The 1,153,433-nt window shown below is 42.8% G+C and overlaps 8 protein-coding genes, 6 long non-coding RNA genes and 3 pseudogenes across 22 annotated transcripts; 7 read left to right on the top strand and 10 right to left on the bottom strand.

Moving 5' to 3' along the window:
• Nucleotides 1–166,910: 166,910 nt before the first annotated feature.
• LOC109460722 (uncharacterized) lies at nucleotides 166,911–171,921 on the bottom strand. The gene is made up of 3 exons (XR_002139554.3): nucleotides 171,415–171,921; nucleotides 170,671–170,795; nucleotides 166,911–167,370 (listed from the first exon to the last, which is right to left on the bottom strand). It is a non-coding gene; the product is annotated as an uncharacterized LOC109460722 (long non-coding RNA).
• Nucleotides 171,922–172,842: 921 nt separating this feature from the next.
• On the bottom strand, nucleotides 172,843–179,227 carry LOC141569223 (uncharacterized). The gene is made up of 3 exons (XR_012492708.2): nucleotides 177,614–179,227; nucleotides 176,687–176,843; nucleotides 172,843–173,135 (listed from the first exon to the last, which is right to left on the bottom strand). It is a non-coding gene; the product is annotated as an uncharacterized LOC141569223 (long non-coding RNA).
• Nucleotides 179,228–219,109: 39,882 nt separating this feature from the next.
• Nucleotides 219,110–263,461, bottom strand: MN1 (MN1 proto-oncogene, transcriptional regulator). Its single transcript, XM_019756393.3, has 2 exons — nucleotides 259,556–263,461; nucleotides 219,110–219,509 (listed from the first exon to the last, which is right to left on the bottom strand). Exons 1-2 carry the CDS (start codon nucleotides 263,316–263,318, stop codon nucleotides 219,328–219,330), a joined length of 3,945 nt encoding a protein of 1,314 aa, XP_019611952.3. The 5' UTR covers nucleotides 263,319–263,461; the 3' UTR covers nucleotides 219,110–219,327.
• A 41,968-nt stretch (nucleotides 263,462–305,429) lies between these two features.
• On the bottom strand, nucleotides 305,430–368,809 carry PITPNB (phosphatidylinositol transfer protein beta). 2 transcript variants are annotated; one of them, XM_019756396.3, is made up of 12 exons: nucleotides 368,707–368,809; nucleotides 363,325–363,355; nucleotides 360,392–360,537; nucleotides 348,564–348,655; nucleotides 347,787–347,794; nucleotides 347,206–347,280; nucleotides 345,511–345,594; nucleotides 325,103–325,180; nucleotides 313,975–314,085; nucleotides 312,131–312,253; nucleotides 308,645–308,730; nucleotides 305,430–307,445 (listed from the first exon to the last, which is right to left on the bottom strand). In XM_019756396.3, exons 1-11 carry the CDS (start codon nucleotides 368,724–368,726, stop codon nucleotides 308,683–308,685), a joined length of 816 nt encoding a protein of 271 aa, XP_019611955.1. In that variant the 5' UTR covers nucleotides 368,727–368,809; the 3' UTR covers nucleotides 305,430–307,445; nucleotides 308,645–308,682. The 2 variants fall into 2 exon arrangements, with proteins under 2 accessions (XP_019611955.1, XP_019611954.1); XM_019756395.3 differs by lacking the exon at nucleotides 308,645–308,730.
• Nucleotides 368,810–369,021: 212 nt separating this feature from the next.
• On the top strand, nucleotides 369,022–377,406 carry LOC141569203 (uncharacterized). Its single transcript, XR_012492667.2, has 3 exons — nucleotides 369,022–369,427; nucleotides 371,536–371,946; nucleotides 376,178–377,406. It is a non-coding gene; the product is annotated as an uncharacterized LOC141569203 (long non-coding RNA).
• A 13,350-nt stretch (nucleotides 377,407–390,756) lies between these two features.
• LOC141569215 (uncharacterized) lies at nucleotides 390,757–398,648 on the bottom strand. The gene is made up of 3 exons (XR_012492690.2): nucleotides 398,407–398,648; nucleotides 396,701–396,917; nucleotides 390,757–392,935 (listed from the first exon to the last, which is right to left on the bottom strand). It is a non-coding gene; the product is annotated as an uncharacterized LOC141569215 (long non-coding RNA).
• Nucleotides 398,649–402,523: 3,875 nt separating this feature from the next.
• TTC28 (tetratricopeptide repeat domain 28) lies at nucleotides 402,524–1,013,626 on the bottom strand. 3 transcript variants are annotated; one of them, XM_074321572.2, is made up of 23 exons: nucleotides 1,013,420–1,013,626; nucleotides 980,490–980,768; nucleotides 707,230–707,377; nucleotides 695,970–696,242; nucleotides 694,949–695,079; nucleotides 577,334–577,841; nucleotides 517,795–519,136; nucleotides 516,020–516,543; nucleotides 512,347–512,456; nucleotides 510,471–510,600; nucleotides 508,417–508,635; nucleotides 506,261–506,426; nucleotides 449,819–449,959; nucleotides 435,175–435,319; nucleotides 423,663–423,842; nucleotides 420,842–421,565; nucleotides 418,280–418,404; nucleotides 415,636–415,867; nucleotides 414,888–414,964; nucleotides 413,369–413,392; nucleotides 412,459–412,588; nucleotides 409,136–409,243; nucleotides 402,524–407,914 (listed from the first exon to the last, which is right to left on the bottom strand). In XM_074321572.2, exons 1-23 carry the CDS (start codon nucleotides 1,013,513–1,013,515, stop codon nucleotides 406,284–406,286), a joined length of 7,443 nt encoding a protein of 2,480 aa, XP_074177673.2. In that variant the 5' UTR covers nucleotides 1,013,516–1,013,626; the 3' UTR covers nucleotides 402,524–406,283. The 3 variants fall into 3 exon arrangements, with proteins under 3 accessions (XP_074177673.2, XP_074177674.2, XP_074177675.2); XM_074321573.2 differs by lacking the exon at nucleotides 413,369–413,392; XM_074321574.2 differs by lacking the exons at nucleotides 980,490–980,768; nucleotides 1,013,420–1,013,626 and adding an exon at nucleotides 820,938–821,729.
• LOC141569230 (uncharacterized) lies at nucleotides 541,730–550,422 on the top strand. The gene is made up of 3 exons (XR_012492716.2): nucleotides 541,730–541,823; nucleotides 546,147–546,281; nucleotides 547,168–550,422. It is a non-coding gene; the product is annotated as an uncharacterized LOC141569230 (long non-coding RNA).
• LOC109460724 (ubiquitin-conjugating enzyme E2 variant 1-like) lies at nucleotides 594,748–595,365 on the top strand. Its single transcript, XM_088801131.1, has 2 exons — nucleotides 594,748–594,917; nucleotides 595,104–595,365. The coding sequence occupies exons 1-2, from the start codon at nucleotides 594,874–594,876 to the stop codon at nucleotides 595,363–595,365; spliced, it is 306 nt and encodes a 101-aa protein (XP_088657257.1). The 5' UTR covers nucleotides 594,748–594,873.
• On the top strand, nucleotides 747,866–748,883 carry LOC109438958 (small ribosomal subunit protein eS25 pseudogene; annotated as a pseudogene).
• Nucleotides 839,005–840,178, bottom strand: LOC109453387 (translation machinery-associated protein 16 pseudogene; annotated as a pseudogene).
• Nucleotides 1,013,627–1,018,141: 4,515 nt separating the features above from the next.
• CHEK2 (checkpoint kinase 2) lies at nucleotides 1,018,142–1,056,399 on the bottom strand. Of its 3 annotated transcripts, none has more exons than XM_019743097.3 (15): nucleotides 1,056,265–1,056,399; nucleotides 1,053,724–1,054,099; nucleotides 1,042,700–1,042,824; nucleotides 1,042,434–1,042,581; nucleotides 1,039,918–1,040,008; nucleotides 1,036,065–1,036,173; nucleotides 1,034,145–1,034,198; nucleotides 1,030,401–1,030,462; nucleotides 1,028,717–1,028,816; nucleotides 1,026,522–1,026,608; nucleotides 1,025,594–1,025,757; nucleotides 1,025,269–1,025,384; nucleotides 1,023,937–1,024,022; nucleotides 1,019,762–1,019,842; nucleotides 1,018,142–1,018,995 (listed from the first exon to the last, which is right to left on the bottom strand). In XM_019743097.3, the coding sequence occupies exons 2-15, from the start codon at nucleotides 1,054,091–1,054,093 to the stop codon at nucleotides 1,018,906–1,018,908; spliced, it is 1,683 nt and encodes a 560-aa protein (XP_019598656.3). In that variant the 5' UTR covers nucleotides 1,054,094–1,054,099; nucleotides 1,056,265–1,056,399; the 3' UTR covers nucleotides 1,018,142–1,018,905. The 3 variants fall into 3 exon arrangements, with proteins under 3 accessions (XP_019598656.3, XP_074177147.2, XP_019598658.3); XM_074321046.2 differs by lacking the exon at nucleotides 1,056,265–1,056,399 and adding an exon at nucleotides 1,056,034–1,056,049; XM_019743099.3 differs by having other exon boundaries at nucleotides 1,018,771–1,018,995; nucleotides 1,039,918–1,039,981.
• A 104-nt stretch (nucleotides 1,056,400–1,056,503) lies between these two features.
• Nucleotides 1,056,504–1,063,189, top strand: HSCB (HscB mitochondrial iron-sulfur cluster cochaperone). Of its 2 annotated transcripts, XM_019743100.3 has the most exons (6): nucleotides 1,056,504–1,056,825; nucleotides 1,057,916–1,058,012; nucleotides 1,058,325–1,058,414; nucleotides 1,059,117–1,059,261; nucleotides 1,059,542–1,059,589; nucleotides 1,063,061–1,063,189. In XM_019743100.3, exons 1-6 carry the CDS (start codon nucleotides 1,056,590–1,056,592, stop codon nucleotides 1,063,150–1,063,152), a joined length of 708 nt encoding a protein of 235 aa, XP_019598659.2. In that variant the 5' UTR covers nucleotides 1,056,504–1,056,589; the 3' UTR covers nucleotides 1,063,153–1,063,189. The 2 variants fall into 2 exon arrangements, with proteins under 2 accessions (XP_019598659.2, XP_019598661.1); XM_019743102.2 differs by lacking the exons at nucleotides 1,056,504–1,056,825; nucleotides 1,057,916–1,058,012 and having other exon boundaries at nucleotides 1,058,325–1,058,419.
• A 3,021-nt stretch (nucleotides 1,063,190–1,066,210) lies between these two features.
• Nucleotides 1,066,211–1,066,750, bottom strand: LOC109453415 (GTP-binding protein Rheb pseudogene; annotated as a pseudogene).
• Nucleotides 1,066,751–1,078,858: 12,108 nt separating this feature from the next.
• Nucleotides 1,078,859–1,089,840, top strand: CCDC117 (coiled-coil domain containing 117). Its single transcript, XM_019743084.3, has 5 exons — nucleotides 1,078,859–1,079,183; nucleotides 1,079,869–1,079,919; nucleotides 1,084,402–1,084,626; nucleotides 1,085,097–1,085,234; nucleotides 1,086,914–1,089,840. The coding sequence occupies exons 1-5, from the start codon at nucleotides 1,079,002–1,079,004 to the stop codon at nucleotides 1,087,149–1,087,151; spliced, it is 834 nt and encodes a 277-aa protein (XP_019598643.1). The 5' UTR covers nucleotides 1,078,859–1,079,001; the 3' UTR covers nucleotides 1,087,152–1,089,840.
• A 2,704-nt stretch (nucleotides 1,089,841–1,092,544) lies between these two features.
• On the bottom strand, nucleotides 1,092,545–1,097,283 carry XBP1 (X-box binding protein 1). Its single transcript, XM_019743083.3, is given in 6 exon segments — nucleotides 1,092,545–1,093,667; nucleotides 1,093,978–1,094,085; nucleotides 1,094,088–1,094,123; nucleotides 1,094,906–1,095,034; nucleotides 1,095,820–1,095,916; nucleotides 1,096,990–1,097,283. Coding segments are annotated over 6 exon segments (1,173 nt in total). The 5' UTR covers nucleotides 1,097,238–1,097,283; the 3' UTR covers nucleotides 1,092,545–1,093,112.
• LOC148757318 (uncharacterized) lies at nucleotides 1,097,245–1,101,405 on the top strand. Of its 3 annotated transcripts, XR_016022384.1 has the most exons (3): nucleotides 1,097,245–1,097,524; nucleotides 1,097,674–1,097,857; nucleotides 1,100,503–1,101,405. It is a non-coding gene; the product is annotated as an uncharacterized LOC148757318 (long non-coding RNA). The 3 variants fall into 3 exon arrangements; XR_016022383.1 differs by having other exon boundaries at nucleotides 1,097,674–1,101,405; XR_016022385.1 differs by having other exon boundaries at nucleotides 1,097,398–1,097,598; nucleotides 1,097,674–1,101,405.
• The last annotated feature ends 52,028 nt before the right edge of the window (nucleotides 1,101,406–1,153,433 follow it).

Below are 1,153,433 nucleotides of genomic sequence, written 5' to 3'. Positions count from 1 at the left end.
GGGCAGGGCCCGTGTTGATGACTGTTGAATCCTCAGCACACTGGGCAAGGGTAGGCATGGGGTGGGAGGGAATGAATGAATGAACAGCGGGAGGGAGGGCAGAAGGAAGGGATAAAGACAAAAGCACAAGTCTCTTTACAGCACAGCTCCAGACACAGAGTGTTCAGATTGGGAAACAGAAGCCTAGCCTCAAGCCCTTCACTCTGTAGGTACAAAGCCCAGAGAGAGACTGTGACTTCTCCAGGGTCACACAGCAGAGTGCGGCTGAACAGACCCCAGCAGAGAGTCCCTCCCCCCAACACCCCCAGCCTGTTTCCAGCTCCCTGGCACCCACCTCTGTCCACCTCTCCACTCACCCTCTGGCCAATCCCAAAATCCCAATACAGTGCTTCTTCCTGTCTGGAGAAGACCGCACCCCCAAGCCAGGTGCACCCCGCAGGTGTCTCCTTCTCCAAAGAGGCTGGGCTCTTTTGGAAAATATCCTGGGGCCTGCGGGCCGGAAGGAGTGAGGTGACTCAGGGCCAGGTGGGGGGAAGTTCAGGGAGGAGGCTGGGGGTGCCCGGAGGGGGAGTGCTGTGTGAGTCAGGAAAACAAGCTTCTCTCTGAATACTATGAAGAATCTCTTGGCCTGAGCTCAAGTATGCAGGACACGAATGTTACTTTCCTGTAACTGAACCTGCAGGATCAAAGCTGCACTAGCCAGGTTCTGCTCCCGCCTGCCACTTAGCTCCCATCTGCCACTTAGCTCCCATTGCAAGGTGACGGTGGCACTTAGCCTCCGCTTTGCTTCTCTTCTAACTACCCCACCCACCTGGGTTGCCCACTGTGGAGTTGGAGGGGGTTTGATCACCAGTTCTTTCCAGTCTATTGTTTATATCTCAGGTTCTGACTTGAGAAGTGATCTTTCCCCAAAAAATATCATTTCTTCTTCCAGGTGATAAAGAAAGAATGCCTCCCACCCTGGTGGGAGGAGGGAAAGGGGTCAGAGGAATGCCAAAGCTTTGGTTCTCATTTTAAAGCCACGTGCCCTTCCAGACTGTAGTGTGGGTGACCCAGAAGCACCCTGAGACAAGAACTGCAGTGCAAGGGTGTAAAGGATGGGGAGGGAAGCAAGAGAGGGGAAGCCTCATTACCAAGCAAGAGCTGGTTACAGGGCAGGCACTGGGGCTCCATCCTGCTGGGCACTCTGGGAGCCATGTCAAACATGCCTGGCTGTGTCCACCCAAGGAGGAAGGGAGCTCAGACATTTACCCTCCAACTCCCATAGAGTCTGCCATTGGCCAAGGGGTTCTCCCCAGATATATTGGCTCCTTTGCACTTCGCTGGGGAGGGACTGGCTTCCAGAAGCCGTGGGGTGGGCCTGCATGGGGCTGGTGAGAGCTACAGGGTAATGGGTAGGCACCAATAGTGCTGTTACCTCAACATGACTAATAGTAACAGCCAGGCCTGTCCATAGAGCGTCATCATTGACACGGGAGTCTCCTGGAATCTCCTAACATCACCTGCAGACATCAGTACTACCCTCATATTACAAACGAGGAAGCTGAGGCATTTTCCAGGAAAGAGCCTCATGGCTAAGAAGCCAAAAGGGGCTATAAATCCAGGTCTTCGGCCTCTAAACCCAAGAAAACCTGCTCCAGAGTTAGCCCAGGCCCTGGGTTCAAATCCTGATGAGCCTCTTCCTGGCGTCAGGATGCTGAGCTCACTTCCCTTTTGCCTCAGTTTCATCATCTGCAAAGTGGGGACAAGATCAGCCTCCCTTGCAAAGCTGATGTGAAGATCCCACGAGATCATGGGTGCAAAAGGGTTGTAGACAGGGCCCAGCACACAGTAGGTGCTGTGCTTAATAATCATTTCCCTCCAGGTCCCTTCTTGGAGGGATGGCCTCCGTTTGGGAGGCTGGGGCTGAGTCCAGGACCCCGGCGGACCCTGCCTGGGCTGTCCCAATACTCGAAGCTCCCCACGTGGACCCCCGCCTCTGCCTATCCCTCGGGATTGTGACTGTGGCCCACTGGCCTGTCCGCCTCCCTCAGCTCCATCACCACTCACCTGTTCGGGCCCCACATATTTCTTCTATCAGCAGACGTTCAGACAACTCCTCTCCAGGATAAGCTCTGAGACCAGCTCCAGCCAAGAGAAACTCCAACGTCAGCAGAATGAACAGACCCACGCAGTGAATCCATGCCTGGTAAAAGTATAGATAAGTAATGGGGGGAAGGACCCTACAAGGTCAGACAATTAAGTTTGCGAACTTGCTGCAATGATATTGCTAACCTCTCTTGATATCAGAAGGATTATTCATTATGAATTTGTACCAACTGGGCAAACAGTTAACCAAATTTACTATTTGGAAGTGCTGAAAAGGCTGCATGAAAAAGTTACACGACCTGAACTTTTCACCAACAATTCATGGCTCTTGCCTCACGACAATGCACCAGCTCACACGGCACTGTCTGTGAGGGAGTTTTTAGCCAGTAAACAAATAACTATATTGGAACACCCTCCCTACTCACCCGGTCTGGTCCCCAATGACTTCTTTCTTTATCTGAAGATAAGGAAATATTGAAAGGAAGACATTTTGATGACATTCAGGACATCAAGGGTAATACGACGACAGCTCTGATGGCCATTCCAGGAAAAGAGTTCCAAAATTGCTCTGAAGGGTAGACTAGGTGCTGGCATCAGTGCATAGCTTCCCAAGGGGAGTACTTTGAAGGTGACCGTAGTGATATTCAGCAATGAGGTATATAGCACTTTTTCTAGAATCAGTTCACAAACTTAATTGACAGGCCTCATATTTCGAGATGCGCCCACTCGGTTCCCAGGCTCGCTGGTAGGGCTTCTGGAGCGATTCATTTATTATCAGATTGTGGGGACAGAGCTATCTGCCTCACGTTGAAAGGTGCTGGCTCAGGTAGTAAATGGCCATCAACTGTGATTGGATGGCCATCAGCTGTGGCTAGTTGGCCGTCAGCTGTAACCAGTGAGCCATTGGCCACTAATATAACTGCTGTGGCTACGCTAGCAGTGGATGGGGGCTGGCAAGATGGTGGCGGCTGAGCTAGCAAGCGCGGATTGCAGCTAGCAGTGGGGTTGGTTGGTTGGCAGAAAAGCGAACAGCGGGTTGCGGATCATGTGGCTCCTGCTCCCTGTGTCTCCAATCCAGCCGCCAGCGAGACTGTAGTGGTATGACTCCCCTATCTATGGCTCCGTGGGTGTTCCTTTTTGGCCTCACCATGTCCTGCGTTCTTATGTGGGGAGTGGGACCAGAGACCCTGCCTGATGCATGACACAGATTCTCAGAGGGATCCACCTGCCTGGCTGTGCCCTCTTTTGCCCCTGCAGGGGTGAAGCCAGGTTGAAGGCTTTTCTGCAGACCAGTGGAGGATGGAGTATGGAGTGATCCTCAAGTTGGAAAGTGGCTCCAGCAAAGAAAAACACATTTGAGAGGTCACTCCAAAAAACATGTCCACAGAATAGGAGCGTTCAAAATAATGTTAGCTGTTTTTCTTGCTTGTGTTGGGTTGTTTTGCTTTGCTTAGGCTTTGTGTAGCTTCATCGAAGAGTCCATAGGGAAAGGCAGAGTAGATTCCTCCATTTGTGGAACTTTGGGTGGATTTTCCCAGGATGGACTCACCTGAGCCATTGCTGGATGCCAAGTGGCGGCCAGGGTACTCCTGGGGGGCTCGATGGCTTGCTGATTTATGAGGTGTGACTGTGATGGGACATTTGCCATGTGCCCGGAACTATACCAAGGAGGGCAGGCAGGAGGCCAGGAGCCTGGGGTGGGCCTCCATCGCCTGGAGCGATGGAGGAAGAAGAGAGCAGAAAAACAGTAAACTGAGGCTCAGGGAGGTCAAGTTACCCAATTCTAAGCTTTTTCCCTCCCCTTCCTTTTTTTTTTTCTGTTCATTTTTACCTATTTATTTATTTAAATTGTGGTAGTTGATATACTATCACAGTTCCTATTTCAAAAGATACGAAAGTATACACATTGGTAAGTCTCCCTCCCGACTATACAACTCTGTTAGTATATTTAAAATCATTGAACTGTGCACTTTCAATGTGCATGTGAGTTATATCTCAATAAAGCTGCTGAAAAATAGAGAAATTAACCCTCCTAGCGCCCTATATTGGTGCCACTCTGTAAAGAAAATTGATGAACACACAATGGGATTTATAGATGATGTAATACAGATTGTACACCTGAAATCTATGTAATTTTACTAACAATTGTCACCCCAATAAATTTAATAAAAAAAAAAAGACATTGCTGAAATGCAAGCAATAATCTCTTTCTCTCTCTCATTTAACAAGCACCTACTATGTGTCAAGCACACAAACATCCTGTTTCTAACCTGTAGACCATTTAGTGAGCAGTGATTATTAGGTGTACTTTCCAGGTGAGAAGGGATGCTGAGGGTCTTAAGAGGTCCACCCAAAGTCCCCCACCATGCAGGTGACCAGGCCATCTCACAGAGACCCCCTGGCCCCCTCCTTATACAACTGCTGAACCTCCCTGTCCGCCAGCACTATGGGTCCCCTCCTGGAAAAAAGGGACAGGTACCAGGGTCCACAGAGACATGGGCCTGATTCCCCTAGCCCTGCCTCCTACCCCCAACTTTGTCTTATCTCCTCTCTCTCCCCATAACTTGCTTCCTCCTTTTTCCTTCTGCTTGCCTTCCTCTGGTCTTGCCTCTTCCTGGAGCCTCTCCCAAGTTTGTTTGTTTGTTTGTTTGTTTGTTTGCTTGCTTGGTTAATAACAGTGTTTTTTAACCTTTAAAAAAACAGCTTTGTTGATGACTGAAAACATTTGAAAAATGGGAGAACAGGGGCAGATCTCCTATCCAGAAGAATTCCAAATAATTTATGTAGCTACTCTGCCTTTGAGGAGGGGGAGCATAAATCCCCATTCCTTCAATGCGGGGCATGCTGAGTGACTTGTTTTCAAAGAGTACAGTTTGCAAAGGGGGGAGAGGGAAGCAGTCTTACAGTAAGGAAGAGAAACCTGGCCGTGTTGCTTTAGCCAGGTGACCAAAGTTAACATCACCAGTGATAAGCCCCATATTGCATTTTGAGAGTGACGCTTCACTTCTGTAGACCTCCCATGACCCTAAATCTACGCAGCTAAAAAAAAAAAAAAAAAAAAAAAAAAAATCAGACAAATCCATATTAAGGGACATTCTACAAAACACCTGACCAAGAATCTTCAAAATTGTCAAGGTCATCAAAAATAGGGCAAGTCTGAGATGTTGTAACAGCTCAGAGGAGCCTAAGGAGCAATGATGCCTAAATGTCATGTGGTGTCTGGATGAGATCCTGGAACAGGAGAAAAAAGGACATTGGGGAAACCTAATGAAATTTGAAAAAAGTCTGGACTTTAGTTAAGAAGGATGCATCAATATTGGCTCATTAATTGTGACAAATGTACCATATTAATGTAAGATGTTCACAACTGGGGGATCTGGGTGGAGGCTCTGCAGAAACTCTCTGCATTGTCTTTGCAACTTCTCTGTAAATCTAAAACTAGTCTAAAAATAAAAATCCATTTAAATGTGACAAAAAGCTTTATTGAGATAGAAGTCACAAACCATTTACCCTGCAGAATTCAATCGTTGTTGTTTTTTTTTAGTACATTCCCAGATCTGTGCAACCATCACCACAGTCAATTTTAGAACGCTTTCATCACCCCTGGGAGGAAACTCCGTACCCCGTAGCTATCAACGCTCCTAGCCTCCCATCACCACCCTCAGCCCCTGACAACCACTAATTTACTTTGTGTCTCTAGATTTCTCTATTCTGGACATTTCATATCAATAGAGTCATACAATATGTGGCCTTGTGTGACTGGCTTCTATCACTTAGCGTGATGTTTTCCGGTCCGATGTGGCCGAGTGTGTCAGTGCTTCCTTTTTATGACTGAATAATATTCTACTGTAGAGACAGACCACATTTGGTTTATCCATTTTTCCATTGATGGGCCTGTGGGTGGCTTCCACCTTTTGGCTATTGTGAGTAATGCTACTATGAACGTTTGGGTATAAGTTTTTGTGTGGCTGCGTGTTTCCATTCTTCTTGGGTAGATACCACGGAGTGGCATTGCTGGCTATGCCAGGTACAATCATTTGAGTCACTGCTGGACTATTTTCCAAAGCAGCTGCACCTTTTTTTTCATTCCCACTCTCTGCCAGGTTTCAAAGGTACCATTTCTTGAGCCGCTGGCTCACACACATTCTCTCATTGAATTCTCACCACCATTGATAGAGTTAGGTGGGCAAGACTATCACCCCATCTTCCAGATGAGGAAACTGAGGCTCAGATTGGTAAAGCTGCTTGCCCAGGTCTCTCAGACTGTGTCCCTGGATTCCAACCATCTGCCTAGCCTTGAACCATACTGCCAGGGAGCTGATGTTCTAGAGGCCGAGGGGACTAATGGAGACTGTGGTAACTCTGGCACCAAGGGGACCCTCCCCCACTCCTGACAGGTGATGCTGGAAGAGCATTTACCCTGGGGCTCAGTTGGCTGAGTGAGAAGGCCCTCAGGGGCTGTAACAGGAGAGGCCCAGTCTTGGGGCTCTGCTGGGGCAGGAGGAAAAGCACAAAGGGTCCTTTGTCCTGCCCATTGTTTGACTGCAGCCAGCCTTGCTGCGCCCCTCGGACCAGCAAGGGGCATGCTGGGTCTGCAGAGCAGCTGGGCTGTCTCAAGTTCTATTGGGGGCCCTCTGGGATGGGCCAAAGGATTCATTTGTGTGTGGTGGGGGGGGGGGATATTGAGGGCTTAATAAATACTCCTTGTATGGGACACCCTCCCCCTGATTTTTTCACTTGTTTTTGTCCTTGATTGTAAAGTCACCAGGCACATGCCAAAAAGGAATGAAAACAGCCCCAAGGATGTGTGTACTCCCTCTCCCATCCTGAGCACACAGCCAGGTCCATACCTCTTGTGTATCTTTCCAGGTAGTTTTCTTTGTTTCTTTGTGAAATTGTATGCATGTGTACGTGTGCCTTTTTCATACACTAATGGCCGCTTTCAATATCCACTCCTTTCTTATACCGCACAGCATGCTGGGAGGACATACCACATGAGCCAAGGGCAACCTCTTTCTTCTTCTCAGTAACTGTGGGGTAATTCATCTATAGAAGCGGCATCCTTTTTGGGATTCATCTCTGCTGAAGTCTTCTCAGTCTCTGCTATAGTGGTAACACTGAAATATGTGTCTTGCACACACGTGTTTGCACACGAGTGTGCGAATGTGCTGTGAGTCCGTTCTTATGGATGGCAACGTTGGGTCACGTGAGCTGTGCTGTTGTTTTGCTTTTCCATGGGGGGTGACCCCAGTGCACTCTCCCCAGCAAGGGTTAGGACAGCCTGGGTGCCCAGAATCCCACCTGCACAGAATGTCATCAGCCCTTTCATTTTTCTTTACTTTTTACCAAAGTGAAGTGTACATACCCAAGAGCGTGCCCTTCATTATAGTCCAGTTCAATGGATTTCACGTAGTCAACACTCCGTGTAGCCAGCACCCAGCGCAAGACCCAGAACGTTCTCAGCCTTGGAAGGTTGCTTATCGCACCTCTCCCAACATCACCCTGATCTGTGGTCTGTGCTTTGTAGTCATTAAAATTCCTCTTCCCTTTCCATCCTGCCTCACCTGCATTGGCGGTGCCAGTGCCACCCGAAGCCTACACCAGAAAACTTAAAAACTGAAACTGTTTTTTTGCTTTGTTGTTTTGTTTTTAGGAACAATAAATTGGCCAGAATAAAGATCATCAAACTACACCCCAGGGGCCAAATCCAGTTTGCAGTGCTTTTTTGTATGACCCACAGACTAAAAATTATAAACATGGTTAACCATTTTTAAATGGTTGTACAAAGCTAAAAGAAGAATTCCTGGCACGTAAACATCTTTTCAACTATCAATTTCAGCGTCCATAAATAAAGTTTTATTGGAACATAGACGTGCCCTTCAGGTATATATTGTCACTGACTGGTTTCTTGTTACAACTGCAGAGTCAAGTAGTTGCTACAGAGACCCTGCGGCTGACACCCCCCCAAAATATTTACTTCCTGGCCCTTTGCAGAAAATGTTTGCCAGTCCATACCTAAAAACCACCACTCATCAGGTAGAGAAGGGACCTGGACACTGTCCCATTCAGGGGTCAGAGCTGCAATGGGACTCCACCAAGTCGTCTGTCTCCAGGGCTCAAGGTGGGGCTGTGGCAGGAGCCCAGCTAGAAGATGCTGTAGCCTGGACCTGGGCAAGGCGACAAGGATGAAGAAGAGAGAATGAACTTGAAGAAGGCATGAGATCGCATCGTCACCATGAGCGTCGGATAAGATGTGCAGGCAGAAGGAGGGGACAGGAGAGGAACCGAGGTGGGGCACTTATGAGCTTCTATCACCCCGGGAGTAATGTCATCCTGTGCGTGGTGCCTTTAACCAAGGGATAGCAAAGGGAGAGGAAACGATATTGTTGGTTGCAGGGGGTGACAGGTGAGAGAGGAGAAGACCCTGCATGATGAGCAGAGGGGTGGCCATCTGTGCTTGGCACCAAAGGGGAAGCACCCAGGAAATTTCAGGATCCCTTTGCCCAATTGTCCATGGAATTGAACGGTGAGGTGTCTGTGTGGGATTACTGTTGAGCAAGCACTGCCAATGGATGTTTCCAGAGGTTTCTGCATGAGTTCTTCTGTCTTCGGGGTGGAGACAGTGCACAGAGGCTCCTGATTCAAGCCTGCAGGAGAAACCTCGTTGCACCGTTCTGCAATCCTGAGCCGTTCTCTTCATGCCTCTCAGCCTTAGTTTTCCGATATGTGAAATGGGACCACAATCCTGACCTCTTCAAACTGCTAAGAAGATTAAAGGAGACGTTGTGTGTGAGGTGCCAGCCTGCAGGAGCCACAGCCCAAGGGCCAGTCCCCTCATGGGCCCCCCAAAAGTCTCCTAGACGGGCAGTCAGAAGGCTTATGACTTTGTTGATTTGGAGTCCCCCCCCCCCCAAAGGGTAATTCTGCAAGAACAGAGGAGGCATCCCAGGGTTTGGGAGATGCCGGTGATGACTCTGAGTGATGCCACCTCGAACACTTATTGTCATAAAGGAAGTTATTCAAACACAATCAATTAGGCACCCATATTAGCATATTTTTCATTGTAATACAGCCGGAAAGAGGAGATTCTAGAGACTGTTTATTGCTGTTCTGAGCTAATATTTGTTAAAGTGATTAATATGTTGTTCAAATATCTGTGACAGGCGTGGCAGGCATTATTTATCTTCACCAGCAGAAATCTGGAAGGGTGAGGGGTGGGAGTCACTCAGAGAGGGGCCCCAGGGAGGGGCCTCGGGGGCCGCTGGGGACAGGTTTCTGCTCAGGCCTGGCACCTCCTATTATCCCCTGTGTCCTCCACCATCAACTTCCCCCTCTACTGACCACCCCCATCAGCATCAAGGGCATCTCCCATCTCAACAAATGAAGACCCCTGGACCCCTTCTCCCCAGCTGCTCCCTTGAACATGCCCCTCCTACAGCTATTCTGCCAGTTTCTCCTTCCCTCCAAAGCCAAACTCTTTAAAAGAACACTACCTCCTTGGCTCACCTTCCAGTCCCTGCTATTTCAATTTTATTATGAAATATTAAACGTATATATGGAAACTTCTAGAACAGCACCCTCCAGCATGACTTTCTACAATAATGGAAATGTTCTATATCAGTGTTGTCCAATACAGGAGCTACTAATGAAATGTGGCTATTGAGCACTTGAAGTGTGGCTAGTGTGGCTGAGGAACCAAACTTAATTTTATTGACTTTTTTATTTACATTCAAATTTAAGTAACCATATACGACTAGTGGCTACTTCACTGAACCACTCAGTGCTAGAGAATAATACGATAAACATACCCACCACCCCTCACACGTCAACATTTTGTCATATCTGCTTTCAATGTCTTAAGCTATTAAATGTTATGGCTCTGTTCCCCTTTTTCTTCTGCGGAGTTAATCACTGTCTTGAAGTGTTTTAATGCTTTTACTATATATGGATGGATTCACATGCAATAGATAGCAATATTTTTCATATTTTAATACTTTACATGCAGAGTAACCTATTCTATGCATCATTCTGTGACTCATTTTTTTTTTCCCCCTCAGTCTTGTTTTCCCAATTGACATAGCACTGGTTTGTTTTCACCACTGTGTGAGCATACTTCCCTTATTTCTCATCCTTCTATTAAGGAACATTTGTTACTAATAACACGGTGGTGGATGTCTTGGAACGTATATTTCCCTTTGGACAACAGGCTAATGTTTCTAGAGGATATTCACCGAGCAGCAATAGTTAGGTCAGGTTCCATAGCTTTAACTTTACTAGATGGTCCTAGTTTGCCCTTCAACGTGGGTGTGCAAACTGAAACTCCCACCAGCAGCAGAGGACAGGCCCTGCTTCCCCACAGGTCCATTGATGCTTGTTATTCTCAAGTTTTTAAATTTCTGTCAAGCAGATGAGTGGTATCTTGTGGTTGTTTCCATTTGTGTTTCCTGATTACTAATGAGGTTAAACATCATTCACGACTATCAGCCACTTGGGTTTTCTTTCTTGAGAACTGTTCGGTAATGCCCCTTGCCTATTTTTCTACTGGGTGCTTAGTGTCGTTCTTATTGATTTGCAAGAGCTCTTTACATATGATGGATTCAATCTGCTTTCAATTATATCTGTTCAGGTATCTTTTCCTAATTTTTGTCTTCTTTTTTAACTTTGATTCAAAACAAGTTTTTAATTTCAAGGTAGTCCAAATTTATCAATCTTTTTCTTTAGGGTTTATGTTTTTTGTGTTCTAATTAAATCTTCCCTTTCCCCAACATTATAGACATCCTATATTTCTATCTAGAATTTGTTTTTCCTTTTTGTACTTAGATCTTTAATGTTTCTTGAATTTATTTGTTTAAGTATATGTGTCCTGTGTAGTTTGGAATCTAATGTAATATTATTTATATTATATGTCTATGCTGCATAACAATGTTATACACAAAGTTGATTTATTATCTCACAGTTTCTGTGGGTCAGGCGTCTGGGCACAGCTCTTAGATGGAGCCTCTGCTTAACGTGTCCCAGTGCTGCGATCTAGGTGTTAGCTGGGGCTGTGTTCTCATCAGAGGCTTGACTGGGGAAGGATCCACATTTGAGCTCCAAGGTGGTTGACAGAATTGATTTCCTTGAATCTGTAAGATTCATGGAAACTTGTGTCTTCAAAGCCAGAAATTGGGGAAACAGGGAGAGAAAGAGAGAGAGAGAGAGAGAGAGAGAGAGAGAAAGAGAGAGAGAGAGAGAGAGAGACAGCAAGGTGGTGTTTTATATAATGTAAGGTACTCAAGGTAGTGACATCCCATCCCCTTTGTCATATTCTATCGGATAGAAGCAAGTCACTGGTCCCATCCACACTCAAGGGAAGGAGACTACACAAAGGCCTGACCATCACGGGGGCCACCTCAGGCTGTTTTCCATATTGTGCATATGGGTCATCATTGTCCAGTATTCTTTTTTTTTTAACACTTTATATTTTAAAGTAGTTTAGGTTCATAGCAAAACTTCAAGGAAAGTACAGAGATTTACCATATACCCCCTGCCCCCACACATACGTAGCCTCCCCCATTATCAACATCCTCCCCCCGCCAAAGTAGGACATTTTTTTACAATGCATGAAATGACATTGACACATCATTATTCACCAAAATCTACAGTTTACCTTAGGGTTCAACCTTGGTGTTAAATGTGCTATTTGTTTGGATGAATGTCTAATGACATGTATCCATCATCGTGTTATCATGTAGAGTACTTTCACTGCCCTAAAAATCCTCTGCTCTGCCTGTTCATCCTGCCCTCCTCCAATTCTCCTGGCAACCACTGATTTTTTTTACTGATTCCATAGTTTTGACTTTTCCAGAATGTCATAAAGTTGGAATCATATAGTATGTAGCCTTTTCAGATTGGCTCCTTTCACTTAGTAATAACATTTACAGTTCCTCCATGTCTTTTCATGGTTTGATAGCTCATTTCTTTTTAGTGCTGAATAATCTTTACCAGCATTCATTTGTAGATGGTCCACCCCTTCTCTGCTGACTGGTAATGCCTCCTCTGTCATGTATGAAGTTTTCGTAGGCACGGAAGTCTGTCTCTGGGCTCTTTTGTTATTGTTGCTTTTCTAGAGGTCTTCCTGTTCCTCCCATCCCTCTGAATATGTTCAACTTTGGGGTCTCCAATGCCTTTCATGTTGCTGAATTCCATCAGGTCTTCCCAGACTTCAGCACACGAGACTCCTCGGAGGTATTGGGTCCCATGGACCTCTGCTTCCCTCTTGAATCGTTCTCCCCAGGCTTGAAGGCCCTCATCATGGATCTCCTATGCTAGGTGTCCCTCCTACCTGACATGGGGGTCCTGGAGTTGCTCACTCTTATGCTCACGGTCTAAGCCATCTCCTCTGCTCGTGGGACTAAATCCCATCTTTAGGTTGAGGTGCTCCATCTCCATCCCAGGATGAAGCCCCTTGGAGTTCCAGCTGGTAGCCTGTTAAACTCTAGCTGGAAGATTCCTGGCCATCTCATACTCAACACATCCACAGAGAATTGGGGTTTGATGTCTCCCCTGGCCACGAAAGGCCCCCATCCTCATCTTCTTCCAGCAAGAGATGGATCCTCCACCCCCTCTCACTATCTCTTCATCCTGTTGAAATCCATCATGGGTGTGACCACCTCCCTTCATCTCCTCAGCTCCCGCCCTGTGCAAGCAACTGTGACCTCTCCCTTGAGTTTCTCCAGTACCCTCCCAACTTCCACTCCTGCCCTCTACAGTCCATTTTCCACACGACGGTCAGAGTAATATTTTCAAAAACATAAATCATTTCACATCATCCCCCCACTTAAAATCCTTTCCATGGCTTCCCACTGCTCTTGGAATAGGATCCAGATTCCGCAACGTGCCCTCAATCAATAGTGGGCTGTCACCTCCTCTCCAACCCCATCCATCACCACCCGCCCCCCACTCCCTTCCCCCCTCATTGGACTGTGGAGATGATCTGATTATTTCTCTAAGGGGGAGACTTTGGGGGTGGTCCAAGTAGTCTGGGGGGAAAGGTGCCAAATTTCCCCTCTGAGTGGCAGGGCCTGGGCAGGGCCACGAGCCCCAAGGAGGTCAGGTTAAACAGCGCTATTTACTTTAGCCCTCTCCAAAGTGTATTTTGGTGGCGGGAGAGAGTTATGAATAAGCTCTTAATTCCAGGGAGGGCGTGGGTCAGCTCTCCGACAGTGGCGTTTATTGACATTTGTGTCTGAGGCCTTGCCCAGCACCCGACTCTGAGGGGCCTGTGTGTGCGTGGGGCTGGTGGCCCCAGCTCACCTGGACAGGGGCCGGGCCTACTCGCTGACTTTCTCCACATTAACACCGGGACATCAGTTTTTCCACTGGCACTGCTAGGAGTCTGGGGGTTGCACATCTGGGAGCGCTGTCCTGAGCTGGGAGGGACCCAGATCCCGCACCTGGGAGAACCCAGAAGCCAGATGCCACCCATGGAACTAGGTGGGCAGGAGGTCAACCAGTTGTTTGAAGATCTGTCACTTGATCCGTCTGTTTGTTTATGTTTTCACTAAGCTGAGGGAATCCTTGGGACCCAGGAGGGAGCCGGCTGGGCTCAAAGGCCCACTTGCTTTGTGGCTTGAGGCCAGTCAGGTTCCCCTGTTGGGCCTCAGTTTCCCCATCTGTCTTATTGCCCTCTGTTCTGTAGACAGAGATGAAAGCACAGCTGATGGCACCCTACGGCCTCACAGAGGATAGGGGCATTTCTGAAGAGGTACAGTTGAGAACACTTGCCCAAATGGAAATCAAAAGTTCAGAGAGGGCAATTGATATAGCATTCTCGGAAGGATGCAACTACAGAGTTGGAGAACAGATCAGTCGTTGCCTGGGAACAGGGACAGGGTAGGCTCTGGGCCCAACCATACAGACCCTTGGAGATGGGACCTGTAGTGGACACAGTTTGAAAGAGGGAGCTGGAAGGTTTAGATACAGCCTTTACCAACCTTTGCTTATCCTCAAGCAAAACTATGCCAGCCAGACTGAAACTCAAGCCCAGTGCCCAGGGTCAGCCCCTTGGGCATGTCTACTCTCTGAGAGGTGTCTTGGCTGACACAAACGGGCCACCCACAGCAGAACAGTGGGGGACCGATCACCCTGCTTTGGGGTCCTGGGAAGCTGGCCAGGGGCAGCTTTAGCACTGACGGGCCCACCACATTTCACATTGGCCCAGGAGCCACCTTGATGGAGGGCAAGGGCCAGGACAAAGAGGTATCTAAATAAATAAATGAGCCAGTCCGCACACGGGGGTGGGGGCTGCCAGGAGGCTGTACAGGCAGGAGAGGCCGTGTGAAGAGAGAGGACTGGCCGAGGATCCTGGCGTCCTCGGATCACCTGGCGTCCTTTCACCAATCTGCTGCCACTGGCTAGGGGCTAAGACTGAGGACACCCTTAGCTGGGCCTTGGTTTTGGACTCAGAAAGCTCTGGAGGACCCTGTGTTCGTGTCTTGTGGCTGCCATACAAATCACCACAAAATGGGTGGCTCGCAATAACACACATTTATTCTCTCACAGTTCCAGAGGCCGGAACTCTGAAAGCAAGGTGTCCGCAGGGCAGCACTCCCTGCAAAGGCTCCAGGGAGGATGCTTCCTGCCTCTTCCAGCTTCCAGTGGCTCCCGGTATTCCTTGGCTTGTGGCTGCCTCCCTCCTGTCTCTGCCTGTCTTCCCATGGCTTTTCCTCTTCTCAACCTGTTTCTTCTCATGGCCCTTTTAGAAGGACACCTGTCACTGGATTTAGGGACCACCCTGTGAATGCACCTTTCTGGGGCTTCTTTACCCACTACAGACAGACCCTTTGCAACAATCACACTGAGACAGGGAGAGATCATGATGCTTTCCTGCTTCAACCCCGAGGCCTCCCCACCCTGACCTGACCTCCATTTTGTCCTGTCCCAGGGCCTTTGCACACGCTGTTCCCTCAGCCTGGGCTACTCCTTCCACTTGTCACTGATTCCTTCCTCATCTCCTCTAAGCTCAGATGCAACAGCCTCAGGGGTGTTCCTCCGAGCTCCATGTTGGATCAAACACTCGCTTCAAGTCCTTTAATACCCACAACCCCTCCCTTGTAGAAATCATCGTGGTCTGAAGTTCAGCGTCATGTGTGGGACCCTTTGATTTGTGTCGGGCAGGCAGGACCGACATCTCCATCAGGTACAGGCGGGATGGTACCCAAGCCCCAACAACCTTTAGAGGCCCATAAACATGTTCTCATTTCTTTTAAAGTCAGAAGAAAAATAGGAATATAATCCAGCCTGGAAAATAATGCTGTCATAAAATCCAGTTTTTTATGCTTAGTCAAAGGACTAGGGTCCACGAACGTCACCCCGCAGCTCTGTGAGCAAGGACCATGCTCCCAGCATCTGGCACAGCTCGTGCACATAGTAGGCACTCATTACATGTCTACAACTAAAGAGAGGAGGGAATGTGGGAAGGTCCTGGCACATCAGAGCGGACGGGCTCCAAAACCTGGATTCAGATCATATTTTCTTCCTCACTTGCACTTGGCCTTGAGCAAATCACCTCTCTTATCTGGGCCTGTTTCTCCATCGATGAAATGAAAACAATCACACTCACCCTCTTGATTTATCTCATGCATCCCTTATGCACAAGAGAGACATACAGTTGTGTCAGAGCCTGGTGTGGTGGTTGGATCGTGAGTGGGCATCATCATGGGTATTTACCAAGTGCTGACCACGCACCAGGCACCGTGCCTGGCTGTCATCACGTCGGCTCAGTGATCCTGTGACACAGGTGCTCTGTTTGTCCCCATTTTACAGATGAGAGACTATGGTTCAGAGAGGGAAAGGGTCCGTGGGCAGTCACTCAGCTAGATGGTAATCTCTCATCCGGACACAGGTCATGCAGCCAGCAAGTGGTCACTGAGTCAGAGAGGGGCCACAAGCAGACTCAGCCGGTGAGTGGTGAGCTGGAATTCAGAGGAGGTCCCGTCTCAGCGCAGAGGACTCGCTCCGATACCAGCACAGAGAGCTAGACAGGCTTCCCGGGAGCCTGCTTGTGGTAGGTCCCCCGGAACCATGAGTGTCGAGGCCCCACTGCTGAGGGGAAGTAGATGGAAAGAAAATGGATATACTCATCCTCCTCAAAAACATCCATTTTGAAATAAGTGCCTACATCTTGCTTTTTGCTACAAACAAGGGTAACGTGAGGCCCTCAGAAAAAACTGTGGAAACTTGTAGTTGGCTTTGGAGAAAGGAAATGGGGAAAACAGCTCTCAAGCAAAAAGGCAGCAGGGAGAAGGTATAGCAGCGTGCAGAAGGTGTGGGGAGGGAGAGGAGGCGAGGTTGTGCTCTCCCCAGATGGCTCCCAAAGCCCTGATTTGTTTTCTGCATTGAGCTGGCCACACAGGAGGGGTGGTGGCAGCAAGGAAACCATGCAGCACAGTGGTGGGCACCCATGCATGGGTCCCACCAACCCAGGCTCATCCCAGCTCTGCTCCTCACTTGCTGTGTGGCCTTAGGCAAACCACCACTTTCCTCTCTGAGCCTTGGTTTCGTCATGTGTGCAATAAGGTCAGTATTAGACCTCCCTTCCTGGTCACTGGGAAGAAGGAATCAGGGCCTAGATGGACATATGCTCAGCCAGAGGCTCGGCGTATGCTTAGAGGTCAGTAAGAGGCAGATAGTTTATCTATTTTAATGAAAAAGCAAAGCTCTTTCCCAACTGCTACCCAGGTCTGAAGACAATGAGATATCCTGGCCTATGATGGAGATGGACGTCTCGGAAGGGGCTCAGGAGGGTAATGTAAGAGTTTATGAAGAGGATTTCAAGTGCTATGAAGAAAATACAGAGGGAGATGGGAGTGACTAGGGCAGTGAGGACAGGAGGCGCCTTAGCTGAGGTGGCCAGGAAGGGCTTGAATTGAGATCTGAGTGACAAGAAGGAGCCAGTCCGAGGGCAATGCGATCAAGCCGAGGAAACAGCTGGGTCAAAGGCCCCGAGGTGAGGAAGTGCTCAGTGTTTCCAAGAAGCAGAAGGAAGGTCCGTGTGGCTGCAGCAGAATGGATGGGGCATGGCTGGGGAGGGCTGAGGTCAGAGAGCTACCCAGCGGCCAGGTCAGGAGGGATTCTTAGGTTGGGGTAGGATGGATTCTGTTCCAAGTACAAGGGGGGGATTGGAGAGATTAGCAGGTGTGAAATCTGCTTGAAAAGCTCTTTGATCCTAAGGAGAAGAGTTGGGAAGGCACCAGAGTGGAATCTGGGAGACCAGGGAGAAGGCTGATGTCATCATGCTGGTGACAAATGAAGATGTCTTGGACATGGGGAAAAGGGCAGCTTCTGGAGACACGATGGAGGGACCTTTGACAGGAAGTGCTGGTGGGCAGTGTTCCAGCTGCCCATTGTGTGTAACAAACCACTAACACCTCAGTGGCTTAAAACAGCCATCCTTTTATCGCTCATGATTCTAGGGATTAGAAGTTCAGACGATCTCAGTGGGGATGGCTTGTCTCTGCCCCACACAGTGATAGAGGGGCCCATTCATATGGCTGCATTCAGCTGGGGGCTGGGCTGGGCTGAAAGTCCCAGAAGGCTCCACCCATGTGCCTGAGGCTTTGGGGCTGGCTGTTGGCTGGGTATCTCAGTCCCCACTAGGTGGCTTGTCTCTCCAGCAGGATAGCTGGGCTTCCTTCCATCATGGCTCAGGACAGCACAAAAGTGAACGTGGAAGCTGCTGCCATGTTCTATTGGCTAAAGTGAGTCAAAGGGCTGAGACCAGCATCCAGGGAAAAGACACTACCTACTAATGGGAGGAGTATTATGCATGGGCCAGCAGGGATGGAACTCACGACAGCCATATTTGCCAGCAACTAACACAGATGGGACATGCGTGGACAGGAGGAGGACTCAGGACAACTCCAGGGGTTTGGTTGAGCCACTGGGCAGATGGTGGTACCATGAACAGAGAAGAGGAAGACTGAGGGACAAACAGGTGAATGGTGGGAAGAGAATCAGGAGTTCGGCCTGGGCTCTGCTGATGCTGAGCTGGCCACCTGGGCATCTGCCAGAACAATAGGGGCTGCATGTGGAAGGGGAGGGTACTCCTTCTTTTTGCTCCTCCAATGTGCAATGATGCTGAGAGTTAGGTATGATTAGCTCCATTTTACAGATGAAAGAGTCTGAGGCTCAGAGAGGTGAAGTGTTTTACCTACAGTCACCCAGCAATTTCGTCTCAGAGTTGGGATTCACACCTTGGTTGAGACACGGGAATCTTCTCCCTCTTGCTTTCCATGGACCCAAGGGGCTGGTTGGGGGAATGCTGCCTTTCTATTACAGATAAAAACGTGACTGGTATTTGTTCAGGGATCACCATGCACCAGGCATTGCTAAGATGTCATCCCAACAACCAACCCTGTAGAGAAGGTGCCATTATTGTCTGGATTTTACAAAGGAATGTACTGGGGCTCAGAGAGGAACAGTGACTGGCCCAAGGTCACCCAGCAGTCATGCTTCAGAGATAGGACCAGAATCCAGGCCTTCCTGACCCCAAAGCCCAGCTTTTAAACATTCACCTTGACCTTCCACCATCTTAGACATACCATGCTCTCATTTGGGGCTCATAAGATGGCAACCCCAAGCACCTTTATCCAAGCATCTATATCAGAGGCTGGCAAATTTCAGCCTGCTGCTGTTTATGAAAATAAAGTTTTATTGGAAATCAGAGCCACACTCATTTTATGATATATATTTTCTGTGACTGATTGCATGCTCCGGTGGCAGAGTTGGGTAGTACAGAGACGGCAAAACCTAAAATGTTTACTATCTGGCCCTTTACAGAAAAAGTTGGCTGAGCCCTGATCTAGGATAAAAATGATCTGATCCGAGCTGCTCTTTATGGAAATGAGGAGACTGACGCCCAAAGAAGGGGACCCCCCCTTTGCTGAGGCCACACCGTGGCAGAGCAGAGAAAAGAACAGTGCTAGTGGAGCCCTGAAGAAACAGTAGGCTGGGAGGTGGGATCGAGGACAGATACGCCCTAATGGGAAGGCAAGGGAAGCTGAGAAAGTCTCCTTGCCTGCTGAAGAAACTTCTCGCCTGGTTGGGGAAGGGAAAAGCCAAGAGATCGTGGCTGCTCTGACTTTTTGATCCATCCCCTTCCAAGGCTTCGGCATGTTCTAGAAAATGTAGCCTCTGACCTTCTAAGTCACCAGGCCCCTCCGGTCCTCATGGGAGCCCCATTTGCAATGACTCAGAATATAATGTAAAGTCGGTGAGAAACCCAATCTGGGGCTATCAGGTGGGCAGCCCAGCCAAGTGCCTCTTTCTTCCCCAGATGGGCTGGATCCCTTCCCCTCTCACCACAGCGCATTCCTAGCACCAGTTGGATCCTCCTAGCTGAAAATAAAAATCCTTCAAACATTGCAGGGGTTCCGAAGACTTTTTTTTTTAAGTCACCCCCCAAACAGCGGCTTTTCAAGCCACACACAGACTGAATCAAGCTCCATTTGTTTCCAGAAGGCCGAGGGGCAGCGGTTTGGAAAAAAAGAACCTTCTCTGAAACTCACAGGGAGGCGAAGGCGGGGTCAGAGGGCACATTCCGATTGCTAAGATGCATTGACAAGCGCCCAGGCCCCCCTCAACCCTGCCAGGAGTTCTGGGGAAGGGGAGGGGGCTGCAGCAGGGGCCGGGCCTCCAAAGCAGCCGGTCTCAGAAATGCTCCCCTGAGTTGGCCACAAAGAGTGGAAGGGGGAAACCTCCTCCCTTGCTGGGCCCCCACCTCCTGCAGATTTGCCAAAAAAGAATCCCAGGTCTCTGGAAGGAACAGAGCAGGAAGGTTGAGCCAAGAGATGGGTTTTTTATTTTTTATTTTATTTTGTTTTGTTTTTCTTCTTGGCTGGTTTGGTTAGTTGAGTTTTGCCCTGAAATTGGAAACGGGGGTGAGGGGAAAGCAATGAACAATAGGGGAAAGCTGGGAGTTTTTCTTGACCATTTGTAAGAGGGGAGCAAGCAAGGACTGGGGGCCCTGCTATGAGTCTGGGCTTGGCTGCTGAAGTCTGGGTCATGTTGGACACCTGTCCGCATTCTCTGAGCCTCAGTTTCCGTGGCTTCAACTGGGTCCTGCCCCCTGAGCTTGGACAATCTACTAAGATGGTGACAAAGGGTGAGAAGCACCTGTGTGGTAGTGACACACAGAGCAGATACTGCAAAATGCAGAAGGTGGAGGTGGGCACAGGTGGGCAGTGAGACGAGGCAGCAGTGGGGGCAGGGAGAGACCCTGACATGGGAGCTGGTCATGGTCAACCCTGAGCCATGAACTGGCACCAACAGAAAGAAAGTCAGAGACAGAGAGAGAGAGCATTTTGTTGAAATCCCCTTTCCAGAGGGGAAACTGAGGCTGGGGCACACAGGGCAAGTCAGTGAATGAACTCCTGGCCTCACCTAACTCCCAGCAAGTAGTTTTTTCTACTCATCTTCTCTCGTAGGCACTTGGACCAAATGTCTTGGTCCATCCCTTCAAAAGTGGGTCAGCCTCCTCCTTGTGCTGTAGAAAGCAGGGATGGGGGATGTCCATACAAGTTAAGAAATGAGGAAAGAAAGCTTGCCTTTCTCCCCAAAGAGGCTGAGAACTCACAGCCCATGTGTTTTGACTTCAGCGGGGGCGATGGAATGTGTGGGAAACATGGCAGAAGATGATGACCCATGATGCAAATTAAACTCAGGGGGTGTGACTGTGGGATCACTCGGGCTGGGGAACCAGCAAAGCTTCAGGTCCACGTCCCCCATAGGCAGCAAGTCCCCATACGTAATTCCTGGGTGTGCAGAGAGAAAAGTGCACAGGAGGCTGGGGAATGAATCTGAGAGCTACGTCCTGTGTCCTGGGCTATCTACCCACGTTGGGTGACTTCATCGTCCTCAGAAGTACCTCCGGGTGGACACCAAGAGTTTTCAGTTTTGCAGATGGTGGCGGTGGTGGTGGGGGGTGGGTGGGGCGGGGGGCAGGTGGTGCATTGTGTCTGGCCTCTCAGCCTTCCAGACCCAGGTTCTCAGACATGCCGTCTGAGATGGAGGCCACCTTGGTTTCCCCGTCAGCCTGTCCCATGAATCTACCAATACTGCCAACCTCCCAGGGCAGCACTGAGCTCGCAAAAGCCATGACAGTCTTCTCTGCCTTCTCTTCTCTGCGTTGGGAGACACCTGCGTCCACGCCCCCTCCTGCCTTCTGCCTCATGTAAAACCAGGTGACCCAAGATTTCCTCTAGCGATTAGATGTTCTGAACTCACACCTCTACTGACAAATACTCGGGAACTGCGTTTGCATACTTGGGGAGAAATAGTACAGCAGCTCCTCCAGGGACTTAAAACCCCACAGGACCAATGAGCCATCTTATTTTTCCTCCAGCAAAACTCTCAGGACTAGACATGATGAAAAGGCCCCATAGGAGGTGAGCCCGGCCAGTCTTTCCTTCCATCTTGTCATAGCACGTGTCTGACCCCTGTTCCCTACACAGGGCCTGGACCTGGCCTGGCTCGCTAGACAGTGGTGGCCCGCCAGTGCTTATAGGGGAAGGTTGTACTGCCCCTCTCTCAGGTCCTTAAACTCGCTGCCCCTCCTCCACACACACAACAAACGTGTTCCTGATCAAACCAACCCCTCTGCCTACTGGACCAATGTCACCACCTCAGTTCTTACGTGTGTGTTCCCCCTCCTACCCTGAAGCTCCTCCCATCAGGAATTGGTGCTTTCCAGGTATTCTGTATTGCTTCTTCCTCTGCAAGTCCAACCACGGGCTCTTTCTGGGCCCCTGTCAGTGGGGACAATCACAGTTCCACACATTGGGCTAGTGGGAGGGCTCCATGGCTGAAAAGTGGACCCTACTCCTGGGTACCTCTGGGGATCAGTAATGTATAAAGGGCCCCTGGGAGATTCTGATGATGGCAGAGCTCCAGGGGGAGTGTGGAGGTAGCACCCTGAAAATCAGCTTCACCTATACATGCAAATGAGAGGCAAAGCCCACTGCAGCCTGGTCCACAGCCTTCATAGTTTGCAAGATGCTTTCCCTTCATGAAAGCTCCCTGGCTCTTCTGAGCAGTCTCGCAAGGTGGGGAGGGCAGAGATTCTTATCCCTGTTCACCAGATGAGGATCCTGAGGTCAGAGAGGACCAAGACTAAGCCAGGAACGGGATGGGCAGGAGACAGAGGCAACTGGTAGAAGACCTGACTGAGAGGCCAGGCAGCAAGTCTGGATTCCCCTACAGATTAGCTGCGTGACCTTCAGCCAGTGGCTTAACCTTTCTTTGCCTCAGTTTCCTCATCTCTCAAATGGGAACACTAAAAATTTCTACCTCCTAGGGCTAGTGTAAGGATTAAATGAGTTGATAAACATGAAACACTTAGGACAGGCCCTGGCACGTGGCAAGCAGGAGAATTGTTGCCTTTGTTGGCTCTTGCTATCACCATCACCATCATCACCATCATCATCATCCCAGCCCTGAAGCCAACCAGCAATGGGATCTCAAAGTCCCCTTTCCCCACTGGCACAATGATCCTTGATGGTCTCTAATACTCTGTGTGTCCAAAATTTCTGCTTCCACACTCAAAGCACAGGCCAGAAAGAGGGAAGAAACTGGGATTCACAGAATCCCATAGAAGGCCACCTTCTCTTTTCTGGGTCTCAGTTTCCCCATCCATCAGGTGAGAAGGTAGACAAGGAATGCCCTGAGAAGCACAAAGCCCAGCCTCTGTACTGCAACCTCCCCAGGGACCCAGACACTTTGTGGAGCTCTAGGGGAAACTGAGTCACCAGCCTCAACTACCCTTCAGTGGCATCCCAGGCCCAAGGCCAGCCAGGGTGTGAAGGGTTAACTCCACACAGACCAGGTAAAGGGAACCCTGTGTGCTGTGTCCTGACCCCAGTTTCAACAGCCAGAGCCCTGAAGAGAAGAGACCCCGTGTTTGCGTTGGCAGCTGGGCCAGACGGTGGGAGAAACTGATGCTCGGCGGGGCCTGGAAAAGTCGGTTCATCCTGCAGCCGGGCCAGGCCAGCCTCGCTGGGGTCCCTGCTCCGCCACCCGCCACCCCATTACCTAAGCCCCACACAGGACATGACCGCATGGCCCAGGAGTGAGGGGCAGCAGGCAACTCAGACAGGGCAGCCATTCACGGAGCCACCCCCAGCCCAGCTGAGACACAGCCTTAAGTGGAGCCTGCAGCAAGGACGCCTCTCCCTCAGTTATTCATTCGGAGGCCATGGGTGCCAGGCACGAAGGATACTTGATGGGGGTGGGGGGGCATGGATGGTGGGCAGGACAAACCTGGCAGGTGCCCCACAGAGCCCACAGCCCAGAAGGAAATGTGCTGTAATGGAGGGTATGAGGCCCAGAGTGAATCAGGATCAAGAAGAAACACATCCCTCACCCGAGCCCATGGAAAGAGGGTTTCAGGGAAGTCTTCTGGGAGAGCATAAGGCTTATCCCATTTAGGAGCCTGTCCAACTTTGGGCAGGATCACAGAAGTCAAAAAGGGACATTTGAGCTGGCTCCTGGAGGGACAGAGAGAAGTTGGCCCATCAGACAAAGAAGGTACTCCAGATGGAGGGAACTTCGAGAGCAAAGGCTTGGCCCTGTGAGGACGTTGGGTGGCTCGAGCAGACCATGTGATGTGTTTGAGTGGGGGCGGGGGTGGCGGGGAGACGTGTCCCCTGCAGTGAAAGCCACAGCTCCCTTTCAGGCCAGGCGGTGGGGCCCTGTGACCTTAGCAGCAGACTCAGAGTCAGGCCTCCTGGGGAGTGAACCTCAGCTCCACCCCTTGTGGTCTGTGGGACCTCAGGCAAGCCAGTTTGCCTTGCCTCAGTTTCCACATATGTAAGATGGGCACAAACCAATGGGTTGCAGATATGATGGACTGCTCTTGACTCACAGAGGCCTTCATGGATGCATTCCCCTTTCTCTTGTGAAATTCTAGTCTCCCAGAGGCACTGAGGGTGGGTTAGGAGCCCCGACTCTGGCTCTGCTCCTGGGAACCACTCCCCCTGCCTCTCGAGCCCTCGGTCTCTCTTCATCTCTGAGATGCATTGTCTCCTCACCCCTTATTGCTCTCATTGTGCTCATGATGGCTCCCTGGGGTGGGAAACCGGAAGGTGCTTTGCCAATAGACGCATTTCTGCTGTTCCCAGGGCCCCAACTGGAGCTCTGGGTAGAGACTGGCTTGGGTTCCAGTCCTTATGGCAAGTTGCTTCGCCTCAGTTCTGTGCCTCCATTATCTCACCTGTAAAACCCAGGCTCTCACAGCATCTGCCTCAGCGGGTTGTGGTATGGATAACATGAACTATACTAGAGCCACCACAGGGCTCCTGAGCCCCCAGACCACTGGATCCCCAGAGGTGTCATTCACAGTCTGCGTTTCTGACAAGTTCCCAGATAGATGATACTGATGTTACCGGTCACGCTTTGAGAACTGGTCTAGTGCGTGCAAAAGGCTGAACAGAATGCCTCATATATGGTACATTTCTCTCAAGAGTATAGCTCTGGGCATGGTATTAAAGGAATAACAATAGTAATAATATTCCTCTTCTCATTCGAACTTCTGGCCATGCAGACCCCGGAATTTGATTCAAACCTGTGTGCGCAGTGCTTTACCAGCCCCCAGTTCCCATCTGTTGCTAGCAACGGCAGTCCCTGGCCTCCCCAGGGTTCACCCCAACTGGCCAGCTAGCACGCCCAGTTCTGACCTCACAGGCAAGAAAGAAGAAAACAATTGGCTGCTGGAGAGATGTGAGCTGCTCTCAGGTCCCACCCCCTAACCCCGGCTCCCCATACCCCCATCCTTACCCACAACCCCCTACTCACCCAAAGACCTCTGAGACGAAATCTGAGCTCTCCTTGTCCTGACCAGGGTGGGACTGTCTTTCGGGCCATCTCCTGTGCCCAGTGAGGCTCAGAGACCCTTCCTCGGAACTATCCCTCGAGCTCACTCCTTTCCCTAGAACACGTACTGACCAGTAAGGAAATTCAGACATTCATACTCCACTCTGGGGCAAAGGTCAGCTTGCTGGGGCTGCATATGGCATTCTGGGCCCCACGTAACAAACACAGGAGGCTTAGGGCCAAACAAGGAAGGGAAATGCATAAAAAGAACAGAGTGCAAGGTATTAGGGAGTAGTGGAGACTACGGTAAACTATAGAGCGTTACAGGCCCTGCCTGTAAGAGCCTATATGGGTCCAACCGGCCATGCAGAAATGTGGAGCCGGAGTACCCATTCTACTGAGTTCTTGGAGAGAAGATAGAAATGTAGATTTTCTTTTTTTTTTTTTAAGTAAGAGTTGCTGACGTTCCAAACTCTACCAGGGACAAATGAAAAAAATCTGAGGACCGGATTTGACCAGTAAGGTTGTAGTTGGTGACCCTATTCCAGGCTAGTGTGTTCTGCAGCCTAGGAATCTCCCAATATGGTCCCTGATAAAAGGGTTCCCTGGTCAATACTGCTGAGCAACAGGCATTCTTAATCCCCTCCAGGAGTCCCAGTGTACATTAGCATATTAAAGGCTCTGAAAAGGTCTGCAGGAAAGAGACTTGATTAACTTTGTAAAGCCATCTGTAAAGGGCATAAGTGCCCCCCACAGAACTTGTCTTGAGTCATAGCCCTTCATAAAGCTGTGACCCCTGCAATGTGCTCACCATTTCACAGGTTCATGGACCCCTTGAGGTCCATCTAAACCCTGAGTTAGGAACTTTCTTCTTTCATCTCCTGATCCCACAATAGTTATGGAGGCTGTGTGGCACTGACATGGTGTGAGCTCCGAGAACCCAATGGTGACATGACGGGCATGTGTCCCTGCCCTGCCTGATGGAGCCCACACCTAATGGCCCCTTTGTCTCTCCTCCCACCGGCAACTCCAGCCTTTCCATCACACGACATCAATGCACATATAAAACCTTTGTCAGCCAAAGGCAGGGGCTGATGGGAAAGACCTGGGGTCTAGCCCACTGCTGTTGTGAATGTGAGGTGAGACATCCAATCAACATTTAGTCAACAGACATTAACTGAGCACCTACTATGTCCAGGCACTGCGCTTAGTGTTGGGGACATAGTTGTGAATAAGAGAGACCCCAAGACCTGGCCCTTGCCATTATAAGGCCTGCAGAGCAGAGAAGGAGATAGAATAAAACAGTGAACACTCAATGGCGTTTATAGATGATGTAATACAGAATTGTACACCTGAAATCTATGTAACTTTACTAACAGTTGTCACCCCAATAAATTAAAAAAAAAAAAAAAGGAGGTGGAGAGAATAATGAGAAAAAACCAAAATGATATATTTTTTTTAAAAAAACGTTTTTAAGTTTCATGAAGGACATAAGAGACTGAAATAGAAAATGTAATGAGCTGGGAAACCTACTTTTGATGGGGTAGTCAAAGAAGCTCTCTCTAAGGAGGTGGCATTTCTACTGAGACGTAAAGGGCAGGAAGAAAATAATCATGAAAAAGGTTTCCAAGTGGAGGACGCTGCGCGGGCAAAGGCCCTGAGGCAGGGAAGAGTAATGATCACAGAGGAGAATGGCAGATGAGCTTGGAGATGTCAGAAGGGCTCACATCATGCAGTAGCTGTGTGCTGTATGTATCAGTCAGCTAATGCTGCCTAACCAACAACCCCCCAACTTGAGGGTGCTTAAGAACGACCATTTATTATTGTAGCTCACACTTCTGGGGGCCAGCTGGGGGGTAGGGGTGCTCTGCTCTACACTGTGCTTGGCTTCATGTGTCCCTCACCCTCCTCCTGGGACAAGAGGACCCACCTGGACATGTTCTCCTTTTAACAATAGCAGAAGCACCAGAGAATAAGTGAGAGCTACAAGGCTTCTTGGGACCCAGACTTGGCATGGACACACTGTTACTTCTGCTTTGTTTGACTGCCCAAAGCAACACACCTGGCCGCCTTCAGGGGCAGCAAATGACAACCCACCAACATTGGGAGAGCACAGCAAGAGAAAGACAAAGAGGAAGGGGGTGGGTTGGCAGAGGATGGTGACCATGAGACGGAAATAGCTAGATGAATTCCAGAGCCACTTAGAGGCAGAATCAAAAGGAATGTTGCCGATGGATTGGATGCCCGGGGTAAGGGAAAAGGTAGACTCAAATACCAAATTTCTCTGAGAGCCGTGGGATGGATGGGTAAGAAGGTGGGAGGTGGGAGAGACTAGGCATGGGGGCTCATCCCAGCCTGCTCTGGCCCGTTTCCTCATCAGCATCATGAGAGGTGAGGGGAGCCCCCCACCACCACCCTCAACTAGCCCAGGCCCCTCTTCACCCCCACCCCAGCCAGAGCCCAAGCTTCCTGCACCTGTGTACAGTAAAGACCAGATGACGACCCTTCTTTGATATACAACCCCCATAGCTCACAGCCAGCCTGCCACCGGGATGATGTGTTGTTACCATCCATCACCCACCTGACAGGCACCCAGCACCAGACTTCGGCAGCTGCCCTTCACTGGGACACTTCATTATAAAGGCCTGAAAATTTTCCCCACTGGCCTGGGAAATAAAGGCTTTGTTTACCAACAGCAAGTTGGGAGGTTCCCGGGGGAGAGTGGATACATCAGAGTGCCTGGCCAAGGCTATACGAATCCTGTGGCCCGATGGCAGGGGGTGGGGACATGGCTTTCGGGGAGCTGTCACCTCAATCCCCACTGTTACCCGCAGCCCTGCTCTCTGCTTCTTCACGGGAATACTGAGCCTCAAAGCTCTATGTCATCTTCTTGTCCGCAATGCGCTTGGATTTGCTGAAAGTGAACTCTATCACAGCAGACGCTCTGGGCCCTTCTGGGTTTGCTAGCCCCTCCGAACACTCACTGGGGCTCAGGGATGGCAGGGCTGCAACTGGGGCCGCAGCACATGAAAGAAACCACTCACCGTCACTGCTCCCAAGGATCTTGGTTCGTCCAGCCCAGTGTGTCTCCAAGTGTGGTCCCTGGACCAGCAGAAGAAGCCTCATCCCGGAGCTGGTGAGACATGTACATTCCTGGGCTCCCTCCCTGACCTAACGAGCCGGCAATTGATTGCTGGAGGTAGACCCAGTGATCTGTTTTTTAACAAGCTCTCCAGGGGACTCGACTCATTCAAGTTTGAGAGCCACTGATTCATTCACTCCCAGCCTCCACTTTTTTGCCTCCAGGCCATCAAGGCACTAGAGGAAGGGGTTTGGCTTGCCCCAGGTGACCCCAAAAGCAGGGGCAGCAAGGAACTGGATGCAGGTTTCCACATTCCCCAGGTCCCTCTCTACAACCCCAGGCTGATGGTTGAGTCTTTCCAGGCCTCCATTTTCCCTTCTGTGAAATGGAGTTAAGAATGCTGACCTTGGTGGTCAGGGTCAAATAAGGAAAGTCCCTAGTGCCCAAACGATGCTCAATGTACGTGGGCCCTTCCCTGGGTCTCCCCACATTGGGAGTGTGGCCACCCCCTCCCATATGCACAAGAGAGCCCTCCCCAGCGTTCCTGGGACCCACCTGTTGCAGGAAGGTGGTCAGTCATTGCCGGTGCCTAGTTCCAGGCCAGGGCAAAACCTGGGCCAGGCCAGGTGGTGCCTGAAAGATTCCCAAGCATGGGTCCCTTCTTCCCATCATCCTCTAGTCTCATTCCTGGACTGCAGAAAGAGGACTCTCAGAAGTGCAGAGACCAGCAATGAGAAGGCAGCCTGGGCACATCCCAGGCGTCTCTGAGAGACAGTCTCTGGAGCCCTGGCGTTCTTGCCGGGCATGCTAGCACTTCAGACATGCACGGCCATCACACGCTTATGTTCACGGTCGCCATCTCTTTGGCTCCTCACCCAGACTTGAGGTGAAGGTCAGGATCCCGCAGCCCACTGGTGCCACAGCCAGGACTCGCATCTGTTTGGCTCCCTGACTTCTGGGGCTCTTTCTGCCAAAGAGTCAGGGTAGAGAGGATTGGTTCTCCTCAGGGAGAAGGAAGGTGCTCCTGGCGCTGTCAGACTCTGGGACCGGTGCTGCAGGACGAGGGATCCAGGTAAAGGCTTTACTGGATCTTTGTCAAGTGATAGGTCCAAGAACCCTCCTCTTCCAGATCTAAGCTCAGGACGCGGGGAGACCGTGGTCAGGGTGGGTCAGTGAGGGCTTTGCAGGCCATCCAGCGTGGTGCCCAGACTTCTGTGGATGGCCTAGCCACTGGGGACCCTTAAGAGGGTGACTCTCCCCCTGGGACTCGGTTTCACCAATTGTACAATCAGAAGATTGGACAAAGTAATCCTGAGCCCTGAGACTCTGAGTCCTTTTGTAGGATGGCAACAAGCCACCACCCATGTACAGAGTCCAGGCACACAGCAGGTGCCTGCTAAGTGCAGAAGCGCTCAGGGAGTGACTGCCCCAAGCCACAGAGTGGAGCCGGGTCAAAACCCAGGCCTCCCGACCCCCAGCTCCGTAAGCCCCTTTCTCTGTCCTCCTCCCCACTGCTGCCTCCTGCCTGAAGTGCCATCTGCATCATGCTTTGGGTCCCCCTCACCAGGGAACTTCCTCTTTAGCAGCAATTGGCTTATTGAGCATGGAATGGTCATCAGCCGGGGATAAAGTGGCTGACCTTTCACCCACTGCAGGATCTCAATGATCCATGCTCTTGGTCTGTCCCTGCTCCCCATTCCCAGGCTTGGGAAAGACCCAGCCTTCCCCGAAGCCCCTTGAGTGGGGGGTCAGAGGGACCAACTTTCTGCTGACAACCCCACTCTAGCAAACCTTATTTACATAGTAACTGTCTCCTCCAAACCCGACTGGGGATACCCAACCCACCCGCTGGATGGAAAATGGGGATGCAGGCTGGTGGCGGGCACAGTGGATGGTGAGCTTCACCAATCTTTGCCGGAAGGGAGTGAGAAGGAAGGCAGAGAGGGAGGAGGTGATCTTGGGATTTGATCCTTGGGATGGCCACACCGCCTTTTATCCATTAGGACTCTTGCTATGAGCATTACAGAAAATCAACTTCAAATGGGCCTTTAATATAGATGATGTAATACAGAATTGTACACCTGAAATCTATGTAATTTTACTAACAATTGTCACCCCAATAAATTTTTTTTTAATTAAATTTATTGGGGTGACAATTGTTAGTAAAATTACATTGATTTCAGGTGTACAATTCTGTATTACACCCCAATAAATTTAATAAAATAAAATTAAAAAAAAAAAAAAGAGACAAACGCTCATTACACTCCCACTTGGGAAACTCCCAAGCTGTTCCTCAGGGAAGGCCCTCCCCTTCCTGTTGGCCGCTTCAAGCTCTGGCATCCCGCAGGGACCCGTCCCAGCCTCACATTTCCCACTTATTTGGAGTACACTAACCAACCTTCATTGCCAGAGCCCAGGCCCCACCCAGAAGGGCTGGGGCTATTTGCACAGCAGCACTAGCTGCTGACACAGCCCCCCACACACACACACACACATAGACACACGTCCTCCCTGTTGCCACCACCTTTTTCCAGAGGACTGTGGGGCCTGTCATGCCCCAAGGGAAGGAGGTGGTTTGTGGATAAGGGACAGAAGAGGCTCACCAGCCCACAGCGGTTTCACACCTTTCAGTCACTCCATAGCCCCACACAGTGACAAGCAGAAAAACTGAGTCACAGAGCTCTGACAGATAGCCAGCAAGATTGGTGCGGAAATCTGCCAGGCGTGGAGTCGTGGCCTCCTGACCTCCAGTCTGCCATCCACACCCCACTGGCTCTGTGTTTCTGAGCAAGTCCCTTCGTTCCTCTGAGCAGTGAGGTCTGGGTCAGCAACATGAGAATCACGATGATCCCCCCGTTGGGCTGGTCCAAACCAGACCATAATGGGGTGGCCAACCATGATGGAGTCCAACCCTCATCATGGATGTGGGTCACTTATCACATTTCAGGAACGCAGCACATTAGGGGCCCGTGCTTCTCTCTGCTCTTCTTTCAAAGAACATTTTAACGAGTTATTCCAGTGTCTCAGTTTGCGTTCCCTCAGAAGCACACCCTGAGATGAGTGGTTCCTTGGTATGTGTCATTGTTGGGTAGTGGAAGAACGAATGAAGGAAGAAGGCAGCCATAAAGGATGCATTAGCAAAGGCAGTTACATCCATGGGCAACTGGGGCTCCAGCCCACTGAGGAACACTGGGAAATTCTGCAGAACACACATCTCCTGAGAAGGGTGGGAGCTGAGGTATTGATATACCAACTCTCATCTGTCAGTGGTTGAGGGTTTCCTGGGAAGGTTAATTCCCAGCCCCTTTCTACCTGCCCTTCAAGAGGACTGAGCAAGGCCCCCTGGCCAGATAAACCTTCAGACAAAGAGCTTTGCATGCTGGTCATTGGATAGTGCCAAGGGGATATGAGCGGGCCCCAACAATACATGTCATATAACTCCTTCCTTCTCCACATGGAGAAACACTTTATCTTCTTGAAGACCCAGCTCAGTGTGTAACTTCTCTGTGAAACCTTCTCCAAATCCCCCAAGGAAGACTGGAATGTACCTTCTTGCAACAACTTTATCTCGTCTCTATCCTGAGCATGACGTTTGCTCCTTTGCCAGACATTTCTTCAGAGGCAGCTGGGTGCCAGGCACTGCTGGGGCCTCTGGTCACACTGCACGGTAACCCTTCTTGACTTGGCTGTGGGCACTGGACTATGAGTTCTCTGCAGATGTGAGTTGTGTCAGATTTAGGTCTGCAACCCCAGTGCCTCGCACATAGGAGACAGTCAGTGTTGGCTGATTAAAACTTCAAGGTAAAAGTAGATCTGATGGCATGTGAAAAAGACGTGGCTTACTACAAAACCTGCTGAAATAAAAGTTCTGAAGAAATGGTAGTTAGTGTGTGGGGACCAGCTGCATGCGTCCCTGTGGGATGCCTCAGCACCCGCCTCGCCCCAGGCGTTCCAAAACGGCAGAGTCTGCATTCCCTTGGGAGCCCCCAGCACAGGAGCCATCTAAAATTAGACCTACCCCTGCTGGTGCTTAAAAATAGAAGGACTTTGCATTCCAAGATGCCAACAGGTGCTAAGCAACAGTTCATGGACAAAAATAAATCGGTGGCACACTTAAAATTAGATGAACCCTCTCATTTCAAACTGCTGTCAGCATCAGGCAAGTGGCCTTCAGGAAAAGGTTGAGAGGACGAAGTCCAAACTCCTCAGAGTCTAAACTCAGGACTCAAAGGGAATCTGCAGTACAGTCGGCCCTCCGTATCCACGGGTCCCGTATCCACGGGTTCCACATCCGTGGATTCAACCAACTGCAGATCAAAAATATTTAAGAACAAAAATGTTACTATGTAGCAGCTGATGTGTCCTAAGCAGTTAGGCCTACAATGGCTGCATCTGTACTGAACATGTACACACTTTTTTTCTTGTCATTTTCCCTAAACAATGTTCTACAACTATTTACACAACATTTACATTGTATTAGGTATTGTAAGTAATCTAGAGACGATGTAAAGTATAGGCGAGGATGTTTGTAGGTTATATGCAAATACTACACCATTATATATAAGGGACTTGAGCATCCAAGGATCTTGGTATCTGCGAGGGGTCCTGGAACCACGTCCCCCGCAGATACCGAGGGACGACCGGACTGACATTCTGCTTGGTGCCAGGCCCGGTGCTGACAGCCTGGCTTGAATTACGCAGCTGGATGTGCACAATGGTGCTGGCAGCATGGCACTACCTTTATTATTATATCACCTTGCACATGATACCACAGAGCTTCATTCCAGAGATGTGTCCACAGGTACCCAGCTGACAGAAGGCGGAGCAGGGTCTGAGCCTCTGCTGCTCGCTCGCTGCTCCCAGTTGGGTTTAGAGAGCCAGTCCACTCTCACCCATTTCTGGTAGGAACCCATTCACAACTTCTACCTCCCTAAGTGGCCTTTATTTGAGGGATATGACCTGCCGCTGGCCACACTGATTGGGCAAAGTGACAGGCATCAACCATAGGCTGAGCTGCTCATTGGTTGGCCAGGGACTTAGGGGGTCTGGCTAGAAAAGATGAACTGGGCCACTCAGATGACTCCTAGGGGAATGTACAGTAAGCAAGTCTCCTAAAAGAAAAGGATGGGGCAGACGCTGAGAGAGAGAGAGAGAGAGAGAGAGAGAGAGAGAGAGAGAGAGAGAGAGAGAGAGGCAGCAGCAGAGACAGACAAGGTCGCATAAGGACTTCACGTGATGTTAGAGAGCAATTGGATCTAACACAGTGCATTCTGAACTCATCCCGAGGAGTTTCACCCCCTTTAAAAGATGAATTGAAGAGGTCACCAAGGGACCTCAGAAAGACATAAAGACAGTGTCTGGGGTCCCAAGGTCTTCCAGTCCAGTGTGCACACATGCATGTGGGGGCCCACTCACGTGTGTGTGTGTGTGTGTGTGTGTGTGTGTGTGTGTGTGTGGCTATGTGGGGGGCTTGTGCACGCATATGAGTGAGCATAGGTGTGGGTGGGCGTGGATGTGGGTGCCACACCCGAGGAAAGCGATGATGGGGGATTCAGAGCAGGTGGCCCTCAATGCAGCTGCAAAGAGTGCCCCACCTCTCTGGGAACCTCTCCACATTTCTCCCGCTTTCCAACAACAGCCCCACTAGTACTCAGCTGGAAATTGTTGTTGACACTGAGACAGAAAGGGCCTTTCACTGCCTAGACCTCTGTGGCCTGGTGGCTCTTCCCAGAGCCAACACAAGGAGTCCGTCAGTGCTCCGGGAGGAGCAGGCTCGGCTTGGCAGAAAGTTCCCCAAAGTGTCCATTTTAAGTCTGACTCAGTGGAACACCATTGGTCTCCCCCCTATAAAAGCCTAAAAGAGCACGTGAGTCCTACTTTGAGTTTCTGGTCAGGGTTAGGTAAGGCTCTGCCCTCACCAGCTACTGACCTGCTCTCTGTGTGCTACTGACCAAAGAACCAGGCTTTGGAAGCAACCCCAGGAGCCTCCAAGCCAGGATTTCCCACGGAATGTCCCTGAGCAAGCTCAACCCTCATGGACCTCAGTTTTTCATCAGTAATGCGAGAGCAATAACGAATGGTTCCTGCTTCATAGGTCATTCCAAGGAAACCGACACGTAAAGCCATTGCACAGTAATAGTCAGTTTCTTTGAGCACCTTGCATGATGACCTAAAATAAACTTCGTACGAGGGATCAGGAATACTGCTTTCCACTTTTTTACCCAGCCGCTGATACGCTCATGACTCTAAGCAAATCCCTTGTCCTCTCCAGGCCATAATCGGTCTCAGTTCTATCATACAAGTGTAACCCTAATTCATTCCTTCATTCTTACTATGTATTGGATCCTGTGATCACCATGGTAGGTGCAGATATCAATGAGACAAAAAGGATTGCTGAGTCATCTGGGAAGGCTTCCTGGAAGAAGAGGCATCCAGGCCAACTCCTTTCTGTCTTTCTTGGGAGATTGCAAGACTGAGGGGCATGTCTAAAGAGAAAAGGAGTCCACCTCCAGGGCTCTCCTAATTGACTCACTACGTACAGGGCACACAAGTGCACACACATTAGCACAGGCATGTATAGCCATGCAGGACACACACCCACCCGCAGACAGAGTTCGACAGGCCCAGAGACAACATCTCAGGAAAAGGATTGATTTGAGAGAAAACAGGAAACAACTCCAAATGTTCAAGCCTCCCTCAGCAGCGCCATTCTTTTTCTACACTTCATGAAAATGAGATGGGACAGCGGAGGGCGGGGAGGTGTGTAATGCTCCGGCTATTTCCTGACGTCCTCCCTAGTGCCCCAGAGGCCTGGACCGAGTGTAGTTATCTCCTCCCTGGCTGGGAGGGGGCTAGTCCGGAGCCAAAAAACACCAAGATAGGGGAAAGAAGCTGAAGAACTATACAAACAAGGCAGGCTCATGGCTTTAGGCCAACAGGAACCCAGCCAACAGCCCTCCCCAGCCCCCCTCCCAACCCAAAGGCTGGCTCATCCCCCTGCTATTGGCCAGAGAGGTGATAGGGGTCCAACTTCGCAATCTGAGCCCTGCTTGAGTAAGGTTGGCAGTTGGTGTGTGAATCTGAGAAGTAGGAGATGGATGCCTCTCTCTCTGTCTCTCTGTCTCTCTGTCTCTCTGTCTCTCTCTCTGTCTGTCTCTCTGTCTCTCTGTCTCTCTGTCTCTCTCTCTCTCTCTCTCTCTCTCTCTCTCTCTCTCTCTCTCTTTTCTCCCTATGTCCTTGGGTCTCTCCAGCTCCACCATGCAGGGGTCTCTGAATACACTTTGATTCCTGTGTCTTATCATCTGTCATTACCTCTATCTCTGTCTCACTTCCCTGTCCCTTTATCTCTCTGTGTGTGTATGTGTCTCTATCGCCCCCATGTCTATCTCTGCCTGCCATGTACTCCTTTTACAGTCCCCCAAAGTCAATTCATATGCCAAAGGCACTGACAAGTCCTACAGGGAAGAAACTCACTAACTGTTATTAAATCCAATGTTTCTCAAACAATTTGATGGTAGCACCTTTGTTCTTTCTTTGGTGGTACACATTGCAGGGGTGACACCCCTGCCTGGCACTCATAGAATCACAGAATGGCAGCACCCTGTGTAAATTGTAAGACATTGGAATCTCTTTCTGTCCCAAACAAACAAGGGGAAACTGGCAAGATAGCTGAAAAATCAAACCAGACATAAAACTTGCTATGAAACAAAAATTAAAATGAGACACCCTGTTCTGTCTATCACATTACAAAAATGAAAAGATCAATAATATTCTTCATTGACAAGGACAGAGCAAATAAGCACCCTCAAAAACTGTTGAGGGGAGTAGAAACCAGTATTATTTATTTGGTGGGTCACTTGGCAATATCTATGGAAATGTTAAATGCTCATGCCCACTAACCCAGCGATGATAGGCCAGAAATCATGTGCGCAAAGATATATTAGGATTCACGAGGATATGATAGCACTAGTTACATGCCATTGCTTGTGATAGTGAAAACTTGCAAAAATAATGCAAAAAAAACAAACAAACTTGGAAATAATTTTAAAAATTATTTAGAGGGGACTGGTCAAATCAGTCAAGGGGGAGCCATACTGTGAATAGTATGCAGATATTTTTAAAAAATGAGTCAGATCGACATGTCAAGATATGGAAAGGTGTCCATGAAATAAAGCCACATAATGAATTAGTTGGGATAGGTCAGGCTATGCTGCAATAACAAATATGCCCCAGAACTTCACTGGCTTAATACAGAAAAGGTTTATTTCTTGCTCACACAAAACTGATGGGAGTTTTGTCACTCTCCAGGGTAGCTGTCTTCCATGTGGTGACTCAGAGATCCAGTCTGAGCCCACTCTGTGGTTCTACTCTCTTGATACTGGTCTCGTGACCATTCCAGCAGGGGGCGGGGGGGAGGCGGCATAAAGAACTCACACCTGCTCTTGCGTGCATTGCTGGTTGGCTGGAGGTCACACGCTTTGCCTAATTACAAGGAAACTGGGGAAGGGAGGAGTTTGTATATGTCAGGTGAGCAATAAATGACTCTGCCAAATAAGGTGATTACATATAAAGCACAATCTCATTTATGTGAAAAAGTTAAACCCTGCTGGGGAGTGTGTGTTATACATGCAAAAGCTCAAGATTTGGAAGGACATATCAAGGTTTCGAACAAATTGATCTTTTAGGAGAGGAATAGCATTGGAAGTAATGGGCTGGGGTCTGATGGTCCCAATTTTACTCCATATTCATTCATATTGATTGAATTTTTGTGAGCAGCTGTGTTTGTTAGAAGTAAAAATTGGGTAGAAATGGGGAGAAATGGTCTCTTTCAGCAGATCAACCACCTTAGTTCATTGATAATCAATCAATGAATTTCAGCTACTATTCAGCTCATCTATTATTTTTCCTGTTTTCCTAATGGCTCAAGAAAGGTGTTCTCTGTATTGTGTAAAAGAGGGCTTGGTACCCATCTGAAGTCCCCTGGGAGACCTGGCCAGGGTGGGGTTGGTAGAGGGATGGCTAAGTCTGGGTATATTCCATGAGCTCAACATTTCCGAGAATCACAGAACCAGAACACCATCCTGCAAGAGACTTTTCAACACAAACAAATCAAAAAGGTCAAGCAGTCAATTAGATTTGGAAATTACTGCCTGCCATGTCCCCCTCTTACAGTCCCCCAAAATCAACTAATATGCTAAAGGCACTGACAAGATCTACAGGAAAGAAACACATTGGGGTGGGAGATGAGGGTAAGGGGGATCGAATATATGGTGATGGAAGGAGAACTGACTCTGGGTGATGAACACACAATGGGATTTATAGATGATGTAATACAGAATTGTACACCTGAAATCTATGTAATTTTACTAACAATTGTCACCCCAATAAATTTAATAAAATAAAATTTAAAAAAAAATGTTATTAATCCGGTATTTCTCAAACAATTTGATTGTGGCATCTTCATTCTCTTTAACATGTCAACCATTGGGGAGGGGGCGGGGGGTGCCCTTGACTAATAGACTCACAGAATGACAGCACCCTATGTAGGTTTTGTAACCAACTCCCCTTAGAGACAAGGGGGTTTTCTCCACGCCAGGCATTGAGCTAAATATTTAAATACATTTTCTCATCTTATCCCCACAAGGTAAATGTAAGGATCATCCCCACTTTATATATGAAAAAAAAATGAAGTCTCAGAGAGGCTTCACTTGCTGTGGTGAATATTTTTAGCTTCCTAGCATCCATTCACCTCTTCTCCAGCCAACAGCATCACTATTCTCAGCCATGTGGAGTAGGTGGGTCCTGATTGGCTCATGTTAGTTGCCCCTCCCATCCTCTCAGACATAATGATAGGTTCTAGAAGATGCTCATAACCCAATCAGAGCCAATAAAACAGGACACGTTCACAGGAGCTCTTCCTAGTCTCTGGAGTTGAAAAAGGTGAGGAAGTTACATCTTGGACCCTCAGCACTGTCTTGCCACCACAATGTGCACCAGTTAAGTGGTATGAATGATGCCAAAATGGCAGAAGTCTGAAGAGGCAGAGAAAGGAAGCCCTGGTATCCTTATTTGAGCACCTGGATCAATCCATTCCTGAAGCTTATGCCAATGACTGCAGCCAATATATTCTTACTCCTCTTCCTACCCCCATTTTTGTTGTTGTTGTTTATTTTTCTTTTGATTTGTTTTGCTTGGACTTCTTAGAGGCTGGGTTTCTCATCAAGGCTTAAGCCCAGATCTGCCACATGTCACTGCGCATGCTCTTAAACGCATATAAGGTGTCCTGTCCTGGACAATGGAGTCAGAAGGGACCTTAGATATTATTTGATCCAAACCCTTTCATTCTACAAATGAGGAAAATGAGACCAGGAAAGTCAAGTAACTCTCCTGAGGTCACACAGTAAGCCATCTCAGAGTTTTCATTGCAGCTACATACCCCAAATCTTTCCACAAATCCCCCATTTGTATTTACCTGCCCTTGGTCCCTTGTTGGCTCTGAGGCCCTGGAGATGTCAGCATCATTTGTGATTTGAAGCAGATGATGACAAAAGCCCACCCTGGTACCCTTGGCTGTGAACTCTGTCCTGAGTCGTTTGTTGCCAATAACAGTTCAAGTGCTGACACTCGAGAATGACTTAGTTCCTTTTTTATTTCATTTAGTGTAGATTCTAATGACATCATCCTCACTCCCTCACCTTACAATGGAGTTTATCCAGTGGGAGAAAAAGCCAGAGTTACAGCTGACCTCCTGCAGGAAATGTACCCCACAACCCAACTGTGCCACCCCTCGGGGTCTCCAAGCCTCAGTTTCCTCCCCTATAAAATGGCAACAGCAATAGCACCTGCCCCCTAGGGTGTTGTTAGAAGTCAGTGAAATTTCACATGAGAAAGCCGAGTCTGTGGTAGTGCAAACGCCATTGGTGTAAATGCTAACTAGCGCTGTCCTCCTTTTCACGGGATGTGGTCCAGCCTGGTGGTGTAATAAGAGTTTGGGGCTGACATTTAGGAGACGTTGGTATGGGCCCTGTATTCCTCAGGACCCTAGAAAAGTTCCCACCTCTCTGAGCCTCAGTTTTCCCAAGCACAAAGTGAAACCAAGACTCTCCAAGGGCCATCCGACCCTAACAGCTGGATGGTCAGCTAGAGGAACAGTATTTAACGGGATGGCTGTTTCAGTCCCTGCACACCTGCTGGGAGACAGATCTGCCCCGGGTCCCCTCCTTCTACTAGCTCACCAGCCCTAGTGAGGTGGGCACTTTCCCCTCAAGTTGCAGAGGAGGAAAATGAGACCAAAAAGGCCAAGGAAAAGCTCACGTTGGCAGTGCAACCCCAAATTTCCTGGACACATTCCTAAGAGGCAAACCGGACTCTACTCCAAGTTGCATCACGCTCCTCAGGATGTGTTCCATGGTCCCTTGGAATGGGAGCCCCATTTTACTGAGGGGGCAGAGCAAACCCCAAGTTCGGGGATCTTGATTGACTTGCCCGAAGTTACTCAGCCACAGGTGAAGAAAGCAGAGAGCCTGGGATGGCTGACTGCCAAGAAAGGATTCTTTCCACCAAACCACAATTCTTTTGGAATGAAAAAGTCCTTCTCAGCTCTCTACAAACAGCAAAGGCATCAGAGATGCTTTTAGGGGCAAGGAAAACTTTGCTCAGTGATTTTTGAGATCAGAAGGTAAGGAGTACTTGACTCTGAAATCCAGTCTTTCTTGAGCTTTGATAACCAACCACTGGTGACCTTGGCCCTCGGATGGTTCTTGGAGAAGAAATGAAAAATTGTGAGTGCGGTGGCCAAGAACATATCCAGTTTCTGCCTCCCAATTGCTGCTGTGTGGCCTTGGGCTAGTCACTTCACCTCTCTGAACCTCAGTGTTTTCATGGGTACCATGAGATAATAATGGGTTGTGACGATTGAAGTTACTAGGCAGGTATGGGAGTGAGTTTGGTCCAGAAAAACAGAGAATTAAGTCCTCAGTGTGTTGTTAAGTAGGAAAATAATATTACAGGACATTGTGGTGTGATCGTGTTTGTGGAAGGAATGGCAGCTTCACCTCCCATGCCCTTCTCCTCCGCCCTTATGGCAGATTGCATCAGTTTGCAGATTGCCCTTATTGCAGATTTGTGGTGAGCCCCAAATCTCACCCTCCCAGTATCTATGCTCTTAGCCATGTGTCCTCACACTGCCCTCCCTCTCTGATTTTGGGCTTGACCGTGTGACTTGCTTTAGCCAATGAGATGTTAGCAAGCATGATGCAAGTGGAAGCTCGAAACACATTTGTGCTTTCACTTGAGATCTCTTGCTCTTCTGTGATTGCCAGAAGAACATACTCCAGGTGGCCTGCTGGAAGATGAGTGACAAGGGGGCAGAGCCAAGTTGTCCTCAGCCAATGTCATCCCTGATCCACCCACAGCTGGCCAAGCCCTGGATAGGTGAGCTAGCCCAGCTAGTAGCCGAAGAACTGTCCGACAAACCCAATCTAAATAACTAACCTGTAGGCTCTTGAGTGAGATAAATGCTGTTTGCTTTACACCACTATGTTTTGGGATGGTTTGTTACATAGCATTATGTGTTGACAAATGACTGATACACCACTCACCCCATTCTGTTACTCTTACGAGATAGATAGATGATAGATAGATAGATAGATAGATAGATAGATAGATAATGTAGATATAGATATATATATATAGAGAGAGAGAGAGAGAGAGATACCGTGTTTCCCGAAAATAAGAATGGGTCTTATATTAAGTTTTGTTCCAAAAGACGCATTAGGGCTTATGTTCATGCTAGGGCTGATTTTCCGGTTAGGTCTTATTTTCGGGGAAACACGGTAGCTATGTAAGTGCACAGTGGAAAGTTGGCGAACTTAGTTACCTGACCTCGTGTATATCTTGACGTACTTCCTTTCCATTCCCACCTTCACCCTATTCAAGCCACCATCTCTCTCTCCTGGAAACTGCTTCTTCCAAGTTTTCCCCAACAGGTTCTGGGCCCCTCCAATCCATCCTCCTCACATATCAACAACCTTGCAGGGCTCCGTGGCCATGCAATGACCTCTCCAAGTCTCAAGTGTGTGAAGTGGAAATACTTAAGGGTAAAGTTTAAGATACGTAACCACTGGTACCAAGTGGACACCAAGAAGTTAAAAGCCAGTCAAACATGGCAGCCCTACAACCCTGGTGTCAGGATGTCAGCCTCAGATAACTGTGTGAGGATTAAATAAGAACACAGGCCCTGCCCACTGGGAAGAGGTAACAACTAAACAATTCAGAGCTGGAAGGAACTCTGAGATCGGAGTCCAGTCTCCTCATTTTACAGCCAGGGAAACAGGCACTGAGAGGGAAAGCAACTTGCCCAGAGTCACACAGTGACCAGGAACCTGAGAGGGGGATGAGGGACGTCAGCGGGAGGAGGCAGGGAGATGGAGGATCTCGTCACTGCTGCATCCCAGCACCCAGCCCACAGCTCGGGACCAGGGAGAACCCAAGATGGATGGTGCCGCTGTGGAGTTATGAATGATGTAGACGATTCCAAGCTTAAACTCTGGCTTGGCCACAGGCTAGCTGGGCTAAGGTGACAACTTTCTGTGTTTGCTCATTTGTGAACTGGGGCTGAAAGGACTCAGCACATAGCAGGCACGCAGTAAATATTAGCTATTGTCTTCAGTCAGCTCTTTTCATTCTGTTAATTAAAGAAACAATGTGGGTGGAAACACAAAGACTCCTTTGGAAGAATCTTCAAGGAAGGTGTCTGCAAGGAGGCCTCCAGGGTCCCCCTCTCCCTGAGGGCGTCCAGGGTGGGAAATCCCCCTTCCTATACTCCACCAAGCCCTAATAGTCTGTTTTGCAAATTTTCTAGCTCAAAATGTTCACTCTACAGGATGAACTCCAGCTAGATGTGGACAAAAGAGACTTGGGAGTGGTAGTTTGACCCCAATAGAAGGAAAACGAGAAATGGGGGTGAAGATCCACCCTCTCTGGGCCTCCAGTGGGCAATGCAGAGCAGGCCCAGGGTCTCGCCCCAGAGTGGAGAAGAGGGCAGATTTTAAACCAGCCCCTGGTGCCCAAGACACCTGAGTTTGAATTCTGCCTCAGCCACTTCTAAGTGACCACAAGCAAATCACTGCCTTTCCTTGAGCCTCAGTTTCCCCATCATGTGAGGGGTGTGGCTGCTGGGTCATAATGAAGGCTAGGAGAGAAAACAAGTGTGAGGAACTTGTTCTCAGTGTGAGTGTGCGTGCATGAGCGTGCACACCATGTGCAGAGAGCTGGGTCAGAGTGAATACCGGCAGAGGCGTGAGTGCCACAGCCAGGCCAGAGTGAGACCAGCAAAGTGCCCAGGGCACACGCTTTAAGGAGGCATCTAGTCCCAGTCCTGGTTGGGGGTCCTTGCTTCCATCACCCCATCACCCCCTGGATTACCAGGTAGGGAAACTGAGCCAGAGCCTCTGCAGCCTACCCACTACCTGCCAGCATACAGACCCCTCCATCTCCGGCAGCCAGCCTTGGGCAGCCTTCCAGGCAGGAAGGAGTTAACTGGAGGCCCTTCCAAAGCAAACAGGGCCCAGAGCCTCAGCCAGCCCTGAACTCAAAACACATGGGGAGACTGCCCCTCCTCCTCCCTCCCTGCCCCCACCCGCAGCCCCGTTGTGAGGCTCCTCTCCTCCTGCCCCTTCACCCCTGCCCCTGACCATCACATCCCAGGGATTCTGCCCCCTCTGTCTCTCCCTCCATCTTTGTCATCCTCAATCTAGTCCCACTGAGGGTGGAAGCACCTGGGCCACAAACTGACCTGCTCTCCATGCCTCCTGGACATTGTCCACCTCCCCCGGCCCAAGCCCCCACCCGCCATGGGAGCTCTGCCCCGCGGACTCCCCCTCCATCACTCTGCTGCAGGAGCATCCTGCTCTGTTGACATCTCTGCAGCCTCCACGGACTCTGAGGGTGGAGGGGTCCTTCAAATGCACACATTCACCCACCCACTTAACCCCACCCCCAGGGAGATCTGCAGCAGAGGCTGGGCTGACAGTAGCAGGATCGGGGTCTGCACCTCCTCTGTGGGAGACTGCAAGCTCTCTGTGGGACTGCAGTCTTCCCGGAAAGTGAAATTGCAGCTGCCCGAACTTCCTCCCTGCAACAGTGAGGATGGAGCAAGATCTGCGGTGCGAGCACTCTTTGTACACTGCAGGAGGGGCCCACGGGGGTCTCAGCATCGTGGGATCTCTACCTTTGGGCTCTCTTGCTCAGATGACATTTTCTAAGAGGAAGGGGACTCTGGCTCTTAGACTCCCTGCCCCTGGAAAACAAGAGCAGGCTGGGACTGATTAGGGAGGTTTTAGTAACAGTAATCATACGACTGTTTATTGATTCACACTTGCACCACAGTCCCTGCACGAAGCCTTCCCTATGCATGATTTCTTTTGATCTACATGACAACTCTGAAAACTGGGTAATACTTTCCCCATTTTAGTGATGAGAAAACAGAGGCTCAGAGACATGGAAAAATGTGCCCACTTGTGTTTTGCTTTCAAAAAAGAGGACTGAAAAATTCATTCATCAGTTGCTGAAAACAAACAAACAAAATCCCTTTACCAGGGTGAGAGAAGCTCCTGGTCTGCATGAGAGAAGGGGCAACCTGTGGGTCACTGCAGACAGCTGTCCCAGGTAATGTGAGGGGCCAGAGTCATTCATTTCCTTATTCAAAAAGGTGTTTTTAAAATGATCTGTGCCTGTGATGCTTTACACTGACTGTGCACAAGGCAGCATGTCACCGCTTCAGCCACCTGCAAGGTCCATCCCACCTTCCCATTTTACAGATGAGGAAACTGAGGCCTAGATCAGGGAAGGGACTTGCTTGAGGTCACAAGGCAGTTAACTGGATCCAGAAGGAGCCCTCTGTTTCCTCATTCCCATGCTGGAATCCCATGGTTGAGCAGAGGCTGTCAACGTCTGCACCAATGCATCTTGAGCAAGCCTCAGAGTCCCCAAGGAGGGCTTGCTACAGCACAGATTGCTGACCCCACCCTCAGTTTCTGGTTTAGAAGGTCTGGATGGACCTGAGAATTTACATTTCTAACAAGTCCCCAGGGGATGCTGCTGCTGCTGGCCCAGGGACCCCACTAGGAGAGTGAGTGACTATAATGATGGCCCATCAGGCATTTTGAGAAGTTCAAAAGGAGATATTTGGGGTAGGGATGGCAGTACCCCAAAAATCACTCAACATAGCCAATCGCAAATGGGTCCTCCCGTTTTGCAGCTGGGAAAACTAAGGTCTTGAGTGGAACCATGGCAGACCCAAAGTGACATTGTCGGGGCTATGACTAGATCCCCTAGGCAGGGCTGGCTACATCATTTGCTGCTCCCAGTGCAAAATGAAAGTGCGGGACCCCTTGTTTCAAAATATATTAATAATTTCAAGACAGCAACAGCAGAACAAATAGCAAAGTGTGGGGCTCTTTTGAGCAAGGGGTCCTGTGCAATGGCAGAGGTCTCAAGCCATAAATCCTGCCCTGTCCCCAGGTCTGTTGGCACCTAGACTTAGTCCCCAGTTGACAGCCCTGAGACATAAGGAGGGTCACATGGACAACCCCCAGCTGCTTTCTTGGGGAGCAGTTTGCCTGATCTGTCCTCCAGGTGAAAAGACTGAGGCTACCACCTGGCCTGGATTTCAGTTTGTTTTCTTGAAGTGGGAAGCCAGCCCCTCACAGAAATCCAACCCCTGAAGAATTTGGCGTGACCCAGCCCAGGTCCTAGGGGCCTCCACCGGGTTCCCTGCCTGCCCCTTCCACCCTCCCCCAGTCTGCATCCTATACGTGAGCATTTCAGAAAGCTTATGAGCCAGGGGAAAGGGCCAAATGCGCAAAAAGGGGAGAAAATTATTTTAAAAGTCATGGACCAAGGAGATGTAGCCCTGAGGAGTCGTTGAAGAATGAAGCAAATTTTGTGGAAAGAACTGAGGGTTGAGAGATGCTGACAATGGTCTGGCACCAATTAAAGCCAGTCCGGTGGGGAAGGAGGAAGGGATCGAACTGCCATCAGGCCTCCTCCCCTCGCAGGACACAATTTTGTGGCCCACACTCAGGTAACAGACAGAATGTCCCAGGCCACGGTGGTGGGGCCATCCGTGAAACCACACGCCACCACAGATTTCCAGAGAGAATGCAAGGAGCCATCACCTTCTTCCCAGTGACTTTGAAGGGACAGGGAAGAAAGCCAGCTGCAGGACAAGCTGTCTCGTAGGATCTCATTTGTGTCACCAGGCCATGCGTGCGTGTGTCTGACATGTATGTGCTTATGACAACAGTCTTTTGACCACGATTATGTGGGGAAGGGGTGGGAGAGACGGTGATTCTTGTTTGGGGCACTAAACCCTCCTCACTGTATGAATTTTTCTAACAACACACACATTTTGGATGTTTATGTTAACATTTTAAGATATTGTCCATTAACTGATGGATAGATAAACAGAATGTGGTGTGTCCATACAATGCCATAAAAAAGGAATGAAGTCCTGATACGTGCTTCAATATGGATGAATCTTGAAATGTTATGCTGAGTAAAAGAAGCCAGAACAAAAATGCCTTCTGTTATATGATTCCACTTACATGAAATAACCAGAATAGGCAAATCCATAGAGACAGAAAGCAGATGGGTGGTGGCCAGGGGCTGGAGGGAGGAGTTTAATTTCCAGACTGTTTCATGGGTACGGGATTTACATTAAAGGGTGATAAAAATGTTTTGGAACTAGATAGAGCTGATGGTTGCACCACACTGCGAATGTATTAAATGCCATTGAAGAGGTCACTTTAAAATGGTTCATTTTATGTTATATAAATGTCACTTTAATAAAAAATAATTCAACATGAAAGTGGATCCTTGGCCCACAACTTGGGGAGCCGGCTTGGTGATATCTGCTGAAGGTGGACACACAGCTGCCCTGTGGCCAGCAACCCTGCCCCTGGGCAGACACACCGCAGAAAGCTGCGATGGGTACCTGAAACCCACAGGAGGACGCTGGCAGTGAGCTCTTCATACTAACCCCAAACTGGAAACTACCGACTAAGAGGAAGAGTGGAAACGTAGACTATGGACGATTCAGAGGATGGAAAACTCCCCAGCAAGGCAACAGGACAAATTACCGATACCCACAACAACGTGAATGAATCTCGCAGATGCAGTGTGAGCAAAAGTAGCCAGATACACAGGACCCACACGCCTTGACTCCGTTCAGGTGAAGGTCAAGAATAGGAAACATTAGAAGTCAGGATAGAGGTTACACTGGGTGGAGGGGGTAGTGACAAGAAGGGAGAGTATGTCTCCTGGATGGAGGGTTTCTGAGTGTCCCCTGAGAGCCAGGCAAGACTCGGTGGGTACTGCATTCTCACATGTTCTTTTAGACCCATTTCATAGATGAGAATGCAGGGCTTCAGAGAGGTGATGTCTTGTGCTCGAGGTCAAGCAAGGAGCTAAGTGGCAGGTTGAGGGTTGGATGCAGTTCTGCTTGGTTCCTGGGCCTGTGTCCCTAAGTATAGGGTGAGGACATAATCAAAGACTTACAACAGCCTCCAGATGGGACTTGGACCCTGGGCCCTTCTGAAATCTAAGCCCCATGCTTTTAACCCTACCCTCTGAGCTAAGGTGTATAAAATACTTAGCACAAAGCAGGAATTCAATCCATGTTGGTTATTATTACCAACAATAATCATGGTAGGACTTGTCCAGCAGGAGGTGTAGGACAGAAAAGAGCACGGCCTCCCTGGAAAGCAGACTCCGATGGTGGAGTCAGCAGTGAGATGCAGATAGAGGCCCATTATTTGGGAGCCTCCACACACCAGAGCCAAAACACCTGGGGCCTGTCTTCCCAGAGCCCCCAGGCCCTGGCCCTTCTTCTTGACCAACCGGACCAACCAGCATGGTCCACTCCAGGTCTGGGTCAGAAGGAGCTGGAACATGTGTTTAGAGGGCCCTGAATGGGGGCTGGGACTAGCACAGAATGTTCTGAGCTACTCCCCTATGAAATGTGCATTGAAAATACATCCAGATCGATCAGAGGCTGGAGGTCAGGCTCCAGGGACAATGAGTATTCCCTGCACACCCAAACGTCCCTAGCAATTTCTCAAATGAAAATTGAGAATGCCTTCATTACCTCTCCTGGGACGGACAGGAACAGGCTGCTCAGTGCCCCCCTGCCAAGGCCGGTTTCTCACACTGGCGAAGACAAGCCCAGGCTTGGCAGAGCTGGAAATTGCCTCAGTTACATCTACTCCAATGCCCCCATTTTATATATGGGGAAACTGAGGCTGGGGGGAATGGACTTACCCGACATCAAAGAATGAGAGTTAGAGGCAGAGCCAGGATCCAAACCCATGTTCCTTGACTCCCAGGCCAGGTTGTCTCGTGGCTAACGTATCCGTCATGCTACCTGAAGGGTCTCTGAATCACTCATACATTTCATAAATATTTATTGAGTACCTACTATACACCAGTCTACAAAGAAACCAGGAAAACAGCAATGAGCAAGCTCAGGCATGGTCCCTACCCTCAGGGAGCTCATCATCCAGAATGACAGAGTTTCCAGCTGGCTGTCCTTAGAAATTCAGTCATCCAGACACTTTATAGACATGTACTGGGCCCTTCCTGCTTGCCAGGCACGTTCTCAAGACTGGGAATGCAAAGATGCAGAAAGTGTAGCTCAGAGTCCTGGAAAATCCAGCCAGTTAATACTGTGTGTACATAAATAATGACAAATTGAAGAACATGAGTGATGGATGTTAAAATAGAGACCACGCCATGGAGACTGAGAAGGTTAACAAAGCCTCTTGGAAAATGTGGGCTTTGATGTGGGTCTTGAGACCATGAAGATCCGGGTAGGAAGGTGATATAGGGGAGAAGGTATTCTAAGTGGGAGAACTGGTAATGAGCCAACGGGCAGAGGTGGGACTAGAAGCATTCTGCTAACCAAATAGCAAATGGCCTCCCTGAATGGAACAATAGATAGAAGCTGGGATAGTAGCTTAGAATTGTGTTTTAGAAGGAGTTCAAAGCCGGATGAGAAGGTGATTCTTTACTCTGTGGTACCAGGGGAGAATGGCTGAAAATATGGATTTCTCACCCCTACTCCAGAGCTAGCAAGTCAAAATGCTCGGGGCCTGTCTAACAGTTCCTTAAAAGATAAAACATGGAGTTACCATATAATGTAGCAATTCCGCTCTTAGGTATGCATGTACCCAAAAGTACTGAAAGTCCCTGTACACCAATGTTCATACCGTGTTTCCCCGAAAATAAGACCGGATCTTATATTAAGTTTTGCTCCAAAAGATGCATTAGGGCTTATGTTCAGGAGATGTCCTCCTGAAAACTCATGCTGGGGCTTATTTTCCGGTTAGGTCTTCTTTTCGGGGAAACACGGTAGCAGCTCTATTTATAATAGTCAGTAACTGGAAACAGCACATGTTTATCCATGCATGAATAGATAAACAAAATGTGTTATGTCCGTACGATGGAATATTATTCAGCCATGAAAAAGAATGAAGCACTGATACGTGCTACAATATAGATAAACCTTGAAAATATGATGTCTAGTGAAAGACCAGATTGCATGATTCCATTTCTATGAAATGTCCAAAATAGGCCAACCTATAGAGACAGAGAGTAGATTAGTTATTTGCCAGGGGCTGGGGTGGAAGTGGGGATTTGGGGTGATGGCTAAAGGGAGCAGGGTTTCTTTTGGGGGTAAATTAAAATGTTCTAAAATGTATTGTGATGACGTGAATACATTGAATGCTATTGAACTGTACACTTTATAAGGGTGAATCGTATGGTGTGTGAATTATGTCTCAATAAAGCTGTGACAGGAAATGCCTGGAACTTGGAACCTGGACATCTGCATTTTAACAATTACCCCAGGAGACTCTTTGTTGGCTAAACTTGAAAACACGAGTACAGATAATGGGGCACCACGGAGGAACACACAATATAACAAGTGTTTCCAGAAGGTGGATCTGGCAAAAGGAAGAAAAACCAAAAAAGCATCTCAGAACAACCCCAATGCCAGCTCAGGGGAAACTGACCTCTGTTTTCACAAAGTTTCTCTTAGGCCAACTCTTGGGAAAACGGCGAGAAGTCTATTAAATTAATCCACATTTTTCTCCCAGTTTGTTCGTGGCCCACCTTGATCATTTAAGCTCCTTTTGGGGGATCCCTTAGATCCTTTGCTCTCCCATAAAAGCCCCCACTTCCAACATTCTTCCTACAAGCACAAGGGAAGCCCTTCCTTGCTAACACAGCCACGGGGACAAGAAAGCCCACAGTCACCCTTGCTGGATGGGGCGTCATGTCAACCTCACCCAGAGGGTCGAATTCCAACCATCCTCTTCTGACTGAATCCACTGGTCTTGGGGTCTTCCAAATGTGACATAGTTGGTTCGCCAGCTAAAGCCACACCGCATTCTGGCTGATCTCCTCACTCCCTACCCCTGAATACTGAGTCCTTGCTTCTTCTTTCGTTGGGGCTGGGTTGGCAGGAGCACACCTCAGGACCCCGGAGTATCTCCTGACTTTGCAGGGCAAAGCCAGCTTGGAGCCAGCCTGAGCACCCCACTTCCTGAGCCTGCCCTGCTTCCACGTGACCATCAATGTTAGGGCCTCTCTACAAAGGAGAGATGGTGGTCCCCATCTCTGCAGGTCATGAAATCCTCGTATGGCCCCATTGCATCATTTCCCGGAAATCGGCCTTCCTGAGTTGTTCCGGAATCTGTTTGCAGGAGGGGTCGCATTTCTGAACACATCCTTACACAGGCACAGAACCGTACAATCTGCAACTAGCTAATAACTTCATCTCTCTTGGCCTCAGTTTTCCTCACCTGTACAATGGGAGCAATAATAGTACCTTCTTCACAAAACACTTAGTGTGCCATGACCAGGCACTGTTCTAAGTACTGAGAAGACAGCCGTGAACAACGTAGAGGAAATGGATCCCTGCCTTCTGGAGCTGACACTCTAGCAGAGGGGGCAAACAAAATGAATGATAAATAGGTAAATATTGGAGTTTGGCAGGAACAGAGCATGAAGAGGGTTGTGATGTTGCGTTTCTTCATCTAAGTGCTGGTTACAGCTGTGTATTTGGTTTGCCAAAGTGCACTCAGCTCCACTTAAGGTGCAGGCAGTTTTCTAAATGCACGTTACAATTACACTCCAATACAATTTTTCGTGTGTTTGTTTGTTTTAATATATTAGAAGTTAGGAAGTCATAGGTGCCAGGGTGGGTGGAGCAGGCTGCGATGTTAGATAGGAGGAATGGTGGTTGGTCTCAAGGGTAAGGTGACATTTGAGCAGAATTGAAGCAGGTGGTTACCTGGGGGTAGAGCATTCCAGACCGAGGGGAGGGCTGGTGCAAAAGCCAGCAGGCAGAAGGCAGCTGGTGGAAGCTATTGATTTATTATTGATAGTGTGGTTTCTTCGTTTCCCTCTTTGCTCTTCACACCCACATCGTGAGGGAGCAGAAAGATAGGCCCTATTTTATAAAGAGGAAAGTGAGGCCCAAAGAGGAGAGCACCTTCTGTAATATCAACAGCAACTTATTGGAAGATGTGGGGTTTGGGAGTGGGGCTTCTTACTCCATTCCTTCCAGTGGGTGAGGTGGGCAGGGGCAACTTGTTGTACCCCCTGAATCTCAGGGCACAGCAGAGGAGAGTACCCCTCTTGACACCTGCCCCAGGTGGACCTCCCAGAGTTTCCAGCGAGAATGTCCCCCTCCCGCCCCCACAGACCCTCACTCCCACCCCCACGCTGCGCACAGGGGATCCACCCATGATCTCACAGATGCTCTTGCCAAAGCAGCTGAAATCATTCAGGTCTTGGCTCCCGCTTGCTGGGGAGGCTGGGGGTGGGGGTGGCGCTGGGGAAGGGGATGGGAAGAAACAAAGCCTTCCTCCTTAAAGACAGTTTGTTCTCTCAGCACTGTTGAAACTGAGAGGCTTTCATGCACCAGGCTCCGAAAGGAAAGAGGGGAGACAGCACAGAGGCAGAAACATTACTCAGGGACATCTGCATCCCAGGAAGGAGGGCCTGTGCCTACTAGGCTCCACGTGCTCTGTGGGCGACTTTGCCACTCTGAGCCTCAGTTTCCTCATCTACAAAATGGGCATGACCATAGTTCCTTCCTCGCGGGATGATTGGGACAATTAGTGAGATAACTCAGGCACTCAGCACAGTGCCAGGAACCAGCACGTACTCAGTATGTGCAAATTATAGTGTTTTTTCACGTTATGCGTATTTACGTATGTTGCAGGGCCACGGTGAGGTTACGATGATCAGCTCCCTTTTCAAATCAGGAGTTAAGTCCCAGAGGGTTAAATAACCTGTGCAAAGTCTCAGGACCATGGAACCAGCTACATGATTTGGGGGGGGGGGTGGAAGGGGCTCAGGGGGGCTGGTGCAAAATGAAATGCAGGGCCCCATGTTCGAAAATTATCATGAATTGCAATATGGCAACCGTAGAGCATTAAATCTAGCATAAGGCCCTTCCGCACACGACGCCTCTTATGGCTACACAGGTATCATACTCAGGAAGACAGCCCTGCACGGCCAGAGTGAGCAAAACCAGAATTCGCATCCAGGTCTCCCTGACTGCAAAGCCAGTGTTCATTTTATTTCTAAACACCACAATGGCCTAGAACTTGACCCTGCCAGTCCAGCAGTGATTGAGCTGGAATACAGTGGCCCCGACAAATATCTTCCATTACCTCAAAGAGAAAACACATATGCGCACGTTCGGGTGAGGGGTATCCAGTGACTGGCGAGATTCAGACCCAGCCCTGCCCACAGGTTGCCAGCAGGCGCACTCACCTCCCCTTCCCCAAGGGAAGCTCTCCCAAGGCCCAGAGCAAAAGCTGTCTCCTTCTGAAAGCTGTCCCTGAGGGCACGTCTGCTCTCCCTCGCATTCCTTCAACTGATGAAAAGATATTTGTCGAGCACCGGATGTGTGGCAGTCTCTCTGTGTCCTAGACCCTGCGAGAGGTGAGCAGGCACAGAACTTAGAGACTTGCTGTTAATAGAATGGAACAACTGTCATCTAGGTAAAAAGCGAGACCCAGAAAAACAGACTGGAAGGAAGTAGTTCAGCACGTAAAGGGCTTGTCTTTGGGTGGTGGAAGTGGGGAAAGTTTCTCGGGGAGGTAGAAAAAAAAAAGACCCTTGGTCAGGGCTGCTGAACCTGGCACAGAGACCTCAGGATTGACGGGTTTCAGCGTTAGTCTGCGGGCATGTGTCGAGTTAGAATACATTTTTAGATAGCGGTTTCTGTATTTTTTCTAAATTTTCTATAATGACTTAGCTGTGTAAGTAAGGGAACCATGCACTTTATTTAAGTGATATTTTCAGGCATGCACTGTGAATAACTGATGGGGAGGAGGGGAGCCTATGTGTGCCTGACGCCCAAATTTAAGTGCCACCTTGCTTCTCTTTGCCCAGTTTCCCTAGCTGAAGATAAGAGGACGGGCTGAGATGGTCTTTAAGATCCTTCCATCCTGAGATTTGGAGCATTTCAATGGGCTGCAGAGCAGGGAAAACGGGGGGTACTTTTTGGACATTAGCTGAGTCAAATCCCTCAGTCACAGACACCTACTCCACACCTACTATGTGCCAATCCTGAGGGCTCTGTGAATCACAAGCCCCTGTGACATCGGCAGCTTAGCGGGGAAACGGAAAACACATGATCCCAAATGACCGTTTACATAAGTCCAAGGTTACAATGTACTGCAAGGGAGAAATACAGAGCGTTCTAAAATATAAAGCACACAGTCTAATGCAGAGGTCAGGTGGGGCTGCCTGGTGAACGCAGCACTTAAGGGTTAATAACAGCCAGCAGGGGGAAGGGAGAAGGGAAGGGGGCACGAGGACCCAGAGTCAGGGGTGGTCATGGCTATGGGAGGAAAGTCCAGGGTTCTGGAGCAGAGAGGGCCAAGGTGTGGAGGTGAAGGGTGAGGCTGCAGACCCCAGAGGGGCTTGTCCATGCGGGGACTTGCGAGCCATGGGTGGAGTCTGCATTTATCACAAGGGCACTGGGGAACCATGGACAGTTCTCACCCCAGGAGGAGCATGGCCAGCTCTTAGGAAGACCAGAGCCCTCTGCCCCCAAGAGGCAGCTCCCATGGGTCCTTTTCGGCCACACTTGACTAGGGATGAGATCTGGCCCAGGTGTCAGGAGCAGGGGCCCCACAGGTGAGAGATCTGAGGTCCAAGCATCCTAAACACTCCCAGCTGCCACCAGAAGGTTCTGCCTTTACTAAAAAGTCACCCCAGGCAAGCTCAGAAGCCAGCACTGTAGAACATACTCTACTCCACGGTCCAAGCTAAGTCCCATCTCAGACCTTCCACCCTGCGTGGGCTCAGCATAGAACATCCCAGCACACAGCCGGCGCATAGTAGGTGTTTCCCGATCAGTCACGATTCACTAAGTAGTTACCACGTTCCCAGCGTGGTGCTGAGACTTTCTGATCATTGACATAGGTCACGTCCCATGAATCCTTGAGAAAGCCACCTGGCATCCCCTTTGTTTTAGACAGGAACACACTGGTACATGGAGATGTTTACGTTCCAGACCAAGGTCTCCACGCGCTGGAGCTGGGCCCCACAGCACATGTCCATCACAAGCTCCTCTCTTCCTAACTCCTCCCCCCACCCACTTCTTCTTTACATACACAGGCATCCAACCGTCCCTCCTCTTTCCAGAGGCCATTTGCATACATTCTCTCACGGGTGGCAGAACAGGGTCACAGCTGAGATCAGACTTAAAGTCCCTGCAAGTGAGCTGTGGTGTGGGTGACCTAAGATGTCGTGACTGGTGGGTGGCATGTCACACCTACTCAGGTGACGCTCATCATGATAACTGGACTCTCGTGTCTCCACTAAGTCAAGAGGGCTCCATGGCATGTCTTCCGCTGAACAGATGGGCCCAGGGAGGCCCAGAAAGGCTACGATCAAGTCAGAAGACTCACAACAGGGTCAGAGCTGGGTCTTTCCTCCCCTTCCCCGGGGACCCTGAATCACCCCCTGAGCTGGCCCATCTTTTGCTTGTTCCATACAAGTATCCAGAGAGCAGGGACTGTATCTATCTTGCTCACTGTTTTAGCATCCATGTCTGGTATAGAGCAAACTATCCATAAGCATTAGATGAACGAATGAATGAGTGAGTGAATGAATGAATGAATGAGCCATCATGGTGGACAGGCTCTGGGGTGACCCCTCCACGATCGTGGTCTCCTGATGTTTATGCTCTTGTATAGTCCCCTACTGTGGAGAGTGAGCGGGACCTGGGACTTGCCTCTAACCCCTAAAATATGGCAAAGGTGATACGAATGTACGGGATTACCTATGTAAAATTATAGTACCCACCTTGCTGGAGTCTCTTGCTCACTGATTGGCTCTGAAGAAGCAAGCTGCCATGGCGTAGGCTCCCCATGTAGGGAGGCCCAAATGTCAGGGGAATACAGGCAGTTTCCAAGAGTGAAAGGTGGTGTCTGACCATCAGCCAGCACACACACACACACACACACACACGTGAAGTCCTCAGTCCTACAACCACAGGAAGTGAATTCTGCCAAGAGCTTGAGTGATCCTGGAAGCAGATCCCTTCCCAGCCCAGCCTCAAATGGGACCACAGCCAGAGGCTGACACTTTGATGGCTGCCTTCTGAGACCCTAAGCAGAAGATACAACTAAGCCAGGCCTGGACTCCTAACTGTGAGAGAATAAATGTGTATTTTAAGCCACAATGAATCGTCATTTGTTACTCAGCAGTACACAACGAATATATAGTGATCAATATGTAATACACAGCTCCCAACTTGGCTCATTCACAAACCAATCCTCCTTCCATCATTTCATCAAGGAATATTAAGACAAAAATTCAGAAAATGCGTTGGGGCTGGGAATAGAGGGAACGAGGGAGCTCTTCAAACTGTCCCCGGGAGCTGAGATACAACTGAACACAAGGATACATTCTTCCTAGAGCTCGCATGGCAATCAGATCTAACGTAATTATCCTAAGAGACTTCATGAAAGGGAAGCATTTGAACTTGAGGTTGTCTCAAGTAACGAATGCGGCCGCACTCAGCTACCCTGTGAACCAAGTTTCCTGTGACTACAACGTTTCCATATGGGCTCTCTAAACGTCACAGTGTCCCAGGAGTCAACCCCTGGAGTGGAGGAGTCATGAACTCTTTAGGCACCAAAGCACAGACCGCGACAACCAGCCCATTCGTTCTAATAGCCCATTTATTTGCAGATAATCCGGTTTAAGAGATGGAGGCAAGGTGAACACGATTGAGAGTGACTTGATAGGTGTGGAGGCAGGTGCTAGGTACTTGGGGGTTCTTTGGATTGATTTTTAGACTTTCATTTGTTTGACATTTTCCCTAGTGAAAGTTAAATCAGAGGGGAAGCAGGGCAGCCCCGTGGTTAGGGCCACACCTATCAGGGTTAGTGAAGTCCTGGCTCGTCTAGGATGAAGTGACTCAGGCTCACCTGTAAGCCTCTGTGTGCTTTGGTTTTTTCAGCTGTTGAAGCAAGACGTGCCGCCACCCCCTCTAAGCTCTAAGCCTCGTTTTCCTCATCTGTAACATGTAACCAACTGAGTGGTCCGCCCAGGGTTAGTGCTCAACAACCAGGGTAAGACGCTCCATTTTCAAGCCTCTCCAGGGAGCTCAGAGCAGGGCTGGGGTTCCACAATCATGATCTCAATGCGTTTTTAGCTCCATTTTACAGATGAGACCATTGAGGCCAAAGAGCAGCTGTGTCTTGCCCAGAGTCCTACAGCGGCTGTGTCTTGCCCAGAGTCCCACAGCTGAGCCAGGATTTGAATCACGTCCCCTTGCTTCAGAGTCTTTTCTCTTCATTGGTACACGAAGGACTGGCTACTTAATTTGCAGAGCCCAGGGGCAAATGAAAATGTAAAGTCCCCGTTCATAAATTGTGAATTTCAAATCAGTGACAGCAAAACATTAAACTACGCACAGGGAGGGCCCTGTGTGACTGTATAGACCGCATGCCCATGAAGCTGGCCCTGGACACAGGTGATGTTAGCTTTTGTTATTCATATTTCATATTCATGTACACCTGGAATCTTCAAATCAGAGAACGATGGAACAACAGAATTTTGGAGTTTCAAGGATCCTTGGTGATCACAGAATTACAGAACAGTATTCGTGTCCTCAATTCCTTGCTAGATTAGGACACAGAAGATCAGAGAAAATAAAAAATAGCTTGGCAAATGCAGTGTTGGAGCAGGAAAATGTCATTGACTTGACCCATTTTACAGATTTGGAAATTGAGCCCCTGAGAACAGTAGTGGCTTTCCTGGTATCCAAGACCCTGGGGGCCCCCTTCGCCCATGAGGACCATTCTCTGAGCCCCAGGCTCTTCCTATTCATCTGACCATCCTCCCCCATTCCTCCTGCCTCTGCCCTCCTCCCCCAGGAAGATTCTACACTTTCCATTGTGCTCTATGCAGGCCCCTCTTTTCCCAAACCATCTGCATCTCTTAGCTTGGTGCCCCAGGAGAATGTTACCAGCATTGCCTAACTCACATTATTGCTGCTTTTAAAAGAAAGAAAAAGGGGAGAGGAGATGGAGGCAAACATTGCCATTCTAAAGAGGCCATCGTCAGCCTGTTATGAGTGAGGAGTTTGTTTTTTGTTAATATTTTTTCTGCATGGCATGCTGCAAATAAGAACATTGAGAGAGCAAATTGGTGGCGTATTTATTGCTGTTGGTTCTTCAGCAGCAGTAAGCCAGCAATAACGGAGAAGCCGCTTGAAACGCAAGCTCAATTCCGCCTGGTTAAAGAGAGCAGGGCTCCGCTCGGGGCTGCATTTTGTCAAGTAGACGCAGATCGCAACCCCAGAAGGCCCCAGCTAATAGCATAATAGGATTGAGCCTTCTGCATGCTCCCCATTTCCCTGTGGGATCCTCGGGACAGGGGCCCAGCTCCAAGCTCTGGGTCCTCACCAGGCATCTAGCACAGGCCCAGCGAGGGCTGGCACCTCCCCATGCCCAGCCAAGCCATGCTCTCAGCACTGCATGATGCTGCTGGGTACCTGACTGGGGCTGCTGTGTGAGGCTCTGAAGGCTCAGAGAGGGACTATTACTTGCTCAGAGCCCCACAGCGGGGAAGAGGCTGAATCGGGATTTGAATCAAGTCCCCTTGCCTCCAGAATCTTTTCTCTTAATTGCTACACCCAGGACCGGCTACCGAATTTGCAAGGCCCCGCGCAAAATGAGAATGGAGGGTCCCTTGTAAGTAATGCACCAGGAGGATAGGGGTGCCCCTTAAGCAGAGGGTGGGACAGACAAGATACTAAAGGGGCCATCAAGATACTAAGGGGGGCACCCAGCACTGACTGTTCCTGGCTGGGTGATCTTGGGCAACTGACTTAACCTCTCCACCCGCACCTCTATTTCTTCATGTATAAAATGAGTATCATAATGATACCTCCCTTGTAGGATTATTATGAGAATTAAACAGAATTAATACACGGGAAGCCCTGTTCCATAGTAAGAACTAAACAAGGGATGGGTTTTATTGTGGCTGGGAAGAAAATCACGGGTGTGAAATCTACAGCCCAGACTGCACGTTCCGTGAACTGGGACACATTGCTGCAGCCCTCGCTTCTTTATCGGCCCAGGAATGGGGTGGTCGCTCATGCCTACGTCACGAGGGGCTGTGGCGGTTACCCAGGGTAGGGAATGTTAAGGAATTTTGAAAGCAGCTCTGTACAGATGCTCTCATCGTGGCCCGGTTTGGGGCCTCTTGGGAAATCGCGTAGTAGGCTGCTGGCGAGAGTATGGGCTGTTACAGTTTGCAAAACAATTTGGCCATGTGTCATCAAGTGGGAAGGTGCACCTACCCTCTGACCCGGCAATTCCACTCCTAGGAATACACCCAAGGATTCTGGACGATGTGTTCCAGGAGAGGCGTGCACACATGCTCATAGCAATACTGGGCCAGAGAGCGCCAAACACCAAATTCATAGAAAAAGAGGTCAAATTTGTGGTTCTCAGAGTCAGGGGGTGGGGGAAAAGACAACTGGAGAAAGATGGTCGAATGATACAAACTTCCAGTTGCAAGGTAAGTACCAGGCGTGTAAGGTACAGCATAACGACTACAGGAAAGTTGTTAAGAGAGTAAGTAGATCCTAAGAGTTTCTCATTGCAAGGAGAAATTGTTTTCTTTTCTTTTTATTGCATCTACATGAGATAATGGATGTTAACGAAACATACTGTGGTAACCATTTCACAATATATGTACGTCAAACCATCATGCCAGGCACCCTTCAGCTTATACAATAATGTATGTCAATTATTTGTCAATAAAACTGGGGAAAAATTAAAATTTACAACTTTTTTTTTAAAAAGAGAGCTCCAGGTAGGAAACCACCCCAAACCACCCCAACACTCATGGACAGGAGAACAGATGAATCACCTGTGGGATAGTCAAGAGATGGACTACACACCGCACTGAAAATACATGAATCGCTCTACTAGGCAAAACCACCACAGAGTTTCTTTGGGGCGACAGCACAATTCTGTACCCCGACTGTTATGATTGCACAAAATTCCGTAGAACCACACACCAGAGGGGAGGAAAATAAAATAATGCATTAAAAACCTCCTCTCCTTAGTTAATAGCATCATACTGTCCATTTCCTGGGTTTGATCATTGTTCTGATTTTTTGGGAGGGAAAAGTACACGAAAACGCTCTGTATTTTTTTTTTCAGCGTCTTGTGAGTGTTCACCTATTTCAAAATAAAAACTTAAAAATGATACATTAATTCAGCACAGCACAGGCAACAGCATGAGGGGCTCGCAACAACAGAATAAGAAAAGCAGGAAGAAAGCACGCAGGGCAATTCCATTTACATTGAGCTAAAAAAGAAAAAAACAGACAGGCAACCCCTGCAAGATGCTATTTAGGAATCTTACACATGTCGTATGTCACTAGCAAAGAGTCAAACCTGAACTCAGAAGAGGAGTTCACCTGGGCAGCAGTGAGGTGAACAGGAAGGGGACCCCAGGGCTTGGCGGCCTGAGTAACATCCCATGGCTCAAGATCAGTGGTGAGGACGCTGTTGTTTGTTTTCTTTTTCTTTATATATTCTGCTGACATTATTCATTTTAATTCATTTATATAAAATATCTCTGGAACAATCAGTTATTCCAAAGAGTTTAGTCTTTGGAGTCAGAAAGGCCTGGAGTAAGCGCTAGCTTTGCCTCTCAGGTTACGTGACCTTGGTGAAGTCACCACACCTGCTGGAGTTTCCTGACATCCCAGTGTTCTGGGGAAGGTGAAACCCGATACGTGTATGATGGTTTTGTTCACTCTTGGCTCACAGGATGCACCAAATGGCCACTTGCATACCCCCAGCACCCCCAGTTCAGTTCTAAATCCCCAGCCTCAGAATCTTCCATGTAAAGCCTAGTGGGCAGGAAGACAGGTATCCTGGGGTGCCTTCCTCTTGGAAATTCCCTCCCAGAGCCTTTGGATGTCTGGGCCCCCCTTTTCTACAGGGCCTCTGGGAAGGCCTGTAGTGGCCACTTGACCCAGTGGCATAGCCCTGTGAGGGTACCACCCATGTCTCTGAAGTTTTATGCTATACGAGGAGATGTGTCTGCTCTCTCAGCATCACACTCCCCCAGCATGTTTCCCCCACCAAGAAGGAGGAGCACCCCGAGTTGCTTAGATTTGGAGCAGAGGCTGGGCCAGGTTTGCTAATGGGCAGGGTCCCTGGAACACTCCTCCATTCCCCTTCCTTGTGGAAGGGCAGGGCCTCATCCTGCCTGGAGACAGACAGATGGCCTTGCTTTCCCTCTCTTCTCTGATTTACCCGCATGGATACAGGGTTTGTTGGCTTTCGCTCCTGTGTCTTCCTGCTCCACAGTAAGCTAGAGCGAGGCAAGCTTCAGCGTTCGACTTGGTCAGGCAACGAGCCCTTTAGACCTCATGCTCAAATCCTGTACCCCAGCCCAGCTGGATGGAGCAAACCTCACTAACAACCATATGAAGTTCCCCTTCCCATCCCCCTCTTCCCAGTCCTATCGCCCTTGAAACCCTTGTCATACGTATTGTTGTATACAATTTAATTCTACTTCTCAGGACAGATTAGGTTCTTTGTTGAGTTAAAGCCCAAACACCAAGTAAGGCAAGTGTGACCGCTATTCACCTGCTCTTACCACATGGTGAGAGGCTCGGTTATGAAACATGACTTCCAGACACCTCAGTCTTTTTCCCTGGCTTCTAGCTCTCTAAATATGTGTGACTAGAAAATATAAATATATGTAAATATAATTCTGTGGTCGTTTGTGTTCAAGATTTAGAATTTCCTCCTAGAGGGAAAAGGCAGGAAGGGAATGGCTTGTAAGCACAGGCTGTGCTTCATTAAGAAGTGTGTTTGGGGTGGCGATCACTTTTCTCTAACCTAGACAAGCCGGCTGGAAGCTGACCTCAGTACATCCTGAAATTTCATCAACTCCTTTTCTCCCCCAAAGAGCCTCTCCCGACCCCTCCCCCACCAAAACAGAGCCCCTTCCTTTCTGTCTCCCCAAGGACCTCCAGGGGTCACAGGGCCTGCGTGAAATACGCTCCTCCACTCTGAGCAGTCGGGGCCGGGCTTCCAGACGGCTTTAGTTGCCTGGCAGTCCGCCCGCCCGCACGTGAGGGGGCCCCAGCTCGTGAACAACGGGGCTGAGGGCTGGGGCTGAGCCACCGCCTGAACTGACAGAAAGGAATCCTTGCCCTCCTTCAGCTACATTCTGCAGCACTCTGCATCGTTAACAAAACTGGGTTGGAATACTAATAAACAGACTCTCAGTAATAAAGCTGCAAAGCCTCCTCGCTGTGTTTGAGTTGTGTTGAGCAAAGCTGGAACTCACGGCGGCTATTTATTGGATGTTTATTCGATGCTGACATTTTATAAACATTAGGGTATTCGATCCTCACAACTATCCTATAAGGGGTGTGGAGGGGCTGGTTGTCCTCCCCATTTTACAGATGAGGAAACTGTGGTTCTGAGGAGGTGGGAACCCACATGGTAAAAGCTTGTGCTGTACCTGGAGCCACAGCTTTCACTGTCATCTGAACATTCAGCATAGCTTGGAGAGGTCAAAATGAGGTTTGTTCCTGGAGTTAGCGCAACAAGAAGGCTCTCCCTCAGCTGGAGCCCTTGGTGGGTACCCTGGGGCCCCCACATGCCCTCCCGGCCCCCAGTGTTCTCATAAAATTGCAAGATTCCCAGTCAAGCTCCATCCCAGGAGAGCGCTGGTAGGTAGACAACCATCGCCTGCCAGATGCCCAACCCTTGTAATATCCGAATGCTTGAAAATGGCTCACAGACTCTCCCTGCCACAGACTCCACCATCCCTGCCTTGGAGACCAGCAGGCGACCCCCCAGTGCCTGGCTTTGTGCAGAAATTCAGGGTTGCTGTGTTGGCTTCAGGTCTGGGAGGGCCCGAGGGCTGTCCTGCAGGAGGCACAAGCTTCTGGTGCTCTCGACTTAACCTCTTGCCCAGAGTCAGCCAGACCCGGAGGATGGAGGGGGGAGTGGGGGTGGGGAGGGGGGCTGGGATGGGGGTGGAGGGCCCGTTCAGCCTGAGCGGAGAAGCCCCCTTCAGCTGGCGGAACATCAAAACCCACACAAAACGCTTCCATGTGGTGCCAGCCCTCGGCCTGTGCCCTTCACGTCGGATTAATCCCCGGGCTGCTCGGACAGACATGTCCTCACAACTCTGCTTTCATGTTTGCCCACAATTTCAATGTCATCACACAAAATCAAGGCTAATTGTGAACAGATCTCCCCCATCCCCACCCCCTGCCCGGCCTCCCCTCCCCCCTCTGCCTTCCCTGTCCACATCTGGATCCCACAACCTCTCCCGGGGGCCCAGGAGACCTGCTCAGGCTGTGAACCCTTCGAATCTAACTTGATCTCCCTTCCCTTCTCCAACCTCCTAAATATATATATATATATATATATATATATATATGTATGTATATATGTTCTTTTCTTTCCTTTGCCGTTGACTTTATCATTGCCAAGTCTACCCTATGAATGCTTCACCTTTCTGGACCCTCGCTAAGTAAATAGTGACGCTACAGCAAAGTCAAGGGAAAACCATCCTCTACTCAACTGGTCCAATCTCTCTCCCTCTGCCTGCCAGTCACATCCCACTCTCCCAACTCGCCATATTTCAAGGGTGCTGCGGCCCATCACAGTGCATTCACATACTCACCCCACCCTCACCCCTCCGCATGTCCAGACTGTTCGTGACACGTCACCCACAACAAAGGGGAAATGGTCCAGCTTAATAGGCTCCCGGGACTGAGAGAAGAGATTCAGTGCAGGAGCAATGGAGGTATTTGCTATCCTCGGAGAATTCCAGAAGTGTCTTTGGTGTTTGCTGGTGACTTGTTTGGGAGAGAGAAGAGGTTTCTCTAGGGAGAATCTCCAGGTTCTGAGAGCATCTCAGAGGTGGAGATAGGTGTCCCTAGGTACCCAGGGCTCCATGAAGGAAAACATGCTTGGGGACAGAAAGGTGGAGTAGGAGGGTTTCTGGGTACTGATTAATTCAGCTGTGACGTCCCCAGAGCATTCCAAAAAGGGGGTCCTTGGGTTGTTGTGACTTTCATCCTCTCTCCTCAAAAGACCAGTGTTCCAGAATCTGAAGGGAGCATAGAGACCACCTAACTGCCAACATGCAGAGGAGAGAGCTGAGGCCCAGAGAGAAGAGAAGGGCTCACCCAAGGTTCAGGAGAAGGGGGGTCTGTCAGGCCCAGGAGGGTCTCTGCCTGACATTGCTTGTTGGAAAAGATGGTGACAAGCACCACCATCAAAAAGATGGTGGCGGCCTGCGCTGGGTGCTGGGGTGTCCGAGAGAAGGCAGCCCTGTCCTGAGCAAGTGCGAGAAGAGACACAGAAGAATCTGATTTGGGATCTGTGCTTCGCAAACACCACCGGTGATGGAACCGGTGGCCCAGGGCTGGGTCAGCAGGCACAGGCAACACACACGCTAAGACTGAGTGGAAGAGCAGGGCAGATGCTTCCCATACAAGTACTTGCCATGTGGCCGTGAGCAACAACCTAACCTCTCGGGAAGGAGTGGTTTCCACGCCCACGCCCACAGTCCTAGTCCCGTCATGTGGGTGTTTGCCGTGTGCCAGGCAGTAAACTCCTAGCGCTTGCTTCACTCGAATTAACCCAGGCGGCCGTAGTGTAATCCTGGCTGAGCATATTCCCGTTTCCCAGGTGCAAATTCTGGGCCCCGGATGTACATAAGGACACACAAGAAGTCAGGACCCAGTTAAAACTCCAAAGTGATTAGGGAAAGGAATAAAAGATGCTGTGAATTATTTACTGAACCAATGAATGAATAAACAAGAGGATGAATGAGTGAATGAATGAATGAGTGAGTGAATACACGAATGAATAAATGAATGAATGAACATTTGCCCTTCTCCCAGGCTCGAGGAACAAGGGCAAATTTTTATGTATTTCGCTTTTTCCTCTTTGAGGTGGAGTGCGCTGCTGGAAATGTACCCCCACTTCATTTCCAAGAAGCACAGAAGGGACTTTAAACACACACTCCCCTATCGCCTGCGTCTGCCAAGAATGAGGCAGAAGCTGCTCGGACAAATGAAATTCTGACAAAGCATGTCACAGGCTTGAAGCATCTGTCACTGAGGGGGAGAGACGCACATTTGAATGCGGGCGAAGTGCTGCAAGCTTTCGAATGACAGTTGTGCAGTCCCACGGACTTTCCCTCTGACCTTCCGCCGGCACCAAAGGGCTCTCTCCTGTAAACATCCCCCAAATAGTTTATCTTAATAAAAGCACCTGTAATGGAGACAGAGTTAATTTAAAAATGGTTTCCTGGGCCGTTTGTCTTGTCGGCCAATTGCTGGACGATGGCTAAAGTACTGGCAGTGAGTGGTGGGGACCTATAGACTTTGGACACATGCCCACGAGACAGGGCAGCATGATTCTGTTTAAAGAACCTCTGAGAGGTCTAAGTGGATGATTTCAGTCGGCATTGGACTTGACCTCAGACACGCTCAAGGGCCAAGCTCCCACTCTCCAACCTCTTTTTCTTGGAGTTCAAGAGCAGAGGGTGGGTGATGAGATGACCACTTTACAGGTGAAGAAACCGAGGTACAGAAGGAGGAAATGAGGAGGCCGTGGCCACCTAGCAAGTTGTCAAGAGGGCCAGAAACTGTTGCCTGTCCTGAGCACACATGCAATCCCCAAGGCTCCCAACACCCAGTTCGTAGAGAGGAGGGGCTTTGGAGATGAAAGACCTAAGTTCAACTCCTGTATTATCTGCTGGATCATTTGGAAGATGTTGCTTAACTGTTCAGAGTCTCAACAAAAAGAGTAGTAGTACTTCACAGGAAGACGCTGAGAGTCAGATGGCTTTGCACGGGGATAGAAAGGCCTCATGCAGTGCCCACCAGAGGAGGCCTCGCCAAGTATAAATTCTCTCCCCTGAGTCCTAATCCAGCACCTTTTCACCCAAGCTCTTCTGCCTTCCCGTTTTTGTCCAGGCCTGAGCAACCCTGCTGCCCAGCCCTGGACCTTGCATATGCGGCAAACAAGGAAAGCATTAGGCGCGCTGGCAATTGTCTGCATGGCCGGTGTTTATGTTTGCAATAAAAGCAAGCAGGTGCTGGCAATTTAACTAATCAGGTAGCATCCTGGCCCCAGACGCCTGCCTGCCGTCACTCCTCCTGTGGGCTAATCTCTGCTTGGCTTTCCCTGAGTCTGCAATTAGCCGGGTCCCCCTGTCCTGCACATTGCTCATGTTACTGCCACGGGATGGACAAATGGACAGACAGACAGTCCCGTGGTGGTCCAAGACCAACAGGTGGGGCTGACCCACACCATGAAAACAGGTCTCTTTGTTTCTCTGGAACCATCTTTTGGGGTTGAGTCTGCTGCTAAAGAGATGGGATCTGTCTGGAGTTTCCACAGGGCAAGATGAGCAACTTCTAGAAGTTGTACAGTCCCAAGACCCTCAGAAAAAACCCAGCCTGAGTAAGGCTACATCTCCAGAATTCAACTTGAGCGACTTGGCCTATGGAATCTGTTAGAATGCTCCCCAAATGCACAGCCTCTAGCACATTACCAGGCATATAGTCCAGGGACAAAAGTTCATGAGTCCTGCTTGCCTTCATACCCTCCGTGTGACCCCAGACACTCCCCATCAGCCAGCTTGGGCCTCAGTTTCCTTATCTGTCAAATGGGTGGACTAGGCTAGAGCAGGATTTCCAAACCTCGGGACTGTTGACATTTGGAGCCGGATTATTTTTTTGTGGCAGGAGCCGTCCTGTGTGTTATAGAGTGTTGAGTGGCTCCTCTGGCCTCTACCCTCCTCCCCCCACCTGTCACTGCTGCACCCTCCAGTTATAACAACCAAAACTGTCTCCAGACATTGTCAAATGTCCCCTGGGGCGAGGGGGCGACATCCCCCAGTTGAGACCACTGGAACAGAGCCAGTCTGTTCTCCCTGTTAGCTGCATATCAGAAGTCCTGAGACTTGGAGAAAGCAATGATGCTTTGCTTCCTATCTTTCTGAGGTACAACTGTTCAGGGTCGGCCCTGGGCACCAGGGCTGTATTTTTTTTTCAGTTCCCTGTGATTCTAATGATTAGATAAAGTGGAGACCCACTGAGGCTAAAAGATCACGAGGACCCCCTCACCTTTCTGGGCAGAGACCTCCTTGTGGAAGCTCAGCCAAGCCTTTCACAGCCCCCGAGAGTCCAGCGCCACCCCCTGTTTATGCTGCAGGCCTCTCAGGACTGCCCAGAGTTGCCCCCATCTCCCCCATGCTTTATGTTTCTTAGCAGACATGATTTAACCAATTCCGGGTTGACCAGAATCCAATAAAAGGCAGGCCCTACAACACTTTCACAGCTAATTGGTTTGACTGGTACACTGTAAATGTGTGAAATGACTTTAGTCAGGGACAGTGGAGGCCTCGTTAACCCTCTCATGGGACTTGGGGTTTGTGTGGCTCTTACAGGGCCTGTCCCGCCCCTGCGGGCACTCCAATCCCCAGAGCTCTCTGCTCCTCTCCCAGCATAGGTACCCCGAGACCAGGGCCCCCCGGCCACCCCGGACTCTAATGTTGTCCTCCTGAGATAAAGTCCCACAGGCTTTCCTGACCCTGCCCTGCCCTCCTCCCTGTCTCCCTTCCTCCCTGTCTCTCCTCCCCGCATCCCCACCTCCCTCCCTTCCCCCTCCCTCCTCGTCCACTCTAGCGTCCAGGCCATTCCTCGGACAGCCAACTTCTTTCCCTTCTTGTAACCCTCTCCCATGACGCTCCCTCGCCTTAGAACTCCATCCCCAGTTTCTCTGACAGCTTAATGTTTCTCTGTCCCTCAGAACCCAGCTCAAACACCCCTGCTTCAGGGAAGCTGTCCCAGTCACCCCACACTCTTAGCACAAGCAATCTCCTTCAAAGGATTGGTCACCATCTGTCATTAGGGAAGTTCCTCTGGGTAGTTATCTGTCTCTCTCGGAACTCAACTGGAGGCCCCCGGAGGGTAAGCCCAGGTCTGCCCAGTCACTGTGCCAGGCCCGGAGCAGAGAGCCAGAGTGACCCAGCCTTGTGCTCGGGTCAGATGAGCCCTCAGTGGGTGCCAGGGAGCACAGTGGCTCCAAGCCCAGTTCCAGGGCTCACAAGTGCGGGTCCCAACCTGACTGCTTCCTGCAAACAATGCCTAGCAATGGTGGATTCACTCGAAGAGCTGTAAGACTTCCATTCTGGGGGATGCCAGGTGACCATTAAAACCAGAAGGCCAGTGCGGGATGCCGCTGACACAGGCTTGTTTCCATCGAAGGACCCTGAAGACAGTTTGAATAGTGAATTATAAGCAGTTGTCCTTCTCAAAATTTAGCTTGTATTTTCTATAAAAGGAATGCAGACACATAGGTTTTAAAAATCCAGTGGCACTAAATGGCTTTTTAGCCAAAACCATGATGCCCCCACACACACCTGTTGTTTCCCCATATGCTCCCCGGAGGCAGCTACTTTCAGTGTTTTTAGCTGTCTCTTAACTCTGTATTTCTGAGTACTGTGTCTGTTACACGTTTTGCTGTTTCAATTTTAACTATATAAAAATATTATATATACTTTTTGTTGTTGTTTTTTAAGGACAGGCTTTAAAGGACAGACACTGTGTTTGAAGCCCCACTCTAATGCTTCCTCGCTGTGGGGTCCCGGGCTGATTTCTTGACCTCTCTGAGCATCAGTGTCCTCAGCTGGAGAATGGGGTTAAGACTACTTATCTTCACATCAGTTCTGGGGTCTTCAATGGGATAATCCTGTGACTCTGGCCCTCCAGGATAGATCTCAGCCCTCATCTGTATTCTCATCTCAGATCCCAGACAAGCCATGGGCCCTGCTTCCAGAACTCACCCCTTAGACCTAGAGGCTTGGTGTCTGGCAGGTAGGAGGCCTGAAATCCACTTGACAAATGTCTGCCTTTGACCTCGCCCTGAGCCTGCCCAGTCCCGGCTCAGTGGGCCCTTCCTCCAGGAAGATGCTCGTGATCCTCCAGCCTCAGACCTCCTTCATCCTCCACAGCTTCGAGGACCCTCCAGCTAGGATATCAACTATCTTTGTCAGGTGCGAGGTCTCCCACCTGGATCTAGTTTCTCCCCAGCATCGTGAACCCTTAAGTACAGAGGCCTCTGCTATGCCCTCTCACTCCAGTCTCCACGACAGAGCAAGCACATAATAGGGCGGCAGCCAGTGTGTGTGCCAACTAAGGAGGAAAGTCCCATGTGGGATCTATGTGGGGCCAAATGCCTCTTCTGATATAGCCTGTCAGAACTCTGGCCACTTCTTTTTTCTGTGCCTGCGTTCCCTCCTCCTGCCCGCCAAGTTTTTATTGAGCACCTACTATGTGTCCGGCACTGTCTTAGGGGCTGAGGACAAAGCAGTTATTTATTCATTCACCCAGACACAAACATTTATTAAGCACCTACTGTGTGCCAGGCAGTGTAGTTGCAATGGTTGCAATGCAGACATGCTTCCTGCCATCTCAAATCGGCATTCTATCATGTCTATGAAAGACGCCCATGTGCTAGTATTGGGCACAGAGTGGGAGTTCAAGGTACAGTTGCTGAATTGAATAGAAAGATCTTATTTCTACCTGGTGCAAATTATATTCAAATGGACTGCGGGATGGTCATGAGTTTTTATTAAGCTCCCACTGGTGCATGCCCCCATGCTTGGATCTGGACATGCGTGATCTCAGTCCATCCTCAGAATAGCTCCATGAAATAGGCTCCAGCCTCCCCATTCTACAAGGAGGAAACTGCGACTCAAAGAAACTGGATTATCCAAGGGAACTCGGGTAGAAATGAGACACAAAGTCAAGTCGCTCTGAGCCTAGGGTCCTCACTGCACATCAGTTGTGAATCGGTTCTTTCTTTCAATTTTAATTTCTATATTGGGAAGTTGCTATCATCTTCCTGGCTGCCCAGTGCAGTGAACCTCCCGGGTGTTTGGGCAAACTCTTGGGTAACTAGAACTGTGGGGTTTCACCAGAAAAGGGGGGGTCAGAGAAAATGACAAGGCAGCACCTAGGTCTTCCCACAATTAGAGGGAAGACCTATGTGTGACAGAGGTGCAGATAAATGGAACAGACTGGTCTCTGTGCAAGGGAGTACCCTACCACGGAGATATCCATGCACCTGTCAGGATGCCAAAGTAAAATTCCAGCATTATGAATTGAGCTACATAACAGAAACAACTAAATTTATTCGTGATAATAAATTATAATGATTATATAACACCTAGCCAAGAAGGTATTATTATTTACACACAGGGAAACTGAGGCTCAGAGAGGCTAAGTGACATAGCAAGTAGTCTAGCCTTAAGTCCTTCCTGTCTAGCTCTAAAACCATCCTCTAAAGATTCTGCAGGACATGAGCTGTGAAGTCTCTAATCCCCTTTAGTGTTGGTGATTATCCACTCACTTCCGGGCAAGGGAAGGGAGACTCAAATTCAAGGTGGGTTGACTGGAAGACATCTAAGAGGTCTTCCTGACTGGGTCACAGGCCTTTGCAGAACCATGGCAGGGACTGGAAATCGTAGGCCCCAAGGGGCCACAAAACACAGAATAAGATCAGTTCAAATCAGGCTCTGAATGTTCCTCCTGCCGCTAGCTGGGTTCCTGGGGAGGGGTGCATTGACTGGCGCTCCCGCCAGGGAGAGGCCTCTGGGGGCACTGGCCTCCCTGTTCAGCTGGCCTAACATTTTCTATTTAAATGCAAATTTTGACTTTTCACTTGGCAGCTAGCAAAAGTTTTTTGCACTGGAATGAGGGTCACGATAATAATTTATCCACAGGCCTTTTTCTAACAATTATTATTTGTTCAAGGGAGAGGGTGGAGGCCCTGGCAGCTGGGGGAAGGGGTTTGGTGCCGGCAGGCAGACGGGGTGGTTGGCAGGTGTTGGGGACAGAGGCCCAAGCCCTTTCCCTGGGGCAGGAGGCTCAATGTGTTTAAGTAGAGGCTTCCTACCCTGGGGACCCTAGTCCTGCAGTCGTGTGGAAGGGGAACGAGTGTTTCCTCAGCCCTGAACCCTCTGCTGAAGCCTGAGAAGGCCTGAAGACAAGGCTTTGTCTCAAGGAGCTCCAATCTGATGATGAGGACAGAAAAGGAAATAAGCCATTGCAATGCTGAGTGCCACATGCTCAGTGCTGAAGTGGGGGCCAGACGAGACTCCTGAGCCAGCTGGAAGGTGTTGGAAGGCTTTCCGGAAAAGGTGACAGCTGTTCATGGTCTTAAAAATGAGGAAGGTTCAGCCAGGCCACTCTCATATTCTACTGGCAAGAGTATCCATCAGCATCCTCTATGGGGGAAAATGGGGGGGGGGGGGCTAGAATCTATCAATATAATAAATTGACACTTTCAGACCTAGAAATTAATGCTATAGAGTTTCTCCCATACACGCAGATACATATGTAAGGTTATTCAAAGAAGCATTTATATCATGGCAAAAAAAACTGGGAATAATCTAAATACCCATTAATAAGAGACTAGATAAATAAATGATGGGGCATCCACACCATGGAATACTATGCAGCTGTAAAAAAGGAACAAGAAAGCACTTTATTTTTACTAAGATAGAAGATCTCTAAGTTACGATTAGTGAATAAAGATGGATTCAGTCTGGTAGAATGTGTGTAAGAGGCAGCAGGTGGATAATCGCTTTGAGTATTTGCTACATTTGCATAAAATGTCTCTGAAAGGACTCATGCAAATTGGACACAGGGTTTGTGGCGAGGAGGGGCGTCGGAGGCTGGAGGACAGGAGTGGGAGGGAGCTTTTCAGTACATGCCTTTTTGTACCTTGATGAATTTTAATCCATCGGAATGTGTTACTGATCCAAAACCTGTATTAAAAAATAACTCACAGGGCAGACCAGGCTGCCAGGAAGATAGCAAATGCAATGGCTGTGCTCACTCTCTGGGGTGACAGAGAACCTGCATGGCCCAGATGGTGGCTGGGGAGGGCAGGAGTGAGGCAGGAGACGGTGGCCTGGCTCACTGGGGTGAGCGCTGGTCAGCCATGCTATGGGGTCAATCCTTGTCCTAAAGACAACGGGGACCACGGGAGGATTCTACACACAAAAAGAGACAGCAACTTTGCCATTTGGAAAGATTACTCTGAAGAAAGGCTTTGGAGAGGGCGGGAAGAAGCAGGGAGGCCAGCATGGAAGCTGCTGTAAAATACACACTCATTGCATTTAAATCCTCACCATACCCATTTTATAGATGAGAAAATTGAGGCAAGAGAAGGTCAGAAAGTTGCCGAGGTCACATAGCCTGCCAGTCACATAGCATCACGCCAGGAATAGAAAGCAGTCTACCTGACATCACAGCCCTTGATCTTGCCCTCGCCCAAGATCCCCTGGGATAGAACATTTTGCTGGGAGGCAGCAGTGACCTTGGCCCCAGACATTTCTCTGTGGGTTCCTGCGCAGCCCACTTGTCCTCTCTGATTTCCCCTGTCTTCATATCTGGATGGCAGAAAACTATGCCTTCTTGTCTGATGCTATTGCATTGTTGTGACCAGTAAATGACCACTGGCATGGAAAGGGCTTTGTAAACTGTAAAGTGCTATACCCCAGGGCCAGCCTCCACCCCTTTGAGTGTACTCTTCAGTGATTTCAGAACAAGAACAACTTTGGGGAGGAAGTGTCACATCCACCCTGAATCAGTGGCTTCTCCCCAGCCCTCAATCAGACCTTCCCTGCAGCTTCAGGATGACACAGCTCTGGATGACCTAGCCAGGCCCCTACCTGGTCCAGCAGAGACGGAGGCCAGCATCTTGAGTCTTTGTTCAGGTTCCCAGGAAAGCGGCACCTGAGACAAGAACTTGAAGGTAGGTGGTTTATTGGGAGGGGGTCCCAGGAAAGAGCCACAGGAGAATGGAAAGGTCAGGAAAGAGGGTGGTGTTGGGGATTACTACGTGGGCATCTGGGGCTCCACCCTGCTGGGGAGCTTCCGAGGAACCACATAAAATATGCTTCAGGCCTCCTTCCAAAGCCTGAGAGGCTGGGACACATCCATGATCCCATTCCCTCCTGATGGCATCCCACAAGGCCAGCAAATGAGGGACCAATGCTGGGGCTCAGGTGAGGAGCTGGCATCGTGCCTAGAACTGTCCATACAGCTGTCCTGAGATCAGAGGTGTCACACACCAAGGCATGTGACACAAGGCACAGAAAGCACCTCCTTCACTGGGCGAGGCCTCCTCCTGTTACAACCTTCCCTTTCATGCCCCATGGCACCCCCAACCTGTTCTCCAAGTTCCCTGGACTCAACGGAAAGGCAAGGACAACCAGAAGAAATCACCCCAATGAAAGCAAAGCGCAAAGTGATGCCAGAAAGAACTATTCTCAGAATGGAAAGGCCATGAGCCAAAAGGTGAACTCTCCCCAACAAGGGGGTGGCAGCTGGGGCGAGCCAATCAGGGTGGGCTCTGGCCCTTCACTGCCAGCTTTCAGAGTGGGCTACTCATGTGTGTCTCCTTGTACTTCTCCCTTCTGGGCACACGCAGGACAGGCACCCATCCTTGGAACCCATTCAGGCAAATCCACCTTTTTACCAAACGCCGCCCCTTCTCTTACCTCCTATCACCCACGTGGTTCAAATAAGCAGCAACACCAGTCACCTTAGTTCACACTCCTGCTTCTAGATTCCTAGGATGAGAGATCAGATCCATGACTGCCATCTTCAAACACCAGAAGCATCTACTGGGTCTCATGTGATTTAGCCCCTGCCCGTCTGTGACCCACATCCCATTCCTACCTCATTTGCCACACCCCAGCCATATAGGTCTCCTTTCTGTGCTTGAAACAGGCCTCCATATTTCCCACCTTGTGGCTTTTGTGCTTGTATTTCCCTCCACCTGGAATTATCTTCCTTCAGGGCTTCTCACTACTACCACTTTTTCACCCCTTGGGTGACCTTTTGTATCAGTTAGCTACTGCTGCATAACAAAACATCTCAAAAACTTCATGGCTTAAAACAGTAGGCATTTGTTTAGTTCACAAGTCTGTTGGTTGGGTGGGCAGTCTACTGATCTGGGCTGATCAAGTGATCTCTGCATTTGAGCTGATCAAATGGTCAATGTATTTGAAGTCAGCTGGCAGAGTAGCTAGATTCTGTCTGGCCTAGGCTGACCTTGACTAGGATGGATTGTGTCTGTTCCATGCAGGAGAGCCTGGACTTATTCTCAAGGTGGTGGCAGGGTTCCAAGACAGCAAGCAGAAATGTGCAAGGTCCCTGGAAGCTTCAGGTTGGAGCTGGCCTTATATCACTTACACCATATCCTATTGGCCAAAGCAAGTCACGTGGTCAAGTCCAGATTGGAGGAGTAGAAAGTAGATTGGCTTCTTGATGAAGTGAACTGCAAAGGCGTGTTGCAAAGGGTAGTGGCCACAGGGAGGAGTCAAGGGCTGGGCACATTATTGCCATCAACCAACCTCACCTTCCTTCACCACTCTATCTAGAGAAACATCCCCATGGAGTGTCACTTCACCTTGTGGTTTCCCTTGCTACACTTATTCCAATGTGTTATCTTGTTTATTTAGTTGTTAACTTCTTCTTGTCAGTGTCCCCCATGGGAATGTAAGCTCCTTGGGACCAAGACCCAGGGACAAGCACAGTGCCTGGGACACAGAGTAGAGATTGAGAAGACACTGCCCTGACCCATTTCCACCACCACAAACACTGCTCCCATCCTGGAATGAACAAAATAAACCAGATCCCCACAAGGGGGAGAGTGGGGACTATATCAGTCTGGACATTTCCTCTGAAAAACAGGTATACAAAGCTCAGCCCAGCCTGGACCACTCTGCCGGACCTCAGAACCCCCCAACCCCCACCCTCTGAGAGTATACCAAACCCTCCCCACATTCCTGGGGGCCACTCTGAGGAGGCTGTATCTTGCCTCATAATTGCATCTGAATGCAAATAACTCTGCCAATGTGAATATATTAAAATCCGCGTTGTCAGCAATCACGACAGAGGGGAGGGGAGGGGCGAGGAGGGCGCCGTGTGGAACCTGAAACACAAATAACTGTCTGGATTATCTATCACTCCATTCCCAGGAGGCTGGGGGGTGGGCACCTCATTGTGTACTGGGAAGTTTTCCTGCTTAGCTACTCCCCAAAAAGCACACCATTAGGGCTGAACTCATCCTAGCTGTGGAGCTGAGGCCCCAGGAGAAGGCAGAGGATCCAAGACAGGGGAGGCGGTGTCTTTCAAAAGGGATCGTCTGCAAGCGGGGGGAACAGATGTGGGAGGCAGTGGATAAAAGAGAGCAGGACACCTAACCCCAGTGGTCCATGATGTGGGGAGTGTTCACTCACCAACTCACTTATTCATTGTTTCCTCCACCCAGCATTCACTCAAACTTATCGCTGTGCTAAGTCCTTTCTGGAAAACATATCTGGGGCTCTGTGCAGGGCCAAAAATCAAGCCCACCTTCCTGAGGTCTGCGAAGCCCTCTACCACCTGACACCTGCTTCCCTTGCCTCACCAGTGCCCCCACCTGTCCCTTGACAACACAGCACTTTATTCAGGCCTTAACTACGGTTGCCTCCTCTAGGGAGTCCTCCCTGATTGACTCTTCAACAAGGGCATCACCTCCAACCGCTTACCCTGCTCCATATTTATTCATAGTCTCTAACATCATCATTTATATTAATTTACTTTTTCTTACCTCAGTCTCCCCATTCAAAACGTCAATCCCATGCTCATCTTTCTCACAGCTGGGTCCCAAACATTTGCACATTAGCTAGCACATTGACAATAAAGGTTTGTTGAGTGACTGAATGAGTGATTAGGAAGAGAGGTAACTGTTACTCATCATTGCTGCCCTGCTTACATTGGATTTAAGAAGGGAGGGGATTCTTAAATTGGGGAGTCTTCATGGGGGGTGTCAGTGGACACAAAAGTCAGAATGAGGTTCAAGGACTGCCTTACTACAGGCCTGGTGGCCATGTGTGACTCCATTTATGTATCCGGGGACACTGTGAGAGCCAGATGCGCAAAGTCCGTGTCCTCAGGAGCTCACAGGGCAGCATGAGAGGCACATGGTGATCAAGCTAACAAATATGCGATACAGTATAAAGTGGTGAGAGGTGAATAAGGGGAAAAACAAAGTTGGGGAAGGAGTTAGGTAGTGATGGGGAGAAGGGACTGTGTCAGGGAAGACCTCTTGGAGGGGGTGAAGTTAAGGCAAAAACCTGCATGGAGAGAGGTCCAGCCCTTGGAGAACCTGGGGGAAGGGTATCCAGGCAGAGGGAACAGCCACTGCAAAGGGAACAACCGTTGGCATATATAAGGGACAGCAAAAGTTCTGGGATGGTGAGATTAGAATGAATACGGAAGGGGCAGGCAGGAGATGCTGTAACAGGAGCTGGGGCATGAGAGCTTCAGGATAAGAGCCACTGGAGACGCTGAGCAGACGCGGGGAAGATCCAACAAACAGATGCAGGGTGTCCCTCTGCTCTGTGAAGAGAAAAGGGCCCAGAGAAAAAGCAAGGAGCCCAGGGAAAGGGCTACTGCAGGTGCCAGATAAGAAGGGTGACGAAGGAGGTGTGAGCTCTGGATGTTTGAAAGGCAGAGTTGTCAGGACTTGCCAAGGACTGGGTGTGGGGTGGAGGGGAGGAGAGGATTCCAGGCTGCCTCCTGGGTGTGGGGCATGAGGTGCTGGAGGCAAAATGACGCTAACAGGTGTGTCATTGGGAAACAAAACAGGCCAGGCAAGTACAGACCCAGTGATCACTTCAGGTAAGTTGGTTGACTTGGCAGGCAGGTATGGGTCCCCCAAATCCATACTGTCCACCTCTACGTCTACCATAAGATCCTAGCTAAATTGTCATCCAGCTTCCACTTACAGCCTTACGATGGTGGGGAGCTCACCACCCAGCCAGGGAGCGGGTTTCATTGTCATAAACACATTCTTTAAATGAAACTCCTCTGCTTTTCTGAGCTCTCTCTCCACCCCACCCCAGCACAGCACCCCTCTTGGATTTCTAGAATCCATGAAAGAAAACATGGAAAAGAAAAGAGGGAGGGAGGGAAAGGGGTTGGGCCAGAAATTTGGCTTGCAGACCTCACTTTGTCTTCTGTCCTGGCCAGCTTGGGCTGTCATCGCAAAATACCACAGAATGGGTGGTTTAAACAACAGAATTTTATTTTTCTCCCAGTTCGGGAGGCTGGACGTCCTGGAGGAGGGTGCCAGCATTGTTAAGTTCTGATGAGGGCTCTCTTCCTGGCTTGCAAACAGCCACCTGTCACTGTGTCCACGGTGGAGGTGGAGTTGAGGGGGAAGTGCTTACTGGGATCTCTTCTTTTAAGGGCACTAATGCCACCAGGCTACAGGCCCACCCTCATCACCCCCTAAAGGCCCCAAATACCATCACCTTGGAGGTTAGGGCTTCCACAGAGGAATTTAGGGGCGACCCAGACATTCTGTCTGTAGCATGCTCCCAGCAGCTCCTTTATAGTAGTGTCACCATCCCCATGTGACCGCCAAGGAGACTGTGACTGAAAGAGGTGAACGGACTTGCCCAAAACCGCCCCCAGGAAGTGAATGGCAGAGACAAGACTGGAACCCAGGTCTGGACCCCACCTTTAGCAGAACCTCATGATTCCACCCAGCCTCTGGGGAGGTCACGTGGTCCAGCTTCTTGCAGCCCAATAGGCATGACAATGCCAAAATGCAGCCCATTGGTGTGAAGATGGGGCCAGATGGTTCTCAGGGTCCTCTGCCTTGGGGGCACCTAGAGCAAAGGATTAGGGGCATACAGTCTCCTGGTACTCAGTGGGGCCCACACTGACCTTTTGTGACACCTGGTTCCATTGGGGTGGAATCCTTGCTTTGTTGATCTCTGTCTGGGTTGGACGCTCCCTGTCTGGGGACACGGTCTCCCTTGTGCATGCCTGAGCCAGCACTAAGTACAGCCACTTGGCACACAGTAGGTGCTTATGAAATGGTGCTTTGGTGCATGTAGGACTCAAATGGTCAAGTCAGAATTGGCACCTCTTCCCTCCTCCTGGTAAAGAGAAAAGATCAGTGAGCCTTTTAAAAATAATAACAATAATAATAATAAAAATCAATCAATCAATCCCAGTGTTTCCATTGCACAGGCCAAGAAACCCAGGCGGGCGCTCCAAGTTGCGCTGGGACAGGGCGACCACGTCAGCCCCAGTGTGAGCCACTGATAAGAGGGGCTCGGGCGGGGAATCCAGACAGCTTGTCTATCAGCCTATTAAACACCATTCTTACAAGTTTTTTTTTCCCTCCCCCCTTTTCATTAATACGCAGGGTGAATAGAACATTGAATAAAAATCAGCCTTTTCTGCACAATTGCGGGATTGAAAGGTAACTGTCAACAGAAGGATTTGGGTGACAAAGGGAACTGTTTCAGCGCTTAGCAAATGATTTTCGGCTTGTCATTTCAATGGGCTGTGTTTTTCAGAGATTGTGGGGTGGGTTTTTCTTTTTCTTTTCTTTCTTTCTTTTCTTTTCCTTTCTTTTTTTTCTTTTTTGAATAGCATTTATTGCCGTGCTTTAAAAAAAAAAAAATGTGTGTTGTCTCTTTGCAGCCGCCCTTCCTTCACAGATGCTGTGTTCCCCCCTCCCAGGTCTCCTGGATGCAGTTTTCTCCAAAAATAAAAAATACGATAAAATAAGACATACAACCGATCAAGGAGGCCAAGGAGAGGAGGTGTTTTGTGAGGAGAAGATAACTGTGAGATGGGGAACAGAGGGCAAGGGGTCCGGGTGGAAAGAGGAGGGTACAGCCAAGGGGCTTAAATGCTGACCCGGGGCTCAGCCCTGCCGGTGCTGGCCTCAAACCTCACAGCTGGCCGCCTTTCTCTCTGCAGGTGGAAATCAGGGACTCGCCCTTAGCAGGAGGGAACGAGATCTCCTCCCTCCCTCTGAGGACTCAGTGTCCACCAGCCCTTCACTGGCCAGACCCCACTCTCCTACTCAGGGCAGCTTACGAGGGCTCTAGGTCTGTCCAGAGGGTGTACCACTCGGTGTGGTCCCATGGCTGTCCAGCAAAGTTCTGTTGTGACAGCGTATTTCTTGTAGACACTTTGAAGCCAGCTCTCCATACGGGCAACAATATACAGTGATGGGACATATCGCATCAGTTAGAACATCAAAACAGCACCTTCCACATCACCAGGTAAAAGTCCTTTTTCAAGAGCTTCTTTTTCCTCTCTCTTCTCAGAAAAACGTGATCAGGAGTCAGGGGGAAGCCTGAAGGATGCCATTGCAGCTGCTCAAGTCCATTTCAATCCCGGGGCCTCAGTTTCTTTCATCTGTGAAGTGAGCCAGTTGAACCCAATCGTGGTTCAAAATGGTTTGGTTTTGTTTTTTTTAAACCACAGATCAGGAGATCATTAGCCATTAAAACCACATGTGATATCACCACTCACGTTTCAGAATGACTAAAATAAAAAAACAGTGACAACACCAAACGCTGGTAAAGATGAAGGAGACACTGGATTGCTCGTACATTGCCGATGGGAATGTAAAATGGGGAAACAGGTGAGCAGTTTCTTCAAAAAGTAAGCACTCTGCCAGACAACCCAGTAATTGCACTCCAAGGCGATTTATCCCAATTTATCCTCTTCGTTTTTCCCAGAGGAATGAAGACTATGTTCACACAAAAACTTGGGCATGGATGTCGACAGCAGCTTTATTCCTAATAGCCCAACTCTGGAAACAATCCAGATGTCCTTCCACAGGTGAATGGATCAACAAACTGGCCCATCCATACCTGGAATACTACACGGCAATAATAAGGCACGAACTATGGATACATGCAACCTGGATGAAACGCCGGAGAATGACGTGGAGTCAAAAAAGCAAATCCCAAAAAGTTGCATGCTGTCTGATTTCATTTATACTCCATTGTTAAAATGATACCATGCTAGACATGGAGAACAGAGGAGTGGTTGCCAGGGGGATAAGGAAGGGGTGGGGATGGGATGGAAGTGGGTGTGGCCATGACAAGGTAACACTGTGAGGATGGAGGTGCTCTGCATCTTGCCTGTGAGGTACTCTAGTTTTTGCAGGATGTCACCTGTGGGGAAAGCCTGATAGGGAGTGCTGGGGCCTGGGTGGGAGGAGGCAGCAATTTAAAAGAGAGTGGCCAGAGGAGGCAGCGAAGGTTGTGGAAAATCGGGAAGGAGATGAGGAAGATGGCCATGCAGATATCCTGATAAAGAACAGTCTGGACAGAGGGAACGGCAAATATACGGTCTGAGACAGAGGGCTCAGGAGAGGGCGGGGACCGGCGAGGAGGAGGCCACTGTGCTAGGCTGGAATGTGGGATGGAAGATGAGGGTCCCAGGAAGCGTGTCAGCCTTGAGCCTGGGTGAGACATAGTCTTTCAGGGTGGACAGCAGACAATGCCGTGAGCCTACTCATGTGTCAGGACCCGCCCGGGCGGCTAGAGCAGAAGGTAAGCTGTTGTTGGGAGTCAAGGATGGAGGTCTGGGGGCCTCGAGGAGGCTGCTCCAGTAACCCAGGCAAAGGACTACGGGGGGCTCTGCTGGGGCCGTCATGGGGCCCTAACTCGGCCTTTCCTTCCTCTGCCCCTCTCTATCTATACTCACTCCAGCGGCCACACCATTCCCTGGGTTTCCTTAAACTCTGCTCTCCCGCTGTGAGGAGACTGATGTCTCATCAGACCTTTTCGCTCAGTACTGGGCACAGAGTGAGCACCCGATACATGTCACTGCTTGTTCAGTGTTGTACCCGTGAACTTGGTAAGAGGGCATGAAGAGAGACTGCAGTCCCAGAAGGCTCAGGAGTTAGAGAGACCTGGGTTCTAATCCCAGCTCCACCACACCTGCATGTGGAATCCCGGCCAGGTGACTTCTCTTCTCTGGGCCTCGGTTTCCCTACCTGTGAAATGAGAAGAGTCACTCGGGTCATACCCTCCACCCAGAGCTCAGCTTTGACTCCTCCTTGGAGACAACCTGACTCAATGCACCTATTCTTCAATGTCTTCCCAAGTAGGCCCCCCCAAAAGGCACACAGCACCCCGTTCCTCGCCCTCCATCGGCACACCCCGGCACAGCTCAGAGACCCTGCAGCCAAGGCTCTGACATGAGTGGGGTCTCGTGCGTCTCCTCTGTGCGATGGGCACCCCACCCCAGGCCCACGGGTGTCTTTGGTGATTCCTAGCAATGATGAACATCAAGGGCCTGATACTGGGCCTAGGATGGCAAAGCATGGAATAAGGACAAGGCCACGTGGAGACAGGGATTGGAGTGTCGCAACCACATCCAGGAAGCTCGCGGAGCCACCAGAAGTTAGAAGAGGCAAGGCAGTGTCCTCCCCGAGATCCTTGGAAGGAAGTGCGCATGGTCCCACTGACTCCTCCATGTTGGACTTCCAGCCTCCAGAACTGTGAGACAATACATTTCCATTGCTGTAAGCCACCAAGTGCATGGTCATTTATTACAGCAACAACAGGAAACTACTACAGAATTCCTTCTTTTACTATTGTCGTATCACTCTGATTATGAATTACAGCTGCCTGCACATCTGTCGTCTCCTATAGATTGGGAATTCCTGACATACAAGGACCAGGTTTCGAGGACCTGCCGACAAGTGGGGTCCCCTAACCATCCTGCATTAGAGAAGTCAGTCCCTCCTGGCTCAGGCTGGAAGAGACATCAGAAGCATCAGGAATAATCTCCTTAATTCAGATGTGGAGACTGGCAGAGCCTTGCCCAGCTGCCACTGGCAAGACTTGAACCCAGAGCTGTGGGCCCCATCAGGATTCTTCTAAGGCTGCTGTAGCTTCTGCCAAGAATACCTGCAGCCCCCAGAAAACATGGAACCCTTTCAGCCATCCGTTCAGGACCTGCCTGGGTAAAGAGTAAGAAGCGGGGAGGGGGAAGGATACGTAAGGATCTCTACGGGCTTCTGGTTTATTTAGTCAACTCTTTGAGAGAGGTTGCATTTCATTGGTATTAGAGAATCGAGTGCTATGATTCATGGGCCTCAGGAAGAATTAGCTCAGTGCCGTACACGTATTGAGGGGTGGGTTAGAATTATAGGCTGATGGACAGCATTTGCCTGTGGGTATCTGGGGGGAAGTGAACTCCTTATGCCAGCCTCTCCCCACCCCAATCCCCACACACATCCTCTTCCAGGTGGAGCCTCTGATGCTCAACTCTGGTCTCCATACTGGATGGAAGACATCTATAGCCCATTGCCTCCTGCCGCCTCCTGGCAGGCTTAGTCTGAGGCCTCCAACATGGTCCAAGTGTCCAGTCATGATGACGAATGGACAGATCCCAGATGAGGTTGCCCTAGGAACATCCCTGGGGTCCCCTCTGTTCCCTAGGACATCACTCATAATAAGTAAGAATGATAATTTCCTGGTACATGCTTGATTAACACTGGATGGATGATGGATGATGGATGGATGGATGGATGGATGGATGGATGGATGGATGGATGGATGGATGGATGAATTCTTTTAGAGTCAAACAAACCCAGATGCAAATTCTTATTTCTACACTAACTTATATATGTGACTTATTCAAGTCACTTCCTGTCTCTTAGTCTCAGTTTCCTCAGCTATAAAACAGGGCTGATGATGCTTAGCTTGCTGTGAATACTAACAAAATCATGGATATAAAGGGTCAAATCTTCATCACTCTCTTCTCGGAGTCTCTGGGAGGTGGCACATCGAGCACACAGTAGGTTCTCAGGAAGCCTTAGGGGGTACCTGACTGTAGGCCCCAGCTCCCCTGGCTCTCTTTGGGGTTCTGAACGCCCTTTCCTCATTGGAATCAGGGAATCTCTGATGTCGACTCAGGCTGGGCATGGGCCCTGCTCACCGGAGGGCCCAGGCAGATACCCACCCCCAGGCTTGTCCGCCTCAGGAATGCACAGGCCTGGAGGGGACACAGCACACACCTCCCAGCTGATGTCCCCACACGTGGGACCTGAGGAGGAAGTAGAAGCAGCAGCCTTTCCTTCCACCTCCCACCCCCGGTCCAAGTACTGTACCTCCCTAAGGGACCAGACACAAGTCCCCAGCCACTCCACAGACCAGTGCAGGGTATATTTGGGCATCTGGGGGATTCTCCAAGTGACCTCCAAAACCACTCTGCTGTGTCAAACTCAGGAAATGGTGCCGGCTGTGGAGTCAGGCAGCTCCCGCACTGGCTTGATCCACTCCGTGCTAGCACCTCAGCTGTGGCATGGGGGGGAGTGAGGAGCAACACGATCCTCAGGGAGCAGATACGCCGCTCCAAAAGATCATGGAAACTCTACTATGTCAAAGAGATGTGAGCCATGAAGAGCAGGCTGCTGTGCGAGAATAGAAATTCACAACCCGTCCGCCAGGCCACAGCCCCCTTGGTGGCCACATTGTTTTCCAGGGCTGGATATGCCCTGAACCATGCCTGGCTGAGACCCCTCCAGCGATCAGAGTGTGAGCGGCCGGGGACATGTGAATGAGCCTGGCGGAGGAAAAGAAAGGCATGGAACCATTGTTCTCCGCTCTTCACCTGCTCTTACCAAGTTATCGGGGGCTCTGCTAGAGAGCTGAAGCTTCCCCATTCCGAATGCTACAAAGGTTGCCCTTTAATGGTCCCAGCTCCACCTACCCAATCCTTCCTTCCAGAACAAAGCAGCAAAGAACTTTCTTGTCTCCACAGATGCATCCTCTAACCGGGGCCCCAGGAAAGGGCCCTCAGAATAATTGAATAATCCCAGACGAGTATGAACAGTTAGTGAAGGAGGCGTACGGAGGAGGAACCCAAGGTGAAATTTATTTCTGTCAACTGGTGGTCTATTTCCCTGATACTATTTCCTTGTATACAGATAAGGAGTTATCTTAAATGACCATGTCTTTTTCAATTTGTACTTAACAGTCAATCCCATTTTCCTTATATGATACTATCTCAGCTGGATGAAAAATGCATTCAATAATCCCTAAGGATCTTCATATATCAATATCAAATGGTCTGAAATTGACCTGTTATAAAATCCAGTCCTTCAAGCCAGCAAGAGACGAAATCAAAAAGAAGCAAATTTTAGCCCTCACAGTGTTTTGTGTAAGCTGAATGCGCCAGCACAGACGCTCATGTTTTCCAGGGCCTTAATGAGAACAAATACTCAACATCCATTGAAAACAAAAAAATTACCTGAAAGATGTAACTGGATTATTGGTACATCAGCCTAATAAATGGGGCTTCTCAGACAAACAGTCCCGGCAGGAATACTAAGGAACAGAGGGAGGGTTAACAAGATCCACCCAACAAAAGTTTTTAAGAATGTGAGATTTATGTCCCAACCTGCAGAATGTCTTGGAGTTCCAGAAAGAAGAGCGTGGGCTCCGGAGAAAAGGCTCAGACACACATCTCACGAAATTGTTTCTGTGTCTTGATCAGCTCTCAGCAGTGACTATGTGATAGGCATTCTTCCAAAGTTCCTCTGATGGCTAAATAAAATGAGTTCAGTCATCTGCTCTTAAGAAGTTATCAAGAGCTCTACTAGGGAGAACAATATTCATCCTGGATACCACAGTCTCCAGAGTCACCCCATTAATAATTACAATGGAAGAAATTTCTAAATTCTATTTTATTGAATTGTTAGAATAACCCTCTGGCATTGAAGAAATTGATGCTCAGGGCAGTAAAGGGACTTGCCCAAGGCCACAAACCTAGGGACAATAATGGGGTTCAAACCCAGACTCTCCTAACCCAGAGATAATACCCTTAACCGCTGCATATTGCACCCCAGTAAATGCTTAATTAATATTTGCTAGTTAGAAGAGGGGAGGAAATGATAAGAGAAGTAGGATGATAACACAAATTATGCCATAAACAGTCTGGGCTCTGGGGTCAGAGAGAGGAAGGTAAGGTCCCCATGATTGGAGCAATCAGTGCAGGCTTCCTGGAAGAGGTGGGTTAACCAGTGCCCAAAAGGCGATAGGAGCTGGAATTAGTTCTGTTTGACAGCCTTACGCTCAAGCCCTTGCTACCCGTTAGGCAAAATGTGGGATCCATGGGGAGCCAGAATGAAGAAGACACAGGTCCTATCATCAGGGAGACCCAGATAAGGAATCACGTCACCACAGAGAAGGACCAACCTCTTAGATGGTCCCTCTATAGAAAGGTGGGGGTGGGGGAAGAGAATCCAACAGGTCAAATCTGAATTCCAGTGTCACCACCCTTGAGCCGGCGACCTTGGGCACTTGACTTCACCTCTCCAAACCTCACATGTTGGTAACTGGAAAAGTGGGGCAATAGGACCAACCTTGGGTGATGATGACGAGCCCACAAATCGTGTAGGAGAAATACCCAGCACACAGTAGCTGTTCACGAGACATTGGCCCCTTTTCCATCCTATATAGAATGTCAGCTCTGCGAAGTGAGGATGGCGTGTTTTGTTCACTGCTGGGTTCCCAAATGCCGGACACAATCAGTGCTCAGTGAATATTTGTCTAATGGATGGACAGATAGATAGAGAGCGACTCAAGCTCTGGCTATCACCCGGGGGGCTGATGTCCTGGAGCATCCATCCCCTCCCAGGGAAAATGTCATCTTGTACTTTCCACTAGGGAATCAGAACCCAGGAGTCATTTTCTGGGAAGTCATTTTCTGCCCAGCCTCAGACCTTCTCCCAGCTCCTTCCAGCTGTTTCACCATAAAGGGGCCAGGACACCATAAATCCCCAAGGAGATCTCCAAAGTGAATGAGTGTATGTGTGAGTGTATCTTGCCAACATTAACTCCAAGAAATGAAAAGAACTGCCAGATAGCAAATCGAAACACATCTCTAGCCAATGCTGAAGGAATTAATGAGCCAAACTCCCATCAGGGGCATGGGGGTGGGGGCAGTGAAAGCAGTGAGGGTTGCCCCCAAAACTTTATTCAACACATAAGCCCTGAGTATAAGCCCTGAGTATATATATTCAACACATAAGCCTGCCTTTAGCATCGCTGTGGTGAGCAGTTTGTGAGCATTTACTTACCCAGTCATCACAGCAACCCACCTTGGCAAAGATTGCTCTTCCTTACTTCCCATAAGGGGGAACTGAGGCACAGGGGCTTAAGGAGCCTTCTGAGGAGGCACAAATATAAGATGCTTGAGCTTTTATAGAGTCTGCCATCCAGCAGCATGAATATTGGCTACAAGTCCGCAAATGTATTGATGTGCTATGGTGTATTCATATATTCATCGTGAATGCTTTGCTGGATGTGCATGTGAAGATGCCAGAGCAGAAGCTAGGAAGACTTCCTGGAGGAGATAGCATCTAAGGTCTAAGTCTTATCAGTAGCAATAACCACATTTACTGGACGTTTCCCAGGAAACAGGTAAAGTGGTAATACTTCACCTGCCAAAGAATAATGATCTGGTCCAAAGAATGGTCTCTTGTGAACCCTTTAACCTCTAAGCAGAGCAGCCTCCAAAGGCTTCCCGTCAGAATCAGAATACAAACCAACTCTGCTGTAGCCCAGGTATGGTCAGTTCCCTATCTCATGCTCTCTGCCCGTCACCCACTCCACTCCAGTCACACTGGCCTTTTGCTCATGCTTTGAACACTCCTAACTCTTGCCTGACCCAGGACCTTTATACATGCAATGTTCTCCCTGCCTGGAATGGCAATCCTCTGCTTTTCATGTAACCAGCCTCTTCTCATCTTTGGATCTCAAACCCAAAGTTTTATCTTCAGAGAGGTCTTCCCTGACCGGGCTAGCCCGCCAGTGTAAAGTAGCTGCCGCCTCATTTGCCATTTAAATCCCTTGTTTATTCCCTTAGAGACACTTCAAATGTACAGGTATTTTACTCATTTGTCTCTTGGCTTGTTTGACCTGTCTCTCCCTCTGGGATGTGGATTCCATGGGGGCAAGGATTAAAACGCCTGTCTCAGTCACGGCTGTATCCATTGTCATGTAATAGATGCTCAATACGACATCAAAAGAATGAATGAATGAACGAACCAATGACTTCCAGACTTGAAAGACTGATATTGGGCAGAGAAATTAAACATCAGGCATTTCTTGTGTGGATCTGAGAGACTGAGCCAAAAAAAAAAAAATGAGGGTGTTACATACAGGATCATTATAAGTGTGACCTGTCCTATGAAAGAGGGACTTAGAGATGGCTTCTCAGAAATATAGTCCAGCTGGGCTCTGGAGCATGACCAGGAATGTGCTGGGCTAAGAAAACAGCATGCACAGAGTCTTTCCTCCACACTCCGTGTTTTTCAGAGTGGCCTCAGAAAAACCTGCATCAGTATTTCTGGGAAGAGGTAGACAGGTATAAAAATACAGACATCCGGGCTGCCTTCCCCAGCCAGCTGAATCAGAATCTCTAGGGCCATTGCCTGGGTATCTGTATTCTCACCAGCTTTCCTAGGTGGTTCTGAGCACATCCAACTTGAGGAATGCATCATTTCCCAAAGTCAGCCAGAAATTCGGAGCCAAACTGAGCCAAGAAGCAAACCCTCCCTCCCTCAGGTCAGTAATTCCCCACTTCCTGAAAAGACCCTGACAACTCTTCCCTGTTTGGGTCTAATGGGCTTGAGCTGCTCCTGGGTCTCCATGCTGTACCCTAGGAACTTGCTAGATCAGGGAGGAAGATCTGTAAACATCACTCATCCTGTTTGGTGGTGGAAGAGCTTTTCTTTCTTAAAGAGGAAAAAAAAATCCCTGGTGATTGACTGCGTTTTTGCATCTTCCAGCCATTTGTTGCCATGTAATATAGACATTTGCCTGTCAACAAAAACGCCCGTCAGTTTTACAAACACACTTATTCCACTGGCTTCGTCAGTGGGGGATAGTGTTTTGACTGGCTTCATTTGTTGAGTGTCTATGCACTGCTCTGCCATGACCAGCTACAATACAGACTCAGGCTGCCCGAAATAGTCTCTTCCCAGAAGATATCCATCCCTTCAGACCAGCAGAATCTGCCCAGTGTAGCTACTGGGTCCATGAGAAACAGATAGGGGAGAAAGAATGTGGTGCTGGAATGAGACTGAATCTCTAAGCCTTGGACAACCCCTTATCTTTTTGGAGCCTCAGTTTCTTCCTCTGTAGAATGGAAATCAGCCTCAAACGCTTGTTGTGGAGATTCAATGAGATCATATCTGTAAAGAAGTAGTATTGCGTGATAGCCAGCCTCCAAGATGGCCCCAAATATTCCTTGGCGTCTGCTGTTCACATCTTTGTGTAGAGTCCTCCCATACTGACTCAGAGCCAGCCTGTGTGAACAATGGACATGATGCTGTGTGACTTCTGAGACGAGGTCATAAAAGCCACTATAGCTTCCATCTTGTTCTCTTGGATCGCTTGTTCTAGAGGAAGCCGGCTGCCATGTTGTCAGGATGCTCAAACAGCCCTGAAGGTAGCCCAATGCAGACACCCAGAGGAATGGAGGCTCCTGACCAAAAGCCAGCCATGAGCGAGCCACCTAGGAATTAGATCGTGCCGTCCTCATCAAGACTTCAGGTGACTACAACCCCAGACATCTGACTACAACAGCAAAATAAGTCCTGAAGCAGAACCACCAGACCCAGCTACTCCCAAATCCCTGATCTATAGAAACTGTGAAAGATAATAAATGATTATTGCTGTCTTAAGCTACTAAATCTGATGATTTGTATCAGATTCAGACACAAATCTGATGATTTGTATCAGATGACTCACTAAATCTGGTGATTTGTTACACAGCAATAGATAACTGATACAGATAGTAACTGGCATATATATATATATATATATATATATATATATATATATATATATATATATATATATATATATAGAGAGAGAGAGAGAGAGAGAGAGAGAGAGAGAGAGAGAGAGAGAGAAGCATTGCCAACATTTGTTGTTATTCTGCTCAGTGATTTACATACATGTGTCACTCCATCCTCACCCCACAACTGTGAAGCAGATACCAGTATGAGCCTTGTTTTATAGTTGAGGGTCAGAGAGGTAAAGCAACTTGCCCAAGGTCACACAGCCTGAAAGTGGCAGAGCCAGGATTTGAACCCAGGCCTATCTGGCAACAGAGTCAAATTCTTAATCCCTACATCATACTACATTACAAATGTCAACATGATATATTGTTATTATCACTAGTATTGACTTTTGAAAGGGTCTTTTCCCCAATGGGAGAACTAAGGGAAGAAGCAAATTGTTTGGAGCTCCCCAATCCTCCATGGCAAATGGGACCAACCTCACACTCCCCTGCCCTCAGGACATAAAGTCATGTGGCCTCAGGTGACCATTTACGAGGCACAGAGATGGGTGGGGATTCCCAGCTCAGCCCAGTAGGGACAGACCTGCCTGCTGCCAGCAAGGCCTGCCTGCCAGGGCTGCAGGGGTTAAAGAGAACCTCTCAGCTGCAAGAAAATCTCTCCAACGGTGTTAGAGCAAGGGAAAAAGGCAAAATGATTGTAAATTCCGCCAGGGGAATTCTGCCATGAATCCGGCTCACCTTTCGCGGACCCCCCCGCCGCCCCCCGCCCCGCCTGAGAGGATAACTGACCTTTGGAGGGAAATAATGAAAAGAAGAAATTCCTTGGAGAAAATAATGTGTCCGGGCCTCAGTAATGAGATCGGCTCCTTTTATGTTGCCATGGTGACAGCAGTCATTTTATAATACAAAATACATGAATGGGTGCGAACAGGCGCAGCCTCCCCAACCGAGGGGAGCCACGGGGCGGTGGGGAAAGGGTTAGCCTCTTGCAGGCTGTGGTTTGGGGGTCGGGCAAAAGGCTGGGGTCAGGGGCCGCCGTGCCTCATTTCCCTGGAGAAGCAGGCCTGGCTCTGGGGGTCATCTCAGGCTGGGGCCTGGGGACTCAAGAGTGGAGCTGGGGACCTAATGGATGACATCAGCCTCCAGGATTGTTGGGAGTGGGGGGTAGCCAAGGCTCCGGCAGGTTAATAATATTGACAACAAGCCCCACTTTTCTGTAGGTGTGTGTAACCTGGGACAGAGTTCACCTGTCCCTGCCCCTAGGGAGCTCTATTTTATAGATTGAGAAACTGAGGCTCAGAGAGGTGAAGCAACTTGTTGGAGGTGACAGAAAAACAGGGATTCCAGCCCAGGTCCGACTGGGACCACAGGTTGGGCTTAAGATGATGGACTCTGTGTCTCAACGGGGAGGGGCCACAGGGGAACTTTCCCAGGTGTTGGGAACATGCTCTTTGGGGATGGACGTGTATATATGTAGACTTGCATTGACCTACTCACTTAAATTTTGTGTACTTGGTAGTTTGTAAGTTAAACTTTTATTTTTTAAACGTGTGTGTGTGTGTGGGGGGGTGCCTGTGTGTGTCTAACACAACATGAAGATAAAGTGTGAGGTCTCCAGTGTCAGCTAGACCAAAACCCAGACTCCACCCCTAGCTACAGCACGTTGTGTGACCTTGGCAGGTGGCTTGCTCCTCTGGGGGCCTGGTCCTTGGCTGTAAGGTGTAACGCACTGGACAGACTTAGCTCACTGCCTGGGATACAGGAAATGCCGAAAAATGCTATAAAGTGTCATCACTCTCTCCTGATGTGTTTTCAGTATTATCACAATAATGAGCATGACAAGAAAAGCAGGTAGGGTCAGAAAACTTCCAGAAAAAGAACCAGATAAAAGGAGAAAAGGGGAAAGAAGAAGAAGGAAAGGAATGCAAGAAGGGGAACAAAGAAAGAGTTTAGTGAGAGAAGAGGCAGTGGACAAAAGAAAGAGGCTGCAGTCAAGGCAGCTGGGAAGGGGGTTCAGAGCTGGGAGTCAGGGAGACCTCTTCACTCTTGCGCTATGTGGCCTTGGGAAAAGCACTGTCCCTCTCTTACCCATGGCTTTCTTTTCTGTAAAAGGATTAGCCAAAGGCCAAGGGAGCACATAGTAGGTACACAGGCTGCTGATGGAAGAGGGAGGAAGAAGAGAAAGGGCCAGGAGGCCGCCCCTCCTTGGAGTGTAAATTTAGTCCTTACTCCCACCTGGCAGGAGCTGCCACCCTCTGTCTATACCTTGCCCTTGAAAGCCAGCTCGGAGCTCTGCCACCATCCATGGGAACCAGAAGCCAATTCCAGCAGAGACCCTTGAAGGAAAATGCACTGACAGCCCTTAAAATAACAGCCCCGGTCAGCTTTTTATAGGCCTGCCTGAGCCTGAACAAGTGGCACAGGGACGAGTTACAGGAATTTTTATCAGAAAAGAGAAATTAGGAAAGGCAAGCACAGTGTCTACAGAGAACCTGAGGTCTGTTCCAGAGGGAAGGCCTGGAAAAACATCACACATCACCCAGCAGGCTGGCCTGTAGCCCGAGACAAGCTGTGGGTCAGCCCGCCCTGGGCTCTGACCTGGCAGCTCGCCCTCTGATTCTGGGCTACTTCGGGCGTGTCTTTTTGTCTCACTGAAAAATGAACTTAACATCCAAGGCCACTAACGCCAGCCAAGAACTTCCTGGGCCAGCCCCACTGAGCACCACACATCTGTTACTTCTTTTAAGCCTCATGCCGTGTGGCGGTTGTCCCATTTTACAGATAAGAAAACTGAGGTTTGGAGAGATCACGCAATGTGCCCAAGGTTACCCAGCTGGTGAAAGACTTGACTAGGATTTGAACTCACTTCTGACTCACTTGGGAGCCTGTATTCCTGGCGCTGTGATCTACTGCCTCCTTGAGAGAAGAAGGCCATATACAGCTACATCAGTACATGGCACTGTGGTGCTGTCTTTACGTTTGTTCCCAAACCTCTGAAATCCCAAAACTGGATTGGAGAGCCTGGCATGAAACAGCAAAGGCCAGAGTCTGGGGAGAGGCGAGTGTTATACTGAGGACGTTAGTATTTGGGGCCAACTGGAAGTTTCTTCGGAGACATTCCATCTTACTGGTCAGTAATCCCTGAGAAAAATGTCTTGGGGCAAAAAGGAAATGTCAGAACAGGCCTGCTAGCAAGAAGACTGAACAGTTTTTTCACTCCTGTGTGCTATTACATGCTGCCGCTGAAGGAGCTGGTTAAGTTAAATATAAAATGTTATCCAACCAAGATTTTTAGGACCTGGTTTCTGAGTCCAGTTTTGTCATTGGCTCACAGCCTGGTCACAAGCCTCAGTTTTCCCAGCTGCAAAGTGAAAACTAAGAGATCTTTGAGATTCCTTTCAATTCTAAGTGTCAACAGTCCCTATAATTCTCTCGTGAGATCAAGCTGGCCATGCTGTCCCCAATGCACAGATGTGGAAACTGAGGCTCAGAAAAGGCAGAGGGTCAGCTCCAAGTCCCACAGTGGCTTCAAGGTGACATCAGACTCAGGTATCCCACTTAGAACACGAAACTTAGCCCCACTGGCCTGCTGCCCCTGCATAATGAGAGCCCAGTGACTTTGCAGGGCAATGGGTCCCTTTCGAGGGCCTGGCTCTTCTCGGCCTGGTGTCGCCATGTAATGGACACATATGAGGGCAATCTAGCATCACCACCCTCCCAAACCTCTGCGTCTCTGAGATATCCCTAGGTGTCAAGCATGTCTGGCTGGCTGGTGGGAGCCGCAGCAAACATCTGGGGGAGGGAAGGAAGAAAGCTGTTGCTCCCAGGGTCCAGGAGACAGAGTCCTGGCCCTGCTCCTGACAGCCAGGTGAGCACTTTGGTTCTGGATCTCAGAATGTGTGTACAAATTAGTGTGTGTGCACATGTGTGAACACATGTGTAAACACATGTGTACACATGTGTGCATTAATCTGTGTGTCCATTGTGCTTGTGTGTGTGCATGTGTTGTTCCTGTGTGTGTGTACATATGGGCATGTGTGTATTGTGTGTGAATATGATGTGTCTGTGTGTACATGTGTGTGCATGCATGTAGGTATGTATACATGTGTTTGTGGTATGCATGTATTGTGTTCATGTGAGTTTGTGTGTGTACACATTGGTGTGCGAGTATGTCTAGATATGCCTGAAGGTGATACAATGGTGAAGACTGAGCTCAAATTCCCATTCCACCACTCCCTGGCTGTGTGACCTTAGGCCAATTGCTACACCTCTCTGAGCCTCGGTTTTCTTCATCTGAGATCATGTGCAGCTGACGATAGCACCTACCTCATTTAGCTCCCAAGGCTTTGCTGAGATAACTCCTGAAGACCAATTAACACTGTCCCACAGCAAAAGCTGCATAACTGGCCACAATTCTTCTTATTTTCCTGTCCGCTGCATGTCTGGATGCTGTGAAGATCCAGCCATGAGGGCCCGCCGGGTTGTTCATGGGTCTGCCTGCCGCCCCCTGTAAATTCAGGAATTGCCTGCCGCAGGAATGCCATATTTCTATCATCTCCCAGACAGTGTCAGCCCTTTCAGAGCTGTTTCCCTTTGGCTTGCAGCCAGGTTTAAGAGTTTTACGAAAATTCCCAAGACCTTTTGCTGTCTCGACTTGAGAAGACTAGGCTGTTGGGGCTGGGGGGGAAATGAGAGGCTACTGAAGGCAGGAAGCAAGCTACATTCCTGGGACCAAGGAGGTACGGCTGGCGGGAGGCTCAGAAGGGCCGGGACATTCTTCTCCAAGTTAAAAATATGCAGCACGTCAGCTGCAGCACAGGCCTCTGTGACCTAAATCTATTCCAGAAAGCAGGAAGGTATGGCACCTCTATATTTCAGGCTGGGAAGCAAAGGAGGTTGGGCGACCCCCAAATTGAAGGCCCCCCAACTGGCCTGTGCTCACCATATCATCACCCCAGGCAGCAGCGTCCCTCTTATTGGGTCCATGTGGCCTCATTTTCTGAAGCACAACACCCAGATCTGGAGTTTGAATCCCAGCTCCATCCCTTACTTGCTGTGTATCCTCTGAAGAGTTGCTTTACCTCTCTGAGCCTCAGTTCCCTCAACTTTAAAATGGGAACAAGAAGGCACACTTGACATGATGCCTCTGATGATTAACTGAGATGGGATCTGAGAAGTTCTCCTTGTTCTCACTGAGGGGGCTTTGCCTCCTCTGATACATATAGTTGTTTGACAGGTGGGGGGGGAGATCCCCAAGGCCTGGCAGTCAGGAGGTCTAGTTGTGCTTGCTGGGTGGCCTTGGGCAAATCAATGAACTTCTCTGTGCCTACTCTCATGAAATAAGACAGTTGAGCTGGATGAGTCCCAATGTAAGTTTTAAACACCCCAATGGCCAAGAGATGGTGGCAGGTGACACACCGGCAAAAACCTTTTTTTTTTGGTAATTCTCAAATATTTATTTTAGTATGTACTAAATATAATATATCACTTCTAATCTGGGAAGTCATCAATATTGTTGCTAAGGCTGAGGCTAAGATCTTTTACAAGTGAGTTAATGTAAAGTTGATTTGAACAATGACCATGGCTAAATAATGGGGCAAAAATGGTAAGATGGTCCAGGAAGGATCAAGGCTGGGGAAATAGTCCCTGATATTCTGTGAAGGAGCTCAGTTCAAATCCTGGCTTCTCCTTTTCCTAGCTTTGAAATTAGAAACAACTTATGGCATCTCTGAGCCTCAGTTTGCTCCTCGGTGAAATGGGGTGATAAAATGCCCCTCTCCCTCCTAGGCTGTGGGGAAAGATTTAATGAGAATAAGGCTTATAAAGTGTTTGGTATGACAGCTGGCATATAATCGACACCCAGTATAAGGACCATTATTGCAAAACTCAAATCATAGTCAAATAACTAAGAGCAGCATTCCATATTAATTGTATTATTATCATTTTCCAGACATCCTTCCAAGCACTTTACATGAATATAGTGGTGGTCATTTATGAAATGCCTACTGTGTGGTGGGCCCTTTACATGTTTTATCTTATTTAACTCTCACAACAGCTCTAGGGTTCATCCTTTCAACAGATATTTATCGAGCACTTGATTCCAGGCACAGAGGATGCAAAGATGGGTGAAGCCCTGCATTGAGGCTCATGCTGTTCCATATCCACATGTTAGAGCAGAGAGGCTCAGAGAAGAGACAGAGCTCTAGGACAAGGCAGGGCCAGGATGTGAACCTGAGCGTGTCTGAATCCAGCACTCAGGCTTTCCTCATAGCCATGTAGAATGAAGGTGTCCCCACGCTGCAGGCAGCTGTAAGGGAGATTAGAGACCCATCCATGTAAACGCAGGGGCCGGAGCCATAGTGACGATCATCCTTGATGCTCTCGCCGTTGTCCCCACGGGAGGACATGGCTGTCCAAGAGGCTGAGACAGCCCCAACTGCCTGTTTTCATCAAACGGAGTTCCTGTTCACCCCCTGCCCATGTGAGGGGCATCCCCGTGGGATAGAAGGACTCGCTCAGGTTGAACTTGATAGAAGTGTTGGGGCTCCAACTCCTTCCGAAGAGTACCAGGCCCTGATTCTGTCCATGATGATTCCAGATCCTGCCATTCAAAGGGAGTCAGTCTGTCACTTACAGAGCGCCTGGAGCTGGATTGAACAAGATGGAGCTGGGTATGGGGAAGGACAAGAGAAGGCAACTACTGGAGGTGGGACTCTGTGAGGGCTCCTGCAACTGGGCAATGGACTTGGCTTTCCTAAGTTGGCTGTCACTTTTTAGCTGTTTGACTTTGACCATGAGACCTGAGCCTTGATTTTCTCATCTGTAAAATGGGGATAATTTTAGCAACCTTGCAGAGTTCCGTGTGTGTGAGACTGCACATGTATGCACATCACAGGCAGCAACATCTTGCCTATTCCTTAAGGCAGCTCAGCTCTGGAATGGGCTAAGCTGTGTGACTCAATCGCTCCTCCTCCAAGAAGCCTTCCTTGACTTCTTCCTGCTGTGCTGATTTCTCCTGCCTTGAATCTACTGGAAGGCCTGGGTTAGAATCCCATTCTATGCCAGTGTCACATCCTCATGGAGTGGTAGCCTGTAGTGGTGCCGAGTCCCCCTGCTTGTTTTACAGATGAGGAACCTGAGGTCCAAGGGTAAAAAGCAGAGCCAGTGTGGCTCTCTCGTCTCCATCACTCTGCTCCTCCTGGCTCTGCCTTCCCAGACTTCAAAGAGCAACACACTGTGTGTGTGAGCCTTGGTTTGCATTGTGTGTGTGCCTGAGCATCACAGGCCTGTGTGCTACCATGAGTGCGTGTGCCCAAGTGGGTGGCATATGGGTATGTCCCAGAGTGGCTCACACATGTGTGTCTGAATGTGTACCTTTCACATGTGTGTGCAGGGCGTGTCACACGGGCGAAGGTGGAAGACTTTGAGCAACTTCTGATAAGGTTCTAGGCTTATGGCTCCCAGGTGGTTCCCAACACACAGAGAAGAAAATCTGAACTTCACAGGATGGCACAGGAGCCTGGATGGGCTGCCTCGACCCCCTCAGGGGCCTCGTCTCCACCTATTCTATCTTACCATCTCTCCACGCCTCACGACTTTTGCCCTTGAGGTTCCCTCTTCTGGAACATTCTGCCCCCCAGATCTTCCCAGGACTGGCTCCTTCTCATTCTTCTTGATTTCATGATGGCCTTGCTGGGGGTGGGGGAGGGAGGTGTCTCCTGATCCCGTTCCCCAGGTAATGAAGTCCCATCTCCCTCCACAAATACCAGACCACCCCCCGGCACCCGCACTTATTTCCACCACAGTCCTCCCCCAATTGAGTGGTTTTTCTCTGTGTGGGGTGTTTGGGGCTCACTGAGGCGTTTGCTTCTCCCATTAAACTACATGTTCCTGGAGGATGTGGTCCTCATGTACCTTCCTCCGAAGTTGGAAATGGCTACGTGGTACACCATGCTCAAATACACTCATTGGGCTGAACTGGATTGAGGGTGGGGTGTGTGTGTGTGTGTGTGTGTGTGTGTGTGTGTGTGTGTGTGTGTGTTTAGGGCAGGCATGCCTGCTCATGGGCTAGTGTGAGTACATCTGTGTCTGAATACATGTGTGTTCACGTCATATGTGCCTGAGAGAGTGAGCATGTGTATCAGGGGAAGAAGGCCCGGAATTAAATCCACTGGTGAGAGTCCGGGGGGGGCTGCCCCGTGTAGGTTCCCTGGTTCTGTCACTGTATGCAGAACCCCAGGTGCAGGGGAAATAATCAGCCCATCATTGTTGACCCCTGAATGTTTTGGTACACCGTCTCATTTCACCTTCCCTGCTCCACATGAGGTGAATCCCACTAGTCACCCCATCTTAGAGCCAAGAACCCAGGACTCACCAGGAGAAGCTATTCAGGGGCCCCACAGTGAGCAAGCAGGAGTCGGGATCCAAACCTGGGCCCCTGGGTCCTACTGCCCAGCCAGAACCTTCCAAGGAGACCAGGGGACAAACAGAACGCGAACGCGACAGGAGGAAGAGAATCCCTCCTGTTCAGCCCTCGTGCCAGCACTTGGCGGCCCATCCTCACGCGTGACAACAGCCAGAACATAGAGAAGGGAGCAACAGCTGGTCCCTACCCCAATCCAGATGTTGGAGAGACAGTCTCCCAAAATACTCTAATTGTGAAGTCAGAAACCCTGCCGGTGTCAACAAAACATGCTGCTCATGTCTCCACCGAGTCCACCTGACCCTAAGAGCGCTCGGGCCCCCAGCCCTGTTTTCAAGTCCCTCTTAGCAGACTCTCTGCTAAAAGCCTCTGGGACCAGCTGCTCTACACAGAGGACAGGGACCAGAGCTGCTCTAAGGGAGGGGCAAGCTTTGATAGGCCAAGGAGACTGGTGAGGTGATTTTAAATCTTGCCTGTTCAGGCTCCTTCCTCGACAGCCCCTAACTCTGCTTGTCTTCATGAAAGAATTTTCTAGCTCCCGACCTGCATCCTGGTCAGCCTGACTCTCGTTCATCCTGTTGCACCGAAGAGTTTGTTCTTAGGTGAAGGAAGAAATGTTGCTGCAAATAAAAGGAAAAAAAAAAAGAGAAAGAAAAAGAATTCTCTAACATCACTGGTTTGACCTAACCCACATCTTGGACAGGAAACAAAGGTACAGAGAAGGGATGTGATCCAACTGACGCTAAACAGTACATTTTTAGTCAAGTGGGTGGTGGTCGGGACCCCCGCTCCTAACCCAGGGCTCCTTGTAACTCTCTCTGTCCCCCTGAGAGTGAAGTGAGGCCATACGGGGTCCCACCCACAGGGTCCAGAAGGGAGAGGGACTTTAGGAGGACAAGAGCCCCTGGACACCAGCCCCACTTCAGGCACAGGGTCAGGTGAGAAGATGGAGAGAAATGACAGGGAGGTTGAAGGAGACTCAGGGAATAAGGGCCCATCAGTCACCACGGATATGCAGCCATCTGCCAGGAATTAGAGAGGAACCCACCAGGGTACAAATGTTGGAACAGGCACAGTGGGCTCTTCCCCGGATGCAGAGCAGGTCCAGACACTCTGGGGCCTAGTATCTCCATGGGGAGGACTATGGCTGTAGCCAATGGGGCAGGATTTGAACCCAGATGCCTGGCTGCAAAGCCTGGTTGTTTACTCCACCCTACACAGCCAGGAAAAAGGGCCCCTGGCGGGAGCTAAATGAGAAAGCTCAGAATCATGTGGGCTTGGGGTATTTGTAAACATCCATGTCGATGGGTTTCTACCCAAGGGGTTGCCCAGACAGAAGACAGGAGCAGCTGCTATGTCCAGAGCGTGGAAAGGACCAAAAGTTGCTGGGCTCAGAGTGGGGCACAGATCCAGGGTTGCCCCAGCAACCCCTGACAGAAGCCTCATAAACAGGACGGGCCCAGGAGGAGGCAGGCGGGAAGGGCCCCTCCTAGCCCGAGGATAGGGGGCTGCCTGGCAGAACCCTACAGGTTTGAGGGACCAGAAGCCAGGGTGATGCTAGGAGCCAGGCAGCCTGCATACAAACAGGCTCCGAGCCATCAGGCTTGGAGCAATTCTGCGGGAAGGGATCCTGGCCACCGTCCAGCCCCTACTCAAGGACGCCCAGAGCTGAAAGGGACCTTAAAGTCCCCTGATCCAACCCCCGCACTGATGCCAGGAGCCACGTCAATGAGTTGTCTAGGATCTGCTTGCATGCTTCCAGTGACAGGGAGCTCATTCCCCATTTGAGGTACAGACAAATCAGTGTAATATTGAGCTTAATCAGCCCTTACTCATTCATCCACCCCTTGGACCACACTCTGAACAAAGGCTGAAAAATGCCCAGGTCCCATTTATAAATTTTTTATTCTTATGGTTTTATTGAAAAATATAAATTCCATGAGAATTATCTGGTTGTTTTTATCACTACATCCCTAGTTCCTAACACAGTGCCTGATACATAGTTGACCCTCAAATGATTGAATAAATGAAGGAATGAAGGAATGAAAGAGACTGGGGTAAACATACCCCCCTAGGTATTTAAACCAAAGTTCCCAGGCTGGGCTGGTTCGGGAAAGAGTGTTTATGCAGAGTAGCCAATGGCAGTCGGAGAAGAGATGCCTGGGTGTTGAGTCCTACATAAAATAATGACAAAAGCAAGGTCAGAAGTCAGGATAACAGGAACAAGTAGAGTCAAGGAGAACTGAGTGCCTGGTCCAGGAGAAAGGCTGGGAGTAAAGTGAGAAGTGATGGTCTCATCATAATGTCCCATAGAGTTTCACAAAGCCAGAGTGAAAAGCCTACAGGGTGGGCAAGAAAGACCCTTCGTGGGTCAGATCAGAAACGGTAATATCCCTCAGAAGAACACAGTCCTTCATAGCACCCTTGCAAGGGCAGATACAAACCCAATTTGCAGATGGAAACTTACTGAGACTAGGAAGTAGCAGAGGCAGAACTAGAACATGGGTCTTCTCACTCCACAGCCACTTTCCCCCCCTACATGCCTATACAGAGGATGCAGAAGAGGCTGGAAGATGTCTGGCTCTTTGGGGAAAAATCCCTGGGAGCTGTTGAGTAGGTAGGTTGACTCCAGAATGTGAAGGGGGAAGAGTTTGGACTTGCTCCTGTGAAAGTGGGACACCACTGGACAGGCCTTAAAGACGTAGCAAAGAGCACTGGAGAAAGGCAGTGGCCTGTGGGCAGCTCCTCAGGTCCTTGCTGTGTGACCTCAGACCAGTGAGCCACCTTCCCTGAAGCCCCGTTTCCTCATCTGTGACATGGCAATAATCAGAATAGCTGCCATTGAGGATGTGCTGAGATGTTTGTAGGGCACGGCCCTTTGCACACAGTAAGTGCTCAATAAATTTTGGCTACTCTATCAAATCTTGAAAAGAGGCATCTCTCCTGCCTCTCATCACCCAGCTGGGCTCTCCACCGGGAGCCTCACCCCCACCCCGCCCGCCATGGGGCGCAAGCTTGCCATTGAGGATGAGGCTGCTTGGAGCCACACCCTGCAATTGTCAAGCCAGTGCCAGGAGGGCAAAGTGAGCCAAATCACTCTGTCCATAACACCCACAACTGCTCATCAGTTTTCCTCTCAGAGACATATTTTTCCCAGCTCCCTTCCAACGACCTGTCCTGCTACCATTTCCTCAGTATGAGGGGAGGAGCTGATAATTTACTAATTTTTTATGTGTCCATACCTAGGACCGGAGAAGGATGGAAGGCTCTAGAAGTCCTGGCTTATTCTCAGAATTGATCCAGCTACCCATCTACTCATTTATCCATCCATCCACCCATCCATCCACCCACCTATTCATCCATTCTTCCATTCATCTATCCATCCATCCACCCACCCATTTATCTACCCATCCTCCCATAAAGTCACCTTTCTAGCCTCCCACCTACCCACCTGTCGCTCATTCTTTCACCGACCCTCCAATCCATCTATGTTCCATTCACCCACACATTCACCCTCCCATCCATCCAGCCATCTTTCTAGCCACCCACCCATCCACCTAACCTCCTCCCATCCCTCCTTTCCTTCAATCAGTGTTCACTGAATATCTCCTCCGCATACTTCACTACTGGGGAACCCTGGGCTGAACACGATAGCCCAGTGTCTACCCTCATGGAGTTTACAGTCTGGTAGATATCAATCAAATCATCAACTGTCTCCGTGTGTGTCACCCTCTAACACTTTGCCCACTTTGCAGCCAGAGAGAGCCTTGGAAAATCCAATCCTTGACCCCCACTAGACTGGGGAGAAAATACCGTCTCAATCATCACTGCTGGAAATGGGAAGTGTTACAGCCTCTTAGAAAAACGATTGTGCTACATCCCTGAAAATGTAAAATCTACCTTAGGGCCCAGCAAACTCCCCTCCTGGGAGTCTCTCCCACAGAAACAAACGCATAACATTTAAGGCTGTGTGCTCGAGAATGTTCCCTGCAGCATCATTTGAAGTGGCAAAAACTCAGAAAGGGGAAACCAAAGCAGTGCCCTGAATCGGGGAATGGCGAAGGCATGAGTTGCCTCCATGCCAGGGAATACTACACAGCCCTCGACCAGAGGGAGGAGAGCTACGCCAAGGGGCTCAAGAGATCACCAGGAGACATTTGGAGCGAGAAAAGCAAGGTGGAGAAAAGTGCGTGCGGGATGAGCTCGTGACTATAAAAGAAAATCAATCCCAAAACTTCACATATGTGTTTGTGTGTGTGTGGTTATGATGATTTGAACAGGGGGACAGGTATGACAATCATGGGAGACTTGAGACTAGCTTGTTGCCTTGGGAGACCTGGTTGGGAGGGTGGTCTGAGGTGGGAGGAGGGGTGGAGGAAACCAAGAAAAAAGGAAGAAAGGAAGTCAAATGGTCAGCACTAAAGAAACACATGGGTGACATGACATTGACACAAGCATACGAAATTACGTAAGTGGGTGGTGTATAATGGAATGAAACCAAAAACTTAAAAAAAAAAAAAAAAAAAAAACTGAAGAGAAAGACAGCTCTGATCTGACCATGGCCCCTCTGTCCCATTCCTCCCCCTTTCTTTGATCTCCCAGCCTCACTTCCTGCACGGCTGCCCCTCCTCTCCTGCCACCCAGGACAGGTTGGTGGTTTCCTGACCAAGCTCAGGACTGTACACATGCTGTCTCCTCTGCCCGTGATGCCCTTTCTTGCTGATATGTCACATTGTAGACTCTTTTTGAGGATCCCCAAAATCTCAAGCTTCAAGACCAGGCACGAGCTGACACCATGATGACCTCTTGTTCACCAAGCATGGGATGGGCTTTGCGAGCTGATTCACAGGCTTGGTTCTCCCACGGCCCTGGGGTGACTCCACCCAGCTCGGCTGCACATTACTCGTCCCACGTGCAATCACCTGCCTCCACAGCTGGCTCCCCCGCTAACCTCTCAGCTGCATTTGATTCATTCCACTGTACAGAGGAGGAAACTGAGGCTCAGAGTGGCAGGAAACGACATCCCATATCACCTAGCTAGTGAGGGAGGATTTGAATCCAAGACACTGAGCCTTAGAGCCGGGCTCCTTACTCCCCATTCTAGGCTGCTCCTTGGAGAAGGAGGCTCAGACGGGAGTGTGGGGCAGGTAAAGCCGTGTGAGGGTCAGTCTCCCCCATCTCAGACATGTGCTCTGGAGTGAGGGTCCAGGAGTTGCAGCAGCTGCCACGGCCTGCTGCCCCAGCATGCTTTCTAGCCAAGGGAGGCCATCACCGCTCACCTAATATTTACCTGCCTCATTAAACACCCTCTTCCCGGTCCCCTCTCTGCCTCCCATGCTGAAAAAGTGCAAACATCATGTCATTTGGGCCAGGTACATAAATCACCCGGGTTTGGCCGACGCACTACTGTGTCCACGTCACCCCTGGCTGAGGCGGAGGCCGGGCCCTGCCAGGTTTTAATCAGATGCTCCCGTTGTTGGGTTCTTCCTGGCTGTTTACACCAGAAGTTTCCTGAGAGCTTGGGGACAGGGGTTGCCTCAACAAGGCCTTATCACTCAGAGCCTCCGCATGGCAGTCCCCGGAGACCTCCCAGTAGGTGAGTCTCCCCCAGCCCGGGGCGGGGGGGGGGGGGGGGCGGGGGGGGGGTCTGAGTCCACACAGCAACCTAATTAACTTGCCTTGAGGGTTAGGACCCTTATAAGTCTTACCATATTCTTAGCATCCAGCCCAGGGCTGGCTGACATACTAGGAATAGCACATAGAATATTTCATAAAGGTTTATAGGGAGAGGGGGAAGGAGAGAGGGAGGGAGGAAGGGAGGAACCAAGGAAAAAGGACAGATCTTGAACTCTCACATTTTTAAATAGGGGAGACCGCAGCCCGGAGAAGGAACAAGATTTGCCCAGGATCGCACAGCAAGACATCAGCCACGTCACTGATATCAGAGTGTCTGGCCACCGCTCGCCCAGCTTTTGTGCACACACCACGAAGGCCTGCACTGGCTTTGACCTGGGTGCTGGCAGCCACGTCTGGAGCTGGGGAAGGCACCGTGGCAGACAGCTGGCCAGAGGCTTCCCAACTCTCCCTCCCGCGCGCTACGTAGTCCCAGGAGGAAAGCGGTTGGGAATCAGCCTTCTTGTCACAGACAATTGAATTCCGACCAATTTAACTGTCAGGATGGTATTCACAGACCCAAATCCTGGAGCTTATGATTCTATGGTCAAAATACACCCTGGATGCCTTCCCCCTATGAATTATGGGCCAATGTCTCAGGCAAGAGGCTGCCACTGACCCACTTCCCTCTCGTCACAGATCAGGAGGTTGCAGGCAGTGGCCAAGGGGGTTTTTAACTCACTGTGGAAGGATTCCTGTCCATCAGCTGCAGGAGAACTGGACACAGGTGACATCTGCCCTGCCCCTGTCCATGGGGCCCTGGCAACCTGGACAAATGTGCCTGCGAGGGCTCAGGACCCAGCGTCCGTGTCCCACAGATGGCCAAGGCCCAGAGTCCAGTGGCGTCTAGACCCAATACAAGGAGTCATGAGTTGGGGGATAGCTGGGGCCTGTCAGGAAAATGGAGGCTGCCCAGCACCCCTAGCATTTCCTCCAGATTTGGTGGCATTAAGGGGGCTTGTCGTGGGGCAAGTCACATGTGATGGTGGAGATAAAGCCTCCATTTGTTTCTGTATCTGCCTATTCATCACGTCATGCATTCCCTTGTTGATTCATCCATTCATTCGGCTTGTCACTCATTCATTCATTCACTCAGTCATCTCCTCATGCCCCATGGGAGGCAGCTAAGGCTCAGACACTGGAGTCCAGCAGGTATCAGGTTCAGCTCCTGGCTGCTGGGCAACCTCAAGCCCACCACTTCACCTGTGCTGCCTTGCCTTGCTTATCTGTAAAATGGGACAATAAGAGTCCCTATCTCATGGAGTTGGTGGGGGCATTTAATGACATGGTAAAAATATTTTGTTTAGCACAGGACCCAGCATGAAGAAACCGGTATCAGTCATTACTGTTTTCATTTGTCCTGTAATTCAGTGATGTGACAAAAGCCCTGTCCTGAGGGTAAGGGGTTCAAGACATCAACTTGCTGAGCTCCCTCAGACAATTCATTTGCTAATCTCTTATTAAAGGGTATGACTGGGTGAGTAATTACTACGTACCAGGCACTGGAGATTAGGAGAAACAGGCAAATAAACAGGCACCTACATATAGGAGTGCATAGAAGGGTGGGTGTATTCATGGAGGACCTCCTTGAGGAGATGACTCCTAAGCTGGGTTTTGAAGAATTAATAGGAGTTTTCCAGAGAGAGGTATGTAAGAGTATTCAAAGCAGTGGGAACAGCTCAGTTAAAACACTGCAGGCCTGAAAGACCTACTGGACTCAGGGAATTATAAATAGGAGTTCTAGATAGCTGGAGGGTGGGGTGCATACAACTGCTCAGACCTGATCAGGAAAGGCATGAACAACAAAGGTGAGCAGCATCAGCTCCATCCAGAATCATGGCTCTTGACAACCCAACCACTTGTTCCAAGAGTCACCTTTTCCTAAGCTGTACTATGGGCCTGGGTCTTTATTAATATTGCCTCCCTTAACTGTACAGCCCCTCTGAGAGCTGGCTCTCATGTCACCCTTTGGACAGATGGGAAAACTGAGGCCCAGAGAGTTAAGTATCTACTCAAAGTCACTCAGCTAGGAAGGAAAAGAGTCAGGATTTGAACTCAGGTCTCTGTGCTTTCTCATCAGTCCTTCTCTACACCTGCAGGCCTGGGTGAGGGGCATTGTGTGTGGCACGAAAATGTACATGTACATGAGCGTGTACGGATTAGAGGGGCCGGTGTGTGTGTGTAAATACTATATGCATGACCATCCATGAGTGTGGGGGGAGCGTGTCTGCTATGAAGACACACACGTATGAAGGTACAAGTGTACTTGGGTGTATGTGGGCATGTGTGTGTATATGTGGGCTTGACATGGCATATGCACATGTGTGCACAAGTGCGTGGGTGCACTGTAGCTGGGTGTAAGCCTGAACACATGTGTGTGTGACTGTGCGTTCCTTCACATGTATGTATGCATGTGGGCAAGCCTGTAGTGTGTACACATGCCTGTGCAAGCATGAACACGTGCTATGTAGGGTACATGCACATGTGTTCCCAGACGGTGTTGGTCTCCCCGTGTATGCATCTCCTGCCAGCCTGGGCATATTCAGCCCAATCCACAGAGGCCAAAAAAAGGGACCACCCTTTTCTCTCAATGCCCCTCAAGCAATTGGCCCAACTCCATCAATACTAGGGTCGGGAGATTCTCAGGTCGTGATTTTCTTATAAAAAAAAAACAACAGCCTCATAAATCAGATGAAGCTGCGGTCATCACAGCCTCAGGATTACACGCGCACAGTGGCTTGTTTCAGCATAAATCACACGCCTCTGATTTGGGACAGGTTGGGTGAGGCCGTGTTATGTAAGTGCAGTCTAAACTGGTCCCTCTTGTCACAGTATGTGTCAGGCCTGGGGCAGGAGTCCCGCTTGGCAGGTCCCTAGAGGCAGATGCTGGAAGGCTAGTGAAGAAGGGGGCAACAGGCAACCGCAAGGCTAAGGAAGGTAGAGCCCATGTTCCCGTCCCATCTTTCTGCTCCCTGCTGTGCATCTTGGGCAGGTCTGTTGGCCTCCCTGGGCTTTCATCTCTTTATTCTATAAAGTGAGACCAATATTCTGGGGCGATTGGTCTCACTTTACTGGGATGTCACGGGATTAGATGAGATAATGCAGCGCGGGTCTGGCTCCATGCCGGGCTCAGGTAAGAGCATAGCCCCTTTTCCTTGCTCCTGGAAGGAGCTGTTCTTGGTGCTAGTAGCTCAAATCTGGAGGGAAAGCCCCACCTTGAAGAGGGGTCCCACCTGGACAGCTCACTTTCTCTGGACTGATGCTGTCTCCCTGGAACCCACAGGTCCCTCAAAGAAGGAAAGGGAGAAACGCCACCATTTGGACAGCCTGCTCAGCTTTGGGCCAACATTGCCCAGGGTTGCAAAGTGTTAGTCATGTCGGCCAGTCCCCTGCCTCCGTCTCAACTCCTGGAGGATCTTGCACAGTGTAGGGTGATATGTATGCAGCACCAGGATCTCAGGTCCTCCTCTTCAGCTCCCTAAACCTCAGTTTTCCTGATCTGTAAAATGGGGATCATGAAAATACTGCCTCCTAGGGCTGCTATCTGGATTCAATAAGATAATCCATGAAAAGCACTGGGCATGAGACCTGCCACATGCACAGTGTTCAGAAAATGTCTGGCTGCCATTATTATTATTATTATTATTATTATTATTATTATTATTATTATATCTGTCTTTCGTGGATGTAATTCCATTTACTCTTCCTTTGAATTAATTGCCAATCTTTCCCAACCTTTTCCCTTCTTCCTTCTGCCCCCTCTTCTGTCCCCATCTTATCGGTGGCTTGTAGCTTCTGGCACCCCAATGGCAAGAGACTGGGTCTGGGGACAAATGCTGACTGAGGTAACTTGGAGGCATTGGCCAGAGTGGCATTCAAACTCTCAGACCTCAAGCTGCACCTGGAGTGGGGTCCCACAAAAGGAAGGATAGTTCCTTCTGAATCAACCAAACCACACCAACCACGAAGGGAAACTGGGAGCCGGAATTCTCAGGCCGTGGAGGAACCATGAGGGCAAGCTCTAGAGGCCAATCCACGTTCCAATTCCAGCCTACCCTCTCTGAAACCGTTTCCTCATCTATAGCATGGGGCTAGTGCACTTCAGTCACACCACTGATTGTGAGTCATCCTGCACGTTTGTGCCCATCGGAGCGGGACTGTCAGCTCACCATTTGACACACACACCCCTCCTCCCAAGTCCAGAGGGCCTCAAATGTCAACTGGGAGATTTGGACAGCGTCTCCCAGTGAGCTCAGGTGATCAGGGAGACATGTGAACAGAGCGGAAGGCAGAATGCTTTGGTTTTACCTGGTATTCGCACCACACCACCCACGGTGCCCTGCAAATTAATTTTTTTTTAAATGCAGTAATTTTTTCCCTACCACCCAATCTCCCTGACTTGCAGCCTCTCTGTGTTAAACATTGCACTTTGGTCAAGGTGAGCATGTAAAAGGCACCTGGGGACTTGTAACTCCGTGGCGCCTCTCTGGTTCTTAATATAGACCAGAAATCTGAGAAAGTCAAGGCAGCCATGGCTGACCCTCCCCTTTTCTTTGAGAAGTCCTGAGTATCAAGCACCGTACCCTCTGCTTCCTCCCGGACTGGGACCACCAAGAGCTCCAGCTCTCAGCATCCCAGCTCTCACCTGCCATAGGTCACCTGCTCACCTTCTTCTTAACACAGAGCCCCCCCGTCTCCCCTTTTCAGTGTCTATCTTTTCCTTTGGCTTTGTACCTACAGCCTCATGGACATTTTGCAAATAATTCTGCTTCTTTTCCTCAAACTTTCTCAATCGGGTCTGCCAAGACGTGACTCAGTTTCCCTCTCCTCCTCTTCCTCTCCTCTCACCCCTTGATCGAATATCTCCCTTCCTCTCTTCCCCTTTCCCAGATTCCTGGCCACAGATTCCCAGCCAGCTCTCCCCAAATCCAAGGCCTGTCCCATCCTGGATAGCCCTGGGTTCAAATCCCACCTCCTGGTCTTCCCAACTATAGGCATAAGGCAAATTGCTTTACCTCTCTGGGCTTCTTTATAATAGAAGTCTCTATTTCACCAGATTATTGAGAGAATTTCATGAGAAAGTGCACATAAAGAACCTAGTGCTCTGCCTGTGCATAGTAGGCCTGCAATACATGGCTGCTGGTTCTCCTGCTATTATTAACTGTTACTCTTACCTTCCAGCAAGAAAGAGATGGGAAGTGTGATCTAGGAAATGGAACAGCGTGGGTAAAAGACCCTGACAAATGATGTAAAATGGCTCACATGGTGGATTTGGGGCAGAGATCATCCAGGCCCCTCAGAACTTATAAGAAGGTCTATACCCTCAGATTCAAAGTCCTCAATGTGGTGGGAAAAGATTGGTTTCCCCCGGGAACCAAAGCAGCATCCCCGTAAATCATACCCAGTTAAATGGAGCCAGCAGAGTCAAGAATTCTTTCCCCAGCCTCCCAATTTCCACCAAGTGGCCTCCCAGGCCCCCCTCCTCAAAATAGTGCTCCGACTGCCAGGGCCTGGGAATGGGGAGGCCCAGCCAGCTCTGGAATGCAGGCTGTGGGGACCTGAGATCGCTCTGGAGTTGAATGTCTGCTCCTCCTCACCTCCTGCCTCATGCATAAGGACCAGAAGTCTCAGGCAGAGCTGCCCAGAGAGACTTACTGTCCTGTTCCCAGCAACCAGTCCTTGGTGGGTCCTGTTTCTCTCCTGCTCAAGAACTTCCCATGGCTGCCTATTGCCCATCAGCAACAATCCAACTCCTCATGTTGACATGCAAGGCCCTTCACAGTGGGTCTCCACCAGCTTTTTTACTTCACTTCCTCAAGCCTCCCCCCTCTCACCACCCACAAATCCCCTACTTTAGCCACACTAGATTGTCCAGACTTCCCTCCAGACCATCTTCACCTGCTGTTCCCTCTGCTTGGAATCCCACTTGTTTCCTCCTTCCCTCTGGAGAACTCCTATTAATCCTTCAAGACCCACATCGAATGGTGCCTTCTCAGTGAAACTGACCTGCAGTCAGCCTCCTTCCTCTGCGCCGACCCCTGGTTCCTACAACTCTGGACCTACGTCATCGCCCATGGAGACCCAGGCTGTCACATCTAAAAGGGCCCTTAGGAGTAATACAGTCCTAGGCCTAGTTCTCTTTTGTAACAGAATCTTTTGTTCAAACACAATTTTTTAATGGAATTCCAAAGTATAAAGTGGGTAAACGTAGGCTCCAGTTGAAGTGGATGAGACCACATTAGTTGGCACTCTGAGTTGTAAGTGACAGAAGCTCAACTCATGATTGCTGAGGCGAAAAGAAAGAACGTAGAGACTCATAGAACTGAAAAGTCTAAGACATCAGGTATGGCTGAATTCAGGAGTTGAAAAATGACATTGGGGTCTGTTTTTGTATTTTGATTCTACTTTCCTTTGCATTGGCTTCATTCTTAGGTAAGTTCTTCCCAAATCATGACCAAGTTAGAACCCAAAGCTCTAGTCTCCCATCCGCCTGGCTCAGCCACATCACAGGAAAGAAAGAGACTCAGTCTATATAGTCCAGCAGTGGTGCTAGAAAAAAAGGTTCATTGGCTCTGATTGGCCAGACTTGAGTCATGTGATTGCTGCAAACCAATCATTGTAGCCAGGGCAATATGTTGATCTCATTGGTCCATCGTGAATCAAAACCACCCTCTGGAGCCAGGGGGTGGGTTAACCCCTCCCGAACTACATGAGCTGATGACAATGAGGGAAGAGAGAGTCTCCAAGGTAAAATCAGGTTGCCAGCACCCAGTAAAAGAATCTGGACATGCTCCCCAAAAGTGATGTCCACGCCACTGAAATCTCATCCTGTACCTGCCTTTCTTTTAGCCCCCAAGACATTTTCTGAAACCGTGACCTGGTTTAAAAACCACGCATCTAGTCACATTTTATAGAAGAAACAATGAAGGCTCAGAGAGGAAACGTGGCTCCCCCAAAGTCACACAGCACGCTACATCATTATATTCCCAAGTCCTTGAAAGTGCCTATGCCTCCTTGATGTGTCTCCTCCCGGCTCGGTCTGCAGCATCTCCATTACCAGGTTTGGCTGAAAGGACTTGTCAGTTTTCGGCTTGCTTGTCTAACTAAATTAATGTTTTACATTTCTCCTCCAGTTTGCAAACTTTTAAAAAATTAATCCCATCATTTCAACAAGTGTAACAACTAAATTATCATCTTTACATGATTAAGGAGCCTGCCGCGTCTTCTCTTGGCAAACACTGCATGCACATAATTTTACTAAATGTAATAAACCAACCATAGAACTATTAATTTTGCCATGGTATTCATAACAATTAGAAACGCATGAACCTTAAAATGATAAAAACTGAATGGAATACTCAAATCACAGGAAATCCCCAATCCTCCCTCTGCAGGCTGAAGACGATGTCATGAGATGCAGATTAGGGTCAAGAGACAGAAATTAGATGTCATTTGCCTCTTAACTCCATTGCAGTACACCCAGAATGAGACAGACCAGGGTGGGAGCACATGGCTAACTCTATATAAGGTTTCTCAAAACCTAGACATCTATGAGGAACAGGATATCAGGAAAAATTCCCTGCCTTTTCAGAGTTTTAATCGCCTCTATGAGTGTGCACTCCTGGAATAGCAAACACATGGCAAAGGTACTAACTATCCCCTCACTTCTTACACCCATGGCAGGCATTATTAATTGATCACAGCACCCTTTCCTGCCTGTGTCCAGACAGACTGGTTATCTCAAAACAGCCCTCCAAGGCAGGCATTACCAATCAATCACAAGATGATCTTACTTACCATTCCAAATACAGTCCAGTCTTGCTAGTTTACAGGGAGAGAAACTAGGCTGCAGAGAGGGAAATGACTTGCTCAAAATCAAATAGAGATTCAGGGCAGAGTCGAAGGTAAAAGCTGGGATGCTGTGGCTTTATTACTACAGGCCAGGAAACTGAGCCCTTACCAATAGACTGCTCATCTCTCAACTTCCTAAAGAAAGAGAAAGCCTTCTCTGCAGACCCCTAGCAGATCAAATACCCCACCATCCCCAATCCTTTTCCTCCTCCCACCATTTTATCAAACTTATACTAGCCCTTTTGTTTTCTGCATTATTGGGGAAATTTCCTAGAGAATAGTTTAGCAGTTTGTATCATATGCCTTAAACATCAAATATCCTCTTGCTCAGAATTCCTAGAAATATCCCAAGAACTTAAAAGAACAAATGCCCCAAAAGCATGTTCATCGTGATATTGTTTTAAATGGAATAAATTGAAAATAACCTAACAATTCAAACTTTTACTTTAAAAACATTTGCAAATGAAATATTAATGCAAAAGATGGTCACAGTATGTTTTTCGTGAGAAATGCAACTTTTCAAACAGTATATGGAGTTTAGTGTCATTCTGTGTGAAATAAACACTGACAGACATACATACCCAGGGTTGCCACACACAGTTACCCAGGCTGTGCACTGGACAACTACAGTCACTCAAAGTACGTTATGAATGGTGCCCACCAGAATTGGGCAGTGCAACATCCGGCAAATAGCTTAAAAACTATGAAAGGTTATTTACCAAAATAATAATAGCAGCTACTAGGGAGGGTGATATTTTTTTCCTTGTCTTGATTTTCTAGTATTTCTATAATGAACATGGTTCACTTATATAAAACATATAAAATAGCCTTTCAAAGCACTTTCCTTCTTGTAATCCACTCATTACATATCCTGGCTTACTTTGGGGTGTTGCGTGTGTGTGTATGTGTATTTTACAATATTGAATAAGCATTCATGGAGAACCTATAGGACCAGGCATTGTGCTAGGGTTGCAGTCTCAGTCTTCATGAGTTTCAAATCGAATGAGAGGGATAGATATCTAGCAAGTGCCATGCAAGTTACTGTGGACCAGAGCTGTGAGGGAGGGGCCCTGGTGTGCAGTGGGGGGAGGCTCCACGAAAGCATCCTGGGGGGCGTTCTGTGAGGTGTATTACAGGGCAGCCTTGCCTGTCCAATACACCAAGCGTCTACAAACAGATACTGTGCCTTGTCAACATTCTTGACCACATAACTGAGATGCTCAGACATTCTCCAAAAGGCAGGGGCCAGCCAGCTTCTAACATGGACCTGCAGGTAGGACACTGAGCCACGGTCTCGGGGACACTGTCTACCTGGGACACTCAGAGTTTAATACCTCAGAGCGTTGAATCCAACAGACCTGGGTTTGAATCCAGACAACTGAACCTCGGTTTCCTCATCTGTGAAATGGGCAGAATTGTGGGTTTCTAACTCCTGAGGATCAAACGAAATAAAACTGGCAATGTGCAATGCCAGGCTTGGAGGAAATTTGCAATCAATGGTAGCGTCTATTATTTATTGCTACTATTATTATGTCTGGACCTCGGCTGATGGAAGGGCCAGACAATAGCCCCGCCCAGCCCTTCTGGACAGAAATGGAACAGAATCAGAAAGAAAGTGCTTTTCCAACCCGGCAACCTCCCGTTACCCCTAGTCATGGACAGCAGGGCTGGCCCAGAGGGCTGGGGCAGCTGCTGGCAGAAGAAGTGACCTAGATATTTGCAAGGTTCACCTCCTTTTCCTCTCGTTTTTTTTTTACCCATCCAGTCTCCAAGTGTTCATCCCCAGACATTGTTCCCCATAGATGGCAGCTCATTTCCTCTAAGGAAATTGCAGTCTGTGCATCTGTGACCCCCACCCTTCAAGTAAAATTGAGGTGATCTGAACAGGTCTGAGAATTGGCATTTCCCTACTTGGCCCCAAATGCTTCCTTGTCGGCCAAGAACCTTCAGTTTCTTCCTCAGAATGTATTGCAAGCTCATTCCTGGAGGAGAGGAGCTAGACTCAGAGTTGGGAGTCCTGGCTTTCAACCCTGGCTCTGCTGTATGATCCTGGGCAAGTGCCTGCCCCCCCCCCCATGTCCCTGGCTTCAGTGTCCCACCTATAAAGGCAGGATTGGGCTTGATGTCTCTACAGGTCCTTCCTTCTCTCAGTGTGACTTTTTGGTACTGCACTGGTTTTGGCTTCAGACAACTTCAGTGTTGGATGAACCCTCGTCCCAGGCTGGGGCAGTTTCCTTCTCAAGGCTTTATGCCTCTACACAAGTTATTATACCCTCCAAAGGATGCATTTCCCCTTAAAAATTCCCTTCCCTGCTCCCCAAACAAGAATCAAACTTTCTTTGCCTGAGAGTCTTCCTTTAACAGCCATACTTTCACAGTTCCCAGATGGCGAGCCCCATTTTTACCCCAGTCCTGAAGGTCATTTCCACACACCTCGGCCCCATGACACCCCTGGGCTGGATCTCCAGACCCCTGGGACCCCCCACGTGCCTGGGCAAGTCCCCAGTGCTTGAGACCACCTCTCCTGAGGATTTGATTCACCTGGCTGGAGTCATCCAGTCATCATGCACCCAGCCCTGGCCATGGGCTAATGTGCGTGCTGGGTGTCGCAGACTCAAAAATGGATAACGCCCAAGCCTATCTCCAAGGAGCTCACAGCCTGGGGCAGGAAGACTGGAAAGCAGATCATTTCAATGTTTGTGGTTTTCCAGGTAGAAAGGTCAGTGCGTGCAAGTTGAGGTACTAGAGAGAGAAGAGAGTACTTGGGAAATTAAAGGGGATTCGGTAGTGAAGGTGGGACTTGGACAGGTGAGGGGTGGGACTGGAGAAGTGGGCGGGGCTGGTGAGTGGGCGGGGCTGGAGAAGTGGGGCGGAGCTAGTGGTGGGCAGGGTCCAGAGCCCATATATCTTAGAAACTAGCAGAAGGATGTTAAACAGGGAGTGACGTGCGTTTTGGAGAGGTGACTCTGGCTTCTGTGTGGAAGATAGACTGTGGGGACAAGAATGGTCTGGGAAAGGCCACTGCCGTCACCAGAGAGAAGATGACGGCCTCAATGGGTAGCGTCAGTGTGGGTGTGGAAAGGCAGATGGATCCAAGAGAGATTTGGAAGGTAAATTCTCAAGGTCTTGGAGATGGTTGTGTCTGGGGATTAGGGGGGAGAGGAGTCTAGGGGGGCTCCGGGAAAGATAGAGATGACCCTGCTCTTCGTGAGACAAGTGGCCCGATGAGAAGAAGGGGGATGGGGAGGGGATGGAGGGTTCAGTTTGGAATGTGTTGAGTTCAAGACATTCATTGTGCTCAGTGAAACATACAGCAGATACCCCAGAACAAAAATAAACCCACTGACAATCATGCTGGTCGGATGACTCAGTAATGAAGGCCCACACGATGGATACATGCAGCAGAAAAGGGGTCATGAGGTATGAAGTGCTGATTCTGAAAGCCAGCGTAGAAATCCGGAAGATGGGCCCCCGCGGCCCCACTTAACCAGAGACCTCTGCTAACCGGAAGGCCCCATTCCAGGCACACTGGCCTGAGCACCAGCAGACCTGGGCCGGTGTTGGGCTCTGCCACTGGTTGATTGTGTCACCTTGGGTGAATCATTTTAGATCTCTGAGCTCGTGGGGTTGCTACGAGGGTCAGAAATAAGACAGTGAGAGACAGAGGCAAGCGGGTTAGGGAGGGAGGAAAAAAATCTTTCCCGGTGGGATAATGGGAAATACTGGGCAAATTATGCTGAGTATTGTTATCAGTGTTCTCAGTCGTGCCCCAGATGCCAGGTGAGTGCCCACCCAGCCAGTGCTGCAGCCCAGCAGCCCCTGGTGCCCTGCTTTCCTGGCCTCACTCCAGAAAGAACCTGCTCGGCCTCCCTGATTACCATCCCCAGGGATGTCCGAGTCTCCATTTCTGAGGAAAATCAATGCGAACCATGTAGTCAAAACATTGTCGGCAGGCGTCACGCCAGCCAGGAGTGAACATTACTGGGGACTCAATCGTGCCCCTTATCTAGCAGTTTGTTCTCAAAAGTGAGCTCTACCCTTGCTGCGAACCCAATAAGTCTTTCAGTTTGACTCGAAACTCCACATTTTTCCTCTTTAGAAAAATGTCACCGACATTCCTCTGTTTCATTATTCTTGGTTGCTGGAGCTCTGGCCAGAGGGAAATTGCTAACAGAGGGAAGCTGCCTGCACCCACCACGGCAGCCACATCAGGCCCCAGCTGGCCATGGGTCCTGGCTGTTGAGCCAGCCTGTGCTGGACGCAGGCTTTATTCACCTTGATCGTGAGCTCTGCGGGGCTGACACGACCCCAACTCATCGGCTGCAGACCCCGGAATCTGCTCCATTCCCATTGGAGGCCCAGCCAGAGCCTGGTCCAGATCTGTCTGCCTTTCTGCCTTTGGGCCAGCTGGACGTCAGCTGCCCCTCTGCCCGGCGCTGACCATGTCTCACGAAGTCTCTGTGTCTCTCTCCTGGTGTCTCTCTATCTCTGCCTTTTATGTCTCGCTCTCTCTCTCCCTCTCCCTCTCTCTCTGTCTCACCCTTTGTACTTTCCTGTCTTTTTCTATCTCTACCTCTTTTTCCATTCATCTCTCCATGTATGTAATCAACAAACATGTATTGAGCACCTACTATGTGCCAGACACTTTCCAGGAGCTAAGGATACAACAGTGAGTGAGACAAGGTCCGTGGGCTTCTGAGACAGACAGTAAATAAAAAGAAGCAAATAGACATATGCAGGAGATTACTTTTTCCAAAGATGGCCACAGCAATATCTCCAATGTGCTCAAGAGGTGAGCCTTTGTCCCCTTCTCCTTAAACGTGACAGGACTTTGTGACGGCCTTACCCACAGAGTACAGCTGAAGTGCTATTGTGGTTCTTCCAAGGCTGGATCATCACAGTATCATGTATCCCCACCGAGGCCTCTGGGAAAGTTGTTCTTGGAGCCCAGCCTCCATACTGTGAGGAAGCCCAAGCAGCTCGTGGGGAGACCCACGTGGAGGGAAAGAGAAGTTCCCAGACAACAACCAACTTGGCAGCTGTGGGAATGAACTATCTTGGAAATGAATCTTCCAATCCCCAATCAGAGCCCAGAGGAGCCATCCCTGCCCAGCCCTCCCCAAACAACAGATTCACGAGCCAAATGAATGATTGTTGCTGTTTTAAGCAGCGAATTATAGGGTCATTTGATACACAGCAACAGATAATGAGAACAGCATACGAAATAATGAGGGGAGTGATGAGTGCTAGACAGAAAAACCGAGCCAGGTGAGGGGATAACAGGAGTTGAAGTGAGCAGCAGGTGGAGGTGAGTAGGGCCGAGTAGGTTCCAACCCAGCCCTGCCTGATCCCAGTGCCCAAGACGTGTTCACCAAACCCATGGACATGCTGGAAACGTGTCTTAAAGAAAGAAGAGCCTCAGAAGAGGAGCCAGTCTCACTGGCCAGAATGAGAATTCCAACCACAAGGCCTCTGAGCCTCTGCTTGCATACTTCCAGTGATGGGGAGATTGCTCCCTAGCCAGGCAGCCCCACTGGAACAGCCCTGACTATGAGAACCAGCTTCCTTCTGATGAGGGAGGCTTGCCCCCCTGCACTGCCTTCCGGGGGCCATGTGGACACGTGACAGGGACACATGTCACCCTGACCACCTCTAGCTCCTCCTGTATCCGTGGTGGTCCTTAGAGAAAGACACCAGTCTGATGACTGGGACACTGAGACGTATTCAGAAAGGGATGGAGTCACAGGCAAGGAAGACATCTGTCATCATACAAGGGTGGGAATAATGGAGGACGTGGCAGAGTGTATGCAGAACAGGACTTCTGAGCCTAAATCGCCAAGCCCCTGAAATTGTAGCAAAATCATCCCCACATATTCAACAAGCTTTTTGCAGAAAACAGTCCTCCAAGAGGGTCCTGACCTCGACCCCAACCCACTCCAAAAGGTGATTGACTCTTGAAATAAAAACACAGGTTTGGAGCCATGAAAACCTGAGTTTGAGTCCTTTCTAAGTGCTTCTTACTTACTGTGTGACCTTGGGCAAGTCGCTGTCCCTCTCTGAGCCCCAAAGTCAAATCACAAGGGGTGTATTTGTGGCCTCCAGCAGCTTTTCCAAACTTCCCTGGTTTGTGCGCCTCCACATGATTCCAGTCCTATCCACTCTTTCTCTCTGCGATGATTTACTTACTATATTTCTCTAAATTGACCTCCTTCATTTACTGAAATAAACTTATTTTTAAAAGAAACTTTTTATCACCATCTTGAATAGAAACCAGCGTTATATGGCATAAATAAAAAAGAACTAAAAAAATGAAGGGAAAAAAACAGTGCTGCTAACTTAGAGAAGAACAACTTTGCCCTCTGTGCTCCCACCCCCCACCCCAAGACTTTACAAAGGGGGAACAGCAGGCCTTAGAGAGAAGTGTTAAAGACACATTAGCACCCAACTGAGACTTTCTCCCTGGTGTTACCAGGAGGTTGAAGGAGTCAGTTTCTCACTGCCTGATTTGGGCTGTTTAACGTCTTTTGTGCCAATAGCAGCGGCTCTTCTGGTCCCAGGCAGGGGGTCCAGCCTTTGAGAAGTCCTGAAGATCTGAGCTACAGAGACCAAGGCAGGGAGGATATGACCTAACAGGTCCCAGCAATGGCTTTTGGCCCAGGCCCCCCACTGAACAGTGAGGGCAGGGACAGGAGGTCCCCAAACTGCAGAAAGTAAGAAAAGGAAGCCTCTGAACTGGCTTCTTGGGGACAGTGGGAATGTGTCACCTGTGGACTACCGTAGGCCTCACAGACACAGGACACCTGCCAGCAAGGTTGTAGCCCAGGCCCATAAAAGAACATGGGGGCAGCAGAGGCCTTGGGGAGAAGCACTCCTGGGGGCTCAGGGGGTTGTTCCATTCTTTGCAAGGGGAACTTAGAGGACGCTCCTCCTACAGATACACACACACCCTGGGCGTTGGTGTTTCCAGCGCCTTTGTTAATAAGTTGTATGTCCCCAAGCTAGTGGCCTCAACGCTTGGAGCCGCAGTTTCCCCCCTGTGCTTCAGTTTTCCCTCTGTACAGAACCGACGTATCCATCAGGCATGGTAGCCACAGAGCCTAGGATCCATGACAGTTTTATGGGCTTTGAGAATATTTTCATTTCTTTTAAAATCAGAAAAAAAGAACTTTTTGAAGACAAAGTTTTAAGATATAAAATTAATACTTTCATGTTTATACCAGCAGAATCATCAAATATAATTTCTCATATTTTAATGGAGAAAGGAGCCCACAAAAAGCCATAATGTGGCCTGTATACAGTGGGGATGATGAAAGTACCTGCGTGGAAATCCTTTGGCCCAAGATCTGGCCCCTGGCATGTGTCTAGCAATAGCTTTTCTTGCTGTTCTTGTCAGTGTTGTTCTTAGAGGAACAAGAGCACTGATTTAGAAGGCAGGACATGGAAACTCTCTGTGACCTTTGGAAGCTGTCCCCTGGCTGGCCTCAGTTTCCCCAGCTGTACAGTGAGAGTCCTGGAGTCAGGACCCTCTTCTGGCTCTTTTTTTGCCTTTCTGTCTAGGGAAGCAAGAAGCCCCACCTTCCCCGGGGAGGCTAGTCCAGCCGGCAGCAGGACAGCTCACTCTTCAGATTCCCCGTCAGGTAAATAGTACAGGTTCAGACAATAACTGTGGCTTCTCTTTTTTCGTTTATTTTTTTTTAATTCCCGGATGTTTGATCTGGCCCAGGCCCAGCTCCCGGTGTGTTCACCTGGCCGTCTCTGATTCCCACTCTCGGCACCAGAGTTTCCGGTAGGCATTGGTAGAATTTCTCCCAGAAGGCTGCTGGGCACCGTCTGGGCCAGGGAAGGCTCCCGATGGAGCCGGAGTTTGCAAGGCATAATCATAGCTACTGCTTCTTGAGTGCCTGCTCTGGGCCTGATGCTGTTCCAGGCCTTGGGACTCGGCTAAAAAGATAAGAGGTCTCTTTAGGGACTTTCCTCCACTCACAGTGCACAGGGTAAGGTAGCTACAGAATAAATAAGTGCCTGAGGGTAGGGATGTAATGGGAGGGGAGCTGGGGAAAGCACGGGGAGGAGGCAACGAAACCCGTAAGAAGGCAAGTTTAGAAGAGTCAGCGAAAGTCCCCCTTAAACATAAGTGATGTCTAAGCTGAGCCCTGGCAAATGGATAGGTGTCGATTAAGAAGAGCGGGAAGGGAAGGACATCCTAGGCAGGTGGAACACAATATGCAAAGATCAAGAAGCCTTCCAGCCCAATGGGGAAAGTCACCCTTATTTTCCAGGTGAGGAAACTGAGGCTCAGAGAGGCCATATAGCGTGTAATAGCAGAGGCAGCACTTAAACCCAGGACGGCCTGGCTCCAGGGTCCATCCATAACAAGGCTATGTGCTTCCCCTCCTGCCAACAACCTCCCTCCCTCGCTGGCTTCCCTGGAGGGAAAGATCAGAACTCAGATCACCCACTGGGAATGACTTTACCATCTCCAAAGAGGCTGTTACCTCTGTGTAAAAGGAATTGCCAGGGCCTCAAATTCTACTATCAGAGCTGTGATGGATCGCCTATAAAATGTGACTCCCCCCACCACAGGGATATAGGGCCCAGTGCTCTCCTCAGAGTGAACCCAGGTGGGGAAACTGAGACTCAGGCAGCTGAAGCACTTTGCCCAGGGTCAGCCAGTGCCAGGGACAGAGACATGCAGCTCCCAAGGCTGAGCCCCTGAGCTCCAGTCCTATCTGTGGGCGGGACACCCCCTCCCCAGCCCCTCAGCTCAGGCCCCAGCCCCCTCCAGCCCCTTCCCCCAGGACAATGAGGCCTTTCACAACCAGACAAAGGGAAAAAGTTTTAAAGGCGAGAATTATGTTTCCACCATGGTGAAGGGGGTGGGGCGGGGAGACGGAGGTGGGGGTGCGTTGGGGAGGAGCTGCCGACACTGCAGAAACAGACCGATGTGTATTTATTCATGTCTGACACAACACAATTTGATTTTCCACATAAAAGATCAAATAATATTTCAGTTACAGTTAATTACACACCCCAAAAGCACATCAAAAGGACGGTCTTCATCCGACCAGCCTGGCTTCGCTGCACTGCGTGCGCCCCGATTTCACGCCCAGCTTCTCGGCGTCTGTGGCCCAGGAGCTCTGAGGCTCGTGCCCAGATGGGCCTTTGAGGCTGAGCCAGGGGGCCAAGGTGCCTCCTCTGCCCTCAGACCCCTTGCTGGGCTCCCAGGATGGTCCCATTCCCAACCGATGTGTTGTCTCCCCACCAAAATAGTAGCCCTGATAGAGGTGTCTCACTAGGGCCCACTCTCCTCCTGAGGAGAAACCACTACACCAGCAGGCAGGGAAGAGGGCAGAGTGAGCACCATTATCCCCATTTGTTAGATGAGGAAACTGAGGCCCAGAGGGGTGACGTGATTTGCCCAACTCACACAGCCTGGAAGTCGTTGAGCATAGAATTTAATGGATCTGGAAGGTTCCAAAGAACCTGCACTTTCTGATCTATCAATACCTTATTGATCAAGAGTCCTGGGTCATTTTTATGTTGTGTGAGGTGAAGGCCTACAAATCGCGTGTGAGACTGATTCTGTGTTGTGTTTGTTGAATGAGTAAGTGATTGGATAAAGGAGAAAGAAGGAGAAAGTGAATGTGAAAGGGAGGGAGGGAGGAAGGAATTTGGAAATTGGCTCCACCTTAATCATAGCAGAGCACCCTTTTCTCACAGGAGTTCTGCTGACTGACAAGCTACAATGCAAATAACTTTGGAGACACAGGAGCAGGGACGAAGTGGAGGGACACCTCTGAAGTGTGGCCCTGGGTGATCATCAGCCTTCTCAGAGTCTTAGGTCACCCTGTAATGCTTCTTAGAGGATTCTCAAGTGAGAGACAAAGTGCTGAGAAAACTGTGGAAAGACTGAATGTGAGAATCACAGACTCTTAGAATATTCAGGTAATAAATTCATAGAACCTGAAGGTAATGGAATCTTAAAATCATCAACTCAAAAAGTTCAAGAGCAAGAAAAGACTCCTCATTGGTGCCCTTTCCAGTGCCATCATGAGGCCCAGAGAGGGTGTGTGCTCTGCCCAAGATTACACAGCAGATAGGTTGGGATTTCAGTGCCATGGGGGCAGTCTGGGGTGGTGGTCAGTGTGCCCTGCCTCCCAGGTTTGGACATAGCTGGTAGTGTGTCTCTCATTCCCCCACTGGCACTTTGTGTGGTGGGAGGAGGGAGAGAAGTTAGTGTGGGTTAGACTCAGAGTTTGTCAAAGGTAGGGTCACCATACACACACACACACACACACACACCTGTGTCACCGTGCACCGTGCCAGAAACCCCCCAGCAGAGCCATCTTTGAAGTACCTGGTAAGGGTCTGTCAATGGCTGCTCTGTGGTAAGAGCTTGCTGAGAGCAGTGCCCTGGAAGAACAGGGTGCAGAGATGAGGGCTGGGACCCCAAGAAAAGGGAGACCTAGATGTGCTCAGATGGCAGTTGTGCCAGAAGGAGGGAAGACCCCAAATGCAGCTCCCTCTTCTCTATCCCCAGACCCTGAAACAGCCCTGGGCCTGGAGCTGGAGGCTGTGTTTAATCAAGGGGTCATCACGCACTGGCGGGGTCACACAGGGTCAGCCACTTCCCCTCTCTGAGCCTCCACTTCCCTTCTGTGGGCACAGGACTGTGGGAGGTTCAGAGGAAGCAGCTTCGCTGGTGAAGGTTCCCAGCTGTGGGCATTGAGGGGAAATCGGGGCTGCAGAACAACTGGCAGGGGCCTGGCAGGGGGCAGGGGGCATAGGGAGGGCAGGAACTATTCTGGGCCCCTCTCCCCCCACACCCATGCACCTCAAGGCTCAGACGGCAAACGACCATCCTGTTTGCCAGGCAAAGATGTTTCCTGTGCAGCCAGCCTGAACCCACCAAGTGCCACCGCAAACCCTTCCCATCAGCCTCCGCTCCTTGGCCACTTTAAGACAGAACCTCGCACACTCCACCTGGCTCCCACTGCACCCCTCAACCGCCCCATCCCACCAGCCTCAGTTGCCTATTAACCAAACAAGGGTCAAAGCACCCAGATGTCACAAGACTGAGATGGTCAATAAAATAGATCTACCGTGTGAGGCCTGGCACATAGTAGGTTTCTGATGCAAATTTTTGACAAGACTATAAGATATTTCTCACAGTTTCTGGCATACAAGATCCCTAAACAAAAGGGAGGAATAGAGCAATGGTGAATAAGGATTGCCCCTTTGTCAGTATTTATGCTCCTCGCACTCAGCACCCTGTCCTGCACTCAGTGGGTGCCTTAGACATGTGTGCTGACCGTCTCCCTTATCACCATTTGTTTGCTTCCTCGAGGGCAGGGCTGTGTTTTATTTACCTCTGTGCTTTGTATACAGTCTGTGCTTCACAAATATTTATTAGATGGATGGATGGATGGATGGATGGATGGATGGATGGATGGATGGATGGATGGGAGAGTGGATGGATGGATAGCTGGAAACAAGAATGGATGAATAAGTGAATGGATGAGTGGACAAACAAAAAGAGAGAAACCAAGAGTGAAAAAATACTCTTTTGCTCTAGGACTCAGGAGTCCTAGACTCAAGTTTGCCACCTCAACTGAATCCATTGTGTAGGCTTGGTCAGTGGGGTCACCCTCTCTGAGCCTGTTTCTGCATTTGTCAAATAAGCATCGTGACTCTACTCTGCCAGCTCCCTCAAGGCCTAGCAGAGTCCTCATGAGGCTAGTGGACATCACCTCCTGTACTGTGAAGTGCTCTGCCCTGGTCAGGTGGTGGCCAGTCCTGAGTCTCTTGGAGAGGCATACGGAATAGATGAGGCCTGGGATGGGGCAGCCTGGCAGGTGATAGAGGTGTGGAGGGCTTTCCCTCTAATAAAACGTTATGGCCTCTGAGAGTAGGCAGAGAGCTGCCAGCGGCAACTCACTGGAATTTATGGCTGGCCTCCTCCCTCCTGGCCCTCTCTTCCTCGACCCAACCCTCACCAAAGCTGGGGGCCATAGGCTTGGCCATGGAGACCTGAGCCCCTCCATGGGGCGAGGTGGGAAGGGCTGAATTAGGAGAAGCTAGAAGAAAATTTCATTGTTAAAGGTGGGGTGGAAGCGAGCTGAAAGACCTGGATATGAGAAGCATTTGCTTAGCAAGGTTGTGCAACACCCTGAGTCACACTTTGCATGAGATGACAAAATTGCCTGTTACCGAAGGTCCCCTTGAGGAAAATGGGAATGTGGCCATAGCAGCCGCAGTCGCCTCTTTCTGTCCCTGAGCAGACCTGTTCGCTCTCACCACAGGGCTTTTGCACATGCTGTTTCCTCTTCCAGGTGCACCTTCTCCCCAAACTATGATTTGTAGACTTAACCAGGAATGCATATGTGGATTTGGCATGTGTAGACATTCGTACATGCTGCATACATGAATGAGTGTGTTCCTGGTTCACATGTACCTGACACACATGTGGGTATGTGAAGAGCGTGGGCAAGGTCTTCCCAGAAGAACCAGGGAACTATTGTGGGGAAACATGCACGTGCTGCCAGCTCTGGGTGTGGCCACATGTGGCTGTAAGAAGAGGTGGAGCTATTTCTGGAGGTTTATGGGTCCTATTTGTGGCCTATTCGTGCATTACCCCATGAACTTGACGTGGTGGGTACTTGTATTAACCTCATTTCGTAGAGGCAGAAACTGAGGCACCCAGGAACTCGCTGGAGAATTTGAAACCTGACCCAAGAGGGGCTGTAAAAATCTGGGAAGTACAGGGAGATTAACTGGCTGGCATACTCAGGGGGCACCTAGAGCAAGCACAGCATAGGGTGGGGGGAGGAGAGGGACCCTGTGGACCATGTGACAGTGGGGAGAGATGGAGGGGGCCAGGGAACAGGGTAAGAGGAGAGCCAGAGACTAAGAGCACCTGGGAGGGCTGGCAGGCAGGGCTGTGGGGTGCCCCTGCCCCTGGGCTGGGATGGGAACCGTGGCTTCCGACCCATTCGACTTCCAAAGGCTGCATTTTGGTGGCACGGCGGCTGGGGTGGTCAGCCCGGCTCTGGCTGATTTATGGGTGCTCCCCGCTTGCCGCGCGCTGGCAACCAGCCACCCCCGCCAGATCTATTATTGATGAACTTTCCGAGCTCCACTAATTAACTGTGCGCACACAGGGCAGCGCTGCAGCAGTGACAGCTGAAATACAGGCCTGGCCTCCCCAGCCAATGTCAAAGCCGCCACACCCCCGATAGGTCCGAGGGGAGAGACTGGATAGGGGACCACCTGGCAGCATCTCAGCTGTCTCAGTCCCAGCCCCCCGAAGTGGGACAGAAACTGAAGCACCTAGGACCCGCAGCAACTGCTGTGTAACCGCAGGACAGCCTCTCACTCTCTCTGAGCCTCTGGCACAGATCACCTAGAATATTGCAGCAGGGGACTGGACTGAACGATGACTCCTCTGCCAACCTTGGGAGGCAGCAGGTGGCATGATCTTCCCAAGGCTGGTCCCTCAATGGGGCCTGGGTTCCAGTCCCTGCTTTGCCACTTCCTGGCTATGTGGCCAGGAGCAGAAATTTGACCAACCCCCAGAACCTCCCTTTTTTCATGTGGAAAATTCTAATAAATTCTGGCTGGTAGAACTGAAGTAAGCATTCACACTGCTCCCTGGACTGTGCACAAGGTGCTGTACAGAGTAGGTGTATTGTGGGGAGGAGGGAACCCCTGAGCAGGGACCTTCTGGGCCCCCTTCCTGGTATCATCTATGATTTGTGGGGGGCCCACCACCTTCTGTTCTCCTTCTTCAGGGTTGAGCCCAAGCCGGGTGGGCACCCAGAAGAGGGCATTCAATCTTAGAGCACCTGGTGTTATTATACATTGACAGCAGATGCCATCACAGTCATAACCCGGAGAGAGGTTCCCTCCAGAAGAAAAGCAACGATGAGAGGTGGGGGGACCTCGATATAAGTTGGGGAGTCGAGAAAGGATTTCAGGAGACAGCTGAAGTAGGGGCTGGAAGCATCAGGCAAAAAGTGGTGGGCGGAAAGTTCCAGGCAGAGGAAACAGCTAGAGCAGAAAGGTAGGAAGGAGGTGGGCAGGTTTGGAAGACGAGGAGACGTACATGTGACCATGATCGGGGCCAGTGAGGGGGAGGAAGCCAGATGGGGTTGGGATTTGAACCCAGGGCTGGGACATGAGGAAAGGGGCCCACAGCTGCTCTCAGGAGCCCCTGTCTGACCCCTGGCCAGAATGGCTCAGTAGCTCTCCCCTCCTTCCTCCTGGCTCCCCTCCTCAGCTTGGCTTCTGTGAACTTCGTCTATCCTCTCTCCTTTCCCCAACCTCTCTTAGGTTCCTGAGTCATGAGGGAGACAGACACTCCTGGGTGGCAGGGCCCGATCCCAAATCTGTCCTCATTTTGCAAATGAGGAAACCAAGGCTCAGAGAGGGCAAGCAACGTATCCAAGGACACACAGCTGAAACCACCCCATGAGCACCTACTCTGGGTAGGTGCAAGGCAGGAGTACTCCCCTTCCCCCACTGGTGGACCTTCTCCTGAGCATCTCACCTAATGGCCACTGGGGGGTGGGGTAGGCTTTCATTTCTCAGACAAGGTACCAGGCTCAGAGGAGCCCAGAGAATTGGACTCAGAACTGGTTTGAGAGGAAAGAGGGAGCTGAATTTCAGTTTGTTTTTAATTTTTTAAATTGTCTTAAGAGGTTCCCTTTTTCTTATATCTTACTCAATTTATACAATGTTTATTTTGTTTGTTATGGATTTTTTTTCCTCTTTGCGTCTTGCGCCCCACCACCAAAAAAAGACTGGGTTATGTGTGTAGCTATGGTTTGTGTCTTTTTACAACTGTTTTCCGATTTTTCCTTTGGGGTAAATAAACTCCGGATTTGAAGTGAAATGGAAGTGAAGCAAAGAGACAGAAAGAGAGGGGACAAGGAAAGAGAGAAGCAGAGAGACAGAGAGTGAGAGAGATAGAGGCAAAGACCAAGAGAGACGGAGAGACTGGCAGAGCCGTGGAGGGCAGAGAGGTGCAGGCAGAGGGCCAGCGGTGGGAGGGAGCCCTGGACAGCTGAGCGTACGGACAGGGAAGAAGCCGTTTTTCATCCCTGAGAGCAAAGAAGCCAGGGCCTGGCGGCCCCACCAGGGCGCCGAAGACCTAAGTGGCCATTGTTTAGAGAGGCCCAGTGGAATCCTGGGCTTTGGAGGACACCTCTGGATTTTAGCATAAAATTCTCCTGCCTCCACCCTCCCTAGAGCTATGGAAAGAGACAGAGGAAAACGGAGCCCAGGATCAGAGCAGGATTTCCCTCTCAGATGCTTCCTCCAGCCCCTCACAATCACAGGCCTCCATCGGAGGCCAGGGGGCTTGGAAAAAGCGTTCCCCAAGTTCCTGGGTGCTAGGAATTACCACATTGTTGGTCCTGCTGGGGTCAGGGATGCAGGCCTCTTCAGATCAGGGCGAGATTCTTCAGGAAAAGACAGAGAAGCAACAGGCCAGTGACAAGACCAGCCTCTGTGGGACTAGGGGACTGCAAAGTGGGGGCTCAGAAATGCTGTGTGATCCTCGATAAGTCACCTCCTGTCTCTGGGCTTCCCTTGTGTTCCCTAAGCCCTCTGTGAGCCAGGGAGAGCCTTTCAAATGAAAGGGGTATTATTATTTCTGGAAGTAACATGGTTGTTGTTTGAAAAGAAGACTTTTAAAAGCACAGTGGTTAAGGTCATACGTTTGGTGTCACGCAGACCTGGTTTCAAGTCCTGACTCTGCCACTTCCCACGTGTGTGACCTTGGGCAAGTGCCTCTTTTTGAGCCTTAGTTTCACATCCGTAGAATGGGTAGCCACCATGGGTTCCTTCAGAGAGTTAATAAGTTAGGGCGTGTGTGACAGCTAGTACACAAATAAGTAGAGAGCATGCACTCTGTCGGGCTGCCATGCTCCTTTCCCTCTGCCCTTCTGAAAAGCAGGCACATCTGGTCTCCTGCCAATGACAGCCGCCCCAGGGCTCCCTGCTTCCCTTCCTCCCTCCCAAAAACACCTGTGTAGACCCCCTTTCCGGCCTCATGGAATGAAAATGATGTAAAGAGGCCCACACTTCTCTAGTGCAGACAAAGACAAAAAAATTAAAATTCCAAAGTGTCCCAGGAGGCGGCTGGAAGCTCAGGAAAGACTGCAGCCAAGACCCCTCTCCTTGGGCGTGAGGGCTGGTCCTCTGGGATCCCAGTTGAACTGCACAGCTGCTCGAGGGCCAGGCAGCCATGCCCAGCTCCATATCCCCATTTGCCAGAAAAGAAAACTGAGGCACCAAGAGCAGAAGACAATGGCCCTCAGTCCGGCCCCCTGGACCCCAGTCGCCTCCTGGAGTGTGATGCAAGAATGCCGAGGGATAACAAGGAGTGATCAGGCAGGACTGGAACAGTGTTTAGCTCCTTCTGGACTGGAAAGTTCTGGGCAGGAAAACAGAGGCCACAGAGTGGGCTGGAGGCTGCTCACAGACAGCGAGACAAACGCCATTGAACGTCACGGCGACACAAGCGCTCGTGGTTGTCTTCCAACTCTCATGATTACGGCACCAAAAGCCTCACCTGGGTACTGCTGTGTCTTAAACATCGAACAGAAAGGGAGCGGACGTGGGTCCAGGAGCCCAGAGCAAGCCACCACAGCCAACTAGACTATAAAGATACATGCATTTCTAATTCAATCGTTATTTTTCATTTATGGCAAGTTTTCTGTTTAAAATAGTTTCCTATTGAAATGAAAAGGGAATCTGTTAAAAACACATATTAAGTAAGAAACCATGCAGATGAGGTGAGGATAGGGCAACCTACGAAGAAGGGATGGCAGTGGGTTTTTCCCCCAGACCAATAGGCTGGTAGCTTTCAGGCCTCACCTTCATCCAAGAGGATGCCCCACCCATGCTCATTCACCAGCCACAGGCTAACATTCAGCAGGTACCCACTCTGCACCCAGTACTGGGCTGCCAGCTTGTCATGCTCTACAATCAAGCAGACATGGCCCAGCGCTCTGGAGCTTTTAGTCTAGCGTGGAAACCGATACACGAGAAAATCAAAAGACAGTGGTAGGTTTGGGGGGGATACAGATTAGAGAGTGGATGGGAAGGCCGCCCAGAGGAGGTACTGTATTAAGCATGGTTGAGAGCAGAGGGGATAGCGGGTACAAAGGCCCTGAGGCAGGAAAAGACCACCCCCTCAGAAGAATTCAAGGGGCAGGGGGAGGGGCAGTGGTCAATGAAGCAGGCAGGCCCCAGTCCACTCAGGATCTTCGTGGTCCTGGAGAGGATTGGGGTTTTGTTCTGCACACAGTGGGGAGCCACTGCATTGTTTTTAATTTGTTTTGTTTTTTAATCGGGAGAGTGACTTGCTCCAATTTGAGTTTTAAGGAGACCCTCGTGGCCCGTGCTTGGACCATGGACCGAAGGGGCCACAGTGAAGGAAGGAAGGTCAAGAAGGGAGCGTCTGTGACTGGGGTGGGCAACAGGGTGCAGGAAAACGGTCCGATCTGAGAGGAGGAGCGGGAGCTGGGTGATTTGTGTATACATTTAAGATATTTATGAAGCACCAACTGTGTGCCAAGCACTCAGCTGGGCACGAGGAAGACATCCGTGAATGACACTGACAAGGAATCCTGTCCTCCTGGGGCTGACTGCCCAGGAGATGCACATGTCACATGCTATGTCCAAATCTGTGAGTTCACACGCATGTATGCACACACACACACACACACACACACACACACACACCTGCACAGGCCCCCGCTCACACTAGTGGATGTGCCCCCGGCACCCACGTGGATACCCCTGGCCCCACTCAGCTTTGCACACACAGATTCATCGGCTTAGCTGACAAAAATAACCTCAGTGATTACACTTCGTGGGGCTGACGTTGCCAGGGAATAATTGAGATTCCCCTCGCTCCAGCATTACCTGGTGATTCATTGAGAACGCACTTCACCCTCACCTCGGCCCCACCGAACGCTGCGAGCACTAAGAATACTTTCCTTTATTGTTGCGAATGACATTTGAATTCATTTTCCTACCTATTATGTGCGGAGACGGCAGAGACTGAGTGGTGATTACCTGCTCGCCATTATGAAACGTGACAGAAATACGACATGGCTCCCTGCTGTCGGAAAGCCTCTGGGGCCACCCGGACCCCACCGGTCTCCTGGACAAGAGGCAGGAGCATCGTTCTGTAAGCCAGGACCTCGCCTGGTCACTGAATTGCCATGTGACTTTGCGCAACTCACTTTGTTGCCCGGGGCCTCAGTTTCCTCATTTGCTAAATGAGGGTGAAAGGGACAAGCTGAATGACTTTTGAAGGACCTTTCCAGTTCTCCTGCATGTGATTTGGGGCTCAGCCGAGGAAGCTGGTTTCCTCCTAGGCCTACTTTTTCCAGGGAGTGAAGGTCGTCTTGTCAAAGTGTGAAAAAGTGAGCCCTTTCCTGTGAGACTCACCATTCATTCATTCATTCATTTAGCAAGTGGGGTTCTGGTCTACCATCTGCCAACCCTGTTCCAGGAACTGGGGAGAGGGTGGTGAGTAAGACAAACTTTCCTGCATGATGGAGCTTACTTTACAGTGACAATATTTCAGCAACAAATACAGACAGTCCCCAATTTACGATGCTTCGACTCATGATTTTTCAGCTTTACGATAGTGCGAAAGCGATATGCATTCAGCAGAAACTGTAGTTCAAATGTTGAATTTTGATCTCTTCCCGGACTAGCGATATGCAGTACAATACTGTCTCATGATGCTGGACAGTGACAATAAGATGATTTTGTCCTTTGATAGGCTAATATAAGTGTTCTGGGTACATTTAAGGTCGGCTAGGCTAAGGCTACATAATGACCAGTAAGTTGAGTATATTAAATGCACTCTGATACGATATTTTCAATTTAAGATGCATTTATCAGGATGTAACCCCATTGTAAGTCAAGGAGCATGTGTAGTTGTGAATGAATGAATGAATCTGGAATGGAAATGGAGGTTGGAATGTGTTAGTAGAGAATGGACATCAAATCCTGAGAGTGAGCAGCAGATGCAAAGGCCCTGAGACAGGAAAAGGTTGCCCCTTGGAAGGACAGAAGAGGGAAGTAGAGGTGAGGAGTGGAAAGTGGGGGAGAAGTAGGCAAGAGGGAGAAGGAAGAAAGCCTGGGCTGAGCCCTCAGAAGCCCAGGGCTGAGCTCAGTATATAAGACAAAAACAAGAAGAGCTCACAAAGGAACCTGAAAAGAAATGAGAGGAAAGCAGGGCCCCAGACAGAGCGCAAGACCCTGGTGGGGAAGGGAGGGGTCAGCAGGAAAGGAGGGCCCTGGCTTGGCAGTGGGGCCAGAGCTCTGTCTTGCCTCTGTCGTGGCCTCCCCTTCATCTGCCCCCATGCGTATTTGCAAAGCAAATCTCTCAATGGATTCCCCACTTGCCCAGCTCGGCTGTGGCCTCCAAGCCTCAGAACCATCACGTCCTGGGCCAGACAACGCACAGACATTGTCTTAAATCATCGTTATCATCTTCCCATGCCGCTGATGTTTCTTGGGCACCTACTGTGTGCACTTTGCATGCCTCCTATCATGTGCCTTGCCAATAATAGCAGGTGGTAGGAGTGTGACAACCTTTTTCCAGGTCAGCTAGCTGTCAGTGGGGGGAGAGATTGGAGCCTCAACCTCTGGCTTTAGAACCCAGAATCACCACCACCGTGCTATGCTACAGGAGCCAGGAGGCATTTGGTGAAGTGAAAATCCCAGTGCACACCTGGGGGTCTTACCACTAACACCCCTGACTGCAGACCTGGGGACTATCTACATTTGGCTTCCCAGGCCTAGGTCCCCACCCCTTTGGGTCAGCCCCACCCTCTCTCTCTGGACCCGGAGCAGAGTGGTCCCACTGGGGCTGATTCCTGCCTTCTCACCCACCCTACAGCCACGGTGGAACCCCAATGCCAGCCACCCTGCACGATCCCCAGTTCTTGACATTCAAAGGAGCCCGAAGAACCCCTTCACAGCTGTTCCCGATTATAGCTACTTAAATGGCACATTAACCATAGACTCAGAAGTGAGGAGCCCTGCTCTGCTCACTCTCCACTTAACAATAACTGTGTCACTTGACCTGAATATTTTAGCCTCTCCCTTGGCCTCCTGCACCCCTAACCGTGGAGGCTGCTGGAAGGCCCCGCTTAGTCACTCGTTGTGGCACTGGCCCTTGCTCCAGCCCCAACCTTCCAAAGAAAAGCCCTCTATCACTCATCCATGCCAACAAGCCTTCCATTAACAGCTGTCCTTAGAGGTAAACATAGCATCCGGTGCATGACACGCAGGGAAAGTGCACATTCCATGTCATGGCTCATGGGGTTATGCATGATGGGGTCTCTGAGGATGCCACTGCCCCCTACACACTGTCCCAGCCTGGTCCAACATCCCTTCCACCCTAGAAGAAGCAGTGATCTGCTTCCCTGCTAGGCCTTTGCCCACGCTGGTCCCTGTGCCTGGACCACCCTTCCTCCCCTCCCTGCCTCTTCACCTGGCCACCCCGTCCCATAACCCCAGCACTCATCACTCCGCCTGCTAATCCAGTCCTCCTGTCCCTCCCCAATTACTCCATGAATTTTTCGGGTGCAGCGAGTGTGCCCCGTTCAACTACCCTTCATTATAATAATAGCGATATAACAGTAATCATTGTATCTGTGAGGCACTGAGCACCTACTATGTGACTGAGCACGTTAAGATTGCTCCTGCTGTAGAGAGGAAGATACCAAGAATCAGAGAAGGAAAGCCACTGGTGGCCCACATGATGGGGGATGCCAACCCTTTGTTGTCACCAGGAAAATGAAGCTGCCACCTGCTTCCAACCCCATCCTATTCAAACCCTGGGAGGCGAGGGTGGGTATCGTGCCAAGGGCCACACGCAGTCCCTTTGTAGGTCCCCACCTTGGCCCCAGACTCAGGGGTAGGTAGGGCCCAGTGATGGTTCCACCATCCCCCACAAGCCTGGTGCTTACATCATTACACCCCAGAGAAGGAATTTACTGTCTTAATCCTGAAATAGCAGGGAAGGCATTCCAGCCAGACAGGTCAGCTGCACAGCCCTGGAGAGCTGCTTCCCACTTTTACAGAAATAAAATAAATACCCCAAGAGTGCCCTCCTTCCAGATGGGAAAGCCCCGGCCTCAGGGCTTCAGGGTAGCAGGGCTATCACGTGGACCTCGGGCCTGCCCCCATCCCACCGAGTGATTCACTGTGGAGGGCACTGTCGTGGAGGGAGGCCCACGGGGTCTCTGCTCCCGCTCCCCACAAGAGAACGCAGGATATGGTGAGGCCAAAAAGGAACACCCACGGAGCCATAGGTAGGGGAGTCATACCACTATATTCTCGCTGGCGGCACTATACTCTCATTGGAGGCTGGATCCACACTGTCCGCAAACCGCCATCCACACTTGCCAGCCCAGCCGCCATCTTCTTGCTAGCCCCCATTCTTTCTCTCTTTCCTCCCTCTGCTAGTGTAGCTACAGCAGTTATATTAGTGGCCAATGGCTCACTGGTTACAGCTGACGGCAAACTAGCCACAGCTGATGGCCATGCAATCACAGTTGATGGCCATTTACTACCTGAGCCAGGCACCTGTCTATGTGAGGCCGAGAGCCTGGAAACTACTTTCTGGGGCTCTGCCCCCACAGGCACCCACCTGGAACAAGATGGGAACACCCCTTGTTTCGGAGGCGGGGTGGCCTTGACCTTTCAAGCTAGGAATTTTCTCCCTCGGGACAAAGCTGTGTACCCTACACCAAATAGGGACCCCTTTCTGGGCCTCCCGTTTTCCTCACCATCAAATGCAGGGCTTATTTTTCCACTGGGCTCCCCTGAGCATTAAGTTCTGTAAAAAGTGGGGAAACTGAGGCTCAGAGAGGGAAGGAACCGGTCTACCCAGCAAGGCCGGGGCAGAGCTCAGACCAACTCTGAATCTCAGACAGAGGAGCCTGCGTTCCCACTGGTAGTTTTCCAGCTGTCCTCTGCGGAACCGTTAGGGTTCCATGAGGACCCCCAAGCACCCCTGTGGGGTACGGATGGGAGAAAGCAGGGCAGGGGTATCAGGCCCCCACCTCTCCGCAGCCAGGGTAGCACTTCTCATCTGTCTCATCTCTGGAGTTCTCGAAGATTTTGCTTGAACCAACAGTGCCACAGCTAAAATGTAAAAATGAGAAAAACATTGGCATCTACAGGACCAAACCTGGCAGAGTGGAAGGAGAAAAGAGGGGGTGTAAGGATATGAGTGCTTCTTCAAAGAAACTCAGTCGGGTAACATCTTCTCCAAGGCTGGTGTTTTAATGCATTAAGGATGAATTTCCTGGTTCCTAGAGAGAAACTGGGAGTAGTTCTTTTTCTCTGTCATATGGGCATCACCCCAGGAACACAGGCTCCCCACACCTAACACTATGGAAACTTAACAAGCAAGTTTGGGTGCTGCCTCCTGCCCCGACCCTGGGTGGCATGGCAGGTGGGGAGGAAGGAGGCCCAAAGCTGAAAGGGAAGGGTCAAAGACTCCCCGTTAAACCCTCACGGGTAGGGGTGGGCACCATCTTGAACACACTTGCTAATTCCGGGCCCCATAGTAGGCCCAGGATTCCAGAACTGCTGGAGATGCTAGGATGGGTAAGCAGGTGTCCTGCCTACAGGCTGTTTCCGGGAGTGCCCGGCAGCTTCTCCTCTCTGGGGTCACTTGGGCACATCTGTGGTTCTTCCTGAGGGCAGCCTGGCATTCTCGGGCCTGACCACATGCACAGACGTGACCTTCAGAGTTCCTCCAGCTTATCTCTCCAACCCCAAGTCATGGTCTTCATCATTCCCACAGGGCACTTGGGCCTCAGTTCTTACAGTAGCACTGTAATAAATATGTCGCCCTCTGTGAGCAAGGACACACAGGCTCATTCAGGGTCAGCCTGGAGACTTGCCATGAGGCCACGGTGTGGGCGAGGTGTGGGTGGAGAGGTTTCCTAGGGGCCCATCCTGTAGAAACGGGCTGCTTTCTAACATCAAGGATCATACAAACGGCCTTGGAGGATTTCATCCAAGGGGCCTATAATGGCACCTAGACGTCGTCTAGTTAAACATGAGTTTGATGACACCACTGATTTTTTTTCTCCTTAGTGCATTCAAATCCCAAGACAGGAGGAAAATGTACAGAAAAAGAAAAGAATACAAAATGCAATGATAGGAATTTTTGCCATTTTTAGTGTGTCTGATGTAGCTGATTTTACCCACAAATAGAAAAAGCCTCCTTCACGTGGGCCAGGGGCAGGGGGTGCTACCTTCTCTCTCTCAGTCCCTCAGCCACAAACCCTCCCCACCTCCTCTCCCCTTTATGCCCTGATATCTGAAATTTCTTTAATCAACATTGTTTGTTTGGTTGTTTGTTTGTTTGTTTGTAAAGCACTCTCAGCCCTTATCCCGTTTAACCCCACCCCACCCCCCGAGTATCAGGGATCTTTGCCCGCACCCCATCCTTTGGAGAAGCAGGGGTGGGTGCAGATGGCGGCCGTGCAGCCCGGGCCACCCCCATCCACTTGGATCCTGGATGCTCCATCCAGACTGGGGTGGCCAGGAGTGGCCAGGCTTCTTGGTGCTCAGAGTCCAGGATTTCCACAGTGAAACATGAGAAGATCTCCATCTTTGTCATGGATTAAAATTCCAGATTTGACATCTTGGTCATGGAGCTTTGAACTGTCTGTCAGAGCACAAACCCAGAGCTGGACAGCATGGACCTGTGTGCGGCTCCTGGGGCTTGAAACCACATGTTCTCAGGAGCTGTGATCTGAGAGTTCTGGAAGACGTGAGCTCCTCAAATTAGTAGGACTTTGAACTTACGCCGTAGAGACCTTCTCACCAGGTTGGAGGGCGGCATCATCACCATCCCACATGTATTTCACAGTTTCACAAAGAAATCACTGAACATGCTTCCAGCTGGGCTGAATGAGGTGCCTGGGGAAGGAGGCTGCAGCTGGACTCTCAGAAGCCCAGGGAAGTCTTACACTAACGGCAGCCAAGGGAGACAGCTGGCTGCTCAGCCTTGGGTAAACCTCACATCAACCCCATGTGGAAAGGAGGACCATCCCCATTCTACCAATGAGAAAACAGAGGCCCAGAGATTTGAAGCAATTCACCCGAGGCCACTGTATGAGTTTCCTGTTGCCGCTGTAACAAATCATCACACATTTAGTGCCTGAAAACAACACGAATGTATTACAGTTCTGGAGGTCAGAACTCCCAAATGAGTCTGATGGGGCTATAATTAAGGTGTCGGCAGGGCTGCGCTCCTTCTGGAAGCTCTAGGGAGAAACCGGTTTCCTTGCCTTTTCTGGCTTCTGAAGGTCTCCTGCACTCCCTGGGTTGTGGCCCCATTCCTCCGTCCCCAAAGCACAGAACTCTGACCTCCGCCTCCGCCATGACTTCTCCTTCTCTGACTTCCTCTCCTAAGGACCCTCGTGTTTACACTGCCCTCACCCCCAGAAAATCCAGGATACTCTCCCGATCTTAAGATCCTAACTTCAAAGTCTTCTTTTGCCATGGAAGGAAACATATCGGTTTCCAAGAATTAGGTTGTGGACATCTCGGGGAGGTGCTGTAAGGAGACATTCTGCCCACCACAACCACACAGGAAGAAAGTGCCCAAACCAGTTTGAACCAAGTCTGACTGGCTCTAAAGTTTGTTTCCACTGCTCCCAGACTCCCTCAAGGCCCTTAAAAATGGTCATAGTGTTGCCAGATAAAATATAGAAAAATCCCTTTTTAATATAAGTGTGTCCCAAATATTGCATGGGATATGCTTATACTAAATTCTATTCATTGTGTATCTGAAATTAAATTTTTTTTAATTAAATTTATTGGGGTGACAATTGTTAGTAAAATTACATAGATTTCAGGTGTACAATTCTGTATTACATCATCTATAAATCCCATTGTGTGTTCATCACCCAGAGTCAGTTCTCCTTCCATCACCAGATGAGGGTAAGGGGGATCGAATATATGGTGAAATTAAAATTTAACTGCGAGTCCTGTGTTTTTATTTGCTATATCTGCCAACCCTGAAAGCCCAAACCTATCTCAAGGAGAAAAAGAAACACCTATATGCAAAGATCTGGGTCCAAGTTGTAGATTCAGCCAGGAGTCAACAGGGATTTCTTCATTTCGCCTCCCTGGGCCTCAGTTTGTCCACCTGTAAAATGGAGCTGTCATGGTAAACCTACCCCCACCCCAACTCCCCAAGCAAATGCCCTTGATAGCACAAAGGAGAAAGTGTTTGCACACTGCATAATTCTGTGCCCATCAGAGGATCCTGCTTTACCACCAGCCTCCACACCCCCTTCCCAATCCACAGGGCAGGGACTGAAGAGGTTATTCCCAGGGCCCAGTCCAGATGGGGTTTAAACTTTAGTCAGACAGGAGCTAATTTCCCTAGCTCATTATCCCAAACCAAATTAGGAGCAGCCCAGGCTGCACCACTCGTGGCTTAATTGGGGCTCACAGACGCCCCCACCCCGTGACTTCTTTCTTTCCCACTCCCCTGTCCCCAGCCTGGCTGTGCCTTGAGGGAGCCAGAGGCTGCCCAGGCCCTGCCACCTGGGCCCATGCAGACGCCCCAGTGTAATCAATTAGAGCCAGGCCAGGCTGGGTTCTTAATGGGGCGCCGCTGGGCAGCTGGGCCCAGCATCGATCCTGGCCCCTGGTGACCCCCAGAGAGGCGAGGCAGCCAAGATGGCCATGCAGATGGCAGTCTCCAGGGCCCTGGGCCCCACCCCCACCCAGGGCTGCCCGCTGGTGGATGGATGGAGTCCGGTGAGATAGAGGCCTGTGCACCCGGTGGGCCCCACATGAGCCTGGAGGCTGGACTTTGTGTTTGGTCCCCAAAAAGAGGCAGAAATATTCAGAAAATACTGCCCTACTGGGGTCCAAGTTCCCCCCAATTAGAGCATCTTTCATCTTTCCAAACCGCCCAGAGGCCCCCTCTGGTCTCTATTCTGACCAGGTCCGGCCCCCCAGGGGCAGCCACTCCAGAGACTCTGAATGCAGCTGGGCAGAGGAGGGGCCACGAGCTTTCTTTGAAGAATGTTCTCCTGGGGCTTCCCCAGGCTCCTTTCCCCATCACAAAGGTTGGTCAGGCTAGGAGGGGGGACAGGAAGGGGGCTGGCGGGAAGCCACAGGAGTCCCATCTGGGGACATGAGGAGGCCAGGGTGGGGCCAGAATCTCCACTCTACCTTGTGTGCGGTCTGATCCCCCCCCTCCAACCCAGGCCTCCCCAGGAAGCAGGGATGGAAGCTTTGGAACTGAAGAGGGTGGATGGTGGGAGTGAGGTGTGGAGACTGACAGGGGCCTCCTGCCTGTGTGGGGGTGGGGGTATAAGGCTACGTGTGCCGCTGTGTGGGGTTCAGGGGTATATTGCCCGCAGGTGGGCATATCTCTGGGTCTGGATTCTTCTGACTCCCTCATGTGGAGCATGCAGCAGTGTGAAGAACTGTGCAGAATGGGTGTGGAGTAGAATCTGTGTTTCTGAGCTCGTGGGAGTGGGTCTGCTAGGATGTGTGTGCATGTGTGTGAAAGAATGTGAATGAGAAAGAGTGTGTGAGTGTGTGAGTATGCAAAGTGTGTGTTACCATGTATGAGATTGTGTGTTTCTGTGTGTGTGTGTGGGGGGGAGGTGGCACTTTTTTCTCCGAGTGAACATGTGTTTCTAAGAAAGGACCTCAGGATTTTGATTCCCGCCTTGGAGACCAGGCCCAAGAGGACCCACCCCGGGCAGGTCTCAAGCTCAGCTACCTATGGTGGGAGGCTCCCTGCCCCAGGCCTGGTAAAATACAAATTTGGAAAAACGAAGTGATATACAAAGAATAAAACAAAAATCACCTATAGTGACACCACCTAGAACTCTGCCTGAGCATGAACCCTCACCACCTGTCTCCTTGTGTCCTCACAGTCCTGGGGGGCAGTTACTGACAAGAGCCCATTTTACAGATGAGCAGAGTGAGTCTGGGAGAAGCCAGGGTTCAGGGCTGAACTGCCAAGTAGAGATGCCGGGACTGGACTAAAACCAGGTCTTGAGGAGAACGCTGCCTTGCAGACAGGAAAGAACTTAGGTTCTCTGAGGGGCTGGTACATTTTGGGGCTGAATTTTATATGTCGGGTGCCCAATGCTAGAATCAAATCGAACCCAACCTGAAGACTCCAGCAGGCTTTAAGTCTCACACCTGCTACCAACTGGCTGTGACCTCGGGCAAGTTTGTCCCCTCTCTGGCCCCAGTTTCCCTGTCAGCACCCCTACCACTAACAGCTTAGATCCCAGAGAGGGTCCATCCCACTCTCCCTCCTGATACAGCATTCACCCCTACCCCCAATATCCAATGAGAGATCTGCCCAGTTTCTGCTTACACTCCTCACCAGATGGGGGGCCTCATTCTCTCCCTAAGCAGCAGGGTGCACTTTTGGCCAGTTGAGCCACACAGGAGAGGCACATGGACTAGGAAGCCAGACTTCTTGGGTTCAAGATTTGCCTCTCATACCAGCTATGTTTAACCTAGCAGTGCCTCAGTTTTCCCATCTGTAAAATGGGGGTGTCTACCGCACAGGACTTTTGGTGATTACAGGAGCACTATTCTGCCCTAATAGCTGCCATTAACACTGTTTGAGCTGCTGTTCATCCTTCCTGCTCTCCCCCCTGAATAAATGAAGTTTGGGAACCAGGGAAGGGTGGGGTGGAGAGGAATAATACCTAGTACAGAATCAATGCCATCAAAGTATTCATTATTATTCATCATTATTATTATTATCACTCATAGAATGAAACGTTCCCCTTTGTTGAGATGCATCCGCCTCCTTGTCACTTCTACCCATTAGTCTTCTGGCAGGAATTATCTCACCCACTTTACGGATGATGTAACTGAGGCCCAGAGAGAGGAAGACACTTGTGGAGGTCACCCCACGGCCTCCTGAGCAGAGAGGCTGTCGCCATCCTGAGAGCAGATCCTACACCGTGTCAGCCCCTCCGCGTCTGTCTGAAGCAAAGCCCAGGTGGGCTGGGATAACAGAGAGAGAGAGGTGGGGCCAAAGCCCCCCTGGGCCCTGCCAAGGCCGTAGTGTTGGGTGAATGGGCTGCAGTCCAGCCACCGGGTGCTGGCTGGCTAATTGCCGACGCACGGCCGCTGCCCTGGACCGTGACACAGGCCCCTGACAGATGTGATTTATGAGGGCCCTCGGCAAAGCGGAACCCACTCAATTGCCTATTACCTCACTTAGCAGACACCTTGTCACCGCCCGAGAGCCGGGTGTTAAAAATATAAACCAGGCTGCCGGCAGGCCCTGAGCTCGCGGGCCCTCCACCTGCTCTGAGCCAGATAACAGCCCCCTAGCTGGCTGGCCTGCTGATCTCCAGATTAGTGATGTAGATGTCATCAGGCCTTAGAGTCTGGGCTGGGGACCAGGACAACCAGAGCAGGGACAAGTCCCCAACATTCAGACCAGTCTGTCATCAGTGCCCACTGCAGAGATTGGGACAACTGAGGCCCAGTGAGCTGGAGCTGCTTGTCTGTGGCAAAGGGAAGCCACGAACTAAATCTCAAGCAGGAAGACAGCAGCTTCGATTAGAACATGGGATCTGAGGGACAATCTCTGAGAACTCACAGAGGAAGCAATGAAACCAAGATGTGAAAGAGCAGGAGGAGGAAGAATTAGCTAGACGGGAGGGAGTTTTAGGTGGAAGGGACAGCACATGCAAAGGCTTAGGGGCGGGGAAAAAATGGCAAGACTCAAAAAAATGAAATAGGACTGAAGCAAAGAAAAAGGGAGGCCGGAGGCGTGGCAAGAGAAGGGCAGCCTTTTCCAAGATTTCCTACCATGGGAAGGAAAAGCCAGGGAGAGATTCAGTCATGTGGGTCCTTCATTCATTCATCTGTTTGGTTATTCAATAGTTACTAATGACTACTTTGTGTCAGGCTTGGGGTGGGCGCTGGGGAGACAGAGACAAACAAAGGAATGACATGAGATGGGTGAGGGAAGACCAGGGGTCATGGGGAAGGCATCAGGGAAGACTGCCTGGAGGAGGCAATCTAGAAAATGCCTCCTCGTGCCTCTCCAGCTGAGCGTACATCTCAAGGAGAATATCAGTCCCAAAGTTTTCCTTGCTGTCAGGGTCAAGGAAAGTCCAGAATTCTCCAGTGAGCTGGATATCCATTCATTCATTCATTCGTTCATTCATTAATTCACTCATTCATTCCACCCAGCATCCACTCCGACAGGCAACTCAGACCCAGCCCTGCCCTCTGAGGCCCCCACTGTTTCTGCAAAGGAGACAGAAGTGTGAATAAACAAGTGCAAATCAGTGTCAAGGGTAGCAGAAGGTAGACACCCAGTGCTAGCTGGCAGCAGAATCAGCTGGGAGCTTTGTAAAAAACAGGCTTCCAGGCCCTACCTCAAGCCACTGACTGCCTCTCAGGGTCAGTCAGAGAAGGGAATCCGTATCCTAAAACCCCTGGGAGGTTGGATGTGGCTCCGCCTGGCACCCACTTGCGGACTGTCCTTTCAGAATCTGGCTATGCCAGGAGCGTTGAGCTCCTAAGGGACTGGCTGAATCCGGTGGCAGCCAGGGACAGACTCCTGCTGACTTCAGGTCTTATTTTAGCCTCTGGTGTGTCCCCGGGAGGCCCCGGGGAATTTGCATGTGTATTTTCAGTACGGATGGGGGGTCAAGCTGGCCCTGGCTAGCCCTGTCACGGAGAACCCAGGTGCTAAATCTAATCCCACCCACCACCCACCCCAGAGAATCTGGAACCACTGGGCTCTGGACTGGAGGTATAGGGGCCCGTGTGAGCTGTGGTCAGACCTGTCATCTGGTGGCTCAGAATAGCTTGAGACTCTCTCTGGTCACAAAAGAATGGCGATGCTAAGGCTATTGTCTCATTTCACAGATGCAGAAACTGAGGCTTGGGGAAGTCAGGGTCATAGCCTGACTCTGTCCCAAGTCTTCGTGACTATGAACTAGATTTTTGCTAGAAAGCAGCCTCAGTGCCTAATCCACGCCATACCAAGATGATGATTAATTTCGTTAGTAATAGCCAACACGTACCTAGAACAAGAACATTTGTTCTCAGCATGGAAGTATATTACCATTAATTCATTCTCATCTTCATGAGCACCTACAAAGCAGGAGCTCATGGTACCCCATTTGATAGATGGAGTAGAGCTGCCACACCCCTTGGGAGATGGGCAGAGGGTACATGGACACGCAAGTCCCTAGTAGCCTTTTCCTACCCAGACCACCTCTCCAGAGCCGCCCTCCCCCGCCGCCAGCCCTAATGCCTGCTGTAGTGCCCCCCACCCCAAGCCAGGATAGCAATATGCACGTCCCCCGGGGGCTTGGTTCCTACCTGCTGAGTGGAAGCAGGCAGTCTAGGGTTGACAGACAAATCCAAAAGCGTGGGTTCGAATCTCAGCCCTGCCTTGGCCTGGCTATGGAGCCTTCGAAAGGCCAATAGCCTTTCTGAGCCCCAGTTTTCCCTTCTGAGAGGTGGGAGCACTTCTCCCTGACGATGTGGAAGGTCAGGAGAGAAGGAATACACTGCCCTGCCTGCAGGTGAGGAAGGTGAGGCCCAGGAGAGCTGGAAGTAGCCCAAACCCCCCCTTACCCCACCCACTGAGCAGGGATGAAGTGGGCCCTTGTAAACCATCGGCCACTGTGAGAATGACAATCAAAGGGGAGCCGAGAAGCAGTGAGGGGACCGCTGGCAGAGCCGAGTGGCAGTAGGCACAGGCCCCTCTGACTCCTGGGCTGGCCATTCTCAACAACAGAAGTGGGGGAAACACAGGCGCTGGAGTTTAATCCAGGCTCCTGCTGACCAGCTGGGTGACCCTGGGCCAATTACTAAACCTTTCCAAACTCTTTTCTCCTCCTCAGAATCTGGACACTCACAGCAGCGTTGTCATGAGAACCCAATGAGGCAGGAGATGTAGAGCCGCGTGTTTACAGGTGAGGCACTGGAAACTCGGGGAAGGTGAGAGGACTTGCTGGGAGCGCTGGCCCCGCAGAGGCGTCCTGCTGCCTCGACCAGCTCCAGCTCGCAGGAGCTCACGGGACTGAGGAGGGAGAGGGCACTACACCTGGTGGGGGAGGTGGGGATCAGGGAATAGTCCCCAGAAGACTGGGCGTTGGAAATTGCAGGATTGACATTTGCAGGAATGTCCCAGAGTGGAGGGACCAGCCTAGGCAAGAAGTCGGATAGCACGGAGCACGCGTGGAAAATAGCAAACTATTTGGATGGCTAGAACTAAGGATGCATGAAGGTCTGCAGATAGGTGTGTGAAAGGTGGCTTTTCATCATGCGTGTGTGCGTGTGTGCGTGTGTGTGTGTGTGTGTGTGTGTGTGTTTTCTCTGCCACAGATCCCCCATTAACGCTCTGGTATTTGTTTGCTCAGTTCCAGCTCTCCCCACCCCCCTGCTGCCTCACTGCCCCCATTTGCCAGTCCGCTCCCTCTCCCTCTCTTGGGGGCCCCATGGGTCACTGAAACCGAAACAAGCCCCTGCTCTGATGGTTAAACCAGATGCCCAGGCCCCATCCTGCCTGGACCCCATCCCGGGTCAAAATGAGCAATGGAGCTGCTAGGGAGGCCCCACCCGCCGCATCAGACCGTGGGGGGCCCAGGGTCCCCAGGGGGACAGAGCCAGACAAGGGGAAACCCAATCCCTGACACATGGAGATCATTTGCAGGAGGAACAAAATCCGTGACTGGCTCCAAATGGACAAACAGGGGAGGAAGGGAGGCTGGTCAGGGAGCGCTGGGGGCCAATGAGAGAGGGGGCTGAGGCAAAATCTGGGCCGGGCCCAGATGGGGTTCTGAGGCTGGCTCAGCCACTGCTACCCTGGGAAGCCAGGGCAAGGCTCTCCCTACCTCTGGGCCTCCGGGTCCACCTCTGGAATATGGTGAGGACTGAAAGAGACAATTCTGAGCAAGTATCTGACCCTGTGCTCAGCACACAGTCAGCCCTCAGCAAATGAAGTTGATGCATAGATGAGGAAACTGAGGCCCAGGGAGGTATGCGACCTGCCAAAGGACACACAGTGAGTCAGCATTAGCACGGCTGCAACGTCTCAAAGGCTCTGGGAAAATTATACATCCACAGGGATGGCTGGCCATCATTTGCCAAATTGGGTACACCGTGACTTTCACTCCCCAAAGGTGACTTCCCCTTCCTCCCATTTCACTGGGGGCATGAGCACCCCCAACATGGCTCCCACCCATTTTGTTTTGTTTTGTTTTGAACAGCTGTGTTGCAATATAAGTCACATACTACACAATGCATCCACTTAACGTGTAAATTCTGTGGGGTTTTGGTATGTTATATGATTAATTTTTTAAATGGTGGTAAAATATACATAACATGAAGTTTGCCATTTTAAACATTTAACGTGGACACCTCAGTGGCAATAAGTACATTTGTAAGGTCATAGTGTCGTGCAACCATCACTGCTGCCTCTTTCCAGTGCTTTTTCATCACCCCAAACAGAAATTCTGCACCAAGAAGCAATGACACCCCATGCTTCCCTGCCCCCAGCCCCTGGTAACCTCTGATCTCCTTTCTGTCTTTATGAATTTGCCTATTCTAGATACTTCATATAAATGGAGCCGTACAATAATTGTCCTTTGGGGCCTGGCTGCTTTCACATAATGTTTTCAAGGTTCATCCATGATGTAGCATGCATCAGTATGTCATTCCTTTTTATGGCTGGGTAATATTCCATGGTATGAATAGACCGCGTTTCATTTATCCATTCGTCTGTGATGGGCGCTTGTGCTGTTTCCAGCATTTGGCTGTTGTGACTAGTACGGCTATGAACACGGATGTACAAGTGTCTTTTCGAGTTTCTATTTACAATTCCTTGGGATATGTACTTGGGAGTGGAATTGCTGAGGCGTAGGGTAACTTTGTGTTTAGCTTTTTGAGGAACCACCCAACTGCAGCTGCAGAGTATCTACAGCTCCCTGGCTTGGAGCTCATTCTGTGTGAAGGTGTAGGGACTGGGCCCAGTGCTGGTCACCTCTCACCTGGACCTTCCCAGGAGACCCCTTGCTCCCCACATGCTTCTGCCTCCGTTCCTCAAACCTGGGGAGATTATCTCCAACCCTTGGAATCATGCATGCATGGTTCCCCATTACTCTCAGGACAAAATCTTCCTGCATGGTGACCTCCATGGAGCCCTCCTTGCCCCCCATCTCCCCGAGATTCCACCGCTGCCTCTGCTCTCCCCCCATAGCACGTATCTCGTGTGCCAGGCTTTTTACTGACACATCTGTTCCCTTACTTGGCAGACGGAGCTCCTGAAGAGTAGAAACTGTGTCTAGTTTATGTCTCTGTGGGGTCGTGAACATAGTAGGTACTCAATAAACACATGTATTTCATAGGTGAAGAAACTGGAGCTCCGAGAAGGGAATTAACTTGTCTGAAGACACAGAGATGGGAAGCAAGGCTCGCCTGAAACAGGTCTGTTTAATTCAAATGCCTAACACATAATTGGTGTTCAGAACATATTAGTGCCAATTTCCTTCCTGCCCCTTACCCTGGGAAGTCTAAATGCCCCTGGGTTCCCCCAAGCCCTACCTTTAATTTGCTGTGTGACCTCGAACAAGACTGTTGCCCTCTCTGGGCCTCATTTCCCATCTGTGATCTGGAGGCTAGAATTCAAGGTTTTTTCTGACACCTCCACCCCCACTCTGAGCAGATTCCTAGCAGCTCAGCTGGACCCCTTGCCTGGCCCCTCCTGCCCACAGGTAATTAGAGGAAAGCAGTGGGGGTGGAGGGCAGAGGGAAGCCCCAGCAGGCAGCTCCTTCCTCTGAGAGGGGCCCCTCAATGCTGCCTGCCCAGCCCCTGCTGCGGGAACAAAAGGCCTTGTGGACCTTCAAAGCAAGGCACCGGGCGGGAGGCCAGCGTGGGCGGCCGCAGAGATGGCCACGGGGCTCGTGGCAGGGATGACCGGCGACTGGAAGCTGTCCCCATCCATCAGTCAGCGGTGACAGCTCCCAGGGCCCTGCAGCCCCCCGCAGCCAGGCCAGCTGACCGTCCGGCTGCAGCGGACTGTCCCTCCCCCACTGGTGGCTCCAGACTGGTGACCTGAATAATGGAGCCACCTTGAGCGTCCAGCAGCAGTAACAGACACACCTCTGATCCATGCCTCTCGCACTCTTCTGCCAAGCTTACCTTCTGGGCCATGTCCCCGGCCAGCGGCCTCCAGTGCGGAGAGAGAGCTGTGACACATGTCACTCTCATTCTAATGGCAGTGGAACCTAGAGACGGGTGGGCAGGGGCCTAGGAGCCCAGGAGATATGGGAACTTGCTTTGCCTGCTGCCAACCCTCTATGTGATTCTGGTCAAGTCTTGGTTGCTCTCTGGGCCTCCGTTTCCCCTTATGTGAAATGAAGATGTCATCTCTGAACTCTGACATGTGAATTTTGTGGTGTTCAAGTGTCTAGGGAGACACACGTGAAGACAGTGGTGACATCAGTCGGGGAGACATGGTTTCAAATCCCCCCTCTACTTGCCCTTGACGGGTGACCCTGGGCAAGTTACTTAGTGCCTCTGAGCCACCACCTCCTCCTCATGTAGGAAATGAAGACCAACCCCACCCCCCACTTCAAGAGATCATTGTGACGAGGAAATGAGATCATATCTGTGAGGCACTCAGCCCAGGGCCTGGCAGGCTCTACTGAAGCGTGACTCAGTGAGAATCTACTATATGCCACTGCCGTGCTAAGCACTTAGGAGATGAACAGGACCAAGGACCTGCCGCGATGGAGCTCACAGACTTTAAACCATCACTCAAGTGACTGGTTAACGATACTTGTAGTGAATACTGGGCAGGGAAAACAGTAAAGGGCCCCAGAAGTGTTCTGAGAGGCAGCATTGGAGATGAGACTGGAATTGCATTCTGAGCAGAGGGAACAGCGGGTGTGAAAGCTCAGAGTTAGGACCAAGCCAGGGGTGTCTGAGGAATATGACTCTGAGGCCACTCAGGATGGAAACGAATGATGCGGGCAGGCGGACCACGCAGGGCAGGGCAGTGGTTAAGCTCAGAGTGTCTGGGTTTGCATTCAGCTGGGTGGCCTTGGGGAAGCTGCTTAGCCTCTCTGGTTTCTGTCGCATGGGATCAACGCTGGGATCTGCCTCATACCATATAAGGATGGGCTTGGATGTGCTGGCAACAGCCCTGGGTGAAGTAAGCCCTTGGGATCCGGGAGGTTGTTTGTTTTTTGTTTTTTTTAATCATCTTCATCCTCATCATCGTGCGGTAAATGTTTGCGCAGTTTGACAGATATTATTGGCTTTCTGTCGCCAGGTGCGTTTCTTCTAGGAAACATTAGAGGCCACGGGTGTCTGTCGACTGGTACAAGAAAGTTCCTCCAGCTTGGGTGGTAAGAGGAAAAAAAAATTGGAAACAACCTAAATGTCCATCACCAGAAGGCTGACTCAATGCGTAGTGACATATTCATACCGCGGAATAGTCTATCGCAGTGACAGTGTGGCAACTGGAGCGTCATGTATCAACAAGGATCAGTCTCAAATGAGGACGGTGAGCCAAGAAAGCAATCACGGGCGATGCATATGGGACGCTTGCATGTATAGAAAATCGTAGCACGTGCCAAGCCATGCCGTGTACTATTTGGAGACGCACATAGGTACTGGGAGTGAAGACCAGGCATGGGCGTGAGAGGAATCGCTTCAGGACAGCGGTTCTGCCTGGGGATCGGGCCGCCCGATGCTCTGTCCGCCTCCTCTGCTTTGTTTGGATCATCAGCTGACGTATTATCTATGTGAACCTGTCTTGTTTGTCATTGGTCCTCCTTCTACCAGAAGGTAAACTCTGTGAGGTCAGGGATCATGGCCTGATTAGTTCTGTGCTGTATCCCCTGTGCATAGAACAGTGCCTGGGACATGAACTCGCAATAAATACGAGGTCAGACAATGAAGTTCGCGAACTCTTAGAAAAAGTGCTACATACCTCATCGCTGAATATCACTACAGTCACCTTCCAAGTCCTCCCCTTAGGAAGCTATGCAGTGACGCCAGCACCTAGTCCACCCTTCAAAGCAATTTTGGAACTCTTTTCCTGGAATGGTCTTCAGAGCTGTCGTTGTATTACCCTTGATGTCCTGAATGTCATCAAAATGCCTTCCTTTCAGTATTTCCTTTATCTTCGGGTAAAGAAAGAAGTCATTGGGGGTCAGATCAGGTGAGGAGGGAGGATGTTCCAATACGGTTATTTGTTTACTGGCTAAAAACTCCCTCACAGACAGTGCCATGTGAGCTGGTGCATTGTCGTGATGCAAGAGCCATGAATTGTTGGTGAAAAGTTCAGGTCGTCTAACTTTTTTACGCAGCCTTTTCAGCACTTCCAAATAGTAAACTTGGTTAACTGTCTGTCCAGTTGGTACAAATTTATAATGAATAATCCCTCTGATAAAAGATTAGCCATAGCGTTGCAACAAGTTCGTGAACTTAATTGTCAGATCTCGTATGTCTTGAATGGAAGGAGGGAAGACAGGGAGGGAGGGAAGAAAAGATGCGTGAGAGGGAGCAAATAAGCATTTCATAGAGAAACACAATGAAACACCACAGACCCCAGATGAAATCAGAAGAGCAGCCTGAGAGAATGGAGAAGGCCACCCCCTCTATCACCTCTGCTCCTGAGGACCTGCTGCCCATCCCATGGCTCCAGGGCTCCCACGTACCCAACACGGTCCCTAGAGCTGGGAGGGGGGAGCCTGTGTTGCAAGAGCAGCACTCCTTCCTGGCTGGTTGAGAAATAAGATAGGACACGGGCTCCATGTGGGCCATGGCGACTCCACCCACCTGATACAAGAGCTTTTTCATCTCTGAGTCAGAGTAGCCCAAGAAATACAAACTCGGTGACAGCGGGCCCAGAACAATTATGTCCTTTCCCGTGGTGAGCTCTCCCATGCCGCATGCTCCCCGGATGACCTGACGTCAAGGTGCCCTTCTCTGCTTACACCTGCCACGCCAGACACCCTCTGCCCCCATGACCAGGCTTTGTGAACTCTACCCCACAAATTCCAGGTGCCAACCCCTTCTCTCGTAGACACTGCATAAGCCTCCTTGCTCATCTGCCTATGGCCATTCTGACCCCTCCAAACCTCCTCACAGCCGACGGGGCCCCTCTCCTGGCCCTGCCTCCACGGCCCCCGCGGCCCTCAGGACACATTCCGTGCCACAGCCAGAGGCCCCGCCTCCTGCTCCCCAGTGTCATCTCCCACAGTCTCCCACTCACACTCTGCTCCGGCCAGTTCCTCAAGTGCCCGCTTCACTCTCTCCACTCTGGTCTTTTGCACATGCTGTTCCGTCCACTTCTTCTTACCTTCCCTACTCCTTTCAACTCCCAGTCATCAACCCTAGATAGCTCCACCTTGTCCTTCAGTAACTTAGCTTATATACTCTACCACCACCACCACCACCAGGAAGCCTTCCTGGACTTCCCAGGCTGGGTCAGGTGCCTCCTCAGGGTCTCAGGGAATCCTGGGCTTCCTGAAACAAAGGCTATTGCACACATGAGCTGCAGGAGTGCAGGAACCATGTTCTGTTCATGGCTGGACCCTGGGTAGGCACTGGTTAAAGACCTGTTGAATGAATGAATGAATGAATGAATGAATGAATGAATGAATGAACGAATGAATCACACCTGGATAAGTCCCAGGATCCTTTGCAAAGTTTAGACATGGGTACTCAAAGCTATCTGAACCCACGGCCTCCCCGAGGTCTGCGCGGCCCTCAGCCCAGCCTTGCAGGGAATAAACACATAGGGAGTTTATGGCCTGTTCTGAGCACCTGTCCAACCCCACCTGTAATTCCCCCGACAATTAAAGTGAGTGTGATATAGCTGATAATGTTAAACTACTCTCAGCCTGATTTTCCTAAAGGAAGAAGGTGGGACCCTAAATCTCAATGGGCATGAAATACAGCCAGTGGTGGGTGAAAGCCAAACTGCTGGGAGTAACCAGGGAGGAGGGCTGGCCCATAAATTGCCCCAAGCTGCTGCCCCAGAGGGCTAAGCCCAGAGGAAGCTTCCTGAGCGGACCCTACCTGGCCAGGTTGATCAGGAAAGGAAAGGAGAAGTGCGAGGGATGTGAGTGGCCTGAGGGGCTAAGCCTGGGGACCTCCCCCAGCAGCCGGGAACAGCTGTCCAAATGGGCCTGGACGTGGAGGTCGGGAGGAATTACTAGCCCTTCTAAGCCTTCAACGCACCTTAATCATGTACATTAATTAATCCCTACAACAGTCCCAGGAGGAAAGTACGTTCATCGTGCTTCTGGTCTCAAATGGGCAACCTAGGCTTAGGAGGGTAGATGACGTGCCTGATGTCACACAACTAATTAGGGCCCTGGAGAGGCGGGCTGAGGCCAGGCATGAGGATTTCAGCACTACATGGAGGGGATGTTTAAATAATATCTTTTCCTTTTCCATCCCTTTATATCCTTACAACTACCTGTCTTCGGCAGCTCCCACGCCTGCCAGTTCCCCTTCACGGCAAAGGGGGTACAGAGCTCCTGAGGTCTCAGCGAAGAGGTAAGGAACAGCCAGCATCGAGTCAGGTTTCTCATGCCAGCATTTTATTTCCATTGTGTTTACTTTGGAAGACACCTTCTGTTGGTGGCCACTGATATTGGCTCCCATTATTTTCAGCCGTACAAAGCTTCCTTTTAAAAATGTATTCGTGTGTTTAAAGAGAGTCACCTGAAAGAAAATTATTAAGTAAATAATAGCAGTGGCACTGAGTTATGCTCCAAATCCACAGCATCTACTTCCTAACCTGCCACATGTGTTGTCCTCTCCTCCTTGGGTTGAAGTCTAGAGGGCAGGAATTTTTGCTTGTATAGTTCATGGATTTATACCAAGTGGCTTAGGAAAGTGCTTAGCACATAGTAGGTCCTCAAAAAGTACTTATTAAATGGAGCTGGTGGCGATATAAGACTGGGGAATTGAAAACTTGTGGAGCTAGCCCCAAGTAGTCCTTTCTCTGTGATTCTAGAATCCTACAATCCCGACATTCTATTGTCCAAGACTCATTGATCCCTGATTCCGGAGTTCTAGGGTGTTAGGTTCTAGGATTCTTGACTCTGTGGTTCTCTGATGCCATTGTCCTCTGTTCCTAAGGTGGTCTGTGGCCCAGATGTGATATGCTGCTCCAAGATTCTAAGAATGTGACTGTATGGTGTGACTTTAGGAGGCATCCAGGACCAAGACTGAAGAAGCAGGTCTTCTGATGCTGAGAGAGGGAGAGGAAAGGAGGGAAAGAGTCGGGCAGGAGATGGAGAGGGAGACGGGGAGGGGGAAGGAGAGGGACACAAGGATGGAGGAAACGGAGAGAGACAGAGAAAGACAGAGCGTGGGAGGTGGGAAGACAGAGAAGAAACTGAAGGGAAAGGAAAGAGAGAAGGGAGTAAGGGGAAGAGAAAGGAGAGAGAATGGTGAAGAGATCCAGAGAAAGAAAGAGGCCCCCACATCCACACACAGCCTGGCCCATCATGAGCCCTTCCCTCCCTGGCCTTCACCAGGGTGAGGGGACAGGCTGCCCTTATGCCCACCCTTACCCTGCTGGCTATGGGTCACCTGGGCAACAGCACCTCCCTCTCCTTCAGCGGGCATAGTATGATGTGACTGAACCCTCTAGACATAAAGTTGCTGAGAGAAGAGGAGGTAGAAGGTCTAGAAGCTTGATGGATGGATGGAAGGATAGATGGCAGATGAGTGGGTGGATAGATGGATGGACAAGGGTGGATGGGTAACTGAGTTGGTGGATGGATGGATGGATGGATGGATGGATGGATGGATGGATGGATGGAAGGGAAGGAGATAGGGAAGATAGTAATGAATGACTACACGGCAAACAACCCATTCTAGTAAAGGATGCCTCTATCCTTCCAAATCATTCCACCATCTTCCACCCTCTTCATCCTAATCCTGTCCCATACAAGTCCCTACAACTTAATGTCAAGATAATGGCTACAAGGAAAAAACCATATGGAGATAAGAACAAAGCTTCAAATCCTGGCGAGACCTGCCAGACAAGAAGAAACCAGCCTCAAGAACGTAAAGGTGAATGAACAGCTTACGCAATGGCCTGAAGTGGGAACCTCGCTGAACTTGTCATGTTTAAGCAGCAGAAGTGAGCGCAATGGGGCTGAGGCCTTGTGACTAGGAGAGGAGCACAGTCTGCATTTGCTCTTAAAAGCCACCGGTTTTGCACAGAGAACACGACCATTTACACTTTTCCAGGATCACCATTGCTCCTGGTGGAGAAGAAGATGGTGGGAGTGAGAGAAAGAGCAGAAGGTGGTTTGGATGCATTTGGTGGTAGAATTATCATGTCATGGAGAAGGGTGGCATGTGGAGAGTGAGTCAATGGGAGGAGGCAAAGGTAACTCCCAGGTTCCTGCATTTAGGTTTTGAGATCATGGTGGGAACATATATTGAACCGAGGAAGACTGGTTGAGATTTTAGGTGAGGAGATCAAGAGTTCTTCTATTTATTCATTCATACAAAAATAGGTATGCAGTACCTACTATGTGCCTGGCACTGTGTTGGACTCACAAAGAATGTACCAACTCCCCCACCTCCCGGCCTCCTAGCACAGCATGTACCCGACTCGGTTCCCCAGAAGCTCACCAAATCCCCTGGGAGTGACAGGACCAAGTGTCCGGTGGTGTCAGGTTCTTCCCCCTTTCTCCCCTGAGACCAGCTGGCTCCCAGGGAGCAGGCGGCCTCCTCAAGTGGCCATGTGCCCCTGAGTACTAATCCCCTTCCCTCCTCCTCCTGGCTAGGCACACCCAGGGCTTGCACAAGGGTGGCTTGTGTCACTCCCAGGGTCCATGCCCTCACAGCACAGAGAACAGCTACCAGCTGGCTCTCACTGACTGTGTGACCTTGGGCAGGCCATATTCCACAAATTATCACCCTGGAAAGTGTCATCATTCGACCACCCCTTGCACGGCAACCTCTGTGTGCCAGGCTCTGCGGGGACAAAAAGGCCCCTCAGAGACCCTTGCCACCACCCCATACTCCCTTTTGCAGCAACAGATAAATCAACAAAGATTTCTAGAGCAAGGGCTTAGGGGAAACTCAAAAGAAGACAGTTAATGACAGGTCACAGACATCTCCCATCCATTTCATCTTCACACTACCCTCAAGGACAACCAGGGAAGGAACTAAAAGCCCATTGGATAGGTGGGGAAATTGAGGTCCACGGAGCCAAAGGGTCTTGAGCAGGTTGCAGAGAGACTCTGAGGTCATACAGGCCTCAAACCCGCATCTTATGACTTCTTGCTAAGTGCTCCTGTCCTGGCACCAGCTTCGTCACTGAAAGGGAGGCAAGTCGCCAGGTGGCCCAGAGGCTCTTGGATAGAAAGAAACAATTAAGAAATGATTGTGTTCATGGGGAGTCTGAGGGGGACCTAAGGGTCTCTTGTCCCCTCTGATGCCCCCTCCTGATTCATTCCAATTCTATCCTTTCCATAAAGGTTCTGAGAGGTCCCCAGATCCCACACAGGAGCCAGGGTTGGAAAGATAAATCAGCCAGGGTTACACAAGGCTTTGCATGTTGCTAAATTTAAAATTGCAATGTGAACCTGGGGACAGAATGAAAACACTTGGGGAAAGAACGGGGCCAAATAAAGAGCTTCAGGCATCTCCCCAGGCCCTCTGAGTACAGCAGAGGGAGGCAGTTCCCAGGTGGGGCAGAGAGAGGCTCCAGAAGCCAGCCTTGCAGATAGCAGGAGAGTTACCAGCCCGCCCAAAGGGTTTTGCCAGCCCACACTGGTCATGTGAACCACTCTCTGGTTCCCGCCTAGGAGGCATTGTTCCTGCTCCCAGGATAGAGGAGGCAGGGAGGAAGGTAGAGAGAGAGAGTGAGAGACAGAGAGACAGAGAGACCCTATATAGCAGCCTTTGAGGCAAATACCAGTACTTCCTGCAGAAGGAGCAACTTATATTTCCTTACAACAAACCCTATACACAAATGAAGGTATTAATAAGTTAATGAACACTGATATGAAATGTTCAGAGCAAACACAAATCCACACATAACAAGTGTCTCTTGTCTACTGGGTTTGACTTTCTCATCACAAATCACATTTCACACGCAAGGTACACAGGTACGGGCATGGCCATGTATGCCTGCGTGTGTGTACAGACACTTACCTATGTGACATGTGATGAACACAACATATGTCCCCGCTCATGTAAGATTCTGAACCCAACTTGATGTATATACACACACATACTCCATCGTCATATCTGACTCATCGAGCTTACTATGGACCAAATACCATTCTCCATAGTTATATACGTGTTACTCATTGGATTCTCACAACAAGGTGAAGGACTATTATCATCCCCATTTGACAGATGGAACAGCTGAGGCTTGGAGAGGTTACGTGACTTCCTTGAAGTTTGGCAACTAGCAGAGTTGGGATTTGAACCCAAGCAGGCTGGCAGCAGAATCCACGTTCTTTACCACCATGGACACATAAGGGCTCTTGCACATACATTAACACATATGCACTGAAGCATGTTTTTCGTGCTCCTGGGATGAACACACATGCAAACACACAATGCAACCGACTACGTGAGAACCGGAGGGAGAAAGACCCCGGGGTGTGTGGACCACAGAGCTTTTGCACTACGTTCACTCCTCCAGGAACCTGGAGGAGGAGAGAAATTTAGAGGTGTAGTAAGAAGTGGGGTCAGGGATGAGGGGATGGTGGGGATCACAAGGTCAGGGACAAAACACAGGATCCAACATGTGTGTCCCTCTCCCACCCCCAAGGCACCCCAACTTCTTGCCTACCAAGCCCCAGGCCCACTCCGCTGAGACAGCAAGGCCCAGCCCTGGGCCCTTTGCTCTGCCAGAGTGCTGCCCCCGTCCCACTAACACGCTGCATGGGGTCTGGTGGCTACTCTTAGGGCAAGGATGTGGCTCCGTCCTCCCTTGTGTGGAGGGACATGGCGGGGGATGAAGCATGAGCAAAGTCCTCTGGGAGGTAAGCACGCAGCAAGCACAGGCTCTGGCCTCCATTTGGGCATCTGGGCCCTCCTCTAGAAATGGAAATCGAAAACCTGGGCCGCTAGGTGCTTATGAGGCTGACATGAGAAAACCAGGCCCAGGCTTGACCAGGGCTGGGTTCTCAGTTATGCTATTAATATTCATATTTTCATCATCACCATATACATTGGCTTGTGTTGCTGTTCTCTGACCAGTGGAAGAAGGGGAGAACTCAAGGGGTCCAGCCCTTGGAAGTCCTACCACTGGGAGGAAACCAGTGCAGAGAGAGAAAGGGACAGGGCAGAGCTGGCGTCGACTCCAGCAGCCCCACGGACGGGGTACGCCGGGCAGACTCACCTGCTCATAGTATGCAATCTCTTCCCTGCCCAGGGTCTTCAGCAGCAGAATGAACACAGGAGCCAGAGCTGGGGCTGCTACATGCCAGGCAACAACCACACGCTGCTGGGAGGGTCCCATTTCCCAAATGGGGAAACAGGGGCACCAGCTTCAAAGTCACCTGCCCAGGAGGCCAGAGCTAAGTAAATGATGAGGCCGGGACTCAAGCCAGTTCTGGCAAGTCTAAGATCCCCTACTCGAGCCAGCCCCGAGGCCTGTCCCTTCATCGCCTGCTTCCCCCAGGGTCTAAACTCCAGACAGTGGTATTTTCTTCCTGTTGCCCAGATGGTGTCTGTCTCTTTGTCTTGAGGGTTTTTCTCCCTTCCCTTTTCTTTTCCCTTGCTTTCTTTATTTTCCCCAATTCGAAGAATGAAGGAGTAACTCCCTGGATGGCAAGTGAAAACAAAAGGGGCTGCTGTCAGAAAGCCCTGTGGCAGACGAGCCACCCAGAGCTGGGGGATATGGAAATGAGCTGGTGTGTATGCAAATGAGGCTCCTGGGTGATTTGCATGGAGCAGGCCTGGGAGGAGCCAAGGTGGAGCAGGTGGGAGAGGCTGCTGGGAATTCTCTGCCAGTCCCAGGTGCCTGGCTCCTCCAGGCCAGCCTCCCCTCCTGGAGGCCTCCCGGAATGCTCCAGCCTCTGTAGCATGTGATACCTGGACAGCTGTTGAGGTTTAATCATTCCTATTTATGTAAATAAAATTAATCTTCTATTTGTTACCTCATGGTGCAGACACGTGTCTGGTTGGACTTTGTATCAAATTTGGAGGGTAAGTTTGGGATGACTTAACAAGGTATTCCTATGGGACAACTAAGTAAGAGAGACTACATAGTGAGGTGCCATGATGGAAAGTATTAGAGAGGTGTCCCCTCCTAGCCCTGGGCCGAGTCCCAAGCACAGGCTTTGATGTGCTTCAGGCAATGCTGTGGTTCAGGGTGAAGGGTGAGGTTATCACAGCAGCAAAGACTCTCCCCAGCAGTGCCAGGGTGGGATGGACGGGGGTGGGTAGAAGGAAGGTTGGAACAGAAGGATGGGTGGATGAGTGGAAGGAGAAAAGGAGAAAAAGAGGAAAGGAGGGAGAGGGAGGGGAGAAGAGAGAGACACAAGGGGAAAGGAGGGAAGGAAGGAAGGAGTATGAATGGATAGATGGGAGATGGATGGATGGATGGATGGATGGATGGATGGATGGATGGATGATATGATGAAAGGATGGTTGGGTAGAAGGAAAGAAGAAAGAAAAGAAAAAGAGTAAGAAGGAAGGGGAATGGAAGGTATATTAGTCAGCTGAGGCCACCATGACAAAAGACCGTCTAGATTGGATGGCTCGAACAACAGAAATTTATTTTCTCACAGTTCTGGAAGCTAGAAGTCTAAGATCAATGTTCTGGCTGATTCCGTTTCTGCTGAGGCCTCTCTTCCACAGTGAGATGGTCGCCTTCTCACTGTGTCCTCACGTGGCCTTTCCTCTGTGTGGGCATAGGGAGAGAGAAACAGAGCTCTCTGGGGTCTCTTCTTCTAAGGACACCAAGCCTACTGGGTCAGGGCCCCACCCTGATGACTTCATTTAACCTGAATTACCTCCTCAGAAGCCTCATCTCCAACTATGACCGCACTGGAGATTAGGGCTGCAATGTATGAATGTGGGGGAGACACACACATTCAGTCCATAGGTAGATGAGTGGGCGACGGAGATGCCTGACATCCTTTCCTTATTCCTCCATTCATTGCACAAGCCTTTCTGAAACCCCTCACTGAGGGCCAGTCTGGGTGCCGGGGACAAGGAGGGAGGCAGAGTAACTGAGCTCCCCATCAGCAGAGGGACCAGCCGAGAAGGGCCTGGCTTCGGGGTCAGACACTCTGCCTGCAGGTCCAGGCTGTGCCCTTTCCTGGCTGAGCTCCTCAGGCAGTGACACCCTGCCATACACGGCGTTTGAACAAAAGCATATATTAGGGAGCTACCACCTCGGGAAGGTTATGCTTCCTCTCCATGTCTGGCTGCCGTTGACCTGCTGTGTGGCCCTGGATGCACAGGGTTTCCATTTCCTCCTCTATAGAAGAGAGGCTGGACCATGTCTGGGTCCTTCCAGCTACCCAGATTTTTCTTCTTCCTGCCACGCTCCCTTTACCTCTGGAGAACTTACTAGAAAATCTAGAAATTTTATTAGCCCACTGCATGATTTAGCCTAGCATCATGGCCACCCTCACTGAGAAAACAGCTATTTAATTTTAATGCTCCACCTTCCAGTGAAAGCCAAAGGGTCCTTGCAGTAGGTTTAGCAGGTCCTGAAAGAACTTTCTCCCCCACACCTCCAGTGAGTACCCCTGAGCTCATGGCTGCCATATTTGATAACTGCTGCCAGTAATGGAGGCTAGATTTGGTATTCACTGTCAGCTGGGATGTAACCATGGAACTAGTGACCTAGGTCTGGCACCCACACATGCCACACGGCCCCCGTGACTGACAGCCACTGGCATTTAAGTGATCCCCAGGTGCCACCCACAGTTACCCTCTCAAGGTAGAGGAAGGTAGGAACTGGTTCTTAGAGAGTGTTCCCTGGAGAGCCCATTTTAAAGCTTTGGAAACTGAGGCCTCAAGGAGTTCAAAAACATTTCACCTCCACCCCATTTTGATTGAACTCCTTGTCTATGTCAGGGCCCTGGGGATCCGTGAAACTGGAACACAGGACGCTTCTTATTTCCAAGGTCACATATGGAGGGAGTTGGGAAAGTCCAGGCTGTCTTAGCCTCCAGCCAGAAAGAACAGGGTTTATGGGTGGCCAGAATCCCGCTGTTCCACCCCCTCCCATATCCCAGTTGTGAATGGACACGGTCACATCTCCACATTTCTTCCTACGTCTTTGCTTTTGCCCATCGTCCTTGCCATCAATCCCCCTGCCAGCCATGCGATGGCGGAGCCATCTCCTCACAATGGACGTACCCGGCGGAGACAGTTACACTTCTGGGTATAATTATTACCAGGCCATCTCCACTAGGCCCTTTGAATGGATTTCCTGGTAATTTAAGGTCCTTCTTTGTACTCCATCAATAAATAAAGTTCTCAGGCCCACGTTTCGATGCAAGCATTCCTGAGCATCTGGAAGGCGAAAAAAATATCTCATTGCTAAACTGTAACGTCTTGTCGAATAGGATTCTATGACTTACGGTTCTCTCCTCTTCACTGCACTTGAATATTAAATGTTGTATTAATAGCTCACTCTTAATTATCCATGAGTAATGTACTACGGCTTAGAAATTAATGAAGGGAAGGACCCAACCGAGAATATTTCCCACTCCTCTGGGTGCCGCAGGGCTGATGGGAGGAGAGAGATTTGCATACGATTTGCATGAGATGCTGTGGGTTTGGTGGCCCTGGCTGGGAGGTGGAAGGAAGTCATGTGCGCTCAAATGTAGAGGTCTGTTGTGAACCCAGCCACTTTTCAGCACTTTCCAAAGAGAGAACTCACTTCTCTCTCTCATTCCTACCACCCAGCTTTGGCCCATGCTGATTCCCTGCCAGGAATGCCTGACCCACCTACCTCTATAAGTAGGAAAAAAAACTATCACAATAGGAACTACTGGACAATTTAACACTCAACCACATACACAAATGTATTTACACTCCTAACACGCATGTACAGATACAAGTGTCCACGAGCATATTCACACACACATTCACTGTTTTCAGAAACACATATTTCACAAAACAATCTGGCAGTTCCTTAGACAGTTAAACCTAGAGTTACCTATGACCCAGCAATTCCTCTCCTAGGGATATACCCAGGAGGAATGAAAACATGAGCGTACAAAAATGTACGTGAATGTTGATAGCAGCCTTATTCATAATAGTCAAAATGTGGACAGGATCCAAACGTCCATCAACTAATGAATGGTAAACAAAATGCGATATATTCATACAATTGAATAGTATTCAACTATAAAAAGGAATGATGTACTACAACTTGGATGAATCTTGAAAACATGCTGAGTGAAAGAAGCCGGTCACAAAAGATCAAATATTGTATGATTCCATTTATATGAAACATCCAGAATAGGCAAATCTGTAGAGACAGAAAGCAGATTAGTGGTTGCCAGGGGCCAAAGGGATGAAGGAATTGCGGGGGGGTGAGAGCTAAGGGTCCAGGGTTTCTTTTTGAGGTGATGAAAATGTTCTGAAATTCATTGGGGTAAAGGTTACAGAATTCTTGACTAGACTAAAAACCACTGACTTGCATACTTCATACGGGTGAATTGTATTATGTGTGAATTACATCTCAATAAAGAAGTTCCCCAAAAAGCATCCACATATTTACACACTGTCCCATCTAAGACTTGCATATGCTGTTCCCACTGACAGGAACACCTATCCCCTTCCTCTAACCAATGGCAGGCGTCCCCCTAGGGTCTGAGAAGCAGCGTCTAAGGTGGGGCATGTGGGGTCTGCAGAGGCCTGTCCTAGGGTAGCTGCACCCCTAATGGGCTGTGTGACTCTGAGTGTCTGCAAAGTCTATGCACGTGGGGCAGGTATAAGCGGTGGGGGCGGCGGGGGATGCTGAAGGGGTCCTGACCTGACCTGAGTGCTCAGTGAGTTCTGCTCATCAAGCCCCCTCCCGCCATGACACAGAGTTCAGAAGGCCATTGAGAGGCTGAGCAAAGCTGGATATGGCCAGCCTGGCTGGCTCTGGCTGATGCCCCAGAACAAGAGATGACGGGCCTTACAAGGCAAGCAGGCCCTAGGCCAGGCCAAGGAAGGGATTTGCTGTTCCCATCTCCATGCAGTGGGGGCAGGCGGTCCCCCACCACTGGGGGGGGGGGTTGGCTTGTGGCTGAATTGATGGGCCCACCCATTGTGCACTCCCTCAGGAAGGGATGCCAGAGGAGTGGGGGTGGGGGAGGGTCCCTCCAGGGCCTGGAACCTGGAGGGTGGACTTGCAGGGCCTTGCCACACCTCCAGCCACAGCCCCACAGCAGCCAGTGACCTTTTAGAGTGTAAATCTGGTCATGTCCCTCCCCTGCTGAAAACCCTCTGCTCACCTCTCACCAGGGCCCAGCTCTCTGACCCCATCTCCTCCCACTCCTTCACTGGCTCACTCCAAGCCTGTCTGCAGGCTTTTGCCCTTGCCCGTCCCTCTGGCCTTCTCCCCACTCCTCCCATCCCTTAGAGCTCAGCCCAGAGGTCACCTGCCAGAGAGACCTTCCCTGCCTCCACTCTGTCCTCCTCTCCCCATGCTCCAGCCACAAACTGCACCTGTTTGATCATGTGTCTGCTGAGCAGGAGTCTACAGCTTCCCTGGTGGAACAGAAGCTTCAGGAGAGCGGGGTCCAAGTCTGTCTGGTCCAGCACTGATTCCCCAGGGCCGAGCACAGTGCCTGGCATGTGGATGGCACCCACTAATAATGTTCTCATTAATACGCAAGGAAGATGACCTGGGTCCCAACCCCGGGTCTGCCTCTGATTTGCTAGGAGACCTTGAACAGACCACACCTCCTCTCTAGATGATGTGTTGACACGTTTTGAAGCAAAGGATTCTCCTTTTTGATCAGCATTGTAGGTCCCTCCTCCCAATATCTCAAGCAGCTAGACACAAAGCTATTGGGCTCAGAGTGGGAGTCTGAGCCCCTTTCTATACAAAACAGTGGGGTTCCTCAGACCCCAGAGACCAGGTGATCTAAGATCCCCACACTGTGTTTTGTCCACATAGACTGTTACTGACATGAGGTAAAACTAGCAGGTTACCAGATTGTCCGTCCAGTATGATGCCAACTACATAAAGAGAAACACAGAGGGCAAAAATCCTGGGAGGAAATATACCCAAATGTCAACCTGGATTGTTCTGAAGGTGGAAATATGGGGTCAGGGAAAGGGGTTATGATACTTTTATATCATTTTTCAAATTTTCCACAATGAATACTTCTTTGTTCATCAGAGTGAAAAGGTTATTTTTAAAAATACTCTAAAAATTAACCAAGAATGTAGAGCTAGATAACTTATCAGGGTTCTTCCAGGTCTGAAGAATGCAGCAAGAAACTTGAGCAAACGAGGGCAGGAGGACCCTGGTCTTTTTCCAAACAAAGGAAGAAAGAAATGTGAACGGGGAAATTTCAGAATATAGCAGGCTGGTAGGGGAGACACCAACACCTGCTCCTTTATGGCTCCTCATTTGAGGTCTTCAGACCTACCCCCTTCATCTTGGCCACAGGCTCTGGTTTCATTCATTCATTCATTCATTCATTCATTCATTCATTCATTCATTTATTGACTCCTTCCCTAACTTAACTCACATTCATTGAGCTCCTCTCGACCTTAATGTCATCATCTGTGAAATGAGGACAGTTCTAGTACCCATCTTTAAGGTTCATTGTGAGAACTAAAGGACACGCCAGATGGATGCACTTAATAAGGTACCTGGCACAGAAGAAACTCAGATGTGTTAATATGAAGAAAACTCATAGTCCCACCATCAGGGACAAACCCAGACAACATTGTGGGTTAGTTCTATCCAGATATTGTTCTCTGCACAGATTTGGAGAGAGAGAGAGAGAGAGAGAGAGAGAGAGAGAGAGAGAGAGAGAGAGAGAGAAATTTACAAGAATTGGGATCATATTATAATTTTATTTTGTAATATGATTTTTTTTAATTTAACAGCCTGAACATTTTAATGTTAGTAAATTCTCTTCTAAAACCTGAATTTTCATTGCTGAACTTATTTCAGCATATAGCCATACCTTAATTCATTCAAGCAATATTAGGTAAAATTAATTAACAATAAGCACAATAAACAAACAGCAACATAAGTAACAATGGTTTCTTTAGCATTGGTCATTTAGTTTGTTTCCATTTGTTCACTATAAACAATGCTGAAAAGGATATCCTTGGTAATATATCTTTGTCCAAAAGGAACATATGCTTTGGATTTTCACAGGAATTAATCCCCCAAACTGAGAAACTTCCCTGAGTGTTGTTGCTCCCACGCTAAGCTTCTAGAAAAAGACAGTAACAATTTGGGAGCATTTTTAAAGTGTTTGATCCACTCATTGAATCTCCACAATAACCCTGTGAAGTGGGTACTATTACCCCCAGTTTCCAGATAAGGAAACTGAGGCCCATAAAATTATAATAGCACCTTGCACTTAGAAAGCCTTTTCTTCTTTTAGTTACTTCAATGGATATATAAAATTTTAGCAAACTACCCTCCTTCTGGATATATGTGAGGAGACCTATTCACCCATAGCATCACCAACATTGGCTATTAGGATTTGTATCAGTATTTCTGTATAACAAACCAATACAAAATTTGATGGCTTCAAAAAATAAGTATTTGTTATTGCTCACGCGTCTACAGGTCAGTTAGGCGGTACTTCTGGACTCATCCAGACTTGCTTATCTTTGTTTGGCTTTATTGATCTTGACGGGGCCCTCTCATACGTCTGGAGCTTGGCTCTGCTCCATGTGGTAGCTCATCTTCCAACAGGCTCATCTGAGTTTGTTCACCTGATGGCAGCAGGGTTCCAAGAGAGAAAATGGAAGCTGCAAGGCCTCTTAAGCCCTCCATTTGAAATTGACACAGCATCACATCACGTCTCCCACATTCTATTGGCCAAAACAAGTCACATGACTGAACTCTGATTCAAGGGTGGGAAATAGAGTCTATCTCTTGATGGGAAGATCTGCAAAGCTACATTGCAGAGTATAGATACGGGGAGGGCCAGAGACTTGAGAACAATTTTACAATTTCTCATATATTTTTTAATTTTTTGAATTAAATCTTTTGAAAAATTTATCAATTTCATAACTTTCAAAAAAACACGTTTTAATATATATTTTTTGATCACCTACTGCAGTGATCACTCTTTTTTCCTTTCGTCTGTTTATTGACCATTCGTCAATTGACTCCTTGCACCCCAAAATTAGTCTTCAGATCCACCTTGGCCCACTGTCCCCTAGGATGTCTGGCTCCTGGTTCATGCCCCTTCTGGAAGCCGGCTGTCATCTTCACACATCAACTCCCCTTTCCCATAATGAATTGCCCAGGAGCCCTCAGGAGAGGGAGCCATGCCCGCCCACTGCCCACACTCCCCCCCTGGGCAAGCCCGGTGATGACACCATCCATCACTGCCACACTCAGTGGCTGGGCGCCCCAGGCCCAGCCAAGGAGGGGAGGAAACGCTGCCCACAGCTCAGTGGAGCTCTTAATGATTACGTCAAGTGGCAAGCCATTTATTAGTCTCCTTAGCGGCCAAAATAAATAAGGCCTGAGAAACCAGCAAGCACATTGGGGGGCTGTGGTTTCATTTTTTTATGACTGTTGCAAGCCTCAGACACTGAAGGGGATGTGGGTGGGAGTGGGCAAGACTTGTGGGGGTGGAGGGTGCAGACAGGAGTTCTGGGCTTTAAGCCTGTCTCTGCCAAGAGACTGTGCACGGAGAGCTTGCGTGGCCTGTCCAAGGTCACACAACTCCTAGACCAGGTCCTCCCACAGGACAATGTTGCCTCTTCCTTTACATTTGTGTTAATAGCTCCTGTGTTTTACATAAACTGCCTCAGAGCTTTCTTTGGAGTTTGGTAAGTAGAAATTAGATATGAGCAGACTCAGGTGGGGGAAAATATAGGGTGCTCTGAAATTGGAAATATGTCTGGGTTCTAGTACCCAGCATTTTCTTCTCCAGAGCCTCAGTTTTGTCATCTGTGAAATGGGCATGGTCAGAGTCAGCTGTATGGACCTGTGATCTCTGCAGTTGCGCAGAGCCCCAAACTCGGAAGGGCTCCCCACCAGCTCTAAGTGCTTTGTTGTTGCCATCTTGAAATCTTAACCATTTTATCTTTGAACCTGTAAGTGAAGTCCAGTAGGACAATGGGGAAGACATGTGCGCAGATGCAATATGCAGAAAAAAGGGAAAAGCTTTATATTCTATTTTACCACCTTTACTGGCACCTTTTTCTTGCTTTATGAACAAGGAGCCCTGCTTGTTCAAAATTTTTATTTTCCACTGCGCCCTAAAAATTACGTAGCCAACCTCGGGCATACTGATCCCTCCATGACCTACCTTGGCAATTAAGAGGCTCCCTGGAGTGGCTCCCTGCTCCAGTCAAGAGTTCCATCTCCCCTTTCTTTCCATGGGCTCCTCACCCATTGGAACCCCAGGGTGTTATCCAGGACAACACCCCCTTCTCCTGCCACATTCAGAGAGGCACCCAGTCCTTCCCAGGTGCTGCCTTCTCTTCCCTGCCTCTGCTCTGGCCCTGTTCCCCGTTATTGCTCCCCTGGATTGCCTCCTCCCTAACCTTCTGGCTTCTCGACTCTCCTGCCCCCACCCACTTGCATCACAGTAGCAAGTCCATCCGCATGACTCTTTCTACTTCTGTGGTTCCTCAAGCTTCCAAACTGGACCACAACCTCCACTCTGGGCTCTAGACATTCCCTACCAACCACAGTTCCCAAGCTCCACATGTCTTTTATTCCCCACACCCACCATCTTTAAGAGCTCATGTTTATTGAGCACCTACTGTGTACGAAGCCTCATGCTCAGCATTTTACATGGATTACTCATTGTCATCTTCGCACCAATTCCATGATTTAAGCACCGTGAATCTCTTCAACCTATAGGTGAGGAAACGGAGGCACAGAGCAGTTCACTCACTTGCTCAAGGTTACACAAAAGTGGCAGAGCCAGGATTTGACCCCACGGACCAGCTGCAGCACCCACACCCTTAACCATGATAGGCCTTCTCTTCCGTACCTTTGCACAAGCCAGGACTTCCTCCAGGAATGTCCTTCCTGAAGGACTTAACCCACCCTTGGCAAATTCCAAAAATATTTGCCAAGTTAATGAGTGAATGAGTGAGTGAGTGAATGATTTCGGTTTTGCTTGCTGTGTGGCTTTGGGTAAGTCACTTCCCTTCTCTGGGCTCCTCTTGTATCCAAACGGAGTGAACTCAGACACACTCACTGAACAAAGTGAAGTCCCGGACTTACTGGGATTGGCTGCAGCTGCTGAGACAGAGCAAGACAGAGGTAGCTGCTCCCTGGGGCCAGTGTTATATCTGGGCCATGACTAAGCATGCTCAGCCCTGCCCCATCTGTCTGTCCACCGTTGGCGGGGGGTGGGGGGGGGGACTATGTTTCTCAGCTCCAGCCCACAGGACGCCTCCTCCCAAAGGGCAGAGCTGGGTGGCTCATGCTGCCTACTTCTCCTCCATTCAACTGTCCCATCCCAGGACTGCAGCCCCTCCAGAGCTCACACCCTTCCTTCCTGGGCAGGAAGAGCGAGGAGAAGCCCTGAGCTGATCCCAGCTCACCCTTGGCTATGACCTTGAAAAAATCCTTTGTGCGGCCAGCAAGCCGATCTCCATTTTCCCACTAATCCCACTAACCGGTGTAAGGTTCTGGGCTGGCTGTGTGCTTATTATCTCCTTAAGCTTACCCCACAGCCATATGTTATGTGTACTCACGTTAGATCCATTTCACAGACAGAGAAACTGAGACAGAGAGCTGAGACCAGCTCCGAGGCTTGAGAACAGCCTGAGGTCACACAGCCCCGAGGCTTGAACCACTGGGCTCTCCTACCCACCTTGTGCTGGCACTGGGGGGCAGCAGTGACCAAGGGCAAAGCCAGTGCCCACCCTCACAAGGCTGCCATGACCAAGTGCACACATGCCAGTGACCCCTGTCTGTCCTCCTTGCCAAGGCAAAAGGCACAGTTTGGGTTCCAGCTGCTTGCAGATTGAGACAAACAGGCGCTCATGGTCCTTGCCACCACCCTCTGCAAGTACCTGACTTCATCCACCTTCAAGGTCAAGCTGTGTGAACTTAGGCAAGTTGCTTTACCTCTCTGGGCTGCCCTTTTCTCATTCATCAGTATGCTTTGCGGATGCAATTAACTGTGTGACTTATTTGTCTGGAGCCTCAAAATGATCCATAGAAATGGGCAAATGAGTCCCATTTTCCAGATATAGAAACTGAGGTTCAGAGAAAGGGAAGTTTCTCGCCAAGGTCAGGAAGTGCATGAAGGGCACAACAGAGGATATGGGTGTCCACAGGGCATAGGTGCTTCCTGCCCAGAGCTAAGGCTGGGGCCATCCAGAAGGGAGGAACAGTAACCCTTTCCTGGCCGTGCTGCTCCCTCCCCTGGTCCTCCCCCTCCCCCTTCCTGAGGGCCTCCAAACAAAGCTGCCTTTATCCAGACTATAGCCGCATTCCTCAGTGACACATGAGGACAAAGCCGGGGGCCACCGGCAGCGACAGGAAAGCCCTACCGCCCCAAACCAGTTTACAGCCTTCCCACGCCCCACCCCCACCCTTGGGGCCTCCCCAGGGCCTCCAGCCCAGCACAGGGGTAGCGCTGGGAGGAAGCCTGTCTACCCTGACTCTCCTGCCCCCATTGGAGCTGGGCTGTTTGTCCCGGTGAGGAGGCAGTTTCCTTCAGCTGGGGCCTAGGGCCCTACACACGAGGGGCCTTGAACAAGTCTCCCCCTCTCTGGCCTCTGTTTTCTTGTCTGCAAAATGGGGATGGATGTCTGGGGATGGGGGAGCTCAGTGAGATCATTCCCATCTTCACACCGGGAAGGTGACTATTGTTGTTACTATTACTGGTTTCCCATCTCCAGCCATTTCTTAGCTGTTTTCAGTTCCTTAGGGTGCCACTCTCTCGGAGCTTTGTATCTGGAAGGCTTGTTCCTTCTCTCTGGAAGGCTTCCACCCCTCAAGTCCTCTCCTGGTTAACTCCTGCAGATGTTTCCTTAAGCATCCCCTCCTCCAGGCAGCCTGCCCTGACAGCCACCACCCTGGGCTGATTTAGGGACCTTCTGTGTGCAGTGCTCCCAACTTCCTGAATTATCACCACCTGCTGAACTGCTGTCACCCCCAACAGGCTCAGAGACCTTAAAGGGCAAAACCATAGCTGTTTTGTTCCCTGCTGTGGCCCCAGAGCCTGGCACAGACCTGACCTAGCTTGGCCAGCTCTTGTGGGATAGGAGGGTGTGTGTGTGTATGGATGAATAGATGGATATTGGATGGATGGATGGATGGATGGATGGATGGATGGATGGATGGATGAATGATGGAGTAGCACGTGAGTATGTGGGGCCTTGTTTCCTGGCCTGCTAGACTCAGAAAGGAAGGAAGAAAGTAAAGTGTTAAGATGAAGCCCCTGGAAGGGGAGGGAAGGGCAGGGCCAGCTCTCTTTCCAGACTACCAGAGGGTCGGGGGGGTCTCTGAAGCCAGAGCTGGCCCCCTAATCCCACCCCATACCCATTTCTGCCTCACCAGTGGCAGAAGCTGAGGCTGCAGGGTTCCCACGAAAATAAGAAGTGCAAGACCCCCTCTCTCTCCTCACCCTGGACCCAGCTCTTCCAGGACAATGAGCCATGTTCTGACAGCAAGAGATCTGCACAATTTTGTATCCAGACATTGCTAATCACCCACTCATCTCATTTCTATTTCAGTTCCTTCCTGGAGCACCTACTGTGTAGCAGGCACGATAGGAAGCACACAAAAGGGAAAAGTGAGGCCAGTGTCCCCAGGAACTCACAACCTGGACACAAAGCATGAGAAGAGCCTTTGAGGTGATCTGGCCAGACCAGAGAGGAACAGATATTTGCCCAAGGTCACACAGCAGGAGACAGCAAAATGAGACTCAGAACCGGGGGTTCTAGACTCCTGGCCTGTTGCTCCCTTCTCTACAACATATGTCCAGGTGGGAAGGGAAGCCAGGTGACAGAGACCAAGAAAGATGGGGATGGAAGGGGTGGAGAGAGAAAGGAAGAGGTTATGAGCACCTACTGTGTGCCAGGCATTTCTCTCTCATCCAGGATGTTGGGAACCCTTGCAGCCACCCTTCGAGGCTGGCTTTATCACCCCCATTTAGTAGACAAGGAAGCTGAGGCACAGGGTGGTGGGGGGGGGTGAGGGATGGGACTGAATTCAAGCCCGGTTTTTTAACAACAGAAGGTTCCCCAGATTCATTCATATAGACAGAGAGACAAACGTGCTGAAACTACAAGCCCTGGCTCATGGTAGGTGCTTAATAAACAGTGGTTAAAGGAAGGGAGGGAGGGAGGAGTCCAGGAGGGCGAGATGGCTGCCCAGGAGCCACTCACAGTTTAAAGGTAGAGGAAAGTATCTTCACACAGGACAAACACCCAGATAAAGCTAGGGCTGCCTCAATACGGGAAGCAGGGGGTGCCCACAGTGACCACATTGCCACCTTCCAGTGTGAGCACCTCCGCCTGGGCCACCACGCCTGGCCAGCCTGGCCTTGGAATCAAGGTTCCCCACAGTTGGAACCTGCCGCCCCAGTCCCAGGGCAACTTTCAGCCTGGCTCCAGCTTGGAGGGGCGGCTCCAGGGAGGCCGGTGGCCTTTCAGCTGGACATAAAGGCTGTGTCTAAAAACAAACAAACGACTTCCGGGGCAGAGGGCAGAGAAGTGGTTCCAGCAGGGTGTTTGGGCAGTACGTCGGCCATTCAATCAGACCCGCTGGGCTGTGAGGGGGACAGCAGAGAATCAATCATGGGCCGTGTGTGTTTGCAAAAGGACGTGTGTGGCTGTGACAGCAGTGAGAGCCCCAGGGGAGGCCCCTTGGGGACACGTGTCCACCACCTGGACTCCCATACCCCCTGAGTCCCTGGAGGGGCTCCAATACAGATTCCCAGGCCCCAGTTCAGAGCCCCGCAGCCAAATTGCCAGAGTTGGGACCCAGGAGTCTATAGTGTCTTTGAGAGTCTCCTAAACACTTCGGGTGTGCAGCCAGGATTGGGAACCCCCGTGCACAGCCCACCTTAGCCCCAAGTAAGTTCCTGAGAGTGGAACGTGAGGAGTGAGGAGCTTGGCGCTTTGCAATCAGAAGATCTGGCTGTGTGTGTGTTCCTGTAATATTCTGCTGTAACCGAGAAGGCACTGCCCAGCTACAAACTCAATCTACCAGGCTCTCTATTCTCTCTCTCTCTCTCTCTCTCTCTCTCTCTCTCTCTCTCTCTCTCTCTCAACCCCCACCCCGAATCTGCCTCTAACACTAAGTAGGTGCTCAATAAATATTGTGAAATGAATGAATGAAATATGTCTCCATTTTGCTCTTTATCACAATTTCTGTCTTTCCATCTCTTCTGGGTCTTTTGTCATCTGTCTCTGTCTCTTCTCTCTCTTTCTCTCCACCTCTCTCTCTGCCTCAAGCATAGCACCTGGCACTGAGTTGGTGCTCGATAAATACGTATTGAATGGATGAAAGTTTCTCTGTGTGGTGCTCTTTCTCTGCTTTCTCTCTTGCCCCTTTGTCTGTCTGTCCCCATTTTCTCTCTCCCTTCCATTCTTCTTCTCTGTGTGTCTAGCTGCCCTCGGTCCACCTGCCCTAGCTGGAACTACCCACTCTCCAGCCAGGGCTGGGCTGCTTTACAGGTTCAGAAAGGAATATCAGAGCTGCTGGAGAAAGTCCCATGCCTGGGGCTCTCACTCAGAAGCCTCAAGCATATTGCCTGCACCTCGGGCTTCCCTCTTGCAACCTGTGGCTGCTCTCTTTATTCCAAGCAATTCGTCCTACCTGCACCCAGCCATCGCAGTCCTCTTTTGCAGCCCTGGCCCCTGCCTGTGTCCAGCACCTGCAAAAAGAAAAACAGGGAAGAATGTATTGGCCCAGAGTCACCCAGAAGACCTATGGCAGCCCTCAGGACCTGGGTCATAGGGTATTTTATCTCCCAAAGGGCGGCTTAGAACCCCAGACTCCCAAAGAGATAGAGGGTGCCCTTTTTGCCCAAGTCTGCACCACCCCCCATTTACAGATGAGGACCCTGAGTCCCAGAGAGATGAGGTGACATACCTGGGATCACACGAGGACCACAATTCAGATCTCCTAATACAACTCTGATGTTCCAGATGGCACAGGGGGTTTTGCAGTGATAAGTTAAGAGCAGTTGGTTAAACAAGAGTTAAGTCCTTAAATACGCTGGCCTCACATTGTATATGAACTTAACTTCACTTAGTTCAATGTGGTTAAGGTCAACTTGACTAAACACATGTGCCCACCCCCACCCCAAGGGAGAGATTGTAGGACAGGGGATTCCCTACACCCCTGGTTTTGAAGGGTGCCTGCCCCGAGCCAAGACCTCTCCCCTGGTCCCACATGTGCCTGGGTGTGAGCACCTGGCTGCTCTGGGTCCCTGTGAGAATCACAAAGTGTGACCCCTAAACACAAGCCTCTACTTCTCCTGGAGTCTGACAGGAGACACAGTGATCTGTCCCAATGTGGGAGGAAACACTGGCTGTGCTGGATTTATTGCGAGATGGCAGTGGACTCCAACGTGATGGCTTCCCAACGAATTTTCAAGGGTGTTTTGACTATAGTATATGATTTTCCCTTACACACCTGTCCTCCACATAAGATGCAATCTCATTGGCTTTCCAGCAGTTAGGGGGGAAAGAAAAAAAAAGATCTGGTATTGTTTAATCTCTCCCAAGGTATAACCTACATGCATAAAAAATGCACACATCATAAGTCCACAGCTCAGTGAAAGCGCACCAAGTGAACATACCCATTTACCCAGCCCCCAGAAGTACCTCTGTGTCCATTCCTAGTCACTATCCCCCAAGGGTCACCACTATCCTGACTTACCTCACCATAGATTGCTTTCACCTATTTCTGTACTATTTGCATAAATGGAATCATATAGAATGCCCTCTGCTGGACTGAGCTTCTTTCACTCAGGATAGTATCAGATTCACCCATGTTGTGTGTTGCAATAGTTCATTCATTCTCCTTGCTGTGCTTTTGTGATTCTACTACAACGTATCCATTTTACTCTTGATGATGTATCAGTTAGCTGTTGCTGGGGAACAAAACTCCCCAAAGCTTAGTGCCTAAAAACAATAGCCATTCATTTAGCATGTACTTCTGTGGGTACATTTGGACTGGATTTTGCTGGGTGGTTCTTCTGGGCTGCTCTGGGCCGATCTCAGCAGGGCTCGCTCATGTGCCTACATCTGTGGCTGCAGCTGCTGGGTCTACGATGACCTCAGCTAGGAAAGCTGTTCGCTGTTCCACCCATCTCTCATCCTCTAGTTGGCCCGCCTGGGTGTGTCACATGGTGACCGCAGAGTTCCAAGAAACAAGGAGAAGCGTGCAAGGCCTCTTGAACCTGAGCTTGAAACCAGAATACATCGCTGCTGCCACATTCTACTACTCAGAGAAAATCACAAGACCAGCCCAGATTCAAGGGGAGAAGAAATACTCTGTCTCTTAATGGGATGGGCTACAAAGAATTGTGGCTGTATTTCCAATCCACCAAGACAGGCTTTTGGTAGTTTCCAGTTTTCAGCCAAGATGACTAATCCTGCTGAGACCATTCTAGTGCATTTCTTCCAATGACTACAGGACTCATTTCTAGTGGGGATGTTTCTAGGAGTAGAGTTGCTGGGTTACAGAGAAAGCGTTTATTCAGCCTGCATAGGCCCCTAGGGCCTAAGTCCTCATCAGGATGAACAGAAGCTGCTATGAGATTTGGTCTCCAAAGGAAATTCCCCAAAGGGACATGTGCATATTCTGAAGCCCCTCCTACCTCCAGTCCAGCCCCTTCTTCACGCAAGAACCACCTTCACTCTCTGGTACTGGGTTGAATAATGTCCCCCTAAAGTTCATGTCCATCCAGAACCGCTGAATGTAACTGTTTGGAAATAGGGTCTTTGCAGATGTAATCAAGTGAAGATGACGTCATACCAGGTAGAATGGACCCTTACTTGGAGATCGATGTTTTCAAAAGAGAAGGGAGAAGGTGTTGATACAGACATGGAAACACACTCAGGGAAGACGGCCTTGTGATGTAATGATAGAGGCAGAGATTGGAGTGGTGTGTCTGTCTCCAAGCCGAGGAACGCCAAGGATTGCTGGCAACCAACAGAAGCTGGAGGAAGCAAAGAAGGATTCTCGTCTCGAGTGTCCAGATGGGGCATAGCCCTGCGGACACCTTGATTTCAGACTTCCGGCCTCCAGAACTGTGCGAGAATAAACTTCTGTTGTTTTATGCCTCCAAATTTGTGGTCCTTAGTTACAGCAGCCCTGGGAAACCAATATACCCTCCTACCATTGCCTTCCTGCTCTGTCTTCTGGTCCAGAGTGAGAGCAAAGGACAAGTTCCCCTTTGTCCCTCATACTTGACCTTTTCATGCTGTTCGGTCCCCAGGGTCACACACATGTAAGCACGTTACTCGGAAGATTTATCCCAAAGCACGCACAGGACACGGGCCCCGCTCAAACACTTGTCGCTGGTTTGCAGTGATTTACTCACAGATTACCCTCTGATGGAGGGGGCCCCAGTCCACGAGCCTCTCTCATATATCAAAAAGGAAATCCTGAAGACATCCCTATAAACGCAGCAGGGAGGAGAACCTGCCGAAGACGCCATAAAGTTACACGATGGGCTGGAGTCAGATGGGCCATCTGCTTTGCTCCCAATCCAGATGTGCTCAGCGCCTGACTGCTGCGACGTGGCTTATTTCTGAGGCTCTATACACACCCCAGATGCCCTTCTCCCATCTTCTCTCTGCAGCATCGGCAGCAGGGCAGCCCAGGGGCAGCTCATTGGGGCATAGAGTGGCTCTGAATGGTAGAGCAGCCATGTTCCAAGGCTGGCCATGCCACTGCTGTGCCCTGAGGCCTCTGAGTTTCAGGCACCGTGTCTATAAAAGGAGAGCGTTCTCCAGCTCACAGAGTTGAGGGGAGACTTGAATGAGCTAGTGTCCTGCTTGATTCAATACATCCATGGTAATCTCTCCTCCCACTCCCTCCTGCTAGATGCCATTATCAGGACTCCTGGTTGCAAGGGACAGAAACCCAACTCATAGTCACTTAAGAAACAAGCAAACAAGAGCAATCATTTGTTTTCTCACATGCCTGAGAAATTCTGTACCTGCAACTTCAGGTATGGCTGGATCCAGGGTCTTGACAAGAAGCTAGCTGCCTGTCTCTCTCAAGCCAACATTCCTCTTGATTGATGCAATTCTCGGGCAGGCTAGAAGAGCTCTCCAGCGGGCCCTGGAGTGGCATGAGAAAAATCTGATTAACAACAAGGATAGCAGGAGGTGGAAACAAATGCCCAGACTCAAGTAGCAGGGTACTTGTAAGATATTAGCCTCTGCTTTTTTCACCCTCACCAATCTTTGCATCCTCTCAAAAGAGAATTTGCTTATCTACAGACCCATGCCTCCTGCTTACTAGGCAAATTTCCCACTTCCCTCCATTGGGTACTGTCCTATCGCCCAGACCCTCCTTCTGCCCCCAGCCCAGAAACTGCCACCCTTTCTTCCAGGATGACAACAACCACCTTTGACTGAATAGTCTTCTACATTGTCTGCTGGATCTAAATTTTATGCCCTGGATCCTTCAAGACCTATAATATTGAGGCTCAAAAGCCAGATTCTAGTGACTTAGAACAGACTTTTGGGATCCACAAACCACATATGACTCTTTTTTTATTCTTCTTTTGTTGTTATAACCATCTCTGAGGCAGGAAGTACAGAGGACCCTGTAGCTGCCTGAAATGGAGGGTGGATGGGGGCCGGGGGGGGCGGGGCTCATTGGTTAATGTATTGAAGTTTTATCCTGACACCCTCAAACCCTTAGAGCACAGTTCCCACACAGAGCTGGGACTCACCCTGAGCCAATCTGTATGCCTTCGAGGGAGGAGACTCCACCCCATCTCATCTGTTTTGCAGACACCTGAAATGCCTCCTCCTCCAGGATGCCCTCCTTGATTCATTCAAATGAGAATAGTTCCTCTATTTCCTTTCTTCTCCATGCTTTAGGCAACCTGGCTTTGCAAGTTAATATTATAGCATATGATAATATGCTATATGAGAAATGAGCACATCTCACCTCTTCTTAAAGATCATGAGCTTCTTGCCAGCAATGGCCTGTTTTATTCTCCACTGTGTCTCTGAAGCCTGGCATATAGTAGCTGCCCTGTTTCCGTAAGTCAAAAGGGGTCACTTCCTTCTTTACCCCAGAGCCACTGAGTGAAAGTGAAAGCCCCAGGCGGCAATTTAAGGAAGGACTTGGAACCATCAGAACCATGCAGAGAGGCAATGGCCTGCCTTGTTAGATGGTGAGCTCCCCGTCACTGGAGGCAAACAAACAAAGGCAGCTTGGCAGAGACACTTGAGAGAGGAGTCAAGTATCAGATGGGCAGTCAGTCATCTAGAACCTGTGTACCAAGAAAATTGAACAGCATCTATTTTTTGCTCATCATTTTATCTTCAATGTTTAGCACAACTCATGGCTCATAAGATACTTAAAATACTTTTGGCAAGCATCCAGATTCCTTTCCATGCTTCCTGTGGTTCTGCTGATCTGACTCTCCCCTCTCTCTCCAAAACCATCTCCTCCCACTCCCCACTTCCCTCCAGCCACCCTGGCTTCCTTTCTTTTCCTACCTCAGGGCCTTTGCTCATGCTGTACTCCCTACCAGAAATGCCCTTCCTGCAAATCCTGGCACAGCCAGCCTTCAAATCTCAGGACAAGTGTTGCGTTCCCTTCTCAAGGAAACTTTCCCTAACTGCCTAATTAAAGAACTCTCCCACCTCCATCCCTCTCTCCACCATTATCCTGCTTTCTCTTTCTTTATTGCCCTCGTCACTATCTGAAATAATCCTATTTGTTTATTCTCTGTCTTTCCTACTAGAATGGAAGCTCCCCAGGGACAGGGACCTTGTCCACCTTGCTGGCTACTTACTAAATCTCCGCATTTAGCCCAGTGTCTGGTACATAGCACATGCTCAATAAGTATTTGCAGAATAAACTGTGTGTGTTAGGATAACATTAGCTGCTATAACAGTTCAGTGCTTTAACACAATCGTTTTGTTCTCTTCCTCTGACGGCCACATGACGTTCTCAATCAGTAGGCAGCCATTCAAGGACCCAGGCTCCTTCCATTTGTGACTCATCCCTCCTCTAGGATCTGAGTCTCCTGCATTCAACTGGTAGATGGAGAAAGAGAGAATGGGGAGGATTTGGGGGGTGGGGTGTTATGGGCCAGGCCTAAGTGCGGTGTATGATACTTCTGCTCACATTCCATTAGCCGGAACTCAGCCACATGGGCACACAGAAGTACGAAGAAGGCTGGAAATGTGGTCTATTTGTGTGCCTTGGAAGAACAGGTAGTGGGTTTAGTGAACAGCTCACCAGTCTCTGCCACAAGAGTGAATGAATGAATATACGAATGAATGAAATAGTCTTTCACATACCTTCCAGTTCAAAATCCCTTATAAAATTCCAAGTCCTGCTGGTTCAGGAAATCTGATACCAATCGCTGCCAGTCCTGTTTCATCCACACTGCTGCAACGACAGAAGGCGAGGGCTCCAGGCTGAAATGTGCATCTTAAGGAACAGACAGACAGACAGACAGAGCTTCTGAAGCCTGCTGACCTCAGGTCAAAGCAGCCCCGGAGGTCCTTACTTGCCTGAGAAGTGCTGCATGGAGCAGCTCTCACTCTTACAGAGCAAGGGAGAATTGAATCCATTTGCTCCAGATGACCTCATACTGGGCTCCACCTGGGATATGGCAAGCTTGGGAGAACGGGGGTGAGGGGCATCCTGGGATCACTCCAGGGCCTCCAGTGGAGTATAGCTCCACAGGCATCAGGAAGCATTAGTTGAATGCTTTTACCTGTGCTTCTTACTTTCCCCTGGGGTTAGTACAGGGAAGTGCTGCCAGGGCACATAGTAAGCACTAAATAAAATGCAGTCATTCCATGCGTTAGTTCATCCACCTAACAACGATTGCACGTCCCTGCCCTTCGCTGGGTTTTGGGAACGTGGCAACAAACAGGAAAGACAAAGCAATGTGGAGAGCGAGAAGAGACATCAGCCTTGCCTTCAGGGAGCGTCCAGTCAGGAGGGAGACCAACATTACCCAGGAATGGCACCAACAGAAGAAAAACTGCCAAAGGGGTATGTGCTACATAGAAGATGCTGGAGTCACCAGAGAGAGCTCTGGGGACTTGACGTGGCCTGTGGAGGGGAAGGAGCAGGAAGATACCCTCTGCCTCCCCCTCTCTGATATATCTCACACACACCCTCGGTCTGCCCTGGGGTGCACGTGCAGTCCTCACTGGATGGATCCTTCTTCCTGGTTGGTGCCCAGAACAGGTGTGAAGGTGGGACTTCCAGTCTATTCTAGCAGCCAAGTCCGGTCCTCCCCACCGCATCCCCCAAAGCTGCTTTAGCAGGAGCCCTGGAATGGGGGACCCACTGAATTGGGAGGACTCAACCCCAGGAGAGGCTCAGTGTCTGCAGGTTATTGGATGGAGTGGAAAGCAAGGCTGGACTCGATGCTTCCTGGATCTGGATCCCAAGATGAAGTCGCCCAGACCCACCCGAGAAAGTGTCCTATGGCCCCCAGTTTGCTCTCGCTGTGCCCCCCACTAGCTGAGTCTCTTCCAAGTGCAGCGTTGTGCACATCCCAAGTGGCTGCCTCCGTTGCCAGGGCCTTGGGTCCTCCCAAAGGACCCAAATGCTGGAACCCAGTGTCCCTCAAGCCCCTCTCTCTCTACAGTTGCTGATACGCTAAGGAGTCTTCTGCACAGTTGGGTAAAAATTACATTGCCCTTGATTTTGTACAGGTGTTAACAGAATAACTGACGAGCAGGACCCCAGACGTGCTGACCTGAGGGCTAAGGAGGGCGGGTCTCTTAAACCTGGTATTTTCAAGACCAAGAAGGGAACCCCATGGAGCAGGCCAAAAGTCAAATCTTTTACCTCCATCAGCTGCTTATTAGACAGAAAGTCAGCCGACTCTATATTCAACTATTAAAGGAAAGAGCTTACTAAGTGGACACGTATAAAATTCTGGAAAGAGATTATCAACGACTTTGCCTAAACACAGTCTACTCAGTGATTTAATAATATAGTTTAGTGCTCTGGGAATAAAATCCTCACTTCTTCATAACATATGCACTTATTGCTCAATTTTCACACATTTGAATTTCATATCATGCACGCAAATCGGTAACTCATGAAACTGGGGGGGTTGGGGGAAGCAGTGCCCTCAGCACACGGCCTCCCCAGAGTTTGCACCGAGACTGCCCGCGGCCCAGGGACCCAGCACATCTGTGAGGAGCCAGGAGTGGGGTCAGGGCCTGGCCAGGAAAGCACCCCCAGAGAGAAGGGCACCAGATATGAAGGCCCGAAGTCCACTCCCAGGAACAAAGGCCGGCCAGCCTCTCCCTCCAGTCTGCATCAGCCTCAGGAGCAGGTGCCCCTCCTGAGGGGCCCTCAGAGAAATGGGGGAAGGGGACGCCAGGTGGAGTGTGGCAGGAACCTGTGCGTCTTCCTCAGGGGCCAAGGGCACCCAGGACGTGGAAATTAAAAAGGAGAAGGGGAGGCCCAGCATATTAACCTCCTTAATCTTTCATTTCTGACACAGATTGTGGTCCCTCATTTCAAAGAATTTCAAGCTAATGTCTGGAGGGCAGAAAAATCTATTTTCCAATACACGCTGCAGTTTTCTCACCAACCGACTGCCCTTCCTGGTACAATCAGCAGAGCATTGATTTTCTCTCTCTCTCTCTCTCTCTCTCTCTCTCTCTCGCTCTCTCTCTCTCTCTCTCTCTCTCTCTCTCTCTCTCTCTCTCAATACTATAGCATCATCCAAAAATCTATCAATACAAACAACATCTTTGAAGAAAATTCTAGCAGTACCAAGCTGCTTCTTCATTAACCCCAAAGCTGCTGGCCTGAGACCGTGGGGCCACTTCCAGGAGACACAACCCTGGGGATACATTTGTGTCCCTTCTTGGAATGTTAGTCTCTCTCAGGATGTGTGGATGCTGGACTCTTTAGTGTCCCCGGGTTAGAACCCTTTCGCACTGGAACCATATCCAGCAATTTAAATGTAAATTAATGTACATTAGAAAAAAAATTTAAAGTTTAGTTTCTCAGTCAAACAAGCCCACATTTCAAGTGCTCAGTAAACCACATGTGGCTCATGGCTACCACCTTGGATAGTGAAGGTCTAGAATATTACATCATTGAAGAAAGTTCTGTTTTCGAACAGGGTGCGACACACTTTTTCTGTAAAGACTCAGGTATTTTTCACTTTGTGGACCCTATAGGCTCTGTGATAGTGACTCCACTTCTGCACTTACAGTAGAAAAGCAGCCATGGACGTGATGTAAACAAATGGGTGTGGACATGTTTCAATAAAACTTTATTAACAAAAGCAGACAGTTGGCCAGATTAGGCCCCCAAGTCATAGTTTGCCAAGTCCTATTTTACAAGTTTCTTCAGAAGGTTAGAAATGTTTAGAATACTAGAAAGGGGTGTGTGTATAGGAGCTGCCAGGGCTGGAAATATTGCATCTCATGATTGTGGTTATATAGGTGGTGATCTAGGTGTAACAAAATATTTGTGCACTTTAATGTATAAAAATTGTCTCTCAATTAAAAACATTTGAGAATACGAGACTGTCTTAGGGATACAGAATGCCTGGGAATGTCAGACTCCTGTAGGATTCCTGAGTACAGTCATACCCTACCAAGGTGGGGCTTCAGACACCTCCAAGCAGGGTAGGTGCTGGGTGGGCCTCTCACCTACACCCCCGTCCCCTCAGACCTGAGGGTTCTGGGGACTAAGAAGTTTAACAGCAATAGCAACCACAAAGTCAAGTCTGTCTGTTTCTGGTTTTTAGAAATATGAGAATCCTTGAGACAAGTGGACAGAGGCAAGGCTTAGAGCCAGAACACTTAGAGGGAGGTACGGGAAGAGGTGGGAGGTGGGGGGTATGAAACTGAGCATGGAGGTCTCGGGGACCCCGATTCCCACTTTGACCAGGGTGGCTCTCATCATCTATATTGAGCACATTGGCTTTCTTAGTAAGAATTTACTTGTGGAAAACTTCCGCTCCTTTTCAAGAGTCTGCAAACTCTTACCTTTTCTTCTTCGAGTCAGAGTATTTTATCCCCAAACAAGCAGCAGAGTAGAGAGCTACAAGTGCAGGCCCTGGAGCCAGAAGGCAGGGATCGAATCCCACTCCAGCTGTGTGACTTTGGAGAAGTCACTTCCCGTCTCTGTGCCTCAGTTTCTTCTCTGTAAAGTGAAATTAATGAGAGGACCTGCTGTTAGGTTGTGATGAGAATAACATGCATTCATGCTTGAACAACACTTTGAACCATGCTAAGCAGCTCATGTTTGTTTAAGAGAAAGGACTTTGGGGGGCTGTTTAGGACCACCCCCTTCATTCATTTCTTCAGCAATCTTTACTGATGGAGACGCCAGGCCTTGGGAAGGGGGGCAGCCTGACTAAGTCTCAACAAATTCCCCTCTTTCTTTACCTCCAGGTGCCACCCATTTCTCACCTTCCAGCTGCCCAACCTCTAGGTCCCTGAAGCCAGTCCCAGCAAAGATCAGTGACTCATCAGGACACTCAGGCCTCCGTCCAGGAACTGGCTCTGCTCCAGGAGCTACTGGTGTTTGATGTTCCTAAGCGCTGGGGCAAAGAGAGGCCACTCTGTCCCAGACCTGGACCTGGCTGCCCTCGGCATTCCATTGCACACAGCCAGACTCCCTCTCCTAGAGGCTGGATCCTGCTCCCTACGTCCCCCACAGTTAGAGGAGATCCCACTCTGGGCACACAAGTGGCTCTGTCTCTGCAGACATTCATCTGCCCATCCATCCTGGTGGCCTCTTGACCCTGAGAATCCCTCACCTTCCATCAGTCGCTCACTTGACAACCATTTATAGGACATCTACTATGTGTCCATCTGGATCCCACAGGGAAGAGGAGAAACACAATCTGCCCTCATGGAGTTTATATCTAGTTAGGCAACCAGGCAATAAACAAGTAAAGAACATCTCACCTGAAGATGACTTCAAAGGAGAAAATAACTGGGCAGATCAGGAGTGGATGTGGACGGGGAGGCTTCCTGGAGGAGGTGACAATTACACAGAAACCCAGTGGAGAGGAAGGAGTCAGTCACGTGCAGATCGGGGCGAGGGGCATTCCAGGCTGAGGGGAAGGCCTGTGAGACCAGTCAGAGTCCAAGAGCCCTCAGCACACCTCTTTCCTGCCTACTCAGTTGAAACCCTGCTTTGATCTGAAATCATGGCACTACTTTCATTGACAGAACCTGCGGATTACCGTCTAGGGCTGCAGCTGCAGGGTCTGTGTTTAAATCCTGCTTCAATCCCCTTTCAGCTGAACAACCTCAGGTCAGGCCCTTCCTGGGCCTCAGTTTCCTCATTGGAGAACAGAGAGGCTGGTGCATCTGCCAGGGGCTTACAGTGAGGGTCAGAGCAAGGGTTTAAAGGGCTTAGCATGGCCCCTGTCACGTAGTGAGTGCTCAGCCAACATTAGGCAAGACAGAAAATCCGGCACCCCTGACGCCAGACAAGGCCTAATTATAGATGCCCAGAGGTCTCTTTTCAGCCCCTTGTGACTCTGGACAGGGCCAAGGAAGCTTGGGTCACTACAAAAGCAAGGTCCTTCTTGTGGTCACATGGTCTGTGCCCGCAGGCCGGCTCACCCCCGTCCACTCGAGCTCTGCAGGACCTGGCCAACAAGAGGCAGCGCAAGGCAGCAGATGGGACAAGGGCCAAGGAGTCAGGCTGGCCTGACCAATGAGAAGCCGCAGAGGAGTGCCTCAGTTTCCCGGTCTGCTACATGTAGATGTCAATGGGACTTGCCTCCCAGGGCTCTGCGAGGATGCAGAGAAGTGTCCAGTACCTAGCCGAGGCTCCGTTTAACCTTCACAGTCCACAACGACACACACACACGTGAAAACAGTTGTCATTTAGATCAATTTTCCTTTGAGGTTTTCCTTTCTTTTATTCCACAAATATCCGCTGAGTCTCTTAGTGTGTCCGGCTCAGTGTCAAGGGCGGGGTATACAAAAATGTCCGCGGCAGCCACCCAAGGACTTACAGAGCCGAGGAAGAGGGTCAATGAGGTTGCAGGGGCCATGTTTAACCAGCTCAAAGAACAAACTAGAGGTTCCAGAAAGAACAACTGTTCTTCTCCGTTCTTCCTCTGGTTTGTTTAATTGAGCGTCCTAGGAGCCAGGTCTTGTCCAGCAGGCCTTGGTGTCTGAAATCTGCTGGGGGAGGTGGAGGGTCCCTTTCCCCAACCCTAAATGAGGGATCCTCTGCCGTGATCCTGACCTCCCAAGATGACTGTGTTCACCTCAAGATCTGAGTTCATGTCCTGGGTTGGCCCTTGCTATGCTGTGATAACTTGGGCAAAGCATGCCCATCGTAGCCATGCCTCAGTTTCCTCACCTGTGACACAGATGATGGTAATAATAAAAACGCTCTGTTGGGACTGTTTGGAGGGTTAAACGTGATCACAAGGGCGATCTGTGTCTAGGCGCCAACAGGAATCATTGCTCTCATTACTATCGTCTGGGGGGTGATGTTTCCAGCACCTCTGTCACCCTGGTACAAGAAAGGGAGAGGCATCCCTACAAACCCCCAGCTCCAACCCACTAGATAACTTTTGGCAAGACTCTCCCACTCTCAAGCCATTTCTGGGTCACCCTTTGGAAATGAGGGTGCTAGGTTAAGTCAAGGTGACCACCAAGGATTCTTGCCTTCTTTCCATATAACAGAGTTGTTGCTGGTAAATGGCTGATCAGGCAGGGACTGCATTTCCCAGTACCCCTTGCATCTAAGTGGAAGTCATATGACTAGTTTTGGCCAATAGACTATGAGAGGGAGTGACCGATCACTTTAGGGCTGCTGTGGTTAACAAGTGGTACGTCTCCCCATCCTTTCTTTCCAAATCTGCCAGCTGAATGGGGTGGACTCCAAGCCATATGTGGAAGAGCCACAAGGTAGAAGGAGCTTGGGTGCCTGAATCACTTCCTGGAGGAGGGCCACCCCACGGGGAATGCCAGCAGTGGGCGGTGACGTTAGTGAGAAATCAACTTTTCCTGTGCTAAACCACAGAACCATCCATTTTATCTGTAATCACAACCGTCATTGCCTGAACTATTACATATACATTATATACTGTATTTTGCCAAATTTGTGAGGGAAAAATAAGGATGCACATTATACATGGGTCGTACTAAAAAATTAAAATGAAAGATCTTTTCCCCGAGTTTGGGCCTAAAACGTGGGTGCGCATTATACACGAGAAAATATGGTACCTATTTTTCCAGGTGTATATACATACATTATCTCCTTTAACATTCAACCAACTTCTAATAGCAATAATACAAGTTACTAATTTTTTGAGCATTTAATTTGTGCCAAGCGCCGGGCTAAGTCCTTGGCACATATTTTCTTCCTATCTTATTAACCACAATTCCATAATATGGGCTCCTAGAGTTATTTTTATTCCCATATTATAGATGAAGAAAATGAGACTCAAAAGCATTCAGAAGCCTGCCCAGAATCACCAGCTAATAAGTGGAAGTGGCTAGATTAGAACCCGGCATTCACATTCTTCACTGCTGCGTTCCATGAACCCCCAAACCCAATGAAGTAGATATCACTAGCCCTGATGGACAGGTGAAGACACTGAGATTCACAGAGGTCCATAACTTGGCCATCGTCACAGAACTGTGGCCGTGACTGGCTTAGTACCCAGAGCTGTCTGGCCTTACCCACTCTGGGTTGCCCTCTCCAGCGAGCATTAAAACCCTGACCCTGTATCTGTTTAGTGTTACAGTGCCATGGATGAAGGCAAACTTGGCATCCATAGCCTGTTATGATGCTAAATAAATTTTTTTCTTGGCAGCCTTGGCACTTATTAAACACCTGGGAGGCTGTTAGTGCCTCATGCTGTCCAGAGCGCTCTTAATTACTGTCTAATCAATATATCTTTCACTGTAGAAAAAAATAAGACAGGAGAGAAGGGGAAGTGTTCATCCATGCAACTTTTGGGTCCTTCCTTGTGTATTTCCCTTCAGCTGTCACATTCCCTGGGTGTTAGTCAGGGAAGCAGGTAAAGAAATGAAGATGGAGGGAGCTTTTAAAGAAGCTTTGCTTCCCCACCCCCACCTCCACCCCGAGATATCCCATTTTGTGAACTACATCCAGAGATAAACTGGAATGAGTGAATGGAGAAGATGGATATATAAAGATGCTGGTCATAATATTACTGGTTATTGCAAAAGGATTGGAAACATCTGAGATGCCCACTGACAGGGCATGGGTTAAATAAATTGTGGTGTATCCATGCAAGGGAATACTATGCAGCCATTACCAAAAAAATGACCTGGAACCCTTTGGGCTAATACGGAACAATATACAGAAAAAGCAGGATATAGAACAATATAGCCTATATTGTTCCCATTTGTGTAAAAATAAAAGGACATTTATTATCATGGCCAGTTTTTATCAAGGGCTTAATATACTTTATTTTAGGCAATCACATTTCATTGTTTCACTCAACCCTTGTAAGAATCCTATGATGTAAGAACTGCTATCATCCTTAATTTATAGATGAAGAAATAAGGCTCAGAGAAGTGCAGTAATGAGAGCCCCAGGGTCACATCTTTAGTGAGTGGCAGGGTGAGTCTTCAAACCGAGGACGTCTGGAAGCCACTGCTAACCTTTAAGCTACACTGCCTTCCCCAGACAAACAAGCATAATGACTGACAAGAGACGTCCATTTCTTCGAAATGGGGACGAGTGGGAGGTACAGGTTTTCAGAACATTACCAGGAACTAAGAGGATCCAGTTTTAACAGCCATATGGGGACAGGAGGCAAAGCCTTGAACCTTCCAAAGATGGAGTATTGACTGGAGACTCCAACCTAAAACTAGGATCCCCGAAGGGTAATATCTCAAAGGAAGAATGAAGGAGGGAAAAATTATATGCATAATGTGTAGGCAGAGGGCAGCAACAAGGAATTTTGTCTGTCTTGACTTAGACTCGGAGTGGAGAAAAAATTTTCCCTTAAGAATTTGTAACTATAGACCTACAATCACACCAATTTAGAGTTTAGACTTGTACTCCCTGAACGAAAGGGAACCTCCACATTAAGAACAGGGATGATGATATCATGGCAACCCAGGTGGAAGCAAATGCTAAACCTCCCTGGAAGGTACAAGACACACTTTCCATCACAGCACCCAGGATTCCCACAGATACGGCATACCAAAGATGAGCGTGCAATCCCAAATTATAAAACGTATGAGAAAGCAAACCATCACAAAAATGCCTGGAAAGACACAGGAGGAACTGATAGCAGTGGTTGCAACCTTTGAAGAATAGTAATGGAAGGATGGAATGGGGTAAGACAGTGGTTTTTTCCTTAATACGCATCTAAGGCTGGGTGAGCTTCTTAGAGTAATGACTTTATACTGCTTTCTTCTTTCCATTTTAAAATAGATATTTGAGTTGAAAACAAAGAAAGGAAGGAGGCAGGACGGAGATGGGGAAAATGGGAGAGAGAAATTCTAGTTTTTACAGCCCAAGTCCCCACCTTTAAGACTGCTCCCTGCTTCCACCCACGCCAGCTATGGCTGTGGCCACTGGGCCAGGTGATGCTTCTGAGGAAAGAGTTGGAATCCTTCCCATGTGTCAAGGATGTTTTCATAGGCAGTGATCAGCCACTTTATCTAAATCCATAGTTTAGGTCCATGCACCCAAACTGCCTCCAGCAAAGGGAGGCCCTACTTTATTCCTCTGCTGGCCTCAACCCATCACCAATGTCCTTGTTTCTACCTCTTAAATATTCCTGATGGCCCGCCATCATTCTGTATCCCCAACCCCTCTCTCTGTCCAGAACACATCTCAGGGCTTGCTCAGAACACAGTGCTCCCGGCTCTTCTGCTGACCCCTCCAGCCCATCTTCTGGCCAGCAGCCGGAGTCATCGTCCCGAAATGCAAATAAGATTAGTCTCTTGTTTGAAATGTTCCAACAGTGTCCCTCTCTCTCAGAATAAATTACAAGTTTCCGGTGACCTGGTCCCCGCTGGCCAGTCCCACGTCATCACCCACTGTGTCCCTCCTGACTCTACCTCCCACTTCTGCTCGCTTGGCTCCATTCATACTGGCCTCTTGTCAGACCTATGAACACACCAGCTCAGACCACATGCAGAGAGACACATCCACTGCCTGGTCACTTTTCCCTACACAGGGAAACTTCTTTTCAATCTCCAGATTCAACCTAAATGCCGTTGCCACTGAGGGGGTGTGGGGAAGGGGGCCTCCCTACATCTGCCTATAGCAGGTACTGTGGGTACCTGTGGTAGGTAGAATAATGGCCCCCAAAGATACCCACATCCTAATCCCAGAACCTGTGACGAGTGACCTTACCTATAAATATGTGACCTTACCTGGCAATAGACGCTTTGCAGATGCGATTAAGGACCTTGAGATGAGATTACCCTGGATTACCTAGGTGAGTCCAATGTCATCACATGAATCCTTTTAAGAGAGAGGTGGGATGGTCAGAGCCAAAAGAGGCAATGTGGTGACAGATGGAGGATGGGGCCACAAGCCAAAGAGTAGCTAGGCTTCTGAAAGCTAGAAAATGCAAGGAAATGGATTCTTCCCCTGAAGCCTCCAGAAGGAATCATTTCTGCTGTTAGAAACAAGAAAGCAAGACCCAAATGGAGTCACTTATGCTAAGTCCTATGTCACCAAACCAAGATGTAATTATAGTTTTGGCTCCAAAATGGAATCTTAAACCAGTCAATCAGGAATTACCTGATCAACACTAGTTAGGCCATCTGCTTGATAAACCCCTGACATCCCCCAAAAGAAACTATCCTTGCAATCACCGGTCCCCTTTCGCCTAGTATAACTTCCTTGTTCCCGCTCCCTTCTGCCTGTGAAATCTCTTGCCTTCTACAGCTCTTCAGAGCTCCTTTCTATCTGCTCAATTAGATGCTCTCTGATTCATAATTGCTGAGTAAAGCCATTAAGATCTTTAAAAATCTGCTAAGTTGAATTTTGTTTTTTAACACTGCCAATGCCTTAATCTTAGAACTTCAGACCTCCAGAACTGTCAGGGAATAAATGTGTGCTGTTTCAAGCCACTCTGTTTGTGGTCATTTACAGTAGCAACAAGGGGGCACACTCCTGAGAGGCGTATTCAACAGTCTCCCGAGGTCCGTCCCCAGGCTGGAATTCCAGTTGCCCACCATCAGAAACAATTCATATACTCTGTATGAGCTGCCTTCCCCTCCCTGTCCCACCATCTCATCCCTCTTCAGGTGCTTTCTAGAATCATCTCTCAAACAAATCACTTGCTCAAACCAAACCGAGTCCCCTCCTGCCCTATTTTCTCTCTCACCACCCTCTCCTCTGCCCTCTCGGCCCCTATCACAACTGTAACTCCGTGTCAGCCCCAGGGAGGCAGGGCTGTATACATCCCATTTACCACGTGTCTCTGGAGCCTGGCACAGGGCTTGGTGTGCTGGGCACGCTGGATAAATGTTTGTTGAGCGGCTGACTGGATAAATCAGCTTTTTAGAGAAAGAGCATCTTCCTGAAGGTACAAGGCACTCGCACTGCCAACAGCTTTCTAACTAGTCCTTGGGGGCTGTTTTAATGGAGCCCAGGTTCCTGCTACAATTAGCGGGCTCTGTTTGCTTGCAAATAATGGAGGTGCCAAACACATCCAGAGTGTTTGTTCTCCTAAATAGATTTCATGTGCCCCTTGCAAGCAGCACCTATATGTACAGATCAGGCTTCATGACCTCAAAGGCAACCAGGCAGGATCACCCCAACTTCTGATGAGGGCCCTCAGAAAGAGGCTGATTCTGCCACTGGTTCACCGTGCACTCTTGGGGAAGTCTTACAGAGGCCGCAAGTGGTTTCTCACCTCCATGCCCCCCTGCACCTGGAATTCCTTTTGTGCCTCTGGGAAACAATGGTATTTCTTTACAGACTCACCTTGAGCAGGACCTCTCTAGGTCTTCCTTATTTTCCTTTTCTTGGACAACCCACCTGAGCCCCAATGTCCAGCTCTTCTGACACTTACAGAATCGGTGTCTTGGCCCCCATCCTGGAGCAGAAACCGTACCCATTCTTCTCCATTCCCCAATGCCTGGCACACAGTAGGTGCCCAATGCTTGCTGACATGTACAGTTTCCCCTTCTTAGCTGTAAGCCGGAGAGGCCTGAAGGCTCACCCCACACCCCTGTCCCACGGTGGGTGCCAATTCCAGCAGCTGGCCACAGCTGGAATCTAATCTTGAAAGTCCAAAGCGAAGTGCTGGGAAGAGTCCTAGAAGTCTCTAGAAGGAGAGAAAGGAGACAGGAAGAAAGAGCCAAAAGGCTGTTGACTCCTCCGTCGGATTTCTCCTCTCAGCCACACTCCTTGGCCTGCCCTTCAGGGCTTTTCAGGGCTTTCTGCTTGCCCATCCTCCCTCATCTCCTGCCATATCCCAACGTTCCCTCCTCATCCCAGCCTCATCAAACCGGCCATCAGTTCCTCTTCCTCCTCTGCACCTTTGCTGATGCTGGTCCCTCTGCCTGGAACACCATTCCCCTCTTTCTGTCCCTAGAAAACTCATGCTCAGCTAATACCCAGCTAAAATGTCCACTTCTCCAGGAAGTGCCTCTGTTTTCGGTCTGTCTCTGATCCCGGTCTGTCATTCTGGGTTCATCCCCATTGGACAGAGAGGTCCTCCAGGGTAGGGATTGTGTCTTATACCCTCACAGTCTGCCCGCACCCGGTACCGGCAGTCTGTTGGTACCACATGCCTTCAATTCCTGAGCCTCAGTTTCCTGAACTGGAGAATGGGATCACCATGCCAACCGCCCAGCAATGTGAGGAGGAGGAAGTGATCGAAGCACATGAAACTCCACATGGATGCCCAGGGCAGGAGAAGTGCCTGGCCACCGCTCCTAGTAGCCTGGAAGGCCAAAGAATTGACAACCCCCACCTGAAGGGGGCTGAGCATGTTACCTGTGGGCCTCAGTCCCCTGCTGGGAAAACAAGGCAGCAAGTAGAAGTACAGACCATGGTCGTTTATTCCTCAAACCCACCTTCCTCTCCTGTCATTCCCCTGACCCTGCGGAGTGGTCCCTGCCAGGTTAACATTCGCTGACCTCATACCACACCCATCAAGACACCGAAAGAGGAGCTTGTCCCCCGCCAGGGGCCAGCTGTCCTCAGAAGTCACGAGGCTCCACTCAGGTGAAAGCTGAGCCTGGGAGTGGCTGAGGCTCCCGCTCCCTGCCCTTGGCCCAACCCAGACTGAGACAGACTAAGGCAAGGCCACCCAGTTTCCAAGGGCCTCCTGGTGCCAGGAGCTTCCAGATATCATCCCAAATCCCCACACGTTCAGCGTCCTCACTCTACAGATGGGGAACCCGAGGCTGAGTAGCCAAGCTTTCACAGCCAGTAAGTGGGGGAGTCAGGATTTGAACCCGTGGTTGTAGGATACCGTGACCCTCCTGGCTTCCTAACCTAGGTCAGTTTCTGTTGTTGGTGTTTTTAGCTTGGGGACACCCTCTCCCCGCAAGTTCAGACCATTTGCAGTGAGGAGGACTTTGAGAAACAACATATAAGGATGTGTGTTCTCACTCAAGGCCCCTGAGTATCATCTCCATCGAGGGTCCAAGGGATCCTCCTCTAAGGAACCCCGCTGAGCCGCCTGCATACCTCATGGCCTGGACCGAGGGGAAACATCCCAGAAGTTGAGGTCCTGTTGGCCCCACCACTGCCTCAGGAGATCAGGAGAAGGCCAAAATCCACCCCCCCACCCAGTGACCTGCGTGTACTGAGTGCCTACTGTGGTCGCTGCCCAGGGGGTACGTTCTGTCACTTCCTTACATGCGCCCTTTGTGGTCCCACCTCACAACCTTGACGCTCACAGGTCCTGCCTCATCATTTCAGCAAATGTATGAGCCCCTATTGCATCTCTTCTGTCCTCAGGGACAGAGCAAGTCACGCACGCACCCAGTCTCTGCCCTGTTATCACGCGGAGGAGTCAGACAGTACCCAGGGAAGCAAAGACTGCATGGGGCCTGGGAGAAATAACCTGAGCATCATGTAGAGAGAACAGCACAGGGGGCGGCGGTGGAGTGGGGGTACGGGGGCCTCCTGGTGGTGGAGTGGGGGTACGGGGGCCTCCTGGAGGATGAGGCCCCTGAGCTGAGAGCTGAGAGATGAGAAGGAGCCTCCGTGCAAAAGGCTGGGGGAAGAGCGTGGATTAGGGGAATGGAGCGAGAGAGGGATTTGCCCAGCCCCTGCCAGAGAGTGGGGCTCCGGCAGGGTCAGTCTCGCTGTCTGCCTGACCTGCCACCATGCGGCGTCATCCTGCAGCAGCTGGTCTCATGTGGCAGAGACCTTTACAGTTTACAAGACATGTCCTTACTCACGACCCTCTTGGCTCCTCATATCCACCCTGAGTTGCACAGACAAGGAAACTGAGGCTGAGAGACAGGAGTGTCATCCAAGATCACACAGCAAGGTGTCCCCCTCCTAGCCCAAGCCCCTGCCCCTCTCCACGTTCCCCAGAAGGCAGTGGCTGGAGAACGCCTGCCTGCACCCCCTCCCAAGCCCACCAGCCTCCGGGGAGGGGAGGCGGCTCTGCACCAACCCATATATAACCCACTCCATGTGCCTTCTCTGCATTAATAAATGGGGAACCAAGGGGTCATAAATCCTGGGGCTGCCAATGTGCCCAGGACCAGCTCTTTCTCTGGCCACGCACTAGTACTTTTTACAACCCATTAATTAGTCCCTCTAATAAAGTTTGACAAAATGATAACTTACCCATGAAAAGTGTTGTAATAAATACATTTTCCCTAACTTTCAACCATTCGAGCATGGCCGCCTCATAAACCCTCCACCAAGGTTCACTGCCTTATTGTCTCTCTCTATTTCTCTATCACCATGGAAGTTCAGGGCCTGGGGCCTTACGGACTCAGGATAGGCCTCAGGATAGGCCTGGGCCTAACTCCTGGTACCCAGCACCTCCAGGGAGACGGGTGGCCCTTCCCCTGCTCACAGACCTGCAATGGCTCCCACCATCCAGGACAGCAGTTCCCATCTTCCTGAGTCCTGCTTTACCCACGTGGCGCCTGAGGGAAGTGTCTGGATGTTATGTTTCCTTCAAATCAAGTTACTTAAATACATTTATTTTGCATGGAAACTTATATCATCATTACAGACAACTGGAAAAGCAGCATACCCAGCCCTGAAAGGGAAATAAAAATAAACACGAGGGGAAAAATGCATATCACTCAATCTCAGGACCACTGATGCTACTGTTTGCCTATTGCTCTGAGCTGGACGCCTGCCTTCTCTCTCTCTCTTTCTTGCAAAAGGTGGTCAGGCGGGGCTAGAGAGGAGTTAAAGACACCCCAGCATCGAGGGGAGAATTTCTCCTTGATGTAGACGGAGGGTTTGAAAGTAGATTTCGAGAAGAACCATCTTCTTCCTTAAAGGGTCTCTGTGGTTGAACACCACAGCCCTGTTGGCTGCCCAAGAGGGTTCTGTTCAGCAGCTGGGGTGGCACCCAGGTGGGCCTGGAGTTGGGAGCGGGTGGCCCCATCTGGAAGCCCAGGTGCGTCACCAGCCCACTGTGTTTCAGATCAGTAACACGAGACAAGGCTCTTCACATTTCACAGAAAGCTGAGAGAACCACCGTTGTTCGGAAGGCAGAGTAAGAACTCCAAGAATTGGCGTGTGGGGAGCAGACTGGACTAGTATCAAGTTCCCTCTCACCACCCCCCACCAAGATCATTCTGCCTCCCCCCCCACTCCGTGTAAGGAGGTTTAGAACAGCTTGATATCAAATCAGACTGACCCTGACCTGCCGGGGTTTCCAGATTCGAGGCCCAGGATCTCTTAAGCCTTCACTCTCTCTGCACACCATTCCTGGTGGGGAGACCAGGTCACCTCCTGACGGTCCACATCAGGGATTCCTGCATTTGTCACCTCGTGTCACCTCACTGACGATTTGGGCACAGCGTTATTATTCTCCGTCTGTTCCAGCACCTGAGTCCGCACAGAGGAGGGGATGAGTCAGTATTGCCTGCATGACTGACTGAGTGAGAACTGGGATGTCTGACGACTAGTGGTCCTCATTTCACAGACGAGCAAAGCAAGGCCCGAGAGGAAAACTGCCGAGACCAAGACCCCAGGGAATCTGGAGCAGAGCTGGAACCCGGAATGTTGCCCCAACCCCTGCACAAAGCTCCTTCTTCTTCAGCCACACAAACCACCAGGGACATTTTGGCTCCAATCACTGCCCACATCTCAGGACTCAGCTCCCTGGAGCCCAACTGGACAGGCAGGGGTTTCCTACTTCCGTGCGAACCTCAGAAATTTGCAAATCCATCCAACCAACACCGCTCACTGTTACACCACAACTGCTGACACAGGGAGCCCGGCCTCAAGCCCAGGCCCCTGCCCTTCACAATGGTGACCATGCTGACAGAGGGTACCCTGCCCATGCCTCCTCCAAGTGCTTCAAGAGTCACTGTCTATTTACCACAACCGAGCCTCTCAATAATCCTCCCAGGATGGGATGACTATGACCATTTAGCAGGTAGACAAACTGAGGTTCCAAGAGTTGAAGGCACTGGGCTCAGCCCTAAACGCCCTGGTCCTTACCAGGGTGAAGGGTAATCATCAGGGTTGGCCCTGTTCCCAGGCTGTGGCATGTGAGGCGTGACGTCTCTGCCACCCAGTGCCTAAAATACCCACACTAGTCTCACCCATTTGGTATAAAGCAATGGATTGCCCGTAGGCCTCTGCAAAGTAGAAGCAAAGGGAGTCTAGTACAGTAGAAAGAGCATTGGATTAGGAGTTTAAAAACCCGAGTTCTAGTGGTGGTTGCGCTCTCAACTATGACTTTGGCTGAGTCCAACCCCGCCCCCACCCTGGCTCCACTGTTCCAGGAAGAGAGGCAAAGGAGGGGCTGGGACTAGAGCATGGTTTCCCATGGTGAGGGCATGTATCCTGAGAGATGATTTAAGGAGGATTCGTGGACCCATCTTCAAGAATTATCTAACGAAAGCATCGGTCTCCTTTCTGATCACTTTCCTGATTACTAACTAGAAGACAGTCTGGGATTGGAGGTGTCTTTAATGGTGCCCCTTTGGCAATCTCCCTTTTTAACAAAGAACAAACAGGCCACAGGCTCAGAGCAGCACCTGGCTGGATTCTCACAAAATCACTCTGCTCTGTTTGCATCGCATTTGGGTTTAAGACCATTGTCTATTTAGGGCAAGTGAAACGAACTTGCCGTTTACGATAGTATAAAATGTCCTTTTCAGGGATAGTCCTTTAACTTCAAAGAAGGAGTTGATATAAAGAACAGCATTGAATAAATGTGAGCATTAGGGGAAGTGAAATTGGGGAAACTTGCAAAGCGGAAGGTGAATGGTAGATGGGGGAAGGGCCCCACCGAGGGGCTCTCTTGGGGCACATGGGGGCTGCTGGCTCCACGGTGGTTCACAAGTACCCCTCACTTCACAGTTTACAAAAGCCCTTTCCAAGCACCACCTGAGTTGGTGCATTTTACACCTAGTGACCCCACTTACAGGGCGTCACCCACAGCCGTGTCCTATAAGCATCACAGCTGCTGATTTCAGGTTGTGATGGACATGTTACCGGCATCAAGGAACTGCGCCCTCTGTGTGGCCTGAGAGGAGGACATGACATGAGCCCATTTGCCAGAGGAGGAAACTGAGGCTCAGAGAGGCTGAGGGTCTTCCCCAGTCATAGAACCGTGTATGTGTCTCCTATGGCTGCTGTGACACAAAGTTGGTGACGTAAAACAGCAGAAACTCATCCTCTCACGGTTCTAGGAGCCAGAAGTCTAAAATCAAGCTGTCAGTCGCAGCTCTACAAAAGAAACTGTTCTTGCGTCTCCCAACTTCCGGTGGCTCCGGGTGTTTCACGGCTTGTGGCTGCATCACTCCAATCTCTGCTTCTGTCTTCATGTGGCCTTCCTTCTATATCACCTGTCCTTCTTCTAAGGACACTGTCATTGAATTGAGGGCCCCCCCTCATCCAGGTTGACCTCATCTCGAGATTCTTCACTAAATTTCACCTGCAAAGACTTTTTCCAAATAGTCACATTCACAGGTTCTGGGACATCTTTTGTGGGGACCACCGTTCAACCCACTACAAGCAGGACCAGGACTGATGCTGAGAACGCAGCCTCCTGGTTCTCTCCACTCTACACACACGCACACACCAAAGCCCACCACGCCTGCCCATGCCACCGTGGGCTGCCAGGACCATCACCCTCACGCCAGGGACAGTGAGCACCGGGGGCAGTGGAGCCTGGCCCTCGGGGCCACCCTGGCCCTGCACAGGCCATGCTCCCATTTCATTAGGACAGAAGACTGAACTCTGCCAATGAGACCAGCGTCCACCCACCCACCTGTCTGGGGACCCATCTCTTTGAGGAAATTTATGGCCATAATTTAGCTTGTGAATTATGGCTGCTGGCACCTGAGCTGTGAGAATTGCCCAGGCACATTAAACCCACCCGCTAACGCCCCTTGATTCCAGAGACACCCTTATAGAGACTGTAAAACAGGGGGTGGCAGAGAATGGTGGCCGCATGGGAGCCATGGAGCCCCGGGGACTACAGTGGCATCCAGAGCTGGGGGCAGAGGATTGGGTTCTTGCCCAAAGGCTGGCTGGCTGGGTGAGCTGTGGTGGGTCCCCTGCCCATCCTGGGTGCCAGAGGCTGGTGATTCCAAGTGTAGTACATAGAACAGCAGCATCTAGGAGAGGGTGAGAAATACAGACGCTTGGGGCCCCACACGGAAAGCAGACCTGTGGGATGTGTGGACATGGTCGTGTTTCAGAAGCACTGGCCAAAAGCACAGGTCAGAGCAGAAGCCCTGCACACCTGTGAATCCAGACCTCCCCACACCCACACACATGTTCACACATGTTCACAGCCCCTGCCACACTCACAACCACACACGTGTCTCTGTCCCACCCCCACGGAGACATACCATACTCAACTCCCCACCCAGGTGCACACGCACCCCACTTTACACATGTGCGGAAACATGCACTCTGGCTGCCCACACACAACACACACTCATGCACGTACCTGTGCACAGCCTGTGCCCACGCCCCAGTGTACCCCTGACGGGGGCACCTCAGGCAGCTGAGAAAGACAGTTGGAGGCTCCTCTCACATGCATTCATCCATTCAGCTAGGGTTTAATTGTCGATGACCTGGGATCGGATGTGTACCAGGTGCCCGTGTGTGGAAGATGGATGAATGAGGAAGGGGAGATGAGGATGGAGGAGGCCTTGGCCTCAGCTCAGGGTCACGATATGGTCTGATTGACACAATAACAGACAGATACCCACAATGATGGGGGATGGGTGGGGAAAAGGCGGACAGAGAGACTGTCCAGAAAAGGAGACCTGAGCTGGAGCTCAGCAAATGAGTAGGAATGTCCTTGTCAGACAAAGTGAGGAAGGGCATTCCTGGCAGAGGAAACAGCAGAAGCAAGGGCTGGAGGCATAAATCGATGGCCCAAGGCAGGCAAGGGCGTAGGGTGGATGCTGAGCCCTCATGGAAGTCAAAGCTCCTAAATAGAACCGGAGCCCTCGTGTCCTCTGCCCGCACCCCAGCCAGCCCACCTCCACCTCTCCCTGGGACCCCAGAGGCAGCCTCCTTGCCGAGCTTTTTGCTGGACTCCAGTCTCACTCCCTCTAGACCCACTCACCTCCCTCGCAACCACAGGAATCTTTCTAACATGTAAATGTGATCATATCACGCTTTGCAGAAGCTCTGCCTTGGCTCCCTCACGCTAACGACCAAACTTTCCAGGCCCCTCAAGAGCTGGCTGACTCTTATAAACAGTTGCCTCTGCTATATACTGTTTCCACCTTCCCCAGAACGTGCCTCCTTTTCTTTAAAGGTGCTGTTCCTGCTGCCAGAGAGGTCCCTTCTCAGCCCTTTTCTCTATCTGTCGAACTCCTACTCATCTTGCAAAACCCCATCCTGCCAGAGGACACCTCATCCAGGATGCCTCCCTGACCTTTCAGCCAGAGATTCTCAGGAAGGGAGCAATATTAATAATTAAGCTTCAGAGTCAGGTCTTCAGTGGTTTCTCAGCAATTCAGGCTCTAGGACAAGACAGAGCAAGAATGAGCTGCAACGTTCAGACACATGCACATGGCAACCCCAAAACTTTATGCGCTTTTATTTCTTCTTCTTCTTTTTCTTTTCACTTAGAGTTTCATGTGTCCGAGGTTAAGAAGCTCAAAACGCTTTCTGCGATAACCTTTCTTAGTGCCATTAAGACAGCCAAACTGATTTCCTTGTTTTTACTTCCTCAGACCTAAGCTTTTAAAAAGTTTAGGACCAAAGAAACCCTATTTCACAAAGAAGGTACATACACAAAACCCACTGCCCTGAGGTCTTGCGTAGATTAAGGAGAGAGATGAATAATGGCAACAACAATAATGGTAACAATAGGCAACAGGCTTCCTGAAGCGATGATGTGGACAAGGCTTCTGACCCCAAGACAGGAGGCTCAAATCCACATAAAACAGCCTCAAACCAGCGAAGCAGGAGGCCATGAGCTGAACTGGGGTGTGGGGAGATTCCAGAGGCTGCTGGAAGGGGCTGTGGCAACCCAGGAAGACTTCCTGGAGGAGAGCAGTCTCTCCTCCCCCTGCTTCTGTGAACTCTATTCCCTCCCCGGACAACAGACAGGACTTCTGTCTGCGTGGCGAGGGCCTGGGTTTGGGTTTGCAGGCTCCTACTCCACATAAATCACCCTCTGCAGCTATATTCTGTCTCCTGAGCTTAATCGAGGTGAAGACGCACTCAAAAGTGAAGTTCCAAATTAGGTTGTTTGGAATTCCTACCCAGTGCAATTAACGGATCGCAAACACTGTTAATTATGTTTCCCGTGGCCAGTGTACACAGAAGCTGATCGATCCGCTCGACACTGCCAATTATGGAGGCACTGCCGCACGAGTCTCCCAGGGGTGACGCAGGGAGGTGACGGGGCTTTGGGTGCCAGTAGCGGGGGGTGGGGGTTGGTTCTGGGGATATCCCACTGGACAGGGCTTTGCACAGACCCATGTGCCCGCCCTTGGGATGTGACACCAGCAGGCTCAAGCCAGATGGAGCTGGACACTCAGACCCAGAGACCAGGAAGCCACAAGACCATTTCACTTGGGAGGGAGCAAGTGGGCCTGATACGTGTGTGTGCTATTGTATGAGCTTTATAATGTGAGGGCTTGGTGTGTGTGTGTGTGTGTGTGTGTGTGTGTGTGTGTGTGCGCAGAAGACATGACTGCAAGTGTAAATGTCTGCAGGGGCATGGCGACAGGGTGGATATTTGCAGGTGTGAGTGTATATGTTTGTATCTGAGAGCTAAATGTTATTGTGAGTGTGGGTGCATGGAGGTGTGGGCCAAGATGAGTGTAGGAATGTGTGCAAAAGTAAAAGTGTGTGTGTGAGTGTGTGGCAGTGAGAAACTGAGCGTGTCGATGTGCTCAACGCTGAGGGAGTGTGTTTATCAGTGGGATGGATGGGGCCAAGTGCAAGGGCACATGTGTATAGCTGAGGGCATGAGTGTGAACAAAGGGGGCATGTGGCTAGATCGTGTGTGTGATGGGCGTAGGTGGGAGGGTGAATGGTGCTGTGAGTGGGTACTCGTAGGAGCGAGTGTTCATGAAGAGCGTCCTATGTGACGATGTAGAGGTGCATGGCCCACTATTCTTAGGCAGAGATTTTCCCTGCCCCTCCCTGCAGAAGGATCACACTTCTGTGACATCCCTCACGGCCATGGGACTCACTCTGGACAATAAAATGTGAAATACCACACGTCATTTTTGAGTGGAGCTCCAAGCACCAGTGCATGGTCCTCTGTCTCCTTTTCCTCTGCTATGACCACAAGAAGAGAGAGCTTGCATCATCAGCCAGGCAGGAGGGAAGATGGGATGGAGCAGAGCCCCAGCCCAGCCGTGATGGAGACAGAGTATGAGCAGGAAACAAACAAGTCCTTAACGCTACACAGTTCTAAGGTTGGGGCCTGTTTGTCGCTGCAGCATAACCCAGCCCACGCTGACTGATACAGAGACTGTGTGTCTGTGTGAGTGAGGGGATGTGGGAGTGTACGGACGTGAGTGAGCGAGATACTGTACGTATGAGTGAAACCTCTACTGCCATGTTGTGTGAGTATTTGGGGATGTTTGTTACTGAGGCATAACTCAGCCCACACTGACTGATACAGGGACTGTGTGTCCTTGGGAGTGAGGGGAGAGTATATGTGTGAGTGAAAGCATGCATGTGAGTGTGTCAGGACATCTGTGGATGAGTAAAGTTCTGAGTGACGAAAGGAGGGAGGTCTGAGGGAGATGTTAGGGGACTCTGAGGGATCGCCTTCCTGCACCTTGCACCTGCTCTGTATGCAGGGCCCCACGTGAGTCATCATGGTCAGCTCCCTCGCGCTGCCCACACCGAATGCTAGTAGCACCTGCACTCCTTCCTCTTGACAACCAAGACTTCCCTCAAATCTCTCAGCGACCCCCTCCCACTGCCTCATCCCATTGCCCTCTCTTTACTGCCTGCCACTATTATCTCTATCTGGACTGTGCACCTGCCTCCTTGTCCAACTGTACCCCAACCCCATGTGCTCCCCATGGCCCTGTTTCCCTCCTTCTCATGGCTAACTTACCCTCAGCCTCCTGTCACTATCAGCTCTCCTGCCCACTGGCCTCCACTCAAACCTGACAGAGAGCTTATGTTTCCTCTCCCCTCAGGCCCTTTGCATATGCTGTTCCCTCCTCCCAGAATGCTTGTCCCTTATGTCTTCCCCTAATTCAGATCTCAGATGCCACTTCCCCAGGGAAGCCCTCCCTGATACACTCTCATCACTCCACATGTCTCTCTTTTGAAGCACTGTGTGTTTACTCCATGAACATTGTCTCTCCCAGGAGTCTGTGAGTTCCTGGTTGGGAGTAGGGAGTAGGAAGGGCTGGGATCTGTTCTCATTCACCACTGTGTGCCTAATACTGGCACTGTGCCTGGCACTCAGTAGGCATTCAATAAATGTTTGTGAATGAGTTAGTGAGGAAGCCTCTCCATCTTTTCTGCACGACTCAGTGGCAGGCAGGTGCTCCGTCCCCCAGGGTGACTAGCAATGAATGAGCCCCTCCGTCCAATGCTAAACAGAAGCGACCATCTGTGCTAATCTCCTCCATGGGGACAGGCGGCCAGCGTGAATTCCTCATGGGCAGCTTTACATAGCAGAGAAGGACACTCAGGTCTCTCTCCAGGGCCGGTTCAATGCAGCCAACCTTTCCAAAGTCCCTGCGATGGGCCAGGCTCTCTGCAGGGCACCAGGAGACAATGGCTAGGACTCCTCCAGCCTCACCCTCAAGGAGACAGAGGGCTCTAATGGAGGAGAGGGCCTGCAGGACCCAGGCAAAGAGCAGGGCAGTGTGGCCGTAGCCAGCAGGGCAGGCGTGAAGAAGATGGCATCACTCTAACTAGACCTAGAAAGACAGGATGGATTATAACACAGGCCAGTGGGAACAGAGAGGGGTGGGTGGGGAGAGTTCTCTAGGTGGAGGGTACAGCATGAGCAAGAACTGGGAGGCAAGAAACTCTGACTTACTTGAATTGAAGTTGCATCAGTGCAGAGACCATATCTATTATTCACCATGAGAATCTCCAGAGCTGAGCACTTAGTAGATGCTCAATAAAGATGATTCTCCCTTAGGGTTCATTCTTCCACCTTCAATCTGTGGAGTTTGAGAAAGACTTATCCTATTCCCCAGCTCGTTTAAGGGCACGTGACATAGGCTTGGCCAATCAAAGCACTCCATCCCCTGGTCTTGTTTTGATTGATTCATCAACAAGCATGTGACCCAAGTGCAAACAATGACAATGAGCTGTGGAACTTGTGCAGGAGCTATTGGAAAAGAGAGGTTTTGTTGCTGTTTTTCTTTCTTTCTTTCTTTTTCTCTTTCTTTCTTTCTTTCTTTCTTTCTTTCTTTCTTTCTTTCCTTTTTCTGCTACAGTTCTGATTAGAAACATATAGTTCTGGAGTTGTCCAGGGTCCCATAGAGTTTGCCTGAAAGAGGAAAGCGTCCAGAAGAAACCAAGTCCTGATGATATTTTTTTAAGCACCTGGATCCAGCCATGCCTGAAGGCACTGCTAAACGTTTTGGTGCCCGACACACAGTAGATGCTATACAAATGGTAGCTGTTATTAGCAGCCTAGTCTGGCTCATAGAGGGATCTTGGCAATATTAGTTCCTTCCTTCCTTCTTTCCTTCCTTCCTTCCTTCCTTCCTCCCTCCCTCCCTCCCTCTCTCCCTCCCTCCCTTCCTTCCTTTCTTCCTTAACTGCCATATCCCTGAAAACATTTTAGTGTTATTGCCATCCCTCTTTCTGCCTGTTTGTTACAAATGCTTCAAAATAGTTTGTGAGGCCCCATTCAGGGCACAAGCAAGATGTGTTAAAGGTGGAATGTATCTTGGAACATTTTGCCATCAAGCTGTTCTCCCCCACCACCACCCCCCGAACACACTCAGGGAACAAGACAGATGCCAAGAATAATGAGGCCGAGAATCGCCATGATCTCTGCCTGGCAAATTCACAACTGCCAGTCATTCAGGCCCTGGGACAGCCACAAAGGGGGTGAGGAGCCCCAGGAGTATTCAGGTGCTGGGCACCTTTCCATGAAGCCAATAATGGGGGATGGGGTTCGAGAGCTGAGGACAGCCTCCAATCAGCAAGGGTGGTCAGGCTGTGAGCGCACTTAATGCCTGTCGGATGCTAGGCCTGTGTGGGGGATATAGTGGCGAATAACACACACAGGCCCTGCCTTCGTTCAGTGCTGGCAGAGACAAGACAAGAAACTCAGTAGTAGGCAGTTCCAACTCAGTGGGAATAGTGATGGGGAGAGGGAGTCTGGGGGAGCCAGGGTGAGGGGATGGTTCTGACCTGGCTCGATATGGGAGGGAGCAGAAAAGGCTTCCTTGGGGTTTGTCTGTGGATTGAGTTGAGCCTTAACAGATGAGGAGAAATTTTGTGTCGGGGGTGGAGGGAAGTTCCATGCAAAGGAACAAAGTATTGAAGCACCCCGAAGCATGGGGTGGGTTGGGATTGGGAGGCTCTATGTGCAGCAGGGGCCTTACAGACCATGCTAATGGGTTCTGGCTTTGGATTAAGGCACTGGGGAGTCACAGGAAGGCTTTGAGCAAAGGAATGGCCTAATTCGATTTGAGTTTAAGAAAAGCCTCTCTAGCCACAGTAGGACAATATAGAAGGAGAAATCCTAGAGGCTGTTAGAATTGTTCTTGTGAGTAATGCTGTGGCCAGGACTGATGCAAGAGATTTCAGGAGAAGACTCAGCAGCCTTTGGAGTAAATCAGGGGCAGGGTGAAGAAGGAAATCCAGGGAAAAGATTTCAAGTTCAAGGCCTTGCCTCCTGTGGCCAGGATGTCGTGTCCTCCTCTGAAAATATGGCTTAATAACATAGGCATGCACCACATACCATTTCGCTCAACGATGGACCACAGATACGATGATGGTCCCACAGAATTATAGCTGAAAAACTCCCATCGCTTAGGCCACTGTAGCTGTCATAACATCGTAGGGCAACGTATTACTCACATGTCTGTGGTGTAAACAAACTTACTGTGCGGCCAGTCGTATAAAAGTATAACACGTACAATACAGCATACTTAATAATGATAATACATGACTGTGTTGCTGGTTTACATATTTACTATACTATACTTTTGATCATTATTTTAGAATGTACTCTTTCTACTTATAAAAAAAACTCTTTGCGGTAAAATAGTATGCTGCGTGCCACTATCAGGAGTCTCATGTATCTTGTGTTTACCGCATCTTTTAATTATATCATTGTCTCTTGTGCTTGATTTGATCTCGTGTTGTTTTATAAATGTAGTGCAGCCGAAGTGTAGAGTGTTTATAGAGTCTACAGCAGTGGACAGCTGTGTCCTGGGCCTTCACATTCACTCCCCACTCACTCACTGACTCACCCAGAGCAACTTCCGGTCTTGTAAGCTCCATTCATGGTACGTGCCCTATCCAGGCGTACCATTTTTTATCTTTTATACCGTATTTTTACTGTCCCTTTTCTATGTTTAGATATGTCTAAATGCACCAATACTTACCACTGTGTGATAATAACCTGCAGTATTCGGTACAGTAATATACTGTACAAGCTTGTAGCCCAGGAGCAATCGGCTATCCTATGCAGCCTAGGTGTACGGTAGGCTAGACTATCTCGGTTTGTGGAAGCGAACTCTACAATGTTCACACAACGACAAAATCACCCATGATGCGTTTCTCAACACATATCCCCTTCATTAAGCAGCTCGTGACTGTACCTGGCCAGCCAAACTCAGAGGACGGGCATGAAAAGCAAATCAGATGACGGTTGGGAAAGTGCCTTGAAAAAATATAAAGCAGAAGTAGGCAAACTTTCTCTGTAAAAGGCCCAGACAGTTAATATTTTAGGCTTTGAGAACCATAAAGTCTCTGTGACTTCGCACAAAAGCAGCCACAGACAATACATAGATGACAATAAGGGCATGGCTGTGATCCAATAAAGCTTTATTTAGTGGCCTGTGCAGTTTGCCAATTCCTGGTTTAAAATGAGGTGCAGATACCAAACCTTCCTTCTCATCACTCCTGACATATCCTCTTTCTTAGCTCTTCCTACTTAAAGAAAGCGCTTCCCACTTTCTTTATCTAAATAGCCCAGAGGGAAAAAAAATGTTCTTCCCCCCAGGGCACCCATTTTATAGATGAGGAAATCTAACACACACACAAAAAGAGAAAGACTTGCACTTAGTAGGTGTTTTTAAAACTACTTATTAGATAAATGAATGGGCCATGAAGATCCAATCCATGGTTAGCACTTGTGCCGAAAATTGCCAATCCCATAACCATGGCAGACATTACTAATCAATTCCAGCATGCTTTTCAATGGAGCATGGATTTGGTTTCTATATTCTCATTGGAGGCAGCCACCTCCAATCAATATCAACACATAAGAAGTGGGATTTAGTTCAACCTACCTGTTTTGTAGATGAGGAAATGGAAGCAAAGGGAGATCCCATGAGGAATCTATGTGGACCAGCTGGTGGCTGCTTCACCGGCCTCTCCAGAAGCTCCAAAGAAGCCCTCATCCAGCTGGGCAGGCAGGGAGTGCCAGGGAGGAGCACAGCTGGGAGGCTGGCATGGGCTCATCGCAGCACTTCCCTGCCCGTCCATGCCGCGCTCGCCACTGTGGCGACATCCCTTCTGTTCTCTGCCCGCCTGCTCCCCACAGCTGCTCTTTTGAAAGCCCTGCATGGGAAGCTGTTGATGCGTCTCTCTGTTCCCTTTTCAGACCATTGTCCTCTCATTGGCGCCAGCCGTGTTCTTCTCTTGGCCGCTTAATTAACAGTATTATTAATGCCGAGAGGAAAGAATCACACAGATCCTTTCTCATAGCAACTCACACTCGGGAGTACAAGCTGCAAGCAGACAGGAAGCAGGGGCTGGTGCCAGAAGATGCCCTTCTCCCCGCCTCCGGGGCCCTTCACTTGCCAGTGCCCAGCTGGACCAATTGGCCCCATCTCCCCGGGCAGCCATTGAGGGCCGGAGAGGGAAGAGTCAGGGAGGAGATGGCTTGCAGCAAACCTGTCTGGAGCTACCCATGCCTGGTTGATAAACCTGCTCTGAGTAATGGGTCAAGTTAAACCTTTGGGGAGAGACATTAGAGCCCCAGCCCTAGGATGGGCTCAGATCCCAACAGTCATGTCCTTACCACCTCCACGCAGAGAAGAAGCAGAAGTAAATGGACAACATGCCCAAAAGCTGTGTGACCTTGAGCCAACTCATCACTGTCTCTGGGCTTAATTTATTCTGTGTAAAAAGTGCTTACAATACACGAGGTCCTGGGCTTTGCCCCCGGTGCCGTATCTCACCTATTCCCTGTTCTGGTAATCTGCTACACAAAGATCACCCCAAAACTTCATTCCTTAAAACAACAACAATCATTTAGTTTGCTTATGAATCTATTTTTGTGAGACTCAGCAGGAATGGTTTACCTCTTCTCTACACAGCATCGGCGCAGGCAGATCAACCATGAAGGGAAGGATCAACTTCCAAATTAGTTCATTCATATGTCTGGCAGTTTGCTCCAGGTTGTGGGCGGGGAGCTAACTGTGGCTGTACATTGTGGGTCTCCATGCCTCTTCATAGGATGCTTGGGTTTCCTCCCCACATGGTGACTGGGTTCCCAGAGTGGGCATCCCAGGGGAACCAGACACACGCACATGGCATTTTTATGACCTAGCCTCAGAAGTCATACCATCACCTTCACTATGCTCTATTGGCTGAGGCCATCACAAATGCCTACCCAGGTTTGAGGGGGAGGGCACGTCGATTCCACCTCTTGATGTGAGAGAAATGAGGTTCTACAAGGGAGTGAGGGAGGGAAAACATATTTGTGACCGTCTTTGGAAAATAGAAGTTGTCACATTGTTCAGAACAAGGTACGAGTAGGTACGATTTTTATTCCCATTTCACAAATTAGGAAAACGAGGTTCAGAGAAGTTAAGTCATTTGCCCAAAGTCACACAGCTAAGTGGCTGAGCTCTGAGGATAATGAAGTCTAACTTCAAAACTTAGGATTCTCATTTTTTCTTTTTAGCTGCTAAACATTTCTTTCTAATAAAATCTTCCGGGGAAGATCTGTGAAAGAGGGGGGGGAAATAGTGAGGGAGAGCAGGGGTCACATTTGGTGTTTAGAAGGAGCACGCTGGCTGTGGTGTAGACATGGATTAGGGTGCGGAGGGGGGGCTGGCCTAGAGAGAGTTCAGTCACGCTCAGCCCTTGGTGCTCAGTGGAGGTGAGGAAACAACACCTGGGACTTCAGTTAGGGGTTGGAGCATATGATCAGTTCTGGCTGGGGCCACTGTCCCTGTCACTAGGAAACTCCCAACAAGACAGTCCCCAGGGACAAAGGAGCATGAGACGTGAGGAAGAGACGATGAGTCATCACAGCCCCACTCGGGCGGGCGTCAGCCTGAGGCCTCTCCTGTCTGCCTGAACGTCACTTCCCAGGATGCCTGAGGTATTCCTTACATGGTGGCTTTGACATGAACATGTTTTAACTATAAAAAGAGGGGCTTAAAAATAGCCACCTTGTCATGAGTGTAGGGAAGAAAGGCACCCTTTTCCCACCCACAGGAGTGAGGTGGAAAAGCACCTTCACTTCTCAGGGCTATGCCCATCAACAACCGACCTCTCTTCATACACTTTCCCCCCACCCCCACCCCCCGAGCCCAATCTCGGCAACTTCTTGGAGATTTACTGGTGTCTGTGCTGGAAAGTCTTTCTGCTGCTTTAGGCAAATTATCTCTGTGATCAGTGACATCTAACGAGCTTCGTTCTCCTCCCAAATCTCGGGGAGGCTGAGGAAAAATGCCTGCAACATTCAGGGACCCAGCTGGTGATTCAGGGAAGCCTGCAGAGGTCTTGCTCATAGCTTGGCACTGGACACGGGTGCACCTCAGTCATATCCTTTCCCTCTCCCTTCCTTGCTGGGTGATCTTGAGCGAATGATTTGGCCTCTCTCGGCCTCAGTTTCCACAGCTGTGAAATGGGGCCCATAACACAGGAAGGGGAGTGGGCACCTGGAAAGCTGGAGCTGGAACCCTCTGTGTCCACCATACAGGTCTAGCAAGTGCCCACTTCCCATCAAGGCACTCGGCAGAACATGGCCCATGGGGACAGCCAGAGTGCCTTCAAGATGCTTGATTAATGTTCCATTTAGTGCAATAAACAATACAATTACTCAACTCCTGCAAACTCCACTCTGAGTAGGACGGGCAGGCCGGGTGGGCAGGCAGGACAGCCCTTCTGAGTCAGCCCTGCTATTAATTACAGGCACTTAAGCACAGCTCTAGAAACCTACGTCACACCTTCTTCACTGCGGAAAGGGTGGGTGTCGGGACCAGACAAAGATGGTGTCTCTTGGTCCTTTATTGTGGCATCCAGCAAAGTAGGCACAGCCAGAGATGGCTCAAGGAAGACACTCTCTCCCTTCCTCCCCCTTGTCACCACTTGTTCTCCTTGTCACAATAAATCTACCTGACAAAATAATGACATAACCTCAGTGGTATCCAATGCCAAGCGTTTATTGCTCCCATATCTAGAATGGTTGGTTAGGTGGCTCTGCTAGGCTTGGCTGGGTTCACCGTCATGCCCGGGGCTCAGCTGGCTGTTGGCAGATCAAGGCTGGCCTCCTCAACTCAGTTCTGTTCTACGTGCCTCTCATCCTCCAGCAAGCTGGCCCAGGCTTAATCTCACAGCAGCTGAACAGGGGTCCAAGAAAGAGTAGAACCTGCAAACCCTCTTTAGAGCTCAGCTTAGAACTGGCATAGTGCCATTCCCACCACATTCTATTGGCTAACACAAATCATGTGACCACGCCTGGCTTCCAACGATGGGAAATTGACTCCACCTGTCCATGGAAGGCGCTGTAAAGCCACATTGTAAAGAGGCTTAGCTAGAGAAAGAGGCAGGGAGGAACAATTGAGGTCTTTCTCAGTCAGTCTATGCCACCAACGCTACAGTATAGAATTTAGAGCACCAGCTTTGAAATAGCACAACATTCTGGCTCTGCCATTTTCTAGCCATGGAACGTTTGGTAAGCTGTCAACCTCTGTAAGCCTCTATTTCCTCATCTGCAAACTGGGGATAAAAATGGTATCTACATCACAGGGCCATCGTGAGAACTAAAAGAGACAATGTATTTGAAGTGATTACCACACTGTAGCATAGGTGCTCGATATATCTTTGTTCTTTGTTCACCACCATCAGCGCCTCCGTCACAGACCAATACAATAACAAGGGGGTTGAAAACTTGCCCTGAGTTTGAATTCTGGGTCTGCCGTTTGCCAGCTGTGTGACCTGGAGTGAGTCCCTTGATGCTTCTGCCCCTCCATTTCCTTATCTGTAAAATGGGGATATTAATAAACACTATTGCCGAGGGCATTGTAGGAGGCAATAAAATAATTCCTACAAGAGACTTAGCTCAGTGGTTGGATGACACAGCATTGAGTTCTCAGGAAACGGGGTTGATTGTGATTATTAATATCTGTAAATAGAAATATTAATACCCATCTCAGAGAGCAGCTCTGAGGAACAATGAGGGTAATGAACCATGGAGGTGCCTTGGAAGCCAGGAAACGCTGGCATTTATGAACACTGTTTTACTCATATGAGATAGAAATACAGGTGCAATTAGCTTAAGTAAAACAGGAGATCTTCTTGGCTCTTGTCACCAAAAATTCTGTGAGGAGAACAGGTGTGAGGCAGGCCTCCAGCATGCCAACCTCCCCTGGATATTTCTTTTGTCTTCATCGGCTTCTCTCTTTACTGGTCACCTTCTTCCTCTCAGACCAGGCCCTCCACAGAGCGGGGGACACAGTCATAGACACTTCAGGGCTCACCTCTATGAAAGAAAGGAGCTGCCTTCATATCCAGCCCAAGAGCAAAAATCCCAGGGAAGGACTCTGATTGGCCCAGTGTGGGTCACATGCCCATCTTTAGACCAGTCACTGCAGTCAGAAAGGATATTATGGGATATTATGACTGACAGCCCCCACCAGAAGTACATGTTGAGAAGAGGAAGAACAAATGCCTGGAAGGAAAGAGAAGTTGGAAAAAACCAAGAAGTCTGCTTTGGTTCTGCTCGATACTCTTTAGGTCTGCTTGCCCCATTTGACAGATAGAAGTGCTTATGTCTCAGCGACATTGAGGGACTCACTCAGGTCACTCAGCAGGAAAAGAAAACGTCATTTCTGACACTATGTGTCTCCTGGAGAGAAGAGTGTCTCGTGCCCTGGGCAGCCCTGTTCAGCACTTCACCCAACCTGGCCAAATTCCCCTACCACTTGGTCCCTGTCCATGTGTCCCTGCCACACTCACGGGATGAGCTGTGTCATTTGATTACTCACTTCTGGACTGGTTGCCATAGCCCAGTGCTGCCCGTCCATTCCACTGAGTCTTGGAATTGTCAAACATCTCGGAAGCAATCACCCACATATTTTAGGTCTGGCCAAGGCAGCCTGCCTTTGTCCAGCATCATTTGCTGGATATTCCAAAAGAAATTGGATCCATATGAGCCAAATTCCTCCAACACTCATCTCACATGGGCCAGGGTTTGGCACAAAAGGGCTGAGGGCTGTGGAAAGGCTTCTCCTTCCCTGGGGAACAGAGTACAGCCACCAAGGCCAAGGGGATGACGAGCCCCCAGACAAAAGTGCAGCCGGCGCCTACAAAGTCTAAACCCATAGGGTCAGGGCAGGACAAAGGCTGGGGACAAGAGAAACCTACTATCTCTGTGTCCTGCATCTGGGGGAAGGTTAAGGCACAGCCTCTTCCATCTGCTGCCTGGAAACAGGCGGCATGGAATCCAGAGCTCAGTGCTCAGGAGTCAGGCCAGCCCGGGACGCCATTCCCACTCTGCCATTCTTTAGCTAGATGGCCACAGGCAATCTGAAAAATGGGAATGAAAATGTTGTCCATCCCATAGGATGGTGGTTTCATAATAACAATGAGATGAGGAACATGAAACCAAATGTTAGTCGATAGTATTATTTATGCTGCTATTACCACCATAGCATCACCACCACCATCAACATCATTACCATCATCATTAGGCAAAGCCTAGTTGTTAGGCCAGCACTGATGTCTTCATCCCCAAAGCCACTGTTTCCCTCCAGGTAACTGTCATCTTTAACCAGGAACACGGGTAGAATCTCTTAACTCCCTACCTGCCTCTAGTCTCACTCCCTCCAAACCCCTGCTCCTGCTCAAAGCCCTTCCATGACTCCCATCACCCACAGAATAAATCCCAAGCCCGTTCATATGGCACTAGGGCCATTTGCCTAAGACTCCTTCCCACTTTGTCACCCACATCTTACCGTTCCACTCACATCAAATGATTCCCCTCTCTCCCAAATATGCTACACTCCCCAGTGCCTCCAGGACTATGCACCAGCTATTCCCTCTACCCAGAATGTTCCTCCCTGTTCCCTGTCAAACCCCCAGTGACCCTCCTGGGCTCAGCTCGAATGGCTCCCTCTTGACAAAACTGCCACTAAATTCTAGCAGACAGCGATGCCTGCAGAAAGCTCTGGGCTTCTTTGTTAAAAAGGGAGATGAGCAGGAGCTGGAGAGAGGTGTTAAAGACATATTAGCATCAACAGGAGTTTTTCCCTGATGTCATGAGAGGACTTGGAAGGAAGAGTTGTCTCACTAGGGAATTCAAAATTATTTTATCTCATGTCCCACAGACAGGATTGAGCCCCACCATTCAAGACACTGGCAGGTATGACGTGCCGGGTTGGGGTGGGTGGTTTATGCAGGAATCTACCTCTGACACCATCTTCTCTGAGCAGGGCCAGCCCTACACATTTAGGGGGTTCGCCTTTTTTATGGCTGAAGTGACATCATGTATCTTTCTCTGAAGCTGGCATTCCTAGTTCAAATCCCAACTCCACCCTTTCCCGTCTATTTGAAGGTCTTCGTTTCCTTGACTATACAATGGTTGGTTGTACTAAAGGACCTCAGAGAACCCTTCCTGTCCTACGCAAGGAGACAGCAGCCTGTAAATCTGGCAGACCGGTATTCTGTCTGGCAGAGCCGCCCACCCTTAAAGTGAGAACAGGAGCTACCCTGCAATTTTGCTGGAAGCTTCCACTCTGCTCCCTGTGAGCCTGCTGTGAGCCTCTGAGGGGATAATACCCTTCCTCTCACTCAAGGCTCTTGTGAAGACTGAATGGTGTTTTCTGAACACGGAGCCTGTCGCAAGGGAAACCTCTACAAACACTAGCTGTGCGTGACTCGTGGCTCTTACCCATTTCAATCCAAGAGTCCAGTTGCTTCAGGCAGGACAGGGCGTTGAAGGGGGATCCCAGGGAGGCTACTAGCCTGGAGGGGCCACACCCAATGCCCACCAGCTCTTCTGATGCTCTTTTAAAGCTGTAGCCTGCATCACAGAGCACTTGGCTGAAACCGCAAAAAAAAAAAAAATTTCAGAGAAAATGCAAATGACGCAGGAAAATGAGCTGCAGATGGTGTCTGACTCCCAAAGAGTGCCACCCTGGCCCCCTCCTGGGTCCTACGTCAGCATCTCTCATGTCCCTCCAACCCAGCTGACCTACTGTGTCCCTTAAAGTGTCCCAGAGAAGCCAGCCAAGTGGGGAGGGCCCAGCCACCTTCCTGAGCAGAGGAAAGGAGAGAGGGAGCAGAGCTGCCTGTCCCTTGCTGGTTGACCCACAGCTGCTTCAAACCAATTCAGCTGCACACTACCAGGGTGTCAGGCCCTGCTCTGGGGACACCATGAGGATTTAATCTGATCCCTCTGCCCCAGGAGGGAAGCAGAGTCTCGAAAACTACAGTGCCTTAGGGGACAACTCTAAGTGAGGTTTGCCCACTTCACTGGCTCACCTCCTGCCACCCTTTCTTCTCTCCTTCCGCTCTAGTCACGCTGGCCTCCTCGCTGTTCTTTGCACACATCAAGATTTTCCTGCCTCGGGGCCTTTGCAGCGGCCAGATTCTCTCTCTGAAGTCACTTTCAAATTTCACCTCTTCAAAAGAACTTCTCTGATCACCCAATGCATTTCGTAACTCCAGACCATTATTCTCTCTTACAGCGCTCAGTTCGTGTCCTTCAAAACTGTTTCCACAACTAGTAACAATGTATTGATTTGTGTTTACTTGTTAGTTGGTGAAACCAGGTTAGTTTACTCATCAGTGTTTCTCCGGGACCTAGCACTGTGCCTGGAACATAGGAGTACTCAAATATTTGTGGAATGGGGAAACGGGATGTTCCTTGAAGGTCTGAAGAAACAAAGGAAAAGCTGCTTCAGCAGGGTTCTAAAGGGTTAATAGGAGTTCCCTAGAGGTAATGGAGGCAGAAAGAACTGGGAAAGGGGAGCATGCAGGCCTGTGGTTCAGGGCCCACAGGTGAGCTTCAAATGATCTGGGCTTAAACCCAGTTCCCCCATTCGCAATGACTTTGGGGGAGTCACTTAAGCTCTCTGAGCTCAGTTTCCTCATCTCTAAGATGACAGAGTTGGATACGGATTTGGTGAGAAGATGCACACGCTTGGCAGAGTGCTGGATAAAAAAAAAACAGCTGCTATTTTCATGCAGGGACTGGGCTGAGGAGCTCCTAGACCCAGGTCTTGGAAAGGAGGGAGAGAGGGACGGAGGGAAGACTAGAGAGAAGGAAAGGAAGAAAAAAGGGAAGAAAAGAAGGGAAGGAGGAAGGGAAAGAAGGAAGAAGGGAGGGAGGGAGGAACGGAGGGAGGGAAGGAGGATGGGAGGGAAAGAGAGAGAAACACTGACATATCTAGGCCATGAGGCAGGGCTGTCAAGAACTCCTTTAGCTCCATGCAGAAAGCCAAGTTCCAAGGAGAAATCTTGGCTGGAGGCCTGGCCCAAGAATTGAGTGAGGTGGGGGATGGGATTTGGAGTCACATGACCTCTGAATATCTCCTCTGGGGCTTCTGACTCAAATCTCCCTCTTTGCCTCCATCTCTTCTCCTCAAGGGTCTAGGCTTTGCCAGTTTTTCCCTGAAACCCTTTCTAGCTGCTACGCCTTTGGCCAAGCCGTCTTCTTCCTGGGACGTCCTTTCTCTAGCTAGTGAAACTCTCAGCAAATTCACAGCCTGTTTCCGATGACACCTCAGTGAAAAGCTGTCACTTATGTCCTACCCTCTTGCCACTTATCTAGGGATGATCAGAGTTGTGGCCTCTGGTCTCAGGGTCTGGAAGTTTCTAGACAATGTCTCTAGGCTTGGAATAGAGGGCCCTGCCTACCAGACTGGAATTTCCTCCAAGACTGGAATCAGGTTAGTCTTGCCTGGCACATAGTAAATAGTCAGCTAGGATTTGTTGAATGAATGAATCAATGAATGAATGATCCAGTGTTTGAACTGCAGGAGGCAGAGAATGATTGGCATCTGAAAACTCAACCCCACTTCTGTTCCTAACCAGCACCCCATCCCCATGAAGCAAATCTGATGACCTCCAATCCAATTATGAGGAAACTGAGGCCCAGGGAGGTCCTACCCTACCCTATGACCTCATCAGGGATCCCGCCCATGTCTGGGCCTCAGTTTCCCCACCCGTAAGGGAAGTGGTGCCCCTGGAACAGGACCAGCTTCGTGAGTATGTGACTTGTACAATCCCCAGGATCCCACACTCACGAGGGCCCCATACGTGGTTTAATGTTTTGCTGTCCTCGTCTCAAAATTCTTCACAGTTTTATCCTTCAACTTGCATTTTGCAGGTGAAGCCCCGTGGGACAATGGAGGCAGGTGAGATATGTGCAGTGTGTGTGTCTACTGCTGTTTCTCGATGGCTGCGTCCTAGGTCGCTTTCGTGATGCCCTGTGAGCACAGAACTCCGGTTGACCCACTGTGCACGGGAGGTCAGCGAGATGCAAATCGAGTATGAGAGAAACAGTTTGCATCTAAGACTGAGTAAGTGGGGGTGCTGCCAGCCCCAAGAGGCACTCCTTTCCACCTAAACTTACTTCGAACACAAAAATAAAGCTTTCTGTGAAACCCAGACAACCAAGGAACCCTATGGGAACCCTTCTGATTGCTGTTTCCTGATGTTGAAATGACAACATAGAAGGAAAGAAAAGTTGGAGCAAGTCATAATTCCTCTTCCTTTCAGGAAGTGGAAGGTCGAGTGTTGGTTAGAATGTGAATGTATCAAAAAGTGAAATAAAAACAGTTAAATTCGTTTTGAGCAGCATTTCCAGTGTTCTGGCTAAAACGAAATACATACACATGTACGAACTATAAACACAAATCGTATAATTTCGATGACATGGCACACAAATGAAATGCTCTTATATTTGTACTTAAAACTGCCATTGCACAATATGCAGATGAGTGGCGAAATTCATGTTAATAATTTAAAAGTTTGATTTTCTTCACTTAGAGCCATGTTAAGTTGCAAATAAAAAAACACCATAAGTCGAGGGAGAGACCACAGAAGGAGAAAAGTATTTTATTTTAGTGCCTCGTTTCATGCCTTTTTTCCTGTATTTTGAACAAGGGACCCACATTTCATTTTGCGCGGGGCCACATGCATTATGTAGCTGGCCTGCCCAGCCGGCATGACCGCCACCACCCCCCCTCTGCAAGGGGTCAACAGTCAGCAGACAGGGCAGCTGGAGGGAAAGGGGATTCTTTCCACCTGAGGTTCCCCGCCTGGCTAAGAGTCAGAATTCCAGACCCCACATCAGGAGGATCAGGTCAGAAGACCTGGGCTTCTGGGGTTTTTTTTTAACTGTCTGCCTCCCCTGCCCCAAGTGGTATAGCTGCTCATTGAAGGGGAAAATCCCTGTCCCAAACCCCAGAGAGAAAAGCCACTTTGTTTCAGCAATTGAGCTGCTACAAGTGCCTTCCACATCCAACAGATCAGTAATTCAGTCCTTCTAGAAGCCCTCTAAAGGGCTCATTGAGCCCATTTGACAGCCAAGGAAATTGAGGCCCCAGAAGCAACCTGGCCTGCCTAAGGTCACACAGCCGGCAGCAGGTCCTACAGGATTCAAACCCAGGCTCATCCAACACTCCGACATCCCACACAGCATTCCTCCAGCCCCAGGTAGAGCCGGGCTCTGGAGACTGCAGGTGACACAGGCCCTACCTTCCCCACTCCGCGTGTCAGCTGCAAGACACTGCATGGCCCAGGCCTGTTCCCTCGCCTTCAAGCTGGTCAAGTGGACCACAGCGTCCACTTCAGAAGCCCATCACTATCCCATCCCCACCTCCACCTTTAACACAATGCTGGGGAAAGATTCTAAGAAAGCATGAATGTTAGGGGTGGGTAATCCTGGCTTCCTCATCTATAAACAAGGTTTAATGACACCACAAACCCTTGGGTACATGTAGAGGCAGGTGTAGACATCACCCCACACAACCCAGTGTGAGCCTCACTGGGCCCTTTGAGCCTGAAGCACTGTCTGGCACATAGTAGATGCTCAGTAAATATTTGATGAGTGAGTGAATGAATTCTAGCAGTAAACGATCATACTCTGTTATGTTCAATCCTGAAATCCAAAAAGCCTCTAAAAACAGATGGTTCTCAAATTTGTGTGCCTAGAGGTCTTTATCCCTTCTGATGAGAGTGGTTTGCATATTTGATTGCAGCCCCCTGGGTGTGTCACTGAGCACATGGTATAAGCTCTAACTTCCCCAACTTTCTAAGTTCTCCCAAATTCCAGATTTGGAAACACAGTTGGCCATAGGGGGTTCCATGCAAAATGATGGCTTTGAGATCTATATTAACAATATTCAACCCCGTACATCATGAACATAACAGTTACAGGCAATAACCAGCCACTGTGGACTCTTACCATCCCCTAATCACTTCATCTCACAGATGGGTAAATCGAGGCTCCCAGAAGCAAGGTCCTCAGGGGCACACAGGGTTTGTGTGGCAGGGGCAGGATTTGAACCTGGTCCCTGGGTGGCTCCAGCATTGTCAACTATTGTCAGTCACTCTGCCCTACACTCTTCCCCTCCCCCTTGCCTGGCCTTGGCGCCTCAATGAGCCCTTTGTCCTCTGAGGAGCTCAGAACTCCTGAGGGTTCCTCCTTGGTACAAAGGCTGGAGGAGTGGGGGCTGCTTGGAGCGGCTGGAGGGGGCTTCAGAGGCACCAAGAAGAATGTATTCTTGTGGGTGAGATTCCCGTGGGGCCCAGCTCCTCCAACCCATGGGGAGGGGCTGTAATGAAGGGGACAAAGGCTGCAGCCACAGTGCACAGTGGCATTGATCCAGGCGGTCCCCACGGCTCCCCAACCCCCACTCCAGCTCCCATCCCACCGGCCAGACAGGCAGGGCTCCCGCCCCAGAAGGAGTGGCTGGAGAAACAGGAGTTCCCACCTGCCACCATCTCACCTCCTGCTAGAGGGCGGGGGCTGCCAGAAGCCCTGTTCTGGCCCAGCCCACAGCCTGTATGTGCTGGAAGCAAGGGGGAGGCAGGAAAACCAAGAACCTCTTCCTCCCAGACTTTCTTCCCTGTCTCCTCAGCCAACAACAGCCAAAACGACGGGAAAAGATTTGGCTGGCCCCTGCCTGGGCAGGGAACAGAGCATTTATCCAGCAATTATTGTATTCAAGGCACAGAACAGGGAGAGCCAGAAATACCTGACCCCTTGAAACGGAAAGACCCAAATTGGTCCGGTGCTCTGCCACTGGCCAGCTGTGTGGCCTCAGGTAAGTGGCTGTGCCTCTCTGAGTCTCATCTGTATACCCCACTGGGGGCTGGCCCAGCCTGGTCCTGTACTGAACATGACTGATTCCTCATGACCTCAGGAGGGGGAGCTACCACCAGCTGCCCAGGTGATCTTGACCAAGTGGTTTCACCTCCCTGTGTCTCAGTTTCCCTCTCTGGAAAATGGGGCACATAATAGAGCCTGTCTCCTATGCTGTTAATATAACTCATCAGCATGTAAATGATGTATTACAGAATTGTACGCTTGAAACCTATGTAACTTTACTAACCATTGTCACTCCCCAATAAAATTTATATATATATATATATATATATATATATATATATATATATATATATATATATATATAACTTTTCAGTGTAAGGCCCTTGCACATAGCATACATCACACAAGTGTTTCCTTCATTTGCACAGGGAGAAACTGAGGTACATAATGGTTCATTTTAACACCAACAACAGCTGACATGTACTGAATGTTTGCTCAGAGCAGCCCCTGCCCAAAGCTCTCTTACTGCATTGAATCCTTACATGAATCCTCTATGTGGTGGGTGCTAAAATTGGTCCCATTTTGCAGAGGAGGAAACTGAGGCTTGGAGAGCAGCCACCGAGGCAGTGAGCAGGATTTAGAGCTAATGAGCTATCTGCCACCCAGCCTCTACCTCCTCCCTATCACCACCTACATCATAGAATGAGGCTAACATCTATACCTGGCCAACAAAAGGGATTCTGCCAGACTCGGGTTCCAGTTCCTCCTGGGTCCCCACTCTCCCTAGAAAAACCAGGTGACCATAGGGCTTTGCTGGGAGAGGTGAGGCTATCCCTGTTTGCTCAAATCCTTACCATAGGTACAAATAGACGGTGACCCCTGCCAGCCCATAAGCTCAGAGCTCTGTGCTTCCTGAATGTGCACCCAGCCAGTCACTCACCTCTGGGTGAACTTAGTCCACTGACTACATGTCCCTGGTCCCCAGTTTCCTCACCTATCTACTAGGAGGGACTCTGAGGCCCTGAGCATTAAATGTGCAGGGGAAGTGCCTAGCCAGCACTTGGTGTCCACTAGGTGATGAATGACCCTTGGCTGCACAGCTTCTGATAACTGGCAAGGGTGTCCCTCCAACCCCCGGTGGAATTCACCATTTTCAACTTTCCCCTTTCCATCTTTCTCTCAGGGAAGTCTTGCTTTGGGAGTTACCTGCAGTAAGGGCTGATATAAGCCCATTTTTCAGATGGGAAATCTAAGGCCCAGAGAGAAGACCGTTGGCCAGTTAATGGGGAATTTGGCACTGGCTCCCTCACACCATCTGTTCACACCCCACCGCATGCCCCGTCCTGCTGGGCCAGGGCTCTCTGATAACTGCAGAGCAGCAGGTAGAGGTTTGGATGGAGAGTCAGGCAGGCCAGGGTTTGAATTCCAGAAAGTGTGGGGAAGTCTCTGGGCATGTGCTCAATGAATGGCCGTTGGTACCAGCAGCAGCTGCATTATTCACAATCCCCTCCCCATCCCAGCAATCCAGACATTGAACCGGAAACCCCAAACCATTGGTAGGCTGTGTGATTCCATTTCTATGACATTCAAGATGCAAGAACAGGCCAAACTAATCAATGGTGCAGACGTCCGATAGATTGTTGCTTTAGACTAGAAAAGGGCAGGAGGGAACTTTCTGGGAGTTTGTCCTGTTGTATAATTTTGGTATAGGTTTGGGTTACACATATGTAGGCATTGGTGAAAACACACCAAATTGTACACTTTAGATCTGTGCATTTATTGTATAAAAATTACACCTTAATTTTCAAAATGTGAGAAAGGGGGAGGGGGAATGCTGGGTTAAATAAACAAACAAAAAATTCCTTCCAAGATGTAAAATGGTGCAGCTGCTGTGGAAAGAGTTTGGCAGTTCCTCAAAAAGTTAAACACATAGTTGCCATGCGACCAGGTAATTCCACTCCCAGGTATATGCCCAAGAGAATTGAAAATGTATGTTCACACAAAAACTGGTGTGTTCATAGCAGTATTACGTATAATTGTCAAGAGGTGAAAACAACTCAAATTTCCATCAACTGCTAAATGGATAAACAAAATGTGGTATATTCATACAATGGAATCATATTTAGCCAGAAAAAGGAATGAACCTTGAAAGCATTATGCTAAGTAAAAGTCACCCGACACAAAGACCACATATTGTATGATTCCATTTCCATGAAATATCCAGAATAGGCAAAGCCATAGAGACAAAAAGTCAACAAGTGGTTGCCAACGACTGGAAGAAGAGGGTAATTGGGATTGACTGAAAAGGGTACCAGGTTTCTTTCTTGGGTAATAAGAATGTTCTAGAACTGGATAGCTATGATGATTGCACAACATTGTGAATATAATAAAAGCCATTCAGTTATATACATTCAACTCATTAAAATGATGAATTTTGTGGTATCTAAATTGTATCTCAATAAAAAAAAATTCTTCCAAGGTTCCTGGGCCAGTTCATCAGGTTATGTTATAATTGCAGAATTAGGGTCGTAAGCCCAACCTATCACACTGTGTTATAATTGCAGAATTTGGTTCTCACCCCCAATCACTTCCACGTCGTCTCAGCCCAGTCTGGAGGCGAAAGCTTGGCACCCGCACACCCTCTAGCTCCACTACGACTCAATTTAGGTGCCCCACGTGGGGTCCTGCCTGTGATCTCCCTGTCAGTTAGGGAATTCCGTGTTTCACTCTGGTCTTGGGATCCTTTTCTAATCTTTTAAATAAGAAAGTCAGGTGAGGCATCCTTCTCTGCACCTTTTCCCAGCTCTCAAAAGGCAGAGGGTCCACCAGACACCACTTCCATTCTCTCCCATGAGACAGCCCCTTAGCCCTCTGGAATTGTCAGTGCTCGGGGATGAGGCCATTCCGAAGTGTACGCTGGGATGTCTGGCTAAGATAGGGTTTCTCTGTCAACGCAGAAAGGCCAACCTGCGTGATGTGCCAGCCTGCTGCTAGAGCCCTGCCCTGCCCCCCCAGTGCCAACATGCACTCCAATGTGACGTCCCCCAAGTCACACGGTCCTTTTAGTTCTCAGCCCTTTGAGACTTGAATCCATTCACTCACTCATCCATTCATTTCACACCAAACCTGAAGTCTCCCCAACGCTCACACCCGCTGCCCATCATTCTTTCACTTTTCTTCCCTTCCTTGAGCACTGAACGCGATCATACACCACTGTCACTCTGAGCAGACCTTTAAAGGTTAAAGAGATTTTTAAGCGCTTCCAAATTAAAGTGAATGTAGAGGCCTCGTCTTTAAAACTTTATATTCTGACAAATATGCCATTGCATACATAAAGAAAACTTGCAAAGCTGAACGGAAGAAATGCAACAAATTCTGCCCAATTAGGGTCAATTTACGTGCTGGGATGAGGAGGATGAACTCTTATTCATCCTTCAAAAGTCCACCTGGACGTGACCTGCTGGAGGAAGCTTCACATCTGAGGTTCATGAATCTCTCAGAGTGATATTCATCCCGCCTACCATGGATTACTGGGCATATTCCCCTCACTTTTAACTGTCCATTTATTGTCTATCTTTTGCCTCCATTCCCCCCTTTGAGGACTAAGGTTCTGCAATGGCTTCAAGCCTGAGGATGTAGGTGCCAGAGTGAAACTGCTGCCCAAACGATGGCCCATGGGACAGCCAGACTTTTTACTGAGCCTGAAACAGGGCCGGTGCTCACAGCAACCTCAAGCTAGATGTTATTTGCCCCATTTTAGAGACAAGAAAATGGAGACTGGGTTGAAACCCCTTGCGCACGGCCCATGGCTAGAAACAGAGGAAGTGGCATCCAACCCAGTACAAACAGGCTCCAAATGCCACCCGCTGTGCCATGCTCTGGTCATGGCATGATGCTAACAATTTATTCATATGGAGCCCTCCTATGTGCAGTGTCCACACATTCTGCCTCCAATAACAACTTCACAAGTTAGACTCATTTCATAGATGAGGAAAAGGAGAAACGGAGAAGCCACATAACTTGCAGGAGGTTACAAAGCTTACTGATCCCTGAAAATGAACTCTAAGACCCCAAAAATAACCACACAGCATAGTCACCTGGTCTCCCCTTGCCCCCAACCTCCTGCACTAATCAGATACCAGTGGTTCTCAGTCCCAGGTGGCATCATGCCTCCCAGGGGACACTGAGCAATATTTAGAGACATTTTTGGTTGTCACAAGGGAAAGAGCGAGGACAAGAGGTGCTACTGGCATCTAGTGGGTAGAGGCCAGGGAAGCTGCTCAACAACGTACAATGCATAGGACAGCGCACCCTCCTTACCGCAAAGAATTCTCCAGCCCAAATGTCAAGAGTGCTAAATGGAGAAATTCTGAGATGACCCACCTTAGACCATCAGCACACCCAGGCATACGCACACATGTGCATGCACAAACACACACACACACACACACACACTACAGCATCCAGACCTACACTCCCATACTCCGTGGAATTTGAAGAGATCTATGGAAAAAGGGGCGGGGGTGGGGGGAAAAATAAAGCAAGCCCCGCCCACAAATGTACCACAGGCACCATTAACGTCATATTTATTGTTATTTAGCTGCTCAGGAAAACATATACAGGTATATACAATATGCATGAATACAGAAGACTGCACTTTACATATTTTTTTAAAAAAGAAAGAAAAAAAATAACACTCAATTTCATGAGCTATTGTCACAGTCTTCCAACCAAGCATTTCAGAAATGAATTTCTTTTAAGAGTCAAAAAAGATTACAGGATTGCCTAACACACAGCAGAGTTAAGTTTTCATATTTTACATGTGCAATAACGTTTTCATTTTCTTTGCCGAAGAGTTTGCTATGCGGTACTGATTACCAGTGTTTGGAGTCTCATGGGCTGGGTGTGTTTTTAATTTGCTTTTATTCTTTCCATTAAACCAAATTTAATGAAATAACATCCTTTTGCTTAAGGCTATTTTTAAAGCTGTTCCATTCTGGGGTCGTGGGGAGCAAGAAAGTTTTCAACTTCAGGGGTTTCCGAGGTTGCTAGGACCATGAGCTGATGGCCAAGTGCTGACGGACTCAACGCAGGGAACGTCAAAGACAGAAGTCAAGAAGCTTGGCTCCCCAGCCTTAAGCAATTAAGGAGAAATCATTCCTGTTTAAAAAAATAAAATGATGAAGCTCTCAAACAGCTGTACATTGTGGAAGCAGAGGGGACGTAGAGTTTTGCTCAGACTATGGCAGATTCTCCGGCAGCCCAGCCCGTGACGGGGACCATCTCTCCCCTTTTCTCTCCTTTGGTGGCAGAACTCAGGAACTGAGTCAGTTCACACCTCCTCGCTGACAAATTCACACCACCTTCTTTGGCCTGCCCCTCTGTGGGCCGAAGTCGGCTCCTGCTCAGATTGCCCATGCAAGAACCTCGGACCATCCAGACTCAGACCCAAGCCAGAAGGGCTGGCCGAAGGAAAGAAGGAGGGGGGTATGGAAAGAGCGAGATTTTTCTGGACGCTCTTCTCCCTTGGCTGAAAAGTTCTTTGAAATAAACAATGTGGGTGTTGTATGGTGAGCTCAAAGCCTTCAGGTCACTTGCTAAAAAAAGCCAGGTCTACAAACGCTGGGGACCTGGAGGGGAAGGAGGTGAGGTTCCAAATGGGGAATTTAGGAAGACACGGTCGTTAACAAAAACTGAAATAAAATCATGGGTCGCCGATTTGGGTGAAGTGATATCAGTCACTTCCTGTCTGACCCACCCTGGAATCTCAGTGGCCCCTACCTTCCCCGTAAGTCATTCAAGCCCTTTGTAGGCATCACACCCAAAGGGACCTGATCCTGCCAACCCTGGGCCTCTGATGACCTCCGCTCTGAAAGGAGCAGGTAACAGGCCTCGCGGGGGTCAGGAGCCCTCTCACCCAGCCACCTCTCATCTCTTCTCAAAGGAGAAGTTATCCCTTCATGAGATACACGGGATGTGGCTCTAATTTTTCAATAGGGTGAGATTAAATCCAAAGGGGGGGGAAATTCCGGGGTTAAAAAGACAAGGCCCAGGTATTCCCTTTCCCCGCTGGCCCTTAGAAAGTCTGCAAAACCCAGCAAAGAAATACACCCAGGCTCATAGAGGGGGGGTTGGCAAGCTGAGCCTGAGGGCTCCCTCACTAAATGAGCCCAGGGATTGGGGGGGTTGCCCAGGTTGGAGGTGGTAAAATAAATGAGTAGGGATCCATTGGGAGACGTGGGGGAGATACACACAGGCCCTTCCTTCTTCCCCAGGATGCCTGGCTGGAAACAGCTGTCGGGAAAGGTCAAGGGCTAAGAATTGATCTGCCCCCAATTCCAGCACCCAAGACCCAGCCAGCCTGGCTGGAGCAGAACAGGATCCTGGGGCCCCCAGCCCCAGAGACTCTGCAAGCTGGAAGGCCACCATCCCCCATGCAGACCAGTGCTGCTCAGCATAGCGTGAAAATTCAGAGCTGGGGCATCTGTGGAGAGGCCCAGAAAAGGAGAGAAAACACCACTGTCAAACATTCTGACTCCTTCCCACAGAGCAGGCTGGCCACGTCATCACCTCCATTGCAGAGAGGGGCAGCTTCCAGCAGAAGAGAGAATGGAGCTGAAGGCTGAGCGTGTGTTTGTAAGAACGAAAATCTATTTTCTTAGGGAACAGACAAAACAAAATCCCAGGCGGAATACCTAAGGGGGGCATTCATTGTTTGGCTTCTGCCTGACTGATGACAGTTGGGTGTCAATATATAATATTGTGATGACAATTTGACTTTCACCCGGCAATATTCCAGAACTACTCTTCTCCAGGATTTCCATTTTAATAAGCAGTGAACAAAGCAAAAAGGAAAAAAAAGGGGGGGGGGAGGCGGAGGGGGGAGGCGCAGGGGGGGGGAGGAACAAGAATAAAAGAGAATAAAAAAGGAAAGCAACTCTTGTCTTATTATGAAATAACAATACTTGGACATACAGCAGCATGGAAATAAAACAAGGAAAGAGGTCATCTAAAAAACGTATGCCAAGATGACAGAAAAATGGGAATTATCTAGCAGGAAAAAGGCTTAAGCAAAAGTCTGCTAACTGCAGAAGGGTTAACACTGGTAACATACTGTGGCAGACAGAGTTTCTCTTTTAAAAAATTTTTTTGAGGTTTTTTTTTTTCCCTTTAAATTAACCCTTTCCGGTCCATATGCCACTACGCAGGTACCAACCTAGAAAAAAAATTCATCCAATCAGCAATAGTGGCCCTTTCAAATTATGGGGGTGGGAGTGTGGTGGGGGTAGGGATAGGGGAGGGGGAAAGGGAGAGAGAGGGGGTAGGGAAGGGCCTGGTGGGGGGGGGGCATTTCTTGTCAATTCAAGTTAGGGCAGCCACGAATGTCCCAAATCTGTTGGAAATATCAGAGTGCAGGGACCGCCAGGTGGGCACGGAGGCTCGGGCCTTGGCATCACCCACGTCGTCTGTGCAGTGGACAGACAGGCACTGCAAGTGGCTGCCAGGCTGGGCTGCCGAGGCCTTGTTCGCAGGGAGGTCATGGGCTGTGGAGAAAGAAGGAAGAGAGGGTGTTAGCACTATGCTCTCAGCTCTGTGGGAAGCCCTAATGGGGGGCAGGGTGGGAGAGGCTTGGGAAGAAACACAGTTTCCATGACCCTCTTTCATGCCTACAGTCTGAGGATATCAAGAGATGCTTAGTTTGAATCACCCTGTTGTTGCCTCTGGCTTGGCTGTGAGACCTCAGCCAAAGGAAGGCCCCCTGCTGGGTCACAGTTTTACACCCTTGGGAAAAAGGAGAGTTGGGCAGAATAAACTCCTCAGGGTTTGCCCATCCCTGATGAACAAGAGTTCCCAAAAGATTAACTAGCCCTGAACTAAGGTGAGAAGGCTTCCTGGAGGAGGGGCATCTAAACTGGGCATTGAAGGACGTGTAGGAGTTCACCAGATGCAATGAAAGGGTGGTGGAGACAATTGTCCAGGTCCAGAACACAGCCTATTCTCTTGTCATCCTCCAGAAAGATATTTGCTAAGTGCCTACTATGTGCTGGAAACTTCCTTAAACATTGCCAAACTTCTCAGAGCTGTAAAGACTAAAAGTCTGGACTCCCCCAACCAGACCAATGCCCTTTGCCCATCCCAAGTGCTGCATGAAGGGACTTGAGACTACACCCTCAATGAAAATCCCCTCAATTTCCTTCTCACTCAGTCACACAGCACCAGAAACACCATGGATCATAGTGATGTCTGGATTAGACCCACTTGCAGGGAAAGGAAGTTTGACAACCATCCACACCTGAGTATGAATTAGGCTCAACGAGAGCAAAAGTCGGGAGTTCTCAGGCAGGGAAGGAATGGAGCAATCATTTCAAAGGACTGCTAATTTACTGTTGCTAAATGACCAATGGTTCTGTTCTGAGACCTACTATATATTGATGAATATTCTCATTATTCCCATTTTATAGAGCCTGGCTCTCGGAGAGGAGAGGTGGCTTACCCAAGGTCACACAGCCAGGAAGGCACAGAGTTGGGTTTGAAGATGGGCTGATGGTGAATTACTGAGTCAGTAGAAGTGAGAAAAGCTGGAGTTGGGGGTGGGAGCCCAGCTCAGGCTAACAGAGCACACCCAGATACTGAACTCCATAACCAACCCGCCCTCTCAGCACACTGTGCAGGCCCAGCCAGGGCACTGAGCCAGGCAGGAGTCACCCCGCCCATCCTCTGGGATTAAGGAGGCCTCCCCCAGGAGCTGAGCCACAGCCTGCTGAGATTAGCTTCCCAGAGGGACGGGCTCAAGCAGCCAGGACCAGGCTGTGACTAACTGGGGTTGGGGCCCCCACCCTGGAGCCCCAGAGACACCCAGCTTTAAGGCCTGCACGCTGGGAGGAGCTGGGCTGGGAAGGAAGATTCTCTCCTTTGCTCTTTCCTTCATTCATTCAATGAAGGATCCTTTATTGAGTCCCTACCATGGGCCAGGTGTGGTGCTAGCCCTTTGGGTCCAGCAAAAAAACAAGGCGGACGCTTTCTTCATCCTCCTCCTGGAGCTGATGGAGAGGCCAGGAGAAGCGTTGTAACAGCCATTCTGAGTCACAGACTGGGGCTTAAATCCCAGGCCCACCACTCTGTGGCCAGGGAGCTGCCACTTTTCCTCTCTGAGCCTCAGTTCTTCATTGGTAAAGTGGGGGTGATGTCCTCTCCCTTGGGACCTTGTCATGGCCTGGCATACAGTGAGATTCCCAGCCAGGGCTCCTGGGACTGTATTAGTATCTGGGGAGGTCAGGAGGGAAAGGGTCCTTGCAGCCATCTAGAAGCCCCTAAGACTCGTTCCCCTCTTTGGGAATGGCCAGATGGCCATGTCCCTGCCCAGGGAATTGGAGTCTTTTCCCCATTTCCCAGGAGAAGCTGAGGTTGTGAGCCTGAGGTTTCGAAGCTGGTTAATAATGGTAGAGCCGAGATGCTACTAACACCATGCCCAGGATTCCTCGGGAGAAGGTACCTCAGAAGCGAGCAGCATCGATTCAGGATCCCCTAGCACACAGGAGGCCCTAGATTCTAGCAATGCGAACGCACAACCCCCGCAGCGCTGCTCCTGAGCCCACGCTTGCTTTGCTCCCCGTGACATGTCACTGCGTAGTGCCCCCAAAAGGAATTGTGTTCCAAGCATTGCAAGACCTGGATTGGGGAAGGAGAGGTAGCATCTTCCAGAGAGAGAAATTCTGAAAGGTGTTCCCTACTTCACTGTAGACACGTCATCTCTAGGAGCGAACACAGCAATGCATATGCCCATTTTACAGAATGAAACCAAGGCCCCTTGCCGATGTTTGCACAGTTAAAGAAAGACCCAGGCCCGAGCTCCTGCCACCTGGGTCTCTTGCTCTGTGACTGCAGCACAGGAGGCTGCAGTAGTGTCACCATTTCCTGAGCTGCAAGGAGGCTGGGGACGCTTTTGGGAGCTGGATTTGCTGAGTGATGCTTCCAGACTGACGGAAATGGCCGAATTTCCTAAAGATGCTTTATTCCCAAGTTACAGACAACACATAAACGTGCCGTACGCTGATACCAGAGACAGCTGCTCTTCTTACATAGGGTGGATTTAATAAGCACACAGCTCAACACTTCTGTGTATTATCGAATTCCACCCCCCAGCAAGTCCAGCAGCTGGGTGACCCTTCTCCCCACTTTAGCTGGGGTCCTTGGGGCTCAAAGAGGTGAAGGGCTTGCCTGACGACACAGAGCAGGGGCGCAGGACTCCCCAGTCTCTGCCTGGGACAAGCAAGAGTCTGGTATCCACGGGGAACATTTTTAAGAGAGAATATTATTCTTCAGTTCTTGACAATCCAAGCATGACCAAACTCATCCTCCCACCGGATTCATTCCAGCTGGGGGGACCCAACACGCCCCAGGACCGCGGCTCCCCCAGGCTGCCGAGTGGCTGCTGATAAATCAGCAGCCGGAAGCCGCCTCAAGTCAGGGCCTGCCCCAGCTCCAGAGAGGCCCTCAATCCCTGCTCCTATGGCGGCCGGCGTGCCAGCCCTCCCACACCAGGACCCAGAAATAAAACCGCCCCCTCATCAAGCTGCCAGGATTGGGGGGAGACCCTGGAGTCACTCAGCACTGGCACTGGCAGACACCTGGAAACCTAATGGGTGCTGTCATGTTTTCCACTTGTTAGCTGCAGGCCTCCCCTCTCAGACTGTGGCTGCGTGGGGGAGGGGCAGGCTTGGTCTGTTCCATGTAGCACTCTGCACACAGCAGGTGCTCAGCTGGGGCGTGTGCACTGACCGGGAAGTGACCCTCATCCCTGTTTGACAGATGGGAAGACTGAGGCCACAAGTGACAGGGAGCTGCCCAGGGGCCTCCTGGGGCCAGGTCACCAGCTCTGAGACCAGCATCCTCCTTTTAGCCCAGCATTCCTAGCAGGGTCAGGCTGAGGTGGACTCCCGGGCCCCTCACACCTGGGCTGCTGGCCCCTAGATGGAGGACCTCAGTTTCCTCATCTGTAACTTGGGGGTGGTGATTCCTGGCAGGCTTGACGCAGAGCAACTTGGGGAGACCACCGAAGAGAAAGAGCAAATGGCGCCGTGCATGTGATGGGGGGTCGGTCCCAGAAGGAGGGAGGCAGGTATCATGGACTCAAAATGTATCCTCTCGAGTGTGCATCGCCCATGCAGGCAGCACAGGGGCTTCTGGTTCACAGACCATATGGTGTGCCTGCCCCGCGATGACTGGGGGCAGTTTTTAAGGACAGCCTCCCATTGGTCAAAAGGGACCACCTCAGTCGCCACGAAGGGGGCAGGGCCTGGAGCTGGGATGCCCTACTCTTCCTGCCCCCAAAGGTCCTTCCTGTACTTTCTTCATGTGCACAAGTCTTTGCTGACCCATCCAGCCCCTTCCCAACACCCCGTCCCTGGACACCACAGCACTTGACTAGGTCATTATGTCCACCGACTTTGTATCACGCTGTGGAGGGACCAGCGGCCTCCGGTTCTCCCCGCTGTGATCCTGAGACCCACGTCAAATTTTGTCTTCTGCCCTTCTCCACCCGCAACGGAGACAGTAAATTCCATGGAAGGGAGGAGAGAACCTCGAGCCGGTGCCAAAACACCAAGCACATGAATAATAAATGTCATCCTACTTCTCTTAAGGTTCCGCAATGACAGCGCCTACCATCTGTGGAGCACGAGACTTTGCTCACATCACCTGGGCTCCGGCACTTCCGCCCAGGAAAATGGGGGAAATAATAGGACAGGCCATCATGGAGGCAGTTAGGAGGATTAAGTGAAATGATCCATGGAAAGGGCTTAGCACGCCGCCCCGCACAAAGCGAGCTCCCAGCAATGCGTCAAGTCCGGCCCTGTGCTGTTGTTGACCAGCCTGCAGGCCAGAGTGAGGGCCCACAGGGCCGGCTCCATGACCCTTTCACTGGCCATGACAAGGGTGAAGGGAGAAGGGAAAGACGGCGCACTTTTTACCTGGAGACAGAAATCTCATCGTTAATTTCACTTCTGGAGGTGCCGCCCACGGAGGGGGCCAAGTTTGTTGTTGTTGTTGTTGTTGTTTTGTTTTGTTTTGTTTTTTAAAGGCCTTGTCATCACCTTGCTCTGTATTCAATGTTCCTGGGACTGGGTTCCAATCTGGGTGAACCACATGTTCAGGTGTGGTGAGCTCGGTGGGGGCAGCTGCCACCCCTCACAGCTGGTACACGGAGCCACCACTCTGTCCTTGAACCCTCAGAAAGGGGACTTCTGCCTGGCCTGGCCTCCTCCTGGGAGGAGGTAGTGGGAGTCAATGGTGGGTTCCAGCTAGCGCCCAGATCAAGGGCTCCCTGGGTGCTAATCCTGGGGAGGGTGTGGCCTGGGCAACATGTTAACCTGGGCTATAAAATGGGAACCTACTTCACAGGCCGCTAGGAGGATTAAGCAAGAATGTATCACATCATGAGCCCCCTGAAAAGGTTAGCTGCTCTTAGGATTATTACGTGTACTATTCTTTAACAGCTTGGAACTTGGGAAGCACCAGAGCTAGCATTGCCATGTGCCAGCTCTGCGCCACGGGACAGTTTCTTCGTCTCCGTGAGTGCTGGTGTGTGCCCCATGCGCTGCCCTTCATGGCCGGGGGCCCAGGGTGCAATCCCAGACAGAGCAGGCAAATTAGAATTCTGTGTGTATTTTTAACTCCAAGCTTATGTAAGGAGCAGTGTGGGCCCCAGAACACAATAGCGAATGACTCTCACCCCACTCACCCTCACCGGATTCCGACAAAGGGAAATGTATTTTGGTTTTTCCTTTATTTGGACCTGACTGGTGGAAATGCTGGTGTCTGTGACAGCTGCCACTCAGTTGCGGGGCTGAGCCACTGGGCTTGGAAGCAGAGGCAGGCCTGGGAGCCACAGGCTGGACCACGTCCACTCGGCACCCCTGTCCTTCAGCCCAGGAGTCCATGAGGTCACCCAAACACATCCATGTCCCCCAGACTCTCATAGCTCCTCTTCCCCATCTCCAAGAAAGTCTAGGCATTGCACCCTGGCTAGCTCAGAGCGTTGAATGTCACTCATCACTCTCCCCCATGCCCCAGAGTCCAGGCACCAGGGAGGGAAGAGGTTGTCTCCAAAATCCACCCACTTCTCTCCTGTCCCATATCCCCAGCCTGGTCCGGACCCCCCACTGTCTCCTGCCTGCAACAGTGGCCTTGGTATTCTCTCTGCTTCCACACCGGCCCCCAAGCCCTTTTCCCCTGTGAGCCAGGTGAGCTTCCTGAAGCACCAACCACAGCAGGCCTCCTCTCCTACTAAACCTTCCACGGCTCCCCAATGCTCCCAGCATAAAGTCCCCACTTGGCATGACCTGGTCTGCTTCCCTCTTAGGCCTCCAGCCTCATCTGTCAGTGCCCCAGCTCTACCATCCCTCATGGAAGCCCTGATCCTTCCCACCTTCACGCTTCTGCTCCTGAGGTTTCCTCTGCCTACAACATCCTCCCCTCCTCATCCCTGCTGACTCCTACCATCCTACCTGGCTGTCGAGGTTTCTCCAACGCCCCTACTCTGAGATATATACGTGTCCCCCTACTCCCTGCTCACAGATGGCACCCCCACCCCCAGCCACAATAATGGTAATGAGACCGGCAGCTACCACCTAGCTGGCTGCAGGAAAGTGCTGACACCTCACCCTGGCAGAGGGTAGTGCTGAGTTCCGGACCCCTCAGCCACAGGCTGCCAAAGATGGAAAATATCATGGGGGGACTTTGGAGTCAGATGACCGAAGTCTGTATGTCAGTCCTTAGCACTTTTCCCAGCAGGTTGACCTTGGACAAGTCACTTTCCCTCTCTGAGCCTCAGCTTCTTTGTCCACAAAATGGGGTAAGGATAACACCCAGCTCCTTGCCGAGTCACCTCAGGTTCCACTGTGCCTGGGAATGGGCACCAGCTATTAGCACAGGAGAAAGCAAAGTCACAAGGCTTTTTCATACAGCGCTGAGGCCCATCCCTAAGAACCCACTGCTGGAAATGTGGGGGACCCTATCCCAGCACCCACACACAATCAAATGCTTCTGCAGGGTCCCACAACCCCAAGGAGGACCCTACCCAGCTGCCTATCCACATTTGATCCCCAGGCCATGTGCCCTCCTCTTGAGAGGTAGATGGGATCTGGGGACTCACTGACTCGGGGCTCAGGGGCAGGAACGGAAAATCTAAGCCAGACGTTGGATCACACAAAGAGGGTCTACGCAGCCACCAACCAAGCAGGAAAACGGCAAACCCAAACCCCCTCTCCGTTCCTCCCCCATGTTCATCAGCTTTGGTGGAGCCCCAACTCTGCATTCAGAAGCCTAGATACAACCTCCATCTGAATCTCAACTCTGCCCTTCACCAGCACCGTGACCTTGGCCAAGCACAATTTGCTAAGCCTCAGTTTTCCCATCTGTAGAAAGGGTTAGCTAATCCCTCCTAGGAAGGTCAGAGGGGCCTGGCCTAGAGACCCTGAGGGCAGACATGCCCACGTGGCTCCCAGCTGTCTCTCTGGTCCCTGGCACATAGTGGGCACATGGTAAGGATTTGTTATATATTTTAATGAATGACTCACATTTTCATCCCAGCTCTTCTGTTAGCTATGTAACCCTCTCTCTGGGCCTATTTGGTCCTCTCTAAAATGACTGGGGATGGGTGTATATAAAACCCCCCTGACTCCTTCTGTCCCTTTGGGGCAATCAGATTTTACATGCAATGTCGGCAGGAGGTTGGGGCCCTCCCAAAGCAAGGGAAACGAAGATCCCTTAACCTAAGTGCCAGGAACCAACACCCAAACCCCAAGAATCTGGGACCAAGGGTTGGCAGCCCAAGTAACAGTCTTCCTGGGCATCTCACAGGAGCCAGGGGACTGGCCACTCCTCCACCCAGCCTTCTGCCTGCATCCCCCACCCCTTCTCTGCCCTCCCATCAACTTCTGGCACTGGTGTCACTGTGACAAGTAAGAAACAGAAAAAGGAAGCTGACCATATCGCTACACCTGTCTGCTCCGGGTTTGTCACAGTGAACACTAACCAGGTTCCCTACAGGCCAGGCCTCATTTGATTTCATAGGATCACCCCAACACCCAGGGAGAGTGGGCCCAACACTCCAGTCCATTTTACAGGGGAGTAAACTGAGGTTCAGGGAGAGGATGTCACTGGTCCATGGTCATGCAATTGACCAGTGGCAGAGCCAGCGTCACTCCCAGGTCTGTCTGATGCCACAGTGTGTGGTTTTATCAAAGTCACATGAAAAAGGAAAATGTTACGAGCCAAAGTAGCAGGTCCTACCTCTCCCCGTTCTCTCCATCCATCTCTCTTGTCCCCCCACCCCCACCCTTTCCTTTCTCAATCAACCGCTTTCTCTCGTACTCTCTTTCTCAATCTCTCTCTGTGTCTCATCCTCTCTCTTCCTCTCCTTCCCACTCTTTCTCTGAGATGGATACTCTCACTTTTGGGAAAGGGCCCTGATGAGAACGACCCAAGGGACACAGCAGCCAAGAACAAAACCCAGGCCCAGTCAACGCTTTCTCCATGGATGCTGCCTGAGAGTTTCTAAATCAGCCCCATCCGATGAGGGAGAGGGACAATACATGGCACTCATGGAGGCTCCTGAGGAGCAGGGAGGGCCCCCCATCAGCAATCGGGAGGGGCCTCATGAGAACCCACCTTCTCGGGCCCGTCAGGGTGAAGAAGGGGCCTCCTGCCGGCCACTGGGGTGGCTCAGTCTGTGAGAGGCTCAGCCAAGCCCCTGGAAGCCTTGGAAAATTAATTGGAGTTGACTTGGCTGAGGGCAGCTGTCATTTAGATTGAGAACTGGCTGAAGGCTCCACTGAGGCGAAGCAGCAAGGGCATCTTTAGAACCAGGCTGCAGAGAGCTGGGGGCGGGACCGGGAAGGCAGTGGGGGGGCTGAATTCTGGGCCATTCCCAGCCCTGAAGGAAGAGGCAGGTGGGGTGGTGTATGAGGGCTAGAGTCAACAGGATGGACAGGGCAGGCCCCTCACCCTGGGCTAAGCACCTCAGATTGGGCTCCTTCTGCTGGTGTCTCCAGCCATGCAGCCAGTGACCTGTGACAGATGCAGCCCTGTACACCCCCTGGGCCACTCCTCCTGGTCTGCGTGCTGCCAAGAAACAACAGGCTGGGCAGGCTTCGGGCTGAGCCTCGGCCTGCACCTTCCTTCTGATAGCGTCCACAGTGGTGCAGGGAGAGCGCTTGTGCAGGAAAAACACTACACAGCGAGTCTGGAGTGCCAGGTTTCAGCCTTAGCTCTGGGGACATTAACTTCTCCAAACCTCAGTGTTCTCATCCATGAAATGGGGGTGGAGATAGTATAATTCTCATAGGGCCATTGGGACAGTCCAGTGATAATGTAAGCAAAGTGCTTAGCATACTACCAGGCACCAAGGATGCTTCGAGAAATAGTAGCTGCTATTAGTATTGCTAGTATGATTCTTTTATGTGAGATTCTCTCTACCCTGTCTCTAGCATAGCCCCTCTCACTGTTTTCTTGCCTTCTCACCCACAACTCACCTCCATTGCATTGGACCCAATGCTGGATGACCCTGGAAAGGATATGTCCCTCTCTGAGCCCCAGCATCCTCACCAGTACACCACGGACAACCTACCACGTGGGCTGACATCTCACTGAACTCCCAGCACTCTGCCAGGCATGCGGTAAGCCACTCAACAATTATTTTTATATAATAAGACGAATATACACACATTTCTGTAGAATTAGAACTTCGTTGCTTTCAGCCCAATGGAAGAAAGACCAGATTCAGTGACAAATCTGAATTTCAAAAAAAAAAAAAATAAGTTTTCAAAGTGCCAATGCGCTTGGGGACATCTGCCCTGCTCACCCCTCCATAGCGTTGTGATCTTCTCATGTGGGGTCAGCAGGGGTGCAAGTGGCCTGCTCTCCCAGGCAATTTCCCATAGTGCTACTGTGTCCCCAAGGAAGGGCATTGCATGGGGGTTGATCATGGGACAGTCATGCACTTTGAAGACAGAAGCTCGGATTCAAATTCCATCCCTGTCACCGACAGGCTGCATGACCTGGGATCAGCTATTTTGACTCCCTGAGTCTCCATTTCCTCACCTGAAAAATGAGTTTGGTTATTCTTTCCTTGCAGAGAGGGCAATGAAATGCCTGGTACCCAGGTGACAGTATCCTGTAACCATAATCATTTCCCCAAACCTGGGCCTGGGACAGCCTCTGGATGGTGATAACAGCATCCGCGGGCTGAAGCATTGCCTCCAAATGTGTGTCCCCAGCCGTGTGCTGGGCGCTGGGCTCAGAGAGGTGATCCCAAGATAGAGCTTCCAGCCAGGTGGAGAGATGTTCTGGTAAATACATAACTGCAGAACACAACATCATTGGCTGCCCTGTGTCATGGCACCCAGAGGATAAGTGGGGATCCAGGAAGACTTTGCAGAGGAGGGGACATGCTAGGGGCGCTTAGGGATGAGTACAAAGCTTTGCAGTGACAGGGGCATTCCAAACCCTAGAATAACTGTTTCAGAAGAGCAAGAGGCCAGCCCAGGGACCCTGATTTGGAGCCTGAGAGAGCACAGAGGGGGAGGAAGTTGCAAAGCTCAAATGGAGTCAGTCATGGAGGACTGGAGGCCCCAGAAAGGCATTTGGCTTTGTTCCTGCGAGCAAAGGGGAGCCAAAAAAGGCTTCTGAGCAGAGGAGGTGCTTTGAGAATCTGTCAGAATTGGTAAGTGGCTTGCACCTTATCCATTCCAGCCGTGGAGCAGGACACATGACTTAGAAACACACTCCCTCACTGGGCACAAGGTCCCTGTGCTCTCCAACTCTAAGCAAGTGAGAGGATTGAAGTCCCACCCCCATGGGAACAGTACTCTGAGCTCTGGTCTAGCTGGACCAGCCATTCCTCCCCAGCAGTTTCTGAGTCAGATGCCTATACCACAGGTCCCCAAGAAACCCAGCTCAGGTCCGAATCCCAGCCCTGTGAGCTGGTAGCCCCTGTAAGGGACGCCACCTCTCTGTGCCGTCACATCCCTGCCTCACCCCACCCCCATCCCTGCACAGTGGATGCGACCATCAGGTCCTGTGCATTTACATCAATGAGTCCTCTCTGGGGCTACAGGTGGGGAAACTGAGGCACACAGAGGAACAGAGATGCATCCAAGTCATCCAATGGTGAGCAGAAGGATTGAGGGTGCATCGCTTGATCTCTCTGCATCTCAGTTTCCCCATATGTGAAATAAGACTGTACACCTACTGAGCAGAGCTGCTGGGAATATGACATATGATGGTATTAACAATAAAAGACAACAATTAGAGTTAACACGTGTTCATTCTTTTAAACTCACTAATTCCTCGCCATAACCTGGGAGGAAAGCTTTTATTTTCTTAGCCCCATTTCACAGATGAAGGACCTGCCAGGGTCAGCAAACGATTGCCCAAGGGTCAAATCTGGACCACCGCCTATTTCTATAAAGTTTTATTGGAACACAGCGAGCTCATAGGCTTACATTTGGTCTATGGCTGTTTTCACGCTACCGTGGCAAAGCAGTCATTGTAACAGAGATTAGATAACACAGAGACCTAAAGTATTTACTATCCAGACCTTTACAGAGAAAGTTTGCCTACACCTGAGGCTTAGAAAGGGGACGTCTTGTCTAAGTTCACACAGTAAGAAAGAACAGGCGGGAATCCAGTAGGCACTCAACATACACTCCCAAGAAATGTGTTTATGTGTAAACAACACTGCTGATCTGAGAAGCCTAGCACAGTGAGCCTTAGGGAATTGGTAATGTCTCCCCCTCCCCCGCCCCCGCCATCCCATTCACTGTGGCCTTGGTCTTCCTGCCCCAACTGCAGCAGAGACCTCCTGCCTTTCTACTTCAAAATCATTAAAACACTGGTTGGGGGTAAGGGGGTTGTTGTTTAAATAAAAAATATTCCAGAATGTGTCCACAAATGCAGCAAAAGAGGAGAAAGGTAGACTCTCCAAGGCACAGCGAGTTGGCCACGTCAGGCCAGAAGAGATGGGTGCCCCTCAGAACTCACTTCTGCACGGCCTCGGTCGGCCTTGACTCAAAACAGAGAAGGGCAGAGTGATGGGCAAAGTGGAAGGTGACAGGCCGTGCAAGCGAGGCCTGACTAGACAGAGCATCTACTCTGGAGCCTTCTCACTGGCCGATTTCATTTATTCCCTCAACAGCCCTATGAGGGCCAAATCACACAGTCAGAAGGTGGAGAGGCAGGATTCACAGACCCAGGTCTGTGTGAGTCCAGAGCCTGTGTGAGTCTTCTAACCACCCCCATGGAGTCTGCCTGAACTGGGGAACAGAGACAGAGAGACCGGGGGTGGGGGCAGTAAAAGCTAGTCTGGGCTTGCAACAAACAGTGGTCACTCCCATCAAAACCACAGGGGACAAAGCCCCAGGGCTGCCTGGTGGTTGGTACACCCATCCTCAGCTCCCACCTCCCAAGGGTTCTGGCAGGTCCAGCCTTGTGTTTGTGGGGAGAGAGAGGTGTTCTTGCTACAAACAACCACCAATTTGCTTTCCCTCCAGCTTGGGTCCCTCCCCACCCCACCCCGCCCCACTCCAGGAAACTAAGGTCCAGCTTTGCCAGAAGCTGGCTGTGTGACTTCAGGTGCATTACTTACTTGCCCTCTCTGGGTTGTCATCCCTTTTGTAAGCCACAAGAGTCCCAGATGCCAAGCCTGTGACTCTGACCTAAAGAGGTTACCTGAGTAGGTGTTCCCCACCCCAAATTACGCTGTAGATGGATGGGAAACGTTAGCTGTTCTGTACCTTGAAGGTAGGAGAGGGGATTAGCTCAGCCCTAAGTGTTCCTGCTGGGCCTGCAACACCCAGAGTACATCTCTCAGGTTGACCTATGAAGGTGGGTGCAGGCCACCACATTCCTTCTAAGCAGGGAGTGTGGGAAGAAGCAGGCATAGGGGTGGGGGTGTAGGTGACTAAGTCAACCCTGGCCTCACCTTCTGTCAACGTTTCCCTGGGACACGAGACAAGACCCATTTCGCAACATCCACACCCCACCTCTTAGAAGGATTTTCTGGATTTGGCCTGTCTCAGGTCTGGAGAAGCAGGGTGAAGACCCAGCGCTTCTCTCCCCATGGCAGAGATCACAGCCCCTTACCCCTTCTGAGGAAGGCAGAACTGGACTGTAGGAAGACTGGACTGGCCAGGGAAACTGTACATTGGGGAAACTGAGGCCAGAGAACGGCAAGTTGTGGGGAGAAGTGTCAGAGGATTCGGGCCTGGCGGCCCAAGCCAGCACTCCGTCCTCGCCGCATTCAGAAGTTTAACAGCGGAGTTTGCCGTACACTGTCACCAAGTGATAGCACTACTACCCCTGCCAGCTCTTCCCCGTTCCTGGACCAGTCCTGTCACTTCTTCCTTCACCTAACTGATTCTTCCATATCTTCCTTCCTCAAGTAGCTCTCTCCAAGCCCCTCAGTACTGTAACACCCGGTACTAACCCCAATTTCTCATAATTCTCCTGCACTTTGCCACAGCCTCTAAAACGTGAGTTCAGTGAAATCAGGAACGAACCCTAAGGAATCACAAAAAGAAGGAAGACTCGAACTATATCACCTGCGCCTCCAGACCAACCTGAATAGGAGGAGTTTTCACGACTTCATTCGGAGGGTTCTCATTGCCCCTCCCCAAACTGTACTGAGAGGAACCATACCCTCTCACAGACTATCCAGAAATGGAGGAATCACATCCACTTACTCTCCAGAACCCCAACCCAACCCATCAATTTTGTTCACAGTGTTGAGGTTCGAATTCTTCCAGTTTATTTGAGATCCTGCCAGTATGTGAAGAAGCCACACGATGCAGATGTCTTCAATGGACAGAAAAACTCAGAGGGTCAGCTGACTAATGCCAGCAATTGCCCGGATGATGACCTTCGGAGGCTCTTCCCCCAGCCAACACGCCCAGCCAGCCCACCATTCCTGTCTAGTGACCCCAAGCGTGGACCCACCAGGATAAAATCGGAGATAGGTTTTAAGTGGACACCGTGCTTGGCAATCAGTTAAATTACCTTCCAAGGCTCTGACACCAACTCTCTTTTTTCTTCTTTTCCAGGGAAGGGACCCACGCCCCAGACTCCGTTCTACACATTTCATGTCTACCGCTATATTGGGTCCTCATGCTAACTTTCAGAGGGAGAAACTATCTATTCTTCTTCTTTTTTTTCTTTAAGTGTTTGCCATTGCATTTTTGTCTAGCTGGTGGCATGTACACACTTTATTCCTTTTTGAAGGCTGCAGAAACAGGTTCAGAGAGGTAGGGTGATTTGCCCAACTCCACATAGCTAGGGAGCGATCAAGGCAGGATGGAGGCAAGTCAGTTTCCAAAAGCTCTTCTGCTTTTGCTGCACACCACACGGAGAAGGAAGGAGAGGGATCAGGACGAATGAAGAGAGAAGGAGGGAAGGAAAGAATGAAAACTAAGTCCCACTCTCCGAAAGGCTGTCACCCTGCCTCCCCTCTCAGCCCACCCACTTTGCATCTGGAAACACCTGCCTGTTTCCTGGGGTGCCACAGGATGACAAGAAGCTGGCATACATGAGGTCATCTAACAGGGCATCTGATCCAGGCAAAGCCTTACTCACTGCAGGGTCTGAGCCCTGGGGACCAGGCCCCCAGGAAGGCGAGCAGTGCAGAAGGGAAAAGCATTTATTGGCCTGTGCAGAGCTCACCCACCTGAGCAGAGGTGGTTTCCAGCTGCCTGGGGCAGCTCAGCAGAGAGCTTTGCCTCTTGTCTGTTGCTAAGCAACAGGCTGTCACCCAACAACCCACCCAGAGTTCATGGCATGCTTGGGATATAACAAGTTGATGATTTGGGGGGCCCTGTAAACTCAGGGGCTCTGTGAATCTAGAACTGAGCTGCCCAATATGGCAGCCACTAGTCACATGTGGCTTTTCTAATTTAAATTTAAAATGAAATAAAATTTTAAAATCAATTTGTCATTCACAACGAACCACATTTCAAGTGTTTAACAACCGTCTGTAGCTAGTGGTTACTACACTGCACAGGGTTGATACAGGACATCATCACACAAAGTTCTACTAGACAGCGCTGGTCTAGAATTATAATCTATAAAGGCTCTCCCCATCTGCCAGGACTACTATCCTTTTTCAAATCAGAAGTTTCCATAAACTGAGGTAAATTTGGGGCTGGAGGAGCCGCAAGGGTTATCTTTTCTAGGATTGTCAACCACCTGGGACTCCAAACATATTTCCTCTTGAGCCAGCAGACATTGCTTATCAACTGCCACACTCCCAACCGTGGAAGCCAGACACAGCCTCAGAGTCTTTCTCAACACTATGCTCCAGGCAGCCAGAACTAATCAATCCAGATTAGCACTTGACATTGAATCTGTAAATCTGACTTAGTCCAATCACAGAGAGAAAGAACCTGAGGCCCAGTGAAATAAAGTGACTTGCCCAAGACCTGACGATGGGGCCAGGGCAGGCCAGGATTAAAACTCACATTGCCTGCCTCCTGTTCTCCCATTGCACCTCCCCCATTAAAGCTCTGGAAAGTCCAAGTTCACAATGCTCAGAAAGAAGCCTGGAAATGCAGTGGCTGAAGACAAAGAAAAACGATAATAATAATACCAGTAATAATAACAATGATGCCAGTTTATTGAAGACTTGCTACCGTGTTTCCTCAAAAATAAGACCTATAGGGACAATCAGCTCTAATGCGTCTTTTGGAGCAAAAATTAATATAAGACCCGGTATTATATTATATTATATCGTATGATATAATATTATATAAGACCCGGTCTTATAGTATAATAAGACCGGGTCTTATATTAATTTTTGCTCCAAAAGACGCATTAGAGCTGACTGTCCGATTAAGTCTTGTTTTGGGGGAAACACAGTATGTGGCTGGCCCTAAGCCTCAGCTTTCACTAATCCCTTCCTTTACTCTCATGACAATCTATAATGTGCACATTATTATCCCCATTTTCCAGATAATTAGTAAAGGGAGATGTGAAGACCCAAGGGGATCCGGCCGAGGTCACATAGTCACTAAGTGGCAATCATAATCTGATATTGATAGCACTGCATCCGGAGCACTCAGCACTAAGCACTCAGGATTCACAGTGCTCGCCCCATCACCCCAGCCCCCAGGAACACAATTCCTAGCCTCATCTTACAAGACCCTCCCTCAAGTCCTCTCTGGCCAGCACAGCGGCCGAATCCCATGCGGCAGTGAAAATGTTGGTTGGGTATAACCTGGATTTCAGAACCACTAAAAGGAGGATGAGGAGACAGTCGCACCACCCACCGCCCTGTGCGCAGTCAGAGTCAGAGACTCCAGTAGACATACAGGGATTTGAAGGGCAGCCACTTCCAGGTGGAGAAACTGAGGCTCGGGCAAGAGAGAATTCTGGCTCCCAGGCCTGTGAGCTTTCCAACACATGAATAGTCAGAAGGGACCCTGGTGCCCTCCCAGACAGGCCCTGAGCCAGGCAGGGAACCACATCGGCTCATACAGCTGGGAAAAGGCAGACATGGGACCTTAGACAAGGAACTTTCCCGCTCTGGCCTCAGTTTCCCTGCAATGGGGGTAAATCGGGCCTGCCTTGACGAAGAACACATTCCAACCATGTAAAGATGCTGCGTAAACAGCAAAAAGGGACGATTATCATCGTCACCCGAACTTCACCGTACAAACCTGTTTTTTACTTTTAAATTTACCAATAAAAGATATTTCAAGTCCAGAAAATAATCATAGAAGTTTGTTCCATTTACTGAGCAGTTTCTCTGTGCTGAGCACTGTTCTAAGCACTTTCCGTGTATTAACTCAAGGGCTGGCAAACTACAGCCCACCACCTGATTTTGGGGCGTGGGGGGTTTTTATGCAGCTTGTGAGCTAAAAAAATGTTTTTTTACATTTTTATGGTTGAAAAAATTAAAAGAATATTTCATGACAAATGAAAATTATATGAAATCCAAATGCCAGAGTCCATCAATAAAGTTTCGTCAAACACAGCCACACCTATCATGTGTACATTTTCCATGACAAGGGCAGGGTTAGGTAAAGGTGGCAGAGGCTTAACCACCTGTAAATCCCAAAATATTTACCATCTGATCCTTTACAGAAAGTTTGTTGACTCCAGCATTAATTCATTGAATAATCAGTTATCCCCATTTTACAGATGAGAAAAACTGAGGCTCAGAGAAAGGAGGTGATTTGGCTAAAGTCTCACAGCTAGGAAGTGGTATTGCTGGGATTTTCAACAATTGGGAGAAAACAGTAAACCTTGGATTCCATTTCTGGAGGTCCACTGTTGGGATATCCCAGAGAGATTGTGGGACGAGACATGTGTCAGGCCCCCTACTAGAAAAACCAAGCCCCGTACGACTAGCTGAGTTTCCTCAGATATAAAATAAGGACAGCAGAGGGGAGCTGTGTGTGTCCTCTTGCCTGGCCCTCCCCAGCACTCCCTGCCTTGGGGAGAAGTCACTGCTGTGGGTTTAAGTCCTGGTGACAGGGACATCACAGGGCAGCTCATACCCAGATGCCCACCCAGCCCAGCGAGCACCAACTCAGCCCATTCTTACCCCACTGGTTTGCCACCTCTCGGTAGAGAAATTGCCCAAGACTAATTGCAAGTAATATTTAATTTTATCAGGGATAATTACATGAAATTAATTCGGCTTCTACCTGGAAGCACTTTACTACCGTTGGCTTTCGGAGGGAGCTGGGGTGAAAATCAAGGCACACAGGAACACCTGGGAGGTGGGGCGAGTGGAGCGGGCACTGAGATTTGCACTGAACAGTCAACAGGTGTTACAACGTGATCAAGTAATGATAACAGCTAGCACTTAAGTGAGCATCGACTGTATGCCTGGGTGAAATGCTCCATGGCATGACATCACTTACCTTCCGACAACCTTGTAGGTGGGCATGGTAGATCACCGCCACCACCTCGCCCCCCCCCCTCCATTGACAGAAGAGGCCACTGGGTCCCAAAGGATCAAGGGCAGACATCCGTGTGCCATTAAAAAACGAACCAGGCTCTGGTTGAAGCCCTGCTTGGCCACTTCATAGCTGTATGATCTTGGACAAGCCAGCTCACTTCTCGGGCCTCAGTTTCCTCATCTGTCAAAGAGTAAACTGCCCCAGTGGTTCTGAGGAGTCAGTAAGATAGTGCATGCTTAGCATAGTGTTTGGCACTCGGCCGTGCTCACTGGATGCTGCTATTACTGTATCCTCAGCATCACCATCACCACCATCACCACCATCATCACCGTCCAACAATGCTACTTGCAAGCTGGAGCCTCCTGCCTCCACTGGGCACAGTTTGAGGCTGGGGTGGGGAAGGAGCTAAAGAACTGGGGGAAGGCCGAGCTTTCTAAGCCTCCCTAAGGAGGCCCCACACACAGAACCTCTGAGCCAAGAAGTACAAATGAGGCCCCAAACAGGCCGGGAAACCCAGGCCATCCCTCCCCAGGCTCCAGCTTGCCCCCTACCCGGCCCTCCAGGAGCCCCATTTTGGGGCACAATCTCCCCTGAGGCACCAAGAAGAAAAAGGGGCCCCTCTCCCACAGCTGCTGTCGTTGTCAGCCTCCCAAGGCCCAAGGGGGGTCTGGAGCCGCTCTGAAAGGCCGCCGGGCGCCGGGGGTTCATTCAGCTGTTTTCGGGTGGCTCCAGTGAGTTCATTTTACCAAGGCAGAATATTAAACAGCTCCTAGGGAAACAGATGCTGGGCTTTGGTTTCTGAGGGAGGGAGGAAGGGAGGCCACAAGCTGGCATGGGGAGAATTCAAGTTCTGCTTCAGGTGGCTCCAAGGACGTTTCCAAACTCAGCTTGGTCTGAGTTGTTGTCACGGTGACAGGTGACCAGTGACCAAGTATATGGCATCATCATGTGGGAGCCCAGACTGGCACCCTGAATGCCTCATTTCACTTAGTCCTCACAGACATCCTGTATGGTAGGAAGTCTACTATACCCATTTTAGAGATGAGAAAACTGAGGTGTACAGTAGCGACATGACTTCGCTCAAGGCCACACAACAAAAGAAGGCATCAAGATGCAAAGCCGGGTCCCACAACAACTTGGTCCTTTCATCTACATGACTATCTCTCACCACCCCCAAGGTGCCCTCTCCAGGGTAGACACAGAGCAAACGGACCCCTGAATAGACATGGAGCTGCCACGTGCTATGCCTCCTGCATGCTCAGATTTCAGAGAAACGATACCACTTTCTATTATTCTAATAAGAATCCATGACCTCTGAGCAGCTTTCTTGGAGGCTGCAAAACACATCTGGGTGTATTGCTTCCTCTAAGCTTCAATGCCAGCAGGGTGGGTCCCAAAGCCACTGCCCAGCGAAGGGCAAAGCCAGGAAGGAGAGCCTTCTCTGCCCACCGCCCTGTAGACGCCACATCCAGACTCATCCCATTGCCAACCGAGGAAGCTAGCCTTCACTCCCTACCATCAGAGCACAGAGAGGTGAGGTGACCTGCCAGAGCCACACAGCCCAGATTCCAAGGTCAACAGCTCCCAGCTCTCATTGGTTCCCACTGGAAACCCTCACACTCCTGGCTCTCTGTGGAGGCGCTCCTCGTAACATCGGGTTTCTTCCCTTTAGGACTTAGTTGGTGCCTACATTTCTTTTTCTCCAAGATTAGGAATAAATAGTAATAGTAAAAGTTAGTATATATTGATGCTTAACAGGTGTGAGTCACGAATCATAAGGGTTTACGTGTATCAACAGGTGTAGTCTCCCCCCCATAGAACCCACGCGGTTGACTCTGCCATTATCCGCTCTTTACAGATGAGGAAACTGAGGTGCAGAGAGAACATCTGTGATCACTACATATGGGCCCTGTGTGCTGGGGGCAGCTCAGCCAGGTGCTGACCTAAGCCACTGCTATACCAGGCCCCCTGTCACCCTGACAAATCCCGGCCACCTGCACCTTCTCTTGAGCCCCATTTCACAGACCATCCATCTCGCTATTGCCCTTAGGTAACTATAGGAGTTGAAGGACACCCAGTGAACAGGAGCTCTGTACGTCTTCTCCAGTCTCCAGGGACTGCTGGTATCTCCATGCTGAGGGGCAGCCTGAACCAGTGGGCAGAATGATGGGGGACAGATCTGGCTTTCCCACCCGCCAGCCACACCCACAGGCACAACCTTTCCCTCCTGGTACCTCACTTACCTCATCTGTGAAATGGGTCAACAGAAGCAGCTGCTTCACAGGGGTGTGAGGGTACCAGAGTGAGTCATACCTGCCTCTCAAACTGGTCCCCCTGCCCCTTCAAAGACTGCAGAGTGGTGTAAGGAGCCAAAACTCCATTCTTAAATCAGGCCTCTCCTCTTATTGGGGGGGGGGAGGAGGGGGCTCTGGTACACAGGAATCAAGGGTTCAGAACAAGGAGCCCTGGGCCCCAACCCTACCCCCGCCTGTGATAAGCTGGGAGACTCAACACATCACCACACCTCCTGGGCCTTGGTTTCCTATCTGTACAAAGGATGTCTCCTGGGACGCTGATGAGATTAAAGCAGTGAAAGTGGCCTGGCCTGCCCCACCAACCTTGTCCAAATGAGTGGCATCTGGAGCCCAGTCCCAGCACCCCCTAAGTGCTCCGCACATGCTGAGGGACCACAAATGCAACTTGACCTTCTTCTAAGGGATGCTGCTGTGACTGCCCCACCCTACCTCACCTAAAACCCTGAAAAAGGAGTCCCAGTGACAAAATCCCAATTCTAATGAAGAGAGTAGGAAGAAGCGCCCAGAACCCACAGGCAGGAGCTGGGCCCCAAAGGGTTAAGCTCGGCTCTGATTTCTCTTGAATGGCAAAGACAGCAGCTGAGGCTGCCCCCATGCTCCCTGCTGCCTGAAGCCTGACCCCTGACATTTCCACTCCCAGCCGCACTTGCATTTAAAAAAGGGAAGGAAAAAATGTAACCATCCACACAAACAGGTTGGGTAGAAGTGGCAGGGTGGTGACGCTGACGAGGAAGGAGGGGAGGCTGCACATTTCCTTTAGCAGAGTTCAGTTCACCCTCCCCAAAATCATTTTTTTAAAAGAAAGACCTAGAAGGGAGGCAGAGGGGGACCAGGAGAATGAAAAGGTGGCAGACAAGTTCTCCAGAATCACTGGGCACCACTAGATTTTCTGATTAATTAACTCTGAAAGGGGCCTCTCTTGCAGGCCTTCCTGGGGGGGAGGTTCTGGCTGGTGGTGCCACCCCCCCCATTTGCAGAGAGGGGCAGCCTCTCTGGGGGGGATTCATCTCGAGGTCCCACAAGGAGACCAATCCCCTCTCCAAGCCTCACGGTAGTTAAAGCCAAGGATGATAAAGAATTTATCAAATGAGATTTACACAGGGAAACCCTAATTAAGAGGTTAGTCTCCAGTTTAATTGCCTGCTAACCTAGGCAGGCCTGCCCAGGCAGATGGATTTTCAGTCTGACCTCATTAAAAATAATAATAACCAAATAGAATACAGAGTAAAATCCCAAGTCCACACAAGGTGGCTAACAAGTGGCGGGGGCCAGGGGCACGGGGGTGTGAAGGACTGGGCCTGCTCTGCATGGGTTTGAATCCTTTCATGCCCCTGGGCTGGCCTCGGACCCCTGGCCTGGGACCCCTGAGCTTGTGGTCCTTCCCTCACCCGCTCTCTCCTCTCTTGAAATCTGGTGGTTCTGGGCTCCCCGCTCCTTAAGGCCTTCCCCCACCCCAGCCCCTGCTCCCCTTGAAGCTGGCATGCCAGAATATAAATTGGAAGCATGCATGCCCCCCACCCCACTCTAGGCAGACGCCACATACCAGACAAAATGACTGCAGGCCTGGTCATGGGGGTTAAGAATGGTTTTTGTTTTTGGCCGGGAATGTGGAGGGGCCCAAAGGAACTGGCCTGGACAATTGTTTCAGGAATGAAAGGGAGAGAAGGAAAAAGAGGAGGGGGTGATGGCTGGAGAGAAGGAGACCGAGCAAACACCTGGGGAACCACAGCGGGAGATATTTTTCTGTCCCCCAGGGACTAGCATGCAAAGAGTGGATGCACCGGGTTCTTAAAATTCAAGGGGGATGAGGACATACCCCAGTCTGGGCAGAGATAGGATTTTGCTCCCTGTGTACTCTTCTCACCACCCCACCTTTGTTTGATTAAAATTATAATTAATGCTGGAGGTGGAGAATCAGAAGAGATTTCTTTCCAAAAGCAAAATCTAGAAGAAATCTCCAGCCAACGGGCTTGCACACCATCGCATGGACTTGGGGTGAAACAGAAGGGAAATCCTACAGGGTCTGTCTTTTCTGTCCCAAGCCAGTGACCCAGACCCGTGACAAAGTAGTAGGTAGTAGTTATCGGGGCTGCCTACCAGCCAGGAACAGTTTTTAAGGGATACACATGGTTTGTTTCTTAACTGCCCATGGAGAACATGTCACCATCTCTATACAAAGTAGAAGGAGAGAATAATATTTTTAATATGTTATGAGCATTGTTGCCATGATTTTTAGAAACGTTACCTAACACTAGCAAGGGACTGTTTTTCCACACCGTATATATAAAAAGAGAATCGGAGAAGTGGCACTATGGGGCCAGGGGATTGAAAATTCTAAGGGGCTCCAGAAAACACATGATTTTTTTTTTTCAATCTCAAATCCATTTTCTCAATGACTTCAGTTTCAAAACATCTAGTCATCTGGGGAATTTCTGCCAAACACAGGGGCCACCATCTCTACCCTCCACACCCAAGCTCATCCTCCAAACTCTGCAGGCCGATTTCTCACTGCCCATTGGGCAATGAGGGACCCTACAAAGGGGCACCTGCTCCCCCACTTTCTGCAGCATACCACCTCTTCCCCTTGTAGGATCCCGATTCCTCCTGCCCAAGGGGTAGAAAATATCTGTATTTATGTCAAGGTTTAGCGACCTCTAGGATGTGCCAGACACGGGGGCTGAGTGCTTTTCATTTTCTCCCGTAATCTTCACCATGACCCTGTTTGACCGAAAAAAAAACAGAAGAGGAAACTGAGGCCCAGGACAGTAAAGAGACCAGTCCAGGGGGAGGCAGAGCTGTTATGACTGAGGCCTTGACTTCCTGCGCTGTCTTCCTCCCGGAGGTCTGGGATGTAATAGCCAGCTCTGGTGGCCTGCGGTTGGGTGACTAGCAGAGGACAGTCGAGCATCCTCGTATAGCCACCATGGTGAGGCGGGCCCTGATGTCTGCAACAAGCCTCGGGAGGGACAGTGGCTGTGCCTAGGGTCACTAGGTCTTGGGCAAGCACAACCCACAGAACGGAGGGGCTGGCAGGAACCAGTGTTGGGAATGGAGAAAGGAGGCAAGTGGAACTAGAAAACTCCGATCCCGAGGGCCGCCTCCCTTCCCTACTCACCCCTGCAGACATGGGGGCTGGGACCCTGGACCTTGACCCACCCCCATCCCTGCCCCTCTAAAGGAAACACCTATCTCCCCTGCTAAGTCTCAGGAGTATCAGGGTGCCATGCCATCTCTGGACAGGGCACTTACCCCTCAACCCTGGGACCAAGTAGGGATGCACCCCTGCAGTTGGCAAAGCCCATTTCTTTGTTCATTTAATCATCGGGCACCTACTGTGGCCGAGCCAGTGCCAGGTACTGGGGATAGCTGCCACGTTGTTTTCATTCTCATCTCCACTCATACGTCACAACCACCTGGTCAAAGGGCCCACCCCAGACCCTCTCTCCCTACACTGGCCAATTTCCCGGGGAACATTAATGCAACTGTCCCTTTTATCCACACATTGATGGGGGTAATTCCCTCCGCCAACAGGCATGGTGTCTGTTTCGTTCACAATGATGGTTCTGGCATGTGCTGCAGGGCACACCAAAAGAAGGGGACAGATACTCCCTGCTCACAGGGTCCTAGGAGAGACCAGGATTGACCCATTTGACAGGCAGGCAGATCGAGGCTCAGAGAGGTTGCATGGCCTTGTCCCAATCACACCAAGCCATCTCCTGGGCCCCAAGGCCTGGGCCTCTGGCCGCTGTCCCTTCACTGGTGGAGAACAGATGGTGAAGATTTGAATAGTCAATGACATGGCTGGCAATTGCTGGGAGGGGGCGAGACCGTGAGTCAGTTTTTACTTCGAGCATCTGTTGAGAAATCAGCGTCCCTTCTGGTCCTTAGTGGTTCTGAGCACAGGCTCCCAAGTCAGATAGGCCCAGGTATGAATCCACACTCTGCCTCCAAGCTGGGCAACCTTAAGCAGGTCCCTTGGCCTCTCTGAACCTCAGTTTTCTCATTTATGAAAACGAGGCTTGGCGTGATTGGCCCTCGGTGACTGCAGCCTGTTATGAGTCCTTTGTGACTCAGAGAATCAAGGAGGAAAGGAAAAGAAAAGCTTCCAGAAGGTGGACGCCAGCCCGGGTCACCCAGGGCTCAGCCCCTCTGTGCCTCCTCAGGCTGGCCCCAGCAGGGCCTGTACCTTCCTGCCCGGGTGACCTCTGTCAGGCCCAGAGAACAATGCCTGGGAAAAGAAGGAAGCAGAGTCTCCCTGGTCCGGGACATAAATCGTGGCCTGCCCAGATAGGGGAGGGAACGGACATTCCCCACGCCCCCCACCTGTGGCAGGCTGAGCCCCCCTTGGGGCCTGAACACCTTGTCCTGGGAAAGGGAGGACACCCCCTGCCCTAACCTGTGGCCCAGGCGCCGCCAAACTATTGGAAGGGAGTTTCTGCTTCCTCAGAAGGGCACGAAGGAAGAGGAGGAAACAGACGTTTTCTCGGGTACTTGGGGCTCAGATACAACCCACATTAACTGCACATCTACTGTGTGCCATCGGGACGGTCTCTCCCCCCACACTGCCCATCCCCATTCCTGGAACATGCCAGCTCAGTCCTGCCTCGGGGATCCTGCACTTGCTATCCACTCTTCTGGAACACCCTTCCTGTAGAGCTTGACAGGGCTGGATCCGGGGGTGTGGGAACCTATTGTTAAATATCCAGGAATTCTGCAAGTTGATTGACAGCTGACATTACACTGGGAGCTTGATATGGGCCATGAAGGGAGTATTTACACCATGGGAATCGGCAATGCTTCAAGCATCTGTCTCCCCTCCTCCCCCAGAGGGAGGTTGTTGATCAGTTAGTTACCAGCGCACCACTGGCCAGCTCCTCCCGTTCTTCAGGTCTCGGCTTACTGTCACCACTTCACAGAGGCCTCCCTAGTGGCCCAGTCTAGAAACTCTCATATACCACCCCCTCCCACCCCAGCCTTCTTCTAATTTCCTGTTCCTGGCCTTGCTCACTCTGTGACATGCTTCTTTGTTGTTTGTCTGGCTGGCTGTCCCCTCCCCTAGAATGTAAACTCCATGAGGGCAGGGGCTTTTTTCTATCTGATTCCCCACTGCATCCCAGCACTTAGAACAGTGCTGCATCAGGGTAAGGGCTTGGTACGCATTTGTTGAATGAATAAATATTCTAGGCGCTTTGAATTCAGACTTTGCTACCATGTTTTCAGTATTATTTTAAATCTAATCTCAATCCCTCACTGAAGTTTGGTGTTTTTCAACCTCGGCACTTTTGACGTTTGGGCTGGATAATTCTTTGTTGGGGAAGAAGGCGGTGGATACGGCCCTGTGCATTGTGGGAGTTTGGCAGCATCCCTGGCCTCTACCCTTTACATGCCAGTAGCAGCCTCCCTCTTTTGCAGTTGTGACAAGCAAAAACACCTCCAGACACTGCCAAGTGTTCCCTTGGGGTGAGGACCATATCACCCCAGGGTAAGAACCACGGCTAGGGCCCTCAAGGATGTGTGTTACTCTCCCCGGTTTGCAGCAGAGGATACTGAGGCTAAGAGAGGTGCCATGACTTATCCAAGGGCCTCCCATGGGATCAGAGAATGACACCCCTCCAGCTGATTCCAAAGCATTTGCTCTCACTAACCCATCCTGCTGCTCGCTGCCCCCAGGGCTTGGGCTCATCAACCCCTCTAGCAACCCTCTGAGCAGGGCACAGGGATTACACTTGTGTTACAGGTGAGGAAACCCAGGCTCAGAGAGGTGAACCACATGCCCAAGGTCACATAGCACACAAGTAACACAGCTGGGATTCGAACCCAGGCCTGCCTGACTGTTAGACCCTCCCACCTCACCTGGAGCTCAGTCACTCTTGCTATCACTCTCCCTGTTCAGCCCACGCCTGCCAGATTCCGGAAGACCCACCTGAGGTACCAGACACAGGGGGTTAATTTTTCTCTTGCCAGCTCCCAGATTGTTTATGGTCGGCACAGGCTCCTGGCAAAGTGCTCAAAGGCCAAGATCGACTCATCTCATGAATTCCTTTAACAAAAAGACTGACCATTACTCACACATATCTAGGAACTGTTCCTTCAGTGCACAGGGAGAGCCGTCAGGGGGAAGATAAATACCGAAATATCATGGCACTGTCATCCTGCCACCAGCCACCTGTGCCTGACCATGGCTGGCTGCACGGGGGTGGGACCAGCTCACTGAGGTCCGCAGGAGGTCTGACTGCTCCAAACAAGGAAAGGGTCCAACAGCGAGGCCTGAGATTGCTGCTGCAGGAGTGGTGGGTTCCAGCCCAGCCCTGCCCTGTGACACGGCAAGTCCCCAGTGCCAGGCACCTCATGCACAGCCTGGTGTGGTTCCCCTCCAGCCTGTACCACTCGATAGTCGAGGACAAGCCACCTAGCCTCTCTGGGATTCGTTTCATCACCCCCACGATGGAACAAACAATAACAGCAGGGCCATCTTGCACTTTGAACAATCATATGACACTGCCTATGAAACATCTGACATACAGTAGGTGGTCAGAAGGCCGCCTTAATAAGGTGGTCAGGGAAAGCTGGAGCTGTCACAGCACTTGCTCTGTGTCAGGCAGTCTTTTGAGTAGCTCCTCGTGTATATGCTAACTCACTGAATCCTCCCACCCCGATGAGGTAGGAACTATTATTGTTGTCTTTCATGGAAGAGGAAATGGAGGCACAACAAGGTTAAGGAACCTGCCCAAGGTCACACAGCTAGGAAGTGGAGTTGCTAGGGTTGGAACACAGGTGGTCTAGCCCCAGAGCCCGTGCTCTTAACCAATCATATGGTCATCCTATTTAGTCCTCTTTAGCTAAAAGCATCCTACTTAGTCCTCACGATACTTCTATGAGGTAAAAAAAAAAAAATTTTTTTTCCTCTTTTCAATTTTATTGAGGAAACCAAGCTGGGGCACAGAAGTGGCTACAGTCACGCAGCTCAGAAAAGTCAAAGGGCCAGGCCTGAAACCCGACCATTTGTCTGGCAGGATCCGGTACTACTGCCGTTTCCCCAAGGTCAAGAATGGTCTCCTTTACAATGTCCACCTCCGTAAGAGGAAGGGGAGCAAGGGCTGCCGTTGTCAGGAATGTGTGTCGTGGTGCTTTCTGCAAAAGGTTTGCGAACTTCTGGTTTAAGAAGACCCTGGCCCCAGTTTGCACAAGGCTAAGCCAAACAAATTCAGATCCTAGCTCCCAGATAAGGGGGTCAAGCAGCAGTAAGGGAAGGCCAAGGTCAGCTACATAGTCCAGTCCTTATTCTGCAGCTGCACTGTGTCATCTTGGCTGAGTCGATTGCCTTCACTGGGCCTTGGATCGCTAAGCTGGAAAATGTTATGGAGATAGGGCACAAAAATGGGAGTTCTTTCCCATTCTAAAACTTGACCTAAACTTTCACCTTCGTGCTACTTCAATAGTGAGAACTATACACATGTGTCATCTACGGCAACACAACAGCTTCGACTGCTGTCACGTCTGGACATCTAAACTGCCAACGCAGGTCTAACCCATATCTCCACAGACACATACCCAGGCAGCAAAAACTGGGTCAGCAGACACTGGCCCATGGCAGCCAGTGCAATAAACTCTCAAAGACTTTCCACAACGAGGCTGCCGCAAGCTTCTACTGGAATGCATGAAGTCGGTCTTCTAAGAAGTTCGGAATTTCCATTCCTCTCAAAATGGCCACATAGGCCCTGGCGGAGAGCAGGCCCACAGGAACCGCCTCTTCAGAGGGTGCCTGGAAGCTGAAAGCATCCTCTTTCACAGCTGTCATGTAATGGAAAGCAGGGACTGGCCAGGGGTCTCCCCTGAAGTAATGAAGAAGCCGGGGAGAAAGAGACATACCTAGAGGATGGTGGGAAATTCCCTGGGACAAGTGAGGTGAGCCTCCTGCTCAGGGAAGGTGAGGGGGTGGGGGCACGAAGCACAAAGAGCTGAAACTTCAAGACCAGTTTCTCTCTTTGTGGAAACCATCAAATACCCCCAAATTCACCCCAGGAAGAAAGGAAGAAAAAAACACAATGTGGGCAAACCCAGCCCCTCTCCCGGTCCTTAGCCTTAATGAGGACATTGAAGTGACAGAACCCCCATTCCCATCCTGCGCACCATCTAACTTCAAAAATCTTGGGCACAAAGTAGGGAGGGAAGGGACACCAGATTTTGCAGGCTAAAAAACAGATCAATTTTACTCTAAAGTTTCAAATGAAACATGCTCCTGTTTGGGAAAAGAATTTCATTAGGAGGAAAATATAATATAAAAATACCCATTTAGAAAGAATGTGCTATTAATTCTTAGCACTCTATGCAGAAGAGAAAATTGCATTTTTATCTAAATGGTTTTTCTGCATAAGCCATTTACAATATTCTTTGCCTCTCTATAATCGGCCCTGCTACCATTAGTACTGGGGCGACCAGGCTAAGGGCTGAAATCGCCCTCAAACACATTTAATACATAACCCCAGAAAACCGATTCCAACAGGGACCTCAGCAAACAGGCCCGGCATGCCTTTTGTAAGAAAGAAAGAAATATTGCTGAGGGAGGTGAGGGTGGGGGGTTTGGGAGTGGTCTGCTGATGGGGGAGGAAGGAACAAGATGGTTTAAGTTAAAAGCAAATGTTCTGGATCCCTTTAGCCATCTGTGAAATTGCAACCAATTTTGGGGTGCGCAATTGCAACCATTTGACTACCTACATGTGCATAGATGTGTGTACTGGTACCACACACCACACACACACACATACACACACACACACACACTCACGGGTTTCCATCAAACAAGCAAACAAGAAAGGATGAAATTCAGGATATGAAAACAAAGTATTTTTAAACATGAAAGCAAATATCACCAAGATAGTAATACTGCTATTTTCCCATTAAACTAGTTTCTCTCAATTTGAAAAGCGAGAGTATTCTAAACAATACTGCCAAACTGCCGGGAGTTGGGGTGTTGCGGTCTCTGAGCTTCTTAACAATGGAAAAATCCCCTCCGTAGAGAAGCAAAATCACAGGTGAGGATGGGGCCAGGCGGCTTTGCCACGTCCTGCCACGTCCCACCAAACATGTCCTCCCATGTGACAGCACTCTCGTGGATGCCCAGTCCTCTCAAACTTCAAAATGCAACACTTTCTCTTTTTTCCAAAAAGTTAAAAAAAAAAAAAAAAAAAAAAAAAAAAAAAAAAAAAGTCTTCCAGCTCTTTTCTCTCTTGGATTCCCAGAATAACTACTTACTTAATACCAAATGTCGAGGAGCTAAATTAATTCATTTAGGAAATGCAGGGGCTATGATGGGCACTGAGAGTGGGGGCCCCTGTGATTTCGCTGCCAGGAGACAGAACGCCTCAGGCTGTTCTCTTCCGCAACTACACAGTCCCTGAATTTTTCCTTTCAAACAAGGAGTCTAGAAATGTCGTAATTATAGCAGATACAGGTAACAGGTGTGCCCCTCGGTCCCTCCCAACCCTGCCGCCACCATCTTCCAGACAAGCTTCTGGAAGATTTAGTGGTCTAGTCTGGGGTGTCGTAATTACCGGAAATGACTCTGGTTTTAAGGGTTAGATAAAGACCCGCTCCAAATATAAGGCCAGACACCAGTGTCCATTAGATTTTAACGGGCCCACATAAAAAAAAAGAAATTGTATCCTCATCTCTCCCAATGCCTGTTTCCTCGGAGCCTGAAGTTCATTGCAGGCTGGCTCCGTGCCGAAAATATTCACAGAGTGAGTCCGGCCCTCACTCTGCAAAGGCAAGGCCTCAGTGGAAAATGTGTGCGAGGAATTAAGCAAATAGGGGTGCGGGTGCTCAGGAAACCATTTGCTCCAAAACTATTATGGCCAAAACCTGTCTTTAGAAAATAATAATAATAAAAGTGGAATTTTAGCCCATCATCTAGAAGCAGCAAAACAGGAAGGCTGTGTGGGGAGCCCAGGGAAGAAGAGGGGAGCACCCAGAGACACCCCCCCACCCCACCCACTGAAACGCCTGCACCATCAAAATGACACAGGCTCCACTTTTGAGATTGAGTGTTCCGAAAAGCCAAAACCGCTACGGGCTGTTTTGCTTTGTGTTTCGTTACCCCAGCTTTAGAGACGTATGCATACTTTTTCTTCCTTCTTTGGAAGTCAAACCATGCGTTTCTCTAAAAGTTACACACACACATACCCCCAGCACCACCATTTGTCAAGCAGCAGCATGGAAGGTGCTCCAACGTGGTTTAAGATTCCAAACTCTTCTCCGTGTCAGCGCTCAGCTCCCAGTCAATTAAGAATTAATGCACAGAAACTTTCCGGGACCAAGACACCAGAAGGAAGTCCATGTTCTCTGGCTCTCTCGAAGGCTCTGGGAGGCTGGATTTGTTGGACCATTGGGCTTTTTCTCCCCGCTCCCTGACAAGTGATGGTTGAAGGGCCACTCGCCCTCTCTTCCTGGGGAGGAGGTGGGACCCAAGACTGAGGGCCTTTATTCACTGGTGGGCAAGTGGGCCCATTAGTGTGTATACTCACCCTCATTACACACACACACACACACACACACACACACACACACACACAATTCCAATCCCAGCAAAATGCTTCACACACACTGAGCACAAAATAAATGCTTATTAACTAAACTGACCCAAAAGAGTGAAATGTACAAGTAAATTAATCATGCCTCTCCCTGAGGCCTAACGGGATTACAAATTCGGCAAAAACTGACCACATGAGATCAATAAGCTTCTACTTAAAACTGAATGGGGCCAAAACTTGGTATGAGCTTCTTCTTGGGGGGAGGGGGGAACAAAACCTTTATTTTTGCATTTCTTATTCCGACTTCTCCAGCCTGTGTGTGCATGTGTGTGTGCATGGGTGGGTGGGTGCGTGTGTGCATGCTTGCACTTGAGCCGAAACCGGCAGAAGGCATCCAGAGCTTTATGCCCAGACAATTTAGAAATAGTCACGGCATAAGGATCGTGAAATTGCTCCTGTTTAAAAAAGCCAAATTTTGGTCCACAGCCTCGCTCCCCTCAAATACTAAACAAGGACCAAAAGTCACATTGCAAGGGATGAAAATGGTCAATTTGTTTTGAGCCAATTAGGCCTCACTACAAAAGCATTAAGGGCTGCTGATGGCTGGACCGTGGGTCCCCTGAAGGGGAGGAAAAAGGAGACGCTAATTTCTCTAGCTCCTTTCCACACTTGGCTTATTTCGAGTCAGGGAAATCTTCCTCTTGCTGAATTCGTCACTTACTTTCGTTCTCTTTTTGCCTACCATTCAGGAAAAAAAAAAAAAAAAGGAAAAATATACATATTGTGTGGGAGGGCATTGCTTGCGTTTCAAGGCAGTGGGACCTGCCTGCGAGGTCTGTGAAAGGCAAGATTATCCCTGAAGAGGCTCAGTGCTGGGAGAAAAGCCTTGGTGGTCACTTTATGGGATCACCAGGGGAAAGGTCACTCCTTTTTCCCACCCCACCACCCCTCTTTTATGGAAAAATCTGGGCACATCTGTGAAACTCAATGCATCTGTAGCAGGCCTCATGGGGCCGTCTCTTCTTCAGGAGAAGTTAGCCACAGGCACGTTACTAGGGCTCAACCCACCCAGGGCCCATCTGGGTCTTCATCCCCCCTGCCCCGTGCGTCTGCCTCGGCCACTAACTAAACAGAAACGGGCCCTGATTGCTAACAGACCCACATGCGGTTAGGAGTCCCAGGCTGGGTCCTCCACATCGATTTCCCCCAAAACAGCTGCAGTCATGTGGAAGCCCCAGGCCCAGCAGGGAGAACTCGGCCAAGAACTTTCTGTCCTTTACGATGGCTGACACCAGCCCCCAAGCAATTCACTCACTCCCAGCCTCACCCAGGAGGTACTATATAAATGACTTCCATATTTATAAATGCTTTTCCACTCCTAAACCCCAAGTGTCGGTAAATAACATTTCGATTCAGATGGATGCACTTCTTCCCCCCTCTACTACTGCCCCCACCCTGAGAAAATAATCCACACCTCAATCCCCATCCAGTCTTCCTAACTGGGGGTGTTTCTGGCTCATAAGAAAGGAGGCCCGAGTATCTGCATCAGGACACGGGCCCTATCATTTTCAAGGACTTCGGAAACTGCCCACGTGGACAGGACAGACCCACGTACTCCTCAGCGAATTCTCAGCCAACCCTTGCTTTCTGTGGAAGGCTCAGCTTTGGGGATTTCAAAGCCGGCTATGTGTTCTGCGGCCTCCCCCACCCCCTCTCCCATCATAAGATGGTCTCTCAGAAGTATTTTATTCCTGGTGGTCGTTGCCAATCACTCGACAATGCTTGTGTTCCGAGATCCAAGGGCATCTGAAAACACTGCTTCATGGTAACTGAAAAGGGTCATATCTTTTTGACATTTCACCTTGCCCTGGATGACTACATGAACAGGGAGCAGGGTGTGTGTGTGCATGTGTGTGCAAGTGTGTTTGTGGAGGGGTTCACTCATTAACTGTCACTCATTAACTGTTCACTCATTAACATTCCAGAAGCTCCCACCTACGTCCAGGAACACCACACTAGGGCCCTCCACTTGGGGCAGACAACTTCCCGGGACACACCACGCAAAGCCAGCTGCGTCAGAAGGGCCTGCGACCAAGTAGCTCCAGAGACATTTTTGCCCTGAGCTGTAAGATCAAATGAAATCTTTGTGCCCCAACACTCTTTCAATTATTATCAGCAATGAGAAGGAAAAAAACGAATGTTAAACTCTCAGAACTGAACACATCTCCGGGCCACGTAGTTCTCACAAGACAGGCTACTGGAAGAGGGAGCAGGGGAAAAAGACCGTGAAACGCCTCAGCACCAGTTAGTCCACGTTTCCTCCAAAGGCACAAGCGCCGTCTATTTCTGAGCAGCCGCAGAGATCGTTTTTGAGACACGCAGCATAAATGCAAGACCTGGTCCCTCCCCACCAGTGTCTTCAAAGCACTCGACTTTCCAAAGGCCATCCTCAACAATGAACCCCAAATTTGCCTTTGACACAGGGTCTCCCTGCTTCCGCAAACCAATGCCCAACATACCTCATTTCACCCAAACCAAACACCAAGTCAGACTACAACCCCAAAAACCAGAGACAGCTCCAACGATCGCATCCCAGGGTCAGACATTTCATAAGGAGTCCAAGACCTTCCACAGAGGGATCGAAGGTGGAAAGGAAGATGGACACTTTGAGTCACACGGCAGATCCTACCAGCTCTAGGGGAAGTGGGGCAAGCTGATGTCACTGGACCCCTAAGCTTTAAAGATCAGAACTTAAAAATCTGCTTTCCCCCAACAATGTGAGTTTGTGTTGGGATGTTTACTGAGACTTTTCCCCCTCTTTTGGACAAATCTATTCCATGAATGATTCTCCTTCTGAGACATACGGAAAGAGCCAATTTGTTATCGTGAACGCGCTCAGACCTCCAAACTGTTAAATTCAATTGTCTTTATGTTTAAAGGGCATTTGGGTCCATACGGTGATGTATAATGTTGTGAAAGGATACGCACACAATCGCTATAAAGTTCTCTCTCTGTATCCGGCTTCTCAAGGAAGTGGTGATTATGAAAAACTACCAGCTTTCTCAGTCAAAGGGGAGAAAGAGAATTTGGGACCTGTGGCTACGACGGACCCCCATTAAGTAGGTGCCAGTGGTGCCAATCCGACATGGCCTTGTAGGGCCAAAATTTGAAGCTATCAGGCACAAGTTAGAAAGAGCCCCTTGGAAATCTGTGGCAATTTCTCTGCCACTTCCACCCCATGTCCTTTCTGGGCAAACACCATGTTGGGAGCAGACCCTCCACTTGCTTCCCAAACCTCAGAGGCCACTGATTAAAATGCAGGCCAGCAAACAAAGCGGGCCTGAGATGATTACACCCTGTGAGAACGATGTCTCTCAAACGTCCCTCCTCACTCAAATAAATTAAACTTAACTCTGCTTTTCAGTCTCGGTTACAAAATAAGTTTGGAGCTCGAGACCCCTGAAGTGCACACACACACACAGGTGTCTTCTCACTCACACCCTAAAATAACTGATTCCTGGGGGTGAAGCCGTGTGTTTGGATGCATGCTGTAGCATTGTCCGAAGATGGAAGGAAATGATCAGGGCCACCTCTGCGCTGGACTACCCACTGAACAAAAGGTGCCAGCGCCCCAGAACCCTCTCTGCCTTCAGGTCCTGAGTGGTACAGAGTTTGGGACCGTCAGCTGCGCTGTTGTGCATAAGAACACAGAGGGTCCCTAAAGACAAGGCTGTGACTAATTCGAAAGCCCAGCGTCATCTCCGCCACGTCGCTGGTACCAAAAGATTACAATAAAGGAGAGGAATTTCCATAAGTGAGAAGAAGGGTCCGCTTCCCACAGCTGGGAGGGAGAATGGGGGAGTGGAGGGGTGGGCACTGATTCAAAGATTCCTCTCTGGCTAAAGAGTGGTGTTAGCTGAACTCAGCCAGCAAGATACCTCCACGTATGCCCTCGCACAAAACCCGCGAGGGGCGACCTGTGCGTTTGCTACCGAAATCCAGCAGACCAGAGTCACCTACAGCCCAGGAGGCCCGGGAGGCCAAGATTTCATAATTACGATCTTCAAATTCCTCACTCTATTTTTAGGATTTGCGCTCACTCAGTCCTCTACAGAATCAGAACCTGCCAGCTAAGGCCATTGAGAGCTTCTTTCTCTACTGGCCTTCAGAAAGTAGATTAAGGGTAAACTGGAAAAGTAGCTGGGTGATTTGAAGAAAATACAATACACGTGGCCATACATATGCATATGTGCGTACACTGGGGTGGAGCAGGGGAGAGAGAAGAGGACTCCTTCACAGGGCCCCGCTTTCCTCCGTGGGCAACAGACCCAGACCCGACACCCACCACTGACGCCCTCTTTCAAGCCGGCCCCTCAGACCACGTCGTTTGGCTCCAGTGTGTGCGAGAAGGCGAAGAAACTTGAAAAAATTTCCCCCCAAATGTCTCTTCTCAATCACGCACTCATGTATATATCAACATCTCAGCCACTAGCAATCAAAACCCACACTCAAATCTGTCCACCCAAGACGTGCCTAAAAATAGACATCGTCCTAAAACAAACACATCGGCCAGGCAACTCAAATCCTGACTTAAGTCAAGATGGAGCGAGGCTCTTCCAACCCCTCCAGACTGAAGACTTGGGTGGAACAAGCAGGGGGGGCAGTGAGGAATGGCTACAAGGTACACCCACTGGCTACCGGGGGGCCCAATAAACGCAGGTCCCCTCTGGCATGAGAGGGTTTGGCGTTTTTATGTTGCAACGTGTTGGGGAGGACTGCTTGCCCCTCACACACTCCCGGAACATTCGATCCTATTACATAAAGCGATAGCCTTTTAATCTCTAAAATTAACCAGAGGTAAATACAGTATTCCTTACTAGGACTATTTATCTTCCAAATGCTTTTGGCAAAGGAGATCACTCACTCCCACGGCAAAGACCACTACCGATGTTATTGTCACTCAAGTGGAGAGAAAGGTGATTTTGCTAAAATCTTCCAGCATGGAGTGAGTTGAGAAGCCCCAGTGAAATTCCAAGGCTATATATCCAAGTTTGCCCTTCCACCGTGCGGAGAATTTCCCTCCTCTAATTTCACCTGGTCCTCCCAGAATGTTTATTAAAGATGTAGATTTTATATCAGCAGGGAGTATCAAGTAACTTCTTGGAGAGGGCAGCCCTATTTTCAGGACCTATTAAGATTCTTTGTGGAAATTTAAATACCTCTGCCAGGCAAACAAAATCATATCAGGAACCATAGAATTTCATTGCTAGAAAGAGAAATTAGATTAACCAACCCTCACTCCTTTCCTAGAAACCTCAATAAAATAGAAGTACATTTCAACAGTCTCTTACTTCCGGTCTGAAGGGGCCTCACAAGACATCTAAATGAATTTACATTAAAGAAAGCTATCCTTGAGGAAAGCCCTTCAATCTACCCAAATTGTGTGTGTGTGTGTATATATATATATATATGAATAGTTAAGTATATATTACATATTAGAAGGCAGTGGCTATTTGAAATCAAAACAGCCAGAAAAATCCAATGGCAAAAACCATGACAAGTTCAACACCGATAAGCTTCAGCCCTTTACAACATCCTTGTTCTTTATTAATATTTAGTAGAAATGTGTAATTGCAGATGTGTGCTAGGTTGGGGTTTTATGTCGGGAGGCGGGCAAAGAAGACAGGTTTATTACAGCCATGAAATATTAAACAAGCACCAAGAACAGTAGTAGAATGTCCCAGACTAGCCAGGGAGCAGGCAGCCCCTAATGTCAGCTGCACAAAGGGGGCTCCTGTTTACGTTACCCCTGATTAACACCTGCGAAGTTTTGGGTTACATCTTCCGGAGGCTGCAAAAGTCACATGAAGGCATGCAACCCTTTCTGGATGATTTCACAGGGAAATGGGAATGCAAGGCTCTTTGCCTTCTCCCAAACAAGTTTGAGTGAGCCTTAAAATTCTCTCCACTGTGCGGGGCGTGGGGGAAATGACTCAGAAAAACAGCACTAGAACACCCCCACCTCCCCTAAGCCTGCCCCATGTCTAAGGAAAATCAGTGTTCAAATCCTGCCTGCCTTGGATTTCTCAGCACTGCTTACTGTGTTCCCACTGGAACACTGAGGGAAGCATGAAATTCCAAAAATTTCTCCCGCATCACTGTAAAAATGTCATACTTCCAAAAAGGGCTGGGTTGCATGCAAAGCGAATACAGAGACCTCTCCCAGTTCAGTGTATGTGAAAGAGCATTTCTAGACTTCTCTCCATTTTAAGATAGAAAGCAACCAACAGAATGGAAGTTGGACAAGGATAAACTTGTAACAGAACATGGTTAATTCAAGTTTTGAAAATCATACGGAAGGGACAGGAGGGAGGGAAACATAACTTCTTCAGACTTCATAGCCTGCATCTACAATCTATCATTACTTCTCCTTCTCAATCTGTTTTGAAATTCCTTCACAGCCACACACCTATTACAAAAATAGGTGAATGATTTTGCTAACTAATTTCAAATTCATGTAATCCTCACTGATTTAATAGATGTCCGACTAGGCCCAAACTCAGGCTGTATTTTTTTTTTTCCCTTTGCACAATCTCACCCTTCCCCCCCCCTCCCCCCCCCGCCAACTTTGTGCAAACAGAACCTCATGATGAGATGTAGAGTTTCATTATATAAAAGTTGTTTGGTGGGTTGATTAAGAAGTCAGGGAAAGCATAATTTGGAGAGGTTCACTTTCCTGGCAAAAAATTATAATCACATGTCATTCTGGCCTAGACTTTTCTAGAACTGCAACTTGCTAGTCGAGTTCCCTCCTCTCCAAAGGACATCTAAACCCCATAAGACAATCTGGGCACGTCCCAGTGGCTACACGGCTTGTGCAGTTCTGAAGACTTATTCGTTCTCTCCAATCCGAGCACGAATCATTTTGTTAAATACCGACTAGTATTTTGTCATCGGAGCGAAGAATTTCAGAAACGGTGTTAATATTTAATCACATTAGTACTGGCGTGTTTTACGGCATGAGAAAATAAAATATCATTACAAAAATGGGCTTTGCCTGAAAGGGAGGGTGGGGGGGGGTGAAAGAAAGTGCTTGCTGGGGCTGGAACCTACAGAAGGTATTATTCAAAGCCGCTGAACACCACTGCTTCTTGGCTGATGGGACCACATAGGCATACGATTGGGGAAAAGCTAAACGTTTTAGTTTAATTTTTCTTTTTTTTTTTTTTTTACTCTATTTCGAAGAGGCACACTTCACTCTGATTTTCAGCCAGGGGACTCAGGGGCCTGTTGAAGGCTCTGTGTACCTATTTATACAACATGTGCAGATGGAACTGTAGGGTGTTATCATAATGAAAAGTTTAATCATCCTTATTTACTACCAATAAGGGAGCAGCAAAGGGATGTAGATACCTTATAAAGCCTTAACTAGCAGCGCCAAGGCTGCAGAAGCTGTGAGTGGCCTCAATTCAGGGCTTTATCTAGGAAACTGTCCTTCCCATATCACAGAGTGGAAAACAAAAGAGGTCAAGTGGGTGTCCCTGCTGATGCCTCTAAGGCGGCCAGCCCCCAGCCTGTCCCCAAAGGGAGTCTCTGTCCTCCCGTGTGCAGGGGAGGGCTGTGTTGAGCCTATAGGGGAAATCCACCCTAAAGTGACTAGCATCACAATATTTCCCAAAAAAATTTTCCCTCCTCTGATGATGATAATGAAACAAGCAAAACAAAACATTTCTTTAATGACATTTCTTCATTCACAGCCTGCATCTTTTCATTTATTTTTTTCTGTAAAGGAATATAGTTGCATCGACTGGGGAGTGAGTGGTGCAATACCTTAAAAAAAACAAAACAACAACAACAACAAAAAAAAAAACCTCATCAAAACCACCCAATACCTCTTCACTTAAGGTCCTTCAAAAGACTAGTCTGCAAAGCGCTACTGGTTTCTTTATTAATTCTCTAAATCGGGTTTTCTTTTTTAACTTTTCTCACCCCATTTTGGCCAATATGTTCTTAATTACTGGGGGGGATGGGAGATGGCGGAGGAGAAGGGGCAGCCAGGCCAAGCCAGGTAGAAGTGACAGGGGCTGGGATTTGTGCTAACCAGCTATCGATTGGTGGCGATCGAGATGTTGTGTACAAGAAAATAAAAGAGAAGGGGGGCCTGAGCAAGCAGGATGCTGTGTCCAACTCCATTTTTAAAAGGAGGGGAGAGAAGAAGCAGAGGGTCCCAAACTAACCAATTTATGGCCTTGCCTGGGAGAAGCCTGGAGAATGCTGATGCTGGCCCCAGCGTCTGCTGTGCATGCTAAACACCCAGCTTCAAATGAGAGAGCGGCGTCCCGGGCTGGGCAGTCGGCGAACAAAGAGAAAAGCAGCGAGGCTGCATTCATGAATTAGAAAACCTAAGCGGGAAAGCTACCCGGGACAGGCGCCCTGAAAGCCCCGAGTTCTGAGCCACCCACCTCTGGCTGCACTTCCCCTCCCCTTTTGGCCCCATCCCACTCTCCTAAAACCCACCCTCACCTTAAACCCAGGGTCAAGGGGTGGCAGGATGTGGGGAGAACTAGGAAACCGAAGGCAGAGGAAAGGAACTCTAAGAGAGAGTGAGAATCAAGGGATGCATTTTTTTACCGACAGAGTTAAATCGTCAGCCACTGGCTTCATGATAATAGTCAACCTGGTAAAACCAAGGGGATTCAACTAAGGTTTAAAAGAAAAAGATAGGAATGGGAGGAGAGATGATGTTACCTAATTTTAAGAAGCCATTATCCATGGGTGAAAAAAGCCCCATTAAAATAAAATGGGTTGCAGCCCAGTCTTCCTTAGGTTAAAAAACTGTTATTACTTTAACTGCAATGGCGGGTCATTGACTAACTCTTACCCCACCCACCTTAAAAGCCTCCAGGCCTGGTGGAGAGGAAGTGCTTAGAATGCAAAGGAGAGCTGGGACTGGACATCTGTCACCAAAGCCGGAGAGATATTGACGAACGCAGGTCCTTTGTGCCTTAAGAATATATCCCCATAACCCCATACACAAATGATACCCTGGTTGAGCCGGCTGGCCTCTGCCAAACAGACCCCACTTCCACCCAAGCCCCCACCAAATGTCAAGGAGTTGCACACCTATAAGGCTGCCTGCCTCCTTCAACCCCTACAGGTCTCCAGTTTTTCAATGAAACTCTAATAGTTAAGAAGAGACCAAACAGCTACTCTTGAGGAACAAATGTCACGTTAGGCGTTGCCTCTCAGTGATGCTGGGAACTTTTTTTTCCTAAAGATGCTGGCACACTGCAGGGGGCTGGAGCTGAAGGCTAGCTGACTAGGTGGGGAGGCATTAACACAACTTCCCAGGTGTCCTGCCAGGAAGGGTGGCCTGTAACTCCTAAGAAGTGGCCCCAGCCTGAATGTTGAGGGTGATGAGGGGTCTTAGTGTGAAAGGATAGTCACGACTTGTCTTCTGAGCCTCCAGCAACTCACCTAAAACTTGAGGGGAGGAGACTCTACAACAGTCCTCAAAGGGTTTCCATCTAAGTTCTTAGCATTCTGTGGAACTAGAATATACCTGGCAGCATCTAAGGAGGGAGAGGGGGTCGGCTCACAGAGCCCTTGGTCTAACCAGAGGAAGGGTATATCCAGCTCTGAGTTGGGCATTAAGAAGACCCTGTGCTCTCCTAACCGCAAAGGACCCTCTCCCCCTTTCACGGAACCTTCAAGGCGGGAGAACTAAGGCCTGCAATGGGGGCGGGGCAGGTCTCTGGGAGGTGAGAAGGGAACCGAACAGCGCATATACCTTCTTTGCTGTTGGGGTTCTGGGGTTTGGCCTTCTCCCAGGGCGCCAGCGTCTTGTCGTCGTCGGCGCCGTCCACCAAGGTCTTGTCAGCCGGCATGTACCAGGTGGCGCTGTGCTCTGCCATCAGCGAGTCCAGGTCGATGGTGCTCATGGCGCTTTTGACAGCCTCTGAGCAGCAGCTGCCCAGCTCGCTGTCTCCATTCTGCGCGCCTGAGGCCCCCACGGCACACTCACCCTTCTTGCCCGCCTTGAGCCCCAGGGGCTGGTCCTCAGAGATGCTGAACTGCTGCCTCTGCAGCTGGATCTGTGCCTGGAGGATCTCCAGGGGGTGGATCTCATCGGGTGGTGGTGCACCGCTGCTGCTCGTCGGGGTCCGGACCTGCTCCAGGCCAGGTGTGCCAGGATGGCCAGTGCCCCCGCCGCCGCCATAGCTGTCAGGGGTCGAGGTAGAGGTAGACATGATGCCCAGGCCCAGCGGGGGCGGGGGTGCCTTCGGTCCGTGTTCTCCTGCGCCCACCCCCCTGGGGGGGAGTTTGGGCGAGCCTGTTACCAGGGGGCTCCTACTCGCTTTGGCCAGAGCCGGGGGGTTGTCGGAGCTGGATGACACCTCGTCCTCGTTCGCGTAGCTCGTGCTCACCTCATCTGAGGCGAACTCGCCCACGTGCGGGGAACTACTGTCCGATTTGGCCCCACCGTCCAGGGAAGCCATGAGGTCCGGCTGGTCCCCCAGGAGCAATTCGGCCCCCTTCCCCCACGATGGCGACGTGAGCGCTTTCTCGTGAGGCGTCGGAGCCCCGCGCGCCTCGCTGGTAGAGGTTCCCCCGACGGCTGCGCCCGGTGCCTGCTGCTGCCCTGGGCTCACCCCGGGCGCGCCCCCGCTGTCCGGCGCTGCAGAGTACTTGTCGAAGAAGGTCCCGGGGCTCACATGACCACTGTCCCTTTTTCTTCGACCCCGGCCCCGGCCGCCGCCCCCGGGGACCGGCTTGCCGTCGTTCCCCGACGTTGATTCCAGGGTATAGTTGGGGGAGAGGCTGGTGCTGTCCCCCTGGGCGGGTGGGTTGGGCGGCCCCGAGGCTTTGGAGCCGCTGCTACTGGTCCCCGACGGAACTCCGGGCCCTGGGGCCCCAGGAGCAGTCCCTCCGGGAAAGTAATCCGAGCCCGGGTTGCCGGCCACGGTCGCGCCGTCGGTCTCGTTCTGGCTCAGTTTCCTCTTGCCCTCGGGCGGGTTCTTCTTGTTGAAGGTCACGTTGAGGTTGGGGGCCCCGAGACTGGCAATCATGTTCTGGCAGGCGGTGGAGAGCGCAGCCAGGCAGCTCTGGCCGAACAGGTTGTCCTTGGAGCTTGGCTTGTTGAAGGAGCCCAGCGAAAGCGCGCCCAGCTTACTGGCCGAAGTGCGCTGGCTGGGCTGGAAATCAGGTTGCGGCGGGTACGCGCCCCCGCCACCGCTGCCGGTGCTGCCGCCGCCCCCGCCCGCACTTGGGGGCGAGTTCACGCCTGGGCCGCTGTGCGGCGTGGCCTGTCGGTTCGCCGCACCGAACGGGAAGCTAGGCTGGCCCCCGAGTGCCGGCGCCGTGAAATCCGGCGGCGGGGGCCGGCGCTCTGAGGGAGCGCTAGGCAGTCCTACCCCAGCCCCCGGCGACTGCAGTTGACCTAGGCCCGCCAGGCTGCCCCCGAACTGCAGGCCCGGGGAGGGCAGCGCGGGCACGTGGCCCTCTCCGGGCATCCTCAGCGGCTCCTGCAGAGGGCCCCGGAACAGCACCCCCGAGCCACCCGGCGGAGGGGGCGGCGCCAGCCCGGGGTCGTGCGGGCCGCAGTCAGCAGGCAGGCCCGAGCCGCCCATCCTGCGGGGCAGCAGGTCACCCGGCGGCGGGTGCGGACCTGGGAACCACGCGCTCTCCTGCGCCAAGTGCGGCGCCTGCTGCTCGAAGGTGCCCAGGCGCCCCGCGCCCACGCCGCTGCTTTCGCGCTCAAAGTTCGGCTGGGCCAAGCCTCCCACCGGGCCGCCGTGAACCAGGCTGCCCTGGCCCACGTCCCCGGGATGGCCTAGCTGGGCCAGGTTGGGTTGGCGCAGCCGCTGCTGCTGATTCCGCGACGCCATCTGCTTAATCATGAGGGCCGCGTTCTGGCGCTGCTGCTGCTGCTGTTGGTGCTGCTGCTGTTGCTGCTGCTGCTGTTGCTGCTGCTGCTGCTGCAGGGACTGGTGGTCCGGGGCCGGATGCTGCAGGGGTGGCCCCGAGGGGAAGCTGTCCGGCACCGGCGGCGTGAATTCGCCGGGTAGGCCGGAGTAGGCAGAGGGCGAGAGGTGGTTGTCCAGAGCGCCGTTGTGCATGCTGCCGTTCCACGAAGCGCAGCGGTCCACTCCCGCGCTGCCGGGGAAGTCAAAGCGCGGCCTCTTGGCCACATTCATGTAGGGGGGTGCGTCGAAATGCTGCAGCCGCTGGTTGGGCGCCTGCTGCGGAGGGGGGTGCTGCATGTTGAACACCGGCTCGGAATAAGGGTGCATGCTCCGGTTCTCCAGCCGGTGGATGGGGTATTCGAACTGAGCGTGTTGGCTGGGCAACATGGGGCCCCCGTCCTGCAGGCCGCCGCTGGGCGTGCCCGCCTCGCCCTGCTGGGGCCGCGGGAGCGCAGGCGGGCACGAATTTTGTCGGACCAGAAGCCCGGGCGGCGGTGGCTGCTGCTGGGGCTGGGGCTGCTGGGGCTGCGGCGGCTGCGGGGGCTGCTGCTGAGGGGGCGGTGGGGCCTGCTGGGGAGGCTGCATTAACGGGTGCCTGGAGCCTACCCCGGGCTCCAAGCCCACGGGCATCTTGCGGGCCCCTCCGAACCTTTCGAAGAACACACCGTGCGGCTGCGGCGGCTGCTGCTGCTGTTGCTGCTGCTGCTGTTGCTGCTGGGCGTGCATTTTAGACAAGCCCACCATGCCCGCAGCTCTGGGCAGCGCTGAGGCGCCCGGGAAAGAGGCGCCGGGAACCTGGCGACCTGCCGCATAATGAGGCAGCTGCCCCTCAGAATCGGAGGGCGAAAACATGTCGAAATGTCCCGAGGGCGCCTCACCCGGGTAATTGTATTCCAGCGAGTCGACGGCTCCTTGGTTCGCCACCCTCCGGGGCTCCAGACTGTGGGAATCGGAGCCGCTGGAGGCGGGCAGGCCGTGGAAGGAGGCGGCTCGGTTAGGGCTCTGGTCCAGCGGCAAGCATGGGGCAGGCACGGCGTGGCCCGAGGCGCCCGAACTGTGAAAGTCCGGGAGGTTTCCCGGTCGCTGCGGGCCGAAGCTCTCCGGCCCCTGGCTCTCCGCCATGTGATCATAACCCTCGGCGAAGGGCGGCTGACTGCCCAGGCCGCCGCCAGCGCCGCCGTAGCCGAGCAGGCGACCCCCGTGCAGGCACGAGGCCCCTGGGTCTGGGCCGCCGAAGTTGCCCCCGAAGTGGGGGTGATGTTGGTGGGGGTGGTGGCCTCCGGGGTGGCCGTGGTGCGGCTGCTGGCCTCCAAAGAATCCGTGCACCGGCTGCGCCTGCAGCCCCCCCGCGTGCAACTCCGAGTGGCCGCGCGCGTGGAAGCCGTAAGGCTCCATGTTCATGCCCAAGATCGGGGGCTCGCCCAGAGCGCTCATGGCAGGGTCCACGGAGCCAGGAGGTCCCCCCGCGTGGAAAGCAGGGGCCTTAAAGTGGGTGTTCATGCTTAGTCCGGCCTCGTTAAAGTTCCTCTCGCCCTGGCCAGCGTTCCTGCTGTTGATCTGGGGCTCGAATTGGTCCAGCCCAAACATACTTGGCGGGGGGCACGAAGATCAATAGGGCATGACAGCCTGTTCTCCGCGGCGCGCCTCCGGCCAGCTACTCGTTCCGGCCCTGGGTCCGGCGCTCCGCGACGGTCAGCACCGCGGGGGCGCAGCGCGCACTGCCACCTCGCCTGGCCTGTGGAAGCTGGGGGCTATCAGCTCCTCTTCCCAAGCTCTGGGTCTGCCCCACGCGGGCCTCTCACATCTTGTGGCGCCGCGGGGCCTCCTGGAGCGGTGTTGGGGGGCCCATGCCCCGGGCGGTTGGCACAGCCGCGGATGGGTATGAAGGGAGGGGACGGAGCTGCAGGCAAGTGGAGACAAAAAGTTAAGTGGGGGGAAGGAGGCGGGAAGAAGGGAGGGAGAGCAGAGCAATCACCTTCTTAAGTCCGATCGGGTTGGGTGGGGAGCCCCAGGACGCCGCCCGAAGCTTCCTTGAGTCCGTGGAGGAGCTGCTAGCGGGCTGGGCAGGGAGACCCTTCAAAGCCGTGGTTGGCGCCCGGGCATGGACAGAGCGGTCCCTCCCCCCTCCCCCCCTGAGTCCCCGCGCTCCGCAGCCCGAGCCTCCGCCAAACGCGATCCGCTCGCACGGTCCCCGTAAGCCCCGAGCAAGCGGCTATGGTTTCTTCAGCGGGTCGCAGGACTGGAGGATCCTCTCGGCATCACCGGTGCTGGCTCCCGAGCCGAGGGCGCAGCGGGACTGGGGAGGTGGCAGATGCCGGGGGTTGGAGCCGAGGTTTGGAGGAAGGCAAGGCTCCCCTGCTCCGCGGCCGGTGCGCTGCACCCCGGCGCACCGCACCCCCACGCGCCGCTTCTCCGCCACGTCCGCCGGCTGCCGCTTCTGTCCTCCGCTGTTCAGTCTCTGAGTTCGCTGGGGTCTCGGCCCCCGGATCCAGGCGCTGACAGGCAACGAGACGAGCGGTTCGGTCGCTCCAAGGCTCGGGTTCCCTGCCTCAGCGCGGAGGTGCTTCGCGAGTCCCCCTTGGACCCTGGGAGGGGGGCGTACGCGGGTTGGGGGGCCAAGCTGGGCGAGCAGGCTAAGGCGTTCCGGCTGAGCACTCGGAGCCCGTAATGGGGGGGCGGGGGCAGCTCTGGGGGGGTCCGCGCAACCCTCTCCTGGCTGGTGGGGGGGCTCTGCGTGGGGCGTTCCGAGGGTCTCAGCTCCCCTCTCTGTGTCTGCTTCTCGCCCAGCGCCGGGAGAAGCAGCAACAAGTTTTGCATTTCAGCAATCAATTTCAGCCATTACATTTGCACCAATCAGCGCAGCCTGAGCTCCGGGTCCGGGGCGGGGCTCGCTCTTAAGGTGGTCCTGGGTGCTGGCTGCTGAGGCCCCCGCCACGAACCCGCACTTCGCCAAGTCCCGGGTCCTTCGTGCGGGTCTCGCCTCCGAGTCCGGCGACAGTGCGCTGGGGGGAGCGCCCTGGCCTCCCGACGCACAGGGCTGGAGAAGGCGCAGGAAGAGAATGGCGGGAGCCTGGCTTTGTTCACCCCCCTTCCCACTCACACAGTTACCAACTCCCCACCCCCAACTGAAGCGAGACCTGCGGGTTGGGCAGGGGGCGGGGAGGTGGGCTGTAAGCGGTGCGGGGCGCTCAGACAATGGGGTCGTCTGGCAAAGCTCCCGGACATGCCACGGAAAGTCGCTAAGTGTCGTCCGCGCTTCAGTCCTAGGGCGAATCCTCGTCTTTCCACCGCTGTCTGCTTACTAGTGGCGCCCAAGTTAGCGGGCCTTCGGATTTTCCTGGAGGTGAAAGCAGGCGAGGAACCCCAAAGTTAGGGTTCTCCTCGAGAGACCGGGACGCTTGCTCGCTCCTCCCTCACTAGGGCGCGCACAATTGTTCCCTAACCGCAGTGCCTGGGGTTCCCAGTTCTCTGTCGTCGGCTTACGCCCGGAGGATCCGTAACCGGTCGGTCACTTTATGGGGGGCACATCGACTGAGCCCAGCGCCAGAGCGACGAAGCAGCTCGGAGCCGAGGGAAGACCCGCGCGAAGCGGACGCACTGGACGACCTCAGCACCCTACGCCGTCCGGGCGCCCCGGCCAAGGCCCAGGCCCTCTCTGAGTGCGAGGTTGGCCTCCTTAAGAGATCAATTAAACTGAAGAGGCCAAGGAACGGAATTGGGTTGTGATACTAAAATCAATAGGAGTAATTTAATATCTGCCCCGCTCTTTATGAAATATTTATTCCAATAATCTTAGTTAAAATGTTTAGATCTTCCTGATCCCCACTGAGGCTGAAATCTATCTTGCAATTAGAAGTTGGGAGTTAGAGGTGATTGGAGAGTCGAGGAGGTGTTTATTCTGTATGCCTGCGTTTGTGTATTTTCCTCCCTAAAGTGTGTGTCGGGAAGGAAGGGGGAGAGGGCCTTTAATTTTCCTTGCCATAAAATAGCAAGAGGCAATTTTGCTAACTGACCAACATTCTTAGGAGAAAGGGAGGAAAAAAAAAAAAAAAGAACTTTCTTTGAAGTGCCCCTGATATCGCTATTAAATCTAAATAAAATTAAGCATGGTGTATAAAAATGCCTTTTCCCCCCACAAAAGAAAGTGTTTATCGCCCAAGTCTGTCTAGCGTTTGCTAAATTACGCATGAAATCTGAAATGAAATAAACGTTATAATAAAACCAACCCTTGAGCCCTTTTTATTTAAAAACCTCAGATTAAGCACTCCACCAACGCGGGAGGGAGTTAAAAAGTTACCACGTAGGGCAGGCGGATTCATTGCTCCCCAGAGCGGCTGCTGGGAAGACAGATGCTGGCTTTTCCTAAATGCTGGGGAAAAGGGCTCAACTTAGGGTGAAAGGACACAGGAAACAGGGTCTCAAGGGACACCCAAAGAAAATGAGCCCCCCAAAAAGAATAAAAACAAACAATAAAAGCCTATAATTTTAAAACGGAGCTGAAGCAAGCTTAGATCGAAGGCTCTTCGTGGGACCTCCTGTTGTGAATGTCGACAGATATTTTTTTCTTTTTGAAATTAAAAATGAAAATTACCCCCACCAAAAATGGGGTCCATAAATAAGCATCGGGAAGAAGTATTTGTACAGGGTGGTGGAGTTTTAAAAGGATTTTTCTGCAGGATCAGGTTGTTGGTCTGTGATTAAATATTGATTTTGTGTAATTAGTTTTCATGTGAACTATCCTCTTGCTGATAGCTTAGAGGTTTCAGAACTAGAAAAGAAATGGAATTGGACATGGAAATTATTACTTAGCAAAGTGACAGGGAAGTGAGAGCTGGAGAAAAGACTGAGGCTTGGCTGATTTAGGCACAAAGAAATAAAGGGCCTGGGTAGGCCTCCAGTGTCACCTCCTCCCCCTCCCAGGACCCCAGGCCAGAACCTGGGAGACACTGAGCCTCTTGGGCTGGACAGGGACCAGTAGGGGGAATTGTTGCCAGGAGGAGGACCCCTGTGTTAGCAAAGGCGTGTGCAACACCCATGACACCTGGTCACATACCTGGTCAAGAGAGCTCAGTTCTGGGTGATGAATGTCTCAAGGGCCGTCTGTGAGAGGAGTCTTAGGTCCCCTTGTGTGTCTGGAGGGAACAGAGAAAGTTGGGACATGTCTGGAGCCCTGGGTGGGCCAGGGCAATGGGAAGAATGGACCACAGACCTGCAATCTAGGGAGACCCCAGTTGGATGTACTCTAGGCTGAGGCATGACTTCACATGGGGCTGGGTGGGGGTCCCCTGAACACCTGGGCAGGTTTCCTGTGGAATAATTCTGTGCGCTCTAAGGAGGGGTGTGTGGGAGTATTTTTCTGGGGCTGTTTCCAAGAGTTCGTCTACAAGGTGTGTGTGTGTGTCTGAAAGGAGAGTGTGTTTCTGTTCAGGCTGTGTGTCTGGGTCACCTTTTCTTAACACCACAAATGCGGATGTGTGGCATGTGCCTGCATTTGTGTCTGCGTCTGTGTGGGGGTGGCAGGGCATCTGCGTGTGTTTGTGTACATGCCTGTGTGTGCATGTGTTCCTGTGTCTCTGTGAGTGTCGCTGAGGGAGGTGTACTGTCTGTCCCCCAACCTGGTGCTTCTCTGTGTGTATGCTCTGTGTTTGTACCTGTGTGGGCAGCTGCCTCACATCTTGTGTGCAAGTCTCTTGTTCACATGTGCCTATTTTTGCTATGAGTATGAGAGCGTGTGCCACTGCCCGTGCCCATCTGTGCCCGTGGACGTGCCGGTGTGTGCTCCTCCATGGTGTGGGCGCCCCTGCGTGTGCCTGCGTGTGCACTCCGCCTGCAAGGGCCCACAGTTTCTTTGGAACAGACACATTGCCCCCTAGCGCTCAGATGCATTCAAAGTCCCCGCCCGCTGGGTCAGAGCCGGGAGCAGCAGGAGCCCCAGGGGTTTTCTCCTTCCTCTTCCCCTTCCTTCAGCTTGCGCCTTGAGGGGCTCTGAGGGTGTTGGCACCCGTCAGAGGGGGCCTCCTGGGCAGGGTAAGGGAGACACAGCTGAACTGGATCTCCAGAGCTGAAGAGGGATGCTCCGAGCTGGTGACAAGAAGGGAGCTGCCTGGAATGGCCCCCAGTGAGCTTCCTGGAACTCTCCTGGTCTGGGGCAGAGCCTGGCATACCTGAACCAGCCCAGGAGCTCCAGCCCAAAAGGGGACCCCCACTAGTGAACCTCCACTCAACTGAAACACCAAACAACTGACCCTCACACTCTTTACTCAGCAGACACACAGCCTTCAGCTGGCCCATCAGGTTCCCAACACCAACGCAGGCGCACACACACCCATCATGGGCGTGTCCACATACTGTCTCCCCAGTATTGAAGGCTCCCTCTGTGTCAGGCTGGGTGCTTTATATCCAGGGTCCCATTTCATCCTCACAGCAACCCCATAAGGTCAGGACTCTGAACCCATTTTACAGATGAGGACGTGGAAACTCAGACCTTCCCAATGTCAAAGCATGACAGAGCTGAGACGCCAAACCAATCCACCTGACACTGACACCTGACTCTGAAGCGCGGCCTGTTCTACCTGAATATTACAGTTCAGATAAAGCCCTTAGCACAATGCAGGGAATATAGTAAGGGCCAAGAAATGCTAGCTACCTTCAGCACTACTGACGTTACTATCATTATTAATAGTAATGTGATTATGATTAGTATTATTCTCTGTGTGTCCCTCTATCACACAAGCGTGAGAAACTAGCACACACACACTTACATCCTCAGCCTTCTCCCCCCCCCCCCATGTATTTTAGAGCTTGAACACTCACAAGAATCACAGTAGACCAAGTCTCTTTTGCAGACAGAGTCCCCTAGGAGGCCTGGAGGGGAACCTGCTTCCCCCAATGCCTGGGGGAGAGGGTCCGCAGAACGACACCCCCTCATGAATCAGTGGTGGAAAGGATATGAACTCTGGCATTACATACCCAGATTCAAATCTTGTCTTCACCACTTAAGATCTGGCGTGACTTTGGATAAAATCCAAGGATGACTCTCAGGTGGTCACTTCCACCTCTCCCACCCCACACTGTGCTGGTGTACATGGATCCAAGCCTGGCATCTGTCCAGGGAGTACCCAGGGCTGAAAACTTGGGGGAAGAACCAGCTATGGCTGGGACAGAAGACAGTAGCCGGCTGGAGGTTGGAAGGGATGAGACCCTCATGTAGCCACCTGCTGCTGGTTGCTAAGCAACAGCTTCCCCTCCCTCTCTCTATGCATGATGCCTGATATCTTTTGGGGTCTCTCCTCCATCTGTCTATTGAATAAATACATATTGAGTACCTACTGTGTGCCAGGGCTTAGGCTGGGAACTCAGAAGAAAAGTGGAAGATCCAATCCCAGCCCTCAATCTGGAAAATGTAGTATTCTATCCAAAAAGGACTGCATCACACACGGTAGGGATAAATAACTGTGCTGGGAGATATACTCGGGAAGGGTTCCCAGAGGTGGGTTTTGTAGGTAGAATAGGAGTTTAACAACCAGAACAGGGGCAAAGAAGTTCCTAAGCAGATGAATCAAATTAGATATGGGAAGATTCTAGCAGCAGTTTATTTAGAGTAGGAGGGGGAAGGGACAGGGTCCGAAGCTCAAAAAGTAAGCAGGACCCAGAGCAGAAGGACCACTAAGGCAGATGGGAAAGTTTGGAAATGGGAAGCCATGAAAGGGTTTTACACAAAGCCAAGTGACCTAGTCAGAGGTGGGTTTTAACAAGGCCTTGGAGACGTGAGGGTCTCCCCTTTCTTTGCCTTTCAAAGTGGCCCTACAAGCCTTCTTCACTGGTTTCTCTGGAAACAGGTCTTGGGAGAGGGAAAGTCCTGAGTGTGTCCTCAAGCAGCCAGCACACAGCAAAGGAGTGCCCGCTGGCTCTCCCACCTCTGGGCTATTTGCACAAACAAGGATCCCCTCCTGCCTCAGTGACTACAGATGCTACTCCCTGTTGGGCAAGACCTCTCACCTGTCCCTCAGCTGGGGAAGGCGAAGGGGCGATTACAAGAGAGCTAGATGTCTCGTGTTCTAAGCCCAGTTCTGCATGCCCTGACTGCATACCGCGGGCAAGACCTAGACTGAAGCTCCAGTTTCTGGATCTATAACAACACTTGTCTTTAAGGCTATCGGGGAGGCTACAAATGTAGCAAAGCACCCAGCCCACATTACATGATGATAGTATATTACTACCCTGTGAGGTAAGTTTTCTTATTTTTCCCATTTTCTAAAGGAGGAAACCGAGGCACCAAAAGGTGAAGGAGTTTACCTAAGGTCATCCCGTAAGTGAGAGTCATAGCTGGTCTCACAGCAGGCCTGGCTTCACCCCACCATCGGCCCATACCCCAGCCCACAATCTATGCTGCTTGGGCCTCAGTCTGAGCCCAGGGCTGGTTGGGAAGGGCCGTGGGTAGAGCCTGAGAAACTCCCCCTCCTCTGCCCGTAGAGACTCCCAGTCTGGGAAGGGACCCTCTCCTTCGCCACTCCTCCCTTCACCTACCTGCTTCCCAGAGGCCTCCAGGGCATGACCGCAGAGTTTCACTATGCAGGAGATGCTGAATTCCCGCTGAATGATATGTGGAAAAAGAAGTAGCTGTTTCCCAACTCACCTGACTGTCCAGGGTTACCTGCACAGGAAAATGGCTTTGACCAACATATGGCATTTCAGCTTCCCAGGGACCTAGACACTCAGAGGCCAGGACCCTGAAACTCGCTTCCAGCATCAAGTTCTCCTTGATGACCCAACCTTCCCTTGGGCACGTTCCTTTCTCAGGAGTAGCTCAGAGCCAGCACCAACATACTGGGACCTGGGGAATGAGAAACGGGACCACTGCTTCAAATATGAATAGCAACATTGATAAGACCGGCCCCTTGGCTGAGTGCAAAAGCTCCCCTAGACTTCACTGGATGGTGGTCGGTGCCCCCATTATCCCTGGGAACTTGCTTGTGACCACATAGCTGGTACACAGTAGGGCCCCATCTGAAACTCAGGTCTGTAGGATCTTAAAGCTATTCAGCCAACCTCTCCATCTACAAGGATTTCTCTTCCCTAGATGGCATCCAGCTATGAGCTTCTATTTTCCATTCTCTAAGACAAGTGCGCTGAACCCAGTCCCCAGTCCCAAAATAACTCAAACCAGCCCCACGGCTGGAACTGAGGCCCGGGCCACTCCATGGCCCGGTCTCGCTTCTCCTTGAGAAAAAGTTCCCATTTGGCAAACAACAACAACAGCAACAAAAAACAGGCATCACACATAAAGTGTCATGCGTCACACAATTAGTCAGAAAATGCGAACATTGGGCAGGGTTCATAACTATTCAACAAGCCTATTTAGCATGATCCGGGCCCCCACCCCCACCTCTTCGTTTTCTCTCCCAGTAGCAATCAGCAATGCGGGCTCATTACCACTGAGAGTCTAGCTGGAAAACCAGTCTTATAAATGGAAGTAAACGAGCATGTATGATGGGAAAACTCTGGACTAGTCAACCATTAGCCAAAGCCTCTCAAATCTATCCTCCATTGTTCCCCCATCCGCACCCCTCTCCTGCTGGGGAAGGCTGCTGCAGGGGGGTGTCACCATTGGGGTTAGGAGTGGGGACCAGAGAACTGCCCCAAAGCAAGTAAGTGGAAGGTCACCTGAGACTTGGCCTCACGGTGCCCCGGGCCGAGGACTTGTCTCCCAGGAAGGAACCTCACGTGCAGCTGGCACCTGAAGCCACTCTCTGTGTGTCATAAGCAGCAACAGCTAGGGAGGTTGCCGGGTAGGACCCTGTCTGCTCGGAGCTGTCTTGTCTGTCTTCACTGTCCACCACAGAGGTTTGGGCTAGTGTGGCTCAGGGTGTCACATCGATCTGAGATCTGTGACACTGAACAGGTCATTCCCCTCTCTGCCTCAGTTTCCTCATCGATAAAAGCAGTTTCTAGCAGTGCAAGGTCAAAGAGCTTTCGTGAGGATGGAATAAAATGATGTGAGTTAAATGTCACTGTCTCGCACTGCCCACAGGAGGTAAATGGAGGGGTTGTGAGGAAACTGAGGCTTCCTCTATAGGGCTTCCTTAAAGTGTGAGCTGGTGTAGGAAATGGGGGCGGGTGGGGGACTCTGGCAACTCACCATAAGAAGGAAGTGGTCTCCAGTAGTGAGTACCCACTGTGTGCTGGCCTCCATGCTGAACCCTTTCCAGAGATTAATTGTAATTCTCACAGCAACCCTACAATGGTATTATACATGTGCCCATTTTACAGAAGGGAACTGAGAGGATGGCACACTCCTTTAGGAAGGAGCTTGAGGAGAGTTCATCTGAAATAAGAGCCTGCGCCTGTTGTCCTAAGGGCCCAGGCAGGAAATAAACAGAGCTCCCCAGGGAAGGCTCAGTGGGAGCCCCCACCCCACTTCTACCACTCAGGCTGTGAAATGGAACCAGGGGCTGGTGGGCTTTGAATGCCCTTCCCACCCCAATGAGGACATAGAGCCCAGATAGAGCAAGTACTGTGCTTATTCAGCTCCTTGGAACAGTTCACAAATAATCACTGTTTGGCCTGTGACGGTAAGAATGTTGTTTTCCGTGTAACAGGGAGGCTAGTATAGCCTTGAGGTAAATAGGGTCAGCCTCAAGCTTGGCTGCTCCTAGTCACTTTACCTCTCTGGGCCTCAGTTTCCCCATCTGCCAAATGGGAAGAATAATAATAGGGCTGTGAGGGGGGTGAGCCGGGCACAGAGCACTTAGCACATAGTTAACACTCAATAAACAGCAGTGCTACTACATTGAGCAAGGCCCCTGCTGGGCGGGCCTGGCTCCCATAGGGCGGTCCTGAGAATTGATGAGGTGCCTGTATCACACGTTTGCTCCCTCTCAGACCCTGGCTGTGCGGTCCGAAGCTCCCAGCTTACATCCAGAGGCCTGGCAACGCCAACATACTGCCAGCTCTGAGGAGGGGCAGCACACAGGCGTCCCAACCCAGGGTTCTCTGGGCCAGGCCCCAGCTGTGCAGGGCTCACCCTCCCCAGCTGAGGCCCAGCCGCCTGACATTTGCCACTGGGCCACCTGGTGAGCTCAGGGCAGGCTCCAGGCGCCAGCTGCCCCCACCTCTGGCTCTGATGAGCTCATCTGGGTTTGGTAACTTCCAAAGCAGCCAGGAATGTTTGCTCAAATGTTCCAGGAGCAGGGAGCAGAAAGAGCAAAACGGTGCCCTCCACCCCCCCTTTCGCATGCAAAAAGCAATCTGCTATAACTCAGACAGGCTGGCTTCACCAGGCTGAGGAGATGGATGTGGCGTTTTGGAATCTATATCACCCAAAAGGAAAATGCCTCTTAAATCACAGGGCGCTGGGAGAGAGCAGCGACAGGAGGTGCAGGAACCTGATGGTGCTTCCAAGGCAGGGCCGTAAGGGAGGGACCGCCCCCAGGCACTGGACTTCCTCTTGCCATCAATGTCACGGCTACCCTTCTTTGGGGGAGGTCCCAGGTGGAGGGAGGGAGACCTGGACGCTAACTGGGAGTGTGTGATGTGTGCACACACACATACAACTCACATGCACCCAAATCCTGTCCACCCCTACGTCCTGTTGAAATCTTTCCTGCCCCAGGACCCCGCACTCCCCACCTGGACAGCAGCCAGGATCTAAATGTGATCAAATCAGGTTACACATGTTCCTCCCACCCACCCCCATCATTAAAACATGTCAGTGCATCCCATCGTTTGGGAACAAAGATAAATTCCTCACCACTCTCTGCAAGGCCCTGCGTGCCTGGCCCTGGGGACCTCACTATGCCCACCCCAGGCTCCCCAGCCCAGCACACAGGCCCTCATCCCGCCCTTCTTGCCTTGTCGCTTCACAGGACTAGGCAGGCACTGTGCCCGTGGCTGGAGGGTTTCTATCTGCCTGGGTTTCCTTGGCCCAGGCATAGCCATCCCTCAGCTCAGCTGTCACAGTCTTAGGGACGGACATCCTTCCCAGCCACTCTTACCAGATAAGCCAACTTCAGTTAAGCTCCCTTAGCCTGAGGGCTGGACAGTGTGACATTCACTTGTATTATCTCGTGGGATCCTTTAATGAACTCTGTCCATCCCACCCGATAGTGAGCACCAGGTGAGCAAGGGCTCTGCAGTTTCTGGGTCCCTGCTCTTTGCTGGCACCACGTTGGTGCTCGATATACATTTGCTAAATGAATGAATGAATGGATGAATGAATGAATGAAGACATTGTGCCAGCCAGAGAATGTGGCGAGCTTGAGGTCCAGAGCAGCATTTCTAAGACCTATTAGATCAAGCCCAACAGTTTTGCCGATGAGCAAGGGCCCTTGTAGTCCAATCTCCCCTGTTCAGTTTTCCTCTGTTGTCTCATTGTTACTTGCCCTTCTGGGCCCAATAAACTCCTATTCATCCTGCAAGGCCCCACTTAGTGCTTTTCAAACTGCAGATTGTGACCAATTATTAATATGTTAAAAAACCGTTTAGCGAGTGTGGGCTATACATACAATGGAATATTAGTCAGCCATTAAAGAAATGAAATTCTGACACATGCTACAACATAGATGCTCCTTAAAAACATTATGCTAAGCGAGATAAGCTAGACACAAAAGGACAAACATAGTATGATTCTACTTGCATGAGGAACCTAGAACAGGCAAAGTTGTAGACAGAAAGTAGGATAAAGATTGCCAGGGGCTTGTGGGAAGGGGCAATGGGGTGTTATTGTTTCACAGATTTCATTTTGGGATGGTAGGAAAGTTCTGGAAATGGACAGTGGTGATAGTTGCACAACCTTGTGAATATACCTAACACCACTGAGCTGTCCACTTCAAAATGATTAAAATGGTAAATTTTACCATATATATATATATAACCACAATAAAAAAACAAAACAAAAAACAAAACAAAACAACCCTTAAGCTATCCAAGTAAGTATACAAGTAAGAATTATCTGGTGAAACTTTCATTTCTTTTGTGTACTTGTTAGTGTGTGTAAAATACATTTCTGACTTTGGGTCAAGGTCAACTAACTTTGAAAAACACAGCACTCAGGGGTCACGGATCTTCCAAAGCCTGCTCTGCCCTCGGGCAGAACGACGTCCTCCCCCCTCTCTGTTCCCAGGCCCTTTTGTGCCAACTCTCAGCACTCAGCAAGCTTCTCCTTGTGGTCTAACCTCATGTGTATCTGTTGATCTCCAGAATTACACCACAAGCTCATCAGGGCCCAGGACTCTGTCTTATTCATCTCCATGCCCTCAAGATGCCAAGCTTGATACCTGGCACATAGTAGGTACTCAGTATTTTTTTAGAAATGATCAAGACGTAGGTGAGTCCAGCAGTCCCAGATTTGCAGTCACCCTGATTTCAAGTCCCAGCTCTACCACTGATGTGCTGTGTGAGCTCAGGCAAGTCACTTCACCTTTCTGGGCCTCCATTTCCCTATACTACTACTAATAATAATATTAACCACAGTAATTTATTGAGCACTTGCAATATGCTCGGCTAAGTGCTTTATAAACATTGACTCATTCATTCAACAAATGTGTGAGCACCTACTATGTGCAGCCTTGGAGATTTTAACCTTTTAAGGTTAGCAGAACAAGGGTCCTGGATCTTTATGGATTTTTATCTCATCAAATCCTCCCCATATCCATCGTACAGACAAGAAGACTGAGGCCAGAAAGTTCTGTCTGACTATGAGCCTGGCCTCTTTGCTGCCCCCCAATGCTTTAGGGGGGGTCATGCATTGGCAGCACCCAGGGCTTGAGAGGAGTCAAGTGTTTCTTCATCCCACAAAAGTTTCACAAGCCCTACTGTGCGCCAGGCCAGCCCCACCCTGGCTGGAGAGATAAACAAGAACAGTCGCTGAATGCCTTCCTGAGGGAAGCTCTGGGCCTACAGAAGCAAAGAGGAAAGACCGTGGAGGACCAAGGGTATCAGGGCAGGCTCCCTGAAGGGAGTGACACCCAAGCAGAGTATTGCAGGAGAAGCAGGGAAGGGCATTCCAGGCAGTGGAACCGCAGCCAAGAGGGAAGAGCCCCAGATGGTTCCCAGTATCCTGTTTGGAGGCCTGGGTGGGAAAGCTGATTCTCACTCTAGTTGTCACAAAGGAAGGTCATGTGTCTGTCCTAGGTGCACTGGCTGGCAGGAAGCCTGGAAGAGGTAGAGGAGAGGCCAGTGGAGAGATGGAGGCAGCACAGAGGAGGCAGGGGGAATTCAGTGATGCTGGAGGGGAACCAGGAAAAACAAGCTCCGCCTGGCCCCAGGCAACTCAGACTCTGCATTCAAGATACTCACTGTCTGAATGAAAGAGCATACCTGTGACTTCTTCCCCTTGAGAGGGCCAGACACAGTCCTATCTATACATCGAGACCCCCCCTGAGCAACACACGGGGTAACTTCCCAGACTCCATGCTAACTGGGTTCTAATGAGCCCCTGCAGTTGGGAAAACTGAGTCTAAGAGACAGGAGGACACAAGGTTAGGACTCTGATAAAAGACAGTTCACTTCAACAGACTTTAATTGAGCACCTACTATGTGATGGACAGAAGGAATGTGATGAGTTAAGACAGATGTGGTCCCAGCCTTCAGGGGGAGGAAGATGGGTGTTCATGCGACAGTGACAGGAACAACATAGGATTACAGACAGATCAAGGTCCTGAAGGCTCAGAACCAGAAGAAGACAATAAGAGTCTGACTGAAATTGGAGGACAGGGTGAACAAATAGGAGTTAAGTAGGTTTAAAAAAAAAAAAATAGAGAAACGGTGCTCCAGGCAGAGGGAATGGCATATACAAAGGTCCTGAGGCAGGAAGCAGTGTGGAAAGTTCAAGAAATAAAGAAGGCCAGAGAGGCCAGAGGTGCTGACAGGGGACTTACCTCCAGGACTGGGATCAAAAGAAGCCACTCAATATTTAGGGGCAGTGATAGTCATTGATTCTTTCAACAAATCAATATGCATTTAGCATCTATTGTGAGCCCCTCTTTGTATAGCTCTAGGCTCTGGAGACACAACACTGAATAAAATTGACAAGGCCCCACCCCTCACTGAACTGACCCCCTGAAGATCAGATTGGTAATATGTAAACCTTTCTTTCCCTCCCTCCTTCCTTCTTTCCTTCCTTCCCTCCTTCCTTCCTCCCTCCCTTCCTTTTTTCTTATCCTAAGCCACTCTTTCCCACCAGTCAGAATGCTCATCCTTATGTCATGTCTCCAGCTGTAGAAACCTCATCTTTAAGCAGCTGAAGGAGGATGGGTAGTGACCCCAAGGACTTCCATAACAGAGTAGCACAAACTGGGTGACTTACAGCAACAGAACTTTATACTCTCACAGTTCTGGAGGCCAGCAGTCCAACATGAAAGTGTTGGCAGGACTCTGTTCTCTCTAAAGGCTCTTGGGAAGAATCCGTCCTTGTCTCTTCCAGCTGCTGATGGCTCCCAGCAATCCTTGGCATTCCTGGGCTTGTAGACACAGCACTCCAATCTCTGCCTCCATCTTCCCGTGGCGTTCTCCTGTGTGTCTCTCTATTCAAATGTCCCTCCCCTTATAAGGACACCAGTCATATGGGATGTAATCCAGTATGAGCACATTTAAACTTGATTATATCTGCAAAGACCCTATTTCCAAACCAGGTCATACTCACAGGGTCTGGGTGGAATTTGGGGGGTACACTATTCAACTCAGTACACTCTGGTTCTTTTAAATCAGCTAGAATATTTTCCAGAGACATCAGCTTTTCCAAGATACACTGGATAAAACCCACAGATAAAAATATTATGCAATTTTGTCCAAATTCAGCATATGCTGTTCAATTAGGTGTTAAAATATATTTTATCAAGTAATATCACCAAGCATTTAATTCCAGTTACAAGTCAATCTGTATTTCATCTCACACAACATTTAATAGGTTCTACCTCCAATTAACAAAAAAGTAAAAACATAAGCTAGCTGCAAGCTCCATAGATTTGAGCAGCATACACATTTAGCTTTCACTCAAGACAGAGGAAAAGTTTGATCACAATTCATCTCACTATGGGATACATTTCCCCAAATAGTTAATAATTATTTTATAAAAATAATGAGAGTTATTTTATAATTATAATTTTATACTATTATAATAAATACTTTTATTAAAATGCACAATCTATTTCTGTTGGTTTGATCCACCATATGCCAATGGTAATTGTTATGATAACAGTTAGAAAGCCAGACAAAAATACAGTAACCCTTAAAGCTTTAAGGGTTTTTAAAAAGTCTGTGGGCAATAGTTTGACCTGGAGAGAGTGAGGGCTGGGTCTGGATGGTGGTGACAATAATATTTCTATAGCATGTGGCATGGGCTAAAATAACTCCTGAGACCCCACTCATCTTTCTGGATCCTTCTCAGGCTCTGGCCAGGATATGGCACAGTGAGGAAGATGTAGTTTAGAGTCGAACAGACTTTGGAAGAACACCCAGCAAGTCAGAAACAATTCCCTACCTGGACTAGAACTGGATTTTCTGACCCCTGATTGTGAAATTCTGCAGACCCAGAAAAACAGAAGCCTCTCCCACCAGCCCTCAGCAGTCGAAATGTCAGCATAATTTCTCCAACCCAAGACAACTACCCAAGAAGTACTTGAAGTCTTGCAGAACCTAATTTTGCCCCCGAGGCCACCAGAGCAGTGTTGTTCATCCTGTACTCACTATCCAGTGGAGAAAGCTGGAGTTTGAACACTGAGAAAGAGCTGTGCTCTCTTTGCACATCTCACAGCAGACGGGGCTCCGTGGCACCTTGGACATTCAAAGAAACACGCATCCCCCAGGCACAGACATGTGGGTGTCCCCTGGCAGTTTACAGCATGTGTGAGGGCAGCTGACGAGCATGGTTCAACCTGCCTCACAGAAATACGTTTCAGTAACAATAGGCCCTTCCACTTGGTCTGATATGTTCCCCCCCAGACTTCTCTGGGGTCCTCATTGCTAAGGCAAGTTTCAGACAGAACCCCACTCTCACCCTGAGCTTGGGTCATTGGGGAACTATGCGGAGAGCTTGACATTAGCACTCAGTGGGCAATGGGAAACGCCTTTCCCAGGCCACTGCAGGGGGTTACATAGAAAGCAGGCCTGGGCTGTGAGGTGACCACGTGACAGCCCCTATGCACCCAGAAGGCCCAGCACCCTCCCAGAGCCTCTACTTACTCATCTGTGAAATAGAGCAGTTGAAATCCTATCCCTACAGAGTCCCAGGGAAACTCAGGTGTGTTTTTTTTAATGGAGGTGAAATTCATATAACGCAAAATTAACCTTTTAAAGTAAACAATTCAGTAGCAATTAGTACATTCACAATGTTGTACAACGACTACCTCTATCTACTTCCAAACCTTTTCATCACCTGAAATGGAAACCCATTCCGTTTAAGCAGTCACTCCCCATTCCTTTTCCTGCTAGCCCCTGTCAACCACCAATCTGCATCCTGTCCCTCTGGATTTGCCTATTCTGGATATTTCATATAAATGGAATCATACAATCTATGCGATTTTATGCCAGGCTTCTTTCACTTAACGTAATGATTTTGAGGTTCATGCACATTGTAGTCAATATGCATCATTTCTTTTCATGGCTGAATAATATTCCGTGGTGTGGACAGACCCCATTTTTGATGGACGCTTGGGTTATTTCTATAACACCTTTTGGTGATCACGAATGGTGTTGCTGCAAGCATAGGTGTACATAGCATCGTTTCTTTCTGAAGCAGCCTACTATGTGCCAGGTATGATGCGGGCCCGGGAAAGCTACTCCCTTGAGCCTTGGGCTTGTGCCGCACAGAATGAGATGAGGTATGTGAATTATAAAGCGATTGCCTAATGGACAGCTCCTCTTTTTGTTCTACAGCTCCTGGCACATAGTAGGAGCTCAATAAATGTTAGTTGAATGAATGAATGAATGAATGAATGAATGAACAAACCAATGTCTTTGTCTTACTCAATACAGGATCCCCGGTGCCTAGAGCAGGGGCCTCGTGTACTCAGCATGCACTTGCCGAATGATTGGACATAAAACACAACGTCTCATCCTGCAGAGGAGCACAGAGCTTATGCTCAGATCCAAGTTCAAATCCCAGCTGTGCCATTCATATGTTGGGTGACCTTGACCATGTCCCTCACCCGCTCCCCATCTAGAAAGCAGGGATGGAGCTCGTGCCCCTCCCCAGGCTGTTGTGATGGATCACCAAGCCTGGTTGTTGGCCCCTGCAGGGTTAAGGCCCTTCCTGCCCAACAAAAGACCCAATTTAATCCAGCCGCTGGCACCACTGCCACGGCTGAGGCACAATGCAACAGGTTTGTGGCCAGTGTTTGCTGATCAGGTTTCGTGTAATATCCCCGCCAGGCTGCCCCACCTCAGCAGACAAAGACCTCTTTGTTGCAAATATATTTTTTAAATCCCTAAAGATATTAGCAAGGCAGGGGAGCTCACACTGTTAAATGGTTCAGAAATTGTTTAAGGAATATGTTTCAAATTTGGAGGTGGTCATGTCAATGAAATCTTCCCTCTGCTTCCTGATCAGGAATAAGATTAGCTCAGAACAGACTTGGGCCTTGGAACTGGGCTGGGCAGTCTCTAAGGTGAAATAATCCTAACAGCCTTTGTAACAACCATGCCAGCTGTGATTTATGGAGCCCTAAGCAGGTACCGGCCCTCCAATGCTCATTACTTCCAATCCTCAACATTTAGAGAGAATAAGACTAGTATTCCCATTCTACAGATAGGAAGACTGAGGTTGAGGGAAACATGGGGCTAAATGACAGGGCCAGGCTTCCGCTGGATCTACAGGAACTCCTAAACTGCTTCCTGTGTACCCTCTTCGTGCTGTAGATGGTCACATTTCCACCTCTGAGCTTTACCCCAGTGGTCACCCAGGAGGACCACCAATGGCCACTCAGCTCCATACACATGCTATTCCTTCAAGTTCGCATGTGAGCACTTCCCCAAGAACCTCTCCTACCAATTAGTCTCACCTCCTCTGAAGCACCTCCTTTGATCCCAGGCCATGCCTGCTCTTAAATTTTTAACAAATGACAGTGACAGTTCTTCAGGGCTGTGTAGTGGCCTAAAGCGTGCAGACACTTCCATACTCCTCAGAAGCAGGAGAGCACTGTGGCAAAGAACTTGGACTCGAATCAGAAATACCAGTTATACCTTGATTTTCACACGCTGTGTGCCAAGGGCAAGTTAAAAGTTAATTCAGATTTCTCAATAAGTTAAACTCAGAATTCCCGTAGGACCCAGCAATTCCACTCCCAGGTACATGCCCAAGAGAACTGAAAACGGGTGTTCCAACAAAACCTCAGACGTGAATGTTTGTAGCGGTGTTATTCATAATAGCCAAAAAGGTGAAAACAACCCCCTATCCATCAATGGATAAATGAATAAACAAAGTGTGGTGTATTCATACGATGGAATATTATTCAGCAATTATAAAATATGAAATACTGATATAAACTACAATATGAATGAACCTTGTAAACTTGCTAAGTGAAAAAGCCTGACACAAAGGACCATATATTCTATGAGTCCGTTTATATGAAATGTCCAGAAAAGACAAAACCATGAGACAGAAAGCAGACTAGTGGTTGCCGGGTGCTCGGAGGAAAGAGGGAAGGGCAGTGATTGGTAGTGGGTACATTTTGAAACTAGACGAAGGTAGTGATTGTACAACATTGTGAATGTATTAAATGTCACAGAATTATACACTTTAAAATAATTTAAGTGGTGGGGGCTGGGGGTGAGGGAAACAGAGGGAGGTTGGTAACGGGGTACAAACTGTCAGCTATAAGATGAATAAGGCCTGAGGATCTAATGAACGTGGTAACTGTAGTTGATAACACTGTATTGTGTAATTGACATGTGCTGAGAGGAGAACTTACATGTTCTCACCAAATATATATATATGTAATACTATATATTATATATTATATGCTATATGCTAAATGCTATATACTATATATTATATATTACATATGGTGAATTTCGCTATGTGAATTTTACCACAATAAAAATTTAATGTAATCGCCCTGTGCCTCAGTTTCCCCTATGTTCACACAGCTATTTTAAGAACCCAACAAGATGACACATTTAAAGAGCTTGACACCAGGCGAACAGCAGCAGCTCTTTTTATTTTAATCCTCAAAACCACTGTTCAGCCTCTTTGCCAAGCATCAGAGGTGAAGAGACTTGGCCAGTCACACAATTAGGCTGTGGCAGACCTTGAACCCGCTCTGCCTGGACCTCAGCGGTGGCCACCCTCGTCGTGGTTACCTCCTCAGAGAGCAAGGACATCCCAGAAAAGAGGATGTTCAAATTAAAAGTTGCTGCCAGCTCCCTGCCCTTTGCTGGGCGCGTTGGCAGGACCTTGCCTCTGCCAGCCACCAAATGATCTTTCTAGCACAAAACCAAACCATGGCTTGAGACCTGGCTCCCAGTCTGGTCCTTGCTTTGGACTCTTCTCATCAGATCAGGACCCTGTGCATCGAGAGCAGCGGAAAAGACGCTCAATGTTTATTTATCTGAGAGCTTACTCTGGGTCTCTATCAGTCGGGGTCCAGCAGGAGCTCAGAGTGTGGGAAGGTGACCAGGAGTCTAACAGAAGACCATTCACAGGAGCAGAGGCCAGGGACCAACTCTGTGAAACAGGTGACAGGCCCACAGAGGAAATGTGTGCATCAAGCACTACACACACACACACACACACACACACACACACACACACACACACACACGCTGGCCAGGGAGTCTCAGGAGACAGCACGTCGAGACCTGTCCTATTCTCCTAAAACTGACCAAGATCTTTTCACTCAAACTGTGATCAGTAGCTGATGTGAACGCTGGCTGTAATTGGAACCTCAGCCACAGTAAGCTTTGGGCCAGTCCCTTCTCTTCTAGGGGGCCTCAGTGTCACCCTCTTTACAAAAGGAGATGCATTTGAGTGACATGGAAAGCCCTCTCCAGCTTCCACACCATTGCAATGCTGTCCCCTCTGCCTGGAATTCTCTCGCCATCCCTCTCCCTGCCCCCCAACGATGGCTCTCCCTCACCTGTCACAGCTCACCTGAATGTCACCTCCTAGTGGAAGCCCCGATATTACATACCTCAGTGCTCTCTCAGGGGGTCATGACATTCACACGCTCCCCCCGTGGCTTGTGAGGGTGAAAGACATGTCTGCCTTGGTCGCGGCTGCTTGGTCCCAGGATGAGTGTGTGGGCAGCCTGGTACTTAATAAGTACGTGTAGACGTCTGTAAACATTTATTGACTTTCAACAGTGCACCAGCTCTTAGGCTGGCACAACTTAAACCTGTAGATCCCTTCATAAGTTAAACATACAGTCACCCACGTGACTCAGCAATTCCACTCCTAGGTATGTACCCAAAGGAATTGAAAACAGGTGTTCCAACAAAAGCCTGTATACAACTATTCACAGAAGCATTATTCACAGCCACCAAAAGGTGGAAACAACCCAACGTCCATCAACAAATGAATGGATACACAAAATGTGGTACATCCATGGAATGGAATATTATTCAGCCATAAAAAGAAATGAAGCACTGACACATGCTACAACATGGATGAGCCTTGAAACCATTACGTTAGGTAAAATAAGGCAGGCACAAAAAGGTCACATATTGTATAATTCCTTTTATATGAAATGTCCAGAATACGCAAATCCAGAGAGACAGATGGTAGATTAGTGGCCGCCAGGAGCTGGGGACGTGGGAGATGGGGAGTGACTGCTAATGGGGGCAGGGTTTCCTTTTGGTATGAAAATGTTCTGGAACTAGTTAGAGATGATGGTTGCACAACACTGTGAATATACTAAATGCCACTGATTTTACTGTAGTTGGGCTAAAACGATCATTTTGTGTGTTCAATGTATTTTACCACAATAAAAAAAGAAATTCAGGTAAGAGGTAGCATGGGGGAAAGGAAAGAGCATCAGAAGACAGGTCCCTGCTGAGCTCAGCCCAACATGCTGTGCGCCCTTGGGCAGGTCAGTGCACCCCTCTGAGCGTCTTTGTTCTACACTCTGTATCAGGCCTATTGCCCTTGGCCCTGCAGACCTCTTGGAGCTCAGGGCACGCTCATGCTGGAGACCATGTTGTTTAAAGAAATACTATGATGACAAGGAGAGCAGATAGGAGCAGAACCCTTGGGCTCCACGCAGACAGCTGACATCCTCTCCTTGGTCGAGCTTGCCTCCTTTCCCCGGAAGGCCCCACCTTACATTGTTCTCACAAAATCCCTGGAAAGAGGGCAGGGAGTGCAACCTGCCAATGCATCTGGCCTGGCTGGCTTCCCAGAACACACCCCATGGGTACAAATGTGAAGGACCGAGGGGAGCCTTCAGATGCCTGCCGATGCTGGTAAGTGCCCTCCTAGCTCCTTGGCAATCTGGCTTGGCAGGTAGGGGCAAGGAGCAGCAGCAGCCACACCAGCCTCAGGGCTGCCTGCTGGCTCTGCATGCTCCTTCTCACCTCCAGGCCTTTGCACATGCTCTTTCCTCTGCCTGGAATACAGTGGGATTTCCTCTTCCACTGTATTAGTTTCCTGTTGCTGCTGTAATAAATTACCACGCAGTTAATGGCTAAAAACAACACACATTTATTAGTTTACAATTCTGAAGCTTAGAAGTCTTTGCAGTTCGGGAGGGGAGGGTCTCACTGGGCTAAAGTAAAGGTGTTTCTTTCTGGAGACTCGAGGAGAGAATCCGTTTTCTTGCCTCTTTCAGTTTCGAGAGGCTGCCACCTTCTTTGGCTCATTGGCCTTCTTCCTCCATCTTCAAAGTCAGCAACTGCCTCTCTCCTACAATTCTTTCATAGTCCTACCTCCCTCTGCACAGAGTCAGGAAAGGTTCTCTCTGCTTTGAAGGGCTCATACGATTACATTGCCCCCTGCCCCAGATAATCCCGGATAATCCCTCATCTCAAGATTGCTAACCTTAATCATGTCTGCAAAGACCCTTGCGCCATGCAAGGAAGCAGATTCACAGGTCCTAGGGATTAAGATCTGGACATCTTTGGGGGGTATTAGTCTATCTGCCACGAACATTTCCTTTTACCCTTGACAAACCCCCACTCATTCAGTGATTCGATGTGTATATTTTTGGGTGCCTACAATGTCCCAGATACTATACTGGAGACACAGCAGTGACAAGGACAAAGGCAGCCTCTGCTATCATGGAGCTCTCAGACCAGCAGGTCTCAGTGTAGATAGATAATCACTGCCTCCAAGAAGCCCTCCCTGACTGTCCAAGGGTCTCCATTGGGCTCTCCTGGTCCCTTGTGCCACCTCCATCAGTACCATTGTCTAGTAAACTCACTGGCCCATCTCCCCAGCTAGATTCCTTCAGGACAAGAAATATGTCTCATTCATCTCCATATACCAGGGCCCCTATCTAGCACAGAGTGAATACTCAGGATGGATGCATCGATCGAATGGGTGAACTTGGGTTCCATTCCAGCTCCACTGCTTTCTGGTTGTGTGACCTTGGACTATTCCTCTCCTTCTCTGAGCCCAGTTTCATGGGCTCTAAAGTGGGTATCTACGGTAGCACCTGGCTTTGGAGTTCTTGTAAGAATTAAACCGGACGAGGTGCATACTGCACATAGTAGGTGTTCAGTTGAATGGCAGTTCCTTTCTTGCTTTGGCCTGTTTTGTGGAGGCAGAATTTGAGTTAAGTGACACTTTGGGGTTGAGCCCAGGCCTCAGATTTCTCCATCAAAGACGCAAGTTATTGGGGCATTCATCCGGGCTCAATTATTCAAGCAGCACAGTGTGGCTACAGGTGCCACCCTCCTAAATATAACTCCCTCCTCGCAAAAACACCAAATGCCACCTTTGGCAGACTGTTTAGAAGCCTCACAGTTCAGTCTTGTCTTGATATTCACCAGAAAAGCCACACGAAATGAGAATGCATCTATCTGCACACAGTAGGTGCTTCCCTCCAGCATCACGTGGTGGTGGAATTCTGGACTTTGGAGTCAGGTTGAACTGGACTCAAATTACTGCTCTCTAGCAATCAATAAGTTGGCCTTGGAAAACTTCTCTGAACTTGAGTTTTGCTCTTGCGAGGGAGAAATAAGGGACAGAAGCACCTGGCAGGTAGTGAGGACCAGATCATTGTGAAAAATGCCACCACTGTTGAGGAACCAGCCAGGAGACAGAGCCCCTGGAAATTACACAAGCTCAGCCTCTGATTTCCCGTAACTCAGCGACTCCTACTCGCCCTCATAACTTTGGAAAATATTCTCTTAGCATTTGCAATTCTTGATCTGGGCCCAGCACTGAAATTATTGCAGACTCTTTTTTTTTTCCTTCTTTTCCTTTTTTGACAGCTTGAGCAAAAGGAGCTGTTTTTGAATTTCAAGAGGGGAAAAACACACACGCACACGCACACACCCCAAACAGCATCATTTTGCAGGACAAAATGTCCCCTGTACTCCAGAGCGGGCGGCCCCTGCCCCACTCCGGCTGGCCTCACAAACACTTAGTGTCCCTGCAGGTTATGTAAGCGTGGTTTGGGCCTGCGAGGTTGGATGTGGCCTTGGGTTTTAAAAGAAGGCAGAGGAGTTTGGGTGAAGAGCTGTTTGGCTCAAAATAAATCCAGGAACTCAATGCAGGAAGAAAAAAAAAAAACCCAAGACTCTCATGGAGGAAATATTTAGATGTATAGTTTGGAGCATCGAGAACTCAGAAAACTCGAGCTAGGGTTTGGTCAGCGTGGCTCTCTCAGCCCTGTCACGCATGTGAGTGAGCCTGAGAGGCCAGGGAATGTGAGCGGACGTGGGGGTTGGGCGGGCGGGGGTGTGTGCATAAAGTGACCTCCAGTTGGATAAAGGGTAACATGCAGATTGCATCCCTCCTGGAAGGAAAACACCAATTCTTAGTATTTTCAAAACTGTTTGTGCTTTTGTTCACTGAGTTTCCATCCCTTCGGTGGAGGCCCCAGATTTATGGATTCCTATTGGCCAGTGGGGCCAAGGCAAGCAAACAAGATCTTCGATCCAGGGACAAGAAAACACGAGACGTGGGGCACCCACTCATCCTGATTTTCCCGAGACCTTCCCAGTTTTAAAACTGACAGCTTCACATTCAAGGAAAACCTCTCAGTCCAGGGCAGATGGGGACAGTTGGTCACCCGATGAGAGAGTTATAGAACTTCTCCCAAGTGCCCTTTGCCGTGCTAAGGCTTTATGTAAATATTGTCACACTTCATCCCCCTGGTGACCTTTTCAGGTAGATCATGCCCATTTTACAGACCAGGTCAAGGAGACTCAGAGCAAGATGTCACGCAGCAGGGGAACGGAAGATCCTCGTGAACTCTTATTGGAATTAATTTCTGGGCCCCACCCCAGAGAATTCAACTCAGTAGTTGGGGGACCTGTGTTTATCACACACGCTCCTGGTGGTTCCATGAGCAAGCGATTTCCGTGTGTAAAACCCAACCAGCTCTGTTGGGATGACACGGACAGGCATTGAAGCCGAGGGAACAGCATGAGGAAAGGCACAGAATTGTGGACACTGTGAGTGGGAAGCTGAATAGAACACCTTTGAGGAATCAAAAGGAAGAAGGGGCTGCTGACAGCCCACATCTGGAAGGGCTTGAACACCAGGCTAATGAATTTAGACTTTATCCTGAAGGCACTGGGCAGCCACGTGAGAGTTTAAACAGTAGTAGCAAAGTCAAATTTATACTTTGGAAAGACGATTCCTGCCCCTGTGCAGAAGTTATGTTGGAAGGCGGCATGACCGGAGGCAACAGGACAATTAGGAGGAAAGTGCAAGAACCCCTGCTCAAACAGGCTGGTACAAAAATAGAAATTCATTGACTCATGTAATTGACATTAGCTTCAGGCACGGCTGCATCCAGGTACTCAATTTAGAAACCAGTCTAACTGCATGCCTGGGCTGTGTTCTGGCAACTTTTCAGACAGATCCTCTCTCTGTGATGGTAAAATAGCCCCACGAAGCCTAAGGCTTGCCTTCTGTGGTTTAACAACCACACCAGAAACAGAATGCCTGTTACACTGTACTTTCAGCCAAAGTCCTAGTGCTGCCACTTGCTGGCTTTGAGAGGCCCATCTCTCAGTCAATCAGAATGGTACCTCGTTGGCCAAGTCAACACCAAGGCCCACACCTGGAGTTAGGGAGTGGGATGAGCCCCACCCCAAATCCACAGTGTGTGATGGGAAGGGGATTGGTCCCCAAAGGAAAATCTAGATTCTGTTTTTAGGAGCCGTGATCATGGATCAGGAAGGGGAGGGAGTGAACTAATCCACTGGATTACCCCATTTACCTGAAGTGGAAACAGAGAGGTGAAGTGACTGGTAGAAGGTCACACAGCAACCCAAGGGCAGTCAGGTCTCCAGACTTCCTTCAGACAACCACTAAGGCCAACAGTTCACAGTGTGGTCCCTGCAGGATGGGATTTGTACACACTCCTTGGAAACAGCCCAGAGGAGCCGCCCATGGATTCACAGAAATTTAAGAAGTGACTCTAGAAGCTGGCCTCTTGCAAGCCCCATGTCAAAAGCCAATAATAATTCTGCAGGTAAATATTAAAAGGGGGGAAGCCTCAAGCAATCTCTGGTCAGGAGTCAGGATTGAACATGGCCTGGAAGCCCCCAGAACAAATCAGTACATGTGTGAGACATGAAGAAAGGGCTGCAAGTTGATAAAGCTGAGGTCCCGTGAAGCATGCGATAAAACAATGAACTGTCACTCAGGCACTGTTTAGTCCAACGCACAGAGCTATGGCTGCCTGGAGAGGGATCCTTGCAGCATGAGCAGGTGAGCAAACAGCCCCAAGTGCCTCCCTCATAGCACAGCATGTGATGTGAAGTCACTGTCCTTTATCTCCGTCTTCTCCCCTGGGCTGTAAGCTCCAGGCAGGTGGGGACTGTCGCCTGTGTCCTCAGCACCTAACATGGTCCCGGCACACTGTGAGGCCCAACAAATTGTTTTCAAATCAATGGATCACTGCCCCAATTGTCTTGCATACTTCCAGGCACAAGAGGCTCACTACCACTCAAGCTGGTCTGTCCCTTCGCCGAACAGCCCTGCTAGAAATGCCATCCTCAACAACGCCCTCCAAAATGGCAAAACTACAGAGCAAGACCCAGGGATCTTCTGCTGTGGAATTCATCCTCAGGAGAGAAATTAAAAGAAGCGAAAACAAATTATCTGTATGCAGATGTTCATTCCACTGTTGCCTACCGTGGTGAAAATCTCGGAGCAACACGCACTCCTCTTGTGGGTAAAGATGGTACATGTGTGTGCGTGTCTGTGTGAATGTGTGTGCTTTAGCTACTCCTGAGACACCACTGCAATGGATAATTTAGCAACTATTAAAAATGTGCACCCTGTGAAGCCTGTGGAAAAGTGGGGCATTGCGCTCTAGCAGAAGGTGAGGAGAAGCAGCATACACCCTACGCCTGCAGCCACATAAGCCAGCCACATAAGCTCAGTGTACGTGGACAACACAGAGTGGGAACGTGAAAGGCAGGAAATATCTGTGGGGCCAGAGTGGCAGCACTACAGGTTGTTTTTAAAGTTTCGTTATCATTTTATCCCCTCATCCTATAGGGACTATTATTCCCACTTTAGAAATGAGGAAACTGAGGCCCAGGGGGGTGAAGCCATTTGCACATGGCGGCTGCTGGCTCCGAGCTGGTACACACAGCCAGCCCCTGCTTTGCGTGAGCCTGTTTGCCATTCTCTGCCTGGGACTGCAATTTCCACAGCCCTCTTGAGAGCTAAAGACAAAACTCTTGCCTCAGGGGTCTTTTCGCCTCACTAACCATTCCCGTGTCCTCACTAAGACTTGGTGTCAAGTGCCCCATCGCAGACCAAGAGGGAGCAATGGTTGGAAAGGCCTCCGTGACAGACAAGAATTGCCTGGAAAACACCCGTGCTTCCACAGTCTGACTTTTGCTCAAATCCTGGGAACAAAGGCCCCTGTACCCACGGGGGCCACACTGCCAAGCAAGCAAACAGAATGACATGTCAGAGCTGCCCGGCGTGGCCATCTGCTCTTTAGCACACAATTAAATCTGACCCAGCAATTATGACTTCGCAGAGCATCCCCAGGTTCCACGGAGAATTCTAGAGTGTCACATGCTGGGTAAAGGGCCCTTCTTTTAAGAGGAATGGAAGAAACATGTCTGTGGACAGAGCTGGCTTTGGAGGCCATGAACTGATCTTATTTACTCTTCCTGAGAACTTAGTTTTGAGTTTTTCTCCCTGTTCCACAGATGAAGAACCTGAAACAATATGCAGGCTGCGTCGCTGAACTTATAAGAGCCAGAGCTGGACTTTGAAGATTGGTTTCATCTGGCCTAAAATATGCCCCTTTTCTCTAGCTCAGGCTAGATGGCCGAAACAAACGCAGCTCACTTCCCTCACCCATCCCAGCCCCAAATTCTTTGCCTTTAAGACACTCCTTTAGCACTTTTTGTTTTTTTAGACACAAGCTCCCTCCTCAGACAGTCACTCAACAAACATTTATTGAGTATTGACTGTATGCCAGAATATGGACGCAAAGGATGGGAAAGTGTCATGAGCAAAAAAGGACACAGCCCCTGCCCCCACAGAGCTTACGTATAAGGAGAAAGGCAATATTTAACAATCATGTGAAGTTATACAGTCGGAACAATGGCAAGGAGGGGTACACAGTGCCATGAGAATGTGGGGGTCATGGAAAGCTTCCCTGAGGAAATGCCAGACGGGCTAAGAGCTGAAGGTGGGGGAGGTAACAAAAAAAAAAAGGAGGGAAGAGTATTCCAGGCAGCAGAAATAGCATGTGCAAAGGCCCTGTGGTGAGATCCAAAGGGTCAGAATGAGGGTATTTTTCAATCATTTTACAACTGAACGAAAATGAAAACTCAGATGTTGGAAGTTCCCAAAGTTGGCAGTCGATGGAGGACGGGGTTGGGGGCATTATTCTGTGCTTTCGTTCTATGTGAAGCACTTTAAATATGTTATTTCTAAGAGTCCTCTCAGCAATCTATGACACAGGAAACTTTATTATCCCCATTGTACAGATGAGAAAAGTGAGGCTCAGACAAGGTGTAAGACCCATCCAAAGCCTCAGAGCCGGGAAGTGACAGAGCTGGGATCTGAATCCAGGTGGGCTTGGTTCCAAGCCCAAGCTGTTTCCATAGTATCAGTGTCGCAACAACTTCTAAATGTCAGTCAGAGCTGACACAGACCTTGCCCTAGCAACCTCTAGCTGCAGAACTGGGCATTCTGACCAGATAGCCTGGAAGTGTAGGAACAGTGAAATACCTACTCAGTGTCAGGCATCGAGATGAAAACTTAAATATGCTATCTTTTCAAATTACCTCTGCCCGTGTACCCACCAAAAACCACTTCACCAAGTTTTGCATCCCCTACTCACCAGCATGTGAATCACCCTTAAAACCTCAGTTTTCCCAGCCATAAAATGGGCATGAAATCAGCATCCATTTCATAGAGCTGTTATGAGGATAAAACTGTAAAGTTCTTGGCAACAGTGCCTGGCAGAGTAAGCACTCCATAAACAGTAGTGATTCTTCTACTTTTCCTCTTATCACCATATTTCACCAAATCTAAGACACCATCAGTTGTAAACCACATTCCAATTTTAGAAATATTAAAATGCAAGAAGAAAAAAAAGGACTTCTTCGAATTGATGGAATATGGCATTATTCCCATTTTCCATATTGGGGCAGGGTTATAATTTGTCTGTTTTTTTCCCTATGTTCCCTGCTTCTTGCTCTGGGACAGGGTCCTCACCAGGTCACCCTGATGTCAGCTTCAGGCAGATTTTGCTGTTAATGCCACACTGCAAAAGGAGACTCAGCCCTTTTCAAGCCATGGATCAACTTATTTTACTGCCGTGTCAAAGAGAAGCAGAAATCTGGAGCAATTATGCTGATGGGGCCCCCACCCACCAAACACCCTCCTCCTAGCCTCCGCCAAGATGACTCAGTCCAAATTATCCCCCTAATTGTCTCAACCTGTGTGGACTCCCAGCTGGGGCCCTCCTTCCCCCAAACCCGCATGACTGGATCCTTGAGGGCTGCAGACAGGCAGAGAAATCCCCTCTCTCTGAAGTGGAATGTGGACTTCTAAGCCCTTCCACTACTTCTCATAAACACGCTTTCCACTTTCCATGTTCTTCTGCATGCATGCCTGGTTGTCGATGGTCTTTATGAAAGTTCCTGCTTGGAACGGTCGTCTCCCTTTGGGCATTCCTGTTCCTCCACCCCTTACACTTGTTGACCTGCCTGAGTGAGGAAGGGGGAGTATTGACTTTAAAGTCCCTTGAGGAGAGTAACTATCTTGCATTGACATCTGGATGCCGCCCAGCAGAGCTCATGGCACAGAGAAGCTATTCAGGACAAGTGGGTTGAATAAAGAGAAGGGGAAAAAAAAAATGAACCAAAGAAAACCTTTAGTCATGGAAAAAAAAAAAAAAAGAGGCCTCCGAAAAAGGGGGTGGTACAGCGGAATCAGACTTAGCAAGGACAAGCAGACAGAACAGCAAAACAACAGACACAATAGCAAAAACAAGCAGATGTGATGATGTTCCGTGCAAATCAAGGGATGGACAGAATCTCACAGGGAGAGCGGAGAAGGCACTAGGGGGTAGATTTTCATATTCAGGATTCAGTAAAGGATCTTTTTGTTGGCCAAAAAGTACTCCTAGTATGTTGGTTTTATGAACACAGAAGTGCCATGAATTTAAGACCAACTGAGGAGGCAGATTGTAGCTCATAGGACCCAGGTTTAGGCTGTGCCACTCCAAGCCGGGAGACACTGGGTGCCTGACCTACTTATTTTTGATTGGCAGGTACACAGAATGAATTGATCCCTTCAAGGACACTCATCTATGAGTAGCTCAATGTCATCACAGGTCTAGACAGACCCTCACTCCCCATCTATTCCCCTCCCTGCTGCCATAGACATGGGTCATCACGTATTTAACGTAGTTTCCTCTTTCCAGAACACCTGCCACCCTTCATGTACATATGTATGTACCTGGGAACAACAAATAACTAGCTTCAGTAGGTGGTTTTTAAATGAACAATACTAATATCATCCTCTGTGGCTCATTGGCAATGTTCTCCTCTCTGTCAGTATTAATTTTCCAGATTCATCCTTGCTAGTAAATATAGAGGTAGCTCACTCTTTTTAACTACTGTATAATATTCCATTTTATGAACAACCTTTATTTCACCTGTCCATTTCCCCATGAATGAACATGCAAGTTACTTCTAACATTGCCTTACTAGACACCTCATTTTCCTTCTAGAAAAATTAGGTGCCACCAATGACTTCCAAGTTTCCACTAGGTAGTTGCCTAAAAATGCAGACCTCACCCCCCAGGAAATTCACAGCCCAAGTGGAAAGGCGTGATTTGTACATACAGAAAAGGAATTTCACTACATGGCTGAATTGGGTGCCAGATATATGTCTTAATTCCTGTCTCTCTTGTTGGCCTGTAAACCCTTCTCACCCTGAGGACAGTTTGCACAGTGCCTGGCACTCCTGGAAGAGTGAGTGAGGCCGGTGAGTGGTGTGACGCAGGAGGGAGGGGGAATGGGGTGTAGCTCTGCTGATTCCATCGGCGGGGGGCCCCTGCCTGATCCGTCCAGAGCAGCCCAGGCTGGGCAGTTTCCTGCCCCAGACCAACAGGACGTATCTCACGTCACACAGCGGGAATTCTCTCACCGTTATTTATGTTGGCTGCAAAAACCAGGAAATCGCCACTGAATATATAGCCTAACGTCTCGGGATTCAATCCTGTTAGCACGCATCTCGTTCCCCAGTATTCCCCGGTGATCCAGACTCCGGGGCCCGCCCAGTGGTGGATCCGAGTTTATTGTTACAAGGAAAGAGAAAGAAACCCGAGACACGTTGAGGAAGCTCAGAATGAGATCTACGGCCTGGTGGAAACACTGCCATATGCTTAATTGTGCTCCAATTACACAGAATGCTCTAGAATCGCCGCTCTGGGGTGCAGAGACACTAATGGCCATTATTGCATTTGGACAGCCCTGTTTAGTTATGTTGTGATCTTTGCAACTACCGTGTGGTTCAGTGAGAGCTGCCAGCCTGTTCCTACACGGGAGAAATGCTGGTGTTACTCATTTGCAAATGCTCACTGAGCACCTGGTTCCAGGCACTGAGGATATGGCAAAAATGGCTCTCAGAGAACTTCTAGTTCAGTAGGGAAAGACCACACACACACATGCACACACACACGCGCGCGCACACACAATGCGGTAATGATAACTGCTGTGAAGGGTACAGAGCTATGACAGATGGGGGAGGACTCATTTTATATAAGGTGGTGTCATGCGGGGCGGCCTGCGGGGTCTCTGCTCCCGCTCCCCACACAAGAACGCAGGATATGGTGAGGCCAAAAAGGAACACCCACGGAGCCATAGGTAGGGGAGTCATACCACTATATTCTCTCTGGCGGCACTATACTCTCACTGGAGGCTGGATCCACACTGTCAGCAAACCGCCATCCACACTTGCCAGCCCAGCCGCCATCTTCTTGCTAGCCCCCATTCTTTCTCTCTCTGCTAGCGTAGCCCCAGCAGTTATATTAGTGGCCAATGGCTCACTGGTTACAGCTGACAGCCAACTAGCCACAGCTGATGGCCATCCCATCACAGTTGATGGCCATTTACTACCTGAGCCAGCACCTTTCCACGTGAGGCTGAGAGCCTGGAAACTACTTTCTGGGTCTCTGCCCCCACAGGTGGTATCTCGGTGAGGCAAGGGAGAGAGCTGTGAGAGCTGTGAGGGGCTCTAGTGAAAGAGTGTTCTAGGCAGGAGCAGCCAGTGCAAATGCCCTGAGGCGACTTACCTGGTGTGTTACAGAAGCGGCCAATAGGAGGCCAGTGTGGCTGGAGTGAAGTGAGGGAGAACAGGATTGGGAGGAGGTGGGAGCAGAGAGGGGGGCATAGTAAGGGATCTGCCCTTCACTTTGAGTTACACAGGGGGGTCTTGAAGCAGAAGAGGGATATGACCTGTTTGATACTAAACAGAAGCCTTCTGGCTCCTCAGTGGGAGGGGAAAGGAGCAGTTAGGAAGCTCTTAAGAATCTAAGGAGAGAGGATGACGGCCAGGCTGGTTCAGGGTCATTGTGATGGACATGGTGAGAAGGGTTGAATTCTGGACAGACTTTGAAGGTAGAGCCAATAGGATCCAATGTGGGGTGTGACGGGACCATTTGCCTCAGTCATGGGGTGGAAGAATTGAATCACGTCCCCTGCTCCACTGGGCCCCAGTCTCTACTGCAGTCTGTCACTGGGGCTTTAGTTTATCCTCTTGGACAAGCACGGTGACTGTCCCTCCATCCAGGGGGTTCAAGCCAGTAGGTTGGATCCCTTGTTAAGGGGATCTCTAGGTTTCTCCTCGCGTGCGCCCCCCGCCCCAACAGGATGCCACAGGATGATCACACACAGGGTGTGGGACCAGAAGGGTTTTCAGACCGATAAAGCCCATTCAAATAAGCCTTTATGTGTGCACCCACGTTAAAGCCACAATCCAAAGAGGAGAGTCTTTCCATCTTTATAGTACGGATGAGGAAACGAAACTCGGACGTGGCGCGGTCTGCTGCTCAAGGCAACAGGGCAACTTGGAGTAAAGCTGGGGTTGCATTCAAGTGACGGGAGACAGCCATCACCGGGCTGAGCCCTGCCCGGGGTGGGGAGTGAAGAAGGATCATGGTCCTGGGGCCAGACACTGGTTCCCACTCCTTTCCTGTTTCCTGGCCTCCCTGGCTCCCCCGCCCCACCTGACCTGGAGACCTCCCACTTGAGTCCATCTTTGTGCACAGCTGTGGTCGTACGGGGAGCTGCACACTTTAAACATTTGAGCCCAACTAAGAGATGTCGGGTTTGCGAATCGGGTCCCAGGCATCTGGACTCTTGTTCCTTCTGCTTGCAGAAGTGACAATTCAGGAAGAGAGAGTAACTCCGTGTTAGAACGTTCAGGGTTCCAGTCCATTCCAGTTTAGAATTTCATAGATCTAATGTGTTTCCCGAAAATAAGACCTAGCCGGACAATCAGCTCTAATGCGTCTTTTGGAGCAAAAATTAATATAAGACCCGCCTTATTTTACCATAAGACCGGGTCTATAATATAACATAACATAACATAACATAACATAACATAACATAACATAACATAACATAACATAACATAATATAATAATATAATACCAGGTCTTTATAATATAATATAATACGATATAATATAACATAACATAATGTAATGTAATATAATATAATACCAGATCTTATATTAATTTTTGTTCCAAAAGACACATTAGAGCTGATTGTCTGGCTAGGGCTTATTTTCGGGGAAACACGGTTAAGTCCTTATTTGTTCCATCTTGGAGCTCTCAAGGTTTTCATTCCCTTAAAAAATATCCTAGATCTAATTCCTGCCCTACTAGAATTTCCTTGACTAATTTCTAATCGAGTCCACCCCAGAACTTTGGAAAAGTACGTGGGAAACAGGTCTGGGTCACTTTCCCTCCCATGAATATTTGCTTGTATCTAATTATTCCTTCAGTCAGTCTTTTCAGAGTGTCAACTGTAGGCCAGGCACAGAGCTGGGAACTGAGACTGTGAAAGTGAACTGGGCCGAGCCCTTCCCTGGAGGAGCTCATGCTCGGAAACAAACATTCTACATAAGTAAATGATGACGGTATTCCTTGTATGCACTAAATTCATGCAAAATGTTCTACGCGACCACTGTGTGCCAGGCACATGAGTGAGAGAGCATGGGCCCTGAGGGCTTCCTGCTATCGTTCCCAAGTTCAACTGCTCCCCAGAATCACCCATGAAAATGGAGCAAATGCAGAACCTTAGGCCTGAGTCCTCAGAGGTTCTTCTTCTGGGGTCTAGAGTAGGACCCAGGTGGGGTGACCGACCGTCCCCATCTGCCCAGACCTGAGGGGTTCCCCAGGACGCAGGGCTTCCAGTGCTAACACCAGGACAGTCCTGAGCAAGCAGGGATGGGTGGTCTCCTTTGGTTGAGGAGTCTGCATTTTAAAAACGCTCCCCAGGTAATTGAAATGCAGGTGGCCCACAGGGTCACATGGGTCCCGAGGCCCTGTCTTCCCTGAGTTAGGTGAGGACACATGGCCAAGCTGTGAAACCCAGATGTAGAGGAGGTGGGGAGTTGGCAAGGGCAAAGTCGGCCAGAGGTGGGTAATCCAGGCAGGGGGGCAGTCAAGATTCCTGGGAATGAGTGAAAATACTAGTGGGGTCTGAACTCCCAAATCTACTGGCCCCAGATCCCTTTCAGAGCATACCCAGCATGGCGGGCAAGTGTGGGGAGAAGTGAAAATGAAAACAGATTGACTAGCTCAATGGGATGGAGATGGCTGACCAAATCCATACTGCCAGGCCAAATTTCCCGGCAGCCCCCAGCTGGGCACAGCTGAGCTACGGCTTCCGTGAGCTGCAAGATATTTGGAATCGAGGCTCAACCTTGGAGAAGTATTAATGAAAATGTCACAGGCACTAAAGTCAAAGCAGATGTGAAGCCGGCTACACGGGCAGACATGGCTGATAAGAAACAGCCCAGGAGAGAACAGAATCTCTTGAGATTAGGTCAAGGGCAGACCGAAAAAAAAAAAAAAAAAAAATGACATCCCGGGGTCCCCCATGGCAACTTGGAGGAACGCTGTCGCTCCCGCAGAACAAGCTGACATTTTTGTGCTGCTGCGTTATATATTGACACCCCGACGGGGCAGCGTTTGGAGGCCTCCACATCAGCAAATAAATATTACGTCTCCATCTTCAGCTAAGCAGAGCTGTGGTGCTTTCCTATTACTTCATGTGGATTAACCATCTGGAAGTTGAATCAAGCCACGGAGTAAAGAATGGGATCCAATTTTGCATTCACCAAAATAAGCCGTACTAGTCTCAATTTATGGCAGATGGTAATGCAGTCTCAGCGGGCCAAAGAATCTCTCTGCAAAAGAATAAAGTTTATGCCAATTACTGTAATAGGAACCAGCACAACAACTGTGTGGGGTTGACTAAGATCGCAGATATGGCTGCACAGCTCATAAACTGTGGGGGGCCAGGGGAACGATGGGGACCCAGTTAATTCATTAAGATAACGCGAGAGAAATGAGGAGCAGAGTTAGTCATAAAACAGAAATATCTCCTTGCGAAGGATGGGAGGGGATCAAAGCGGCGGTGTGTCTCTTACTGGGAGTGAAGGCTCGGCTTGTACTGCAGGCAGGGTCAGGGGAACGGTTCGCAGGGAGTGCGTAAGGGAGACTCCCTGGATGCTCTATGGGGAAGGTGTGGGAGGAGACGGGTTACGTTTCTGTGCTCCATTCATTCAAAACAGATCTGTGGAGAGTGGACTACTCTGTGGCAGGCCGTGGGCAGGCCCTGAGCCTGCAGTGTCCAGTGGCACTAGCATTCCTGGTAGCTGCCCTTATGACAGCTGCCCTTATGACAGCGCCCAGGGAGGATGCTCACCAGTTGGGAGGTCAGGGGAGGGGGAGGTGTCTTCGAGGACATGGTCCTTGGGCTGAGGTAGAAGGTCCAACAGGGGAGGGAAAAGGGCTCCGGGCCTAGAGGACACTATAGACTTTGGTCTCAGAGAATCTGGAACAAGGTGAGTGTGGCTGCAGCAGGAGGTGAACAGTTAGGATGGAGAGGGTAGCCCAGCCAATGCACAGGGCCTCTCGGGCACAGCAAGGTTTGTCTCTGTCCTGAAAGCAAAGATGGAATGACCTGAGGCACCTTCCTTTGGGAGAGAGGCCTTTGGCTGAGGAAAGCTCTGCCTCTTTTCAGCTGAGGGCAGCTTCTTGACCTACGTGCATCTGCTTCCTCCAAGATAGGGAGGTGTGCTAACTCCCAGCTTCCCGGACAAGGTCAGGGTGGAACTGTGAGCTAGATAGAGCAGAGGAGACTTGGGTGGAGGCGGGATTTGCTTTCTCCCCTAGGAATCGTCCTGCCAGGCCCTCCTGGCCAGTCCCTCTTCAGAAACGCATCCACACGACTTGCCCATCCCTCCTCAAAACCTTCTGTGCCGATAGGACTGGGGGGTGGAGGAGGCAGTTGGTTTGGGCCACCTCAGGCTATAAAACAAGGTTGCCTGTTTCCTATACAGTGTCAGTTCAGCCTTTTAATTTGTTTTTAAATTAAAGCTGCTGGCTTAAAGAATGCTGACATTTGGGGCTAAAAATAGGGTGGCCAATGTGTCTCAGTGTGCCCAGGACTGTCCTGGTTTTAACATCCAAAGTTCAGCCTCCTAGGAAACCCTTCCATCCTGGGCGAACTGGGATGGCCGGTCCCCCTAACTGGTTAGTAGGACAACCAGGGGCAAATCCAGTGCTGGAGATTTTCCTGCATTACTTATACGTTTCTTGTCCCACGGCCGCATTCCGTGTTGGTGTAATTACACATTCTCCACAGGCAGGGCACAGAGGCTCAGAGGGGCCGAGGCTTCCTAGCTGGCCATTGCTCAGTAAGTGGACGTGGCAGGCTTGGAATGCAGGCAGGCGTTGGATGCCAAAAGCCCCCATGTTCAGCGTGGCCTCTCAGAGACAGCGGCAGCGACCATTAGTAAAAACCAATGGCAGCGATCATGGTTGCCAAGCTCCACATTCTCTGGGTAGACTGACAAGGAAGGGAACGAAGCTCTTTGCAGGCAACAGTAATCGCACTGTTCCTCGCCTGCCCAGACAACCCTTCCCTACACACACAAAGGCTTGGGCAAACACAGGGGCAGCCATCTCACCCCGGGGGGCCAGAGCCAGGGCTTCGCCAGGCAGGCCATCCTGAGTCCCTGATGGAGCTCCCCACCCCCATCCCCACCGCACCCCAGGATCCTGTGCAGCACACAGACAGCCTGAGGGTGCAGAGGACCAGCAAGGCGGACGGGTGAATTCCAGGGCAAGTGGGAGTAGGCCCTGCTTGAGGCCTGGCGTTCGCATGTGCGGGGAGCTCGCCAGCCGGAATGCAGGCGCTGACCTCAATAGCACAAGTGGAAAATCTGAGCCTGTCGGGTTGGAAGGGGCTGGGAGAATTCCTGAAATCCCACCCCCACCCCCACCCCAGACGGCTTTCTGGCACACGCCTAGGAAGAGTGAGCTCATGGTCCACCAGATGCTGAAAGGAAAAATCTTATCCCCAGTGATAGGAGGTACTGCCGGGTATTCGTGTGTGGGGGAAGTGTTCTCGAGGCCTTGTGCGTTATGAAAATAGTTTTAAATAAGATTCTCTCGTACAGGGAGACACTGAAGACAGTTCTGGGGGGTGGGGGGGGGAAGCTACCCACAATCCCGCCACAACCGCAGTCGCTCCCCTCCAGATGTTCACGGTCCTTTGATTTCTCACCTCGATGTAGCCGACACTGTTTGTTTCCCCACACATTTCAGAATTATCACTAAATCTTCCCCCCCCCCCCACAAGTCCCCTGAGGTGACGTACATGGGAGGGTCGGATACCGGGGAACCATACACCCTCGAATTTCACAGCGCCATCACAAAACTCAAGTATGAGCGGTGGGGAGAGGTGAAGGCGTTATGCCACGAAGCCCTGCCTACAAGAGGTTGCCTCAGTGGGAGAGAAAATACAACATGGGTGTTTCCTGACACCAAGGCTGAGAGAAACTCAACACTGTCTAGGAAGCCATGTTTTCTTGGCTCTGAGCTCTGGGAAGAGTCAGTCATGGAAGTTTGCTCGCAAGTGGTGTTTAAGAACATATAGGGCGTCCTCAATAGAGTTTTATCATTATGGCCGCACCTCGCATGGACCCTTACTTAGTAGGAGCCACAGGCATGCAATTTTGTGGTTCTGAAAGACAGGGAGGTGGGATGAACAGCGGTTATACACAAGTCTGCAGGGCTAGTAACCCTGGCTCCCCCACGTTTGGTAACATGACCTAGCAACATTATACTTCGCTGGGCCTCAGTTTCCTCATCTGATGGCATTACCTACTTCATCGGGTGGTTGTGGAGATAAGGGGCCATTTATTTATGTGTCGTGCTTAGAACAGTGCCTGACACATAGTGCTATTACGTGTTGGCTATTTTTTGGGAGAAAGAATTTAGAGATTGGCTAACTATGGCCCATGGGCCAAATCCAGCTCACTATGGTACCTGTTTGTGTAAATCAAGTTTTATGGGAACACGACCATTTGTTTACATAACGTCCATGGCTGCTTTCATGCTACAAAGGCAGAACTGGGTAGTTGCAACACTGACTGTACAGCCCACAAAATCCAAAACATTTACTCTATGGCCCTTTACAGAAAGAGTTTGCTGACTTCTGCTCTAAATGAACGAACGGCCTGTGTGACTCTATGAGTGGCCGTTCTGGGCCTGGTTCTGAGCCTTCCTCCAGCCTCCCGGCGGGGGGGGAGGAAGTCTCTCGTTCCGCACAGTGCCTCCTGGGGAATGATTTTTCGACTGATGGGGACAGAAGCACTCACAGCACCTCTCAGTAGGCTCGGTTGTTTCAGAGCTTCCCGGGCCATGGGAAAGTGGAGGTGGCTCTGACAGAACATGCCATCAGTATTCTAAGCTGCGGGGAGCCAGCATGCAATGGGATGCCCAGAGGCGAAGCTTTTGTTTAGCACATACATTAATAAACACCATAAGCCACTCCTCCGTTCCACTTCATGAACCTCCTTCAGTCTGGAGTGCAAGGCAATTCTGCTGTGGACTGATTAGCAGGTGCTGTCAGGATATGTAAGCGATCAACGAGGCGGAGGCATGTCACGGAGCTTTACTGCTTCTCAGAATTCAAGGAGTCAACAGATTCAACCCAAGGTCGAGTGTCACTGACTCAGGGAAACTCTGGGCTGATTTTCTAGGCAAAGGCCTGATCTCACCTCACCCCACTGGGAGCCACAAAGCCAAGCTCGGGCCAACATGTTTGCGATGGTATCTAGACAGCCAAATTTCAATCGTGGAAAATGTATAGGACATCACGAGCTTTTCCATGAGGACAGTGTTTAGCTTAACAGCCACTGATGGTATTTCTGGACAACAGACGTCCAGTGAAATAAATATGCCCATTGAGGAGTTTTTTGCTAGCCCGCATTGCCTGCATTGTGTTTCCTAGAGCAACAGCTTTTGTTAGCCCATCATCACTGTACCTCCAACTTTCGGTTGGTGTTTGTTGGGAATCTGATGGCAAACGAGCAACCGTCTTCCTCTGCTTAGAGCCCTTTCGATGGACAACATCCGGGCTATGGGCAGCAGAGATCAGCTCAGTCCGTCCGATGGCCTGATGCTCTGACGGCCACGATGTGGATGAACGTCATCGGCTGCACTTTAGACAGCAGAATGAGGCGCTCACTAGTCATCAGGTTTCGGCTGCACTCGTCTTCTGGGCCTCAGAGAGCTGAGCGGGTGTTCAAGCAGGGGTGCAGCACGTTCAGGGGTGTTCTGCGAAGTCACCTCTGGCAGTGCCTCATTCAGGCTGTCCATGCTCTAGACCAGGGCTTGCCAAACTACGACTAGTGCAGCCAAACCTGGCCCACTGTTTTATCAGAATAGGCACCCTTACATGTTTACGTTTCACCTATGGCTGTGTCTGCATTACAAGAGCAGAGCGGCGACAGCCCACACGGCCTGTAAAGCCTGAAATATTTACTGTGTATCCTTTTACAATAGCAAGTTTGTGGACCCCTACCCTAGATGACAGCTCATCAGAGCATGGCTTGGACCAGGACAAAGAGCAAGATTTCATAGGTGTTTGGGGACACTTTTAAGACTCAGTGAGCAACTAGGATTTCTGGCTTGCGTAGCACAGCCAGTGATGCAATTAATTGTCGGTAGAATGGTGCATTTGGGGGAAGGAGAAAAGAAGAGTGCATTTTTAGACTTCTTTTGAGGAGCCTACCAAAGCTCTGGGTGGGTGTCTGGAAAGTCAGGAGGAAACGCAGACCTGGAGCTCCCTCCTCTGTCCTCTCGTCGTACTTTGTGCTGTTGGCGACAGAACTACTACCTCCTGTTCCAGCTGGTTGGCAGGCTTTCATTCTGCGGGCAGAAAGTAGGTCTTACTGATTTCTTGGTTATACTCCCCTCCCCTCTAATTCGACTCAAAAAGGGGCCTTGCACAAGGTAGGCAGGTAACTGTTGTGGGCAAAAGGCCCAGTTTCCAAGTTTCCATCAGGAGAGGTGGCTTTGGGGTACAACTGTGACTTCTGCCCATGAAGCATTCCCAAGCTAACTTGGAATGTAACACATAAGACACCTAACACATGACAGTATCTATTAACCAAGGTAGCATGGAGTCTGTAAGAGCCAAACAAAGGGCTTGGACTGCTGCAGACACCACTCCAGGCGAAGGCAGGCAGCGTGGAGAGCAGCACTGGGCTTGGAAGAACGGATAGAAATCTGATTACTTGGAGAGAAGGCAGTCTTCTCAATGGTCTTCCAGCAAGAGTGGGAATTCTTAGCTCTTTCCCTATCCTTTGAAAACAGGACACAGAGAACTCACGCCATAGAAAGACAGCGGGTGGGCTTTTTTTTTTTAAAGGATCCCTATGTGATTCTAAGGTGCAGCCAGGATTGAGAACCTTTGGTTTACAAGAGCTGAAGTTTTCCAAAACCAGTAGCCCTAGTGTAACAGAACCCTCCAGAGATGGGAACGCAGAAGACGCAGTGTGGGGACGACGATAAGAGCCTGGCTAGAATGGAGGAGGCTTTCTTCTTTTTCATCCAGGGACAAATTTTAATTCTTGATTTAACTCAATGGAAGAGAAATGCATGAGAAAAGTCATGACGCAGTGGTTCTACATGGAACCCCGTCTGGGGAACACAAGAGATCGTGAGGGAGTGGGGGAAGCAAACAATTAGTTCTGAATTTCTTTTAAACAATAAGATGCCTTGCAAGGTGGCACTTCAGAAGGGATGAACGTCAAGATGTCAGGTGTCCCAAACTGCTGAGCACCGCTCTAAATGCTTAGCATGGCCTTGGAACTTTTGAGAGGCAGCTTTAGAATATCTGCAGTTCCTACTTTTCCTAATCCAATCAGGTCGAAGAACTGGTTTTGAAGGGACCTGCTGTTACTTAATATTTCCAAATCAGAAAACATAACCCCAACTGACACTTGCAGGGTTCCTCGGAAGCACTCCCTGTCAGCAGTAGCTGTTCCAAGCTCAGCGGGGCCAATCCTTAACCTGTCCCCTAGCACTTTCCCTCCCTCCAATCATGTGAAGTCCCAAACTCTAAAACTGCTGGTGAGGGTAACTTGAGAAAACCGAGTTGCATTTATTGAACTCCATCTCATAATATTCAGTGACATCAGGTCTGAAGGGCTAAGCAGTCACAAGATTCTCCTTCAAACGTCTAAGAACAGGGAATTCCATACTGACCCCTTGTCAGCTCAGCTGCTGAGAGATGTACAAAACAACTGTTAATAAACGTCTTGTATCTCCTCGGAGACAAGATCTGAGAAGGAGGTTGGGCTGCGGAACATAACAGCTTAGCAAGTTGAGGAGAGGATAGAGAGGTGAGCTTTTTAGAAAGCCAGGTGTTAGGTCCAAAGTGACTGTATATCAAACAGGAGGCAGTTTGGGAAGTGAATGGAATAGGAGGGAGAAATCGCACTGCAGAGCCACTGCAGAGTGAAGTACCACATGCTAGAGGATACAATGTCTCAACTGAGCGGAACACTCTACAGCTGGGCATTATGGCCTCCACTGACAGACAAGGAGGCCAAGATCCAGTGAATGGCCAGGAGGGGTGCGTCTGACCCCAGGCCCATCTGCTTCAGCTCCGTTGGGCTCTTCAGGTGCCTTTGGGCTGGACTTGGGCTTTCTCATGTGTACAACGTAAATGGTGTCAGACCTCTCTCTCAACCAACTCTTCACTGTTCAATGACCATCACACGGAACTGTAATTCACCTGTTCCCATGTGTGTCTCCCACACTGGGCTGTGCGCTGCTTGTGTTCATTTTGGTACCTCAGTGAGACCCAGGTGCTGGGCGTGGTAAACGCTCAGATTGCTGAATGCATGAACGCCAGACTGCCAGTGTGAATACAAACCTTATGTCTGAAGTAAAACACAGAAAATTACCCCAGGAAACAAACAAAGGAGCACCCCGGAAATTACATATTCTATATTAATTACATCCATATAGCTGGCCACCTCTCCGATGATTGAGCAACCCTAGAATGTAAGCTGCAACCATGAGAAAATAGTAGTTACACATCAAAAAGCAGCAGGTTGGAAATGACAGTCCTAAGAGACAAAAGGTAAAACAAAGCCCCAAACTAAAAAGCCACGATCTTCAAACAATCAGAATCCAATGGCAAAGTCCTTACTGAGTGCTTTTAAAAATACTACAGGTTTTCCGTATTTTTCCTTTAAAAATATTTTGTAAAAACTTCAGAGACTCATAAATAACCCTTCTTTAGTTTACTGCTTAGCTTTTAAAGACAGATAACTATTTAAGAAACCAAATGCAACAACTTAATGTGGCATAGGCACATTTCAAGAACAGGAGTTTGCAATAAAAAAATAAAAAGAAACACAAAAAAACATTTTTTCTTTATTTTTCCCAGAGTGGTAGTGCTGCAAATTAGAGAATTCTTGAAAAAACAGCAGAGAAGCGGTCTGCAGTATTCTGAAGCAGACGTGGCATCAGGGAAACCACCACTCAAGCACACAAGTGGCATTTTGTGATCAAATTTATTTTTTGTTTAAATTTCATTTACTTTGTTTTACTGTAATTTACACAAGAGACTGCCAAGTAAACTAGATATTTTACATTCACCACACATTCCCTCAAATCTCCACAGTTGTTAGAAAAACATTAAAATCCATGCGCCGGGATCTCATTTCCATGCGCGCCCAAGCTCCCAATGATGCTACAGATGCCAGCGAGAGTTACGTTCATTAAAAGGAGAGAGCTAGGCTCTTTATTCCACAAAATTAGCAATAATCTTCCTCACATCAAACACTTTGCAAACAATGATTATGTGTTGACAAAACCTATCTCACAACAGTGGCCAGAGAGTAAACATGAGTCTTGATCCTGAGTGCACGGAGGACGTATGTGATGTGGGGTTTGAGGATAATGGGGTATCACAATGCAGAAGCCATTCTTGTCTGAGTCACCACAATCACGTTGGTGGGGACACACGACATGTGGGAAAAAGAGAAGGAGGGGGGCAGGACTGTCAGCAAATCAGATTCCTAACGTGATGTGACTACAGGGGCTGGCGTGTTGTAGGAGGGACGAGAGGTTAAAGAAGACAGTTTGGACCTGAAGGCTTCAACAGTATCATTCTATTCAAGCTTCCAGGACTGACAGGAGAAAAACTGGATGCGGACACAGAAAGCTGATGAAAATCTTACCTAGCTAATTTATTTTTGCTCCTTTCTTTAAAAAACAAAGGCGGCAGCAGCTTCTAACTAGCATTTCCATGATGCTTACTCAGGGTCTGTCCCAATGATACCCTACTTTGACAGAACAGCCAAACAGGTGGGGTGCACTGGTTCCTCAGCAGGGCCTTCTAACCGTGTGCGGGCAACCCTCATGCCTCTTGGCTTCTTCCTATTTCAAAGTCAGCATCTCCCCCTTAATGTGTGTTTCAGCAGAAAAAGAGCAAAACGTCATCACTATCTAGAGTCTAACGTGTAAGCTGTGAGGAATCTAGATCATTTGCATAGTCTCCAAGCTGTAATTTCAGAAAACAGTCATTTCAAAAACAAGACTCCGTGGAAGCACCGTACTTCCAATTTTTCTAAACAGCTTACAATGCTATTAATTTCTTCATCAATTTCTTTGTTTGCCTCACAGGAGCCTGAAAATTGTATAGTGTTTATTATACATCACAAACCATCATCTCGTTTTTGCTATGTCAGATGTAGAAAAATATTTGAAATTTAAAAATACAAAAAAATCCAATAAAAATCAGAAATTCGTTTAAAAAGGATTTTGTCCCTCAAGGCAAACAAGTAAAAACTGGCCTATAACTTTACTCCTTACTCATAGATATTGTCCAATTTGGCTGTAAGATAATGACAGTACAGAAATAAATCATTATATATACATTCAGGGTTTGTGTTCCAGATTCATTGAATAGCAAAAGATTTTGAAGATATTTTTCTATGGGAGTCTGCTGTTTATGGGACTAAAATAAAAATTTGTAAGAGACTGATTTAAAAGAACAGAAAAGTAATAAAAGGCTATATATATGTGTATACACACATACACATACATACACACACACACACACACGCAGCACATATATATTGGTCCACAACTTGACATTTATGAAACATACCACCTAGTATTACAATGCAGTCAATTTGTCCATTAATGGTATTACTCTAATTATTAAAATCTGCTCCAAGTCTATATATTGAAAATATTTTCTTTTGCATTCTTGCTGAAGATAGGTACAGTACTTTGGAGAAATTGTACTAATCCCTTCAGTATGTTTTTATGTACATATATACACGAGTGTGTGTATTTTGATCTGTAGCTCTACATGCGTTTTATATACAGCTACAGACATACACACACAAACATATATACACATGTGGTTGAGAACCTGTGCATGTCAGTACATAATCATAAGCACACATCTGGGAAACGCCAACATCCAAGATAATGGTCAGAGTCTTCTTCATTCATCACTGGCTGCACTTGTTCCCCTCACTTGACCTTGACTACGTAACTGTAAAGAAAGTGAAAAAAGTGCAGCGTGTTAAAACACAGACATGAAAAAAAAAAAAAAAATATTAAGACAGTAGCTTGTCATACACATTCTCCAGAAAAAAAAACCCTCAGCGCATCAAAGCTTTTGGCAGAAAATGGACTCCAACTACTACATTTAAAAAAGTTAATTTCTTGAAGATTTTGGTTTTACTAACGACATACATTTTGTTTCATTATGGGAAAACACATTAAAAACGAAAGAAGTCACAGAAACTTAGAACTTTTAGTAACTTAAATGTTTTTAAAAAATGAACACTGAATATACAGAAGGGGCTTTGGGGGAATCCTGGCAGAGTTCATTCAATCTTATTTGGTACAAATACTTCTCTTCACGACTGAACACATCATGGCTCCCATGTACCATAATTAAAGAGCAGGTAGAGCAAGGAAGGGAGCAGCAAAGAACCACAGTGGACTCAGAAGAGTGTTCTGTCTGGTGCCTTTCCTCAATAAACATCGTAGTTCAGTGTAACAAATGACGACAGCGTACTGTCAATTTTTGTTTACTCACACTGTTTCAGTATGTGGGGTAGGTTTTGAGGTTCTTTTATCCCCTCTAGGAAAATCTCTAAGTTGAGCAAATAAATTTGTGTTAGAGAAATAAGACCATAGAAATACTTTATATTGTAAATAAAAACCAAAGTGTACTTACACATATTAAAGCTAACTGTAAAGATAATTGAAGATTCAACATGAAGGAAGACTTTGAGGTGTTCAGAAAAAAATTCAACTAAAATGAACTACTGAGGTTGGCCTTTATGGTATGGGATAAAGGATTTTTGACTTAAAATGCTTTTACGTATTTCCTTACTAACCACAAATGGTCCTACTGAGAAATAGGTCAATTAACTGGCTATCGATGAAAAAATCAGCTGCCTCCTAGGACAATGTTACACGATGAGTAAGTGCATTCGGCAACTGGTTTCTCACCTGGTGACACTAAGAACTAGTTGGGGGCTACTCAATTCAACCTATTCCACAGATAAACTTTTTGCGGAATAGTAACTCAAGGGTTCACTGTCAATTTCTAAAATGTATAGCTCTTAAATTCTAAAAATTAAACCGCATTTAACACTTTGTCTCTGCTCAGCAAGTTAACTACCCATTACCAAAAAGGTATTGGTTTTTAAACATTCTTTTACCCAGTTCTTCACTTACACAGTTTGATATTGTCTCTGACCCTACAGGGGACTCATCTAGACATCAGCAGCCGACGTGCCTCGGACGGAACCCTTCTTACGCATCTAAATGTAAAATAAAATCATGAGCTGCTGAAATCAGACTCTGTATTGGGTTAGTAAGCAAGGGGGAAAAAAAAATCTAGAAGAGTTGTGAAGTGACAGCTGCCTACTTATAACCATATCCATGTAGAGAATGAAGTTCTGAGGCCCCTCTATTAACCTTGATCTAAAGAAAATCTTGCAAAAGGATTTTCTTACACAGCCCCCAAAATGTCTCTATTCCTGAATCTAGGAAACAAAAGCCTGCAGACTACTGATGTGAAATTATCAAAGATAGCCAAGGGTAAATGAACTGTTCACCAGTATGATGTGAGCAAATGCTCTGATGGTCTGGTTCATATTTTCATAGTCTCTAGACTAGACAGGAGGCCATGAGGTATGGCCACCTATGCTGCTTCTGAGACCAGGGTCTCTCAGAGGAGTTCTTTATGGGAAGCTTATTGAAGAGAGGGAAGTGAAAGGATTAACAAGCGAGCACAGGAACAATGTATGAGAAACCACAAAGGACAGGAGATTCATCTGAAAGGAGCATTCATAACAGCCTACAATTAAAAAAACTCAATGAGAAAATTAAGGAAAAGAATGGACAGAAAAGGAACAAATACAATAAACACATTTCTAAAACTCAACCTTTCTCCCCTACCCCTCACAGAAATGCCCGTTGAGAACAAACGCGAAAGGTTTGCCCAAAGTATTCCTTCAGTTGCCCAGCCTAAACCCAGTATCCCTCTGCAGGATTACAGGCAGGGGCATTCATTCCTCTCATGCCTAACCTCGCAAGATGCTATTCCTTCTCTCCAGGGCCAAAACCCATTTGAAAGAAATCCAATTCTTAAAATATCTGACAAATTAAGAAGAGAATTACAATGTATCAAGTTCTATCATCAGGTGTCAGGGAAACGGGACCTTAAGAAAAGGGGAAATTCCTCCTTGGTGAAGAGGACTGGAAAATGTTAAGCCACCTCAGGTGGGCGGTTTGGCCCGCAGGCATGACGCTGCCCAGATTCTGAAGCTGCTGCTCAAACCCGCCCTTAGGACTCGGAGCAGTGGAGTAACCGCACTCCCCAGTGACCTCGAGCAAAATAACTGAAATGGCACTTTATGTTAAGATGATTAGCACTTAATGCTGAAATTCGCCTTAAAATGTTTTTGAAATATGTAACAAAGAAACTGTCAGGTACCCTCAACCCTGAACCAATGAGATCCCTACCAACTTCTTAGGGGAATTAGTTTGAGTCATGTGGGTACAATAATGATGCTATCTTCTAATAACTGGGCTTCTGTGGAACTACTTGTCTTTCTTACATCCTCTTTTCAAGTGCAATTGCCAGCTCACAAATGACTGACTAGCATAGAAAAGGAGCTGAGCCTGTAGGCCCACTGCCACAGGTGGGAGGGAAGGTGTCTCCTCCTCATCAGGGCTCCCACTGTGTCGACACTGGGGCTGTTCTGTGTTCAGGTATCCGGAGACTGAGAGCTTGTGAGGGAGGCAGGAGCACCCAGCCCTGGGGGAAGACGTCTCAGCTAAGTTCTGCCTAAGGGGTCCAGAGGTGGGCAGGGCTCAGAGCCCAAATCAGGGAGGGCTCCACCTATCACCTGTCAATAGTGACCACTGTTCCACACGTTGTGGACAGCCCTTCAACATGAGAATCAAAACCCAAAAAGCTTCCTTCATGAGAGCTCAAACCAAGAAGTCCGTTTTCTGTTTTATGTTGGTAAATCCTTTTGTGAAGATGCCCAGGCTGTCCCGTAGGAGCTTTGTGAGAATGAGTGTAAGCATGCTGCTTTCTTTTTAATGTTCAGCGGACATCAGCTGTTCAAAAGCGCTTGGAGACAGAGCTAGCAGGTATCTCTGGAGCCTGGAGCACTTGAAGGGAGCGAAATCAGGCAAGGCAGGGGAAAGGGATTCAACCCGGGTGGCGGTGAGGGGTGCTGCTTACAAAAGGGGGATCTGCCTCTGGAGTAAGGGAAGGCAGAAGTGGGAGAGCCATGGAAAGGAAGATAGGGAAGTACCTATGACTCACCCTTGCCTATGTACATGTTTTGCCTGGGGCCAGCTGAAAACAAGTGGGTGAGGAGAGAGCCTTCCATGCTTGCCATTCTATCACCCCATTCCCAAAATGGAGAACTCAAAAGTCATACTAGTAGTATGAGAAATTGAGGTCAATGAGAGCTTCCATTAGCTGGCCTACAAACCAAACCCCAATTTATATTGTTTTCTCTATGGGAAAATATGTCCCAATTTTCAAAAAATCAACTTAAAAACTTTTGGAACAAAACCCATTCACAAGTTGGAGACCGCTTAAAGTTTACTTTATGTATAAGATAAGGTTAAAACATTTTATTGCCTTATAAAGAAACTATGTCCTAGTCCTCTCAGAAGGTTTGTATAAAGCTAATTAGAAGCAGATCTGCCATAATCACCAAAAGTAAGCAATTTTAAACACAGATTCTTTACGATGCTCTGTGCCAGACAAATAGATTTCTTTCTGTGCCAAAGAACCTGATTTGCTGCCACTCTCCTGTGATTAAATGGAGTTCCTGCCTCACACACAGGCGTTTGTCAAACACTCTCGCCTGCAGGGCTTCCAACACTGGGACTGCTGGCAGGACGTGAGATGACTGCATGGAAACCACTAGCCTACCCTGCACATTCCTCGGGCTCATTGCCCCCGTGGGGCCTGACTTTCAACTGAAAAGAAGTGGAGCCCAGAGCAAAAGCAAAACCAGACACGTGCAAGAGGAAATTGGGGAAGAATCTGTCCCCGGGAGAAATAGGGTGCTCACGCACTAAAGGGCCTGCTCACTAGTGGTGGGGTGAAGCTGGGGAGGGCTTTAATTTTGAAACATGCTATGCTGACCTCCAGCCCAAGGGTCACCTGAATTTCTGGCTAAAGCTTATGAAGAAACAGCCTTCACTGCTAGCTGCAGCAGAGGAAGAGGCTTTTCTGGAATCAGTGACAATACCATGCATTTTATCTTCTCTACAGAAGAGGGAACTAGGACTTCCTGTGCTAACATTAACAACCTACTATGGTAACAACATGAGCCAAAGGCAACTTGGTCTGATCAAGTGGATATCTAAATGAACTGTGCACCAGGTACCATCACAGAGAACTAATGCATAAAAATGAATACAAAACCACTGGCCATCTTACAGGTAACAAATTCTAAATCAAGAAACCTGCAGACTACTTTCATGAAAAGATGCTCCACACAAGAGAAATCCAGAACATGTAAAGAGATATTAGTGTCTGAAAAACTCGATTTTGATAAGCATATAAAGATTAAGGAATGGCTTCTAGTAATACTCTCTTTAATTCTAAGTCTATACTTACTAAGCACATATACAGACAGTACTAGAAAGGGGAAATTAGAGTTTCCACAGGACAGGAAGTCTTACTGTTTCTAGTTCTTTCTGAGTTTCATCTTCCATTCGCCTAATGTCTTCCATTGACAGATCAATCCACTTGTCAATCCAACAAAAAAGCTGGCGATGAAAGTTTGTAAATATCCTTTTTTCTTGCTGTTAAAACAAAGAAGAAAAGTAGTAATAAGATGGTAAAACTCTAAGATTAATGACATATTAACTTTCTTTGTCCCAGTTAACCCATGAAATCTACATACACTTGGTTTGAAAAGACCACTGTATCAATTAGTGGAAATCTTAATTCCACACTATTATCTTTTTATAAAACAAAGATTTCCCTGTGAACTGTGAAACAGTATCTCCTTGAAAGGCAGCATGATTTAGTAGAAACTGAAAAAAAGTGTGGTTTATACATTCTGACCCTACATAAACTCCTGCTGGACCTGATTTATTTTTACCTTTTTCTAAATGAGAATGACCACAGGTCAACTTAATTTCTTCGTCTATAAAACTATACATTATCATTCTTAACTTCTTTGCAATTCATAGGAATGCTGAGGTAGAATACAATAACGTACTGAAAGAGAGTCCTGGGTTCTTTGGAATAAGTATGTTTTATTAGGTTGGTGCAAAAGCAATTGCAGTTTTTGCAATTATTTTTAACCTTTTAAACCACAATTTCTTTTGCACCAACCTAATATTAAGAATTATTACATACGCTCCATTAATTTTTCTACTTTAACGTTACTGACTACATACAAACACATATATAAAACCATATATGTAATTAGTGATTTTAACTGCTGGATTATTTAAGTTTTACTAAACTTTCCCAAGAAGAGAGAAAAGTGCACTGAACAGGGAGTACTTTAGTACTCTGGACAATCTTCAACTTTTACTTTTTTTTCCATGAACAAAAGGGATTTCATCAATTACATGTGTGACTTCTATTTATCAGAACTGGATTGTTAATCTATTATTATGATTCAAGAGGAAGGAAGGAAGCCAGTATTTACAGAGTGCCTACTGTGGGCCAACTGTAAGCAGGCCCAAGAATAATCAGTCTCCAGCACTTTAAGATCTTAAACAAAAAAAATGTTAGAGCAGTTCCAGTTTAAAAGTAGAAAAGTTATGGTGAAACTCAGCCGTAACTAGTTGTGGGTTCAAATACAACAAGGGTTTCTTTATAATGATAATGGAATAAATATTAACCCTACAGGAGAGGAAATACCAAAGAAACTTGCCATATTCATTACTTGTTTACAACCAGGTGTTTTTATACAATTGCAATCCTCCCCTCTTTCTAGATCAATTGCCCCTGTCACTTTCACTTTAATAAAGAAGACATGAAAAGGAGGGAATTAGAATTTGGATCCTCAGATTACGTCACCCTAGGTTCAGAGTGTAACTATACCCAGCGAGGCCCCTAAAACAGACATGGCACAAGAAAGTGCAAAGTACACAAGGTGTACACCAGGAGGGATCTGTGTGGAGCGGGTGAGGGGACTCCGCGAGCTGGGATGAAGGAGTCCCTCAGCAGGGGAGGCCTGGCCTCTCTCTCCAGCCAATGCCGGATACCAGGCCCCCTTTGCAGACATACTGTATGTGAAAAGGGCTCTATACAGAAGAGTTGGGCAAACCGTCAGGAAAGCACTTTGAACAAAATATTGTTATGCTCTTCCCTAAAGAAAATCCCTTAAAAACTATGCTGACATCTGTCTTTGCTGTTTCGAGGGAGAAAAAGGTCAGAGGATTTACACAGCGACAATAACTTTTAACCTCATAATGAAAAAAAAGTGGTAACGGAAAATATTCCATTAATAGCTACCTTAAACATTAATCTAAATTTAAGTCACTGTCTTTTGAACAAGCTTTACCTTCTGAATGAAGTTTTCTACTTTGCTTTGCAGTCCCCACCACTTGAACTTGATTGTCACCAGCTTATAGGCACACATCTGAGGACAGTCAGGGTTGTTTCCCAGCTCTTTCTACACGAGGAACATTGAAAAGGAGAAAGCGTGACTTCAACATTTGTTTTGAATAAAACTGACTGTTGAGTAACGACATCACAGGCATACACGAAGAATATTACAATCTCCTATGTGTTTAATTCAGGTATTTGGAAATTCAGAATCATTTTAGCAAAAAGCAGCAGTATTCCCGGGCTGCAAACCCTTCCACAGATGAAGTTACTTCCTGACTCTACAGCTTAATAGGTACATTGCTCTGTATCAAATTACACTGTTCAGATTTCATATGAAATACCAAATTCTATTCACATCCTATCAATAGTGAGCCTTTAACACGTAAGGCTTCTCATAAAGCCATTACCACACTCCTGCCGTGGACGTGGGGAGACACAATAAAAGCCAATGAGGAAGTTAGTTGTCTGCACGTCCTCCAACACCAGCAGGTGGAGTGGCCCTGTGCGTTAACTGAGTTATGTTCACTAGAAGGGGGACGCAATAAGGGACGCAGCAGCAAACGTGATCAACAGCAAGCCTTCGAAGGCAAATCTCAAACATCCGGACTTTAATACCCACAGATGATCACACCTCACAGTTTAAATGATGCAGTCAGGGAATCCAATCGAGAGTTGTTATGGTGAAAAAAGGAAAATACTTTTAAAAAAAAAAAAAACAAGGGAGAGAGGTAGGGGGACCATCTGGATAAAAAGAGACTAAAGAGACAAAATAAATAAATAAATAAAAATAACGCCTGTATTTTTACTTTTAGAAGGAAAAAAAAAAAAAGCAGTAAGAATTTGGATCCTCAGATGTCACCCTAGGTTCAGAGTATAGAAATACACTGAATTTTTAGGTTCAGCCAAAAAAATTTTAAATATGCGTTGGTGTGGAGAGAGGGAGAAAGGGACGGAGGAAAAGGAGAAAGGAGAACAAATACTGCAGTGTTAATAACTGTTGCATCTAGGTGGAGGTGTTCACTGTTTTTTCATGTTACTGGCCATTTCTGTGAAACAGGCTTCTAGCGCAGTAAGTTCAAAATACTAGCAAGCTTATTTGGGAGGAAGGGGTGAGTAGGGGGTGAACCAGGAGTTTGTAGCACATGGTTCCTCCAAGGTGGTGTGGACGAGAGAACGACACACTCCTGAGCGGACCAGGAGAGCCTGGGGTGGGCTCACAGCAGTGAGCAAAAGCAGACACAGTGCTGCCTCTGGAGCACAGTCTAGCCCAGAAGGCAGGGACTTAGCAGAGAATCACAGACAGCAGAGGCGACGGCACGCGTGGTCTAGGGAAAGGGCCACTCTATAATGCTGGGGTACTTAAAAGACGAAAGCTCTGTCTCAAGACTGTCGTGAGGACTAAATAAATAAGGCAGTGTATGCTCCGACCTTGGTGGAACTCTAGGGCTTAATACCTATTAGTTCTCTTTCTCCCTTATTCTTTCATAGAGTTGTATTTACCACTTGGAATTTGCCACAAAAACAAGAAAAAAATTTAAAGTTTCTCAAAGAGTAGAAAAGTCATAAGCAACACAATGGGACCCTTTTTATAAAAACTAAATTACTGAGTGAAGAGATAAAGCAGCCTTTTACAAGGGTTCTCCCCTTCTTTACCATTGTTCTCAGCTTCACACACTGCTCAAGACACTACAATGCCAGCATCAGTCACACTGTGTGCCACTGTCACCTCTTGTCAGCGTCAACTCATTCACACATCCCACTTTCAATAAGTTCGTTGTGTGTGAGCAAATATTCTTTCCATTCAGCCACATACATATACATTCAAAAAATGATGAATTTCTAAGTCGTATTCTAAAACCTCAAGATTATTCTTCATTTATGGAATCACAGCACCAGACCACACTTTTCCCCCCAAACTCTCAATAATGTTCCAGTTTCAAGTGAATGCTAAGGATAAGATATATGAAAAATTCCATTTTGGTATTATGAATAGAACTAACTCAATGTTCTGTGGAGTCCTGAATGACTGATCAACTTTTCTCGGAAAATCTCCTCTGCAATAACAGTTCTTCTTCTGAATAATGACCTGGTACGTGGGTTAAATCAATGATGTAACACCACAAGCATTTAAATAAAAATATTATATACAGCAAACCGTCTTTTTGCAGGTGAGTTCTATGTCAACAGGAGAACTTGGCTAGCTGAGCTCTATTTTTCCATGACTTCCCTGCCATAAAACAGAGCACCCATGTGAAAACGTAGCACGCATGTGTATGTATACACACAGACACACCTCCTCCCCCCACACCCAAACTTTATGAGTAAGTTTAATTCAGCAAATGTTAAGTGGGTGCCATTTAAACCTAATCTGTGCTACGGTAGGTGTTGTCAGAGGACACAAAAGTGGCTGGCAGAGGAGTGAAATTATGTATAAAAGTAATGATAAAACCACTACTCTTGGCGCCAATAATCTATCAGAAAGGACACCCTTCAGTAGTGGTTGCTGTGGCCCTGGGTAAAAGTCACCAATTTGCAACTGTCCCTCCCCTTCCCTGACCTGCAGGCCCCAGGCACGTAAACTGGGCTCCAGCATGTGGAATAGTTAGCTTCTGAATGCCCAGCCTTACTGAAATAATGACAAAACTGATCTTTCAGACATCATTTTCAATAAGCAATGAGCCAGTGAGTGTTGAGATACTCTCTAATCCAGTGTCACTGAAAACCTTCATATGAAACAAAATTTCGGTAAATGTAGAATACGGCACTCAAGATTTATGAGGTACACCTGCCAAACAGTTCCCATTATGCCAAGTAACTGCCTATGTTAGGTGGGAAGAATCCTTCACTTCTCTGGGCCTCGCTTCTCTGTCAGTAAAAGAAAGGCTGGGCTCTGTCAGAGGTTTTCATCCTCCACTATGAGACAAGAAAAGCAGGGGTAAGTGAACTTAGTTAGCTCCTTGGGGTTGGCCCAGGGCTACAGGTAGTAAGCACAAGATCTTGACATCCAGTGGCTTGTCTGAAATGTCCTATAATTTTGCACTTTATTCCATACTATTCCTGGGCTTAACAACCCCCCACCCCCCCGCCCACCCACTCAGGCTGAATTTCCTCTGGCTGAGAACTACTGATTAGCCCTAAGAAACCTTCCAGAGGGAACATTCCAAAGTCCTCATTATGGGCTGCTGAGAGCTTCGCTCTGAAACTCCAATATCGTTAGACACCTTGTGCTAAATGAAAACCTTGGGTGTTTCCAGTAGAACACTGACTCTTCAGAATTATCCCACCATTTTATAAAAACAGCAAGATGAAGCATGGTTCTAATTAAAGAGTAAGCTAAATTTAATACAAGTATGCCTATACCAAAGTTGGGCTCCAAGAACAGAGTGCACACAAGTGACTTCAACAATTAATTTTGTTTCTCACTTTCTATTGACTCTGGCAGGCTGTTCAAATCAATTACGGTAATACTAGTAATTTATAAAGTAACAGTGGCCTATAAAATTTAGTTTAAAAACCTGTAAGTGATAGGACAAAAAAAGAACCAGTTCTCTACGCTATCCTCCCCAGCTCTAAAATGGATAGTCAGTCTCAATCTGCTTTTTTGTTTTTCATCCAACTACAAGCAATTATTAAAAAAGAAAAAAGTTCAGGGACGAATATGTAAGCCAATTAAGAAACAAACAAACGAACACACAGCCTGCTGCCTTTATTTCTTGGCCTAATTCCCCATAGTATCAATCCCTCACACAGTTGAGGTACAGAGAAGGTGATTTACAGAAACATCATCTCCAATATTCCTCAGGAGACAGCTGAGAACACAGAAGCTACATATTTTTCTTCAATTATTATTATGAATATATATGTGATATCTGAGGTCTCATCCAATTCTAAAAATGACTTAAGCAATTCACCTCTTAGTTTGAACTAGTCTTAAAACTAGTGATTAAATTAAGGAAATGGCCTTAAAAGTCTCCATACATATAACAACAAAATAGAAAACAGTGAAATTGCCTAGGTGAAGTGAAAGCTAAAAGAATTATTTTGGCACCATCTTTCTGGGGTGGAATCTGACACTATGTAATTAAAAAGTCTTAAAGCTGTTCATATCCTATGTATACCATATATACCCTTTAACCTGGTAATTCTGCTTTCAGAAATGTATCAGGTAAGAAAATAACAACACTGTAGATACATTTATAACAGCACAAAAACTGGCCTTACAAAACTCAACACCCATTAAAGGACAAAGGCCTCATAGGCCTTCCAAATGATGGGCTATTATGCATACAGCCATTAAAAACCATCTTTTCAAAAAACGATCAGCAATGTAATAAAGAAATGCATAATATGACTATAAATAGTTATCTATGTATGGTAGAAACACATTTGTAACAAAATAAACTTGAATCAGGAATCTAATAGTAATTACAATAGTGAGGCTACAATTGATTTTCATTCTTTTCTGTGCAAATACTTTATTTTCAAAACTCAATTAATGTAACTTTATAATCAGAAGAAAATTAATGCACTTAAAAAATAAACTCTAAAAAAGTTCTTGCCATCAGCTGAGTATTTAAGACAAAGGTTTATGATGCCCCAAATTATCTGGGTACTATTTCAAACCTTCATTCTTTGAGTATAAACAATCTAAACGTTTTCCTGCCTTTTTTCTTTTTGATATTTAATAAATGAAAGCTAAACAAAATCAGCTAAAAACTGAACTAAAATCTTTAATATATAACTTTAGTCCAGTCTGTATTTAATTTTTCCTAATCTTAAACTTCTAAAGCAAAAATGAGGTATATATGCAGAGTAAAATATAATCAACTCTCAGAGTTACAGAAATAGTCTTTGTGAAAAAAAAGTGTAACTTTTAAAATGTGAAAAATCTCAATGGAACAAATACTTGGGACCTCCCCACCTCACATTCAGGGCCATGTTCTGGGATCCACAGAACCCAAAGGAGTTCCAGCTTGTCTGCCCAACCCTTAGAAACCTCACTGCTGGGGCAGGGCAACGCTTCCTCTTTGGTCTTAAACATTATAAATGTTTTCTCATTATTTTCATCAGTTGAAAAAATAACCCCAAAGCAAAGAAAGCCAAAACCTAATTCAGGTCAGTCACACATAATTCCAGTCTAGCCCAAACCTAACATTTCCTAACCGATGGCAAAATAGGATAACACTCCTATTAATCTACAAGTAAATAATTATTTTGCTGATGAATATGAGTTTTATATAGATTAAAGCATAAAAATGTAAAATAATAATTGAAAATAAAAGGCAAAAAATGCTTGGTTACCAAAAGACAAGTACAATCAGAAGTTCTACAAAATGGAAATCATGGGCTAACAGAAGAACCCAAAAATTATGACTCATCTTTACATAATTTAAATTTCATTTGTAATATAGAGCTAGCACCAGCTACTTGTGAAATGTTTCCAAAATTGTATTTAAATAGTTTGTGTATTCACTGAATTCCTTACATTTCACGTTTCTAACTATAAATGAAACCCCCAAACTCAAATCATGTTTTTAATTTAACGACGCATATTAGGTTACTCTGAGGTATGTGGATGAGGCCTAAGGGGGAGTAATGTATACTGAAGCCACATAACATAACTAAACAAAACGCAGCGTGTTTAACTGGAATGGTGAGCAATCAGCCCATGTTATCCACAAGAACTAGTTTCTTGTATCTGTGACAAACAAGTATATACAAATGTAAGAGAATTAAAAAAAGAAAACTCAAAGGCATTCTGGAAACTCATTTTCTAAAAATATAGTTCTCTTACAGTCTCACGGTACATGTCAACTCTACATACATCTTTTCCTATTTAAAGTGTGTTGGGATGAAGATGGAATAGATATGTGCTACATTCAACCAAAGGTAATACTTTGCAAAGACACAGCAGTTTCTATCAGGCTCACACTCCCTGCATAGCTTAATTTTTCAATTTTAGGCAGTCTGAATGCTCAATTTCAGCTGTTGATTTTGTAATGTCAGTTTCCAACCCAGATTTCACTAAGAAAGTTAAAAATAAATGCACTGCTGGGGCTGTTGCCAGTGCATGCATCAGTAAATATCAACACAAGATTACAGAATATATGTGAAATATGTGTTCTGAAATTTCAAGCAAAACCTGATTCCGCAACTCACAGCCATTTCCTCAACTTTGTTTAGAATTTGGTGGCCATTTAGACAGACCTATGTTGGACATATTATTCTCTGTAAGTATATGGCAAGTCCAACATTTGAATTTTATTTAGCTTAAGATAATAACTGGAATCCAGCAAATACTAAGTAAGTATTGTTAGGCACTGTCACATATCAAGCTAAGTCAGACACCGAGCCTATGGATGAAAATTCAGTGAGTAATGGGGGACAGACATCGAAGGTCCGGGAAAGCAGACAGAGTGAAAACATAAACCACCACCCTGACATAAGACACACCAAGTGCCATAAGAAGGTCACCAACAAAGGACTCCAGTAGGGTTCAGAGGTGGGAGATCCCTATCTGGCTGGGCAAACGGGAAATGTTAAATTGAAGAAGTAAATGTGAGATGAAGTTCAAAAGATTAAACTAATTGTAGGTTAAACTAATTTCACAAAAATAAGCAAAACGAAATTAAGACAGGAAAGCTCTACTGCTTGTGAGGATAATCAGTCAAATTTTCCATGTCTCCAAACTTAGTATTTTTGTAGCTCACACCCATTTTACTAATAAGAACTATGACATGTGCTTCATGCTTGTGTCCAATTACTCTAGGGGTGACACCGCAAGTTCACTCTTCAAATGAAGCTCAGGAAGAAAATTTTATGTCCCTGATAGTGTCAGTAAGATGCTTACCAGCGGCCCAGCCTGCCAAATCAATTCTCCAACCTGAGTAAGACACTTCATTCGTCCAGGCCTGAGTAACTTTCCGCTCTGCCTGAGGACAGAGGCATTCAGCATTCAAGACAAGTCTAGAACTAATCTGTACTGCTCCTGGAGCACTTAGCTTCTTGAAGACATGCAACAGCTGTTTTTGGTGTCCTCTGTAGGAGTTTCATAATTAATATATGTTAAGTGGTAAATACATATTTTTAAAAACTGAATTAAAAACCTAGTTGCCAAACCAGGTACTCAAAAACAAAACAAAACAAACAAAAAAACCAGCCATGTTTTAAGGTCTGCTTTATTATAGATAATCCACAATGTGGTTTAATCAGAAACTAATTATTAAGCCTCATTATACCACCCACTCTGGGGTTTCAAATGTAGGTTACAGGGAGGAACAGCTTTTAAAATGCCTTCACATCCTTCCTGGGACTCACGGCCATGTCTAGAGGAAGACGGACGACAGCCCCCTCAGTCTTTCTCCCTGGGCTGCTATCAGTAAAGGAAGCGCTCATTAGCCTCTTGAAGACTCTCTGGGCCACTTTCCTGCCAGTCTCCATCTCCAAGAGATCTCCGCGTCTAGGTTTCAACTTCTCCCTCATCTCCCACTTCCATCCTACCAATCCCCAACCAACAGAACCTTGCGGTATCTTCACTTTTGACCATTGACAACCAAGGCTACCACCTTCTTTTCACAGATGGGAGGTAGGAAGAGAAAGGAATCTTGGAAGCGTGGCAGGAAACACATTAGCATCCCTAAAATCCACAAAGACTGCCCTCCACTGGCTTGGAGGATCCAGAATGGCATTTCTGGCAATTCTAAAATGAGTCTAAGGCATGACTGAGCAGGTAAATGGTTTGACAAACTGTTTTGAAAAGTTCAGCTCCAACTGCCAGAGCTTTCTGCTCAGACTGGAGTTAACTAATGTAGAAGACAAACAGGATGACATGCCTTCATGATTAGAAAGAGTGGGTGGGTGGGTAGATTAGATAGATGTAAAAGCCACCATGATTTCTGGATCAACTTCTTTCTTTGACCTGATTCCCTTACACCCCAACATTCAGACACTGGCTCAGTCTTCTGAGACATGTCAAGCACTGTAAGGGCCAGATGCTTTGGCAAAGCCTCTTACAAAGACCTACACAGGCCTAATTTTTAACTATTGTATAGATGCAGACACAGAAGCTTAAGTCTTCATGAGGCGTCTGGATTAAATGAAGAAGGAAATGAGGCCCTGCCATAGGTTAAAAATGACACCATAATCTTCAAAGGTGGTGTTTCAATTTGTTAAAATGACAACTATTCACCGGATCAGAGGAGGCAAACTGGAAAGCTAAAGGAATCCACATGTAAATTGTTTTTCATAAACCATCAAAACAGGTAGTCATACCAACGTCACAACACACACAAAGCCCCCCAAACACAAACGAACCAAAACACGCACAAGTGTACACACACGTGGATCTGCAGTGTCACAGAAAAGCAAAGCATTTACATCCACAGAACCACACAATGCTGCCTTGAAGAAAAAAATCTTTTATCAGGTTATAAATCACTCTCTTATTACTATGCAGTCACTTAATCAAGTGTTGAACCCTAAATAAACAAGAGTTATGTAATTCATGTGTTCAGATTTTTAAAATTCTTTTTTCAGAGGGAAAATGAATACACAACTAAGGCCTGCATTTTTGAGTTTGTAGTTTTTTAAAAATAAAAAGTACACATCATACCATAAAAAAAAAAGTTCTGTATTCTTAACCAACGGCAAAAATATAAAAATCTACTCCCTGGCAACCCCGTGGTCCCCTGCTCATGAAGGCTCTCTGAACTGTGTGTTCTCTGCCTTATAACCAACCCGAGCTAAGCACTCATTAAACACACACAACCACAGGAGGTAAGGACAGGAGAACCAGGATATGTTCGACAACCCCCAGATACTAGAACCAAAGAAGCCCTGGAGACTAGACAGAGAAAAGGAATAGCTGTGTCACAACTGGGGTATCATGTATATCGATCTCATCAACCCCAAGAGATGAAGGCTTTCTATTTTCAAGGACAAAAGCCTGGTGACAATACAAGAGCTACCATTTATTGTGCACTTCCTCTGTGCTGGGAATGTAACATTCATTCTTTACTTCACTGTGTCCTTACAATAACCTTCCGAGGTAGTTACTACTATCATTCCCATTTTAGAGATGTGGAAACCAAGGCTCAGAGTTAGGATTAAGTTATTTAAGTCACAGCTTGTGAGATTCATGATGGGCTTTTAATGGATCTCCCTTAACATCGTCACCTACAGATTCCCTGACCATATGACTGGGATTAGCAGGAATTATCAAATTCTGGCAAGTAACATGAATAGAGAGAGCCACACAACTGCCACGACGCGACATAGCATAAAAGGTAAACATTAGTGATCTGGAGTCACTGGTTTAAGTGTGAAATTCTGCTACATCTCCACACCTTACACGTCTCTGACTAGCACTGAATCAGGTGCTACAGAAATGGCAGGCATCACACACACACACACACACACACACTGAGGGAAAAGACTACTATACTGTAGCCTGAAAAAAATGTAAAGTTTACATTATTTCTAAAAACTAGACCTATTCACGATTTTAAATAATCACTGATAATAAAAGACAAAGCAATGTTAGTTAAAAAGGTAAAAATCATAACTATAAACTGAACAAAACTATATTCCAAGTTCCTAAAAAGGTTAGAAATCAGATAAAAGTCAGTGTCAAACTACTTTTGCTACAGCCAACATCTGAGCCCAAACATAATACCCCACCACGTAATGTGGCATTGCCTTTTCAAGCTTATACTTGAAAAACTGGTAATTTGAAGAAAATTCAGCATTTATTCACCTCCAAGCCTCACCCTCAACCCCTCTATTCCCTGTAAAAGTATTGTCAGCCAGAAAGTTAGTACTTAACAGATACTATCCTTCTAAAAGGATAGCCTTTTAGAAGATATGGGGACCTCATAGTTGCCACTTGTCTGCTGCCCTAGCATGGCACTCCCTTTTAGAAGGCCAGTGTCAAATCTCAAAGGAGAAAGGCTTCTCCCTTGACTCAGGGCAGGCTCTAAAGTCCACAGCTAGAAATCTGGATGAGGGTGGGACATTTAAAAAAATCCATTAGAGTACATTGAGATCATGCATACTGAATTTGTTCCTTGATTTGTAAGTGACATATATCATTTTCTGGGTATTAAGTTAAAAGTCTCTAGTCATGGCCATTAAACTGGGAGAATCTTGAACTGACTTTTACCCTGAGAACAAATGTGAAAATAAGATAATTATGAATCATTTCCTTACAGAAGTCAAACTCATTTTTCATTTTAATTGATGTGCAAGACAGTCCACAAAACTGTGTGACACCCACGAAGAACTCTGCGATGGGTTACTTGTGGGACTACAATCGTAATCCTTTATCTGTAGGCAACAACTAGCACCTAGACAGCAGTTATCGATGACCTGTGACTGGCTTCAGCACAGATTGGTAACCAAGTAAAATCCTGTTGGTGGAAAATCTGCTCCGGGCAGGTTTAGTTTTCTGTGCTTCTCTTCTCCTGTCAAATTAGCTGTAACAACTTGCCATCAACACATTAAGCCTTCTTTAAGGGTCTGTCATTTGGTTTAGTACATGTCTTTAAAATGCATTACATTTCTACAGCAACTGAAAATGATTACCTTGACATTGCTTTGCTTACTTCCCTCAATAAAGTAAGGATGTGCTCTTTATTAGAAACCAACTACTTGCCATCGAAATTGTTCTCTCGTGCCCTGCTTTCCAAAGTATGACTATTAAAAGGCCAACAACGTAAGTTTGGGTGAAGGGAACTTGTTCAGTTTTTACTAAGACAAAGTTTAAACTATAAACCTACATTTAACGTGGATTCTTGTACTGCTTCAAGTCTCAAAAAGAGAACATTACAATCCCCAAAGACTAAATCACTTGTCTCCTGTAAGAATGATCAGAATAGCATTACGCTGAGAGTGACAGTCTGGCGATGTTCTGTTTGCTAATGCAGCACAGACGTGCTGGCCAACTGCAACTGGCTGTAAGTCCTTATCGCAAATAAAACTGTTTTTGTGCCATTTCTATTTTTCATTTAAACGTTACCAGCTCAAGACCTGTCAAGTGTTCTGTTGCCAAGCCTCTGCTTGTCAGAAAGGTCAGCATCCAGTACCTTCCAGTTGGGTCCCAAAGGGCCTCTCTTGGTCTTGACTGACTGGAACAAGGCTGGGTCTTCATCAGCTTTGTAGTCCTGCAAAGCAAAACAGAGTCAGAGCCAGCGAAGAAAACCAGAGAAAATTCTTTAACCTTGCCAGAACAGCTCTTTGCAGCTACTAGAACACATGACAGAAACCGATTAGGCTTACTGTGCTTTTGCACAGAACCAGGAAAATGCTTCTATGTGATGTTAGATTTTCAGTTTGGTTCTCTTTGCTTTAAAGTTTCTTTAAGGCAAAACAACTACATGATAAAACGTAGTAAGTCTTGATTAGCAGTCCACTTGTTACTGGGTAGCTATCTCCAAGAACACATCTTCCAACATTTTTCAACAGTTCCAGCATTTTCATTATGTATAATCACATTCAAGAAGTAAAACATACCCATTCCAGTTCTGACAATACCCATAAATGACAACACGATTCTAACGCCCACTAGAGCCACTACCATGACCAGGAACACAGGTCACAGCTACCGATGCTGCAGCATCCCCCGTCTCTTACACGGAGGGGTCATTGGTGGACGAGTCACCTAGGAAGTCGGCTCCTCCAAGCCCTTGTCCACCAAGAGTCGTGAGGTACACAAGCCTTGGCTTCCTCATGGAAGGGGGACTGCATTCATGGCAGCCCCTCACTGTCAAAGGAGGTGAGGGATGGGTTATGGCTCCATCTGGGACCACCTCAGTCATACATCACGTCACAGGGGAACCACCCTCAAATTCAGGTTTTATGCAAGGTTCTAATATGTGTAAATCCTATTTCCCTTAATAAACTCTTCCTGCTAGAATGGAGAAAATGAGTAGGCTAAATCTTTTTAAACCTGTCTGCTTTACAAAAGTTCTTTTGTCATTACATATACATACAATCTACAGAAAGAAATAAAAATTACCTTTGAAGAGCTAAAGTTCAGTTTTTTAAAAAAAAGGAAGGAGTTGTAATAGTAACAGTGAACAGAGGTCAGTTGAAAATACTACAAAGGGAGAGCCCTTTCACTCTCGAGCAGAATTTCTGAACCACGGGTCCTTCATAGCATCTGTGGAGGAACCACATACTTTGGAGAAAATGGCCAGACAAGTCAAATATGAAAAATTATTGTTCTAGAGATCAGGGCAGCGCAAGCATTACCACACGCCATGGTATAATACGAACTTTTACCACTCAATGAAAACATGTTGAGAAGCAGTCAATTAAGACTCAACAGTTACTCAGTAAACGCACATGACATGATGATAATTCCTAAAGAAAAAGTTATAAAGTGTGAAGAAGAAAAAATGTGAGGTTCAGGTAGAAAACAAAACTGGAGATAATTGGGTAAATATGGGACCCTGAACGCGAAGCCTGTCTAAATAAAGGTTGTCTCCTTAGATGCTATAAAAAAGCCCAACAATGGGCTAAAATTCTTACACAAGCAAACTCAGCAGGTCTCATCGGGTCTTGCTGCTTTAAATATGCAACGCGGTGTAGCCATAAGCATTAGGTCAGTCAGCATTACCCAGGAACGACAAACTGGGATGAGCCGATGTAAGGATGGACAACTGGGGTTACATCATGTGTCTGGGCACATCGGCAGAAGGTTCAATTACTGTTAGCTAACATGAATTCTTGAAACTCCTATTTAGAACCACACCTTAAAAATTAACCACTTCACTGCTGATTGAGAAAAGAACCAACTGCACAAGGTGGTGGTCTTAAGACCTGGACCCACAGTGAGAAATCAGCTATTGTGCTAACATCAATAATCATGGAACTCCATAAAACATTTTCTTCTACGTCAGAAACTTGAAATTAAAACCCAGAGACAAGCTCACTTTTCTCTAAAATTGAATATATTTAACATCATACCAAATAATCACTTTTGACCTCATCTCCCTCAATCAAGGTCTATTTATTTAACAGCCACCACATATTAGGCAGTACACAGGATGCTAAGAGGTAGTCCAAGGGGTAAGGAGACCCAACACACGGTTCTGGCTCCTAGGAAGTCACAGTCCAGCTGGGAAAAAGACAGGGAAACAAAGAAAAGGTAACTGAAACCCCAGAAAGTACACGTTAACTGCCAATAGAGGAGAATGGAGAGAATTTAAGAGTCAGAATTGAAACCAACTGACACCAGCCAAGGCATGTATTTTTAAAATGAGTTTTGACACTATGTTTAAAAGTAGAAAAATCTTATTGCTAAGGTACATTGTGTTAACATTATTTATGATTAAATTTAATTATCTATACAATGCCCAGAGGCCAGTGTTTCAGCCTATTTGAGGGAAAATATTTTTTTTTTTCACTAACTGGGATGTGACTTCACTGTGGGCATATGATACTCAATTTCCTCCCCCACCCCCCAACCCCAAAATCTGAGATGTTACGGAGCCTGGCATGAGTTGAATAGTAAGTACCACATTTCCTGAATCCAAGAGTTAGAGGATGCGCCATTATTTTCTGTACATTAAGAAGGAAAACATTTAGACAATAAAACATGCTATAACTGGATGACAAATCCTGATTTTTTAATATATTAAAATAGGGGAAAACGGGTGGAGTGGGGTGGGTAGAGAATGAAATAAGAGACTGTAGAACTACCTCTGTGGATTCTAAACTTGCCTGCTCCAAGAGAAAAAGCAAAATCCACAAAACAAAGCGTACACAAATATCAGTAGAGCTAAGAGGGGGAAAAAAACCACTGATAGAATACAATAAGGGTAGTGTATAAACCGACAAATAATTTAAGAATAGCAAGTTTGGTCAGCATAAATTATATTCATGTGGGGATAAATTAATTAAGGGGTGACTTCTTCCAGGAGATGGGCCTAAGCATGACTATAGCATCAGTGACAGTGAAAATGTGAGGGGGTGGACTACATGGACCTCTCTGACAATACCCCTCAAGACCCCTTCTCCTTCCTAACCCTACTTCCAGACCAGGGTGACAACTTCAGAGACTGTCAATATCTGTTTGACATAGAATAATTAACTGAAGAACATGGAATAACACTCTAACACTGCCTTGTTCTGGACCTAAATAATACCAGGGGTGCCCAAAAAATGTATACAAGTGAACACGTTGGTCAACGTTGCTCAAGCAGTAGTTTGCTGTAATCAGAAGTGTCTGGACGCTGATTGTAAACACTTTGAGCACCTCTTATAATTGCAGAAGTCAACCGTGACTTGTATTCATCTTTTCTTATTGGTATATAGTGGGTATTACAATTTTAATACAGTTTTCCTTTCTTAAAATGTATATCCATTTTTTTGGCACCCCCTGTATATTGTTCCACAAAATGTGTTTCTGAGCCTTCACTACTAGTGCTAGCTGTTCACTGGATGCTTTTCTGAACTATAGATTCACAGAATTATACAGGTGAATTACACCGTGAAGGTCATCCAAGCCGCCTCATTTTACAGATGTGGAAGCCACAGTCCAAGAAGAAGGTGGTATGGTTCACCTAGGACTTCAACACAAGGCTTCTTAGTCTCTGTCCTGGGCTCATTCTGGGACACTATACGGAGGGGGGCAGAAGGGTGTCCACAAATGACAGATAAGCAAAACACCAAGATGCAGCAACACCAGATACCAAAGCGGATTTTCCTACAAAGAATGAGTGTGTGCATATAAAATATAATATACATCTCCAAAGCTAAGTCCTCCCTCTCGGCTTTTTTCTCTTGAATATAAAGCAGCAAACATCATATACTGAAAATGCAACAAGACCCAATTATTAACAATAGCACCTTACCCTTGACAGATGAGGATAATGCATCCTGTCAAAACCTAGGAATTTTTGTGTTTTTACGTTAGTTTGCAAACGTAAATGTTTTATCAGTTGAATTAAGTAGCAAGATATTAAAAAGCAGGAAGCAGGTGGAGTTTTAACAACCTCAGTTTTGTACCTCTGTACCAAACATTTAATTTGTTGAACAGTATCTTCTTTGCTATGATTTTATTGTTGGGCACCTAGTTTGGTCTTTCTGTATTTGAAAACTGGCCGATTTATATCCGTATCACAATGAACAAATATATTCCTTCATGTATGACAGTTTCAGCATACAGAATGCAACCTCAGCTACCAATTATAGCTGCAAATGAGCAATAGTGTGGAATGAGACAGCCTGCTGGCTTTGTTAGTATTCTGTCTCCTTTGGGATCCCATGGGGAAAAGGGAGGCTCTGATGAAGAGAAGCCCTTGGCTCATGGTTTATTGTGCTTGCCACCAGCTGCAGACTTCTCATCTCATTAGTTCTTTTAGAATACTGTGGGTGAAGACAGCTGTAGCCTACTTGAGTCTTCAGCTCCTGGGTATTCTGAAGGCTGAATTTGCTATGCACTTTCTGTAATCCTTGGGAAAGAAAGCAAATTCACGAGGCCAAGGAAATGTATTTGTAAAGCGAGTTTCAAAATCATGTTTAAAAGTAGAAAAATCTTATTGCTAAGGTGTATTGTGTTGAGAATCTTTTATGATCAAATTTTAATTCCCTGAATAATGCCCAGAGGCCTGGTCAGGATAAGGGCTTAGTAAAACCATCATTATCAAGTTAGGTCCCTCAGATACTGCTTGCTCTACCAATACAAGTGCCTGAACAACAGAAAAACAGTGGTATCAGCATAAGGTAGATTCGGAATAGTATCAACACAACTCTATTTAATTGAAAACTCTTATTTAAATAAAAAAGGAGGCAAATGAAAGTCAAGACACCCTTTGGAGAACACATAAAATATAATACGGTAAATAAATGGATTACTGAGTCTCCACGCTGGAGTCACAGAATACATTCATTCAATTCTTATAAATACCTGTTTTCTGTCACTGGAATATAAAAGTTGTGCTGCCTCTTGGGTGTGCATCTGTTACTTACTACAGCTCTCAACAGAAACCAGATTCATTTTGAAGACAAAGAATATTAGTTTCATGAATCTTTTAGCATAGTGGCTATCCCCCAAAATACAAGTGCAAAATCTGTGCTGAGCCAACCTAAATGTCCTTGAGCCCACATTTAACTCATGATTATGAACGGGAAAGAGAATAAGAGGTGGGAGGTAGGCTTGTAGGAGTTTTCTTGACAGCTTGTGGAAATACCGAGATGAACTCCAGACACCAGAAATTGCTTAAAGAACATGCATGGGTTCCCACCGGTGAGGCTAAATGTAAACTAAGGAAAAGTGTGCTCAAATACAAGTATTAACAACAACTTCACAACTGCTTATAAAAAAGCACCCCCCAACAAATAACAATTCTACAGGGTAAACATAAAAACTTGAGATATTGGGATCCTGCAGCCTGCTGCAAAATGCATTCCTTTAGCATAACATGATTAATTAGGTGTCTATTCAAATAGCTCAAAGATAATCACTAAGTTTAAAATGCACAGGTACTGCTGCTCAACTTGGCAAAGCTTATTTCCTCTGATCACATCCTAAAAGTAAAGACCAGGATGGCAGGAAAAGCTGAATTAAATATGAGCGTAAACATCAAACATCACTGATTAGCTCTGCCCTGTATTTTTCAGAATTGTGGCACTTGGAAAACAAGGAGTTTATGGATCCTATCACCACTGACCCTAATGCACAACTAACTGAAGCTGACAAAATTCAAGCCAGACTACAAAAGGGAAGCCCATTAATAAAAAAAAAAAGTCTGCATGAAATTCTGCAGTGGCAAGTAACAATGTGTAAAGAAAAATCACATTTACTAACTTGTTTACAAAACTCATTTCAACAGTTATTTTCAAATAAGCAGTTTTCTTTTCTATTTTTAATTACATCTCCCCAAAGACTCCTCACCCTTTCAGGTTCCCACAGAGTACCATTAATATAGTATAAGTAAATCTCATTAATTCAGGTCCTACCACCTTGGAATTCATAATAATTCGGACAGGGGGCTGGACTGAAGTTTATCTTTGCATGATCTATGAAAAAAGGATTTGCTACACAAATTAATAGAGTAACAAGATCTCAGGAGAGCTGTTTAAACAGTTCAGAAGTGTTTTAGAGCAATTCAGAAGGATTCATTTGCATATAATTATTATGCTAATTACAAATCATTCTTATCTATTCATTAAAGCAGATTCCCAAAGGACCACTAATTGTCAATAACTTGTTGGCGGAGTTTCTGCTACTGAATGTACCTCAGAGGAACAAAACTGCATTACAAAATATTCTCTAATTCAGCCCTCTCGTTAATCCTGACTGGCTTTCTACCAATGAATCCTAAAAGCTGAATTTTTAAACAACTGCATTGAGAACTGAGAAATATAATCAAACCTACACACCCAAACAGAACACTTTTTTGTAATCTTTCTAATCTCATAGAGACCCTGCATAGAGACCTGGGGTTGGGGCTGTGGATGGGGTGAGAATGGTGGGCAGAGAAGGGGGGCAAAGGCTGTCAACAGAGCTCTATGCTAAAAGGTGGTCAGGGCCTAGAGCACTGCTAGGCTAGCGTACAACTAGGCCAATTGTCTCTTCCATTCTTTCTCATCTTACCCATATCACAGCCAGAGACCTCCAACAATGTCATGTTTATGAAGGCAGACCCTAAAAGCCTTTGGAAGATTACAAATTAAGACAGAAAGAGAAAGAAATCAGATTTCAGCTATGAAAAGAGGTTTCAACCAAAAGGCCCACTTGACCGACTCCATATTCTACAACCCAGCAGGAAAACCTAAATAATTGTGCTCCAGATGAGATGGGCAGGTGAAGCAAAGAGGAGAAAGTCCTTGGGGGTGGAAAGGGGATTCCTGGATAGCCCAGGGCTGCTGGGCTACCCTCAGGGTAGGTGGGCTACTGATTTGGGTAAGCCTGTGTTTCATGCACAAATACTCAATATAATTATTACTGTAACATATTTACTATTACTGTATGTTTATATATTTATTATAGCATTTAAAAATGAAGACATTTTAAACTCTTGACACCAATGAAATGTTTTAACATATTCACAAGTCAATTTTGCTAAAAGTGCTTGTTAAACATCATATATTTTAAAATTAAGTCATATATGCCTGAAATGTAGTAACATGTTTAAGGAAGTTTCAGCACAAAATGCATTTATTTCTTTAAATGACAGTAGAGCCTAGAATATATTATATCAAATTCCTTAAACTAAAATTGGGGGGCAAGTTCTATTTAAAATTCGCAGGTTGAGCCCTCTCCAGTAAAATGTCCATGTTGGTTCATGATCTGCCTGCCCTTCAGATAAAGAAGCTCCTAAGTCCCAGGACCCCATTTAACCCATAGCATGAATTCAATAAACACTAAATAGGAAATAATTGCGAAAAAAATTGAAACTTTTTTTTTAAACAACAAGAGCAAAATTTGATAAGCGGCATCATTCTTGCTATTTTTGGAGAACTTACTTATGTGCCAGGCACACGCGTTCTCCCAGGTAACCCTACTCCTATCAGCACTGGGACGGGGAAGGGAAATCATCTGCCCAAGTCCACTGCTGCTGAGCAGCAGAGCGGGACTGAGATGCAGCTCTGTACGACACCCAGGCCAACCACTGTGCTTGACTGCAAACATGTGGTGTAATTTACACTTTATCACTGATAAGACTTTAGTACCCGAAGGGATCTCAGCCTAGAGAACCTTCCCTAAGAAAGAGTTTAGATTGCTGAAAAGGGGATTATTACAAGAAATGAACTTTAAACTCTACTTGGAGTTCATTTCTTTAAAGATATCTGCCACTAGCTGCTAAACACGAAACGAAACAAAACAAAACAAACATTTTCTAACTTACCAGAGAATATTTTTCCTCAGTCAGGAACTGGAGCAGTTCTACTAAACATCCTATCACTTCCATCACCCTTCCTACTTTTTCACTTTTAAAAGATGGAACAGATTAGAAATAAACATTAATAGTGGACTCTAGAGAAAAGAATTTTGTGCAAAATATGCTTGTAAAGGCAGATTTTTAAGAGAAATTTAAAAATACTTGCTAAGATTTAAGCAAACATGAGTTAAGCAATATGTTATTTTCCCACCAGAGGGCACTGCCATCCAATTATGTCTTCAAACGTAGGGGACATGCTCTACATCCCCTACTGGATGCAAATGTTTTAAGTGTTCTGAAATTACTTGACCATGTAAATCAGCAGAAGAAAGCGGGAAACATTTTTACATTTCTTTTAATAAGAACCATGCTAACATTTATTTATATCTTCTTTGAGGATGAGGGGAAAAAAACCTCTATTACTACAAAAAGGATCTTGAGAATGGTTTGTTTCACAGCATAGCAAAGGTGAGATGAGCCAAGCATCTGACAAGTGGAAATTTCTTCAGCAAAAGCAAAATCACTGCTACCTCAAAACCTGTATTTGAGTTATTCTGTTTTGTTCCTGAGTTCAAGGAGGCTATTGTTACAACTTAGTGCTGGGTCACAATTCTCACCGCTGTTTTGTACCCACTTCGATAAAGAGCTTTTGAGGCTCTCAGACATACACCAGGGACAAGCTACAAACTTGTAAGATAGAAATGAATGTCTAGATTCATTTGAATGGCAAAGGGAAGAGGTACACTACTAGAGTGAGTGTCTGCTCACACCAAAGAGAACAAGTGAAGAAGCATTTGGCAACCACAGGCTCTCCTCTGACTTGCTGGGTCTCAGCCACAGACTTCTAACAAAACAAAAGCTCTTTTCAAGGCTAAAGAACTGGGTAGCCACTGCATAGAGCTCTGAGAAGCAGAAAGCCCTTCATAAGAAGAGGCAACAGTTGGAACAAAAGTAACATGGAAAATGCAGCAGCTTTTTGAAAGCTGTTGAGCGAGAACAATCGAGAGCCACGGTCAGTGCCGACCATTTCAAGCTGTCATCTACCAAAGGTTAATTCAAAAGATCTACTAGGTTGACCCATTAAAAGAAGGTTATTTCTGTAGTTCAAAAGCTGACAAATATTAGCAATTTCACATGGTCTGATCCGATTTTTAACTTTTTCCAGCCAAATTTCATCGTGTTTTTAATTAAAGAGAAAAAAATTTAATCTTATAAAGATGATTTGAAAAGCATATGATTTTTACATTTCTTTAAAATTATGAAGTTTTTTCTAAAGGCAGTGCAGTAAAGCATATGTTGCCAAGACTATCTACTCAAATGTATAACATCTGGGCACTGTCTCACAGAATGTCTGATCAAAAGAAATGATAGGCCTGAATCCTTCCTCGAGCACAGAAAACAAGCACTGCTTAAGGTGTGACCAAAACTTACAGGCCTAAATAAATTAAACCAAGTTTCATCAGCTTTCCAAAGCTGACATTTAGGAAAAAGTATCTTTAAAAAGGGCAATAATTTTAAAACAATACACACTCGTGGTTTAAGTGGTTTAAAATAATTAAAAAGTGTCAGATTGTTCAACACTCAACTGATGGACTGGCAGTTCAAAGTGAAAACAGATAAATGGACAGAAAAGCTGTGTGTTCGTTTTCAAAGGCAAACAGAATTTCAGAAAATCAGGTACTACTTAGCGTATTTCTGCTCTCAACGAAAACGGGACATTGTTCTGCCTACCAAAACATACTCACCAAACAAATGGATCATAACCAAAGAACAATGCAACGCTAGAGAGAACAAGAAAAAAGCACGAACTTTAATTCATTTTCTTTGACATTACAATCCTTACAAAGATGATCATGGGACTTCTACAACAGGCTTAGATGAGCCCAACAACCCCATTATTGTCTTTTAAATTAAATGAGCAGGGGCTCTTCATTTAATTACCCACAAAACTCCAAACCTCCCAGCTCTAGTTAGCCCTTAAATCCAGACTTTGCCTGCAGTCTGGAGCCCAGCACTGGTCTTTATCAGCTGTGAGAAAAAAAGCCCTTTGGTGGAAGGGCACGCAACACTGACACAAGCAACAGCTGGAACGAAGGAAACTCCAAAGTCATTTAGAAATACTTTAATGTGTGCATTGGTTAAGAATCTTGCACTCTCTTCAGACAATTATTCCTTTATCTGGAAAAAAGATTTACCGTACTGCTACAGAGCGAATACCAAGTTCCAATAAACGTTTGCTAAATGAACATAGGAGAAAATGTAGGAGTGGTGTTCGCTATAATACCGACACCAACAGACATCTAGGGCTCCAATCCTTCTATTCTAATTGCACATGTGCAAATTTCAAAATATGCCAGAGTTCAGCAGTTATGGGAGGAGGTAACCAAGGTCACTGATGAAAACTGCTATTTCAGGGGACTGGGGAAGATGGACGAAGAGCAGGCAGTTGCTTGTTTGTTTTAAATAAAATAAGAATGCTCTTAATCAACATATTACAAAGGAAGGAACATCACATAGTAAGAAGATAGTCTAGAAAGATAAAGTCCTGTTTTTGAGTCCTGGCTCCCCTTCCACTGGTTATGTGGCTCAGAGAAAGTTACAGCACTTCCCTGGGCTCAAACTCCTGAGTAAAAATGTTTTGGACCATGACCTTCAACTGAGATTTCTGCTGCCAAAAACCTATAGAAAGGTGCCCATTCTACAACCTTCATCATCAGTAGTGTAGTGGAGCACACCTCAAGTGTGACCATGCAGAGGTGTCACCTGGAGAGCTGGGCAGACAGCCCTGAGCACCCACCTCCAGGGGCTAAGGAAGAATTGACACTTCTAACAAGCTCCCTGTGGGCCCACACTGCTTGAATGGAAAGGAGCTCCAGCCTTTTTGCCGGAATCCTAGCCACCATGCTCCCCAGAGGGCTGCAAGGGCCCTACCTAAAGAGAATATCTTAACTTCCAAGGAGTGTTCAGATAACGGGACCAGGGGGTAGAGCCGTCCCACAACAGGGATGCACACTTGTACAGACCCTGCCTCATGGCCATGGTGGGGGTGTTCCTCAAAGGAAACCAAGAGGGGGAGAGGCTGAGTGAGCTGTACTGAATGGAGGTGATGCGAGGTACTGGTAGGAGGATCAGATTTATCAGGAGCCCGTCCTCTCACTCAGAGTGCCTGTGTCTGCTGGGGCATCAAGAAAAGAACTGTGGTTAGTAAGTGGAGCCTTATTCTGCTCCAGGAGCTCTTGCTGAAAAAGCTGCGCAGCAGAAGCGTTCTGCGAAAAGAGAGGCACAGAGCAGCTCAGAGTCCAGCAGTGCCAACAGCCCAAGGACCACAGCCCAGAGAGAGAAGTCTGCCTATGAGACGCAGGCATCAGGGCTGCAGGGTGGCTGTAGGGCTCTAAGCCCACAGTGGGACACACTCCATCCCCACCACTCTCTGGGGTGGGGGGCATGTGCAAATGGGAAGATGGACCAGGAAAAAAGGAGGGAGACTTGGGGTAAACATGACATGGCGATTACACTCATGGGCAGGTAAGAGCGGGGAATGTGGCAGTAACAACTGGACAGAGGGGGTTAAAGGACAAAAGCGGTTATGAATGAAATCTGGGCTTCATCTAAAGAGCACCAGCTCCCTGGGTCCTCCACACTGAAAGGGCCCCTCAAGCTCTGCTGGAAAGTCCCCATGGAGGAACCCATCAATCAGAGCACGACAGGCCCTGCACATCCTTTCTGTGACACAGGACAAGGCACACGAGTTTCTAGCTTGTGTCTCTTCCTTTAAGGAATACCATCTTCAGTGAAACACTACTGTAATTACAAAACTGGGCAACTCTTGGTTTCAAAATGCCTCATTTGGGAAAAACCTCTCATTAATCCAACATGCTGAAGCATGAGGGAAAAAAATTCATTCCCTCTTTAAACTTGCTGCATTTTAATATGGAATAGATCTATACTTTTAAACTAAATCTGCCAATTTAATACTTTCATATCATTAATATTTGCTTATTACTGATACTTAAAAAACAAATGGCTATTAAGCTGTATCAATTTTATATCTGTGAGCCTTAAAAATTTGAATTAAATATTTCTACTAAAATACACTTGGAAACTATAGTCATATAGCATGTGTTACAAAGGAAGCATATACTATAGAGGAAGGCTGATACAACCCTTTCTGGTTACACATAAATACCTAAAAATGTGGTTCCAATTTCTTTCTTGTAAAAAAAAAAAAAAAAAAAAGCTCATTTTCTTTCAAATGACTTCCAAAAACGAAGGGTCTCTCTGATGTTAATCGTGTGTACACTTCAGCTTACACTTTAAAGAGTCTTCCTCTCCTGGGAATGGACTTTTGTATACAAATCATGGAAAGCTACTTAGACAAAGTGCTGGAGATGATTAAAAGGGACCAAATTCAAATTCATACCTTAAAAAAAAGAAGAAGCAGATGTCAACTGACTCGTTTGTGTATATTTTGGAAATAAGTTGAGATATGCATGTGCATTTCATCAGGACATTTAAAGAATTCTCAACTTTTTAACATGGTTATGTATCAATGACAACTTTAGAAATTAAAAAAAAAACTTTAAAATTTATATTCTGGTGTTTTATTCTCGATACCTTGACTACCATTACAATTCAGCAGATCTAACTACAACACTTTTTAATCTGACAGAAAGATTTTGCTCATTTAGAAATGACGGAATTTTTAGAATCGAATACACATCATACATACTTCACCATGGAGAATTAATAAAGAAGGAACTAAGTAGCATTTTGTTCATTCAATATTTGAATGATAAAAACTTCAATTCCTCCAAATTTTTTTTTTAACAAGGAAATAATCTGCAAATTCTCTTTCATCTTCCAAACTGCTACTGAAAAGCTCACTCTGTTTTAGGCTCAGTACTGAGCATCTTGCTAGGTCCTGGCAATACAGAGATGATCAGTACAGGTCAGGCCCACCAGGGCTACCCAAGTTACTGAGGTAGCCTTTTTAGGAGTGATACCTGGGTTAGCTTTTTAAATGGGGGAGAGGGTGGGAGCAAGGGGGTATGTTTGCAGCTAACAGAGTGCTTGGTGGCTGCATGAACGCCAAGCAGAAGGAGCCTTCCTTTCTAGAGGATATAACATCTTAACACTTAACTACAACACCCCCGAAACAGGAAATCTGTCCTGCATGGTGGCCAAAAGAAATTGCATGGGGACATTTATGCAGAAATCCCAAACTGCTCTGCTTGTTTCATTAGGCAATGGTGTATCTTCTAGAAAATTACATAGACTAGTGGCTATACTAACAGTCCCAAACAGCTTTTCCATAAGTCGTCAACAAAAAAATCAAGTAACTCAATATATTTAAATATATATGATTCCTGTAGCAAATTACTCTGTAACCCTGCCTGTGTCATATGACAGATTTTTATAATAAATCCTGTTCCTAGAGCTATTGTGACAATGTTTCCCTTCAATTATGTAAATATGTCAAAGCATTCACCCAAGTATGGAGTTACACTGTGGGTCTAATCACACCCCTTCTATGCATGGTGAAATACAGTTCATAAGCACAACCAGAAACAGCAAACTCTACAAGAATGGTTTACAAGCTGTCTGACACTACTGTGTTTCCCTGAAAATAAGACCTAGCTGGACAATCAGCTCCAATGCACCTTTTGGAGCAAAAATTAATATAAGACCCGGTTTTATATTATAGCAAAATTACAGTATACATAGTATAATATATATAATGTATACCTTATATACATTATATATATTATATATAGTATAACATAGTATATATAGTATAAAAAAAGATGCATTAGAGCTGACTGTCCAGGTAGGTCTTATTTTGGGGGGGAAACGGTAGCAACCTAGCAGAGTTAAACCCTAAAAGCAATCAACAGTCACTCTGAATTAACGTTTAGGGCTGTTTTCAATCACCTGCAGTGACTGAACACCCCCACCAGGTGGAGTCAAGATCCAATCTTTACTTCCAACTTCTTGGTTTCTTGAATTCCCAACTACCTACTTCACCTTTGTCCTGATTCAGGAGGAGACTTGGCTACTTATCCTCTCAAAGTTACTAATTAACTGTTTTTATTTCTTTAAAAGCAAGTAATATGAAGGAAAGAAATTCATTAATTTAAGAAGTTTTTAGAAAAATTAGTTCGTACAAGAAAAACCGGAGTTCATGAAAAACAATGAAAATCAATGAGTTAAATCAGATTGAGACTAAAACCTCTGGGCGTCTCACACAGCCCGAACTTTGAGAGCTCACCACACCTTCAGAACATCTTCCTACTGAAATCCCCCCTTGTGGGCCCATTCATAGTTACAAAGTTCCCAATTCTGGTGTCACTTTAATCCTTGAAAAGCATGTTTTACGTACTAGTGACTGATGGTATGGCAAACATGCCCTAATATGACCCCCACCATGAGTCACAATCTTGTAATCGCCTCCTGAGTACAGGGGGAACCTATGACTAGCTTCCAACCAACACACGATGGCAAAGGTGATAGCTCTCATTCCTTTGATTAGATTAGATTACATGGCCACTAAATTTGTGGTGATTTGTCATGCAGCAATAGAAAACTGACACACGTAGTGAGAGGAGGGTAGCCCCTCAATCCACTGCACACATCTGTTGGATCTCGACTCTTCCACCCCATGCCCCAGCCATCTAGCTCCCCTCCTTCATAAAGGAATCACTACTACCACCGTCTCTCAGTCTTCTTGGCTATCTACACATAAGTAAATGCGGACAGAAATCCTTTTGCTCCCTTTTACAACAGTACAGATAGAAGCAAATCATACACATTCTTCTGTATCTTTTTCTCCCCACGTTACCTTGGAAAGGATTCCCTATCAGTACAAATAGAGTTCACTCCCTTTTCATGACTGTACTGAACTCCATCATGTGTTTAATCAGTTCCACACTGATGAAGAAACATTCAGACTTCAGACTGTTTCCAATCTTACGTTAATACATTTGTCACTTCATACTGAATAGGATCATTCCTAGGGGTGGAATTTTGCTGGGTCCAAGGGCACGCACATTTATAATTCTGCTACACAAATTGTATCGATTTATACTCCCTCAGGCAATACAGGTGAGTGCCTGTTTCCTCGCCCCTTGCCACCCGATATTACCAAATTGACGGCTAATTGATTTCACACAAATTCTTGACTCACATAGGTTAGTTTCATCATTATCCTCAAGCTCATCATTCAACCAATATTTATAAAGTGCCCACTCTGTGAAAAGGGGATGGTTTCCTGAACATAGAAAATAAGACACATCAATGAAATGAACAAGAGCTGAAATTCAGCAGAGGGGAAAACTGTTTCCAACAGGGGTCCTGGGGGACGCTGAATCTGACCTAGATCCTGCAGGACACAGGTTTTGCAGAAAGAGGAGTCCCAGAAGGGAGGCCAGAACAAGCAGTGTGCCAGGATAGGCAAGCCCAGGACATGGTCGGTGGCAGACCAGTTTGAGGCAGCTCAGAGAGTGACAGAGCGGGGCCTCTCCTTCAAGGGATCAAGTCAGTGGAAAGGACACTGGATTGAGTCAGAATTTCCACTTCTGGCATTAGCTAAAAGATCTTGAGAAAAACTAGTTTATCTGGGTTTCAGTTTCCTCACTTGTAAAACAGAGTTTAGCCCTGAAACCAAATTTTCTGCAGCTGCAGAACTGTGCGTTCAAAAAGTAAATCTTACGGTGAAGACTAATCTCAGACAAGCAGAACTATGCTGGCGAGGGGGACCCAGGGAACTCCTCAGCCCCATGTTTTAGTCACTCCATCCTGATCAACTGAGTGGGCTCCAAGAATCTCAGGATTACGCAAAGCACTGTCTGAAAGCAACCAGGTCTAGGAAGCCAAGATTCCTTTCAACTCTAAAAACTATTCCAGCTTCTCCCTCAGTGCTGGAAAATGCACAAGTACCGTGTTTCCCCGAAAATAAGACCTAGCCAGACAATCAGCTGTAATGCGTCTTTTGGAGCAAAAATTAATACAAGACCCTTATTTATAGTAAAATAAGACCGGGTGTTACATTACATTACATTACATTATATTATATTACATATTAGACCTGGTCTTATAGTAAAATAAAGACCAGGTTTTGTATTAATTTTTCCTCCAAAAGACACATCAGAGCTGATTATGCAACTAGATCTTATTTTGGGGGAAACACGGTACCTTCACGTCTGTTTGCCTACAATTCACTCACTGATTTAACACACATTCACGAGTACCTACTACATCTCGGGCGCTATCTAGGAGCTGGGGGAGACAATGGTTAACAGTACAAAGATCCTTCCCTCTGAGGTTCAATTTCTATTTGGAAGGGAGAGAGAAAAACAAATTTATAATATGTCAGAGAATGAGGGTAAGAAGGAAAAGTGAAATGAGAATGGGGTAAGCTTCCCCCCCATCAAAATTCTGCTCACCCTCATGTTACGACTCTTCCCTTCAGTCTTTTCAGATCTTCATCCTCATATGTAGTGTGGTTTTTTTCCTCTGAAATCCTACAGCTCTGAATCATGCCTAAGCCTCTGCCATTTGTTAACTATTTCACTGTATTGGGCTTGTTTCACCCAGACTGTAAACCTCTTGAGGGTAGTGCTAGACCAACCCTGGACAGCTACAGGGGGCTACGCGCAGCACAGACTAAGCAGCTACGGGATACCTGCTGACCACTATGACAACACTGCCACTTTAGAATTGGGACTACATTCTTAAAGCTTCCTTTTCCCAAAACCCTGGAGTAGGATTTTCAAAGAACATAAAAGAGTGGAATCAAATGAACAAACTAATTTAACAGAAAATCAAATTGGATCTGGTAAAAAGCAGGGATGGCCACGTGGTCCAGGTGTTTGCAGGAGAAGCTAATCCTAAGACAAACACTAACCATTAACTAGTCAAGGCCAAGTAGACGAGGTGGAACCGGAAGGGAGTGTCAGGGCACTGTGTGTGCCAGCAGAGTGAGTAGATGAGGATGTGCAGAAGAAAAGGACGGACCCAGAGCAGAGTCCCTGGCCCACGAGGTCTCCTGCCCACCTCCCTGCTGGAATAGGTGCCAGGCCCTACCACCACTCACCCCTTCCACATGCCCACCTCTGCCTTCACACACCCCCAGGCAGCGCAACGCTCCGCTCCTCACCACCAGGCTTAAAAACTGTCAAGGGCACCAGAGCCTCCCACCACAAAGAGTTCCCCTTTCCCCTTTCATAGCAAAAAATGTGCATGTTGGGGTTCCTTTTTTACTGACAAAAGGTCTGAGAATTCCTACATGACATCAGTTGTACTTTTAGTGTCCACAACTGAGAAAACACATAAACAAAAAGCTACTGTGACACTAATATTCACAGTAGCACTATTCACATTAGCCAAAAGACGGAAACAACCCAAATGTTCATCAATAGATGAAATGATAAATAAAACATGGTATATCCATACACTGGAGTATTATCCAGACAGAAAAAAAAGGAATGAAGTAATGACACACACAACAATGTGGATGAACCTTAAAGACACGCTAAAGTAAAAGAAGCCAGACAGAGAATGGCAGATATTGTTATGATTCCATTTATATGAAATATCCAGAATAGGTAAATCCAGAGGGAAAAAAAACAGATTAATAACAAAGACTGGGAGGAAGTAGCAGGAGGGGGTGACTGTTAATGGGTCCAGGGTATCCGTTTGGGATGATGAAAATGTTCTAGAACTAGACGGTGGTGATGGTTGTACAACACTGTGAAAGTACTAAATGCCACTGAATTGTAAATTTTAAAATGACTGAAATGGTAGATTCGATTTTATGTTATGTGTATTTTATCACAATAAAAAAGTACTATAAATCAATAAAAAAATTATCTTACTAATCTCTAAAAATATAACTTGGAAAACAGGAGCTACGAACACTGACAAACAAAACCACACATACATATTTGAACATTATCCCTAAACAATGCTAGGTGTGAGCATAGATTCTCAGAATTCCTACACAACTGTAGCTAATAATGACAATAATGGTGAATATTTATTAAACTAGGCACTGCTCTAAATACTCACATTTAATGCTGTGAGATAATTAGCCCCATTTTACACAAGGGAAAACAGGCACAGAAAGGGTAAGTAACCAGTCCACGAATGAAGAGCCAGCAGGTGGCAGAACCTCGGAATTTGAATCTGAAGACAATCTGTTGAGAATGTATGTTCTAAGTCACAGCTCCATGGCCTCACAATGCATACCCTCCTCCTTTGGGCCTAGTCCATTCTCTCTTTCACTATCTTTCTTCCCCAAACATCATGCCACTCAGAGAACCACCTGCTCAGCCTTTGCATGTGCAATACTCCACCTGGAGCACCTATCTCAAGTGCTGCTGTCATGCATCTGAGGTCAGCGTTGCCTTCGCTCCTCTTGAAGGTTATGCTGGGATGGAAGGAAGGGGGAAAGGGACCTCCAGGGTTCTTCATAATCCGCCTTACCTGTTCTTACAACTTGCATCGGTGCCTGCAAACACTGACTGAGAGCCCATTTTAGCCTCAGAACAAGAACAAAAAACTACTCAGCAAAACCAAAGGTGCCTTGTCTGCTGGAGAACATGGAACGCAAACCTATGAGCCACAAGACTGGACCACTTTGTTGGGCCAGCCCAACTTTTTCAACCACTGACGATGTAATGTGAATGGCTTCCCCGGAACACCCAACCCCGGTATACCATACTGCTGCTTGTTATTATCTTGTGACCCGCTGCTCCAGGCATGTAAGCTACCCTGACCTAGCCATTAATTGACTCACTCATTACTCACTCCCAGGGATTTTTCTTCCTACCACCATTCTTGCACATACAGTAAATCATGGCTGGAAAAGATACCAAGTGAAATCAAAGGGCAATACAGACATTTGCATATTGTTTTTAAAACAGTTCATTTCACTTCTGAGGACTAAAAAAGTCCTAGGGTGGACGGGTGGTTCAGTTGGTTAGAGCATGAGCTCTGGGCAACAGGGCTGCCAGGTCGATTCCCACATGGGCCAGTGAGCTGCACCCTCCACAACTAGAAGGAAGTCAATGAGCTGCCGCTTAGCTCCCGGTAGCCAGATGGCTCAGCTGGTTGGTGCACAGGCTCTCAACTACAAGGTTGCCGGTTCGACTCCTCGACTCCCCGACTCCCGCAAGGGATGGCGGGCTGTGTCCCCTGCAACTAAGATTGAACACGGCACCTTGAGCTGAGCTGCCGCTGAGCTCCCGGATGGCTCAGTTGGTTGGAGCGCGTCCTCTCAACCACAAGGTTGCCGGTTCGACTCCCTCAAGAGATGGTGGGCTGCGCCCCCTGCAACTAACAACGGCAACTGGACCTGGAGCTGAGCTGCGCCCTCCACAACTAAGACTGAAAGGACAACAACTTGAAGCTGAACGGCACCCTTCACAACTAAGATTGAAAGGACAACAACTTGACTTGGAAAAATGTCCTGGAAGTACACACTGTTCCCCAATAAAGTCCTGTTCCCCTTCCCCTATAAAATCTTAAAAAAAACAAAAACAAACAAAAAGCTCCTATATAATTTCAAAGGCAGAAATATCCCTAAAATTGAAATAACTTCAAATCATAGCACAACTAAAATTTCAAAACTTCTATAACAGGGTCACTCCTCAGTGCTCACACCTCTCATCAGGGAGGGGCCCCAGCAGGACAGGCGCCAGCCTAACAAAGGGTCACTACTGCAGTCCCAACCCCAGTGATTTCTGAGAAAAGGTCGGGGGCCTTTGTTTTAGGTTTACATTTAAATTTCAACAGCAAAGTAACACATTTAGTATCTGGGTTATTTCTGTTCAGCTTACCACAATGCTCAAGTTCAGGGAAGAAACACCGAAAATGAAATGGAAAGGTTATGAAACGAAATGCTAACTGAACACGCTGTGTGTTACCAGGACAAAGGGAGGGGTGCCATGCTTACTCCAAAGCTTTAGCTCTCTAGACTAGCAGGAAGAGGGTCACTGGCTCTCTTACCATGCAAAAGGTCCACAGCTGGGCCCTGCAAAACCAAAACAGCACCCAGCATACTGTAAGAACTGAGTTAATATTTATAATATTTACCAACTGTAGCAAAGTAATACAAGGGTCTTAATTTACTCAAACTAGAAAGCTACACAACCTTTAAATTGAGATGTTCTGCCATCAACCATTTTCCACAAATGACAACTTTAGGCCAACCTGAGTTACTAAAAATTTGTATGTAAATTTTTGCTTTCTTAACCACACTTTAAAAATATAAGAGACCCACGTTACTTAAAGAAGCTCAAGGGACAATTTTTTTGTAAAATACTGTTTTTTCCCCCAAGGAAAACAAACCTCTAAAACCTCTATACATCTCCGGTACACTGAGATTTCTTAAAGGGATCACTTTGTGCAAAGGTGAAAACCACACAAAAAGTGAATCATCTTGTCTTCTATTCTCTGGTCTTTGCTGCACAGACCCAGACCCAGACCCAAGCTCCAGGCTCATTTAAGTGTAGAAATGTAGGCCATACAAGAAAGAAAGAAAATAATTTTTAGATGTAAGAGGCAACAGGTTAAAATGGCATGGAACAGTACGTGGTACTTACTGCTGGTTCAACTTGACTTCGATCTGCAATATCTATGTGGACAATTTCAACCGTTTTCCATGTGTTCGGATCTAAACCGTGTACCTGTAAGTGACAGAGAAACAAAACAAAGTAAACTGTAGACTATTCTTGCTAGGCAAAACTATTACACTTACATAAATATAATGTTTACCTTGAGTTTGTCAGAGTACATTATGAGGAATAAAAAATCCAAATTGCTATTTCATTAAATTAGTTGTCTAAAGCCTAGAACGATCTAGAAATCTTTTGTTACCCCCTGAAGCCCTAAATAACAAGGGGATAGGTGGGGGTGAGGATGCTGCCAAATTAACAGAAATCTGTCACCATTACTTTCTGGTAGTCCTTAGAGATGACTTATTTAACATCATGTATTTGACCCATGTTTAACCCAAATGATACATGACAAAGTCCTTGTAACCTCCAAATTCCAGACAAACATAGAGTGACATTGTAATTAGATTTCAAGAAGCTGCACTGCATGGTCTTAAACATCTCCTGAATCTGATTATCCTAAAGCTATTCAGTTTCAGTACAATGTCAACTCCTCTATACTTCATGTTGTTCAATCATTTATTTCTGAAACTCCATCTATGAACCAATTAAGAATTGTTTAAAAACTGCCAGTTATACCCATTTGAAGCTGAAAACAGTAGATTAAATCATACACAGACTAAAGGATACTAAATCATCTCAATTACTTTAAACTTTAGAGTTACTATGGAAAAACAACATGAAATAGCAAACGATCACCTGGAAGAAAAACTCAAGTCAAAATACTATAAATTATAATACGAAAGTTCTACTAATTGGCACCAATAACATAAAAGCATAGTAAAAACAGAATCGACCACAATTACCATTAACTTACTCTCCCTATTTAACAGTGTGTCATAAGGTTGGAACAGTAGTTCTCAAATGTACACCAGAAAGACTGCTGGGCCCCATCCCCAGAGGTTCTAATTCAGTAGGTATGGGATGGGGCCTGAGAATTTGCATTTCTAACAAGTTCACAGACGTGGCTGCTGGTCCAAGGACCGTATTTCTGAGAACCACTGGGCCAAGGGCATCAACCTATATACTAGATGCCCTCCCAAGTTCCCTGACAAGCTTACCAAAAGTTAATGAATACAATGAGTCCTGATTTTCTTGCAATTTATTTTAGGGATAAATGTGCACCAACTTGTAAATCAGGAGCCTGTCAACATTTTTGTAAATTATTCAAAGTACCACTCTTTCCTGCCTTTTGGCCACTTCTCTGACATCAACCCATATCCCAACTAAGTGGAATAGAGGTGAAAATTAAAGCAACCAGTTTTGCTATGGAGAGCAGCTCTGGCAAATACACAGAGATGAAAAGATGAAAGAAATCTAAAATTTAATGACTAAAATTGGTTTGGGGAATTTTGTTAATCTGTGCTGTCCCTGTCCCAGAGAAAGAGTGGCTGATTTAAAAAAAAAAGCAACCTCACCAAAGTCTGCACACCAAGGCAAGAGGACTAACTGGGAAAGCCCATTTGCTTCTGGTTGGTCGCCTGCTTCTCTGCAATCTGACACACCGTGGGGTGGCCAGGTGCTAGTCTAATGCAGGTGGCATCACTTTGGTGATGACAAAATGGACTACGGTATTCTCATTTCCAGGCGCTTCTGCACTGAGAGCCCAGAGGTGAAACTTACATTTTCTAATGTTCCCAAGTCTGGTTTGTGCCATGTTTCAATTTTAATGAAGAAATCATCTTTCATATATTCATTCTGCAGAAAACACAACAGCAAAATGACAGTGATCTTTCACCGGTTCTTTAGGGTTCATGTCTGCAGGAACCTTCCCCAGCATAAGCATCCATGTTTTGACTCTACAAACCTGATCCTCAGGTGACATAGAATCATTAGCTACCTATTTTTATAGACTTGTCAAGCAGCCCAAATGCTGCCTGCTTTTAAATAATTTACACAACCCTACTTGTCATGCAGTATACAGGGCCAATATTAAAGAAGCTGTGAGGTTTGGTGAGAAATCTGACATTCAAAGGAAGTAGCAGAAGCAAAATTAAGTCAACAGGGAGATTTTGAGACAGGCTAGAACGAGCGATTAACACTGGGAACATGAGGTGGGAGTGTGGGCTGCTGGAAAGAGCAGAGAAGGAGCCATGCAGCAGCGGTCAGTTTTAATAAAAAAGCAAGGAACACCCGAAAATAATTACTATGTAAAGCACAGTTTAAAGACGAAGAGTATGTGACACAAAAAGTGTTTTACTCACCGTTACAACTGAGATGCAATGGACAGGTAGGCAATAAAAGGGGGGGAAATTTCAGAATATTAATTGAAGTCAAAACAATCTGTCACAATATTTAATATCACAAAGATTAAACTACCTGAAAACAGAACATTAGTTTGTTTGCAAAAGAATTTTTACACAAGTCATACTGTAAGATACGTTAAGATTATGGACTCAGTAGTCTAATTTTAAAATAATGGCAAAAGGAATAATGTCACAAAAGCAAAAACATCACTTATAATTTAACAAACAGAAAACTGTTTCCAAAGTCTGCCACATTCCTCTACTATGTTGAAACTATCCCAGAAGACACTCCTGAGTGTGGATGGCCTTTCTTTAAGGCATACCTTAGAGATATTGCAGGTTCAGTTCCACACCACCCTAATAAAGCGAATATCACAATAAAGCGAGTCGTAATCTTTGCAGGTGGAGGGTCTTGCCTTCAATTTGTAAAAAACGCAGTATGAAGTGCAATAAAGCTAAGCGCAGGAAAATGAGATGTGCCTGTATTCCTTTCATTTGCTCACCCCTACCACCTGTGCAGTCAGCAAGACGTCCACAGGACTGTCATCTGGAAATGAACCCATGCCCCTCACAAAAGTGCCGGGGGAAGAACCCAATACAGCCTCTCCTGTGCTGCACGTGCGTACAGTGACTTCCCGAGAACCCACCGCAGGCCCTGCATGGTGTCACCCTTGTCAGGCACAGGGAGGCCCTCCCCTCATTCAGGGGGGGCTGGCTGCTGGGAACGAGGCTTACTTGTTCTACAGTAGGGGTACGCATTCCAGGCTTTCTCGTGAAACACCAAGGAGCCCTCGGGAGCAATCATCCTCACAAATGCAGGAACTTTGCTGTGAGGAGAGAAAGATTGGATATATTTTCAATAGCACCCCCACGTGTTGGCTGGCATCTATCAGACTGCTGCAAAGAGCACTGCGGCCAAAGGTGACTATGTTCTAAGTTCATGAACTCATGTCCAAGGCTGTTAGCAACAGTTTTTTCATTCCCAAAGTGATCAAGTGGAAAATGAATGTAATGCGAAAACAAAAAAAAATGATTAAAAATATGTTTAACCATATACAGCATTTTAAAAAAAAACACAGAAGCAATTCTTTGTTATGGGCCCCAGATCTGCTTCCCTAATATGAAATCTAAGACTTAACTGAAGCTATTCAACCTGCACATAATACAACAGTGTCATGTATAATAGACTACACTACACTGTTTCTTAATGCAAAAAAAAAAAAAAGAAGCCTCAGTATAAGGGAGTATCCCTATATAAAAGTCTTTTAACATATTTTACAAAATAAACCTAAAGAAAAATGACAAAGTGAAGGACTCATATAGAAATGCGATATCAAAACATATTCAAGTATAAAACGTTAAGTTTGGAAGATGAATGTCACTTGCTGCTTAAGTATGGTCAGAGAAGGGTTAAATATATAATTAATACCTGATGAGCTTGTGCAAATTCTAAGATAATCAGGAAAGATCCCAATAGATAAAATGGGCAAAAGATACCACAGACACATTACAAATAGAAAACAATCAGTTAACGAACAAATGGATAAATCAGTTTCACCAGTCTTCAAAGAAATGCAAATGAAATGACCATTTTTGATGACTGTTTCATTATGTAAAAGTAGTTTTACATGCCCAGGATTTTCACATATTGGATTCAAATTCCCACATCACCACTTGGAAGATGTGTGACCCTGGGCATATTACTTGGCTCTCTGAACTCCTCATGTGTTGAATGGAGTTCACATTACCTACCTACTCTGCAGGCTTATTGAGGGTTCAACCAGATAGTATCTGTAATGTGTTTAGCACATTGCACAGTTCAATAAATGGTAGTTACTGCTTTTTAATTATAAGCTGACATAGAGCTGGATACTTTCACGTCTTTCTTCATTTAAATCGCCTAGTAACACTGTGAGGTAAGCATTATTATTTCATATAATCAGCATTTAAGTGACTCAATAACTGTATGCCAAAACTGTTTAACTACAAGCCTTAATATACATTTTTCCCATATCAGAGCTGCTTCTCTGAGAACTTTCAAGCACAACTTAATTTCCTGAAGTAAGAGAAAGAACAAACTAAGGAAAATTGGGACCTAGAACGGACTTCTGCCCTCGTAAGACTTAGCAGTTGACCAGAGACAAGATGTAAGGAACCCCACACCAGCCAGAGAGCTATGAGGTTACAGAAGTAGTGTGGACAGCCCTCTGGTTGTCTCTTCAGAATGTAAGAGCAGGTATATGATTTGGAGCTTCCACTATTGTGGCAAATTAAATCACTGAAAAACAAAAACTGAAGTACGACTAGTATTACATATGGCAGTACAAGCGCAATTCCAAAGGCATAAAGAGTTTCACATGTGCCTTTACATCCTTAAAAGGTAGTAATGAAGGAGGACTAATTCTTGTGAGCACTCACTCATTCTTTGTAAATGTCAGGGAGATTCATGCAAAAGGGTGTTATCAGAAAAATGAAACCAGCATAACTGAAAATACCATAACATTGGAAGCTAAACAATATCGAGCAATCCAAATTATTTCTTCCATTGCTTAAGAACTAGAACCAAACTCCCTTTAAATGTGGGAGAGATCAAATCAAGGTAGAATGTGATACACGTGGATAATTTGTTTCAAAATACAAGCTACAAAATCACCCATCAATGTTTTAGTTGGTCAACTTAGAAAAAGCTAAGAGAAAAATAGCTGTGTATTAGCTCAGAAACATATTTTAACATTATCCTATTTATTCCTAGGGTGCCCAAAATTCTAAAAACATTAATATTTATCAAAAGTTCTAAAATTTGCTGACCCAAACAGAAGGAAATTGGTAGTCACTAAAGGCCACCAAGAGCCAAATCTATAAGAAAGCTTTAATATGTCTCTGTCTTGCTCTTAAACTGCCTTATTACATCTAATTTCCAGGATGTTTTCCCCACTATGTGAATCCCAACACTTCCTTTTATGTTTTGACTTATTTAAGAACCAAATCTTTGAACCAGTTTTGTTTCCAATTTATTGGCTTTTTGCATTCAACATGGGAACATTATTAACAAAGGCATCTGTCCTCAATGAATCGAAGCAATTGACGAAACTTGGGGAAAATGCATAAATGGAGTAAATAAAACTAAACTTCAATCCTATTTTACAGAAGAGGCATTTTCTCTAATGGCAACTTTAATATATTCCTAACAAGGCAGTTCAAGTGTGCCACATATATATATATATATATATATATATATATATATATATATATATATATATATATATATATATATTTTTTTTTTTTTTTTTACATACATATATATGAGCATATACACACACACACTATTTTTCCACCTCGGTGTCACTTAGGAAGACCCTTTAGTATCTGTTTTGGAAACTTAGAGTCTCAGAAAAGGGACAAATATTAAATGAACAAAATCGAGCTAGGCCTTCAAAAACAAACAAGGACATTCCTCTTCTTGTTCTCTCAAACTATTGTTTTTTCCCCCTTCTTCCGCCTCCTCCCCCCACTCCGGTTCAAGCCATTGTCTCTCAGTCTAGTTGTGTAGGACACAGCTCCCTGGCCCATGCTGGAATTATGAGCCTTGTTGAGGCAGTTGGTCACGGGGGTGTCAAGTCGGCCTCGCAAAGCAGCTCCTGGCAGGTCTCGCCAGCTGCCGGTCGCTCACGACGGCTGCCCGCCACTCATGGCAGCACACAGCACCTCACGCTGGCTGCTGGCCACTCCCGGCGGCACACTGTAGCCAACAGCAGCAGTCAGCAGGCCGCGGCAGTACACAGTAGCCCGCAGCAGCCCACGTCGACCTCCAGCTGCTCATGGCAGCCGAGCTCCGGGAAGAGCTGTTGTTCACAATCTTAGCTGTAGAGGGCGCAGCTCACTGGCCCATGTGGGACTCGAACTGGTGCTTCAACCACCTGAGCCACCCGGCCGGCCCTTTCTCTCAAACTATTCATGAAATGTTCTCTAATGGTAAACCAACACATGACAGTGCGCACCTCAAGATAAACATACCTAGATTTCAGCTGTTTAAGAGTTAGCCATAGCATAATACCCAAGAGCACAAAGGCTCTTTGCCAATACAGAGCCTTTCCCCCACCTGAAGGTTATTTAAGAATATTTAATCAAGGGAAAATTCAATCAAAGTGTTTTATCAATTGTGTTGAAAGGAGACAGTATGAAAATCTAACCTCAATACTGTTGAATGGTTGTGAACCTGTCTGTTTTGTGGTAAGGTAACTTTGTCACAGTGATACAGGAAAACAAACGGCTTATATGGCTTAAAAGATACATACCCTGCTTCCCCGAAAATAAGACCTAGCTGGACAATCAGCTCTAATGCGTCTTTTGGAGCAAAAATTAATATAAGACCCGGTATTGTATTACATTATACTCTACTACATTATATTATACCCGGTCTTACAGTAAAATAAGACCAGGTCTTACATTAATTTTTGCTCCAAAAGACACATTGGGCTGATTGTCCAGCTAGGTCTTATTTTCGGGGAAACACGGTAATAAAAGACCATAATGTACACTGAACTTCTCCTATATAGAAGTATTCCTTTAAAAAAAAAAAAAAATTATGTTCCTAAGATAAATAATACCTTGGTAAATGATTTCAAACTGTACTTTTCCCATGAAATTTTTGTATCTATTTATAAACAAGTGAGTTAAACTGTCCAAAGTTCCACTTTTCCATCCTTCTCCATAGTACTGTGGATAAATATCAAAATGCAGAAAAACAGAGAAGAAATTGAAGATCAAATAAATCTGCCATAAGTAAAGCAAGTAAACTTTCATTTTATAATCAACTGAAATAGACCTTAAATCTAACTGGGCACCTCATTCATTCATTCATTCATTCAAGTACTTATCGCGTGCCCAATGTACCAGGGGATGTGTAAATAAGTGTGCAAACAATCTCTACCCAGAGCTCACCTTCCAGCGAGGGATGCAGAAAACAGACTGGAAAACAACAAAAGGCAAAGAATGACCTGTCCTGAAAGGCATGGAGTTAAGGAACAGGGCCCTGGCAGTGAGTACCTGGGGCAAAGGTGCTCAGGAAGGCCACCCTGAGGAAGTGACATTACAGTCGTGACCTGAGGATAAGGAGGGCCAACCACATGCAGAGATGGGGCAAAGGTCCTAAAAGAGCAAAAGACTTCACCTGCTTGGGCCACTCTGAGGCCTCCAGCGTAGCTAGACCATAGTGAACCAGGAACAGAGACACAAGCTGAGGATGGTGAGGTGGGCAGGGGGCACACAGATCCAGGGCTCATCTTACAGGCCAAAACTTGTATTTTATTCATTGTATAGTGGGAAGTTACTGAGGGCTTTAAGAAGGGGGATGACACAGCCTGATTTAAGATCATTCTGGCTTTGTGTGGAAAATTAATGGGAGTGGGCAAGGATAGATGGTGGCAAAAATTAACTCAAAATGTATTCAAGATCTAAACATGGATTCAAGATCTAAACATAAGAGCTAAAACTATAAAATTCTTAGAAGAAATGCAGATGTAAATCTTTGTGACCTTGGATTGGGCAATGAAGATATGATGTGAAAAGCATAAATAACAAAAGAAAAAAAATAGGTACATTGGACTTCATCAAAATTATAAACTTTTTAAGTTTCAAACAACACTACCAAGAAAGTGAAATGACAGCTCACAGAATGTGCAAAAAAATTTGCAAATCATGTATCTCATAGGAACCAGATCTAGCATATATAAAGAACTCTTACAACAAAAAGATAACCCAATTAAAATCAGGTAAAAGATTGGAACAGACATTTCTCAAAAGATCTATAAATCACCCATAAGCATGTGAAAAGATGTTCAATACCATTAATCAGCAGGGAAATGTAAATCAAAACCACAGTAAGATACCACTTCATGCCTCTTAGGATGGCTACTACAAATAAATGAATAAACAAACAAATAAACACCTGAAGAAAACAAGTACTGGCAAGGATGTAAAGCCTTCATACCCTGTTGGTGAGCGAGTGAAATGGTGCAGTCACTTTGGAAAACAGTCTGGCAGTTCTTCAAATATGAGCTAGCATATGCCCCAGCAATTCTGACTGTAGGTACTACATACAGAGGGTGACAAAAAAATGTATAAACATTTTAAGAAAGGAAAACTGTATTAGAATTGTAATACCCAATATATACTGATAACAAATGATGAACACAAGTCACATCTGACTTCTGCAATGACAAGAGGTGCTCAAAGTGGTTACCATCAGCATCCAGACACTTCTGATTATGGCGAACTACTGCTTGAGCAACGCTGACCAAAGTGTCCACTAGTATCGCTGCACATGCCATTTCAATGTCTTCCCAAAGTACCACCAGTGTAGCTGGTTTTCTACGGTACACCACAACCTTTAAGGTCCCCCACAGGGAGAAGTCAAGGGGTGTCAAGTCAGGAGAATGTGGGGGAAACTCAACTGCACCTATTCGTCTTATCCATTGTCCTGGCAAATTCTCATCGAGGTTAAGCTCTCACATCTCGGTGGAAGTGCAACGACAACCGTGCTTCCGCCATTTTCTTTGACCTGTCCTGCCTGTCGCATGGTGACGCTAGCATTCAATTGATTAACGCCATCTTTTGAGTAAACATCATACTACACATTGCTACGGTAATTCAATTCAACTTCTAAAAGTAACATATAGATAGTATCTCTTAAAATGTGTATACACTTTTTTGGCACCCCCTGGCATATAAAACCAAGAGAAATGAAAACATACACACAGAAACTTGTACAAAAATGTTCATAGCAACACTATAATAACCATAAGAATGGATGGCAAGAGATCAGTGTGTAGGCAACTGGAGATGTTCAGGAAAGAGATAATGGTAACTTGCTTTAATGTAACGGCTATGGAGATGGAAGAAAGAAGAAATGGAAAGATAAGGGGGAAATTATGATTTAAAATTCCGATTTGTGGGGGAAAAAATAAAACCACCAGATACAAATCGTCGAACATCCAGGAGATATAATAGTATGCAAAATTTTGGAAAATTATAACAAAAAGAAAAAAGTATTTTTCACATGACAAAAAGGAGAATATCAATGAGAAATTCAGTTGACCATTGAACAATGCAGGGGGTTGAGGGCACTGACCCCCCCCCCCAGTCAAGAATTCACATATAAATGGACTCCCCAACACTTAACTATAGTCATCCCTCAGTATCCACAGGGAATTGGTTCCAGGACCCTGGAGATACCAAAATCCATGGTGCTCAACTCCCTAATATAAAATGCCATAAATAGTGCATACAGTAGGCCCTCTACATCCGCAGAATCCCAACGGAGAATAGAAAGTACTATTTTCCATCTGAGGTCAGTTAAATCCATGGATGCAAAATCTGGGGATACGGAGGGCTGACTGTGTATTTACTGAAAAAAATCCACATATAAGTGGACCTGTGCAGTTCAAACCCATGTTATGTTGTTCAAGGGTCACTGTATACCATAAAGAGGAAACAGTGTATTTTAGTAATATAGCTGATATTCTTCTAGAATGGGATCATTCTTGATTTAGAAAACTTTCAACTGAGCAAAAGTTAAGATTCAGAACTACATATATACAAAGAAAAAATTATGTATTGATGGCTAATTCTCAATTCAAGAATAAATTACTATATTAGGCAATTTATTAATTTCTTACTTTAATTTAGAGATGCTCTGAATGTAAATCATTTATAATCTTTGCATTCTCAGGTGATTTAAACTTCTCATTTCTAAATGTGAACATAACTATTTCCTGGCAGATGATTCTTTTTGCTTATAAAAATGAGCTATTAACTTGAACCACATGAAACTTTAAAATGATTTTCAATAAAACCTCTGCTGTTTTCACCTTTGGGGAACAAGACCATTCTAGAGTTGGCAAAGCTTTATGAATTCTAGATCACCCAGGGCTGACTGAAGATGGGAAAGGCATAATTACTTATGAGGAATAAAAAGAGTAAACCTTATTTTCCCCAAGAAGGGAGAGAAAGCAAACAACAAAACGTCTAGTCAGCGTGTTCCTATGATGTCTCAGGAGAGCTCCAAGTTTTTCTCTGAAATACCATCTCAAAGGTTGCCACACATTTCCTTGCCTCGCTTACAAATTCTTTGCCCAATAAATTCTCTCCTCCCTCCCCACCATCCGCCATTAAGTGCATGTTAAACAACTTAAGGAAATATACTCAAACTTTATGGTAAATTGGGTACAAGACAAATATGTACACATATGGCAATACACGACTAGGGCAAAATGACTAGAGTCACAACTAGTGAGGGAGTTTAGGGAAGAATGTAAGTAGTCAAGGAATGCCTGTGCACAAGACAGATCTGAGCTGTGCTCAGGAAGCGGAGCAAGTTATGAGGGACCCAAAATCAGAAGAAAAGAGCCTAAGGGGCTGAACAGGTCACTTCTGGAAGACAACGAAGAGACTTACTTAGAGGCAAAGGTTTTTACTCTATACAGTTATTACAACTGGGGATACGTGGATAATCATGAATACCTTGCTGAGTTTAACCTTATTTTGGAAGAAAACTTGAGACTTTAAAGACTTATAAGAAAATGGGACATGATGAAACAGAATTTCTCTATAAACTCCTTTGCAGTTCACTTCAGGAAATGGAAAATATTCTAACCCTCCCACCGGGCTCAGCAGTAGAGCAAAGTGATAAAGAGGGCAAGTTCTGGAGTCACGACGCCTGCCTGGGTTCACAGCCCACCTCTGCTACCAAACAGCAGTGACACAGGGGCTACTTACTTCAACTTTTCTGGACCTTAGTTTCCTCACTAGAAAAGGTTGCCATGGCGAATGAATGAGCTCCCACCTAGAACACTTAGTGACCAGCACACCCTAAAACACGCAAGTACTAGACTCTATGCTTAGAATTACCATGGGTGACTCCTCACTAGTGCAAGTGATTAAAAGATATGTATGGAAACAATCTCATCCCCTAAGAATATTATCTGAAATTGAAAGAAACCAGACATTTGAAATGTTCCTTGAGATGGTTACTAAATTTTAGATTTTTTAATACCCTGCCAAGATTGTTCTTCAATCTCCTGGTTGAGATTAAGTGTGTATCTTACCAACAAGTGTTTCTGCTGAAATGGGAAGGCATCCTGGCCAGGGAATCCAGAGACCTTGATTACAGTGGGTAAAGCGGAGCCCAGAACTCCCAGTATCTCAAATGTAAAAGGAGGTGTTGGTGGTCTTAGCCAATCACCTTAGCCATCCAAGTTCACCAAATCTGCAACTCCACTGACGCCATACAGTGCACAGAGCACTACAGATTACCCAGTCGAATTAAGTACAAGAAAAGGAAACATATTACTGGACACGTATTTAGCTTCCTTAGTCAGAGAGCTCTAAAACTCTCTAGGATTATGGGTATGTCTTCAGCATGCTGTACTGATGTCCTTGCAGGATACTGAAGGCTGCAATGCCAGCACTGTGACGTCACAGCCGTCTTTCCTATAGTACAGTGAAGGTCTCAGAAATTACTACTAAATGATTCTTTGCCCTTCCATAATATAGTTATCCTGTGGCTACCTGCCTTCAGTATGACACTGATGATTCTGAGTGTGGAAATCCGATGGCCCTTGCCCCATGAGCATTCCCCCCCCCCCCGCCCCAGACTACAGGGTCCCTGTTTTATCTTTATTAACAGACAAGTTTTCAGCTGTTTTTCATTACTGCCAGAGTGGCTATTATCTGCCATACTGCCTGAGATACATTACTGTCCCCTTCTTTCCTTTTTTCCTTTCCTACCTCATGCCTCTCCATGCTTCTATCCACCAAGCTGCCATCTTTGTGTAACTAGGCAAGTCTCCTACCGGCATCAATAGCCCTCATCATCCAGTTAGACCCCCTCCCTCCCTTTGCAGGGGAAACCTGTGTTCATCGGCTTCAGTGCTTGGTGTCAGGCACTTGGGACTGTCTACTACTTGTGACCAAAAGAGCACGGGATTAGAAATCAGAGAATGCATGTCTCCGTCACCACTCTACCAGTTATTAGCTGTGTGAGTTTGGGTAAATATGTACTTTAGTGTCTTCTTACATACAATGTATATATTGCCTATTTCTCAAGACTGCAATGAGGTATAAATGAATACATAAAAGGGTGAAACCAAACAGTACCATGGAATGATTTCAGCTCCTTCTAGGAATGAAGAAGCTGTTCCTGAAGGCTGGTGTGCTGGGAGGCTAGCCTCCAGAGAGCAAAGCTTTTCCTTTCTTTAATCCATTAAAAACCTGAGAGGATTTCCTCTTCTCATCTCCAAATACACTCCCACAACAATATCTCTTGCACTAACTATATTTACAAGGCTCTCTTCATCTTAAGAGATTAATTATTTATGGCTGGAGTTTCACCTAAATCAAATGTTTCAAAAATAATATTTCTCATTTTTTTTCTCATTAAACAAAAACACAGAAAAGAAAATTTTAAATCACCCAAATCCCACCACCAAGGGAAAAACAATAGCATTTTAATGACTCTGTCTCTAGGCTTTTTTTCTGATCAATTTTTTTTTAAAACATGTAACATATTACATATTTATGTGCATATTTAGCAACTGGTCTTTTCCATGTATTGATATATCAAACATTTCCCCAATATCCCAACTCTTAGTTTTCAAATGAACGATATTTTGAATCTATTTCAAATTTATTCACATAAGGACATCACAGACCATCAAAAAATTTTATATATCTAACTTTTGGGTTTATTTTTATCCCCCAGAGTTGCATGTTTACAATAAAGAAAGTTTTATGTATTGGTAAAGTTCAATTAATGAAAAAATGCTAGTAAAAGAACTCCAAGTATACATAAGTCAATACTATAAATATTATATAGATTATAGCACTAGAATTCCAAAATTTTCTCTCAATTGACACATCTTTAAGATATACTCACAGGGATGTAAAGTACAGCACAGGGACTATAGTCAATAATACTGTTGATAACCATGTATGGTGCCAGGTAGGTACTATACTTAGTCATCACTTCATAAGTTATACTAATGTTTAACCACTATGCTGTATACCTAAACTAACATAATATTGAATATAAAAAAAAAATTTTAAAGATATACTTAGGGTGCAAATTAATAGAAACCATGAACAAGACAGTCTCTATGGAAAACGGATTGATCAATTTTTGCCTTCATTCAAACCTGCATCAGAAACAAAGAAATGCTATGTTCTAAGAGAAAATGACAATAAAATTTAAGGTTCTATAAAATGATAACCTACTTAATATTCATGTGTCCCTATAAACCAAGCAATAGCCTTAAGTTGAGAAAATATGAGAAATACTGATCACAGCTCATCTGTAACTTTAAGGAGCTGTACAAAAAACATAGTGTTATTCATTTTAATATGAAGAGAATAAAGGCAAGAGAATAACAAAGACTCCCTCCTACCTTTAATAAACTGGGGAGACTACTGACAAAACAGACTGTTAAAAACCATTACTGGTCTTTCGTCCTTGGATAAATATTGGTATGTAATTTCTGTTTTAAAATATTTATGCCAAAGATAGAGATTAGACTGCCAAACTCAGAAGAATGTGCAAAAGAACTTCTACAAACCAAAGAGATAAAAACAATGAATAATGGATTTGAAGTCAAGTCATATAAGAAATTCAAATGGTCAATTAGTATGAAAAGACACTCAACCTCACTAATAAAGAAATTCAAATTTAGACAAGAGACTATTTTCTGCGTATCAAGTCAGCAAAAATTAAAAAGACAGAAAAAGGGAAAATGAACACTATCAAACTCTTGGAGGGCAAGCTGGCAATAATATCAAAATTTAAAATGAGTATGTCTTTTTAGCAATCTTACTTTTATAAATTTCTCCTAGAGAAACAGTAACCTAAAACATAAAGATTTATGTACAACCATGTTCACAGAAATATTATTTGTAAGACAAAAGCTCGGAAACAAAAAATACCTAAGTCAATTTATCATTTAGAGAATGAATAAGTAAACTTATGCTATGTCCATACTAAGAAATTTTACCCAGCCTTAAAAAGAATGACATTACATTAAATAATAACATGGAAGGATGTTCATGATATATTGTTGCATGAAAAACAAAGTAAATTATAGAACCTTATTTATGGTATGATCCCATTTGTCGTAGAAAACAAACCAAAAAAATCATAGAAGTGATATCTCTCTGTTTTCAAAAAAATTTATTTGAATATGTTATAGAAGAATGAACTCTAAACTGTTTCTAGTGTTCTTCGGGGTTATGGATATGTGATGGCAAGTGGTGGGGACTAAGTTTTTATTTTATTTTCTCTGTTGTTTGAATTTTTTATAAGTGGATATATTACTTTTACAATTTAAAAATGACTAATAAAGGGGGGTTCTCTCAAAAAAGTAAAATGTAACATATTGTCACACTGAAATTTAAAAAGTACATCAGCATACGTACTAGTAAGTTAGGTAGTTACACTGCTTAATAAGTAAGCTGGGTAGTTGAAGCCTAATTACTTAATATAATGACTAAACATCAAATGTGGATACACTGCTTACCTCTTTAGGTGATAAATTTTGTGTGTATACTGTCCCTTTTCTCCATCCTTCTCGTAAGGTTCATTCTTTAAGACTTCAATTCCTTCTCCACCACCAGTCTCATTCTTACTAGCTTCTGCAACAGAGTAAAGCTGCCCAACCTGATACTGAAATTTCAAAGAGTACAGAATTTCAATAAGTCACAGTAACTGTGGAAACATCTTGTGCTAAAATCTTACTATTGATGGTATAGAAAAGCACATCCGAATCATTCAGCACATGTGTTCTACATGAAAACATGACTCAAATTAGAAATTAATATTTAGAAAGACAGGTGATCACAGAGCTTCAAGAAACTATATTTTACAAGGTTTCCATTATTCAAGAAAATGCTAATTACAAACACTCTGGTGCTTTAATATGTAATATCCACTGATGAAGACAACTTCTTTACACTTAGTCCAACTTTTCTGAATAATATAATTTGTATTATATCTCATAAATTTTACAAAATTCTGAGGAAGATATGGCATGTATATAATTATCACTGTCAATTAAGAAAGCTGAGCAACTGAAATACCATTCTCAAGAATAAAAAGGAGGTGTTTAAAGTGTAATAATAAAAACTTGAAAATACAAAGAACCATTACAGTCCAACTTTTAGTAGACCTCTGGGGTTTTTTCCCCCATGGTTTATATGACACAAACCCAATTTGGCCCTTGTCCTTCTAAACATAAATAGTATTGGGTATACAGCATCAGAAGTGTGAATTATAAAGTTTTTCAGTAAACAAACTCTTTTTAAAGTATTATAAATATACAAGTATTACCATAAAAGGCAAGAAATTGCTGACAGTGGTTTCTATTTCATTTTAAAACAAACCAGAATTCTCAGTGGTCCACACCTGTGAGTGGGTGGTACTGTTCTGTGACAACCTGGAGTTGTTAACCATTCCAACAAATGATAAAAAGCAACGTTCTTATGTTCTAATATGTTCCTAGTGACTCAACCAGGGCACTATCTCCAATCTCTTCAAATCTGGCTAAATGTCTTCCTCCTGATGAAGACAGCCAGAAGAAATGTTTTGTTTTGTTTTTTTTCTTTTTTATAAGCATATTTTCAAAGAAAAGCTACTTCTAAAAACTAATAATTCAAAACCAACATTTTATTTGAGGGACAAAAAACAGGGGTAAGTTCTGTAAATATTCATATCTAACAGGAATATTATGCTATCTTGCAGGTTAATTTTAACACACATTCTCTTCCCCCTCCCCCTCGAAGAGTTTAGGAAGCTGGAACCAAACACATTTCTTAAATGAATCAAAAATAAGTTTCTGTAGGGATTTCAGACTGCAGAGAGGGTTGTGTTTCTTCTTTTGGTTTTCGTGATACAACATCAGTGTTGTCCAGTAATGCTACAATCAATCCTTAAGTCTTTCAAAATGTACTTTCAACACTGTCATTATTTTAAAAATAGGATTAAAATGTCTCTAAGTCAAAAGGTATACCTGATCTTGGCCAGGAAAAGAGTAACAAAAATTTACACAGAAACAACTAAACAACAGTATCCAAAAAAATGTTCTTAATGGACTGATACTTTGTGGTATGTTACCCTGCTTTCATTGTCATTTTAAAGAATGACCTAAAGACAGGAAGTGTGTTTATTAAGTCTGAATATAACAAAGAGCTGGGATTATTCTGGGTGACAATACCAAGATTCAGAAAGATTTCAACAAGTTGCTCCAACTAGCTAAAACCAAAAGAAAAAAATTAACAAAAACAAATGTCAATTTCCACATTTAAGTTCAAACAATCAATTGTACGAGAATAGGAGTGCCTGGTTTGTCTTGAGTGTTTTAATACAGTGAAACCTCAGGCACTACTGAGATATATACAGTTGTGTTCAAATCTACATTAAACAGTGCCAGATAGCTACTCGTTTCTCTAGTTCTTGTATTTTTTTTTTTTTTCTGTCTTCTGTCAGCTGTCACTTCTTAGGTTATCAGTTTGTTTTGTCCCACTTCCAACTCACTGCTTATAATCTACTGTCAGCTCTAAGAAAACCAGATAACTGAGCAAGTACAAACTGCATGCAAGTTTCAGAAGGACCCAGAGGGCTTTCGTGTTTTGCTACACATATCTTGATTTCTTAGACATCTCCTCTGCTTTCATCCTCATTCTTGGCTACACTACAGATAGCTACAACTGCAGAACATGCAACTTCTGAATTGGTGGTGTATTTCTGTATCACGTGCAGATCAAGGGAGACAATCTCTCACAGTTATGTGCTGGTCAGACCACGTCTGGAATACCGTTTTCAGTTAAGACCATTAACTACAACACATGCAGTAGTAAGACCAGCTGGTGAGGAAGTCTAGAGGTCACGTTTTATTAGGCCAAATGAATGTGCTGGGAATGTTTAACTTTGTAACCTCATGCAGAGACGATGGAACAAAAGTGATTGGAGGAGAGAAGTGCCAAAATAAAACCTGAAGGGTTACCATATGCAAGACTGAACAGGCCTATTTCCCACTGCTAAAGTTGAAAGAATCTAAACAATAGCCAAATATTATAGGAAAGCAGATTTTGGTTTAAACACAAGTGTTTAAAATATCCAACAGGAAAATAGGCTGCTTCTCTAAGCAGCAAGTTAACCTTAAAGTGCTTAGGCTGTAGCTGGAACCTCCTTTCCTTGAATATCGTAGACAGAATTTCTGCACTAGACAGGAGGTTAAACTGCATTCTTTAGACCCTTCCAAAACAAAGCAGTGTAACAGACATTCATTTACAATTATCTGTAATCATTTGTGTAACAACCTGTAACACACCTTAATTCATTTTGTCACATAAGCTAAAATGTAAAGGTAAACGAATACAACAAAAACATGACTTGAGATTAACGTATCAAAATGAACCATTTCAATAAAATAATACGGAAGCAAACATGACTTACCTCTTGAACAGAACAGGGCAACACCACACGGCTAAAAAGACAAAAGGTAAAAGAACGTATGTTACATATGAAATAGTTGGCTTTAACACACAGATCTCTATGTTTAAAAGAGCTTCTACTTTAAATCCAATGATAACTTGGAACAAGGATGTCATTTACAGAAGAGGGTTTTTTGCAATGCCTACAGCTCTAAATAAGGGTTTTTTAACTGGGGAAATAAAACTACCATTCCAGGCTCTCAACTATCACTGGCATTTAGCGTCCTCATTTTACCAAGACCCCAAACACGCACTTGTGGAGATGCTTGTAAGAAGTAAAGAACAAGAGAAAACTCACCGCTGAAAATTACAGGGTATAAAATGTATTATTTGTATGTCTGGTCAGGTTGCTCTCATGAAATTTTTAGTATGGTTTCACTCTCCATCTATACACTATGCATTTGTTTTTATGGCATTTTGCATGCAATGCATGTCTTGAATCTCATGAATGAATGCCTCCGAAAATCGATCCCCACTACCCAACTATTACTCAATTTTATTAAGAGAAAAACAAGTAAACGGTCCTTTGGACTTTATAAGGAAAAATATTACTATGGAAAATACCTTGCATCTTATCAATATAACCCAGGGTAGGTTCAATATAAGGTTGACATGTATTTGATTCTGTCCAACAGAGTTTGTCACTGGACATACATAAGGACCTACATGGAAGCTACTATTCCTGAAGATGAATTCTTCAAAAAAGAGTATTATGGTGAATTATTTTATATCACAATATTGCACTTCACATCCAGATTTTTATAGGGAAATACCTTCACTTATTTCTACCAGAAACTCTGAAAACCATCCCTGAATATCAATTGTCTCATGAGCTGGTGTCCAATATATGAAAAATTTTTGATTTGCATTTTATAGAAAATTCCCAATAGTTTTCCTCATTCCAATTTCTCTTCAGCTGCACTTGCCACCTACTTCTCCCTATTCTCCACAAATATGTATGCCTGACTCCGCACTACCTTAATCTCCAACATGTATTATATAAAACACGTCTCCTATAATGACCTCCCCCTTGACTATTTATTAGAGGTCACTCATCACTGTTTTGTCTTTCTGATGTAGTCATCTAAAGACAACGAACATTCTCAAACTCACGATGGTTACTAATTTCTATTTTCATCAAGAATAAACTTGTTATACGAAGTCCTTCCAAACCTACTCTAAGTTTTAGATGTCTCCTCTGGGTACACGCTAACTTGCTCACTGCCTCAGTAACAGAAAAACTGAGGAGAAGGGAGTGGGATGGTCAGGCGGAAGGAAAATTAGGATATAGTATAGGTTGGGAGCATATTTTGGAAGACATAGGAAGATATGGACAACAAAAGGTTGGGAGAGTATTTGCAGAGACTGCAATATAATGGTCAGAAACCTATTAAATGTATCAGGCAACAAGGAATCCTGGGAGGTTGTTCCAAAAAGTAAGAGACATAACTACGGCTAACATGAAGAAGTAATCTGCAGGTGGTTAAAAATGTTGAGAAGTAGGAGTACTGGGAAAAGCCATCTTTTGGGGAGATGGGCAAGGGTTCACAAAGGTTTGAACCAAGATGAAGGGCTGCAGAGGAAATGGAAAGAAGGAATACAGACAGAAGAGCTAAAGACAACCCTCAAGTTTCACAAAACCAAAGAATCTGCTGAGTAATTTCAGCAACTACTCACTAGCAGGAAGATACCTATTTTTATATAGTAACACTTCCAGGGAAACTTACTTCACAAAATGCAAGTGACTGATTAAGATATTCTGAATGAGTGATGAGTCACGTAACTTCTTCAAGATTTGCTTAATAAAAAGTAAAAGAGAAGGAACCGACAGGTTTTTATTTTCTATGACTAGTCTAAAAGCAGTACAGGTATCCCCTCATTTTGAAAGTACACCACTCTGCTTTTGCGAAAGACCTACATTAGTACCTGTTTTTGCTAACCAAAAGAAGTAACAGAGGATTTTTTCGGTTTCACGAAAAAAAGTGTTCAGCATTTGTTTTGCAGGAGCTGTCTTAGAGAGAGGCAGCTCGCAACTGCTAGCAGCAAGAGTGGCCCCCAAGCTCCTTCCCCAGGAACCACACTCAGGATCTCAGCATCAAGCTGCCAGAGCTTTGAACTGTGTCTGTGAGCATCTCTGCTTTACCTCGATTTTTTTTGTGTGCATCTGTTAGCAAGATGTGTCCCAAGATATCAAAAAGTGTAAGAGAGTTCATAAGGGTATTACACTTAGCATAAAACTGGATGCAATTAAGCGTATTTGGTATGATTTTGTAGGTTATTTTTTGGTGGTCTGGGAATGCTCAATAATTTTTCATATACAGCTAACCCCTGAACAACAAAGGTTTGAACTGCACAGGTCCAGTCATATGCAGATTTATTTTCAATAAATACCTGTTTAAATCTGTGGTTGGGAGTCTGAAGATGCAAAGGGCAGACTATATGCATTATCTGTGCCCTTTTATATAGGGGACCCAAGCATTGGCAGATTTTTGGTATCTGTGGGGGTCCTGGAGCCAATCCCCCGCGGGTACCAAGGCACAACTAAGTTTTTGAGAAGTCACAATTTATATTCAGATTTTTAACTGTGGCGGTGGGGTCAGTACCCCCAACTCCTCCACCCCCACCCCATACTGTTGCAAGGGTCAACTGTAAATTAATGGTAACTGCTTCTTTGCTTTACGTCATTTCGCCTAGTGAAAGGTTCATTGGAACACTCCACTTTTGGATAATGGGGAAACCTAAACAGGTATACCTTGTATTATTTTGCTTCGCAGATATTGTGTTGTTTACAAATTGAAGTTTTGTGACAACCTTGTGTTGAACAAGTCTAGTGGCACCATTTTTCTAATACGCTGAGATGATGGTTAGCATTTTTTAGCAATAAAGTATTTTTTAATTAACATATGCACATTTTTAAAGACATAATGCTATTGCACATTTAACAGACTACGTACAGTATAGTGTAAAAATAACTTTTCTATGCACCGGGAAACCAAAAATTCGTGTGACTGGCTTTACTGCAATATTCACTGTATTGCGGTGTGTGGAACCAAACCCGCAGTATGTGAGATATGCCTGTATTTGAAAACTTTCAAACTTTTCTACAAATCTTCATGAAAATATTTTCCAAATGGAACTGGCCACTAGTTCTTTAAAACCAGGACTTCATGCTAATGGCAACTTCATCTATTGCTTAAATAACAACTTGAAGGGAAAGCCCCACCCTGAAAAGTAATTTCTGACCTTTTAATTCACGTCAAAAATAGATGGCGTTTTTAAAGACAACAAACATTTGCCGAAGTATTTTAAGTTTACCAACATCTTCACCTAGGAATGACGTATTCACTGCTCCTGACCAAAAACAATTTAAAAAAAGCTGACTTCCGAGTAAGAATATTTTTTTCATTCAACACTGTGTACTTACAGTATGTGAGACTACATGGTGGGCTGGGAACTCCTCACATAACTATCAACAGACTACTAAACATTTAATTCACTAAATACTAAACACTTAACTTTAGGAGGGAGGAAATAACTCTAATAAAAGGAAAAACGACTAGATCTGCGATCTAAAATCAGTTCTGCAAATCACTTGCTATGTGACTTGCGCCAAGTCAATTTCCTTCTGTCTTATTTCCTCTATTTATCTCAATATCTGCCACCTACCCACAGTACAAAGATGTCACAGTAATAAATGAGATAACGCTTGCATGATACACTGTATAAACAACTTGGAAGAAACGTTTTATGTAAACCCAAAGTTCAATACTATAAATAAGCTTTAACTGAAAATGTGTCCTTTCTCAGGATACCTGTCACTGACTATAGTTATAATTTTTCATTAGTTTAACAAATATTTACTGAGCACTTACTATGTGCCAGGGACTATTTTAAGAGCTGGGGCTATGGGAGTGAGCAAAAAAACACAAATTCATGGAGCTTACGTGTAGTAAGAGACGACATCTAGTAAATTAGAAAATATAATAGTCGTATTGCATGATAGATGGTGATCATTGCTATGGAGAATAAAGCAGGGAAGGCAGATACCAAAAGGTGGGGGCTGCAATTAGGTCTTCAGAGAAGAATTCCCTAAGAAGGTGATATATAAGAAATAACATGAAGGAGGTGAGTTAGTGAGATGATGGAAGAGCACTTCAGACAGCAGAAAGGCACTGAACTGAAGGAACTTTTTCTCCTAGAGTAGCCGAGGAATAGCAAGCAAGCGTGTGAGCTTGGAATGGGCCAAGGAAGGGTAGTAAATGAGATCAGAGGCAAAAAGAACACAGTGTAAGACCTCCCAGTATGTTGGAAAGGCTCTGGCTTTTATTCTCAGCTGAGATAGGGAATCTTTTCAAGGTTTTAGGCAGAGAAGCGAGAGGAGTCGCTTCCTTTTTAAAAGAAATCTGAGAACACTAAAAATAAGGTGCCTGGAGATAACTAAATTAATCCAAAAATTTTACTTAGGGATTTAAAAAGAAAGGAGCATTTGAAACACGAAAGAACAGGCCATACTTGAAATCCCTAGTCGCCCAAGGAATGAAGACGAAACGAACCAGCTGTGACAAATGAACAATCACTGCCAACCAGATTTCCTGTGATATTCACAGTCCTTAGAGGATAGGAAATACCAGAACTTTTCAACAAAATCACGTTGCCAGTCTATTGCACCTGGAAACCCTTCTATTTGACACACGTGTTAACACCTCGCCTCAACCCCGTCAAATAGGTGGAGCCCAGAGTGTACCCCCACCTTAAAATGGAAACTGAGACTCAAGAGCAGAGAGGCGGCTCTGCTGTCAAGTCGACTGAGCCGCCCCGTGGAGCGCAGGTATCCGGACTCCCGGGGCTCCTGCAAGAACTTCAGGGCGCCGACGTCCCACCTCCAATTCACACATCAGGGCTACCTTCACCCGACAAGCCCATCTCCCGCGGGTTACAGGCAGGCTCCACCCCCAGACGACAAATCACAGTCAGACCTACAGCGTCTTCCCCACCCTCGGTCTCACCGGCGGGGCTGGGGATGGGGGGGTTGGGGAGAAGGCGGGTCCCAGCGGAAACTCCCGGCCGCGCCTTCCCGAGCCATGCGCTCCGGCCGGGATACAGCCGCCTCCGCCCCGGGGGAGACGGCAGCAGTGTTACCACAGCAACGCCTGGAGGGGGCTCTGGGGACGCGCCGTGGAGAGGCCTCGAGTGGGCCGGGGGCGCAGGCCGAGGGGAGGGGTCGCGCGCAAGAAGACGCCAGCCCGAGGCTCGCTCCTTCTCAGGAATATTCCAACATTTCTCAGTCAATGAACCTCCCACCATGGCTGTCCTGGAACCTCGTTAGCGCCACAGACCCACTCACAATTCCTTAATCAGCACCATCTTCCCGGAACCCCCACACAGCTGCTGCCGCTACCACCGCCGCCGCTACCGCCGCTCACGGCGCCTGCGCGGCCCCGCCTCCCTGCCCACCGACCCACCTCAGCGCCTGCGCGTCCACACCCTTCCGCTGAGACCAGTCGTGTCAGCGCGCGAGAGGGGCTAGCTCCGCCCCAGTTCCGCGCCCCACCCTGGGCGCACGAGACCTCTACTGCGGTTGCGCGGCGGGGCCGGAAGGCGTGCGGCTTCTACTGCGACTGCGCAAGCCCGGCGCGTGGTCTCTTGTCTCCTCCCAAAAGCTCCTCCCCCCAGTCAAATTCCCTCCGGGCATCTGAGCAGCCTAGGCTTTCTGGTGAGTGTTGCAGTCAGTTCCTGGGAAGCCGCTTTCTGGTGACCAGCACTAAACTCTCACTGCTTTTGAAAGGAGGCCCGCTTTCTTGACGGACACCTCACTTTGAAAGTCCACGTTAGGGACTTCTGATGGGTTCCGGAGGCCGACGTCGCCAGGTTCTGTTCCTCTTAGTGACCTCGACAGATTCCGCGGGAAGAAGTGAGTGCACTTGGCTTACGTGCAGGTTCCAGAAGCCTCGTGAGTGCGGCGTCTGACCGTTACTCACCTTGCTGGGGCGATACTCGGTCCCCAACGCCCACACTCACCCCTGCCCGAGAATCCAGAACCCACAGTTACTGTGACTAGACGGGAGGTACGTCTAACCCTCAGACTGAGCCCCCATTGGGGAAAGAGGAGCGCTCTCTTAGGACCCAGGACAGGGACCTGTTCTGGGGTGGCCTGAGCGCAGTCACACTGAATGCCCCGCAGGACCCTCCCACCCACGTCCGGGCTCCAGCCTGGAAGCCAAAAGGTGAACCTTAGAATGAGCAGTAGCCCAGGGTTCACTCGCTGACTGTGCCAGGCACAGTTCTGGGCCCTGGGGAAACATCTGGAAACAAAGTAGGCACAGTGCTTGTCCTCACTTGGAAAGGAGAGAATTGGGCATAACAGCTAAGTGCTGTCTATGAATAAAATAAAATTACGGGGGAGGCAGAGTCATCAAGGGAAGGACTCTCAGGAGGATACTTTTGAGCCTAACATTGTAAATAGCCCAGCCTGTGAAGATAGGGAGTGGCATTCCTTGGAGGAAGACAGACCCTGAGGCTGGAATAAGTTTAGAGTATTTGAGGAGCAGGTAGTGGACAGGGGTGGCGAGCACATCTTTAAGTGAAGGTGGGAGGGAAATGAGCTGGAACTAAGCAGATCACTAGGCCGTAGTAAAGAGTTTGAATTGTGTTCTAAGAACCATGGGAAGCCGTTGAGTGGTTAGTAAAAGAATAAAAATGTTGGGGAGGCCGGATGGCTCAGGTGGTTAGAGTGCGAGCTCTTAACAAGGTTGTGGGGCCAGTGAGCTAGACATGGGCCACAACTAGACTGAAGGACAACGACTTGGAGCTGATGGGCCCTGGAGAAACACACTGTTCCCCAATATTCCCCAATAAAATTTAAAAAAAGATTAGAGAAATGACACATTTGAATACTATATCTCTCTATATTAGAGTTAGGAGATGTTATTTAACGTCCAAGGAGGTAATATTAATTGCCAAACTTAAAAGTAGTCATTTTATGTCCTAGTTTCTCCCCAAATATGCAGGCTAAACATATAAATAGCTTTAAAAACGTGGATGGATTTGTGGTTGACATGCTTTATCAAATATTAAGAAAAATGAGGACATTGCAGAGCATTTCTGTAGCTTTTGAAGGCTCTCCGTAAGTGTTCATTAATTCCATGTTCTGCATTGCACTGTTGCTGCTTATAGTACTCAAATATTTATTTTTGGTGTGCTGCATGGAACATAACTCTGAACTAGTATACAGTGTGGTCATTGTTTCCCTTTTCTATCTAAAACTATTGAAAATCACAAGGATAGATTAAGAAAGTAACCAGTTTAGATGTATTTATTGAGGGAAAGAAAACATACTAATTCAAAATGAGGTTTGTAGAAAACATGAAATCTGTGTAGCTAAATAATTGTACGTTACATCTGCTTACAAGAGGAAAAAGGCAGAATGAGGGAATATTGAAGAGAGTAGAAAATAAGAAAGACATGAACCATCACCCCAAAATGAGAAAGGACCGACATATTAAGAAAAAGACAATTGCACATGAAAAAAATAAACTACAGAAATGGAATGTGTGGCATTTTCTTGTTTTAAAAGTAATATTTTGAATCCTGTGCGTTTTTACAAATACAGACGTAAGATGGGCTATAATTTATCACTACTTTGTAGAAAAGGTCCAACCTCTTTTTAAGCCTATGTCTCTTGTTCTCTGTTGTAACTTTCAACCCTCAATAAAGATAACCTTTGCACACAAAATGTCCAGTTGAATTTAATTCTACAAGCCTCATGTAGCCAACCACCAGTCGCATTACTTGTATAGAGTTCTGGAGCAGAGCTCATTGAAGTAAGAATGATGGTAGATTTTACTGAGGCAAACTGACAGATTTCTGAACATGAGCAGTATTTGGAACACTTATTTTACACCTAGTTGATAAAGGACAACTCTGGGCAAATAAATTTGAAAAGTCCTTTAAATATTATAGTTGAATTTGCCCCTCCCCTCTTTTTTCGTAAACAGATGTTCTTAACACGAGATCCAAAACCTTTTGGTTGGTGCACTGGGGAATTTGTGAACCACTGAATTACATACATAATTTTATGTCTACAAGGTCTGACAAATTCGCAAACTTGTTGCAACGATGTTGCTAACCTCTTTTGCTATCAGAGGGATTATTCATTATGAATTTGTACCAACAGGACAAACAGTTAACCAAGTTTACTATTTGGAAGTGCTGAAAAGGCTGCGTGAAAAAGTTAGACGACCTGAACTTTTCGCCAACAATTCATGGCTCTTGCATCACGACATTGCACCAGCTCACATGGCACTGTCTGTGAGGGAGTTTTTAGCCAGTAAACAAATAACTGTATTGGAACACCCTCCCTACTCACCTGATCTGGCCCCCAATGACTTCCTGAAGATAAAGGAAATGTTGAAAGGAAGACATTTTAATGATATTCAGGATATCAAGAGTAATACAACAGCTGTGATGGCCCTTCCAGAAAAAGAGTTCCAAAATTGCTTTGAAGGGTGGACTAGGCACTGGCGTCAGTGCATAGCTTCCCAAGGGGAGTCCTTCGAAGGTGACCGTAGTGATATTCAGCAATGAGGTATGTAGCACTTTCTAGGATGAGTTCGCGAACTTAATGGTCTGACCTCATGTACATTTTTCTGGGGTGAGGTCTACAGCTTTCATTTGCCTTGCTCACTCTGCACTTTGCCATCCTATTCATCTCCCTATTTGAGAATTACTCTGATTGAGACTATTTCTATGAAAACTAGAAATATTCCCAAGAATGATTTAATTTTGTCAAACATTAGAGCATCGATCATAGTACTGTACCGACATGGGAGAGACAGGATTGGGTTTTGCAGTAGAAAGCCCATGGCCTGAATCCTGGCTCTGTCGCTTGCTGGCTGTGTACCTTGAATAAATTATTTAATCTCTCAGAGACACAATTTATTCATCTATAAAAAGAAACTACTAAATCTACAACATATTTGTTGTGAGGAATAAAAGATACGAAGCATATAAAGCCCCTATGTTACACATTACTTGATATGTAATAGGTGTTCAATGAATGGCAATCATTTAAAAGCTTACAGCTTTCAGAGAGCAGGATAGTAATTTAAATCAAGGTATAATTAAGTTTCTTCCCATCCTCCCTTCATCCCTAGAGGTAGCTACTATCATTAATCACTCTTCATCCTAATGCATGAATCAGAATGCATATATGTGTACATGCATTCATGTATGTACCCATATATGACTATAATAATTTACCCTTTCACCTACAGTGCATAATATAGATTGCACTTCTTCTGTATTGTCACCAACATTTTTGCTATTGTCAGAATTGTTCATTTTTCCCCCTTTATTAGTTTTAAAATGCTGTCGCACATACTCTTCATTTCCCTGCAGAGTAAGGGTCTTTTCATGTTTACTGGCCTTGTTCTTTGCTCATTTTCCGATTGGTTTTGTTTTTTTCTTTTTGATTTGTAGAAGACACATAGCCACTTCGGATTTGAATTTTATGTTGACTGTGCACTTTATCTGTTTCCATCTATGGACTGTGTCACTCTGTTTACAGGAGGGTTTCTCAGCCTCTGCAGTGCTGACATTGTGGGTCAGATAATTCTTCATCGAGGAGACTGTCCTGTGCGTTGTAGGATGTCACACAGCATCCCCGGCCTCTATCCACCAGGTGCCAGTAGCACCCCTCTAGCCTTGACAATCAAAAATGTTTCCAGACATTGTCCCGTGGGGGGTAAAGCTGCCTCCCCCGTTGAGAACCATTAGTTTATAGTGATTCTGTTATGCAGTTATTCATTTTATTAAATGTATTGGGGTGACAATGGTTAGTAAAATTATATAGGTTTCCAGTGTACACTTCTATAATATATCATCTATATATCACATTGTGTATTCACTATTCACCACTCCTTCCATCACCACATATTTGATCCCCTTTTCCCTCTTCTATCACCACCTCCTCCCCACTTACCCTCCAGTAACCACAGAACTGTTGTTTGTGTCTCTGGGTTCATCCCACTAACATTTTTTGAGTTTTTGTTACACGCCAGGCCGTAAATGTTTCACATAACCTATTGCTAACCCTAACCCATTTATTCATCACAGCACACATAAAGTAGGTACCATTATTATCCCTATTTTATAAAGGAGATATGTTGTTTATGTCTTATGTGCAGAAGATGTTCATCAACTTTACTGAGTTATAGTTTACATACAATTTGTACATTGTAAATTGTATGTCAATTAAGTGACAATTTTGTCAAATATATACTTCTGGTAATCCTTACCACAGTCAAGATACATGACAGTTTGATCCCTTTTTAAAGGTTTCTTTGTGCCCCTTTCCTGTCAGCCCCAGGCATGCTGGGAACCATGTCCTGCAACTGTGAATTAGGCTTGCCTCTCGTAGAATTTCATATCATTAAATCACATAGCATGTACTCTTAAATATCTGGCTTCTTTCACTCAGCATAATGTTTTTAAGATTCATCAGTGTTGTGTGTAGTTCGGTCCTTTTCATTGTTGAGTGATATTCCTTTGTTATGGACATGTCAGATTTTGTTTATTCATTTACTTGTTAGTGGATGCTTGAGTTCTTCCCAGTGTTTGGCCATTGTAAGTACAGCAGCTTTGAATATTTGTGCCGTCTTTCTGTAGGTATAGATTTTCATTTCTCTTGGGAAAATTTCTCTTGGATTATAAGGAAAGTATATGCTTAACTCCAGGAGAACCTGCCAAATTTGTAAAGTAGTTTTGCCATTTTACACGCCCACCGACAGTGCATGCGAGTCCAGTCACTCCACATCTCCATCATCGTGGATTTGTTGTGGTTCCTCATTGTAGTTTCATTTGGATTCCTCTGAAGACTCATGATGTGAGCACTTTTTCATGTGCTTATTTGTCATTTGTACATCTTTTGTGAAGGGTCTGTTCAAATCTTCTGCCCATTTTTAAATTGGTTTGTCTTTTTATTGTCACAAGAGCTCTTTATGTTCTAGATATATCCTTTCTCAGATGTATGTGTTGCAGATAGTGTCTCCTAGTCAGTGACTTGCCTTTTCATTTTCTTGATGGTATATTTCAAACAGCAGAAATTTTAAATTCTGAAGACGTCCGTTACCAACTTTTTTTCTTTTATGATTGATTCATGCTTTTTGTGTCCTACCTAAGAAATCTTTGCCTACCCCAAAGTCACAAAGATTTTATTTTACTATGTTTTCTTCTAGAAGTTTTAAAATTTTACCTTTACTTTTAGGTCTGTCATCCATTTCAAATGTTTTTCTTCCCTCTTTTATTGTGATAAAATACACATAACAAAATTTAGCATAATAACCATTTTTAAATATACGGTTCAGCAGTATTAAATACATTCATAATGTTGTGCATCCATTTCCACAGTGCTTTTCATCTTGTAAAACTGAAACTCTGTACCCATTAAGCAGTAACTCTCCTTTCTCCCCTCTTCCCAGCCCCTGGCAATCACCATTCTACATAGAAAAAGTCTCTTATGATTTTGACTACTCTAAGTATTATATAAGTGCAATCATTTAATATTTGTTTTTTTGTGACTGGCTTATTTCACGTACCATAATGTACTCACGGTTCATGTTGAAGTGTGTGTTAGAATTTCCTTTCATTTTAAGGTTAAATAATATTCCATTGTATGTACGAAGTATGATTAAACAATACAGTGAATGTTTAAATAAAAATGTATTACAGTAAAAGACACATTGCCATCAATCCCCCTCAAAATACTCCCCCTTGATTTAAACACTCTTATCCCATCTTTCTTGCCACTTTCTGAAGCAGTTCTGGAAGTCCTCTTTTGTGAGTGTCTTTAGTTGTGTTGTCATGGCTGCCTCGATGTCCTGAATCGATTCAAAACGTTGACCTTTCATGGTCATTTTGACTTTGGGGAAGAGCCAGAAGTCGGAAGAGCACATAAGGTGAATAAGGTGGATGAGGACACACCGTAATTTGACAGAAATTGCCATATACAAGAAGCAATGTATCTCACCCAGGGAGAGGAAGAAACAATGACATCAGCAAGTCCTGTCCCCTGGAGGGTTAAAAACTTCTGATTGGGAGGGACTTCCTCAGGGAACTCATCCTCTGAGTTGCCCACACTTCCCTCTCATGTGTGCACTTTTGCTTCAGTAAACTCCCTGTGCTTTCCTCCGTCTGTCTCGCCCTTGAATTCTTTCTTGAGCGGAGAGAAGACCCTGGTCACTGCTGCTCTGGGTTGAGTCCTCTCTAGGGCGTCCCCGGGAGCATCCTGCGACACAGTTACGTACGTGTTATACCTCATGTTGTCACTCAAGTGCGTGAGGCTCTGTTCACTTTTTAAAATATATCTTTGTCTCTAAATATTGTCGAATTTCTATTGATGTAGCTTCAAGTTTCATATATCCTTCTATTCTCTTCAAATTGCAGTTAGTCCACCCAGTGAAGTTTTTTTATTTCAGATATTGTAATTTTCAAATTGAAAATGTCCAATTATTTCTTTTGTGTAGTTTCTATATCTCTGTTGAGTTTATCTTTTCATTCCTTACAAGCATATTTTATGTCCTTGAACATAGTTTTAATAGCCGCTTTAAATTCCTTGTATGTAAATTTAAACATCTGTAGTTCTCTCAGGGTCAGTTCCCATTGAATGTCTGAGTATGGTTTACATTTTCTTGTTTCTATTTATATGGAGTACATTTGGATTGTGTCCTAGTGAGTGTGAATGATATATTGTAAATACTTTGGATTCTGTTATGTTCCTCCTAAGTGTGTTGATTTTTTTTTTCTTTTTTAAAAATCAGGTCATCAGATTTGCTGAATTGGAACTGGAAACTTTTTATCTTCCCGACAGTGGGCAGCAGCTGAAAGATTTGTTTGATTTTTTAAGCCTTATGTGGGCTACTTGGAATCTGCTCTTTACATGTGTACTCAACGGGTTAACCAGAAATTGGTGCAGTGTTTATATAAACAGTTTGGAGATACTCCTTGCTCTCTCCTCTGTAGTATTTTCCTCCTCACCAGCTGCTGCATTTGTCCTGAAATCTTTTCTTCGGAGACAAAGTAAGACTAGATTTTCTGAGTTTTAGCCTCTTGGCTTGGCCTGGAATAGGCTTCCCCAAAGTAGAAAATGGAAAACAACCCAGTGCCCAGTCCTCTATCACAGAATCTTACTGGTTTTGATTGTTTTCCAGTGCTTTTAGGTCATTGTTTTTAACATTTTGTCTAGATTTTATAGATGTTATATGTGGAATTTATTCCAATACGAGTTACTTGGCCATATGAGAAGAACAATCTCTGGGCTCTTTTTAATCCATGACTTTGATAGACACTCATCTGAGGAGAGCAGTTCTGCACGGGCCCTCATGAGTTCCTATTTTAAGACATGAATTACAGGCTAAGTAACGTTAGCCATGACTTTACCCCAGGCTTTTGCTATTAGGTTTGGAAGTAAGAACCCTTAACTAGAATTAGTGAGATCAGGTGGAGGAATTCTTCCAAACTGTGTGTAATGAGTGCAGTGCAAACTTACAGGGCCAGTAGTTTCAACAAGTCTTTGTTTCATATTCATGTGGAGCCCAATAAGGGGAAAGGCCCATTTCATATGGTCAATAAATGTTAAGTCATGATAAACAGCTTCAGTCCTTCTAAATGACTCAAAAATAATATATAATTTAAAGTAGTGATGGATTTGGGTGGGCCCAAGGAAAGGAAAATTGCCTACAATATTAGGAAGTTCAAGACGCATAACCATCTGTGACTTGGTAGAGGGGGGCGTAACATAAAGATGTATGATGCCATTTGTAAAACTAATTTCTCTTTTCATTTAATTTCTTGTTGCCTAAGAAAATGTAGCTAGTAATTAAGATACCATTTTGGTGTTGCTTATAAATGCTGTTGCCTTCATTAAATTCCACACTTGTGAAAAGGAGCTATTAAGAGACAGCCTAAGGTAACACTTCTGAATAGCTAACTTTGTTAAAAATACGTTTCCAAATTTCTTGCAATAAAATGTAATTGCATTTTGTTTTCACTTGCTAGACTCTTCTCACATATTATCTATTAGAGATGAGACTTGGTGCTAGAGGGAACATTCTGTTAAACTGGAGTTGTACGGTGACTTTTGAGTTCTCCCTTCCTTGCCATTCATAATAACATTTTCTGGTTTCTCTACTTTTCCTTACAATTCACTTCTCCTAAGGTTAAGCAGTGGCAGGAGAGAGATTCCAAAACATGTGCTATTTTGAAACTGACACATTTAAAAATCTTTGTCATTAAATTAAAATGCTTAAGAAACAATAATAATACCTTGTTTTAGTATTGCAACACTAGAGTACCTTGATGGCACACCTATAAAGTTAAAAACAAAACAAAACAGGCTATGGGAAGAGGAAAAGAAAGGGGGGAAAACAATATAATCTTTGATTGTTGATAGCACAAAATCATAGCCAATAAAAACATGATCTACCTCATAAAATTTGACACAGAGGACAATTGTTGGTGTTGTGTGTATGAACAGTGAACTTCTTATATGACAGGCATGTCTTTATAGTTTCATGTGTTATTTCTGTGAAATATACAAATGTACACTTGAACAAATAGAAATATATCCTATGTTCTTGACAAAGATGTTTCAATATCACAAAGATGTCATTTTCTCCCCATGTTAAAAAATAAACTCAATGCTAGTAAAAATACCAACAAGTTTTTTTTTTCCAACAGACAGAAATGATTAACTTTATATGGCAAAATAAACAAGCAAGAATAGTCAGGAAATTCCTGAAAAAGAGGAGCAATGAGCAGAGTATGACTATTCTACCAATTATTGAAACATATTATAAAGCCTCTACAATTAAAAGAGTGGTGTGGTAACACTATAGACAAATCAGTAGAACAAAATAAAAACTCCAAAAATAGACCCACATACTTATGGATATTTGGTATGTGGATATCACCATCTCAAATCATTGGGAAAAGGGTGGACTTTTTAATAAGCAGTGTTGAGATCATTGGATAGCACTTTGGAAAAAAAAATTGGATCTAAACCTCATACTGCACACCAAAATAAATTCAAATAATTCAGGGATATAATGTAGAAAGTGAAACTATACTAACCAAGGATGTGAAGGACCTATACACTGAAAACTATAAGGCATTTGTAAAAGAAATTGAAGAAGACACAAAGAAATGGAAAGACATTTTGTGTTCGTGGATTGGAAGAATCAACATAGTTAAAATGGCCCTATTACCCAAAACAATATACAGATTTAATGCAATCCCCATCAAAATCCCAATGGCATTTTTTAAAGAAATAAAACAAAAAAAATCATCAGATTTGTATGGAACCACAAAAGACCCTGAATAGCCAAAGCAATCCTAAGAAAAAAGGACAATGCTGGAGGTATTACACTCCCTAACTTCAGCTTGTACTACAGGGCTACAATAATCAAAATAGCATGGTATTGGCAGAAAAACAGTCACACAGACCAATGGAAAATAATTGAAAACCCAGAAATAAACCCCCATAAATATGGACAGATCATTTTCAACAAAGGTGCCAAAAATATACAATGGAGAAAAGACAGCCTCTCCAATAAATGGTGTTGGGAGAATTGGAAAGCCACGTGCAAAAGAATGAAACATCTAGCCTAGGTGCTATCTGTCACCACGTACCAAGATTAACTCAAAATGGATCAAAGACCTAAATATGAGACCTGAAACAATAAATTGCATAGAATAATACATAACTAAACTTATGGACCTTGGGTTCAGGATTTTATGAATTTGAGCTCAAAAGCAAGGGAAGTAAAAGCTAGCATAAATGAATGGGACTGTATCAAACTAAAAAGCTTCTGCACAGCAAAAAAAACCATCAGCAAAATAAAGAGGCAACCAACCAGTGGGAGAAGATTTTTGCAAACAACACCTCCGATAAGGGGCTAATATCCAAAATATATAAGGAAATCATACAGCTCAGTAACAGCAAAACAATTAAATGGGCAGAGGACCTGAATAGACATTTTTCCAAAGAGGACATACAGATGGCCAATAGATATATGAAAAGATGTTCAATGTCACTAATCATCAGGAAATGCATATAAAAACCATAAGAAGATATCACCTCACAATGCTTAGAATGGCTATCATCAACAAGACAAATAATAAGTGTTGGAGAGGCTGTGGAGAAAAAGGAACCCTCATACACTGTTGGTGGGAATGCAGACTGGTGCAGCCGCTATGGAAGGCAGTGTGGAGGTTCCTCAAAAAATGTAGAATTACCATGTGACCCCACAATCCCTCTGCTGGGTATCTACCCCAAAAATCTGAAAACATTTATCTGTAAAGATATATGTGCTCCAATGTTCATTGCAGCTTTATTTACAGTGGCCAAGACATGGAAACAACCATAGTGTCCTACGATAGATGATTGGATAAAGAAGATGTGATACATATACACAATGGAATACTATTTTGCCATAAGAAAAGATGCGACAAGATGGATGCACCTTGAGATTATTATACTAAGAAAAATAAGTCAGACAGAAAAAGTCGAGAACCATATATTTCACTGATATGTGGGATATAAAACTGAAAGCAGCAAAGGAACAAGACAAACAAGTAAAGAAACAAAAACTCATAGACACAGACAATAGTTTGGTGGTTACCAGACGGTCAGGGCAGAGGGGGTGGTAGATGAGGGTAAGCGGGGTCAAATATATGGTGACAGAAGGAGAACTGACTCTGGGTGGTGAACACACAATGTGATGTATAGATGATGTATTACAGAATTGTACACTCGAAACCTATGTAATTTTATGAACCATTTTCACCCCAATAAATTTTAATTAAAAAAATTATCCTGAAGAATAAAACATATCTGCTTTAAAAAAATGAAGCTATACAAAAGCTAGAAGAACAACACATTGATGAATTTCTTTATAACCTGGTAGTGTCAAAAGCCTTTTTAACTCCAACTTGATCTAACTATTAAAAGATTGATAACTGTGACTACATAAAAATTAAAGAGCATTTAAGTACCAAAAATATAATAAGTAAAAGTAGCAAACTGAAAAACAGTATTTACAAACTATGTCACAAGGGGCTAATCTCATTAATAACAGGTGCTGTCAGAAATTGAAAAGAAAGATCAGAGACCGCAAAGAAGATTGGGCAGAAACTTGAAGTCAAATGGTGTTTGAATATATTTAAAGATGCTCACCCCCCCTCACAATCAGCTCAAATTAAAACAACACTATGATGTGATGCAATTAGTACTACTCAGCAACAAAGAACAAACTGTTGATACAGGTATTGTGCTGAGTTAAAGATGCCAGACACAAAGGCTACATACTGTGATTCTATTTTTATGACATTCTGGACAAGGCAAAATGGTAGCGACAGAAATCAGATCAGTGGTGGTCAAAATGTCTATTCAGATCCTTTACTCATTTTTTTATTGGATTACTTGTTTTTCTGCTATTGAGTTACATGAGTTCTTTATATATTTTAGATAATAACCCTTTATCAGATATATATGGTTTGCGAATGTTTTCTCCCATTCCATATGTTCCCTTTTCATTCTGCTGATTCCTTCTGCTACACAGCTTTTTAGTTTGATATAGTCCCAATTGTTTGTTTCTTATTTCTTGTGCTTTACATGTCATATCCAAAAAAATTTGTGTCAAGACCCATGTCAAGATGCTTACCATCTGTTTTCTTCTAGGAGTTTCATGGTTTCAGGTCTTACATTTAAGTCTATAATCCATTTTGAGTTACTTTTTATGAATGGTGTAAGATAGTGGTCTAGTTTCATTCTTTTACAATTTCCCCAGCACCATTTATTGAAGAGACAACCTTTACTCTGTTGAATATCCCTGGCTCCCTGGTCAAATATTAGTTGACTGTATATACATGGGTTTATTTTTGGGCTTTCACTAACATCCATTGGTCTATGTGTCTATTTTTATGTCAGTACTGTACTTTTTTATTATTATAGCTTTATAATATAGATTGAAATCAGGAAGTGTGATGCTTCTTGCTTTGTTTTTTCTCAGGATTTCTGTGGCTATTTGGAGTCTTTTGTGGTTCCACATAATTTTTACGATTGTTTTTTTCTACTTCTGTAAAAAATTGCCTTTGGAATCCTGATAGCGATTGAATTGAATCTATAGATGGCTTTGGGTAGTAGGAGTATTATAGCAATATTAATTTTTCCAATCCATGAACACAATGTCTTTCCATTTATTTGTATCAGTTTGTGACTTGAGTCCAGTTAAAAAGGCCTTTCCCAATCTCTAAAGTTATTAAATACGTTTGCCATAGTTCCTTCTAGCATCTTTATAGTAGTGGTTTTTTCATTTTTGACATTTACTCTTTGATTTACGAGGTCTGACAATTTTGTTTGTGAACTCATCCTAGAACAAGCACTACATACCTCATTGCTGAATATCACTATGGTCACCTTCAAGGTACTCCCCTTGGGAAGCTATGCACTGACGCCAGCGCCTAGTCCACCCTTCAAAGCAATTTTGGAACTCTTTTCCTGGAATGGCCATCAGAGCTGTCGTTGTATTACCCTTGATGTCCTGAATGTCATCCAAATGTCTTCCTTTCAATATTTCCTTTATCTTCGGGTAAAGAAAGAGGTCATTGGGGGCCAGATCAGGTGAGTAGGGAGGGTGTTCCAATACAGTTATTTGTTTACGGGCTAAAAACTCCCTCACAGACAGTGCCGTGTGAGCTGGTGCATTGTCGTGATGCAAGAGCCTTGAATTGTTGGTGAAAAGTTCAGGTCATCTAACTTTTTCATTCAGCCTTTTCAGTACTTCCAAATAATAAACTTGGTTAACTGTCCAGTTGGTACAAATTCATCATGAATAATCCCTCTGATGTCAAAAAAGGTTAGCACCATCGTTGCAACAAGTTCGTGAACTTAATTGTTAGACCTTGCACACATTCTTATTAGGTGCATGTGGCTCATTGTTAATGAATTTTTAAGGATTTAAATTACTCAAGTTACGTTCTCCAGTGCAAAATGAATAAATTAGAAGTCAACAACAAATTATATTCTTTAACCACAATAAAATTAGAAATCAATAGAAAGAAACCTGGGGAATCCCTGAATACTTGTATATGAAACAATACATTTCTAAATAATTCATGAGTCAAAGAAGAAACAACAAGAGATAGTATAAAATTATCATATAGATTCAATTCAGTCTCTATCAAAATCCCAACCGGCTTCTTCACTGAAATTGACAAGTTGATCTAGAATTCATATGAAAATTCAGAGGACCTAGAATAGCCAAAATAATCTTGAAAAAGAACAGTGTTGGGGGACTCACATATCCTGATTTCAAAACTTACTACAAAGCTAGAACAATCAAAGCAGTGTGTTACTGGCAAAAGGATAAGCATATAGACCAATGGAATATAGTTGAGAGTTTGGCTATAAACTCATACATTTATGGTCAATTGGTTTTCAACAAGACCAAGGCAAGGATGCAGGAGAATGAATTTGGACTTCCTGTTACATACAAAAATTAACTAAAAATGGGTTTAAGTTCTAAATATTAGCTAACACTATGGAACTCTCAGAAGAAAACATAGGCATAAAATCATTGACCTTGAGTGAAGCAAGGGTTTCTTAGATATGATACCACAAGCAACAAAAGAAAAAATGCATTGAACTTCATCTAAATTAAAACTACTGTGCTTCAAAAGACACCATCAAGAAAGTAAAAGATAACCTGCAGAGCAGGGGAAACTATTTGTAAATTGTATATTTGATAAGGGGTTTGTATCCAGCAGATATAAAGTACTCCTACGATTCAATAATAAAAAAAAACAAATAAAAGGGGGGCAAAGGATCTCAATAGGCATTTCTCCAAGGGATATACAAATGGCCAATAAGCTTATGAACAGATGCTCCATATCATAGCCACCAGGGGAATGCAAATCAAAACCACAATACCGCTCTACACCCACTAGCATGGCTAGAATAAAAAAGACAGACAACAAGTGGTGGTGAGGATGTGGAAAAATCAGAAACCTCATACACTGCCGGTGGGCATGTAAAACGGTGCAACTGAATGCTCAAGGGTGACTGTCTCCAGATCTCCAGAGGTCCCCCTGGGTAGCTCTCTCTTCTCTGGTATTCTGTCCTGCAAATTAGTCACCTTATTCTTCTCACACTCTCAGCTACATCTCCTCAAATTGAGGTGTCCACCAAACCCCACTAGGTTTCCCTCCCTGTACCTCGTCCTGGAAACTGTATCAAGGTAGTAAGCTAGGGCAGCTAGAGGCTCACTTCATCTGTTTCTCATCTCTCAGGGGCACTGATCTTTGTTGCTTAATGTCTAGTGTCTTGAAAACTATTGTTTCATGTATTTTGTCTGTTTTCTGGTTTCATGCATGATGAAAAGCCAGTCTTTCCAACATGGGGTGGTGGAACAATTGGATATTCACACACAAATGAGAGAGGGGGGAGAAGTAGAAAAAAGAACAAAGAACTTAGAACTTACACTCTTACTTAGCACCACACACTACTACAATTGATTCCAAGTGAATCGTTTGTAGGCCTAAACGTAAGTGCTAAAACTGTAAAACTCCTGGAAGAAAGCATTGGAGAAAGTCTTTTTGACTTTCAATTAGACAGTGATTCTTAGATATGACCCCAGAGCACAATTCATAAGAGTAATAATTGGAGTTCATACCTAGCAGCGTCACTCTCACGTATATATATACTCAAAAGAAAGAAAGGGCCCAAACAGATACTTGTGCACCAATATTCAGAGCAGCATTACTCACAATAGCCAAAAGGTAGAAATAACCTTAGTGTCCATAACAGATGAATGGATAAACAAAATGTGATGTATATATACATACAATAGACTATTATTCATCCTGAAAAAGGAGAGAAATTCTGATACATGCTACAACATAGATGAAACTTGAAAGCATGCTAAGTGAAATAAGCCAGACACATAAGGACTAATATTATATGATTCCACTAATTTAAGGTACCTAGAAGAGCAAATTTATAGCCACAGAAAGTAGAATAAAGGTTAGCAGGGGTCAGGGTAGGGGGACGGAGAGTTACTGTGTCATGGTGCATTCATTTCCTAGAGTTGCCATAACAAAGTACCACCAACTGAATGGCTTAACAAACAGAAATTTACTGTCTCACGGTTCTGGAGGTTGGATGTCTGAAATCAAGGTGTCAGCAAGGGCTAGGCTCCCTCTGAAACCTGCAGGGAAACCCTCCCTTGCCTCTTCGTGGTAGTGTGCTGGCAATCTTGGTGTTCACTGACTTGTGGATGCAGCATTCCAATCCCTCATCTTCACATGGTATTTCCCCTGTGTCTCTTCCTGTCATCTTCCCTCTGTGCATGTGTTTGTGTCCAAATTTCCGTTTTGAGGATACCAGGCATATTGGATTAGATCCCACTTTAATGACTTCATCTTAACCACCTTACCCCTGTAAAAACCCTATTTCCAAATGAGGTCACAATTTGAGGTACTGGGGGTTAGCACTTCAATATCTCTTTCTTGAGGGACACAATTCAATCCATAACAAATGGGTACAGAATTTCTCTTTGGAATGATGAAAAAATTCTGGAAATGCATAGAAGTGATGGTTACACAACATCGTGCATGTACGTAATGCCTCTGAATTATACACTTGAAAATGATTAAAATGGTAAATTTTGTTTTATGTTTTATCACAATAGAAAATGTTTGGAATAATATTCAGGAAATGTTAAAAGTAGTTTTATCTAAGTGGTGGTGGCATTTTGGGTGAGTTTTCCTTTCTTCTCTGTAATTTTATGTATTATTGGCAAATAGAAAATGTACCTATTTTTACAGAGTTAAATCAATCCTAAGAGAGCATATATGACATCTAGTTTGATACTAAGAAGCTCAGTGAAACTTTTCAGACTCTAAAATGTTTTTGGTTTTCCTATGTAAGGAGTCTGGATATTTGTAATTCAGAACTTAGAATGTTTAAAAATACCTTCTTCAAATGAGCAAGTTTACTGTTAGATGTTAAAAGGGGTGCCAATTCTATGGGCCATTTTACTGTGTTAAAAGCATAACCTAGAAATAATTTCAAATTTAGATTCTCATAAACTTTAGGGAGCTTGGAAGGGAAATGCCAATTTCTATCATTTAGTCATGATAAATTCAACCTTTGGAACCACTACGTGGTGCTGGATTGTGCTAGAAGAGTGTTACAGAAAAATATAATAGTTTTTCCTTGTCAATTTTCAGACATAATTACAGTATCAGAGATGGATAAAATTTGATAAAATTAGTTGATAAAATAGGATTAAGGTAACATTGCTTTTAGTTATGTTTTATCTTTCTACTTACTCATTTACAAACATAATTTGATTCACAAAAAGGAGTAAATTATTATTTCAAAAGGCAATGTTATCTCTTTTTCATGATCAATTGAGGAAAAATTGTCAATGTAAGTAAGATTTCTGCTTCATGTGAACTTTAGAGCCGGTCAGTGAATCCAGAGTGCTTCTCAAGTTAAGATATTTATCCTGGATGTTTCCTTAAGTTATGCTGAATGTGCTTGTTAACAAATTATTCTATGATATAATGCTCTGAAAGAGGGATTGTAAGCTTATTTGGAAAACAATAAAAGCAGGAAATATTTGTTATCTGTTAATCGTATTCTAATCCTTATGAATTAAAATTTTTACTTTCGTGATATTTTAATGTTCAGTGAAATTTTCAGAAAACGGAAAGTGGAGATACTGTTCATTGTCATTTTGACCTTTAAACAAACTTTTTAATACAAGATTAGCACGATATTAGAGCTGTGGTAATTGGATGTCTTTCAGGGTGATAAACCATGAAAGTTTATGAGTCACATTAACAGAAAGTGCCCTCTCAGTTCCACCATTTCCTTTCGTCAGTTCATTCTACAATGAACATAAAATCCTCTGCCTGGAGTTCAGAGCACAGCAAGGGAGAGAGGGAACAGCCAGAACAGAAAATCCAGAAATAATAAGTGGGAAATAAGTGTAACCTTTTGGTCCTCAAGCTCATGACAAAAGTTCGCTGCTGGGACTGGCAGGCCTTGGCTGTGGGGAGACTTCCTCTCTGTGGCTTAGTAACTATGTGGTTGCAAGGATTCAGGGACTCCCCAGATTGGTTTTCTGGAAATCAGCCCAAAACCTTCTAAGTTGTTAAAAATAAATTAACAAAGGAAAGAGTAAGCAAGCTCTGGCCCTTGATGTGGGAGAATACACCTGATCATGCCTCGGTGCCTGGGGTGGTTGGTGGAGCTTCCAGATGGGGCCGGGTGTGGGCCACAGGCCAAGTCTCTGAGCACAGAGGGCGTATGCCACTTGTCGCTGGTGTGGACTGAGTTTCTCAGAAGAGCGCCATGCTATGCCTGCTGTTCTCGTACCATCTCCACTCATAGGAGCCCTTGGGAGAAGGCTCTGGGAGGAGCTGTGTGAATCAGTGATCACGGACCCCAATCTGATAAAACCCTCTAGTGCAGGGGTGTCCAAACTTTTTTCAACGTTTTTCACCAAGGGCCATATGCGGTAAAATACACAAACAGCCGGGCCACTCACTTGAGGTGAAACACGTATTGCCTCACCTGGTTTATTTAAGTAAACGAAATATAGTTTTGGAATTTGCTGAGGGCCAATTAACAATGGATTGCGGGCCGCACGCAGTTGGCCCGCGGGCCGCAGTTTGGACACCCCTGATCTAGTGTAAGTAACTAATTTTATTCCTTTGCCCTCTTCGTTACTTGACTCTTATTTTTGTTTTTATGGGTTTTCTTGTGTACTTTTATGTAGAACTTCTCAAAACCTTTTTGAAAGCTGAAGAGCATATACATATGTATATGTATTTCTGCATGTATTATAGTGACAAGAATATCCAACTTAATATACATATAAAAACATGTTTGTCTTGATTTATAGAAAGCATTATGCAAATCTTGTTGCATGTGGGTTTTCTTTCAAAAGAATTCTTTGATTACGGATTTTCAAAGAAAAAAGCCATTGTTTGCAATTTATTCTTCAAAAAGAAGTTGCTAAATGCCAGATGTTCTTTTGTGGTCAGGAAGATGTATCAAAAACACATCCTTCTGTAGAAACCGCAACATCCTTCTGAGAATTCTAGAAGTTTGAAAAGTCCCATATGCATATGTGTCAGGATCTGGGTAGGAAAGGGGTACAGAGGGCTGGGAATTGGGGTGATCTCAGAAAGCAATCTGGTATCTACTCAACTAGTTGTGAAGTCATTGGCATTTTTAGAACCCTGTACATACAAGCACTTTTATTTTCTGTAAAAGATTAATATTGTTAACCTCAAAATTTAAAAAGCCAAAGTGAACAGCAATAAGCATTTATTTGATATCAAAAAGAATTGTAATCTGGGCACATAGATTTAGACAGAAACCCAAATTATGTCCCAATTATGGGGTGAATACGAGGGGTTTTTATGAGAAAGGGAAGGGAAATAATTACATGAACAGACGGAAGGAATTTCTATAATTGCTAATAAGCTATTTCTTAGCTGTACATGGTGGTGCTAAGTCTAAAGAATGTCCTACAACTACATGGAAAATAGCCTATATATTATTACTCATCAATGATGATTGATAATGGCCATCCCACTGAGTCTTTCAAGCTGCATTAAAGTTTTATCAGTTATTCAAATCTGGGTGAATTATCAATTTGATCAGGTTCCAGATGAAATTGATAGCTTTTGCTATGCTGTCAAAATCAGCCAAAGGTTTTGGAAATTATTTGTTACTGCAGTAAAAGTTTATCTGATATTATCTGCATAGAACTTCCTTATGAGTACGTTTTTCAGAAACCCTGTGGTGTGCTAAAATAAAACTATTTTAGCAATGTTTTTAACTACTTTAGATGAAATTTCTTCAACTTAGACTAGTAGTAACATTTTTCAGTAAAAAAGGTTTCAGACATAAAGAAAGGTAAAGCGAATAACAAAAAGAAAACCCATGTCTACCATCTATCCTAAGGAAAAAAATATTTTAAATACAATTGAAACTGCTGGTATATTCCTCCCAGGTTGTATTCTCTCCTCCATGACCGCCCTGTACATTTGCTGTTATAATGCCCATGCGTATCTGTAACAGATCATTTTTACTCATCAATGTTGATTAGACTTCCTCATGTTGCTATGTGGAGCTCTAGCTCATTATTTTTCCATAGCCATGCATCTCATCCTTCCCTTCTTGGTGGGTATTTCAGTTGATTTGAATGTTTTGCTGTCGTAATACCATATGCACATTCCAATAGGTCTCTTCTTGTACACATGTATGAGTTTCTCTAGAATATGTACTTATGAGTTAAATTGTTGAGTCATAAGGTATAAACATCTTTCATGGTTGTTATCAAATTACTTCCCAATATGTTTACACAGTTCACAGGCCAGTTGTGTTGTAGAATGTCTTCCAATTTGAGTTTGTCTGATGTTTCCTCATGATTAGATTCCGGTTGTGCATCTTTGGCAGGAATATCACAGAAGTGATGCTGTGATCTTGGTGTATCCAATAAGGACCTTCCTTATAAAATGGCACATGATTCCAATTTGTCCCATTTCTGATGGTGTTTATTTTGGTCACTTTGTTAAAATGATGTCTGCCAGGCTTCTCTATGTTACGTTACTGTTTTTCTCTTTGTAATTGGTAAATATTTTGTAGAGGTACTTTGAAAGAATGTAAATATCCCATTCTCCATATCTACTTCCAGCCATGATGGGGATGGGAATAGTTCATGTTCCCAACAGCCAGAGTGGAGAAACCTCATAATAATTCAAGACATTGGATAGATTCTCAGAATACAGTCAACCTCAGTGGTAGAGCTGAATTCGCCTTGGAGTACAGGCTGCTCTGGTCTTAACCTAACAAAACTTCAAAGCAAGCCCTGAAAGGATCAAACTTTTGAAGTAACCATGTCCAAGAAAAAGTGCAAAAATATTTAATGGAATACCCTCCCCCTAAAAATCCAGTACCCTACAATGTAAAAGTTACGATGTCTAGTATCTAATCAATAATTACCAGGGATGCAAAGTAGGAATATATAACCTCTAATGAGGAGAAAACTCTTTCAGAACTGACAAGAAATGGCACAGATAATAGAGTTAAAGACACAAGGACTTTAAAACAGCAATTACAGGGCCGGCCCGGTGGCTCAGGCGGTTAGAGTTCCATGCTCCTAACTCCGAAGGCTGCTGGTTCGATTCCCACATGGGCCAGTGGGCTCTCAACCACAAGGTTGCCGGTTCAATTCCTCGAGTCCCGCAAGGGATGGTGGGCTGTGCCCCCTGCAACTAGCAATGGCAACTGGACGTGGAGCTGAGCTACGCCCTCCACAACTAAGACTGAAAGGACAACAACTTGAAGCTGAACGGCGCCCTCCACAACTAAGATTGAAAGGACAACAACTTGACTTGGAAAACAAAAAAAAGGCCTGGAAGTACACACTGTTCCCCAATAAAGTCCTGTTCCCCTTCCCCAATTAAACAAACAAACAAACAAAAAACCCAGCAATTACAAGTATACTTAGTATATTCCAGAAGATAAGGAGACCGTGAGTGTGACAAGTAACATGGAAAACATGGAAAATCTTTTAAAAACAAACAAACAAAAACACCCAAGTATGATTTCTACAGATGGACAGTATCTTGCTCCTTACCCAACTTTCAATCTATTCATTTTTAAATATTGGTGTGGACTCAAGATTTCCTATTTTATTCAATGCCTTGTAATTTGCTACTAGCATTATTCAAATTACACCTGATCTGGCCAGGCGGAGCTCCTTTAAGTTGTTATCTGTGTACTTTTGACAGGTCCCAAACATTCTTTGTGCCTTTTTCAACTTTCCGATATACAAAATATCATCTCCACTCACAGGAATTATCCATTCCCCAGCCCCGGAATCATCCATTTTCCAGGGAGTCCTGGTTCCTTTAAATGGAGAATAGTATTTAGAAGCCAAGATCTGAGTGTTAGTTCTATTGGGGTTTTGCTGCCGCCAGGCCCTGCCAGTCGGAGGTAGGGGATATATCTACATGTCTATCAATCAGTTGATCTATAAATCAGTAGACATAAGCCATGAGTTTACATCAACACCTCCAGTTCCAATCCAACACCATAGAGGGTTCATTCTACTCTTCTGTATCTGTAAGTCCTTTCCCAGCAGTGAGAAGCCTGATTCTCATGATCTGTAATATATTTGTGTGTTTGTGCAATCCCACTGTATGTAACTTACCTTCATTTCCAGGGCCACCCGCCCCGCCCCTCCCCCGCTCAGGCCCCAGCTCCCCACACGGACGTCATCCCCGCTTTCCCCTGGTGGACAGCCTCCCCCAGCCTGTGCTCTGACATCCTGCGCTTTCTTCCCCAGCCCTGGAGGATGCCGTCCTCACCCTGCTCAGTCGTCTCCCAGGGCGGCTGTGCTCCTCCCCCTACCTGTTGGGAGGGCTCAGAGCCCCTGAATGTTTGGGGAGGGAAAGAGGAGGGAGAGAGCTTAAGATGCTTTTTGATACGTAGAAGTTAATTTCCTTTCTGGTTTATGGCGTTTTGGGTCTTATTTAAGAAATCTTCTCTTTGAAATTATAAAAATATTCTATGAAGCTTATAAGAGTTGTTTTCACATTTAAGGCTTTAATTCACCTGGGCTTGATTTTTGTGTACGGTTAGCAGTAGGGACCCGTTTTTTTGTTTGTTTGTTTGTTTGTTTTTTCCTGAAATGAGTGTTTCTTATGCAGTGGATTCCAGCAGTGTTATTAAATAGTTCATATTTTGATCTATGAACTATTACTGATCTATGAATTATCTATGAAACTGATCTGCGGTTTCACTTCTATAATATGAAGTTTCCATATACGTGTGGGTCTAAGTCTGAGATTTGTCTTTCATTAGTCAGGTTGTCTCTTTCTGTGCTAATAATTACCACACTATTTTATTTACCATGACTTAATTCATCCAGGGTCCAGACAGGAAAACAAACCTCTTTAAGTATTTCAGGTAAGAATGGATTCAGTCTGGTGAACTGGGTATTTACAAAACAGTGGCAGGAATAGAGGAACAGAGGTGCAGGAGGTGACTGGCTGCTACCGCTCAGGTTTGCCACTAACTTGCAGGGCATCCGGAAGGTACAGAAACCACCAAAAGTCTCTGGAAACAATCAGTTGTCACCCGTCCTTAAGCAACGCCTGAAGGAGGCTGCACAATCTCAGTCTGCTAAAGTCCACCATGCATTTGCCCATCCTTGATAATGGAGCAAAAACATACCTCCGTTTCTCCTCTGCCTCCAAATTGTATACGAGTGCCTTTCATTGAGAATCTAACCAGAAACCTGCCGGCAGCGTCCGTGGAAATGTAGCCCCCGGACATCCAGCCCTGTGATTTAGAGGAGAGAAGGAAGGGGTATCAGGGTATGACGTGCCTGCAGCCATTCTGGCACAGATTTTTATGAAGTAGAGTCATTATTTGGCAGAAAAATCCTCTCCTTCCCTGCACAAACACACCCCTCGCTGATACTCTCATGGCTGTTCTGAGTCCTTTGCATTGCCATTCGAACTTTAAGATGATCTTGTTAAGTGTTATGAAAAACTCGGGATTTTAATTGGACTTAAACTTAAAACTTAAAAATTGGAATTTCATAGTAATTCTGGGATCATTAACCCTTTATGGCATTCAGGCTTTCTGTCCGTTAATATGATTCTTCTTTTGTTTTAATGTCTTTTAATAACAGTTTAAGACCTACATGAGGTGCTGTGTCTCCTTCACCGTATTTAGTAATTCAACAACCCTCATTGAAAAATATGTGTTAGTCACTATGCTCGTGGTGAGGATATAATTGTGAAAAAAAGAAAAATATGTATCTTCACGAACCTCAGAGAGCAAACGAATTATTATTTAATATTCTACCATGTAATAATAAGAACTATGAAAAGAACTAAAGCTGAAATAAAGGGTATAGAACATGATTGCAAGAGTGCTTGTTAAAATTGTCAGGGCAGGCCTCTGAGGGGTGACATTAGAGCAGAAAGCTGAAGGGGCTGAGTGAGCACACCATGTGGCTAGCAGAGAAAGCAGCGTGTGCCAAGGCTCTGGGGCAGGAGCATGTTGTTCACATCCACGACGCAGCAAGAAGGCCTCTGGCCGGAGTGGAGTGAGCAGGGAGGAAAAGGGTAGGGCCAGGTCGCAGAGCATTAGAAGGCATTAGGAGGCTTTGGCTTTGAAGGCTTCAGAGCAAACAGATAAGGTGAGCTGATGTATGTTTTAATACTTGCTGTGGCTGCCATGTGGAGAACAGACTGAAGGGAAGAAGGGTGGGAGCTGGAGAGACCAGCGAGTCGTCCAGGCGAGCGATGACAGGGGCCAGTCAGCGGGTGGCAGAGATGATAGAGTCAGAAGGTTTGCGGCAGATTGTATGTGGTGCATACGAGAAAGAACGAAGTTGAGCAAGGTTGCATTGTTTTTTCCTGAACAGCTGGATGGAGTGGCCGTTTCACTAAGACGTAGAAGACCAGAGAGAACAAGACTGGGGAGAAAAATCAGGTTGAGCATTTTTTTTTAACTTTATACATATTGATACACAGCACACACACAGAAAAATACACAAATTGTAATTGTACAACGTGGTGAATTTTTGCCAAGTGAACTCATCCAGATAAGCAGGTATCAGTCTCCCACCACAAGAGTAAACAGTACCCTAACTTTTACACTGTAGATTTGTTTTGCTAGTTTTTGAACTTTATATAAATGGAAACATGTGGTACATACTCTGTTCTGTCTGGCTTTAGTTAAACATTTCATTTGAGATAGTCGTCCAGGTTCTTACATGTGGTTGCCATATAGTAGCTTTCCCCCGTATGAATACACTACTGTTAATTTATTCATTCTATAGTTGATAGTCCAATTTATCAAATATTTCCTTTATAGTTATTATGTTTCATATCCTGTTTAAGAAACATTTGCCTACCTTAAGGGTATAGTCTCTTGCGTTTTCTTCTAAATATTTTTCCTAGATTTACTGCCTTTTAGTTTTACCTTGTATGTCGAGATGTACAATCCACCGAGTTGATTTTTGTATGTGGTATGATGTAGAAGTCAAGATTAACTTTTAAAAATGTGTGTATCAGATTGACCCAGCTCCATGTACTAAAAAGTCCGTTCTTTCTCCACTGTACTGCAGTAACATCTTTGTCAGAAATCAGGCATGGAGTCTGTTTCTGGACTTTGTATTGTGTTCCCTTTATTTGTCTATCCTTGTACCAAACCCACTCTGTCTTAATTATTAGAGCTTTATAATAGAGCTTCATTTCTGGCAGTGGAACTTCTCCAGCTTTGTTCTTTTTCTAGATGACCTTGGATATTAGTCTTGGCCCCTTTTTGCATTTCCCTATAAAATTTAGAATCAGCTTGTTAATTTCTACCTACCCCCCGCCCCAACTCCTGGGGCTTTTTATACACCTTCCACACGTAAAATACACACATGTTAAAGGTACAATTTGCTGATGTTGGACAAATGTATACACTCCAGTGAAGTCACAGAACAGTTTCGTCAACATGGAAAGTTCCGTCGTGCCCTTTCCCCGTCAATCCCCCTTTCTTCCCAGAGGCAGCCACTCTTGATTTCTATCGTCAAAAATTGATTTTGACTATTCTAGGACTTCATATAAATGAAATCATAAAGTATCACTGTTTTGTGTGTGACTTCTTTTGCTCGAAACAGTGTTTCTGAGAGTCACTCAGGTTGTGCATCTGTTCATTTCTTATTGTTGAGTAGTCGTCCATTGCATGACGAGACCGAAGCTCGATGATCTGTGCCCCTGCTGAGAGCCATTCGGGTTTTTCTCAGTTTGGGGCTACTATGAATAAAGCAACTATAAACATTCTTGCATGAGTCTCTGTGGGCACCTGTTTTTGTTTCTCCTGGGCGAATACTGAGACATAGAAGGCAGGTGTATGTTAAGTTCTACGAGAAGCTGCCGAACATTTTTCCACAGTGTTTAGCATTTTTACACTCCCGCTAACGAGGTATCAGAGTTCTTGTTGTTCTGTGTACTCACCACATTTGGTCTGGTCAGTCTTTTTAATTTGACCACTCTACAGGTGGCAAGTGTTTTTTCATTGCGATTTTCATTTGCATTCCCCGATGACTAATAAATAATTCTGAGCACATTTTCATGTGCTTTATTGATCTTTGTATATCATCCTTTGTGAAGTTTCTGTTCAAATCATTTATTTTATTGTTTGATGTTTTATTATTGGGTTGCAGGTGTTTTAGATATGTATTAGAGATACAGGTCTTTTGTCAGGAAAAGATACCATGAAAGAGTATCACGAATGTGCTCTTCCAGGCTGTGCTCGCCTTTTCATTTCTTGGTGATGTCTTTTGAAGAGCAGACAGTTTTAATTTTGATAGATTCCAATTTATTAACTTTTTCTTTTATGGTTAGTGTTTTTTGTGTCTTAAGAACTCTTTGCGTGACTCAAGGTCAAAGAGATAGTCTCTTATATATGAGCTTTATAATTGCAGCTTTTATGTCTAGGTTCATGATCCATCTTGAATTAATTTTTGAGTATGGTTTGAGGGTTTTTTTCCTAAATGATATGTAGTTGTTTTAGTACCATCTATTGAAACTATTGTCTTTCACCCACTGAATTCCCTTGCACCTTTTATTGAAAATCAGTTGACCATCTATGTCTCGGCTCTTTTCTCTCCATCTATTTCTAGATGCTATCCACTGATCTACTTGTTTACACACCCAACCACTTAGTCTTATGGTAGCTTTAAAGTAAGTCATGAGCTCAACTTATTTTTTCCCTGCCAGTATTTTGGTTGCAATTGTGTTAACTCTGTAAATAAATTTGGGGAGAATTAACATCTTAACAAATTGAATATTCCATCCATGAACACAGCCTCTCTCTCCACTTATGTCTTTAATTTTTTCTCAGCAGTGTTTTATAATTTTCAATGTAGAAGTCTTACTTAATTTTCTTTAATTTATTCTAAGTATTTTTCATCAACTTTATCGAGGTATAATCTACACGTTATGAACTGCACCCATTTTAACTATACAGCTCAGTGTTTTAATCAATTATGTTTATTGACATAATGGTAGACAGAATTGATCTTAATTTTGTTGCTAGTATATAGAAATGCAATTGTATTTCTATAGTATATAGTCTATAGAAATACAATTGTATATAGAAATACATTTGGTTGTGATATCTCTTTATCTTGATGAGTACCTAACCTCTATTTTTCTTTACAATATTGGCTTAAGAGACCACACCAGTCCACTATATATATAAATAAATTAAAATTATATTAAAGATTCAGATCCTAGGTCACACTAACCATATTTCGGTTGCCCAATAGCCACACATGCCGAGTGGGTACTATACTGGACAACACAGATGTCCGTCACCGCAGGAACCTGTATTGAAAAGCACTGTGTGGAGTGATGGGTGGCCCCACTTTCTGGATTTGCTTCATTGTTTGCTCATGGTGTTGTGTAACTCGTTCTAATAATCTCTGTGTTTAAAGTAAGCTGAACGTTATATGCACATATGAAAGGCTTAATTGAATGCAGATGAAACTTTTACTTCAAGACGACCTCATACGTGATGCTGTATTATTTGTACTACATTGCAAAGACCTAAGAATTGACCACTAAATTTTGCAACATGGATGCAGCTGTTGAGTGTGTGGGGGGGGGCGGAGGGGTTGGGGGGGCAAAAACTTGATAGATCAGTCGGAAGCTTTGTTCTGAAAGAAGAGCAGAGAAATGGGGTGTTCGCTGGATGGGGATCTGGGGCTAACTTGAGAGATTACAGCATAGTTATGTGCTAATAAGAACAACTTGAGAGGAAAAACCTGACAATGAAGGAGAGAAAGGGGAGAATTATCGACCTGCTCGCCTTCAGTAGGCACGTGAGAGTGGCTCTGGCAAGTGGAGGTGTTGGCTGTGGAGGGGGCGCAGGCAGTCCCACCCACAATGCGAGGAGAGCAGGCCAAGCCTAAGAAGGAACATGGGATTTCTCTTCTGACTGAGTCCATAGAGGGCCTTTCGCTGTATGGGCTCAGACTTCCATACTTCGTGTGTTCTGCTAGTTCCCGTATCTCATATGTATATATCTTACTCCCTTGCTGACATTTCTGTCTTCGTTTGCCTGACCCCTCGGCCGTTCTCCCTGCCCCACTTCTAACTTGCTCCTATTATTATACCACAGTCTCACACATCCACAATCAAGGCCATTAAATCCAAAGGGAAAAAAAAAGTCCCCTTTAAGTTACCTCAAGTGGCAGGTACCTGAACGTGGAACTGTCGAATGGCCTGAGACTTGGCCACTTCAGAGACTTTCTCGAGGGGCCTCTGCATTTGCTCTTTCCACCTTGCTCTACGGCTGGCTTCCTCTGCTCGCTCATGGTTTTGCACCTGCAGGTGGCCACCTGGCCCCACTGATCTGTTTCCATCATTTCCTTTTGACTCTCACTTCAGCGGCAGAGATTCCTGGATTGAATTCATGAGAAAACGAACGTGATTGCAGGGCTTTCCTTAAAGGTCTGACCCCTCACAGGATTGGTTGCCCTGCGCTGGCCTAGTCAGCTGCAGCCGGGAGAGGGGTCCTGCCCCATGAACACAACTGCCTGAGTGCGCTGTCCCATCCCTCAGGGCTGGGCCAGGCGTGGTGAGGAGGGTGGGGGTGGGGCGCACAGTGATTGGCATTTCCATTCTTCAAGCCGTTTGAACTGTGTGATACAGGTGAGAGTGGCATCTAAGTAAGGGAAGTGGACTAGCTTTATTTTATGGATTTTTTAAACACCTATTTTAACTTTCTGCTTATTTATTTTTTATTGGTTACATTCTATTTATCACAACAAACCCTCAGCAAGTTATTTGTGGAATGAGTGACTCTTGAAATAAATAAGAACTGCCTCTTTTTCCAGTTTTTGGTTCAAAAAGAAAATGACTATACTTCAGAAATCTCTCTATATGGGGAGGAAAAATCAGATTTTTGGTAAAATGCTGCCAGGCAGATTAGAATTCACATTCATTTACCTGCCCCAATTAACTAATAGGGTTCACCCTGAGTTCTGCTGCTGGGATTTCAAGTTATCTTAGAATTGTACAACTTTTTATGTAATATAAATATATTGAGAATATTTATATCTTTAAGTATATTATTGTTCCCTGAAGCTCAAATGCACAATTGCTACAAATTTAATATCTTTTGGAGAGTGCATGTAAATTCATTTGCGAGGCAAAACGGTTCCTTAATGCCAACGGGTCCTTTAATGTATCTGGATCCAGATGTTTTGGCCTCATTTGCTGGAGTGGGTGCAGCCTCAACCTTCAGTCCCCTGCTGTTTGCCAGTATTTAGTATTAGGAGCCGTCAGCGTCAGCGTGCATGCTCATTGGGGAAGTTGAAAAAAGGCTTTACCCTGAGAAAGGTACCAAGCGCAGTTCCTGTCCAGAAATTCTGAGGTTAAAAACAACAAAACCAAGTACCTATACATAAAGCATTAGAATATTGTGGGGACAGAGCCCCAGAAAGCAGTTTCCAGGCTCTCGGCCTCACATGGAAAGGTGCTGGCTCAGGTAGTAAATGGCCATCAACTGTGATTGGATGGCCATCAGCTGTGGCTAGTTGGCCGTCAGCTGTAACCAGTGAGCCATTGGCCACTAATATAACTGCTGTGGCTACGCTAGCAAAAAAGTGGGGGCTGGCAGGAGGATGATGGCTGAGCTAGCAAGAGCGGATTGCAGAGAGGCAGATGCCGCCAGCGAGAATATAGTGATATGACTCCCCTATCTATGGCTCCGTGGTTGTTCCTTTTTGGCTTCACCATGTCCTGCGTTCTTATTTGGGGAGCGGGACCAGAGACCCCGCTGGACGCCCCGCACGACAAATGGCGCAGCGAGCAGGGTCTCCCGCACGACAAATATTAATATTCAAAAGCAGCTGCAGTAGCTAAGAGCAGTCCTGCTCGTACTTGCCTTTTGTATCAGCTGTCAATCGAGGTCCTCAAGCACACAACCAAATCTTCATTAACGGCCATTCTCCTCCCAGGGAAGCATCTGACAAAACATGCATTCCCCAATTGGATATGCAAATTCTTGAGCAATCACAGAGAACATAAATTGTATTTCCTAAGGTAATAGGGACCACACGCGCATGCTCACAAATCCTTGCATAGCTCTGTGTTAACCTTGTGTCCTTAGATTTGCTCTATAGATTGTTGTACTAAAGACAATTTCTACTTTCACAGTCATAGCAGGGTATAATTCTTACATTGTTTCTTTTCTTTTCCATTTAAATATACATTTATTTTGAAGAAATAAAATATTTCTTTAAATATTAATAATTCGTTTAGGTAGCTCTTATGTAGTTTCTTAAGGAATGGTGGAACTGCTTGGAATTTCCTTTACATTGATATGTGTAAACCATAGAATTCAGCCACTCTGCTTCCCAGGGTAGTAATGTTCCATAGCTTAATGCTTATTAGTTTTCCATATGTGGCAGTATTTATAGCTGCCCCTGAGAATACCATGTGTGTTCATCAGCAAGGACTAATGCTCCAGTAACTAACTGTCGTACGGGAGACCCTGCTCGCTGCGCCATTTGTCATGCGCAGAGGCCTGCTCGCCGCGCCATTTTTCAGGCGGGGCGGCCTGCGGGGTCTGTGCTCCCGCTCCCCACACAAGAACGCAGGATATGGTGAGGCTGAAAAGTGACACCCACGGAGCCATAGGTAGGGGAGCCATACCACCACGGTTTCACTGGAGGCTGGGCCCACCGGACGTGCGACCTGCCGTCCGCCTTTCCGCCAACCGACCGACCGAAGACTCTCCTCCACTCTCTCGACTCTGTTCCTCTCCTCTCTTCCGCTCTCCTCAGCTCTGCTCGGCTCTGCTCGGCTCCTCGGCAGTCCTCGGCTCTCCTCCGTAGCCGCAGCAGTTATACCAGCGGCCAATCGGCTAACCGGCCACAGCCGACAGCCAATCAGCCACACCCGAGCCAGCACCTTTCCACGTGAGGCCGAGGGCCTGTAAACTACTCTATGGGGCTCTGTCCCCACACTAACACATCGATCCACTTTTAGTCTGTATTTTCCTAGTTTTAAAAATGCAGGGACTTTATGGCCAATATTTTATTTAGGATTTTTATGTCTAGGTTCATAAATGAAATGGGCCTATTGTTTTGTTTTCTTATACTATCTATTTATTGATCTTAGAATTAAGAAAAGCATCATGGAATTATTTGAATATCTTCTCTTATTCTTAACAAATTGGAAAAGATAGAGATTAGCTGGCCCTATAAGTTTGGTGAAATACCTTTAAAACCACCTGGGCCTGTAATTTTTGAGAGTTGGACAAACAGTAAGGAGTGGTGATTACCATTTTAGTTTTATGGGCTTTGGTTTCTTTAAGTTTTCTTTCTTGCACCAGAACTTTGAATAATCTTTTTCCTAAAAGTTAATCAAATTTATTATTGGACAGTTGCCAGTGATACTCTTCATTCATTTTCTTTTTGTAACCCCCACAGCCGCTCTGCATGTCTCAGTCCCCCCATCCCTCACAACCCAGCGTCTGTCTGGATGGGCTGCAGTAACTAATGAGCCGCCATCACAGTGACTAAATACACTGGGCAGCTGGGAACACAGGGGAACACGCGTGTCCGTCTCCCGGCCACCAACATCCCCCTACCCCAATGACTTTGCCACACACACTGCAAGCGAAACATTGGGTCCAGATCCGACCCTTAGCTGCAGGGCCAGGACTCAGGAAAGCCCAGGGCGCCGAGGCACCGCTTGTGCTGTGTGAGATGGTGAGATGGGCAGGGACACGCCCTGGGAGCGTGGGCGCCAGCCTGAAGCCTCTCTGTGTGGTGGGGAACCTGGGGTGCCCCACAGCGACACGCAGGTCAGGGACGGGGGACGGGAGTCAGGGCTGGGGAGCTGCCTTCTCTCCAGGCCATTCATTCTTCAGTTCATTATCAAATAGTTTCTATATGTGACGAAGTAGAATTGGATGTAGTGAGGTCACTCATAAATTGCTTCCTATCCTAAAGCCATCGCTTCCCTCCCTGACAATGGCAGCACTCTCCTGCATTTGAGGTCCATCATTCCCTGCATTTCTGGATACCTCAACTATGTTTGTCTGCCTAAACCTTGTCAGGTATTAGTTTGCATTTTCACATAAACGGGCATAAAGTTGTTCATGTATTTTCTTATTTTCAAATTTCTGCTGCATCTTTAGCTATGCCCACTTTTCCTTTCCTTTTCTTTCCCTCCTCCCCACATGAATGATCAACCTTCTCAGAAATGAGCGTATTTTGTCTTTTTGACAAACTGTGCCCTTCTTGATCTTCTATATTGTCTTTTTTTGTGAGATTCTGACAGTTCTTATTCCCTTTCTTCTTTCTCTCTGGGTTTGCTATTTTGCTGACTTCTTGGATTGGTCGCCTAGCTCAGTGGTTGTTATTTTTTCCTAATGCGTACCCGTACATCATAGCACTGGACGCTTAGGACAGGCAAGCCTTGGTCGGGGCTGTGCAGTTACATATTTTGAACATTACCCTCGAATATAAACATTGAAGACTATACATTTTTCTTTTAAAGTGCCACTTTAACCACATTCCATTTTTATGAAATTTTAAATTAACTTTATTCTTAAGCTATTTTGTATATATATATATATATATATATATATATATATATATATATATCCTGAAAATAGCACATAAGCAGAAATGGTAACAATGATACTGATTCCTCACTATTTGCTGAGACTTACTATGTAGCTTGTACATGGTCTGTTTTCATAGAATAATCCATGTGTGCTTGTGAAGAATGTAGATTCACTATAAGAGGTCAGGTTCTCTCCAACTCCATTTTGTAAGCTAAATTTGTTTAAACCTACCATATGGTTTCTAAATTCTTGTCTGCTTCATCTATGAATTACTGAGACTAGAGGGTAGAATCTCTTATTATGACAGTGCAGTTTTCTGAACTTATAGTTCTGATTTTTACTTTATGAATTTTGAAGCTATATGGTTAGTTGCATACAAATTTAGAATTTTGCCTTTCTGCTAAGTATTTTTTTAAACATTAGGCTATGAGTCTTGTTTGTTTTTATCAGTGCTTTTTACTTTAATGTCTATCTTGCTAATCCCTTTGCTGTCAACCATTCGGGGCTTTATGCCTTGGTTTTTTTTTTCCCCCCCAGAGTATACAGTTTTTTAAAGAGCACATGGCATATTGCCATCATCTGTCGATCTCCTTTTTAAGTTTAGTTCACTTACATATATGATTACTAGTAATTTTTCTTTCTTTCACCGTATTTTTGTCCTGTTTATAAAATGGTTTTTGTTGTTCCCTCCTTTTTCTATTCCTTTAGATCAATTAAGTTGTAAAAAATGTACTTATTTCTCATCCTCTCATTAGTTGGGAAATACAACCCTCTATTTTTATTTTTGTGTGTGATTATGCATATTTAACTTATTTTAAAAGTAATCTACTCTTTCTTCTCTTCTCAAACAACTTACAACACTTTAACTTCCTTGCTTTGCATATTACTGTTTAGTATTTTAATTTGTTATTGCTCCATAAATGAGACATTACTCTTTCAATACAATCAGTATTGTTCCAGTTTATTCACATTTACCTGGTTCTTTGTCCACTCTTCCTTCATGCCTCTCAGACTGTTACACGTAGGATTGCTTTTCTTCTTTATGAAATACTTTCCTTGGAAGTATTTAGATACAGGACTCTGGTAATGAGCTGTTTTGCTTGTTTGTTTTGGTCTAAATATTTGTACAACTGTAGAATTTTCTGGTCCTCCAACTATGATCACAGAAGATCAGATGTGTTTAGTCATCTAAACAGCCCCCCACTAAGAGGGCCTCGTGCCTTGCCTGGAGGAGCCAGGGTGCAGGTCGGCTCTGCGGTATGTTCCCTCGGGCTCTCCTCCTGGCGAATGGGAGGTTCCAGTGTATTTATAAGGATAAAACTCTAGACAGAGATACGCGCTCATTAATACACATGGCCACTCTGTACTGCCAAGAAAGCTAGAAAGTATGGACTGTGCACAGAAAGAGATGCAGATACAGCACTTAAAACCGAGGGAACTCATGCTTTAATAGACACTGAAATCACAAAGGAAGGCCAAGTGCCTTAGCAGTCTCAATAAAAATATGAAGTTCTTTTTACATGATAAATTTCATAATATAAAAAGTTTAATGCCATCTGGAAACTGTGTAATTTACAAAAAAAGTCCACATAGGCCAAAGATGGCTAACACTGCATACGAGGGGCATGAGTGCCAAGTGGGGAAGGGGTCTGAGGAAGGGAGAGGTGACCGCACGTGTCCTTACATGGAACACCTTTGACGGATCTGGCACAAACAAGGCCCTAGTTCACAAAGCACATGTACAATCATTTTAGATAAAACAACAAAATATGTGATGAAAATTATACAGTTTTCACTTTCTGCCTACATACTAAAAGCAAACCAGATTATTGCGTGGCGTTTTTTCCAACCTGAACAGAAACTAACAGTGACAGTTCTTGTGGGAGACAGCGAGACAGGCAGGCACCGTACTGCAGACTGGCTACAATGACCACCTGCTGAGAGTCACCGGACAGACAAGGTCAGGGGTAAGGGCGGTGTGTGCGGCCCCTGGTCTCCTGCTGAGACCCAGCAAGTATCCGTGTGGACCATGGATTGTTTCAAATGGGATGGAGGTGAGAAGTTTTTTCATTTTACTACATACGAATGTGGATTAAAATGGAAATTTTAGTAACTCCTTCTGTCTTGGTATTTTGACTTCGTTTGAATCAGCCAAGTAGTTGAGCACACTAGTGAGAATTAAGGTAGAGCCCATTGCTCCCTTGCTCTGTGGTCATAGCAAGGTTTCCAGGAGAGGGAGATTTTATTGCTGGTGTTCAGTGTCCTTGCGTCTGGAGGAGAGTATGGGCAGGGGCGTGCCAGTTTCCTGAGCTGAGAAAGAATTATATCCAATGATATCTGTACATGGAGAAAAAAAAAATTTTGTAAATTTTACCCACATGCATGAACTCCTTCCAAAGTGGGCAAAGACCCACATCCTGCGGAGGCATCACTTGCTTCTGCCCACAGGGCTCAGGGTGCCATGCACGCCCGTCAATTTTGTCCACAACCTGATACTCACTTTCCCTAGATTGTAGAAACAGCACATTATTCTAATTGTTTTCTGGTATCGATACCAGGAGTCAGCAAACTTTCTTACACGGCCAGGTATCCGATATTTTAGGCTTAGTGGACAAAGAGGCAAAATCAAGAACATTATGTAGGTACTTATATAACTATTTAAAAATGTAAAATCCATTCCTCGCTCATGGCTGTAAAAAACCAGGCCTCTGACCAGTATGCCTGTGGGTTGCAGTTTGCCAACCCCTATCTGTACAAAGAAATCTGTGAATTATACACTCTCACGTAATTTTTAAGTGCATACTTTTTTCAGCGTAGCCTGAAAAAGTCACCTTGATTTTACATCCATTTCACTCGTAGAAAAACACCAAGACTGACAGTGAACATAAAGAAGTAGTGACTCTACAATGATTTTTAGTTTGGTCCTATGATTTCATCATCTTTGCTTTCCTTCATTGAAACTTATATCTAGGACAAAATTTAAAAATCACATATACCATTTGGCTTTTCAACATGAAACCTAAAACAACGATGTACGTAGGACTGAAACCAGGTGAGGATCCACGAGTCCTCCTGGCTGGCTTGGTAACCCCGGGAAGTGGTCTGGGTGGTGGAGGGTGTGCCCTAGAGGGGGCACCTGGGCAGCACCTCATCCTCACGGATGGAGCAGACCCCAGGCCTTTCCTCCAGGGCTCCTTGGCACTTGGGAAAGAGGCTGAGATTTGCTGAGAAAGGAACAGCCCCACTATCAACAGATGGATTCAGAAATTTCCTTTGAGGTTTAGTTTTTGTTGTTGAGGAGCTGATTTTGCTATCTAATGCACAGTGCTATAAACTTGGCTTTCATTTGCTACACTAGTACTTTTCTGACCATTCATTGTTTTCCCTGCTGACATAAAGACGACCTCTTACTTGCTGGCTTCTTTACATTTTTCTTCCAGTGTTGGAATCAGGGTTAGAATGAGACCACCTTATTGTTTGCTTTCATCCACCTGGCCGTTGGCGTTAAATGCAGAAACCTCTGACGTAGCTCAGAAGAATAACAAATTGAATATCATCCTTTCCTCTTTTCAGAGTACAGCGAGGAATAGGGCAAGTGGTCAGTGTATGTTTATAAGGTGAGACCCCACCCAGGGTTAAAACACTACCTGGGGGTCTGGTGTTGGCGTCTGTCCTGCCAGCGGCTGGGTGGCTGCCCACCTTCATGTGACACACATACACCCTCACAGTGAGGATGGTGGGACTGTAATTTTAGCATTACCTAACATTCTCCAACTAAACTTAGTACTAATATGGTTTTCAGCATTTCATTTCTTTATTCAAATAAGTTAATGGTCACCCCTCCACAGACTCTTTATTCTTTTGGCTCCTCCGAGCTGGCAACACTTTTAGGGCTGTCTGTGTCCATATTTCAGCAGTCATCTGGATGTCAATCCAGCAAAAGCCCCCACTTCTCAGGCTGTGGACAGTAAAGCCTTCTGTGTGTTCTTGTCCTGCAGACGCAGAGCAAGGGGCGCTGGTCACGACTGAGATGAGGGGTCATCGCATCTCACAGGCGTGGGGAGCTGGGTTGTGGGAACCTGGCAGCAGAGTGAGATAGAAGTGGTTCTAGAGGCCTGGAGATGGGAACGGAGAATAGAATTCAGCAGCTGGTAAAGGGAATAGGAGCTGGAAGGCTAGATTCTGGTTAAATCTACTTAGGCGGGGATTTTTTTGTTTGTTTTTTTTTTGCATATAAGGACTAATTTCAATCTTTCCCCCCAAAACTTTGATAATTACTTATTGACGACTATTCAAAATTTGACACTTTAAAAAACTTGTTGAGCTTTTAAAAATAATAGCTATAAATGCAAAGTACTATTGATAATAAAACCAAGTTGTTTATCCACGTACAAAAAAGGTCAGTAATGTTTTAAAAGCACAAAGTTGCATTTTAAATCACAATTGCATAGTTCTGAAATGCCTGGATAAGAGTTACATAAAATTTTTAAGAAAATTCAAGTTTGGTTGACAGTGGGGCCCCAAGGACATTTGTAGAGCTCGATGAAGCCGGTTTCAGATTGGAAGCGCTGTTTCCATGTGAATTATTGCATCGTTACTGTGACGTTACAATATCATGAGACCAAAATTGCTACAATTTAATTACAAATCATTGGCATTTTAAAAACCATAATTCTGTTTTTGGCTAATATAACACTTTCATGTAGAATTCAAGTTAGAGAGATTTTATATATCCCACCCCCAACCAGCACCTGAAAGCCTTATAAAAGCTCTATTTGTATTTCTGTGTATAAAAGGTACTGCATATATACCTCTTAGCAAAATATGTGTTCCCTTTCCTCTCCCCACCCCAGAACCATGACCATTTTTGTACAAAAATCCTGTTGAAGAATCAAGAAGAGAAGCAGGGAGTTCAAAGGTAAACATTTGGTGAAGTGTGTAGAAAATTCCATGAGCCTCCTGTACCAACCCCCACAGAAGTCCTGGCTTTTGGTGAATCTGGCCCGGAGTCCCAGAGAAGCCACCATCCGTGTGTGTGGTGGCCTCTGGGCGTGGCTGCCCCTGGCCCGGAGAGCGCGCCCATGGCGAGGTGGCTGGTGGCTTCGTGGCGCTCAGGCCGAGTGAATGAATGCCCAGACCCTCCCTGCGGCTGCTGCTCTGAGTCAGTGCGGATAAAAGATGCTTTAGCATTTAGAGGAAGGAAAAAATCTTCCTGGGGACAGGAACTTGTAGCCGTTTCCAGAAGGAAGTCTCAAAGGGCGAGTGGGAGCCGCCGCAGGGGGGCTGGCGGGCAGCGGCAGCGCGCTCACCGCCGTGCTCTCGCTGTGCCAGTGCCCGTTGGGGGGCGCCTTCGGGGGCACTTCTCCGCGGTGTTGCAAAGACAGCTCCTTAAGTTCAAGCTTGTCTGTTCCTTCCTCCTTCTTATTGTGCCGAGGTGACAAATTTAATAGACTGAGGACATCTCTTTTGGAAGTCATCGTTCCAGGGGCCCCCCGGAATATTTTCATCGGTCCTGTGGGGTGCTGGGGGGCACTCTGCCAGAACATCTTCAGGTTGTGGACGGCCTGCACCTTCTCGTCGATGGCCGCCATCTTCAGTTTGTCTATGTCGGGAGCGTCCGCGGGACTCGAGCAGGCGGAGCCGGCCGAGGAGTAGGACAGCGCGGGGGACGGCGCGCTGCCAGCAGGGGACTGATGGCCTGAGCTCGGGGACATGTTCCTCGGGGATTTGGAAATGTGGGCGCTGTAAGGAGAGCTGGGATACTTCAGTTTAAAGAGAGGCTGGTCGGTCAGGGAGGTCTGGGAGTCGGAGCCGGGGGACGGCCGGCCGCTGTGCTGGCCCGGGCTGTCTTTGATGGACGCCTCCGAGGTGGTGGGGCTGCTGTACCCCGAGCTCACCTTGGGCAGGGACGAGCTTCTGGCCGGCGGCTTTGGTTTAACAGTAACGGGTGACGACTGACTCTTCTGATGGGAGAGGGCAGGCCTGCTGAATGCGCTCGTCTCTGAGGCTCTGAACACGGCGGCGCTGCTGGGCACGGAAATGCCGTCCTCTGGGTTGTTGCTCTTGCTGGTCGGGCCGCCGCCCCTCTGAAGACGCTCTACCGCGATGAGATGACTTTGTGTCTCCTCTAGAATCTTCTGGGCCAACTCTTGTGGATCAAGCTTTGGGTTGCTTTCTTCTTGGGATTTCACGGTGCTATCTGTTTCTGTGCTAGACTGGTCTGATTCTCCCGTATCTGAACTGGCTAGTTTTCCAACTTTTTGGAAGGGTGAGTTTGGGCTGGGGATCAGAGTCATTTTAACTGGAGAATTTGGAGTGCTTATGCTCCCCTTGCAGCTTGCGGAAACTTTCCCACCCCCAGGTGCCCCTCCTCGGGGCTGTTTGTGATCTGGTGAGAAGCACGTCTTTCTGTTTTCTTGGTAGGCTGACAGAGGCTCAGTGCTGATGATGGAAAACCCTTCATATTCCTCCTCATCTTTGCTGCCTGCAGGGCGGGTCTGGGGGGACAGCTGGCTCCGAGGCAGGGTGGATCGCTGCGGGTAAGCATTCTTGGACCGGTCATAGTCCTGCCGTCCTCGGGCCCCCCCACCTTCTGACCCACCCTCGGGCTTGGAGACAAAACTCATTGAGGAGGCGATGGAGCTCAGACTGTACACGGAGATGGCATCTGAGGCGATGCTGTCCGCACCCGTGGGAGAGAAGGGAGGGTGCTGGTAGCCCAAGGGCAGGGCGTTGGAGACAGACTGGGCGGAGGCCAGGGACTCCAGGGAGGACGAGCTGTCCAGGCTGAGGCGTTTGGGCAGCTCAGTGGAATCTAAGACAAAACATACGCGCCCAGAGGGCAGTTAGAATTCTACATAGTTTTGATTTTTCTTTCAAAATCACAAGCATATTTATATGCATATAAGCTAGCAAAGAATTATATAAGTGTGACTCCTATGCAACTTGAATTCATCTTATAACCTGAAAAACCCCTAGGAGATCTGAGAGGCCTGCACGCTGCAGACCCCCACCACCGTGCCCATCTGGACTCTGCTCCCCGTCTCATGGGACCCCCATCGGCCTCCTGCTCTGACCGGGTCGGTGGGCAGCCTGTGATGTCCCCTGTCCTAGACCCACACCCACCGTCCCTCCAGCGGCAGCCCCATTAGTCTACATCCCAGCAGCCTCCTCAGAAGTTTACACCCACGCCCCGCCTCCCCTCCCACCCTCTTACCCCACTCCACTCAGGCTCTTGGCCTCCCCAGCTCTTGTCAAGGTCACCGTGTGCCCAGGCTGCCACCTCGGTGTTCACTGCTCAGTTCTGCACACGAGCACACCCTGCCCTCACTGAACGCTCCTTCCAGGGCCCCTCATCTGTGTGATCTCTGGGTCCCGCCCGCAGTGCCCCTCGGACGCCTATGCAGTCAGGTCTCCACAGCGGCCTCTCCCTGAACTCCATACTCAGAGACGCAGCTGCCTGGATAGGTGTCTAAATGATACTTCAAAACTGAACGTGTCCAAGGCCCTCCTGCCACTTTCAAGGTCACAGCCAAAGGCAGCGTCATTGTGGCAGCTGGTCCAAAACACACAGCATCGCCTTTGACCCTCTCCTGTCTGACCCACGTTCTTCAGCACATCTTGTTGTCCTGCCTTCAGACCACGGCTACCACCGAGCCAGCATTTAGTGCGCAGCCTGCATGGCCCTTGGAGAAGGTCAGTCAGGCAGGTGTGCGCTCGGGGCCTGAAAACCGCCTCCCAGTCCCAGGCGCAATCCCAGGGATCTGGGCTCCTCTCTGGTTCCTTCCGCGCTGCGCCCACCCTCGCGCTTTCTAGTCCCTTCCCCCGCTTGTTTTATTAGCATTTGGCAACCCCTCATCCATACACTGCGCGGATTTTAATTGTAACTTCCAGGAGAGTAGGCAGTTTTGTTTACTGCTCTTGAACAGCCCCTAACACACATACAAAACCGTTTCTTCACTTTCCCCCCATAACGTTCGTGCTGGCGTCCGCCCCCGGGGGGCGCAGGGCGAGCGGGGCGGGGCGGAGCACGTACCGAACAGGGCGAGCAGGGACTGGAGCGCGAAGTGCATAGTTCTCCGATTGGCTTGTTTCCCGGTTTTCAGGATTACTTCCTCCTGACCAACTTCACAGAGATCAAAACCTAGAGGAACAGAATATATAAACATCTGCTTCCTTAGGGAAGATTCTAGATCCTGAAAAGATGAGAGCTGTAGGGCTCTGTGTACAGTGCCATGGGAACCCCCGCAGGCCCCTCAGCAAATGGGGCTCCCTCACCCGTAACTCCGGGCCCTCGGGGCTTCCCGTTTGCCGTGTGCAGACCTCCCGGCCTGGCTCCCCTCTGTGCCTTCACAGAGCACTGGCTGCTTTCCCGCCCAGAACTGCATTCGTGAGAGGGGCAGGTCGGTGTTAGGAAGGCTCGTTAACCTTTTTTTTCCTCCATTCCTTCGCAGAACAGCCCACTAAGGAGACTGCCCAGGACAAACACTGGCCACTGCCTTGGGCACTGAGTCCAGTATTGAAAGCTGGCGCACGGACGGTGGAAGCTTCTTCTCAAGGGCAAGGACCATGTCTCCAAAATGCTCAGGGTCTGTCACCAAGGGCTTTGAGCTCTGCGACGGTGGAGAATCGGCTACCTTGGCTGAACTGCCCTGCAGGGCCTCCACTCTGCCAAAGCCCAGGGGGGCTGCTCCCTGAGTCTTAGGGTTCTGCTGAGACCTGGAGCAGGCACAGCACAGGGCATGAGCCTCCTGAGCAGGAGGCTGACTAACGAGCTGTTGCCACAACACTTCCACTTAGCAGACATTGCAGAGGCAGCCAGTACACCTCCTCAGGAAGCACTCAGGAAGAAGAAGCCAAACAGACTCGGTGTCCACAGTAAGGCACCAGCAAGCAAGAATTTGGAGCCCGAGAGCCTTCAGCCCTGAGAACGTTCACTCAGCCTCCTCAGCGGATCACTGAGCTCGGCTGAGACGGTGCAAACAATTGGTGCCGAAGGAAGATCCCAAGGGCACAGGCCCTGTGATCTCACAACGTTCCAACGACAGGGCTGCCGGTGCTCAGCGTGCTGTGCGTTTCATGACGCAGCGTTTTTACCAAAGGAGAAATCTGGGTCTGTATTTTTATTCCTACTCGAGGATTCTGATATTGGTGTGACACTGGCATTCCTGGGGGAATTAGGTTCACTCAAGGAGCCACTCAGCATTCTGCTTGCTGTGGGACGTTTTCCTCTCTGAACTCAAAAATAAACAGTCCCTGGAAGCAACAGGAAGGTCTCAGAGAACTCGGCATTAAAAACAAATTAATAATATAAATGCAATATTTTAGTTGGAAACCTCTTTTACCAAAATGATTTGAATTGGTTGCTCCAAGAGAATCGAGTCCTGTGATTAACCGACCGTCCTGTGATGGGCTGTGATGGCGAATGATTAATGTGGAGGGCGTCTCTCTGAGCCTTGGAGCCCTCGGAGGGAGGGAGCCACGTAGGTTATGAGTGTGTGCACACTGACTCACGCCTTACATATCAGTGGGATTTGGGAAGTACGGAGAAGTAGAGGAACATCAATGAAGATCACCCACAATCCCAGCACCAGAGAGCCAGTGATACCCCTGGCAAAGGGGCATCAAAACCGTCCAGTTCATAGGGGAGGAGGGCTGGCTCCCCCATCCCCACCCCCACCCACGGGAAGCTTAGGCCCTGCATGAGGACGAGCTTTTCCTTTATGAAAGAAGGTCTTGACTTCATCTTACCTCACCTGTGTCCTGGTCACTGTCCCAAGCCCAGCCTTAGCCTGTGACAGAAGTGAGAAGACACCCATCCTGGGCGTGGACCTGGCCCTTCTCACTCTTGCTCCATTTGCTACTGACGACCCTGTTTCCCTGAAAATAAGCCCTGGCCGGACAGTCAGCTCTAATGCATCTTGTGGAGCAAAACTTAATATGGGACGCGGTATTCTATTATATTATTTAAGACCGAGTCTTATATTAATTTTTGCTCCAAAAGACACATTTTTGCTGATTGTCCGGCTAGGTCTTATTTTCGGGGAAACACGGTACATTTCATTAAATATAAATGTACTATGTTTAAACCAAGAAGATTGTTGAAGTCAACAGAAAATAAGCAAATAGTACAAATCATAAAGGGCATCATCAAAATGTCCACTCACGGGATTTGGGGCCCCAGTGGGTGGGGGGCATTGTGGGTTTCCCCTTTTACTTGAAGTCAAATGGAGCCAGCCCTAAACTGAGGTGGGCTGGGAAAGGCCATGTACAGAGTGGGTTAGAAAAGACGGCCCAATACTGACTGTCCTGGCCTTATAGGCAGAAGAAACTTCCCTTTTGAAGGACTTGCTGCCCTGCCAGGTCTGGTGGCCGGTCCCTATAATAGTGATTCAGGCTGTGTCATCCTCCAAAGACTCCCTGCTCCCTCAGGTTAAAAACCAAAGGCCATTCCCTGGCCTGGAGACCCACCGTCCCCTGTACCAGCTCATCGGCCTCAAACTTGGCCTCTTTCTGCCTGGTTCTTCCATCCTGCAAACATCCACAGGCTCTCTGGGCCTGCCCCCCCACCCGCACTCCTCCAGCCAGCCAGTCACTAGGACCCCGACGCTGTTTTCTGCCACAGTGCACCCTCATCTTCTAAGGTGCTCCCCTTAGGTTAGGTAATTACTGTCTGTCTGTCTTCCCCATGAGAACAAACCCTAAGAGGACAGGGCTTTCTGTCCTTTGCCTAGAACACTGCCTGGCACACGACAGGTGTTTGCAAAAGAGCTACGATGTGAATGGCACACGGGCTCTTAAGTGGAGCAGGAGAGCAGCTTACAGTCTCTTGTGGTTTAGCAACAGATGCACCTGTTCTAAGCAGCGGTTCCATCAGGGCTGCTTTGCCGCGTTAGTGTTGAAAAGGAAGAGTCCTGAATCGGACAGGGCTCTGGATGTGCCGTTCTAGGTCCCCATGGTCAAATCAAAGGTCATTTCAATTGTATTTTTTTCCTGCCAGTTTCCAGTAGCCAGTGAAAAAGAACATTAAAACCATTATTTTGTGACTATTTTCTTTAGTTTTTAATCACGGCCTGACTCCCAACAATACTGGAATCTATCAGATTCCTAGTAAGATGACTACAAATGAGACAGACGAAATGATAACATCGGGGAAATGGGACAAACCTGGGGGGCCATTTGGGAATTGTACTAAAGCACTAGAATCTTTGAGTTAACTACCGAGTAATAAAATATCTAAGAAAACACAAAAACCCCTAAGAATTGACCAACTTTACCCAACAGAAAATAGGAGAAAAATCGATTTTTTTTTAAAAAACAAAACTAAAATGAGTTAAGTCAAGAATGGTCTGTCCTTACCTAGAGCTGCCAGGAATTCATGACATCCTGGGAGCCGCCACAGCTGGACGCTGATGGAGACCTGAATGGGCGCCGACGCAAAGTCCTGCTCCTTCTCACAGGCCTGCAGCTGGACCAGGACCTGGTGGAGCTGAGAAGGGGGAACAGCGTGAGCTCTCACTCCCCCAGCTTTCCTTCCCCTCCGTCCCGCGTAGGATTTGTCCCCAAGTTATTCTTGGGTCACCTGTTCCTGTCATCACTAATGCCCTTGCATGTGTGTCACATCTGAAGTTCTCTTTATGGTGCCTTCACACCTGTTGTCCTCTCTGTGGGAAGCTCAAGGGCAGTTAGGTGTTCAAGGTCGTGGGCCACCCACAGACAGGGTTTCTGCTCCGAGTCTTCCTCACACACACTCGCTGCAGGGTTACTGAGCGCAAGACGGGGCTCGGGGATGAGATGAGGGTGGGTTATGGACCTGGTCGTCTCCCTCTCTTTATTTAACTAAAATCATCTTTATGACCTTGAGGTAAATGCTGACGAGGAGTCCAAGGTTACATCCTAGAACCTCAGCACTGCAAGAACCCACTCAAGTGCCTGTGGTGTCTCAGATTTCCTGAGTCTGTGAACACTACGCAGGGGTCTCGTGGGCTCACACAGTATCGCTTCTGCCCCTGCTGTTCTGATGGAACTTGAAAGGTCAAATCAAGAACACAAGAAGGGTGGAGCAGGAAAAGGGGAGCCAGAGCAGAGGAGGGGGGCAGACGGCCGGAGCCAGTGGCACTGGTCACCCCAGCCCGAGCGTGTGTTGGCGTGTGCGTGTGGCTCCGAGACAGCACAGCACGTGCTTACCGAGCTGAGTGCCAAGGGGAGCTTGGGGTGGGTGGGGTGAGGGGCTCACCTGACGACAGTTGCTACTTAAAGTAGTACTCACCATTCCAACCATATTTTTAACAGCCTTCGGCCAGCAGATTATAAGAAAAAGAAAGAAAAAGAGAGAGAAAGAAGAGAGTTTAGACTCAAGCACAGGTTGTTATGCAACACGAGCTGATCACTGCTTTAGGAAGCGCCACACCAGGCCCGCGGCTCTGACCGGGACGGGAGGGGAGAGGAGCGAGAGTCAGCAGGGACACACAGGAAAATGAACAGCCACGCGTGCTCGGGGTCGAGGGGCTCAGGGTCAGGGGCAGCCAGGCCCTGCCCTTCTTCGCCAGGAGCAGAGCAGGGCAGGCCAGACTCAGGTGGGGAAGCGCACAGTGGGCACGTATAGGCCACTCTGTAAACCAAAGTCCAAGGTTCGGGAGTGACTCAGCAAGTGTCCACCAGCCACCAGCTGCTGGAGGCAGCCCAGGACGCTTCCCTGGGGCTGGGCCGGAGGACAGCAAGGCCCTGTGCTGCCACCAAAAGCAAGAAATTAAGCAACTGGCTTTGTGGATTCTCAGTCTTGCCTGGCAAATGTAACTCTAGCTTTTTCTTTCTGTAGCGCACAGACTTCTAGCTCTGCTGAGTTCAGGATGCTTTAATGTGCGACGTTCCAGAAGTGCCTACCCAATTCTATTTAAAAGCAGAGGGAACACACTTATTACAAAATGAGTAGGAACTCAACCAAGCGTCCAGACGGAGCTGTGCTCCAAATCCGGGCTGGGCACAACCCCAGGTACGTGGAGGCTCTAGGCCCCGTTCAGATTTTCAGAGGTTAAGCCTAGATGGAGGAGCTGAGTTCCACATAGAAATATTTCTGCTTAAAATGGTATCTGCTGATAAATATATAATAATGTGTATTATTTTTTCGAAATTATTACACTCCAAGATGACCAAAGAAAACTGCTCTGCTCTGCAGGGGCTGCTGCCCCTCCAGAAGCCCTCCCACACGTGGCTGTCCCCCGGGGAAGACACAAGCTCTGAGGCCAGGCTGGGAGGGGCCTCCATGGTGCTGAGAATCCTCCAAATACCTGAATGAGATCTACATTTTCTTCAAGTATTTTAAAAATCCTGCTAAGCGGTATCTTGACATAGAGCTGTTTGAGTTCACTGCTGTGCCTCAGTGGCTGTTTTGTTTCAGGTGGGGTTCATACTTTGATCTGAGAATAAGTATTGGAGCACCTATTGCCCTGGCTTAGGGAAGGGGCTGTAACACTTGTCAGTCAGCAGGAAAAACTGGTGGGTGGGGATGACAAGATGTGGGAGACCACTGAATGGAGAGCTCCGGAAATGCCTTGAGACCCACAAGTGTCCCCTGAAGGCCCCAAAGCTCTTGGGACTCAGCGCCCCTCCATGTCTAGCACGTGCTGGGGAGGGCTGTTCTCTAACCCAGCTTTCGCTTTTTCCCTCTAATCACAAAGGCTGAAAAAAGCCTTGCGGTGGCATTCCTTGCACATTCCTAGGGCCAAACCAGTCTCTCTCCAAGTCGGCACAGCCCTCAGGCCTGGGCTCAGCCGTCCTGGCTAACTCACCCGGCTGATGAGCTGCTCGCCCGTCTCGGAGGCAGTGATGAGCTTGCAGAGGGCTTGGAGGGCAGGGTTGGGCAGACCTACACCAAGAAGGAGACGGGTGTTATCCAGGGGGGCTTTTGCACCCACCGTCCTGCTGCTTCCCCAGGGGAAAGAGTCCAAAACACTCAGCATTGGTGGCATTTCAGAAGCTCAGGACAGCCAGATGTGTGCGTCCAGGTGTGACTTAGCACAGGAGAGAATGGTCTCAGGAAGGCCGGAGGAGGCAGGGCAGGGGCCAGTGCGGACTCGGCGGCAGTCCTCCCGGCACCGGGTCACATTCCCAGGACCCCGTCTCAGTCGCTCAGGCAGCATCTCGCCTCTGAGTGAAACCCCAAGGGTTGCCCTGAGCAGCTGCACCCCGCTTCAGCCTGGGGTTGGCCGCATGGCTCTGTCTGATCTGAAGCTGCCGATTAAATGCTAACGGCAGCTGCGGTTCACCTCGCATTACCTCCTGTCGCCCCAGGAACAGGCAGAGCCAGGGCAGTGCCCTACTTGGCAGAGGACGCCTTGCCATTACCGGTGGAAAGACCAGGTCAAGAGCACTCCTTTCCTGCAGAGCGGGAGAAGTCTGGCTGGGACTGCCAGTTCTCAGGAAGCTCCTTCTAGCTCCGAGACCCAGCATCCTCACAGTGCAGGGGCCACAGCCACCAGCCCTGCTGGCCCTGCTGTCAGCCAGTCCCTTGGTGGCCCGGCCCTCCTTGACACTCACCCAGCAGGGACTGGATGGTACTGCTGCACTGCTGCAGCCGGTCGCCGGGGTCGGAGGTTGGGAAGAAGACAGCTGCCGGCAGGCCGCTAGCTGGGGGGTCCAGCCGGAAGCCCACGGCGGTGAGGAGGGCCTGCCACCCGGGGATGCCGCCCACTTTGTTCTCCACGCTCTGCTGGGACGTATACATGGCGTTGCGCTGCCCGTTCTGAATGCGCTGCAGGGACTTCTCCACCTGGAAGGGCAAAGCAGAGTGAGGTGCTGCTCTGCTCAGGGGCCAGCCACATTTCTCTCCAAGTTGCTTTCGGGGAACACAAAGCCCCATGTGTGAAGCCAGTGCAAGGCTGACTGCTGCCAGTCAGCTCCTGGGCACTCGGGCCCGACGACCATGACACTGCAGCAGTGGCCTGGCTTCTTGCAAGGGAGGGAGAAAAGGGAGACGTTACAGTCAGAGCCAGCAAAGGCTGGCGTGACTTGGAAGAATTCTGTCCCTTCTCTAACCCACCTCCTCCCGCTCCAGGGTCTCCTCCACAGACACTGAAGTGATTGGTGTGAAAACCAATCTCAGGTCAGGGGCCCGCCCCAAACCATATCATGGTTCCCTATCACTAGGATAAACCCCGAGGCCTTCAACACCCCCGTTCACGGCGCGACACACCTCACACACCAAGCAGTGCCCGTCATGGGCCTTGGCTGGCAATGCCCTTCCGTCCCTCTGACTCATCCTTAATCCTGCAGCACTGGCCTCCGGAACCTGTGTGTCCCATCGCAATCGAGTGTCCCCCCTGCCTTCCCGGCCTAAATCAGTGCCTGGCACACAGGGGCAGAATTCATCCAAGTAAGTACGTTAACTCTCCGCTCCCTGGGAACACTCGACAGCACTTCCAACAGCCTCGGGCCTTCTCCTGGCAGTTTCTCTCTCTAGGGAACCTCAGTCCATCTGGAGATACTGTTTGCCCTGAGACACATGTGCCATCACTGGAGATGCAGAAGAGCCATTCAAAGATGTCACCTGAGACTCTTCCTATAGTAAAATCCTGCTGCTGGGGGCTGACATCGCAGGCAGGAAGAAATGTGTCCTCAGGCAGGACAGACAACCCGCCAACTGGCTTTCCGTCGGGCTAGAAGGGCCTTGGAGACACTGCACACAGGGGCAAGGGGAACCCGGGATAATTAGGAGGTAAGGGCTGGTGAACTTGACCCATGGCCCCTGTGGTCACCCCAGAAGATGAAGCCCAGAAAGAAGAGAAAACCCTTAGATGTGCCTGAGGGGCCTCCAGGCCCACTGGGGGAGAGCTGAGAGGCCTGGCTCTTGCTGCACAGCCTGGCCTGAGAGGGGCAAGCCAAACAGGCAGAAAGGGCAGTTGTTTTCTAAGAAAAGCAGTCAGGGCAACACGGGGGTGACAGGTCCTTGAGCAGGGCCCTAGCACCAAGTAACCAGGGCTCTGTGCGGGCTCCAGACACAGGGTAAAATCACTGAGACAGTCTCCCCAGATTCTCAAAGCACGCAGGCCCCTCTACCTTGTAGCAGGCAGCTGGGATACCCCAAGTCTGGCCTGAGAGCTGTCAGAGGTTTTCAGGTTCCAGCATTATTACGTGTTCACACACTGACTTCTGTCAGGCCTGACAAACTCCTCAGGCTGACCCTAAGTTTAAGGAACATACATGACTGCTCCATCACCAGGTGTGTGCAGATAGCTACCACCCCAGGCCCATGGAGCAATGAGTTTGCCCGGCCAAGGGGACAGGCCCCCCTGGAACGCAGCCCCCAGACTTGGAACTCTTGCTCAAAGCCCCCAGCCCGCTCCCAGGCCGGGTCAGCCTCCTGAGCTCCATCAGCCTGGCATGTGCCCCTCTCCAGAAGGTGGCCGCAGGGCAGCTGTTAGCATCGCGTTTGGAAACAGCTTAGATGTGGCACAGGCTGTCCAGCCATGCTGCGTGGACCCCAGGCTGGGGCTGGGCTGCTGTTCCTGGCACAGAACTCCAAGGAGGCAAAGAATTCTAAGTCATGTGAAGCTGCCTTCCAGGTTGTCAAGGTGTAAAGTGGCGCACGTTTTACGTCTCGGTTTCTTGGTTTGATTTACAACTTTTAAATGTGTAGACAATGGCATGGGGCCCCCATTTGTATAAAGGTCTGGGCTGGCCAAGGTCAGGGTCAGGCTTGGACTCTTCTTCCAACTGAGTTTAGAGGAAGGCCAATGTCATCTGATTATAAAATACCATCTCTCAGCTACTGGAACCCTACTGTGTGCCAGCCACTTACCTATTCTCTAATCCTCACGATAACCTTGAAAAGTTCAAGTTTTATCCCCGCTCCCAGATAAGGAAATGGAGGCTCAGAGAGCCAAGGTCACCTGCCCAAGGCCACATGGCCCAGCAATGGCTGTGGGCCCTTGCTCCAGGTCACTCCTCGGCTGCCGCCCCCAGGGTCTTGGCAAGGAGGGCTGCAGCCATCTGTGTGACATCTCACATCATGCCCACTGCTTGGACCGACTGGCTTGACCCACAGACGCCTGGGGACAACATGCCCTCCACCTGCTCATGTCCCCTGGTGCCATGGAAACCCTTTCAGCCTCCCCCTCCTTGTGCATTTCCAGCGGCTTCTGCTCCATGAGAAGCCTGGGGGCGGAGCTCCCGGGCCCCTTACCAGGTGCAGCAGCACACGCAGGGCGTCCCGGGCTCGCTCCGGGTGCTGGAGGATCTCCGTGAGGGCCTGGCCGATGAGCGAGGAGGGGCTGTTCAGCTTAACATCACCGCCAATGAGCATGAACCCTGCGGAGAGCACAGAGGGGCACCTCAGAGCCCGCCCCCGCCGGTCTCTACAGCTCACCCATGCCTCACAGTTACCCGTCAGAAAGAGGGACCTGCCCACCCCAGCTGCTCTAGGCGCTGGGCTGGGGCCTAACTCTGGCGCCTTTCTGTCCCCTCCCTTTAAGAATCGACACTGTTGATTTGCTCAGTAGGTGCGGAGTGCTGCTTTGCAGTGACAGGTGCTTTCTGCTGCACCGTGAGTGAAGGCAGGAACAGGCTGACCCAGGGCTGTCCTGGGCAGTCCAGGGCCCCTCCCTGGCTTGACTACCATCCTGAGGAATGACCTGCTTTGTCTTCCCTGAAATCCATCTGTGTCTGGTACATGCCCGGGGACAGAGGGGCAGGTGTGCCTGCCACAGGGGGCGAAGGTCTGGGAGGGAAAGGAGCGTGTTCCCTGTGACAGCCAGTCACAGGGATGGGGTGAGGAACTCTGCCCCTCAGCTCCATGCGATGACCTGCGTCCTCCTTGGGGCCACTGGACAAGAGGGCAGGAGGAGGTACTCCCTCTAGTTGTAAGAACAAGCAAGCAGCCAGGCCGGGGAGGGCCACATGTCCACCTGGACCCCAGCCCTCTGCCCTCCACGCTGCTTCCGTAAGCAGGGCCTGGGGAGGCACAGACGCAGCGGTCTCTTCAAGCCGCCAAGCAACGTTAGGACCAACCTGCCCCCACACAGCTGAGGGAAAAGGTTTTCTAAAAGAATGAATGAGGCAATGCTGCTTTGAAGGGTAACAGGGCAGCACCACTAAATATCATTTTCCCCAGAACAAAGTTGTGACTTGAAACTGTCACTAAAACTAAACAAGGACAAAAATACCACATCCCTAAGTGCACTGGGAAGACATGGAGGGGGTCCTGCTTGGGGGGTAGGGGACCTGTCGGGAATAAATGGCCACGTCCAGGGACCGGTTTCCACACACCCTGCAGCACTTCCTGTGGGACGATGCAGGGCCCAGAGCCCCTTCTGATCGCCGGAGTGGGTATAAAACAGACACTGCACGCTGAGAACAGCTATGGAAACCACCAGCATCGCCTCTGATCTCTGTATCTCCTGGCAGGTGAGGCAGTTTAGCAACTTAGGCCCAAACCCTCAGGCCTGCTGGCCACCCTCCACCTGGCAGGACTGGACGGCCCTGAGGTGAGGGCCTCCGAAGAGTAGGCCTGCTGGACCAATGGAATGTTTCTCTTCAGCCACGTGAAGAAACAGGATGGATTCTACTTTGCTTTTTGGATACAAAAATACTGCAGCTGTGTTGTGTTTGTGAAGTAAACAAATGTTTCCATATCTAACAACACGCAGGCCCCCATGGGCTCCTCGCTTGCAGCCGACTGGGCCCGGGAGCACCAGGGCTCCACCTCAGGGCTTATCCAACTCTGGAAAGTGACGCCAACAATCTCAGCACACATCAACTGGATTGATTCTGACAGGAAGAGTAAGGTGAAAGCCATTGTGTTTCCAACTTGTAAATACATCCATGGAGGGTACATTTGTTTGCCGTTAAAACAATAAAATGTAAATGTTTGAAAATAAGATTTTTGTTGTTCCTGTTTCTCAAGGTTTAAGACACTGCTTTATGGGTCGTACCATCGTCATCGCGTTACTGCATCGGTGGAGCTCCCTGGGAGGTGTGGGGGCCAATTCTGAGACCTTCACGGACTGAAGGTCACGGGACGTGTCAGCAAAACCACCCCAGCGGGGTGAAGACAATGGCCCAGGGTTGGGTTTGGAGTCTGTGGGTCACAGCCTGTCAGAGAGGGTCTCCTACATGGCAGGGTCCACAGGTCATCACGTGGAGCTGAGAGGCAGAGTTCCTCACCCCGCTCTGTGACCAGCTGTCACAGGGAACACTCTCCCTCCACTCCCAGACCCCAGCCCCTGTAGCAGGCCCACTCAGAATGCAGTTCCTCACGCAACACAAGACACTCGACCCACTTGTCACAGGTCGTCTCAAATGTGAACAGGGAGGCATCGTCAGCACCACTACCACGCTGCCGCTAAGGACACTGAGCTTCAGAAAGGGTAAGTAACCTGCCTCAGGTCACACAGCCTGGTCATGGAGCTAGATCAAACCCAAGCCTTCCAGATGCCAAGTCTAGGGGTCTTCTACCGCACCGCTTTCTCCAGTCACGGGACTTATACCAGGGGCCATAAAATGGGTCATCCAGTAAACACTAACCTCGGGAGTTTTACATTCACACTCTGATGGCAAAGTGTTCTAATGCTGCTCCCTGGTCCAAAGACTATCTGAATATGGGGAGGCAGTAAAAGGCTGACTTGGCAGAGAACCAAAGCCTCAGCGAACGAGGTGCTCTCCCGGAATCTTCCCGTGCTGCCTCTTCCAGGGCCGCCCTCTCTGCCCCCCATGCACCCGGGGCACAGCCGGGGGCCCACGCGCCTACCTGCCCAGTTGCAGGGGTGCGAGAAGGCCTTGCTGCTCTGCACCACCTTCATGGCCTCCCCCAGGGCGGCGCTGGCCTTTAGGCCGTTCAGCAGGGACGAGTAGAAGGCATGGAGAAACATCTTGGAAGCAGCCACGGGCACAGGCCACAGAGACACGAGGACGCACTGTGCACCAGCAGCCAGGAAGGCCCGCGTCAGCGCGATCACCCCGTCGGCCGTGACCTTGCTGTTGGACTCCTGCGAGGAGCCGAGGACCACCAGCTTCACGGGGAGCCGCAGGTCCAGGATGTCGGCCGCCGTGAGCAGCAGCTCCTGCAGGGGCGGGCAGTCCGAGATGCTCTCCCCATCACTGGTGTCGTCCTGCACCCGCAGGGACTCGGGGATGGTGTAGGGGTGGCCGAAGGAGCTCTTGCTGCTGCTGGCAGGGTTGCCGTCCGCACTCGGTGTGAGGACCAAGGCCGACAGTTTCCAAGAGATGTGGGTAGCAAAGTGGACGCACTCGGCCTGGGTCAGGGCACTCATGACCCGCTCTTTGGTGGCCACACTGCCCACCAGGGGCTGGCAGCCCAGCAGCTCCGACACCATGTAGGCTTCCTCCTCAGCGGATGGCATCGGCCCCCACAGCCACCTGTCCATTACCGCTGACGGGAGCTTGGGGTTGCCAACGACAGCCGCCATGGACGTGGAGCTGGAGTAGGTGGGCGGGGTCTTCCTCAGGTGAGACTAGGAGGAAGAAACGACAGGCACATCGCCGTCAGACTGGCCAGGCTGCCCGGCAGTGGTCGGCTGAGCCACGGGCTTCTCCAGAGCACAGAGGCAGCCAGCTCTCCAGGCAGGGCTGGCTCTACCCTGGCTTCTCCTCTGCTCCCAATAACCTTGTTCACACTCATTTCAACACCATTCTGACACACGTGCATGTCTTACTGAGATTCACACCTTCTATGACAAGCTACTGAAAATAATTGGGGAGGGATGGTAGGAAGGCCCCTTCCCGTTTGTTAACCCCCGGGAGCACTGGGGAGTGGCACTGATGGGACAGAATGTACAGGAGGTGAGGGTCTGCAGTGCCCGCCTGCCCACCGTCTCCCACCCCCCGTGTGCCCCTAAGGGAGGGGAAACCCACGCCTGGTGAGTCAGGGCTTCGAGGGGTGGCTTTGCTTAAAATGTGTAAAAACCAAGTCACCCTCAGGGGAGACAGGGCCAAATTAAATTCTTTAGAGGCACAACCTACTGAAAAGATTATAATTCCCTTCTGCTTTACGTGCTACAACATAAAAACATCACTGATTATAAAATCAGCATAAAGAAGTCTAACAAATTTCTGATTTCCCCCACGATACCTTTTGATGCTTTTTGGGGAAACATCAAGTATTAAATTAATTCAAAATAACTTTTTGGTGCCTCCTCTTGGTGATGCCTTAAAGTCTGGGCAAGAGAAACGGCTGGTGGGGCTGTCGGCAAACGGGCCTGTCGCAGCCCCTGGGGAAGGTGGCAAACAGCCAGCTCAGTGTCGTCGCCAACACGAAGCTCTCTTAACACGGGTGGTCTCTGGCCCTCAGGTGCTGCTGGCGGCAAGCACGGTGAGCCAGCCCCTGGGCGGGACAGTGTCCAACCAGGCCACCTGGGATTCAGTCAGCCAAGGACATGAGAAAAACTTGGAGAAAACAATTTCTTTCACTTTGAACTGACTCTGTCCTACGACAAAGGTACAATTCAGCAACAAAAATAGTCAAAACTAAGATCCTCAAAATCCCAAGAGGCAGAAAATGACCTGCTTTGAACCATGCCAATGACCAAGGTCATCAGAGGCCAAGGCAGGTCCTGTTGCCCCCCCCCCCACGCCCCACACCCAGGGCCTGGGGTCTGGATTCTGAACCCGATGACACCTTCTCCCACTGGGAGGAGGCTGCCTGACCGTCTGAGGGGCTCTGACAGCGGCTGGCCGCTGGAGGGCATTGTCCAGTCTGAACTGGAGCAGTTCAGGTCCTCACGGTAAAGGGTCCTGCAGCTGGGACAGGTGGGAATGCTGTACGTGCAGGGCCAGGTGGGTGGGGAGCATCGGGGCCGTGAAGGGCCACAGGAAGCCAGGCTTCCGGGTCTCTGAGCGAGTTTGAAGAAGGGGAAGGGGATTCAGGGTTGGCTCAAATGGCTCTCTAATCCCGTGGGCAGGACCCAGGGTGGCTGTGGGGTGAGAACCATGAATGCATGGCCCACTGTCACCCTCTTGAATTTTCCAGATGTTTCTTCCCATCCTGTTTTTGCTGAATGAGACCCAAGTCCTTGCCTGTCCTTTAAAAGCCGCCATATTTGTTTTTAGTTCCTTTGTTGGCCTGTGGGATTCTTTTCCACTTGACACTAATCTTATTTGTCTGCCGTCCCTGCCTGTGGCCCCTCCGCTGGGCAGACTGGGCTCCCGGTCAGCAGTCAGCAGGAGGGTGGGGTGTGTGTGGTGCTGGCTGGGCCTCCCTCAGCGCCTCACCGGGGGCCTGCGTGGCAGTGGGCAACCAGCTCCTCAGATACTTGGCCTGGCCTCACGCCCGACACAGAGCCTTCTAGGTCACAACCATGACGTCACAGCAAAGGAAGTTAGAGAGAAATGACCCAACTTGTGGCTTCCTGAGGTAGCAAAGAGCTGTGAGGGGTCAGGAGAGCGGTGCCCCTGCCTCCAGACACCTCTAAAGTCATCCTACCCAGCTGCAAGCCACACAATTAACAGTCTGAAGAGACCACATCCTATCGCTTCAGAGCCCTCCTGGCCAGAGACCGTGCCCGGAGGACCGGAGAACGCGACAGCCACCGGCCGCCCTCCGCGAGCCTTACCTTGGACTGCAGGCCGAGGGCGCGGATGGAGGGGACGGCGATGAGGGCGAAGCGCTCGTACAGGTACTCGTTGGAGGAGCTTCCCTTCAGGAGGGCGAAAGGGATGAGGTACAGCTCCCCCTCCAGGACCAGGACGAGCTGCCGGTGCCGGCCCACGGGGCCGCTGGAGTGCATCAGGCCCTGCGGAGCAAGCATGGGGCTCACACGGGGCCCGCAGGATGGGCTCGCGCACGCCAGGCCCACCCTGAAGACGCCTAGCAGGACCAGGCACATCCGAGGGGTCCAGGGGGAGTGTGGGCGATGGGCTGGGTGCCTCCCACGGGAGCATCAGCACGTGGGGGCTTCCACTGGCCTCTCAGGCCTGAGGAGGTTAGAGGACTGAGTCCTCAGGTCCACGGGGCAGCGTGGGAGCCCAGCCCACGAGTCACGGAGGGGATGTCCCACCAAGGCAAGGACTGGCCCCAGTAGATCCAGATGTTCCTACAGGAGGCAGGGAATGAACACAAATGGCAGTTACCCCAGAAAGACCAGTGTGGGTCGTGGTGTACCCCAAAGGACCAAGGGTGGGGGTGCTGCACTGGCACAGGGACCCTAAGAGCAGTGTAGGAATGACTCCTCTCAAACAGGCAATGAGAACTCAACCGGAGCGGGACGTGTTGTCCATTTCAGTGGACAAGTGGCTAGAAAACCAGAGTGTGGACAGAAGGTTTGGGAACTAGGATGACAAGCCCTGGAGGAGAGGGACCTTTCGTGACCTCCGGGCCTCTGTGCTCCTCTGAGGAGTGGACGGCCCTTGGCTCTGCAGTGCTGTCCCCACTCGCTCCCCTGGGGCTGTCAGGGGATCATTCCTAAAGGTCCAGCATGAGGATGTGTGGGGGGGTGCATGCCGACCCACAAGAGACAGACACCCCCACATTCCCATTCTCTACAGACGCATTTCTTTCCAAAAGAATTGCTGATGGAGACCAGGGCTGTGTGAATCTTGGTAAAATAAGGAACGATTGGGAAGAGTGGGCTGGGCAGACTCAGCGTGAATAGAGATGAAGCAGAAGCTGCTGCCCGTGCTCAGGGAGGTGCCCCCGAGTAGGCCTGGGAGGCCCTGGGTCTGCGGGAGTCACAGCCAGGCTCCCCTCCCCCGGACCTCTGTCTGCCAGGCAAGCAGAGCGCCCACCAGGCTGCCTCCGTGCTCCGGAGGAGCGAATGTGCACGCCTAACGCGGCCGACGCACTGCTGTGGGCGCTCGCTGAGGGTGGCAGAAGGCACTCAGCTAACCCAAAGTGACACGTGCCTGGCAGGACATTCAGTTTACACAAACCCCCTGTGGCTTTGTTCTTTCTTTTTTTTAAAAAAAAAATAATTCTGGAGGCATCTAAACACAGCAGAAATAAAAATTATTAAGCCAAATTGCTTCTTGCTTGCTTTAAGAACTATATTTTCCAGGAAGAGATAAAACAATCCCTGTAGGACCCAGGAAGAAAGAAGTGGGGTGTGTCACAGCGCCCCCAATCCCGTCCGTGATGAGCGTCTGGGTTGGCACAGGGAGGTGGGAAGGATGGGAGCCTCCAGCTCTGCTCCACACCACCTGTCAGCTCCTGGGACTGGTGTCCCCACCAGGAGCCACACCGAACCCTCTGCCTGGTTTGGCAGGTGGAGTCGGCTCTGGGAGGCCACTCTGGGGGGCCACGACACCCAGTGTCCCCAGGGGAGCCAGAAGCGGGGTTGGAGTGGAGTGACCTTGGTGATGGGTCAGCAAGTGTGACAGTGACAACCGCTCACTGCTCAATGAGAGCCTTACTGCCCTACTGTGCTCAGTGTGGGGGTGCAGGCCACCTGCCACGTGCAACACCAGACCCCTCCCCGGCTGAGGTAGGGTTGCCAGGTGCTGTTGGACAAGATGCCAGCCCCACCCCTGCAGGTCCTCCCTGGACTCCCGCTACCAGGGCCCAAAGCCCAGTTAGTCTGTCAGGTGTCATCCGGCGGCCACGGACTTCACTGGAACACGTACTCTCAGACAAGCCCCCGTCAGGACAGCCCCACACATGTGCCTCAGTACTGGGTAAGGTCAGAGGTGACCGCAGGGGACAGAGCTGTGTATGGTAATTCAGGCACAAGACAGCACGCCCAGAGAAGGGGCAAGGAGACCTGCCACGACTTGCTGAAGGCTAAGCTAATGGCGACAAGAGGGCGAAGTCTCTGAAATTCTAGTCTGGGAGAGTGGGGCACTTCTCTGAACTGTGTGTCCCAATTCATAGATCTGGGTGCTCCTGGGAGAGGCCCTCGTGGCTGGTACTCAGCTGGCACGCGCGTACAGCCCTGGGCAAGGGCTCTGAATGAGAGCCCTGTCCGGGCAGTGTGGCAGGAGGCAGGAGACAGCAGCATCGGCTTGTGGGCAGACAGGTTGCACGGCAGAATGACAGCGCCAGTTAAAAGGCAGTGGGAAAACTGATTGAACATGTTGGGAAAGGGGCCCTGGAAACTGTCTCTGAATTCTGCCTCCAGGATATACGAGCACTGCCCTTGTACGGGAAGATTAGCTATAATCCAATGTGAACTTGAAAGTAGAAAATAAAGTGATGTCTCTATCCAAATTCATATCATCTGTTAGATGAAAAAGGAGGGACAACTCAAGGAAACGCTGCTCTGCGCCTCCGTCTGTCAGTCTAGAAGGGTATTTGCCGGCTTTGTAATTCCTGGGTTTGCAAGATAAAAGGGCTCAGCAACTAAGAGTCAAACAAGTTCCAGCAAAGACTTGGACTTTCTGACCTCTGAAGTTTCTAGAAATGGATCTTTTGAGGTAGAACAAGACAAAAAGGCCAAGTGCCCCTTCACTGTCACCAAAGGGCTGGGACTCTTCGCATCACAGTGCCTGCCGACAAAGAACGCTGGAGAGCTAGCTGTGGGCCAAGACCGGGATGGAAAGGGGCGAGACAAGTGCCCAGCAGGCGAGCATGGCGATGAGCAGACAGGCGCAGCTGAGGTCCAGCCTCTGCAGAGGGAGAGGGCTGGTCCTTTACATGGGGCGGGAAGTGGGCGCCATCGGGGTGGCTCTGGGTGGCTGTGACCAGTTTACAGCCTCAGCTACTGACACCGTGAACACCTGCCCTGTAATACACTGGATTCCTGCAGCCAATTCTCCTGTCAAGCGAGTGGGCGCTGAGCTTTCTCAATAGAGGGCTGAGGGGCTGCAGGGGGAAGGGAATCTCCTGCCAGCAGCCTAGGTTGGTGATGTGTGTGTGTGAGGACATCCAGGGGAGCCCAGAACCTGGTCCTTCTGTGACCTTACAGTCTTCACCTGCCAGTAATAACCACCCGACAGCTCTGTCTACGTGGAAACCAGGCCCAAGCACCCACGCAACCTGTGCACTCAGCAGGCCTCCTGTCCCCGCCGGCGCCCAGACTCCACTGCACACCCTCGCTCGTCGCCAGCTCTGCCACCTGCACTCGGAGGGTGGCCTGTGGCTTGCCCAGCATCTTTAGACCGGCTCCAGCAGGGCCAAACCAGCAAACATCTCTGCCATCCAGTGGGCTGAACCACGAACCACACCTTCTCCAGGGTTTGTCCTTCCCCGGGTACACTCCCTCAGCCTGAGAGAACCACAGACTTTCTTATATCTGCTAGCAAGTCTCTTACCACGTGGAGTAAGTCTTTATATTAAACTTCTCTGGGTGGTTTCTGTCTCCTGACTGGACCCAGACTCTCTGTCTAGCTGCGCTGGTCCAGTGACCAGAAAGGGAAGGTGCATTCTGGGGAGAGGCCTTTGCCATGGGGTCTGGGTCCATCTGCTGTCTTCCAGGTCTCCGCTCTGGGTGACCTGGAATTGCTAGATCACGGGGTGCGCGACAGGGTTTGGGGTGGTCCTGAGTACCTCGACAAGACGCTCTACTCCCTGAGCCTCAGCTTCCAACCCACAGGCCAGTGCTCATGCCCATGACATCACTGGCCTGTGGGGCAAAGCCAACAGCAGCAGGGTACGGGCCACCAGGCCTGGCACCCAGCGGGCACTCAGGACATACTGGTCAAATGTGAATTCACAACTGTCTTCAGGCGCTTGAAATAAGGCCCTATTATTTATACTGTTCTTTCCTCTGGGTGACAATCGTGTTTCCAGAACAACTCATTCCCTCTTTCTCTGGCGTTTACAAACAATCGGGTGGCTAAGACATGGAAATGGCCTCCCCGGAGCATCCAGCTCCAAATTTTAACTCAGGGACTGGAAGAGACCAATGTCACCACTATCCTTCTTGTCTTCACTTACCATCATCATCCGCAGCCATTCTTGAAGAGTCCAAGACACCTGACACCTGTGAAATCTACTACCAAGCATTTGCCCTGAAGTCAAATGTCTGAGTCTGTGGTTTTCCCAGGCAGCCCCCAAGGTCCCAAATGTTTGCATGGGTGGTGAACTCTGAGTCAGTGGGGATCTCATATATAGTCATGGTGACTAGGGGTCCTTCCCTGTTTAGAAAGCTTAAGAACTACATGCTCCACACACATCACCTGCATTCAAAAGATTAGCCTGCAACCTCCACACGTGGGGAGTTTTGTTTTCACAAGACGACACAGGAGGCCTCTCAGAATATCACAGCATCACAGGTCAGAAGAACAAACATCCCTGATCATGATGGGGGAGGGAAAGAAAACTCCTGGGCCCGTGAGCTTTCGGGTAGATTAGATTTGGAATGAATCTTTGTCTATAACAAAGATTCAAGAAGCAAAGAACTTCTGGGACTCTGGACATGCTAGAACCATGTATAGGGTGTAAGGATTTTTTTCCGGACTCACATTTTTAATTGAGTGAGTTGATGAAATAGAACCTTTTAAGGTAGAAGAACTTTTTCTGTGATACTTTTGAGGAATCTTGGCATCATGGATGGATGGATACAGTTTCTGCAAATATCACATACACTATTCCCCCTTTGGTGGATACATTCCAAGACATCCAGTAGACGCCTGAAACCATGGGTAGTACGAAGCCCTATATACAAGTGTACTATGTTTTTTCCTATATATACATTCCTATGATAAAGTTTAATTTATAAATTAGGCACAGTAAGGGATTAACAACAATAATAAAATAGAACAATTATGATGGATTTGGGGCCATGATTAAGTAAAATAAAGGTCACTTGAACACAAGCACTGCAATACTTCGACAACTGACCTGATAACTGAGACGGCTACTAAGCGACAAGCGGGCAGGGCGTGTACACAGCGTGGACACACTGCACAAAGGGAAGCTTCCCACCCTGAGAGGGGCAGTGAGAGACTGCATCACACTCCTCAGAACGGCACACAATTTAAAACTTATGAATTGTTTGTTTCTGGAATTTTTCGTTTAATATTTTTGGACCATGGTTGACAGCGGGTAATTAAAACCACAGAAAGCGAGACCACAGATAAGGGGGTATTAATGACCTGTTGGAAATAATCGTCAAACCATGACTAAAATCTACCAAGATGTAGTCATCTACCAAGAAATCTACCAAGACTGTAGACACTGTATTCCAACCAGAAATGCAAAAGTAAAAATTCAACCCACTCAACTGTATTCTTTGGCCACCAAACCACTAGTTTTCCTGAAGAATCTAAGAAGCGGAGGAGTGAGGCATCTGAGTGTTGAAAAACATCACCAATGGCCAGCAAGAGCCAGAGGGGCCTGCCTCCCCCCAGGGCCTCCCCCCAGGGACCACCTTGAGTCAAATGAGCCAAAGGCCGGCTCAGGCAGCAGGAACGCTTGTGCAGTGGGGCCGCTCTGTCTTGGCTGACCTCGTCCAAATGAGCCCACGCACCCTCAGTGGCAGGGGTGCCTCCCTTACCCAGCACCTGCCAGGGTAAGGCTGAGAATGCCCCTGCTGCACATCAGCCTGAACACAGCCAGAACCCAGGTGACTGTCACCCAACAGCACTGACCCAGGTGAGAACCACTTCCCTCATGGGAACTCGCTGATTCGTCTGGGTGTTCTTATCACCGGTTTCGGTGGTACAGACAGCTTGCAAGGAATTGCCTCCATTTTTCCTTCTCTTAATCAGTTTTAGAAATGTTTGCTGTCCTTGGGTAACATTTGTCCTCGTTTGAATATTACTACAGATGTCTCAATCAGAAATCAATTAGACAGCCTGGCGGTGTGGCTGCTGGCCCCAAGCATGCCAGTCCCGAGGGCCTCAACCTCCATGCCACACTGTGGAGTCCAGGTCTGATTGTTTCTATGGACAAATATTCCCCAACTCTCTCCAAATCCTCCAATCTATTGAGAAAACAGGCACCTGGTCAGTCTCGTCTCCCAGGGCATCTATTCTAGGGTAAGCTGGTCTCTTACACTACCTGACTTTGCAAAAGTCCCTTTCCCGAGAACAGTAATTACAGTCACGACCCAGCCAAAGCCTAGCTCTCCTCATGGCTGAGCCCTGGGCAGAGCCAGACCCCTGCCTTGCGTTCTTAGATGAGAGGTCTGGGGCAAAATCCCAGAGCTCTAGTGTTTAGGAAGGCAGTCAACCAAACTACCCAACATAAACTGCAAGTGTTAGTCGTTCCTGGGTTCCTGAAACAGGTACCTCCACTTAAACAGGTAGCCTCATTAATCCGAGCAGAGGTGGGTGAGCAGTACTTTTCTTTCCGATCAAAGTCATACACTCTTGCTACCTATCCTCTAACCTTGGTTTTTAAGACTGTAGACATAGGAAACAGGGAACTGAAATAAGTGGAAATAAAGAAAAGGATAACAGAGACTAGAAGTCCAAACTCCAAGGATCCTGAAAGTCCTCAAATTTGGACCTTTAAGGAGTGATTTGACCAAATCCTAGGGAATCTCCTATTCTAAAGCTGGTTCCTTGATTATAGCAGCTTCTGGCCTTGGATGGAGCCCGTCTGCGAATTGAGGAGCAGCTTTACCTGCAGCAGCCCTGCGGCAGCTCATCACAGCGGACGTGACCCCTAGAACACGGCTATGGGCGTGTGGTTCTGAGTGTGCCCACTGTGAGGACAGCGGCTGACCTTCCACACAGCAGGAAGTCCAAGCTCAGGGCCGTGCGTCACTCTCCGTCACTCTAATTAAAAACGAGCGCCATGCACACAAACAGGGTCCCAGTCTCTTTCACACTGAACAGTTGCAACTTTCCTTTGGTGACGTTTTCTCCTTTGGGTATCAGACAGGATTTGACTTAATGTTTGATGATGGTTCACGTGCAGATGTAACTGGACCCTTTTCAAAGAGAACTGGACATGCTCACGGCATCCTGACAGCAAAGCACAGTGTGGTTCCCGGCAAGAGCCACGGCGACATTTCCCTTAAGCCACATTAAGTCAAATGCTGGTGCCAGCCTACAGGGAAATATTCCTCTGTTTCACTTTCTATACTGTCTGACCTAGTCCCTTAGCAACAGGACTGCGGCTAAACAAAGGCAGCTGTTCAAATAATTACAAGCCCCATGTGAGGAGGCTAATCGTTTTAGTCTTGAAGTGTCAGTGATTCATAATCTTGGACTTTCGGTTTTGATTTGTATTTTCATTGTAAATGTGGGGCAGGATCTGGCTGTCTGGCAGCTGCCAGTGCTGAGGAGGCTGACGGTGTCGTGTTGCCCTCTAGTGGCCTCCAGAGCAGGCGGATGTGCCCGCCATGGGAGGGAAGCAGGAAGATGGCCCAGGCCCCCTTGTCCATCAGGGTGGGCAGCCCTGCTGAGGGGCTACTGGACCTCTCTGAGCTGCATGAGGCCCACGGGCCTCTGGTCCTGGCCCGCCCCACACCTGGGCAGTCTGTGAGCATCAGACAGGGGACCACCGACCGCGCCTCAGCCTTCTCCTCTGTCCAGCGTGCCCGCACATGTCAACAACAACAACTTGACTTGGAAAAAAGGCCTGGAAGTACACACTGTTCCCCAATAAAGCCCTGTTCCCCTGGCCCAATAAGATCTTTGAAAAAAACAATTCTTGAATGACTGGATGAAACTGGGAATGGGGGTGTCTCCTGATTAGAGTCCCACTTTTCAGCTAAGTGTTTCTGAAACACAATGGGTTGCTTCAGTCGCCGAGGAGAAGCTCTTGCTCTGATCATTTACCTCAATGGCCTTTGAAAGTTTACCGTGTCTCATTTGAGGTAGCCAAACGCCTTCACTGTGTTCAAACACCGAGTCACAAGAGAGCATGGTTGTAAACATTGGGACATAAGGATATGCTTTCGAACAAAATGCCTCACTTCCAGATTATGTGCACCCCAAAGGTGAGCGCGGGGCTGCGTCACATCCATTCACAGTTAGCGCCTTCCGGGCACCGTCACACGTGTCTGGGGCAGGGCCTTTTCTCGTCTTTAGTTAACTTTATAAAGATGGTTGTGATCATTGTTCTAATTCGCTGAGGCCTTGACTCCATAAATCTTCCCTTTCCTAGTGCCTCTGGAGGAACACAGATGTCCAGACACGAGCTACCTTCAATTCCACTGGCAGTTTTATTCTTTAAGTCACAGGAGAAAGTTCTGAGAGAGAAAAACTGTCTAAAAAACACCGTGCAGATTTTATAAACTCCTAGGATCCCTTTGAGGACGCGTTGTGGCGCTGTATCAGCCTTTCTCCAGGGCGGAAACACTAGGACGGAGGGAGGGATCGTCTCTACCCACCCCCCAGTTTCCTCTGTGCTGCCACCTAAAGGATTTCTGCCTTGAGTACAGAGGCCCTTCCCAGTCAATGTGGCAGCATCAGCCAGTGAAACAACACCCAGGTGTGTGTCCCCTGCAGGCATGTTGGTGGGACTTGTGATCCTATCCTGAAATATGCCAGAAACCTGGCACCGTGCTGCTTGGCAGGGTCGGAGGGCTCACCAGATTCAAAGCTGCTCTACAGCAGACTCAGTTCCTTCCTTCTGCTTCATAACCTCTCAGAAAGCTTCCCAGGACCACACAAGAGGGGTCACAGGAAACCCATTGGCCTGATTTCTGCCTTAGGTCTTCCGTTTTCAATGTCAGACTAAACCCCAAAAAACAAATGCAGCTTTGGACTACATGTCATTCCATAAACTTTACTGAGTGCCAACACATACCAGGCCCTGTGCCAGCTGCTAGGGACAGAGACAAGGGACCATCTCTGCCTCCAGGGAGTGTGAGGTGGGCAGCGAGGGAGAGGACGCGAGGCATGCCAAGAGCTGAGTCCTGAGCCCAGTGAAGTATCGGGTGCGATGAAAGACACCGGGTACGTATGGGGCCCAGCGGGAGGGACGGCAGGGGATGAAGGCTGCAGGGCCTGGTGAGAAGAGGGCAGGAAGGCTTCTGAGAGGAGGAGACACTTGAGCTGGGCCAGGGAAAGGAGAGGAGCCCTCCAGCTGCAGTGGACCGGAGCCTCCACACACACTGGGGTCACCCGGGTAGCGGCCAGCAGTCTCAGCCCGTCTCCATCTTTGTCCTCTGCCCCCTGCCCCTCCCCCCAACCCTTCCAAGTCAACATCCACAGAGCAAATAATCTGGGACCAGAATACACAAGGGGAAATGAAAGGGACTCAGAAGGCCCCAGGGAGTGAAATAAGGGAGGGTCCAAAGAGCCTTGAGAGGAGCTGGAGGATCAGGGCGTGAGCAGGGGACTGGCAGGACGTCAGCAAAGCGGTGGCACAGACAAGCTGAAGAAGCAGCCTAAGGGCTGGGTGTGTATTTCTCCCCGAGGTCTGGCACGCAAACCAGGGTAAGGGCCGCTGGCATCTGAGACGCTGAGTGCTCTCCGCAGTCTCGTCCCCTCAGTAAAAGGACACTGAGGGGACAATAATCCTAGGAAGGGAAGGATGGCTACATGTGTCGCAGGGAAGGAGAGGACAGGTCTGGGCAGCCGTGCTGATGAGACAGGAGACTCTGGACAGGGAAGGAGGGCTTGGCGCTCAGAGGCAGGTGTGGGCACACGGCGCCCTCGCCCGGCGCACGCCCGCTGCTGCCCCTGCCCTGCATGCTTTTCACACTCACCTCATGCCATCCCGGCTCTAACCTGACGAGCTCAGTGGTATCATCCTCACTTTCTAGTGAGGACAGAGGGACTCAAGGAGGGGAAGCAGCTTGGCCAAGGTCACCAGCCAGGAAAGGGCAGTGCCAGATATGAGTCCAGCCTGCCGGCTCCCAAGGGCTCTGTGCCCACCCCCACCCCCACCCCCGTGAGGGAAGTCCAAAGGGCACCGGCGGGCAGAGCAGTCCCTAAATAATATCAGGTAACTTGAGACACATCCTTGGCTGGCCGAGCAGGGCATGTGCAGACATTTCTGGGGACAAGTCCTCACTGTCAAGGTGTGGTTTCCTGAGGATGTGCGTAACCTCTGTCAGCTGGCTGGAGAGGAAGGCACTGCGGCTGTGGGGTCACTCCAACATCTGTGAGACAACTCGCCTCCCAGGCTGCAGACAGCCGCTGGGGGCACACGCAGGCCCACAGATGGCTTGCTGCCCCCGCTCTGCCCCCCGAGAGCCGGCCCCCAGGAGCACAGCCTCCACTTGCGCCAGGTGCCCTGTGCTTTCCCAGGGTCTGTTGTGCGCTGACTGCTTGTGTCCCCCCAAATCCATGTGTTGAAGCCCTGCCCCGCAGTGTGGTGGTATTTGGAAGTGGGGCCTTCAGGAAATAATTTGGTTTAGAAGAGGTAATGAGGGCAGGACCTCCATGATGAGATCAGTGCACTTCTAAGAAGAGGAAGGAACCAGGGTTCGCCCTGTTCTCTCTGCCATGTGAGGACACAGTGAGAAGGCGGCTGCCTGCAAGCCAGGAGGAGGGCCCTCACCAACACACTGCGCACGCGGGCACCCGGTCTGGGACTTGCAGCCTCCAGAACTGTGATCAGTGTCTGCCTTGTAAGCCGTCCCATCTGCGGCGTTCTGTCACAGCAGCCAGAGCTGACGAACACACCTGATGGGCTCACCACTCAGACACCAGACCCTGAGCCCTGCAGCCTCCCCACCCAGTTGGAGTGAATGGATTGAAACGTGATGTGCAAAGACCAGGGCCACAGAAATCTGCCAGCAGCCACTCTCGACCGTCTCAGGAAATCACAAGTGCAAGGGTATCTTTGATGTTGGACTCTGATGATGGCAGAGGCCGAGGGATCTGTTCTCACCAGAAAGCACAGCCCTACTCGAAGGAGCTCAGGCCAGACCCCCAAATGAGAGGTGGGGCAGTGGGAAGCACCCCAGCGGGGTCCAACAGAGCCCCCTGGCGTCTACTTGGGCGGTTCCTACTGACAGCTGCTGGGATGTACTCTGCACCTCCCTGCACCTCCCAGCGTGTGAAGGAGCTGGGAAGGCAGCCTTTCATTATGTGCCTGAGGTAAGCGAGGCTGAATGTACCCGGCTAGTAAGGACTTAAATCCGGGTCTGCCAACCTGAAGCTTGGGGTCTTGTCCACTAACCAGCAGCCAACTTTCAAACGCTGACTGAGAAGCTGGACAGAGAGAGAAGAGTCGTGTGCTGGAAACCTGGGCATAGGCACTGAGCAGTCAATGCTGCATTCTGACGCCAAGAAGCTACACGGCTCCGGGGCGGGGCGGGGGGGGTGGCGGGGGGCACTTACCCCTTCCATGGGCGCTATGAGCAGGTCATACAGAGCGCGAAGCGGGGGCCTGGCGAATGAGCTCTGCCTCCTGGGAAGAGAGGAGGTCCCATCCTTGGTAGGTGACATGGTGCTGCTGACCAAGCTCGTCATACTCTGGCAGCTCCTGGGGAGAGAAGGGCAGGGAGTGACCAGGGCGCAGGCAGGGAGGCCGGGACTCCCACTCACCCTCAGCCCTCCAGGTCCTGGCACAGGCAGGTGGAAGCTGCCCAGCAGGGCCCGGCCCAGGCCCTCCCGCCCCACCCGCCAAGCCCCTCACCCTGGCTTCGCCCCTTCTCCTCCCTTTCAGGTAATTTTCACAGAACAGTGAGCACTGACAGAAACTGCAGGGTAAACCAGCTGCACACAACAGCTTACATTTCTATGGAGTTTCCTGCATAATCAAAAGTCCCAAAGTGCTGTTCAAAGGATTTAATTACATCTCTGTGTGGCCCGATTGTGCGCAGGCAAACGTGAGGACCATTAGAATCAGCAGCAGCCACCCAGCTGACGGGGAGAACAGTGCCCCAAGGCCAATTAATCTGTGGGGGGGGGGCGGGGGGGGATGGACAAAACAGGAGCGTGTTGGCCCCAAGCTCAGCCTCAGGTCAGTCACTGGGCAGCCACCTGACCCAGCATGGCACCAGGCCCTGAGGCCTCAGCCCCGACTGGTGGGAGCCGCTGACCGGGCAGCACCAGCAGAGTGGTCAGCTCAAGGGTGGCTGCAGGGCTTTGTTTTGCTTTTTAATTTATGTTCCAATGTTTGCAGGGTACGTTTTATTAGTATGGATGGTATTTTCAATCCCAAGGACCCCAAGTTTCACATTCCCAACACAGGATGAGAATATTCATCGATTCATTTGTTCATTATTTTAGAAAATGCTTCCTGGCACCAGCGACCTGCGAGGCACTGTCTTAGGCCCTGGGGACCTGCAGAGGACATACCACACAGGTGACAAGATGAGGCAACAGGAGGGGAAACAAACCCGTTTCCAATGCAGGGGCCAGGCTGCCCCCGAGCAGCTCTCTGAACCTGCCTTGTGGTTTGGCAGTTGTGGCCTTAGCGGAGATTCTGGTGACATTCTCTGCACGTTACTGGATAGCCAGTGTTCTCCTGTCCTTGATTGAGACACTGCACTGTGCACAGTTTGGGGGTTTCTGCTGGTGCCCAAAGACCCTTAAAAACAAGGACCGGGTCTTACACCAGCTACACCGCAGAGCTTTGGCGAGTAGAGGCTGGTAGAGGCAGCTCCTTGGTTGTTACCTAAGAAAAACCAGAAGGCGGCTTTTCTTCCTGGGCCAGGCCAGGATCCAAAACCATCAGATGACATGATCTGAAAGATTCGTTTGTGTTTTCCAGGTTTGACTTCAACCACCTGGCCTTCCCTGACTCTCCCTGGTGTTCTTAGCAATGTCCCACGTGACCTAAATCTAAAGTCATGACAAGCCAGGCTGTGAGCCCCACAGCCCCTGACCCTGCTCACTGGCAGGGAGGAAAGAGCCAAGGGCTTGGGGGGCCTGGGAGATGCTCACGTCTGCTCCTCCACCTCGTTCACTCAGGAAACGTAATTGCAAGTGACGGGGGCCACACCGTGTCATTGCCATCAGAGACAGTGAAGCACAGATCACCCTGGAGTGACACCCAGAGGCTCACTTGATTCCACAGAACACGGTGCAAAGAGCAGTGCTGCCCTGAGGAGCACACCAGACTGCTCTCCAGAGGGGACATTGGCGTGGCACACAGTGTCTCACGCACGGCTCTGTGTCCCTATGCTTGCATTCTCGGCAGATGGATCACAGCCTAGAGACCCATCACTGCTACTGGGACAGCACGATTGGGCAGCAGTGCCTGACCCCAGGCACCTCTAGTTTCATTCCCTAGGATTGTGGGCTCGTCACCCCACTCGAGGCACCTGAGTCTGATTAACCCAGCCGCAGACATCCAGGGGGAGTGACGTGTCTACAGACACCACCGTGGTGGCAGGTCCCCATGGTGACTGGTGGGGGCTCCACAATCCCCAAGGCTCTGAACTAATGAGCTGCCGTTGGAAAAAGAGACCCCATGCCCACGGCACCCCCACCTCAGATCCTCTTTGGGTTCAAGGAAACGGTAGAATCCAAGTTGTGTAGGGAAGGCACAAGGCACCCCTTCCAGATGACCCAACGCAGGCTTCTTACTCCAAAATTAGAACCACATGCACGGTCTGTCTAACTCCTTCCTGGTGAGGGTGTTCCAGGGCACAGGACGTCAGGCTGGCAGCACTCTGGAGGCCTGGGCAGGGCACCCTGCTTGCATTGTGAGCTGCTGAACCATGGTTTTTCGAAGCAGCATGGCCAGGAAGTGCCCGGGAAGGGCAATTCAAAAGAGAAAAATGTCTGGAGGGAGGTGGGGAGGTGAGCGGTGGACAGACCTGATGGGTGCGCTTCATGGAGCAAATCGCTTACCCTCTGGACGTGGCTTTTCTGCCTCTGCAAAAAGGGGCAACGCAGCCCACAGGCGAGGAGTATTAGGATTGGGGACGATGACTGCAAAGCATCCAGAACCCCAAAGAAAGGTGGCGGGAGTCTTAGCTGGTGGGGGAGTGAGTGAGACAGAGGCCTGGGCGGGCGAGCAGAGAGGGGTTGGGGACCTGAGTGCACACGTGGATGGCAGTGGTATCTTTTTATTGAACCTCACGAAGTGCCAGAGACTGAAAGGGCTCAGCAACACTAACCCACAGAGCGGCCGGACTACGTGCCCGTGCTGAGCCGGGAGGAAAGGGGCCTGCTCAGCAGAGGTGGAAGGGGCATGAAGGCACAGACCCTGACAAGCTGCTGCTCAGGCAGAGCCGGGGAGGGCGTCCTGGAGAGACCGTCTGGGGTGGGCGCAAGGGATGAGCTGGAGTTGTCCCGCCTGTGGACAGAAGGTCACCCCAAGCCAAGGCAACCACATACGGACGGGCATAGAGATTGGGGCGCCTGGGGCAAAGAGTGTGGGGGCAAGTGGACAGAGGGTCAAGGCTGCAGGCTGGAAAGGTAACTGGGCCAGGTGGGCTGGGGGCTCTGGGTTATGCTGTGAGGAGGAGACGAGGCTGGTCCAGCGCCTTTAACACTAGGCTGGACAGCAGCTCCTCCTTCCAGGCCAGTTCCTTCCCAGGGATGATCAGAGGAAGGCTGCCTGCGGCCCGCACCCTCCCCTGAGAGCTCTCCTGTGGGTCTCCAGGGCTGTGCAGAGCAGCCGCCATCGCATCATGTGACACCCACCCTCACCCCTCTGCTCTGAGCTTCTCTTCAGGGGCAGGCACGTACCCCAAGAGATGCCCTTTTCAAATAAAAACAAAGGCCCAGCAAATACTCAGCTGGTGGTTAAAAACACCACCACCAACCAACCGGAAACAATAATTTGTGGTCAAAGACCTTCCCTCCCCGAGCTGGAGGCATGTGTTGCAAGCACCCCGGAGCCCCAGGCAGCGCCTCCCAGGCCCGCCTCTCCACTGCTGCCCCCACCTCTTCTGCAGCAGTTCTTCCGGCAGGAACTGCCTCCCAGTTTCTCCACACTGGCAGCCCTTGCACCTTCCTCTGCCTTGACAGCAGAAGCATGTGCTGTCCCCACGGGAGAGCTGTCCCAGGACAACAGACCCAGGGGCAGAGAACTGGAGGGCAGGAAACCCAGGCCAAGTGCAACTGAGGGTCCCTGGACGCCAGAGGCCTCCTGAGGTGCAGGTGTAGGGAGGGTCTCTGGCTCAGACAGGAAGACAGGACGGGCCCCCCCGAACTGGCACTGGTCACGGTGGCCGGCTGGCGGCATCCTCGCCTCCGCAAGTATCAGGTGCCACGGTCACCTGTGCAGACTGCAGTCACAGAGCTGCCTTTCGTGTGGTTTCTGTTTTGACTAAAACCTTGACAGTGACTGACTACAGCTGTTGTGCTGGGGTATGTCTGCCTAGAGATCGGCCCAAAGATAGATTCAATAATTTAAAACAGCCAGGCAGTCAGCTGCTTAGCCCTGAGCCTGGGAATGTTTACGGCCGATGCAGAGGACGGCCAGGCTGCCTCCAGCACCCGCTGGCTGTGTGACTCTGGCAAGGCCTGTTCCTTTTCTAGTCCCCTCTTTTCCTGGTTTGTAAAAGGAAGGGGCGGAATTAAAGTCCTTGTAGGTCTCTTCTAGCTTTAAGAAATTAAAAATTTATCAACCTAGGAAACTATCAAAACAGTGGTGGGTTTTTAACCCCTCTGCTGACTGACAGGACACTGCCACAGCCCCCACAGCCCGAAGCCCCGCAGCCATCCCTGGGCCCACACCGTGTGTTGCAGTGTGAGTGCGGCTTTCCAGGGCCGTAATCTGCCCAGAAGAGTTGGCACTGCTGCTCACGCCCCCGTGGTCAGATCTCAGAGTCACAGCTGAGTGGTAGCGGGTCCGCTGGGCTCTGAGCCTCTGGCTGGCAGTGGGTGACAGGTGTGCACAGGTGTGCGGGATGACCTGCTCCCTGCTGTCCTTGCAAGCGCATCTGGCTCCTTCCTGGCACTGTCGTGATGGCCTAATGCATCCATCACACTGTGGAAGTACAGCTACAGGGTGGGGTGGGGTCCTCAGTGGTGGGACCTCTGTTACTGCACTGCTTTGATTTCTGTGGGGCCTTTCAACCTAGCTGGCTTCCCTCTGCCCTCAGCTCTCTGGTCCTAACAACCATGTTTTCCATTTCTTTCTTACGATGGGTGCTTGGACAAGAGGAAACGCTTCCCAAGTGATAGGGGCGTGAGACCCAGGAGGGGCTGCACTACCCACTTAGGCACCTGCCAGGACTGCCACGTCCACAGCACCCTCTTGGGGCCCTATGCAGTGGGGTTGCTCCTCCTTTACAGATAAGGAACCGACTTGCACAGAGCTGCAGGCAGGGCAGGGCTCAGGCCTCCCATTTGGCAGGGGAAGGGTTTTCACTGCACCCTCCCTGCGTTCAGGACACACTGAGCAACCTGCCGACCTGCGCCCATCTCCCCCACCCCTCCGTGTTGGGTTTGTAAGGATGGAGCTCACCGCAGCTCGGAGCCTCTGTCTAGACTCCAGAAGAACAGTCAGGGAAGGGGGGCCGGGCTCCGGATTCACAGCGGCACTACCACAAAGCTCCAGCAGGTGGCACTGGCTCGCTTTCCTCCATGCCTGTCCATGTACTGCCAGGGAGCCTGCCGGGCGAACTGACAGCCGAGCTCTGGGCCGAGAGCATTTTCCCACACCACACTGTCTTTATAAGCTCATTCCTCAGATGATGTTTATTAAATCTACTTCTGGAGAAATATTCGTTTTCTCCACAGCATGGCATCTGTGTGGTGATGGGAACAGGAGAGGGAGCGAGCATGTGTCTAGGGAGAGGGAGGCCAGCAGGCAGGGGGAAGCTGCCTGGTCCCTGCACGTACAGAATGCAGGGCTCCGAGATGATATGTGAAGCGCAACCGAGGAGGGCAGAGCATTGGGGTGTAGTTTATGTCTCTGGAATGATGACAAACACCAGGCGGCCTGGGCAGTACTCACTGCTCATGAATCTCCTTTCGGGATGAAGCGATCCATTCCCCAGGCAGGGGGATTTACAGCTGGGGTGGGGCTGCAGAAGGCCCTGTGTGCTGAGCCTCACTCCGGCTCACGGGCACGTTGCAGCCTCACACGCTGCCCTGTCGGGGGTGGGTATGTGCCTGCGAGGTGTGAACAAGCAGCGTGGCAAGTCTCATCCACTCTGCAGTGCTCTGGGCACAGGCTGGCTGCTCTGGCGTCCCAGCAGGGCTCTGCCTAAGAGGGGAGTGAGGTCACATAGACTGCAAAGCGTGGCGAGCCCCCCATCCCAACACACACACACACTGGGTTCTTGGCTTTCACATTCAAAGATGGAGAGCTCCATGAGCAGGCATAAAGGGGAGCAGGGGCTTGACTCCCCCTTAGGTGAGACTAATGAAGGGGGCTCCCCAAGCCTGCGGGATCCAGAGATAGTCAAAGTGGCTCAGCCGTCTCTGCAGCCGGGAAGGAGGAACCAGCAATTAGAACTTGGTACAACGGGGCAGAATCGAGAGGGAGCAGAGCTCGCGTGGACAGGCCGCCTGCAGCTTCCCCCAGGGACCGACTGATATACTGTGACTGTGACTCACTGGTCTGGGCAGAGGCAGCAGCCCCGGCAGAGCGCAGGGGAGCACCCATTTGGAAAGATGCCATTTCATGAAAACGCAAAGGGGCACCCTGACTGATGTAGGAACTAGCTTTGCTAGGGCTCTGCTCCTCATGGCGCCAAGCAGAAGTGACGGTCACTCACTGACTCACTCAGGCAATGCGTGCTCGCCGAGGGCCTCCCAGGGGCGGGCCCAGGGTGACTGCAGGGGGCCAGTCAATAGGGAGACGGGGTCTTGTCCTCCTGGGGCTTATGATCTCGTGAGGACCAAGTAAGGCCTGTGAGCTGCTGTGAGTGTGCATGTACGTGATCTTAAAGCTGGAATGCAGGCAGGAGGGCCGAGGCCACCATGGGTATCTTCTCCTTTCCCAGCTCTGTTCTATGTCCTGTCTTCCGGATCTCAATCCCCCCCAGGCACACGGGGCCTTCTTGTCTGACTGTCTGGACACCGGGCCATGGAGGAAGCGGAGCCAGGAACACTCACCTCTGAGGGCACATCTGGCCATGACATATTTCGGACCAACGGGAAGATGGGACAGAGGGAACTACCCAATATGGGACATCCTGTGCAATGGGCCAGATGTGGTCTGTGACGTGGGGGCATCACTGAGATCTTCACCACCAGGTAACCAGCCCCCTCCACTGTTCAGAGATGAGTAAATGGGGACTCAGGTTAAGCATCTCGCCTCAGGCTGAGATGTCAGGGGAGGGGTCCTGCTCCTATAAGCAGGTCTCCGGTCTCTGGGGAGCCCAAGGCCTACAGTTGTCACGACCTCGGGCCCTGAACCCTCATCTGGAGTGTGTCCTCTCCCCCAGGATGGCAGACACTACACAGGGCACCAGTTTCCAGGGCCATCTGCCAGCATGAGCACGGCATTGCCCCTGGTCAGGGCTGTGCAGGGGGTGGGGAGGAGGGAGGCTGCTTCCCAGTGGTGACGAGCTCATTCTAGGTGTGCCTGTCTTCTCTCAGCCGCGCGTTTCCTCCGCTGCTCGGGCACAGGGCTCCTCACCTTCTCAGGATGTCTTTATCACACATTTTCACTTTCCAATGGGCAGTTCAGGTGGCTTGTGGTCTGTGCTCGCAGCGCAGGAGTGAGCCAGGCTGCCTTTCCAGGCCGGGGGAGTTCTTCCCCTGCTCCCGCTCCACTGCTCTCAGTGGGGGCTTCCTGTCTCGCAGGAGGATTGCTCTTGGGAGGGCCCCTGGCGCACAGTGAGCAGAGTTCCTGCTCCACGGGGATCTGCCGCCTTTAAAACCATTGGTTCCTTCCTCCCTGCCCTCAGCCCTGGCAAAGATGCTCCAAAACCCTCTCTGGGGCTCTGGATTCTGAGCTGCATCTTCTGAGGGATAAGAGTTGACCTCAGATTTGAACAAGTACCTGGGTTTCAAGGCGCCATTGGAAAAATTAATTGGCAAATCCATTCTATTCAAGTAGCCAGAGCTGCCGCAATTCAGTTTGAGAAAAGGACCCTGATACCGGTAGTTCAGCGACGCTCCACCATGAACACGTCACATAAAGGGTTGCCTCCTCTGGGAGACGAAGGCTGTCAAACGCTGCGTTTTAAGCAATATGCTGTCAGCACTTCTGCCTGTTCACCTCCTTAATTACCACGTGCCTGCTCACTAGGCCTGGCTCTCTCCTCTGGAGCAGGGTGGGCTCAGGCGGGGCCGCTCTTAAGACCAGGGACGAGTCTGGGCTGCAGGTGGCTTCTCTCCCCGGGCCCTTGGGCTCTTCCAGGCATGCTGGGTCCTCGGCAGGTTCACAGCCTAGGTCAAGGGTCGTGGCACACCCCTCCACCGAGAGGGTCTGGCTCACCCTCCCACAGGAGCCACAGCCTCTGCACACTCAGGGTGCTCTGCCGTGGCCGGCTGCTTTCTGGGACATGCATGAGGCTCCACAGCCCAGCCTGGAGATGGTCACCTTGGAAAAACCTGATACCCAGGCCAGCCTTGCACAGCCTTTACCTGCTGACCCCACTCAGGGGTCAGGACAGTCGGCCTGAGCCAGGAAGTCAGCGGTGGCTGGAGAGAAGAAAAGATGACCCTGTGTGTGGTAGTCTGTACCTCCTTAAACCAGGCATGGCACAAGGCACCTTGGGGGACACAGGGAGGAATCAGATGCAGTCAGGCCTTGGGCGAGGACGCAGCCTGGGAGGTGAGAGGACATGGATACATGGAACTAAAACGCAAGGCGATAAGCGGTGGCTCCTTATCTGACACATGAAGTGTCAGAGAATTTTAGGGAAGGACAAAACTAGTCCTAGTCAGGGCGATCCACGGTGGACTCGGGAAAGAGTCTGTGCGAGAGGCCACCTCAGGGGAAAGCCCTCTGGCCATGTCGCGTGCCCAAGCCAAAGCCCCGAGGTGAGAGAGGGCAGGTCCAGAGCCCCTTTAGGTTAGGCCAGAGGGTAAGGGGAGAACGGAACGGGAGGTGGGAAGGATGGCGGGGCCAGGCCGTGAGGACTCAAATGCTACGCTCCGCCACCTGAACTCAGCTCCACTGGGAGCCCAGGGGACACTGAGCAAGAGAGAGTGAGCAGAGCAGAACTGCACTCCAGCCAGAGGGAGGAGGCGAAGATGGCACCCTGCTGGCCAGGGGGGTGGTAAGGAGAGCCTCGAGGGGGGCGGGGGGCCCAGCTGTGCACGGGGAGGGGGTGGCGTAACCCCAGGGAGCATCTGCATCTTGTGAGCTTGCTCCTGGGGTCACATCCAATGGCGATTTCTGGAGAAGAGCGAGTCTGAAGGAACGGTTCTGGCAACAGGAACAGACTGCAGGATGGAAACTAGGAATGTTACAGGCTCGACGGGCTTTGGGGCGTGGGATCATTGGGGCATAACGGCTGTGGGGAACAGCGGGAGCAGCACTCCTTCAACGTTACTTGTCCCATGAAGCACCTGGGGCCTTGCTTGGAATGCAGACTATGAGGCAGTAGGTCAGGGTCAGGGCCAGAGCGGACGGACCACTGGGCTGACCGCTCTGCTTTGGCTGCTGGGAAAACTCGGAATCCAGTCTGTGCCCTTCTCCAGCAGTGCTAACACCACCGGTTTTGTACGGAAACTTCTCTCCTTCTCTTCTACCTTTATTTTCTCTCTATCTTGATTTTTCATCCGTTTATTTTTTTGTATGATTTGGCAGCATTTGTATGTTTTGGTAAACTGTCTTAAGTTCTGGAACAAGAACGTGAACAAATAAACAAGTGGTAAAGAAAACATTATTTATAAATTAAATTTGCCTAAAGATACATTGGCAAGCTTGATCACTTAGAGGCAACCTGTGGGGAATCCTATTACATTCTGCATAAACTTGTCACTACCTGATGGGCCTGATTTTAAAGTGACTTCTGATACAGTTCTTAATTTCACACCTCACCTCATTTGTATTTGTGCTGCCTGGGGAGAAGCACAGATGGGGGAGAGCACGTGTGCCGGCACACGCAGGGTGTGCTGAGCGGGTGGGTGTGTCTGGGCAGCATACAGGGACAGGCGGGGCCTGAGGAGGACACAGGCTCCTGCCTGAAGCCCGGTGGCTGGACCCACCTAGGGAGCAGCTGTTGGCAGGGACGGCCCCTGCCCTGAATCGCCACTGTGAGGGCTGGCCCAGGTCAGGGTTGGAGAAAACACTCTGCCTCCTTGTTGGGCCAGCAGAACAGACAGAACGCTGGCCTCGAGCCACAGAGCCACCAACGGAGAGCAGAGGACAGGGCTGGCAGGACACCAGCCAGAATGGAGTGTGGAACCTCCAGACTCAAGGCCAGGGCTATGGCTGTGACTGCTACCCAGTCAGACCCTCAGCCTGCATTTACGCAAAGGCTTTCTGGTATCTGGAGGCCAGGGAGAGACCGTATGAGGAGGAAGAATCAAGCTACTCCATCGGGTTGTGGGGTAAAAATTTGATTCACACAGTGGTTGATTCACCCCCCAAAAAGGGGCCTTTGGTGCCATAGAAACCTCAGAAGCAGGTGGGGAGAGAAAGAAGCTACTTACTACCCAGCAGGGTCTGTCTACGCATCATCGCGTTTACTGCCTTCTCATAGCAACTCTATCAGCAGGCATCATTGCTCCCATTTTCCAGATGAAACAATGAAAGGCTCAAGGTCACCCACTAATAAAAGCTAGAGCCAGGTTTCAAATCCACGTCTGTCTGGCCCCAGAGCCCAAGGTTTCTCCCCTCCACTCTGTGCCTCACCCCAGAAAAATGCCTAGACTTAACACAGGGACACAGCACACCGTCTGCACAGGGCCTCCCGGCTTACGGTGGACTTTGGCAGCATTGCTGTAGCCGCTTCAGGGCAGCACTGGAGGCAGGCACGATATGGATGCTTATAAAGAACCATAACCACGGGTCCACGCAGACACACGCACACACATGAGAGAGGGACACAGTGGCTTGCACAGGTTCCAGCTTCCTAACAAGGCTGACCCTGCGGGGACAGTTGTATTTCTGTCCCTAGACTCCTATGCAGTGCACACATCCCCTCCTACCTCCACTGCAGGCCAGGCTTTTGCTCACGGATTTGGAGGCTAGGGTGGGCTCCTCCCTCCCCACTGTGAAGGGCCGACTCTGGTGTTGAAGTCACAGGGGGTAGAATGGGGGGGCAAGCACTGCTATCACCCCTCCATGTGTCCCCCTGCAGGGGCTTTCGTGCATCCCCTGACACAGGCAGCCAGCTCTGGCTCCCCGGCCCCCTAGTTCTTCCACTGGCTACATACCCCATACCTTCTACTGCTGAGGTCTTCTTCCCAGGAGGCAGCCTCCTGGGTGGGGAACCAGCAAGTGGCTGAGCCCGTGTGACCTACCCGCTGGGACAGGCACACGTCTGTCTGTATCACATCAGATGTGGGCATGCAGACCCCACCATGGCGAGCAAGCTCTTGCCTGGCCCCTCTCTTTAGTCTCTTTTCTTCCTGCACCAGTCACAGGAGGCTGGTTCCACGGGATGGTGATGCTTCCCTCCTCTTCTTGCAGGACCCCCAATCTTTGTGATTGATTCTCTTGGAGGACCTCCGACCAGGCTGAGGGGGCTCACTTGCTGATCCCCCCGCCCTAGTCTCCTTTTGGAGGAGGGGGTGTGGCTGAGGTGCTAGTGCCAGTAGGAGGTCGCAGAGACCTGAGGGAGGGCTCTGGCCTGTTGTGGCACTGCCCCTTAGAACCGGGAGACTTAATACTCATCGTCCTCTGTTTCAGCTCTAGCCAATAATCTCTGGGCAACAGGAAAGCCCCAACAGGAAGTCAGAACATTGCTCTGGGATACTGGTCCCAATTGATCCTTGATGGACGCACTTTCAATGCCAAAGTGCGGTCCTGGGACCTAGAATTCAGGTGCAGTTGAAAGCCTGTCCCATTCTTCTTCCCCTTTTCTGCAGCAAATGTGATCTGCTAACTGCCCCCAGGTGCGCGCGCATGCACACACACACACACACACACACACACACACACACACACCCTTCTAGCCCTCAGCATCACTTCCAAAGCCTTCTGAAGGACAAGAGGCACAGGCCTTTCTGGGGGCTGCTGCTCTGCCTGTGGGGCCCACCCAGGGTCAGGGCGCTAAACAAGAAAAGGATCGTTGTTCTTCTTCACTAATGGGACCTGCCCTGGGCTCGACATGCAAATGTATTTTCTGCCCAACTACACAGGGAAAAGAAAAACAGTGGTTGTAGAGACTCAAAAACAAAGGCAGAACAAAGACCGAGTCCTGCAGGGGCGAGAGAGAAATCTCTAAAGCCAAGGCTCACTTGCTTGCATCAACTGTGGCAGCCTCCTCGCCAAACCAGTCCAGCAAACCGCCCGGAACAAAAGGGCAGAGGAACCCATGAATCACCGAGCTGGAGAGCCCCGCAAAGGGGAGCTGGTGCTGCTCCAGCACACAAGGCCCTGTGCACATGGCTGCTTCCACTTCCCCTCCCTGGGCTCCAGGGGATGAGCGCTTTGCCAGCCCCAGTCAATAGCAGGCGTCTGCAGAAAAGCCACTGCTTAGCTGTTGCATTCAGTGACAAAACTGCACTTCGGAGCCGAGATTCGTGGACATGGAAGGGGCAGAGAAAGAGGCCTGGGACCCCACACTTGGCAGGCCTTGAGGTGGGGAGGCACAGGCAGGCAGGGCAGCTGAGAGGCACGACCTACACCCCAGCTTTGGCATCGCAGCTGGGTAGGTCCCCACCTTCCCCGGCCTGTGTGTGCCCCTCACCTGTGACACGTGAGGCTGGACTGCAAGTTCACAAGGGCCCGCGCCGTTCTGACTGACAAGGATGCCTCTGCTTTCATGGGTCCCCAGTAGCTCTGCTCCCCTTGGATGGAGGCCAGAGTCCCACTCTTCCTGGGCTTTCTAGGAAGTGGCAGAGAGCACATAGCATGAACCTGTCCTGGGCCGTACTGCCTGCTGCACTGAAGCTGAAAGAACGCAGGCTATTTCCCCTCATTTAATTTGCCCTCAGAAACCTCTAGAAGGTCAGGATTGGAGAGTCTGCAGAGACAACCTCCAACCCCTTTCACTTTCCTGAGGGCAGGCCTGAGGCCCTGCTGAGGGAGCCGGGTGTAGAGCAGCCAGGCAGTGAGGTCTGGTGGCTCCCCACCAGCCTCGGGGCTGGCCCAGTCCTCCGCCTGGCTGCAGGCAGAGCTGATATTGTTTAAACGAACCAATGGATTAATGCAGAGGATTGTGCTCAGAGGACCTACCTCAGAGCTGCTTGGAAGGACAAATGTTTTCCCAAAAGAAGCAACTCCGTGATCCAAAATTCACACCACCTCCCATCCAGGGATGAAAGCTAGGACCCCAGGAGCACCTGGTTTGACCCTTTCTTGCCATGGCCCAGAGGAGGGGCTCCTGACTGTTGGCGCACCTGTGACTGGGTCAGCACGGGCACCTCATGGCCCGCCTTCGGCACTCTCGTGTAAAGGACATGAGGCAGGATTGGAAGGGGAAGGGCAGGTGAGGCCACGACCCATGGTGGCCCACGCCTGCAGCACAGGTACATACAAACTGCATCCCTTCCCAAGTTTATCCACTCACATTATCTTAGTAATTCAAGTTTAGCACTGTCCTTCCTACTTGACGCAAAACGTACAAAGGCACCCTGGGTACGGTGCCTTCTATGCATTAGGAAGCCTGCCAGTGTGTTCTTTAGATCTTAGCGCCTTCAATTTCCACATTGAGGGAACCCTGCAAAGTAGGAAGCCTGTCCCTATTTCAGCGACGAGGAAACTGAGGCTGACCATGGTGAAACTAGCTTGCCCGGTGACCCACAGCTGGCACGTGGCAAGGCTGGAACCTGAGCCTCGAGCTCTCTGCACTCTAGTTCCCAACCACGAATCCCATCCCCTGGAAGAGTCGAGAATCCCTTGCCTCATGGGCCCAGAAGCTGGCAGAGGAGGATGTGAGTCTAGGCCCACTCCCGTGCTTCCTCACACGGGGTCACGTCCCTACCTGACGGACACCTTCAAAGGGGTTAAGGAAGAAGGAGGCACTGGGGGTGAACCAGCTTCAGGTTCTGGCCTCCTTTCAACCAAGCCGCCAGTTCCTACACCCCTGGCCCTTGGATCCCGTCCCGTTCAGCTCACCCCTGGGAAAGTAAACACACGTTTGTCACCCTGACAGCACAATAATGAAACACAATGAGGAAACTAGGGCCCGGAGTAGGAAGAGACCGGGCACACAATGCTCCGTGCAGCAGGGCCGCCAGGCAGAGGCTGCCCGAATGCCCCCAGGGCTCCATCACTGCCCTCCTGTGTCCCAGGCTCAAGCTGCTGCCCTCGCAAGTCAGACCCACAGGTTACAGCAAGGACCTGAGCGCATCCAGGATGTCTTTCTGGAAAGGTCTCCCCGAATGTTGACCTTTGTTGTTGCCAGGCAGCCAAATGACAGTGGGACAGGTACCCTTCAACTCACCCACCTGACCCTGTTTTTCTGGATGCAGCGCAGCTGTCACCCCTGATTCAAAGATGCAGGGGTGTGCTGGTGGGCAATTTCAACCTCGACTCATCGCACAGCCACTATGTGGTTAAGTCAAGGGGAGACGGGCCATCCGGGCAGACAGGAAGGCCTGGGGCTGGAGGAGTGGTCCCCCCAGCAATGCCGGCATCCCCACGCTCTCTGGCCTCCCTCAGCCTCAGGCCAGGGAGGTCGACACAGGCACCCAATCCTGAGTTAGGGGCAGAAGCTGGCAGAGCAGTATGTGTGTGGAGCCACTCCATCCGCCGGCCTTGTGTTTGGGAAATCAGCTCTGACGCGATGTGAGGAAGTGGCCAGCGGGCCCCTGCGCCTCCCACCCCAGCCAAACGCAGATCGTCACAGCAAGTCTGCCCTGTTGTCTCACCTGCCCCAGAGGTGCTGCTGTGACACTAAGGCCCTGAGGAGCATGTGGCCGTGGTAATGTCACGCTCACTCCTACAAATGCACGACAGAGACCAGAGCCCGACCAGCTGGAGGGAGCATCAGCCGAAGGCACGGGATCCGTGCTCAGGGCACCCTGCCCGCATGGGCTTCGAGCCAGGCCCGCGTACCTGTTAAAGAGGTTGTTCCGGCGAACCATCCGCAGGAAGCCCGTGGGGTCAGTCACCGAGTTGAGCTTGTTGTTCATCTCTTCAAACTGCTGGTCCATGATGTCTCCGGCTTCACTCTCTGTCTCGCTGCTGGCGCAGGCCCTGTGGGAAAAATGCAGAGAAAGCCAATCAGAGAGGAAGAGCTGCACTATGCATGTCTGCTGCGCGGTTCTGGGCCAATCCCCCGCCCAACAAACCCTGGTAGTCAGCGCCTCCCTGAGGCCAGGTCACGCGCATCCCCCTCAGCTTCCCTACGGCCTTCTTCCTGCTTTTGTCCAGCACCTCTCAAGATGCGCTCTGTTTGGCGGTTTCCGGCTGTGGTGCCCACTGGGCTGGGGACGCTACAGAAAGGAGCTGTGCCGGAGCCAGTACTGCACTCCCTGCGTCTAGCGTGGGCCTGGCACATAGTAGGTGCTCAGCAACTGTTTGCTGAGGGAACAGCATCCCTGGCTGTGCCTGTGGTGGGCTGGCTGGGCACTCTTCCCAGAGGACAGCTCAGGTGAGTGTGGCTGTGTGGCAGCCTTCCCAGCAGGAGTTCCAGTCCATTCCACCCCAGAAATACTAACTAAGCACCGCCACTGTGCTGGGCACCCTGCTCGGCCTGGGGGACACACCGCCCCAAAAGGCACTTTCCAGATGAGGAGACAGACACGTACACCAGTAGCTGAGATGCCAGGCAGGGCAAGCACTGTTTGAAACATGGGCTTGAGAAACGCTGCTGATTGGAGCCCATTTTCCAAGCTCAGCATCGGGATGTTATAATATTTGAATTAATAAATTCAGATTTCCCTACGACAGGCTGTAATAGAACATCTCACAATGGGTTTTAAATAAACAGAAGTCCCCAGGAGTGCCCTGTTCATCAGTATTATTAAAACGACAAAGGCTTATTAAACATAAGGGCTGTGCACTGTGGCCCTATGAGACCGAGCGAGATGGCACAGGCGCAGAGGGCTCCCAGGGAGCGCTGCCATCTGCAGCCGCGCAGTCCCATCGCCTCAGTACATCACAGTCCCCTAAGGTCAGCAAACGCAGGTCTCTGCGTTGAGCCCCCGCTTCCTTTGGCATGATTCCATTCAGACTTTGGGGAAATGCCGATGACATCTAGTCCACAGGTAACTCTCAGCCTACATGACAACTTTGTTTCAAGTTTCCTGCTGACTAAGGACTCGTGTGGAAGAGTAGAGAACCCCAGGGCACTGGAGGCAGAAGACAGAGTCACACACGCAAGCCTCACCTGCTAGAGAAGTGGGATCTGGAAAGGGACGGAATTTCTCCTGTCTCCCACAGGGAAGACGCTCCCGCATCCGAGATTTGGGTTTAAGGTGAATAAGACCTGCTTCAAACAGCCAGGCTGGTGAGCCTGTGACATCAGGATTACACGACAGGGAAGAGTAATGAGACCCTTACTGGGTTATTCACAGAGCAGAATGAGACACAGCATGGGGAGCTGCCTAGTAACCCTGAATGCTGTCGGCGAACATCAACCCTGGTGTGATGGTATCTTTTTTTTGTCAGCTTGAGTGTTGGGCTGGACATTTGGTCAAACATTATTCTGGGTGTGTCTGTGGGGGTGTTTCTGGATGAGATTAACCTGTGAGGAAAGCACATTGCCCTCCCCAGTGTGGGTGGGCCTCCTCCAATCCCCTGAGGGTCTGAATGGAACACAAAGGTGGAGCGGGAGAGGAGTCCCTCTCTGTGCCTGTCTAGGAGCTGGGACATTGGTCTTCTCCTGCCATCAGACTTGCACTCGGGCTGCGACTTACACCATTGGCTCTCCTAGGTCTCCAGCTCCCCGACTGCATGTCTTCTCAGCCTCCTTAGCGATGTGGGCCAATTCCCTACAACAAATCCTTTTGTATGCGTTGTGTACGGATCCTATTGGTTCTGTTTTTCTGGAGAACCCAGACTAACATGCCTGGTAATCAGGCACCAGACTTCCAACTCAGCCATGTTCCTTGCAAAGGCCCACTCACAAGCAAAGGTTCCCAAAAGCTGAAGCTCTAGAGAAGTGTCGAGCGTGGAACAGTCTTCAGGGACAGCACAGAGGTCTGATTTCCGGGCCAGCTGCTTGTATTTGCCTCAGAACCACGCTGAGGGCTGGTAAAGGCCATTAGCCGCTATGCTTCCCCACCCACGCAATCTGGAAACGGCCCTTCAAACTCAGCACAGCGCCTGGCACGCAGTAGATACGGAATGAGAAACTGCGGAATGAATGAATGACTTACGCTGGAGAACATTTTATAATGTGCAAAGTATTTTGCCACAGATTTAATTCTATCTGTACGTCAACCCTATGAGGTAACTCTCATCATGTCCATTTCTGAGGAGACTGAGGTTCCGAGAAGCCGAGGAACTTGGCCCAGGAGCACTGGGAGGTAGAGCCAGGACTGGAATGAGCTCGGGTACTGGCACTGATTCCCCACCCCCACGTCCCCCTTTAAGGCTCTAAGCTTCTCACGCATTCCATATCTCTCTCTGCTGGGGTTTGACTAGGGGAGGGGCGGGGGTGAATTGAGGAAGCAAGAGAAACCAAGAAAGTTCTGAGCACCTAAACAAATCACCATGGCTTCTATCGTGCTGGAGAACAGGAATGAAGTTTTATTCCTCTCACCACTCCGTAGGCGTCAACTGAACAGCTGAGCAGCTTGAGACTTGAAATGCTCTCTGGGGAGCTGAGGGCCCTTCACAGAGACCCTGGTAAATATCACTCAACAAGCTCCTCTGTCCAGGGACACATTTATCATCTGAATGCGACTGCGTGCATGGAGCTGAGAAATCTGCTTGTCATTCAGCGCTTTGCAAAGGGGAGAAGAATTGGCTGAAATTGGTATCGGCCTCCATTATCTTGCAGTTCCACTCTTGCTGTCAGCCGCAGACTGAGCCTTCAGAATCTCATGCTTAATGGGATTGTTTCCTATTTCCTGACCCTTCAAAGTATTAATACTGAAGGAAAAAACAAACAGGCGATGTCACAGATAAGGGAATCTCCCATTTACAAAACAAACCTCATCTATATAACTTATAGCAGGGGCCCCCAGGGTGCCCTGCCACCTGTGGTCCTCACTTCACGACTCCCCCCACTCAGATTCTCTGAAAGACTTTCTAGAGATGGCACGTCACCTAGTCTGCTCACCACAGGCCCAGCTTCCATCCACTCCCGTTTAACAAATGTACTGAGTGGGACCTACGTGCCAGAAGTGCAGAGGCTAAGCAGAAGAGAGTCCCAGCACATCTGTCTTCGGGCACTTACTGGCTAAGGTGGATGAAGGAGCCCAGGGAGGGCATCACCTCTAACCAAATAGGGAGGACGTACAAGCTTGTCTGCAATAACTGCATCCGAGAGGTATTTTGAAGGTACCACTTTCACAGGTGGCGGTGGTGGCGGCGGGGTGTGTGTGCTTCCAGGCAGATAGAATGGTATGAGCAAAGGTGTGGAGAAAAGATAGTGTGAGGGCTATTTGGGGCCAAGAGAATAGCCCAGTTGAGCTGGAGCAGAGAGAACGAGTGGGAGAGAATGAAGAGATAATGGTGGAGGGCCTTGAACTTGGAAGGCAGTTGAGAGCTGTCAGCCCCGAGCTCTGAATAGAGGGCAGCAGAACCAGAGTGCTCGTTGGGAGATAGTCAAGTGGCCCGCAGTGGAGAAAGCCAATTACACAGGGAGGAAGGAGAACAGTTACACGGCTGTTACCAGCTCCTTCTCAGAAGCCTCCCTGAAGGCTCAGGCTCAAGCTTCATGAAGCCTTAGAGGCTCCTCACACGTACTGGACGCCCCATTCTCAGGAGTTACTGTTGTGTTACACATTGATGTGTCTGGGTCTCAACGTGCCTGGTGAGGAAAGTTTTTCATAAGCCGTTGGGCGCTGAGATCTAGACAACTGGCTCCTTCTTCTGCCCTCAGCTCCCATCCCCTATCTGCCCCACAAAGAGACTAGCCTGGCTGTAATCCCACCTTCCTGATTCTTCCCTGGTTTTTGGCATCTATTGATACCAACCATGGTTCTGGCTTGTCCTGTGGTTGGGCCAGCTATCCCCTTAGCCTAGATGTGTGACACAGGGTAGCAAGGCTGAGAGTGGAAAAGTGGGAACTGACAGGAGAAATATTACCCCACGAGTAACTTAATTGCCTGGGAAACTCATTGAAGGGAGAGGGTAAAAGACAACTAGCAGTTAAAATATGGCAGAAGGGCAACTGGTAACACACGCAGAAACTGAAAGTAGAAGTTTGTCATATGTGGAAGAGGAATAGGTTCAGTTCAGATACGCTGAACATGCAGACAGTACATAGAATTGGAAATGCCAAGTATGCAGATGTTGATTCTATTATTTAGACACTTCTCCTTCCACAAGGCCTAGAAATTATTAGAAATCCAGGTGTGGTGCTCGTGAGAGAGGTCAGAGAGGTCAGGACCAACTATTTGATGTCTCATACATTTGTTCACTCAACAAATGTTACGAAGTATTTGTCATAAATATCCTGCTACACCAGGTTCTGGTTGCAGGTAAGGTGGAGTAAGCACATTCCACCCCATCTTTCCCAATGAATATAGCTATAAACCTGGATGGACTGCATGGAGAAGCATTTTGAGGAATGTAAAAAGTAAATAATATCAGGCAGATTAGGGAAGAAGACCAGAATTCAAAGGGCCACCAAATCAATAGTGAACTTCACATTTTTCGTCCCTCCAGAATCCCTCACAGGTCTCTATGCAAACCCAAAATGCAGAGGTGGGCATCGGTGCAGAGAGCTCCAGAAGGGGATAAAGAAAATCCCCCATTTTTCTTATTCTCTTTTCTTGTTCTCACATGTTGCAGGCAGGCAGGCCACAAACAACCTTGTGTTGTTAGTCTCAATGACAGCGGTTGCAACAAGGGCCTGAAAGAGTCTACAACTCTGAGGGAAAGGAACCTTTCGGTCTAATCAGAGCAGATGTGGTCCCAAGAGGATGGGGCCATCGCCTTTGCTCTTTCTCTTCCTCCCGCTCCCTTAGCCCATGATGCGAGAGTTGTCATGGGAAGGGTACAGCAGAGGGAGGTAAACAATGCCTCAACTTTCTGGCAGGAGGACCTCAAAGAAAAGCCCTGGGGAATCGATACCTACTGGAGAGATCACAGAGAGGGGGGAGCTCAGACAAGGGATGATTTCAAGTTGCTCAGGACTTCCTGGATTCACCCCCAGCTGTACAGACATAGATCTGACCCCAAAGCCTTTGAGGACTTGAGGACTGTGTAGAACCTGAGAGGCCACTGGGTAGTGCCCCTGTGGGACAGACTTGAGAAGCCCAGCAAAGACCTGAAAAACTCAACTTACGTTGAAAGCTGGTCAGAACTTGTGACCTGAACCCTAAGCAAGTGAACTGCCTGCTAAAACAAAAATATCAGCATTTTCCACTGTGGTCAAACAAGGCCCAGCGTTTCACAACATAATATTCAAAATGTCCAGGGTATAACCTCAAATTACTCAGCATTTGAAGAACCAGGAAAAATCTCAACTCGCATGGGAAAAGGCAATCATCACATGCCTTTTAGAATTATGCTAAGATGACACAGATGTTGGAATTATCTGACAAAGACCTTAAAACAGCTATTTTAAAATGTTACAAGTAAGGCTATAAAGACTCTTTGAAAGGATGGCCAGCTAGAAGGTCTCAGCAAAGAAAAAGATATCAAGAAGAAGCAAATGGAAAATTTGGAACTAAAAAATATAACTGAAATAAAAAATTCACATATGGGCTGAATAGCTGAATGGAAATAACAAAAGAAAATCAATGTACTTGAAGACAGAAGAGCAACAGAGCTTATCCAATCTGATTAACAGAGAGAAAAAATATTCTTTTGTAAATGAACAAATCTGAGGGACCTATATCTCAGTACCAAAAGGTCTAACATTCATGTCTTCAGAGCCCACAAACGAGAGGAAAAAGAGTGTAGAACACACACACACACACACACACACACACACACAACTTAAGGGATAATGGACAAAAACTTCCTGAATTGGGTGTTTGACATAAACCTACAGATCAAGAAGCTGAGTGAACCACAAACAGTATAAACCCAAGGAAATCCATGACCAGACACATCATACTCAAACTGCAGAAAACCAAAGACAAAGAAAAACATCTTGAAAGCAACCAGAGAAAAAAGATGCATTATGCATAGAGAAAATAACAATTCAAATGACTGAAAATTTCGCATCAGAAACCGTGGATGCCAGAAAAAAACGAAAAACATTTTAAAAATGTTGAACAAAAAGAATCAACCCAGAATTCTATATGCAGTGAAAATATCCTTCAGAAATGATGGTGAAATAAAGACATTATCAGATGAAAGAAAACTGGCAGAGTCTCAAATAGCTCCCAATTATCCCTGCCTCCTACTCAAGCCTTGTACAATCAGTCCTCTCCCTCAGCATGGGCAGGAACTGTGACCAACAGAATCTGGCAAAGGGAATGGATGTCACGTCTGTGATTGTGTTATATAAGATTGTAACCTCTGGATTACTAGCAGACTCTCTCTACTGCTTTCTTGGCTTGCATGCCTGGATGGAGCAAGCAGCCATGTTGGAGAGGCTTTCATGGCAAGTAATGCAGGGCAGTCTTTGGCCAACAGCCAGCAAGAAACTAAGGCTCTCGGTCCAACAGGATAAGTCCCGCCAATAATCACGTGAACTTGGAAGTGGATTCTTCTCCAGTTGAGCATTCAGATAAAACCTCAACTTGAATTTCAGCTTCAAGAGAGAGTCTGAAGCAGAGTACTTAGCTAAGCCATGCCAGGATTCTTGACCCACAGAAATGGTGGGATAATAAGTTTGTGTTGTTTTAAGCCACTAAGTTTGTGGTAAGTTGTTATTCAGCAATAGATAACTAATATAAAACTAAAATAATTCATTGCCAGCTGAACTACTCTAAAATAATTGCTAAAGGAAGTTATTCAGACAGAAGGGAAATGATACTGGAAGGAAACTAGGAATATTAAATGCCTGCGTAAATATAATAAACTATTCTTCACCTAACATTGTCTGAGGGAGTTTTAATGTATAGATGTAGTATACAAGGTAAATGCAAAATGGGGGTGGGGGGGGCATAAGTTCCCATATGGTGGTAACATTTCTACATTTCACTTGAACTAGTAATCAATAGTAAGTAGACTGAAGACTGTGAAAAGTAGTTATATTACAATCTCTATAGCAACCATTAAAAGTTATAAAAAGAGATATAGTCAAAGATGGTAAGAGACAAATTAAAATGGATTTAAAAAAAAAATTGTTTTTCAACTAACCCAAAAGAAAGCAGGAAAGGGGGAAACAGAGGAATGAAAAACAGAAACAAACATTGACATGCATACATAAGCCCACACATATCAATAATTATATTAAATGTAAAAGGTCTAAATGTAGAGATTAACACAATGGAATTTTTAAAAATGACCCAATTAAATGTTTCTACAAGAAACTCATTTCAAATATAATGATATAGATAGGTTAAAAGTAAAAGGACACAAAAAGTTATACCATGCAAACACTATTAAAAACAAAGCTGGAATGGTTACATTAATATCAATGTAGACTTTGAAGCAATGAAAATTATCAGGGATTAAAGAGGGACATTACACAATGATAAAAGGACCAATTCTCCAAGAACATAAAATGATCCTAAATGTGTATTCACCTATCAATAGGGCTTCAAAATACACAAAGCAAAAACTGAGAGAACCGAAAGGAGAAATGGATAAATTCACAGAGACTTCAACATTCGTTTCCCAGTAATTGACAGAATTGGTAGATAGAAAATCAACAAAGATATGGAAGAACTGAACAAAACCATCATCCAACTGGATATAACTGACATTCCACCCAACAATAGCAGAACATATTCTTATCAAATGTACACAGAATATTGCTGAAGACAGACCATCCCTGGGTCGCAAATCAAACCTTAACAAATTTAAAATAATTGAAATAATGTAAAATATTTTCTGCCCACCACGCAATTAGCTTTGAAAGTAAAACAAGAAAGATAACAGGAAAATCTCTAAACACTTGGAAACTAAACAACAAATTTCTAAATAACTACCAAAGAAGAAGCTTCAGGGAAATTAGAAAAATATCTTGAACTGAACAAAACTGAAAATACATCAAATTTGTGGAATGTAGATAAAGCCTTAGAGATAAATTGATAGCATTAAATACTTATATTAGAAAAGAAGAAAGATCTGATACAAATAATCTAAGCTTCCACTTTAAAAAACTAGGAAAAAAAGAGCAAAATAAACCAAAGCAAGCAGAGGAAACAAAATAATAGAGCAAAAATCAATAAAATTGAAAAGAGCAAACAATAACTTTTTTAAAAAAATCGATGAAACAAAAAGTTTCCCTGGGGAAAAAAAAAGTCAATAAAACTGATAAGTCTCTGGCCAGGCAGACCAAGAATAAAAGCGATAAGACAAAAATGATCAATATCAGGGATGAAAGAGGAAATATAACTACTGATCCCACAGAAATTAAGAGCATAATAAGGGAATACTACAAAAACTCTACACATATTGGTTCAGCAACTTAGATACAATGGACCAATTACTAACATACCCAAACTACTAAAACTCATTTAAAATGAAATGGATAACCTGAATAGTCCTATAACTACTAAAGAATTACATTCATAGTTAAAAACCATCCAAAACAGAACTCTCTGGTTTCAATGGTAAATTCTACCAAACATTTAGAGAAGAAATTGTGCTAACTCTACAGAATCTCTTCCAGGAACTGGAACAAAAAACACTTTTTCAACTCATTTTATGAGGCTTATATTACCCTGACACCAAAAGCAGACAAAGATAACGGGGGGAAAACCCTGCAGAGCAGTATTCCACAGATCAACTGAAAATAGATATAAAAATCATCCACAATATATTACTAAATAGAATTCAGCAACATATAAAAAGAATTATACACCACAGTCAAAGGGAATGATTGGGTTATTCTGGATGTAAAGGTTTTTTTCAGTATTTTAAAAATCAGTATAATCCATCATGTTAAGACAAAGAAAAAGGTACCTTTTCATATACATTGATGCAAAAAGCAGTTGACAAAATGCAACACCAATTAACGATAAAAACTTGCAAACTAGGAATAAAAGAGAACTCCATCAATCTGATAAAGAGCAGCTGTAAATCTGCAGCTAACATCTTACTTAATGATGACAGACTATACGTTCACCTTGGGTACAAAATGCTGACAAAAGAAATAAAAGATCTAAAATAAACAGAGAGGCATACCACGTTCATGGATTTTTAAGATTCAACAAAGATAGCATTTTTTCCCCAAATTGATCTATTTGTTTAACATAATTCCAATCAAAATCTCAAGAAATTTTTGTAGCTTAGAGAAGCTGATTCTAAAATTTATTTGAAAAGGCAAACAAACTAGAGCAGGTAAAACAACTTTGAAGAACTAGAATAAAGTTAGAGGAATGACACTGCCAGATTTTAAGACTTACTATTAAGCTACAGAAACAAAGCGTGGTATTGGTAAAAGAATAGACATATAGATCAATGGAGTGGAGTCCAAAAATAGACCCATCCGAAAATGGCCTATTAACTTCTGACAAAGGTGCAAAGACAATTTAATAGAGGAAGGATAGTCTTTTCGATAAATCGCTTAGGAACAATTGGACATCCATAGGCAAAATAATAATAATAATAACAATAATAATAATAATAAATAACAATAACAACAACAACTTTATAATTAACTCAAAATGAGTCACAGATCCTAATATAAAAATGTAACACTATTAGACATTTAGAAGAAAACATAGGAGAACTTTTTTGTGATTGGGGTGACAGATTTCTTAGACATTTCACTAAAAGCATTATCCATAAAGAAATAATTGATAAAATTGATATAAAAATTAAAAACTTTTGCTCTGTGAAAGACACTGCTAAGAAAAAAAGCTATAGATTGAGAGAAATATTTGCAAACCACATGTCAAAGGACTTGTATCCAGAATACACAAAGAACTTTCAAACTCAACAATAAGAAAACATACAACTGAATTTTTAAAATGAGCATAAGATAAGACTTGAACAGTCATTTCACCAAAGAGAATATAACGATGGCAAATAGACAAATGAAAAACATGTTCAACGTCATTAGCCATTATAAGAAATGCAATTAAAACCAGGACAAAATATCGTGGCACATCTATCTGAATGGCTCAAATTTTAAAATGCTGACAATAACAGGTGCTGATGAGACAGACCAACTGGAATTCTCATACGCTGCTGGTAGAGATGCAAAATAGTACAGTCATTCGGGAAACAACTTTGCAGTTTCTTATAAAGTGAAATATATATTCACCATATGACCCAGTAATTCCACTCCTGAAAAAAAATGAATTTATGTACAATATTTACCCTCAATAAATGGAAACTTATGTTACATAAAACCTATCAAGGGTTTATAACAGTTCTAGTCACAATTGCCCCCAACTGAAAGCAACCCAATGGTCCTTCAGTGAGTGAATGAATACGCAAACTGTGGTACATTCACACAATGGAATACTCAGTAATAAAGAGGGATGAACTATTGATACAGTCGACAACTTGGAATACTCAAAACCTTTAAATTGAGTGAAAGAGTTCAATGTTAAAAGGTTCTGTACTGTACGATTCCATTTATATGATTCATCAGAAAGACTGTAGTGACAGAGAACGGATCAGCGGTTGCCAAGGGCTAGGGGTAGAGGGAAGGTCCGAGTATGACTATTAAAAGGTGGAGTTATGTGGGGTGATGGGACTATTCTATACCCTGATCATAGTGATCACACAAATCCATACGTGTGTGTGTTAAAATTCACAGAACTGTATAACAAAAGAATAAATTTTACTGGGCGTCAGTTATCCATTTATTGCCTCTGTGCTCCAAATTCATCCTTCATTGCCTGTTCTCAGATAATGGATCATGGCCTTTTAAATATTTTTCCTTTGCCAGCTGGCAGAGTTTTGAGCTTTGTGAATAGAGGACACTGAAGCGACCCACAGGACGAGGGGGTTTTGCCCTCCTGGTTCTGCTGTGCTTGTTCAGCAGACTCCTGCGGCATGGGCAGCTTCTCCCGCCCCCAGCACCTGGCTGCTGCTGCAGGGGGAGCTTCTCCAGGTTCCAGCTCCTGCAGTGCACACAGCTTCCCCAGACGCTGTTCCTGCAGCTTGGGTGGTTTCTCCACAACCCCGCTTTTGTCGTGCACGACAGCCAGAACATCCAGAGGCCACCAGCTTCCCCTGGGTAGCACCCTGGGTAGTTCCGTAGTACAGTGATACACCTCTCTGTGAATACCTTTCCACAGCACCCTACAGAGCATACTTCCAGCAAATTCTGAGGGTGGATTTCCAGCAAGTTCCACCAGTGAGGCACCATAGCAACTGAGCAGCCACGGAGTGAGCCACGGCAGTGCCTTCTCCAAGAAGGCCAGGATCTCAGCCCTCGGTGGGGGCGGGGGCCTTGTTCCTTGGGCACTCACTCTTCAGGGGTGGTGACTGCTCCTAATATCTGCTATTCCTGTCTGAATACTTTACCAGCCAATCCTTTTTTACTCTAATCTCTGTTACAGTAAGAATTCTTTACATTAAACTATCCCTTCAAATTGCTGTGTGGTTTCTTGTTCCTGCTTTGACCCTGACTGATACATACGGTATGTTAGTTAAAAAATAAAATAAAATAAAATAATTCCTGCTATTAACACATCCTGAGAGGGATTCAGAAAAGTAAGATAAACTTGGGTGCCTCTCATTCAGACATCTGGCCATCAGGCTGACCAACTCTCAAAAACGTTCACTGTGTCACCAGTGTGTGCCAGGCCCTTAGCCAGGGCTGGGATTACTCCAAATGAAGACAGTCTGCCCTTGAGAAGCTCAGAGAAAATGCTAGATGGGTGTACTAATCCCTGCGAGACACACACACACACACACACACACACACACAAAACTATTACATAGTGTGTGTGTGTGTGTGTGTGTGTGTGTGTGTGTAGACAGAGAGAGAGAGAGAGAGAGAGAGAGAGAGAGAGACTCAATGTGAGAATATGAATGAATAAACAGCCAGTGGTTGTGCAGAAAGGGCCTCTGGAGCACTTGGATTCAGGGCCTGATTTTGGCCCCTCTTCAGATGGCCATGATCTGAAATAGAAGGAAGAGCTGAGAAGAGTTGGCTTTGCAGACAAAACTAGCCGTCACAATTCGGTAGTCACAGTTCAGCAACGGGGAGACCAGGAGACCTTGAGGGAGGAGAGGGAGGTGAGCAGAGGGCCAAGGCAGGAGGAGTGGAGAAGGCCGGCACCCCTGACCCCTCAGGACCCCAAACGCCTCTCTTTTCTTCCCAGTCTGCTCACATTCCAGTCCTGTTGACCCAGCTTTGGGCCCGTGGCCTGCCTATCTGTCCTGCCCTCTGGGCATGACAATGACACTCCAGCTCCCTTTCCCTGTGGCTCTTGAGGCCTAAGGATTCTGGCTCGAACTGGCTTCCCTGGCCCTTTCTCATCCTGGACCCTGGAGGGAGGCAGAGGTGTCTGTTCTTGTTCCAGGCCCCTCACTTGGCGCTTGCCCACCAGCACGAGTCCTGGCGGGACCCCGCTCCAGCCCCGGCATGGGGTTGACTGGAAGGCTGAGGTTTAGATCATCTCAGTCACGGAGAACAATGAAGACAAAAGGTTAAAGTCAGTCATGCTGGCCGAGGTGCAGGATGGCGGCACGGGTCCTGGTGAGGGGCTGGGAGGGGGGCTGGAGAGTCCAGCAGGTGGGCAGCAGCTTCATGGCGCCCACCTGCCCTGCCAGCATCTGCTCCTGAGACCCTGGGAGAAGTCCAGCCCCTCCCTGCCTGCTCTGGGAAATATAAATCATGCCATCACCAGAGGCAGGCTCCAAAATGCTGTTCACGTGCAGCTTTCCCCAGAGAGATGGAAATGGCCCATGAATCAAGCGCCACGGAGCTGTGCCAGAGCGCATTCCACTCTCAGGGACGGGGCTGGGCAAGAGGCTCCAGAAAGGATTTTTATTTGCAAGCATGTCCTCCTGATCTCTCCAAGTGCACACTCTATGTCATCCTCTGACAGTTGCAACTGAAGCTCCACACAGGCACACTTGAATTTATGTCTCAACATCCCCTTGCTAACTCATTCTTTCTTCTAGTCTATTCCCTCACCCTCATCTCTAGGCTTCTTTTGCACGGCTAACCAGTTACTTGCCAAAGACCAACCACGTGCAGCCATGAAGCTAGAAACCATCGGTGAGAAGCCCCCATCTTCAATGCCAGTGCCCAGGGCAGTAGGGTAGCTCCTATACCACCAGCCCCATGCCTCATGGAAATCAGATCAAGGGCAGGAAAATACCCCTTCTTTCAAAGCAAAGACCTTCATACAATTAATAAAATTTGAGGAAGCAAGAGTTAGTTCATTTGCTGCCACTGCATTATAATCAGTTTGGGCGTCCGGGCAATGAGACGCCAGGTGTGACAGTGCCAGGACCCTGTGTTGCAGGATTCCAGAGCTAAGCAGCAGAGAATGTCTTGGAGGTATGAAAAGATGCACAGATGACAAGTACCATGGGCATTTACTGGGCTTTGCATGGCTGACAGCTGAAAAGGCCTACTTGTTTTAGAAGCCATTTATTAGAGTAAAAGTCCCAGAAACTCAAGACATGCGACTTTGGGAACTGAAAATTTCTGAGACCTTTGAAATTTTCCCCTGTGAATTACTTGTTAGTCCTTGTCTGGTTTTTTCACAGTGATTATAAGTTAACCTTTAAGATGAAAAGAGAGTGGGACTTACTTTTAGGGACAGCAAGGAAAGGGGGACCTGGAGAATAAGCATCCTACTCCATGGGTTGTCTCACAAAGGAGAAGATCCCAAGAAACTGAGATACCGGTGTGAGGCTTTACAGCGGGAAAACAGGCTATGTCTTCAGGATGGGAGAAGGAGGTGGTGTTGCAGACAGATTTGGGGCATCTGCTCTGATCCTAAAGATCCTACTTCTAGAAATTGCCTCCCCGATTGACAGGGTAACAGGGGCAAAGTCTCAGTGTCAAGTTTATACCCGATGACCCCACCCCCCTGCTGACTGGACCAGAGATGGACATCTGCCCTAAGTGGGGACAATCAGATTCCCTTCCTCCAAATGTGTGCACTGGAATTCCGGGAGAGCTGAGTGGGATTTCCTGTGCCTACCTCTGGAGGCCTGTGTGAGCACAGAACTGTGCAGGGTGGCCATTTTCCCGCCTGGGACTAGGAGCAAGGAGCATTTTGTATCTGCAACTGCAAACTGGAGGTTTGCAGTAGCAGGTGAAAAATGAAGTGACTGGGCAGTGATGAGAACCAGACTGCCCTGTGCAGTCCAGGGGCTCCCCACAACTTTACTATTCTAAGCTTGCCCTTAGATTTCATGGGACGCCTCATCCCCATAACCTTATCATAAATCGCCCTTTTTAAAACAAATTTTGTTTTTTGGGGGGAATACTGGGGGACAGTGTGTTTCTCCAGGGCCCATCAGCTCCAAGTCGTTGTCCTTCATATAGTTGTGGAGGGCGCAGCTCAGCTCCAAGACCAGTCGCCATTTTCAATCTTTAGTTGCAGGGGGCACTGCCCACCATCCCATATGGGAATCGAACCAGCAACCCTGTTGTTCAGAAATCACGCTCTAACCAACTGAGCCATCCGGCTGCCCCCCTCCCACCCCCCACCCTTTGGTTTAAGAAAACTTTTGAGAGGATTGTTGGGGGGGAGGGGCGGGGAGAGGAAGAGGAGGGTTGAGAGTTGTCCTGAGAGACCTGTGTGGCCTTCCTGCACAGAGCCGGTGCCGCAGCTGCCCAAGTTGCTCTGGCGTCATTCAAACTTGTGGGGGCACATAGTAGGCCAGCAAGAGTCAGTGGTAGGAAGAGTGTGAACTACGCTCTAGAAAAAGATGTGCTAGAATCACCCATGAGCACAAGGTGAAGGCTATTTTCAGAAAACCCTTTGCAGTGAGGCCACTCATACCGTACTCCAGACTTCACAACAGGAGGGAATGCGGTACACAAGCACAGATTCTGAAGTCAAATCCACTGGTTCAAATCCACTCTGGCAGGGCGGCCCTTTCAGCACCCACTGTCCACACTGCCCAGAGTGTATTACAGTTTCTTATCAGAAAGTCCAAGTTACTCTCATTCACTTATCTCTCTAGAAATGTTTATATTTGGATGAAACTAGATTTAATTCCTTGCCCGTGTATCACTCTAGTAATTGTTTTAATTGCTTTTCTCTGTATCACCTCAAGACTGTAATCCATACTATTACCCAACAGTTATTATTTATAGAACAAACCTTCTATTGGTCTGAAGACAAATGATTATATTTACCTGCCAGGAATCTACACACACACACACACACACACACACACACACACACACACACACACACACAGCTCTGATCTGTGCTATGGTTGTTAAACTGATACTAAAAGTCCTCTTCTGAAATGCCTTCTAAAGATGTTTGAATTTCTTTTTAAAAAGCCTCCAGCCTTTGGAATCCGTAACAAGTGCAATTTTAGCTCAGAAGCATTTTGGGAATGTTCTGCTTATCTCCTGGCCTGAAATTATCTAGTCTGTACTTAAGTGTTAAGAGGAGGCACGAGGGGTTTTTTCCCTGGCTTTTCTTCCTTCAGTAAACACAGTGATCAAACAAATGAGCTTTCACTTCCACCAGTTCAAAAGCCGGTGCGCATGACGACAGAAAGACTGTAATCGACTGGAAGACCCCATTACTTGGTCTCAAAGATTTTTGAAATCTTAGCTGAGAAAGTGTTGGCAATGGATTGCTCCCCTAATGATATGACTCTGAAACCCTCTCTGCCATCAATTTGGCTTCGTCACATCAATAAAGCTCAACTCAACCCACATGGACAGTGTGTGTTTGTAGTGGAAAGAGCCAAAGCCCTGCAGTCTGAGAGCCCTAGGTTTGAATCCCATCCTTCCTGCAGAGATCACTACCTTTGTCACCTAGCGCAAGCAAACCTCTCTTCTTTGTAGGTGAACTAGGGATAATTACAGGCTTGAGGAAAGGATGGAAGCACAGCACGTAGGGGAACCTGGTAGGCACTCAGTGCAGCCTCCTTTTCCAAATCTGTGAACATATGTGTGTGTTGTCTGAGACGGAGACACACACTCACACACCCAGATACGTACCTTGAGGAGAGAAAGTCATCTCAACTACCCGGGATTGCTTTGAGCACCAAACAAGAACACAGGGGAGCCCCTTGTAAAAGGCAGACTGTACAGATGAAAGTTATCATTGTGTTGTTATCATAAACACGCATGGGAATTTTTAGCCATACCAATATTGAACAGCAATGTGTGCTTTCCTTGGTGAAAAGGCCAAAAGCTAGGAAAAAACAGTGTGGTGACAATCTTGTGTACTTTCTTTTAACTCTAGGAGTAAAATAGACTTGTAAATATTTAAATGGGTTCAAAAGGTAGCCAAGTGAAACAGCAAGTCCGTCTGTCCTCCCCCCAAGTGAACACTGCTCCCATTGTGGGAATGGAGAAGCCGGTGTGACAGCTGTGTGAGGATGTGTGTGGTGTGTCTTCATATATGTGTGTGTATAGAAACAGAATGTCAGAATGAGACCTTCTTCATTGAGGTGCCATTACGATAAACGTCAGCTGCTAAAGGGACGGACACGCTGCCTCAGCTCCCCATTTGCAGATGAACGCAGGAAATGGTTTTGAGATCCTGTCGCAGGACTGTGTCCCCAGCCAGATCAGGGATCAGAGAGGTCCCACAGAGGAGGGAGTGAGACGACTGGTGAAGAGAATTCTTTGGAGAGAGCTACTACCCGCATAGAGTGTGTCCCCATTGTGGGGACAGAGCCAGGAGTGCAGTTTCCAGGCTCTCAGCTTCACATGGAAAGTTGCTGGCTCGGGTAGTAAACGGCCATAAACTGTGATTGGATGGCCATCAGCTGTGGCTAGTTGGCCATCAGCTATAACCAGTGAGCCATTGGCCACTGATATAACTGCCGTGGCTAACCTAGCAAGTGCGGATTGCAGCTAGCAAGTGAGGTTGGTTGGCAGAGAAGCAGATGGCAGGTTGCGGATTGTGTGGCTTCTGCTTCCTGTGTCTCCAACCCAGCCGCCAGTGGAAATATAGTGGTATGACTCCCCTATCTATGGCTCCGTGGGTGTTCCTTTTTGGCCTCACCATATCCTGCATTCTTATGTGGGGAGCGGGAGTAGAGACCCCGCATGACACCCATCTTTTGGGCAAGGAGTGAAGGGCCTCAAGAGTGAAAGGTCTCTCCTGCCTCAAGCCTGGTGGGACATGTTTTCATGGGGGTATCACTCAGAGGAATGTGCACCCCGAAGTTGGGAGACAGACTGGGAACACTGGAGCCCGAGCCTTGCTGAGTGGGGTCTCACCATCCCATCCTTGCCCTGGCTCGGCTGGGGAGGGACCAGCCTGCAATGCTAGAGCTTGCCAGGGTCAGAGATGCAAGAGTGTTTCCAGAGACCACATGCTATGGTCCATAAAGAGGGGAGAGCTGGCATGACTCATCTCAGGTTCTTTTCAATAAGGCCCCCTACAGAGGCCAAAGGAGATGTACCACCAGATGCCAAAGGCTGAGAAGTTGTCTCAATGGAGCCTGCAGAAATCCGGATCTTGCAAGCTGCAGGGCACCTCCAAAGTGCCTCCAAACGGCTCACAAAAAGCAAGATTCCACTTTAACCGTGTGCCAGACCCAAAGTCCCCAAAGTCACCTAGCCAAACACGAACGATCCTGTCTCTTTACCTGCCCTCCCTTTACCCCTTGCGATGGCAGTGAGTGAACGGCGGAGGAGGGAACAGGTAGACCTGCCCCTCGCCCAAAGCAGGCCCAGGTGAGTGTAATGCTCTCTAGCCTGCAATGCTGGAGACGGCAATGCTTGGCCATAATGGGACACACCCTGGCTGCTGCACAGGACCACATTCAGCTCAGTGGGAAGAGGAATTTAAGTGGCCTTGTAACTTATTAACAAGAGAATACTCTGGGCTGTCTTCTCTTCTGGTCCAGGGAACCAAATTGCCCTTAGGCATGGAGGAGGGATGGCATCTTACTTTACTCCTGGATTCTCTCTTAGAGTCAGGCTTTTGCTCAAAATTGAGGGGAGAACTGCCCTGCTCCTTCCCACTCCCCCAAAATGGGGCCCTGCACTCAGAGCCACCATCCTGTGCAACAGGACTCCAGGGCAGGCAGCCACACGTGCCTATGTGGGAGACGTTTTCCTGCTTGGGAAATCCACAAATGGCCAGGCTCCTGGGACTCTGAGAAGAGACAGTGAGAGAGCTGACGTGTTAAAAACACAGTCCCGAATAGAGTGTACTCGTTTACCCAGATATTCTAGAGGGACTGCAAAGTGCTAGGTGCTAGGAGAGAGCCCACCAAGTGTAAGGGTCGGTGGCCTCAGGCGCTTCCAGCCTGGGAGGGGCGCAGAAATGCAGACACAGGAGACTCGACCACAAGTCAGGAGCTGTAACTGTCTGATACAAAAGGACACGGTGCTGTGAGGCAGGAGAGGCAACTCGTAGTCAAGGAAGACCTTTTCTGTCCTCAGAGGCAGTGGCAATTGAGACGAGTGGAGGAATGAGCTAAGTGGGGATGACAGAGTAGGGTATTTTGGCAGAGGAAACAGCTAATGCAAAAGGATAGAGGTGGCATTAAAATAAAATACATAAATATTGTCAGACTAATCTTCCTAAAACCAGCTCCCTGATGAGGCATTAACTGCATGAATGCTGCAGATGCTGCCCCACCGTGTTTCCCGGAAAACGAGGCTGGGTCTTATACCGTATTTCCCCGAAAGTAAGACTGGGTCTTATACCGTATTTCCCCGAAAGTAAGACTGGGTCTTATACCGTATTTCCCTGAACATAAGACTGAGTCTTACATTAATTTTCACTCCAAAAGACGCATTAGGGTGTATTTTCACAGGATGTTCTAGTTTTTCATGTACAACAATCTACAATTATTCAAATACAGTCATGTCATCTTCTTCTGGAACATCGTCATAACGTACTAAATGCGTCCGTCTGGTTGACGATCTTAACTGGGGCTTATTTTCAGGGTAGGTCTTATTTTTGGGGAAACACGGCAGAAGAAAGAGTGCAGAAGGATGTTGAAGACCGCTGTCAGCTACAGCAGGCCACCGTGCTAGTCTTGTCCCCCACCGCCGCCTGAGACAAGCCCGCTCCATCCAAACCTGGGCGCTCTCCGTTTCAGGACCAGGCCTGCAGTGGCTGACCTGCCAGCTCTGCTTTGGCCACGCCCTCGCCCTGGACTCCTCCCCTACATCAACCTGACCTGCCTCTCCCTCAAAACCAGCTCAGATGTCTTATTGTCTCCAAAGCCTCCCCTGAACACCTCCGTCCAAAATGGAGTTACCTCCAGGTGGGTAACTCCTGAGCTCCAGACATAAGAGGCCTTGCAGCCGGCTCCTCTGAAACCCTCGCTGGATGGACAAGTGTGGAGGCAGGGGCCCTTTCTCACACGTCTCTGGTCCTCACAAGGCCCAGCACAGGGCAGAGCTCAGCACAGGCTGGGTGGCTGCACCAAGGGCCTGTGTGGCTCATCACAGAGCTGGGAGACGTGTCTGCACCAGCACTGCCCCAGTACAGCTGTGAAAACCCTACCAGCAGGTTAGCCTCAGTCCCTTTCCAGGAGAACCAAATCAGTCACTGGGAAAACAAAACATGCACCTGGAAGTTACAATGCCTTCACAGCAACTGTAAAACGCTTCTTCCACTTTCTTCCCGGGATCTTTAAATTTCTTTCTGTGAGGTGATCAGAGAAAGGGGGAGTTGTTATAGGATTTTTTTTAAAGCAGGGCTAGGTTTCGGGGTTCCATTTCTGGAGCACTGGAGGAGGCTGTGCCCTTGGAGGCTGGTCCCAAATTCATGGCACTTTCTAGGACAGGCCTTGACTATTCCTTTCCCCACCCTAGTTGGGGACTATCCAAGGGCTCACAGGCACCCTGCGTCACTGCATCATGGGGCATGTGAGTGTGTCTGCATGTCCGCAAGTGGTGAGAGTGGGCATTTGGGAGGGTGGGTGTATCTACACTATATGTACGATGTGTACATACACTGAGTGTATGTACAGTGTATGCACGAGATGGGTGTGTGTGAGGTTTGCATATTGTGTGAGGTGTGTGTGCACATGTTCTTGTGTGAGATGCACATGCCACACGAGAGCTGCGTGAGCGGTGTCTGTGAGGGGTACGGGGTATGAGGGTAAGTGAGGATGTGTGCAGACAAAGCATTCTGTCAGGTGAGTAGCTCTGAGCCCTTCCCCGAGGCAGCTGAAATAAGTACCCGTGCTCATCGGCAGGCCCCCACCCAATCCCAAATCCAAAGTGCAGCAGCGCTGAGACATGTCATTAATGACAGCAGAAGCCAATAACCGAGTGCCAGGCCCCTCTGCCATGAATCCTTGCAGCACAGCCAGCAGGGAGGTCTCACCACTGTTGTTACAGATGTTCAGAGGGAGACTCAGCAGTTCAGGTACTTGTCCCAGGCCCCACTGGGACCAAGCGGCAGAACGGTGCCTGGGGCCAGCTGGGCTGGAATCCAGGCCTGTGCCTTCCCATGCCACCATTCTAGCCTCTAAGGGCTCCGAAGCTGCCTCATCCAGGGACACATTTGCTAAAGGCAATCAGGGACTGAGAAGCCCAAAGTTCACAGAAGTGGTTCCATTACCTCAGCCCTCTTAGCAGCAGCAGCAGCTCCCAGACACTACGCATGCTTTTTAATTTCATCTGATTCTATGTTCTTGTGTAAAACACAGGCTCTTATAACTGAAAATGGTCTTCACAGATCACCATGAGGTCCATTTCCTCTGGCCGCTAAGAGCCAAGAAGGTTCCTGGGAGGAACATTTGCATATGCAATGTACATGCTACATATCATTTAAGAGCATTTATACAGGGCGGGGTTTGTGCAGCATGAAGGGAGTGTGGAGGATGGGCAGACCTTTTACAAAAGGGAGACCTGCCTGAGTCTGTGTTTAAAGATTTTTGTTTCCTACAAATGTACAAACACAAGTCATATTAAAAAGCCAAATGACCCCTTTAACAAATGCAAAAGAAATGAGGGTTTAAGATAATGAGATTATTATAGCAAAGCTCCTACTGTGTCTGCCTGTAATGGGAGGCCTGCAGCTACACCTCCGTGAAACGCTGTGAGAATGCCCCTCAGGGTTGTGATAAATGCACCCAGCCCTGATATGTCATAAGGAAAATGCATATTTTAATACAGTGTGATCCCCTTAACGAGGAAAACTGGAGGGGCTGTGTGGTAGTTTTATTTATAATCCTCTAAGTCTCGGTAAATTGCACACATTTGAAGTTTCTATACAAATATCGTCACCAAGAGCTATCGAACTGAGTCTATTTGGTCTGGATAAGGAGACCACTTATAAACAGAGCAAGTCAAGGTGTGACTAAATGCTAGGCAAAGGCGTGAGGAGGGAGTTATTTTTCATGTGGGCAGAGTTCTAAAAGCTTGAGTTGACGTCTAAAAGTACTCCCTCGTCTCTCCATCGTTTTGTAAGGTCACTTAATTAAAACGGAAAAACAAGAGTGGGGGGGGGGAATGTGACTCCTATGGTTCTGTGAGGAATCATGGAAAGTCTTTGATTTCCCCTATCTCTGTGCTATTTTTTGAATAATCATATTTGTTACTTTTTAAATTGAACTTTGGGTGAAAACAGTTCCCTGTTCACTTGCAGTCTTTGTTTCCAGAGAAGATACCCCAAAACACTGGTTTTCTGAAACAAGTCAAAGTAACATAGGATTTTCCTTTGTTAATATTGAAGTCTTCTACCTCTGGGGGAAGAAACCTGTTCTCTCTCTCTCTCTCTCTCTCTCTCTCTGTAAAGCATATTTCTTTCTCCCTCTAATTGGATTTTCTAAAAGGATCTGTTTCCCCTGTTCTATTCCAGATGCTGGCGATACGGCACCGTACAAAAGCCGCTGGCTGATGTCGTTCTTGTCTTTTTCTGCCACATTAACCCGGTAGGGGGTTTAACAGCTCGAGATTTTGAAAAGCTGTTGTCAAGTCATGAAAGCCCCCAAATGCAACTTAAATGGTTATTAGCTAGTGGGAAACATCCCCTGAATTCTAACACTTCCATTTAAATAACAATAATAAAGAAAATAATAACAATAAGAGTAAACTCCATGCCTCTGCAGCCTTGATTATACGTTACCGCCTAGAGTCCACACAGTCCACAGCTAATTTACACAGGGCCTGGGGGTGAGCGCGCAGCTTTTAGCTTGGTGGGCACTTTTGATTTTCCAGCCAGCCAGCAGGGGTCGCCCGAGTCATCCAGCCGCTGAATCTAAGCTTCCATTCCATCCTTGATAATTCCTTTAAACAATCCAAGGCATAGACAAAAGAGCCAAGGGGGTTCCTTGCTCTATTAAAAGCCCTGAAACACATGTATTTGCCAAATGGAAAGGTACAGAATTAATTGAAAAAGAGATGGATTTTGTATTCCTCAGCTCCCTTGGGGGTTTTATAATTAATAAATATTTGTAAAGCCTTTGATAAGTATGAAGTGCCATATATGTGCTAAACAAAACAAGCTTTTGCAGGCATCAGCATGCATTCTACTGGTGGTACATTTCATACTAGATCAAAAGACGTGAAAGTTAAGAGTAAAAGATAATAGTGTCATATAGTGACCCTTTATCATGTGACAGGCATTTCCCCTATATTTTTGCTTTTGTCACAATGATCCATCACGGTAGGTATTATTATTATTATTATTATTATTATTATTATTATTATTCCTATTTCATAGGTTTTTGTTAAAAGCTCCTAAGAGCTCTGTGAGATTTGGTCACTTGCCCCAGGAAGGCCAGCCAGTAAGTACAAGAGCCCAGATTTAAACTGGGCTTTACATTCAACTTTTCCCAACTCCCAAACTGTTCTTTCTACAGCCCTATTATATAGTCAGCAAAACAAAATGTATGAGTTCCTTATACTAAGAATTCCCTAAAGGAAACACTACCGCCGGAAAAAAAAAAGATCAGGCATTTTCAAGAATAATTAATGAAGTACAAATTATGTAAGTAATACCAAAAAAAATTCAGTTGGCTATAGGGCTTCTAAGATAACGTCTCAAGTGTTTTTATTTCCTTATGTATATTCAATACTCTATAAAATGTCTACAGATGTGAAAATTATAGTAAATATGTTCTGCAGGTCTTAATTGCTAAACGATTACAAAGTAACTAAACAAGAGGAGGCAGGTTGCCCTGTGGCTTTATTCATTTCGTTCTGGAGAGCAGTGAAACCCTCAAGTCTTCTCCTACACAACAGGTTCCTATGGTTACGCGAGACGTAAATATATGTCCTGTGCAATGGGAAGTCAGGCGCTGTGTGTGCAGCAGACCCCCAGAGGGAGAGCACTCATGTAGCTGGTGCTCCACAGACAGCTAAATATTTGTTTCTAGGTTTACAACTGGGTAGGAGCAGGAATAAAAGCTGTGGGTGCTAGAGAGACTGTCTACATTGCTCCGTGCATGTATCGGCATGCTGCTCACAAAGAAATGCACAGAATGAACTGGCTTCTGCTGTTTAAGGCTTGAAAACCGGGCCCTCGTGAGGCATGTGAGGCAGGGGCTTTATGCATCGTGCCTGTGGATCAGAACGGCCTGTCTTCTCCCACTGGGCATCTGCATAGAACCTACATGGACCCCAATTATTCTGCTGGTGATCTGCTCTTCTTCTTCTTCTTTTTTTTTTTTTTTAAGAAGCACAACTCCATAGTGGCTGCTGAGAAACCAAATAAGAAGTTTCCATTCAAGATAGGCTGGGGTTCAGAAGGGCTACCTCAGAACCCAGGATTTACTATGTATGTCATGAGAAGTGACAAGCTGTCGTAATCTGCATCACTACGATTCAGGATAGACTATTGGGAAATCCAAATTCAGAGAGCAAAGGTAGTAAAAACTTCCATGTCTCCAGAACTATTTTTTAGTGCATACAATGTCCAGTGACGTTAAATGGAGAAATGCTGCTGCCCATTTAGTGGAATCCCGAAAACCCTGAGCTATAGTGTCTCCTCTTAACTCTGAAGTGTTTCACAGATGACCTGCCCTCGACTGTACATATTCCGAGGCTCTGAAATCCAGCTACGTAGCTACTGGGGCAGCTACCTTTCTTTCCACCTTTGTAATGATTAGAGAAAAGAAAAGGAAGGCCAGGCTAAGAATCCCTAGGGAGGAACGAAGCAAACTTTTCTAAAGAGACAGTTTTTACCCAAAGAAAGTGCTCAGTGGTATCATTTGGGGAAAAAGTAATGTCTGCTGATGGGACATTTTTGCTTTTAAGGCTTTTAGAATACACTAAACAATTATTCATTTAACTATAAATGCATTCTGATGTCTGTTAGCCAAACAAAGTCTTAAACAAACCCCTAGTACATTTACCCAGTCAAACGGGATGATCTGGGTTAGGGAAATAGCATAGGGACCCCTTTAGGGGACAAAGGAACACATGTACTGGGTATCTGGCCCTCCCTGAAAGAAAGTAAAGAGGCTGCTATCCTTAGCTGTCTTCCAAGACCCAGAAATGTGGTGAAGGCAGGAATGGAGAGGGAATGAGCAGATGGACCAAAGGCAAGACTCTGGTGATCCCAGGTCAGTCAGTCCCACGTGCAGCGGACCCCTTGCCAAAATGAGGCCTCCTAATAAATAGCTGGGATTTATTTGAAGACATGAAAATATCAGGCTGCACGGTGCCAAAGGTCCCTCCAGAGTTTTAGGCCATCTCAGCTGGCTGCTCTCGGCATCAAACACATCACAAAACCAATAGTTCCGGGCTAAAATATAGGGTTCCAAATGTGTCATTTGGATTTCGTTTTAAAATCAGTGTTTGAGCCTGCCTTTGGCCCAGATAAAAGAAAGAGGAGGTCAGGACCAAACCAAGGATGAGATAAGGTTGTTGCAAAGGACATAGCAGAGAGGGAATGGTGACAGCTTCCAAACCCTCCACTCGCCATCTTGTCCCCTTTACGTCATGTGATAATCCTGAGGAGCAGCCAGCACCCCACTGTGGGCTCCCCTCCAGCACATATCTGCTGCCATCACCAATCCCCAGCTCATGTCACTCTATACTCTTGGAATGTTCCACCCTCTCTTTAGACAACCCACATCTCTCCCCACCAGTAAACTCTGCTTAATATTTACCTCTTCTATGAAGGCAGTCTCTCTGACTAAGCCCAATTGGCTTTGAATATCCAGATCCTTTCAACTAACTTTTAGCATTTGAGGGTTTGATTACATAAAACCTAAGATCACTTCCAGCTCTAAAATGTTATCCAGAGCTTAACAGAATAGCTGAAAAAGCACCCACTGTAGAGTAAGGGTCCCTGTCTTTGAGTCCAATGTGTTTCTGGAGCAACAGCCCAAAGCAGCCCTGGGCTGGGCTCACTCCATTGCATCTGTGTGTTTGAACAGGCTCTGCAAGCTGGCAGTGGGTAAAAGCAACAGTAACTCAATGTGTTTCTTAGACAGTGTTGAGTGAAAAACAAACAGGTAATGTGTCTTCTTTCATTCATTCATCAGACATTTGCTGAGCTCCTTCCATGTAGAGACAAAATAGGGAGTAATACAGGAACAGTCTCTGCCCTACTGGAACTGCCAGTCAGGGGACGGGCACACAAGTAATTACAGACATTAATCCTGGGTAACAACTGGGCAGAGGGACACTCAAAGCTACATTCTGAGCCCTCCGGAAGCTATAGAATCCGTAGTGGAAGAGAGAAGATAGATATATGCAAAGCAACTCTACATGTGTGAGACAAAAGGGGGTGGGATGGAATGGGCGGCTAATGGTCTTTGGTAAACAGGAAAGAGAGGCATGGTGTTGCTGAGTTCAAGGTAAGCCCCTTGAAAGACACCACGGATTTAGAGGAGTGGAAAGAAAAGGAAAGACTAGACCTCTGCTGAATGTTGCCACAGATCAAGGGCTGTACTAGGAACTTCCTGCATACTTCCTAGTTGTTTGTTTTTCGTTGTGTTTTTTTTAATTTCCTTTTTTTTATTTTTTATTTTATTGGGAAATAGTGTGGGGGTTTTTCCCAGGATGCATCAGCTCCAAGTCAAGTTGTTGTCTTTCAATCTAGCTGTGGAGGGTGCAACTCAGCTCCAAGTCCAGTCACCATTTTCGGTCTTAGTTGCAGGGGGTGCAGCCCACCATCCCATGTGGGAATCGAACCGGCAACCTTGGTATTAAGTGCTCACGCTCTCACCAATTGAGCCATCTGGCTGTTCCAGACACTTCCTAGTTTTAAGACTCACAACTTGATGAGATAGAGATCATAATGCTCATTTTGTAGATGTGAAAAGTGAGTCTAAAGAATATCAAACTCACCTAAAATGGCACAGTCAGTAACTGGTGAAGCCAAGATGTGTCTAAGACAGTGCTTTTCCATCCACCCATCTACCCTCCCTCCCTCTCTCCCCATTATCATCGTTTGCCCCCACAAGGCGTGTCTATCCAAGATCCACTGTCACTCGTCCCGTGATTCCTAGATCCCATTCACATTCCTTCCCCCATTGGCAACTGTTCTAATGTGTTTATTGTGTATCGTTATGCCTGGATTTCTCCCCCCAAATCTAGATACAGATATTTTATTCACGTAAGTGATATTGTATTACATACTTCATCCTATTTCTTATTTTTCCATGATATTTTTAATATTCATATGTCCATGCTGCAATTCTACATTTTCCCAAAACTTTACTATGAAAAAATTAAACCCATAGAAAAGATGAAAGAATTTTATAGTGAATACCCAAATACTGCCTAGATTCTATCATTAACATTTTAGTAAAATTCATCTATCACATATGCAACTATTTTTCTCTCTTTCCATTCATAAATTCATTTTGTAATTTGGGATGTAATTCAAAGTAAATTTATAGACTTTAATAAAAGTTCCTTTAAATACTTCAGAAAGCATTTTATTAGCTAGAGTATGATATTTGTTTATAGTTTTTAATGTAAAATTTATGTATAGTAAAAAAATAAAAATAATTATATAAAATGAACTGCACAAAACTTAATGTACATTCAGTGAGTTTGGACAAAGCCATGCACTTGCGTTCACAAATCCTATCAAGACATAGAACCTTGCTTTCACTCCAGAGAGTTCCTTCATGATCCTTCCTGGTCAAGCTTTGCCCTCACCACCCCAGAGGCAACTGCTGTTCTGATTTTTTTCCACCCAAGGTTCAAAAAGCCTTTTTATAACTTCATATAAATGGAATCATATAGTAACTGCTCTTCTGTGTAAGGCTCCTTTGGCTCAGCAAAGTATTTTTGAGATTCATACGTGCTGTTGTTTGTAATAACCGTCACTATTTATTCCTGAGTGCCATTCCACTCATGACTGTAGCACAGTTTGCTTAATCCTTCTCATGTTGACAGACACCTGAACTAGTTCTAATTGAGGATATTATGAATTAAGCTGCTAATAACGTTTATGTAGAATTCTTATTGTAAACATGTATTTTCATTTCTCTTGGGTAAGTACTTAGGAGTGAAACTTCTGGCCCACAAGGTAGGTATGATTAATTTCATAAAAACTGTTAGAACTTTTTCCCAGAGTCATTATATAGTTACGGTTACTCCAATAACACATGAGTGTTCATTTTGCTCTTTATCCTCACCATCATGTATGTTGTCAGTCTTTTAAATGTCATGCATTCTGGTGGGAATGTAGTGATATCTTCTTGTGGTTTAAACTACATTTCCTTGATGACTAGTGATGTTAAACTTTTTTTGATGTGCACACTGCAATTTACATAACTTTTTTTATAAACTGTATGTTCAAATCTTTCTCCATTTTGTTTTCTATTTTATTACTGCATTGTAGGAGTTCTTTACATATTATGGGTACCAGTCTTTTGTCAGATATCTGATTTGTAGCTTGATTATTCATTTTCTTCATGATGTCTTTTGAGGACATTAAGTTTTAAATTGCGATGAGGTGTAACTTTGAATTTGTTTCCTTTATGGCTACTGTTTTCTATGACCTATCTACCTCTAAGTCAGGAAGAAACTCTTCTATGGTTTCCTCTAAAAGCTTTATCGTTTTAGCTATTATGTTTAAGTCTATAATCCATCTTGAATTGATTTTTGTGTTTGGTATGAGGTAAGGGTTGAGGTTCCTTTTTTCCCATAGAGACACCTAGTTATTCCAACAACATTAGTTGAAAAGACTTTCCTTTCCCCCATTGGATTGCTTTGGTTTTCGTTGAAAACTCAAATGACCACGTTAAGTGTGGGTCTATTTCTGGGCTCTCTGTTCTGCCCCATTGATCTGGTCAATTCCTAGGAACCACACTATCTTGATTCCTATAGCTTTAGAGTAAGTCTTGGAGTCATGTAGTGTAAGTTGTCCAACTGTGTTTTTCTTTTTCAATATTGCTTTGGATATCGTAGGTCAAGGATCAGCAAACTTGTTCTTTAGGGCCAGATGGCCATATGGTGTCTGTCATAACTACTCAACACCACCATTGGAGCATGAAAGTAGCTATAGACTGTATGTAAACAAATGGGTGTGGCTGTGTTCCAATAAAAGTTTATTTACGAAACTGCAGCTGGTCCACAGTCCCGGGTTTCAGGACTTCTGTTCTAGGTCCTTTGCATTTCCATATACATTTTAGAACAGCTTATCAGTTTGGGATTATGACTGATAAGGAGTTGAACCAATAAATAATTTGGAAAGAGTTGACATCTTAACAATACTGAGTCTTCCAATATGTTTAAATAGTAAAGTAGATTGACTGATTTGGGAATGTTAAACCAGCCTCGCATTCCTGGGAAAAACCCTATGTGGTCACTCCATATTCAATTTGCTAATATTTTGTGAAATATTTGCACCCATGTTCATGATGGATAGTCATCTGTAATCTTCGTTTTTTTCTAATTTCATTGTCAGGTTTTGGTATGAGGATGATTTTGGCGTCACAGAACAAGTAGGAAAGTGTTTCTTCCTCTTCTATTTTCTGAAAGACTATAAATAAATGGTGGGCTTTTTTTTTTTTTTTAACTATTTGCTAGAATTCATCATTGAAACTACTCAGGCTTTGAGTTTCTTGTTGTTATTGTTAAAGGTTTTTTAATGATTTAAATTTCTCTGATAGACATAGGGCCGTTCATAGTTTGTTTCATTTGGTGTTGTTTTGGTAAAATGCATTTTTCAAGAAATTTTCCATTTCATCTTCGTTGCCAAATTAATTGGTATGAAGTCGGTTATAATAGTCTCTTATCCTTTTAAGGTCCATAAGATCTGGAGCAATAATGCTTCTTCCAGCTCTTACATTCACAATTCATGTTTTATCTCTTTTTTTCTTAGCCAGTCTCACTAGGGGTTTTACCAACTGTTTGCTCTTTTCAAAGAAGTAATTTTTAGCTTTGTGACTCTTTCTATATTGTTGTTCTGTCTTCTCTTTCACTGACTCTGCTTTCATCCATCTTGTTTGCTTCTTTCTACTTCACTTCGGGCTTACTGTGCTCTTCTTTTTCTAGCTTCTTTAGGTGTAAACTTAGGCCGTTGATTTCACATCTTTCCTTTTCTAACATAAACATTTAAAACTATAAATTTCCCTCTATGTCTTTTGAGCTACAGATCATAAATTTTGATATGTTGATTTTCATTATTGTTTATCAGAAATAGTTTTAAATTTCCTTTTCTTCTTTCATCTACAGGTTACTTAGAAGTGTGTTTAATTTCCAACTATCGGAGGTCAGAACACATACGCTTTCGTAGTTCAATCATTTGTAATTTACTGAGATTTATTTTATGGTCTAGCTTGTTGAATGTACTGTGGGCACTTGAAAAGGGAATGTATTTGTCAGTTTGGAAATATAGTGTTCTCTAAAGAGAATGAGGATAAGGTGGTTAATGGCGTTTTTTATCATCTATGTTTTACTGGCTTTTATTTTTTTTGCAATTGGTCTATCAAATTCCAATTGTTCTACAATATAGATGGTGTTAAAATCACCAAATGTAACTGCAGATATGTGTATTTCTCCCTTTCAGTCTATTAAATTTTGCTTCATGTAATTTAAAACTTTGTCATTAGGTCAAAATACATTTATGGTTTTTATGCATTTTGGGTGAATTGATCCTTTTATCATTAAGAAATATCCCTCTTGAAATTTATATCATTACAGGCCTATCTCAAGAAACAAGAAAAATCCTAGATAAATAACCTCATGTTACAGCTTAAAGAACTAGAAAAAGAAGAACAAATGAAACTCAAAGTCAGCAGAAGGAAGGAAATACTAAAAATCAGAGCAGAACTAAATGAAATAGAGAACAAAAAGGCAATAGAAAAAAATTAAGCTGGTTCTTTGAAAAGATTAATAAAATCGACAAACCCTTGGCTAGACTCACTAAGATAAAAATAGAAAAGACACAAATACACTAAATCAGAAATGAAAGAGGGGACGGTATCACGGATGCCATAGAAATACAAAGGATCATCCAAGAATACTATATGCCACCAAGTTCAGTAACCTAGAAGAAATGGACAAGTTCTTAGAAACATATAGCCTTCCTAGTAGGCTCAATCACGAAGAATTGGAAAATCTAAATAGACCGATCACCAGTACGGAACTTGAATCAGTCATCCGAGACCTTCCCAAAAGCAAAAGTCTGGGACCAGACGCCTTCACTAGTGAATTCTACCAAACCTTCAAAGAGGATCTAATACCTGTCCTACTTAAACTCTTCCAAATAATTGAAGAAGAGACAGTACTCCCTAACTCATTTTATGAGGCCAACATTACCTTGATACCAAAACCTGGTAGGGATAACACAAAAAGAGAAAATTACAGGCTAATACCTCTGATGAATACAGATGCAAAAATCCTAAACAAAATTCTAGCAAATCAAATGCAACAATGCATTAAAAATGCATACATCACGACCAAGTGGGGTTCATCCCAGGGGCACAAGGATGGTTCAACACACGCAAATTGATCAATGTGATACATCACATAAACAAAATAAAGGACAAAAATTGTATGATTATATCAATAGATGCAGAAAAAGCGTTTATCAAGATACAACATCCATTTATGATTAAAACACTTAATAAAATGGGCATAGAAGGAAAATACCTCAACATAATAAAGACCACTTATGACAAACCCTCAGCTAATGTCATAATTAACGGTGAAAAACTGAAGCCCTTTGCTCTACGTTCAGGAACAAAACAGGGCTGTCTCCTAGCACCTCTGCTTTTCAACATAATGTTGGAAGTCCTCGGCAGAGCAATCAGGCAAGAGAAAGCAATAAAAGGCATCCAAATTGGGAATGAAGAAGTTAAATTGTCACTTTTTGTAGATGACATGATGCTATATATAACAGACTCCACCAAAAAGCTATTAGAAACAATCAACGAATACAGTAAAGTTGCTGGCTACAAAATCAACGTACAAAAGTCCATTGCATTCCTATATACTAACAATGAAATCTTAGCAAAAGAAAAAACAAAAGAAACAAACAAACAAAAATTCCTTTTGCAATTGCAACAAAAAGAATAAAACACCGAGGAATAAACTTAACCAAGGATGTGAAAGACCTATATACTAAAAACTATATGACATTTTTAAGAGAAATTGAAGAAGACACAATGAAATGGAAAGACATTCCATGTTCATGGATTGGAAGAATCAACATAGTTAAAATGGCCATATTACCCAAAGCAATATACAGATTTAATGCAATCCCCATCAATGGCATTTTTAAAGAAATAGAACAAAAAATCATCAGATTTGTATGGAACCACAAAAGATCCTGACTAGCCAAAGCAATCCTAAGAAAAAAGAACAATGCTAGAGGTATCACACTCCCTGACTTCAGTTTGTACTACAGGGCAACAATAATCAAAACAGTCTGATATTGGATGAAAAACAGACACTGGAATAGAATTGGGAGTCCAGAAATAAACCCACATAAATATGAACAATTTTTGACAAAGAAGCAAAAAACATACAATGGAGAAAAAATAGCTTCAATAAAGGTGCTACCGTGTTTCCCTGAAAATAAGACCTAGCCAGACCATCAGCTCTAATGCATCTTTTGGAGCAAAAATTAATATAAGACCCGGTTTTATTTTACTATAATATAAGACCGGGTCTTATATAATTAATATAATATAAGACTGGGTTTTATTTTACTATAATATAAGACCGGGTCTTATTTTACTATAAGACTGGGTGTTATATAATTAATATAATATAAAACCGGGTCTTAATTAATTTATGGTAGGAGAATTGGGAAGCCATGTGCAAAAGAATGAAACTAGACTGCTGACACTATGTACCAAAATTAACTCAAAATGGATCGAAGACCTAAACATAATACCTGAAACAATAAACTGCATAGAAAAAAACATAGGTACTAAACTTATGGACCTTGGGTTCAAAGAGCATTTTATGAATTTGACTCCAAAGGCAAGGGAAGTAAAAGCTAAAATAAATGATGGGACTATATCAAACTAAAAAGCTTCTGCATAGCAAAAGAAACCATCAGCAAAATAAACAGGCAACCAACCGAATGGGAAAAGATTTTTGCAAACAACTCCTCCAATAAGGGTCTAATATCCAAAATATACAAGGAATTCATACAACTCAGCAACAAAAAAAACAAACAATCTAATTAAAAAATGGGCAGAGAACCTGAAAAGACATTTCTCCAAAGAAGATATAAAAATGGCCAATAGACATATGAAAAAATGTTCAACATCACTAATCATCAGAGAAATGCAAATTAAAACCACAATGAGATATCACCTCACCCCAGTCAGAATGGCTATCATCAACAAGACAAATAGTAACAAGTGTTGGAGAGGCTGTGGAGAAAAAGGAACCGTCATACATTGGTGGGAATGCAGACTGGTGCAGCTGCTATGGAAGGCAGTGTGGAGGTTCCTCAAAGAATTACGAATAGAATTACCAAATGACCCAGCAATCCCTCTCCTGGGTATCTACCCAAAATATCTGAAAACATTTATCCATAAAGACTTATGTGCTCCAATGTTCAGTGCAGCTTTATTTATGGTGGCCAAGACATGGAAACAACCAAAGTGTTCTTCAATAGATGAATGGATAAAGAAGTTTTGGTATATATACGCAATGGAATACTATTCTGCCATAAGAAAAGATGAAATACCATTTCCGACAACATGGATAGATCTTGAGATTATAATGCTATGCGAAATAAGTCAGACAAAAAAAGTAGAGAACCATATGATTTCACTGATATGTGAATATTGAAAACTGAAAACAACAAAAGAACAAGACAAACAAATGCAGAAAGAAAAACTCATAGACACAGACAATAGTTTAGTGGTTACCAGAAGATAAGGGGGGTAGGGGGTGATAGATGAGGGTAAAGGGGATCAAATATATGGTGATGGAAAGAGAACTGACTCTGGGTGGTAAACACACAACGTGATACATAGATGATGTATTACAGAATTGTACACCTGAAATCTATGTAACTTTACTAAGAATTGTCACCCCAATAAACTTTAATTAAAAACAAATAAACAAACAAAATCAAAGAAATATCTCTCTTTATCTGTGGTAATACCCTGTCCTGAAGTCTGTTTTATCTGACTGAAGTCACTCTAGCTTCTTTACGCTTACTGTTTACATGGAATATCTTTTTCCATGCATTTATTTTCAGTCTATTTATAAATAGCAAGTATTCTGGTTCTGCCGTAAAAAAAAAAAAAAAATTTAAAAAATCCAGTTTTACAATGTCCTTTAATTGGTGTATTTAATTCCTTAATATTTAATAAACGTACTAATATGCTGGATTTAAGTCTATCATTTTATTATTTTGTTTGTTACCTGTGGGTTTTTTCTCCCCTCTTCTTTTTTTCCTATCCCCTTTTGGATTATTTGAATGTTTTTTAGAATTCCATTTTAATCTATAGTGGCGTTTTAGCTGTCCATCATTCTATTTTTTAAAGTGGTTGTCCCAGGGAGTACAAACATACATCCTTAACTTTTCAAAGTATCATTTCAGGTAAAAAAGTAGAAATCTTGCAAACAGTTGGTCCACTTAACACCACCTCTAACTTTTATTGTAAAGTTGTGATAAGAATTGCAGGTATATTCATTATAAACATCACTGGACAATCCAATATTTTTTGTTTTATATAGTCTTATGTACCTTGAAAAGTAAGGTAAAACTAGTCTTTTGTTTTGACTCATTAATTTTTCCAATGCTGATTTCTTTGTTTCTTTCTGAAGATCCAAGTTTCCACCCAGTATTTCCCTTCAACCTGAAGAACCTCTTTAAGCACTTCTCATAGTGTACGTCTTTGCTGATCAACACCTTCAACTTTTTTTTTAAATTTGAAAACATCTTTATTTTTGCCTTCATTCTTGAAAGATTCTTTTGCTGTTCATAGAATTCTGGATTGACACTTTTTTCTTTCAACATTTAAAAGACGTCATTCCAATGTCTTCTGTCCTCAACCTTCCTGAGGAGAAATCCATATCACTTGAATCTCTAGTCTGTAAATGTGCTGATTTGTTCTAACTGCTTTCAGAATTTTCTCTATCTTATTTTTTAAAATTTGGCTACGATGTGCCAAGGTATGGCTTCTTCTTTGTTTGGGGTTCTCTGAGATTCTTGAATTTTTAGATGTGTGTCTGTCACTAAATTTGGAGATATTTTGACTATTTTTTCTTTAAATATTTTTCTAACTCATTCTCTCTCTCTCCTTTTTTTCTTGAACTCTAAATTACATGCATGTTAGATCTTTTGATATTGTCCTACAGATCTGTGAGGCTCTATTCTTTCTCCCCAATCTTTTTTTATCTCCCTTTTCTTAAGATTAGATACTTGATCTATCTTCAAGTTTACTATTTCCTTTGGCAATTCTATTCTGTTAAACCCATCTAGTGATTTTTTAAAAAGTTTTATTTTATTATTATTTTAAAAATATTTATTAAATAAATTTATTGGGATGATGTTGGTTAGTAAAATTATACAGATTTCAAGTGTACATTTTTATAATACATCATCTATATATTGGATTGTGTGCTCACCCCCCAGAAGTAAAAGAGGGTAAAAGGTGTCAATTATATGGTGATGAAAGAAGAACTGAATTTTCAGTTTTAGATATTGTACTTTTTAGTTTTAGAATTTCCATTTTTGTCTTTTTTTAAATTTAATGTTTTTTATTGGGGAATGTTGGGAAACAGTGTGTTTCTCCAGGGCCCATCAGCTCCAAGTCACTGTCCTTCAATCTAGTTGTGGAGGGCGCAGCTCAGCTCCAAGTCCAGTCACCATTTTCAATCTTTAGTTGCAGGGGGTGCAGCCCACCATCCCATGTGGGAATTGAACTGGCAACCTTGTTGTTGAGAGCTTGTGCTCTAACCCACTGAGCCGTCTGGCTGCCCCCATTTGTGTCTTTTTTAAAGTTTCTAGTTCTCTGCTGAATATTTTATATATTATTATATATATTTGAAATATACTTCATAATATGTTTTATGTATTTTATATATTTGTATATTATTCTGTCTTACATTTTCATTCATTGTGAGCACAGTTCATTGAACATAGTTATAAATGCTTTGAAATTCTTCTCTGCTAATTTCAACATCTGAGTTATCTTTAGGTTGGTGTCAATTGACTGTCTTTTCTCTTAAAATTGAGTCACATTTTCCTGGTTCTTTCTATGTCAAATAATTTTTCAATGTATCCCGACATTGTGAAAGTTATGATGAGAATTCTGTTACATTCCTCTAAAGAGAATTGATTTTTTTTTTTTTTTTTGGTAAAGCAGGCAATTAACTTGATTGGGTTCAAATGGAAAATTCTGTCTCTTGAGTGGCAATTTGAATCTCAGTTCAGTTCTTCTATCTTTAGCTAGAACTGTCCCATGCATTTGCACTTCAGGGATCAGAGATTTAGACAGAGTTTATACACAAAATTTGGGTCTTCCCTCTCTCTGGGTCTTATCATCCCAGCATACACATGCCCACCCTCCTGTTCAACCCTCCCCCCCACGCCCTCCCCCCACACACACTTTCCAGGGGTTGTGGTAACCCTTAACACTGTCATCTGGTTCTTTAGACCAGAAAGGCTGTAGTTTCTAATGGAGTTTTAAAAGTCAAGTGTGGCTGCTGACGGTGGTGTGACCTTAGGTTAAAAGCCATAAAAATGTGAAACACACTCTATGCCATTGCTTTCGTCCATATTTTGACACCCCTCCAGAATCTGTTTGCTTCTGCTCATTCTCTAGTACCTCCACGTAGCTGGTCTTCCCCCCCCCCCCTTAAGATTTTAGATATTTGTGGGAAGAATGTCCTGGAATGAGCTTATTTCGCCATACGGGTAGTAGAATCACTGCACTATCTGCATAATAAGGCTGCATAATGTGCCATGGTACGTTTCAGCCACGTTACCTCTCCTGTCTCCCAGGGATGGACGCTCAGGTTGACTCCAGCTCCCCACTGACACAAACAACATAGTCCAGTGTCCTTTCTACCACACGTCTCTGTGGTGGGAGAGCATCTGGATGGAGACATCGTGCCAAGCGAAGGCAAAGAGGAGGCATGTGCGGAGATGGAGAGAAGGCTGTGGGGAGGCGGAAGAGGAGTTGAACTGGGGACCATGCCGAAATGAGTCACTGCAGGCCTCATCAGGGAACAGCAGGAGAGCTGTGGTTTGGGAGGGCGCCTGTGCCTACAGAGAGTTTGCTGCCCCAGATTGCAGAGAGACTGGGGTCCAGGATTCTGGTGTGGTATCTTATTTTCAGCCCAGATTTGACAGGATATGAACCAGGAGAAGCATGTTGGCAGGGCTGGGGATGGATGTGAAAGAACTGACGTGGCCTTATTACTTCCTCTGTGGATGAGGGAGGGGTGCGATATTGATGGTCACTTTAAATTGAATCTGCAGGGCTGTGCCTCCAAAGACTAGAGATGAAAGAGTGGAAGGAATGTACTAGAACGCCATGTCTGTGGGTTTGGTGTCTTGGGAGGTTGGTGGTATCACTGACACACAAATCAGAGCAAAGGATGACTTCAGGCTTGGATGGAGTCTCTAAATAACCTCCTGGCTTCTCTAGCTTCAAACCTCTCTGATTCTATGTTTCCCAGTGTGGTTTTATGATCATGTTATTTATGTTCTAAGGCTAATTTGTGTAACTTCTATGCCTTCAACTTGATGGTAACATCCTGAAAGCAGGAAACAAGCTTTTACTTTTTTAATATTCAATGGTATTTTTAACGGAGTTCAGCACTTGAATTTTTCCATCTTTTAATAACTGCTAGTAATCAAGACCCATATGTATTTGCTGGATCTTTCAATAAATAAAATATCAGTATTGTGGCTATAATAACCATTTCTGCTGTGATCACCCAATGTGGGGATGCAGCACTGCTTGGCAGAAATAGGCACAGATCTGGATCTGAATTCAAGTTCTACCACTTTCAAACTGTATAACCGCTGGCAGTTTACTGCATCTTTCCATCCTTCAGTTTCCTCAAAATTGGCTAATACAGAAGGTGCCCCCCCCAAAAAAAAATGTATACACATTTTAAGAAAGGAAAAAACTATTAAAATTGTAATACTCAATATATACCGATAACAAAAGACGAATAAAAGCACATTTGACTTCTGCAATGACAAGAGGTGCTCAAAGCGGTTCCCATCAGCGTCCAGACACTTCTGATTACGGCGAACTACTGCTTGAGCAAAGCTGACCACAGTGTCCACTTGTATCCATGTTTTTGGCATCCCCTGTACAATCTACCTCACAAAGTTGTGTGGCATTAAGTAGCATACATAAATCACCCAGCAGGATGCCTAGACCAGAGAATGGCTCAGACATTAGTTTCACTGAGAGGTTTTTCTTAGGATTGGTCTTTAACAACCCTTCACAGTAGCCCTTCTCCCAATATTTTATTGAAAATGAGAGACAAAAGTATTTCTAAAATCAGAACAGATTCCATTACAACTCAAAATCTACAGTGATGGAGAATCCCCTTAAAATCAGGCTGGGAGTCTGGACAGAAGTATGACACAAAGGGAATCTGTGGGCATCTCTAGTCTAATTTCTGGCACTGATTAGCAGTACGCCACATGGAAGGCACTTTGTCTTCACGTCGGTTTTATGAACTGTAACGTGGCGATAATAATACCTGCTCTTATCTATTTTCTAGATTGTCAGAAGGGTAAAATGAGACATGGAATAAAAAGATTTTACTACTATAACATATCATGTAATTAAATTAATATTTTATTGTTAAAGAGGCCTAATTACAGCCCTCCCCCAAATAACGTCATCATTTCAATGTCAGCCTTCTGTTTAGGACTGAGGTGGCAACGCAGTTTTACCATAGCCATTACTGAACACTATCTGCTCTCAAGAAGCAAAGCAACGGACACATCAAGAGTAAAGGGGTGAGATTTTCTCTGGAAAGCAAAAATAAAGATGTAAATAGTGAATGAAGAGGAGACGCACAGAGGAGAGCTATCAGTACATCAAAGCATCATTTTGATTCATTATGCATAGAAATGTGTGGTTTTTCCCTGTCACAGCCAGAAACCAACCATGCCTCTGGTATTCCAGCCAGGCCACCCCACTTGCACAGTGTCTTGGCAGCAGCGCCGAACCCTCATTAGACCAACTGGGACAGACGCTTACCACGCTCGGGTATTTCCTTTCAGTGATTATGGACACACGCTCTCTTCCCAAAGTGGCATATGGGAAGTCATTATACTTCCCACCAAGATGAGATTCTTCCAAAGAAGGAAGTGCAAACCCATGGATGCCGAAGAAAGTACTGGTTACTCTGCCACAGTGCACAATCTACGCGCTTAGCCCTCAATTTTTTCTCTCCACCAACTTAATGTACGCTCCGAAGCTACGGAGGGTTTTTAACCTAAGCAAGCGAACATTCCTTCCAGACTGTTCTGCCATAAAAACATTATTATTCTTCATAAAATGACCGGGCCAGTGGGGTCAGGCATGCTAACTGTGATCATTTTTCACTTAAAGAAACACTCTATAAGGCCAAAATAATTTAAGAAAACATGTTTTCCATGGTTAAACTGAGGGCCAGTGAGCTCTTTTGACAGTTCAGTTGCAGTATTTAAAGACAGCTAAAGAGTCACAGCACAGTCTTATCTGTCCTTCAGAAAAAGGAGACCATCCCTTGCTACCGTTTTCTTTCTTTTTCCTGACACCGTGACAAAAGTATTTGATTTTGATTCTAAGAGAAAATAAGGTAAAATGAGAGGTTGATAGCATTTCAGATTTAAGCCACTGAGTCAGGACCTGGCTATGTCAGATGGGTTTGAGAGAAGGGATTTCATTTTGGACTCCACACAGCCAAAACCTTTCCTGTCCTCCTGCACATTTATCCCGGACAGGTAATTTTCTGCCAACACCATCAAATACGTTACTAGGAAATGTACAGATTTTATACTTGGCTTGCTCTTACAGCATTTGCTGGACCAAATCAGAATATTACTTTTTTCGTTTCCTCTAGAACTAGAAAGTGAGCCTTCCCTCTTCAAGCAGAACATTCCCTGCTTGAAGACAGACGTTCAACATGACTTTTAACTGTCCAATGGGTTTTTTAATTGGTTCTGTCTCCCCCCCCCAAAGAAAATAACAGACCATGTAGAATATTTAACCCAAGAGCCTCTCAGAGAACACGGCAAAACGATCTTGAGTTCCCACTGGACAATTTGGACCACGTGTCTTCCTCAAATGCAAACCTCCTGCCCCTTGCTACAGGGCAATGCCCCCTCTACGGCCACGCACAGCGTCTGGCCCCTTTGTACCTCTCCACCCTGTTTCCAGGGGTGTCTGGGCCACAGTTCTCCCTGTACTTTATATTTCCTGCATCTCCCTAAGTGTGACAGCTGTCCCTCCCACGCCCTAGCTTGTGCTGCGCCCTCCACCTGGATTTCATGCTGCCCTGTTGGCATGGCAAAAATCCATTGCACCTCTGGTGCAGGTCGAGCAGCACCTCTTCCAGGAAGCCTCTCCTGATTGAGCCCTCACCAAGGCACAAGTGGCCCCTCTGACCTCTGTGTGCCTCTCCCACTTCTCTCATAATGACCGACAGTGGCAACTATATGAAGACTTCTGATGGTGCCCAGCTCTATCCTACTGCTTTTCAGGCATTATTTTATTGTTACAAAAACTCCATAACATTACACTGCTTGCCAAAGGTAAGTGGTAGAGTCCAGATTGGGTATATGTGTTCATCGTTTTTCTCCTGTTAGCCTAAGAGCTCCGTATGGCAGGAAATATACTGGTTTCATCTCTTCAACCCCAATATCCCACAGAGCGCTAGGCACGCAGTACGCATTTGACAAATGTTTGCTGACTGAATGAATGAGTGAATGACTGAATGAACGTATCTTTGTCTCAATAATTAGGTTTCTCACAACTTAGACTGTAATATCTCTCATAATATGAAATACTGAAAATCCCAACTATAAGAAAATAAAATATTTGGACATTTTGGGGGCAGGTAAACCCGGTGCCCATCATAAGATGAAGGCTAGACCTTTGTGAAACTTACACCTATGCTTCTGAGTGTTTCTGTTTATGACCCCGAGACCTGCTGGTCTGTGAGCTCCTCAAGGACAGGAAATGCGTCTTTTCTCTGGATTCGTGGGCCCAGCACAGGGACTGATGGGGATTCTCAGCAAATAGTTGCTGAATGAATAAATGAATAAAAGAATGAGTAGATAAAAGATTTCAAACTCTATTTGGACACAAGGCTAACTTGCTTGGAAAAACGCTTCTAAAATTGTCTACACTGTATTCATTCCAAACACTTCACAGCTGTTCTTTTAACTAGAGTTATATCACACTAAGCAGCGTCTTATTTATTTCTTCCTGACTTATATTTAGCTCACCTGAAAGCTTAGGGTTACACAAAAAATAATTCAGAACTTCATTATTACAGTTCAAATTCCATTCTGCAAATACTGTGACAAACCCCAGGCAACACACCCATGTCTCAAACATAGGAAAAGCTCCATTATAATCAAAGATTTTGCATGAGCCTTGACAAATCTAACAAGAGCTTATCCACAGAAAATACCTGCCTCTTAAGACAGACAAATGGCTTGATGGAAAGAGCAGTAGGTTGGAACCTGGAAGCTCAGGTTCAAGGCCTGACTTTATTCTTTAGCTGTGTGATCTTGGATAAGCAAGTCTTTGAGGCTCAATTTCCTTGTCTCAAAAAGAGGGATCCGGATAGTTTCCTGCCTACCTCAAAGGGCTATTGTAAAGAGTAACTGAGGCGCTGTATGTGCAGATGCCCGGTAGACGTTCTAGGAAGCACTACATATGGAGTAGGTGGTATTATTACTCTTAGGGCTGATACCTCATTCCATCCTGGGCTCCCATACACTTACTTCTGTTCTCTTCTCTTTTCTTCTCCCCCGGCAAAGGGTTTAAATCTCTGAAGTCTTTATTTCTTTAAAGTTTCTTCTCTCTTTCAAATGAAGTCAAATATATAACAGATCCAAGTCTGTTTCAAGGTTCCGTTAAAATCACCAAAGTAATTATTTAGAGACAGTTCAGGGAATTGTATGTAAGATTAAACGATCACTTTAATGTTTGAATGGAAAATAGGTAAATTCTCAAGGACTGCTGAATTATGTCTTTCATGATATGGCTTGATCTGAACTATTTTCATTTCAAGAACTATCGAGGGTAATGAGGAATTTAGTTTTTGAAAATAGTCTTCAAGCCAAAGAATTTTTATTTCTCAATGAGAAACCATTCTCCTTGCTCTCAAATTCACTACTGTCAGATTGCTTAAATGATGTGTTAGACTATAGTGTGACAGAATGTTTCTCTATTTTTTCATCTTGTATATTTTTCTGCATTTTACTTTCCTCCATTTTACTGCTAAGGCCAGTGGAGAATACCCAGTACATGGAGATTCAGTGGAAGTTTCCAGAAGGGGGAGGAGAAAAGTCTACTAAAATCTCCAGAGGGACAGCAAAAGTCTGGAAAGGCTGTGAATGAGTCATTTTCTGTCTGTCTGGTCTTTTCCTCATCCTCAGACAAAATCATTTGAAAAGGCAATTCTCGAGCCCCAGGAGGCGTGTTGGCACTCTTTGTTTTTGAGAAGCCCTTTCTAAAACCCACCTCTGAATTCCAGTTCCACCATTTAACTAGCTGTCAACCTTGACAATTCATTAAATGGCTCTGAGTTTCAGCTTTCTGCTATGTAAAATGGGGACCACAATCACCACCTCAGAGACTATCACACACGTCTAGTGAGTGTGTACACCTGTTCTGACACATGGAAAGTGGCCAACAGAGGCCGTTTCTCTCTTCCTTGTCCAAAAGTAAGCAATCTGGGAGGTTTTAATAGAGAATCAGAGTTAAAACATGAGCATTAGCTTGGCAGCACAGCACCCAGCAAAGCGCCTTACACATCTTAGTTTATTATGTAGTAGTGTAAGAGACGACATCAAAGTTGTAGCCATCTAGCGAGAAATCTACTACGGGAAGCTGAAATGCCTCATATTTTACAGACTCTGGATCCTCTTGCCTGTTTGACTCATTTTCAAAGATAAGTTAGACAAATATCTTTTTCCTCCTTGTAACTTTCTTCCAACTATAATTCTCTCTCTCTTTTAAACTTAGCCATTTCCAACATTCAAAAACACCATAATCCAAAGTCCTTACTCACTATAAACTATGCTGAGTTTTTATCTCTAGGGCTTAAAGCTCAAAGTAAGAGGAAGCAGACAAGAAAAAACTACAATAAAGCATTAGCTTACACGTACGCTTGATTGAAAGTTTGTTCTCTCTCTCTTCCCTTGTTCTTTTTCATGTCAGTGTGATGTTAACCCCGTTTGCCTCATTCTGTATCCAGCTGTAGAAAAGTCTTCTTCATGGACATAGCCAGACCAACTCTAGCACTGATCAGAAACTTTCCTAGCTTCAGCTTTAATTGTGAACAGACTGTTTATATGGGGGGGGGGGGGGGAAGCTAGGCCCATTTCATTAAGTCATTCAATGACTATGCCCAGATACTGTCCTGATAAGTCAGACAGACCCAATCCTCACCCTTCAGGGACCCCTAGTTCAGAGGGACAGACAAACGCTACAAAACAAACTCTACGCAATAAACAACACTGTGATTAGGGACGGCCAAGAAGGAAACACACAAGGTGCTGAAATAAAACAAAAGGATGGAAATCCACAGTAGCAAAATTACTCGGACTTAACAAACTCCTTTTTAAAAACAATCGCAAACAGAGTTCCTAAGTTCTCTATAGGGATATGGCATCCAGAGCATCCTTAAGAAACAAGTCCCAAACAAAGAAGACATGGTTTGCAGTGGGTAACGGAAGGAAAGGAAATCAACGCTGTGTATCACTCAGACTTTCCATTTAATCTTCACAACCAAGGCCCCAACCTTGAGATGACAATCAATATGTGACACGTACAGTTTCAACCTCATCAATTTAAATTAGTAAATGGATACAGTAACTTACAGTAAGAGCTGAAGGTTATCTCATGGCTATAGCCTTTCATGGACAGGGGACATCAAGCCAGCTTCCGGTTTTACGAGGAAACCTCCACTGTTGCTTGACCCACCTGTGAGACTGGAGTTGAGGACACAGAAAACTAACTGGAGCCCAGATCAGCAACACGCGTAAGGGGCGCCGTGGTGCTGAGGCAGGGGACGGGAATGAGTGTGGGGCTGCTATGGGCAGACTCCTGAGACGGGGAGGTACTCAGTCCTTCCGAAAAGAAAAGCGGGAAGCTTTTATGAGGGCTGCCCAGAAATGAAGTGTTAGCGCCTGATGTCTCTAATTAGCAGGGAGCTGAGCAGCACACACAAGAATAAAGCAAAAGACAAGTTTATGATGATAACTTTGTCTCCATCAGACAATATGCTTTTGAAGTGACAGATCCTTAAATCAATTCCACCTCTCCTTGCTCGTTATCAGTGACTCCTCACTGCATTAGCATAAGTCTATCAAAAGCCAGGAAAGAACATCTCATTACTTTTTGAAGCTTTAACGAGTTTAATGTGTTACTGGGAACCAGAAGAGTTTCATGTGCTGGCGCAGGGGTCAAGTTTTATCATGTGGATGTTAGTTAAAGGTCTGCATTAACTACCTCATCTGGGTAAGTCCACCTCTTGGAGCTTCCAGGATAATACTGTGCTTTCATGATACTTCACAGGGGTGGAAGTGGGAAGAAAAAGGCTAGAGCAACAACTAGGAAACACGTTTTCACTGTGTCATGCTCTGCTTCACTGATGACACACAGACTATACATTTATGGCGCTATATGGACTGTGTGTTCAGATGGTACCTCCCAGCCCCCAGCAGTTTGTTCTTTCGCCTTTTCAATAATCCACTCATCCAGTGAACATTCACTGAGGGCCTCTTCCACACAACGCACTGTGAAGAGCTGGTCATGGAGAGGTAAGACATGACTACGTGGCACTCAGGGACATCGTCATTGGGACTGAGCTGAAGTGTATGATTAATGATCGTTAACCCACAAGTATATCAGAGTTCTGTGCACTGTGTGCCCAGACGTTTCCAAGTCTTGGCTGGGAGGGAGAAAACAGGGGAAAGCATGGGTGGGTCAGCTCCACAGCAGGTATTCTCCACTTCGCCCAGTCGCCTTAAGACCATCTCCATCTCAGCTTCTTCCCACCTGTGTAAGCAATTCCTGCCTTCAATGTGTGCTTAAGACTCCAAGGAAAAGCAATGCATCCCCCCCCCATCACGTGGGATAGAAAGCCAGGGGACCCCACACTGGCAGAAGAAAGCAAATGCAAATTCATGGGGATGTGCTTGGTGGAGAGGTGGCAGGGGAAAAATGTGGCCCCTACTGGAACAGAGGGCTGACACCAGGAGGCAGAGCAGGACAGGCTGTATAAACAAGGGGCCGATGCCCATCTCCAGACACCTCCCCAGCCACCCCCATTCGCTGTGTGGGGGAGCACTCAGCAAACTGCTTTGGCAGCAGCCAGTCAGCGGCACTGAAGCAGGGAGGGGTCCAGGGGGAAGGCCAGGCTGTCAGGTGGGCGTGTTCTTGTAAGAGCCTGGCCCAGAGGAGCAGAGCAGAAAGGGTGAGAGAAGAAGGAGGGAGCACATGGGTAAGATCAAGGAGACTTTCGTGACTGAGTAGATAAACAGCAATCAAGGAAAGAGAAATTTAAGGGCAAATGACTCAAAGCCCTCAAACCACGGAACCTGGGTAGAAAAGATGGAGGCTTCAAAATAAATGGGAAAAACTGAAGAAACGTGCGCCAGGTTGGGGAGCTGCCTGCCAAAGGGCATGATTTGGGATGTGCTGGGCGGGCAGTGAATTCCAGGGAAGCGCCTCCAGGGGGAAGGCCCGGCCTCCAGCGAGTCATGGGCCTGGTGCAGACCTGTGCCTTGAGAAAGATCACACGTTCAGGAGAGAATGCAATGACAAGTGTGAGCGGGGGGCAATGCCATGGTTTCGGAGTAAGAAAAAGATGGGAACCGTCAACGGCGGCAGAGGAGTGCTTGCGAGCTCACCCACACCTGGGGGAGGGGAAAGAATAGGGAGAAAAACGGTCCATCACCAGATGCTGAAGGGGACTGCAGAAGGAGCCCGGGCGCAGGTCACCCTGCTCTCCCCCAGGTCTCCACGGGTGGGGGAGTGGGAGACTGTCCTACTGTTTAGCACATATTCACTCAGGGGAGAGATGGACTCCCCACCCTACTGATGCTCGTCTCGATAGGCGACTTGCTTTGGCCAGTGGAACATGAGAGGTGGAGAGGTGAGCAGGGCTTCACATGTGCCTGATTGTTTTGCTTGGTCTCTTGCGATCCTGATTTCCGCTATGAGAAGAGTCTTTGTCTCGTTACCGCCAGTCACAGAAAGGTGTGACCCAGGGCCTGAGCTGCACAGGCAGCCAAAAGTGGAATCCAAAGGGGCCTGCAGACCCAGGGGAAGAATACACGTTTGTGGTTACAAGTCTCCAAAACGGAGGTGCTACGTGGCATTACTGGAGGAAAACCCAGCTAGTAGAACAGTGTGGGTTGTGGGGCGGACAGTAAAATGTGCTCCTTTCAGGAGGGCACTCCTTCTGAGCCTCCCTACCACTGTGCTCAAATCAGAAAAGGACAAATGGGATGAAAAACAATGCCTGTTTCAGCCAGTTCAAAGAGGAACTTGGTGGCTATCCTGGGCTCATTTTTCCAAAGCAAGGGAAGTCTAGAGTTATACATTAAATGTCTTACATATTGATTGTTAGATAAAGCTGCAGAGAATCAATCAAAATAAAAGGCCAGACAATTTCACTGGAGCACAGGGCAGGATATACAAAGTCAGGGATGTTGAATTTTGATTAGTTCAAAGAATTTTGACAAAATTGGTTACGGCAACAGCCAGCCAACAGTTGATACAGAACTGAGAGCAAAGGGCTGAAGGTCTATATTGGCCAGTGGATTTGCCCCACCCATTCTCCCTTTGACCCGTGTTCTAATAGGAATGCCATTCCAAGTTTTGGGACCATGGGACAAGAGATAGAAGAAGAAATGTCTGGTGCCCACTAGTGCCCTCCCAGGTCTTCATGGCATCTACCAAACTGGCCCCTGCCCTGTGGCCCAGGTGCAGACGTGTCAGCCCCTGGTGCAGGGAGGCCCAGGCCATGCTCAGTTCTAGGCCCACACTTGCGGAATGATAGGCACCAATGGTTTTCCCGCATCACTGGGGCCTGCTGTTTGTCTGAAGGCGATTCTACCATTCACCAGCTTATCCCTGCCACGTATAAGTGGGAAAACTCGTATCTAGCAATTTCAAGAATTCTGCTTTTAAAGAAGTTCATGAGCAATACAAAAGGGGATTCAATTGAGGCTATTTCGGAGGTCACACAAGACGATCAACTCTATTTATCCTTCTGGCTAAGCTGCTGACGTACACTAAGCAGCTTGCTGAAGCCTTCTGAGCTCATTTCGCACTCAGCCTTTTGGAAGGAATCCAAATTCGGAATCCGGGGCATAAGACCAGCGATACAGTGTGTTTGTCCCACTCATTTCTGCAGCTGTGTCTCTTCAGCGCCCTAATCCCTAAGCTGGCATCATCTCTTTCGTTTTTTCCCCCTCAAACAGCTATTGCTGAGCCTGAGTGAGTCGCCTCATAGATAAGGCTGACCTTGTGGAACCCGGTCATGTCTCAAGAGGACCGTACACAAGAGGCTCAGCCAGGCAAGCCCACCCCATCAGAAAGGGTGCCAGACTTCAGGTCTTGCAAGAAAGAGGTGAGCGTCAGGAGGCAGCTGCGCACCTGTGACGTAGGAGATGACAATTCCTGTAGCCACAGGCTGAGCATCGTCCTAGTGAGACCATCAGTCAGTACCTGAGGCCTTGGGCACTTTCCTTCTTCCAGACCGCTGCCCGGTGAGGAACTCCTCGCCTAGAATGACTTTCTCCCCTCCCTTGAAGGCCCAGATCGAAGGTCACTTCCCTGGAAGCCTCTTGAACCACTGACTGGCCCCCAAGTAGGGGGCACCGCCTTCTTTGTTCAGAACCTTTTAAATAACATTTCGCACATGGTGGCTTAATAATTGACATATTTGTTGACTGTTTCGTACTGTGAGCTACTGTAAGGCCAATAATTTCAGCTATTATTTATGCGTATATCTCCAGGCTCCACACCAGCTCTGGTACAGACTGACTCCATGCTTGTAAAATATTTTCAAAATGGTACTACCCTAACTTAGAATGAAATTGGGAAACTTTGGTTTAAGGAACAAAATAAATGCCCCCACATAGTATATCTACTTTTACTATACAGAATTCTGGAAAGGATTTGAAAAAAGAAAAAAATATTTGATTTGTAAAATTAAACCTTACTAGTTTGGATTAATTGAGAGGTCAGCCTTGATTAGGAAAAAGCCAGAATTAGAAAATACTGCAAAGACAGTCTGAAATTTTCAAAGACCTGCTATAACTGAAAACAAGCCAATGATGTAACAATGACCAGTGTTTAGGTACTTACTCAGAAGAACAGATACAAATAATTTAAATCAGTCTCTCAGTTGTCCCTTTACATCAATCAAATATGTCCTTGTTGCAATCTTGTTCTTGCAATTCATTTGTTTAAAAAAACACAAAACAAACAAAAGGAAAACCCTGCTTTCTTTCCTTCTTTTTTGGGGGGCTGGTGGAATTTCTTTAGCATTGGATTAAACATAATCTTTGGTTCATGACACCCTTTCATCATTGATCCATGCATGGCTCGCTTTCACTTATTTATTAATTTTTAATAATGTAGTAAACGCTCACACCACCACCACCCAAAACACAAGCTGGAGAATAATGTATCAAATTATTTGTTAACATCCCTGGAGCCCACCCACTGCCTTCCCAGCCCGAGGCAAGTCCCACCCCAAAGCCCGTGGCCATCACTCCCTGCCTGTCCTTTCTATATAAGTTTTACTGCATCTAGCTGTATCCCTAAAAACATATTTTTATTTTAGCTATTTTAACTGTTAAAAAGTTATCATGCTGTAGGTAGTATTTTGGGACCTCCTCTCTTCACTTAATATTATTTTTCTAAGATTTAGCTTCATCTTTGGGTTTACCATGGCTCTTCGGTTTTTGACCACGGCCTAATATTCCATTTTTGGATTATATCACCATATACTCATCCACTCTCTCACTGGTGGCATGTAGGTATTTCCAGGATTTTGCTATTGTTTACAGTGCAGCTCTGGACATTCTTGCTCGTGTACAAGAACCTCTTGTGGATAGAACACCTAAGGTGTGAATCTGAATCAAAGGGTTTGTGAATAGCTTTAGAAGGTGATGCTAAACTGTCTTCTGATGTGGTTAGTCAATTTACCTCCCCCTGGCTACAAACAAGACATCTTGTGGACCCACAGCTCCTCTAACAGTTGGCATTGTCAGACTTGAGAACAATAGCAATTTGTTATCTGTTTAGAGCCAACTGGAGTCGTCCACGTTTATGAACTGGTGCGATCGAAATTACTCAGTATTTTGAAATAAGAAAATGCATTTGATTATAAAAATAACTTTCACTATAGAAAATTTAGAAATGTAGAAAAGTACCGAAAGGAAAAAACGTAATAGCGATAGTTTATTAAGGCTTAATAGTCATTTACACTGAAGGAATATTTACCTCCATTTTAAGGGCAGTCTATAATTGCAATTTATTTAAAACCCCTTGGGAGCACTCCTTCCAGCTCTGACGCACTATTGAACACAGCCTGACTAGGGTTCTAACTAGTCAGCTCAGCACCCCCAAAGTGCCACTGCACTGTCCCAGGTGCCTGGGAAGCAGCAAGACTCTGGCTACATATCAGAATTAAAACCTAAAGATGTGTTTTGAAATTCATAACATCTCCCTTATGGGAGGTTCGTGTTCTACACAGCGGTTTTAATCGACGCCTCTTTTGATCTGGGAGGAAGGGACGGGAAGTTCTTATTAAACACTTAATAAAAGCAGTTCTTTTATTTTAAATCCATTTTCAGAAACTCCTTTGTAGCACTGTACTTCCTTTCAGCAGTAACACGCCATTAAGGAGAGCAAAACCGGTCTGCAGAATAACAAGGACACCATGGCCAGGCTGTGGATAATTGAATGACGGTGTTCCCCAAGGCACAGGACTCCGTTTCTGGGGACACAGTACATTTTACATCCACTAGAAAAAGAGAAGCAGTAAACCAGCCCTGCATGAACAGTCTGCTCACAGCACATCTTCCGGTGACTAAATTTCAAATGTAATGACATCTCACGATGGGCCAGGCACCGTGTTAGACTAAGAATCCAGGGAGGAGAGGGCATAGCACCTGTTTTCCACGGCATCACCATCTGCTTAGGGAGACATACAAACTAGGTGACTATGAAACAAAGGAGAATGAAGTAAGTGCTACTGTTCGCCAGCCTCCAGAGGGGAGCAAAAATCTGATTTGGACACGCAGGAATCTGGCTGGTCCCGATGGGAACAGTGTGAGATCTGACCAGGGCTCTACAGCGTAATGAGACTGTCTACAGTGAAAGAGGACAATTCCAGCAGAAGGGAGAAGTACTTCATTCATTCAGTCAGTCAGTTGTTCTCTCAAACACTCATTAAGTATCCGCTACGTCACAGGACTGCCCCGGGGACTGGGTGTGCGAGGGGAACAAAACCAACTGTGAAGCTGCTGAAAGGCTTTTCTGACGAGTGGCTTTAAGCAGGAATCTGAAGCATGAGAAGGAACCACCATACCAAGAACGGGGCGCAGAACTTTGCAGTGAAGGAAGGACATGGGCAAAACTTTAAGGTGGGAAAGCCCTGGTAGCTCCTAGGCAGGGAACGCAGGCTGGGGCGGGGGGAGGAGGGCACAGGGAGACGCCACACTGAAGAAGGATTAGAGGTGCCATTCAAGCCGCGGACCGAGGCTGGATCACATGTGCTGAGAAGGCGAGCGAGCGTAAGGAATGTGAGCTGGAGTCTAAAGACCATCACGACCTTTGAAGGGATTAAGTGTGTCTGGGGGCTTTGTGATGAGAGGGAGAACACAGAAACACAGTCCCAACTACATCTATGGAAGGTCACTCTGGCTGGCGGGACTGGAAGGCTGGGAGAGGGAGAGGGAACAGGGCGGTCAGAGCGGAGGGGTAGCAGCAGTGCAGGGTACAGATGACCGGACCGCCACTGTGCTAGTGGCAGTGGAGGCACAGATGGATGGATTCAAACGTGCCTTTTGTACTTTGTGATTGTGGTAAAAAGCACACCTCCAATACTGTTTTCCACAGTGGCTACAGCATTTTACATTCCCACCAACAACAGTGCACAAGAGTTATAATTTCTCCACATGCTTACCAATGCTTGCTATTTTCTGGGTTTTTGATACTGGCTCTCCTAACAGGTGTGAGGTGGTTTTTATTTGCATTTCCCTGATGATTAGTGATGTTGAGCATCTTCTCAGGTGCTTATTGGCCAGTTGTGTATCTTCTTCGGAGAAATGTCTGTTCAATTTGAATCGGATTATTTTTGTTGTTATTAGATTGCAATTCTTTATATATACATATTAACCTCTTACCAAACGTATGGTTTGAAAATATTTTCTCCCATTTCATAGGCTGCCTTTTCACTGTTTTGTTTCCTTTGCTGTGCAGAAGTCTTTAAATTTTATGTAGTCCCACTTGTCTAATTTTGCTTTTGTTACCTTTGCTTCTGGTGTCATATCCAAGAAAACATTACCAAATACAATGTAATAAAGCTTTCCCTAGAAGTTTTATAGTTTCAGGTCTTACATTTAGGTTTTTAATTCATTTCACGTTAACTTTTACATATGCTAGAAGGCAAGGGTCCAGCTTCATTCTTTTGCATGTGAATATCCAGTTTTCCCAACACCATTTGTTGAAGAGACTATCCCTTCCCCAATACGTAGCTTTGCCACTCTTATCAAAGACCATTTGACCATCTACGTAAGGGTTTATTTCTGAGATCTCTATTCTAGTCAATTAGTCAATGTGTCTGGGTTTATGCCAATACCTCTCTGTGGCTTAGTGATATGTTTTGAAATCAGGAAGTGTGTGGCCTCTAGCTTTGTTTTGCTTTCTCAAGATTGTTTTGGCTCCCTGGGACCCTCTGAGTTTCCACATTAATTTTAGGATTTTTTTCTATTTTTTGCAAAATATACCATCAGGATTTTGGTAGGAATTACATCAAATCTGCAGATTGCTTTGGGTAGTATAGATATTTTAACAATATTACTCTTCCAATCCATGAGCATGGAATGTCTTTACATTTATTTGTACCTTCTTTAATTGCTTTCAGCAATGTTTTGCAGTTTTCAGTGTACGAGTCTTTTGCCTCTTTGGTTCAATTTATTCTTAAGTATCTTTTTTTTTTTTTTTTTTTTTTTTATGCCATTGTAAATGGCACTCGTTTTTGTGTGTAGATTTGGTATCCTGCAACTTTGTTGAATTTGTTAATTAGTTCTAACAGGGTGTGTATGTGTGTGTGTGTAATCTTTAGGATTTTGTACATATGTCATTGTGAATAGATACAATTATACTTTTTTCTTTGCTATTCGGATGCCTTGTATTTCATTTTTCTTGTCTAACTGCTCTGTTTGAGACTCCCAGTGCTGTGCTGAAATGGCAAGAGAGGGCACCCTTGCCTCGTTCCTGATCTTAGAGGGAAAGCTTTCAGTTTCCACCATTGAATATGTTGGCTGGGTGCTTTTCACATATTTCCTTTATTACGTTGAGGTAATTTCCTTCTTTCCTAGTTTGTTGAGTGTTTTCTATCATGAAAGGGAGTTAATAGTGTCAAATGCTTTTTCTGTGTCTATTGAGATGATTGTGGAGTTTTTGTCTTTCATTCTGTTAATGTGGTGTATCACACTGACTGACTTGGAGGAGAAATGGGGAAACTCAAGAGGTGGGCTTCAGATACTTTAGACTAGCGATGCCTGGAAATACTCAGGCAGAGGTGTTCGGTGGGCGGCGGTACCCACAGATCCAGAGGTTAGAGACGCCTGAGATAGAGGGAAGAAGTCACAGGGTACATTTGGGAACAGAGAGGAAGGTGTGGGGACTAGAACATGGCAGTCACCAAAATCAAGAATGAAATATAAACCCAGAATGCCTTCCTAGAGCTAGATCATGGTGCCAGGCTCTGAAACATGGATTTTATTCTCTGTAAACTGAAATTACAGAAAGGTTTCTTTTCTTTTCCCTTTTGAATGACAGAGTTGTTTATTCATGGCTATTTCTGACTTAAAAAGTAATATATGTCCATTGCGAAAAACTGAAAATAAGGAGAAATACAAAGAACAAAACACCAAGCATCTATTATTCCACCATCGACCTCTCGTTACCACTCAACACTATGGTGTATTTCCTTCCAAGGATTTTTTTCCTACTTTTCATACCCATTTTTTGTATATATTATAAAATTTAAATTATACTATATACAATAGTTCTATATTGTATTTTTCACTTAATATTTCACTTAATATTGTCATAAACAACTGCTTATGTTATTAAAAATTCTCTGTCAAAGTAATTTTAATTGCAACATAATGTTATATTGGATAGATGTGAAATAATTTGACATTCAATTATTGTGGACATTTAGGTTGTTTTTATATTTTTCTATAATAATAGACCTATTATAAATATTCTTATGTATACACCTTTGTTCCAGTTCTAAAGTGAAAATTTGGATGTCAAAGGGCATGAACATTTTACAGATTTTTGGTAGCACTGGCAAATTATTTTTAGAAAGGCTAAACCAATTTATATCACTAGGTATGAGACTACTCGTTTACTGCATCCTTACCGCCACTGAGCGTGATGGCTTTACAAATATTTACGAATTTTATAGATGAAAAATAACTTATCTGCACTGAGATTTTCTTACTATTTTTATGAAACTGAGGCAGAAACTGGAGTCTCACAAAAACTCCATTCTAATAAATTCAAATCATGCCACGAAAGTGTTCAATTTTAATATCACAAGAACCTGAATTGAAGCTGACGAAATGTGAACACATTTCTAAAAGACCCGTCCAAAGCGGCAGGAAGGACCTTATTTCTCACGCTCCAAAGGCGATCAGAGCTCCTGAGAGCAGCCCAAACAGGTCATGCTGAGCATCAGGCCACGGGACACCCTAGAGAAGCCTAAGGACACGGCCTAACTTGTTAACCTTCTGTACAGGGCACAGGAGAGAGACTAACGTGGGGATGTAAGCAAGCTAACGGTCCTTCCTCCCCTCGCCACTGATGGAGAGCTGCACCCAAAAGCCATTGTTTTCCAATTCAAAAGGCACCTGGACGTATAAGTGTTTAACCTCCTGTATCATGTAAAAGGATAACTTAGTTTGTACCTAAGAGAGGGGTGATGGAAAGAGTCAAAGTATAACCTTCTTCCTTCTTAGAATGAATTCTAATCTAGTTCCATGAAAATTGGGACCAAGTGGAATCTGGATTTTCACACAGGCTGCGCCCTATTAATGCTTGGTTTGGACTGAGGTGACCTGGGTATGCCACCAAGTTGCTGTACGGGAGATGGCACACAGAAACCACCTGGCGGGTGGCACACACCCGGGTCCCTTCATGATCTCATCTCAGTTCAAGCTCTGGCCTTACAAGTTTGAAAATAGGGTGGTTTCACGCACTCAGAGGCTTTGCCTCTTGGCAGCCCACTTTCACTAACCAAGCTCGCGGAGTTGTACAAATCAGCATGTCAGTTAATTATGCACATTCTCTATCTGCAAGTACATTTACATGAGAAACCAAGTGACAATCAGAAAGTCTCACAAGAAGCATGAGACCTGAACAGGGAAGGCAGGGGGATAACCTGTGAGGTCTTCTCCACTGAAGGTGACCGAAGGCCTTGGTGTACATGCTTGGGGTGGCCTCCATTTAGTTTCTTTCTCGTCCTCCTTCCGAGCTCAGCTCAAACGTCCCTTCCTCATGGAAGCCTCCATAACTCCTTGGTATAGGTTTCCCACCCCCACTTATACATTTTCATTACCTCCTGCATTTTCATTTAAGTACTTACGACAATTTTAATGAAAAGATTTGATATGCGCTGTTGTTTATTACCTTTCTGTTCCCCGAGAGCTGGAGCCATGCCTGCCTTACTACTCACTCCAATCTTGAGTGCGCACGGCACATAGTAGGCACTCAGGTATTTATGGGAGGCAGGCAGGATGAGAGAGCACGACAGCTGCAAGACCACCATGAGAACAGGCTTCCAATGGGGCTGTGAGTCCCTTAGCCAAGATTCTCTCTCCCTTTGACACTGTCAGAAATGGGCACTGCCCCCCAAGTCTGCCCTGCTGACTTTGCTTTTGTGTGTGTTTCTGCTGCTGGCCAGCTATTCCCCTCTAATACTTGCTGTGGATATGCAATACCTTTGGTCAGGTGACAGTTTAATTAGACTGGCTTAAGAGCCTTTCTGTCGCTGAAGCAGCTTTGCATACCCCTGGCCTAACCTATTTTATGGCCAATTAAATCTCAGGGAGTCGCCTCTTCCTTCCTTGCGATTTCCACACAGTCGAGCCCCTGTAATCACCGCAACACCACCCAGGGCTAAGGATGGGGTTGCTCCAGGATACGCAGCAGTCAGAGAAGAAAACAGACAACAGTGTGTGCACGTGGCTGATGCCTGCTCAGACATCATACAAGCAGAAGCTAGAGACGACATTCTTACATGCCTCAGCTATTTTCTCCGAGTATGATATTAATTTTGCTAATTAAAAACAAAACAAGCACTGGCCTGGGAGTCTGGGTGAGATCTAGATTGTTTTGATCCCGGCTCTGACACTAATTCAGCTGTCAGCAAGTTCGAGGCAGTGCTGGCTTCTGCTGAATGAAGGCGTTGGACAAGATGACCACTATAGCCCCTTCCAGTCTTGACATTACATTATCCAAAGACTATTTTTCATCTAAGAACTTGTCCCCGACTTCATAAGCACTTCAAAGATAAATCCAGCTGCTGGCAATGACCACCACACACTCAGGCGTCTGGAATAAGCATCTCAAAAGAAATCACAGAGATGTCTTAGGATTTTCATGATTACAAATGAAAGCACTCAGGAGACAAGCAGACATTCTTGGGACCTGACACCAGCTAACACAGCAGATTCTCTGACACACAGACTTTCTCAACACTTGTTAATCACAGGATGGAAAATCTGGCCACGAGCCGCTCTAAGGCACCCTATTCTTTGGATGTTCCCCAGAAGCAGGGTGCCTGTGGAAGCTATTTCCCACATGTAAAGTAGTCAAGCATGACCAAATGTTTCCATAAGCACATAACATTTACAGTCTTTGCAAAAAGCCCTTCTCTTCTTTACCCTTGATATTGGGAGCTCAACTTCCTCCATCTCAGCCCCCCAACACCCAGATCCATGCACAGACCCTGTCACGGGTGCTAAATTACTCTCTGAAACAAGCGTTCAGCTATTGTATAAACTCATTATGAATCTGTTTAAAACCAAACCTCATCTCAGTTTTAATTAACTGGTATGTTAAATTCAAAGTCATATTTATGTTTAAACATTCTACAAACCCTCCTTAGAAAATGGGCATCTCTGATGAGCCCCTTCCCTGTCTGAAAGGAAAGTACCAAAAAGGATAAGCGTAGCTCACTAAGGGGTTTGCACTCCAGAGACACATATGTCTTTCGCTACAGCAACTGTGAACAGACTAAGCACAAAAGTGTGAATTCCGTAAGATCTCCAATAGCATACTTACAAAAGAAAAAACAAAGCAAACAAACAACCCCGAGACGGTCTCTGTAGACGGGATTGGGAACGTTCTACTACTTGCCTCGAGTAGTAAGACTCCACCCCCAGGGCCTCGCGTACGCTGGCAATGTGTTGCTCTAGGGCCGAGCTGGTGGCTGTTGGAAGTGTTGCACTGCTGCCAGCCTGGAAGTCACTGCAGTTTTCCACTGTGTTATCACCCAGGTAGTGTTCATGAAACTTCAGAATTCCTAAAATAAGACAGGGATAGCCAACATTATCCATGATTGGGCTTGGGGGAAGGACAGATGGAAGACAGGTAACAGCAATGCTGATGCCATGTGACCTCTCTGACCAGCATGTCATCCTCCAAACCGTATGAAGAAATTCTGAAATCCAAGGTCTCAAGAGGGTTTTCAGAAGTTTGGTCAGTACCCCTTTTAGATCACACCTTTTTAGATCACAACTTTTTAGATCACACCTTTTTAGATTTTGCACCATTAGGTTTGGTACTTGACACCAGGAAATTCAAGATAGGGCCTTTGCTTCTGACGATATATTCACAAGCTCCTAGAATGCTGACTACTTCATTGGTATTTCAAAACAGGTGCTTCTCAGAAGCACCAACTGGGGAAAGTTTTCTTTCAGGAATAGTGCGTGAGCATGCTAGGGTACCGTCTCCCCACAAACGACATCCTGCACAAAAATATAACCAGCCAAGTGGAAACTGTGTTACTCAAAGACCTTTCATTTCACAAAAGCAAATCGAAATAAATATGTAGTACAAAGGCCAGATAAAAACACTTTAGATCATTTTTAAATAAGACTAACTGGTCAACGGTCATTGATGGATTAAAGAAGCAAAAAATGATGGCTACATGAAACTGAGGGAATCCATAGTGGTTTTCTGGTAATAAATATAGGACATATTCTCAAATGGTAATGAGGTGTGTCAGTGCTGGAAAATGCTGGTCCTTTCTGATTGGATTAGAGCTCCCGTGAAAGCTTCAGAGTCTCGTTAAGAGCAAAGGGAACAGAAAGCGAAACAATAGCAGCCTCATTATACACGGCTCATTATTACAGGGATTTGGAGATACCACCTGTCAAATCATGTCCCCAAAACGTAACAACCACAGACTGAAAGAGCCTGATACTTCCATCGTCGACCATGTCCTCCTGGGCATTAGTGCCCCTCTGGGGAATGGGATTCATTACATTATGGCTGAAACTCGCCACGTCACCACGAGGATCACAGCTTAAAACCTTTAGTATAAAAAGGTCAGAGTAAAAATGTTCCCTATGGAAAGCCCATAAAAAAACACACATGTAATTAAGGGGAAAAGATGATAAAAAATAATGCTGAGGCACAGAATAAACAGGCACGAGTGCTCAGAACCCAAGAAGCATCTGAGAGTTGTCATCCAGCCATCATTTTTTTTAATCAAAGGGATGGAAACATAATCAAGAAAATCTTGTCAATTCTCCTGGCAGTTGAACTTTTTGAAATTGGCTTACAGATATTCAAGAAGCTCATTCTTCAAGATTCCCAATTATAAGATCCACTTCCCCAGTCAATAAACTCTAATTGGATCTGGTGTGTCTCCAACATGGCAAAACCATCAGCATTTTATTATGCAAAAAAATATGGCCCTAACAGCTAATTAGTGGATCGGTATTTAGTGAAACTGTTACAGCCTAAACATTTAATGCTGATTTTAATCAAAAGGGATTTTTACTTCTGAAATAGATTTACAATGGAACTGGTTAAAATAGGTTCTGCTAAACTCAGAAATTTCAAGCGCGAGACTTCATTTATATACTGTGAGAGGACTTGCCATTATCATTTTAGTCTCTTGTACTTTACCATGACAAAGGGTCACAGTGATTAAATCCTATCCAGAAAGCACTTGTTAGGACTTGCAGCCATCGCTTTATTAGCTAATGAACACACCTGCCTAAAAATGGGGCTGCCGGTGAAATTAATCCTGCTCTGAGTCTTCCATGATAAATGCTTCCACATTCGCTGGCGAGGAGCAGCGATTTCTAGGGGGAATGAGAAAGCTGGGCTGGCTTATTAACTGAATGCCCCCCCATGGAATATCGAGGTGGCTGAGAGTTTGCTGAAAGCAGCCGTCAGCTCCTTAGTCTGATCTATGGTCATGCTCCTTTCACCTCTATTCATCAGACAGTCACGGTAGAGTGTGTAATTGCCCTGTTCCCACGTAAGTAAAGAGACCTTACCTGCCCCAGGAGCAAGCAGCCAGCTGTACAGGTAGCCTGCAGCCAGGGAATAGTAAAGCACCAGTCCCCTCTGGCCGTTGACCATCTCTAAGATCTGATCGATGGTGACCGGGGAGTAGGGGTCAGAGTCCTGCTGTCCTGTTTGTCTTTCTACCAGAAGATCTGCAAATGCCCTTGTCCGTCCTCTTTCTGCCACAGCCAGGGCTTCATCGTGATGGCCTAGGAGACAAGAGGGACAGGCTGAGGACTCCGTGGGGAGAGGGCCGTCAGGGGCAGAAAGCCTGGGCAGCAATCTCACTGCCCCTGCACTCCAGTGTGTGGCAGAGTCTCAGTCACACTGTTTCAAATCCAACCCCGGCCTCAGATGATGGGTGCAGTGTCCACTCTTACAAAAGCGCACATTTTCGGATTCCACGCCACCCTCAGCCACGGGGCCTTCCCCTGTCTGGCAGCCACCCCACAAAACAGCCGATCTTCCACATCCCAAGTTGTTCTGACCCCCTTCACTTGCCTCTTGAACCCGATGCCTTGTTCTCTGGCTGTTCTCTCACTTCCCTGCTCAACTTTGGTTCCGCTTTGACACTGGCAGAGGAACCGTCTTTCTATCTCTATTCAATGCAGCCCTTCTAAGCATCACATTGTCTAGCCCCACTTCCTCACATGCCCCCCCCCCCAAATTATACCCGTGCCTTTACACATGCTGGCCTCTCTGAGGTCTCTAGTTCTTTGAAATTGCTTGTCTTTGAAGCTTTTCCTTAGTCTTCAATCCAACTTCTAATCCCACCTCCTCTAAGAAACTAGTCTGTAATCTAGTTTAAAAGATAATGCACACTTATGAGAGCACAAAAAATATAAAGCAGCATACTTTCAAGTGAGGATTGTCTACAAATTCTGAAGGAGGATTCGCTTGTGTCATAAACACAAATGTGGAAGAGTTGCTAGAACCAGGGTCCAAAGAGAGATCAGGCAGAGGCAGGAGACCAGATACTGTGGCTCTGACAGCATTTCAAGGAGGCCTCACTTCTTGCAGTTCAAGTGTCAGTAGACAGTGGGGATTTACATGTGTGTATGTAAATGTCTTCTTTTACTCTATTAAGTTTTTAACTGGAACAGCAGGGATGATTTCTGTGAACACTGGCAAATCAGCCCCAAAGTGTTAGACAGACTTAACACTGTGATTATAATAGATAATACATTGTAATCACAGGCAATGAGCACATTTAACAGACGCATTTTTCCAGGGGAAGTCTGAGTGTCCATACACATACAGCAAAGGACAGGCTATTGAAAAAGCCTCAACATCCAATTTCAAAGACATTGTTAGTTCCAATCAATACCTCTTCTTGGGGAAAATGGTCGGTAGAGATGGACAGGTCTGAGAAGAGGCAAAAGACAGGGAAGAGGGTGTTTGCATCAGTAAGGCCCCGGTGAGGGAAGATGCATGCTGCCCCAGTGCCACGCAGCTCCCAGGCCTGGCAGAATTACTGCTGACTCTGTCACCGTCTAGAGGGCAGACCCAGATATTAAAAACACTTATTGGATAGCAACTAACAGATGCGTGGGAGAGGAAACAGGGGAGGGGCCAGATGTCTTCTCAGGTTCACCCCCCCAAGAGCTAATCAATGGTGCAGGGAACCTGGGGGGAGCACCTGGTTCAAGTGACCCTGTCTCCAGGACACCTTCCCCGGCCCCTAGGGCCGCCTGCCAAGCCGCTTTGTTTCCACAGCACCTGAGTTTCTTCTCCCTTAGCACTGGTCACACCATCCTGGCCTCACTGACTTCTGTCTCTCTACAGGCTAAGAGTTTCTTGAGGTCAGAAACCAGGCCTTCTTGACTTTAATCCCAGGGCTGGTACACAGCACATAGTAGGTGCTCTACAAATATATACTGAATAAATGAACAAATGTTCAATGGCTGGATTGTGGGTGTGGCCACACAGTCTATGGTAATAAATCCCATTTCATCACAGCAATCCCTAAACGACTTACACACACACACACACACACACTCACACACTCACACACTCACACGGCGCGAACCCCAGCTGCTCTCACCTAGGCTGACGAGCACGCGCTGCAAGGCCTGGTAGGATGACGTCTGCAGGTCAAAGAGGGAGAGTTTGTAGTCTGTGCTGAGCTGTGCCTCGTGTCGGATTGTTTCAAACAAGGCCGATGCCCTATAGAGCTGCAAGTTGGGGACAAAGAATGTTATCCATTCTCCAGAAACCACTGTCGAGCTGTTCACTGACTAAAGACAACTTTTGCTCATATCTTGGTGCACAACCTAAAAACAATGTTTTAAAGGTTTCAAAGGATGAACCGTTATTTCCAGGTAGGTCCTAGCGGAAAGGCAGCAGATCATACCATGTAAACTACAGTTTACGTAATCAATTTTTGACAGATAAAGGGATCTAAAAGACAAGGGTTATAGCCTTATAGTCTGAAAGTTGCAAAACAAACAAACAAACAAATAAACAAACAAAAAACAACTATTAATCCAACCAAGTGCTGATTTTGAATTAAAAAAACAAAAGGCCTTGCCTCCTGTCATCAAGAAACTGTAATTCAGCACTGCTACGCCTCAAGTGCCAAAGGATTGGAGTGAGAACAGGTGAGGAGCAGGCAGGCTAGAAATGGATGAGGCCGGGGGGGAAATGAGACGAAGGCAGCCGCACTCTCAGGAGGGCGATAGTTTTTTATAGGCACTTCAGACAAATCAAATCCTGCCTTCTGCAACAGCACCCCAGGGTCAGCCTTTGCGGGACAAGCTCCCCTGGCCACGCCCACCACAGGGACACCTGCGGAACCAGACAATCACAATCCTAAGAAGACACTGTCCCGCTGCTCTAGCGGCTTCTCTATCAGTGAGACCACAGGACTTTCCTCTGCTATTTATCTACTGGAAACACAGTATCAAATGTTAAGTTCATGCAAATTTAAAAAATAGAATTCTGAGACTAAAAGACAGACTAAGAAAGAGGAATGTATTCCCAACTCTGACACTAATTTGCTGTGTGACTTTTGGTTAAGATTCAGAGCCTCAGTTTCTTCTCTATAAAGAGGACAGTTGTCATTCTACGTCACAGAGTTATTTCAGGATTAAGTTCAGTGAGTGAAAGTACCTGTAGGTCATATATCAATACAAGTTTTAATTTTTAAAACCAGAAAATTAGAGAATTCTTTACATTGCTTTTAATAGCTTAAGAAGTACAGTGAAACCCCATAACATCCCAGGATGCGATGGCAAAAATGCCGTCACGTCATGTCTTCAATTCCTGTGGGAGCCTTGATTCCCTTATCCTTTGCCCCCTCTGCCCAGCCCAGTGCCTTCTGCAGTGATTACTCACACATTGCCCAAGCGGTTAAGGGTGTCATTTTAGAGATGCCATGGCACCCCTTCTTCAACCTGCCAGAGGGACCCATAACTCTAGGGATCTTCCCAATCTCCAGAGCCAGCTTTCTCTTCAACTAGTTACACATATGGAGAAACATGAACTCTGTGTGTGTGTGTGTGTGTGTGTGTGTGTGTGTGTGAGCGAGAGAGAGAGAGAGAGAGAGAGAGAGAGAGAGAGAAAAGAGAGAGAGAAGAATCTATTGATATAACTAGAAACCTACAAAGATATTAAATCCAATAATTATGAATTCTTGGATTACTTACTTCTGTCCTAAAATATATGTATGCAATTTCATATTAAGGTTTAATGAGGAACAGCAGCACATAATACAAGAATTCCAAGGAAATTATTGAGAAATCTATCACGCAACTGAGTAAGAATCTTTATTATGGTTCAACACTTCTGGGCCGCTTCAGGCTAGAAATCCTGTACATTCACCCAAGCGCAGAGGTCAGCACCTGTTGGCCAATGTCATCACTACGAGGACAGCAATCCTGAGGTGCCCCAGGCTTCTGGAAAGAAAACCCACTGCTCACCTGGTGCTGCGCCTCCTCCAGGTTCCCACTGGCCCAAAGGGAGAGGCCAAGACCATGGCGAATTTTGGCTTCATCCTCTCTTCGGCCCAGTTGCTCAGCTAATCTTAACCCTGAAATCAGATGGAGAGATTTTAAGGACACATAGAAGGTAGATAATGCCACTTGCCAAGGAGTCATGGATGGTAATTCTGTCTCCAGTGTATATAAAAAATGCTCACATCGCTGGATAAAGTGCAGGGCCAGAGTAGAATCAGTCAAGGCAGAGTAAGTATGCTCTTCAAACTCTGTGTCAGTGACGGCCTTCCCAGGACACCCCCAGATGCCCCAGCAAGAGCTAAGAGCTCAGGCGACGGCCGTCAGCAGGAGACAGGTTTGCATGACAGGCACACACCCTGGAACCTAACCTGCCACCCTCCCAGAGGTGAAATCCCTAGCTTTGCGAGTGAGAACTCCAGGCCTACAAAGTGATCTAACCCAATTCTTTGGCTGGCAAAAGCTTTTCTTGACAGTTCCTTAGCCGAGCACAGAAGCCAAGCTGATACTTTTTCCAATTGCACATGCACGGTATCCAACCCATGCTGGTGGGAGACATAGCTAATGTCCTCCTGGATGCAGAATGCTCACACTGGCTGACCCTGCCTTCTGGTACTGATGCTACTGACGCATGTCACGTCCAATCCGTTTTTCCTGTAAGCTGAGACCACGACGTGCCTCAGCAGGGTTGCAGAACAAGTCCTGAAAGCCTTCAATGAGACTGACCTCATTCTAATGGCTTCCAGGTAGACACCTGCAGTTTGCGTCACTTACCTACAGTAAGTGCCTGGCTTTCAGGACACCAGCAACCTCCGGGGCTTTGTGCGAGCCAAACAGGAGGGCGACATTTATTGTATTGGCCACTAAGCAGTTCTCAGCATCATTCTGCCCTCATTATCCGGCTCTCTGTACACAGGAGTTAGCTTGTGCAGGAGACGGCACAAGGCCCCCACACTACAAGTGCGCACACAAAGGTAGGACTTCCTTTTTCCATTCTAATTATGGGTGGATGGGAGCCTGCTGGGCTCATGCAATTTCAGACGTTTGAAAAAGAACTAAGTCAGTTGGTAGACTAATAAAAGTGATACTCAGGTTCAAGCTCATAAAATATTACGCATTTCAAAATGCACATAACTCAGAAAACTTCAAAATAGCATTATAGGCTTAAATCATGTCACTGGGTAACAAAAAGAATACTTGCAAGTGATTCGCATTTTGAAATACCTCACAGAATCGAGACACAAATGAAAGAGGATGGTTCTTAGGGGAAAACAAGGATACTGGTTGTTTTAACCTTCAACAAGCTAACCCTATGCATTGTTCACTGCAGCTATCCCTGCCAAGTCTGGGTCTATGAGTTAGAAGTCAAAATCATTGAGGTGGCCCCCCTTGAAAGTATATTCTGTGTGAGCGGGGACTTCACTTTGCTACCTGCTGGGTCTCCAGCATGCAGGACACTCCGTGGACCACAGTCAGAGGTTCAACAATGAAGAGCTAAAAGCCCTACCCGCCCCCTCCCCGCCTCCAGCCCCAGGACAGACATGGTATCTGCCCTGCCCCAGTTTCTCTCTGCTGCTGCCTCTTAGGAGCCTATCCGCTCTCCTGGAGCCTGGTCTGCTAGGAGCTAGTTGTATAACTCCAGGTAAATCACTAAATTACGCCATGCTCCCTTTCTGCATTTGCAAAAGAATGAAAAAGCTGGATGCGACTAGTGGTTTTAACTAGAGGCAGCTACACAAATCACCTGGAGAGCTTGTTCAAAAGACTCAGACCCCCATGAGATTCTACTGCACTGGAGTGGAGTGAGGTTGCTCCATAGCTCCCTCTGAAAACCAGGAGACGGAGCTCACTGAGGTGGTTCCCACTGAACTGCTCCCACGTGGCAAGAAGGTACAGGCCCAACTCAGAGCCCTAGAGGGGCCATCCAGGTGTCCAGCTCCTTTGACAACTCCTGAGAGGTATCTGGTTTGGCACACAGGGCACATTAGGCTCTCTAGTGGGGCTCACCCACAAAACAGACACCGTGGAGATGTCACAGTATGAATTTAGATCTCTGCGAGACTTAAAACTACAAGAAACAATAAAAATGAAATTGAGTTTCCCATAAATATAGAATTATGTTACGTCTCAGGCAAAGCAGCTGCTTTATGGAAACAATATTTCAGGAAGTACAAAAGAACACAGCTGAAAGTTTGTCAGATGCTGGGTCTGAATTTAATAGTTTTCACAAATTCAACTGAAAATCGTCCCCAGTCTGTTGGAATTTGACCACAGTCAAGTTTCAGGAAACCAAAAGCTAACTCTCATATTTAATGCATTGAGGCAAGCTCCCATTGAACGGAAGCCAAATAAGGTCTGGGAAGGGGCTCCCACCCTCCCAGTGACCTCTCAGCCTGCAGGCCAGAGCAATCCCTGGTCTGTGCAAAGGAACACGGAGAACCATCAGCCAGCCCCTGGCCCATTCTCCACTTTGCTTCCTGCTTCCCTCTCTCTGGCTTCCCAGCTCAGGAAGAATAGGGGATAGGACTGCCCCAACCCTGCTCTGTTCTTGGGAGGTGAGGAGCAACTTCACATGGGGTCTTGTGGTTCCTGGGTCAGAAAACCTGGGCTGAGCCCCACTCTGCCATTCATTGACCACGTGGTCAGGATCAAATCATCGTACTCTCTGAGCCTCAGGTCACTTACTGCAAAAGGGAATAAAAACCTCTCAAGGTTACTGTGAGAATTAAATCCAATGAAATAAACTATATATGCAAAAACCCTTGGAAACGATAAATGAGAGTTTTTACTTGAAATCAACAACCGTTTCCTTTTACTAGTGAGCCAAGAACATCATACCTGCCGTTTTCCCCTCCAGGATGGGAAGACGCGATGTGTCTGTGTGAGGGGAAGCGCTTTCCAGAGGAGAAGTGAAAAGAGGTGGAGGGTAAACACACGACTTCCAAGGAATGGGTGTGCTTAGGTAACTGCATGGAACCTGACAGCTGGGGGAGAGGGGAAGGAGGGGAGGGGGGGAGGACAGACAGGGGAATGGTTAGGAGCCCCTGCCACTTGCTGGGCCTGCCTGGAACGAGGCTCCTGTGGCACCAGCCCAAGCATTGAAGGTGACAAGCGCTGGGAAGGAAGCCTAGTCAACTGCTTGAGTGACCCTCAGACTGATGCTTCAGGATCAGACCTCGGCTGCCACAGCAAGATTGACTTCTATAAAGTTCTGATACAATTTGGGAATTTTCTAGAGGGACCACAGGGCTTGGAACAGATGGGCATTTTCCTCTGATTCCGACCCTTAAATTTTACACAATTAGATCTTACTTGATTTGCCCTGAGTGAGAAGGTGTTGTTCACTCAGTGGAGGGCTCTGAAAAGCAAGGAGGGTATCCCCTCCTTGGGCAGCTGGCTAGCAAAGTAAGACAGGCTGCGTGATGCATTCTGGACACGAGAACGCCTCTGTACTATGAAGGAACACTCAGGATGGGGTACCCTGGTTTGGGGGTGGAACTGGCCAAGTAGCCTCTGAGATCCTCGCTCCAGACAGAGGTGGCCACTGTGCATGCGCCAGACTGTGCGTGCTTCCTTCTGAGTCGACTCTGAACTCCGTCTCAGAGCAGAGCCAGAGACCACGCCGGGCCTTTGTGCTTACCTTCCTGTAAGTACATGACCGCCTGGGAATAGTTCTGCAAGGCATGATGGGTCCGTCCAAGGCTACTGTACGACACTGTCTTGGCCACCAGGTCGTTCATCTGGGCAGCAATGCTCAAGTGCTGCTCCTGATAGACCACCGCCCTCTCGAAGGTACCCAGGGATTCATATGTCAGGCCCAGGTTCCCGTAGGCGCGGCCCTGGCACGTGGGGTTGTTGGTTTCCTCTGCAATCTGCAGATCAAGCTGGTGGTACTGCAGGGCTGTGTCATATTCCCCCATCTGCTGGTACACGCCCCCCAGGCCACAGGCCGCGTCGCTTTCCAGAGCTCGGTCTTTCATCTCTCTGGCGATGTTCAGCTGGCGTTCCAGGCAGGAAATGGCTTGTTCGTAATTCCCTAATTGGCTGTGCAGACTTCCCAGCTCTCCGTAGGCCTGGGCTTTATTAGAAGCTTCCCCGAGCTCATGGGCCACGACCAGCCTCTTTTCAAAGCACACAAGGGCTTGCTGCAAGCTCCCCATTGCCCTGTGGGATGTAGACAGAACAGCAATGATATTATTTTGTGCAGGTGCAGACATGCTAAAGCCCCTGAGAAAATGAAAAGCATTTGTCACTGTCACTTACTATAGAAGCTCTTAACTCCTCTTCTAGCTAAAATCTATCATGTGCCCTTAGAGTGAGATGCAGGGGAATTTCATAATCTGGAAAGTAATTCAAAAGTCATCCCTTAGTGACCTTCCCAAGAGCTTGAGATTCAATGGGATATACACCCCAGAGGAAACATAAAATATATTAATAGGCACAATGATAGCAAGTGAACTGTTTGGTTCTTCGGGCCTCCCAATTTCCACTACCGCTTAGACTATGTTTTTGAAATCACTTTACAATGGCTATAAATCTTTCACCCCGAGCCCCTCAGAGCGCTCTGTGGGTGATGATTTAGTTTGACCCTTGCTCTTGCTCCACTCCAGGAGCCCTAATCCCCTGCTTATCTGGAGAGGCCATATATTCTGCAGACACAGACACCTTCTTGGGTTCCCCACACTCAGAAGGAAAGCATCACCTTGGCCAACAGTGTGTCTTTCTGTGCGGCTAAGAGATGACATGATAAGAGTGGGGAGAGCATGGATTTTGGCGGCACCCCAAACCAGTTGTGTGGGGCACATGAATTCCTTTCCCTGAGCCTCAGTTTCTGGATGAGAATAAATCCCACAGCCCATAGCAGAGTAATGAATGTAGAGTAATACAGGATTGCTATAAATATTAAGCGAGATATCTACGCAAGGCACCTAGCATGATGATATGTTTATTCACTCCTGCCAGGTGGCTTTCCCTAAAAGCAACAAAACAGGGACCAAGTAATTGGTGGGTACAGATGATGTATTAAAAAACACATTCATGTAATGTGGGAGACATTCAGAAAAGATCAGTTAAATGGAATCATCATTCATCTTTCCCATTCTTATTGTCTATCTCTTTTATCCTGCTTATCATGATGTAGTCAAAAAGTCAGTGCAGTTAGAGTCAGAGAGCACTGGGTTTGACTCTCAGCTGTCCCTTTGCAGCTGTGTAATCTTGGAGGTTAACCTAACCTCTCTGGGCCTTAGTTTCTTCCTCTAGAACATAAGGGCAATACTATGTTCCGGCAAATCCACAGAATCATTGGAAGAACCATCGGAGCTATGCATGAAAATGCTTTGTAGTTAGCAAACAGCCAGGTAGACATTAAGTTGCCATTGCCATCACAACTGCTCTGGGTGCCTCTGTCCTTCTTACCTGTGTCCATTTCCTAGGCCCCGGTAAGCCTTGGCCTGGTCTTGCATGCGATTCAGACTCTGGGCCACGGACAAATATTGTTCATAGTACTTGATGGCTTCCTCGTAATCACCCAGGGCCTCGTAGCAGTCGCCCAGGTTGCCGTAGGCCCGGCCCCTGTCGAGCACAGACTCGTTTCCACTCAGCTGCTGCAGCATGGCCAACTGCTGCTCGAAGTAGCCGATGGCTTCTTCCATCACATTCATGTTCATCTTTGTGATCCCCATGTTGCCATAGACCTGGGCTTCCAGGCTCGGATCCTTCAGCTTCTGCCCTAGATCCAGCTGCTCTTCATAGCACTTGAATGCCATTGTGTATTTCCCTAGGGCCATGTAGACAGCGGCCAGGTGCCCGTGGGCTCTGCACTCCCCCGGCAAGTCGCTCAGCTCCTGATACACCTCCAGTTCCTGCGTGTGATAACCCAAGGCCTTGTCGTATTTCTGGATCATTCGGTATGCAGTACCCAGGGCCGCATATGCACTGGCCTCCAGTCTCCTATCCTTTACATGGTGAGCTAAGCCCAGCTGCTGCTCATAGAATTTTATTGCACCATTTATATCTTTTTTACAGATGAATATATCGCCCAGGTTCCCTAGGGCTCGAAATTTAGCCTGGGAATTATTCAGGGACTGGGCTAGGGACAGCAGGTACTTTTGACACTCCTCAGCTTTGCTGAAGTTCAGCAGAGCCTTGAACGCCAGGCCCAAGTTGCAGTAGGCTTTGGCTTGGCTCAGTTTGTCGTGAAGGTCTTTGGCCAGTGCCAGATCCTGCTCATAGCACTTCACGGCCTCCTGGTAGTTGCCAAGGCAGTAGTGGGCATAGCCGAGGTTGTGGCAGACTTTGCCTTCCCCTTCCATGTCTTGAAGGTCAGGAGAGAGCCGGAGGTACTGCTCGTAATAGGGGGCAGCTTGAACGTACTCCCCCCGAGAGCAGTGGAAGTTGCCCAGGTTGCTGAGGGCCCGGGCTTCACTCTGGATATCACGCAGCTCGCGGGCGATGTTCAGGTGGTTCTGGTAGTGCTGCAGGGCCCGGTCGTGGGCCCCCAGGGCCTGGTAGGCCACAGCGAGGTTCCCGTGGGTGGACGCCTGCGAGGCGCGGTCGTTGACTTCCATGGAGATCTGCAGCTCCTGCCGGTGGTACTTGACCGCCTGGTCGTACATGCCCAGAGCGTTGTAGGCATTGCCCATATTCCCATAGGCACGGCCCTGGGCAGCGTAGTCGCTCAGCTCCTGGGCGATGCACAGGTGGGTCTTGTGGAGTTTCAGTGCAGTATGATAATCCCCTTTCATCTGGTGTATGATTCCTGAGAAAGAGAATAAAAGAACAGAAAAGGGTTGGAATAACTGATGAGCAATTTGGAAAAAAATGTAATTTGCAACTCAATTTATACTCAAATACACTCCAGATGAATTAAGGAGTTTAAAATAACAGAAGGTAGAATTAAATATTTACGGTATTAGCTCTCCAGAGGGGGGATAGCTTTCTATGCTTCGAAGCAACAACAACAAAAAGACACTGACAGATTTGATTACAAAAATAAGATGTCTTGTGCAACAAATATATACCTAAAATTAAAAGGCAAACACAATACTGGAAAATATCTGAAACATATGAAAAAAATTCAATAGCTATTGCTTATAAAGACAAACTCAGTTTGATTTAAAAAGATATCAAGACCCCAATTTACTAAAATAGGCAAAGAACAGTAAGTGTGAGCAGACAGCTCAGATCCAAGAACATCCACAAAGTAACCAGAGGGGAAAATGCTCATTTCTTTTGAAAATCAAAGAAATGCAAAATAAAGCAACTCTGAAGTACCATTTCACTTTTACTAAATTAGCAAACAGAAAATTTAAACAACATCCTATACTGGTGAGGGTGCCCGGAGATTGGGAAACACACCAACTGCTGGACCTAAACTGGATCAGCCTCGGGAGAAGCAGCAAGCCAAGAACCACAAACCCAGTGTGGCTCAGACCCTGCCAGGGGAATGCGGTATTCAAAGGAAATCATTCGACAAACGCAAAAGCTGTACGCATAACCACCTTCACGGCAGCACTACAGATTAGTGGAAAAGCAGAATCGGCTTAAATAGCAAACACTGGGGGACACAGATCAATTCAATAGAGGACTATGCAGTCCTTTAAAAAATAATTATGAAGTCTATGCAGAAAAATGGGACAAAAAGTTCTTAAAATAATGTTAGGGGCAGAAAAAAATGCTGCATGCTCCCTGTGACTAGGAAAAAAAATGTGTGCACATAGACAAGACCTTGAGGGGATTATGCAAAAACAAAAAAAGAAGTTGCCTTGTTAGTTGATGGGAGCTGAATGATCTTTGTTCCAAAATTTCTTGTAATTCTGCTATACAGCTTTTCCTGTAAACATAACAGCACTTGAAACAATCCCCATAAACTATGCTCTAGCTGCTAAGCTATTGTTTTCACAGCGAGATACAACATAAATATGAAGTAGTTCCAAATGACGGATGTCATAAACGTAACTTGGAAGGTGCCTGTAAGGTGAGCGTGGGTCATCCCAGTTGGGGCTGGGTGAGAGGCACTGGAGAAAGTGGAGGGAATCTGATATGCAAACGGGTTTCTCATCGCCCTTGGTTTTGAACACACTTTTCCATGCATCAGTGTGGGAGTTTTGTCGTGGTGACCCAAGCCTGCAGAAGTACAAAAACTCAAAAACACCACGATGGGTTCTTGTTAAAATGTCTGAACTGAAAATAGAGTCATTGAGAAAGAAAGCTATCAAAATTCAGCCTCAACAATTTGCTTATCTCTATGATTACCTTTCATCCATCCATCCATCCATCCATCCATCCATCCATCCATCCATCCATCCACTTAAACACAGACCACCAACATGAACTGAGTATTGTACACTAAACCTTACAGTGGGCAGCAGAGGTAAAGGAAGAAATGAAGACAGGAGTCTGTCCTCAGAAAGCACACGGGGCCATAAGGGAGAGAGTCAGTACACATGATAAATGCTGACGTGGTGGGGACAGAAGAGCATGGCAGGGCCACTCCTCTGGTCCCCACTTCCCCCCCTGCTTGCCTCCCCTGTCCCCCCCCCCCCCCCGCTGTAGAGCTCAGCCCTGCCACAGGAGTCAGGCCTATCGCTGGGCCCAGCCAGCTCCTTGACATTAAATGGATTTAGGGGACTGGATAAATCATTTAGTCTCTCGGAGCTTTTTTTAGTTCATCTATAAAATGAGGAAAATAATCACGATACCAACTTTGGAGGGTGGTAGTAAGGATGAAATGAGATAATATGTGCATGTGCATTGTAAACTGTAGAGTGAAATTCAAATATTAGTTACTGAAATTACTACATGCTTCCAGGAAAGGGCATTCTGGAGATGGTAGAGATTAATAAACTATGTCTATTCTTCTGTGTATGTTCCCATATGAATAAAATATTTCATAATTTAAAAATAACTAAGAAATCATGGTACTCTATGTAATGCAATAACATGATACTATTAAAAATGGTAAAGCAGAAGGATATATGTAAACATGGGAAAAGTTACAATATATTAATGGGATATATGGTCACAGAACATTTTAGTTAAAACATTAATAGGATATGTGTATATACTCATATGTTTACATTTACACATACACATACAGCATATATTTATTTAAATGTTAACAATAGTAATCTTTGGGTGGTGGTTTTTTTTTCTTTTTGCTTATCTGTATTTTAAGTGTTCTTTCTATAATGAATGCATAACCCTTGGTTTAAAAATTACTGAAAGTATTTTTGAAACTCTAATCTAATAAGTGGAGTAATATGCCTAGGGATTGGGTTACGGTCGCTCCACTGGGTTGGAGATGTCACTCGCATCCCAGCTGGAAGGGTCAGAGTTTTTCAGAACCTGTCTCAAGACCAGAAACTCTTAAGCTGCCCAAGAGGTAATACCTTAGCATCACCTGGAACCCTTTCAGTGGTGAAAAGCTATTAGGTTGGGGCAAAAGTAATTGCGGTTTAAAAGGTTAAAAACAACTGCAAAAACCACAATTACTTTTGCACCAACCTAATATTAGTGACAGAAACATTTCAGTTCTAAAGCCCTGCATTTGTCCTTTACCCTTACATTGTTTTTCTCAAAAGAGAAAACATTTACGATTTCAAGTTTCCAGGTATCCTTAGCGAAAGTGAATCACTCCCTCTCTCCTCAGTTTCTGCATTTCTGAAATGAGAGTTGAAATATCTGCCCAGCCATGAGTCCACAGCTATGGAGAGAGCCAGAGCTGGGGAAGGCAGCTGCAGTGCCCACACCTCCCCCGAAGCACTTTCTCTTCCTGTGATGTCTTTGCATTGATTTTCTTTCCCCCACAGCTTTTGGATTTCATTGCAATGATTTTTAAGCCAATACAATCACTAGCTGGTCGCTAAGATGATGTTGAGAGGAAGCAAGCAGCATGAGACCTTCAGAAAAGGCGATCAGAGGAAACTCGGGTTTTCTGCCTGCTCGCTACCACCAGACACAGGTCTCCTTGCCGGCCTTCCACCCTCCCCACTGGTACCCCATCCCACAGGAAGCTGGTTAAGCATCTAGAAGGCACACTATCATGGAAAAGGGACAGAACTTTAAGTCAGAAGTGCTGTGTTACAAGCCTGGCTCCCACCTCATTCAGCTGAGTATCTCTGAGACAGTCACTTGATGTCTCTGAGCCTTTTCTTCTTTTTAATTGAAAACTTTTTGGTGGCTTTTTTTTTTTCTTTCTTATTAATAATGTCAGGTTATAATCATCTCGAAGAAATGGTATAAGAAACATAATAGTGTATTCAATAAGTTTTGTAAACTATAGCATGCTGTCTAAACGTGGCGTGAGCAGTATTTAGAGAGAGAAACGCAAAGGAACTCCATGTCTCTTACTCTCTGGCCTGACGAGTCTGGCCTAGTTAGCAGGGAGCAGTTGGGAAGGTAATGGCTGCCCAGGGTTCAATGATTTGTGCAAGAAACTGCCTGCTGATCATGGCAAAACGATCTGATCCCCAGCCAGCTTGCCCGTGCACTCTCTTTTCTCCTTCCCTTCCTTCTTGTCCGACACTTCTCAGGGTTTAGAAAGAATCACAGCAAGAGTCTCAAAACAAAGACTTCTGGTCACAGGCAAAGGTAAGTGGAGGTAGACCTGGCTGAGTGGGAATTTTTTCATCTGCCCTGTGTCTCTCCTGTCCCGGCCGCTGCCAGCCCGGAGAATTCTGAACGGAACATTACACACTCTTGGCAGCCTTCCTCTTTGTTGAGGCAACATAAAAGCGGCCCTGTGAGCTGCCAGCAGAGTGACTGCACACGCTGAGGAGATAATCTGTGCGTCCTCCTTCGCTTTGGAGACCGCAGCTTGATTTCCAGGGCCGTCACTCAGATGAAGACTTACAGAGGGCCTGTCAGCAGGGGTGCGCTAGGTGACAACGTGCTGCTGGGAGGGGAATTAAATGAAGATTAGTGGGGCAGAAGATCTCACAAAGCCCAGTTCTCACAGGGTGTGAGGAGAAAGAATGTGTGGTTATAGATTTAGCCATCGGCACAGTAGGGCTCCATCTCTGCGTCAGGAGTGGTCACTGCCACGAGAATAACACCTACTTCACAGAGCTGTCGTGAAGGCCAATGAAATCCTGCTTCCGAGAGCCTCGCTAGCACAACTGCGGGGACATAGTAGGTGCTCAATGCATCTGGCTTTTATTAGGAACCATGATCAGCAAAGACCAAGAGTGGAAGCATTTCTACTGAAACCAGAACACTGAGCACGTTAGCAGTGAATTCTGGCCGCCTTCTCTCTTACGAATTCTCTGAAAGTAAGGCCTTCGTGGGCCTCCACAAACAATGGAAGCACTCTTCTCATTTATTGAAAATATTATTATTCTGATTATTAATAGTGCACAATCCAAATGGGGGTTTAAGAGCTCATCTATTCTTTCCCTCTGCTTTCAAACTGGCTGCGTTCTGCTTCCTCCTAGCCAAATCACCAGGTCTTCTCAAGAGGAAACATGATTTGGGAACTGGAAGAAGCCCTCCCACAGGCTCACTTTATGAATGACATGACCTGGTGCAGTGAGAGGAAGTGAGTTAGTGGCAGAGCGGAGGGACTCTTGACCCACATGCCCTGAGCTGTACCAGCCTATCTGCTTCCAAGGTAAGCCGAAGACATGACGAAACAGTTATTAGTCTCACTAGGTGAGACATGGAACAGTACCTGTGTTCTTAAAAGTTTTCATCTGTTATAAACACATGTGGGAGTATTTGTAAACAAAATGACACAGCATCTCTGATTTACTTTAAAATACTTGAACGGGGGTGGGGAATAAGCTTGTGTGTGTGTGCACACATGTATGCGTGTGTGCTCATGTGTGTTTGTTGATGAAAACAGATGAAACAAGATTAGTAAAATGTTGATAATTGGGTTATGAGTATGTGAGGGTTCATTACACTATTCTCTCTACGTGTGTGTGTGTGTGTGTGTGTGTGTGTGTGTAAATCTCCATAACAGAAAGTTAAATCAACTAATAAAGATACGCAGAGAGCTGTAGTGTGCATTCCTCTATAGCCCCTCTTGGATCAGGAAACTCTTCCTCATAGCTAAGGCCTGATGTGGGTGTTTCAGTTCATTTTTCTGTCTTTGGGACCTCAGCTGAGAAAGAAATCAGCTGGTCTCCAGCCTCTGTGTCCTCTAGGCTGGGAGGAGGACACGCGTAGACTGAAAACAACGCAGTGCTTTGTTTGGTCGCGTTGCTTTGGTTTATTCATAATCATGATACTTAGTTTTACCTTTAATTTCAAATGAGCTTACAGGGGATGATATTTTGTCTGTCAGACAGGCAGGGTGGGAGGGGATGGCAAAAACAGCCGAGAACTCCTGCTCCACAGAAGCAGGACGGCACCTTCTCAGCTGCTTCTCCCAGTTTCCTCCTCACCAGGGGGGGTGCCCCCAGTTTCTCCAGCGCACCCATCATTCCAACTTTAGACATCTCTAGGTTCCCTGGATCCTCTCCCTCTCAAGTTTCCACACACCGTTCCCATACATGGTGCAATCTCATCTTAAAGCGTGGGACGGGGAGGAGGGGACAGACCCCATTAGCAGACAGATGGCTGGAATCAGAGTGCTAGGTATTAGAAATGCTACCGCTGGATGCTTTTCGCTCTCCTTTTCCCATTGCTATGTATGGACCTGGAGACAAGTCTCCATTACTTTTGCCAGTGGAGGACAGCAAAGGTGCAGATATTTTTAAATGGCAGAAATGCTGAAATTACTTATATGATTTCAGCTAAAGCATCTTCCTGGCGGGTACTTTTCCTGAGAACTTGCGCCGGGCTCTCCACCTGATGGTCTCCTCCACCAGTCCTGTGTGGTCACTGCTCTCGTCCCGGAGACCCAGGTGACACAAGAACGTATTCAGGCCACACAGCTCTAAGCGGCAGGACTGACACGAGAACCTCGGCTCTTCTGAGTGAGGAGTCCATGCTCTTTCACCCGCTCCCTTTGGGGAACGAAACTAGAACGTCTTCTAGTGAAACGTGCTTATGTCTTATACCCGTTTCTTCTTTATTAACATCAGTGTACTATCCTGGCAAACCAACCTTTTGGCGACAACATAAGAACCGACTGATGGGCTGGCTACATGTGTATCTAGAGTCAGAAGTACACATTAGAGACCAGAACAGCGTAAGGAATGCAGTAGGCCAGGCAGATGTAACCATCTGTGTGGGTGCCACCTCCTGGGCCGTCATGTGTCCTTCTGTCATCATTTATCTTAATTACATCTGTCTACTTTTTCTACCAAACCCACCAGGCTCTTGCTGTTCCTCCAAAGGATAAGTGAAGTTAAGAGCCTGTTATCTGCTTTTGCTTCAACAGCAATTTAGGATGTCTTCAGTGACACTGAGAGTTCAGTGGCGCTCCTGTCCCAGATCCCAATTGCCTTTCCCTTCGCTTTCCATTCTGAGAAGCCTGCTGTGTATAATAAGGTCGAGGAAACCTCTGCACGTGCCACCTCTCCCTCCCACAAACACACTCCACTGGAAACTACCTGTCTTTCCCCCCACCCCCGCTTCCAGCTTTAATGAGGTATAACTGACAAATAAAATTGTATATATTTAAAGTATACAATGTGATAATTTGATATACGTATACATTGTGAAATGATTGCCACAGTCACGTTAATTAACACATCCATCATCTTTTGTGGTGAAAATGTTTTAATAGCGACTCTCAGCAAATTTCAAATATGGAAGCATTATTAATTATAGCCACCATGCGGTAATTTAGATCCCCAGAACTTATTTATCTTATAACCAGACTTGGAGGAAATAAAATGCAGTCAAAATAGAGAGCCCCTTAGGCTGAACAGAGGCAGAGTTAGTTCCTGTTGTGCCCTCCTGCCACTGTCCTAAAAATCTGGGCTGAATGAGTGACAAGAAGCCAGCCTGGAGCCCACACGTATTTCACTGCCTTCATACATGGCCCCACTTCCTATTTCCCTCAGACAGTTAAAAACCAAGACTGCAGGTGAATAGCTCAGAAATTCGCTGGACCTATATAGCCGTAAATCCTGAGGCAGTAGGAAGATTAATTGTGCCATAAAGTCGGGCAAGTAATAATTAAACCTATTAAAAAGGAGGTGGCTAGAAAGAGGTGCTCTAGAGATGGATGGTGAGGTAGGAAGCGCTAGGCACAGTCGTCCCTAATGGCCGTGGCCGGGCCACTGTGAGAACACTTGGTGGGAAGCCCAGAGCAGAGTGAAAAATAGGCTGGGCCTGCCTGGCCAAGCCCCGCCATTAGTCACTGTTTGGAGAAGGCCAAGTGTGCCTGGTTTCCATTCTGGATCACAATGAGAGGTGGCAGGCACCCTCCTAAGTTAACAATGCAGAGAACATTACAGAGAGCTGTTTCCATATGAAACAAACAGTTCTTTTGTTTTAAGGCCTGGGGTAGACTTACTGAAATGCAGAGATAGGGGCTTCTGCCCCTCCCTTGAGCAGTGCCTCTAAAAACTGGACCAGTCTCACCTCCCTGGAGTACCTTCTAAGGGTCCCTATGGCCTGCAGAGTAAATGCAGAACAATTAAAATGCACTTACGAGCTTTCCGGATCCAGCTCCAGCCCAGCCGTTCCTACCCCAGGCTCCCTATGCGATGCCAGCAACAAGGCAGCCCCACTTGCCCCTCCACGCGATCCTAGCCTGCTCACCCCGTTCGCTTAGCATGGACGGCCTCTCCCCCATCTGTGGCAGACATTCCTACTGATCTATAGTCTCTGCTTCTCTTCCACATCCATGTATGTATTTTCCTACTCAGGAGAAGTTAGGTGTGCCCAGTGAAACGTGAGCAGAAGCGAAGAGTTACTTCCAGACAGAAGCGTTTAGGAACTGGAGTACAATATCCCATGCTCTCTCTTCCCCTGCCTCACGGACTGCGGAAGTTGTCTGTTCCAGATGGTGCGGCTCTAGGAAGACGGAGTCATAGCAGGTTAGGATTAGTGAGCCACCCCTGAGGTTACATGAGCCTGTGCTATGCTGTGTATGCGTGTAACACTTCCCTGTTTTAGGTTCCTAAGATTTGGGGGCTGCTGTTACTGCACCAGACCAGAGTGCATCCTAATGAATGTGCCACCCAGTGTCAACCCTCCGCGCCCTTGTCACCACCTACACTTGCAAACTGTCCTAACAAAGTCTGTGAGAGAGGAGCGGTAACTATGAATAGAAGTCTGCTGAGGGCCTTTTAAGTCATCCATCCTTCTGGATGTTCTAGCCCTGGATTAAGTGAGACCACTAAACTCTATAAACTTGAACCAAATTACCTTGGACCCACACAGAATAGGCTTCAATGAGTGGAAGTTTAATCTTAATGTCCTAGGATTAGTTGATTTTTTTTTAAGTGTGTTTTCCAGGACCCATCAGCTCCGAGTCAAGCAGTTGTTTCAATCTAGTTGTGGAGGGCGCAGCTCACAGTGGCCCATGTGGGGATCGAACTGGCAAATCCGTTGTTCAGAGCTCGCGCTCTAACCAACTGAGCTAACTGGCTGCCCCAGTTGATTTGTTTTTGATTCAAGTTTACTATTAGAAATAGCATCCTGAAATCTGTTACAATCTTTACTCTTACATTTTTATTGATGCTATAAATTTTGTTACTCGAATCCCTCAAATAAAATCTCTCTTGAGAAATTCCTTTTACAGTCCAACTTTCCTTCCCCGGAGGAATTCTATGCTCCCATCTTTTGGGTAATGAGAATTATGTGTTACTCTTTTTGCTTTGGCCACCAAGAAGCTCTGGCTCAAATATGAAACTCTACTGTAACAACGGTGTCAATCTTTATGGGTTGCATGTTTGGGTTCTGGATCTTGGTTTCCCACTTTTATTTTTATTTCCCTGATCTTGATTTTCCATTTCTATTGTACCATAATGTGATATGTAAGCTAAGTAAAATCCATTATGGAATGAAATGGATTTCAATAAGGAAGCAATCGTAACACCCTTTTACGTCTATTGCGTGCTCAACTGGCTTTGCCTTGGTAAACTCCCTACCCGCTTAGTCTGCCACTTCTTGACTTTGCTGCAGTTTGTGTCATGGTCCCTGTTCTATCAGCTTTAGTAACCTGGAAGTGCCAGCTCCTTAGAGACAGTGTTCTATGGCAGAAAGGCCTGGGCCCAGCACTGCAAGCTCCCGATTCCTGGCTCGACCATTTCCCTGTCTTCTGCTCTTAAGGAAGTGACTACTTCTCTCAGCCTCAAGTTTTCAGCTAAATGTGGTAATCCATTTTGTAGGGGATTGGTATTATTCCAACCAGTTTGATATCCATAGTCCTTGATATTACAAATAACAAAATAAAACAATGCCACTCTCTCTAGCATTATTTTACAAGAGAATGTAATTCACTCTAAGTTTCACATGCCATCATATTTCTCAAGCAAGTACACCAAGGGGAACTTGATATCAGATCATCTCATCTAAGGAGAGTGAAAAATCATGGGTTCTGAGGCTATTATAACCAGGCCCTGAATGTGATGTGAGAATGGGGCCCATTTCCTTAAGAGTCTCAGGGTGTGCATGTGTGACAGGAAGCCCCCAAGGGCGTTTGGAAACGTGGTGGGGCGATTTTGGTTGTCAAAATACCTGGGTGCCCACACTGGCAGGTTGTGGGTAGCGGCGGGGATACCAAACAGCCTGTGTCACATAGGAAAGTCCTACAATGAAGATTGCGTATTGATACCCCCAAATGCCAATAGACCACTGAGAAACACGGGGTACTCTGAGGTGATTTTATACTCACTCATTAATAATCTGGAAAAAAAAAAGTTTTACGTCTATACAGTCCTCCAGTTGAAGTTGTTAAAATAAATCATCAAAGCTAATTAATTGGGAAGTCTTGGCTGGTATCCAATAATTTAAGCAAAAGACTGAGAAACTGGAAACCTTAATTTTAAAATCTTGTTTACTGACTGATTGCCTTCACCTGTTTCTCACCTATGAAATGTGATTTACTGAGAAGATAAATTAAAAGACACCTATACATAGGCTTCCTCCTAATTTCATTATGCTAATTAAGAAGAGAGAGGAGAACCCTTCCTAAACAATAAAAATAGTAGTAGCAGAAATAACAATGACAATAATATATAAAATTCTTCTTATTGATCTCATTTAATACCATGACACGTAGACCCAACTATATGACTCCCAAATACACAATTCCAGCTCAAAGTTCTCTGACAAATCTTAGTCTCATAAACCTAACTGCCTACTGGCTATACCTCAGGTAACCTAAAAGTCGATGTTTCCAAAAATGTCTGAGAATTGTTAAGTAGAATGCAATTTAACATTTCATGGCACTTGTCAGTTTTCAGAGTCCGTGGGCCTCCATTATTATCTTATGTGACTCCAGGACAAAGGCAGGATGGCTGAGTCTGCCATTGAAGACACAAAGGCCACACGGGTCACCGAGTTCCAGAGCTAGAACCCGAGCTCCGGCCCATGGCCTCCCAGCCCAGCACTCTGCCCTCTGAGAGTCTGAAGCAGCAACTGCTGCGGAATTCAGCTGTGCAGTCTGAGGTGAGGACAAAGACCATTCCCCGGGGCCGCATCATTCCGTCAGCCCAGAGAGGATGAGAGGATGGCATGGTCTGCCCAGACCAACAGGGAGCCCTGGAAACAGACTGGGAAAGGGAGGAGGAACAGAAGAGCTGGCCAAAAGAACAGCCCTTCAACATGATTTCACTTTGCAAATTCAATTGCAAAGACAGATGGATTTTCCAGCCAGGCTGGAGAGCAAATTATAAAATCTGCTTTCCCAAGGCAATCAGGTCTGAAAAGCTTCATTTTAAAAATTCATACTGGATAGAAAACTCAAACTCTATGACTGTGTGAAGTGTTCTAGCTAGATTAAGCATAATGCTATCAAAACAAGTGATTCATATATTCTGCTCATTTTTCTATTAGTACATGGGCTTTTGGTTAGGGCAATTTCAAAAACATGGAAAAGAGCAAAATGGGATTGAAATTGTGAACCTTTTACTGCTTTCAGTTTTTCTTTTCTTTCTGTTTAATTGAGAGGGATTTACTTAGGAAGTTAGAGACTCCTGAGGCTGGCTTACTCATGTACAACACAGAGATGCCATCTGAACATGTCTTCCTAGAAAGCTCTTGTGAACTGCTTTACATCTAAAATCCCATTTACCTCCTTTACTCAAGTTGTAGACACACAGGATCAGAGAAACCTGTAGAAATCACCTAAAGTCAGGCTCCCCGAAACATTTGTTGGTTCTTGACATACCACAAGCCTGCTAATTGAGGAAGGGGTGGGTCCCTGTCTGTCTGTCCTGCCAGACCAGTTACCTGTCCATCCCCACTCCTATCTCCAGGCAACCACTTCTTCTATGTAAATATAAATAAAGGAACCACCCAATCTCTCCTGCTCTGACCACATAAGTAACGCTCATGCAGAATCCCACTAGTGTCCAGACCCAGAGCAGACAACTATAATGTTTACAGAAGGCTTTCTTTTTTTCCTCTTGATGTGCATATTTTTACATTATTGAGATTCTATAATAGGTCAAAACTGAACATAATAGTCTCAAAAACATGTTTTCAATAATGAAAATAATACATGTCTAAAAAACGTTCTGACAGACCGCAAAGTTTGGCTCACCCTACACTCGTTTTCAACTTCCTCCTTCTCCCTTGCTGCCTTTGGCTCTGGGCTGGAAAGCTAAATATTCACTCTCCCAGCCTCCCTTGCAGCTAAGGTTGGTCAAATGACACTACTGTGGTCAGTGGACAAAAGCAGAAGTCTGCTAGCATTTTAGGGAAAGCTTTTGCTTTTCTGATAAAAGGATATAGAAGCAGCTGGCAGCATCCCCTGCTTCTCCTGATTTGAACAAGTCATGATGCCTGGAGCTTTAGCTATTGTGTGACCATGAGGCATAAGGGACTAGCATGAGACAAAGGCCAAGAGAACTTCAGAGTAATAGGTCCTGTTATTCTTCACCTCTGAACGAATGTCAGGTGCCTCACATTTATTGTTTTGTGAAAAATATAAGCCCCTATTTGTTCAAGCTATTGTAAATTAGGTTTTCTGTTTCTTAGCTAAAGGATTACTGTTACTGTATTCAATATAGAAAATACGAAATACAGAAAAATTCTTCTATCTGTGTATCTATCTATGTATCTATGTATGTATGTATGTATGTATGTATGTATGTATGTATGTATCTATCTATCTATCTACCTACCTACCTACCTACCTACTATCTTTGTGACTCTCTGAGATAATCATTGCTAACATTTTAATATAGTTCCTGATAATTTGTTTTTCTGTTGGTGTGGATTTTTTTGTTTATATTATCGAGATCATACTATACGTACTGATTTTTAAACATAATTAAAAGAAGACCAGGCTCTTAGAGGAAGATAACAATAAAAAGGATCTTGATCAGATATCTGTCATTAGCTCTTTGCTTAGAATTAGGTCATTCAGTACGCGTTTACAGGATGTAGACAAATCATTTTTTGTCTTGATAGTTTCTTGGTAATGAAAATGGTCATTATGTTGCTCTCTACAGCATTGTTTTACAGAATAAAAAAATGTCTTTAGTTCAGCAGCTCTTCTGGTAATGTTTTCACAGTGTAAAATAACTAAGCCTTTCTTAGTGTTGAAGACAGAACTGCATCCATATGGCTTTCAGAGGTATCACACTAGACAAGGGATTTCATTTTTGAAACGGGGAGTGAAGGATGTAGCAAAAGAAACACACTTTCTGGTATTGGTCAAGGAGCCAAAGAAGGGAAGTTCTCAGGTACATGGCAGGTTTGAACTTCTCTTGTCAGTACAAGCCACCGTACAACACACCAGCCAACTGAAATGTGGGAGCAAGAAGAGAGGAAGGAGACCCGTTAGCCCTATACTAACATTTCTTAATTCCTGTCTTCATCTATTTGTTCTTTCCTTCTATGTTATAATAGAGCTTATGCTCCACTTCACTGATTCAGTTTCCCACTTTAGCAGTTCTGCTCAGTTCTAACATTATTGCAGATTTTACATTTTTAGGTTCCTTGCAATTCACCCATCTTCTTTCCCCCCCCATCAACCTGCTTTCTCCTTATGATTTTCTACTCCTATTTCATGTCTTTTTGAATCTGTTAAGAATGCCAAACATGTATACACGTTTTCTTAGTTCCTACAGTAAACACTTTTTAAAGGTCTGCTTACCTTCTGAGAATCAATGTTGCCTCTCCCTTATTCTATAGCAATTTTTCGTTTATCTCTGTTTTTTTCCTATTTGACCTTCAAATAAAGCAAGCTGTATCTAATATTTACTCATAAATAGCGTACGTGGTTTGTGCTCCAATGAGATTTGGCTCCGGTCTCCATGTGCGTGGGGGCCGGCCAAATCCTGGTCTCAGATCTCTAGTTAGATGACAGAATGATGATGTATATGGTGCTCAGCTCAATTTCCAGTGTATAATAATATCCATTTTAATAGCTAAAATTATTGAGGACTTACTATGTGCCAGGCACTGTTCTAGGCATTTTACACGTGTTAATATAATTCTCACAAGAGCTATGATTTAAGTACAGTTGGCCCTTGAACACCACGGTGGTTAGGGGGCAACAACCTCCCACCCCCAGCCCTGGCAGAGTCGAAAATCCACATACAACTTTTGACTCTTCCAAAGCTTAAGTACAGTCATCCCTCAGTATCCACGGGGAATTGGTTCCAGGTCCCCCTATGGATACCAGAACCTGGATGCTCAAGGCCTTTATATAAAATGGTGTAGAACAAAGCATACAGTCTGCCCTCTGCATCCGCGGATTTCCAAACGTGGATCAAAAATACCGTTTTTGATGTGCAGTTGGTTGAATCCGTGGATGTGAAACCTGGGGCTACTGAGGGCCGATTATATATTTACTGATGAAAATCCACATAGAAGTGGATCTGTGCAGTTCAAACCAGTGTTGTTCAAGGGTCAGCTGTACTATAACTATCCCCGTGTTCTGGGTGAGTCATAGAGAGGTTAAAGAACTTAACTTGCCCAGGCCACACAACGAGAAAACAGCAAACTGGGATTTGAACCCAGGCAGTCTGATTCTAAATTTAAGCTCTTAAGCAGTATATTTGATGGCATTTAATGGCATCTGGGCAACAAACCATGGCTTCTGTGAGCAGCAGGAAGAGACAGAAGGATCTGGGTGGAATCTGGGAGGCACTGTCTGCACCAGTGACTTCTAAATCATCTCTAGTTGCTCACCTGACATCTAGCCAAGGGTCTCCAGTTGTCTCTTCATCAACTTTGGAAGGGGCGGGGGTTGGGGGGATTCTTTAGGACAAAGTCCCCTAGGTTTCCCAATATTAAAAAGATGGATTCTAAACTGCGTAACCACCCTCATCTTCTGTGTCTCACCAGTATGATGACCCCTTCACTCCAGCTAGCTCCCTCCTCTGTGTTCTTCAAAGGAATAAATTCAAGACATTGCACATCCTCGAGAAATAGTAACAGTGGCAATTATGATGACTGTTACATAGATCTTGCCTCCAAAGAGCTCACCATACTCTCATCTCTCTCCCCTTTATCTTTATAGTATCACTTGGAGGGATGCAAAGCTATTAATCATTTATTTTCCAGATGGAGAAACTGAAGTACAAAGGAGGGGGGCAACCTACCCGAAGTCAAACAGCTGGTTACTGTCCGTATGTACCTGTTTCCTCTCTCACCTCCTTAGCATCAGAGCCCGGAAGCCCTCCTCCAGAGTGAAACATAACTAGATTTATTCATCTCTGTTGGCTTGGACGTAACTTGCTAAAATGCCTTTATCGTTCCTTCGGCAAACATTTCCTGTAGTGCTGTAGCGGGCACTGGGGATAAAACATGAACACAAGGTGTCTGCTCACGACCTGGTCGGGGAGGCATGGTCACAACACAGGAGAAGAGGTGTCGGAATGGAGGCGCCACAAACAATACACAAAGCCCTGTGGCCAGTAGGTACCCACTGTACCTACTCTCCTAAGTGGGGGGAAAGAAAGGAAAAAGGATGCTTTTACACCTTGAACTTTGCTAACACAAAACAGTATAGACCAATACTGTGTAGACTTCCAGCAAGAGGATTCAAGTTTCTGTGTATGATGTGCTTTTTATCTGCAGTAGTTCACAGAGGTCTGTTTGAGAAAAGGGTTACCACCAATCATTAACAAGACAGGTTAATTGGCTTAACAGTGATTTTTTTTTCAAAAAAATCATTAATGAAATTTATTCAGCATAAAAATACGTTCATAACTAATTCACAAATGCTTTAAACATACCCATCCACTAAATGTTAAAAAAAAAATGTTGCATAGCTCATTACAAAAAACTGGATAAGAGACAAAAGGGTGAGTTTTTTTTTGTGAGGCATCGGCATAAATTAGGTAAAAAAAAAAAAAGTACTACACTGGGGGCTCAGGGATTGCACGTCCCCATCTACAATCCTTAGAGGATCTGCAGAAATGAAAATTAGAAAGCAGCAAAGTCACTACTGTATTCTCCATTACTGAAAGACGTCGTACCCCTGAGGCAAAAAACAACACGCAAAATAAGAAAATAGTTTGGTCGTAGAGCAGACTGAAGGAGTGGAGAGAAAGAATGCGTTTGGCTCTCTGTCCAAGCAGATAGGAAATGATGCCCCAGCACTGCGTGGTGAGTGGTTTCTGCACTGAGCGGAGGCCCCCAGTTTTCGAAGTACTGAACATCCCATCCTGGTAACAGCTCCTAAACGACATGGCGCAAGGGATTGCCAGTGAAGGAAAGCCATGGTTCCCCAGAAGAACCAGTGGTCCTTCCTTTTAAATATAACGAAATAATCTAATCATGAAATTGTTTAACCTGATGGTTGGGCTGGGCCCCGGACATACTCAGATTGCTCAGTCACAAATGTAACTATAGTTGGGTTTGACAGTGGAGAACTATGGGTTTCCAGTGTGTTGTGACCCATGTTGGGCAGCATTTCCAGTCCCCTGTGGTGTCTGAGGTTACTCCTGCTCTGCATTCCTCTCCAAGTCCTGCTCTCTACGACAGTTCCTTAAATACAGAGTGACTCCAATCTACGGAGGTACAAAGACAGTATTTGCACAGAAATAATGGCAGCTCTCAGTCTGTTGGCCTGAAGAGTCACTCTGCAGTCTACACCGTGTAAGTTTAGATGGAAAAAGGAAAGGTCCTATGCCTTACCTTTCCAGTGGGAAAGGTTGCCATAAGGTAAATGTAGGGTCATAGCAAAATAATCATTCAGTTTTGTGTTTTCAAAACTGTGCTCCACAGAGGAGCTGTGTCCCATAAGATGCTAATAGATGTCTTGAAATACCTATCTCTTCTGTGGTCAAATGAGTGTGAAACACTGGGTTAAACAAAGTTAATACAGGACTTCTCAGAGCCTTTCATATGCTAATGTGCAGGATGAATTTCCTGGGGGGTGGGGGGAAGGGCGGGAATCTCGTAGCCCAAATTATTTGATCACAGAAAGATAGCCTTATTCACATCTCCTGGAAGAGGGGTTCTATAGAACAGTTTGTGATTTAGTCCATTTTTAAAATATTCTAATAAAGTGAAACACTTATTGTTTAGATTGATTCTTAAAAGGTTTGGTATAACTACAATTATTACAAAGTCAAGCCCTATTCCAAACATCTGCTACTGACAAGAGGAACCAGTGGGTCACCAGGCCTGGGAGACACAGGTAACTCTTCTCCAGGCTGAGCTGTGAAACTCTCTCTGTCAAGAGATGGAATCAGTCATTTGGCTGAAGTTCTGATACATGAGAACGTTTACAACTGATGGGCTCTAAAGAAGCAAACTGAATTATTTCACTGAGTACAGAGATACAGCCTAAGGAATATAACATTACACCTACCTCAATGTGGGGCTTTTCAGTACATTTTAAAGTAGAAAATCGTAGCAGCAAACAACCAACCTCCCTAACCCCCGTCCCCCCAACAACAACGAAGACAGGCTTTCTTCGATGTATCTTTAGATGTGTACTGTCCAATACGGTAGCCACCGCCCACATGTGGCTACTGAACCCTTGAAACGCGACTAGTCCAAATTGAGATGTGCTGTCATAAAAATACGTGTACGTACATATGTTTAAAATTTTTGTATGAAAAGAATGTAAAATACACCATTAATTTTCATATTGATTGTATGTTGAAATGATCATTTTTTATGTATTGAGTTAAATAAAGTATATTATTAAAATTAATTTCACCTTTTTGTTTACGTTTTACAATGTTGCCACTAGAAAAATTTTAATTACATATAGGTGGCTCCCAATATCCTTCTGTTGGACAGGGCTGCATAAGCCAATTTGTCTCCCCTTCAAGACTGTGAGCTCCGTGAGGCAAAGGACCTTACCTTCTTCATTTCTAGAGCCCCGGAACTTAGCTCAGTATCTAGCTCACATCAGTCTCCAAAAGTCTTTGTTGAACTAAAGAGAACCTATTCACCATAAAGACTGCAAAAGATGTCACCCTGCCTTGAGACATTCAGCACGTCTGGACGGCCATAATCAATTTCTCTCACCCTGAACGCAATGTTTGTTCCATGTAACAATGGATCAGATGCTGTAGGTATTTATGCCACTATGCTGGCATTGCCAGTGCCAGCACTCTCGCAACAAGCCAACCAAGGCAGGTGAGCTGTACCTGATGGAGGTCCGGTCAACCATGCCCCATGGAGAGACATTGGGTCAGTCTGTAAAACAGTGGGTCTCAACCTGGGAGTACACATTAGAATCATCTGGAGAGCTTTTAAAAATCCCCATGCCAGGCCCAGACCCCAGACCAATTCAATCAGAATCTGTGAGGGTGGGTGCCACGTACGGTCTGAATGAACATTAGGATTCTATGTTGAAATCCTAACCCCCAAGGGGGTGGTGTTAGTAGTTGGGACCTTTGGGAGGTGATCAGGTCACGAGGGGGGAGCTGTCAGGAGTGGGATCAGTGCTCTCACAGGAGAGGCTCTACAGAGATCCTTCGGCCATGGCCTGGAAGAGGGTCACTCAACCGCACCCCGGCGTGCTGGCACCCTCATCTCACACTTCCAGCCTTCAGAACTCTAAGCAATAAATGTCTGCTGTTTATAAGCCACCCAGCCTGCGGTCTTTTGTTACAGCAGCCAGAACACACTAAGAGAGTGGGCACCAGGCATCGGTGTTTCGTAATGCTCCCCAGGCAACTGTGAAATGCAGCCACGGCGGAAGTCCACTGGGGCAATGTCCTTCTCATTCTAGCAAGTTCTGGAACACTTGGAAAGAGCAGGGGCCCTTAGATCAGGGCGCTCCCTGGGCTCTAGCATTTCTTGGCTGTGTGATCTTAGGTGAGTTACTTGCCCTCTTGAGCTTCACTTTCCTTGACTATAAAGTCGAGCTATTATTGCTTCCCTCGTCAGCTGTGGGGAGGATAAAGAAGGGAATATGATCACCTATGCGGAGTGACTGGCACATAGTGGGGCCTTAAGGAAAGGCATTTGCTATCATTATTTCCCTCCCCTCAGGGGAACTGACTCCTGTGTGTGATAAGGTCAGTATTGCCTTCTCCTGCGTTCATGCAACCCTGGCGGGGGAGATGACGCAGGCATGTGTAAGTATTTTGCAGACCAAAGCTTCTCAAACCTGAATGTGCACATGATTCACAGGGGACCTTGTTAAGCTGATTTCCTAGGTCTGAGGTGGGGCAGAGAGTCTGCATTTCTAATAAGCTCCCAGAAGATGAGAAGCTACTGATCCATGGGCCACACTTTGGGGACCAAGACTGTAAATGCTTTGTAAAGCTCTGCAGACGTAAAGCATTACTAGTACTTCCTTAATATACTTTGGGGAAACATCATCATATTACCTCCTCTCTTGAATCTTTGAAATGTTTTTATCTTATGGACTTTATAGCAAGTTTAACACCTGTAAAGGAACCAGTCTACATCAGAGATCCTATGTGAAAAAACCTGAGGTTTAAGCTCATTGTTTTCACCTTATGGTCTTTTCCTTTTTGCCATTAGTTAACATCTGATTCAACTTCGTAAACGCACATCTGAATCACAAGAGTGTAAAAAACACACTTGCCCTCCTTTTCCCCAAGAATTAAAGCTACTTCTCCTTTCGTTTGCTCCCAAGGAAATGCAGAAGGTCCATGACAACCTCCAAGGAGTTCTGGGCTTCTTTCACCACTTGAGGAAAATAATAAGCTCTCTGATGCTTCAGAAACTCCCCTAGTTTTATCTTCATAATAACGACGATGCTTCTCAACGTCAATAGTTTTGTCTTAGCATAATCGTCTTCGTCCTGTGTGCACCATATCAGAATGATAGTGGAATTTGTGTTTTATACATACACATACAGCTTTACATATAAATATGTCCTAAAAACATTGGGCATAAAAAGCTTCTGGGTAAATCAATCCCTATTTTAGATGCAGAGAGACAGCTGGCTAGTTAAGGTTTCTATGTAAGATAATTTTGAAAACCATCCTTGAAAGTCTACTTTGTATTTTGGAAAATCTGGATTTTCATTTTGCCACATGAATGGATTGAAACACCTCAATTAGTAATCACTTCTACAGAGGTTCTTCTAGCCCTGTGAATTCTGTTTTCTTGCTTTGTTGAGGGATACAACTTTATCTGTCACCAGAGAAGAACAGCTGTTTGGGTGCTTTTGGATAACAATGGCAACAGCAAGTGTGCCAAACACACACCGGTGGTGATTGCTATGTAAGTATTACACAGTAACTCAGCGCGAGGTGCTGGAGGTGCTCAGGTAAGGACTGTGAGTAAAAATGTCCACTAAGTCCTTCCTAATTTGAAAGATTTGTCAAATAATGGGGTATTATGTTGAGAGGCTTGCTTCTGGTTCTAAACTAAAAAAACAAAAAACAAAAAACAGTTTTCTAAGGTAAATACAGAGGGTGCCAAAAAAATGTAGGCACAGCTTAAGAAAGAAAACAACTGCATTAAAATTACTCTGATGGTCACCACTTTGAGCACCTCTTATAATTGCAGAAGTCAAACGTGACTTGTATTCATCTTTTGTTATTGGTATATATTGAGTATTACAATTTTAATAGTTTTTTCCTTTCTAAAATGTGTATACATTTTTATTTTGGCACCTTGTGTGTTTTTCGGCTAAAGATCAGTTCCTGATCGATTTTATGAGATATTTATATCTGCCATATACTCACTCTGCAACCTTGAGTAAATTTCTTACCCTCACTAAGCCTCAGTTTCCTCATCCATAAAATGGTGATAACACCTGCCTCAAAGGGTTGTTCTAAGGATTAAGTGAGATGCACATAAAGGGCGCAGCAGTACCTGGTATGGAATCAATGCTCAATAAATAGCAGCTACTATGATTTTTATTAGACAGCACTGAATAGTCAAGTGCTTGTTCTGGTTATTTTCTTCTGTCCTTCAACTAATCCCTGAACAGACACCATTCATTATTCAAAAGCTTCAGAAATTTTGATTTCAGAAATCTCTGGCCATTGTGCCAAGTAAGCTAGAGGCAAATCATTAGTGGTGTGATATCTTCTGTGACCCCAGTTGCCAAGGGTCACACTCCAGGGAAAAGGAAAACTGTTCAGCTATATGCAATAAAAAAACAGAAAAGAATGAAAAGACACAAAAAACCAACTGCAAATGTTGGGCTCTGGGGGCCAATGTGTGAATGCTACAGAAGTACATCCTGAGGGTGGCACGGTAGAAGCCACCACGTGCTATCAGATTTGTCGCTCCATAAAACTACTCATTTTAATAAGGCAGCCCTTTGAGATAGAAATACTGAAGGGTGAGAGGCGTTCATAACCACTCACCCAGTGGTCTCCATACGTTTCATAAGCACAACTCTTAGCCTAATGACTTCAATAGGACACTTATTATAGCACAGAAACATACTAACAGCCAAGAGAAATGTGTTTTTCTCTTGACCTAGCCATAAATCTGTTGTGTGATCTCAGGTTAGTCAATAAATCTCCAGAAACATAAGTTTTCTTATCAATAAAGCGAATAAATTAGATTGAATAATATTTTATAAAAAGCTTCTCCAATTCTAAAATTCCATGGTTCTAAAATCCTTTTAGTGTAGGATACACTAATATTCTGATTTTCTAACATGACTGACAGCGTTCACAGGTTCCCGCCCGACAATTTGATTCAGGTCACAAGCACCAACAGAGGTCATCTCAAACTCTTCAGCAAATACAAATGCAGTGAACTATAGAACACAGCGATTCTTGAAAAGGGTTCCACGTGTTTCTGGAAGTCAAGAAGGTTGAAGAATTAGAAGAGTTCATCAGTTTCTGGCACCCAGATTTGGAAGTTTGAGACTGCAGAACAAAATCAGTTAAGTTTCTTGAGGGTTCAGAATGGTAACCAAGCTTTTGATAAAAGCAAAAGACCTTGTTCTCTGTGATCTTTGACGTTCGCTGTCTCTGTGATATTATTTTTTACTCTTTTACTTTGAAATAATTATACTTTCATTCCTATCTTTGCAAATTGCAAAGATGGTATTGAAACATCATTTCCCTAGGATAAACACCTAGGCATGGAATCACTGGGTCAAACGGTAAGCCTGTTTTTCAGAGTGGCTGTGCCATTTTGCATTCCCACCACCAGTGTATTTCCACTGTTCTGCATCCACACCAAAAGCTGGTATTGCGAGGTGTTTTTGTTTTTGCTTTTATTTTTCCATTCTGTATTGGTTAATGTGATCATTTGATTGTTCTTTTCGAGCCTGTTAATATGGCGGCTTACACTGACTGATTTTCAAATATTGAGCCCATCTTGCATTCCCGGTATAAACTCTTCTGGTCATGGTGTGTAATTCTTTTTATATGTTGCTGAACTCTATTAGTTAATATTTTGTTAAGAATTTTGCATCTATATTTGATATACATATATATGTATATATGTATGTGTGTGTACATACATGCGCACACACGCACGAGTTCTGATAATTAAGTTTGCAAACTTCTTGCAATGCTATTGCTAACCTTTTTTGACATCAGAGGGATTATTCATTATGAATTTGTATCAACTGGACAAACAGTTAACCAAGTTTACTATTTGGAAGTGCTGAAAAGGCTGTGTGAAAAAGTTAGACAACCTGAGCTTTTCACCAACAATTCATGGCTCCTGCATCGCGACAGTGCACCAGCTCACACGGCACTGTCTGTGAGGGAGTTTTTAGCCAGTAAACAAATGACTGTATTGGAACACCCTCCCTACTCACCTGATCTGGCCCCCAATGAAGATACCCGAAGATAAAGGAAATACTGAAAGGAAGACATTTTGATGACATTCAGGACATCAAGAGTAATACGACGACAGCTCTGATGGCCATGCCAGAAAAAGAGTTGCAAAATTGCTTTGAAGGGTGGACTAGGTGATGGCATCAGTGCATAGCTTCTGTCGGTGCATAGCTTCCCAAGGGGAGTACTTCGAAGGTGACCGTAGTGATATTCAGCAATGAGGTATGTAGCACTTTTTCTAGGATGAGTTTGCAAACTTAAATGTCTGACTTCATGTGTGTGTGTGTGTGTGTGTGTGTGTGCGTGTAATTAAAAAAAAAAAATCTTTGCCTGGTTTTGGTATCAGGGTAATATAGGCTTCTTAAAATGAGTTGGGAAGTGTTCCCTCCTCTACCATTTTCTGGAAGAGTTTGCAGAATTGGTGTTAATTCTTTATATGTTTGGTAGAGTTCTCCAATGAAAACTAGGCTTGGAGATTTCTTTTGGGGAGGTTTTTAATGAAGAATTCAACTTCCTCAGTAGTCATAGGACTACTCAAATTATTTAGTACACATCGGGTAAATTGTGGTAATTTGTACTTTTCAAGGAATTAGTCCATTTTAAGTGAGTTGTCAAATTTATGGATGTAGAGTCTTCATAATATTTCCTTGTCCCTTTGATGTTTGCAGGGTCTATTATGATATTCCCTGTTTCACTCCCAACATTAATAATTTGTATCTTCTATTTTTCTTTGTCAGTGTTGCTACAGTTTGCCAATTTCAGTGACCTTTTCAAAGAACCAGTTCTTAGTTTTATTGATTTTTCTCTACTGTTTTTCTAGTTTCAATTTCATTGATTTCTGCTCTTGCTTTCATTATTTCCTTTCTTTGGATTGTTTCAGGTTTATTCTGCTTTTCTTCTTCCAGTTTCTTCAGGTTGGAGCTTAGATTATTGAGTTGAGACTTTTCCCTTGTCTGCCATATTTAGTGCTATAAATGTCCCCCTCAGCACTAATTTAGTTGATTCCCACAAATTCTGACAGGCTATATTTTCATTTTCATTCAGTTCACTGAATTCTTTCATTTTCCTAAGACTTTCTCTTTAAGCCACTTGTCATTTAAACATGTGTTTACTTTCTAAGTATTTGGGTCTTTTCTACCTATCTTTCTGTTACTGATTTCTAGTTGGATTTCATTATGGTTAGAGAACACTCTGATTTTAATTATTTTACATTTATTGAGGTTTGTTTTACGGCCCAGGATATGGTCTACCTTGCTTATGTTCTATGGGTTCTTGAAAAGAATCTATATTTTCCTGTTGTTGGATGGAGTGTTCTAAGATCTCAATTAGATCCTGTTGGTTCATGGTTAAGTTTTTCTATATATTCTTACTGAAAGGAGAGTCCATTATATTTGCCTGGATTTTTGCTCTTAACCATATTCTTCCTTCCTGATATTACAAAATTCCTTCTTTTAGCATTTGCTTTTTGTTAAGAGCATTTCCTTTAGCCATTCTTTTAGAGGTCTACTGGTAAAAAATTCTCTTACTTGTCCTTCAACTGAGAATGCATTAATTTTCATTTTCCCTGGTTATATAATTCTGGGCTCAGATAATTGTTCTTCCAGGATTTGAAAAATGTTGTGCCACTTCCTCTGTACTCATGGTTTCTGCTGACAATTTCAGTGTCATTTAAATTGTTCTTCCCCTATATGTAATATAGATGTTGTTTCTCTCTGGTTGCTTTCAAGATGTTTTTCTTCGTCATTAATTTTCTCTTGTTTGAGTATGATGTGTCTTGGTGTGCATTTCTTTGAGTTTATCCTATTGGAATGGGATCAGATTCTTGAATTTGTAGGTTTATGTTTATCAGTTTGGGGAAATTTTCAGCCACTATTTCTTCATATTCTTTTTTAGTCCATTTCTCCTCTTTCTGGGATTATGACACAAATGTTGGATCTTTTGTTATAGTCTCTAACATATCCTCCAGGCTCTATTCTTTTTTTTTTTTCTTCAGTCTATTTTCTCTCTGTTGCTCAGACTGGAGAATTTCTATTGTTCTATCTCCAAGTTCACTTTCCTTTGTCCGCTCCATTCTGCTGTTGAGCCCATCTGCTGAGCTTCTTATTTCAATTATTGTATTTTTAGTTTTAAATTTCCATAAGGTTTTTCTTTATACTCTCTATTTCTTTGCCGAGGCTTTTCATTTTCTCTGTTTCAAGTGTGCTCATAATTAGTCATTGAAGCATTTTTGTGATATTTGCTTTAAAAATGTTGGTTGGATAATTCTGACACCTACATCATCTTGGTGCTGGCGTCCAGTGATTGTTTTGTCTCATTAAGTTTCAGGTCTTCCTGGTTGTTGGTATGATGAGTGAGTTTCAATTAAAACCTAGTCTTTTTGGATATTCTGTAATAAGATTCTGGATCTTATTTTGATCTTGTGTTTGAGCAGGTCTCCTCTGACATGACTCTGGTGAGTGAAGAGGGCGACTTTGTCACTGCCCGGTGGGAGTGGACGTTCCGGTCTCACCATGTGGCCGCTGTTGGGAGAACTCATTGTCAGGGAGCTTTTTACAATGTCATTCTTAGGACCCTGAATACCCCTATTTCGTCTACCTTCCAGAGTATTCTTATGTTTGTTTATATACAATACCAAGGATTTTTAGTTGTACTTTAGGGGATGAAAAAGGCATTTCGTGTTTGTAGGGTGGGGGCGGAAGTTCAGCCCTCCACCGACATAACAGGGCTGCGACAGGCGGGATCACCTCATTGCTGCTCCCCACATGCCTCCCTGACACGACACGGAGGGATGACCTTGTTACTACTGAGAGACGTGAAAGCCCTGACTCTCCAATAAGCCTTCGGAGAGAAGACTGGAGAGGTGCCTCCTTCCAAGCTTATCATGTGTTCCCCACCATCATGCTGTACGAGGTTAGCGGCCTCACTACCAATGACTGGTGGTGAAAGTCCTGACTCTCCGCTGTGTAGCCTGTGACCCCATCGCAGGAGAAGGAGGAGCGCACGGTTACCACCAGGTGGGGGTGGAGGTCTAGGTTCTCCACCATTTCCTCCATTAGTCGGGGGAGGTGGAAGGTGCAAGTTCCACCTGGCAGGCGTGAAAGTTCCAGCTCCTCACGTGGTCTTCTCTGTTACTACCCCAGAAGGTGGGGTGGGGGCCTCGGTACAGCCTGGGAAAGATGAAAGTTTAGGCTCTCTATTTAGCCTTTGCTGGTGGGGATGGGGCCTCAATTCTTGCGTGGTGTTTGTCTGGAGAAGGCCAGATTGTCTGAAAGTTTTCTGTCTTGGTAGAGCGATCCTTCAGCTAGAGAGTAAGTTTTTCTCGGGTATTTATTTATTTTTTAATCCATGCCCATTGGCATTTCCAACTTGCTGGTTTCTCCAATGTCCAGTCTGATATATTTGAAGCAAAAAGAAACCCAGGGATTTCACCATCATGTTTCCTGAGTCCTGAGGTCCCTAGTTCATCTGCCTTCTCACTACCTTTCTGAGTCTTATTATGTTTGTTTCATATGTAATGTCCAGAGCTTTTAGTTGCCCTTTGTGGGAGAAATAAGAAGCGTATGTCCATTCCATTTTCCTAGAAGTTGGTGATACAATCTTGAGTAAGTCATTTCACCACTCTAATAAAGAATTAATGTGCCCAGTGCCTAACCAATAGCAAAGCACATAGTAAATAATGACTGAAGTAAATCAAATAAAATTAAAATGTTTTAAAACGAAGGCACAGGAAGATAAATTAAGAGTGAATCACCTTATGTTGTGTGTTTGATTTCCACTATTACGTCCTTTAAAAGCAACTACAATAAAAAAAAAAGAAAGAAACCTTACCTTTTACAACTAAGAAAATGCTTATTCACATTATAAAAGGATTCTTTACAAAATAAGCATAAGGGTTTATTAAATCTATTAATGAACTAAATCCCCAAAAATTTACCCTCCTACTAATTTATACCCAGTTTTTGCTAAGCAGAGTTGTTAAGAAGTAAAACCCCAGAGCTAAGAGGAACTCGAAAAGCCCAGTGAAGGAGAAATCCAGGAAGGGAGTCAGGAGTAGCAGACAGGGTGCGGAATTCAAGTCAATGAAATCTAAGGCCAGGCAGACATCTGACATTTAGAAGATCACTGGAGACGTTAGCAAAAGAAATTGAAAAGAGTTGTGGGAGAAGAAGCAGGTTTACAGTGGCTGAGAAGTAAATGCGAGTTGAGGAAGAAGAACCTGAGAGGAAGAGGAGTGAAGAGGTGAAGCTAAGTTTGAAAGTGAAGGGGAGGAAATATGGGCATTTACATGTGATGGCTTCTAATATCACTACTGTAAGTGTTATTATATCAGAATCATTTCAAAAGAAGGATCAAGAAGCCTCAGACAAGAATGAATATATGGAATAAATACAAAGATGAAATAACTCCAAAATTGATTACTCTTAACTATATCTAAAACTGGTCTGAATATACTATAAAGTAGTGCTTCTCAGACTATCTTAGTGAAAAGCCAGTTTTGGGTTTTTTTGCTTTTTACAATGTTGCAGACTAATACTATTATAACAGGCAATGAAATATCACAGCAAGGTCCAGCTGCCATGAAGGTTTCGAAAGATGTTCTCCCTCCCGATCTCGTGGACAGGGAACAGACGGTTCACGGACTGGCAGTGGCCCACGCTTAGAACAGCACTGCTCTCTAAGGTAGGACTCGGGCTGCACAGACCTCAGATTCAAAACCTGACTTCTCACCTGGGCTCCAGATGTCCAGGGGAACGTCTAACAGGACGGCATTCCGTTTCCGTGCCCCCGCTTGTATTAATCAGGGTAGGCTAGGTTACGCTGTCACAGAGAACACTCCAGTCTTAGAGGCTTACCACATGTCTGCTTCTTACTCGCTCTGCAGAGCAAGTCCAAGGTGAGTTGGCAGGAGGCTCTGTTCTGTACACCCACCACCTCACTGGCTGTGGCAGGAAAACAGACCCTGCATGTGTGCTTTCTATGGCCTCATAGTTTATTGGCTAGAAGTAGCAGTACATCCTTGCCAAGGAAGCTGGGAAACTTAGACACACCACTTTAACCATAAGCAACAGGGAACGTCTGTCAGAGTTCTACTGGAAAACAGCTAGTTGAGAACTACTTCTCTCTTCCCCTCACTCCTCCAGTGTGTTGGGCCAGGGAACATGGAAAGGGACAGACGACTCTTGGTTAACCAGTATTCTCTTGGCTATTGCCGCTTTTTGCCCAAGAGGGGCTATTGGTGCCTTTATGCAGGCACACAAATGCTGGCCCCACTTGTGGCTCTTATATAAGTTCTTTGGAGCCCCTGAAGGGGAGTCCACCCACTGCATAGTTCCCTGATGTGGGAACTCTCTTTCAGATCCCATCCTTAGAGTTACACTCACTCCACAGCCTCGTGCTGCTGGGTTTCCTCATCCAGAGAGCCTTCCTGGGAGGGGTTCTGGAGAGATGTCTCAGACCAACTTCTGCACTCTTTGGTCCATGGGAAATCTGTATGTGCTTGATTTGAAAACCAGGGAGTACCAGTTCTCCACTGCTGACCCCTGTCTCTATCTCCTCTCCCTCTCAGGAAGGCACAGCTAGCAGGCCAGCAAGCTCATACATAATCAGGTGTCTGTCCGAAAAATGTGACTCCCATTTCTGCAGGCACCTCAAATGCTATACGCAGTTCTCTTGGAGGGGAATAGCCACGTCTGCCCCCGACTGGGAGGTTCAGCTTGAGCATTCTCACAACATGGTGGCTGATGTTCCTCGGAATGAGTGATCCACGTGGGAGTGAGCCAAGCAGAAGTTGTATCCTTTTTATGGCTTTGCCTCAGAAGTCACATAGCATCACTTCACGTTCTGTTGGTTAACAGGGAATCTCTAAATCTGGCCCACACGCAAGAGAAGGAGAATTAGCCTCCACTTTTTGAAGGGAGGAGTGTCAATGAATGTGTGGACATATTTTAAAACCACCACACTCCTTAAACATTTTCTAACTCAGTCTATGGAAAGAACTATAGTACCAACCAAGAAGAGTCTGCAGCAAACAAATGTTTGACACAGAAATCATGACAATCTCAAGATATTGTCAAAAGCTTTGTGTTTGTAAATGTTTAATAATGGGTAAAGGGATGTACTGCTAGACTCTCGGGAAATGAGATCCACAAATCTTTAAATGCTCCAATAAATCTCTTTCTGCCACAAACTTGTAAAAACATGGAGCAAATGTTTGTAAGTATTTGCACAAGGGAAGCTTTAATAACTAATAAAATAAGAGAGCTGAAGGTGTGAGAGTCTGTATCTTTCCTCCTACCCAGGGTCACTATCAAGATGCCTACTCTGGCAGAAGCCCATCTCTCCATCTGCACAGATGATCGAAGAAGAAAACAATCCAGGAACGCGTTGCTGTCTAGAATTGTAACGATACTGATTTGGTCAATGCCGCTCTGGCTTGAATGGTTTAGAAAAGTCCCGAGGCTTATCAAGGCCAAAGCACTTGCCCAGAGACAACCCCACAGGCAGGATAAGGGCGACCCTGTGCCCTCCGGCTCCACAGCCTGAGCTCTGTATCCCTAGGCGGCGTTGCCGCTCCTAAACACCAACACAGAACTCACGATGCAGGGGAGGGCTGAGGTGGCTTCTGCTCCACTAAAAGAAAATCAATATTGTTGACCGAAATTCAAAGATAACGAACAAAAATAGAGGATGGTTCAAATGAACAAAGAATAACAATGACCACCAGTTCTCAAGATACAGGTACTTAAAAGGACAGACACAAGCATGAATCATGGCGTGCCACCTTTTCCTGTTAACTATTAGGATTACAGAACTACCGTTTACATCCTGAGTTTGGGGCACAGGAGTGGGGGAGCGGGGAAGGGGACGGGCTGCAGTCGCCTAAATGGGAGGAGAGACGTGGAAAGAAGCACACCACGTTGTGATTCATGAAACAACAGAAAATAAAACATGGCTCTCTGAAATGAGCAACTGCCTCCAGTACCCAGTGAGCACCATTTCTGTGGTCCAATCAAAATCAAGGAGATGACGGTAAAGAAGATAAACTCACAGTAACAAGGCTAAAGGCCTTAATCATTGCTCGTTTCAATTAAACACACTTTTATCAGGACTGCTTTTAGGAACCATGAGCATTAGATGAACAATTTAAAATATAAAACGGGCAAAAAGTAAAGGGCTTTCCATTGCAGGAGGGAGATTAAGGAAAGTAAGCCTGACATGAAGGAAAATCTTACAGGGACCTGTTTGCCGGGCATTAGAAAACACCAGGCCCTCACACTGGCTGGCCACGAACTAGCTCTGAGATTGAAATCCCTCAGCGTCTCTGAGTTGTGGTTTTGTTGTGTTTTGTTTTTCTAAACATTAAGGGGATTGGATGATACAATCACGACAGTCCCTCTCTAGCTGTAAAATTGTGATCCTAGCGTTCCCAGGAAAGTCTCCTTTGGAAGCCCACGTCGGTGCCACCTCTCCCAGCACGGCTCCCTTTGGTGGCAGGCCCTAGGCCAAACCTCCTTTGTCTCTGTTCCTGGCTTATCTCATACAAATGACCAGGATCGCAGCACCAACTATTAGGATACAGATGATTTCTGTGGAAGGCTCTGCCGAAGGTCAGCGGCTGCTCAGTAAGGAGGGCGGGCCTTCCCACACAGGGACGCAGAGGAAGCTTGTCACGGGCTGGACCTGGGTGTAGTCCTGGCCTCTTGGTGACCGTGGACATGTGAATTCCTTGTCTATCACGTCAAGAGGGTCCACCTTGACTCTTTGTTAATGGGGACAAAATGAAGGGATTCAGAAAGCACTGTTAAACACAGAGTAATACACTGACGACCATGATGAGTGAATGCTCCAGATTCAGCCGGAAGTCTTGCCAGGACTGAACTGTGTGCTGCGTTGCTCCCTAAAAGGAAGCTTGATGTAAAACAGACACAACGTTGAGGCTGATGTGCCTCTGAATCTCCCCGGAGCAGCTAGTGGCTACAGAACTAATAAGGTCCCAGCGGACTCTTTCGCTACAGAAGCTTTAACAGTAATGCTGACAGTTCCGCTGTCCACGTCAGTCCCACTCAGATCCCCACGTCTGGAACACACCACGTGAGAAACTCTAACTGTGGACCTTTGCTGTCACTTCCCACTAAGGTCAACATTCTCGCTACCCACTGTCCCATTTCAAGTTCCAAGAAGTTACGATTTCTGTCTGTTAAAATGAACTTTCGGACTCCCCAAGAGTGTTATGGGACTGCGGGCATTTAACAGAGCAACGGTATCCATGGGCCTGGACTTTCTAGAAATGACCAGGTTCATATAATCTTCTCAATACCAAGATTCATTAGATGCATACCTAAGTATATTTAATTTGTACAACTCCCTTGGATATTTACTCATATAAATAAATCAGAAATAAGTATGTTTTCAGATCAGATTCTTGAGTCTTGACTTTTTACTTGGGAAATATGGTAACTGTAAATATTGGGAAAACTCTGGGTTAACCAGCATGGTCAGAGAAGATAAAACCGTATTTAATTTTTAAACGCAAAAGAAGAAAGCGGGAGGAGGGAGAATAGCAATAAGCACATTCACGCAAGGTTTAACTAACTGCACTTTACCAGCTGACGAGACCGGCTCAGAGAGGTACACCAGCGAGTCGGTGACAGTGACGGGACTTGAACCCAAGTTCCATTCACTGAAGCTCATGCTGTGCTTCATTCAGGTCTCTGCTCCAACAGCATCTCCTCACAGAGGCCGTCCTGGACCTCACCACCTCAGACAGCCCAGCCTCCTTCCTCCCCACCCACTCGCTGTCCTTTCCTACCCTTTTCTCCGGCTTGATTTTCCTTCATAGCACTTATCTGTTTGTTTAAAAACACATCTCCTATACTAGAATGTAAGCTAAACAGGATTTTTTTTTTTTTAATTCACTGCTTTATTTACAATGCCTAGAACAGTGCCTGAGACATGGTGCTCATTCAATATTAAATAAACAAATGAATGAAAAATCCTAAGTGCGTGTGTTTCTGATCACATCTCACTGGAGGACATAGTAAAAAAGCAGATACATACATAACACACACATACATACACACATATGTATATACATATGGATACATTCTACTCCATCGTTCTGTCTATGATCTGAGTGGTACGATCATAGAGTAAAGGTTCAAATTGGTTGTGGAGACAACTCATCAATATTTTTACTAAGAGAAAAGAACAGCTGTGTACTGGAAACTGGAGGACACCCTCACAAGCATAGCAGCAGCCTTTTGTCCACACTGTTATTGCGTCCTATCAGCTCTGGTACGAGAATTAATATACAGGACTCTTTCCATGGAAAGTCTGGTGAAGATGATTTTATCTTATTTTTGCCATTCTAAGGACGATTTAATACCAAACAAACCTCCCAGATCTTTCATACAGTTAATTCTACAACCACTCAACCTCTTCTGACTCACCAACAAAAGCCACATCAATACGGGAGCAAAGGATTCATTATTACACCAAAACAGTCTCTTTAGTATTTCTGAAGTAACTCCAATTTTTGGTCATTTGAATGATTCTGCATTTAAAGTGGGCTCTATTTCCAGATCTTTCTGAAACAGTCAGGAGATATACCTAATAAAAAATGCATTTCAACAAAAAGGAATTAAACAGACTATGGAGCTTTGGGGTCATTGGGGTTTATGTGAGACTTATTCACTTATTCACATCAGCCATTCACGCTGAGAATATAAAACCTTACAAAGAAAGTGATACCTTCAATGGTACATCATTAGGACACATATATACTTTATTAAGGCAGGATAATTGTCCGATAAATGTTGATCTATCAGTCACGCATATCTTTCACACAGCAGATACTCTGAGATCTCAATTACATACCTGATATTCAGCAGTGTGGCCTGAAATAGAAGGCTGAACTATGTCTTGGGGGGGGGGGCAGGAATTAGGGGTGAATATGCTATGCTCTTCTTCCTGATTCCCATAAGCAGAATACTGCTGCATAGGCCCATTTTGTGTTTTTAGAATTACCCAGATTCTCTCCCCCCCCTCTTTTTTTTTTTTTTTGTCAGAATTCATTCCCAGTAACAGCTTGAGCAATGTAGCAATTGTGCTCTGAAATGACTTGTAAACCACAGACACAAATATTTGGGCCAAGAATGTGGAATCCATTGCTGTCACATTCCATTATTTCTGGTGGAGCAATTCACTAACATTTTGGAATCTAGATCATAAATTATGCAGAGCCTCAGCAAAAGAGCTGAGGACACAAACTGCTGTAATAAAATTCCTGTTATTAGAGCCATAAAAATAGAACAAAGGAAAGACAAAGAAGAAAAATCAGGGTTGGACTTTTCTGACAGTGCTTGTCCACCATTGGTAATGATTTCACAAAATGAATATGTAACATTTGGGAAACCATCAGACAAGCCAAAAATGATACGATGGGCATACAGTCATTCATAAACACTACTACCACCACGAGAGTCTCCAGAATAAAGTGAGTTTTTTGAAGACTGCTTGAACGTTGACACAAATGAAAGTGTCTAAATGTACAGCAGAGGCATCTGTACATTTTTCATGACTATCAAGGGGTATGAAATGTCCAACCATGGCACACAGGCAGTGGTGGAATGTTCTATGTGGCTGTATTATAAACTGTCAGAGGGAGGAAGAGCTCCACGTTACCATGTAATCCGGAACAAGTCATTTCTCCTCTCTGGGGAAAATACCTGAGTGGCAGACCTGGAACTAAAACCCCCATCTCTTGACTCCCAACCCACTGAGCTTTATCTGGCAGAATGAGGCCTCAAGCATGGCAGGTGTACGAAAAGTATTTGATGGGCAGACGGATGGAAGAATGAGTAGATAGATGGGTAAATGGATAAATGAAAACAAATGAATGAAATAATAAAACCATCCTCTGTGGGTCAATGTTCATCGCCAGAAAAGGTCAAAGAGTACACACCATTGAAACACTTTAGAAATGAAATAAAGAGTTGAAAAAAGGATCAGGCTTAGCAACCATGCCCAATCTGACTCCAATAATTCTTTCTTTCCAAGTATAACATATATATATATATATATATATATATATATATATATATATATATATATATATATATATATATATATATATATATATATATATATTCCCAAAAGGAAGAATGAGTGTGAGAAAAAACATAGGTAAACTTATTTCTTAAACAGGACTGCTATTATTTGACACCATTTAGTATGACTCCCTTCTTCAAAACGCAACATAAACAAGGGAGAACAGAGAAGGTGAGAGGTGGGCCCTAGCACAGAGATGCACCAAAAGTCAGGCTTGCACTTTATGAGCACACCTCTGCTTCTGCAATTATTACAAACACATTCAGAAGAAAACAAAATGCTTTTTAAGATCACATAGAAAGTCTAAAATGTTAAAAGAGGAAAAGGGGGCTCAGTACAAGTTAAAACCATATAAGGGAAGAAAGTTATTTTTTTCACCAGCATGGGAGGAAACTTTTCTTCTAGCACATCCCACAAAAGGAACTAGCTCCAATCATCTGTGTAGGTCAGAAATCTTTAAGTTTTCTACAAAGAAAACCTACGTTCTGTTAATTTCCCCAGAGCCTTGACACCACTCAGAGCAAGAGGAAAAGGGATGGCAGAAGAAAGAAGGAAAAGAGCCTCATGGTGCCAGCAGTGCCCCAAGGTGGACGGAGGTCTCAGTGCAATACCAGCCACGATTTCCTGATGCTGTACTGTGTGCCAGGCAGCACGTGGAGTCCTTCACATATATTGTCGCATTTAAGCCTCACACGAGCTGCAGCCCCTACACCCACGCTGGAGGTTCCATTCTTAACTCCACGCTTCAAGAAATTGAAGCTTGAAGTACTTATATAACTTCCTCAAGGCTACACAGCTCTAGATGGCAGAGCTATGATTCAAACCCAGGCCTATCTAACACTAAGGCTCAGGTTTTTCTGTGTCCTGGTTGCCACAGTCCCACCCCTCTGAGAATCCCAGGAAGCTATAGCTTTACCAGGCTTAGCAGAAGGTGACTTGGAAATCTACCAAGTATACCTTCAACTTCTTTCAAGACTATGATCTGCGATCGCTGGTCAGAGTTTCAAAAATCCGGGCTTACCATTACAAAACAACTGGCAGTTGTGTTTCTCTGGTAAAACCTTCTGGAAAGCCAAAATTGCTGTGCTATGGTCATTCCTTACCCAAGTCTGCATCTTAACATCCAGCTAATTGAGATGAGTGGAGACATCTGTAAGCTTATTTTTAAAAAGACAAATCTCTCAGAGCATAATAACATCAGTACCATTGACTGAGTGCTTGCTATGTGCTAAGCACTACTCATCAATTCACAAAGCATCAAAGATGAACAAGCAGAGAGCTAAGCTCTGGGAATACAAATGCACCAGATGGGGAGCCCGCAGCCTCTGCAGGGGCTCACAGGCTGAAGGGAGAGACAGGCAAAAAAGCCCACCACGCAGGGGAGTAGGAAGCGAGCTCCCTGCCTGCCAGCCACAAAGCATCGCACAAAGCATCGCAGGGATGTAGCAGAGCAGCCGTGAGGATGTGAGAAAGCTTCTTAGAGGAGGTGCTGTCTCCTCATAACCACCTGAGGCTGGAACCTGAGGATCAGAAAGGTTATGCAACACAGAGGTCCACAGCTAGGAAGTGGGCTGAGCCGAGGTTCACCTCACTTCAAAGCCTGCTCTGCCCATCACTTGCTCTGGCCTCACAGGAAAATACCCTCCTTAAAGCTTCTGCCATAGGAGAAATCGTACAGGGGAAAAACTAAACAACAACAGAAACATACACTAACTTCCGATTCTCAGTAGAGTCACATTGATGAGACTCTTATTTTAGTACTTAATAGTCATCACAGCATTTTCACATTCACATTCTCATTTTTTTGTTTGAAAAAAAATCCACACATTTGCATATTATGCATTTTTAATTTTTTTAACTTTTCAGTAACAGTTGATAGTCAATATAATTTTATATTAGTTTCAGGTGTACAGCATAGTGGTTAGACATTTATATAATTTATGAAATAATCTCTCAATTAGTCTAGTATCCACCTAGCACTATACATAGTTATTACAATATCATTAATTATATTCCTTATGTTGTACTTCACATCCCCATGACTGTTTTGTACTTCTTAATCCCTTCTTCTTTTTCACCCAGGCCCTCAAGCCTCCCCTCCCATCTGGCAACCATCAGTTTGTTCTCTGTATCTGAGTCTGCTTCTGTTTTGTTTCTTCATTTATTCTGTTTTTTAGATTCCACATGTAAGTGAGATCACATGGTATTTGTCTTTCTCTGACTTATTTCACTTAGCATAATACCCTCTAGGTCTATCCATGTTGATGCAAATGGTAAAATTTCATTATTTTTTATGGCTGAGTACTATTTCAATTATATACGTACCACTTCTTTATTCAATTGTCTATTATGGGTACTTAGGTTGCTTCACTATCTTGGCTGTTGTAAATAATGCTGCAATGAACATAGGGGTGCATGCATCTTTTCAAATTAATGTTTGGATTTCTTTGAATAAATACCCAGAAGTGGAAATGCTGGGTCATAAGGTAGTTCCATTTTTAATTTCTGAAGAACCTCCAAACTGTTTTCCATAGTGGCTGTATCAATTTGTAATCCCACCAATAGTGCATGAGGGTTCCCTTTTCTCCACATCCTCACCAGTACTTGTTTGATGATTTATTGATGATGGCCATTCTGACAGGAGTGAGGTGGTATCTCATTGTGGTTTTTATTTGCATTTTTCTGATGATTAGTGACATTCAGCACCTTTTCATATGTCTATTGACCATCAGTTATGTCCTCTTTGGAGAAATGTCTATTCAGGTCCTCTGCCCATTTTTTAAGTTGGATTATTTGTATTTTTGGTGTTGAGTTGTATGAGTTTCTTATAAATTTTTGATATTAACCCCTTATCAGATATATCATTGGCAAATATCTTCACCTAGTCAGTTGGCTGTCTCTTCATTTTGTTGATGGTTTCCTTTGAGGTACAAAACTTTTTAGTTTAATGTAGTCCCATTTGTTCATTTTTTTCTTTTATTTCCCCTGTGTAGGTGATACATCACAAAAAAATATTACTATGAGCAATGTCAGAGAGTTTACTGCCTATATTTTCTTCTAGGAATTTTATGGTTTCAGGTCTTACATTTAAGTCTTTAATCCATTTTGAGTTTATCCTTGTATATGGTGTAAAAAAATGATCTAGTTTCATTTTTCGCATGTATCTGTCTAGTTTTCCCAGCACCATTTATTGAATAGACTGTTTTTATCCCATTGTATATTCTTGCCTCCTTTGTCATAGATTAATTGACCATATAGGCGGGGTTTATTTCTGGGCTCTCTGTTCTGTTTCATTGATCTTGTGTTTGTTTTTATGCCAGTACCACACTGATTTGATTACCATAGCCTTGTAGTATAGTTTGGTATCAGTGTGATATCTCCAATTTTGTTCTTCTTTCTCAAGATTGCTGTGGCTAGTCAAGGACTTTTGTGGTTCCACATACATTTTTCAATTATTTTTTCTAGTTCTGTGAAAAAGGTCCTTGGGGGCCGGCCCGGTGGTTCAGGTGGTTGGATCGCCATGCTTCTAATGCTGAGGTCACCATATGGGCCAGTCAGCTGCAACCTCTACAGCTAAGATTGTGAACAACAGCTCTCCCTGGAGCTGGGCTGCCATGAGCAGCCGGGGGTTGGCGTAAGCTGCTGTGTGCTGCCGTGGGCTGCTGTGCTGCTGTGAGCTACCACGTGCTGCCATGAGTGAGTGGCCGGCAGCTGGTGAGAGTTGCTGTGAGTGGTTAATCTGAGGCAGTCGGTCGATCTGCTTTAATTTCATCCCACTCAGAGATGGGCAAAGCGAAGACATACAGGGAAGGCTGGGGACAAGGAAGAAAAGCAGTGGCTACCAGTGTCAGCCACACAGTAAAAGCATTTCTGCTTCCAGGTGATGTGCTCTGAAGATGACTCCAGTGCTTTCACCACTGAGAGACCAGCAGCCAGCACAGCTGCCATGGACCACATGCAGATGTTACCAACTTTCACCCCACAGGTATTCATGTTGGCTGATGCCAGCCAGCCACCTGAGTGCTTCCCCACTGCCTTGCCAGAGCCCAAGAACAGCAAAGGAAGCCAGACCAGGCCTCTGCAGCTGTGCAAGTGCAAGACACGACCCTAGACCCCTGCAGCTGACCCCCTCCACTGTGTGCACACTCCAGGCTAGACCCTCCAGCTGTCCACCTACATTCCTCCAGCCTGACCCCTGTCACCGGCCTGTAATGCTGTGCACACAACCAGAGGGAGACTATGCAGCTATGGGAGAACATACAAAAATGTAAATCAATTAAAGTCTCCAACCAAAAGGTATAGACCAATTGAATAATTACCAAAAAACTAAAAACAAAAACAAAAAACTAAGACTCAACTATATGCTGCCTGCAAGAAACATTTCAGCTTTGAGGATACATATAGGCTCAAAGTGAAGGGATGGAAAAAGATAATCCAAACAAATGGAAACCAAAAGAGAGGAGCAGCAGCTATACTTATATCAAACAAAATAGACTTTAAGTAAAGAACTGTAAGAAGAGACAAAGAAGATCACTATATAATGGTAAAGGGGTCAATTCTTCAAGAGGCTATAACAATTGTACATATATATGCTCCCAACCTAGGAGCACCTAAATATATTAAGCAAATTCTAACAGATCTGAAGACTGTAATAGACAAAAATACAATAAAAGTAGGTAACTTCAATGCCCCATTTTCAACAATCAATAGATCATCCAGACTAGAAATCAACAGGAAACACTGGACTTAAATAACATATTAGATCACTAACTATATATATATATATACACACACACATATATATACATATATACATATATATAAAACATGCCATCCAACAGCAGCAGAATACACATTCTTATCAAGTGCACACGGAACATTCTCCAAGATAGATCATATGCTAGGTCACAGAACAATCTCGGCAAATTTTAAAAGACTGAAATTATATCAAGTACCTTTTCTGACCACAATGGTAGGAATCTAGGAGTCAGTAACAGGGGAAAACTGGAAAATTGACAAATAAGTGGAAATTAAACAAAACACTCCTGAACAACCAACTGGACAAAGAAATCCAAAGGGAAATAACAAAATCTTGAAACAAACAAAAATGCAAACACAACATACAAAAACCTATGGAATGCTGCAAATGCAGGTCTAAGAGGAAGTTTATAGTGCTAAAAGAAAGATCTCAAATAAACAACTTAACTTTACACCACAAGGAACGAGTGTAACCAGAACAAACAGTCCAAAGTTATCAAAAGGATAGAGATAACAAAGGTCAGAGGAAACAAACGAAATAGAAAACAGAAGAACAAAAGATTAGTAAAACTGATTTAGTTTTTTTGAAAAGATAAAAAAATTGACACCTTTAGCAAGATTTATCAAGAAAAAAAAGGGAGAGGACCCAGATAAATAAAATTATAAAAAACGAGGCATCACAACTGATACCACATAAATACAAATTATCACAACAGACTACTATGAAAAATTATATTCCAACAAACTGGACAACCTAGAAGAAATGGAAAAAATTCCTGGAAACATATAACCTACCAAGACTGAATCATGAAGAAATAAAAAAATATGAACAGAAAAGTAACAAGAAAACTGATCGGTAATCAAAAACCTCCCAATAAAGAAAAGCACAGGACTAGACGGCTTTATGGGTCCATTCTACCACACATTTAAAGAAGAATTAATGCCAATTCTTCTCAAACTCTTCCAAAAAACAAAGAGGAAAGAACACTTCCAAACTCATTTTGAAATCAGTGGTCAGTATTACCCTGATAACAAAGCAGATAAGGACATTACAGGCCAATATCCCTGATGAACGTAGATATAAAAATTCTCAACAAATACTAGCAAACCAAATCCAACAGCACATTAAAAGGATCATACACCATAATCAAGTAGGATGTATCTCTAGGGTACAAGGATGGTTCAACATATGCAAACTGATATATGTGATATATCACATTAATAGAATGAAAGACAGAAATCACATGATTATTCAGTAGATAAAGAAACAGCATATGACAAAATTCAACATCCTTTCATAATAAAAACTCCCAACAAATCGGGTAGAAAAGAAACATACCTCAACACAATAACGGTCATATATATAACCTTTTTTGATTACTGAGTCTGTCTATCTATCTATCTATCTATCTATCTATCTATCTATCTATCTCATAGATAACATTATATTCAATGGTAAAAGGTTAAAAGGTTCCCCTCTGAGATCAGGTACAAGACAAAGTGCCCACTCTCACCACTCCTATTCAACATAGTGCTGGAAGTCCTAGCCAAAGTCATTAGGCAAGAAAAAGAAACAAAAGAAATAAAACTGTCTCTGTTTGCTGATTATATGCTCTTATACACGAAAAATCCTGAAATTCCACCAAAAAAATTGTTAGATGTAATAAACTAATTCAGTAAAGTTTCAGGATACAAAGTCAACATACAAAAAAACAGTTTCATTTCTACACAACAATGAACTATCTGAAAGAAGAAATAGAATAATCTAATTTACAATAGCATTAAAAATGTGAAATTCTTAGGAATAAATTTAACTAGAAGAAAAGATGAAATAGGACCATTTCTGACAACATGGATGGATCTTGAGATTATAATGCTAAGCGAAATAAGTCAGACAGAAAAAGTAGAGAACCATATGATTTCACTGATATGTGGTATATGAACCGAAAACAACAAAAGAACAAGACAAGAAAGAACAAAAACTCATAGACATAGACAATAGTTTAGGGGTTACCAGAGGGTAAGGAGGGAGGAGGGAGCGGGGCTCTAGAAGAGGGTAAATGGGATCTAATATATGGTGATGGAAAGAGAACTGACTCTGGGTGGTGAACACACAATGTGAGATATAGATAATGTAATACAGAATTGTACACCTGAAATCTATGTAACTTTACTAACAATTGTCACCCCAATAAACTTTAAAGAAAAAATATTTAATTAGAGACATGAAAGATCTATACACTGAAAACTATAAGTCACTGATGAAACAAATTAAAGTAAAAAAACAAATCATAATAATAAATGGAAAGATATTATGTGCTCATGGATTGAAAGAGTTAATATTGTTAAAATGTCCATACCACTCAAAGCAATCCATAGAGTCAATGTAATCTCCATCAAAATTAAAATGGCATATTTCACAAAAAATTTTTTTTAAATCCTAAAATTCATATGGAACCACACACACACATACACACACACACACACACACACACATCAAATAGCCAAAGCAATCGAGAAAGAACATAACTGGAGGAATCACGCTTTCTGATATCAAACTATTATAAAGCTATAATAATTAAAACAATACAGCACTGGCATAAAAACAGACACATAGACCAATGGAACAGAATAAATAGCCCAGAAATAAACCCACGCATATATGGTGAACTAATATTTAACAGGAGAACCGAGAATACTCAATAGGGAAAGGACAGTGTGGTCAATAAACGGTGCTGGGAAAACTGGATACCCACATGCAAAAGAATGAAATTGCTCCCCTACTTACACTACTCACAAAAATTAAGTGGAAATGAATTAGGAATCTAAATGTAAGATCTGAAACCACAAAACTCCTAGAAGAAAACATAGGGAAAAAAGCTCCTTGACATCAATTTTGGCAATGATTTTTTTGGATGTGACACCAAAAGCATAAACATCAAAAGCAAAAATCAACAAGTGGTATTACATTAACCTAAAATGCGTCTACACAGCAAAAGAAATAATGAACAAAATTGAAAAGGCAACTTGTGGAATGGGCGAAAACATTTGCAAAGCATTTATCTGATAAGAGGTTAATATCCAAAATCTATTAGGAACTCATATGACTCAATAGCAAAGGAACAAACAATCTCATTAAAAAATGGGCACAGGACTTGAACAGACACTTTTACAAAGAAGACATACAAATGGTCAACAAGTACATGAAAAGGCGCTCAACATCACTAATCATCAGGGAAATGCAAATCAGAACCACAAAGAGATATCATCTCCTACCTGTTAGAATAGCTATTATCAAAAAGACCAGAGATAACAAATGCTGGCAAGGCTGTAGAAAAAAGGGGAACCCTAGTGCACTATTGGTGGGAATGTAAAGTGGTGTAGCCATCATGGAAAACAGTATGGAGTTTCCTCAAGTAATTAAAAGTAGAACTACTACATGATTCAGCAATCCCACTTCTGGGTATATATGAAAAAGATGAAATCACTGTCTCAAAATGCTATCCGCACTCCCATGTTCTCTGCAGCTTTGTTCACAATAACTGAGACATGGAAACAACCTGTGTCCATCAGTGGATGAACAGATAAAGAAAATGTGCTTTACGCACACACACACACACACACACACACACACACTCTCTCACACACACACACACACACAGAGGAATGTTATTCAGCCACGAAAAAGAAGCAATTCGGTCCTGCCATTTGTGACAACATGGATGGACCCTGAGGGCATTATGCTAAGTGACATATCACACAGAGAGAGACAAATATTGTATAATCTCATGCGTGGAGTCTAAACACACAAAACTCATAGAAACACAGTATGAGGGTTTCAGCCAGGGGCTGAGGGGTAGAGGAAATGGGAAGATGTTGGTCAAACTGTACAAACTTTCAGTTATAAGCTGAATCTGTTCAGGATATCTAATCATACAGCATAGTGACTATATTTAACAATACTGCATTGTCTACTTGAAACTTACTCTAAGAGTAGGGCTTTAACGATCTCACCATAATAATACATAATGGTAATTCCATGAGGTGAAGGATGTATTAACTAAGTGTACTGTAGTAAAGCTTTTCACAATGTACTCGTATATGCGTATCAAATAATCACATTGTATACCTTAAGTGTACACAACATTATATGTCAATTATATCTCAGTAAAGCTGGGAAGAAAAAAGCAATGAAGATATCAGATGTCAACATGTATTGCTGGCCCTTGATAACCACTTTCAATGGATCAGATTATTTTCAAGCATAAGAAATGTTATGTATTTCAGTAGCATTTTCACCTTTCTTTTAGCAGTTTAGTTTTGTGTTAACAAATGATATACTCTCACACATGATATAAAACTATGATGATGATGATAATGATTAAAACATTTGTAATTATTATGTATCAGGCATTATTCTAAGGGCTTTACATGTAACTCACTCAGTCCTGACAGTCATCTTGTGAGATGGATGCTATAATTATACCCATTTCACAGATGAAAAACTAAGCACCTTGTCCAAGGTCACAAAGCCAGTAAATGACATAGCTGAGATCCAGAGCCAGGCCATTTGACTATAGCAGTCAGATTTTTCACAGGCACATGAGATGTAGGGTGACTCAATATCCTATATCCCGGTGGTGCCTGGAACTGTCCTTATGACAAGTGATATAATATAGTCACCCTAGCTATACAGCACTGTAAAAACCCATAACATGTTAAGGCAGCCATTTGTGAATGGGGTTTCTTAGTGATCAAAATGGAGCGAAATCAGCACACAATCTGAATGGTTTCTACGGTACCCGCAGAAGGAAAAAGAACAGACCAACTGGATTCTTATGCAAAATGCCACAGCCCTGAAAGCAGAAAGATCATAAAAGTGTTCAGCAAAAGATTCAGCACATAGGTGCTTCTCATCCCCTTTGTCACACACAGAGTAGGGCGACTTCTTCTCTGATGACAAAGAGAATGTCTTTCTCCACCAGGCATTTAAGAAGTAGCAGGAGTGTGGAGGCAGGCATGCCAGCTCGCCGGATGGTGCCATGGGCTGGAGAACACCATCTGTTTTGTTAAGGACGACAGTCTGAAATTTCTGGTTAAACTCCAGATCTCCTTGTTGTGAAGGGCTTGATAACTTTTAGTCCATTACCTTCTGCTTACTGAGTCACAGAGCATATTATATCTCCCTCCAGAGCACTCCAACAGCTGGGCCATGTTATAAGCTGTCTTTGTCTTATTTGGTATTAGATAATGGATTTGATGGGACTTTCCATTTGAATCAGGAAAACACAATTACAGAATTGCTGTTGTTTCAAGTAAGTGGCCAATTCTGATATTCTGGCTCAGGAACACAAATCTGTTACTTTTTTTTTGCCACTGGGGCTCTTCTGATGAGGGCTTCCATTGGACACATAACAACAAAGCGTTTACTTCACTTTTTAATTGCTCTTGGAAACATTTTAAATGGCATCAATGCAATTTTTACTAGAAAATGAAAGCATTCACTTCCCAGAGTAACTTAACTCTTCAAAGGAGGTCAGAAAGGACCCCTTTTTGAAATCCATTGAAAACTGAGAGCCTGTATTCAGGAGCTAACAAAGCTGTTTGAAAGTCAAGTGGGGACACGCTGAGTCAGCAATACCCACTCAAAGTTGCATTCCGGCTTTAATCCAATTCAGCAAATGCATTTTCTGCTGTGTCAGAGAGAGCCCCGAAGAAGAATTTCTTCAACAACATGCTGAAAATGGTGCTCGATGAAAGCTACTTTTTGAAGGTACCTTGAAATTACTGATTATGCTGAAGAGTCTTAAACACTTGAGCCTCGTGTGGATTTCACGCTGGGAAAGAGGGAAGAGGCCGAGTTGTGGTAAATGAGCAGCCACGCTTGTGCCCTGCAATCCGTCTGGAGGTGTGCGTGGGTGCACTCAGTAGGAAATGGGGATGGGTGACTGAGAATAAAAAGAAGCTGTGGGCAAAAAGAAATGCTCACTTTCCAGTTACAACGTCAAACTGTCCTTGTCATTTAAAAACGCTACAGCTTTAGATCTTACCTAAGTAATTTTGGCCATTCTCTTCAGAGAAGCAGTGTGACATAGTAGAAAGAACACTGACTTTCAATTCAGACAGTAGTAGCTGTGGGACCTTTGAGAACTGGAACCTCTCTGTTCTTTAGGTTTCCATTACTAAACGGGAACAATAAGCCTCATCTTTCTGAAATTCTAAATGAATGAAGGAAACACTGCGTAAGGAACTTCACCAAGTACAGTGTTAGCACCCTGGAGGCACTCCAAAGTGCATTCCTCTTCTTATTATCACGACTTCCACGCCATTTCAAAGGTGTGTTGGAAGGATCACAAAGGCCTTTTCATACATTCTCTATGGAACCTGTTGTTTGAATACCTAAAAGGGAAGCTAGCATCAGTTTCCTATGGCTAGATGTTAAACGCAGAGGAGAATAGACTATTAAATTCATGTATTTAAAAGAAGAAACTGTGATACCCTGGTGATTTTTTTTGTCCAAAAGTAATAAATATTAGGGTTCTTCGAACCTGCACAAAGGCCTCATTTTAGCCATGCTTTGTAAACTTCTTGGATAAAGATCCAAAAAGGTTAACATATTTTTACTTAGCCTGCTAATCAGACTGTCTCATTTAGCTATAGGGCAAAAGACTATATAAAAGGAGAAAAATCTGCTCAATTCAGTATTCCTAAAACCATAAAGGAGAAAAACTGAAATGATATCATAAAACATAATTACCACCTGCTGGTTTAACTATTTCTCAAGCTGATTATATTTTTGGTTCATTTAAAAGGCTTTAAGAATCAAGTTTCAGCTTCTATATACATTGTCTTCCCATGGAAAATGAACCGAATTTGAGCTTTTTACAGTAGTAAAGAGTTTTAGAGATCATTTATACTGACAGAAATTTGAAGGTTCAACATAAATGCACAGAAATTGCCATTGTTCCCCAGAATTAGTCTCCCTGGTCTATGGAACCAGAAGCAGCGGGAACGATATCTGGACTTGAAGAAAGTATAGTAAGGCATGAATGGATGAAAACAGTAAATGTGAAAAAATTTGAACTTTTTTGTTGGATAAATTGGAGCCTGTTCCTCAGAGAAGAGTTTTCTGACACCACCCCTCACTATTAAAATTACACGCCATGTAATACTTTCTGAAATCACTAAGTACTTTTCCTTCAAGCACTTAAAATGCCTGCTTTATCAACCAAACAGCCACTGGCACAGTTTCTGGCACATAGTAGGTGCTCACAAATGCTTTTTGAAGGTTGAGGGTTGTTAAAAAAAATAAATATTCCAGGTGTAAACAGAAAAACTCCGTTTTTTCTTTCTTATGTAAGGAAAAACCTGGTTCTTCCCTACTGTTTCTTTCCTGTGAATCTCCTTTACTACTCACACAGAACACTTCACTTCTGACACTTCTGATCACCAAATGTGTGGGGGTTTCCCCCCCACAACAAGCATGTCTCCAGTACCAGCCGGTGTCCTACAATTCAACTCTGTTTTGCACTATCTACCCAGTGACAGTGTCAGATCTCACAGGTAAGGGCAGAGCCCCACCCACAAGACTGCCCCCCACTGTACCCCCACTTCAGATGCCACTTGCAGGCACAGGTTATCATCTGTGTTTCTGACCAACTGGCTACAGATCAGAGGTTCCTATGACCTCATCTTCAGATTCAATTAATTTGCTAGAACAGCTCACAGAACTCAGGGAAACACATTTACCAGTTTACTAAAGGATATGATCAAAGATACAGATGAACAACCAGATGGAGAGATACATAGGGTCAGCTATGGAAGGGTCCTGAGTGCAGGAACGTCTGTCCCGCTGAAGTTGGGGTACGTCCCGCCCCTACTACGTGAATGTTTTTGCCAACCTGGACACTCTCCAAACCCCTCCTATTGGGATTTTATGGAGGCTTCCTCATGACCAAGTATTAAGTCCATTTCCAGCCCTTCTCCCCTCTCCTGATGACGGGGTGGGGGTGAAAATTCCAAGCTTCTAATGATGGCTTGGTCTTTCTGGTGACCAGCCTCCATCCAGGAGCCATTCAGGAATCTACCCAGAGTCACCTCATCAGAACAAAGGATACTGCAAGTGTTCTTATTACTTAGGAAGTTATAAGGGTTTTAGGAGCCCTGTGTCAGGAACTGGTGACAGAGATCGACGCATAAATATAAATATATAAATATATTTATTTATTGTATTATTTCACACCAGGTCAAGGATTTTGGACTTCAGCCTGAAGGTTATGGGGAACCACTGCGGGGTTTTAAGTATAGAAATGATATGATAAGATTGAGCAGCTGGGGTTTTGAGAGGGTTTCCACGGAAGCAATGTGGAAAATGAACAGAAGGAGAAGCTGGGAAACCAGTGCAGGGGAAGCTGTTGCAATGATCAAGGCAAGAGATGGTGGGAGGCTGAAAACTCAGCCCTGCAGATACATTAGAACTTGCTGGGAGAGGCAGAATTCACAGCTCTGGGCTGTGAGGGAAGGAAGGAAGGATCCCAGGATAACTTGGAGATTTCTAGGTTGGGCACTGAGATTGGGTTGTCATTCTCAGAAACAGGAAATACACAACATGAAATCACAGACTTGGAAAGAGGCTTATCTGGGGCAGATGGAGGTGCTTAGGAAGCAAGAGCAGATAGATGTCTGTCAGAATGAGGTCTGGCTTTGGGGGGCTGGTTTTTGGTGGTGAAAGCCACGGGCCTGGATGGGATCAAGAAAGGCATGCCATTCCAACGCTACTCTGGCCTAGAGTACAATGTGTTTTTAAAAGTACACCTTTAATTAAAGTATAACATATAGTCAGAAAGGCACAAAATCTTAAGCATACAATTCAACAACTAATCACAAGATGAGCACAGCCACGTAACGCCCTCTCAGACCAAGAAGTAGAATACCACCAGAATCCCTGCAACGCATTTACCATCGAAGGCATTCACTGCCCCCGTGGTGGTGGCTCAGAGGCCTGGAGTCTTTACCTCTAACAACAGTTCTTTAAACAGAACTCACCATGAAGGAGAAGCACAGAGGCGACGTGAAGAGTCACTTGCTGTATCTGCTCCACGTGTCTATCTAAGAGACCGAATTCTGATGCTCTACATTTTCTGCTATTTTGATTTGCTCAAAAAAATCAGTCAAAAGTAAATTCCTCCAAAGTCGCCGCCCCACAACAGAGGGATTCCTTAAGGAACAAACATGAGATGAAGAGCAGAGCCAAATGATTCCAGAAGAAAGACCCCAAAGCTCATCGCCGTCACGTGGCATAGTTCCAATAGGCAGCGTCCAGCACAGATGGCAGGACTCAGGGCCACATCTGCACCCACCATTGCTGGCAAAGCAGACGGCGACCCAGGAGCGGCTACAGATGGGAAGACTTAGGTGCAGGCAGGTGTGGGTGGCAGGAGCCAGCAACTAACATCATTGTGGGGCCCCACTTGCATGGTGCCAGGCAGCGTGGCTCACAGAAAACGGCCACGGGAGAGAGGCTGAAGGTTGGGTGAGCGCCAAAGTGGCCGTGCCCCCGGCAGGCAGTGCCCACCTACGTCTGGGAAAACCAAGTCGTGTTCAGAAACGAATGCTCTCCACAGTGATCACTCAAGTGTTCCTTTCTGAAGTCCTAACCGAAGTGTTATCAATGCTCAGGACTGGGCTGCCTAATGGGAAAAGCCCCCACGGGGGCTTTTGACTCATAAACCTATTCAGCCTTACATGTTCATAATCATTTGTGTAAAGAAGAAAAACCTCCAAGCACTAATTAGAAAGACAGAGCTGTTGTATTTTCCTCCTGATCACCTTATCTTCTTTATTCAGTTCTTGAAGACTCAGCTATTAAAGGAAATTAAGTAATTCATCAAGCCCATTTCAATTACCTGCTGCTGATAACATCAGATTACAATTAGCATCTACAAATGAACCAAGTGCCAACTGCCAAGCTGAAACATAAGCTAATTTACTGCTAGACTCTGCCTGCTGGAGACGGAACTCTGGGACCTGGCAGCAAGCATCCACTTCATTATTCCAACAACACTTTTGCAGCCTCTCCTGCAACAGTCCAAAGTGCGGCTCTGACCAAGATTTACTGCCCCGTCTGTTCCTGCTCACATGTTTACCGACGCGCTGTATCTGTAAGCAAATCACAGCTCCTTTTAAATAGCAATGTCTAGACAAGCAGGGTAACAAATCTTGACCTAAAGGAGAGAACAAATATTATTAATATTTATTAGGCACTGATAGGTGTGGGCCACAGCACAGGACGTGCATGTTATAACCTTAATGACAGTCTGAATCATTTTCTGCAAGTCCTCCGGTGCCTGATCAGGAAAATCTCCTGTTTCGCTTGATGCTCTCCATTTCTCATTTCAAACATGGAAAGCACTTTCTTGTTCCTTTCTTTTTCAGATGTCTGGAAAAATCTGTTTCAGACTCTAGGACACTTTTTCTTTTTAAATTTATGTTTATATGTTCCCTTTTCATGACCCTTAATAGGAACTGCTTTGAATGAAAAGCTGGGATGTGGTTTGGCTTCCTATATCATGGACATTATTAGACTTTGACAATCTGTGTAGTCTCGTCTATGCTTCTCAAGTAGAAGAACTAATTGTTCTATAAATCTGTAGGGCTCAGAGTGGGCCTGTGGGCTGTAGAAGAGAGCATGCTGACTTGGGTTTGGATCTTGCCTCTGCCTCTTATAAACTGTATGAGTTTGGGCCACTAACTTGACTTCTGTGCCTACCACACAGCTTTGTAGTGAGGATAAAATGAAATAATGTGTGCAAAGTGTCTAGCTCAGTGCAAGTAATCAACAGACAATGGATTCTCCGGGAGAAAAAGAAGGGCAGTTCCATCCTGATAGTGCCTATACTTCTCTTGGAACATTTGCTGTCTTGGGCACAAGCAGGGTCCACTGCTTCAAGGTGACCTATAGCCCTTTCTAGCCCCTTCTGGCGGTGCTTCTCTTTTTCATCTTCCTGTGTGTGGTTGGGGTGGGGAGTGGGTAGGTGCAGAAGAAGGAAACTTGTAGGAAACTTGAAGGAACTGGCCTTGGCTTTTAGCCCTAGGCCAGGTAATCCTAGCATGGCTCCCACTGGAATCCACCATTCTAGTGGGAACTTCCACAGATCGTGGAAGGTCTATGGACATGGAATCACTGGCCTGAAGTCTAGCCCTGACTCTGCCTCTGCCTCTATGATCTTGGGTGAGTCACAAACGTTTGTTAATCTCTGGATCCTCACCCGTGATCAGGAATAATAACAGTTTGCTTCATGGGGCTAGAGATGGAGCTGTCAGCAACAGAATTAGGAAAACTGGGGAAAGCAGTTAATTTAGCAAAAAGATATTTCATGTTTGGACTTGCTAATTTTGACAAATCACCATGAAACTCAGATGGAGTATCCACTAGACGTTTGGAAATGTGAACTGATGCTCAGGCAGGAGGTCAGAGCTGGTGAATACAGATTTAGAAATAATGTACATTGAAGTAGCAGTTGAAGGTATGGTGGTAAAAATTATAAAGGGAAATACATAAAGAAAGAACAGAAAAGGATGAAGGAGCAAAACACAAGAACGCCTACATTTAACAAATGTCAATACAATGGAAAGGGGTCATTTAAAATAATGAAGGACAGCTGAGTGATGACACAAAGGGACGTACGTCTGACAGAGAAGGCAGAATAGGAAAATCAGTCTACAGAAAAAAATATACATACTGGGGGTGCCAAAAAAAATGAATACAAGTGGACACTTTGGTCAGCATTGCTCAAGCAGTAGTTCGCCGTAATCAGAAGTGTCTGGACGCTGATGGTAACCACTTTGAGCACCTCTTGTAATTGCAGAAGTCAAACGTGATTTGTATTCATCTTTTGTTATTAGTATATATTGAGTATTACAATTTTAATACAGTTTTTTCCTTTCTTAAAATGTGTATACATTTTTTTGGGCACCGTATGTGTGTATGTATGTATATGTGGTGTGTGTGTGCGTGTGTGTGTGTGTGTGTGTACTGATACAAGTTTTAAAAAAGGAACAATGTGTACAAACGTGTATATTTACATATATATATTATACTGCCATGTGTCTATGTATGAATACATAGTAAAACGTTTCTAACCAAATTGTTAACAGTAGTTAACTATAAGGAGTGGATGAAAGAAGGTAAAAATTGTAAGGAGATGGATCTCTTTTTTCTACTTTATACACTTTTGTACTATAAGAATTTTTTAAAAAATAAAAGTAAGTACCACTTTTATAACTTCTAAAAATTGTTTTTTTTGTTTCTTTTTTAAAGGGGGGACAAAACAGCCAGTGAAGAAGGTACAGAAAGAGCAGCCAAGAAGAAAATTAGGACAGTGTGCTTCACAGAAACTAGAAGAGGAAAGAATTTCAAGGAACGGTTAGTAAAGCATTCCAAATGCTGCATACTGATTAGGGAAATTTAGAACTGTCAAAAGACCTCAAAATTCAGCCATGAGGAGTTCACTGTTGATCTTTTCCAGGGGACAAAAGGAGCCCTGAAAATTGCAGTGGGTTAAACAGGAATAGGAGGAGTCTGGTTCCAGTAACAGAGGCGTAGCTCCTTCAGACCACCCCTCCTACAGGCAACAACTGCGAAGTCTGGGGCTGGGGGGCGGGGGAGCAACGGCATGGAGGACACACAGGACGGAGCCACCTAAGGCACTGAAGTGCCACCACAAGCACTGAGAAATGGCAGGGGCGCTGCAGCTGACCACCTGAAGAAGGGAATGACATTAGGGTAGTTTCTCAGTTTTAAAATGCCAGAGAGCGCCCCGCCCCCAACCCAGGGCAAGCCCCAGTTAATATCATGTGGTGAGGCTAAAACTCAGGTAGAAATACAGTCTTACTGACTTGAAGAACCAGAGGGAAAAAATCCCAGAGAAAGCCACAGTGGGGAGCCTTGAATTCTGAATATAAATTCTACCTGAATCTCTAACTCCTGAAATATGCCTGTGCAAGGCAGAATCTAAGCAGCCAGTTAAAGCTAAAAGACACTCCCCCCCAATAAATACATACATACATGCATACATACATGCATAAAGCAAGTAAGTAAAAGACCCAAACAGAGATTTCAACTGCCCCCCACCACAGGGAGGACTGACTTTTGAGTTTGAATTCAGGCAAGTTAACTGGTAAAACAACAACAAAATCAATACCGTTAAGAGAAGTATATCAGAATCCAGAATCTCTATAAAGTATCATTAACATACTATAAAATATCATTAATATGGGATGTAATCCCATATTACTGGATATAGGATACACAAAGAAAATAATATGTGACTAATAACACAAAAGGCAATCAATGCATAACTCTGTGACTGTACTAAAAACTATTGAATTATCCACTTTGAATGAGTAAATTGTATGGTATATGAATTATAACTCAACCAAGCTGTTCTGTAACTACATCAACAGCAGGCAGTCTCTAGGGACCAACTCTGAGAAGGCTGGCATGGAATTAGCAGAAAAGGTGTTACAAGCTTTTGTAATAACTGGGTTCAGCTATGTATAAGAAAACATACATGTAATGAATAAACATATAAATCTTAGCAGAAAAACAGAAATTTTAATTAAAAGAACCAAATGGAAAATCTAAAGCTAAAAAATACAATATACATCTGAAATTTAAAGTTCACTTATGCAGTCAAGAATTAACCTAGCCCAAAGAGAGGTCTGACCTTTACACTCAGCTCTGGAAGGCAATCTCGAAGTCCTTCGAATGGCCTGCCTTTGTTTATGGGAGCGTATTGGCCATGCCAGATAGTCGATGGTTGCTAACAAATCGATTTAGGGCAGGGGCTTTTGGCCCAACCTCCAAAGCGGCTCTAAACTAAGATCACCCACACAGGTGTTCGACCGTATCCATGTGACCAATGTCCAGTAAGAACTTTAGAGACCAAAGTTCAAGTGAGCCTCTCTGGATGACAATCCTCTATGCATACTGTCACCGTCATTGCTTGGAGGAGCTAGCACTATCCCTGACTCCACTGGGAGAAAGCAGCTGGGAGCTTCAAGCTTGGAACTCTCCTGGACTCTACCTCATGTCGCTCTTCCTTTGGCTGATGTTAATCTATAGCCTTTCATTGTAATAAATCGTAACTGTAAGTATAACCACTTTCAGTGAATTGTGTGGGTCCTTCTAGTGAATTACTATACGTGAGGGTGGTCTTGGGGACCCCTGCTTGCAATTGATGTCAGAAGTTAGAATGGTCTTAGGGAATCCCCAACTCTGCATCACTGGATGGGTTTAACAGAAGACTGGAGATGACAAAAGAAAGTCAGTGAACTTGAAGACAGATTAACAGATATTTTCAAACCTGAAGAACACATAGGAAAAAGACTAAAAACACTAACAGAGCCTCAGTAGTAGACAGGAAAATACCAAAAGGTCTAAAACAATGCATAGTCTCATAAATAGAGAGAAGGAATGGGCAAGAAGAAATATTCTTTTAAAAATAGGTAAAAATTTCCTAAATTTGAGGGAAGATATACGAGGTCAGACAATTAAGTTTGTGAACTCATCCTAGAAAAAGTGCTACATCCCTCATTGCTGAATATCACCACAGTTACCTTCGAAGTACTCCCCTTGGGAAGTTATGTACCGATGCCAGCACCTAGTCCACCCTTCAAAGCAATTTTGGAACTCTTTTTCTGGAATGGCCATCAGAGCTGTCATCATATTCCCCTTGACGTCCTTAATGTCATCAAAATGTCTTCCTTTCAATATTTCATGTATCTTTAGGTAAAGAAAGAAGTCACGGGGGTGGGGGTGGGGGGGGCTGGCCCGGTGGCTCAGGCGGTTGGAGCTCCATGTTCCTGACTCCGAAGGCTGCCAGTTCGATTCCCACACGGACCAATGGGCTCTCAACCACAAGGTTGCCAGTTCAACTCCTCGAATCCCGCAAGGGATGGTGGGCAGCGCCCCCTGCAACTAAGATTGAACACGGCACCTTGAGCTGAGCTGCCTCCCGGATGGCTCAGTTGGTTGGAGCATGGGCTCTCAATCACAAGGTTGCCAGTTCAATTCCTTGAGTCCCGCAAGGGATGGTGGGCAGCGCCCCCTGAAACTAAGATTGAACATGGCACCTTGAGCTGAGCTGCTGCTGAGCTCCCAGATGGCTCAGTTGGTTGGAGCGCATCCTCTCAACCACAAGGTTGCCGGTTTCGACTCCCCAAGCGGATGGTGGGCTGTGCCCCCTGCAACTAGCAACGCAGACTCGACCTGGAGCTGAGCTGCGCCCTCCACAACTAAGATTGAAAGGACAATAACTTGACTTGGAAAAAAAAAAGTTCTGGACGTACACACTGTTCCCCAGTAAAGTCCTGTTCCCCTTCCCCAATAGAATCTTTAAAAAAAAAAAGAAGTCATTGGGAGCCAGATGAGGTGAGTAGGGAGGGTGTTCCAATACAGTTATTTGTTTACTGGCTAAAAACTCCCTCACAGACAGTGCCGTGTGAGCTGGTGCATTGTCGTGATGCAAGAGCCATGAATTGTTGGCGAACAGTTCAGATCATCTAACTTTTTCATGCAGCCTTTTCAGCACTTCCAAATAGTAAACCTGGTTAATTGTTTGTCTAGTTGATACAAATTCATAATGAATAACCCCTGTGCTATCAAAAAAGGTTAGCAACATCTTTGCAACAAGTTCGAGAACGTAATTGTCAGACGTATATCTGCAGATTCAAAGGCTCAAAGAACCAGAGGAAGAAAAAATACCCCAAAAAAGCCACATTTAGGTATATTATAGTTAAACTGCTGAAAACCAAAGTTAGAGGAAATCTTGAAAGCAGTCATGAAAAAATTAGCACATGTGATACAGATTATTAATTCCATTGATTTTTATCAGAAATAATGGGGACCAAAAGACATTGAAAAGACAACTTTAACCTGCTAAAAGAAAAAACAGTATCAACCTAGAATTCTATATTCAGCAAATAATAGCCTTCATTAATAAGTGTGAAATAAAGACATTTTAAAGTAAAGAAAAATGAAGAAAATGTATCACTAGCAGACCTGCACCACAAGAAATACTACATGAAGTTCTTTAGCCTGAAGGGAAGTGATACCAGATAGAAACTCAGATGCTTAGGAAAGAATACATTAATATTATGTGGTAATTAATGATAAATAAGTGTATAAAGAGAAAACATTATTTTTCCTCTTAATTCTTTAAAATAATTATTTAATACAAAAAAGAGATTTATTAAGGAGTTTAAAAAGAATTTAGGTGTAATAATATGTCACAACTAAAGCATAAAGCACAGGGAGTGGAGAGTAAATGGAACCATAAAGTTGTAAGGTACTTATATTTCACAGAAAGTGGTAGGATATTAGCTTAAAGTAGACTATGAAAAGTTAAAGATACATAATGCAATCCTTAGAGCAACCACCAAAAAATATTACAAAGAGGTAGAGCTGAAAAGCAAATAGGCAAATTAAAACAAAATCTATATGACTGAACTAATCTGCACTAGGCAGCAAAGAACAGAGAACAAAATATAAATGGGACAAACAGAAAACCAATAGGAAAATGATAGACTTAAATCCAACAATATCAGTAATTACCTTAAGTGTTAAATAGATGAAAATTCTTCGATTAAAAGGCTATAATTACCAAAACCAATAAAAAAGCAACACCTAGACATTATCTGTAGTAAACAAACTTTAAATATCAAAACACAGAAATAGAAAGTAAATAGACAGAAAAACATGAACCACACAAACAGTAAGCATAAAAAGGTAGGAGTGTGTATATTTGTATCAGATAAAGTAGACTTCAAGACAAAAAGGTATAACCAATGATAAAAAAGGATATTTCATAGTGATAAAAGTGCCAATCTGCCAGGAAGACAAAAAGATCATAAATGAATGAATATTCACCCAATGAGAGACCTTCAAAGTACAGAAGTCATGTTCCACGGAATTAAACAAAAAAACTGACAAGTCCACAATAATAGTTGGAGATTTTAACAGCTTCCTTCTTAGCATCTGCCAAAACATATAGACAAAAATTTTTAAAACACAGAGATAACTTTGACCTAACTGAACATCTATAGAGCATTATACCTATTGAAATGGTACACAGACAATAGTTTAGTGGTTGCCAGAGGGTAACGGGGGCGGGGGGTGGGGGGTGGGAGATGAGGGTAAGGGGGATCGAATATATGGTGATGGAAGGAGAACTGACTCTGGGTGATGAACACACAATGGGATTTATAGATGATGTAATACAGAATTGTACACCTGAAATCTATGTAATTTTACTAACAATTGTCACCCCAATAAATTTAATTAAAAAAAAAAATCTAAAAAAGAAAAAAAAAAAAGAAATGGTACAAAGTGTGTTTTCTGACCATGATGAACTTAAACTAGAATTTGATAACAATAAAGTATCTAGGAAATCCCACATATTTTACAATTAAACAACATTGGTCAATAACACAGGGGTTACAGGGAAATCACAAATGAGTTTAGAAAATATTTTAAACCAATGAAGGTAAAAACATAATACATAAAAAATTATTGGATGCTGCTAAAGCAGTTTTTAGAAGAAATTTTATATTTTTTAAATGGTTACTCATATATTAGAAAGAATAAAGGTCTAGAATCAATGATCTGAGGTTCAACCTTGAGAATCTAGGAAGAAGACCCACAGTAAGAAGCAAGAAGAAAACGATTAGGCAGTATAAATGGGTAGTCACAAAACAGTCACGGGGATGTGAACAAAGTGTGGGGAATATAGTCAATAATGTTGTAAAACCTATGTGTGGTATCAGGTGAATACTAGACTTATTAGGGGGATCACTTCACAAATTGTATAAGTGCCTAACCACTGTTCTAATCATTATCTTGTTTTGTACACCTGAAACTAATAAAAGCAAAATAAAATGCTTAAAAGAGAAAGAAAATTATTAAAAATAAGACTGGAAAGAAATGAAATAAAAAACAGACAAGCAATAAAAAATTAACAAGAATGACCAAGAAAATTGATAAATCTCCAGCTAGAATGATCCAGAAAACGAGGGTGATACAAGGTGCAAAACACAAACTACCAATAACAGAAACAAAAGAGAGTGTATCACTATAAATCCTACCAGCATTAAAAGGAAAATAAGGAAATATTATCAACAACTTTATGCCAATAAATTCAACAATTTAATGAAATAAACAAAGTCTTTAGAAAATACAACTTACCCAAACTAATACAAGATGATAAAGAAAACGTGACTAGTCCAATATGCACAGCCGTCTAAACTCCAGGTTCTAAGCCCTCCAATCTACCCCCGTGCCACTGATTGACTTGTTTTCCTTAAATATCTAGTCTGTCTTCTTACTCCTACATTTCAAAACCTTCAAGAGCAAATCCCTCGCCTAGTTTTCATACTAATCTTCTCGCACCCTCTAGCACATTCGCGAAGGCTAATCCTGCTCCCATCCCTGAGACAAGCCAACCTATTGCGTCTCATCCCTTCCCTCACATGTCCCTTACCATCAATGCCATTCCATTCCTGACCAAACCTCACTTGTTCTGCAAGGTCCACCAGGGTCTAATCTCCCCCAAGAGCTTTCTAGGTTATTCCCAGCCCTCAGGGTCTCTCTTCTAGGATTTCACAGCAATATGACATTATTAACACTGTCTCTCAGGGAGGCCACTTCTCTGTCCCTTAAGGCAACTATGGAGGATTCAGCACATAGCAATGACTCAATAAACGCTTGTCGTCTGTTGAAGGAATATATAATGCTAAGAGCTTATTTCTAAGGTCCTTACAGACGCTCTAGACTCTCATTCTGATCTCAGTACCATCTTCAGAGTCATCTCCAGGGATCTGCCAGACATTTTCTAACACCCATACTCACAAAACACATGGTTACAATAAACAGAGGTGTGGGGAGGGAGGAGTAGTGCTAAAATTATAAGAGAGATGAGGTACCTTGGTTTTGAAGGTCACATAAGGGGCTGTTTTTTATATCCTGCTGCTACTAATATCTGATAAGCACACGCTAATACCAATAAGGTCGCCTTTTCCTTGTCCTGTCCTCACCCCCCCTTGGTCCCTGTGGACACAGGACAGACCAGGGGGCTCCAAGCACAGGGATGAGTTAGCTTATACTTCCATTCAGTATGAACCCACATCTGTTTGGGTACAGAGACAAGATAACAACGTCTTCTAAAAAGTAGCCAGTTAACAACATCTATTGTCTCTTACCATTACATATAAATTCCCCCAAATTTATAAATGTCTTAACTGTAACCAAGTACTAGTAAAACAGTGCAAATCTATCTTATTTAAATAGATCTTTCAAAAAATAATTTTGCATTTGTACTAAAACTAGAAATATCATTTGTGAATATACATACTTCTAAGGAGAAATACATTTCCTGTGGGTTAAAGTCACCAAGTAAAGAGATCCCTTTAAACAAAAATCCTCTCAAATTCTCTTTCATTGACGACTTCCTAACGGCTTCTCTTTCATTTAAACCAAACATAGCTCTTTATATCTTTATTTCATTCCCCTTCTCTCTAATTAGATAAATCTGGTCTCTCTTCTCTCTAGACAGATTAAAAGGTTGGGGTGTTTTGTTTTTCCAGTAATTCAGAGTTCTAATCCTTAGAGCTCCGTGATGACAGAAAGGATCACGTGATTTAGAGCAGGCGGGCTCCAAGGAAATCTATCTGAAGGAAATATACCACACACACCCTGGGAGATTCTTCTGAATATAAACACACAGATTTCTGTAAAAGACAGTGGGCTACCCCAGCTATTTCCAGCCGATGGCACTGAGCTTGGGTCTTGCAAGCAATTGTGTCCTTACCCAGATTGGAGGACGCTCGCCCCTCCGCCGCCCGGTCCTTGAGGTCCTCAGCAATGCCCAGCTGCTGCTCATGGTACTGTTTGGCTCTCTCCAAATCCTGCATGCACCTGGCAGCATGGCCCAGGCCAGCGTAGGCCCGCATCTCGATGGCCTTCTCCATCAACTCCTGTGCCAGCTCCAGCACGTAGTTGTGGTAAGACATGGCCTTATCGAAGTTCCTCCTGTAGTGATAGGCGCTGCCCAGGTTGCTGTAGGCCCGGGCCTCCTCGCGCTTGTTGCCCAGGTCCTTGGCTATCTTCAGATGCTGCTCGTGACACTGCACAGCATTCTCAAAGTCCCCCATGGCGATGTACACGGCCCCCATGTTGCCGAGCTCTCGGGCTTCGGAAAGCTCGTCTCTGGATTGCTTGGCAAGGAGCACACACTGTTTGTGACTGGCCAGGGCGTTGGGGTAGTCTCCAATGGCTGTGTACACGTGGCCCAGGCTGCTCAGCGCTGATGAAGCTGCCTGGAGAAAAAGAATAAGGCAGAGACATGAAAGCACATCAGAAAACGGTTCGGCTTTGTTTCAGCAGATAGAATGTGACAGAGATTGCCTGTAACCATCCAATCCAATTCCTAACTTCTATCAGTGGTTCACAGACGTATGCAGAACTGAAAAAGAGCACATCCAAACAGAAAGTTCCTAATACAAGACAATGGTAATTTAATTAGTAACTTTCAATACCTAATCTCACAGAAACAGGTTGTATTCCACGGAGCATCTGAAAGACACTGACATTTCTAATATTATGATATCACGGCTCTGTTGATAGCTATTAACCTCTGCAGTATAAGAAAATGTTGCCGCAAACCAAAATTAATGACTACGTATAATACAGCGTAGCAAATTCATAGGAGAAAACCATGCTTGGCTCTTTGCACGCCTGAGCATTTCTCTAGACTTGTCTTCTCCCAAAGCAAATAGATACATTCATGGTAAGGCAGATGCTTAGGGTGACTGGCCACCTTGTGACAAAGGGCCCACTGGAGGATCCTGTTCTTATCTTTGTTCCCTCAGTGACTTCATCAGTGCTGGTTACTGGGAGGGCTTAGGTCTGGGTGAGCCCTACAGGTAAACAATGGGCGGGTTACAACCTCCACCTCTGAATGGGGTGGTCCCCACTGGGCCTCATCACCCCCTTTTCAGGCCCACATTGGCTCTTCCAGCTTTGCTTTTCTTGCCTAGAGGCTCTTCGGACCCCAGCCTCTGAACAGAAAGATGCTCTCTTCCTAGTCCCCTCACTCTGCTTGTCACTCATGCATTTCTTGCCTACAGAAAAGTACACGAGCCCTTTTTGTGTTATAAGTTTTCATGAAAATGACTGTGTCAGTATAGTGAATCAAATGGGAACAACAAAAATAAAAAAGGAGATGACATATAGGTTCTAGAATCTTACCAAGTGCATATAGTCTTAGATTCTCGTCTTTAGTTTCTCCCTCCTTTGCAGACTTAAAAGGGAAGTTACACGGGGCTTTTTCTGCCCTTCTTTTCATGCTACACGTTGTAGGCTTGCCTGTCCTTTCCTTCCTTTACAATGTGCATACAGCTGGAGCCACGTATAATGTGCATACAGCTGGAGCCACGTATAATGTGCATACAGCTGGAGCCACGTATAATGTGCATACAGCTGGAGCCACGTATAATGTGCATACAGCTGGAGCCACGTAGCCCCCGCCCTTCATGTTGCTCCCCTTCTTAACATGCACATGTGACGCTGGCAGAACATGTGATACTTGTGCTTTGTCACAAGCAGGCAGGTCGTCTTCGCCAGGGCCTCCAGGCTAAGGAGGAAGAACAAGGAGCCTGCCACACGCTGGGTTAGGGTATTTTCTTATGAGATGTGTTCTGTGCCTGTGTGCTTCACAACACTTTTATTCATATTTTAATAAAATATTAATACGTTTGCTACCCAATTTCTTTTGCCTGTGAAATTGTTCTTGATCAAAATAACTGAGACGCTGACCATCGTCATGAAGCTTCGCACATGTGCAAAGGGTTTCATATCATTTTAAGTTGCTTTTATCATTTCACAGATGTTCCCACAAAAGCTTTAGGAAAATAGAGAGGAACTAAATACATACAAATTTCCTTTTTTTTTTTCTTTTTTGTCCTGAGTGGTAGAGAGCAGAAACAATTCCATGCAAGTCACAATGCTGTAGCAGTGTGATTCTGGCAGAAGCAGCTATGACGTCACCAAAGAGCATGCCACTTGGATGTGTACTGGCCTCAGGCTCCCACAGTCGTTAGGACTGGAGGTCAGGACTTCCTGTGAGCTCACCGTGCATGGGCCTTCTGCTTACAACTCCTCACCTCTGCCCGACAATCTACCTCTTCCTCCTTTGCTGCAAGCCCAGGGACTCAGCCTCTTGTCTCTACTTCTCTAGTGGGCCCTCCCCACCTCACTCTGTGGGGTTCTTCTCCACCAAGGCCTGGCTGGGAAGCAGGGCACAGTCCACAAACCCTCCCACCTGCAAATTTTTGTTGCCCTCAAAGTAAAGCACATGGACTATGGAGCTAGTATGACTTAGAATCAGATGTACTTGGTTCAGAAGTGCACTGCCCTTTACTAGGTCTGGGCACCGTTAGAAACTTAACTTCTCCGAGCCTTGGTTTTCCAGACAGCCATTGCTAGGTCCCATAAGCTAGGACCTGAGCGTTTTCAAACTCAGCCAGGAACCTCTGACAAATGTGTAAACCATAAATAATTCACTCAATAATTCTAAACAGTAGATGTGGTTGGAGGCAATGGGCTCTTGAACATTGCAGGGGATGGATTTATAAGGCCTGGGGCAGGCACCACACCCCAGGTGGCCCTATTCTTAGGAACTTCTGGTTTATGGCAACTCCAAATGACAGCCCCGGGATGCTTTGGGTCTTCATTTCTCCAAACGCCAGGGAGGCATAGGAGCTCATTTGCTGAAACTATCTGAACATAAGGAAAGGGAGTATTTGGGCCTTTCCCCTCTGGGGTGTGAGGGACAGAGGCAGGACTACTGCATTAGCTCTCCCCTGGCACCCTCTGGTTACCAGGCAGTGCTGTTAGGCTAGGACGCTTCATGGCAGGTGTCCTGGAAACCAGCATCTCTAGCAAGGACGATATAATTTATGAAGCAAACATCACAGCCTCTGAAATTAGAGCGCCAGCTTGATGTTGTGTAAGAATGGAACAGGAGTTAGAGTCAGAGGCCCTGGGTACATAACTGTGTTAAGTCACTTCACTTCTTTACCTGTGTTTACTTTATATGCAAATTGTGTTGATAATGATAAAGTACATACTTCCCAGCGCTAGGGTGGGCTCAGCTGAAGCAGTGCCCGTGAGTGTCCTGAGTAAACTGCAAAGCTCCCTGGGAATGCATCACCCAGGTGTAGATGAACGTTTTGTGACTGCAGGCTGGCGGGGCCGAGCCCTCTTACCAAGCAGAAGCTCGTAACGGCAAGTGAGAACGTCAGTCATTATGACCAAACATCTATATCGCTATCAGTTGCCATAGGAAATGAAGTCCGGTGTTTTCCAGCCCCCTGGGCAAGTAACATGTGAGGATATTTATCAGCTAAGTGCATTACAAATTAATCACTTGTCTCTGTTCCTGTTCCTGTAGAATACGCTTAGATGTGAAACATGGTTTCAGGCTGTTAACGAGAATCTGAAGACCTACTATCTACGGGGAATCACAGGCCCCACCTCAAGCAGATGCTGCATTTGCCACTAAGGTTCACGCTGCCTTTGTATATTAATCTCTCTGAGATTTTTGTGCTAGAATAGCAGCAGCTGCTTCCCACAGTGGAAACATTTTGGAACATCTGTATTTGAATACTAAAATGCACACAAACGGTTACGCTAACAAACTATCTGGTTGGAATAAGACAATCCTTTTCTCTTTACAAGATGTATAAATCACTCATGTTCTTGCCAAAGCATGATTCCCAGCTGCAGACTCAGTGCACAGAAATCATCACCCCTTGCTCTGCGACCCGAATATGTGCAGATCTACAGCTGACAAGTCGGTTCCGTGGGACATGGAGCTAGAGAAGGAAATTTGCTCATGTTTTTTCAAACCACCTTTAAGGGCTTTTAGTTCGATACATAAAATAGAGAGTATAAACTGCCCAAACTATAACCACATTGATGACACTACCATTAAACATTATTCTGAAGACTTAAACATGTTTTCCTTCACATCTAGCAGTTTCCCCCTTATTGTATGTGTTTTTCATAAGGGTTATATTTTGTGGGAGGATTAAATACATATAGAGAGAATATTTGATATAACTGAGTACCAGAAACATGGTTTTTCTTTTTTACTGCCCAAATCCACACGCACCTTGCATTCCCTACCAGTTCCGTGCCCACAAACTCAAGGTTCTAAAATCCAAGAGGCCGAGGGATGTAAAATAATAGGGACAGACCCTGGAATCATGGGTTCAAATGACAAACTATGTGATACTGCACAAGTTATGCAATACCTGAGCCTCAGTTTCTTCATCTGTAAAATGGGAATATTACTACCTCATAGTGCCTTGATAGGTACTAAATAAGAAAATACTTGTAAAGAGTGCGGTTCAGTACTTGGCACAAGGAAGATGCTCAAAAATTTTAGATTTTAATTTCTCTTTCTACCTCATCCAAGATAATTCTCACTTAGCTTTATTCATTTCAAAGACGTGGTAGAAGATGACCAGAAAACAGAACATGAAGTTACATCATGTTTAAAAAATATAACACAAGTTTGCCCCACTTGTAGTGAGAAGTGTCATTATCTTGATACGCTGAAGCATATTACTCATATTAGTCATCTACAAATGTATATAGAAGGAAATCCACTCTCTACCTAGCAGTATTTTAGAATCATTGGTATGTCCTACATATACCGTGTTTCCCTGAAAAAAAGACCTAGCCGGACAGTCAGCTCTAATGCATCTTTTGGAGCAAAAATTAATATCAGACCTGGTGTTATATTATATTATACTATACTACACTACACTATATTATCATATCATATCATCATATCATATCATATCATATCATATCATATCATATCATATCATATCATACCCAGTCTTATATTATAGTAAAATAAGACCGGGTTTTATATTAACTTTTGCTCCAAAAGACGCATTAGAGCTGATGGCCCAGCTCGGTCTAATTTTCGGGGAAACATGGTAATGTTGGTAAAAGCCCCTCATTGCAAGTGGTCAAAGCTTACAGAGACATAGGAGTGTTTTCACTCTGTTGGCTGGTTGGTTCATTTGTTCATTCATTAATATACTCAAGAAAATTCTCTAGACTAATACAAACATAGTCTAATGATTTTTGACAAAGGAGCAAAGGCAATTCAGTGGAGAAAGGATAGTCTTTTCAACAAATGGTACTGGAACAACTGGCATCCACATGCAAAAAAATGTGAATCTATACACACCTTACACCTTTTGAGCAAATTGATTGGAACTAAATCATGGACCTAAATGTAAAATGCAAAACTATAAAACTCCTAGAAGATAACATGAGAGAAAATAGAGGGGATGTGGGGTTTGGAAATGAGTTTTAGATACAACTCCAAAGGCATAACCCATGAAAGAAAACCTGATAACTTAGGCTTCATTAAAATAAAAAACTGCTCTGAAGAAGACACTGTTAAGAGAATACAAAGACATGCCACAGGCTGGGAGGAAATATTTGTAAAACACAAATCTGGCAAAGAATTTGTATCCAAAATATACAAAATATCTTCCAATTTAACAATAAGAAAACAAACAACCAAATTTTAAAATGGGCAAAAGATCTGAACAGACACCTCATCAAAGAAGACATATCAATGACAAATAAGCACGTGAAAAGATGCTCCACATCTTATGTCATTAGGGAATTGCAAATTAAAACAACAACGAGATACCACTATCTACCTGTTAGAATGGCTGAAATCCACAACAAAACTGACACCACCAAACGCTGGCGAGGATGTGGAGTAACAGGTACTCTCATTCACTGCTGGTGGAAATTCCAAATGAACAGCCACTTGGAAGTTGGTTGGGAAGTTTCCTACAGTACTAAACACACTTGTGATATAATCCAAATCATGCTGCCAGGTATTTACCCGAATGAAATGAAAAATTACGTCCACACAAAAATATACACATGAATGTATGTAACACCTTTATTCATAATTGCTAAAAACTGGAAGCAATCAACAGGTCTTTCAATAGGTGAATGGTTAAATAAACCCTGGTACATCCTTACAATAAATAATTCAACACTAAAAAGAAATGCTATATCAAGCCATGAAAAGACAAGAAGGAAACCTTACATGTATACTGCTTAATAAAAGAAGCCAGTCTGAAAAGGCTATCTTCTGTATGACCCCCAACTATATGACATATGAAACGGCAAAACTATAGAGAACAAAAAAGATGCATGGTTGCAGGACAGGAGGAAAGCATGAATAGGCGGAGCAGAGGGCATATTTTGGACAGTGAAACTATTCTGCATGATACTATGATGGCGGACACACGACATTGTACCTTTGTCAAAACCCATAGGCCGTACAACACCAAGAGTGAACCCTAATGTAAACTATGGGCTTTATAGTTAACAATAAGTTATCAATATTGGCTATTGTAACAAATATACCACACGACTACAAGATGCTAATGACAGGGAAACGGAGTGGAGAAGAGGGAGGGAACTCTGGACTATTTCCTAAATTTTCTATGAATCTAAAACTGCTCTAAAAATGAAGTCTATTGATTAAAAAAATAAATAAATTGGAGTTTTTCCTCATTGGAGAAGTGGGTCATTCTAGGAAATGGAAACAGCATGAGAAAACGCAGGAAGTAGGACAGACTGTGTAATGATTAGAAAGCCAAAGCTATTTAGACCTGGGAGTGGGAACGGTGGCTGGAGGGGAGTCTGGAAAGGAAGGCGTGGATGAGTTCTTTGTCCATCAATTTTTAAAATCTGAAGCATGCAAGCTGCTTCATTTCATCATTGTAACAACCCTCTTAACACGTTGCGTACGGCGGGGTTTAAATCCCTCGTGAAGATTCTCATGATCCGTACGCAACGTGTTAAGTATGTGTTATTATTATATATCCATTTGTGAGATAAAATTAGCCTCAAAGAGATAAGTGACATCCCTAAAAGTACGCAATTACTAGCAAAGCCAGGATTCAGACCCACATACTTCAGACTCTACTCTCATGCTGAGCTGACTACACACAGTTTACCTCCACTGAAGACTTATAATCCGCCCTGAGGACAATAACAGTCACAGGTTTAAACAGGGGACTGATATGATCAGATTGCACTTTCATGTATTTCTACGAAGTAGATGAAAAGAAGGGAGATCAGTAGTCACAGCAGCAACAAAATGCGTAACTAAAATAATAACTAATTAGAATAAAATAAGATACCCTACTAATATTTAGTGTAATCTTTCAGGCTGTTCACACATATGCTGCCGGGCTTCTCTCCTTCCAAGCAGGTAAATCGGCACATCCCTGCCTGCGTGAAGTCAGGCATGAGCGGCGATGTGACCTTCTTTGGCCAATAAATGTGATCACAGCCAGGGGATGCTTCAGGAACCAGTGCATGCGTCACTACCTTCTCTCTTCTCTTCGGTACACACTGCTCCATCAGAAATGAACTTCAAGTGAGAATCACGACAATGTGGAACAGAGCCCTGGCTGACCTGTAATGAGTATCTAGTGGGCACAAGAAATAAACCTTTGTTGTTTCAAGCCACAGAGATTTGGGGATGTATTGTCATTGCAGCACAACATGGCCTAGCCTGACCTACACAGTACTGGGCATCAATTAATTCCACCTTCCAGTTGTTACAATTATAGTAACACTATCTAGTAGTTCAATTATTTGAATTACCATGTTTCTGGATGAGTAAATTTTTAGACCTTTACCAAATACTATAGGTTTCTGGATAATGAAATTGTAGGCATTTATAGAAAAACTAAATTTGAGGAGAATTAGGTACTAAAACCCAAAACTTAGCTAGTTTCTAAAAACCTGTATTTACCCAGATACAAGGGTCTAACTAGTAGTAATGAACCCAAATTCCAGACCTATTTAGGGGGAATGAGTAGCCACCCAAACATAAACCTGTAGAAACAGAAGATTGAACCCTGCTCTGCAGGGCCTTACACTTCCTACAGGCCTACATGACATACACTCCCTATTTAGTGAGTGTATGATAGCCTGCAAATCTACCCTTATTCAGCACTGAGCTGATAAAGTCATTCTGTATAAAAGGTTAAATGATGGTCTAGAGTTGCTTACTCAATAGTCATACAAAACCAAATGGACAAAAATAATTTAAAAAACGATAATCTATATTGTTGAGGACAATTTCCAATGTATCTTTATAAGGACCAATGGAAAATTTCTTTCAGATTTCAATGCTTCTACCAAGCAGCTGCTTTGGTTTTATCTTAAGAAAAATATGAATCTTATAAGTGGTCAAATTGATCCTTTTGTTTAGGTCACCAGGAGGCACATGGCTTGCTGCAGAGCCTCCCTTTAACAGCCAGATATAATCCCATAATATGTGCAAATTCTGCCCTGGCTTCAGCCTACGATACGACATTAATCCTCTCATTACTCTGATTTCTTCCCTTTGATGTTTTGTTTCCTGCTCCCACAAATTCTTCTTGGATTAAAATAGAAAAAAAATAGATCAACAAAACACAAACCAAAAAAAAAAAAAAAAAAAAAAAGTAAATATTGAGGTTCTTGGCAGGGAGAAAGCTTCCTGAAGTGAGATCTCTAAGAACCATCAACTCACAGCCACAGCCTGAAGAAGAGACTTAAATATCACACATACAGGGGACATTTTAATTACATGGTCTTTAGTCTTAAATCATTTTCATACTCAATAACTGGTGTCGGGTTTACTACAATCAATCTAACCAGTTTGTCCCAATACCTAAACCTAGAATTGGAGGAGTATTCTGCAGGTGTTACTGAAAAGGTAACAGACTAATTTGTGCACATCTGAATTCTTTCTACCGTATCCTGTACCATAGTTGCAAGAGTTGCTTTGAATCCGTTACTATGATCTTAGAGAACGGCTAGTGATAGTTATAGCTTCTCCGTGGTAACTTGTCAGCCTTTTCTAATACTGTGGGAGCAGAGGAGTTTTCATGATAATTATTTTTATCAAAATTATATTGGGGTTGGAAGAATAACACAATGTTAGAAAGATCTATTACCTAGATCTAAGAATTGCTATCACAGGTGATAAATTACTTATAATGCCCAGCATTAATCCAGCAATGTTTTCAAACTAATGTTTTCAAAATGTCCTTTGCAGATGCAAATTAACAGATTAATAAGGAAACAAGCTTTCTTGTATGAGAAGCTGGGATGACAGATTAGCTATTAAGAGCAATTTATAGGTCATAAGATATGAAAGTTGGCAAGAAACACTACCTCTGCCGGCTCTATAAATAGTAAAACTGCATTTAGTTTCCCAGAGGTATCCTGTTGGACATTTTAATTATACCATAAAAACTGCCAGAATTTACAATGATTTCATTTTTTAAAAAACTTGATGCTGCATGTAAACTTGATGCAATACAACAGGCATCTGTGCTATGTGCCGTAACTGCCAAGTTGCCGCCAATGGAAGGAAGCGTGGATGCTCCTTCCTCAGGAACGACCACGAATGCTAAGGACGCTGCTGAAGGTCAGAGGAAGGAAACCTTACTCCCTAACATCTATCTCCTCCAGGTTACTTACGGATTCTCCTCCCTCCTTTACATCCTAACACCTTCCACTGCAGCCACTTGCTACCTACCTAGGAAGATTTTTACAAAGAACTCCATTCCACAAAGCTCTTTGGCCACAAAATGGCGGCCAAGTCAAAATCCTAGAGGCTTGGTAGTCGTATTAGAGAGTTGAGTTTGACTGGGGACATGTTCTCTCACTCACTGGAAATCATCAGTTACGATTATTTTGGGAAACTTATTTCCCACTCTTGGTTTTACCTACGTCTTCAGTTTTATTTGGGGGGTGGGGGTGAGAGACAGATAACCAAGTCTCAAATGAGTTTTTTATGACATAATTCACTCAGGTTTCTTATGCAATAATTTGACCTGGGTTAGGAGACATACTCTACCATAGTGCTGTTTAGTCCAATCAAAACTGTTCCATTCCACACTTGCCAGCCAAGCTGAATTTTAGTGGGCTATAAAACATTGTTCTGTAGGGGGTTGGAATGTAGTCAATCACCCTTTGAAGACAGTATTTACATTGAATCATAAAATCTGGCCTTGACTGGGCAGGAAATAATGGGGAATGTTGGAGAGGAAGAGGGAGAAGGATGGGAAACACAGACGTATGCAAGTGTACATACAAGAGCAGACGACAGTTCTTAGAAGCAAGAAAGCCCAAGAAAAGGACAACTTATTTGCAGGGGCCAGCTGATAACAATTTAAAAAAGAAATTTTTTAATTGGATGGAAAGAAGTCCTCAAGGAACCTGGAAAGATGTTAGAAAATTAAGAAACAACTGAAAACTTCTGCAACGATCCCCGAAGGAATATCATTACGGGCTCCCACTGTGAAGGATGGGTCCTAATGGAGGCTGAGACCTTCCGGATGTCATGACTTCTAACTGGTCAGGACTAAATGGCTCACAATCTCAGCTCTCTGTCCTTTCACTTATTCCAGCAGATTCAACTTCTATCCCTGTTGGGAAATTCCAAGCTTAGATTTCAGACCAAGAGACAGAGAATTTTGGAGCTGGAAGAGGCACTCACCTAATCCACTGGTATCAAACGTTGTTTAAACTAAAACACAAATACATGTAAAAGTGTAGTTGTTTAGGTTTGCTTATACTGGGGTGCACTTTTCTCCTCACGTACCCTTAAGAGAATCTATGGCACCTTATGGACTGTTTGGAGCAGAGTTTGAACAACACTTAATGTCCTCAGGGTCATCAGATGCAGAAACTGAGGCCAAGAGATGTCAAGTACCTTGGCCAAAGGTCAACCTGCTAATGACCAGCAAAGCTAGGCCGAGAGCCCCGGGCTTCAGGCCTCCATCCCAGGTGGTACTCTGCACCCCAGGGGGTACTCTGCACCCCAGGGGGTACTCTCCTCACTCTGCTTTGCCAACATTCCCTCACACCATCTCAGTCACCTCAAATTCAAGCCTTCACTGCCTTTCCTAAGCCTCTCTTACTCTGTGCTTCTGTGATTAATAAAAGAAGTAAATATTATCACTATTTCTTCCAATAACCAGTCAAAAAGTTGAGTGTTATCATTGATTTTCCCCCGTCTTTTGGTCCTCATATGCGGTAGGTACTCAAGGCCAGCTTTATTAGACTCCCAAAATTATAATTACCCCAGTTTTTATTTCATAATCTTTACCTTAATGCTAATTATTTATGTACTAGATCCACTTAGAATTGATTTCTGACAGTTTAATTTTAAATAATAAATATTATCTTTAAAATTATGTGACAATGTTTACAGATGAGATTTGTAATATATTTTAAGTACATACTGCTTTTCTCTCTAAAATCCAACCCAGCTATTCAGTGACAAATTCAATGGCAAACTTTAATAACTTTAACCAAACGCGTAACTTTTCTAACAGCTACTGATTTTGTCTCCTGAATAATAATGGACTTAGCAATTCCAGGGCAATACAGTGATTAGAACTGTCCAGGTTTGGCTCATGTCTCTGTTGGCTATGTTCCCTTAAGGATGTTAGTGACTCTCTCTGCCCTTGTTTCCTTATCTATAAAGTGGGGGTAATGATATCTGTCTCATGTGATTGTTATAAGCACACACTTAAAGAGCTTAGAATAGTGCTGGGCACATAACAAGTATTCAATTACTGCTAGCTGTTATTATAGATGCTGAATACCAATAAAACTGAGTAAATTAAATAATTTTAGACTCATGTATTTACATTCATTTCATCTATTTTGTACATTTATTTAAAATTTAAATGCATTAAAATACTGCCTTCCTTCTCCTCTCATTATATTAATTAAAAAACCTGAAAATGTCATTTCCCTTGTGTGGCATTTGTCATTGTTCCTTTGGCACAGAAATTATTTGGGCATGCAAGCACATAAACATTCCTTTTGGCAATCCCCAGACAAAGAAAGAAGGCATTACACCAAGATCTGAAAAAGGAACACAATAAGTTCACTGAAGACAAAATAATTTTTAATTGAGATTCTAAATTTTTAAAAAAATTTACTATAAAACTATCCAACCTGACATTAAATATAGGTAATTTATATATTTTTTACACTGATAGATAAAATTGCTAATTACAATTGTGATCAAATTCTTCATCGTGTTAGTTTTTAAATTTGTTTTTCAGTGACATGCTTGTTTTTGATGAAAGTGAATACCAGAAAATATACTAAAGTTCCAAAGGAAATATGTTCTAATGCAAAAAAGAGATGATTCCTATATTTTCTATTGGAAGCAATAAGATACAGGAAATGGATGAAGGACAGAGGAGTACAGCATTAGACAGGTCAGGCCTAGGGATTCCTTGAAGCCAAGAATTATCGTCTTCATCTCTTAACTCAGAGTCTAGCATAAAGCTTGGCACATAGCAGGCACTCAGCAAACACTTGAAGAATCAAACTAATAGTCATGGGATTTTCGGTCTGCACAGGATAGAAAAGAAGAAAACACCATCTAAAATGCCAGAATGAATATGTGGTACCAATACCTCTCAACCTCTAAGTCTCTTTAAGTAAAATTCTGGTGTACTAACTTTCCTACAGCTGTAAAAATATAGGATCCATTCCATAGGTGTGTGTCAGCTGTCCCCTTGGTGTCTGTCTGCATAGGTCCCTGTATCTGTACTTGTTCTTCTCACTGCTGCCCCTCACATTCAATGTCATCAATCACATTCTTGCTAAAAGTCTTATGAAACCCACTCCCTTTTACATTTGCATTGTTCTCACGAGACATGAAATGGTTAAACAGGAGCCACTATGATTTTTGTGATAATACTATCTTTCCTAAGAATAATTATAATGGTACTCCAAATTAGGCTCTAGGAAAATTAGTAAAACTCAGATTCTTTCTGATAACCATTAAAATCTTTCTTAGAAAAAATATATCATAATAATAAGTATGACAACTACTCATTGAGAGCCAGGCATACTGTATTTCATCAAATCAAACTTGCCATAAACTTAAGAAGCACTTTACAATATGCACCACAAATAAAGGGATAAAAATGTTGCAATTAAACAATGATAGTATGCTTACTTACTGATTATAAGATTATCCTGATTTCAGAGATATGAAAGTGTGAAGAAATGAGCATCTCAGAATCAATGAATATAATATATCAGGTGCTTTACTAACATTATCCCCAATCCCCGCCAGGCCTTATGAGGTAGGAATTTTTACCTTCACTTTGCAGATCAGGAAACAGACAACATTAAGCAACTGGTCTGAAGTCAAATAATTATTACTAAATGGCAAGGCTGGGACTTAAATCTAGGCCCACCTGACTGCAAATCTGAGTACGTCCATCACACTGCACCGCCGCATCCAGAAATCCCAGACAAGAATGAGGAAGAAGGAAGGGCACTGGTTCTGAAAAGGACGTGTTATTATTGCTGTTTACAATTAGGTGCTTAGAAAAGCTTAGCAGGCAGGTGTTTTTCATTTGCAGTATTTTTTAAAAAAATGGCTATTGTCAAACTGTATCACAAACTGGATACAGACTCAGAATTTTATTAAGACTGAGAAAAAAAACCTGCAACCATTCCACCATACTGTTATTTTTCGAGCACCTTACAATTTTTTTTATGTCCCACCACACCCCAGATATAAAAACTACCTTTGGAATTCTTCAAGTTTGCCAACCTACATATGAGTCTAAACAGAGATGCATTTTATTTGATTAATATTATCCTCGGGATTATATATAAATGCTGAGATATGAAATGAAAAGTTTAGGGAATGTGCCAAGTCTAGGACTGGTTAATGCGTCTGGCATGCCTGAAAAAAATCCCAGAAAGCTGCTCCCAAATGTGTGTAATTACAGACATTCAGAAGATGGCTATGATTCAGGTTTAAGTTTATTTCATTTAGGGATAGAGATGGTTTTCAACAGTGGTATTGGGGCTGTGAGTTCAGGCAGGAACATTTAAATGTGCCTTAGTAATGTATGTGTGCTGGGAGCTCAACAGGAAGAAAGAATTAGCCCAACTCTCAGAATGGCAGGGTCCATTTTCAGTAGGTTCCATTCAAAGTATTATGGTATTAAATAGAGACTGCTAGAAATTGTGTAGTTTTATAGAAACCTCAGAAGCTCCTTTCTGAAAAACTCTGGGATTAGGAATGGATTGGTTTACCTTGCTTCTAGTAAATGGTGAAAGGGGAGGTGATGATTTTGGTCACTGTTAGAGAGAAAGCAGTGGGAGGGAGAAGGTGAAGTGATGAGTGATGACACTTCTGATGATGCCCCCTTCCAGATGGGGGTGGGATACAGCCTTTTCCTGTTCTGGCTTCTTCCCAAGAAAGTAGCAGCACATTTCCCCCCATAATAAAGCACATGTTGTATCATATCTGATTATATCTAAAGCTTATTTTACCTAATTTTATAGGTCAGAAAAGGAGAGCGGGAGGAAATGAGGGAGAAACCAGGAAGACAAATAAAGTTTTGTTTCCCAAGTTCTAAGATTACTCTCCTGATAGTGCCTCCACTCTGTGCTTGCTTATGTGCCTGGAATCTAAGAAAAAAAAAGGTAGAAATGCTGAATAGAGGGAGTCATTACGTGAGGGTAAGAGTTAAGAGTAATCTCTTATGTATAGAATAGAAGCAAAATAAAGAATGGAAAGAATATATATATATATATAGTATCAGTACTAAAACATTAAACTATCGGAAATAGTTCTCCATAATGTGAAAGCATGATAACTTTAATTTAAAAGAAACACAAAACCTTGATTTGCATTTTATGAGTTGTCCAAAAGACAGAACTTTGTTTTTTTTTCCCCCTCATCTAATTTTTGTGTAACAAAATTAAACTTGCTGAACTGGTGATAACAGTAGAGGCCACTATCCACAACCTCACTCTCAGTTCCAATCAGGGCTTTGCCAGTCTTTTACAGCAGAATCCCAGATGTGCGCAAGTGAGTTACATTTCCCCTGGGATGCTTCTTCCAATATCTCCACTCTAACAAGATAAATAGTGGTCCACACACTCCTCATGGGTGCCATCAGAGGCAAAACCAGAGTAGTGCATGAAACATGCACTGGGTACTTGAGAGCAATGTGGTGATTAAGTCAGCTGCGGGCATCAAGGATGTGCTTCAGGGGGTTGGCAATAAGAGTCTGGGAGACAGATTCATCATTGGATACTTAATAAAATCCTCTGCATAACAATGCCCACTGGGAATTCTAAGGAACTCAAGCATACTGTGAATACCAGCTGCGTTCAAAGGAGACAGACCTTGCCACAATGGTAGACTCTAGAGTGGCATTGTAGGCACTTTGCTTCCAGAAACATCAAGAAAAGAAAAGGTTTTACAAAACTAACAAGGAACAGTTAAAATTTATTTATTCACTCGCTCATGCAACAAACATTTGAGAGCCTACTATGTCCTCGGCCCTGGGAATATAAAAATAAACAAGACAAGGCATCTGACAAAGAGTCACTCACCGCTTAGGAGACAGACTGGAAAGTAAGTACAATAGACCTATGGGTGACGAGGGTAAGTGGAAACCCCCAAGTTTCTCCACTTCTGTCAGAAACTCAAGTGAAATAACAGTGAAAGAATTTTTTTTTTTAAGCTGTAAGCCCATAAAAATAAAAAGATTGAGAAAGATGCCAACAGATGAGAGATATCCACAAAATTTGGGAAGATGGAAAGCAGATGGATGAACGGTAACTGATTTAGTAGGACAAGCAAAACGGAAACCAACTGCCTATAAGCGGGGTTGCCAAGTCCAGCTGCAGAATGCTGGAAAGGAGTAGGAATTGAGGCACTAAGACTTCTGAAGTTCAGGAGAAGGGTTGCAGGGCTGAAACAGAGGATGGGATATAAAGTTATATAAGAAGCAATCGGAGCCTAGATGTGCACCCCCAATCTGGCAAAAGATGGAAGCCTGCTTTCTGCAGATGTTTAGAGACAAAGATAGAAATAAAACGCTATACTCAAAACAGGAAGATCAGTGAAAATCTGCATTCAGAATGGTGAGATTCTCCTCACTGAGCATCCCTCTCCACATTACAAGCCCCTTTGCTCTGCTCAGTTTCTATTAGGCTGGCAGTTACATGTGGCAGCAGACTGGAAGTTTCTGGGAGAAATTGGTCTAAGAAAAGGTGTGCATATGCTAACAAGAGGTAATCCCCCAAATTAAAACAAACAAAAACTCACTGTATTTCAACCTGCATTGAAATCTATCTGTGCATAAGGCCAACCCAATCATACAGAGGCTCTAATCAGATTTTGGTGTCTCACTCTTAATATGAGCAGTCAGTCAAACATTATCAGACATTTGAGGAAACCTCTAACTTGAAAGACAGTGATGAAAATGCACAACAAAAAAGGAATTCAAGAGGGAACAGATACAATGAAAGGGTGGAATAAAAACTTTCAAAAAATATAAAATCTTCAGAGACATAAAACAATATACTGCAGCCATGCACTTTTGTGTGCCACACAAAAGGAACATTCAGAGAACATGAGAGAAGTCCTCAAATTTTTTAGTGACAGCAGAAAACAGAATACAAAGTAGAACAAATTGAAGAATGCTATTTCATAGGAAGTGGGATTTTTAAAAAAAGAAATTGAAAAGAAGAAAAACAACAGGTAATACAACTAGAGAATCAACCCTAGACACCTAACATCCAACTGATAAAGTTCTAGCTGTATAGAACAAAGAAAATGGAGAATAAATTATCTGAAAATTTCCCAGAAATTAAACACATGAAAATTCAGACAATGAAGAAGAAGAAGAAAAGACCCACTATGAAATTTCAGGACAACAGGAACAAAGAAAAGACCCAAAATATTCCAGAGAGAAAAATCTGCTAATATACAAATAATTAGGAATCAGAGTAGCATTTGGCTTCTTAACACCAATTGAAGGCTAAACCACAATGGATCAAATACTGTCAAAATTTTAGGAGAAAAGCACTCCAATCTAGAATTCTATTCCTAGCCAAACTATCACTCAAGTTTGAGGGTAGACTTAAAGAATTTTGAGACATTCAAATTCTCAAAAACTTTATATATCATGCATCTTTTCTCAAGGAACTAATAAAGGTGTGCTCCAGCAACACATGGATGCGAACAAAATAAAAAGACACAATGCAGGAAACAAGAGCTACTAGACAGGAAAACGTGGACAGTGACACAAGATGGCAGCCACCATGGGCTCAGGAGTAAAAGTCCCTCGCAATTTCAGACTGTTGGAAGAACTCAAAGAAGGCCAGAAAGGAGTATGAGATGGTACAGTTAGCTGGGGTCTAAAAGATGACAAAGACATGACACCTACAAGATGCACAGGGATGACAACTGGGCGTCCAAGAGTAAACGTCCAGCTACGGCTATAAATGTCGATATCTTAAATTCACTGTGCCTCCTTTTTAAAAAATATTAGCCTTATCATAGAAGAGCTCACCAATGGTATATTTTCTGAAATATGGCTATTCTTTTTTGACTGGTTTCAGTTTATATATTGAACCTCCTCTGATGCTTTTTAATCCCTCTAAATGACAATTTATGAAAACCAAATATATAGCCTTAACATAGGATACCCAGAAGCACCCCCTTTTGTAAGATTTGTAACAAAAATTAATACGAATGCAGTTAATAGTTCTAATGGAATGGTGGACCCAAGAGCTGTATCAGTGCTAGCAAAATGGCAGAATTCATTTGGCATCAAAGTTGTCCTGCAAGAACTTCGGCGCCTAATGATGTCTAAAGAAAATATGAAACTCCCTCAGCCACCTGAAGGACAGTGTTACAGCAATTAATCAAAAGAAAAACCACAGGCCCTCTCCCTGCCCCCATTAAGTTTAAGCAGTCTTCTTTTTCCACAGTAGTAAATTTTCTAGATATGTCTTGCAGACCTCAAAGTACTGACAAGGAAGCTCCTATTCAAAGGCAGTTTATCTTAAGATACTGTAAATGATACTAATTTTTTTGTTCATTTGAAATATGTAAGTTGTGCTATAACAAAAAAAAAGACAGGAAAAGGCAAAGGGAATTAGGGAAGGGAAGTCTCAGAATGGCAGTTGGGCAGGGACCTATAGAACAGCTAGTCAAATTTGGAGTAGGACACAAAGAAGGATTTGTTGGGGAGGTGGGGGATGACTAGGGTATACTGGGGGTGCCAAAAAAATGTATACAAGTGGACACTTTGGTCAGTGTTGCTCAAGCAGTAGTTTGCCATAATCAGAAGTGTCTGGATGCTGATGGGAACCACTTTGAGCACCTCTTGTAATTGCAGAAGTCAAACGTGACTTCTTTTGTTATTGGTATATATTGACTACTACGATTTTAATACAGTTTTCCTTTCTTAAAATGTGTATACATTTTTTTTGGCACCCTCTGTAGATTACTTGATATGTCTGGCACTCTAGAAAGGAGTTTTATAGTTCAGTTGCAAAGTCTTACGTTAGTGACTGGCACATAGAAAAGCAAGCAAAACCATAGCAACAATACAAGAACTAAAGTAACCATGAATTCCAGTTTTGCAATACAGAAAGATCACTGGAGTGGCGTAAAGGGTGAATTGTGGCAAGGCCACAACTGAAAATAAGGAAGACAGGTTAGGAGTTGAGTGACAAAGTCTGAAAGAAATTATAAGGGCCTGAACCAGAGCAAGGGTAGAGGGGCTGGAGGGGAGGCCAATTTAAGGGAATAGAGAGCTGGGAGAGTAACTTCTTCAGATACAAGCTCAAAGTGTAACCTTCACCACAGAGTCTTACTGATAAAGAGCTAAGTCGAAGGAAATATTTTAAAAGGAAAAAAAAGAGAGTGATCATAATCACAGTTAATTACCTGGGTGGAGCCTTCAGCTTTGCTTTTCTCATTAAGAAACCCAAGTAGTTTCAAAAGGACTCAATAAATCTAGTTACTACTAGACCATCCTGATGGACCCTTTATAAGCAACAGAATTAGGACGGGATTGTTAGTCCCCATTTTACAGATGAGGTATACGGAGGTGAAGTAATGTACCCATGATCACACAGGCAAAAAGTGTTAAGAGATTAACCCCGGCTGGCTTTGCCCACAACCTATTCTCTTAACTGTAGTATTCATTCTAATAACTACTTCAAATAATAATTATCACTTACTAAGGAGTACTCTGTGCCAGGCACTGGCCTAAGCATTTCCCATGTATTCACACATTTAATCTTCAGAACAATCCCATGAGACAGATACTGTTGTCATCTCCGTCTCACAGGTGAGAGATGCAGTGATTTGCCCAAAGCCCTCCCATCAGGAAGTCAATGCTAGGATTCAAGCCCTGTCATTCCAGTTCAAGACAGCTGTGCCGCCCCATGGACCACCGGACCATAGCCCCTTCTCCAAAGCTACCTTGATTCCTTCAAATCTCCTTTCTCTAGATCCAATGATGAGCAAGTCCTACTGAATCTACCTCTGAAGTATGTCTAACGTAGCACATAGTGGCCAGTAAACATGTTTTATTTGGTTCACAGTTTGTGTTTTTTTAAATTAGGAAATCTCACATTAAAAAAAAAAAAAATCCAGGTTTTCAGCTTCCATAGGAACAACTACAACAACAACAAAAACAGATTTAACAACAGTGACCCACATTCTCATAGGAAAACCACCTAACTGAACAGTGGCTGTCGCAGGCAGACAATGCATGTACACATTTTCAAGTTCCCCATAGACCCCGTCCACTCCCTACATCCAAACACGCTTCATGCACTTGCACTACTGCCTCAGTCCTTTCGGCATCTGCTTTTTGAGGCTCCTGTTCTTACTTTAGACCTTTCCTGCTCTGGGCCTCTTTATCTCTCACCTGCACTGCCTTCACAGCCTCTTAACAGGTCATCAGGCCTCTACCCACTCCGTTCTACCACTCTGCTAATTTCCCTAAAGCTCTGATTATGCCGTCCTTTTGCTTAAAAACCTTTGATGGCTTCCCAGTGCACACTAATCCAACCCCTAGGCTTGGCATGCGACGCTTTTCACAATGTGATTCCAACCTTCGTTTTTACTATTATGTCTCTCCTTATAACCCAGACCTCCTGACATATTTATTGTTCTCTAAACATCTGCTGCATTTCATGTTTCTAGGCCAGGGTTCATATTTGTGTGAAATTTTGAACTATAAGAAACATATTTCAATGCAAATGAATTTTTTCAAATTATGTTAAAGGTTTCTTTTTAAATCCTGTTTATAAGATCAACCGAGAAATAAAGGATTTTCAAGTAAATGGAGATGAAACACTTGGTTAAAAAAAATACAATCCTTCAAAATAAATATCAGACAGATAAAAAAAGGTTAAACAAAAAAACATAACACACAAAACTAGAAGAAAATATTGATGAATCGTTAATCTCTGAATGGAGAAGGACGTCCTAAGCCTGAAAATAATAGAAATACCAAAGAATAAAATCAAAAGATATGACTATAAAAATGTTTTATTTCTTTATGTCAAAAACATGGCATTATGAAGGAAATTAAAGGCAAAAAAAAAAAAATAAGGGATAAAAAAACATAAAATTCACTACCAGAATATAAAAAAACCAAACATGGAGGAAAAAAATCATCTGTATTAGCAATTAAGGACACAAAAGAAAAGAAAACAAGATTCTACTTCAACTTTCAAACAGCAAAGTATAAAATAATAATAATAATAATAAACCTCACTATATTGGTAAGAATAGAGTGAAGTGCGTACTCTCACACATTGCTGGTAGGAATATAACCTCATGAAGCCTTTTTGAAAAGCAACTTGACAGACAAATCAAAAGTCCTAAAAATGTCCTTGGATGCAGTAATTTGCCTTGTAGACTCAAGACCAGGAATTCTTAGCTTCGGCACTACTGATATTTTGGGCTGGATAATTCTTTGTTGTGAGCAGCTGTCCAGTACCTTGTAGAATGTGTAGTAGCATCAGCATCCCTGACCTCTACCCGCTAGATGCCAGTTGCACAGCCCCACCCTCACCACCAAGCTGTGACAACCACACATGTCTCCAGACATTGCCAAATGTCCCTTGGGGTGAAAAATTTTCCCACTTCTCTATACAAACAAAATAATGAGAAAGTTAAATGAAGATTTTTGTGGATAAGTTGTCACAGTATTAGAAGAAAAAATTATAAACACGGAAAAAAATCATAAAAAATTAGGAACATATAAATACATAGTAACACTCAGTAATAGCAGAACGGTTAAATAAATTATGCTACAACAATATTACGAGATATCATAATATGGTATTTTCAAACAAAAAAAATGTTTACTTACTAATTAGAATAATGCTAGCGGCTGTAATAAACACCAAAATTTCACTGACTTAACATGAAAAAGTTTATTTCTTGCTCATGAGACCCTCCAAGGTGGTGCCAGATTGGCAGAGGCAGATGGGTCCCTGTTCCACACAGGCGTTCAGAGACCCCGCTGCCAGCAGCTCTGCCATGTTCACTCTGTAGCTACCTAAGTTACCCTCAGTGTCAGTACCCACCTTGCAGTTAGGAAAAGAGCTTGGATGATCATGACTGGAAGAGTTTTATGGGCCAGACCAAGAAGTAGCAAAAATCATTTCCACTCACATTCTATTGTCTAGAACTGAGTTACAAACCACTACTAACTTCAAAGGAGGCTAGGAAATGTAGTCAAGCCATGGGTCCAGAAAAAAGAGAAAACAGATTGGGTAAACCAATAGTTCAGCCTCTGTCAGAGTTCTGGTATAATATTAAATAAAAAGAGTGGTTTAATACATTGTATATACACACGATGCAATCTCAATCTATTGGTTTTTACATATTCCCAGAAACAAGAGTAATACCTTGCAACCCAACAATTCTGCTTCTAAATATATCCTCTTGAGAAATACACACAAAGAAACAGGCAGAAAGATAATCTAAAATATCACATATAACCTAAAGGATCATATGTGGGATTGATTAAATAGACGATAGCAAATCCATACAATGGAATATTATGCAAAAAAGAAATAAGGTAGAACTATAGTTGACCCTAGAACAAAATTTTCCTTATGATTTTGAACATTTATTTTCGTTATGATTTTCTTAATAATAGTTTCTCTAGCTTGCTTTATTATAAGACTGCGGTATACAATACACATAACATACAAAATATGTGTTAACGACTGTTTATGTTATCGGTTAGGCTATTAGTAGTTAGGTCTTGGGGGAGTCAAGAGTTACAAATTTTTGACTGCATGGGGGGTAGGTGCCCCTGACCCCCGTGTTGTTCAAGGGTCAACAGTATATGAACTGAGTTAAAGATACCTCTAAGGCATTAAGGCATATCGTTAAGAGCAAAAAGCAAGAGACAGAAAAATAAAGTATGACGCCACTTACATTTTAAACACATAAAACTGAACGCTGTGTTGTGTGCGTGGTCAGAGAACAAGGTCAGGAAGAGGGCTGAGAGTCAAAAGTGGCACTACTGACATTTTTGACCCAATAGTTCTTGTGGGGGGAGAGGCTGTCCTACACCCTGGAGGATGTTTAGCAGCATCCCTGGCCTCCACCCACTAGGTGACAGTAACAACTGCCCTCCTTCCTGCCTCTTAGAAAGGATACACACTAAATGGACTGAAGTGTTACTCTTGGAGGATGAGGGGGAGAAATGGCGGAAGAATTAAAGGGTATGTTCATTTTATCTGTAATGTTTAAAAACTTTAATATGAGAATCTATCTCTGTATTATTTATATATTTTTTACTTTTAAAAATGTCAAAAATAACAAAAATATTCATGAAACTATGGATGACATTTGTTTTAATTTTTGTTTGTTTTGTTTTCTAATAATTTTTTTTCAATTACAGTTGACACGCAATATTACATTAATTTCGGGTATACAACATAGTGATTAGACATTTATATAATTTACGAAGTGATCACCCTGATAAATCTAGTACCCATGTGACACCATATGTAGTTATTACAATATTATGGACTATATTCCCTATATTATACTTTACATCCTCATGAATATTTTGTAACTACCATCTGTACCTCTTAATATCTTTTCCCACTTCACCCATCTACCCAACCCTCAAAATGCTCTCTGTATCTGTTTGTTTCTGTTTTGTTTATTTTTTTAATATTCCACATGTAAGTGAAATCATATTGTATGTCTTTTTCTGTATGACTTCTTTCATTTAGCATAATACCCTCTAGGTCCACCCATGTTGTTGCTGATGGCAAGATTTCATTATTTTTTATGGCTCAGTAATATTCCATCGATGGACACTTGTTTCCATATCTTGGCTATTCTAAACAATGCTGCAATGAACATATGGATGCAAGTGTCTTTTCAAATTAGTGTTTTGGGTTTCTTCAGATAAATACCCAGAAGTGAAATTGCTGGGTCCTTCTTTGCCTCTTGTTACAGCCTGTGTTTTAAGGTACATTTTGTCTAATATAAGTATTGCTACCCCAGCTTTTTTTTTTTTCCATTTTCATAAAATATCTTTTTTCATCTCTTTACTTTCAGTCTGTGTGTGTCTTCTAATCTGAAGTGAATCTCTTGTAGGCAGCATATGTAGGGGCTTTGTTTTCTTATCCATTCAGCCACCCTGTATCTTTTGACTGGAACATTTAACACTAAGATGACATTTGTTGTTTCTGTATAATTTGTCTATAAATATTGATTTAGAAAATGAAAAATAAAACGAACTTTATTTTTAAGGAAAAGGACAAAGATTGAAAAAATACAAAATATTAACAGTGCTTGCTGATGGGAAATGAGATGACGTGTCATTTTTGTTTGCCTTTTGATCATTGCTTTCTAAATTTTCGATAGCAGCATGTACTAATTTACAATTCAAAAAAGTTTTATTTGCTTTTTAAAAATTCTAGTCTTACTAAATCTGAATTAAATACAACAGTCCTGAAATAATCAATGAAGACCAAATAGGGTCAGAGGTAGTGCTGGTACGTGGCTCCCCTGTACAAGGCAGTTCAAAACCTTCTCCACGCCACAGACACCAGGGCTGGGAAAGGACAATTTAGAGCTGGGTTTCAAATTGCAGGGCTAGGAAGACAACTGTCTGAGAATTTAAGAGCCGACAGGAGGGCATTTAGGGCCCAGAATGGGGAACAAACAAAGGGGTGTATGGAGTCTTAACTACTCCATCTCCAACTAGCAATTAAGGAGCAATATAAACAGAGTGGCTGGTTAGAGGGCTGGACGTGGCCTAGGGCTGCCACGAGGTAGGAGGAAGATAACCCAACTCCACTGAGCTGAGTGCTGACAGGAGGTTCTCAGAGACTTGTTCTACTTGATTTACAACTAGAAAGTTATACTGCGTGTTACTATATAAATAAGTAGTATGTTTGTTTTTATGTTTAAAAAGCACAATTATATTTCTTGGAAAAATCTCTATCTTCTGGCTTTTCCACTTATGAAGGAAAAATAGTACCCATTCAGCATCCACTGTGTTCCAGGAAGTTTATAAGTTTATGTTCACTGGCTCAGTTGCAACTCACAACACACAGAGTTAGACAGTGTTATCTCACTTCAATGGGTGGGAAACTGAGGGTCAGTAGGATCATTTAACCAAGAGCACACAGTGAGTGAAGTATAGGAGCAGCATTTGATCAGTCTTGAAATTCATTCCAACAACCAAACCAATATGTTTTTGAGCACCTATTATTTGCCGGCGAGGCTGGGGCTGTAACAAGGACCATGACACACTACTCAGCTTCCACGGCGAGTGTGAGGCCTGCATAGAGCACGTACTTCAAACAAGAAATTACAATGCACTATTTGATGAAGACTAGGGAAGTGCAGGAGATTAGGTAAAAATAACGAGGCTTAACCTCGGGCAGGAATCAGTACACGCCTCCTAGAGAAACCAAGATGTAAAATGAAGCTAGGCCAACACGTATACAAAACTGTGCTCAACATCACTAATCATCAGGGAAACACAATTCACACTGAGATATCACCTCACACTTGTTACAATGGCTAATATCAAAAAGACAAGAAGCAGCCAGTGTTGGCGAGGATATACAGAACAGGGAACCCTTGTGCATTGCAGGCGGGAGTGTAAATTGGTGCAGCCACGATGGAAATCAGCACGGAGGTTCCTCAAATAATTACAAATAGAACTACCACATCATCTAGCAATTCCACTCCTCGTCGTTTATCTGAAGAACATGAAAACACTAAGTCAAAAAGATGTCTGCAACCCCATGTTCACTGCAGCGTTGTTTACAATAGCCGAGATGTGGAAGCAATCTAAATGTCCGCTGATGGATAAATGAATAAAGAAGATGTGATATGTGCACACGCACATGTACACACACACACACACACACACACACACAGGAATATTACTCAGGCATAAAAAGAAGGAAATCTTGCCATTTGAGACAACATGGCTGGGCATTAAGGGCAATATGCTAAGTGAAGTAAGTCAGACAGAGAAAGACAAATACTATATAATCTCACTTATACATGGGATCTAAAAACAACAACAACAACACAACAAAGCTCATAGATAGATACAGAGAACAGATTGGTGGTTGCCAAGAGACAGAGCTGGAGGAGATGTGCAAAACGGGTAAAGTAGGGCAAACAGTACAAACTCCCAGTAATAAAATACATAAGCCACGGGGATCTAATGTACAGCACGGTGTCTATAATTCATAATGCTGTACCACATATTTTAAAATTGCTAAGAGAGTAGATCTTAAAAGTTCTCATCACAAGAAGAAAAAATTGTGGTGATGGATGTTAGTTAACGAGACTTAATGTGGTGATCATTTCGCAATACATACAAATATTAAATCATGTTGTACATCTGAGACTAACGTATCGTTATACGTCAATTATTCCTCAATTTGGAAAAAAAAAATAGAGAAAATGAAGCCTGAAGAATATGCGAGAATTAGAAAGGTGAGGTGGGGCAGGGGGCAGGGGGAGGACACAAAGCAAGAGGTAAGAGAGCGTATGGAACTTTTAAGTTATTTTAAAAACTCAGTATGAATGAGGCATAGAATGCAACTGAGAGCAGTGAGCAAGAAGATGAGCGAGGACGGCAGGGACAGACAGCCTGGTGAGCGCCCAACAGGGAGGATGAAAAGCTGAAATAAACATGGAAAGGGTGTGGTCTGATTGAGTTTCTGAAAGCTCTGACTACAGCAAACCATAAACGTGGGAGGGGAGGCAGCGTGGACACAGAATGACTGGTCAGGAGGCTGTTTAGCAAGTCCAGGTGGGAGATGAATGCAGTCAGAAGATGGGTGATGGCCCTGGGATTAGAGAGAAGTACGCAGACTGAAGAAATATTTCGGACATAGAACTGAATGGAATTAGCATTTGTATCGAGGCCAGCTGAGACAACCTACCACGGCTACCTATGATGTGTTCCTCCCGTCACACATGTCATCTCTAATTCCCACAACGATCCTACAAGCTAGTGTTTTCCCGATTTTACAGAAGAAGCAGAGAAGCTCAGAGAGGTTTAGTGACCTGTCCTCAGAAACAGGTTTGTCAAGTGGCTGGGCTGGGATTCAGACGTTGGTCATCTGACGTCACAGAGCCCTGGCTCTTTTCAAAATACTATACTGCATCTGAAAAGATTCAGAAACTTCAAAATCCTGCTTTAATGCAATAGTTTAAAAACGAGACATAAGGACAGGCAGAAAAATCTTCTTTGCACCATCTTTCTGTATCTTAGATTTACAAAGCTATAAAGATGTCAAACTAGGAGGGAGCTTGTCATCAGAGAGCCACAGAGTTTCACAGAGGTCCTAGAGGGACGCCAGTGGCGCGTGCTCTAGCTACTCCCGCTTCCCAATGCAAGTGCCACCAAAGCTTTCTATGTGGTAATTTAGGCCTTTTTTTCCTTTTAAAATTTTTCAGAGAAAAGGATGAAAAACAATATAATGAATACCCAGGACTCAGCTTCAACATAATTAACATTCTCCCATATTTGCCTCAGATTTTTTCTTTTCTTTTTAAGGGAAATAAACGTAACAGATATGGTTTATCTCCTCCTTCCCTTTCCAGAGTAACCATTGGCCAGAATTTGGTGTTTGTCACTCCCATTGCACATTTGATACTATTATGTATATTATGAATCCATAAAAATTGTTAGTGTTTTATATGTTTTCAAATTTTATATAAACAGAAATATATTGCACACATCCCTCTACAGATTTGATTTTCTACACTTATTTGCACATATTTGTATTTTTGGTGGAAGAAAACATGGTAAAGTGAGGCGAATAGGACTTTGGGACAGCCAGGAGGGCACTGTAGGTTTTTCACTTAGGCCCGCAGGCAAGCTGCTGAACCTTCTAGAGCTCCAGCTTCTTGCTTTGTAAAATGGGGCTAAAGAGCTACGTTGCAAGGCTATTGGGAAGTATAAGATAATACCTATCTTTAGGCCTGGCACCAGGCAAATATTCACTAAATGTGAACCATTATTTGTCACAATAAAATAGTACACTCTCAATAAATGGGAACTATTTTCACTATAACCTATCCTACACATTTGTTCAGGAATCCTAAATCTTAGAATGGCCCCAACGTCCCGTGTCTGACTGTGCTCACAGAACAGGAGGTGTGATCATTTCCAGGTCAAGTCCCATGAATTTTTATGTATTCCCCTACACAGCTGGGCTTGGCTTGTTTATTTTAATGGCAGAATTAAACTGCTAATTCTTTTATCTCTATGGAATGCCATTCTATATGACTGTGATCAGGAGTTTAGCTCGAAGAAGTCTTTTTAAAGCCAATCCTGTCCCCCAGCCCCTTCTGCTGCTCACCTCCCCTGTGGACTAACCCATCCTGCCACAATTCCGTGCTGTCCATAAATTTGATGAGCGTTCATCTGCATTTTCAATAAAGATGCTAAACTCAGGCTCAGGATGGACACCCACAGAAGCACTGCTGTTTATGTCATTTCTGCCTCACCCATCAGAAGGAGATTGACATTGCTCCTTCAAAAGCTCTTCTGATTTTGTTACTGCTCCCCCACCCAGAAAGACAAGTTTATTCATCGACTTGTTTTTAATATCTTGATCCCACTTCTTATACCTACTTTTGCCTATCAAACTTCACCTATTCTTCATGATTCCTCTCAAATACTAACTTTCAAAAAATCCATCCTGACTTCCCTCTCCCCAAAGGGACAACCTCTCTCTCTTCTGAATGTCACAGCATAGGAGGTCTGATAATTAAGTCTGCAAATTTGTTGCAACGATGTTGCTAACCTTTTTTGATGTCAGAGGGATTATTTGTTATGAATTTGTACCAACTGGACTGTTAACCAAGTTTACTATTTGGAAGAGCTGAAAAGGCTGCGTGAAAAAGTTAGATGACCTGAACTTTTCGCCAACAATTCATGGCTCTTGCATCACGACAATGCACCAGCTCACACAGCACTGTCTGTGAGGGAGCTTTTAGCCAGTAAACAAATAACTGTATTGGAACACCCTCCCTCCTCACGTGCTCTGGCCCCCAGTGACTTCTTTCTTTACCCAAAGATAAAGGAAATACTGAAAGGAAGACATTGTGATGACATTCGGGACATCAAGGGTAATACAACAGCACTGATGGTCATTCTAGAAAAAGAGTTCCAAAACTGCTTTGAAGGGCGGACTAGGCACTGGCATCGGTGCATAGCTTCCCAAGGGGAGTACTTCGAAGGTGACCGTAGTGATTCAGCAATGAGGTATGTAGCACTTTTTCTAGGATAAGGTCGGGAACTTAATTGTCAGACCTTTGCATGCCTGTTGCACAGAGCTCAGCAAGTAGTTAGCCAGCCCTGATTTTAAACTGCATGCTCCTCCAGGGAAAGACATCCTACTCACTTCTCACAGGACTCAGGATGTTCATTAAAAATGCACTGAACTGAAATCCATGCTTAACTATCAAGACTTGGTACACTATGTTGGGACATTAGCCAATATTCAAACTATAGGTACCACTGAGACTTGGCCAATCTGCCTACTCCAGTGTCCACATAGATTCAATATCTCTGTCTAAAGAATATTAGTAATAGCTAATATCAGGAGCCTCTGTCATGCCTGATCCTTTATATACATTAGTTCTATTCTCATATAAACCCTGCAAGAAAAGTAGAACTATCCCCATTTTCTAGACTGCAGGAGAACCACAATTCAAACCCAGGTCTGTCTGACTCTGAAGCCCATGCTTTTCCCACTCAATGTGTCCCACATAATAAACACTAGCCTGACTTACCGCTCTGTGAACCAACAACCCTGCCACACAGAGCTGGGCTGGAGATAAGGGACACAATGAGTAACTAAACAGGATTGCCTCATACACAACCAAACAGTAACTCATAACAAACACACGGAATATTTCCCAAGATTCCTAAGCCTCTAGTTCTGCCACCCCCCAGAGAAAATCCCAACGCATTTGGGATATTAATTATGATAAAAATGGATTACTCATAAATGCAAGACACTACAGGGAACACTTGAAAAACACAACTATGTATCTAACGCTCTCATTCAAAGAAAATTAAGTGTCTAAATGATGAAGACTCCTGGTAGCAGTAAAGACTACTTTATTACTTGCATTTTCCCTCCCCTTCTCTTAAAACCGTTTATTATTTATTTAGTGTCTTGGATCCGACCAAATGCCCAAAACTAATATGTGTTTCAGGTAAAATATGGTCTTAGTAGAGAGCATACGACCAGCTCCTTTGGCCTTCTCTCCATTATAAGGGTCCTTGTGAAATATTACCTGTAGTGTTTTCATGTTTCTGTGCTCCTCAGACTGAAGCAGGGACTAATAGGGGCTTAAGCCTTGTAGATGAATACAGTAAAGACGAAGAGATGCTCTTTCATTTTAATGCCAGAAACACACACATACACACACAGAAATGATTCTGCTCAACCCCATTTTCTCCTCTGTGGTACAGTTGGATATTCTTCCTTATAAATATCCTCAAATTTCTAAGACTCATTTTTCTCAGAACTTCTGTTCAAGGCGGTACAGCACAGTAATTAGCACATGTGACAGGACCAAAAAAGCAGCTGTGCACCTAAAGCCCAGACTAGAATTTACACTGGATGATAATTCTGCCTGGCTGCCCCCACTCCAGGCAAGATGATATTAAATTTTAATAAAATGACATTTCTATCTAGCAGTTTCCAAAGGACTGAGGGAATTGAGATTAACATAGAAAAATATCAGACTGGTGAAAGATCGGCCTATTTGGCTGGTGTGAATTAAATGACAATTTTCAATGATGAAGATGTTAAATGAACAAGAGAATAAAACATCTGATAGGATAAATACAGTTAAATTAACATTTTGAGAGCAGGCCCAACTCTGAAATGAAGCTATGCTATCCCAGGTCAGGGAAGGAGCCCAAATCCTCTTCGTTTCCCCATCTATGAATTCCTTTAACAAGCCACAAAATCATTTATGTGCAGCCATTAGAGATCTGGCTTAAATGAAAATAACCCCTTGGAAGAAGTAACACATTGATTTTCATGAAATAACATTGATTTCCCCCCTACTGATTCATGCTAAGGCTTAAGTATCTGATGAGTAGGAGAGGGTTACTGCAGACTCTGTCTGCACAAACCCCTAAATAGCCATGGGATATCAATAAAGAGGAAACATTACTGGAAACTGGGCAAGAGAGAGGTTAGAGTACTAGGATCTAAAGCAAAACATTACTTTAAAATTCCACCTAAGTCCCTTGGAAGCCAGCTTGCAAAATCTACTCCCACGATTATTCTAATTAAGCATTGGGTCAGCTGTGAGATGCAGTAATTCCTAATTAAAATACAAACAGTCATGATCACAGATTGGTAAGTGATAATAAATACATGCATTTACAGAAGAAAGGGGAAAAAAACTAAGATTTGGATTAACAAATCCTGTAGCCTCCTCAGACTTATTTTTTATAGGGTATTTGTTCCCTGTGAGCTCTGACACAAGTGATGGTCATACAGCACCTTCTGGTCTTTTGTTCTTTAACAACAAAATGGGTCCACTTTCTAATTATCTTTCAATTTTAATAACATTAGCTGCTAATTACAATATCTGTGCTAGCCCAAGCAGCAGTTAAATGTCCAGAGCTAGTGCAAGAGAATCTAGCTTATCTTATTGCTCACACATTAGGCAATAAAGGCAAATTTAGCCTACTCTGCTGATGTACAACTTTGGTTAACATGTCCCTTATAGTAGATGAGCTCTGATTCGTATTATCACTGTTAAATCGTTTAAGACCTAGGAGCTGCATGTTGCCTGAAATAGCACTAGGGCTTCAAAACAAAAGAGATGGGTCCTCTCATGATTGGTTTGAAAAGTCGCTGAATTTTGACTACGGGGAAGCCAGAAAAAAGAAAACTGACAAGTTTCTACCCTGGGAGTCATACTACATTTTAGATGCCATACTTATTAGTACTTTACTCAGCACTATTGCAGGAACAGCCACTGGAAAGTAATTTAAGTGTAATTGACTCATGTTGTTACAGAAAATGGGGAAAAGTCTGTACTCTGGGCAGAAGAGAGGGAGGGGCCAAGGCAGTAAAACTTGAAGGACAAAAAGGACTAGTCAGGACAAATAATTCATTCTAACATTTCAACACTGGATAACACAAGGAAAGTAAACGTGGGTCAATCCTCCAAACGTAAATGACATTTAGATTGTCCCAGTTGAGGACTATCTATTAGAGAGGTGGTTACCTATGAGTTGAATGTAGTCCGGGAAAATTGTGAGTGCAAATAACTAACAAGCCACTGAGCCTTTTGAAGAGGATGCCACTTGATTTCATGGGGGCTGAATAGCTGTAAAAAGGGGCACAAAAAACAGGCCTTCAAAAATAGCTCAATACAGCTGTGAACATAGTATAATCACTATGGGTTAATTCATCCTAAAAAAAAAAAAAATCACTTAGCATGCCACTCTAGGAACACGTAAGAACTGACCCCAAGACACTACCCTTGGCTGCATGGCATACTGAAAAGGGCAAGGAGCCACCTTTGGAATCAGAAAGATGTGGAAATGAATCTTGGCTCTACTACTAAACATGCATGACCTTAGGCAAGTATTTATCCCTCTGGGCCTCAGTTTATTCAGGCTATAAAATGAGGCCAACGGTAGCTGCTGTTGTATATTCTTACTTAGGTAAACCCATAGCAGAGCACCTAGAACACAGTAGGTGCACAGAAGAAAAAGATTTCTCAGCATTTTCTTTCTTTTTTTTTCCAAAAATTTTTTGACTAGGCATAAACATTTACTGGTGTTCTCCACAGAGTTCACATTATTCTTCCATCTTTAAAACTTCACATTCCACAGTGTTTGTGCATAGGTAAATATTTTGCATAAAACTTACTATTACTGTGTTTCCCCCAAAATAAGACCTAGTCGGACCATCAGCTCTAAGGCGTCTTTTGGAGCAAAAATTAATATAAGACCCGGTCTTATTTTACTATAAGATTGGGTCATATATAACATAACATAACATAACATAACATAACATAACATAACATAACATAACATAACATAACATTATTCCTGGGTCTTATATAAGACCAGGTTTTATATTAATTTTGGCTCCAAAAGACGCATTAGAGCTGATTATCCAGCTAGGTCTTATTTTCGGGGAAACATGGTACATATAAATCACAAATTTCGGTACAGCAGTTCTAGGTGAAGAATTTATCATCAATTTTGAAACTGATACATTTCCTCAGGGGAAAGAAAAATCTGACGCACACACTCAGTACATGTTCAAAAATTACAATGATCAAAATACAAGATTTTAGCCTCATCTTATTTCATGTTTAATGAAGTTCACTTGGTGGTAAAGGCTTTTGTGTTTTCCCAAGATTGCTGATTTTTAATGAAGTCGTCTGATTATTCAGGACATTTGACAGAAGTCCTCTTCTTCCTGTGTAGCCGCTGATGCACAATGACAGGTTGAATTCTTATAGGTCTTCTGACATTTTATTATATTTATAGCATTTCATCCCACTCTAACAGAGAGAAGCCTAAACTATATGCATTTAACCAACAGACACAAATCTGTAGGAGCTCAACAGAGTACAAACAATTCTTGCTTAAACAATCGAACAAAAAACTGGTGGAGATCTGTTAGCATTTTCTTAGCATCAGTACCATCAGTATCAGCATCAAAGTGTGGACTTTAGAGACACTGGGAAGCTGAAGGCAGAGACACAGCTCGGGGACACACAGGAATGTTCTGTTTGCTCTCCATCAAGGAGTTGGCCTCGCTCGTGCTGAGCCTGGTGGAGGACCCAAGAGTGCCCTGTGCTTGTAAACATGCACTTCAATGAAGCACACAGATCGTAAGTGTAAGCCTGTTCTGAAACAGTGATGAAACCCTGAAAATTAAAGAGTGTGATTCACCAAGTTGTGTACATTAAATATATAGTTTTGTGTGTGTCAATCCTACCTCAGTAAGGTAGTTTAAAACACAGATAAGTAGATAAACAGATAGAGAATGATAGTAAAAAAGAAAAAGGAGGGTATCTGGAATAGGAGATACTCAACCTGGCAGAACTTGAGGTGCCTGGGGATTGTCTCAGGAAGCCGTGTACCCTGCAGGCCACCAGGGGGCGAGAGAAACACTGTGCAGCCCTGTGACTACTCTCCAGCCATCTTGCTTCTACGAATCCTATACACATGATGCAATAGATCTAGAACTTGTAATAGGTGTGTGATTGTGTGTAAGTATAGTCTTTCTCCTCCATTCTATATCCTGCCTAAAATGCTTCAAGGTGCTTAAATATCTGTGAAATGAATAAAGGTCACACAGATTCCCAAAAAGCACCTGCTGACATCCACAAATCCTAATTTCTTCATGACCAGAGACAAAGTAACTTATATTCGTCAAGCCTAATGGTGCTGTGCTGTGGTTCTCATTATCCTCCGTCAGCAGCCCTGCTCACAAACTCCACATGTCATTCGGCTCTTCAGCCGTATTATCTGTTACTAAAACAGATAAATAGCAGAGGCTGCTGGAATTCCTGCACACCGACGGGGTAGGTTGATGGAAAGAGCACACTAGAGGAATCAGAAGCCCCAGGTTCAGGTCTCAGGTCTGAGTCTGAACAGTTTCCAACTTCTCTGTGCTACGATCCAGAGAACAAGGAACTTCAAAGATTCTGGAAAACTGAGAATAAAAATAGCTACACCCCCACATAGGACACCCCCTAGTTTACCAGGCATAGCTATGGCTCACACTTACACAGTGGTAACTCCCCTTTTTCTACATAAATTAATATCCTATGAATTCAAGTTATAATAATGGATGCTCTTCTAAAATATTGGTATTTTGACCTATAACCAAAAAAAAAAAAAAGGCCCTCAACATTTGCAGAATGAATGAATGAGACAGAGTCCCTGTCGCTGAATCATTTCTAGAGTGCAGTATGGAGACCTGGCACATACATATGCGGTCATTATCACAGTTGATTTTGGAAAAAAATTCATATAGTCAGGGCATGAAGGCGGGAGTGTCAATTCAACTTGGACTGGGTTCAGTGAGGGGCGGATAGAAAGGAAGTCAGAAAAACCTTCGGGGAGGAGGTGAGCTTGGACTGAGCCTTCAGTGCGTAAACTCACTAATGAGTCTATCCTTTACCATAAGGTATTGGAGCAAGATAGAGGTAACACAGGAATTATGTGTTAAGAGGGAAAGAGTAAAAAAACAACAAACAAAATAACACAAGGGGCAGTCATTGAGGAAGAAAAGATATTGGAAGTTTCCATAAAGTTCCAGCAATACCAAGTCGTTACTGATCCTGAGGTCCACTAAAGACGTTGAGAATAAATTTTACTTTATTTTTTAATTTATTAAATGTGTTGGGGTGGCATTGGTTAGTAAAATTGTGTAGGTTTCAAGTGTACATTTCTATAATACATCACCATATATTTGATCCCCTTTTCCCTCTTCCACCACCCCCCTCCCCCTTATCCTCTGGTAACCACTAAGCTGTTGACTGTGTCTATGAGTTTTTGTTTCTTTGTTTGTCTTGTTCATTTGTTGCTTTCAGTTTTATATCACACATATGAGTGAAGTCATACGGTTCTTGACTTTTTCTGTCTGACTTATTTCACTTAGCATGATAATATCAAGATCTATCCATGTTGTCACAAATGGCAGTATTTCATCTTTTCTTATGGCCAAGTAATATTCCATTGTGTATATGTAGCACAGCTTCTTTAACCAATCATCTATCGAAGGACATTTTTGTTTTCATGTGTTGGCCACCGTGAAAAATGCTGCAGTGAACATCGGAACACATATGTCTTTACGGATAAATGGTTTCAGAATTTTGGGGTAAATACCCAGAAGTGGAATTGCTGGGTCATATGGTAATTCTATTCTTGATTTTTTGAGGAACTTCCATACTGTTTTCCATAATGGATGTACAATTTACATTCCCACCAACAGTGTACAGGGTTCCTTTTGCTCCACAGCCTCCCTAGCACTTGTTATTATTTCTTTATGATAGCCATTCTAACAGGAATAAATATTATTTTAAATAATAAACTTCATGTGATGAAAACATTTAGCTCAAGTGTGGAGAAAATATTAAATACCCTCAGATATAGGAAAGAGATTTGCTATCGGCAGTCCTAGTATATTCATTAGGTGTCATTAAAAGGTCCAAGTTAGAAAACTCATTGCTCCTAACAGCTGAGTGTTAATGACCACACAAGATACACGTCCTCTTAAAGCTGTAGGCCCAAGAATCACTCTACTATACAAGAAAATGGAAGGGAGTAATTAACAACCCCAATGTATATTGCTTCCAGACTGCAAAGCTAAGGAATTATTTCGATGGCAAGTTTGATTGCAACCTACATAAACTGGTCAGTAAAACATTCTACCATTCTACAGTTTTGCACCATTAAAATTAAGTGTAACTTGCTAGAAAAAAACCTACAAATGACCTAACAATAAATTCAGACAGGAATATAAAACAAGTTTCACCAGATACCTGTTTAATCAGTTCAGCCAAGTCATGTCTTATTTATGGACCTCATTTAGTAAAAAAGGAATCGTGGTGCTGGAGGAAAGTGATAATTGTATATAATCTCCTAATACCATCAGATTCCTTTCTCAGCAGCAAAATCAAGGCGAATAGTTAGAACAAAGGTGAAACAGGCTCATCATCATTAGTGACAGGACCACGCATCTTTAAAGTGCCTTACCAAGTTAATCTATTTATAACATTTCATTTTAGTTTCAGAACAGAGCTGTAGGTACAGCAAACAACACAGTATACAGTATCAGTTCTAAAAACACTTTTGGGTCTCATGACCCCTTTATACTCTTAACAAGTACAACACTAAAGAACTTTTGTTTATGTGAGGTTGACATATCAATATTTAATATATGAGAAAATAAAATTGTGAAAAAAATTTAAATATTTATTAACTATTAAAAATTATAAACCCAATATAAGTTAATATAAATAACATTTATATTAAAGAAAAGTAACTAGAGCCTCTAAAACAATAAGAATAATGAAAAGTAGCATCACTGTATTTTTAAAAATCTTTAATGTTTACTTAATAGAAGACAGCTGAATTTTCCTATCTATTTCTGTATTCAATCTGTTGCAATATGTTGTTTGGATTGAAGTATATGAATAAAATCCAGCCTCACACAGATATGTAACTGGAAAAGGGATAATTGTGAATATTATTATTATTATTTTTTTTTTTTAAGGAGGGAGCAGAGTGGCCAATGAGGGAATTAAACCAGAACCTTGGTGTTATTAGCGCCACACTCTAACCAATGAGCTAACGCGCCATCCGGAGAATATTATTCTTCAATGCTATACCAAAACTTTATAAGCAGTAAGTTTTTTAAATGTTAGGGGCAATGTGGAATCTGAGACTGTATCAATGAACTTTTTGTACTCTGTTACATTGAAATACATCGAGACCTACTCATGACTATAACATGATGCATTGGTTATTTGAAAATATTGTTCGCTGAGTCTACAGATCTTCCAGATGTTGACACATGTCATAATACAATATCAAAAACTCACCACCAATCTCATCAGAAAAATCTTTAAGTATTGGGAAGTTGTCAAGCTTACAGTTACAATGGTGAACACAAGTTTTTCTAAAAATGTAATTTTTCCTTGAAACCTTGAATTGGTAATAAATACTGTTTTCCCTGAAGTGGTAGGTTCACTCAGTCATTTTTTTTTTTTCACTCACTCACTTTTGATAAAATCTCTTCATATACTCAAGTCTGTATAATCACGGTTTTTCTGTCAGTCATTCTTTCAAGTAAAAAAAAAAAAATGTATTCCATGAAAAAAACAGCCCTGCAGCTCAACTCAAACAATTGCGCGAGTGCTTTTCCCTGAGACAAGCCCAGCGCTCTGGCTGGTAGGCAGCAGAGGTGGTTTATACATCCCACCCATTTGATCACACAGAGTATTTAAAAGACGTGTTCTCAAGCGTTGAGTTTCAATAAAATAAATGGTTTTTATTGCTTCATTGAGGACATTCTTAAGTGAAACTGGCTTCTTTTCTTTTAACGGCAGGTTTATGGCGTGAAGAATACAGTAACTTCTAGAACAGTTTGGTGCTACTGCCTAGATTCATGCTAAGGCACCAGCAGTTTTTCCCACCATCGCTTTTGGACCATCAGTGTGACCATCTACACAGTTAAAAAATAACCAACGCACAAATAACATCTTAGCATTATTATGACATCATGGGTTCCCTGAAAGGATATCAGGGACAAGGGGACCCACAGACCAGACTCTGAGAACTGCTGGTACCGAGAAAAGATGTACTGAAGTCACCAGGATTTACGTTTGTCTCTGAGACTTACTGGCATGTGCTCTTGGGCACATGACTTAACTCTTTGGCCTTACTTTGCTCACTTAACAAAATGAAGATTTAAAAAATCCCCATTTCACAGACCTGCTGTGAAGATCATACGAGTGTGAAACATGTAGCAAAGTACTCAATAGGTATTCACGAAATGTTATTTTTAACTCTCTTCCCCCTACATAAAATGGAGATTATCCCATTTTTGCACACATGCAAAAACCAAGTGAGGTTAAATAATTGAAGATCAGAAGAACTAACGATGAGAAAAGTACTATGAGGTTGATGCATCAATAACAGATCAATCTAGTACTGTTGTGAAACTGAGATATTTTTAACAGCTTTGGACAAATGTTTATATTTTCTGCCAGTAAACATTTGTAAACTGTCTCCATTTCCAAGGTGATGGCAAATACTCATCCTGAACCATGTATTAGCATTGCATTTCAGACACTACTGACAACTTGCCCAGCACTTTCGGGAAAATCTTTAAGAATGCATTTGTTTTTCCTTTGTTCTCTGCCACACACAAGGTTACACTCAACATAATCTCTGTGATTTCAGTTTTCTTGCTCCAGCTGCCGGATCCCATCTGGTGTCCTTTATCTAAGACACCTGTTTCAGGAATGAGACAATTAAGGTGATGAACCAGTTCCTTGTAAAAAAATAAACATTTCCCATTTCTTTAGGAATGTTAGTAGAAGAGAGAGAAAAAATGTTTCATAAAGCACCATTACACATCCAATTACCAGATGTCAAGCATTTAACCAGAACAGGTATTCTAATTGCTGTATCTTGATTTGCTCCACTGAGGCACGTTGTATTAGTTATCTATTGCTGCATAACAAAATTACCAGACTTCAGAGCTTAAAATAACACACGTTTATTGTCTCACGTTCTGTTAGTCAGGAGTCCAGGCACAGAGTAGCTGGGTCCTCTGCCAGGCTGCGATCATGATGCCCGCAAGGCCTGGGTTCTCCTTTGGAGGCTCAGTGGGGCGGGACCTGCTTCCCTGCTCTTTGGCTGTTGACAGTGTTTAGTTCCTTGCAGTGGTAGGTCTGAGAGCTTCCATTTTTTCTTAGCTGTCAGCTCCCCTCAGCTCCCCAAGGCCACCTGGAGTTCTTTGCCACAAGGAGTCTCCCAACATGGCTATTTGCTTCCTCATAGCCAGCAAGGGAGGGACTCCAGTAAGACGGGTGTCAGAATCTTGTATTTAATCCCATACACGGAATCACGCACATTCTGTCACTTTTGCCATATCCTATCGGTAGAAGCAAGTCACAGGTCCTGCCACACTCAAGGGAAGGGGGTCCTACAAGGGTCTGAACACCAGGAAGCAGGGATCGTGGGACCACCTTCAGAGTGCGTTTACCACAGATATGTTGGAACATGCAATGTGGCTGGTGGGAATAGGAAAAAGTTGACAAGAGCCAAGATTAGGGTGAGAAGAATTAATGAGTTTAACAGTTATGGAGAAGGAGGCCTATTATCAATGCAAATTTACATCCATAGAGATGCAACAAATCCAGATGAGAACCTAGGTAGTATTGCTACGTGGGAAGGTATGATTTGATGGATTAGATACAACCATAAGAGTTAACAGGCACTCACAACAGGTAGGTAGTAACGGTGGGGCTCCGAGAAAGCTGTCCATGGAAGCAGGATCCCAGCGAGCAGCTGGAACACGGAAAGAAGACTCGAGGCTCCAGGAGGAGAGCTGATAAGAGACAGACCCAGTGTCCGGGCTCTCGCAGAGGAGGCAGAAGTCTGAAGCCAGCTCTAGTTCTGGGAATTGGAAAGCTGTTTAGGAAACCAAGTAAAAGCCCAGTCACAAGGGCCAAGCGAACGAAAATACAGGGAGGGCCCCGTCAAAGAGCTCAGGGAGTGTGTGGCAGACGTACTTACGAGCAGCCAGATGAATTCTGGTTCCATTGGCTAGTAGCCCAGAACCAGCTTTGCCCCAGAGGCTGACACGATGAGGGACTGACTAGGTGAGGCTGCACTGTAAGGCACTGGTGTTGGGAGCTAAGCAAGAGAAGACAGACACCTGTTTGACCGTTTGTCATTGCATAGGGCACTGGGTGGAGTCTAAATCCACAGGCCAGCCTCAGTCTGCGCACCTAGTCTATCTGCCTCCGTGTTGCCACTCGTAGATGGAAAGCACTGGAGGGCCAGCCACTGGGCATGGGCATGCATGCCTCTGAGGCTTATCCTCTGTGTGCTCTGCCTGGAGTGCCCTCGCTCCTTCAGCTCTGTGTGAAGAATTCCTACTTCCCTTTCAGGACCCAGTTCAAACGTTACTTCCTCTATGAAATGTGCCCACTGTCCAGGCCGCTAGTGCAGCACTTCGTCAAGTTATGATTGTTTACTCTGTGTGTCTTTACCCTAATAGACGATGAGTATAGGAGGGAAAAGGCTACATCTATCCATTCAAATTTATATCCTTCGCACCTGGAATAGTGGCTGGTATCTCCTGGTTGCTCAATAAAAATTATTGAAACAACAAAGCCAGGAAGCAATTAAATCGTGCTTTATTGATCTTGCCTTAGGAACCTAATTCTGTTCCTTAGGAACCTAATTCCTATCCTCACCGACACCCTCCTGCCCCCTGCTACGCAACCCACTCCTAGCTATATTGATGCGGGCTCTGTGAACATGCCTGGGTTCACATAACTGCTGCTCTTTAATGAGCATTAATGCAGTTGAAGCCTGACCTAGAGGGCTGAAACAACAGCACTAAATCTTTTATGGACAAACTGCAAATCTGCATGAACAGTCAGACATTTCCCCTGTTGACCCTGAGCTCTGATCACCAGATGTGAGAGGTAAAGCAGAACACAACACCCACATGTTTTCAAAAGAGAGAAAATTCCAAGTGTAGTTCACAGCTGCCACTGTGGGTAACCCAGAAAATCCACATGACCCGAAGGTGATTTGAAGTCCCTCTGCATTTGCTGACAAGAAAAACATAAGACCTGGCACTTGGTATCTTTAGTGTCTGAAGCTACAGCAGAAGAATTTCCTCTTCAAAATTCATTCTGCATGTGAGAATGGCTTCCTTCTGCTCTTCTATGTGAGATTTTAATGACTAAACCTAATGTACAAGCACAGAGCTGGACTGCAGACACAGCAATGACTATTTCTGAGGGCAGCAATTGAGTTCAGCCCAAGAAATGTTCTGAAGCCACTAGCTACCTTCTACTAGGCAAGAAAGAAAAGGGCTATTCGTCATCCTCAGACATGCACGGCAGTGTCGGTCAGTTCTTTTCTAAGGTGAAAGATTTTAAGTTGAAATGAATCCTTTAAATCTGATTGTTAATGCTCAAGATGACCCCGAGAGGGAGTGGCTGGAAATAAGGTCTCAGCTAATCTGCAGGATCCCTTTTCAGCCTCTTAATATGAATATTAAACCCTGGAAATGGGAACAAATTATGCACATAGCTTCTCATTTTATTTTAAAATATGTATAGATCCACGTTTTAAAATGGCCCTCTGGCCTACGACAATGAAAGAACTCCATTCATAACGAGGGACAGGTATTAAATATGCTGACAAAGAAAAGAACTAATTTGATGAATCTGTCCTTAGAGTCAGATTGTGGAGCGAACGTGCCCAGGAACTGGAAGGCACGTCTGCCAAGATGCTCTCAGCACAGCACTGAACACAGCAGGTGCATGTTCAGTGGGAGCGTCGGCCCGAGCCAGCGTCTCACGGACCATCACGGCTGGTAGGACGGCTCCTCGGACTCTCCTCTTTTCCGTTCCACAAACATTCATTGAGAGCTTACGCAAAGCTATTCCTACAATACGCTCCTTCCTCTAAGAACAGAATTTATATAGTAGCATAAGTAAGAAATTAAGGATGTAAAAGAGGAACTTTTAAACCACACGAGGTGAAGCCAACAAAGTCTCTTTGGAAAGCATACTTGGCTTACTTCTCCAAGAAATGAAATTGAAATTGAGAAAATATTTACTTCCACTGTTCATTGTTAAAAGTTTAAGGAAAGCTATTATAATGATTCTGGCTTTTATACCCCATTTCTGTGAGCTTCAAACATCTGTGCATTGGAACCTAATTATTTGAACTGGATTTGATCTGTTTTTACATCTCCACAGTTGGCCACAGCAGTGGAACGTCCTGAATGATTAGAGCTTGAACTTCCCAAAGAGATTTCTCTGAAAGGGTCTCACTGTTAAATGACAAGAGACATTTTATGGAAAATGAATACAATTAAACACGTGGATAAATTCAAGATTTAATGTGTACATGATATCTATGTGAATAAACATGTTACCACGATACAAGAAAAAAGGAAAATCAAAAGAAATGGCTTTTTAAATTAACGCAGTAAAGTGTACAAGAATGTTATAAAACCTAACATAATAAAGAAATAAAAATTCACTTAAGTCCTGATAGTAAACCTACCCTTTTACACGGCCTTTGGCTTCTGAAAGACAAATCTCATCAGACTGACTGACACTTGTATAGAATTAATAGTTTATAAAACACTTTACATGTTATTTCTTTTAATCCCCTATAGCACTAGTCCTCCATCAGGGCAACGCTCATCCCAGGGCATCTGAGGCGATTCTGGAAACATGTTTGGCGGTCACAACTGGGGCAGGGGTAAGGGTTGCTACAAGCAGGTAGTGGGCAGAGGCCGGAGGTGCTGCCAAACATCCGACGAGGCACAGGAAAGCCCACGACCACAAAGGATAATGCAGCCCCGTATGTCAGTGCCGAGGTAGGGACGAGCAGTGCTTCTGCAGCTTTCATGTGCATGTGTATCACCTAAGGTCATGCACTGCATCTCTGGGACTCCGCATTTCTCACCAGCTCCCAGGTGACGCTGACATGGCTGGTGCACGGAGTATCAAGGTTCTATAGCACATGTAGTTTTTAATGAGCCTGTCTGACACAGCCTTTGTCAAGAATCTGTTTTCACAGCCCCTAGTGAGGGGCCTGCATGACTCCACCCTTCCAGCCATGGCTCATTATACCTCGATAAACCTCAGAACCCGGCTGCGTCAGTCAGATGACCTCTTCTGAGAAGTTGTTATCAGACCTTGGGACTCAGCTGAAAACTAGGAGCTGGCAATCAGTTCTGGGAGCTCGAGACTGAGGTAGAGCTAGGTTTTCAGGGTGGCTGTGTGTCTGGCCAATGTGTACAGAGAAATGAAGGTTCCGAACTAGGGAGGGAGAGAGGGAGAATAGGGAACAAGTAAGGAAGGGAGGGCAGCAAGGGCTGATAAGAGGCAAATGTCAGAGCGACCTCACATTGGTTCCCGCCCCTCCTGAGGCTCCAGCTGAACTCCCCACCCCCGAATTCATTACATACCTCTATATCCAGTGATTACATTCCTTTTTTTTTTTTTTTTTTTTTTTGCTTAAATAGTTTAAGGAGGCACCTTTGCTTAAAACAATTGATTCCTGACTAAAATAAAATGGGTCCACAATTGTCCTCGACCGTGCAATGTTACCTATGGTTCAGAGGTTAACAAACTTACCCAATGTTCATAAAAACTAGTAAATGGAAAAGCACAAATTCTTTGCCTCCAAACTCCACACTCCTTAAGCTACAGAGTCTGCCCATTAATGATCCCATAATAAACCTCATAACTATGCCACCTCTCCCTGAAAAACAAGAGCATCTCAAATTTTCATTCCATGATCCCAAGTGACTCATTCCTGCTTCCATCTGGAGAAATGTCTCCAATCCATTTTTCAAACTGAGATAAACTAACTGTTCTGCTATGAACCAACAATAATACAAGTATGATGGGAAAGTATAATAACCATCTGAAGAAGAATAGAATTACACAGATAACTCAAAATAGCATACAATTTATTTACTGAGGTAATTAACATAAAATAAATAGCACACATTTGCACAACCTGATAAGCTTTCACATATGTAGACACCTATGAAATCAGCACAACAGGTAATACAGTGAACATATCCCATCATTCCCAACAGTTACCTCCTGCCCTTTGTAATCCCTGCCTTCTGCCCCCCCACTTGTCCCCATCCCCAGACAGCTACTCATTTGCTTTCTATGCCTGAAGATTAGTTTGTGTTTTCTAGGATTGTATGTAAGTGGAATCATAGAGCACTTTCTGTGGAGAGGGGCGTTTCTTTCACTCAACATAATCATTTTGAGGTTTATCCATGTTGTTGCATGTACCAATAATTTGTTCCTTTCTGTTAGTGAGAAGCATTCCATTGTTCGACTATATCCACAACTTCTTTATCCATTCACCTATTGATGGACATTTGGGTTGTTTCCAGGTTTTTTTGGCTATTACAGATAAAGATGCTATGCACGTTCCTGTACAACTCATTGTATGGGCATATGCTTTCTTTTCTCTAAGGTAAATACCTAGGAGTGAAATGGTTGGGTCGTCTGACAGGGATGTGTTTAACATTTAGGGAAATTACCAAACTGCTTTCCAAAACGGTGGTACAATTTTACGTTCTCAGTGACAGCATATGGGAGTTCCAATTGTTCCACATCCTCACCAAATCTTGGCATAATCAGTCTTTTTATTTGTAGCCATTTTATAGGTAGGTGGGGTTTAAATTTGCATTTCCCTAAAAACTACTGACGTGGAGCATTTTTTTATGTTGCTTTTGCTCTTCACTGTCATTCTATGATTAAGTATCTGTTCAACTTTTTTGCCAATTTTTAAATTGTGTTTGTTTTCTTTTTAGTCTCTTAACAGTGTCTTTCAAAAAGCAGAAGTTTTTATTTTGATAAAGTCCAATTTATCAATTCTATTTCTTTAGTGAATACAGAGCTATCCCGGTCATCTATTTATTTTTGAGTGAGCTTTGGTAGTTTTCTTCTTTCAAGAAATTTGTCCATTCCATCTAAGTTGTTAGATTTATTGGCATAAATTGGCATAAACCATAACATTTCCTTATTGTCTTTTTAATATTTATAGTGATATTTACTCTTTCATTCCTGATATTGGTAATTTGTGTCTTCTGTGTTTTTTCCTGATCCGTTTGACTAGAGTATCAATTTTATTGATTTTCCCAAAGTACAGGCTTTGGAGTTCATAGATTTCTGCTTTTTTTCTTTTTTCTATTTCATTGATTTCTGAGCTGATCTTTATTATTTCCTTTCTTCTGCTTACTTTGGGTTTTATTTGCTCTTCTTTTTCTAGTTTAAGATGAAAGGTGAAGTCACTGACTTGAGACCCTTTTCCTTTTATATAATAGCCACTTAGTGCTGTGAATGTCCCCTAAGTACTAATAAGCAGCACCCTACAAATTGTGATATACTGTATTTTCATTCCATTCAAAATACTTAGTAATTTCCATTTTGAATTCTTTCTTGAGTCATGTGTCAGAAAGGCTAAATGATTAGCCAGGGACAGAGAATGAATAAGTGGAGAAGCTGGAGTTTGAATCCAAATCTACCTAATTCCAAAGCCCATGTTCTTAGTCACTATTGTGTTTCCCTGAAAATAAGACCTAGCCGGACAATCAGCTCTAATGCGTCTTTTAGAGCAAAAATGAATATAAGACCCGGTCTTATTTTACTATAATATTATATTATAATATATAATATAATATAAGAATAGAATAGAATACCGGGTCTTATATTCATTTTTGCTCCAAAGGACCCATTAGAGCTGATTGTCCGGCTAGGTCTTATTTTTGGGGAAACACGGTATGTAATTTCTCAACATGGCAAACCTTTCACCCCTCCATATCTTCCTATGTAGGGCTGTTTCTGCCAGAACACTCTTCCTAACTACTACTTGGCTCTAAAACTCATTGCAAGAATTACCTATCTAGGAACAACAGTGAAATAAAATTTTTTAAATAAATATACAAGTGGAATTAATGCTAATATTTGTTGAGGGTTACTAAATTCCAGGTAAACTACACATTTAATTCTTATAACAACCGTCTGTAAGAAAATTTCCATTTTATTGCTGAGGAAATGTCAACGGTCATAAGCTGGTAGGTAAGCGGGTAAGTGGCAGAGGTTAAGATCGTTTTCTGCCTCCAATCCTAATGGGGAGTTTGAGGAGACCTAGGAACAGGTGCCTGAACAAAGACCTGCATCCGAACTCCCTGAAAAGCTTTTCAAAAATGTGCTCAAACCAGCTGCATTACTATATACTAACAATAAACACTCCAAAAAGGAAACCAAGAAAACAATTCCATTTACAATAGCATCAAAAAGAATAGAATAACTTAAAAAATAATAAATATAAATAGAATAAGTGAATAAATTTAACTGGACAAAAGACTTATACACTGAAAACTACAAAATACTGCTGCAAGAAATTAAAGAAGACATAAATAAATGGGAAGACATCATGCTCATGATTTGGAAAATATAATATTGCTAAGATGACAATCCTACTCAAAATTAGCTCCAGATAAAATACATATCCTATCAGAACCTCAACAACAGTTTTTTCAGAAACAGAAAAATCCATCCTAAAACTCTTATGAAATCTCAAGTTACCCTAAATAACCAAAATAATCTTGAAAGAGAAAAAAAAGATGATACAGTAATTAAAAGAAAGATACAGTAATTAAAACATTGTGGCACTTTGATAAAGACAGACATATAGACCAATGGAATAGAAAATAGAGCCAAAAAATTAATCTTCAAATATACGGTCAATTGATTTTCCATCAGAGTGCCAAAACCATTCAATGGGGGAAATGACAGTCTTTTCATCAAATATTGCTGGGAAACTGGATATCCACATGCAAAAGGATGAAGTCGGACACTTCCATACACAAAAATCCACTCCAAATGGATCAAAGACCTAACTGTAAGAACAAAAATTATAACACTCTTAGAAGAAAACATAGGGGAAAATCTTTATAATTTTGAATTTGGCAGTGGTTTCTTAAACATGACACCAAAAGCACAAGCAACAAAGGTAAAAAATGGTAAAATTGAAATTCATCAAAATTAAAAACTTTTGTGCAATGAACACTAATCAAGAAAGTGAAAAGACAAACAGAATGGAAGAAAATATTTGCAAATGATATACCTGATAAGGAACTGAATATATAAAGGACTCCTACAACTCAACAACAAGAAAACAAACAACCCAATTCAAAAATAGGCAAAGGACTTGAATAGACATTTCTCCAAAGAAAATATATAAATGGCCAAGAAGCACATGAAAAGATGCTTAACATCAACAGTCATTAGGAAAATGCGAATCACAATCATGATGAGATACCACTTCACACCCAATAGGGTGCTATTACCTATTTTAAAAAGAAAGAAAAAAAAGAGTAAGTGTGGTAAGGATGTGGAGAAACTGGAGCCCTTGTGCACTGCTGGTGGGAATGTAAAATAGTGCAGCAACTGTGGAAAACAGTATGGCAGTTCCTCCAAAAATTAAACACAGAATTACCATATGACCTATCAATTCGTCTGGCTATATATCCCAAAAGAATTAAAAGCAGGGACGCAAACAGATATCTGTATAGCCATGTTCATAGCAGCATTATTTATAACAGCCAAAAAGTAGAAGCAACCCAAGTGTCTACCACAGATGAATGGATAAACAAAATGTAGTAAATACATACAATGGAATATTAATATATTGAACATACTCTAAAAGGAAGGAAATTTTGACACTTGCTACAGTGCTACACAGATGAATCCTGAAGACATTACGCTATGTGATATAAGCCAGACACAAAAAGACAAATATTATATGGTCACCAGGGGCTGGTAGGGTGGTGGGGAGGGGAACTCTTGTGTTTAAAGAGGACAGAGTTTACATTGGGCAGATGAAAGAGTTCTGGAGATGGATGGTGGTGATGGTTGAACAACAATGTGAATGAAGTTAATATCACTGAACTGTACCCTTAAAAATGGTTAAAATGGTACATTTTATGTTATGTTTTATCACAATAAAAAATAAATATATAAAAAAGTACACATGCTCAGACTACACCCCAGATCTGAGGAGAGTCACTCTAAGACAGTGAAAGACCCTCTATTGGTAGGAACTATTTTTAAAATTTTATTTAAATCAACAAATGGAATATAAATATTTTCTAAAATATAAAAATAAAAACAACTCTCAATAAGATAACAAAGTTTCACAGAAAAGAGCTAATCTTGTAACTCTTGAATAGATTATCTAGTGCCTTTAAAAATCACACAAAGAACTAATAAGCCCTCCATTTGGCTTTAAAATAGATACCAAAAAATACGTTAATCCAGCTAAAATAAAGGGGGGGATCAAGTGGATCAAGAAGGTAATTAACTTTTAACAGCTGTCATAATAAACTACTATCAACTGTTCCCAGCAAAGGTCAACTCTAAAACTATTCAATTCAACCTGGTAGCCTTATTCTAGAAGACAAATAAAATATGGAACCAAGTAGCTTATTTGAATAGTACAGATTCAACTAATTTCACTATTTTCTTATTCTCCTAACCATTTATTTGAGATTGTATAATTAAAGCCAAGGGGTCCTGAAAACGATGTTATTTATAAGTTAGTAGGGTGGGAGGCAAAAAGCAGATTCCTAAGAGCTGCTAGTCATGCAAGTTTATTCCCCACTGGCCTCTTCCGTTCTACAAAAATCCGGAGTGAAGAATGACCATCCAGGGTGTATTGCAATAACTCTGAAGCCTCATTCTGAGTTCTCTGGGTTAGACACAGCCTAACTTCAAAATCTTCCTCTTCTACCAGATATAAATGGTGTTGCTTTCCCTTCTCAATGAGAGGATTTTGAGACTTCCAATTCTATAAAACATTTTGAGAGGCTTAATTGAAAAAAACAAAAAAATCTAAAGAAGGGCAAAATTCTATTTCTAATGACTGTTTCATTATGTGGTAATAAATAAGATACACACACACACAATGTGTCTGGGCTCCAGACAGAATATTCAAATAGTGGAAACCTGTTTTCCAGCCTGGTCACCAGATGACAAACACCAGTTGGAAATGACAGAATGAAAACAAGCCATTGTGGCCGTAGCCTGCATCCTGCAACAGCATTTTCTGACTAGCATCACTTCTCCAGTTAAGGGTAACAAAACCTGACAAAAACACAGGCTCTTTTTCTACTTGCAATGGTCAGATCAGCCCAACAGGCTCAACGATGTACAAGAGAGACGGCCATGGAATGAAGGCAAATAGCCCCGGCTAGGACAGGCCCTTTGCAGGCCGGCCACGGCAGAATTTGCTGCGGGCAGGCAGCAGGCCGCATAGAGCTCTGCTGGCTGGAAAAGGCTTATTGATCCTGCTGAAGCTTTCTGCAGGTTATTAAATCTAACTCAAGGATCCAGACAAGACGTAGTGCAATCCATTCACAGGTGACTGCAACACACTCGTAAGACTGCACCTTCATACTAGGGGGAAGTCCTTTGTCTTTCACTGCCCAGAAAAGCAAACAACCCTCTTATTCTCAACGGATACGTGGCCATCACAGGAGATTCTTCAAAGGAGATGCCTCCACAGCACTTCCTTCACTTGCCATGACAGATTCATCATTCTCTTGTATGATACTCATGTTTTGGGAAACAGAGAGGCTGGGAGAGATTCAGCAGAAATGGGATATTTTTCCTTGAAAGTATACCCTAATAGTGCCAGCTGGGAAGGGTCTGAACATTAAGTCAAGAGTGAGCTGAACCAAAATTTTTTCATTATGAGCAGGAAAAGCTTCCCAAAACTATAAACTATTGAGCTCTCATTCATTCCAGCCCCAGGATCCTAACCCTCCTCAGCCAAGAGGAATGACCTAATAGGAAGTCTAACCTCATTACTCATTTCTTTGTGTGAGTTTTAGGCAAAAATGTTTAAGTAAGAGAGATGTATGTGCCTATACTGGAAACTTGTACTGGTAAAATACATATCAAATATGTTACAGCTGTGAATTATAATAAATATTAGTGCATAACACTGGTGATCCTTCTATTTGCTCTTATTCAGGTATGTTCTGTAGTTAACATCCCTAGCTTTCTTTCGACAGCCTATTCCTACCACAAATGCTGACTACAGAACCCAGCATGGATATTACTGTGCTAGAGACAGAAGCAGAGGGTGAGAGGTGGGGAGGAGAACGCGGCTGAGCTGACCATGGTGCCTGCACGTGAGGAATCTACAGCCTATAGGAGGAGATAGATAAAACAAAGGGCCATATAATGTAAGCACTTTAATACAGGAGCTAAGGAAACTCAGAGAAGATCCTAACATCTGAGGCTGGGTTTTGAAAATAAGGCAGGAGAAAGAGCCTAGAGTCTCATTTTTTAATTTTAATTGTAAATCCCTGTAGGGATCAAAACTCACAGCTTGTATCTATATCTCTTCTACCTCCTCCTAGAATCACAAGATAAACCCAATACAAGAGGGGACGGTATGTGCAGCTCACAGCTGGGAATAGCTCCGGGTTCTATTTGGTTTACAAGTCCTCTGGGGGGGCTGTGGAATGTTAGCACTTTACACATGGCTGAAGGGGAGAGGCTATGCAAGAGCCATCAGGAGCTCAGCTCTAACAGACCAGGTGTGGCCATTAGGAAAGTCCATGAAAATAAATGTCTGGAAGGAAGGTATTTGTTGTTCCAACGAATCAAAGCAGTCAACCATCAGGTCATTTAACCTTCTAACCAAACATTAATTCCAGCTTTGATAATAGCAAAGAAACAATGAAAAATGGTTTCGTTTGTTTATATGAAACAAAGTATTAATCAATGGCTTGAAAATTTAAGGGAGGTTTTCTTTCTTATCTGATACAAGGCTTAAATACTTATTCTAGACGTATGCACTTAGGGGCCACCCAGAGTAATTCAGAATGCCTGAGAAAGCATCCAGCAGAGAATTGGGAGCCAAGGATAATTTTTTAAAGTACTAACCTATAACCAAGTAAGTCAGGTATTAATTTTCTTATATCAGACAAGCCAGTGATGGGGGACTGCCAGTCCACAGGTCCTTTTTTAGGGAAACTGCTTCTTCCTCCCGGCCCCTGCTGAGAACCACGACTGGCTATGTTGAGCACCGCAGTGTTTCAACCACCCCATCAGAGCTGACTGAACCAGACGTGGGCATCTGACTGAAAGACAGCCAATCAATTGGATGATCAATGACCTATTTTGTGATCTGGAATTAAAAAAAGAGCTCCAACAAATCAGATTAAACCACTTTCAGGAATTTAAACTAATAAATATTAAGGGAATGAAGCAGGTAAGAGTGAAGTCAAAACTGAAAGGATGCATAAAAAGAGAGGGCTTATATGAGCCAGCCTTGGGGGTACAGGCACTCATGGCAAAGCCTATGACAACAGAACGATTCTCGGAGAGCACAGATCTTGAGAGAAAGACATTAATTGGCCCATGGAACAGAGAAAGCTGCTGGTCCTTACTGGAGTTTCCATTCCAGGGTACATGTATCCTCATAATAAACTCCCTTTCTCTTAATGTGCTTTTTACAAATTTATATTTCTTGAAACCAAAAGAACCTGAATTTGTAACCTTCATTTTCAAATGAAGAACTTGAGACTCAATGTAATTAAATAATCAGGTTAGTGGTAAAGCGAGGACTGATTCCTGTATGTGGCTTAAGACAGAAAATTAATGTGGACAGATAAATAATTTGACTAATGTCTCTTGCAGATTTATGACTAATTTTTTTCTTTTACATAGCGTTCCCTTGATTACATTATATTGTTCATGTACTTCAAATTTTTTTCCATTTTAATTTTGAATTGTATTTCCTTTATTGCTTTATAATTATTAATAATATAATATTATTTGAGATTTAAATTCTGGATTGTTTTCAGTGACAATTTGGAGAATATCAAGTACATTGGTAGAAAGAGTAGTCTAAAGTACTCCAAATTTATACTTGAGTTTTGGATAACTTTTCTCATACTTTAGTGCTTTGAAATTGTACCATATACATCACATCATTATGTTCACATTTTAATTTTACTTCATTACAAGGACATGTCTCTATATCCACAAAATGCACACATTTTGATTAATGCACCATTTATACATTCTAAAATATTGCCACATTGTTTAACATGTAAATATTTGTCGATTATACAACTAGTGAGATAGTTGGGAAAAGGATAATAAAAAACAACACAGGGGTTGATTCCCTAGTTGAACATATGTATTCCAAGTATCGTTTGGACATTAAAAATTCACCAGCAATACATCACACCACTCAAAGTCATGTGTCGTATTTGTTACAAGAGCACAAGGAGCCATAACTAATATGCATTCTACAGCCCAATACATCACTGGCTAAATGACAATGGAAGAATTTGCTAAAATTGTTAGGGAAAAGGGAATTCACCAGGATCCAAAGCTCCATTTCCTATTATGCTGGTCTCATCTTCTAACTTCAAGACTATGGAGAACTGGGGAGAGGCTAAGATCCCTTGAAATATTTATCCACACATAGTGAAACAAAGGGGTGAATAAAATCCTTGAACTCTAAGAGACCTGTTAGGAAAACACCAAAATATATGGCAAACTCATCTAGAAAAAGTGCTGCATACTCATTGCTGAATATCACTACAGTCACCTTCCAAGGACTCCCCTTGGGAAGCTATCCACCAACGCCAGAGCCTAGTCCACCCTTCAAAGCAATTTTGAAACTCTTTTTCTGGAATGGCTATCACAGCTGTTGTCATATTACCCTTGATGTCCTGAATGTCATCAAAATGTCTTCTTTTCAATATTTCGTTTATCTTCGGGTAAAGAAAGAAGTCATTGGGGGCCAGATCAGGTGAGTAGGGAGGGTGTTCCGATACAGTTATTTGTTTACTGGCTAAAAACTCCCTCACAGACAGTGTCATGTGAGCTGGTGCATCGTCGTGATGCAAGAGCCACGAATTGTTGCAGAAAAGTTCAGGTCGACTAACTTTTTCACACAGCCTTTTCAGTACTTCCAAATAGTAAACCTAGTTACCTGTTTGCCCAGTTGGTACAAATTCATAATGAATAATCCCTCTGATATCAGAAAAAGGTTAACAACATCGTTGCAACAAGTTCATGAACTTAATTGTCATTAGACCTCATAATTTACTTCTAAATTAGAAGTACAACGCTGAATTTGTTCCAGTGTGGTTGTGAACTTATACCGGGGGTGCCCAAAAAACTGTATATATATTTTAAGAGATGTTATCTTAAAATGCATATACTTTTTTTTTTTTGCACTCTCTGTATATAATAAATTCTCGAAATAGACTCACTGCTAGACAATCAGTCAATAATTACCGCGAACTTGAATTCTCGGAGATCTTTATCTCCAAGGAAGGGGTTAATATGTATTACAAGTGCTTCTTCTCTGAGGGTTTTTTGATATACAGTATTACGAGGGTTAGTCATACAATATGAGAAAAGGAAAGACTGTTGGAGGTGTTTAATCTAGCCCACTCATGTGGCGATGGGAAATCAAAGCACAAAGAGATGAAACAACTTTCCCAGAGTCACGGGGTGCCAGTGTCAAAGCCACTACAAGTCCCCAGGTCACTCTTTCTGAGCCCAGACTTGATTACTTCTCCACTTATTCTCATGCTAGCCTCATTTGGTTTGTTGGTTTGTTTGTTTGTTTGTTTGTTTGTGTTTGGTGTTGTTTTCCATCCTAAAATAGGCAAGACCAAGAGGCTGGGGAAGGAAGTAACATTTGAAGTAGCATTTGATGTGTGGTCTAATTGACTTCACTCAGCTCCGAGTGGAAAAGAAACTTCACTCCCACTGAATGTCCACAATAATCAGTGGCAAAATAAATTGGCCTCTAAATCTCAAATTTCTCCTTTCTGTTAATAACCCTAATATTCAAGGTGAAACACTGATTTAACTGAGGTTCTAACTAACGCGAGGTAAGAATGGTGTTTAAAGGTGGGCTTTCAAGCTATAAAGGAAGACTCGCCCTACCCGATATGAAAACTCCCTTCAAGTCTACAGAATAAAAGAGTGTGATAGCGGTACCTCAGTAGGCAAAATGAACAATGGAACAGCGCGCAAAGTCCAGAACAGATGCGAGTATATAAGGTAATTTAGAATATAACAATGGCAGCATCTCAAGGCACTGAGGCAGAGAGGGACTTTTTAATAAATGGTGATGGGGAAAACTGGATAGCCTCTGGAAAAAGATAAAATTTGATCTATACCTCAGCCATACACAAAAATAAACTCAAAATGGATCACAGATAAAAATGTAAAAACTGAAACCATACGCTTGGTCTCCTGTTAACTTGGTTAAGCTTGGAACTACATTTCCTAGAATCCCCTTCTCCATATAATTTCAGGACAAATAAAGGAACGGATGAGGAATTTGGGAGGCGGCATCTATTACTCTGAGAGTCATCCTGGTCTCATATGGGTTGAACAGAGAGCGCGGTGCTGGTATGTTTCAGCTTGTCTCCCTCCTCGGCTTCACACCCAGCTTTCCTCCCTGCCTGCTGGTCTCGCTGCAGTGGGAGCTCCAGCTCCAGGGGCCTGGCCATAGTCACCCGGAGACAACGGCTTCCCCATGAACTTCCACGACCTTCCCCCTTCACAGTCCGGCTTCAGCAACTGGCCCTGCTCAGCTTCTTGGGCTCCTCAGCAAGCTCTGACTCATGCGCCTGCGCCAGTGCTTCAGGAGAACAGATGAGTGACTTTCCACTGGTCCTCCAACCCCTCGCTTCTGGGCCTTCGTTTCCTTAGCTAGTCCCACATTTGTGTAAGGTCTGATTCCTGTATTCAATCCCTTGTCCCCTAACACTCGTAGTGGATGTGCTTGCATGACTGATGTAACTATTGGTCTTGAAAGTGGAGCTCCAAGGTAAGAGAATAGAAGGGAATCTAGAATTGGTTCTCTGATCTGCCTATACCTAGCGCATCAGTGCAGCGTTAAATAGGCTCCTAACAGTGCACGGCATATAATGGCAAGACAGATTAGCAAAGTGTTACCTGTAATCACCTGAACTCAAGTGCCAACAAATGGCAAGACTTAGGTGTCTTGGCGTAGAATTAACCCCTGGTGGTTCGCAGAATGTCAAAGAATTTACAAGACTCTACAAGAGTAAGAAAAGACTTATTGAAAGTCAAAGAGAGACAGTTCTGTTTGGAACTGGCAGAAGTTTTGCCAGGGCAGAGTCTGATGGAGACAGCTGTGCCGATGAGAAGGAGTGTTGAGGTTTCGTATTTTTCTATATATGACATAGGGTGCTTGTCAGCTTGCAGGGGGCTGCCGTTACAATTGTCTTCTCCTGGGAACCATTCTGTTCCCATCTATGATGGGTGTTTGTTAGTCTGCAGGGGGTTACCATTGCGATTGGGAAGTGTTCTGTTCCTACCTATGATGGATGCAAGGTGCTAGTCAGCTTGCAGGTGCAGTGCTAGCCAGGAGATTCATAGCCAACAGCTAATGCTTAGCTCGTTCCTGTTAGCCTACAAGCTCGCTCCTGTTAACTCTTTACTTGTCTCATCACTAGGTAACAAGAAGCTGTTGCCATGGTCCATACAAATGAAAACAGAGTATAAAGACTATAGGCTTAGTTGGTTGCATCTAACTATGGTGGCGAACTTGAAGAAAGATAATTATGAGCGCCACACTTTAAACTCCCAGCCCAAGGTCAGGGTAAGGAACAGGAAGGCTTCTATGACTCTCCTGAAAGAGGCTCTTATTTTCTGAGGCTAGGTTTAAGATTACTGAAAACTGATTATGAAATTGACTGGGAAGGAGCCGGACCCTGAAAATAATAATGAAGACGTATGGGCATATTCTGATGAAACTGAGGACCTCAGACTCCCAAGGGTTAGTCTTTTCTTGCCTGACAACATATAATGAATAGGCTGTCCTGAAGCAATTGCCTTAGAGAAGATGTTAATCTTCCTTGAGATCTGACCCCATCTGCACCACCTCTCCTTGCTTCTAGACTAGGGTTTCTCAGTTGTGGCCCTGTTGACATTTTAGGCTGAATAATTATTTGTTGCATGGGAATGTCCTGTGCATTGTAGAAAGTTTAGCAGCTGGCTTCTAGCCACTAGATTCTAGTAGCACCAGGCCTAAGTTGTAACAACCAAAAATGTCTCCAGTCATGGCCAAATGTCCCCCTGGGGGCAAAACTGACTCCAGTTGAGAACAACTATACAGTCAAATAACTAATCCTGGCATCTCCAGGGGATCAGGCACAAAAGTGTGACGTATGAAGAGGTACAAATAGCAGTAGAATTACGAGATTTTACAACTCATATCAACAGAAACCTGAGGACTATGTATGAGAATTGATCTTAGGTGATGTTAAGGTGAAAGGAACATAGTGACACGGGACAATTTTATTCATGGAGGTTCAGTGAGTTCACGCAACTGGGAGTGGCTCTAAAAATTGACTACAACCTGGTACTTCCAGCTCTCCTTTGTTCCTTTCCCCCCTTTCTATCCTGCCTTCTTCTGAATCAAGTGATCAGTTTTTAGGATTTCATTTCATCCCTTCTATTAGTTTACTAGTTCTTTCTCTCGTGTTTTCTCTCTCTCTCTTTCCCTCTGTCTCTTTTTGTGGTTGTTCTTATAGCCCTCTTCACCTGGGATTCTAAGACAGAATTAAACCCTAATGCCCTGAGGCATCCACTGTATGTAATGTTTTAACTCTTCTCCTATGCATAGTAGAATGGTACTAATTACATTCCATCCTTAGGAGAATTGAGACAACAGTTACTCAAATAATTTTCTACGTTCTGTGGCTGAGATGAGGAACTGTAGGTAAGAGAGGCTGCTAGGGTTTCAGTATACATCTTTAACTTATTGCAGTCTACCTTTAAATAATATTACACTGCTTCATGTATAATGTAAGAACTTTACAACAGTATATATTCATTTCCCCCTCTTGTCCTTTGACCTATTATTGTAATACATTTTACTTCAACATGTTATAAGCCACACAACACATTGCTATTATTTCTACTTTACACAGTCAATTATCTTTTAAATAAATGGCAAAATGGGGAGGGGGAGTAATTTACATTTATCCACATATTTGCATTTTAAGCTCTCGTCTTTCCTTTGTGTAGACACGAGTTTCTCTCTGGTATCACTTTTCTTCTACCTGAAAAACTTCCTTTAACACTTCTCCAGTGCCAGTCTGATGGCAACAATTTTTCTCAGCTTTTATTTGTCTGAAAATGTCTTGATTTCATCTTCATTTTTCGAATATATTATTTCTATATATAGAATTCTAGGGTGACTATTTTTCTTCCAAAACTTCACAGGTGCCATTCTGTTGGTTTTTTGGCTTGTACTGCTTCTGATGAGAAGTCAGCAATCATCCTTATCTTGGTTCCCTTGTATGTAATGTCTCTTTTCTCTGGCTGCTCTTCAGACATTCTCTTTATCATCTGTTTTCAACAGTTTGGTTACGGAGTGCCTTGGTGTGGTTTGCTTTATGTTTATCCTGCATGCACGGGGTTTGCAGAGCTTCTTGGTTGTATAATTTTCATACTATCAGGAAATTTCTTGGTCATTATTTCTTCAATATTTTCATTCCCTATTCTGGGAATTCAATTACACATAGGCGTACAACAGACCACTTGACATGACCAATGAACCACTGAGGCTCTGTTCATTTTCCTTGGCCTGTTTTCCTTTTCTCAAGTTTGCATGCATTCTATTGTTGTATCTTTAGGTTCGTTTGATCTTTTCTTCAGCTGCATCTAATCTGTTATTAAGTCCATCCAGCAATTTTTCATTTTCAATATTGTATTTTTCCAATCTAGAAGTTTCCTTTGGTTCTTGCTGGTAGCTTCCATTTCTCTCTTCATTATATCACATGTTTTCTTTTATATCCCTCAACATATTTATAATACCTGTTTTAAAGTACTTGACAATTAATTCCATTTCCTGGATCACTTACTCGTATTTGCAGATCAGTGTATTTCGAGACTTCTTTCTCAGTTTGTCAGGATGGGTCCAGCACAGTCTTTACCAGGAGTGTTTAGTCCTACTCCTAGTCTTTTTAGGGTCCCCACCAAATGCCGTGGGTGTTCAACAAGGTCTTTCCAGTCTAGCCCTGTGGTAGTTCTGGTATTTGTTTAATACAGCCCCTAAATAGTTGGTTTTTTCCCAGTAGTTATTTTTGTTTGGCTTCATGGAAAATAACCTTATGCAAATATAGTTCAGTATTCATCCGAAGACTCATATATGCCATTAATTTCTGGAGGTCTTTCTCTCTGTCACGCCTTCCTGTCTCTGCTCCATAAATTCCAGATACTTCAGACTCCTCAAACTATGGTCCATTTTTCTTCCACTCAGTGAGACCGCTGTGCTCCGCTTGGGTGCCACTCCTTGCACTATGACCTGTCAAGTCTCTTTAGGTAAAGCCCGAGTAACTGTAAGGCTCAATTCTCTTATCTCCTTTGTCTCTGGGATCATAACCCTGCACCATTTGTTCAATGTCTGAAAACAGTCTTTTCATGTATATTGTCCAGGGTTCTAGTTGTTTACAGTGGAAAGACTAGTCTATTCCTAGTTATTTCATTATGATCAAAGCAGAATTTTTCTTCTTTTTATTTCCTCTTTGTCCAATTTCCCTTCCGTCTCAGTGCTGTCCAATAGAACTTTCTGCAATGATAGGTATGTTCTATAACCTTCTGTGTCTAATTCGGTCATCAATAGCCACATGTGACTTCTGGTTTCAGCCCAGAAATGTAGAAAACTGGAAAGAGCATCACTCTATCATACAATAAGAAAAAAACTGGACAAAATAAAAATCAGTGTCTTTTCTTGAACTGATCAGACATTGGGGGTCACAGGGCAGACAACTAACCTGAAATCTACAGAGAGACGAGCAGCTGCAGAGAGACATAGGACCTGAGCATTTGCTTCGTGAAACAGCTGCTACCAAACACCACAAAAGCCAGTAAGAGTAAACTAAAAAATGATAACATTGCTAAAGGCTTACTTAGTATGGGCTAGCATAATAGCATAAGGCCCCTGGGGAACACAGACATAGAGGGGTTTCCTCCAGGAACTCGACCAGGTTTTCACAGGGAAGATCAAGTAAAGGAGAATCTGAGTCTGAAAAGGAGGACGGAGACATACAGGCACATTCCGATGACCTTCCAGAACACAGGACACCCCCACAACAGTTATTTATCTCTGAATGTCAGTACAGGCAAACCTCGGAGATATTGCAGGTTCAGTGCCAGACCACTGCAATAAAGTGAAATTGCAGTAAAGGGAGTCACATGATTTTTTTTTTTTTATTTCCCAAATGCTTACAAAAATTATGTTTACACTGTATTATAGTCTATTAAGTGTACAATAGCATTATGTCTACAAAAAAAATGTACAAGCTTTAATTAAAAATACTTCATTGCTAAAAAATGCAAACCATCATCTGAATTTGTTGGAAAAATGTCAGTGATAATCTTGTTTGATGCAGTGTTGCCACAAACCTTCAATTTGTAAAAAATGCAATATCTGTGAAGCACAGTAAAGCAAGGCACAATAAAATGAGATATTCTTGTAGTGCTTAAGTTATGAAACCCTGGTCTGTAAGCAGTGAGAGGTGGTGAGGCCATTGGGGGTAGATCTCAGGAAGATTAGCATCACCTTCAAGGAAATTACTTCAGGAGAGGTTATTACAGGCTCCCAGGCAAGGCAAGACTAACCCTTGGGGGCGTAAGGTCCTCAGGGAAGACGTCTGACAGCATCCCTGAACTCTATGTACTGCAACAGAAACAAGTGAATCTAACTATATTTGAAGTGAATAATGTAATTATATTAAAGAATGGGAATGAACCCAAGAGATTTGCAAATCAAACTTTTGAAACTTTAACTATGTGCCCTCAGGCAAAGACGAAAACAATCCTAAGCAAATATTGAACTCCAATGTTTTTCATAGTGGTATGGATTAGTGCCTCTGAAACAACTTTCTATATATTAAAGGACTGAGAAACATATTGAGAATAACAGAAGTCAGGATTCTCACTGCTGAAGAAGGGAGTTACAAATAGGAAAAGAGGGAAGACAAGAATAAACTGTTATAGTTTGGACTGGAACTGGAAACATCTGTAGGGACTCATGATTGTTAATACATAACTTTTAATAGTATTAAATGTAAAAATAACCATATTTACTATATGTGTATATATACATATGTATGTCCATATCTGACATGTATCTATGAGTACATCTGAACACACACAAACATATATATAGATATAAATAAATATAGATGTTATATACACATATTTTTCCCCTAGATTACAGAGAGGAATATTGGTAATTCATTAGCAATGAGCATATCTTTGGTTGATATCTTGGTTTCTTAAAACCACTCCCCTAGAAAAAGAACCAGGGATAAATGGAGAAATGGCTGATTCATCAAATCAAATTAAATAACAATCGATACAGACTTTTAAGCCATTTAGCAAAATAAAAATAAATAAAATAAGAATCTACAAAACCATACTGATATAAATGAATAAATAAAGGGTGGAAAAGGGAATGCTCTTGTTTCTTGTAAAATGTCAATTAACAAAAATAGAAGGAATAAACAGGAAATACACATAGTCTAGTCTCAAAGTGTCTCTCCACAAATTATTTAGAAATTACAAAGAAAAAAGTGACGTCACAGTGGAGAAACCTGGTAGACGGTGCACCTGAAGTAAGTGATCCAAGTTCACCTCCCCAGGAAAGAGACACCCATATGCCATGTGGCCCCTGAGAGGATGCGCTGAGAACCAGCATCACTTCTGTGGGATTTCTGCCCCCAAAATGCATACCTAGAATCTAATCACGAAGAAACATCAGACAAACCCAAACTGAAGGAAATTCTACAAGAGAAAAGGCGAATACCCTTCGAAAGTGTCAAGGTTGTGAAAGACAAAGAAAGGCTGGGACTAAAGGAGGACTAAGGAGACATGAAAGCTATTTGCAATGTGTAATCCTGCACTGGATAACGGACCAGGAGAAAAAACAGTCAGATGAATGTGATTGGGACAACTAATAAAATTGGAGTATGGACTGTGGATTTAATAACAGTATTGAATCAATATAAATTTCCTGAATGTCACCATTGTACTATGGATATGTTAAAAAACAAAAAGTCATTTTCAGTAAATACAAATTGAAGTGTTTAGGGGTAAAAGGTAAATGCCTGTTATTTGCTCGCAAAAGGTTAAAGATAAAAAGTATAAGGAGAGAGAGAGAAGATATGAGAAAACAAGTGGGTCAAAATAATGATTGAATCTGAGTAAAGGTCACACGAGAATGCTTTGAACAGTTCACACAGGTTGGAATTGCACAGGTCCACTTAGATGTGGAATTTTTTCAATAAATACTATAAATTTATTTTCCCTACCTTAGGATTTTCTTAATAACATATTTTCTTCTCTAGCTTACTTTATTTTAAGAATACAGTATATAATATACATAACATAAAAATATAATGTTAATCAACTGTTTTTGTTATCAGTAAGGCTTCCAGTCAGGAGTAGGTTATTAGTCAAGTCTTGGGGAAGTCAAAAGTTATACGCAGACTTTTGACTACACAACAGTACTACTCTTACAACTTCTTTGTAAGTTTGTAATTATTAAAAATAAAAAGTTAGAAAAAATGGGCTTCCTCTCCTCTTATGTTTTGGGCACAGGATTTAAAGTAGTTTGGTTCTAACTATGTAGGAAAGTGATCATGAAACTAGAGAAAGGAAAATAAAATAAACAAAGGATTGGGATGTGTTACGTGGTTATACCCTAAAAAGACCAGGTTCTTTTGTAAGTGACAAAAGCTAAGTGAGGCTATAAAGGAAGTGTTTATAATCATAAATAGGACGGCAGAAAACAGATTCATTCACTAGCACTGCGGTAGTACCAGGAGAAGCGTAGAAGTGGTGCTTTGAAGATAAGAAAGGGGGCCTTGACTGATAAAAGGGCAGAGCAGAAACTCTCTTTAAGGGTCTTCACACCAATGCACAGATTAGCCCCTGCTTTCTGTTCCTTCTGTAGAACGCTGCGCAGGGCACAGCGACCGCTCACCTGTGACTGCCGCCGTCACCTCCAGGATCCCCAGCACCTGGCCTCCTCCTCACGGAGTGTGACAACTGCTCCCCAACCAGGTTATGTCATATTGGTTTGTTACATAACTACATAATGTAAGGTACAGTGATGAACCATGAGCACAAAACCAAGCTCTTGCTTCTCAGAAAAGGACACTGAATACTTCAGGAAGACAATGAATTCCAGGCAAATTCAATATAGATAAAATAACTGTAAAATATTTTTTAAATCATAAAAATCTAAAGGGGTTCTGCCTTCAGATTTCTTTACAATTGATGCACCCAATTATTGTATCTCTTTGAAGAAACTGAAATTGTAAATGGGTTTGGTTTATATAAGAACAACTCTGCTGAACTCTAAGGCTGGCATTAAAGAAAAGGAATTTTAAGTTTGTGGGGTCAGCGTTCTTTCATGTTTGGGTTTAGTTGAAATAATATGCCTGTATGTGTATGCATCCTTGTTATGATTTCTATTCTAAATTACTTTTTTCACTAACCAACCAATTACTGGTGCTGAAGTGGGTTCGATAAGTTTCAGCTTTACTTACTGTCTGTGAACAATAACATGTAAAAGGTAGACATAATAAGCAGATTAATTTTGGACGACATGCTAGAACTGAACTGACAGCACATCGGACAATCATGCCCTCATATAGTGCTTCTCAAACTGTGATCCATAGATTGGTCCTGATCTGCACGCTGCGTGTTACTGGTCTGTAACGACACAGGTACGGAAATTGAGAGTAAGTATTTAGAAACATTTCCATCAGTTTGTCAGAGTAATCTTACGTCTATGTAATGTAACAAAAAATTAAGGACTGTATATCTTTTTAAAAAAATGTATTTCGTTTTTCTGTTTTTTGTTTTGTTTTGTTTGTATTTTACATGTGTCAATTGGTGATGGATTGGAAGTTTAAAGCTGATCCTCAGCCACAGAGAGTCTGAGAAGCACTGTCCTAATACAGGGTGGGCTTTGGTGCTCCTGTCGTGACTATAGACTACAGACCTAGACAAAGTAAGATCTGGACCAGCAGGGAAATTCTTAGGGTTTTAGGCTTCAGTTACAGGGGCTGGGGAACAGATATTCACTACACACTCCAGCTCGCTGCTTTAGTAACCTCACAAGCTACGTGGGGAGGAACAGGGGCCAGCTGAAATGAGAGTGTCCTCTGGCACAGAGATAAGCAGGCTAGGATAAAGTACACGGGAGCTGGGGGGCGGTGAGACAAGGACAGAGCAATACATGTAGAATAGCTTTTCCCCCAAGTCCCTTGAACCTAGACAGTCCATTCAACAAATATATATTGAGCACCTATCACGTGGCGGGCAATTATAGGCACTGGAGATACAGAACGCACAACAGAAACAGAACTCTTTGCCCTCATGAACCTTAGATTCTAGAAATGAGAAAAATAAAGAAAAGAAACCAATATACATGTTTATTTTGCAGAATCAGAGATGTCATTGATTGGTAGACATCTCCCAATTTCAGAGATGTTAAAATGTGGAATATATATGTGCCGAGAAGCAGTCAACAGGGCAATAAGGTAGACAGTGATAAGTTCTGGGGGAAACCAAGTGGGGAAGGTCCGGGGAGGCAGGATTGGAGCAGGTTGGAGTAAAAGCCTGGAAGGGGTGAGAAAGTGAGCTAAGTGGGTTTGTGGGAGAAGAGCAAGGAGAAAGCACAAAGGCTCCACAGAGACAGCCAGTGACTTACCATGTCGAATGCTTTCACCAGGGTGACGCGGATGCCACTCAGACCTCTTCCAACCACTACATTTACAGTTACCCTTTGCCACCTTTCAACCACAGGGGAAAGATTTTACTGAGAAAGAATTTATCTCAATTTTCTAATCGAAAGGTAGACAAAGAAGGATTTAATTACAGAGAAGAAAAAAACTCACGTAAACACAGTGCTACACCTAAATCAGTAGACATACAGATAAGTGTTATTAAAAGACTTCATTGATTGCGAGATCGTCCTCTTGCTAGCAGGGTATGAAGACAGCTCATGAAAATCTGCAAAAGCTTCAAAAGAGAAACCGAAAGCTCTACAATTTCTTTTCCCCGAGTACTAAATACATGCTCTGAATTCTCAGCACCTCTGCTTCTGGGGGCTCTTGATACATTATTCAATGTTTTAATTCATGACAAATTGCATCTAAATTTCCTCCCTCATGTTCATTTATGGGACATTTTTATCTTGTCATTTTTTTCCCATGTACCACGCAAGCAAGAAGAGAACATCCAGCACAACATACCCTTCAGAAACAAGCTAATGGCACAATTTGGTGTCAATTTCACAGCTCAGTGAAGTGAAAGTGATCTAGCTGGCTGTCCATACACACCTAGGAGGAGGTCTGCCGAGAGTGCCCAGGCTTGATGCTGCTTGTGTCATGCCTACAAGCAAGATAAGTTCAAGTGGAGACATTATGTATTAAGAGAGAAAGCAGTTATCATTCAGATGCCCTTAGAGCTCGCTGGAACAGAATGTAGAGAGAGAAAGCAGGCCAGACCTTCATTTTTATATGGTAGGAAGTTGTTTTGCAGAAGTCATGCTTACATTCACAAATGGCAGGGAACAGTAGCTTCCCTTTGGGGGTTTGATAATGTTTAGAAGCAGAAATTTTCTTTAACAGATGCATGAGAACTGAATAACTATTTTAACAGTTTTCCATGCTTCATAATGGGGAACATATCAGAGACTTAACAATATTTAATATAAAACCAAAATGCAGCAGGAAGATTATGTAGCTCCTATTATTAACAATGACAGTAATACCAATGCCATTATTTGCTAGCACGTAGTAATGCCTCCATTTCATCCTCAGGCCACTTCTGTAAAGTAAAGGAGTACATATTAATGATTTTCCCTGTTTTATAGATAAGGAAGTGAAGCTGGGGTGATACAGATAATAAATGATATAATCAGAACTTAAATCTTGTTTTTTAGTGGGGGATTAAACTAGATAGTTTCTACGGCTCTTTTCTGGTCTTAACTTTCTGCAATTCTTCGAGGAACTAATCTTACCACTTTTCATAGACTACCTTATATTACGACTTGCTTTTTTCAAGTGTCAGTATTTTATATCCCACATCAACCCCTGCATAGCTGCGTATGGTAATGATCACAGTAACCAAGTACTTGGCACCTTATGTATATAAATTATCTCCCTGAATCCTCAACCTAATGACACAGGCGCTACCCCCGTTTTCAAAGGAGAAAACTAAGGCTCAAAGGGGTTAAGCCCTGAGCCAATCACAGTCTAGTAAGAGGGGAGTTCAGCTTTCACCCCAGGTCCTGGACTTCAAAGCTCCTGCTATTCCCATTGTGCTATGTGGCCTCTTTAAGAAATGACAAGGAGAAGAAAGACCAAGTATGGCAAACTAATAAAAATAGTAAGATGGAATAAAAGGTGGGGTGTGCTATACTTCAACGAAAACAGTTTTTCAATCCTTTTATACACATCCTACCTGGTTAGGAAGTAAATGCATTTCTTGAAAGTAAACAGAATACGATTGTACTCTGAAATTTCTCCCACACTGAGGCAGGGAGAAATTGTATGAGAGCCATGGCTGAGGATTAGATCCGTCCGACCCTGGGCAGCTATGCCAAATAAAACAGGGAAATGTTTAAGGTCATCAAGATACCAGGCACTCTTTCTGAGATAGCATTTTCCCCCTAAGATAGTATTTTTCTCCTAAACGATAGATGATAAATAGGTCCTAGGTGCTTCCTGGAACCACCAGAGACAACAGTCAATAAAGAGTGTTTCTAGAGACAACACTCACGAAGGAAAACAGCTTATACGGTTTGTATATCTGGGCTCTTCAATCATGGAAAATTGAGGGAGTCACGCTGTTGGCCAGTTCTATGAACTTTCTCATGGTGTGGGTGTGTAAGGCACCGGGATAAGGAATATAATGAGAATCATATGTGAGTGTGCCTGAGTGAAGCTCAGAGTAGCTTACGAGGCAGTTTAACTTAGTGCAAGAATCACTGCTGGTTGGTTGTTGCTTCTTCACGGCTGGAGGCACGGCACCTGAAGGTGAGTGAGAAAACAGACTCAAGCCAAACTTCAGGCTGCTCAAGGCCATGAGACAGAGACAAAAACATTGTTTCAACACTGAGAGAAGAGCTACCCACGACAGATGACATCTCATCACTCGCTGAGCACTCAGACGGGGACACTAAACCCAGACTGGGGAAGAGACACAGGGAAGGGTTGCTGGGGGAGGTGACATCTGACCGAAGTCCAAGTCTTCTAAAATGCGATTGCTTTACATTGACAAAGAAAGCAGAGAAAGGCCTTGTCAACAAAAGAAACAAAGAAGTAGAGGTCAAGGGAAGGCCAGAAAGTGTGATGTATGTGGAGCGCTAACAGAGCAGTTCAGCCTTCTGGGGGAAATGGAAGGGGACGAGGCTGCAGACAGGGCACAACCCAGTGCAGAATGTTTCTGACTCTCAGAAGTCTCGGGAAGGTTTAAGCCAGGTAGACACACAGTCAGATTTGCATTTTAAATACATTCCACTCCATAAACAGCTAGTTAAATGCTCCTTTGCATATGAATGTGGGAATTGTTAAGAAAAAACACCACTGTATGTATGATAAGCCTTCTAAAACAGAAAACCCAAGTCACACTGCTTGCTGCTTACTTGTAGCTGGGCCTGAGCGCCAGTCACCATCAGTAAGTGGCCTATGATAAATGACCCATTCAACTCCGCAGTGAGGCTGGGGACAGAGAGGGGTCTGAAGTGTCCCTAATGGAAACAGCATGTGTTCTTGTATTTGTATTCACTGAACACACCACATGTGGTGCCCACACATGGCTGCAAACTCCAGGAAACCTTAGAGCCCCCATCTATCTCCCTGACAGTTCTCACTGTAGCCAGCCTGGAAACCAGGGGCCAGGCTGGGGGTTGGATTTGCTTAAATCTCTACTACTTTCTCAGACTTTTATTTGCCATGGAAAAAACAAGAGTTAATTCCAGAGGTGCTCTTAAATTAAGGAGGACATTAGAATTTAAAACAGAACACAATTCTCAGCACTATGCCAACTATAAAAATACTATGAAGATAACCCATATATGCCTTCCAATATGCACTAACCAAATAAATAGGTAATTTCTTTTTTTTTTCAGTTCAAAAATGACCCCACTTCTCTGGTTGCAGCTCTGCCCTTCATAATACACACCCACTGGAGCCACACTGGAGTTTGCTTTCCACTGATGCTCACTTAGGGAGACAGAAAGGATACTACCAAAAGTGCATTGTAAACCTGTAAGGCTTTTAATTCATGGGGCCAAGAATAAACGTCCATCCACACTTTTATTTGAAATCATAGTTCTCTTGCAAGTTTGTTTCTTAACTTTTTCCACGAGGGCTTGACAATTCACTAGTCTAGCTTCTCCACTTTACCACATGTAAGCACAAACAAAAACTTAAAGCAGTATGGGGTATGTAGCAAAGAGAAAATGCAGAACGATGCAAACTACTTACTTTTATAATACCCATTTTATCATGTGAGGAAATAATGTCTTCCAACCATAAACACTGCACGTTCATTAATCACAGGTAGGATTTACAGGAATAACATGAATTCCTTAATCCCCCAAATCTTTCAGTTTGCACTGTATTATATAATTCGTTATAGAGCCTAATTATTTATTCCCAGAAGAAAAACACAATTAGAAGACAAAGTAAGTACAATAACTGGTGAAGGCAGAATAACACAGAGGTTGAGAGCACAGCTTTTGAAATGAGACAAGCCCAGGTTTCAAATCCCAACTTGGCCACTTAGGAGCTCTAACCCTGAGTTTTCTCATTTGTAAAACAAAGACAAGAACAGTGTCTGCCCCACTGGGTAGCTGTGAGGATTAAATGAGTGAATGCATAGAAAGGTTTTATTTTTACCTCAGTACGTGGCACACGGCAAATGCAAACTATGTCAGCTCTAATTACCTTTATCATCACTACTTCCCATATGCTAGCAAGGGGCTCACCATCCCTGCCAATCTGAGGAGTAGGTAGAACAAAATCTTGCATGTGTCATTTAAATAAAGGTACATCTCTAAAGTTAATTTTGAATTATACAAGCAGTACATGAAGACATTCTCCTTTGCCAGAGATAATTTAAGTAAATTCCTACTTGGAGTCAGAGGGCTGAATGAGATAATGTCTTGCGATCTCTTGTAACTCTAGGAACTGATGAATTTCCCACGGACAAGGGCAAAAGGGCAGCACCTCCACCAGGACGTGTCATGCGACTGGGCTTCAGCCCAGCCTCACCTCCCCCTGCGGCAGGGGTGCATGCCCTCCGCGGCCGCCCTGAGCTCTCCCTGAGACGGCAGGCCCTTAATGGTAAACACATTGTCCAGCAAAATGAGAGGATGGATGTGTTTCCAGCTCAGGAAACTTAATAAAAATTCTTTATCTATTTTATTGAAAACTCAGTTCTGAGACATTACCTCAGAGGTCAGGCCTGAACACCAGCCACTCACTCGCTATTTCATGTTGAGACCAATTCACTGTTCTCAGAGAAGCATCTTTGAGGTTTCACTCCTCTTGTGATTAAAATGAGGCCTCGCAGCCACTTAAATGTAACATTTCAATTAACACTCAACTAAGAAGTTAATTCTACACATAAGAGAAGTGTCTAATGTAAGTCACCGGCAAATCATGATCCTGGAAGATAAGTGGAGATTCATAAACCATTTTCAATATTTCAAAAGCCTCTAGGAAACTGTAAACTGTGGAGTCAAAAATGCCATGTTTCTTTGCTGTGCCTGGAATTCCATCGGCAAAGTACAGTCACAGTGATTACTCAGACTGATCATTTCAGTGTGAAGTGTTTCTTTTCAATGTCCTAGACGTAAACAGAAAGGACTATTCAGGCATTCTTAGGCTTATTTATCCATTTGTTGTATTTCAAAATTCAAAACCCTACTCACTCTTAAGTTTCCAAGTTTAGTTTTCTTATTATTCTCTCTATACTATCACTTTTAAAGAGACACTCTTGTAACTTTAACAAACACACTTAAATTGCTCTAGACCACATTTATAAACTTAATATGTTCAATTCTCTTGTTAAATTCTCTAGTTTTCTAACTGACAAACAAGCCCTTTCTAAAAAATGTAGGTAATTCCGTGTTTCCCCGAAAACAAGATCTAGCCAGACAATTAGCTCTAATGCGTCTTTTGGAGCAAAAATTAATATAATTAATTATAGTAAAATAAGACCGGGTATAATATAATATAACATAATATAATATAATATAATAATATAATACCTGGTCTTATATAATGTAATATAATATAATATAATGTAATATAATACAATATAGTACCGGGTCTTATATTAATTTTTGCGCCAAAAGATGCATTAGAGCTGAGTGTCCGGCTAGGTCTTATTTTCACGGAAACAGGGTTCTCATAAATAAATATTCAAAAATGATAATTCTTGGGCTCTCTAAAATATTCCAATATTGTCTACAAACTTAGAGTTGTAAATAAGTCATATCTCATCAAATTACCCAATTACATATATGAAGAGTCACAAGGCTGACCCATTAATTTAATAGGCCAAATTCTCTTAAACTTTAAAAGTACATATCCCCTAACACAAAAAATATTCATATTTGAATTTGAATCACTAGGAAATGACTTTATGTCATCCCAAACAATACTGAAGGATCTTTGAAAGCAATTTTGGGGGGTAACTTAGATTGGTGAGGATGCATAGCAACTCAGAGACTGGCTGAGATAAAAGTCTACAAATGCAGGTATCGGGATAATTCTCACAACCTGCCGGCAAGGTGGGTCCCTTTTAGTAGTTGGCATGTAACAGACTACAGAAGCTAAAGAAGGAAGTAGTCAACTGACCCAGGGCTCAGGGCTTCAGTTAAATCATTATCTAATTTTCAAGTCAGCATCTGGTATGTGGCTGTGCCATTGACAGGAAATTGGACTCTGGGTATCACAAGGCCGTATCTATCTGACTCAATGGTCACAGCTTTTAAGAAACATGGCCATGTCAAGCTTTGATTGGCATTAATTTTTAAAAAATGAGAGAGTGGACTCATTATTATTCAATATTGAGTTCGTTTGAAAGTCCCATTTTCAAAAAGAAAAAAAAGTCCCACTTTCAAAACATGGGGAACTAGAAGGAATCACAGATAGAAACCATAAAAGGCCATTCAGTAAGGAGAAGTCTGGAAGCTACTGGTTTAGAGAAAGGATTGGCCAAATTCCACCTACCACCTAGTTTTGTAAATAAAGTTTTATTGGAATACAACCATGATCATTCGTTTAATATCTATGGCTGTTTCCATGCTACCACAGCAGAGCTACATAATTGCAACTGTCTGGCCTAAAAAAACCTAAAGTATTTACCATCCAGCCCTTTACTGAGAAAATTTGCCAACATCAGGTTTAGAGAAATAGCTGGGAATGAGAGAACTGGATTCTATATCCTCACCCTGTTAGGAGAAACAAAAATATAGTATGTATATCGCTAACTAAATGAAAGTGATTCACAAATATATGGTGGCATATGACTAATTAACTGAGCAATCTTAAGCAATTTAACCTTTTTTTGAGCCATGTTTCACAGTCTAATGCATGGAACAGTAATATTTATCCCAACCAATGATATGAAACATGAGAAAATGCTTTGAAACATGAAAAGGGCTATGAGATAGAGTAGTTCCCTTCCACTGTACATTTAAAAGTATCCTGAATCAGAATCAATCTCTCTCTCTCTCTCTCTCTCTCTCTCTCCCTCCCTCCCTCCCTCCCTCCCTCCCTGCCTCCCTCCCTTCCTCTCTCTCTTTCTCTTTCTTCCACAGTCCATGTGATTAAAAGCAAAACAAATACACACCAGGACCAGGAATATTTATGCTAGATTACCAAGACAACTGGTTATTAGCCATTTCAGCTAATTGTAAAACATTCTTTTAAGAAGAAATTAAATTGTATCATATGCAGTGAGAACACAACTTAAAAATAGCCATAAAATATTCAGTATCATAATTTGTGTACATGAGAAGGCTACATACATGCTACAACTCTCTCCAGAACAGCCCCAGGCCAGCACTGGAGTAATTTCATTTGCTATTTTTTTGCTCCATCTCATTTGATAGGGCAATTCCAACAGATTTTCAACAACTCCTGGCCTATTATCCAGGAGAAGCGACAGCTATTGGTTACACACAACATGAGCTACAATCCCCTAACAAAAACAGAGCTCCAGTATATATCATTGTGAGAAATAAGATGACGAAGTCTTCAATCATTTTTAACCTCCCACACCTGCTATTCCATATTCCGACTTTTGAAATGTAGAGTTGAGAATGTCTGCAACATCAAGAAAGGAGAAGAGGAGGATGATGGTATATGTATATCTCTACAAAACTGAAACCAGGTATTAAGCTGTAACTGCCACGATTAAACCCATAAATGCAAATGGTGTTGTTGCATCTTCCTAGAAGCACTTATCTAAATGAAACCGTTGAACCCAGAGACAAACTGTTCATTTACAATAACCTGGATGCTGGGATCTTTTCTTTTTCCTCCTTTCCAACTGCCAGTTTCATCTCCATTAACATGCTGGAGTCCTTTAAAGGTGTGGACATTGGGGGAAACGCAGGTTTGTGTTCAAAGGCCACAAAAGATCTGGCACCATCCTCTGACAGAACCTGACTATGGGGACAGATGTGATGGCTTGTCTGGGGACAAGTCCAGATCAACGTTCTGCCCCTCTGCTCCTCCCCCAACTGAAGTTATTAGCTACATGGTTCAGCTATTGGTTTTAGAAACATGTTGACTGATCCATCACCAACTGCAGCAGCTAAACAACAGCAAAATGTGGGTATAAAGATCCCCAAATACACACCCTTTCTGTTAAATGCCTAGACAGGATTTGAGAACTCCAGTGCTCACTCACTCAATAACTACAGTTTATTGTTGTTTTCTGAAAAACTTACATCATTTTAAAGACACCTACAAAGAAGTTTACTTAGATATTTCAGAGAATGGATTGAAAAACAAAACAAAGAAAAAATGAAAAGAAAATTAAAATACTCTTAAGGGAGGCTATATACTTCTATTTCTGGGAAATTTTCTAAATACAGCTTAAAGAAAAAGCCACCATGTCAAATAACATATCTATATAATTCAATGATTTTTTAAAGGAATACATTTCAATAATGTAATGGAAATAATTATTCAGACTTCTAAACTACGTTAAGTAAATTTATGCTTTGCATTTATGTCATAGCATGGCATTTTCTGGCACTTCCTTTAATTACAGATGAATCTTCAAGAGATTTCATTCACATTCCAAAAAACTAAACCTGCAAATTACAGAAATCACCGCTAGGTAACAACAGAACGTGTCTGCAGTACAATGACTTACTGCTATCTAACCCCATGTCATACATTTATTTGTTCACTATCTCCTACATGTGAATAAGCTCCGCAGGGCAGGGACTTAGCTGCCTTCGTCACCACTGTGATCCAGCACCTCGCACACAGCACCTGGCGCAGAACAGGGATCCAGCATATATTTATATGAACAAATGAATAAAAATGAGGACTTAACTATGTGTGACAGTTGGGAAAAAGAGGCAAATATTTATTTTTATAATATTTAGGAGCTAAAACATCAAGTCCTGGCGTCCGACTACATGAGGGTTGAATGAGAGGAGGGATCTAGGGTGAACAAGGCCAGGTTTCCTGTTCGAGTGGCTGGTATCACTAAGTGATATCAGGAATTCATGGAGAGAAATGAGTTTGAGGGGAAAGTAGAGTCCAGGTTTAGATAAGCTTACTTTGAGGCAACAAAATACATATGTCCAGCAGACTGCAGAATATATGAGGAAAGAAAAGGGTAAAACTGGAAATAGATCTTTGGTAATAGTTATAATCATGAAACTATGTGGGCTCACACAAAGAGAGAATGCAGAAACAAAGAAACAGAAAAATGAAATTGAGGAACACCAACATTTTGTGAGTGGAAAGCCCAGGAATGCAAGTGAGGAAATAGTTACAAAGTACTAAGAGAATCGGAGGGGAAAAGCCAAGACAGAAGAGCATTTCAAAAAGAGTGCTTATTCAGGAATACTGAATGCGCAGAAAAACTCTAGTAAGATAAGAGGCTGGAAAGTATCCCTGGAATTTGATAAAATGGAAGTCAATCGTGAACCACTGAAAAGAATGTTGAGTATATTAGGGGAAGAAAAGACACACCATAACGGCTGAAGAGTGACTGAAGCTTGTGGACCTCCTAAAACATACAGAAATGTAAGACAGAATCACATGTTAAAATCCTGGATTTTAACATGCTAGAAACAGAGTGAATCAAAACCAAAACATCCAGTATAGAGCCGATCGAGTCGTGGCCCAGGCGCCATGTGAGGAGGAGTAATGTCTGAATGGAGGAAGTAACTTGGCCTGAGGTTCACAGAAGGCAGAGAACCAGTACCGAAACTCCTATATGAGGCAAGGATCCTGGAAAGGCCTGCCCCCTCCATGAAAAGGACTAGAAAAACTATTCCTGGCAAACACAGAAACCTTGTCATCTGTCTTCTGTATAGAAATACCGTATCCAGTGACAAATTAAAATCAAGGCCTGTGTGATACACAGTTTTGCAGTCTGAATTTAAACCTTCCAAATTATATGGAATCGCAAACCAAGAAGTCAACATTAAGAACAAATCCTAGACCAGGGAAATTCCTGAGTTTCTTCAGCAGAAGCAAAGGTGAAGCTATAATCTGTAGGAAGTCTTTTACAATCACTCCCAATAAAGATGATTATTTGAAAAAAAGCACAGACCACACAAGAAAGCCAAACACAAAAAGACACAATAAATTGAGAATGATTAGCCTTGAAACGTGAAATAATATAACTGTGGTTGTCACTGGTGCTAACACCACATATTTCCAGCGCTTTGCCTTCTGGGCACATAAGATTTTGGACCTTTTGGCCCACTTGTAGGTGAGCAATATGTGTCAGCTCGAGTGTGAGACCCTCCTTTTACTCTGCTTTGGCAATGGGAAATGCCCCAGACGGTGGCCGATCTCTCAGTCTGGGTCCCTGAGTGACTAAAATGAGCAGAGACTCTCTGATGACCTGCAAAGAACACACAGCTTAAACACAACATGCACCTTTGTTGTTCGAAACCACTGAGATGTTTTTGGCTGGTTGTTATTTATTGCAGGAAAACCTAGCTCGTCGGGTCTGATCTGAGAATAATCTCAAGCTTATAAAATAAATATTTTAACATGATTAAAGAGATTTTTTAAAAAAAGGAAGAGTGACTAGAAAGTTAGGAAGTGTCAGTATTAAGCACAGATTATGTTTTCAAGAAACGTGGCTCACATTGGTAGGAAAGAAATAGCACTGTAGTTAAAAAGTGACACAAGGTCAAAAGACGTTTTTTTCCCTAAGATAGGAGAGACCTCAAGATATTTATAAGGCTGATGATGAAGAGAAAGGGCTTAACATTGAGTTAAAGACAGTTACATGAACTACATATCGCTCATTCATATTACCTGAGCTCTTTAAGCAAATCTTATAGGCAGTCTTACTTGATTTTACCACTACGGTCCTTGGAGAACTCCCATTTCCTTTCTTCATACTAAATAAAAACCAGTGAGTAAAAGGCACCTCACCCCCAATTTTCCCCCAAAAAATAAAATACTGGCCCTCTGTACTCTTTTTCCGTCCTCCCACCTTCCACCTTCATCAGCAGAAACCGAATGTAACTTTATAAACATACCGCAGTTGAAATCAGTCAGTGCTCTAAAGTGGTGGAGATGCCTTAGCAATGGCCTTGCAACTGGTATCTCGGACAGAGCTACTTCTGGTGTGTAAGTTGTTCTTCAAAATGTGAACAAAGGCTGAACGTGCACAGGTCACACAATGGAATTCCATGTTACAGGGAAGTTCTTGTTCTACAGTTACATCCAAGCTGTTAGATAGAATCTTCAAAGATACATTTTCAGCATTTGACACGTGTTCTTTTCCACTTCTTAAAGTGTTATCCTTTTCCTTCACTTATCAGAAGTCAAAGAAACAATCAAATTGAGGATAAAGAGGTACTATTTGGGGCTGGGCCAAGTATTTCCATCTTTATCTCAATTGTATTAGTTTATGAGACCCACATATCTCTTTTACTAGTATTAGCACTTTTTTATTTAAATTTCCCACTCATTTTATAAAAAAAGGGCAAAATGCAATAAAGTATACAAGTAATTGCACAAACTCACTCACAACCACGGTGGCAATAACAGAAGACATTTGCAATGTCTAAAACCGGCAAGGGACTTGCACCCTAGAGCACATGAGAAATGCCTGCGTATCAACATGACAGCAACCCCAACAACAACAGAGAACGGCTAACGGTTTATAGAAGAGGGAACTCTGTGACTAACAAGAATACAAATAGATGTTCAAATTCATTCGCAATAAAAGACACGCTAATTAAAATAAGGAGAAAGCATGTTACACTTCTTAAACCAATAAAAATTAGAATGCTGAAAAATGCCGAGTGCACTGATGGAGATGTGGGAAGTAGGAACACATCTGTGGAGGTACAGACCGATACATCCACTCCAGGGAAGATTCTGGCAGCTTGGGGTTAAATCAACGATATGCATACCTTATGACCTCATACTTCCACCCTGTATTCAGGCCCAGAAAGGAACAAATACAAAGGTGATCAAAGCACTGCTATGGTAGTAGGAAGCCGAAGGCAACCTGGTTGTCCATTACTGGGGGAGTCGATTAGTAAAATGCGGTCAAAGCAATTTATTATTGCTGTAATTGCTGTAATTTCCCTGTTTACCCATCTGCCCTTCAGTCTGGACTGCGAGCTCTTCAAAGACAGGGACTGAATCTTGTTCCTCTTTGTACTAAAGCAATCTTACACTGTTCCTAGCCCATAATAGGTGTTCATTAAATATTTAATATATGAGTAAAAATAAATTTAATAAAACTTTTAAGATTCAAAAACAAACAGGGTACACAAAGTTGGAGAATACAATTTTAACTTCTACATACAACAACAATTTGACAGTAACGGTGGCAATTTAACATTTTGGTTTCTTTTTTCAGAATACTAGAGATAACAAAGCAATTGATGTTAGTTCAGAAATACTTAGATATGTCACAAAACTATGAGAAATGGCTGCATCTCTCAAATATAAGACAAATGCTACAAAAATCTAGTTCAGACTATTAAAGATATTCTCTGATCAAATCACATTTCTAAGAAAAAAATGTGCTGCATGTGCAATGGATGGAGCATCAAATATGAAAAGACAGCTCAATGGGTTTGCATCATGATTTCTTTGAAAGAAGAATCAGCTGGCCACCTTTATGTATGATGTCTAGAATCCACTAAGAGCAGCTATAATGGAAATGTCAGATGAAACTAGACTATTTGCCTTTAAATGTGTTGTGCTGCATTTTAAAGACACTTAGATATTTGGCATTAAAAACTGCAGTGACAGGGTCACATGATTTCTCTCAAAGGAAATCGCAAGGAAATGGGAAAAGGGCTGAAGGAGACACTGTCTGGCAGGAGACAGAAAGTCAGTTTTTAGCCCCAAACCCTCTACTCCTGAGGTTTTCCTCTAATCACAACAAATCAACTGTCAATGCATTTATCAGGAAAATGTCTTCCCACAATTCTGGGATTTTCAGTTAATGCTGTGTTCTCTTGGATGAATGCTTCAGAGAAAAGACAGGAACAGATGTGGAAGACGCAATAATTTATTAGGAACTAGCAGAGCTTGTACTTTGTTTAGGGCAATCACGTCCTAAAGCATAATCTCACGGGACATAAACATACCTCTAAACAATTCTCTTTTTATGAAGCAGGAGTAGAAGAAGCAGAAAACTACTAGTCATGATTCTGTACAACATTTTGCATTAAAGGGGACAAATTTTGGACTAATGCTCCAGGACACTACTGTATCCATTCTTTCTAGCTAAGGGAACAGAAGTGGTGTTATTTTAACCATCTGGAAAAGAATGGCGTTAAAAGTTTTTCTCTTATTTCTTTTTGATAAACATATGATAGTAGAAAGGAATCCCAAAAGCCAGACAGCTAAAAGATAGAACTCTATTTCTTTGGGGCAAGAACTAGAATTATCATTATAGTACTGAGTCTCTAACCTCGCCATCCATTGTTTTTTTCAAAGACAAAAGAAGGAACCCATTTTTAACAGGATGGATTTTGGAAAATAAAAGGTGAAATTATCAAAATCCTGAAACCAATGAATAAGTTTTTCAAAAACAAAACAAAACAACTACAAAATCTGTCACTGGAGAAAAGGCATCCCCCAAATGAAACTTCCTTGGGTAACCTGTGTGGCACGATTTGGCATCCTGTAAATATGTGCTTCGCGAATGGCAGGCCAGTGTTTCCTGGCCTCAGGACCGATTCCACTCCGCACTGAGTTAAGGGTTCACCGTCAGGCCAGGCCGGAGGGCTGTCCTTGTCCTTTCATGGGACACCGGCCGTAATTACAGGAGCGTGCAGCACAGTAAGATGAGTACCATCGCCTACTCCTATTTCATAAGCATCATTCCTAATTTCCTCCGACTGCCCATCTCACCTGTGGTCCTGAGAAGGAAACCGTCACCACCTTCGCTGCACAAGATCACAGCATGAGTCTCCTTCCTCACACAGGACTTCCTACAGAGTCTCCTCCTGCTCGGCTTGTGCCTCTGCTCCTCTGCCTGGTCCACTCAGGGGGGAGGTGGTAAAAGTCTGTGCCTTTCTTCCAAGCCTCAAGAATACCACCCTAGTTTAGACTCTTGATTTGTCCCAAGGTCAACTAGCTCATTCAACAAATAGTTACTGAGTATCTACTATGTGGGAAGCAGTATTCTACATGCTAGGGATACAGCAGAGAATCAAATGCACAAAAAATTCTGTTGTCATTGAACAACATTCTAGTAGGAAGAAACAGACAGTAAAACAAAAAAACAAAAAATAAGGCAATGATGGCATTAGTATTAGAAGACATCGTGTGCTATAGAGAAAAGTAGAGCAGGAAGAGTGACAGGGATTGCTGGCACCAGGCCCAGTGTGGCTGGAGCAGGGGAGGGACTCGCAGAAAAGCAGGCTCAAGAGTCAGGAGCTCAAGCCCTGAAGGGTCTTAGCAGCCACTGTGAGAATCCTGGGTTTTCTGGGTGAGATGGGAACCCACTTCAATGGTTTTGAGCAGCACAGGGGTGGGAACCCACTTCGATGGTTTTGAGCAGCACAGGGGCACACTCGGTCTTACTATTTGAAATAGATCCTTCTGATGATGTTAGTAGGTGTTTCACAGAAGAAAAATTCAAATCAATTTGAGGCACCCTCCCTACTTAATTACTGCTCCCTCCTTAATCCCTTTAGGACTAACAAAGTACCTTAGCACGTTTACAGCTCTGAGAACTCGTGCAGAAAAAAAGCCTACTAAGCTTACTTTTTAACCCTGGATATCACACCTACTATGCCCGTAAAAGCTTCTATTATTGTAACACCTTCTAACAGCTTACAGAACAGTTTAGAACCCAGTCCAGGAAACACTGGGCTAGATGATGTTTAAGGTTCTTTGAGATCTAATAAAATATTCTAAGCTTCTGTACCAGAAACATTTTAATAGAAGATTCCTAGCTAAACTTTATTAGATAGGGTCAACAAAATTTGTTATGAAAAATAAATGAAACAACTTCAGGCATTAGATATCTATCCTTTCTCTCTCTTGCTAGGGTGAAAAAATAACAAGGGAAACAGGATTACTTGGAAGCAAAATCAGAGCTAAAATTTCCCCCAACATACTATGATTCTAGGCAAAATCAAAGTTCAGGTCGTCCGTCTGAGCAGAGACCCCTCAGTGGCTCCTGTTTGTCACCTAAGAGTAGTTCTACAGCTTGAACTATGACAACTAACACAACCCTGCAGTCATTTGTATCTGACACAAATGTTTATCTCAGCTTCTGACTTTGTAAATTAGCCTTCATGCAAACAATAGTTCTGAGCCACTAAACTAGAAAAATAGAGTTTTCCACACTGCAGCAAGGCTAAATTAAAGTTACATTTTTCAAAGCAATATATTCATTATCCAATTGGTTGCTTTGATCTTTACTTATTCACATCAAAGTATCTCAAATAAGTCTCATATGTCCACAATATCTTAGTCGCTGAAACTTAATATAAACGAACAGCCTATTTTTATAGCTTCATTTCTCATACAAAGAACTATGAGCTATCCCTCCTAAAGTTAAAATGCATGTATAAAATAAAATCAGTGTTAATGAAGGGACCTAAACTGACAGATCTAGGCATTTGCTAGGACTGCCATTTGCGAAGGATGGCAAGGAGTCATATATTACATACAAATCACACAGTTAAGTCCTAAGGCAGGGTTGACCACACATTAGCCTTAGGGGTCTGATTTTTCTGTCCTAAGGGCAGGTAAAGATGACAAATCTGTCATCCCACAAGCCCCAACTGGCAATGAAGAACGAGGGCTCTCCTCATGCAGAGGGGTGGTCACGAGACCTGAGAATTACTACCAGGTATCAGCCCCTCAGGAGATCACGAGCGCATCCAATGTAGTTGACAAGTGAACATACTTAGGTACAGGGTGTGAGGCAAGTTCAGAGCCTAAATAAAGGTAGGAGGCAGGGGTGGGTCAGGAATCAGAACTGGCAAAGACAAGGAAGAGGAGGGCAGGCAAGCAGAGAAGGTGGTCGGAAAGAATTCCAGAACAAGGATTCAGATGTACCAAGTGGTTTTTAAGGAAGCCACAGGATAGCCTTTCATGGTGAAGTTTTATGTTAGATGTTAAATGAGATGAAAAAGAGTTAAATGACACAGTTTCTTGCATCAAGAGATAAACAATAATGGCTAACAGCTATTACATCCTTACTGTGTACTATGTATGATGTTAATGTGTTACATGCATTTAATCTCTTTAATAGCCCTGTGAAGGATTTTCTGTTTTTATCCCCATTTTACAGATGAACAGAGGTTGAGCACCTAACTCAAGATTTTTTTTAAATAATAAAACTCTGTTCATACATCTCAATAGCAAAAGAATAAACAATCTGATTTAGAAATGGGCAGAAGATCTGAACAGACACATTTCCAAAGAAGACATACAAATGTCCAACAGGTGCATAAAAAAGATGCTCAGTATCCCTTGTCATCAAATTAAGGAAACACAAATCAACACCACAACGGGATAACACCTCACACCTGTTAGAATGTTATTATGAAAAAGATAACAAACAACAAATGTTGATGAGGCTGTAGAGAAACCGGAACCCTTGTGAACTGTTGGTGGGAATGTAAATTGGTGTAGCCACTATGGAAAACTGTATAGAGGTTTCTCAACAAATTAAAAATACAACTACTTTATTACCCAGAAATCTTACCTCTGGCTATTTATCCAAAGAATACAAAAACAATAATTCAAAAATAAATATGCACCCCATGTTCACTGCAGCATTATTTACAATAGCCATGATATGGAAACAACGTAAGTGTCCACTGATGGATGAATGGATAAAGAAGATGTGAGATACACACACACACACACACACACACACACAATGGAATATATACTACATAAAAAAGATTAAAATCTTGCGTTTGTAACAATATGGATGGACCTTGAGGGCAATATGCTAAGTAAAATAAGTCAGAGAAAGGCAAATACTATATAATCTCATTTATATGTGGGATCTAAAAACAACAACAACGAAAGCAAGCTCATAGATACAGAGAACAGATTGGTGATTGCCAGAGGTGGGGGACAGAGGGATGGTCAATATAATACAAATTTCCAATTATGGAAGAAATCAGTCATGGTGATGTAATATATAGCATGGTGACTATAGTTAATAACGCTATATTGCATATTTGAAAGTTGCTAAGACTAAAACTTAAACTTTTTCATCATAAGAAAACAATTTGTAACTTACGTATGGTGCTGCATGTTAACTAGACTGATTATGGCGATCATTACACAATATATACAAATGTTGAATCATTATGTTTTATACCTGAAATTAATGTAATGTATGTCATTTATACCTCAATTTAAAAATTTTTAAGAATCTATATTTGTGCTTCACATATTATCATACATTATATACAATAGTGAAAAATAAATATCTCATGACTAGTGACACAAAAATGAATGGCAGCAAAAAAAATCAGCAAAATGTACAATACTTTTTCTTTAATAAGAAGATTCAATTATGAACTAGGACAATTTCACTGCCTACAGATGCAGTCTGCCTTTTACTTCATATAATCATTCTACTTTCCTATATCTACACTATTCAATAGGTTCTTGTGTCAATTTTTATAAACATGTGTAGCAAAACAGACAAATGTGGTGCTTTGTATTCTTCATGGGGTGATGTTGCTAGGTCAGTGAACCTGGGGTACACCACGTTTTTCATTAAACCTTTCTCAGAGTCTATCTGGCAAGAGATCGTGTGGACATAGCACTTAGGGAAGGCTGACCAAAGAGGATGAGGCTTGATCTAGGGCTTGATCTCAGGACAAACAGAGAAGGTTAGTTAGGCTGGTGGATCGGACCCACAGCGCAGTAAATGACAGGGGACAGGCAAGTAGGAGCTGAATCAGGAAGGGCCAAGGAGAATGAGATTAGACTTTGATTTGTGGTGAGTCACTGGTGGATTTGATACAGGAGAATGCTGCGTTTTGATCAGCACTTTGAAATTCTGTTCTGAAGTCTTAGGGAGACGGGGCCAAAAGGAGAGAATGGGTAGGCAAAAAGAGCAACTCAGAATTCATTGTCCCTTCCATCATTTGTGGAACAACACATACATTAGCAAAAAAAAAAAAATGTAAATGTGTACAGAGGAAGATGATGAGCGTCTCCTGGGAAAGAGAACAAAGGCTACTTCATAGGTATAGATAGAAACATATATATGTATAGCATATGTATGATATGTATCAGCATGTGTGTGTGTGTGTGTGTGAGAGAGAGAGAGAGAGAGAAAGAGCTTCGATAGGGCCTGACGGCTGCCTTGACAGTGGAGAATGTGAGAGGCGAGCATGACTACCAGGTTTCTGCACTGGGTACCAAGCGAGGCAGGAGAATGAATCAGAGAGACTACATTACCTGGGAGGGAGAAGAGATGCAGAGCGTGGGTTTAGACCTGATGGACTGACGGTGCCTATGACGCACACTGGGGGAGTTGTAGGGAAGACGTCAGAAATACAGGTCTGATGTTTAAAAGCAAGATCTGGGACGAAGATTTAACTCTTGTGATTTCTGAGTGATTCCTCATTTTCTCTCAGATAACGGGTTGGAATATTAGGTCAAACTATGTGAAACTACCGATATTCTTTTTTTTTTTTTAACTACAAAATGGTAATTTCAACAAGATAATCTACTTATACATGGGCTCCTTGGAAATAAGACAATATGTACATATATAGTATTTGTAAAAATAGAATCTGCAACAGGTATTTCACAATTAGCCAAGAAGAAATAAAGTAATTAAACACACATTTATGTATCTGTGTCCATTGTCTTTTTAATGTGGTTTTGAAAAATTATTATTATTAGCAACGTGCACAAATTACATAATTAATGGAACTGAAAGACTAATGGTTTGCTCAACTGTAATTTCAAGCAAATGTTTTTTTGTGGGGTAGTGCGTACCATGTATCCAGACTACAATTTTTTTTTTTTGCCTATGTGAGGATCTAGTAACTACAGCTTTTCAAATGACTTATCACTGCTCATTAATTCATTCCCTCCCAATCAGTCTTTGGTAGGAAGAAATGGGAAGTGGGTACCAGATCACCTGCTGAAATATTCCTCAAAGAAGGCACCTCAGTTTCCACATCTGCAAAGCGGAGATGCTATTCCCTTTTTCTGTCGCTTACTGTAAGGATTAGAGGACACACTGCATGTATCCCAGGGAACACAGAGAGGCTTGGTAAAGGGTGGCTATTGTTATTATGTCACAGTTTTGCCAAAAGACCAGCAGCACCACTCAAAAATCATCTCCTATGATAGATTGCTGATAACTGACCTATATAACAACTTATTTATCAACTTAAAATTCTTGGAACAAGACAAATATTAGAGAGAGTAATGTTAAAACGAAAATGTCAAAGTCATTCTGGCCAAGATAAACATAGTAAATGAGACATGTACTCAGAAAAACTATGTAGTAACCACTGAATCATTAAAATTTCAGGGTAGAAAACAGCCTTTAAAAGTTATCTCGTCAACATTCCTTCAACAGTACTCAGACAGAGGTGTGGAAGAAAGCCCAAATATTTCAGGGATTGCAATAATTATTAAAGTTATTAAAGGATTCTTTGTAGGTTTTTGTGTGGATTAAATGGAAACAAATACCATGTTTCCCCAAAACAACATAACATAACAAAGATGAAAATACTGGTAAGTTAATACCATGTTTCCCCAAAAATAAGACCTAGCTCTAATGTGTCTTTTGGAGCAAAAATTAATATAAGACCGGGTATTATATTATAGTAATTATATTAGACCCGGTCTTATATTAAAATAAAATAAGACCAGGTCTTATATTAAGTTTTGCTCCAAAAGACACATTAGAACTGATTGTCCGGCTAGGTCTTATGTTCAGGGAGACACGGTATGTGAAAGTGCCAGGGAAGTTGATTCTAGTCACTCTTTGTCCCATTCTTCCTTCTGAGGATCTGGACAGTAAGGCTGCTACTTTCTCAAAAGGAATTATATTGAAAACAATACACATTAAGGTACTTGTAACCTGGGTGTGTCATTTTCACTCACACTCATTTATGAAATAATTAAGCCACCACACTGTGGTAGTGATTGCATTGATAGCCCCAATTCTCCACTCCTCCCTTTGAGGATGTGGTGTTGACTCTGGACTAAGTCAAGTTCATTTGCTTAGGCCGAAAGATGTTAGCAAACGTGATACGAGCAGGAGCATGTCAAGTACTTGGTCCTCTGCCTTCATCGTAAGAGAATGCCTAGGGTGATGCACTGGAGGATGAGACACCTGGGACACAGCCTGACCAACACAGCCGTCCCAGGGGAAGTCACATATGTGAGAGAGGCTGGCCAAGATCAGGGAAGCTACGTAGCCACCACCGGCTGACTTCAGCTGACGGCAAACATGTAAGTAAGCCCCACTGAGCCTAGCTCTGATCAGAGATATGTAAGCAAAAATAAATGTGTATTGTTGTATGCCACTGAGGTTTTGTGGTTGTTTTGTCATACGGCATTACTGTAGCAACAGAAAAGTGATATACACGATTATTTAAGCATGTGAAAATTGTTTACTCATTAACCCTACAAAAGCCCAAACCCCACCAGAATGACAGACTATATGACAGTATCTCAACAATGACATGAGTTGTGTGTGTTTGAACGGAGGTTTGGAAAATCACTCTTCTTCAGATGTTTACAAGCAGTTAGATTTTAAGATAGAGTATCAGTATGGGACCTCTCCTATTATCCTACTTCTAAACCCAAAATCAGAAGGCCTCAAGGATATCGAGATTATATCCACTTTAGAAAAATCTTGTGTAACAGTTGACTTCCTAGGTGCATGTGGGGGAGTGGCAGGGTGCTGTACTAAACGCTGGGCTAAATGACCTACAGTATCTTTCCTACTTCCAATTACTGTGATGTTTTTAAATTCTGTATCTTGAAAGAAGCCAGCTGCCTAACTACACAGAAACACTGGTTTCTAGTGAGAAGAAAAAGCAGCTGGATTTCTATTTCTATTTCCTGGAAAGGCTTCTCTAGTTTTCAAGAGTCTAATCTTAGCATATTAATCTAGAAAAAAAACTTTAAAAGCTGGGAAATCCATTCCTTTTAATGGCCACTCAGGACACTAAAACAGCCAGGGCTAATCACACTTAGCAAATGGGAACAAGGCAAGCAAAAATATCTGTTTCTGAAATTTGGTGGAAGACCCCAGTCACTGCTTTCTTATGATCCTTCCCCTATGTCGAATTCTTTCCACAACCAAGAGAAATAAAGTATATTAAGAAGAAAACATGGGTGTCTGACAGTCATAATACCGAATGTGCTAAGACATATTAAATATTTTGAGTTCTTCTGAAGATCATCATGTAAAGTAACCTTGTACAATTAATCCTGTGGTCCAATCAACACACGTGCATCAAACGTGCAGCACCCAATCAGAAGTGGACATTCTCTACATACATTAAAAGCCAATAACATCAATGAGAGTTTCTAAATTCAAATGTCTTTGCTCAAGGTTTCAGGAATTGTTTCGCAATCTCGCCAAAATGATTTATACCCCACATGCCTACGTAACAGTACAGGACAGAGATCAAGTCCTTTGGGACTAGAGCTGGTCAGCTGCAGTGACAACCTTTTACTGACATTTTCAAAGTTTAATATCGGGTATTTTATCTTATTTAAATCTAAAGGGTAGGTCAAAGCCTAGTGTACCATCAAGAATAGGCTCCTTTTTTCGTCCGTTTAGAATTCAGATGCATACTCTGTCCACTCAAGAGATTAAAAAGCAGATGGAGTATATGAACCAGATTAATGGTCTGGTACTTGCAGCCCTAGTAGAGAGTTTACTTAAAATGAAAGCTCTGGATGCCAATCCAACTTTTTAAGACTTAACCAAGGTTCTCGCTAGAATGGCCCTTGTAACAGTCCTGAGATCCTCTAGCTCATTCTTTCCAAGGCTGCTAGAAACAAAATTATTGAAGAGCAATGTGATCCAGACTGCTGCCTGCGAAGGGTGCAGGAAAGGAGTGGTACAAGTCCAATAGCAGAATCGGTGGGGCATATGCCAACAAAAGTCCCTTTAAAAGACTGATTCATGAGGTCAGGTAAAAAGTCTTTTCACCCATGAAGTCACTGAAACACATCCTTGAAGGCTCATCTATGTTAACGACATACGCGGGAACAAAACCAATAGCCACGGTAATGCATACTTAGTAGCAAGAACCATTGAACCAGAGCAGGCTGTGTGACATACTAGTTTGAAAGTATCACATTCTAAGAGAATCAGTTTTCCTTTCAAGTTGTAATGAGAATTCCAGATCTTCTACAAGTATGCATTTAATAGGAAATGCAACGATCCTCACCATACCTTCAGGACTAATTCCTGCTTTTTTCCCGTTTACAGATTAAAGAAGAGTTGGGTTTTTGTTAGTGGTGGTGGTATTCCTTATCTAGACATCTAGTTCCTTAGGTGTTAGCTCTTGGACGCCCTTGACTTAATCAGTCTTTTTGAGAAAAGCAGTTATAGTTCTTATTCAGTCAATTTAATTTCTACTTCTCTATTTTGGCAAGGAGGAATAACACATTTATTTATTATGACAATCTATTTTTTCTGATTCATTTTCTATTATCTAAAAAAAAACCTTTAGATTCATGATCATAAAGAAAAGACTATCTTTAATCAAATGCCCAATTTGGGTCTCAATGTGCTTGTGAATTGCTTGAATACTGCCAACACCCAACGGCCTTCTGGCAGCACTGGGCCTTCTAAAAGCTGTTCTCTGGCAATACTCTTTCACGCAAGCACTAATTTTATTATAGCCAGTTTATGATTTTCCCTCATTTCCCTGCTATTTTTAAATGTGGGGCTGTAATAGGAGGCGTCTAGAGGCCCAGGACATGAAGGAACCATTACACACTGTTGGGTCTCTGTGGTATCAGTGGCCGTTGGAAGCTAAGGATTCGAATGGAATGTCAAGGAGTATTCGCGTACAGGGTCCCTCAGGGGAACTCTGCCCAACAAGAAACACATTGCTTTGCTCTCTTCATTTTCCTTTTAATTTCTGCTTTTAAGTCCTTGTGGTCTCTCAACAGTCTTCCCAGTTTTGTTCTTTAAAGTTATTTTTGTACATTGCCACTCTAGCCAGACCTATTTAGCTACTTTTAACAACACTGTCTTGGGGGATGAGTGTTTGACTTCTTGCATAATGTACCAATACTAATTTCTATAACACAGTAAAACAGTTCATGATGTGAACAAGAACTTGCATGAAGAAACGCCAAAGGTACTTGATGTCATTCTACATGTAACTTTGGGATGAAGTGTTCAGAAAGACTGGCTCTGAATTTATGTTAATCAGAAAAAGAGTTTGGAGGAGTGGTTTTCAAGTATAGCGTACTGGGATAAAGAAAGATTATTTACAAAATGGGGAGGGGGCGGGGGATAGACCCGTGAGTTTTTCTTAGAAACTTACTTTTAATAACCAAGATAAGCAGCAGAGATCTCACATAGGACAGTGACAACTAAATGCCCTGAACCCAACCTGCACCACCACACTCAATCTCTATAATCAGAAAAGGGGAGAAAGCCTAAGGTACAGCCCAAGCTGCACAATGATAGATACCTGACTTTAAGTAGGAAGAAAACACATGCAAAAGAGTAAGGAGCAGGGGCGGCTGGTTAGAGCACGATGCTCCTAACACCAGGGTTGCCGGTTCAATCCCCACATGAGTCACTGTGAGCTGTGCCCTCCACAACTAGATTGAAACAACCACTTGACTTGGAGCTGATAGGTCCTGGAAAAATACACTTAAAATAAATAAAAGTTAAAAAAAGAAAAGAGTAGGGACCAATGATAAAAACATTGAGTCGAGAGTAATAAGGCCTGCAGACTCGTTCCAAATCTACTCCTAATCAACTACACAAACAACTCATGTACCTTGGCTTATTCATCTACAAAATGAGAAAAGTGCTATAGATAATCTCCCTAACTACTTTTCTCCTTTAAAATTCAGTTTCTAGAATTCTTATGCGTCCTCGGGCCTGGATACAAAGAAATCATGGATTGATTTCCTGTTGCTTACCTTAACTATCTTCATTTATTATTCCTTTAATTCTTGTGAAAAATAGCAAAAGGCAAAAGACAACATGAGACACATTGGGGAAGCAATTGAATCCTAAAACTGCATTTAGAAAAAGAATAAATATTAGAAATGTTACTCCTCGGGGTTACATTCATTCTAAAACAAAATAAAGAGGGATGAGAAAAGTCAGAAGCACATAAAATTACAGCTCTGGCAATACTATTAAATAGCAATAATCCCTGGATCAGACATTGCCTAACAAATGTACTTTGTCTGGAGAAGCTGAGAGCACAGAGCAACATGAATTCTTTTCCAGACTGTCAAGCGCAGATTCTACTCTGTCATTTAAAAACAAAAACAAACAAACAAACAAAAAACCACTTTAAAGTAGCTTTTATAAGAACAGAGGTCAAATTCTAAGCAATATTTATTCCCCAGTAATGTCCTTTTCTATTTACCTATTTCCATTACTTATGTTTCACTTTTCCTAACATAAAAACTAAAGGGCAAAAAGATATGCAACCAAAATGCTACTTTATACATCCTAGTACAGCATGAGAAACCGGTAATCAAATAATGTTACCATAAAGCTACTATCAATGGCTCCTCTATGGGATCCATAAACCGATCAAATTCTTTACCAGAGTCAACTCCACTCATTCTACAGTATATCCTTTGAATTTACAAATAAGTTTATCCTTTTTTAAAAATAATTGTTTTATTTTTCAATTACAGTTGACATACAATATTAGTTTCAAGTACAAAACATAGTGATTAGAAATTTATATTACTTATGAAGTGATCACACCAATAAATCTAGTACCCATCTGACACCATAGTTATTACAATATTGACTATATTCCTTATGCCATACTTTACATCCCCATGACTAGTTTGTAACTACGAACTGTACTTCTTAATCTCTTCCCCTTTTTCACCTATCCACAACTCCCAGCTGGCAACCATCAAAATGTTCTCTGTATCTATGAGTTTGTTTCTGTTTTGTTTATTTTGTTCCTTAGATTCCATATATAAGTGAAATCATATGGCATTTGTCTTTCTCTGTGACTTGCTACACTCAGCACACTACCCTCTAGGTCCATCTATGTTGTTGCAGATGGCAAAATTTCGTTCTTTTTTATGGCTGAGTAATATTCCATTGTACACATATATGTACCACCTCTTCTTTATCCATTCAATCATTAATGGACACCTAGGTTGTCTCCATATCTTGGCTACTGTAAATAATGCTACAATGAACATATGGATGCACATGTCCCTTCGAAGTAGTGTTTTGGTTTTCTTCAGAAAAATAACCAGAAGTGACATTATTGGGTGCTTTATTGTCTCCTCTTATAGCCTTTGTTTTAAAGTCTATTTTGTCTAGTATAAGTATTACTACCCCAGTTTTTTGTTTTTTCCATTTTCATGAGATAGTTTTTTCTGTCCCTTTACTTTCAGTCTGTGTGTGTCTTCCAATCTGAAATGAGTCTCTTGTAGGCCATATATGTAAGATCCTTGTTTTCTTATCCATTCAGCCACCCTATCTTTTGATTGGAATATTTAATCCATTTACATTTAAAGTAACTGTTGATAGACATATAGTTATTGCCATTTTGTTATTCATATTTTTAATCTTTCTTTCTTCTTCTTCTTAAAGAAGTCCCTTTAGCATTTCTTGTCGTACTCGTTTGGTGGTGATGAACTGCTTTGGCTTTTTTTTGTTGGGGAAGATCTTTATCTGTCCTTTGATTCTAAATGACAGCTTTACTGGGTAACCTTGGTTGTAGATCCTTGCTTTGTTGAATATTTCATGCCAATCCCTTCTGGCCTGCAAAGTTTCTGCTGAGAAATCAGTTGACAGTCTTATGGGAGCTGCCTTGTAGGTAACCAACTGCTTTTCTCTTGTTGTTTATAAGATTCTGTCTTTTTAAACTTTGGCTTTTTAATTATGGTGTGTCTTGGTGTGGGCCTCTTTGGATTCATCTTGTTTGGGACTCTCTGTGTTTCCTGGATTTGTATGCCTATTTCCTTCATCAGGTTAGGGAAGTTCTCTGTCATTATTTCTTCAAACAGGTTTTCAATTCCTTGTTCTCTCTCTTCTCTTCTGGCAACCCAATAATGTGAATGTTGGTATGCTTGATGTTGTCCCAGAAGCCCCTTAAACTGTCCTCAAATTTTTTTGAGTGGGGAAGGGGATTCTTTTTTCTTTTTGCAGTTCTACTTGGGTGTTTTCTGCTACCTTAACTTCTAAATTGCTGATTTGATCCTCTGCTTCATCTAATCTACTGTTGATTCCTGCTAATGTATATTTTATATCAGTTATTATATTCTTCATTTCTGACTGGTCCTTTTTTATGTTTCCTATCTCCTTTCTTATGTTTCCTATCTCTTTGTTGAAGTTCTCGATGAATTCATCTACTCTTCCCCTAAGTTCACTGAGTATCCTTATAACCAGTGTTTTGAATTCTGCATCTGGTAGATTGCTTGTCCCCATTTCGCTTAGTTCTTTTTCTGAAGCTTTGTTCTGGTTTTTTAATTTGGGACATGTTTCTTTGTCTCCCCATTTTGGCTGCCTCCCTGTGTTCATTTCTATGTATTAAGTAGGGCCGCAATGCCTCCTGGTCTTAGTGGAGTGGCCTTATGTAGTATGTGTTATGTGGAGCCCGGTAGCACAGCCTCCCTGGTCACCTGAGCTGGGTGCTCCAGGTGTCCCCTTGTGTGGGTTGTGTGTGCCCTCATGTTGTCGTTGAGCCTTGGTTGCTGTTTGTACATCAATGACCCTCAGGCTGATTGGTTCTGAGGACTGGCCGTGACTACAGTAGAGGAGCTGTTGTGCAGGGGACGATCCTATGGAGCAGGATTCATTTTACCAGGACTCTGGTGCCTGCCCAATCTTCCCTTTAGGTGTGTCACTTATGGAGGCAACTGGGCGGTGCCTCTGGGAGGGGCTCCACTGCAGGCCAAGTGCAGCTGCAGCCTGTGCCCTACCCAAAGCAATAAGCAGATGGCAGCCACCCACACTGGGCCTGGAGGTACCTGGGAGAGGCCAAGTCATGAACCGATGACAGCTGCTGCTAGCGCCAGGTTTGGGGCAGCTCAGCAAGTGGTACAGGGCACACCAAGGCCAGATACTACTTTTTTTGGGTTTGTGAACTTTTGAGAGATTTTTAGGAAAGTCTGTGGCATGAGCCAAGACAGCCTGTGTGTGTGGAAAAGCCACTGGAAGTGGCTTTGATGGGTTTGCAAGTTGGGGTGGAGAGTATCTCAGGGAATCACCAGGGCAGGGAGCAAATGATGTTAGCCAGGTTGATGGAGACTCAGATAAGGTACCTGCCTGCATCTGCACACTGGGAGTGGGGAGGACTCAACAAAGAAATAATGGATTCTGCCATAATTTCTGTCTGGGAGAAAGCTGCCCCTCCAGCCCTCACCCTGAAGCTAGACCATTCAGTTCCTCCCTGTATACCCCTGGCACCTTTTGAGCTGCTGCCCCAGTGTTGGAGCTCAGAGTGAGTAAGTCCATCAGCAAGTAAGTCTATGCGTGGGCTCTTTAAAAAGAATGCCTGGGACTCCAGCAGCCCTCCATCTCACTCAGCCACAATCTCTGCTGGGTTTCACAGCCAGAAGCTGTGGGGACTTCTCATCCCGGCACTGGAAACCTTGTCTGGGATCCTGGTGTGGGGCTGGGGCCCATCCCTCCTCAGGGGGGACCTCTGCAGCTAAGATATCCCTCCTGGTTTTTAACCTCCACACATGGGTATGGGGACCAGCCCATTCCATGTCTCTGTTCCTCCTACTAGTCTCGATGTGGCTTCTTCTGTATGTTCCTAGCTGTAGTACTTCTGTTCAGCTACACATCATTCAATGGTGATTGTTCTATAGTTTGTTATTTTGATGAGATCATGAGAGGAGGCAAGCATAGCATTTACCTATACCACCATCTTGACCTGCTAATCAAATTTATCCTTTGTAAGAGAAGCTATCATCTTGACTGATAAGAGAAATGAGGTTAATATTATTAAAACATTCTGAAAGTAAATTGCAAAAGCCCAAGATAATATTGTTTGGTTTAGCACTCTGTGACTCTATGTGATTCCACAGTCAATATATATGTTATTCTTCTCTGGCACACATGCTGAGCTGAGCTATTGTAGTCAATAAATACTTCTCCATAGCACTACAGATGGGCATAATCTGGTAATGTGTTTTTATGAATTATCCTCTCTAGATTGGAAAAAAAGACTCATTTTACATGTAGAATTTAATAAAAGGGGGGAAAAACTTTAGTCTTAAATGTAGTTGTATTAAATAGCATCGATGGGGCTTCATGGATATGCCTGCAATGTAAGAATGTTATCACAACTTCAAAATGTTAGTTCTTTTCTCATAATATAAGTCTGTCAGTACACTATCATCACTCAACCAGGGCAAGCTTGAGTTGATTTTATAGAATGCTGGTTAGATATGTTTTATGACCTTAGTAAGAGAGTAGAAGACACAAATACTGCATTACCAGTGATCCAGTGTAAAATCCAATGGACTAGAAGTTAAGAGTCCCTGATATGAGGACAGCCATTTAAGGGTTGTGTGTTTTGGGTAGGTCTCTCTGTCTCAGGGCCCTCACTGCCTCAGCTACAAAATGAGGTGCTCTCTAAGGTCCTTATCTGATCCAAAAGTTGTGATTCTAAATAAGTAAACATAAGGAATCAAAATATTCATTAGTAAAAAGCACATAATAAACTACTTCCAGTTATGACAGACTACTTTGTAATAGAAAAATTCATTTGCCAAGAACAACTAGAAAAAGATTGGATTTAAAAAACAATCCATTTAAAGGCACTGGAGTGGTATTCAAGACGTAAGGCACCAAGATCCTGAATAAAGGGAAACCCATCAAGGTGAGTCTGACATCCTCTGATGAAATATTTCAAATTGAAATGGTTATGGGGAAAAGGTTGAGAAGTCAAGTGGCTACTATGAAGCACAGGAAATTCATAAAGCTTTCAACAATCACATGGGACTAAGGAGATAAAACCTGAAGTTGGGAACTACCAAGGAAGTCGGGATTTGACCAATATTATAGAAAAGTGAGCCCAAGAGTCTGAGCCATTTTTACCCTCGAGACAGTTACTATTTTATAACTGGCACACATATAAAGAAGGAGAAGAGAAGTAGAAAGTAATTGCAATAAACCATGTTAATGGCATTCCCATGGTACTGGTAAGATAAAAACTGAAGTTCAGAGTCCACCATGGTGGTGGGGCCTGGTAAAGTCCCCAGGCTTCAAATTGGGGCTGTTGAAGGACTACAGCCTAGGAGTAAAATTGAACCAGAAACTCATCAGACTGAAACCCAGTTCTGAATTACCTTATTCTTGACTGAATTAAGATGATCTACTCCTACTCTAAATGCCTGCCAAATATTTTTTTAAATTCTATCTGGTGGATGATAATATTGAGGTCTATTAATATTTTCATACATAGTGGCAAGCAGTCAATTAAAAAAAATGGAACCAGGCACAACAAAAATAGAATCAAGAGGAAAATAGAAACAAACCCATGAATTATTAGATATGGAATTTTAAATAATTGTGATTAATATGTTCAAGAAAAAAAAATGTTAGATGGAGAATTTCAACACAGAACTAGAAACTATAAAAATTAATCACATTGATATTCTGGAAAAATAAAATGAAATTAAAAATGTGATATATAAGCTTAATAGCAAATTAGACACCGCTAAAAAGAGAGTATTTATGATTTAGAATAAAGGATAGGAAAAATATCTAGGGTAAAACACATAGAGATAAAAAGGATGGAAAATACAGTGCAACGCATAAAGGACAGATGGAACATGGTGAAAAGGGATAAGTTACATGCAACTGGAGTCCCCAGAACAGGAGGACAGAAAAAATGCAGTAGAAGCAATATTTGAGGAGATGATAGCTGAGAATGTTCCAATACTGATGAAAGCATCAAGCCACAAATTTGAGCAGCTCAGTGAACCTCACACAGAAAATATACAAAGCAAACCATATGTAGGCAATTTCATAGTAAAGTGCTGAAAACCAAAGACAAAAATAAAAAGCAAGAAGAGGGGGAAAAAAGACATCTTCAAAGGATCAACAACAATAATGCTGAGACAGACTTCAGATCCAAGATGGCAGCATAGGAAGACCCTGAACTCACCTCCTCCCATGAACACATCAAATCTATACCTACAGACAGAGCAACTCCATCTGTAGAAGAACTAAGGGCTGACTGCACAGCTTCTGCACAAGAAAGGAGAGAGAGACCACACAGAAAAGGGTAGGAGAGATGGAGACGCAGAATCGCAGGAACCCCACCCCAACACATTGACCTGCGATCGGGAGGAAGCCCCCTTCACCTTGATGGCATAGGCAGGAACTTGATCAAGGTGCTCTAGCTGGCAGGCCAGTGCTGTCCCAGTGCACCCCAGGTCCCAGGCCCACACCAGCTCCCTAGGCTCGCATCTACTCACCTTGCCCCTGCACTTCCCACAGTCGAAGTGCTTGAGCTACGGCGCCAGATTCCAGTGATGCCCCCAGGACACCCAAGGCCTCAGCCTGCTTCAACTACAGCTCCACTGGCCTGCCAAGGCAGCCTCTGAGCAGCTTGCCCAGAAACTTCCCATGGCCTGGACCCACAATAGCTACAGTCAGCCCAAGAAGGTGGCCCAAGAGTGACTGGACCCCAGGACATCTGTGGCCAACACCTACTTCAGCTAAGGCTCCAGGCTCCTGCCTGGCTTGCTGCCAGGACTTTCATCAGCCTGAACCTACTTCAGCCACTCCTGGGCCCCAGTGTGCCTTGCCCCTGGGACTCCCTGAGGCCTGACCTAGCTCCATCTACAGCTCCAATTGGCCTGCCAAGGTGGCCCCTGCCCAGCATGCTCCCAGGACGCCCTACGGCCCCTGGCCAATCCAGCTCCAGCTCCAGATGGACTGCCAAAGACACTCAGCACAAGCACTCTACAAAGGGGATGCTCTCACACAAGGCCACTCTTTCAAGACCAGGAGAGGTAGCTATTTCCCCTCCTTCACAGAAACAAATACAGGGACAGCCAAAATAAGGAGACAGAGGAATATGTTCTCAATGAAATAGGGCAAAACTCCAGAAAAAGAACTAAACGAAACAGAGACAAGCAATCTTCCCATAAATAAAAAACATTGGTTATAAAGATGCTTAATGAACTCGGGAGAAGAACAGATGAACTCAATGAGAACGTCAATAAACAGAAATTATAAAAAAGAGCCAATCAGAACTGAAGAACACAATTAACTGAAATTAAAAATAAAATACACTAGATACAATCAACAGCAAATTAGATGATGCAGAAGACCTCATCAGCGACCTGGAAGACAAGGTAACATCAATCACCCAATCGGAACAGCAAAAACAACAAGAAAAATCTAAATAATAGTTGAAGGGACCTGTGGACAACATCAAGCATACCAACATTTGCAACATAGGGGTCTCTGAAGGAGAAGCCAGACAGAAAGGGACAGAAAACATATTTGAAGAAATAATGGCTGAAAATTTCCCTAACCTAGTGAAGGAAACAGACATCCAAGTATAGGAAGCACAGGGTCCCAAACAAGATTAACCCAAAGAGTTCCACACCAAGACACATCATAATTAAATATCAAAAGTTAAAAATAAAGAGAGAATCTGAAAAGCAGCAAGAGAAAAGCAGCTAGTGACATACAAGGGAAAAACCAGAAGATTATCAGCTGACTTTTTTGCAGAAACAGGATAGACCACATGTTTGGCCACAAAACAAGCTCAACAAATTAAATTTAAGAGGATTGAAATCAAGCATCTTTTCTCATCACAATGGTATGAAACTAGAAATCAATTATAAGAACAAAACTTGTAAAACAACAAACACATGGAAGCTAAACTACATACTGCTAAACAATCAATGGGTTAACAAAGAAATTAAGGAGGAAATAAAAATTTTTCTTAAGACAAATGAAAATGGAAACACAATGATCCAAAACCTATGGAACACAGCAAAAGCAGTTCTAAGAAGGAAATTCATAGCCATACAGGCCTACCTCAAGAAACAAGAAGAATCTCAATAAATAGTCTAATCTTATACTTAAGGGAACGAGAAAAAGAAAAACACAGCCCAAAGTGAGTAGAAGACAGAAAATAATAAAAATCAGAGGGGAAATAAATGAAATAGAGATAAAAAAAATAGAAAAGATAAATGAAACTAAGAACTGGTTCTTTGAATTGATAAACTTTTAGCCAGACTCATCACGAAAAAAAGAGAGAGGGTTCAAATAAGTTAAATCAGAAATGAAAGAGGAGAGATGACAACTGACACTACAGAAATACAAATTATTATAAGAAAATACTCTGAACAATTATACGCCAACAAAATGGACAACCTGGAAGAAATAGAAAAATTCCTAGAAGCATACAATCTTCCAAGACTGAATCAGGAAGAAACAAAAAATCTGAACAGACCGATTATTAGTAACAAAATCGAATCAGTAATCAAAAACTCAAACAAATTTTGGGTAGATACCCAGGAGAGGGATTGCTGGGTCATATGGCAATTCTATTCGTAATTGTTTGAGGTACCTCCACACTGCCTTCCATAACGGCTGCACCAGTCTGCATTCCCACTGGGTGATGAACACACAATGGGATTTATAGATGATGTAATACAGAATTGTACACCTGAAATCTATGTAATCTTACTAACAATTGTCACCCCAATAAATTTAATAAAATAAAATTAAAAAAAAAAAAAAAACCTCAAACAAACAAAAGTTCAGGACCAGACGGCTTCACGGGTGAATTCTACCAATCATTCAAAGAAAAATTAATACCCATTCCTCTCAAACTATTCCCAAAAATTTAAGAGGAGGGAATACTTCCTAACTCATTCTACAAGGCCAGCATTACCTGATACCAAAACCAGACAAAGACACTACAAAAATAAAAATTATAGGCCAATATCTGTAATAAACACAGATGCAAAAATCCTTAACAAAAATATTAGCAAACTGAATTCAGCAATACATAAAGAATCATACACCATGATCAAGTGGGATTTATTCCAGGGATGAGAGAATGGTTTAATATCCATAAATTGATCATCATTGATATGCCATGTAAACAAAATGAAGGATTAAAATCATATGCTCATGTCAACAGATGTAGAAAAACCATTTGACAAAGTCCAACATCCATTTATGATAAAAACTCTCAGCCAAGTCTGGAAAGAGGGAACATACTGCCACATAATAAAGTCTATGTATGGCAAACCTAAAGCTGACATCATACTCAATGGCAGTAAACTCTTTGACATCACTCTTAGCAATATTTTTTGGGAAAAGGCAATAAAAGCAAAAATAAACGAATGGGACTATATCAAACTAAAGAGCTTTTGCACAAAGAAGGAAACCATCAACAAAATGAAAAGTTCTCCTACTGAATGGTAGAAGGTATTTGTGAATGATACATCAGATAAGGGGTTAATATCCAAAATATATAAAGAACTCATACAACTCAACATTAAAAAAATAAAAAGCCCAAACAATCCAATTTAAAAAATGGGCAGAGGACCTGAATGTACATTTCGCCAAAGACGACGTACAGATGGCCAACAGACACGCGGGAAGATGCTGTACAGGCGGCTTTCAAAGTGAACAATGCTAGGAACCGGAAACTCAGTCCACACTTTACAGGTATTGAATATTCTTCCATTTCAGTAATTTAGTAAAGGAACTTCTTATCAGACTTTGCTGAGTCTTGTGAAAGACAGTCGCTGATAGAAACATTCATCCTTGAACTTTTAATTGTTCTTACATGAAAATATCCCTTTCTTCCTCTCCTTTATGAAAGAAGGTACTATGGCTGCTTTTTTGGAGACAGTGAAAGTATTCTACAGTAAAGGAATAGGTTTTTAACCTATTGTGGGAGAATAGGAAGTTTTAAAAACTTTGTTTTCCAAACTATGCTGTCTACCACCCCTGACAGGTTTCATTTAGGAAGGCTAGCCAAGGGATGCTGATTCCCCAGTTGGGAGCAGCACTGGGCTACAATGAGCAAAGTGATATACACTAAGTGACAGGCCATAGAGGACATTTTTATAGATGGCTAATAGATCAACAAAACAGGGACTATCGCCGCTATGTTTTTATAGGGATACTTCAAACGTATCAACACTCGAATCGTGGCTACCCTAAATCACTGGGATCAAGTACGAGAGTAGAATTATGTATCAAAGGAAAACTAAGTACCTCACTGATTTGGATCCAGGAAAGAGATGGATCTGAATTAGTTATATAATAGGATTTGATTAGACAAATAGGTAGTTATGCTCCTGTCCAGTATACACAGTAACTAGAACTTCTCTAACAGCTTTCAAGGCTAGAGGAGGAGGATGAAGATGATGACAGTGGCAGCGACCCCGTGGCAGCTAACACTTACCGACTGACCACATGCTTTATGCTAACCACTGTGCTAAACACTTTACTACATATTACCTCTATTTTATGGATTAGGAGACTGAGGCTTAGAGAAGTTTAAGTAACTTACTGAAAGTCACCCAATTAGACAAGTGTCGGAGTGAGGACTCAACCGAAGTCTTAACCACATTCTGCTTATTAATTCTGATCAGCATAGTTAATTCCTTATATGCCTACCAGTCCTGGAGAATTTGGGAATGCTGTTGTCTTAAGGACTTTATTCATCCTGTAATCATTTTAGCCTCTTGGTTTGCCTCGTAGAACCTCCTGAAAGATAGCTAAAAGGTGGGCGAGCCAGATGGCTCAGGAGGTTGGAGCGCTGTGCTCCTAACACTGCTGCCATGAGTGGTCGGTGGCCAGCATGAGTGGCCGGCAGCCATCATGGGCTGCTGTGGGCTACCATGTGCTGCCATGAGAGGCCGGTGGCCAGCGTGAGTGGCCAGTAGCTGGCATGAGCTGTGAGCAGCCAACAGATGACCAGAGACCGACTGCCTCAGCCGGGGGCAGTGCAAGGCTCATAATCCCAGCATGGGCCAGGGAGCTGTGTCCTACACAACTAGACTGAGAAGCAACGGCTTGAACCGGAGTAGGGGGCATGGGGAGGCAGAAGAAAGCGGGGGATTAAAAAGCTACAAGGTAAAAAATTAGACTTAACCAATTATCACAAATTCTAAACAGAGTCACTAACTTAATTAACTAATTAATTAGTGAAGTGTTATCAGAGATTGAAATGGCAAAGTTTACAAGATTCTTGGCACTCTCAACCTCTGTCTTCCAGGAAAGGCCCAAAGACATACCCTAACATACCTCCAGAAACCAGTGTACCCCTGGTTAGTAAGCCTGCAGAAGAATGTGGATTAAGGAATAATAGCAATAACTAATTCAATGATGATTTCTTTGGGATGTGATTTCTCTGTAGAAAAGAAGAACTTTAAAATCCAAACATGTTTTATGGTAATTAGAGAAAAGTGCTTTTATTCAAGGAGAATAAAAGATTCTGATTACTGCTTTGAAAACAGACTTTTTTTTTATAGTGAACTAACATTGAAAATAAGAAAGGATTCCTAATTTGTATCATCTGTAGCAGTGGATGGAAAGGACATTGTTCTTACAATCTATTCTCATCAGATTTTAATTGTTCTAGCCCACAATGACATAAAATTAAACAAACCTCAGTGATATTCTTACAAAATTAAAATGGACTGTGGGAAGTTATGGTTTTTGTTGTGGAAATTATCTTTTTAAAGACTGGACACACAGGATAGATTTCATTTCGGCGAGGATTAATGATTTGTACCAAAAAATTCTATTCCAAGTAGGTAGCAGAACATATTTCAAATTGTTTTCTGAACCACGATTCTAACACTTACAACTGTGTGGCCTAAGGGAAAATCACCTATCCCTTTTTAAGCCTTAATTTTATCATCTAAAAAACAGGAATAATTAGGAATAATACCACTATTTTGCTTAAGTTTCTCCAAGTTTCCATGTTGTCCAGAATAGTAAGTCCAAAGTTGAAAATCAAGGAAGTGTAAACCAATCCGGAAGCTGGTCTTCAGAGCACCCTGACACCCATCATCCCGTAATGACAGCGTCTTAGCATTACAGATTGCCATCAGCAGCTTCAGGAACAGGATTGGTCAAACTCCTCTCAGTCCTTAGATAATGCTGCAGTCTCCAATAGATCAGATTCTATCTGTTTAAGTCCTTTAATTTTGACTCTTTATGCTCAAAGCTCTTAGCTCTTGGTTCAGTTCACAGTCGCAAATGATGGTACCACATGCACTATCAAGCAACAGGCTTTTGGTATAGCCCAGGGAGCCCATCTTTCCAGGAAACTGCTGGAGTATATAAAACTATCTAAAAATCCATTCGTGAAATGCAAATATTTGCTCTGGGTTTTGTGAGAATAATGTAAAAATGAGTTAGACAATAAGACATTTATTTGTAAATTGTAAACATTAATCACATAGATAATAATTCATTATCACTGATCATTATTTTAAATGAGCAGGACCCAATTAACATTCTACAAATTGTATCATTATAGAGAAAATACTTAACTAATTTAGAACCTTTAGAACTCAAGTGCCACATTTAATCACAAAAGAAAACAATTCTTAAATATAACAAATTGAAGCAATTCATTGTTGATCTTGGGCAAGTCAATTTATTTCTACAGGTTTCCTATTTCTTAAGATGAAGTGAAAGGGTTAGCTGTGGTGATTTCTAAAATAATAAACTACATAAAGTACGTTTTCCATGAGCTCTCTGTCTTACTCCCTCCCCATCCTAACCATCTTTTGGCAAGGAAGAGGTGGCTCCCCACAGCCAGGGCTATAAGCACAGGCCACCGGCCATGCAATGAAGGGGAGCACTCTCACCTTCACTAAAGCAGAGAAAAGGGCACTGCCGTTCCCCTCTTCCCCGCATACCACCCAAACTGCCCTGCAAGGCTAATGTGCACAATGCATCGATTTCTGACATTTAGCTAAACCTGGTTTCATCTGCAATGAATATTTTGCTGTGATGTTGTCCCAGGATATGCTGTGTATGTATAGCCAGGAAGGAGAAGAAAGTTGTGGCGTGTTTTTGTTTTCTTGGGATGGGGTGGGGTGGGGGTGGGGCAGAGACAGGGCCAACCAGTAAAATTTATTCTACCTGGGTGCGCTCCCACCAAGAAGTCTGATCACTAGAATCACTGCTTCTACCACGTTCACCACCAAATCCTCTATTCTTTTTTTTCCCTAACATTTTATGATGAAAAATTACAAAGATACAGAAAAGTTGAAAGAATGATACAATGATTACCTAAATATCCACATTAACATACTGCAATTACTAACATTTTAATAAGTGCACTTTAACACATATCTATATATCTTTTCATCAATCCATCTGTTTTTTTGATCCAATTTAAAGTAAATTTCAGACATTAGTATACTTTCTCCCTAAATATTACAGCATGTAGCATGTATATCACTAATTAGGATTTAATGTTTACTTTATACAAAATTTACATATAGTGAAAAGCATAAAGTTTAAACGTTATCATTTGATGAGTTTTTACAAATGCATACACCCAGGTAACCCAAATGTATATTAAGAGATAAAACATTCCCATCACCCTAGAAAGTCCATTCATATCCCTTCCCATTCAATTACTGCTCCCGCTTCTGCTCCCAAAGGCAACTACTGATTTGATTGTTTTCTTTTTTTCGTGTTTTTATTTATTATTTTAATTAAAGTTTATTGGGGTGACAATGTCAGTAAAGATACATAGATTTCAGATGTACAATTCTGTAATACATCATCTATATATCACATTATGTGTTCACCACCCAGAGTCAGTTCTCCTTCCATCACCATATATTTGATCCCTTTTACCTTCATCTACCCCCCTTACCCTCTGGTAACCACTAAACTATTGTCTGTGTCTATGTTTTTTTGTTTTTTCATGTTTGTCTTGTTCTTCTGTTGTTTTCAGTTTTACATACCACATATCAGTGAAATCATATGGTTCTTGACTTTTTCTGACTTATTCCGTTTAGCATAATAATCTCAAGATCCATCCACGTTGTCGCAAATAGCAGTATTTCATCTTTTCTTATGGCAGAATAGTATTCCATTGTGTATATGTACCATATCTTGTTTATCTAGTCATTTCAAGATTAGTTTTGGTTGTTCTAGAACTTGTTGCCACTGGAATCATAAAATGCATTCTTTTTTTTTTTTTTTTTTACTTTTTTCACACACTCTCACGTTTTTGAGATTCATTCATGTTGCTGCATGTATTTTATAACTACATAGCAGTTTATACACCCATTCTTCCATTGAGGAACACTTGGGCTATTCTCAGATTTTGCTATTATGAACAAAACTGCTGTGAACATTCAAGTCATTTTGTGGATTTACGTTTTCAACTCTTTGGGGTAAATACCTAGGAGTGGACTTTCTGGACCACAGGGCCAGTGTATGTTTAGATTTTAAAGAAACTGCAAGACTTTTCCTAAAGTGGTTGTACCATTTCACATTTCCAACAACATATGAGAATCAAATATATTAATCACAGGGCCGGCCTGGTGTCTCAGGCGGTTAGAGCTCCATGCTCCTAACTCCGAAGGCTGCCGGTTCAATTCCCACATGGGCCAGTGAGCTCTCAATCACAAGATTCCCAGTTCAATTCCTCAGATTGAACACGGCACCTTGAGCTGAGCTGCCACTGAGCTCCCGGATGGCTCAGTTGGTTGGAGCGCATCCTCTCAACCACAAGGTTGCCGGTTTGACTCCCGCAAGGGATGGTTGGCTGTGCCCCCTGCAACTAGAAATGGCAACTGGACCTGGAGCTGAGCTGCACCCTCCATAACTAAGACTGAAAGGACAACAACTTGAAGCTGAGCTGCGCCCTCCACAACTAAGATTGAAAGGACAACAACTTGACTTGGAAAAAAGTCCTGGAAGTATACACTGTTCCCCAATAAAAATATTTAAAATACATATATTTCATATATATTATATATATATGAATCACATCCACGTGTGCCATATATCCTACAATTTAATGTTACAATTTTCTTGCTTTAAACAGCTATGTGCACATTTAAAACTATGAGAAAAAAATAAAAGTAGTCTTTTATATTTACCAACATATTTATTTTTTATAACTATTTATTTAATTTATTTTATTTCTTGTTTCCTGAATATCTGAGTTTCCATTTGATATCATGTTCCATTAGCTTGAAAATCCTCCCTTGGCATTTCTTTTAGTGAATGTCTGTTGATAATTTTCTTGGTTTTCAATTATTTTAAAATGTCTTTATTTTGCTTTCATCCATGAGAATTATTATTTTTAAATTAAAGTTTATTGGGGTGACAACTGTTAGTAAAGTTATATAGATTTCAGGTATACAATTCCATAATACATCATCTATATCTCACATTATGTGTTCACTGGTGATGGAAGGAGAACTGACTCTGGGTGAGAATTATTTTTGTTGGTTATTGAATTCTGGGTTAGCAGGTATTTTCTTTATTCTTTCAGCATTTTGAAAATTTTGTCCCACTGTCCTTTGGACTCCATTATTTCTCATAAAAAATCAGCCATCATTTGTACTGTTGCTCTCTCTCTTTGTAATATGTCATTTTTCCCTGGTTACTTTCAAGATTTATTCTTTATAATTGGTTTATAGTAGTTTGACTATAAAGTTCATAGGTATCATTTCCTTTTTATTTATTCTGCTTGAGATTAGCAGAATTTTTATAATCTATAAATTTATTTATTTTTACTAAATTTAGACATATTTTAGCCACTGTTTCTACACATATTCTTTTTTCCATTATTTTATCTTGTCTTTCTGCAACACACATGTAATTAGACATATGTAAGACCCTTTGATATTGTCCCACAATGCATTGAGGTTCTATTAATCTTTTTCAATCTATTTTCTCTCTGATTTTCAGATTAGATCATTTCTGTTGACCTATCTTCAAGTTCATGCCTCTTTCTCTGTCATCTCCAATCTTCTATGAAACCTATCCAGTGAATGTTTTCATTTCAGATCTTGTATTTTTCAGGGCTAAAATTTCCATTTTACTTTCTTTACTTTCTTATGGAATAGTTCCTATTGTTCTGTTGAGATTTTTCAATCTATTCATTCATTATGGGCATATTTTACTTTCCATATTTGAACACAGTTATAACAACTGTTTAAAAACTCTTATTTATTAATTCCAACATTTGGGTCATGTTGGGATTGGTTTCTTTGAATGCCTTTTCTCTTGAGTATAAATCATTTTATGACTCTTCATATGTCTAATAATTTTTAAATATATCCTAGACTTTGTGAATGATACACTGTAGACACTCGGGGCTTTGTTATATTACTCAATAAAGTATAAGCATTTTTGTTTTTGCAGGCAATTAACCCTTATGAACTCAAACACCAAACTGTTTTCCCAAAGTGAGCAGCAGTTGAAATCTAGTTCTTTCAGCTTTAACTGACTTCCTTAGAATCTGTCTTCAAATGCTTATTTCAGGGGTTACTCAGAGATCTGGTCAGAATATACATAAAATTTGGGGCTCTTCTATGGATTTGTCCAGAATTTGCTCCTCACTTTCTGATGGCTGTTCTGAGCCCAAAATCTGTCTTCTGATTCCATAACCAATAAGACTACAGGTTTCTACACATATTTTAGTAGCACTGTGGGGTCTGGTGCTGGCACTCTGTCAAAAAGACATTAAAAACAGGAAACTCATCTAGTGTTATTCCCTTCTTCCAAGTGTTAACTCTCCTCCAATTTCTGCCTGCTTTTGGTCACTCTCCAGTACCTTCCAATAGTGCTTTGTTTTGTATTTTTCCTAGAGTGTACAGTTGTTATATGCGGCTAGGCTGACATGAGCTACTTTGTCATTATTACAGCAGAACCTTCCCTCTTTCCCTGTGCATCTGAAAAGAACATAAATGATTCCAGTATAAATAGCAGGTACTATGAAAACATGAAGGTGGCCTGTGATTCACACTGATGCCCTTTTGCCTTCGATTAATTTAAAGATTAGCGCTATGAGAGACTGCTAGCACTATTCAATAGAGCTATCTGAGCTAACAGACTTGTTTTTCTGTGCTCCCAATATGGTAGCCACTGGACACATGGGCTACTGAGCACACTGAAAATGTGGTTATTTTGGTTGGGGAACTGCATTTTTTTTTTAATTCTAACTAATTTAATTTAAAATAACCACAGGTGGCTAACAGCTAAAGCATTGGGCAACACAGCTGTAAAGATATTCTGATCTGGTGGTCCTGTTTACAAGTGAACCAGCAACCAAGAGGGCTTCCAGAAGAGGTTGGCCCATTTTAACATATGGCTGGTCATGGCAAATCCAGGATTTGAATTTATATCTCCCAATTCCTAATTTGAAGTTCCTTCTACTCTGTAGAGAAAGAGAAAACAAAATGCAATGGCTGGAAGAGGACAGAGGTAGAGTGATGAGAAAAATAGAACTTGAAAAAAATACAGTTGAGAAAAATGGAACAGCTGAGGGCAGAATAATTTGTAAACATATCATACATTATATAGTAGACAGTAGTCCTCCCTTATCTGCAGGGCGTATGTTCCAAGATCCCCAGTGGACGCCTGAAACTGCAGATACGTAGTACCGAACCCTACACTTGTCTGTTCCTATACGTACATACTGGTCATAAAGTTTGATTTATAAATTAGGCATTGCAAAAGGTCAAAAACAACTACTAATACTATAGAACAATGATAACAATCTATTATAATAAAAGTTACGTGAATACGGTCTTTCTTAAAACATCTTATTGTTCTATACTCATCTTTCTCCCTTTTTCCTTGTCATGATGTGAGATAACATGCCTTATTAAGTGGAGAACTTTCAGCTTGTCACGTACAAGAAGCATTTTATGGCTTCTCTTTGGCAGATCCAAATTGCCAGGACAGTTGATCTGACGACCAAGACAACCACTGAGTGACTAACAGGTAGGCAGTGCATACAGCGTGGATACGACGGACAAAGGGATAATTCATGTCTCAGGAAGGACAGAGCAGGAAGGCCTGAGATGTCATCACGTTACTCAGAATGGCATGCAATTTAAAACTTATTGTTTATTCCTGTAATTTTCCATTTAATATTTTTGAACTGCGGTTGACCACAGTTAACTGAAAACTATGGAAAGTGAAACTACGGTTAAGGGGGGACTGTACATACACACACATATTCACCAGCTGTGCAATTTCTTTTGAGGTAATAACTATTTTATCAGTAGGAGAAAAAGTTTGTATTACTCATTACAGGCCCAAAAGGTCTGGCTCAAATGACTTATAATACAAAGTACAAAGAGCATAATCAAGAAATTGATACCCTATCCCTATTCTTCACAAGTGTCTACTTTCCAAGTCTTCCAGTCTTCAGTGATTTGAAGAGTTACAGCTTAACAATCTTTTTTCTTTCTCAAAAGCCTGTAAGACATACACCACTGAAAAGGTTGTCAAGCATTCCCTTCCTGAACTTAATACTGAGGATATTGTTCTAAAATGGGATGCATTTTACCTTTTAACCAACTCTCCTGAACTACTGGAAGTAAAACAATTATCTCACTACATTCCTTCTGTCTGTCTCTCTCTCTCACACACACACCCCATAAACCTTTGTGTGGATTTCATATTAGCACAACCAATATATTAATATACATGGTGTAGAAAATGTCTGCAAAAAGGTCCAAGAAAAATAGCATTGTTTTTGGAGAAAGTGCTATAGTCAGGATGATGTCATCGAAAATCATCTAATGAATTTCCTGTAGCCACATCCTAAAGGAAATCCAAGAGGCTCAGTTTTCTCACAAAGTAGTCTTTTTTTTGGGGGGGCGGGGGGGAGGTCAGTAACTGTTCTTGTGAACGCACAGGTGTCATAAATTGGTAATGATTATGATCTACCTTTAATCTTCAAGATCACAAAGAGCGAAATTTCATTTTAAAAGATCTTTTCTGTGGGAGGCATTATCAGAATATAAAAAGCATTCTTACTGAATGTGAATGTTAGACTTTAGTTATGGACAGTGAAGAAACTGCAGACAAGAAAGGATAAGTAGGCTTAGCTGGCATTTACTGCTGGGCTTCATAAGCTTCCTGTCCAGCTCTGAGTGAAACAAAGACCACCATTCATAAGAACCAAAGACAGGAGAGCACGCTACTGTAAACCCTCAATGTGCTTCCTCAAAGCCAAAAAGTATTTGTCAACACTGGCCTGGAATACTACCGGTCTGCCAGCAGATGTGAGCTCCTTGAGGGCAAGGACCATGGCATAGCCACCTCTGTAGCCACAGTCATTATAGTACCCGGGACACAGTGAGCACCGAGTAAACATGTGCTGAATGATGAGTATTCAAAGGAGAAGATCAACATGAATAAGCTCTTTTCCTGTCTCTCCAGAAGCTCCCAGTTCAACAGTGGGGAGAAGACCACCATTACAAGCAAATAAACAATAAGTGCTATAAAGGAGGGATCATGACAGTTACAGATTGGCAATCAATTTGAAAAAAAAAAATCTAAGATTGTTATCAAGTGCTTATGGGTTTACACCAGCCTTTTTGGTGTGCAATCTGGGAAAATCTTTTAATCTAAAATATGTACAATACCTGTTCACCCAGCGATTCCACTTATCAGACACTAGTCTAGTCCTACATGTGTACAAAGAGATTTGTACAAGGTCTTACTTGCTGCAACCATATCTGTAAAAGGAAATAAAACCTTCCCTGAACCTTCCATCAGCAGATGAATGGCACATCCATAATACGTATCACTGCGAAAGAAGTTCAAAAGAATGTAGTTGATCTATATGTGGTGACATGAAAAGAAGTTCAATACTATTAAGTGAAAAAAATTTGAAAAATTATATATTCCCACATATGAAAAACAAAACCATAATATAAAATGGGCTAGAGCCATGATGTACAATACAAACATAATTTGAACTTTCTAGTAACCACATGAAATGTAAAACTAGAATAAAATTAATTTTAATAACATATTCTACTTAATCAATGTATGCAAAATATTATCATTATATTATAATCAATATAAAAACTTAATAATGAGATATTTTACGTTTTTTTCACTCTAAGTCTTTGAAGTCCAGTGTGCATTTTACATTTAGAGCACACTTTAATTCAAACTACTCCCATTTTTTAAAGTATAGTTGAGACACAATATTGTATTAGTTTCAGGTGTGTAACAGTGATTCCACGTTGTATACCTTATGATGTGATCGTCACAATAAGTCTGGTAACAATATGTCACTGTATAAAATTATTACGATGTTACTATGTTGTATTATTCCCGGTGCTGTACATTACATCCTCATGACTTATTTTGTTTTATGACTGCAAGTTTGTACCTCTTATTCCTCTTCACCTTTTGCAACCATCCTCCCATGCCATCCCCCCCGCCTCTGGCAAACATCAGTTTGTTCTCTATATCTATGAATCTGTTTTTGTTTTGTTTTGTTCGTTTGGGTTTTTTGGATATTTTTTCACATATAAGTTAAATCATATGATATCTGTCTTATTCTGTCCGACTTATTTTACTTAATATAATATCCTCTAGGTCCATCCATGTTGCTGCAAATGGCAAGATTTCATTCTTTTTATGGTTCAATAATATTCCATTACACACACACATGTATCCCACATCTTCTTTACCCATTCATCTATGATGGACACCTAGGCTGTTTCCATATCACATATATCTATATATCTATCTTATCTATTTATCTATTTATCTATTTATCTATCTATCTATCTATCTATCTAATCTATCTATCTATCTACCTATCTATCTATATTGTATATACATATATGTATACATATATACAGTGCCAAAAAATGTATACACATTGTAAGAGATGTTATCTATGCTCAAGCAGTAGTTTGCCATAATCAGAAGTGTCTGGACGCTGATGGTAACCACTCCGAGCACTTTTTGTAATTGCAGAAGTCAAACGGGACTTTTATTCATCTTTTGTTACAGGTGTATATTGAGTATTACAATTAACACATTTTTTTCCTTTCTTAAATATGTATACATTTTTTTGGCACCGTGTGGTGTGTGTGTGTGTGTGTGTGTGTGTGTGTGTGTGAATGTTTATAGCAGCTTTTTCATACAAGCCCATGTCCATCACACTTAGAAGATTTATGTAATTTCCAGGGTTATATTATTTTTTTCACATCTTTTTTTTTTTTAAGTTTGTTGGGGTGACAATTGTTAGTAAAATTACATAGATTTCAGGTGTACAATTCTGTATTACATCATCTATAAATCCCATTGTGTGTTCATCACCCAGAGTCAGTTCTCCTTCCATCACCATATATTTGATCCCCCTTACCCTCATCTCCCACCCCCCGCCCCTTACCCTCTGGTAACCACTAAACTATTGTCTGTGTCTATGAGTTTCTGTTTCTCATTTGTTTGTCTTGTTCTTTTGTTGTTTTTGGTTTATATACCACATATCAGTGAAATCATATGGTTCTCTGCTTTCTCTGTCTGACTTATTTCGCTTAGCATTATACTCTCAAGATCCATCCATGTTGTCACAAATGTTCCTATATCATCTTTTCTTACCGCCAAATAGTATTCCATTGTGTATATATACCACAACTTCTTTATCCATTCATCTATCGAAGGATATTTTGGTCGTTTCCATGTCTTGGCCACCGTAAACAAAGCTGCAATGAACACTGGAGCACATATGTCTTTATGGATAAATGTTTTCAGATATTTTGGGTAGATACCCAGGAGAGGGATTGCTGGGTCATATGGTAATTCTATTTGTAATTTTTTGAGGAACCTCCACACTGCCTTCCATAACGGCTGCACCAATCTGCATTCCCACCAACAGTGTATGAGGGTTCCTTTTTCTCCACAGCCTCTCCAACACTTGTTACTATTTGTCTTGTTGATGATAGCCATTCTGACTGGGGTGAGGTGATATCTCATTGTGGTTTTGATTTGCATTTCTCTGATGATTAGTGATGTTGAGCATTTTTTCATATGTCTATTTGTCATTTGTATGTCCTCTTTGGAGAAATGTCTCTTCAGGTTCTCTGCCCATTTTTCAATTGGGTTGTTTGTTTTTTTGTTGTTGAGTTGCATGAGTTCCTTGTATATTCTGGATATTAGCCCCTTATCGGAGGCACTGGTTTGCAAAAATCTTCTCCCATTCAGTTGGTGGCCTCTTTATTTTGTCGATGGTTTCTTTTGCTGTGCAGAAGCTTTTAAGTTTCATATAGTCCCATTCGTTTATTTTAGCTTTTACTTCCCTTGCCTTTGGAGTCAAATTCATAAAATGCTCTCTGAACCCAATGTCCGTAAGTTTAGTACCTATGTTTTCTTCTATGCAGTGTGTTGTGTCAGGTCTTATGCTTACATCTTTGATCCATTTTGAATTAATTTTGGTACATGGTGACAGATAGCAGTCCAGTTTCATTCTTTTGCACGTGGCTATCCAATTCTCCCAGCACCATTTATTGAAGAGGCTGTCTTTCCTCCATTGTATGTTTTTTGCTTCTTTGTCCAAAATTATCTGTCCATATTTATGTGGTTTTATTTCTGGGTTCTCAGTTCTATTCCATTGGTCTATGTGTCTGTTTTTCTGCCAATACCATGCTGTTTTGATTATTGTAGCCCTGTAGTACAAGCTAAAGTCAGGGAGTGTGATACCTCCAGTATTGTTCTTTTTTCTTAAGATTGCTTTGGCTATTCGGGGTCTTTTGTGGTTCCAAACAAATCTGGTGATTTTTTGTTCTATTTCTTTAAAAAATGCCATTGGGATTTTGATGGGAATTCCATTAAATCTGTATATTGCTTTGGGTAATATGGCCATTTTAACTTTGTTGATTCTTCCAATCCATGAGCACGGAATGTCTTTCCATTTCTTTGCGTCTTCTTCAATTTATTTTAAAAATGTCTTATAGTTTTCAGCATATAGATCCTTCACATCCTTGGTTAAGTTTATTCCTAGGTATTTTATTCTTTTTGCTGCAATTGCAAAAGGAATTGTTTTTTGTATTTCTTTTTCTGAGATTTCATTGTTAGTATATAGGAAAGCAATGGACTTTTGTACGTTGATTTTGTAGCCAGCAACTTAACTGTATTCGTTGATTGTTTCTAATAGCTTTTTGGTGGAGTCTTTAGGGTTTTCTATATATAGCCGGGGTTATATGTTAATAAGGAACCCAGCCCAAGTTCCATTCCAAGTTTGTCTAATATCTAAGTTCACACTCTCAACCACTATACTACACTTGAAAGAAACTATCAACTTATTGCTGCAGCTTCAAGATACACTCGTAGATCTAAGTAGTAGACACCTTCTCTCCTTTGCTTACCGGATAGTGTCAATTAAAAAGTGTGAAAATTCTGAGAGAAGCCTACAGCAACAGTCTAGACAACAGAAAGCCGAAAAGAGGAGGCAGACAAGAGATTTCTATTAGAGAAAGAGGAGAACCCAGTAATAAACCGAACGTGAGGGTGAGGCGGCGTGAGTAACTGGACAAGTGCTAAGCAGAAGTAGGTACAGACTGGGGCTAAGTCAGGAACACTGAATTGAAGGTGGGTGTCCAGGCAGCAGTTGGATAAAGAAATATGAGGCTCAGGAGAGAAATCAGACCGATAAAAAAAACTTCAGTCATCAGCATATTTGCATATCAGATTCCATGAATAGAGAATAATGTCTCTAGTACAAGATAATTTATGCACTCTTCTGACAATTAATATTAGCTCACAGGAAGGTCCCTGTGGGCACCTGAAATTAATTTTGAAACCATTAAAGCAGACAGAAGGTTAGTTAGAATGAAAAATCCTATGGAGAAGGTATCACTTCCCCTATTAAGTATCTGAGAGTAATCTTGTAAAAGAAAAACCTATTGCTCTTTAAGATAAGTGGACAAAGTGGTTTCAGGCTGCTACCTTGCTACTTTGGGAAAAAAATTTTAATGCATTATACCCAAAATATCAGAGGCAGAAAGATGCAGCTTGGTATCCTTGCCAGTCAGAACATTTACAGTGGTTAATTTTTGTTTCAAAAGACAGTTTCCTACATTTTATTTCAATATCAAAATACAGTTGACCCTTGAACAACCTGGGTTTAAACTGCATGGATCCACTGACATGTGGATTTTTTCCAATAGATATACAGTCGGTGCTCTTTATCCCTGGGTTTCACATCAGTGGATTCAACCTACTGGTTTTTTGAATACGAAAAGCAGTATTTTCTATGTGTGGTTGGGAATCCACGGATGCAGAGGGCCACCTGTGTGCACTGTCCTACGCCATTTTATATAGGGCCTTGAGCATCCATGGATTTTATTATCTGTGGGGGGTCCTGGAACCAATCCCCCATGGATATTGAACGACAACTGTAGTCAAAAGTTATATTCTATTGCATGGGGATAAGCACCCCAAGCTCTGTATTGTTCTAGGGGGAACTATAATGCTAAAGGGAAACCAAAGTACAATTAAGGTCACAGATACAATGTAAGAGCAGGATAAACATTAAGAAAGTACATTTCTGAACTTTACATACTCATGAAGGTATGCATCTTGGTACAGTTTCGATTGGGGGAAGAGTTCTCAAAGTTCTAACCCATGTAATAATTAAGAGGGAAAAAAGCAGGGGTATAACATACATAAAGAAATGCATAAAATTATCATTATTTACAGAAATTTCCATCACGGAAAAATCCAAAGAAGTAAGCAAAAAATTATGCGCTACAATGAGAATTTTCACATGACCAATAACAAATCATGCAAAATAAACATCTTGACTACATATCATCAATAGCTAGTTAAACACACACACACATACAAAGAAAAAAATGTCCCATTTCCAACAAGATGCCTTAAATATCTAGGGAAAAAAATCTCCCCAAAAGTGTAAATAAATCAGTGACGGGCATAAAAGGGTAAATGGAGGAACAGACCAGGCTCTTAAACAGAAGATAGACTACTGAAAAGACACCAATTTATCCATAAGTAATATGTAAATTCAGTACACTTTCAATAAGAATCCCAATGAAAGAGTCTCCGAAATTTGACAAAATAATTTTAAAGTTCATTTACAAGAGTGGGAAAGGAAGAATATCCCACACATTTTTAAAAAGAATATTGGTATGAAACTTGTAGCAGATACAACGTGTATTATAAAGTAACAATAATTAAAACTGTGTATTAGAACACAAATTGTCCAACAGTTCAGTGGGATGATACAGCAATTCCCAGAATCAGATCAATATAAAATAACCAATATCACAAAAGAAACAATTAGGTCGAGTATTAAACCTCCTTATAAAAGAAATATGAGCATAAAAGATTTTATACAAGAAATTTTTAAAACATAATCAAACCCGGGACTGGCTGGTTAGCTCAGTTGGTTAGAGCGTGGAGCTCTTAACAACAAGGTTGTTGGGCCACTGTGAGCTGCACCCTCCACAACTAGATTGGAACTACTAATTGACTTGGAGCTGATGGGTCCTGGCAAAACACACTTTAAAAAAAAAAAAAAATTATCCCCCAAAGAGATCAAAGAAATGCAAATTAAAACAATAAGATACCAGGTATTGTTTTCTTTTGGGTTTTTTTTACATATCAAATTGACTTTTTAGGTTTAATAGTAATGCATCATGTTAGCTAGTGCAAGGAAATGAAACCTTTGATACATTGCTGGAAGGACTGAAAAAAGATACAGCCTTTCTGAGGGCAATTTATAGTAAGTATCAGAAGCCTTGATATGTTTTTGCCAAGTGAGCCTACTTCCAAGAATTTGACTAAAGGAAATGATGAGAGATATGTTCAAAGATTTATCTACAAATATTTTTTCCAGATTTTATAATACCAAATATTTTGAAACAAACTAAATGTGTAACAGTATGGGGACAGCTTTGCCGGGTAGAGTAACCTTGGTTGTAGATCGTTGCTTCTCATCACTTGGAATATTTCCTGCCACTCCCTTCTTGCCTACAAAGTTTCTGTTGAGAAATCAGCTGACAGTCTAATGGGGGCTCCCTTGTAGGTAACTAACTACTTTTCTCTTGCTGCTTTTAAGAGTCTCCCTTTGTCTTTAGCCTTTGGCATTTTAATTATGATGTGTCTTAGTGTTGGCCTCTTTGGGTGAAAGCATTAAGAAATACAAACTAGTAGTTAATACAGTATGGGGAATATAATCAACAGTGTTGTAAAGACCATGTAAGGTGGCAGATGGGCACTGGATTTATCAGGGGGATCACTTTGTAGACTGTGTAGATGCCTGACCAATGCACTATACACCTGAAGCTGAAGTAGAATAATATTGAATGTCAATTATAACTAAGTATGTAGGTATATGTAGTCACAGAATGTGGAGTACAGCATAGGGAAGACAGTCGATGGCATTGTAACAGCTACATAAGACGTCAGAGGGGTAGCTTGGGGGGCGGGTTATCACTTTATGAGGGGTTTAAACATCTATCAGTTGCTTTGTACACCTGAAACTAAAAACAAAACCAAACAAACAAAAAAAAAACAGTATGGGGACATATTAAATAAATCATAATACAGCCATAAGACTTTCAGTAGAATATTTAAAAATTAGTGGGAAAATATTAATGAAAAACAAATTATAAAACAGTATTACAATAGGATTTCAATTTTTGTTTCAATAGATAAAAACAATTATAACTGCATATATGACCAAAAGATTATACCCAAAATATTAACAGGATGGTAAGCTTACAGTTGGTTATTTTCATGTATTTTTTTATGTAACTGAATAAAACTAATAACTACTACCTTTTATAAAAACCAAGAGTCTGTGACTATACCGAATAGGATGACGGAAAATATCTGACCTTTGCTAAAGGCATGAACTATCTTATCACTCAGCAAAACATGACTGATAATGCTGCCCAGCTTTTAGAACCCCATATGCCAATTTCTGTGTCTCACTCTGGGGCCAACTTGAGCCCCACCTGTTTCACAAAGCTTCCCAAGTCTATACCAGTCTCTGTCTCCTCTAGAATTCCAGAATCTTAGCAGTGATTAAGAGAACATTCATCATTTATTGCTCAAGCAGTGTTTTAATATTTTTGTTGTGTTAAAGTCTCAAATAGAACATGAGCCCCTCAAGGGGAGTGACCCCATACCACCCACCTAGACCTTGAACCCCCAGCACAGTGCTTTGTGAGCAGACCTCACACTTAACCGAGTTAAATCCCAAAAGACTGGTCAGCTAAAACTTTGGATCTAAACAAAATACCTATTATTGTTATAGTTCCCTTTAGACATTTTATATATTCCTTTAAGTTCTGAACCAATATTAACTCCAATCTTAACAATTGTTAGCTGGATTCAGGGATGGGGGGATAAAGATTTCCAGTTAATTGCAGGTAGGCAAGTAGCAGCACTCAAATACAACCTTAAAGAAGAAGAGAAATAGTAAGAAAATAACATTAAATTTATCAAGAAAACTAATGGTACCCTATAATTCCAGAGGCAAACACTACAGAAGAGACACACAGTGAGAGAAAAGAGAAATTCTACAGGTCAATCTAGAAATCAGATAAATATGCTTCGGCAACACAGGGCAGCTAGCATGGGCTAGAAACCAGAACATCCCAGAACAAGCCTTCTGCTGTAGTCAAGCTATGGCTAACCAGCAACCAGAGTAGGCCAGAGTAGAAGGGGAACAGCCAAAAGAGGGTTGTAAAAATTGTTAAGGTTTTGATAACCTGAAACGTTGAGGAGACCCTTAATTATAGTAGCTGGACATTCTCTACCTACCCCCGGGGGGAGAAGGAAATAGGTTTAAAAATCAATCTCAGGGTCTCTTACTTATACATAAAAGGGATTTCCCACTCGGCAGGCTTGTGAACTACTGCAGCAGTGGTTAAGCAGAGGCCAACGGAAGGGGAGAGAGGGTGTCTGTGGTAGGTGACACCTCTAAGATGGAAAGGTTTGGGGCAGGGAACTGGTACCCGTATTATCTCAAGGTCCCTTTCATCCTTATAATTCAATGATTTCTTCATAACTACTATACAGCAAAAGTCTATGAAACCCAGATAACACAGGCTACAGAAAATTACACTATTAAGAGGAAAAGCAGAAAAATTTCATGTCTCCTTTTTAATACCTATGACAATCCTATGCCCCTAATTAAAAGCCTTTCTACTCTAGCCAGTAATTGGGCTAATATACATATCCCAAAGGTTAAGAAAATAGAGTACAAATGCAGTTCTTGACGTATTTATAACTGTCTCTTCATTAAATGGCCCTATCTAGACAACTATGCTGTTTTAGTTCTTAAACATGACTCTCACTGCTTAATGCCATCAGTATATCTGCCTCGAGAAGCCTGATTCCTCTTTTCATTCTCTTAACTTCAAGAAATCAGATCGTACGGCTTATAAGAAATGTTTGTAAGCTAAGAGTGAATAGACAAAGAGAAAAGTGTTTAGGTAATTCTCTTGAGAATAAAATTGCCAAAAGTCCATGGCCTTCAAAAGTCTTATTTTGGTAGCTTTCAAAGGCTTTTTTCTGACTCCCATGGATGAGAGAGACGTTGCAGAAGTCCAGTCTTCCCAAGGGGAGATTCCAGCACACTGTTGGTACAAAGCTGCTTCCCTCCCCAGTTCCTTCCTAGTGTTCTAGAGACTTCAAGATATCGGGTCATTTAAATAATATAATTACTCTGCATAATGTCCCATAGTGAAATTCTGCAGTATAAACTACCTAAACATATTTCCCAACACACAGATTGATTCATAAATTTACTGTTGCCTCTGCTTTTAACTGTCTCTTCCTTATTAATATTATATTATAAGTACCATCTATGGAATTCCATTATAGAATTCCAGGTACCATGCTAAGTACTTTACATATATTATTAATAATCCTATCGACAACTGTGCATAGAATAAATAGAATCGTCATTTTCTGGGTAAGAAGTTAGAGGCAAAAAGGGTTAAGTGATAACTTTCCCAAGATGGCAGATCCAAGGAGCACTGGAGCAGGGATTCAAATCTGGGTCTATCTCACTCCAAACCCCACCCTCTTTCCACTCTGTAGGCACTTTCTCATCATGTCCCATCTCCTAGGTATCAGGTACCATCTATGGAATTCCATTATAGAGAATATTGCATTTATAATATCTGAGAATATTACATTTCATTTCTCTAATGAAGACTGGGATGATATTTCTTTATCATTACAATTCAAGTCTCTGAATCAGACGTCATATGCTTCTACCACCTGAGTTAAAAATCCACTGAAGAAACAACAGGAAGGGTTTGCAGTAATAATACTCTATCTCAGATAAAGCATAATGTGTGCTTCCTTAATTTAATGAATATGTCACAATAACATAGCTTTTTGCTAATTTTACGGATGTCTGCTCCACAGCACATTTGAAGAGAATCAGAAGAGCACGTCAGACCACGCAGTTAGAGCCTGAGGTCAGGGGCCAAGTCTTATCTCTGCATCCCCAAGGCCTCTACATGGCAGACACCCAACACCTGGTTGTTGATGAAATACAGAAGCAACGATTATCAACTTCTAAAAGTAACATTTTAAGGAACCGAAGACGTTTTGTTTCCAAAAAGAAGTGTTTTGAGTTTGCAGGTGACCTCCTACCTCGCGGTCCTTGAGCTTCATGGCGAGCACCAGCTGATGCCTGTGGTTAGTGAGAGCCTCCCGGTAGTTTCCTTTGGAGAAGAATGCAGAGCCTAGATTCCCATGAGCTCGGCATTCTCCTGTCTGGTCACCTGCAAGGGTTGAAAACAGTAAACTTCTCTAAGTTATAGCATTGTTTTAACATATAACGGCCATCTTAACCCAAGAGCCCCAGACTTGCTAGCTAAGATTTCACTTGCCTTCTTTTAGAAAAGTACTTTCTTCTTCTACCAGACTATATGTGGGAAGTTGTCCTAGAACTTAAATCTCTGGATAACAACTATTACTGTTGTTATACAACTGCAGCCAGGGACATGGGTGTCCTGGAAATGAGAGGTTAAAGACTTTGGTACAAACCAGCTGCTGTTTGAGTCACTTCATTGCTCCGCTAATGACTGCCGGTTCTGAACAACCGTCAGCGTGTTGGTTCAGTCATTTGACTCCAAACCAACTATCACATATCGCTCCTTTAGAAGGACGCCGATGGTGATTCACCACATCCCTTCTCTGCTGCAATCCCGCAGGCCCTTGAATAATCACCATAACAACAATCGCAAGCATGAGCCACACTTATTTTACAAACGAGGAAATGGCAGCACAGAGAGCTTAGACAACTTGCTGAAGGTCACCCTGCTAGTAAGTGGCAGGGCCAGGATTCTGAACACAGCTGTCTGGCTCCAGAGACCACACTCGGAACACGGCACTGGCCCATCTCCTCCAACACCATGATGGTGCATTCTAATGTGGGCAAAAATTACAATTAAGATAAAAGATTCGCCCACCAATACACTCATTTGGGATATTACATCTGGGAGCCCAACTCTCTGAGGAGGGCAATGAATATGTTAATCCACATCGCTTGGCCTTCGGGGCCTGGAAAGCCCTAATGACCCCGTCCTCTAAAACATCCCCATTCACGCCGGTTAAGCGGCTTCTTGAGCTCGTCCCTGTCCTGAAATAAAGGAGAGAAGCGTAACTCTACCTAAGGTCTTGGCTACATCCAAGTCCTGCTGCATGTATCCAGTGCTCTTCTCTGTGTTTCCGAGGGACCAGTAGGCACTGCTCAGGGCAGAGAAAACGGAACCTCTCAGTTTGAGGCTGCAGGTGCCAATCTTCAGAGCGGCTTCTAAGACAACCACAGACGCCCCGTGATGGCCCGCTGTCAGCAGTTCCTGCCCAACCACAGACACCACCACAAAGGGACTCTTGTCCAGTTTCATTTTCTGAAGCTGCTGGTAAGTGGGCTCGAGGGAGTCTGAAGAAAAAGAAAAGAAGAAAAGGTAGGAGAATACACAAACCACTCTATTCTGTATGCTCTAGAAACAAATGTTTACCACACCTTTTTATGGCCTATTTCAAATACAGACCCTTTAACCTTTCATCTAGGACCACCCTCCCTGTCCACGTAGCCACGTGACTTTGTAGCACCAACCTCAGTCCACTTACTTCCTTCTCTTCACTCTCGAATGCATGTGCCACACTTGTCCTCTTTTGGTCTTTCTTTGAACATGACACATCCCCTTCCCCGAAAGGTTTTCCCTTTTCTGTCCTGCTGCCCTCTCAAAATATGACATGCTTCAAGGTCCATCTGGTTTATACAGTATCACTAGGCCCTCCAGACCACACGAACCCTTGCATTTAAACTTCTGCTGCATTTTTATAGTTAGTATCGCAGTTTGGTCCTAAATTATTTCAGAATTGTTCCATGTGTGTTCATTTTAAAAAGGTTTTCCCAGCTAAATCTGAAGACCGCTGTAAGACTGTTTAATACTTTATTAAAACTCCATAGCAATTAGCACAAGATGGGCACTAAATAAAAAACCTGCCATTGCCACACAGGTGGACGTCCCTAACTTACTTACGAGATCAATAAATGTTTGTTAAACCTGAATCTGAATGACTGATTAATAGATCCCGTCCAACTCTTTCCCTAGAAGATGCAATAAGAAAGGTTCTCCCAACAAAACACCTGCCATCCTCACTGGCAACCCAGTTTCCATTGCTGCTTCTGAGACGAATATGACCAAATAAAAAAATACTGTCAATTTTTATTGTGGTGACAAATGAAACCAAAAATGAGTTTTCTAAGGTAAGGTAGAAGACCAAATTAATGTTGATCTCATTTTACTTTCATGTGGTGTTTGGAAGGACACAGATTCGGGGTAAGGAAGCCACAAGGAGATTCTTTCTATTTGAAGCTAGGTTTGAATATAGATGATTTCTAAGATCCTTTTCCTGCTTCTCTCTCTTTATTTTTAAGACAATTGCAGAGCTAATGACTATAACCATACAGTGAGGTGGCACTTATAACGCATTTGTTGCTAGCTTTCCTGAAAAACCATTTCACATTAGTGTTCCACTGTGCACATGTGAAAAACTATAAAAAGGTTGGTCTCTTTAAATCGTGAATCTCTCAGCCAACAGTACTGTATTAAAATGTAATTTTTTCAATTTATGACTTCAAACCTCAGCTCTCCATTAATGAGCTCTCGTCTGAATCAACACCACCATGTAAACCTTGAAACCTACTGGTGCCTAAAGAATTTGTTCCCTTCAATCAGATCACTAAACAGAAAACAAAGAACATTTTTACACCTGTCAAGATGCAAGCAGTACATAGAACCAGCAAATACTAGCTAACCAGTAGGGTTAAATACACGCACAAGAACCCAGGAATTGCCAGAATAGAAAAGAACAATACTACACTGAAATAACTGAGCAGAATTTTGGTGGTTCCCACTAATGGGTTTGGCAGCCAATGATAAGCACTTCAATACTCAGATACTTCATTTCTAAAACAAGGGTATTGTCAATGCATCCCACTAAACAATTAGCAGAAGCAAAAACAATAGAATTTTAGAACTAAAAGGACTTTGACAATACCCTTGTTTTAGAAATGAAGAATCTGAGTATTGAAGTGGTTCACCCAAGCTCAGACAGCCTGGGACAGAGCTAACACAAGAATGCATTGCTGGGCTCTAGGTCCAAGCCCTGTGATAGCACACCAGGCAAAACTCCTAGCCGTTCACAAAAGAAACCAATCCTGGCTGGTTTTAAGTAGAAAAGAAATGCACTGAGCGGCTACTTGGAAAGGTGGAAAACCAGGCCTCCAGACCCACAGTCAAAATCCTGCCACAAAAGCTCCCTGGGTAAAGGCGACATAACCGTTGCAACTACACACAGGATACCACAGCTTGCAATGCTGCCTGCACCACTGCTGAATGCCACCCTTAGAAAACGGTTGTCACTATTACCACCTACACCACCAGAACAGATTCTGTGGTATCCTTTCTTCTTTGAACCTTTAGCTCCTGAATCAAAAGTGGGGTCCCAGGTTCAAAGAAGGATGGGAAAATTAGGATCTAATGTTTTCAGCTTTTGTAGTGGAAGGCAGGAGGCAGAAGTATAAGATAAGGAATTCCCAAAACACAGGAAGAGTGTTCAGGCACGGACAGCCCAAAATGACTGACGGTTAGCAAAGATACTATGCTTCAGCTGGTAATATTTTTAATCATAGCAATCATGGCTGTATTCAAAAGAAAAGCCATCTAACTGAACCTCTAAAACTACACAATAATAGGAAGAAAAGAACATTAGCACAGGACTGAGGGAATACTAGGAATATCCTGCCTTCCCCCCTCAACCCCCAGAAATCATCAATGGTACAAATTTCTACTAAATAAGAATGAAATTGAAGGAACAAGAGGTAAAAGATCAAATTTCCATTTTCAGTATATATAGGAAAGACAATATAAACACATTAAAAGATAAATCAGTGTGGCAGTCCCTCAAAAAATTAAAAATGGAACTACCTTATGATCCAGCAATTCCACTTCTGGATATTTATCCGAAGAAATTGAAAATACAAATTCAAAAAGACACATGCATCACTATGTTCATTGCAGCATTATTTATAATAGCCAACTATGGAAGCAACCTAAATGTCCATCAGTAGAGGACTAGTTAAAGAAGATGTACATACATGCAATGGGATATTACTCTGCCATAAAAAAAATAATGAAATCTTACTATTCGTAAGGATGGACCCAGAGGGTGTTATGTTAAGTGAAATAAGTGAGACAGAGAAGAACAAATACCACATGATTTCACTTATTTGTGGAACCTAAGAATCAAAATAAACAAACAAACAAAACAGAAATGGACTCAGAGAGAACAAATTGATGGTTGCCAGGTGGGACAGGGATTGGGGGGGTAGGTGAAAAGGAGATAGGATTAAGAACTACCACATTAGTAGTTACAAACTAGTCCCGGGGATGTAAAATACAACACAAGGAATATAGTCAATAATATTGCAATAAATATGTATGTTGCCAGATGGGCACTAGACTTATTGGGGGGATCACTTTGTAAGTTATATACATGTCTAACCACAACATTGTACACCTGAAACTAATATTATATTGAATGTCAACTGTAATTGAAAGAATTAAAATTTAAAAAATAATTAAGAAATACAAATTTAAAAGATAAATTATAATGCAAGCTTATATACAGTACATATTATACGAGTTTGGAAAAGGGAGTGATTATCAAGGGTAATCAGAAAGCTTCATGGAGGCAGAAATTGGAATCTTGAAGAAAGGGTAGGACTTAGACAAGTTATTTTTTCTGACAGGAGAAGGTATTCTAAGCAGGAGGTTTTTCCCAACCAAAGGTCCAGGAGAAGACAGGTACATGGAATGATAGGAAACGATGAACAGGCCAGCTGGAATGGAACAGAGAATATTTATAGGGAAGAAAACTAATGTGGAAAAATGGAGAAAATACTGAGCTAAGGATAAAAGACCTGGATTTCAAAGCCACATAGCCTAAGTCTCTTCATTTTGTCAAATGTATCGATTGTGATTGTGGTGATGGTTATATACATGTCTATACATATGTGTATAAATATATACACATGTATATATACATATATGGACCTATGCATGTGTACACACATATATACACACAAAAGTCCATTTCACTTTATGTAAATTAAAAAGTTTTTCAACGTCAAATTTCTCTGATTTTGGCTATAATTATGTCTCATTTGTCCACTGTTAATTATGTATCATTTGTCCACACTCACTAATCAGAAGCTCTGGTTATCACCTGTTTATGCATTTGATGAATAAAAGTGCTATGGAACTTTTTTAATGTATAAAAATTTATAGGCTACATTAGGTGATCACCAAGGTTCTTTCTAACTATACTATTTTATGATTCTAATTCCTGTTCTAGAGTAAACTTAGTAGGCTGTTAGCAAAGGGACTAATTTTATGATTTAATAAGGCTAGGTGGAACAGAGTTTTGGCAGCCTGTAGCCATTAAGATGTTTTTCTTTCTAGAAACTATGCATAACATATGAAGTAGCCAATGTCAAACCAACTCCTTAAGAATGTAAAGGCCCTTTACAACATTCATTAAACATCAGTTATGTGCTTTCAAAATGTAAAGGCTTTAAGAATTTAAGATGAATAAAATCACATTTTCCTGACAGTTGAAGAGCTTGTAGGAATGTAGTTGAGGCTCATAATAAACAAATAATCACACTCTGCTAAGAGGTACATAGTAGGTCCTCAAATAACATTGTTTCATTCAACATCATTTCATTACAGCACTGATGAAAGCCATAGGAACTTAACTTTTGTTTATATTAAGCAGCCTATGGTAACATTGGTTTCATTATATGTCATTTAGCTTAAAGTCGCAGAACCTAGCAACGATGTTAAGTGAGGATTTATTGTACTATATTTCATCAGTTCTGAGATGTACATTTATTCACATATTAACATCTTTGAATTTGAGATTTCATATCTGTGAACTCAGGGCTGCCTTACAATGATCTGTCACTTCTATGTCCTAATGGGCCTAGAAGAGCTCTTTCAGTGTATATAAAATAAAAAGTTTTTTCTGTCTGACTTGTTTCGCTCAGCATTACTCTCTCAAGATCCATCCATGTTGTCACAAATGTTCCTATATCATCTTTTCTTACTGCCGAATAGTATTCCATTGTGTATATATACCACAACTTCTTTATCCATTCATCTATCGAAGGACATTTTGGTTGTTTCCATGTCTTGGCCACAGTAAACATAAAAAGCAGAGAACCATGTGATTTCACTGATATGTGGTATATAAACCAAAAACAACAAAAGAACAAGACAAACAAATGAGAAACAGAAACTCATAGACACAGACAATAGTTTAGTGGTTGCCAGAGGGTAAGGGGGGCGGGGGGTGGGGGGTGGGAGATGAGGGTAAGGGGGATCGAATATATGGTGATGGAAGGAGAACTGACTCTGGGTGATGAACACACAATGGGATTTATAGATGATGTAATACAGAATTGTACACCTGAAATCTATATAATTTTACTAACAATTGTCACCCCAATAAATTTAATTTAAAAAAAAATTAAAAAAAAAAAAAGTTAGGCGACAAGAAAGAATTGTGTCTTCATTTAATCATCAGCATTTTCTTTTTTTTTTTTTTCAGTAATACAAAATAATGATACAACTTTCAATCTAGAGTTCTTAGTATTGGTAGGATATGCTATGGTCCGCAAAGGAGAAAGGTACTAAATCCACCCAGGAAGGTCTGGGAATGCTTTCCAAAGAAAGTGACACCAGAATAGAAAATGGAGATATGGGAACCAGTGTTTTCCAAAAACTGCAAATGGACTGTGTTTTGGAGATGAGAATGAAAAGATATGAGGTAAGATTTCTTCTACTACAGAGGTTGGCCTCTATCATGCAGGCAATGGGGAAAAGGCAGAATTATGAATAAGAGAATAACAGGTCAGATTTATATTTTAGACAGTTCAGGATTTAGAACTGTCTAAATAACAGGTCAAGACTTATATTTTAAACAGTTCAGTTCAGACAGTTTTAGACAGGGAAGGATGGCAAAGGACTGATTTAGAAGAGATAAAAGCTTAAAAAACAACAATAATAATAAATAACCAGTTAGAGGAAAAGTCCTGTATTTGCAATGACAGAACAGATGGAAATCAAGGGATAAATTTCAGACATATACAGAATTAAAAACAAAAAACTTATAGAATTTGAGGAAAATGTATTTAATAGGTACAATGCCTTATTACAAAGGAATGATACTCTACTGACTGTCTCCTATGGATCATCTTCCAGGTAACTAACATTTTTACAGACGTCAATCTATCTAAGGCACTATGAAGACATTCTGGAGCCTTCCAAGGTATTCTGATAACAGTTTCCTAGCATACATGACTAAAAAGGCTTCAACTTTCCTAAAAACCTGGTGATACCACTAGCAATTATCCTTGGATGTGTCACTAAAATATAGTACTGGAGCAGATGGGTGGCTCAGTTGGTTAGAGTGTGAACTCTGAGCAACAGGGCTGCCGGTTCGATTCCCACATGGGCCAGCTAGTTGCACCCTCTGCAACTAGAACGAAGTCAATGAGCTGCTGCTCAGCTCCCAGGTGGCCAGATGGCTCAGTTGGTTGGAGTGCAGGCTCTCAACCACAAGGTTGCCAGTTTGACTTCCCAACTTCCACAGGGATGGTGGGCTGTGCCCCCTCCAACTAAGATTGAACACGGCACCTTCAGCTGAGCTGCTGCTGAGCTCCTGGGTGACTAAGTTGGTTGGAATGCAGGTTCTCAACCACAAGGTTGCGGGTTTGACTCGCGCAAGGGATGGTGAGCTGCACCCCCTGCAACTAACAAGGGCAACTGGACCTGGAGCCGAATTGCGCCCTCCACAACTAAGATCAAAAGGACAACAACTTGACTTGGAAAAGTCCTGGAAGTTCACACTGTTCCCCAAAAAAGTCCTGTTCCCCTTCCTGAATAAAATATTTTTAATAAATAAATAAAATAAAATAAAATATAGTACTGAACTGCAAAGCCAGAAGACTGGGAAAAACAATTCTGGAATGACTCTCCAAACAGGGATCCAAAGAAAGAATAGTACCTATTAACAAAGTAAGAAGTAAGCAAAGTATTATGTGGATAAAGTACTCCCAAAAATAACAAAATTTAGAGGTAAGTTTCACAATATTCACTTAATTTTAATTTTTACCTTTCTTAAACTAATTCCTTAAAGAGGAAACGAAATTAAAAACCATTCAGCTTGTCACAAAAAGACAAATATTGTATAATTCCACTTACATAACATACCTAGAGTAGTCAAATTCATAGATATAAAATAGCATGGTATTTGCCAGGAGCAGTGGGGAGAGTGAAGTGGGAATTATTGTCTAATGGGTACAGAGCGTCTTTGGGAAGATGAGAAAGTTCTGGAAATGGATGATGGTGATGGCTGCATGATACTGTAAATGTACTTAATGCCACTGAATTTTATAACTGAAAATGGTTAAATGGTCAATTTTATGCTACGTATATTTTACCACAATTAAAAAAACACATTGGTTCAAACTAAAAGCAAAACTTAACCCTCCTCAAAAAAACGAAAGCAAAAACAACTGGCATGTTTAGCACTTTGTCTAAGCCACATCACATTTTTCTGAGCTTCTTTGTGTATTTATTTATATTCAACTTCATTCAAAAAGGATTCACAGGCCTTCTATAGAAATAAGGTGGAAAACATAGGAGTCAAAGTGAGTGGAAAGTAAGGGTAGGAAATAAAACTCAGCATACAGACAGGCCTAAAGGTGGCCAGACACTGGGCTCTCTGCTTCATACAAGACAAAGCAAAAGGATAAAGGATCGCTTTAAAAATTCCCAGACCTTTCAGATAAAAATATACTAACACTCAGGAGAAATTCAGCTTTTCCTGGAACTGAGGCCTGGGAGAAAGTTCTCCAAGGAGTGCTCAGCCAAAGAACCATGTGTGTCCTACAGTTTTGATTCCACACCCCCAACACTGTACAAGAGCAGGATGGTTACTGCTGCGACTTCCATTCCTCCTCGGGGAGAAGAGAAGCACCCCACTACAGAGCGGAAGGCATCCTGCCAGGTGCCTGCCTTTACATGCCAGTGTTTGATTCTCAACACAACATTGGGCGCTAGACATTATCATTTCCCTTTTACAGATAAGGACTGAGGTGTACAGAAAGGAAGCAACCTTGCTCAGTCGATGGAAGAGCAAGTGGCAGTGCTGCAATTAGATTCCAATCTTTTGGGGAAAGGTCTATATTTTTTAACACAACATTTCAGGAAGAGGTCCCCTATGAAAAGTAACTGCCACCTAAAAGAGTTCATCAAGGGTCGACAATTAGGCAAATAAAACTTGACCCTGAGAGAAAAGCTTATATATTCAACAGCCATTTTCCACGAGCACTTCATAAAATCAGCTTCCCTGGATCCTCTGAAGCTGGTAGAAACACCATGACAGGAGATGGCCCATAAATGTAATAGTCTTTAGATTACTGAATTAACAGGAAAGGAGAAAATATACACAAGAGAACTCATAAGAAGCAGCCCTGGCATCTTTAGAGGAACAAATAAAGGTAAACTCAATCTCACTTTGTAATTATATTATTAAATTTGTGGTTGGCAGTAGTACTATGCTACACCATCCAAATCTGCATAAACATTTACAAGATACAATGAATTGAAGTTGCTGAAGGACTATCTAAAACTGAGAAATGGAAAACAGTAAAAGGGTAACTTGAAAAGTCATGAAAAAGAGTGTATCATTTTATATTTACACTTATTTTTATATTTTCATTAATGATTTAAGGGAAATACATTATATATATATGTATACATATATATGTATACATATACATATACATATACATATACATATACATATATATATATATATATATATATATAAAATGATGTAAATATAACCACAAGAGAAGCAGTTTACCTGATATCTGGTAAGTGAGCACGAGTGAAACCATAAAAATCAAGAAAAACAGACTTAATTCAGTTAGCAACATAGGCAGCAACAATATAAAAAAAATCAAGTAAGTTTCAGTGTGGATAAATATAACATATTTATTTGGGAACAAGGGTATGTTAACATAGATTGGCTACACCTTTAAAAAAAAAATGAAATCTTGAAACTTCCAAAAAAAGGCCAAACCACAGGACTGCTGTGCATATCATGGGAACTTTGTTTGCTTACAGACCAACTGGACTAGGGAGCTTTCTCTGTTGCATTTAAGAATCACAAAAGAAAATAAAACTGACACAACAGATAAGACCTATATGCAAAGTGACTCAGACTGCACAGCTATGCAACAATGGCAGAAACTTAGAAAGCTGCAAGAAGCTAAAACAAAAGTGGGTTAAAAAAAAAGGGGGGGACGACAGCAAATAATGATAGATTTTGTGAATTACAACTCCACAACAGAGAGGTCATTAAGACATGAGATGACGCCCAGAACACCACCATGCAGAGCAACAATCTCTCTATAAAATGTTGGTAAGAAAAGCCCACCTGGAATAGATACAGTGGTAAAGGCAGAGCTAAAAATAAACGAGATAGATTAAATTGCCGTAGGGTAAGAGAAGAAGATATTGAATCGCTCCGGGCACCTGTAAGGTGCAGCATTCTCCAGGGTCAGCCATAGGTCACTAGGTATAAGCTGGGAAAGAACACTGCACAGAAAACCCTAAGGGTGACAGCAGCACTGAGCTACTATTCGCAGTGCAGGGAAAAAGATTTCCTTACATTTATCTAAACAAATTGCTTCAAAGGCATAACGGTAAGTATGATTCTGCTGATCTCAACATGTTCACTGCAAAATTCTAAGGCAGCAGCAGAAACACCTCAGAATATAGAAGTGATATCTTCATGAACGAAATAAAAAAATGATCCATGCAAATTACTTGCGGAGGTGTGTAGGGAAAGAATGAGAAACTACTAGGAGAATGGAAAGGGGAGACAGATTGAGTTTTTGTTGTTGTCCATACCTACCCACCCCCAACCCCCAGGCCCTGGAGCTCCAAAGCGCATCTGCTCTAAGCCAGAGTTTATTAACAGCAGGTCCCCCAGTGGGAGAAGCCATTAGGTTCCTGCAGGAAAGACTCGGCTTTGGATGGGGATATAAAATCGCACGAAGAGAGGTTTCATTACCACTCTTTTCCTAAAACGTGAAATCTTTGACTTCCAGGAAAATATTTGTTAGAGCTATGAATTGCCCAGCGACCGTGAGTGGCACTGAGTTCATCAAACTTTTACTTAGCATATATTTTGAGCCAAATACCATACTAGCCAGTAGACTAAAAACAACCCAATGCTGCAAACATTTTGAAAACCAGAAAATGTCTAATGACACTGCCATCAGAATTTTTAGGTTCCTTCAAAAACGTACCTTTTCGGAGACAAAAATAAGAGTTCTGCTTGACATCAGCTAATGAATGTGGAACAATATTAGCTGTCCAGTATTTGCCATCAATCTACCTTAGTGTCTCTATCACTCTGCAAAGATGACAATTGGTGTATACTTTCAGCCCAATCATCCCAAGAGCTCAAATCCATTGTTTTTCCAGAATACCATTTGGTATAAAAGAGAATAGTAGGAAAAAACAATTTAAACTAGTGTCTGCCTCTTTCTCTCTCTCTTTCAATTCAACATAATCTTGCAATACTGCTCTGAAAATGTTACACACAGTCTACAGTTAGATCCATATTTCCTTTTATGAAACATCACAATGTCTAATGTCTTCTTTTATTTGATTATTTCTAGATGGCATATTGGTCCAACTAAGCAAACCAGAAGTATGTGGTTTAGAGATACAGAATCTTAGAACTACAAAAAATATGCGGATTCTTTAGATAACTCTAAAATCCAGAGAAGTCATATAATTAGCTAATGAAAACTTCAAAAATATAATCTAGAGCAGGGGTGTCCAAACTTTTTTCAACGTTTTTTACCAAGGGCCATATGCAGTAAAATACACAAACAGCCGGGCCACTCATTCAAGGTGAAGTGTGTATTGCCTCACCTGGTTTATTTAAGTAAACTAAATATATTTTTGGAATTTGCTGCGGGCCAATTAACAATGGATTGCAGACCGCAGTTGGCCCGCGGGCCGCAGTTTGGACAACCCTGCTCTAGATCCACAGACTTTTAGGCCAGTGGCCTTACCACCATCCTATTCTGGTTCACTGTCAGCTATTGACAGTGCTTTTTGATCATCTTTTGTCTAAAATATACAATATTTTCAAATCTGACAAGCTGACCATTCTCAATACCTGAGTCTAAAGTCTTCAAAGGCTTTAGTCTTCAATGTTCTACTTTAAATTAGTGTCGCACCAAGTACTTTTGTCATATTTACCTCTCATGGGAGATTTCATGGCAGCTTCCACCATCCCCACCAGAAGCTGGAGACTCTTGGGGTCTTGAGCCAGTCCAGATGCAAAGGCTGCCAGGGCATCGGCATGACGTCCGAGGTACTGGAGGGCAACACCCTGTCGGAAGTATGCCTGGAAATAAAAAAATAGATAATGCATATTTTGCTTATACGCTGTGCTCCAACAAGGCTGGTGATGATTCTTTATTAGAACAACACATCAGCGGAACAAAGATTGAGATAGTCTTGATTCAAAAACCTAGTAAATATTTCGCAATCAAATCTGATTTCTTCCAACATCATAAACTATAAACATACTTCTTTCAGGCAAATTGTATTTTAAGCTTTCATTCTTTTCACTTCTAGAACACTTATACATTTTATCACATTATTTGGCATTTATTCACATATTGTTTTTATTATTTTTTAAAGATTTTAAAAATATTTCTTATTGCATCTTTAATAGCATAAGCTCCTCAAGGACAGGGGTTTGGAGATTTCTTTATATCTCACCAAAGTATGTGGTACAGTGCAAGGTAAATGATAGAACCTCAAATACCACTTATTTTATATTTTTCCCCTTTTATATAATTAACAGGAAAAATCAATGTGATTATTAAGATAATTTTAATAATGAGTAACATAACAGCTATATTTAATGCAGTGTTTCAGACATAATATTTAAAAGCTGTTATCTAAAATATGTGTGCTTTGCTTATGAACAAAATAAGATTGTTATCATAGTATTATTTAATTGGATTAATGTAAAAAGTAGGATCATCAGCTGTGATTATAGGAGAACATACCTCCTTCCAGCAAATTGCAAAAAGGGATCAGAAAATTAATAAAATATTTACATTTGAGAATAGTCTTAAGAAAGTGCAGTTTGTTTTTAAACACACAGAGTAAAACCAAGTAAATTAACAAATGGTTACTAGTATATAACCAGCAAAGGACCTTGTACCTGATTAAATAACACAAAACAACTATTAGTGTTTTCATTGCTTTTGTGACAACATCTGCTTCTAAAATACTTGGCCTATTTAACTTCAACATTCTTACAATACTACATGCTTATAACACAAATTTAACTTTTTCAGTCCAACATATTTTGAATTGCCAAAAATTATAGTCATAGGATCTAAACGAAGTTTCAAACAACTCCTAAAACTGTTACTCATTAAATTTAATACGTCTTTACACTTGTGTATTACGTGCACATATACACACAGTGAGACAGAGCACCTTTAATGTTTACAAAACATTTACTGATCTGATTTCATTTTTACAACTACCCTGTGAGGTAATTTAAGATAGGCAATCCTATTCAGTGTTTGTATTTAAAAAAACAATCCATAAACAGAATGAATAATCAGATTATTAGGGGCTATTCAGACTTCTACTTGTTTAAACTATCAGCAGCTGTTAAAACTCACACCCAATCAGAAAATAACCTCTAAATGCATTTTCATTACTAATTCCTAAGATCACTTCCTTTCAATGGTCTCAGCCACTGTTTCATTTTTTTTATTATTATTAGTTTCAGGTGTACAAAACAACATAGTGATTAGACATTAACATACCTCACAAAGTGATAACCCCACCAAGTCTACTACCCATCTGACACCATACATAGCTGTTACAATATATTAACTATATTCCCGATGCTGTACTTTACATTCCATGACTTTTAAATTATAGTTCCACATTCCATAATTTTTAAATTATAGTTGACATTCAATGTTATTTTATATTAGTATTAGTTTCAGGTGTACCGCATAGTGGTTAGGCATTTACATAATTTATAAAGTGATCCCCCCAATAAGTCTAGTACCTGTCTGACACTATGCATAATTTTTACCATATTATTGACTCTACTCCCTATACTGTATTTCACATCCCTGTGACTCTCCTATAATTACTAATTTGTACTTAATCCCTTCACCTTTCTCACCCATCCCCCCAATGCTCCCTCCCATCTAGCAACCATCAGTTTGTTCTCCGTATCTATGAGTCTATTTCTGTTTGTTCGTTTATTCTGTTCTTTAGATTCCACATATAAGTGAGATCATATGGTATTTGTCTTTCTCAGTCTGACTTATTTCACTTAGCATACCACTCTCTAGGTCCATCCATATTGTTGCAAATGGTAAGATTTCATCAGTAATACTCCGTTGTGTATATGTACCACAATTTCTTTATCCAATCATCTATTGATGGCTCAGCCACTGCTTTAATCGTTAATGTGTTTTAATGACATTTTTCACTATTCTTTTCATCTCACATTTTATGTGATGTCTATAATCTAAGGGGCAACATATACCACATTCCAACTAAAAATAACGATAGTTTATACAATTCTAGAAATGCTATATTAAACCTAAACTAAAAGTACACACACACACACACACATACATATACATATATATTCATTCCAAATACCTGTAAACTGTAATTATCATTTATGGAGAGAGAAAAAAGATGTCTTTAGTTATTGATTTCAGGAATATGTTTTTTAGAAACACAAATGTCTATTGTGATAATAATTTTACAATATATGTAAGTCAAAAGTATACTGCATACCTTTTACCTATGCAATGCTATATCTCAATAAAACTAAAAAACAAAAATCTTAAATTAGTCTCAATGAAGTCTGACAATTTGTTGCATATTTAAAGCAAAACTTATCATTCATTACTTCACTGAGAGAACAACTGATTTCCCTGTCTCCAAATGCAATCACTGAAAAATGTGATTTATCTACTCCTTGGTAGGCAGGCAAAGTGGTGTTAAATGCCAGTTATGGTACCAAGTTCACACAGCAATTAAAGAAGAGTGTGCATGCTTTGTTTTCTGAGGACACTCAGAAATTAGATGAGACAAGATAATGACCATGCCATCCACAATCTTGGCTTGCTTTTCTTCAGAAGATTTTGAAAAGAGGTATAGGAGAGAAGACTCAAAAATCTCCCTTAGTCCTCTCTCATCCCTTCCACAATCCCCATCCCAACTTTGTATGATTTTTCTCGGTTAAAAGCTTTGAGTTATATGCTTGTTAAGATAGCGTAATAAGTCACACTCTGACAAACCTGTCCCTAACTCACCGAGTGGGCTAGCCCAACTTTCCTCCATGCAGTATTCATTGCATGTACAAATAGCTGTGGAATAAAAATTAGTCATCTATACTTCTGTGAGAGATATGCCACGATGGATTCAAATGGATGACGATAAAACCTAGATTGTGGGTTATTGTGATAGAATAAAAAGATTTCAGCACAGTACCTAACAAAGTAAGCACGCAATAAAATTAGCTATTTTGATTAAGAAAAAAGAATTGTAACAAGAAAATGTGATTACAGATGAACAGTATATAAGAGGAGTCCAACAAATATTTTATTCAAGAGTCTAGTATAATATTATTCAATTCCCATCACTACTTCATTCACTCCTCTCCTTGCCCCATAAAAGACTGTTGGCAGACATATGAAAAAATGCTCATCCTCACTAATCATTAGAGAAATGCAAATGAAAACCACAATGAGATACCACCTCACTCTAGTTAGAATGGCTATCATTAACACATCAACAAACAACAAGTGCTGGAGAGGATGTGGAGAAAAGGGAACCTGGCGCACTGTTGGTGGGATTATAGATTGGTGCAGCCACTATGGAAATCAGTATGGAGGTATCTCAAGAAACTGGAAATGGAATTACCTTATGACCCAGCAATTCCACTCTTAGGTATCTATCCAGAGAAATCCAAGACGCTAATTCAAAAAAAATATATGCTTTTACAATACCCCAATGTTTACTGCAGCACTATTTACAATAGCCAAAACTTGGAAACAACCGAATACCCATCGGTAAAAGACTGGATTAAGAAACTGTGGGGGCCAGCCCTGTGGCTCAGGTAGATGGAGCTCCATGCTCCTAACTCTGAAGGCTGCCAGTTCGATTCCCACATGGGCCAGTGGGCTCTCAACCACAAGGTTGCCAGTTCGATTCCTCGAGTCCCACAAGGGATGGTGGGCAGCGCCCCCTGCAACTAAGATTGAACATGGCACCTTAAGCTGAGCTGCCACTGAGCTCCTGGATGGCTCAGTTGGTTGGAGCACGTCCTCTCAACCACAAGGTTGCCGGTTCGACTCCCACAAGGGATGGTGGGCTGCACCTCTGCAACTGGCAACAGCAACTGGACCTGGAGCTGAGCTGTGCCCTCCACAACTAAGATTGAAAGGACGACAAATTGACTTGGAAAAAAATAAAAAAGTCCTGGAAATACACACTGTTCCCCAATAAAGTCCTGTTCCCCTTCCCCAATAAAATCTTAAAAAAAAGAAAAAAAAGAAACTGTGGTACATTTATACAATGGAGTATTACTCAGCTATAAAGAAGAATGAAATCTTACCATTTGCAACGATATGGATGGACCTAGAGAACATTATGCTAAGTGAAATAAGTCAGTCAGAGAAAGACAAATACCATCTGATCTCACTTATATGTGGAATTTAAAGATCTGAATAAATGAGCAAAGTAAACAGAAATAGTCTCAGAGATATAGAGGAAAAACTGATGGTTGCTAGAAGGGAGGAGGGTGGGGTAGAGGAAGAGGGGGAAGGGATTAGACAGCATCAATTGGTAATGACAATATTGCCATGGGGATATGAAAGACAGTTTGGAAAATATAATCAATAATGTTGTAAAGATTTTGTAGGTGTCAGATGGGCACACGTCTTATTAGAGAGACCACTTCATGGATGGTGTAGATGCCTGACCACTGCACTGTACACCTGAAGCTGAAGTTGAATAACACTGTATGTTGACTATAATTTTATATATATAGTCACGGGTTATGGAGTACAGCATAGGGAATAGAGTCAATGGAATTGTAATAGATATATACAATGTCAGAGGGGCAACAGATTGGGGGAGGGGAGTTATCACTTCGTGAGGGGTGAAATGTCTAACTACTGCATTGTTTTGCACTCCTGAAACTGAAAAAAAAAAAAAAAAGACTATTGACAATTGGGAAACTTACTGCTATAAGGCTCCCAGCCAAAATCTGAACCATCTGACGAAAAGAAACTGGTAGTATCAGGTCTTAGGTGATGCAGCAGTCACCCACATAATCCCCTGCCAGCCTCTTCCAAAGCAAAGGTCAAGATGAGCTCAGATTCACAACTGTTTACCACAGCTTCCAGAAAATTGATGTGATCTGCTGTAGCCTCTCTGCTTCACCCTTCCTGGTTCCTGCTACTCATTTTTCTCTTACTTAGTGTCACAGGCTTCACAGGAAGCTGCTTCACCTGGGAAAGGCACATATTTTGATCACTTAGGATTAAGCAGAGGCAGTATACCTGTACGTGCAGCATACCAACAGAAGGCGAGGCCTGTGAAGCAATACTGAACACGTGGTGCCCAGCCAACCTCAGAAATTATATTTCCTTGCCTCAGCACCCCTCCCCCCACCACATACACCACATTCTGGTCACTGGTTAGTTGCAAACGGGGAAGGAAAGGCAACCTGAATTGACTACTGAGAGCGCCTATACCCTGAGAACAATGGTTTTAGCCTGGAGCTTTAGCCAAGAAGAGCAATGTAGAGGAAGCTAGTTAATACTCTGGACTAAAGGTGGGATGCCTAGATTTTCAAGTGTTGCAGAGTCATTCATGTTGTTGTTGTTGATCACAAAGAACCCTCAAGGATTATTCCACACATGCTACTAAATAACCTCACAAATATAACTGGGTTACAAGAGTAAGTTTTCATTCCTTCCTCCCTTCCTTCAATTAACATTCCAGAAAAATCTATAGCACCAGGCACCATGATGTCTACAACAAACAAAGAAACAGGGTCAGGACTCACTCTCAAGGTGCTCAGAGACTAAGGGGAATAGAAAAAGATATAAATGTCTTGACTGCTACCTGCAGTAATTTGTTACAAGTAGCAAGGTTTTCTAACATCTCAACAGTAATAAAAATGTAACTAATGACCAAAGTATTTATGCCCTGTTGTTGAAACTATTAGTGTCTGCTCTTTATTGGGTGGACATTCTTCTCACCTCAGAGAGTTTGCCATAGACTAAATGTTTGTGTCCCTCCAAAATTAATACGTTGAAACCTAATTTTCAATATGAGGACATTAGGAGGTGGGGCTTTGGGGAGGTGATCAGGCCATGAGCGTGGGGCCTCATGAATGGGATTAGTGCCCTTATAAGGGAGGCCCCAGAGAGTGCCCTCTCTCCTTCATGTGAGGACACAGCAGGAAGACAGCTGTCTATTAACCAGGAAGTGGGCTTTCACCAGACACCAAATATGCTGTCACCTTGATCTTGGACTTCACAGTCTCCAGAACTGTGAGAAATAACTGTTTGTTGTTTAAGCCACCCAGTCTATGGTATTCTGTTATAGCAGTCCAAATGGCCTAAGACAGGATTAAAGTAAAAACACTAAATGACCAAACATGTGAAACACTAGGCTACTCACTCGTCAAGTACCCCTGGAAGCAATGAAAGACCTTTAAGTCTTTCCTTTCAACACACCATTCCTGGTTCACAACTCCAAAACACCACTAAACCCAAAATCTAACATTCTACACTCCCGTGGCTCAAATGAGTGATGAGGTAAACTCCTATGCTCATAGGTATATTTATAAAATATAAAATATTTAAAAAATACATGTAATATGTAATGATATACAAATATAAGAGTGTTTACTTATATGTACAATACATACTCTATTAGTTAAAGCATTCCCAAATATTCTGCCTTCGATTTAATCTGTACTTTCAAACATTATACTTTCATTTTCCTAACCTGCCTTTCACTGCTTGAATTTGAACTTTTTACGTCTTCTGAGTAAGTATCTCTACCTATAACACGGCAGCACGTCTGCGAGCCAATCCCATCCCCTGCTACCACGTCGGCTTCATCTTTTTCAATATTTACAAATTACATATCTATTTTACTGTATTTTCCCTTATTATTTTATTTTAAAATGAGTAGAAATGGGGAAACTAGAAATGCTGATACTAGTTCTTAAAAAGCAGCAGCATTAATTTATCATTTAATACAACTGGTTCAAAAATGAAAATGATTACAGGGCACCAAAAGTGGGAAACCTTTAACATCAATGGATGTACACAGGACAGCTATGCTCAGTCGTGATGGAAAAGAATAAAATTAGAGAACATACCGGGGGTGCCAAAAAAATGTTCGCAAGTGGACACTTTGGTCAGCGTTGCTCAAGCAGTAGTTCGCTGTAACCAGAAGTGTCTGGACGCTGATGGGAACCACTTTGAGCACCTCTTGTAATTGCAGACGTCAACCGTGACTTGTATTCATCTTTTGCTATGGGTATATATTGAGTATTATAATTTTAATAGTTTTTTTCTTTCTTAAAATGTGTGTGTGTGTGTATATATATATATATGCACCCTCTTTATAAAAAACGATTCGGAAAAAGAAAGGCAGGATTTGAGATTTTATTTTTCCATTTTCTAAGAACTAACACTCCCCAGTCACTGAATATGTCACTCTTTTAATATTTTACATATTTGACTTTCATATACTTCTTCGGGAATGCAATGTATGGGAAAATAAAAGACTGCTTGTAGTACTTAAAACAGATACGCATCATATGAGCAAAATGTAAATGTATGCATATTACCTCTATAAAGTTTATTATATATTACAAATTACACATTATGTCACATAAAAATGTCACATGTAAAAGTGAAGGCACAGTACCCATGACTTCAATATGTTTTTACTCTCTTTCATCAAATAGTCACCTACATGGATACATATATGCAAATTATTTTTGTTATGTATTTTGTTATATATGTTTCATTTATAACAATGGAGAAATTAATTGAATTTTCTGCAATGATAGAATTGTTCTCTGTACTTAGCCTCTAGCCGGCCACATGTGGCCACTGAGCACTTGAAATGTGGACAGTGTGAATAAGAAATTAAATTTTATATTTTATTTCATTTTAAATACTTTAAATTTAAATAGCTGCAAGTGGCTAGTAGTCACTGGATTGGACAGTGCAGTTCTCGAGTTTGGTCTTCCTCTCAAAACAAACCTCAAAACACAAATCTAAATTGGAAAGTAAAAGGGTATATACTGAACAAGTGAAACAACTATTATAAAAGCTCTGAACTGAAGCCATGCGACTTACTCCCAAGGCAGATATGGTAGAAGAGAAAGGACGCATGAGGCTGACATTGGAATCCTGTCCGTTTTAGCTGTGCGCCTTTGGACAGGCACCAAATGTCAACAAACTGCATGTTTCCTTCCCACTTACAAAGAGGGTGATGCTGGTGACCTTAACGGGTTGTAACAATAGTTGCTAACTGATGTCATATATGAAATATAAAACAGAGTACATACTTTTTACAAAATTGAACTGAAGTGAATTTCTCACTAGGCATTACTCTCAATTTGGCATTTACTCTCTACTCAGGTGGCTCTTCTGCTTCACCAGCTTGCAGATGAGAAATCACTTTTGGTAAAGTTGGTGCGGGCTGACAAAAATTAGGCTCCAAACAAAAATTAACAATTATAATGATCGCCTTGAGTCAGTAAGGAAATAGTTAAAACTTATGTTTGGCATATTCTGTTTCAAAAACCTAGAAAGTAGGTAATACATTTGAGAGAGACTTTTAAATAAAAATTGCTTTCAAAAATGTTTACAATTTTGGCAGTAATGATTGGGTAGGCTTCAATTATCTAGTAAACTCATGATTTGGGAAAAACATCATCTGCAGGTTAAATAAGGTCTTTTGGCCTAGGTGGAAAAGAAGAAAGACATGGCAGAAAATAGATGACCAAAAATAAATCTGTGAAAACATGAAACAGTCCCTCCTCTCAGAGGCTTTATCCTGACACACTGATTATTAGAATCACCAAGACTTCTGAGGCCCTGACACCTACTTTAGAATTAACAAGAGCCCAGTCTTAACATATCCGTCCTGCTGCTATAAATGACCATAAGATTTAGTGCATATATGCAGGTGTTTTATTTTCCCAAACCTTTTCTAGCTGTCATGTGTTAAACCACTATCTATGCCCAATGCTGGGCTAGGTGCTTTCCATAGTTTATCTGTAACCCTCACAATATCCTGCAATAAGTTATTATAGTTCTCATAAGAGGCGGTTAGTTTTTTAGTATAGCTGTCAAAAAAGAGGCGGTTACGAAACTTGCCCAAAATCATACAGCTACAAAGTGAGACAAAGCTGCTGCCAAACTCTTTCCACTATATTCCACATTACCTCTTTGATAAAAGAATTAATGGTATGCAATTAACCTCTAAATCAAGTTTTTTGTCTGGAAATTCTTGTACTTGCAAAATTCAACCTATGGAGGCAGAAATGAAGGAAAATCAGAAATGACACAGAAAATTTATGAACATGAATATTTAATCTCTTTTCCATTAGCAACCGTTGATTGTAGAACAATTTTTAATGAATTGGATGGAGGGAAAATTCATTTCATTAACCTTTCATATAAATGTATTATTATTGAACCAAACAGGCCACTGTACTTGTAACTCAGCTCGATGTTAATTAGATTACAGGCATGAGGCTTTAAATCAAAGAGAAACAAAAGGAGCCATCAGCAAGCTTCTCCGCCAATGCTTGTTTGTTTGCTGGCTAAAATGGATTTTTACCAACAACACAATTTGCTATGCTTCTTTTATTTTGTGACATTTTCAAGTGAATTTTCTCTTGCTTCTATTTGCTGACACTTTACATTAAAAATAAAAATAAAACCTGAGAATCAGCAAAGAACACATTCTTCATGTAGCAATGTGTTTTACCTGCTCAGCTGGGAGTAATCATTCCTATCTCTCCAGAAAACCACACTTCTATTTTTCAATAGTCTGTCTTATTGTATGCTGAAAGCACATGCAAGAGATTGGAGGCTATTTTAGAAAACACCATTATTTAGTTTGTAACCCAAAATCAGAGGCCAAAGTGGCCTCAACATAATGTTCTAACCAAATCTACAGCTGTGAATTGCTTTTCTCCCCAACCTTGGCTTTTGGTACGTTTAGTATCTATTTCTAAAGGAAATCTGCTCTCAGTCCTGATTGTTTCATATCGTATAAGCTAGTTCTTTTCCCAAAATTAATTTTAAACTAATTGTGTCAAAAGTGTTAAGGTAACATATTTTAAAAAGAAATCAGATATCTGATAAAAAGTTAAAGACAAGACGAAATGACAACCAGGAATTAAATAACTAAGTAGGTGTCGCTTCCTACCACTGGAGGGATTCGCAGTGTTACAGTACATGTCAGGTTACAAACTGTGTGTACAATAATCTGGAGCTTCTCTTCTAAGCTTTAAAAATAATCAGTGAAAGAAGCCGGAAGTCCTCTAGAGCAGTGGTTCTCAACTTTCCGTGTCTTGTGCCTTCCCTCCAGGGGTGTGGCATGGGAAGGGTACCAAGCGGTGCCAAGGAAAAAACCAGGGAATTTCCTAAGCATTCTCCCCAAAACCATCTGGCTTCAGTATGAGTTCTGTGCCCCTGCCCTACCACCAATCCTCCCCCAGCCCGGAACAGAACACAGCATGTGCGCCTTCATGCACACAGCCTGGTCCTGGGGAACGTGGTAAGTAAGACCAGAAGCAAAATGGAAAACAATAATGGTGGACAGAGAGAATGGTGGATTCAGAAAAACCCTGAAGCCAACAACATGGGAATTAAAAAAGGATCCTGAATCCTAGCTATTGAAATAAAACATTTGGCATCTCACCTACCATAACGTAGTTATACCCAAACCATGGCAGGTTAACGGGAATCCACTCCCTTCAGAATGTGGGCCATCAGAAATTATTGCCATAAGTACTATATATTGGGATATAGGAGTTCTACATAAACCTTCCTTGAGCAGATGAAATTCCACCATTAATGACTCACTCCTTGATCTTTCTGAGCTTTCTGATCTATCAACTCTTGCTTTTCTCATCTAATTATTATTCAAATGTGAGTTTGCAGCATTACACCGTGGAGAAGGGCAAAGCCATAGAATAACACAATCCATCTCCTGAAATGTCAAATGTATTTGAAGTTTCTAGGAGAGAATATTTTTAATTAATAAACTTTATATTTAGAGTGAGAAGTATAGAGAATTCACAGGTAATCATTGTCCGATACATGTACAACCTTCCCCACTATTAACACCTTGCACCACCAGCAGTATTTAGACTCAATGGAGAATTATTTTTCTATCAAAAATTATAAAAGAAAATAAAAAGTTCACACAATTTCTAGAAAAAGAAAACGTTTTTTAAAAGAATGCCCACCCCCACTTTGCCTATAGCCCCAGTCCTTCGAATAATCCCTCTCTTGTGACTTTAGGTGTGGGGAAAGCAAAGTTTGAGAAGTTCTACCTAAACCACTGGCAACCTCTACCTTTGTCAACTGCTTCAATTGCTAGGTGCCATGTTTCCCTGAAGATAAGACCTAGCCGGACAATCAGCTCTAGTGCGTCTTTTGGAGCAAAAGCTTATATAAGACCTGGTCTTATTTTACTGTAAGACTAGGTGTAATGTAATGTAATGTAATGTAATGTAATGTAATGTAATGTAGTGTAGTGTAGTGTAGTGTAGTATAGTATAGTATAGTATAGTATAGTATAGTATAGTATAGTATAGTATAGTATAGTATAATATAATATAATACCGGTCTTATACTAATTTTTGCTCCAAAAGACGCATTTGAGCTGATTGTCCGGCTAGGTCTTATTTTCGGGGAAACACGGTATCAGTAAGACTCCAGAAAAGAATATATATTGGGGAGAGGGACATGAACAAGGTAACATGAACAAGTGGTGAGAGCAGGGACCAAAAAACACTTGCACAGATATTTGACGCATTTTTCTAAATGATGAACTTCCCAGCCTTCCTCTTTCCCCTTCCTATGTTATTGTTTCTACATTGGCATATGTCACAACGAAGTGCTGCGTGTCACAATGAAAAATATAAGAAAAACAAAAATGTTTGCCTCTCAGTACTTGCCAGCTCAAAACTATAACACTACACATTAAGTCTTTTCAAAAGAGAAGGGGTTCCATTTCTAGGCAAGATGGAGTAAATATCCAATCTTTCTCGCTAAATACAACTACAGCCTGGAAAGATTCATGAAACAGCTCTCTGAATACTCTGAACATTATATGATAGCAGATGCACTGAGGAAGAAGACCAGAATTCAAAGTAGTACCAAACCAGCCATGGGTTTCCTGTTTTATTTTGTTCCTCCTTCCCATCTAGTATTGCCCAGTTTGGATTCAAAGGCAGCTCAAAACGAAAAAGTTCTCACTGGGTCCAGACAGAAGCATTCCAAGAAAAGTCCTCCTCTTCTGGTCAAACAAGCAAGACAGAGGACTCCTACAGCTCAGAAAGAGTAGAGAAAATCCTGTTTTTAATCCTCTTTCCATTCTTTCCCACTCCACACCCTGGGCAAGCCAGCAGTGGCAGGGATGGCAATAGCAGTGGCTGCTGGGCAGGCATCGGAAATTCTGGGGAAGGGGACCCTTCTCTCTGATCACAGAAGCTATGGTCCCACAAGTGCAGGATAAATCCCAATGAATCTCTCTCTCTCTCTCTCTCTCTCTCTCTCTCTCTCTCTCTCTCTCTCTCCACCCCCATTATTTGGTAATCATATAGACATGATTATTACAGAAGATGTATGGCAGGTCAGGGAATCTAAACTCCTAGTTTTGACTAGAGGATAGGAAAGGGAGGGCAGCCACACAGCTGGAAAGTGTGGGTGGGATTAGACAGAGGAGGGAGCTTAGGAGAGTGATCCCATAAAGAGATACATGGGGGCCGGCCCGGTGGCTCAGGTGGTTGGAGCTCCATGCTCGTAATGCAGAAAGCTGCCAGTTTGATTCCCACATGGGCCAGTGGGCTCTCAACCACAAGGTTGCCAGTTCAACTCCTCGAATCCCTCAAGGGATGGTGGGCTCTGCCCCCTGCAACTAACAATGCAACTGGACCTGGAGCTGAGCTGCGCCCTCCACAACTAAGATTGAAAGGACAACAACTTGACTTGGAAAAAGTCCTGGAAGTACACACTGTTCCCCAATAACGTCCTGTTTCCCTTCCCCAATAATAAAAATCTTTAAAAAATAATAATAATAATAATAATTAAGAAAAAAGAGGTATATGGATCTGACCCTAAATAGAACACCAAAGGTTCTGAGAACTAATCTATAGGCTAGACTGCCCCCTAATTCTCAGACTAACCATTGAGTGACGCACACACAAAGCCTTAGCAGAACTACAAAGGCTCTGAAAACTTCATTGACATTAGAACCAAAGTCCACAAAAACGTAGGTTGGGACTTAACAGCTTGAAGCTAAACAGGTAAACTGTTTATTAAAACAGACAAAACAACAAAAAGCCACATTCTCCTATAAATAAGATACAAACAATAATACCAAAACATCAAGGATATAAACAAACTTATATGGCTGATGAAGAACCAGAAAAATCTCAACTCACAAGGAAATAAGGCAATCCGCAGATGCCAACTCTGAAATGACACAGAAGTTGAAATTATCAGACAAAGATTTTAAAGTAAGTATTATATCCACATTACAAGAAGGGCAAACACTCTTGCAATAAATGGAAAGACAGACACTCTCAGGAAAGGAATAAAAGATATAAAGAAAAGCTAAATGAAAAATGTAAACATAAAAATACAATAGCTGAAGTGAAATATTCAGGACTGGGCTCAGTAGTAGAATTCAGATGATGGAGAAATGAATCAGTGAATTTAAAGATAGATGAAAAGAAATTACCCAATCTGAACAATAGAGAGAAAACTAATTCAAAAACAAAAATGAACAGAGCTTCACGGATATGTTGGGTAATAACAAAAGGTTTAATATTCTTGTCATTGGAGTCCCAGTAGGAGACAATAAAGAGTATGGAGCAGAAAAGAAAAACCAAAAACTTGAATAAATAATGACTGAAAATTTTCCATATTTTGTGAAAAGACACAGCAGACATAAATCTACAGACTCAAAATCAGCAAGCCCCAAACAGCATTAACCCAAAGAAATACATGAAAAGAAACATCAAGATCAAACTACTGAAAACAAAAGACAAAGAAAAACATCTTGAAAACAGTCAGAGAAAAATGTCATATTACAAGTAGGGAAACAACAATTCAAGTTATTGTATTTCTCATCACAACCCATGGAGGCTAAAAAGCAAGACATCTGCAAAGCACTGAAAGAAAACTGTTAACCCAGAATTACGCCACCCTTCAGGAAAACATCCTCAGGAATGATGCTGAAATAAAGACACTGTCAGATGAAGAAAAACTAAAAGAAAATACGTCACCAATAAACCTATTCTAAAAAAATGCTAAAGGAACTTCTTAGGAGACAAGAGAGAAATAATACTATAGGAAGAGCTGGTAGTGCAATAAGTCTAAATAATAGAGATAGATGGCAAACAAATCAGAAAATAAGAAATAAAACTGCTTCTATAAGCAGCCAATATGATTCTCTACATAGCAATCCTACGGAAAATACAAAAAAGCTCTTAGAACTAATCAATGAATTTAGCATTGTCAATGAATACTTGGTTAACATGCAAAAATCATATTTCATAACAGCAAAGAACTAGAAACTGAACTTTAAAAAACAGTATCATTAAAAATAGCTCCAAAAAGTAAAACATTTAGGTGTAAATCCAACAAAATATGTGTAAGATGAGCATGCTGAAGACTACAAAATACTCATGAAAGAAATCAATGAAGACCAACATGCATGGAAAATCATACCAAGTTCATGACTTAAAAAGTTACATATAGCCACAATGTCAACCCTTTCTAAACTGAACCAACACAAATAGATTTAATACAATTCCAATCAAAATCAAATAAAATTTTTTTGTACATATACAGCTGAATGTAAAAATTTATATAGAAAGGCAGAGGAACTAAAATGCCCAGAACAATTTTAAAAAATAAAAGGCTGTAGGCGTCATAGAACCCAATTTTAACATTCGCAGGTTGGTTCTGTTCAAAATGGCAGAACAGGCAAACGCTGTGCTCACCTCCTCTCATGACAACCTCAATATTTCAATAAATTATAGAATAACCATCATTGAGAACCGCTTGAAGTCTAGCTGAACAGAAGTCCTACAACAAAGGATATACAGAAGAATTCATATAAAGACTGGTAGGAGAGATGGAAACGCAAAACAGGCTGGTCCGACACCCACATGTGGTGGTTAAAAATAGGGAGGGACATCTCGCGGATGGAGGTACCCCCTAAGAAGCAAGGGGTCCCTGTCCCACACTAGGCTCCCCAGCCCAGGTTCCAGTGCTGGGAAGAGAAGTCCCCGCAGCTTCTGGCTGTGCAAAGCAGCAGAGAGTGTGGCTGAGTGAGATGGAGGGCTGCTGGGGTCCCAGCGTACCTCTTAAAGGATCTGTGCACAAACTTCCTCATTGACGGACTCGCTTGCAATGAGCTCTAGGGCTGGGGCGGCAGCTTGAACTCTGGAACACAGTCACAGGTCTACATCAACAAAACAAATACTGGACCAAGAAAAAGGCCACTTAAAAATGGGAGGAAAGATTTGTGACATTTTAACATGGCCTTACTCCATCCTCCTTCCTGGCTTGGTGACTGTCTTGAATCCAGCAACCCACATTCCCAGCGTAGGAACCAGTCTCTGGCTCTGGAGAGAACACAGCAGAACTTATTCTCAAATAATATTTACCTGTTCTGTCTGAGGACTGCCTGAAGGACTAACGCAAGGTACATACCTTTGTTTCACCTAACTTGGAACTCTCTCAGAGAAGAAAAATAGCAGGCATTCCTCAAAACATTTTAATGCAAATGTACAACCCCCAGTCACCTGGGGCCAAAGACTACTGTTGAGGTATATAATAGAGCACTGAAAATCTGGAAGGAAAAGTGTTTCTTTGAAACATTAAGGCATTCGAAAGTACCCAAATATACTGGGAAATTCAGAAAGCCAAGCCCATGCCCAGGGCAGGATACATACTCAGAAGACCTGAGAAGGCCCTACATGCTCACCTCTGATTAATCTCTAGGCTCAGTGCAAGCAGGAAGTGAAGGCTAAGGCAGAGTAGTAAGTGGCCCAGCTAAGCATGGAAGGAGTCCCCAGCACACAGCCAATCTGCAAAGTTTTAGAGAGGGTTGTTTTTTTTCTTTGATTCTTCCTTTTCTTTTTTATTCTTTCCCCATACCCTTTTCTTTTATTATAATATCCATCACATACAAAGAACTATAAAACTTAAGAGTTAGAAAACAAAGAAACCAATAAAAAATGGGCAACAGATTTGAACAGACACTTCAACAGAGAAGATATTCAGATGGCAAATAAGCACATGAAAAGATGTTCAACATCATTAGCCATTAAGTAAAAGTAAACCACTATACACCTATTTGAACAGCAAACGAACAAACAAACAAAAACAACGATAATACCAAGTGATGGTGAGGATACAAAGCAACAGAAACTCATACTTTGCTGGTGGAATACAAATGTCTAGAAAATAGTTTTTCACTTTCTTATAAAGTAAAGTATAGATTTATTATATGATCCAGCAATCCCACTTCTAGGTATTTATCCTAGAAAATTAACATATATTCACATAAAACCTGTATACAAATGTTTCCTGCGGCTCTATTCATAATTTCCCCAAACTGGGAATAATCCAAATTCCTTCAACAGGTGAATGGATAACTTTTTATTTTCCAACTCTGATTTTTATTATTAGCATTTGCCAATTTCTTCAAACGGTAAAACTACAACCCAAATAAAGTCAAGGGACAAATCTATAAAGATTGAGTCAGGGTTGTGAACCCTGTGGATGATTTTTAAAAATTTTTAAATGCTCGTAACAAGTAAAATGCTGTTTTGGGTATCTCAAACACATGCACACAACACATACTACAAGCCCTATTGTGAAACAAAAGAATACATAAAAATGAAACGTGCTTTGTATAAAACAAACAATAAAATTACTGTGGAAGAAGAGTTATTTATATAAACATTATATTTATATAAATGTATATTATTTAAAGTAAAGCCAAAAATATTAAGTTATGAGATTAGACATAAATAATGTATAACAATATGTACAGTTGATCTTATTCACGGATCCTATTTGTGTGAATTCACCTACTTACTAAAATTCACTTGTAACTCCAAAATCAATATTTGTACTTTCATGTTCATTCAAGGACATGTGCAGAGCAGCAAAAAATTTAAGTCACCCAATCCACATGTTCCTGGCTAAGGTAAAACAAGTTGACACTCTGCCTTATTTCAGGTCTCATATGTAAACAAGTATCCTTTTCATTGGTGACGTGCCTTACAGAGAAAATACATGTGATAGATAAGCTTTTCTCAGGCATGATTTATAGTGCTGTTGGCCATGAGTTTCAATGTTAATGAATCAACAATAAAGTACATTAACGAAGGTGTATTTAAACAGAAACACACATAAAATAAGGTCATCAGCTGATGAAAATGTGATCAGAGACTTGCAGGAACCTAACCCTGTATTTCTCCGAGGACCAATGGTTCAGTTTTTGCTAACTCAGTATTCACTCAACTTTATAGAACATAACTACTGTTAATAACAGAAACCGATTATGTTTTAATTAGAGAAAAAGGAACCCATTTTCCCCTTGGTTCTGACACCCAGTGAAGTGGCAAAGTGCAGATGCTACTGTTCATTACCCTCGCCTGGAGCTCTAGGGCAGGAAGCAGAGGAAGAATGGATACCTACCTCTATAAGTGGAGGTATAACAGTAACCGTAATAGCTACTATTCATTAAGTGCCTCTGCATTTACCAGTACTATTCCAGGTGCTCCACATTCATTCACTCATTCTTTTTTACAAGAATACCTGCATGTTTAGCTCTGTGCTACTAGGCACTGTGGCAGTGAAATGCAAAGGAGAGAAGACAGACTTTGTTCTTGCCCTCCTAAAGCTCCTGTCTAGTGTAAGAGATAGGCAGTAAACAAATACACAGTAAAAGGATAAAATAAATTGTGAAAATGCAAAAAAGAAACAAAACATGTATGGTGATAAAGAATAATTTACCTGGTGGGGAAGAGATACTTTATTTAAAAACATGCTCAGAAAAGGTACCATTTAAGCTGTGAGTTAAGGATGGTAAGACGCCGAACGAGGAAAGAGCACTTTGAGAGGGAGAGCAAAGGCCTGAGACTAGAAAGAGCGAGGTATGTTCATGAAATTCAAAGAAGGCCATTGGGAAACGGTGGCATGAGAGGACCCGAGACAACTTTGGGAAGCAGCATTATTATCCCCTTTTTTAAAAATGAGAGCCTGAGTTCAGAGAAGTAAACAAACTGGGTCAACTTACACAGCTACTGGGAACAAATTCAGGCAGGGTGGACTGATGCCGAAATCCATCCTCTTTTCACCCACAGCCTGCTGCCTCCCCACTTTCTTACAGGTGTCCTCTGACTCACTCCCAAAGAATCTTCCTTTCTCAATAAAGTAGATTAGATTCGATGAACACATACATGCATACATAGATTTTATTTTATTTTTTTAGAAAAATAAATCACAGAAACGCACTACATAGGACTTAATGACAAGTGCAATTAACACATATGCTGTTGCTCTGCAAGTGTACATCCGGGAACCTTATGCATTTCTAATGGTCACATCACACTGCTGACACACAGTCAGTAATTACATTATCACCCTCATTCCATCTCTCTGACCCCTTGATGCCGGGGCTTTCTCTCAGTCATGAGCTAATCTAGCTTTCCCCTATGAGACCTGGCGGGGAAAGGCTTTTATTTAAGAGATGGAAGAACTAAGGTAAAGAGAGGTTCAAGTTCAGAATGTCTTCCTCTTAGCTCATTCCAGTTGTCCTAGACAGACACTTCTGTTTTGTATGTACTATTTACAAAGACTTTAATCCTGAAAGGGTCTCTGCCAGGGATTCAGGTTTCCCATTTTCTTTCTTTGTTTTTGTTTTCTTAAGTAGTTATTTATGTGACTGTCCTCCTAACTAAATGGACCAATCTGGGCATAAACCATTTTCTCATTTTCTCTGCTTATAGGAAGGAATGGTTTATTTCAGCACTGCAGATAACATCTTGAGGTCTCAGGAGGATGACAAATTGAAACAGTCTCTTTCTTGCCTAACATTTCTTACCCAAGAGTCAAGTGATGATGTTAAGGAACCAATCTCTCTTCTCCTGACAATTTGCACTCATTTTCTTAATAGTCCTGCTAAGATTCAATGAATTTCAGTTTGCTTAGAGCCTACTTAGTGCCTGCCAACAGGCGCAGGAAGCTTTCATTCATCAGCGAAATAGTCCTACTGGTAATGCATCCCTATGAAATTATGGCAGCAATTCCAAAAAAGAAACAGCAGAGATAGGGCAGATGAATTTCCTTTCAAAAAAGCCATCAGAATAGCACAGCAGTTCCTACATATATAGAAACTTCGTAACTTTTTTTGATTGAGAAATGGTCAGAAAGTTTATTCAGGTATAATATCAATCAATGTGTTAAAAATTACCTATTCACTGGGATTATCTATATTTTACAAAATCATTTGAAAACAAGCACAACCACCAAACACAACTGCTTAACTCTATCAATAAATCTAGGTCTTGGTAATGACACATAAAGAGTTAACATTCACAGATAATTGGTGCCTCGGTTGGCTAAACAGATCCAGATTAATGCTCTTCTTTGACCTGGTAGGCTCTCTTGCACCACATAATTCTGGTGTGCTATTTGACAAGTACTTTTTGTGCAGGAAGGATGTGATTCCGCCCCCCTTTCAAAGATCACAAATTGCTAACATGGTTCCCTCTATCATTTAAAGCTCTCTTTCTATAAAAGTTTAATTTTGTTTTTTTTTAGTTTGATTTTTTTAATTGAAATATTTTCTAGTATTATTTGCTGACAAGTTGTAAATTGTGCAATCAAAATGATTTCATAGTTTTAATTAAATTCATCTTTGGCATTTTTTTCTGTAACTGTTTCACCATCCATTAAGAATGTATTCTCCAATGGAGTATATAGATGTCATATCATAAAGTTGTATACCTGAAATTTACATAATGTAAAATTAAATGAATTTAATTTTAAAAATAATGAGTTTGCTATCTACTATATATAAACGTATTCAGTGCTACAGAGGTATATAAGAAGAGATCATTAATCTCAGCTTTCAGAAAGCACATAATCAACTTGGGGAGATGTATAAAAGCTACACATTAAATAAGTAAGGAATTGTTTCAGAGCAACTCATATATGAACAAGGGCATGTAAAAATGGAATATGGGTCTTCTTACAAAGGAATTGTTTCCTAAAAGTTCATTTTCAAGTCAATTGCTAAGGCTGCTCTAAGCATTTTTTTCCATAAAAAGACATTATGCTCTCAAGCAGGGGTGTCCAAACTTTTTTCAACATTTTTCACCAAGGGCCATATGCGGTAAAATACACAAACAGCCAGGCCGCTCACTTGAGGTGAAGTACGTATTGCCTCACCTGGTTTATTTAAGTAAACTAAACATATTTTTGGAATTTGCTGCGGGCCAATAAAAAATGGATCGCGTGCTGCAGTTTGGACACCCCTGCTCTAAAGGGTGGTTATATTATCCACCCAGTTCATAATGACCTAGTTCATACAAAATGTCACTGGTCTACAAGACTAAGCAATATTACGGGAGGGAAAAGAAATGGAACTGATCCTCATTAGTGCGACAAGCACTTTCACGTGAGTAATGTTTGGCCTTAAGAATCCCGCCAGGTAGATTATTATGTCTTCCTTTAAAGATAAGGATTCTGAGGCTGCTAACAGTTAAATAACTTGCCCAAGGAAATAGCTTGTAAGTGACAGAACAGAGATTCAAACCCAGAACTGTCAGGCTCTAAAGCCCGGTCTCCACTCCTATAGCATGAAGCTTCCCTTTAAAACAGTATTTATAAGGGAACATCTTTTCTGCGTTCCAAATGGGAATATCAGGAATAAGCGTCCCAGCCCGACAGCTCCGGAAGTGTGGAGACAATGCCTTTTCATCTTTGTATCTCCAGGGTGGTGTTTGACACAGAGCAGATACCCACCGGAACGAATGAACAAAGAAAACGAACAGAAAGTAAGTTCTTCAAAGGCAGGGGTCAATTTTCATTCATATCTATAGCCTACCATACATATATAATCTATCCTCAATAAATGTTTATTAACTAAAGAATTTCATACCACTAGTGCACCTTCTCTCATTTTGTTTTTCTTACATTTTCAATCCTGACCACTTCCAAATTCATTCCTTGAACTCAGTGTCTTTCAAAATCTCAGTTCTCTCCCGCTTCCTTTCCTTAGACGCTGAAATCCAGAGAGACTAAATGCATATTTACATCTTTTATGTGTCGCAGCATGCTCCCCAACCAGGACAGATATGAATTTAACCTAGAAAGCTTTACCCATAATGCTCTTGAACCTCTGAGTTTGAAAAGGATGCACTGCCCCTTGGGGAGAAATTATCCAAACTAATATCAATGAAGTGGATTTATCCCGTCCAGAGGAAATGCAAATGAATTTGCTTGCATCAACTTTATGAAACCACACTTCTAAAGCAAATTAAGAAACCCATTTCACGTTGTTTGAAAGGAATGTTGGCTGACACTTGCAAATGAGTCTTCTACAGAGAAGTAGCTCTAATTCTGTAGCTTATCATTTCAAATGGTTTTGGAGATGAATATTCAGATCCCACATCAATTTTTAATGTAATGGATAGAATCCCAAAAGCTTAAAAACTAGGTTCCACTTCATAATATGTCATCCTCGCTACCTTCTTTCAGGATACATTAATTTTTTAATAAGTTCTTTTAACTATCTTCTAAGACACATTTTTAACCACCACAAATTCAAAAACGATGCACAAAGCCTCAATTGATACCTTATGTAAAGAATCCTTGTTAATTATAAAATTGTGACCACTATTAAATGAAGATATAGAAGTGATAGAAATACAGGTTCTGAAATTATCACATTAAAAGTCCTTGAAAAAAGACAAAGCATTTTCTTAAGCTGCCAGATGAGTACTTTTAATGTCCTACATCAACCAGGTTGATTATTTTCAAAATTATGCTAAATATTATTAATGGCAAATGTTAAACTTCCAGAATATTCTGTAATATTGATAAGTACTCTCTGAACACATTACTCAGCAAATGCACTGTATATACACTTCGTGAAACAAGAGAACCAGCTGTACTTTCAAGAAAGAACAACAAAATCTTCATTCCCTTTAGCACAATTGGCTCAGAGCAATGAAACAGAAATACTTGTTTTTAAAACATACGTTATATCCACATTTAAATGCCTAATTAATCCTAATAATTAAATGCAACCACTAACCACCTTCTTTGCAAGATCTCTTTATTTCCATAAACTCTGGAATTTAATGGAAATCATTGTGTCATTATGGCCAGGGTAATAAATGCCTATTGGTCAATAAGCTCTGAACCTTAACAGGCAGTTAACTAATTCAGTTGGAAATAAGACCAATAGTTCTAATGGCCTCTAATTTCACTGTAAGAGACCAGCCTTATGAACTATAGATGGTTTTCATGAGCTCTTCTCATAGCAGAGAACAGCAATTTAAATGTAAAAAACACGCATTTGAAATTCAAGTGCTTGCTTACACTGGTTTTGCCAGGGAGATCACAGATCAGAAGAGGTCCTTCCTGAAGAAATATTTAAGTGCAATGAGCAGAGCCAATGCAAACAAAAACAAAATGATTTTAAATTATAAGAGCTCAATTTAGTCTATTTTAAAATCACTCAAATTTTCTTTTGCTTATTTCAAACAATCTGAATATATTTTTTAAACTGGACAAAAGTAACAACTGTAAAAACACCTTGTAATAAATACAAAAAGGGAGGCTTGGAAAGTTGATCTCTTCCTGCTGTCTCATTCATCCTCCCCTGAGAGTGAAGCCTCTAGATTTCAACATAAATAGATAAAACTTAGTATACAGATATCAGTATACTTGAAATCAAAATAGTCTGGAGACATCAGTATCCACTCAAAACCTGATCCTTGCAGCTGTTTGTCTCACACTGTAACAGCAGAGAAAGCATTTCAAGCAATGAGGTAAGAAGGTCCCTTTGCCCTAAGATGTGAAGGGGTGATTTCTATATGAAAATATTATATTCATTGTTCTACCAACATTTGATTTTGACCTGATCATTTTGTTCCTCTATTCACACTTCTGTAGTAGCTACACTTACTTCCAGGAAAATTTCTTCAATTACCTATTTGGGCTTCTTTTTCTAAATGACATTTGATTTAAAAAGCATTTATATGCCAAATTTAAAAATCCTTATATTTATTCATCACTTATTCTGATACTTATTGTGAAAGAAGGTCAAGTTCTCTGGCATTTTTTACCAAACTTTTGATAAACCTAAAGAAAATAAACCATTGTATTTTCCAGCCTCTAGTTCAATCATTATCGTATTTCCTGCAAAACATGTCGACTAGTTTAATATTCCTCATAGCACAGTAATTAAGATAGTAACAATATATGGTAGTGAACTAGAACACTGGACAGAAAGCTTGGGCTGGTCCTAGACTTGTTACTGACAAGCTATGTGAATCTCAATTATTTTCCCTTCCTGGGCCTCAATTCCATCATTTCTAAAGCAAGGGATAGGGTTAAGTGATCGCTGAGGGTTCTTTACAACTGTAACATTCTAAACTCCCATGCTATAAAATGTGATCTTCTTTCATTATTTATAGAGTGGCTAACTGCTGAGGAATCCCAATCTCTCTCCTTAGGACTTCTACATTCACTATCATTTGGAGGCTTCTGATTACCACACTTGGTTTCATATCAATGGCTCCTTTTCAAACATCTTTTTCCTAAAAAGAAAACCTAACATAAGAGTTTTGGATAAGAAATCTGCCACCATCATCCCTCACAAAGCAAGGCAAGCTTTTCATTTTAACAAAAACACTTGGCAATTGGCAAATAGGGTGTGAGCTAGTCTCTCTCTTTCCCTGTGTTAATGACCACCTATTGCCAAATCTGTCCTTAATCCCAGACCAGCAAACACCATTTTTTGATGAGGTAAAATGACAAAGTACTAATTAGAAGGAACCTAATCTAAAGTCACAATTCTCATTAATTGGAAGTGACTACAGTAATTATTAACAAGTCACATTATCATTAGGCCAAAGAAATGTCAAAATTGGTTTATACATTCAGGAGTCTCTAAAAAACAAGGTCTATATTCAAGATCCTCCTAAAATGATCAGAGCAGAGAAAATAACGTTTTATAGGTTAATGAATGCTCTGAAAAATAACACATCTTTTATTGTTCAGGTGCCTTTTTCCAGCATTAAATATACCGTGAAATATTGAATTAATCTAGTTGACTAAGAAATGAAAATATTTATTTTAAAATCTCCAAAGAGTACAACATTAGCATCTTCTAGAAGCCTAAAACAATCCCAGTGATGACTAATGCCCTGAGGATCCTGAGATGCATCTATCTCTAAGGTCAAAAGAGTACAGCCTTTGGTCAACGGGCTGGTAAGATGAACTGAAGATAAATGCAAACAAGAAGTGTGGTCAATTGGAGACCAACACATCAAAACCATAGAGAAAGAAAACAAAGCTGCTCAATTAATTGCAAAGTCATAATAACATGGGTAATTTCATGTTTCTTTTGGAATTTGTCAGACTTCTGGATTCTTTTTTTTTTTTTTTTAAAGATTTTATTGGGGAAAGGGAACAGGACTTTATTGGGGAACAGTGTGTACTTCCAGGCCTTTTTTCCAAGTCAACTTGCTGTCCTTTCAATCTTAGTTGTGGAGGGCGCAGCTCAGCTCCAAGTCCAGTTGCCGTTTCTAGTTGCAGGGGGCGCTGCCCACCATCCCTTGCGGGAGTCGAGGAATCAAACCGGCAACCTTGTGGTTGAGAGGATGCGCTCCAACCAACTGAGCCTTCCGGGAGCTCAGCGGCAGCTCAGCTCAAGGTGCCGTGTTCAATCTTAGTTGCAGGGGGCGGAGCCCACCATCCCTTGAGGGACTTGAGGAATCGAACTGGCAACCTTGTGGTTGAGAGCCCACTGGCCCATGTGGGAATCGCACCAGCAGCCTTTGGAGTTAGGAGCATGGAGCTCTAACCACCTGAGCCACCGGGCCGGCCCTGGATTCTTTTCTTAAGGGTTTTTGCAATCTTGAAGTAGCTCAGCTTATATCATAAGGGCATTTTGATGTTAGCAAGTTTTAGTATTTGTACTCTGGACATACTTAAAAACTCTAATAAAAAGTAACCTAGCTTTGGTTTATGTGTGTTAAATTTCCTAATTGCTGCATATGGTCTGGGTTAGAGAACTATGTTCTTAGAATACAATATGTTAATATGAGGTTGAAATGAAAAGGTAATATTACTTAAAAAATATTTTTCAGTTAAGGTTGCAATTTGAATTCTTAACTTATTAGTGCTAATATTTATCACATTATTGATCAAATAACACATTTTTCTCCACTAAAAGGTACACTAAGTAAGTTTTAAATGTTTCTTTCAAAGGGACTTAAAGTACATTTATTTTACAGATTTACATTATTCTAATTAAAGAATATATGTTCATTTTAGAAAACTTAGGAAAAATATAAAAGCACAACAAAAGTTAAAGTAAACTCATGCTTTAATCCCATCACCCAGAGCTCATTGCTTCCATTTTAGCTTATATATTGCCAATATTTTTCTATTCACACATATATTTATAACAAAACTTGAATTTTCTCTAACTCCTATTTTGGCTTAAATTGTTTTAAAATAGTCATTTGGTTACATAATCTTCATAGATAAAAGTGGACAAAACAAGATGAAGTTCAAGACTCCTATGATTTTATATATGTATGTTTGTATGATACACACAAAAAAGTGTATATAATTACATACACATGCATATATATAAAATGCGTTAAGACTCAGACAGATCCAATCAAATTTGTATTTCGGAGCTGAAGTCATACCATAGTTTTATCAAATAAATGTACGAGTATCCACGCAGCATGTCTAATTTGCAGAGCAAACTATTGATCACATTGCAACTATACAATGGAGACTAACCAAATAAGAGAAAACTAGACCAGCTTAAAATATAACATATTTTTCAAATAAATGTGAGAAATTAACATACATATACTCAGACCTAGACTAAAAGTTTTATTAGACCCACGAGAGGAAATTCCAAACACCTTTTAATTCACATAAGCTTCTGCTACTAGAGAACCAGGCTATTCTCACACACACAAAAAAAAAAGTGAAAAGAAACATTTTCGCTATGACAACTTCTAGTTGGTGACAGAAGGGAACATATATATACATGTATACATAATGGAAAAGCACTACATCTTATGAATGATGTACACAAAATTTATAGATTTATCTCATAGTAAGAACTATCTCCAAAATGTGTAATCCACAAAGTTGTTTAAATATAGAATAAAACAAAATACAATAGAGATTAGACAAAAAACCTGGATGGGAAAGTCACATGTGTCTTTTAGAGTTTCTGATACAAAGGGATAACAATGTGCTCAGTCTAATTCAAGAATTCCAAAGGATTACTTTCATAGAGCACAGGTAAGTCCTTTTTGTGAGATTTGTAGAATGTGGCACTGGAGATAGATATAATTTAATTTAGAACATGTGCAAACATCTATAAACATCTATAGGAGCCTGTTCTGTTCGCAGAAACATTTTCACTGAGTTCTGTATTCTGCACACCAATACAGCTGCTCTCCAGCTTTCAAATGAGGATATAAAACTAGCTTCTACGTATTTAAAAAATTACACAAACAGTAAAAATTTGGATTAACCCAGTGTTCTGGTATTTTTAATTTCCTTGGGAGCTTATAGAAAGGATAAAGAAAAGAATTCTTTACTTCAATATTAAACATATGCGATTATTTATATATGAACATAACCATGTATGTACATATCCACAATTACTCTTCAGCAATATTATAAAATTCAATAGAAACAAATAGCACTTACTATTTTAAAATAGCCTTAGTCATTCTACTAGTCATTTGGCAGCTGGTCTATGCCTATGAAAGAACATATTCCAATCCTGCGATCAATGGTCCAGCAATCTGGAGTGGTATCTCACAACAAACCTCAGAAATTACACTATATTCAAAACAAGTGCCTTCAAGCTGTGTCTTAAAGAAGAGCCATTGACCAGAGAGTATAATGAAACATATACTTCCTGAAGCAACATTAGCCATAAAATAACAGCAAATCCAAAAATGTTTTCTTTAAAACAATCTCAACTCAGAATTTCTTCAGCTTTCCTTCCTGATCCAAAGAATCTGATATCAAGATCTTTTTGAAATATGCTTCAACATGTGACAAATACCTTGTTGCTAATATACTGAACCATGACACCACCTGCTAAACCCAAGAATCTAAAATCATTAAGGAAATTGTAGGAATGAGTCTCTAATATGCTGAAAGATCTGGAATGTTTAAAAAAATATAACTGAAAAAATAAATCCATTCTTCTAATTGGTATTATTTATTAGCGATGAGTATTACAATTAACAACCACAAAGGCACCCCACTTATGCCCCAATTTCAAAGTTACTTTATAATCATCTTAATTCTAGCATCCACATAAAATAAGATATATAGCCCACCATTGGGACAGGGAAGTTTCCCAACGGGGGAGAAAATGAGTCTCTCTTACCTTAATTAGGACGAGGAAGGAAGGGTTTTTCTCTCCTTCCATCTCCAAAGGAGCTGGTAAGGCTCCAGCCCAATCAGAGGTTGAATTTTTTATGAATAAGGAATGAAAGAGGAAGGAGAAGAAAGGAAGGTACTACCATGGGCAGACCTTTACATATAGGACATTTTATATAAATTAATGCTTTCAACAACCCTGAAACATAAGAATTGTTATTTCTTTTCTTCCCATTGAGGTAGGGGAGCCTCTGGGAGGCTGAGCAGCTTGCTTTCCATCACACACATTCCTTAAGCAATTGAGTTGGGATTCAATCTAAGATCTAACATTCAAAGCCCCTACTCTTTCCACTGTAGTATACTGACTCCCTGACCGAAGTTTTATTTAGCACAGTTTAGTCATAATACCTTTCTGTATCAAAATAAGTAACTTTAACCAGCTGGTCATAATATCACAGGAACTGAAATTAAAAAGAAAAACCCACAACAGCCACAAATATTTGGAACCACAAAGGAATATGTCCTACTATGACCAATAAAGTGCTGCGTAACAGAACTTCCAAAACTAGACCTCCGAAATAAAAATTCACAGAAAGGAGAAAAAAAATCACTGCCAAAATGCTAATAATCACCCTCTAAAAATCCTTAGACAGTACATGGCAATTGAATCCTCAAGTTCAGAACCACCATCTTTCCCAGCACTCCCCGTCACCCTCAGCCCCACCCTTCGCAGACAGCTAAGGACACTGAGTTAACGGAGGTTCCTGCAATGACCTTTTATGGATCTGCCTGAGCTTGTGCACAGAGCCCAAGGCAAAGCAACTTGGAGAATTTGGCAATAAAACTCATTTTCGGTTGTTTTTATTTTTAAGAGAAAACATAACAAAAACATTAATGCTCCGGTTACATAAACAAGAAAAATTTCTTATGGAGCTCATTCTTTTTTTCAAAGACTTTTACTACATAGAAATCAGAACTTAGAACTCAGAAAGGCATATTATATTGGTTTTTCAAAACCAACAAAGAATCATAAAACTACAGTGCTTAAAGGGATCCTAAATAGTTACTAGTCCATCATCTTCACTTCAAACAAAATTATATTAAAGTCTTTAAAATAACTGGGAATTCATTCAATGTTAAAACCTCCTGGAAAAAAAAATCTGCATTTATCAGCAAGAAATTATTTCATATACCTAACCTGAATCACTCATTCTGCCTTATAAACCTACAAGTTCTTATTAAATCTTCAGGGTGGGAATCAGTGGTAGAGACAGTTTGCATGGATGAAAGGAAAATAAATATTAAATGTCAGGCACTACCTTGGATGCTTTTCATATATAATGTCATTTAATTTTTACGACAATCTGTGAAATGGGTACTACTAGCCCATTTTACAAAGCAGAAATTAAGATTCAGAAGGATAAATAAATTTCCCAAGGCCATAGGTAACAGGTGGCAGATTTGGGACATGAACTCAGGTCTACCTGTCCACATGTCGATTCATAATTCATCATTTTTGATACCAGATATCACCAACCTTGTCAAAATGGGGTACTCAAGTTTTGCATTGTTTTCATTCTAATGTGTCAAACTGGATTAGGGCGAGCAACATGAATGGCTGGGATGGAGACATGTGCTGCTCAACAGCTCTTATTTGTAACACTGGGTCCACTTCATGCTCTAAAAGCCAGGAGAGCAAAACCCCAGCTCCAAACTCTCACCAGTTTGAGAACAAGGTATCTAAACTGGCTCATGATGGGCCACAGAATAGCAGGAAAAGATCCTAAAGCTACCGCCAGTTAGGGCAAGGGGATGACAATAGCCCTCGCAAGTGACAAGGAGTGGGGCTTGTAGACGACCTCGTTGAGTGCCCACAAAAACTGCTAACAGCCATGCTAGGCACATACCTGATGGATAGAAGGCCAATTTCTGTAACGTACAAGACTTGTTACATACAGACAACGCAGACAATTTAGAGGAAGGCCAGCAGGGAGAGAACAGGGTGAAATTGAGAGGCCCAATCCATTGTTACGGGAGACGGGGTAGGAGCTGGGGGAGAACACTGGGGAAGCACACTGCACAGCACAGCAACAGAGAAAGCAACTTAAATCAAAAGGACAAACACCAAACAAAAACAAAAAATATTGGAAGTCAAGAAACAAGCAAGCAAACCCAAAAAATATGCAGTGAGGTAATCAGGGTGAAAACAAACTAAATATTTTCAAGGAAAAGCTCTAGAAAATCACTGCCCTTCTCTCCGTAGTACATGCTTTTCAGTTCCTTCTACTTAGCCTTCGTCTAGACTAACAGTGCATTCCATTCAATTACATGTTTCATCTTCAGAGTTTTGTTATCAGAGTTTCATCACTGGTAACTTGAGATGCAGTGACAAATATATTACTCAGCAACGATGTACATGCTTAAAGCGCCCAGCGCCTTCATCAAATTTATTCCTAACCCATTCGGGGCAGGCGAGGCCCGCAGAGAACGGCGGCAGGAAGAATAGCACTTAGGCCTTCTCACACATGTTACGGGACGGACTTGAAGCAATGGGGTTTTCCTCTCTCTCTTCAGAACTATCAGACTGGTATCAACCAATGGAAACCAAAAGCAGGCTTGCTACTTGAGTACGAAGCCATCAGGGAAGAGCCAGGTACACGCCTTTACGCTATTCCAAGTTAGTTTACAACCTGCACCTGCGTTTCGGATGGTTCACCTTAGTGCTTGAGGGCTGTAACAGAAGATTCCCCCTCAGGTAAAGTTTATAGAAAACAACCACCGTTGGTCTTAGACACTAGGAACCACGGCAGAACTCATCAATGTGGTTCCTAGTGTCTCATCAAGGTTGTCACAAGAAAGTGTGAAAGCAAGAGCTGCACTTCTAGCCCGAGCCTGCATGCACAGGCTTGGGTCCTCTCACGTGCCTCCCGTCACAGAAAGGTGGCAGACCGCTGAGTGGCCCAGGGAAAGAGACGATATTAAGGACACACTGGGGGTCCCCCAGGGCACTAGATGCTGGCCCGATCTAGGAGGCCTCCAGAGGTTATTTAGCCCAAGATAAAGCACACAGATTTACTAGAGGCCTTGGAATTTACTGTCACCTGAGAGGAGGCGAGGCTTCCCTGAAGCCTAGTGGAACTAGACCAAATTCCCCATGTTTCAATCAGAACAGGACAGACCTCCACAGGCTGTAGATAAACCCAGTTGTTTGGGGGGCTGACTTCCAAACATAGGGAGCTTTCATTCATGATCAAATGCTCCTTAAGAGTTATAGACTACTGCTAACCAATCGATGACTTCTGATCCCGTACTCCCTGCTCAAGTGAACACAGAGAAACGAAATGTCAGGCTCTTTAAACATGCCAACTGGAGATCAAAGTGAAACATGGAGGAGAAGTGACAGCTCAGTGTTTCTCTCTAGTATACATTCCCTGATGTTAACTCTTAAAAGAATTGTCCCCGTCCTTTCCTGTCTGACATTTCCTTCCTAGCTAAAGCTAAAGTGGGCCCTGTGCATAATCACTGATGACCTAAGTGCCCACAAGACCACCTCGAGTGACACACACAGTGCCCTGACACAAAAAACAAAATCAATAATCTGCTGCTCTATGTCACATGGAAATCCTGACTGCTGTCAGCAGACAGGAGGAGGAGGCTTGGGGGTTGCAGTCAAGACAATTAGAGACCTTGGAAAAGCAGAGCAGAAAGTAATGAAACCTCCCCAAGTTCATTAGTTACACACACACACACACACACACACACACACACACACACACACACAATTTGTGAAATGAAAAGGCCACAAAGCCAGAGGTCATATTTTCCTAGCCTGCTAAATTGAAGTGACTGAAAACCACTGTAATTATATAGGAACAGATGAAATTGTTATCTTAACTACATTGTAAATGCACTTTAAATGTCGTAAGTTTTGGTGCAATTTAATATTTTAAATGGACAATGTTCAGTATAGTCACTGATTTCCTACCAAGCATATGGGGACATAATCCATGTCCATTACCAAGACTGAGCAAACGCCCATCCATCTGCCTGAGCGCTACAAAAGGATTCTGCAGAGAAAGCAAAGAGCAAACCCTCTCTGACTGGAGTTAATAGAAAAGTGCACTGGAGAGGAGCCAGGAAGCCCGAGTTCCCATTTCAGCTCCACCATTTACTTACTCTGAGATCTTAGGCCATCACAAGCTCTCTGGGCCTCAGTTTCCTCTTCAATGAAATGGAGATAAATAATGTCTGACATACCTAGGTCACAAGTCACTGGGAGGATAAACTGAGATCAAATAAGTAAAAATGTTCTGTAAACAGTCAGCTACAAATGTAAGCAATTATTATAATTTATGCCATTATGTATGTAGGGCAAAATGCGAAAACAAATAATTTCTTACTGTAACCCAGAAAAGATTTGAATTAACTTTCCACTAACAAGTTGGTAAAAAGCAAAAAGGGGAGGGGGATGAATGACGTGATCCCAGGGCATTACTGTTAATCTCCCAGAGTGCCCAATACTTCTAAAAAATGAACCCAGCATTATGTTACAATGAAGATGAGAGAATAATGTTATCTTCATGTACAACACCAGCGTTCCTGTCCAATATGCATCGGGAAGGTGCAAAGAGTAAATAAATGTACTTCTTTGCATATCTAACTCATTAGCAGAGAACAATACAAGCACTGGAGAGAAACAGATCCATTATCTCTCACCTTTCTTTGTCCCTTTCTACACACACTGTCTATAAAATAGCAACTAAAGAAGAGCAGTACTGAAGTGGCAAGTTTAAACATTAACTGCATTCCAGATAACGTGCAATTTTCTCATAGCTATATCAATTTATTTTTCTACTATCCTTTCTGTGCATCTAGCCAATTTACCAGCAATTTTAGAAATAGAAGGCATTATGTGTATGATTAATGTTGTAAGAAAATCTTGATCTTTATTTTAATTTCTAGTCTTTTAAGAGTACTAATAGTATTTAGTTACCTGTTCCTTAGGGAAAAAAAAGTTGTTTTTTTTTCATGGTTTAATGTGTTTTGCTCAAACTCTAAAAACTTGATTTGGGGTTAATCACAAGACTGGAAAGTTTTAGTTTTGATGGAATATTTTTTGAGGTCTGGATTAGGTTAAAATAGAAGTTATTTCACACTTTGAGCTGTACAGGACTCCTTGGATGAAACTGTATTTCTATAATCAGTCCTTTTTGTAACCATAGGTTCTACCAGACTGCTAAAGGCGCTTCTCTCTCTCTCTCTTTCTCTCTCTCTCTCTCTCTCCCTCTCTCTCTCTCAAGAATCCCTGAGTTAGTGGGCAGCCATCACAACAATGCAATCAGAAACAAAGAGGGCCGGAGTTAATGTGCAGACAGTGGAGAAACAGAAAAAGATTCAAGGGGTATTTAGGAGACAGCCCCCCTCCCCTTGCTCGACTTTAGACCTTAAAGCGACATTCTATACACATATAGGAAACAGATAATTTTTTTATAGTAAGTGAAGTTTGAGAATCACTGTTATCATCTGCAAGAAACATTTCTCCAGAGCTGTCAGGAAAGGACTGACAACACTGCACAGAGAGTCTCCTGACAACCAGCGTCTGCAAACAAAAGACCTCACTCTCATTACCAACAGATCTCAATTTCATATGTGGAGAGAAAGGGTTGTTGCGTCCACCTAAAGAGAAAACTACTACCAAAACAAAAAGGCGAACATCATGTCTTAATATAGTCTTCCATCGTTTCAGCCTTATGCTCACTTGATCTGAAGAATTCTATATAAGCTTTGAGAGGTGAAAAGCCTTTGTGAATAATTGAAGACAAAATAATGAAACCCTAGAATGTCAGAGACATAATATAGTTTTGTAGAATTCATCATGGAGCTTTTAAATTCCCAAATACTACATGCTGAATAATTTATTCCTGTGTCAATATGGGGCCAGCAGATGTTCATTCAGAACCAATATTAACCCTCCTCAAGCTGAAGAGCAGAAAAATAGGCTCTGCCGGAGATGAAGGAGGCACTTAGTTGAAGTGAGATTACCTTGGTATTTATGAGAAAATTAAAGCAGCTTTGGAAGTCAAGAAAAAACACACTACTTAGTCGGCAATCTTTTATCAAAGTCTGCTTATAAAGATAAGGAGCTGAAGTTCATGAAAAAACACAAATGGTTGATACAGGAGGAGCTGATAAAATTGCTCTCTCCTTTCAGAAGGGTCCCTGGGGGCTTTTCAGTGATTCTGTCTAAGAATATCTTTTAGTGGCTTATTGATATTTACCTCTCTCTTTGGATCACTAATTCCTGATGCAGTTGTGAACTCGACTGTGTTTTATTTAGTTTCTGGGTATTCTCCCCCCTATGATCCACCCTCTAATTCAGTTCACTTTAATTAAAATAGGTTATGTAGTTCATTTAAAAAGGGAAAAATGCAGGTGAAAACAAAAATTAAGCAACAAAAAAGTTCTACTGTGGAAAGACACAGGTCTCAATCTGAAAACACAGAATAGGTAGAATACATGAAAATCATTTTAGGCAACATAGCTGAGCTCATATCCACGGAAGGGAAATCCCCCAAGTGCTGGAAAACAAAGAGGAAATAAAGACAGAGTGGTGAGCAGGGGCTGCAGCCAATAAAGCTCCCAGGAAGAGAGAGTATTGGAATCAATCACAGGCGCTGCAGCCACTGGAGGAGGGTGCTGACGCCAGGCTGCAGGCCTCACGCACCATTCAACGGACATAAACTATGTACCTGAATAAAGCCAGGAGTCGCCAAGGCCTGCCTGTGAAATAGGGACTGGAAAAATTCCACTCAGACTGGTGATGTAGATGAAAGAATCTCCACCACAAAAGTTAGTCATAATTTAATAGGTTAAAAGAAACTTGAAAACAACTATGTTTAAAATGCTGAAGGAGATAAAGAGAATAAGGTTAAAAAAAAGTTAGTATAAAAAATGACAAGGCAGATTTTGAAAAGAATGAAATAAAAATTCTAGAAGTAAAAGATGGGGGGGAACCTTACTTGGGGGGTAGGACAATACACAGCTGATAATTAGTAACTAGGAAGATTAACTCAAGGAAATCACCCAAAATGTAGGGAAGATAGAACAAGATAGTTCAAAATACATCTAACAAGGATTCCAGAAGAGAGAAAAATGACAGAAAGCTATAACTAAAGAGTTATAAGCTAGAAGACACCTTATTCACAAATGGGAAAATCCCAGCCCAGAACTGTCTTCAATCAGACAGCTTGTTAGAGGTAAAGATGGCAGAACACACATCACCAGCTGCCCACTCTTCCATTATCAAACATCTACCCAAAAGGAGAGCCCCATTAAAATGAAACCATTTTGGCCTGAATTTTTTTTTATAGTTATCTTACTGAGTATTTAAGTGTGCGTGACAGACATTGTGCTAAAATCTTTCTATGTCATTACATTTAACTTTCAAAACAACGCTATTACTATTTTCATTTTACAAATAAGGAAACCCAAGTTCAAAGAGAAGTAACTTCCCGAAGTCATGCAAGTAGTGAATGGCAGAGCTAGGATTCCAGCAAAAACGGATCTGATTCTAAAAGCCTTACTCTTAGTTCACCATATGACAATGCCGCTACATTGATATAGCTTTAAAATAACGAGGCACCTAAGAGTTACACACAAAGATCAATTTCATTACATCACGTATCATTGTACATGTGGAGTATGATTTTTAAAAAGTATTATAAATCAACTTAGTGTATTTTGTATTGTTTTGTATATTGGCAAATACAAGAAGCCTTAAGGATTTTATTTATTTATTTATTTTTGAAACTCACAAATTTTTTCAATCCACTATTTTTAAGTTAAGATGAATAAATGTATTAAATGCAACTAGAACAAAAACTCATTTTAAAATTTACATGGAATCTCAACGGACCCCAAATAGCCTAAACAATCTTTAAAAAGAAGAACAAAGTTCAAGGACTTATACTTCCCGATTTCAAAACTTATTATAAAGCTACAGTAATCAAAACAGTGAGGTATTGGCATAAGAACAGACATACAGAGGGAATATAATCAATAATATTGTAAAGATCTGTAGGATGCCAGATGAGTACTGGACTTCTTGGGGAGATCACTTCATAGAATGTGTAAAAGCCTGACCACTGTGCTGTACACCTGAAGCTGATGTAGAATAACATCGAATGTCAACTATAAATACATACATATGGATGTAAAGTACAGCACAGGGAATATAGTCAATGGTACAGTAACAGCTGTATACGATGTCAGAGGGGTAGTAGGCTGGGAGGGGGGTTATCATCTTGTGAGGGGGTACAAATGTCTAATCATTATGTTATTTTTATACACCTGAAACTAATAATAAAAATAAAAGACTAGACATATAGACTAATGGAACAGAATTGAGAGCCCAGGAATAAACCCTCATGTATATGGCCAAATGATTTTTAGCAAGGATGCCAAGACCATTCGATGGGGAAAGGACAGATAGTCTTTTCAACAAATGGGCTGAGAAAACTGGATATCCACATGCAGAAGAATGAACCTGGACCCTTACCTAACACCATATACAAATATTAACTCAAAATGGATCAAAGACCAAAACACCTGAGCTAAAAGTATAAAACTCTTAAAAGAAAACATAGGGGAAGAACTTTGCGACATTGGATTTGGCAATGTTTTCAGAGATATGATACCAAAAGCACAGGCAACAAAAGAAAAAATAGACAAACTAGACATCAGCAAAACTAAATGTTTTTATGTAACGAAGGACACTATCAAGAGAGTGAAAAGTCAACCCAAAGAATGGGAGAACATATTTGCAAATCATATATCTGATAAGGGATTAATATCCAGAATATATAAAGGACTCCTATAATCAACAACAAAAGACAAACAACCCCATATAAAAATGGGCCAAGTACTTGAATAGCCATTTCTCTAAGATATATAAATGACCACAAGCACATGAGAAGATGCTCAATATCATTAGTTACTAGGAAAATCAAAACTACAATGAGATACCACTTCATACTCATTAAGATAGTTATTATCAAAACACGGGGGGAAAAACCAAACAAGTGTTGGCAAAGATATGGGGAAATTGAACTCTGGTGCACTGCAGGTTGGAATGTTAAATGGTGTAGCCAATATGGAAAACAGTGTGTCAGTTCCTCAAAAAGTTAAACAGTTACCATATGATCCAGCAATTCCCCTTCTACTTATATACTCCCCAAAAATGGAACGCAGGAACTCAAACAGAGACTTGTATGCCAATGTTCATAGCAGTATTACTCACAATAGCCAACAGGTAGAAACAACCCAAGTGTCCATTAACAGATGAATGGATAAAATGTAGTTTATACATACAATGAGATATTATTCAGCCATACAAAGAATTGCAATTCTGATACATTCTACATCATGGCTGAATCTTGAAAATACTATGCTAAATGAAATTAGACAGACACAAAATGGCATTTATTGTATGTTCTCCCTTATATAATGTACCTGAAATAGGCAAATTCATAAAGACAGAAAGTAGAAAACAGGCTGCGAGGGACGTGGGGAAGGAGGAAGAGTGAGTTAGTATTTAATGGCCATAAAGTTTGTCTTAGGTGACGAAAAAGTTCTGAAACTGGAGAGTGATAATGTTTGCACAATTCTGAACATACTTGATGCCACTAAATTGTACACTTAAAAATGGTTAAAATGCTAAAATTTATGATATGTATATTTTGCCACAACAAATAAACAGAGAAATGGCATGTGACACACAATATGCCTCTATCTAATGTTACTGATATAAACTAACGTCTTAAATATCTTTAAGAACAAAGAATACTACTTTATTACCACAAATGTGGATATGAGTGTTTAAAACCACAGGATCCTTAAATAATCTCAAAATAATATGCTCTTGATGAAAACAATAATTACGCTAATATTTATGGAGCACTTGCAATGTGCTAGCCACCGTTCTTGACTTCATAACAATACTATACTACGGATTCTTATTATTATTCCAAATTTACAGATAAGAAAAGAAAATCCATAGAAGTTAAAATTTACTTTTATTTAAAGCAATGCTGGAGAAGAAAATATTTTAAAAAAATAAATTGGAGACCGGCCCGGTGGCTCAGGTGGTTAGAGCTCCATGCTCCTAACTCTGAAGGCTGCCGGTTCAATTCCCACATGGGCCAGTGGGCTCCCAGCCACAAGGTTGCCAGTTCAATTCCTCAACTCCCGCAAAGGATGATGGGCAGAGCCCCCTGCAACTAAGATTGAACACGGCACCTTGAGCTGAGCTGCTGCTGAGCTCCCGTATGGCTCAGTTGGTTGGAACGTGTCCTCTCAATCACAAGGTTGCCAGTTCGATTCCTTGACTCCGCAAGGGATGGTGGGCTGCGCCCCCTGCAACTAACAACGGCAAATGGACCTGGAGCTGAGCTGTGCCCTCCACAACTAAGACTGAAGGACAACAACTTGACTTGGAAAAAAGTCCTGGAAGTACACACTGTTCCCCAATAAAGTCCTGTTCCCCTTCCTCAATTAAAAAAAAAGGAAAAAAAAAAATTTTTTTTAAATAAATAAATTGGAGATGTTATCTTTACAAAAGTATTCCCCCAACACCCCCTTTGGAAAAGAAATTATCACTGAAGCTTTCTTTCAATGGAAATTTCATCCAACATAATTAAAAACTTTAAATTGATTTTGCATATAATTTTTGTGACCATCTCTATTGCATCCAGAAAGGTATATCCGTACAAGATACATCCATGCAACACTTAAACTTTTTTAAAAAAAGAAGAATAAGAAAAGAAACTAATATTTTTTCAAGTATCCAATCATGTGCTAGACATTCTACTAAGCATTTTACATATATTGTCTCATTTAATCCTCTCAACAATTTGTGAGGTAGGGATTATTATTCCCATTTTATAGATAAAGAAACAAAAAATATAGTAATCCGAAATACTCCAATTCACTACAGTAGTCCTCCTTCATCCATGGGGATACATTCCAAGACCCCCAGAGGATGCCTGAAACCACAGATAGTACTGAACCCTATAGATACTAAGTAGTTTTATACATATACATACACACACACACACACACACACACACACACATATACACACATATGATAAAGTTTAATTTATAAATTAGGCACAGTAAGAGATTAACAATAATCAATAATAAAATAGAACAATTATAACAATAGACTAATAAAATTTATGTAAATGTAGTCTCTCTGTCTCTCTCTCTCTCTCAAAATATCTGTTAACTAACCTGATAACCGAGCCGGCTACAAAGTTACTAACAGGCAGGTAGCATATATAACCTGCATACCCTGGACAAAGAAATGATTCGCATCCTGGAGCAAGATGGCAAGAAGCACCATCACCCTACTCAGAATGGCATGCAATGTAAAACTTATGAATGGTTTATTTCTGGAATTTTTCATTTAATATTTTCGGACCATGTTTGCCTGCAGGTAACTGAAACCGTGGAAAGTAAAACCGCGGATAAGGGGAAGATTACTGTACTTTCAAATTTTGATAAATATTCTATTCAAGTAGGAGCCAATTAATTTCCATTCCCTAGGGAGTCAAAGAATAGTAGTCACTGCCAAGAGCTATCCAAGATACCTGACGGAGCCAATATGACAGCTGCCCCCAGCAGGCTGCATAACTGAGTATTCAAAATCCCAACAGATCTCATACCCAAACACATGCAGGGCAGAGATCACCCTGCTGCACTGCTGAGTTAAGGAGGGATTGTGTGGCCTTCTGCTCCAGCACCAGTCCTATGACAGCTAAAAAGACAGCCAAATATGGATGGCCCTGAGCCACAGTCGGGGGCTCACACTGCCCTCCCCCGTTTGGGTAGAAAGAACAGAATCGAAGGCGCCTTCTGTTGCCTTGAAAAATGAAAACTTTTGAATCTCAATTCAAGAATGTACAGAAAAACTAAATGATACATTTCAATAAATATTTTGGAAATGATTATATTTAACTTCTCCGTCTCGACTAACTTCATCTTATTAACATTTAAATATGCTCAGTTCTCTTTAATTAACAACAACAAACACAAATAAAGAACTCTCCCTCTATTTTGTCTCCTACTCCAGCTAGCACACTCTTCCCTACTCTTCTTTTGAACAAGTTTGTTTCACCTGCTGTCTACATCTTCACCTTTCACTCACTCCTCTACACACTCCAATCTGGCTGCTCCCTACCCCACCCCTACCAAACGACTCTCATCAAAGTCACTATTACCTATCTCTTGGGGGCCTTGAAGAGGCCCTGAGAAATCCTAGGGCTCTGAAGGGCACCATTTGAAAGTTACCATACTCAGGCCTGGTTACACATTTTGTGGGTCAGCCACATAATTTGTGGGGACCCGTGCAAAACGAAAATGTGGGTCCTTTGTTTAAAAGCAAAAAGAGAGTTTTTTCCCCTTTTTTCTGTGGTCTTTCTCTAAATAAGTTATGGTGGTTTGTTTGCTACTTACTACTGTGCTCCCTAGGAGACGAGGATGCTCGTGGGGAGATGCAGATACTCACGGGCACCACCCATGACTGGGTGGGGAGCACACACACCAAATCCCACTCCTCCTGTGCCCACACTCAAGTTCTTTCCAAGAGTGAAGGATGGCAGCCATCTCTGGGCAGTGGCAGGGGAGTAAACAACTGATAGCTGGTCCCAAGGAAGTGAGAAGTGGCAAAAGGCTGGATCACGGAGGCTCCATGCCCCCAGCACATGCTCCACTGCCCCATCTGACTTCATTTACAAAATGCAAATTGAAAGATACCGGCATGCAGAATTTCAAGCCAATGACCACACCGCATTAAATTCCATGAGACCTTGTGTAACTGCACTGGAAGCCAATCCTGGCCACACTCATAATAATCACAACACCACCTGCATAAAACACCCTGCCCTACAAGAGTTCCAGTTTCATTTTAGTCTGACAATAAACTTATAAATAGAGAAGAATAGGCATCCTCACCTTACAAGATGAAAGGCTGACTCAGGAGGGACAACGCATTGCCCAAAGCACGGAAGAGCAGGCATTACAGCCGTCCCTGCACTCCAAGCCATAACACACTTCCTACGCAAAGGGCAGATGGGAGGTACTAGAACAGTGACCACTTCTCCACTTTAGTCATTAGGTGGTAATTATTTCTGTCAATTCCAGTCAGATTTTTAAAAATTCAATTCGTTTTTACATTCTAGAATTCTAGCTTTATATAAACATGTAGACATAAAAACGAAAAAGAAACAGGTGTAAAGTTAGTTTTTTTCCCCAATGTACCCCATCCAGTATGCACACTGACTCACCACGCTGGACCCCCAATGTCACTCACAAGGGACTCCAGAGCCAGAGGTGAGACCATGCTACCCACATTAGAATATACTTGCACAGTCCTTTTTGTCCGACATCTTAGCGAAGCTGCAGTCATAGCTGCTGCTGTGCGCACTTCGCCATGCCGCCCAAAGACGACAAGAAGAAGAAAGATGATGGAAAGTCGGCCAAGAAAGACAAAGATCCAATGAACAAATCTGGAGGCAAAACCAAAAAGAAGAAGTGGTCCAAAGGCAAAGTTCAGGACAGGATAAAAAATCTCGTCTTGTTTGACAAAGCGACATATGACAAACTCTGTAAGGAAGTTCCCAACTATAAGCTTATAACCCCTGCTGTTGTCTCTGAGACTGAAGATCCGCGGTTCCTTGGCCAGGGCAGCCCTCAGGAGCTCCTTGGGAAAGGACTTACTAAATTAGTTTCAACGCACCCACCTCAAGCAATTTACACCGGAAACACCAAGGGTGGGGATGCCCCAGCTGCTGGTGAAGATGCATGAAAAACAGGTCCCACCAACTGTACATTTTGAAAAATAAAACTTTATTAAATCAAATAAAAAAAAGAATATACTTTCACTGCAGGAGAGCTTATTCCTTGATGTAGTTGGGGGAACATCAAAATGCCAGACAGAAACAACAGGGGTGATGGGGAAGGAAGTACTTCGCTATGAGGGACTGAAATTAAGGGGGGAGTTATTTTCTTCAGCCTGACTCATCCTACCCTCCTCCCACATACTTTATATAAATTCACTCTTTCCAGATAGTGAAATTATTGCTAAACTTCTTCATGTTAACATCAAGTACTTTGAGAATTGAAAACTCATTTGTTTCCTAACTCAGTTACTCAAAATTCTCCCCTGAAACCAAGAATACAGCTTTTATTTATTTAATTTTTTTTTTTTGGTTGAACTAATATGCATTTGTTACAACCATTCACAGTGTCAACCCTTCACACACTGGCTGATCACCCAGAAAATATCCAAGCGAAAAGAAGTGCAACTGAATGTTAGATCCAAATAGCACAATCTCTCAGCTCACTAGAGCAGAATCTTTCTCTAATACACTGGTCACAGGCTATATTACTAGCTCTTTTTTATCCTATCTCTAGGTAGAAATGCTATAATTTAAACTGACAGCATTACTTGTCATGAAGTCTGTGGGTTTACAATTTCTAAATGTCAGTTTGAACTTGTGACTAGTTCCTGAGAGCACTACTGTTTGTTTCTAAATGAGGCAACTTGTCAGCTCTGCATACATAAAAGCAGTTCATCAGCAATTTGCAGTGCAACACGAAAGGAATCAGCTGATACGCTAATAGTAGGCCCACAAAGCACCTCCAATTAGGAAAGAAAGCCTTGTCCTAAGCAATAATATCCTCATATATCACAAAATTCATGCTCCTACCTGATAGATGAAACATTTCATGCAAAGTAACTTATTATTTTAAAGTAATTGTCTGCCTCCAGCCTGACGCACCAAGGTTCCCACCGGCCTATCACGGTGGAGCTGCGGACAGTGGGTGAATGAGGACCGCTACGATTCTTGACTTTCCTCACTTGTAGCTTCTGTGCAGTTGCCAGTGTGGTAATCTTCTTGCCTCCGTCCTGTTGACTATTCTGCTCTCCCCGTCCCTATGTGGCCTTCACATCTCCTGTGTTCAGAGTAAAATGACATGGGGTCTTACCTGAGAAGCATCCTGGTTCCTCTAACCTAGAAAATTACTGAGCTATATAGCAAAATCAATTCCTAAGATTGCAATAATGATACATCTAATAATCAGACCATTTCATTAATAAGAACACCTCATTGTAAGAGTGAAAACAGTTTGGCATAATTTTAACTACTAACAGGTTTGAGCCTAGGACTGAATTCTAGAATATGAATTGGAATGACTAAAATTAAATAGTAAGCAAAGAAGTCTTAAAAGACTTTTTAAGAAAATCTCTTCCATTAACCCTAGGGGCCATCTTAGGTGTTATATGGGGGGGGGGGGGTTTGCTGGACTATATCATGTGCTTCACCATTTAAACAACAACCTTTGTCTTTGATAACCTCGCAAATCAGATTTTGAATTGATCTAGCAAATTTGGCTTAGTGATTGGGTCAAGGAAAAGAGCTGTCCAGCCAGAATCCAACGATCCATTTTTCCTCATAAAAGACACATATCAGACACCACGTGTTTCTGTACATGCTTCAGAGTTTTTTCTTAGTGCCTAAGACATTTGGGGGTGAAATTCTTCCTGGATCCAATCACATTCACCTGCCTGTCAAATAACGTAGTATATGGGCAGATCCCAAGAAAGAGAACCTGGTTCATGATAAATCCAAGCGCCACCTGCCAACCGTCAAGCAGATGCACTTTAATAACCTGAGAAACTGTGTTTCTAAATCTCCACAGGCAGCCTAGTTGGTACCATTCAACCCAGAGGGAAATTCTGACACAGTGGAATAGCTTCTTATCAACGTCAGGCTGCCATGTCTCTTCAGGACACCATTTGGCCCCGGGGGTGTGACACGGGCAGGGCCAAGGCAGAGAGCTCCCACTGGCATGCACTCAAGATGCCCCCTTTCCAAACAATTCACAGGATACAGAAATGCTGTACACCTTCCCATTTACAAAAGAGGAAATCGGGTTCCAAAGGTCATTTGCACAAGATGACATGGAACTGGCAGAGCAAGTCTGCTTCTGAAACTTATCTGATCCCTAATGCAAAATGTTTACTTCTCCTCCTTCTCCCTTCCTCTTTCCTCCTTCCGTCCTCTATTCCCTCTCTCCCTCTCTCCCCCTTACCCTCCCCTTCCCTATCATCACAGCATTGCCCTCATCATTATCATAAAGCATCCAATAGCTTTCTTCAAACAAAATCTTAACTAGCAGCGCAATGTGTAAGACAGATTTAAAGGGCCTGCTTCGACGCCGAGAAGGAAGACGGAGTATATGTGCGAGGTCCTACCTGTGTCACAGTCACCTCTCGGAACCTGGGCAGAACACTGAACAAAGTGCCTGAGATCAGGCAAACTCTTTACTTGACAGCTGGCAGTAAAGCTAGTTTCAAACGCTAACTGGGATCATAATATTTTTACATAAAATTACTATTTTCTGAACACTGGTAAAATATACAAGGTATGATCAAACAATATGGTGAATGTTTAAATTTAAAAATATATTACAGTAAAGGACACATTGCCATTAATACCCCTCAAAATACTCCCCCTCACTTTGAACACACTTATGCCATCATTCTTGTCACTTTCTGAAGCAGTTCTGGAAGTCCTCTTTTGTGAGTGTCTTTAGTTGTGCTGTCATGGCGGCCTCGATGTCCTGAATCATTTTGACTTTGGAGAAGAGACAGAGGTCGCACAGTGCCAGATCCGGTGAATAAAGTGGATGAGGACATACTGTAATGTTTTTGTTTTGTTTTTTAACTTTTTTTATTTATTTATTTGTGTTTTGCCAGGACCCATCAGCTCCAAGTCAAGTAGTTGTTTCAATCTAGTTGTGGAGGGCACAGCTCACAGTGGCCCATGTGGGGATTGAACCGGCAACCTTGTTAGCACCATGCTCTAACCAACTGAACTAACCAGCTGCCCCCATAATGTTTTTATTTGACAAAAATTGCCATATACTAGAAGCGATGTGTGACATGGAGCATTGTCATGATGGAGGATGATTTACGGCAACTTTAAAACATACCTTCTCTCAAATGTAGCTCACACCCGACTGCACTGAACCAAGCTGAAACTTGTCACACAATGTTACTAAGGTTCGACGGGCCATTTCCTGTATTGAAGATCCTGCCTTTCTGCTGGATGGCACTCAGCAGCAGCATTCACTGTATACTGTGATCACAACAGAAAGGCTCTGCTTCTGGTACAGCAGTTTATGTCAAATAAAAACATTACAGTGTGTCCTCATCCACTTTAATTCACCGGATCTGGCACCGTGCGACTTCTCGCTCTTCGCCAAAGTCAAAATGACCATGAAAGGAAAGCATTTTGAATCGATTCAGGACATGGAGGCAGCCACGACAGCACAACTAAAGACACTCATGAAAGAGGACTTCCAGAACTGCTTCAGAAAGTGGCAAGAATGATGGCATAAGTGTGTTCGAAGCAAGGGGGAGTATTTTGAGGGGAATTAATGGCAATGTGTGTTTTACTGAAATAAATTTTAATTTAAACATTCCCCCTATTTTTTGATCCCATAGCATATATTGAGATGGCATTTTCTTTTAAACATGTTTCCTTGTGATTGTTGAGGGGTGTATTTTAAGACTTTTTTTAAAGAGCAGTTTTACATTGACAGCAAAATTGAGAGGAAGGTACAGAGATTTGCTATGTGCTCCCACATATCCATTGCTTCCCCTGTTACCAACATCCATCACCAGAGTGAAACATTTGTTGCAACTTACGAACCTACAAGGACATCATCATTATCACCCAAAGTCCATAGTTTACATTAGGGGTCACACTTGGTATTATACATTCCATGGGTTTGGACAAATGTATAACGACATGTATCCACCATTATAATGTCATACACATTAATTTTATTGCCCTAAATAGCCTCTGTACTACACCTATTCTTTTTGCCTGTTTTAAAACAAAGTCTAACATTCTCAAAGCTGGATACAAGGGTACCCTTCTCACTAAGATATTAAACCTGAAACTCAGAAATATTGATCTTCTTTCAATACCATCCACACACGAACAACTCTGATCTGATAGATTTATTTAGGCGATATTCAAAATTTGGAAATAAGGACACACAATGATTGATACTTATGAAAACTAGGTGTCATTCCTAACTGTTTAGCTAACCAGAAAAGGGTACATGAACCTGAAAAGACAGAAGTAAGCTTTGAAAAATTATTTGTAGCAGAAAACATACATGCAAACACAAGACATCCATCTTATCCCCTTGGGACTCTTTTCACTAGTGTCCATGGGCTCAAGGTCTCTGCTTAGAGGTTGTTTCTGCAAAAGCAAGAAGAGCCCAAATCTTGTTCTCTTTGATGAAGTCCATCCTCGTAAACAAGAAAACAATGAAATGTATATGTTGCTATTAACACAAGTACATATGTATATTTGCCTGTGTATGACCTCCAATCACTTATCCCTTCAATTTGAATTTATTAGTCTATTAGAAATACTGCCAAACATTACACTGTGTAAAACACAGTGTAAAAATAGTACCAAAATTAGATCCCAAGGACATTTCTAATTAAATCCCTTTCATTGGGATTAAGAATTTCAAAAAACTATGCGTAAAAAGACAGTATTATTTAATGTCTGTCATTCATCACAAGTGGCTTAAAAGAACACAAAACATGGCATATATTAATCATATATTTATTAAACACCAATTTGTACATGGTTACGTGCCACATACTATGAAAAACTGAACCCAAAGGAAAGTATGTGCCATAATTTGGCAGCTGCTGGTTCAACAACTTCTTTCCTCTTTCTTTGCATGCATAAATGTTGAAAATATCATTCTCAACATACCTTTCTTGATACTGTCTTGTTATTTTCCTGTGTCATTAACTAGTGCATTTAACTAGGTAAAGAAACAATACCAAATTTCAACCAAGAACACCATGAAGTTTATAAAGAATCCCACGGACAAATACACAGTCTTACCTAACATTTCCTATAACCCATAGGACATTCTGCCCACAACGGCAAACCAAATCTAAATACAATGTATTTTCCTCTCAACAAGTTTTTCTCTTAAAATATTTACTTCTAATTTCCTCTCTCTTCTCTCAATCACCCATTCTTCTAACATTTTCTTGCTGTATTCTAGCCACTGACATAAACATGAATTAGTCTGGATCCCTGTCCCTGTCTCCTTAGGAGGAGCCTCAGGAGTCTGTTAGGAAAGACAGATATGCAGAGAATCACAATAGAAAGTCCTAAGTACTCAATAGGGGTCTGTCTACAGTGCTTTGGTGACACAAAGGCGGAGCAATTAACTTAGGCAATGGGAGGTTTCTAAGAGGTAGCGTTTGGATGGACTTAACAAAGGACTTGATGCTTCACTGGGGAAATGATATCTCAGGCAGAGGGAAGAGCTTGTGGAAAAGCACAGAGGCATGAAAGCCAATGACACAGCCAGGGAAGCAAGAGCAATTCCACACAGTCAGGGAATGGAGAGCAATTCCACACAAGGAAGCAAGAGCAATTCCACACAGTCAGGGAATGGAGAGCAATTCCACACAGTAAAATCAGGGGAGATGGGAAGAGACCAGTTATGGTAGGAGATGAACAAGGAGAGTTCGGTTAGGGCCAGATTATTAAAGGTCTTGTTTATTTTCCAAAGAGTTTGGTTTTTATCTGCTCTCCTTTTGTTTCCACAGTGTTGAACAACAAACATAGCAGAAAAGCACAAGGCACAATAAGAAAATTCCACTGTTTTTGGACAAAGGCACGAAGGCAATGCAGTGGAGAAAGGATAGCCAGTTCAACAAAGGGTGCCGGGACAATGAACACCACATGCACCACTGCCCTCCGAAAAAGAATGTGGAGCCATACCTCACACCATATACTAAAATCAACTAAAAATTAAACATAGACCAAAATCTAAAACCTAAAACTGTAAAATGTCTAGAAGAAAACGTTAGAGAAAACCTTTGTGATTTTGGAGCAAGCAAAGATTTCTTACATATGACACAAAAGTACAATCTAAAAAATAACAAATTGAAAAAAATGAACTTCATCAAAATTGAAAACTGCTGCTCCTCAAAGATAATTAGAAGAATAAAAAAGATAAATCAGAAGCTGAAAGAAAAACTTTACAAAGCATATATCTGATATACGACTTGCATTCTGGGTAAAGAGAGCTCTCAACACCCAACAATAAGAAAACAAACAACCCAATGAAAATACAATGGTTTAAGATTTAGACACTTGGCGAAAGAAGATAAATGTATGACAAAGCACATGAAAAGATGTTCAACATCCTTAGTCATTAGAGAAATTAAAATCATAATGAGATACCACTATGAACCTACTAAAATGACTAAAGTTTAAAAGGCTGCCCATGCATACCAATTGTTGGTGAGGATGTGGAGAAACTAGAACTCTCATAAACTGACAGTGGGAATGTAAAATGATACAACCAAACTGAGGGTTGCTAGATGGGAGGGGTGGGGGTGGGGATAAGGGGGAAGGTGAGGGGGTTAGAAAACAGTCAGTAACCACAAGATGGCCCCAGGGTTTTGAAAATTAATTTGGGGAATGTAATCAACAATGCTGTCAAGATTTTGTAGGGTATCCAATGGACACTTGTCCCATTTGGGAGACCACCTCAGGGATGATGTAGATGCCTGATCTCAGCACTGTACACCTGAAGCTGAAGCTGAACAATAATGAATGTCAACTACAAGTTTATATATATATATATATATATACATGTGTATATATATATATATATATGTATGTATGTATATACTTACAGGAAGCAGAGTACAGCACTAGGAATAGAGACAGTGGAAATGTAATGCCTGTGTGATGTCAGAGGAATAGTGGATGGGGGGAGGGGGGTTCACACAGTGTAAGGGATATAAATGATAAATGTCTAAGTAGTACTTTGTCTTGTGCACCTGAAACTAATTAAAAAAATGATACAACCATCTTACAAAATATTTTGGCAATTCCTTAAAAAGTTAAACATACACCTACCATATGATCCAGCCATTCTACTCCTAGGTATTTACCCAAGTGAAAATGAAATATATATCCATACAAAGAGTTGTACACAAACTTTTACAGCAGCCTTATGTATAATAGCCCCAAACTGGAAACAAATGTCCATTAACAGATGAATGGCTAAATACATTGTGATATATCCATACAATAGAATACTATTCCACAATACAAAGGAATGAACTATTGATATATGCAACAATATAGATAAACCTAAAAATAATTATGCTGGATGACACGAGCCAGACACAAAAGGGTACATGCTGTATAATTTCATTTACATAAAAAATCTAGAAAATATACACTAATATATAGAAAGGATACTGGTTGGTGCCTGGGGAGGTACACACACAAAAAACTTCTCAAGGTGGTGAATATGTTCACTATTTTGATTGTGATGATGGTTTCATGGGTGTACACATATGCCAAAACTTATTAAATTGTACACTTTATGTATGTGTAGTTTGTTGTATGTCAATTATATCTCAATAAAGCTGTTTTTCAAAAAGCAAGAAAGGGTTATTTTCAAGCATTAATAATCATTTCATTTCTGCCCTACTTTCATTCTTCTTTGCAAGAGAACTGAGTATGTGAGACAGTACTATCTGAGGTTTCATTTTCAAGTAGTTTTCCATATTTGTGACAAGGTTACATATGACAAAGTGAATAAAGTAGACAAGGACGGGATATGCAAATTGGTAAAGACCAAACTTCAGATACTTTCAGAAGAAATCTGATAACTATAAAGTAGCTGCTTTTCCTTATTTTGTTTTTCCTTAAACTACTCAAACAACTTACTTAGTTCCTTATTTTTTCCATGGCTGCAAAAGATTAGTGATACACAGTAGTCTTATTTTTAAATTTTTGCCTATAATGATGAAAAATTACAAAGAATGTTTCCATCCAGTCATGGTAACGGGATGCCGCAATATTACTGTGAAAACACATTTGAATGTGTACACTGCAACATGCAAATGCTCTGGCTAGTAAGATGAGTGTTTAAACTGACAGGAAGAACGGTGGGTGGTGCTGAAAGAATGTGCAAAAACACTTAAAAGAGTGATAAATAAGACTTTACAACTTTTAACAACACTACTGATTCAAGAGTTTATAAAAATATACCAACAAAATGAATACCCTTCAGTACTTCTGCTTTTTTACCTATGTGCCTTGGAAAAAAAAAAATGTTCTGAAAGAGACAACTATTAAACAATATTAGAAGGGAAAGAGAGCCCACAATCTAGAATGAGGCTATGTCCTAGTTAGGATGCAAACACTTTCTCAAATGACAATGGTAAGCCAATGTACTTTAGATCTGAATCAAGGACTTGGAAGGTTATCTGGCTTTTCAAGGGGTCACTACTTAGAGTATCCACAGCTTTCTCTCTGTCCTAAACCACTTAAAAAAAAGACACCCAGTTCTTTTCTTAAGTTTAGATCTAAAAAGCTAATACTAGAGTAGCATTACACTTTAAAGAGTGTGATGATCAGAGACTAGAAATGAACCAAGGTGGCCTCATTATCAGGGTCAGGCGTACTACTTACCCATCAAGGGTAGCGCCCTCTGAGCAGACAGTGCAAAGGAGACCAGCAAGGGAGGCTGGCAAGGCGAGAGAGCGCTTGTCTTGAGCACAGAAGGGCTACATTTAAGGGCAGACTGAAGCATTTATTTGTAAATTGCTAAAAAGTTGTTGGGGTTTGGGGGGTTGTTTTAACACAGAACTTTTCTCTTTCAATGGACAGGGTCTCGCAGCATCACATGTGACTCTGCTGAGTCACAAATAAAACCGGGCTTGTAAACCTCTGGAAAGGTAGTAGAGCCAAGCTGTATCATGAAGGTGACTACAGATATATCTGAAAAGGTTATCCTATGTTATCAGTTTTAACAAGTACTATAATTAGATTAGTAACATCACTCAAAAGAAAAGATTGGTTGCTAAAATAGAAAGAATCTTTTCTTTATGCAGTCCGTGTACATCTGAGAACTGGTCATGTTTTAAAAATTAACTCACAGGTTCTTCAAAGATTCATGTTTAATTTAAAGTATCTTTCATCACCTTTAAAAGAACACGTCAACATGACTAACTAGCATGTCTCCTTTTCTTGAGTATAATAAAGATTTACAGAGGCAAACACAATCTATAGAACGAGCTGGTTGGCTTTTAGCATTTATATACGATGCCCTCTTCTTGAGGTATTTACAAGGCATAGTGAAAATTATTATTGGTAAAAAGTTTAAAAATAGATGCTAAAAATATATACATAAGATTAGCAGGAATGTACAGCAAACATGAGATGAAATCATAGCTGTGCTTCATTTTACATTAAGGCAATCCCATCTGTAAATCAAAATGTATCCTTTCTGTGCTGAGTATTCTGTTTGCCGTCCCCCCACCCCACCCCTTATCCGACCCTGTCCTGTCGGGTCCCTCTGTGCACCACAAGGCCAATCCCTAGGGACAACTAAGGCTCCCTTACCCTCTGGCTTCAGGTTGAGCTCAGCAAGTGGGAGGCACTGGCCCAAGATCAGAAAGCAAGAGGAGAGAGGGTCAGAGTATTTATTCCTGGCCCCTCTCCCACAATCCCTCACTCCCTCTTGACCGCATCATGACTGTTTCGGTGCCTTCTCTGTGGCCACAGCTTCTTGCACACAGCTCTTCTTCAACAATGCCACCTCTCACCAGGCTTCAATGACACTGTTCCCTCTTGCTCCTTCTGGCCTGGGGCGGAGGTGACAACTGCCGAGGGATGCTAGCTCCGGATATCTCACTACGCTTTTTCGTTTCCTTAACCCTGCCCGAACCTCTGTAAGTAGTGCCCTCATTACAGTCCCTTCACTGAAACCCTGACTTTCTACAGACTACACTTCTTTAAAGCAAGATATATCTGTATTGAGGAATAAGTGAACATTTTACACAAAGACTATTGTACATCGTATCCAACCTCATTCTCCCCATCTCTCTGAACCTTCATTGTAATACCAAAGACTGCACATACCAATCTGCATTACCACTATGTTTACAATGATTTATTTATCTAACGGTTTCCCTGAAAAAAATCAAAAGTCTTATCTCAGAAGATAATCACCTACGGTTTCTCGATAATTAAACAATTTGATAGAAATCATACAACACGTGATACTTTAAGATGTTGAATCCAAGGAACATTCTGACCAGTGCCAGTATGAGCACTGCATCTAACAAGCATGGGACTATTTATAGAAGAGAAGACGCAGATACATAAGGACCCCAACTTCTCAAGGCCTTACTCATTCCACGTTGTATCCTCATTTCTTCTCCACCAAAATCAAAGAAAACACAATGGACGTTTCCAAGATCGATGACAGCTTCTAAAATAGTTATTGTTCTTCTGTTCAGTGATAATAAATAAGAGAGCATCCAGAGGACTGAAAAGCAAAAGGCACTCAGCGGGGCTTTTTGGCTTCAGGTTATCTAGTGTTAGATATGATGTCCAGACAGTGATAGCTGCAGGTAGCTCCACAAATACAAACTATGTCTACTATCAGCCCAAGCAAACCAATTGGGAAGAAAGTTCTGTTGTGATTAATGTGTCCTAAAGCACATAAACATGGGTTTTCTGCTTACACCATCCATTATCTACATTAGTACAAATCATTGAGAGATGAATGCAATATATTGCTTAATCTTCAAAGTAAACCCAGAGCATATCAAGTCTAGCCCGACTCAACAGAAAAAGAAATTTATATTTTGATGGGGAAATGACTCAATCAAGAATTTGAACAAACTAACAGCTGATACTTGAAATGTACTTTATCTAATGATTTTTTAAATCATAGACTGTCATAGCTAAAATGAACCTTGGAGACCATCTAGTTATACTCTCTTATTTTACAGATGAAGGAACTCAGTGCCCAAGGTTTAAGTAATTAGTTCAAAATTACTAGCGAGTTAATCTGAACTCTATCAGAACTAAATCTTTGGGGCAAGAAGATGTATGACTACAAGAAGTATCACTATTTGAACAGTGTGCTTAAATTACGAGAAGGAATCCAGCTTATCAGCTAAGATTGCTGGATTCAGAACTACCATTTCAGGCTTCTGTAATGACCAGACCAGCCTGGGGGACTTATGTGTTTTCCTAACACTTGTGAGGGAACCATGATCACCTCTAGGAGGATGTCTCAGTGTCCAGAATCCCAATGGTGAATAAAAATTCATACACACCACCCTCTTGGCATTTTTCCTTATCTCCAAGAACACAGATAAAGAAGGCTTTGGCTTAGATTCAAAATGGGAAAGACATCATTAACATCATTAAACACTGGTGAACATTCTTCACTATCATCTCTGTGCCCTACATTGTAATTCTCTGAATGTGGTTTGTGTGTGTGTATGTGCATATGTGTGTGTGTGTGTGTGTGTGTGTGAGAGAGAGAGAGAGAGAGAGAGAGAGAGAGAGAGAGAGAGAGAGAGAGAGAGAGAGAGAGAAGGCTGAGAGAGGAGAGATGCAAAGAGGCAGGTTGTTAGAAGAGATAGTAACGGGGAAGGCAGAGAAGGAGAAAGAAGGAAAGAAAGACAGAAAGGCAGAAATTACACAGAATGGTAAGACAGAAACGGAGAGACAGAAGCTGAGAGCAGAGAGAGAAAGAGATGGAAAAACACTTGGATCAAGAAAGACAGAACTACAGAGAGAAGGAGGAGCGTCAGATAATGAAACACCACCATAAACCTTTGATATTCAATGCTGTCCTTGGCCCAGAAACATTAGCACCACCTGACAATTGATTAGAAGGCAGAAACGCAAGTCACCAAATCAGAATCTGTTTTTAAGAATATCCCCAGGTGATTCGGGCACTACTCCAGTTAACTCTATTTACTCAGGATCATTTTAACTGTCATTAAAGCAGTGAAACGGTTGCTCCTATGTGCAAAACCCAAGGTTCCATCACTTAGAGATCCCAGATGAACTTCAACTCAGGGCAGGCAGCCTGCATGCAGACACGTAGATTCAACCTAACCACCCTGGCTACCGGTTTTTTACACAGTAGGTTCACAGCCAAGAAGTTAATCATATACCATTTGTTTTCACAGAAATTTTCTTTCAAAGGCTCAGAAAACAGGAAAACTACAAGACTGACAAATGATAGATTTACTCAGGTAACTCTGAATTGATCATTCATAGTTGGAAAACTTCTGAACAGTGCTACTAAACACATCTAATTTCCTTTTTCAAAAAATTGAAGCTGTAGCACTCATCCCATGCTCACATTTGTATTTAAGATAGTCTTCATTTCAGATACAGAGTAAATATATAGCAATTTCACTACAGGATATTTTTATTAAACAGCTAAGCACGTAATTACAGGATTTTCGGTGTACAATTACAGCCACTTTGAAACGCCAGCATCACAATCCCCCACATGCCGATATTTTTCTCTCCCGACAGTTCCAGTCGTATTCCCTGAACCCTTTCTCTCCCCACCTCCCTGTTGTTCATGGTTTGTCCTACTTATCATTTTTCAAAAAGGAAGAAAATAAGAATAAGACACTGACGTCTTATTTTTTTCAAGATGATGCGCTTTGTTCGATTCTGGGTAGAAACAACAACTGTTGCCAACAGGAGGGCCAGGAGGGAGACTCTTGAATATGCTGATGGTCAGCTTTTCCTTCTCCGTCTCCTGCTCAGTCAGTCTCAGTGGCCCCTTGCCCCTGCCAACATGTCGGAGGAGCACACATATGAAATGGGAAAAGCAGCAAGATCTGTGCCACGACGAGCAAATGCCGAAGTCAGGAGCAGAACTACAGACCACACACTATCTGACCCAATGACACTGCACAGCGTCTGCCAAACCTAGAAATGCCTCCATCAGTAAAATGTGGGTTAGCTAAGCCCCTCCAGAACAGTCTCTGTTTCTAGCTAAAGTTGGCATTTAGCTGAACCCCTCTTATCTTGTAATACAGAGCTGAGGGGTGAAGAATACCACAGAGCAGGGTAGAAGAGCACACAGAGCAAGTGAAAGTATGAGAACACTGGCTGTCGGTGAGCTCCCCGCCAAAGACAACTTTACACTTTGTAAGTACCTCCCCACTCCTTACTGGATCCTTTCATTTATTCAAATAACAGGTATTTATCAAGAACCTAGTATATGCCAGGTACTGTGCCAGATGTTCAATATAAAGACCAAAACATGAGGCAAGTTGTATTCCTATTTTACAAATTAAAAAACAAACAATCTCTGGAGTTTGACTTTCATTATAACTCCTTCAGATACTTTATGAAGCCCTTCCTTCCTATGGTACACAAAGGTTTCATTGCTTATAAGCATCTAATGTTTTGTAAAGGACGAGCAACCCAAGAGGATCCCAAATGCTCAGGCTGCTTTGCTTACATAGGAACACTCAGCATCCGAGGGTATTATCCGGCCACTGACAGAATCTTTCCATTGGAGAAGGGAAGTGAAGGACGTCAGAGTCCCCAGATCCCAGTCACATCTGCAAAAGCACCGCTGTTTAACATCTGCACTCACTAGGTGTTTTAATTATGGGAGCAAGGGCCACTGGATGTAGATTCGTCATTTAGAGTAATGTGTTTTGTTTAACAACAACAAGCTTCTTTATAGGTAACTATGTAGAATATAACCAGGAGCTAAGAAAATAAATAAGACTACTACCAAATAACGATACTAAGCATACAGGATGATTTGACCAAAACTCGCTTCTGGAAGTGACAGCAACCTTCAGCCTAAATCTGTAACCAGTATAGATATAACAACAAAAATTAGTCAAAATAGGCTGCTTCAGAGAATACAACTATTCTTTTAAGGGGGGGGAATCAATTATCATGAATAGGCCATAATAATTAACATATAATTAACTGCTCCAAAGAAAATTCTCTCCCTGAAAGAATACAAAAATGTATGCAAAAACCATGAGATAAAAGTTTAAGATCTTTTTCTTTTTTTTTTTTTCTGAAAGCAACATGGAGAAACACACACAGACAATAGCCACCATTTATTTTCAAAATAAGAACTATTTTTCAAATGAAACAATAGGAAACGTCCATTATTTGAAACATCCTGCCTCCCTTCTTTGCTTTAAATTCCATAGAAGTTATTTTGAGCTTATTGCTTTGATAAGATTTAGCTGTAAGTAATTATATTTAGTCATTGACATTTGATCTATAAATGGAATCTACTATAACTTCCATGAAATTGGCAAATAGCAGCTCTATTTGATGTGATTCTAGAAAAGTTTTATCCTGAGAAGAAAATTCAGTAAATTTACCTATATAGAAGATATTTGCTTTCAAAACTAAAATATCTCAAGAGTATATAGTTACACATCTACATTTTGAAGAAAGAATTATCATTTAACAGTATCCTACACAAATAGGTATTAATTACTCAATAATCATTCTTATTTGGGAGAAGTACACAGTAAAACAAAAAGCATGTTTTTCTTTCCATAGATATGTAAACAGTAGCTTTATATTGACTGCTGGCCACTAAGCAAAATTTAAAAAGTAAGACACTTTATGATCCTTGCCCTGAAAGAACATAAAATCCATTGTTGATGACACAGCATATAAATCTAGACACAAGTAAAGTGTTTCACTAGGAAGCCACATGAATGGTGCAAAGGACACTTGAAACAGTTCTAATCCTGTGTAGCTGTGGCTCCGTCATTTACTAGCTGTTTGACTGTAAAGTCTTCGCTTATCTTCTCTGAGTCTTAGGTTCCTCGTTGGAAAATAGAAACAAAGATTCAAGCACCTAATAAGACAATGTATGTGAATACCTCCTGTAAACTATAAAGTGATATACAAATATTATTACGTTGGATATTACAAAGAAAGAGACCACTAAAAGGAAACCATGACCTAGAAAGTTGGAGTTAGATATGGTCATTACAGTTTTAGATCTCTGGTGTGAATGGCTGTGGGGACAGAGCCAGGAGTGCAGTTTCCAGGCTCTCGGTCTCACATGGAAAGGTGCTGGCTCAGGTAGTAAATGGCCCTCAACTGTGAATTGATGGCCGTCAGCTGTGGCTAGTTGGCCGTCAGCTGTAACCAGTGAGCCATTGGCCACTAATATAACTGCCGTGGCTACACTAGCAGTGGATGGGGGCTGGCAAGAAGATGGTGGCTGAATTAGCAAGCGTGGATTGCAGCTAGCAAGTGGGGTTGGTTGGTTGGCAGAGAAGTGGACGGCAGGTTGCGGATAGTGTGTCTCCTGCTTCCTGTGTCTCCAACCCAGCCACCAGCGAGACTATAGTGGTATGTCTCCCCTATCTATGGCTCCGTGGGTGTTCCTTTTTGGCCTCACCATGTCCTGCGTTCTTGTGCAGGGAGCGGGACCACAGACCCTGCATGACACCCTTCATGACAATGGCACTACTAGTAAAGCTAAGAGCCACCATTTATTAAGTCCTAACTATGTGACAGGCACTGTGCTAAAGGGCTTTATATACATTAACTTAGTTAATTCTCCCAACAAACATATGAAGTATGTGGTGTTGCCTCATTTATAAAATGAGGACTAGGCAGACAGAATAATTAAGCTGCAGATCAGTACGCGAGGACGCGAGAATTCCAATCCAAGTCTGACGCTACGGACTGTGCCCCTAATTGCTATATATTCTGACTTTGGGGGGTGAAAAGGGTTTCAGGGAAAGTTACTACCTTCTACATTCATTACAGTATCAAGAATGATGTTTTAGACCTGGTTAAAAATAAATAAATAGGGCAGGGGACAGGAGGTAAGGGGAGGGCGAAAAACACTTGCACTAATAGCTCTTGCTTTTTAATACTTACAAGTCAGAGAAAGTGAATCAGAATTTTAAAAAACTGGCTCACGATCCTAGTTTCCTAGACTGGTTCAAACCATTCTCTCCCCCTTTTTGGTGCCAATAATAATAACTAACATTTACTGAGCGCTTAGTATGTGCCAGGAACTGTACTAAGTGCTTTATGTCTATTATCTTATTCAGTCCTCACAAATCCATAATTATCATTTTATAGATGAGTAAACTGGAACATAAGGAGATTAAATGACTTGCTCAAATTCTGCCTCTAAGCAAGATAGCGTAACAGGGACAAGACTCATTTACCTAATTACTGAAACAACTAAAAGACTAGGGGAAAAATAAACAAGAAATAACAGTTTTCGGCCATTGGACAAAAAGCAGCAAAGGACAATGATCCCTGAGAGAGAGCGAGAAAGCGGTGAGCCCTGTGATTGCTTAAGCTCACTGCAGAGAGTTTTACGCTGCAGCTCTGGGAAAGGGAACCCAAGACAAACCCAGCAGTCTCCCTTAGTTGAGAAGACAGAGGAGGGAGCTCAAAGAGGCTATGTATGGTGGGCAGGATTCACAGGGCCGAATACTGGAGAGCAGAAGCTGCGCTGAGAGAAAACTGTGGCTCTCTTCAGAGGGTCCTCCCACCCCAAGTATTCATCGGAGAACCGATCGGTGCATCCGTAGGGGAAAACTATCCACCGCTGGGGAAAGAACCACCAGAAAGAAGCAGGTGGACCCTCACACAGAGCCATGAATAGTCTTCTCACCAGCCAGAATGAAAAATCTTCATAATACATGGGACACAAAGTATTCTAAAGGTACTGCCTCAATAGTGAGGCAAAATTAGCCTAGACTGAAGGCTGCTCTGGTTCCACCCAAAAAATACCGTGTTTCCCTGAAAATAAGACCTAACCAGAAAATAAGACCTAGCATGATTTTTCAGGATGACATCCCCTGAACATAAGCCCTAATGCGTCTTTTGGAGCAAAAACTAATATAAGACCCGGTCTTATTTTCAGGGAAACACAGTATTGAAAGCAACCTCAAAAAGAGCAATCCATTTTCAAGTAATTTAATGGCAACAAAGCTCCAAAACAATGTTAAAAAAATACCTTGTAAATACACGAATACCTAGAACACAACAAAGTAAACTTCACCATGTCTGACATCCAATCAAAAATTATCAGGCAAACAAATAAGCAGGAAAATACAACCCATAATGAGAAGAATCAATCAACAGAAACCAAACCAGGAATGACACAAATGAGCAGACAATGCTATTAAAAGAATCATTATAACAATATTTTATGTTCAAGAAAATAAAGAAAAACATGATCATGTTAAGGAGAAACCTGGAAACTACTTCTAAAAAGACACAAATCAGAGGTCTACAGACAAAAACATAATGTCTCAGATAATAAAATGCAGGGCATGGGATTAACAGCAAATTAGAAACTAAATATTGGTAAATTTGAAGATGTACCATATGAAACGACTGAAAATAAAACACAGTGTTTCAACAGAGCATCAGTGGGCTATGTGAACAGCGTAAGCAGCCTAACGTATGTGTAGCTGGAGTCTTCAAAGGAGGAGAGAAAAGAGGGCAGGAAAACGTATCTGAGGAAATAAGACCTACCAATTTTCCAGGTTTAATAAAAACTATTATTTTAAAATCAAAACTACAACAAGGCACATCATGATCAATTTTCTTAAACACATTAAGAAACGGAAAAAATCTTAAAAGCAGCCAGAGGAAACAGTTTACACAGGAACAAAGCTAAGAATGACAGCAGACTTCTCATTGGAAACAATACAAGAGAGACAAGTGGAGCAACATCTTGAAATCTGAAAGAAATCTCCAGACTTAGTGAAAATAGCTTTCAAATGTCACAGAAAAAAAAAAAAAAAAGAAAAAAAAAGACACTTTCTGACATATAAAAGCTGCTACGGAAACAGTATGGTAGTTCCTCAAAAAATTAAAAACAGAATTACCATATTATCCAGCAATTCCACTTCTGGGTAGATACTCAAAAGAACTGAAAACAGGGACTTGCACAGTGATTTGTCCAACCATGTTCACAGCAGCATTTAGCCAAAGGTAAAAGCAACAGATGGAGGGATAAACAAAACGTGGGGTATATGGACAATGCAATATTATTCCGCCTTAAAGACAAGAGAAACTTGGATATGCAGATACACAGGTTCATGCTACTAAAATAGGAGCCTTGAGAACATCACGCTAAGGGAATAAACCTGCGACTAAAAGACAACTGCAGTGTGATTCCACTCCCCTTACGTGAGGCACCTATTTGTCAGATTCATAGAGACAGGAAGTTGCATGGTGGTTGGCAGGGGCTGGGGGGAGGCAGGGCTGGGGGAGTTGTTTCATGGGTATAGAGTTTCAGTTTTGCGAGATGAAAAAGAGTTGCAGAGACTGGCTGCACAACAACGTGAATGCACTTAACAGTATGGAGCTGTACACTTAAGATGGTTAAGATGGTAAATTTTGTTACGTGTGCTTTACCACAATTAAAAATAAAGTTGTTTTTCTGTTTGTTTCCAGCAGACTTGCACTAAAAAAACGTTCAAGGAAAGATTGGCAAAGACGAGGAAGACGAGTCACATACTAGAGGCACCTTAAGGAGACATCACAATTCAGTGTCTGTGGGACCCCGATCGTATTCTAGAGCAGAACAGGACATCAGCGGAAAAACTAGTGACATTTTCATAGGCTATCATTTAGTTAATAGTATTGTATTAATTTAGTAGTTTTCATAATTATACTGTATTAATTTATTAGTTTTGATAATTATACTGTATTAATGTATTAGTTTTGATAATTATACTATGCTTATTCAAAATGTTAACACTAGAGAAAGCTATGTGAAGGTATGTGGGAATTCTCTATTCTGTTTTTGCAACTTTTCTGCAAGTCTAAAATTATTTCAAAATAAGAAGAGTATTTTTAAAAAAAGAAGAAAGCATGGTTAGCACAATACCACTTCCAACAAGGGTTAAAAGTTCCACTATTAATATAAGTGAATAAAGTCCATAGTGAACACATTTTAGGTCTAACTTAGAGGGGAGAAAAGCAATTTTGTTCTGTCTGTTTTAGACAGAAGTGTACGGGAGAATAAGGTCATTGAACACTGCTGAAACAGCATAAAAACCATGATCTACATGTAACAAAATAAAAAATGCCTCTTCCCAAAGTTGTGATACATGTGACAGTAAAACAAATCCCAAACTAACCCAACAAATGTGGGGATCTATATACATAAAAAGGGAGGCGGAGCTAAGAATAAGAAACATGCTGCATGAAATCCAATCACTTATAATCAATCCCTTCTGCTAAAGAGTAATGAATTATTGGTCAAATTTCCATGAGAAAAAACATGTTTTCTCCTCTACTGTTCCTGTTCATAAGATCCACATATTTAATTATCAACCTGCTGACCCACTTCCATCTGGAGAGGCTGTTTTATGGAGTAGAAAGCATGAAACTGAAACTAATACTTATTGATTAGCTACTCTGTGCCAGGTACTGTTCTAAATACTTTACACATGGATTATCTGCTCCATGTAATCCTCACAACAAGCCTAAGAAGAATGGACTATTATCCCCATTTTGACAGTTGAGTGCTCCAGTCCTGGCTTTCCCACTATGTCCTGGGGAAAGTTTCCATGAACCACATGTAAACTTTCTGGGCCCTCGGTTATTAACTATGTTAAATGCCACTGCTAGCATTTGTTTCACGCCTGCCTTACCTGTTTTACTCTGAATTCCTACAGAGTGGGACAGTATTCACCTTGATATTAGACACACCTGCACTAGATTTGCAGTCACTGAGAGAATGTTAGATGAGAAAGCTGAACTAACAAGAAAAATGAACCATTGAAGTTTCTCACAGCTCTACCATCAAACTTACCAAAAACAAACAAACGAAAGTATCAGGAGATCCAGTGGAAGAAAGAACAGATTAGGGATGAGAAATTTGGGGTCTGGTCCCAGCTCCACCACTGATTGACAATGTGGTCTGAGGCAACTCACAAACCTCTTTCTAAGATTCCAAACCAGCACAATAGAAATTATATCTGCCCTTCTTGCTTCAGCAGATTGTTGTGTGGAAGGAACGAGCCTACCTGAAAAGCTTATTGCAAACCTGAAAGAGAAAATATGTAAAGCTGCAAGTTATAAAATCAGTGCCCAGTGATATTTGTTCCCTTCCTTCCAACATAAGGATTCAAAGATGGAGCGGCCTTATTAGTAGATGGTGCCTTCCTGTCTGCTGCATTTTGGTAACCTGGCATTTTCACTCTGACGATATTTTCTGTGGTATCCTACAAATGTTGGTAGAGAGAGTGATTCATCATGTAAACTAAAATCACTGCTTGCAAGTAAATGCAAACTGCAAATTACAGGGAGAACAGAGGTTTAAAAATGTACTTCAAAATAATAAAAACTCAAGTGAAGTCACTTAATCCAATATTTTATTTGAAACTGGACCACCTCCAATTCTCTTAAGGGTACCACAGTTTGGTAACCAGATGTTAATATTGTCCTTCTGCCAAAAAAAAATTGCAAGATTTAAAGACTATTTTTGCCTTAAAAATTATATTCTATTTATATTTCAAAACATATATTTCCCTGATACCTCAATATATTAGATTAAAAACTAAGTACCCCTTAGATCTCCATGCTACTCTAAGATATATTTGACATGCCCTGGCAGGAGGCACTGGAAAAAAAAGTATCTAGTCTTCATTATTTGGCTAAAGAAAAAAATAGGCACCAGTCAATAGCCAGCCCAACACTCACATGTACAGCTAAAAAGGTAAACACTGTGGAAGCAGCCCAGACTCAATAGAAGAACTTAATTATTCTATTGTAACTAGCAACATGAGCCTCATTACGGGATGCGCGCAGTACACGTGAAGGAACGTGACTGCTGGTATTATCCCAGCTATCAAAAGAAATAAAGCAAACCATCATCCAAACCAACCAAATGTCAAATTTAAGTAAATTCTCTGCATTTTCCCTCAAGACACAAATATGAATATACTAATCTACAGTATCACAGTAGCAATTATGACAACTATACCAAGGCATTTTATGACTCTCTATTTGAGCTGGCAAGATGTTTGAGCTGCTTTCTTTTTTTTTCTTTAATACTTTTCTTTTTCAATTACAGTTGACAAACAATATTATGTTAGTTTTAGGTGTACAACAGTGATTAGACAAGTACATAATTTACGAAGTGATCACACTGATCAATTAGTACCCATCTGACACCATGCAGTTCTTACAATATTACTGACTATGTTATATTCCCTGTGCCATACTTTACATCCCCACGACTATTTTGTAACTACGAACTTGTACTTCTTAATCCCTTCCCCTTTTTCACCCTCCTCCCAACCCCCTCCTAGTTGGCAACCATCAAATTGTTCTCTGTATATGGTTTTTTTCTGTTTTGTTTGTTTATTTACTTTGTTCATTAGATTCCACATATAAGTGAAATCATATGGCATTTGTCTTTCTCTGTCTGACTTATTCCACTCAGCACAACACCCTCAGGGTCCATCCATGTTGTTGCAGATGGCAAGATTTCAGTCTTTTTTATCACTGAGTAATGTTCCATTATATATATGTACCACCTCTTCTTTATCCATTCATCTATTGATGGATACCCAGGCTGCCTCCACATCTTAGCTACTGTAAATAATGCTGCAATAGACAAATGGGTGCACATGTCCCTTCGAAGCAGTGTTTTGAGTTTCTTCGGATAAACACCCAGAAGCGGAATTACTGTGTCCTTCTTTGTCTCTTGTTATAGCCTTTGTTTTAAAGTCTATTCTGTCTGGCATAAGTATTACTACCACAGCTTTTTTGTTTTTCATTGCCATTTTCATGAAATAACTTTTTCCATCCCTTTACTTTCAGTTTGTGTGTGTCTTTCAATTTGAAGCGAGTCTCTTGTAGGCAGCATATGCAAAGATCTTGTTTCCTTATCCATTCAGCCACCCTATCCTTCTGATTGGAACATTTAATCCATTTTAATCTAAAGTAATTATTGATAGATAAGTAGTTATTGTCATTTTATTATTCATATTTTTCCTTTTTTCTTCTTCTTAAAGAAGTCCCTCTACCATTTCATGTAATACTGGTTTGGTGATGATGAACTCCTTTAGCTTTTTCTTGTCTGGGAAGCTCTTCATCTGCCCTTCAATTCTAAATGATAGCTTTGCTGGGCAGGGTGATCTTGGTTGTAGGTCTTTGCTTTGATCACTTTGAATATTTCCTGCCAATCCCTTCTGGCCTTCAAAGTTTCTGTTGAGAAATCAGCTGATGGTCTTATGGGAGCACCCTTGTAGATAACTAACTGCTTTCCTCTTGCTGCTTTTAAGATTCTGTCTTTAACCTTTGGCATTTTAATTATGATGTGCCTTGGGGTGGGCTTCTTTGGGTTCTTCTTGTTTGGGACTCTCTGTGCATCCTGGGCTTGAATGTCTATTTCCGTTGCCAGGTTAGGGAGGTTTTCCATCACTATTTCTTCAAATAGGTTTTCAATTCCTTCTCTTTCTCTTCTCCTCCTGGTGCCCAATGATGCAAACGCAGGTACACTTGATGTTGGTCACAGGGCCTTTAAACTATTCTCATTTTTTTGGATATTTTTTTGTTTTTGCTGCTCTGATTGAGTGTTTTCTGCTACCTCAACTTCTAAATCACTGATTCAATCTTCTGCTTCATCCTACTGTTGATTTCCACTAATGTATTTTTTATTTCAGTTTTGTATTATTCATTTCTCACTGGTTCTTTTTCATGTTTTCTATCTCCTGTTTTATTTCCCATCTCTTACGTTTCCCTTCTCAGTGAAGTTCTCACTGAGATCACTGAACATCCTTATAACCAGTGTTTTGAACTCTGAATCTGGTAGATTGGTTAGTTTAGTTCTTTGTCCATTTTGTTTAGTTCTTTGTCTGAACTCCAGTGCAGTCTCTTTCCCAGACTGAGTACAGCAAGCACACTCCTTCCCTTGGGCTTTTACCCTTGATGGTCCCTCTGCTAGGACTACTCTTTTTTCCCCCAGAAGCCACATGGCTTTTTCCCTTACTTCCTCCAGGTCTCTGCTCATACATCACGTCTTAAGAAATGCCTCTCTGTTCTACCCAAGATAAAACTGCATCCCATCCCAATGCATCTATGAATTCCCCACCAACCCTGCTCGCTCGCTCGCGCTCTCTCTCTCTCTCTCTCTCTCTCTCTCTCTCTCTCACACACACACACACACACACACACACACACACACACACACAGTTAAACTCTATGAAAGCAGAGGCTTTATCTTGTTCAGTGCTGAATCCCCATTGCCTAAAAAAGTATCACGTATATGGTAGATATGCCTTAAATATTTGGTGACCAAATGGAGATATTCTCCCAGTTAAATGGTATCTTCCATACTTCCTCTCCTTTCGTGCCCTCATCCCATTAGTCTCTTTCAAATCTATTATACTTCCTGTAACACTTTCAAATCTGTTATGCATCTGTAACACTTCTTACATCTCTCCAGTTACATGATCACTGCTAGTTCAGCTCCCCATCATCTGCCTCCTGCAACAGGCGTACTATTGCTTTTTCTGCATCCAACCTCTTGTCTAATGCACTTCCTAAGTGGAAAGATGATGGACTTTAAAAAATTAGACAGGTGTAGACGTTCCTTGAGCAGTCAATTTCCAGCTATGTGACCTTGAACAAATCATTTGAATTTAATTTTCAGGGCTTCATTTTTCTCACTTGTAAATGAAGATGAAACCATATATATATATATATGTATGTATGTACGTATATGTGTATATATATGTAGATATACATATATATATCCTTTAAATATATATATATATATATATATATATATATATATATATATATCCTTTAAAATATATGTATATATAAACTTTACTTTTTTAAAGTTTTAGGTTCACAGCAAGATTGAGCAGAAGGTACATGGTTCCCACAAATTCCCTCCATACACATAATACCTACTTTTCAGTACTACTATGAGGAGTAAATAAAATAAGAATATAAAGCACGTAATGTTTATGAAGGTTGTTTTTTTTCTTTTCCAAACTCTGATCACGCATTTCCTGTCTCAAAATTTTAACAAGCTTGTCACTATATATATATAGAATAAATCAATCTGATATACAAAGATTTCCACAATTTGGCTCCAACCTCATTTTCCAAATTTATCATTTCCTAAACATACCCATCCACTAACCCCCATACAATCTTTACTCCACCCACAACTCTATTCACTGTTTCTGATCACATTCAGCATTTTCCTATGCCTATGCCTATGTTTCACATCTGCCAAAAATACTCTTCTCCTCTAGTACGTCTGACAACATCAAGCAATCCTTCTAAGCCCAGTTCAAACCCCATCTTTTTATAAGAAGACATCCACAGTTTTACCAGTTCATATTTCTCTCTCTTTTCCTACACTTTCATGTTACATTGTTTATGCCTCTTTTTTAAAGGATTTTATCTTCATTTACAAGTGAGAAATATGAAACCCTGAAAATTTCAAATGATTTGTTTAAGGTCACAAATCTTGTCCTACTCTCTCCTGATGGGCAGGGACCACATCTTACTCAGCAATTAGCACAGTGCCACGCAGTACTTGGCATTCAGAAAAACTCTGCCGAATTGAATTGAACTGACTGCCTACACAATCCCAAGTTACTCAACACCAGAAGAGAAAGCTAAAGATCCATCCCTAAAATATTTATCTTTGAATGGGTACTGAGTCAGATATAAGTATTCTTTCTATACTATGACTCTATAAAGTATTCTACTTTAAGAGCTTTAAAAAAAAAAAGTCTAGCAGTGAAAGGGAGGAAATAAAAGGGAGGGAGAACACTAAATATCTAACAGCTATAGAATCTTAAGAACTGTGTAACTCCTCAGAAGCATTAGTTAAATGTTTTTATTTAGCTACACCCAGAAAGTTAGAGGATTAGGGAAAAAACTAAAATCAATGACCCACCTCGTCCTAAACTGTCTCTGACCATCAGCTTCTGAGGAGCTCTTTCCCCATCTCTAAATTCCTAGAGCAATTAGTTACATTAATCATTTGATAGTCATAGACTGCATTTTCTTATTTCTTACAGTATTTCCTCGAGCCATTTTTAAACCTTTCATCATTTAACATTATTTCTCATATTCTCAATTAGATCAGTTCCATACAGGGAGAGTTCATATCTGCACTTTTACAGTCCATGCTGCTACAAAATATTTCTACAGAACCACTTAACTCACATCAATATAACATGGAACTCGTATTGGTTCATAGGTGATGTTTTTCTTAGGCAGAAGGAACTAGAATAGAATTGTAACCTTCAAACGGAAAAAGAAAATGGCTTCGGCTACACTGCTTTGCAGACAGGCTCTTTGCTCTGTTTAAGGAAAATGAAAAGTGAACACCTGCCTATAAGGTTAAGAGAGGCGTAATTTCTGGTTCTCATCTCAGGGCAAGTCTTACCTCCTTCTGCGTCCACCTTAATGGCAACCCCACTGGCTCAGGGCTCCACTTTGAAATGCATTATCTCGTATTTCTGCAACTCAGCATTTTAACTCTTTTTCTAGTGCATCTTTAATATCTATGTCCACTTCCACGCATGCTGAGCTGCCTGCCTGGGCTACCCCAGCTATTGTGGTTTGGTTCCATGATTCAGAGTTGCAGAGATGTTGAGAAGTCGACATTTAGCTCTATTTTTATAAGCCCTATGATTTTCAGTGCACAGTTCTGTAGAGCATACCTGTATCATGTTATAGGAAAATACCTGATTCTCCAGTCATTAGCACAGTGCCTTGAATATAACACATAAAAGTTACTGCATTTAATTTTGAAAACATTCTATTTTGCCATTGTTCCCATGATACTAAAATCTAAAATCCAAATTCTGGGATTCCTAAAAACCCTCAGCCCCACATAAGGAATCCTTCCCTGCTAAGGTTTTTATTCATCACACGAAAATCACTGCTTAAACAGCTTCTGCTAACATAAGATTCAACTTACTATTATAAAAAGACCTAATTTGCAACAACATCAGAATGACTCTCAAACCCCAGTAAGCAATGTGACCTCTCTACTTGGTAATGCTAAACTTCTGGACAAAATGAATGGAAAAATCCAGACAAACAGGGACAGTTTTTCATTCCCTTTCACAGCTGCTTGGGCTACTGCCCATCTCCATAATGAGGGTGGTCTCTTGCTTTTGTTTCCATGAAACCTACAGCATGTAGAAACACAGCATTTCAATAGTGCAGCCTTCAGGATATTATATTGTCCCTAGTTTCTCGATACTTTGTCTCCTCCTCAGAATAGTCAGAAACACACTGGAGCTGTAACAGTAACTACGATGCCTAGTGAACCAGCGAACTGATCTACGTATTGTAAACAAGATTAATAACCAACATACCATTCTAAGTGAAAGCCTCCACACTTTTATCTTTAATTTCAAGTCCCTAGGCAAGGACTTGTGTTTCGATTCAAACACTTGGAGATCAGAAGTATATTGTACTATGACCCCATCAGGCCTGATGGGGCTCCTTTAACCCTGTTTAGAGATACATGCGTGTATGTGCTTATTTTCAGGGACACGGCAACATCATTTGTTTTTAACACACACAAATATCTGACATACATTTTTTTTTAAAAGAGCAAATCAACCTTCCTTCCTCACTCCCTTCCTCTTTCTTTCTTCTTGAAGGAGGCAGTGTGGTGCCAGAAAACGTTTTCCTTTATGAAATAGCAACAATCCCAATATTCATTGTTATTGTGTATTTATATAAATCCTGTGTAAACAACCCCTATGTCCTTGTAGGGCTATTTTATCCCTGACATATGCTGCACCAGCAAATTATTTATATCACAAAATGTATCCAAACAAAAGCAACATTTTGAAAAGCCACACAACCAAGGTCTCGTCACCATTTGGATATGAACAGGGGCTCATCTTGCAACAAAGAAGGCAAAATCAAGAAAGGCGCTGATAAATCCTCATTTCTTGGAAACTGAGAAATATTCACAACTATGGCTAATACAGACAAATAATAAAGCACCTTCAAATGATACTTGTAAGCCCTAAATAGGAGAATTCTAAAGTCTCAACTTGAAGGTACTTTACAGATCAGATATTCCACCACCTCATTTTCACATGGGAAAATTAAATCCCATAGTGAGGAAGCGACTGGTCACCGTGCTAGAACTGCACGTCTGCTGATTCTTGAGAACCATCATGCCTCTTTTTATAGCTTCAAAAAAATGAGTTTAAAGCCAATTCTGAAACAAATTGAAGTACTGGTAAACGATCACTGATAGGAACTTTTCACAAGTGTCTGAAATATACATGTTAATTTAGCAACTTAGTACTTAGTTAACTTTCTATTTTCTTGTTATAAATTGTTCTACATTTAAAACACCAAGATGACATTCCCCTGCTACTCAAACAATCTTGGCAGCCTTTTCTTTTCCATCCACTGGGATATGCTCCTCAAATATATGCTGCATTAAATATTTATGGACGTGGAATCATTAGGGAGGCAAATTCATTGGGAAAACAACAAATTAATAGTAACACTTATTAGGTACTTAAGTACCAGGCAGTATAATAAGTGCTTTACATTTATTACCTAATTTAACCTTTACCAACCCTAGGAGGTGGGCTTTATTCATATCACCATTTTATTTATACACGAGGAAACTGAAGTACAGAGATTAACTAATAGCCAGGATCGACCATCACCTGGTAAACTGCAGAGGAAGGATTCCAGAACGTGCCAGGCTTTTACCCACTATATCCACGGCCTCTCTATAAGGAAATCATAGCTCCAAAAGAAAATATATTTTTTGATTAGCTGAAAGTTGAAAGATTAACTCATTTTATTTCATAGGATGGTAACGTAGCAGTGAATGATATAAATGAATGCTAAGTAGCAACACTAGGTATCAGATATTCTAAAAGGAAACCCTGACCTCAGGGAAGTAGCATTTCTAAAGAGTGACACATCAAAGAACAAAGTATGTGTGTAATTTGGTGATTACATGTTCCACAAACAGTCAGGAGAGATTTCACTAGCTCAAAGAAAGCCAAAGCCAAAGGTTACGTTCTCCCATAGAAAAGAAGAGATATTCTGCTAGAATTGATTGGCCCTGATTGAACATGGTCCAAAACGATGGCTGGTAGTAAAAGCATCTGTCCACTGGCTGGCTGTTCACACTTAGCCACATAGCTCAAGTTGTAAAGGCCGTATAATTCGGAGTTATCAGTTTGTGGATGCAAGTGTTAAACAAAGCCTACAGCAGCAGCCCAGATCATTTCCTCCTCCCCTCTTTTTTTAATGAAGCCACAAATTCAGTGGAGTCTGGAGATTTAAATTCTAATCATTTTCCCTTTGCCCTTTAACATTGGTGCTCCCAAGGGAACCTTTACTTCCAAGCATTACTATTCCAGGCCCCTGAATCAATAACCCACAGCTCTAAAAGGCAAGAATGCCAAGTAAATGCTGTTCTCTCTCTCCCTCCCCATCCCAATTAAAGAAAATGAAATCTATAAGGATGTAGAAGAGTGTCCAATAGACGTACTATCATAATAAAACCACTCAGAATACCTCAAACCAGACTGAACACAGTACTGCACTCACTCTGCTTGCACACGGCAGCCACGCAATAATCCCGCTGACTCTATTTAATAAGAACGCTTCTCAAAAGAGGGCACCTAAATCTCTGGTTTTCTTTTGTCCCTGCTCCCCATTCAAACCCAGCAGAAGTATCGAACACTCACCTCGTTCCTCTGCACACAAGAGGAGACCTACCGCTAGCTCATCCACAGCGGAGTCTCTGCGTGACTGATGCCACCAGGCATAGACGTTGGCTGTGTGGCAAACCAACCCAATATTAAGAATAAAAATAATTTAAATTTTCAATTTAATGAATATGTATCGACTATCTTTCTATATGCCAAACATTGAGCCACATGCTGGGAACAAAGTAAAGAAAAAAATCCTGTCCAGATTATAGTTCCAATAATCTTACTGTCTAATAAGGAAATGAGACAAGCAAGCAAACAAAAACCTCACAAAAATTCCTTAGGGTTCCAAAACGCTTCATAGCTTTATAAAAGTGTTACAAAACTTTTGCAGCCTTTATACCTTACTGATCTCACATCACTCCTGACAGTTCTTACGCTCCCCGCTTAACAGATGAAAGCACAAATTCGGAGGACAGATGTGCTATGAGTAAGAAGCAAGAGGAGTAACACGCCACGAAGCTAGTGCCAGAGAAAGAGTGATTTAATGAAACCACAAATACTGTTTCATTGTAATTATATGACACAGCACAATCATACAGCAAACAGCTCAAACAGCAAACAGTGTTGAAAAGAGTTACCAAGTAAATAGTATACCCACCAAGGATGCTTTTACAGGTGCCAAGACTCCACGACACTCATTGTAACTCTTCTGAATTGTTACTGGTTTGTTTGGTGCTGTTTTGAAATTGTATCACCTTCAATTATGTCACCAAAACTCTATTATAAAATGTGCTACAAACATTAAAAGCTGAAAAACATTGACCTAAGAACACAGAGCAAGTAAGTGGTAGCATAGAACCAAGTTTTCAATCTCTCAGTCGCTATTCTCTCTACTATGAAATACAGCCTCTCAGACTGTACAGAAGAAATCCAGGTCACATGACTTTCACTTTGGGAAAGACTCCTTTAGCACTCCGGGGAGCATCTGGTCCAGGATCCCAGCTGGTATCCCTAATCTCGGGTAACCTCAAAATTAATCCCTAGGATCCCACACATCCTCAGAATTGGTAACTAGGCCTGAACATGTTAAAGGCACCTAGTCCAGACTGGATGCCCTGAGAGCCCAATTCGGACCCAACCTTTTGGGTGACACCAGTTATCCTGGTATAAACGGCCCGAGAAACACAGGTATTGGAAAGTGCAGTATAAACCCTGTCGGGCTAGAACAGCAGCGTCCATACAAAAGGTGGTTCTATTGTATGAAGCATTACTTTTCCCTAAATGCCACGGCTCCTAAGTGCAAGCCAAGTATATCTGGGGCTCAACCAAAGAAATGCTGCTTTGTTCTAACACTAGAGGAAAAAGCTGCTGTATTGGATTTACTGATCTCTAACCTGGAATTTTTAAAGGGATTTTTCAGGGTAGTTTTGACTTTTCCGTTTTTCACTTTAGGTACTGACTTTGGATCCAAAGTAGGGTGCAGCTTCGTAATAATATTTTTCTCAGGGTAAACATGGCTTCCCTGCGACCTGAGTATCTCCAGCATTTTGCCATTATTCCTTCTTCTAATAACAGTTTATCATTTCTGTATCCCTCTCCCTGCTCCAATGTAGAAAAACAAAACTGTAATAGTTCGTTCAAATATAATGTGATTTTTTTTAAGCTTAAATATGGATTAAAGAAACCAAAACAGTTTGTGTGTTTTTTAATTCCTAACTTAGTGATTTGGCAATGAAAATTCATTGCATTGCTGCTGATCCTAATATATGATTCACTTCAACTCTACCAGACTTTTTCATTTTCCAGCCAACTGTCTCCTGTCAGCCTTTGTTTGAAATTTCTTAACTCCTGGGGATTTCTGCCAAACTCTTAATACCATGAACTCTGCATTATCTCTGTAAAATTTAAATCCCAGGCTGGCTTGTCCAGCCACCCAGCTCAGTGCTGAGCTCTTTCCACTACAATCTGTGTATAATCTGAGAATAAAAACAAATATTATTACCACTATAAAACGTACTTAGGAAAGTAAATTTCTCCTAATCATACAAGTTGGTAAATTTATCTTAAATACGATTAGTTAAAAGAAAGGAAGTTTGTTTTTTTTATTATTCTTGGTGTCTGTATCATCTAAGTCACCGCACTGAAGCCTTCACGGCCCTCGGTGCCTTATCTGCCTCCCCTGGCCCCACACCAACTGTCGTCCTCGTCTACAGCTGAAAGGAGACTCTACTAGAGGTTCCTCTTCAACAGCCAATTTCCAAAACAGCCTCCTATAATAATAAAAGCATGTGCATTGTAGAAAATTAGAAAATGTAGATGAGCAAAAAAATCTTTCAATAAACTTGCACATTCTCATCACTCAGAGATCAGCACGGGAATCATCCTATTAGGTCTTTCCTTTTGCCCCATATACACATATTCACACACAGGATTTCACCAAAATAACGCTATATTCTACATACTCTTCTGCAACCTGATTTTTAAAGCCCTCACCTTTCCATTTCAATAACTTCTCATCTCATCTAACACCCAGACCAAATTCAGATACCCCAGATGGAGCCCCCAGCTGGTTTGTCCAAATTAGTATCGAATCTAGAATCGTCAACCAAGTTTTACTTTAAGCTATCTCTCCCAAGCCGGGTCTGACCTGCCTTCTTCCTTTTGCCGATCTGCATAGTTCAAATCCTTCTGTTCAACATCTCAAAAAGTGCCAGGACCCCTCCCCTAAGTCCCGATATACATGTAAGTTGTATACAGTAGCAACAGTAGTAGCAGCAGCAGCAATAACAACTATAGCACCATCTTGCACTTGGAAACATTTCCTTATCATACACACACAAAACTTATTGCAAAGCAAAATCCTTTGATTTACTAAGCAGCTCATCCTCAATCTTGAAAAAAAATAGAACCTTCAAATTAGAAGCCATATTATCCAGACCGATGAAGAAGATCTAAATGAATTTTTGACTTAATATGTAAATATTAGCTAAAATATTTAAGATAGCCCAGATGATAAAAAAAAAGTGCCAACTCCCCAGGCCACTTATTAATATATTCCTAGTATTACTATTTCAGTCTTCTATATCTATACAAGTGTGTGTACATAAGCAATCCAACAAGATCCAATCTAATGTCTTCAACCCTTAGACTCTGAGACATTTTTAAAAATACAAACATATATTCATCAAACACTGAAAAGGCAAAACTTTTATTCTTATTTTAAATTAATGTTTCAGCTTCTTTAATTCCTGTTTACATTTGAGTTGAGAAAGAATATAGGAGAAATAAGGGCAGGAAAAATGGGGATCAGAGAGATATGATAAGAAAGATAACACAGAATAGTTTATAGTCTGAAAAGGAAGCAGAAAGTTAGGTTGGTAGAGGGCCAGAGAGAAGGGAAAACAAAGGGAAAATTCAAAGGCATATCACCAGTCAAGGAACCAATGAGAGAGACGCAGATACAAGATGGCTAGACTGGCCCTTCCACCAAAGGCACTTCCTTAGATTAGCAGAAGCAGGGCTATTGCTCACCAAGTGATTATTCAAGTCATATGGACAAAATAAAAAATAAAAAACAAAATTTTTCAATGTGCTTAAAAGAAATTCAGAGAATTCAAATTCAGAAATATATTGTATTCCTTCATTCATTCCCAAGTATGTGATGTAACTCCCAATTTGGAAAGCACTATGCTGAGCAATAAACATGCATATGTCACACATCCCTAATGTCAAGATAATATTATCAAATTAATGGTGTCTATTAGTATATTAATAGGATTTTAAAATCATAAAATGTCCTTAAGAGAAGAAAAGGATGGAGGAGGAGGAAGAGGAAGAATCACTACTACGTACAACGAACTTATCACTTTACCGAACTCAAATAATATTTCCAATTGAATACAGGGGTTAAAGTCCCCTAGTGAAGATCAGAGCCATACGCTAAACAAAATAAGCCACTAGACTCACAGCGGAACATAGATATGTAATCTACTTACTTACTGATCCATGACGCCAACCTATATATTAACTTGTTGGGAAAGCTCTGTGCATTTAATTCATAGCTGTTATGTTTCAGACACAGAAATAGTTTGTTAAATTTACTGGGGTAACATTAGTTAATATCATTATATAATTTTCAGTTGTTGACCGTTTTCTTAGTTGAAGGTCTCCCACCCATCTGCTTACTGGTCAAGTTCCCTACTCTTGTCCAAATCGAAAGTCTCATTTCAGTACTAATTACACATAAATATGGGCTCCCAAAGAGTACATCTATCTATAAATGCCGATGCACTGGAGACTGAGGTCTTCTGTTTAATTCCTGAAACGGTAGATTAAGAAAAGCAAACACAATAGCAACACTTTATAGGAGCTTGTCGGTGGAAGCTTTGGGATGGTAGGCTTAGGGAAACATCTGTTTCCAGTAGCAGGGGCAGACAGACTAAGGAGAAAAATAACTTCCTGGTGTCCACACTGAATAATGCTTAACAGGGTGACAGGAGACACAGGGCTTACAAACATTGTCATTTTTAAAGCACAAAATCAATTCATTAACAATCCGGTGGTGGCACATGTAAAAATAAGAGCTATTAATACTTTGCTTTACCTGAAATTACCCCAGAGTGTTAAACCGCTCACCCTGTAATTCATTCTGATCATCACATGTTGCTGGTGTGTGATCTTGGATAACGTGTTGAAAGCTCTGCTTTCTGGGCTTCTATGCCTGAGAAGTTTGGGTACGACTTCTTTGCAGGCCTGTCTATAAATTTTTTTCACCTTCGAGCACACAACTATAGAAATTGTGCAGCACACCTGTCAGACAGATCCAGGTTCAAATCCCAGATCACTACAGGTCCTTTGTAATTCTGTGATCACAGGCAGTTACTGACTCAGTCTTAGACTCAAGTTTCCTCCCCTATAAACCAGTCATTTTAACGCCCTCCTGCAGTGTTGTTTGGATGTGAAGTAGGTAACAGTGTCAGCGCAGGGCCTAACATAAGAGGCACTCAGGAAATGGTAGATAGTATTATCATCAATGTTGACAGCTTTCTCCAGTTTGTCTATGCCTCTGTTTTAGCTCTATCTGCAAAACCAGGAAAGAACTTCAAAAGTTTTATGCCCAATCATGCTCTTACAACCAAGATTTCAGATGTTCTTTTTATTATAAGTCTAATTATTTTGGGGTTACAGACTGGTAAAAGGTCTATACAACTTCTCTTTAATCTCTTAGTCTCCAGAAAGTGATATAACCTATGGAAATAGTCAATCTCAAAGGTTATAGATATTGTGTTTTTATATCTCTTAACTACATCAATTTGTTATTAAGCAAACCAAGAGATATACACAAAAGTTTACCAATGGACTCTTGCCAAATTTCTCAGAAGAAACACAGACTATAATCATTGCTCTTGCTACTGGCCAATCGTCTGTTGTCACTGGCACTAGATGCAAAACATGACTACTACAAGGCTGACACATGGAAAAACAACCGCCCCAAAACAGTTTGTTCTAGCCACAGACTCCGTGGTTATGAATAAAGTCGTTGCCCCCACATAATACTAGTTATATTAGGTACAAAAGGGGATGTGGCAGCGAATAGACAGGCGGATTCTACAGTAACAGCCCAGCTCATTAAGTGGACAATTGCCCTGATCCCTTGTTAAACGTGATGCCAGGTTCTAAAGTCAAAGCTTGGTTAACATTTGTTCATGTTGTTACCTCCTGTTTGGGCCCTTTGTGCAGATACTGTCCTGAGTCAGCTGTCTCCATGAAGGCCCCTTCCTCCAGCTTCCTTACCCAAATGCTTCAAGAGAAGCATTAAATTGGGGCCCCTCTGACTTCCACCACACCTGGCAGCCAATCAAAGCTGCCTCTTGACTATAAATAGCATCCCGTCTCACAAATGCCCCATTTCTTCTGCTTCCCATATAACAAGAGTGTAAGGGGCTACAGGAGAGCATTACACAGCTTTTACTTGGCTTCTCGCCCTCAGAGGTAAACAGCTTTGTGTGGTTCAAAGCAGTGACGGGTCTCATTTGGTCATGAAAACAATCTCTGCAGCCATTCACACCACAGGTCTGAGAGGTTCAGTCAGAGCTGGAAAGGCCATAAGGAAGAGAGACATATTTTTTTAAGTAAAGAAACATCTGCCCAAAAAGCTGAAGTAACAAGCTTCCATCTTCATGTGACTGTGGCTTGGCTTTTGATCTCTTTGCTTCTAAAATGACAGGCTCCAGAAGCAAAAGACACACAACCACTAGCAAAAAGACATCCTGAATATTAATAAGGTGAAGAAAACTAGAATATAGGCATTGTTTTTAAGACAGAAACACAACAAGTTAATGTTGTTGGCAGATGTGGACCATTGTTCTCCTGCGCACACTTGTTACCCTCCCCGAGGCCGGGCTTTCCTGGCAGCCCCCCCTGTTCTCTCCTGCGACTTCTCACTCGAGCCTGCATGCCAGCACCGACCTTCCATTGCTTCCCTCTCTCCAGTCCTTCCTTCTATCGCCTCTCCCCGACTCATCCCTGATTTTCCTTTCTCACATCTTATCGGGTGTCCCTATATGACTTTTTACTAGGAGTGCTAACAATGGCATTATTATTAGCTCCCCAAATCACAATGTTTGTTTTATGAGAATTACATGGGGAGGGCAGAGCTTTAAGGAAGACGGGCTCTGGGGAATCAAAGATAATAATGACACCACCAAGGGTCACAAGAGTATCAGGCAGCAGTGGTAGAACTTGTTTTCAGAGTAATACACGGCTAGGGTTGATCAACGACCAATGGAAACAAGACTTGATCAAATATTTTACTTTCTAATTCCTAAATGCAAGGCCGTTTTTTTCTGTTTACCCATTAGTTTACCATTTAATAGTGTGTGTTGTCTAGACAGGAGACTTTAGTGCTAGCTCTGAGTGCTATATAATTAATGAAGAATTCTATCTGTATGCAGGGTTTTCCTGACGATTTGATACACTTGGTATTTGGTCTGCACGATTCTGCTAAGAGAATATGTCAGTTTCTTATCACATAAAATTCAGCATGCAAGTTTGATGATTTTGACTTAGTGTTTCTGAGATTTCAAAATAGAAACATCTCTATCTGCCTAAGAACAGGTTCTAAGTCCCTTTTCAAAACTTGGAATATGATTTTATAAAATAGATTAAAGTCTATGGTAAAATGTTATTTCTTTCTGTTGGTCATTCACGCAACAAATATTATAATACTGAGGAAACTACAATGTGTGAGCCACTGCACTCGGCTCCATGGGAAACAAGACAGTGGTCAGTCATGGAACCTGACTTCAAGGAAAAACATTTCTACAACATGTGTGTATCAACAGCTGCAGCCGAAAGTAGAAAGTACCAGAAGAAGGATAGAGATGAAGCACTCTGGGAGTTCAGAGGAGGAAGAGATAAATTTCAATTAAGGGACCTGTGGAAAAATAGTGACAGTGGATAGTTCAGACAAGAGGCTACTTCACCATGTACTAGCATTTCAATTTCTGTGAACTTCTCTAGGTAAATCTAAATTCCACTAAATCCCCTGTGGAATTTATAAGTATTACCTCTGTTGTTAGTATTCCTGTCCGTAACATTTCTCCAGTTACCTCTTCCATTCATTGAGATGAAAATGTAAGAAACAACATAAGGATTCTTAAAATTACAATGAAACTGGTAAAGGGACTAGACTACAAGCATAATTCACTCAGCCCTTTGTGTTTGATAGCAATAATCCTGCAGCAACTAGAAACACACTTATCTTATTAACGAGACTGGAATTATTTTAATTAGGTATCTCCACATGCACCAACTGTTAGAAATCAGACTGTTTTGAAACAGTTGTTAATGACTTCACACGGCAAACGTTTTCCTGAATTTCAGGGGGAAATCTATGATTGAGACAGATGGAGAAGAGCCTGGCCCTGCTGTGTAGCAGAGGAACAGCCTCGTAGGCCTAGAAATGCATTTTCCACTGGGATCCAGCAAAACAATCCTAGAGAGACCCAGAAAGACAATCAGAAACTTTGCTAACATCTGCTACATTGCAAGTTCACAACCTGGCACGAGTAAACATCTAACTGTGGAAAGAAATGCTCTATCCCAGAAACAAGTCCCTAAATTTCAAAGTCTCATAATACCTAATGGGAACATCAGGAGCCCAGGTCTAACCCTAGTCGTCTGGTTAACCTGGGTGAGCTTATGCTCTGCTTCTACTAGACCCTTCCCTTTGACAAGAAACAAGATTCATAATGGAGTCCCATGCTATGCTTCACTTCCTCTTGGAAATGAGGTTTTCCATTTATTATTAACTCGGGGAAAGGCTTTAAACCTCTGAAAAGTCTGTTTAAAAAATTTACAGAAATATATCAAGGGTCAGTTCTGGCCCTCTGAGGAGATACATGCCCTAGAAATTCTAACCTGTGTTAAAGAGGTATGTGTGTGTATGTGGCCTCCCTGGAGCAAGTGGAGATGTGTTAAAAAACAACAGCTGAAAAGGAACATATTTTATGTTATAGCAACTGGACAAGTACTGTCCTTCTTGGTACCTCACAGGTGAGTCTCTACGTGTCTATTGAGAGCAAATATGTCAGAAAATGACACATGAGTCTGAATTCATTTATTCTAACTTACATTCTGGCCTAATTAGGAAGAAAAGTAATGGAGTTCTCTTCTAGCCTGTCTAGTGTTTTCCTAGACCTGGGACAGAGATACTTCTGGAGAAAGCAGGAAGTAGGAAAACAAACAGCAGTACAAGAGATGCTCATTTCCAAGGGTTAGGATATTCTGTGCCTGGTGTTTCTCCATGGCTAGGACGAACACAGGCCTTTGCCAACATGCCTGTCTCACATGCCCAGGCTCCTGGGGCTCCAAGGTTCGAGAATGTGACAGAATTGTTATGTGGATACACACACACACACACACACACACACACACGTGCACATGTACAGTGTTTTATACAAGGTTTTGGTGTTTGGACAAGACAGAATGTCTTTTGATTCTCTATAATACTGAGGGTCAAGGTAGGTGTGGCTTAGTAATCTACTTCACTGCTTCACTGATTAAATTTTTCAGAGTTCTAATCTTATTTTATGAGAAACAAAAACTTTCAATTGTTACAAGGTACAATAACATCTGTAGTCTAGCCACGTTTGCAGTATAATATATATTATGATTTGTGCACATAATGAATACAAGGACTGAATCACCCTGGTGACAGATTTCTTATCGCTCTGGTTTTCTAGTTCTCACACAGCCAATCACTTCTTTCGGTGCTTAATGGCCAAAAGGCCATGCTATTGGATTTGGCACAATGCCAGCTACACAACCTGAGGAACTGAATTGAATTCCAGAGTCAACATCCTCTCTAAGGAAAGTGAGCTGGATAGAGTAGTTAAGGCCACAGGATGTCAATTAACTCTTAGAATGACAAGTAGAGGTATAGCTCGTTCTGTTCAATAATAGTATTCCAGAAAAGATGTTTATAAATTCTTAGTAATCTCTTATATTTTGGTTACATTACAGAAGAATTACTACAAAGTCAGCTATAGTTTCTGCTTTTTCCTGTTTTGTAAACGCATTTTTATAGAGTAGACTTAATACAATGTTAGGAAGCAGACTTCCTAAAAGTTGCCAAGGACTGAAAAATAATAACAGATAAAGGAAATTTCTGGAACATCACTGCCGTATGTGGCAAACACAACTCTGCAGCCCATTTCCCAATGAGTTATTGTAGCTCCTCAGGAAGAACAAGGAGACTGGATCAGGTGTCTTCTAAGGTCCCTTCCATTCAGAAGATTCCATGATTCTCAAGTTTCATTTCACAATACACACAATCAGCAAATACTGAGGAAAAAGTCCCACCTTTTATTTTAAAAGCTTGGTCTTCAAGCCACTGCTTTCTACATCTGTTCTGCAGTGGCCACAGGCCACCAACATGTGTTGGAAACTAACCTGCAATTAAAAGGAACTTTTCAAGCGAATCCTGAACTATCACCTCAAACTCTGAAGGAGGTGAACTGTAGAGCAGAAGGTACAGTTACTAGAAGTCACTTAAGAACCAGGCAACAGAGTATTTCTTGCATAGAATTTCTTTAGATCATGTTTCATTATTCATTAAACTTGGAGCCAAATCCTTTCTGAGCTACCGCAGGGTGAAGAAATCAGTTCCAAGCTTCCAGCTGCAATTTATGACTCTTATCCTTGCTTCCTTGTCCTCCTTGCAATGCTACACAATATCCGCCTTCAAGACTGTGGGAGTTTCACTCCACCCTTCTCCGGCTGTGAAACAGTGGTGATAATCATGGGAAGAAAAATAACAATTGTTAAATAACATAGGTCTGAACTTAAATCTAAAAGAGAGGTCACTCTTCATAATCGCGTCTCTTATTCACCGACTCCTATATTATTAAAGAGCTGGGAAAGTGCATCTTTCAGAATCAATGAAATCCAGCACAGAGCTCATCAAATTGATGCCTATGTCCCATCGACAGCCCTACGGCAATGACAGAAAATTCACTACTTCCTATCTTGAGACCATTCTAACTCTTTGAAAGTTCTTCCTTAAAGGAAACAAATAAGCCAAAACATGTTCCTCTGATTTCCACCAGCTGGTCCTTGCAATATTTTTAAAGATATAATATACCATAAAATTTACCCCTTGCACACCTTTTAAGACAGTGTGGAACATGGCCTCTTCCACATGCTAATCCTTCCAATACTTAAGGACATTATTACGTGCCCCTTCCTACTATTAAACATGCCCATTTTCTTCGGTCATTCCTCGTCTGAAATAGTTTAAAAGTCCCGCGCGACATGGGTTGTGGGGAGCGAGGAGGGCGGCGCAGGGTTAAGAAAAGACAGTAGCCATGAATAGAGTGAAGCGGGGCCAAGGGTATGTAGCCTCAAGGACTGGGCCCCAAATCAGCCTAGCATAGGTTTTATTAGTTAGGTGGGAAAGTAAAGGAGATAAAGCTTGTCATCTCAAGATGTGAATCCCACATATCATAATAGGAAACTGATTCAAGCCAATCACCCTTGCCTGCAGGCAGCAGAACCCTAAGTCTCAGGATGTTTTTACTTCCCCAAGGGACAAAACAACCTTTATGCATATGAATAGATGGAGAGCACACCACTGAATCACTTTCCCTGCAGGTTGTGGGAAGGAATGCAGCCACAGAGGCAGAGGCTCTCCTTAGCTGTGGGACAGTGGGGGGTGTGCCCACCTCTATGAACCCCGTGGATTCTCCTGTAGGTCCCCACTCGACTGCGCCCGGCTTGAGTTGTCCCTCCCCGTGGGGAATCTGACTCGTCATTGGCTGACCAGACATCTTTTTGGGGCCAAACAGGGAGACATAAGGTGCAAGCACAGAGGTGAAGCAAAGTCCCTGAAAGGATCCGTCTCACAGACTCTCCTTTCTTTAGGGGCAGGTACAAGGAGACAGACGGGTAGGCTGCTGCGAGGCAACAAAAAGCTGTCCCTGTGCTCCACTATCTTGGCTGTGCTGCCTGTCCTTAGCACAGTCCAGTTTCTCTATACTCATCTAAAGTTACTTATGCTTTATCATAAACATGCTCAATAATGATGGAAAATTATGGAACTCGAGTGAACATTTCATTATGAAAAAGAACATAAATTGCGTAAATGTGAGGAGAGGAAATCGTGACTTCTAAGTGCAGACCCTAGTATCAACCGTGAGGTCTGGAATTCAGAAAGAATGAGTTCAAAGTGAGCAGCAGCACACGTTGGGAGGAGCCCACCAGACGCTCAAGGAGTATGAGGATCCAAATCTGGGATTTAGTGACATTCAACTGGGACCGTGTTTAAATGAAGAGTTTAGGATACGCTTGTGAGAATAAAAATATACAATGTCTAGAAATAGAGAAAAAATAATTTAATGAACTAGCAAATAAAGCGAATACATAGGGTAGAATTCTTTCTCGTTTTCAATCTTTTTGAAAGAACAGAATTTCATCTTTAATAATGTAAACTTCAATAATAATTTTTTTTCATTAATAACTCTCCTCTCCTTGGATGGAATTAAAACATAACAAAATACAAAGATAATCTGTACAACTGTTTCTAAAATAGTAATACAGGGATGCTATGGATAAGTTTAATTTTTACTCAATTCCTTCATTTTCAAGTTTGCAAAAAAAGATGATGGACTAAATTTTCTTGCTTTACAGGTAAATTTTTAAATATTCTAATGAAAATATGTTCAGAAGACATTAGTTTTTTTAAAACATATTCAGCAAAACTCCAGATCTGATTCTTCTAACGGATTTTAGATAAAAATATTCTGTTTTTATGATGTTTCGTCACCCTTAAAAATGTCTGTCAAGTCCAGCTGCAGTCCGTGATAGCCACACACAGAGATCCTAGCTATTGGGAGCCTAGAAAAGTAACTGCAAAAGTACTCAGCTCTTGAAGGAAGGCATTCCCACTCACGGGTCAGGCATGTTTATCATGTGTAGTACCTAAAAGCAAGCTTTGTCCAAGTCCATTCCCAAAACACAGGCTTGGTGAAGAATTCTAGTTCAGAGATCATCCTTATGTATCCTCAGAAACTCAAAACGAGATTCCGCAAGAAGAAAGTGTCCCCTCTGCGAGAGTTCATCAGAAAGCAGTGCTTACACGACAGTACCACATCGCCTGATGACTACGTGAGAACGACCACCTCTCCAAAAGGCACAGAATTAAATGATGCCTGCAGGAAAGTACAAGTTTCACAGCACAGTTGTAATGCCATTGTCATGGCCTTCACTACTAACTATCTCCATGGTTGCAAAGGCAGTATAAACAGTGCCTTACAAAAGAACAGTTCCAACCACTGTGGGAACTACACCTACTACAACCACTGCTGGTAGCAGTGTACAAGCAGAAACAAATGTAATACGTGAATCACTTCAGTTTTCCTTCCAAGAGATCTCAGAAACAACCAAAACCAAAGTTCTTTGTTTCCAGTCTGCGATCTGGCACACGGAATCATAATACACAGATCTAGGATCCTGCTCTCCAAAAGTGCCAGGCCCTGCTGGGGTTTTTTTCTAGACACAAGACTGTCTTCAGACACCTGAAGATCTGTCATGTAGAAGATGAATGAAGGCTGTGCCAGATGGTCAGAATCAACACCTTAGTCCGGCTTCGTCACCCCTTGATTAGAACTGCTGCAAAGTGCCTCAGGTAGTTACCCCTTCTCCACAGCTACGCCTTTCCACCGTGCAGCAAGAGAAAGACAGAGACACAGAGAGAGAGAAGATGGTCATGGTTCTCTGCCAAGTTTGGAAAACATTTCTCAGACGTTCACTGGCTCCTACACAAAACCAAAACTCCTTATCTTGGCATACAAGGCCTTGACAATGTGACCCAGTCTGTCTTTCGTGCCTCGCCTCCTTATAACTCCCAGCAAACTCATTAAGATCCTGCCACCGTGATCTTCTCCACCCACCAGGCATGCCAGGTGTTTTCACAATCCTGTGCCAGATACACCCTTCCTCCATCCTTCCTCCACCTGACAAAATTGTACTCCTCCTTTAGTGCTGGCTAAGAGTTTAGTGCTCTCAGAGTTAACGTTTGTTACTCTCCTGTCCTTCTGTTCATTTCACAGTTTTGGCACGTCCTGTGGTTTTCTATAATACTGTCTGTATTTAGGAATGGTGATGTTTGGTGACAGAATAGGCAGAGTGGGGCAGGTGGACTGCAAGTAGATAGGAATGCGAAACAGTTGTAGATGAACTTTCTCCACTTAATGTATTTTATCTAAACCCTTGCTTGCCAGCTTTTTGAAAAACCATCTCACTTGCTACATTCTCTAGATCTCTACTGCCTGGGAGCACATTCACACGGGCTTCTAGGAAGAATCCAGGGCCCAGTGGGCTCAATAACTCCTTTAACATCAGACTATTTCTAGGCATCTGATACATTACAGAAAAACAATGTCAACTGGATTTTATTTTCATGAAATACAGAGAGATAAAAGCTTAAATGCTACAATGAACTCTGGCACTTGTACTAATACCAGAAGCAGCCTGGACGGCAGCCACAGGAGTTAAAGGGAATCAATTCTGTTATAAGTAAACTTCTTTTAAATGTTTAATGCAGGAGTAATGCCTTATACTTCAAAATACCTTGCCAAAATTATTTAGAAAGCTAAAAAAACAAATCTGTGTTTTCAGAAAAATTTAATTAAGATTGAGGGTTCAAAATAAAACTGGGTAACTTCCCCCCACCATTCCCATGAGCTGTGTTCCATATCACTTATGATGATATTGACAGCGGAATAAATGAAGAAGGACTATTTGTTTTGGGTTGTTCAAAAGCAAAGTACAATGACAGCCAAATAACATTACAGCCAACAGAGAGGTGGAAAGCTATGTTATCTTTAAGCTTTGAAGGAGATATTATAAACAATGAGGAGAATAAACTACTGACTAATTCAAACTCAGAAATAATTCTGTTTAATCCACTATGAAACCTAGACACATGTCAAAGCTTAGAAGAGCTTAAATATCCTCTGATTTTCACCTATTTCTGTCTGTCAGTCATACATATGGCATATCATCATCTAATTTTGTGTGCTATGCAGCACTTCTGAATGTAGCCTCAATTTCTCTTCCAAGTAAAATGAGTACACAAGAGAAAAAAAGGCTGCACTCTGGCTTGATCTCCTTTGGTTGGAATTCACACCAGGAAATGACCTTTCAGAAACAAACACCCTGCACAGATGCAGCACAGCTCTCTAGAGAGCAACAGTAAATCTGAAGTTGATCAGACTGCAACTGGGGAGCGCCTGCAGGAAGGAGTATTTGAAACATCTGGGCTGCTAACTGCAACCCTCTAAAATAATGTAAGGTGATGGAGAGTGTGGGGGAAGCCCACGTGCTGTGTTCTAAGGAGATGGTTCTCCTCAGAACTAAGATATCTCAGGACTGAGAAGTCTGTTCTGAGCTGAAAACTATAGAAAAGTTGGCCTATGGTGGGAAAAGCATTCTCAATAGAGACGACCCACCAGAGGTAGTATGTGCTTCGGAGGTGAAGGGGCATTGTACACAATCAGGACAGAATAGGAACAAGTATCTTAAAAGCCAAGGTTGTCTGTCCAAACATTTATATTAGCAAGTGAGAAGGAGGAAGAACTGAAGAGTGAAGGACCAAACAGGGAAGTAAATCAGTCCCTGAGGGCGCAAAAATGAATAAGCAATACTCTAAAAACCAAAAGTGGAACAAAATTCTGCTAATATGTATAGTTTAAACAATTCCCAATTTTGTATAGAAACTTCAAGAAATATCTTCCTTTGAAATAAATGGAGTAATAAGCAATAATCAGTACAATATTTGTAACATAAAAACATGTAATCAGAGACAACCAAGATGGCGCAATAGGTAAACACTGTTTACCTTCTCTCACAGCCACATCAAAATTACAACTAACCTACAAATAACCATTATTGAGAATCACCTAAAATAAAGTTGAACTGAAGCCTTTCAACTAAGGACGTGCAGAAGAAGCCACCTCCAGACTGGTAGGAAGGGCAGAGACACGGAACAGGCTGGTCCCACACCCACGTGTGACCATTAAAGACCGGGAGGGCTATTTCAGCTGTGGAGTCCACCCCAAACCCCTAGAGGAGCGAGAGATCCCAGCCCCACCCCAGCCCAGGATTCTACTGCCAGGGAGAGAAGCCCCCATAATTTCTGGTTGTGAAAACCAGCAGAGATAGTGACTGAGTGAGACTGAGGGCGGCTGCACTCACCGACGCTCCTCTTAAAGAGACTGTGCGGGGACTCACCCACCAAAGAATCACTTGCTCTGAGCTCCAGCGCTGGGGCAGCAGCTGGAAAGGTGGCAGGGACAAATGGGGGAATTCAGTTGTCTGGCTTGGGGTGGGAGCTGGAGAGGTGGTTTTCTCCTGGACGTGGGAGCTGGCGGAGGCCATTGTGTCTTTGTTGAGCCCTCCTTCTTCCCAGCATGCAAACCCAGGTAGCTACCATATTTGAGTCTCCGCTGTTCATTCGCCACACCCTGGTGATTCGAGACCTGGCCCCACCCAACTTTTGGGCACACCCAGGCTGCTCTCAGTGGCTTTTTCATGCAGACGGCCTGCCTTGGCTCATGCTGAAGACTTCCCTAGGGTCTTCAAAGGTTCAAGCAATACCTGGCTTCAGTGTGTCTTGTACCTCTGGCTGAGCAGCCCTAAGCCAGCACTAGCAGCAGTCAGCCTTGGTTCACAACTTGGTCTCTCAAGGCGCTTCCAAGCACAGCACGTGCGGCAGCCATCTGTGGATTTCTTTCTGGCTCCCACTGGGTGGCCCTGGGTGGGGCACAGTCTGTGGCTGAAGTAGACCTACAGCGGATCCCCTCCAAGGTGGTCCTGGGGCAGGCGCCTCCAGTGGCCAGCTTCTAAACGAGCTGAAACATCATCCAGCTGCCTCCAAGTACGACACACCCATGGGGCGGGATTGGGCAGACACCAGAGTCCTGCTGAGGCAGATCCTGCTCTGTAGAATCAGCCCCTGCACAACAACACTTCCACTGTAGTCAAGGCCAGTCCTCACAACCAGTGAGCCCAAGGGTCAGTCCCTCACACTGATGTGCAATTATCAACCAAGGCTCACTCAACTACAACAGGAGGGCACACACAACCCACACAAGGGACACACCTGGAGTGTATGGCTCAGGTGACCAGAAAGACTGCGCCACTGAACCCCACAGCACACCTACTACATAGGGCCACTCTATTAAGACTGGAAGATATAGCAGCCCTACCTAATACATACAAACAAACACAGGGAGGCAGCCAAAATGGTGAGACAAAGAAACATGTCCCAAATAAAAGAACAGAACAAAGCTCCAGAAAAGGAACTAAGCGAAACAGAGATAAGGAATCTATCAGATGCAGAGTTCCAAACACTGGTTATAAGGATGCTCACTGATCTCAGGGAGAACTTCAACAGAGAGATAGGAAGCATAAAAATGGAGATGGAAGCCTTAAAAAAAGAACCAGTCAGAAATAAAGGATACAATAATGGAAATGAAGAATACATTACATGGAATCAACTATAGATTAAATGAAGCAGAGGATCCAACCAGCGATGTAGAAGATAAGGTAGCAGAAAACACCGAACCAGAACAGCAAAAAGAAAAAAGAATACAAAAAATTGAGGAGAGTTTAAGGGGTTTCTGGGACAATATCAAGCATACCAACATTTGCATTATAGGGGAACCAGAAGGAGAAGAGAGAGAGCAAGGAATTGAAAATCTATCTGAAGAAATAATGAGAGAAAACTTCCCTAATCTGGTGAAGGAAATAGACATACAAGCCCAGGAGGCACAGAGAGTCCCAAACAAGATAAGCCAAAAGAAGCCAACACCAAGACACATCATAATTAAAATGCCAAAAGTTAAAGACAAAGAGAGAATCTTAAAAGCAGCAAGAGAAAAGCAATTAGTTACCGACAAGGGAACCCCCATTAGACGGGCAGCTGATTTCTCAACAGAAACTTTGCAGGCAAGAAGGGAGTGGCAGGAAATATTCCAAGTGATGAAAAGCAATGACCTACAACCAAGATTGCTCTGCCCAGCAAGGCTGTCATTTAGAATTGAAGGACAAATAAGGAGCTTTCCAGACAGGAAAAAGCTGAAGGAGTTCATCACTACCAAATAGTATTACAAGGACGCTGAGAGGGACTTCTTTAAAACGGGAGGAGGTTAAGGATGGGTGAAAGGGGAAGGGATTAAGAAGTACAAATCGGTTGTATACAGTAGTCATGGGATGTAGGGTACAGCATAAGGAATATAGTTAATAATAGTATAACTAGCTATGGTGCCAGATGGGTACTAGATCTATCAGGGTGATAGATGGGAATGGGGCTGGGGGCAGGGTGAAAAAGGTGAAAGTATTAAGAAATATAAATTGGTAGTTAATACAGTATGGGGAATATAATCAGCAATGTAAAGACCATGTAAGGTGGCAGATGGGCACTGGACTTATCAGGGGGATCACGTCATAGACTGTGTAGATGCCTGACTAATGTGCTGTACACCTGAAGCTGAAGTAGAATAATATTGAATGTCAATTATAACTAAGTATGTAGGTATATATATATATAGTCACAGAATGTGGAGTACAACATAGGGAAGATCGTCGATGGTATTGTAACAGCTATAAGATGTCAGAGGGGTAGCAGTTTGGGGCGGAGGGCGGGTTATCACTTTATGAGGGGTTTAAATGCCTAACTATTACATTGCTTTATACACTTGAAACTAATAAAAAAATAAATTTAAAAAAAACATGTAATCAGGTTGGACAGACTTGACTGATTTACTTTTAATATTTTAATTGCATAATTTGTTAAATTATGGAAAAACCAATGATCTAAAACTATATTCTACTAAAATACTGGAGACAGGGTCTCAGAGTCTAATTCACAAGCTTAATTAAAATTGGCCTAATATGAGCACTGCCAGATGGATTGAAAAGTGGCTCTGAGATCACATAGGAAAATGACAAAGGGAAATATGTCAAATGGGAGGACGGTCTGCTGCGTGTGCCAGGGTCGGTACTGAGTCTGAGTGTAATTAACACATTCTTTAAATGGCAAGAGAAATATAAGATAATGTCAGATAAATGCAATTCCCTTGAGATAAATAAGAGAAATTTTAAATGAAGAAACAATTACAGAGAAGTGAAAACTATTCTTTGGAGGCATGCAGATAAACAATTATGATTTTTATTAGAAAAAATATAGAGTGTTCAGATTTAAGAGAAAAATCTATCATTTTATTGAATCAGAATGGAACATATGTTCAATGTGATTCTTGAATGATGGTGAAATCACATTTAGAAGTTAATAAAAAGAAGTTTAAACAGAGATTTACTTATAAGAGACCATAGCAACCAAAAGGTAAATATGATTTGAAAAGTCCCTTTTACAGAAATGATAATAATGCATTATTTCACAGTTTCCCAAATGTCTTCACATATATTATCCCTTGAGATCCTCATAACAGGCCTGTGAAGGAGGCAAGGTTCTTATCCAATTTTACAGTTTAGAAGCCTGAGGCTCTGAATGGGTACATAATGTGCCTGTGATCACACAGCTAGGACATAGAAAAAATGCCAGCAAACTTCGGAACTTGATGACTTCTATTCTAATGAAAGGAAAGGGATCACACATCAGTCGGAAAAAGCTTATGCTACTACAGTTGTACATCTTCCTTCAGTGCTTTATCAGGCACTTCAACCTCTAAATTAGGTAAAATCCAAGTAATGATGCAACTTATTAAAAGGGCCAAAATAATTTCAAAAAAATTTTTTTAAACACCAAATGTATGTATTTTCCACATTTTGCAACCTTCAACAAAAAGTTTATGAATGTATATATTTAAAAGGGCACAGCATTTCTGAAAAAGTCCTTGAGTAAGAAGAAGGACTTAAACACTTTCCAACATTTCAAGATTAAAATTTGAAGTTTCCTAAATAGCTCCCTATCTACGAAAGAAGACTATAGAAAATGGCCTGATTTTTCATTATGCAAGTATATAAAGTCTAAAAAAACACATCGAAGAAGCCAATTTCAATGGTTATAAGGAGTATATTCAATAGTCTTATTCTCCACCTCTGGTTCCATTAATTGCAGCAAACCACATTGCAGTATTCTATGGACTGATTAGTTGTTTTTCCTTTACCCTTTGAAAGATTTCCTTTTAGCAAAAATATTTATTAATTGACAGGATATTAGGTGACTATATCATACTATATAGTACAGTCGCAATTTCCTGTAGAACTCTGAACAGTCTCAGCAGGTGCGGCTCCTCCATGTGTCCGTCTGAAATGATGGCAATTATTTGAATATCATTAAATACTGAATACAATCCCCTCGCCTCCATGCCCAAAGAAATTTTACTTGCTGGAGACAAACCAGAAGAAGATTTGCCAGGCTGCAAAACAGAACTTGTTGTTGTTAATTCTCCTAGAATATTCTTTTTGTATGTCCATCAATCTTACTGCTTCAATAAAACATGACAAGTTACAGTGAGTTCCAGCCACATAGCTTGGCTTAGTTTCATCCCTCCTAGGTTTTAAGTCACCCCTACCAATCCTCATGAGTCATTTGGGAAAGCACAGGACACAACCCTGAAACAAAGGCTGGGTGAGACAGTGACATATTCTGCAAAGAAAGCTCAGAACATTTGACCCAAACAGGAAGACTGCAGCGAAAGGAAAGATTTAGAACTCCTATGATAAAACTTCATTACACTCATTTGATCAACAAATACTCACTGAGCACCTTCTCTCTGTATAAAGAACACATTCAGAGCAAATGGCACATCCGTAGCGTAGCCATAATATTAATAACTTTCCATAAAGCAATTCATCAAAGGAGTTTCTTTTAACATATTCATTTTTTTCCTCCAGTTTGGACAAAATTCAGAAACAGACGTTTACTTGCAGGATTCAATGAGAAGTACCTTATGTTGACATGGACTTTAGGAAAAAGAATGAAACCACTGTGTTCTACGTTGGAAAGAAATTCTTAAAAGGCAGACGACATAGGGCTGACTTAGATGATTCCGGAACTCACACGATTTGGATTCTGTCTCCCTACCAAGCACTGTGGTAGACATGTTCAGAGAGTTTCATTACCATGGCATATGCACATGCATTTTCATTACATTAGTAAGTTACAATACCAAAATCAAGCTTCCTGACAGAAAAATGGCACAACATTTGGTTACTAATCTACATAGCCGGCAAAGCTATGGAAACCATAATAGCTCTGAGCCTAAAACCTCAAGCCCTCTCACTGATAGATGAGGACAGTTGGTATGAATCTTAACCCAGGAATTACTGTGGCTTTGAAAATATTAGGTGTCTCTTGCTCTGAATGGTACTACTCTATGGTTTCTCTAAAACAGTCAACTTCTTACAGTATTCTCAACACTAAAATACAGACCTTTTACCATGTGACTGTAACTAAGAAAACCCAGTTTTAAACAGCACACAAAATAATCTACAATGGAGGCAATCTCTCAAGATTTGAGCAAAGAAGAATTAAGAGGGAAAACCTTGAGAAGACAGTAATTGGGCCATTGGAGTTTCTTCTCGCTAATTATCCCAGAGTGGCCATTAGCTATGTAACCAAGGAGGAAAGTGTGTCAGACTTCAGCGAAGCTGTGTCTTCAGCATCTTATGGAATGCACCCTAAAGCCACGGCGTAATTAACTGCAGGAAAATGCTGAGCGAGTAGAATAAAGAAGCTCTAACAAATCAACTACACCACACAGTTCAACCCCCAATGACAGCACTTGAACTACTTAGAACTTCGAAATACTCATCAGCATACATTCCCTTTTCAGAATCTCTAGAAAACAGATTTTTGGTTGAGTGAAGAAGCAAAAATAGAGACTACAAAACAGGCCTAAAATTATAGAAATTCTCAGCACTTTGACTCGCTTCATCTAGCGTCCTTCATACTGTTACAGGACCTTAAGTTACCAGTGACTCCCAAGTCATGGACCGCTAGGCATCCGCAGAGCTTTTCTAAAAATCTAAGAGCATTACCGACTACTATGGTCAAACACAGAGAGAACAGACCAAAAGGGGGGGATTAGACCCTTAAAAGAATTTACTGTGGGGTACCCTCTCATACAACCTTAAGATTTTTTAGTACATTTTATTATCTATTCAACAAATATTTACTGAGCAACCATGTGCCTATAACAATAAACTCCAATCCCACTTGAACACTGAAATTTCAAGAATCAAATAACTAAGCACTGACTGAAATATGTCTGTTTTGCTTTGATTTGGGAACTTAGAAATGAAAGGCGGAAGGCTGTATTTTTAGTGAGCAATGAAAGCTCATGAGGAAGGTTATCTTCCAAACCTAGCTGGACAGAATCACAGGGAACTTTAAAATGAGAATCTTGAACCCCACCCAAGATTTACTGAAACAGACTAGCCTGGAGCAGAGTCCAGAAACATGTAGCTTTTAAGACCCCTTTGCTTAGATGATTATAATGGCCAGCAGGTTTAGGAATCACCATCCTACTGCATAGTTGTCTCTCTTATGAACCTAAAAGCTAAATAACTCCCATTGAACATGAAATAATAACTAAAAATTCTATACAACTATCTAAAGCCATAATTTTTCATTTTATCAACATTTCCCTCTTTCAAACTCATTACTTGAAAAAAATATGAATATCATTATTTTTAAATACTTTCACCCCTCCATTTCCACTTGTCGAAATTCTACCCATTTCTCATGAACAAATTAAAATGACATTTCTTCCAAGAAGCCTTCTCTGATCCCTCAGCAGGAACTGGTCCCTCCCCTGGGTTCCATAGCAATTTATATCTTTTGTATTCTGTCTTATATTACATTGTCTGCATTGGTCACCATAACAAGAAGTTAACCTCTTTAATACACAGAGATGGGAACCTCACCTATTGACTCTCTCTACCTATCCCAGCAGCTAGTTCCTTGCTCAAAGTAGATGTTCCACACATACATGTTTAACTGAACTAAACTTACAAACCAGAAGAACATTAGTCTTTTCTTACTGTCAGAGGGAACTATTAAGAAATACTGCTGATTTAGAACCCTGCTGAAAACATTATGTTAAACAGCAAACCAACAATCTATTTAGAAAACAGCCACCTTCTAGCCATGGCATAAAGGCATTCTGGTTAAACTAGAACACTCAATTATAAGCAAATTGACCATGACAAAAGAAATTGTTTATTTCACTTTAAATAAAACTTCAGAGTCATACTCTAAGAGTAAGACTGTACAGTTTCTCTGTTTCACTTTGTCTAAGTATTATAAATATCCCGATAGCTTACAAAGCTCTTTTCCCAATACCAGCTCTAAAATGAGACTGCGCGCGACTCAGTGCCTTTTCAAGAAAAGGAGTTGCAGATAATGGTAAGTGAAAGGAAAATGTCCCAAAATGCATATTGCAGGATGTTAACTTACAGATTGATCAGAAGTAAAGCAACCCATTGGTAAATGTTATCATGAAAGGCTGATTTATTTCATATTAGGCAAGCCTGATTCTGAAAAGTTACACATCTTTGATTCTTTGGCAGCTGCTACTGGTGTTTGTACAGGCGCTGTCGTCACCCCAGATGACTGCTGATTGACAGGACTAATAGATTTTGTTTTAATTGTAAAAGAAGACAGATGAAAGCTTTTGGCTGGATAACGAACTGTTCATCTTGAGTAATAAACATGCCTATTTCTCTCCCTAGATATTAAAAATCTATCTTTAATTCACTAATAACTAGGGGTGCAGTAAAAAAAATAAAGCATGAGTACAATACGAAATTTCAAGTGTTAAGTCTTTGAAAAAATAGTTTTATTTTCTAACTTTGATACCAATTAGAAATTACTAAATACAAATACCAGGTGAAAGTTAAGCACTTTCCTGGTAGTTTCTCTTCTCTGCAGCTACAGTAATTCTCAAAATCACACTTAACAATAAAGAGAGAGAGGATATGCCTTAACTCTTTGAACTTCTGGATCTTGCTTTCTACCCAAGCAGTTGGCAGAAAGCAACTCTAATTCTGTTTTTAGAGTCACAAAACCAAGAAACAACATTTTAAACACAATTTTAGCTAGACACATCTGGAAAAGACACACCGTCTTTTTGTTGTTTTATGTGAATTGATATATATTGATTCAAATGTATAATGACACATTATATCCAAAAACTATTTGTCGTATTTATGACTGACTTAATAAAAAGTTCTTTACCATTAAAATGGTATAAGTAAAAGAGATCTTACTCTACTATAGAACTGCAACCTACAGAGGCTGGTACTATCTATTATTGACCAATAACCAAGTGCCAAGTGTTCAGGAAAAAGGCACATTTCCAGTTTACCTGACAAGGCAATCTATAAAGATGCCATAAGACCTCAAATTGTGCTTTCATGTGTTTTTAAGTATTTCTTTCTAGTTTCTTTCTTCCTTTTGTCCTATATCAGCTAACCACAGGAAAAGAGTCTGGCATATCTTATTCTGTTCCATCCTATATGCACACATCCGAAAGCATGCTAAACAGATACTTTGTCTTTCAAAACCAAACAAATAAAACTTCGACCCTGGAAAACTGATTTGTCTTAGTCTAGGAAAATACAAGTAATAGAATGAGACCTTCAAAAAGATTTGTTTTCGTTCCATTTTACATGGTAATTTACTGGCTTTTTGAAGAAAATTACAAATAAGCATATCATCAAAAGAAACAGGAACCTAAAAAAGCTGTACCATATTTCTCTAAAGACTAATGAGGTGAGAATGCTTTTTTTCCCATATATTAGCAATAATTATCAATTTATGGCTGATTATCTGCTTACAGAAGAAATACCATTTACACAAGATACAAGAACTGATAAAAATATATAACCATTTAAGGCATTTATCAAAATGTCTACAGTTGCTATTTCAAACCAAGACGAGCTGTAAAAAATAACTCATCAAGAAAAAAAAAAAGCAAGCAATGTGATCTCATGGAAGCTTTAATCAGATTTGATGGGAATGTTATGGCCATTAGTTGTATCTCTCTTTAAAAATTCCAATGATTCTTTTTTAGAGGAAAGGAGAGGAGTAAATGAATGTAAGTATCTCTGTTGTCAGCAAAGCACAAAATGTTATACTCAACACAAGAAGAGTAATAATGTAATGCTCAAAAACATGACAAGAAAGCTGTTTTCGTCTCATTTTATACATGAATGGCCTCCCTGCTGAACAGCTCTGATGACCAGTAAAGAGTCCTATATATAAATGGGCAGATGTGTTTCAGAGGCTAATTATCAAACGCCTTTTTTGGAACCACATAACTCAACACCACAAACACTTATCCTCAAGTCTCTTCACTTGTGATTTAAAACCTCATCTACACCTCTAAATTTTATGTGGTCTGCACCTTTTACCATTAGATAACATTACATAAGCTAAATTCTATCCATGCTTCTATAAGAGGCTTTAAAGCATTTTGAAAGTCAGAGAGAAAGCTCTTATTTCATAAACACTAAAAGTCAAATTTTTATTTTAAAATTTAATGATATACTTTTAAATGTATTTTTAACAGTATTAACAATTCCTATCAGTGGAAAATACAAATTCAGATTTTCTTACTTCCAGCCATCTGCTTCTTCATTCAAAATAGTGAAAGCATAGTTCAGCTTTTTTAAATGAAGAAATACAGATATTACATACCATGTATCTAAGATTTTAAAAATCTAGATTAATAGTCAAAAACTTAAACTGCTATGGATCCCTACATTCCTAAAGATCTCTGGATCATCCTAACTTCCCAAATTTGCAAAAGGTGCTACAGCATATAGCTTTCCCCACAAAATTTCCTAAAATATGACTGAAAATCTTAGGTAACCCTTCTCAGACTCTCAATGGTTGTATAAATACTGGGCTAAAGTAATTTATGATGCCAGTAAAATAAATCTTGTCATGTAAATAAACTCGAAAGTCCATCAAGTCACATCATTACAGGAGCTACATTAGCCCGTCTGTACAAAACCATGACAGTGGCTATCACCATCTCACGTACAAAACCAGAGCAATGCTTCCAAGCGTTGACGGCCACTGTATAGCACATGCGCTGTCATGATAAAGAGGACGATGGCAGACAGTGCACAGCACGAAGGCAGATTACACTAGCGGTAATCCCAATGGGGGTATGTGTATACAGCAGTTTAATGTGAGGTTGCTGGGTAGTTGACTAAGCTCCCTCATTCGCCCAGCAACTCACAGGTGGCACACGGACCACTGCATTTTATCAAGATCACACATTTCTGAATCACGCTTGGGGATCACTAGAACAACTTAAATCTTGAAGGTTACATCTGGAAATGCCAGATTCTTTGGTATACCTAACTCCTATAAAATTAACCTCATGAAATAAATTGAAAACATACTGAATACTATAACTGCACCTAAAGAAATGCATTGGGCAGCTGGATGGGCTCAGGTGGTTAGAGCGCGAGCCCTGAACAGCAGGGTTGCCGGTTCGATTCCCACATGGGCCCGTGAGCTGCGCCCTCCACAGATAGACTGAAGGACAATGACTTAGAGCTGATAGGCCCTGGAGAAACATACTGTTCCCCAATACAACAAAAAAGAATTTTAAATGCATTAAAACGTTGTCCTTTCACTCATTTAATGGATACTAGAAACATTAGAAAATACTATTAAGACCCAGAGAAATTCATTTTTCTGATTATCAATTTTTGGTACTGTTTATATCAAGGAATACAGGAAATTAGGTTCTTATAATCACCCATCACACTTTACACTCCCACAATAGATAAGTAAATAAATAAATGTGTCCTACTGTTTCACATCTTCCTGCCTTTGCCTATGGTGACGCCCTGCCTGAAACCAAATCCTCTACACCTCCAAGTGTGGGAAACCTTCTCTACTTCACTCACATTTCGTTCTCAGTGTTCCCATGATTTGTAGTCCATTCTTCCATTAGAGTACTTGGAATACTGCATTATAATTGAATATTAATATATGCTTCCCAACTACACCCTCACAGGAAACACGCCTTTTTAGGTAGTTTTAAAGTGTTATCTCCTTATCCAGGCCATAGGATATAGTGTGATAACAAATTCCTTTGAATGTAATACCAGGTAAAGGCATCTCAGACCTAATTCTGTGCTTATGTCCTAGCTGTTCCCAGTAACATTTTTTCTCACCACTTGGCTTTGATATGAGGTCACTTCTCACCTCTGGGCTTTACCACACCAAACTATAACCACATTTAGTCAAACATTTAGATCTTTGCTAATTTCCAGTTAGCTCTGATCCATATGTTCCCCTTTCACAAACCTCCTGGATTGGATCAGTAAGGAATGGCTGCTGGCAGCTGTTTGCCATTCAATTTTGCTACCACTAAAGCATGTGAATATTTCATTGTTTAGGCGTTGCAGAGACTCTCAGCAAACATTTACTCTGGGTTCTTGGATTAGAAGAACATTTGTGGTAGGCAAAAGGTAAATAATAAACCACAGTGCTACTCAACCAGTGACCTAAAAGCCTTTTGACATCTGACTCTATTGCTTACTGAATCAGTGTGTGTATAAACAAAGCTCCAACCCTTTGTTTCTACTACAAATTATATTTCTAAAACATACTTCTTCAGTTATTTGGTTTATTTTAAAAAAGTGAAGTAAGGCACAATAGTTCAGTGGCTTGCAAACTAACATGAAAAGTATTAGAATATGAATTCAACTGTTACTGACTTACTAAATACAGCTGGATATGTCATGTAATATAAGCTGTGAGAACTCTGGTTTCCTCCAATATAAGCCTATTGTACAAATTTCAACTATAATGGAGCAATATCCATGAATCTTCAGTTCTGTGTGCCAGAAACAAAAACAGATTCAATATATTAGAAGGCACTTGCTGAATGCTGGGCACACAGGAGAGATGAGTGAGAGCCATCACTGCTCTGTAGCAGTTCAAGATCTAGTGGGAGAAACCAATAGAAACAAGCAATCAACACTGCACAATTAGCTCAGTGAAGACAGGGATGGAGTCTTACTCATCAGCCCCCTCCCTGATATGTCGAATGGCTGATATATTGTGTGTAACAAACACATTGAAAGAATGAACTAATCAATCAATTCATTGATCAGTTGATCAAACTACAATAATTGCTCTAATAAGGGCAAAACAGTGCAGTGTAACGAGGGACTAACTCCACCTTGGTGGCTCTCCCAGAGCCTCACAGGGAGGACAGCTTAAGTAAAGCCTTGAAGAATGAGTTCAGTTTGGGCAAGTGGAGATGGGGAGCTTTGGAGACAGAGTAAGGGAAACTTGTCCTCACTACAACAACAGAACTCAACAATTTCTCCTCAGTCTCACTTTCCCCTGGGGTCCATTCACTTTGACAGTGGCTATCACCATCTCATGGGCACCTCCAGGCACTTGTTAAATATTTGTTTAATGAACGACCCAACCTAGTAGGAGTGGAGGAAAACAACAATAAAACCTTCCTTTGGTTCTCTTCAGTACTGTTGATGACGTTAAAAAATAACAACAACAACAAAAAACTTAAAATACCAAACAAAGTTAAAAAACTAAGCAGAGAATATTGTTAATTAAATTGATTAAATAAAAAGTCCAACTTACAGAGTTTTCTGAATCTATTTTCATATCGTTAGCTGGAGTTGTATTAGGCTATTCTAATTCCTAATACAGCTCCATTCTAACCCCAGAGGATCTCTACATCCCAAGTTTCTTACTTTCTACTTCCCAGGCTGCTTTGGTGTAAGGTGACTACTTGATCATGAATCATGCAAGACTAACTGGAATATTCTGACAAGACTTAGAGCATGCGCCTACCACTCAATTCCTGTTCTTATCTAAGCTATCTGGCAAGACTAGGGTGGACAGACCTCCCCTTGATCAAGTTCAGAAATGGCCTTTTATCCCAGTAGAGCTCCAAAAGAATAACAGCATTCCATGAAAAAAGTAACCAACTAATCGAACAATTCATACCTTCATTCAAGAATTAAAGATGGTCTACTACAGTTCACACTAACTCAAGCACCTTCACACTTAGAGATTTTTTTTCATACCACCTCAAACTTATCTGCCCTTAAAAAGTCAGGAAGGGAAAATGTTTTCCCAATTGTGAAATTCACCAAGGGAACCAAGCCCTCTTATCTAACTTTATATTGTTTAAAATTTTAGTACTTTAATAATAAAGTGAAACCCTCATAATATTTTTCAGGAAAAAGAGTAGGGAAATGTTTTAAGCACTATAAAGAATTAAACGTGAGAAAAATACTTTGGCACTTAGCAATATTTTCATATCTCTGGGGAGATGTTAAATCCAGAAACCTGATAAATAGATTTCACTATGTCACATTTTAATAACGTTTTGTAACTTTTACAAGATTTCTTTGTACCTCTCCGCTACCAATATTTTTCTCTCACAGCTCTCTATTTCTATTCGCATACTGTTCTTGTTTTATTTCCTTCTCTTGGCTTCTATCTGCTGTTATTTCCATCTAATTCATTTCAGTAATAGGAAAAGAATATTTCCATATTGACTATGTGTATGAATTCTTATACCTAATCCAAAAACAAAGATGTTAAGAAAGCAATTCCCAAAATATATTTTCATGTTATCAAAACAAAAAACAAAAACAAAAAAACGATGTCATATTTGGAAATATTTAGTTGAATAAAGGTAAAGAAGTCTCTTCTCCTCCCCTGCTTTCTTCCTTTGTTAATTCTAGGTCTTCTGAGAACCCTCACAATATGTCAAGTGAATCTCCAAAAATGAGACACTGTGTACACCTCTTCTAAATTTATTTAACCATAGAATAATTTCCTCCTCAGTGAATCTAGTGGAATATACTTTAAAAACTAATTTCCTCAATTAAAAAAATAAGGAAGAAATTAATATGGGTGCAATACATTCAAAAGACCTGTATATGGAAGTATTTCTTAAAAGGAGGACATTATACCATAAGGCAAAAAAATTTAAAAAGGCTGGAAGTAGCACTCATTTAAGAATCCAACTGTGAAAACTAATCTAATTGGAGGTGATTATGTAGAAAATGCACATTTATCTTCCAAAAGTATTTAAGAGGAAATCAAGCTATGAATAACAATATAACATGGAAATAACAAATGAAATCAGAATGGTGAGCCCTTTTAAAACTTTAGTTACTTTTTCAGTTATTTTTCAAAATCACTATAATAAAAAACGAAAGGATAAGTGGTGAGAAAGTTCATACTATAGAAATACATGGTGGTTATTAACCTAGAAAACGTCTACACATAGTTGCATGCTTAGCTCACATCACCTCCTCTTCTTTCCCCTGCTTTTCATTGTTCCCATCGCACCCTATATGTGGTACCATTGTTATCATATTGTATTGCAATAATTTATTTTCTCATCTGACTTCCTGTCTAGACTACAAGCTCCTTGAGAATGGGGATCATATTATATCTGAATCTGCACCCCTAAGGTGTAACACTTCATAAATTATTAGAGTGCTTACAGTTAGTAAATTAGTTGGTTCTGTCAAATTCAGTAATTACTAACTTACTTAGCAAACAGTCATACGGATAAACTGAACTATCCCAAATTTTGAAATAATATTTTCAAAATTTGTCACTATTAATAGCATTACTCATTTTTCCTCTTCATTATGATATAAATAGCCAGCATCTGGCACATAATAGACTCAACAAATGCATACTGAAATAATTATTCAATCAATTAATCCAAGTTTGACTACAAGTTTAGGCCATAGTAGAAGGGGCAGGACACTTCAAAATCAAAGAACTCTTGAGTCATGTGTGGCTTTTGCATCTCACTAGCGCTGCCTGACCTGGCCAAAAGCCGCTGTACTTAAACATGGCTTCTGATTGCTGCTAAGTATTGTACCTGGCCTCAGGGGAGACAGAAATTTTAGTACTAAGGCACCAGCCTTAACTCACAGAAGCCAAAAGAAATTCTTGTATAATGTGAAGAAACAGGTGCTAATTGAAAGACTGAGAATTGAAGTCACCCCAGCAGCTCTGAAGACTGAAATCATTTATTTTTGTAGACAGTATAGCCTAACAATGAGTTAACTTCCCATACTTAGCACTTCTGTCACCTATGTAGACATATGTCCATTATTTCTTGTTCAATATTCTTCCCAATTAATTACATTCTGGTTTAAACCCATCCTTCTCCTTCCGATTTTCTGCCTTAACTACATACAGGTTACCTTTCCCAGACGGTATAATTAAATACTTAAAAATAAAAAAGCAGTCAGAATTCAGTCTTCATAAAAATGCCCAGAGACACAGCATTCCTTTTAAGCCACAGCAATTATCCATCAGCCTAAAGGCCATCTAAATTTTAAAGTCTTCAGGGAATAGCACGACAGGAGAATGCTCCCAGTATGAGTTAAAGACTCCTCGCCACCCAAACTGCGACGTCTTTGGGAGCTTATTCTCCCAGTAGTAGAGATGCACTATTCTTTTACAGTTTGCTTGGGATGGACGTGTAAGTTCTGTTCAACAAGGGCTCTGGAATATCATTTTTTTTAAATTTTATTTTATTAAATTTATTGGGGTGACAATTGTTAGTAAAATTACATAGATTTCAGGTGTACAATTCTGTATTACATAGGGGGATCAAATATATGGTGATGGAAGGAGAACTGACTCTGGGTGATGAACACACAATGGAATATCATTTTTTAAAAGTGAAGACTGCACTTAACAGAAATTCAAACAGAAGCATGAATTAAAGGGGTAATTTCAGATGTAGTGAAAAGCCGTAATGTCCATTCAAAGTAATGAAGGCACAGAGCATTAATCTCCTAAGATTCAAATGCTATGAGTAGAGCGATTCTATTTCTTAGTAGGAACAAATTAAGATGCTTTCCCTTACAGAAATTGCCATAATTGCAAGTAATTATCTTGTACTTTCTAAATTTACCACTACAGCCCATTCTGGCAAATATCATTCCCTTCAGATACTTTATTTGGAAATACAGGAGAGATTGTTGCTTTGTAAATTGTGCTACAGACCTCCAACTCACTGTTTAACAGTCCTACGAGTAGAAAGTGCTTGGAATTCCAAATTTATGATATTATCATCATTAGGTAACTCCTACTACACAAAAGAGTACAAACAAAATGAGAATGGCAAACATTCAAAGATAAACTTGAGTGAAATGTAGACTGACCCATAAAACCATGAGGAGACTCATTCTGCTATGCATAGGGCAATCATGAAAAACATGTAAACAGCTGCTGTAGTATTTATAAAAATCCTTGCAGAGCCAAATAAAATCCCATCATTTGCAGTCTACTCAGTTTTTCATTTTCTTTTAATAAGAAAGTGTGAGAAAAACCAGTTACTCACCGAGCATTAGAAAGAATAAGCATGTAAAAACCTAATTTCACCATCTTTGGGGCCAATTACCATCTGGATTTCAGCTGGCATTTGAAGTCTATTCTCCAGCCAAACTGGGATTCCTTACCATGTTGTAAAAACATGCTCAGAGCTTGCCTTTCCCTATATTATTCTCACTGCCTGGAATGGCCTGGCCTCCCCGTTTCCGTCTGGTAAAAATGAGCCCACCAAGTCTAGCTGAAATGCCACTCCACCACGGAGACTCTTTTGGTATACTAATTCCTATCCCGAACTCCAAACCCTTCTCCGTCTTCCACCAATCCAGCTGTGATCTCTCTCCTTTTACTCACTCTCTGGTGGTCCTTAACATACTGTCACCTCACATTTCAGGTATTTATGCTACTTGTCTTATCCTGCTTTCTAGAAGAAAATTATTTTATTCATATTTGCATCTCTGGCAACTTCAGTAAATGTTTAATAATTGGATCATATAAAATAAATTTGATTTTTAAAATTATTCCTATTTAGAACAATATCATTGAAACAGCCTTTAAAATGACTACAGAATCCATTTAAAAATTATGTATATTTTAAACTATGAAAAAAATGTCTGGTTCTATTTAACCAAAATTTGTTCATTTTTTTTTTATATTAGTGTTTAAAACTCATCAGTGGTGATTATAACCTCTGTGCCTACTAATCTTCCCTTGTTTATTTGGTCAGTATAAATGTCAATTATATTTGTATATGTAATTACACATAGTCAATAACCTATAATTTAAGATCCTTCCTTTAAATGGTATCTCTGAAAGTTGGAATTTTTACATTTAAATTTTAAACAAAAAGATAAATCTAGTCATGTTCTCCACATTTTCATCCTATTTTAATCAACTTTTAAGTGCCAGAAGTATATTCTATAGGTTTGTAATAATTTAAAAATTAGCTTTAGGAATTCTACATTCTCATTCATTCTTAATCTAATATGATGCAATGAAAAGATATATATTATGGATTAACTTTAAAAAAATATACAGTTCTGTTCAAATTAACATGGATAATTTACCCACAGTTATTATTGTTTACTTTTCAGAAACACTGGTTCCATAATAGCCCAGTTCTCCTAAATTATTTGTTTCATGACCACTATAAATGGGATGGTGTTTCCATGGTTTATTAAAATTTTTTGAGAACTATAGCTATCATCACAAACAATTAGAACAGTGACATTCTGATGATTTACTTATCAATGAGGTCTATTTCATATTTGTGTAAACCTATATAAACTGTTTGCTTTTCAGATAAGTTACTTTATCTTTATTGATAGTAGTCCTTAAATTTTTTCCCTTATTCTTGGCCCTTGTCTGTCACCTACTCTGACCTAAAGCTGATCCTTCCTTAAAATTATGAAGTATGTGAACTATCTTTTTCTCCCCCCTCTCCGTCCCCCCCCCCCAGTCCTCCCTTAATGCTGCTTCTTGGCTACTCAGGGTCCCCATCAAACTGACCCCATCCTCCACTACAAACCAGGCCTCTCAGTGACTATGTTTCATGAATCCCTCCTTACCAGCTACATCAAGAGGTTATAAGCATCCCATTTCTGAATGTCTTGTTGGGTAACAGACCAACAAAGCGAACAAACAGCAGACAAATACTACTACCATATTTGCATACTACTATGGATTTTTAAAACATTAGCACAAAGGAATTTTAGGAAAATAGGCCACAGAAGAGATGTCTGAAAGCAAATAGATTTCTTGTTTCTTCAAAATATATCATCTAAATAACTGTGGGGGGTGGGGGGGGTCTTAGTTTTTTTTGTTTGTTTTTTACAAACAAGCCCAACCCTAGATTTTGAACTCCCAGAGAAGTAGAAGCAATACAGCCTGGTGGACATAGACTTTTCCTTAGAGTACCCAGGTCTAGGGCCAGCCGCCGAGGAGCTACATGATGCTGAAGGAGCCACTCTACCCTACTGGCACTCTGCTTCCTAATCTGTAAAGTTAAATGCTCCTTAAGGTTTCTTTCATTCCTAAAAATGTTTTCATCTCTGTATCATAAATACTCGAGTCTAGGCTGAAACAAAAAGGGTTGTTTAAAAGAAATAATATATGTGTTACTAAAAAATAATGTTTTGGTTAATTAATTTGTAACTAATTAATATTTAAATAAATCCCACATTCCTTGGTTGTTTCTTCTCAAAGGCAATCACATATACTCCCTAGGATATACAATTCTACCCTTCACATAAACTACTAATACTAGTTCCTTCCATCATAGTTTTTTATTGTGTGGATATATTTGCACAAGTTGTTGGGAAAAAAAAAAGGCAAGCCAGATACACCAAAGCAAAGTCAGAAAAGGGAAAACTACAGTGGTATTTATCAAATCACTCAATGTTTTCAGTCTCTGTGACCATGCATCCGCAATTGTATCTAACTCTCAGTAATCAACAGCATAATAAATATCTCATGTATCAAAATGTCACTTATTTAACCACCTCACCTATCTAAAACCTAGCCTAAAAACAGCAAGTACATTTAAAAAAAAAAATATCTCTAAGCAGTCAAAACCAAAAGCCACAGTTCTCACTCCAAAGTTTATATACTCATAAGAGAAACCCTCATTCAGTGTCTACTTACTTTCATCTCAGTCAGGGTATTTCTTACCCACCACAGACTGGAAATAAATATATAAAACAAAATTGCAAGAGGTAGGCACATGACAGCAGCATTACTTTGGGCAACATGGAAAGGAAGATAAAAACTGTACAAAGAAGGCATGAAAGTATTTTAAAAGAAACAAAAGGGCAATCTGAGGTCATTCAGAATAGGAACAAGTAATTCTACATCCGTTAAACGCTATTTTATAACATAGTATTGCTATATCATAGCAAAGTCGAATAATTCATGTTTGTGATAATAATCCTGAGTAATCAGGTAAAGTTTAAATCATGTTTAGTACCTTCTGTGTAACAAGGCAAAAAATGTGTACTACACTTTAGAAAATTTACATTAAAAAAAATAGTTCAAATTTAACAAGGGCTGGCTGGCAGTTGAATTAGAGTTAACAGGTAAATTAAATATTATTAGTGTAGCATTCCATGATTAGTGTAATATTCCATGACGACTATGGAATATTAAAATTCATGATAAATCCCTCAAACACATGTTAGTCTTAATTTCAATATTTATCACCACCATTCCTAACCCCCAAATATTAATTGAACCATGGTAAATTTCTATTTTTGCAGGTAAAAGATAGTCAAAAATCAGCAATTTCTTTACCAAATATCTTTACCAAAATTATTAACAATAAAGTAGTTTGAATTTTATATTTACTTTCTCTAGCCCACCCTCTATTGGAAAAAAGCTAATTATTAAGTAATAAAGACCCAAAGTCCACCAAAATGATCATGGGTCCACCCATCACTCACTGTGACATTTGCTTTCTACTCTTCAAAAACATAATCTTATTTATGCCTCTGAATCTCAACTCTGTAAGCATAGCTCCAAAATATCTGCTAGATCTAGGCTGAAGCATTATAGCATTTCACAGATACCTCAAATTAGCATAATCCCAAAAATGTATTTGTGAATCCCTGTTCTGTTCATTTATAAATATTAAAATTATAAAATATGCTTAACAATTAATTGTCAGAACAATGAAGTAATGATCTGGATAAATATAATGGACATTAAGGTTTTTCGTTACATAAAACAAGCTGGCATTCAGTTTGTTTTCAGATTCAAAATACTATATTTTAACAAGGAATACCTACACTGGATAAGTCACAGTGAAGGATCATTTATTCATGAAAAAAGAAAAACAAATTCTAATCTATAAATGTAGTTATGCAAATATAGGCTATAACAAAGTTATTCCAGGATACGCAACAAAGTTTCCTTACGGGTTTCTTCCTTCCTACTGCCCACTATTGCATTTCTAGGTTCAAGTCTATGTACCTCGCATGTTTGGGAGCCTATGTATCCAAACATAATATGTTCCCACAATTATCTCCCGGCTCCCAACTCCACTTTGACCTTATGTTAACTATTCTAACTCAGAATTGCCTCAATATCTGTGCTTCTACAGATCTCAGTCCTCCAACATGATGTAAATCCAAACTATTACCTCCCACAAATTAAATAATGCTAGAAATATGGGTGCGTTCATGAATGGACCTTGGCTTGCATAACCAGATATAAGCTAGAGAAATGTCAGTCCTTTAATAGTCCAAACTGAGAGACACCTACTAGCAAAAAACTGATGTGCAGCTTTGACAATTGCCATCAAGCTTATTTCATGTACCTTCCCTAGAAATGCTAAGCTCATTACACAGAAGGTGTAAGCCAAAGGATACAATTGTATCTCTTTCCTTAAAATACATGCTAAAAGGATAGAATACTCAAACTAACAAAGACAGAATGCTCTAACAGATAAAAAACAAAGTATACTGCCAAAGGTATATAGTTCAAGGGCTCAATCATATGAGAATACTCCCCTTGTCTACAAAAACCTAAAAGGGATGACTAACAAGGAAATTCAGGACAAAAGCTTCATATAAACCTGAAAATGTCAGTTAAATGATATAATTTTTATAGCTTTCAATAAAACTACATGGTTTTAGCACATCAATAAAAAGCAAAGTCTTAAAGCTGAGACATACATTGTTCTTATTAATGATATAATGAATCCACTGTGGAAGCTAAAGCTGACAGGGCCAGCCAGGATTTCAGGTTTTCTCTTGCTTCCGCTGTGTTTTCCACAGTATGTCATCACTGTGACTGACTAGTAAAATGAAGGTGGCTGCTGGCGCCCTTTCTTGCAGTTAGGCCAATTAAACTCTGTAGCCTCTCACACAGGCAATGCTTACTGGCTAGCTCCTGGACAGCAAAGGTGCCAAATCAAATTTCCTCTTCACTGACTTCCTTCACTTCTTACTTATCAAGTCTATCAACCATTCCCAGCTTCTCGAATGTTCCTGGAAGTAGTTTTCTACAGATTACTATCCCCTACCAATTTTACAAAATCAAAAATATTTAGGGCTGAAGAGAATAAAGATTTACTCCAGTGGTTTACAACCACGGTGCTGTCTTGCGATCAGTTGTGATATATGTCAAAAATAACTCATTTTTTCCCCTTTTTGCTTTAATTGAGGTGAACTTCCTGTAACAACATTAACCATTTTCAAGTGCACAATTCAGTTGCATTTAGTACATGCACAATGTGGTACAACCAGCACCTCATAACTGTAAGTTTATTTTTAACAGGTGCATAGTTAACATTACCCTTTAATGAATCACCCTCATTCATAGTCAATGCGGTGTTCTAAGAGGGTAAGAAATAGCTAGAGATAAACCTACAAGTTGGGCATTTCCAATAACGGGCAAGTCAGAGAATCTTGCCAACTGGTGGAAGATCGTTGACCATAATTGTGTTACATTTTCATAAATGTAATTCATTCCATACACACATTACATTTTTCAAACCTTCACTTATTCAGTTCCTACTCTGTGCCAATGCCCTCAAAAGCTGACAAGGGTACAGACAGATGTACTAACGGTTATAGTACAGGGCTATGGCTGTGGCCCAGGCACGTATGGTTAAAGCAGGGTGTGGCCCACTGTGCCCAGCAATTATGGAAGGGACACTAAGGACAAGATCCACTTAGTTCTTAAGGTACGACCAGCGACAAAAGGAAGGTGCGTTAAGTAGCATATGAGGAGAAGAAATACACGCAAACGCACAGAAGCCTGGTGAGCCAGGTTCAGCTGGACTGCAGGGTGCAATGAAACCAGCAGGAACAATGGAGTAATAGGCACATTTAGGTGCCAGGCCCTCCTGGTAAACATCTTACGCTAGGTCCTCAAAGTCACACTAAGAGTGAGGTGTCATTCACACTAAAGGGATGAAACATCTGAAGTAACACGAGAAGTTAAGTACCTTGGCTACACAGCGACCAAGAAGCAGAGCTGGAATTGAAACCCAGGCAGTCTAGCTTCAGAGCCCACCTTCTTCATCACGATACAACCTATACGACATTCCTCTTCACTCTCCTCCTTCTCTTTAATAAAATTAATCATTTACGGCAAGATCTCCTATGATGGGAACGACAATACACCACAGCACACTGAAGCTGAACAAATGACCCACATGCACGATGAGTGGGCACCACTAAGAACCCCCGGGGCCTCTGCATAAATGATGGCACAAGTGGCCAACTATGTGGAAAGATTAGTAAAGTTTAATTTCTTTCTTATTCTTTTAGATTTAGAAATACATAAGAACAGAAGTTCTCATATTTTCCCCAGGAGCCGACGGCACACCCTCTAGGCCAAGGTGGGCTTAGCTCGCTTTGGAGATCTCTACTAGCCAATGGAGAGACACGGCAGGGTTTTAAGAAGGTGAATAATGTGAGCAGATTTTTTTTTTTTTAAACAATTGCTCTAAAAGGAATACGAAGGAAAACCAGAGGGAAAAAAGTGAGACCAGAAAAAGAAGAATCGTTAGGACACCATTTGCAATAGATCCAGCAAGTGATAACGAGGAGCTCAACTACAACAGTGGGCGTCAGAGGGGAAAGATTAAATGACAGGGACGAAGTCAGGGAACTGCCAGACCCAACCTGGGTTTCTAGGCTACGCTGATCTGGGACCGGTGTACAGAATGGACGTGCAGAAAGGCCTTTATCATGGAATTCCCAAGGCTTCTCTTTAAAACTACTTTTGTCCACAATGCTTGATTATTTTTAAGTCTAATTTTATACTGTAAACAAACTGTGGCCCAAAATGACTAATATAATAATATCAACTAGCACAGCGTTCAGGCAGGTAACTAAGTAATTTACTATAGCTGTAATAAAATGTGAGATTTAGCTTTCTAATCCAGAAAGAAAATATAGACAAAGTGCAGGGATTTGAAATGTACTCTTTTGTAAAAGTAATAAGCTATTCCAAGACACAAACTTACAGGACAGAATCCTTACAAGTGAGCTTCCAAACAAGCTTTTTAAATGAAGCTTCCTCAGAGAAGCCAGATTCACATTAGATTAATGTGACAAATATAACAAGATAAATGCATCATATGATTCTGAAGTGACATAATTAACGTAGCTTATGTGGCACATTTCTATTAATGATCTTTTATTATGTGTGAACAATAAAATAGCATTAGATAAGCAATAAGAAAATCCAATCAGCAGCAGCTTTCCTGAAGGTTTTGACTGCAGTTTTATTTACACAGTGTTATCTGATACTAATCCTTGGATTTTTAAAGAGCAGAAATCACTTCAGAATTGTAAACAAACATGTTCCTATGAGACGAGCATTTTAATTACTATCATTTCTGCAAATACAAGATAAAAATAATGTGCTGAATGATAGCCTCTTAACGTGAAAACAGGGGAAAGTAGATTTTGCCAGGCCAATAAGGTTATGTTAATAAAAAGACTGTGACACTGGGTCAGAAGTCTGGTCCACGGACTCCGGACTCCGGTGGTGTGTTTTAACAATGACCGCCAGGGAGCTTCTATGGAAAGTATAGCTGTCCCCTCCCTGATGCTGTCTACAAAAGATTAGAACTGAGTGCCAAAATACTCTGGTTTCTTTACTAAACCACTACAGTGAAATATCTATGAATCAATTGAAATACTTTGAACTTTTTTACATTTAAAGTTCATACCACCTCTTAGAATAAGAAAGTCTAAAAATACAAGTTCTACAAAGTAATAATTTTTATTTACTTTTCCATCAAATAGATACTTATTGAGAAACTATATTATCCTTGGTACCAAAACCAGAGGTATGAGACGATTCCTGAACTCAAGGAGTTTGAAGTACAATTGAGAGGCCAGATACATTCATAAAGATATATATATATATATATATATATATATATATATATATATATATATATAAAGAGATAAAACAGTTACTATTAATAAAACACCATCCGCCTAAAAGGCTATAGATTCTAAATGCTCCAAGAATTCAGAGGTAAATAAAATCACTGATTCTTCCAGAAGAAAGGGAGGGAAGAAGAGCTTCTTGGTGCTGGTATCCAGAAGTGAAGGAGCAAAGCTACGGCTAACCTTCAAATACTGGGATCATCTCTGCTCTCAGGTTTTATCTTTCTTGGATAAAGAGCCCTGGTCATCAAAATTCCCAAGTACAATGATGAAGAACACATGGCTTGAAATAAATAAGGCCTGGTCTAATCTTAGCTCTGACCTTGCCATGCTGTGTGACTCTGGGTAAATCATTTCACCTCTCTAAATCTTTTCCTTATCTGCAAAATGCAAATTATAACACCTACCACCTCATCAGGTAAGAAGTAAATGAAGGCATATAGAGCAAGTAGCGATGTCTAACATAGAGCAGGTGCTTTTAAAAATGATAGCTGCTGGGGTAGCCTCTGTTGGCTCAGTTGGTTAGAGCGCGAGCTCTGAACAACAGGGTTGCCGGTTCAATTCCCACATGGGCCAGTGAGCTGCGCCCTCCGCAACTAGAATGAAACCAGTGACCTGACCTGGAGCTGTTGGGTCCTCGAAAAACACACTGTTCCCCAATAAATTTTTTTTTAGAAAAAGGTAGCTGCTGTTTGCATGATCTTAAATTCCATTCTTACCATGATGCAGTCACAACCGCACAGAATCTTGATTTTTAGGGGAATTACAGGGCTCTTGGTGGGAGGCCCACTGTGCTCTGGAATACTGGTCCTAAACTCCTCACCAGTCCTGAAGGTGGAACACCATGTTCTGGGGGTTTCTTTGTGAAAAAGTAGTAAATTCTAATTGACTATTCCAGAGCCCACATCTTGCATCTTAGTATTTAGTTTAACCCAGCAAGTAAGCAGAGAAAAGAGGGGTAAAGAGCGCCCCTTCAATCACGTATCCCAGCTCAGTTAGAAACAAAGAAACCTAGAACCTATGGTCATTCTCTTGTAGTGAGCTCAGGATTAACAAAAGCCAGCACTGGTAGAGGCTGACCAGGCACCATAATAGCAAGTTACCAAGCAATCCTAGTCATGAAGCCCAGCTATAGACAAATGCTGCTTGGAGCAGCGTTCCATGGATGATCTTCCTGGCTTTGCTAAAAATCACATCAATGCAGTATCGCTTTTCATCTGTAGTGTTAATGGTTTTTTATGAAACAGTTTGGCAAAACACATGGCATGTGACTGTACATGCTACACCACTACAAATGTGTTAGCAGACCCAGCCAGAAACCATGGCAATGATCTGATCACATGAGGATTCCTGCAAAAGTAAGAAATAAACCTAATCTTTGTGAAGACTTACTGGTACCCTATCAGAGTTGAATATTGAGTCTCTTCCAAGAAAGCTTTCATTTCCAATGTAGAAGAAGCAAGAATTGTTCTCAAGCCACCACCAAATAATCGTACAGTATTTGATGGCTCAGCTTATTTTTTTAATCTTCTATGAACTCTGCAGAATCATATCTGATCCTTATAAGATGATGACTTGGGATTATGAATACAGTGCATAAACACAACCTTCTGGTATAGCAATTTAAGCATCACAGAGTGAGTAAATACTGCAGAGTGAATCCTAACACTTGAAACAGAATCTTCCAGCATCCAGAAATCCACCTGACTGCCAAGAATAATACTTCCGTGGTTCAAGCAATACCAGTACCCAGAGGGGTTTCCACAGACATAACCACATGAGTTACTGCATATTGGGTAAAATAGAAAAAACAGACATTTATGAACGTATAGTTTACAGACATCTTAAAAGTACTCATAAATATGCAATTTACAAATATAGAAGAAATGTGGGGGGTTTTAGAATACACAGCATCTGTTTAAATTGCTTAATTATATGGTTTCTTCTATGGGTTTTCCTCATTCTGACTGATTTTTATTGGGGGTATGTGGGGGTGGGGAAGTACACAGATCTCAACTAAAATAAATGAAACCAATCTCACTGAAAGAAGCTCCATGACGAGAAGTAAATGTATGAGAGATTCTGACTTCAGGATGAAAGGTAGAAATGACTTAGTGTCAGAGATCAAAATTGTATCAATTAGATATCAAAGAAAACCTTTCAATTCACCAGGCTATACTGAAGCAGGGTTTGTTAGGTTCTCTAGCAATAAAATAAATGCACAATATCTCCTCATGCATTTCACACATGATTTCCATTTCAGCTCTGATGTAAAACATGGTATCACACATCATGCCACAAAGAAAGAGTCAGTTTAGCTAGTTCAAGTAACACACCAGGCAGCTGCTAACAGAGACAGGTCATGGCTGGGGAAGGGCACAGCACATTCAGTTCGCTATGTTTTCCCTCAGAAGAATGTCAATAAAAACCACGGCCAAATGAGGTATTTGTAGGGGGGAGGGGGAAGGTCCTGCTATGCAGTGAGCCACTGGGTTCACCTAACAGTTAGCGCCCGTCAGACAAGTTAGCAAAAGGGAGCCCTAGCCAAACCAACAGCCGCCAACAACTTGAAGAAAGCTGTCTTTCTCCGTGAACGTCCTGGGGTAGGGACCAGTCCCACATTTAGAAACGTTATTTCTGGGACCAATAGCAATTTATTTTGATAGAACCACTGGATTTTTTTCTTGAGTTCTCAACAAAGGAGCCATATTAGGAAATAATCTTGCAAAAAGCAAAGTGCCCCCTCCCCCTCTTCCCGACGATCGATGCACACACGCCCGTGCACGCTGACACGCACACACACCCGTGCACAATGGCCGGCGTGGGCCCACGCGGCTGCCCGGGAGCCCCACGGGCATAAGGCCCGCCTGGGCCAGGCCCCAGACGCTCGGGCTGGAGGCCCCGCGGCCCGGCTGCCCGGGAACCAGCTGCTGGGCGGTTGTGCTGGGGATGCTCGCCCCCCAGCGGGGCCCTGGGGAAGCGGCTGCCAGCAGCTCAGAGCATATTAACCCCTTGGGGAAGTAGGTGCTACAACAACACCCACCTGCGGGGACACTGGAATGCATAGGAGGTGCAGCACCAAACGGCCCTCCAGAGATGGGGCACCACCAAGACCCTGGCAGCTCTGGGCTGGCTCCTACAAAGCTAATCATGTCACTAGATCCACAGGGCTACAAAAGCCAACGGGTGTTTCTGAGCTGTCACCCCGGAGAGTCCAGGCATACCAAGAAGGAAAACTTAAGAGGGCAGTGGACGCAGACCAGACTTGGTAACTCGTCCCTAAGGGACTGGCGTAAGTCCCTCAGGGGACACGGCTGCTTGGACCAGCCCGCCTAGCCAATTATGGAAGGAGTGGAGGGGCCCGAGGGCCACTGCCTCCTGTCACCCTTCCCTGGGTTGGGCATCAGGGCCCCGTCCCCACTCCGGGACACTTACCTTCTTCCGGGGCTGCCATTTCATCATATTTGTACAGCCGATACGTGGAACATCAAGACGCGGGCTGGGGGCTGGGGGCAGATGCAGGGCAGCAGCCACTGCGAGTCATGCTGCCTCCCGCCCACCCCCTAATTCTTTCCCATATTCACTGCGAATAGAAAAAGCCCCGGAGAGTCCAGTCTTTTCGCCTTCAGTTCAATGAAAAGTATCCCCAAACCACAAACACACTTCCCACCGGGCTAGGAAGTCCCAGAAGCCAGCGTACTCCTGCCAGAGCGGGGCATTTTTCCTCCCCGGCCGGCGCCTGCAAAAGGAGCCTGCGACAGGGGGTCTCCCAGCCGGCTGCAGAGACCCTCCCTCAGAGAAGAGCCTGAGAACACGAGCTGCTGCAGAAACCCAGCCGGGCTTCTACCATCCAAACCCCTTTTGGCGAATTCTCCTCTTCTCAAAAAAAAAAAAAAAAAAAAAATTAGACAAGCAATCAAACCCTCACGCGCAGCCTGGAGCAATTCCCAAAATTCTGGGTGTATTTCTCGTTTGTAAAATTTAGCAAAGAAAATTCCAAAGATCTGTAATCAGAGCTTCTTTACGCTGTTTTCTCTTCCTTCTTGGATAAGTTGGGAAAAGGATCTGCCCTTCCCCAAATGCCTACCTTCCCTTCCCTGAACACTGTAAATAGGAAAACTTGGTTTGTGTGTTTAGATTTTTTTTTTTTTAATTCCCAAGAACCTTAGTGGGGAAAGGCTGGAAGGAAATCCTGCAAGAACCCAACTCCACAGCTCAGTCTGCACTAATGACTTCCTTCCCTTCAGTGTGAGCACAGCCTGCCCAGCTCCAGCCACACAGAGCAAACGGTTTCTGGGTCTTAGTGCCACGACATCTGCTCCAAAGCAAAAAGTAAAACAAACGTTTCAGAGGCACCCAAAAGCTCCTAAGGAATCAGATCCACAAGGGACCCATAAAATCAGGAAGCCATTTCAAAAGATGTAGTTAGATTTGTGTGTTATATTGAGAAAAAAGGGAATAGAAAAAGACTTTAGATTTAGACCAAAATGCTACAAAATCTTAATGTGTGATTTGAAGAAAAAAGATTTGAGGTATCTGACAAGATAAAAAAAAGAATAATCAAACCTTGACGCTGCTTCTCTAAATTTAGCATTATTTTATTACTATAAAAATATTGCTTTGGAGATTGAGTTTCATTCATCTTCTGTAAAATAATTCCATCCTATTTAAAGAGATACATCTCTAAATACAAAATACTATGTAATTCTATTATTAATATTTGTCATCCAACATGTCTACTAACAACCTCTCCCACCATGCAATAATTTTGATAGCTAGGACTATAAAGGGTAGTGTGAGCTACTAGAATACTAACTGATGTATATAATAATAGTAACTGATGTACTATGAGTCCAAACTCCAAAATGTTTCGCTCATTCCTCTTAGAGCTCTATATGCACTGGCTGATGTGGCTGATTATACGCAGACTGAACACTACACCAGATTATCAACTGTCATTAAAATAGCCAAAACAATTAACTGAAACAGATTACTTTTGAGACCTTTTCTGAGCCTAAGAGCCTGACATTCAATGGTTGGAAGCATTATCTTTTTAATAATATTAACAATGATAGCTGAATGAATAGGTAGTATTTCTCAAGCCAATACTCTACGCTAAGGCTGATGCCTACATTCCTTATCTTACAGCCCCGCAACAAAGGTCTTACTGTAAGGTCTTCCTTGTGGCCCGGCAATAAAGGTCCTCATTTTTCAGATGAGGACACTGAGATTCAGAGGGGTCATTGCTCAACCAAGACCACAACACACAGAAAGTGGTAAGGCTGGAATTCAGTCCTATGATGACCTAACTCCAGAGCCTACGCCGTTCCGTGATGTGCCTCATAGCTACACACCTACCTTCCCTCTCATCTCAATAAAACGATTATGTGTCTATGATTTAAGCACCTATTATTTGCCAGCCCCTGTTCCAGGCACTAGAAATGAGTAAGAGGCTACCCCTGCTCTTGAAATTACATACTGCATGCAGCAGTCACAAATAATAACAGTACTCTGCATATGTTCTGACATATCCCATTCTGCACAGTTTAACTTGGATATCCTACTAGCACGGAAAGTGCAATAAATTCCAAACCAAATTTATCAATCTACCTCAAAATCGATTTCTCTTTTCAACTTTCCTTTTATATGTCCATAGCACTGCTACTCTTCCAGGATCACAAACTAAAACCTTACCATCATTTCTTATATCTAATCTATCACCAAGTCCTTTCACTTCTTTTTTTTTTTTTTTTTTTTAATTTTATTGGGAAAGGGGAACAGGACTTTATTGGGGAACAGTGTGTACCTTCCAGGACTTTTTTCCAAGTCAAGTTGTTGTCCTTTCAATCTTAGTTGTGGAGGGCGCAGCTCAACTCCAGGTCCAGTTGCCGTTGCTAGTTGCAGGGGGCGCAGCTCACCATCCCTTGCAGGACTCAAGGAGTTGAACTGGCAACCTTGTGGTTGACAGCCCACTGACCCAGCTCACCATCCCTTGCGGGACTCAAGGAGTTGAACTGGCAACCTTGTGGTTGAGAGCCCACTGGCCCATGTGGGAATCGAACCGGCAGCCTTCGGAGTTAGGAGCACGGAGCTCCAACCGCATGAGCCACGGGGCCGGGCCGGCCCCTTTCACTTCTTTCTTAGACACTGATATCAAATTCCTATTGCTGACATCTGAGGCCAGAGCTTCACAAAACAAACATATATTAGGTACCAATGAGGCGCAAAGCACCACTAGGATAGAAAGGTATAAAACTAAGTCCCCATGCTAGGAGAAGTTACCAAAAAGTTAGGACAGAAGACCGATGAGAAGACAACCAGGCATTGCGTTAGTTAGTTAAGCAACACATCAGTTATATATTCCAGGAGTTAGAAGGAGAAATCATTGTAAATAGCAATGGTCAAAGAAGGTTTCATAAAGGAATTTGAGTTAAAAATTCAGAGGATATATAACTCTTTCTAGAGCCAAAGCCAAGGTCCTTACCACCAGTAATGGCCTTCAGAATCTGGACCCCTCTACCTCAGAGCTCATCTCTTACCCCCCTCTCAGCCCCTCCCATACTGGCTACCTCACTGTCACTTGAACATGTCAAGCATATACTTGTTACACCCTCTGCCAGAATCACTCTTCCTCTAGACACCTTCTTGGTTCCCTCCCTCAGTTCCTCCAGAAAGAGTGTCTCTCACCATTCCTTCTGAAATAATGGTACCATGACCCCGCACACTGTTACTTTCTAGCTTCCTTACCCTGCTACATTTTACTTCAAAGCCCTTATGACATATATCTTATTGATTGTTTATTGAATGTCTTCTTCATCCCACGAAAACATCAATTCCAAAGGAGCAGGGACTTTGCTCTGTCATAATACCAACACCCAGTGAATAGTGCCTGCCACAATAAGCAATCAATAAATATTTTTGAAAGAAACAATGAAAGAAAAAGAGGCAAGGAGGCAAGCACATGTAAAACGTACTCAAGATACAAAATATTGACCTGCCTAAAATTTAAGGCTTAAGCATGAAATGTTAGAGAGAGAGAGACTTTGTCTTGTTTAGCTTCATAAATCCCCAGTGCCCAGAACCGTGCCTGGCACAGCAGAGGTGCCCAGTAATTAGGGGATAAAAGAATGGGGGTGAGAAATTCTATCCCATACAAAGTAAAAGATATTCCCGCAAAGTATGCTGGAACCAAATGGGAAGGAACATTATAAGGCAAAGAAATATGGACTTTATCCTGTAGATGCGGTAGGCAAAGGGCAGGCTTGAAGCAGCATTTTTAAGTAATCTAATATATAAAAAAATATTAACTATGACTTTATGAGGCTATTTTTATATGTCTTTAGATTTTTAAAACTATTTATATGATTAAAATGTTTATTATGACCATTTGACAGATATCAAAACTGAAATTCAGGGGGGTTAAGTGACCTGTTCAATGCCACATGGCAAGTCGATGGCAATGGAAGGGCTAGAACCCAATGCCTGAGTGATGGCAGCAGGAACCTACCATTGCTTAGGGGGTCGGGAGAAAAGTTTGTACTTTCTACTGTACCTCTGACTTGCTATATAACAAAAATTTTCGGAAGGGCATGGCAGGCAACATGAATAAGTGAAACAGTCAGGTAAAAGACAAAGGGAATTGTGAGGATTGCAAACCTGTAGATACATGAATCATGTAAAAGAGGTAGCTGCTATGTAACCCTCGTCAATTGATGTCCTGCAAGAGTATCACTCCAACAGTGCCAGATCCCCTAATTTGCATGAGAAGCTAAAAATGTCCTGATTTTTAACTGTTTGCTCAAAAATTTTAAAGCATCCTAACAGGCCAAATAAAACATGCCTGTAGGTCTAAATTCCGTCTGCAAGTCATAATCTGTGACTGCTGACTTAAAGCACTCAAGGTCTCACTTTCCCATATGTAAATGAAGGGACCTACTGTGGTTCCCAACCTGTCGGGTGGTTTTCTGAAGGCATCTGTGAATCCATACGCATGCGAAGCAGAGGTCTATGGGTGAAGAGCAGGCTCCCATGCTCTGATGTTACTGTACGTAATAAAAGACAGTTATTTAAATTGGTCTGAGAACAGTGGGCTGTATGAGAAAAGGAGACAGAAAATGTGTGTATGTTTCCACACAAGGCAGAATCAATCTAAAACCTCAAAGTGATACAAGGCTTTAAACTGGCTTCCAATTTTTTAGATATATTTCCTTTGGGTCACTTCTTTGTACGGCATTTCTTCCCCTGCTGTCTGGTAAGTGTTTCAGCTCTCATTTAACAGGCATCACTCAATAGAAGACCATTACCTAGAAGCCTTTAAATATTAATACTATCTTAAATCATCTTATTTCTTTTCTTTGTGTCTTTATTTATTTATTTTGCTTACTCCAAATTGAATCAGTAATTATATCTGAAATATTTAAGGAATTACTATTATACCAATAGACTTTCTTCATTAGGATTATTTATACAGAGCTATTAAGCTAACACAGTTCAAAATGTTGTAATTTAACTTATTGTTTCAAAGATCCAGTATCACATACGGTAGAAAGAACACAATTCCTCAGATCTGCAGCTACTAAAAGACATTTTTATAACTCCTTCATTTTTTAACATAGCACTTTGCAAATCACTTCCCTAAAAGCAGACACTGTAAAACAGTCTATTTAAATAGTATTTTCCTCAGTAACTACTTGTCAATTCAAATCTGAAAAAAAAGCAAGAAAGAGGAAATGAATGAAGAAAACACACCTCTTTTCATTGTGAATTTCTTCAAGATTTCCTAAGGAATAATATGTCTGACACTGATCACAGGGTAAATTTCTGAAAAAGCTAGCCTCATACTTATTTACATTTATTGTGTTTTAGAAGTGACTATTAAACTCAATGTGAAACAATATTTGTAAAATATATTAATTTTCCTAAAGACCTCTAAATTATTTTGAAGTATCTAAAGAGGTATTAGGAAAGTAAAGGGATAAAGGTATTATGGAAACATATTTGAGACCAAAAATTTTTGCCTCATTAGTGATATTTTGCACAACTGGGTGCTGTCAGCATATCAAGGCCTTGCTTTGCTAAAAATAGAAAACTGAAATAACTTGTTACAGTAAGAATTGTGCCCCACAGCCACATTGAGGCAAACCATGCTCCCATTCCTTGGGAGGGAAACTACTCCACAGCATCCAGAGAGGTGACCTCCAACCTCACCCACCTCCCTTCCTTCCACTAGCCTTTAAATTCAACATGTACTAATTGGGTACTTATTACAGATAAGGGACTATCCTAGGCACTGTGAGAGGAGACAAAAATAAATCAGATGATCTTTGCCCTAGAGGAGATAGCAGTCTGCTGGAGATCAAAGAAGACATATACACAACTAATAAAAACAACAATAACAATAGCTGCTAACATTTACTGATCTTCCCATTCATTTGACTCTTTAAGAGCCCAGGCTCTTAGTGCAGGCTAAGTGCACGAGGAATGGAATAACAAATCACACCTTCTCTTATTAAGTCTGTGGAAGCCCTTAAAGGGTAATTAATTCTGACTGTGGCAACTGAGAAAGGTTTTACAGGAGAGGTGGCACAGTAGCCTCTCAACAAACAGGAAAAGGGTGTGGGGAGGAGCGTTGCAGACTAAAGGAACAGAGCATGAACCAAAACGTGGAGGTGTGAAAATGTGGACCCCATTAGCAAGTCATCGAATAGATCTAAAACCTATAATGCAAGGCAAGGGATAGTCGAGTTAAGGTTGGGGCTATGAATGCTATTACCTTAATCATATGCATAATAACTATCATTTATTGAGTATGTGCCAAGCATTTAAGTATTTCGTATTTTTGTTTTTGTTGTTGATTCTTCCCACCACCTTTATGAGGAGGAACTATTATTATGCCCAATTTACAGAAGAGAAAATTAAGGCTAAAGGGGTTAAGTAAATTCCCAAAGTACCATGGCTAGAAAGTAGTCGAAAAGAAATTCAAGTCAGTTGGACTCCAAAGCCCTGTTCTTAACTACTGACTTAGAAACAGTGGTGCGTTGTTTCAACGAGGTACTGGCAAATCTAGTTGAGTTTTATGCTAACTCTGGAAGTAATATGAAGGATAGAAAGAACAGGAGAACCATAAAGGCAGAAAGGCCAAATAAGTTTCTGTTGCAATACATCAATAAGGAATGAACAGGTCTTGAATCAGAGCAGCAGAAATAGAAAAGGGACTTCCCTGAGAGGTATTTCACAAGTAAAACAGGTCCAAAAACCTTGCTACGGGAAGGGACGGAAAGAGAAGGATTTAAGGATGATCCCACGTTTTTCAGAAAATGAGACACCCCACTAACTGAGGTGTGCATCACAGAAAGAACAGGCAGATACTGAATTCGGGAGACTTCCAGGCTGAGGTAGTGATGAGAGATACACAGGCATGTGGAGGAGGTAGGTGGAGTTATGGTCTAGAGTTAAAGATACGTATCTGTAGGTACAGCTATCAAGAGATCTGGAGGTCATTCACACACTAATGATATGTATGAAGCTCTCAGTTAAATAAAAAAAAAAAAAGGATTCCCTCAGGGATGGAGTTTGAAACAAGATAAAATGGGGGTGGGAGAAAGGACAGAATTAAATCTTGAGCAATGCCATACTTCTAAATACAATATAATTCACTGCCCCGTTGAGATGGGTGGGAGACCTACCCAGTTTCCTGAGGCAGCAATTTTTATTTGGCCAGTACAGCTTGCTTCAAACCTTAGATCCGCCATATACTAGCTGTGTGGCTTTGTGCTACTGCATTTTCTGTACCTCAGTTTCCAACCCTGTAAGAGGGAGATGAGAAGAGCACGTAACTGAATATGATTATGTCCTGTACCAGTTACTGTTGTTTTGCTGTGCTAACCCTGATTTTTTTTTCTTTCTTCATCATACCATGGATTTTGTGCTGATTATATTTTAAGGGTCACAAACTGCCAGAACTAATGCTCATGTGTTTCAGTGGTATGATCATTTTTCTAATAAGACTTCTACGTTCTGGTTATGACAGAGCAACTGGGACCAGGCTTACTCTCCCGACATAACTAGAGAACTGGATAAAATATAGGAAAATTACTGTTTCAGACAATAGGCAACAGCACTATGAACCTTGAGGGAAGCAATACAAATGAGGTGAGCCTTTCGATCACCCTGGCTTTCTGCCTTGAGGCACTTTCTGGACCACAGAACAGGATGGAGATCCCAAGCAGAGAAGAATGGTCTTGCTGAATTGAGGAGACAGAGACTGAAGTTTGAGGAGGACAAAGAAGCTGGAACATTCAGGATAAAGAATTGGAGAAGATGAACTCTAGGGGGGCTACACAGACAAGGTGCTCCAGAAGTCATCACGGAGATCTCCCTGAGTTTTGGCTGAATATGAAGTAGGCTGATATAGGGTGAAACTCCACAAGGCTAGGCAAAGGGAAGCGCTAAGGTGAACAACCACCAGAGCTCACCAGGACCGTAAGACTCTCAAGTTTCAATCAGCAGAGTAAAGGGCACACCTGGGACATTCAGTAGCGACCTCAGAAAAGTCATGTCTTTGCAGAAGGTGTACACCAGGCTAAAGTGTGCTCTAAATTCACCCTAACAAAGCTTAAAAACAAACCGTGAGAACAATTTCATCTACAAGTAACTTTATCTGCCAGAACGAAGTTCAACATTCTTTGAAGGAAGTCAACAAAATCTAGCACTCAATGAATACGTCCAGCATTCAATCATTTTCTAATGACACTTATTATTAATACATGGGTACTAACCTGGAAATACTTTATCTCTTTAGCAAGCAATTAATCTTCTACCATAAGAATGCTATGACTGTGTTACAGATTTTCACATATAAAACAGATCAATGGACTATAATGTTTTGGCTATAACCTTGATACTTCTCTGCACCAAGTAGGCATAGCCATAGAGCATGTGTAATTTTGCTATTATAGAATTGATCAACGTGGGGAAATTTTCAGCATATGTTATCTTTAATTAAAATTTATAGAATTTATCTAGAGTAGATTCAGTGGTCAGATATTTGGGCCAGAATATGCAGCTTTGGAATAATATTGAATGTCAGCTGTAATTAAATATATATATATATATATATATATATATATATATATATATATATATATACACACACACACACACACACACACACACACACACATACACATATGGTACCTAATACAATATACACACACACATACGCAGTCACGGAATGTGGAGCACAGCATAGGGAATAGAGCCAATGGAATTATAACAGCTATATATGATGTCAGAGGGGTAGTAGACTGGGGGTTATCACTTTGTGAGGGGTGTAAATGTCTAACTATTACATTGTTTTGGACACCTGAAAGTAATTTAAAAAAATATGCAGCTTTGGATTTATTAAACTTCTTTAAAAAATCCTGAGTGCGCAGTGGTAGTAACTGTTTTAACATGTAAGTTTTACTTAAGAAAGATGCTTGAACTAGGGGTTTACTTCCTAGTGTGTTTTTAACCAACGGAGGCTATATTTCTCTGCGTATGGTTAAAAGGAGCATAGGAAAAGTGGATCTCTTCTCAATCCTAAGGCAGGAAATGGGCGACGAGAAAATAAAGTCAGTAGAAATAAAATGTTATTCTTGAAGTCCATTTGGAGGCCCTCTAGTAACTTGGTGCTTAACTCTATAATTATGAATTCATAAGCAATCAAATGGATTACATTCACAAAACTGATATTTCTTTTATGGTGGTTGTTGAACTGCCTGGTATCTGAAGCCCCATCCTCTGTTTTGGGGGTATTCCCATTATCTGAGTCTTGGTTGAATGTAGGCAAGATCTCTCATGACAGAAAACAAAAAGGTCAGATAATTCCTTTGCCTCACCACCTGACAGCTAGGATGAGACACAACGTGCAGGCTCAGTTCTTTGCCAGAACTTTGAATGTGAAGCAAGTGACACAAAGACTAGTGACTGAGAATTTACTCTTGCAGCAGCCACAGTAAGCACCCAGTTACTACAATCATCAGTGCCTGGAGAGCTCATCGTGGTCTCCAACATCCAGCTCCAGAAGTAGTGGGTCCAGCGCTGGCATCCAGGCTCCAAGACCTGCTTTGGCACCATTGTGGCTGAGATCCAGGTACCTTTTGATTAAAACAGTCACAGTTGTTGTCTGTTACTTGCAACTAAGAAACCTTGCTGACTCACACGGAGACATTTGATTTTGTTTATATTGGAACACAAATGTTTCTTGTATGAACATATATATATATATATATATATATATATATATATATATATATATATACACACACACAGATATGCGTGTGTGTGCTGGAGAGCTCCAAGGCAGTCTTCTGCCCTCTTTTCTGCCTATAATTACTCCGTCAGCAATCTCAGACAGTCCCAAGCCTCCAAATACCATCTCTTAAGTGATGACTCCCTTATTTATGCCTCAAATACCTGCCTCTCTCTGAGCTCCAGACTTGTATAAGTAACTGCCCACTCAACCTCGTCGCTAAGATGTCAAATAGACAGACTTACATAGCCAAAGCAAAACTCTTGATTTCCCCCCAAGAATCCGGTCCTTCTGCAGTCTTATTTTATCTCAATTCATGGCATCTCTAGTCATCCAGCTCCTCAGACCAAAACCTTTACAGTTACCTTTGATTCCTGTCCTGTCCTTGCCCGCAACATCTAATCCATTAGCAAGTCCTCAGCTCTCTACCTACAAATTCCAATCCAAATCCTGCCACTTCTCATCACCTCTACCCTTTCTTCGTTAGCCATAGACTTCATTAATATCAACTGGACGACCACAATAGCTTCCACTTTGCTCCTGTGATTCAGTCTCTCTGTGTAGCCAGAATGATCGTTCTATAATGTAAATCAGATCATGCATCCCCCCTGTTTAAAACTCATGTAAGGCTTCCCTTTGCACGAAGAATAAAATACCTTTACCATGGCCTACAAGATCTAGCCTCTAACTTTCACCCCCATCTCTTAGCATACTTTCTCTTAACTGTGCTGCGGCCATACCTGCCTTCTTATGCTTCCTTTGTGACCTCAATGGTTGTGACATCTGCCTGGAGTTGTCTTCCTCCAGAATAGGTATTTCCTTTTCAATATTCAAGTTTCTTTTCAAATAGCAAGTTGTCAGGGCAGCCTGCTGACCAAAATTAATTCTACCCTCCCCACATTCACTATATAGTCTATTTCTTTGTTCTCTTCAAACCACATTTTAAAATGTGAAATTGCATTATTTACTCATTTGATCTCTATGTCACCCAACAGATTGTCAGGTCTATAGATGGGTATCTATATTTTTCATCACTGCAGGTCCAGAATTTAGAACAGTTCCCAGGACATATTAGGTACTTATTAAATATTCATTAAACGAATAAGCAAATTTAATGTCAGCTATACAGGATTAAATACATATTCCCTTTTGCAGTAACATTTTCAGCATGGTCTTTATTCATTTATCAAGAGATACCTGTAAATACCTTCAGTTCTGAAAGATACACCCTCCCAAGTAACATACAAAGAAACCATCCCCCTTAAATCAGTACTATGCCCAGGCCTAACTGCAGATGTTCCACTGAAAGAAACACAAGCTTTTAAAAAAAGTGAACACTAATTATTCTGAAAAATAATTATTGTCTTGTAAATTTTTTATTTTTTTTTAATTCAAGACCGGTACTATCACTTTCTATTTTCATTTGTATTGGGGAGAATCTTACATTACCCAACAGTGGGTGGATAAAATAATCTCTAGATAGTTTAATAAGTAAATTAAAAACACTTTGAAATCCTTAGATGAAATACAAATCACTTGTCAAAAGTACAATCTCATTTGTCAAAACATGAAAATGAAGAAAGACACAGAAATAACAGGCTCTGAGCTGCCAAACTGACAGGCTGTCTTAAGTGAGATAGTCAAAACATTCATATGCTAATTTTTAAAAGTGTTGTCTATCTGGCCATCCATATAAAAACATTAAAGGGTTTTTTCTTCATATTTCGAAAGTACATGGATGGGTCAGACAGTGGACACACTGATTACCAAATTAAGCAACAGCAATTACAATCATAAAGAATTTTCTGTTTAAGTTCTGCATGCACATATAAGACAACAACTAACTGACCCGCATGGGCAGTAATTCAGAAGATCCAACCCCCACAAAAATACTCTTTATCAATTATACCACCTAACACAATTATTGTCAATTGTCTGCATATAGAGTACAGTGCAAAAGATAACTTTCCATATTAGCAGCTGGGGTTAGCTACATACTGTAAATGGAAGAAAACGAATAGCAAAAAACTACCACAATAGGGTTAAAGATCTAAATTAAATGTGCAAATGTCATTTTTAATTATTTCCCTTTTTCATGTATCACAAAGGGTTTTCTTGTTCACATCTCCCCTAAGCATTCCTCCCTCTTGCAACACTAATAATTCTAAACAAAAGAGCATCTCCTTGAAATGTTCCCTTCATTGAATTGATAAATTTGCCATCAAATCTACACTTTCATGTGGATTTCCATCACCCCACTTTCTGGAATATGGAATCCAGCCTATCAATAAAATAAAAGTTTTGCTCAAATTTGGTTTGGTAATAAAGCTAGTATTTCTAGACTTGGATTCAGATATTCTGCTGCTAAAAAAAAAAAAAAAAAAAAGGTGACCACATATTGCATGATTCCACTTATGTGAAATGTTCAAAACAGGCAAATCCATAGAGACAGAAAATTGATTAGTGATTGCCAAGGGCAGGGGGGTGAGAGAAATTAAGAGTGACTGCAAATCAGTATGGGGTTTATTTTGGAGTACATGAAAGTGTTCTGAAATTGGAAAATGGTTACACAACTTTATGAATATGAAAAACTACTGAGTTATATACTTTAAAGGGGTGAATTTCATGGTATGTGAATTATATCCTGATAAAGCTGTTACAAAAAAAATACAGTCATCTTTCCCCATTCACAAAAAATTAATATATAATTCTACTTACAACTTTTTCTCTCATAATTTTTTTAAATCTTTGGAACGAGCTACCACTCATCTTCTAGCATCAAACAACAAAAATAAACAATTAACAAACTAATGTCAGCATGAAAAGATGAGAAAACAGACAAACATTCTTAACTGAATGAATTATTTTATTCATGGACAAGTGATGATGATATAAATTAATTACAAGTACATACTACAGAATCATTTTCTATAATTATATTGTCTACATTGCATTTGAAAGATATAATAAAATCTGTCAATATTTCAGAGCACTCTACTAAGACTACCATGGCTCTGTGTGGTGTCTTGTTTAGACACATTGGAACCCATGACACAGAACAAAAGCTAAGAGGCCAAATAAAGATGAAACTAATCTTTATCTTTATAACAACATATACTAGCCTAACGTAGCCTATCTATGACTACAAACTCTTTTAAAAAGCAAGAAAAAGAAACAAAAAGAAACCTCTGCATAAACCTTTTCTCACACCCCCTAAAAAAAAAAAAAGTAGGTGGGAAGGCTGTTTTTTTACAATCCTCACCAATTTTAGCACCACAGCTTCCAAGATAAAATTTTTAAATTCCATTCCTAAAACACAGTTACTATTCTATGTGTCAACTAACGGCACTGTACACCTGAAGCTGAAGCTGAACAATAATGAATGTCAACTACAATTTTACATATATTATATGTATGTGTGTGTGTGTATATACATATATATATATATATATATATATATATATATATATATATATATATATATATATGTATATGAAGCAGAGTACAGCATGAGGAATAGAGACAGTGGAAATGTAATGGCTGTGTGCGATGTCAGAGGGGTAGTGGATGGGGGAGGGGGGCTGTCACTGTGTGAGGGATATAAATGATAAATGTCTAACTAGTACATTGTTTGGTGCACCTGAAACTAATTAAAAAAACTGTTATTAAAAAAAAGAAACCTAGACTTCCAGTCAAGATAGCAGAAGTCAAAACTGTATTTGCCCCGCCATGACCACATCAAAACTACACTAAATTATAGAACCACCACCCTTTAGAACCACCTGAAGACTAGATGAACAAAACTCCTATAACTAAGGATATAAAGAAGAAGCCACGTTGAGACTGGTAGGAGGGGTGGAGATGTGGACCGGGTGGTCCCACACCCACATGTGGCAGTTACTAATCAGGAGAGGTATCTCAACTGCACACATCCCCACTGAAAAGCAAGGGGTTCCAGCTCACACCAGGCTCCCCAGCCCAGAGCACCAGTGCTGGGAAGAGGAGTCCTGTGAAAATCAGAAGGGACTCAGTCCAGGGGAGAGCCGCTAGAGACCAAGGCGTCCTTTTAAAGGGCCCAGACACAGAGTAACTTGCTCACAAACATTTGCCCTAAACTCCAGAGAAGGGATAACAGCTTCAAAAAGCACCAGGGACATACAGGGAGGAACTGAATTATCTGGAGCTGAAGTTCTCTCTGGGACTAAAGTGCAGATGCCATAGTTTCCTCTGTCGAGCCCTCTGCACCCACACAGCCTGCAGGCATGGGCCAGTGCCAACTGTGAGTCTCCAGTAACCTGGCTACTACCACTCTCACCACACCCTGGTGATTCTCTAAGACCCTGGCCCTACCCAATTCACATACCTTGCCCGAACCTCTTTCAGAGTATAATTCACACAAGCAGCCAGCATGGGCCCACATTGAGGACTTCCCTAAAAATCTCTCAAAAGTTCACAAGCCTCAAAACAAGCAGCACCTGGCCTCAGTGTGCCTGCCTCGTACCTCTTGCTAAGTGGCCCCAAGCCTGACACTAGTGGCAGCCAGCCTCAGTTCATAGCATGGCCACTCCCAGGCACCTCTACACCCAGCCCAGGCAGCTACCAACCACAGATCACCTTGTAGCTCCTACTAGGTGGCGACAGGCTGGATACAGGCTGGATACAGGCAACAGTTGACCTTGGCCTCCACCAGAGCCCCTCCCAAGAGGCCCCAGAACCAACATACCTGGTGGCCGGCTTCAGCTCACACCAGAGCACCAGCCAATTAGTGCCACAAATGACACACCCAAAGGGTGGACTTGGCATGCACCAGAGCCCTGCTAAAGTGAATCTCATTCCATAGGGTCAGCCCACACACAACAGTTTGTTTGCTGTAATCAAGGCCAGTCCTCACAGCCAGTTGTCCTGAAGGTGAATCCTACCAACTGATGTGTGTCAACAGCTATCAAAGTTCAACTATAACAGGAGAGCACAGACAACCCACACACGGGACACACTTGGAGCACCCTGCTCAGGTGACCAGGGAGACTGCACCACTGGGTCCCATGGTACAACTACTACGTAAGGTCACTCTGCCAAGATTGGGAGACTTAACAGATCTTAATACATAGAAACAAACACAGGGAGGCAGCCAAAATGAGGAGATAAAGAAACAAGTGTAACCAGTGTAACCAAACACTGGTTATAAGGATGCTCACTGATCTCAGGGAGAACTTTAACAAAGAGATAGGAAACATAAAAATTGAGATAGAAAACATGAAAAAGAACCAGACAGAAATAAAGGATACAATAACGGAAATGAAGAATATATTACAGGGAGTCAACAGCAGGTTAGATGAAGCCGAGGATCAAATCAGTGATGTAGAAGATAAGGTAGCAGAAAACACCCAACCAGAACAATAAAAAGAAAAAAGAATCCAAAAAATTGAGGAGAGTTTAAGGGGCCTCTGGGACAACATCAAGTGTACCAACATTCATATCATAGGAATAATCAGAAGGTGAAGAGAGCAAGGAATTGAAAATCTAATTTTTTAAAAAAATAGATAACTCCCCTAACCTGGCAAAGGAAATAGACATACAAGCCCAGAAAGCACAGAGAGTCCCAAACAAGATGAACCCAAAGAGGCCCAAACCAAGACACATCATAATTAAAATGCCAAAGGTTAAAGACAGAGAGACAATCTCAAAAGTAGCAAAAGAAAAGCAGTTTGTTACCTACAAGGGAGCTCCCACAACATTGTAAGTTGATTTCTCAACAGAAACTTTGAAGGCCAGAGGGATTGGCAGAAAATATTCAAAGTGATGAAAAGTAAGGAACTACAACCAAGATTACTCTACCCAGCAAAGTTATTATCTAGAATAAAAGGACAGATAAAGAGCTTCCAAGACGACAAAAAGCTGAAGGAGTTCATCACCACCAAACCAGTATTACAAGGACGCTTAGAGGGACATCTTTAAGATGGGAAGGGGGATAGAGATAGGTGGAAAGGGGAAGGGATTAAGAAATACAAATTGGTTGTTACACAGTAGTTATGGGGATGTAGGGTGTAGCATAAGGAACATAGCCAACAATATTGTATTAATTAAGCATGGTGTCAGATGGGTACTAGATCTATCAGGGTGATAGATGGGAGGGGGGTTGGGGCAGGGTGAAAAAGGTGAAGGGATTAAGAAATACAAACTGGTATTTACAAAATAGGCATGGGGATGTAAAGTATAGGGAATATAATCAATAATATGGTAATAACTATGTATACTGCCAGGTGGTACTAGTTAAGGGGATCACTTCCTAAATTACATAAATGTCTAACCACTATTCTGTATACTTAAAACTAATATAAAATAATATTGACTGTCAACTCTAATTAAAAATTTTAAAAAGGGGGAAAATACCAAAAATATTGTGATAGCGTGGTACAGTGTCAGATTGTTGCTGGACTTGTCATGGGGATCACTTCTTTAGCATGGGGCGTATAATCAATAATGTTGTAAACACATTGCATAGAGCTAGGTGGGTACTGCTGAATAACTATGATGTACACCTGACACTAAATATTGTATGTTAGCTGTATTTTAATTTAAAAATCTTTAAAAAAAAGAAAATAATCACAATGAAAAAAATTCTCACTGACATATGCAAACAGATAATAAAAACAGTGGATCAACTAACACTAAAGCTAGTACAGAGGTCAAAAGGCAAAAGTAGAAAGATCATGTATAATTACAACAGTAAATTAAGGGATACACGCAAACACACACACACAAGAAGTAAAAAATGACAAAAATATAAACATGGAAGGGGTGAGTAAAAATGCTAGTGATTTTAGAACGTGTTCAAACTTAAGTGACCACCAACTTAAAATAGACTGCTATAAACATAGCTTGATATATAAGCACATCGTAACCACAAACCAAAAATATACAAAAGATGTACAAGAAATTTTTTAAAAAGAATCCAAACACACTAAAGAAAGTCACCAACATACAAGATAAGAGAACAAGAAGAGAGTAAGAAAGTAACAGAAAACTACAAAAACAATCAGAAAACAATAAAATGGCAATGAATACATACCTATCGATAATTACTTTAAATGCAAATGGATTAAATGCTCCAATCAAAAGACAAATGAATAAAAAAGATGTGGTACATATATATAATGGAATATTATTCAACCATAAAAAGGGAATGAAATCTTACCATTTGTAACAACATGAATGGACCTAGAGGGCATTATGCTAAGTGAAATAAGTCAGACAGAGAAAGACAAATACCATATGATCTCACTTATATGTGGAATCTAAAAAATAAAATAAATGAACAAACAAAACAGAAACAAACTCATAGATACAAAAAACAAACTTGTGGTTGCCAGATGGGAGGGAGTTTGGGGGGCTGGGTGAGAAATGTGAAGGGAGTAAGAAGTACAAATTGTCAGTTACAAATAGTCACAGGGAATTAAAGCACAGCTTAGGTAATATAGTCAGAAATATTGTAATAGCTAAATATGGTGTCAGTGGGTGCAGGACTTAGGGGGATCACTTTGCAAGTTATATAAATGTCTAACCACTACGCTATACACCTGAAGTTAATAGTATAGTGAATGTCAACTGTAATTGAAAATAAAAAATTAATTTAAAAAAAAGAAACCTAGAAAAAAAAAGCACCTCTGCTTCCTGAAGCAGTCATGTCTTAATAACCAGTAAGTCAGTTTTCATATCCCAAAATCCAAAACTCATGTTGTCCATACAAATTTCTAGCTTCTTTTTTTTTTTTTTTTTTTAAGATTTTATTGGGGAAGGAGAACAGGACTTTATTGGGGAACAGTGTGTACTCCCAGGACTTTTTTCCAAGTCAAGTTGTTGTCCTTTCACTCTTAGTTGTGGAGGGCGCAGTTCAGCACCAGGTCCAGTTGCTGTTGCTAGTTGCAGGGGCGCAGCCCACCATCCCTTGCGGGAGTCAAACTGGCAACCTTGTGGTTGAGAGGACGGCACTCCAACCAACTGAGCCATTCCGGAGCTCAGCTCAAGGTGCCATGTTCAATCTTAGTTGCAGGGGGCGGAGCCCACCATCCCTTGCGTGAGTCGAGGAGTAAAACCCGTAACCTTGTGGTTGAGAGCCCACTGGCCCATGTGGGAATCGAACCAGCAGCCTTCGGAGATAGGAGCATGGAGCTCCAACCGCCTGAGCCACCGGGCCAGCCCTCTAGCTTCTTTCTTTTTTTTGTTTTTTGAAGCTTTCAAATTATTTATTTTCAACTCAAATAAAGGAAAATCAGGCCACTGCAGTCATGTCCTCATCTGAGTCACTTGATTCATCATTTAGTTCCAATTCCCCCAAATCTTTGTCCACAGTTATAAGTTTTCTTCTTGCACTTCTTAGGAACTGCATCATTAACACACATTTTTCTCATTTTAATGTTTGGCAATTTCTTCAGATCAAAATCCCATTCCCTAAACGTTTTCAGATTACCTGCATTTACAATATCTGGAATCTCAAGGCCGTATCCCTCAAACTGTTGTCGCTCCCGCTCCATCGTCTGTCTGATGACTGTCTCCCGGGAACAGTGCCACCTTCCCTGCCTGTCTTTGATGCCGTTATGTAATTCAATCTGCTCCAGCTCACTGCTGAATCGATTTAAATACCTTTCAATTAATTCACAAGCATCTTTCCTTGAATATGCTACTTTTTGGGGATCAAGATGATGCTGAAATCACTGCAGTTTTTCACCAGCAAGTTTGAGACGCAAGGCCTTTTCATTCTTCAACTTTTCCTTTTTTTCTTGTTTGTGGGCCTCTCTCGTAATTTGAGCAGCTTTTCTACTGTACGGATGGATGACTTTTTTTCCCCCTATCCCACAATTTTTCCCTTTGGTGCTTTCAGCATGGTGACGTCCCCGCGGCCCCGGGGGGGATTCTGCACTCCAGACCCGGGCTACCTCACCGACAGCAGCTCCAGGGGTTCACAGTGCAACTCCGACCCAAACACACGTGGGGCCGCTCTAGCTTCTCTTTATAGTTCTTCTTACGGGTGTAAGTTTTAAATCATTATAATAATCCAACCAAATGGTATCACAAAGTTTTAATTATTCCTTTTGAAAAAGTATGCTTTACTATACTATAGGATTAATCCCCTTTCATTAGCTTTTTTCAAAATAATGAAAGTAATCTTTAATAGTCTAACCTATTGATTCTTCCACATAAACTTCAAATTAACCCTGTCAAATTTCAAGAAAAACTTAGTTGATACTTGTACTGTTTTCATTATATAAAATCACACCTGGTTCTTATTTGCATTATTCTTAAGTAATTTTTGCACTGATAAATGTGCCTCTTTTTTTCCAATACATTTTCTAATATAGGTAGAATGCTATTTATTTTATTGAACTCTTATTTTTTCTAGTATATTAGTCAACTTATTTGGACTTCCTAGGTATAAAATAAGTTTGCTGTAAATATTTTTGTCTTAATTTTATATAAAAATCTGTTTAAAAGTTTTACCTCAAAAAGCTTTATCTCAAAATAATAATAAAATGCATTTAAATGAGCCATGTCTGAGGATTGCTAGAGATACAAAAATAAATACATGAAACAAGGTAATAAATTTCTCCAAATAAAAATACAAAACCTAAGGAAGCAGATTTTAGCTTGACGGTAGTGTTGACTTCATTTCAAATTTATACCTAAAAACCACTCTGAAATGAGTGAGATGGTTTGAAAAATTCCAAATGTGTCTAAGCCTGTTTTCCAACAACTTTCTCAATAATCTCCCCTAAAATAAAAATTCTAATACAAACCACGATTTGGTCAAAACAGAAAACATCAAAAGTTACGTTCCTGAATAAGAGCCTTAATCTTTTTTTTTCAAGTCAGTTTCTGAAAGGTAGTATTAAAATATTCACCAGAATAACAGTATACTCTAGTTTTATCGATTGTTAATGAATGTACCACGCATCCCAATAACAGATTATTGAACACAACATCCAAAGTCCAGAAGGTCTCCTAGCTGCAAGCCCCTCGCGCCTGTGTGCGTGCGTGCATGTGTGTGTTTTGACAGAGGAGGTGGGAGTTTTATACTCCTACTCCAAAGATCCTAATCTTTTTTTCTAATAGAAAGCCTAACGGAGGTGAATAAACCTGACAAAAATTGCCTTGCTCTCCAACTTTCCCCTCAAAACAGGGTCAAAGTGCCATCACCTGCTGCCTTCTTCCAGGTCGGGCCCACCTATGCACCAGGACCAGTTCCTACGTTTTTTCAGAAAGGATGGATTTCTCTTTTCTTCCTGTTACTGCCATTGCTCCGTATTAACAATGCAATTATCTTGCCCTTGTCCTCAGTCTCCCAGCTGAGTGCTGACTCCTCGTGCCAACTCCTTATCCAACTTTTTTATTCCTTGTCTGTGAATATCTAGAATCAGAACCAATGCCTGGCTCTTGACCTTAAGAACACCTTGGCACCAGACCTACCATGTGGCTCTGACCTTCGATATGTGTGTCCGAGTCTGGATTGTCCACTGTTCTCAGCCCAAGTTTGGCTGTAACTATCAGTTTCAAGGCTGTCCTTTTACGAAATGTTGTTTGTCCTGGGGAGGAAGCATGGAGAGGAGCAGGAATATGTTCTGAGAAAAAGGGTTAAATACAAACACGTATACATTTAAAAGTGGTTAAGATGGTAAATTCTGGGTGGCAGCTGGTTGGTTCAGTTGGTTAGAGCGCAGTGCTCATAACACCAACGTCGCTGGTTCGATTCCCACATGGGCCAGTGAGCTGCGCCCTCCACAACTAAATTGAAAAGAAACAACGACTTGACTTAGAGCTGATGGGTCCTGGAAAAAAACACTATTCCACAATAAAATAAAATAATTTTTTTAAAAAGATGGTAAATTTTACATTACATGTATTTGCCACAATTTTTTTAAATGAAAATAAAATAAACAATAGAAATGAACCTCAAGTCAATAGGAAAAGAATAGCTAGAGACTCTAAAAGGAGATTCAATTAGGATTACCAGGACAAAAGTTGAATAAATGAAAGAAGCCAGGTCAGAGTTGAAGTATACTAAAATGAAGGTCTTAGTATTAGGATATTTAAGTTCAGAGATGAAGTAATAGGTAATAGGTAATAGTAACAGGTAATAGGTAATAGGTAATAGTAATAGGTAATAGGTAAAGATTGATTATGCTGAGATACTTTTTCATTAACTAGTTTTAATTATAAAGTAAAAATATATTGTGGTAGAAATGCAAACAGATACAGAAGGGTATAAAACAAAAAATTAAATTCATCCTCCCCTTCGCTGACTGACCTTTTCTAAGCATAAATATATTTTTCCAATTCACATGAGAAAATACTTTACATACGGACCTTTAACTTGCTTTTCCACCCAAAACAATATCTAGGACACCTTATGAGGTACCGCCTCTAATTTTGGCTACATCATATTCAAAATACATTCCCTAATTGACCCACTGGTGGGATCTGTTTACCTACAGTCTGCCTTTTAAAGAGTGTCGCACACTCCTCTGCTTGTTCCTTATTGTGGCTTCCTTGCCTACTGTCATTATTTCATTTTCTATAGTTACCTTCCAATTGCCTACAACTTTGTTAAAAGCCGGATCTCTGTCCCTTCATCTTTATCTCTCTAGTACCTGCAATGGTGCCTAGCACACAGTAATATTAAATACTTTGTTGAATGAATGAAAGAATGACCATTGACTTATCCAAAGACAAATGGATAATAAGTGGCAGAAATGGCATTATACATAATTCTCAACCTAGCTCTCTTTCTCCATTGGACCATATCATTCTATTGAGTCTATCTTAAAAACTGATAAACACCCTGCTATCTATAATATCAAATCCAATTTTTCCCTTGGTTTTTGAGGTCCTCCATAATCTGAGCCTACCCGCTCCCACCAGCCCTCTCCCCCCGACTCTAAAATTAAGTCACCATTAGCCATAAATAGTGGTCTCTTCTCTGTCCTTCCCACCGGTTATGCTTATTCCATCCAGGTCATGGCCCCATTCTAGAATTCCCTCCTTTCTTTTTTTTTTTTTTTAATTCTTATTTATTTTAGGTGGTCTTCCAGGACCAGTCAGCTCCAAGTAGTTGCTTCAATCTAGTTGTAGAGGGCGCAGCTCACAGTGGCCCATGTGGGGATCGAACCGGCAACCTTGCTGTTAAGAGCACTACGCTCTAACCAACTGAGCTAACCGGCCGCCCCCTAAACCTCCCTCCTTTCTCATGTCCTTCTACTCCAATCATGGTCATCATTCATCATGCAGCTTGTCTCAGTATCTTCTCTAAACTCATGTTATAATTATACTTAATGTATATAGTTTAATATTCGTTGTTCTCTGTTGCGTATTTGCTAGTATTTCCTCTCCTATTATCTCTTGAAGGTAGAAACTATGTTTTAACAATAATAGGTACAATTATAGAGCAAATGTGATAGATTGTATTTATTCAAAATACTCACTGCTCTTCTCTACCTGTCCCATGCAAAAAAAGAAAATTCTTCTGAGATGATTACACTTCCTGCTCCAGTGATTTCAGGTATTGTCATATGACTAGCTTGGGCCAATAGAATATGAGTAAAAGTGGCATTTCCCACATCTGAGCAGAATTTTAAGAGCTGTCGCATGGTCCCATCGTGCCTCTTTTTCCTCTGCTATGAGATGGGCATATCTCAGATAAGGGCTGAGCCCGGTGTGGGTCTTAGAGGAAAAAGGTTGTGGAGCAGGACTGCAATTGACCTGCAGTCAATGTAAATGAGCAATGTGAGAACTAAACCTTTGGATTACTTCTTAAGCCACTGCGATTTGGGGGTTGTTTCCCCAGCGCAATATAGCACAAGCCAATATCCCCAAACAATACTCTTCCTTCTGCTGCTTTCCCCACCCCTGCCTTACCAGGCTATACAATAACAACATTAGAAATTCCAAGAAGTTACTTGGGGAGTCCTAGGGCTTCCCTAATCCCTAGTCAAAGTAGGGTTAGGGGCTTCCAAGAACATCCATCATAAAGATTGAGAATACCTGTGGCAAGAGAAGATTGGCATCTCCTTTCCCATCTGGATAATCAGTTAGACCAGCTGTTCAGGCATGTTAGCACAGACCGGGGAGCCCCACCAGGCCCAAGAATTTACATGTCTAACGAACTTCCAGGTGATGCTGAAGCTGCTCGTCTAGGACCACCCTTTGAGTGCTACTGGGTTGGGCAACGAATAGTTGATCAGCCCCGATAATTTGAGAGAACTAGCAGAAAGAGGGCAATAGTGGAAAAGCTGAAACTCCCATCATTTGGTATGGCACAGACGCAAGAATTTCCAAAGTTTGGATTTCATAGAAGATGGCTTGGGATATCCTGCTGGTATCCCACCCAAGAGGACGACCTGCAGGCAAAGGGATTCCAGCAGCAGGAAGCTTTAGAGCAGAGGTGTCCAAACTGTTTTCAACGGTTTTCACCAAGGGCCATATGCGGTAAAATACACAAACAGCCGGGCCACTCACCCGAGGTGAAGTACATATTGCCTCACCTGGTTTATTTAAGAAAACTAAATATATTTTTGGAATTTGCTGCGGGCCAATAAAAAATGGATCGCAGGCCGCAGTTTGAACACCCCTGCTTTAGAGTATACCACTAGAGGTGGACACGGAGAGGCTGGAAGAGACAGAACTGGAACTTAGTCTCTCATATTAAGAAACCGCAGTGGAGAAGCTCTTAAAGGGTTCTTCATAATATTCATACACCTGCTTCCCCAAGAGAACTAGCATTTGCACAGCTGCCAATGTTGACCAGAAAAACTGCAACAATCAACAGTGTGTGAGCTACAACTGCACAGTAAAGTGAGAGACATTTAACCCTTTCCATCTCCTTCCTTCTGATACACTGGAAGAGCTAGAGACCCAAAGAGATGGGGGAGTTTTCCCGATGAAGCCTGGGCCACTGGCTCTAGAAAGAACTTTAAATTGGATATAACACTAGAGTTTTAAATTAGACCAGAATGAATTTTTTTAATACCCAAAAGCACACAGAAAGTTATGGAATCTGGAATTTGCCCAGAAAGAGAGATTTGGCAGAGCATGATTGAAAGGAGTGATTGTAGGAAAATAAAGCTATGTTATGCTTGTACCCCGTAAGATTGGTGAGGAAGCTAGATGCTAATTTACCATATCGGCACCTTCGTTTTCCTGATTAGATGCATATCTTTTATAATCTCTTGATGACGCTTACTCTTCTATTTTCTTTAGAAAATGTTTTTCCTATCTATGAAAAAGACTAAATTAGAGTGTGATAAGACTCTATTGGTCTCCATTTGCTCACTTCAGAAGGGAATAAAATCCTCAGGCTTATATCTTTAGAAGAGACTGTAAAATGAAACATCCTCTTTCTCTCTCAGTACCAAGACTTATATTTTATCTCTACGTTTTCTACCATCTCTAAGTTCACCTGCTATGATCACTGCATCTTCAATACTGACCCTCCCAGGATTTTCACATCTACCAAAGTGAACTACAGTGTTTTTCACTGCTTTAATATCCTCTTCAGAACAGAAGGAGCAGTGCCACTTGGAAGCCATTTATATTAAGCCAAATTTCAACTTACAAAAGAACTTGAAATGACCTGATATTGCGGTCTTTTATAGACTTCTCACCAGATGCTTTCCATTTTTATAGACTCCCCCAAAACTTCAATTTCTTACTGCATTTCTACACCTCTGTGTCCAATGATCACATATAACCAGCAGAACTATAAAACATCATAGATTTACATTTTCTGGTTACAGACTTAGGTTTACTGACAAACTCTGGATTCTCTTGTTAGGGAGAAAACTATTTTCTTCAGCTATCTTCCTGAAACACGATTATTAGGATGAATTCTGCATGTATGAAAACTGCTGGAATACAATAGGTCATAGATAATGAGAAGAAAACCAGAAACTAAGTTTTAATTTTTAAAAATACATACGAGGTCTGACAAGTAAGTTCGCGAACTTGCCAGCATGCGCTTACATGGGCGGCACTGTACAAACAGCTCGGTAAGGTTTCATAATCTTCGTATATCAGTGTCTCATAGCTGGGTTTGTGTTGACGTGTGGCGGTGTCTTGCTGAGTGGCGTGCATTATTATTGTTGAATGTTTTTGTGTGCCGTCGTGAGAATGTCTGAGCTTGAATTAGAGCAACAAACATTAAATTTCTTGTTAAACTTGGCAAGAGTGGAAGTGAAATCAGGGACATGTTAGTCCAAGTTTATGGGGATAATGCCATGAAGAAAACGGCAGTGAACAAATAGATTAAACATTTCTCTGAGAGTAGAGAATGTTTCACTGATGAAGAGAGGTCAGGGCGGCCAGTAACGAGCAGAACTGATGAAAACACTGCAAAAATTCGTCAAATTGTACGTCAAAATCATCCGCTGACTGTGAGAAGCATAGCAGACCAAGTAAACATTGATACAGAAACGGTTAGGAAAGTCTTAATTGAGAATCTTGGCATGAGAAAGGTGTGTGCAAAAATGGTCCCAAAGCAGCTCACTGACGAACAAAAGCAAAGGAGAGTCGAGTTTGCCAAAACCTAGAGGAGAGGAAGATGATGTTTTGGGCTGTGTTATCACTGGTGATGAAACATGGCTGTACCAATACAATCCTGAAACAAAGCGTCAAAGTGCACAATGGAAGTCAGCCAATTCTCCACGACCAAAACAGTTCTCTCAGTCCAAACCAAGTGTTAAAACGATGTTGCTAACCTTTTTTGATATCAGAGGGATTTTTCATTATGAATTTGTACCAACTGGTCAAACAATTCAGCATGTTTACTATTTGGAAGTGCTGAAAAGGCTGCGTGAAAAAGTTAGATGAAAACGACCTGAACTTTTCGCCAACAATTCATGGCTCTTGCATCACGACAATGCACCAGCTCACACGGCACTGTCTGTGAGGGAGTTTTTAGCAAGTAAACGAATAACTGTATTGGAACACCCTCCCTACTCACCTGATCTGGCCCCCAATGACTTCTTGCTTTACCCAAAGATAAAGGAAATATTGAAAGGAAGACATTTTGATGACATTCAGGACATCAAGGGTAATACAACAACAGCTCTGATGGTCATTCCCGAAAAAGAGTTCCAAAACTGCTTTGAAGGGTGGACTAGGCACTGGCATCGGTGCACAGCTTCCCAAGGGGAGTACTTGGAAGGTGCCCATAGTGATATTCAGCAATGAAGTATGTAGCACTTTTTCTAGGATGAGTTCGCAAACCTAATTGTCAGGCCTCATATATAAATTCTAGAAAGAGTCAATTTCCCAACTTTAAAATAGGCACAAAATAAGTCTTATCTTGGGATGATTATATTGGTCAGGGTTAGATTTAGCTGCAGCTACTAGATAAATCAAAATTAACAGTGGCTTCACTAAGAGAAATTTAATTTTCTCTGATACAAGCACAGTGCAGGGATCAAAAGCCCAAAGCTGATCTGTCATCTTCAGTATCATTGAGGACCCATGCCCTATCTTGCCTCCCCCCACCTTCCACACACAGCTTTCAACTATAGTCCAAATAGCCACTTAAGCACCAGCCGTCAAATCCACATTCCAGCCAGCAGGAAGGAGAAAGACAGGAAGAAAAGCACATCCTCCCTATGAAGACATGTCCTAGAAATTGTACTTGACACTTCTGATTACATCCCACTGGCCAGAATTTAGTTTCATCAAATGCACCTTAGCGGTGAGACTGGGAAATGTAACCTTTATTCTGGGCGGCCAAAGGTCTGGTTAATAATTGAAGAGTTTATTGCTATGAAAAAAGGGAAGTGAGTACTGGAGAACAGCTAGCGATTTCTGCCACAGTGATGATCACGTTTCATTGTTTCTGAGCACCAGGACGTACGTTATGACCTCAGGCAAGTCCATTTACATTTTCTCACTCAAAAGTCTCCCAACTCCTGGCATTAAGAGTATCAACTAGAAAAAGGTAAAAAATACAAACTTTCAGTTATAATTTGAACAAGTTCTTGGGATCTAATGTGTAGCACTGTGATTACTGTTAATAATACTGTATTATATATTTGAAAGTTGCTACGAGAGTAGATCCTAAATGTTTTCACCACAAGAAAAGAAATGGTGATTACGTGGTAGAGATGTTTGCTAATGCTACGGTGGTAATCATTTTGCAGCGTATCAGTATCTTACACAGTGTTACATGTCAACTACATCTCAATAAAGTTGGGTGGGGGAGGAGAAAGAAAAATGGCAGAAAATAATAGGGTTATACCTGAGAATGCCAAGGGATTGTTAACTTGGAGGCAGCAGTGAATTTACTAAGGATTTCAGGTGGCATTTGAGCAATGATAGGATTTAAAATAATACTGATTTGGTACTGTTTCTTCTTTCTGCTTGAGATACTTCCTCCATGTTGCAGGCACGAACACCAGAAAATTCCACAGTAAAGTTTTAAGGCTGTATAACAGATTGTATACCAAACAAAAGTAATAAATCTAAAAACACCATCCAGAGTACCAAGAATGGGAAATGTGATTGCCACTGAGATTAGCCCAGTGCGTGACCAATCCTGCATGGCCATATTTACATCTCTAATTTGCTCATATAAATGCATTAAGCCAGATGGTTTTAGGGACTAGCACTCTGCGTACACTCGTGGGTCAGCACCCACATCTCCCAGACTTCGGCAGTCCCCACCCCTCACCCTTCATTAATTTCCTAGCATAACCCCTTTATTCTTATGTTCCCCCACTACCATAATCAGCTTTCTAACATTCTATATACCTATGCCAACATCTGTAATAACCTTGCTAAGTTATACGAGATCGTGAAGAGGCAACTATTAGTTTAACTTAGAACATATTAGGAAGACAGTTTTTAAAATGAGCACTTTATTTGATTTGTGAAGAATTAGCATCTCCTACCAAAAATAGGAATCACATATTTTACTATTATAAATCTTATTCCATCTTTTAAAGAATAACCCACAATAACTGAAATTCCTGAAAATTCAATAAAAATTATAAAACCAAGGCTTTTATTTGTTAAATTTTAATACTGATTTTCAATTATTATAATAATTCTGCATTTATTGATCTGTTGGCATCTAGGTCCTTCCAGACATGTCATGTGAGCCTATTCAGTAAGGCAGCTGTGGTAGCAGTTTGTTTCTAGACTAACTATATACTGTTGTATACGGTCATTTTCTTCTATCTCAAGTGCCTTCAATTAATGATCCTCGATTAGTCTTCAGAATGGAATTCTCATATTAGGAATTATACATGACAAGCAGATATAAAACAAAGACATGCCTCAAGCGTAGAATGTTTGTTATATCGTAAAATAAATCTGAAAGATCCCAGAAAATATGTTTATTTTAGTGCAATAAGGTACAAAGTAAGAATGCTGTGAAAATGTGATTGTGTGTCCAAAAGGAAAACATCCTCAAAGAATGTGAGCATGACTTGGGAGAAACAGACACAATCCACTCTGAGAAGTTGAATGGATCCCCAGGGCAAATCTGCAGCTGGTCTACAAATGGAGGGAGCAGTTAAGGAAGGATATCTTTGGGTTCACAACGCAACTAGAAGAGGACGAGATTGCAATCCCAAGACCTACAGAATCTATGTATTTGAGTGATGGCAAAAGCTATTTAGATCAGCAATCTCAGGGGAAATATGCATAGTAAAGACACAACTATTTAATTTTCAGTTTATGTGTCCTATCCCTCCTTTAAATTTGGATTATCATTTATTTTGTCCTCTACTCCTATCATACATATAAGAGTTTACTGATGCTATGCTGAGGGTCACAATTGTAGGACTGGCTCTCATTTGGTTTTGAAAGCGCATATAATAATCATTAAGTATCTATCATTTCATGTTAGATTCAACCTTCTTGGTGCAACCAAAACACTCCAATTATGATTTTCAAAAGCATGTATTTATTCTGTCTCTAGTTATGGCTAAATTAACAACTTAAATTTAGATCCCCTATTTATCCTTCTTTCTCTGAGAACTGCACCTCCTCAAATAGGATTGAGAGTCTGAAGCTGTGTTTGTTCTGCATGAATCTGCCGCCTGGCTGCAGGAAGCTGGGCCAGGACTGAGCATCTGATCAAGTTAGGGATTCAAACCTCTTGTAGGAATCTGGAATTGATACTCTATTCTATTATCCACTATGCTATTAGTCTGGACTATTTTCTTGTGAACCCAGGACCTAAGGCTGCCATTGTGTGTTAGATATGCTTGGTACCTGTACGCCAAAACAGAGAAAGCTAGTCTTCAGAATAAGAGAAAAGCATGAACAGCTGCAGACAGGGGGCAGGGATAAGAGACTGGTAAATTGAATAATAGCCCCCAAAGATATCGAAGTTCTAATCCCTGGAACTTGGGAAGGTTACCTTATATGGCAAGAAGTACTTTGAAGATACGATCCAGTTAAGGGTCTTGAGATGGGGAGAGTATCCTGAATTATCCATGTAGGCCCTAAATATAATTACAAACACCCTTATAAGAAAGAGGCAGAGGGAGATTTTTACTACAGAAGATTTTACTAATATGACTGAAACAAGATGCCATATTGCTTTGAAGATAAGGAAGGGGACATGAGCCAAGGAATGTAAAAATGTAGCTATAGAAGACGGAAAAGGCAAGGAAACAGATTCTGCCCTAGAGCTGCCAGAGGGCACATAGCCCTGACATCACCTTGATTTGAGCCCAGTGAAATTGATTTCAGACTTCTGAGCCTCTACATTAGGAGAATAAATTATTGTTTAAGCCACTAAGTGTGTTGCTTTGTTATAGCAGCAACAGGAAACTGATACAGAGACCAGGTGGCCCTAGACAAAGAGACTGAGAAAAGTGGTTGCTGATTCCTAACTACTTTATATTTCATTCCTTCAAGTAGACTAGCTTGCACATCTTGCCATTAGGTTCCACAAGATACCAGTGTTTCATTTCAATAAATCAACAGTTTGCTTAGGCCAACCAGACTGTTAGCTAAGATGTAAAGCAAACCCAATAAAATAAAAGTACAAGAAGCTATGCAGTATAATTTAAGAGGCACAAAGCATGATTTCTAGATAAAAATGTATTTTCCACCAAATCAAAAAGAGTGTCCCAAATTTCTACCACAGTAGTCACCTGCGTAGCTGTAGGCATTATTTCCAGCATGCCTTGCCTTAAAATGAAACTATTTTTACCTGAAAGTGAAATTCCCCAGCAGACCACAATAACATGGCTTTGCGAACAAAATAATGTAACAAAGTTTTATATTTGGCCCTACAGACATAGAACACAGAAAAGGTACATTAGCAAGAAGGAAATTGGAGACTGAAACCTAAAACAGCACCTAAAAAGGCAAAATTCAGTCATGTGGCTGTGATACAATAAGAAATATATATTTGGTCTTCGTCCTGAGTTCCTCACACACAGCTCCAAAAAATCCTTTGGTATCTCTGGAGTGGTAAGAGTGTCTTTTATGTGCTCATGAGAAGACTGGTTCCTGGGGGCTGGTCTACAGAGAGACCAAGGGATGATGAGAGGCCTGGAATTTTTCAGCTCCACCCTGACCTCTAGGGTGGCTGACTTCATCACCAAGGGCCAATGCTTTCATCAATCAGACCTCCATAACCAAGCCTCCATAACCAAGCCTCTATAACCAAGCCTCCATAACCAGCCTCCATAACCAAGCCTCCATAACCAGCCTCCATAACCAGCCTCCATAACCAAGCCTCCATAACCAGCCTCCATAACCAGCCTCCATAACCAAGCCTCCACAAAAACTACAAATGATGAGGTCCAAAAGCTTCTGAGTTGGTGAACACACTGAGATGCTAGGAGGGTGGTGCCCAGAGGGGACATGGAAGCTCTGTGCCCTACGCATCTGTTCCATAAAGCGTTTCCCTGAGTTGTATAAGTTGTTATAGCAAAGTATCAAACCTGAGAAGGGACCATGGGAACCCCTGATTTATAGTCAGTTGTTCAAAAGTACTGGTGGCAAACTGGGACTTGTTACTGGCATCTGAAGTGGGAGCAGTCTTGTGGGACTGAGACCTTAACCTGTACGGTCTACGTTAACTTGCAGTAGTATCAGAATTGAAATGAATTGTAGGACCCCCCAGTTGGTAGCTGGGGAATCAGAGAATTGGTTAATGGTATGGGAAAAACCCACATACTAGCAATGAAAAAGGACAAGGTTTTAGCCCATAGAGAACGGTACAGGAGAAGTGGGTACCCAGAGAAGGTTAGATTCAAAACCTGGAGATGAAATAAACCGATTTTCCCTCCATTTCAGCCTAAGGCCTACAGATTTAAGGATCAACAAAGAATCAAAAATGTGTTTCACAAATCAAACCTATCTGAAAAGCTCAGTACAGAAACTGTACTCTCCCAACATTAATCACTAGATACCGTGTTTCCCCCAAAATAAGACCGGGTTTTATACTGTATTTTACCGAAAATAAGACTGGATCTTATATTAATTTTTGCTCCAAAAGACGCATCAGGGCATATTTTCAGGGGATGTCTTATTTTTTCATGTACAACAATCTACATTTATTCAAATACAGTCATGTCAACCTCTTCTGGAACATCGTCATAACATACTAAATGCATCCATCTGGCTGACCATCTTAACTGGGGCTTATTTTCGGGGTAGGGCTTATTTTGGGGGAAACACAGTACAATGAGAGAAGCAGTTTTCCATTTTCAACAATAAGAAACAAACAGGTTCATCAAACCTTTCACATTTCAAAGCTTGGGAAGTTGTAGTTTTGTGAACAATATTTAGGCTGTCTTTTATTTACCTTTCTAATGATATGTATGTACAGCTCTTTTTCCAAAAAGTATTATCTTTCCTTGTAGTACTTTTATGAAGTAGGTCACTATAGTGCTGGAATTCCTAGTACCTCAGTCTTCAAGTCACATGAAAACACAACATGGCATTAAAAAATGATTAGTGATACGGAAAAACAAAATCCTAACATAACAGGTTGAAATGCTACAGTTAAAATCATGGGAAACAAAGTTTACTTATCTACAAAGGACTCTGTGGCAAAAAAAACACCTACCTGGGAAATGCATGCTTGATGGCAAATTGGGAAGATACTGTATCTTTTAGTGACGGAAAAACAGAGTGTCCTGAACAACAGATAACTTAATTAAAGTGCCCACTTATCACTCAGAAACAACCAGGAACATGGAAGGTCGGAGCAGGGGAGCAATCACCCAAACACGATTATTCATGAACTCTAAATGCTTGTCACTAATTACAAATTATCCAGTAATACTGTGACATGATCAAATAGGTTAATACAGGATTTGAATTAATCTTCTTGGTTTAGGATTTTCCTCTAATCCACTGAACCTTGGAATCAGTGAAGTGTGATTTCTGTGTAAGATGGGAAAGAACACTGGAAACATTAACATAATATTCCAATCTCTTGCCACCAGGCCAGTCTCATACATCTCTTTCGCTTAGGTAAAAACTTAATGCTTTATGTTCTGGCCTGTAATAGGATCTACCTTTTATAAAAAGGTCCATTTGAAGTCAGAGACCATCTCTGAGCCTCGGGAGTGCAGTGACTGTGCTCAATGAATCTTTGACTCTTCAATGCTTAATAAATGATATATGGTTGGTTGATAAATGAATGACACAAGTTAATATCAAAAACCTTTCTTCAAAGATTCCTGTATAGCTAATTAAAGCCCCAAATACAATAACCAACTAAGAAACACAAAAGAGCATCTATTTATATCTATCATTCCTTTATTAATTTATATCAAACATCATATCTACGTTTCATGTTCCAATTCTCCACCCTGGATGATTTTGCTCCTGATGTCCCAATCACTCTTGTTTTTGTTTTTGTTTGTTTTTTTCTTAATACAATGACATTTCTTTGGTTAAATGGCTGATATTCTCTTTATAAAGAATAATGGTAAAAGAGGACTTGTACAGGGTAGAAGGTCCAAGATGGAGAAATAGGTGAACACTATGCCTACTGCCTCCCAGGATCACATTAAAATTACAACTAAGTTATAGAACAATCAACCTCAAGAATCATCGGACTAGCTGAACAGAAACCCTGTAACTAAGGCTATAAGGAGGCCACATCCAGACTGGTAGGAGGGACAGAGACACAAAACTGGCCAACCTCAAACATACAGGTGGTGGTTGAGCACTGGAAGGGAAACCTGGGTGGCAGAGGTCCCCCATGAAGAGCGAGGGGTCCCAGTTACATACCGGGATCCCCAGCCCAGGGGTCTTGTGCCAGGAAGAGGAGTCCCCACAACATCTGGCAGTGAAAATCAGCAACGAGTCTGTCTGTCCTGGTGGCTGGAAACCCAGACATCCTCTGAAAGATCCCACGCACAGACTCACTTGCAAACACTCACCTGGGCTCCAGTGGAGGGGCAGCAACTCAAGAGGCCCCAGACACATACAGAAAAAGACTGAGTTGTGAGGCTTTGGGGCGAGTGCTAAAGGGACGGCCGCCATTATCTCTGTGTGGAGCCCACCTCACGTGTAACCTACAGGAAGGTGCCATCTTCCCTGTGTTGAAGCTTCCACAAAGGGACAAATCTGAGACCGCACTAATCTCGTAAAATCTCGCGCATGCTCACCATCTTCATGATACCCTGGGTACCTGCCCAGCTACTACAGTATCACCTGGGGCACTCACCTCCTGGGTGGCCAGCCCCACCCCACAAGCTGTGGAAGGAAGACTTTTATAGCAGCAGATGGCCCACGGCAGCCTGGGGAACATTCAGCGGCACACAATCAGCCACAGCTGGGTCTGCAGTCTCTCACGGGAGGCTCTCGGGGATCTGTGACCCCGAGGCGAGTGGTGGCTTGCCACGGTGTTCTCAGGGTGTTTTGCAGAATGATCACAAACCCGGCACTGTCGCAAGAACTGAATTATATTAACTTTGTAAAAACCACCGGCCATTCTCCGAGACTCCCTGGGACCCCGCCCTGCCCAGCTAGTGCTACATCGCTGGGGGTACTGCACCATCAAAACCAGGTCAACCAGCCCTTCCTGCACACGTAAGGAGGCTCTTCCAATGGCTGAGCCTTAGAGGCTGCTGGGAAGTGGCCATAGGTCTAGGAGGGCCTTGGGCTTTTTGTTAAGCTGCCCCAGGCTCGATACTGGTGGCAGCTGGCCTCAGTTCACAGCAGGGCCATCCCCACACGCCTCCAGGTCCAGCACAGGCAGCAACCAACCACACAGAGTTTTATAGCTCCTACCAGGTAATCCTGGGCTGGTCACAGGCAAGGATGAAATCGGCCAGCATGGGAGCCACTCCCAAGACACACCAGAAACAAACCACCCAGAGGTCAGCTTCAGACCACACCAGAGCACCACCCAATCAGCCCCACGAGCAGCACACCCAAATAGTGGTCTCAACAGACACAAGAGCCCATTGGGGCAAATTCCACTCGGAGGGGGCAGCTGCCACTCAGCAGCTCATACACTTGTGCAGAGCCAGTCCTCACAGCCACTCACCCTGAGAGTCAGTCCCACTCACTGATGTGCCAAAGGCAATCAAGGCTCAAATACAACAGGAGATAACACACAACACATACAAGGGACACTTCTGGAACACACGCACAGGTGATCAGGGAGACTGTGCCACTGGACCACACAGGACACATATCACATGAGGCCACAACACACAGCAAAGAATAAGAGACACAGAAGATCTACCTAATACATACAAGCAAACACAGAAAGGCAATCAGAATGAGGAAACAGAGAAACATGTCCCAAATAAAAGAACAGGAGAAAAGTCCAGAAAAAGAACTAAATGAGATAGAGGCAACCAACCTACCAGAGACAGAATTTAAAACACTAGTTATAAGAAAGCTTAAAGGGGCCGGCCTGGTGGCTCAGGCAGTTGGAGCTCCGTGCTCCTAACTCCGAAGGCTGCCGGTTCGATTCCCACATGGTCCAGTGGGCTCTCAACCACAAGGTTGCCAGTTCAACACCTCAAGTCCCACAAGGGATGGTGGGCAGTGGGCCCTGCAACTAAGATTGAACACAGCACCTTGAGCTGAGCTGCCGCTGAGCTCCCAGATGGCTCAGTTGGTTGGAGTGCGTCCTCTCAACCACAAGGTTGCCGGTTCAACTCCCACAAGGGATGGTGGGCTGCGTCCCCTGCAACTAGCAACGGCAACTGGACCTGGAGCTGAGCTGTGCCCTCCACAACTAAGATTGAAAGGACAGCAACTTGACTTGGAAAAAAGTCCTGGAAGTACACGCTGTTCCCCAATAAAATTTAAACACCCTTCCCCAATATATTGGGGAACACCCTTCCCCAATAAAATTTAAAAAAAAAAAAAAAAGAATGCTTAAGGAACTCTGAGAACTTCAACAGATAGTAAGCATAAAGAAGGACACAGAACTCATGAAAAAAATCAGAAATAAAGAATACAATAACTGAAAAGCACAATACACTAGAAGTAATCAACAGTGGTATTAGATGAAACAGAGGATCAAATCAGCAACTTAGAAAACAAGGTAGCAGAATACATTCAATATAAACAACAAAAAGAAAAAAGAATTTTTTTAAAAAAGCAAAGATAGTTTAAGGGATCTTATGGACAACATCATAGGGGCATAATGACATTCACATCATAGGGGCACCAGGAGACAAGAGAGGGCAAGGGATTGAGAGCCTATGTGAAGAAATAATGACTGAAAACTTTCCTAACCTGGAGAAGGAAATAGACATACAAGCCAGGAAGTGCAGAAAGTCCCAAACAAGATGAACTCAAACAGGCCCTGATCAAGACACATTATAATTAAAATAGCAAAGGTTAAAGACAAAGCGAGAATCCTAAAAGCAGCAAGAGAAAGACAAGCAGTTACTTCCAAGGGAATTCCCGTAAGATTAACAGCTAATTTCTCAACAGAAACTTTGCAGGCCAGAAGGGAGTGGCAGGAAATATTCAAAGTGATGAAAACCAAGGGTCTACAACCAAGACTACTCTAGCCAGCAAGGCTACTATTTAAAATTGAAAGAGAGATAAAGAACTTTCCAGACAAGAAAAAGCTAAAAGAATTCACTACGGCCAAGTAAAATTACAAGAAATAAAAAAAGGATTTCTTCAAGCAGCAGAAAGGAGAAAATGAACAAAAAAACAAACATCAAAAATATGAATAATAAAATGGCAATAACTATGTACTTATCAATAATGACTTTAAATGTAAATGGATTAAATGCTCCAAACAAAAAGCATAGGGTAGCTGAGTGGGTAAGAAACCAAGACCCATGTATAAGCTGTCTACAAAATACCCACCTAAGACCAAAAAACACAAATAAACTGAATGAAAAGGGATGGGAAAAAATATTTCATGCAAATAGAAATGAGAAAAAGGCAGGGATAGCAATACTTATATTGGACAAAAAAGACTAAAACAAAGACTATACTAAGAGACAAAGAAGGACATTACATAATACTAAAAGGATCAATCCAACAATAAGGCATAACCCTTATAAACATTTATGCACCCAACATAGGAGCACATAAATATATAAAACATTGACGAACATAAAGACAGAGATCTACACTAACACAATCAGAGTAGGGGACTTAAACACCCCCCAGACATCAAAGGACAGATCTTTCAGACAAAAAATCAACACAAAAACAGCAGCCTTAAATGACACATTAGACCAGATGTATTTAATTGATACTTTTAGAGCATTTCACCCCAAAGCAGTGGAATATACATTCTTTTCAAGTGCACATGAAACAGTTCCCAGAACAGACCACACGCTAGGCCAAGAAAAAAACAACTCAGTAAGTTTAAGAAGACTAAAATCATATCAAGCATCTTCTCTGACCACAAAGGTATGAAACTAGAAATCAATTACAAGAAAAAAGCTGAAAACACACCAACACATGGAGGCTAAATAACATGCTACTAAATAATGAGTGGGTCAACAATGAGATCAAGAAAGAAATCAAAAGATACTTTGAGACAAATGAAAATGAAAACACAATGACACAAAATCTACAGGACACAGTGAAAGCAGTCCTAAGAAGGAAATTCATAGCAATGCAAGCCTATCTCAAGCAACAAGAAAAATCTCAAATAAACAATCTAACTTTACACCTAAAGGAACTGGAAAAAGAACAGCAAACAAAGCCCAAAGTGAGTAGAAGGAAGGAAATAATGAAGATCAGAGAAGAAATAAACGCAATAGAGGCTAAACAAACAAACAAACAAAAAATACAAAAGATCAACGAAACCAAGAGCCAGTTTTTTTAAAACATAAACAAAATTGACAAACCTTTAATCAGACTCATCAAGAAAAAAGGAGAGGACCCGAATAAAATCAGAAATGAAAGAGAAGAACAACCCGTACCACAGAAATACAAAAATAATTTAAGAAAATACTACAAGCAACTATACACCAACAAATGGACAATCAGGAAGAAATGGATAAATTCCTAGAAGCACATAATCTTCCAAGGCTGAATGAAGAATAAACAGGAAATTTGAACCAATTGATTACTACTAATGAAACTGAATCAGTAATCAACAAGCTCCCAACAAACAAAAGTCCTGGACCAGACAGCTTCACAGGTCCAACCATTTTACCAAACATTCAAAAAGAATTCACACCTATTTTTCTCAAACTATTCTAAAAACTTCAAAAGGAGGGAAGGCTCCCAAGCTCAGTTTACAAAGCTGCCATTACCCCAATTCCAAAACCAAAGACATTACCAAAAAAATTATAGGTGAATATCCTTGATGAACATAGATGGAAAAATCCTCAACAAAATATGAGCAAACCGATTTCAGCAATACATTGAAAAGATCATACACCACAATTAAGTGGGATTTATTCCTGGTATGCAAGGTTGGTTCAATATCAGCAGGTCAATTAATGTTATATAATTTTTCATAAACAAAATGAAAAATAAAAATCATATGGTCATATCAATAGACAAAGAAAAGCTTTTGAAAAAATCCAGCATCTATTTATAACAAAACTCTCAGCAAAATGGGAAAGGAGGGAACATATCTCACAGTGGCCTTTTTAAAAAATGTGTTAAGCAATGATTCTAATTTGTTTATAGTTTTAACATCTGTGACAATTTTTTTTTAACTTTTTATTTAAGTGTGTTTTTCCAGGACCCATCAGCTCCAAGTCAAGTAGTTGTTTCAATCTAGTTGTGGAGAGCGCAGCTCACAGTGGCCCATGTGGGGATCGAAATGGCAACCTTGCTGTTAAGAGCACCATGCTCTAACCAACTGAGCTAATTGGCCACCTGGAGGGAACATATCTCAACATAATAAAGGCCATATATAACAAACACACAGCTAATATCATACATAGTGGGGAAAAGCTAAAAACATTCTCCTTAAGATCAGAAACAAGACAAGACTGTCCACTTTCACCACTTTTATTCAACATAGTACTAGAAGTACTAGCCACAGCAATCAGACAAGAAAAAGAAATAAAAGGTATCCAAATTGGAAAGGAGGAAGTAAAACTGTCATTATTTGCAGATGACATGATACGATATAGAGAGAACCCCAAAGATTCCACAAAAAAACTATTAGAACTGATAAATGAATTTAGTAAAGTAGCAAGATACAAAATTAATATTCAAAAATAAGTTGCATTTTATTTATTTATTTATTTTATTTATTTATTTATTTTTCCCCCCCAAGTCAAGTTGTTGTCCTTTCGATCTTAGTTGTGGAGGATGCCGTTCAGCTTCAAGTTGTTGTCCTTTCAGTCTTAGTTGTGGAGGGCGCAGCTCAGCTCCAGGTCCAGTTGACGTTTCTAGTTGCAGGGGGCACAGCCCACCATCCCTTGCGGGAGTCGAACCGGCAACCTTGTGGTTGAAAGGATGCGCTCCAACCAATTGAGCCATCCGGGAGCTCAGCTGCAGCTCAGCTCAAGGTGCCGTGTTCAATCTTAGTTGCAGGGGGCAGAGCCCACCATCCCTTGCGGGACTCGAGGAGTTGAACCGGAAACCTTGTGGTTGAGAGCCCACTGGCCCATGTGGGAATCGAACCGGCAGCCTTCGGAGTTAGGAGCATGGAGCCCTAACCCCCTGAGCCACCGGGCCAGCCCCATAAGTTGCATTTTTATACACCAATAATGAACTATCAGAAAGAGAAATTAAGAAAACACATTTACAATCGCATCAAAAAAAAAAGAAATACCTAGGATAAAATTTAACCAAAGAAGTAAAACGCCTGTACTCAGAAAATTATAAGATATTGAAGAGATAAATTAAAGAAGATACAAATAAATGGAAACATATACTATGCTCATGGATAGGAAGAATTAATACAGTTAAAATGTCCATACTAACCAAAGCAATCTATAGATTCAATGCAATCCCATCAAAATACCAATGGCATTTTTCACAGAATAAGAATAATCCTAAAATTTCTATGGTACCATATAGACCCCAAATAGCATGGCAATCTTGAGAAAGAAGGACAAAGCTGGAGTTATCATACTACCTGATATCAAACTATACTACAAGACCACAGCAATAAAAACCACATGGTATTGGCATAAAAAGAGACATATAGATCAATGGAACAGAATAGAGAGCCCAAAAATAAATCCATGCCTATGTGGTCATTTAATCTATGATAAAGGAAGCAAGAACATACACTGGAGTAAAGAGAGTCAATTCAATAAATGGTGCTGGGAAAACATGACACATGAAAAAAGTGAAACTGGACCACCTTCTTACTCTATATACAAGAATAAACTCAAAATGGATTAAAGACTTAAATGTAAGACCCGAAACCATCAAACTCCTAGAAGAAAATATAGGAAGTAAACACTCAGACATTGCCCTTAGTAATATTTTTACTGATATCTCTCCTCAGGCAAGGAAAACAAACAAACAAAACAAATGGGACTACATCAAACTGAAATGTTTTTGATCAGCAAAGGAAACCATTAACAAAATGAAAAGACATCCTACTGAATGGGAGAAGATATTGGCCAATACATCTGATAAACGGTTAATATCCAAAATTTAAAAAAAAAAAAAAAAATTCATACCACTCAACACTAAAAAAACAAAAATCCAATTTAAAAAATGGGCAGAGGATGTGAATAAATAAATAAAAGACTGACTTGTACAGTTGTTCTTTTATCAGTGGGACTTACGAGCCTCAAGCAGTGAAAAAAATGATTCTTGTGGGGGCTGGGAAGTAAAAAGCAGAGGATAGAAGAACTGTATTTTATTACTTGTCCTGGGTGGTAATTTCACAGGTGTTCGCTTAATTATAAATTACACATCTTGTTTTGCATACTTTTTTGTTTGTAGATTACATCTTGAGAAAAAGGAAATGTGTATGTATGCTCAAATATACGAAAAGAGAAACTGCAACCACAAAACAAGAACAGATTGCTTTAACAAAAACACTTCAGAGAATCAAAAAGAACTCTTGGAAATTAAATACATAATAAAATTTAAGGACTCATCAGGAGGATAGAGAGATAAAACTAAGGAAGTCTCTCCAAAAGTAAAATGAAAAGAATCTGAAAGCGAGAGAGGAAAAATAGGGGGAAGAAATTCAAGGACTAGTCCATGAGGGCCAAAAACTGCATAACACACAGTCCCGCAAAAGAGAATAAAGAAAACAGAGGGCAGAAATCATAAAAGAAATGATTCAAGAAAATTCCAAAGGATATTAATTTCGAGATTAGAAAAGTCCATCAAGTCCTCAATGCAACGGATAAAAATACACTCACATCAAGCATCACATCAAGAAATTTCAGGGTAGTGAAAATTTTATAAGCTTCTAGAGAAAGGAAGATATTAAAGGGCCATGAAAAAGGATTTGGAATCAGAATGGCTTTAGACTTCTCAACAGAAACACTCTAAGTTAGCTTGGGTGAGTTTCTAATCCCTGCAAAACAATGGCAAAAGAGCCTTAGCTAAAACATTACTAAACTCATTGTACTTTGAGAAAGCATAACTCGAAAAATAAAAACAGAAAGTGACATATAATTATTCCTAAAATCATGAAAGATGTATTTATACTATCAAAAAATAAAAATGAACAGGTATACAAGCTGAAAAAATAATAAAATCAATTCACTTAATACATGTTAAAAATATTCTTGTTATGGGCTGGATTCATATGTTGAATTCCTAACCCCCAGTACCTCAGAATGTAACTATATTTGGATATTAAATCTTTAAAGAAGTGATTAAGGTAAAATGAGGCCATACGGGTGGGCCCTAATCCAATGACTAGTGTTCTTGTAAGAAGAGAATATTAGGACACGCACAGAGGTAATATTAGACATGCACAGAGGGAAGGCCATTTGGAGATAGAAGAAGATAGCCATCTTATAAGTCAAGGAGAGAGGCCTCAAAAGAAATCAATCCGGCTAACACCTTGCTCTCAGACTTCTACTCTCCAGAACTGAGAGAAAATAAATTTCTGTTTTTTAAGCCATCCAATCTGTGGTACTTTGTTATGGCAGACCCTAGCAAGTTAATACAATGCTCCTAATACTACGCGAAAATAATTACTACTAGTTAAACATGGTGGATGAAACACATGCAATTAGGTCTCCTCTCTTCCAAAATGCCACTAAAATGATTTCCATAAAAAGATTTTATAAATGGCATAAACTCACAATGAAAAAAAAAAAGATCAGGAGAAGGGCAAAAATAGCAAAGTTTTAAAAAGCTAGAAAGCAGATGGACAAGTGGTAACTGACTTAGCAGAACCAAAACTTAAGCCAGTGAGAAAAGCTATGAAGCAACCCAATTTATATTGCAGAATCTCTACTGGGTTCAGGAAGAGGCAGTGCCATGTACCTCTGGAAGCTAAAATGGAGACAATTTAGAAACAGGGAGACAGGTTGAAAGTCTGTTTGAGAAACAGTTCCACTCCCAGATGACTGCTCCTCCCTCTTCTGGCAGAAACCTGGAGAAAGGAAAACAGGACTTTGTGCTGGGAATGGTTTAAGGGTTTCATACTAAAAACATGTGGACGAATTTAAAGGCTTACACGTTTCGTTCTCAGAACACTGACAGGCAGCCAAACGTAAGTCCTCAAGCAGAAAATGGAAGAATTGGTGCTAGAGAATCTGACTAAACCCAAGAGGGGGAAAAAAAGACCCAAAGGAATTCTATAGCTCAGCCAGATCACCGTGTGATGAAAAGCACAGACACTCAGACTCACCCTTGCTTAGAAAACTTCCATTAAGTTTTATTGTACCTCACTCTTAAATCTAGGCAGAAAAATATGGGTAGTAGACATTTTCTAGAAAACATATAAAATGCGGACACCAAAACAAATAGGGAAAAAGTAACTGTGGGGAAATAAAAAATGTACATAAATTAAAATTTCAAAAATTATCATTTAGAGCTTCAAAAATAAGAGGAAATACTACTTGAATGAAACAAGAACAGAGTATACTAAAAAAGACCATTTAGGGAGGAAAAAAAGACATACATAAAACAACATGAATTGACTTTGAAAACATTATGCTAAGTGAAAGCAGCCAGAAATAAATGGCCACACTATAATGATTCCACTTACAGGAAATGTGCAGAATAGGCAAATCCATAGAGGCAGAAAGTAGATTAGTGGTTGCCAGGCGTTGGGGAGTTAGGGGAATAAAGAATGAATAGTGGGTAGGGTTCTCTTTGGAATGATGAAAATGTTCTGGAATTAAACACTGTGAATTACACAACCTAATGAGCAAACAAAAACCCACTGCATTGTACATTTATTTAAATGTTGAATTTTATGATGTGTGAATTATACCTCAATTTTTTTAAAGGATTTTTTTAAATTAAAAATATGATAGAAGAAATTAAATACTCAGTAAAAGATTTGAAGGATAAGGGAGAGATGTCCCAGAGAGTAGAGCAAAATGACAAAGTAATGAAATTAAAGAGAGAAAAAAATGTCAGAAAATTAAACGACAGATCCATGAGGTTCAAAATTGCATTTACGGAAATTTTAGGAAAAGAGAATAGAGAAAAGTAGAAAGAAGTTATCCATCAAACTATATGCCTGTAAATTCTGTAAAAATTTACCTGAATACAGAGACTCAAAACAAATTCATATTAAGGCATACTGTGAAACTGCAGAATGCTGGAGTCGAAGATCTTACAAGCTTCTAAAAGAGACTGGCGGGGGAGGGGAGACCAGTTTTCATAAAAAGAATTAGGAATCGGAATGGTACTGGACTTCTCAATTGCAACAATACAAGCTAGAAAACAATGAATCAATGCCTTAAGAATTCTGAGGGAAAATCATTTTAAACTAGAATTAAACTAATTGTGAGAGTAAAATATATCTCTTATGCTCCCTTTCGTAGGAAGGTACTGGAGAGTGTGCTCTACCAAACTGAGAAAGTAAACCAAAAAAGATGAAGACACAGGGTCTGGGAAAAGAAGATCCAATAAGGTAAGAAGCAAATAGGTTTCCCAAATGATGATAATGGTAAGTCTTGTGACAACAGATAAAATGGGGGTCAGGGGAGAGGCTTAAATTGCAAAGTAAAATACTACTCTTTTGGGGTGGGTCTTGTACATGTGAAGAATCAGTCTAAATCAATCCATCAACAAAGGTTTATTCTTATTTATATTCCAAGTGGTAACATAAATTCTGCAATTAAGGAATGCCAAATCGGACACTGAATGAACTAATAAATAATAAATCAATGCTATAAAAGTATTTTAAGTAAACTGCTTCCAAGTTTCTAAACGCCCATTTAATAGGTATCTGGACCTACACACTGAAGAAGTATGAATGGGAAATCACTAACCCAAGTGCACAGGATAGGTTGCTACGCCTGTCCACTCCTGTCAAATACAGTGTTTCCTTCCAAGGAAAAGGCATGAACTTGTTTTTTCCTGCAATAGTTGCAACAAATTCTGCTTTGAATGAAATCAGTCCCCCTTTTGCGTCATTACAATCCATTCTTCTACACAAAAGCCAGAGTAATTATTTAATGTGTATGAGCTTTTTAAAAATAATATTTGACATACCAAGAAATATATTGAAGATTATATTTAAGTTACACAGAAATCAGAGACCAGAGTATTACCAATAACTTGCATCTATCTCTGTCACTCCATCTACCTGCCTCCTGCATAAAGAAATATTCTTAATGCTGTGCTTATCATCTCCTTGCCTTTCTTTTACATAATTTTATCACATTATGCCTGAACAAAATATTATTTAGTTTTGCTTGTTTATTAACTTTATCAATGATGCATGTAATTGTAGTTCATTCATTTTCCCTAATGTAAAGTACTGTAATGTGTGACTATGCACAATTTATCCCTCATCTTATCAATGGACACTTGGATTAATTTTCAGTTTATTGCTTTTATAAACAGTCTTACTCACAAAATTCCAATGCATAGCTCCTAGTGCACTTGTACAAGAGATTCTCTACGCAGGAGCGAAGTTGTTGGGGTGTAGAGTATAAAGTTTCAAGTTCAACTTTCAAAATATTGCCATAGTGTTTTCAAAATCAGTTACACCAGTTAACATTTCTACTAGCAAAGTATAACAGTTCCGAGTGATAATCATCCCCCAAAACAGTGTTAAATGGCACGTCTATAAATCTATTAGGTGAACATAATATCTCACTGTGGCCTTAATGTGCATCACCTTGATTAGTAATGAGGGGGTACAATTTTGAAAAGCAGTTTCAAAGTTTCTTATAAAATTGAAATACACTAAACTATATGATCCAGCAATTCCACTCCTAAGTATTGACTCAAGAAAAATGAAAACATGTTTACAGAAAGACTTGTTTGTATACAAATGTGCATAGCAACTTCATTCATAATAGTCAGAAAACTGGAAACCCAAATGTTCATCAATGCGTGAATAAATAAATTGTGGAATAGTCAATTACATATTACATAGCAATAAAAATAAATGAATTGCTAATACCTGAACCAACACAGATGAATTGTACAGGCATTATGTTGAGTGAAAGGAGACAGATACAAAATAATATATTATTAATAGTATGATTCCATTCATATGAAGGTCTGGAACACATACAACTAATCTAGATGACAGAAATCAGACCAGTGTTTGCATGGAAGAGGAGAGACCGACTACAAAAGGGCAAGGGGGTGCTTTCTGGAGTAATGGAAATGTTTGATATTTTGATTGGAATAGTGGTTACATGAGGGTACACATTTGTCAAAACTCATCTGTGTATTTTACTACATGTAAATGTACCTTGGACTTATTGAAAACAAAACAAAACATAAATCAGATCACGTCAGTCCCCAGCTTCAAACCTAGCATGGCTTCCCAAATACTTTTAGAATAAAACCCAAACTCCTTCCCATGATCCACAGGCACTGAATGAAGTGACCTATACCCTCCCAACCTTGCCTAGCATTCTAGCCTTCATTACTACATTCTAGTCACATTGACCTTCTCAATGTGTATTAGAAATTCCCAATTCTCTTTTAAAAAATAAAATACAAGGTAAAAAAGAGAGAGATAAGGGAGAATAACCTAGAAATAGCAACTAATCATAATGTGTTGACTTTATTTGGATTCTGATTCAAACAAAATGCAAAAGAAAATCATTTATAGCATTTGTGTTCGATTGATTGCATTAATCAAATGGCTTTCCTGCATTCACCCTATGTTGTCCTGCATCTTTGTAGTCTCCTCCAACTCTGACTTTGGCCAATGGGATGTTAGCAAAGGTGAGGCAAGCAGAGGCTTGAAAGCACTCATTCGTTCTCACCTGCTCTTTTGCACAGTTGGGTTTTGCTCTCGCTCCTCTGCTTTCACCATGAAAACATGCCCAAGATTGCCTACTGGAAGAAAAGACACGTGGGGCAGAATAAAACAGCTCAGTGGAGACCCTAAATATGTTTAAAAGCCCAACCAAGATCCACCAAATCACCTCCAGCGGACCACAGAAAAACGAGTGAGCCACTTTAAGGCCAGCGTAGGGCAACAGAACCACCCAGGTGATGTACAGACTGTTTACTCTTGTATACCTCCAAGGTTTTGTGATTGTTTGTTATACTGCATAACTGTGACAAAAGATAACTGATAAAGCACTGATGAGACAACTAGAAGTTAGACAGCAATTAGATATGCGATGATATTAAGGAAACATTATTTTTTTCCTAGCTATGATAATGATATTCTGGTCAAATTTTAAAGAAGATCTTTCAGATATACACTGAAATATTCTTAGATAAAACAATATGATGTCAAAAAAATATGAGGGTAGGGTGGGAAGATTCATCATTGAAACTGATGAGTACATGAGAGTTCATTATACTTTCTCTGTACTTTCCATATGTTTGAAATTTTCCATAATAAAAAGGGGCTTTTTTGCAATCCAACCCAACCAAGCTCAGGGCCCTTGCACTTGCTACTACTCCCTCCACCGCATAGGTCACTGAGACCTCAGTTAAAAAGTTACTTTCTAAGAGGCGTTCTTTACCCTCTCTAAAACAGACCCTCTCCCCAGTCACTCGGTATCACACCACCCTGATTTACTGTCTTCTCAGGATTTATCATCATCTGAAATTACTTTGCTCATTCATTTATTTTCTGTTTCACCACCTCCACACTCCCAAAATGTAACCTCTATTAGGTAGGGGCCTTCCTGTCTTGCTCACTTCTGATTTTCCAGCATCTAGCATATGAGGTATGATCAAACACGGTGAATGTTTAAATTTTAAAAAATTATTACAGTGAAAGGCACATTGCCATTAACTCCCCCTCAGAATACTCCCTCTCCTTCTGTCACACTTATCCCATCGTTCTTGCGACTTTCTGAAGCAGTTCTGGAAGTCCTCTTTCATGAGTGTCTTTAGTTGCGCTGTCATGGCTGCCTCCATGTCCTGAATCATTTTGACTTTGGGGAAGAGCTAGACCTCGCACGGTGCCAGATCTAGTGAATAAGGCAGTGAGGACACACTGTAATGTTTCTATTTGACAGAAATTGCTGAATACCAGAAGCATGTGTGACACGGAGCATTGACGGAGTATGATTTACGGCACACTTTAAAACACACCTTCTCTCAATCGTAGTTCACACCCAACTGACTCCACCCAACAACTTGGAACTTGTCACACACTGTTACTAAGGTTCATATTGAAGATCCTGCGTTTCCGTTGGATGGCACTCCACAGCAGCGTTCACTGTAGTTTTGTATCACAACTCGTATGTCAGTTCATTTTAGGTGCTCCAAGAATAAAGAAATAAATCAAACCACAGCTGAATAAACCAAGTTTCAAATGCACAAGTCAAGGCAATACATATGGGCTAAGTACAAGGAAGAAGAAACACCTCTGAGATGGCTTCACAAAACGACAACTGAGAGGGGTCCTCAACGCAGAGTGGCAAGCTGACCAAATCAAATTGTCTCTCTTGAAAATATACAAACAGTACATAAAACGGGAAGAGCCAATTTAGCTTAGGCTGTTAACTACAAGTGGTTGGTTTCTCCATAACAATCTTTGCTTTTCCAGTGCTTGTATCAGGGATACATACAAACCCCATTAGAGTGACTTTTCGTGCTACATACACATATCCTCACAATAAATTCTCATAAAACAGTAATGTTTCTTTTCTTTGGGACGATAAAAACCTATCTAATCACAAGAGGATGACAAATCTGACCTTCATGTGATTTTACAGTAGTCACTGCTGTTGCATCTAAGAGAATTTCCATTCTAGTAGGCTGTTCTGATTTCCCCCATTTGGAATGAAACCTCTAATGACTTAAGGGTTAGAGCTGGTGAATCGTAATTAATAACATTTTCAAAGGATAGTAGGTAACAGGTGATAATCAGAATCTCCAAGATTTAGATGAGAAGTATGTAAATTCTCAGACACTAACCTCCACACAATCATCTTTGTTCTCTCTCTCCACCGCCCCCAAACCTATAGCCAACACCCCTGTCTCTTCATCTTCGCCAATTCTACCACCCACTCTCAATTTCTTTCCCTTTCTCCTCTTTCCCTCCATACCTATTCCAACCCCCTTGTCTTATCCTTTCTTCCTTTCCCCTCCAAGCTTCCATGAAAATGAACTCATTCATATTTTTAAATATTGAATATATAACAAAAGAAACACAAAGCTATAAAAAGATAGCATTTTTACCTATCAGACTGAGCACCTCCTTCCTAAGGGAGAGAAAAAGGCAAGCAGCAAGCTCAGATTACAGAAGATGAGGCAAAGCCAAATGGAGGCTATCAATATGCAGATTTTACAAGTCTCCAGATGTGAACTGTCACTCACAATGGTTACCACAGCAATCTCACAAAGGCTATATATGAGAAACAAGAGTGCTGCTACAAGCATTCATTCTAAAAGCATGTGTTTAATGAGTTGGGGAAATTTTTGCAAACATATCCAACAATTTTCTTTCTCTTATTTTTCAGACACTTGTTTCTCATGTAACTAAGCTATACATAGATCCTATGGTTTTATGCCAACTATCTTGCCATAAAACTAAAATTTTACACTTGTGACCTCACCATCAACTTTCTGGCAATAATATCAAGTCGCAGACTCTAGGAATATAAACTCAGTAAGAATCTTGAAATGTTCAGAAAATTAATTAGTATTTGGCATGCTGTTTAAAAAGCCTTTCATTCTGGTTCTGTCAAAAGCAGTCTGGCACATTTCTCTAGTATACTAGCAATCTGATGATTGGTAAACCAATGTTTTATTTAGGTCCTTTCCACAGTTCTCCAGTGTTTCATTTGCATTCATACATAAGAACCAAGTCAAAAACTGAGGTTCCAGAAGCTAGAGGAGGAAAGGGCATTGCATTCTTAGATTAGCCTACTTTAAATGCTTTTTTTGCTTTTGGAACCATTTCCCATCAAATGAGACAATGATGAGAATAGTTATGGAGGAAGGCAAACCAAGAAAGAGAAAATGCGCAGTCCAGTGTTCACAGTTCCAAAAAAAGAGGAGTTACCTTGCAGATTTTATTTTCAAAATCATTAATTTAAAAGAATAATCACCCCTGACAACATGTTAGGTCCTATTTTTTGTAAAGGCTTTACGCACCAGAGAGATAGGGTGGTCATCCTCATTCTATAAATGGATAAACTGAAGATTATTGAGGTTAAATAATTTCTCCAAGATCACGCAGCCAGCAAACAAACAGCACGCAGCAGAGATGGCCGGCAAGTTTAGGTCTGATTCAAAAATACTGTGCTTTTAACCACTATGCTACTCTGTTATTCTATGTTTTGTTATACAATGCATTACATCTATAAAAGTTACCCAACACAAAAATCTAACTATTTCATGACAGGTACTTTTGAAGAATGAAATGTTTCTTTTCAACTTTCAATTCTGCCACTTACATGACAGATGACATACCACAGAAATGTTGGTTGTTCGTTATTAATTCCCATAGAAAAGCAGTTACACTCTACATTTGAGAATAATCCTGGGCTTACTGCTTAGATATTCCCCCATTTTGAGAGATGCCTGTAACAGAGAAATGAATGCTAACAATTAAACACATGGGAATATAAACAGAAAAGGAAACAGGTAAAGAATTTTAAAGCACTTTGTGATTATAGTACATAAACAGCTGTACTTCAGTACAGAAAATACCAGGTCTGGATACTTGGTTATAATTTACAATAATCCAAATATAGATTTTGATGAGCAAAAAGCAGAAAGTCTGCATGTGACAATCACCGTGGAGCCCAACAAAGCCACACAATTAAACTAAATGAAAAGATGAGAATAGGAAATTTGCTCTACTTGGAAGAAGGGCAAGCTTTTCTAGGTACTGGGGAAAAATGACGATTTAAATGTGGAGAGAATCGGACTAATTTTTTGGTTCTGTTCTCCTCCTCCATTCCCCTAGGAAGAAAGGTCATGTCACTTAACAGTGAGACTTCTAGCCAATTAAAGGGTGGTTTGGGGCTGCAATGCTTCCACTGTAATGTAGGATCTACAATAAGGATACAGTAAGGAAGAGCAGGGAAGATGAACTCTGTCATCCTGGCAGTCAGTCTCATGGGAAGGAAAGAAGCAAAGAATTAGCATTTCTGAACTTGACAAGTGCACGTCACAGTCACAGTCAGAGAGGCTCTATAGGCACAAGCAGTCTTATTCGGCTCTGTCCCTCAGGCTGTGTTTCCCCGAAAAAAGACCTAGCCGGACCATCAGCTCTAACGCGTCTTTTGGAGCAAAAAATAATATAATTTTTAGTAAAATAAGACCAGGTCTATCATATGATATGATATCATATCATATCATACCGGGTCTTATATTTTTTGCTCCAAAAGACGCATTAGAGCTGATGGTCTGGCTAGGTCTTATTTTCTGGGAAACAGGGTAGCACATCAGATTTTAGGAACTGCTATTTCTAAGTGTGCTCCATGTCAATCAAGTATTTCCCTTCTCACATATGAATACAAAATTTCTGTACAATTTTAGTCTCATCATTGTTTGTTCCCACCCTCTTTTTGCTCAGATCGCAGAGCTGGCAGTAACTGGAAGTCTTATACACAATACCCTACACACAGCAGGCACTCAAACAAACTGACCACATTCAGAAAGCAAGCAAGCATTTAAAAAAATAATTTATTGGGGCAAACTTTCCATAACATAAAATTAACCATTTTAAAGTGAACAATTCAGTGGCATTTAGTGCATTCAAAATGTTGTACAACCACCACTTCTATCGAGCTCCAAAACACTTACATCACTCCAAAGGAAAACGCCACACCCATTGGGCAGTTTCTCCCAACACCCCACTTTTCCTCAGCCCCTGGAAACCATCAGTCTGTATTCTGTCTCCATGGATTTATCTATCCTGGACATTTCATATCAATGGAATCATATAATCCATGACCTTTTGTGGCTGGGTTTTTTTCACTTAGCATAATGTTTTTGAGGTTCCTCCATGTTACAGTTATGTATCAGATCTTCATTTCTCTTATGGCTGAATAATATTTCATTGTATGTATATACCACAATTTTTTATCCATTCATCCATTGATGGACATTTCCACCTACTGGCTATTTTGAATAGTGCTGCTATGAACGTGTGTGTACATGTATTTATTTGAGTACCTGTTTTCAATTCTTCTGAGCATATACTTAGGACTGAAATTGCAGGGTCATCAGGTAACTCTGTGTTTAATGTTTTGAGGAACTGCCAGACTGTTTTCCACAGCCAGGCAAGAATTTTTGAGCACCAACCATGTACAGATAAACTCCCTGCTCTCATGAAGTTTACAATCTAGTGAGAAAGAAAAATAATATACAAGTTAATCACTAATCATATATATATAGGTAAATGTATGTACATATAAATGCCATGTCAGATGATGGTACATGATATGAAAAAAATTAAGCAGCATAGAGTACAGAGTTACGGGAAGGTACTATTTTATAGAGGGTAGTCAAGAAACGCCTTTCTGATACATGAACAACATAAAATGAGGTCATTAAATACTTAGACACCCCAATAGTAAGTGAAACACTATTTTTTATGAAACATTATTTCTTATATGACGTTTTTCCAAAGTACTTTCATCTTTTTGGGTTGAATAATGCTCCCTTTGTGACTTTTTTCTGTTAATTCAGACTGGTAATTTTATATAAAGAGTCGTGCTATTTATTTTGTCCAACACAAAATAAAACCCACCTGGTGAGTTGTGTGATCACCAGTAAGCCCTGTGGCAACAAATCTACACTTCTGAGACGATTACAGTTAAAGGTAATTACCAAATAAAATGTTGTGGAATGTCAGAACTCTATCATCTCAAACTATCAATTTCCTAAAAGAATGTAACTAGCAAATTATTAATAACTCAGACAAAATATTAAACCTCAACTGTGGGGCTAAGGGTTAAGAACCCCCGTTTTGCATCCTGCTCTACTACCTTGGGCATGTCAGTTACCTTTCCTGGATCTCAATTATCTGGAGGGGAAGGGAGGAGGAAGAATGACGCCCACTGTCCCTTCCAGTCTAAAGTTTAAGAAAAACATTTTGAATAGTATACCTGAAAGCCTCTAAGATTTGGGTTCCTCTAGAGGAACCAAACATAACATAACTGCAAAGATCTAGTGCTTTGGCTGTCTCTAAGTCAATGAAGTTGAGCGAAAAAATGGCTATCCATAATCCTACTTTAGAGAATACTCTTAGCTCTAGTTTAAACAGATGAAGTGAGAAATCAGAAGTTTACATTCCAAACCAAGGATCACTACCTAAATTGGTAAGGAACGCTAGATCGACATAATACATTTTTTTTTTTTGACATAATACATATTGAAGGGTAGTAATATACAGAAAGAATTATAAGATCAGCACAGAATATCATAAAGCTATCTTTTGAGTGCCCAGTACATACCTGGTACAGTTAGGTAAAATATATATAGCATGTGAAATATTATATGTTATATATACATATGTATATGAATAGAGAATGTCTAATACCGATAATATCCTCACTCCCATTTCACACACATGAAACTAAGAGAGAGATAAAGTAAATTTTAAAGATCACACAAATATACATAGTAAAACTGGGCTTCTAACCCAGGTAGGACTGAATGACTCAAGGTCCACGATGAAAAAGATCTTACCAATATGACTAAAGATGTCCTTCATTTAAGTTCTTAACATTTTCTTTATATAAATAAACCCGGGAAGTGAACAAAACGCAAAATCCTGGCTAAAATCAAATCAAATTTCTTAAGTTTCTTCATTAAGAGTTGCCGCTATTATTTCTTCACTCTAAATTCAAAACTATCTTACCAACTGTTTAATTTAGTTTTCTTTTTTTCACAGACAACATATCTTCTAGAACAAAATTATCCCATACAAAAATGTACTCGGTCTTAATATATTTTCCACCTACATTCTCTTCTCAGGTGATTTGGTTCAGTTGTATCATCTACATGCTTATGACTCCCAAATTACATCTTGAGTTTTAACCTCTCTACTGCGGTTCAGACTCCTATGTCCAATTGCCTCCAAAACATTTCCAGTTAGATATCTCAAAGCATCTTACCTTTAACAAGGATAAGACATACTTTGATAGTTTTCTCGCCATAGCTGTCCCGCTTCCAGTCTTCCTAGTACAATAAATAGCACCTCTATCCAACTGATAACTCAAAGCTAACACTTAGGATTCATTCTTCATTCTTGTCTTTCCCTCCTCGCCACAGCCATGCTATCACCTCGTCCTATCAGCTCTATAACCAAAATGTATTTGGAATTTGTCCTCGTCTCTCCTCCACTGCTGCTTCCCTCGTTCAAGTCACCACCCTCACTCACTCAAGCTACTGCAATAGGACTCACCTCTTAACGCATTTCCCGGACCACCTATAATCCACACATCAGCCAGTAATCTTTTAAGTCGCTGATCAGATGATGGAACTTCTGGACTTAAAACTCTTCAATGGCTTTCCACGCACTTCACTAAAATCCGAAAGTCTTGCCTTCTCCTCCTACAAAACCTCATGACCTGGTCTCTACCAAACTCCCGGACACCATTTCCTATCACGACACTTCGCTCTCTGTGCTCCAGTACCTCAGGTACACCAAGTTCATTTCTGTCTCAGGGTCTTTGTATTTGTTGTTTCTTTATCAGGAAACTTTGTCCCCAAATCTTTATGCAGGTAACTCCACCCTGTCATTCAGGTCTCAGTTTAAATGTAAGTTACCTCCTCAGTGAGACCAACTCACTCTCTATTGCATCAAACACTTTATTTTCTTTAGAGTATTATAACTATCTGGAATGATTTTTCCCATGCACTTAAAACTAGATTGCTCCCACAAAACTGTAAGTTCCTTGAGAGCAGAAATCTGGTTTGTTTCGTTTATTCTTATCTCCCAAGTACCTAAAAAAAAAAAATCCCTATCGCATAGTAGATACTTGATAAACAAACATTTATTAAATAAATGAATAAATAAATGAACCTATGGACATAGCAATTTTTTACAAGTCAAAATTATTACTACTCCATCCCCTATCAACCTGAAGGCAGAATCTATATTTAAGTCATCTTTCCATCTCCAGAGAATTGCTACAGTACCATGTATATTATAGGTGTTCAAAAATAATGACTAATGAATGAAATTTTCAAGAATGTCTAAAATATATAGTAGCCCCCCCCATCCGTGGAGGATATGTTTCAAGACCTCCAGTGGATGCCTGAAACCGCGGATAGCACCAAACCCTATCTATATATACTATGTTTTCTCTATACATTTCTACCTATGATAAAGTTTAATCTGTGAATTCGCCACAATAAGAAATTAACAACTAATAATAAACTAGAATAACAATATATTCTAATAAAAGTTACGTGAATGTGCTCTCTCTCAGCAAACTAGCACAAATTTCTTTTTCCTTTTTCAGTTTCATGGATAGAAGATTTCTTCTTACTGTAGCTCTTAGCAAACTCAGCATACAATTTTTTTTTTCCTTTCCTTATTAAGTCAAGAATTTCCACCTTTTACTTACAGGAAACACTTTATGGCTTCTCCTTGGCATGTCCGAATTGCTGGCATCACTGCTACTGTACACTGAGGCCATTATTAAATAAAATAAGGGTTACATGAACACAATCACTGCAATACTGAGTCAATCTGATAATCGAGGGGGCTACTTAGTGACTAATGGCAGGTATCAGAGCATGGATAGGCTGGACAAAAAGTTAATTCACATCCCAGGTGGGACATAACAGGACAGCTGAGATTTCCTCAGCCTATTCAGAACAGAGTGAAATTGAAAACTTATGATTGCTTATTTCTGGAATTTCCCATTTAATATTTTCAGACCCAAGTTGACCACATGTGACTGAAACTATGGGAAGCAAAACTGTGGATAAAGGGGGACTACTGTACTTAATTTATATACTTATAATATTATTTAATTACATGTACTTATCTTGACATTTATTGAGCATTTAGTATGTACCAGACCCTGTTCTAAATGCGCTGCATATTATCTCATTTGATACTCGTAACAACTCTATGAGGTAAGAAATATCATTATCCACATTTTAAAAACATAGGATCTAAACAAAAAGAGCTTAAGTAACTTGTCCAACTTAACACAACTAGTAAGTAGCAGAGCTGAAATTTGAACCTAGACATTCCTTCAAAACAAGTATCAATATCAGCTAAATAAATATTCTAAGAAAAAACTGCCATTTTATCCATTTGAACTCACTGCTTTTCAGAGAATTTGAGGTTCTTCTAAATTTAAGTAAGTCAAAGCTTATTTAAGTCAGAATTTGACATAACCTTACCTAATCATTACCTGATACCAGAACAGGGTAACCTTCTAAAATAGTTTTTTTCTGCTATGGTCCAGGGCAATGCTAGAGGATCTTTGAACAATGAAAGAACTGTGCAGCATAAATTAAATTCATAATCACTGGAGAGAGAAATTGGGTTTACAGCTTACTATTAAGTATATGACCCAATCTGAAATTTAACAAAGTACTGAAGAAGTGTAAGAAATCCTGAAATGTTTCGCTACACATACAAAAAGTAACAAGAAACATACTATTTTACAACAGGATTGGTGAATAGTTAATATGAGCAGTTTTTTTTTCATAATATATACTTCAACTTTGTAAAGACTGATAAGCAATAGATTTCTGCCCTTGTTCTTCAAAAGCTCTGCAACAGTCATCACCCATCAACCCCAAAGTTTTATTAAAAGATTTATGATTCCAGCACTTCAGAATGTTAAACTTCTGTGTAAAAACAGGCAAACCGCATGTTTATCATTTTTAATATTTGGAGCTCCTCTGACCCCTCCCTGAAGCCTCAGGGGTAGACACCTCAAAAATGTCCCGTCACTCCTGCCCGGTCTAACTCTGTACCTATCCCTTCTCCCGCTCCCTAGGTCCTCTCGCCCATGGACACTAAAAGCTCTGTCCAACGGATGTTAAACTCACGACAGACAGGGGCCAGAAAGGGAAACCCTCCGAAACTCCAACCCCAAAAGAACCTCAAGTGAAAAAACTAAAAAGATTTGCATTGAAATAATTCAATGAATGTATACAATAAGAGGAGTAAGTAAGCAAAAGATGAAGAGAAAAGAATAGCAGACTCACAACTATTCTCTGAAATCAGAAGATTCTTCTGGGGTATTGTAGAATCCTCAAACATGATTTATGTGTCTGATCTGCCTCCTCAGCTTGACACTAAGTACATCAAATAACATAGTATCTGAAAATCTCCCTAATAAAAATATCGGTAAATAGCTTCCCTTAGAATGCCCCTCAAAGTCCAGTATATTTTTACTATCCTGTCAGTTTTCTGCCATGATATTATGACAGGGTTATTTCATTTTAAAGGTTACCATTCCTTCAACTGCCAGATATCAGCTATTGCAGGGGCAACTAATGGAATAGTATTTCTGTAATCTACATACAGTCAACATTTTTTAAAAGGTTGTAAGTGAATGATGACCTGATAATTCAAAAACCTACTCTGATAAGAATATTAGAAAAGACTGAAAATTAGGAAAAGTAAAATCCTTCCATTGTTAAACTGGTATCATATCATAACTGAATCAAGCCATTTCATTTTCAGTTATAGAGAACTCAATATCCTATATATAAAATAATCTGAAAACCATTATAAACTATAACAGTGACTATTATATTGCCTTTATTTAGTTTTAATATAAAAATACAAACTGCTATCTTAACATGAGGTTATTTCCTTAATTCTTAATTAACTTCGTTTCCGTCCTTTCTTTCCTATATCTTTTCTCATTCAGTTTGGCTTTAAATATATTCATGCCAATTCTCCATGTTCTCACCAGCATGATTAAAATTTTTTTATACAACATTGGTAAGGAGATGATTGATAACAATCTTATTTTTTTCAAACTGATTCCTTGCTGGGTCTGTGGGGTGAAAAAAAAAATGTTAAAAGTGATTTAAAAGCTAGATTTTCTGAAACCCCACTTTTTCAGATGAATATCAAGAGAAAGAAAATGAGCATGTAATCTTTCTACCTTTAAAATGAGAAGTCCACACTGTGAAAACAGAGAAAAAAATATATTCAAAGAGACCAAGTAACAAACTGCTCAAGCCATTTTCTAAAAAGAAATTGCATTTCAGGTTGTATCTATTAAAATTATAGAAAACAACTCCCTGTTCTTCAAAAGCCACTAAGAAAAAAATGGCCCCCAAATCACAGGTCTTATAATTTTTTAAAATGTAAAGGTATTAAGAACTAAATTGTGTCGTTAATAAATTTAAGTAATGAGCTGTTGTGCATGAAGACAATTGTGGTAAGATATACAAATACTAACCCCATCTTGCCAAAAAGAAGACAAAGAGTAATAAAGATAATTATAAAAGAAAACTGATTAAATCACTTTAAAAAAGGGGTTGATGCTTTGGAAATTCTTTAGTATAGAATTTTTTTCCTATGGGACATTGCACAAATGTCTTTGTCTTGTCTAAAGTGTATGAAAATTACAAATACACACTCATACGGAGGAAAATTGCTTTCACTTATCAGGTTTAAAGAAACAAGAAAGCCTTGAAAAACAGACATTTCCAGGGAAGAAAAGTAGAACTGGAAAGTGAAGGTATAATAAAAGGACTATAATCAGAGATATGGGAGGAAGACAAACTGCATTAATTAATTTTCTTTAAGAAATGAGACTAGCTGCACACGGAGATGAATTGTCTCATTTGCCAAGTGTCCCAAGTGGCAAAGTCAAACAAATAACTCTGTAATTCTTCATTAGTATTTCATCAAGTTTAACCATTTGCAGACTGCCAAGGGGGGGAGGGGGGGAAATCCCTCAAATCTTATGAGAATTACAACTAAACAACTTTTTATGTGCATTTTTTCAGTATCTTCCTTTGTTGAAATGCCCAAGTGCCAAATGGAAATGGCATGAATACAGGCAAAATCAAGTAATATAAACAGCAGGAAGGGCCTTCTCTTCATGGGAGACCATGCTGGACAGAGCAAACCCTTTCAAATCCTTCAGAACTGTGTTTAAATTCTGACTTTTCCACTTAGTAGTTAAATGACTTTGTCCCATTTATTTAATCTCTTGAGTCTCAATTTTCACAAGTGTACAAAATGAAGGATACACCAACACCACAGAGTTGTGAGATTAAATATCATATATTTAAAGTACCTGGTTCTTTCCTCTAATGTTAATCCCTCTAATAAGTATACAAGTCAGGAAAATTTAAATGTTTGAGATTTACAGTTAAATGATGAAAACTTTGAGTATACTACGTGATCTTCTGAAGCCAAGTGATTCTTATGCAACATTTAGTTGAGAAATTTACTCTTCAATTTTTATGTAGTTTCATCACAGAAGAAAGACTTATGGAAAGATTCACTGTAAATTTATTTTTCCTTTGGACATAAGCTTTTTTCTCTCAGCCCAAATAAAGATAAACTTTTGCATCAAAGCCTAGTCTTTATAGCATATGGGACATTTTTTCCAAAACAGTTTTGTCATTTCTTACAATTACAAAATTAATAAATTACCCTTATTTTTAAAAACTGGATATTACAAAAATGTCATAAAGGATTCATTTGTAAAAATCACTTAAAGTCCTTCACCAGAGATAAAAGTGGTTAAGATTTTGATATATAAACACACACACACACACACACACACACACACACACACACACACACACCTTAGACTTCTTTCTCCGTATAAATGTATATATAGATTTTAATTAAAACTGGGAAATTAATATACGCTGTATAAGTTTCAGATTTTTTTGTTAGCGGTACAATCATAAGCACAACACTAGAATAAAATGAACAAAACTTTCACAATCCCAATACCTTAAATCAAGTGTTTTTCTTTTTGTCATGTCCATTTCTAATGCTTATTCACATGAATATGTAATTGACAGTTATAACCATAAAAGATACAACTTTATATTCTTTCTTTATCCATTGTAAGCATGTTCTATGTTGCTGCATGAAAATACTTAAGTAAACTACAGCAAATGAGATACTTTATTTAAATACTAACATCAAAATATCCTTCCTGATTATGAACTATAAAGCCAATTCCTCATTCTTGGAAATATGACTAGTTTTAATAACAAACATGCCTGCCTATTTTTAAAGGTTTTTATGCTTTGTTGCTGTGGAGATTAAATAAGACATGAAAACTCTGGATAAGCTTGAATATAACATATCATTATTATCAATGGAACACAGAATAAATATTGCAATTATGTGATGCCTCTCAATAGTTCTAGGAATGACTTTTCTAGGACTTTCGATCATGGCAAACAAAATAAGACTCGTCTTCTATTATATAACTAAATCCAGGATATGCTATAAAATATATATTTTAATGTATTTCTGAGCATCCAAGTAAGTAAGGGAAAGCTCTTAAGGGAAGAAAGGTACGATGAGCTGAAATAGAGTGGGGCACAGAGGAACTAAATCTGGATAAACTGAATCAGAATCTCCCACTTGAGATTAAGCCAAGACTTGAATTGTGCTCAAGTTTGGGCCTCAGGTCTACACAACCCTTGGCTTTGGACAGAAATAAATGCAAATCTTCCATGAAATAAACAATTCCCAATTTAGACCCTTAGGAGTCTCACAAATAAAGATCAAATAAATATATACTAATGATTTGTTTTTTTATATTTTAATTAAATTTTGGGGTGACAGTTGGTTAGTAAAATTACATAGGTCCCAACTGTACATCACCTATATGAGTATATTGCATTGTGTGTTCACCACCAGAGTCAGTTCTCCTTCTATCACCTTATATTTGATCCCCTTTACCCTCTTCTACCTCCCCCACCCCTTATCCTCTAGTAACCACTAAACTGTTATCTGTGTTTGAGTTTTTGTTTGTCTTGTTCATTTGTTGCTTTCAGTTTTATTTCCCACACATTAGTGAAATCATATGGTTCTTGAGTTTTTCTGTCTGACTTATTTCACTTAGCATAATAATCTCAAGATCCATCCAAGTTGTCGCAAATGTCAGTATTTCATCTTTTCTTATGGCCGAGTAATATTCCATTGTATATATGTACCACATCTTCTTTATCCAGTTATCTATTGAAGGACACTTTAGTTGTTTCCATGTCTTGGCCACCATTAATAATGCTGCAATGAACACAGGGAGGGATATATATATCTTTATGGATAAATGTTTTCAAATTTGGGGGATAGATACAACCCAGAAGTGGGATTGCTGGGTCATATGGTAATTCTATTCTTAATTTTTTGAGGAACCTCCATACTGTTTTCCATAGTAGCTGTATCAATTTACATTCCCAGCAGCAATGTATGAGGGCTCCTTTTTCTCCACATCCTCTCCAACACTTGTTATTACTTGTCTTGGTGATAAAAGCCATTCAAACAGGTGGAAGGTGGTATCTCATTGTGATTTTGATTTACATTTCCCTAATAGCTAGTGAAGCTGAGCATCTTTTCATATATCTGTTGGCCATTTGTATACCTTCTTGGGACAAATGTCTGTTCAGGTTCTCTGCCCTTTTTTAAATAGATTTTTTTTTTTATTGTTGAGTTGTATGAGTTATTTATATATTTTGGATATTAGCCCCTTTTCAGAGGTGTTGTTTGCAAATATCTTCTCCAATTCAGTTGGTTGCCTCTTTGTTTTATTAATGGTTTCTTTTGCTGTGCAAAAGCCTTTTAGTTTGATATGTCCCATTCACTTATTTTTGCTTTTATTTCCCTTGTCTTTGAGGTCAAATTCATAAAATCCTCTCTAAGACCAAGTTCCATAAGTTTATTTACTACCTATGTTTTTTTCTATACAATTTATTGTTTCAGGTCTTATATTTAGGTCTTTGATCCATTTTGAGTTAATTTTGGTGTGGTGACAGACAGCAGTCTAGTTTCATTATTTTACATGTGGCTTTCCAATTTTCCCAGCACCATTTATTGAAGAGGCTTTCTTTTCTCCATTGTGTTTTTGGCTCCTTTGCCAAAAGTTAGTTGCTCATATATATGTGGGTTTATTTGTGGGTTCTCAGTTCTGTCCCATTGGTCCATATACCTGTTTTTCTGACAACACCACGCTGTTTTGATTACTGTCACTTTGCAGTATAATTTGAAGTCAGGGAGTGTGGTACCTCCGGCTTTGCTCTTTTTTCTCAGGATTGCTTTGGCTATTCGAGGTCTTTTGTGATTCCATACAAATCTGATGATTTTTTGTTCTATTTCTTTTTTAAATGTCATTGGGATTTTGATGGGGATTGCATTAAAACTGTATATTGCTTTGAGTAATATGACCATTTTAACTATGTTGATTCTTCCAATCCATTTCTTTGTGTTTTTTTCAATTTCTTTTAATAATGCCTTATAGTTTTTAGTGTACACATCCTTCACACCTTTTGTTAAGTTTATTCCTAGGTATTTTATTCTTTTTCTTGCAATTGCAAAAGGAATTGTTTTTCATTTCTTTTTCTGAAATGTCACTGTTCGTATATAGGAATGCTATGGATTTTTGTACATTGATTTCATATCCTGCAATTTTACTGTATTTGTTTATTATTTCTAATAGTTTTTTAGTGGAGTCTTTAGGGTCTTCTATATATAGCATCACGTCATCTGCAAAAAGTGATAATTTGACTTCTTCATTCCCAATTTGGATGCCTTTTATTTCTTTCTCTTGCCTGATTGCTCTGGTGAGAACTTCCAATATTATGTTAAATAACAGTGATGACAGAGGGCATCCTTGTCTTTAAAGCAAAAGCTTTCAGTTTTTCACCATTAAGTATGATATTAGCTGAGGGTTTGTCATATATGGCCTTTAATATGTTGAGGTCCTTTCCTTCTATACCCATTTTATTAAGTGTTTCAATCATAAATGCATTCTGCATCTTATCAAATGCTTTTTCTGCATCTATTAATATGATCATATGATTTTTATCCTTTATTTTGTTTATGTATTACATTGATCAATTTGTATATATTGAACCATCCTTGTGCCCCTGGAATAAAACCTACTTGATCGTGATGTGTAATCTTTTTAATGTAGTGTTGTATTCAATTTGCTAGTATTTTGTTTAGGATTTTTGCATCTGTATTCATCAAAGATATTTGACTAGACTCCCTCTTCAATTGAGTAAATAGAGCAGTTACCCAGAGCTCTACTCTTCCAAGCAATTTATCCCACTAAATTAACGTTTCTTCAATCAGAGAAGAAAATGGTTGACATACCACAATAGACAGAAGTCAAATAAAAAATGACCATTCTACACTGTGTACTTAAAAGAAAAGAAATTCTTCTGATATCACTAGCAATGCCTCTTTGCCTAAAACATAAGTCAATCATTTAGTAGTTTAAGCTGTTGTGAATATATGTGTGTGTGAGTGTGTGTATAATCATGTTGTATACTTTAAACTTACACAATGTTATATGTACAAAACTGGAAAAAATGAAGTACACATATTGTTGAGCCAGGAGGAGAATACACACACACACACACACACACACACACACACACACCTTAGGGACTACATCAAAAGAAAATTCTTCTTCACAGCAAAGGAAACCTTCAACAAAATGAAAAGGCAACCTATTGAATGGGAGAAAATATTTGCAAATCATATACCTGATAAGAGATTAATATTAAAATATAAAGAACTCATACAACTCAATAGCAAATAACAATCTGATTCTAAGAAACAGGCAGAGGAACTGCACAGACATTTTTCCAAAGAAGACATACAAATGGCCAAAAGGTACATGAAAAGGTGCTCATCATCACTAATCACCAGGGAAATGCGATCAAAACCATGACATATCTCTTCACACCTGTCAGAATAACTATTATCAAAAAGATAAGGAACAACAAGTGTTACCAAGGATGTGGAGAAAAGGGAACCCTTGCGTAATGTTAGTGGGAATGTAAATTTGTGCAGCCATTATAGAAAACAGTATAGAGGTTCCTCAAAAATTAAAAATAGAATTACCGTGTGCTCCACCACTCCCACTTCTGGGTATATAGACAAAGGAAATGAAAACAGAATATCAAAGAAATATCCACACTCCCATGTTCAATAAAACATTATTCACAATCGCCATGATATGGAAACAACCTAAGTGTCCCTCAAGGGATGAATGAATAAATAATACGTGACATACATTGGAGTATATATAATGGGATATTATTCATCCACTGAAAAGAAGGAAATATTGCCGTTTGCAACAACATAGATGAACCTTAAGAGCATTATGCTAAGTGAAATAAGCCAGAGAAAGATAATTACAGCATGGTATCATTTATACGTGAAATCAGGAAAAAAAAAGAGTCAAACTCCAAAAAACAGAGTAAAAAAGTGGTTGCCAGAGGATTAAAACAGGGTTGAAAGAAATAGGTAAAGGTAGGTAAAAGGGTACAAACTTTCAACTATAAAATGGGTAAGCTCTGAGGATCTAATGTAAAACACTGTGATTATAAGCGATAACACTGTACTATATAAATGAAATTTGCTAAGGGAGTAGAACTTATACATTCTCAACAAAAATAAATATGTGAGCGGATGGATATGCTAATTAACTAGATGGGAGAATCCTTTCACAATGTAAATGTGTATCAAATCACTGCGATATACACTTTATATATCTTAGTATTTTATTTGTCAATTATATCTCAATAAAGCTGAAAAATAATAATATATCTGAATTGTAACATCCTTCCAAACAACACCAACAGTAAGTACTAAATAAATGTTTGTTCAATTGACGTGCTAATGTTAAATCCGTTGGAGAGCCTGCAAACGTGAGAGACGTCTTCAAGAAGGAACCGTCACCCTTTTATCCTAAAAGACTACTATGAGCTGCCTGACAGCTGCAGTATTTGCCTGATTTCATCCATTCACACATTTCGGTGTTAGAATTCCACGATCAGTGTGTTTAACATCATTTACTTTAATCATTATGTCCATATGGCTTCAACAAGCTTGCTCACAGAATAGGAAGTTAAGGATTCACAGGTGATATGAGATACATGTAATAATCTTTCAAAAATATTTTTCTTACAGAAGGATCCATCATTACAAAGAAAAAATGATTACAAAATGGTAAAGTAGTCTAATGTAGGTCCAATTTATCCTTAATATTCAGTTTTATCTTTTGAATAATAAATAAGCTTGGTAGGACACAAATAATTACATTAAAGTCTACAGTATGCAGAAACCTCAACATTTATAATAGACAATTCCTTATCACACTAATCCCATAATTTTCATTAGCAATAACAATTTCTATTTGTTAGCGGTAACAACCTTTCTCATGATTTCTGATAACTTGAGTTTCATAAAGCTGTACAAAGAATAAAACAAAGATTTAGTTAACAATTGCACAAAATGAGACAAAAGAAAGAGAAATTTCAAACAGATCACTTGAGGTACAGCACTCTGTGGCTGGAATAAAAAATATGTTGACTACTCCATTATACTTGCCTATAATTTGCTGGCAAAACTGAAAAACAGGGTATCTTATCTGATAATATTTCAGAGGCAAGAGGAATATCTCTTCCTGGTGTGAAATTTGAACATTTTGGAAAATATTCCTCCGTGTCTACTTCTAGAGCTTCTGCAAACACTCATAAAATAAACTTTTGTAGAGCATCTAGTACATGCTAAGCATTGTATTAGGCACTAAATGTACCAGAAAAAAAATAATAATAAAAATGTCACTGTTCTCAAAGAGTTTACCATCTAATAGATACAGAAAACACAAGCATCATAAAAGCTAACGTTTATTGAGAACTGTCATGAGATAGGCACATATTATTATAAAAGCTTTAGATGGATTCAAATCCTGGCTCTCTGACTCTGGGGCCTACTTTTAATCATATGAAAATGAGATATGTGAGGTGTTCCAGGTAAGAAAACCATGAGTCTCAAAGCACACAAGTAAAACAACAAGGTGTGTGAATGGAACTGTGAATACTTCAGTGTACGTGGAAAAAGTAGTCAGAGACAATAAGTAGCAAGAATTGGGGTTGAAATCTTTAGCAGAGATCAAATCACGGAGGGTCTAGAATACCATGCTGATGAAAAATTGAGAAAGAAATGAATTATATACATGTTCATAGAATGAAAGATCCAGTATTGTTAAGATTTCAGTCCTCACCAATTTTATGTATAGATTCAATGCAATCCAATCAGAATGCTAGCTAGTTGTTTGTAGAACCTGACAAGCTGTTTCTAAAACTTATGTGGAAATGCAAAGGGCCTAGAATAGCCAAAACGGTTTTGAAAAAACAAACGAAGTTGGAAGACTCACACTATTGGACTTCAAGATTTACTATAGAGACAGTAAACATGGCAGTATGAGGTTGGTGTCACAATACATGTATAAATCAAAGGACAATAAGTGGGGGTGGGTCAATTAATATCCATATTGGAGAAAAAATTAAAACTTTACCCCTACTTCTTACCATTCACACAAAAATCAGTTTGGCTGAATTGTAGATCTAAATGTAAAAGGGAAAATAATAAAGTTGTTAGGATATAACATAGGAGAGTATCTTCATGACCTTGAAGTGCGTAAAGATTTTTTAAGAAAGTTATAAAAGCACTACCATACAGAAAAAGAATAGTACATGGCACTATATTAAAATTAAGAATTCTGTTTATCAAGATACCATTAGAAGAATGCAAAGGCACACCACAGACTGAAGTACATGCAATGCATATCGTGACCAAGAGTTTGTACCCAGATTATATAAAGAGCTTTTCTAAAAATCAGTAAGAAAAAGACAAGGAAACACCAAAAAATCAACAAGAGATTTCAACAGGCACTTGATGAATTAGGATATCCAAATGGCCAGTATACAAAAGGTGCTCAATTTCATTTGTCATGAAGGAAACATAAACAAAAGTGAGCTATCATTACACAACCAGAAGAGCTAAAATTAAATAGATTGGAAATACCAAGTATCAGCAAGGATGTGGGAAAACTGAAAGGTTCATAAACTGTTTGTGGGAGTTGAAATTGATACGATTGCCTGGCATTACCTATAAAGTTGAACACATACTTACCTAATGACAGTAATTACATTCCCAGGTATTTACCCAACAGAAATGTGTATACATGTGCATTCAAAAATACACCAAGAATGATTATAGCATAATACAATAACCAAAACCTAGAAACAATCCAAATATCTAACAGAATGGGAAAGTAAATTGTTGTACATACAGCAATAAAAGTGAACAAACTACTGTTACATGTAGCACAGGTCAATCTCACAAACATACTACAGAGCTAAAGGAGCTAGAACACACAGAAGCCACAAAAGAATGCACATTGTCAGATTCCATTTAAAGAAAAGTCGAAATCTGTGTTAGACATCAGGAGAGTGGCAACATTTAGAGAGGAGTGAAGGCGCAACAACTGGCAGGGAGCAAAAGGAGGTGCTTTTAAGACATTGATAATATTCCATTTCCTCAGGTTCAATGATGGTTATGTAAGTTATGTTCACTCTTGTATACTCATGATTTTGTACTTTTCTGTGTGTATATTAGATGTAAACAATATTTTTTAATTGATTTTTTAAAAGGTAATGTGGATCAGAACTAGGGCAGTGGTAATTTTAATGAAGATGGAATATTTTTTTAATTATTCTTTTTTATTATTAGTTTCAGGTGTACAAAACATAATGATTAGACATTTATATACCTCACAAAGGGATAACCCCAACAAGTCTACTACCCATCCGACACCATACATAGCTACTACAATACCATTCACTATATTCCCTATGCTGTACTTTACATCCCATGACACACACACACACACACACACACACACTTTTTTCTAAAGTGGTGAAAGAGTAGTTTTCTATATTAGAAGAGATAGTACACTCCAAAGAAATAGGAGCAGACCCGAACAGCAGAGAGTGGCTCAAAGGCTCATTATTAAAAGAAAAAGTACACTCCAAAGGGTTTGGAGCAGGCCCCTGAGCAAAAGCAAGGCTCAAAGGCTCAAAGGACCCCCACATTTTTTTTAATGTCTTTGGCTTTTCCTTTTTTCATTCATTTCAGGTGTACAAAATAATGTAATAGTTAGACATTTACACCCCTCACAAAGTGATAACCCTCAATCCACTACCCCTCTGACATCGTATATAGCTGTTACAATTCCATTGACACTATTCCCTATGCTGTACTCCATATCTCTATAATATATATATATTATAGTTCACATTCAGTATTATTCAGCTTCAGGTGTACAGCTCAGTGGTCAGACATCTATACCGTCCATGAAATGGTCTCCCTCATAAGACAAGTGCACATCTGACATCCTACAAAACCTTTACGTTATTGATTATATTCCCCAAACGGTCTTTCAATCCCCATGGCAATATTGTGATCACCAATTTGTGATTTCTAATCCCCTCACCTTCTCCCTCATCCTCACCCCCCTCCCATCTAGCAGCCCTCAGTTTCTTCTCTATATCTCTGAGACTGTTTCTGATTAGTTTGCTCATTTATTCTGTTCTTTAGATTCCACATATAAGTGAGATCATATGTTATTTGTCTTTCTCCATGTGACTTATTTTGCTTAGCATAATGTTCTCTAGGTCCATCCATATCATTGCAAATGGTAAGATTTCATTCTTCTTTATGGCCAAGTAATACTCCATTGTATAAATGTACCACAGTTCCTTAATCCAGTCGTCAACTGATGGGTATTTCAGTTGTTTCCATCCAGGTCTTGGCTATTGTGAATAGTGCTGCAATAAACATAGGGGTGCATATATTTTTTCATATTAGCATTTTGGATTTCTCTAGATAGATACTTAATAGTGGAATTGCTGGGTCATAAGGTAGTTCCATTTCCAGTTTCTTGAGATACCTCCATACTGATTTCCATAGTGGCTACACCAATCTGCAGTGCATGAGGGTTCCCTTTTCTCCACATCCTCTTCGGCACATGTTGTTTGTTGATTTATTGATGATAGACATTCTGACCGGAGTGAAGTGGTATCTCATTGTGGTTTTTATTTGCATTTCTCTAATGATTAGTGATGTTGAGCATTTCTTCACATGTCTGTTGGCCATCTGTATGTCCTCTTTAGAAAAATATCTCTCCCATGTCCTCTGCCCTTTAATTGGGTTGTTTTTTTGGTGTTGAGTTGAATGAGTTTTTTAATAAATTTTGGATATTAACCCCTTATCAGATGTATCATTGACAAATATCTTCTCCCATTCCTTTTTGTTTTATTGATGGTTTCCTTTGCTGTGATAAAACTTTTTACTTTGATGTAATCCCGTATGTTTATTTTTTCTTTTACTTCCCTTGCCCGAGGGGATATATCAGTAAAAATATTACTAAGGGTAATGTCTGCAAATTTACTTCCTATATTTTCTTCTCGGAATTTTATGGCTTCAGATCTTACATTTAAATATTTAATCCATTTTGAATTTATTCTTGTACATGGCGTAAGGAGGTGGTCCAGCTTCACTTTTCTGCATGTATCTGTCCAGTTTTCCCAGCTCCATTTATCAAATAGACTGTCTTTATACCAATGTAAATTCTTGCTTCCATTGTCATAAATTAAACGACCACATAGACAGGGATTTATTTCTGGGCTCTCTATTCTGTTCTACTGATCTATGTGTCTCTTTTTATGCCAATACCATGCTGTTTTGATTACTATGGCCTTGGAGTATAATTTGATATCAGATAGCGTGATACCTCCAACTTTCTTCTTCTTTCTCAGGATTGCCATAGTTATTCAGGATCTTTTACGGTTGATGGAATATTTTTTAATTTCCGGATGTTATATCTGATGTAGTAAGGATACAAAATAAATATCAGGACGTTACTTTGAAACACTATAGCTTAACACTCTTATAAAGAAAGAAACTTTGCATTTTGAATCTCAGAATGTCTGTACTATAGATCTGATAAAAGTCAGTTTGAAACATATTTTATTTATTCCTACTCTAGGTTTTACAGTATGTTCTGCTGTTTTAAGGTGAAGAGCTGACTGGCATTAAAAGCTTTCTCTAGTATCTATAAAAAGCATTGTTTTTTCAACAAATCTTTTAAGACTTACACAGTTAGTATAGTACTTTCCTACATATTTCCCAAATGGAACAGCATAGAATTACTATTTTTGGTGATGGCCTATAACTAAAGCCTTGAAAATCCATCTGATAACAATCAGTTAAGATATAACGGCTGTTTCTACAATGGAGCACCAATATCTGTCTAATATAGCTTAATCTCCATTATCCCTACACCTGAGAGAACTGCAGCTTAGAAAATGCTCATCAACTGATTTCAATATCATTACATATCACTTACTAACTGGCAACACAGTAAGAATCATGCAGACTCCTTTCTGAAGAAATTATAAAGGAAAATGTAAAGGTAGCACCCAAAAGTCCTTTTAAATAGCTTTCCACAAGATTCAGACAATAAGGCTGTCATGGCAGAAATCTTGAATAATGCAGATCTCCAATTTTTATAAAAGTCAGAGGAAAGGAATTAATTCTTTAAACCGAGGATAAAAACAAGTATATCCTAGTTTGGGATATATATTTTATTAATAAAAATGGATTATATACTACACAATACACGTAAAAGTCCATGGCTGGCTTTTGGCAGCACTTTTTCTTTCTAATTCAGAGTGAAGGTTTCTGTTCTTTCATACCGCATCGCACATTGCCTCATGGATGGTAGGCACTAAACAATGTGTTGACTTTTTCTGCTAAAAAGCATGAGATTTGGACCCTGACCCCTAACTACCTCATCAGTTTTCACTCATTCTTTGTGCTCTAAACACACTTGCTTAATTTCAGCTTCTAAATCTAGAAACATTCTTTCTCCCTCAGGACTACTGCTCATGCTGCTCCCTCCACCTGGAACACTTCCCCCACCTTCTTCACTTTCTGCAGAATTCAGATGAAATCTCTCTCCAGGGAATTCCTCACTAGGTCAGGTCTCCCTGCTTCATGTTCGCATTTTGGGTTGTACCTCTTCATACCATTAATCACAATTGTAATTAAATAATTAATCCCATGATTGATTAGTTTAATATCTGGCTCTCCCTTGGGATGTAGTGCCATGAGTTTTCACAACTTTATCCCCAGTGATTTTTACAAGTATGGATAAATAAATGAGTTTGAACCCTAGTCTTACAACTTACCAGGTAAATTTGAAAAGGTCACTTAATATCATTAGGCTTGAGTTTCCATATCTATGAAACAATGATAATGAAAGGTTACCTCACTGAGTTGTTGGGATTTATGGTGAATTCTAAACTTTAAAATGTTGTATAAAAATATTAATATATTATTATTCTGAGCAAGGATATTTCACATTATATTATAGCTTATGTTGTCTTCAGCTATATCATAATAGTATTAACTAAGGTCTTTAAAAAAATCTTACAGATTATCAAGATGCTAATAAATAATGGAACTATCTGACAAAAATTAATAAGTAGTCATTAGTTCCAGTCAGTAGCATCCCGTGACAGACTCTAAGCACTTGATCTAACGATTGCCAGTTTCATAATAATTGTCCATCTCACATGAAAGCCAGGCAGGCCTGCTGTAATTCATGCTTCAGAAAAAAGCATTTCCCATGGAGTCAGTCTCTTGAACAAATACACCAGTTAAAGTTCGGATCGATAGTGGAAAGATGAGCTTCTCCAATTCACTCACACTACACTGAGTCAATAGACTCATGTAAATCAATAATTTGTTATATTCGCTACATTTACAGACTTTGATCTTTAATATAAACTTGGCAGTAAGAAAACATACATTTCTTTACCTATGTTCTACAGTAATCTGATCATAAACATGGTAAAGGAAAAAAACTATTTTTCCTCTCATCTGTGTAATAAATACAAACCAAATTGTTCATTGACCTCTTTTAGATATCTCTTTCTGGTCTTCATGAGGAGACTTTTAAAAATTGTATGTGAACAACGAAAAGCAAGATACACAAAGGGTATTAATCATATGTAATTTTATACCTTGGGTTATGTACTTCTTCTAGGTATTCTTATAGTATTCTATACATACGTGTGTGTATATATAAATGTATATATGTATATGTGCATGTGCATATGTATATACACTCATCTCACATATACATATACACGTATATACATATGCACACATATTAGATACTATATATATAGAGAGAGAGAGGGGGGAGGGAGAGGGAGAGGGAGAGGGAGAGAGAGAGAGAGAGAGAGAGAGAGAGACCCAACATTTGCGCTGTTGTATTATGAGTATGTATTGTTTATGTGTATTCACTCCTAGAAAGTGAGCTCTTTGAAGGCATGGTCAATGCCTTTTAAATCTATATCCTTGGCACCTAGTGCAGTGTTTCAACATAAGAGGCACTCAGTAAATGTTTGCCAAATGGAATTTACAGTTTCTCTCCATCATAATATTTTTCTGACACTTGATTCACATTTTACAACAGTCACCCTCTAGGGGTGTGCATTCCTGGCTCTGAAGGAAGACACACTCTTAATAAAAAATACTTTCCTGATATAATGAATCTGCTTCAAGAAAATCCAGTGTGCATATGTAGGGGGAGGGGGAAGGTGACATAAAAGTAAAATAGATAATCTATGAGCTCATAATTTTTGATGTAGGTTCATTATACTAGTCTCTACTTTTGTATATATTTGAAACTTTCCATAATAAAACTTTTTAACTGTAAAAAAGGTAATTTTCCTTGGAATTTCACATATTGTGCTTCATTTTTTAATATTTCAGCTGGAAATTTTTTCTTCAGTACTCATATTTAGGACAACACAATAAACAATGGTTATTAACCAGCCCACACACCGAATTTCTGATGCAAAGTCAGGAAGCTATTAGCCCTTGCATTTTACCTACAGTAGGCATGTCCTCGTGCAGAATGAAAAGAGCCAATGTGAGAGTTAATGTGCCAAGTGATGACCTCAGTCACCTCACTATTGAATCCCACCTACTGCTTCCTTGGTTCAAATTTTAGGAGCTGAAATGGGAGGGTATATTGACCTTTTTCTAGTCCAAAAGGCAGCATCTCCTTTTTAAAAAAACTCACTTCTCATTAAAAATGAGATTTCTAAAAACATTTTAATGATGAGAAAATCTCATGATATACCATAAAGTAAAAGCAGTCAAGAAAATGTTAATTTCAGAAGGTTTCCAAATTTTATAAAAATAAAAATATACACTTATGTCTATATACACACACATATCTATATGTTCACGTATATATGCAGTATATATATACAAAAAGCTAGAAGGAAATATAGCAAAATGACAACAGAATTCTGTCATAATAATTTATTTTATTATTTATATTTATTATACATTCTAATGTCCAATATAAACAAATATTGCTTTTATTTTAGATAATTTTAAAATCATACTGTTTGAGATGGTCTTTGTATAACACAAAACAGCTTAAGATTTTAAGTTACCCCAATAAATTTAATTTAAAAAAAAAAAAAAAAACCCAATAAATTTAATTAAAAAAAAAAAAAAAAGATTTTAAGTTGGCAAATATTCAAGCTTAAGAAAAATGACATTGGAGTTTTACTAAGGACACTGACTTGCTAAGAAAAATTTAAGAAATTTTTTCTTAAAAATTTTAAGAAAATAACTGGGTACTTCACATTTTTGTATCTCAATATATTCTTCTATTCTATCTTACAGGCTGTAAATTCCTAATAGGAACCAATTGCTTTATTTATTTGACATATCCATTACTGTACCATTAGGGCATAATTTCTTAAATAATAGTAATGAGAATAATTAAAACAAAACAATTATATCCTTTCTGATATATCAGTGAGTGGAACAATTATTAGCAGTACGAATCTCTCAGATAACGCTGCTCTACTGGGAAAAAGAACAATTTGGCAAGTTAACTAAATCAATTAATCATTTCCATCTGCTGCAAACTATGCACTAAAATACTCTCCCAGCTTTACTTTAATGGAGAAAATGGGACTTTCATTTGGTGTTCATATCATATCAATAGAAAGAACATGCTGAATAAGGCCTTCCGAATGGACTACTTTGAGAGCCAACAAAAGGCCGGAAGCTGGAGAATTAAGAAGAGAAAACCTTACAGGGAGTATTCATACTTGGCAGCTACTAGCGATTTGATCAGGCCCAGGACAGAACATTCTTGTTTTACTTCTCTGTATTTTCATAAAAATGATTTTTCCATTCCAACACTTACATATGCCTGAGCACGGCAGTGAGAATAGCAGTCACTGACTCTCAATACATATGGTATGCATTCAATGACATCATTCACCATTACATTTGCCAAGATGAACCTCTCCTATAGACCACCAAAACACAGTTTCACAGTCCCAGTGGGGCTAAGAGAGTAGTTCCAAAGCAACAGGTCGGTCCTGAGGATAGAGAGGTTATTAATGTTTCATCCCATATATTCCACACCATCCCTGCCCCCTAATAAACAAAAACCTTTGTAATCTTGTAATGTATTCAGTTTTTATTAACTCTTTCCCTATTGTTTTGCATAGTGAAGTGAATACACACTTGATGGCTCTGATTGCTATAGCGCTCTGGCAGGTGCTGTTTACTGTCTTTTTATGCAAGAGATTACAGAGTAAATTTCTGTTACGAATATAGATTAAAATTACTATGTGAGCTGTAAATCATAACTCATGTTACTGATATTTTTAATTAATGATTATGAAATAAAAATCAAAGCAGCTTTTCTAGCACAGAAAAGCTTTCAATAATATTCTGATTTTCTAATTTAATCACCACACTTAAAAGATTTTAAAATGATTATATAATGGATTCTATGCTCTTTATGATTCAAGATAGTTTAAAACCTTGATAATTATCTTCAGAGAGGTATAATCATTTTTTAAACCAGTGAAAAAAAATTGGAGAAAAAAACCTCACTCACACAAAAAATATTTTTTTCCATTGGTCTATAATATACAACCACACATGTAAGTATAGGAAACTAAAGTAAAAAGACACTGCTGAAAAATTCCAAGTGGGGTCTTGCTTCACAGCATGCTGGTTACCGAGGTAGTTTAGCAAATAGCAGATCTCTTAGCACAAACTGTTCAGGGTTTTAAGGCAAATGTCAAGAAACCCAATCTTTGGGTAATGCAACAGAGTAGAGCACTCTTTTTTTAAAAGCCTCAGCATCTATTCATTTAATTAACCTTCCTCACTTCAGGCTGGGATACAGGCTAGCCACTTATACATATCATATACTGTGTTTTCACCGAAAATAAGACCTAGCTAAACAATCAGCTCTAATGCGCCTCTTGGAGCAAAAATTAATATAAGACCTGGTCTTAATATTATACTGTATAATTTATAGTAAAATAAGACCGGGTCTTATATTAATTTTTGTTCCAAAAGACATATTAGAGCTGACTGTCCGGCTAGGTCTTATTTTCAGGGAAACACAGTAGGTAGTGAGGTTTGAAATTTTGTAAATTACAAAATAAGTCAGGTATTACATAACAAACTTATTACATCCTTTTTATAAAAATGGAGAGTAACATATTTTCATTACAAAAAAATTTCAGCAAATTCATGTGATTTGGAAAAGAGATGATTTTTACTACCCATATTTTAATGTAAACAGTAAACTTATATGGTGATGCTATAAATTTTCTGAGGCATGAGCATGTCTACTATACACTGTGATGCTTAAGAATTATTTAAGAAATTATAAAATAACATTGAATGTCAACTATAATTAAATATACATATCTAATTAAATATATATACATAAATAAAATGTCACAGAATGTAAAGTACAACATAGGGAATATACCGTATTTTGCCATGTATAATGCACACTTTCTTGCCCAAATTTGTGTGGAAAAAATAAGGATGCGCGTTATACATGGGTAGTACTAATTCCACATCTATATAAATGTTTTTAATTCTTTTATTTATACTTATGAGTTAAAAGTGTAATTCTAGAAATCAATAATGATATCAATATGCAAAATAATATCCTGGAATATGATAATCGGTTTTGTTGAACTTACAACAAACTTGCAATGACGAAGAGTTCTTGGCCTTCTATGATGTGTAAATATCGTAAATTTGTTACCAGTACATAAAATTTCTTGTACCTTGTATCTGTTCTTGTGTTTTGTAATTATTTGTTAACATAAAATTTCTTGCACCATAATGTTAAAAAATAAATGCTAAAATTTATTTATAACACAAAAACAGGTACCTAAATGTAAACAAATAAAAATTTGAATTAGAAAATTAAAACGAAAGTTTTTTCCTTGAAAGTTTGGGCCAAAAAGGTGGGTGCACATTATACACGGGAGCGCATTATACACGGCAAAATCTGGTAGTGATTGGTATTGTGATAGCAATGTACGGTGTCAGATGAGTAGTAGACTTGGTGGGGTTATCATTTTATGAGGGGTGTAAATGTCTAATCATTATATTGTACACCTGAGACTAATTACAAAAAAGATTTAAGCATTTCAAAACCAAAATCCATTTAGAAATGTAAGACACAAAAATGCTTCTGAAAAAAAATCAATGATTAAATTGTAAAATACAAGCCATGCTCCAAGATAACAGAATAGTTTTCACATGCTATCAATAATACTCACTACTCTGTAGCTAGTAGATAGTACTCACCACAACCCATTTTATAGTTGAGGAACTTGAGCTCAGAGACAACAAATATCTTGCCCAGGGTTGCAGTTAGTAAGTGGCAGAGCTAGGTTTTCAAACCAAGTGTTTCTGTCGCTAAAGCTTTCCTCTATATCAAACTGACCAAATGTAAAGAGACTTACAATAAAAGTATAAAGCTCAAATTCTCTGAGGACTAGCTGGCAGAGAAGATGGGGACTAGAGCTATAGTTTACCTATAATATGAATGCAACCGGATAAAAGCAGAAATCTTCTAGCATTCTTTGACAACCAAAAGTAAGGATAAATCTATTAACTGAGATCAAAGCTATATACTAATTATTCGGTTAAAATGTATGTGAATCAAACTACTCCCCAACTCTCATATTTAGTGACCTCCTGATATATTCATTTCTAAAATTATGTCATTCTATTTGTGTCTAGTGTTTGAGGACACAAGCCCCCTAAAACCAAGAGATAAAACTGTTTTCCCAAAAGTAAAAACTGATGGGTCCTAAATATTAAAACAAGTATAATTAAGTGGCTAAAGTGTTTCTTCCAAGCTTTGGCCCAACTACAGGCTAAGTAGAGCATCGTTAAGGACACGGCATGCCCCAACAAAATTAGCACTCTAAAGAGGAAAAGAAAAATTTCCACAGAAGACAGTCAAGTACCCACTCTCCTCTCCACCCTAAAAAGGAACACAGACAGAGGACTCTAGGCACAGCCGAGGGGAATCAGAAGCTTAGCCAGTGAACTTCCAGTTGGGTCAGTTATGCAAGTCCAGGACAAGGCCATGTTTGTGGGAAGGAAACTCGGAAGTGCCTAAGCTACAGATTGTCTCAACCATCAGATTTCAAGAATTTCTTCCCAATAGCCAGAGTCCCACAAGTCACCCTAACTGAGAAAACTACATAAAGTCATTTAAATTTCTTAAATATACTTGTTAAATACTTATACTGACTATATCAATTAGGACCGTAGGGAGAAAATGCATACAACTCTTTACTTCACCAACATTGCTTCAATACTTCATAATGCATCAAATGGGGAACTCATTCAAAATGACTATTAAGCAATTTTTCTCTTTTCTGAAGTTTTCAGACAGAGGGTTTTTCAAACATTTATTAAGCATCTGTGATATATATACTATAAATTATACTCAGAAATTTTTAGCAGAAATCTTCAAATATTCCTATCATTAGCTTTTTTTTCGTTTTTTTGTTTGTTTGTTTGTTTGTTTGCTTCAGCATGGAAATACAAGATTCATGAAGACTGCTAAAGGATTTCAGCTGCACAGGTTTCAGTGAACTGAGATGTTAACTGGTGTGTTTACATTAACAGACACCTGTTCTAAGATCACAGACGACAGACTGAAGTTTTTGAGAATTAGTACACAAAATTAAATAAGTGTAAACACATACACACAAACAAATCAAATTTATGTTCGAGTAACATGTATGGCAGAATTCATCTATCAATGAGGAAGAAAGTTAAAAGGTCTTTAAATATTCAAGAATGATGTGCTTTACTCATTAGAGGCTTCTAGGCCCTCATTCAGGGCCTAACAAATAAAAATGATAGAAAAATTGAAGACCATGCTATAGACCATAGAAAAGAAGATTCAGTTCTTGTCCTAACTGTGTTAACTAACTGGCTGTGCGTCTTGGGCAAGGCACTTAATTTCTCTGGACGTCCATTTCATTACCTATAAAATAAAATTAAAAAGCTACTACAGTTACCCTCTAAAGTCCTAAGATGATATTCTTGTTAATATTTTTTAAGACAATTTAAAACCCTGGTTATCTAGTTTCCTGAGCAATAGATCAAAAATAGTCAATTAGAAAGAGAAGAGAGAAGAGGAAGGTCTAAGGAGCAGCAAATCATTGATAATGGCGTCAGTGGCAGCTGACAAAGGAGAAGATGACCAAAATATTTTAACAATCAGACCCAGGAACCCTCACAGTGATATGGGTCTGTTAGGAATAGAAGAAAACAGCTCTCCTGTCTATGGATTATTCAAGGGTCTTATTTCTCTTCTGGAACTTCAATTTGGCTTTGGTCATTTTACTGAACTAGAGGATGAAGAAAAACAGACAAGATAGAAATAAAATTTATCATTTCGAGTGTTGACAGTTAAAGCAAAACACAGAACGATTTGTGAGCTTAAGCTCTACTTAGGAAAAATTAAAGAGAGAGAAAGAAAAAGCGTATCCTGTAGAGTATGTCCATAAGTTATACACTACTTTACAGTTATAATACTTTATAGTGCTCTATTAGGCAATAAGACAAATTGATTTACGCAAAAACCAGTTTCTAGAGTTCCAAATAGATACAGGAGGAAAAAATTACTGGACTTGGGGTCATATGATCTGAGACTGAAACCTAAGTCTACCCAAAAGCAGCAAATAAAAGAAAGAAGGAAAGTCATAGTCTTTTCAAGCTCAATTCTTATTTGGACAATTGAAGAAAATAACAATGCTTATCCTCACAAGTTAAAAGTACCAAATGGATTTTTAAAATCTTTGAAAGTGTTTTGTAATTATATAAAGCTCTTTCACAAACTAGTGTCTCACATATACATCTTACAACTCTCCATCTCCAAGGTTTGGAGTAATTCATATAAAAACTGGACCTTCTTACAGTGAATAACTGGAGGTCAACTACATAGATATGAATAAGCTATAAAAATTAGCATGTTTCTCTGACCAACACTGCTCGATTCACTCATAAACAAAAGGAATGAGATTATCCAGTTAGAGCAAACTATTTTGATACAGTTAGATTTCAGGTACTGATGGAGTAGTTTGTGACAAACCAACTCTCCCATCAAAAATGTCCCCTAAAATCCAGATAATATATATCTTTAAAACTGTCTGTTTAAAGGCCTCAGAGCTGATAAAGCAACTAGAATTAGAGAAGCCAAGATCCCAGGGAGGAGAAGAGATTAGAGGTGAGCAAATATTCTGCTGCCCCTTTTCCCTGGGAGCACTGCTAATTCTGGGCAAAGGTCAAAAGGCTGAGAATCCATCCAGGCTTTCCTCCAGACAAAAGGTTGCTTCTGGAAAACAGAAACAAGCAGAACTTTTGCTTGTCTCCTGGGGCTACTAAAACAAAATTAGAAACTTTAGGGGCCAAGATCCCAGAAAGAAGAGAAAGGTAGAGAACTAAGCCTGACACACAGCCAGCTTTCTCCTTAAGACATTTGCCAAACAGTGCAGGCCTAAGAGGCTAAGCAGAAAGCCTTCAAAAAGCAGGAAAAAGTTTCCAGCAGTCTCAGAATGCTGAAGAGACAAGAATTAGAGCTCAGAACCCATCAAGGCAAGGAGCCCTGGTAAACACACAGAGCTGTCAGTTGAAAGTTCTAGAAGGCTAGCCTCAGCTCAATCTCTGATTGGATTAAAATGATCAAACCCCACTCTCTCTGCCTAGTAGAGGAAAGAGAGAACCTTTCTAGAAGAAAACATTATCTGTAGACTCACCAATTTTTGGACACAATGTCCACCTTTCTATCAAAATTTACCAGATATGCCAAGAAAGACAAGGCAGACAGCCAAGAGATAAAACAGAATCACAGGTTGAGTCCGAAAACAGAGCTAGCAAATGAGGACTTTTTACATGATTAATATATTTAAGTAAATGGAGAAACAGATGCAAAATATTGAGAAAGAGATTGAGAATTTCAGCAGAGAATTAAAATGCATTAAAATATAAAATTGAAGTAATAGAACTGAAAAATAACTACTGAAATTAGGATCCAATAGATGAGTTTAACAGAAGATTACTGATGAACTAGAAAGCAAGCAAATAAAAAACAATGAATTGAAGCAGAGCAAGGAAAAAATACTAAAAAAAAAAAAAAGAAAGAAAAATGAAGTAGTAATACATGCTATAATATAGATGAGCTTAAAAAACAATATAAATGAAAGAAGCCATGCACAAAAGACCAGATATTGTATGATTCTATTTATATGAAATGTCCAGAATAGGCAAATCCATAGAGACAGAAAGTAGATTAGTAGTTGCCAGAGCTGGGAGATTGAGGGGAGGTAGGGAAAATGGGGAGTGACTGGTAATAGGTATAGAATTTCTTTTTGGAATGAAATAAGTGTTCTGAAATTAGTGGTGATGCATGCATAACCATGTGAATATGTTTAAAAAAACAACATTGAATTACATACTTGAAAAGGATATAATGGTATATGAATATTATCTCAATAATGCTGTTATTGAAACAATGGAACAAAACCCAATATGTGACTTACAAGTGACACACTTTAAATAAAAAGATACAGAACAATCAAAAGTATAAGCTAGAAAAAGATATAACATGTAAACACAGACCAAAAGAAGGCTGGAATAGCCAGCTATATGAGCATCAGACTTTAACAAAAGTAGCATTACTAGACATAGAGACATTTCATAGTCATTTTAAAAGTTAATCCAGTAAGAAGATACCATAATTCTAAATCTATATACACTCATATGATAAACTGGACATGTTTATTCAGCAAATATACATTTCCCTCTATAGCTCACTAAAGGTATTCTCCCCCACTCTCTTTAATGTTGGGCTTGGCCACATTATTGCATCAGTCAATGGACTGTCAGTGAGCATGACAGGAACAGAGGTCTTCAATGTGTCTGCACTGTTTGGATAAGTCTTGTACTTACTAATCTACCATAAGAAGAGAATGCACCTGATTGCCTTACCCCATCAGAAGGGGCTGCAAAACCACCACACATGAAGCAAAACTAAATTCAATCTGAAGCCTGAAGCAGAACTACACAGTCAACCCAGACCCACGAGCTAAAAATAAATGTTTATTATCACATGCCATAGAGATTTAAGAGGTTGTTTTTTTATGCAGCAAAAGCTCACAAATATGATCCAATGACATGTCAAAATATATAATGCAAAAATTGACAAAACTGAATGGAAAAAGTAGAAAAAAACCAAAATTATTGTGGAAACTTTGAAATACCTCTTTTAATGGCTGCTAGAGCAAGCAGAGAAAAATCTACAAGACAATAGAGGAAATAAATATCCAGCTAGGCTTATAATAACAAATCAGTATCGTATCTCCTTGGTTAACAATAAAATCTGAATAATTTGAACAGAAAAGAATGCAGAAGGCATTGTCTTCTGACAGACAAGGCTAAAACTGAAGTTCAAGTCCCATGTACATATGGGACCTGATTTTTAACTTGACATTTAGCTTTAAAAAATGTGCCCTTCATGCCTCTTTCACATATTTGGGATGAAATCAACTATAATTCTTAGGCACGTAAATACTAAATATCACCTCATTTCTCTGCTTTCTTTCATATCTATACTTCCCGCAGAATATTGCTCCCCAACTTGGTTAACCCCAACTTCCTCCAATCGCACCCCTGGCCTGCACTCTTCTCTCATGCGATTACAGGTCTGGCAGCAGCGGCCCACTGAAACCACTTCCTGAAGCCAACAATCCCTCCACATCGCCAAATGCACCAGTCACTTCTCTGAAGTCATCTTCCTCAACCTCTCACTTGCCTTTAACACATTTGAATGTCACCCTTTATTGAAAGTGCAGCCTTCCTCATCTTTGATGACACTATGCTGTCCTGCTCTTGCACCGACTGCACTAGCAGCTCCTGCTCAGTCTCCTTTGCTGGTTCTCTAGGTCAATCTCTAAATGCAGGAGTTCCACGGGGTTCACTGCCAAGCCCTCTTCTCTTCCTTAAACTACCCATGATGCAGAGCGGTCTCATTCTATCCCATGGCTTTCAATACTCTTGATACACTGATAATTCCTCACTTTCACCTCCAGTCCTGACTTCTCTGAGCTCCAGATTCCAACTGCCTATTTGATATCTGCCCTTGAGTCTGTTAGAGGTACCACTAACTCAAAACATCCTCCACAGAACTCTTGATTTCACCTCTCTCCTTCATTAGTCTGTCCCAGCCCAACAGTTACTGAGGGCAGGACCGTCGAAGGCATCTTTGCCGTCTTTCTTTTCCTTACACCACATTTCATTTGCAAGTCCTCTCAATGCTCTCTCCAAAATCTGTGTCCTCTACGTACCGTCTCTCCAGCTTCAACGCTACTAGCAGTGGCCACGTATCACCTCCCTTAGACACCAGGTCGGCCTCCTCTCTGCCCTCACCCTGGTAGCCCCCTTACAATCTATACTCCGCCTAGCTGCCAGAGTGACCTTTCAAAAATGCAAATCAGGTCCCCTAATTAAACCCATGAAATGGCTTCCTAGTGCTCTTCAAATAAAGCTTCTGTATACTCTGAACTCCTCCTACCTGCCGTTTCATCCCCACCACTCTGCCCCTCAAGCACCAACCTGGAGCCCCTCTGTCAGTACAGAGAACGCAAAGCATTCCTCTCCCCTCACAGCATTTGTGCTCTGGGCTCCTCACAAAGCTAGATGCTTCTTTGCTTCCGGTCTCATGTTAAAAGTCATCTTCTCGGAAATGTCTTCCCTAACTACCCTAGCTAAATTAAATCTCTGCTGTTATTCTGTAATACCCTATGTATTTACCTCTTAGCATTTATTTCAATGTATATTATTTTGACTATTGTCTATCTTCTCAACTAGTGTGTAAGTATGAAAATTCCGTAACACAGATTCTGTTTTCTTCACTGCTGTATCACCAGTACCTAAAAGAATGTCAAAGACAGAGGAGATACGATGTGGAGCTAAGTGCCACTAAAAGGGACCCAAAGACCCCTGTTCTCAGGTATTTAGAATATTTACCTTCATATAAATAATTCAGTTTAACCTCTTGACAAATTTACACTGATCTTTTCTCACTATACCTCTAATGAGGCTTGGCAGCTCTAAAATCCGAAGAGGAGACAATCCAGAAAAACACTGGGGCTTTCCCACCTAGTCCGCCACACATCTCACAGTTGAATCTTGGTGTGTTCACTTCCTTTTGACTCCATGCTATTGAAAGCCAGGTTATCTGGGTGTTTTCTGTTACTAACAGAAATTTTTCAGTAAAAAGGGTATGAGTCCATTTAAGAAGAAAACCTACACAGCCTGAATCAGCTGCCACCATAGAGACTGGGCTGGCCGGACCCCAGAGGACACTCTTCCATATGGCACTGAGATCACCAGTACTACGCCCGGCAGTCACAAGTTTCCACCCTTCGGGCACCTCAGCGAGGGAGAATTTGCTCTAGTTATGCTCTCTCAAGCTCTCGAAGGGAAGTCAAGGGGAAGTGGGGGCGAGAACGGAGAGTCAGTATCTGAGACCCTTTTATGCGCTTGGCACTTTTCATGTGTTCTCACCTAGCTTTGAAATAGCCCGATGAGTCAGTGGCATCATTACTCCCATTTTATAAACAAGGACACAGACCCTCAGAAACACTAAGTGATTTATTCATGGTCACAAAGCAAAGAAAATAGTAGAGCCATGGTTCAAAGCCAAGCCTCCTGCTGAAATGACTTAACGAGACAAGAGAAAGGGTAAACAGCCTGAATATGATCCAAGGCAAGTCCTGGATGAAGTCTTTGTATAGGAGCCTCTATAATTTTCCAGCAGACGCTCCATCTAATTTAGGTTTTATCCAAAAGGCAGAAGCAACACTCTATCAGGCAGTACTTCCCAAACTGATATGGAAAACTCTTGGCAAAGAGGCAGTGATGGAGAAGAAACCCAAACCACAGAAAAAACATGGTGCATCTTTTTGCTCACTGGAAAGTAACCTGAATCATCTGTTATTAAAACAAATACCAATATGTTATGGAGTAAGTAAAATGCAAAATTCACATAAATCACATTTTAAAAAGGAATTCACCCAGTCTCAGCTGCCAGCTCTGGCCAAACTTCCCAAGAAGCAGTAATAAACCCTGTCTTTAGGGATACTTTTATAGAAAAATTTAAAAAGCACTAAGCACATTATCCTATGTTAAGTAACAAAATAGGTAAAGTGAGGGGAAAAGAAGAATGATTTTTAAATTTTTTTATTATTTTCTCATCAGAAAAGTAGAGACTTAAAAATGCTGGGTGATAAAGACAGCAAATTGTAAATCTAAGGAACAAGATAAAATAAAAGTGTACGTTTCTAAGCCAAACAAAATTACAAAGAATTGGAGAAGTTGCCTTTAATTGAAAGCCGCAAAATACAAATTGCACAGAAGACCATATTAATAATTATTTAACAAGGAATGAGATAATGATGTTCTCGCCCCACCGTTTTTCATTTGTTTCAGTTCCTTATAATTTACCAAAGGCTTAAGTCTGTTGAGTCTCAGGAGAAGGAAAATTAACTAGCCAAACATTATTTATACAGCAGTTTCCCTATGCCTTTTGGAAACCATTATCAATAAAAACTTTTAAGCCTGCAATACTATGTGGCAGGGAACTATGGAGACTAATCATAACCTATTATATCAAAACCGAGATTAAGATAAATCAGCCTTCCTAGCTTCATTAGTAAGTCACTTCCCTAAAGGATCTGCTTTAGGAAAATAAAAAATTAATGATGCCATTATTTAATAGTTTTTTTATTCTCTCCTATCAATCTAAGCAGTCATTGTTGGGCACATGTTTTCACCATTCAAAATGTACCACAACAGTGGCAGCTATAAAGGGAAGAGCTTTGAGCTTAAGAATAGTTGACTTTTCACACAAAATTTTTCTCTGTATTAGTGAATTCTCTTCTGCCATTTCAAAAATTTAATTACGTTTTTAGGCTACCTCCTTCCCACCAAAAGGTGCTCCTTACTCAAAAAGCTTTCCCCTACCACATGCCACACTGTCTGAGATACCCTCTACTGAAGTTACTTCTTTGATGGAAGCATGATTTTCAGAAAGATCCTTTTAGTAAAAAAACATACAATTGGTGAGATTTGACCTGTTAATAAATCAAGATTATCTTTTCAAATACAAGCATTGATTGATCCTTAACTATGTGACCGCACTGAGTGAAACATTACATTCATTTTAACATTTAACTCTCAAAAGAAACCTTGAGATAAATGTTATTATTTCCATTATAGAGAGGTTAAAACTGAGGCTCTCAGAGACAAGGTGATGTGTTCAGTCACACCTCTAAGGAGTAAAGCAGTGAAATGAAGTTAATCTGCCTGACTCCAGAACCCAAATAGCTAAAATCTTAAAAAATAGGGACCTAACATAAAGAAATCCAGTAGAAAACAGTATGTTTTAATAGTAATAACAATAATAGCAATGATAATACTAATGATTTTTATGAGGTGCTTAATAATTGCCAAGCATGGTACACCAAAAGCTTTATATTAATTACCTCACATTTTCCCACTTTTCCTCTACCTTCTTAAAATCTACATGAAGGCAAGATAGTACCTACTAGAAAAACCTGGATGAGGAAGACTATGAAAAAGCAGATTCGGAATAATTCACAATTGTATCGAAATTCACCCTTATTAAAACTATTTTTTCCATTTTGTATTAACAATTGAGGTATATAAAACAACATACTCGTTAGACATTTACACACCTCACAAAGGGATAACCCCAACAAGTCTACTAGCTATCTGACACCGTACATAGTTATTACAATACCATTCACCATATTCCCTATGCTGTACTTTACATACCACGACTACATATAAATATTTTTTAATTATAGTTGACATTCAGTATTATTTTATATTAGTTTCAGGTGTACAGTGCAGTGGTTAGGCATTTATGTAATTTATGAAGTGACGTCCCTGGGCAGTCTAGTACCCATCTGATACCATACAGTTTTTATAACACTATTAACTATATTCCCTGTACTGTATTTCACATCCCCATGACTATTGTGTAACTACCAATTTGTACTTCCTAATCCCTTCACCTTTCTCACCACTCCTCCCAACCCCCCTCCCATCTAGCAACCACCAGTTTGTTCTCTTTATCTATGAGTCTATTTCTGTTTTGTTTTTTCATTTATTCTGTTCTTTAGATTCCACATATAAGTGAGGTCATATGGTATGAAATGAAACTAGACCACCTTCTTACACCACATACAAGAATAAGTTCGAAATCAATTAAAGACTTAAATGTAAGACCCAAAACCATAAAACTCCTAGAAGAAAATATAGGAAGTAAACTCTCAGACATTACTCTTAGTAATATTTTTATTGATATATCTCTTTGGTCAAGGGAAACAAAAAAAAATAAACAAATGGGACTACATCAAACTAAAAAGTTTTTTCACACCGAAGTAAACCATCAATAAAACAAAATGACATCCTACTGAATGGGAGAAGATATTTGCCAATGATACCCCTAACAGGGGATTAATATCCAAAATTTATTTTAAAAAACTCATACAACTCAAAACCAAAAAAACAAACAATCCAAAATGGGCAGGTGACCTGAACAGACATTTCTCCAAAGAGGACATACAGATGGCCAATAGGCACATTAAAAACTATTTTTAATAGAGTGTTTGAAATTTTAAAAAGTGATGAATGAACATGAGTAATCTACTCTAAAAAAATTAACAGTAGCCAGTAAATATATGCAAATGTTACCCTCACTAGAAATCAAAGAACTACAAATTGACAAAGAAAGCATTCTTTACCTCACAAAAACAGGAACTTTTTTAAAAATTATAACTTCCAGCATTGGCAAAGATATGGTAAAATAAGCACTTTCACAAGCTGCTTATGAAAATATAAATTAATATATCCTTTTGGGAGGGCAATTTGGAATTACATCTTGTTGGCAAAAAAAAACTGTAACACTCTTTAACCATGTAATTCTAATTCTGGGAATTTATACTAAGGAATAATCATAGGCTAAGATTCATGTATTATTTTAAGGCTGAAAAACTGGAAGCAATCTCCATGTCCCCCAATAGAAAAGTAGTTAAATAAACAAACCATAATAAAATTATAATATCTACATATAATCAAATAGCATTTAATTATTCCAAGTCATATTTTTGAAAATATTTTATAGCCATTTGTAAGTGTTTAGGACATAGCAGATGAAAAAATGTTTACTGAGCTTATTGCTAGGGGTTTAAATTACCTGTAATATTTCCTTATACTTAATGTAGCTTTTAAATGATCTACAACTAAAATTTGCTGTTATTTAAAAAGTTTTGTTTTTATTAGTTATTCTTTAGTATAAATCTTTCAGACACAAACACATTCACATCTTTTAGAAATGGATGATTAAAAATACGATCACTCTGGGGAAGGGGAGAATATTTAAACACAATAGAATACATTTTTTTCTTTTATAAAGAATTTTGTTTAAATAGTCAGATTATTTAAATTCCATAAGGTTTCCAACAAAGAGTACATAAATACTACAAAGTAAGTCTGTGCAGGTGCCATAAACATAACAAAGAATTCATTCTTGTGTCCTGAATATTAACTAAAGCTTCATGGGAACATAAAATTAAATCTGAAAACCAACAAAAATACATATTTAAGAAGAATTAACTGACCTATTAAAACCCTAAAAGTATTTTTATTTAATAACTTGATAATATTGTACAAATATTTGTGTGGCTTTTTAGACTGAACTAAATCCAATTCAGCAAACACCTACTGAGAATCTACCGTGTTCCATGTAACATAAGAATTCATCACAAAAATGAGATGGCATACCATTTCTGCACTTAAGAGACTGGAATTCTAATGCACAAGTCAAAACACTAACTACAGAACATTTTCTTAATCTCTATACTAACACTGAACAAAGTTGTGCTTATTCTTATATCTGAAAGTAAGGGACATGTGCTGTGGAGTGGGACACATTTGTATTCAAATACTATCTCTGCCATATGATTTTTGTAAAATAAGGACTTCTCTGAGTTTCAATATCCTCAATCTGAAACACTGATCACTGATAGAGATAGTAACTGCCTAGTATTAAGGTTGAAATAAAATACCTTATCTGATACTTGGTCAATGTTCAATATATGTTAGATACAATTATTCTAACAAATATTTTTCACAGCTTTAAAATTTTCTTTCCATAATAAAAACGCAGGTTCTACTTCCAGTAATGGCAGAGTAGCTTATATGGACCATCCCAAAATAAATGTTACAAACGATGAATAAAGTATAAAAAAAAACAATTATTTAAAGGAAATTAACAACCAAAATCAGACAGAAGATGGAAAGGAGTCAGTCCTTGAAAGAAGAGAATAGCAGTTGGCAAGAATTGTATGTATATGGCTTTTTGTCTGAGAACACTCCCGGTCCACACAGTGCAGGGCAACTGGAACTCAAACATAAAGCTACAGTCTTGCTGGCCTGAGGAGTTAGAAGATCAATTTGTATGTTATGACTTAATTGTCTTTCAGCTCTAAATTCACCCTTCAATACCTGCTCTGCAATAATGGATGGAATTCTTCTTAACAGTCAACATGATATTGAGCTTTCTCAGTAGAGGGCACTAGAGGACCACTGCAGGAAGAAGGAGTTCTGATTTTTCCTGGCTGCTTCAGTGCACAGGGGATCAGTGGTGTTGGTCTGAGGACATCTGGTGGCACTCTGCTCCAGCTAAGTGCTAAGAATGTGTAGCCCCTTAAATTCACAGCCCCCAGCCTGGCCTGGTAACGACCTGTCTGCAGCCCTCTCAACACGGATACTGCATACTCCAGGCCTCCTGCCCACACTGGTGCTTCACTCCTGCTTGCTCCTTTCCCTGGATGTTTCCTACAATGCTCCCAATGCCACATCTTTCCCAATGTGAACCACGTGGATTCCAGGCCTCCTGCATGCAGTGGTAGTCCACTTCCTCTGCATTCCCATGTGACTGCCACCAGAGTGAGGTGACACTGTGAGGCTTGCCTGTGTCCAAGAGTTGCTTCATGCTTGCCTAGAAATTGCAGAACAGTCCTGTTCCAGGCAAACTAGAAACTTATCTGCCATCCAATGGGCTACAAACTACACCTTCCCTAACAAGGTCTTCACCCTTCCAAGTTTGTCCTTTCTTGGGTACTCTCCCTAGACTTTAGGCTACTCCAGACAGTTTGAATTACAGATACACTTTTATCATCACTTAATAATTCTTTATATTAAACTTCCCCTGTTTAAATCACTGTCTCCTGAATGGACCCAGACTGATACAGAATTATTACAGGGTGTGGTCCCGGAAATAGACTCCTAAAGATGGGATTCTGGGGTTGGTTTGTTTGGCTCCTTGGGTTTCAGGGAAGTATGAGCTCCTTGCCAATGAGAAATGGGATACTAATAACCAATGGACAGTGGTGCCATCACAGTTAATCAAAATATCACCTGTAGTTACTTATAATAAAGTGCCAACTGAATCATGTGCCTAGGGGGCTCAAGTGTCTGATGCACTTTACAGTTATGACAATGACAACTATAGGCACTGTTATGTGGGGTGAATTCTTCTGAGTGCACTTACCTCAGTGCTAACAGAGAAATGACAAACTCAAGTCTACTGACTCAGCTCAAGTTGTGGTCTGAGACAGAGGCCTCCCATGACAGCCCTAAAAGAATCTTTTATTTTTTGTAGACACAGAGCAGACCCTGCTACAAATGAAACACAAAAATTATGTGGCTTTCTGAATTACAACAATAGTTGAATTCATAGTCTCACCAAGTTTCTCATCTGAAATTTAGAATATTGATTGTGAAAGAATGGGATATTGAAACTTGAAATAGGAAAGACTTCCCATAAGCAATAATGAAGCCAGAAAAAATGCAATTATCTTTAAATGTTGAAAAAAAACTGTCCATCTGGAATCCTATGCCCAATGAAAACATTCTTCAAAAATTAAGACAAAATGAAGTTATTTTCAGAAAAATAAAAATTGAGATAATTTATCATCCACAAGCGTTACCTAAAATTCTAAATGAAGTTTTTCAAGCTGAAGGAAACTGATATCGGATGAAATCTCCCATCTTTGGGAAAGAATAAAGAGCACAGGAAATAATAAATTTGTGAGTTAATATAAAAAAAACACACACATATTTTCTTCTCTTAATTTCTTAGAGGGCATACAACTATTTAAAGCAAATATTATAACACTATGTTGTGGGGTTTATTATATGTGGTGTAATAGATAGGACAGCAATATGACAAAGGATAGGGATGGGGGTAAAAACAACTATATGGTTGCAAGGTTCTTAACTTTTACATGAACCGGTACCATATTACCTCTCAGTGGATCATTAAGGATGCATGTTGTAACCCCTACAGCAGCATATTAAAAATTGCAAACAAGTTAGCTAAAAAAGTCAATGTAGGAACTGAAATAAAATATTTAAAGCTCATATATCATCAATTCTGTAATATTTAACACGACACAGAAACATTTTGATTCACACTATATTAGTGATTTTGCAAATCTATCCATCTGTTTCCAATGGAAACAAATTTTATTCACTTTCCACTCTCTGCAATACCCTTTATGCTTTGATTTTCTATTCCATTTTCAAACAAACCACTTTAAAGAGAATAGTTCAAAAACACATCTAAAGTATCCACTGAGATTAAACTGAAATACATAAATAAGCAAGGAGACACATAAATAAAAATATCAATAATATGTAATCAACACAAAAGAATAGAAGCTTGAATTTTTAAAAATCTCAATAAATTAAAAGGAAGCTACTTTCTTAACATAATAAAATAGATATAAATGTATTTATATAGATCTCACCCTAAAAACCAGCATCATGCTTCTTAATGAAGACACGCTAGAAGTATTCCCACCAAAATCAGGAAAAAGCCAAAAACATACCCTATTAATGATTACTTAGCATTGTTCTAACAGTAACACTTTATGCAATTAGATGAGCGAATAAAAGTTTAATAATTACAAAGAAGGAAGTAAAGTTATATTTGCAAATAATATGGTTGAATTCCTGGAAACACAAAAAAATTAACATAAAAAATAAGTGAACTTTAAATATATAAGCAACAACTATTTTAGAAGATATAAAGGAGAAAATTATTCCATTTATAGGAACAACAACAACAAAAAAGATGAACGACTTAAGAATCAAGTTATCAAGAAAAGTCCAAGATCTACATGATAAAGTTTTTTAAAACTACTGAGAAGCACCGAATAAATGTAATTGTCTGTCATACCTTGGATACAAAGACTCAGTGCCATAAAGGTGTCAATTCTTTGATCTATAATTTTGTTTTATAAATGTAATGCAATCCCCAAAAAATACCAACAGAATTTATTAATTAAGCAATCTGATTCTAAAGTGAACAAAAAACAAACAAGAAAGTAAAACTGGGAAGATACTTTAAAAAATAAGTAATGAGGGGTACTAGCCCAACTCAGATATTACACTATAGTCATATATTTTATATTATAATGCTACAAAAATTACCAGCATGGTTATGATGTAACAAAAGATAGACACATCAATGAAAAAGAACAGAAAATCCAGAGACAACCCAAATATACATGAAAATGTAGGACATGATAAAGAAAAATTATTTATCAGTGGGGAAAAGATGGATGGGAAACCACCTTGCAAAAAAAAGAGTTGGATCCTCTCATACCAAAACAAATTGCAGATTCATCATAAATTTAAACATAAAAATGAGCATTTAAAAAATGTTAAGAGTAGAGAAGGCCTTTCAAAGAATGGTTGAAAAACCCAGAAACACAAAAGATTGATAGATCAAAATACACAAAAATTGAAATTTTATGCCTGGTTAAAAAAAAAAAAAAAAAAAAAAAAGGTAGCATAAACTATGTTAAAAGACAAATAATAATCTAAGGTAAACATAAAAATTACAAATAAATACTCATTGTAGCACTGAATATAACAGCAAAAACTTGGAAAATAATCCATTAATGGAGGGCTGTTAAATTATGGTACATCCATTTGTTCCACATCAAGGAGCTGACAGACTAAGGTAGTCCTCCATAAAGAGATATGGGAAAAAATTTTAAATATACAAAGAAAAAACATGGGACAGAACAATGTATGCTATTCAGTATGTATGTGTATGTATATGTAATTTTAATACACACAGATATGCATAGTTTATCTGTGGTAGTTCAAACAATAAACTGGTAATGAGTGGTGCTTCTGGGAAGGGGTTTTAGAGAAAAAAACTAGATTGCTAATGGTTGGTGTGGAGTGATAGAAGATAGATTTATATTTCTATAAATTACATCTAGTACCTTTTATACTTAGAACTATGTGAATGTTTTACATAATCAAAATACTTAATATTTTAAAGGACTTGGGTGAGAATTTTTAATAGAGATTAAGAATTTAATATCCATAAATTCAGTTATGACTCTCTCTGCATGAAATTGTTTCTAAATGAGATCCTATGCAAACCCACTGACATCATAATAGCACTTTACCATCTATTTGCATAAAACATTGTTAGGATGTGCAATATTTATGAATAAGTGTCCTTTGTACTAAAAATATCCAATACTCTAATACTATTTCTATCCTTGATTTATTATTTAACTACATCAAATAGGGAACAAACTTTGCCAGAGACAGAACTCAGATTATTCATTTTAAAATAATGCTCAACTGGTTTCAGAGCTTGGAATTCAACCTGAAGTGACACTCATACATGTACTATAAAATTACACAATTTTTTTAACTGAATAAACTTCAGATCTTAGGTCAGTCTAAAATGCATCCTTCACTTTACAGAGGAAGAAATGGAGATGTGAATAGTTTGAATATGTCAAAAGTCACACACAAGTCAGGGGCAAAATGAGGTTGAATCTTTCCAGATCCTCTCTTCATTCTATATATCATGCTGAATCATTCCACTCCAGCTACCATTACCATAAAACAAGGTGACACTAGTTAAAAAGCAACAACAAAAGACCAATATATCTTCAGACTTTTAATCAGAATGAATCTTTGATAGACTTACATGCTGTTTATCACATTCTCAAAACTGTTATGAACTACATTAAAACGAGTGGTAACTTTCCACTTCCAGTCATAATGAAGTAACAAAGACCACAGTTATACCCTCTTACAATAACTAGAAAACTGAACAAAATATATGAAACAACTGTCTTTAGATGTTGTACCACAAGCAGCACAAAACTATAATGTCTGAGAGAAGGGAAACAAATGAGGTGAGCCCTATGATTGCTTTACTTTCTGCCTTTTTAGACCATCAGCCTCTTAAGAATATTCTGGGCCATAGAGCACACAGAGAAATCCAATATAGAGCACAGAGAGGTCTTGCTAACTAGGAGAGCCAGAGGTCAGAGTTCAGGAAAACTGAGGCAGTTAAAGGTGGCAAGGCAGACTCCCAAAGAGGAGGGAACTACACAGATCTGTAAATAACTAACAGCCTGCTAGAATACAGCCAAATCGTTTTTAAATGAAGACAAAAAAATCCAAACACACAACAGGAAAACATTAACAATGTCCACAATCTAATCAAAAAAAGCCAGAATCATGAAAAAGTAAGAATGTGAAACATAACCACAAGAAAAATTAATCACAAAAATACCGAAAAATTACAGAGAACATGAAATTACCAAACAAGGAAATCAAAGAAATTTAAAAAGCTATTATAACTATCCTCAAGAGCTATCTGTTTACACACACACACACACACACACACACACACACACACACTTAACAGCAGAATACACATTCTGAAATGGGGAGTTACTGTTTAATGGATACAGAGTTTCGTTTTTGCAAGATGAAAATAGTTCTGGAGCTGGATGGTGGTGACAGTTCCATAACAATGCAAATATACTTAATATCACTGAACTATACATTTTTAAATGGCTAAAATGATAAATTTTATGTTATGGATATTTTACCATAATTAAAAATAAATTTGTTAAAAAATATTAACTGAGGAGTGGTCAAGATGGCAGAGTAGATAAATATTGTGCTTGCCTCCTCTCATGACCACATCAAAATTACAACTAAACTACAGAATCATCATTGAGAATCACCTGAAGGCTAACTGAACAAAAGTCCTACAATTAAGTATATATAGAAGAAGCCATGTCATGACTGGTAAAGGGGGCATAAATGGGGAACAAGCTGGCCCAACACTCACATGTGGCAGTTAAAAATCAAGAGAGATCCTATCTCAGCTGCAGGGCTCCCTTATGAGGAGCAAGGAGTCCCAGCACCACACCCAGCTCCCCAGCTCAGGGTTCCAATGCCAGGAAGAGAAGTCCCCACAACTTCTAGCTATGAAAACCAGAGGATGTTGTGGCTGAGTGAGAGGGAAGGCTGCTAGAGTCCCAGGCATTCCTCTTAAAGAGCCCATGCAGGAACTTACTCGATAATAGACTCACTCTTAGCTCCAGCACTGGGGCAGCAGCTCGAAACACACCAGGAACATACAAAAAGGAACTGAATTGTCTGGTTTCAGTCGAGGGCTGGGGCGGGCAGCTTTCTTCCAGACAGAAGTGCTACCAGAGAGTACTGTTCCTTTGTTGAGCCGTCCCTGCTACCAGTGTGCAGACTTAGGCGACCACCATATCTGAGTCTCTGTCAACTGGGCTGACACTGTACGCAGGGCCCTGGTGATTCCCTGAGGCCCTACCCCACCCAACTTGTGGGCCCACCCAACAGCTTCTACTGGATTTATACAAGTGGCCTGTCTTGACTCATGCTTCAGACATTCCTAAAAATCTCTCAAAGGTTCACAAACCCCAAACAAGCAGGATCTGACCTCGGCATCCCCCATACTTCTTGTTAAGCAACCCCAAGCCTGTTACTAGCTGCAGCTAGTCTTGGTTTAAAGCTCAGCTTCTCTCAGGAACTTCTAAGTCCAGTGTGGATGGCAGCCATCTGCAGATTGCTTTGTGACTCATTCCAGGTATTCGCTGGCAGGTCACAGGCTACAGCTGAACTTGGCCTGCAGCAGTGCCTCTCCCAGGAGGCCCTGAGGTAAGCACATCCAGTGGCCCACTTGGGACTAAGCCACAGCACCACTCGACTGCCTCCAAAGAGGTCACACCCAAAAGGCAGACTGACCAGGAACCAGAGCCCTGCTAAAGTGAATCCTGCTCTGTGTGGTCAGCCCCTGCATCACAGCTCCTCCACTGTAGTCAGAGCCAGTCCTCACAACCAGTCAGCCTGAGGATCAATCCCTCCCACTGAGGAGCAAACAGCAACCAAGGCTTAGCTACAACAGGAGGGCACACACAACCTACACAAGGGACACACCTGGAGCACCCAGCTCAGGTGACCAGGGAGAATGCACCATTGGACCCCACAGGACACCTACTACATAAGGCCACTCTATTAAGACTAGGAGACATAGCAGCCCATAGAAACAAACACAGGGAGGCAGCCAAAACAAGGAGGAAAATAAATATGTCCTAAATTAAAGAACAGAACAAAGCTCCAGAAAAAGAAATTTCAAAAATGGAGACAAGCAAACTACCAGATGCAGAGTTCAAAACACTGGTTACAAGTATGCTCAATGATCTCAGGGAGAACTTCAACAGAGAGATAGGAAACATAAAACTGGAGATGGAAAACATAAAAAATAACCGGGTAGATATGAAAAATACAATAACGGAAATAAAAATGCATTAGCAGAAATCTAGAGTAGATTAGATGAAGCAGAGGATCAAATCAGTGATTTAGAAGATAAGGTAGCAAAAAACACCCAATCCAAACAGCAAAAAGAAAAATGAATCCAAACAAATGAGAATAGTTTAAGGGCCCTCTGGGACAACATCAAATGTACCAACATTCATATCACAGGGGTACCAGAAGAAGAGAGAGAACAAGGAATTGAAAACTTATTTGAAGAAATAATGACAGAAAACTTCACTAAACTGGTGAAGGAAATAGACATAAAAGCCCAGGAAGAGCAGAGAGTCCCAAACAAGATGAATCCAAAGAGGCCCACACCAAGACACACCATAATTAAAAAGCCAAAGGTTAAAGAAAAAGAGAGAATCTTATAAGCAACAAGAGAAAAGCAGTTAGTTACCTACAAGGGAGCTCCCATGAGAATGTCAGCTGATTTCTCAACAGAAACTTTACAGGCCAGAAGGAAATGGCATAAAATATTGAAAGTAACAAAAAGCAAGGCCCTATAAACAAAATTACTCTATCCAGCAAAGCTATCATTTAGAATCGAAGGACAGATAAAGAGCTTCCCAGACAAGAAAAAGCTAAAGGAGTTCATCATCACCAAACCCATATTTCAAGAAATGTTAAAGGCACTTCTTTAAGAAGACGAGAAAACAAACCAAAAACATAATAAAATGGCAATAGCTACATATCAATCAACCATTACTTTAAATATAGATGGATTAAATGCTGCAATCAAAAGACACAGGGTAGCTGAATGGATAAGAAAACAATACCCTGACATATGCTACCTACAAGAGACTCAACCTCAGATCAAAAGCAACATGCATACTGAAAGTAAAGGGATGGAAAAAGATATTCCATGAAAATAGAAATGAAAAAAAAAAAAAAGCTGGGGTAGCAATTCTTATACCAAACAAAATAGACTTTAAAACAGAGGTTATAATAAGAGACAAAGAAGGACCCAGTAATCCTATTTCTGGTTGTTTATCCAAAGAAACCCAAAACACTACTTCAAAGGGATATGTGCATCCATATATTCATTGCAGCATCATTTATAATAGCCAAGATATGGAGGAAAAGTGGATGTCCATCAATGGATGAATGGATACGGAAGAGATGGTATATACATACAGATACATATACACATATATACATATACATATACATATACATATACATATATATATATATATATATATATATATATATATGTATATGTATACACACACACACACACACACACACAATGGAATGTTACTCGGCCAGAAAAAAAAAATCTTGCAGTCTGCAACAACATGGATGGACCTAGAGGGTATTGTGATGACTGGAGTCAGAGAGAGAAAGACACATGCCATATGATTTCACTTAGATGTGAAATCTAAAGAACAAGATAAACAAACTCATATTTACAAAGAACATTTTTATGGTTGCCAGATGGGAGAGGTGTTGGGGGGATCGGTGAAAAAACGGAAGGGATTAAGAAGTACAAACTGGTAGTTACAACATAGTCATGGGGATGTAAAGTACTGCACAAGGAATAACAGTCAACAATATTGTAATAACTATATATGATGTCAGATAGATAGTAGATTTATTGGAATGATCATCTTATAAGTTATATAAATGTCTAATTACTATGTTGTACACCTGAAACTAATGTAACATTGTATGTCAACTGTAATTGAAAAATTACAAACATTTATTTAAAAATATTAAATGAGACATCAATAACAAAGAGCTACCACAGAAATCCTGAAATATGTAAATTAAAGCACTATCCATTGGACAAGGGATAATAGAAAATATTTTAAACTGATTGAAAACGCAAATACAACATAACTAAATTTGTAGAATGCAGCTAAAGCAGTGCTTGCAGGGAAATGTATATCTTCAAATGCTTTAGTAAAGAAGTTGAGTGCAGGCCGGCCCGGTGGCGCAGGTGGTTGGAGCACCATGCTCCTAAAACCAAGGTCGCTGGTTCGATTCCCACATGGCTCAGTGAGCTGTGCCCTCTACAGCATTGTGAACAATGGCTCTCCCTGGAGCTGGGCTGCTGTGAGCAGCCAGAGGTCAGAATGAGCTGCCATGGGCTACCGTGTGCTGCCAGGAGCGGCCAGTGGCCAGTGTGAGCGGCCGGCAAGAGCTGTCATGGGGGAGCGCAAGGCTCATAATACCAGCATGAGCCAGGGAGCTGTGTCCTACACAACTAGACTGGAAAACAACGGTTTGAACCGGAGTGGCGGAGGGGTGGGGAGGGAAGAGGGGCAGAAGAAGGGGCAAAAAAAAAAAGAAGTTGAGTTCAAAATCAATAAATGAAGAATAAGAGCAAAGTAAACTCAAAGTAAACAGAAGGAAGGAATAAAAAAATAAGAACAAAGATCAATAAAATTTAAAAAGATAAAATCAATTAAGCCAAAAGTTGTTCCTTGAAAAAAATCAATAAAAATGATAAAATGCTAGCGACATAAAGATAAAATGAGAGAAGCAAAATTACCTATATCAGGAATAGCAAAGGGTACAATTACTATAATACATTAAATAATAAGGAAATAAGATGAACATTTTATGACAATAAATTGAACATCTAAAAGGAAATGAGCAAATTCCTGGAGAGACATGATAACCAAAACTGATTCAAGAAGAAATAGAAAAACTGAAGAGCCCTATATCTATTAAAACAATTGAAAATGTAACCTAAAAACTTTCCCAAGAAAGCTCCAGGCCCAAACAGCTTCATTAGTTAATTGTATCAAATGTTTAAAGAAGAAATATCAATACTATACAAACATTTTCAGAAAATATATGAGGAGAAAACATTTTCAAACTCCTTTGTGTTAAGTCCAGCATTACACTGATACTGGAAACAGACAAAAACATTACAAGAAAACTATAAACCAGTAATCTCTCATAAACAAAGATGAAAAAAATCCTAAATAAAATTTTAGCAAATCAAATCCAACAGCTATGGGGACAATTTGAGAAGTCTGATGATACACCATGACCAAGAGGGATTTATATTCAAATGTTAAAAAAATCTTGCATACCTGGAATATTACCTACATGATTGGTTCAAGATTTGAAAATGAGTCAAAATAATCTACATTAGATTTAAAAAGAAAACCATGTGATCTATCAAATAGATGTAAAAATAGCACTTGATAACATTCAAGAGCCATTCATTATCTTTAAGAAACCCTCATAAAACTAGGACTGGAAAAGCACTTTCTCAACATAATATAGATCATCTTCTCTAAGAAAAGTTACAGCTAACATTATACTTAAATTAAGATGAATGATTGCCTGCTTTCTCCCTAAGGTGAGATATACATTACCACCACTTCTCTTCAACAATGTACTGGAGATTCTGGATAATGCAATAAGAAAAAGCCTAAGGAATCTACAAACACAAACCTAGCAGAAGCAATAGTGAATTTAGGAAAGTCATAGAATAGAAGAAATATAAGAAATCAACTGTATTTCTTATACCGTGTTTCCCCGAAAATGAGACCTAGCTGGACCATCAGCTCTAATGCGTCTTTTGGAGTAAAAATTAATATAACACCCAGTATGATATGATATGATATGATATGATATGATATGATATGATATGATATGATATGATATGATATGATATGATATATGATATGATAAGATGATATGATATATATGATATGATATGATATGATATGATTTGGTATTATTATAAAGACCCAATCTTATACTAAAATAAGACCAGAACTTATATTAATTTTTGCTCCAAAAGACACATTAGAGCTGATGATCCAACTAGATCTTATTTTCGGGGAAACACAGTACTAGCAATAGACAATAGGGAATTTAAATTTTTAGAACAGTATTATTTACAATGTTACCCAAAAATATTAAATACTTAAAGATAAATTCAACAAAATATGTGCAAGCTTGTATAAGAAAAATTATAAAACATGCTGAGAGAAATTAAATAAGATTGAAATAAATGGAGAAATACACAATATTCATAGATTGAAAGACTCAATATTGTTATCAGTTCTACCCAAATTAATCTATAGATTCAATGTAATCACAATAAAAATTCCAACAAACTTTACAGAAACTGGTAAGCTGATTTTAAATTTTATATGGAAATACTAAGACCCTAGGCTAGCCAGAGAAATTTTGAAAGAGAAGAACAAGTTGGAGGCCTTACACAACCTGATTTCAAGACTTACTATAGAGCTACAGTAATTAAGATAGTGTGAAAAAAAAAAAAAAGAAAAAGAAAAAAAAAAAAAAGATAGTGTGGTATTTGCATAAGGATCGCTATATAATAAATCAACAGAAAAGAGAATCCAGAAATGGACCCTATATATATAATCAACTGATTTTTAACAAAGGTGCAAGGGTATCCATGTGGAATAAAATGAATGTCAACCTTACCTTGTACCATACACAAAAATTAACCTAAAGTAGGTCATAGACTTAAACCTCAAAGTGAAAACTATGACAGTTCTAGAAGAAAACGTAGCAGAAAATCCTCATGACCCTAGAGGGGGCAAAAATTGTTTAGACAATACACAAAAAGCATAATCCATAAAACAAAATATTGATAAATTAGACCTTATCAAAAATTTTTAACTTCTCTTCAAAAAGACTATCAAGAAAATAAAAAGGTAAAATTGAAGAACACACAAATATATGAAAAGATATTGTGCTCATGGATTGGAAAAATTAGTATTGTTAAAATGTTCATATTACCCAAAGCAGTCTACAGATTCAATACAATCCCTATCAAAATTCCAATAGCATTTTTCAAAGAAATAAAAGAAAGGACCCTAAAATTTGTATGGAACCAAAAGATCGCAAATAGCCAAAACAATCTTGAGAAAGAAGAACAAAGCTTGGAAGCATCAAACTTCCTGATTTCAAAGTATATTACAAAGCTATAGTAATCAAAAAAATATGGTACTGAAATAAAAATAGACACATAATCAATGGAACAGAATAGAGAGCACAGAAATAAACCCATGCATACATGGTCAATTAATTTACAACAAAGGAATCAAGGATATACAGTGGGAAAACTGGGCAGCCACACAGAAAAGAATGAAACTGAATGACTACCTTACACCATACACAAAAATCAACTCAAAATGGAGTAAAGACTTGAACAGAAAACCTGAAACCATAAAACTCCTAGAAAGAAACATAGACAGTAAGGTCCTTGATATTGGTCTTGGCAAGGATTTTGTGAATATGACAACAGCAAAGGCAACAAAAGCAAAAATAAACAAGTGGGACTACACCAAACTAGAAAGGAAACCGTCAACAAAATGAAAAGGCAGCCTACCAAATGGGATATAATATCTGCAAATCATATATCTGATAAGGGGTTAATATCCAAAATATATAAAGAACTCATCCAACTCAACAGAAAAAAAAATCCAATTAAAAATGGGCAGAAGATCTGAACAGACATTTTTTTTCCAAAGAAGACATACAGATGGCTAACAGATACGTGAAAATGTGCTCAACATCCCTAATCATCAGGGAAATGCAAATCAAAACCACAATGAGATATTACTTAACACCTGTTAAAATGCTTATTATCAAAAAGATGAGATAAGTGTTGTCAAGGATGTGGGGAAAAAAGGGAATCCTTGTGCACTGATGGTGATAATGTAAATTGGTGCAGCCACTATGGAAGTTACTCAAAAAAACTTTTTTTAATTTATTTTTTAAATTTATTGCGGTGACAATTGTTAGTAAAATTACATAGATTTCAAGTGTACAATTCTGTATTACATCATCTATAAATCCCATTGTGTGTTCACTACCCAGAGTCAGTTCTCCTTCTATCACCATATATTTGATCACCCTTACCCTCATCTCCCACCCCCCACCCCAAAAAATTTTTAAAAATAAATGTTTCAACGTAAACAAATAAAAATAGAACTATTATATGATCCAGCCATTCCACTTCTGGGTATTTATCTGAAGGAAATGAAAACTTTAACTTGAACAGATTTATGTACCCCATGTTCACTGCAGGATTGCTTGTAAACAGCCAATACATGGAAGCAACTCAAATGTCCATCAATGGATGCATACAAGAAAATGTACACATACATACACAATGGAATACTACTGAGCCATAAAAAAGGACATATTGCCAATTGCAACAACATAAATGAACTTTGAGGGCATATGCTAAGTAAAAAAATTCAGACAGAAAAAGACAAATACCATATATTCCCACTTACATGTGGAATATAATAATAATAATAATAATAATAATAATAAATAACTCATACATACAGACAATAGATTGGTAGATGACAGAGGCAAGGGATGGGGAGGGGGTGCAAAACGAGTGAAGGTGGTCAAAAGGCACAAATTTCCACTTATAAAACAAGTAAGTCATTGTGATATAATGCACAACGCGGTGACTTTAGTTAATAATACTGTATTGTATGAGGTATGATCAAAAAATACAGTGAATGTTTAAATTTAAAATTTTATTACAGTAAAAGACACATTGCCATTAATCCCTCTCAAAATGCTCCCCATCCCTTCGAATACACTTATCCCATCGCTCTTGCCACTTTCTGAAGCAGTTCTGGAAGTCATCTCTCGTGAATGTCTTTAGTTGCACTGTTGTGGCTGTCTCAATGTCCTGAATCAATTCAACACGTTTACCTTTCATGGTCATTTTGACTTTGGGGAAGAGCCAGAAGTCACACAGTGCCAAAACTGATGAATAAGCTGGATGAGGACACACTGTTTCCTGTTTTTATTTGATGGAAATTGCCATACCAGAAGCGATGTGTGACACGGAGCCTTTCCGTTGTGATCACAAAATACGGTGAATGCTGCTGCCGAGTGTCATCCAACAGAAAGGCAGGGCTCTTCAAAACGGGAAGAGGCCTGTCGAACTTAGTAACAGTGTGTGACAAGTTTCAACTTGTTTCTGTGCAGTCAGTCAGGTGTGAGCTACTGTTGAGAGAAAGTGTGTTTTAAAATGTGCCATAAATCATCCTCCATTATGACAACGCTCCGTGTCACACACTATTTCTGGTATGGCCATTTCTGTCAGATAAAGGCCTTACAGTGTGTCCTCATCCACCGTATTCACTGGATCTGACACTGCAACTGCTGGCTCTTACCCAAAATCAAAATGACCATGAAAGGTAAATGTGTTGAATTGATTCAGGACATCGAGGCAGCCACAACAGTGTAACTAAAGACACTCATGAAAGAGGACTTCCAGAACTGCTTCAGAAAGTGGCAAGAATGATGACATAAGTGTGTTCAAAGCGAGGGGGGCATTTTGAAGGGGATTAATGGCAATGTGTCTTTTACTGTAATAAATTTTTTTAATTTAAACATTCATCGTATTGTTTGATCACACCTCATATATTTGAAAGTTGCTAAGAGAAGATCTTAAAAGTTCTCAGCACAAGAAAAAAATTGTAACTATGGTATGTGTGGTGATGGATGTTAACTAGACTTACTGTAGTAAATTTCATAATATATACAAATATTGAATCATTATGTTGTACCCCTGAAACTATGTTATACGTCAATTATATCTCAATTTAAAAAAATAAAGTCAACTACAGACAAGGAGTAAATATTCACAAGATAATATATCTAAGAAAAATTTCCAGAAAGTATTGAGAACTCTTATCAACCAATAATAATATAAACAACCCATTAAAAACACACACATAAACTGAAGAGATACTTTACAAAAGAAGATCTACTAATGGTCAGTAAGCACATGAAAAGATGTCCAACATAAATAATCAGGGTAAAGCAAATTAAAACCACAATGAAATATCACTACACATCCATTCAAATACCCAAAATTAAAAAGACTGACAACACTGTATGTTGACAAGAATGTCAACCATTTGGAACTCTCCATTGCTGGTGGGAGTATAAAGTGGTACAGTTTGTTAGTTTCTTTGAAGTTATATATAACTTTACTCTGTGACCCAGCAATTATACATGTAGGTGTTTACCTTAGGGGAATGAAAACTAACATATACACAGAATGTTCGTAGCAGTTTTATTCATAATACAAAAAAAAAAATTAACCTGGGGCGACCAGATGGCTCAGTTGGTTAGAGCGCGAGCTCTGAACAACAGGGTTGCTGGGTTTGATTCCCACATGGGCCAGTGAGCTGCGCCCTCCACAACTAGATTGAAGGACAACTTGGCACTGATGGACCCTGGAGAAACACACTGTTCCCCAATAAAATATTCCCCAATAAAAAATTTTTTTTAAATAAAAAATAAAAGTAGCCCAGTGGCTCAGGAGGTTAGAGCTCCATGCTCCTGACTCCGAAGGCTGCCGGTTCGATTCCCACATGGGCCAGTGGGCTTTCAACCGCAAGGTTGCCAGTTCAATTCCTCGAGTCCCGCAAGGGATGGTGGGCAGCGCCTCCTGCAACTAAGATTGAACATGGCACCTTGAGCTGAGCTGCCTCCCAAATGGCTCAGTTGGTTGGAGCATGTCCTCTCAACCACGAGGTTGCTGGTTCGACTCCAGCAAGGGATGGTGGGCTGCACCCCCAGCAATTAGTAACAGCAACTGGACCTGGAGAATGAGCTGCGCCCTCCACAACTAAGACTGAAAGGACAACAACTTGAAGCTGAACAGCACCCTCCACAAATAAGATTGAAAGGACAACAACTTGAGTTGGGGGGAAAAAAAAGGCCTGGAAGTACACACTGTTCCCCAATAAAATCCTGTTCCCCTTCCCCCCCCCAAAAAAAAATTAAATAAATAAAATAAAACTAACCCAAAGGACGATTAACAAGTGAATGGATAAACAAATTGTAATATATCTAGAACACCACAATAAAATACTATTCAGCAATAAAAAGGAATGAATTACTGATATAAGAACAATATGGATGAATCTCAAAAACACTACGCTGAGCCAAGAAGCCAAACATAAGGGTCCATGCTGTGTGACCCTATACATATGAAAATCTAGAAAATTCAAATCTGATGTACAGTGATAGTGAGCAGGTCAGAAGCTGCCTTGGGTGGCGGCCCAGGGATGGCCTAACTAGAAAGGGGCACAGGGAATTTTCTGGGGTCATGGAAATGTTTTATATCTTGACTTCCCAGTCAAGATAAATATATAAATCTGATTGTACAGGTATTTATATAAATTATACTTCAATAAAGTGATTTCAGTAGATCTCTCTCTCAGAGGATGTATGTAACACACACACACACACACGGAACATAGGCTTACGCTACCACCTTCTATGGCTGTGCTGTCCAGGGACTGAGGCTGCCAAATGAGCGTTTCCTGCACAAATGTAGCAGAAGATTCTTCTAATCACCAATCATCCACCTATACATCAGCTGAAGAAATGAAGGTAAAATAGTAAAGCCTTTACACTTAATTAATTTCAACTAAGTGGTTCTACCATTAATAAATGATGCAAAACTACACTCAAGAGTCTCATCTCTCTCTTAAAAAGTATGCAAAATATTTCTGCCTCTCAAACTAAGTGTGCTGTTATCTTTCCACCCCCAGTCTATGAATCTAGTATTTTGAGTCACAACTTAACACTGCAACAAAATCCAAAAAGCTATCATTTTTTATTTAATATCCATGGGCTGTAGTCATAAAAAATTTACTCATTGTAATACGGTTGCATTCCTTCCATAGTCAGACTCTTCTGATATAATGCAATATTTTTAAGGACATTTTAACATTGAGGCATGTTAAAGAAACATACCATAAAACAATTCTAGAGATACGTATCACTTAACTCTAACTAGCCAAAAAAATTAAACTGTGCAAAACCAGAGATGATATTCTCTCTACCCACCTCTCTATTAAATCCTGGTCTTAGGGAAAGATTGAGAAATTCACTCATAATAAGCTTAACATGAACCATTGTCTACAGATACGTGTTTTAACAGTGGAAAATTAGTTAAAATCATTTAATCTTTAGCCAATGTTTAAGTGAGAACATCTTTAATCATAGTTTTGTAATACTACAATCACTCCATCAACAATAGTATATATAAAAATTATAGGTCTATGTCTAATCTATTTCTAATCACTGAACATTGCTCCTGCTTTCTTATGGAAGTCATTTATGTCACATAATTCCAATGTAACAGTTTTTTATTACTATCTAAATATTGTCTAACAAAGGACAGAAGCTCAATCAAGTGACATTCGAGTTTCTTCCCCCCACCTCAGCACCCATGTCCTTGATACCGATTTACAGAGGGAGGGAAGCACAATTTGTGGTCACCCTAAGGGATCCAGCGTAGCCCTATGTCATCTTGGAAGGACAAGATAACCGCAAAGCAAATCTGGGGGTTGAACTCTGCTCTGGGGCAGGACAGAGGCTGATTGCAGCATAAAGAATTAATAAATCTGGCCTATGCCTTCAGTCATCAGTCCCCAACCAAAATATCTTCCTAGGGATCTGACCAGAAGCATGTTAATCTAGATTGGACATCCCAGATCTATTCTACCATGGACCAGCATTCTGGACACTCTACCAACTGTGACATCTTATAAGAAGGTATCTGCTGAAAGGTGTATTTAGTACTAAATTGTTACTATATCCCCATGTCCAGGTATTTACAGTCTAATTCTACTTCTAGATCAATAAAAACTCTTGAGAATCTAAAATCTGCTTGTACCTGGACAGTTCATATAAAGTATATGATTTTCAAATATATAATCAAAATAAAAAAATAATAAAGCTAACCAAGAACTGAGCAGTACAGCAGAAAGATACTTCTGGCTTCTAAAAGAGAAAGTATATACCCTATAAACAACTGGTAGCTTCACTCTATTCGATACACAAACACATCCCTCAATTAAGTATTTTTATCCAAATTGCAATTTTTATGGATTTTATTACATGTATCCATGAATGTCATTCCCAGATATGTTGTTCTATTGCCCACAGACGTTCACAAAATTTGGGGACTAAAAGAGAACTCTAAGGTTCTTTCACTTGGTTCTGGTAATCTGGAAAATAGGAAAACAAATAATTTTGTAAAACAAAAACAAAAAACTAATTAACAGGCAAGGACAGAATAAGAACTCAATCGTTCTCATCAGCAGTCCGTACTATACAATTCTATCCAATCACTAATACACTATAAGCACTCACGGTAACATTAAACCAATCTGTAATTATCTCCAGGTGAAGCTCTGAGCAAAACCGCAATGTGGATCAAATCTGTCATTGGTTCTTCAAGCCTCTTCTCTGCCCTTTGTCCCTCCATCCTGTGGTGCTCCCTTACTATTTTTCCTACTTCACCATCATTCAATGAGCTTACGCTCTTTCTACCCACCTTTCTATTAAATCCTGGTCTTAGGGAAAGATTAAGAAATGCATTCATGGTTAGGTGAGCATTGTCCCTTCTCTAAGACATGTTTTATTGGTGGGTGAAGAAGTAATTAATTGGTTCTGGCATCTCAGGGTATTGAGGAAGTAGAGTGTCCCGGGGGTGAGCAGAGAGACCTTCCAGCCTGATATCATAACTGTAATGGTAAGTTCTAAATAACAAGGCAAGCCCAGCCTATCCCACACCATTTAAAGTTAAAGGTTAGTCATAAAGTTTAAAGTCATGCTGTTTTGGTAGCTTTCACAAAGGGCAGGTTTACTGATACTAACAGTACTATTTCTTGCCACCTATGCATCTATCAAGCCATCCGAGCAAATAGCTGAGAGGCAGTGTGCCAGGCTTCTGGCTGACGGATATGGCTAGAAGCATTGAACAGATCATTTCTAGTGGTGAACAGCAAAATTGCCATTTGAGAATCTACTCTTCTGTCTAACCACCACCTACCAATACAGCCTTATGATAGTTTAATGTTTTCCAATAGTGTCATTTTTGTCATGGCCTATAAACTTGTTTTCTCATCCCCATATCAATCATGACATTCTCCTTACCTATGATGTCTTCCATATTCACATCCAAATCCAACCAATCCTTTAGGGTTTGTTCAAGTCCCACTTTCTTCAGGAAGACTTCTCCTGACCTTGCAACTAAATCCTGATAATAGCACTCCAAACACCATGCCTGAAAACTATTTTAGTGTTTCCTTCAAATTCTGATCTCTAAATTCTATTTATTTATCCCATAATACTGATCATTGTCTATTGCTCAATCTAATTATCTATATATTCACCATATTATATCTAAGGGCTCTAGGTTTCTTGAGGGCAACTATCAAAGTCCTTCTCATTCATCTAGTCAGTCAACTAGCCTTTAGTAAATGTTACACTTGATGGGCCTTGTGCCAGGTACCAGGAATACAAAAATAAAAACAAACGGTCCTATTCTCCAAAGACTTAGATTCAATACTTTTTGTTTTTAGTCTATCTTAATTCTTTTGTACTTACACAGGGCCTAGTATAATATGAATATATAAGTAATCAAATATTTGCTAAATTAATTGAAGAACATCTTCAAATTTAAAAATACGTAACAATGATATTTTGTAGTTCAGATCCCTTTTCAAAGAAAAGCTATGTGGTTACATGCTTATTACAGCTAGCACATTTGTAAAACAAAGTATGTGTTTGATTTGCTAACTGGCAGGAAAAATAACTGTAGAAATCATGGGCTTTAACCCTTTTATTCAATCTAAAGGTCAAAGATCACTAATTTTACAAAATATCACTATAAATGATTATATCATATCCCCAATCTCCATATCTCTATATTTAATAAGCCAAGGTAATGAAATAACTTTTGCTTACAAATAAAATCTGCATTTTAATTTCCAAAAAATTTAGTGCAATGAGGTGTGTAATAAATTCTTAAGATCAATGATTACTATCTTCTCCACAGTTGTTCAGTGAAAAGATATTTTCTAGTAATGAGATGTAACAATTTAACAGATAACATTTTTCCATTTCCAAAGAGTTAATCCTCACTTCATTCCTGGAAAAAAAAGAGGTAAATGATATTATAGACATTTTGCAGAAGTAGACAATAAATTACTTTATAGAATTTCTTAGGGACAGAAAGCCATAATGTCAGAATTATGACTACAATTCATTTTGAAATTTTAGCCAAAGCAGCTTGAGATTTCATTTCCCTTCAAAAGTATAAAATGTCAGTAAGGTTTATCTACATTAGCACAGTTTCATTACTACTTATTCAAGCTACAATTCTTTAAAGACAAGAAGACTGTTTTAGTCCATTTCATCAATCACAAGAATTCTACATACCTACTCAAATAACTTAGTGTTCAGGAGCCCACTAAGTGCAATGTATTTTCCCTGTAACCAACACTGTTAATGATAAATCAAGCTTCCATGCCCTGCTTCTATCAGGAGTGAAACTTTCTCATTTGTATCTTAGCAAAGCTAATGTAAAAAATGATCTCTAACAGTATTTTGCTCCATGAAAAACTATAAAAATAGAACAATGAAACACTGAAAAGTATTCATGTTCTATAAATTCTATTTTATAGTGTAATGACATCAATGGAATGATTTAATGGACTTGCACTATGCAAAGCATTTGAATGGGTCTTGACAGAATTCTACCTACCACTTCAAGCATTAAAAAATAAAAATAAAAAGCCAGCAAAAAAAATCATAATAGGGCTATTTTAAGTTATTTCAAAGGACCACTCTGGGTGTATTCAGTAGTCATTCACTTAAAATAGACTAGATGTTCTACATTTCTATTGGCCAATTAGATTCATGATCTGCTAATACAGAATGAATGCCATAGCTGCCTGAGCTGCTGGTAAATGTGGGGCGATCTGGATACCTGTGCTACCTACATAGAGAGAAAATTATAGAACTGTTCATGCTAGCTCACATCTCACAACCTGCTTTTCACTAATGTTAAAACCTGGTACAATAATCATGGAAAATTCCAGTTAAAAAACAACGAAGGCTTGACTGGGACTGGAGGATCCATTTCCAGGGTAGCTCACTCATATGCCTCATAAATTGATGCTAGCTGTTGGCAGGAGGCCTCAGTTCTTCCCCATATGGGGTTTTTGGTGGGCTGCTTGAGTGTCCACCCAATACAGCAACTGGCTTCACCCAGAGTGAGTGATCCAAGAACGGGCAAGGTGGAAGCCACAACGTCTTTCATGACCTAGCCTTAGAAGTCACGCCCCTTCGTATGCACAGTATCTTATTAGTTATGAAGGTCAGCCCTATCAAGTGTGGGAGGGAACTACACAAGGGTATGACTAAATACTAGGAAGAAAGAGTCATTGCAGATAATCTTGGAGGCTGGCTACCAGACACAATTTTACCTACAGTGTGTTTAAAAGTGAATTTATTTTTACTAATTCTGCTTTGTATATATGAGGTCTGGCAATTGTGTTTGTGAACTTGTTGCAACAATGTTGCTAATCTTTTTTGATATCAGAAGGATTATTCATTATGAATTTGTACCAACTGGACAAACAGTTAACCAAGTTTACTATTTGGAACTGCTGAAAAGGCTGCATGACAAAGTTAGACGACCTGAACTTTTTGCCCACAATTCATGGCTCTTGCATCACGACAATGCACCAGCTCACACAGCACTGTCTGTGAGGGAGTTCTTAGCCAGTAAACAAATAACTGTATTGGAAAACCCTCCCTATGCACCTTATCTGGCCCCCAATTACTTTTTTCTTTACCTGAAGATAAAGGAAATATTGAAAGGAAGATATTTTGATGACATTCAGGACATCAAGGGTAATACGATGACAGCCATGATGGCCATTCCAGAAAAAGAGTTCCAAAACTGCTTTGAAGGGTGGACTAGGCGCTGGCATCGGTACATAACTTCCCAAGGAGAGTACTTCAAAGGTGACCGTAGTGACATTCAGCACTGAGGTACGTAGCACTTTTTCTAGGATGAGTTCGCGAATTTTATTGTCAGACCTCGTATTGTGTTTCCTTTATCTATAGATTAGAGTCTTTCAACAAATCTAGAAAATTCTCAGCTGTTAACTCTCTAAATATTGTCCCTCCTATATTTTCTAGTCTCACTTTCTGGGATTCTTATTAGCCTATATTAGACCTTCTTATTCCATTTCTCTTAATCTCTCTGTCACATATTTCATTTTTCTGCCTCTAGGCTTCATTCTGTGTGGTTTAGTCAAATCTATGTTCGAGCTCAGTAATTCTCTCTTTAGCTATGTTAATTTGATGTTTAACCAAGTCGTTGAGGTTTTTATTCCAAAAATATTTTTCATTTCTAGACATTCTATTTGGTTCTTTTTCAAATCTTGTCATATTTAATAATCTTTTGTTGCTTGCTCATTTTTGTGACGCCATCTCATTTCTTTAAACATTATATGCCTAGTTATTTAATATTCTATACCTGATCCTTCCAATATCTGAAGTCATTGAGGGTCTAAATCTGTTGTCTGTTTGGTCATCCAAATCCTTAACAAGGACTTGTTTCTTTGTGTAGTTGATCTTTGATTATGATCTTAATATCTGGTTGATCTTAATCTGAAAGAATCCTAGGCGGAAAATTCAGAATGTCTTCCTTCCAAGAAATTTGTATTTACTTCTGCCAGGAACTGTGGGGCTCTACAGATCTCACCTTAGCTCTCTTTATGGCTTAAAGCCGGAATCACATGTCCAGTTTTCTTACCTTGTCATCAGCCCAAGGTTTAGACTCCTAGCTACTGTGCTGATATGGGCATTTACTTCCAGGGTAAATTTCCATGTGTGTTTATCTTTTATTGTACCTGGTTTAGTTCACAGTTTTCAGTTGGGAATTTGTTGTTGTTATCATTTTGTTTTGCTTTGCATTTGAGGGGTGTTGTAAGATTTCCCTTAATTTCTATGAGTCCAGCAATGTATTATCCAATGGTTTGCAGTGAAAGGTTTCTTTAATCTAATTTGTCTATTATTCTTTCAGAAAGAAAGTCCTCACATTCTTTTCTTATCCACTCATCTTTTACCTGATAAATAATTCCAAAGAAACTATCATGGCCTCATTTTGATATTTATCCTAAGTAATTCATCATTTAGAGTTCATTTGCATGGTAAAAAACCAAAAACCTTAGGGTGCTTTAATCATATTGCACCTCATTAATGTGGAACTCATAAGTGTGTACATTAACATGTAATGAGGATATAGCATGTCAGAAGTACTGCAAAGTCTGAATAACAGAATTTCCTGAAGAATTTTAGTTTCTTTATTTCCAAGTGCATAGTGACCCTGAAAAAAGTTGCTATGTAGAAGGCCTGCTGAAAATGAGCTAGTTAATCATGCCCCTCACAATCTTTACCCTATGCACATGCTTATTAGAAATACTTTTTCCACAAAGGTCAATTGATATGTCCAAATCCAAAATATTTGTTAAAAAATCTTAGTTTGATTTAGACAAGTTTGTATAACCTTAATCAGTTCAAATATAACTAAAAACCTCAGTATCCAATATATCCCAAAGTACTCCAGCTGCAGTAACTTTAGTTTTTTATTTGTTTTGTTTAGATATTTTCATTTTTAAAATTCAATCTTTTAAAATATTATTACTTAAGATCCATAACACTCACCCTATACCCAATTATCAAGTCTGTTAATTCTGCCTCCCAAATTTGCCTATGACTTTCCATCCCAACTGCCACTGCCCCAGTCTAAGGCACTATTTGTCATTTCTTTTCTGGGTAAGTACAACAGCATTCTATTTCCCGACTTCTAGTCTTGCCTCTCTGTAGTCCATTTTCCACACTACAAATAATCAAAGTGGTCCTTGTTTAGGACATATCTTAGTATATTGCATAATGGATCATTCCCTCCTTCACTTCACTTCTAGGGTATCGTGTTCTCCAGTTTTTTCTCTTACCACATTGGCTGCCCATCCTCAGGTTCCTTTGTTGATCTGCCTACCTCTTCCCAAATGCTAAATGTTGAAGTGCCACAGGGCTCAATCTTCAAACCTTCTCTCTTCTATATACACTCTCTAAGGATCTCATCAAGTTTAACCATACCTTTAATTACCATCTATGTGCTAATGAATCCCAGATTTATAGCTCCAAGACCTCTCCCATGGGCTGACACCTACTTGTCATCCCCACATAAATGTCGAAAAGGAATCTCAAATTTCACATCTAAAAAAACTCTTGGTTTTGTACTACTCCCCTCCACAAAATATCTATTTCTCTTTCACCTTCCCATCTCAGAATTGGCATCAGCATTCATCCAGTTGCATATGTCAAGGACCTAGCAGTCATTCTCTTTTTCTCTCCCCACCCACATTCAAATTCCTCAGCAAATCCTATTGACTGTATCTGTAAAATATATCCAACTATTTTCACAACCTCAGCAGCCACCATCCTAGTCCAGGTCCATCATCATTTTTTTCCCCTAGATTATGGCAACAATCTCCAATTAACTAGGTGAACTATAGCTTAATCCCCTTGCCATATGCTCTTATACTATTCTGTCTTTTCTCTACCATGAAGTATTAGCTTTGTAATTAATCACTTAGTAGTTGTCTGCCCTGTCAAAATTAGTATTCCTTGAAGGCATGTCTGAATTGAATATCATTATACCTCTAATATCTAACACAATAGTTAGCACATATGGGATTCTCAAATATTTATGGATTAAATATTTATTTAATATTCTCAAATATTAATATTTATTGCCAAAATGAATCATTAAAATGTATACTCACAAAAGGGTTAATTAGACACGTAGATCACCTTTAAAATACTGAATAATCATAGTAATTAAGTACTTTTAATAAATACATGTAATGAGATAAAAATAACTAATGGAAAACAGAACTGTGTAGTAATTGGGGAACAGAATAAAAAATATAGCCACCTTCATTCAAGCTAATGAAAAATGGCTTCACAGAAGACATCCATAGCAACAAACTACTTTGCATCTACGCTTGTGATACTTTCAAGTTCTTCATTACAGATGCATTGTAAAGATATACGTATTTGAGCAAAACAAAAGTTATTTTATGTTTATGACATGTAAAGATGAATTTGAGAAACACTGCCATTAAGACTTAATAGTGCTGGCATGTCTGAAAAGGCAAGATAAGTTTGGTTCCAAGGAGGACGTAAAAACGGACACTCAAGCCACTGCCAGGGTGAAGTACCACTGCTGGAGTGATACTGACAAAGACTGAGCAAGTACCTTCTCCTACTTCCTAACTCCCAATCTTTTTCTAATACCTTGCATTGGAAGAAGAAAGTAGGTGGCAAAAAAAGAAATGTAGTTTGCAGTCACATCCCGAGATTAGAGTACGAAAGGATAGGTTTGAAGCTAAGAAACAATAGTTGACCAACCAGCCCACAAAACTGAGTGCCAAAGACCGCCAAAAGCCCAAGAGAAGTCTTGTCTTCTGACATTAAAGTCAATCACTTCATCAGAGGGTGGCTTTTCAAGTGTTTCAAGAAAAGACAGGAATCTATAGAAATATTTTTAAAGAATTTTTTTGCTCAAGGGCCTTAAATGGCAAATGTATATTTGTCATTCTTACTAATGAAGACACTGTCAATGATGCTGTGACCTTGCTAAAGGGAAGAGCAAATAATATAACGTACATGTAAATCATAAGTCTTGGAAATTTCTGGGATTCTTTGATTTAAGGTAAACAATTCCTGGCAGAGCAAATATGGATTGAAGTGATTTGCTTTGCTATGATATACCTTTGTGAATCAAGGTGTTTAACAATTCTTATCATCAAAACCAAAAATTGATGCAAACAAAATATATGAATGGCCAATAAACAATGCTCAACACCATTAGCCATTAGGGAAATGTAAATCAAAACCACAATGAGGTACCACTTCACACCCACTAGGATGGCTATAATTTTTTTAAAAAGAAGAAAATAAGAAGTGTTGGTGAGGTTGTGAAGAAATCGGAACCCACCAAAATTGCTAGTAGGAACATAAAGGGATGCAACCACTGTGGAAAACAATTTGGCAGCTCCTCAAAAAGTTAAATGTAGAATTACCACATAACCCACTGTGATATTATAACATAAAAGAAATATATATTTGGTCTTCATCCCCAGTTCCTGGCACAGAGAACTTAAAACCCTAGGAACTTCCTAAGTCACAGTGATGAGAAGCGCACCTTTTGTTATTCAAAGTAAGCCCCTTTCAACCACACCAGAATTCGTGCTAATGAGACGGCTCTGGGAGAATGGGACTGGTTGCCAGAGGAACCAACCTTGTGATTAGAGGTTGGACATTCAGCCCTACCCCCAACCTGTGGGGAGGGGAAAAAGGCTGGCGATCAAGTTCAATCACCAATGGCCAACAATTTAATCAATCGTGTCTAAATAATGATGCCTCCATAAAAAACCTTAACCGAAAGGGTTCAGAGAGCTTCTAGGTTGGTGAACATATCAAGGTGCTAGGTGGTTGGCTTGCCCCAGAGAGAGCATGGACGCTCCATCCCCTTCCCACACACCTTGCCCTATGCATCTCTTCCATTTGGCTGTTGCTGAGTTGTATCCTTTATAATGAGTAAGCAAAGTGCATTCCTGAGTTCTGTGAACCGTTTCAGCAAATTATCAAACCCAAGGAGGGGATTGTGAAAAACGCCAATTTACAGCCATTCAGCCAGAAACACAGGTGACAACCTAGTACTTGCAATTAGTATCTGAAGTGGGGGAGCAGTCTTGTGGCTCTGAATCTTTAACCTGTGGAGTCTATGCTAACTCAGGGTAGGTAGGGTCAGAACTGAATTACACTGTAGGACACCCAGTTGCTGTCCACAGAGAACTGGAGAATTGCTTGGTGTGAAAAACCCATACATCTGGTGTCAGAGGTGTTGTTAAGAGTGTGAATAAAGAAACAATAGTATTCTTCTTTCACCCAGCATTTCCACACCTACATAGATATATAAAGAAGTATTCAAACAAATACATGTACATACAAGTTCATAGCAGCACTATTCACAATAGCCAAAAGGTGGAACTAGCCCAAATGACCATCGATGAATGCAGAGATAAATTATAATATATACATACAATGAAATAGTGTTCAGCAACAAAAAGAAATGAAGTCTTGATAAATGCTACAAAGTAGATGAACATCAACAATGTTATGCTAAGTGAAAGAGGCCACACACAAAAGATCACACATTGTATGGTTCTACCTATGAAATATCTAGAATAGGTAAATCCATAGAGACGGAATGCAGACTGGTGGTTGACAGGGGCTGAGGGGAGGGAGAAGTGGGGAGCAACTGCTTAACAGGGGTGGGACTTCCTGTTGGGGTGATGACGTGTGTGTGTAGGTAGGTAGGTAGATAGATAGATAGATAGATAGATAGATAGATAGATAGATAGATAGATAGATAGATAGACAGACAGATAGACAGACAGACAGACAGACAGACAGACAGACAGACAGACAGGTATATATCATAGACCAGTGGTTCTGAAGATTGGTAACAGGGGTGGCATGAGCAGAAGATTGGCAAGGTGAGATAAGTATGGGGAGGGAGCAATTAGAATGATCTGGGATACTTTGAAACGTATATACATGCTCTCTTATTTTCTTTGCAGTATTCTGATATGCCTTGTTAGGTAGGTATGATTAGCTGTTTGAGAATCACTGCTAAAGTGAGCCACTATTCTTCATACATTGTGTAGCATTGTTTAGATGTTTAGAGTGTTGGGGTAGAAAAAGTGCAGAAAACAATCTGACAAAAATATAGCAGTTGTTTATAAGGCATTATGTTAATGTCATTTAATGTAAAAATTAATAAATTAACAGTTACTTCCTTAAAAATTGAAGTAAAACCAAATTGGACAAATAAAACAATTAAGCCTGAATAGACCATTAAAATTGTGGAGTACTCATTGATGTGGCATTTTGTAAGTTCTTTGACTTTAATTTGATTTCAACCTTAGGTTTTAAAAAAGATTGTTTAAAAAATTTAACACTTAAAAACAGAGACAAAATTGACATTATTAAAATTAACCATTTTAAAATGAACTATTTAATGGGATTTGGTACATTTGAAATATTGTGCATCTACCACCTCTATCTAGTTGTTCCAAAGCACTGTCATCACCCCAAAAGGAAGTCCCACACCTGTTAAGCAGTTGCTCCCCACTTCTCCCTCCCCTCAGCCCCTGTCAACCACCAGTCTGCATTCCGTCTCTATGGATTTACCTATTCTAGATATTTCATAGGTAGAACCATACAATGTGTGATCTTTTGTGTGTGGCCTCTTTCACTTAGCATAACATTGTTGATGTTCATCTACTTTGTAGCATTTATCAAGACTTCATTTCTTTTTGTTGCTGAACACTATTTCATTGTATGTATATATTATAATTTATCTCTGCATTCATTGATGGTCGTTTGGGCTAGTTCTACCTTTTGGTTATTGTGAATAGTGCTGCTATGAACTTGTGCCTGTGTGTGTGTGTGTGTGTGTGTGTGTGTGTGTGTGTGTGTGTGTGTTCCAATGCCAAAAAAAATTAAAATAGAAACAAATGTTTTATGTACAATTTGGGTGGAAAGGTACAGGAAGGGAAGGGATCAACAGACTTCATCAGACTCTCAAAGAGGAATATGATCCCCCTACCAAAGATGAAGATCTATGTTATATTCAATGAGGCTCATCCATACATAATACAGTACTCTAGGCTGACAACTTAATAATCCATAGGAGAGAACAACTATTACTTCAGCTGGGAAGACAAGAGAAACAATATACCTGTGTGACACATGGATATGCTCTGTCACCCAAAAGAAAATTATGAGCAATTTTAATGTACCAAAGTTTCCATACAAAATTAAATTGCTCCAAAATTTACCAAAAAGGACTCATTATGATACCTGGCAAGAGGTATTATTAAAGAATTAATAAGATATGTTGCTTGGAGTTGTTAGTCCAAAAGTGCTAGCACACTATCAAAAGGGATTCCTTGATTACACATTCTGATACTCTTAAAACACACTTATGTATTCACATAATCCATCTTTCAAAGAATCTGGTTCTGATCCAAGACTTCCAAATGAAAAGCAGCTATAATAGAATCTGCACATCCCAGCCATGTTCTGGAAATGCCATAAAAATATAAACATATCTCTTTACCAACTGCTTACTAATTTCAATTTTTGTTTTGAGATTGTATCTCACAAATCATGACTGAGAATAACTGATTCAGAGTTAAAAAGTATATTTACTATTAAGGATGGAAAAAATTAAGAAGTCCTGAAATCATTTTAAAAGGAGATGACAAAATTTCTCCTGCTATATAATGAAATGATTGATTAATATTTTTGGATTTTCCTTTACTAGCGAATTTCTCTCTCCCTATATCTCACCTGCCATGGCTCCAGTCAAGTGGGGGTGGGACAAATACTAATTCAGAAAAGAAACGGCTATGAAATAAAGGACCTTTCAAGCATTAGGAGGAAAGAGAAAGCCCATCTCTTCCATTCCTAGTATATAAAAAGGGAAAAATCAAAAGTCGTGGGAGGCTTTTGCCTAGCTGTCCACATGAAACCCTGAGAGAGCTTCGTGCAGGATGGTCCTGGGGTACTATGGTCTGGAAAGAGAAACAACAAAGACTTAGCAGAGGAAGGTAGCAAATAAATCAGCTTGAGGCAATACTCCTGGATCCCCATGGCTTACATACAGAGAAAGTATCCAGAGGTTCCAGAAGCTGTGGAAATGTCACTCCCAAAAGTCATAAAAGCCATCTAAGCAGTCAAATGAATTGAGAAGCTACCCACCACAGATACCAGTGAAGACCAATGACCGGCACACAAGTGATCTCCACCACTCTCATAAAATCACCCTAGGATGACCTCCACTGCACATAAACATAGGATGGTCCCTACCGCACATAAACAGCATGTTGAGGGCCTGCTGGGAAAAGAGGGAAGGGGAATATCTGAAAGGCTGAACATATACCTCAGAGAAGCTGAATTACCTAAGGAAACATATGTTAACTGGCAAGTTTAAGCTAATACCCTGTCCCTCTCTTTGCCTACCACTATCCGCTTGGGTAAGATACTTGCAAGAAAGATTAGAGCCATCACAAAAAAACAAAGAAGCTATATTTTCATTCAGAATTTGAACATAGGATGAGAAATTTTCAACCTTGCTGAACTAAGTTTACTAATTTAGCTTTCATTCTCCTTTTTTCATTTCATTTTCCTTTGTTTCTATTTCATAAAAACAAATCAAGATTCAAAATGCTATCATAAATATCCTCATACATGACACTACATCCATGAAATAAGACAGCAGTTTAAAAAAAAACAAAAAGGAAAAGTTCTTTGAAATAGAAATAAGATAGCAGAAACAAAAAACTCATTGAAAAGATTGGAAGGTAAAACAGAAAATATCCTACAAAACAGACCAAAAAGACAAAATCATAGACATATAAAAGAAACTTAAAAGCTTCTGCACAGCAAAAGAAACCATCAACAAAATAAAGAGGCAACCAACTGAATAGGAGAAGACTTTTGCAAACAGTGCCTCCGATAAGGGGCTAATATCTAAAATATACAAGGAACTCATGCAACTCAACACTAAAAATCAAACAACCCAATTGAAAAATTGGCAGACGACCTGAAGAGACATTTCTCCAAAGAGGACATACAAATGGCAAACAGACACATGAAAAAATGCTCAACATCACTAATCATCAGAGAAATGCAAATCAAAACCACAATGAGATATCACCTCACCCCAGTCAGAATGGCTATCATCAACAAGACAAATAGTAAGAAGTGTTAGAGAGGCTGTGGAGAAAAAGGAACCCTCATTCAGTGTTGGTGGGAATGCAGATTGGTGCAGCTGCTGTAGAAGGCAGTGTGGCGGTTCCTCAAAAAATTACGAATGGAATTACCATATGACCCAGCAATCCCTCTCCTAGGTATCTACGCAAAAATCTGAAAACATTTATCCATAAAGACACGTGTGCTCCAGTGTTCATTGCAGCTTTGTTTACGGTGGCCAAGACATGGAAACAACCAAAATGTCCTTCGATAGATGAATGGATAAAGAAGTTGTGGTATATATACACAATGGAATACTATTCGGAGGTAAGAAAAGATGATATAGGAACATTTGTGACAACATGGATGGATCTTGAGAGTATAATACTAAGCAAAATAAGTCAGACAGAAAAAGCAGAGAACCATATGATTTCACCGATATGTGGTATATAAACCAAAAACAACAAAAGAACAAGACAAACAAATGAGAAACAAAAATTCATAGACACAGACAATAGTTTAGTGGTTACCAGGGGGTGAGGGGGGTGGGGGGTGGGAGATGAGGGTAAGGGGGATCAAATATATGGTGATGGAAGGAGAACTGACTCTGGGTGGTGAACACACAATGGGATTTATAGATGATGTAATACAGAATTGTACACCTGAAATCTATGTAACTTTACTAACAATTGTCACTCCAATAAATAAAATAAGATTCTTAAATAGAAAAAAAAAACGAGAAAATAGTTTTTCTGGTGTTGGTGGATTTGGTAGTCACTGAATAAAGTTATGTCATTATTGCATAATTGCATGCTTAATAAAAGAGATGAACATCATAAAAAAAGAAATTAAAGAAGATACAAATAAATGAAAACATATACTATGTTCATGGATAGGAAGAAATAATATAGTTAAAATGTCCATATTACCTAAAGCAATATACAGATTCAACACAATCCCTATAAAAATACCAATGGTATTTTTCACAGAACTAGAACAAATAATCCTAAAATGTATACGGAACCGTAAAAGACCTCAAATAGCCACACCAATCCTGATAAATAAGAACAAAGCTGGAGGTATCACACGACCCTATATCAAATCACATTACAAGGCTATAGAAATCAAAACTGGCATAAAAACAGACACATAGATCAATGAAATAGAATAGAGAGCCCAGAAATAAATCCATGCCTTTATGGTGATTTAATCTATGACAAAGGGAGCAAGAATTTACACTGGGGTAAAGACAGTCTATTTAATAAATGGTGGTGGGAAAACTGGACAGATAACATGCAAAAAAATGAGACTGGACCACCTTCTTACTCCATATGCAAGAATAAACTCAAAATGGATTAAAGACTTAAATATAAGACCCCAAAATTATAAAATTCCTAGAAGAAAATAGAGGAAGTCAACTCACAGACATTATCCTTAGTAATATTTTTACTGACATATTCCCTCGGGCAAGGGAAGCAAAAGAAAAAACAAATATATGGGACTACATCAAACTAAAACATTTTTTTCACAGCAAAGGAAACTATGAACAAAACAAAAAGACATCCTACTGAATGGGAGAAGATATTTGCCAATAATACATAAGGGTTTAATATCCAAAATTTATTTTAAAAAAACTCATACAACTCAACACCAAAAAAACAAACAATCCAATTAAAAAATGGGCAGAGGACATGAAGAGACATTTCTCTAAAGAGGACATACAGATTGCCAACAGACATATGAAAAATGCTCACCATTACTAATCATTAAAGAAATGCAAATAAAACCCACAATTAGATACCACCTCACTCCTGTGAGAATGGCTATCATCAATAAATCAACAAACAAATGTTGGCCAAGGACATGGAGAAAAAAGAACCCTCACGCACTGTTGATGAGATTGCAGATTGGTGCAGCCACTATGGAAAACAGTATGGAAATTCCTCAAAAAATTAAAAATAGAAGTACCTTATGACCCAGTAATTCCACTCCTGGATTTATCCAATGAAATCCAAAACACTAATTTTAAAAAATATATGCCCCCCTATGTTTACTACAATGCTATTCACAATAACCAAGATATGGAAAACAACCAAAATGCGCATCAATAGACAACTGGATAAGGAAATTATTGTACATTTATACAATGAAGTATTATGCTGCTTTAAAAAAGAATGAAATCTTACCATTTGCAACAACATGGATGGACCTAGAAATATTCTGCTAAGTTAAATAAGTCAGACTGAAAACGAGAAATACCATGTGACCTCACTTATATGTGGAATCTAAAGAACAGAATAAATGAGCAAACAAAACAAAAATAGACTCAGAGATACAGAGAAAAAAAAAAACTGATGGCTGCTAGATGGGAGGGGATTGGGATGAGGAAGAAGGTGAAGGGATTAGAAAGTACAAATTAGTGGTCACAATACAGTCCCGGGGATGTGAAATACAGTATGTGGTATATAATCAGTAATGTTGTAAAGACCATGTAAGGTGCCAGATGGGCACTGGACTTACCAGGGGGATCGCGTCAGAGACTGTGCAGATGCCTGACCACTGCGCATACACCTGAGACTGAAGTATTAGGTTAGTGCAAAAGTCATTGCGGTTCTTGCAATTATTTTTAACCTTTCAAACCGCAATGACTTTTGCACCAACCTAAAAGAATACTGAATATCAACTATAATGATAGATAGATAGACAGACAGACAGACACAGAGGAAGGAAGGAAGGAAGGAAGGAAGGAAGGAAGGAAGGAAGGAAGGAAGGAAGGAAGGAAGGAAGGAAGGAAGGAAGGAGGGAAGGAGGGAAGGAGGGAAGGAGGGAAGGAGGGAAGGAGGGAAGGAGGGAAGGAGGGAAGGAGGGAAGGAGGGAAGGAGGGAAGGAGGGAAGGAGGGAAGGAGGGAAGGAGGGAAGGGAAGGGAAGGGAAGGAAGAAAAAGAAGGAAAGGAAAGGAAAGGAAAGGAAAGGAAAGGAAAGGAAAGGAAAGGAAAGGAAAGGAAAGGAAAGGAAAGGAAAGGAAGAAAAAGTAAGTAAGTCACGGAATGTGGAGTACAGCATAAGCAATATAGTCAATGGTATTGTAACAGCTATGTACGATGTCAGAGGGGTTATCTCTTTGTGAGGGTTATAAAGATCTAACTATTACATTGCTTTGTACAACTGAAACTAATTAAAAAAGAAAACAATGTAAAAAAAACAGAAATAAATTCAGAGACAGAGAAAAACTCACGGTTGCTAGGTAGGGGTGGATGGGGAATGGGGGAGAAGGTAAAAATTTGGGATTAGAAAGTACAAATTGGTAGTCATAAAATAGTTATGGGGATGTGAAATATGGTATGGGGAACATAATCAATAATGTTGTAAAGATCATGTAGGGTGCCATCAGGGAGATCACTTCATAGATTGTGTACATGCCCACCCACTGAGCTGTACACCTGAAACTGAACTAGAATAATATTGAATGTCAACTATAATTAAAAATATATACATATGGTCACAGGATGTAAAGTACAGCATAGGGAATACAGTCAATATTATAGTAATAGCTGTGTATGACGTCAGAGGAGTAGTAGACTGGGAGGGAGTTATCACTTTGTGAATGGGTATAAATGTCTAATCATTATGTTGTTTTATACACCTAAAACTGAAAAAAAAAAAAAAAAGAAAATCGAGAATTAAATATTCTTCCTACTAAATGTAGAATTATAATTATTCTTACCTGAATCTATTTGTTTTTCTTTAATATCAGGTATTAATTCCTAAAGCAATTTATAAAATACGACATTTTGGGAGAAACAACTGGGTCTTCAGGTTTCAGTTACTATCTCATCCTAAAAGCACTGCAAAAGCTGTCTTAAGAACCTAAAATCCCAGGAGTTTCAAACTATATCCTCTGGGACTAAATGAAAATTAGCATTTATTTAAATTAAATATTCTCATTCTATCATTTCTTGATTTTGCAATGGCTCTCTTCCTCAAGAATTAAGAAAAATATATTTATATAAAAAATAAAATTAATATTAAATTTGGTAGTAAATTAAGTAATATCAAAAAATTCCACAGAATAAACATAGAATAAATATATAACATGTTGTGATTTAGTGGAGAAAAGTCTAAATGACTAACAGAAGTATTTAAGGAAACCAACAGTCATGAGTAATTTTCAAACCCATACATGCTATTTGACAATTCAACAGGTAGGAGCAGGATACTACTAACAAATAGAATTCAATGATTTTATCTACACATATTCTACAAGAACATTTCTGGGCCGGCCCGGTGGCTCAGGTGGTTAGAGCTCCATGCTCCTAACTCCAAAGGCTGCCGGTTCGATTCCCACATGGGCCAGTGGGCTCTCACACAAGGTTGCCAGTTCAATTCCTCGAGTCCCACAAGGGATGGTGGGCAGCGCCCCCTGCAACTAAGATTGAACACGGCACCTTGAGCTGAGCTGCCACTGAGCTCCCAGATGACTCGGTTGGAGCGCGTCCTCTCAACCTCAAGGTTGCCGGTTTGACTCCCGCAAGGGATGGTGGGCTGCATCCCCTGCAATTAGCAACAGCAACTGGACCTAGAGCTGAGTTGCGCCCTCCACAACTAAGATTGAAAGGACAACAACTTGACTTGGAAAAAAAAGGCCTGGAAATACACACTGTCCCCAATAAAGTTCTGTTCTCCTCCAAAAAAAAAAAAAAGAACATTTCTTCCTTCCTTCTGTCACATGATTATTTTCCTATGTATCTAGGTTACTTGGCATAATCTTATTAGATCATGCATTATAAACAACTCAGTGACATGTGGCATCTCAAGTACCTGATATAAGACCTAAAACAGGATTAAAGGCTTTATAAACTTTTGGAAGAGTGTATTATTGAGAAGGTGTTGCAAGCACAATGTTTTTATCTCAAAATAATAAGGTTTCTTTTTTAAAAAACAAAGCAATATTATTGTAATAATTTTGTGGCCTATAAAGCAAATATTCATATCTATAATTACTATCCATTTTTCTCAGCTAAGAATAAATGATTGCTATACAGGTTTTAGATTTATCTTATATGAATATATTAGGATGATTAACTGACCAGTTATAAGTCTGACCAGTCATAATAAGTCCAGTGTTGGAACTTAGAATGTCTTAAATATCTGCTACAACATTAATGTGTAAGGTGGAGAAGAAGATCCCAGAAAACAGAAGAAAAAAATATTTGTTTTTCAGTGCCATCAAAAAAATATAGAATCAAAGTTTCCATGATTAAACACAGAGCAGTCTTTAAAATACACATAGATTATATTATGTCTCACAGAGGATAAGTAAAATGAACTAAATGATCCAAGATGTTGAAAATGTTTTATGTTCATTTCAGGGAAGACTTGGTTGGTAACAACACTATAAAAACAGTCTAACACCTGCAACTGTGTATTATTTAAGGAGAACTAAGGTGAGACGCCATCTAATTATTTTGTAATACCTAAGTAATAAATGTAAATGTGCAAATGAGAAAAGGAGATTGAAATCCATGAAATGGCATATGTTGAATTTCAGGATAACCCAACATGACTAGAGAACCAGTGAATCCAAAAAAATCCATTAAACAGTTTTATGTCTGAAAAATTGGAATGCATCTTTTTCACAAATTAAAGACAGATTGTAAAGAGAGAGGGTTAGAGTTGGAAAGTTCCCTGCTCATCAAATTAAAAACAAGAGCTCTATTCATAAAAAAAAAAAAAAAAAAAATACTTATGTGGTCAAGTCACATTCTTTGTTCTAAAGTTTTTATATGCAACTTGGGGTGAGCATTTTATTTGTGATTCATAAAGAAAAGCGAGTGTAACAGGGACTCCTAGAGCACATGAGTAGATTCCAGGTGACATGTAAGTAGCCGTTTAAGATACCATAGCAAAGGAGAAAACACATCCTTAATGCCCAAAGGAAAGACTGTATTCACATGACCAACAGCTGGACTTGATTAAAAAGAAATACCAGGTTAGGCTCTATGGTGGTTCTTCCATAGTTACATGACGACATAAATGAGAAATGCTACATTTCTCATAGCCTGTTGCCTAGTGATCTCAATGGCTGCCCCTTTATCCACCCTTGCAATGCAACCACCTCTTCTGCCTTTCTTCCTCTACACCATTTTAGTATTCTCATTTTAAAAAATCATTTTTTAAAAGGATATAAAGAGAAAATAGAGCAAGTATAAATAAAAAGTCAGTTTCACTAGTTTATGATTCATTTTCACTTTCACAAGCATGATAAAATACAAACTGAAGTTTCCTCACCAATAATTCAGTAAAAGTTACAAATGTATATAAAACTACTTTAAATAGATTAAATTGTGCTGTGACAGTAGGATTCCTGCCTTTTGAGGACTGAAAATTAAAATGGATGATAGGAAGCAGATGACAAATGTAACACTTCTTTCTTCCTTAAAATTAGCTGTGCAATAAAGCAGCAAGTTAATATAGAATGCAGCACTATGGGAACAACACAGTTTTATTGAACTGCGAACTAAAGAGTTACATTAAATACCCACAATTCCTTGTGAAAACCTCTTTGTTTTTCTGCTTGTCAGCATCTGCATTTTACAGCTGCCTCCTTCAGTATGGACCCTGTCTTGAGGAAGTTCAGGAACTTAAAACATTAATATCCAGGAGCTTAAAAAAAAATCACAGCATTAATAACTTATACAGATGGGAGTAAAACAGTCACAGCATTCTTGACTATAAGGCTAAGCAGAAAATTAATCTAAAGACTGGAGATGTCTATTAACAGAATATAAGATTAAAAATCTCTTTTGGCTCAGCAAAAGCATTTAAACTTCCAAAATTCCTTTAAGCCAAAAAAGCAGATGGATTAATATCAGGTCTGAGGTATCATTTACCAAAAGGTCAAAATTCCAAGAAACTGTTTCTCAATCATCTGTTTTTTTCTCTTAATAATAAAAATAAACCTTTTTTTCCTTCAAAGATAAAAGCTCAACCTGATGCAAAACACTAAATTTCCAGTTTTGCATTTCTTTCTCTCATTTAATCAACGAGATCCCATTTATTCCTCATCCATGGTCCAACATAATGACAGTACATCCTGCCTTTCCTGACACCACCATCCCTCCTGCCAATCATTCCAAGTAGTCCTCACCTCAAGGCAGCTCCGGCTTCTCCTCAGGAACCTTGATCTTGCAGTTTAAGGATATGAGCTCTTTAGCATCATCACCTCTGCTTCCCCTGCCCCACCCAGCTAGGTTTGGTATAATGCCAATCTGTCTCCCTTTTTTAAAGCTATCTTGAATTAGATCAGCACTGTTCAATAGAACTTTATGTGATAATGAGAATATTCTATATCTAAGTGGCCTAATATGGTAACTATGTATTAGTCACATGTGGCTACTGAAAAGTTCAAACGTGGCTAGTATGACTGATGAACTGGTTTTTTATATTTTAATTGTAATTAACTGGAATTTATATTTAAATAGTCACATATGACTAGTAACCTAACCTGACAGTGCAGATCTAGAGAAGAGTGCTTGTTTCCTACCAGAAACGATTTACTTCATCCTGCAGATGATAGAGAAGCACTAAAAGGTCAGATTTACAAATTTCGAAAGATTTTTCTGGCTGCTTAGTGGAAGTATGATTGTAGCGGTTGGGAAGAGAAAGCAAACGCTGGAGGTCTGAGAAGTGTTCATTGGATTTGGCTATTAGGAGATCACTGATAGTATCAGACTGAGAAGTTGCAGTAGAGGATTGGGGTTATAAACCTCACTGGAAATAGAGACTGCAAACACAGGCCATTCTCTCAAGAAGTCTCCCTCTGAAAGAAGAAAGGAACAAACATCACGGAGAAGCTATCATGTGCTAGAATTTGAAAGAGGGAGCTTCACATTGATTATTCCACTTGACTTAATTCTCAAAACAAACTTATAGTAAACTTCATCTCCACTTTATAGAAATTAAGCCTCAGAGGGGCTAAATGACCTGCCCAGGTAAACTGTGGTGGGGCTGAGATTATAAAACTAGGGTCTGGGGGTGGACGGATGGCTCAGTTGGTTAGAGTGCGAGCTCTGGGGAACGGGACTGCGGGTTCAATTCCCACATGGGCCAGCGAGTTGCACCCTCCACAACTAGAATGAAGTCAATGAGCTGCCACTCAGCTCCCGAGTGGCCAGATGGTTCAGTTGGTTGGAGCGCGGGCTCTCAACCACAAGGTTGCGGGTTCAACTCCTCAACTCCTGCAAGGGATGGTGGGCTGCGCCCCCTGCAACTAACAACGGCAACTGGACCTGGAACTGAGCTGCACCCTCCACAACTAAGATTGAAAGGACAACAACTTGATTTGGAAAAGTCCTGGAAGTACACAGTGCTCCCCAATAAAGTCCTGTTCCCCTTCCCCAATAAAATCTTAAATTAAAAAAAAAAGGGTCTTTTTCAGCCCAAGACTCATTCTCTTAAAGGTCAATGGGGAATGGATGAGAGAAATGCAGGATTAAAGCAGTAAAGGATCTGCAGAAAGATTAAAATGATAAGAGAGTGATAGAGCAATTGATGAGACAAGGCTTTAGAGAAGATAGGTAGAAATGACACTCAAGAGTATAGGCAACAGATACTAACCTTGGATAAGAAGAGGAAAATTACTTCCTGTGAGATGGAAAGACAGAAATCAAGTAAGTATGAATGTACGTATGTTTGTTGATAATACAAGGGATTTAGGGATGACAGGAGATAGATGAAATTAAAACCTGATGATCTCTATTTTCCCTGTAAAGCAGAAGTCCAGCCCTTGTGTGAGAGGATGAGAGTAATAAAAGTTTAATGATGATGGTTTGACCTAGCAACAATGGGAAGAAAGGGAGGAATGCACCTGAGACCAGAAAAGGTACTTCTCTTTTATGATCAGTCCTTGGATGTTGATGTTTAGCTAGTAATGCTGGACCCCGACACATTAAAAACATATAGAGAAAGTGCTTAAACCAATGTTTTCTTATGTGACATTAAATTTCTTTTGATATTTATATAATTTTCAGGTATATTTTTTCCAATTTTTTTCTTGTGGTAAAATACACTTAACACAAAATTTACTTACCATAGCTGTATTTTTTCATAAATAATACAAAGGTAGGATGTATCACTTTTCATTGAATTTATTACAAATTAGGGGAAACTAAGTGTGTTTAATTGATAATTTTATAACTGATAATGCTAAAACCATGCATTTTTACCACAATTTGAATTTTTGTAAAGATCTTTCAGATCTATTATCTTGAATTCTAAACTGTAAAATAATCCTCATTTAAATAAACATTCAAAGTCAAATATTTTTAAAATTTCTAAAACATCAGTGATTTTCCCTCAAGTATTAAAAAAATATACTTATAAAAACATGACATTACTAAGAGTAAAATATAATTTAAGATATGCATAAAGCTGTAAACTTTAGTAATGAGGCATAGTATCTGTCATTAATCACTAGAATTAACTTATCTTTAAATGTCATCTAAGTTTGGTTATGATAGAAACAAAGTTTAAAATTTTAAAACATCATAAAAATTCCTGGCTTCCATTTAGAATGTAGAAGGCTAGAAATAGAGTTGCCCCTACTCTTACAACAAGATAAAAATAGATAATCTAAACAAATATGACTTTCTAGAACCCATTGGAAAGATTGTAGGACAACCAACTATCCTGAAATCTAAAGAAACATACATGCCCCTCCAAGGAGAAATAGAAAACAAGCACTAGTTTACCTGGAGCAGATACCCGGTGCTATACACATGGTAGAAAAAAATCGGCCACAAGTTTTAACAAATTTCTAAAAACCAAATATGAGCTACCATGGGAGTACAGAACTCCTGGGAGCCACAGAACCAGAGGAATCTGCACCCACTTGCAGAGTCTTCTCTAGAGACCTTACCTGTACTGAGGAGAAAGTGTGGGGGCGGTGTGAGAAACCAGAAAAGGCCTCCTTTGTGGTGCAGGTTCAGGAGAGAAAAGCAGCAGTTGCTCCAGGAAAGCCCTGAAGCCCCATCAGAAGCCTTCTCCGCTATAGAACAAAAGCCATAGCTGACAAGCTGGAAGAGGGAACCAGAAAAAGACCAGAGGTGGGAAAAGAGACAGGAAAATGTTCTAGGTCCAGACGATTTCCTACCTCTGGATCAGAAATACCAAGAAGGCCCCAACATAGCAACTGCCTATGGCTGAACCAGAACAACAGAAAACACCCCCTCCCTGGCCCCCAATACCAAGTTAGGAGGCACTGAGTAACAAGTAACGGCAGATCTGCTGCTGGGGGGCAAGGCAAGAATGCGGGAAGAGACCCTCTCTGAGATACGGTACAAAGAAAAGCTGAGGGTGGATCCGACTTTGAGAAAAAGTCTCTGGTAAACCATCCCTCACCCTGAGCACAAGGCAACACTAGATGAATATGAAGACTGTGGTGGACTGAGAACAAGCAGAGCAACAACAAAACCCAAACTCAGCTCAGCTTCGGACTAGTCTGATAAACTCCGACAGCAAAAGCCAAGCAAAGGAAGAGGCATGACCATTTCTAGGCATGAACACTACTGACTTCAGTGTCTACTGTTCTGCACAAGATGTCTGCTTTTAACCAAAACATGAGACACACAAAGCAAGAAAAGATAACACACTGTCAAAAGACAGTACATTCAACAGAATCAGCCCCAATACTGGAACTAACACACAGGGAATGTAAAATGACTGTGATTATTGTAACAGCTATATACAATGTCAGAGAGGTAGTAGGCTTGGGGGTTTACGGGTTATCACTTTGTGAGGGGTATAAATATCTAATCATTATGTTGTTTTGTACACCTGAAACTCATATTTAAAAATAAAATTTTAAAAAAGAAAAATAAATAAATAAAATTACTGTGATTAACATATTAAAAACTAATGGAAAAGGCCTTTTTTAAAATGACAGCAGTTGAAATGGAAAAGGCATAGCTTTATGTCCATCTCGCCAACTGGATTCTCAGTGCCTTCAAGGAAGTATCCGAGTTCATTTCTCTTTGCTTTCCTAGCATCCAGCACAAATACCAACAGCTGACATTAACAGAATAGTACAAAAAAATGAAATATCTTCTTGAACTTGGAGACCCTCGACCACCACAAGCAGGCAAGGTACTAGGCCAAACTTCATTCTATTCCAAGGCAACAGAAAAAGCTTCTATTTTGGACAGACTTTTGCATCTTTACTCCTAACTTTACAAATTGACTAGGAATGCCTAAACCCAGAGTCTACATGCTGCTCCTGGGGCTCTTGAAAACCTGTTCATTCATATTATGAATCTGCCTTTTGGTTAGTCATTTTCTTCCAGACTAGAATCCTGAAGTAAATGGTTTTTGTTTTTTTGGGTTTTTTTAAGATTTTATTGTTGAAGGGGAACAGGACTTTATTGGGGAACAGTGTGCACTTCCAGGACTTTTTTCCAAGTCAAGTTGTTGTCCTTTCAATCTTAGTTGTGGAGGGTGCCGTTCAGCTTCAAGTTGTTGTCCTTTCAGTCTTAGTTGTGGAGGGCACAGCTCAGCTTTAGGTCCAGTTGCCGTTTCTAGTTGCAGGGGGCACAGCCCACCGTCCCTTGTAGGAGTCGAACTGGCAACCTTGTGGTTGAGAGGACGCACTCCAACCAACTGAGCCATCCGGGAGGCAGCTCAGCTCAAGGTGCCATGTTCAATCTTAGTTGCAGGGGGCACTGCCCACCATCCCTTGTGGGACTCGAGGAATCGAACTGGCAACCTTATGGTTGAGAGCCCACTGGCCCATGTGGGAATCGAACCGGCAGCCTTCGGAGTTAGGACCATGGAGCTCTAACCGCCTGAGCCACCAGGCCGGCCCAGTAAATGATTTTTTAAGGTAGCATTTCAAAAATAACTTATGAGATATACAATAGATCTCATGTGTTCAGATCCTAGAGAAAAAAAACTCTTCATCTTTCATTGAGCATCATCCTTAATTTATGTATACACTATGCTCAAGCCTTCTTAGCTCTCATTTCTCTTTTACCACTTAAGAAAAATAAAGTAGCACTGAGATATTCTGAAAGGAGACCCTCCAATTCTTACCTCAAACATTCCTGTCCTAAAAGATAAAACTACCAGTCCCCTATTTTCCAACCTCTAGTTTATCTAAATGATCTTGTACATTCTTAGTGACACTGTTCTTAAAAGGGACTGTGATATGTAAATTCAATTTTATGGAGTCTATGGTGTTTTTGGCAACTTTCTTCAATTAACCCTAATGGGATTATAAAAATAACAGGGAACTTTAAAAGGTTCCTATAACTTCCTATTTGATCTCATGGACATCTTCCAATTTCTGAAGCTTACAGGGGTCCGCGGTAATCTCCATGAAAAATTTAAAACAAATCTGCAAGAACTCCCAAAATCTCCGGCAATGATGCAAACTATTTGCTTATGCAATAAATCAGCAACATCAATGAACCTTTGCAAAACAATTACAGAAACTATGATTTTTAAAACTACTTCAATTAAAGGACATTTATAAAATGTTATCAGCAACTTCCACACCCAGTTAAATTAAACCCACTACTTTCAGGAACGATTATGTTCATGCCCACTGATAATTGGTGAAGTATATTATGGTTTCCAAGATGCCACACTCTCGTTTATTTCTGCATCACTCATCATTTCTCCTCAGTCTCCTTCACTTGTTGTTTGTCTTCCCCCTGACCTCTGAATGGCAGGGCACCTCCAGATTCAATCCTTAGACCTCTTCTCTTTCCCATCTACCTCTCCTCAATGATTACATCCAGTAGCACAGTTTTGAATACAAATTTGTATCTCCAGCTCATACCTCTCTCTAAAACTCTAGACTTACATATTTGACTGCCTACTCAACATTTCACTTGGATGTCTTTTTAAGTATCTCAAAATCAGTATGTCCAAAACTGAACTCCTGATCTTTTTTCCAGTCCAACTCCAACCACAACCTTCTCCATCTCAGTTGATGGCAAATTTATCCTTCCAGTTGCTCAGGCAAATATGTTATATTATACTATGTTATATTATTATACCCCGTCTTATACTATAGTAAAATAAGACTGAGTCTTACATTAATTTTTGCTCCAGAAGACGCACTAGAGCTGACTGTCCGGCTAGGTCTTCCTTTCGGGGAAACACGGTATGTCATTGCCTCCACACTACCACCATCATCTCTCACATGGATTACTGCAATGGCCTCCTAACAGGGCTCTGCACTCTCATTCTTATCCCCCAAGTCCAGTCTCAACATAGCAGCCAGAGGAAACCTCTTAAAAGGTAAGTTAGATTATCACTTCTCTGCTCAGACCGTCTAATTGCTCCATATTTCCTGAGTAAAAGCCAGAGTTTTCACAATAGCTTAGAATGACCTACATGATCTGGTCCCCCTAATGTCCTATTACTTTCCCCTTTGCTCATTGTGCTCCAGACATAAAATTCCTTCTTCAAATGAGCCAGGTATCTCCTGCCTAAGGGCCTTTGCTTCAGCTGTTCCCTCCGCTTAGAGCGCTCTTCCTCTACATACTTCATGGTTAACTTCCTCACTTCCTTTAACTCTGCTCAAGTGTTACCTTTTGCATAAAACCTACCCTCACTCCCACCCCTCTCAGCACCACTACCTTTGCTTTGCTTTTTTGGTCCCACAGTACTTATAACTTTCTAACGTACCATGTATTTGTTTTGATTATTGTCTATTTCTCTCTTGTCCCATCAGAAAGCTCCATCTCTGTTGATAGCCATTTTTTCTTTTCACTTACAGGTGTATCCCAAGTGCCTATAACATTATCCAACATATAATAGTTACCCAATTAACATTTGGTGAATAAAAGAATCAAAACTCATAAATCAGTGGCCTATTAGTGGCTAAGGAAGTTATAATGGACTACAACTGCTAAGAGCCATAAGGCCCTGTTCTTTTCTATTTAATAATCTAGCCTAACAAATAGATTATAAAACCTACTAGCCCTGCAAATAACGACAAGCTTTCCAAATGATAGCTTCAAGCTGTTGTTCCCAAGACAATAAAAATATGAATTTAACCCAAAAAGGACTATACCCAGTGCAAGTTTTTGCTCTATACCCAGTGCAAGTTTTTGCTCTATACATATTGAGAGTATAGTGATTGCTTGCAGGTAAATCCAAGTTTAGAAAAATTATAACCTTAGAAAGTTCAAAGCTTCAAAGTGATTTTGATGAATTTGTGAAATGATCTGTTAAAAAAATGACATTAATAGGAATAAATATTCTTGATTATAAAAAGTATACAATTTTAAGTAAGATTCACATAGAGCTCAACTGTCTACAAATGTTCTCAGAAAAACTCTGATTTGATCCTTATACCAATCCTATGAGAGATGTATTAATATCAACCCCATTTTATAGATATGGTAACTGAGGCTAACTGAAGTTAGAATTTCCCAAGGTGACTCAGCTAGTAGGTAGAGACTCCTAGACTCAGTTCGAGGTCCACGTACTTTTTTTTAATTTTTGAAATTAATTATAGATGCACAATTCACAGGAAGCTGCAAAAAGGGTACAGAGATCTCATGTACCCTCACCAAGTTCCCTCCAATGGTTATATCTTACATAAGTGCAGTATGATATCAAGACCATTAATTGATATTGGTCTGTGTACTTTTTATTATTGTGCCTGGGAATGATAATGGACCAAACAATGACTCAAAGATTTTTTAACTCAAGTGAAGATAATTTACATAAACAAGCTAAGGGGAAGCTTTACATAATTTACATAAACAAGCTAAGTTTCTAGGTATACACTATTTTGCTCTGACAATTATAAAAGTATTACATTCCAATTGGGTATTCATATTTAATAATATAAACAATATAGCAGGAAAGTATTTGAAGATATGATTAAAAGACCAGACAGCAGGACAGTTGAATTGATAAACTTTTCTTCATTTATGTGATTGGTTATTATGATGCTATTGACCAGTTATAAAGACATCTCTGCTCTGGCTAGTCCACAAAAACTACTCTTGAATCTCACTAATGACCATCTGTCAATTTTAAATCCAGTAGATTTCTTTTTTCTTCCTCCCTTTCATCCTCATGACACTATTGAACTGCTTAATTCTTATGGAATACATTTTCCTTCATTGGCTTTCAGGACCCTGCAGTTCCTTAATTTTTTTTTTTTTCTTTTTTGGTGGAAAGAAAAGTAGGCTTTATTCCAAAATGCCAGCATTAGGGGAAGACAGTGGACTCCCTGTCACAAAGACTGCCTTCCTTCCCTCTAGTAATACCAACAAAGGTTTTATAGACACGGTTAATTTCTTTTTTTCTTTTTTTTTTTCTTTTTTGTGTCTATAACCTATTACCTTTTATCAAAAACCTCAGGCCTTGGTGTACAATCACATCTGGGACACAGCAGTTTTCACAGGTCAAAAATCTTATTGACCGTCATCTGGGTAACTTAGCACAACCGTCCACTCTTCAAAAACTCCTCTATATCTCCCAGAAACCTCTTCCCTGTATTGATCTGTGTTAGATTTTGCCTGTGAAAAAACACATGTGAGATCTGGAAAGAGCAGAAGCCATTACTTTTTGGAAGTGGCTGGAGGCAGATGTTAGATTCATAGTGGCTTTTGGGCAAGTACTTGAGAATCACCTGCTTTACTGTGGCAGTCAAGACACCTGGCAGAAGCTGTTCTCAGAGATGCTTGATATTTGCAGCAGTTTCCCAATCAGCTTTCAAGACCTGAAAGCCTTCAGTGCCTGCTTCCCCGACCTTCCAACAGAAGCTCCCTTGACTTTCCCAGGTGACTGCCCTGACATTCCCTCCCCAGCTCTTCCAATAATCAAGTAAACCCTAATTCCCAGATTAAAACCCTTATTCCTAAAATATTTTAAATACCTCTATTTTCCTTATGAATCCCAAACTGTTCACAACCATACAGATATACATTAGGCATAGATATATAGATTTTTATTATCTCTCTATATGTAGATAGATATAAATATATAAAGATTGTATATATATATATGTATATATAAAAATATGGAAAAGGAGAGATTTATACATTCATCAAATACTCTAGGAAGGACAGAAAGTTATCTAGTAAGAGCAGTTGCCTTTGGAATGGGAACCTTGATGGCCAGAGGAAAGGAAAACTTCCTTTTTACCGTACATCCTTTTGTACCTTCTTGAATGTTATACTATACACATGTATGAATTATTCAAAAATGAATTATTTAAAAGTTATATACCCATATAATTATTGTTTTATGCCACTAAGGGCCCACAGACCCAGAGGATTTTTGTTTTAGTTTTTTCTGCCTATGGTCATTTATAGGGTTTCCAGGCAGGAATTCCCATCCGTTCTCAGGAATCTTTTTCGCTTTTCCATTCCCGAATCCTGAGAAAAGTTGGTCGGGAAATCGGGGAAATCAGCTCCTTGAACCTAGGTAGGTAGTTGGTAGTATTGGCCGTCACTTTGTGGAAACAATTCATCGTGGAGAACAGAAAACAGTTTGTATCTCGGGATTCAGGAAAGGGAAAGCGAAAAAAATTCCTGAGAACGAAACCCTAGTCATTTACTAGTTTTACTACTCAAATCTGTGAGCTATAAGTAGTGGAGTAGGGAGGAGAGGAATGATTTCTCAGGAATGAGGGTTTGTACTCACAGGGAAAAGATCAGCCGTTGAGCTACTCGGCAAGGCTTCTCAATTTTGGAAGAAATTTTCTCATTCATTAGTAAATTTAAAAAGTCTTGAAAAATACAAAGACAAAAATAAAAAGTACCCAGTTATAATTAAGGCACAGAAAAAGTACTGGAAGTTGTGATGAGAGATACTGATGCTGTACCTAAAACTTTAAAAACAAAATGAATTTTAGAGACCATTTAGTCTCTAGCATTATTAATTGCTAATAAGCTAATCTATCTCTCAGCAACAAAGAAAATTAATAGCTTTTTAAAAACCTTATTATGAGATTGACAATTCCAAGATTTATTCCCTGAAAGCAGGTGACTAGTCAGAAGTATAATTTGGGAATTTTAATAAATTGGGGGTTTTAATCAGAGATTATATAAATTACCAGTTAGAATATTATCTCTAATTTCCAGTACCAAAGCTATTACCTACAGACTAGTAGTATCTGTCTCCCAAAGAATTTAGAGTTTCTATATGGCTTTAAAAAGAGAATGGGTTTTATTTTCTTTAAATTTTTCTCAATTCTTGTAAATCATGAGAGAAAAATAGTCCTTGCACTTACTTATCTGTCAATGAGGCCCAAACAACTAAATTAATAAGTGTAGTGAAAAGTCTTATCCTAGAGCTTCCAGTATTTTTAAAAGCATTTCCTCATGTTCTAGATGACAATAAACAAAAACAAAAAACAACCTATGTAACATAAAGCTGTGTTCTCAGTACAGATAGTAATGAAGGCGTAATTATCATAACTATAGGCAGGTGAAAGTACAGCCAATCAAGTTTTAGCCAAAGACTACATACCGTGTTTCCCCGAAAATAAGACCTAGCCAGACAATCAGTTCTAATGCGTCTTTTGGAGCAAAAATTAATATAAGACCCAGTATTATATTATATTATATTAGACCCGGTTTTATATTATAGTAACATAAGACCCGGTCTTATATTAATTTTTGCTCCAAAAGACTCATTAGAGCTGACTGTCCAGCTAGGTCTTATTTTCGGGGAAACATGGTATATCTGTAGAACTTAACAACAGAGGGACGGTGCCTTATGCCACTCATCTGCTTAAGCCACCTGGGTTACAGCATTGCCAAAACTATACAGTGCTGACTCTCAAGTCAGTACCAGGAAAGTACATGAGTAGGTGTAAGGGTGGGTACCACAGGAGGAAGAGTAGGAGTTTCACACCTTCATATAGAATATAGTATAGAATGCCTATTATACAGAAATTTTCAAAAAAGGTTAATACAAAACATTAAAACCAAGCCTCAACACCTATTCTGACATAGTTAAAACACTAGTTCTCATCAACTCAATGTAATTTCCAACAATTAATAAGCAATAAAACAATGTGCTAAAACACCTTCTAAAAATATTATCTAACCTGTCAGCATCCATCTCTTTGTCACAGAGGAATAAAACCAGTTTTAAGTGTCCACTGGTGCTGTCGGGAAACTCTGAAACCATTACTCCCAATCAAAATTTCCTAATACTTCACTGATACAATGCATTGTGTAAAACAACTTCCAAACACCCTCTATAGCAGAAAATCCCTGTAAATGGCATCTTTCTGTTTCTGCATTAAGTATCTTTATTTAAAATATCTCAAGTCCAAACAAACCCAGCAGTCATTTACAATGTTTGTTGAGCACTTTCTATGTGCCAGGCACCGAACTGGGTCTGGAGCACATAAGTGAATAATACAAAGTCCTTGCCCTCTAGAAGCTCACAGTCTAGGGAATACAAACAAAACTACAGTCAGTTATAATACCATGTAATAAGTCAGTACTTAGGATAAGGTATTATGGGAGCACACAGAATGGCCTCCAAGAAGAACCTATAAATGGCCAACTGCTTCATTGTGTAAAAATCTTTAAAATTTCCACACTAGAAAACACTGTTGCTGGTATGTTAATATTTTTTAAAAACTTAAGGATAAGTGGGATGCAGGGTAAAATATTAAGAATGATATTCTTCTTGATGGCCACTCACCCTAATTCTGCGAAGATGGCTAACCCTAACTCTCTGAAGTAGGACCCTTTCATTAGATAATCTAATGAAACATGAAGCTCTCTAAGATCTGGGGTAAAATTGCCATAAGTTTAGACTCACTGAAGGAGCAAGCCCCTGTTAGAATTATAAGTGTATTTATCCGTCAGTACTTCAGGGCAGAAACAAAGGTTGAAACTCATTGCCAAAATAAATTTAAAGTAAGATGCAATTTATTAATTTTCCAATTTATTCATTAACTTGTAGGAAAAAATCTGTAATATAGCAAAGGATAGTATAACATAGTATAAAGAGAGGTACTCCTGTGTATACAACAATCCCTAGATATCATTACACTCCAAAACTGAAACAGATAGGATCTCCCCTTTGAGGAAGAAAAACCCTTAAACACAAGATAACACAATACTATGGGAAAAGGAAATTAAAATATCTGTTGAAACCTTCAGTACCTGATTAGTAAGAAGGGAAGTCTGCATGTTAAATCAAGTCACTAATCACTAACAGACTTGCACAGCTGTTTGAGCCTGCCCACGCATACCATCTTCTTGGTATACTACTGCCTCCTGGGGGTTATAGTATATTACTACTCTTCTGAGAAAACATTGGTATAAATAGAAAATACAGATATTATTTTCTACTAAAAACACAAGACAAAAGGTCCATGTCAAATAACAAAGTAGGCCTTCCTTAAATAATCTTTTTTTTTAAAGTGTCATATTTAATCTATCTGAATAATGGGAAACAAAGTACATAATAAAACTTAATTATAGAAAGTGGTTGTTAATATGATTAAGAGCATCGGGGCTTATAAAACATTTTGCATTTTCAAAGCACTTAGCCAACATTAAACAATTAATCTTTATAGCATTCTAGAGGTCAATATCACCACCATCTTTTGACAGAAAAGTAAATAGCAGGTTAAATAAAGTATCAGACATTCAAGAACTAGTCAGTAACTAATCAGCAAAGTGCCGCAAAATGGTTTAATGTGAAATATGACGTATTAATACATTAATTCACCTCTAATACCCCAAGACCTACCTTTAGGAAAAATTAGTTACTCTTTTATCTGTGGCCCCATAGTATTTTATACATCTCTCTATTATAAGACTTAACTCTTTTATATTACAGTTTTTGAACTATCAATCTCTGACTAAACTCTACCTCCACAGGACTTTGCACAGTGTCTAGCACATAGGAAAGCACAACAGTGAATCATTCAGTGATTTGTTCAACTATTAAGGATCTACTACAAGTCAGGCACTTCTGGATACGGGAGATACAGTAGTGAAAAAGAAAGCCAAGCTCCCTACTCTCACAGAGCATACATTCTAGGGGGCAAAGGCAGATGCCAAAAAAAACCGAAAAACCAAAAACAAAAAAACTTCTTTCAGGTAGAAAGAAAGAAAAGCCACAGAGAAAATTAAAATAGGGCAATGTGACTACAGATGGCTAAGTAGGTGAATTACATTAGGAAGTGATATTTAAGCTGATATCTGAATGTAAGAAAGAACCAGCCATAACTATATGTGGAAAAGACAATTCCAGGTGGCAAGCGCAAAAGGCCCAAAGTGGGCAAGAAATACAAATATTTGAGGAACAACAACAACAAAGACTGTGGATAGAGTATGGTGGGTCAATGAGTAAGTGTAGGCAGAGAGGTAGGCAGGCTCCAGATCAGGGCTACCTTCGTTCACCATGATAAGAATTTTATTCTAAATGAAATGGGAAGCTATTGAAGGTTACCTAATATGTATTTGACGATTTGAATTGCTGCATTTGCATCATAGTTAAGCACTACACGGAAAATTAATACTGAAAAAGGACAATTACTATGTGATTGGTTAAAGAGCCTTTCTGTTTTAATAAATGACTTTTTAGTGCAAAGTTATTTTATAATTAAATCTTCAGACTAAAGAATAAAACAGCAGCCTACTAACATTTTAATAGAAGTTAAAATAATGAGATTTTGACGGTCATTATTGGAAGAAATTGAAGAGCACCTACATAAACCACTATACATTATAGATGACTATACTAGGATCTTATGCTAATCACTTATTAATTTTGCAAAGACTAAGATATCTCCAAATAGCTCATGATGAATGAATGCCAGACAGACATCTGGAGAGGAGCTTCCTAAGTAAAAGTATGGAAATGTCAAATATAATAAATCTCTTCCTCTTACTAGAGAAACCAGAATAAAAAAAGTAACATACATTTAGAAGCAAGAATACTTCACACCATATCATCTGAAAAAATACAGATATAGTCCAAAAATTAAGGGTAGGTTAACAGTTCACCAGAGATAACACACGAGCTGCAGAAGCCTCTAGTCTAATACTAAGCTGTACCACCAAGATTCAGTTAAATTTAATTTCACAAAGAGTCACTGCAGAGAAATTATTAACATTTGCTCATTCCAGGAGCAGGTTCCTGAATATATATTAAATTTGTGTTCTCTACCCTTCTTTTAATGTGTCTTTTTTTACTATGATTAAATTACCATCTTAGCTGATTTTAAGTGTACAGTTCAGGAGTCTTAAACTTATTCACATTGTTCTGTGCGATGGATCTCCAGAACTTTTCATCTTGCAAAACTGAAATTCGATACAAATTTGAAAAACTCTGGTTTCCCCCTCCCACTAAAAACCACCATTCTACTTTGTGTTTCTATGTCTCTCCCCGTTTTTTTAACTGATAATATTACTTTGTAATAGTACCCCCCTACAAAAGAAACTATGTATACAAGCTTTTGAGTTAGCTTGGTTTTGTTTAAACAATTTCATCCCATTTTCTTAACCAAAATGTGGACAGTAGAAAGGGCTAAGAATTGCCTCCAATATGTAGGCAGGACCACAGAAGAAATGACTGAGAATTTTATTGTAATACACATTACACTATTTCCAATCCACCATGAATATTAACAAAATTATTAGAGACAAACAGGGTGACTGGCCACTAGCAGAACGGCAACTAGACAATACAATATGATCTACTTATATGGGAAAATACATAATACATAGGAAGAATGAATATTAGACTTTAAAAGACCAGTATGGGGGGCCGGCCCAGTGGCTCAGGCGGTTAGAGCTCCGTGCTCCTGACTCTGAAGGCTGCTGGTTCGATTCCCACATGGGCCAGTGGGCTCTCAACCACAAGGTTGCCAGTTCAATTCCACGAGTCCCGCGGTGGGCCACGCCCCCTGCAACTAAGATTGAACACGGCACCTTGATCCGAGCTGCCGCTGAGCTCCCAGATGGCTCAGTTGGTTGGAGTGTGTCCTCTCAACCACAAGGACAAGGTTGACAGTTCGACTCCCGCAAGGGATGGTGGGCTGCGTCCCCTGCAACTAGCAACTGGCAACCTGACCTGGAGCTGAGCTGCGCCCTCCACACTAACACTGAAAAGACAACAACTTGAAGCCGAATGGCACCCTCCACAACTAAGATTGAAGGGACAACAACTTGACTTGGAAAAAAGGCCTGGAAGTACATTACACACTGTTCCCCAATAAAGAACTGTTCCCCTTCCCCAATAATATCTTTAAAAAATAAAATAAAAAATAAACAAATAATCTAAAAAAAAGACAGAGTACATGATTTTTAAAAAAATACAAGTTTGATAATAGCCTAATTCTCTTACATTTTTAGCCTTTTATATTTTACAAGGAACTTCCACATACATGGATTCATTTACTCAAGTCACAAACCCTCTACAGATGTTTACTTCATCTGTAAAAAGCATCATAAAAATGCCCACCATGCTGACCTCAAAGGGTTGAAACAAGGAAATAAGTGAAATAATAAATGTAAATGTAATTTGAAAGTTGTAAATACTTCTACATTTACATGTAAATTATCTAAAGATAAATCCAAACAAATGTATTACTTAAAACCAAGAAATAGTAGACATGGTACTATGCATGCAATTACTACATACTAAACATTTGTCAAATAATTTATAGAGTATCCTGAATATGAAGATTCAGCAAATTCCCTCTATACATTTGGTACAAAATGAACTCGTTTAAATCTGCTAATGGTGAAGTCAAAGTTAAAAGAAGATCAAAATATAAATCTACATGTTACATATAACAAGAACAAAAGGGACAGCATTATGGGTGTTTGTGATACAGAACAACAAATCTTTAGAAAAATATATACTATATAAGTATATATAAGTATAAGTATATATAAATATATATATATATATATATATATATACTATATAAGTAACTTTTTCCAAAAGTTAGTTCTTTTTGAATTAGTGATTTGATAGATTGCAAATTATCAGTAAAATGCTTGTTGGATAAAAATCAAAAGGGCAGAAGCACAGGGAAGATTCCATACAGGACAAATTAACACTAAAATCAAGAACAAAACTACTTCTCTGTGACACTAGATAGTTACAGAACTATGTGGGATTACTATGAAGGATGCTTCCTACCATTTCACTCTTTAAAAAGTAAATTGTATCAAACTTGAGAATATAATCGAGAAAGCTTAAGTCCGATATCTCCATCTCTAAATTGTATGACTTAGCCTATAATTGCCCATATAAATCAAATGTAAGAGAGTTATTTATCTAGCAAGCAGGCAAGGCATCCTCAAATTCTGAACCTTTGATAACAAACTCTTTATTATCACTTTTAATTCCTACCCCGTTTGAAAGAAATGCTTTGTTTTTGACACTATTTCCTAAACTTCTATAATCTGCCTGGCACAATAGCTTATAATCCTGCACCAAAGTTGATCTGATTCTAATGGAATCCACAAAATTAGTCAAAGTAATTCAACCCATAAAGGGTCCAGATAAGGTGGGGGATTAGGGGGGGTAGAATGCCTAGTTTCATGTCAATTAAAAGAAAGCCACTGATTGAAATTTTAATATGGTTATAAGTACCATTAGATATAAAGGTACCTACTTCAATTAAATACTAACCCAAAGATCAAATATCACTTATTCTCTAGGTGTCTTTGGAATCAGAGTAACAAACAGTCTTTCAAAATATATCAAGTTGGCAATTATCCAACTAATTTCAATTCTTTCAGTCAATAAGAAAATACAAGTAATCAGCTTTACTTCCAATTCTTCCTTTTGACAAATATTTATTGAAGGTCTATAATGTGCCAAGCACTTACTAGTTTGATCATCCAACATAGCTTACAACAGCCACAGAAGTTTCATATTAAAATGATAGTATAATTAAACCTTCTTAGCCTTTTTAAAAATAACTTATATACAAAGACATGTACTTCAATAAATGCATTAATTAAATATAATACAAATGTGATGTGGGGTATGTTAAAGTAAATATAGGTAACAGAACCAGGAAAATATTTAACATTCTTTCCTCTTATAGTAATGAAATTAGATAATATGCAATGAATATTGATCACTATACTTGAAAATTTTTAATCTCTTAAAAAATGCATATATACAACCCAACCCATCAAACTACTGAAAGCCACATAAAGTAGAACAGTCTTAACTATAAATTAAACACAAGAGGGCGCACAAGTCTGGGAAACTAATAAAACCAAAAGCAAGTTGCATTTTACTCAACAATTTGCAGCTCTTAATGAATAGTCACGTGGATTTATAAAGGATTTGTCATGCATGTACTAGAGTCCAATTGCACTGAAAATATTTCCCTTTCTCAATGTACTTTCCAAAAATCAAATCACTATTTCTTTGATAACACAAATTCCTTATCCAAATTGGCTTTAAACATAAATTTAATATTTTATCATTAAGAAAAATTATGACTTTTAATCAGAATTTTATGCCACCTTTTAACCTAACTTCTCCTTGGAAAACCTACTATTTAGAAGCCAGCCAACTTTTAAAATGCTTATTTTCAAATATCATTAAAGCTTATCCATTGAATGATTAGAATCATAATAAACTTACTTGTGGGAAATAGAGCTCCAACTTTTAAAAATTGATGCAAATCTATATCAGACTAACATGAGCTATTTAATTCTCAAGTGACTATTATGTTTCTAATGATCTATTCCAAGAGTTGCAACTAATCCCACATGATAGGCTATGATTTCATTAGTTTACTCCCTCATGAAAAAACAAGCTACCATCTGAGGAGTTTGTATAAGTGAGGCAAACAGACTATAGAAGAGTCCTTTGAAATAATCTCACAAGTTTTCTGTACGTTTCACATTATTTCAAAATTAAAAATACATTAAGTAAATAAAATTTATAGATGCTCTGACAATGAAGTGTAGTATATTTTCAAAGATATATTTAAACTAATAAACACATGAAATTATTTCAAAACCAAAAGCTAAAAAAATAAAATGCTTTGACAGTAGAGTATAGTACACCTCAAAACTTATTTAAAATAATAAATACAAGACAATTCTAACTTCAGTTCTTAAAAGCCTCACTGGGGGGTGGCCGGTTAGCTCAGTTGGTTAGAATGTGGTGCTGATAACACCAAGGTTGCCGGTTTGATCCCTACGAGCTGTGCCCTCCTTAAAAAAAAAAAAAAAAAAAAAAAAAAAAAAAAAAAAGCCTCACTGGATTTCAAATAGCAAGAAAAACATATTTCCCTTAAATTAAATTAGAAGCTACTCCTTCCAGAAAATTCAAATACAGGTAATAATGTAAACATTATAGAAAGTTATCTGTAGGCAACTTTTAAAGTATAATGTAAAAATAATGTTTTTAAAAGTCCTCTTCAACACCGAAACAGTATAATTAACTCTTCTGAAATATTAGCCAATCTCCTATAAGAAAAAAAAATTACTAAATTTAATCAATGACTAGAATTATTCAATAACTTCCAGTATTGCTATAGTAACACAGATACAACAATAATCTTCCAATGTTGGCAGTAGTGATACTTCTGTTTCAAAAAAAGATTAATTTTATGTATATTGGTTATCTAACCAATGTTATCATTTTAAAGTATTTTTGGAAAAACTATTTTTTGCCATTGTTATGGAGTTGCTTTCATAACTTCTAACCTGAAATGTTTTTTGAGACTACTGAAAAAATACTTTTATGAAATGACTGTGTAAACCCATGAATAGTTTTCATTAACATAAAAAATGCTACGAAACTTTTATTACAGGAGACAAGACAAATAGAAACCTTTAAAAGTTGAGTGTCCTAAACCACTTTAAATAATATCATCCATAAATCATATATCTACAGTTTAATCAGTTGTCAAGTATAAATGACAACAAAACTTTCACTTCACTTAAAACAATGCATTCACATTCCTTCATGATAAATACCTACCATCTGGGAGCTGGAAGTGAAACTTTTTACTCATCATATGTTTATAACTTGATCATTAGAACATTCTTGAAATGAATTATGACAAACAAACCTGAGAATTTAAATAATTGAGCTCCTATTTCCTGAGTTTCCTTTACAGCAAGACTTCCCTTCTTGCCAAACTTCCTGAATCATTTCCTTAGCACAAAGCACTCATCTTAAAGTAGCTGGTTCTATCCCACAAAAGCCTGGTTTCCAAGGAGATGCTGTGGACTCTGCATTACCTCAGGCTCACATTTATGAGAAAAATTCCACTCAGCGAAAAACTGTGCTTTTCATCTCAAATCAACAACAGTAATATAAAAAGTAAATGTACAAATAAGTAAACAATGAGCTTCAGAGACTCACTTCAACACCAAATAGAAAAAGCTACCAATCAAATGGTGGCCAATCAAAAACCATACTTTTGTTTGTAATCTCTATTTGTAGTATTTTCTTGAATAACAAGGAAACAAAGACTATTTTGTGCTTTCATGCATGTACCCAAGATAAGATAGAAACCTTTCAACCACTTTTACCCCATCTCCTATTATAGATTTTTATCTTCTCAAATAAAAAATAAAAATATTAAATTGGCATATTCATAATATGGAACACTATATAGCTAATAAAAATAATTAAGTGTATAAATTAAGAGAAAAATAAACATACCAGAAATCTAACATTTAAAAAGTATCCTTTTTCTTTAAAAAGTATGTAGGTATACAAGTGTGAGCACATGTGTAAATGTGTGTAGAGTTGTAGATATATTGCAAAAGGTCTCAAAAAATACTCAAATTGGATAAAAACAGTTAAGACTAGGACTAAAATGAGGGATGGGGAAGCGAGTAAGCAGTAGATGAGAGGAATATAATTTTTATTGTTTAAGATTTTTTCAAATGTAATTTTGAGTTACTTTTGTAGTTAAAAAATTATATGTGACCCAGCCTTAGTTCATAACTTAGTGTCTCCCTGGTACCTGCAAGCCCAACACAAGTGGCAATCATCTGCAGATCACTTTGTACCTCATTCTAAGTGGCCCCAGGCAGGGCACAGGCAGCGGCTCACCTTGGCCTGCACCAGAGCCCCTCCCAAAAGGCCCCAGAACCAACAAACCTAGAAGCCAGCTTCAGACCAAACCAGAGCACCACCCAAACACTTCCACAAATGACACAGCCAAACGGAAGATTGGACAGGCACCAGAGCCCCACTAAAATGAATCCTGCAGTCACAGCCAGTCCTCACAACCAATCAGCCTGAGGGTCAATCCTTCCCACTGACATGCCAACAGCAATCGATGCTCAACTACAACAGGAGAGCACACACAACTCACACAAGGGACACATCTGGAGCACCCAGCTCAGGTGACCAGGGAGACTGCACCACTGGGCCCCACAGGATACCTACTACTTAAGACCACTCTACCAAGACAGAGACATAGCAGACCTACCTAATATATAGAAACAAACACCGGGAAACAGCCAAAATGGGGAAACAAAGAAACATGTCCCAAATGAAAGAAGAGAACAAAGCTTCAGAAAAAGAACCAAACAAAATGGAGACAGGCAATCTACCTGATGCAGAGTTCAAAACACATAAGGATGCTCAGGGGCGTCCGGATGGCTCAGTTGGTAAGAGCACAAGCTCTGAACAACAGGGTTGCAAGTTCAATTCCCACAGGGGCCAGTGAACTGCGCCCTCCACACTAGATTGAAGACAACGAGCTGCTGCTGAGCTTCCGAAGGGGTAGCCAGATGGCTCAGTTGGTTAGAGCACGAGCTCTTAATAACAAGGTTGCTTGCTGGTTCAGTTCTGCATGGGATGGTGGGCTGCACCCCCAGCAACTAAAGATTGAAAATGGCGACTGGACTTGGAGCTGAGCTGTGCCCTCCACAACTAGATTGAAGGACAACTACTTGGAGCTGACGGGCCCTGAAGAAACACATTTTTCCCCAATATTCCCCAATTTAAAAAAAAATTGTTTTAAAAAAAAGGATGTTCAATGATCTCAGTAAGAACTTCAACAGAGAGATAGGAAACATAAAAATGGAGATAGAAAACATAAAAAAAAAACAGAAATGAATAATACAATAACAGAAATGAGAATATATTACAGGAAATCAACAGTAGGATGAGGCAAAGGATTGAATCAGAGATTTGGAAGATATGGTAGCAGAATACACCCAATCAGACAGCAAAAAAAAAAAAAAGGAATCCAAAACAATAATAGTTAAGGGGCCTCTGGGACAATATCACGCATACCAACACTGGCAACATAGAGGTACCAGAAGGAGAAGAGAGAATTGAAAATTTATGTGAGGAAATAATGACAGAAAACTTCCCTAACCTGACAAAGGAAATAGACATACAAACCCAGAAAGCATAGAGAGTCCCAATCAAGATGAACCAAAGAGGCCAACACCAAGACACCTCATAATTAAAATGCCAAAAGTTAAATACAAAGAGAGAGTCTTAAAAACAGGAAGAAAAAGTAGTTAGTTACTTACAACGGAGCTCCCATAACACCGTCAGCTGATTTCTCAACAGAAACTTTGCAGAATAGAAGGGATTGGCATGAAATATTCAAAGTGCTGAAAAGTAAGGACCTACAACCAAGCTTACTCCACCCAGCAAAGCTATCATTTAGAATTGAAGGACAGGTAAAGAGTTTCCCAGACAAGAAAAAGCCAAAAGAGTTCATCACCACCACACCAATACTACAAGAAATGTTAAAGGGACTTCTTTAAGAAGACAGAAAAAAATTAAAAATTAAAAATGTATCTACATATGTAATAAAATGGCAACCACCACATTATCTATCAACAATTACTTTAAATGTAAATGAATTAAATGTGCCAGTCAAAAGACAGGGTGGCTGAATGGATAAGAAAACAAGACCCTTACACATGCTGCCAACAAGAGACTCACTTCAGATCAAAAGACACACACAGACTGAAAGTAAAAGGATGGAAAAACAGAAAGAAAAAAATAATCTGGGGTAGCAATACTTACGTGTATACCGGAAAAATAGACTTTAAAACAAAGGCTGTAACAAGAGACAAGGAAGAACCCAGTAATTCCACTTCTGGGTACTTATCCAAAGAATTCCCAAAACACTAATTCAAAAAGATATATGCATGTACATGTTCACTGCAGCATAATTTACAATAGCCAATATATGAAAGCAAACTAATGTCCATCAATAGATGAATGCACAAAGAAGTGGTACATACATAAAATGGAATATTACTCAGCCATAATAAAGAATGAAATCTTGCCACCTGTAACAACATGGGTGGACCTAGAGGGTATTTTGCTAAGGGAAATAAGTCAGACAGAGAAAGCAAATACCACATGATTTCACATATTTGTAGAATCTAAAACACAAAATAAATGAATAAAACAAACAAACTCAAATAGAGAACATTTTGATGGTTACCAGATGGGAGGCAGTTGAGGGATGGGTGAAAAAGGGAAAGAGATTAAGAAGTACAAATTGGTAGTTACAAAATAGTCATAGGTATGTTATGTATAGCATAAAGAATAAAGTCAATAATATTGTAATAACTATGTATGGTGTCAGATGGGTAATGGATTTATAGGGCTGATCACTCATAAGTTCTATAAATGTCTAATCACTATGTTGTACACCTGAAACTAATATAATACTGTATGTCAACTGTAATTGAAAAATAAAAAATTATTTTTAAAAATTAAAATAAAAAATTTATGTAACCAGAAAACAGTAAGACAATTTTTAAAAATTATGTGTGTCCATGTACAATTCATAGGTTAACCCAAAACACCTGAAACATAGATTCAAAGGCATATAAATAATAAACCTGTCATAAAATCATGTGTTTAAGACATAAGAAATACTGCTCTATATTAATAACAAGAAGACATTTATTTCCAAAGATAAACTGGTAATAGCATTTGTTATGGTAATAAATCTATAATATTAAAAGAATAACGAGCTAGATGGATTTTCCTCATGGTAGAATAAAGAGTTTCACTTAAATTTAAGGGAAGTGTCACATTCTTGTACATGAAAAATCCCCTTTCCTGATTATCCTTCCAACTGTCTACAAAAAGATTCTGAGCAACTGAATTCTCACCTATTCTTGTTTTTAAAACAAGAATAAAATTATGCAAAAGAAACACATAAGGAAGATAGTCAACTTTATTGTAAACATTTATTGTGAATTTAGTATTTGCCATATAACTTTGATTTTAATGTCATGAGTCAGAGATGTTAAGATAATTTGGAGTCAGGTAAATAGCGGGTCTAATCCTGATTTTTTTTCTTACTCTTTGACTCTGTGCAAACTACTTAATCTCCCTGAACCTCACTTTATTTATAAAATAGAGAAAAAGCACCATTTATGAGATGTGATCAAACAATACGGCGAATGTTTAAATAACAACACGGAGCACTATCATAATGGAGAATGAAACCATTTGTCCATTTCATGTTAATGCATTGTTCCTGATCCATGATTTATGGCACACTTTAAAACATACCTTCTCTCAACGATAGCTCACACCCGACTGCACTGAACAAGTTGAAACTTGTCACCCACTGTTACTAAGGTTTGACATACCGCTTCCTTTTCTAAAGATCCCTGCCTTTCCATTGCATGGCACTCAGCAGCAGCATTCACCGTATTATCACAACTGGAAAGGCTCATGTCACACATCATTTCTCGTACGGAAATTTCTGCCAAATAAAAACATTATGGGGGGTGACCAGTTGGCTCAGTTGGTTAGAGTGCAGTGCCCATAACACCAAGGTCGCCGGTTCAATTCCTACATGGGGCAGTGAGCTGCACCCTCCACAACTAGACTGAAACAATGACTTGACTTGGAGCTGAGCTGCGCCCTCCACCAGATTGAAAATGATGACTTGACTTGGAGCTGATGGGTCCTGGAAAAACACACTGTTCCCTAATATTCCCCAATAAAAATTTTAAAAAATAATAAAAGTGAACTGCTTTGGCTATATCTTGCCAGAACCCCATAAAGACCCTACTTTCTGTTAAAAATAAAAACATTACGGTGTGTCCTCATCCACCTTATTCACTGAATCTGGCACTGTGCGACTTCTGGCTCTTCCCCAAAGTCAAAATGACCATGAATGGTAAACATTTTGAATTGATTCAGGACATCAAGGCAGCCACGACAGTGCAACTAAAGATACTACCGAAAGAGGACTTCCATAACTGCTTCAGAAAATGGCAAGAACGATGGGATAAGTGTGTTCAAAGCGAGGGGGAGTATTTTGAGTGGGATTAATGGCAATGTGTCTTACTCTATTTTTTATTTTAAATATTCACCATGTTTTTATCACACCTTGTATAACAGATAATTGTTATGACGATCAGTGAGAGACTCTCAGTTATAAAGTTCAGTGAGTCTTAATTTATACCATTACTCCAGGCTAAGTTAGCACCATCATTGATCTGCCTGCTTCTGCTTTAGCCCTTCTTCTTTCCATTTCCCTAACAGTGGTATTTAATATTTTACTACAAATAAAATTATGGAGAAGCACTTCCAAAATGGCAGAGTACGGACCTCCAAAACTCTGCTCTTCCATAAAAGCAATGAGAACGCAAGCAAAACTTGTCAAAATCAACTTTTTCAGAATTGTAGAAGTTAACCAACAACTTGCAGCAACACAAGAAGTGTTTCTTCAAGAGAAACAGCTGAATTTCAAAGAACAGCAAATTTGTGGAGTTTTACCTTATACTATTTTTATCCCCTTTCCCTAGCTCTGTGGTAGACTTGAAAACCAGCAGCCTTTCAAGCACAATACCTGCGAAAAACAGAAATTTAGTTAGTCAATGGAAAGGTTAGAATGGTTTGGAGTTCCCCAAAACACCCCATCCCCAGAAAATAACCACTATTTGACCTGTCTGGCAGCTCCCTAAGAAAGCTCCATTCACAGGACTTATTTCACCTGACTCAGATATAGCTCAGTGAAAACAGCCCTCTCCCCAGTGTGTCAACAAAATCAGTGGCAATTGCTTAACATCACAGCAGCTTGAAGCAGTGACACAAATTGGATAAATAAGAGGCTAAAGAAAAACTTAAAAGAAAAATCTGGAGAGTTAGATGTTCATACGGGGCTTTGGAAAACTCCAAAATATTCTTGGAAACCTAGGAATGTGCAGTCTTTGCACATGCCCAAGAAAGACCTGAGAATGTCTTAGTCTCACCTCTGGCTGAAATTGCAGTTCTACATAAGCATAATGTGAAGACTAAGACAGAGTCGTAAATTGCCATTGTAGAAGATAGGGCTCAACACACACAAGAAACTCTTCAACAAAGGCTGGGAGACATTTAAGGAATCTCTGTGTAATCAATAGCTGACCACTAGACTAAACAAACAGAGACTTCAATGGCTACACATGACAAAGAATATAGACTTTAAAAAATTAGTCCAGGAAAGTCACTAACTCACAAAAGGCAACAGCAACAAATAGCAGCAACAACAAACCCTTGGGGGCGGGGCAAACTGATTTTCAAATTGCCACACTGTATTACTTAAAATATCCAGTTTTCAACAACAAAAAATATGAGGAGAAATACAAATAAACAGGTAAGTATGGCCCACACCCTGCAAAAAAAAGCAGGCAATAAAAATTATCCATAAGGAAATCCAGTCGTTGGACTTACTAGACAAAAAATTTAAATCAGCTATTATAAAAATGTTCAAAGTAGTAAACAAAACCATGTCTAAAAAAATAAAGTGTGAGCATAATGTCTCACCAAAAAGAGAATTTGTATGATTTAAAAGACAATGGTGGGGCGGCCGGATGGCTCAGTTGGTTAGAGGATTGCTGGTTCAATTCCCACATGGGCCAGTGAGCTGCGCCCTCCATAACTAGGTTGAATACAACAGCTGCTGCTGAACTGCCTGCTGGTGGGCAGCTGGATGGCTCAGTAGGTTAGAGCGGGAGCTCTTAACAACAAGGTTGCCAGTTCAATTCCCACCCCCTGCAACTAAAGATTGAAAATGGCGACTGGACTTGGAGCTGAGCTGCACCCTCCACAACTAGATTGAAGGACAGCGATTTGGTTTGGAGCTGATGGGACTTGGAAAGACACACTGTTCCCCAATACTCCCCAATAAAAAATTTTTTAAAACAAGACAATGGCATAAGGCAATAATTATAAGACTATGCTGATGAGCTTATAATGCATAAAGATACACTTTTTACAACAATATCACAACAGAAGAAGAGAATGGAGCCATATTGGAGCAAAGTTTTTGTATCCTGTTGAAATTAAACATATGTAAATTCAAACTGTATTGTTTTAAATTAAAATTTTAATTATAATCCCTACGGCAACCACCAAGAAAATAACTAAAAATATATACAGTAAAAGAAACAAGGCAATTTAAATGGCACATTAGGAAATATTTATTTAACATAAAAAAGAAAGTACTGAAGAAGAGAAGAACAGAAAAAGACATATAAAAAACAAAGACATACAGAAAAAACATATAGAAAACAAATAACAAAAAGGCAGGTATAAATCCTACCTTATCAGCAGTTACATTAAATATAAATGGATCAGACACTACAATCAAAGGGCAGGGATTGGCATAATGGATTTCTTTTTAGAAACCATTATGTAACTCTACACTCACCTTAGTTTCAAGGACACAAATAAATTGAAAGGAAAAGTATGGGAAAAAGATATGCCATGCAAGCAGTAACCAAAAGAGAGGTGGAGTGGCTATATTAATATCAGACAAAATAGATTTTAAGACAAAAATTGTTGCTAGAGACAAAGAAGGATATTTGTAATAATCTTTCAGAAAAACATAATAATCATAAAAATATAAGCACTCAACAACAAAGCCTCCAAAATACATGAAGCAAAAACTGACAAAATTGAAGAGAAAAACAGAAAATTCAATAATAATAGTTCAAGACTTCAATAGTCAACTTTCGGTAATGAACAGTACCATCAATCATACCAATAGAAAACACTTGAACAACATTATAAACTAACTAAATCTAATAGACATCTACAGAATACCCCACCCAACAACAGCAGAATACACATTTTTCACAAGGGCACATGGAATATTCTTGAAGACAGATGATGTATTAGACCATAAAGGAAGCCTCCGTAAATTAAAAAGGACTGATACAATACAAAGTATGTTCTCTAAACACAATGGAATGAAATTTGAAATCAATAACAGAAGAAAATTTGAAAAGTCACAAATATGTGGAAATTAAACATATTAATAACCTTTAACCAGATTGACCATAAATTAAACATGTCACCCCTCTAGTTAAAATATTCCAGTGAAATCCCATCAGTCTTTGAATAAAATATTACCTCCTTACAATGGTTTAAAATGCCTTACATGACCGGCTCCTGACTAACTTCACAACCTCATCCCCTGCCATCTCCTTTTCATTTACTCACTCACCGTGCTCCACTGGCCTCCAAGCTATTTTCTTTAACTAGCCAAATTCAAACTAGCTGTTAACTCTGCCTGGAATGCACTTTGCTTAGATCTTCACATTTGGTTCTTTCAGGTCTCACTTGAATCATCTCCTCCCATAAACTCTTCCATAACTCTGTCATTCCCTTTTCTCAGTACCCTCCTTCCCCTCAGTCTGTTTTAAATTGTCTTCAGAGCACTTATCACTTTCAAACATTTCCATATGTAATTATTATTTTATTTATTTTCTGCTTCTCCTCACTAGAATGTTAGTTGTAACTTTATTCCACCTTGTACATGGCTAGGTCACTAAAGTTTACAACAGAGCCTAGAACATAGAAATGCTCAATAAATAAACTCATTTCTTGTTGAAGAAATGAACTGAAATTATAAGAAGTACATATACCCAAAAAGTGTATAATGTATAATGAATACACACTATTCAGATAATCTATAAAAATGCAGCTTTAAAACATTATTTTGTGTATTTCTGTTATTAAGCCCCAATGCATTTAAAACACTTTGTTTGCTTGTAATGACAAGTAAAGGGCAAATAAATCACAACTCAGACTCTGGTTTATATTATAGGAAACTGAAACTGAATAGTCTCAACATCACATGGACATATCAGTGTTAAAATCTAAAAGAGAATTCTGAACTCTTAGATTTCTTAATTGATAGGCTCCTTTGTCCAGGGAAGTAGAATACCATACTGATTAAAGAAAAATTCTTTAGAATCAGACAGACCTGGGTTAAAGTACAACTCTCTCAGTTACTAGCTAGATGTGCTGGCAAGCTCTAAGTATAAATGTTCTCTTTTTTGAAGTTGTAATAATAATATCTACCCCATAAGATTGAGTATAAAATTGATATGACAAATGAAAGGATTCAGACAATCCTTCCATAAATAAGCATTCAATAAGAGCTATTCTGTTTTGTTACTATTATAATATAGGTAAACCAAAAGGAAACAGGTAGCCAAGATACCTTTTTTAACATTTTTCTTACATATAACTGTCATCAGGTATAATACCTGACAAATAAGGTACAAGACTCTGTCATTAAGTATTATACATGATGACAGGATTCTGTCATCAGGAATAAACAATAAATGAGAATATAGGAGGAGCTTTAAATCCATGAAGAGACAGAAGGTGTTTATGGTGCGCTTTAAAATTAATATGAAAGTCCCACTGTGAAATGTTCCCTTTAATAGTGTTACACCATATGAAAATTTACCATTCCTCTGGGTTTCTCTTCCTATGGTACTCTTGAAGAATTGAACTATTTCTAAAACTCATAATTCACACTAAAATGATAGTAAATACTTCACAACTGAATTGTCTGAAAAGATTTGATTCAAGGAAATTTCAGAACAGAAAAAGATAGAGGGTAAAAACTCAAATTAAAATAGAAACAACTAAAAAGGGATATGTTCTAAAACTGATAGTACATGAATATATACCATACAGTACATATTATCTGACAAAGAATACTGAGGTAAATTACAAGGATGGCCGCAAATTCTTACCTTCCTTTACATGCCTTTGGATAATCCCCTCCTATAGTAGTTCTGAGCTTGGCCATGTGACTTGCTCTGGCCAAAGGGACAACAGCAAATGTTGTATAAACAGACTCAAAAAATGCTTGTGCATTAGTGCTTCCATTCTTTTACAGTTTTTGGAATCCTACAAGTGCCATGTGAAGCAGCCCAGGAAACCTGCTGGATGATAAAAGACACATGGCCCAGTTGCTGCTGTTCCCCTAGCCAACAGCATACCAACTGTCAGATGTGTGAGTGAGACTGCCTTAGATGATCCCACCACCCCTCAAACTTCTAGTTGACCTCAAGCACATGAGCAAACCCAGCAGAAATCAGTTGGGTCAACCCAGACCGGAAGAACTACCCAGCTGACACACAGAATCTTGAGCTAAATAAATGGTTGTTATTTTAAGCCACTAAGTTTTGAAGTGATTTGTTACAGAACAAAAGCTAGCAGATACAAGTACTGATCAACAATACATTCCTTTCGCTTTTTTTCTAAATCATGGAGAAGAGGTAGAATATTAAAACAATGAAAAAAAGTCAATATGCTAACTTTAAAAAATAATTCATTAAATATTGTTACCAGAGAAGACAGCAGAACTACGCTGACCTATAATAAATGCTTAATAGATATTTATTGAATTGAAATAAATGATGTATAGCCACATATAAAAGAACAACAGGATCTGGTAAGTTATTCAAAAGATTATATATATTATCTACGTGGTAAAAAAAAAACAAAAAACCCAACAGCAACAATTCTTCCTCTTCTCTCTGCAACACATATATCTTAATGGAGTATTTTATCCATTTTGGTGTACTTTTTAAAAACAATCAGCAGAAATTGGAAGGATTCAGAAGATTACTAAGATTATTATAAGGGGAAGAAAATTGCTCAAAAAGAATTGGGTAGGTTAACTAAACACTACATGTATATAAATACAGAACAACTACTAACTTCATGATTATCATCATCATTGACCATCATGTATTAAGTAACCTGTGAAAAGCTCAGTGCTGAGTGCCTAACATTATTTTATTTAATCCTCAATACAACCCTTCAAGGTTTGTGATGTTAACTCAGTTTACAAATGGGAAAACTAAGGCTTATAGAAGTGAAGTAACATGTAGGGGCGGGGCGGAAATCTAGGTCCAACTCCAAAGAACCAGCAGCCCTCGCTTCATACGTATATTATTTTAATATACATGGATTTCAGTTACCAGAAATTAAATAACACCAGTTCCCTAATAATACAATTCAAATCTCAGTTACCACAGTATATTAACCTTGAGTAAACACACAAAATACAAACTCCACTGCTAGCTCTTTGGTCCACAATCACTTCGTAACTAAGAAGTACATCATGACTAGTATCAGCCATATCACTTGTTTCAAAGTATGTTGGTGATTGGTCACTGCACATCTGTTACCCAGCTCATACACAAACAGCAAAGAGGTAGGTGAGTTGCCTCCTTATTTCCCAGTGATGTCCTTTCTTTCATTCTTGATATTGTTAATTTGTGTCTTCTCTCTTTTGTCTCATTAGTCTACCTAGAGGTTTAATTCTTTATTTCTTTCCAGACAATCAACTGTTAGTTTCATTGATTTTCAGTACTGTACATTTTCTCTTTCATCAACTTCTACTTTTTATTATTTCCTTCTTTCTAATTATTTTATATTAAATTTGCTTTCCTCATTTCTTAAGATGGGAATTTAGGTCATTTATTTTAAACATTTCTTCTCTTTTTAATATAAGCATTAAAGCTAAAATGTTCTCTCCTAGCACCACTTTTGCTGCATCCCACAGATTTTGACATGATATATTTTCATTATCATTCAGTTCAGAACATTTTGTAGTTTTTCTTGTGAGTACTTCTTTGATCCATGGATTATTTAGAAGTTTGCTGCTTGATTCCCTAATAAAAATAAAACTTAAGTTAAAATGCAAAGACAGAGAATAGCAAAAATAACCTAGAAAAAGAACAACAAAGTTGGAAGACTCACAATATCTGATGTTGAGACTTCAAATAGAGCTACGGTAATTAAGACAAGCATAAGAATAGACAGATCAATAGAACAAAACAGAGTCCAGTAATAGCCCCATACTTTTATGATCAAAGATAATTCAATGGGGGAAAGAATAGTCTTTTCAACTAATGTTACAGAGGTCGCTGGTTCAATTCCCACATGGGCCAGTGAGCTATGCCCTCTACAGCTAAGATTGTGAACAACGGCTCTCCCTGGAGCTGGGAGGCCATGATCAGCCAGAGGTCGGTGTGGGCTGCCATGAGCTGCTGCGGGCTGCTGTGCTGCCATGGGCTACCGTGTGCTGCCATGAGTGGCTGGCAGCCAGCAAGAGCTGCCGTGAGCTGCTGTGAGCAGCCAGCTGATGACCAGCAACTGACTGCCTCGGCCGGGAGGGAGCACAAGGTTCATAATACCAGCATGGGCCAGGGGAGCTGTGTCCTACACAACTAGACTGAGAAACAACGGTTTGAACTGAAGTGGGGGTGGGGGGGAGAAGTGGAAGAAGGGGAAAAACAAAAACCATGGTTATCTATATGAAAAAATAAATAAATAAACCTGACCCCTTACCTCATATGTCATATCCCAAAATTAACTCAAAATGAATAATAGACCCAAAGGTAAAAACTATGAAAATTCTAGAAGAAAATATTAAAACTTTATAACCTTGAGTAAGACAAATATTTCTTAAACAGGACACACAAAAAATGAACATAAACAGACAACAGCTAAGAGGCAGTTGGAAATAAGTATCATAATTTAGTAATCGGACTGGGCTTATTGTTTTGGGGAACTCTCATAGTGCTTTGTTCATACCTCTTTTGCAGCCCACATCACACCAAAATCATTCTTTCATTCAGACAAAGTATACATGAATAAAAGACTCTCCATCCAATCTCTGGAACCCTTGAATCTTTATATATAGAGAGAAACTGGAAGGTATGTTTTCCCACATCAAAATACACAACAATAACACTTCAGAGAAAGATTTCAGAAAGGCAAAAGGATTATAATGAAAAAGTCAGTTAGAAAAGTCAAAATTAAAGGAAAAAATTGATGAAGTTTCACCACACATATCTTTATGACAAGAAAGTATACGTGAACCTTCTTTTACATAATCAGTATACTCCTAGAAAAATAAGTATAAAATCAAGTTTTTATAAAATGAAACTTTTTTATGTAGTGGAAACTTCTTTATAGATTAATTATATTATGAATCATTTTGTATAGGAAGACCCTTTCGTGACTTCAATAATAAACCCTAATTTATATTTTATATAATTCTAAATGTTCTTAAGTTAGCTGCTTAAAATCAAATATGGAGCTGAATAGTAATGCAAATTGTAAATATACAATAACTTCACTTATAAGGGAAAAAAATCAGAGACTAAAACTTGATAAAAATTATCCTAAAAGGTTAATTTTTCATCTATAATCACAGAAGTTCACCTTTTTCAGCTTTATGTGTGTGTGTAAAAATCACAAGAGGTTGACCAAAAAAAGTACAAATGACATTTAAAAACTGAAAAAGATAAAAGTTTAAAGATGTTCACAAATATATGAAGAGTACAAATGGATCCAAAAAGGAGATACTTAATTTGAAAATTAGGCTCTCTATATTTATCAGGCTCTTTGCATCAACCATACGCCTTTAAAAAAAAGAAAAGAAAAAAAGACACATGCCAAGCCATGCTAGAATAATTTACTAATTTGAACCTTTTTAAGAAAAAAATCAATCATAGTTATCCTATACCAAACACCTACTATGTATAAGTAACAAACTATTTAACTCTTAAATAACCTTATAAGGTAAGTATTATTATACCATTTATCTTAACCCCAAGAGGTCCAAGAGATTTACTCAAAGCCATATTGTCATTAATAGAAGAGAAAAAATTTGAACCTAGGTCTGTCCTTTGAAAACAGCATTCTAACTCCCAAATGTTGTCATATAACAATTTTTTAAAAATATTTTGTTTCATTTATAATAATTATAGTTATAAAAGAAATCCTTTAGGGAATTACAGAATACTAAACAATTCTTGAGGTAACAGCAATACTGGAAATTCCACTGAATGAGGCCAAAAATAGCTACCAGAGTTGAAGTATAAAGTAATATGACTGTGACATATTATTAAACAGTAAGAATCTTTTTAAATCTCTAAGAAATATCCATTAACATTTGTTAACTCAACAGAAAGCCAAGAATAGGATCAAATGGTTTTGCATTCAATAAAAAATACCTCAAACACTTCAGTCACATCTTAAGAAACTGTTTCTAAAATACACTGGGGATTAGGCAGTGAATAGACACACTGAAAATAAAGTATACGAGTATACAAAACAAAGATAACTCAATCCTCAAATTATTCAAGGGAATACAGATAATTACAATGACTTATTAGAAAAAACGCTTCTCTGATTAAATACCATTCTGAAAAGAGATATTGACAGGGAATAAAATTAGTTATTTTAAACTGAAGGAAAGAAACATGATCATCATACTCTATCTAAAACATCTGTGCAAAAAAAAAATCCAATATCTATCTAAGTAATTAGAATGTGTCCTATCAAGAACCTGAGTGAAAAAAATTCAAATCTCAAACATACAGGAAAAGAATTAAACTTGGACATGCAAAGCCTGTTTCCAAAGCATAAAAAACGGAAGCGATTCACTAGTGTACCTGCTCAATGAAGCCATTCTACATTTTGCCAAAGTACAGACTATTAAAATATTAGTAACTGCACTGAGTCAATAAAATGTTACATTAAAATAAGAAATCAGCACAAAAGATTCTAAGAAAGTAAATGAAATTTCTACCTTAGGCCATTTGGGATTGAGAAGTCGAGCTTTGATTGCATCATCCAGTGCCTTGTCATACTGCTGGATTTTCATATATGCTGCAGATCTATTGCTGTATAAGATGCAATTCTGAGGGTCAACAGCCAGGGCTTCATTGTACAGAACAATAGCTGTGTGGAAATCTCCATCATGACAGGCCTGGTTACTTTGACGAACTTTCTCAACAAATTCAGCTTTGCTCAGCACTGGCCCATCAGGACTTCTCTGGCCAATAGTCTTAGCACCAAAGAGAGGAATCTACAAACAGAGAAAATTTATGAGACAAAGTATGGATAATCCAGAGGGGTTCCTTGTCTGAATTTCAAGAGAACACAAACATTGTTCATGGTCTACTTTACATGATAGTTAACTTTTGTGCCCTGTGATAAAAGTGAACTGGCATCTCAAAATACTTAACCATAGAGCTGGGAGGACTATGGGGTGAAGCTGGGCCCCTTGTTAACTCTCTAGTCCTGACTTCCTGTTAAAACTTTGTGGTAAGTTCCAGGGGAAGGATGCTAATAATAGAATAGCCATCTTGGAATCGGGGCTTTTTGCTTCTTCATGTGGGCAGCCGGTCAGGAGTGTGCATTCGCACACTCCTGGGACGACCCTGTTTCTTTTTTCTTTTCCCAAATAAACCGTTCTTTTGGTGGATTTTCTGCAGAGTTATTTTTTGCCAGTCAATACCTGAAAGACAATAAACTTTCCGGGAAGCAGCCAACATAATGGCTTGAGTGCCTATGTATACGAGTATATGTATGTGTGTGTTTATATGTATATACATATAGTTATAAACTTACATATTTATATTTACATATGCATACATTTTTTATTGAATTAATGAATAAATGCAAAAGGGTACTCAAGCTTTTCCTTGACAATTTAAAGTTATACTAAGAGAAGGACTAAAATACAAATCTATATGGATAATATGATCTCAACTATGTTAAGATGATGGAACTTAAGAGAATAATGAAAGGAACAAGATCAAAATATATTAACTAGGCTAAGTTACTTTTGAATATAAGACTGTAGATTGTTTTTATTTTCTTAAAATTTTTTCTTATCTAAAAATTAGGCAATGAGCATATGTAAGTTTTAACACTTTGTAAGCGGGCATTTTCCCGCCAAATCGCGTCGTAACACGGGGCTTTTTTGACATTTTCTCGCCAAAATTAGACTTTCCGTAAAATATTCATATCTTTCGATCTATTTGATATTTTTCTATGAAACTTTCAGTGTTTTAGTTTAAAAAGAGGTCTCTATTTATTTACTTTGCAAAATTTTTGCCGGTTCCAACTAGAGGCGATATGACAAGTTTACCGTTTCCCGCAAAAAATGTGTTAAAAATAAACAATAAATTTTAATGTACCAATGAATCTTTTCAGATTGGCAAATTTGGGGCTATAATTTGGCACCTATCATGGAATTTCAAATACAAACACCAATTTTTGGAGATCACCGAAAAGAAAAAAAGAAACTACCAGAAATTATGTCTTAGCAATTTAAGACCTGTTTTGATGTTGATTTTTCCAAATCACTAAGTTTTCTATGACTTTATAGCAGTGACCTTAAAACTAAAGGGAGGGGAGGGACGGGGGCGGACGGTTGGCTCAGTTGGTTAGAGCGCGAGCTCTGGGCAACGGGGCTGACGGTTCAATTCCCACATGGGCCAGCCAGCTGCACCCTCCGAACTAAAATGAGGTCAATGAGCTGCCGCTGAGCTCCTGGGTGGCCAGATGGCTCAGTTGGTTGGAGCGTGGGCTCTCAACCACAAGGCTGCCAGTTCGACTCCTGCAAGGGATGGTGGGCTGCGCCCCCTGCAACTAACAACAGCAACTGGACCTGGAGCTGAGCTGCGCCGTCCACAACTAAGATTGAAAGAACAACAACTTGACTTGGAAAAGTCCTGAAGTACACACTGTTCCCCCAGTGAAGTCCTGTTCCCCTTCCCCAATAAAAAGCTCAGTAAAAATCTTAAAAAAAAAACAAAAAAAAACTAAAGGGAGAGAATCAGTCAAACATTATTATTCTCTTTTTTGTTTTTTATTGGGGAATATTGGGGAACAGTATGTTTCTCCAGGGCCCACCAATCAGCTCCAAGTCGTTGTCCTTCAATCTAGTTGTGGAGGGCGCAGCTCAGCGCCAAGTCCAGTCACCGTTTTCAATCTTTAGTTGCAGGGGGCACAGCCCACCATCCCATGTGGGAATTGAAGAGGAAACCTTATTGTTGAGAAGCTGCGCTCTAACCAACTGAGCCATCCAGCCGCCCCTCTGGAAGCTCAGAGGCAGCTTGTTGTCTTAAATCTGGTTGTGGAGGGCACAGCTCACTGGCCCATGTGGGAATCGAACTGGCAACCCTGTCGTTCAGAGCCCGCACTCTAACCAACTGAGCCATCAGGCCATCCTTTATTCATTTGTAAAACAGGAAAATTATGAACTGCAATAGAGTCCCAAGGGAAGAAACTTAAGACAGCAGTATCAAGAAAGACAGTCTGCAATTCAAAGCAGGCTTGCCCTAAGTGAAACTAAAACAAGAGTGTAATTTCCTTCCCTAATGTCTTCCTTTAAAACTCAGTCCAGTCCCTCCATTAAAAAAAGGACAGATCTACCGTGTTTCCCCAAAAATAAGACCTAGCCAATTAGCTCTAATGCATCTGATATTATATTATATTATATTATATTATATTATATTATATTATATTATATTACACCGGGTCTTATAGTAAAATAAGACCAGGTCTTATATTATTTTTTGCTCCAAAAGACACAATTAGAGCTGACTGTCCGGCTAGGTCTTATTTTCAGGGAAACAGTAATACGTAACACACAAAGAGTACTTTTGTACTCTTGGTACAAAAGTAAAAGACTGGAGGAATCTGCATTACATTAAAAAGAACAAAGTCCACAGAGAGGAGGAAGAAAGGCAGAGTTAATTTCCCACATTGGCAACCACTATTTTTCCTCTGTTTACAGGGATATCATGTCCTAGATTTCTTGAAACATTAAAATATCCTAAAAGTTTCAAATATCAGTGTCCACGTTTATCCCTCAACTCCCTCATGTTGGAAGTGGCTAACCAATAATGTATTCTGGTTGGTTGTTGTTGTTTTCAGATTATGATCATGAAGCATATTGCTTGAAAGTGAATGGACTATGTAACATTAACCAACAAAAAATATTTCCCGGAACAGTCTTGGTTTTTAATTATTTTATCCATATCATCAAACCAATGTGTAAGACACTGACAATGTATAAGACTAATTTCATTTTGGAAAATACAGTCATCGTGACAATAATTAAGGGTAGTACTAGCCATAAATTATAGAAACAAATTCTACATTTAAAAATTCAGGAATACAACATAAAAATAGCAATAACAGCCTTTAAAAGTAAAATGGTTAGGTTCCTATATGGCCCAAAGTGAAAAAGACATGATCCTACTACTACAGCATTCCCTACTTCTCAGAGTAATAATTTTGGTTCAATGCCAACACAGAAAAGAATCAAATTAAGAAAAAAAGCATTCTATTATCTCCATCTATAGTAACATAAACTAACATTTCCCATAATATTTTCTATAGAACCCCTAGGTCCTTGGGATTCTGGGATGAACAAAGTTAAATAAGTTTCTTCTCTAGTGGAAGATCTCTCAGAGCTTTTATTGTACACATTGTGAATGTGAGAGGGGAGATACCTACATTATGAGATCAAAGGACTTTTTGGTAGAGTACATAACTAGACCAGAAATTGCTTGAAACACTGATGTAAAAACTATCAAATAAGGCCTCCGAGAGCACAGAAAAACACTGCGCAAAAGTTAGTGCTAGTGCAGAAAGACTATAACTACTAGAGAACTCCAACACCATCATCACCACCAAGTGTCCACAAATTTAAGAGAAACATGCACTCTAGCAAGTGTACACAGAAGCTTCTAACTTGTCAAAATATGCCTGTGTCTACTCAGCTGGTTACAATACGGTCCATAGGAGGCTAAGAAATAGTAATTTTTGTGTATGGTTAAAAAAGGAATATAATTTCCCTAGTCCTTCTCTACTCTCTTTGTAGTTGATAAACTTGGAATAACAGAGAAAACACTTTTGCACGTATTTCTCAGTTTACACCTATAGTACTTAGAACAACTGGCCATATTACATTCAGAGATTATTAGAGTGAACAGTACTACCTAAGGAGATAAAGACAAATTTCTGAATGACTCATTTAATTAAACTATTATATTCTTTCTTCCCTCAAATATTTCATATATGTACAGTTTATAGTTTTCAACATATATTAACATTGTTGATATTCTCCTCTGACCCTATGACAAACATCTCAAAAGGGTAGAGGGAGTGTCAATCACATATGGACCAAACAAACTCAGAATATTCAGCCAAATATAATTACTAGAAATTCAGCCACATATAATTACATAGTTCCGGCCTTGTTATAAAATTTGGTTATTCAAATGATTTGGAAAAATACTTATCATCTATTACATAAAAAAATTATAGGTAAACCAAAGAATTAAATGTTTAAAATAAAATTACAAAATTACTATAATGAAACAGAATCCTTAGCATATAAACTGAGGAAGGCCTTTCTAAATACAACACAAAACCTAAAAACATAATGGAAAGACTTATAAATTTGACAATATAAATATTTTAAATATCTGTATAAAAATAGATTTAAAAAAGCAAAAAGATGAGTAACAAATCAGTAAAATAAACTATTTGTAACATGATAAGAGGCTAATTTTATTACGTATATAAAAATATCCTGCAAATCAATAAGAAAAAAAACAATCCAATGGAAAAAATGAACAAAGAATATACACAGACAGATCACAAGAAAGGAAATCCATATGGCTTTTAAGCATATTTTTAAAATGTGTGACTTCAGTTATATTAAAATAAAATTAAACCTCAAGATCTCATTTTTCACTTCCCGTACTAATAAAACTTATCGGTACACTTTAACGGTAAGGCAATAAAAACAGTTACACTCATACATTGTTGCTGAGAGTGCAAACTGATAGAATTTCTTGATAGAACAATTTAGGGATATCTATAAAAATGTAAAAGGTATGTATCTTTTGAAATCTAGAAATGTTTTCCACTCCTGGCAATTTATGTACAGATACATTTACCTATGTAAACGAAGTCACACATACAAGGATACTCATAACAGTATCATATGTATTAGCATGAGGTTAGAAATAACCTAAATGTTAGACAACAGAAAATATATAAATTAGTTTTAACAGATCCATATAATTGATACTACAAATCTAGCCAAAAGAATGAGTCAGCGTAGCATTTGAGATCTTGCTCCCCAGCATACGTCATCAGTTTGACTCAAATAAACTCATAAAAATTCTCTAAAAAAAAGAAAAAGAATGGGGGAGATTTTGCATAGCGATATGGAAAAAGAAAAAAAATCAAGACACAGAACAAATATGTACAATACATTATCTTCAATGAAAACGGGGGAAGGAAATAATGCATACATGTACATACACTTAACATGCTTAAGTATACAAGGTATGATCAAACAATATGGTGAATGCTTCAATAAAAAAAAATTTATTCCAGTAAAAGATACATTGCCATTAATCCCCCTCAAAATACTCCCCCTCGCTTCAAACACACTTATCCCATCATTCTTGCCACTTTCTGAAGCAGTTCTGGAAGTCCTCTTTCATGAGTGTCTTTAGTTGCACTGTCGTGGCTGCCTCAATGTCCTGAATCGATTCAAAACATTTTCCTTTCATGGTCATTTTGACTTTGGGGAAGAGCCAGAAGTCGCACGGTGCCAGATCCGGTGAATAAGGTGGATGAGGACATACCATAATGTTTTTACTTGACAGAAACTGCCATACCAGAAGCGATTTGTGACACAGACTGTTGTCATGATAGAGGATAAAGACACTCAAGAAAGAAGACTTCCAGAACTGCTTCAGAAAGTGGCAAGAATGATGGGATAAGAGTGTTTGAAGCAAGGGTGAGTATTTTGAGGAGGATTAATGGAAATGTGTCTCTTAGTGTATCAATTTTTTTATTTAAATATTCACTGTTTTGTTTTGTTTTTCATCACACCTCCTATATGGGTTAATCATGCCAGAAACAACATATAAAAAAGTAGAATAACAGCCTCAAAAGATACTTGTTTGAGGACTGGAAAGTGGTGACAGGAAAGAGACCAACTTTTCAATTTTGTACTATTTGATATTTTACATATGCATATGCCAGGGATGCCAAAAAAATGTATACACATTTTAAGAGCTGTTATCTTAAAATTTTAAGAGCTGTTATCTTAAAATGTGTATACATGTTTTTGGCACCCATTGTTATGGCACCCTCTGTATATAACCTACTTTTTTTCAAAATACAAAAAAAGAAATCATTTTGAAAACAGAGCATAGCTTACTTTTATATATCAGAGCACCCATAGTTGTAGAATCTGTTTGCTTTCTAAGGGTGACCGGCTGAGAAAACAAAAGGGAGTTAAAAACCAGCCTTTGTGGGCCGGCCCGGTGGCTCAGGTGGTTGGAGCTCCGTGCTCCTAACTCCGAAGGCTGCCGGTTCCATTCCCACATGGGCCAGTGGGCTCTCAACCACAAGGTTGCCAGTTCAACTCCTTGACTACCACAAGGGATGGTGGGCAGCGCCCCCTGCAACTAGCAATGCCAACTGGACCTGGAGCTGAGCCGTGCCCTCCACAACTAAGATTGAAAGGACAACAACTTGACTTGGAAAAAAAAAGTCCTGGTAGTACACACTGTTCCCCAGTAAAATAAAATAAAAGTCCTGTTCCCCTTCCCCAATTATAAAAAAAAAACCCACAGCCTTTGCAACCTGTCCCACAGCTGCATAAGCCTACAGGAAGGGGGCTACCACTTTCTAAATCTCACAAAGTCACTCTCCACTCACCAAGCTATTCTTATGTCTAGAGAGCACGACTTTTTTGAATTCACACAAAGGCCCCAAATACAGAAGCAAAGGCTATATATTAGTTGTGTATTTTAAAAACAAATAAAATAGACAACACAAAATTTCACCAGAGAATTGATCATATAATAAAGAATTCAATGTACATTCCAAAACTAAAATATACAATACCTGAAATTAAGAACTTTGTGGATGGGTTTATAAGATTTGACACAACAAATGACAGGATTAATAAACTGGAAAAAAGTCCATAAAAAATACCCAAAACGAAATATACCCAAAAAGAAAAAGAAAAGGGGGGAAAAAAGGTCAGTATGTAAGAGACATGAGGAACATGTTCAAGAGGTCTAACACACATATAATTGGAATCCCAGAAGGACAGAGAAGGGAATAGAGGCAATCTTTGAATACCTTGTGACCAAGAATTTTCTAAAACTGATGAAAGACATCAACTCATAGAATACTGAACCCATTGCTTCAAGAATTTCACCCAACCCCAAGATACCACAAAAAAAATCTACACCTACACACATCATAGTCAAACTGCTCAAAACCAAAAACAAAGAGAAAAATGTTAAAACAGACGGGGAAAAAATAAGACACATTACTTTCAAAAGAACTACAAGCAGTCAATAGCAATGACAGGAGCTGAAATAGTAGCTAACCTAAAATTCTGTACCCAGAGAAAATATTATTCAAAGATGAAGTTGAAATAGGGACCATCATACATTGCTGATGGAATTTAAGATGGTACAGCCACTGTGGAAAACAGTTTGGCAGGTCCTCAAAAGTTAAATATAGAGTGATTACCATACGACCCAGCAATTCCACTCCTAGAAATATACCCAAATGAACTGAAAATGTATGTACACACAACAATTTGTACACAAATGTTCATAGCAGCATTATTTATAATAGCCAAAAAGTGAAAACAACCCAAATGTCTATCAAATGATGCATGAAAAAACAAAATGTGACAAAGCCATACAATGGAACCATAAAGAAGAATAAAGTACTGACACACATTAGAACATGAACCTTTAAAACACTATGTTAAGTAAAATAAGCCAAACACAAACAGCCATAAATTGTATAATTCCATTTATTTTAAATGTCCATACTAGGCAAACTCACTGAGACAGAAAGTAAATTAATGGTTGCCAAAGGCTAAAGGTAGGGGAAATGGGAAGTGACACCTCACAAATAATGGATTTCTTTTGAGGGTGATGGAAATGTTGTGGAATTAGATAGTAATGATGGTTGTGAATAAAGCAAAAAACATTGAATTGTACACTTTAAAATGGTGAAAATTTTATGGTACATTAATTATATCTCTCTTTTTTTTTTTAATTGAGGAAGGGGAACAGGACTTTATTGGGGAACAGTGTGTACTTCCAGGCCTTTTTTTTTTCCAAGTCAAGTTGTTGTCCTTTCAATCTTAGTTGTGGAGTGTGCTGCTCAGCTTCAAGTTGTTGTCTTTTCAGTCTTAGTTGTGGAGGGCGCAGCTCAGCTCCAGCTCCAGTTGCCATTTTCTAGTTGCAGGGGGCGCAGCCCACCATCCCATGCAGGAGTCGAACGGCAACCTTGTGGTTGAGAGGACGTGCTCCAACCAACTGAGCCATCTGGGAGCTCAGCGGCAGCTTAGCTCAAGGTGCCGAGTTCAATCTTAGTTGCAGGGGGCGCTGCCCACCATCCCTTGCGGGAGTCGAGGAATTGAACTGGCAACCTTGTGGTTGAGAGCCCACGCTCCAACCAACTGAGCCATCCGGGAGGCAGCTCAGCTCAAGGTGCTGTGTTCAATTTTAGTTGCAGGGGGCGCTGCCCACCATCCCTTGCGGGACTGGAGGAATCAAACTGGCAACATTGTGGTTGAGAGCTCACTGGCCCATGTGGGAATCAAACCGGCAGCCTTTGGAGTTAGGAGCATGGAGCTCTAACAGCTTGAGCCACCGGGCCGGCCCAAATCATATCTCAATTTTTTAAAAATGTAAAATAAATGTTTGTTCAAACAAACAAAAACTGAGGGAATTTATCAACAGCAGGCCGACACCAAACGAAATACTGAAGGAAAATGATCTTAGACAGAAAGATGGAAATGTAGTAAGGAAGGAATAATACTGGAAAGGGTAAATATAAAAGAACATTAGCTATACAAAATATATACTGTGATGTCTTGTGAAGTTTAAGATATATATACATTTGTAACACAAAATATAGGATGTAATAAATGGAGCTAAATTCCCTAAAGAGGTGTTTCTCAAATCTTTTTATATACATATATATCTATATATGTGTGTGTGTGTGTGTGTGTGTGTGTATATATATATATACACACATACATATATATACACACACACACACACACATATATATAAATCAACTGAAAATCTCATTAAAAATGCAGGTTCTGATTCACTAGGTTTAGGATGGTGCCTGAGATTCTGCCTTTCTAACAAGCTCCTGATGTACTGATATTGTTGGCCTACATACCACACTTTAAGTATCAAGGTTCTAGCAAAATCAGGTAAGTAATGAAAATATTAATTTTATTAGACCATATTAAGTCAAGGATGCATGCCATAATCACTACGGGAATCATAAATGAAGAGTAAAAAGCTGTTTAACGAACAAGTTAATAGAAAAATAATAAAATAAAAATTTTTGATTAAGCCAAAAAGTAGAAAAAAAGAAACATTAAAACAAGTGGGCAATAAATGTAAGAACTAAAAGTCCTAGAAGAAAACAAAGGAAACAGGTTAGGAAAAGATTTCTTAGCTAGAACACACTAAGATGATCTACCATATACTAAGCAGTCTCGTAGGGATAAAATCTGTACATAGTGAATAACAGTAAAAGCGGCTTGCCAAGAAAACCCTGGCTCCATCAGTAACAAGCAGACTCAAGCAGTTCTTTATGTCTTGTACAGCCCTATGCTTCTAGAGGGGGGGAAAAAATCTTCCTCACCAGGCCAGTGATCATACCAGTGACCCCCAACAGAGATCCTCTAGATCAGGGGTGTCCAAACTGTGGCCCACGGGCCAACTGCGGCTCGCAATCCATTGTTAATTGGCCCGCAGCAAATTCCAAAAATATGTTTAGTTTACTTAAATAAACCAGGTGAGGCAATACGTACTTCACCTCGAGTGAGTGGCCCGGCTGTTTGTGTATTTTACCGCATATGGCCCTTGGTAAAAAACGTTGAAAAAAGTTTGGACACCCCTGCTCTAGATCAAAGAGGGACAAATCAGAAGACAGTAAGGAAATTGGCCACACAAATAGAGAAGGAACTGGTTATCTAGAGGAAACAAAATAAAAGCAGTAAGGGCCAGGCATGTTTGAGGAACAACAAAAAGACCAGTGTACATGAGGACAGGATAGAAAGTAAAGGTATTTAAGGTCATACAGGTAGCTCGGGTGCAAACCATTTAGAGCTGCACTATCCATTACAGTACCCACCAGCAATATGTGGCTACTTAAATTTTTTTTTTTTTTTTTTTTTTTTTTTATTGGGGAAGGGGAACAGGACTTTTATTGGGGAACAATGGTCAAATTGTTGTCCTTTCAATCTTAGTTGTGGAGGGTTCTGTTCAGCTTCAAGTTGTTGTTCTTTCAGTCTTAGTTGTGGAGGGCGCAGCTCAGCTCCAGGTCCAGTTGCCGTTTTTTCTAGTTGCAGGGGGCACAGCCCACCATCCCTTGCGGGAGTCGAACCGGCAACCATGTGGTTGAGAGGACAGGCTCCAACCAACTGAGCCATCCGGGAGCTCAGCGGCAGCTCAGCTCAAGGTGCCGTGTTCAATTTTAGTTGCAGGGGGCGCTGCCCACCATCCCTTGCGGGACTCGAGGAATTGAACTGGCAACCTTGTGGTTGAGAGCCCGCGCTCCAACCAACTGAGCCATCCGGGAGGCAGCTCAGCTCAAGGTGCCGTGTTCAATCTTAGTTGCAGGGGGCAGAGCCCACCATCCCTTGCGGGACTCGAGGAATTGAACTGGCAACCTTGTGGTTGAGAGCCCACTGGCCCATGTGGGAATCGAACCAGCAGCCTTCGGAGTCAGGAGCACGGAGCTCTAACCGCCTGAGCCACCGGGCCGGCCCAAATTTTTATTTTACTTAATTAAAATTAAAGATTCAGTTCCATGAATGTACTAGCCACACTGCAAATGCTCAGTAGATTACACATGTAGCTAGAAGCTACCAAATTGAACAATGTAGATATAGAATATTTCCATCTTCGAAAGTTTTATTGGGTAGAGCTAGTTTAGAGCTTTGTTGGCTAGAATAAAGATACTTAGAGAAACTAATACAAGAGTCTAAGAGAAAACTAGATACAACATAAGAGGTCATCAGCTCTCAACACTAAAGCAGAGTTGCCATTTATCCTTACAGTAAATTGCCAATCCTTAGGGCAATTAAGTGAACAGTTCCCAACTCTTCCTTTACATGATCTTAATAAGCATCCTTGAAAAGGTATTCCATTGTCCAACAATTTGGGGAAACTTAATATAAATAATTTGGGGGAAATTCTTCACATCTTTGAAAATTTCATTTCTTAAGATTTGAAATCTCTTTTAGCTGATTCTAGAACAATAGTTACCAATACTTTAAAATACTTTGGAAGAAAACAGATTTGGTTACTGTAAGCCTTCCTCAGAACCTTTAATTTGCCAATGTATATTGTGAGTTTCCAAAAAAAAGACAGAATATACATTTTTCCAAATAAGAATTATTATTGTAATCATTGAGCACTTCTGTGCTTTACATATGTTAACTTATTAAATATTCTATGTGCTTCACATATGTTAACTTATTTAATATTCACAAAACCCTATGAAGTAGAAACTATTATTTCCGCATTTTTTGATTAAAAATCAAGGCACAGAAAGGTTAAATAACTTGACTAACAAAAAGGAAGGGTGTGAATGTAATAAACTAATGAGCAGTGGAGCTACGTTTCAAACCCAGGAGGTCTGGCTCTGGAGTCCATAATCTTATCATGATCAAAAATTATGGTGAATGTTTAAGTAAAAATTTACTACAGTATAAGACACATTGCCATTAATCCTCCTCAAAATACTCCCGCTCGCTTCGAACACACGTACCCCATCGTTATTGCCACTTTCTGAAGCAGTTCTGGAAGTCATCTTTCGTGAATGTCTTTAGTTGTGCTGTCATGGTTGCCTCAATGTCCTGAATCAATTCAAAACATTTACATTTCATGTTCATTTTGACTTTGGGGAAAAGCCAGAAGTTGCACGGTGCCAGATCCAGTGAATAAGGTAAATGAGGACACACCGTAATGTTTTTATTTGACAGAAATTTCCATATACCAGAAGCAATGTGTGGCACAGAGCATTGTCATAATAGAGGATGACTTAGGGCACACTTTAAAACATACCTTCTCTCCACTTAGCTCACACCTGACTGACTGCACTGAACAAGGTGAAACTTGTCACACATGCTGTTACTAAGGTTTGACGTGCTGCTTCCTGTATTGAAGATCCCTGCCTTTCCATTGGATAGCACTCAGCAGCAGCATTCACCGTATTTTTTTATCACACTTCACATACTTCCTCTCAGAATTATTTGAAAACACAGTATTTTATTCACCTCCCTAACATCTTGCAGAACTTTGTCCCTACAGTTTGGGAAATGCTAAAAGACTACTTAGTATCTAGGCCTGTCTCTATCTTGCAGCCTCAATAAACCATGCTAGAATTATCCCCCAAATTATTTTGCTTGTTTAAAAACATTCCAGTCTCTAGTTTTTAAATTTTGTAACCTGTGAGGTTTGTTTTTGTTTTGTTTTCTGTTTCAAGAAAGGCTAGATGAGTCAGCTCCAAACTGTATTTACTTGTTAGTTCCCGGTTTCATGCCAGTGAACAACAGAATCTATACTACAAACCATTCAATAAAAATTCTGATTTGGAGATTTACTACAACATAAATCTGATATTCATAAGCTTGTATTTCTACACTGCTCTATTCACTTGAGATGGTTATAAATAAGTCAATACCATTTTATTAGGTAAACAACTCCCTTCTTTTAAAGCTAATATGGAAAATAGTTTGACTTGTTTAGTCATAACAAGATATTCAAAATACACAAGGTCAGAATTAATTATTAAAATTTCAAATTCAACCAACTTATAAATACATGTAACTTAAATATTTAACATGTAAGCATGAATAATTTATATTATCATATGCCAATAAATTTTAAAAGCATTGTTTTTCAGCAATTATGACAAATAGAAATTCCTGAGGCTATTTCTGGTCTCTGAATTTATTGGCACTTTCACATTCTTCTTTTTTGATAGCCATTTTGTGAGAGGTGAACCAGTGAATAAAAACCACTACATGACGTTGTTCCTGTTAAAATAGTCATTTTTGTAAAAGTAAAATCATGACTCTCATACAAATGTATAATGAATATACATCAAAGACTTTATGGAACTCATTAATGAGTGACCCAGTAAAATATTACAACCAATTCAGGGCAGAATTCAAAGTACCAAACATTTATAGACAATCAGAAACACTGCAATGAATTTCTAAATAGATGCAAACTGGCTTCTCAGGGGAGGAGGAGAGTGGTATCAATTATCCCTCACCCTGGAAAGAACATTTGCATTATCTCTGGACAAGAGTAATTTGCACGGCTATCAGTTATCTACAACGCACAGGGCTGTAAGGTTGTTCAAAGACAATAAAAGGCACACACTTCATAGAGTCAGATAACCCAGAAGCAAATACTGCATCCCAGACCATCTAATTTTCCATTGAAAACACCCCGTAATCTTTTTCCAAGTCCATTTCAAGTCTTTTACAATTTTTCCTGACAGTCCCAAAGTGAAGTATATTAGAATGCAGGAAAAGGAACTATCTTTTATTGAAATAATTATGATCAAAAGAAACCTGCCATGAGATAATTAGAAGGAAAGGGTGCCTCAAATAAAAACACTCAATCCAGCAGGAACCTAGAAATGCATAATTAATAAAAATATAATTCTCTGGGTACTCACATCATTTAGGGAGAGTGAAGCCTAGGTCAAAGCATGGAAGTACAGGATTCTGAACTTCACAGTCACCAATACTCTTACAAAACCTGTATTTCAGTCCAATGTAAGTCATGGCTGGCAGGAATAATCGTTGATCACCAGACAAGTAAGTGTTCTCTGAGCTTTTAAACAGGATTATATTCTAACCCATTCTCTCACCTCCATCTTTTTTAAATTAATTCTTAGAATTTGAAAGCACTTTTTGAAGACCTAGATCAGGGCTCAGCAAACTTCAGTGTACGTGTGAAATCTGGCCTGTGGCTTGCTTTTGGAAATAAAGTTTTATTGGAACAGAACCACACCCATTCATTTATACATTGTCTATGGCTCCTTTTGCACTACTGTGTTTCCCCGAAAATAAGACCTAAACGGAAAGTAAATCCTAACGTGATTTTTCAGGATGACATTCCCTGAACATAAGCCCTAATGCATCTTTTGGAGCAAAAATTAATATAAGATCGGGTTTTATTTTCGGGGAAACACGGTATATTGGTAGAGTTTAGTAATTGCAACGCAGACTGTAGCAACTTTAGCCCAGAAGGCCTAAAGTATTTACTGTCTGGTCCTTTATAGAAAAAGTTTGCAAACTTCTGATCTAGATCGATTACTGCCAATACTTTCTAGTTTCCTGACCTCTTTTGAGCATCGGAATCTTTTTCTAATCTCTTAATTGCACATTTTGAGACTGCTAATTGAAAAAATACAAACAAATAGCAAAGGCTACTCTGAATTCAGTATTACCTTTAAATACATGTATATTTCATGAATCAAAACAGTACCTACCAGGTCTGACAATTAAGTTCGCAAATTTGTTGCAAAGATGTTGCTAACCTTTTCTGTTATCAGAGGGATTATTCATTATGAATTTGTACCAACTGGACAGTTAACCAAGTTTACTATTTGGAAGTGCTGAAAAGACTGTGTGAAAAAATTAGAGAAAAACGACCTAAACTTTTCGCCAACAATTCATGGCTCTTGTATCACAACAATGCACCAGTTCACACGGCACTGTCTGTAAGGGAGTTTTTAGCCAGTAAACAAATAACTGTATTGGAATATCCTCCCTACTCACCCGGTCTGGTCCCCAATGACTTCTTTCTTTACCCAAAGATAAAGGAAATACTGAAAGGAAGACATTTTGATAACATCCAGGATATCAAGGGTAATACGAAGACCGCTCTGAAGGCCATTCCAGAAAAAGAGTTCCAAAATTGCTTTGAAGGGTGGACAAGGCGCTGGCATCACCACATAACTTCCCAAGGGGAGTACTTTGAAGGTGACCATAGTGACATTCAGCAATGAGGTACATAGCACTTTGTCCAGGATGAGTTCGCGAACTTAATTGTCAGACCCTGTATATATATTTTGAAAACAGAAGCTTGTATGTAAACCAGTTATTTTGTTTACTCAGTCTCGATGAGTCTTGGTGTACATGTGAATTGAACCATGGACATCCCTTGGAGTCCACGAAACAGTAGAAGCATGATCTGGTAGCGGTTTCCTTGCTACCGAAAATAAAAGGTTACGCTAATCAATTTTGCTATCTAATTGTCATCAAAAATAATGTCTTGATAGCAACTATTCTATTGTTTTTGGCAGACATCTTTCAAAATATAATAAGTTTATATTCAAATCTCAATTATCTTGGTCTATTTATTTATTTAAGGGAACATTCTATAATACTCTGACTTGGAAATTTCAAAGGGAAGTTATGTTGCTCAGAACTAAAAGTTCATAGAAACATTTGTGAGATTTAGTTCTATAGTTGATGGATATCTGTTTAGAAATTTTTTAGAGCAAAACTTTTTTAGCCATGTTTTACATTGCAAACCTTTGAGAATGTCATTTGTTCTGGGCTGACACAGACAAATCTTTCTTCAGAAAATACTAGTTTTGACTGCAGGTACTCCCTCAATCTGTTCCGTAGGCCAGGATAGTCCTTCAATCAGATGAAGCACCAAGTTAAGCATCTCGATATTGCAAAAAAGGAAACTGACAGCAACTTTACCACTTGCCCATTTGATGCCCTCAGGGTATACCACAGAATACCTACATTACAAGCCTTCATCAGAAAATACAACTTCCTACCGTGTCTCCCCGAAAATAAGACCTAACTGGACAATCAGCTCTAATGTGTCTTTTGGAGCAAAAATTAATACAAGACTGGGTATTATATTATATTATATTAGACCTGGTATTATATTATATTGTATTCATATTATGTATTATATAATATACCCGGTCTTATATTATATTATATAAGACCCGGTCTTATTTTACTGTAAGACTAGGTCTTACATGATATTTTACTTATTTTACTATATTTTACTATATTAATCTTTACTTATTTTACTTATTTACTATATTAATTTTTGCTCCACAAGACGCATTAGAGCTGACTGTCCAGCTAGGTCTTATTTTTGGGGAAACATAGTATTATTTGTTGTCCAGAAAGGTTTTTCATTAGCCTAAATCTTCCTCCCTAAAACTTCCAACCATTGGTCTGAGTTTTGTGCCCTAAAACAACATTTAAAGTGTTCTGCCTTCAGATATTGTACACAGTTCCCACATCTCTTGAATGTTGCTACAGCATTTGCAGTTGAGGATTGTTGTGTGCTAAACTTCCTGTCCTTGCAACACTTACTTTTCACTTGGGAGAAAGAGCCAGGAAGAGGAGTTAATCAGGGTGTCTGCTCATTTCTCTTTGATAAGCTGTACCTCTTCCACCACTTCATTTAAAAGCCCATGTGCCCTCAGTAACTTGTTAGGACTAAAAAGCAGCAATCTAGTAAACCCTTAATTTGACTATGTACACCCAAGCCAGTTTCGGCCTTCCCAGAACTGAGACCCTGCTAAAGCCCTGGTCAGGAACTGCTCAGGGGTGACTGCTCAGGGGCTTAAAAAAAACATTTATGCCTAGTCCTTCCTTTCCCTTCCCTCACTGTGAGGTGTTTTCTTAGCACATCCTTTAAGAAGACACATTATCACAAATCTATCACTTGAACAACCATTCCCACTGAGTGGACCAGTAAATCTTTAGGTGAGGGGTAGGAAATGATGTTTTCTCTCTAAAAACCTTAAATTCACTCAAATGTTCATCACATGGCCTAGTCACTTTTTAGGATGCTTTCTGGTTAACTAGTATGTTCCTCTAAAAATATAGTTCTTAAAACTGGACTCAGACTCAGAACGGGGGAGAACCAACAGCAGCTTTCTAATACTATAACACTATTTTCATTAATCAGTTCTAAGACTACTTTCATTAGCTTCTTAGTGATTGAACATATTTAGATCACGTTGAGCTTAAAGAGAACCAAAAATTTTTCCCACAAACTGTGGATAAGTAAGGTTTGTTCATCTGTATTTAATCTAAATGCAGAACCTCATTTATAATTGATGAATTTTGCCGTGATTTATCAACATATTCAACTACTGGGCACATACTTTATGCCAGGCATTTAGGAAGGAAGGAAGGAAGGAAGGAAGGAAGGAAGGAAGGAAGGAAGGAAGGAAGGAAGGAAGGAAGGAAGGAAGGAAGGAAGGAAACAAAGAAAGAAAAAGAAAACACATGATCCTTGCACTTGTCAAGATCACAGAATATCGTGGTGGTTTCATCTTATTGTTCTAGTACATCAATTTCAATTTCTTAATTTTTTCAGTGTATTATTTGTGAAAACTCTCATGCCTTTATCCAGGATACAATATTATTAAATAAGACTAGATTTTTAAAAAATAGAGTCCTGTGTTTTGATACAGACTTCCCGCAGGTTTCTATCGACTCTCTGATTATCTAATTCGACAACTTTATTATCATTAAATCTACAAGATTCATGTTGTCCATAAGATTATCATGGGATACTTCATAAAATTATTTAGGAAAATCAAAATACACTATGTTATCTTAGAATCACCCTTTTTCTAAAAAAAGGTAATGAGAGAAGTTTTTAAGTGAACCTATGTTGGCTACTTGCCCTTTTCACCTCTATCTACATTAGTCAGGATTCAGTCAGAAAGACAGAAACCATAACTGTTACTTGAACAAATAGAATGTTATGTAAGATTTATTATCTGAGTATGAAGTTTTTAGGTAAAGAGCTGAAGGGGCAAAAAGAGAACTCTAGAAATCAAAGAGACAGTAACTACAAAAAGCAGCTACCACACCCGGGCTAGGCTACCAAAAGCTTAGAAGAAGGGCCAGGGAACTTAAACTCAGACTTCTTAGGAGACGGCACTGCTCAGCTGGTGCTGGTGTCTGATTTTCTACAAGAGGCCCCATGGGCCTGGGATCCAAACCTCTGAAAAGGGGCATTGGCTGGCTGGTCCTGGTGGTTTCTGAAGGAAGCCTGATGAAACTGGTTAAGTGCTATAAAAACTGGCAACTGGATCCAGCAACTGCTACAGGAAGGTACTGGAGCTGCCCGGATGAAAAAGTGTTGTTAGAGTGGCACTCACAGAATAGCAGAAAGGAAGGCCACAGAGCGCAAAGAAGAAAGAGCAAGTCTTTCCCGCCTTCTCCAGCCCTTTACTGCCCCCTATCTGCCAGCAGAACAGAGAGCAGCTGGCAGTGCAGAAATGCGACTTGCAAGAGTCCCAGACCCCAGGATCACAAAGAATAAACAAAACAGATTTCGAGGTAAGAGATGACTGGCAAAATACTTTCTGTTCTAAGGTCATATAAACTATCTGTTTAATAATACAACTTTGTGCAGGGGATCAAAATCAGTGTCATCAATCTGTATCTAACAATCAACTCCCACTACTGAAAGTAATAATAATAATAATGGTAGCAAAATGGTAACAACCCTAACAAAAACCACACCTAATATTTATTGAGCACGTACTACGTGACTGGACTGTTTTAAAAAGACCCTGTGGAGTAGGCAACGTAGCATTCTCACTTCATAGATGGGACAAGAAGGGACAGATCCCATGCTTTTGACCACTACACATGCTACAATGCCATGATTCATAACTCCCTCTAAATCTGAGGCAAATGCCAACACTTACTGAACACAACTTGCTTACATGTTCTTAAAGTTTATATCTGGATTTACAGCTATGTGGAAAATCATTTTTTCACACACTGACAGATTCTTCAAAACTCTCTGCTGAGAACATCCAACCTGGCAACGCACTTCTGGTGCCCCAAAGACTACAGGATAAAATGGGCAGCATTAATGTAAAGAAATAATCTTCCACACTGCAAAATAAAACTACTGCCTTCACTAGTGTTCCACTCAGAAGTCAGAAGTAAATTGATTCATGGAAGATATGTACAATTTATCTTATAAACTATTATTCATATTGACTGAAGCTCAAAAATATGCTGGGGTAAGAATATATAATTAAAGAGTCCTGATCCTTAATATTAAATGCATGTCTTACACACAAACTTTATATAAATGAAAACTTAATGAAAGTATTTTTTTACTTTCTTGATTTATTTTTAAATATAATGATATGTGTTTTTAGTGTAATGATCAAGGAGTCAGGACTACAAATAGCCAATGTTAAAACACTGCAGCATCTGAAGTCTCTATGCAAAATGGTAATAAAATACTACACAAGAAAAACAAAATTTGTTCAACTTTTTGAGCCAAATTGATATAAATTTACTTTCACAACACCCTCTGTAAAATCAATCAAAATGCTATGACAATGGTGGGAAATCAAGCACATCTGAAAAAAATTTAACTAGTAAACACATGAATTAATTCTAACTCTTCCAACTTCAACTAGAAATAAATATGTACTCTGAAAAATAGAAAAGTAACCCTATTTCTCTATACCTGCTAACCTGTTTACAACCATTCTCACAAAGGATTAAAAAAACACTTAAAATTATTCTCTAAATAGCTTTGAGTTTACAAATAGACATGACTTAAAACATAACAGTGTAGGGGCAGCCAGTTAGCTCAGTTGGTTAGAGCGTGGTGCTCTTAACAACAAGTTTGCTGGTTCTATCCCCGCGTGGGCCACTGTGAGCTGCGCCCTCCACAACTAGATTGAAACAGCTACTTGACTTGGAGCTGATGGGTCCTGGAAAAACACACTTAAAAAAAAACACAAAAAACATAACAGTGTAAAATTCAAAACTTTTTTTTTTAATTGTGGAATATTGGGGAACAGCGCATCCCTCCAGGACCCATCAGCTCCAAGTCAAGTCGTTGTCATTCAATCTAGTTGTGGAGGGTGCAGCTCACTGGCCCATGTGGGAATCAAACCCGTGACCTTGGTGTTATGAGCACCACGCTCTAACCACTGGGCAAACCGGCCACGCACCCGCAACTCCGCTCCAAGCTCAAGCTACTATTTTCTTTCCTTTTTTTTAAATTTTTATTGGGGAACAGTGTGTCTCTCCAGGGCCCATCAGCTCCAAGGCGACATCCTTCAATCTAGTTGTGAAGGGCGCAGCTCACTGGCCCCTATGAATCAAAATGGCAACCTTGGTGTTAAAAGCTCGCGCTCTAACCAACTGAGCCATCAGGCTGCCCAGACATTCAACTCTTCCAACTCTCTTTCTTTTGAGAATAAAGAATAAACTCAAAAATTAATATTAATTATATATCTTTTTTTTGACCTCACAAGAAATTCAAATAAAGAATAAATACCTGGAATTCATTTCGTTAACAAAAAAAAAAATTTCTCAGGAAACTATAATTATACATTTATTTCACAAACATTGCCTAAGGCTAAGACTCTGAAACAATAAACAACTTATAGTATTAATACACTTTGTCTTTAATTAACTTTTAATTTGCACTATAAAGACTGATTACTCTTCATCAATAAACAAAGAAGATATAAGCAGTGATTGTCTTCATTTTATAATTTCTTTTGTTTCAGAGATGCACACAAAATAAGAATCATCCTTTACTATCTTAAAAACTATTGTTTTTATATAGCCTCATTTCATTTAATACTTTTCTTTCATTATCTGTTTTAATTCCCATGATTCATTCAAGAAACATTTATCTCAACTATTACATTAGTATTGGCTTAATAAGTTTTCTAACTTCAAATATTTAAAAAATAGATTGCTTACATTGTAGTTAGTTTTATCTTTGTATTGATAAAAAGTTATGGTAATAAAATTTAAGAATAAACTTAGTATCAAATACTCATCCTTCCACTCTATCAGTTTTAAGACTCAAATTTCAGAATACCACTGTGCCAACATAACCTTAAACTTCACAAAATCTGTTTTAACAAGATCCTCAGGGGAATTGCCTATATTGTTTCCCTGCAATAAGTCTAATATTCAGTAGTAAAAAATAGTTATAATTGATCACTACTTGCTTAATGACCATTCAAATAAAAAACAGTCTAGTATAACAATTAAGAATGTAGACTCCAGGACCAGACAGCTAAATTAGAATCCAAGAGCAACTCAGCTTCCTAGCTGTGATGTTCAGCGAGTTACTTAATAACTTCACTATATCTCAGTTTCCTTATGTGTAAACCAGAGATAACAGAAGTACCTACCTCATAGGGTAGTTGTGAGGATTAAATGAGTTAATATACATAAAGGACTTACAACCGTGCCTAATATACAGTAAGCACAATACGTTAGCTGTAATAATGTGAAACCAAAAGACTAATGCCACACAAGTACTCTATAATTTACACTGAACTTCCAAATGTGCCTAATGAAAATTTTATTTTTTATAAAATATATTTGGAATTTATGGCCAATTTCCTGAGCAATTTTTATAAATGGTTTTTATAAATCTTTGTGGAGATTAGGAAGCAATGAATTTAACAAGAGCATTATTTGACAGTGGAGCATATTTCAAAAATCCTGTGTCTACTCAAGCTAAAACCATAAGAATCCAAGACAGCACTCAATACAAAAACAGTACATACAGAACAAAAGCAATTGTGGCAGTGTTTTTAGTACCTTATCAGGAAACTGTGCAATCTGCTGTAATAAACTTTTCCTAATGATAAGAAACTACACACAGGACACAGGGTCAAGTGTCCAATCAAGTTGCCTGAATTCCAAAATCACATTGGTAACATGCAAACTCCTGAGAGGAGAGGGAGAATATACCCAGCTGTGTAACTCGTTAACTCCAAAATAAAAGGTGTTTGGCTTTATTAAATATATACTCTTCAATAACAAATTACACTAATAAAATATCAGGAAACTAAGCTCCTAGTACAGAACAGGTCAGAGAAAGTCTTATGGAGTTGACAGGTTCCTCTATTCTAGAATTTGGCACAGTAATCTCACAAGCACATGAAAGGTAATATGCTTGCATTAAAAATGTTGTCATTTATAGACCTAATTATTTCAAAGCAAATTCAGACATCTTAACATGTTCACATGACATTTTTTAATTCACAGAAACTTTCTCATCCATCTTAATTTTAGGAGTTCTCTACATAAATGCTTAGTGAACGTTTATTTTATTTTAGAAAATGCAAAGACATTCTACAAATCTTAACTATTTTGTAAAATATATCTAATTATTGACAAAATGTTAATAATTATTAAAGTAATGAGAAAATATTAGGAGATTATTATTGGATTCAATGTACTTTTCCATATACTTGAAATTGTTTATACATATATACTCTATTTTAAATATTACTTTTGGATTTAGTTTGTCACTCCCTAAAACAGCCTCAGATGACAAGTATAATCCTGCTCGTTTTACCATGTATCAGTGAAAATTAAAATGGGTGGGGGGGCAAATGAAGACTTTAGGAGACCATCTTTAATTAGTATTTTAAAATAGTAGACATTTTTTTATTTCCTAATTTTCTCTTTCTACACCCGAACTATATATATATATGTTACATGTCATAAAATTCATCCATTTGGGGTGGCTGATTGGCTGAGTTGGTTAGAACATGAGCTCTGAACAGGGTTGCCAGTTCAATTCCCACATGGGCCAGTGAGCTGTACCCTCCCCAACTAGATTGAAGACAACAAGCTACCACTGAGCTTACAGAGGGGCCGCCGGATGGCTCAGTTGGTTAGAGCGTGAGCTCTCAACAACAGGGTTGCCAGTTCAATTCCCGCATGGGATGATGGGCTTTGCCACCTAAAACTAAAGATTGAAAGCGGCAACTGGTCTTGGAGCTGAGCTGCGCCCTCCACAACTAGACTGAAGGACAACGACTTGGAGCTGATGGGCCCTGGAGAAACACACTGTTCCCCAACATTCTCAATTAAAAAAAAAATCAAAAACAAAATTCATCCATTTAATGTATACAGTTCAATGTTTTTTTATTTATCCACATTTTGTAAACATTATCACAATTTTAATATTTCTATCACCCCCAAAAAAGAAACCCCATGCCCAGTGGTAGTCTTTCCTCCCTCATTCCCAAGTCCTTGGCAAATAACAATCCATCTTGGGTCTCTATGGATTTGCCTGTGCTGAATATTTCACATAAATGGAATCATACAATATGTGATCTTTTGTGACTAGTTTCTTTCAGTGGGAGTAATGTTTTCAAGGTTCATCTGCATTGTATCATGTATTGGTACTTCTTCCTTTTTCTAGCTAAATAATATTCCATTGTATGGATATACCACATTTTATTTATCTATTCAACAGTTAGCTGATGCACATATGAGTTGTTTCCACCTTTTGGCTATTACGAATAATGCTGCTATGAACATTCATATACAAGTTTTTGTGTGGACAAATGCTTTTATTTCTCTCAGCTATATACCTAGGAGTAGAATTATTGGGCTGGCCATATGGCAGCTCTATGTTTTAGCGTTCTGAAGAACTGCCAAACTGTTTTGCAAAATGGCTGCATCACTTTACATTCTCATCAGCAATGTACGAGGGCTCCAATTTCTCCACATCCTCACCAACACTTGCTATTGTCTGTCTTTTTTACGTTAGCCATCCTAGTAGGTATGAAATGGTATCCTGTGGTTTTTATTTGCATTTCCCTGACTAACGATGTTGCATACCTTTTAATGTGCTTATTGGCCATTTGTATATATTCACTAAGAAATGTCACCCAAATACTTTGTTCAATTTTTTAACTGGGCTGTCTATCATTGAGTTGTAAGTGTTCTTTATACCAGGGGTGCCAAAAAAAATGTATACATGTGGACACCTTGGTCAACGTTGCTCAAGCAGTAGTTCGCCATAATCAGAAGTGTCTGGATGCTGATGGTAAGCACTTTTAGCACCTCTTGTAATTGCAGAAGTCAAATATGATTTGTATTCATCTTTTGATATTGGTATATATTGAGCATTACAATTTTAATAGTTTTTTCCTTTCTTAAAATGTGTATACATTTTTTTTGGCACCCTCTGTATATACTTGATACAAGTTCCTTATCAGATATATGATTTGCAAATATTTTCTTCTTTTATGTGGGATTTCTTTTCACTTTCTTGACACTTCCTTTGACACAGAAAAGTTTTTAATTTTGATGAAGTCCAATTTATCTACTTTTGCTTTTGTTGCTTGTGCTTTTAGTATTATATTTAAAAAATCGTTGCCTAACCTGAGCTCACAAAGATTTACTCCAGTATTTTCTGATAAAAGTCTTACTGTTTTTGCTCTTACATTTAGATTTGATTAATTTTGGTGTATGGTGTGAAGTAGGAGTCCAAATTCAATCTTTTGCATGTGTTATGCAGCACTATTTGCTGAAAAGAACTTTTTTCCCCCATTGAATGGTCTTTGCACCACTGTTGAGAATCATTTGACCATAAATGTGAGAGTTTATTTGTGGACTCTTAATTCCATTATCTGTGTTATCCTTATGTCAGTATCACACTGTCTTGATTACTGTAGCTTTATAGTAGATTTTGCAATTGGGAAGTGTGAGTCCTCTAAGTTTGCTCTTCTTTTTCAAGACTGTCTTGGCTATTCTGGGTACTCTGCATTTCTATGAGGATTTTAGGATCAGTTTGTCAATTTCTGCAAAAAACGCAGTTGCGATTTTGATAGGGATTGCACTTAATCTTTATTTCATTTGGGTGAGTATTGCCATCTTAACAATGTTGTCTTCTGGACCATGAACATGGGATGTCAAAATTAGACGACTTCTTATTTTAAAATTACATTCCTTAAACTTCCCAGTCCAACAGCTAAAACACAATAACCAAGAAAAATACCTTGAGCGTCAAAGAACTACATCCATTCTAGCTGTACATGATTCTTCAGAGTTCAATCACAAAAGAGATTGTTATACAGAGATCCAGTTATAACAGAGATCCCAATAATATTTTTTAGAATGTCTGTTCTGTAAATCTAATCATTATCCTCTTCTCTCCTCCTAGCTCCATTTATGTCTACTTTCTACTTATTTGGTTGATTCTTTTCCAATATATCTTTTTCTCTTAATCTATTCTATCATTACTATTTCCTTCTCATCTTCAAGAATTATTTTTTCTTGTGTCTATAATCTAAAAATGAGCACTAATGACTTGCGATATGCATGATTTAGCAAAACATAAGTATCAATGTTAATTTGACTTCCTTTTATGATGACTGACATTAGAGAACTATAATAATCTTAGCAATTTTCATCTTTATCAAAGTGATATTCTTTATGCAATGCTGCAAGCACAAAAAATACTGACAAATTTTTCCATTTTCTGAAATAAGTCCATAGTAAGTTGAAACACTACTACGGTAATATTTGAACTTCCACTACAGCAAAATTAGTCAGTGAAAATATCAAAAACCAAATATATAATGACGGAATGAGAAACCACATACAATGTTAATATGCCTTCCCTTGTTTAAGTCACAGCTAACCTTTTTCTTTTTCTTTTTTTTACTATTGCAAAACCACAACACAAAGTCAAGTTTGCTGTGTTAGACTACCTGCTCTTTCTTAGCAATCTCATTATTTAGACACAAAATTAGTATCACATCCTCATTACAAATCATCAATTATTTGTACACTAGAATCTCAACAAATCACATTTCAGATTACTGCAAGTTAACTTTACACAATTAATCATTTAAAATAATGCATGTTCTTCTAGTTATTGTTATGGCCTTTTCAATCTCCCAGTACTGCTTCTGGTCTCTAGTAAAAGAGACTAGTCTCTGATCTCTACTTAAAAAATAGAGGGACATTATCACTGCTTTCCCTTTCTCTACAGAAGAAAATACTAATGATAAAACGAGTCTTATATGGCAAAATTAAGTAGACATTACCAATAATATAATCTAGTCAAAAATATTTAACTTGTATCCATCAAGTCTTGCCATACAGTGTCAAGTAACAAGATAAATGATGTAACATGGAAGCTACCAGACAAATCCAGAAGATAGGACATTCTGAAGGACACCTGGTTTGGTCCCTCCTGTGAGTCAGTGTCAGGAAAAAAGGGACCATGCTAGATTAAAAGAAACTTAAGTGACATTAATTAAGATATGGTCCTGAACTAGATATTGATTTTGACACAACAGCTTAAAGAAAATTTTGGAGTAGATTGGAAAAAATGTTTAATGGCAAGATACAGGGAGAGGGATCACTGACTGAAAACAAAAAAGGTTTCAAAACATTATACATGGGCCGGCCCGGTGGCTCAGGTGGTTAGAGCTCCATGCTCCTAACTCTGAAGGCTGCCGGTTGGATTCCCACATGGGCCAGTGGGCTCTCAACCACAAGGTTGCCGGTTCAATTCCTCAAGTCCCGCAAGGGATGGTGGGCTCCACCCCCTGCAACTAAGATTGAACACTGCACCTTAAGCTGAGCTGCCTCCCAGATGGCTCAGTTGGTTGGAGTGCGGCTCTCAACCACAAGGTTGCCGGTTTCGACTCCCGCAAGGGATGATGGGCTGTGCCCCCTGCAACTAGCAACGGCAATTGGACCTGGAGCTGAACTGCGCCCCCCACAACTAAGACTGAAAGGACAACAACTTGAAGCTGAATGGCACCCTCCACAACTAAGAGTGAAAGGACAACAACTTGACTTGGAAAAAAGTCCTGGAAGTACACACTGTTCCCCAATAAAGTCCTGTTCCCCTTCCCCAATAAAATCTTAAAAAAAAAAAAAAAAAAATTATATATATTCACCACACAAACCAACAATCCCTCTCTTAAGTACTTACTAAAATATATGCATATATATATGAAACACACAATGACTGTTATGTGAATGTTCATGGTAACTGTATTCTCAGTCACCAAAAGCTGGAAACAACCAAAATGTCCATTGACTGGTGAATGGATAGTAAATTGCTGGACACATACAATGGAGTGACACTCACTAATAAAAAGGAACAGTTTTCTATTCTACTGACTGTGGTGATGATTACAGAACTGTATATATTTGTCAGAAATCATAAAACTATACACTTAAAATTGGTGAATTTTATAGTATGCAAAGTATACTTAAATAAAGCTTATTTTAAATATAATAAAAATTAAAGTCACTTTGTACAGTTTTGTTAGTTAAAATGCCTGTATGCATTTGTGTGAATGTGTGTAACTTCTGTTAGATAGAAAGATGCACAGAAAAAGTTCCAGAAAGGAAAGTATTAAGGTACTAATAGTAGCAATCACTGTGTGGGTAATGTTATGGGATTTTGTTTTCTTTTGTTTTTGCTTGTCTTATATTTCCTAATTTTATAGAATGTACACATTTAGCTTTCACAATAAGAAAAGGGGTTCTTGTTCAAATAAAAATCAACTTTGATTTTAATTTGTCTTATAGAAATGTCTATGTGTTACCAATCTGTGGTTTTCCAAGTTATAAATTTAATGATAGTTGTGATTTTGGAGGTAAATTTTTATTGTTAAAATAGTATTTGCAGTGTAAACAATTATTTTATTTGGTTCATAGTGAATACACATTCAATTATTATAACATGATACGTTCCAAGCACCATATTTGGGTTATACTGTGTCTCTGATTTCTTCCCATACAAAATAGTAATCTACTCTAGCTACTAAAGAGACACCAAAAGCACTATTAGGTTTAATTTCAAACATCAACCTTTGTCTCTGACAGAGTTTTTTTAAATAGCAATCATTCAAAAGAAACAAGAATTGTAACCATCAAATTTAATTAAAAAAATACTGCTTCTGTCAACTATAATTAAATATATATTTATATAGTCACGGGATGTAAAGTACAGCAGAGGGAATATAGTCAATGGTATTATAATAGTCATGTACAATGTCAGAGGGGTAGTAGACTTGGGGGGGTATCACTTTGTGAGGGGTATAAATGTCGAATCGTTATGTTGTTCTGTACACCTGAAACTAATAAAATAAATAAATAAATAAATAAATAAATAAATAGGAATGAAAAAATATATTATATATTGCTTCTGCTGTTAGAAGAAACAAGTAGTGGAAGAACAGCACGTTAAATAAGAACTATGGGATAAAAACAAACAGGTTTAAGTTACACTTATTATTTTTAATAATAATTACAAATACATTGTCAAACACCCCATAAAGCAGTCTAGATTTAGCAAGCTTTTACAATCCAAGTATAGTGTGAGAGACTTTGTCTTCCACTATCCCTCAAGCACTCACAGAGTTTTCTTGGGTCACAGAAAAGTGATAGGGACAGGAAGAGGTTTGAGGTTTTTGTTTGTGGTTTTATTCTTTGTGGTTTTTTTGTGTGTGGGAGGGGGTCTGTGGTTTGGGGTTTGTTTGTTTTAGGGAAGTTTTTTGGTTATTTTTGTTTGGGTTTGGTGTTTTGCTTGCTTTTTGGCATGCTTTTAAATGGAGTTAATTAACAGAAAAACATAAACAACAAATACCAAATCCCTACCACATGTAAGACAGTGTTCTAACTATCTACCTATATTCTCCTTTATTTAACAATTCTTTGGGATATATATTAATATTACTGTCCCAGTACATCATGAGAACACTGAGATGTGTAACAGTTAAAACTGGTCAAGACTCATACAACTCGTAAGTAGCAGAAACAAAATTTAAGGGATAGGAACCTAAATCTGCATTCATATTTAAACTTTCAAAGACCATTCTTCTTCTCTAGTTTGGAGGGAAGATTTGAAACAGAAAATTGGAACAGTCTACCACTAAATGATGAAGTTAAAAGATATAACCCAAACTCAACTGTATTTCTTCTGTACACTAGCAATGAACAAGTGGTGAAAAATTAACAATCTGAAATGAAATTTTAAAAACAGTTCCATGTACAACAGCATTAAACAGAATAAAATACTTGGGGAAAATTTTTGAAAGAAGCACAAGAGTTGGACCTGAAAACTACAAAACATCACTGAAAGGACAGATTAAACACAATCCCTATAAAAATCCCAGCAATTTTTTTGGCAGAAATTGATAAACTGATCCTAAAAATCCAGGAATCTAGAAAAGCCAAAACAGTCTTGAAAACGAAGAACAAATTTACAGAACTTACACAATTTCAAAACTATTAAAGAGCTACTATAATCAAATAGCGTAATGCTGGCACAGAAAGAAACAATAGAATAAAATTGACAATCCAGAAATAAACCTAACATATGGTCAGTTGATTTTCAATAAGGGTGCAAAAGTCCATTCAGTGTGATAATATTTTTTGTGGTTTTTTTTTCAATATAAAGTGCTGGATCAGGATCACCATATGCAAAAGAATGAATCTGGACCACTACCTTACACCGTTACCAAAATTAACTCAAAATGGACTAACAACCTAAGTAAGCATAAGAGCTAAAATTTAAAACTATTAGAAGAAGGTATAGGCAGGCGTAAACCTTCATCACCTTGGATTTGGCCGTGGATTCTAAGATATGAGCAACAAAAGAAAAAAATAGATAAGTGGACTCTATCACAAAACTTTTTTTGCAACAAAGGATATTATCAAAATGGTGAAAAGACAACCTACAGAAAGGGAGAAACTATTTGCAACTCATATATTTGACTCAGGGTTAGTATCCAGAATATTTAAAGAACTTCCACAACTCAATAATAAAAAGACAACCCAATTCAAAGATGGACCCCTCCCCCCAAAAAACAGACAGAGGATTTGAATAGTCATTTCTCCAAATGGTCAATAAGCCCAAAAAATATGCCCAACATCATTAGTGATCAGGGAAATGCAAATCAAAATTGCAATGAGATACCATTTCACACCTACTAGGATGGCTAAAGTTAAAAAGACAGACAATAACAAGTAGTACTGACAAGGATGTAGAAACTGGAACCCTCACACATCACTGGTGGGAATGTACAACAATGCAGTGCCTTAGGAACCAGTTGGCAGCTCCTCAAAAGGTTAAAATAGAGTTAGCATGTGACCCATCAACTGGGATATGCCCGAAATTAAAACATATGTCCAAACTAAAACGTGTATACAAGTATTCATAGCAGCATGATTCATAATACAGTTGGCCCTCTGTATACACAGGTTCTGCATCCATGGATTCAATCTTGGATGGAAAATATTCAGAAAAGATTATGTTGTTCCTGACACAGGTTACGCCTAGTTAGGCCTAGGATGGTTGCGTCTGTACCAAACATGAACAGACTTTCTTCTTGTCATTATTTCCTAAACAATACAGTGTACCAACTATTTATACAGCATTTACATTGTACTAGGTATTATAAGTAATCTAGAGATGATTTAACGTGTACAGGAGGATGTGCACAGGTTATATGCAAATACTATACCATTTTATATAAAGTACTTGATCATCTGGGGATTTTGGTATCTGTAGGGGTCCTAGAACCAATCCCCAGCAAATACCACGGGACAAGTATAACCAAAAAGTAGAAAAAACCCACATGTCTACCAACAGATAAACAGATAAACAAAGTGTATATCCTTCCAATGGAATATTATTCAGCAATAAAAAGGAATGGAGTACTGATACCACATTATAAGATTACATTGTTAAAAAAAAAAAAAAAAAGATTACATTGTTAAATTCCCAGGGTAGCTAAATTAAGGGAGATAGAAATTAGGTTATTTATTGCCAGGGGGTGGGAGAAAGGCAAATAAGGAATGCTAATGTGTATGGGATTTCTTCGTGGGGTGATGAAAATGCTCTAAAAGTAGATAATGGTAATGTTGGGCATATTGTGAATATACATAAACTGTGGAACTGTATACTAAAGAGGTTAATTTTATGGTAAGTGAATTACATCTCAACAAAGCTTTTTTTTAAGACACTTTTTTAAAAGGTCAGTCATGGGGATGTAATGTATAGCATAGTAACTATAGTTAATAATACTGTATTGTATATTTGCAGTTGCTAAGAGAATAGATTTTAAAAGTTCTCATCAGGAAAACAAATTTATAATTATGTGTGGTGATAGAGGTTAACTAGACTTATGTGCTGATCTTTTTGCACTATATACAAATGTCAAATCATTATGTTGTATACCTAAACAAATAAGTTATATATCAATTACATCTCAATAAAAATAACAAATATATCCACATAAACTACAAAAATGATACACAGAATAAAGCACCTAGTTTTTCAATATTTATTCTTCAGATGCAATCTCAACTCCTAAAGTCTTGTCTTCCTATACATTCATATTTTGTCAATGAACAAAAAAAGAAACTACTAAAATGAAATCTATGGAAATTCAAAAAACATGAAAAAAACAGCCCCTGAAATATCAAATAACTTTCAATCAAACAATTCTATTTTAGCATTGACTAAACTAAACATAAATCTCAGTTTCAAAATATCACATACAGAGGACAAATACCCAGAGGTTTAAGCAAATTGCCAACTTTTCTGAATAGATAAACAGTAATTCAGATTTGCTTTGATGAAAATGTAAATATTTACCTGCCTCAAAGGAACAAAATCCTACAAGCCTAGTGTTCCCAAATGATGAAGAGAAAGAAACATGCATTTTTTAATTCAGAATTTTGTTTCAGAATTAGTTTTAACGTAGCTATGGTACACGTAGTTGACGGTTTATATTAAGCAATGTACACTCTGCTTTGCCTACAACATATTGAAAACAAGACATAAACAATCACAAAAGTTAAGATGGAACCTAAGAAAAATCACATTATACAGTAATCTGACAGTCATTAATCTCAAAAAGCTCCTGAAAATGTCTCAAGAACTATTTTGGAAACTCTGTAAGTCATTTAGTTTTCCGACAAATATTTACTGACCATCTACCATGCGCCAAGCACCGCGCCTGGTACGAGGATGCCATGGTGAGCTATAAAAAGAACAGGTCTCTGCTCACAGGAAGCTTACTCTAAGATAGTGCTTGTCCAATTCTGCCTGATCATAACAACCTGGGAGTTGTTAAAAATTCAAAATCTCCTATGCCTGAGTCCACGGATGCGTTGAGACGCCTATATTTTTATCAAGCGCTTTTACCCAGGCTGTTTTGAGAGCCCAATGCTCAAGACCATCCCATCCCATCCAGCAAGCGCCACACCTCCAAAGTCCATTTCGCTCAGCATCCTTCACCCGGACCAATACTCCAAACACATCACGAAACTGGCGTAGATGCAAAGTATTCCCAAATCACTCTTGTGCTGAGCCACTGACAGACTTGCTTCCTTCGTAGGACGGACAGCTCACTCTCTGAAATTCCACCTGGGGCTGTCTGCACCTGAGTCTCCCGTGGCTGCGCCGACACCTGTCTCCTAGCGTCTCTGTCTACCTCCCCCGTGGGCACCGAGATAGGGGCCCGCAACCTGCAAGGGTGGAGGTAAGGGGGAGGTGCCGAGCCCATTAAGCGCCGACTGTATACCGCCCCCCCTTCATCCCCGCGCGCGCGCGCACACACACACTCCCGCGGAAACTGAGGCGGGCAAGATCCAGACCCGGTCCCGCCGCCGAACGGCGTGAGGCGGGGCTCGAACCCGGACGGCGGCGCGGATTCCGCCTCGCGGCTGCCGGTTAACCGCCGAGGCCCGGCCCGGATCGCACCGACGGAGTTTCACAAAGAAAGTCTCCCGGCCCGCGCCCTTCACGCACTCACCGGCGCCGGCGGCGACTCGGGCTCCCGCCGCCTTCGGCTCCGTGCTGGGGTCGGCCCCGGGGTTGGCTCGAGCGCCGGCGGCGGCGACTGCTCCATCCCCGCGGGGCCCGGGCCGCGTCCGCCTCGAGCTAACGGTCCCGCCAGCTAGGCGCGCGCGCCGGCTCCGCGCGCCATGTTCCCGCCGTGCCGCGCGCCGCCGCGGCAACCCACAACACCCCCCCAAACCGCGCACGCGCGCGCGCGCGGCTCCGCGGATAACCCCCGCAACAACCGCGCAAGCGCGCACTCGCCGCGCCCCCTCCCCGCGCGCCCCGCCTCGTGCCCTCGGAGCCGGCCGCTGTTCCCAGCGTTGCATCCACCCCCTCCGCATCCGTCCTGCCCCGCTGGGGCGCTCGCTATTCTGCGCTCGGCGCCGCCTCCTGCCGCGCTGCGGACGACCCCAGGCCAGGTCCCTTCGCCCCTTCCCGATACTGCTCCTTTTGCTTCACCCGCTACGCCAGGCTTGGGGCGAGGGTGTGGGCCAGGAGGGAATTATCCCCAAGTGCTGGGGGAAAGTACGCCGCTAAAATGATGTGATCTCCGTCGTGGAGGCGTGCAAGCACGTGCACGAGCCTAAGTGGCACAGTGAAGGCCCCTGTCCCTGGGAGAGCCAGACTCAATGGAGACCCTGAGTTCGAGTCCCGCATCTCCACTAACTTTTGCCTGATTAACGTCAGGTATCCGGAGGTCTGTTTCTCCTTAATCAGGAAGATCCAACAACTACATAAGGAACGCTGGGGGGACTTAATGAAATCATCCAAATAAAGTGTCAACACCGCGCCTAGGATATACCAAATGGTAATCTGGTGGCAAGACCTCTTAAGTAGTTTTATTTAATGGTTAAAAAAAAAAAAAAACAAGGGCTCTTGAGAAGGGAACTCTCCGTTCAAATCTTGCCTCCACCTCTTGCAAACTGGGAAACCTTGACCAGGTCACTTGACCGAGCCAGAGACCCTTGATTTTTAAATCTGCAAAGGGGAGAATGGCACTAATAATGACGCAAGGATAGATATGAGCTTTCAGGAGATGATGCATGTACTTCTCTGAGCACAGTGCCTGGGAGGCACCAAGCTTTCTCCAAGCTTCACTGGTATAACTCCAGCCTTATCCTTCCAAGACTCCTAAAAGTCTAATGAAAAGGGCTCTGCTCCCAAACCCTGCGGTATAATTAGCTGGGAGGGGTTCACTCAACCTTGGGGCTGGAAGGACTGTTACTTCCCACATCGTTGCTTTTCATTCTCTCTTTGCTTTTCATTCTCTGCCCCAAACCTCTCTGAAAACCCTAAAGTTGGCAGAAAAACAGGAGCTGAGAATGTTTTCCCTACTAGAAAACAGAGGAGTCTCCAAGGGTCTCTTGGAATTTGTAAATGGTTGGACTTACTAGTCAGGCCTTTTCCAGATACAAGTGACAAAAAAAAACAACAATAAAAAAAAAAAAAAAAAACCCTCAACCTAGAGTAAAACAAAAAAGGGAACATTGAAAAGTCCTGGGGTGGTACTCACTTTAGATATAGCTGGACCCAATTGCTTAAACAATACCCTGTCTTTCTCCAGTCTCTCTTCGATTTTGCTTCCTTGTGTGATGACCTCATTCCCATGCAGTTCTCTTTCTCCCCAGTGTCCCTGGCAGCTCCTAGCTCATATCTGATCAGGAAAGCAGGAGCTGATTCCCAATAGTTCCAGGCAGTCTCAGGGATGACTTTCATTGTACCCATTTGGGTCACATGTCCTTGCCTGAGCCAATCGCAGCAAGATTGGCCAGACCTGGCCATAGGGAGTCCCTCTAATAATGGGGTTGGGTCAACACCTCCCAAAGGACATGGGTTAAGGACAAGTGGGAGGAGGGATGCCTCCCTCAGAAAAATCGGGATGCAGTTACAAGTGACATTTGGTGCAGGACTTGCACAAGTTAAGAACTGTCCACTGCGCCATCATCTAGACACACAGCAGGTCCACCATGGAGCAACATACCCATTCTTCAGAACAGAGTGGCAGTTACCTCAGCCACTGGGAAATACCCCTCCACATCTGCTCTCAGGCCTGGCATGTCCCAAATCTGCTCTATCAATTATTCACCCATCTCATGTGCCCACCCCACCAAAAGCTGAACATATGATGTTCCTTCCCTGCTCAAGAACTTTCTATGGCTCCCTCTGGATACTTACGTGGCTCTCCCACCTTTAACGATGGAAGCCATCACTGATGGATGGATCCCTTACCTCGTGCCAGGCACTTTAAATGCACCATTGAATCTTCAGAAGCACCACATGAGGTTGGTACTTATTATACCCATTTTACAGACAAGGAAATAAAAGTTCAGTAATTTGAACTTGCCCAAAGCCAAAGTCAGGGAACTGCAGAGCTCAGATTAACACAATACTGCTCCTACCACTAACGTTGCATCCTTTTGTTCCATCTCCACTTGCTCATGTTTCAAAGTCCTGTGCCCACCTCCAGCGGGGTGACCAGTGGGAGCAGGGAAAGAGCCCCAGGGAAAGAGCCTCTAGAGACCCTTTCAGCTTCCATAGTAGGGGTCAGATAGGCAGACACTTAGCTTTACTATCTCCCCCTCCCCTATCGCTTCATGAGATAGAGAAAAAAAGTGGAGTGAGATTAGAAAGAAAATGTGGATGTTGGGTGGCCCCAAATCAGCAGCTAATATCTTCCCGTTGGTGAGTATATTAGTGTCCTATGGCTGTTCTAACAAATTACCACAAACTGGGTAGCTTAAAACACAAATTTATTCTCTTCTAATTTTGTAGGTCCAGAGGTCTGGAATCAGTTTTACTTGGCTAAATTCAAGGTGTAAAGGACGGGTCCCGTCAGGAGGCTCTGAGGGAACAATCCATTTCCTTTTCTTCAGCTCCTAGTAGCTACCTGTATTCCTTGGCTTGTGGCCTCTTCCTCCATTTTCAAAATACACCACTCCATCTCCTCTGATTCTGACATCTCGTGTCCTCTTAAAAAGAACAGTGTAATAACATTGGGCCCACCTGGATAAGACTGATCTTCCCACTTCAATACCCTTAACTGCAGTTTATTTTGCAATGCAAAGGAACATATTCATAAATTCTGAAGTTTAGGATGAGGACATCTTTGGGGGCCATTATTCAGCCTACCATGGTGGGTATAATCAGGGAGCTAATACAAAGTGCTTTGGAAACAGAAGTGTTGGCTGACTGCCCCACGATGAAAAAAATGCCCTAAGAAACCACAGCCTTCACATTAAATATTCAAATGAGTTAAAGCCCATCTAACTTGGCAATCTCAGCCTCATTCCTTTAAATATGAAAACCACCTAAATCCCCATCTAGCACCCCAGCACCAGGCCAGCCAAGCCTCAGAATGCTTGTACACCCTTCTAATGGAAATTGCCAACCACTATCCCATTGCCTGGGGCAACAGCTGTGTGCCCCTGACCCTGCCCGGCTCACCAGTGGCAACTGAACCGACAATTTATGGCATGGCCAGTGAACTATAATGTGGCTTAGTAACAACCAGCCAGTTACAAGAGAAGCAAAATCAGTGGATCAGAGACAAGAGCAGCCAGCCATTAGAACCGCCTGGGCTCCTGACGGCTCCCGGGCCCAGCCATATTCAAACTTGAAACAAATCCTTTTCTATTTAGTAAATTGAATGGGCCTCTGATTCCTTGCAACCAACATATACCAACTTCTAGATCATGCGGCTGTATCCACTCATTTAAAACACTAGCATTCAAAACTGAACATCAGTCTCTTGTGAGTTTTGTCAGTGTGAGTCAACATCCGAGTCTAATTAAATATGGGATTGAGATGAGGAACATTAGGGTCAGAAAGACCTGGGTTGGGTCCCAACTCGGCCACTTACTAGCGGTGACTTTAGACAAATCACCTTACTCCTTCAGCCTGGGTTCCTCACCTATTACATGAAGGTGGTCAGAGGACCTAGCCCACAAAAGCACTTTTGAGGACTAGACAACACCAAGGGAGGGGCTTTACACAGGGCCTCGTTGGTCAGTTGGGTCAACATGACATGCTCACATGCCTTATCTGTATTTCCAAAATCCAAACGTCTCTGAAACCTGAGTCACCCATAACTCATTTGACAGAAAAGACCGAACTGATATGACTTAATGTCTTCTCTATCCCTTTTACTATGAATATCTGCTGCAGAAATATTAATGTTTGGTTACAGAACTTCACTGGGTATTACACATAATACAGTCGATATGCAATGTCCCATTCCTAAAATCAGGAAGATATTAAAATTCACAACATATCTGGCCTTAAGGTTTCAAGGACTATGGACTTCTTTCTTTAAAAAAAAATTTTTTTTTTTTTTTTTTAAGATTTTATTGGGGAAGGGGAACAGGACTTTATTGCGGAACAGTGTGTACTTCCGGGACTTTCCCAAGTCAAGTTGTTGTCCTTTCAATCTTTGTTGTGGAGGGCACAACTCAGTTCCAAGTCCCGTTGCCATTGTTAGTCGCAGGGAGCGCAGCCCACCATCCCCTGCGGGAGTCGAACCAGCAGCCTTGTGGTTGAGAGGATGCGCTTCAACCAACTGAACCATCTGGCCACTCGGGAGCTGAGTGGCAGCTCATTTACTTCATTCTAGTTGCAGAGGTCGCAACTCGCTGGCCCATGTAGGAATTGAACCGGCAGCCCTGTTGCCCAGAGCTCTAACCAACTGAGCCAACCGTCCACCCCTAAAAAATTCTTTATTGTGATAAAATACACAAAACCTAAAATTTTACATCTTAACCATTTTTTTAAGTACACAGTACAATGGTATTATACATTCACATTTCTGTGCAACCTTCATCATGATGCATCTCCAGAACTTTTCATCTTGGAAAACAGAAACTATATCCACTAAACACATTAATTCCCCATTATCCCTGCCCCCCAGCTCCTGACATCAGCATTCTACTTTGTCTCTATGATACCTCATGTAAGTGGAATTATATACTAGTAGGCTTATTTCCCTGAGCATAACGGTGGACCTATATCTTTATGAGAGTTAGAATGAGAATTTAAAACAGGCTCATGGTATATGCACCAAGATACCTACTGTCTCACGACTTTGGCAGTCAGCCAATCTCTACAAACTACACCCCAATCTCACCAGGCCCCTTTCTAAGGAACCTTTAGAATTTGTATGCAGCGTACAGAGGCTAAGACCATGGACACCTCTGAGACACCTGTCCGGTAAGAGCCAAGGTAGAGTACCAGACAAAAGACACATGATTTCAAATGCCCACACAAAAAGGCATGTAACTAAAGAGTGGATCATCATCAGTGAAGCACAAAGCCCAGTTTCTATTAGGTGTTAGTGTACTGAGGACTGCAGGAAAGCAACTAACTGTTCTCTCCTAATTAAAATACAAACACTAAAAAACAAATATAAAGAAAATGGCAGCACAGTTCAAGAAAGTGTGTTTCTTTCATGTTCCGAAGCACTGTTCATGAGACAGCAGCACATACAGCCAGGCGCTTTGTGGTGTCTGCGTCTTCCAGTTCCTCTTCACGAAGCCGCTTTCGACTCGTAGACGGCTGGACAAAAGGAAAAGGGAGAAACGGTCAAAGAAAACCGCTGGCTTCTTTAAAATGATCACTTTCCCAGGATGCTCCAGCTACATTTGGGGCATTTCATAGGAAACTTCTAGTCCCAAGAATTACTGGTCATCCTCACTGACATCTGAATCCCCACAACGCCCCCCAGACTCAGACATGCTTATCGAAATGACATTTCTCTTCCCTCTGACTTCCAATCATTCAAGAATGTGTTTTGAAAGGAAGCAGCATAACCAGCCCCATCTTGGTCATCAGCTCCTAAGTTATGAAGTTTAAAGAGATGATGATACCTTTCACTGCGAGACCCAAGTCTTGCTCTTTTGTGGGAAGACAAGTTTTTTTGTAACTTTGTTTTCCCGTTTATAACACTGCGAGGGGACAGTGGGACGAGGAATATTATCATTCACCAAAAGGAGGCAAGAAAGGAATGAATGGATATGAACTTAAAAGAACTCTACAGGAATAAAATCATAATCAATAAATCATTTTCAACAAATTTAAATTGGAGTCTCTAATATAGTCTTTCAAATCTTGCCTTGTAGGAGACTTCTTAAGTGACAATCCCTAGCTGTGCTTCTCTAATGCATTAAACATTCTTCATGATTAACTCTTCTAAGGGTGCTATAGCAGACCAAGCTGAAACAATGAGACTACATTAAAAAAAAATGTTAAGCAATTGCTATTAAAGAGACTATTCAAACTCATCATTCTTGCTCATCAGCTCTTTAACCATCATCTGGAATACCTGGGCTGGGACCTCGGGTTGAGCCGTTGACTTGTTTTCTTCAGAAAGCAAATTTTGAAATTTTCTCTTCATGTCCTCATCCTGCGAAGAAATGGAAAACATAAGTAGGCTATGTTTGAGGGAAAGCTCCTTGAAAGATGGAGCTAGGATGCCCCTGGAAACAGGAATGTGGGTAACGACATCTCGTCTGTTGACCTAATGGCATGCCCTTGCGGAAGCTCTGGGAGGAAAGGACCACCTGCCTTCCCAGAGTCATCTAACCAGCAGTCAGTGCTCACCCAACACTGGCTGAAATCAAAACCAGGTGCCTAAGAGCTCTCAGTGGGTCAGAGAACCACAGAGCTTAGCAGTCAAAAGACTTTCAGAACAAGTATCCCCGATCCTGACAGAGGCGGCCATCAGGCCAGTGGCTGGGGTTGGCTCAGTCCTCTGAGGGCTGACTCCATGCAGCTCCCGAATCTCTCCAGGAGTTCCCCCCTTCCCTGCCAACAATGAGGTCAGCTACTGGGTCCATCCTAACAAACCAGCCCAGAATCCTAGGAAAATTCACCCAGCAAGTGCTGTACAAGCCACCAGGACTTCAAGCCTGCAATATCCCACAGCTTGGGTCTAATGAGAAAGGAAGACAAGTGAACAGGTCACAGCATTACACGTTTCTTGCTTCTGGAAGGGGAAGTACGGGGTGGGGGTAGAGGGTGTACACAGGAGAACTACCACCTCACCCCCCTGGCTGCTCACTTCTGTAGGGCTCAAGGATTTATTGGCATCTAGGAGCCCTGAGAGGAGACCTAGTGCAGCTCTCCCCACTTTCAGAAAGGGGAAATATCCATGACTAAGGATTGTGGGCTCTGGGGCCAGCTGGAAGCCCAGCTCAGCCACTCTGTAGCATCTGCAGCATAAAGACCCAGGGCTGCCTGATTCCAAAGCCCCATGTCCTTTCCCACCCGCCCCCCCTTTCCTTCCTCCCATTAAGCCAAGTGTACCATGGTGGATGGGAGGGGAGGACACAGGAGCGAAGGCCTCCAACATTCAGCAGTTTGATGACTATAGAAAAATTACAGTGCTTGAGGATTATCTCCTGCCGTATCTAGGAGCTAGAATCACCTGCTTCCATCACTGTTTATTGCATCACTCAGAGTGGCTCCCCACGACCCACTGTGAGACTTCCAAGTTCATCTGGATTTCACTTTGCACTCTCCCTTAGGATCTCTCTTAAAGTGCATCCCTTATTTCCTCCTACACCTGCTCACAGTTTCCACCGGGAATACCCTCCTGGCCTTCCTGGCCATCCACTTCATCCACCTTCCTCATTCACTCCGTGAACAGATATTTCCCAAGCACCCTTAGATGTCAGGCACTGTAATAGGCACAGTGGTTTCCATATCAGAGGGACTCAATCAATGTTTGAAAATGCTGTCCCCCACTGTTATGGACTAAATTTGGAGACAAAGCCTTTACAGAGGTACAAGGAGGTAGTCAGGGTGGGGCCCCAATCCAACAGGACTGGTACCTTGTAAGAATAGAAAAAGACACCGGGGATGTGAACACACAGAGAATTGACCATGTGGGACAGAAAGAAAGCAGCTACCTGCAAGGCCAGGAGCGAGGCCTCAGGATAAATCAAATCTGCCGACACCTTGAAATTGGACTTCTAGCCTCCAGAATTCTGAAAAAATGCTTTTCTGTTGTTGAAGCCACCCCGTCAGTGGTATTTTGTTATGGCAGCCCTAACAAACTGATATTCCCATACTATCCCCAGGCGAATCTCTTTAGACTCTCTTCACACCAGGTGAACCTGTGGGTACTGGAAGCTCCGTGCACAGTGGTCTCCTCTCATCCTACGGATCCCCAATACTCTGCACCTTCTCCTATTACCACATGCGTCACACTGCTCTGTGGTGACTGTCATCAGCGCTGGCCCACCCAGATTATCAGCTCCCCAAGGCAAGGCTGTATCTTATTCCTCTTCGCATCCACAGTGCCTAACAGTGCTTAACACACAAGTTCATTCATTAAAACAATGAAAGCACGAACAAACCACGCTGGAATGCCCCTCAAGTGGCAGCTCTTCCGTGAATCCCAACAGAGCTGACCACACGCCTATTGAGGCCTATACTGAAAACAAGTCATCGGTCAGCAGTAATATGAACAAGGAGCTCTTTGCCTTGTCATAACACAGGAAGCCATGTGTACCTGTCAATACCCTTTCTTTGAGATGTCCACAATCTATTCAAAATTATTAAATTGTAATATGTCTCAGAAGCGAGCCGTAAGGAAACATCTATTTCAGGAAGTGCACAGGCGGCGAAAAATGGATACACGGGATGCTCCCCAAATTGGACACTCTCTTAATGACAAAATGGAGCTCACATTCCAAATGCTCAGTCCAGTGCCAGACCCACATGACCATTTGGTTTCTTTAAAAATATTCAGTGTTCCCGGAATAAAAGCTAAACTAACACTAGCAGATGATTTATGTGGACAATCTGCTTCCTTGTCCTTCTTCAATGTTGACTCTGAGAACTTGTGCTGCAAAACCAAAATGTGGACAAAAAAGCATTCAAATGAGACCCCTGTGGCCAGGTTGAACTTCACCTTTCCCTCGGTTGTGAATAACAGTTTTCTTGGGAGACAAAAGGTACAAGAAACATAGGCTATGCTTGTTCGTAAATTTCAGGCAGATGCAAGCTGGACATTTGTTCCCAGGCCCAACTGGCCAGCTCCGTTGTTTTTTTTCAACACTAACACAAGTCCTCTACCTCCACATCTGGCCCCCCTACTTTCCCTGTGAGGACCGATAAAAAGAGCCAAGGAGTATGTTTTCCTTTCTCATCAAAATTAAATCCCCACATGCAAAGGCACCCTTTGTTTCTGAATCCCTTTTCTCCAGGGTCCTGCTGTTTCAAATCTGTGTGCTCTATAAAGTGCTAAATCATCTGACAGATTTCTTCTAGGGGGACTGCCGTTTCCAGGGCAACACCCCAAACACTTATGTCTACTTTTCCTTTTTTTTTTTTAAAGGATGTGTTGTTCTCACCCTGAGCCCAACTGTTAGGTGTGGAGGATTGGAAGAGAGAACGAATGGGGACAGTCTTCCCAGAGTCCCACAAGGACAGTGCTGACACTGAATGAGCTCCTGGACCAGTAATTCCCCAGAAAGCTTGAGCCTCTTGTTCAAGCTACCTGGTTAAGTTCTTCCATCCCCACAGAAAACAGAGAGACCAGATGAAAGTTAATAGAAAGGGGTACAGCTGTGCTGAATCGAACTGGACTTAACAGAAGAGCTGAAAGTCCATCAGAACACTTGCCTGATGCTACAGCTAATTCCTAAACCACAGGTTAGCCCAGCACACCTACAAAGGACTTCTGACTCTGGAAGCTTGAATAAGTTCAGTGCATAATCTAATAGCAGCCATGACCCCTAGCAGGAACACAGAGGTAATGCAGACTTGAGAAGCACAGGTGACAAGTCTGCAGTAATGGCATGCTTACCATGAACAAGAAGTGGGCCCCTTTATTTTCCCCCTGGGTAGCTGCCTTCCTCCTCCAACCTGTTTTCCCGATTTAAGGTTGCAGATGGCTGAATGCCCATCCCACCTGTTTGGGGTGGGAAGTTTGAGGGAAGAGGGGAGCACAGCTGGAGGTGGAGGTCTGGAGTTAGAACAACCTCTCAAAGGAACACAACCCAACTGAAGACTCAGGGAAGCCACGTGGAACCAAGAGAGGCCACAAAGTGAGCTTGTCCATCCAAGAGCTATGAGTCAAGTTGAAAGACTGCACTAAACACACACAAAGACACACCCACACCCACCACCATATACATGCATATACACACCACACAGACCTAAAACTCAGTCAAAACAGTTGCATTAAAAGGACCTAACAGGGCAGCCAGATGGCTCAGTTAGTTAAAGCGTGAGCTCTGAACAGGGTTGCCAGTTCCATTCCCACATGGGCCAGTGAGCTGTGCCCTCCATAACTAGATTGAAGAACGTGGACTTGGAGCTGATAGGCCCTGGAGAAACAGTTCCCCAATATTCCCCAATAAAATTAAAAAAAAAAAAAAAAAAAAGGACCCAACAAAGCAAACATGTTTCAATCCTCCTCATCTCCTCTCAGGCACAGCTCAGAGATGTCCACGTATTTTAGGCCAGCAGGCATTGTCCCATACCCACCTGAAGCCACGAGTGTCCTAACGCTTCTTCTGTTGTAAAACGCGCCTTTGGATCCACTACCAACAACTTCTTGACAAGGTCCAGAGCTAAAGCAATAAGATAATTTGGCAAATCACAGTGAGAAGGGTAAATACATTCAATCAGCAAAATTAAATTATGCCAGAATCACAGGCCCAATATCCAGAAAGAGGAGAGAGGGGTTGAGGTCATCATGGAGTCAGCAGGCATGGTGGGCAGGGCCCCCTCCTGTGTTTCCCCGAAAATAAGACAGAGCCAGACAATCAGCTCTAATGTGTCTTTTGGAGCAAAAAATACGAAACCCGGTCTTATTTTACTAAAATAAGTCCTAAGTCTTTAATATAGTATAGTTTAATACAATACAGTATAGTATAATATAATACCGGGTCTTATATTAATTTTTGCTCCAAAAGACGCATTAGAGCTGATTGTCTGGCTAGAACTTATTCTCGGGGAAACAGGGTAATACTCCTCACTCTGTATTCATCAGTGCTCTGAGAACACCAGAATGACCGTGATATATATTCCCCATCTCTCCCTGCTCGGGCACCATAACCTCTTAGCTCTCTGTCCCTTCTCTCATTGCTGGACTCAAATTCCAAGCAATTAAAGCTGAAATTCCACCCAGTTTTAAGACACTCAGGATGCTGAAGCAACTCTCCCCAAGACTCACGGATTGATGGTGAGAGTTCCTCCACCAGAGAAAGGTTCCCGGAAGTGCAGGCTTGGCAGAAATAAAGCTTGACAGCCAGCAAGTGGAGGCTGGCTTGTATATGGCAACATTATTATTCCTTAGACATTCTGACATTTAACACAATTATCTGTGTTACATTACTTGACATTTAGTTTTAGTTTTCTACACTTTCTTTTGATAATTACATAGTTGCACTTTTAAATTCTTAAATACAGTAAAAAATTACATTTAGCTCTTAATGCTTACTTACTCAAAGGAAACTTTGTAACTAAAAAGTTACTTATTTCCTGTACTTAAATAGGTACCAGGTACTTGTAAATGTTACACTTAATCCTCACAAAAACCCTTTAAGGTATGGTTTATTGTGCCCCCTTTACAAATAAAGAAAATGGAGGCTCAGAGATATTAAGTAATTTGCCTAAAGTCACAAAGCTAGGAAGTAGCTGACCCAGGACTTGAGTCAAGATCTGCCTGGCTCTGGAGCGCATGCTCTTAATACCTCCCTTCCTCTATGAACAGAATCAACAGGAGAAAACATCACGGGATTTGAAAAGGAATTCCCACCACAGCACACACACATTTCCGCAAACCATAAATTCTTAACCCTTTCGTATCCATACCCTTCTCTGAGACCTCTGCCCAGACTTCGGGAATGAAGTTGTATTTTCCACTGGTGATCTGTTCCTTCAGTGACACTTGAGTCTTATGCTCAGAGAAAGGTGGATACCCACTAAGGCTTAATATTGGTAGAGAGAGAAAGGAAAATAAATCAAGTGGCATTCTCAGTGGCATTCGGATATAAAGATTTCTTTTGCAGCACAATGAAAAATTAGATTTTTCTTTACATCAATGGTCATACAAAAATGACCTAAATTAAATCTACCTGGACACATTTCACCTAATTACCTCTCACCAGACTCTGAAGCAATGAAAACTTTTTCTTACCAAATAAAAAGAATAACTCCTAAACTCCAGCAATCCACAGCTCGGTTATATCCAGCAGTCCCAAAGGACTCAAGAACCTCAGGAGCCAGGTAGGTAGGGGTACCACATAAGGTTTTCATGAGAGAGGTCTCCCCCAGAATCTTGGACTGCCCAAAATCAGTAATCTAAAATTAAAGACAAAAGGGAGTCATTTTTAATGATATCATAAAATTAAAAAATTAATATAGTCTGCCAGCCCCAAAAGACATGCAGTCAATATCAGTTTCTATCCTACATTTCATGCCTGCTGTTAATCTGGAATCTACAAATTCATGTATCAATTAAGAGAATTCTAAACTTTGCAAGTTATTTAATTTTGCTTAAAATTCCTGAGCCAAAAAAACTCAAGGCCCAGGTTTTTCTCCAACTTACCTATGTTCTCTGTAACATTTTAAAACGTTTATAATCCTTATCACAGACACTCCAGGATTCTAATTAGTTATGTGTGGCTCTTAGACCCCAGTTTCTGAACCATGTCTGCACACTGGAATACCTGAGCTTGGAAAACACACTTATACCTGGGTGACGTGGTTATTTTTTAATAAAAACAAAATTTTTTTTTTAATCAACGGGAGATTCTAAAGTAAAGCCAAGTTTGAGAAGCACTGCCTTAGACAGAAGGAAGGGGAAGACAGAGGATGTGATTCACTCGTCCATTTGGATGCCTCCTCCCTCCCTCTGAACGTAAATGTGGCTTATACACAATGGAGCTCAACAAACGCTCACTAGAATCTGGATTGAAGCAATACCACCTGATCTCTAAAATAATTGCTAAGAGTGGAAAGGTCAAATTCTCAACCTTTTTACACTCCTAATTTTTACCTAATGAATTAAAAAAGTTGAATTGTTATCTACTGGAGTGGCCACACACAGAACATGAATTTCTCACCTTTATAAGACAGTCTTCTTTTTGAGATGAGAGTAGAACATTCTCTGGCTTTAAATCCCGATGTATAATACCATTTTCGTGGAGGTACTACAACAGAAAGGGAGGCATGACCCTTAGATTTATGGACTAGATATATGAGTAGACACACACACACCCCTGGGTGAAACTGTAAACCATGCTACTCACAAATATATTCCCCCAAATCATACAAAACTACTGGGTAAAGGGATTAGTGTTTACAAATTTGTTTTCAAGAAAACCTTTAAAAAACAAAAGGAATGAAAAGGGCAACTTATGACAATAGGTAGACATTTTATTTCACTTTTCAAGATAAATATCCCTTTAGGTTAGCAGAAACATAAAGTGTCAATTTCAGTAATAAAAATGTAATGTAAATGGGTGATACAAAATATCTTCGGACAACTTTGACGCAAACCATAAAAATTCCACCAAATGATATATTTGGTTATTCCAACACCGAGAATAGTATTTTTAAGGGAATCTGTAAAACACATTTTATAAATGATCTGTTTTAATATCCAGAGTTAACATATTACTCAGTGCAAAGAATGATGTAGTTTTCGAAAACTCTGGTCTGAAATACATTTGCTCCTTGACTTGTAATGGGGCTACATCCCGATAAATCCATTAAGTTGAAAAGATCATGAAGTTTAAAACACATTTAATACATCTAGCCTACCTTAAACGTGCGCAGAACATTTACATAAGGCTACAGTTGGGCAAACTCATCCAACACAATGAATACACTGTAGAGTATCAGTTGTTTACCCTCGTGATCGCATGGCTGACGGGGGCTGCGGTTCACTGCCGCGGCCCAGCAGCACAAGAGTCAAAACTGCATGATTGCTTGCCCGGGAAAAGATCGAAATTCAAAACTGGAAGTATGATTTCTACCGAATGCTTATTGCTTTTGCATCATCATCAAGTTGAAAAATTGTTAAATTGAACCAGCGTTAAGTTGGGGACCATCCGTAATATGTGGATGTCTCTTTGTGTTCATTTTTATACAGTCAGTCATATTTCGTACAGAAACAGATATCCTACACCCACTCATCTGCACTCAATTCACCTTCATATTCTTGGTATGGGAGGGGAATAAACCATTAAAACAGAGTCAAGAACTGTTAGGTGTTCAGGAGGGTTAGGCGTCAGTTTTCTCTGGCTATCCCTCTGGCCTAGGGCAAAAATTCCTCTGATGCCCTTGCACTGGGACCGGGACTTGGTGAAGGCCCCAGGGAGGGCAAGGCCAGATGGACCAGCCCCAGGAAAATCTCCCTCAATCCTCTGTCAATACAAGAGCTGCTCCCAGTCACTGTGTTTCCGGCACGGAGTAGCTTTTCGAGGGAACAAACCTTGGCAGAGAACCACCACAACCAAATTTGGTTTGAGAACGGGTGCTGTTCCTTGAAGCAGACAAAATGCCCCCAGTGGTTCCTCCACTCAACACTTTCATGGCACAGAGAAGGAAGGCAGCACATTTGCCTGCATGCCTGCCTACTGCAGTTAACATGACGCCGCTACATGTGACGGGAACACCTAGTGCTGGGCCCTGGGGGAGCTAGGCGACTGGCACAATCACCCCCACTTGCCGGCCTTCCCCTAATCCCTGCCTGGCTCCCACCCTGAGAAGTAAGGGAGATTTCAATAAGGATCTATAAGGATCAGGCAGAAGTAGAGATCAATCCCCCTCCAGAAATACCTCCGAGCCAAAAAGAGAGTTTGTTTCTTTAACTCCCTTTTAAGCTTCACAGCAATAGCTTTCTCATCAGTCAAAGGGGTGGGATGTTTTCGCCAAGAACAGAACCAACAACACACACACACAGACCCTGCTCTCCGGGTTTTCATTCAGTCCCTCACTTTCTGTCTAATTCAGGGAGTAATTCACCTATAAGAAAGCAGGTTGTCAAAGTGGGACAAATTTGCCCTTCCCTAAAAAAAAGCTACAGAAAGGGACAGTCTAATTTTCTTAGGAGGTTATTGCTTCTGCTATCATGATGCCAGTGAAGGATGAAGTTAACACTGAGGATGGCAGAGCAGAGAAATGCAGCAATTTTAGTATTTTCAAGACACTGTTGAATTGCTAAAATCACCCACAAAAAACAAAATTTCTAAATAAAGCATTTCTGGAGATTGTGAAAACAATAAATAAATAAAACACTGAGGGCTTCTCTTACCTGTACAGCCATGAGCATCTGGTAAAAATAGAGTTTGCATGTAGCTTCTTTCAGGCGTTTTTTCGCCACCACCTTGTCAAACAGCTCACCTCCTTCCATCCTGAAACACACAGGCAAAGCAGGGGCCTCATGCCTGAAGAGAAACTCACTTGGGTGGACAATAGTAACACAAAACAAACTCACTAAGACAAGCAAAGAGTTGCCATTTTTATTCACTCTTGACTCCCACTGTAAAGGTGATGAGATCATAAGTCTCATTCACAATGAAGATACCCCTGTAAGAAACTAAGGACCAAGGAAAGATGGAAGTGTTTGTGGGCATTGAAGACATTTGGGGAGCTTTATAAAATCTGATTCAGTAGATCAGAGGCGGAGCCCAGGAGTTTGCATTTTTATCACACACCCCAGAGGATTCTGAGACTGGTATAATAGAGCAGCAAGCAGAAACCTACAATCAGACAACTGGGGTGTGAACCCCAGCTCCACAACTTCCCAGCTAGAGGACTTTGGGTAAGTTATATAACCTCTCTGAGTTTGTTTCTGCCTCTTAAAAAAAAAAAAAAAATAGAGATGATCCCACCTACTTTGATGGCTGTTGTAACAAATAAGAGATAACTGACACAGATATAGTGCCTGCTACAGTGTCCATGCTTGGCAAGGTTATTCGATCCCTCTGAACTCCAGTTTCCTTTTCTGTAAAGTGGGACTCAAAGTAGTAACCCACCAGTAACTTGTAACTAACCTGGATGATTGCTATGAGGTTAAATGAGTCAATGAGAAGTGCTTAGAGCATTACTGGGCTCATATTAAGTGCTTAATTAGTAACAGTTACTGTTATTGTATTACTATTATTACTATTATTAAACGGTTTTCACTAGACTGTCAGGTAACAATCTCCCATTTAATAGCAACAGATATTCCCTTAAGCAACACTAGAGCTGTCCAGTCTCTTACAATGCTATGACCAGGACTACCGTTTACTGTACAATCTTAAAAGCCAACCTGCATAGCCCGGGTTTATCAGGTGCAAAGCCTTGCCTGTCTGCCACAACAGCTGCTCCCAGAAACACTAACATATTTACACAGGAATGCACATCAGACAGGCCTCTTTCAGGAATGAGACAGGAAATTATGTTGGTCACACCAAATCAGATAGGACTCTGTGGCCACTGAAATACACCAGCAAGCAAACCAGTACCTGAAAGAGACTCAGGTGTCGGCATGATCCTGGTACTGTGATCCCGAGCCGATAGGCCCACCAAGGCAGGTATTTCAGAGTAATAACATCCACCTGTGTTTGAGCACCTACGTGCCAGGTGCTATGCTGGGGGTTTTCCCACCCCTCACGGCATTTAATCCTTACAACTCTGCTCATAGGGTATCATTATTATCCCCATTTAACACCAGGAAAATGAGACTCCAAAAGGGGAAGTAAACTAACCATGGGCAGTCAGCTAGTCACCTGCAGAGGATTCAAACCCAGGCCTCAATCCAGGGCCTGGAACCTCTAAGCCACCTGCCTTTGGAAACACTGGAGGGATTTCAGACATACTAACCCATGCACTTTGAGGGCCCCATCACCACACACGTACATTGAAGGTCCCCAGGATGACAAATGCAAGTCAGCAGTAGACTCTTTAAATAAGCATTCAAACAGGAACAAATAAAAAAACTTACTACTTACAATTCCAAGACAATATAATAATCTTCAGCATCATAAAAGTCTTTAATCTTGATGATACAAGGCTAAAAGAGGGAAAAGACAAAAAGAAATGAGAAGCTCCCACGAGGAAAACCACAAGAGCAGGACACGGGACATCTGCCCAGAGGCTCAGGGAGGCCAACCAGGCATTTGGCCCCGTGTCTTGAAACACTTTGAAGTTCATGCAGGGGACAAAGCAGAACAGAATTTACCTGGCTCCTCCGTGCGAACGTACCAGAAACTCTCCACACCACCAAGCTGGCGAGGGACTGGTTCATGTCTCACACACAAGGATGGCACCAAGGAAGGAAAGCCAGTCTCTGCCCAGCCTTCCTCCTCACTGCCCCAGAGCACAGGTACTCAAGGATACCTAAGGAACCTGGAGGAGCCTGGCAGGTAGAAGCGGGCCAGGTGGGGAGCCCAGCCATGCTGCCAGGTAGAGGCCTATTCAGTTCCTCGCAACTGGGCCCAGAGGGGAATGGGAACCCCATGTGACAAGATCCTCCCATTTTTTCAAGGAAAGAGGGAAAATTTCAGTTTCATGAGAACTCTAAGCACATCTGTGGGGTGGGGGAGACACACACATACAACTGACAGTTGGTGACCACCGATCAATGCAGGATGCACACAGGAACATTAAAGAACAAAGCAGAGCAGTACTGTACCATTTAAAATGCAGATTTAATAGCATGGTTTTATGCTTAGAATGCATACCTATTGTTTTTACAGAAAAAAGGGAAGATGGTAAAGCTCAGTTGGTTGGAGTAAAAGCCATGGTGAGTACATGTCAGGGACGTGACTCCAGCCTTCAGCAGAGGGGAGGATTGTGGTTATATCAGAATTAAAGGGAAGAGAGCTGCAAGATTTTTAGATTTTAAGTATAGCAAAACACTCCAGTGATCTTCCTACAAAGCAAACTGCATCACATCCATCGCTCTAATCAAAATCTTCCAACTGGTACCTTCCCATGATGAACTGTTATACAGCAGTTGAATGAACGCCCCACTGCTTCTCCCAGCACAATGGATCTTGGAAACAATGCCGAGCAGAAAAGGCAAGTCACGAGAGACTTCAAAGAGTATGAGGTATTTCAATTGTATGGTCAAGTGTTCATTCTTAAACCGGATGGCAAGTTCAAAGGTGTCTTATTGCTTTGCTTTATAATGTACAGGATTACTTCATATGTGTCAAATAGTGTATAATTTTAAAGTGTTTAAAGGAAGGGAGGGAGGAAAGCATTAACAGGACAGAAGGAAGGAGTAGAAAGGAAGACAAGAAACCTTTGGCTCTGTGTTGCCTAGTGGATAAAATCCAACTTCTCAGAGAGATGCTTCGCAAGCCCTTCATGACCCAGCCTCGTCCTGCCGCCCACCCACCACCCCAGGCTCGTCTCCTGCTCCTGGTTCCAAGCATCCTCCTCTCCAGACCACAAAACTCCCACCTGCCCCACACTCAGTGGTCTTTCCCAGTGTCACACCTGTGCTTGTGCACCTTTCCTGCCTGGTGATCCAGCCCTCTGGGCACACCTGGCCTCCTCAGGCATCTGGTCCCAGCTAAAATGGCCCCCTTACAATGCATCCACACACCCTGCAGGGGGTCTAATCTATGCCGCCCCACACTGCATCTTCAGTATCCGTCTCCCCACCAGGCTGTGAGCTCCAGGAGGGCAGAGAAAGGAAACTAACACCCAGTATGGAGGTCTCCTTTCACCAGGCACTGCATGGGCTGAGTCACGTCTTCTATTTATCTTTTTAGGACCAACACTCAGCATAGCAGCTGGCACACAGGAGACACTCACATGCTGCCCAGATTAATACCAACATCAATAGCAGATACACCTCTCCCAGAAGGTAGACTGTCGGCCACATTTTGGTCATGGGACATATGGCCATGGGGGTCAGGCTAGGAGCAAACAGCGCCACCACTCCTTCCCTGTGATCAGTCTACTCAGCTCTGCAGGGACATTTGTTATTGTCACAATAATGAAAACACTGACTGCATCGTAGTATTTTATTAAGAGGAATAGAAAGGAGCTAAAATGCTCATAGAACATTAACAGGAAAGCGGCAAGCTATCAAAAATGAATAAACCAAGAGATAGCAGTTTATGTCTGTTACATAGAAATATGGAGATAAGTTCTTATTTTAAAAAGTTAAAAATTTTTAAATGTTTGTAGACAGGGAAATCAGGAGGGATGCGGAACTGCTTTCTGTATAATAAACCTTTTAGCAGCACCTGACTCTACATACACGAGGTCTTAATGAAGTCAAAAGAAGACACAGTGAAGAGATCAGAGGAAAGAATGAGAAGGTCTTGGTTCTGCTTGGCTTCATACCAGGCAGTGCCCACCTGGGAATGGGTGTAGCTGGGAGCTGATAGCGCATGAAGTGGTCTCCGGGGTCACTGGCTGGAGCAGTCACAGCTGAAAGCGTCGCTCAGGAACCAGAGGCCACTACCGCAGACCTTCCACTTAGGTCACGCAAAGAAAAGTTTAAGGAATTACAGATCTCTATCATTCCCCAAGTGTGTCCTTTGTGCCAAAAGCTTTACAAGCACAAGCACATCTCATTTAATTCTCACACTGACGTTTGAGGTAGGTATCCTCGTGGTTTCCATTGTACAGATAAGAAAACTGAGGCTCTGAAAAATGAAATGACCTTCTCAGAGCCAGCAGGTGATAGAGATGGGATGGGAACCCAGGTCCATCTTCTCACTAGACTGAAGCCACATATGAGGAGGGATGGTCAAGTTCATCTGTGCTCACCCCTGCCCGGGCCTAGAAGACAGCCTGACACAATATGTTTGACAACCGAATCAGTGCCTGACTACAAAGGTCAGGTCTACTAGGCTACCAGGCTCGACTCATTGTTTCCCAAACACACAAGCCCGTATTTAAGTCCCAAGGGCTTTCACGTGCCCTTATAAATTGCCAAGTAATATCTCCAGGGATCTTCCTTAGGGTTCTAAATTCCTCTCCACTGCAGTGGACATTGGATTTGTATACATGTTATGTTTGGGGATCCTCTGACATCCAAGAAAATTCTCTGAGCATTCTAAGTGTTTATCTTAGGGGGTAGGTGTGAAGCCACCCCACCCCAGAAAATCAGAGGGCTTCTCTCTTTAAAAAGAAGGCAAATTCAGGGAAGAAGTTGCAAGGGAATTAGAAGAAAGACAGGCAGGAAGGTCAGCCACTGGATGTCATGGGTTTTCAGATCCACCTGTGAGTTCTAAAGGAACCTGTTGACTTGTGTTGATGACGGAGATTTTGTTCTTAGTTTTGACTTGTTTGGAAAATTTGAGGAGGTGAGAGAAGAGAGAAGAAATATTTTTGTTGTCTGGAGGTTAAGAACCAAACTAAGATGATCCTTCACTGGACAGACAGATCTTCTTTCAAATTTACCTCCAATGCCTACCTAGCTCATGACTTCGTGGGGACTCATAAGTTAATGAAGAAATGGAAAGAACAATAAAATCATGAAGATGGGCTCAGTCCCACAACTCTGCCTTTCTCTTCTCACATCTTTAAAGTTAGACACTCTCCACTGAGACAAGATCCTCAGTGCACAAAAAAGATAGGAACTATTAACACTCCATGTGGCCACTGACACCCCATTTACAAGGAACCCAGGTTAATGCTAGTTTTATTACATTGCAATGCTTTGCACTCCTCCCATATTTTGGGATACATGATTTTAAGTATGGGTCATATTTTACAGCAATACTTACATGATTTAATTTTTTCAAAATTTCTATTTCTGTTTCAACATTGAGAGCCGGATCCTTGGATAAATAAAATAACATCAGTTTATTCATAACAATGGCCAATAATTAGAAAATATTTACAGCTAAACTTAGTTGATAAAGGAAGGCTGCCTTAGTTCCAAATCCAGCTCTACTCAAATAGAGAAATCAAGGCCTAGAGGTCAATGATTTAAACAACTCACCTAAAATCATTCTGTAAAGTGCTTGGCAAATAGGAAGCATTCAATAAATGACCAGGCTTTATGCCAACCTCTTTATTTAAAAGGGTCATCTCACATAAGCCTCACAATCTCCAAAGTGAACTGGGGTCTACAATTATCCCCATTTTACAGATAGAGCAACTGAGGCTTAGAGAAAGGAAGTCACTTACTCCAATTCCCACAGCCAAAACACAAGTGTTTCCATTGTTCTCATGCTTACCTGGTAAACTGTGCTTATCTCATTAGCTCTGGAATTGTATACATTCATAAAAATGATTAAAAAAAAAACCCCACAGACAAAAAGGTATTTAATTAAATTGCATGAAGAAAATGTCAAGTCCAATTCCTCATAATAAAATAGGCACAGTTTCAATTTCAACTGCAGGCTGACATATTTACTGAGACTCTTAACTAGAGGAAGCTTCAGAGTACTCAAGTTGTTCTCCATTACAATTCCAAAAGGATGAATCAAGTTCCTCAACCTCATGGGCTACACCCTCCACAAGCACAGAGGATATAGAATTACACATTTATGTAAAATCGACTTCAGCTAAGGAACCCAGATGTTTAATTTTAAAAGTCTGCCTCTTCCTGTAAGCTGTTAAACTCATTACCAAGTCAGGGTGTGCTCTGATGACAGAGAGGTCTAAAAGAGTCCAATATAATTTGAAAGACGAAATTAGGAACTAAACTTTTGCTCTAGGTCATTAAGAATCTGGTATGTATTTTCTTCCCCCCAAAATGGGAAACAAATCCAAAATCACAGGGGAAAAGATCTATAACAAAGTGAACACAGAAAGGAAATTCCTCTTGCCATGTGAGAATGGCATTGTCTTGGAGTGAAAAAATTGATCTTTAAAGAATGTTAAAATATAATAGCCAGAAACAGCTGGCCACAAAGGAAAACATGATTACGGGTCACATTTTATATTACTTTGTTAGGTCATGTGTTGAAAGACCAATATATTCGGCCATTTCACTCACAGAGTAAAAGTGTATTACACAAAATGTAATAAAATAAATGGATAGTATATAAAGAGACTATTAAAATAATTTAATTAAGACTTTAAAAATCTATCAGCACTAAGATATTCATTGCCACATTACCGGAAAGAGCAAAGAATTAGAAATTATCTAAATGATCAACCAAAGAAATGGTTGAATAAATTATGATAAAGTCTATGAAATTGAGACTTGACCATTCAAAAGCATATATTAGGGGAAAGTTTATGCATTAATGCTTGTGTGGAAAAGCCGAATACAAAGTTGTATATATAATGTGATTTCAACCATCGAAAAACACGAATTCATATGAACAAAGACTAGAAGGAAAAGGGAAACTGAAAACAGCTGTGGGGTTATAGTGGTGGGGATATGGCTGGATTTTTCCCCCTAATTTCCTTTCCTTTATTGTAAAAAGTCTTGTAACAACTCGGAAGAAAACAAAAACAAAAACAACTTCCTGCTATTACATTATTACATACAACCCAATATTTTTTAGAACCAAATTATCTTTAAGTTTCTAAATTAGTTAAACATATCCCAAATTTTTCAACGTTCTTTGATACAAATTCTCCTATCTGTGCAGTAGATTCTTCCCGACATTGAAAATCACCAACTCTAAAATTTTGGGAAATTAAGACGTGTTAAGAACAGCCGAGCAGCCACGAACACAGGTACTTACTGCCTCTCTCTCAGCGCCAATAGCAAACTTCCTTTTGCTGATGATCTTTACGGCAACTTTCTTACATGTTTTCCTCTCAAAAGCTAGCTTCACCTCACCACAGGCACCACTGCAGGGAAAAACAGAGCAAGTATAATTGATCGTCAGAATGTTTTTAATCAGGAGACACACCACTGAGTTGGCCTCAACTATTACAAGTTAAAGACACTCCATATACAACCCTGCCGTTGTCCCCATTTTCAGAGAACAGGGTGAAACCTCAACAACGAAAAATGTCAAGGGCATAAGTGAATGTGGACCATCCAACAACACTGAATCAGCTCCAAATTCCACTTTTTGAGCTGAATGATATGTAAGACTTAAGTTTTCTCGTCACCCCAGATGGTGAAATTCTCAGAAAGACATTAAGAACTGGAGAGAAATGACTTGTCCCAGAGGTCAGAGAAATATCAACAGAACAAAGTCCTATTCAAAAATGAGTGCCTGGAACAAGTTACAGCAAGCAGTATCTTTCATTGATGCATTTTCCTTTCTTAATTTTGTCTTCAAAGTGCATAAGCAATTGATGCCATGAATTTCACCTAAATACAATCACGATACCTAAGAAACCAAGAGCATTACACCATGAGTCTGCTTGCAGACAAGCTCTCAAAGACTTGCAATTAATTGGGACACTATAATGGAGGAATGCTACCCAGGATGCCCCCAGTACAGTTAATCCTATGTAGGTTCTGTGCCCCAAAACTTGGGTCAGCCAAAGGTAATGCCTAGCCAAGTATTAATCACCCATTACCTGCCTAAAGTAGACTATTATAACTATAGTGGGTTTGGGGGTGGGGTGAGGGATTTGCCGAGACAGCTCTTTTATTGTGTATATACAATTTACTATTGTAATCATTTTAAAGTGAACAATTCAGTGGCATTAAATACAATCTACAATATTGTACAATCAACACCCCTTCCAGAACTTTACATCAGCCCAAATGGAAACCCCGTACCCACTAAGTATTCACTCTCCATTCTGACCCCAAGACCCTGGCAACTACTAATCTGCTTTCTGTCTCTACGAATTTGCCTATTGCAAACATCTCATTATCAACAGAATCATACCACATGTAGCCTTTTATGTCCAGTTTTTCTCTTAGCATGTTATCAACATCATCCATGCTGTAGCATGTATCAGTATTTCGTTCCTTTTTACAGCTAAATAATATTTCATTGTATGGACATGTCACATTTGCTCATCCATACATTTGTTGATGGACACTTTAGCTTTTTCCATCTTTTGGCTACTGTGAATAGAGTGGTAATGAACATTAATTCACATGTTTTTTGTTTGAACACGTTTTCAATTGAGGGGAGAGACACCTACAAGAGGCATTACTGGGTCATAGGTAATTCTATATTTAACACTTTGAGAAACCACCACATTATTTCCCACAGTGGCTACACCATTTTACATTCCCACCAGCAGTGTATAGGGGTTCCAACTTCACATCCTCATAAACTTGTTATTTTCCATTTCTTTATCATGGCATCCTAGTGGGTGCAAAGTGGTATCTCCTCGTGGTTTGGGTTTGCATTTCCCTAATGAGTAATAATGCTCATGTGGTTTTTGCTCATTTGTGTATCTTCTCTGGAGAACTGTCTATTTAAACCCTTTGCCCACTTTTACTTTGGGTTATCTTTTTGTTGTTGAGTTATAAGTTATTTTATCTATTCTGAATACAACATCCTTTATAAACATTTCCTCTCATTCTGTGACTTGTGTTTCTCTCTCTTGACAATGTCTTTTGATACGCAAAAGTTTTGAAATTTGATGAAGTCTAATTTATCTATTTTTTCTTTTGTTGCTTGAGCTTTCGGTGCCATATTTAAGAAACCATTGTCTACCTCTTTTTACATAGTTTAACCTCTTATATTTAGTTTGTTTCATTTTGAGTTAATTTTTATGTATCATGTGAGAATGGTCCATGTAACTACTATTTTTTAAAATCTGTTCAAAACATTTTCCAATTCCTCTTCTGTTAATAACAGTCACCTTTTGCCTGAGAAATCTTCCTTGAGTCCATATAGCTCTAGTGGCGTGTCTATAACAGTACAACACTGGGCGGACCAGTAAATTTAAGCCAATCAGGGTTTTCCCTGAAAATCAAATACTGATGTTGGAAGCCATTTTTCCTGCCACACAGAGAGAGCAATTCTATAGGAGGGCAATCAAGAGTAATGTGCATCAAGCGATGGAGCCAGAGCCCTCATAACACCGTAGGAGCCCTTAGATCTAGGCACAGATAAAGCCAAACAGATAATCAGAACTTAAAAGAGTGAAATAAAGATCAAAGGCCTCCTGTTGCAGCCACATCTGAAGTCATCTGTGCTCCTATATTTCCCAGTTGCAAGAGCCAATAAATTTCTTAACTGAATCATTGAAGTGTTCGTCACTAAAAGTTAGAGGATTTGTGTTGAATTCCCCCTTAAAAAACGTTAAGAGTCTCAAACATTTCTTAAGGGAGGGCACAAATTTGGCTGTGAGGTTCCAAGTGGCCAATGTAAATATGGAAACAGCAATGAATTACTGAATTTAATGCCCATAAACTAAAATATCTCCCATAGATGGTCATAAAGAAAACACCATGCTTGATTCTATGCAGCAGGAACATGGGTGATTATTTCCTTGTGTTATTTTCTACTTTCATGTTTCTAAAAATATCAGTAGGTAGAGAGGCCTTTGGGGGAGGGGGAAGGAATGGGAGGACACGGTACGATGTGGTGAAGGTGTCCTGAGCATCTTCCTTCAGGAAGTAGTTCTCAAAGTATGATCAGGCAACCCCTAAAGGACCCCAAGACTCTTTCAGGGTGTCCACAAAGTCAAAACAATTGTCAGAATAATACGAACACATTATTTGCCTTTTTCATTCTCATTCTCTCGTAAGTGTACCAAATTTTCCAGAGGCTACACGGTACATAGCATGTGATATTAAAACAGACCAAATGAAAAAGCAAATTAGCAGGATGTAGCCATCTTCTAGTAAGCTAGACACCAGAGATTTGCAAAAATGTGAAACAATGCGTCTCTTCTCAGGAATCTTTTTAAAAATACTTATTTTTCATTAAAAAATGTTATTCATCGGGGTGGCCGATTAGCTCAGTTAGTTAGAGTGTGGTGTTAATAACACCAAGGTTGCTGGTTCGATCCCCACATGGGCCACTGTGAGCTGCGGCCTCCTTTAAAAAAAAAAAAAGAAAAGAAAAAAGCAGGCAAAAATGTTATTCATCATAACATAATGAATTTATCTTTTAATTATTAGTATGTCTCCATTTTAGTATCTAATACAGTAAATATCAATAGAATTAAGCCTCAGGAACAAAAGCTCTTTGGAATCCTCAGTAATGGGGTCCCGAGGCCAAAAATTTTTGAGAACTTTGCCCTATTCAATGGTCAGTTTCATTTCAGATCTCAAGATATCACAAATTCTGAAGAGGGCACAAATGCTGTAAATATTTCTTTTTGGAAGATAATGAAAATGTTCTAAAATTGATTGTTGTAAAAGTTTCAGAACTCTGAATATATTAAAAACCACTGAATTGTATACTTTAAATGGGTGAATTGTATGGTATGTGAATTATATCTCACTAAAACTGCTTTTAAAAAGTTATAACAAAATTTAGGGAAAAAACTTCATTTCAATTGATCATTATTAAATAAATCAATAACACACCGATCACAAATCGGTGCCCTACAAATACGTTATGAACAGATAATGAATGTTATAAAACCAGGAATGAAAAACAAAGCAAATGACAAATGTTTAGAAAAAAATTAAGTGAAATTTCCATTAAAAAAATAAATTACCTTCCAAGAGTTTTTGACATGATGTATTTGTCTCTTAATTCCTTGGGATAAACTGATTGATCATCTACAGTCAGATCAAAAAATACAAAAACTAAGGAAAAAGGGCAGAAATAGGTCTCATTAATTCATTCAATAAACATTAAGATAAATGGTCCTAAAATGTAGTAAACATATGGAATATAAGACAATTGCTTTTATTAGTTAACATCTAACCCTAAAGGAATTATTTAGCTAGGCTAACATACATCATGAAACCCAAGAAAAATGACAGTCAATTTTCACTCTTCAATGGAAATACACAGCATCAGTCTCAGTGTAATACAGAATATCCGACATAAATGCTAGTCTTATTCCTTGATCTCAGAATATTAATTCATCACACTAATATAAAATATCTGTGCAGGTTGGCAAAAGATCAGTACCCAAAAGCAATTCATTTGAGCCTAGAAAACTGTTCTACAGAAGCAAATAAATATCCCAATAAAAACTACATTATTGGTCACCAAACTAGCATTATCTTCTCTGCCATTTATACCTTTACATATATGATACTCTATAAAGTGAAATAAATAGCATTGCCTCCCCCAAATTCCCCTTTATTTCTCCATTATTCAGGCTGTATCTCAGAAAAAGAAAACAACAAAAAACTACTCATTGAATAATTTAACCATCCATGCGGGCCAAGCCTGCAAACAATTATCAAATATGTCAAATCTACAAAGTCATCAATGGGAAATTTGCAACTGCTTATAAGATCCTGAAAGAGTGTCACAGAGAAATCTTAAGTTTAACAATGTTCAGGTGATGCATTTTGACCTTCCTGCAGTTACCTAGGGATCCAGCCTCTGGCACAAATTTGAGCCACCTCAGTATGCATCATTCCAGGCTGATCCTTATGAGACAGTCACTTGCCTAGTCAAAGAGACCTGCTGGCCACCCAAGACACAATGGTTCCTCAGTGTTTATGGATATTTATGAACCTAGATGTTCCGGTAGCCTCTGAGAATCCAGGAATTTGAGGGGCTCTGGATATGTACTTCTCATAAATGTCAAGGTCTACTTCAGGGGCTGCAAATTCAGTTGCCCACTGAAGCCAGGTAAGACTGGGTTGAGTGTAAAACACGATGGAGCAGTGGGGACTTGAACAGGAAAACACATCATCCATCTAAAAAGAGGTAGCCTCTGCTCAACACCTACAAATATCTGAGTAATGGGATTATAGGCTCAGTGTGGCTAGATATCCCCCCTTTTCAAAGAAATCTAGAGTTTTATGTTAAACTACAGATATCAGCAAATGCCTAATAAAATGTCAATAGGCTGAATGCAGTCAAACTGAGTACCAGTTTGATCTATTTCAGTCAGGGCCACCTTTAGCCTATATAACACCTTTGTTCAAATTAGAAGAGGTGCCCTTTAGGCAGACCAATGAGAAAAAGGTAGCACACAGTTTGTCATGTGGAGGGCAAACCAGATTTCAGTGCCCAATTTTCCCCTTGACCAGCAAAACCCTATGCAGCTGCTCTGACTATAATTACCACATAGGAACAAAATAGTCAGAAACGGGGAAAACTAAGTCAATCATAAAATGCACATTATGATGCCCAGTATAGCCATGGTCTCAGATGCCAGTCTGAAGACTGGCTGCATGGGAACCATATGGGCAGAATTTTTTAAATCCCTGGAACTACCAAATCAGAATTTGTGGGACAGTGCCTATGGGATTCTATATTTTCAAGGTGTTAGACCCACATACACACATACCCTTCCCAGTCATTTAACTCAGATAGTTTCAGGAAGTTTTGTTTTTCTCTTTTTGTCTTTTTAATTAAAGAAACCAGAGTATTCCTCTTGTCCGAGGATTTAAAACCACTATGAGTTACGTTTAACTCTACAGGTTGTTTTTGTCAATTATACTTTCTATACTGAAGTTTTTGCACTGAATAACCAACTGTTCATTTTAGATATGATATTAGTAAAGTTTTAGGAGTGGATACTTATAAAACACTACGTGATAATGATAAACACGTCCACTTTCAGAGAATAACCAAGTGGGATCTAAGGTGTAAAGTCTAAATTGAGATTCTTACAGAAAAATCATAGTGTAATGCCTAGCACGTAATAAGAGTTCAATAAATATATGTAGAAATGAATGCGTGGAAGGAAGGAATGGAAGAATGAGGAAGGGAGATGAATTAATGGCCAAAAACAACACATAGATGTCTAAGACTGATGTGGGATAAATTGTAATAATCAATGAACTATGAACTATCTTAAGCAACACGATAATTCAACTGACAGCATATAGCTTTAAATAAAATTAATCAAACCAATTAAACCTTAGGAAATCACTCTTTATAGAACTTTTTCATAATTTAAAAACACAACTAAGACTGAGCTGAGTCTTGAATGCTAACCTTACTTGATTTACCTAAGCCATATTCTACAAAGAACACAATGTCAATTTTCCTTTCGTATGGGAGGGGGGAAAAATCCAATAAACCGTAAGACGATATTACCTTTATTATTCCACACTGAAAGTGCAATTTCAGAATTGTTATTCAAAGGAAGGCGTCTTCCTTTCCCTACAAGCTCTCTATTTACAAAGGTTCCATTCCCACTGTGATCTTCTATGTATGCGATGTAAGAGTTTTTAGGCCCCATTTCCTAAAATAGAGAACATTTTATTTCAAAGTTTTAACAGTGGAGAGTTATAGTGGGAAGATATCTAAGAGTGATGAGTAGATTACCACCTCTCCCAAATAAATGGATAATTGTCACCAACCCTGAAAATCCGAAAGTGCTTCTTGCTGTAAGTCTGGTATTTATCCGTTGTTTTCAGCAGTGGGTTATCAAAGCAATATTCACAGTTTCTATCCCTTCCAAACCAGTAGTTGTCATCAACACAGTCTGCAACACAAAAATACACACCAGAGGGCTATTAAATTTCATGTATCAAACACCTTTAAAAATTGCTCATAAACTCTACTAGTAGAAAAATTCGCCTAAGAAGGCAATCAAAATTATAGATTTGTTTATCAAGATTTTAGAAGATGAAAATTGAGGGGGGAGGGGAAAAAAACACAAAAATTTCCAACAATTAGTTTAATAAATCATGGTTTATACATAACCATGAAATAAGCAGTCATTAAAAGTTCTTAAACATTTTTTAATCATTTGGAAAAATACTTATGATACAGTAACTTCCTACTTATTACCCTCCTGAAGTATCCAGTCACACTTAGTATAAAATCCGAGGCCAGCCCAGTGGCTCAGGTGATTGGAGCTCCGGGCTCCTAACACGGAGGTCGCCAGTTTGATTCCCACATGAGCCAGTGAGCTGCGCCCTCTACAGCTAAGATTGTGAACAACAGCTCTCCCTGGAGCTGGGCGGTTGTGTGCTGCGGCCAGCAGCTAGCTGTGAGCGGCTGACCATCCGACCAACCGACTGCCTCAGCCGGGGAGACTGCAAGGCTCATAATACCAGCATGGGCCAGGGAGCTGTGTCCTACACAACTAGACTGAGAATCAACGGCTTGAACCGGAGTGGGGAGGGGGAGAAAGGAAAAAAAAAATCCGTACCCCTTCTCATGGCAGGAGATGCTCAGGATCTGGCCTGATCCCTTCCAGCCTTACCTTGTACCCCTCCCCTTGCTCACTATGCCAGCCCCACCGGCCTCTTTTCACTGCCCCACATATGCCAGACCCAACCAACCTACCTCCCAACCAACCTGCCTTGTGCAGCCTTTGCATACTTTGTTCCCAGTGATTTGAATGGATAAGATCTTGTCTTTGCATCTGGACTTAAATTATCTCCCAGTTAGTTTGCTGTGTAAGCAGACTCCCACCTCACCACCCGTTATACTGATAGCTTGTTTTGTTTCCCTCTAAGTATGGACCATAACTGGAAATTATCTTGATTATTTGTATATTGTATCCCCAATTCCCTTGCTAGAACATACTCCAGGAGGGCAGCCTTGGATCTCTTATTTAAGAGTACAGCTCCACAGGTGGTCCAAGATGGCAGATTGGGTAAACACTATGCCTGCTGCATCCCAGGATCACACCAAAATTACAAATAAAGGGGCCGGCCCGGTGGCTCAGGCAGTTAGACCTCCGTGCTCCTAACTCCAAAGGCTGCCGGTTTGATTCCCACATGGGCCAGTGGGCTCTCAACCACAAGGTTGTCGGTTCAACTCCTCGAGTCCCACAAGGGATGGTGGACTCCGCACCCTGCAACTAAGATTGAACATGACACGTTGCAGCTGAGCTCCCGGATGGCTCAGTAGGTTGGAGCGCGTCCTCTCAACCACAAGGTTGCCGGTTCGACTCCCGCAAGGGATGGTGGGCTGTACCCCCTGCAACTAGAAATGGCAACTGGACCTGGAGATAAGCTGCATCCTCCACAACTAAGATTGAAAGGACAACAACTTGAAGCTGAACAGCACCCTCTACAACGAAGATTGAAACGACAACAACTTGACTTGGAAAATAAAAGTCCTGGAAGTACACGCTGTTCCCCAATAAAGTCCTGTTCCCCTCCCCCAATAAAATCTTTAAAAATATAGGACTTCTTTAAGCAGAAAAAAGTAGAAAAAAATGAAAAGCAAAAATATGAATAATAAAATGGCAATAACTATGTACCTATCAGTAATCACTTTAAGTGAAAATTATTTAAATGCTCCAATCAAACGACATAGGGTAGCTGAGTGGATAAGAAAACAAGACCCATGCATATGCTGTCTACAAGAGACCCACCTCAGATTGAAAGACACACAGACAAAAAGTAAAAGAATGGAAAAAGATATTTCACGCAAATGGAAATGAGAAAAAAGCTGGGAGTAGCAATACTTATTTGGACAAAATAGACTTTAAAATGAAATCTATAATAAGAGAAAAGGACATTACATAATAATAAAGAGATCAATTCAACAAGGGGACACCACCTGAGTAAACATTTATGCACCCAACATAGGAGCACCGAAATGTATAAAACAAATATTGGCCAACATAAAGGCAGAGATCAACAGTAACACAATCATAGTAGGCAATTTTAACACCCCACTGACACCAATGGACAGATCTTCCAAACAGAGAATCAACACAGAAACAGCAGTCTTAAATGACACACTAGACCAGATACATTTAATTGGTATTTTTGGAGCATTTCACCCCGAAGCAGCAGAATATACATTCTTTTCAAGTGTTCGAAGAACGTTTTCTAAGATACACCACATGTTAAGCCACAAAACAAGTCTCAATAAATTTAAGAAGAATGAAATCATATCAAGCGTCTTCTCTGACCACAGTGCTATGAAACTAGAAATCAATTACAAGGGAAAAAACCGGAAAACACACAAACACATGGAGGCTGAATAACATGCTGCTGAATAATGAGTGGGTCAACAATGAGATCAAGGAAGAAATCAAAAGATAGCTTGAGACAAATGAAAATGAAAACGCAATGACCCAAAATCTATGGGATGCAGAGAAAGCAGTCCTAAGAGGGAAATTCATAGCAAGGCAGGCTTATCTAAGAAACAAAAAAAACCTCAAATCAACAGTCTATCTTTACACCTAAGGAAACTGGAAAAAGAACAGCAAAATAAGCCCAAAGGGATACAAGGAAGGAAATAATAAATATCAGAGCAGAAATAAACGAAAGAGACCAAAAACATAATAAAAAAGATCTATAAAAGCAACGGATGGTTTTCTGAAAAGCTAAACAAAATTGACAAACCTTTAAACAGACTCATCAAGGAAAAAAAAAAGAGGACCCAAATAAATAAAATCAGAAATAAAAGAGGCAAAGTGACAATCAACACCACAGAAATAGAAAAAAAATTAAGAAAATACTACAAACGACTATACGCCAACAAACTGGACAATTTGGAAGAAATGGAAGAATTCCTAAAAGCATACAATCTTCCAAGACTGAATAAAGAAGAAACAGATCACCTGAACAGACTGATTACCACCAACAAAATTGAATCAGTCATCAACAAGCTCCCAACAAAAGTCCTGGACCAGATAGCTTCACAGGTGAATTTTACCAAATATTCAGAAAAGAATTAACACCTATTCCCCTCAAACTAATCCAAAAATCCAATAGGAAAACAGGATGAAAGGCTCCCAAGCTCATTTTATAAGGTCACCATTACCCTGATTCCAAAATCAAACATAGACATTACAAAAATAGAAAACTATAGGCCAACATCTCTAATAAAAATAGATGCAAAAATTCTCAACAAAATACTAGAAAACCGAATTCAGCAATACATTCAAAAGATCATGCATGATGATCAAGTGGGATTTATTTCTGTTATGCAAGGTTGCTTCAATAACCACAAATCAATTAACGTGATACACTACAAACAAAACAAAAAATAAAAATTACATGGTCATATCAATAGATGCAGAAAAGCATTTGACAAAATCCAACATCCATTTATGATAAAAACAAAATCTCAGCAAAATGAGAATAGAGGGAACGTATGTCAACAAAATAAAGGCCACATATGACAAACACACAACTAATATACTCAATGGGGACAAGCTAAAAGTATTCCCCTTAAGATCAGGAACAAGACAAGGATGCCCATTTTCACTTTTATTGAACATAGTACCAGAAGTTCTAGCCACAGTAAAACTTGTTTTTTTCAGATAAGAAAAAGAAAAGCATTCAAATGGGAAAGGAAGAAGTAAAATTGTCATTATTTGCAGATGACAGGATACTTATAGAGACAGAGAACCCCAAAGATTTCACCAAAAAACTATATTAGAAATGATAAATGAATTTAGTAAAGTACGAGACAAAATTAATATTTGGAAATCTGTTGCATTTTTATATACCAATAACAAACTATCAGAAAGAGAAATTAAGAAAACAAGCACATTTACAATTGCATCAAAAAAATAAAATATCTAGCATTAAATTTAATCAAGGAAATAACAGACATGTACTCAGAAAATTGTAAGATATTGAAGAGATAAATTTTACCCCCCCTTCTTCCACCTCCCCCACCCCACTCCGGTTCAAGCTAGTTGTGTAGGACACAGCTCCCTAGCCCATGCTGGTACTTTGAGCCTTGCGCTGCTCCCCCCCCCCGCCCCCCCCCGCTGAGGCAGTCAGTCACCAGTCGTCGGTTGGCTGCTCACAGCAGCGGACAGCAGTTCTGGCGGGCTGCTGGCCACTCACAGTGGCCGCCGGCCACTCACACTGTCCACCGGCCAGTAATGGCAGCCCAGCTTGACAGATAGCCCTTTGTTCAAAATCTTAGCTGTAGAGGGCGCAGTTCACTGGCCCATGTGGGAATCGAACCAGCAACCTGGGCATTAGAAGCACGACACTCCAACCACCTGAGTCACTGGGCCGGCCCGAAGCAATAAATTTTAAAAGGTACAAATAAATGAAAACATAGACCATGCTCATGGATAGGAGAATTAATATAGTTAAAATGTCCATATTATCCAATGCAATCTACTGATTCAATGCAATCCCTATCAAAACACCAATGGAACTAGAACTAGAACAAATCTTAAAATTTATATGGAACGATAAAAGACCCTGAATGGCCATGACAATCCTAAGAAAGAAGAACAAAGCTGAAGGTATTGTGCGACCTGATATCAAATTATACTACAAGGCCATGTAATCAATGCAGAATAGTATTGGCATAAAAACAGACACATAGATCAATGGAATAGAACAGAGAACCAGGAAAAAATAAATCCATGCCTATATGCTCATTTAATCTACGGCAAAGGAAGGAAAAATTTACATTAGGGTAAAGACAGTGTATTCAATAAATGGTACTGGGAAAACTGGGCAAATACATACAGAAAAATGAAACTCGACCACCTTCTTACATCATATACAAAAATAAACTCAAAATGGATTAAAAACTTAAATGTAACACCCAAAACCATAAAACTCCTGGATGAAAATAGAGAAAGTCAACTCTCAGACATTACCCTTAGTAATATTTTTACTAATTATATCTCCACGGGCAAGGGAAACAAAAGAAAAAATAAACAAAAGGGACTAGATTAAACTAAAAACTTTTTTCACTGCAAAGAAAACCATCAACAAACAAAGACATCCTACTGAATGGAAGAAGACATTTGTCAATGATACATCTGATAAGGGGTTAATATCAAAAATTTATTATAACACTCATACAACACCCAAAAAAAAAAAAATCAAATTTAAAAAATGGGCAGGGGAGCTGAACAGACATTTCTCCAAAGAGGACATAGAGATGGCCAATAGACATATGAAAAGATGCTCAATGTCACTAATCATCAGAGAAATGCAGATAAAAACCACAATGAGATATACCACTTCACTCCTGTCAGAAGGGCTATCATCAATAAATCAACACATAAGTTACGGCAAGGATGTGGAGAAAAGGGAACCCTGGTGCCCTGTTGGTGGGACTGCAAACTGGTGCAGCCACTATGGAAACCAGTACAGAGATTCCTCAAAAAATTAAAAATAGAACTACCATATGACCCAGCAATTCCACTCTTGGGTATTTATCCAAAGAAATCCAAAACACTAATTCAAAAAACTTTAATATATGCATCCCTATGTTTACTGCAGCTCTATTCAAGATAGCCAAGATATAGAAACAACCAAAATGCATATCTATAGCTGATTGGATAAAGAAATTATGGTACATTTATACAATGGGGAACTACTCTGCCATAAAAAAGAATGAAATCAACCATGTGTGACAACATGGATGGACCTAGAGGGTTATGCTAAGTGAAATAAGTCAGACTGAGAAAGACAAGTACCGTATGACCTTACTTATATATGGAATCTAAAGAACAGAATAAACAAGCAAACAAAATAAATAGGTTCAGAGATACAGAGAAAAACCTGATGGTTGCTAGATGGGAAGGTGGTTGGAGGATGGGGAAGATGGTGAAGGGATTAGAAAGTACAAATTGGTAGTCACTAAATAGTCACGGGGATGTGAAATATAGTACAGGGAATATAATCAGTAATGTTTTAAAAGTAGGGAGTCAGATGAGTACTGGACTTATCGAGGGGATCACTTCATAGACTGTGTAGATGCCTGACCACTGCGCTGTACACCTGAAGCTGATGTAGAATAACGTTGCCTGTGAACTACAAATATACGAGACCATGCAATTAAGCTCGCGAACTCATCCTAGAAAAAGTGCTACCTGCTTCACTGCTGAATATCACAACGGTCACCATTGAGGTGCTCCCCTTGGGAAGCTATGCAGTGACGCCAGCGCCTCGTCCACCCTTCAAAGCAATTTTGGAACTCTTTTTCTGGAATGGCCATCAGAGCTGTCATCATATTACTCTTGATGCCCTGAATGTCATCAAACTGTCTTCCTTTCAATATTTCCTTTATCTTCAGGTAAAGAAAGAAGTCCTTGGGGGCCAGATCAGGTGAGTAGGGAGAGTGTTCCAATACAGTTATTTGTTTACTGGCTGAAAACTCCCTCACAGACAGTACCGTGTGAGCTGGTGCACTGTCGTGATGCAAGAGCCATGAATCGTTGGCGAAAAGTTCAGGTCGTCTAACTTTTTCATGCAGCCTTTTCAGCACTTCCAATTAGTAAACTTGGTGAACTGTTTGTCCAATTGGTACAAATTCATAATGAAAAATCTCTCCGATATCAAAAAAGGTTAGCAACATTGTTGCAACAAGTTCGCCAAGTACAAGTATACAGAGGGTGCCAAAAAAAGTATACACATTTTTAAAAAGGAAAAAACTGTATTAACATATTTAAAAAGGAAAAAATTGTAACACTCAATATATACCGATAGCAAAAGATGAATACAAGTCATGTATACACATTTTTTTGGCACCCCCAGTGTATATGTATATATATATATATATATATATATATATATATATATATATATATATATAGTCACGGGATGTAAAGTACAGCATAGGGAATGTAGTCAATGGTACTGTAACAGCTATGTACGGTGTCAGATGGGTAGCAGACTTGGTGGGGTTATCCCTTTGTGAGGGGTGTTAATGTCTAATCAGTATGTTGTTTTGTACACCTGAAACTAATAAAAATAAAATTACACCTGAAAAAGAGTATAGCTCCTAGAACAATGCATATGGTAGGCAAGTAAATGTTCATGGAACGACGGACTTAAGACATTAGCAACTGAGATCACAGACAAGGGACTAATTTCCCTAGTATATGTGAAGTTCCTACAAATAAATAAGAAAAAGTCAAACAATCCAATAGAAAAAAGGTGAAGAATATGTAGAGACAAGTTAAGATTCCATGTTTCAGTGATCAGATTGACAAAAATCAAAAAGTCCCGTATTACATAATGTTGGTAAGAGCTACGAAGAAGCTGGTACTCTGATACATTGCCAGTCAGAATAAAATTTATACACTATCTAGGCAAGATAATTTGGCAAGATCTATCAGAATAACAGACGCAACCCCTTCACACGCATGAAAATGGCTGTAATTTTTTTTTTTTTTAAAGGAAACTAAAAGGCGGGCAGACAGCTCAGTTGGTTAGAGTGAGGGCGCTGAACAACAGGGTTGCTGGTTCGATTCCCACATGGGCCAGTGAGTTGTGCCCTCCACAACTAGACTGAAGGACAACTACTTGGAGTTGAGGGGCCCCAGAGAAACACACTGTTCCCCATTATTCCCCAATAAAATTTATAAAAAAATAAAAAAAGGAAAATAAGTATTGGCGAAGATGCAAAGAAACTTAAACCGACACACATTCCTGGTGGGAATGTAAAATGGTACAGCAACTATGGATAACAGTTTGCCATTCCTCAAAAAGCTTAACATAGCCTGTTTCCCCGAAAATAAGACCTAGCCAGACCATCAGCTCTAATACATCTTTTGGAGCAAAAATTAATATAAGACCCAGTATTATATTACATTATATTATTCCGGGTCTTATAGTAAAATAAGACTGGATCTTATATTAATTTTTGCTCCAAAAGACGCATTAGAGCTGATGGTCCGGCTAGGTCTTATTTTCAGGGAAAAACGGTAGAAATGCCTTCTGACTCAGCAATTCCACTCCCAGGTATATACGCAAAAGAACTCAGAACAGGTACCCAAACAAATTCTTATACACGAGTATTTATACCTGTACTATTCACAACAGCCAAATGGTAGATACAACCCAAATGTTCATGAACGGATGAATGGATAAACACATTGTGGCATTTACATGGTGGAATACTACTCAGCCATAATAACGAATGAAGTACTCATATATGGTGGTACAACATACATGAACCATGAAAACATCATGCTAAGTGAAAGAAGCCAGACACAAAAGGCTACATAGTGTATGACCGTATTTATATGAAATATCCAGAATAGTTAAATCCTTGAAATGAAATGCTGATTGGTGGTTGAAGGGGCAGGAGAGGGAAATGGGAAGTTACTGCTTAATGGGTACAGAGTCTTATCTTGGAGTAATGAAAATGTTTTGGAAGTAGGTGGTGATTGAAAGTTATGATATACTGAATGCCCCTGAACTGTTCTTTTAAAATGCTGAATTTTAAGTTATGTGAATTTCACTTCAATTTTTTAAAATTATATTTGCGAACTCCCATTGGCCCAGAAATTCCACTTCTAAGAATTAATCCTACAGATAGAATCATATGTATTATGAAAGGACATAAGGACACGTACAAAGTTATTAACTATACCATTATTCTTAGAACAAAAGATTATAAACAAACTAAACGTTCATTATTAAGGGGGTAGCTTCAATAAATTTTTAAATCTATAAAAAAGGAAAGAGGATCTTTACACTCTGGAAAGGATGTCTAAGATACATTGTTTAGTATAAAAAGCAAGTTGCTAAATTGTTGTGAATTAGTTAGTACAAAAATAAAGAGAATATACAGACACTTAGTCGCTAATACCGGGCTTGCCAAAAAAATGTATACAAATGACTTGTATTCATCTTTTGTTATGGGTATATATTGAGTATTACAATTTTAATAGTTTTTTCCTTTTTTAAAATGTATATAAAATTTTTTGCCCCCCTCTGTATATGCATCAAATATCTCTGGAAGGCTACACAGAAATCAGCAATACTGGGAAGTAGTTGGGGGAAGGATAGAAGTTAGATGAACACCTTGCATCTCTTTTGAATTTTGTACCTAATATAAATATGACCTCTTCAAAAAATCAAATTAATCATTTGAAAAGAGTTTGTAGTCTAGTGGGGAGGCAAACATGAAAACAACAATGCAGGCAGACTGTCCAAGGGAAGCACAGATGCAGGGCCTAGGCAACTCTGGCTGGGGCTATCAAGTAGGCTTCTTGGAGGAGGCGAGACAGGAAGGCTAGATTGAACTGCCCCTTGGAAGGCAATATGGCTGTATCCATGACAAAGTAAAGCCATTCCTACTCTATGACCCAGGAATTTGACTCAGGCTCTACCCTGGAGATACATTTCTCAACTGACCAAGGAGACAACTACGGTTACAAGGACGTTCACTGCAGTCTTGCTTAACAAAAACTAAAAACAACCTCAGCATCTATTAATAGGGGAAGGAAGAAATGAATTGTGGTATTTCTGTTAGAAACCAGGAACTTTGGGGCAGTTGGGGGAAAGGGCATGGAGAGTTTATCAGGACACTCAGCCCAGGGATGGTGGACAGAGAATGCAAGGGACCATCTCTCCTGGGAGGCTGCTCTGACCTTTGCTCATTAGGAGACCTCAGGCAGATGTGTGGCGGAGGGCAGGGAGAGCAAGGTAGGAGGTAAGGAGACCAGCTCTCAGTGAGGCAGTTAGGGGTATGAACCCAAGGAAGGATGGGCCCCTCCTCCTAGTAGAGAAGAGGATACAGGTGAGAGTATGTGGGAGAAAAGAAATAGATATATTAGTTTTAGCAAGGAAATTGACAGTTTAGGTTAAGTTCTTTTCCCTCTTTGAAGTTCAAATTCACAGTCCTCCCTCTCAGAGGATCCTATATCACTGAAAAAATTGAGGCCACCTGGGAAGTTAACCCATCTCTCCCTTCAATCCCATTCAATCCCAATCTTTGGCCTATCTTCCTCATCTTTGTTTTTAACATTATTTTCCTATTCTACAGATGAGGACTGAGACTCAGAGAAGTAGCATCATTTGCCTGAAATCACACAGCTAGAGAGCTAGGACTTGAACCCGTATCTCTGACTGCAGCACCCTCAGCCTGCCCCCACTCCCCCAACGACACTCTCACCCTTATTTTCTTCCCATTGAAGCATTTTGAATCTCTCCCCCAGATTCTCTCACACTCGTTTCATACATTAACAAGCCTCCCTTGGGTTCCAGTCCCCTTTGGCTCCTAACTAATTTCATTACCTTTCTTGCCCTACTCACTTCTTTCACAATGACAGGTCAAGAACATAGGTTTAAAGTCTGAAAGTCATAGGTTCAAATGCTGCCTCTCCCAACTCCAAACTGTAAGACTGTAGACAAGTCAATAATTTCTCTCTAAGCCTAAATTTGCTCTTCTGTAAAATGGTGGTAAAAAATAACAATATTCTCTCATAGGATTATTTTGCAAGTTAAATAGGATAGTCCCAACACTCCACCCAACATCAGGCCAGCATCAGGTGGGCAGGAGCTGTCTTAGTGCAGGGAAAATGACAGATCCTGGCACAAGTTCAAGACTTGGCACAGGTGCCCATAGTCCTGGATCAACTTATACAGGCCCCACACTGGCAGTCTTGAGTTTTTTGCTGCAACAAATGTCTAATTGTTTTTCTGAACACAATATTAATATCACACATATTAATATAACAAAGGGTTCTTACCAAAATTGGAGAATCCATCCTGAAGGGCCCATAATCGAGCCCAAGGGGCAGGGACGGGCTCCTCAGGTTCCTGGTCCTCAGGAATAGAATACAGTTCCTGAGTGGACACCGTGTCTAAGGAGCTCAGTGTCCCCGAGCTGGAGTGAGAGGATTGGCTGGACGTGGGTACTGTGCTGGTGGAGGAGCTGGACGTGTTCTGAGACTGTGAGCCGGAGCCTTGGGTCTGTGGGGAGAGGTCATGGGACTGCGAAGAGAGGTCATGGGACTGCGAGAAGCCGCCTTGGGACTGCGAGCAGGCACTGCTGCCAGGAGACTGCGTGCGGGCACTGCCATGGGACTGCTGACACTCCTCATCCGTCTCCCGAGACATCACGACCTCAAAAACAAATGTCCAACAATAAGGTAAGTTTCAAGAAACAAGACTTAAAGTTCAAGAATGAAGGATGGGAATATTATGATGGCAATAAAAAAAGAAAAAAGCCAGGGCAAGCATGCTCTGCAAAACTTAAAATTTTAACAGTCTAGACCTATAGTTCTGGGCTGAGTTTTTCGTCAGATCAATTTCACTGGATCAGTTTTTTTGTGTGACAGTCAAAAACCCCAGGGGGAAAAAAGAAAATCTTCAAAGGCTATAAAGAAGTGAAAAGCAATAAATTGAGTTACGGAGAGGAAAGAGATTCAGGGAGAAGGAAGAGATTTGTAACGGCTTACATTCACCATTTTGTTTTCAATTTTTATTTATTTATTTTTTTAATCAAAGACGATTGGGGAGCAGTGTTTTTCCAGGACCCATCAGCTCCAAGTCAAGTCGTTGTTTTCAATCTAGCTGTGGAGGGCGCAGCTTACTGGCCCATGTGGGAATCGAACCGGCGACCTTGTTAGGAGCACCGCGCTCTAACCAACTGAGCCAATCAGCCGCCCCCATTCACCCGATTTTTAAAAATCAGAAGTGAAACCTAAAATGGATTCATTAATACAATCAACATTAAATTTAATATATGTTTTGGAAAGAGAAAGGGGAAGGGTTTGGTGGCTTGGGGTAAAAGATGGGCAAAGTGAAACTTATTTGCTGCACCACTCCAGGGGGGACATTTACATAAAAAGGTCACTGATGCCCCTCCCCTAAACTAGCTCCAGGAAATTGATTCCTTGACACCTAAGGGCTGGGCCACTTAAGGAGGCAGGCAGAAGACAAAGACTGCTCTAAACAACTCTACCTCGACCTTTGTGATGCTAAGTAACTATAGGTCACCTTTTCAGCATCCTAAAAGGCCTCCCAGCCCTGCAGAATCTTACAGAAACCACCCTTTGAGCTACAGGACACCAAAACAGAGGTTCCCACCCTTGCTTTAGGATTAACTTGATGGACAGTTAAACTCTGATAACAGAACCCACAGTAAAGTCAAAGTAACTTTCAAACCCTCACTTTAAATCCCCAATCTGATTTTTTTTAAAGATACATTCTCTCCCGATCCCCACTCAGGCCACTCCTCCAGAACATAGTAAGGATTACTCACACTGACTGCATTTACACAGCTTTCCAGATACAAAGGTCCTGATGAGTTTTCCTTAAAGCACCCCAGGAAGGTGATGCCAGAGCTGAGTCTGCCTCTCCAGCAGCCCTAATACTACCTCAGCCAGGCTGAGTGAGTCCTTCTGCAGTTTTTTTGAGCAAGACTTCTCCGCCCTGAAAACTGGCAAAAGACAGTGTGCCAAGAGGTAACTATCATCGCTTATGATACATAAGGGTCTACCAGGCCGGGATCACACTGGCCTCAGTGTAGAGAAAGTACAGTGGAGTGGTTAGAGGCAAAGAGGTCTGGAGTCAGATGCCTAAAAAATCTTTGCATGACCTTTAGGTAAATCAACCTCTTGAAACCTTATCTGAATAAAGGAGATAGATCTTTCCGATTAAACGAGATGATACATGAACTCTCCTCCTCCAGTATTCTTGATAATTGGGACAACAGAATTCCAACCCTCAAGAATCCAACAGCCGTAAAAGACCTTACAAGTGCAACACAATTTTTTTTTCGAATAGAGAAACCGAGTCCGAAGGAGGGCTGGTACCCTCCTACCCTCTCCTCGCCACCCCATTCCACACACGTACTTATGGACACTTGCAGAGCATCCTCCGACACAAGTAAGTATATTTCCAATTCCTGCAGTGCCTATCCGCTAAAAATCGATTCTCAATACGTTATTTTCAAGATTGAACCTCAAGTATGGTAATAATTACTGACATTTATAGAACTCTTCACAAAGCAACTTTGCTCTGATTTTGAAGAGCACAACTTTGTTCCTTCTTACCCTGTACGTCTGGGCCAGTTACAGCTTGTAAGTAACTGAGGAAGTAACTGGAAGTTCATCTACAAAGGAAGAGAGTCGTCCACGCATTCCTCTCACCCCACCCCACCCCACCCCCGCCGAAGCTCAAAAAGAGCACAAAGCGGAAGCTCGAGATATTTAGTTCGCCTTAATTCCCTGAGGGCGGGATTCGAACTTCCAAACACCCGAGAGAAGATACCCACTATAACTCACCTCGTGCGCCCACCTGGAGCCACAGACTCACAGCTACCGCCACTAGCGGACTGGCGCTAAACAGATACAAAGTCCACCCTCAGCCAATCAAAACAGTCCTCCTCCCCTCCCGACCAATGAGGAGCAGCGGATGTAGCCATCCACGATAGCCTCACTGCTTGCTGGGAGTTGTAGTTTAAAATTCAGAGCGGGACTCAGAATCCAGGTTTCCCTCGAGTGATCCCGCCCCCTCAGTTCTCCAGCCAATCAGCAACACTAATCTGGTGGGCCATTTGTCCCCTTATCCCCCTACAGGTGACCGCGGCGAAACTAGGCCGCGAGCCAAATGTGGAGCGGGAGAACCCGGGCCTTGCTCCGGGTGTGGGGGTTGTGGCCGACTGGTGTCCTCGGAAGGAGACCAATAAGCTGTAATGCTGCGTCACTAGCGGGAAGCAACTGCCCCCCGTGTTGGAACTGCGGCGGCCCAAGGGGCCCCATTCGTGGGGACGGGTTCTTCTGCCCGCAGTGCCGCGCGCTGCAGCCGCCTGACCCCACGCGGGACCACTTCAGCCTTATGGACTGGTACGGAAACGGCTTCGGGAAACGCCCCGGAGCGAGAGGGAAGGGCCGATCAGGTTTGGGAAGGAGAAGGAGGGGCCACTTAGATACGTGGGCGGAGCCTTAGAAGCCAGGGTCTAGGTGGGTGTCGGGCCTGGGAGAATTGAGGACGGTCCTGAGAAAGAGGAAATTGTGGGGCGGGCCTGAGGGAACGGCTTTGAGGGATGGAGACTGGGTGGAGGGCGGACTGGAGGGGCGGGGAATGAAGTTAGAGGAAATTGAGGGGCGGAGACTATTAAGGTAGAGGGAAACGAGGGGCGGGGCCTGAGAGAAGGCGAAGTTGAGAGGTGGAGTCTGAAGGAAGGATACTTGCAGGGCCCTTGGAGAAGGGAAACTTGAGGGTTAGGATCAGAACCATGAAAGTTGGATTGAGACTTTTAAGAAAGGAGTACTGACGTGTTATCCAAAATAAGGGAGTAAAAGCATGGAAAAACTTAATATTGTGGGCAGAGTCTAAGGGAAAAGTGAGAATTGGAGGGACAAGATCTGAGGAATAGGTGTTTTTCTTGTTTTCCTCTCAAGGTTGAGGAGCTTTGGTGAAGTGGTAAAGTTTGGGCGGAGCTAAACTGATAAGATGGGGCAGGCTCTGGGAATAGAAAGCAAAAGGGATTAGATTAAAATAAAGTGAGAGACAGAGATGAAGGGACTCAGGCCTTGGAAAGATAGGGAGGGATTGGGAATGCCGCTTCCCCTTAACTCTGAGATCTCACTCCACCAATCACTGAGCACTTAGGATGGGCTGCAGTAACACTACCCTTTTAAGTTCCTCAAGGGTGGGAAATTCGTTCCCACCTCAGGACCTTAGCACATTTCCTCTGATCTTTGATTACTCTTCATCATCATTCATCTTGCAACACAAATGCCATCTCTTTGTCCACCACATTTACGACTCTCTCAGACCCTTTTCTGGTTTTCTTCACAGCACCTACCACTTTTAGAAATTATCTCTCTGCATGTTTATTGTATATTTCCCCATGGGAACAGGAACCAGACCCATAGTATACAAATCTATAAATACTTGATGCATGAATTTTATCTCCCTATTTTCTTCCAGCAACCGTTCCTTCAGAGTTGACACTGTGAAGCTCCAGCATAGGTACCAGCAATTACAGCGTCTTGTGCACCCAGATTTCTTCAGCCAGAGGTCTCAGGTAGCCTATTGGCCACCCCTAATCATACCTACACACATATGCATTCTGGGTGGGTGGTGGTGGTCTTGCGGTTGTGTGATTATCAGGGATAGCCAGCTCTACCCTGTGGCAACCAGACGCCAGCCAGGCAGGTCCTGGACCTGTCCTGCAAAATTAGAACCCATCGGTTGAAAATAAATAAATCTTATCCCACACTGGTTCTATTTTGGCCACTTCCTTAGGTGCCTGCCCATCAGTATTTTATGAAACAGTTTGTGAATATCAGATGGCTGATTTGGATGGTAATAAGACTATCTTCATATCCACTAACAGATTGAAAAGGATTTCTCAGAGAAGCATTCGACCCTGGTGAATGACGCCTATAAGACCCTTCTGGCCCCCCTGACCAGGGGAGTATACCTTGTAAGGTGATTTCCCAACCCTTCTATGCATGACTGCCTGCTGTCCACTATGGTACAGCTGCTGCCCTGTATTCAGCAGAGGAGTGCTTGAGACCTGATCTAGTCCAGGGACCCAACTACATTTAGCCTCAAAGATACTACACGATGGGGGTGGCTGGTTAGCTCAGTTAGTTAGAGTGTGATGCTGATAACACCAAGGTTGCCGGTTCGATCCCCACAGGGGCCACTTTGAGCTGCGCCCTCCTTAAAAAAAAAAAAGTTACTACATGAGTATAGTTTTCTCTGAATATCCTCTGTAAATCTTACTTGCCCAATTGCATTTTTAAAAAACCATTATTTGATAAATTCAATGATTGGATGGTGATGACTTTTAGGAAAGAGTAATTTTGGGCATTTTTTTTGGAGGGTAAAGTGAACACCTTAGAATTTTACGATTTAATAGAATCTTCCCAAATATCTGCTTCAAATTCTCAAGTGGAGAAATGACTCCCCAAGGGTCACACAGTTCTAAGTAGCAGAAAGGAATCCTGTCGAAGCATTCCTTTCTCAGTTCAATGTTCCAACATCCTACCCTGACACTTTCATTGTTAGGACAGTTCAGGTTTTCCCTATGAGTGGTATTCTGTTCAGAAGGGTGAGTAGGATTGACTCTGGTCGTAGTCTCTTGAAGCAAACTTATTTTCCCTACTTTATGCCCAAATAGCTAAAGCTCCATGGTGTAGAGATTCCTGAAGGAACAGATTATGAAATGGACGGGCAATTTCTCATGGAAATAATGGACATTAATGAAAAACTTGCAGAAGCTCAAAATGAAGCTGCCATGAAAGAGATTGAATCTATTGTCAGAGGTAAAAGATAAAATACCACCAAATGCATTTTATTGCTATTAAGTGTACATGTCCAGCGTTAAGTGAAAAATGAACATAAAGAATATATATTGGCCTCATAATGATTCAGGGAGGGTTTTTTTTCTCTTTCTTTCCTGATTATACCGAAACCAATTTTGTCTGGAGGTGAGACTTGTAACACCCCTACCTCTCTGGAATGTAGCCATAAACCAAGAAGTGTTGACTTCATATCATGAGTCAATTTAAATAGAAAAATTACAATAATGGTTTTCTCTTTCAGCTAAACAGAAAGAATTGACTGACAGTGTAAGCAGAGCTTTTGAACAAGGTACTTTCTTCATTTCTTGACCTTCTTAAATATGGAAAGAAATTGTAAGCACTGAGGTACAGCCATGCATTCAACAAGTAGCTATTATATACTCATGGTAGGTACCTGGGGAGGTATTAAATATAGATGAGTCTACATTTTTGTCTTCAAGAATTCACAATCTTGCTGGGAAAACAATCTGTGTGCCAAAAACAATGATACGCCAGTGAAGGAGTGCATGAGGGAAAGTGCTTTCATTTCCCTTTAACAAGTAGAAGATAAGGTGAGGGATGGGGGCTGAAGCCAACCAGTAGATCCTGAGGGCAAGGCTGCGCAGTCAACATGTGGCAAAGCCTGCACACCCCTTTTGCTGCAAAACCCGGAAGGAGAAGCCCATGACAGAACTGTGCCCAAATTACAAATACGGAATATTCATCCTTGTCCCCACTGCTCCTGGCTGTCAGGTTGAAGAGACTATTTCTATTTCCAGCTGTTTTTCCGCAAGAACAACTTTTCTCTCCATTCCTGACTATGGCCACCGCTTAACTAAGAGAGGAATGGCCCTTTGGCTTAGGGTTCATTTGATTGCAGGAAGCAGAAAGCCACTTGAGCTAGACTAGATAAAGGGAGGTGACTGTAAGGAAACAGGGCTACCTCCCAGAATCCAAAGAGAAAGTCCCTGCAATGATTATAGGACAGTGTGACAAGAGCTTTTCTGGGACAGAACCTGGAAACCAGAAAGCAGTCTGGAGCCAAGACTTTGGTCCTGGACTCAGTGCCCCTGGCAGTCATTCCACCCTCCTGTCCTTTCTAAAGCCACTTCTGTCTGCTTCCTTTTTAGTACATGGTACCCCAAAGTGGCCTCTCCCACCGGATGACTCCTTAATCCTCCATGGTGTATTACCTTATAAGAACAAGGCCTCTCACCATCTGACTAGAGTCCCCTAAACACAACTCTAGATTTCAGAGAGAGGGAATTTGATTGGCCCAGCTTTATAGCCAGATGTGCACTCCAGTACAGTCAGGGACCAAGGAGATCAGCTTACACAGTGTACTGCCTACTTTGCAAGGACTGTAGGAGTCAATGCTGAGGAACACAGGGAAACTATCCAAAAAGATAGGGGTCGGGGGAATATATGGATTAACAGCAGAAAACAGGAAACTAGCCCTACATGTCTGCCTGAAATCTATGTCTCCAACCCACTGGCTAAGACGGTCAGATTGTATTCCATCAGGACCCACCCCCGTTCCTGTTGCACCTTTGTATACTTTTACTTTTTTAATTATAAAGTATAATTTTAGGAAAGAATAAATGACACTTAAGTACAATTTAAAGAATAATAACAGAACAAACACCCATGTCTCCACCACCCAACTTAAGAAATAGAACATACAAAGAAGATACATAAATAGCCAGCAAGTGCCTGAAAAGATACTCAGTATCACTAATCATGAGGGAAATGAAAATTAAAACCACAGAATACCATCTCATACCCATTTAGGATGGCTACTATTAAAAAAAAGAAAAGAAAAGAAAGGAAAGGAAAGAAAAGTATTGGAGAGAACATGAAGTTAGAACCACAATATGAGTATGGCGTTTCCTCAAAAAGTTCAAAATAGAGTTCTGATACAACCCAGCCATTCCACTTCTGGGTATATACCTAAAGAATTGATAGCAGGGATTCCAAGAGATATTTGTGCACTGTCATAGATAAACAAAGCTAGATACTAAAGTAAGGACAGATTTGAATCAGTAATAACTATTGCAATAGGAAAACGAGTCCAGCGTGAAGTAAACTCAACTTCGATTTGTGACTGGGCATTTTAAAGGGAGAATGAGCAAATACGGAGGCGGTGCACAAGGGCTCAGTAGGGTCAGGAAGTGAAAAATTCCAAAAGTGGGAAGGGAGGAAGTTGGTCCACGTGAAACCTATCTGGGTTTGCTACTTGGCGATTATTAAAGTTCCTCCTACAGAGCCTGTGAGACAGGGGCTCTATCTTCAGGTATTGGCGGTAATAAATAGTAAATTCTTTTGGCAGCCATGAATTTTCAAAGCAGGCATTTTAACGGGGCTGGGTTTATCACAGGGATGTGGTCTTGAGCTGTTAGAAACTAATGTTAGTGTTTGTTCAAGTCTTTATAGGTCAAGGTTGAGGCCCAGTAGAGAAGACGGTTCAGAGGACCCTGACGAGAGTTTAGTCCAGGAGAGAATTTGTATCAACACCCATGATCATTGAATTTTTCACAAAAGCTAACGGAAGCAACCCAAGTATCCGTCAATGGTTGAATGGATAAACAAAATGTTGTATGTACATACAGTGGAATGTTATTCAGACGTAAAGAGGAAGGAAATGCGGATACATGCTACAACATGGATGAACTTTGAGGATATTATGCTAAAATAAGCTAATCACAAAAAGATAAATACTGTATGATTCCACTTACATGAGGTGCCCAGAATAGTTAACTTCATAGAGATGTAAAATAGAATGGTGGTTGCCAGGGGCTAGAAGGAAGGGGGAATCAGGAGTTTTTGCTTCCTAGGTACACAGTTTCAGTTTTACAAGATGAAAAGAGTTCTGTGGATAAATGGCACTGATGGTTTCACAGCAATGTGAATGTACTTAATGCCACTGAACTCTACACTTAAAAATGTTTACAATGATAAATTTTGTTGTGTGTATTTTGCCACAATTAAAAGAACTTTTATAAATATTAAAACTAAATAAATAAAATAAATGTACAACACATAGGCCCTTTGCAATAGCATTCCCCTTCCACGGTAACCACTCTCCTGAATTTTGTGTCAATCATTCCCTTGTTTTTCTTGATAGTTTTAATTATGTATGAATATAATGGTATATTATTTCGTTTTGCATACATCTAAGTCAGGGTTTCTCAACCTTGGCACCACCAACATTTTGGGCCAGATAATTCTTTGTTGTAGGGGGCTGTCCTTCATACTGTAGGATGTTTATCAGCACCCCTAGCATCTACCCACTAAATGCCAGTGTCACCCTCCGAGTTGAGACAAACCAAAAATGTCTCCAGACGTTGCCAAATGTCCCAGTGGGCACAAAATCACCCCAGGTCAAGAACCACTAATTTAAGGGCTTCATTCCCAGAGACTGAGGTACAGAGACAGCTCTTACAACAGCAGCACTCCTACATCCTCTGGGGTAGACCGTCACGCATGATACAGGAAAACTCTGAAAACACACCCATTTATTACTTGGGGACTGTCCTGGAGAGAATCAGTTTCTCTTAGTTAAAGTCTGAATCCTGTGAATAAGCGTGCTTTTTCACCTTTTTGGTTAGTCCCTTTGCCCCCTTAACAATCCAGATGTTCTCCCACTCGCTCTGATTTACTGAGTAATGGATCAGCCCTCCAGAGGCTGGGGCTCAACTTTAATCCAGCTGCTTCGGTCAGTAGAGTTAGTTGCATTCTTGTTTGAAATGAAGCCTCACATTAATGTCTTTGTTTATTTCAGATGATTTTGAAAAAGCCAAGGAAATTTTAACAAAGATGCGATACTTTTCAAATGTAGAAGAGAAGATCAAGTTAAAGACGATTCCCCTCTAATTGTTAATGTTTTAAAAATAAAGTTCTTATATATTTCTTTCCTGGCTTCTGCTAATTAAGACTCGATATGCTTTGGGCCGCCCCCGTGGCTCCTAATGCCAAGGTCACCGGTTCAGTTCCCACGTGGGCCAGTGAACTGTGCCCTCCACAGCTAAGATTGTGAACAACGGCTCTCCCTGGAGTTGGGCTGCCCTGAGCAGCCGGAGGTCAGCTTGTGCTGCCATGGGCTGCTGTGTGCTGCCAGGAGCAGCCAGTGGCCAGCGTGAGTGGCCTGCAGCCATCGTGAGGGGCTGACAGCCAGCAAGAGCTACGGGGAGCTGCTGTGGGCAGCTGACTGACAACCGGTGACCAACTGCCTCAGCCGGGGGGAGCACAAGGCTCATAATACCATCAGCATGGGCCAGGGAGCTGTGTCTTACACAACTAGACTGAGAAACAACAGCTTGAACTGGAGTGGGGGGCGGGGGAGGCAGAAGAAGGGGGGAAAAAGGAAAAACAGAAAAAGACTAGATATGCTTTAACTGCTTATCTTAATTAAACCTGTAGCTCAAGCATTAATGGATGGCAAAGTTTGTCATGCCACCAGAAACAGCTTAGCCAGAGTTTGGTTAGTTTTTCATGTGATGCTTGATACACGGTGCCCCTAGCTAGGCCAATGGATGATGAGGGGATGGGACCAACTTGAGGCCCTAGAAGGGGTGTGGCAAACTTTTCTGCAAAGGGCCAGGTAGTAAATATTTTAGGCTTTGTGGGCCATACTGCCTCTGTTGTGACTACTCAACTTGCCATGGCAGCACTTTATTTATAAGATAGGCAGTGAGCTAGATTTGGCCTTGGGTTTGCCACTTCCTTCCCTAGAACCACATCTTCCCGATGGCATGACCTAATAGACAGTCCTCTTGTTAGTATGGCCTGCAGGGCCTTCTGTTTGGTAACCATGCATAGCTGCCTAAGTCTCTGGATCAACGAAGATTAAAATAGAAAATTCTGATTTAAAAAACTCTAAGAAACACCATTCAAATTCTTGGAGAGAGCTGCTTGTTTATAATTGAAAAAGTCATCAAATATATGGTGATAGAAGGAGAACTGACTCTGGGTGGGGAACACACAATGGGATTTATAGATGATGTAATACAGAATTGTACACCTGAAATCTATGTAACTTTACTAACAAGTGTCACCCCAATAAACTTTAACTTAAAAACAAAAAGAAAAATTCAGGGTTCTGAACCAAGGTCTACATACTACCAGAGCTTAAAACTGCAGCTCCTTTGCATCCGCCCTCTTCCTTATCTAAGAATTTGTATCTTGTGAATCTTGATCTAGCAGCTATCTGGCTTAATGGTACTTAGGAATATCAGTACAATCTCCAACCCTCTCACAATTTACAAGGAGAATGCGTTACTTGTCTAAAAACACAAAGGGAATCCTTTACATAATTTCAATGCAAGCAAATGTCCAGATTAAATTGGATGCTTCTGCAAAGATGGAGGAGAGGAAAGGAGTATTTGATATATTTCTGTAGACAATCTTTATTCCTTCTTCAGAACAATGATCAGGACCACAGCAATCTGACCACAAAAAGAAATCAGATAAATGTTGCCTCAAATGACACCTTTGGAAGAACTTCAAAGAAACTTTCCCTTACCTGTTGCCATCCACTGGAAAGGCATTTGGAATGGCCTCCCAGCAAACCATTTCTGACTTGCGAAATAATTTTAAAAGACTTTATTTCTAAGTCAGTGGAATTACTTTTTCCCTCTCTTTTTCTTTTCGCCTAAGCTCCAAGTTTAGCGGGACTTGTAAAGCAGGAACACTTTCCAGTATTCCCGACAAAGCCCTAGAGGAAGCCCTATAGGATGTCTGAAAAGTTAACGGCCCTATTAGGATTAAAGTTTCAGATGGAGTGAAGCACATTAAGCACCTACCTCCCAACCCCACATCAGTCCTAACACAGTGTCAGCACAAATCAGAGGTCTTGACTAATTTGTGACTATGTCTGCTCTGGTATCAGACCGGCCTTATGTTATAAATTGAATGTTTTCCCCAAAAAATGTATATGTTGAAACCCTAACCCCCAGTGTAGCTGTGTTTGGAGATGGTGCCTCCAGGGAAATAATTAAGGTCAAATGAGGTAATAAAGGTGATCCAATGGGATCAGTGTCCTTATGAGAAAAGACACCAGAGAGCTCCCTCGCTCACTCTCCCCACACACAAACTGGAGAAAGGCCCTGAGAGGAAGCCAGAGAGAAGGCCACCAGCTCTAAGCCAGGAAGAGACTCCTCCCTGGAAACTGAAATTGACCATGCTGCCACCTTGATCTTGGACTTCCAGCTTCCAGACTGTGAGACAATTTATTTCTGCTGTTTAAGCCACCCAGTCTGTTGTATTTTTGTTATGGCAGCCTGAGCTGACTAATAAACCTGGGTTTCAATCCTAGCTCTGACACTTATTTGCTGTGAGTCCACCATTGTGCTAAGCTTTATTTCCTCTTCTTTAAAATGGTGATAATAATAGTACCTATCTCACAGGGTTATTGTGAAAATTAAATGAAATAAATTATGCAAATTGCTTAGCACAATGCATGGCACATAGTAAGCACTCAAATGTAATTTTTTTAAGGTTTGCAGCTATGTTATTTACAAGTATATCTTAAACAATGAAATAAACACTGATGTATGGAAGCCTAGTTAATACTACAACAGTGTAACAGCAATAGTTAATAGTATAAGTGTATCATTTTGATGATTACATTATTTTAAACAACAAACTACACTGAAAAAAATTAATGCCGGTAAAATTCTTGGCCATAACATTATGAAGAAATACAATACATTAATTGAAAATATGATTGCTTAAAATTTGAAAGTGAGCGTGAACTCATGTGGACAGTCAGAGTTTAACATAACCTGAAATGTAGGGGCAGGAAAAAGTTGTGATCCAAATGAAATCTTTCGGGTTAACAGAAGAAAAACAAAGCAGAGTTTATCTTCAGGGATAATGGGCAGTTTGCGTCTTCAGGTAGGACAGGTCCATATCCTCAGGTCCTGCAGCAGAATTACATCACTGAACAGGAAGACTTTCCTTGTGAAGTGCCCTCATCAATTTTTTTTCTGCCTCCAAAATTATCCTTCTAAACACATCAACAGCAATCTGATTTTCTTATCGTAAGTTTCCAAAAAAGCTGCGCTCCAAGATTCTGCTAACGCTTTCCCTTCTTCATAATTGATCACCCTTTCTATATGTAGGTCTTTCTTATTCCCAACCAACATAATAGGTATTTCCCCACCATATCCAACAATTTGCCATGGATAACTTTCATCACTTCAAATCTTTTGATTGATGTAACAGAATACAAAAAGATATAATCACTAATATCTATGGAGTATGTCTGAGGAAAGATGGAATATTCATCTTGCCCAGCTGTGTGGAAGATGATATTCCTGCCCATTTACTATGATTAATTTTGTGAACATGTTCACCATGGTTGGATTGTAGGAGTCAACAAATTGGCCTTCAACAAATTGAACCGTCAGTGAGGATTTCCCCACAGAGCCATAGCCCAGGATCGCATCTTCCGGGGCTTGGACTGTGGCATCTTGGCAGCCACCTCAGTCCCGGGCCAACCACATCAACCCAGGCAGCACCAGCCATTAGCCATAGCTGCGCCTGGGGCACAAATGTGATTTTTAAAAATAATAATGACAACTTTTATTACTTTCACTTTGGCAACAAAGTCATGCCTTTTGCTAGAGAGTAAACTCTATCCTTTCAACAAAGTTTCAATCACCTACTTTGTGTAACAGAAGGCTCAGCCCTGGAGAGACACACAGAACAGTTAGATGCTTCCTACCCACTTGGGAAGAGGACTTTTACACTAATAACCAGAACAATAATAAAAGTTCCCATTTGCTGCACAGTGACTATGTGCCAGGCACTTACCGTGTTTCCCCGAAAATAAGACCTAGCCAGACAACCAGCTCTATTCAACACCCTATTCAATTTTACAGATGAAAAAACAAGCTCCCAGGAGGTAAGAGAGTCAACAGCTGGGATTCAAACCTCGATCTGTCTGCAAAGCCTGTGCTCTTAGGGAGGTTGAACTCACCAAGATTAAGTGCAAGCCAAGGGGATTAAACAACTTTTACAAGAGGGGCCATTTGCCAGGGCCTGCACCTTGTCAAGCAGAGGCAGGATTTGACCTGAGTCCCTGTTTCCAAAGCCTGAGCGTACAGCTTCACTGGGCTTAGGGAGAGATGGCCCGCACGTGCAGTAACCAGGGAAGAAGACTTCACGGAAGATGGGGAGTGGCATCCAGACAAGCAGAAAGAAGCTGTGTCGGGTATCCCCAAGACCACCTTCAGGTTCAATGACTCATTAGCCTAGGGGAACCCACAGGACTATGAGAACTCATGGCTATGATTTATTACAGTGACAGGATACAAAGTAAGTCAACAAAGGGAAAAGACACATGGGGTGAAGGCCAAAGGGAATCAGGTGCAAGCCTCCCAGAGTCCTCTCTCAGTGGAGTCACACAGGACACACTTAATTCCCCCAGCAACAAGTTTTGAGAACATATGTCCACGTAAAAATGTTGTGTGCCAGAGAAGTGTGTTAGAGTCTCAGTACCCAGATTTTTTCTTGGGAGATGGTAACGCTCTGCCTAGCATGTGCCAAAATTCCAGACTCCCAGAAGGAAAACAGGTATTCAGCATAAAACATATTGTTTTATAAACAATTTAGGCAGAGCGGGCCACTCTTATCAGTTCTGGGACTAAGTAAACACTCCCCAAAACAAGTTCTCAGACACCAAGAGCCAACCGTGTAAGCAGACCTTTCTAAGGATGTGCAATCTCAGAGCTGCTGCGTTAACTCTTTTTCACACAGAAGCCAAGGGGAGGACCCATCATAGTCAAGGGAATTATATAATAAACAATGTATAATCAGAGAGGAATGAGCCTCCCTTACTTTTCTGGTCTCTGTGGGTGCCTCCCAGCAAAAAGAAAAGATGCTTCTCTCTGAGACAACAAAGTCATCATGCCACCTTCTGTTCAATGGCAAGCGATAAATGGCTCCGGCAGACTTGGACCTAAAGCTCTGCTTTGATGAAAAATTCCTTTGGTTCTGTCACTTTTGGTGACATGTTGGATATATCAGATGTGGCCAGATAAAAAAATAAAGAGAAGACACCATCTCTTCCTTTCCAGGGATGGCTGTGTGGAGGCAAGAGAGACTCAGAAACAAATCATCAGAGTACAGAGGAGTAAGGGCTCCAGGCAGGAAACACACACAGGTGACATTGGTGGAGGTGGATGTTATTAAAAAGGGGTAAGGTCTTCAAGAAAATAGAGAACACCTGCCTCATCTCAAAGCTGGGGAGGAAGGGGGAGACACCACTCGACTCTGGCAATTGCTGCCATGCAGAGATTCAGACACTGTATTGACAATCTCCCGATTCTTTCAAGAGAAGTTGGAACTGGGATTTTAACAGGAAATTTATTTGGGGCTGCCAGTGCCCGTGGAAGCACCAAGCAAGAAACAGCTAACTCAGTTGGGAAAAGGGGAGGGGCCAGATAGGCTTGGCAGAGGAGGTGGTGTCAGAACAGTAAGGTGAAAAAATGAAACAGAACTGATTCAGTGGATTAGGGAAAGAGGTAGAAGTTAGGTTACAAATTATATTTGTGATACTGCAGATGTCATGAAATCAGTCAAAACTGGGTTTAACATCTTGTACTTCCTCTTACTCCTGTGTGCCCTCGAGCAGGTAAGTTTCGGTTTTCTCATCTATAAAATGTGGATAACCATAGCGCCCGCCTCAACGTGAGGAAGTATAGATAAGACACCAGGAATGAAGAGTACATAACAGAATGCACACAGAGTACTTAGCACAGGGCTCACCACCATATTCTGCAAATATTAGTGGGTAGTATAAAATGAGATGGGAACACAGGGGACATGCCCCTAACCTCAGTCAGAAGTTGGGGGCAGAATCATGGAGGCTTCTCGAATACAGCACCTGTGAGCTAAGTCTTGAAGGCTATGAAGGCATTTGCATTTTCAGGTGGGTAGGCAGGAGAAATGGCATGTACACAAATGAAGAATCTTACTGCGATGACGTAGGGAGTGGGAATGGGGCAGTGACAGAGATGATATTGAGAAAGACGCAGCCAGATAAAGAGAAGTATAGATACTGGAGAAAGAGAGACCCAAATGGGAACACTTCGATAGAGTTGAGAGGCGGTTATTCTGGAACTAAGGCAGCATTGAGGTGAGAGGAAAAGTGGGCAGATTCAAGAGTGTTCTAAGAGATGGGATCGTTAGGATTTGGCAACTCATTGTATGTGGTTAAGGGCTGAATTAAGGGACCTCAAGTTTCTGGTGTGAGCACTGGAGGATGCAGAGGGTCTTGGCTAAGACAGGAAACCCAGGAAGAGGAGCTGCAGCTTGTGGTGGGGAGTGAGGGGCTGAACTCCCTTGCAGAAAGATTGTGTCTGTGTCCTTGGGACTTCCATTGATGTTCAACAGGCAAATGGTTTGCCGCTGAGGAAAAGTGTCTGGGCAGGAGAGAGAGAGACCTAGTGGTCACACATTTTATAAGCACTTTACATTCCCCTTCTCACTGAATCCTCAAACGGGCCCTTTCAGGCAGGAACTATCATCCTTATTTCACAGGGGGAGAAACTAAGGCTTTGAATGGCAAAGTAGCTCTTCCAAGTTCACATAGTAACAGTTTGTGGGAAAATCAAACTCAGGTCCCTAAATTCAGAAAACGCTCACTCTTACAGAGCCTCAGTTTGGGTAGATGAAAAGGTTCTGGAGGAGGATGGTGGTGATGGTTGTACAACAACATGAATGTGCGTAGTGCCTCTGAATTATACACTTAAAAATGGTTAAAATGGTGAAATTTACGTTATGTATATTTTATTACAATTGAAAAAAAAAAAGAACAAAGGAAAGAAATGTAGTCCTAACCACTAACTCTACTGCAAGTGTTGGCTGAGGAGCCATCATTTTTCTCTATCCTGTTTTTATCTGTTTCCTTTCATCGTCATGATTACATTTTATATTTTGTCTGGCTTCCTTAGTTTCAATTTCTCAGAGAAATAGGGGAAACCTCACTATAACCCCTATATGTCTCTTACTCACAATAGCTGCCAAACCTCCTAGCATATTGATAGGGAGAAAAAAATGGCACCCAGCCGTAGCAGGCAAGGTAGTTTGTACTGCAAACTGGCCTAAGCTGCTTTGGTCATTCAGAGTTATCAGGTTCCTTTCAGTGTCAGAAACCACCGAGAGTATGGGGTAAATGAGAGCTGACTACTCTTCCACAACATGTGTCCAGGTTTGTTTTTAAAAAGTTGCATTGAGATCATTAATATACCACAAAGTTCACCTGTCTAAAGTATACAATTCAATACTTTTAAGCCTATTTACAGAGCCGTACAACCATTAACTACCAGGACCTGCTCTTAGAACACTATTGTGATCTCAAAAAAAAATCTTGTACCTGTTAGGTATTGTTCTGCACCCTCCCTCCTCCTTTCCACCTCCTGCGCTTGGTAAATACTAATCTGTAGATTTGCCTACTCTGGACAGTTCGTATAAATGGAATCGTACAATAAATGGTCTTTGGACTGGCTTCTTTCACTTAGCATAAATGTATACATTTTTGTGTGAACAGATATTTTCATTTTTCTTGGATCTGTGCCTGGGAGTAGAAATGGTGGGTCATATGGTAACTCTATGTTTACCCTTCTAAGGAGCTGCCAAACTGTTTTCCAAAGTAATTTCACCATTTACAATCTCACTAGAAGTGTATGAGGGTTCCAATTTCTCCACATCCTAGTCAACACTTATTATCACCTGTTGTTGTTTTTTTTCATTTTAGCCATTCTAGTAGGTGCAAAGGGGTATCTTATTGTAGTTTTGAGTCACATTTATGACTAATAATGTTCAGCATATTTTCATGTACTTACTAGCCATTTGGAAGACTTTTTTGAAGCAATGTCTATTCATTTCCTTTGCCCATGTTAAAACTGAGGTATTTGTCTTTTTATTACTGAGCTGTAAGAATTTTTTAATAGATTCTGGATACAAGTCGCTTATTGGATATATGTTAGTTATAGGTTTATCATAGATGCCCTTTATCAGGTTAAGGAATTTCCCTCCTATTCTTATTTTGTTGACTATTTTTATCATAAAATGGTGTTGAATTTTATTAAATTGTCTATTGTGATGACCATATGCTTTTTTTCTTTATCCTATTGATGTGGTGTATTGAATTTATTGTTTTTTAATATTGAACCAGATTTATTTATCTGGAATAAATTCCAGCTGGTCATGGTGTATATGTTTTTGGACTTGATTTGCTAGTATTTTGTTGGGGATTTTTGTATCTACATTCATTAGGGATATTGACCTCTAGTTTTCTTTTCTAATGATGTCTTTGTCTGGTTTAAGTATCAGGGTAATACTGGCCTCACAGATGGGCTGGGAAAATTTCCCTCCTTTTCTGTTTTCTGGAAGAGTTTGTGAAAGATTGGTGTTTTTTTTCTTTTCTTTAAGTATTCAGTGGATTTCACTGGTGAAGTCATGTGGACCAGGTCTTTTCTTTGTAGGAAGATTATAAATCACTAATTTAATCTCTTATTATTGGTCTATTCAGAATTTTGATTTCTTCTTAAACCAATTTTGTTAATTTGTATTTTTCCAGGAATTTATCCATTTTATCTAAATTATCTAATTTGTTGGCATACATTTGTTCGTGGTTTTCACTTATAATTCCCTCTTTCACTCCTAATTTTAGTAATTTGAGTCTTTGCTTTCTAGTTTTTTCTTTTTGTTTTTGTTTTTGTTTGGTGAGTCAAGCTAAAGGTTTGTTGATCGTGTTGATCTTTTCAAAGAACTAACTTTTGATTTCATTGATTTTTCTCTATTTTCATACTCTCATTTATTTCTGCTCTGACCTTTATTATTCCCTTCCTTCAGCTTGCTTTGGCCCATATGTTTTGGTATGTTGTATTTTTATTTTTATTCATCTCAAAGCATTTCCAAATTTCCCCTGCGATTTCTTCTTTCACCCTGTTATTCTACCAGGTTTTAATCAAAGCTTGTTTCATGTAGAATTCTGCCTCTGGTAAGGGCATTTAGCAAGCAGGCCATAGGATTTATTCTAGAACCTCCAAGTCTCAGCTCTGTTCCTCTTTGATTCTCAAAAACTCCTTATACAAAAGGTTTATCTGAGGCCAACGAAAAAGTTTTCCAGTGCCAAGATATGACCAAGAACCCTCCCCACAAGTATGGGGCACAAGACCATTTAAGAATCAAACCTGGGGGGGAAAAAAGAAGAAAAAACAAAGAATCAAACCTGGGATGCCATCTTTAGTATGGCAGGGTGAAGTGCTCACTAGATTTTTATACCTTATTAATACCAAAATGAAGACATATCTAAAGTAATTCTAGTTAATCTACGTATCTTAGACACCAGTCATCTTATCCATGAAAGACTTATTCTAATATTGCTAATGTGAATGAGCAGAAACCTCTAGAGTTCAGAAGAGTGAACATAGCTGAAGACTTGCAGGAGCTGCCTTTGATTGAATCTCCTTGCCACCCAGGAGCGTGCATTGTGCTTAGAGAGGAGCACACCTGCTCCGGGGTGGACCAATGCCAACACACACATTCTATCACAGTCTGTGCAGAAATAATACAAAGAAAATCATAGGCCACATCACCATGTAATGAAAGGGAGATATCTCTGGGTAAACCTTTATTAATGAATCCAGTGTTATTTTTTTTTATTGGGTAAGGGGAACAGGACTTTTATTGGGGAACAGTGTGTACTTCCAGGACTTTTTTTTTTTTCCAAGTCAAGTTGCTGTCCTTTCAGTCTTAGTTGTGGAGGGCGCAGCTCAGCTCCAGGTCCTGTTGCCGTTGCAAGTTGCAGGGGGTGCAGCTCACCATCCCTTGCTGGAGTTGAACCCGCAACCTTGTGGTTGAGAGGACACACTCCAACCAACTGAGACATCTGGGAGCTCAGTGGTAGTTCAGCTCAAGGTGCTGTGTTCAATCTTAGTTGCAGGGGCGCTGCCCACCATCCCTTACGGGACTCGAGGAGTTGAACCGGCAACCTTGTGGTTGAGAGCCCACTGGCCCATGAATCGAACCGGCAGCCTTCGGAGTTAGGAGCATGTAGCTCCAACCGCCTGAGGCACCGGACCGGCCCCCAGTGTTATTTTTTAAAACACGTGAGAGCTGTGAGAACAAGTATAATGAATAGCTAAGAATATGTACAGAAGTCCCTCCATTGTTCCTCTGGGTAATATGGAAACAAGGGAGATGCTTCACTGCTCAGACCAATTGCTCATTTATTCTGCCACAATCATGGGCACCAAGGAAACCAAGGAACACTGTGGGCATTCTCATTGATGTTAACCCCGAAGAGTCGTGTGAAAATCCCTAATTTCCTATGTTCAAGCCTACTCTGGGCAGAATACATTCCAAAAGGTACTCCAAGAGTTTAAAATAGGATCATTTGTCATTGCCTGCAATCTACAATACCGCCTTTCTTCTGGCTCTGAAAACACCACAAACATCTGATATACTGGAAAGGTCTGTTTGGATGCACAAGATGGCAGGTGGTACCAGGGAGAAGGATGCATGTATGCAAAAGTTTGGAGGTGAGAAAGAAGAATCGAGAGAAATTCAATAGAAAATTGAAGAAAACCCAAGTTGCTAGATGTAGACATTAGGTGGGGAGTGGGAAGAGATGAAGATACAAAGGTGGGAAGGGGAGGGATCCTGAAGGAAAGTGGAGCCTGAAGGAAGTTGGACCTTCTCCCAAGAGAGTCACAGACGGGTTTAAAGCAGGAGAGGAGCACATCAGGATTGCACGGTGGACAAATATGTCTGACTGCACTGTGGCTAATGGACTGTAGTGAAGCAGGGAAACCAGCTAGGAGGCTCCAGCAGGGAAAAGAAAATGGATGGGGTCGTGGTAATACTGATATTCCTGTTCTTCTGCAAAATTCTATTTGCTTCCACGAGGAAGCTGCCACCCCCTGGGACTATGCTTACCAAGCAGGTAGCTGTATCTGCTCTGTTCTTCCCCCTTCTGCTCCAGGCTCCCTTGTTGATGTTGACCTGAGAAGCCATGTAAGATGCCTCATTGCCACCATCAGTGTTCACAATGCCAATGCCAATGTCCAGATCACCTAGTGAGTCAACAAATAATTAACAAGGAAAAAAAGCAAACGGGACCTAGACTAAAGGAGACTCAAGAGACAGGCAAACCTAAAGCAATGTTGAATCATGATGCTATCAAACCAACAATAAAAACACTTGGGGGCACTTGGAAAAATATGAATACAGATTATATGATCTTGAAGAATTATTACTAATTTTGTTAGGTATGCTAAAGCATTGAGGTTATTATTTTTTTTTTGAAAAAGTATTTATTAGAGATAAACACTAAAGCATTCAGAAAAAAATGTTTCTGGGATTCGCTTTAAAATAATCATGAAACACACCCATGTCCTAACACAGTATTTCCTATTTACATATTACATCCCCCTTTTTGTCCTTATACATAAACATTTTTTTCATACCAATAGACATAATACACCAATATTTTTATGATCTGATAAAAGTACTGGTATGCTGCTTCTGAAAAGGTGCTCACCTATTTGGAATTTCATTAGCAACATCTTAATTTGCAGGTTTCACTCCACCCTTGACAATAGTGGTTGTTGCCATTTTTTAAGCATGAGCATTAGTTCCTTAGGAATTGTGATGGTTAGTTTTATGTGGCAATTTGACTAGGCTAAGGGATGCCCAGGTAGCTGGTAAAACATTACTTCTGAATGTGTCTGTCAGGATGTTTCTGGAAGAGATTAGCATTTGAATTGGGAAACTGAGTAAAGCAGATGGCCCTCAGATGGGGGTGTGCATTATCCAATCCATTGAGGGTCCAAAAAGAACAAAAAGGCAGAGAAAGGGTGAATTGGCTCTCTCTTCCTGCTAGAGCTGGGACATCCATCTCCCGCCTTTGGACATCAGTGGTCCTAGTTGTCAGGCTTTTGGACTCAAATAGGGACTTATACCATCAGCCCTCTGATTCACAGGCCTGAATTACGTCATTGGCTTTCCTGATTCTCTAGCTTGCAGACAGCAGATGGTGGGATTTCTTGGCCTCCATAACCATGTGAGTCAATTCCTATAATAGATCTCCTACATATATCTCTATATATGTATATCCTACTGGTTCCTTTTCTCTGGAGAACCGTGACTAATCAGGGCTCGTCCCTTGAATATGAATTTTGTGGGTGCTCAGCAGGAAAGAACGTTTCTCTTTGTTTATGGAAAACAGTGATGATCTCCCTGGCTTTTGAATCAGTCAAATCTTTCCAGAACCATCATTACTAACTGTCTGATCTTAAGATGAGGCCTTCACTTCTCTGAATCTTAGTCTCTTATGCTGCAAAATGGTGATATTGATATAGTAGTGGAGTGTTACAGTGGAGAGGACATGAAGTACTACACTTAGTACAGTGCCTGGTACATAGTGAGGACTCAATACATGCTTGCTGCTGGTCTCGATGGCTTCTTTTGACTTCTTGTTTTTAACCTCGTGTCTTAGTCCGTTTGGGCTGCTATAACAAATATCATAGACGGAGTGGTATAAACAACAGAAATTATTTCTCCCAGTTCTAGCAGCTGGGAAGTCCGAGATCAAGAAACCAGTATATTCAGTGTTTGGTGATAGCCCCTTTCTTAGTTCATAGATGGCCATCTTTTTGCTGTGTGTTTCGCATGGTGGAAGGGACAAGGGAGCTCTTTGGGGTCTCTTTCATGAGGGCAGTAAGCCCACTCATGAGGGCTCCACCCTCATGACCTAATCACCTCCCAGAGGGCCCACCTCCTAACTAGGGGTTAGGATTTTCACATATGAATTGGGGACAGAGGGAGGGACACAAATATTCAATCCATTGTACCTTATCATGTTGGGCATGTTTATTTCAAAAACATTTAACCTCTTTATCTGACTACAAAGTAGTTCATATTCACAGGGGGGAAAAAAATAAAAGCTTAAACTTTATCCCCAGAAAGTGCAAATTCTGATAAACCCAACCCTCACGGGTCATTGCCATCAACAGTTTTGTTTGGTGTCTTTTTTCCAGAGGGGCTGAAGCCTAATAATTTTGTATTAACATCCTGACAAGGTTGCTTCTTGCTAAACTCTATTAACTAATGACTATTAATTATGTAGATACATTATTTATCCTCTCTAAGCTTTAGTTTTATTATTTTTTATAGAGACATATGAGTACCTGTGGTCTAGTTGTGAGAGCAAAACGAGAAAATGAAGAGCTCTTATGTGTGTATTATACACTAGCACACAGACATGTGTGTGTGCACACACACAAGTAAGAAAAAGACTGAAAGAATATTCATGACAGTGGAGCTTCCTGCAGGATGGAATTAAGGCAATTTTTATTTTCTTCTCTATACTTTTATCACCACCTCCACTAATTTTCTACTAAGAACCTGTTTGTTTTATAACCAGAAAACATTGTGGGTTTTTTCATTTGTTTTTCAAGATTAGCCACAGGAAAAAGGAATCAGGAAGGGGATGTCTAAGTGTATGTCTATGTCCCACCAATCCCATGAGAGTTAAGCTGGAGGTCACCTCAAAGAGGCAGGCCTGTACTTTCACCGAGAAGAGATGTGTAAAATGGCCACTATCAAGTTCTAGAGCCACTCTCCCCAGTCTAGTGTAGGAAACAGTACACAGTAATCCTGTCTTTTGCTTCCAGGGTCTGAAGCCCCAAGGAGTCTCTCTCAGACACGCTATAGTAAGACTTTCCTGTATTCCTCCAAACCACTTTCTTTCAGGGAATTATTCAGTAAGATAGAGCAAAGTCTAGCAGTCTAGGGCAGGATCGAAAGTCTCAGACCTGGGGTAGAACTCCTTCACTTATAGCTGAGGGAATGGGGGAAATCACAAATTACCTCAGTTTCCTTATCTGTAAAATGCAGGTAATAAAAGCATCCAATTTAGAGTTCCTGTGTGGAATACTTGACTTTATCCTGTGAGGAATACTTGAAGTATGTGAGGAATACTTGCAAATAGGAAGTACCTAATACATTATTAATTCTAGTACATTGCCTGATAAGGGGTATGCAACCTGGTATAGAATTGTGAATTAAAGAAAGAAAGAATGAATCTGGATAGGTATTCAAGAAATATAATTAGGTAAAGTTTCAGAATAACATATAGAGTAGGATTCCCTTTTTATAAACATATATATTTATATGTGTATATTTTTTCAGGTGAGGAATGAGGTGGCCATTTGTAGAAATGACTCAGGAAACTACATTGTATATCCAGTTGCAGTAAGTAGGGTGTTCCCTTACGGAGACAAAACTGGATGGTAAATGCCACTAAGAAAACTTCAACCTAATACATTATATTACATGAGGCAAAGGGGATTCATTCATTTTCTTAGACCATTGTGAGGGCAATAGAAATGGAGAAAGAGGAAGAGAATCTGGAACCATTCCACAAATGAAGCCCATAGGACTTGCTAACTGATCAAATACAGTGGTGAACAAAAAAGAGGCATCAACGCTGCTTTGGTTTTTGGTTAGAAATAGAAAAGCATCTCCTGACAGCAGAAATTGCACTGGTATCTGGCTGGACTTGGTTTCTTCCTGTTAAACAATTTCACAGAATGTCAACATTAAACAAGGACCAAGATGTGAGTTCGATGGATCAAGATAAAACAAGACTACTTCATAATCATGTCTGAATGCAGACAAAAATGGACATTGTCCAAACCACAAAAGTGACCAAACATCCCGTATCCCGGTTAATACGAAGAACATTTGCTTCCTTACCAATTACAGGTTTCCCACCTTCTAGAAAAGATTGACTATGATACCCAATCATGGAATTATCCCTGCTTACTCACAGTATTAATTCCAGAGCAAAGCTCTGCTTCTTTGAACCTTCTGCCAAATCACCTGACAGCCCATATTCTATAAAAGCCTTTTTCGAACATCCCCTTACTAAGATCCTCCCTCACTGCAAGAAGTCAATAATAAAACACATCTTTGTTCAAGTGTAGATCTTTATAGGTCTTTGGCTGAAGGGCATTGACGTTGGCACAAGCAACTCGGACTGGATGATGGTACTATTACCTGAGATGGGAAAAATGAGGCATGATCTGTGGTTGGAGCTGACAAACTCTGCCCCTCTGGCAAGCCTGTGTCTCTGGATGCCCCAGGCAGAAGCTGAAAGGCTTCTCACAAGTTCTCTGAGGTATTTACTGATCCTCCATGCTGTTCCCTCAGAGGCATCACCCACTTCATTTATATTAAAATATAGAAGGAAGTAATACTAGCTGATATTTAATGAATCTGTATTATGTGCCAAGCAGTGTTCTAAGGGAGCTAGATATTTAATTAATTTACTTCTCCCATCAACCCCATGAAGCTAGGCACTATTATTATCGGATTTTACTACAGAGGATTCGAACTTAGAATATATTCAAGGCCCGAAAGAACCATCCTCAAGCTCTAGCTGCCTACACTAAGCCGAGGTAGCCATCTTGTTTGTAGTCTGTAAGGACTGCCACTCCCGGCATTCCTTGCGGCAGGGGGCTCTCCACACACAACAAATCCCGGCGTGCCCCTGGGCGGCCCGGAGTGGAGGGTTCTAGAAGGCGTGACGTGAGGTCAAGAGCGGGCTCAGAGGTGGACGCTTCAGCATTCGCTGTGGCCACAGCTGCCGGGCCTGGGGACGTGGGTGGCCGGGGCCGCGGGTACGAACTCCTCGCTTCCCCGGCCATGGCCGCGCTCGGCCGGCCGTTCAGCGGTCTCCCCCTCAGCGGAGGCTCGGACTTGCTGCAGTCGCCTCCGGCCTTAGCCGGTCGGGCCTTCCCGCCGGGGGCGGACGGCGCCGAGCTGGCCCCGCGGCCGGAACCCCGCGCCGCTCAGAGCAGCCCCGACGGGAGCGCCGCTCGCGGACGGTGAGGAGCCGGGCGGGCGTGCCGACGCGGGGCGGGCCGGGCGGACGGACGCGGGAGGCTCCTCAGCCCCAAGTCTACAGATGTGGAAACTGATCCCCAGAGACCTTAACTGTAAGTCGCCGGAGGTCGCACAGCCCGGGAGTCCGGTTCGGACCTCAGCCCTCCTGCGCCTCCTGGAAGTGAGGAGACGTCCCTCAGCTCGTCCAGGTGGGGTCGGGATTGGAACCCGGGCCGACGGGAGCCTGGACGTCCTCTCGGCGCACACACGCCGCGCTGCCCCAGCGGGCTCGGCGCGACCGCTGATGGGCGCAACTTGGAGTGCTTGTCGGACACTCAGCTTTCTTTTCCGCAAAGGGGGACAGAAGTGGGTTCTCCTGGAGATCTTGGAAATAAAGTGGGTTAGCACAGCGCCTCGAAAACGTTTTCCCTACGTGAGCCTGCCCAAATTCATCTCCCATTACCGTGACAAAATGAGTTTAGATTTCAATCTCTAGTTAGGTCATAACCACCCACCGTTTACCTGACTGACCTTGTGACCTGTATATCCACCCCACGCGACAAGGAAAGGGACCGCTGGGTGGGTACCTGTAGGGTGGGCAAGCTTATTGGAGCAGGAAAGAGTGAATGCCGAAAGCACTAGCTCAGCACATTTCTCAATTAACTTCTTTTTTGTTTATTTCAACAGTGTTTCAGTTCCCTGTAAAAAGAAACACAAGCTAGAGCAGGAGGATGATGAGTAAGTCTCAGGTGCCATTTATTCACTTTATGGTCACTTAATGTAACCTATTTTACATTCTCGACTGTTTCAAGTGAAAAGATGAGACATTAGGTGTCTCTGAAAGGAGGCACAAGGAACTGATAACGTTGGTTATCTTTTAGAGAAAGTAGCTGGGTGGCTGGCAGGTCAGTTCGGAAACTTCACTCTATACCCGATTGTAAAGTTTGAATGTTGAGCCATGTGAATATTATTACATGCACAAAGGAAAAGAATTCCAAATGTGTAAAAGGATATATATTGAAAAGTCTTACACTCCATGCTCACAGCTCCTCCCAGAAGTAACCCCTGTTCAACCTCTTTCCTATTTCTCCTGTGGAAGTTCATTTAAAAACGTACAAGCTTATAATTGTGTGTACCTCTGGTTTTTTTACATTTGTAAGAAGATAGTCTTCACACTGTGCAATATGTTCATCTTCTCATTTTACTTTCCTGTGTAGCCTGTTGCATATAGGCACATGGTGTTACACGTAATTTCTTTTTCAACAATTGAACAGAATTCTGTTGTAAGGCTAGATAAAGTTAACCAGTCTCCTATTGATGGATTTCTGAGCTATTTCTAATCTTTTACTAACAAATCTACCATGACCATTCTTGTTAAGTTCTTTGTGTATATTTGCAAATAGGTGAATGGACTCTTTAAAAATGTATGGATTTTCTATGTGAGAGTTGTTGCCCAGTTATGTACTCCTTTTAACAGTGGGAATGCCAGTTTTTCTTTTTTTCTTTTTTTTTTTTTGCCTCTACCTGCCCCCCCACCCTGGTTTTTAAGCCATTGTTTCTCAGTCTAGTTGTAAGGCGCAGCACCCTGGCCCACGCTGGTATTCTGAGCCTTGCGCTCTCCCCACCTGAGGCAGTCGGTAACCAGTCGTTGGTCAGTCCTTCATAGCAGCCCACAGAAGCCCACACTGACCTCCAGCTGTTGGCAACCGCCCAGCTCCAGGGAGAGCCGTTGTTCACAATCTTAGCTGTAGAGGGCGCAGCTCACTGGCCCACGTGGGAATCGAACCAGCAGCGGAACACAGCGCTCCAAGTTTCTGAGCCACTGGGCTGCCCCCTGTTTTTCCGTCTTCTCACCAGAACTGTATTTTGAAACTTTTGACTTAATTGATAGGTAAAAAATTGCGTCTCATAGAGAAGCACTCTGTGAAAAAGATGAGTGAAACAGTTCCCCAAAGAGAATATCCAGTTGACCAGCCAAATGAAAAGATTTTCCACCTCATCAGTCTTTAGGGAAGTGGACATTAAAGCCACAATGAGATACTACTCTACCAGTAGACATTGGATCGGTCATGGAGCACCAGGAAATCTCAAACACTATGAATGAGAATGTAAATTGGTACAAGTACTTTGGGAAACAGTTTGGCATTATCTAATAAGTTGAAAGCACATGTGCCCTTTAACTCACCAGTTCCCCTTCTGAGTATGTACATGCACATATCAGGGGACACATACAAGAAAGTTCATAGCATCCTTGCTCATAATAGCTCAAAACCGGAAACAATCCAAATGTCCATTAATGGTAAAATATATACAATATAATTCCCTAACTATAAGGTTCAAAACCAGGCAAAGCTAAACATTGTTTAGGGATGCATGTTTGTATGTGTGATAATATATTCTTTTTAAAATGGAAGTAATTACCATAAGAGACTGTTTACCTGTAGGGAAGAGGGAACAGAGGACCATTTGGGGAAAGTGACAGCCTATCTTGAAGGTTATTTTCATGGATGTTTGTTTTGCAATTATTCATGAAATTGTATGTATTTTTATGTGCATATGATTTTTTTAAAAGATTTTATTGGGGAAGGGGAACAGGACTTTATTGGGGGAACAGTGTGTACTTCCAGGACTTTTTTTCCAAGTCAGGTTGTTATCCTTTCAATCTTAGTTGTGGAGGGTGCCATTCAACTTCAAGTTGTTGTCCTTTCAGTCTTAGTTGTGGAGGGCGCAGCTCAGCTCCAGGTCCAGTTGCCGTTGCTAGTTGCAGGGGGCGCAGCTCACCATCCCTTGCGGAAGTCAAACCGGCAACCTTGTGGTTGAGAGGACACGCTCCAACCAACTGAGACATCTGGGAGCTCAGTGGTAGCTCAGCTCAAGGTGCCCTGTTCAATCTTAGTTGCAGGGGGTGGAGCCCACCATCCCTTGCAGGACTTGAGTTGAACTGGCAACCTTGTGGTTGAGAGCCCACTGGCCCATGTGGGAATCGAACCAGCAGCCTTTGGAGTTAGGAGCATGGAGCTCTAACCGCCTGAGCCACCGGGTTGGCCCCTGAGCATATGATTTTATAATTAAGAAATTAGATTACTAATTTGTGTTTTGTAAATTATATGGAACATCTTTTCATTTAAGCCATGTGTGCTTAATTTTGTGTGAATTATTGATGTTTCTGCAAATTTTTTGTTGGCTTACTGGTCTTATTCATAAGAAATCTTTTTTAAAGAAATCACCAATTTATTTGTGTTTTAAATGTTTTCCCCAAATTTATCATTTGTCTTTTGACTTTTATGTATGATTTATTTACTTGGTCAGTAGAAACTTTGGATTTTCTAATCTTGTTGATATATAGACTAATAAGAGTAGATTTGAAAGTTGCCTTACTTTAAAAACTACTTGTCCAGACAATATTTATATTCTTTACTGCCTTGGGATTGCTGTGGATGCACAGGGACCTCTTTGCTTTTATCTGTTGGGGTTCCCTATAAGACAGTATTGAATACAGTGTTCCAATGTTAAAAATAAAAGTTTGAAGTGTAAAGCTATTGGCTTAAAAAGTTAACCACCTTTAATGTACAGATGGAGAGATTGAGGCCCTGGGAGGGACTCAACATTTGGATGTGTAATGCCCAGAAGTCTGCTGCCTAGATGCCACTTTCACAGCTTTTATCAGTACTTCCAAGTCTTTTATATCACATTTTTGGGGGGACTTAATCATTGATCTCTATAATTATTTGCAAAATAGACCTACAGGCCTGAAATAATTTAGTCCAAATGATGCTGGTGGTCAGAGATCAGAATCCAGCTCTTATCCTCAATTGCATTTAATAGTTGAGTTGTTAAATGTGGTAGGAAATTACCTGTTTCCTCTAGATTTATTTTGCTTTTCTTAGCTAGTTTCTTATGTGTTTAACTTTTTTTCTATTTTCCAAAACAGCACATACTTTAAAACCACGCAGTTATTACAGAAGTATTTCATGTATAGCAAGATATTCTTCATACTTTATGAATTAAAACTAATTATAAACTAAACATTATTTAATAGTTGATTCCAGTAAAAAATCTGGGTTCAAGAGAGCATTATTACTCGTCGGATTTCATATTGCCAGAGATTTTAATGTTAATTTTTATAGTCTTCACATGGAATAGAACCTTCTTGTAAAATCTGTGCTGCTTCCTTTGACCTTCAGTTTAGAAAAGGAGAAGCTGTGCTAGCAATTAAAATGAATTTTTTTTGGTTGCATAGCTGTGTTCTGATCTTGAGATTGCACTTGCTGATGCTCAAGTAATAAAGTACTTTCGGTCTAAATACTTACATAGAACAGTGCCAGTTGTCCATTTAACTTGCTTCAGGCGTCTTTCAACTAAGCTGGGCATATCATAGGGTTTGCAAATACTACTGGAGTTCATGGTAAGAGTTTGAATACTTGAACTTTCCTAAGGAGGCTGGAGGTTTTAGTGAGAATGGCACAGAGGGTAGGATTCCAGAGCTCTGGGGTCTCGTGCCCAACATGTAACTATCTTACATGACACTTGGGAAGGGTCACTTTAGTTTTTCTAAGTCCTAGTTTCCAAATCTGCAAAACAAAGAAATTGGATTTGATGAACTTTGATGTCTCTATGAAATAGAAATTTTTCTAGGAAGTAAAGATAGTTTATGTTGCAGGGTGGGAGAATAGTGTACCCCATTCGTCAGGAACTCATGGAGCCAAATGACAGTGTGACATTTTGGAGAGGACCAAGAAATAAGCAATATCATTAGCACCTGTAGTACTTGGAACAGACCTGATGAGGCACATGTTTTTGCCATGAGGGATTATAGGATGCCTGCAGACCACCTTCCCACATGACCAGTTTGATGGAACAGCAGCAGTATGACAAAATATGGCTGGCACTGAATTGCTGCTTTGTGATTTTTGGTTTCCTTACTCCCTCTTGACCTATCCAGGACCAAATAAATAGGAGTAACTTTAAGTTCCCACATTGAATACTTATAATCTGAAAAAGCAAAACCTTGGAGGTATAGCCTAGTTTGGCAGAGAGCAGTAGAAGAAAATATCTCAAGGACGCTGTGAGAATGACAAAAAAGAAAATGCATAATTTTCCGTCTTGTAATCACATATTGTAAAAAGTTACTAGTTTTTTCATGTAAGAGTTTAATTAGAGATAAGGATGATATACATTTCATTTATACTAGGATTTTCATTGAAATTTTTTTTTTTCCAGTTGTCCAGTAAGAAAGAAAAGGCTAACTGAAGCAGGGCTCTGTGTTGGTCCTAATGACTGGATTCTTTGTGCACATCAGGCTATAGAGGGTCATGGAGTAAATCCATGCACTAGTGGCCTTTCTGCATCTGGCATGTTAGATGTTATTTGTGAAGAAATGGATCAGACAACTGGAGAACCGCAGTTTGAAGTTGCCAGGAGGAGGCTTCAGGAAATTGAGGACAGGTAAATGGGCAGCGTATATACCTTGCTTGTTGTTCTTCCTATCTACGTTTTTACTCTTTTAAGCTAGTCTCATTGCTCATTTGATGATATTTTGATCCTCAACTTCTCAGGAAGACCATAAAAAAATCAGGTAACTCAGCATCTGCACATTAAATGTTAAACTACGCTCTTCTCATAGAACTGTACAGAATACTTTCACTTATTATCTCTGAATACTAATTTTTGGTTTATGGGAGTTTTCAGGGACACATCCTTCAAATTGTATTGCATCAGATGTAAAACTTTTTATTGAATGTTGAATAACTTACGTATATAATTTTTTTCACTCATGTATAGCCTTATATTTTACTTGACCTTTTGCTGTAGCACCTGTTGTTTTTTTTGTTATTTTAAGTTTTGTCCAATTACTAGACTATGTAATAGTTTGGCTAAATAATTTTCCTTTCTCTGTTCCTGCTGCCTTTATTTAGGATAATTGACGAAGATGAAGAAGTTGAAGCCGACAGAAATATTAACCATCTCCCCAGTCTTGTCCTTTCTGATACCATGAAAACAGGTTTGAAGAGGGAATTTGATGAAGTCTTTACAAAGAAAATGATTGAGTCCATGTAAGTTTTGGTTCCTGATTTCCATTTAATTATGATTTTGGAGGGAAAACTTAATGTCTGTAGACACTGCCTGTTCTATCTTAGCCATATCTTCATCTCCTGATCACCAGCCAAGTGAAAGCATAGTAGGATTTGTGTTTAGCCCAGGTTAGAGACAGACATTTTCTTAGTTCATTGGGGTGAGCAAAGTGCTGTACAAGCAGGAGTTTGAAGTATGCAGGAGTGGCTGCCTTGCCTACTTACCGCTGGATTCCTTTGAAGACTTGAAATGCACTAAAGTCTATTTGGGAATAGGGGAGCCCAGTCTCTTAAATTCTTGTGATAGGATATAGGAACCACATTTCAATACCTCTTGTTTACCTGGCTTTCTTAGTTATCCAGGAACACCATTGAAACCTAGGAAACAAACAAAAAATGTCTCCCAGCAGTTAAATCAAAGCTCATATAATTGTGTCATAGCCCCTCAGGCCTTTAGCTCTAAGAACCTTTTTGCCCCTAATTTAGACACAATTTAATGAACTCTTCTGATTTCCTAGATCTTCAGAAGAGAAACACAGAAACAGCTAGGGAGAGCAGAACAAACTTGTAGTAGTGAGCAGTGAAAGTATAGTTAGAGTTCAAGATTGGAAACTGGAAAGCAAACATAACCTAAAAAGCAAAGCAGCCTGAGGCTCATTAACATAAGAACTAATGATAAAAAAAAGAACTAATGATAGCCCTGTAATTCTTATAGTCCTTGAGGTTAGATGATCTCAAGTCCTCATTATCTGCTGTAGGCAGGTTATAAAATAACCATTTAGGTGTTACCTAGAAAAGACTTCAGATAGACTTGATAAGTAGTGAGAGTACGTGTCAGATATCTGAAAAATTCTCTTAGAACACCAGTCCCAGTGATGCTAGCATTGCCTTTGGCCATGGTGGATTCAGCTGCTGCTTGAGGTTAGATCACAAGGTTTTGCCGTCAGCCCTCTAGCGTAAGCTTACAATTAACTACCCAGCCCTGAGGGTAGATAAATAGTTTAGCCAAGAGTAAGCAGGTCACATTGCCCTCCAGTCTAAAACATAGTACTTTCTGCTCTTGGTAGTTTTCTGGAAGCTAGCCTTTGGGGGTATTCTTTATTGTTTGTGTTTTATTTTGCCTTATTTGCCTTTGGGTCCTAGAAACCATCAAAGCATTAGTGGATGGGGGAAGGCTAAGAGGACAGACACAGGCATTGGGGACATAATTATTATTTTGGCTTACTGCATAAAGTGTTATACTTCATAGCAATACTAAGCAAAGGGCATACTGAGATACTTTTAATGTGTTTGTTCAGTGTTTCATTTTCATTTATAATGGTTTAATACAAGATGGCCCACATCTGCTAATATTAACCACAGTTTTTAATAAGTTAAAATAGTAAATCAAGGGCCTCTATTTTTCTCATTGGATGTTTCTATTACTCCTAGTCACAGCATCAGTACAACCAGTTGGTTTGGTTGAAATACAGGCAGAACTGTGAAATTTTATGTACTTGAGTGACCTTTCTAAAGATTAATTTGGATTGTCATAAATCTCCTATTTTGATGCCATCAGTTCCTAACTCTACATATTAGGTAGCAGACATTAGCTTTTCAATATATAGCTTTTAATTTCCTGTCCTAAAATTTTTTATAAAAATCTCTATTTTATGTCTTAGGAGCCGTCCTTCTATGGAGCTTGTGCTCTGGAAACCTCTCCCTGAACTCCTTTCTGATAAGCCAAAGCCGTCATCTAATGCTAAGAACTACACAGGAGAGAGCCAAACTAAGCATGCCACTGCTGGTACTGCCTTCCCTAGCAGAACTGAACTGTTCTTGGAACCTCGGCAAACAGGGATGCCTATTTATAATAGTTTGGAGACAGCTGCTTGCACAGAAGAAGAGATGGAACTCTAGAAACCTGTTTCTATACTAAAGTCAAATTTTAGAAGGCTCGTGTTCGGTCGTGAGCCTCCGTATATAGTATAGGGACTTGTAAGTTTTATGAAACGGGTGTAATAATAATATCTCCACCTGTGATTTGGGGTGGGACTCATTTTGGGTAGCCGTTTCTTGAATTCATCTTTTTGCCAAGGAAGCTTGTCTCAAGGGAAAAGCTGTTTTCTAGAGGGATTATTAATGTGAGACTACAGTCTGCAAAGGCAAGTATAGAAGCTTTATGTATGAGGGTGGCTTACGTCATCTGTTACATTGTCTAAACCATTCATATACTTGGAAAGTACTCAGACACTTGAATTGGAAAAGATGCATTAAGAAAGAAGAATACTCCTACTACAACTGTACCCTGAGTCACACTTCATCTATAGATATGAGCTCTGTTTACAGTGGTGACTATGACTGGGGAGACGGAAGGAAGAAAGCAGTAGCTTAAGCCTATTCCTAAGAAATTTAATAGAGGCTCTGAAATTTGTATATTAGTTGTCAATTCAATGTAGCTGTAATGGTAAATATCCAGTAGCATTGTGGCTCACCTTTTTGCCTCTAATGTGATGAAAATACAGAGAAAATGCAAAGAAGGTTTTTCCTTGGAGGCTTTTTTGCCTTGTGCTACTGTTGCTCCTTGGTTTCCCTTGCATACGAGTAATTGATAAGCCCAGTTATCCAGTAATGTTTACAACTTAATTAACTTTGAGAGAGCAAAAGATTTAAAAGAGGTAACCCATGTGCAAATTGGCTATGGGAGAAGCATCCCTTAGGTAATCCCAAGGAAGTGGCATGTCAGCTAAGCCCAGTGATGATAACTTCTATAGTTAAAAGGTTGTACCTGTATTAGCAAGTTAAGTTTTTAATGTTTAGAAAACAATGACTGAATAATTAACTGAGAATGTGGGCAGATGTCGAAATTTACTGAAATAGCCAATTTGCCTGGTGCTTCAACTATTGTGCAGTAGCCTAAAAGTTAGTAGAGAATAGCTTCCTGCTAGCAGGAAATCTTCATCTTCAGGACCTAAACCGGCTCAAGGCGTCCTGTGGGGATAACCAAGATTGAAGTTTTTATTTCTCAGGAAGAACTGTGTGGCAAGGACTCAGTAGTGCAAAGTAAAATGACAATTTCTTTAGTGCTACAAAATATTCACTATAACTTATTAAATGAGTGTAATAGTGTATACTGGCCTTTTCATCACACAACAGGATACCACCCCAATTCTTTTTTCTGTTTTTCCCCCCTTTTGTAGGAATCTGGTACTTTGTGTAAGGAAAAAAAAAGTGGTTTATGCCAAGTAGAGGTAACTTTTTAGAAACCAGCTCCCAGGCATTTTTGAAACCCATCCCGTTACAAATGGCATAGAAGTCACAAGTCTGTTTATTAGACTGTTTCTTCTTTTGCGTTTTGTTCCTGCTTCTCTATTTCTGTCTGGATAGTCAGGAAAAGATTTAATGTTTAATATTTAAACAAAATATTTAATATCTACACAGTAAAATTATTCAGACTTCAAACCAGTATTGAAACCAGTTGGAAACCAGCTAATAGTTTCTTAATCTCAGATTTAGAGATGAATGTAAACTGTATTCTGTTGAAATCTGCAAGTGTTTGATTCATGCCATTTGAAAAGCTCCTGCCTTTAGATCATTTTTAATGGGACCAACTTGCAAAGTTTGTAGCCTTAAAAAAATCTCCGTGCTAAAGTACAACTTAAAAACATGAAGTGACTGCCCAGAATTTGGAATTATTCCCAGTGTTAGGGTGAAAGGGGAGGTGACAGCTTTGCCAAGAAGGACCCAAACACACTGATTGTCTTCTATAGGAATTGTTGGGCAGGCCTCTGGTTAAAGGTCTGTACGAAGAAAAGGAGGAAAGAAGAGCGCCCCCCCCCCCCCCCCCAACAAGTCTGATACCGTTGGTAAATATAGGAGACAATTAAGATTCTGTTAATTAAAATCCAAACAGAACTTGTTTCAGGAGTCAAGCTACCTGACATGACAATTATTTCTGCAGGAAAATGGATGTTTAAGGCTCATTTTTAAACTTCTTGCTTATGTTTGTGTACAAATTGTCGTCTTCATCCTTGTGGTGCTTATTTATCTGAGCCGACTCCACAGTCCCCATGCTTCTGCTTTGTTTTTTTCTTTTGTAGCATAAGGGTTTTGCTTTTGCCTTAAGGTTTTCCTAGAGGAATAACAGGTCTTTTCATTTTGTACAGCTTTTGCAGCATGGATCAAACATTGGCTTTCTATACGAATGTGTGAAAAGAAAAAATTATCTAAAGCAGGTGAGCTTTAATGAACAAATGTATATTTTCTCTGAGCTTGAGTAGGGTGTGTGTGGGTTGTTGTTTTTTTATTACTAAAATGAAGAAAGTAAGTCCAGTTCTCACAAATATTAGTCAAATTAAAAGACAAAAAAAGATGACTCCTTCTTGAAAAGGTGCAAATGTAAAAGTTAGAAAAATAATGAACCATGAGAAGAATGTTTACCAGCAAGGTCAGTAATTATTTTGGATCTGAAACTTGGTTTCTTTTTTTAAAAGAGAGAATAGTGCAGTACTAGGAAAGTTCTAGGAAAAGCTGTCAATTTTACTTTAAAATGAGAATCTGGTGTTTCTGTATTTTATTGTTTTCAATAAAACTTCGTAAGTGTTTTGGACTTTTTGAGATATTTGTATTCCTGTACTTAAGTAAATGAAACAGCTACTTTACCTTCCTCTAAATTGTATTTGAAGCAGCATTCATATCAGTGAGAGGCTTAAATTTTATTCTGAGGAGGTGATTATGTTGGGTTAAAGGTACATTTCATAAATGAATTAGCTATTTCCAAAACAGGCAGACTATGTTTTGCCATTCTAAAACCCATAGAGTGCTTTCCACTCAGCAATTCACTGCTGTCGTCAGTCAACAGCATTGATTGGCAGTGGTGATTGCCAGTATTGAGATGGCAGTGGTGACTGAATCTTCAAAAATGTTCAAATACGGAGGTGAGAACTGTATATAGATTTACAGTTCTGTTGTTTTTATAGGCTTGGGACATTTTAAAATAAGGAATAGGAACATTGCATGCTGTTCAGTTACGTGGTCATTCCTTTCTTAAGAGTTGACAGGTCACTGGGTGGCAGTATTGCCTGCATATTTACAACTGTTGTTTAATGTGTATCCCTGATTTGTGGACAGGCAGAGTTAAGTTTGGGTTGCAGTTACAGAAAACTCAGGATATTATTTTTTCAAAAAAATTTGGAAATCACAGCTAAGTTATTTAATTATTTTACAGGTTTGGAAACTAAAACCTTAGTAGACAGTGACAAGTTAGTCTTACAATCAACTCCCCAGGTCCAGTGTTCCTACATGGCCAGTGGTTTTATAGTTCTTTTGCAGCAACACCTAACGTGCCATTTAGATTTCATTGAAATCTACAATAAAGTGTGATTCAGGCAGTGTAAGATTAAATTCCTCGAGGGGGAATAGAGTTTTGTGTATATCGGTTTGGTTCAAATATTCTACCAGTAGCATTTTAGAGATGAACTGTATGAAGTTGAGAGTACAGCTGAACAAGATGACATTGTCTTTGAACAACTGATTAGTGGGTAAACAAGCCAGTCTTCCTGTCCCTTAATGAACATTAGAAGTCACAGTAAAGATTTAATTCTTAGATTAGAATTTAATTCTAAAGAAATTCTTAGGAGATTAGAATTTAACTGCTGCTGTAAAATATTCCTGGAGTAGGCAGTATTACCTTCTGCCTACAGTTCTGTGCCTGCTTTATGTCTGCCTTAGTAGTATGCCTAGAAAAGCAAGGAAGCACACATAGATGGTGTTATAAAGCCCAGGGAAATGGTGTGCAGGCATTTGTCACCTGATGCTTTTAATCTCAATTATGGACAACCCTCTGCATTTAATAGAAATCTTGTTTTGGCTTTGAAGGAACAGGTCTTGATTTTTATTTCTAACCATTCAATTTAGAGTTTCAATATGAAGATTTCCTTATTTACCAGGTATTTGCTCAAGGCTGAGGAAAGTGTTTAGTAATTTCCACCCATTTGAGTAGGAAATGAAAACCCTGATAATCTACACAGGTTATGTGTGTCCTGTATGTTATTCCTCTTAGTACAGCTGCCTTTCATGTGATGTCATTGAATGTAAATTTCTTGAACCTCAACCTCCAGATGCTTGTGCTATTATGATGGAGGCTTAAAATGCATCAGTAATTACATCTGCCTACACAATCCCTAAATAGATTATCAGCACTTAAGTTTTCAGTTCTAGAAAATCTGGTGACAGGTTTTTAAATCATGGGGACAGCTGGAGACTGTCCTTACATTTACAATACAGAAACTCAAGAGCCTAAGCAAGCTTGCATGCCAAACACTGGGATTGGGCTCTGAGTTCAGTGACCAGGGATTTTAGGCTGTCTTGCCTTCAAGTATACTTATGGATACAGCTGCCATTACACCAAGGTTCCCTTGTGCTTGGTTCAAACTATGGCTTGCTTTGCCTTGCTGCTTGGGACTCTCCTTTTGTCTATTCATTCACTTTTACCTTCCCCGAGGTAGTCTTAATAAATATTGACGTAGAATGCTGAAATAGGTGAAATAATGTCTGTAAGTGAGGGAAGTCCTTTCATATAAGAGGATTCCCAAGCTAGAAGTGCATCATAAAGGATGATTTTATCAAGTCTCTAGTTTTGGGGTTGTGTTAATGTCTCTAGGATTTTTCTCTGAATAGGTTCCTTCTTTTGTGAAACAAGTTCTAAAGTATATGGAATTCTTTAAGAGATTAAAACCCTTTGAAAGTGGATTGAGAGATAATAGCTAATTTTTGAGTGCTTGGGATGTGCCTGGCATATAACAAGTGTTTATGATGCACCATCTCTTTGAATCCTGTAACAATTGTTAGAGGTACTATTATGCTGCTTTATAGATGAGGAAATAAGTAATATTATAATATGTCCAAGGTTACCCAACTAACCAGTGGCAGAGTTGAACCCAGGGAATCTTATTCTAGAAAATGCTCTTAATCCCTTTAATAAATGCAAGAAAACCTTGATATTTAATGGCATGTCTTTCTCTCACATGAGATAGTATGGCAAAACAGTGGTTAAGGGTTCTAACTCTGCCACTCACTAGCTATGATATTGGTCAATTAGGCTGAAGAAACTGTCTCAGAAATACAGTAACTGCTCAAAGAGTAGATCATATATATCACGGTAGCCAGAAAGTGAAGCAGGCAGTCATTAAAGGGGAAAATCCTTCAGTCACCTTAAAAAGTGGCATGCTTTTTGGTTAAATCACTACCACAGCAAACAGCGAATCGCCTAGACAGAACACAAGGCCCAAGAAGGAATCAAAGAACAAAAACACTGCATTGCACTTTTTAATTGCACAGGTAGTTTTAAATAAATGGAGAAAGCACCTTCCAAAAGTTACACTAGCAGGGAAAGATTCCATCAAGCATTTACATAGTAAATTTCTGTAATTTTACAAAAGATTCTTGATCTTTACTTGAACTGTACATGAGGGAAAAGGAGCCCCCTCAGGTAGGTGTGCTCTCTGCTTGCAGAAGCAAACTAGACCTAAAATCGGAGGCAAGCCTCGGATGCTGAGAAGGAAGAGAGAGGATTAAAGGGGCCATTCATAAATTCCATTTATAAGACACTTGTCCGATGTCCCTTACATAAGTATTTTAGGGCAAACTACTGCCCTTAAGATAAAGGTACTTGAAAAGCTGTAATTATAGCAATATCTGAGTACCTTTGACTGCTGAGTGTCAAAAGACACTTGGGTGACCTGTGAGGTTTAAACAAATACTTTAGAAGAATTCTCTAGGATTGTACGCCCTCTGCTTTGGCTTTTTGAATGAAGCACAGGCTTCTCTGCTATCGTCCAGGCAGTGTAATAGTCAAGGGAAAGGGCAGTATTGGATCACTCCTTAGACACTAATCAGCTGGGGAAAGAGTTCATTGGCAAAAGTGTCCTCCCAAGGATGGTCTACACCAAGCAAAGAGGACATGTCGCTGAAAGGGGAAGGGGAGCCCTCATAGCTACAGTCACTGTAAGCATCCAGTAGGCAGGAAGATGGCTTCAGGCAGTGGCTGGATGAAAGTAGATCTGGGTTACCCAGCTCTGGAATGAAGTCATCTGCAAGTTCTTCCTTCACTGAGACAGTGAATTCAGGGTGATCTTTCTCTGAGGGGCTGAAAGGTGCTTCCTCAATTTTCACTACCACATTAGCTTGGCTCTCTGTCTCAGAGGGTATCTCTAAGACTAGAGGCTTGGTATATACGTGGTCAAAACGAATCAGTTCATTAATGGCTTCCAGCTTGGCTGATGACGGCCCCAGTGATGGAGAAGGGGAGGCCGGTAAGGAACTGGGTCCTTCTGGGTAGACCTCTGGGAGCTGCTCCAGGCTGGTAGACTCTGGGGAAGGACATCTGAGGAACATGACTGGGTCCAAGTTGAACAGAATGCCCAACAAGATATCAGACTGCAAGAGGCAAAAAATTAGAGTCCAACTATTAGAATGCACCTGAGAATCTACCCGAAACACTTAGTACTAGGTTTCTTAATGTAAATTAATCATTATGCTAGAGGATGACCTCCAGGACCCACCACACCCATTTATCTTACTTCACTCCATGTCCTAAATCACCTGGAAACAGGAAGGTAGTCGATGTTCACTTCTAACCCAACTCAAACTAACTTCTGCCCTCATCTCTCTGGTTAGGGATGTTGGGCATCCAACAGATGGAATTAAATAGTTATACAGCTGTTTAGTAAATCCAAACCACCCCTACCTCAGAGTCTGAAGAGTCCACACTGTCAGAATCCATGGGGAGATGTTCCGGAGGGGTGACAACTGGGCCTGCACCTGCTGCAGAGGTGCACGTAGTCTGAGTGCTGCGGACTCAGCAGACCCGGTCACCGGCCTCGCTCCATTCTCCTGGGAGGAAAGACCAAAGTGAATAAACAGCCCACACAGCTGAGAATCCCCAAGGAAATGCTAACCGGGAAGCTGTGATTCTCCACTTTCAAGAAAGTTAGAAAACTAAACTTTAGAGCTAAGATCTTTCTCTTTGTTATTTCCATTTTCTCGAGTCCTCCTCAAGAAAAGATGAAAAAAGGGAGATGAGACTAACTTTCCACTGATTTTCTATGTGACAAAACATTTTTACTCCCTAAAGATTCAAGTAGGACTGGTATTCTTAAATAATATCTTAATGATATTCTCCATAATAATATTCCTAAGTAATAAAGTTCTATAGTGAATTTAGGCTCAGGGTTTTTTTTGATAGTAATTAAAGTTTGTTCTGAACATTACCTTCACATGGTAGAGCTGTCCTACTATCAGTCTTAGAACTTAGGCACTGTCACTGAACTTGCCATAATCCATAAATTAAAGCCATTCACCATCCTTCTACCAAAGAGGTGTCACTATCACAATCCTTTTCCTACTCATTCATACTCATCAACAAACTATAATTCTAGTAGCATTTAAAGTCAGATTTTACTGGTTCTCTTACTCTGGTTCTTAACATTGGCACATCTTGTTAGCTATATCAGCATTTGTTAGTACTTGCTCTTAGAAAGTCATGGAACTTATTTTAATTATTAGGACTTCGTACTATCCACTACACACTTGAAAATGAAGTGTCATTAAAGAGGTCATGTCATATCACTTAGAACCAGTTCTCACATATGGCACCAAATAAACGAGGTCCTTACCTTGGTCTCTGCCTTCTCTTCAGTAACCAGGGCATCCATCCCCAACCGCTGTCTTAACTCCTGGTTCTCAACTACAAGGCCATGAGTTTTCTCTCGTAAAAGCTGGTTTTCTAGTAAAAGTTTTTGATTCTGGAAGACAGTTCGTAAGAGGCTATTAAAACATCTATTTCTTTCACTTAATTTACCTGATGAAGTTTCATTACAATTGATTTCCTTTCCTTCCCCCATGACCTTTGGGGAAACTATGCTTATCCAGTTGCTCACAGTAGGTATTAGAAGGCAAGGTCATAATTACTAAAAATAAGCTATTTAAGAAGTGCCATTCATGGAGTCACTAATAACACATAACACAATGCCTCCAACTAACATAGATCTCAGTAAAGGGTGACTTGTGGCTTTAATTTAGAAATGATGTTTAAAAAAATCCTATCTTGAACTGGCAGGTAATAATAAAAGTGGACCATAAAATCAAAATATGTAAAAAAGGAAATAAGAATAATATAAATAATCGTTATGTATTCAAGATTTGTAACTGGCAACAATTTAAGTTTAGGTGGACCCCAGAAGGGAAAGGGAACCGTTAGTGGACTTTTGGCCACGTCAAGAAGGGGCTCAAGTTTAAGCAATGATTTCCTATCTGCTCTTGCTAATTTCTTAGTGTTAACTTGAAAATGTTGTAATGTTGTAAATTCACCAACTTTGAAACAGATCTAGTACCACATGCCAGAGGGTCAATCACCTCTGCTCTCATCAGACTTCACCATTTAACCAACTACCTATCTACCATAACTTAAACTTTTAATTACATGTTCAATTTTATTCTAAAGGGGCTGAAACAACTTGGGATGGGCAGCAAATATGAGAACATTTCACCAATGGAGAAAAGAGAAGACTTTGGCCTTGAGTATTTTTACCTCTTCTTCCAAATCTATCACTTGCTGTTCCAGCTCACTCATTCGAGCTTTCTTTCGATCTCTGGCAGTCTGAGCTGCTACTCTGTTTTTCAGTTTCCTGAGAACAGAAGGGACATACCACACTGAGTCATCTCAAACCTTATTTATATCTTTATTTGAAAACTTGGCCAGCTGGTGCTTTCATATAAATTTACAGTATATGGTAGACTAATGGTAAAATACACTTCAGGTTCCTCCCCTCAATAAAACAAAACAAAAAATTGAGCCTTCTTTCGATTTGGCTTGAACTGCTCTATCCTCTCCCACACTGTTTTAGTCTCTCCCATATTGCATCATCCACCTCAGGCTCATTCTACCCACAGCTCCGGGCTGGACACAAATACAATTCATCTTGCATCATAAATATCCTCTTCCCTTTTCTATCCCCTTGTTGCTTCCTGACTCCATTTCCCTCAAACAGAATCCAACCTGGACTGATTAAATCCAGTGAAGGCTCCAATCGCGCCATGACATAAACCTTCCCTCCCCAAAACCAACTCATAAGTAAGGGAGAGGCTGATGCCTTTCGCCCTGCTGCTGAGATCCTAGGCAACCCCCTGACGGCTGGGGCCGTATCTGCTCGAGGAGGCACTTAATTACAAAGGGCACACTGATCAAAAAAGAACAAACATAACAGAGGACTAAGTACTAGGCATCTCTGACTCAAATCTCACCGACGATCTCATGAAGTAAATACCATTGTAAGGACGCAGAGACTGAAGGTTCGACTAGTTAGCCTTACAGAGCTCACAGCCTCATCTTTCAACAGCTGTCATTTCAGCTGTCCCTCCAAAAAAGTAGGTAAACCCAAGAAAAGGCTAATCGACTCCAAGTTCAGAAAAGCTGAACGGCCGGTCTGTGGTCACACAGCAAAATGGCCTGGAATCCTGGTGCCCGCATACCCAGCTCTAGTTATCTAATGAGACAGAAAAGGAGGAAATAAAAAAGGCCTAAGCAGCCCTGGACTCTACCCAGCGCAGTGGATCTGGTTAGTCCACACTTCCTGCCCCGCCCCGCCCTCGCCACGCTGGCACCAGACCGGCCAGGCCAAGGGCGCCCGAGCGCTACCGGATCCAGACCCAGACCTTTGTCCGGGTTCGAATCCGGTCCCAGATCCCGGCCCTCGCCCACCTCCGCAGTGCCTTCTCCTCGGGGCTCAGGTGTGTGAGGCGCTGTCGTTTGCGCGCTTGGGGCGGCCCCCCGCTCTCTGCCTCGGGGCTGGCCCCTCGTTGGCCCGGCAACATGAGAGGCAGAGCCCGGCCGGCCGGGGCTCCGGCGGCGGCAGCAGCAGCGGCGGCGGCGGCGGCAGGCTTGCCGGACAGAAGCAGCACTTTGGGGGCCCCGGCGGCCGGGCTCTGCGCGGGTGCCACCACCACCATGGCCTGACAGTGTCTACGTGAGTGCGTGCAGCCGCCGCCCAGCCGCCTGGCCCCGCCGCGCCCGGCCTTTCTATGGTCGTGGCCTCCCTCGATTGGCCAGAGTTGCGTGATGCGCGGCCAATATCGGCGCCCATTGGTCGAAAAGGCCCAGCGGGGCGGAGCCAAGGCGTGCAGCGTGGCGGCGGCTGTTCTCCGCAGAGTGTGCGGGGGCATTCTTCCTGAGGGCGACCTGCGGGATCCGTCCGTGGGTGGGTGCGGTGTCCGAGGGCGGCCCGAGCACCTGGCTGGTGAGGAGCCGGTGGAGTTTCCTCCACAAACGAATTTCCCCTCTAGGCTGACGTATTTTCACCCGAAATGACAGGTTAATTTCAAACCGAGAGATTTCCAGACTGACAATTTTTACCGATACTAACAGATTTTCACCTTTGCCTGACAGATTTTCTGTCGTGCACCACTTCGGGCCCCGAGTGCAGCGAAAAGTCGAGAGAGCGCCGAATCGGGCCTTGGGTTAGAAAAAAGCCTGCAAATAAATTCCGCGAAGTAGGAGTCTAGTAGGAAATGAGGTCGCGCATTTTAAAGCTCATAGAGAGGGCTTGAAACGATCGGTGGAGGAGTACATGGTAATTTAATTTTTCCTTGCATTTCTAAGCTTTCTACTATGAACGTATATTACGATTTTTTTTTTAATGGGGGTAAAATATCTCACGTGTGAAAACGAGGCTCAAAGCTCCTGCCCGGCCATTGCGGCGCAATGGAGGACCCAGGGCTTGTGAGACAGGGTCCACCGGACAGCAGCCGGGGAGCAATTTAGACATGCGAATATTAACATGGAGAAGCCTGAGAAAATCCCCCACACATTCATGTTAACTTTTTAAAAGCAAATTAACAAAATGTTAACTTCCCCGGAATCACAAAGCAATACTTTATTAAGTAGTTACTGCTTCCTCTGTATTCAGCACTGCTCCAGAGATGCAAAGATTATTAAAACTCGTAGTCGATGGTTGGACGATATGCAAAAAGTGAAAAGAGAATGGTTCTAGGTAATTCTTTGGTGTTAATAAATCAGATTAGCTCTTCAGTGATATTTCGGTGGAGAGAGAACAGGATGGGAAGAAGGAACTATAGCAATTCAGTCTCTTGATATGCAGGCCCTTTAAATGGGGCACAGTTTCCGTTACTCCCAGGGCTGAGCCATGATGAGTCTCCTAACACATATTTTCTTCCTCCAAATTGGTAGAGTGAAATCAGTGACAATTTATTTAAAGTGAGCTGGCCCAGCGCAGGGCATCCTGAGTTTCTGTGGACTAGAAAAGAGGTGGGGGTGATCAGAGATGCTGCAGGACAAAGAAGTCTGCTTTCTTTTTATTAATAACTCATCAGTTTTGGCTGTCTGGGTCCTAATGTGCCTCCAGGGATGGGAGACTCAGTCCTGGCCTCAGACCTTTTGGGAGAAGTCTTTGGAGTGATTTCTGGTTGAGAAGTACACGTTTTCGTTAAAGGACCTTGGAAAGTTGTAAGAGGTTCTGAGAAAAGTCATGTAATTGTCATGCAAACTTTTATTTATTAAGTAACATTTGTGAACTCCAAGGGAATGTCTGGCACTCTGTAGGAAATCCCAGTGAAAATAAAAGAAATTTAAATCATTTAGGCACAAAAAGAAACCATGTGAAAACCCTGTGAGTCCAGCAGAGTATAAATGAGTAACCATGGGAGAAAGGTACAGGTTAGAGAAAAGGTGGATGGGTTGCATTTTGGTCTTGGTTAATGGGGTAGAAATGGAATGTTGAAATTTACTCCCCCAGTTTTGTTTTCAAGGCTTTTATCTTTTTGATACAGTGTAAAATCATGGAGGAAAACAGTAAATTGACCCAGTGCAGATTGCTATCCATGAAGTCTCGAACACTCAAGTCCAAACCTTTGAACAGTTTCATATCATGTCTGTAAGATTAATCTGATTAATTCTTGCATCAGATGCCATTACTATTTTAAAACATTTACTAGGCACTTGTGATTAAGAGCTGTGAAATATGTAAAATACAAAGTTCTCTGTGAAATGTAAGAAACAGTGATGAGAAGCAGTAGATCTGCCTGTTTACTTAGACCCAAGTCTAAAATGTCCATGTAAGAAAACAAAACAAAATCCAGTAACAATCAAACAAAAAATTCAAGAATTGCTCTAATATGGTAGCCACTAACCATGTGTAGCTATTGAGCACTTGAAATGTGGCTAATATGAATTAAAATGTAGGTTTGAAGACTTAGTATGAAAAAAAAAGGAATGTAAAATACCTTATTGATTATTTTTATATTGATTATATGTTGAAATGATAGTATGAGGGGTGGCCAGTTAGCTTAGTTGGTTAGAGCGGGGTGCTAATAACACCAAGGTTGCTGGTTTGATCCCTACATGGGTCACTGTAAGCTGCGCCCCTCTTTAAAAAAAAAATTAAGATGCATGTACCCCTAAGGATAAAACTTTCCAAGCCACATGTGGGTATATGGATAATATCTCTTTTTCAAGATTTTCTCTGCCTGAGAATGGTGACTCTGAGGCAGATTTTTACCCCCACCTCTCTTTTTCAGTCACCATTCTTACATTCCGCAGAGAGGAGACCCTCTTTTCTTTCACTCATGCTTAATCTTCCCAAGGTTCATTGCCCTAAGGTAGAAAAACCTCTGAGACTCCAAACCGATAGGCCAGTCTAGCTATTGATTATCGTATTAAGAAAGGAAATGACCCTCATCACTGAGCGTCAAATCCCTTTCCAACTCCATAGGTTCTAATTCTTTGTTTTCGGTAAAACTGATGGAAGACAAAATTGAATTGTCAGCTGAGAGTTCTATACAATAATTTTTGATGATGGATCAGAATGTGACTTGGCTTCTAACTCAAAAGATGTTCAGACAGTTGAAGGGCATTGTTAAAATAAAATGCCTTCCATCCCCATCCACTTATTTACATGAACAATGGTTTTCAGCACTTACTTTTTTTTTTAATGGAAAAAAAAAGGATAAAACTGATTCCAAATCCTGTATCATTCTAGCAATAAGTACTATTAATCCATAGATACATGAATCCAAAGATACTGTACATTTCCAACATAATTTTACTTTCTATATTTAATAATTATCAAAATTTGGAATTATTTAGATAAATGTTATAAAATGTGTATTGATTTCAATTTAGTTACCATAGCTTCATGCAGAATTATTTTTATGGTAAGAAAGTTTTTAAGTACTTAAATATATATACTTTTTTTTGCAGGATCGCCTATTAGATAATCAACAACAGACTTTTAAGTATAAAACTATATTACATTGGCAAAAGTCTGCAGAGAAAGTAGAGTAGAAATATAACTTGAAAGAGAAAGAGAAATGAGGTAAAATTACAGGTTCTCAAAGAAGAGCTTGTTGGTACATTTTTTTAACTTTGATTTTATTATAATTTCAAACATATAGAAAAGATGCAAAAATAGTATAGTATAGTTCTCCAAGACACTCTGACTCCTTTTACTGGAGAATGACATGTAGTGACGAAGATATGGGCACAAGGCGTGCTCATTGCTACTGGGGTGTCATTGCTTCTAAGTTCTCTCGGGGGATAGAACTAGGAGATATATTTATGTGTATGTATATACATATCCACGTATATAGAAAGGTATAGAAATATACACATCTATACCTGTTTTTATGTCAATCTATATGTATTAAAAACTCATGAGGGGGCCGGCCCAGTGGCTCAGGCAGTTGGAGCTCCGTGCTCCTAACTCCGAAGGCTGCCTGTTCCATTCCCACATGGGCCAGTGGGCTCTCAACCACAAGGTTGCCAGTTCAATTCCTCGAGTCCTGCAAGGGATGGTGGGCAGCACCCCCTGCAACTAAGATTGAACACGGCACCTTGAGCTGAGCTGCCGCTGAGCTCCCGGATGGCTCTGTTGGTTGGAGTGGGTCCTCTCAACTACAGCGTTGCTGGTTCGACTCCTGCAAGGGATGGTGGGCTGCACCCCCTGCAACTAGTAACGGCGACTGGACCTGGAGCTGAGCTGCACCCTCTAAAACTGAGACTGAAAGGACAACTTGAAGCTGAATGGCACCCTCCACAGCTAAGATTGAAAGGACAACTTGACTTAGAAAAAAGTCCTGGAAGTACACACTGTTCCCCAATAAAGTCCTGTTCTCCTTCCCCAATAAAATCTAAAAAAAACAAACAAACTCATGAGTGCACATCAATAACTGCAACTCCAATCTAACACGGAAGGGTTTATTCTAGCCTTCCCTTTTTTCATGGCAGCCCAGCTCCAGGGAGAGCCGTTGTTCACTATCTTAGCTGTAGAGGGCGCAGCTCACTGGCCCATGTGGGAATCGAGCTGGGAGCTGGCTACCTCAGCGTTAGGAGCAAGGTGCTCCAACCACCTGAGACCCCTTTTTTCATAATTTAAAATCCATTCTCTGACAGGCACCCATTACCCTCAATGTGATTACTTATGCTAAATTCTCATGTATGCAAATATATGTAACCATTCTATTACCAATGGTTGAATCATCAGCCCCAGAATATGCCAACCTCCACCCCAGCCAGCCATTCCCCAAATTGTCAGCTCATATTTAAAAACATGTGACAATGGAGAGCAAATAATTAAGGTATTTAGATTCTATTGAACACATCTAAAAGAGTGATATAAAAGTTTTATTCAAGGGGGCGGCCAGATGGCTCAGTTGGTTAGAGCGTGAGCTCTGAACAATAGGGCTGCTGGCTCAATTTCCGCATGGGATGGTAGGCTGTGCCCCCTGCAACTAAAGATTGAAAACGGCGACTGGACTTGGACCTGAGTTGCGCCCTCCACAACTAGATTGAAGGACAACGACTTGGAGCTGATGAGCCCTGGAAAAACACATTGTCCCCTAATATTCTCCAATAAAATTTAAAAAAATGTTTTATTCAAAATGTCAGTATTCCAAATTACATTAGAAATGACATCCTCTGCAACTATTTAAGCTTATCATGAGAAATTTTAGATCTAAATTTAAAATGGGGGGTGGTGTATGCAGTTTTACTAAATTATTTTAAGGACCATACGAACAAAAATATCTTAAGACTATTGTAGTAGAAGAATAGAACCAGAATATTAGGAGAGAGAAAGAAGACAAGACTGAGAGTGAAAGAGAGAGTGAGAGAAATAGTGGACAAGAAAACATTCGTTCCAGAAAATATAAGAAAAGGGGAAAACACAAGAAACACGGTAAGTAGAAAACATGAAATAACCTGATAGGAATAAATCTAAATATATAAATAATAAAAAATAAATATGAATGGACTATATTCTCTTTGTAAAAGAGAGAGGCTCTGGTTGAGTGAAAAATCCAATATCCAGCTATATGCTGTTTACAGAAGATACGCATGAAACAAAACAGCGTAAGAATGGAAAATGGCTTATCAGGCAAATGTTTATAAAAAGAAAGCATATGTAGCAACATTAATATCAGACAAAATAGTACTTAAGGCAGAGGCATTAACAAGGACAAAAAAGGATGTTTCATGTTGATTAAAGGTACATGTTACCAGTCATAAATCTTTATAAATAGAGTGACATAATTTTGAAATTATAAAGCAAAAACTGAAAATAAATGGTGAAATGACAGATCCACAATCAATGGGAGACGAATATACCTCTCCAGAATCAACACATGGAGCGGACAAAAAATATTTGATTAGCACAATTAACAAACTTGATTAAATAGAGTTTCCCACCAAACAAAAAACACATGGTTTTTTTCAAAAGAGAAAATTCACAAAATTTGATCCCATTTTACTCTTGAAGAGTGAGATTGACCATTTGTTTTAGGCTTAGAAACAGAATTGTTTCCAAGTTTAGCCTTTTGTGAATAAAGCTGCTGTGAGCATTTGTGTACAAATCTTTGTATGATAGAAATCTTTACATTTTCATTTCTCTTAGATAAATACGTAGAAGTAAAATTGAGGGATCATGTGATAGGTGCATGTTTAACTTTTCTAGAAACTGCCAGATATTCAAAATGGTTTTGTCATTTTACATTCACATCAGCAATGGACTGCTTTCCTATGTTGCTATTACGGATTATTTAACTCTTTTTCATTGTTATCCAGCTTTTCATTTGTTTACATTGTATTTTTTTTTCCAACTGGATTTCAACAAGCTCATTAGAAACAGAAATCATGTGTTACACTTCTTTGGTCTTCTGTGTTTAGTAGAGTGCTGAGTATCTATTAGACATTCAATAAATATTTTTTAATGATTATTGAACTGTTTTAAAAGACAGAACATCTTTGGAGGTGGCTGGTTAGCTCAGTTGGTTAGAGCATGGTGCTGATAGCACCAAGGTTGCTGGTTCAATCTCCACATGGGCCCCTGTGAGCTGTGCCCTCCTTAAAAAAAAAAAGAAAAAGACAGAACATCTTTTAAATTACCCGGGAAGATGGCTGCATAATACCATTTTCTTGAAAACAGAATTCAACATAAGATTGGTCAACCTTGGACTCATAACAAAAGCCTGGAAGGTGCTCATTTTAAGGCACTAAAGCACTATTTCTAGTTACCTACACAGCATCTATTCTACTTCTCGACCTTTTTTTTTTTTTTAAAGATTTTTATTAAAAGTATAGCTAACATACAATATTATATGAGTTTCAGGGGTACACCATTGTTCTACTTCTCTTCCTTATTAACAGCAACAAAAACCCAAATACAATTTAGTTCAGGGTGCTCTGCTGAAAACACTCAGCTCCCAGATTCCTTTGGAGCTGTGGATAGCCGTGTAATGCAGTTCAGGACAATGTATAAATGGAAATTCTAGGCAGAGAGGATTCCAGGAAAGTCTGCTAAATGGAGAAGTCTCAATTAGGAAGGCTTTCACCTTTTGCCTGTTGCCCTTTTTTTCCAAACCCTTTCTTGCCTGGAATGCTGATGAAAGGTCAAACTGTTGAGAAGGTTCAGCAGCCATCTTGCAAGCATGAGGAAGGAAGCCACATGCTAAGGATATCAGACGGGAAAGACAGAAGTCTGGGTTCCTGACGCGTCATATGGAGTGGCCATCTAGTCCCAACCTAGCTGTACACTGCCCACTTCCAGGTCCCAAGTTACATGAGAAATAGAAATACCATGGTGATTGGCTTCTTGTCACACTCCGTACAACACAATCCTCACTTTTATAGTCTCTTTACCTACCACACTGCCCTAAGTTAGACTTCTCATACACTGTCTTTATTTTTCTCATGCCTGGACTACTGGCACTGCTGAAAAACAAGTATGCTTGAGTAGGGCAATGAAGCAGGTGGGTCCAGGGACATACCATATTTTGGCGTGTATAATGCGCACTTTCTTGGCCAAATTTGTGAGGGAAAAATAAAGGTGTGCATTATACATGGGTAGTACTAATTTTGTATCTATGTAAATGATTTTTATTCTTTTATTTTATTTATGCTTCTGAGTTAAAAATGCAACTCTAGAAACCAATAACAATATCCATATGCAAAATAATATGCTGGAATATGATAATCGATTTTGTTGAACTTATGAACTTGCAGCAATGAAGAGTTCCTGGCCTCCTATGATGCATAAATAACATAAAATTTTTACCAGTACATAAAATTTCTTCAACCTTGTATCTGTTCTTGTGTTTTGTAATTATTTGTTACATAAAATTTCATGTGCCTTAATATGTTAAAAAATAAATGCTAGACTGGTACAGCCGTTATGGAAGGCAGTGTGGAGGTTCCTCAAAAAATTACGAATAGAATTACCATATGACCCAGCAATCCCTCTCCTGGGTATCTACCCCAAAAATCTGAAAACATTTATACATAAAGACACGTGTGCTCCAGTGTTCATTGCAGCTTTGTTTACAGTGGCCAAGACATGGAAACAACCAAAATGTCCTTCGATAGATGAATGGATAAAGAAGTTGTGGTATATATACACAATGGAATACTATTCAGCGGTAAGAAAAGATGATATAGGAACATTTGTGACAACATGGATGGATCTTGAGATTATAATGCTAAGCGAAATAAGTCAGACAGAAAAAGCAGAGAACCATGTGATTTCACTGATATGTGGTATATAAACCAAAAACAACAAAAGAATAAGACAAACAAATGAGAAACAGAAACTCATAGACACAGACAATAGTTTAGTGGTTACCAGAGGGTAAGGGGGCTGGGGGGTGGGAGATGAGGGTAAAGGGGGATCAAATATATGGTGATGGAAGGAGAACTGACTCTGGGTGGTGAACACACAATGGGATTTATAGATGATGTAATACAGAATTGTACACCTGAAATCTATGTAATTTTACTAACAATTGTCACCCCAATAAATTTAATTTAAAAAAAAAAAAAAAAAGAAAATTAAAACAAAAGATTTTTTCCCTGAGTGTTTGGGCCCAAAACGAGGGTGCGCATTATACATGGGAGCGCATTTACACAGCAAAATATGGTAATTTTTATTAGTGGCACTTCCTTCTGATACCAGGAAGAGAGATGAGTCATTTAACATTATAACACCACTGTTTTGTGGCAGGGAAAACTGAGTTCAAAGAGAAGAAATAATCAGCTTAAGGCTATAGATAACTTTTCCAGTTTATCTGTCTGTCCCTCACTCCAATTCTATAATTTTCCTGAACTGTCCTTTTCCCCTGAGTTTGCAAGGCAGACCCCTGTTCTCCCTCTGTTTAAGTCACAGTTTCTTAACCTCAGCTTCATTGACATTTGTGGCTGGACATTTCTTTTTTTGTGGGTGGCTGTCCTGTGCATTGTAGGATTTTAGTAGCATCCCCGGTTTCTACCTACTAGATGCCAATACCACCACACCCCTTCCCCCAGTTATGACAACCAAAATTATTTCAGGCTTCCAAATGTTCCCTGGGAGCCAAAATCTCCCCAGTCAAGAACCATTGCTCTAAACTCATGTAAAACATCACCCCTGCTCTGCACCTGCTTTGTTCCCATGCAGTCCTCCACAGATTTCCAACAAAACACCTGTGACACTTGGCAGTGCAAGTTCACTTTGTTTGTAAGCACTTGAAGGTAGCTTTGTATCTCCCTGTTTATTGACTAAATAGTTTTTTAAATGATTCAGGAGAAGAATGGACATAGAATTCAGGAATTCTGGCTCCGTCATGCTATGATTTTGACACTCACTGTTAAATATTCAGATGTCCCATGCTTTTTGTTGGTGTCATATTTTACACACTCCCATGCTGTAGTCAAGACACAGATTCTAGCAAGAAAGTACTACATTGCTCATTTTTCTAACCACCAATTAAAATGGAAAATAAAAGCAAAAATGTTAAGACAACATTTTATAGTCTCAAGAAAACTCAGATGATACAGGAAAGAGTGAGGAGCAAAGTTCTCGATAATATTATTTCCCTGATAGAATCCAAGTTGCATCTTCATCTTACAGAAAGTGCTATGTACAACCCTCACCCAGTTTCAATTTTCCCTACTGCTGTCATTTTATATGACCATGGTATATTTGTCACAACCAAGAAACCAATCTGAACGCACAGGGTTTCATTACCCTCAAGAAATAGATGGAGTTGTTTGGCTTGCTAGGACTTGTGATTCCGGTGCTTTTAATTTTAGGAATATGTTTTTTTTAAAGGAGGACGTTTATGAACCGTTTAAGTAACGTTGAAATACTATGCAGGAAATCCTCCTGGTTATGTTGATGAATGTTTCCTTCAGTCCTGCGGCTGCCCACCCCTTTCTGGAGAAGAGTTGCAACACTTCCTGAAGTTAATTTGTGTGTATTAGGGTTCTAAGAAATTCAATACTCCTTTGGCTTCTGCAAAACACTGCAGTTCATTTGCCCAGTAAATTAAACAGAGCCTAAAAGGGCACAACAACAAAAGGAAAAGATTCGTTTGAAAAGTGCAAAGATATCGCACGTCTCTCTTTTTCACTTGGCATTGACCCAGAGCAGTAAATGGCTCTGCATTTGGTTTTGCCTCTTGAAAAAAAGTACAATCTCTCCGTTGTCGGTAACTTTATTCACGCCAAGGTTCAAAGGCGGCAAGAGAAGCAAGTATTATCTTACTTGAAAGAAGTTTAAACGCCGCAGGCCACTTTCATTCGTACTAGGAGAATAAATATCAGTTTACTGGTTTTGAAAATTTTTCAATAAACTTTTTATTTTGGTGTAATTTTAGGTTTACAGAAAAGTTGCAAAGCCAGTACAGAGAATTCCCATCAAAATTCCTATCCAGTTCCAGTTCCCCTAATGTTATTATTCACTTACATTACCAATGGTACATTTATCAAAACTAAGAAATCAACATTGCTATTAACTAAACTCTAGACTTTATTTGAATTTCACCAGTTTTTTCCCCTGAATGTTGTCCATTCCAGGATTCTGCCTTGGTTTTGCTTCTGTTCGTACCTCTGTTGCAAAATGTTTCATAACTAATTTCAGTAAATAATATTTATTTGAAGAGCTGAATTTACTCAAGTTTAACCTTCCCAGACACATACATATCCTGAAGCTTTGACTCCAGAATAACAGCAACTGAATTCCTCCCCCTTTTGGTGAGGTGGCCTTGCCCTTGAGTGATGCTGTGCGTTTTTACATGACCTGGCTCATAGGAGACTGGATTGCCTGAGAATGGCCTAGAGACTCTCAACACTAAAATAATAATAATAATCCTCTCTTTTATTTACAGCTGACCTTGTACACTTGATAGTCACAGGGGGAAAGACAGCAAGTTGTACCTTTTTGTTCTCTCAGGATTTTTTTTTTCATTGAAACAGCCAGAATTTATGTTGTTCCAGGAGCCAGTTGGGTAAAATAGAGACCAAACTCTGGTTTGGTGAATAAATGGGATATGAGAAGAGAAAAGCTTTGAGAGCAGAAGAGGAAGTAGAATTATGTTTGCTTCAAAGAACACTGGGACAGAGGTCATCCATCTTCCATTTCCAGACCCTGTAAGACCAGTCATTACAACCTGGGAGCTGGGGGTCTTTGCTTGTGAAATAGATGGATGGATTTAGGGTAGGTTTTCAGCTCTAAAACATATTAGTTAGGTAACCTTGGACAAGTTACTTAACCTCTCTGAGCCTCTCCTTGTCAATAAAATGAGAAACGAGTATTGAACAAAATAATGTATTTAATACAGTGTGCGACATAAAGCATGTAACACATGTTAAGCATTATTGTTACCGAAGGTGGTCCACTCTAAGGCCAATGGACACTCCCCAGCTCTTCCTATTCTACCATTAATCTCATCCTTTCTTCCATCTTTCCATATTTACTAAGCAAGAAGTTCAACAGGTCCCAGAAGGCTAAGTGGAACACTAGAGTGTCCAAGTCTTTAAAATATGTCTAATTAAGTATCAAATTTGACCACCGATCACAAGCAGGGATGGGGTCCACAAAGCAGAACAAATGTGACAGCGATGGACACCAGATGAGTTTTCTCCAATTGCTCCCTCTCCCAACCTGAGGACAAAATGCCCTCTTGACCCCTGGGTGGGCCAGACCTGGTCATAGGCTGCCAATGATCTGTCCTGTTACTGTGACCTGGGATTACATCCCCAGAAGAGGGCTGCAAACATTTGCTGAGCACACAGACCCATGACCTAGTGAGAGATTCCGGGGGCGGAGTTCGGATTACACCATAACTGGGGGTTGGTGGCTCGTGGGAGCTGCTCTGCACAATCAGGTGAGCAAGGCCTGGGGTCTGGGAAAAAAGCTGGGATCTGCAATTTTAAAACAGGAACCCGTTGTTTTGTACAAAACATAACCATTTTCCGTTTGAAAATAAGTTGTATTCTCCAGCATATAGTTCCAGAATTACAGAATTTATTATAGACCTTGGGACCCTGTATATCCAGAAATACTTGTCTGTACAAACAGTGATCTGCAGCCTCTTGGGGAGGATGGTTACTATTAATAGTAGTGAGTTGTTTATTATTATTATTATTATTATCATTAATATTTTTTTATTATTACTAGGAGAAGTGGTGCTCTGACCACTAAACTTGAGCTTGATAGGGGTTAACACTTGACTCTGCTGGATGACCTGGAATAAACCATGAGCCTCTTCAAGAGCTTCCTTTGTTGTCGTCTGTTTTTACTGGAAGAGGTAGGAATGAGCATGAAAGCAACCTAGCAGAGAGCCTGGCACACAGGAATGAGCTTATTTCATTTATTAGGTTGGTGCAAAACTAATTACGGTTTATAAGGTTAAAAATAAGTGCAAAAATTGCAATTACTTTTGCACCAACCTAATAGTTCCAGGCTCCAGAGCAAACGGGACCCTTCCCAACCTGAGCCACTCTGACTGCATTCTAGGAAGCTCTGCCTTGATATCTAAAGGAAGATGATAGCAACAGGAATAAACCAGTTTGTGAGCCTTGTGAGACTTCCCTGCCCACAGAGAGCCTCCTTGCCACATGGGAACGGTATGCAGGTGTTGTGGGGGGCGTCCGGCGGGGTCTCTGCTCCCACTCCCCACATAAGAACGCAGGACATGAGGCTAAAAAGAAACACCCACGGAGCCATAAGTAGGGGAGTCATATCACTATATTCTCACTGGCGGCATCCACCTCTCTGCAATCCACTCTTGCTAGCTCAGCCACCATCTTCTTGCTAGCCCCCATTTACTGCCAGCGTAGCCACAGCAGTTATATTAGTGGCCAATGGCTCACTGGTTACAGCTGATGGCCAACTAGCCCCAGCTGATGGCCTTCTAATCATAGTTGATGGCCATTTATTTACTACCTGAGCCAATACCTTTCCATGTGAGGCTGAGAGCCTGAAAACTGCACTCCTGGCTCTGTCCCCACAGCAGGTGACCTGACTGGAGCACACACCCCTCAGTCTCTGACACCCCCCCCCAGGGGGCAGCTCTGTACAGATATAGCAGCTGAAGGAATGAACACGGATTCTCCAATATCCCAGAGATGCATACTGAGGGGACAGGAGGTTCTATAGATTCACTTTTTAGGTGACCAGGTGTGGGGACAGAGCCAGGAGTGCAGTTTCCAGGCTCTCAGCCTCACGCGGAAAGGTGCTGGCTCAGGTAATAAATGGCCATCAACATGATTGGATGGCCATCAGCTGTGGCTAGTTGGCCATCAGCTGTACCCAGTGAGCCATTGGCCACTAATATAACTGCCGTGGCTACGCTAGCAGCAAATGGGGGCTAGCAAGGGCGGATTGTGGGTTGCGGATTGCAGAAAGGTGGATGCCGCCAGCGAGAATATAGTGGTATGACTCCCCTATCTATGACTCCGTGGGTGTTCCTTTTTGGCCTCACCATGTCCTGTGTTCTTATGTGGGGAGCGGGAGCTGAGACCTCGCATGCCACCCCGCATGACACCAGGTAACTTTACAACTCAACGAGTCTGTGAGTCTGACTTGCTCTTACCTTCTGGAACAGAGAAAGAGGTCATGAAGATAGCTGCCCTGGGTGCAGCTTTGGATGGGAATAAACATTTCTCAACTGAAATGTTTCATTCGTGTCTTGAAAAGTCAGATTTGTTCAGGCTTACAGGATGTGGATTGTCTAAGTTTTACTTCAAAATTGAAAACAAAATTTTCGAAAGGGACTCATCGAATCTTCATCAACAAGTGTCCCACACTCCCCCAGTTACCTGCGCAATTGCGTGGTGAGTAGCAGGTGAGCGAGGACAATTTGCCTCTGTACTGACTTGAGGTTCTCGCTTCACCTGTGCTCAATCATTTGCATTCAATGATTTTTATTTAAACTTGGTGTCCAGGGGTTGGATGTCTGCGTGCAATGAATTGATATTTCCAGCATCGTGATGAGAACCATGGCCAGAAAACCTTGATTTGGGATCATTCATTCATCCTGAACTCTGTGCTACCTTTATCTTGCTCTCAGGGGAGCAGAATGTAGAAAAGGACATAGATAAGTAAATAATTATGATGCAATATAACTGTAACCAGCCTTTAGTGTTGGTACTGGAGGAGTGAGGACCTAACTCACTTCCCATCAGGGAAGGCTTCATAAAGGAGGTGATTTTCATGTGAGTCTTGAAGGGTAAGTAGGAGTTTGCACAGGATTTAGCTTTTCTTTCCCCCCTGCCTGGCATCTGGAGAAGCTAGATGCCACCTGGCCCCTGAGATAGAATCTGAAGAAAGCAGTAATAGCTCATCTGGTACTAAAAAAGACCTGAAACTAACACAAAATATATATTCAACATTTAACACCTTCTACTATCCCCAAATGGATAAGAAGATCCTTCTGGAGTTCTGTATACTTATTTTAGATCTCCTGGTATATCCCTTCTCTCTTTCCTACCCTCATCCTCAGCCCCCTTAAGAATTCCTTAACATTTCTCTTTTACCTAACACCTTTTCTTTAAAAACAGAGGCAGGAAAAAAACAAGTATTGGTGAAGATGCAGAGAAAAGGCAATCTTCTGCACTGTGGGTACAAATTGGTGCAGCCACTATGAAAAATGGTTTGGATTTTCTTCAAAAGATTAAAAATAGAGCTGCCTTATTATCCAGCAGTTCCACTTCTGGGTGTTTATCCAAAGAAATCCAAAACACTAATTTGAAAAGATATATTCACCCCTATGTTCACTGCAGTACTATTTACAATAGCCAAGATATGGGAGCAACCCAAGTGCCTGTCAATAGATGATTGGATAAAGAAGAGGTGGTACGTATATACAATGGAATATTACTCAGCCATAAAAAAGAATGAAATCTTACCATCTGTGACAACATGGGTGGACCCAGAGGGTATTATGCTAAGTGAAATAAGTCGGACTGAGAAAGATAGATACCATATGATCTCACTTATATGTGGAATCTAAAGAACAAAATAAATGAATATACAAAACAGAAAAATTAAAAATTGAGGCAGGTATGAGAGAGAGAGAGAGTTCCCGTTCCCATCACTCTCCACTCTTGTTTGGCTTTAAATTCTGCACAGTCATGCCTCCCCCTTCCCTGCTCTGCCTCTCTCCCTAAAGCAACCAGGACTTCTGTGTGTCAGCTTGGGCAGTATTGTCACTCTCCCTTGAACTCCCAGGGAGAGGTTATCTCTTGGGGGCAGGAGCTGGGATGGAGATCCAGGGCTCCTGCTGAGGCCGTAATCCTTGCACCTGTCCCGCCTCCTCACTTTGCACAATGAGTGCAAGATACCAGCTAACTTTTTCTATTTCATACTGTTTTTTTCTCTGCCACCCACTTGGCTTGGCAACCGTAAATCAACACTAGTTCCTCCTTGGCATTTCTTAAATGTATCCCACTTAAGTTAAAAACTCAAAAAGGAGAGGCCCCGTGGACCTTGAAATATTCAGCTTGCCTTTTGGCCTTGACTGCTGGCTTGACAGTTCCCACCAGCTCTCCTGGGAGAGTGGGCAGCTGATGAAACCAGAGTCCCTGACACCTCCCTTCCAGTAAGTGCCCTTGTTTGCATATCCTGGTTCAAGAACAGGAACCACTTGTTGGAAATTGATCAGGGAGGTAAAGTTACTGATTGAGTCTTGAGTTGACATGTAGGTAGTGGCTTCCCTGAGAAAGACGGAATCTGCATGTATTTCTGATTAAAATCTCCCTTGTTTGTTCACTTTCTACTTCTGAAAGATCATGGAACCCTTTTCCAGGAAGAACCAGGTAATAGGAAATCAGAGTAGCAAGGAACATTAAGCCTTGCTTTTGTTCTCCTTACTCTAAAGTTCCCTTTATTTTCAAAGAAACAAGCATAAGGATGGGTAAAATAAATCAAATTAGAAACAATAGCTAAGTATGGGATACGTGCCAGGTACTATCCAAAGCACTTGGCATCCATTATTGCTGCAATTGGCTGCATTTCTCAGAGGAGGAAGATGAGTCTCTGAGAAGTGAAGCCCAAAGTCAGTGGTGGAGTTGGGATTCAAACTTAGATTTCTGTGACTTCAGACGTTGCCCGGTTTCCTGGAGGTTGCACAAGGCATGTCCCACTGCTTTTAGAACTTGACATTTCTGAAGTGACCCCCACTTTCAGTGATTTGCATTTCATTAGATAGAAACTGAAAACTTAAGTCAAGGTGGCTAAAACCAGCAAAAGAATGTTCCTTTCAGTCTCTGTTCTCACTCCTCAGTTGGGGGTATAGACTGGTGGGGACTGGGTAACATTTACTGTGCAAACAACAGACTGGGAGCCAGGCAGAGCTCACACCTAGCTAAGTAAATAGCACCTGGAGGCCTGAGCAGGGCATGCAATGTCCACAGCAAGGCTTCACTTTGAGAAATTTTAGGAGAATATGCCTGTGTGCTGGGACCCCAGAGCTCTGGTTCTGGTGCTGCCATTATTATAATAACACTTGGACTTCTCTGTTCCTCATCCAGAAGTGGAGGATATCAACTTGATGACATCTTGTCGTGGCTGCTCACTCTCGGGTCATGAAGGAATTCACGAGGCAGGTAGAAATAGAGAAGGAAGATTTATTAAAGTAAGCGGAAGGTCAGCTGGGCAGAGTCTGCTGGAAACCACTGCAAACTACTGCTTCCAGTCTTTGTTTTGTCTCACATTTTATATTTCCTCACCAGGATGTAAATTGCTTCGACCTGTGATGGAATTTTCTATTGAGTTTGGCTTTGTCCATTGGGGTGGGGGAAGGTGCCATTAAGCCAGTTATTGCAACCTTTGCATATGTTCTGTAGATTCAAGTTGGAGCCCAGAGTGGGTCCTATACCGATACAAAACCTCTCCCAAGTCATAAGCCTGGAATGGCTGAAGTAAACACAAACATTGAAACTGCATAATAAATGTATAGGAAGCAGAATCATTAACAGTTGGTGGAAAGGAAGTGAAGAACTTTCAAAAAAATCCCAAACTAAATTATACTTGTTGATTCAAATTATACCAGAGGTTCAAATCTCAAAACAGAAGACTTAGTGCCACCATTACAATCCCCCTATCTCATCACATATGAAGTTCAGTCTGGCCGTGGTGATGTAGGTGATGTTGGATCTGCTGGCAGTTTCTGAGTGTGGGCCAGGATCCTGTCTCGTGAAGCCGAAGAATGGAAACACGGACCAGGGAGAGGCAAAAAGTTTTTTTTAAAAGATAGTTTATTAGAGGCAGGAAAAGAGGTTGCAGCTCCCGAGCAGGAGGGGGTCCCGAATGGGGGGGTGCCCCATTGACTGAGGGAAAAGCTCCTACTTTTATACCTTCCCTTTGCCTGTTTGGGGAAGGGGAGCTCTTTGGAGAAGGGAACTGTTTGAAGAAGGGAACTGGCGCCTTCTAACGAAATTCATCTACCAGGTTTGTTCTGCTTGCCCATCCTAAAGGAATTAGCAAACTAACCCACTTTTTATCTATCAGATCTGCTCCATTTGTCAGGCCAAAATGAATTTTATGATAAACCTCAAGGCCTTGTTACATTATGTCCTGGAGCAAAGGAATGATTTCAAAACCTGAAATTATGAGATATGACTGTCTTTGTTTATTCCACCAGGTACCTCCCTGTCTACCCAGGGACATGCTAACTCTCCTGTATCACTAGGGGTCAGTTTGGTTTGGGCAGAGTTGCACAGTGGTTAGGCAGGCAGGAAGGAGGTAAAATCCAGTTGCCTGGGCTCAAGTCTGAGCTTTACCACTTAAAAACTCTGATCCTAGACAAGTCCTTAACTTTTCAGAGCCTCCGTTTTCCTGTCATTCATCCAAAAATAATAGCAGGACCCAGCTAACAGGGTTGTCAAGAAATCAGAGTTAGAATGTGCCACATCATTCTAGAATATACTGTCATGGTCATGAGAGTCTTTTCCTTGGACTTTTTATTTATTTTTTGGGGGGTGTCAGGGAGGTGGGGAAATTGAGGTTCACTTAAAGTAAAAGTTAACAAACTAAAAAAGAAAAATAGAAGTTAGAGTTGTAGACCTTAAAACATAAAACAGCCAGTTATTTTACCAGCAAAATGGGTTTAGTTGGTGATAAGAGTGAACTGGCATCTTAAGATGCTTAACCATAGAGCTGGGACCATGGGTGGAGCTGAGCCCCCTTGTTAACTCTCTAGTCTTGACTTCCTGTTGAACTCGGTGGTAACTTCCGGGGAAGGGATTCCAATAAAGGGGGAAGCCATGTTGGGCTCTGGTCCTTTTTCCACCTGGGCAGCTGGTCTGGTGAGTGTGTTCACACTCCTTGGTGGTTCTGTTTCTTTTCTTGTTTTCCCGAATCAACCGTTTTCTTTTGGTGGATTACCTGGAGAATTATTTGGCCAGTTGACATTGGGAATAGCAAAGAATTGCAATTCTGGGCAAGCATGCTATGGCTACAAACATAGGCATGTGCAGCAAATAAAGGAGAGGAATTGTTCCTTTATAGAGAAAAACGAGGAAGTTAGTGGGAGGGTGCTTTGAATGAAAGTCCATTAGCGGAAAGTGAGAATTCAGGGTGGTGATGGCGCCTCATTGGCTGAGTTGTGATGGTTGCCATTGACTGGGCTTATTGCTGGGCAAGGAGGAAATCTTTCCTTTGGCTGGAGTGATAAAATAGAGACATTTCCTGTTGGGAATACAAAGTAGTCTCTTCCTTTTGGGGTGTGTAATTGACAGAGTGGTAGTGCGCGAGAGCTTCCCTTTCAGCGCCCCCCACCCCATTTTAAATGAGATTTTCTTTATTCATTTCACGAAGTTAAGATCTTAAGAGTTAAAGCTCAGGTCATAGGAAACACAACATGTTGGGAATTATTAGTGATTCCCTAATTCTGCAAATATTCACTGAATGTCTGGCACATGCAGGGCTGTTCACTAGTTCTGTGGATGATAAAATGACATCTACATATAAACCTTTCCTCAAAAACCCACAGTCCAGGAGGAGACACACACAAAGGACTATGACACAGAAGTAACAGTGTCATGCAGAGGACTAGGAAACTGCTTTGGTGCTTCAGGAGCATTCCCACAGGCCCAGGCACAGCAAGGCTCATGGGAGAATGTGGACTTTGTGGTCATGCATAACACATTTTCAGTCCTGACTTTGACGCCTACCAGCTGGAGAACCGTGGACAATTTACCTAATGTCTTTGAACAATTTTCTCCTCTTGTGATGGTTAGTTGTAGAGTCAACTTGGCTGAGCTATAATACCCAGTTATTCCATTAAACACTAGTCTAGGTGTTGCTGTGAAGGTATTTTGTAGACTGGGTTAACATTTATAATCTGTTGACTTTAAGTAAACGAGATCATCAGAGTGGGTCTGATCCAATCAGTGAAAGGCCTTAACAAGCAAACTGAGGTTTCTCTGAGGTCTAAGGAATTCTGCTGGGCGGCCTGTTGGCTCAGTTGGTTAGGGCGCTGAGCTTATAACACCATGATCGTGCGTACGATTCCCACATGAGCCAGTGAGCTGAGCCCTCCACAAGTAGATTGATAGCAACAACTTGACTTGGAGCTGACGGGTCCTGGAAAAACACACTGTTCCCCAATATTTCCCACTAAAAATTAAAAAAAAAAAAAGAGAGATTCATTTAAAAAAAAAAGAAAGAAATTCTGCCTGTGGGCTGCAGTGTTGGCACCTGCCCGAAGTTTCCAGCCTTCCAGTAGGTCCTACAGATTTCAAACTTGCCTGCCCCACCATTGTATCATATAAGCCAATTACTTGAAATAATTTTGTATATATATGAATATATATACATGCATATAAATTATATATATGTATACACACACACACACACACACACACACACACACACACACACACACAGAACCTATTGGTTCTGTTTCTCTGAAAACAGACAAGCAGACATGCTACCTTCCTTCCTATCCCTGACTGTCTGTCATGCGGGAGACCCTGCTCGCTGCGCCATGTGTCATGCTGGGCAGCCTTGGGGGTCTCTGGTCCCGCTCCCCACATATCGCAGGATATGGTGTCGTGCGGGAGACCCTGCTCGGTCTCTGCTCCCGCTCCCCATACAAGAACGCAGGATATGGTGAGGCCAGAAAGGAACACCCACGGAGCCATAGGTAGGGGAGTCATACCACTATATTCTCTCTGGCGGCACTATACTCTCACTGGAGGCTGGATTCACACTGTCCGCAAACTGCCATCCACACTTGCCAGCCCAGCCACCATCTTCTTGCTAGCCCCCATTCTTTCCTCCTCCTCTCTCTGCTAGCGTAGCCACAGCAGTTATATTAGTGGCCAATGGCTCACTGGTTACAGCTGACAGCTAATCAGCCACAGCTGATGGCCATCTACTACCCGAGCCAGCACCCCTCCACGTGAGGCCGAGAGCCTGTAAACTACTTTCTGGGGCTCTGCCCCCACACTGTCCCAGTCCTCGTCTACCTCCTGTGCCTCTCAGTTCCCAAACACCTAGTCATGAAAGCACAGAATTCGGACCTGGAAGGGGCCCCTAGGGGCTGTGTCATCCACCTTCCTCTACATGTGGCTGATGATATTCAGACAGAGAAACCAAATTTGCCCCAAGTCTCGAAGACTAGTATATTGGAGGCATCATGGCTAGCACTTAGAGCTACCCTGTAGGTTCAGGACTAAGAGAAGCAAGAGAGGCACTTGCCTCAGCTACAAAATTCAAGGGAGCACTCCAAAATTTAGTAATCAAGATAAATAATATTTTGATGCAATGTTTGAAAAAATCTAAATTAATGCAATCTATATGAATAACGTATCACCTTTTTAAATAAACAAGGATCCGTATACAGTAGTTGTTTTTTTTCTTTGCTGCAGGCTCTGATGTGGTTGGCACGGCACTGTTTTCCTGTGTCCATAGGGGTCTCTGTTTTAGGCTCGGCGTCACATGCTACCCACAGTGTTGGTCATTATTGCATGTGTGGTTTCCTCTGCCCATTCAGATCTCACCTAGGTGGCCAACTGTCCCGGCATGCCTGGGACTGAGGATTTCCCAGGATGTGGGAATTTCAGTGCTTAAATCAGGATAGTCCCAGTGAACCAGGATGGTTGGTCACCCTATCCGAGAAAGAAGCAGGGACTGGATTTTTACCAGGGGCACCTTTATACCCCTAGCCATTTAATTGCACTCAGTAATTATTATTGACTGTTTTGGCAGGCACTCAGTACATCTGTAATCAGTTGCTTATCTGAGGCACAGAAAGGCTAAAAGGTGACTTGGCCAGGACCCACTGGCAAATTCCTTGTGCTCTGGTGCCAGGCCTGTCAGCCTTCCTTCCGACTGTCTGGCCTGCTGCTGTGCGTCCATGAGCATCCCCTGAGATTCGTGAGATTGGGTGTACCTAATATAAATCGTTAAAGACTTAAAAACCTACCCAGGAAGCCACATGCTCTTTTTTTTTTTTTTAATTAAATACTCTAGCTTTGGAAACTTTCTATGCCATAGACACAAATGGTTATTTTGCTTTTATGACCATTACATTCTATGTTCCACTAGAAACAGACCTGGGAACATTCTAGGCAGGCTCCTAACTAGGCTAGCTCTGTCACCTGGGTGAAGACTCCTGACTGCTTTGGGCCTGAGTTTTCTCAATTACCAAATAAAAAACTCAAACTCCCAGTGCTAGGAGACAACAGGGTGCCTTTGTGACCATCAGTTTCCTCATTTTTAAAGTTGGCATCACGATACCTTTTAAGGTAATTGTGAGGATTAATTGGGTTGATGAAACTACCTTGCACATCCCCTTGTGGGAGGTCATGGATTTTGTTTTCCTTCTCTCTACTTTTCCTCTGAATCTAAAATGCAGCGATTTTATGAACCCACTTTTACAATCAGTAGCACAGTTTGTTCATTCGTTCATTTATTCATTCCAAAATGTCTTATTGTTCACCTACTATGTGGCAAGTAGCACACTAGGTACTAGGAGCACAGGATACGGTGGTGAACAAGAACCTGGTTAGAAAACATTAAAAAGTATCCAGAAATCCTCACAAGGCCAAGAAAGCCCTAGGAAAAAGACCAGTGATAGAATGCACCTAGAAGTCAGAAAACATTCCTATTATGACCATTTCAAATGAATTCTGAGTAGATGCTGCTTAGCAGGTGGTCACAGTTCTCCCCACTGGCTGCTATTCTTGGAGTTAAAACACCTGCTGGTGGTTCCAGGATCCTAACATTTACTTTGGTCTTTATGTCAATGCCTTTCGTAGACAGAGCAGCTGTGGGGCTTTTCTCTTTCAACATTGACACTGAATTATGCTTTGTTGATAAGAAAATAAACACCACTCCTGTAGATAGTACCAGAACCGCCTTCAAGACTGGTTGGACTAGGGGCCTTCTGCTCAAGATGAAGAGCAGGCTTTATCTTGGTGGTGTTAGGCCCTTCATGGCTTGATCATCTGGCTTAATTTTACTTTACCTAAGTGTTGCTTTTGTCCTCCTGCCTTCCCTTGCTTGGAGCCCTTTTTAATAATTTCTCTCTACTTGTTCAATTTTACCAGCCAGTTGAGAACTGATGAACCATGAAAAGTGAAGGTTAGATGGAGGGCAGATTAGTGGTTGCCAGGTGCTGGGGGTGGGGAAGAACTGGAGAGTGCTTATTGGGGATGGGGTCTCCTTTGGGGGGGGTGATGAAAATGTTTGGGAACCAGATAGAGGTGGTGGTTTCATAACATTGTGAATGTACTAAATGTCACTGAATGGTACACTTTCAAATGATTACTATTATGTTTGTGAATTTCACTTCAATCGAAAACAAAACAAAGCATTCCATTAAGTCAAGAAGTTATTTATATGAAGCTGCTCAAAAATAGGCTCATCTATGGTGATAGAAATCAGAACGGTGGTGACAGTGGGGACAGCAAAGGGCAATGATTGGAAAGAGGCACAAGGGAACTTTTCTGGGGTGATGGAAATACTCTACATTTTGTTTTGGGCAATCGTTACAAAGTATACTTGTATACATACAATCATCAAAAAGTATTGAATTGCATATTAAGATCTCTGCATTTTATTGATGTTAATTATACCTCATTGAAAATGAAGAAAAAAAAAAGTAAAGGTGAATATCCTGGAAAAAAGGCAGGGGCATGGCAATATTTGATTGGACAAGTTTCCCTGGAGTCAAGTCATCCATTTTTAAACGTGTTGTGTCAAGTACTTGTTTTCTGGTACCTCATGGCTTGTTTTATGAATACAGTGTTTGGAGGGCAGGAGGTTGCATTATTACTCACATATGGGCATGTGGCTCTTGTACATAATTTCATTTCAAAGAACTTTAGGTCTTTGAGATAAAGGAGCCTGGTCCCAAGCCTGAGAATTGGTTTAGCCATGTCTGGAGAGGGACTTTGACAAAACAGTTACTAGCCTTGCTTTGCAGTCAGATGCAGTGGATTTGCATTTTGTCTCAACAGTTTGATCTTGCCTCCTCTATCTGCCTCGACCACTTGGTAGTTTTGTGACTTTGGTCAAGTTGCTTAACCTCTCAAGGCATAACTTCCTCCTGGGGTAAAAGCAGGGAGGTAATAGCCCTCCCTAGCAACGCTGTCATAGAGACTAAATGAGCTGATGCCCAGAGCCCCGCACAGTGAAGGGCAGAAGAAAGCACACCTGTGTGAGTAGGATTGCCAGGTAAAATGCAGGACGTCCAGTTACATTTGAATTTCAAATAAACAACCAATAATTTTTAGTATATGATTGCTATGGCCTGAATGTTTGTGTCTCCCACCCCCGCTTCGAAATTCATATGTTGAAGCCCTAACCCTCAGGGTGGTTGTATTTGGAGGAAGTAATTAAGGATAAATGAGGTCATACAGGTGTGGACTTGATCTGATAGGAATTAGTGTCGTTATAAGAAGAGACACGAGAGAGCTCACTCTCTCTTCTCTCCCTTCCCTGTGTAAAGACACAGTAAGAAGGCAGCCATCTGCACACCAGGAAGAGAGCTCTCACTAGAAACTTAATTAGTCAGAACCTTGATCTTGGACTTTTAGCCTCCAAAACTGAGAAAATCATTTCTGTTGTTTAAGCTACCCCATCTAGGGTCTATTGTTATGGCACCCAAGCTGACTAATAAACAGATTGTCCCAAATGTTGTATTGTTTATCTGCAATTCAAATTTAACTATTCATCTGTATTTTTATTTGCTAAATCTGGCAACCCCTATGTTTGAAGCATTATAGAAAGGATTGCCACCTTTGAAGGATAAAATAAAATAATACATTGTGAAAAGTAAATAGATTGACTCCCTAGAAACCTCACCTGTGGAATTGTATTTAGAGCCTGGAAAAATAGAGCCTAAGAGGCCCCAGATTTAGGGAACTCAGGCATGGCAGGAGATCGAAATAAGACTCAGAACTAAGAACAAAAGGATTAACTGAAACTCTGCATAATAAATGGTTAGATGTCTAGGCCACTTTTTCTCTATTACTCCCAGAAAATGTATCCCCAAACAGGAAACTGGGGGATCTTCTCTAAAAAAAGTTAACTGTCCCAGATAAATGACGCACACGCACTGTCATTTTGGGGGTCTTCAAATAAATAAGACAGGTTTTTCCCTTCATCATGTTACAGGGAAAAGCAAATAGTTCACAAGCCCGTCACACAAATACAGAACCTTCAATCAAGTTACTAGTTCCCCCATTCTTAACCTGGAATGGATGGCCAAGGATTTCCAGACATTTGAGGAAAACCTTCCATATGAAAGACTGATAGCAAAATAAAAAGAAAAAGGGACCTGAGAAAACAGAAGCAATGCAGAGGGGCATGAGAAAACAAAGCAACAATAAACAGATACCCCAAAACCTAGAGGTACTATCCTCAGTGAGAGAGAGAAAATATTGCATCCATAATACCAGAGCAGGATACTATGACACAGGAACAAAATAAAAAAAAGCTCTCGATATTTATTAACAAGTATGATCACTGAAATTAAAAAATAAAACAATAGAAAGTTTGTAAGATAGAGACAAAGAAATGCCCCAGGAAGCATAACAAAAAGACAAAGAGATGGACAACAGGAGAAAAAAAGTAGGGAAATTGGTGGCTCAAGCCAGAAGGTTTAACATCCTACTAATAGAAGTTCTAGTAAGAAAGAACAGAGAAAATGGAGGTGAGGAAATTATCAAAGGAAAAAAAAAAAATCCCAGAACTAGAGGCCATGAATTGTTGTCTTAAACGGGTTTTCTGACTACCCAGCACAGAGAACGAACAGAGCCACACAAAAGCATTGTTACATTTACAAAGACCATGGATAAAGAGAGAATACTAAATTTCTAGAAAGAAAAACAATCATATACAATAGATTGGGAATTGTAATAGATAGAATTTCCAAATAGAAACATTCAAATCATAAAGTCATGGGCAATGTCTTCAAATTTTGAGAAAAAATTATTTTCAACTTTGACTTCTCAACCCAGCCAAACCCACTAATCATGTGTCAGGATGGAATAAAGAATTTCTTCAAACATTCAAGGACTCAAAAAATGTATCTTGCAATCCCACAGAATGGGAGAAAAATTTTGCAAATCTACCTGATCCAAGATTTGTATTTAGAATTCATCAACTATTACAATTATTTAATAAAAAAGACAAATAGCCCAATTCAAAATGGATAAAGGATTTGAGTAGACATTTATCCAAAGAAGATACACAAATGGCCAAAAAGCAGATTAAAAGATGCTCAACATTGTTAATCATTAGGGAAATGCAAATAAAAACCACAGTGAGGTTCCACTTCACACCAACTAGGGTGGCTTTAATAAAAGACAGATAATAAGAAGTGTTGACAAGGATGTGGAGAAATTGGAACAAACCCTCACACACTTCCCGATAGACATGTGCGAGGTGTGATCAAAACATACGGTGAATGCTGCTGCCCAGTGCCATCCAACGCAAAGGCAGGGATCTTCAATATGGGAAGCGGCACATCGAACCTTAGTAACAGTGTGTGACAAGTTTCAACTTGTTCAGTGCAGTTAGTGGGGTGTGAGCTACGGTTGAGAGAAGGTACGTTTTAAAGTGTGTCTTAAATCATCCTCCATCATGACAACGCTCTGTGTCACACATCGCTTCTGGTATATGGCAGTTTCTGTCAAATAAAAATATTATAGTGTGTCCTCATCCACCTTATCCACCGGATCTGGCACTGGGGGACTTCTGGCTCTTCCCCAAAGTCAAAATAACCATGAAAGGTAAATGTTTTGAATCAATTCAGGACATCAAGACAGCCACACCAGCACAACTAAAGACACTGACAAAAGAGAACTTCCAGAACTGCTTCAGAAAGTGGCAAGAATGGTGGGATAAGTGTGTTCAAAGGGAGGGGCAGTATTTTGAGAGGGATTAATGGCAATGTGTCTTTTACTATAATAATTTTTTAAAAATTTAAACATTCACTGTAGTTTTTTATTGCAACTTGTAAAGTGGTGCAGCTGCTTTGGAAAACAGTCCTCAAAACAATTCCTCAAAATATGAAACATATAGTTACCATGTGACCCAGCTATTGTATTCCTAGGTGTGTACCCAAGAGAAGTGAAAACTGTGTCTACACAAAAACATGTACATAAATGTTCATAGTAGCATTATACATAATAGCCAAAAAGTAAAGACAATCCAATGTCCATCAACTGATGAATGGATAAATAAAATGTGGTATATCACTACAATGGAGTATTATTTGACAATAAAAAGAATTGAAAACAGGGACTCAGACATTTGTACAACCATGTTTATAGCAACATTATTCGTAAATAGCCAAAAGGTGGAAGCAGGCCAAGTGTCCATACATAGATAAACACAATGGAATGTTGTTTAGCCTTTAAAAGGAAGGAGATTCTCACACACTCTATAACATGGATGAACCTTGAGGACATTATGTTAAATGAAATAATCTGGTTACAAAAGGACACATTCTGTATGATTCCACTGATATGAGGTACCTAGAGTAGTCAAATTCATAGAGAAAGTAGAATGTTAATTGCCAGGGGCTGGGGGAAGGGAAAATAGGATGTTGTTTAATGGATATACAGTTTCACTTTTGCAAATGAAAAGAGTTTTGGATTGATGCACAACAATGTGTATATACTTAACACTACTGAACTGTACCCTGAAAATGATTCAGATAGTAAATTTTATGTTATGTGTATTTTACTATAATTAAAATTTTTTAAATAAATGAAGTACTGATATATGCTACATGAATGAATCTTGAAAACTTGATGCTAAGTGAAAGAAGCTAGTCACAAAGGACCACGTATTAGATGATCTCATTTTTTTATTTTTAAGTGTTTTTCCAGGACCCATCAGATCCAAGTCAAGTAGTTGTTTCAATCTACCATGTTTCCCTGAAAATAAGACCGGGTCTTATATTAATTTTTGCTCCAAAAGATGCATTATGGCTTATGTTAGGGGATGTCATCCTGAAAAATCATGCTAGGGTTTATTTTCCGGTTAGGTCTTATTTTCGGGGAAACACGGTAGTTGTGGAGGGTGCAGCTCACAGTGAGTGGCCCATGAAGGGATCGAAACAGCAACCTTGTTGTTAAGAGCACTGCGCCCTAACCAACTGAGCTAACTGGCTGCCCTTGATTTCATTTTTATTGAAGTCTATAACAGGCAGATCCATAGAGACAGAAAGTAGATTAGTGGTTGCCTAGGGCTGGTAATGGATTGGTGAGAGGGATTGGGAGGTAATGGCTAAGAGGTATGGAATCTCTTTTGGGGGTGACGATTTAGGTGATGGTTTCATAACTGTGAATAGACTAAAAACCATTTAATTTTATACTTTAAATGAATTAATTGTATGGTATGTAAATTATATCTAAATTAAGCTGTTAAAAATGTATGTTGTATATATTTAGGAAATTCAAGGCCAGATGTGCTTTAGAAAAATAAGGGAATATCCCAAGAAAGAGGAAGGCTTGAGATCCAGGAAATAGGGGCCCTCACACAGGAGAGGGTGAAGGGAATCTAGATAGAAACAAAAAAAGTCCAAGTCACATTTGACTTCAGCAATTACAAGAGGTGCTCAAAGTACCATCAGTGTAATTTTAATACAGTTTTTTCCTTTCTTAAAATGTGTATACATTTTTTTGGTTCTCTCTCTCTCTCATGTATATATATATATGTGTGTATATGTACATACATATATATATCAATAGGTATATAGAAAAATAAGGAAATGAAAAAACAAGGCAGTTATTAAGTACAGGAAAAGAAAATTTAATCATCATCATATACTATGTCTCATCTGTAAATAGTAACTACATAATCATAATCACACCATTAATAAAAATGGTTGATATAAAATATAGAGAGAGAATGAGGGGAAGTGGGGGTGGTTGCAAAAAGAGAATTAATTCCTCATCTGGAAGTCAATTAATGAAATCAAAGATTGATAAGCTAGAACAATGTAAAGTGATCATTTAGGAAGATGGAGATAAATACATGACATACCATAAAGCAGTAGCAGAGAAGTTGTTTCTGAGGAGTGAGATTGGGGAGAAGGGAGGGGTCGGGCAGGTTTCTGGATTTTATTGTAAACCTTTTAAATCTATCTTGTAAATCTGCCTTGAGTAAAAAATAAAAACAAGCTATAAGCACGTGACTTAAACATAGTTTTAAAAAGGCAAACCTAGAATTAGAATGATCAAATTGCACGCCTGTTGAACTCTTTTGCACGCCCATTTTCTCTCAGGAAAATAGGTTAATTCTAGAGCTGAGTACCTAGAGGGAGGGAGAGGAGAGATGTGAGAGAATTGGGAAAGAGCTGTCCCACGCGAGGACAGCCTCCTCCCCGTTCCCAGCCGTGTCTAACTCCTGCGGCCAGCCTCTTCTTGCTGCCCTTCCTTACACAAGGTTATTGACTCCATGTACCATTCAGTGGCAACCTCCATTATGCTCTTGCCCTGTTGAACCCTGTGTTTCTGGGACTCTGCCCTGCACTGCTTCCTGAACTTGCGGGCCCATCTTACTCATCCTCAGAAGCCCAGCCTCGGCCTCCCCTCTGATTCTTGCCCAACACCTACTTTCCTGTACTTGACACTTGGGACTTTCCTTGGTTTTCCTCATCCAGGGCTCAGGCTGCATTTCCTCTGTACTCCACACCCACAGTGACAGGGCACCCACACCCAGCCCAGCTCCTCGGCAGAGCTCAGGACCCTGTGTGACCAACAGGGAAAGTCATCCTGAGAGAATCACCACATCGCTCTGTAGTCTCAGGCTCCTCACTGGTAATTTGGGAGAAATTATTCACGCTGTGAAAATTCAAGGTATATAGCAATTAGCACACAGTAGGCCTGAGGAAATTATTAACCAAAGAAACACTGAAGTAGAATTGCAAGTAACACCAAGAAGCAGATAGCTGGCGTCCTGCGTGTGCAAGGTAGCAGGAGTCAGGAAGACTTCCAGGAGGCTGAACTGAGGGTTTCGGATTTCAGTATTTCTTAGGGAAAAAAAGGTTGTGTCCATAGCTGGATGGTCTTCTACACCCATCCTCTGGCCCCTGATGCCTTGTAGCTACACCCAGAGACATGAACACTCACCATCTTTAAGCACAAAACAAAAGACTATATTTATCCAGGATTCATCTTCCCAGTTCCCCTCCCTTCCATTTCAGGACATCCCCGCAGCTCTGAGCTTTCTCAGTCAATCCTCAATTGGGCTAAAAGACTTCTGGTTACACTTTCTCTGGAACCACCTCCCCATAGTTTTATACCTTCCTGATGCTTCAACTATTTAAATCGATGTCAGTATTTCCCTTGGGAAATGCCCACTAACTCTGAGCTTCCTTGACCTCTCGATTCTTTTATCAACGTCTTTTCACTTCACCATTAAAAAAAAAAAAAAATAGAGCTTCTAAATAGAATGTTCATGGCTATATTTAACTTTCGCAGGCACTTTAGCTTGTTTATTTTAAGGGCAGCTGTTTGAGGGCTGGAAATCTTGAAACTACATTAAGATATTTGACTTGGATTTGCTTTTCATGAGAATCTGGTACTTTACTGATCCCAGACTTTCAGAATGCACAGTAAGATTTTTTTTTTTATTTAAAAAAGGTGTTTGCATCTTCACAAGAGGGATAATCATCATTACCACCCAAAAGAGTAGGAAGAACATGATTTCAGAATATAGGATAGGCTTTTAAATGTAGTACATTAAGCTTTTGATTTGTTCGTTTTGTTTTGTAAAACGTGTAAACACTTTTATTTTTGTAAATGTGTAAAAAGACAATGTGTAAATACTTTTACTTTTTTCTGAGTGGCCTGCATGCAAAAACGCCTGCTTGTCCTAGCATACACTGTTTCTGTGAGAACATCTTTATCTTCATCCAGGACTAGGGGCCCCAGCCCCTGCCTTGCCCACATCCTCTCCTGGTTAAGAACTTGCAGATCTCTTCTTCTGGGTCGAGCTTTTTTTCTTTTTTGATGGCCTACATTGTGCTTATTTTTCTCATTTCCCTGCTCTCATGTGATTTGGCCACTAGAAAAACAGGCTATGGAGGTTGGCGATGAGCTGCACCGCCATCTAGTGGCCAGTTGTCCTCACTGCACCTGCAAGTGATGGCCCTTCTGGTCCACGGTTCCCAAAACCAATGAACTCATATCCAAGATTTCCCACATGAAAATCAACCTTTGCCATTTTGTGGAATTTTTGAAACTTATTTTATAAACGTTCCTACAACCTTGGACTTAAAAATATTACCTCACTATAAATCTAAAGATTGAGTTTCTAGTCACTGAACGGGTATCCTGAGTACTGTTTTCTGAGTCAGACAGGCGTGAGTTAGAGTTTGCTGTCTGGGTGACTTTGGGAAAGTTACTTGAACTCTCTGATCCTCAATTTCCTCTTGTACAGTGGAGGTCATAACAGTGGACAGGTTTGTTCTGATGATAAAGGAAAGTGTGCATGACATGTATTTGCCACTGTTCCTGACAAGTAAACGTTTGCTGTTGATTTGTTCAGTGCTTATGGAAAGATGGCACATAGTCCAAATGAAGGCCGGAAAGCCACCCAAACAGGCCGAAGTAGAAGATTTACTAAGAGAAGCCCCATCAGTGTCTCAGAAAACCTTCACTTCTTCTCAATGATGTTTTATATTTGTTGGTGGCTTTTTGTTTTTAGTGTTTTGGGGTTTTTTTTTGTGTGTGTAGAGATCTGTACAACTTTTAAAATTTGATTTCTAGATATTTAAACTTGTGATGCTATTGTACACAGTGCTTTTTTTACCTTTCCTTTTCTAATTGTTGTTTGTATGTAGAAGTACACTTTTTATGTTGACCTTGTATCTGGCAAACTTGCTAAATTAACTTATTTATTCTAATAGTTTATTTTAGGTTCATTTGGGCTTCCTATATGCACAATCAAGTCACTATTTAATAGTGTCAGTTTTACTTTACCTCTTTCTGTCCAAACCTATGCCTTAATTATTGTCTTCTTGTATTGCCTGAGGCCTTTAGGAAAATGGGGAATATTTGTGATGCAAGCAGGTATCTTTGTCTCATTTCCCAACTCAGAAAGAAAGCTTTCAAATTAACCATGAAGTATATTTGTTAGAAGTTTTTAGTGGGTCAGATTTCATGAAATCTGTTCTGCTTTCTAGACTTTTCAAAACAATTCCTTTTATAGATAAAAACTGAGACATATACCTCCAACTCTTAACAGTGGTTATATCAGGATGAGGGTGTGGGGGGAGGTTATATGACATTATGGGGAACTTTTACTTTCTAAGATATAAATTACTTTGGCATCTGAATAATTTACAGTGAACATAGATTTCTGTTGGCATCAGAAAAAAGTAAAGCCAAGGGACAATTTGATTAAACCGGTGTAACATAAATATCAAATAGTAAATTCATTCTCAAATGAAGCTTTGTGAAAGATACATCCAAGTACATATTTGTCACTAATCCTTTCCCATCATCACATCCTCAGCCTTTGTTTAGAATATTTCTTTCTAATTCACACTGAATTACAGTGTATGGTGATTTGGTCTCCATGGTAGATGCTGTTGGTTCTCTGCCCAGATCCTCTTTATCAGGCCAGTGCACCCATTTCCCAGCTGCTTTGGGTGTTGGCTGGTAAAAGCTAATGGCTCCATCCTTCTTTGGCAGGTTTTCTTAGCTAATAAGAGCTGCCCGGCCAGAAGATGCCTGGGAGGTTACACACACAGCTGGGGTGGCCCATGGCCAATGACTGACTAATAGGGTGGGGTTTAAAGCCCAGCTCTCTGGCCTCAAGGCGGGACAAACTCTGCAGTGTAAAAAATGCCCAAGAGCTCCCTGTGGGATCAGACTGCGGTGAGACCTCTCTTAAAAGCATGAATTTGCTTGATTTCTTCTGAGCTCTGTCCTGCTTCCCTCACTTCCTCATAGATTTCTCTCTAGGGCCCTCCCTCAATAAATCACTTGCACAAGAATCCCTGCCTGCCTCCTTCTCTGCTTCTAGGAACCCGACTTAGGCCTCTAGGAGTGGGCTCCCTTTGTCCACTTAAGCAGCCAGGAAAAAGTTGGGGGTGATGGGGTACTCAGAGCAAGGGCTCCCCAGGAAGAGTAGCCATAGAGCCCCAGGAAGGGAGAAAAAAGTGGGGTCTGATGCTGTCGTCTGATTCTGCAGCCTGGAGTTGTAACTGTGATTTTGTACCACACTTCTTGCTCTGCCTTGAAAGTTTCTAGTTTTACACGGCAACTTTTCTCAAAACCATAGGAGGTGTCTTCCTTCATCCATGTAGCTTCTAAGGTACTACAAGGCCAGTACTCAGTGCCGACAGGCCTCCACCGAGTTGCTGAACTGGCCCACTTTGACTCAGCCTAGACACCAGATTGGCAAGGCAGTGAGGAAGGGATGGTGTTGGGACAACAGATTATTTGTATGGGAAAAAATAGAATCAGCTCCCTATGTCACATCAGACCATAAATGAATTACAGATGCCTCAAAGCTCTAAATGTGAAAAGTGAAACCTTACAATTTTATAAGAACATTGAAAAGTTATATTTAGAACATCAGCGTGGAGGAGGGTCTCTTAAAATGCAAAAAGTACAAACCATTAAGGAAAAAATTGTTAAATTTGACTGTATCAAAATTAAAAGCATCTGTATGACAAATTGCATCATAAAGTAAAAGTGACAGGCTTGATGTATCATTGTTAGTTGACAGTGACTGTTTCCGACTTACTACATGGTTTCCCCTCACAGAGCTTCTGCCCAGAGAGGTATCTCGCCCTTCAAGCCACGTTCTCACACTTGCCCTCATCTATAGCGTGTGACACCCATACCTGGGTGAGATTGTGAGCTAGGTCAGACCCCCAGAGTTGGTCCAGATTCAAGGACTGATGAGGCAGATGACTTAACCCCAGCTGTCAAAGAGCTATGTGAAGGGGATACTTGAGATTGCAGGTTTCCTCCGGCTTTGGACATGGATCCTTGGTCCTCAGAGGTACAACTGAAGTCCATTGGCCTCAGGTATCCTAGTGGGATGAGGAATGTGCCCCATGAGGGGGGTCTAGAACCTACCCTGGGGAGCCATTTGTCCCTTTTTACTTTGGGAGACAGATCGTGTCAGCTACCATGATATGTGCCTCATGTCTGGGTTGTAAGTTCCAAATTCCTTGTTGTGCCTCAGTTACCAGTCCCTTCCTCATTCTATGTGTGTTTCTTGCAGCCCTACTAGGCCTACTTGAGGTTTCAATGCAGCGGGGTAGACCTGGGCTACTGCCAATTGTAGGTACTTTTAAATTGAATTGAAATTCTCAGTTACAGGAACACAAACTGTCAAACTCTCTTTAGTCTGCATTTCTCTGGGGTTGTTATGGGTGGTTAATCCTGCTCAGGGAACTCCTAAGCAAGCAGTACAAGCTCTTTGCTTTTCATAGATCCCTTCAAGAAGTGAGAGTGAGGTCAGGACCAGCGACAACTGTGACAACTTCCCAGAGCTCTTTGTATGTCTGTTGTTAACTCTGATCACAATACATTTCTAAAAAAATAAGCTTAATTTTTTAGAACAGTTTTAGATATAGAAAGAAAAATTGCAGAGATACTATGTTTCCCCGAAAATAAGACCTAGCTGGACAATCAGCTCTAATGCGTCTTTTGGAGCAAAAATTAATATAAGACCGGGTCTTATAGTAAAATAAGACCCGGTCTTGTTATGTTATGTTATGTTATGTTATGTTATGTTATGTTATGTTATGTTATGTTATGTTATGTTATGTTACGTTATGTTATATTATAAGACCTGGTCTTATATTATAGTAAAATAAGACCAGGTCTTGTTATGTTATGTTATGTTATGTTATGTTATGTTATGTTATGTTATGTTATGTTATGTTATGTTATGTTATGTTATATTATAAGACCTGGTCTTATATTATAGTAAAATAAGACCAGGTCTTACATTAATTTTTGCTCCAAAAGACGCATTAGAGCTGATTGTCTGGTTAGGTCTTATTTTCAGGGAAACATGATAGGACTGAGTTTCCATATACCCCATACCCACTTCCTCCTTTATTCACATCTTACATCAGCATGGTATCTTTGTTACAATTAATGAACCAATATCGATACATTATTATTAACTAAAGTCCATACTTTATTCAGATTTCCTTAGTTTCCTCCTAATGTCCCTTTTCTGCTCTAGGAATCCATCTGGGATACCACATTACATTTAGTTGTCATGTTTCCTTAGGCTCCTCTTGGCTGTGACAGTTTCTCAGATGTTCCTTGTTTTTTGATGACTTTGACAGTTTTGAGGAGCAGTGATCATGTGTATTTGTCTGATGACAGGAGTAATGGGTTTTTGGGAGGAAGACCACAGAGGTAAAGCGCCATTCCCATCACATCCTGTCAAGGGTGCCTACTACCAACATGACTTCTCACTGTTGATGTTGGCCTCGGTCACTTGGCTGAGGTGGTATACGTCAGCTTTCTCCACTGCTAAGTTTCTTTTTTACCCCCGTCTTTCCCTATTGTACTCTTTGAAAGGATGTCACTATGTGCAAGCCATACTGAAGGAGTGAGGAGTTATACCTTCCCTCCTTGCAGGCACAGTAGCTGCATAGATTGTTTGGAATTCTTCTGCATGGGAGACTTGTCTTTTACCCCTGTTCGTTTCTTTATTCAGAATTGACTCATCGGTATTTATTTTATACTTTGGGCTATAACCTAGCACTACTACTTTATTTATTTTAGTGTTCAAATTGTTCCACCTTTGATGGTTGGGAACTCTGTGTCCCTCTGACATAACCCCATCAATGCCTGCCCACCCATGCCTGTTGAGCTCCTCCTTACTTTCTGCCACTAGAAGATGCTCCAGATTTCCTAACTCAGGCCTAGAATCAGCTAGATCTCCATGGAGCCCTGGTTCCTTTAATTGGAAAGTGATCCCATGATCTGGACTATAGCTGTGCTCAATCATGGTACTTTTTTTTTTTTTTTTTAAGAAGAGATTTATTTTTTATTTTTAAAATTTTATTGGGTAACAGTGTGTTTTTTTCCAGGGCCCATCAGCTCCAAGTCAAGTCGTTGTCCTTCAATCTAGTTGTGGAGGGCACAGCTCAGCATCAAGTCCAGTCGCCGTTTTCAATCTAGTTGCAGGGGACACAGCCCACCATCCTACGCGTGAATCGAACTGGCAACCTTGTTGTTAAGAACATGCGCTCTAACCAACTGAGCCATCCGACTGCCCACTGGCAGCTCAGCTCAAGTCGTTGTCTTCAATCTAGTTGTAGAGGGCGCAGCTCACTGGCCCATGTGGGAATCGAACCGGCAATTTTGTTGTTAAGAGCTGGTGCTCTAACCAACTGAGCTAACTGGCTGCCCCCATCGTACTTTTTATTATTTCAGATCTTGGGCTACATTTTGGATCTATCTATCTATCTATCTATCTATCTATCTATCTATCTATGTATCTGTCATCTATTTATTTATTTTAGAGCAAGAACAAATTATCTGTTACTAAAGATGAGCCAGGCCTAATGAAAAGCCCTTGTAAGCTGCTACAAAGCCATAGTTGTGGGGCTATATTTTTCAGAAATCAAAAATGAAGTGTGTATCAAATCAACACATGCACCTTAAACTTACATGATGTTATATGTCAATGATATCGCAATAAAGATGGAAAAATAAATAAAATGTTTTAAAAAGTGAATTAAGGGATTATTCACAGAGAATTTCAACTACTAGGCTTCAAAAGTTGAAAAGCAGGATGAAGGAAGAACACTGGCTCATGTCAACGCCTGCCCACAGCATCCATCCATCTAACAAATATTTATCTATCCCTTACTCTGGGCTAAGCACCAAAAAAATTCAACGTATCGATCAGGACAATTTTGTTAACAAGTGACAGCCTCTACTTAAACTAGCTTTTAAAAAAAGTCGATAACTCATCTTAACTAAAAAAATCTAGAGATGGACTTCAGGTACAAATAGATCTAGGGCCTTAGAAAATACCACCATGGCTCTCTCTATCCCATCTTTATTGGTTAGGTTGGTGCAAAAGTAATTGCGGTTTAAAAGGTTAAAAATAATCGCAAAAACTGCAATTACTTTTGCACCCGCCTAAAACTTTCCTTTGTGCATCAGCTTCATTCTTGCCCATTCAGATGGCTTTCTCCATGTGGCCTGGGGAAATGGCGAGCAGTGCCAGTTTACATTGTCCTTACAGCTTATGGTTTTAGAGGAAGAAAAGTCCCGTCTCCCTGTTTCCTTAGATCAAAACTCAGGGAAGGCTCTGATTGGCCCTGCTGGGCTCCCATACCCAGTCCTAAACCAATCCCTGTGGACACAGGGATGGGTGTTCTCATTCACCAGCCTGGATTACATGCCCAGCTGAGTGGTGGTCGCAGAGGGACAGAGCATTGTAATTGAGAGCGTTATTTGATCTACAGGAGGTGGGAAATGGTACACAGACAGGAAGGCAAAACCATAGCTGTCACAGGCTATGACAACTCTATAGTTATCATTGGCTTTATATACTTCCTCTGTCCCCTACCCTTGCTTTGTTCCCTTGCCGTACCCTCCCATAGAACTCTGGACATTTCATCTCCATATCCTTTGTGTTTTATTGCCATCTTCTCCACCAGACCAGAAGCTCTGGTAGGGCACGGACGGTGTCTATCTCCTTTACCATGGAACCCCCAGTGCCTACATGGCTGCAAGAACGAAGGATCTATGCACATAATTGAAGAGTTAAAACAAGGCAAGATGATTCTAAGCGGTTGTCACCAGCATGATGAAGGCTATAAGAGCAAGAACCACGTCTATTGGAAGCACAAAAGAGAGAGTTGCAGTACTTCCTGGGCAAGGGTTCAGGTCAGGAAAAGGGAAGAGAACATTTCTCTTTCTTTACTTTTTTTTTTCTTCCTGCCCAGTACACGGACTCCACTTACTGTCTTTGTGGAGTTCCCTATTATGGTATGTAATTATGTTAAGTCTTGGAAGAAACTGCTTCCCACCCCAGGAGTCCAAAGTACGAGATATCAGCTTGCCCTCTTCCCCTAGTCAGCTAGGCTCGGCCACCCTCCACATCGCTATGAAACAAGTGAGGCGATACCTGCTTCACCAAGTTGCTGTGATAACTAGATGGGGTATAAAAGCACACAGGACAGCCCAACACATACTTGACCCCCAATAGTTGTTACTCCCTCCTCTACCCTGGAAAATGGGTGGAGGGGGAGAAGAGCACAAGATATGCAGGACATGAGTTTGAACTTCAGACTTGATTCTGCAGGCATTGTAGGGGGAGGATTTTGAGAGGTCCTTTTATCCAAAAATCTAATACGTTGTATGGTGGTCATGAAAATGCACCACTCAGCTCCTTTGCTGTCCGTCATTGACTGGCAGCCCCGGGTGCTGCCCCTCTGCATCCAGTCTGTACCTGCATTTGCGCAGAGCCCTCCCAGCCAATGATGGAGCACAGTAGGGGTATTGGTGCGTGCCCATTCCTAGGAGACACGGGTCACCTAAAACAGGCATCTGTGGCTCAAGGACACCCCATTGCCTTGGCTCAAGTGTCCTTAGAACTGCATGGTCTTTTGAGACTCTTCTTCCCTAAATCTCCTTCCTTTCCCTCTCTTTCACGGGTGTGAGACCTGCATCAATGTCTGAAGGCTCTCTTTACCTCCTCTGGCCTCTCCTCTTTATTGTCCACAGATGTTTTTCCCATAAATCTCTTGCACATCTAATCCCATCTTGGCGTCTGCTCCTTGGAGAAGGTGAACTGGCCCATCTGTATTTTGGGAACTTTTTGTGGTTGAAGCAGGCATTGTCCAGGATGTGGGAATCCTACTAATTTACTCAGTTTCACTGGAGAAAGGCATAGTCCTCACCAGCAGGTAAGCAAACTTTTAGGGGCCATATGACAGAGATTCCAGAGGTCTTGCCAATGAGATGTAAACAGAAGACGCTAAGAGGGGCCTTTGGATAAACTTTTTAAAGGGGGGCAGGCTCAGTTGGCATGTCTTTTGTTCTTTGCTCTTACCCTTGCCTGGAATGCAGATAAGAAGCTAGAGGTGGAGCAGCTATTTTGTGACCATGAGGGAATGAGCCAAAGCTGATAGCCATACACAGGGGGCGAGGAATGAAGATGGACGGGAGGTCTCTGCTGGCATTGAGCCACCATATATGCCCTGGGCTGCCCACCACTGGACTTCTTGTTACATGAGAGGAATAAGGCCCCTATTTGGTTAAGCCCCTGTAAGATGGGTTTTCTGTTATATGGCGCCAGACCAATTCCTAACTTATACAAAGCCTGAGAAAGCAAGATATTTTAAGCTGGGGACCTACAAGTGGTTCAGGGGATTAGAGAAAAGGGGATATAGAGGTGATGAGCCTGGAGATATGTGCGGGGACCAGGTCACACAGGGCCTTCCAAGCCTTGCCTAGGAATTTGGGCTTTATCCTAGAGGCAGTCATTCCTCAAACCCGGGTAATGTATACATGGACTTTTTTAAAGGAAAAAACTTCTTCCTGACCCTCTCCCACCGTATAGAATTCACTGAAAGTGCTTTATTATCATAAATGTAGCCGTGTAACACTAGGTGTAAACTCCTTACAGAACTGTCAAACCAAATTTACAAATGAAAATTAGAATTGTCAACAATGTAACGTGACAGGTGATGTTGTTTTGGTGAAAGTAAATTACAACTCAGAACGAGATGCTCCTGGCTGCAAAGGCCCAGTTCTTTGAGTTTGGACTGTTTGTAGGACAGAGGGTCAGGCTGACCCTGATTTCCCACCACTTTTCTCTATTTGAATATTTACAACACCTGGTATTGGTAGCGTGGGTTATAGAGCTGGGCTGCCTGAGGTAGATCAGGGCTTCTACTACTTACTAGCTGGGTACCTTGGGCAAATGACTTCACCTCTCTGAGCCATAGTTTCTCAAATGTAAAATGGGGTGGTGCTGATACCTACCTCATAGGGAGAGTGAAATGAAATCGTTCATGCAAAGTGCTTAGCGGAATATGCTTGTATTAGTGGTAGTAGAAGCACTAGTAACAGTGGTCGTAGAAGTGCTAGGAGGAAGAAGAGGAAGAGAAAGAGGGGAAGAAGGGGGGTTTCTCTGAAACCTGTCGTGCATCATTCTGGGATATCACCAACCTTCACTTGATGCACAGTTCAGTTTTAAGCATAAAATTCAACTCAGTTCTTTTCTTATTAGCCCATGACAATTAAAGTAATGCTATTTCATTTCCATGATGTTAAAATACAAACAAAAACTTGAGACATGTGGTGCTCATTAACTCTGTTCACCAACATTTCTGCCTCTCTGAATTCTGGGCACTTAGGGCCAGTGGGTTGTGAGCTGGGCCAGAGCATTTAACTTCTGATGTGAAGTGGTATTTCATTGTGTTTGATTTGTACTTCCTCAGTGACTAATGACATTGAATATCTTGTCATGTGCTTGTTGGCCATTTATATATCTTCTTTGAAGAAATGTCTGTTCAAGTCCTGTGCCCATTTTAAAATTGGATTGTTTATCTTTTTGTTGTTGAGTTGTAGAAATTCTTTATATAGCCTGGATATTAGACCCTTACATATGATTTGCACATATTTCCTCCCGTTCTGTGGGTAGATAACCTGGTTTTTTAAATGAGCAGAAGACTTGCACAGCTATTTCATAATAAAGAATATAAAAATGACCAATAAATATATGAAAAGGTGCTCAACATCTTTTCTTTTTTTCATGAGAGAAATGTAAATTATAACCACAAAGGGATACCATGACATATTCACCAGAATGGCTAAAATTTAAAAGATTAACATACCAAGTGTTGGTGAGGAGGCACTGGAATTCTCTTATTTTGTTGTTGGGAACATATACCTAATACCACTTTGAAAAAATATTTGGCAGTAGTTACTAAACCTGAACATATGTATCCTCTATGATGCAGTAATTTCACTCCTGGGCGTATACCCGACAGAAGTGAGTGTTATGTCTACCAAAGGACAAGTTCAAGAAGAGTTCTTTGCAGCTTTATTCATAATAGCCTCAAACTGGAAACAACCCAAATGTCTATCAACATACTATAAGATTCCACGATTACGAAGTTCAAAAACATACAAATTTAATCCATGCTGATGGAAGTGAGAACAATGGTTACCTTTAGGTGGGTACTGCTGAGCGGGGGGCACCAAGGAGCATGCTGGGGTGCTGGACATGTTTCCTATCTTGATCTAGGTGGATGTTACATGAGTATGACATAATGATATATGTAAAACTTCCTTGAGCTAAACACTGGCACCTTATCAGAGAGGCATTTCCTCATATTTTAGTGAAAGTAGCACATCACGTCCCACCACCTGCTGCCTGGCCCTGCCTCATTTCTCTTCCTAGTTATAATGACTACTCAACTGTCTTAGTCAGCTTGGGCTGCCAGAACACAATACCATATTCCATTGTAATATTACCATAAACTGGGTGGCCTAGACAACAGACATTTCTTTTTCTCATAGTTCTGGAGGCTGGGAAATCCAAGATGAAGGTTCTGGCTGATTTGGTATCTGGTGAGAGTTCTCTTCCTGACTTGCGTGAAGCTGCCTTCTCACTGTGCGTTCTCATGCCCTCTTTGTGCACACTGGGGCAGAGAGAGCAAGCAAATGCCCTCTGGGGTCTCTTCTTATAAGGACACTAATCCTGTTAGCACAGGGCCCCACCCGTATGACCTTATTTAACCTTAATTTCTTCCTTATACACCTTATCTCCAAAGACAGTCACACTGGGGCTTAGGGCTTTAACATATGGATTTGGGGAGGACGCAAACATTCAGCCCATAACACCAACATGCCATGTGTTTGGTATTCACTTATCATCCAACTCCCCCAATTAGACTTTACGCTCCCTGAGGGCGGGGGCTCCGTTTTGGCCACTTTGGCATCCCCAGCACCAGTAACAGTGCCTGGCACAGAGGAGGAGCTCCATGAGTATTGTCGAATGAAAGAAGGAGGGTGGCGTAGTGGTCATAGCAACCGAGTGCTACTAAGCCTGTGTGGGACACATGGGAACAGCGTGACAGATGGTAAGGGCCCTTATCGTTGTCATCACCATTTCTTAATCATCAGGGTATTGAGTACAGGCCCAAAGTTTCTGCCTTCAAATAATTTACGTTCTAAAAGAAGAAAGACTTTTTATGGGCATTTTACTGTGTGCTTTATAGCGTGTATGATGTTGTGTCGTTGCTTCTTTTAAGAAAATTGTTTCTTAGTTTATTGCTCTGTGGTAAGTATCCTGAATACAGGAGATGATGTTTAGAGCTTGATTTTAGTCCTGACTTTACCACTAAGTTGCTGTATGTCCTGGTGATTCCCTTTCCCTGTGAGAGCCTTGCCTTCGTCAACTTCCTCACTAATCCCATAGGATTAGTGTCCTTATAAGAACTCGAAATAAAGGGTTTTGACTGAATTAAGATCTCTGAGGTCAATTCTTTGCAGCTGGAAAATGTTATTACTCGCCTGGTGTGTTGTTCTTGTTTCTAACACCAGGGGGCGATCGGAACATTTGAACACATTCTGCTTTTACAGTTCCTACTAACCTTGTTCCCCCGAAAATAAGACCTAGCCGGACAATCAGCTCTAATGCATCTTTTGGAGCAAAAACTTATATAAGACCCAGTCTTATATTACTATATTACTTATATTACTATATAATATTATAGTAATTACTATGTTATAGTAATATACGTAATATTATATAATAATATAAGACCGGGAATATAATATAATATAATATAATATAATATAATATAATATAATATAATATAATATAATATAATACTCGGTCTTATTTTACTATAAGACTGGGTCTAATATAATATAACATAATATAATACCGGGCCTTACATTAATTTTTGCTCCAAAAGACACATTAAAGCTGATTGTCCAGCTAGGTCTTATTTCCGGAGAAACAGGGTATTAGATAAAGACGTTGATACAGAAAGATGATTATTGCTCTCTGCTTTGGTTTCCTAACCTCTTCCAAAACCTTAAACCCACAAATCCGAGCCTTCTACCAGGCTGGTTAGATGCTCAGACTTCCATCAAAGGGAAAAGGGCTGGATTGCCCATGAAATTTTCTATCCGTCATGGATCACGGATGTGGTTGGGGAGCTGGTATGCGGGTCATACATTGCCTGCAAATGACAAACAGACACCCGGAAGGAGGAACACGGAGGTGTAGACTGAGATTTTGTTTGGAAGAGAAAGCCATTTATTAATATTATCTTGCTATGATGTCTGGATGAGCACATGGTGGAGGTCCATGGAGGCTGTGCATAGAGAGGCAGAGCCACAGCCTGAATGCGAGGAGACCTGTAATGAAGTCCCAGCTTGTCCAGTGACATGTTGTGTGACCTTGAGCAGGTGGCTTCCTCTCTGAGTATCAGCTTCCCCCTGTGAAATGAGAAAAAGGGACCTATACACAGCAAACACATGTCCCGTGTGCCTTCTCACCGTCTCCTGTACTGTGCATGGCAGGTATCTCTCACCAGCCACAGGAGCCATTCCCACTGAGCCCTGACACAGCCTCAGAATCCTTTTCAACACTAAGCTGGTAAGAGTTAGCACACAAGGGGAAACAGTTTTGCCCTCTATGTCGACCTTAGATTATTTCTAACAGTACTTCCAGTATCAGCATTATACAGTAGTGGGGCTTTAACAGCAAAGATCTCTGCAGTGTTGACCATCTCGGGCTGGTTCTGGGTGGTTTGGGGTCAATATTTCACTGACTGTGTACAATGGACAGACACAGAAACGTTTTCTGCTTTACATGATTGTAATGCTTAGCAAGAATTGAAACACATGATGCTTTAGCTCACTGGCTTAGCAAAAAGGCTTTCCTTGTATGGAGAGGTTGGTCAACACATTCTAAAGCAATTAAAAGGTAGAACAGCATGGACTCAACTTTGCCCTTGACCTTCAGAACTTTGCTTGGAATTTTCAGATTCAGGTGCAGAATGGGGCCACTTTTAGGCACAAAGATCATTTTTGTGTGTGTGTGTTTTTAAAAGTAAATTTGGAATTAACGCATGCTTCATTCTCCATTATATGATGTAGCCACCGTCCATTTTATTTTATTTTATTTATTTTAATTTTTATTGGGGAACAGTGTGTTTCCCCAGGGCCCATCAGCTCCAAGTCATTGTCCTTCAGTCTAGTTGTGGAGGATGAAGCTCAGCTCCAAGTCCAGTCGCTGTTTTCAATCTTTAGTTGCAGGGGGGCACAGCCCACCATCCCATGCAGGAATTGAACCAGCAACCCTGTGTTGAGCTTGCGCTCTAACCAACTGAGCCATGTGGCCGCCCCCACCATCCATTTTAAAACAGGTGCTAATAAATGTGTCCTGTTATTAGTATTACTGGGATAGAAGACGGAAGACCTGGCTTCTGCTCCTGGCCTCACCCTTTGCAAGCCAAGTGATTTAACCGCTAAGAATCTCAGTCCCCCCACCTGTAAAATGGGATAATTATACCTGCTCTACCTATCTCAGGTAACGAGGGTCAAATGAGATCATATACCTGAAAGTACATTGTAAAGGGCAACACACCATACAACTCCAAGGGAACATGATACAGATATTTTTTTAAAGATTTTTTTTTTTATTGGGGAAGGGGAACAGGACTTTATTGGGGTACAGTGAGTACTTCCAGGACTTTTTTTCCAAGTCAAGTTGTCCTTTCAATCTTAGTTATGGAGGGCACAGCTCAGCTCCAGGTCCAGTTGCCGTTGCTAGTTACAGGGGGCGCAGCCCACCATCCCTGGCGGAAGTTGAACCGGCAACCTTGTAGTTGAGAGGACGTGCTCCAACCAACTGAGCCATCTGGGAGCTCAGTGGCAGCTCAGCTCAAGGTGCCATATTCAATCTTAGTTGCAGGGGGCCGAGCCCACCATCCCTTGTAGGATTTGAGGAGTTGAACTGGCAACCTTGTGGTTGAGAGCCCACTGGCCCATGTGGGAATCAAACCAGCAGCCTTCGGAGTTAGGAGCATGGAGCTCCAACCACCTGAGCCACTGGGCCGGCCCCCATGATATAGATTTTTGTAGGGACCCTTTGGAGATGTATTTATCACCTTGAACTCAGTCAAGGATTTCTGAGCTCTCATGTATTGCTGGCAGAAATGTAAATTAGGGCTACTTTCCAGAGGCATATTTGGGCAACATGAATCAAAGTCCTTAAAAAGGTGCATGCCACACATCCACTAGATTGATGAAGATGAAAAAAGGTATGCAATACCAAATACTGAGGATATGGAATGCTTGGAACTCTCATTTGCTGATAGCATGATGATTGGGAAGACACTTTGGAAAACTGGCAGTATTTACTGAAGTTGATACAATATACACATACCCTGTGACCCCACAGTTCCACTCCTAGGTAATCACTCAACGGTAATGTGTTCATATGTGCATCAAAAGACATGTATTAGAGTGTTCACAGCAGCATTCTTTATGATAGCAAACACTGCAAACTTTCCCAAAGCCCATCAACGGTAGAATGGATAAATAAATTGGGGTATATTTGCACTATGGGATTCTACCCAGCAGTGAGAATGAAGGAGCTAAAATTAGTTGCCACAGTAGGATGAATCTTATAGACATAATGTTGAATTAAAAGTGCCAATTCAAAAGACTCTATGCCATATAATTCCATTTATAGTCAGTTCAAAAAGAGACAAAACTCATTTGTGGTGATCAAAGTCAGGATACGGGTTAATCTTAAAGGGAAGGGAGGGGCTTGGAGTAAGCATTAAGAGGGCTTCTGAAGGGCAGAATAATGTTCTGTTCCTGATCTAGTAGCTGGTTACATAGATGTATTTATTTTGTAAAAACTCATTAAGCTGTACACTAGTAATTTTTGCACTTGTCTGCAAGTATGTTAACCTTCAATAACAATTTTAAGTGTATAATTCAGTGGCATTAAGTACATTCACAACGTTGTACAACTATCATCACTATCTATTTCCAGAAAATCTTCATCATTCCAAACAAAATCTCTGTATCCATTAAACAATAACTCCCTTGGTAACTGCTATTCTACTTTCTGTCTCTGAATTTGCCTATTCTAGGTACTTCATACAGGTGAAATAATATATAATACATATTTGTCCTTTTGTGTCTGGCTTATTTCATTGAGCATGATGTTTTTAAGTTCATCCATTTTGTAGCATGTATTGAATTCATTCCTTTTTATGGCTGAATAATACTCCACTGTATGTCCTTACCACATTTTGTTTACCCATTCATCTGTGGATAAACATTTGTGTTGTTTCTACCTTTTGGTTATTGTGAATAATGCTGCTATGAATGTTGGTATACAAGTCCCTGCTTTCAAGTCTATGGGGTAAATACCTAAAAGTGGAATACTGAATTATGCAGTAATTTTATGTTTAACTTTTTGAGGAACTACATTCGTTACCATAGTAGCTGCATCATTTAATATTCCCACCAGTAATTCATGAGGATTCCAATTTCTCTGCATCTTCACCAATACTTGTTATTTTCTGTTTTTGTTTGTTTGTTTTGTTATGGCCATCCTAGTAGGTATGAAGTGTTATCTCATTGTGCTTTTGATTTGCATTTCCCTGATGACCTAATGAATTGAGAATCATTCCATGTGTTTGTTGGCTGTTTGCATATCCTCTTTGGTATCATCTCTTTTTGTGTTTTTCAGCCTTGATGTACCCTTTGCTTTATATCCTTAGTTATAGGGGTTCTGTTCAGCTCATCTTCAGATGATTCTCAAGGTTGATTATTCTATAATTTAGTTGTAGTTTTAATGTGATCCCAGGAGGCAGCAGGCATAGCATTTACCTATTCTGCTGTCTTGGACCTTCATCCCAGTCTCACCTCTTTTTAAAGTATAAAATATTTGGCATACTGAAAGATATAAAGGATAATATAATAAGCAACTGTGTTTCCACCACACAGCTTAAAAAATACAACATTCCCCAAACTGCAGAGTCCCCTCTGTACCCTCCCCACTCTCTTCTTCTCCCCCAAGTAAATAAACCCTATCCCAAGCTTGGCGTGTATTATTCCCATGTTTTTTTTTTCCTGTTTTTTGTTTTGTTTGTTTTTTGGTAACTATATTATATCTATGTGTGTGCCCTAAGAAAAAGGGTATTGTTTTTGCAGGTTTATACAGCTTACTTCAATGAACTCATACAGTGTGTGTTCTTCAACTTTTTATTTTGCATTTATGAATCAACCAAGTTAATGAAACAGCTGTAGTGCATTCACTTTCCCTGCTCTACGCTATTTCATGGTGAATGTGACAATCTGTCCATTCTCCCATTAATGGTCATTTTCTCCACAGTAATTTTTTTTTGCCATTGCAGACAATCCTCCTTGAATATTTTTATACCAGCCTCCTTGTGCACATGAACAAGACTTTTTGCAGATATTTTGTATGTAGGAGTGTAATTGAGAGGTTGTTCAGGGTGCACATCTTCAGCGTTACCAGATACTATGAAATTGCTCCCCAAACCCATAGTGCCTACTTATACAATCCCAGCAGTGTGAGTTCCTGTGGCTCCACAGCATTATCAACACTTGGTATTGTCAGAGTTTTTTTGGGGGGAGGAATATTGGGGAACAGTATGTTTCTCCGGGGCCCATTAACTCCAAGTCGTTGTCCTTCAATCTAGTTGTGGAGGGCGCAGCTCAGCTCCAAGTCCAGTCACCGTTTTCAATCTTTAGTTGCAGGGGCCGCAGCTCACCATCCCATCTGGGAATTGAACCAGCAACCTTGTTGGGAGCCTGCGCTCTAACCCACTGAGCCATCTGGCTGCCCCTGTCAGACTTTTTAATTGTTGCCAATCTGATGGCTGCGAAGTGGGTCTCGCTGGTGATTTAATTTGCTTTTTCCTGTTTTTCATACATTTGTTGGCCACTCAGGTTGCCTATTCTATGGCTTACTGGTTTTGTTTTGCCCACTTTTCTCTTGGGTGCTTATCTTTGTCCTATTTATTTATAGATGCTCCATGTCTTCCCAATACTGATCTTGTGTTGATTACATTTTGCAAAAATCTTCTTTCCATCTGTGGTTTGTGTTCTCCCGTTTTAAATCGTGTCTTTTGTTAACAGAAGATTTAAAATTTGATTTATCTCTCTTTTCCTTTATAGTACTTGTTTAAGAAACTTTTCCTACTCCAAAGTCAAAACAATATTTGCCTTTTGAAGTTTTGCTTTTCAAGTTGAGGAATTTAGTCTTCTTGGAATTGATTTTTGGGTATGTTGTGATGCAGGGGGCCCCTCCCCTCTTTTTTCTATTTGGATAACACGTTGTCTGTTCACCAGATGTTCAATAATCAATGACAATTGACTAATGTCATTCCCCTACTTAAAACCCTTTCTTCTGTGGCTCTCCAGTACCATGAGGAGAAGCCCTGATCTCCTTGCCTCAGTCTACTAGGTATTGTACAAACTCCCTCCCAAGTCTCCCACCTCACCACTCACCATTCTCCTGTGCTCCAGCCACACTGACCAGGCTCCCTATTACCTGCAGCCTTCACTGGGTTTGTTCATACTACCTAGCATGTCCATTTTCTTCTGGTCTCAGTTAATACTTTAATACTAGCTGTAGTTGGTTGAATGGTGGCCCCTCAAAATATATAGTCACCCAGAATCTGTAAATGTGATCTTATAAGGGCTGACAATTAAGTTAGCGAAGTTGTTGCAACGCTGTTGCTAACCTTTTTTGATATCAGAGGGATTATTCATTATGAATTTGTACCAATTGGACAGACGATTGACCAAGTTTACTCTTTTGAAGTGCTGAAAAGGCTATGTGAAAAACTTAGAAAATCTGAACTTTTCGCCAATAATTCATGGCTCTTGCATCATGGCAATGCATCAGCTCACATGGTACTATGCATGAGGGAGTTTTTAGCCAGTAAACAAATAACTGCATTGGAATACCCACCCCCACTCACCTGATCTGGACCCCAATGACTTCTTTCTTTACTCAAAGATAAAGGAAATATTGACAGGAAGACATTTTGATGACATTCAGGACATCAAATGTAATATGACAACAGCTCTGATGGCCATTCCAGAAAAAGAGTTCCAAAATTGCTTTGAAGGGTAGACTAGGTGCTGGCATCAGTGCATAGCTTCCCAAGGGGAGTACTTCGAAGGCGACTGTAGTGATATTCAGCAACGAGGTATATAGCACTTTTTCTAGGATGAGTTCATGAACTTAATTGTCTGACCACATATTTGGAAAAAAAGGTCTTGAAAATGTAAGTAAGGCAAGGATCTCAAGATGAGATCATTCTGGATTACCTGGTGGACACTAAATCCAATGACAAGTTTCCTCATAAAAGACAGGAGACAGGGCAGCCAGATGGCGCAGTTGGTTAGAAGGCGAGCTCTGAGCAACAGGGTTGCCGGTTCAATTCCCACATGGGCCAGTGAGCTGCGCCCTCTGCAACTAGACTGAAGACAAAAACCTGAGCTGAGCTGCCACTGAGCTGCCGAATGGCAGCCGGATATCTCAGTTGGTTAGAGCGCGAGCTCTTAACAACAAGGTTGCCAGTTCAACTCCTGCGTAGGATGGTGGGCTGTGCCCCCCACAACTAGATTGAAAAATGGTGATTGGACTTGCAGCTGAGCTGCGTTCCTTACAACTAAGATTGAAGGACAAGAACTTGACTTGGAGCTGATGCGTCCTGGGAAAAACACACTGTTCCCCAATAAAGTCCTGAAAATGCACACTGTTCCCCTTCTTGAAGAAAAAAAAGGGAGAGAGAGAGAGAGAGAGAGAGATTGAGAGACAGGAGACAGAAAGACAAACACAGAGAAGAAGTCCATGTGAAGATGGAGGCAGAGAATGGAGTGAGTGACACAGCCACAATCCAAAAAACACCAGAACTTGGGGGAGTCGAGGAAGGATCCTCCCCTAGAGCGTTTGAAGGGAACATGGCTTTGGTGACACCTTGACTTCAGACTTTTGGCTCCAGAACTCTAAGAGCATATATTTCTGTTGTTTTAAGCCACCAAGTTTGTGGCAATTTGTCACCTGCAGCCTGAAGAAATTAACACAGGCAGGAAGCTGGAGTGGGGAAAGAGAAGCTGATGGACAGAGAACCCAGACTGGTACAAGACAAGTTGTGTGGTGGGATGAAGTGTGTCCAAACCCCTAGCTCAGAGCTGGGCAATTCTTATACCAATAAGCAGATCTACTCCCCCAGGTCTCGGAGGGGGTACAGCGCCCATGAAGGGCCACACTGGAAGGACCCTTGACTCCCAATGTTTTCAGTGGAATGAATGAATCTACTCTAGACACGTTGAGTTACCTCACCTACAGAGGAGAGAGAGAGAAGGGACCCCAGGGAGCTCCAAGGAGAACCCAGAGGTGAGGGAGTGGACACTTCAGCTGCTGCCATGGGCCAGAGAGAGACAGACTAATCCCCAAGAGAAGCTGAGTGCTAACCAGAGCACGGCTAAAAGCAGGGTGGGTAAGGTCAAGGGGGCACCAGTGTGGCGGTAGATGCCAGCAAGCTAAAGGACAATTCCGGGATGGGGCAGTGGGACGGCTCCCTGTGTCTTTTGGGCTTCTTTGATCCCTGGGCCACTTTGGCAGGGACAGAGCCTTGGGCACCAATGGGGTCATGTCTGTTTAAACAAAATTAAACACTGGAGGTAAATTATTAACTCATTGAAGAAACAAACAGGAGTGTAATCCATATCTCCAGCACCAGGACTTGAGAGCTGCATGGAAGTTAAGAAATCCTGCTTAGCAGGAGTGGCTGCCACTCAAGTTCCTATAGGCTAGTGCGAGCATTTGCTGAGAACCTTCTCTAAATGGGCCACATTGCCAGGAGTGGTGGGAACAGATGCATAAAGACAGTCAAAACCAGCCCTCAACTGAGATCTGGGAGTATCAGAGCTCATAGCCATCATGAGTGCCCACATGCCAGTTACTGTGCCCTCCATGCCCCATCCATCGTCTCATGTAACCCTCTCTGCAATCCTCTGAGGTAGGGGGAACATTGCCCACATTTCACAGACCAGGAAACCCAAGCCCAGAGAGGGAAAGAACTTGCCCCGGCCACATAGCTTCTCAGTGGCAGAGGAAAAAAAAAGCAGAGCTGGCTTTCGCTAAAAGGGGAGTGAATTGTTAGGATTCAGGGTGTGTTTAGAAACCTGAGGACAGTAAGCATAGCTGGGCCTCCTAAAAGACAGGGGCCAGGACCAGCAAAGCCATCAAGGGGCAAGGGAGCCACTGTCCCCTTCTCTGTCTCTTTCTGGGATTACGCAGTATCCTGACTCCACTTCTCACCGAGCACTTATTTTATTCTTTCCTGTATTTTTGGGTTAAGAGCAAGGGTTCTGGCATCAGAGCTGGGTCCAGTTTTAGCCTCACCATTTACTACCTCTGTGACTTCAGGCAAGCCACTTCCTCTCTACTTCCCCACCTATAAAATGGAGATACTATGGTTGCCATGTAGGGATCAAAGGAGAAAACATGCACAAAGCCCTTGGCACAGTGCCTGGCACATAATAAATGCTCAATAAACAGGAATTGCTGTTATTATCTCACATGGTAGGAAACAGCCTCCCCAGCCCTTCCGGCTCCAGCACCACTTCTCAACTTACTAGCATCCTGGTTCTGACTTCTTCAGCTAAAGAACCAACTACAGCAAGGGAGAGAGGGGGGCCTTTTGTTCCAACACAGCCTCAGGTATGTGTGAAGTAGTTTTAAGGGAAGTGAAGGTGAGAAGCTGAGCAGAGTAGTTAAAAAATTTCTGTTACAGAAATCTCAGCTGCAGGGTCTTGTGATCAGAAAACTGGCTGGCCAACCTTTCCAGATTTCTTCATCATGAATCCTTTGGGTGTGAGGGGAGAGCAGCCAGGCTGAGGGAACAGCAGAATGAAAACTTAGAGGTGGGAAAGGGCCTTGTGTGTGTGTGTGACGTGTCTGCTGACTATAGGCTGTGGAAGGTGCAAAACGGGCAGGAATGATGGTTTGGGACCCAATCAGAAAAATCCTTGAATGTCGGGACTTTATTTTCGCATAGACTGAAGAGCCATTTGTTCATTTAGCCAATATGTATCATGTGCCAACCAGCCTGATCCATCCCCCTGGCCATATGATTGGGCATTTAGCCCGAGATTGCCTACCTAAGTGAAAGGCATGGTCGTTACCCTCAAGGAGTTAAATGGTCTAGTAGCAGGAAACAGACACACACATGGATGAATACTGTGCAACATGATCCAAATTCTAAAACGGATCTGCTTAAGATGTGACAGGAACGGGGTGGAGGGGGTGGAACATCTGTCCACCCAGGGGTGGGAGCCAGGCAAGGAGAAAGCGACTACTGCATCTATTTTTGTTTTTGTGGGTTCTGCCTGCCCAGCATCCATTCCACCTTCCCTAAGGGGAAACAGTCATCAGCCACTCTCAGTCCATGTCGTTGGAAGGGACTGACCTATGTCCTCACTCCCAGAGAAGGATAAATGAGCCAGGTCTAGCCAACCAGCCTCTTCCATCCCCCTGGCCATATGATTGGCTCAGTGAGGTGTACTAAACCAACTCTGGCCAATGGGAGTCAACTCATGACTTGGGATGGAGCCTGGAGGATACTCTCTCTTCACTGGGACTGCTGCCACATGGAAGGTAGATGAGCCTGGAAGAGGGACCGCAGTGTAGAAACTGAGAAAAATGACATGGGGGAAAGAGCCGAGAACTGGAGAAAGAAGGCACCTGATAATAATCGTTGAGCCCCCGCACCCCGCTGTGTCTGAAACCAAAATCATTCTTGGACTTTGCAGTTATGTGACTCATTAAATTCCCTTTTTTTTTTTTTTGCTTAAGGCACTTTGAGTTGGATTTCTGTTATGAGAGAAAGGATTCAACATGTTCAGTCTCTCTCCCATCCTAGATTTCTTTTATAAAACAATTCTGATAACAATTTATTCTGTGCATTGTGGGAGAGGGGAAGGGATATATACGGAAGGTGCCAAAAAATGTATACCCATTTTAAGAAAGGAAAAAACTGTGTTAAAATACAGTAATACAGTGACTGATACTAGCTTTTTCATTTGATTAACACCATCTTTTGAGCGAACATCATACTACACATTGCTACTGTAATTCAATTCAACTTTGAAAAGTAATACATAGATAACGTCTCTTAAAATGTGTACATCTTTTGGCACACCCCCCCCCCAGAAAAAAATGTATACAAGTGGACATTTTGGTCAGCGTTGCTCAAGCAGTAGTTCACCGTAATCAGAAGTGTCTGGACGCTGATGGTAACCTCTTTGAGCACCTCTTGTAATTGCAGAAATCAAACGTGACTTGCATTCATCTTTTGTTACTTTTGTTACTGGTGTGTATTGAGTATTACAATTTTAATACAGTTTTTCTTTCTTAGAATGTATATATATATATATATATATATATATATATATATATACATATTTTTTTTTTGGTTCTCTCTCCCCCCCACCTCTCTCTCTCTCTCTCTCTCTCTATATATATATATATATATATATCTATCTATCTATATATATATATATAGATATATATATAATATATATATAATATATATATTATATATATATATTATATATGTATATAATTTTTTTATTTTGTTTTACAAAGAAAGGGAATAACTACTATAAGATTCCCTGTCTCATGCTTCTGTCTTCTCCTACTTGAATTATCTATCATCTTGAATCCTTTGCTTTCCTTTTATATACTTAGTTTCCATCTATATGTAACCCTAAAATTTTTATTTTTGCATATTTCTTGCTTTTAACTTTATAATGAATATAATCTTTTGGGGTCTTTCTTTATTTTTTCCACTTAATAGTGCTAATATTCATCCACATTGTTGTGAGTCATTGAAGTTAACTCATTTTGACTCTTTACCCGTATAGCATTTCATTGCATAAATATATTAGAGTTTATTTATTTCATTCTTCTATTGATGAGCATTTGGACTATTTCAAAGTTTTTGCTCTTGTGAATAGTGCTTCTCTTAACATATGGTACATGTTTTACTGTACAATAAATAGCCTGTAGCCTATTTCCAATATCCTAACTTTCATTTTGGATGGGGGATCATGGGTGCTATTATATTATTAAAAGTAATTAACTAAATAAATAAAAGCTTTCCATATATGGACCAATGATTTGTGTGCCATGAGTAATCTAATTTTACACACCTGCAGTTCAGAGAGAAAAATAAATTGGGAAAATACTATATATGCTGTGCTATACCCTGCATTTTGTATGTAGCAATATGTCTTGGAACTCTTGCTATAGTAGCACATATAGGTCTATTTCATTTTTAGCTGTTGCAGAATATTCTGTTAATGGACATATAATTTAAATTTGTAAACATTTTATCATGGAAAATTTCAAACACATACAAAAGAGAGAATGGTATAATAAAGTTCCATGTATCCAATACCCAGCTTCAGTAATTATCAACATCTGGCAGATCTTGTTTCATCTCTAACCCTCATCCACACTCTTTTCTACTCCTTGGCTTCTATGAACAGTGCTAAAATGAAGGTCCTTCGTAAATAAATCTTTTCATGCAGGTGTAAAAGTATCTGTAGAATAGATTTCACTCGTGGGCTTGTTTGATCCAAAAGGTGGATGAAGTCTAAATTCTGATCGATTTTGCTTGATTGTCTTCCAAAGGAGTTGCCCCAGTTCTCACTCTGCATCATCAATTCTTTGGCATCTTTCAAACCTCATTCATATTATTGTTGCATTTCAGGTTCCTGCTTCTTGATTTTTTTCTTCTTTCTTCTATTTTAGACGGGAAGAGGGGAGATGCTCAGAGCAAGAGGAAAAAGCAAGAGAGGCAGAAGTAAGGCCACCTCACAGCTGTTCTTGGGAAGGGATTGTCAGCTACTTGGGACTTGGTGTCTGCGGCTTCCAAGAGCCTCGAGGCTTAGCTAACCAGGATGGGAGAAGGTGGCACTGCTGCAAACCAGTGCCCCCAAAACACAAACAAATAAAGCAAACTTGTGGTTTATCTTTCTTGCACTTCCTATCTGTGCCCCATGTTTAATTGTTGCCAGATAGCATCTGTGTCTAATGAGAAGGTGTAGGCAGCTGGAGAAAGCTATGCTGTATAACTTGTATTGATCTATTAGCTTGTGGATTCTAGGTCTTGATTTTCTCATCTGTAAAGCAAACAGCAACGATATTTTCTGACCTCTAAGGTGTTTTTCAGCAAGAAAATGAAAGGCCTCTCTGAATTCCATGTTATATTTAAGATTACAGTTTTGTTTTCTACACAGTAAGTTATTTCTTCTAAGTGTTCTCAAATTGAAATGGTAAGAAACTCTATTCTGAGAATTCCTTTATTCATTCTTCCAGTCACTTAGATAATGTATTGAGCACTTCTTTATTTTAGATCTTTTGCTTTGGAATTCTTTTTCATTTTTCTTGATTCACACTGTTTGACTCAATAAATTTTATCAAAATTTGAGTTTCTTGACCTACCTCCATCTCAGAGTTTCTTCGATTTTATGGTGTGTGTGTGTGTGTGTGTGTGTGTGTGTGTGTGTGTGTGTGTGTCTACTTCCTATTGTTGCTGTAGCAGTCATTGAACTAGTCAACTTTACTGTGGTATTTGTTAGAAGTTGGATCTTTTGTTATAGGGATGGATCTAGGGGCTCAAAGGATACAGCAGTACTTTCCTTCTCTTGTTTGTCCCATCTCACTTTGTCTCTGCTTTTCTTTCTTCTATAGCAGCAGGATTTTCTATGTCATTGGGGAAAATAGCCATAAACAACTTAAATTTACATAATCCTTACAGGTTGAGATTCTCTAGAAGATAGACCTTCTCTCCTCGTTTCCAATAGATCAAATTTCAGGGAAGGCTCTGATTGGTCCTGCTTTGGTCACATGTCTACCTCTGAACCAATCATTGTAGCTAGGGGAGTGGAGTACTCTGATTGGCCATTCTGAGTCATATGCCCATCTATGTTGAGGAGCTGAGCCTCTGTGATTGACAGCTTCAGAGGGATGGCATGGGCCAGGAAGGGGTAGTCACTCACAGGAAAGGATGCTGAGTCAACAATTCCTGTTCATTATCACCTCCCTGCAAATTGATGTTGCTTTTCCCCACAGTGTGAATAGAGTATACATTTCTACATTCTCATCCAAACTCCCTCTTAACTCCCTCTATTAACTCACCTCTGTATACAGTTGGACAAAAGGAAGTGATTGGCCATTATTTTCTTCTAGTATTTTCTCTCAATACTTTTTCTTTGTCTTCAAATAGAGGTATAATCAGTGTCAAAACAACCTGATATGTCTACATTTCAGAGCTCTAATGACCCTCATCCATTATCAGCCTTTCTTTGTCAAACAGGCATGTGATTACATTTTCACTTTAATTAAATATTGCATCCTGAAGACAGGTGCCCCTGGTGGTCAAGGGTATAGCCCATATATACAACTATCTCCTTTATATAGTGCAGTATTTCACTTCTTAGATCTTGGAGTTTCTTTCTCTTACTCCATCTCAATAGTCTAGAAGTGCTAGTTTTAGGACCTGGTCCATTCAGAATCTGTCAGCCTTCTCTTCTGTGTCTTTTGTGCCAAAAATGGTCTGTAGATGTGTTTATTTGGCCCCACGTGAGAATATAAATCTTTAAAATCTATTGCAAAGATTTAAAAACCAGGAGACATTCCTAATACATCTGGATTTTTGCTTCTTTTGAACAAACCGAAGATCTATGAATCGTGGGTCCATGTTCTCCAGAGCAATGGTCTGTATCTGGTCTGGCCATGTGTTCCCAGGCCAACACTCCCAAGGGTGTTCCTGCCTGAGGCCCTTTGCCATTTACCTTCTCACTTG

This window comes from Rhinolophus sinicus, chromosome 9, assembly GCF_057876585.1.
Source record: "Rhinolophus sinicus isolate RSI-liver-muscle chromosome 9, RSI-T2T, whole genome shotgun sequence".
In the NCBI taxonomy this organism is placed as follows: Eukaryota; Metazoa; Chordata; class Mammalia; order Chiroptera; family Rhinolophidae; genus Rhinolophus; species Rhinolophus sinicus.
This window is presented reverse-complemented; position numbering and strand designations above follow the sequence as displayed.

Bases quoted from the DNA above. Each gene is read 5' to 3' on its own strand.
- HSCB (XM_019743100.3), top strand. From the start codon at position 1,056,590: ATGTGGAGCGGGAGAACCCGGGCCTTGCTCCGGGTGTGGGGGTTGTGG. The intron at 1,058,013-1,058,324 runs GTAGCCTATTGG...ATCCACTAACAG, and splicing joins TCTTCAGCCAGAGGTCTCAG to ATTGAAAAGGATTTCTCAGA. The intron at 1,058,415-1,059,116 runs GTAAGGTGATTT...ATGCCCAAATAG, and splicing joins TGACCAGGGGAGTATACCTT to CTAAAGCTCCATGGTGTAGA.
- CHEK2 (XM_019743097.3), bottom strand. From the start codon at position 1,054,093: ATGTCTCGGGAGACGGATGAGGAGTGTCAGCAGTCCCATGGCAGTGCC. The intron at 1,025,385-1,025,593 runs GTAAGAAAAAGT...ACCAATATTAAG, and splicing joins GGAGTTATTCTTTTTATTTG to CCTTAGTGGGTATCCACCTT. The intron at 1,018,996-1,019,761 runs GTATTCCAGATG...CCTTTTGTCCAG, and splicing joins AACCCGAGGTCCCAGCCCAG to CCGTCTACGAGTCGAAAGCG.
- LOC109460724 (XM_088801131.1), top strand. From the start codon at position 594,874: ATGACACCTACAAGATGCACAGGGATGACAACTGGGCGTCCAAG. The intron at 594,918-595,103 runs AGTAAACGTCCA...ATCCCTCTAAAT, and splicing joins ATGACAACTGGGCGTCCAAG to GACAATTTATGAAAACCAAA.
- MN1 (XM_019756393.3), bottom strand. From the start codon at position 263,318: ATGTTTGGGCTGGACCAATTCGAGCCCCAGATCAACAGCAGGAACGCT. The intron at 219,510-259,555 runs GTATATGCGCTG...CTTTCTCCACAG, and splicing joins GAACCCCAACAGCAAAGAAG to CCCATGACCTCCCTGCGAAC.
- PITPNB (XM_019756395.3), bottom strand. From the start codon at position 368,726: ATGGTGCTGATTAAGGAATT. The intron at 348,656-360,391 runs GTAAGCAGTGTA...CTCTCCTCACAG, and splicing joins AAAATTTATCACCTAAAGAG to CAAAGTTCCTGCATTTGTGA. The intron at 312,254-313,974 runs GTAAAGCTTGTT...TTGTTTTAACAG, and splicing joins TAGAAAACTTCATTCAGAAG to CAAGAAAAAAGGATATTTAC.
- CCDC117 (XM_019743084.3), top strand. From the start codon at position 1,079,002: ATGGCCGCGCTCGGCCGGCCGTTCAGCGGTCTCCCCCTCAGCGGAGGC. The intron at 1,079,184-1,079,868 runs GTGAGGAGCCGG...TTATTTCAACAG, and splicing joins GGGAGCGCCGCTCGCGGACG to TGTTTCAGTTCCCTGTAAAA. The intron at 1,079,920-1,084,401 runs GTAAGTCTCAGG...TTTTTTTTCCAG, and splicing joins CTAGAGCAGGAGGATGATGA to TTGTCCAGTAAGAAAGAAAA.
- TTC28 (XM_074321572.2), bottom strand. From the start codon at position 1,013,515: ATGGAGCAGTCGCCGCCGCCGGCGCTCGAGCCAACCCCGGGGCCGACC. The intron at 519,137-577,333 runs GTAAGGACACAA...TCTCTTTCTCAG, and splicing joins GCGAGCGTCCTCCAATCTGG to GAATCATACACCAGATGAAA. The intron at 449,960-506,260 runs GCAAGTAGTAGA...TTTTTCCCACAG, and splicing joins GTGGAGTCTTACTACTCGAG to GGCCTGCGCCAGCAGCGAGA.